This window comes from Pristis pectinata, chromosome 3 (assembly GCF_009764475.1).
Source record: "Pristis pectinata isolate sPriPec2 chromosome 3, sPriPec2.1.pri, whole genome shotgun sequence".
NCBI lineage: Eukaryota > Metazoa > Chordata > Chondrichthyes > Rhinopristiformes > Pristidae > Pristis > Pristis pectinata.
This window is the reverse complement of record NC_067407.1, coordinates 26075491-27228923: the sequence shown is the minus strand read 5'-3', so window position 1 is coordinate 27228923 and position 1153433 is coordinate 26075491. Positions and strand designations below refer to the sequence as shown.

The window sequence follows — 1153433 nt, the reverse complement described above, 5'->3', positions numbered from 1 at the left end:
AAAATTGTTATTACCAAAAATTGACCAATGACAACTTTGTTCATGTTTTACTTTACTTGTATGTCAATCTGTCCTGAAAATAACATTTCTGTTGACATTTATTATGAAGCCTAAATCAAACCACTGAATTCAAGAAAACATTGATAAAACAAACAAACACAGATCAAGCCCATTTGAAAATAAATATTTCCACAAAAATGTAAATGGACTACTTATCCTAAACTTCTCCGAAGAAGAAAGCAGGTACTTTGCCTTTTTCAAGAGAATGAGAAAAGCAGGGAGACTATCTTGTTGTAACATGGTCATGCAATAATGCTTAGGTCATTATACAATAACGGAGCACATAGGCAGTTTCATTGTCTACAACTTCATAGGTCTATGTACAAATGCTTCAAGTCAAACAAGATGTGCTCAACAAATAGATATTCAATATTAGACAAATATGCATTTGCCTATCAAGTGCTTCTGCTCCATTAGTTAATAAATAATTTTAAAATAAACTTAATACAATTACTTGTTTAAGCAACTCACAACTGAAATAGGGTCCAAACAAATAAACGTGAATTAATTTTATTCCTCTCAATATATTATACCTTAGAAGTCAGATCCCGATGAAAGACACCCTTTGAGTGCAGGTAGCTGAGTCCAGAGGCAAGGTCATGCGCTATCTTGATCCGAACAGGCCAGGAAAGATGATCACTGCTGTCCAACAACTGTTCAAGGTTCCCTCTATTAATATACTGAGAAGAAAGCACACAGGCCAGGGAGTCAGTATCATGTAGTCTCATACAGTGATTCCTTCCCATCTCAAAATATCCTAATTCCAGTGTGAAACATTTAACCAATCTGGGGAGGTTTGACCACTATACTAGCATAATTTGTAATTATAATTTGAGGGAAGCCTACTTCCATGTCCTTCACTTTGATCAGCTGTATTAAGTTGTCCCTGGGACAACTCAACTAATGTCAGGAAACCTTTCAGACAGATTACCATTACACACACCTCGAAAATATCATAGCTGAACATTTACTTATAACAACGCAAGAGGCAGCTATTCGGCCCACTGGGACCATGCAAGTTCCCAGTGGAACAATCCTACAAATCCCACTCTCTTCTCCAAGTTCTGCTGTACCCCTGCAACTTCGTCTTTTGCATACATGGACATCAACTTCCCTTTGATTCTTTTAGCCACTAACCTACACCAAGGGGTAATTTACAGTTGGCAATTAATCTACCAGTTTAGAAACACTTAGTCCAGTTGCAAAACCATATCTCAGACTCCTCCAACTAGTTCCTATATTAACATTTCTTTGTAAAGGTTCCAAGGTATTTCAAGGTGGGTTAATAAGAAATACAAAGTCCAAAATTTTCCTTTTAATTATTAAAATCCATGCCCTTTTCCCAATCCCACAATTTCAGATCTACCTTATCTTTTCACTTAAATATCAGCCTACTGAATACAGCTTTACTTGTTTAGCATACGCACAAAAAAAATAAAAATACAAATTCTTGGATGTGTACTTGAGCCATGACCTCCAAGAGGTAGGATTGGATTGGGAAACAGTTTTTCCACTGCCATACGGACAATGGGCGACAAAGTTCACTTTTATATCATAAACTAATCTGAAGATATAAATTTTTCTGGTCCATGGGGGGGGGGGGGGGGGGGGGGGGTGCGGAAGAAGAGAAAGGGGGGGGGGGGAGTAGTGAGGGCAGACATGCAGGAAATGGAGGAGATGCGGGTGACTGCTGCATTGACAGTGGTGGAAGGGAAACCCCTTTTATTGGGGGAACAAAAAAAAGGACATCCTCGGATATCCTGGAATGGAAAGCCTCATAGGAACAGATGAGGCAGAGGAACTGGAAGGAGAACACCCTTGCAAGTGACAGGGTGGGAAGAGAGGTAGTCAAGGTAAATGTAGTGTAAAAGGTAATGGCTGTCATGTGACCATGATAACACTGACCCCTCTGGCTGGGATGACACCATTGAGCACATGGCCGAAAGTGACACCACTGTCAATCAAGGTTTGGCTCCACCCCACTAGGTAAACACCTTTGTCCCTGCTGGACCACTCGGATTGGTCTGTGCGAGCACCTTTGTCCTGGGCACACCTACCATTGATACGTTTAAACACCTTTGTCCTGCTGGACCACCCAGCCCCCCAGCAGCATAAAAGTGCTGCATGTATGGTTCTCTCTCTTTCTGTCTCCGAGGATGTTGAGGTAAGCTGTGCACTACTTCAGGGCGGTTAGTTAAGGACTCCCGAGACCAAAAAGCCAATGTTTGTCCAGAATCAGGGTGTTCAAACATTGTATTGTTTATTCCTTGATCATTTGTACCCAGTTATTTTGTGTGTGCGCACGCGCACCTCACCCCGTTGCAAATTTCCCTCCACATTCACAATCTCCTGCTTGAGTGTGCGCATCTGCTCCCATTCATTCTGTCCCCACATTTGTTAATAAACCATTTTTAAATTACAAAGGCTGTGTCCAGACCTTTATCTTTAAGATACCAAAAGAACCTCTCTCACAACAGTAACTGAGAGTCAGTGGGTTTGTAAAAAAAAAGATGTCAGTAATTAATCTGTCTCCAGAGATGGAAACAGACATCCAGAAAAGGCAAGAGAAGCATCGGAGATGGACCAAGTAAATTTGAGGGTAGGGTGGTAGTTGGAGGCAAAATTGATGAGCTCAGCATTGATCCAGAAGCCTTCCCCAATGCAGTTGTCAATATAGCAGAGAGAGTGGGGGAGCATTACCAGTGTAGATTTGGAACATGGACTGTTCCACATAGCTGACGAAAAGGCAGGCATAGCTGGGGCCCATGAGAGTGCCCATGGCTACACCTTTGGTTTGGAGGAAGTGGGAGGAGCCGAAAAAGATGTTGAGGGAGAGCACCAGTTCTGCCAGGAGGGTGGCAGTGGAGGGGAACTGGTTGGGTCTGTTGTCAAGAAAGAAGCAGAGAGCCTTAAGGCCTTCCTGATGGGAGATGGAAGTGTACAGTGGCTCAACGTCCATAGTGAAAATGAGGCGGTCAGGGCTGAGGAACTGAAAATTGCTGAAGGGATGGCAGGCATGTGAAGTGACTAGACCAAGGGGGACAAAATGAAATCAAAATAGGAGGACATGAGTTCAGTGGGGCAGGAGCAGGCAGAAACAATGGGCCTACTGGGGCAGTTGGGTTTGTGGATCTTGGATAGGAGGTAGAAACGGGTGGTGCGGGGTAGGAGAACTGAGGTTGGAGGCTGTAGAGGGGAGATCTCCAGCGGTGATGAGGTCAGTGATAGTGTGGGAGACAACGGCCTGATGCTCCTTGGTGGGGTCCAGGTTGAGGGATAAGAGGTGGTGTCTGAGAGTAGACATCTTAAAAATGATTCATGATAACCAAATTGGCAGTCCGTAGATAACTGGTATATTTGCAAAACAGTCTTTTTTTTTAAATCCTTAGTTTATTGGTTATGAGACTAATATTTGCATACACAAGAACACAGGAAAATAGGAGCGCGAGTAAGCCATCAGGCCCTTCAAGCCTGCCCTGTCATTTAATACGATCATGGCTGATCTATGCTGGCCTCAACACCTCTTCTGTGCCATTTCTTCCCACCCCTCTATTCCTTGATCCATCAAATATTTATCCACCTCCACGTTAAATACTTATGATCCAGTTTCTACCACCTGCTGGAGCCGAGCATTCCAGAGATTCACCACTCCCTGCTAGAAGAAATTTCTATGCATCTCAGTCTTAAATGACCAGCCCTTATCTTGTAGTTATGCCCTCATGTTCACGACTATCCCACTAGTGAAAACATTCCAACATCTACCCTGTCAAACCCCCTTAGAATATTATATGTTTGAATAAGGTTACCCTTATTCTTCTAAACCTCAAGGAATATGGGCCCAAACTACTTAGTCTCTCTTGGTAGGACAACCCTCTCATCCCAGGAATTAGCCTGATGTATCTCCCTTGTACCATCTCCAATGTTACGATATCCTTTTTCAGGCAAGGGGACCAAAACTGCATGCAGTATTGCAGGTGAGGTCTAACCAACATCATGTGCAATTGCAACAAAACCTCCCTACTTCTAAACTCCAACCCCTTTACAATGAAGGCCAAAATGCCATTTGCAGCCTTAATGACTTGTTGGACTGCTTGCTAGCTTTTTGTGATTCATGCACTAGAACACCTCAATTCCCCTGTACTTCACTCACTTGCAGTCTCTCCAGTTAGATAATTTGTCTTCTGATTTCTCTTACTGAAGTGCATGACCTCACACTTGCCCACATTAAACTCAGTTTGTCAGTCTGTGTCTGTCTCAGTATAACAGAGATGAGGGTTTTATAGCCCTGCTAATAACTCTGGGATGTTTTTCTACAGTCATGATACTGTAGAAGCTATCCCATGAATGAACTCTGCTACATTACAAGAGATATCATTATTGTAAAAATCTGAGCACATTTACTAAAACTGCAGTTCGGTTCATTCTTCAAATCAGTAGCTATGAAGGTATCCCATGAATAAACTCCACTACATTACAAGAGATGTACTACGAGTATTATCACAACAGATCACAAACTGTTCCACGATTTTCTCATTTCAACATTAAGCACAAAACAGTTAGTTCCACATGATATCACCATTTAACGGTTTGCTCCAAGAGGACGGAAGACTAAAAGAACCAGGCTTCCTAATTTAACAGCTCAGGGAGGAAGAACTCAACCACTAGATGCAAACCAATTAGATAAAAGTACCTAAAGAGATAGCTTAAATGCTACTCATTTTCAGCTCACCATAAAACAGAAGGTCTAAACTCTGCCAAATTACCTGAATTTTTTCTAGCCTCTACATGGAGGTTGGGAAGGATGTCATGTATAGAGTCACAGATCTAGATCTTCTGCTTCGAACTAACCAGCCTACAGAACAGGGTGAAAATTTTGGATTGATGGCTGAAGTGCCAAATATCAACTCAACTGTACTCTGCAGTTGGACTCATGGATTCATGTGAAAGGAGCACAAATCAATGGAGATTTTAGCTGGATCCTCACTAGTTTAATGAAGAGCTAGGAAATTATAGTAGTTCAAATGAAAGCAAGTTGTAAATAATTTAAAATAAAGTAGTTAAAGTCTTCTGTTTGTCTGTTATGAGTTAATCCAATAAACACAGAAATTGCAGGACATCTCTGAAAAATGAAATGCAGATCGGATTTAATGCGGGGGGCAATGCAACTGGGATAGTGCAAGATTTCCAAGATTCAAATTACTCTGAATATCAGTTATGAACAGAATGGTGATGAACCACTATGGATCATGATTTTCTACTGTATTTTCAAAATACCCCACACTATTGTTATATTTTTGTTACATCCATTATGGTTTAAGTATGCATTTTGACCTTAACTGATTTGAATTTCCTGGAACTATTAAGCCATTCCCCAAAAGTTAATGAAGTCACCCCAATAATGCAGAGCTGTACATTTTTGTTCCAGTGAGAGAAAGTTGATTAATAGAACGAAGGATCAAAGATAGAAGGTAAAACTTATTTATTCAGGAATCCAATATAAATGAAGACTGAAAAAGACCAAATGTGGTCAAAACAGATAACACTTCAGAGGGGGATGTTATTTTCTTTACAAGTGCCAAGAAACCTTGTGAATTGATGAAGTGATGACAATTACTATAGAGCCAACTGTCTTAAGAGGGTGAGGTTGCAAGCCACTTAGGGCTCTCCGCAACAACTGTACAAAAAAGCCTTAAAAGGCTAACTGTGCCCTAACTATGGCACGTAGTTATCTCAATGCATGACGAATATGCATCTATTGTACAACTCCAGAGTTCTGATTCTATATAGGCCATCCCTGTGTAATGAATGGTTCCGTTTTTACAGACATAAGTTGTTTCTGTCCACATTGGAAAACACACACACACAAAAAATCACTATATATGGTAACTATACCACCACAGTATTGTAATGAATGGCATCAGAAGCACACAAGACTGATAACAATTACTAAGGGGGGGAGAGAGACGCGGAAGGTAAGAAACACAGGGAGAGACAGACAAGTTTTGCTGCTCATAGGAATGAAGGTATACACGCATATCAGACATTTGAATTTAATAATATTATGGGAGTTTGTCTGTATGTATAGTGTCCATAAGTTGAATGTTTCTAACCCAGGAGATGGCCTGCAACAAACTGTCAAAAGAAACTCACCCAGATTTAACAGGAAAAAGCCATCAAATCCTTAAGAGCCATAAATGCTGTCCACCCTTCAATTTTTTTTAAACCAACTGCACTACAATGTTGAACTTCAAGAATTGAGTTGCAGAGTGCAAAGACATGGCCATTCCCAAGCAGTTAAGCTAGGAAATTTATAGAGCCCAGATGTAGTTTAGAGACAGCATCTCAATTTATTTGAATAGAGAGAAATGAGCACGAGAGAAAAACTAAGCTTTACATAAAGGAAAAGTTAAATTGAGTTAATTAAAAAAATGCATAATGACACCACTACTAGCTGCAGACTTAATAACTTACCTCAGTTAATGCATGCAGTTGGCCTTCATGAACACAAACACCCATAAACCTGCAAAGCAAAAGGAAAGCATCAAACATCATGTCATATTTCACCTATATCACAATGAGGAGTCATTCAGTACACCTCTAGATGTGGCAAGGCCAGAGTGAATAAATAGTTAAAATAATGGAAAACAGAACTTAATTATTTAGCATGCATTCACCATAGAAAACATTAGAAAAGTCATTACTAGGTGGAGGCACCACTTCCAGTTACTTTGCAATTTCATTGTACAAATTATTTCCAGAATTAATATTTGCTCAGTGTTTTTTTTTTATCTCCATAGTGACAAGAATTTTAAGATGTGACCACAATACATTTTGTAGACATGACATAATCATTGTTCCAGGTCAGTACATCCTCTAACATATTACGATGCAAGTTTTGTTACCAATTGTCTGAATTCTAATTCATTAGAAATCAACAGATCAAATTCGAGCAACTTAAAGATGGGCACACAACCCCACAAAAATACTGAAGTGAAAACTGCATGACGATAAACTTACTACCACAGAATAACCAATTTATATTCTGGATTATCCTACTTTAAACAACCCAAGTTTGAAGAAAAGTCATTGGTTCTGACATTACAATTGTATTTCCCTGAATGCAAACAAAATAGTTACAGCTCTCTATTTAAACATAATGTGGGGTTCCAGTCAACATTGTCTTATTCCTCCAAAGAATTTGTAAAGACTTCATACTGACAGACAGTACTTTGGATTAACACTGAGTTCTGAAACCCTGGGTTCCATAAGGGCCACTTGTTCACAGATCTTGGTCCAAACATTGACATAGGTCTCCAAAATCAAGCATTATTTGGCAGCATACAGCGAAAAGAAAATCTATGATAAAACAAATAAAAATTGAAAGCAAAGTAAACAAAAAAAAATCACTGGAGTCACATCCAGCACAAAGATGGCTGAGTTCAGTAGTACAAAGAAATATTACAGGTTCTGCATATTTTTAAATTGACACCACTCATGGCACTTGCAGTGTTCCAACATGGCATGTTGCAAGGTAACATTACAAAACAAACAGGAACAGGAGTAAGCCATTTTAAAAGCTGATCTCAACTTCACTTTCCCATCCTTTGACTCACTTAGCATTTCCATTGAATTTAATGATTGAGCATCCATACCATTCCTAGGGTAGAGAATTTCAGTCACAACCCTTGAGAAGCTTCTCATTTCTATCCTTATTCTTGTGGTGCTCAACTTTTCTTTTGAGGGAAGGGTCCAATCAACAATCTAACTTACTTCTAAAGATGACTCACACAAACCAGAAAATCCAAAATGCTGAAAGGCAATTATTCTTGTTATTTCTGATTTTGCATTGCCATTGGATTCATCATGGAGTTTAGAACCAAGTGCAAACATTACACTGCATTAACTGGTATGTGATACTGTGCCAGGTTCATTGTCTCCATTGATAACCATCGCCAACAAGGAGTCTAAAAACATACCTTTGATGTTCGATGGCATTACCATCCTCAAGTTCTTAACTGTCAATCAGAAACTGAAGTGAAGCAGTCACGCAAACACAGTGACTTATCACAGGTCAGAGGCTGGGCCTCTATTTGAGTGACTCATCTCCAAAACATCCCAAAACCTTTCCACCACCTACAAGGTACAAATTAAGAGCACAATGGAATGTTCACAACATGTCTGGATAAGTACAGCTCCAACACCATGCAAAGCTCCAGAACAAAGCAGTCCATTTCATTAGCACCTTATCCCACACTCGAAATATACATTCCCTCCACAATAGCATGCAGTAGATGGAGGTATATCAAAGAGCAGCACTTCCAAATGCTGTGATTTTTACCACCCAAGAGAATAAGGGCATCAAGCACACCATCTACACCAAGGTGCAACCAATGCTTATTTGGAAATTTTTCACCATTCCTTCATCTGGAGTCAGAGACAAAAAAGAGGCGGCAATGCAGCAGATTTCCTTCCCTGATAAACATTAGTAAACTAGATAAGTTTTTAAATGACAAATTTGATAGCTTGCATTCATTACTAATTTTATTAATCTAAATTTAAATTCCACAGCTGCCGCGTGGTGGAATTTGAATCTCCAAGTTGTTAGCAATCCAGAAATTAAACTGCTGCATTGTCAGTGCAATTATACTGAACCATACACCATATCAGAATCTACAGCAAAGTACATTGTATAGTCACTGTTGTAATGTAGGGAAACATGGTAACTACTTCGCACCTATGAAGCTCCCACAAACTAAATGATAGTCAGCAAATAGTATTTTGACGCATTAGTTTAGAGATACTGGCCAGGATATCACAATATCTCCCAGCTCTACTTTTGTAATGCCATGGGATCTTTTACACCCAGCTGAAAGAGCAAAGAGGGGTTTGATTTGAGATCTGAGAGATGGAACCTCCCATAGCATGGCACTCCCACAGCTTTGCAAAAGAATGCTAATCTATATTGCTGTGCAAGTTCCTTGGATGGGGAACGAACACACAACCTCCCAGTTGCTCTGCAGTTGAGAGCTGGAGTAAAAATAGAAAAAGAAAATGTAAACCAGTAAGCAACATTTCAGGGAAATGGATCAATTTCTCATTACATACATCCATTCAGAACTCCCCATGAAGAAAAACTGTGCAATGCCTACTCCTGTTTCAAATGGACTCAAGCCAATCATGGTGAAAGAGCTCATGATTAAGTTATTTCAGGTTATTTCCACCAAACAGTTTAAAGATTTTTTTTCTTAAAAAGGGAAATTTTAGATCTGTTTCATGAGTTATTTGAACACAACCTTTACAGGAAATGACTATGCATAAGAGAAACAATTTTAGTCCAGAACTGAAATGGGCATTCCAGATTAAAATGCAGAGAAGTTTGTCTGTTCAGTTAATTATTTCTTTTCAGCACAGAGGGGTAATCCCAATGCTCCGCACTTCACAAGCATTTATGGATACCGTCCCTGCAGCAATGAATATAGAGCCACAGAATAATATAGTATAGAGACAGGCTCTTGGCCTAACTTGTCCATGCCAACCAAGATTCTCATCTAAGCTAGTCACATTTGCCCACACTTGACCCATGTCCCTCTAACCTTTTCTATCCATGTAGATATCCAAAGGTCTTTTAAATATTGTTATTGTACCTGCCTCAACCACTTCCTCTGTCAGCTCGTTCTAAATACTCACTACCTTGTGTGAAGTTGACCCTCAGGTCCCTTTTAAATCTTTCCCGTCTCACCTTAAATTTAGTTTTTCATTCCCCTTCCCCGGGAAAAAGATTATGTGCATTCACTCATGATTTTTTTTTAATATATATACACCTCTATTATTGTAACCCCTCATTCTCCTACACTCCAAGGAATAAAGTTCCAGCCTGCCCAACCTCTAACTCAGGCCCAAGCCCTGGCAACATTCTTGTAAATCTTCTTTGCGCTCCTTCCAGTTTAATGATGTCTTTCCTGTAAAAGGGTAACGAAAGCTGTACATAATACTACAGATGTAGCCTCACCCACGTCTTGTAAAATGTAGATAAAATTCAAAATAGTAATGCACAACACCAAATTATAAATTTTAACCTCAAACTTGGTCCCATTTTTCCTCATCAAGTTGTAAACCAGAAATTGGTCAGATGCAAAATAAGATCTACTAAAAACCTATACTTTCAGAGAACTCCAGAACCAAAATTATACAGGTGGAAATAGTGCACTATATCCACAATCGTTCTGACATCATAAAAACGAAAAGAGAAAGTTAGGATGTTTCGTCAGTAACCTAAGCACAGAATTTCAAGGGTGATCAAAAGAGTTACCAAACAAAATTAAGGTTTGAAAGAAATTCAGCCCGGACAAGATAGAACTCAAAAGGTATAGTGAAAACATTGGGGGACATGGGTCACACTGGCAAATCAGCCTACTGCCCTAAAGTGGTGACAGCCCACCTTAAACTTTAATCAAATGAGATGCATCAGTTTAAAATGATCACAAGATCCAGAAGTTATTTCCCTATTATAAAACAAGAAAAATCTACCTGGTGTAGGCACATTATGGATAAACTTTTTTAAAAAAAAATCAAACAGAAATTGAAGCAGAAGCCATACACCAAGTACACCTGCAGCAAAAAAGTTGAATAGCCAAAGGAAATATCAAAACATTAGGCAAGTCACGAAGTAAAACAGTTGCTCAAATAGCAATGAAATTACAAAATTAAATGTGATTTCAAAAGAAATTTAAAATAAAAATCAGGATAGAGGAAGAACTACGAAGTGCTGCCTGCAATGGACTCCTGGGTGATACAGCCAAATACTGTAATATAATTGCTTTGCCTTGGAACTTATTAATAGCCCAAGTAAAGAGGAAATAGTATTTAAAAACAAGTAGAATGAGGGGTAATTTATAAACTACTCAAATCTACAGAATACAAAACCCTTGGATCTGGAGGATCACATTCATGTATATTAATAGTAGGAAACAAAATAGCTCAGTCACTATTAATAGATTAGGATTCATTATCAAAAGGAAGCATGCCACCGTAGTGCCAAGGCCACTCTGATTACTGTATTTTAAAAAGGGTGATAGAAAAAGTCCAGGGAACCACAGTTCAATGTTAGTCACAGGAAATGTATTGGAATCCTTACTCAAAGATGTAGTAGAAAAACATCAAGAAACTAAAAACACAGTGCAATCAGCTTGGATTTCAAATGACATGATCAAACACTTTATTGAATTATTTCAGTAACAACAAGATCAAGGAAAAATAGAAAATCTAGATTTTAGGATTTTGAAAATATCTTCCTTAGGACATTGCTTGGTAGATTCACAGCCAAAGGAAGATACAACAGCAGAGTAAATAACAGGTTAGATACATAATAAAATAGAGGTTTAAGAGAGCAACTCATGAAAGGATCAGTGTTCCACGAGGATCAAAGCTAAAACTACTATCCTTACTATTGCATAAACAATCTGGAGTTGGGAATCAGGAGGGTAATTTCAAAATTAGCTGATATATTGAACAGTGAAGACAGGAGAGACAAAATGCAATAGAAATGCAGAAATTAACTGGCAAATGACCACTAAATCAGAAGTGAAAACTAACATTCTAGTATTAAGAAAAACATCACAAAATTCTTAAAAATTTTGAAATTAGTTCGGGAAGCAGAAGGATACACAAATCACTGAAGTAGCTATGTGGGTAAATATGGCTATGTTAAAAAAAAATTGGATTAGACCACATGTGGAGTTGTGATCAGTTCTGGGCTCCATATTACAAGGAAATAGATCCATTGATCAATTGGAGAAGATTGTTAGAACTCCAGCAGAGGATATACTTATGAGGATGACTGAGAATTCTGAGTCTTCAAGAGACTCATTGCTGGTAACTCCAAGATCTTTAACATTATGACAAGGTTTAATAAAGTAGATGTAGACATTTCTAGTTATTACAGAGAGCAGAACATGGCCCCAAAATGCCCATTAATAAATCCAATAGGGATTTATTCAAAAAGTGGCTTGGACGTGCAACTTCTCCCCACAGAGGCTTGGTTGAATTGGTGCATACAGCATTAAGGGGAGTGGAAGTCTCTGGCTGGGTGTGAATGACTGAGGCTGAATATTTACTGACAGAAAGCACTTTAGAAGATATTAACCATTTGGCACAATTTATAACAAGCACAAGATAATATTGGTTATCTGCTGGAATTCTATTTAATTTGCTGTTAAAAAACACATACTACCTGCAAAGTGCATTTGTTATTTTGACTGATATTAACCTGCCTTTTAATTTTCTGGGGTTTCTCCTGCACATTTGGCATAACCATATATACACACACAGATTTACACTAAAGTAGTAGAATAGAAGAAACCAAAAGGAAATTCACCCAACCCATATACTGTGGCATGCAAAAGTTCAGGCACCCCTGGTCAAAATTTGTTACTGTGAATAGTTGAGTGAGTAAAAGATGAACTGATCTCCAAAAGTCAAAGTTAAAGAGGAAACATTCTTTTCAACATTTTAAGCAAGATTAGTGTATTATTTGTTTTGTATAATTTTAGAGGGGGGAAAAAAAAGGAAAGGAGCACCATGCAAAAGTTTGGGCACCCCAAGAGATTTGAGCTCTCATAACTTTTGCCAAGGTGTCAGACATTCATTAAGCTTGTTAGGGCTATGGCTTGTTCACAGTCATCGTTAGGAAAGGCCAGACAATGTAAATTTCAAAGCTTTATAAATACTGACTCCTCAAACCTTGTCCCAACAATCAGCAGCCATGGGCTCCTCTAAGCAGCTGCCTGGCACTCTGAAGATTAAAATAAGTGATGCCCACAAAGCAGGAGAAGGCTATAAGAAAATAGCAAAGCGTTTTCAGGTAACTGTTTCCTCAGTTTGTAATGTAATTAAGAAATGGCAGTTAATAGGAACAGTGGAGGTCAAGTTGAGGTCTGGAAGACCAAGAAAACTTTGAGAGAACTGCTCGTAGGGTTGCTAGAAAGGCAAATCAAAACCCCCGTTTGACTGCAAAAGACCTTCAGGAAGATTTAGCAGATTGGAGTGGTGATGCACTGTTCTACTGTGCAGCGACACCTACACAAATATGGCCTTCATGGAAGAGTTTTCTTCTGATGACTCTTTCCTGCGTCCTCACCGCAAAATTCAGTCATAAGTTTGCAAAGGAACATCTAAACAAGCCTGATGCATTTTGGAAACAAGTCCTGTGGACTGATGAAGTTCAAATAGAACTTTTTGGCCGCAATGAGCAAAAGGTACGTTTGGAGAAAAAAGGGTGCAGAATTTCATGAAAAGAACACCCCTCCAACTGTTAAACACGGGGGTGGATCAATCATGCTTTGGACTTGTGTTGCAGCCGGTGGCACGGGGAACATTTCACTGGTAGAGGGAAGAATGAATTCAATTAAATATCAGCAAATTCTGGAAGCAAACATCACACTGTCTGTGGAAAAAAAACAGAAGATGAAAAGAGGATGGCTTCTACAACAGGATAACCATCCTAAACACACCTCAAAATCCACAATGGACTACCTCAAGAGGCACAAGCTGAAGGTTTTGCCATGGCCCTCACAGTCCCCTGACCTAAACATCGTCGAAAATCTGTGGATAGACCTCAAGAGAGCAGTGCATGCAAGACGGCCCAAGAATCTCACAGAACTAGAAGCCTTTTGCAAAGGAGAATGGGTGAAAATCCCCCAAACAATTGAAAGACTCAGCTGGCTACAGAAAGTGTTTACAAGCTGTGATACTTGCAAAAAGGGGGTGTTACTAAGTACTGACCATGCAGGATGCCCAAACTTTTGCTTTGGGCTCTTTTCCTTTGTTATTTTGAAACTGTAAAAGATGGAAATAAAAAAGTAATCTTGCTTAAAATATTAAAGAAATGTGTCATCTTTAACTTTATGCCTTTTGGAAATCAGATCATCCTTTACTCGCTTAGCTATTCACAGTAACAGAAACTTTGACCAGGGGTGCCCAAACTTTTGCATGCCACTGTATCACCTGGATTTTATGGATTAATAACAATCAATATTTTGAGCACCAATGATATTTTCAACCAATTCTTCGTAATCCAATCTCATCATTTTTTTTTGCTGCTATACAATTACTGGTTTTGGAGTTTTATCCCAAAATTATTTTCCCACAAAATTAATAATTGCAACCAAATCTGAATGTGACGCTCCAATAAGAAAGTACCATCCATAAGTGTAATTAATTGAAAAGAGAGCAAATCTATCCCTCTTTCAACAGTAACTTCAGAACATGTTTTTGCATTTATCACATTTCTTCTGAGCTTGTGTTGTTTTTCTTAACATTTCATAAAACTAATCACTGAAAATCAAAACTGTGTGGTAGAAAATTATGCAGGATGTTAAAACACCTCTTCAGGCACTTATTCTTATGCATTATGGAGGGATTATCAATGACATGTAATCCACCCTAATTACATCATAGGTTGAGCCACACACACACAGTTTCCCAAATATCCACCTGCTCATCATTCCTACTGAATATCCACATACCCAACAAGAAAAAATTTGAGAGAGTAACTGACAGGAATAATTTGAAGTTTTCAAGGGAGTAAAATAAATGAAAATGGCACCTTTTGCAAGTGTAACTTTTCAACAGAAAGGTCATTTTCTTCTGGATTATAGGCTTCACCACTTACCTGAGAATGTTGGGGTGAGAAAGGCGATTCATTAATTGCACTTCCCGCAGCATATTTGCTCTATTACTGATCATTTTGTTCATCTTCAGTGCCATTACTTGCCCTGATGTTCTGTGGCGCACCTGTAATATTTTAGATAGCATAGGAAGTTGCCATTAAACAAACCATAAACATGGACTGGAGGAGCCTCAGTTCACATGGCTTTGGGAGACTTGAGCACGCCATTCTTTAGAAAAGGATACATCCCACATTTCTATTGTGCCTTGGTACATCACAATACACTTCACAAAGAACAAGTCACTTTTAAGATATGGATGCATAGAAGCCACTACATACAAGTCAACAGCACAAATCAGGTCCCATAAATAGCAAATACGATACTGCCCAATTGTGTTAGAAGCAAGCAAATTAACAGAGCTAGAACACATTCTCCAGGAAACTAGGAAAAGCATCTGTTCTTTATAAAATACCAGATAATCATTGATGTTCTGTTTACTCAATGAACATTCAATTAAAAAGATGGCCTCTCTCAACTATCAAAAAACTTACTTGAATGCTCCAGCTGAAGTATTTACATATTTAGTCCTTAGTTGCAACTGGAACGCACAACCTTGTGGAGCGGAAGAGCATAATCAATTGAGTTGTGTTAGCAGTTCTAAGTGCAAATTATGTGGCTTTGAGAATGGAGTATGAGCACATTAGAAAGTAGGAAATGGGATAATGCTAGCTGTAGAGTAATTGAACAGAAAAATATAAGGCCTTAAAAACTGGCAGTCCACAAAAGTGAAAAACAGTGTCACTCATTCCAGGTGAGCTGAATCCCAGTTTGCCAAGGGAGGTAAAAGGTAAAGACAGTGAAAGGTCCAGCTATAACCTTCCCATTCTTTATGGATATTGAAGAGACAATACCGATTAGAGAGTTCTGACATTAGATCAAGACTCCAAGAAGAGACATTTGAATATCATTATCAAGGTAAGATTTACAGTATTTAATTTTAGTCACAACAGTAATACCCGAATGTTCCTGGACTACTCACTTAGTAATGTGTTTACTTTGAGGGGAGCCCATTAAAACTTTGAAGCTTCCTAGCTACAAAATTGATTGAACAGGGCAATGTTTATATTAGTATTTCAAACATTAGTTTAAAGTCATAATTGGGGGGAAAATAGTAAAGGGGAGAACATTACATTCGAGTTCAGTAATGCTAGCAGCTGAACATTTGGGGCAAATTTAAGACAAGTCACAACTTTACAAAGCACAACTTTTTTTTGGATTGTGCGATTTTTAAAAAGTTGTGTTTTAATTTTTATTTCTTAATAGCCCAAGGCATCCTATTAAGTGATGAAGATCCAAGTGAAAAGATGAACTTTGTTTTATGATTTCATTCAAAACAGCTCATTTTAAAGTGTTTACACAATTACCTAACTTTTATCATTTCACGTATTCATGGGATCACATACGAGTTCCACTTTTGCATCAGTATAAATTTACATCTATGGTGATAGATCTCTATAACCAAAGCTAATTTGTTAAAAAGGTGGTTTAAAGTATGTTTGTGTACAAAACAGATGCAACATTTTAGGCATAAACACAAGTCCGTTGCTTGTCAATTATTTCAGCAAAGCAATTAATGGAATAAGTGGCACAAGTTGTACGTTTTAAAGGACATCAAATTTACAACAGGTCCCATACACATGCAAGAGTGAAAACACAAATGACAGAATTCAGACTTTTGTCACTCAACTGTGGAATATCGGTAAAGTCACATGATAAATTTGTTACCAGTTCAAATCTGCATCCAAGTTTTCCAGAAACACCTGTACCAATGTTGCATTACATACCAGATTGCTCATGCAATTATGAAACTAGGGGTTAACTGAGCAACAAATTTCTATATCATGAAGCTAATATGGTTAGAGTCATTACTAGTCGGATGCTTTTGCTGAACTCTCATTTCAATGTAAGAGAAGTAGGATTGAAGAAAAATAGCGATTATAGATTCATCTACGTGACCCCAATTTTAGTTAGCAAGGAAAACAGGCATAATTGAAGTGGAAACCATTAATAGATCTTTTGTTTAGGTTTTCCAAAATAGTTAACACAAAAAACAGATATTAGCAAGTTGTTTAAGAAAAGCAGTCAATTTCTGTCACTTGATCCTTTAATCAACTCCTACAACTTTTTAAATTTGCAAAGTCAAATTAAATTACTCCCAAACAGACCAGCAGCTAATAAACTCTGTGAACCAAAGACTAAACTACAAGCAAAAGTGACAGAAAACAGTACTCAGCAATTTTATTAATTAACCAAGCAGCATAGTGGACTGGCCAGATCACAACAATACAACAGCAGACAGAAGCAGCAATCCAGAAAAACAAAGGGTGCAAGAGATTCCTCAGTGAATGGTAACAGATAACAGCATTTGTTTCAATCTAGGATAAAAAGTGTTAATTGTGTATTTTAAATACAAATTTCATCAGTTCCAAATCAGATTTCCAAATTATTTTGCCATTAACAAAGCAAGATTTCACTTGAACAAGAAACTGCACAGCAAACAGCCAATGAGAAGCAGAGTTAAGTGCTCTTCCCAGCTCCCATTTTCTTTAATCAGCTCTCTAAAGGATTGCAAGTTAACAACAAAAAAAATCAGTAACAGTTCAATTTCAAAAAAAAAATCACATTTCCGACACATAGCTTGAGAGTAATCATGTACTGACCTTGTAGACTTCAGAAAAAAATCCAGATCCAATTTTTTCACAGATAAAGTCATCAAGCCTAGTAAGTCTGGAAACAGCACTACTTAGGGCTCTGTATGATGAAGGAAACACTGTTGTTGATTGACCAATGCCACCACCTTCTCTGCTGCCTTCAAAATCTTCCAGTCGCTCATGTCTTGATGGTAAACCTGCTATTGAATTTCTTTTATTTCGATCCATTCCAAAGAATTCAGCCAACGTGACTTTCACATTTTAGCAGCCAGAATCTTTACTTATTTGGACTGACACTGAAGGAAAACAAAATATTCAGTAATTCAGTACATTACGTCTACAATCTACTTTCACATAATAGTGATAAGCACAAGATTACCTGAGTTTCAGATAGCAATTTAAAAATAAAACAACATCCTCCTATCTAAAATAGAGGGAACATTTCCCTTTGAGATTAGCAATGTGTACATAAGGCATTGGATATCAGTTTGTAAACAGGAGTCTGTTTTAATTCTAACATTAGCATTAAGCACCTTGGCCAAGTCAAATGCAGTTCTAAACACCACTGCATTTTCTCATCAACTCAAGAAATCCCCCTATATTCCTAGTTCCCAAATATTTTTCACAATTGCAGCTGCAGATTCACTCTTCACTTAATACTTTCTTAAAGATACAAGCCTATAACTACATCATTCCACTTGAGGTGGTGCTGAGCTCTGATATTTCATCAGGAATAGCCAAGATATATCAATGCCAGAATTGTACAATTGGCAACCAATGTGAAAACAGCATTAACAGAGCCACAGGAGAATGTTCCTGGTTTATCAGCAATGGACTGCTTTTCAATACAGATGGAATATTATCTCATGCACTTACTCCCTCCTACATACTTAAAAGCTAGTACACCAGATCTGCTGACAATTGTTGGATTTCGTAAATATGAATTAAAACAAATCAAAGTGTCTTTGAGGGGTTAAAGTGGTTTCAGCAAGATAGAAGATGCTTTCTATTTAATGCTCTTCAGTGTGTAATAATTATTAGTTGTCAATTCCCAACCCAGTATCTTCTCTAGTGAAAAATACTCAAGTTCCCCTTCCCCTACCAAATGAGGAGGATAAATCACCAGAGAATACAGATTTAAGATAAGAGGCAAAGAATTTAGTTGGGAGCTACCAACTGGAAAAGGGTTGTGCTATTCAGCAACACAATGTTGCTCTAAAGTTAACTAATCAGAAAGTTAACTTTAGCTGCCTTTATTGTATATCCACTAATACTAAAGCAGCTCAATATTTTAAATTTCAAATTTCAAATCAGTTCAGCACCCAAAAGACATTTGGGGGAAACACGAGTTCTTTTCCTGTGTGCAGATAACATGGTTTCTCATCACTACTCAACAGACCAGTCTTAAAATTTTGGGATTATGCCTCCTTGTTCCAAAATTCCCTAGCAGAGGAAAATGGAGGGTAAAGACATTATCAGTAATACTAACAATGAAAATTCTTGCAAAAACCCTTTCATGGAATGAAATCTGCAATCTTTACCTATTCTGGCCTACATATCCCTCTAGACCACCAAATGTGAATGGCACCAAACTGCTCTCTGGGGGAAATTAGGGATGAGCAATAAATGTTAGCCACGTCATCAGGAGCTGAGAGACCAAGGAGTAGTGGGTCCCTCACAGGTCTGGGCTAATTTAGAAGGGCCAATAAAAAGGAGGCTGTGTCAAGCAGAGCAGCCATTTTGGAGTGGCCATTGTTGGAGTGGACAGAGTCAGAGTAGCTTTGGCACAACAGGCTTCGGCATCAAGAGGCAGAGGCCATCTGTAACACTAGTGAGTAGCTGGTATGTAAAGGTAAGGTACTGTTATTGTTATAATTTTTAAGTAGACTACAGCTAGGTAAGAAAAAAATAGTTCAGATGGAGGGCAAGGCAACGTGCTGTAGCTGCATGATGTGGGAGCTAGTGGGCCCTGCTGTGGTGCACGGTGACCACATGTGCAGTAAGTGCTCGAGGCTGGAGGAACTTCGGCTCAGAATTGATGAGCTGGAGTCGCAGCTTCAAACACTGCGAAGCATCAGGGAGGGAAAGAGTTATGTAGATGCTGTGCATCAGGAAGCAGTCACTCCCCTTAAGAGCAGGTACTTCTAGGGTCCAGGAGACAGACAGATGGGTGACTGTCAGGGGAGACAAAGAAAGGGAACAGGCAGACAGAGCAGAGGACCCTGGAGGCTGTTCCCCTGAAAAATAGGTATTTCGCTTTGGATGCTGTTGAGGGGGATGACCTACAGGGATCAAGTGGCAGTAGCCAGGTCTCTGGCACTGGTACTGGTCCTGCTGCTCAGAGAAGGGAGAAGAGGAGGGCAATAGTGATAGGGGACTCAATAGTCAGGGGAACACATAGGAGGTTCTGTGGACATGAGCGAGAATCCCAGATGGTATGTTGCCTCCCAGGTGCCAGGGTCCAGGGCATTCTTGTGCGGGAGGGAAAGCAGCCAGAAGCTGTGGTACATGTTGGTACCAACGACATAGGTAGAAAGAGGGATGAGGTCCTGAAAAGTGAGTTTGGGGAGCCAGGCAGAAGGCTGAAGAACAGTACCTAAAGGGTAGCAATCTCAGGATTGCTGCCAGTGCCACGTGATAGTGAAGATAAGAATAGGAGGAAATGGCAGATGAATGCATGGCTGAGTTGGTGGTGCAGGGGGCAAGGTTTTAGATTTTTGGATCATTGGGATCTCTTCTGGGGAAGATGGGACCTGTACAGATTGGATGGTTACACCTGAATTCAAGGGAGACCAATATCCTTGCAGGTAAGTTTGCTAGTGTGGTTCAGGAGGGTTTAAACTAGTTTGCAAGGGGGATGGGAACCAGAGGGATAGGTCAGTGAAAGAAGTACAAGGAGTAAAGCCAGATCTAACAGAGAGGCTTTGAGGAAGGAGAAGCAGAGTACAGGGTATAAAAGTAGTAAGGTGGATGGGCTAAAGTGCATTTACTTAAATGCAAGAAGCATCAGGAATAAGGGTGATGAACTGAGATCTTGGATAAATACATGGAACTATGATATTGTGGCTCTTGCAGAGACTTGGCTGTCACCAAGCTAGGAATGGATACTGAATATTCCCAGATTTCAGTGTTTTAAAAGGGATAGGAAGGGGGGAAGAAGAGGAGGAGGGGTGGCGTTACTGGTCAGGGATACTATTACAGCTGCAGAAAGGGTGGATAATGTAGAAGGATCCTCTCTAGAGTCAGAATGGGTGGAAGTTAGGAACAAGAAAGGAGTAGTTACTCTACTGGGAGTATTCTATAGACCCCCTGGTAGCAGCAAGGATACTGAGTAGCAGACTGGGAGGCAGATTTTGGAAAGGTGCAAAAATAACAGGGTTATCATCATGGGAGACTTCAACTTCCCAACTATTGATTGGCACCTGCTTATTACCAAAGATTTAGACAGGTCAGAGTTTGTTAAGTGTGTCCAGGAGAGATTCCTGTCCTGTTCCCTGGGTGAGCATTTGAGCGACAGTCACCACTGCTCCCCAACCTTTAGCATTGTCATGGACAAGGATAGGAGCAAAGGGGATAGGAAAATATTTAATTGGGGGAGGGCAAATTATGAGGCTATAAGGCTAGAACTTGCGAGTATGAATTGGGATGACATTTTTGAAGGGAAACGTACTATGGAGATGTGGTCGTTGTTCAGGGGTCTCTTGCAGGATGTTAGAGATAAATTTGTCCCGGTGAGGCAGAGAAAGAATGGCAAGGTGTAGGACCCATGGGTGACAAGAGGTGGAACATCTAGTTAGGAGGAAGAAGGCAGCAAGGATCAGATAGGTCTTGAGGAATATAGGGTAGCAAGGAAGGAACTTAAGGGGCTGATGAGAGCAAGAAGGGGACATGAAAAGGCCTTGGTGAGTAGGGTTAAGTGAAAAATGCATTGGGGTTTTCCTTATGTGAAGAGCAGAAGGATGACGAGAGTAAATGCAGAACCGATTAGGGATAAAGGTGGGAAGATGTGCCTGGAAGCTGTGTGAGTGGGTGAGGTCCTCAATGAATACTTCTCTTCAGTATTCACCAAGGAGAATGACCTTGATGATGCCGAGGACAGTGCTGGTAAGGTTAATGCTCTAGAGCATGTTGATATCAAGAGAGAGGATGTGTTGGAGCTGTTAGAAAATATTAGGACAGATAAGTCCCCAGGGCCTGACAGAATATTCTTCAGGCTGCTCTGCGAGGCGAGGGAGGAGATTGCTGAGCCTTTGGCTAGGATCTTTGAGTCCTCGTTGTCCACAGGAATGGTATTGGAGGGTGGCAAATATCCCCTTATTCAAGATAGTAGGGATAGTCCAGGGAATTATAGACCAGTGAGCCTTACGTCTGTGGTGGACAAGCTGTTGGAAAGGATTCTTAGAGATAGGATCTATGGGCATTTGGAGAATCATGGTCTGATCGGGGACAGCCAGCATGGCTTTGTGAAGGGCAGATCATGTCTCACAAGCCTGATAGTGTTCTTTGAGGAGGTGACCAGACAGATTGATGAGGGTAGTGCAGTAGATGTGGTCTACATGGATTTTAGTAAGGCATTTGATAAGGTTCCACATGGTAGGCTTCTTCAGAAGGTCAGAGGGCATGGGATCCAGGGAGGCTTGGCCGTGTGGATTGAGAATTGGCTTGCCTGTAGGAAGCAGAGGGTTGTGGTGGAGGGAGTGCATTCAGATTGGAGGGCTGTGACTAGCGGTGTCCCACAAGGATGTGTTTTGGGACCTCTGCTTTTTTGTGATTTTATTAATGACTTGGATGAGGGGGTAGAAGGGTGGGTTGGCAAGTTTGCAGATGACACAAAGGTTGGTGGTGTTGTGGGTAGTGTAGAGGATTGTCAAAGATTGCAGAGGGACATTGATAGGATGCAGAGCTGGGCTGAGAAGTGGCAGATGGAGTTCAATCCAGAGAAGTGAGGTGGTACATTTTGAAAGGACAAACACCAAGGCAGAGTACAAAGTTAATGGCAGGATTCTGGGTAGTGTGGAGGAGCAGAGGGATCTGGGGGTTCATATCCACAGATTCCTGAAAGTTGCCTCTCAGGTAGATAAGGTAGTTATGAAAGCTAACAACCCATAAGCTTTTAAGTCAAGGGATCGAGTTTAAGGGCCACGAGGTAATGATGCAGCTGTACAAAACTCTGGTTAGACCACACTTAGAGTACTGTGTCCAGTTCTGGTCGCCTCATTATAGGAAGGATGTGGAAGCATTGGAAAGGGTGCAGAGGAGATTTACCAGGATGCTGCCTGGATTGGAGAGTATGCATTATGAGGAGAGACTAAGGAAGCTAGGGCTTTACTCTTTGGAGAGGAGGAGGATGAGGGGAGACATGATAGAGGTGTACAAAATATTAAGAGGAATAGATAGTGGACAAGCAATGCCTCTTTCCCAGGGCACCAATGCTCAATACAAGAGGTCATGGCTTTCAAGTAATGGGTGGGAAGTTCAAAGGAGATATCAGAGGAAGGTTTTTTTTTAAACCCAGAGTGTGGTTGGGGCAGTGATGGAGGCAGGTACATTGGTCAAATTCAAGAGATTACTAGATAAGCATATGGAGGAATTTAGAATAGAGGGATATGTGGGAGGAAGGGGTTAGATAGTCTTAGGCAAGGTTTAAAGGTCGGCATGACATTGTGGGCCAAAGGGCCTGTATTGTGCTGTACTGTTCTATGTTCGATATCACCAACATCCACACCCAACGAAAGAATAAATAGAACACTTCAGCTGAGATCACAAGAGTGACCATGAGCTTTCAATTTAGATTTTAATTCTCTGCCCAATTTCTACTGTGCTCCCTCCAGTCACATGTACTGTTCCAATGGAGTTCAAGAGGAGCTCAAGGACCTTGGGACATACTGAATTTAACATTTTCAGAGAAACAGCTTTTCTATAATGTCTGAAGTGGCCCATGCTGATGGCCAGATCAACCTGCAATGTTAATTCATTTCTTTCTACAATTGCTGCCTGACCTGCTAGACGTTTTCAAAATTTCACTTGAGACTTTCTAGCAACTGCAGTGTGTTGATCTCAGTTTCAGCAGTGTTTTGACCTTACCTTCCCTGTCTACCTTGTTGTCAATTTACCTCCACGTCCCATTGACCAACTGACAGGTCAGCTATAATTAACAAACTTTCAACATCCTCTCTCAACTTGTACATCTGCCACAAATGTAATTTAGTCTGTCAAATCCTTATGTTCCCTTCACTCCTCCTTTGCAACTCAAAACATGATTTCCAACTCTCCCATATTCTGATGAAAGGTCACCAACTCAAAACATTAACTTCATCTCCACAGATGTTACCTGACCTACTCAACATTTCTTTAAGATTTACAGCATCTACCAAATAATCACCACAAATCTCTAAGCAAGACTCTGGAGAAATCCTGATATACACAATTTTTTTCCTTTACAGAAAGCACTCCATGTGCTTCAATGGCTCAAGTTCCAATAGCTTAAGCACAGATTGTCAAAACCTAGAGAGTTAAGGATTCAACTAGCTTAAATCATTTTATCCAACAGAAATTGTAGTCGTCCAACACGGAAACAGCAACACTTTATAATTGTATTCATTGCCAGAAAATATTTGTTTTAACTTTGAAACTTGCTTTATACCACATCAGCATGGAATTTCACAACCTTTCCATTTTGCTAAAATTTGGAATGGGGGGGGGGGGGGGGCAGGGGAAGGAAATCACTTCAACACACCCCATCTCCCTGAAGTTTATGCATCTCTGAAACAAAGAATCTCTCTTACCTACTGAGGGCAATTGCTGAAAATGTTGACTTGCAGAAGGTGTTCAAAAGCCAATCCTGCTCTCATTCAGAACAAGGCTGGATGCCACTTGGTTGTTACCATAACACCTTATCAGTCAAGTTTGTTTTCCTGGAGCAGTTTATGGTCAAGTCAATCTTAATTACAACTCCCTTCTCCATAAACTACTGGCAATTCCATGGTGTCAAGTTAAGCACAAATTTTGCCAATAACCAGTAACTAGCTTCCATGCAAATGAAACTCAAAAAAAATCCTGCATGCTTTTATGTTACTTTACAAACAAAATGCACTTATTAGAAGTACACATATGTATTATGAATGAGTTGAATGAATTGAAATCACATGCATTACAATTCCAAAATATCTAGTTTTGAAAACTGAATTTTAATGAAATTTATTACCTTGGCTAAGTCACAATTTGTCTCCATTTAAATCGCTGTTGAGGTCACCAAGGCAATAAAACTTTTTTGGGGTCAATGCTTTATGTTTGTCTAAATGTGCAAGGATTTGGCATTTAATTTGTGTTGGAGGAGAAACTTCTAAAACATGAAATGGACACGAAATGCATTCTTCCCCTCAAATTGCATTATTTGGGTATCTCAGTCCATTTTCTACCAATGTCGATCTGCAACTAAAGATAAGCATACATAAGGAAGCTAAAAATGATGGCTCACTCATTAAATTTTCCCTATGAGAAAAATATTTCCCATCATTATGTAGTGTCTTACAGCAAAAATCAAGTACATAAGATCCCATTCTACTTCATGACAATAACATATCAAAAGCAGTGCAGAATCCTGCTGTCTCCATACACAAGAATACGAGTAGGTCATTCATTCCACCATCCCAGAGTTAGTTACTTCAATTCAATGAGGACATGAATGTTACACATTCCATTTACTTGCCTTGGCTCTATATCCCTTCATACCTTGGCAATCAATTTGACTTAATGCTCTATTTAAAATGCAGTAAGTGCCTTACAAATGAGGTGATACAGAGTGACACATTTAGAAAGTCTTCAGGAAGCCAAGGTCTCTTTAAAATTAAACAGAACAACTTGAGTATTAGGAATGTTAACTTATTTTAGCCATTGGGAAATAAAATTCAATCCACATACAATAAATCTGCAAACAAGATCGATATTATTGATCTACATGAACTGATAAAGAATCAGACTTGTATATGTAACACTGTGGTAGCTGTTGATATCCCAGTATTTCTGAAACAACCTAGACTACTAGACAGGTCGATGAAGATATAGACAATCCAACTGAATGGCAGAACAGGTTCAAGGAGCCAAATAGTTTATAGCTGCTCCCATGCAAGGCAGAATGAATTCAACAGATTCAGCTCTTAACTGGAGGCTATCCCACACAAAAAAAGAAATGGGTATTTAATATCCTATAAAAGTAGAACCCATTCATCTTTGTGAAGAGCAAAAAGCAAAAATCTAAGAGCACTGATGACATGCTAATCTCAGAAAAAAGAAGTTTTTCTTAATTCCTGTCCTATTGTGCTGCCTACAAGGAATGGTCATTTAAAAAGACATGTTAGAAATAGATGTGGCCTCAAGAAAGATCCACACAAGTAACATTTGCCATGGGTCTCAATAAAAAGTATTAGAAATAACTAGTAAAATTTCTAATATCAAGATAATTAAATATTAGTTTCACTACGAGTTGTTAGATTTCAGATTTTTTAATGCATGCAGTTCTACTCTTATAAATGGTTCTTTTTCAGATAATTCCCCCAACTGTTTGAAAGCTACTAACATTAGAAGGATGGAGTAACAGAAATAACTACCACATTTTCTCACACAAATGAAAAACACCTCTTTGTAGAGAACAGTTAAATTAATAAAGTTGGCAAATTAACAGTTCTTATCCTGTTTGTCAATATGAACAGCCATTCTCAGAGCCTATTATTAATTGGTTTTTCAAAATCCCCTGCCTCAAGAACATTATGTGGAAAACTGCTTAAATTCTTAAACTGCTTGAACTGTAAAATGGAATACAAATCAAAGAACACAAGTCAAAAGGGATTTAATTTAAATTGATTGAGCTGCAGCAATTTCTTGCCTTACTTATTTGCACAGATTGTAATTAAAGCAATATTTTATAAAAATTTTGAAAAATATAAATATACTTAAGTAGTACACTGGGATGACTGAAGAACACAAGAGGTTATCCCAGTTAGACATAATTAACCAAAGAGGCGAATTATTTGAAGAGCTTTCACCTTCAAGTAATTGAAGTCCCTCTTTAAAATACACATCAGAAGAGCGTTAATCGAAATAATTCCATGTGCATTTCTTTCAGAAACTCGCACCAAAAAAAATTCCTCCCCTTTCCCTACTTCTGATTAACACAAAACTCTTGCTGAAAAACTGAACTGCACAAAGTGTGTTTGCTCAAAAATGACAATGTACACTACAAATTACACCCAACCCTTGCATTGCTTAGTTTATAATCCTATCTTATAACTTGAGTCAAAGCTGCACAGCATTGAGACAGGCCCTTTAGCCCACTGCATCCATGCTGACCATCATTCAGAGTCAGAGTAATACAGCACAGATACAGGCCATTTGGCCCAACGAGTCCATGTTGCCCACTCACCTAGTCCTAATTTCCTATCTATACTAATCCTACTTGTCTGGATTAAGTTCATATTCCTCTTTGCCCTATTCACTCAAATACCTGTCAAGATGCCTCAAATGTTGTTTTCATCACCTCCTCTGGCAGCTCATTCCAAATACCAACTCCAGTGTGTGAAAAATATACCCCTTTAAACCTCCTCCCTTCTCACCTTAACATATGCCTTATAGTTTTAGACACTCCTACCATGGGAAACAGACACTGACCATCTACCCTATCTAAGCCTCTCAATTTTAATATACCTTCATCATGTCACCTCAGCCTCCTTCGCTCTAAGGAAAACAGACCCATCTTATCCAACATCATCTCTGCAGCATGGACAAGCTGAGCTGAAGGGCCTGTTTCCATGCCGTATCACTGACTCTTATAACTCAAGTCTTCTAACCCATCCTCATGAATCTTTTCTGCACCCTCTCTGGCTTAATCACATCCTTCCTGTAGTGTGGTGACCAGAACTGCACACAATACTCAGTGCAGCCTGATCAATATTTTGAACTGTAACATGTTGCAACTCTTATACCCAATGCCTCAGCCAATGAAGGTAAGCACCTTCCTCACCACCCTGTCTACCTGTGTTGCCATTTACAGGGAACTATATACTTGTACCCCCAAGTCTGCCTCTGTTCAACAACACTCCAAGACCCTGCCACTTACTGTGCATGCACTGCACCGGTTTAACTTCCCAAAATGCATCACTTCACACTTGTCCAAGTTGACCTCTATCTGCCATTATTTGGCCTACTTTCCCAGTTGAACTACATCCTGTTGCACCCTTAGACAACCTTCACTGTCCACCTTACCATAAATTTTGGTGTCATCTGCAAGCTTACTAATCACACCACTTACATTCTCATCCAAATCATTTACGTACATGACAAACAAAGGACTAAGCACCAATCCCTGTGGCACCCCAGTTGTCACAAGCCTCCGATCTGAAAAGCAATCCTCTACTACCACCCTCTGCCTCCTACCACAAAGCCAATTTTATATCCAATTTGCTAGGTTACCCTGGATCCCAGTGTTCTAACCTTTCAGGCCAGCCTATCATGCAGGAACGTGTCAAAGGCCTTACTAAAGACAACATCTACTGCCCTGGCCTTGTCAATCTTCTTGGTCACTGCTTCAAAAAACTCAATCAAATCTGAGGGACAATTTCCCATGCACAGAGCCATGCTGACTATCCCTAATCAGTCCTTGCCTTTTCCAAACGCAAATAAATTCTGCCCCTCAGAAACCCTTCCAATAACTTTCCCACCACTGATGCAAAGCTCACCAGCTTGTAGTTCCCTGGTTTATCTCTGCTGCCCTTCTGAAATAAAAAGGCATAATATTAGCCTTCCTACTGTATGTCAATTATTCACTATACTCAACCTACATTAATATAGCAACCAAATCATGAAAAAAATCATACTGCTTCACAGAAAATCTGACAAAAACTGAAGCCAAGCATAAGCAGATAGGAAAGGAACTGTTGGTTAAATAGGTGGGTCATCTTTTAAAAACAAAAACAGGGCTATGTCAAAGTGGATGGAGGAATTCCATTTCACATTGCCTTGTCAGGTGAAGATAAAGCCATCAATGGTCCCTAAGAACACAAGCTGAAGCCGGAATAGTCCATTCAATCCCTTGCCATCTTCTCTGCCATTCAATAAGATCATTGAATATCTTTTACCTCAAAAGCACCTTCCTGTACTATACCCATATACATTAATTCTAGTAATATCCAAAAAATCCATTAGGCTGCCTTGGGTATACCACAGGTCTCTTCCAAAAATTCACTACCCTCAAGCTGAATAAATTTCTCATCTCATTCCTAAATGATCAATCTTATTATGAAACAATGACTTCTGAGTCAAGACAACTCTGCCAGGAAAACAGTGTCCCCACATCTACCCTTCAAGACCCACAGGAATGTTATTTCAATGAGGTGACCTCTTGTTCTAAACTCAAGGCAATACAAGCTCAGTCTATTTAATCTCTTTCCATAGTTCAACCACCCATCCCAGGAATTAACCTTGTGAACCTTCATTACAGTCACACTGAAGTCAAACATTAATTCACAGACACCATTTTATACCTCCCCCTCATCACGACCCTACCATTGAACTCAAGGGTAGTGTCTCCCAGACAGTCATTTCCTTGGGAGATCTTCCCTTCACAGCCTCAAGCCTAACAGTTGCCCAACTCCACACAGCATGCTTCTAGTTCCTCACAAGATCCACAAGCAGAATTGCCTGGTCATTCAATTCAATATCAAATTCAAAAAGCAAGCTTTCTGAAATTGTTGTGTTTCATCAAAACTAGCCAGTTCTGCCACATAGCTATTCAACTGTCATAGTATCTCTGTTTCCACTCTCCAAAGACAGTGCCTGATCTAGGCATTTCCACCAATGTCCCTTTGGTTTCAGCAACCAGCTCTGGCTAGCACTTCACAGCTTTTATATGTCCATTTGTTTTCTCTCAAATGTCCTCATTACTCTACCAACCAGATCCTTGGCATCCATGCAATTTGCATGGCCATCCTGGTCTCTCCCTATCAGAGAGATCCCCACGGCCTATGCATATCTACAACTTAAAGCTAACATGTTTTTTTCCAGTTATGCAGTTCTGATGAAGTTTGTTTGACCCAAAATGTTCTCCCACAGATACAGCCCGACCTGAAAAGACTGAGGGCTTAAGTTATAGGAGAGACTGGATTTTCCATGCATTTTCCCCCATGGAGCATAGGAGGCAGAGGGGTGACCTTAAAAGGTGTACAAAATCATTAGGCGTATAGTTAAAGTGAATAGTCACAGTCTTTTTCCCAGGATAGGGGAGTCTAAAACTAGAGGGCATAAGTTTAAGGTGAGAGGGGAAAGATTTAAGGGGGACCCAAGGGGCAAGTTTTGTCCACACAGGTGATAGATAAATGGAATGAGATGCCACGGGAAGTGATGAAGTATAATTACAACATTTAAAAGACACTTCGACAGGTACATGGATGGAACAGAACATAGAAAAACCACAGCGCAATTCAGGCCCTTCAGCCCAAAAAGCTGTGCCAAACGTGTCCCTACCCTAGAAACTACTAGGCTTACCCATAGCCCTTTATTTTTCCTCAGCTCCATGTAACCATCCAACAGTCTCTTAAAAGACCATATCGTATCCACCTCCACCACCGTTGCCGGCAGCCCATTCCACGCACTCGCCACTCTGAGTAAAAAACTTACCCCTGACATCTCCTCTATACCTACTCCCCAGCACCTTAAACCTATGTCCTCTTGTGGCCACCATTTCAGCCCTGGGGAAAAGCCTCTGACTATCTACCCTATCAATACCTCTCATCATCTTATATACTTCTATCAGGTCCCCCCTCATCCTCTGTCACTCCAAGGAGAAAAGGCCGAGTTCCCTCAACCTGCTTTCATAAGGCATGCTCTGCATTCCAGGCAGCATCCTTGTAAATCTCCTCTGTACCCTTTCTATGGCTTCCACATCCTTCCTGTAGTGAGGTGACCAGAACTGAGCACAGAACTCCAAGTGGGGTCTGACCAGGGACCTATATAGCTGCAACAATACCTCTCGGCTCCTAAATTCAATTCCCCGATTGATGAAGGACAATACACCTGCGCAGCCGCTTTGAGCATCCTATGGACTCGGACCCCAAGATCCCTCTGATCCTCCACACTGCCAAGAGTCTTACCATTAATACTATATTCTGCCATCATATTTGACCTACCAAAATGAACAACTTCACACTTATCTGGGTTGAACTGCATCTGCCACTTCTCAGCCCAACTTTGCATCCTATCCATGTCCCTCTGTAACCTCTGACAGCCCTCCAAACTAGCCACAACACCCCCAATCTTCGTGTCATCCGCAAACTTACTAATTTACCCCTCCACTTCCTCATCCAGGTCATTTGTAAAATCACCACAAAGAGCAAGGGTCCCAGCACAGATCCCCGAGGTACACCACTGGTCACCGACCTCCACGCAGAATACGACCCTTCAACAACCACTCTTTGCCTTCTGTGGGCCAGCCAGTTCTGGATCCACATGGCAATGTCCCCTTGGATCCCATGCCTTGTTACTTTCTCAATAAGCCTTGCATGGGCTTGCTGAAATCCATATACACTACATCTACTGCTCTCCCTTCATCGATGTGTTTAGTCACATCCTCAAAAAATTCAATCAGGCTCATAAGACAGGACCTGCCCTTGACAAAGCCATGCTGACTATTCCTAATCATATTATACCTCTCCAAATGTTCATAAATCCTGCCTCTCAGGATCTCCTCCATCAGCTTACCAACCACTGAGGTGAGACTCACTGGTCTATAATTCCCTGGGCTATCCCTACTCCCTCTCTTGAATAAGGGAACAACATCCGCAACCCTCCAATCTTCTGGAACCTCTCCCATCTCCATTGACGATGCAAAGATCATCGTCAGAGGCTCCGTCGCCTCCCACAGCAGCCTGAGGTACATCTCATCTGGTCCCGGTGACTTATCCAACTTGATGCTTTCCAAAAGTTCCAGCACCTCCTCTTTCCTAATATCTACATGCTCAAGCTTTTCAGCCCGCTGCAAGTCCCCACTACAATCCCCCAGATCCTTTTCCGTAGTGAATACGTCAGTATTCACCAAGTACCTCCGCTATTTCTTCCAGATCCATACACACTTTCCCACTGCTGCACTTGATAGGCCCTATTCTTTCACATCTTATCCTCTTGCACTTCACATATTTGTAGAATGCCTTGGGGTTTTCCTTAATCCTGCCCACCAAGGTCTTCTCATGCCCCCTTCTGGCTCTCCTAATTTCCTTCTTAAGCTCCTTCCTGTTAGCCTTATACTCTTCCAGATCTCTAACATAACCTAGCTCTCTGTACCTTTTGCAAGCTTTTCTTTTCCTTTTGACTACATTTATTATAGCCTTTGTACACCACAGTTCCTGTATCCTCTCGTGACTCCCGTCTCATTGGAACATGCCCATGCAGAACTCCACACAAATATCCCAAATATTTGCGACATTTCTTCCGTACTTTTCCCTGAGAACATCTGTTCCCAATTTAAGCTTCCAATTTCCTGCCTGAGAGCCTCAATTCCCTTTACTTCAAGTAAGCACCTTTCTAGTCTGTCTGTTCCTCTCTCTCCAGAGCTAACATAAAGGAGATAGAATTATGATCACTATTACAAAAATGTTCACCCACTGAGAGATCTGACACCTGACCAGGTTCATTTCCCAATACCCTCTCCTCTTGTAGGCCTATCTACATATTGTGTCAAGAATCCTTCCTGAACAAACTCCACCCCATCTAAACCCCTCACTGTCTGGAGATGCCAATCGCTGTTTGGGAAATTAAAATCCCCCCATCACAACTGTTATTATCACACCTTTCTAGGATCTGCTTCCCTATCTGCTCCTCAATATCCCTGTTACTATTGGGCGGCCTATAAAAAAAACTCCCAGTAAAGTTATTGACCCCTTCCTGTTCCTAACCTCCACCCACACAGACTCCATAGACAGTCCCTCCACAACGTCCACCTTTTCCGCAGCCGTAACACTCTGATCAACAGTGCCACTCCCCCACCTCTTTTGCCTCCCTCCCTGTCCTTTCTGAAGGATCTAAAACCCAGCACTTGAAGCAACCATTCCAGTCCCTGAGCCATCCAAGTCTCTGTAATGGCCACCACATCATAGCTCCAAGTATTGATCTGCCTTGTTCACAATACTCCTTGCGTTAAAATAGACATCGCAAACCTGTCTGAGCACATCCCTTCTCTATCACCTGCCTATCGTACCTACTACTAGCTTTCTCTATTTGAGAGCCCAACACCTCTTATAGGAAAAGTTTAGCAGGGTTTGGGCCAAATGCAAGCAAATGGGACTAGCTCAGGTAGCCAACTTGGTTGGAATAGACAAATTGGGCCAAAGAACTGGTTTCTGTGCTGTACAACTCTAATGCAAAGGAAGGAGTTTATGGAGATGGTTGGATACAGTGAAAAGTTTATATTTTAGGATGGTCCTGAAGTAGTGAACTACTTTCAAAGAAGATGGGAGGTGCCAATACTGCTTATGCAATTTAGTCAGATTGGGTTACAGATGGCTAAACTCACCATTTTCCAGACAAGCTCATTTGTTCTCAGAGTTCTACTTCATTAGGAATTTGAGGAGATTCAGTATGTCAAAAGACTCTTGCAAATTTCTATAGATGCACAGTGGAAAGCATTCTGACTGATTGCATCATAGCCTGGTACGGAGGCTCCAATCCACAGGATCGCAAGCAGCTGCAGAGAGTTTCAGCCTCAGCCAGCTCCATCATGGGCACAACCCTCCCCACCATTGAGGACATCTTCAAGAGGCAGTGACTCAAGGTGGCAGCATCCTTCAATTACCCTCACCATCCAGGACATGCCCTCTTCTCGTTACTACCATCGGGGTGGAAGTACAGAAGCCCGAAAACTCTCAGTCAACGATTTAGGAATAGCTTCTTCCCCTCTGCCATCAGATTTCTGAACAGTCCATGAACACTACCTCATTATTCCTTTTGTTTTGCATTATTTGTGTCAATTACAGTAATTTTAAACAAATTTCACATCATACAAGTCAGTGATAATAAGTCAGATTCTGAATGTTGGAAGTCATACAAAGTGGAAGAAGAGAGATTAAAGAACAAAGGTTCTATGGGGAAAAAAAACTTTCAATATAGCAGTGCAGGAAGGAACCAACTTTTTTAAAAAAAACACTTCCTACCTTACACTATTTTTTTTTACTTTCAATCGACCCATACATTGACTAGCCACTTAAATCCAGATTTCCAATGACTGTCACATTGACTTTATATAGTCTCTCAATTGTACCCTGATCTATCTACAAGAAATTGAAAGTAATCTTGAGAAATTAAGTTTATTATTGTGGGTGCTGCTAGCCAAGAAAACTCAAAGCTATGTTTATACAACTGTCCATTGCATTGTCCTTCAGACACAGAACTTACTTTTCCCTTTGTAAAAAAAATACTTCCCTAGCCTGAACCAGAAGCACCATTGGCTGTTAACATTCATTATTTGCTTACAGCTCTTCGCAAGGAATGCATATGCATACGTGCAAGTTAGAAGAAAATCAACCACTCAAACCTACAGGAAGACTAATAAAAGAACATTTAAGTAATCAGATGCTAAACAGAGAAATTCTGGCCAAAAATCAGACATACATCACAGGAAATCCTTTTGACACAAGTATCTTTCAGATCATGTCAGCAGAGAACCTACTAATCTTTCACAGAATTTCAGAAATCTGCATTCAATTAGTTATGCAGTTTAGGCTTAAAAAGAATTTTAGCTTTCAAATTGCATACATTAAAAACTAAATCCAAAAGTTTTAATCACATAAATAAAATTGATGCAAACTTTTTCCCCATTTAGGAAGCATCTTGCATGGACACAGCACTGAAATGTGTTTCCTTTGCAGTTTTAGAACAGTACCTTTCAAAATCTAGAACTTCTTCCAGAACGTTTGCCTCTTATCAACTGTTCTCAATCTTATGCCTGCACAATTAAAAGCATTTCAAGTAATAACCATTTTCAAACGCACTGTCAATTTAGCACCTCATACAGATTATCAAGGAATATTTCTTAAAAGCAAAAATATTACTTTTAAAAATAACATTTTTATAAAACAGTTCAATTGCATGGCAAATATTACAATCAGCAAGATTAGAAAGAAATCAAGTTTGAGTGGAAAGTTAGAGGGAAAATAATGCTTAAAATTGAGTTCAATTTTGGGGGCAGTGTGTACCCATTTCAATGACTGCTCCCAAGCAGAACTGCATCTTGTAGAATCAAGTCATCAACAACAAACTAGAAATAGTTAACCATCAAACATCAATGGACCATTTGGAGTTAGTTTAACAAGAGTTGTTGAGAAGCTATTGGAATCTATTAAGGACTGAATTTCTGAACACCTCGCTGTGTAAAAGCACATTAAAGTCAACATGGATTTGCAAAAATGTCATTCACAAGTTGCATTTTTAAGCTCACTTGCAAGTGGAATGGAAATTGTCAATGAACCTAAATGGACCTTCAGAAGATGCTAGATTCTGTGCAAAAGATTTGAAGAAAAATGGAAGTGTATAGTATTTCAGGCAATCTTGCATTAAACAAAACACTAGGAATAATCTGCTGGACAGGTAACATCTATGGATAGCGAAGTGGTTTTCATTTCATCTAGTGACCTTTCAAAGATGGAAAAAGATATGACAAATTTTAAATGCAGAAGTGGATGTGAAAAAGGGAGAAGAGTGAAAACAGGAGAGATCAAGGAAGTGCAAATGGGAAAGGCAGAATCATTTGAAGTTGCGTTCAAATATACTCTGTGAAAGGCTTCAAACATACCTAGTCAAATGATAAAGTTTTGTTCCTCAAGCTTTCTTAAAGCAGCAATGGAGAGATCAGAAGGGGAACTGGGTACAGAATTAAAATGACAACCAACCAAAAGCTCAGCTTCACATTTGTGGGCTTAACAGAAGTGCTCCCCTAAAAAAAATGACAAATTTGCATTCGGCTTCTCCACCATTTAAGGAGCAAATACAGTGCACTAAATTGAAAGTACACCAAATCATTGTTATCTGCAAGGGATAACGACACAGATTCCCACAGATAACAACCAGGGATAGCACTGGGCCCTCACCTTTGTATCCAATACACCCCCAAACACACACAAAAATGCCCTTCATTCCAACAGCATTTGACACATATTAAAACATTCAAATACCTTAAAGAAATGTCATTAGCTGACAAACTAATTGAATGCATTGATACTTAGGTGCAATTGGTTTTGAAATCACAAGGTGCAGCTATGTAAAAAGACTACTCTCTGCACAGCACAGTGGAGATCCAACTCACCAACTTTTATCGATGCACCATAGAAAGCATCCTATCTGGATGCATCACGGCTTGCTATGGCAACTGCTCTGCCCAGGACAGCAAGAAACTGCAGAGTTGTGGACACAGCCCAGCATGTCACGAAAACCAGCCTTCCCTCCTTGGACTCCGTCTTTACCTCTCACTGCCTTGGTGAAGCAGCCAGTATAATCAAAGACACCGCCCACCCAGGTCATTCTCTCTTCTCTCCTCTTCCATCAGGTAGAAGATACAGGAGCCTGAGGGCACATACACCAGGCTTAAGAACAGTTTCTACCCCACTGTGATAAAGACTATTGAATAGTTCCCTTACAGGATGAGATGGACTGACCTCACGATCTACCTTGTTGAGACCTTGCACCTTATTGCACTGCACTCTCTCTGCAGCTGTGACACTTTACTCTGCACTGTTATTGATTTTACCTGTACTACATCAATGCACTCTGTACTAACCCAATGTAACTGCACTGTGTAATGAATTGACCTGTACGATCAGCATGCAAGACAGGTTTTTCATGTACCTCAGAACAAGTGACAATAATAAACCAATACCAATCACTTGACACAACATGTCTGGAAACTGATCACCCCATTTATGCAGACAATGATTGGTTTCTCAGGAGAGGACAGTGGACCATGGAATAAAGGAAAGGAGGCAAGGAGGGGAACCGCAGATGGGCAGATCGAGAGGGCAGGGGAGGGGAAAGGGGTGATGGGGCCAGTGGACCACCTATCACCTGTCAGCTCTTGCTCCACCCCTCCCCCCCACCTTTTTATACTGGGCATCTCTTCCTTTCTTTTCAGTCCTGATGAAGGGTCTTGACCCAAAACGTCAACTGTCCATTTCCCTGCAATAGATGCTGTATCACCTGCTGAGTTCCTCCAGCACCTTGTGTGTTGTTCCAGATCTGCAGTCTCTCGTGTTTCCACTTTCCTCTGGGTACTCGAGTTTTGTCCCACATTCCATGCAGGTTTGCAAGCTAAATGGCCACTGTAAATTGCCCTCATGTATCGGTGTATGGTAGAACCAGGGGTGGGGGATATGGTAGGAAACATGGAATTAATGTAGATGGGCACAGATTCACACAGACTCAGTGGGCTTCTGCTTTATGACTTCATGATCATTGGGTCATAGAAAACACAAAAAAAGACAGACAAAAAAATTTTGAATAAGGTATAGTTTACTGAGGGTGGGACATGGGAGGACAGCAAGGAGAACATTAAGACTAATAAATATCAGAAATTATAAAAAATACAAAAGGGTTTCTGTAATAGAAACACTGAAGTTAGGGGCAAGGTATAAATATGCAAAAATAATAACTAAGAAGGTTGAAAGTGAATCATCTTTCTGAAGGCTGTTATAATATTGCATGGTTGCATTAAGAATTAAGGACTAAAGAACTAATGATCCTGAATAATTCCACATTGAATTTTTTGTTTACAATATTAATATTTAATAAAATAATTTACAAGGTAAGCTCAAGTGGAGCAGCCATTGTAGGAGCGGCTCAAAGTAAGTGTGGGACCTTGAGGCTTTGGCTTGAAGAGGTGGAGTAAGTGAGCAGAGGCTAAGGTGAGGTTCAAGTAAGGCCTCCTTCTTTCTTATTGCCATTCCCCACTGTGCTAACTGCAGTCAGGGCAGTGGTATGCTCCTCTTGCAGGATATGGGAAGTCAAGGAGAGCTCCAGTATCCCCGATGACTACACCTGCAAAAAGTGCATCTGGCTGCAGCTCTTTATAGACCACATCAGGGAAATGGAACTGGATGAACTCCGGATCACTTGGGAGGCTGAGGAGTCAATAGACAACAGTTACAGGGAGGCAGTCACACCCAGATTGCAGGATGCAGGTAGCTGGGAGACCATCAGAAGAGGGAAAAGGAATAGGCAGTCAGTGCAGGGTACCCCTGTGACCATTCCCCTCAACAACAGATATACTAGTTTGGATACTATTGGGGGAAATGACCTACCAGAGGAAAGCCACAGCAGCCAGGTCTCTGGCACTGAGTCTGGCTCTGTATCACAGAAAGGAAAGGGGGAGAAGAGGGGTGCAATAGTGATGAGGATTCATTGGTTAGGAGAATAGACAGGAGATTCTGTGGATGAGAACAAGGGGGATGGGAACCAAAGTGTTAGGTCAGATGATGGAACAGTTGGTGCCAAGATAGATGCAATGTGCAGAGAGATTGTAGGGAAGGACGGGCAGTGGATAGGGCATAAATGCAGTCAGCTGGATGGGTTAAAAATGTGTTTACTTTAATGCAAGACATATTAAGAATAAGGGTAGTAAACTTAGACCATGGATCAGCATATGGAATTAGAAGATTGTGGCCATTGCAGAGACTTGGCTGTCACAAGAGCAGGAGTGGCTGCTTGATGTTCCAGGGTTTAGATATTTCAAAACAGACAGGGAGGGAGGTAAAAAGGTGGGGCGTGGCATTGCTAAATCAGGGATAGTATCACAGCTGTGGAAAGGGAGGACATCATGGAGGGATCATCTACTGAGTCAGTATGGGTGGAAGTCAGAAATAGGAAGGGAGCAATCACTTTATTGGGAGTATTCTATAGCCCCCCAACCACCACCCCATAGCCACCAGGACAGTGAGTTGCAGATAAGTAGGCAGATTTTGGAAAGGTGCAAAAGTAACAGGGTCGTTGTCATGGGTGACCAACTTCCCCAATATTGATTAACCTTAGCACAAAAGGTTCAGATGGAGCAAAATTTGTTAGGTGTGTCCAGGCCAACCAGAGGAGAGGCTATACTGGGTCTAGTACTAGGCAATTAAGCTGGTCGGGTGACACACCTCTTCAGTGGGCAAGCATTTTGGGAATAGTGATCACAACTCCCTGACCTTCAGCATAGCCATGGAGAAGGATAAGAGCAGATAATATGGGAAAGTATTTAACTGGGGGAGGGCTAATTACAATGGTATTAGGCAGGAACTTGGGAGCATAAATTGGAAACAGATGTTCTCAGGGATATGCACAGAAATGTGGAGGTTGTTTAGGGACCACTTGCATGGGGTTCTGGATAGGTCTGTCCCACTGAGACAGGGAAAGGATGGTAGGGTGAAAGAACCATGGTTGACAAGAGAGGTGGAACATTTAGTCAGGAGGAAGGAAGCAAGCATATTTAACGCTTAGGAAGCAAAAATCAGGCAGGGCTCTTGAAAATTATAAGATAGCCAGGAAGAAGCTTAAGAAGGGACTAAGAGAGCTAGAAGGGGACATGAGAAGGCCTTGGTGAGTAGGATTAAGGAAAACCCCATGGCATTCTACACGTACATGAAGAACAGGAGGATGACTGGAGCGAGGGTAGGAATGCTCAGAGATAAAGGGGGAAAAACATGTGCCTGGAGGGAAAGGAGGTCCTTAATGAATATTTTGCTTCAGTATTCACCAAGGAGAGGGACTTTGACAAATGTGAGGTCAGCATAGAACAGGCTAATGTGCTGGAGCATGCCAAGTTTAAGAAAGAGGTAGTGTTAGAGCTTCTGAAAAATATTTGAATAGATAAGTCCCTGGGGCTAGTCAGGATATACCCGAGGTGACTACAGGAAGTGAGGGAAGAGATTGCTGGGGCATTGACGATGATCTTTGCATCCTCCCTGGCCACAGGAGTGACACTAGAGGATTGGACGATGGTAAACGTTGTTCCCTTGATCAAGAAAGCTAATAGGGATAATGCTGGGAATTATAGAGCAGCCAGCCTTATGTCAGTGGTGGGCAAACTATTGGAAAGGATTCTCAGGGACAGGATTTATGAGCATTTGGAGAAGCATAGTCTTATTAGGGATAATCAGCACAGCTTTGAGAGGGGCAGGTCATGCCTCACAAGCCTAACTGAGTTTTAAGGTGGCCAAACAAATTGATGAAGGTAGAGTGGTGGATGTCATGTAAATGGATTTTTAGTAAGGTGTTTAACAAGGTTCCCCATAGTAGGTTCATCCAGAAAGTCATGAGGCATAGGATCCATGGAAACTTGGCTGTGTGGATTCAGAATTGGCTTACCCACAGAAGGCAGAGGGTGGTTGCAGATGGAGAGTATTCTGCCTGGAGGGTAGTGACTAGTGGTGTTCCACAGGGATCTGTTCTGAGACCCCTGCTCTTTGTGATTTTTATAAATGACTTGGATGAGGAAGTGAAGGGGTGGGTTAGTAAGTTTGCAGATGACATGAAGGTTGGAAGTGTTGTAGATAGTGTAGAAGGTTATTGTAAGTTACAACAGGATGCAGAGTTGAGCAGACAAATGGCAGATGGAGATCAATGCAGAAAAGTGTGAAGTGATGCACTTTGGAAGATCGAACTTGAAGGCAGAGTACAAGATTAATAGCAGGATTCTTAACAGTGTGGAGGAACAAAGGGATCTTGGGGTTCAAGTTCATATCCCTCAAAATTGCCACACAAATTGATAGGGTGGTTAAGGTGGCGTATGGTGTGCTGGCCTTCATTAGTTGAGGGATTGAGTTCACGAGGTAATGTTGTGGCTTTATAGGACTCTGGTCAGACCACACTTGGAGTATTGTGTTCAGTTCCGGTCACCTCATTATAGAAAGGATGTGGAAGCTTTAGAGGGGGTGCAGAGGAGATTTACCAGGATGCTGCCCGGATTGGAGAACATGTCTTATGAGGAAACGTTGAGCATGCTCAGGCTTTTCTCTTTGGATCAATGGAGGATGAGAGGCAACTTGATAGAGGTGTACAAGATTATGAGAGGCATAGATTACAAGTGGACAGCCAGCACCTTTTTCCCCAGGGCAGCAATGGCCAATACCAGAGGACATCAGTTTAAGGTGAGAGGAGGAAAGTCCAGGGGAGATGTCAGAGGACACACAGAGAGTGGTGGGTGCCTGGAACACACTGCCAGGAGTGGTGGTAGAGACTTGTACAATAGGAACATTTAAAAGACTTAAGATAGGCACATGGATGCAAAAAAATGGAGAGTTATGGGCTGTGTAGGAGGGAAGGGTTAGATTGACCGTGGACTAGCTTCATATAGATCAGCACAACATCGTGGGCTGAAGGGCCCATACTGTGCTGTACTGTTCTATGTTCTAATATTTGAAACTTTGCCCCTTACAAAGTTCAAGTGCAAAGGTAAGTGTTGAAACAATGCATTAAGATATGGAATACTCCTAAATAATTTTCAGGTTTTTATGGCTGTAAGCACTAGCAAATCTATCACATCAATTCTGCAGTTTTTGCAGATGCACGAGGTATTATAGAACCAAGAGTGTGTATATTTAATATCACATTAAAAAGAAAAAAATATTTTTTCTTCTTTACAAGTATGATACTAGAAGTGCAAGGTTATACCTATCAAACCCTAGAAAGAGATGGCTGCAAGAGGATCTAATAATAGTCTTAAATTATGTAAGATTTTGCACAGAGTAAGCACAAAAGACCACATAGAAACAATGGCATCAGACAAGGAATCTTATATCAAGAGACAAAGTTGGCACCTAATGAAAGAGAATGCTGTCCCACAGACAATACAAAGCAAAATCAAAAAAATAAATGGAGCAAAAACCAACCACACTTTAGCTGGTAAGACAGTATTAGAATAATGAATACAAATTAGAAATCCTCAACTTGTTAAAAAAAACCAAGAAAGTCAGGGGAAAAAAATTGTCACCTCTCAACCAATAAGATTGAAAGGACAGAAAAAAAGCAGCAAATGTTCCCCTTGTGGAAAAGACCAAAAGTAGAGACTAGTGACATGAGAGAATTGTAAAGAAATCAAATAGGCAACGTAGAAGCAGCTATTTTACCTGAAGAGCACTGAAAAGTGGAACTTGTTGCCATAGGGAGTAGTGGAGACAAATTGTAAAGAAGAATATTAAGGAGAAGCTAGATAAAAATGAGGGGGAAATAATGGAAAATTGTGCTCACAGGATTAGATTGGAAGGACTGGATCAAGTAGCCCGAGCATGCTGACTGTAAAGTATACAAAATGTGTCTCATATAGATTCAATAGTTAAGAAATACTTTTAATACAGTAAGTCCTTCAACTAATGATTCATTCTACCAACTTGATTTAATGGGTGTGGTCCAGTGATGGCTCAAAGGTTAAGTTCACGGCACAGTATGAAGATGTGAATGAAGTCCCAAGTTCAAGTTATTCTCAGATAAGGTGCCTTTAGGAATTTGTCAACAGCCAACAATATTCCTACATCAGGTTAGGAGAGAATTATCCAACACAAGTGACAGCCATTCAGCTAATCATACTGGTGCTAACTGCTTGAAAAAATTTTTCAATTTTCCTTTTAAAATGCAAGTCCAATTTTCTTTTGATAATTACTTGTAAATCTGCTCCAAGAAGCTATTGGACAACACATATTGGATCACATTGGCCCTAAATATACTGGCTTTAGCCAGCTGTTCCCCCTGAAACTGGGAGTATTCAGCTATTCAAACTGAAGTCTATCACTTCCATGCAAAGCAGAATTTCAGGACTCACTGATAGATTCAGAGGACTGAATCTTGTTTACTCCAGTGCTGGACTCCAATCAGTGCTCAGATCTGGTTCAGGATCCAAAACAAAAAAAACTAGTGCTTCTAAATATTTCTAAGAGCTTTTGAGTTTATTTTTAGTTTTGCTTCCACTGTACAAGTTTTTTTTAAATGTTTTAGACTTTTAAAGACATTAAGTAGTCATCTGTCAGAAATGTTTCAAGGACAGAGCCTCTGCAAAATAACACTCTTGGCCCAGATGGCTGCTGTCCAGACCTTTCTGTTCAGAGCACAGAGGTCCAAGTAAGTTCAGCTGCACACAAGACCACAAGCAGCAGTTCCAGGTTAGGACTTAATGCATTATTATTCTGACTATCCCAATAAACTTTAGCCCTTCTTTTCAAAACTTATTCATGGGAATAACTGATGAGGGGGTTGTCAAGGGGAGAAGTGGAGCATTACTGAAGAGGCCTGCACCTAACTCTTATGGATTTTAATGACAGATTTCACCAATGGTACTACAGCTTACATCAGGGGGAGATGGTTGTACTTTCTTGGTTAAAACAAAAAGTTATTTCCTAACATTTGTGTCCTACTAGTTAGACGAAACTTATTGGCCTGTTCCAGGTGTTACTCAAAGTGGGGATGGGCTACTTCATTATCCAAGCAGTAGTTAATAAAAGCCAACAGTAGAATTCATTGAATACTGTGGCTTCATCAGCAAATATCCTCACTTGTGTAAAAGACAAGATCATTAATAAGCAGCTGAAGCTGCTAAGATCTTTGATACTCAAGGAACACTTGGGGCTAGGAATAACTAGCCAACTACACCATTTTCTTTTGTGCTGTAAATGACCAACTCAGTGACATTGGCATAATTCTATCAGTCCCAATTCTGAGTTCTGCAGAAGAACAATCCCTTGCTGGTCAAGCTCCTTGTCCCCTATAAAGGATAGACTATGAAATTATTAAGGAAGTAAACCATACAAAACTTCTCCTCCTGAAACATCACTACTTTTACAAGGATTGCCAGATAGTTACCAGAAATAGTCTATAAATAAATTGATGTGGCTCAAATAGGAATTTTCATTTTGGCAGCTACCCATGGAATATTATTCAACCGTGACAAACTGAATCCAAAAAGTGTCATTATAATGATAAGTTATCAGACAGCACCATTTAAAAGTGCTTCCAAAATGCTATGTCTAATTGTCAGAAACACTTATTCCCCTCCAAAATATATTGAGGCAGCGAAAAAAATTACAGTACACCAAAAACATAATATAAAACAACGTCCAAAGTTTTTCAAAATGTTATAGAAGCACGGCCAAAAGACACAAGTAGGTTAATTGGTTACTTCAAGTTACTCTTTTGTGTAAATCACTGCAAAACAGTATAAAAGGGGAGAGCACGTCACAAGCGTACAGGGAAGTGAGAAGGGGCAAAAAAAAAGCTGATGGGAGTGGTCTACTGTGATCTGACATGGACCACTTAGACCAAATGGCCTCTTCCTGAGTCATAATAAACAAAGACTTTGTAATAACAAATTCACCCATTAACAAGAATGACCATTATGTACGACTTCAGAGTTTAAAGTAGTTATTGCACCATTTCACTATCCTTTTCTTCGTCCTTTCTGGAATAACTTCCTAATCTTTATAACCTATGCTGCAAGTAATAAGAACTGCAGCAAGGATAACTCTTCTATAAATCATTATTCAGCCCTCCAATAACACCATCAGAACACTCAAAACCATCAGTGGAGTTCCAAAGAAACAACTTCAACTTGAATCCAGCGCAGCACATAATACTCAAGACATTATTATACCGCACATTGGAACATATGAATCTTAAATGGGCAGTTTTTCCTTAATTTCTGACTGGAAAATTAGGACAGACAAACAACAATGACCATGTTAAACTTCAAACATCATGAAACAAGATAGATTGCTTAAGACATATTAATATTTTTATGTCATTACCAAGGAGGACAACTATAATGTTATCTGCAAGTACCTAGAGTTCACACCTCAGTAAGTTGTAAGTGATTAATTATAAAACCAGAAAAAAGTTAAATATGGGCAAATTTCATGCTTACTCTCCGCCATTAGATAGGTTGAAATCTCAATTTCCTCTGATAAACCATATCCAAGTGTCAAAGGAGCTTAAGAAAATCTCACTGAAAAATGTAAGCGGAATCTGCCAAACTAGAAAAAAATGTATTTCATTAGAAGTATCACTTCGTCGGGCTGTTTACAGAAAAGGATCAAAATAAAAACGTCAATATAACACGTAGTGTTCAGAAATCACACTAGAAAAACATCAAGTATAGCAAGTATAGCAACTTATGATCACTTAAGTATTTAAGCGAGATAAAATGAAATTCTGCCAACATTTCATTTTTTCGAGTCGCCAAACTTAAGCGATAATAGTTTTTAAAAAAAAACCAAAACCGGTGGAATAAAGCGAATGATTATCCAATAATTCTAATCTTCACCCACCAAACAATATCTCCATCTATACATCAAGCCTCGCGAAAAGTGGAAAATTGCATTTAGAAAACTGGATCCTAGAAAATAACAATTTAACAGAAAGCACTTAAATTGTAATCATTACATCCCGTAATGTGAATTCAAAACTGATTTCGGTTTGGGGAGTTAGTTGGTGTATTTCCTGTTTTAAATACTGCAATTCACAGCAATTGTAAACAAACACTGTAGTCCTTGTTGTGGCGGAGCTGGCTCTCAACTCCCAATTCAAAGATCGGGAAAACTCAATCAACCTTGACATGACCATTCCTTTCCAACTCCAAACCCAATCCCGCCTCCAGCTGCATGGTCCCAATGCAAATAGGAACTAAATCACGCCCCTACTCCTCCAGTGTTTAACTGCGTTGGTCCACTTTAATCGACTGGGAGAGTGCGGCCCGGTCCAGTAACTGGCCCGACTCCCAGCTTCCACACAGTGTAATAAAGAAATGACTCCCCTTCAACCAATGCCCTCCACAAACAGTCCAAACTGACTCACCACCGCCCAGTTCACAGGGCCGCCAAACTCGCACCTACTGAGAGTTTATCCATCCGGGCCGTTCCCGAGTTCCTTTTGTCGCCCAGCTGCACGGCTGCGTCCCTCCAGCTGCGCGACGGAACGCCAGCGGAGACTGACAGCGGCTCTCCGCCACTCAGCAGCCGAGTGGGAGGGATCGCCCAGCACCACGTGACGGGGAGCCACGAGCCCGACTGCGCATGCTTGTCCTCTGCCGGACCCAACGGACGCTGAGTCTCTTCCATCCACACACGGTAAACTTGACGTTATCCGGAGATTTACCTAGAGGTCATTCCGTTCCCCCATCGCACCTGTGCATTGGTAACTTGTTTTCGTTTCACCTCAGTTTTTAACATTTTCATTCACCCTTTCATATTTCAAATTCCGCCATGGTATTGGTGCCAACTCCACCCCCCACCACCACCAGCTCAGTTACCCTCTCATTCTGGGATCTTGCTCATCCCTCAATTTAATCAAACCTTCAAGGTGTGAATGCCCTAATCTCGGGAACTCCCTCCCTGAATTGCTACGCCTCTACCTTGTTTCCTTTGAACCTGCCTCTTGCACCGCGCTTTTGGCCAGCCGCCCTAGAGTGGCTTGCGAGCATTATTAAGATGAACTTACTTACTAATAAACATCATGTAAATACAAGTTATTATTCATGCAATATCCCCCATTGTACTTGTCAAGTACAGGAGCACCTTCAAGAAGGCTTTTCACTGCCTCTTTCTCAAAGTCAATTTCGCATATGCAATATACTGGACTGTTTGTGTACAAAATTAAAGCCCAATCGAAACCAAACCCTTGCTTAAACCCTAAATATTTTGCTACCCAACCCACGACAACAATCATGTCTCAGCCCGCAAACGTCCACTTGACCCGACACGAGGTACATGGGTCTATGCGGCTAATGTTTAAAACTTGTTCCTGGACACAACCATAGGCGTGTTTCTTTGTAAAGAGCCACTAGACCTGATCCAATCCTACCTGTCCAAGGACTACAATTCTTTTTTTACTAACACACGGATTCAACTCCCTTCTGGCTCAGCAGTATACGACAAATCACGGAAGGATGAAAAAATTACCTTAGTTAGGGGGACCCCAATGGTTCAAGTAGACTCACCATCACCATCTTCAGGGCAACGAGAGACAGGCAACAAATGCAGATCTTATAGGATTGCCTCCTTGATACTTGTTATGTACGGTAACATTTTTTGCTTACCAAGTCAAAAGATGAACGTATTGGTATTGGTTTATTATTGTCACTTGTACCGAGGTACAGTGAAAAACTTGTCTTGCATACCGATCGGACAGGTCAATTCATTACACAGTGCAGTTACATTGAGTTAGTACAGAGTGCATTGAGGTAGTACAGGTAAAAGCAATAACAGTACAAAGTGTCACAGCTACAGAGAAAGTGCAGTGTGATAAGGTACAAGGTCACAACGAGGTAGATTGTGAGGCCAGAGTCTATCTCATTGTAGAAGGGAACCGTTCAATAGTCTTATCACAGTGGGGTAGAAACTGTCCCTAAGTCTGGTGGTACGTGCCCTCAGGCTCCTGTATCTTCTACCCAATGGAAGAGGAGAGAAGAGAGAATGACCCGGGTGGGCGGGGTCTTTGATTATGCTGGCTGCTTCACCAAGACAGCGAGAGGTAAAGACAGAGTCCAAAGAGGGGAGGCTGGTGTCCGTGATGCGCTGGGCTGTGTCCACCACTCTCTGCAGTTTCTTGCTGTCCTGGGCAGAGCAGTTGCCGTACCAAGCCTTGATACATCCAGATAGGATGCTTTCTATGGTGCATTGGTAAAAGTTGGTGAAAGTCAAAGGGGACAAACCGAATTTCTTTAGCCTCCTGAAGAAGTAGAGGCGCTGGTGAGCTTTCTTGCCTGTGGCATCTACGTGATTTGACCAGGACAGGCTGTTGCTGATGTTCACTCCCAGGTACTTGAAGCTCTCAACCTTCTCGACCTCAGCACCATTGATGTAGACAGGTGCATGCACACCGCCCCCTTTCCTGAAGTCAATGACCAGCTCTTTTGTTGACATTAAGGGAAAGGTTGTTGTCATGACACCATTCCACTAAGCTCTCTATCTCCTTCCTGTACTCCGACTCATCGCTGTTTGAGATACGGCCTACAGTGGTGGTATCACCTGCAGACTTGTAGATGGAGTTAGAGCAGAATCTGGCCACACAGTCATAAGTGCATAGGGAGTAGAGTAGAGGGCTGAGGACGCAACCTTGTGGGGTACCAGTGTTGAGAATAATCGTGCCGGAGGTATTGCTGCCTATCCTCACTGATTGCGGTCTGTTGGTTAGAAAGTCAAGGATCCAGTTACAGAGGGAGATGTTGAGTCCTAGGTCTCGGAGTTTGGTGACAAGTTTGCTTGGGATTATTATATTGAAAGCAGCGCTGTAGTCAATAAACAATAGTCTAACGTAGGTGCCTTTACTGTCCAGATGCTCCAGAGCTGAGTGTAGGGCCAGGGAGATGGCGTCCGCTGTAGACATTTTTCGGCGATAGGCAAATTGCTGCTTCTTTACCATTTTACTGCTCCCATCTCTCTTTTTCTACTTCTCTCTCCTTAATTTCGTCAACCTCTTCTGCTTCTCTCTTGTATTTATTTATGATACAAGAAGCCTGGTAGAGAAGATTAACATAGAGATTAATATCTTCTTCATTGGGGTTTACATGGAAAATATGGACCCTTTTCTCATTTCCTCTCCCATCGCTTATGAAGCCTTTTGCGTAAAATATCAAGCAAGAATGAGATGGTATTTCTTTGTCTGACTTCCTTTGTTTCAGATATCAGCAATTAGTATGTTCACATTTTCATTTGCCAATTAAACTCAAGATAATTGAAAACTTACGGCTTAAAGTTTAATTTTTTTTTAATGAACCAAGGTGTTTTTTGAAATTTCAGGCTACCATTTAAAATTCATTTTACATAATATGGGTTTCACTGGTGAGGCTAGTTATATTGCCCAACCTTTATTCCCATTGAAAAGTTGTGGTGAGCCACCTTCATCAATCACTGCTGCATTCTGTTAAGGCACTTCCAAAGTGTTGTTATTTGGTTAGTTTCAGGATTTACACCCAAGGATATTGAAAGAACAGCAATAGGTTTCCAAGTCAGGATGCTGTACAACTTGAGATGATGGTAGTGATAGCGCAGGTGGTGATGTTCCATTGTTCCAAGAGCTCTTGTCCTTCTTGTTGGCAGAGATTACAGGTTTGGGAGGCACTGTAGGTTTAGACCAGGCAAGTAGCTGTAATACATTTTGTAGATGGTACATATTGCAGCCACTGTGCACTGGTGGTTGAGGGAATGAATATTTACGGTGGTGGATGTTACTCCATCCACAATCTTGATTGTTGTCAGAACTGCATTCATCCAAACAAGTGAAATTATATCATCATACTCCTGATTTGTGCCTTGTAGATGATGCAAATACCCTAGGTGTCAGAAGGCAAGCCACTTGCACACAGTAGTGATATTCTGATGCTCTAATATGCTCCTGCATCCATAATGGCTGCTCCTGTTGTGTGTCTCTTAAATAGTGACCCCTCCCAGTATGTTGATGGTGGAGCAATTGGTTCTGATTTTCTCACAGTCATAGCTAGTTTGTCCCTGTCTCTTTTGTGTATCAAATTCGCTGAGATAAGTATGTCATTAGCACAATGTCTGTTTTGTACACCCACACACAGCCTCTTGGTTTTTGTTTTAAATAAAACATACAAAGTACATGTGAATGAAATAAAGCTTTTAAAATTATTTTCTAACTGTTTCTCAAGTGATTCTGAAAAATAATTAGGTAGAAGCTGGAGTAAAATATTTAGGTAATCAACTGGTATTAAAACTTGCTGGAAGATTGGGAAGGCAAGCTATTGGAAGAAGGATAAAGAGGAAGTATTCCCATAGTATAAAATGCCATTCACTGCTTGCATATTGTATAGGGCTGCATTTTACGTCCAGGACCAAAGAGGATGTCACTCAAAATCCTGTTGGTATGCATCATGTAGTTCAGTGTCCGATATCTTACAGCAGTCATGAAGCCTTCATTCTGTAGAAGCAACCACAGTAAACCAAAGGGTGGCCACTGAAAGCATTTTGCCACATTTAATGTGCTGGAACAGATCATCATCATGGTGAAACAAAAGTTCCATTGTCTGGCAGCTTTGTTGTAGTAACCTTCTCCTTCCGAATCAATGGCCCTGAGCAGAGGTCTTGGCTTCAACCCTCCATGTCTCCATCTAAATGAATTCAGAGCCTGATATGATGATATTTCTTCTGCTGCCTTTGCCTCCATGCCCACTTTTTCTTTGGCAAGGATTCTTCTTCTCTGACTATGGAGTCTTTCTCCCATCTTCAGAAATTCTAATCTCATTGGGCTCCTCCATCTGGCCTCACTGCTGACATGACATGACATTAACCATCTCAATTTTTCCATGCTTTTTTTCACTTGGCTGAACTCTTTTTGACATTAAACAATTTCTCCTTCAACTCCACTCACTTTCTCTAAGTCAAGGTTGTAACTATGGGAACTTGCATGAGCACCAGCTATGTCTGCCTCTGTTTGTTCTTAGTTCAGTCCTGTTCAGGCTCCTTCCCTCATCTTTTGTTTTTAATTGCATTGACAATTGCATTGCTACTTCCTGCACTTGTACAGAACTCAAAAATTTCATGATCTTTGCTGCCAATTTCCAACCAACTCTCTTTTTCAGGTGATCATTACCTGACCTTCCCCTTCCAGGTTCTAATGTCTTTAAGTCCATTTTAGGCAATAGATTAACTACCAGTATCCATTGTAGGCCACCAATTTACACAGCTATCTTAACTACATCTCCGCCCTCCCTGCTTCCTATAAGGATTTCACTCAGTTTACTCAATTTGAGTGAAATTGGCAGGCACGGTAGTGTAGCGGTTAGCGTAACGCTTTACTGTACCAGCGACCCGGGTTCGATTCCAGCCACTGTCTGTAAGGAGTTTGTACATTCTCCCCATGTCTGCATGGGTTTCCTCCCACATTCCAAAGACGTACGGGTTAGGAAGTTGTGGGCATGCTATGTTGGCGCCAGAAGTGCGGTGACACTTGCAGACTGCCCCCAGGACACTACACAAAAGATGCATTTCACTGTGTGTTTCGATGTACATGTGACTAATAAAGATATCATCTCTTTCATCTCATTTCTCCATCTCCATTATATCTGCTCTGATGGCAAGATTTTCTGCACCAGTGTCTTTAAGATGTCTTCCTTTCTCCTTAACTGTAGCTTTCCCTTTACTATAGTTGATCAGGCTCTTAACTACATCCCTATTTCCTGCAATTCTGCTCTCACCCCCTTTCCTCCTACCCAAAAGAAGGATAGGATTCCCCTTCTCCTCCAACCCACCAAACTCCACATTCAATAGATCATCCTCCATAACTTTCCCCATCTCCAATGGATTCTGCCACCAGAGTGGCATCATTGTGTGAATTTATGATTGTAAGCACCTTGTGCTGGAGTGGCCTGTTGCTAGATAGTGTTGTGGTTAGAGTTTATCAGTAATCCCAGCATAATCCAAGGTCTACCCCAAAACGCATTACACGTTCCCTATGTTCCTGTCCTTTGTGTGTGTTTTCTTGTCATGGTGCTCCTTTAGAGTCCTACCCTAATGGCTGCTGACCCTAGAGGGATTTGTAAATACCCTTCCCTGTTCCTGCTACTTCTGGTTATGTGCTTCTTTGTGCCAGATCTTGTTAGCACAGGCTTGCTGCCTGCAATCACCACCCGTAGTCACACTGTACTGAAACCAACCTGGTCTGGATATTGGAGGACCTATCATCCTGGACTCCAGTAACATAGCCTGTGTGACAGAAGAACCTCAATAGTTCTCTGAACATTTCTCTCAGGAACATTTAAATATGAATCAATCCCCATCAATCCTCCATTTTTTTACATTTCAAAAGTAAACTTTATTCATAATAAAAGAAATATGTACAATTAAAAAAAAATTGCAAGGCCTGTGACATTTGTAGTGCCTTTCCATTTATACATTCACAGTGTTAACAGTTCCATACATTGGTAGTGTTCTTACAGTGTGCACATTGCACCATTGCCACTCATGTGGCTTCCTGGGATAATACATGCTTCAAGTGTTTGAGGAGCTTCTACTCCAGACTTAGCCCCTCAATGTCTAGTGGCAGAAGGACCCCAGACTTCTATACTTCCCCACAATGCCTTTGCTTTGGCTGCACCAAACTTCAGTGCATCCCTCAGCACATAGTCCTGCAGCCTGGAATGTGCCAATTGTTTCATGCAAATTAAAGTGTATCTTTCACCGAGTTGATGATCTTCCAGCAGCACTTGATGTCTATCTCTGTGTATTGTCTGAGAACAGCCTGTAGATCTGTTACGCAGCTGCTCAGGATGAACCATGACAAGGCACCTTGCAGCCTTCTCCAAACACTCTTTGCAAATACACAGTCCACTCTGATGCAACGTCACCCCTCTGATGCCATGTTCTTCCTGATGGATTCAGCAAAGGGTTCTTAGAGTCCAAAGCAACACACAGACAAGACAGGAGAGTGGGCAACCCTGACTTACTCTGGACTTGATGGGGAAGCTATCTGTTTCCCACAATTGATTTGATCAGCGCCAAGATGCCTGTTGGTTTCAATTTCTTATTCCTTTCCCAAAAACCACTTTGGAGGGTACATTCACCAAAACTGCTGCACTGTTTTCAGGCTTAGATATAGGCAGTGGTCTCCCCCTGGGAATGGCTTTCCTTGTGACAAAGCTGGTGGTGTCACTAGGGGGAGGTCAGCCTGTATTCCTATTATTTTTGTCTGTTTGTGGTTCAGATTTGTACCCTCGATCTCCCAGTGCTTGGTGCATTGAGCATTGCATTGCTCCCGGTCTCCCAGAGTGGGGGCAGATGGGCAGATACTTCTCCCAGAGCTGGGGGCAATTATCTTTTTAATTCAAAAATAAACTTTATTCAGAATAAAAATAATATATACAAAAGAAGAGCACAGTGCAAAGTTCTTTACATTCTTAGTGTTGTCCAGTCTATACATTCAGTGTTACTGGTTCTATGCATAGTAGTGTGAGCACATCTTTTCTTTGTACGTAGAACTATTGACACTCATGTAGCCCCCTGGGGTGATACACCCTTCCGTTGTTTGAGGGGCTGAGTCCAGTGGCGAAGCCCCTCAATATCCAGCAGCGGAAGGACCGAGACTGTGGTCCTTCCCCACAGATCCTTTGCATTGGCTGCACCAAGCTTCAATGCATCCCACAGCATGCACTCCTGCAGATTGCACAGCAGTGCACAGGTTGAACTCAGGTCACTGGAGTTATAACACAGCAGCACTCTCTGCTGCACCAACAGAATCCCCACTCAAATCAGACGAAATTCTGCACCAAGTCTAACTGGGTGTAGGATTCAAGAATCGACTCCCCAGCATTTGTACAAGATCAGAAGTTCGGGAGCAAAATATGGTCCTTTGTTTGTTAAAAGGGGGAAAGACTACTGTGTAATCTGTTGGACCATGTGACTGTCATTGTAGAACAGCCGGTAGTGTGTGGCTATGAGACTTACAGCTATGCAAGTATATAAAGGTGCATTGGAAGCTTCTGAGTTTTTGATATGAATCCTGATTGTAGAAATAGTTGGTGGAATAGCAACAGAGGTGTAGTGAACTGAGTTGGATCTCAAGCTACTATTAGTACAATTGGTAGGATCGAACAGTTGAAGATATACTTATTGATTTTGAATTTTTGTGCCAGGAGATTGAACCATTTATCTGTATTCATTACAAGATACATCAATGCAGCTATTTCTGGCCTATTGTGTTTTGAAATTCAAATAATTGATTGCTTCCAAAATATCTGGAGATTTCAAAATTACTTTTATCCGATCACCAGCCAAACATATTAATGTAGTTTATAGAAATTTTATGCTGTAGTAATATATTTCGTGGGATGTCGGTATCACTGGCAGTTCAACATTTAATATTAGTATTTAATTGTCCTTGAGAAGGTAGTGATAGCCCATCCTCTTGAAGTGTTGCAGACTTGTGGTAAAGGTACATCCATAGTGTTATTACAGTAATGTGGAGCTCCAGAATTTTGACCCAATAAAAATAAAGGATTAGCTATATAGGAATGAAACTTGAAGATAGTGATATATTAAGTCCCTAGTACCCTCCCCATAGTGTCCATCAAACCTGTAGGATGTCTGTCTCCAATCACCATTCAAAACACCCTACCTTGTCTTCCCGCCTGCCTATACTCACAACACTAGCTATACCAGCTGGTCTGCAAGGTTGCTTCTGTTTCGTGAGGTTGCATGAAACCCTAAAGTTTGTGTTATTAACTTTCCAATCTTAGTTGGTGCACAATTTGAATGGTACATATAACATAGAATAGCGTAGCACAGGACGAGCCCTTTGGTCCACAGTGTTGTGCTGAACTAATTAAACCAATGACTCCTAGTTAATCTAATCCCTCTTCCCCACACATTGACCCTTCTCTGCATATTCATGTACCTACCTGAGAATATTTTAAATGCTCCTGTGCTATCTGCCTCTACCACCACCCCTGGCAGTGCATTCCAGGCCCAACCACACTCTGTGTAAAAAAAAAACTTGCCCAGCACATCTCCTTTGTACTTTCCTCCTCTCACCTTAAATACATCCCCTCTAGTACTGGGCATTTCAATCCTGGGAAATAAAGATAGTGGCTGTCTATCTATGCCTCATATAATTTTATGAACTTCTATCAAATCTCCCCTCAGCCTCTGCCGCTCTAGAGAAAATAGCCCCAGCTTGTCCAATCTCTCCTTATAGCACGTGTCCTCCAAACCAGGCAGCATCCTGGTAAACATCCTCTGCACCCTCTTCAAAGCCTCCACATCTTTTCTATAATGATGTGACCAGAATTGAACACAATACTCTAAATGTGGTCTAATCAGAGTTATGTAAAGCTGTAACATAACTTCCTGGCTCTTGAACTCAATGCCTCCACTAATGAAGGCAAGCATGCCATACACCTTCTTTACCACCCTATCAACCTATGCAGCCACTTTTAGGGAGCCATGTACCTTGACCCCAAAATCCCTCTGTTCATCAACGCTATTAAGAATTCTGCCATTAACTCTGTACTCTCCCTTTATGTTGGATCTCCCAAAGTGCAGCACCTCACATTTGTCTGAATTAAACTCCATTTGTCACTTCTCGACCCATATCTACAACTGATCTATATCCTGCTGTACCCTTTGGCAATCTTCTACGCAATCCACAATGCCACCAATCTTTGCGTTGCCTGCAAACTTACCCACCCTACCACATTTTCATCCAAATCATTTATATATATGACAAACAACAGAGGTCCCAGTACAGATCCCTGCGGAATACCACTAGTCACAGACCTCCATCCAGAATAAGACCCATCCACAACTATACTCTGTCTTCTATGGGCGAGCCAACTTTGGATCCAATCAGCCAAGTCACCATCGATCCCAGGCACCCTAATTTTCTGGATGAGCCTACCATGTGAGATCTTGTCAAATGCTTTACTAAAATCCCAGTATACAACATCCACTGCTCTGCCTTCATCAATCACCTTCATCACCTCCTCGAAAAACTCAATCAGATTCGTCAGACATAATCTGCAGAGGCTTCAAGACCATGAAACTGTGGTGCACAGTATGCAACTTGTTTCAGGGGCTCCACAGGGTCCTAGAGGTTATGATTTTTGAATGGACCATTCAGATTAAAATACTTTCTCCTGACAACTCAGAAGGAGATTAAGTACTTTCGAAAATAGCATGCAAAATGTTGAGGTTGTTGGCAAGGTGGAAGGGAGCATCAGGTTCATGGCGTGATTTGTGGTGGTGAAGGGTCTGGTGAACTGAATGGTGAAGAGTCCAGTGGACAGAGTGGTAAGAACGGTGGTATCTATGCCTTTCAAGCTGACTAAAATTATCAGTATCGGGTTATGCATGATTAAAATAAAATGTGTTTCTCATGAATGGCCCTCAAAACTGGTTTGGATTGTAATTCCGGCTGTCCTTGCAAGAAGTTGGACACTGCTCTTCAGGGTGGTGGATGTTGTTGGTTGGGGATGTACTTTTAGAGGAACCTTGGCAAGTTGATGTAGTGCATTTGTGGATGGCACACAGTCTGCTTGTGATGGTAGAAATGAATTGACAAGGTGATGAATAGGGTCCCTGTCAAGCAGGCTTCTTTGTCCTGGATGACATCAAGTCTCCTAAATATTGGTGGAGCTGCATTTATAAAAATATTTGTTCATATTCATGACTGGACATGGTGGAAAGACTTTGGAGGGAATTGAATCACTCTCCACACAACATCTTGCCTTTGACTTGCCCTCATTGACACATGGTTTATATGGTTGATTCAGTTAAGCTTTGAGTCAGTGTTGACCCCAAAATGATGGTGTGGAATTTGGTGATAATATCTCTAATTATCAAAAGAAAGTGTTTAGACTCCTTCTTACACATGTGGCATGAATGATGCTATGCATTACCGACGCGCTGCATGATAAGATGTCAGGTGGGACCGTTTTTTTCACTTAGTGCCTGCAGGTCTGTACTTCCTCACAGATGGAGGGTGGATGGAAAACTCAGAAAATATGTGACTGTAAATCTCTCACACAACTCCGAGAACTAAGTTATAGCAGTGGCATTAGTAAAGAGCTATGAGAAAGATGCCCAATGTTTTCCCATATAAATAATACACAGTCAAGGAAAATGTATCAATTTTACTCAAGCAGTTTGTGACAATATTATCTGAATTTCCTATTTGTTGCTATTTACTACTGTCTATCACATATCTTGTATGTTTCAACACCATTGCAAATGCATTCCATTGCTTTTCCGGTGCTGGAGACAATATTACAATTGCTGTTAGTCTCCAGCTAAACAAAGGTCCAAAATGATTCACTTTGTCTTGGGTGAACTGATTGTTTATAAATCATTTTCTTTGCTTTGGTAGAAGCTATCTACAATAAACTGAAAAATATGTAGAAAATAAATCTTTTCCTTGAAATGTGACAGTAAGTTCAGATTTAAAGGATAACAGGAACATCTAGTGCTGGCATTAAATTGTAATTTTGCTTAACATTAAGTAGGTTACAAGATCATAGATGTAGATCTCCTATTCTATGGGCTGATCTCCAGGAGCAGCTCTTGGTTAATTTTCAAGTCTTTCCTTATTACTTCTAGTGAAGTAAATTTAGGATGCTCAGGGAATATCCTATAATTGGCATTACTCTGTGACATATCTGGAAGTGAAACTTTATTTTACATTTGGAAGAAAATACCTCTTTTAAAAAAATGAATGAACTTTTTCATTTTTCTACTTATCTTTCAATTTAATAATTATTTTGCCATTTTTCTGTGAGTGTAATGTATCATTCCTAACCTGTACAGTCTGTCAATCCGGCTTCATGAATAGGAGCAAATGTGTAGCTTCATTGTAGGGTGACATACTTCCTGTTTTTTTATGGGATAGTTCATATTTAATCGCTGATGTGACAAATACTTTTGCCAAATTATTATATTCTTGAAACAGAACTTGAGGTGTACATGGGTAAGCAGAAGTTTTACAATGCCACGTGAAAATAAAATCTTGTTGAACTAACAAAACGGCAGACAACTTTACAACATGCAGCAGATGGCCATTGCACTGAGGAATTGTGTACGTACAGTGCTTAAACCAAGATGGCTGCTGCTAGCCAGTCATGCTGACCTTAGGCAGCCAAAATCAGCAAGTGGGGGAACACCCCTACACCTCCTATAGTGGGAGAATGACAAGAGCATGCTGTGAGTGGAACCAAGTATGCAGTCTTGTGTGGGGCCAGGATTGCGGGCTGGAGTGTAGCAGGAAGCTGGAAGCAGGTCAGGTGTACAGCTGAAGTACAATGGGAATGGAGCCAGGAGCAGGGACAAAACAGGGCTGGGAATGGGATCAGCTGTGTGGATGGAAGGTGGCTGAGAATGGGGGCAGAATGCAGTTGGAAAAGTAGCCAGGTGTGCGGATGGAAAGTGGTAGAATGGGGCCAGGGGTACAGATGGAACGAAGCTGGGAATGGGGTCAGGGTGCAGACAGAACAGGGCTGGGAGTGGGACCTGATGTCCAGATGGATGATGGATGGTAATGGGGCCAGGCTTGTGAATGGAATGTAGTCAGGAAAGGGGCCAGGTGTACAGATAGACGGGGCTGGGAGCAGGAGCAGATGTGCAGTTAGAATGTGTCCCAGAATGTGTCCAGATGTGCGGATGGAGTGCGGTGGGAAAGGAGCCCAATAGGCAGAATTCTGTCTGGTGCTGCTCCAAGACGTGGGAAACATGGGTGAGAGTATGGCCAGGAGTTGGGAGCCGGACCGGGTGTAGGCCTAGGAGTGTGGCTGAAGTGCAGCAAGAAGTAGGGCAGGGATGAGAAGCTGGGCAGTGGAGGATGGCCAGCAATGTGGGCGGGTGTGCCTGGAGAGGACTGAAAGGAAGGGGTCTGTGTGAGAGTTAGGAGGTCAGAGAGTTGGAGGGGAAATTGAAGGGGGATACCCAGGAACAGGAAGGACTGAGGATCTGAGGGAATAATGAGAGAGTGAGAGAAGGCAGCAAGAAATGAGGCAATGAACAAGAGCACCTGTGACATAGGTTCATAGAGAGGTACAACATGGAAACAGGCCCTTCAGCCACTCAGTCCATGCTGACCACCAACTATCCAATTAGGTGAATCCTTCATTAATCCCTTTTTTTTAATTCTGCCCACATTTTCTTTAACACCCCACTCACCTACACACTAGGGACAATTTACAATGGCCAATTAACCTACAAACCCAGATATCTTTGGGATGTGGGAGGAAACCAGAGGCCCCAAGGAAACCCATGCAGTCACAGGGAGAACATGAAAACTCCACACAGGCAGCACCAGAGATCAAAGTGAACTGGGTCTCTGGCGCTGTGAGGCAGCAGCTGTACTTGCGGCACCACTACCGCGTGCGCGTGTGTGTGTGTGTTTATCAGAGAAAAAGATGGAGACAGTGCATGCATGCCAAGTAGTATCTCTGTGCCTGTTCTTGCGTAGTTTTAGTCCCCTTACTTAAGGAAAAATGTGCTAGCATTTGAGGCCGTCCAGAAGAGACTCACCAGGCTAGATAGTGAAATGAGGGGTTTCTCTTATCATGAATGAATAAAAAGTTAGACTGTATTCATTGGCACTTAGATATAATTTAAGTATAATGTTTTCTGACAAACCTAGCTGCATATTCAGTCTGGTTTATCAGGGTAATACTGTGTCCAGTATCAAGCTCAAAGGGCATTTTTCTGTCATTTACGTACTTTCATTCCAACAGTCATTGTTAACAGTCATTAAACCAGCCCCCCTAGATTGAACATTGTAAACACTTCCACAGAATTACAGTTTTTACTTGCTTCTTCTATGCCGTGAGAACGTCAGCAGCTTTGGAAATATTGAGCATTCTTTGGTTTCTTGTTTTCACTCTGTTTGCTTAACTTCATGTTGTGGCCTTTTAAACCATACATATAATATTTTTCTTGCTTGACTCCGTCTTCGGTCAGCATATGCATCCCCCATTGTAATAGCCTTTATTTACCTTTCGGAAGTGAGGTTTGGTGTGCTTCAGAACGGTATGTGTTGCAGCTCTTCCTCCAAACATGTTTTTACTTTCTGATTCCACTGCTTGAGTGATGTTCAATGCATTTTCAAAGAACAGATTCATCTCTGACGACAACCACCTCTGTATCAAATCATCACAAATTTCACACATAATCTGTTCTCCAGCGTCTGTGAGGGTGTGTTATAATTTGAACCCTGTGTTAACTTCCTCATTCTGGCCACATACTCAGCCAATGTTTTGTTAGGTATAACTATGAATCAAATTTAAAACGTTGCTCAATATCACTTGGCCTTGGAATAAAGTGATACTTCAACAATTTCTCTAACTTTTAAATGTTTGATCACTAGGTTTCTACAGGCTCAGAAGAGGGTTCTTATTGAAGTGTATGTGGGAGCTCCCACAACAGTGCCTACAATAGACTTGTGTGTAATTTCCAACATGAAGATCATTTGCAGCAAAGAAAAGCAACTGTATTTCACAATGTTCCTCACTTGTCTGGGATTGAGAGTCAAATGCTGCAATCGAGACATTTTTCTTTTCTTATTTTTTTCTTCCTTATGTTAGACTTTCCTCCTATCTCCTTTCACTGCCCCCTCCCCAAAATGTCCCAGTTTTTATGGGGAAAAAAGATTGCTCCAGTCCTACCTCACTTATACATTCATCTCAGTTCATGAACAATTTTCGTCATGGCCAATAAGTGCTATTTTAACAAAAGATAGAGACTAAGTTTTATCCTTCTGGCATTTTTATTTATTGCTTGCAACCCTGCTGAGCCAACCCTTGTCTGCCAACCACAGTCCTAGAAAACAAAATGGCATTCACCAAAGATCAGGCAGTAACAACAAAATAATCTCCATTGCTTAATGATCTCTACTGGCTCAGAGGAGAATTAAAAATGCAGGAGTGGAATGACATACAAAGGAACCTTGCCACTTACCAATCCTAAGAATAGCAATCCTAAATTTAAAAGGTGAGATTTGTTTTTCTGATGAATAGACAAAAACAAAAATAATCACCTGAAAGATGTCTGATTGGAATGTATAGCAAGTACACATTTCTGAAAGGTGGTCCAATATTTTTCAGAAGGTAGCCAGAAATATGGTGGAAAACTCAGACCTGGCAAATGTGATTGAGCTTATGCTGTGCCCTTGAATGTCCTTTCAATAATGAACATATTTTGGTTACCCAAAAAGTCATATCTCAGTGTTTCTGCAATGAAGGCTACTTTGTTTGTGCAGGTAAATTTTGATCTTGAATGCGCAGCCTTCTATGGTGAACTGTTGAATAACAAACATATCTTACAAAAGATTGCTTCAAAAGTAAAATACAACCCACAGGAAACATTACACTGCAGAAAGCACAATGACGAGAGGGTGGGTCCTTCTAATGGGCAACAACTGCTTAATTGTAAATATTGCTATATTTTCTTCTATTATTAATGTAATATATTGGAATAATTTGTAGAGTTTTGTTCCTTTTTTGTGTTTTGATATTGGATATAAGATTTGTGTGGTTTCGTTTAATGTTATTCAACAATGCAGCCAAGGAGTGGAGGCTGGGTTTGGGTACTTATTTGGGATACTTCTTCCAAGTTACAGTGTCCTGTATTAAGAAAATGGAAAAAATTATTACTGTACATCATACCAGGGGTTGAATGCAATTCAAGAAACTGTGGACACATGTTCTCCATTCTACTCCTCCAAAGGTCATACGATGAAATATATTATGAAATACTTTGCCTGTATCAGAATTAATCTCTCAGCTGAAAAAGGTGCGCCATTGAATCAGAGTGTTTCTGGTTAGGATATCTCATCTAATAGGTGTCTTTCAGGCTTGAAGAACATTGTCTACCCATCCTTCAACTGAAGATGGGATATTGAGCAAATAAATTGGAGAGGTATGGAAGAAAAATGATGAGGTTAAAAATAAATCACTGAAATATAACAGCACTGGAAGTTTTCTGCTTTCATTTCCCAGTATAATTGGTTACCACTTCACTTTTGTGAAAATGAATACTTGGAAATAACTTTATTATTGTAAAGATGTGTAGTTCTAACCTCTTTTGCTAATTTCTTATTTTAAAAGAAAAAAATCTTATGTGGAACTGAAGAAGGGTGGGTTTTATAATTTTGCGGTCATTGGCGTGGCAAAGCCACAATTCTGTGTTGTCCCTTGGACTGAATGTTCAGACATAGAATTTCGTCCATCACCTGCATTTTCGGAGGATTCATGAAGCGTCAGTTTAAGTAATGGAGCCCCTCTCATCCAATATAAAACTCAGAGTGAGAAAGATGGGAATCCTGGTTCCCTTAATGTAAATGGCCATGGAAAGACTCAATACCAACCATTATAGCAATTTTCTGTTGATCAGAATATCTGCCATTCATTTAACTTTCTCAATGGGGAAAACTCACAAATGACATGAAATGGGGATTGTAGCTGCCATTTCACAATGGATCTTATTTACTTCCACATTTAAATTGGGCTCAGTCAGCTTCCCCATAACTCTGAGAACATAATATGCAACTTAACAGTAAGGAAATGCCACCATAGCTCATTAGTACAAAAATCAATAAAGGTTCTCAAAATAAGTCACAATATTGTATGTCTGAGAAACAGAAGAAGGTCATGAAAGACTTATCAAATGATATTAAAGGAGGATAATGGGTCATACACTCCTATCCTTTTGGTAGAAATATGAGACCATTAACATTTCTTAGTGTGAAATCAACAAAGTATTGGGAGGAATTGCAGCAATGCATTTGTCCTGGTAATTGCAAACCAAAAATCTGCAGATGTTGGAAATCTGAAATAAAAATAGAAAATGTTCAAAATGCTTGGCAGAATAGGCAGCATCCGTGGAGAGTGAAACAAGTTTACCATTTCAGATCGATGATCCAATTCAGATGGAAGTTCACTGCTGATAAGTATTAGAGAATAAAAGGACTGCAGATGCTAGAATCCAGATGAAAAACACTATGATACTGGAGGAACTCACCAGGCCAGGCAGCATCCGTGGAGAAAATTATTATCGGGTTAACTCTGTTTCTCTCTGTTAAAATGCTGGAAATTTTGACCTGCTGAGTATTTCCAGCATTTTCTGTCTCCATTTATTGCAGTAAACTGACACAGATTTAAAGCCAAAGTTCTTTAATACTGTGGAATAATACAAGATCTGCAGGATACAGTGAGCTGATGCAAAGGCCTCAGCACAAGGAAGATATAGAGAATCTGACCGATATCACCCTTAAACTGCTCTCCTACACCTCATAGTGGATAACATTAGACTTACGTTGGGACAATTAACTTAAAATGGCAATAAGACATCCCATTGAGTCCAAATGAATGATCTAATCTGCTTTAAGTAACAAGACATTGAATTTCCTTTTGCTGACTGCTATACACACAAGAAAATAGGAGCAGGAATAGGTCATTTGTCCTTTGAAATGCCTCTGACTTCAATAAGATCTTGGCTGATCTTTTATTTACCAGCATTTTCCTGCTCTATCCCCATATCCTTTGACTCCTGTAATAACCAAAAATCTACCAATCTGAGTGAACCTCCACACCCTCTGGAGTAGAGAATTCTTATGATTTACCACAAACTGAGTGAAAAGAACTTTCCTCAGCTCAGTCCTAAATAGCCAGCCCCTTACTTTGAGACTGTGCCCTCATTCTGGACTCCTCATATAGGGAGAAAAGTTCTACCTACATCTGCCAGTTGATGTCTCATAAGTCCCCATACTGTGGACCCTTTCACCTGTCTTCGGTATTCCCGATCCATCTGAACACCTCCTTCTGGCCAATTACTCTTTCTAGGTCTATTCATTGCCAATTGCCAATGTGACATTGACTGTCTTGACTTTTTCACTCCCCTCTCAGGCTCTCACCTACCCCCTTCTGAACTTGCTGCACTCCATTCACTGAGAACCAACCCCACTATCGTCATCAAATCCACTGATGAGGGTGGTGCAGTTGTGGTCTGGTGAAGTGACGTCTATCTCACAGAGGCCAGATGTCAGCTCTCAGACACCTCCTCATCCTTTGGTCTGAACATCAGGTTCACCCAGATGGTCAAGGACCTGATTTCCTTGAGAGATCTTCCCTCCACAGCTTCCCTCCCAGCCGCGCACAGCCCGCTTCTACCTCCTGCCCAAAAATCCACAAGCAGGACTACCCTGGCAGACACATTGTTTCAGCCTGCTCTTGCCCTACTGAACTTATTTCTTCCCACCTTGACTCTATCCTTTCTCTCTTGTCCAGTCCCTTCCCACTTGTATCTGTGATGCCTCCAATGTCCTCTGCCATTTTACCATTCCCAATTCTCTGGTCCCAATAGACTCATCTTTACCATGGACGTACAATCTCTTTACACCTCCATCCCACATCAGGATGGTCAGAGGGCCCTCTGCTTCTTCTCTGAGCAGCTTCCTGAACTCAGTATTGAATTCTACAACTTCAGGTAGCTTGATTACTCAGTCTGTATCCGTCATCCATCAGTACTGTTAGCTCAGCTTGGTTTTTTACCTCTGGGAGCAGAGGACATGGCCAGCCTGACCTTCTGTGCTTGTCCTCCTGCTCTGCATTTCGCAATTCCCATATTCTTTTGTTTAGGTTCTTTTGTCTATATTCTAATCCTATTTACTCACTGACCAAATAACCTTGTTTACAGGTTATCCCCATGGTCACCCCGATTTCACCCTATCAGAGATGTTCCCTTCCCCCATCCCTGCAGCTTTACAAGTTTCTTTTATCTCCTTTTCAGTTCTGACAAAGGGCCTTTGACATGAAATGTTGACTGTGTTTCTCTTCCCACAGAAGCCGCCTGACCTGCTGAGTATTTCCAGCATTAACTGTTTTTGTTTTAGATTTCCAGCATCTGCTTTTTTTTTTATTTTCTCAAAATAATTTTGTATATTTCAATAATGTCATTTCTCATTCTTCTGAACTCTAGAGAATGCAGGTTTTATCTAGTCAATCTCTTCTCGTATTACCAGACCCATCATCTTGGGAACCAGTCTGGTGAATCTATAATGCTCCTCTATAACAAGCATATCCTTCCTCAGGAAAGGAGATCAAAATTGCACAAAATACTTCAACATCCTTTCTTCAAGCCCTGTATACTTGTAATAAGATGTCCTTTCTCTTGTACTCAAATCCCTTTTCAAATAAAGCTAACATACTATTTGTCTATTTAATTGGCTTCTGTACCTGCATGTTAACTTTAAGTGACTGGTGTACAAGGACACCCAAATCTCTTTGATCATCAACATGTCCTAATCTTTCACCATGTAAAAAATACTCGATTTTTTGTTTTTTTTCTACTGAAGTGGATAACCTCATATTTTCCACTTTGCACTCTGTACTTCCATGCTGTTGTACACTCACTCAGCTTGCCTATATCCCTGTGAAGCCTCCTTGTCCCCTTGTCACTATTCACATTTCCACCTGGTTTAGTGTCACCAGCAAACTTTGATCCGCTTAGCCAACTTGTTGATATAGGTTATGATTAGATTCCTGCATTATCTCACTAGTCACAGCCTGCCAATTAGAGAAACACTGTTACTTTCTACTCTTTGTTTTTTCTCTTTTAAGAGTTCACCAACCTCCTGTGTAGGACCTTATCCAAAGTCTTTTGATAATCCAAATTCATCATATCCTCTGGACATCCCTCATCTGCTCTACGAGATACACCTTCAAAGAACTCATATAGATTGCACAAGCACAATTTTCCTCTCATAAATCCACATTGACTCTGCTCAATCATATTATTATTTTCTGTGTATCTTAATATTACATGCCTTTTAATAGACTACCGCATTTTTCCAGCCACCAATATCAGGCTAATGGATCATTGGTTCCCTGTTTTCTTTCTCTGCCCTTTCCTAAATAGTAGTCACATTTACCACCCTCCAATCTGCAGGAACCCTTCCAGGATCTTTAAAATTTTGGAGGATGGTAACCTGAGCACTCACCATCTCCATTTCCAAGTCTGGATATAGGTCCTTGGGATTTATCAGTTTTCAGGCATTAACCTCTCTAGTGTTATTCCTTTCTAATATAGATTTCTTTTAAATCCTCCTTCGCACTAGGCCTTTAATTCTTCAGTAATTCTGGGAGTTTTTTGTATCTTCTTCCAAGAAGACAAACACAGTATTTGTTTAATTCCTCTGCCATTTCTTTTCTCCCGCATAATAAACAGCAGGGCAGTCAGGGAATTCCAGTGCCAGATTTCTCATTCCATAGGCTTTGCTGGGATCCAGCATGTCAATGGAGAAATTTACTTCTGTAAGGCAGATGTGACCCTAAAGAAGTTTATGTAACTTCTGAAGCACAAGCCTTTCATCCATTGCTGGGTTTGGAGGAGGCCCTGCTAAATTCTTTGGGAGAGGCAAATCGGTAATCTCTGGGAATCATGCATGGGGGAGAAGGCAGTACACCACAAATGGCGCTATGTAAATGAGGTGTCATCTTATTGAACCTCTCAAACTCCAGCGAGCCAGCTATGGAAGGGACTAGAGTGTGTAATAAATAGTATTTGGCCAATAATAATTTGACCAAACCTTATCCATCTTTTCTATCCTTTGCATTGAAATATTTATGCTAAATGCAGTATATTTAATTAAGACACATTTATTCTTAGTATTAAGGAAATTATAAACTCCCACAGTTTTCTTGTTCCATTGTACAATCATAAAGATACCTATTTTGGACATATTGAGAAGCATAGACATCTGCAGAACTGTGGCACTGGTGACACTTGCTCTTGGAACCAAACAGGTAAATTCAGAGGAATGGATTTGTGAGGCCGTGCAGCAGACCAAATTGGTAGTTGCCAAGAACATTGCATGTTGTAAGCCTAAGAACAGATCTTTCAATGTGACATATTCCCACTAGAGGAGGCTAGGGGCCAGGAGGTGGGGAGTGACGGTTTGCCCATGGTCAATTTACTGAGTCAGCTGATTGGGAGACCAAGAGAATCCATGTGCAGGAAATAAGAGAAGGGATGAATTCCCAAAGCTAGTGCCTGAGCCAGAACAGATCTGACTTGAATACTTATCTTTCTCTTGCAATTAGGTTGCAGTGAAAGTGGATGAAATGAATTTAATTATTGACATGAGAGTTCACCAGAACCTAAATTAGCATATAAAAGTTATATTTGTTGAAAAAGTACAGAAAAAAGTAATTACCATTGACAACCACAGGAGGAGGTGAGTTCCTCTATGTAGTTCAGTTTTCTTGTCCAGCTCTGTTGGTTATGTGTCTCCATGTTACAAACTACTGCTCATGCAATTCTGAGTTAATTATACCAAATTAATTGTAGACATAGAACCATAGAACAATACAGCACAATACAGGCCCTTCGGCCCACCATGTTGAGCCGACCTTCAAACCACTCCTAAGACTATCTAACCCCTTCCTCCCATATATCCCTCTATCTTAAATTCCTCCATATTCTTATCTAACAATCTCTTGAACTTGCCCAACGTATCAGCCTCCACCACCACCCCAGGCAGTGCATTCCACGCACCAACCACTCTCTGGGTGAAAAACCTCCCTCTGACATCTCCCTTGAACTTCCCACCCATTACCTTAAAGCCATGCCCTCTTGTATTGAGCATTGGTGCCCTGGGAAAGAGGTGCTGGCTGCCCACTCTATCTGTTCCTCTTAATATTTTGTATACCTCTATCATGTCTCCCCTCATCCTCCTTCTCTCCAATGAGTAAAGCCCTAGATCCTTTAGTCCCTCCTCACAATCCATACTCTCTAATCCAGGTAGCATCCTGGTAAATCTCCTCTGCACCTTTTCCAATGCCTCCACATCCTTCCTATAATGAGGCGACCAGAACTGGACACAGTACTCTAAGTGTGGGCTAACCAGAGTTTTGTAAAGCTGCATCATTAAACTCTTAAACTCGATCCCCCGACTTATGAAAGCTAACATCCCATAAGCTTTCTTAACTACCCTATCCACCCGTGTGGCAACTTCCAGTGATCTGTGGATATGAACCCCCAGATCCCTCTGCTCCTCTACACTGCCCAGAATCCTGCCATTTACCTTGTACTCCACCTTGGAGTTTGTCCTTCCAAAGTGTACCACCTCACACTTCTCCAGATTGAACTCCATCTGCCACTTGTCAGCCCAGCTCTGCATCCTATCAATATCCCTCTGTAAGCTTCAACAGCCCTCCACACTATCCATAGTACCACCGATCTTTGTGTCATCTGCAAACTTGCTAACCCACCCTTCCACCCTCTCATCTAAGTCATTAATAAATATCACAAAAAGTAGAGGTCCCAGAACCGATCCCTGTGGGACACCACTAGTCACAGCCCTCCAATCCGAATGCACTCCCTCCACCACAACCCTCTGATCTCTGCAGGCAAGCCAATTCTGAATCCACACTGCCAAGCCTCCCTGGATCCCTTGGCCTCTGACCTTCTGAAGAAGCCTACCATGTGGAACCTTGTCAAATGCTTTACTAAAATCTATGTAGACCACATCTACTACACTACCCTCATCAACCTTCTTGGTCACCTCCTCAAAGAACCCTATCAGGCTAGTGAGGCAAGATCTTCCCTTCACAAATCCATGCTGGCTGTCCCTAATCAGTCCATGATTCTCTAAATGCTTATAGATCCTATCTCCAAGAATCCTTTCCAGCAGCTTGCCCACCACAGACATAAGGCTCACTGGTCTGTAATTCCCTGGACTATCCCTACTACCTTTTTTGAATAAGGGGACAACATTCGCCACCCTCCAATCCTCCGGTACCATCCCCGTGGACAACGAGGACTCAAAGATCCTAGCCAATGGTTCAGCAATCTCCTCCCTCGCCTCATGAAGCAGCCTGGGGAATATTCTGTCAGGCCCCGGGGACTTATCTGTCCTAATATTTTCTAACAACTCCAACACATCCTCTCTCTTGATATCTACATATTCTGGAACATTACCCTTACCAACCCTGTCCTCAGCGTCATCAAGCCCCCTCTCCTTGGTGAACACTGAAGAGAAGTATTCATTGAGAACCTCACCCACTTCCACAGCTTCCAGGCACATCTTCCCACCATTGTCTTTAATCGGACCCACCTTTACTCTAGCCATCCTTCTGCTCTTCACGTATGAGTAAAAAGCCTTGGGATTCTCCTTAACCCTACTCACCAAAGCCTTTTCATGTCCCCTTCTTGCTCTCTTCAGCCCCTTCTTAAGTTCCCTCCTTGCTACTCTATATTCCTGACGAGCCCTGTCTGATCCTTGCTGCTTACACCTCATGTATGCTGCCTTCTTCTTCCTAACTAGTTGTTCCACCTCCCTTGTCACCCATGGTTCCTTCACCCTGCCATTCCTTCTCTGCCTCACTGGGACAAATTTATCCCTAACATCCTGCAAGAGATCCCTGAACATCGACCACACCTCCATAGTACATTTCCCCTCAAAAATATCACCCCAATTTACACACTCAAGTTCTCACCTTATAGCCCCATAATTCGCCTTTCCCTAATTAAATATCTTCCTGTCCTCTTTGCTCCTATCCCTGTCCATGACAATTCTAAAGGTTATGGAGCAGTGGTCGCTGTCCCCCAAATGCTCACCCACCAAGAGATCTGTCACCTGACCCAGTTCATTACCTAAAACTAGATCTAATATGGCATTCCCTCTAGTCGGCCTGTCAACATACTGTGACAGGAATCCGTCCTGTACACACTTAACCATCTCCGCCCCGTCTAAACCTTTGGCACTAAGCAGGTGCCAATCAATATTTGGGAAGTTGAAGTCTCCCACTATAATAACCCTGTTATTTTCGCATCTTTCCAAAATCTGCCTCCCAATCTGCTCCTCAGTATCCCTACTGCTACCAGGGGGCCTATAGAATACTCCCAGAAGAGTAACTGCTCCTTTCTTGTTCCTAACTTCCACCCATATTGGCTGTAGAGAGGATCCTTCTACATTATCCACCCTTTCTGCCGCTGTAATAGTGTCCCTGATCAGTATCGCCACCCCTCCTCCTCTTCTCCCCTGCCCCTTTTAAAACACTGAAAACCAGGAATATTCAATATCCATTCCTGCCCTGATGTCAGCCATGTCTCTGTGATAGCCACAATATCGTAGTCCCATGTACTTATCCAAGCTCTCGGTTCATCTCCCCTATTCCTGATGCTTCTTGCATTTAAGTAAATGCACTTTAGTCCATCCGCCTTACTACTTCTATAGCCTGTACTCTGCTTCTCCTTCCTCAAAGCCTCTCTACCTGTTAGATCTGACTTTTCCCCATCCCCTTCTTCCTCTGACCTACTCCTCCGGTTCTCAACATACTGGTGTCATTGTGAGGTAAGGGGCAAATCTTGCAATAGTCATGTTGGAAATATGACTCAAAGAATTTCACAATATTTAATTTGGTGAAGCTGGAAGAAAATTGAATTTAGTTCTTTAAGACATTGTGGTTAATGTTCAGGAACATATATCATAATGGTTGTTATGAGAAGCCTGCTATCTCTCAGCAAAGAAACATAGAACATAGGAGCAGAAACGGCTACTCAGTCCTTCAGGACCTTATCTCTTTGACATTAAGAAATATATATACATTCTTCTTGAGTACATACTTCTTGAGGCCAGGCATGGCGGTGTAGCGGCTAGCGTAACGCTATTACAGCGCCAGCGACCCGGGTTCAATTCCAGCCACTGCCTGTAAGGAGTTTGTACGTTCTCCCCGTGTCTGTGTGGGTTTCCTCCGGGTGCTCCGGTTTCCTCCCACGTTCCAAAGATGTACGGGTTAGGAAGTTGTGGGCATGCTATGTTGGCGCCAGAAGTGTGGCAACACTTGCGGGCTGCCCCCAGAACACTCTATGCAAAAAAACATATTTCACAGTGTGTTTTGAAATACATGTGACTAATAAAGTTATCTTATCTCATCTTATCTTATATAATGACTTGACCTCCACTGCCTTCTGCGCTAGAGAATTCCACAGGTTCACTACCCTCAGGGTAAAGTTTTTTCTGATCTCAATTCTAAATGACATTCCCCATAGCCTGAGGCCATGATCTCTGATTCCGGACTCTCCAGCCATTAGAACATCCTCCTTGCACCTAGACTATCTTGTCCTGTTGGAATTTATAGGTTTCTATAGGATACCCTCTCGCTCTTCTGTACTACGGAAAATATAGGCCTAACTGAACCAATCTCTTCTCATATGTCAATCCTACCACCACAGCAATCAGTCAAGTAAAGTTTTGCTGCACTCCCTTCATGGCAAGAACAGCCTTCACAAGGTGACCAAAAACTGCACACAAAATTGCACACAGATCTCTAGATGGGATCTCGCCAAGCCCTTGTACAGCTGTAGCAAGGCATCCTTGCTCCTATACTCAAATCCTTTTACAATGAAGGCCAACATAAGATATCTTTATTAGTCACATGTACATCGAAACACACAGTGAAATGCACCTTTTGCGTTGCATGTTCTGGGGGCAGCCCGCAAGTGTCGCAATGCTTCCGGCACCAACATAGCATGCCCACAATTTCCTAACCTATACGTCTTTGGAATGTGGGAGGAAACCCACACAGACACGGGGAGAACAAACTCCTTACAGACAGCGGCGGGAATTGAACCCGGGTCGCTGGTGCGTTAAAGCGTTACGCTAACCGCTACACTACCATGCCTGCCCATACCATGTGCTGTCCTAACTGTTTGTTGCACCTGAATGCTTGCTTTCAGCAAATGGTGTACAAGGACACATAGGTTCTATCACACTTTGTCTTTTCCCAATCTATCAGCATTCAGATAACAATCTGTCCTTCTGATCTCAGAATCGGTGTAGGTAATCTCAAATTTATCCAAGTCAAACTGTATTTATCATACATTTGCCCACTCACCCGACTTGTTTAAGTCACGTTGGAGCCTCTTTGCATCCTCCTCACAGCTCAAGGAAGCTGCACGTGCCAGGACTTGGTGGTCCAAGGCATATGGTCGTGGAATATGGGAAACTGGCCAGTCTGCCCAGGACCACCACCCAGAGATAGAGAGAAAGTTCAGGTTTGGTGGAATGCACTGTCAGAGATAGTGACTGAACTCAGAATCAGAATCAGGTTTATTACCACTGACATATGTCGTGAAATTTGTTGTTTTGCAGCAGCAGTACTGTGCAAGACACAAAAATTACTATGTTACCAAAAAATAAATAAATAGTGCAAAAGAGGAACAACGATGTAGTGTTCATGGACCGTTCAGAAGTCTTATGTCAGAGGGGAAGAAGCCGTTCCTAAAATGTCGAGTGTGGATCTTCAGGGTCCTGTACCTCCTCCGCAATGGTAGTAATGAGAAGAGGGCATGTCCCAGATGGTGAGTGTTATGTTTGTTCTTCATCACGAGACAAACTTGGCGTGGGTTTAACATCTGAACATTTATTAAAACAACAACAACAGACTTACAACAGACAGGCTGTCTGGCTTTTCCTGCCCTTTCTAGCCACTTCCTGTTCTACCATGTGACCCCTTGCATTGCCTGCTGGAAACTGTAGTTCTTTATTATAACTACATAACACATAATAAAACAGTGAGGGTCCTTAATGACGAGTGCTGCCTTCTTGAGGCACAAGAAGTAGAAATTACATTTCCTACATTTTTTTTCAAAAATATTCAGGTCAATTTTAGCACAGAGAATCATGCATGTAATTTGCTTTACTATGTGAAACATATTAAAAACTAAGCTCAAAGTTTCAGTATGTTCATAATTATCAAAGACAGATGGAATAGTTACAGTAATGCCAAATTCAAAGCTTTTTAAATAGATGAGAATGGTGATAATATTTACTAATTCTATGCATGGATGGGGAAAAAAACTGGGTTAATATAAATGCAGTTTTTTTCTCCTTCTGTGAAAAACAAAATCAATATACAGTTGATCTTTTGGGACGTTTTAAAACTCGCTGACTTTTTGGCAGGTACTGGTAACCAACGTGACAATGTTTCTCTCCATATAATCCATTCAATGACACAGGTATTTCTATCATTTTCAACTGCTGAATCAACTTGTATGAAGCCATCTGGTGGAAATTTTAATAAAAAATTTAACCATCTAAAATAATAAATCAACATCAAACAGGAAACTCCTATAAACAAGAAGACATTGTGGTCATAACAGCTTCTGTTGGGATAAAAACAGAAAATATTGGAACTACTCAGCAGGTCAGGCAGCATATATAGGAGAGAAACCAAGTTAACATTCTAGATTGACAACATTTCAGATTGGCAGCATCTGTAGTCCTTTTTTGTTTCTTCACTGATAGTGTTCACCTACCACATGAGCAGAATCAGACTTCAGCTCACTTCTTACTTATTTTTTCATGAGACTCTCGTCAACTGGCAAAAACAATAGAGTCCTTTTGTCCACATGAAACCTATTTAATGCTAGTAATTGTATCATCAGGAGAGGTTGAGGTGAATTGTCTGAAATGATGTGTTTCTATTTCAGCATGTCATGAAGTCTAATACTCAGCAAGTTTGATGACAAGAGTTGCATAAACAATTTTTTGGGCAAGAAAAAGTGGCCATTGCATGAAGCTTAGTGGTTATTGCATTAGGCTTAGGCTCTGCTGCAGTTTTGTTGTACCAGTGATTCTTGGTTCAGATTTTAAGCAAATTAATCATTTTATCTTTGGAGCCACCTATGAAGCACCTACTTTTGGACCACAGGAGTGACCCTGAACTTCCTGTTGCCTGACACTTTGATTCCTCATCCCACTCCCACTCCGGCCTGTCTGTCTCTGGCCTTTTGCACTGTAACAATGTGGTCCAATGCCTGAGGAACAAAACTTCATTTTACATTAGGGCACATTGCAGCCTTCTGGAGTTGATATAGAATCCACCAACTTTAGGTAACACACTCTTTCATCCTGTTTGTATCAGAACTGGGCATTTCTGCCTTTCATCAGTTTGTTTCAGTTTTCTCTTTCTATTAGTGTAGTGTGGCCTGCTTGGCTTGTCCTACAGCCCAGCTATTAGCAACACTTAATACAGACAAATAAGTATATTGCGCTCCTGCCACATTAAATCATTTAGGACATAGAACATAGAACTGTGCAGCACAGATCGGGCCCCTCGGCCCACGCTGTTGTGCCGAACTATATGAACACCTCCTCCATGATCAATCTAACCCTTCCCTCCTGCACAGCCCTTATCCTTCAATTTTTCTTACTTCCATGTGCCTATCTAAGAGCCTTTTAAAGGTGCCTATTGTATCACCCTCTACAACCACCCCCGGCAGTGCATTCCAGGCACCCACCACTCTCTGTGGAAAGAAGCTACCTCCTACATCTCCCCTGGATATTCCTTCTCTGGCCCTTGGTCTCACCCTATAAGGTATATTCCTTTTGTTCGACACATTCCTCCTCCACTTTCTTTGCTACTGAAAATTAACTTGTTTTCTCTCTTTCCCAGTTCTGATGAAGGGTCTGGGGCCTGAAACATTAACAGTTTCTCTATCCACAGATACTGCCTGATCTGCTGAGTTTCCAGCATTTTCTGGTTTTTATTTCAGATTTCCAACATATGCAGACATTTTGCTGATCATTCTATTTGGAAATAAGACAATGAAAAGCTGGGTTGCAAAAGAATATGAATCCCATTTGTCCTCATTTTCATAGAAGCAGGAATTAATTCATTTATTTCTGAATAAGTTAAATTCAACTAAGTAGAAAAGATCTGCACTAGGTGGCAGTCTATTCCATATCAACAACTTACCTGAAGTTTAGATCATCTTGGTTTGAATCTCTTTTACCAAGTAATTGCACCATTTAGAGCTTTAATTCTCATGCTTCCCTTTGGTTTTATAAATTTGTTCATTATCTTAAAAACTTTAATTCTTTTACTCACTAATAAAAATAGGTTTAGATTCCATGGGTTTTCATTGTTTAATAATTTATAGCTCTTAACCATGGAATTAATTGCTAGAAAGTGCAATGCCAAAATAATCTATTGACCACAGCCAGGTCTGTTTTGGCTCATTTTAGGAGATGAGTGCACAGAATATAACAGGCAGGGACAGGACTAGGAATGGATTCACATTCTAATGCCACCAGAGTAAAAGCTGTTTCTTTTTCTATTATTTTTTTCAGTTCTGCTAGTCATTTTCCTTTGCCAGTTTTGATATGGAATGACTTGTAGAAGGAAATGAATTTCAGGACCCCTTCCACTTTTTACATGTTAGAAATGTGGAAGTACTCCAATGACTTACCCATTGGAATTCCCAGTTCTTGATTATCAGGAATAACTTGAAATAGAGAGAACAGTCAGGCTGCAGAAAGATCATGGCTAGACGTGGATATGATTTCATTACCACAACCATAGAGAGAGAACAGGTGTCAGTTTTTCACTTGTTCTTTGATGTGGGTGTAACTGGCAAGGGCAGCATTTGTTGCTTATTGCATCTGAAGTACTTTCAAAACAGCTGCATCTTTGAAGTCTGTGCTCCACCAAGGAATCAAATGTCCACCTCTGGGAGTAGCACAAACCTAAAACCACAATCTCCCTGCCATAGGCCCTTGTCAGTGGTTATGAAGGAGACAAATGCACTCAATTTCTGCAGCTCTGATCCTCTCCAGTTAGGCACTGGACACATCTGGCAGGTAGCTGTAAAAACCTGCCATGACCTAATGACAGATGTTGTCTTCCACCGAAAATATAACTTCATCAAAGCAGTAAAATGTCAGATACATCAATTTCCATGGGTGACTATTTATTTATTTGATGTTTACAAATATTTTAAGCTGAGCAATGACATTCATGATGACCAAGTGTAGCTCACAGAGCCCATGATTCAATATGTGCCAGAGTTTGGTTTGTACCACAACTCTAGCCTGGGCTGTTTTGGAGATCCCAAAGATACTGCTCAGGGATATTACACAGTCCAGAAATGTATGTTGAGTTCAGTTGGCTAATATTAAGGTCGGTGACTGAACCGGCTGTTGGCTGATACAGACTCCAGTCTTCCTGTCACAGCACCTGCTACCTCCTGTATTACATTATGCTGTTTCAGTCTCAACCACAAAGGAAGTCATGATCCAAGATAGGGTAAACTGACAAGAACAGAAGTAGATTTAGGTCAACTAATGCCTTTGTAGGTTGCATTCCTGTTGCAGTCACCTTCCTAATGTAGGGAGAAATGTTTTAGCTCAAAGCTGGGAGGCACAGATACCATGGGGTCTACCAATGGGACCTTTATTACGTGAAGGGTCCAGTAGAGGAACTCGTCACTTCAAACAACATGTAATTGTCATGATGTCAGAGGATCCTCTCTGGTAACTCAGGACACTGATGAAGTACTCACAGCACCTTTGTCCTTCACCTCTCCTCCTCCCAAGACTGAGAGGACCAAGCACACCATTATTAATTTGAACTTCTCTACAGAATGCTGGATTTTCAGTCTTAACTCATGTGTACTAGTTCATTCTAACTTGTTTTAAAGTCTCCTCGTTGCACAACCAGTACCATGTGACTTCAGCTGAATTTAAAGGAACAGCCCATTAAGAGAGGTGTTCAGGGACAGAGCTGCGCCTGTACTCAGATTTGATAATGTACTGGAAATACTGCTGGGAGCAATCAGGAGGAGGAGGGAGTGGGTCTCCCCAGTAATGGGAGGAAAAAACAAGCTATTCTCTCCAAAAAGGCAGGGTTAGAGGGCTATATCTATTGGATCCCTTACACTTACTCAAAATTTGTTTTCTTGCTCTTTGTAGAAAGGAGTGCAAAGCCCAAGGGGGAATGGAAGGAGCTGAGGTGGGCTGCCATAAACAGCTCATAGATGCAGAGGGCGACAACCTGAAATTAAGTGCACATCTGTATCCTTCCCGGTCATGGGTAGTGACAGGAAGCTCAAAGATAGCCAACTAAATTTCATAACTGAGTAAACCATAAGATAATTGAGTACGCTTATCTTTAAGATTAAGTGCCACGACTACCTTATTACATACAGAGTTGCATCAGCTGCATCAGGAAGATTCCTCAAAGATCTCAATCCTTCCATGGATATCCATCAGGGCCCACTTCAAACAAATCTATCAAATCTCTTTTAAACCTCTCTGCTCTGATGAAACAGCCATGTCCTAATGAAACCATTCCCTGAATAATTTCTACTACGGCCAAGATTTCAAAACAAATGTTTGTGTGCTTAACTCGGTTGCTTAAATTTCTCCATGCACTTATCATGATTTAGTTATTTATAATGTAATACAAAAAGGCATTAATAAACCTACAGAATGGGCACGTAAATGGCAAATTATCATTTAAATCTGGAATGGAAAGCTAGAATCAGTAATGATGACAGAATTGTGATTAAAAAAACATCTGGTTTGCTGATGTCTTTCAGGGAATGAAGTCCTTATCCAGGCACCTTTTTAATCCTTATCCAGCCCAACCTACATGTGATTGCAGACTGACCAATAGTCGTTTCATACCTGCAGTGTGAAATAGCCTCAGAAGTAACTCATTTCAGGAGATAGTTAGGGATGAACAATAAATGCCAGCGATGCCATTGCAATTCACAACTTATGAATGAATATTTTTTTAAAAAATGAATGTGAGATGATGTAATTTGACAGCAAAAACAGAAACTCTACACCTTAGAAAATAAAAACTTGAATCTGATGGAAATATGGTGGAATCTGAAGACGCAAAAGATCACAATATTAAAAGTAGCATCATAAGTCAACAGGTCAATTACATATGTTAAGTAAACATTGAGATTTGTTTTTATAGGTATAGAAAATAGTGATATTAAACTTGTATAGGACACTGGTCAAGCTGCACTTGAATGCAGAATTAATTTCTAATTTCTGTAAGAAGGACTCAAAAGCACTAAAGAAAGTGCAAAAGAGGTTCACAAGGATTATACAAGAACTGAGAGATTAACGTTGTTGGGTAAAATTGCACTGCTCAAGGATTTTTTACTTGACAAAAATGACAATTTAAAAATTGTCTGATGGAATCTTAAAATTTTGAACAATTTAGACTGGGGGTGTATCCAAAGGTGAGGGCCATAAGTACATTGATTACCAATCAAGAAAAGGAGGATATTTACTCAGAATGGTTAGAATGTGCAACTCACTACGATAGGATGTGTTGAAACAGATGGTTTAGGTGAACACAGAACAAAACTAGATCAATACATGACATAAAGGGTACTGGAAGGATATACTGCAAGGCTGAGATAAGACAGGTGGATTCAGAAGAGACAAGAGTGGAGTATAATCATCAGCATAGACAAGTTGGGTCAAATGGCTTGTTCCTCTGCTGTATGTTTTTTGCAATTGTGTGCAATTTGTTGTTTAAAATCTTTCTCTTCCGCTAAGTGGGACAATCAATGAAAAGTGAGCAGAATTAATCCTCTGGATCAATGTGAATTAGAATTAGGAGCCAGAGATGCACTTAGGCAAGTATAGAAATCTCTCAGAGTCAATGTAGAATTGGATGTTATGGACTGAGAAAATTCTGGATGCAAACACATTCACGTGTCTAATTGAAGCCCTGTGTGATCAGGGACTACGTAGGATAATATAGCATGAAGCGGATGGCACCCTGCTTTTTGGGTGTTTTATAACCACCCTAATCCTCCAACATTGTAGTCAATAATTGCATACTTATGGTGAGCAGCACTGTGTTGTCCACCATCATAGCGTAGGATGTAAAAAGATTAATCCAGGACTCATTCCTGAAAGAGAAATTTGGATAGTAGTGTGCTCAAATTCTACCATCAATTTATGATCCCTGCAGCAAAACTGGATTGAACTGAATGTAACCAGCATTGTGTTTACTATGCTGAGAGAAACCAAATCTACATGCAGCCTAATAGGCAACCCTTACAGTGACCTCCAGATGTCACAACTAATAAGCTAAAATGTAAATAGATTGTAAAGTATCTGGTAATGCTGGAAAAGAAAGTTAAATCACCCCATGGAATAGAAAATTACATTTGAATATTTGTTTGTAATCAAACCTGAGTTGTTAATGTAAGTACATTTTTCCTTCTTTTTTTGGTGCATGGGCTTTGCTGGCAAACGTTGCCCATCACTAATTGCCATTGAGAAGTTGGTGGTGAGCCATCTTGCTGAACCACAGCACTCCATCTGATGAAAGTAGTCCAGGATATAGACTCAAGAATAATATATTTTCAGATCAGGAAAGTATGTGAACAAATAGGTTGTGGAACTATCATACGCCTACTATCTTCATTGTTTTAGGCGATAGATGTCATGGGTTTGGTTAAGTGCTGTTGAAGAAGCCTTTGCAAGTTGCCACAGTGCAATTTGTAGATGATATAATCTGCAGCTATAGGGCAGTGGTCTTGGAGCATGTGAATGATTGGGTGGTATATCAGGTGTCAATCAAGCTGGGTATTTTGTCCATGATGGATTGTTTCTTGAGCGCTCTTGGAGCTGCACCTATCCAGGCAAGTGCAGAGCATTCCATCACACTCCTGATTTTGCTTTATAGACGGATGAAAGGTTTTGGATAGCTGGAAGACGAGTAAGAAGCCACAGGATACACAGCCCCTGGCCTGCAACAGTGGGCATGGTATTTATGTGACTAAACAACACAAACTGTACCCCAGATTTAGGAAACAAAGCATGACATGCACTGCAACTATACCCAGCCTCACAATCAGTGTCCAACCATGTCACAGTGTAACACTTCAGAAAATTTTTGTCAAGGGTTGAGTTAATGATAGTCAGGGATGCTATCAATGGAGGAAGAAGATGGCTATTTTTCTATATATTTTTTATGGAAAGGTGATTCAACAAAATGCAGAACTGTCACTGTTCACACAGGATTGGAAAAACAGAATTCAAATTTGTTTGCCAACTTCAAAGAACAAGTTGATTTAAAATAAGTTTACATGTGACAACTTACATCAATTACAATATTAGACAACTATGCTACATCCACTATGATGAGGGCAAAATTTATTACCAATTTCCAACCTTGATGATTAGATCTATTGCAGATTCAGCCCTTGTAACGGCAAATTTCACAAGCAGATGTACTCAGGCAGCTAACTCAAAATTTGAATGCCAGTGGGAACAATTCAGGCTGAATTGACGATTAATTTAAAATGTGTCAGTGGCTTTATGCTAAGTTGCAGCTGAAGTTATCAGTATGGGGTCATGATTTGTCCTTATGACTGTATAGATTTCCTAAGCAGGGTTGTCTGCAGGAATTTAAATTTACCAATTCTGTAAGGGCATATACAAGTGTCCTTAATGCTTTTGGGTAAACTTGTGCATGTGGGTCTGTAATCTCACATTATGCAAATACTTTTTACAATGATGATTAAGTATGTATGTGTTGGGAGGAAGGGGGTATGAGGCACAGAAGGGATAGTTACAGTGTGCCTCTGCTTGCACCCTTTCCACCCTTTGCACATAACCCTGTCTGCTAGTGAAAGGAAGGTTCCTTAGAGACCAATTTGTTGCTTTTGTTGATTTCAGTCAATTAATATTTATATCCACAGATCCTCAGAGATTAATACTGCAAATTCTTTTGGCTCTGAAACTGATTTGTGAGATAAAAAATAAAGTAGCCAGTCAATTATTTGGGAAGATGACCTTATTTAAGAGATCAAACAGGCCGCTGGCAAAATGTCAGAGAATAATGATTTGTTTATGTGCTTATGTGAGTCCTTCCCTTGGTATCAGGTAAAACATAATCAATTCCTAGTGTATAATGTATAACATATTATACTGTCAGAGAAGAATCTGTCTCCATTGCTTTAATGGCTATTATTATAAATGACTGGCAAAAAGATCATTGGAAAAATTGATTAATTGTGACTTCCAGATGCAGCCGATAGTCAGACTGAATGTGCTCACAAACCTGCAAAAACATAAACAAATCAAACGTTCTTTACCAATAATAGAGAATATGCTATCAAAATGCTCTTTGAAATGTACATATGTTAGGGGTTTATCAGGACCTGTGTGGGGCAATTTTTAGCAAAAAAATTGAGTTGTTAGTGAATAAATGAGTCCAGACACTGGTGCCTTATTGGTTTAAAGGTTTTAAGTACTTTGGGCCTTTGAGAAGTGACTGATACCTTTCCTAGCATGCTGATTTGGGAATAGAATTAAGGAAATTCTTTTGAAGACTTAAGAACATATAGGATGGCATGGTACTTCACACTAAAACTCTGTCTTTAGCTCTTTCTTCCTAAGCTGTTAGTTTAATTCTACTCCTTTTAGTAGTTCTTAGTGCAGAGCTTTTCTAATGGAATCTGCAAGGCATTTTGTCCAGTTTACATTGATAGATGCTTCTGTTAAAATTACAAATGCATTTCCAACAGAGAAAGAATAAGGTTACAGAAGTTGATATTTTATGGTTATACCAACCAGAGACATATTTTGTCATTTAATTGTACAAGTTTCACTGCCCAGTTTGACAGTGTCAGTTTGTCCAGCTCAATATTCCAGTTCAGAGTGTGAATTGATTCAGAAGCAAATCATCCAGGGGGTAATGATAACAATTATCGAGAAGGGTGTCTTATTCTGATACTCTGCCAAAGAAGGTTAACACCATTCACACAGAAAAAGGCAAAGTAAAGAGTTCATAATCAACTCTTAAGTACTTGGTTGTACAAATTCTGAAGACCTTTTTAGTTACAAACACATAGTCTTCACTGCACAGGCTCTCAAACTGTTAATTTGTTGTCATTCTAATGAATTTAATCCTGAAGTAATCAAACTAATTTCCATCAGCCACATGTGGATAGGGTAAAAATGATTTTACTGTTGTTGTAAAAATTTAAGACTTGTCAAAAGAATTGAGGTGATATTTTTGAAAAGTAAGCATAAGTAAGGTGGCAAGTATTCACAAAAAAAATCTATCACTGACTTTTTTTACGTGTGTGTGTGTATGCAAAAGTGTAAGGGATTTGTCATCTCTTATTTTGTGGAGACACTTAGAGACTACAGATGCTGTAATCTAGAGCAGAAAACAAACTACTGGAGAAACTCAGTGGGTCAGGCAGCATCTGTGGAGGCAAAAGGATAGTTGATGTTTCAGGTCAACACCCTCCATCATTACTAAATTCAACCAACAGATTGACAACCTTCATACATAACCACGAAAACATCATTCAAAGACTACACCAAGTGATTAATTGGGAACAATATAAAGCATGAAGAAGGTTAATAATTTTAATCAGAAGTTTATGTGGATCCTAATGAGAGATTAGTGGCGTCAATATTAATGTAATCTGAACTGGATAATATAAGTCATTTCAGCAAATCAATGACAACTATCACTAACTTCTGAGCATAAAATGACTAGTTAAATTCAAACAGTACTTTTAAAAGGTTAAAATGTTATTGATTCATTTGATCTCTTAACAAATATTCATGTCATGATTTTGATTTTGCTGTTTGTATACAGGTAAACATATTATTAAACAACCCAAGTAACAACTTGACAGCAATGACAACACTTCAGAAATAATTCATGTCAGCAAACTGAAATGTTATCTCTGACCTGTTCAGTGTTTTCCACATTTTCTTACTTTGTTTCTAATTAATTGACTGTAAGACACCTTGTGATGCCCAGAGGTCATGAAATATGCTATTGCAGTGTAAATTCTTCCTTCCTTTTCATTCCAGACAATGGTCTAAGAATGTATTCTACTCCAGTCCAGGCTCGTTTTGATTCAAGGGAATACAATTCTAACATTACAGCACTCCTGTTATGTCCCAGCTTGTTATCAATTATTTTCTGACTGGTCTGACTGATAATTGTTATGCAGTGTACCTGGAGAATGTTGCTGGATATTGGATGCCTAAAGGATATACAGGAAGTGTTGGTGCAGGAAACATGACTATCTTTATAATTGAATTCAGATTTTTAAACAGATTTTTAAGCATTTATAAGACACAGTAAGGTCAATAGTGACATTCTGCTGCAGTGGCACAGACATTGAGATGTATTTCACAAGAAAGATCTATCACTGGTCATATTAATGAAATGGGTGGTTATACAAAAGATTTTTTAAAGTGAGTTTGTGTATATAGTTCAGCATTCAAGAAGTTTATAACATGGAATCCACTTGCTTAAATATTTGTCAGACAAGGCCACTGTGTGGTCTGGGAGTCATGGGGACCATTGGCCAGAAAGTTATCCATGAAATGCCAGAATTTTTCAAATGGGATGGGAATGAAACCACAGTACATCTTGGTATTGGTATTGGTTTATTATTGTCACTTGTATCGAGGTACAGTGAAAAACTTGTCTTGCATACCGATCGTACAGGTCAATTCATTACACAGTGCAGTTACATTGAGTCAATACAGAGTGCATTGATGTAGTACAGGTAAAAACAATAACGGTACAGAGTAAAGTGTCACAGCTACAGAGAAAGTGCAGTGCAATAAGGTGCAAGGTCACAACAAGGTAGATCGTCATAGTCCATCTCATTGTATAAGGGAACCGTTCAATAGTCTTACCACAGTGGGGTAGAAGCTGACCTTAAGTCTGGTGGTATGTGCCCTCAGGCTCCTGTATCTTCTACCCAATGGAAGAGGAGAGAAGAGAGAATGTCCTGGGTGGGTAGGGTCTTTGATTATGCTGGCTGTCCTGGGTGGGTGGGGTCTTTCTTGAATTTTGAATCTTGAATTTGCCAAGGCTTTTGTTAGCTTTGTATTGAAGGTGATTGATAAAACCTTGAAATTGAAGGACAGCGAGGATGATGCGAATATTTTATTGTCATGTCTATGATCCAAATGACAAGATGATCCTTTACTCCTGTAGTTCAGTTTATGCATCTGCTGAGACCTCATTTACCATTTAAGGTTATTTATAAATGATAAGAGAACAAATTTTGAGTTGCAACCTCTCAAGCTTGATTTATCTTTTAGGTACTTTTAAACTGTTCACAGGGCCTGGCTAAATTATGTATTAAGAGGCTTGCATGCAAGTCAGAAACCTGATGCCAGTAGAACAGTTCCAAAGCATGTGTGCATACAAATAAACTAGCTACATTTGTTTGTACTGGATATTCAGTACCCTAACCAGCTCACCTTAAAGAGATTGTTGGAAGCCACTCAAGGAATGGCCACAAACTATTTTACAAGTCATATTTGGGGTGGGGGTCAAGTCACAGTGGGGTGGGGGAGGGGGATAGGGTATGGTGTGGAGGGAAGAGTTGGTGCTGAAATCCCTTTCCTGAACTCCATGTGCGAATTACTTTTTGGCAATGTCTATTTAATAAATAACCTACTGTTTTGACCAGCCATAAAGAGGTACGGTTTCAAGTGTTAAGGTATGAGTTTACAAATTAATCTTCAAATCTTAAACCATCAACAGATCTGAACCATAAACAGATCTTTGTTATAAAGAAGTTGAGTGTATATGTTGTTTAAAGGGATTGACAAGTATGTGAAAACCAAATATGATGTGATTTCAATCATCAGTCAACCTACACAGAAAATGAGGTAAGCTGCCTTTATATTTTAAAAACAACACACTCAATAGATTTACTGTTAGTTCTTTGATTTTGCAGTTTGCTACATTAAGTTTCCTTTGTCACTTAAAATGGGGCCCTGTGTATAAGATGAAGGGGTCTATACAAGTGATATAAATCATATCAGAGATTCAGTCAGAAGCCACTTAACAGGATAAGTAATTGAAACATTTCTTACCTAAGGGGATTTGCTTTTTGTTCAAAGGCCCCTTGGTCTGCTTGTGAAAATTACTGAAACATCAGCCTCTGAGTAGGAACTTCAAAATTAAGAACACCTGTTTTGCCACAAAATATGATGGGCGAGGCATTTCAGGTCAGGTCATGGACTCAGAATGTTACAGGAGACCTGGAAATTCTAGTTCACCCAAATGGGTACCCGAAAAGACTACAGCAGCAGGGAACCAATGACTGTTACTCTACACAGAAAACTTCAGGAGTGCCCAGCAACCAGAATCTCAGACACAGTGAAAGGATGTTGTTCATTTTTAACAGTGAAAATGTGCTGCCCAGTGTTCCTTTCAGAGGCTGGGTTCAGAATGCCTAGTCCAATTGGTTTTGACCAAGAGAGGGTGGGAGTAGGATGTGGGAATTGTATCAGCAGTTTGAATGGTGGGCGTAAAAGGCAATTTAATACCCAGAGCAAACAAAATCATTAAGGGGATGGAACTCAGGACCAGTCTGAGTTCTGTATTTTCTGTTCTTATTTCAGATTTCCAGGATGTGCATTTTTTTTCCATTTTCAGGGAAAATCCCCTCCAGTTCCTTCGGGTGATCAAATCCAGTCCATGAGCTCATTATCTATCAATCTACATACCGACTATATGATGAAATCTTTGTCCCAGGCAAGAACCATCTAATATCTTGAAGGCTACATAGAGTCAATGCACACCAGACCAGCTGGCATGGCAGTCTACAGAATCACTGCTCATTTAAAAAAATTAAATGAGTAACATACAGCAATTTCCTACTTTAACACTGAATCTGCTTGCACTGCATTCAAGATCATAACAGCTTGCTGCATAACATTTTTCTCATTATCTCACCTTGATTCGTTTACTAATTACCACGATGTGTCCTTGGCTTATTGGATTCTTGCCAATGGAACACATTTATTTCTGTGTACAATGAGTCAAGACCCCTCATAATCTGAATTTTAGATTACAGAGTCCAGAGAGAATTCCTGATCGACCTGAGCTGCAAAGTCAGATGCAATTTGTGACCTTATTTGAATGGGATCATCAACTTGCATAGAAAAGGTAAACTTTTCTCCCCTTCTTTATTTTTATTAATATTAATGTTTTAAATTAATTTACATCCACTAAATATGTTTAATTAAATGTATTAACTTTTAATATTTTATTTTATAAATAAGTTATAATTTTTTCAATTATTTAAATATACTTCAATTATTTTTTAATTTTTTTGGTTAACAGATGCATTTAGAAACAGTTAAAATGACCCTTGACCCTACAAGCTGTCAAAATGCCATCATGGGATTCTGGGGGTGGGCTTCAGGATTCAGCACCTGAGGAATAGTTGCTGCTTGCAGTTTGCAGTGGTTCATGGTGTGACTGCAGTGAGGCCAAAAAAGATGAAGTTCAGCCATGGGAATGCAGAGAACATCCTCAAGGCTGGATCCAGTTGATACATCCAGTATTTTTTAAAAGATTTTCTTTATATTTTTAATGTTACTGTAGTGATAGTACATCTCCCAAGTATCTGTGAATGTGTGACAACTTCTGGCTGAACCAAACGGGTCTGTTAAATTCTTTTGTGTTGCTGTCACTGAAATCCATTGGCTTAGAAATTTACATGCCCAAGAGCAAAATCAGAGACAAAATGAAAAAAAGCCACAAGAAAGATCTCTTAAGTGCTTTGTTTTTTTGTACTTCAGATATGTTGCCCAAGGGGTTATTACACATAATACTCCTGCTCTGCACACACAGGTGCAGTTTCAAATGAAATCCCACAACTTACATAAATCTTCAAGAAAAACTTAATTGATTTGTAAGGAAATCAAAGCACAAGAAAAATGTTGGGTGAATCAATGGCTTAATTATTATTTTATATAGAACTCTGAATAAACTCACAGAAATTTAAACCACTTATTCTAAATTGATACTTACTCCACACATGTCAACCTTAGTTTTAATACTATTACAGACGCTCTTTTATCTCATTATTATGTATATTGTAGTATAAAACATATATTCTGTTCACGTATAAATTGAATTGCACTGAAATAGAAATTACTGAGCTGAATCGAGAGACCGGCAATTACTGAAGTTCCATTCAGAAGATGGTCAGATTGGCAGACTCAATGAGCCAACCACCATCGGACTGCCGCTTGCTGATAACTCCAATAACCCACTGTGCCACTCCTTTACATTGGTGGATAGCACCTACCTTTCAACAACCCAGCTCCACTGACTTCTTACGGTACAGTTGGATGGATGAATGGTAAGATCCCAGCCTTTTGCAAGGATGGATGAATGGTAAGATCCCAGCCTTTTGCAGTGTCCTAGGTTCTTTGGCTCAGTCTGGGATTCCAAGGGTGATTGAAGTAAATTTGGTGAACATTGCTCATGTAATTATTTGTCCAAAATTCCAGTCAATAAGATCTTTTGGGCAAACAATTAAATGAAGGCAGAAGCTGGCAGTTTTTTTCATGATTAAGATGGAAACCCTGGTGAAGTTTCTCAACTTTTTGGGGTTGTGAGAGTGGTTGTGAGCTCACATCCACCCGAAATAAATACATAGCCTAGGGACATCAGGTAGGATTTACATGTCAATTATCTGTATAACAAAGTAAGTGATATCTTCCTGTGGACTGGTCATGTGAGGGCATTGCATTGGTCAGCCTGGTAAACAGAGTAAGGAGTTCGGCCGGCTCATTATTGGAAAGCGAGTAGTGCATGTTGTGATTACAAACTCTTGGAAATTTCTGGGTAGACCTCAATTCTATGAGTTTTGAGATTCTTTTCTCTTTGAAATAGCCAACATTGGTTTTCAGAATCAGAATTAAGAATCAAAATTTATTATCACTTACATATGTCGTGAAATTTGTTTTGCAGCAGCAGTACAGTGCAAGACATAAGAAGTTGCTGTAAGTTACAAAAATAAATAAATAGTGCAAGAGAGGAATAACGAGGTAGTGTTCATGGGTTCATGGACTGTACAGAAATCTGATGGCGGAGGCGTTACATGTAACTTGAATTGTTTGTATGGGCTACTTACCTCTACTGATGACAAAGTATATGTTGGCATGATTTTTGCATGACAAGGTGCTTTTCCATTGTCATTGATGGATAGGTTTCATCTGTACAAAATGAACCTCTGCAACTGTATGCCATAATTTTTTTCTTGCTTTTCATGAAAAAAAATCTAACAAGGAATTACTCCAATTAATGTGTCAGCAACCAAAACAAGGGCTTGTGGCTTTATCACAGATGAGGCAGAAGTGCAACAGTATGTGCATGCTGTCAAATCTCCTTCATTCAGAATATAGAATATGATCAATAATTTAAGGAGACAAAGTTAGAGAAGCATCTGGAAGAAAAAAAGGAATTTGTTAGAAATAGTAAAAGCTCCATACTGGTTCACAAGCCAGATTCGAAGGACTCGAGTAAAAGAAAAATAGGGAAGGGTTTCTAGTCTGGAACTACTAAAAGTGACTATTCTTTCATAATTAGGATACTATAACAGTTTAAAAAAAAACATACAATGTGTAGCAGCATGGTTAGACCCAATCTGTTTTAACTAAGTCTAAGAGATGTACTGCATTAGTATATTCCATGTTATATATTAAAAGTCACAAACATTTTTTTCTCTTTACAACCCTATTAACTTTAATGAAAGGCAGTCATTGTAGGGGGAATGGGGAAAACTGATCGTAGCTGCTTTGGGAGTGAAGTCCATCCGGGATAGGAGCAGATGCACCCAGGAGTGGCATCGGAGCATGGTCAGAAGCAGGACCAGAAGCTGGAGAGGGGCTACAATGCGGACCACTGCAGTGTGCTTGCCAAAGCAAAACCATTCTCATCAGTCATCCCTGTTGCTAGGGAAGGGAGGGCAGGCATGGTCTCAGGGCTGCACAACATGGTGGGCCGAAGGGCCTGTATTGTGCTGTATTATTCTATGGCTGGAGAGAGAAGGAGGTGCAGGAAGGATTTGGGGGAGAGCAAAAAGAGGAAGGAGGGGGGTTGGGAAGAGAAGATGTGGATGGCCAGCTGAAAGAAAAGGGTGGGATGCCTGGTACAGGGAAAAGGGGAGAACGAAAGTGGAGGACAGGCAGTAAGGTTGGGAGGGAGGAGGTCAGGGGACAATAGAATGCAGGGACTGGGAGGACAGAGGATGAAAAGAGTCAAGGTAAAGTTGGTGGTGGAGTTGGAAGTAGCGAGGATGAGACAGTAAGCAAGGGCATCTGTATCTAAGCCTGTGTGTGTCTGTGCTTGTGTGTGTGTGTGCGTGTGTTAATATTCACACAGCAGAGCTGATCTCCAGCCATCTTAGACCCCTTGCCCATGGATCAAGACCTCACACCGTCAAGGCCACGTGGGAGCTGGCATGCAGCATTCACTACATGTTACAAGAAGCAACAGACAGCCAATATCCACTCTACTATATGAAGTTCAGGACTTGGAATATCAGGACACTCATGGATAACCCAAACAGTGACAGATCTGAACATCACTCACATATCATAACTCTGGAACTCAGACATTTTGACATTGATGTCACTGCTCTGACGACGTACAACAGACAGAAGATGGCAAGCTCAAAGAGAAAGAGCAAACCAGATGAAGGACATCATCTTTGCAGAGTGAGCTTTGCCGCCAAGAAATATCTGGTTTCAGAATCAGAATCAAGTTTATTATCACTGCTATATGTTGTGAACTTTGTTGTTTTGTAGCAGCGGTGCAGTGCAAGACATAAAAATTACTATAAGTTACCAATAAATAAATAAATAGTGCAAAAGAGGAATAACGAGGTAGAGTTCATGGACCATTCAGAAATCTGATGGTGGAGGGGAAGTAGCTGTTCCTAAAACGTTGAGTGTGGGCCTTCAGGCTCCTGTATCTCTTCCCTGATGGTAAAAATGAGAAGAGGGCATGTCCCTGATGATGAGGGTCCTTAATGATGGATGCCGCCTTCTTGAGGCACTGCCTCTTGAAGATGTCCTTGATGATGGGGAGGGTTATGCCCATGATGGAGCTGGCTGTGTCTACAACACTCTGCAGCCTCTTTTGATCCTACAGATTGGAGCCTCCATACCAGGCGGTGATGCAACCAGTCAGAATGCTCTCTACCGTACATCTGTAGAAATTTGCAAGACTCTTTGGTGACATACCAAATCTCCTCAAACTCCAAATGAAGTAGAGTCGCTGGCGTGCCTTCTTTCTGATTGTGTCGGGCCCATGACAGATTCTCTGAAATGTTGACACCCAGGAACTTGAAGCTGCTCACCCTTTCCACTGCTGAACCCTCGGTGAGAACTGGTATGTGTTCTTCCAACTTCCCCTTCCTGAAGTCCAGAATAAGTTCCTTGGTCTTGCTGACATTAAGTGCGAGGTTGCTATTGCAACACCACTCAACCAGCCAATCTATCTCACTCCTGTACACCTCCTCATCACCGTTTGGTGTCTCAGTCACTTGCTTTATGGGATAATTGAACATTGTGACCCTCCAACTCACTCTAACATGGAATCAGCACACTACCATCATCAGTGTATTTATCCTAACCCTGGGAACTAAAGCCGTGGTAAAGGAGAACTTTTACATCGACCTTGAAAAATTCTTGGTCCCAGAGAAGACAAACTGATCCTCCTGGACATAATCAATATAAAGGTTGGAAAAGTCATAGTCATGTGGTGTGATTGGCAAGGAGGGAGTAAGGAAAGCTAACTCAATGGAGTTCTTCTTCTGGCATAACTCTTGGAGCCTGGTTGTTTCATGATCAAAATCCTATCCTGGAAGAGAAAGACAAGCACAACACCTCACCGTCACACCCCTGATCCAGACACTGGCACCTACTAGATTATATCATCATTCAAGCAAGACAGCACAAGGATGTTCATGTAACCTATGCCATGACAGCTACTGAGATTGATACCCAGACCTAATACCAGAATTTTGTAATTATTTTTAATTGGTCAATTTGAAATTTTGACTAATATTCTAAAAAGAAAATCTTCGAAGAATGATTGATGACAAAAGACATAAAACCTGCCCAACTAAAATAGAAAGAGATTCGGCAACTAATTTTGCTACTTTATAACTGACCATAAGAAGGTGCTTGAGAGTATCTTGAATTGATTTATCGATATTCCTGCGATCAATGCATGGCTCTGTGCTTGAATGGTGGCAAGGTTTTACTGAATGTGTCATCGTAATTTTCAATTTTTTTGAGAAATTGCAAATGTAATTGAAGATTGTGCACTCTTCAACAAATGTTCTCATTTCTTATCTTGTTTGGGAAGAAAGGTGATACCCTGGATGTCGGTGATCGAGGACTCCATGATGGTAAAGTCTTCAGATATGTAAGATAAATGGTAGGCTCTCTCTTGGTGGAAACAGTAATTTCCTGGCACGTTTCGGCCGCTTATCAGCCCATGTCTAAATGTTGCATGGGTCTTGCTGCATGTGAGCATGGAATACTTCACTTGCTGAGGAAATGCAATTGGAATTGAACATTGTGGGATCACGTCCCCACTTCTGACTTTCTGATGGAAAGCAGCTGAAGATAGTTGGGTCCAGGGCATTGCCCTGTAGAACTCCTACAGTGATGTTCTGCCACTGTGACAATTGACCTTCAACAAACACAACCATCTTCGTTTGACTGTATGACTCCATCCATTGTGGAGTTTTTCCTTGGATTCTCACTGACTTCAATTTTACAAGGACTCCTTGATCAAATACTCCCTTGACGTCAAGCATGGTCATTAACGCAAGAAGAACGTGAACATCCGGTGCATGGGAACATGACTGCAAACGTACCTTGGGACTAAATCCTGGAGCTCCCAATTCAACACTATTGTAGGAGTATCTTTGTCAGCGGTTCCAGCAAATGGTTCACCAACACTTTTCAAGGACATTTATTTGAAGGACAATCCTCTAGAAAAATAAGTTTAAAGTGTCCAGCACAACAATTCTCCTGGGACACTGTACTGTACAAATACACAAAATACAACAGCTCTCCAACACTAGCTGAGATCCAGCACCGGGCACAATTCGTGAGTTTTCAACTAGTTCAGATCCAGATTCAGTATTTGACCAATCAACTGTTTTGGGGGCGGGCTGTTTTGAGGGCGGGTTTTGGGTCTCTCTCTCTCTCTCTCTCTCTCTCTTTCTGTTTCGGAGCGTGTTGATTTCAGTCCCACTGTGGAAACACGTGGCGCTGTTGAGACTGAGGCAGACCAGCACGTTCTCTTTCTCGTTCTGTGTGACTCATTCACGGGTTATTTATAGCTATCGTCGCCGTTTCAGTTCGAGCTTTGAGCAACAGTAGTGAGAATGGAGATGGTGGAGCGCTGGAAGATGTGTTTGTGTCTTTTTGTTGCAGTACTCTTCACTTCTCTCGGTAGGAACAGTCACTATTGTTTATTGGTAGATCTGTTTTAACAAGCTTGTCATTCGAATACTGACGTTGTAAATCAGTATTTTTTTTCTAAACCTTTTAATTCTAATCAGATGTCGACTTCAGTTCATTTTTTTTTGCATGTAGCCGTTCAGAATGCTTGGGTTCAGGAGATTAATGCGAATGATCCTTTAGCTTTTCCTTTGTAAGTAACAGTTCCTGCTGCAACTTTCCAAGAAACGGATTTCCCAATCTCTGGCAGGGCTCCTGAGTTATAGCTGGGGCAGTTTATTTCTCAGCTATATGGTGAATACAATAGGATTGTTTGCTGCATCTTTAACGGTAACGCTTAATAGAATTTATTTTGAAATCCGTGTCTGTTGCAAGGATTCAGATTGAGCCGTGCAGACATTTATGACGATCTCCAGAAATCTTTCTCATCGAATTTTAACATGAGATGCTTAGAAATACGACTTCGCGAACGGTCGTTCCGTTTGTTTTATTGATTAGGAAGTTGAAGTGATTGCGACCTTCCACTAGCTGAAGTTGAACTCCATAAATAACCAGTTATTCCATTATGACTGTAGGACGTCAACTCGCATTGCGTATATAAACTTTTCCCTTTTTATTTTGAAGGGGTGATGTCCTGATCACTGGGCCTATTAACTCCGCAGTTCCAGTCGGCAATTCCTGACACTTTTAAGGTTCTCACTAGTATAAAACCCCCAAGCTTGACTTCTTGTATGTTACACGGGCCTTTGCTCTGAAGAGCTGGAAAAGTTCGTTTACTAAATTCAAACCTACTTCCTCTCACTGGAGACTGAGAAGACAAGGATAAAATGTCTTAAAACCAACATAGAAAGGAAAAAAAATGTAACTCGCATTGCATTCCCGGGAAATTTAGGAGGAGCTTCGCAGCCGATCAGTTACTTTAGGCGCATTCGCTGTTGTTGTTAGAGCAAATATATTATTGCAGTCACGTTAGATAACCGTAACAAAGATCCATGGCCACGTAATCGGCATTAATAGTGAAAGTTTGAAAACCAAAGACACCGGAAAAAAAACAGAAACAGTTGAAAAGACTCGGTGGGACAGTCAGCATCTGTGGGAAGAGAAACAGAGTTCTGACAAAGAGTCTTCGGTCAGAAACATTTAACTTTTGTTTCTCTTTCCACAATGCTGCCTGATCTGCTCAGTGTTTCCAGCATTTTCTATTGAAGCAAGCTAGTTGGATAGGATGTTAAGATTTGAGCACATAATCCAGACTGACATTTAAGAGTTGGAGCCCACAACCATCTGATCTGAAAGTGAGAATGTACCAATACTGCACATAGTGAATCTGGGGGATAAAAGAACAAAACATTTTTGGGAATTACACCATATGAGTGGACATTAGAAACAAAACGGAAGCAATCATTTTGTCCAGGGTGGACTTCAGGCTTTGAATAGGCAGCAGGAGGTAGAGGAACAGGCATATAGGCAAAACACAGAAGTGTAAAAATAATTGGGTAATCATAGTCAGGGGTCTCAACTATACCAATAATAGCTGAGATTGCCTTAATGTGAAAGGCCTAGAGGGAGTGGAATTTTTAAATGTGTCTGACATAGACCTACTGGAGAAGGTCGATAGTAGACCTAATTTGGGCAAGTGGGTCGTCAGTGGAAGAGCATTTGGGAAATAGTGACCAGAGCTCCTTTAAGTTTTAATGTCATTATGGAGGAGAGCAAGGAAAACCAAATGTTAAGTGCTGAACTGGAGGGAGGCTGATTTCAATATGAAAGGACAGGAGCAACACACAGAGCGCTGGAGGAACAGCAGGTGAGGGAGCACCTATGGAGGGAAATGGACAGTGGGCACTTCACGATGAGACTCTTTATCTGGACTGCAGTAAGTTTACTTGCAACTGATGGAAATCGTTTTAAAATGAAATGGTGAGGGTTCTGAGCTAATGGGTTTCCATAATAGTGAAAGGTAAGACCAACCAGTCCAGAGAACCCTGGATATCAAGGGATGCTGAAGGTTGGATAAAGGGGTGGGGGGGGGGGGGGAGAAAAGGAAGCTCTGAAAACTAGAGAAGCCTACAGGGATAGAGCAAGTACAGGGAAATGCATAAGAAGGCAAGGTGGGGGTACAAGCTGAACAAGAAGTGCAAAGAAAATCTCAAAGCATTTTTGTTTTTCGGCATGTTAAGGTCAGGAGGGTAACTAGGAAAAGAGTAGGTTCAAAGTGTCAATCTGTGTGTGGAGGAGAGGATGCAGGTGAGGTCTTGCTTCTCAGAGAAACAAAGGACTGCAGATGCTGGAATCTAGATGAAAAAAACAACAAGATGCTGGCCTGACCTGCTGAGTTCCTCCAGCATCTTGTTGTGAATACATTTCTTCTGTATTTGATGTAGAAAAGGACATTTGTAGTTGGAGAGTTCAGGGAGGGGCGGAGTGGTCTTCTAGAATAAATTGCATCAAAAAGGAGGAGCTGTTAAATGTCTAAAGGCAGATAAATCCCTAGGGTTCAATGAGATGTATTCCAGGCTACAATGGAAGGCAAGGGAGGAAATTGCTGGGGCCCTGACAGAGATTTTCAAATCTTTTCTGGCCACAGATGAGGTACCAAAGACCAACAGACTGCAAATGTGGTTCCCTGATGCCCAAGAAAACAGGGAAAAGGCAGGTAATTATGGTCTGGTGAGTCAATGTTGTAGGAAATTATTGGCAATAAATCTGTGGGACAGGATTAATTTTCACTTGGAATTGGGGATTAATCAAGGACAGTCAGTGTAACTTTAATGGGAGATCCTGTTTGACCAATTTGATTGAAATTTTGACTAAGTGTGTCGGTAAGGATAGAGTGGTTAATGTTATCTATGTGGACTTCAGTATGACTATCGACAAGGTACTGCAAGAGAAACTGTTCTAAAAGGCGAGAGCCCAAGGGATCCAGGTCAGTTTAGCAGATTGGTTCAAAAGTGGCTTGATGGTAGAGTGTCGCTTTTGCTATTGGAATCCTATGACCATTGGTATACCACTGGGACCCTTGCTGATTGCTTTGTATGTTAATGATCTGGATGTGAATGTGGGAGGTATGAGGAGTAAGTTTACAGACAGCACAAAGATTGGTATTGATAGTAGAAGGATGGCTATCACCAATCGAATAATATTAAATATAGTCCTGAAAAATGTGAAGTGATGCATTTTGGGAGGATTAATAAAGTTCTGCTATACTCTGTGAGTGATAGGACTTTAAGGAGTACTGGGGCTAGAGGGATGTTGGTGTATATATCTAAGGATCCCTGAAGGCAGCAGCAAAAATAGATAAGATGGTTAAGAAGGCATACAGGATACTTGCCATATTCCAAATTTCATATGACACAGAAGGAGGCAGTTTTTGTCCATTGAGTCTAGTCTGGTTTACAGAACAGTCCCATTGCCCCACTTTTTTTTTTCCCCGGTAACCTAAGTTTCCCATACTCCCATCAACTCAACCACAGATTCTATCTTCACCTATACTTGGGCCAACCTACCAACCCACATGTCTTCAGTGCACCTGGGAAACCCACAAAGTCACAGAGAGAAAGTGCAACCTCCACATAGACAGTGCTGAGGTTCAGGATTGAACCTGGGTAGCTGGAGATGTGAGGGAGAAACTTGATGAGTTGTGCTACAATGCTGCCCTTCATTAACCAGTACATAGAATATAAGACCAAGGAGGTTATGGTACAACTGTATGAAATATGAGTTAAGCCACAGCTGGTATACTGTGTTCAGTTCTGCTGACCACTCTGAGAAGGACACAAATGCGCTGGAGAGGGTGCAGAGAAAATTTACCAGGATGTTGCAAGAGATGGAATGCTTCAGCCATGGGGAAAGACTGAGTGAGCTGGATTTGTTTTCCTTGTGGGGGAAGACCTGACTGAGTTGCTGTAAACAAAATAATTAGGGGCATAGATAGAATAGGTATTGCAAAACTCCCTGTAGCAGAGGTATGGCTATCACTTTGTGGTAAATACCAGTTCAGGAGTCAACTTTGGAGGGGGAAAAAGAGGTATTTTGGAACAAAGTCTTTACATCAGAACTGTGCTAAAATAACTTTAAGTGGTACATCCTGAAGATGGTGAGAGATTGAAAGATGTTGCTGTTTAAATGGACTTTGGTCACAAATCATTGGAAGTTAACATGCAGGTACAGCTAGCAATTGGGAAGGCACGCAGTTTATTGGCCTTCATTGCAAGGGAATTGGACTACAAAAATAAAAATGTCTTCCTGCAATTATACAGACCCCTGGTGAGGCCACAACTGGAATATTGTGTGCAGGTCTGGTCTCCCTTTCTCAGGAGGTATGTAATTGCAAATGAGAGAAAGCAACACATTCTTGCGATGGTGGATTTCAGAATCAGATTATTACTGACTTGTATGACATGAAATTTGTTGTTTTGCAGCAGCAGTACAATGCAAAGACATAAAAATTACTATAAATTACAAAAATAAATAGTGCAAAAAAAAAGGAATAATGAGGTAGTGTTCATGGACTGTTAAGAAATCTGGTGGGTTTCTGGATTTGTTGTATGAGGAGAGATGGGCCCTGCCTGTGTAATATACTCAGAAGAACAAATGCTGATCTTATTGAAGCATACAAAATTCTTAAGGCTTGGAAGGGTAGGTGCAAGGGTGCTGTTTATCCTGGCTGAGGTGTCTAGAACTAGGAGTTTCTCTCAGAATAAATGGTCAGTCAATCTGGATGGAGATGAGGAGAAATTTCTTACCCCAGTAAATAATGAATAACTCCAATTTTCTGAAGGGGGGCTTTGGAGATGCAGTCACGGAGAATATTCTAGATTGATGACTTTGGCTATTAAAGGAAGCAAAGGGTTGAATTGTAAGTCCAGATATAATCGTGAATCTTCATAAAGTTGAACGTCTACAATTGGACTAATTTTGCAATTCATACTACCAGACGGATATTGAAGCAATACTAAGGGTACAATGCAACAAGGATACTACCCTATAAGAGGAAATATTAAAAAAAATGATGAAATACTCCAAATGTGGGGCTGTTTTTGTTACAGCAGAGAAGTTTAAGAGGTGGTTTGATGGATGTATTTAAAAATTTATGTAAGAGCAGCATAGTGGAAAAGACAGACTATTTCCTGTGATTAGGCTGAAGCAAGGGGAAGCAAAATAAACCAAAATCCAAACAATTTGGGGCTGAGGGCAAGAAAAGTTGACTCTGTGGATTGTACCACTCTAGTTAGTGATTAAACCATAGACCATGTCAGTGATTAATAATAGGGTTATGTAGGTTATTGAAACTAAACAGATAAACAGGGTGGAAACAGAGAATTGAGATTACTTCTCATGCTAAAAGTAAACACCAGCATAAACTAGCAGTCTTATTTTGCTTTTTCTCCTCTATTATTGCCTGCAAATTATCAGAGTTACAGAGGAATTTCTGGTGGTGGTGTTGTACATCTGCCTATTTCAATTTTAGATAGATGAATAGATAGATATCTTTACTAGTCACAAGTATATCGAAACACGCAGTGAAATGCATCTTTTGTCTTTTGAACAGTTGTCTAATAAATACAACTTGACTAGATCACACTTTTTTGATATTTACAGATTAGAAATTTTTTAATTCGTTTACCTACTTTTCCAATACCACATAAAATTGAAATTACAGAAAAAAATATAGGTTTTAATCCTTATCAGAAGGGCTTGATAGCAATAATTTGTGATCTGATTATGAAAATACATCTAGAGACACTTGATAAAATTAAGAATGAATGGGAAAGAGAACTTCAGATACTTGTACCTATAGAGACATGGAAGAAAACTCTCCAATTAGTTAATACATCTTCAATGTGTGCTAGACATTCTTTGATACAGTTTAAGGTGGTTCACAGGACCCATATGCCTAAGGATAAGTTAGCCCGTTTTTTATCACCATATAAATCCTGTATGTTACAGATGTAACTTGGAGGTGGCTTCCCTGACGCACATGTTTTGGTCCTGCCCTCTTTTGGAAAAATATTGGGAGGACATTTTTAATATTATCTCAATTGTATTGAATATTGATTTACAACCTCATCCAATTACTGCAATTTTTGGGTTACCAATGATGGATTCCGGCCATCTATCTGCTTCAGCTTGTCGTATGACTGCATTTGTTACATTAATGGCCGAGAGAGCTATCCTATTTAAATGGAAGGATCCTATACCTTCTACCACATTTCAATGATTTTCTCACACTATAACATGTTTAAACTTAGAAAAAATTAGGAGTGGTACCGTTGATCCTTCGCTTAAATTTGAGGAAATTTGGAGCCCATTTATTCAGTATTTCCATATGATGTAAGCAGACCTTTTTTGAATCCCTTTCAATAACCTTCTATTTGAATATAGAGGAGCGAAGCTAATGACATAATGTTTTTTTTAACCAAAGAAATAACAGGCCAACTTCTTAATTGAAGTTTTTGGTTTGCTTTTGTTTATTATTATTTTTTTAATTTTGGGGTCCTCTTTTCATATTATCAAATTTCTTTTCAAATTCTTTTGTATCATGTTCACTTAGTAAGAGATTGGGAGGTTCAGATTATATATTTTATTCTCTGTGTTTGTATATGTCAATTGTTACTATTGTAATCCCGATCTCTTCGCGCCATGTGTATAATCACTCTTGTTATATGTATTAATTAAAAATTTAATAAAAAGATTGAAAAAGAAAGAAATGCACCTTTTGCATCGAGTGTTCTGGGGGCAGCCCTAAATTGTCACCACGCTTCCAGTGCCAACATAGCATGCCCACAACTCCTAACCTGTACACCTTTGAAATGTGGGAGGAAACCTGAGCACCTGGAGGAAACCCACGCAGACACTGGGAGCACCCCTCGTCCTCACTTTGGGAAATCAGAGCACCAGGCTGTGCTCCTTCTCCCTGCATACAAACAGAAACTGAAACAGGAGGATCCGGTACAGAGAGTCGTGCAGTGCTGGTCTGAGAAAGCAGATGACCTCCTATGTGAGACAGTGGACTGGTCCATGTTCAAAGACTCATGCCAGCCTTGATGAGTATGCCACCACCATTACAGACTTTATCAGCAAGTGTGTGGAGGACTGTGTACCAAAGAGGACAATATGGGTGTTCCCAAACAGGAAACCATGGATGAACTGAGAGATCCACTCCCTACTGAAGTTGAGGACTGCTGCACCCAAATCTGGTAATCCTGATCTGTACAAGAAATCTAGATATGATCTTTGGAAAGCTATCAGGGATGACAAGAGGCAATACTGACTCAAAATAGAGTCCCAGACCAGCCGTCAGCTATGGCGGGGCTTACATGCCATACCAGGCTGTAAGACGAAGATGGGCTGCATAGTTAACAACAGCACATCCCTTCCTGATGAACTTAACGCATTCTGTGCATGTTTTGAACAGAAGGGAAGTGGATGGTCCTCACCCACCCTGACAGCCTCCAATGCAACTGAACCTGTGATCACCATTGAGGACGTAAGATCAGTCTTCCGGAGAGTGAACACAAGGAAAGCATCTGGCCCAGATGGTGTCCCTGGCCATGTGCTCAAATCTTGTGCTGATCAGCTGACAGAAGTATTTGAGGACATATTTAACCTCTCCCTGCTTCAATCTCAGGTTCCCACCTGTTTTAAGAAGACCACTATCATCCCAGTACCGAAGAAAAGCAAGGTAACATGCCTCAATGACTACCGACCAGTCGCTCCGACATCCACCATCATGAAGTGCTTTGAGAGGTTGGTCTTGGCACACATCAACTCCAGCCTCCCAGACAATCTTGACCCACTGCAATTAGCCTATCGCCGAAACAGGTCCACAGCGGATGCCATCTCCCTGGTCCTACACTCGGCTCTGGAGCATCTGGACAGTTAAGACACTTACGTTAGACTATTGTTTATTGATTACAGCTCTGCCTTCAATACAATAGTCCCAAGCAAACTTGTCAGCAAACTCTGAGACCTAGGACTCAACACCTCCCTCTGTAACTGGATCCTTGACTTTCTAACCAACGGACCGCAATCAGTGAGGATAGGCAACAATACCTCTGGCATGATTATTCTCAACACTGGTGCCCCACAAGGCTGTGTCCTCAGCTCTCTTCTCCCTATAACACTCATGACTGTGTGGCCAGATTCTGCTCTAACTCCATCTACAAGTCTGCAGATGGTACCACTGTTGTAGGCCATATCTCAAACAGCGATGAATCAGAATACAGGAAGGAGATAGAGAGCTTAGTGGAATGGTGTCATGACAACAACCTTTCCCTCAATGTCAACAAAACAAAAGAGCTGGTCATTGACTTCAGGAAAGGGGGCGGTGTACATGCACCTGTCTAAATCAACAGTGTTGAGGTCGAGAGGGTTGAGAGCTTCAAGTTCCTGGGAGTGAACATCACCAACAGCCTGTCCTGGTCAAATCATATGCCACGGCCAAGAAAGCTCACCAGCGCCTCTACTTCCTCAGGAGGCTAAAGAAATTCAGTTTGTCTCCTTTGACTCTCATCAACTTTTACAGATGCACCATAGAAAGCATCCTATCTGGATGTATCACGGCTTGGTACGGCAACTGCTCTGCCTAGGACCGCAAGAAACTGCAGAGAGTTGTGGACACAGCCCAGTGCATTACGGACACCGGCCTCCCCTTCTTGGACTCTGTCTTTACCCCTCGCTGTCTTGATGAAGCAGCCAGCATAATCAAGACCCCACCCACCCAGGTCATTTTCTCTTCTCTTCCGTTGGGTAGAAGGTACAGGAGTTTGAGGGCACGTGCCACCAGACTTAAGGACAGCTTCTACCCCACTGTGATAAGACTATTGAACTGTTCCCTTATACAATGAGATGGACTCTGACCTCACGATCTACCTTGTTGTGACCTTGTACCTTATTGCACTGAACTTTCTTTGTAGCTGTGACACTTTACTCTGTACTGTTATTGTTTTTACCTGTACTACCTCAATGCACTCTGTACTAACTCAATGTAACTGCACTGTGTAATGAATTGATCTGTACGATTGATATGCAAGACAAGTTTTTTACTGTACCTCAGTACAAGTGACAATAATATACCAATACGTACAAACTCCTTACAGCACTCCACCATCATGAAGTGCTTTGAGAGGTTGGTCATGGCACGCATCAACTCCAGCCTACCAGACAATCTGGACCCATTGCAATTCACCTATCGCCAAAACAGGTCTTCAACGGATGCCATCTCCCTGGCCCTTCACTCAGCTCTGGAGCATCTGGACAGTAAAGACACTTACGTTAGACTATTGTTTATTGATTACAGCTCTGCCTTCAATACAATAATACCAAGCAAGCTTGTCACCAAACTCCGAGACCTAGGACTTAACATCTCCCTCTGTAACTGGATCCTTGACTTTCTACCAAACAGACCGCAATCAGTGAGGATAGGCAACAATACCTCTGGCATGATTATTCTCAACACTGGTGCACCTCAAGGCTGTCTCCTCAGCCCTCTACTCCCTATACTCTCATGACTGTGTGGCCAGATCCTGCTGTCCAACACTGAGCTTGGTCTTGCCAATGTAGAGGAGGCCACATCCAGAGCACCGAATGCAGTAGACAAAAGTTGGAGGAGACACATGTGAACCTTTGCCTCACCTGGAAGGACTGTTGACGGTGGTGAAGGAGGAGATGCAAGGACAGGATCCTGAGGGCACATACCACCAGACTTAAGGACAGCTTCTACCCCACTGTGATAAGACCATTGAACGGTTCCCTTATAGGATGAGATGACCTCATGACCTCACGATCTACCTTGTTGTGACCTTGCACCTTTTGCACTGCACTTTCTCTGTAGCTGTGACACTTTACTCTGTACCGTTATTGTTTTTTTTACCTGTACTACATCAATGCACTCTCTACTAACTTAATGTAACTGCACTGTGTAATGAACCATAGAACCATACAGCACAAAACAGGCCCTTCGGCCCACCGTGTCATGCCGTCCATCAGACCACCCTCACACCACCTAACCCCTTCCTCCCGCATATCCCTCTATCTCACGTTCCTCCATATGCCTATCCAACAAGCTCTTGAACCTGTTCAATGTATCTGCCTCCACCACCACCCCAGGCAGTGCATTCCATGCACCAACCACTCTCTGGGTGAAAAACCTCCCCCTGACATCTCCCCTGAACCTCCCACCCATAACCTTAAAGCCATGCCCTCTCGTCTTGAGCATTGGTGCCCTGGGAAGGAGGCGCTGACTGTCTACTCTATCTATTCCTCTCAATATTTTATATACCTCTATCATGTCTCCTCTCATCCTCCTCCTTTCCAGTGAATAAAGCCCTAGCACCTTAAGCCTCTCCTCATATTCAATACCCTCCAATCCAGGCAGCATCCTGGTAAATCTCCTCTGCACCCTCTCCAATGCCTCCACATCCTTCCTATAATGAGGCGACCAGAACTGAACACAGTACTCTAAATGTGGCCTAACTAGAGTTTTGTAAAGCTGCATCATAACCTCGCGTCTCTTAAACTCAATCCCACGACTTATGAAAGCCAACATCCCATTGGCCTTCTTAACTGCTCTTTCCACCTGTGAGGCAACTTTCAACGAACTGTGAATATGAACCCTCAGATCCCTCTGCTCCTCCACACTGCCAAGTACCTTGCCGTTTACCCTGTACTCTGCCCTGGAGTTTGTCCTTCCAAAGTGTACCACCTCACACTTCTCCGGATTGAACTCCATCTGCCACTTGTCAGCCCAGCTCTGCATCCTATCAATATCCCTCTGTAAGCTCCGACAGCCCTCCACACTATCCACAACACCGCCTATCTTAGTGTCATCCGCAAACTTACTACCCAGCCCTCCACCCCCTCATCTAAGTCATCTATAAATATCACAAAAAGTAGAGGTCCCAGAACCGATCCCTGCGGGACACCACTAGTCACTGCCTTCCAATCCGAGGGCACTCCTTCCACCACAACCCTCTGCTTTCTACATGCAAGCCAATTCCTAATCCACACAGCCAAGCTTCCTTGGATCCCTCGGCCTCTGACCTTCTGAAGAAGCCTACCATGAGGAACCTTATCAAATGCCTTACTAAAATCCATGTAAGATCGGTTTGTAAGACAAGTTTTTCACTTTACCTCTGTACAAGTGAATAATATACCAATACAGTGGCTAGAATTGAACTCGGGTAGGTGGCGCTGTAATAGCGTTATGCTAACCGCTACATGACTGTGCTGCTCCCTGTGTACATGTTGTGCTACCTTACCTGTTGCAATCAATACCCATCCAGCCCCATAATTTGATGATAAAATTTAAATGAAACCAAAACTGGGAAGTAGTTGTGCTGCTGAAACCTGCGAAGCTGTTTAGTACTTGTATCTATCTATTAACCCTAAATCAGACCAGCTCACTTGCTGGAAAAGATCAAGGGCACTTGCAATCAAAAGCAAAATCTGTGAGAGTGGTGGAAAAACGTGACACCATTCCATATAAACTGTGCTCTGTCACATTCGTTCATCGGCAATGGAGGACTTCAAAGCAAAAACATGGCTACTTACTGAATACCAAAGTTGAGCAGTTATTCAAGAAGCCACATTGTACCACAGGTTCTTTGCACAATCTCTGCTATTGAGATTTAAATGCAGTGATTGGGGTGTTTATAAAGGTGAAGCGAATGGACTACAAAAAGATTTGAAGATTTTATCTTTTTCAGGGTCAGTCAAACGATTAAAATGTTGATAGTTTTAAACTGTTGCTGTTGACGGAATAATGTTAGAAATTGGCCATTTACTTGGATGTGGCCAAGTTCGTTGCCCACAAGCCTTGGAGGGAGAAAAACATAAGGTGTAGAGAAATCAAAAAAAACCATGTAATTTGTCAGGTATGAACAGCAAACAACAAAGGCCATAGTTGCGGTGATCAAATGGGCTCCTTTTGTGATGGAATTTATTATGATTTTCTTTGTAACTAAAGCATTGAGGGTTGTCAAAGGGAGAAACGTGAGCAACCAGTTTAACAGGTATCATTCAAAATAATCAACCAATGTGCATGAGAAGTTTGCTGCTTTGCTTAATGACACTGGTACCACACATATTATTCACATCTGAGTCCTGGTTTTTCTACTTACTTGTTCATAGGCTGGCAAAGCAAGCATTTATTGTTCATCCATAATTGCTCTCTGAACCCCTGGTCTGCTCATCCCTGCCTTACTGCTGGCACTTTCCCCTGCCTTTGCAGAAGATGTAACTCTTGTCCTTGCACCTCTTCCTTCACCACCATCAACAGTCCTTCCAGGTGAGGCAAAGGTTCACATGCATCTCCTCCAACTTTTATCTACTGCATTTGGTGCTCCGGTTGTGGCCTCCTCTATATTGGCGAGACCAAGCTCAGTGTTGGCAACCATTTCACAGAGCACCTACGCCTAGTCTGCAATGGTCATCCCGAGCTCCCACTTGCAGACCATTTCAACTCCCATTCCCTTTCCCAAATTACATCACAAAAGGAGCCCATTTGGAGTTTTCAAATTTTAGGTACCACCCTCCTCCCCTACCCATTTTGATCCTCTGGTCCTCTCCTTTTGTTGTCCCCCTTCCCTCAGCCCCCTCTTCACCTATCTTTGTCCCCTTCCCTTTCTGGCTCCATCCATCCACTTCACCCACAAGTTTTGTCCCCACCCCCCATCTAGTTCCAACTGGCGTTTGCCTCTCCCTTCTCTAATGGTTCCCATTCTTACCTACTTATCCGAATCCAGCTCTGGTAGTGCTTTGTGTTCCTGCTTATCTCCCTCCAGCAGCTGTCTCCCATCTTCACACTCCCCTCCCCTCCAAGTTGTATTTTTTCTTTTCCCTGTCTTTTTGTCTGCCTCCATCTGTCATTCACCTGCCATTGTCTTCCAACTCCAGCTCACCTCCCCTACTTGGCACTACCTGCCTTTCATCTTGCACCCCCCCTCAGTCCACCAATCGCCTCAGAATCTTTTCTCCTCTCTATGCTGGGCATCTCACCTCACCACTCTCTGCCCTGATGCAGGGTTTTGACCGGAAACATCGACAATTTCTTTTCTCTCACAGATATTGCTCAACCCACTGAGTTCCTCCAGCAGATTGTTTGTTGTTCTCTGAACCGATTGACATAAGCTATTTCAGTCACATTGATCCTATGTACAGTTTCACTATTAACTTTTTTAGTAAATGAGCAAACAAAACAACATTTCTTATGAAAAATTTAGTTTTAAAATAGATCGAAGAACAACTTGACCATTAGGTACACATGGCTTGTTTTATAATTGTATGGAAAGCTAAGACAAGAATTTTGTTGAGACAGTTCAATATGGTTTATAATATTTTGATCTTCTATAAGTTGGCTATAGAACATGTGTACTTAGCTATAAAATATCGTGGAAAAATGACTGATACTGTATAATGGCTCATCTGAGGTATTATGCAAAAAATTACTGAAATAAATTTTATCTGGTCTACTTTGGACTTGTTAAGCAGGAGGAATTAAACTCGAATGCTAACTAGTTAAAATGAGTTAATGGCCATACACTGGAATTTAATGCTGTCGTGCACTAATAATGACCTCCTCGTAAATAGGAGACTTTTTAAACAAATATAATGAACATTAACTTGTTTCTTATATTTTAAATGATTATTTATGGATGGAAGAATGTTTACCAGGATGATGCCTGGATTGAGAGCATGTCTTATGAGGATAGGTTGAGTGAGCTAGGGCTTTTCTCTTTGGAGAGGAGGAGGATGAGAGGTGACTTGATAGAGGTGTACAAGATGATAAGAGGCATGGATCGAATGGACAGCCAGGGACTTTTTTTCCAGGGCGACAATGGCTAACAAGAGGGGGCATAATTATAAGGTGATTGGAGGAAGGTATAAGGGGGATGTCAGGAGTAATTTTTTTTTACACAGAGTGGTGGGTGCATGGAACGCACTGCCAGCAGAGGTGGCGGAGGCAGATACATTAGGGACATTTAAGAGACTCTTACATGAATGATAGAAAAATGGAGGGCTATGTGGGAGGGAAGGGTTAGATAGATCTTTGAGCAGGATAAAATGTCAGCACAACATTGTAGGCTGAAGGGCCTGTACTGTGCTGTAATGTTCTATATTCTTGTATCTAGAAATACTCGGAACTGAAATCTATCTTCTACCTTTTCTGTTAAGGTCCCCGTGAACCAAGAGGGAAGGTAGGTAATCTTCTCAAGGTCGAGGTCAATGGTACCTGTGAGTAAAGAAATTGGAGAATAATCCACAAGGAAACATTTTTTTTAATCATTCCATTTGGCAAGAATTTGATCTCCCCATTGTTTTTGGTTTGAAATCAGGAACACTTTGGGGATTTACAGGCACATTCCCATTACTTATCAATATGTTATGGCCGTGCATTATAATGTGTTAAAGCTGTGACATAGTTCCTCACTTCTGTTGCACTGAAGGTTCAAGTCTCAATCCAAGGACTTGAGCACAAAAGATCTAGGCTGGAACTTCACTGAAGGAATGCTGAAAATGCAATCTTTCAGGTGAGATGTTAATTTGAGGCTTTCATCTGGCACCTCAAGTGAATGTAAAAACATCTCGCCCTTATTTTTGAGAAAGGCCAGTGGATTTATCCATAGTATCATAATGAATATTTATCCCTTTAATCGAAAGCAGATTATTTGATTATTACGATACAATGGATAAATCCACTGGCCTTTCTCAAAATAAGGCCGAGATGTTTTTACATTCACTTGAGGTGCCAGATGAAAACAAACAAATAATCTGCCTTTTGATTAAAGGGATATATATTTGTTTTTAGTGAGAGCTTGTGTGCAGGTTGTCTGTTGTTCTTTCTACATTACAACCAGTGAAATACGCAATCGGCATCTCCCTGTTGCAACTCCCCCTCCCACACTATCACAGATATGTCAGTCCTCTGCCTCCTCCACTGCCAGGAGAAGTCCAAGTGCAGACTGGAGGAACACACCTCATTTTCTGGCTTGAAACCTTGCAGTCTAATGGCATGAACTTTGAATCCTCCCACTTTAAGTAATCCCCCCCCGCCAACTGTGCCTCTTCTTTTCTTCCCTTTCTTAGCCTATATCTCTTTTTTAACCTTCTTTCCTCCTTGCCTTTGACTCATTCCCCTGGTGGATCTGCTCTTTTCTCCTCCCCCGCACCTGCCTATCACTATCTCTTACCTTCACCTACCTATCACCACCTTGTGCCCACCCTGCCTCCCCTCTTTTGTCCACCTATCACTGCTCTGCTTTTTCCTCCTATATATTGGGCTTTCCCCCTTTTCCTATCTTCAGTTCTGAAGAAGAGTCCTGACCTGAAGCGTTGACTACCTGCTTTTCTCCACAGATGCTGCCTGGCCTGCTGAGTTCCTCCAGCAATCAGTATTTCATCTAGATATTCCAGCATCTGCAGTCCTTTTGTTTCTCTAATACTTTTGAAGTGTTGTAAAGCATTTGGATAACCTGAATCTGTGACAGGTATATGAATGTTAGTCTTTACTTGAGGGCAGACAAAAGTGAGTTAAAGTATTGAATACATGCACACTTTTTAAAAATTATAATCCAAGTAACTAAGTCTTTGCGTCTCAGAATAAAATTGCAGAACCAAATTCGCCAGATATTCATTTTCAACAAACAGAACTGAGTTTATTGTATGTTTTTGGGGGAGGAGAAGAATGATTCTGCTAACCTAAATGTCACACCTGTTTTCTGAGACTATCTGTAAACCTCCTTGGTGAAACACCTCTCTTAACATCTCTTTTGAGGCAGTGTCAACTTTTGTCTAAGTGTACTCTTGTAAAGTGTCTTGGAATGTTTTATTTTGTCAAAGGAGCTATATAAATACAAATTATTGTAGTTCACAAAATCAATGGCTGTCTTTTTGCAACATGATTCATGAATCAGTGGCATATTTATAAATATTGCTGAGATTAATATTGACAACTTGTATTGATTTGCTTTTGATTTTTCTGATGCTACCCCCTAAGTAGTGAAGTGGAAATTGGAATTTTTTTTCTGAATGCAGTATATAATTGACCAAGATTTGAAATTTGTTTGATCCAAAGTTAATCGCCAAACCTCAAAGCTATTACATTTTAATCAGCCTTTTAAGTGACATCTAGCAAGCAAGCACATGATTTGAGTAAGAACCATCTTGGGCAGCTTCAAAAGCAGCAGACTTAAATGCCTCCCTGCGTTCATAACTCAGTAACTCTGATGCCATAATATTGCCATTGCCACCACGAGAGAGAGACAATGGACAGGACATGCCATCTCAAAGAACAAGGCTTTAGGTATAGCTTCATGTGGACAGGCATGGGGTGGGTTTTGCTGTGAAGGATTACATAGTCTGACATTTTGATAACTCCCCATCTGGGGTAAATGAATGTCTTGTGACTCTCCAGCTCGCTCTAATGCACAACTAGCACACCACAATCATCCGTGCACATGACCCAACCATGGAAGCTACAGATGAGGCCAAGAAGAACTTCATGGATTGAAAATGGTTATGACATAGAAGATAATAGAGCTGGAAGAAATTTTGTTTTTCAGGTTGTAAGGAGACAAATAGAGGTGTAACCCAGGGATCAGTTTTTGGCCCTTAATTACTATTTATACTAATGACCTTGAGGAGGGGGCAGAATGTAAGGTTTCCATGTTTACCAATGACATGAAAATAAGTGGAAGGACAAATTGTGATGAGGATATTGTGACTCTGCAATGGGAAATAGACAGATGGAGTGGGTGAAAACTTAGTAAGAAATTTAATGTGGAGAAGCGTGAGGTCTTGCACTTGGATAAGATGAATCATAAGGCAGATTTTTATCTGAATGGAAAGAGACTGCAAATGAGTTAAGTACAGAGGGATCCACGTGTTCTTGTGTATGAATCACAAAAGGTTTCCAGGCAGGTATAGCTAGTAGTTAAGAAGGCCAATGGCACAATGGCCTTTATTACAAAGGGGTTGGAGATTAGAAATATAGAACATAGAACACTACAGCACAGTACAGGCCCTTGAGCCCACAATGATGTGCCGACATGTTACCCTGCTCTAAGATCTATCTAGCCCTTCCCTCCCACTTAGCTCCCCATCTGTCTATCATTCATGCATCTATCTAAGAGCCTTTTAAATGTCCCTAAAGTATCTGCCCCCACAACCTCTGCAGGCAGTGCGTTTCACACACCCACCACTTTCTGTGTAGAAAAACTTAGCCCTGACATCCCCCTTATACCTTCCTCCAATCACCTTAAAATTATGTCCCCTCGTGTTAGCCATTGTCACCCTGGGAAAAAGTCTCTGACTGTCCACTCGATCTTTGCCCCTTATCATCTTGTACACCTCTATCAAGTCGCCTCTCATCCTCCTCCTCTCCAAAGAGAAAAGCCCTAGCTCGCTCAACTTGTCCTCATAAGACATGCTCTCCATTCCAGGCAACATCCTGGTAAATCTCCTCTGCACTCTCTGAAGCTTCCACATCCTTCCTATAATGAGGTGACCAGAACTGAACACAATATTCCAAGTGTGGTCTAACCAGAGTTTTATAGAGCTGCAACATCACAACATCACCTCACGGCTCTTGAACTTAATACCCCAACTAATGAAGGCCAACACACCATACGCCGCCTTAACAACCCTATCGACCTGTGCGGCAACCTTGAGGGATCTATGGACCTGGACCCCAAGATCCCTCTGTTCCTCCACACTGCTAAGAATCCTGCCATTAACCTTGTATTCTGCCTTCAAATTCAATCTTCTGAAGTGTATCACTTCACACTTATCCAGGTTGAACTCCATCTGCCACTTCTCAGCCCAGCTCTACATTCTGTCAATATCCTGTTGTAATCTACAGCAACCTTCTACACTATCCACTACACCACCAACCTTTGTATAATCAGCAAACTTACTAACCCATCCTTCCACATCCTCATCCAAGTCATTTATAAAAAATAGGGAAGTATTGTTACAATTCTAGAGTGTACAAGTGAGGCCACAGCTGGCGTACTACGCATAGGTTTAGTACCCTTAGAAGATTCACCAGGCTAATTCCTGGGATGAGAGGATTCTCCCATCAAAAGAGGCTAAACAGGCTGGGTCTGTATTCTTTGGAGTTTAGAGGAATGAGGAGTGACCTTATTGAAATGTGTAGGATGCTGAGGGAACAAGTCAGCGTGGATGTTGAGATGCTTTCACTGGTAAGACGTTTTCAAGATAAAGGGCCGGTCAGTTAAAACGGGTACATAGAAATTTTCCTTCATAGAGAGTGGTGAATCTCTGAAATTCTCTGCCCCAGAGGGTTGTGGTGGCTAGATTATTTAAATTGGAGGTAGGTAATTCTTGAAAGATCAGGGAATTGAAGGCTATGGGGATCTGACAAACTGGAGGAGTTGAGGCCTGGGGCAGATTGAACATGAATATGTTGAATGGTGGGGCAGGCTTGAGAGGATGGGTGGCACACCACTCCTTATGTTTTGGGGAAAAAAAATCCCACAACCCAGATGGAGATAAACCAATCCTGGGTAAATTCTGTGCCAAGGTCAGAAAAAATTGCAAACATCTGGCAAGAAGGGAGTACAAAGGGGAGTTGTGCTTTGCATGACCTTGTCACAACAGATACAAGTGTAACCCCACATGATAACACCCCCTGGTCCAGGCACTGGCACTTGTTAGATTATATACATGCCTGCGAAAGCAACAGCAAGGTTGTCTTCATCACCTGCGCCATGGCGGTACTAATGACCATTGGACCCTCCACCGCCTAACCTAATCTTTTATTTCCAACAGCCTGGCCCCAAAACAACGAGCTTCCTTCTGGAGTGGAGCCAATCTTCACAACAAATAGAAAGCTGTTTAACCAACAGCATCTCTATTCCAGAAGTAAGGTCAACAGAGGCACGGTAGCACAGTGGTTAGCGTAACACTTTACAGCGCCAGCGACCTGGGTTCAATTCCAGCCGCTGTCTGTAAGGAGTTTGTACGTTCTCCCCATGTCTGTGTGGATTTCCGCCAGGTGCTTCGGTTTCCTCCCACACTCCAAAGACATATGGGTTAGGAAGTTGTGGACGTGCTATGTTGGTGCTGGAAGCGTGGCGACACTTGTGGGTTGCCCCCAGAACACACTACGCAAAAGGTGCATTTCACTGTGTGTTTCGATGTACATGTGACTAATAAAGACATCTTATCATATGTTCTGTTATTGAGCTATGGTGCACAGACAAAACGTGCAAATTTGAAGTCTTGAGTTGCAAGTCATCAACTTGTTCAAGCGAATGGGCAAAAACAAATGTCCTCTACAAATCTGCCCCCTGTACAACACTGCCCTCTGACCCTGGAAAATATAGACTACATCCGGTTTCTCAGGACCGCTTCTGGATTCTGCAGATGAGGAGTTCTGATGGTTATCTGACATTGTTGAATACCATATGGTGCTCTAAGGGCTACAATATGGCTTTATGGAAGATGAAGTGCTGTTTCTCCTGCTTGCGTTGGGCTTCTTTGAAAGTGTAGGAGGCCAAAGACTGAGGTCCAGAGTGGATATGGGACAGAGCATTAAAGTGGCAGGCAACTGGAAGCTTGGGCTTACTCCTACAGACTGAATGGAGGCATTCTGCGAAGCAGTCACCCAGTCTGCATTTGCTTTCTCCATTGTAGAGGACACCACATTGTGAGTACTGAATGCAGTACTTTAGATTGGCAGAAGTGCAAGTAAATTGTTGCTTCACTTGGAAGGATTGTTTGGATACCTGGGTGACGGGGAAAAATGAAGTAAGAGGGCAGACGTATCTTCTACAATTACGTGAGAAAGTGCTGTGAGAAGGGAAAAGGTTGGGTGAGATGGAAGAGTAAACCAGTAAGTTGTGAAGGAAATGGAACTTTTGCAATACCAAAAGGGGAGAGGAAGAAACGATGTTTGGTGGTGGAACCTCATGGAAGATGGTGGAAATTACAGAAAATGATCATTGAATGTAGGGGCCTGGTGAGGTGGAAGATGAGGACCAAGGAGAACCATATCCTTGTTCTGACTTGGAAGTGGGGATGAGAGCAGAAGTGCAGGAAATGGAAGAGATGAAGTTGAGCGCTCTGTCATGGTAGAAAGGAAGCCATTGTTAAGCATCTGCAGTATTTTGATTTTTCAATTATATTTCATGGATTTTGTTGGTTGATGTTTGTTTGAAACAGTTTGTTGCATGCTATTACATTGATATGGGTTGAATGCAGAGAAGCATTAGCTATTTTTTCCAAAAATTGTTTGTATTCCAATACGTCAGAGAGCATTGGTGAAGAATAGGTTAATCTTTCTGCACGCCTGCTCCTGAGGTAACCAGTGTCCTGTAGGTCATCACGATGCTTATTCTTTATGATCGTCCTTGATGGCCAACAGTGAATGACAGCCTTGCTCCTACAAGCTGAAGAGTTGCATTATACACATGCTTATCTGGTAATACAGTGTTGCAGAGAACAGACTCATTAAGGTCATCAGATTAAAATGTAACTTTACCAGTTGGTGAAATGAGATGTAGAAGTTTCTTCTGCATCTACTTGAGGTGATGAAAGTAGTCCAGGGGATTGTAGGGACAAAGGCTAGTCCAGGCTCTGGCCTTTCTTCCTACACACAAAAAAAGGCCCAACTCCTTGAAGGAACTCAGTGAATCAGAACCATGTAGCCTAGATCTGCTCAAGTCTAAGTCGCCGCATGACCTCTGGTCTCAAATAACACATTTAGTTAAATTAAACAGCTCAACTGAGCACTGTCTAGTCTTTAATTTAATTTATAAGTCATGGTCAAATAACCCCGGAGTTTGGTCTCTAACATATAAAGACCAAGCTCTTTTCAGTCAAATGTGGTTCTAAACTAGTGTTTAATCTTCTAGCCCTCCAAATCTTTTCCAGAGCTTCAAAATCCACTTCCTAGATTTTCATAGGCTTTGGAAAATGGAAGAATAAACACTTTGGTCAGACTGTAAGCTAGTCTGCAAACTACATTTTGGGCTTACTCCAAGTTTTTCAGGAGCATAAAGCCAAATCAGCAGGTTTTACTTGTTTATGGAATTCCTAAAATGCAAAATTAAAAAAAAACTGCAGATCCTGGAAATCTGAAACAAAAACATGAAAATGTTGGGGGGAAAATACTCAGTAGGTCAGGCATCCTTTGTGGAAAGAGAAATGGTCAACATTTCAGGTTTGTGACTCTCACACTTTAGTAGAACAAGCAAAGCAACACGCACAAAATTTGCTGGAGGAACTCAGCAGGCCAGGCAGCACCTAAGGAGATTTTTTTTCAGTGGAAGAGGCAAAGGGCTGAAGAAGATGGAATCTAATAGGAGAGGAGAGTGGACCATGGAATAAAGGGAAGGAGGTGAGGAACGAGAGGGAGCAAGGTGTGGATGATGAGCAGATCATGAGGGAAGAGAAGAGATAATGGAGCCAGAGGGTCCATTTATCTAAACAGTTTGCAAATGAATGGACTACAGAAAGATCTAGGTGTTCTTCAGCATGAAACAAAAATGTTAGTGTGCAGGTGCAGCAAGTAATTAAGAAAGCAAATGGTATATTGGCCTTTATTGCTGCAGGTTAGAGTTTTTAAAAAATAAACAAGTAGTGTTACAATTGTATAGGGTGTTGGTGAGGCTGAATCTGAAGTTAGTGTATAGTTTTTGGCTCTGTTACTTAAAGAATGTAGTAGCATTGGAGGCAGTCCAGAAGAGATTCACTAGACTGGAGATTCCTGGGATGAGAGGTTTGTCCTATCACACAAAACTAAAAATTTCGAACTGTATTCTTTGGAGTTTAGAAGAATGACAGGTGATCTGAAACATGTAAGATCCTAAGAGGTCATGGGGGGATGGATGTTGAAAGTAGAAGCCTTAAACTAGGCATCTGAGTTGCAACATAAGGGGACAGTCATTTAAAACAGAAGTGCGCGTTATTTTTATTCTCTGAGGGTATGGAACCTCTGGAATTTTCTACCCTAGGGGTTTGTGGAGGCTAGATCACTGGGGGTATCTAAAGAGGAAGTAGATTAAATTTAAAAATATTGGAGAATAGAGGGACATGTGGGAATGTCACAAAGAAGGGCTGAAGCCTAGGGCAGATCTGCCATAATTTATTAAATGGTTGGGCAAGTTTCAGGGGCCAGGTGGACCACTCGCTCCTATTTATTGTGTGAAGTATTAAAACCTGTGACATTGTGCTGTAGTTCTGGATTAATGAATAAACAGAGTACTGGAAGAGACTACATATACAGAGGAAGAAGCTGACTGTTGCTCTATTGCATTTCTAGCTTAATTGATTAAAAATAAAGGTTTTACTTTTAATATCCATTTTTAAGTTTCATCCAAGACTTCTTCCACAACCTTTTTAAGGTCAGTACAGGCTAAGTAGCCTCCTGTATTGGGAAGTCCATTTCTAACCAGATGACGGTGAGCCAACTTCTTGAACTGCCACAATTTGGGAGTTGAGTGTACTCCCTCAAATATATAGGCAGTTCCAGAATTATGATCTAGCAATAATGGGCAGGTACGGTAGTGTAGTGGATAGCATAATGCTATTACAGCGCCAGTGACCCGGGTTCAATTTCAACTGCTGTCTATAAGAAGTTTGTATGTTCTCCCCGTGTCTGCGTGGGATTCCTCTGGGTGCTCCGGCTTCCTTCCACATTCCAAAGACTTACGGGTTAGGAAGTTGTGGGCATGCTATGTTGGCGCTGGAAGCACAGCAGCACTTACAGGTTGCCCCCAGAGCACGCTATGCAAAAAGATGCATTTCACTGTGTGTTTTGATGTACATGTGACTAATAAAGATATCTTATTGTATCTAATACAGGCAGGAATGGTGAATTTGTTCAAATCTAGATCATGTGCAGCTCCCTAGTGGTGGTGGTCTGAGGGTGAGATCGTGCATTTGGGAGGTAATGTCGAAGGAAGTCTTGGAAAGTTGGTGCACATTATCATGAACGTGGTAGACACTGCAACTCGTATGAATGTTTAATGTGGTGACTGAGGTGTCAATCAAGCAGGATTCTGCTTAGCTTGTTGGATCTGGAGCTGTTTCCATCCAAGCAACTGGATTCCTGACCTATACCCTAAATTAGTGAAAAGGCTTTGGGAGATTGTGACTGACTCACCTTAGCATACCCAGTCTCTGACCTGGACTTGCAGCTACAGTATTTATGGCTGGTCCATTTCAGTTTCCCATCTGTCCTCTTGCTGTAGTACCCATGTTCCTACTCAGGTGCTTCACCTCTATTGGTTTTCTTTGACCAAAAAGTACTGATTGGCACTGATGTGCTTTGCTTACATTCTTAGTCAATTAGGTCTCCTCTATTTCCCCTCTACTCTATTGACAGAGCACATCATTAAATAATCAGTGGTAAAATACACTAGACCTGCAGAGTGAGGAAAGTTGCCCAGTTCTAATTCCTTTATTGGTGCTGTGGTGCAAGTCAAACCATCTATTATGCATAAGTATATTTTTCTTATAACTGAAAGGTATTTTTATCTTTAAAACCCAAGTGTGTACAAGACAAACTGTATATTTTTCCCTTGTCAAAAATGCCTTTTGGAGGCCAACATGGAAAACCTTTTGGGAAAAGAAGCTTTTAAATTTGTGCTGTGTTTGCAGCAGGTTGATTGTGTGAGGACACTGCAGACATGCTATGAATCATTGCCTGTGCTCATCATGTGAGAGGATTACAGTAATTTGTTTCAATTAAAGATTTTGTTTTGTGAACGTGAGTGGTGTGTAATTAAACCTCATCAGGAGATACTTTGTTTTGCCTCAAACACAAATTGAGCTTTCTCCTGCCTCCTTTGGATGTAATGCTGTTTAGTCTGTTCAGGAAGAATAGGAAAGATACCATGCAGCAATAAAGGTCTGAATTATTTAACGGTCTCCAATATTGAAGGTTGTGGAAGTGAAGCTAATCCCTTAAAATGGGACTTGTTACTAACATTTTGTTGAGGGCTACAGACCCAATGAGTGTTGCTTGAGGGCTATTGCTTGGTACACTCTGTACCACAAAACTGTAGAACATAGCCTACTGTAGTTGCAATTATTTTGGCACATAATGACCTTCCTTCTGTCATTTAAGTCAGCTATGGAGCAATTTGTCGATTATTAAAGTGTTTGTTGTCTCTTTCTTCCCCCTGCCCCCACCCTGCCAATCCCTTCTTGATAATAAATCAGTCCATGCATGTCTATAGTAACGTGGGCAGTATTCAGACAGAGCCCCAATCATCAGTATTTTGGCCAGTATATGAAAGAAGGTGGTGGCAAGGGTGTGAGAGTAACTTCTATTGGCATTTCATTCCAACATAGTGATTAAAAGGACAGAGTTCGAGTGGCTCACTGCTCGATCCCTTGAATCTTTCCACCGTCCACAGGCCCAAGTCAGGAGTGTAATGAAATGCCCTTTAACAACTAGTTGGTGGTGGTTGAAAGCAAAAGACAGCAGTGGCTAGAATTCTAAAGCTGCTGAGCTTAATAGTAAACTCCAACATGGAAGTATCCTTATAATTTTAAGGCCATAGATTTAAATGCCTTCCACCCCATCTTCTTATCAAACAAATCTAAAGTTATCTGTGTCGCACTTCACCTCCTGTGCCCTTCAAAGACTCCTTTTTGAGAAAGTAGCAGTTCTGATGAAGATACTGTGCATGCAATTGGTGCCTATGATGGGAATGTAGCTTTCTCGATATTGCCACTAACTTTAGAGATGTAGAGCCAATAGTTGCTGATATTTGTGTAAAGTCTGCAAGTATGATGTTTTATTGAATGTCCTTTTTAGATGTATAGCCACGAGGTCTGAGTTCCATGAGGTTGAATACCATTGGAAGACAAGTCATTGGAGTGAGAGGGATATATTCCACTCATTTCAAACTTCTGTCTTAGTTTCATAACTGCTACCATCACTAATTCACCAAGGAAGGCAAGTGTTTCAGGAATGAGTTGAGGGCTAATAGAACAGAAGAATTTGGTTCAAAAAGTCTGTGTAGTAACTTGGAAATGGGTTTGAGTCTGAAATGACTTTGTCACCATCTTCACCTTGTCCCCATTATAGTTCACAAATTGGTACAAACTGCCTCTTCATTCTCATCTGGACAGTTACAGCTAAAAATGGATGGCACAAAGTGGTAGATAAGTTGCTGGAAGGTAGCATCTGCATCTTCAAGAGATGCTGAGAGGGGAGTCTTGATGTACAACCACAAATCTGGTGCAAGTGATATGTCACTGACATTTTCGTCTATCATAGCAAAAGTAGAGTGCATCCCCACAAACTGATTTTCTTGCAGGGTTGAAGATAGTTAAAAGTGGAAGTGCTCCTTCTAGTTGGTTTTATCTAGTAAGCATTGTTTACCATTTTCTCTTGCAAAGCAACCTGAATCAGGTTACCATTTAAACAGAATGTGGCAAATGACTTTCGAGGAGCAGAAGAGAGGGATCTGGTGCTATCAGCCTGTTATTGTGCAAGAGGGAATGTATATGCAAGTACTTTATGCTATAGCATCACTGTAGCCATAATGTAAATTCCCAAGTCAGTGCCCCAATTAAAGGAGTCCATTATAAGTAGCCACTTTGTATAATTATGATGAAAGAATACAAATGTGTGTGAGTGCCAAAGGAAAGGAAGGGAGAGTGGTTTTGTTATCTGGTATGCCATGGTCAGAATACTGAACGCTTTGCAGCACTGGCTTGGCGTATTAGTAGTGAGAGCTGGTATACCACATGGTGTGAGCCATAGTCACACAGGAATTACTGTCTCCTGGACACCTAACAGTTGCAGGTCAAATTGTGCTTTTGTGTGTCATGTTCTCTTACCTGGTATGGGAGGTGGCAACAGCTCCTGTAATGAATATTTTTGATAACTGGCAGTAATGGCAATGTACAGTGATTACAGTGAATGAATTGGGGATAGTTCTTTCCTCTATGCCCCCCCCCCCCCACCTCCCTGTCCCCTAACTATCAATAAGTACAAATCCCCTTCTGTCACTGTAAAACTCATCATGAGGGCGTCCTTTTTTAGACAGGCATTGCTTGGTATCTATTATTTATATTTCCAGTGGAGGATACCATTTATAGTTTATGCTGTATATTTCCTGCATTTCACTATTTAATGGTCATGTAAGAGATTTTTATAGGAGTGGTCAATGGTGCAGAACCACAGAAAACCCCTCACTCCTAATGTTGACACTTTTGTCATAATGTTTTGAATAGAATTAAACAAAAATGTTATGAACACAATTTGTCTTTATTGAATTACCGGTATCTTTTGTAACATGCTGATGTATACACTATATTTTTTTGTATTGACTGTCATCGTTTGCTAATTAAAAATCGATATGGACAATAACAAACCCATCTGTAATGCTCCTTTCAAGTTCATTGCATTTATTGCTGTATGATCAATGACTCCAATTCTGGCTTGTGATTTAAGGAATTGACAGTCAGACAGTAAAACCAAAATCATTGATTTCCCCTCCACTTCTTCACAGTAATAAGCCTAAAATATGTTGGTGACACAGAATGGTAAAGCACAGCACAGGTCCCCTTTCAGTGGATTCAATGCATTGTAGGAGAGTGTCGGGTCATTACTGTCTCTGCTTCGTGATTTGTTCAATTAAAGCACATTCTCAGAATAAAATTTAACCTTGAACTTTGTCATATGGCATAAACTCTCAGGTGATACTGCCAATGGTATTTCCATTGCTCTCGTTTGTGAGTGCTGCCTTTTGTAGCAGAGTGTCACAAAACTTAAATAACAGATTTTATTTAATTGCTGTTTATGTTCAGCATTGAAATCTTCTTGTTATTCACTTTGGGGAATTTTATTTTAGCTTTTGTTTTAAGAAAGGAGCACTAATGGTTATCTCCCAGACTCAAATTCTGCCATCGTGCCCTCATACTTATTTCAAATATTCCTCACCAGATTATTCACACACACTTGGATGTGTTCCAAGATTTCTAAGGTATTTGATTTTGAAACACCCACTTTTTAAGAGTCTTTGCATGTCCACTTGAATGAATCACAGGCTAGCTTCAACATGTTTTATCTTTGAAAACTCTCACCAGAGTCAAAAGCTTTTCCATTTTTGTAAGTTGCAGCAAGGCAGTCTTGGGATGTGGCCAGAATTATTTCCTGGCTCCAATTGCCCCTGAACTTAGTGGTTCAACAAGCAGTTTCACAGGGCTATTAAGAGGCGATTGTCACAGTTGTACAAGATGGAAATGGGCCCTCCAGCCCAGCTTGGCCATGAGATCCCATTTTCCAACATTTGACCCATATCCTTCCATTCCTTTTCTATCCATGTACCTGTTGGAATGCTTTTTAAATGCTGTGATTTTTAACCTGCCCCTACCACCATCTCTAGTAGCTCGTGCCATATACCTACCACCTCTGTGTGGAAAACTTGCCCTTCCAATCTCCTTTAACTGTTTCCCCTCCTCACCTAAAACCTGTGTCTTGTAGTTTTAGACTACCTTGGGGGGGAAAAAAGGCTGTGACTATCTCCCCTAACTTTGCCCCCATAATTTTATAAACCTCTGAGGTCACCCCTCCGCCTCCTGCGCTCCAGTGAGAACAATCCCAGCCTATTCAATCTCTCCTAGTAACTAAAGCCCTGTGTGGCATAGATCTGAGTCTAGAGTCACAAAGGCACGAGATGGCAAGTACTGCAAGTTTCCTTCACTCCAGGGCATTAGTGAACCAGATGAGTTCTGGCAGCTTCAGGATCACCAGTACTGACGCAGCTTGATTTAATGTGCTTGAACTTAAAATTCACTAGCTGCCATAATGAGATTTGAATTTGTCTCTGGACCAGTAGCCAGGCCCCTGAATATTAGTCCATTACATTGGCCAATGTGCTACTGTATCACATGTATGTGGTTATGGAACAAGAAGGTGTTCACGGGGAAGAAGGAGATACATCGGTGCACTACCTCTTGTGTATGATAATGTCAGAGGTATCTTGCAAAATACTGCAGATTTTGAAAGTCTAAAATAAAAACAGAAAATACTGGAAATGCTCAAGAGAAACTGAACTGGGACAAAGAAAACAAATTAGTTCCAAACTACATTGTGGGTAGGGGAGTAATGGATAGGACTGAGAAATGTTCCTTTTTCTACAACTTGTTCCTCTCACACTGGAGTTTAACTCTGACTTGGTTACCCAGTTGTTTTATTAAATAACTGTTGGTATTTTTTTATGCTGTGTCCACTTGTCAATATTTATTCTCTAAAAACAGTAGAAATTTTAAACTGCCTGGCATTCCCCTGAGGCTGGAACAGAATGCTTCAGAAAGCCATTCTGTCCTGAAGGAAAGTGAGCTGTCCCTTGTAAATATTTCAAATTTTCAAGGGGTTTGGGGGGGGGGGGGGGGGAAGGAATATAGGAAATACCATGGGACAACATTTCTTGGAGAAAGATTGAAGAAAGATGAGCTACAGGCATTCTTCCGATCTCATCAAAGGGAGTGCTGCCAGGAGCCTTTGTTCCTGTAATCCACTCCTTTTCAAGCTGGTGAATCATTCTGTCTGAGGCTGCTTTCCATCCACAGATGGAAGCATCCAAGTTGAGCAAAAACTACTGATGCCAACTGCACCTATAATAGAGTAATTAGCTAGCAGGAGGCTGGATTGTTTATGTATGCAATGTGGAAGGGAAGAATAGCATTCTCATGCCCACTTTTTCTGTCTTTCTTCCTTCCCATTCAAGCCAACAGTCTTAATGTTTCCTTCAGTTCTGATGCTTTCTTTTACCCTCTTCTAAAACACCACTTCCTTTATCCTTTTTTCCCTTCCATTTCCTCCTATACTTTTTTTTATCCATTCCCTTCACTCACAGCAGCATTGGAGTACTGGAGCTAATAGAAAGGATTCTTGTGCTTTAGATTCCTCTTTGCAACAATACTTGCTTTTACTTCTCCTTTGGTGAACTATTGGAAGTGGTTGGCTATTTCAAGTGATGCCTTGAGTCATTTGGAACTCGGATGTTGATTAGGGATACCAGGATCATTTGTCCAAAATGTTGGAGTCGCAATGGATGCCAAATTCAGTCTGGGCTTTAAGTGCAGAATGCACTTTGGATTGTACTTCAGTAATGTCAAGAGTCAAGTGCAGTGTACAAAAAAAAGAGGTTCATTTAATTTCCTTATCTAACTGGCAGAATAAGTGTTTTACAGTAAGTAAGGAAGGAAGTTACTGCAACACAAGTAGACACTGTGGTAAAGTAGGAATATGGCATACTTGCCATCCTCTGTTGGGATATTGAGCATAACAAGCTGGCAAATCATGTTGAGATGCATAAAACTTTGGTTAGGCCATATTTGGAGTATTGTGGCCATCACAAGCTCATCACTTCCATTCAGCCCACCCTCATGGTGCGTTGCATCAGGAAGGCTAAGAGTATCGTTGAGGATGCCTGCCACCCTGGCTATTTTTTTCTTTCTTCTACCTTCTAGGAAAAGATACAGGAGCTTGAAAGGCCAAACAACCAGACTTGAGAACAACTTCTTCCCCACTGCTATCAGAATTAGCTCAATTACCTCTTTCACATCCCCTTCCTGGTGGTGCTGCCACATTCTCAAAACCTTAATTCTATCTCTTCCATTATTGTTACATTAGCATTTCTGTTTGCACTGCTATACTTCGAGCCCCTGTTTTGTGCTCATTGCTGTATTTATGTATACTGTCTACTGTGAGCTTCACATGAGGAAGGAATTTCATTGCACCCTCATGAATATGACAATAAATTAATCTGAATCTTTGGCCAATTGGCCTAATATCTCCTTTATTGCTCAATGCCAGATTTTAAGAATACAAGCTGGTAAGTAAAAGCAGCAGAAGGCCTTGTAGCCCCCTGAGCCTGCTCTGCTCTGCTCTTCAATGATATGCCTGATCCAAAACCATTTTTCCACTTGATCCCAAATTCCTTGATTCCATTTGCATCTAAGAAATGGTTATTAGTCTTTTAGCTTTGAATATGCTCCGTTAACAGACCTCTTGTACAGAGAAACTGTACAATCTGCCTTAACAAAGTTTCTCCTTCATCTCGGTCCTAAATGACCGAGCACTAATAGCCCAGATTTAGCTTCTCCAGCCTGAGAGAACCCTTTGTCACAATAAGATCTCTCATTCTTCTGATTGAACAACCCCCCTCTTCCCAGAACTTAATTTGTGTTGATTTAAGTGAATCTATGCTGGACTGATACCAGGACATGGAGTCAATTCGTAGAGTTACACAGCACAGAGACAGGCCCTTCAGCCCAACCTGTCCACTGCTGACCAAGGTGTCTACCAGAGCTAGACCTATTTGCCTGCATTTAGCTCAACTACATCTAAACCTTTTCTATCCATGAACCAGTCCAAATATCTTTTAAATGTTGTAATTGTACCACTTCCTCTGGCAGCTTGTTCCATATACCCACCACCCTCATTGTGATAAACTTGCACCTCAGGTCCCCTTTAAATCTTTTCCCTCTTCTTAACACCATGCCCTCTAGCTTTAGACTCCCCTACCTTGGGAAAACTCTGGACAATCCATCTTATCTATGCCCCTCATGATTTTATAAACCTCTGTAAGGTTACCTCTCAGCCTTCTTCACTCCAGGGAAAACAGTCCCAGCCTATCCAGTCTCTCTTCATAACTTAAGCCCTCCTGTCCTGGCAACATACTTGTGAATCTTTTCTGCACCCTCTCTAGCTTAATCACATCTTTCCTATAGTATGGCGACCAGAACTGTACACAATACTCCCAGTGTGTTCTCACAAAAGCCACATACAATTGCAGCTAAACAGTCATACTTTTACACCTCTACCCTTTGCAACTCTCTTTCAAGTTGTTATTTGTGGTATTTGAATGCTTGCTTTCTTTGTTTTGAGGGGAGGACTCACAAATCCCTCTGTACTTCCATGTTTAAATAATTCATCAGTTTTATTTACATGGTTTGACTTTAACAAATAATCGCCATAGTGGCTAAATTACTGGACGTCACCATTTTCAGGATTTGTTGGTTAAAACAGATACCCCAAACTGGGACGGTCCAGTCCAAAGCACTGCTGAATGCTGGATCCCTCAAGTAGTATTCCTAAGCACAGTTGACATTTGGGCAGAGTGTATATTGGAGAGCAGGGGGTGGGGATTTATAGGGGAGAAGTGAGAAGAGTGGAAGTTTGAGTGACTTAACAGAAAAATCACTCTGCTCCTCAACCATTGGCAGCTGGAGAATAGTAATAGGGCATTAAACACAGCCAATGTTTAAAAATTCAAGGCAATTTGACAGCTGCTGGTTTCTTGTAGGGAGCAGCACAGTCAGATTAGACCAGTGAAAGGGGAGGCGATGCAACAAATAATTTTAATTTCTACAGGAAAAGAGGGGAAATAATCCAAGTTAAGCAAGGCAGAAACCAGCAACAACTTGGGTAACAAAATAAACCTGGAATAAAAAGTTGGTACGAGTAATCATGATCATGAGATGCTTGATTGTCATTACCAATGTCTCTAGGCAGAAATCTGCCATCCTTTCCCCATATGACTCTTAAGTGGACACACAATCGACTCTTAACTACTCTCTCTAATGGCCCAGCAAGCCACTTAGTTCGGGGGTCAATTCAGGATGGATATTAAATGGTGACCTTGCCAGTAAGGTTGTCATGCGGTAAATATTTTCTCACATTTTGCTCCCATCTGCTACCTTCCTGTTTCTGTTTGGACCCCCTTACTGACTCCCATTTATATAATGCTCCCTTGATACTCCTTGAGATGTACTTTGAAGTGCTTTCAATATAGAAAAACAAGTTGGTATGTTTTAACCTTGGTGAAAGATACAAATCTCTGACTTTGGTGTCTTTTGTGTTAATGCTAAACTCCCCCTGAAATGGCTCAGATTAAATTTGCTTGATTAAATAGCTGTGGACATAACTGAAAACATACAGCTGAATTCTGGTATGTCAAGAATGTCACAGACCAGGGTTTGGAACAGACCAGAGACGGAAAAATATCCCCACATCCACTGGGTAGGATCAATAATGTTGTCCCATTTCTAAAATAAACTTCAATTTAAAACCAGATTAAAAGCTCAAACACTGTATAACCATATGGAAACTTTTAACTCCTTTTGTAATTGTATTTGCTTTTACTGATTTACTGGTTGACACTAATCATAGCAGGCAGGAACATAGTTTTGTGCATGTTTGTTTCTGTTGTTGCTGGTTTCTCCCTTGCTTAATTTAGACTATTTCCCCTCTTCATGTACAGATTAAAGCTATTTGTTGCTTTGTCACCCTGTCCCCCTTTTTTTTAACTGCTTTAATCTGATTGTTGCTCCCTGCGTGAAACCAGCAGCTGTCAAAGTGCTTTAAGTTTTGTTTTAAATCACTGAAAGTTACACCCTTCTTACCTCTACACTCCGCACTACTCCCTCTTCCCTCTTTTTTTCCTGGCTATCTCCCCTTTCAGCTCTTAATCCTGATGCAGGGTTTCAACCCAGAACATCGACAATTCCTTCCCCAACTCCACCCCCCCCCCCCCCCCCCCCACCAGACGCTGCTCAACCCACTGAATTCTTCCAGCAGATTGCTTCTTACTTACCCCTACCTAGTCCTCCACATACACCCTGCCCACATTTTGACTATGGTTAGGAATTCCACCTGGGAATCCACCGTTCTATAGCCCATTGGATTAGTGAACAGATTGAAGTATCTGTTTTAACCAACAAATCCTGAAAATGGTGACCTTCTGTATTGCTTGTATTTACCATTCCATATTTTTTGCAAATAGTTTACATGCGGATATTTGGCCTAGAGTGTTGGGATGTAGTGGAAAATCCACTGTATAACTTGCATTAAGTTGAGGAGTGATATGAGCTTTAATCAAATTGAATGCAAACTGGATAACCATAAATAGAAGGGCTCCATGCCTAGTTAATTGCCATTTAGTGTTTTAAAACCTGCTTGAACTCATTAGTTGAAAGCACATATTAATTTGTTCAAACTATGGCTTAATCTTGTATAAGTACTTGATAACTGGTAGAGTACTGAACATGCTAGTAAGTTGAAGTCCAGAGGACAATGAATTGCAAGAAAGAAATTGTTTAAAAATGGAAAATCAAAAATCATGCTGGAAATCTGAAATAAAAGCCAATGCTGGAAGTGCTCAGCAAGTCAGGTAACATCTGTGGAAAGAAATGGAGTTAACGTTTCAGGTTGGGTATCCTTCCCAGAATCGTTAAATGTGTGTATGAGGAGTTAATGAGTTTTCTAGTCTTTAGTGGCATTCTTTGTGCTGAAAGTATTGGTGGCTCAATGGAAACTTGGCATAAATGGGAAACTATCCTACTGATTTTTGAAAAGTTACATTCATTTTGTTGTCTTGATTTGTGCAGTCTCCTTTTTAAAGTCAGTTTTGACATATGGATTTTAAATGCTGTACTGTTGCATGTCATTGTGCATCTCTTGGCACGCAGCAGATTATCATGGGGTTTGCGTGTTCTTCATCTCTCACAAGCACTCATACTTGCCAATGAGCAATGGCAGCAAGTATTAGCAGGCAGCGCACTTCTAACATTGAAGCCAAACATACTAATCCTTGTTTAAAATCAATGCTTGCTCTTTTAAGTGGAAATCGTGTTTACAAACCCAACAGTCCAACTACTGAATTAGTATATGGCCCACTCTTTGGCAGCTATCCTATACTTCAGAGATGCATAGTGAAGTGAAAAAGGTGCTATCGTTTGACAATTTGCATACATCTGTTGGGGAATGAAAGTATGTTTTAAATTTACTGTCTAATGATTTAAATGGAAGTAAGGTAGGTAAGGGGGTGCAGTTTAAGATCTCCGGTTCTTGCAAATAAAATAATAAAATTACCTTTTTATAATTTTTAATTCAGTAAATTTCAGGGAATACCTAGATGGTCGTCTTGCTAAATTAACATTCCTGCGCTTAAGGTGCTTCTGTAATTGGTTGCAATGCCCATGATTAGAACAATGAAACTTCTATATAAGAACCAGAATAAGCAGGCAATTGGTCATATAGTTTGGCAGAAAAATAAGGAAAGAGTAAATGATACAGTTCTAAAGGATGTGCAGGGCAGTGGAACCTGAGTGCATTAATGTTTGGTAAAGCATTTCGGATACTGGGATCCATAAAAGCCATTATATTGAACTTGTACAATGGCTAGACCACAAATAGAATACAAGTCTAGCTGTCTACCTTTTGGAATGCATTTAAGGCCCTAGAGAAATTGTAGAAAAATTTATTAAAATGCTTCCAGTGTTGAAGGATTTAATCTGTAAGATCATTTAAGGAAGCTGGAGTTATTTTCATTGGAATAAAGGTCTGGGATCATTTGAAAAAGGTGTACAAGGTAGTCAGAGTCTTTTCCCCAGGGTGCAGATGTCAAATACTAGAGGGCATAGGTTTAAGGTGAGAGGAGGAAGGTTTAGAGCAGATTTATGAGGCCGGCTTTATACACAGAGTGGTAGCAGCATTAAAATTCACTGCCAGGGGAGGTGGTAGAAGCTGATACAACCACAATTAGGAGATATTTAGTCAGACACATGAACATTCAGGGACAGGTATAGAGACATGCCGGCAGATGGGGTTGGCATTGTGGTTGAAGCAAAAAGTCCTATTCTCTATGGTGTACTGTTCTATGTTCTGTAAGATCATTGGGTTCAGATGGGGTAAGTCGAAGAAAGCTGTTTCCATCAACACGTATTTCAAGTATTAATGGCCATAGATTTAAAATTGTATGCAAATGGAAACTTGAGAATTTAAAACTCAGGATCTCAAACTCATTAACTGTTTCTACCAATCTTACAAGCACTTGAGAATAATATTCAGGGCTAGGAGAAAGAGCAGGTGAATGGGTCTGAGAGACTGCTCTGCTTGGAGTTTGCACAACCTAATGGGCCAAATGACTGACTTTTGTGCTGCAGCAAGTTCTGTGATTTTATGAATTGGTGGGTAGGTCAAGCCCTCTCATGGGTGAATAGACTGCTAAAACTTGTTATCAGGGCAGAGAGAAGAATGTGGCTACCTGAACAAGGCACTGAAAAGAACCTTCCTTCTGTGCACAAGAATAATCTGGCTCTTCGAACAAAGGTACCTCCTTTAAGAGAAGAACTTTTGAAATGAGGGAGGGAGAATAAATCTTTTTTTTTGTGTCCAGCATTTAATTTGTATTCTGACTGAAGGATCACCAATACCTCTCTTGCCCCTCTAAGTAAGTCAAAGTGGAGTGTGTGTGTGTGTTATTAACCTATTAATGGTTGGTTCCTTATTGCTATGGGTCTGCCGTTAATAACAATTCCACCACTGTTGCACCTGCACATGAGTACATTTGTGCTTATGAACTACTTGCTCATAAATATTCCATACAGTAAGTAACAGTTTCAATTTGGCTAATTGACCAAATAATTTTAATGTGTTCAATTAAATTTCCTTGTGTTGTGCTAAACTCAGCATTGGTTTTATTAAATATAGGACATGGCTGGCAGTGAGTTATGAGCCAGTAATTCAGCTGAGCAGTTCAGGTAATGATTTAAACCAGGTGGGCAGTGCTTGGAGAAATTATAAACCACAATATTGAATTGCTGTCTTGTAATGCATTATCAGCTATTGGTTATTCATAATTGCATATTAGCCTATACTTGCTTGCTAGGTGAAAAGGACAATAAGATTGTGAAAGAAAATCTGAAACCATATTGCTTCATGAAATGTTACCAGCTTGTTTTGACTTGGAGGTTAAAAGCTAAATAAACTGCAGCCTAAATAATGAACAGTTTTTGATTTCCTGATCTTTAAGGCCCGGATGATTTCAGAATTCCCAGCAAAGATCCAGAACTGGTTGCTGCAAACAATTTTACAGCCTTGAAACTGCTACTTGGTATCTAGTTAATGCTTGAACAATTTCAGTTTTGCTTGTGGTGAGGGAAGAGGATGGTTATTGTTGGTTTCATTTGTATCTTTGTTAGCAGTCTGTCAGCTGAGATGCCGTCTGCCCCTGATCAATGTGAAAATTGAAAAATCAATCTATATTGTCAACAATTTTGTAAAATACCAGCAATTGATACTGTGAAATTTTGTACCTCCATTGATTACCTGTGTCTCCATTGATTATTTTATGCTGAGAATCTATTGGCAGCAGTGTCAGCCTGTGGGTTAGAGAATGGCAGGGAGGTGCTTAAACAGCAAACAGTCTAATGTATAGACAACAGAGTCAGATAAAATAGAAAACAAAAGCTGTTTGAGGATCAGAGGACACTGAACCTATGACAAACTGCTGTAACTTCTTCCAATGAAAGCAGATGGTTCTCCAGGAAATGCAGCAGGTAGGGGATAGTTGTATGCAAGTTGTGTGCAGAAAACCATCATGGTCACTTGCAGGTTGTTGTCACCAGACTTGATTGACAGGGTATTTGTCATTCATCTCCAGTCTGCTTAGGAGTAGTTTTGGCAAGATGTACAGCTTTTTTTTTGTTTTTTTTTATATATTTAAATATTGCCTAGCATAAAGGCTGTAGCTCTTCAGGAATGAGAAAAAAAACATAAAACATTATAGCACAGTACAGGCCCTTCAGTCCACGATGTTGTGGCGACATTTTATCCTGCTCTATCTATCTGACCCCTCCCTCCCACATAGCTCCTCGTTTCTCTATCATTCATGTGTCTATCTAAGAGTCTCTTAAATGTCCCTAATGTATCTGCCTCCACTACCTCTGCTGGCAGTGTATTCCATGCACCCACCACTCTCTGTGTAATTAAAAAAAACTTGCCTCTTGTATCCTCCCTATAACCTTCTTCCAGTAACCTTAAAATTATGCTCCCTCGCATGAGCCATTTTCGCCCTGGGGAAAATATCTCTGACTGTCCACTCGATCTATGCCTCTTATCATCATGTACACCTCTATCAAGTCACCTCTCATCCTCCTCCTCTCCAAAGAGAAAAGCCCTAGCTCGCTCAACCTATGAGATGGGAAAGATCAAGATAACTTTTATTTTGCAGTGACTACACCCCCATTTAATTGTTAGGATTGTACATTTTCAGATGCTAAAGAATCAAAACATTTGTTTCCTTTCTGTCAGTTGGCTACAGCAAATTTCATGGAACCGCTTCAAAAACCACAAGCAGTCAAGCTTTTGGGGACCCTGTGCCGTCAAGTTTATTTCTTATAACTTTTTTTAAGTAGCATCAGACAGTAAAGCAAGTAGTTTGAGGAATATTTGTCGATCCATCATACATAGTAATGTAAGAAATGTCCATGAAATTCAACAAAACTGGAGATGCTGGAAATCTGAGATAAAAACAGAAAATACTGGAAATACTCAGCAGGTCAGTCTGCATCTGAGGGAAGAGAAGCAGCTAAGATTTTAGGTCAAGGGTTCTCATGGATGCAGCCTGACCTGAGTATTTCCAGCATTTTTCTGTTTTTATTTCAGAAACCTAGCTATTGTTCTTGCCTGAAATGAATGCATTAGCATGTGTTTGTTCAGTTGCAACATTTTAATGTGATATGAAGCACACAATCCTTGTTGCATTCATGCTGTATTGGAAGTACATTTGAAGGAAGAGTACTTTAGCTGTAGAAATATCTAAGAGTCTCTTAAATGTCCCTAATGTATCTGCCTTCACCACCTCTGCAGGCAGTGCGTCCATGCACCCACCACTCTCTGTATAGGAAAAAAAACTTGCCTCTTAACTAGCTCAATAGCTTCTGCTCCTATTTCTTGTGTTCCAATAACTAACATAACAAAAATAACACCTATCATCTTCTGTTCATTTATACAGTGATAGTGACTGCATTTCAGATGCAATTAGGGAATAATTAAGGTTTAAGTTTCCCTAACAGTTGCAGCCCATATCTGGAATCCACGTACCAGAGATCCAGGCTGGAGCTGAACTGGGAGGCCTGGAAATGGATCTGGAATCCAATATCTTCAAAGCCCATATCTTCTGTGCCTCCCTACCTCCTATCCATCTCTGCACTCTGCCCTGCCACACACAACCTGCTTCCGTTCCTCTTGTCCCTTCATTCCCATAAGGACTCTCACTTCTATTCTTCTTGTGAACAACTCACTCAACCTTTGTATTCCTCTCATCTTCTTTGACCTGCTGTATCTTGCCTTGCCCCAAATGCTCTAATGTTTTTGCATTAATATTCCTTTTCTGCATACTTCCCTCAAAGATTTTTGTTTTCAAAACATTTACTTGGTTGGATATTTCTAACTTGAATGAGCCAGATGAAAGACAACATGGACTTACCCTCTGAGGTTGCTGAAGGTGTATTTCCAAATCGGAGTATGGCACACGGCCACTGCTGTAAGGTGGATGTAGCGCAGTTGGCTGAGGATGAGTTTCTAGCTGTGCTGTGCTTCTGTCTTTTTGCTATTCTGTTCTTACTCCTGATATATGACAGTTATAGAACACAGACATAAGCTTTAACAGCTGATTACTTTATTCCCCCGTCCCCCACTTTTGATACATGCATCCTATTAAAGGAAAAAAAATTACCTCAATAAATCTTATGAAATTTGTCATGTTTCAAAGCTATTTGAAGAAAGTTTACTAAACAGTGCTGGAAATTAAACAACATTCCACATGTCCAGTGAAGTGCTTGTGTATATACTTCTAAATTAATATATATATATATATATATATATATATATATATATATATCCCAACCAGACCAAATCCAGTTTCTTGCCAGACTGTGAGCAAAATTCTTAGTACAGTTTCTTTACAGGTCAAGATGGAGACCTGTAAACATGCCTTTTTTAAAGTGAAGGCATCAATAGTTTGTTTCATAAATGTAATCATTATTATAAAATGTATTTTAACTTTGATATCATCCAAGATCAGAAGCCCATTGGATGGAACATAGTGCCGTAATGACGTAGGGAGGTAGTCACAGGATCCACTGCAGAGATTTGCAAAAGCTTCTTCAACTGTACCATCAAACCAATCACATCTACTATATTAGAAGTGCAAAGGCAGTAGCCATGTGGGAACTGAAATCTATCAGTTCGGCTCCAAGGCATGCACCATCCTTCCTGTTATTAATTCATGGGCCTAAATTCTGCAATTCCTTCTGCCCATCTTGCAGGCAGTTAGGGATGGTGAATAAATCCTCTCTTACCAGGGTCTCCCATGTGCTCAGCCGAATAAAAAAGATGTCTTTGATTATTGTTTAAATTATTACTTTAAAAATGGTGACCTTTTTAATTTAGTACAGTGTTTTATAGGAACCTGCTGGCCAGATTATGCAATGCTAAGAAAACCTTAATGAGGACATGGAGGCATGTGTTGACTCAAACACAGTCAAACTAGTGACAACAAAGCCAAAGTGAGAGTTCTGTATCTAGATATTTATGTATTTCCATTATCTCTACTTTGAAATGTTATGCTGGGCTCTGGGTTATTTTACCAAGTAATTTATGTCCACTTTGAGCCATGTCAAAACTAGAACCTATATAAAATTTACTGCTTGTCAATTTTGACTCGTTTAATGCTTATTGAAAATATGAGAGTGTTTTGCCTCACTATACCATCCATATCCAAATGTGTAATGATGCGATTCTTGCTTTGAATAACTGATGAAAATGTAAATATTTCCACGTGGATATTAACCTTTTCGGGATGGAAGTGTTGGCGCTTCTAGTGGGATGGGAGGCAGAAGAATTCTTCAAGACTCTTTTGGTGCTAAATGGAAAAAGTTAATTTCATTTAATAAAATATAACATACTTGGACCTTTTTATTGGCAGAGGCAGCACACTGTATCTTGGACTGGTGAGATTTGCTTTTTAGTACCAACGCTGACATAACAATTCCTTTAAAGGAGACAATATTTGAAAGAAAATTTAATCCAGCCTGATTTTGCGTATACCTCGCTTGTGAGATCAACTTATTATTGCAAAGGCTAGAAAGTTATTAGGTGTGTGTTCTCCTGAAGAGTAATTAGTTCATCATTCTATTTCATAGAATTTGGAGTAAAACATATTTGCATCCTACATCAACAACATTTTCTGAGTTTCTGGTGGCCAACTACTGATCAATGGAGGTATACTGGACTAAATTAAATCAAGTATCCCTTTAGGAATGATAAATCACATTGCCTTCCCTCATCACTGGGTTCAAGTGCTGGAAAATCTACAACATAGGCTGGTGAATGAGCAGACATGACAGATGAATTTTAAACTTCAGAAGTTTGAAGTGATGTATTTTGGCAGAAAGCAGGAGAGATGATCTGACAAAATGGTACAGTTGTAAAGGGCATGCAGGAACAGAAGGACCTGGGTGTATGTGTGCATTAATCTTTGAAAGTGGAAAGGCATGATGAGAGACTAGTCAGTCAAGCAGATGGGATACTATGGTTTGTAAATGAAGGCACAGAGTATAAAAGCAATGAAGTTATGTTCAACCTGTATAAAACATCACAATTGCATTCAATTTTGGTCATTGCACTTTAGGATCTAGAGCAGGTGCAGAAATGATTTGAGTTGATAGAGGGAAGTTGTTCCCATTAGTGGATAGCTCAAGACCAAGGGCACAGATTTAATTTGTTAGGCATAAGATACAAAGAGGATATGAAAAAAGTCTTTTACTCAGAACAGTCAGGATTTAGATTCCACTGTCTCTGTGGGTGATGGAAATCAATTCAATTAGTTAGACAATGGAGAAAATAATATGCTGGTCTTTGGGGAAAGAGCAGAGGAATGGGATGATGGGATTGCCCTACCAAAAGCTGGTATTAACTTCAATAACTAAACAGCTATCTTCTGTGCTGCAACAATTCTGATTTTGTGTAGGCTGACTGCTGTTTTGGGAGATGATGTACAAGTGGATATGGAGAGTCCTTAACTAAGTGTACACATATACTTTGACTGAGGTAGAACCACTTCCCTTCGCCCCAACCCCACTACCACCCTGTAACACCATTTTTGTTTCTGGCAGCATCAATGTTTGCCTGCCAGGCCATCCACCCTATCTCTGATCCTTCAAGGTTGTTCTGTAATTTCTGTCAGTACTGTGGAATAAAAAGATCTTATTTTAAAATGTCAAAATTATATCTTGCTTTGACTGAAGTTGGATAGATGTACCAAGAGAAACATCTTGATGGGTTGATGAGCTTGTCTTTATAATGTATGAGAAACTGGTCGGACTAAATGAGCATATGTAGACTTTTGATGCTAATGACCAGAACAATAGATTGTCCTATAATCCATCAATACTTCCCATTGACCATTTTCTCCTGTGTTCTTTTTAAAGAAAATTCTACTGAAGACCCATCTGATTTAATGGAAACAACATCCGGTAATGCCACAGCTTTGTTTAATCTGTCATCAAATACAATGGGATTAGTTAAATCTACAGCAAGAACAACCAGTGGTAATACAGACCATGATACTGACCTGGACGGTTTTGTAGGTCTTTCTTCTATTCCAAAAAATGGAACTGTTTTTAATAATTCAGTGGAAAATTCAACTGTTAATGTTTTAACTCACAATGCAGAGATAAGTGAACTAACCAAAAAAAACGAAATGTCTACCAGTGTTACGGATGGAGCCCCTCAGGCAGGAAATGAAACACAACTTGGAGTTAGCAAACCGACTGTAAGATCTACGAACACCAGTAGTCTCGATACAAAATCAGTGTACAGTGCTGTTGACCCTAATGTGACTGAGAGAAATGGCCATCTCATGAAAACTGAACCTACTGTTGAAATGACAAGGATCCCACAGCAAATAGGGACAACTGGGAAAATATATGCAACTGCTCAAGAATCCGGGTCTGAAACCACAGTTGAGCCAAAGAACGTGTCTCTTGCAACATTTGCAGGGCATGAGGAATCGAAAGGTAAGAGCTTGTTCATTTGTAAATGTACATTGTTCATGTTAATGTCATCGTCAAGGCCACTTGTGTGCTGTGGATTCTTGGAGAAATAAGTTAAAACTTTATATTAAAATTGTAAAGGTGAAAATGTTGTGATTTGCACCATGAAAGCTTTCCTAAAATTAAGTCCAACAATTAATTAGCAGTTCTGAAGAGGTGGAGCACTGAAAGTGTTGGTACGTTGAATAGTGCGACTCCTCTTAAAACTATCAAGTTTGAGTAATGAAGCTCTCAAGTTATTTTCCCCTCCTGTGGTTGTGGAACAGGAGTATGCTGGCAGGCCCTTCCGGTTGGTCTACCATTCCATAAGATCATGGCTGTTCAGAATTTGGCCTTCCTTCCATTTTTTTTAATAAAACCTATTCTCCCCATAACCCTTGAAGCATCTTTAATCATAAAAAATCCATCTCAACCTTTGAGCATAATCAATAATAGCATCCACAATTGTCTGGGGAGGAATCTCCAAGGATTCACGGCTTTTAAAGAAGAAATTCCTCCTCCACTCAACCTTCAGTAGTCTACCATTTTCCTTGGATGATCCCTTCTCATTCTAGACCACCTCACCAAGTGAAACATCCTCAGAGCACTTATGCTGATAAGTACCTTAGTTTCATTTAAGGTTACATCTCATCCTTCTGAACTTCCAAAGGGTAGACTCATTTTGTTTATATAAGATAGTCGCTTCATTTCATGAAAATAAAAAAAAACCTGCAGATTCTGGAAAGCTAAAACAGTAAATGCTGGATATTCTCAGCAGGTCAGGTGATCTCTGTGGGAAGAGAAACAGTCAACGTTTCAGGCTGAAGACCTTTCATCTGAACTTAAAAGGAGACAGAAGCTTGTAAAACTGCAATAGACAATAGGAGCAGAAGTAGACCATTCGGCCCTTCGAGTCTGCACCACCATTTTGAGATCATGGCTGATCCTCAACAATCAATATCCTGTTGCTGCCTTGTCCCCATATCCCTTGATTCCCCTATCTATAAGAAACCTATCTAGCTCCTTCTTGAAAACGCCCAGAGAATTGGCCTCCACTGCCCTCTGAGGCAGTGCATTCCACAAATTCACAACCCTCTGGGAGAAGAAGTTTTCCTCACTTCTCTCATAAATGGCCTAGCCCTTATTCTTAAATCATGCCCCCTGGTCCTGGACTTCCCCAACATCTGGAACATATTTCCTGTCTCTATCTTGTCCAATCCCTTAATAATCCTGTATGTTTCAATCAGATCCCCTCTCAATCTTCTCAATTCCAGCGTGTACAATCCCAGTCTCTCAACCGCTCAGCATAAGACAGTCCCGACATCCCCGGAATTAACCTCGTAAACCTACGCTGCAAGCCCTCTATAGCCAGGATATGCTTCCTTAACCCTGGAGACCAAAACTGTACACAATACTCCAGGAGTGGTCTCACCAGGGCCCTGTACAAATGCGAAAGAATCTCTTTGCTTTTGTACTCAATTCCCCTTGTAATACAGGCCAACATTCCATTAGCCTTCATCACTGCCTGCTGCACTTGCTCATTCACTTTCAGTGATTGATGAGCAAGGACTCCTAGATTCCTTTGTATTTCCCCCTTACCTAACTCCACACCATTCAGATAATAATCCGCCTTCCTGTTCCTGCTCCCAAAGTGGATAACCTCAGACTTATCCACATTAAACTTCATCTGCCAAGTATCTGCCCACTTACCCAACCTATCCAAATCACCTTGAATTCTCCTAACTTCCTCTACACATGTCGCACTGCCACCCAACTTTGTATCATCAGCAAACTTGCTAATGTTATTCACAATGCCTTCATCTAAATCATCAACATAGATCGTAAACAGCTGTGGTCCCAGCACCGAGCCTTGTAGCACCCCACTAGTCACGGCCTGCCATTCTGAGAAACATCCATTCACCCCTACCCTTTGTTTCCTATCCGCCAACCAGTTTTCTATCCATGTTAATACCCACCCCCCAATTCCAAGAGCCCTAATTTTACCCACCAATCTCCTGTGCGGCACTTTATCAAATGCCTTCTGAAAGTCGAGGTATACAACATCCACTGAATCTCCCTCGTCTATTTTCCTGGTTACATCCTCAAAAAAACTCCAGTAGATTAGTCAAGCATGATTTGCCCTTGGTAAATCCATGTTGACTCGACCCAATCCTATCATTGCTATCCAAATATGCCGCTATTTCATCCTTAATAATGGACTCTAGCATCTTCCCCACCACAGATGTTAGGCTAACTGGACGATAGTTCCCCGTTTTCTCCCTCCCTCCTTTCTTAAAAAGTGGGATAACATTAGCCATTCTCCAATCCTCAGGAACTGTCCCCGAATCTAAGGAACATCGGAAAATGATCACCAATGCATCCACAATTTCTAGAGCCACCTCCTTTAGTACCCTGGGATGCAGACCATCTGGACCTGGGGATTTGTCAGTCTTCAGCCCCATTAGTCTACCCATCACCATTTCTTTCCTAATGTCAATCCACTTCAGTTCCTCTGTCACCCTCTGCCTTTCGTCCATCCTTACTTCTGGGAGATTTCTTACGTCTTCCCCGGTGAAGACAGATCCAAAGTACTTATTAAATTTGACTGCAAGGAGGATGGGGAAGGGCGATGTCTCTGATAGGGCAAAAGCAGGGTGATGATGGGGATACACTGTAAACAAGGTTATCTGGTCAGTGAGTGAATGGAGCAGTTAGGTATTGGGAACATGGACACAAGAACCCAGACAAAATAAATTGGGTGTTGCAAAACGCAGAGCATGAGGTCAAGCCCAGCAGGTCAGGCAGGGCATGCCCTCCGTTCCCAGAGAACAAAATACCAACTTGAGCTAATATTACAGATGGATGACTGATACTCACCAAGCACCCAATCTGTGTTTGGTTTATTCAGTGTAGAGAAGACTATATTGTGAACACTGAATGCAGGACACTAGAATGGAAGAAGTGCAACTGAATTGCTGCTTCACCTGGAAAGATTGTTTTGGGTCCCCGGATGGTGGGAAGGGGAGAGTCGATCGCTTTGAGGAACTCCTGGGTTCAGTCCGCAGGGGCGACCCTGAGCTTCCACTTTAATTCCTTATCTCACTCCCACTCTGATCTATTGGTCTGTGGCCTCCTGTACTGTCAACAGAAACTTAAAGAACAGCACCTCATTTTCTGTCTGGGTATATTGCAGCCTTCTGAACTCAATATTGAATTCTGCAACTTCAGATAACTTGATTTCTTTGTCTGTATTGGTCATCCATCTGTAATCGTAGCTAAGCTTGGGTTTTTTCCTTTTTCTGTATGGGAGTGGAGGACAAGCCTAGCCTGACCTCCTGCTCTGCATTTCACAACTCCCACATTCTTTTGTCTTGGTTCTTTTGTCTTCGCTGTCATCCTCCAACTGCTCCCATTCACTCAATGACGAGATAAACTTGTTTACAGTTTATTCCCATGGTCATCCCAGTTTTGCCCTATCAGAGCATTTCCCCTCCCCCACCCTCCCTGCAGCTTTTGTCTCTCTTTCAGTTCTGATGAAGAGTCTTCAACTTGAAATATTGACTGTGTATCAGCCTGCCCAGACCACTGATGCAGCCTGACCTGAGTGTTTCCAGCATTCTCTATTCTTTGGCTTCAGATTTCGGCATCTGCAGTTTTTTTAAAATTTTCATTTGTGGCTAAATCTTGTCCTTTTTTTTATTTTCTTTCTGTTAATCCTGTGTCCAAAGTCATATGTTGCCTTTGATCCCAGAGTCTGTATATTGCTCTCCACAGTCTCCCCTTCATTTATTCTGCTGGTCGCAGTCAAACACTTTTAATATTTGTTATACTCAATTTCTCTTTCATAAAATTGTGTACAGTCTGCCAATCATGTTGTGGTTTTATATATTTAAAAAAACCCTGCAGGAAATCTGATAGTCTAGTGTTCTATTGTAAGTACCGTAATGGTGGATTCCAACATTTTTCCAACAACTGACTTTAGGCTAATTGGTCGTCAGTACCCTGTTGTTTTTCTCTTGAACAGCAGTGTTAATATTTGTTGCTTTCCAATCAGCTGGCACCTTTCCAGAATCCAGGAAACATTGTAAAGTCACAAGCAATGCACCCACTACTCTTCAGCCTCCTCTTTTTAGAATCCTAGGTTGCAGGACATCGGACTTGGTCAGTTCTATGTCCCAATAGTTTGCCTAGTACTTCCTCTAATGATCTTTTTGCCCCTTGGTTATTTACTAATTTTTGGTATGCTTTTATTGTTGTTGTTTCTCACTCCATTAAATCCATCAATTTCAAACAATATTTTTAATTTTCGAAATGGCATGGGAGGTTGAAAACTTGGTTCATGGACCTGGTTATTTTGTGAAACTAGAAGTTTCTAACCTTCTACAGAGGTGTGGTTCTTCTAGTCAATTAGTGTTACTAGTTTGTACAAGATCCCTCTCATGGGCATGCCATCACTCTGTGTCTTACTGGTTTTGGACCAATAGTTTGGTTGTCCTCTGCTCTTGCATCGGTGTGACAGTGTACCATACCATAGAACCATGCAGCACAAAACAGGCCCTTCGGCCCACTATGTTGTGCTGTCCATCAAACCACCCTCACACTATCTAAATTAAAGAAATTTATGGTTGAAAACTAGGAGTGAAAGATGCCAGTGGGAGTGGTGTTAGGATTCCAAGAGAGACCAAAAATATGTGAGTTGTTCTGCAAGATGCTGTCATTGCTTGTCAAAATTTAACCTTGGTGATCAGTCTTGAAGTTTTGTTATCATATTAATGCAAAATATTTTCAATTAATAACTGAGACTCTGAGTTAATGTGACACTCAGCCACGCATATTGCTCGGTACCTGCCAGTGATCTGTTGTGCATCTGACTTGTGTTTTTGGGATTTACCCTATTTCTGAACACATTGAATTACTGCTGTCTTTTTCCATCAAGCTGGCACTTGGGTGGGAGAGAAGCTGCTCCCTCTGAATTAAGTAGATGTTCATGGATCCTAAAAAAGTATAAATTTTGTGTTTTCATTTCAGAATTGGCCAATGACACACTGACAGCAGAACCTGTAACTCTGCCAGTGCTGTCAACTTTGCAGGAATCCAAGACCACACCAAATACCGTGACACCCAGTGTCCCTGTAGGGATATCCACCACCATGGAAACCACACCCACCATCCGCCCCAGCCCCATCCACGCCACAGAAACAGTTGCCACAAGTCGGACATTCATCAACGAAGCAACCACATCATTTTCTGCACAGCAGAACAAGGACAATATTGTCAATGCCAAAAAGATGGTGAATGGTAGGTAATTTAGAAGCCAATCTGTTTCTTGAAGACGGTTATAATAAGTATAAACAGAGCATGGACTAAATGCCTTACTACTTCAATATGCTTTGTATTGTTAAACTTGCTAATTATTAGTATGGTTTTAGGAAATTCTGAAATTATATTTGAGGGGCTCTTGTGTGCTTCCTTGTGATGTTTTCGGTTTCCAGTTTGATGAGATAAATATGCTGTATCATGACTAAGTCCATTATCCACAGAAACATTTAGGAGAAGCAATCTGCTGGATTATTTAAAATGTCTTCTCATCTGCCCCCTATCCATAAAATAGATTAAGTACAACATTTTAGAAAAGGAACTTTGGTCACTTGAACCTGTTCTTTATTTTCCTTCTGTAGTATACAGTACATGTGTGTATTCTAAATTTACTTGGTCTCCTAGGCACACTTTATGAAGCTTAGGAGGTTGGGTTAACTTTGCAAGCTGTACTATCTTCAAGAAGTGCCATAGCGCAGCTGGCTGTCTTGGGTTCCCAGCTGCTGCTTGGGAATATCTGATAAGAATGGCCAATCAGTCATTTCAGTTTTTCATTAGTTAATGGCTGATTATAACCCTGATTCTATTCAGCTAACTCCTCATCTGTTGATAATGGGATAGAAATACTGGTTTTCCCTTCCAAGTCAAATCGTTAACTCTGCCTCACACGGATCTCTCCTCGCATCCTCCATGCTGTTTTACAGAAACATCATCCAGAAACACATTGGCCCACATTTTACTGTTTTTTTTTGCTGGTGGTCCACACTGAACAATTCTTGGCTGAACTGCCAGGAAGTTCCAGGGTTTCTGAACTTGGGGGCCAACCTTTTGCCATCCTCTTCCTGGCTGTGCTCAGTTGCTGGAGTCTAGTGGCAGATCAGGACCTCACACCAGCTTTTATGCTGGAGAATCTACTCTCACCAGGTTAGACCTGGCAGAGGACTTAAGCCTATTCAACTGAATGGGATTTTAAAAGCTTATGGAACTGCAAGATATCGAGAATGGCTTTCTGACTCTTGATGAAGGGGGATTGGGCTGTTTGTAATGGCAAGCCAATAAATTAATAATGTTAATTAGTGCTGTGGAGGAAATCAGAATCTTATTTGTTCTCAAGCTATTCCAATAAAATTATTATTTTCTTCTTTGCAGGAAGCCAATTTCTAATCTAAGCCAAACAAAATGGACCCACTGGTTATAGGAATGATTACAGTTTTCTTCATAATAATCGGAATCGTTTCACTTCTTGGGTATCTGAAGTATCGGCAGCGAATCAACCAACCGGAATTTAGGCGCCTTCATGAGCTTCCAATGGTAAGAAAGCTAAGGAAACTTAACAGTTCTGGCATTGCAATTCTTGTTTTCAATGTTTTTTTGTAACATAATTACCCATTTGCCAAAGTAAAGTGTCCTTTCACTTCTGTACATTTGTTCATTTTCACACTATAATTATTTTATAATTGTAACCTAGTACCATTGAAATGCTATGCTTTGGTGATGAACTAATCATTTGATCAGAGTTGATCTGCTGTATTTTCTCCAATCAGGAGGTAGGTGAACATCGTTTGAGGCAGAATTGTTGGAAAGATGTATTGATTATATACCAAGTGTAATCCAATTTAAATATGCTGGTTTGAGAAGGGAACATCCTACAGTAATTAGACTGTAGCACATTTTGTAACTTGTGATGTTAAGCATTATTTTCTATGTCTCTTAATGATCTGTACTGCAAATATTTGCCGTGCCTGTAATTGTTTGTGTTTGTGCCAATTGGTGCCCTGATGTAGTTTTGCTGAATGAGTTGGAGGGCATCGTATTTACACCAAGTCTGGACTACAGAAATGCCACTTAACATTGGCTGCTGCACTGCCAGTCTGCCCATGGACTCAAGTGGAGGATGTTACTAAAGATCCTATCCTCCATCTTGGACTCTGTTTCCTTTTGCCCTACAAACAAGCAAATGACAGATTTTCTTGTAATGCCCTTCTCCAGAGTCCCAGGCCCCTGTTTGGCCTTCATCCTCCCAGTAGGACCCATGAGCTCCCTCCTTTATGTGCACCAGCAATATGGGAAAGCTGGATCCCGACTCAGCAGCCAGAACTCTGTACAAATGCCTGGTGTTGCTTTCCTTGTAAGGGATGGATGGAGATTCACCTTTGTATAAGGCAATGTGGCAGTTGGCAGAAACTGGGAGATGTGTCATCAACAGTTCTGTCCTGTTGTTTGCTTTTGTTGTGGATTTTTATTTGCCAATTTCCTGCTGCAGCAGAACCTCAGTGGAATTTCCAGTCCCCCTCAGCATCATGCAGAGTTCCTAGAAGTGTCATATTAACTTCCTGTAATACTTCCTTGGAGCATAGGAGGCTGAGGAGTGACCTTACTGAGTTTATAAAATAATGAGGGGCATAGATAAAGTGAATAGTCACGGTCTTTCTCCCCAGGGTAGGGGAGTCTAAAACTAGAGGGTATGGATTTATGGTGAGAGGGGAAAGGTTTAAAAGGGACCTGAGGGGCAACTTTTTCACACACTGGGTGGTGGATATTTGGAACAAGTTGCCAGACAAAGCGGTAGAACGAGGTACAATTACAACATTGAAAGACTTTTGGACAGGTACGTGGATAGGAAAGGTTTAAAAGGATATGGAGCAAATGCAGGCAAATGGGACTAGTTCAAGTCGCGACTTGGTCAGCATGGATGAGTTGGGTTGAAGGACCTTTTTCTGTGTTGTATAACTCTATGACTTTGACATTTTCACTATAATGGTCCTGATTGTGTGACGAGACATGCCACTCCCATTATAATCTGGCATGTCTTTAAACTCAATTAAAGCAACAGCTTCCAAGAAGACAATGATTTTGAAAATCTGAATCACTTTCTACATTAGTTTGTTAGAATGCCAGCAGGGCTAGATTTAATGGTATAAAAACCTACTAGTACCAGAGAGAAGACTATGCTGGTTATTATGTTAAGATTGGTGAATGAAATACATGTATTGTCTGTTTTGTCTAAAGCACATTTCTTAATTGTGGCTGTGTTGTCTGAAGCCCATCTTTGATGGTGTTAGAATCTGAGCATAACTCTGGTAGGGAATTATTTGCTAGATCTTTGTGCCAATAAGCTCTTCATTTAGAATGTCCCTGCTGTGCAATAGCAGTGATGCTGAAGGCAATTGTGCAGCTGGTGGAGCTGCTGCCTCACTGCCTCCAGCATCCTGGGTTCAGTCCTCTCCTCTGGTGCTGTGTGTGTGTGTGAAGTTTGCAAGTTCTCTCTGTGAGATTACATGGGTTTCCTCCTGATATTCTCTCCTATCCCAAAAATGTGCAGATTGGTAAATTAATTTGTCATTTGTTAATTGCTCCAGGTGTGCAGTTGAGTGGTAGAATGTGGGGGGAGTTGATGTCAATGTGAGGGGAATAAAATGGGATTAGTATGTACAGGTCCTTGATGGTCAGCACAGACTCGGTGGCTGAAGGGCCAGTTTTGGTGCTGTGTGATCCTATGACTAATTGCTAAAAGGCTTATGCTATCTCATATCCAAGTAGCCATATGGTGAATAGCACCAGGAATGGTGCATGAAGTGAAGGGGCTCCTGCAAGTGGAGTCTTTCTTAAATGGAAGGAAGGGTCTTTTACTTGGTTTCTAAACTAGTATTTTCTTCCATTTCTAGGATGACATGATGGAAGAAGACACACCATTGTCTCTCTACAGCTACTAACGATCTCCTGCTGTCAAAAAAAAGAAGTCCCATCAACATTACAACTATTGTGTTTTGAAGTATTGTTGGCTGGGATGTTGAGGACTTTTCCAGATTCTTAGTGTGAGCCAAACTTGCATTTAAATGTATCTTTTTGTTTTTTTTTAAATTTGTGACTCAGCTGGGGTTGAACATTGGTCAAAATTGGTATAATCCTCTCCCCAAAAAATTCCTTCTATGTCCAGAGAGCTTTTAACAGTATCCTATTTATTCAAACAAACTTGAAGCAACTGGCAACTTTTTAGCTATTAGTAGACCAAAAATATTGACAATCTTTCTCTCTGCACCAAATACATCTTGTAGAAGAAGTTATAAATATTCAAACATAAGCCAAAGGAGATAGTATATAGGGTTCCTGTTGACAGGTATTACTGTTAGTTTCAGATATCCTGAATGTATACTATGATTTCTTGGATCAATATCAATCAGTTTCAGGATCCAGTTATGGAATTAGTACCTTAAATGGATTGTTTTGAGTTCCCATTGTACCAAATTCTTTTTGCATCCCCTACTTGGGGATGAGAAATTTCTGAATTTAGCATAATTTCAGCCTTTCAGTTATTAAATTTTGAGCTTGCATATGGGTATCTGACTTCCTGGTCTGTCGTTCTCGCCGTGAATCACAGCAGGCAGTACGTGGACTACAACTGGACCATGAGATGGCTCCATGCGGCCCACAGGTTGGTTCGGTTTGCTTCTATTCCATGATTGGTGTCCCTGTTGTAGGCTTACTAGTAGTTTGTGGGAATTTCTAGGACAGTCCCAATTTTAAAAAAAAATTAAAGTGGACCACAGTGTGAGCCTGTAGTGTGTGTGAGGAACGTTATTGGAGGCTTTCCTTGCTGACCAAACATGGAACACAACTCCCCTCTCTGTCCGCTCCATAATCCAGTGACCCAAGTGTGTACTATTGAACGCAGATCTCACTGTTATAACAGGGTACAGTACTGGTGGGGACAGGTCTGTTACTGTGCAACATTATGGTAGAATGGTGGGGATGGGTTTATTGTATAACAGGGTACAGTATTGGTGGGGATGGTGTAGTTACAGTATAACCTGGTATAGTATTGGGGTACAATACTGGGAATGGGCCAAACTATAACATCAGGGTTCAGTACAGATGGGCAAGTGTGTTACTGTATAACAGTACAGTGGTGGGGACAGCTTTTACTGTATAACATGGTACAGTACTGATGGGTGCAGGTTTAATTGTATAACAGAATACAATACTGGTGAGCACGGGTCCGTTACTGCATAACATCAGGCTACAGTACTGGTAGGGATGGGTCTGTTGCTGTTTAACATTAGGGTAGAGTACTGATGTGGACAGTTTCCTCCCTGGCACTAACTGCAGTTTCAAAGAGCTCTCTGAAATAGCTGGTCCTAACACAATGGGATGCAAATTTTCTTGAATTTTCATCACTGTGTTGGCCTCGCTCCTGGATTTTCTTCTCGTTGGAGATGGCAAGCACAGTAACTTGAAGTTCAGTGGTCATTGAGGGTGGAAAGGAAGAAAATGTGTCTGCTTTCTGACTCGTGGAGTAGAAATGCCTGCCTTCTGATGAAGGCGTGAACAGCTTACTTTTATGTTAAGAAAATATTTTTGAGTGACTTGGACAAAGTAAATTTGTTTCTCCTGAGTGGCCGTGAGAAGTGGTTTGGATAGTAAACCTTGCCCCTCCTGCAAAAGTCGAACACCACTGCATTTCAGTCTCCTTCCTAGGGTGGGCCAGTGGTCGCGTTCCCAGCTGGAGCCTTGGGTCCAGTGGTCACTTGATCGGCTCAAGCCCCAGAACAGGACAGAGGGTGGAGATGTTCTCTCTCTCCCATCTGTTATTTTGCATGATTTTTGTATTCCTCAAAATTCTCAGACATTCTCATCCACTCTCATCAGTCTCAACATTGGTTCATCATTGAAGATGTTAATTTTATGAGCAGATTATCATCATTGTATTGTGAAAAATTCTGGAAGGATTTTGGAGAGATCTGATTTTTGTTTTTGACCCCTGGAATTTTAATAATATTATCACATGCAGGCTTTGCACCAGAATTCATTAAGTCACACTATTGTTAATAGCAACTGTAGTGTAGAAATGGGACCAAAGGTATAAATTGTATCGAACAGCCAATGTTCCCCTCACTGCTGTGGCTTAAACCTTTTAGATTGTGCTTACGTCATTGTCCAGATTCAGCAAAGTAAACAATTTAACTATACTTAATTGTATCCAGCTCCAAACATTCTTCTTCTTTTGTGTTACTGCTAAAGATATATTGTAAGGAACATTCTCTTAGAAACTCTACGCACACTTTTGGTTTAGTGATGACATTTAATGCTGCAATTCTGAATGAACAGTTTCTGTGGTACAATTTCCACGCAAAATCTTTGTAAGAAAAGTGATTCGAAAGCTCATTCTAAATTGTGTCAATTTTGTTTGGCTCGGATGCCTCGAATCGTAATTGATTTTCTAAACTCAGTATTTTTCTCGTGGGGTCTTTTTGGGTGGGGAGAGGGGGAACCAAGAGATCATTCTGTTTTAATTTAAAACTGGCCAGTGTACATTGAATTTTTCAGGTTCTTTTGAATTAGCCTTATTTGTGATACTTTTCCTTCTCAAATCTGGGTATGAGTATTCCTGTTTACACCCTTATAAATACTCAATTTCAGTTTAGATTTTTGTTACCCTTACACAGATCAATTGAAATTGAACTTTAAGTTTTTGTGTACTGACTACAAAATTAATTTCAGACTTTCTTTTACTAATATATGGAGGATTAACTTTAAGGCTGTGATGGTAATAGCTTTTGTAGGTGTAACATTTACACAGATTTTAAATACTAACGGATGCCACTTTTCCTTTGGTAAATTCGGTTGTGAATTTTGCATTAAAACAGTCACACAAAGGATTTCACACTGTTCGTACATGTAGAAGTGCTAAGAGTTGTCATGGTGATGGATCAAGTGTCGAGGACTTCTTGTCCCTGCATTTTTAGAATGTTTTAAAGTTTGAATTCTTCACTGCCATGCTTCCTGTCTTTTTTGATTGCTCTCTACCCTTCATTCAGCATCTTTCTGCACTACTATCATTTCAGTCTACAACTAATGGTGCTTAACACAACTGAACATACTCCTGTGATCCAACAGGATGAAGAGAACAATATTGATTTCCACAAACCTGTTCTGCCATTCAGTAGGATAGTGGTTGACTTGTATCCCTAACTCACTTTACCTGCTTTTGTTTTAAGCCCTTTGATAGAATTTTTTTTGGGTAAGGGCACCAATCTTCATGAGTGTACCTGATGCAACATCTATAGCCTGTTTTGGGTTGTGAATTCCAGGCTTCCACGGGAAGAGGATGATGTGGTGTTGGATGGGTGTGGGGTTGGAGATGGAAATGGCTTTTTTTTTCATGCTGGTATTTGTTTAGTTTAAGGACTCTTCATTCTAGATTCCCACACCAGTGGAAACTTTCCCTGCTATTGGATTTGAGTATTCTGCTGTTGAAACATAACCTTTTTTTATATATTCTAAATCCTTGAGATAAAGTTTTCCTCTGTATACCTCTGCATTCTTGTGCGTACATAAACACCCGAATGCATTGTTCCACCATTTTGTCAAGAAGAGGTGCTCTTTTGACTATTTTTCTGGATGGTTGCAGTAGTCAGATGAAGGGCTGAGTTAGTTTTCTTGCTTTTGTGCACATACAGGCAGTACTGAAGATGAATATGACATATGATTTATATACACCATCCATTCCAGGAAATCACATCTGCAGGGTTCGAAATGGTAGAAAATTAGGCAAGTGAGAGAAGTGTGTGAGAAACCAATTAAAAGCAAGGTAATATGAAGAGGAAGTCAAGACTAAGATTTATCTATCCAAGCAAGGGTTTATGAATCAGGGCAAACTTATCGATGTATTCTGTCTCAGCAGATATTATTGATATTTAATAACATAGTGTTCTGAGTTGTGTGAAAAATATGGATCAACAAATTAGTACTCACCTCCTCTAGACGCCACTGGCTTGCTATTCTCACATAATTACTTGGATGACCATTAATCCTAACAGAGAGAAAAAACTACTTATTGCAGGTGAGACTCACCAACTTAAGTAAGATGAATGCACATTGTTTATACAGTATAGTGCATCTCACTATACACTCACTGTATAATGCAATCGCACAACACTTTCACCAACCATGCATTTGTCATTGTACATTTTATACAGTTACAGAGCACATACAAACTTACCCGAACAGAGTTTACTGGTGCAAAAATAAGTAATACAGCAATGTCCTAGCAGGATTTGTTGGCATTTAATGGAAATATTTTAACACTATTGAAAGCTATGAACTTTGCATTTCATGCACATTTAAGTGCAGAGTTCCATATAATTCATATACAGTAGCACCATTGTACTCACAAGACACATCATGTTCGCTTTGTCTACCTACTACAAAGAAATCACAGGTCAGTAGATCTCCATATTAGATCTACTTGTGATTGACTACAAAATCACATGATCCAAAATTGCACAGCTCTGCTAACAAAACCTATTATATAATTTTATACAGATTAGCTTAATGTGTAAGTGGTTGAGGCAGGTCTAATAATATCACTTAAGAGGCACTTGGATAGGTACATGGAGGGGTGGGCATTAGGGGGATATGAGCTGAATGCAGGAAACTGGGACTAGCTGGGTGGTCACCATGGACTCATTGGGCCGAGGGGCCTGTATCCATGCTGTATTGCTCTATGACATGTCAGTGTTAGGGGTGTTAGACATGCACTGGGCTAAAATCTTAAATTACAGGTAATGAGGATGAAGGAAAAAGAACTGCAGTTTATTCCATCAGACATTTCAGTTTCAGAAAATCAATTATATAAAAGCCTGAGCATTGATTATTATGTATTTTTTAATTTGTTTAAACTTTAGTGGAATATCATCAGTTTTATGAAGTCTAAGGAGTGGGTGGGACATTAAACAAATACATAAAAGTATGTTTAATGCCCCACATAAAAGTATAAATGAAGTAAATGTTTAATGGACAGAACTTCCTTTTAACCATTTATTCTTCTAAATCATGTAGTATGAATCTGCTTGAACAACAAAAAGATCCTATTAACTGGTAGTCCAGATAAAGGGTCTCGACCCAAGATAGCAACAGTCGATTTCTCTCCACAGATGTCAAGTGACCCACTGACTTCCTCCATCACTTTGTTCTTTTGTCCCAGATTCCAGCTTCTGTGTCTCCTGTTAACTGATAATGTTTGTTCAATCAAATTCCTGAACACATTGCACAAGTGCCCCCTGGTGGATTTCTGGATTTTCACGTTATTCTTTTGTTCATTAAGCTTTAAATACAATCAAATTCACACAAAACTAATTCTGATAAACATTCTAATATTTTTGCCTCTAAGTATTGATACCTTAAACTGAATTATATTTTAGAATAGGATTGTTCTGCAGACTTCAAGAAAATTAAGTCAGGTATATATGAGATGGGGTAAAACTTCTGTTGCTTTTTCAATGTCTCTCCAATTTTAAATCATTAACTAGTCTAACTGTCAACTGAAACATAGCAAAGGTATGAATAATGCTGCTAAAAGGATATTATTTTATCAAATGATCACCAAGTAACATTTACAGAGAGCTAGAACAGTTATCTGTTGGATTCTTCCCTGAAGTCTCTGGAATTTACAAGGCATGTTTGCAATCTGGGTATTCACCAGAAAATCGACTAAATCTGAGGTTTTGTAATTAGGAGATGCAACAAAATGGAGGAGTGAGTGGGAAATTTGATGGGAAGATTTGAGAGAAATAAATGCTTAAGTGACAATAACTTGAAGTGGCATTACAAAGTCTCTTGGGTTCAGAAATAATAGCAGCCATGTTGAAGGCATTAAATGCTGTTATCAGGTCACATCTAGAATTAGACCAGCAAAAAGAGGCCATTCAAGTCCAAGAACCTATGCAGAGCAAGCCTGATGCTGCTTATAAGAAAAAGTAAATGAATGATTAATGTCCTGAAACTCTTAAGTTAATGTTATTGGAGAGAGGAATGGGGCTCAAATATTCCACTGTTATAGAAAATGCTCACTAGGATATAGAAAGTCAACATCTAGCAATACTTGCAGATATATTAACACAATAAAACAGAGCATGGGTTTAGGGCAGTAAAAGGAAATTTCAGAATAGATATCTGGAGTTATTCTTTTATACTGTGGAACTAATTGCCATGAAAGGTTTTGAGGGCATTGTTTTTGTTCATGTGATGGTTACATTCCACATTGACTGTGTTTGCATTATGGAAGAAACTGATCAAATAGCTGCTTTATTCCATAGTAGTGGCTTATGTAGGAATTTAAATTTGTTGGATTTTGGAGGGATGTGTGTGTAGATCCTTAACATCATGGGCAAATACGTGCATGTCCATTCATAAACTAATGTAGTTTATTTTGGATAACTTGGTCCATACCTCAGCTTGCAACCCACCCCCATCCCCTTATCCTGCACATGCCCTGATCCAGTTATCTTATGATTTCATAATTCTCAAGAATGACAAAAACTATACATTTTTTAAATTTTGAAAGCAATGATGGTTTAAAAATGTCCATTCTTATTTAGTTGAGGACTAGAAATTTATCCTTTTGTGTGCATAAAATGTGCACTGAACTTGAGATTCTGTTCCATTGTCTTCAGTGGTTCCATTGAATCTTCCCATTATTTTACTTCTGCACAACTATTAGAAAACACCCCTTTTTCCAAGCTACATGGTACATTGGCTGGTATACTGTGTCTGAAAGGATGATAGCAATTTGTTTTCCAAAAATTTTAATGTTCCATAAAATACTAGTTTTTAAAACTGCAGCCTTTTCCCTACTGAAATGCCTTCAATAAAGAAAAAGCTGCCAATTTTAAAAACTAATATTTTATGGAATATTAACATTTTTGAAAAACAAATTGTTAGCCTCTGCTCTTAATGCTAAAATATTTAAATTGATTAAAAGGTAAGTGACCTTACAATTATTTTAATGATTCTGCTGATATAATTTAGTTCAAATTATAACTTGTTGACTCATGGATCAGCTCCCCAGATACCCTTTGTTACCAATGTACAGTGTTTTGCCATTGACCTTAAATTTTCAACAGATATAACAAGGGCTGAGTCAAAATGTAGTAACATAATATTCACAATGACAGAGCAGTCTGAAAATGGAAATCCATTGTACCTTTTTTTGTAAGAGCAATATCTATTTCTATTTAGCTGCTCTGTCATTGTTCATTGGTGTCATTTCTTGCTGCTTTTGTCAATACATCCCAGCAGTTTTGGTTGAGCCAGCTTGTCCATTTTCCTTTCTACCTTTCATCTGCAAAATCACTAAGTGTGAGATTTCCAGCGTCAAAGTTCAAATCAAAAATACGTGGTTCAGTTGATATGTTTGAGGGAGGGTATATTTTAGACAGTGCCATGACATTTCTTCAACATGGTGAAGAAATGCACCAGTTTTTGTTTATTTCTCCCTTGTGTTCTAGTGCTTTTCAGATTGAGCTTTTTTCAAAAATGTGCATAGTCTAGTCTGGTTAAAATGTGCAGTCATATGTTACCATTTAAGTTATTGTGGTGAGTTTAAGAAAGCTGCTCACTGCTTGTAGCAGGCTTTTTCTTCCAGACATCAATGATTTTTGGTCACCAGAAATAAACTTGCAATCATTACCTTCAAAGAGCTATGTGCAAACCTCCAAGATATACAAGATATTGCTATTATTTCTTTGTCGGGTTTGTAACCTGAATGGAGACTTTGAAATAATGTTAGATGGCATTTCTTTAACAATGGTATGAATATACCAATGTTGATGGAAATCTTGCAAAATGTACAAATTTCAATTTGAAATTTGCTTTTTTTTAACTGGATAACTTGTGGGTGAAAAATGCCAATATTTTTATAAGGATGAAGAACATTTTTGTTTTTGCCTTGAGCACAAATCCTGTACAATTATATTTAAACATAAACTTCAGTATGCTACATGTTAGTTTAAATTTAGTTTTAGGATGCTTTTTTTTTGCATGGAGTAACACGACAGTACTTTTAAGATGTGAGTATGGCCTAGATAATTGCATTTTAACTTATTTTTTGGCTATTAGTTAAACTACAGATTTAGGGCTATAAGGGAAAATGCCAAAGTAGCACTAGGAATTTGAACATGCAGAATTGAAACAGCATGTATCTCACTGGTAGACCTTACTGCACCCCTATCCTTTCCTTCCTATTCCTACAGACAATGTTATCAGCCTGTTGATATTGCTAATTTGTCATTTTTGTGAAAGTTTGCTTGTTATCAAGTGAGACTTTGAGAAAGTTGGTTATTTACAATCCTCTTTGTGATTTGCATTTACTTGAGTGAAAAGTGTATACTAAATTTGAGGGGAAATGGTTTGCACTATTTGAATTGCCTTTCTTCAAATGATCAGAGTTGTGCAGAAGAACTTGCTGCAAACATTAGTGTAATTTTAATTTCCTATGGAATGTATGTTTATAGCAAGAAGTAGGAAATGAATGTTAATTTTATACAATTGCCTTTTTTTTCCTTTTATTAAATTGATTTTTCCCTTCAACTCGTGTGAATTCATTCATAAGTTACTAGCTCTGAAGAGGCTGAAAGACTATTCCCGTCGCAGTCTGTAAGGAGTTTATACATTCTCCCGTGTCTGCGTGGGTTTTCTCCGGGAGCTCCGGTTTCCTCCCACATTGCAAAGACGTACAGGTAGGTTAATCTGGGTTTTAAAAAAATGGGCAGCGCGGACTCATTGGACCGGAAGGGCCTGTTACCATGCTGTAAATAAAATTTAAAATTTAAAAAAATTTAATTTAATATAGTGGGTTAGCAAACTACCCTTCATTTGTGGGATCTGGACAGCAGTAAAGGAGATGAAATGATCATTCCACAACTCCTTTTTCTCTCTCCTTTTCTCCCCCCCCCCCCCACTCCCCCATTTGAAGAATAGCTCAACAGAACAAGCGTGTTGCAAGGGGCAATAAATCATATTCGCTCACTAATTTCAATTTATATTGGTTTCATTTGAACAGTTGAAATTCTGCAGGTCCTAGTCTTTCTCCTATTATGTCAGTTTTCTGAGATCCAATAACAATCTTTTAGAATCAGGATCTAAATACCTGCAACTTGTTTGTGTGAGTGGTATAACTGAAATAATGGCAGTTTGCTGATGGATGATTATCATAAGAGTACAGTACAAACACAGCTGCAGGTGCAGAGCTCTTTTTTTCCTGTAATGTGAGTCTAGAGTGCTTTTATGAGCATGGTGCAGGGCGTTGCTTCATGTTTAATCTTTGAATAGATGCCAAAAGTAAAAAAAAATAGAAGTAGTCTGGTTTCTCAGCATAGATGTGGCTGACTGCAGTTGTTTAAAATTTTTTCAATGTCTAGTGAAACTAAAACAATTCAATTCAGTTGTGCATTCTAATGCACATACCAATGTGCTGTGAAGGTTAAATTGTTCCTACCAATGCTGTTGCAGGCAGCCAACTGCACCAGTTTTCTGATCAACTTAGTAAACTGCTGCATTTAGTTTTCAATGATCACTTAAACCCTCCCAAAATAATCCCTATTCATCATATAAATGCCTTCTGATACAAAAGTCGTGATTTCAAATTTAAAATTAAACCAGAATTTCTTGTCTTAATTCATCTTGCTCCCTTTTGATTGTTATCAAATTACATGATGCTTGTCACCTTATCCCACAGCTTAAAAGCTTGGACAATCACAGCACAAAGATGCCATTTAATCTACCTCAAAGAGAATGCTTTTTCCCTGGAGCAGTCCAAATATATTTAGCTTACCTTGCTTTTGTTCCAAGGAAGTTTTTTTTTGCATTTTTAATCCAGTTTTTCTTTGCAAGTTGGTGATCTCTGGTTAAACTATTGTTATAGTGAAGTGTTCTATGCATGAACATTTTTTTTATATTAACCTGCTCCTTATTTGCTCATCATAGTTTGAAGATCTTCCTGCCTAACCTAAGAAAACAGCCCTTCATGATTCATCCCATCTCAACCCTCCATTCTTATTAAATCTGGTGTTCAGAGGGATCTTGGGTTCCGAGTCCATAGGACGCTCAAAGTGGCGGCACAGGTTGACTCTGTGGTTAAGAAGGCATATGGTGTATTGTCCTTCATCAATAGGGGAATTGAATTTAGGAGCTGTGAGGTATTGTTGCAGATATATAAGTCCCTGGTCAGACCCCACTTAGAGTACTGTGCTCAGTTCTGGTCGCCTCACTACAGGAAAGATGTGGAAGCCATAGAGGGGGTGCAGAGGAGATTTACAAGGATGCTGCCTGGGATGCGGAGCATGCCTTATGAAAGCAGGTTGAGGGAACTCGGCCTTTTCTCCTTGGAGAGACGGAGGATGGGGGGGACCTGATAGAGATGTATAAGATGATGAGAGGTATTGATAGGGTAGATAGTCAGAAGCTTTTCCCCAGGGCTGAATTTGATGGCCACAAGAGGACATAGGTTTAAGATGCTGGGGAGTAGGTATAGAGGAGATATCAGGGGTAAGTTTTTTTACTCAGAGTGGTGAGTGCGTGGAATGGGCTGCCGGAAATTCTGGTAGAGGCTGATACGTTAGGGTCTTTCAAGAGACTTTTGGATAGGTACATGGAGATGAGAAAAATAGAGGGCTATGGGTAAGCCTAGTAATTTCTAGGGTAGGGACATGTTCGGCACAGCTTTGTGGGCCGAAGGGCCTGAATTGTGCTGTAATTGTTCTATGTTCTCCAATTTTATAGAATTAATACCAGCATATTAAATCTTTCTTTCCTGAGTTCTTCAGGCCTGGGGTTCTTCATGGCTTTGGGCTTCTATCCATGAAGACCAAGGACATATCCACCCATCTTTCAGTGAGTTGAAGATGGGGCCATGTCCCCTTATCCTCCGTAGACACTGATTATTGAACACCAACTACCCGAGAAAAGAAAGTTCTCAGAAATTCATTCTATTGGAGGAAGATTAAAAGGTGTGAAAAAGTGAAAATATTTTTATTTAAGTTAAATGAATTTTTTTTTACTAAATTTAATTTGTACATTAATATTTAAAATGTATACTGTATAAAGCATGCTGATTTATTCAAACATAGAAGATGGCTTTTAAAAAAAACATACTTTTAAAACATGATAACACTTATAGTACCATTTCCAAAACGCCTGATGGACATATTATGGTACAATGCCCATTTAAACAATGTTTTATATACTTAAAACATAAAGCAATAAACTATTGTTTATCATTAGTTTTTCTTTCAATCTGTGCAGCTACCTTTTGAAGTACTTTTTATGGAAGACCATTTCTTGATTGTTAAATTAACAATTTCCGTACCCAATCAATAATGCCTGATATGTCAAGGTACGAAATTAACCTGTTCCGGTAAAAAGCCTTTTGTCAGCTGTAAAACAACTAAGCACTTGTTGCTTCACTGAAAGATACAGAAAAGGAGCAGGATGCATCATTGTACGGTTGGGAACTTAATTTTTGTAGCCACGGGATAGAAGTGTTTTGAGCAATAATGCTTTAACAAAGGTTGTACCTTATATTTTCTAACAACATTGTTCTACATTATTCATGAAGCTTGTCAAGGAATATTTAAATGTTTACTTTGCATTTTTCCTGCAGTATGTCATGTTGTTTTTCTGCCATGACTTCACTTCAGAGGGAACAAGAGGTAGAGTTGGATTTGGTCAGACAAGTTTGGAGTGAATAAGTTAACATTCCATGTTGCCTCTTTCATTAAGATGGTTTTGCTGCAAATGAGTGATGGTCTGGTAAATGTGGTTGCCTTCTAACCTGCAATTGACTGTATTGATCTCTCAAACTACCAAATTGGTTGTCATGCTGGTGACACTGGCAGAACTCCAGGGTATAGCCATTAGGGCAAGGTTGTTCGATGTTGTTGGTACAAAAATAATAACTCCTCAAACTGTGTGAGAGTGGACATCTGCTGGAAGTGGATCCTGTCAGGGTACAAGTCTGGATCCTATGACAACAGTATAAAAAGATTCTTAGGTCTCTCAATCTTATGCTTTGTGTGAGAGGAAACCCATAAACCCATCTGTGCTATTTCCTAGGGAAGGGGTTTCTGTTACCTCCATGGACTAGCTGCTTTTTGTAGATGTCTGTAATTTGCCCTGAGCAGCAGAAATGCCTTTTTGAATTATTTTAACATATCTTCTGATTATTCCTGTAGTTTGATAAATTGGCAGCAGACATCTAGGGTGGATGGATTATGGCTTTTATACTAAGTTGGATACATGCCAGTATTTGCAAATGCAGATTTGCTTAATCAAAGTGATGGTATGACGTTTAAGTATGGAAAAAAAAAATTGACCTATGCACAAGGTTTATCCACTATGGCTTGTGTGTTTTTTCTGGAAACACTCCTGTGAAGCTCTTTTAACTATGAAATGTATTTACTTTTGTTTGTAAAAGTCTTTTCCCTCTTTTCCCATTGTTAAAGTCAATGACTGTTTCTACTGTAAGGTAAGCAAGACTTGCATTCTTAAATGTCATTTTAAAAACTCTTTCCAAATAATTACATTTGTAATTAACATTTAAAACTAACATTTGGCTTTTATAGTGCTATTTCAACCCCTTTTTAAACTTTCTCTTGCTGTTTCTGGTTTTAGTAGCTGCTGTTCCCCATCAACCTTGTACAGAACCATTTGTTCAGACCCATATCTCTGGTTTACCAGTAGCCCATATCCAAGATGGTTTCAATAATGTTGATTAATTTCCCCATTTCTTTCCAGTGTAGTATGTAATTGTCGGGAGAAAAGTGGAGTTAACACTAAAGCACTGTTTGGATAAATCAGTTCTTTCATATTTAGGTAAACAGATGTCAGGTATGCACCCTATTTTTTAGTTAACTGAAAAATTTTATAATGAATCCAATTTAATTTTGGATATTTATATCTTTGTATCATAGGAGGTAAACATGACCTCACGGAATTGCCCATCTATTTTGTAGCCTCTTACACAAAGCATAAATAAGATTGAGAGCTTATTGAATGGTTTATCATTGTTATACCACGGTCTTCATCAGCCAATTTCTTAAATCTCCTAAGCGCTGATTTTAATAGTAATCATGAGCAGTACCATCGACCATCTGTAACTTCTTTTTTTAAAGTGATCAGAAATGGACCAGGACTTGAGATACTAACGTTAATTAACCTTTCAACAGCATGCATATATAAACTCACAACATTGCTCCGTCTACCTAAAGTGTGGATATCATTGTCACAGCATTAAGAATAATAACTCCAGCCTTTGAACTGGATTCTTTTGATTCAAACTCCTTTAATAAGGAGTAGAATCTTTGGAAGTGTAAAAAAATCCTATTGAGAGATATTGCTGTAATATCTGCTTGCAGGTTTCCAGTTCCCAGAGACTCCAATCATCAGGATAGATCACTGAGATTTAATTCAGGTGGGCTGTCAGATAATCCTTCCAAGTCCACACTAACATCTTCATCTGAATCATTTGTTTTTGCTTCTCTCTCATTTTCCCTTGTGCCCAAAGTGGAACTGTATCTGCCATCTACATGGGAAGAAAATGGGGAGTTTATAAACAGCAATCGTTAGTTCAACATGCACACTTCCTGAAGTAATTGGTAGGAAAAGTACTGCAAAATTCCACTGACATCTTGACAATTACTTTCTGATTTCAGTCATTTTTAAAAACTATAAAGGTGTTTGATCAGTCTCGTTCTTTCTCTTATTCTTGTATCCTCTGGCAGAGAAAGCAAAGACAGGCTAGAAATCAACTCTGATCCACTTTAGAAACTTTAACTGAGTGAATAAGTGAACAGCTTGGGTATCATGGTACCTTTTCAATGGTATCAAGTTCTACTAAATTAATAGAGATGAGGGAAATTAGGGAAGCACCGAATGTTTGATTGCGATATGTAACCATAATTTCAAAATCTTGTTAGTACATGCAAACAAACGTAACAATACTTACAAACAGCATTGTCAATCTCAAAAGAACAATTGCAGTACATCTCACCATGTGGTCCTTAGGACAGGATGTACTGTAAAATCAACGTGTGGTGTTGATGCATTCTCCATGAGCTTTTTTTCCTTGCCACTTTCATCAACTGCTGCTGTAATCAATCAACCCCTCCCTCACCTCCCCCCCCCCTCCCCCCAACCCTTCACAAAAAGTACCCAATTCAAGCTGTTCCAGCAAAGGGTCTCTGACCTGATACATTACTTCCATTTCTCTTTCTACAGATGCTGCCTGACCACCTGAGTATTTTCAGCATTTTCTGTTCTTGTTTCAAATTTTTGGTCCTCAGTTGCAGGTACTTTCATGGCCTTGTTCTTTATTTCTACAAGTTCTTTCATCCATGTATCTATGCAGATTCCATGTACCCTTCCATTTCAACCTCCTCTGTAATATTTCTTCAGTCTCACAGCCACCCATTCTGGAATGAGTTCTGCAAAATGCCTGCAACTTTGGTCGTCTGTTTTCTCTCCCTCAGAAGGAAACTTGAAACTTACCATCACTTTGTGTGCTTCTTCCACAATTGTTTAGTTATTTGTTTTAAAAATATTTTGGGGCAGATATGTCTTCTGTTGTGCATTAACTTTTACAGCCCAGTTCAGCTGTCCCCATCACCAGTACTGTCATTCTCTCTGACCCTGCATCCTATCACAGATGCTGTAAAACTCCAATAATCTGGCATACTCAGGATGTGCTGAATGAGCAGATTTCCTGGATTATTAGATGTTGTTGTTCTCCTCCCTCCCAACGCATTTAAATTCATTTTTGATATTACACAGTATTATAATTTCCCAGTGAACTGGATAAGTTTAAAGGAAGTATGGAAACCGGGGCCTCAGTAAGTCAGAAGGGATCATTGCAAACATTACCTCGTGAGCCAGATGTCAAACCATCAGGGTTTCCAATAGGTCAGATAGCAGATTATCAGAGCTTTATTGCATCCTTTTGATCCCTCCACCCTTCCTCGACTCTTAAACTTTTCTCATTCTGATGACTCTCTTTTCTCCCTCAAGCATTTTCTGTTTTATTTCAAAGTTCCAGTATCTGCAGCTTTTTGCTTTTGGAATATGAACTTTGTTGTCCAATACTATGGAAATGCTTAAAAAAAATTATTCATATGGATGAAAATTTAATTCTTTCACAGGTCACAGCTTTTAAAAATAAAAGCAAGCCATAGTTCATCACCTTAGATTTTCTTATTCTGCTTCTAGCTTGTTCTTAATCATGAAATTCTTCAAAGCAACTGCTGACATTGGTCTGCTTCTTCCTAGCTCCTAAACTGAAAGTAATGACCCTTAAGATGTTCTACAAAGTAGCAGAACAACTTTATCAACTTCACAACAGTAAAGTAGGCCATTTGGTCCACACTTTTATGTCCACACCAACCTTCTGACTCCTTCACATAACCAATAATTTGCTATTCCTTTCTACCCACATGCCTTTATTCAGCTTTTATTTAAATGACCTCCCTGTTACTAATATCTAGATAAGTTGCCTGAGATAGATAGTTATTAGTGTCTACTTCTGATTAGAATTGTAAGTGAAACTCTGCTATCAAATCCTTTCATAAGCTTAAAAGTCCTCTATCAAGTCATGACTTGGCTTTTTTATTAAGAAAAGGAGCCCCAACCTATTCTTTCCTCCCTACTATGTATAACAGATCCACGCTAGACAAATTCTAGATTTGAGCCCAAATTCTCAATGGACTGCCATGACACAACCAGATTTTTCTACTCAGCATTTACACTCAACTGATTTCCAGACTTTACCTTTTCTGACTGGTGTATCTAAATCAAGATTTTGCAGTGCGGAAAAGTCATCATCTGAGCTAACGTCTGCCAGGCTGAGAGTGCAACTCAAGTTAGAGTCAGAATCTTCATTAAGTGGCCCAGCCTTTGGTTTCTTTTTCATTCGGTGCTGTTTTCTCGCATCTGAAATGACATGGCTTAACAAAATGAAAATCAGCTTCTGAATATCTAAGATTCCTCTACATGTAAAGGAGCCAAGATGATGCTGCAGTAGGTTTGGTGAAGGTGGGTGCTGGGACTTTCCCATTTTATACGAATTTTCTAAGCCCACTATCCCATTTGGCATCCAGGCTTGCAAAGTAACCTACTGTGAATTCTTGTAACTGACTGCCAAATGTTACTCCACTTCTACTTATTCTTGAATGACAGTTTCCTAGGAGTACAATATAGTTCAATTATTTTACTTTGCCATTATGAACACCTAACTAGATAATTTATGTATTATCATGTAAAATTATTGTAATTTTGTATTATATTAAAGGCTTTACAATAAGCCATCTGAACGAACCTTCTAGCTGATATGTTTGCTGGAATGTTTATTTACCACTGAATTAAAGGAGCTAATGGGAAGGATGAATGAAATGTTGCTCAAAGAAATGGGTTTTAAATGTTCTAGTGGAGGCTAAAGTGGACTGTCGGTAAGATAAAGAGTATACTAAACAAGGGTGAGGTAAGAGAGGAATGTTCCCACAAGACTCAGAGGAATGCAGGGTTCTTGAAAAGCTATAGGACACAAGTTAGACATGGAGAGGGCATGAAGCAATTTTGTATGTGGTAAGAATTAAATATAAAATCAAAGCAAAAATTGAACTGCAAATGCCTCAATCTGATTTTAAAAATAAACAAAAATGTAAATACTCAGTAGGTTGGGCCTGGAAGATCAAAAACCCAACATGTTAACTTTTTCTTGCTCTACAGTTGCTTGCTTACTCCAACATTTCCTAGTTTTGTTTTATATTTTTAAACATTAATTGCAGCAATGATATATTCCACTACAATTTTAAAAAAAAACGAAGCTTTATGAATGAACAAAGAGATAAGGAAATAAATTAAGGGTAAGTGAAGAGAGTCATTAAGTGCATAGACAGCACAGGAGTGTGTGACCAGAGAGAAATTAAAGGATTAGGAGAGAAAAGTGAGGAAAAACAAGGCAAAGAGGGACTAAAATTATTAAGAAACATAGATACTTTAGAGACAGCAGGGAAACGAAAATGTTAAGATTAAATTAGAGCCATTAAGGGACGGAGGACAATGGGAAGTTGGTAGAAAAGCATATTATTGCACTTCGCAATTTGCCAGTGGACACGACATTGGATGATGATATAAATGATGATAAGTGCATTAAAAATGGAAGGGGATTTGTTACTCAAAACCTCTGGCTGGATGGATTGCATTCGTGCATATTTTTTTTAATTGAGGGGAGAGACAGCAGAGCATGACTATAGATGTATAAATTGTTTGCAAATGGAGGTATAGCTGAGGACTGGCAGATAGCTAACACAAGACCTATACTTGAGAAAGGGGAATGGAACGTGTCAGAGGAATTATAGACCTGTCAGCTTAACACTGGTGGTAAGAAAAAAATAATAAAAGTGCTGGGGGACGACTGCTGTTCAATTCCAAATGCCAATTGACAATTTCTAAATTTATCACTGATACCAAATTTGGGGGCGAGAGAGATGGTCAATACATAGGACTGCAACATATTACAAATTTATACACACCTGGTCTTAATGGTGTACTGGTCTGGTTGTCAGCTAGCTGGACATTTCTCAGTTGTTCCTTCAAACCACCAACTGTGGATCTAAAGAGAATTTCAGCTCAAACCATTAGCAGTTAAATTGTATATATAAAAAAAAATTATTATAGGTGCAATGGAACACTATTATTGTGCAATAAATATAGTGGAATTAGATTGATAGTTTATTGTAGATAAGTTTAGAATCATTTCCTTCAAATTTCCCTTTATAGCTATTATAGGAAATAAGGAAAGGGTAGGAGTGACTGCAATTAAAATTTTGTAATTTCATAAAACTTGTGACACCCTTCTAGGCTCTGCTTAATCTCAGTGAAGATCAAAATGACTTATCTTTCAGGTGGCTGGATCACATCCGGCCAAAGCAAGAAGATTGTGGTTGCTTTAATTACCTTGGGACATTGCTAAAAAAGTTTGAGGGTAGCACCACAACCCCAATAGTCTTCAAATGCTACATCAATGTCTACATTACAAGGTCAGAAAATGCATCTGCTTAAATGATAAGGACATAAAGATTGTGAAGAAGTCCATACTGACATGCAGTGGATGTGGACATCATCCTAACATGAATTGATAAGTGACAAGCCACAAGTACCACCAGATAATTACTATCCCTGATGAGAGGGTCAAACCACCAAAACAACATATTAAATAGGATTAACATTACCAAGTTCTCCACCTTAAATGTCAGGAATGCTTCCCATTTACTAATACAGATACAACCACAAGCGTGCACAAGAAGCTCAACATCAGCCAAGAAAAAAAGTCCATGTGTTAGACACCTCATCCACTAACTTAAATGTTCAGCCCTTCCAAAAATGACAAATATAGCCACTAACTTAAATGTTCAGCCCTTCCAAAAATGACAAATATAGCCACAGTACGATGCAGCAGCTTATTGAGGCTTCATCAGTACTTCCACCTGGAGGGACGTGGGCAGGAACTACACGTATACTGTTGATTTCTACTTCGCAACATCTTGATGTGGACGTGCGTGCAAATCTTCCTTGCATTTTCATTGTTAATCAACAGCAACAAAGAATGGACAATAATTACTGATCAAGCAAAGGAAATCTACCTCCCATGAATTCATTTTTAAAATGTCATAAATTCACAATAAAATTTTACTTTGTGCTGGTTGAACCACACCTTGAGTACTGTGTCCAGTTCTGATCACAGTGGAAATTATTGAAGACCCATGAAGTTGATTGGAATTGGCTTATTACTGTTACTTGTACCGAGGTACAGTGAAAAGCTTGTTGCATATCATTCATACAGATTAATTCATTACACAGTGCAATTGAGGAAGTGCAAGGTAAAACAACACCGAATGCAGAATAAAGTGTCACAGCTACAGAGAAAGTGCAGGGCAGGTAGACAATAGGGTGCAAGGTCATAACGAGGTAGATTGTGAGGTCAAGAATCCATCTTATCATACTAGGGAACCGTTCAATGGTCTTATAACAGCAAGATAGAAGCTGTCCTTAACCCTGGTGATACGTGCTTTCAGGCTTTTGTATCTTCTGCCTGATGGGAGAGGGGAGAAGAGAGAATGTCTGGGGTAGGTGGACTATATTGTGATTATTTCCAAGCTAGAATGACAATTTTCAAATAATGGATTCAAATTAGAGGCTTTGAATAGGAGAAAATAAGGACAAAATAATGTTTAAAAGAAAAGCAAAAAAAGGCCATTGCCCTTTATATCAATCCTACTGCACAGATATCTGTTGGTATTAATTTTATAAATAGTGTAATGCTTAGCAAACCTTCAGCAGCTATGGTTCTTTATATAAACAAGGACAAGATGAAATATTTTTAAGACCACCCACCTGATATGTGTGAGCTCCTGTCCTGAACATTCCCGTTCATGAGCTAACCATTGATACTTATTCATCAATTCCCTCACAATCTATCAAAAGGAAAAAAAAAGTTAGCAAATAAATATATAAATAACTTCTGTACAATATTAGGTTGACACAAAGTGCCCTACAACACAAGACTTCAGAGAGTATAGAATGTAATGTAGGAAAGTTCCATGATGGGAAATGATAATGGCCTATTAATCTTTCATTGAAGTTAGTGGGGGAATATATTGCACAGTACTCCAAGAAACTTCCTGCTCTTCTCTGAATTATTCCATAGTAACTTTTTATTCAGAGTTTTGCAAAGATATCCGAGGAACAAGGCATGTTTTTATTTTTAAAAGAAGAGAATGGGTTCAAAAGACCCAGAGAGAAGATTTTAAAGAAAGCCTCCTAATTTGGAAAGACTTTCCCATAATTTAAGACATTAGATTCTTTCCAAAACACTTAAATGTAAGTAAAATCTAAATTATAGGGGGCTCCAAAAACATAGTTCTTCATTTATAAAATCTTATGTACACATGGATTTTGTTCTACTCACCTTTAATCTTGGCTATACTTCATCCAAATACTGACAGTGTTTTCAAAGAGGGGAAAAATATATCATTCCTTACAAGATAGGAGGCCATTCAGTCCATCATGTTCTGAGCATTCCCATCAATCTCCTTCCTCCACTTATTTCCCTTTAACCTATCCTCTCACATATGCCCAATGCCATCCTTCTACCCTCCCCCTTCCCAACCAACTCTCCCACCGACCACTTACAATAGGAATAATTTACAGTGGTCAAATAACCTAACATTTCCGGCCGCTGTCTGTAAGGAGTTTATACGTTCTCCCTGTGTCTGCGTGGGTTTCCTCCTGGTGCTCCGGTTTCCTCCCACATTCCAAAGACATATAGGTTAGGAAGTTGTGGGCATGCTATGTTGGTGCCGGAAGCGTGGCGACACTTGCAGGCTGCCCCCAGAACACTCTACGCAAAAGATACATTTCACTGTGTGTTTTGATGTACATGTGACTAATAAAGATATCATCATCATCAATCAGCATGTCCTTGGGATATGGGGGGAAACATGAACAGCTGGGGGAATGCACACTATCACAGAAAATGTGCAAGCTCCACACTAACAGCTCCAGGAATTAAGAACCAAACCTTGGTTGCCGGAGCTGTGAGACAACTGCACCTCCTGGAGACAAATCTTACATAAGAGAGCTAATATAACTGTCTTTGAATTTTGTGTGTCCAGCTAGAATATGCTAGTTGTTGAAGGACTGTACTTTGAACCTCTTTGTGCAACCACAGATTTGGGATTGTAGCCGAGAAGTTTCTAATTACCTCTTAAACGGAAATCAAAACATTAAATGAAATTTGAATAGCAGGAAGATATCTGCAAAGCAAAGATCATCCCAGAAGAAATTACTAATTACCACATGAACACAAGAAATAGAAGCAGGAGGCAGCTATTTGGTTTCTCACTCTTGCTCTGCCATTCCATTGTTTCGTGGCTTTTACATCAGAGCCATACATTCCTGCGCTAATCACATATTGCTAAATTCCTTTAATATCCAAAAAATCTATCAAGCTGTCTTGAGTATACTAGACAAATCAGCTTCCACAGAACCATGGGAGGGAGAATGCGAAAGATTCATTACCTTTTTTGTAAGAAATGTGTTCTCATTCTCAGTCCTAAATGGCTGATCCTTTATTTTGAGATTATACTCCTGGTTCTGGACATCCCAACCAAGCATCCCTGCATTTATGTCAGGCCTAGTAAGAATTTTGTGTTTCTCACCTTTGGACCCCCTCACTCACCCCCACATTCCAGAAATCAGTCTAGTGACCCTTTGTAGCATTACCTCTTTCACAAGTATATCCTTCCTCACCAGAACTTCACACAATATTCAAGGTGAAATCTCAATGGGCACTATGTAACTTTACTCTTGTACTCAATCCTTTTCGACAATTTACCTTTGACTACTTGTTGCATCTATACTGTATGTGAATTTTCAGAGATTTGTGCACAAGGACACCCAGCTACCTCTAAATATCAAGACTTTTCAATCATCCTCCTCCATTCAAAAAAATCTTCCACCCCATCCCCCTAACCATCAAAATGAATGACTTCATATTTTTCCACATGATGCCATGTCCTCACCCATTCCCTTAGCCTGGCTAAACCCCTTGGAGCTTCTCTGCATTCTCCTCAGAACTCGCACTACCATCCAGCCTTGTATCATTTTAATCTTCAAAGAAAATTGATTTGGTTAATTTTGACTGTTCAGCCAACTTATCAACCATTATGTCCAAAGGGTTTACTGTGCTGACTTACGATCCAAGATCCAAATTGTCAGATTCCGATCTGAAAGTAGATGGCGCAAGAATGCTCAAAAAAAGAAATCTTGGCAAAAGAGGTAGTTTACTTTTTTCTCCCTCATACTCATAAGCCTTTTGAGTGGAGAAATGTAACAAATAGAGAATAATTATGAGCAATATTGTAAAGTAAAGGCTGTTTTTTTTTAGGTTATATATAAATATCAGAGTTTTAATAAAGAACAACATGAAAGAATTGGTTAAGATGGCAAACATCTTTTAAAACAAAGCCTTGTTCTTCAGTGACAATTTTTACTTAAGCCCATCTAAGATTGGTATTACCAAAAGTAGAGTGCCCAAATAACATAGGCAACTTCTTATAACCCTGAAAAACTTAGGAGGATTTTAGATATATGAGGTTGGTTTTAAGAAATTCCTTAAAGGATAGAGAGACCAAGAGGTTTATTCTAGTGCTTAATGCTTTGACAATTGAAAGGAAAGACAAGAAGCTGAAGTGCAGAACTGATATCTTGGAACTTGTGTCACTTAATGAAGTTAAATGAAGAGAATGGCAAACTCATGAAGAATTTGAAAACGCGGATGAGCATTTTAAAAGCAATGTAAGATCAGTAAACACGGGTAATGGGTGAAGCGCAGATTAGGATATGGACGGCATAGTTTAACATGACCTCAAGAGAGGCTGCTAGGAGTATGTTGGCTCAAGGTAACAAAGGCACATATGAGCGTTTTCAACAGCAGATGAAATGAAGCTGGGTAAATTAGATAAATGTTATGGAGGTGGAAAAGGCAGTCTCAGTGATAGTGAAGATGTGGTCAGAACCTCTTTTGAGTCAAACAAAATCAAACATGACAGCAAGATACTGGATAGTGAAAGCTTTGACCTTCCAAATGTTTAGATGAAACTTCTGCCCAGAGGTCAGACAAGAAATTACTCTTATTTCAGTTATCCTTGGTGTTTAATGCAGTAATTTACCTTACTATTTTTATCCTGTGAGTGCTTAAGTTCCTTTGTATCAGAAATCTGCTTCAACAGCTCATCCTCTTGTCTCCCTGAAACAATAGTGCAAGTTTATTAAATGCTGAAAGTAACTTTTAGCATTGAAATAAAATGGAAAATGTTAGCAATTTCAGATCACATGATATCTGTAGCAAATGAAACTGTGTGTATTTGAGGCCAGAAATCTTTTTATCATAACTGAGAAACATAAGAGATAAAACAAAACTTTGAAATGCAGTTTAAGGTTGAAAGGGAGAAGAGAGAATGAAAGGGAGGATTTCCAATGAGGCATAAGGAAGGAGAGCCAAATGGGAAAAGGGATAATAGCATAACAGTGTGATAATGCCCTAAAATGGGAAGGTCAGAATCATTATCTGAAATTATAAAAGGAAAATACTGCAGATGTTGGAAATCTGAAATAAAAACAGAAAATGCTGGGAACAGAGCCTGAAATGTTCATCAATGTTAATTCTGGACATAATAGGAGCAGTAGTAGGTCATTTGCTATCACAAGCCTGCTCCACTAATCAACATGAGCATGACTGATCTTGTACTTCATCGCCAATTGCCTGCCCATTTAATATATCCCCGATTTCTGTTAATATTGAGAAATCAATTGATCTCTGGTTTCAAAGAACTCAATGACTGAACCTTCTAAGCCCCCCTAGGGGTAGAGAATTCTAAAAAGTCACCTTCCTCTATGTCTCAGTCTCAATAGACTACCCCTTATTTTGAGATTGTGACCCCCCCCCCCCCCCCCCCCCCCCCCCCCCCCCCCGTTCTAAACTTGTCAGGTAAGGGGAAAATCCTTCCCTACTACTTTTGCACGTTAAATGAGATTTCCTCTCATTCTTATAAACTCTAGAGAATTTACACCTAGTTGACTCAATTGCTCCTCACACTCGAAACCCATTATCCTGGGAACCAGTCTGGTGATTCTTTACTGCACTTGCTTCATAGCAAGTATACCCTTCCTTAAGAAAGGAGACCAAAATTGTAACAGGAGTCCAGATATGAGCTCAATAAGGCTCTATATAGTTGTACTAAGACATCATTACTCTTCTACTTAAACCTTGTTGTAATTAAGAACATAAGAAATAGGAGCAGGAGTATGCCCCTGGCCATTCAAGCCTACTCTGTCGTTCATCAAGATCATGGCTAATCTTCCAGCTCAATACCATTTTCCTGCACTAATCCCATATCCCCCGATTCCCTAAACATCCAGAAATCTATCAATCTCCATTCTGAATTAATTCAACAACCAATCCTCCACAGCTCTTTGGGGTGGAGAAGTCCAAATATTCACCATCATTTGAGTGTATAAATTTCTCCTTTTCTCAATCTTGAACAGCCTAACCTTTATTCCGAGATGATAACTTATGATTCTGAACTCCTCAGCCAGAGCAAACATCCAATCTGCAACCAACCTGTCAAAATCTGCAAGAACTTTGTAAGTTTCAATGAGATCTCCTCTCATTCTTCTAAACTCTAGAGGATAGAGGCCTAGTCTGCTCACTCTTTTCATACTATGAACCTGCTCTGCCTGGAACCAGTCTGGTGAATCTTTACGTCACTCCCTCTATGGCAAATCGAGGTAGAATAGATAAGGTAAAGAGACCAGAACCGTACACAATACTCCAGGTATAGTCTCACCAGGATCTCATGTAACTGTGCTGAAGCCTCCTTGCTCCTGTATTCAAATTGTGTCTTAATATAAGGTTAACATTTTTTCTTCCTAATCATTTGTTGCACTTGCATGTTAGCCTTCAGTGATTTGCCTCGGGCCCTTTGAACATCAAAACTATCCAATCTCTCACAACTTAAAAAGTGAATTGCCTCACAATTTCCACATTATATTCTATTTGCCATGTTCTCACCCGTTCTCTTGACTTGTTCATATTTTCTTGTAAATTTTATATCCTCCTCTGTACTTGTAATCCCACGGGGTTTAGTATCATCAGCAAATTTGGGGATATGACATTTGGTTCCCTCAGCCAAATCATTAACATACATCGTGAACAGCTAGGGCCCAAACAACAATCCATATGTTACAGTCATAGCTTGCTAACCCGAGGAGAATTTACTCATAGAGTCAGAGTCATACAGCATGGAAACAGGACCTTCGGCCCAATTCGTCCATGCTGACTACGTTGCCCAGCGAGTTGTCCCATCTGCCTGCCTTTGGCCCACAGCCCTTAAACCTCTCCTATCCATGTACTTATCAGTACTGAAGAAGGGTCCTGACCTGAAACGTTGACCGCCTGCTTTTCTCCACGGTTGCTGCCTGGCCTGCTGAGTTCCTCCAACATCGTCGTGTTTTTCATACTTATCTAGATGGCTTTTAAATGTTGCTAATGTGCCTGCCTCAACCATTATTTCTGGCAGCTTATTCCAAATAAGCACCACCCTATGCGTGAAGAAGCTGCCCCTGATGACCCTTTTAAGTCTCTCACCTCTGATCTCAAACCTATGCCATCTCGTTTTTAGAACCCCTCCCTGCTTTCACCCTGTCTATGCCCCTCATGATCTTATATACCGCTATCAGGTCACCCCTCAGTCTCCCACGTTCCAAGGAATAAACTCCTATTCTATGCAACCTCTCCTTATATCTCAGGCCCTCAAGTCCAGGCAATATCTTCGTAAATCTTTTTTTTTACACTCTTCTTAGCTTAATAGCATCTTTCCAATAGCAGAATAAAACTGCACAATACTCCAAGTGCAGCCTCACCAACACCTTATCTAACTGAAACACATCTTCCCAACTTTTATACTCAATGACCTGACTGATAAAGTTCCAAATGCCTCCTTCACCACCCTATCTACCTGTGAGGCCACTTTCAGCAAACTATGCACTTCCACTCCTAGGTCCCTCTGTTCCATAACACTCTCCAGGGCCCTACTGTTCACTGTATAAATCCCACCACAGTTTGATCTCCCAAAATGCAATACCTCACATTTATCTGGATTGAAAGCCATTTGCCAATCCTCAGCCCACATACCCAGCTGATCAAGATCCCCCTGTAATTTTTCATAACCTCTACACTGTCTACAACACCACCTATTTTATTATCATCCACAAACTTAACTGTTCCTTGTATATTTGCATCCAAATCATTTATATAAATTACAAACAACAAAGGACCCAGCACCAACCCATGTGGCACACCATTAGACCCAGGCCTCCAGTCCGAGAAACAACCATTGACCATCATCCTCTGCTTCCTACCACTGAGCCGAATATGAATTCAATCTGTTATCTCCCCGGGATCCCATGCGATCTAACATTCCAGACCAGCCTACCATGAAGGACCTTGTCAAAAGCCTTGTTAAAGTCCATATAGACAACATCCACTGCCCTACCCTTATCTACCCTCTTGGTTACCTCCTCGAAGAACTTCAAGGGATTTGTCAGACACAACTTCCCACGCACAAAGCAGTGCTAACAGTCCTAACAGTCCTAAATCAGAACCTGTCTCTCCAAATGTTGGTAGGTCCTGTCCCCCGGAAACCTCTCCAGCAATTTACCCACCACCGATGTCAGACTCACTGGCCTGTAGCTTCCTGGGTTGTTTTTGCCACCCTTTTTAAACAATGGGGCCACTTTAGCCACTCTCCAGTCTGCCAGAACCTCACCCGTGGTCAGTGAAGCAGCAAAAATCTCTGCAAGGACATCTGCAATTTCTTCTCTAGCTTCCCACAAGGTCTAAGAATGAACCAGGTTGGGCCCTGGGAATTTATCCACCTTAATACATTTTAAGGCCTCCAATACCTCCTCCCTGCTAATTTGTATGTGGTCCAAGAGTTTACCACTCATTTTCCCCGTTTCCTTAGCTTCCATAATTTTCTTCACAGTAAAAACTGAAGAGAAATAATCATTAAAAATCTCTCCCATTTTCTTTGGTTCCACACAGACGGCCATGCTGATCTTTAAGGGGACCCATTCTCTCCCTCGCCACCCTTTTAATATACCTATGGAATCTCTTGGGATTTTGCCTCACATTGCCTGCCAGATCCCTCTCATATGCTCTTTTTGCCCTGCTAACTTGCCTCAAGTGCACTACTAAGTGCAATCAAGAGATTCATTAGTTCCCAATTGCTTATGCACAGTGTATGTCTCCCTCTTTTTCCATAATCAGAGCCTCAATATTTCTTGTAAACCAGGGTTCCTGAAACCTGCCAGCCTTGCCCTTCACCCTAGTGGTCACTGGACCCAAAGTGCTCCTGATAGACACTTCCATCATTTGCCGTACCTCACTCCGCAGGAGGAGGTCCAGTGTTGCACCCTCTCTAGTAGGTCCCTCTATATATTGATAAAGGAAGCTTTCTTGGACACATTTCACAAATTCCACTCTATCCAAGACTTTTACACTATGGTTGGCCCAGTCAATATTAGGAAAGTTAAAATTCCCCTACTAATAGGGTATATTAGAATCAGCTGCAATCTCTCTATAATCTGCTCCTCCAATTCCTGCTGACTACTGGGGGACCTGTAATACAATCCTATCAGAGTGACCATCCCCTTCTTGTTTCTAAGTTCTAACCATATGGCCTCACTGGATATCCTCTCTAAGAATCATTGTTATGCCCTCTTTCATCAAAAGAGCAACTCCCCCTCCTCTCTTACCTGCACCTGTCACACCTGTAGCATCTGTGTCCTGTAACATTGAGCTGCCAGTCCTGCCCTTCCCTCAGCCATGTTTCTGTTATGGCTATGATATCCCAGTCCCCAGAGCCAATCCACACCCTGAGTTCATCCAATTTACCTGTTAAGCCTCCTGCATTGAAAGAAATGCAATTTAAACCAATGGTCTTTCCTTTTACTGTGTTCCTATCTTTCCTGATGACTAAACTTGCTCTCAATGGCTACAGTATTATCCCTTGCTTTCCCATCAGCCACTCTAGGATCTCAGGATCCCACCCCACTGCCACTCTAGTTTAAACCCTCCCGAGTAGCACTGGCAAATCTCCCAGCCAGGATATTGGTTCCCCTCTAGTTCAGGTGCAAGCTCTCTCTCTTGTACAGGTCACCCCTACCCTAGAAGAGACCCCTACCCTAGAAGAACTTGAATCCCTGCCCCCTGCACCAGCTCCTTAGCCACACATTCATCTGAGTGGCTATCTTTCTATTTTGACCCCTACTGGCATGTGGCACTGGGAGTAATTCATACTACCGTTGAGGTAGCTTTTTAGGTACTCTCCTAACTCCCTATATTTACAGTACAGCACCCCATCCCTCTTTCTACTTGTGTCACTGATACCAACATGCACCACGAACTCTGGCTGCTCACCCTCCCCCTTGAGAATGTTCTGCAGCCACTCCGAGATGTCCTTCAACCTGGCACCCAGGAGGCAACACACTATCCTGGCTTCTCTTTTGTGGCCACAGAATCTCCTGTCTGTTCTCCCAACTATCAAATCTCCTATTACTACAGCTCTGCCTGACTTCTCCCTTACCTGCTGAGCCTCAGAGACGGTCTCAGTGCCACTAACCTGGCTACTGGCGCTGTGTCCAGGAAGGTCTCCCCTCCACCCCCACCCCCAGCAGTATCCAAAGGGGTATACTTGTTGCTGAAGGGAATGGCCACAGGGGGACCCTGCACTGTCTGTTTTATTCCCACTCTTTGCTTTCTTTATGATAACCAATTCTCCATCCATGTCAGTATAACGCCCACAGTTACATATGTTAACCAACTTCTCATGTCAGACGTTATCAAAAGTCATCTAAAACGCCAAAAAAAATCCATAGTTGTGTATTCTACAAGTCACATCCTCAAAGAACTCTAGCAAATTAGTAAAACGTGAATTTCCTTTCATATATGCATGCTGACTCTGCTTATGATCTCCCCCTCCCCCCGCCTCCCAGGGTATTCTGTTAATATATCCCTCATGGGTGGAGAAAATCCACTATTTCTATAACCATTGCTTTCAATATGTTGATATGTAGATCCTTGTGATTTATCAGGTTCCTCAACATCTTGATATAGAAAGCTATTTCATACAGCTTCCACAAATTCCTCCTCCACTTCATTATTGCTGTTTTGATTTGTCTGGTCTATATGTAGATGAAAGATTAAAGTCCCCATAATAATTATATTACCCCTGTTCAAGCATCTCTAATCTTCCAATTTATGCAGTGCTCAATATTACAACTACTATTTGGTGGCCTATAAATAACTCCTACCAATGCTTATTGCCCTTTGCTATTTCACAGCTCAATTAAATTGATAACAATTCTATACCACAATCTGCTGAGCCAAGATCATTTCCTACCAATGCACAGATCTCCCTTCCCCTTCCTCCATCCCCTTTTATTAATAGCACTATATCACCCATTTTTCTCCTTTTTACCTGTCCTTCCTAAATGTCAAATATCTTTGAACATGCAACTCACAGCTTTAATTATTTGGCAATTAAATCATACCTATTTGGATGGGCAATAAACACTGGTCTTGCCACATTCAACAGATCCAAAAACTCTGTGCCATTATTCAACTTGCTATTTTAATTTGTTTTCCTTTTTTTGAACCCATTTGCTGCTTGCTTTTGTTTCTGTGGTCTATTTATTTGACTTATTACTTCTCTAACTTCCATTTTCGACTGTCTCTCTCCTTCCTGAATTACTCTCAAGGTTCCCATCATCCTGCCAAGCTATTGTAAGCTCTTCCCAAAGGAACAAGCAAACTCCAAGAATATTGGCTCCATAAGACCATAAGATATAGGAGCAGAGTTAAGCAATTCGGCCCATCGAGTCTGCTCCGCCATTCAATCATGGCTGATTTTTTTCTTCAACCCCATTCTCCCACCTTCACCCCATAAGCCTTAACCCCCTTACCAATCAGGAACCTATCAATCTCTGCCTTAAATACACCCAATCAATGACTTGGACTCCACAGCACTCTGTGGCAACAAATTCCACAGATTCACCACCCCCTGGCTGAAGAAATCCCTCCTCATCTCAGTTTCAAAAGGGACATCCCTTTATTCTGAGGCTGTGCCCTTGGATCCTAGACTCTCCTACTAATGGAAACATCCTCTCAGTATCCACTCTATCTAGGCCTGGTCCCTGGTCCTGCTGAGGTGCAATGATTTGTGAAGATCCTTCTTGCCCAAGAAATGGTCTGAATACCTTAGAAATGTAAAGCCCTCCCTGCTGCGCTGTCTTTCCATCTACAGATTCATTTGCTCTACTCAATTTCAGTAACTGTAGGCACATGGAACCGGAAATAATTTTGAGATTACTGGCTTAGAGTTCCCTCTTTTTAACCTGTTTCCCAGCTCCCAAATGCTGCTTGTAGAACCTTTTGCCTTTTTTTCTCCCCCGCCCACGTTGGTGATACCAAAACAGACCACAACCTCTGGCTGTTTAGCCTCCTCATTCAGCATGCTCTCCAGTTATCCAGTGACACTCTTAAATCTTGGCACCAGAGAGGCAATGTCCCATCACAGAGTCACATCTATGGCCACAGAAACACCTTCCTTCCTCCCTGATTGTCACTATTGTTTCTTACTCTTTTTCTTCCCCTTTTGTAGAGTTGAGCCACTCATGGTGCCAGAGTCATGGCTCCGCCTGGATTCCCTTGAGGAACCATCATCCCCAATGGTTTCCAGAAAGGGAACTCTGTTAATGAGTATGATTTTCTCAGGAAACCACTGCATCACCTACCTGCTTTTCCTAGTCTACCTGAGGGTCATCCATTCCCTCTCTGCCTGCACATGCTTCAGTTGTAATGTGACCACCTTCCTAACTGCTGTTACAAATATACCAGTGATTACAACCGATTACAACCAATGCTCCATCTTTAAAATGCAAGCTCAAACTGCTGCAACCGGAACCACTTGCAGTACATGTGCCTACTTAGAGCACTGGAAGCATCCTAATTTCCAAATGCACCTGCAGGTTAGCTTTCAGTGATCTGTGCACAAGGACACCCAGATCCTGTCCCACCAGGGGTCCCAAACACCCTTGACCATTGCTACACAATCAAAGATGCTACCGAGCCACCCCCCACACACACTTTGTAAATCAGTCCACCAGGCTGTGCTCCTTCTCAATGCATACAAACAGAAGCTGAAACGGGAGGATCCAGTTCAGAAAGTCATACAGCGCTGGTCCGAGCAAATAGATGAGCTTCTATATGACTGCTTTGAGTTGGCAGACTGGTCCATGATCAAAGATTCAGCAGCCAGCCTAGATGAGTATGTCACCACCATCAGAGACTTCACCAGCAAATGTGTTGAGGACTGTGTACCAAAGAGGACAATCCAGGTGTTCCCAAGCCAGAAACCATGGATGAACCGGGAGATCCACTCCCTACTGAAGTCCAGGACTGCAGCGTTCAAATCAGGTGAGCCTGACCTTCACAAGAAATTGAGATATGACCTCCATAAAGCTATCAGAGATGCCAAGAGATAATACCAGTCCAAAATCGAGTCCCAGATCAGCCATCAGTTGTGGCAGGGCTTACATGCTGTAACGGGCTACAGAACGAAGTCGGGCAAAACAAAAGCGGAGCAGCCATTGTGAGAGAGGGCCAGTGTAGGAGTGGGAATCTGAGCCTTTGGCTCAAGAGGCTTCGGCGAGGAGGCACAGGTGAGTAGCAGGTAAGAACAGGTAAGGTTTTTAGAACAGGTAGTTAAATAAAAAGACATCAAATTATAACTAATTAAATAAAGTAGGGATGCAGGATCTGGTGATGTATTGCAGCTGCATGATGGAGGAGCTGGTGGACCCCTTTGTGGTTCCTGGTGACCACATCTGCAGCAAGTGTTGGTTGCTCGAAATTGCTCAGGCTCAAAATTGATGACCTGGAATCTGAGCTTCAAACACTGCAACGCATCAGGGAGGGGGAAGAGTTGCCTGGGTTCTGTGTTTCAGGATGCAGTCACACCCATTAGAATAACTACTTCAAATTTGGTCTGTGGTCAGGGACAAGAGGGTGTGACTGTGAGTGAGGCAGGCAGGGGGATCCAGGAGGTAGTGCTGGAGGAGCCTCAGCCCTTGAGCTTGTCCAACAGGTCTGAGATTCTTGCTCCCTGTGCGGATGAGAGTGGGGGCTGTAGGAAGGATGAGCAACTGAACTGTGGCACCGAGGTTCAGGAAGCCATTCAAAAGGGGGCAGAGAAGAGAAATGTAGTTGTGATTGGGGATAGTATAGTCAAGGGAATAGGCACAATTTCCTGTCGCAAGGATCGAGAGACTGAAGGCTGTGTTGCCTGCCTGTTGCCTGGGTTTGGGACATCTCATCTAACCTGCAGAGGAATTTGGAATGGAAGGGGAAAGATCCAACTGTCGTGGTCCATGTGGGTACCAACGACATAGGTAGAACAAGGAAAAAGGTTCTGCTGAGGGAATTTGAGCAGTTAGGGACTAAATTAAAAAGCAGAACCAAAAAGTTAATAATCTCTGGATTGCTACGTGAGCCACATGCAAATTGGCACAGGGTAAATAAGATCAGAGAGTTAAATGCCTGGCTCAAAGATTGGTGTGGGAGAAGTGGGTTTGAATTCGTGGGACATTGGCACCAGTATTGGGGAAGGAGGGAGCTGTTCTGATGAGACAGGCTCCACCTGAACCACGCTGGGACCAGGGTCCTGGCGAATCGCATAACTAGGGCTTCAAACTAAATAGTAGGGGGGTGGGTTCAACAGATTGGAAAAGTATGGGTAAAGTAAAAGGGAAGGAGAGTGCAGGAGAGGTTACTGAATCCACCAAAATAAAGAATAAGACAGAAAGTTTAGAAAGGGATAAGAATTTAACTTCAGGCAATGTAGAAACAAATTTGAGAAGAAGGGTGGTGAATACAGGACAGAAGGCATTATATTTGAGTGCATGCAGTATACAAAATAAGATAGATGAGCTCATAGCGCAGTTAGAAATTGGCAGATATGACGCTGTGGGAATCACAGTCATGGTTGAAAGAAGATCACAGCTGGGAGCTAAACATCCAAGGATACACATCCTATCGAAAAGACAGGCAGGTGGGCAGAGGGGGTGGGGTGGCTCTGTTGGTAAAAAATGGAATCAAATCCTTAGCAAGAAGTGACATAGGATCAGAAGATGTAGAATCCTTGTGGGTAGAGTTAAGAAACTGCAAGGGTAAAAAGACCTTGATGGGAATTATATACAGACCTCCAAATAGTAGCCAGGATATGGGGTACAAATTACAACAGGTGATAGAAAAGGCATGTAAAAAAGGGCAATGTTATGGTGGTCATGGGGGATTTCAATATGCAGGTAGATTGGGAAAAATCAGGTTGGTAATGGATTCCAAGAGAAGGAATGCCTACGAGATAGCTTTTTAGAGCAGTTTGTGGTTGAGGCCACTATGGAAAAGGCAATTCTGGATTTGGTGTTGTGCAATGAACCAGATTTGATTAGGGAGTTTAAGGTAAAGAAACCCTTAGATTAGCAGTGACTAGTGGTGTTCCACATGGGTCAGTGTTGGATCTGCTACTTTTCACTTTATATGATCTGGATGACGGAATTGATAGCTTTGTGGTCAAGTTTGCGGATGATACAAAGATAGGTGAAGGGGCAGGTAGTGTTGAGGAAGCAGGGAGTCTGCAGGAGGACTTGGACAAGTTAGGGGAATGGGCAAAGAAGTGGCAGATGGAATACAGCATAGGGAAGTGTATGGTCATGCACTTTGGGAGAAGGAATAAAGGCAGTGACTATTTTCTAAATGGGGAGCGAATTCAGAAATTGGAGGTGCTTAGGGACTTGGGAGTCCTAGCGCAGGATTCCCTAAAGGTTAACTTGCAGGTTGAGTTGGTAATAAGGAAGGCAAATGCAATGTCAGCATTCATTTTGAGAGGACTAGAATATAAAGGCAAGGATGTAATGCTGACGCTTTATAAGGCATTGGTCAGACCACATTTCAAGTATTGTGAGCAGTTTTGGGCCCCATATCTAAGGAAGGATGTGCTGGCATTGGAGATGGTCCAGAGGAGGTTTACAAGAATGATCCCAGGAAAGAAAGGGTTAACACACGAGGAGCATTTTATGGTTCTGGGCCTGCACTCGCTGGAGCTTAGAAGGATGAAAGGGGTTTTTATTGGAACCTACCAGATATTGAAAGGTCTGGATAGAATGGATGTGGAGAGGATGTTTCCAGTAGTGGGAGAGTCAAGGAACAGAGGGCACAGCCTCAGAATAGAAGGACATCCCTTTAGAACAGAGATGAGGAGGAATTTCTTTAGCCAGAGGGTAGTGAATCTGTGGAATTCATTGACATAGACAGCTGTGGAGGCCAGGTCATTGGATATATTTAAAGCGGAGGTTCACAGGTTCTTAATTAGTAACGGCTTCAGAGGTTACGGGGAGAAGGCAGGAGAATAGGGTTGAGAGGGAAAAAATAAAACAGCCATGATCGAATGGCGGAGTAGACTCAAAAGACCGAATGACCTAATTCTGCTCCTATGTCTAATGGTCTAACATCACCGACAACAGCACATCCATTCCCACTGAGCTTAACACATTCTATGTATGTTTTGAAAAGAAGGGGATTGGAATGTCACCATCCACCCTGACAGCCTCCAGTGCATCTGAACCCACAGTCACCGTGGCGGACGTAAGATCAGTCGTCTGGAGAGTGAACCCGCGGGAAGCATCTGGCCTGGATGGTGTCCCTGGCCATGTCCCTAGATCCTGCACAGATCAGCTGGCGGGAATATTTGCAGACATTTTTAACCTCTCCCTGCTTCAATCTGAGGTTCCCACCTGCTTTAAGAAGACCACTATCATCCAGGTACCCAAGAAAAACAGGTCATGTGCCTACTGCCCGGTGGCTCTGACATCCACCATCATGAAGTGCTTTGAAAGGCTGGTCATGGCACGCATCAACTACAGCCTCCCAGACACCCTTGACCCGCTGCAATTCGCCTACTGCTGAAACAGGGCTACGGTGGATGCCACCTCCCTGGCCCGACACTCATCTCTGCAGCATTTGGACAGTAAAGACACCTACGTTACACTATTTTTTATTGACTACAGCTCCACCTTCAATACTATAATTCCAAACAAACTCATCGCCAAACTCCTAGACCTGGGACTCAACACCTCCCTTTGCAACTGGATCCTTGACTTCCTGACCGACAGACCGCAATCAGTAAAGATAGGCAGCAACACCTCCACCACAATTATCCTCAACACTGGTGCCCCACAAGGCTGCGACCTCAGCCCCCTACTCTACTCCCTATACACTTACGATTGCATGGTCAGATTCTGCTCTAACTCCATCTATGTTTGCAGATGATACCACTATTGTGAGCCGTATCTCAAATAATGATGAGTTGGAGTACAGGAAGGAGATAGAGGGCTTAGTGACGTGGTATCATGACAACAACCTTTCCCTCAATGTCAACAAAACAAAAGAGCTGGTCATTGACTTCAGGAAGTGGGGGCGGTGCACTTGCTCCTGTTACTATCAACGGTGCTGAGGTCAAGAGGGTTGAGAGCTTCGTTCCTAGGAGTGAACATCACCAATAGCCCATCCAGATCCAATCACACCAACAACATGCCAAGAAGGCTAAAGAAATTTGGCCTGTCCCCTTTGACCCTCACCAATTTTTAATCGATGCACCACACAAAGCATCCTATCTGGATGCATCATGGCTTGGCATGGCAACTGCTCCGCCCAGGACTGCAAGAAACTGCAGAGAGTTGTGTTGAGCTGTGCCCACATCAGGAAAACCAGCTTCCCCTAAATGGACTCTGTCTACACTTCTCGCTGTCTCAGGAAAGCAGCCAGCATAATCAAAGACCCCACCCACTCTGACCGTTCTCTCTTTTTCCCCCTCCCATCAGGCAGAAGATACAAAAGCCTGAAAGCACGTACCACCAGGCTTAAGGACAGCTTCCATCCTGCCGTTATAAGACAATTAAACAGTTCCCTAGTACGTTAAGATGGACTCCTGACCTCACAATCTACCTCATTATGACCTTGCACCTTACCGTCTACCTGCACTACATTTTCTCTGCAACTGTGACACTTTATTCTGCACTCTGTTATTGTTTTACCTTGTAATATCTCAATGCACTGTTGTAACGGTGTACAAGACAAGTTTTTCACTGTACCTTGGTACATGTGACAATAATAAATAAATTTACCAATTTACCCCTTGAGCTTCCACATTCCTCAGGCTGTAACAGGCCTGGTTGAAAAATAAAGTGCTATTCCAGAGCTTACTTTATTAATTGACACATCGAAAAGAGACTCAGGACCAACAGGCAAGAGTGGGAGTAACTCAGAGAATTAAAATGATAGGGTCATGTTTGCACACTGAATGGAAGTGTCCATTAAAGCAGTCACCCAATATGCCATTGGTCATCGCCAATATAGGTAAGTTTGCAATATAAGCAGGCAATGCAGCATACCAAACTGAAAGAAGTACAAGTAAATTGCTATTTCATCTGAAGGAGTGTTTAAAGCCCTGGACAGTGGGAAAAGTGGAGGTATGAGGGAAGATGCTGCATCACCTGCAGTGCACAGCTATATGCTATGGGCAGAGAAGTGGGCATAAGTGGCGAAGAAGTGAGATAAGGTGTCTTTATCAATCACATGTACATCAAAACACACAGTGAAACGCGCACCTTTTGCGTAAAGTGTTCTGGGGGCAGCCCACAAGTGTTGCCACGCTTCCAGTGCCAACATAGCATGCCCACAACTTCCTAACCTGTATGTCTTTCGAATGTGGGAGGAAACTGGAACACCCAAAGGAGACCCACACAGACATGGGGGAGAACGTACAAACTCCTTACAAACAGCAGCCGGAATTGAACCCAGTTGCTGGCGCTGTAATAGCGTTACTCTAACCGCTACACTACTGTGCCTGCCCCTGAGGCACGTATAGTTCACAAGCAACCATAATTCAGTAAGCTCACTGGCTCCCGCTTCCTGCTTTCAGTAAAGACTCCACTTTTTCTTCAGTTTCTCAATCTCCGGTACACCTGATGATGCCACATTCTATACCAGTGCTTCTCATATTTCTTCCTTTTTCCCTTCATCAAGAATGCCTCTCTACCATAAATAACAGGGCCCTTGAACCTCGAACAATTTCTGCATATATCAGAAATTAGACTAAATTATCTGCCCTCTATTGGGAAAGTACACATGTTCTCTTCCCCTCTCCAAAAACTATAATAAAATTTTATTTATGGTAGGCTAATGCACTCATGTTCTGGTAAAAATGTAAAAATCTTAAAATTCACTGATTGCACTAAACTATTAATCCATGTACTTACATAACTTGTGCTTCATGTTATCAATCTCTTTTCTAAGTGATTCATGTTCTTCACATAGATCTCTTTTTCTGTTAATAAAATATTTGAATAAAACATTTCCAGTGGATTATTCATCACTCATTATCAATATTTCAGGAAACAGTCAAGTATTATCAGTAATTTAATATTGATAGATATGTTTCCAGCTCATAAGCTTTTTTTCCCAAAACAGTTTAAAGATGGGTGCACCAAGTTTCACATCCGCAATTTGCAAATCAGAACAGAAGTGGAAGCAGCAGTTAATTTCTTTAGTGACAGAACAAAGACAGCCGCTTTCAGTTCAATCAATACTTGCTAAGTAAATTTGAGGATTATTGGTTGAAAGAAGTTTATATATAAAAAATTAAACATGCTCATAAGCTCCATCGTGATCAATAAAATCATGTAATTTAGTCAAAACTTTATTACAGGAGCTTAAACTACACAAGCTGTGAAAGCGATGAAGATTATTTTAACCATTTCTACCTTTCATGGACCTCTTGCATCAGGCTGGAAAATGTGAGTTTTCCATAACCAAGTCTCCTGTCCATATGACGTATTTGCTCCCGCAAACTGTATATTTCATTTGACATCTCTTTGCGCCAATCCTCCATCTTTCTCTCCAACTGGAAATCCAAACTTCTTTCCTCAGATTGATTTTGTAATCGCCGAATTTCCTCTATACAATAAACGGTAAATTGAATTCAGAATGCATTTTTATCAATAAATGAATTAAATTTTTAAATATTACCTTCTAATGATTGAATTTTCTGCCTTTGTTGCTCCTTTTCTGTTTCAACTCTCAGTAAAGCTTGTTGTAAAGATTCAATGGTCTAAAGACAGAGAAAAGTATTGATCACTGCAACAGAAAAAAAATTGTGCACATAAGATAACTTTGAAGTCAATTATCTTTAATCTATTCCTTTGTATAGCACATGTATAGCACAGACTAACACTTAAAAAGGAAATAAGCTATCCCTATTGTGGTGGACAGTTTAAAGAGTGTAAAAAAAAGTCCACCCAGATTTTACAAATAGGGCAGCAGGAAAGTTGGTAGCAGAACGCTGCAAATACAAAGAAACAAATATACCAGATGACACCCATATTCTGAAGGTGGTATTTGGCCACTATATATTTTCAACAAAACCACAGATGCAGGACGAAGTTAGGGATTCCATTGTTCCAAACTTTTCAGCAGATCATACATAGCTGGTTTTTGATATAACATGAGGTGAGAGTGTGGACCAGGAGTTTATTGTGGAAAACTGTGTAAGTTCTACTAAGTTCCATCTTTATATAACAAAAAAGTCATAATAAGAAACAAGATTTGCCTGCAGATTTGTAACTTTGCACTGGGTTTGAACTGGATATATCAAGAGTATGCCAAATTCTACACTATCAATACTCTCACAAAAAAAAACAGATGGGCTCCAATTTTGGAATAACTGTGCAAACAGGTGTGTACAGAGATAGAAATTTATGAAATGTACAGTTTTCAATACTTTTGGCACACTTACCTTTCCTTGGAATTGTAGCTGCCTGGAGATGCTCATTAATTCTTCTTTAGGCAATTTCCGACTAAACACATCTGAACAAGAAGTGTGCTCCATGGAAACAGAGAGAGGTTCATTGAATCGAATGTTTTTTGTGTCAACCATGTCAAGTAAGCCAACTAAGAGAGAACAAAAAGGCTTAAAGTAAAAATAAACTTCTGTAGCCAACACATTTGTGATAAAATACTAGTTTCTCAGGTATGATGTATTCTCTCAGATGTCATGATATTTTCCTGTGCAGAAAGTTTCTCACTAGAGTTAGAAAATAATTCATATTTGCAGCACAAATTTGCGTTTTCCTTGCAGCTAACATCAACCATTTCACATGGAAAATTCTAAGCATTGATCATCAATGGCATGACCCTTAACAGAGAAAATAAAAGGATGATTATTACAAGTCACTCTCACGTAGGTTCCAATGACCAGATTAAGAAGACATTGTCAGGTTACTTCTGCCCTCCCAACTGAGAAATCCATCAAAACAATAATAATATGTGTAGCTGGTAATGCATTTTAGAAATAATAAACGCAAATATCTAATTTAATTTTAACTTAAATAAACAATAACACCTACCTTTTGCATAATACCCTGTGGAGCTTAATCTTTGCTGCAAAGAAAAGGAATACATCACTCCGTTAATTACCAGTACTATACCAAAATATTCAACAGTACTAGTATTGAGAACAGCAGCTGACAAGTTTCATGTGGTCTTTTGAATGGCAATTATAGCTCAAGTCTGATAAACCAGGGTCAGCAAGAAATCTGCAAAGAGGACAAGCAACTGCATAGACTCTTCAACCAATCAGATTAAAGAATCTTTACCGAGATACTCACTTTCTGGCTTAGACTATACAAGCTTAAATATTTAATTCACATAAAATCATAAAAATAAAATCAAGAGATTGATTAATCCACTCCCACTTGTCTTCCAGGAATGCCCAACTTGAAGTTCTTCTTTTCTCTCCAAAGGGATTTCCATCTGCCTCACTTAACTTGTTCATCTTCAAGGATCTTTCTGATCTCATCTTTTATTCAGTCCTAATTAAAGGAAAGGTTACCTCTGTTTCTCTCTCCAAAGATGCTGTCTGCCCCATGTATTTAGAGCATTTTCTGTTATTGCTCTATTCTGTGATTTTAAGGTACAAAACAGATAACCTAACACTTTTCTACTACGAAATTCATCAGCCAGTTTTGCTAATGTGTGTAGTCCATTTGCTTAGCCAATTTCACGGCTGCCTACCTTTGGGTCATTGTCATGAGTATGCAGCTTCCTATCCCATCAGCCAAATTGTTAATCTCTTGGCCCTCAGGAATATAAACTTGTTCTGTACTGCCATATTTTCTTTCCCAATACTATGCAGTAATCTTCTGTCATGTTACCCTGATGTACATACATATATTTCCTGTTTACAATACAATCTGCTTGACTACATGGAAGTTAAAAGTACATAAATCTAGGCCTAGAAGCACTTTCATATAGCACAACATTGTGCTTTCAGAAAATTGATCATTATTTATTTTATGTTTCATGAAGTCATCAAAATACTACTGGATTCTTTGTGCATATGTACATCATTTGCAAGGAGATGCCTGGATGTGGTGTTGCACACTGTTGCAGAAGGCATGTTTGGATGCTAGATATTCAAAATTAGTCTGCGCAAGTGTAGCCCGTAAACATGAAGGGCACTTGTGTAGTCCTTGAATTGGCAATGAATGCAAGGCCTACGTTAGCAAAGCTTAATAGAGCCTACCTAACTCAGTCCAAGACCAAGGGTCCAGAGCTTTGGAAAGTCCCCTTACATTCTAACATTGACCCTTCATTGCAGGTCCCCTTCATGCCATTATAGTCTGGCCAAAACTCAACCCCAGCCACACTCCATAGCATGACCTGATAGTTACCAGCCCCACTACCATCCAATCATAATACTTAACCATTGTCCTCAATCCTGCTTCCCACAACAGCAGCTGAATGTGACAACCTATCCTCCATAATGGTCTGATCCACCCTTTGAAGTTCTAATCCTTCATTCCTGTCCACCCCATCCCTACCTCTCTCCATCCCAATCCTCTACACAATCTACCTATTCCCCCACTCTTTCCACAATGGAAAAGAAATCAAGGAAAGGCCTTTGAGTGCATAAAGTGTACAATATCTATTCTACTCCATATGACACCTTGGACAATAGAACCTTGCAGCTGGAGGCCCATTCACAAACCATGCATTGGCTTGCTTCCATCCCCAGTTTAATTTGCCTTTCCTAACACAAAACAAGTTCTAAGCTAGAGAACCCTTTCAAATACTGAACTTGAAGATATTACAATTACTACTCAGTAAATGTATATGCACCTTTGATCTGTTAACTAAATCTGGCTCACCACCAATTCAAATATGTTCTAACCCCTTGGAATAGAAAATTGTGTGGAAAAAATATTCAAAAACTTTACTGCCCTCAAAACAGGAAGCTGTTTATCTCAAACTATGTGAAAGCTCAAATGCTCTATTTAAAACACACTGAATTTGCAAATGCTCATATAATCTTGCTGTTCTACCACATTAAAGCTGCAGTAAGGGAAACCAAACAACTGCTACAGCTTTGAATCCCCTTCTATTTCATCCATCTCTCCAGGTAAATTGGAGAATAGAGTTCAATGTCCAATTGAAAGTATATCCTGTGCACTGAAGCATCAAAAATGCAAAACACTTTAATTTACACTCACTTCATAAAGTATAAACAGAAAATTACAAGTACCCTTCATTACACACTTACCTTTATCTTTGCCACATTGCAGTCAGTGTCATTCAGTATGGAATTCAACTGTGTGTCCCAGTTCATGTTTCTGCAGTGGGAGTGTAAACACAGCCAATGTCAATAGCAACCTCAAATAAGTGACAAGGCTGCATACTTTAGTTCTCCTTTTGGCAGATTGCCATTGCCAAAATGGTGGTATGACCAATGTTTTGTAAGTTTTGAACAATAATAGCAATTGCTTCTGCAACTACTTTTTTTTAAATAGGTTTCCCACAATATTATTTAAACCTTAATTTCTCAAAATAAAAAAAGTGCATTTATAGTGGCTATGATTCAGCCTATTCCTGTTCCCATGTTTCCTACTAGACCCTCGTGAGCATCTTTCACTATTGAATATGATGATGACTAACCTGTGATCTAGCTTCACTTACACAGATTTTCCCCATATCCCTTGGAATTGATGGAAATATCGAATAAAGTTTCATCAACAGTGGTAGGGAGAGAAAAGTAAAATTTAGGAAGCGGAAGTTATCTTGGCTGTTGAAAACTCCATCATTCGGATTTATTTTTTTCTTCTACTTATTCATTCATGGGTTACTGGCACTGCTGGCAAGGTCAACATTAATACCCAAGGAACTAGGTGACAGAAGGAAATGCCACTCCTATTTGGGTGAGAGGAGTTTTGAAGGTCACAAGAGACATGAGCTGGAGAAGGTCAGAGAGATAAGGACGAGAAATTTACATGGACTTCCGGGCAACTGGAACCAATATGTCAGAAAATATAGATAATGTGTAATTTAGATGTGAATACAGGCAGCAGAGTTTTGAAAAAACTGCAGGACGGAAAATAAGATCATCTGGAATACTTAAGTGTGAAACAGCAGCATGGTAGTAATTAAAAGCACTGGTTTGGACAGGTAATTATGGAGATACAAGTAAGTAATTTCTGTGGTGAAGAAGATACGGGCTAAATTTGTAAAATCTGGTTCAACCCAAATAGTGGCCATGGGGTGGGCTGTGGGGGGAATGCATGGGGGGAGGTGAAATTGGTGGCAAGAGTGAAAAGGGCTGATGCAATAAATTCTGTTTTTCCCACTGTAGAAGCAGGACTAGATCATCAGGCCCCTAACACCTGCTCTACCATTTACTTGGATCATGAGTAAATTTTCTATTCATTTTTTGTACTAACTTTTTATCCGTTTATTCCCTTAATATCTAAAAAAAAAGCTATCAATCTGTCTTGAATATGCTTAACAAGACTCAACATCCCTCTTGGGAAGAGAATTTCAAAGATTCACCACCCTCCAGATGAGGAAATTATTTTTTTTCCATCCCAGTCACAAATGGCCTATCTCTTAAAATGTTTAAATTTTTAAAAAATTTTATTTACAGCGTGGTAACAGGCCCTTCCGGCCCAATGAGTCTGCACCGCCCATTTTAAACCCAAATTAACCTACCTGTACGTCTTTTGGAATGTGGGAGGAAACCGGAGCACCCGGAGGAAACCCACGCAGACACAGGAGAACGTACAAGCTCCTTACAGACAGCAACGGGAATCAAACCCCGATTGCTGGCACTGTAATAGCATCGCGCTAACCGCTACGCTACCGTGCCACTAAAGACAGCCAGCTAAACACCCCAATCTTTATATTTGCCCTGTTACATCCCATAAGAACTTTATATGTCTGAATGAGATCACCTCTCATCCTTCTTAGCTTTAGTGAGTATTAGAGATTAAGTCATAAGACAATACCCCCATCCCAGAAATCAATCTGGTAAACCTTTATTGCAGTCCCCCATGGCAAATACATCCTTCAGATAACCACAGCATCTCCTCATATCTATCGTCTACTTGTTGTATCTTGCCTAGTTGTAACAATCTGGTAATTAACTAGATGCATCTACCTTTCAAAACTATCTCATTTTGCCAATACGTCTTTACAATGTTAGAGGTTAGTCAGACTAAAACATTGAAGATTTTGGCATTAGTTCCTGTCATTAAACTCCTGCAGATCACCAACCTCTCCTTGGCCAATTACTTTTGATGGACAAACCACAAAACTAACTAAAATGATCTGCCAGCAGCATATGCCTTCCACAATCAAGACATTTCTACCTCCTAAACTTTACTTTTCTCTCCCTACCTCTGTCAATAAAACTGTTCTGTGTTTCCATCGTTTCCAATTACATTCTTCTAAACTCAAGACAATGTAGTCCTAAATTGGTGAAGGCAGCACAGTCAACATGGTTTACATGGACTTCAGTAAATTAATGAAGGCAGCACGGTAGACGTGGTTTACATGAACTTTAGTAAGGATGTTGGCTGGTCCAGAAGGTTCAGGCACGAGGGATCTGGAGTGTGCTGGCAAAATGGATCCAAAACTGGCTGGGTGATAGGAGGCAGAGGGTAGTGGTGGATGGGTGTTTTTCTGAGTGAAAGTCTGTAACAAATGGTGTACCACAGGAATTAGTGCTGAGACCTTTGGTGTTTGTTATGTATATAAATGACTTGGATGAGAATGTAGGTTATATGATTAGCAAGTTTGCAGACAACACAAAAATTGGTGGAGTCATAGATAGTGAAGATGGTTGTCTAAGGATACAGCAGGACAAAGATTGGCTGGAAAGTTGAGTGGAGCAGTGCAGATGGAATTTAATCCAGGCAAGTGTGATATTATGCAATTTTGGAACTCAAATTCTGATAGGACATATAGAGTAAATGGCAGGGATCTTAGGGGTATTGATGTATGGAGAAACCTTAGGGTGCAAGAGCATAGCTCCCTGAAAGTAGTGACACAAATGAATATGGCAGTTAAAAAGGTATTCAGTATGCTTGCCTTCATAGGCTGAAGCATTGAGCACAAGAGTTAGGCCGTCATGTTGCAGTTGTACAAAACTTTGGTTATACTTTTGGGGTATCGTGTGCAGTTCTTGTCACCACACTACAGGAAAGACGTGGTAGCAATAGAAAGTGCAGAAGAGATTCACCATGATGTTGCCTGGAATGGAAGGCTGTACTTACTAGGAGAGATTGGATAGACTGGGCTTATTCTCAGTAGAACGTAGGAGGCTGAGGGATGACCTTACAGAGATTTGCAGACCTTACAGAGGAGCAGAGATAGGATAGATAGTCTTTTTCCCAGGGCAGGGAAGTCCAGAACCAGAGGGGACGAGTTTAGGTGAGAGGAGAAAATTAAAGGAGATCTGGGGAGTAAGTTTTTCCACACAGAGGATGATGGTTATCTGGATGACCTATCATAGGAAGTGGTAGAGGTAGATACAATTACATTTAAAAGACACTTGGACAAGTACTTGGATTGGAATGGCATAGAGGGATACAGACCTAATGCTGGCAAATGGGATTAACAAAGATTGGCATCATGGTCTGCATGGATGAGGTGGGCCAAAAGGACCTGTTTCTGTACTGCATGATTCTATGATTCAATATCTTTAGTGCTGTTTTTGATGGCTGATTATCTCCCATCCATAAGCAACAATTTATTCAGAGTTCAGCTTTCCATTGTCATGTCTCACAGCAAGTCTGACTGCACTGACACCTTGCACTCCAAAGCTCTTAATTTAAAGAGCAACATTGCAAAGGTACACGTTTAAAGTTCAGATCAGCATCATGCAGTTGCTTAAGATTGCAAATATTCAACATGAAGTAGGAGTAAAGAGTAAAAAACAATGGCTTTAACTATTCCCAACATAGAACTGGAGGAAATTATGTTCCATGGAAGATTTAATAATAACACAACTTTTCTGAGATGGTTTGTCGGCATGGAGACGATAGACTCAATAGTTGCTCCTGTACTACGAATTTCTATGATTCTACGAACGGAGAGTTGTTGGTATCAAAGCATAACCGTGAAACTTATTCCAAGTCTGCAGATGATGTTGCAACAGACTTGGGGGTGGTAGTGAGGAAGAAAGGCAGGAAACCACCATTGGAAATGTAATGGCTAGACGTTAACATTTAGGAAAGGGACAACACAACAGCAGAATAGGCACCAGTGAAGAGTCTTTGCAGAAGGATGAAACACGAAGAGAGAGAGAGAGAGGGACGAAAAAGAAACAAGAGCTGGGTCGAGAAGCAGGGGACAGAAAGGAAGCAGAGAGACGTTAATGAAGAACCCGAGCCTCCACCAGCCCCAACGACCGCCGTCTGACTGACAGCACCGCGCTGATTTTACACTTGAGGAGAGGCAGAGGGGGAATTTTGGCAGCTCTGACCCCCGGCGCCAGCAGGGTCAACGCAAACTTGAGGAGCTGTTCCGAATTCCTCCAACGTTACCTGCCTCCTCAGGCAGAAACTGCCGAGGGTAATGCTACTTATACCGTTAGAAACGGCCGTTTAAAGAGCAGGACAATTACTCACCGCCACGGCTCCACCGAGTTCAAAAGTGCGTCGCCTGAACTGACGTCATCGTACGCAACGCAGAGCATTCTGGGAACTGTAGTCTTCTCCCTCCCGTTCCCCCACGTATACCGGATGTAGCGTTGTAGGGGTGTGTGTGGTAATGTCGGCTTTACTGCAGCGGCGCTTGGATGAGCTGCTGAGTCCATTTGGTTTTCAGTGCGACCCCTTCAAGGTAAGTTTGTCTTTGTAACATGATCTGCTTCTTCTTAAGGTGCCCCCTTAAGTTCGACGATGGCTTGCTTCCTCTCTAATTCAGGGGCGTACACGTGAGGTGAGCAAGCTTTGCTGCAGGTGGTGGGGTTGCTGGCACGTTTTGTGCCTGGCTGCAGCGCGCACCTCCTCGTTGTACAGGTTTGCAATGCTCTGTACTTTCCTGGGCTTTTCTTCTCTATTTGGGCTTTCCTTCTCAATTCTAAGTCATCACTGTCCGGGGATTCTCATGAGTTGGTGAAGGTGCTGCGTTTTCCCAGAACGTCCTTGAAGCGCTTTCTTTGAACTTATCAACGTCTCTTGTGTGAGAACTTGAAATAGAAGTTTCTTTAAAGACTTGGCATCAAGTAGATATGGCACACCCAGCAGAGATGATTCAAACTCAAAATCGTGGAGGGGTGTTACTCTGACAGGAGGTGTGTTCCACAAGGATCAGTGCTGGGACTGCTGTTGTTGTGATATATATGACGAAGATGTATGTGGCTTAGTGAGGAGGGCTGGTGTGGATAGTGAGGAAAGTTATCAAAGGATTCAGCAGGATAGAACAGTTGGAAATGTGGGCAGCAAAATGACAGATGGACTTTACTCTGGGGATGTGAAGTGTTGCACTTTGGGAGGCCAAATTTAAGAGGAACGAATAGAGTAAATGGCAGGACTTTTAGGAATGTTGATATACAGAGGAATCTTGGGGTGCAAATCCATAGCTTACTGAAAGTGGTAATACAAGTAGATAGGGTGGTAAAGAAGGTGTATGGCATACTTGCCTTCATCAGTTGGGGCATTGAGCATAAATGTCATGAAGTCATATTGTAGCTGTATAAAACTTTGGTTAGGCCACATTTGAAGTATTGTATGCAGTTCTGGTTGCCTCATTACAGGAAGAATATGGAGGTTTTGGAGATCGCGCAGAAGAGGTTCACCAGAATGTTGCTGGGATTGTTTTCTCTGCAGCAATGGAGATGGCTGAGGAGTAGCCTGATCAAAGTATATAAAATAATGAGAGGCATAGATAGGGTAGGTAGTTAGTCTTTTTCGTAGAATGGAGCGTCAAATACTAGAAGGCATAGCTTTCAGGTGAGGGGGGAATTAGTTTAAAGGAGACTAACGAGGATTTTTTTTGTTATGCAGAGTGGTAGGTGCGGTGCCAGAAGAGGAGGTGGAAGCAGAAATGATAGCAATGTTTAACAGGCATTTAGACAGGCACATGAACAGGGTATTGCAAGGTACATGGATAAGAAAGGTTTAGAGGGATATGGGTCAAATGTAGGCAAATGAGACGAGCTTAAATGGGCATCTTGGTTGGCTTAGACGAGATGAGGTAAAAGGGCCTGTTTCCATGGTATATAACTCTATGACTCTATAACTGGCAGTGAACTGAGGGATATAGGGCTGATGCGCTGTTTAAATTAGCATCATGGTCAGCATAGACGTTGTGGGTCCAAGAGTCTGTTCCTGTGCAGTACTGTTCTGTTCTATAAGAGTCTCAATGCTGGAGACACTGGCCTGGTGTGAACATTGATGCTGCATTGCCAATCCTGTTAATCCACTTGGAGAAATCTGCAGGCTGCTAATATTTCTCCTGGGCTTTGATGAGCTGACTGTGTCTCTAGGTTTCTGAAGCCCACAGGAGATTGGAGATCACTTCTGATCATCAGACCATGAGCTTAGAGCAGGTTTTGGGGTCTTTGTTTTTGAGTAAGTTTTACTTAAATCATCTGAAGGCTGTTGTAGTATGCTGGGGATGGTGAATTTCATCAGTGAACTCTGCCTTTTGCTGATAGGTAGCTTCCAAGATATAGAAAGAGATCCACATTTTCCAGTGTCTCATCATGGATCTCAATTACCTTGTATGGCAGAAGCAGATTTGTGGAGGACTTTTGGAAGGGTAATGCAAAGCCCATTCCTTTGTACAGTTAAATAAAGCAATCATTAATGACTTGAACCTTGGCCACTGTGCACTTATGCAAATATCATCTGCGTACTGTAAATCAATGACTGAGGTTTGGTGATCTTGTTTCCAGAGCAGAGATGTCAAAACTTGAACAGTTTCTTGTTTGACTTGTAGATTAACCCTCTTTCATTGGGGAGATACTTGCATACCTCTGATTTTAGATTCTTATGCATTCCCGAATGTAATTGTTCCTTCATTGGATGCTAAGGTTCTTAGTGCGGGAATTCCCTCCCAATACTTCTCTGCCTCTTTCCTTCTCTCCTTTTTAAGATATTCTTTAAAACCTTGCCTTCTCAACCTTTTCTGTTGGATTTTTCCTCTATTGTTATGTGATTTGGCGATAGTTTTTTTTTGTTAATGTCAGTGTGCGATGCCTTGAGTTATTATTGGCTAAGTTAGTATGTGAATAAATCTATTGGGAGAAATGCTAAGCAGCTGCATGTGTGACAGGCAGAAAGATTGTATGTCATTTGCTGATTACATTGGTATGGATAGCCCAAACTTCCTGATGGTTGTTCACCTGGGATTTTGCTGGTGGTAATCTGCAGTAATACCCCTTGTAAAGCCCCAGGCTTCTGCAGTACTCCAGCACTGCATGTTGAACCTCTGCCCCATTAGATCTGGTGCAGGAGTGGTGACTCCATTCAGTTCAATTTATAGAAACAGCAATGAGGGAGAAAGGTAAGTTTGGGTAATTTACTTTTTATTTGTATTGTTTGCTTAATTGAAATATCATTAATTTAGAAAGTTGAGGCTTTTGACAGCTGACCCTGAGTGACTGAGTTAGTTTTCAGTGTTTTTTTTCCCCCAATGTTTGTATTGGCAGGGTTTATTCTATTCTTGTTACATGATGGCATTTGTGTTTAGGCCATTGCTGATGAAACTGGAGCCAACTGTATCAAGGGCATCACTGTAAAAGGACATTGCCGTAAAAGTGAACTCTGGGATTATGAGGGAGTGACCATGTGATATGTATGTAATGTTCTAGTGGTGGGGAGGGGTTGGGGTGGCCATGTGTACCGTTAGCAACTATGAGGAAATTCTGAGACATTGTTTCTAATAGTTTGTTCCTGTTTGGATTGGTTTCCTTTTGCCTTGCTTCTATTGGTTGATTTTTGATTGCTTTGTTTTCTCTTAACAGATTAGTTGGTATAATGCTGTGGTACAGCCTTGTTTTCGTCTACAATATCCAGAGGACACTTTGGCCTTTGTTGTTCTCAGCACACCCCAGATGTTTGAGAGAGCTTTCAAACCTTTCATTGCAGTCATGCAATTATCTGATGTCCGGGATCCTATTGATGAATGTGTTGCTCATTATTTCTCTCTAGTGAGGAAAGTAAAGAAATTCTGCTTTTTTTTACATTAAACTTAGGATTCTGAACAAATTGATTTATAAGCCATGTATAAGGGATGCTAACACAAGCTGTTGATTAAGTGACTTGCACCAGGAAATCTAAATAATCTTATTTTAATTATGCCTTTAATTTACTGATGCATTTATTTTGTTTAAGTGTAACGTTAACAATTGATATTTTAACTGAAATGCCTTTTTTTCCTGAATGTTATGCTAGATGCAAGTTCTGCCTATAATATTGCCAATATGCTGGGGAAATGAGAACAATGGGTGCTTTACTGAAGGAGTATTGGAAGAAGTATAAAAATTAATTTGGTTAAATAGATTTTATTGAGGTTTGGGAGAGAATGAAACTGGAGCAATTTAATGGAATTTTAAAGAAGGCTACATAACTTGAAGGTCAAATGGCAGGAAATGAATAAACAGTTGACTTCTGAATAGAAACCTACAAAGCAGGATCATGATTATAGTGCCTTATTGGTTAGAAATCACAAGGGCTGATGAGCTTTTGATGTGTTTAAGTTCAGGAATTGTAATTTTAAATCTGAGAAATGGGTTTTTGAGGGATGAGGTGGGAGAGTGAAGCAGGAGATGATTATAGATAAACTAGTACATGCTCACTCTGCAGAGAGCACCTAGTGCAGAATTAGATATGAACAAGAATTATAGTTGAGGTAAAGTTCATGGAAAGAAACCAGGAAATGTTTGAATATTTCAGTCTGAATAAGACATGTATGAATTGAGAATTCATGGTAAGGGTGGGGTTGGATGATATAGAAGTGAAAGTACATTGATGGAGAGCTGGTTTGGTAGAACAAATGATACCAAGGTTGAAACTTAGTTCCTTTCCAGGTTACGACAGGGTTCCATTCCTGCAGAAGATGCTTGGACCCAGCTAATCCATCCCACCAGTCTCCCAAATGCTCGTTCGAATATATGGGCTGTACTTAAGTCTGGCATTCGTAATCTGGGGAGGACCTGTATTCTAATATATGAAAGATATTGGAGATTATGGGAATTTGGTTTGTGGCGACTGACTGCTGTGTTTTGATATTAGCAACGACTGTACTTTAAAAATGAGATTGAAGATAGGATGGCAGTTTTTAAAGCAGAGGGGTTAGTCATAATAGAAAAATGAACCTGACATTGATGACCAGGAAGGAAATGTGTTTTATTAGGAATTAAGAAAGGAGATGAGTTGGGGACAATTTGGGCTTAGAAAGGCTGTGTAGAGGTGGTTGAGATGAGTGATAGTTTGATTTCATGGACAATGGCGAAAAGCAGCAGAGTCAACTATGATTAGAACAAGCTTGGTTGGTAGGGTACAACATAAATCTCCATTGTTTAAACTATTGAGTACTTCTGTAGCTAGTTAAGGTAACAGAACTGTGAATTATTAAGTGCACCTTTTTATTTATTATTATAAATGCCAGTTATCTGGCACTAAGAAAGTAATAACTTTTTTTATTGCCTTAGAATTTCCCTGATCACAGGATTGTAGCTATCCATGACTTTGAGCTACTTCCTAATCGAAGGCCAAAGGTTTTGGTACAGTCAGCTGCACATGTGGCTGGAGCAGCCTATTATTACCAAATGAAGAATATGCAGCAAAACCCTTGGGGAGAAAAAGTAAGAATGAAATAATTTACTGCCTTGTGCAAACTGAATTTTGAATTGCTACTTTAAATGTTTTGATAAAGATTATAATAAACGCATTTTCATAACCTTGGCCTCGTGCATTAGTTTATCAGTGAATCAAATTCAGATTCCTTACAATTCTGCATCTCTCCAAGACATCCATTCTCACTTCTCTAATGTTCTTCTTTATAAACCCACTCATGAAGGTTAAAAAGCCTGCACATTCTGTATCAGGTGTGGCAGTTGTAATGTTTGTGCATTTGTAATCATGAATGCAAGCTCTTGGGTCTTTGAATTGACAGACATTTTCCCTTTGTATTCTTTGACTGCAATTTAGTCTTAATTAATGTCTTATGGAATTGATGGAAAAAGGTACAAATTTCCCTGAAGATCCTGTCAAACAGCAATTATTTTAAACAAAATAGTGAAAGTACGAATACAGGCAAGCAATTAACTGCGATTATTTAGCGGCACGGTAGCATAGCGGTTAGTGTACCGCTATTACAGCGCCAGCAATCAAGGTTCAGTTCCCGCCGCTGTCTATAAGGAGTTTGTACATTCTCCCCGTGACTGCGTGGGTTTCCTCTGGGTGCTCCGGTTTCGTCCCACATTCCAAAAACGTACAGGTTAGTAGGTTAACATGGGTGTAATTGGGCGGCACGGGCTCATTGGGCTGGAAGGGCCTGTTACTGTGCTGTATAAATTTTTTTAAAGTTTTTATTTAAAGTAGGACTACTTGCAATTTGGCCAACCTTTATCCTTTAAATAACATTAAAACAAATTGATTATTCGTTGCATTATTTTTAAAGATTTTTTTCTGCATATATTGATTGCCTTGTTATCATTATAATGGTGACAACAGGACTGAATTAGCTGTGAACTGCAGTGGGACAATGTGAGATCGTAAAAGCAAATTCTTTCTTCATCAAGACAAAGTAACTGTTACACAAATCTCACCAGAGGTGACTTATAGTCATTGTGGTTAATTAATGATGCAAGTGTTCTATCCTAACAATTTCTTATGAAGTGATAAAAGATCATTTCAAATGATGTGTTCAGATTACCCAGTTTGTAGCCAACACCTAAAATATTTCTCTAACAAAAACCCCATCTAACCATAATTTGTTCTTTAGAGTCATAGAGTAATACAGCATGGAACAGGCCCTTCAGCCCAACTGGTCCACACCGACCACAGCATCCTTCCTGCTAGTCCAAGTTGCCAGCATTCGGCCCATAACCCTCTAAGCCCCCCCCCATGTACCTATCCAAATGCCTCTTAAATGTTGCAATTGTACACACCTCAACCACCTCCTTTGGCAGCTCATTCCAGGTACTCACCACCCTCTGTGTAAAGAAGTCACATCTTAGGTCTCTTTTAAATCTCTCCCCTCTTGTATCTATGCCCTTCAGTTATGGACTTGTCAACCCTGGGGAAAAAACTATGACCGTCCACCTTATCCATACCCCTCATGATTTTATAAATTTCTATGAGGACACCCCTCATTCTCCTGCGCTCCAAGGAATCTATACTCCAAGTTTCTTTCTAAAACTGGAAAATAATGTTTAAGAGGTACAGGGTTTAAGCTTGTGAATCCTTGTACATGCTAAGTTGCCACTCTCAATCCTAGCAATGAGGGAAAATTTTGTTGCCTCTCTACATGAGTGAAAATTAATGAATTATTCTATGATGCTCTTCTACATCCTTTGTGACTTCCAGCAGGTATTTACAATATGGCAGTGTTTCAGGCCTAGGAGCTCTGATCTAGCACCTCTCCCGAGGATGGTACTTGATACTGGGGAGAATTTCTGTAATTAGCAGGGAGATATATGAAGGGGCCAACCCATAAAGTGAAAGAGCACTATGGTGGCACAACATACTGTGTGCTCAACATGTAGTGCAAAGTGGAAGGAAAGATATTTGCGCCTGCATCTCAGTTATTCCATTTTGTGAGGAAATGGCAGTTATAGGCAAGCTATGTCCTCTCATGAAGAGAATTAACTGAGTATAATGTTGTTGAACTATTGAACTGCTTCAATAGGTATTTCTTGGTTATCTTTCAATAGTACTCTGAGACTAGGGTGTCTATTAGCTTAGAGGTGCAAAAGAGGTCAGGGCAGATTAATGCATGCCATCCATTTAACAAAAATAAATTTCTTCTTGATAGAAAATATGTGGAGTCTGCATTCATCCACGCTACGGAGGCTGGTTTGCAATACGAGGAGTCCGTGATATTTCCAGATGTCCAGGACCCATCCCTTGAGCAAAAGCTGCCCATGGACTGTGTTTCAACAGATGAAAAAAAGATTGAACTGCTCAAAAGGTTTAATTTTCACTGGCAGGACTGGACCTACAGAGATATTATTGATGTAGAGGAAAGGTACTCTGAAGAACAAAAGCAGTACTTTGCTACACCTCCTGCTGAAAGATTTAAACTGCTTGGACTGAAAAGTGATTGTTAATGACATCTGGAGGAAAGCCACAAAGCACAAGGCATGAATCTCTTACATAGAGTACAAAAAGTGAACATCTGTGAACACCTGAAGCAACACTACATACCAAGAATTTGCTTTCATAATTTTAGTTGTATAAATGTGACATCCAGTCGGGATGCCTAGAGGGGTTTAGGCAGATGAAGCAGTCTATCAAGATTTAGTGAGTGAAAGTGTAGCAGGCTGAAGGTGGAGAGGTGGCTCAAGTCAGAAATTTGACATAAGCATAAGAATGAGTAGGTTTAGAAAAGGTTGGATGAGTCTCGTTTTGGAAGAAATTGCATGTATTTTGAATTTAATTCAAGGTCAAACTAAGTTATTAGTTTATTTATTTAGTAGCATTAGAGAGTAGTGTTAGCAGTATGCCTATAGGATTAGTTTTGTGCTTGGAGTGCCAGATGTGGGGACCCTGGGAGACTTCCAGCCTCCCCGAGGACTACATCTGCGCCAGGTGCTTTGAGATGCAGCTCCTTAGTGACCATGTTAGGGATCTGGAGGTGCAGTTTGATGACCTTCAGTTAATCAGGGAAAGTGAGGATGTGATTGACAGGAGCTATAGAGAGATAGTAGAGAGCACCTCTGTGGCAGTCCCCTTCAGAAATCAGTATATCGTTTTAGATACTGTTGGAAAGGATGACCTGATAGAGGAAGACCACAGTGATTGGGACTCTAGCACTGTGCCTGGTGCTGTGGTCCAGAGAGCAAGGAGGAATGCAGTAGTTAGAGGCAATTCCATAGTGAGGAGAACAGACAAGAGATTCTGCGAGCCTGATAAGGTTACCCAGATGGTGTGTTGCCTCCCTGGTGCCAGGGTACGGGATGTCACTGATCAGGTCCAGAGTATTCTGAAGGGAGAGGGTGAACAGCCAGAAGTCTCGGTACATGTTGGTACCAATGACATAGTTAGAAAAAGGGAGGAGGTCCTGAAGGAAGATACAGGGAGTTAGGAAGAATGTTTGAGAAGCATGACCTCCAGGGTAGTAATCTCAGGATTACTGCCTGTGCCATGTGCTAATGAAGGCAAGAATAGCCGAATCAGGCAGATGAATGCGTGGCTGAGTAACTGGTGCAGGGGGCAGGGCTTCAAATTCTTGGATCATTGGATCTATTTTGGGGAGGTATGACCTATACAAAGAGGATGGGTTACACCTGAACTTAAAGGGTACCAATATCCTTGCGGGAATGTTTAATATAGCTGTTAGGGAGGGTTTAAACTAATTTTCCAGGGGGAAGGAAACCAGGGTGTTAGGGTCGAGGAAGAGGAAAATAGAAACAAGTCAATTATAGTGTGCAGCAAAGATGGCAAGAGGCCAGGCAGGTGAAAAGACAGGATAATTTGCTGTGCAATAGAAATATAACAAAATCAGTAGCAGATACTAGTCTGAATGTACTGTACTTAAATGCACATAGCATTAGAAATAAGGTGGATGACCTTGTAGTACAGCTACAGATTAAAAGATATGACATTGTGGCCATCACAGAGACATGGCTTAATGATGGATGTGATTGGGAGCTGAATGTCCAAGGGTACACAGTGTATAGGAAAAATAGGCGGGTAGGTAGAGGGGGTGGTGTGGCCCTGATGGTAAGCAATGATATTAAATCACTAGAAAGAAAGGACATAGGATCAGAAGAAGGTAGAATCCTTATTGGTTGAGTCAAGAAATGGTAAGAGTAAAAGGACCCTAGCAGTAGTTATATACAGGCCCCCAAACAGCAGCTGGGATGTGGACTACAAGTTACAGCTGGAAATAGAAAAAGCGTGTCAGAGAGACAATGTCAAGATAATTATGGGGGATTTTAATGTGGTGGCTAGCTACACACTACGAAATGAAGACGCAGAGTCGGTGGTTTTGAAATCAGAGGTCGAATGCTGACGGGCGCGGTGCGCCTTTAATATCCAAAAACTTCCCGCGCTACAGTTCCCGTGCTGACGTCACGCGCAGGTCCCTTGACCATCCCACGCACAGGCTTTCCCAGCCCAACGCTGGGGAAGAAGGAGGGCCCCGCGCCATCTTGGACTGGGGCCTCCGACGACGTCGCAATGTCGGGAGCCGGTTCGATGCCGGTGCGGTGAGTCACTACATAACATGGCCCCCCCACCCCCCAAGAACCGGCAATACCGTTGCAAAAACCAGAATTAAATAAACTACAACTTGGGTGGCCTGCCCCACGCTGCGCTCGCTGTACCACCACGGGTTGGTCCAAGTCTAAATGAGCTGGCTTCAGCCGGTCAACCGTAAACAACACCTCACGCCCCCCCAGTGTCCAGCATGAACGTAGACCCATTGTTCCTGACGACCCAGAATGGCCCTTCGTACGGCTGTTGCAGCGGTGATCGGTGCGCGCCCCTCCTGACGAAGACAAACTTACAGTCTTGGAGGGAAGTCGGCATACAGGTCAGGACCTGTCCGTGTCGCGAGGTAGGAATCGGGGCCAGGCTTCCAAGCCGCTCGCGCAGCCGGTCGAGCGCCGCGGCAGGTCCTTCCTCTGGCCCCCGAGGGGCTGGTAGGAACTCGCCCGGGACAACTAAGGGCGTTCCATAGACCATCTCCACGGACGAGGCATGCAGGTCCTCTTTTGGCCCGGTGCGTATCCCCAGCAGGACCCAGGGGACTTCGTCTACGCAGTTGGGCCCCTTAAGGCGGGCCATGAGTGCCGACTTCAGGTGGCGATGGAACCTGTCCACCAGCCCATTGGATTGCGGGTGATAGGCGGTGGTGAGGTGGATCCGGGAACCCCACAAGTCAGCGACGGCAGACCATAGGCCGGAGGTGAATTGAGCTCCCCTGTCTGAAGTGATATGTGCCGGGACACCGAAATGGGCCACCCAAGTTGACAAAAGGGCCCGTGCGCAGGACTGGGCGGAGGTATCTGCGAGGGGAATGGCTTCAGGCCAGGGGGTAAAATGGTCGACAATCGTGAGGAGGTACCGCGCTCCTCGGGAGACTGGAAGGGGGCCGACCAGGTCGACATGGATGTGGTCGAACCTCCGTTGGGTAGGCTGAAAATCCTGCAAGGGGGCCTTGACGTGCTGCTGTACTTTCGAGGTCTGGCAGTGTGTGCAGGACCGGGCCCATTTGGAGACCTGTTTACGCAGGCCATGCCAGATGAATTTGCCTGACACCATCCGGACAGTAGTCCGGGTGGATGTGTGTGCAAGGCCATGGATGGCATCAAACACCCGTCTGCGCCAGGCAGCTGGGATGATGGGGAGGGGTCTACCTGTGGAGATATCGCAGAGCAGGGTGCTCTCACCGGGGCCTACCAGAAGGTCTTGCAGTTGCAGGCCCGAGACTGCAGTGCGATAGCTGGGCATCTCCATGTCCGTTCGCTGTGCCTCCGCTAAGACGCCGAAATCCACCCCATGGGACAAAACCTGGATGGTGGGCCGTGACAGTGCATCTGCGACCACGTTCTCTTTTCCCGACAGATGGCAGACATCAGTGGTGAACTCTGAGATGTACAACAAGTGCCGCTGTTGCCGTGCTGACCAGGGATCTGAGACCTTGTTGAAGGCGAAGGTCAACGGCTTGTGGTCGCTGAAAGCTGTAAACGGCCTGCCCTCCAAGAAGTAATGGAAGTGTCTGATGGCCAGGTACAACGCCAACAGCTCGCGGTCGAAGGCACTATATTTGAGCTCTGGTGGTCGAAGGTGCCTGCTGAAGAACGCCAGTGGTTGCCAACGCCCTTCGATAAGCTGTTCTAGAACACCTCCAACTGCTGTGCTGGAGGCGTCGACCGTGAGGGCAGTCGGGATGTCCGTGCGAGGATGCACCAACATGACCGCGTCTGCCAAGGCCTGCTTGGTTTCGACAAACGCGGTGTGAGCATCTTCCGACCAAGCAATGTCCTTGCTTCCGCCTGACAGGAGAGCAAACAATGGGCGCATGATGCAAGCCACGGATGGTATGAACCGGTGATAAAAGTTTATCATACTGAGGAATTCCTGCAGGCCCTTGATGGAGGTGGGTCTGGCGAAATGGCGGATGGCGTTGACCTTCGCAGGCAGGGGCGTGGTGCCATGTTTGTCGATCCGATGGCCCAGGAAATCGATTGTCTCCAGCCCGAATTGGCATTTGGCTGAGTTGATGGTCAGGCTGAAATCCCTCAGGTGAGAAAAGAGTTGGCGGAGGTGCGTGAAATGTTCATGGCGGCTGTTGCTGGCGATCAAGATGTCGTCGAGGTATATGAAGGCGAAGTCAAGGTCGCACCCGACTGCATTTGTGAGTCGTTGGAAGGACTGAGCAGCGTTCTTGAGATCAAAGGGCATCCAGACGAATTCAAAGAGGTTGAAAGGTGTGATCAGCGCCGTCTTCGGAATGTCGTCCGGATGCACCGGGATCTGGTGATACCCATGGACGAGGTCGACCTTGGAAAAAATGACTGCCCATGTAGGTTGGCAGCAAAGTCCTGAATGTGCGGCACGGGGTACCGGTCCAGGGTAGTAATGTCATTGAGGCGTCGGTAATCGCCACAGGGTCGCCAGCCTCTGGCTGCCTTGGGGACCATGTGTAGCGGAGGGGACCATGTGTAGCGGAGAGGCCCATGGGCTGTCCGACCTGCGGATGACCCCCAGCTCCTCCATTTTTTTGAATTCCTCCTTCGCGAGGCGGAACTTCTCTGGGGGTAGCCGCTGGGCGTGGAGGGGAGGGCCCTGGGTGGGGATGTGATGCTGGACCCCGTGCTTGGGCAAGGTGGTGGAGAACTGGAGCGTTAGTACAGACGGGAACTCTGCCAGGACCCTGGCAAACTCGACGTGGTGACGGAGTCGAGGTGTGGGGCTGGTAGCTTGGCCTCACCCAACGAGAACGTTTGGAAGGTCCTGGCATGTACCAAATGCTTACTCCGTAGGTCAACCAGCAGACTGTTGGCGCGAAGGAAGTCTGCCCCAAGGAGTGGTTGCGCGGTGGCGGCCAGGATGAACCTCCAAATAAAGTTGCAGGTGCCGAACTGGAGGTGTACCAACTGGGTGCCAAAGGTCCAAATGGCACTGCTGTTGGTGGCTCTGAGGGTGGGTCCTGGTGTGCAGTTGTGAGTCTCGCAGCTGTTGGGAGGCATGATGCTGACTTCGGCTCCAGTGTCCACTAGGAACCGACGTCCGGAACGCCTGTCCCACACATGCAAGAGGCTATCCGGGTGGCCAGCTGCCATAGCCATCAGCGGTGGCTGGCCCTGGCATTTCCCAGAAACCTGCATGGTGGCAGGCATCTGTGGGCGTCAGCGCCCCACCGCTGGTGGTAGAAACACCATTGGTTGGTCGGTGTCTCAGACGTGGCGGATGGGAAGCGTTCAATCGCCGGGTCTGGCCTGCTGGGCCACTGGGTATGTGGCGTGGCAACGCGCTCGACGGACACCCCGCTCTCCTTTTTTGCCTGCCAAAGGACATCCGCCTGGGCAGCCACCTTCCGGGGTTCGCTGAAATCGGCATCCACCAGGAGTAGGTGAATGTCGTTGGGTAACTGCTCCAGGAAGATCTGCTCAAACAGCAGGTAGGGTTTATGCCCGTCTCCCAGGGCCAACATCTCATTCATGACCGAGGAGGGGGGTCTGTCGCCCAACCCATCGAGGTGGAGAAGGTGGGAGGCCCGTTCGCGTCGGGAAAGGCCGAAAGTCTCGAGAAGGAGGGTCTTGAACTTATCGTACTTCTCCGGGGGCGCCTGGATTAAATCCTCGACCTGGGCTGCGGTGTCTTGGTCAAGGGCGCTCACCGCGTAATAGTACTTGGTGTCGTCCCTTGTGATCTGGCGAACCTGGAACTGGGCCTTGGCCTGGTCGAACCAGACACTGGGCCGGAGGGTCCAGAAGGTGGGCAGTTTAAGGGCTACTGCCTGTACCTCTTGCTTTGCAGACATCGTGGGTCCAAAAATGTTTGGGCCCGTCGGGGTCACCAATGTGGCGGCTAGCTACACACTACAAAATGAAGACGCAGTGTCGCTGGTTTCGAAATCGGAGGTCGAATGCCGACAGGGGCGCGGTGCGCCTTTAATATCCGAAAACTTCCCGCGCTGATGTCACGCGCGGGTCACCTGACCTTCCCACGCGCGGGCTTTCCCAGCCCAACGCTGGGGAAGAAGGAGGGCCCCGCGCCATCTTGGATCGGGGCCTCCGACGATGTCGGGAGCCGGTTCGATGCCGGTGTGGTGAGTCGCTACATTAACATGAAAGTGAATTGGGAAAGTCAGGAAGGTACTGGACCTTGAGAGAGAGAGTTTGTGGAATGCCTACGGGATGGCTTTTTGGAGCAGCTTGTTGATGAGCCCACAAGGGGGTCAGCTGTTTTGGAATGCATACTGTGTAATGAATCTGAGGAACCCTTAGGAAGTAGTGATCACAATATGATTGAGTTCAGTTTCACATTTGAAAAGGAGAAGCTGATATCAGGTGTGTCAATATTTCAGTGGAACAAAGGAAATTACAGCGGCATGAGAGGAACTGGCCCAAATTGATTGGAAAAGTAAGCTAGATGGAGGGACGGCAGAGCAGAAATGGATGAAATTTCTACAAGAAATGAGGAAAGTGCAGGATAGGTATATTCCAAGAAAGAAGAAAATTATGAATGGAAAAATGGCACAAATGTGGCTAATGAGAGAGGTTAAGGCTAAAATAAAAGCAAAAGGGAGGGCATACAAGGAAGCAAAAATTAGTGGGAAAACACAAGACTAGGAAGCTTTTAAAAACTTACAGAAAGAAACTAAGGTCATTAGGAAGGAAAAGATGAATTATGAAAGGAAGTTGGCAAGTAACATACAAAAGGATACTAAGTTTTTTAAAATATATGAAGAGTAAGAGAGACACGGGTAGATATAGGACCGATTGAAAACAATGTTGGAGAAATTATAATGGGTAACAAAGAGATGGCAGAGGAACTAAGTAAGTATTTTGCATCAGTCTTCACTGTGGAAGACATCAGCAGTATACCTGATAGTCAGGGATCTCAGAACAGACTTGGGTACAGTCAAGATTACTACAGAGAAGGTGCTTGGGAAGCTGAATGGACTAAGGACATAGGTCTGCCAGACCAGATGAAGTGCACCCTCGGGTTCTGAAGGAGGTGGCTTTAGAGATTATGGAGGCATTGGAGATGATTTTCCAGTTATCTATAGACTCTGGCATGGTTCCGGAGGACTGGAAGGTCGCAAACGTAGTTCCGCTGTTTAAGAAAGGAGGGAGGCAGCAAAAGGGAAATTACAGAGCCATTAGTCTGACATCGGTGGTTGGAAAGTTATTAGAGTCGATCCTCAAGAACGAGGTTATGGACAAGATGAGTCAGCATGGTTTCCTTAAGGGAAGATCCTGCCTGACCAACCTATTGGAATTTTTTGAGGTAATCTCAAGTAGGATGGTCAAGGGAGAAGCAGTGGATGTTGTGTATTTGGATTTTCAAAAGGCCTTCGACAAGGTGCCACACAAGAGGCTGCTTAATAAGATGAGTGCCCATGGAATTACAGGAAAGATATTAGAATGGGTAGAGCATTGGCTGATAGGCAGAAAGCAAAGGTTGGAAATAAAGGGATCGTGTTATGGTTGCCTGCCGGTTACTAGTGGTGTTCCGCCGAAGTCGGCGTTGGGGCCGCTTCTTTTTACACTGTATATCTATAATTTAGATTATGGAATAAATGGTTTTGTGGTTAAGTTTGCAGATGACACCAAGATAGGTGGAGGAGCAGGAACTGTTGAAGAAACAAAGGTTGCAGAGTGACTTGGACAGTTTAGGAGAATGGGCAAAAAAATGGCAGATGAAATACAATGTTGAAAAATGTGCGGTTGTACACTTTGGAAGAAGAAATAAACAGGCAGATTATTATCTAGATGGGGAGAAAATTCAAAATTCGGAAGTGCAAAGGGACTTGGGGGGTCCTCGTGTCGGATACCCTAAAGGTTAACCTCCAGGTTGGGTCAGCAGTAAAGAAAGCAAATGCTATGTGGGCATTCATTTCAAGAGGAATAGCGTATAAAAGTAAGGATGTGTTGATGAGGCTCTATGGGGCACTGGTGAGACCTCATTTGGAGTACTGTGTGCAGTTTTGGGCCCTTTATCTTAGAAAGGATGTACTGATGTTGGAGAGGGTTCAGAGAAGATTTAAGAAGATGATTCCTGGAATGAAAGGGCTGACATACGAGGAGTGTTTGTTGGTTCTTGGACTGTATTCATTGGAGTACAGAAGAATGAGAGGGGACCTCATAGAAACATTTCGAATGTTGAAAGGACTGGACAGAGTAGATGTGGCTAAGTTGTTTCCCATGGTGGGTGAGTCCAGGACAAGAGGGCACAGTCTTAGAATTAGAGGGTACCCACTTAGAACAGAGATGTGGAGAAATTTCTTTTGCCAGAGGGTCGTGGATTTATGGAATTTGTTGTCACGTACAGCTGTGGAGGTCTGATCATTGGGGGTGTTTAAGGCAGAGATTGATAGTTATCTAATTAGTCAGGGTGTCAAGGGATATGGGGAAAAGGCCAGAAATTGTGTCTAGATTGGAGAATAGTTTAGCTCGTGGTGAAGTGGCGGAGCAGACTCGATGGGCCGAACGGCCTACATCTGCTTCCTTTGTCTTGTGATCTTGTGAACTAATGGTTGAAGACAATGCTACAAGATGAAGGGAGTCAAGATGTGGTTGTCAGATATTTTAAGAGATAAAAGACATAAAATAGAAATCAGGAGGTCAGTGAGTGTTGAAATAGCCAAGACTAACATGAAACCTATGCTGTTTCATTGGTAGGTGAAAGCAAAATAGAGGCTGAAAATGAGAAAAATGGCAGATGCTAGAAATCTAACATTAAAGCAGAAAATGCTAGCAACACTCAGCAGATCTGGTTACGTCTGTGAGAAGAGGAACAGAACTACCGTTTCAGATCGAAGAGAAATAGTTCTAACAAAATAGAGACCTTTTGCATTTTGGGTTCTAAGGGAATAAAGTAGTTCTATTTGTACAGAGGATACATTAAGTATTCAACCTGTGTTTTAATGTATTAATGTATGGTATAAAATGTAATATTTTATCAAAGAACTCATGCTGTCTTTGCTTTTGTTTTCTTTATGATTTTTTTAGACATCTATTTCTCAGTTGAGAAAACACGTAGAACTTGGAGAGAAAATGATATGAAAGCTAATATTTTGAGTGATTTTTCAGTGAGATTATTAACAAAGAATGCAATTTGTTTATATTCTGGATTGCTTTTGAAGGTTGTTCATTCAGAACAGTAATTGGAAGTAATAACACAAAATAAGCCATGTCATAGTAACAGGACACTCAACCCAACCAGTCCATGTCAGCTTTTACCATTCCTGATCTTGTATGTGAGCATCACTAGTGAGACATTTTTTTATTGTCCATCTCTTTTACTCTTGGGAAGGCAGTGGTGAGCTGCTGCCTTAAATCACAACAGTCAGTGTTAGTAAGCAGTATCACTGGGTCTAAATGTTGATAATGAAGAAATGGTGATGCATTTTGAAGCCAGGATAATGTGTGATTTAAAGGAAATCTGTATGTCTGACAGATCTGGCAAGAGTTATCAAGGTAGCCTAGATGAGTAGATGCAGTATATTTTGTAGGTATGCTTGCTGCAGTCACAGTGCTGATAGTTGTGGAGGTACTTACACCTGCTTTACCCTGGATGGTGTCAAGCATGTTGAGTGTAATTGGAATGACTCTCTTCCAAAGCAGATGGAGAGTGTTCCTTAAGCGTTAAGGTAGGCAACAAAGAACTGAAGATTCTATCCATCTACCACCTCCCAGCTTCTGGTGATATTTCCACTCTCCCCTCCCCCATCTTCCTATCACCTCTCCTCACCTGGATCCACCTATCGCTTGCTAGTTCTTGCTCCACCCCTTTCTTCCACCTTTTTTATCTCCCCTCTATCAGTCCAGATGAAGGGTCTCGACCTGAAATGTCAACTGTTCATTTCCCTCCATAGATGCTGCCTGACCCCTGAGTTGCTCCAGCTTTTTGTGTGTTGCTCTAGACTCCAGCATCTAGTCTCTTGTGTCTTCACTCAGCCTTTTGAGCCCACTGGGGCATTCAATAATTTGATTGCTACCTCAACTTGGAATTCCTGCTGTGTTGCTGTAAATGACCAACACCCCCCCCCCCCCCCTCCCCAGCCCCTCACACCTGGCTTAACAAGAATCTGCCTCTAAGAAGATTTTGCTGCCACCAGCCTTTGTGAATGAGAGTTTAAAAGAGTTCCAATCTGCTGACAGTGAGGGGAAAATCACACTTCATCTCTGTCTTAAATGGGTGAATTCTTGCCTTGACTACTTAACTCCCTTATGAAGGACTGTGTCTGCCTTGTCAAGACCCCTCGAGTTCTTTCACTTGGTGAGTATCCTGCATTATACATATTATCAATGTTTTATTATTGTAATTTTAGACTTGAGCGTTAATAAAATATTATTTCAGGTACTTGTGTTGATGTATTTTTAAGAATTTCAGTTTATTGACTGAGATTCTTGAGCTCTGGAATGCAATCAGACTATCAACACAGGTACACCTCAGGGCTGTGTGCTTAGCCTCCTGCTGTACTCTCTCTATTACCTACAATTGCGTGGCTAAGCATAGTTCCAATGCCATCTACACGGATGGTGATGAGACGTACGGGAGGGAGATAGGTCAGCTGGTTGAGAGGTGTCATAATAACAACCTTGCACTCAACGTCAGCAAAACCAAGGAACTGATTGTGGACTTTAGAAAGGGGAAGTCAGGGGAACACAAAATAGTCCTCATTGAAGGCTCTGCGTTGGAAAGGGTGAGCCACTTCAAGTTCCTGGGTATCAACATCTTGGAGGATCTATCCTGGGCCCGGCACATAGACATAACGGTGAACAAGACATGCCAGTATATCTACTTTCTTAGAAGTTTAAGGAGATTCGGCATGTCATTGAAGACTCTGACAAACTTCTACAGACGTACAGTGGAAAGCATTTTGAATGGTTGCATCATGGCCTGGTATGGGAACTCCAATGCACAGGAACGCAAGGGTCTACATTAGAGTGATGGACTCAACCAGTTCCCCACCATTGAGGACATCTACAAGAGGCAATGTCTCAGGAAGGTGACATCCATCATTAAAGACCCCCACCATCTGGGCCATGTCCTCTTCTCATTGCTGCCATTAGGCAGGAGGTACAGGAGTCTGAAGACCCACAGCTCAAGGTTCAACAACAGCTTCTTCCCTACTGCCATGTTCTTGAACTGACCTGAAAAATCCTAATTCTACCCCGGACTGTATTTCTCTTGACTTGCACTGATGTTGTTATATTTATTTTGTCATGTAAATTGTGTATAATTTTATGTTAATTTATGTTTATGTAATTTGTTTGTAATGTACTGTGCTGCTGCAAAAATAATTTTCATGGCATTTATACCTGGGTATGTATGCCCATGACAATAAGCTTGAACTTGTAAATTGAAAAGGCTTTTACAAGTTTTTAAATTTTCACTTAAAACATTTTCCTAGGACATAACCCTTTCATAAATCAGTGAATACCTCAAAAACATTTTAATTTATGCTATTATTATAAGTTGTAGAAATAGGCTTTGTAGGAAAAATTGTGAACTTCTGGAGGTCCAACACCTGTTACAATTTGGACTCTCACTGAGCTCCTGTTAATTGTATTAAAAAAATAGTTTCATACCTCTTAATGCTCTAAGATACTTAAACATTACAGTAATTACTTATCCAACTTAAAATTTATTGCACTCCATTTGGTGCTAATGGTGTGGTCTCCTCTATGTTGGGAAACCAAACACACATTAGGTGGCCACTTTTCAGAATACCTCTATTTAGTCAGTAAGGGTGACCTTGAGATTTCATTTGCCTGCCATTCTAATTCTCCATTATGAATCTTCTACCTTTGGCTTCACTGTTTCAATGAGGCCCAATGTAAGTTCAAGAAACAGCTTTGAACTGGGCACAAGACTCCACAATGAATTGTATGATCTCAGATAAATGACTTGCATTAGAACTGTCAAATTCTGATGAAAAGTCATCAATTTACAATGTTAGCTATGTTTTTCTCTCTCCACAGATACTGCCTGATCTGTTAAGTATTTACAGGATTCCCTGTTTTCATTTTAGATTGCTAGCATCTACAATATTTTCCTTCTCCAGTTTGTACTTCACAATTCTGTTTTTTCCTCTCTACTGTTTTTATTCATCAGTTCTTATTTACAATACCTCCAGATACATGATCTGTGATTAATAAGCATTTATCTCCCCCTCTCAGCTGGGCACTGCTACTATGTGTCACTGGGCCTCTCTTGGTCACCATTTAGTTGAGTTTTCTTTGCTCTTTTTGATCTTCCCCCTTCTCTGTAAACTAATTTTTGTCCATTCCAAAATGTTAACTCAATTTCTGTCTGTATAGATGCAGAGTATTTCCTGTTTTCATTTCATTTAGTGTTTGTTACTCAGGGCCTTGTGCCAGAAAGGAAAACAACTAACAGAGGTGTGGAGAATGTGGTCAAGCAGTCAGGATGTCCTGGCCAAGATTTTAGACTTGCGAATGGCTATTTAAAAACTGGTATTAAATTAAAAACTATTCCACTTTCACACAATAAAGGTATGGAAATCAGGATTAACAGCTTTGTCAAACACTGGCTTGTCTGCTAAATATGAATATGAAAAGGGAAGTATTAATAATTAAGAATTGGGTATTTAAGACTTACTATATTTGAAATAAGATAGTCTTTGAGTCAGTTTGGCTTAGTTGGTAGAACTCTTGGATAATTTTACTGAACCAGAAGTTGAATGTATTGAAGAAGTTGAATGTATGAAGAAGTATCATTCTAGCTGTGCATCTGCAAACGCCTGCATATTCCGTGGAGTCCATTCTTAATCCTACATTTGGGCATCACTCAAGTTCTATGTCATTGACTCAGTGAAGATAACCACCTTTTTACATTGGTTATTGCTCCATAGATCTTTGAGTAGAAAAGCAGGCTTGGTAGAAATCTAAATATCATTTTGTGCAGGATCAGGCAGCATCTGTGGAGACAAATAATGTCTCAGGTCCTTGGCCTTTCATTGGATCTGATGAGAGTTAGTGATGGAGTAGTGTAAAGCAGGTACAATGACAGGGCTTTAAAGAAAGGAACTAAAAGAATTAGATTCAAAAGGCAAAAATGATTAAGTGATGAAAGGGAGAATTGTTCCAGGCAAGATCGGTGATAATTGGAAAAATGAAATGTGGATCTAGAGGGGTAGTAAAGTCATTACTAGTCACCTGATATCTGTAAATAAATAATAGTAGCAGTTATGACCTGAAATGATTGAACTCAGTTTTCAATTTAGAAGGTAGAAAAGTGCTTAAACTAAAGATGAGGTTCTATTTCTCGAGCTGAAATTGAACCTTTTTATTTGGCCTTGTATCAAGTTATTTATCTATCTGTACATTAATTTGAAGACTTTATTTTTAGTGTTTTTTCTCCACAGTCTACACCAAGAAGGAAAAGATGCGGTGGATGGAGGACAGTATGGTAGTTAGTCATCAACCCTCCATATGTACTGTAAACTGCTGCTGGTAAACATTTGCTCAGAGCATGTACAAACAATGGCCTTTCTGCAATTTAATCAGGAGTCCATTTCTAAAGGCTACATATTAAACATGTTAGAACCTTCAAAACCGAATTTTAGTTTGCTCTCTCAAAGTTTGCACTCATGATTGTTGAGAAGGTTTGACTTACAAATATCACTTTGCCAATTTAATTGAGGAACTGAAGAAATAAGTGAGTAGTCTCTGGCCCACGCCCATACAACTACTGTTACCAATATCAGCCTGTTGTAAGGAAACAGAAAACAGTAGGCTGTGGCCATGTGCCATTCAAATACTTCTCACTTCTTCAGGGACATTGCAGTTTCATCTGTTTTTTCCTGAAACAAAATGTTTCTGCACTAATGTCCTTTCAGTTCACCAAGAATAAATATGTAAAGTGTCACTCCTAAACACTTCCTAATGTTTCATCTTATTCTGGGAAACTGTATGCCACAACTTCCCTCCCCACTTGCCAACTACACAAAAATGGAAAAGGAATGCAAATTTTAAATAAGTACACGCAATAAAAACATACTGGTCAAAGTAGGAGAGAAGGCTAACCAACACATAAAAATGGTGAAGAAGAATGTCTTATTTTTAACATTTTTAGTTCCACCTGAATTTCTAGTCAGACTAATTACACATTGCAGCAAACCTTTCCAAACAATCTTTAGGTTACTATCTCGTTTTTCATCTATATTAACTACTAACACTGAATTTGTGAAAAGAGTTGAACCAAAAATTGCAATTTGCTAGAAATTGACTTGTGAAACCAATCACAATTACATTATTTTCAAATTGCTTGCCCAAGTTAACATCAAGGAAAAAAGGAATTGAACAGTAACAATAAATTAATAGAATAATGATTGTCGTATTGGATATCTCTCTGCCAGTTAATTTCATTATATCTGTCAAACAATCAAAATCTTTGCAGGCATGCCTGATAACTTTTGGCATTTTGCATATTTTCTTTTCTAGATTACTGTAGGAATTTGGATGGAATTCCAATGCCAATAGCTGTTCTTAGAATTTTCAAGATGTTAGAGCAGTTCCATCAAACTTTTTCAATACCCTGCATATCTATTAAACACAATGTGTCAAGTAAATGTGACACCATATACAGGAATAAAATCTGAAACTGAACAAAAATAATGTCATTGCAACTGTGTGCATTGCTGAAAATTGGTCTCTATTAGCACAGTCCAATTCTATCAAATCCCATGGACTACATGTAACATTTGAAATAAATTTGATTTCATTCTCTTCAGTTTTATCCATTGCAATCTGTCATTATTGATCTGGAAGAATTTAAATTGTAATAAGCAATGTAGGCTATGACTTGATAAAATGCATTTTATAGATTTTGCATTACAAGAAGCTGTATCCATTTTAATATCCTAACACATCTCATGTATCACAATAAAATACATAAAACATTGTGATAGTTCCTTTCTTATTAACAATAGTAGTAAATTGCCATTGGCATTAATCATGGCGAGTTCAAGATTGTGCTCCAAGAGGCTGATGAAAACAGGAGTGGGAGGGCACTACATATCTCCTGGGCATTTGGAAGGAGTGAGAAATATGCCTAGAACCAGTGAAGTAAGCAATTTTAATTATTTCCTAGAAAATTAATGATTTTACCTTACCTAGAGAGCAAAATAAAGTAAGAAATTTACACACACCACTGTCACACAAATTATATATATTTTTAAAACATTTACTGTTACAAAACACACACAGTGAGAAAGTGTGTATGGATCCAGAAGAAATAGAAGAGGCACTTAATGAATACTTTACATCAGTATTCACTATGGAACAAGATCTGGGGGATTGTAGTGAGGACTTGAGGTGCTAAAACTTTTGGAGATAGGTAGGCAATATAACCAAAGTGATAAAATAATTAAGAGATCAGAAGCATTTGATGAATTTCATTGGATTCATGTGTGGTATTCTGGTTAAATTCAAGTGACTTTGTTTCACACTGCATGATAAGTGGTGATCAAGTTCTATGATGCAATTCTGTAGCAGCACAGAAAATGGCAATTGTGAGTGCAGTGTCTCAATAAACCTGATTCTGTGTTGTTAAACGATGTGTGTTTATAGTCTGATGTTTAAGGTAACGAGGCAAGCAGTATAACAGGTTACATTACCATGGTTGCTAGCATCTTGCCATACTTCTTTCAATTGTACATTCTTCACGTACAAGCCTGAATTAATCGGTACGTGTCAGGTTTAAGGGCATTGTATCTTTAAGCTTCAAAAAAGATAAGAGATGTATATTCAGTCAGGAAAAACCCAGATGACAGTTTTCCCCCTTAGCCTGCCTTTGCTGAGATCCATTAACCAGGACAGATTGGCTCTGGGACCTTTTCATCAGAATCACTGGGCCAGATGTTGGTACTCCAGTGCCCTTGCCCTTAATTTCCACCCATGGTGCCCCCAAGCCTATAGTTACCAGATCCAGATGTGGAAGTTTCATCTTGTTGAGTGAAGCATCCTAGACTCCAAAACCATGAGCCTTTTGGCAGTGCACTGTTGTATCTTTGCCTGTACAGGCTGACATAGTCCGAGACATTTAAAATTGTCAAAGTTGTAGAAAATAAAAAAAAGATCTCATAGAGTCATACAGCATGGAAACAGGCCCTTCAGCCCAACTCATCCATGCCAACTGTGTTGCCCAGTGAGCTAGTCCCATCTGCCCGTGTTTGGCTCATAGCCCTTTAAACCTCTCCTATCCAATCTTAAATTAAGAAAAGCTCATACAATATAATTAAAAACATTAAAAAAGCCAAAATAGCTTGAAAAACTTACCATCCATCTTGCTGCCCATTGAGCTTGTACCATAGAGAAATCATTGACTCAGAGTTGTACATTCCAGACAAAGGTGGAAAAACAGTAACTTCCATCACTTCCAACAGAAGATGATGAGGGAGGCTAGGATCCAGGCAATCTATCAGCACATGAAGCAGATGTTGCCAGCTTTGAGCAATGGCCTGCATTTGCCATACTGGGAAGTCTGCGGGCCACATCTCTGGTTCAACCAACATAAGTACTCAGAGGCAGCCTGAGCCATGGGTATTTCATTGCTGCGAGAGTTCCAACAGAGGGCAAGGGTTCCTGGCACTGAGGTTTCTGATGCAACAATCCTGTCAGTAATGCATCACCAGGCTATAATGACTCAGTGCTAATTCCATTGGCGCTGTCTTTCCTGGGAACACATCTTAAGCATTAAATAGGCACCAGTGTGGATAACTGTTAACTTATTGTTGGTAAATGAGTAAGGAATGTAAATATGTTCACCTCAGGTTTGTAAGATAGAGCTGTCCCACCATAAATTCCTAAAAATATGATTTCTGTTGAAGATGACATACAGAAATCTTCTCATAAATTTAATACATAATGCTTTTCACATCTACTCCTGAGCCACAAGCAGTACAACAGGCTGTCAGGCTTCCTGAGATTTTAGATTCACACTAACTCTCGTTTCAGTAGAACAAACAGGAAATTAATATTTATACTTCCAGGATTGCAGTTGTAAAATCTTGTGTTTTTCTTGATAACCTTCACAAGATTGTTTTGACATTCGCTTTTTGCATTTCTTTCTATCTTTATTGTTTTCCTTTTCTGTCCTTGTATTTCTCTGGAATGAAGACCATTAGTATGCTGTTTCCTGTAATTTTATGTTGACCTCATCAATTGAAGGAGCTCAGACCTGAAATATTAATACTGTTCCTCTTCCCACAGATAATGCCTGACTTGAATGCTTCCAGAATTTTCTCCTTTTTAGTATTTTGAAGACTTTTTTGCCATTGTTTGTAATTTCCATCAAGGTCTTGGTCCCAACCCAGTTCAGGTGTAGCCTTCTTCAATGATGCATTTTCCCTCCTATCCCAGTATTGGTGCCAGTGTCTATTGTTACAGACTAGGTTACTATTGGTGAATGTCCCTTTAAGATAGGGCATAGTGTGTGTGTGTGGCTTGCTTACGTCAACAGAAGATAAAGGACGTTGTTGACGGAGTCGGAGTCAGAGAGGAGAGAGAGAGAGAGAGGGAGAAGAGAGTGAGAGACACCAGCCTGCTAGTTTCTCTATCGATGGATGAGAAACAATAACTGTGTCTGTCACTACAATCAATGTATGGATTTTTAGAGTAATCCGGTGGAGTCCACTTTGTCGTTAACCTGTGGAGGGAAACAGGTGTTTATGTGGACGGCCACGTCTCGGATGCTTTTCGGGGTGGCAGAGACTTCGGAACGACGCAGTGGAGTTCACTTTGTTGTTGACCTGTAGAAGGAAACAGGTATTTGTGTGGACAGCCATGATTCGGATGCTTTTCGGGGTGAGAAAGTCACTACCGAGTAAACACTGAGGTGTCGTTTGGGTTCCATCGTGGAACATTTGGATTTCATAATTACTCTCTATTTTCCCTCTACATCTACGTCTTATCTTCAGACAACGGTGGTTGTTGAAGAAGCCTTTGCTCATGTTCCACCTTATGGCTTGCTGACTGGAACTTTAAGAACCATTCCTGGACTTGGAGTTTGGGAATTTGCCACACACACTACAAGTTTGGTTTCTGGGGTTAATGTTTAAGGTTTAACATTTTTAGTTCTAATATTCTAACATTTTTACTTTTATTTTTCTTATTATCATAAGTAGCTATTAATAAAGTAGTTTTTAACACTGAATCATGACTCAGTGTGTTTCTTTTGTTGCTGGTTCGTAATACTATAGAGATAGAATCCCTTCTGTTTCTTCCCCACCCCCAACACACACACACACACACATACACACACACACTTAAAAAGACATGATGACAAAAGGAAAACAATTGCTATTGAGCTGTTAGAACAATGGACTATCACACTTAAGGAAGTAGCCAAACAGTATTAATAGGATGCAAGCGCAGGAAATACTCCTATGTTTTGCATTATCTACCTTTATGAGCATAGCAAATATGTGAAAGTAAGAGTTAATGGGTTTAATATTTTGATAATTTCTCTAATACATCTGGAGCAATTTTAAGCACCCCACCCCACTAAACCCATCTCCTTGGCAAGAGAGGGCTGAGGTGTGGTAAAAATTAATAAAAAAACAACCTGCTGTATATGCATTTGGTACTATTTTTATGCTAGCAATTGGAGAGAATAACTTTTGCCTTGGTCTCAAGAAATGGGACAACTTATTACAGCACTTAGATTGAAATTCCACTATGCAGTTATGAAATCAATTTATATTTAACACTACTAGCTGTACTTTCTGGGTTTCAAGACCTGGTAGTAAAATTATACTGGAGTGCCTGGTTAAAAGAGGTTAGTGCTGGATAATACAGATAATGCAGCAACGGAGTACTGGCTCCAGTTTTTCAAGCATTTCGTCTACTCTGGTTGGCTGATCACCCCCATCCAAATGAGTGATCATGAATTATTACTGCCTTCCTCCTGATTGTTAATTCAAGCCCTACTTTTTTGTCTCATCACCCCCCCACCCCCCCTGCATCTATATAACACACACACACACTCACACACACACACACACACACACACACACACACACACACACACACACACACACACACACACACACACACACACACTTTGCTGGCATAATCCCTTCCTGTTACCTCCATTGAAAGCCAATCTGACTCCACTCGGCACGTCCAGATCTCCCCTACTTCTCAATTGTTGATCTAACTCTCTTAAGCCTTCCCTGAATTTCACCCTAATTAATTGCCAGTTTTTTACCTTCTACTTTGCTCTACTCTCTTGCTTTCGAAATACAAATGCAACTCTCAGCAGTCGATGGCTGCTACACAGCTCCTGTGACCTGTGTTCCAGCCAGACCTTGGGTGCTGTCTGTGTAAAGTTTGCACATTCTCCCTGCAATCAAATAGCTTTTCCTGGTTGCTCCGCTTTCCTCCCACATCCCAGACTTGCTGGTAGGTTGCTTGGCTACTATGAATGGCCTATAGTGGAGGCGGGTGGCAGAATTAGTGGGGAATTTATGAGCATGTGAGAGAGAACTGGTTGAGTGTGGGGGGGGAGAGACTATTGCAAACGCTCTGAGAGCCTGAATAGTCTCAATGGGCAGAGTAGGATCCTTATGTGTTGTAAGAAACTGTGAGAAAAATATAAGTGCTTCATGATTTCCCAATTACAGGCTCAAATCCTTGCCCTCATCACACAATCTCTCCCTGTTTCCCAGTTGCTAGTTTATCCTCATCCTTCAGCTTGAGATTTTCCTCTCTTGCCTGATTGCTCGCCAAAGGCATAGTAAAATACATGGTTCATTTTGTGGCCAGATGAAGATGAAACTTTAAAAATTTACTGCTGTATTTACTGAAGTAATGATTTATCCTTCTTTAAAGATATGGATTGGTCAGTGATGTCCTCACAGCCTGACGTATTAAGGAACTACAAATCCTTCTGGGCGTATGATTTGTGTGCCACAGCCAACACAGTCTCCAAAACATCCTGTCCTCTGTTGAGGAAATATTATAATACAGCAATCAGGAAAGCCTGCATCAACAATTACTTTTGGACAAGCTGAGGAGGTCTATCCATTCCTTCAAGGCAAGTAAGAGTGCTGGAGTTAATTGCTTGTCAGTGAGTTATATTTGAGTCCAGAGGGTTGAATTGGCCTGGACCTTTTGGAATTGTGCAACATTAGCCACCCTCCAGTCTTCATGTACTTCACCAAGGAAGATACAAAAATCTCTGGCAGGGCCCCTGCAATTTCTTCCCTTGCTTCCCACAATGTCCTTGGATACACTTGGGGATTTATCCACCTTTATGTGCCTCAACACTGCCAGCACCTCCTCTTTTGTAACGTTGATATGTTTCGGGACATCACTGTTCTCTTCCCTAAACTCCCTAGTATCCATGACCTTCTGCACAGTAAATACAGATGAGAAGTATTAACTTAAGACCTCAGTCATCTCATAGTGTAGCGGTTAGTGTAACGCTTTACAGTGCCAGCGACCCAGGTTCAATTCCAGCTGCTGTCTGTAAGGAGTTTGTACGTTCTCCCCGTGTCTGCGTGGGTTTCCTCCGGGTGCTCTGCTTTCCTCCATTTTCCAAAGACATACAGGTTAGGAAGTTGTGGACATTCTATGTTGGCGCCGGAAACGTGGTGACACTTGCGGGCTGCCCCCAGAACACTACGCAAAGGTGCATTTCACTGTGTGTTTTGATGTACATGTGACTAATAAAGATATCTTACCTTATGTGGCTCCATACATAGATGGCCAAACTGATCCTTAAGGAGACCTATACTCTCCCTAGTTACCCTTCTAATATACTTATAAAATTTTAGGATTCTCCTTTACGTTATCTGCCAAGGATATTTCATGTCTTCCCCCACCCCCCACCTTTGCCCTCCTGATTTCCTCCTTAAGTGTACTGCAACATCCCTTATATTCCCCAAGGGATTTGCTTGATCCCAGCTACCTATAGCTGAAATAGGTCTCCTTTTTCCTGACTTGAACCTCAATATCCTCGTCAGCTAGGGTTCCATAATCCTGCCAGCCTTGCCCTTCTGACTGAAACTTGGTGCAGCCACTGCAAAGGTTCTATCAAGAAAGGTCATGGTTTCATACCATGCTGTCGTTGCATATTGAGGGACTGCAGCCCATATAAAAACTCTTGAAGTGTTTGCTTAAGGAGCATATGCAAAGGAAAATTGATGATATGTTGATGCATTATACAGTTGCAAATTTTATTCATAAAATTATATGTTTGAAAAAGACAAAGTTTATCCTTCCACATCTTGCTGGATTGAAATAAAGTATGAAATAATCTAGCTAATTGAGTCTGTACTAAAACCTTGCTTCATAAGCTAGATAAATTTTCATACAATGTGTTTATCACAGAAAAATATCCTTTAGAAAGTTGGTTTCAGGTGATAAAGCACATATGACCATGGTGTTCTATTTCACTGCAGGTATACCATATGTTATACAAATGTTATACATTTTCTCACCTATGTAATAACAACATTAGCTAATATTATCTGAAATAATGGTAATAATATATTGTGTGAGTAAGCAATTGAATATATTGAAAATTAACCTAAATTAACAATTAGCTGATTAGTCATAACAGATTATTTGTCAAATATTATCAGAATAATCTTCAATTTTTTCTCCTTCTCTTTGTAATCTTCTCTTGAAGCACTGCAGAATTACATGCTGTCTGTTGAGAAATACAGAACAGTCACAGAGTCAGACAGCATGGAAACAGGCCCTTCGGCCCAACTGGTCCACACTGACCAAGATGCGCATCCAAGCTAGTCCCATTTGCCCGCGTTTGTCCATATCCTTCTAAACTTTTCCTATCCATGTACCTGTCCAACTGTCTTTTAAAAGTTGTTATTGTACCTGCCTCAACTACTTCCTCTGGCAGCTCATTCTATATAGATACCATCCTTATTGTAAAAATAGTTACCCCTCAAGTTCCTATTAAATCTTTCCCTTATCACCTTAAATTTATGCCCTTTAGATCCTGATTCCCCAACCCTGGGAAAATGACTAAGTGTATAAACCCTATGCTCCTTATGATTTTATACACCTCTATAAGATCACTTCTCGGTCTCCTACACTCCAATGAAAAATATCCTAGCCTGTCCAACTTCTTCCTGTAACTCAGTCCCTCCAGTTCTGGCAACATCCTTGTAAATCTTTTCTGCACTATTTCCAGTTTAATAACATCCTTCCTATAGCGGGGTGACCAAAACTGAATATAATACTCCATGTGTGGTCTCACTAGCATCTTGTACAACTGCAATATAACCTCCCTACTTCTATACTCAGCAGGCTTCATCACAGCACAACCCTCCCCACCCTCGAAGACGTCTCCTAGAGGCAGTGCCTCAAGAAGGTGGCACCCATCATTAAGGATCCTCATCATGTGAGACATGCCCTCTTCTCATTACTACCATCAGGGAGGAGGTACAAGAACCTGAAGACCCACACTCAACGTTTTAGCAGCTTCTTCCCCTCTGCCATCAGATTTCTGAATGGTTCATGAACGTTATTCCTCTTTTGCACTATTTATATTTTTCTGGTAACTTATAGTAATTTTTATGTCTTGCACTGTACAGATGCCACAAAATAACAAATTTCATGACATACATCAGTGATAATAAACCTGATTCTGATTCTGATATTCAGTGCCCTGACTGATGAAGGCCAGTGTGCAAAATCCTTGTCTACCCGTGACTCCACTTTCAGGGAACCATGTACCTGAACTCCAAGATCCCTCTGTTCTACAACACTCCCTAGGGCCCGACCATTTACTGTGGAAGTCCTACCTTGATTTGACTTTCCTAAATGCAATACCTCATACTTACCATAATTAAACTCCATTTGCCATTCTTGGCCCACTTACCCAGCTGATCAAGATCCCCCTGTAGTTTTTGATAACCTTCTTCACTCTCAATGATACCACCTATTTTAGTGTCATCTGCAAACTTATTAACCATACCTTGTACATTCTCATCCAAATCATTAATATAGATGACAAACAACAATGGATCCAGTACTGACTCCTGAGGCACACCACTAATCACAGGCCTCCAGTCTGAGAAACAATCTTTCACCATCACTCCCTGCTTCCTACCATACACACATAATTGTTGCAAACTTTAGTTTTTTTGGCAAAATCCTTTTTTTCCTGTCAAATAGGTATAAATCACACTCTGTTACAATATTAAAAATAGCTGCACAAAAGGTATTGGTGCCAAATTTGTCTTCAGCATAACAAAGCAAGTTTGAAGTGATAGGCAATTAATTTGTGCCCATTCAATGGAAAGAACGTAGTAAGCCAACTTGGTGTTGCATTCATTCAGCACAAATTATCATGGTGATTGACTGCATACTGCATATCTGGAATGGGCAAGAAACTGCATCCCCCACACTATTATGGGCCAGAACTTGCTGCTATTGTCATGTGAAATGGCAAAAGAACAACCTCCACCTATAAAACAGCAGTAAGAAAAGTTAACTGTTGGTGTCACCAGGCCCCAGCAGAGTCAATTGGCCAAAGACCATGATTGTTTGTAATGTTCCTGATATTCAGAAGCATTCAAAAACTATCAAAAATACATTTGAAAAAATGTTAGCAGTATTCCCACTGCAGAACTTAGACCACATTACTTGTGATGGAGTAAATGTCTGTATTTCCCAGCAAATTCTGCCCTATTGCATTCAACCACAGAAATAAAATAGAACAAGGTATTCAATAAAAATAATTCACTTACTTGGTCAAGTTCAGAGATTGTCTTTTTGGCTCGAACAGCTTTTATGGACTGTGTAGTACTCAACTTCTGTGGTTCCTCATGCATTTCTCCACTTTGCTGCAAACCAGCCCTTTGTACCTAATAGCGAAAGCCTAATAATTTAACTACACAAATAAAAATTCCTCTTATATACAGAAATTAAAATATTGTAAGGTTAAATTTTCTGGAGAATCTCCTCTTTCAAATACAGTTAAATCTAAAAGTGGGAATATCAGAACCAGGTTGTACTGATGTTCTAAAGATCTGTAAGTTTTACTTCCATTTCTGGAAGTTAAATTGACCTTTATATCACTATGTAACAAAGAGTTGAAATCAAGTATGTACTTCTCTGAATTTGATTAACTTTTGTTGCATTTCTCTGAAAGAATATGAACAGATATAACTGCTCCCTAAAAAACTGCTTTAAAACTTAACAGATGGGAAAATTATTTCACACCTTTATTGTGAAAGAAAAGCTCTGTCAACTGTTAAAGTCCTAGCTTGTCAGGCACATAAGTTTGTTCAATTCCTATCTAGGGGAATGGGAGAGATGCCATCCAAAGATACAGGATTTTAGATTCAAGTGTGCCAGAGAAGACAAACAGTAAATTCACCGTGTAAAAATAAAAAAATTTCCATCAGTTAATCCAAGAAGAACTTCAGAAAATCTACCAGTGGATGAACTGGTGATGCTATACTTCTAGTTCTTTAGACTGGACCACAATACCTCGAAGCAAAAAATGCTAAATGTGGAAGAGGGGAAATAGATCAAATAAGATAACACACACTGACCAGCTCTTTTCCAAGTTTTGTCCTTTTGCCTGATACGTCCAGCTCTGCTGCCTTTGCTACCAACTGTTTTATCTAAAAGATAAAAGATATTTAAGGTGAATACAAAATTGATATTATTGTACACATTGGTTCAGACTTTGTTGTAAGCCATGAAGGAATGGATTTCACTGAACATCTTTTGTACAGTTACCCTGACTTCTCATGAGTGATCTGTAGTAGAGGAAACAACAGCATAGATCTTCAACCAGTCAGACTGAAGTATCCCCAGAGGCACACAAATTATAAATCAGGAAATTTTTAAAAAGGAAATATTAATTATATTTAAGCCATTCTACAGGAAACAATAAAGGTTAGGATAAATGTGGGAATAAGGAAGAATTAAAGAACTAAGAGCAGCATAGTGGTGCGGCTGGTAGAGCTACTGTTTCATAGCTCCAGTGACCCAGGTTCAATTCTGATCGCCGGTGCTGTCTGTGTGGAGTTTGCATGTTCTACCTGTGACTGCATGGGTTTCCTCTCAGTGCTCCAGTTTCCTCCCACATCCCAAAAAAGTGTGGGTTGATAAATTAATTGACCGCTGTTAATTGCTCCTAGTGTGTAGATGAGTGATAGAATCTATGAAGTAATTGATGGGAATATAGAGAGAATAAACTGGTTAGAGTAGAATTAGTGTAAAAATGTGCCTTTGATGGTTGGCACAGATTCGCTGGGCTGAAGGGCCTGTTTCTGTGCTGTATCTCACTAAGAATATAAAAAATATTTTGACAATCTACAGCATTAACTTTCTTCAGAGGAAGTGAGAGTTCACACGCATGAAATTGTTTTTTTCAGGATCAGTGAGGTTGTTCAGTGGTAATTATCATTTATTACTCTGTTAAAGCTCATCTGCTTCTGAGTGAATTACCCCTAACTTTTTCAGCTGTTTTTATGTGGGAGTAGTGCATAACTACTACAAGTTTGTGTTACAATGATTTCAATACATGGCATATTGGTTGTCATATTTACTCTGTAATTAGTATTATCACTGCAAAATATGGGACACTGACAAAGACTTAACTATTGAGTAATCAAATGAGATGTAACTATGTGCCAAGAATAAAACTGCACTCGATATAAAGTTGCACTTTCTGTCCTCATACAATTTTTTTTGGACCATCACCAGGTCACAGATAAAATGTATTAATGACTATGTAGATAACTGCCAACTATAGGACAAAATTATTTAGAGGTCTCACAAAGCAGACTGCAGTAAATTATATTAAAATGTGTCTGTTGCTGTGCAAACTAATGCAGTAAGCAATTGTGTATTTCCTATGATTTTATCGCTTGATGAAGGAACATTTACCATGAACCTGGAAAGTCTCCTCATTACCTTGATGTGACTAGTCCAGACATAGAGTTAAAACATTGGGAAGACACTCTAATATCGAGTACAGATACCTCTTTTAATGAGCCCAAAATGTGGTCACTGTACATATTATATATTTTACAAATAAACATATATATGAAATATTCTCTCTTTTTGTTGAAAGAATTAATACCTCTTTCTCTGATTCACCAAATGATTGCTCATTAGGCATGCATTTCTGAAGTCTAGGCTGAGCTGTCAAAAATGAGAAACAAAGAGTTGCTTATTTTCCAGCTAATTAGTATATACTGTACATGTATATGTTAATGTATAAAATATTGCATGTTATCTTTTAATGTTCATGACCCTCAACTCAAAATTAAAAACAAAAGCTTTTTGAGCAACATTCTAATCCCAAGTTTTACTCACAGAAGTTAGATTGTCCTGTTGCTTTAGCAAATTAAATTTTATAATCATTCCTTCTTGCTGACAATGACATAGATTTACTAATTTGATTTTGCCACACATCTCTCCATACACATGCAACATTTCAACATATAGAACACAAAAATTAAAATTTCTGCCATACGTAAAATTAGAATTATTTCTTAAAAGGTACATCTCTAGCATAGGATAGAATCTAACTACGTCCCCTTTGTATTCTTTATCAAGGTCCTACAGGTCACCATTGACCAAAAACATAACTGGACAAGCCACATAAATTCAGTGGGTACAAATGTAGGTCGAGGACTGGGCCTTATCTGGCAAGTGATTTACCTCCCGTCTCTGCAAAGCCTTCTGACCATCTATACAGCACAAGTTAGGAATATGTTGGAAAAAAATATTCCACTTGCCTTCATGAGCAAAGCTCCAAAATATCCAACAATGACAGCACTATCCTGGACAAAGCAGTACACTTAAATGGCATCCCATCCACCACCCAATGCATTTATTTACTCAGGTGTGTGTGGCTATAGTGTAGAATGCATGCAATAAATGCATTACAGTATTTTGGGTTATGGAAATTCACCCTTATTGGATTCAAAAACCACTACCAAAAAAATGAGAGATTTCGAATAAATATTCTCCCTTAATCTGTAACTGCATTCATTCTTGTTATAGTCATTCAACTTGTCAGAAATATTCATACCTGTAGTATTTTGGTGGCATGGAATTCCGGCCTTTACAGAATTTCTGCCCTGTACCAAATGAAATTGCACAATGATTATAAAAGGTGTGTTTGTGAAATCTGAACATCATCCCTGTAAATCACTAGAAAGCTGGTTCCAGTGTCTCATCATAAATATTCCTGTCTTTTCTGCTCTGAAGCAACAGAATTTTATGAAATTTCTGTTCTTTTTACATTTGTTTGTAGTAGAGCTTAATGTTTTACAGATACCGAACATTCCAAAATAAGCTATAAGCAGTTAATAAGCATAGGAACTTACACTTATGGTGGATTTGAGTTCCTCCATTTTCTGTTGTGAAGTTTCATTTTCCTCATTTAGCATGTTCTCTTTCTCCAGCTGTTCCATTGTCTCTTTCTCTGTGGTGACCCGCACTTTCATCATATGGAACGGAGTGGGCACATCACCAACTTTAAAATGGACTGGGGTTCCCTCAAACCACAGAGCATCACACTCACCTTTTTTAAACCCTGGTGGTTGATAGTCAGGAGGAGTCACTGTCATTTAAAAATACATGAATCAGGAAAACTAATCTGAAATGGGATTTTTTAAAAAAAACTGCTTGGACAATATTTGGTGAGAACACAAAGAGAATTAGGGCTAATGCGTGTTTCCCGCTAATCTTCAGGAAACAGGCTGGAAGTTGGGGGAAAACAGAGGTATTGTTAATAAAGAAATTTGAAATAAAAACATAAACTGCTGAAAATGCATAAGGTAAGCAATAAAATTAGAAAACATCATCGATTATGATGTCTTAAGTGTGTACACTAAGGAGAACTGAACCACCAATTTGTAGCAACTAAATAAGTAAAAAAGAATTATTGCTGTATTATGCTCTGGGGTATTTTTAGGGATTGAAGTTCCCAATGAGGTAACCAAAATAACCTAATACTTGGCATCAATATACTTTAACTGCTGCTCATTTACCATCATTCACATACTTATCTCTCTCCGTGCCCAAGCTCTGAAAACAACAACTGAAAATACATGCACACATTCTTTATTCAAAACCACTATTTTCTTGCCAATCTGCTAGTTTTCAAGTACACTCCTTTAAAAAGAACAAAGCATCTTCACCTCTTATCATCATGATGTCATTTTTTAAAGGTTTCGATGACAGGTTGAAGTCCAATTCCATTTGTAACTCCTCAAAAATGAAGTAGCCCTTGCTTGTGTGCAGCAACGTTCAGACATGGGCTAATAAGTGACAAGTATGTTCTACAAGTTGGCAATGGTCATCTCCAACAAGAAACAGTGTAACAATCTACCTTTAACATTCAAACACCGAGCTCCTCACCACTGTTATCTTGGTAGGGAAGCAAGGTCCTCAATGACCAGAAACATAACTGGACCAGCAAGTCAGAGGCTGGACATCTTATGGTGAGTGACTCATGTTCGCACTCCCAAGCATTTCCACCATCTACAAGGAATATTAAGAATATGATGGACTACTTTTTAATGGACTTGGATGCATAAATTCCAACAGCACTCTGAAAGCACAACACAATTCAGAACAAAGTAGCCCACTCAGTTGGCATCCCATTTGTCACCCTATCCATTCGCTCCATTATCTACACCTAGCAACTGGAATGGATAAAATTCAATAGCACTTCCTAAACCTTCAACCTTTGCCACCAAAGAGGACCTGGGTAGCAGGTGCATGGAAAAGCCCCATCTGTAAGTTTCCCTCTGTCACCTTGTGTAAGAAATATATTATTATCATGGTCTAAATCCTGGAACTCACTACCCAACAGCCCTGTGGGAGTATTTGAACCAGGACTGCAGTGTTTCATGAAGGCACCTCTCCACCATTTTATCAAGTGCAATGAGAGATCAACAATAAATGCTGCCATCAATGTACATGACCGATCCCTGAAATAAGAGATGGCTTCTTGAACCACTGCAGTCTTGACAAGGCAGATACCTAATCTAAAAACACTTTAACCAAATGATTCATTTGCACTTCTTCCAGTGTAGTGTACTGCATTTGATATTCACGATGTGATCTCCCCTACACTGGAGAAACAAAATGCAGATTGGGTAACTACTTTGATGAGCATCTGCAGTCAGTTCACAGGGGCAATACTGAACTTCTAGTTTCTATCATTTTAATTGTCCATCTCACTCCCACACTGACTGATCTGTTTGTGTTTTCTGCACTGTTCTAATGAGCTTAAGGAACAGCACTTCATCTTCCTTCTGGGTATGTTACAGCCTTCCAGAATCAACATTAAATTCAACAATTTCATGTTTCTCTGTGTCTATCAGAACCAGCCAGTTCTGTAGTAGGTTGTCCATTTGTAATATTAACTACTTTTTTTCTGTCCACTAAAATTGTCTTATCTGCTAGGCATATCCTACTGTTCTGATTTGCATTTCACAGCTTTTACATGTTCCTTTGTTTGCAAGTGGCATAAGTTGCATCTGATGTGCGCAAAAAAGAAACAAAAATACCACGAACAAAGCATCGTTGTAAACTTCCTTACTGGAACTCAGTTACATATGTATTTGAAGCAGCCAATATACAGGAAATATGTAGGAATAAAACAACTCTGAAACCAGAAAACTGAACTTACCTTCATCGTAATAGAAGAGTTTCATTGTCAGAGACACATCATTTGGAAGAATTTCCAGGCTCTGCATCAAGACAAACAGCTTACGGATGAGCAGTATGGATGCTTTCTTCGTATCTTGAAAGCTTACTTCTGTTCCAATGTGCTTGTTCTTGCTGTACAAATTTAATACAATATGATGAATTTTCTTGCTACCTTTGGCATATTTCTTGTGCCTCATCAGGGCAAATTACATTTTATGGCGGAAAAATATGTCCAGAAGCATTTACTGCTTATTTCTTGCCATTAATTCAAAGATCACTTCCCACCAAGTTACATTACACTTTTGGGTTTTCCTGCAAAGTCATGAATCCCTTCACTTAGCCATACAGATTTGGCGTTTACATCATATTTTTACTTAAATACACCTATAATCTTGTCTCAAAGCAATTAACAAGTTTAAAAGCTCATATTTTGGGTGTGAGTAACTGTAGTCATAAAAAACTTAAGTTTGCAATGTCCATCTATCAAACATATTTGATCAAATCTATGCCTACAAAACTGGCTCTGTCTCAGATCCTCAAATGTGTATGCTGGATTGGGTGGTTGCAGTGCTGGTGGCAGAAAAACAAAGGAGTAAATGCCACCATTCAATTGGTTAGAAAGTTGTGCTTAACTTGGGCAAAGCATTTCAGAGAATATATATTGGCTATGATATGGGTGTAGTGCAGATTCACCAGAATGATACCAGAGCTAATGTTGAGAGGCCAATTTACGCAGACTAGACTTGTGTTCCACCGAGTATCGATGAAGGAATGACCTAATAGAAAGATCAAGACAATTAAACAGTGAGAAAGTTACAGAGACCCTGTTTCTGCTGATAGAGCCTAGTTTATTACCTTAAAATATCCAGCTTTGGTCCATCTGCAGTGTACTTGAATTTAAACTGGTAAGACTCAATTATACTCTGTAGGTAGACAAAGGATTAAGTCTAGGTATAGGTAACTTTCATTTATATTTATAAAATTGTATTACATAAACATTTCACTAAGTATAAATGCTTACATTTGGATCCTCGGGATCTCTATGAACCTATAAAAATAACAAATTTACAAAATGTATAATCTACTTATTTCCATTCAGTATGCAAGCATTTCTCTCCTTCATCACCCGTATGATTTGAACTACAATGGATTCTCCCTTTTTAAAATTATCTTCCCTCTCTCCAGAACACAGTAATATAACATAGGTGAAGACTGACAACACTGTTAATCTTTCTACACCTACCCAAATGATCATTCTTCATGAAGGAGCTGAAAGGCTGGGTCAAATATTACTGGTAAATGCTGGCAATTGCACTATCTGCCGTGAAAGCAAGCAAAGATGGAACTAAGGATGTAAGTTCCAAGTTTGTTGACTGATTCCAGCTCCATCATTTGCGATGTTGATGATAGTGTTGTCTCAGACTGCAATGATATTGATCAGCCACTAAATCGGGCAGGGCAATGGCAAATGGAAGTTAATGCCAATAAGAGTGAGGTGATGCATTTTGTGGGATTAAATAAGGGTAGAATACATACAATGAATGGCAGGGCACTAGGGAGTACTGAGGAACAAAGCAGCCTTGCTGTACAAGTCCAAAGATCCCTGAAAGTGGCAGCAGAGGAAGAGATGGTGGTGGATAGGACACTTGCCTTCATTAGTTGGGGCATGGAGAATAAGAGAAGGGAGGTCTTGGTATAACTTTATAACACATTGGTTAGGACACAGCTGGAATATTGTGTGCATTTCAGATTGCCACTCTCTAGGAAGGATGTGATGCAATGGAAAGTGCGCTGAGAAGATTCACCAGGATGATGCTTGGGATGGAATGGTTTCATTGTGAGGAAAGAGTGAAGAGGCTGGGTTTGTTTCCTTTGGAGCAGAGAAGGCTTACAGGGGAACATGACAGAGGTATACAAAATGATGAGAGGCATGGATAGGGTAGATAGTAAGGAACTTTTCCCCATTGTTTTCTGAGGTAATGGGGTTTGTCATATGAGGAGAGGTTAAGTGGACTAGGCTTGTATTGTCATGAGTTTAGAAGAATGTACAATATACTTGCAGGACCTGAAGGGTAGATGCAGAGTTGATGTTTCATTTGGCTGGAGTGTCAAACACCAGGAGTCATTGTTTCAAGACTGAGATGAGTAGAAATTTCTTCACCTGGAGTGTAGTGAACCTTTGGAGGCCCAATCAGTGAGTATTTTCAATACTGAGATCAATAGATTTTTAGATACAAAGGGAATCAAGGGATATATTGATGCAGGAAAGTGGCATTGAAGTAAAAGTCATGATTTTATTGAACGGTAGAGCAAGCACAAGGACTCAAATGTCCTACCCCTGCCTCTATTTCTTTAGTTCTTAAGGTTACACCTGGCGCAAGATCACTAAGACCATTCACTTCATAGGACTTTTTACAAATGTTAATAAGAAAGATTAAAAAGTCACATGTTTGAAATTAAATGTGTTTGCAATAACATTTTTACTTATTTAAAAGTGCTTTTAGGTAATTTTATATTTTTTGTTCTTCAAAGAAATTAAATACTTGATTTCATTTTCAAAAGTTTTTGTATGTTTCTGAAGTTCAGGGAAATTCAGAAACATTTCAAAATTTGACCACATTTACCGATGGAAAAGCTGGAAGCATGGCTTTGTCTTTTGCCAAAGGTTTTCTCTGTGGATTCACAGGTGGGGCCTTTATTGGACTGCCCAAATGGCCCAATTATATTGTCCATGGTCCTGGTTCCATGCAGAATCTTGCCAATTGGGTCCGGAATACTCTCAGCCAGCCAACACGGTTTTCTAGTTCCAAACCAGGTAAATTCCAGATTGTGGAGATACTGAACAGAGAGTGTGGATGATGGGGCCCACTCAACAAAATCAAGGCTGATGGCTCTGACAATGCAGTCAAAAGAAAAGGAGGTGTTATGGATTTTTCCTGTAGGTGATTTTAATTTATGTTCTACATGCTTTCAATCCCACCAACCAACCTGATTTGCAGGTTTTACCCCACCAATTAAGCAGGAAAGGATGCTATATAAGCATTCAAGTAGTTAGGGGTGTGGGTAGTGGGAATGGGACGAGATGTGGATGGGATAAGATAATTGTTATGAGGTACAGTATGGTTTGGGATCAGCTAGAAGAGTGAGAATTTTGGTGATCCCAAGGTATGTGGGTGATGGGAAAGTGTGGGGAGGCGGATGTAGTAGGGCAATTGGTGATGACAAGAGTTTGGGGCAGTGAGATGATCTGAGGGGATTTACAGGATGGCTTCCTGGGCTGGGAAGAAGCACATTTGCTTTCGTGGTCTATAAGTAGAATTGAAAAGGATTTTAGTTTAAACTTCCATGGAAGCCCAACTCTACAGGTTAAGAAACAAGGAGAGCCTGTTTAAAGGGAGGCATGCATCTACTTGAAAAGTTTTCAATGAGTTTACCATCTCCTGACAGCAGTTTGAATGGCTGTGAATTTGAGGTATGTTATGTTCAGTTTTGAAATGTTATCATCCTACATAACCTTTTTTCTGGTGGTGGTGGGGGGGTCGCGGTGGGGGGTGAAGGTTAAAATTATAGCCAATACCTCATGACTAACTTCTGGTTCAGCTATTTTTAATAAACAGCTTTCTTATACAGACCACTAAGGTCACGTTTTGCATGCTGCTCCATATGGAGTTTAAAGATTTATGTTTATGTTTTTCTTGTGAATGCTGCTTGTATGATGCTGTGTGCCTGTGATGCTGCTGCAAGTAAGTTTTTCATTGCACATGTGCATATGTGTACTTGTGCATATGACAATAAACTTGACTTTGCCTTTGAATTTGACTTTGGACAGGCACTGAAAAAGGCCTAGATGGTCTTGGTTTAAATGAGGGGATATGAATCATGTTTGCCAATTAGGATTTGTCTCTGTTGGAGGTGTTTTGAATAGAATTTAGTTGAATGTTAATGTCACTCAATTGAGAAGCCTACTGACATGCTCTGTTTCATTTCACACATTAAGAATGACTACTTGCAGGTAACAAAACAAGAAATCAATATCATCAGGGCAAAAGAAAGATAGAAAATTGGGAAGTGCAAACAGAAAAAAGGAAAGGGGGACTTAGTACAAAACCTGAAAAACTGATCTATATTGTAATGGATCACCCTTTCTCAAAAGATGGGAACATGAAGTTGAGGTTATGATCGGATCAGCCACGATCTTATTAAAAGGCTAGAGGGGCCGAGTGACCTACTCCTAATTCATATGTTAGTAGGTTTATGCAGAGCAATTTTTAGAGTAAAGCATTGGTTGTACACAATGCTACAATGGAATAAATATTCTGAAACTAGACAACTTGTTCTCACAACATGTCTGAAGCAAACATTAATGCTGAACACCATTTAAAAAAAAATCACTCCATTTATAAACATGCACTATTTACAAACAAAAACATAACATTCTGGTCAAAAAAGATATTGGTTCATTGGCATCCAAAAAGAAAATTAAAGCTTGCACATATATAACATTTTTCATTAAATTAGTTTCAAAGCACTTTATAGCAAATGATATTTTTACATTAGTATTTTTTCTTTTGTAGGGAAATGCAGCAGCCAATCTGTGCCTGGCATGATCATAAATGAGGGAACCACAATGTAATTAACACCTGATGGTTTATCTGAGCAGTAGTTGTTGGCTAATACAACAGAACTCTGCACGTTTTGAACAATATCATGGGATTTTTAAGCTCATCTGAGAGGGGAGATGAAGGCTTTGGTTGCCAACTCAGATGAAAGATTTATTAATGTTTTGAACAGTTTACATCTATATTTTAAGTTATCTTTAGTCTTTACAATAATTATCAATCCTCCTGTACATTTCCAATCATTTCTATTCATACTTCATTTCCAAATTATATGTTTATTTTCATGTTCATGCTTATTTAGAAATGCTTTTATGAATAATTACAAGAGTAATTATCATTATCATAAACTCTATAATATGTCATGGAAATCTTACATCCATGAAATCATGAATTTCTGTTTAAAAATCTTACATCCAATAATAAATATGTAAACTTTTGGAATGTACTTACTCCAAGGATAATTGTTCGTAGCTAATGATACAAAAAAGACACAGTTTATAAACAATATAAGAATGTGTACTTATTGTGCAAGGAAATATGAGAAAGTAAAATTAACTTTTACAATCTGGTAAAGTACATATAAAAGTGTATATTTTTTATTTACTTTAGGTTTACTCTCCAAAACTAAAATATTAATAATTTTACACAAGAGAATTGGAAATACACAAGCTTGTAATGTATAATTTAGAACTTTGGAGATAATCTTCTATTTGACACAAAATGAACTTACAAATCTTTTCTCCAAAGCATCAAAGCACCCCATCATCCTGGAAAATAGGACATTTAAATAAATGTATTCAGCAAAGTGGGTGAGGAAGTTAAATAAAATATGAATATATCAGGTCAACGTTCCACTAATATAGAAAGTTTACTTCCTGGTTGTTTCAATAAATAGATTTAAATATTTTTTAAATTAAAAATTAATTAATCTACTTAAATATCTTAAAGTACTCAAAATTAATTAAAACAAAGTAAATAAAGAAAAATAATCAAACTTACTTATGAGGTTGTGCTTTTTATGCTAGCCACATCTAGCACAAAGCTAAAAGGCCAGATCCAAAGTACCTTGTCACCTTCAGCTCAGAATGTTTGTGCTATGTTTCTGAACAACGCTGAGACCAGTGGCAAAATGGGTAGTCAGGTACCCAAGCTCATTTCCAACTTCCACGTTACAGTATGTAGATATGAAAGTAAGAGATGAGATGAACCATAAGGGGGATGTCACCAGTGTAGTTAGTTTGTATTGGAATTACCAACACAAAATAACTACATTTGCACCCATAAACATGATGTATATAAGATGGATATAACTATGCTCTAATAAAACCAGCACAATATCTCTGTGGTAAAGTTCTGTTCTCTCAACTCTTTACACAGACCCTGTTTTATGAATTAAGTCACTCTGCTGTACAACAACCATTTGCCATTAGTCCAGTTGAATGCCCCATCCGCTTCCATCCACCTACTTAAACCCTTTGTCTCATACTGTGTTGTAACTGGAAACTCTATTACTGTTCTTATTCAAAATTTCCAGCATCTGCAAGAATTTACTTTTTGTATTGCAACCATTCTTTTGCCTTTAGAAACTTCATTTTATTATATCTTTTCTTGCTATGTTGCAAGAAAGGAAGATAGATGGCATACTTACCATTTTACTACTTTGCTTGCTCCAGGAAACCGACTATCTTCACGCAATATTTTTACACACATGCCTGGGAAATGATGGTTACATTTATCATAATATCATCACTTTAGAATTTAAGGAAGTGCTAATAATATACTATGAAACAAAAAATTATCCCTGTCTTTTTTACATGCTGCCATTGAAATAATCTCAGAAACCATCTGCATAACTCTCTGTAATTCACATTCACAATAGTCAATTGCTCACAATGTCAAAATAAATTAATTGTTAACACTAGAAATTGTTTTACTACTTGCTAGTAACATTAAAACTGCATTGTTGGTCACATAAGGACCAAAGACTTCAGCTGCGAGGTTCACAGAACAGCTTTGTCAGTTTCAATATGGTATCTTCTATTGCATGCTCTCAGTTGCCTGTGTTTAACCCAGCAAGTGTAATCGTAACTCGAAGCTTTTAAAGGGCATACAATAACATAAGCAGACCTCTTTCAGTCCATAAATGTTGCTACTTAGTGAATGGATGCTGCAATGATGGGTGAAAAGAGTCAGGTGGGCCTGAACAAATTGGTGAAGAACAGTGTCGAAGGAGGCTTGCTCCTTGTGTACGGAGGCCAAAGAGATCCTTTGGGGCTGCAACCTAACATTCTTAGAAAGCAGCTTGTCATGACAGTATCTGTGAAGAATAACATTGCATTTGTTCAGTCAATATTTGCCTGCATTTTGGGGATTCTGCAATGTAGGCAAATCCTGTGCCTACTTTGGCTGGTTCTGGGAATTGTGGGAAGTCTAGATGAAGTCTCCTTTTCTTGAGTATGGAGTTTGGGTGACCTCCCCAATGTAGCAGTGAGCAGAAAACAGAGATGTGATACAGGTCAGCAGCAGCATCCTGAAATTGAGAGTGACCCAAATCTTGACTTATGTGGCAAAGCCATTCTAGGTTGTGCTGGAGCTCATGGATCCAACTGAGGGCAAACTCTAGTGCTGTGCTTTCAGATAAGAAGTTGGTAAAACTGAGTTGTTCCAAAAAATAAAAAAAGTTATCTTTCACACCAGTGATGTTAAAAATCATGCCTAGACAAATTTTGAGTGTTGCACTTCTATTGACAACATTTGGGGATGATTTAATCAGATAGAAAAATGATAGGGCAAACAAAAATATCTCCAAAAAGTCAGGGGTAAATGTCCCAATAGTTGCTAAGGCACCCAGAAGTGGGTACAATATTGCTGTACTCTCGATTAAGCAGCTCTTTAACTGTATAGCACTGTTTTCTTTTGGTGTGATGCAAAGGAATTTTTAGGCTAGATGCTTACATACAAAAATAACTCGCATCTTCAAAATACTTTAATGCTAATTGTCTTAAGACATTTCAGAGATGTAATCTGACAAAAATGAATGCGAAGACAAAGAAAAAGAGTTTGCTCTCACTTGGATCTATGAGCTCAAGCACAACCTAGAATAGCTTTACCACATATGTCTGGCGCAGCTGCAAGAAAATAAAACAAAGAGGCAGAGTGGATCCTGTCCCTTTCATTGATAAAACACACAGTTTACATTGCAATGCACCTATCTGAGTATCATTGGGGAACAGGATAGAGAAAAATTGGAGGCAAATTTATTGAAATGGTCTATGGAAAAATGTTATATAACTATTGCAAATTAAGCAGGAAAACTGTCAACTCAAGTAATTTAATGGTAACTTACACTGATCCTGATCCAATAGCAAGAAAAAGATCCATGGGCAACTTTGTAGAACTTGACCAATTAAGCAAAAAATATTTTTCTAAATAAGGTTTATTAAGTTAATTTACTTTACAGTGCTACATAATTAGTTAGGAAATAAACCTCTGGCTTGACAGCAGGAAACTATCTAATTTCCTTTTAACATGAAGTACATGCCTACTTTAACTTTATATTTTTTGGTCACCACGTTCAATATATATAAACATAAATTTAGTCATTTGGAGTAAAACAAAGCAGTCATTGTAAAATCTTGTCCAGGTTTTGGTGCAACTTCCCTGAGAAGGCTGAACTACCTGTAAAACCAGATTTATTTACCTTCCAAGTATCGAGTTCTATAGGCATCTTCTGGAAATATCCCACGCAGATACGTGATGCATGAAACTCCCACAGCCATCATTCTTTTTATAAATACAAGGGATTGGTGTTGTGTTGTTACATCATTGGGAAATATTGCACTCCACTAGCAGTACAAGAAAAATATTGGGAAAATAAAGTGAACCATTTGAGATCATACCACATGAGAAAGTCCTCACAAACATCAGCTTCACAAATGAACTAAATCAGGCATCCTATTTTCAGCTTTATATTTACAATAATCCAGAATGCAGACTCCTTATGGACACAAGAATGGAACACCCAAAAATTGGAAGAAAACAGATCTCTATCATCTTTTTTTCCTTCAAAGCAATGCTTGCAAATTCCAAAGGATTGGTTGGGGGAAATGGAATACTTCTTCATCATTGCAATTCCAGATTGTTTGACAGTATTTTTACCACAAAAGTCCTGCTCAATACGTTGCCATAAGGCACTGTAACAATCCACTTGCAGAAAACAAGCGTTTATGCCTTTCTGAGCCCAAACATGTGAGTCCAAATCTAACAGCATTTGGTTGTTGTTTGATATTGACCAATTGTGAAATTTTTTTTTACAGATTGATCCATATTTTGATCTACTGGTCTGCAGCTTTCCTAGCTTGCCATTTAGATGTTCCAGCTATTGTTCTAGTAGATAGTTCTATTGTACTGTTATTTGCAACGCATTTGCACAACTGATAAGGAATCATTCTAAAATATGTGCCCCACAGTACTTCTGGTGGTTGTCAAAATCTGTGTTCCTCTGCTGCCCACATACATGATAACTATAAAAGGAAAATGAATGGCAGTCTTCAAACCTGATTGAATTGAAGTATTCATAGAAAATTACTGAACAGTTTTATTTTTGCTTTTACCCCTCTACTGTTGGTTCTGTGAGAATGTTACAAGAGAGAAGGTTATAACATGGAAATAAACAAGGGACTATGACTATGCATGAGAAATTGAACAAGGTTTAAGCTGCAGATACAGGAAGGTGGGTATGAATGTCATATGAGTCTGATCTTAATGGTGATTTGTTGGTAAAAGAATGGAGGAACAGCAGTAGGGTATCAGCCCCTCAAACCCATTTACTCATTCAATGAGATCCTGTCTGAGATCATTATTTGTCTTTGCTCCATATCTTTTCATTTTCTGCCTTGCCAAAATTTACTGTTCTCCTCATTAAAATTATTCATCAACATTCACTTATTTTTGGATTACATCCTCCACATGTCCACCATACTTTGTTTGAAGAAGTATTTCATAATTTATCCAATTAAAGGCCACACAAACAGGTCTGAGGTTTTCTTACACCCAAAGCACCTACAAGGCAGAGGTCAGAAGTGGGATGGAATACCTTCTGTGCTATGATGTTAATCTTTTGCTACATCATTGCAATTTCTTTTCAATAAACTGTGCATATCCTCATCGAGAACACTATGTATAGTCTGAGGATGTCCAGTATCTTTGGTATAGCAATAAAGAAAATGGCAACCATGTTTACATTAAACTCAGTAGCAACAATATGCTGTTAATCACAAATATGAGGACTAAAACACAATTTACACAGATAACAAGGATAACCAAATTGAAATGCAGTTGCAGTCAGTTTGACTACTTATTGCATGTAAATACCATCCAAATTAACTTTGCTGTTGATATTTTGGTCATTATATGGAATTTTTTGCAGCACCATTTAAGCTTTCAAAGTCGCGTTTATTATCATACATACAAGTACATAGATGCGCAGATCCAATGGAAAATTTACATGCAGCGGCGTCACAGGCACATAGTATCAGATACACAACACTCACAAGAAAAAACATAAATTAAACATAAATTATACACAATTTTACAAGAAAGAACACAATTAGAACAAAAGGTCCATTGTAGTGCAGTGTGGTCAGAGTGTTGCTATACTAACATAGTGCTTAGTGTTGTGCAGGTTGGTGCAAGAATTAAATGGTTGAAGTAGCTGTTCTTAAACCTGGAGGTGTGGGACTTCACATTTCTGTACTTCCTGTCCGATGGTAGCTGCGAGAAGATGGCATGGCCCGGATGGTGGGGACATCTGATGATAGATGTTACCTTCTTGAGGCAGTGCCTCATGTAGATACTGCAATGATGGGGAGGGATGTGCTCGTGATGTATTGGGCTGAGTCCACTACTCTCTGCAGCTCCTTGCATTCCTGCGCATTCAAATTGCCATTCCAGACCATGATGCAGCCAATTAAGAAACTTTCAACAGTACACCTGGAGAAGTTTGTGAGAGTGCTCAGTGACGTGCTGAAGCCCCTTAACCTTCTAAGAAAGTAAAGACGCTGGCACGCCTTTCTTGTGATTGCACAATCAATCATATTTCATAACTGTGTAGCTTCCAAATAGACAATATAATATAGTTCACAAATAATCTAATTAAACCAATTTGTGCAAGTTAACTAATATCAAAAATATATACATGATTCAACAGTAATGCTCAGTCCATCTGTGACCATATGATGATGGCTACATCTAATGTCAAATCACCTGATGTATGTAATCTGAGCTATTCTTCGTTCTGTTCCAATGGGAAAAGAGGCTTTGCAGGTTTGATGGAGAAATGCCAGAACTCAAAATCACAGATGGCACAAAGATGAGAAGCACTTTTGTTACACCATGTTGGTGAAGAATTACTTTCTCTTAGGCAGTCTCTCAGCATCAGGATGACTTGCTTCCACTCCAGTTCTTGGGTTCTTAAGTGACTAAAGAAGTTATTCTTCCACGGTAAGGGCAGGAGGTGCTTGATGTGAGAGGTGGGAAGTATTACGAACCAGCAACAAAAGAAACACTCCGAGTCATGTGATAAGTGTTTAAAACTACTTTATTAATAACTACTTATGATAATAAGAAAAATAAAAGTAAAAATGTTAGAATGCTAGAAGTAAAAATGTTAAATCTTAAATATTAACCCCAAAAACTAAACTCGTAGTGTGTGTGTGGCAAATTCCCAAACTCCACGTCCAGGAATGGTTCTTAAAGTTCAGTTCATCAAGCTGTAAGGTGAAACGTGATCAAAGGCTTCTTCAACAACCACCGTTGACTGAAGACAAAACGTAGATGTAGAGAGAAAATAGAGAGTAATTACGAAATCCAGATGTTCCACTGGGGAACCCACACGACACCTCAGTGTCTACTCAGCAGTGACTACTCCACCGCATCTTCCTCACCCTGAAAGGCACTCGAATCGTGGCCGTCCACACAAATCCCTGTTTCCTTCTACAGTTCAACAACAAAGTGAACTCCACTGCGTTGTTCCAAAGTATCTGCCACCCCGAAAAGCATCCAAGACGTGGCCGCCCACACAAATACCTGTTTCCCTCTACAGTTTAACGACAAAGTGGACTCCACCGGATTACTCCAAAAATCCATATGTGGATTGTAGTGACAGGCACAGTTATTGTTTTTCATCCATTGATAGAGACTATCAGGCTGGTGTGTGTGTGTCTCTCTCTCCTTCAGACTGACTCCGACTGACTGCTTCAAAAATGTCATTACGTCCTTTATCTTCTATTGTTGTAACCACGCCAACACACACACGCACACACGCGCGCGCACACACATACACACACACACACACACACACACACCACTATGCTCTATCTTAAAGGGACATTCACCAATAGTAACCTAGTCCATAACAGTAGTTAGATTTTGAATTGGTGTCTTCCTTCCACCACTTACACTGGGTTTCTGTGTACTTCTGGTGCATGGAATACAAGTTTTTAATACCACCCCAAATGCTCCTTCTCCACTTTAAGCAGTCATGGTCTCGGGGTTTTCAGGATTATGAGAAGATGCTGCATTTTTTCAGTGATGTTTTGAACACATCCTTGAATCATTTCCCATGTTCACTTAGTAATCCCTTCCTGTGACAGAGCTGGGAAAAGTGTGTCTGTTTCAGGAATCTAGTGTTGAGCATGCAACTGAGAATGGAGCCAATTAAATGTTACATGCTGCAAATGGATCTTCTCTTGGCAGAGAACATTGACACTGGTTTGCTTATGCTTCGAGTGGTTTTATGGAGATGGCAATGGTGCCTTAAGGTGCCTGCTGTATGTTTTTCAGATGTCAGAAGCACGTTGGAGATCAGGGATCACTGCTGCCTGCCATGACATTCTTGAATGGCATAGCAGGTTTGAAGAGCCAAATGGCCAATTCTTGCTCCTGTTTCTTGCGTTCTTAGGTAATTCAGTCACAAAAGTGAAAATACATAATGGAAATACATCTGGCTGAGTTCTTCCAATATTTGTGCTTTTATTTGTGAACACTGGATGTACCATTATAAGAACTGCAACAGTTCAAGAAGGTGACTCGCTGCCACCTTCTCCAAAGCAATGAAGATCGGGATTAAATGCAGGCCTAATCAGCAATGCTTATATCCTGTAAATGAATAAAGGATTGACAGGGGAAGGTGGAGAGGAGAACCGGGATATGGCAGCAATATTTACAAGGTTGGACATGTATCATTGGGAGTGTGGGCCAGATGTGTGGCCGGAGCTAGGGTTGGAATTTGGAACATCCCTTACAAGCTTATTCAAACATATAAGATCCTAAGGAGACTTGACAGGGTAGATGCTGAGATGTTTCCTCTAGTGGGAGAGTCACAGAGAAGGGGACATGGTTACAAAATAAGGGACTGTTTATTTAAACTGAGGTGCATTTAGATTTATTTTCTCAGAGGGTAGTGAATTTCTGGAATTCTCTGCCCCTGCATTGAGGATGAAGGGTTTATGGGGAACTGGAACAGAAGAGGAGTTGAGACCAGGATAGATCAGCCATAATTGTATTGAATGGTGGGGCAAGCTTGAGGGGATGAGTGGCTTAGCTCTGCTCTTATTTTCTTGTGTTCTTGAAACTCATTGGGTTCTGATTCTGTTGTGAGAAATCCACATGGATGTCATGTGACATCAACGACACTGGCCCCCGCTGACCAGAGGACAGCATTGCTCCTCGGATCGGAAGTTATACCACTGTCAATCAAGGTGCGGCTCCACCCATCCCTCAGGTGTGAGAGTACCTTTTGTCTCTGAACTTGCCTGACCATTGGCTGTGGCAGGTGCCTTTGTCTTTGACCCCCCCCCCACACCATTAGTTCGTTTAAATCACAACAGTGAGGCTCCACCCAGCCTCCTAGCACCATTAAAGGGCTGCAATTCCCTAGCTCTCTCTTTTGATGATCCCAGGAGTAGTGAGACAACGCTGCAGAGATCACTGATAAGAGTGCATCACCACATGGTCTGGGAGCGTTTCACTCAGACTCCGGGTAGTATTAGAGCCAATGCTAGTGTGGGTCAGGCATTGAAGTGTTATATCCTGAAGTTTTACATTGTTATTGTGTGCTTGTGTGTATTAGTGTGTGTGTGTATTAGTGTGTGTGTGTGTGTGTGTGTGAGTGTACCTTACCCCAGTTACGATTCACCTCTCATGTTCGTGGTATCCTGTGTGTGAGTGAGCGTGTGTCTGTTCCCAGCCATTCTGTTGTGTGTTTGCCTTTGTGATTAAACTAGTTTTGATATCCAAAGCTCATGTCCAGAGTCCTTGATCCTTAAGGCTGAAAAGAACCATTTCACCCAACAGATTCCCACACTCCTTTTAAATTCACTGCTGCTCAGTTTCCTGTTCCCTTTAAACTTACTGGATTCAGTGCAAACATTATTGTACTACTGTGTGACATGTGAAAAAAAGTGAAATAAATATGTGTTGGTGTAATAGGAGTAACATTCATTAGTCTGAAAAATTTGCCAGTCTGGCACCATCAAATTCTCAATGGTGCCTGTGTGCAGTTTCTCAGTTTTTACAGGAAACATTACCTCTAATTTTCACAAAGGGTTTGGCAGCATTATTAAATTAACTTGTAATGATATTGAAGAAAGCATAGAGCCATTCAGGAGAAGTGAATCATCTTCTTGTTGGATTTAACTTGGGAAAAATATGAAAAATTTTTCATTTCCTCTTTATGGTCTGAGCTACAAATGCATGCAGATGTAAGGTCTTTACTACTTTAAGGCATTACAGGAATATATCTGTAATTATATAATAATTCACAAACCATTTACCCAAACAGGATTCTATGTCTTTCGAATACAGGAAAACAATTTTTGTTTTTCCCAGTTGTAATCCATGAGGTCATACATGATCAGACGTTGATGGGAGTTGCACATCAGAGAAATAAGCACCATATCAGAAAGACAAGCAAATAGGTGTGCCTGACAGAGATACCAGAAGATGTACCACTAACCCTGCAAAATGAAAACATTAAAGCTCAGTGGCTGGCCCCAGAAAAATCAAAATCAGTTAGGACCAGATCTGGAAGACATCTTGCCAAATCAAAGCACAAAGGGATTGGACAATTGAACATTCTTTTCACCAATTTTAGAGGAATGTGATATGTGGGTTATTAAATGTATATTCCTTTAAGAATTGTAGCATATGACCAATTATTCTATATGCTGCTATAAATGTTTAAGTGTAAAATTAGGCAGAAAGGTTTGCCTGTGTGAAAGTAAACACAGCAGAAATGGGGTTTGTTTCTCTTAAGTTCTTCTGTTTAACGAATTACTTTGTTAGTTTAATTACAACTTATCCTTCATTATCTTGGAGAGACATGCAGAGACCAAAACAAAATGGCATCCACAATAAATAAAACAGTGTTGTTAATATACTTTACTTAATGTGATTTACTTCCAATGTCTATCATCCTGCAGTAGATGTAGAGAAACTTCATTGCAAAATCTATTCTTGCACTGAAAGAAAATATTACCCCAGATATTTGTTTTTCAGAGACTCGCATTTGTTGTGCTGTTGCCATGGAAACAGGAAGGCTTTTCTGGTGTTTCTAATGAATTGTAACCCTATAGCAGAAAGATATATAACAGACTCAAAGTCAGAATTCAAAATAAATAAGGAACATTATCCTTATGCCTCAAAAGCAAATCCAGCATGAACACAGCAAGTGTGTTTGTATTATTTATACTGCTTATACTTCAACATTTTACTATTTACATTGCAAAGAAATGGCATAACATAGAAATTACTACATAGAAACAAGAATTTAGGCCAACTAATGCATATTGATTAGGTTAGTCAGCATCTGCAGAGAGAGAAAAAGAAATGTTTTCCAATATTTCATTCCACATAGATGTTTATTTTCAGCTCTAATCCCATATGCATACCATTTGTTACATCCCTTTTCCTTCATTTAATAGCTCATTCTTAAATGCTGGCATAGTCTCGGCTTCAGCAACTCATTTTGTAAGTGCAAGGCATAACTTCATAACATTATAATAAAGGATTTATTGCTGTCTTAAGGATTCTGGATTAAATTTTATCCTATGTTGGATGAAAAATTACTTACTTTTGAAATTGTATATTTGTACTTTATATGTTTGTTTAAAATAGCTGAAATTAAATCGCGAGAAATGTTTGATAGTGCAGTGACTTTAACTTCTAGAGATTAACCTCATTGGCATTTCTCTTTCTCCCTTTTATCTCAGCGACCTTTTCCTTTCCTCTCATTCTCTTATGTTATCTCATTTTACATCTGTTTTAGCATGTCAGGTTCTCCCCACTTTACTATTTGTACTTATTCATACGTGCTCACTTATGTTTATATCATTCTTTCAATCTAATAGCCTAGCTTTCACTTATGTGCTTTCTTTACTTTGCAGACTTCACTTGTCTCCCAATATTCTTTCTTTATTCTCTTGTTTGCTCACTCTATTTGCTATTTTCTCCCTGGAACTGCAAAGCAGCAGCATAATTGTTGTACCGCCATGCTACCAGTTCAAATGCCTTTTCAGGTGTTCTTATCCTCTTCTGTGTTTTTCCACTCTGTTACTTGTTCCCATGCCTTTGCTATGGGTAACTGCTATTGTGCTTTCACTTTATTAACTATTATCTCAATGTTTTGTTTTAGAACCAGCTGTGGCACTCCCACACACCTGTTCAGTCATTCTCTCTACCACTATTAACTGCTCTCTTGCATCCTCACAGTCTATTACTTTTCTTTTGGACCATTACTTGTTCTTTAACACTATATCTTGTTTCTTTCACACTCTCAGTATTACTTATTCTCACTTTCATACATTACCATGTTCTCTCAGACATACTTTTTTTTTCTCCTTACTTCCAATTCACTTGCACTCTCACATCTTTCATGTTTTCTCTCATATTCTTCAATCTTTTCTCTCACATTCTCAAACTATTGCCTGTCCCTTCCAAGTATAATCTGTATTCTTGCTCTATGGATCCAATCAAAGCTCTGCAATTTCTAGTTATGCACAGTGGTGGACAATTAAATAACTGGATAAGGAAATTCCACAAAGGTCACATCCTCAATGAGAGTGAAGCTCAACAGAATAATGTAAAAAACAAAGTTGCTGCATTCACAATCAGCTTTGGCAAGAAATAACAAGTGGATGATACACGTTAGCCTTCACAGAAGTCAGACTTCGGTCAATTTGATTAAGCTACTTAATGAGAGGAAGTGGTGAAATGCACTTCATATAGCAAAAGCTTAACAACAACTGGGCTTTACTAAAGATGTACTCCAGAACATTACTCTGCAAAGCTAACAGCAACTTCGGGTTTCAGTGTAGACGCTTATGAATGTGAAAATTTTGATGATGCTTTCAGCAATTTGCGGCTGTCCTCTAACACTGGGTTTCATTGTGGAGCTCAACAGGAGATTGAAACTAGGGCTAATATCTACCAGTTACAGTACAAACTGTGTCAGGTTATGGAAGTGCAAGGAGTATCAATGGAAGGAAATGGCTGTAAGAGGCTCAGCTGAGAGTTTATTTATTTAAAAATATTTAAAAATATTTTAGATGGGTATTAGTTTAAAAATACCCCTACTAAAATTATTTTTCAAATTTCTAATGGTTTATTAATTTAGCTTTTTAAAAGCTTTATGAATGTAAGAGTGTTTGGGAATTCTTATCTTAAATCGTTTTGTTTTTAATTTTTTAAGAAGCTTTTGAAACTTCTTGAATGCTTTAACAATCAGATATTTTTAAAAGTTTTAAGACTTTGACAGTTCTTGGTAGATCTAGGGATGTGACTCAGGTGAAATCGCTCTCTTTTTGTAGGATTTGTCTTGTCTGCCCCACCTGACAATCCTTCCATTCCCTCAGGCTCTTATGATTAGTAAGAGCTTGCAACGATGAATCCTTTCAGTTCTTTCCAAAAACTCCATCTGGGTGGATGATAAAGTATTTTATTTTTACCAAAGTCACTGTTTCAAATGTGGACTGCATAAGTGTATGCTGGGAGCAGCACCTGTTGTAGTTAGAAATGAAGTGCTAAGCCTGTGAAACTGCAATTAAGGATTATATGTGTATAAACAGCAAAAATAGCATGCAAAAGATCACAAGACAAGACAAGGGAGCAGAAGTAGGCTATTCAGCCCATTGAGTCTGCTCCAAGGAAAAGGGAAAAAAGAAAAAGAAATGAGAAATGGGAGGGGGGTAGAGGAGAAAAAAAAGCTAGTCTAATCCCAATTTCTGGCCTTACCCTTATATCCCTTGATAGCCCGACTATTTAGATATCTATCTATCCCTTCCTTAAACGCCTCCAATGATCTGGCCTCCACTGCTGTACCTGGCAAGGAATTCCACAAATTAACCACCCTCTGGCTAAAGAAATTTCTCCTCATCTCTGTTTTGAAACTGTACCCTCTAATTCTAAGATTGTGCCCTCTGGTCCTGGACTCACCCACCAAGGGAAACAGCCTAGCCACATCTACTCTGTCCAGTCCTTTCAACATTTTAAATGTCTCTATGAGGTCCCCTCTCATTCTTCTGTACTCCAGTGAGTACAGTCCAAGAGCCGACAAACGCTCATCATACGTAAGCCCTTTCATTCCGGGAATCATCCTCGTAAATCTCCACTGAACCCTCTCCGAAAGACTAAACTAGGCAATACCATAATCAACTGATCAGATTCAAGCTCTGCAATCCTGCAAAGAGTAGAAAGTGATGCAAAGAACTAAATAGCTAAACAGAGGACAAGGTTCCAAGAACACCCCAATCCTCAAGGATAGCAAGTGAGTACTAAAGAAAAGCTCAAGGCATTCAGCCAGAAGTGTTGAGTGAATTATTCATCTGTTTCCTCCTGAGATTCCCATCAGAATACAAGAAATAGAAGCAGGAGTAAGCTCTTTGGCCCCTCAAGCCTGCTCCACCATTCAATAAGATCATCGCTGATCCTATACCTCAGCACCACTTTCCTGCATGAACCTCATATCCCATGATTCCCTTAATATTCAAACATCTATTGATCTCTACCCAGCACCACAGCCATCATGGGCGGAAAATTCCAAAGATGTACAAACCTTTGAGTAATTTCTTCTGGTTTGTCCAGAATGGCCTTCTCGTTTTGAGACGATAATCACTGGTTCCAGATAGCCAGCTGGGGTAAGAAACAACTCAGCATCTACCCTGTCAAGCCACTTAAGTATTTTGCATGTTTCAATGACAGCACCTCTCAAACACAGAGATGGCATGCGAAGATGACTTTGTAGGTTCTGAGGTGACCAAGACGGCCAATATGGGAGCCAGAAACTCTTCCACAGATGTGGTAGGAGGTGCCTGACAGGACAGATGCTTGGGTAACTTGTGATACAGTGTGCTCTTTCTGAAGGATTTAGGCAGGGTTCCAATATGCATTTGGTGCATGGATTTGTGGTTCTTAAAACCATCCTGAATTCTCCTTTTCTACTGGGAGCAGATATATCCCAGGGAACCTCAAATCACTGAAGAAGCCACATTTTTTCAAGGAGGCTTTAAGCAGATTTTTGAATCCTTTCTTTTGCCCACCTGGTAATCTTCTCTCATGACAGAGTTCATAATAGTGTCAATCTTGGAAGTCTGACGTTGGGCATGTGGAAGACATGGCCTGCACATGGGTGCCAACTGAGGCTAATCAGGGTCTGTGTGCTGCAGATGTTGGCCTGGGAGAGGACACTGACAGTGGTTCAAATATCCTTCCAACAATTTTGGAGGACTATGTGAAGGCAGAATTGGTAGTGTCTTTGCAGTTGCTTGAGATGCCTGTGATCAGTAATGCAGGTCTCAGAAATATATAGGCAGAGAGGGATCACAGCTACCTGGTAGGTCATGAATTTTGTGGTCTAACATGCTGATTTTCAAACACACTTTTCCTGAATAGGCTGGTGATAGTTTTCAGCATTGATGTTTGCTTTTACTAAAAGGTGGCTCCCACGTGGTCCACGTTTTCTGGAGTCTTGCAGGGTCTTATTGTCAGAAGCTGGTGTAGAGGAACACAATGTTTGCTTACATGAGTGCATCTCCAACAAGATTCACATCATCCAGGACAAAGCAACCCTCTTGATTAGCACATCACCCTCAACTTTCATTTAAAGACTGTTACTACTTTCAGAATTTTGTCATGTGGCCAACTACTCTCTGGATTGCAATAATGTTCCAAAGATCCAATCAGTGAGAAGCACCTGAATATAGGATTAACTTGTTTTGAGCTCTGTGTTTCTCATGCACCTGTCTGCACAATGAGCAAATGGACTTCATTGCATGTTAGGAATCCATGGAGAACATATATCCCACAAAACCTCTAGCCTTTTTACAGCAGGATTATGTGTAGATTAGCAAGAGATGAACAATTAGACTTGGAATGTATTAACAAAAATGGAAGAACTTGGTATTGGTTTATTATTGTCACTTGTACTGAGGTACAGTGAAAAACTTGTCTTGCATACCGATCGTACAGGTCAATTCAATACACAGTGCAGTTACACTGGGTTAGTACAGAGTGCATTGAAGTAGTACAGGTAAAAACAATAACAGTACAGAGTAGTGTCACAGCTACAGAGAAAGTGCAGTGCAATAAGGTGCAAGATCACAACAAGGTAGATCGTGAGGTCATAGTCCATCTCATTGTATAAAGGAACTGTTCAATAATCTTATCACAGTAGGGTAGAAGCTGTCCTTAAGTCTTGTGGTACATGACCTCAGGGTCTTGTATCTTCTACCTGATGGAAGAGGAGAGAAGAGAGAATGACCCAGGTGGGTGGGGTCTTTGATTATGCTGGCTGCTTCACCAAGACAGCGAGAGGTAAAGACAGAGTCCAAGGAGGGGAGGCTGGTGTCTGTGACGCTCTGGGCTGTGTCCACCACTCTCCAGTTTTTTTGCGGTCCTGGGCAGAGCAGTTGCTGTACTAAGCCGTGATGCATCCAGATAGGATGCTTTCTATGGTGCATCGATAAAAGTTGGTGAGAGTCAAAGGGGACAAACCAAATTTCTTTAGCCTCCTGAGGAAGTAGAGTCGCTGGTGAGCTTTCTTGGCCGTGGCATCTACGTGATTTGACCAGGACAGCAGGACAGGCTGTTGGTGACGTTCACTCCCAGGAACTTGAGACTCTCAACCTGCTCGGCCTCAGCACCGTTGATGTAGACAGGTGCATGCATGTACACTGCCCCCTTTCCTGAAGTCAATGACCAGCTCTTTTGTTTTGTTGACATTGAGGGAAAGGTTGTTGTCATAACACCACTCCACTAAGCTATCTCCTTCCTGTACTCCAACTCATCGCTGTTTGAGATACAGCCTACAACAGTGGTATCATGTGCAAACTTGTAGATGGAGTTAGAGCAGAATCTGGCCACACAGTCATGACTGTATAGGGAGTAGAGGGCTGAGGACACAGCCTTGTGGGGCACCAGTGTTAAGAATAATCGTGCCGGAGGTATTGCTGCCTATCCTCACTGATTGCGGTCTGTTTGTTAGAAAGTCAAGTATCCAGTTACAGAGGGAGATGTTGAGTCCTAGGCCTCGGAGTTTGGCAACAAATTTGCTTGGGATTATTGTATTGAAGGCAGAGCTGTAATCAATAAACAATAGTCTAACGTAACTGTCTTTACTGTCCAGATGCTCCAGAACTGAGTGTAGAGCCAGGGAGATGGCGTCCACTGAGAAAGGGCATACCTTATAGTATGATATTAATAACAAGGCTACCCAGGAATGCATTGCAATATTCAAGACTTGGAGGTAAACAGACATGTAGGTGAGAATTTCAGCAGCAGACAAACTCAGAAGGGGTCAGAGACAGGAAATATGACAGAGATGGAAGGCAGCAGTTTTGGTGATGAGAAAGAAAACTCAGGTGAAACTTCTGACAGCTTCAAAGTCTTTGAATGGGAGTGGCGAGTTTGAGGTGGGGACCAAGAATGAGGGTTTGGTCTTCACTATAGCTGAATAAAATTTCTGCTTTAAAATGTTGGATTACCTATTCCTTTTACAAGCATTTACTGCATGTTTTCTCACACACTACTACTCTTTCTCACTTCATTATTGTCATTTTATTCACGTTTTCACCTTCTGCTGTGTTTTCTCATCCTATTAATTATTCATACACTCAACACACTTTCCTCAGTTCCAAGCACCTTTTCCTCCAATGTTAGATATTTATATTATCTGTGCTTTCACTTGTTCCTTTACATATAACCCAGTTTGCTTACACTACTGCCTTTTCTCTTAATGATTACCTGTCTTTTTCTAGTTTATTGCTTTTGTCCATTACCCGTCCTGGGACCCTCATCACTTAACCTCATTCCAACCCGCCCCCACCCTATTACTTTTCTCCCCCCACACTGCTACCCATTCCCCTGATCCACCTGTTCCTTCATCCACACCACTGCCACTTCTCACATCACCTGCTCCCATTAGTCTGTTATAACCACCAGACCCAGAACAGTGGTTCAGTCCATTCTCCTCCATTCCAACCTGTCCCTTGCAACACACAAAATGCTGGAGGAACTCAGTGGGTCAGGCAGCATCTATGGAGGGAAACGAACAGTCGACGCTTCGGGCCGAGACCCTTCGTCAGGACTGAAGAGCTAGAATAAAAGGGTGGGTGCTCACTCCTGGCGCATGTCCACCTATTCACTCATTTCAATATCCGTGGGGCTCAGTCCGTTCTCCTGCACTACTACCCTCAGCCTATTACCCACTCTCTTATGCTACTTTGGCGTCGGAAGCGTGGCGACACTTGTGGGCTGCCCCCAGAACACTCCACGCAAAAGATGCATTTCACTGTGTTTCAATGTACATGTGACTAATAAAGATATCTCGTATCATATCTCATATATATATATATCTATCTCTTTCGCAGTCACTCCACAGAGACTCCCTCTCACGCGGTCAGCTCCTCTTTCCCCATTACCCAATCTCTTGCGCTATTAGTCACGCCAGCCTGCACAGACTTCCCTGTCGCGTCGTTGGCTCCTCTCTCTCCCCATCACCTCTTCTCCTCTCACGCCCTGAGTTTCCCGCGCGAACGCCCGCGCCCCGCCGCGAGCTCCCCCCCCCCCCCCCGCTCTCCCGCCTTCTAAACGGAACGTCCCTCCCGCGCGCGCCTCCCGCGGTTTCCTCGCAGAAAAGGCGGAGGCATCGGAGACTGCAGGCGCTGGGGGTCTGGAGCAACGCACTAAACGCTGGACCAGATGAAGGGTCTCGGCCCGAAACGTCGACTGCCTATTTATTTCCCTCCATAGACCCTGCCCTGAGTCCCTCCGGCGTCTTTGGCGTGTTGCTCCCCACAGAAACATCTCGGTGGAAGTTCAGTCGCTGCTTCCAAAGGTAGCCCACTCATGACCTGTGTCACATTTGCAGGATTTATTAACAAATAACCACTCCATCAGCACCTTTCTGCCTAAAAGCTGAAAATTATTATTTAAAAAAACAATTGCAGCTACTGGAAATCTTTAAATGACAAAACAAAATGCTGGTAACACTCAGCAGCCCAGGCGGCATTTGGGGGGAAGAGAAACAGAGTTAAGGTTTCAGGTTCGAAACCTGTTGCATTAAAATTCGGTCGATGAAGGGACTCAGACTAGAAACATTAACTTCGTCTATCCTTCCCACCGTTGCCGCCCGACCCGCAGCTTTCCCGCAAATTAATCCCCGGACCCAACGTGGAGCCCTGCAGAGCTGCGCAGTTCGCGCACGCGCAAAGCGAGCGAGTCGGTCTCCCACAATGCAACTCGGCCGACGCCGCTGTTATGCCGAGAGCGCAGTCGGAAGATTAAAAGAGAAAAGCTGAGCTTGTTTCTGGGGGTGAGTAGTGGGATCAGGTGCTTCTGTGCTTATAATCGGAGAACGCTGTCTTCGTAATTATGTATTGATTATTTTGTATTACCATTGCAGATGTTAGAATGAAGTGATTGGGCCTAGTGAAGGGAAGGGAAGCCCTGTGTAATGTAGGGTTCCTGCTGGCTGCCCTGCCTCTGGTGTTGAAATGAAGTGTCCAGCAGGTGGAAGCAGATTTCAGTTCCAAACTAAGTCCTGAGTTAAAGGAAATTTTAAGTAAAAAAAACATTAAGGCGTTTGTCTTTTTACGTTTTGCGCGTAATTAAAAAAAATGCCAGCATAATCAGTGAAATGTATATGGTGATACAGACAATTGAAGGAATTAGTATTGGTTTATTATTGTCACTTGTACCGAGGTATAGTGAAAAACTTGTCTTGCATACTGTTCATGCAGATCAATTCATGACACAGTGCATTAAGTTAGTACAAGGTGAAGTAATACAGAATGCAGAATAAACTGTAACAAACTACAGGGAAAGTGCAGTGCAGGTAAACAATAAGGTGTAAGGTCATAACGAGGTAGATTGTGTAGTCGAGAGTCCATCATATACTTGGGAACTGTTGAATAGTCTTAGAAGCTCTCCTTGAGGTTGGTGGTTTGTACTTTCAGGTTTTTGTATCTTCTGGGAGGGGAGGAGAGAGAATGTCCAGGGTGGGTGGGGTCTTTGATTATGCTGGCTGCTTTACCAAGACAGCGAGAAGTATAGACAGAGTCCATGGAGGGGAGACTGAGCTGTGTCCAACAACTCTCTGCAGTTTTTTGCAGTCATGAGCAGAGCAGTTGCATAAGTTAGGCAATCTGTAAGTTAGGCAAAATAAAGGCATGACATTTGGAAAGTTGAGTGTAATTAATACTTTATATTTCCATGTGGTTGCTGTTTTGGCTCTCCATCACTTTATGAAACTTCCCATTATTACAGTCAAATTAGAACATGTGAATTAGGAATAGGCTACTCTGTTCCTTAAACCTATTTCATCATTTAATATCATGTTTGATTTGTGTGTAATCTCAATTCAGCATTCCCATCTACCCTAAATAACCTTTCACTCCCTTACTTATCAAGATTCTGTCCAACTGTGCTTTAAAAATATTTCAAGATTTTGCTTCCACTGCCATTTGAGGAAAACAGTTCCAAAAACTCATAACCCTAAAAGAAAAAAAAAACACCCCGTCTCTGTCTCAGTTGGGTTTCATCTTATTTTTGAACAATATCTGTTGTTTCTAGATTCTCCCACAAGAGGATACCTCATCCCCCCACCCCCCACCCCCAACTGTGCTGTCAAGACCCCTCAGCATCTTTCATGTTTCATTCAAATCACCACTCATTCTTCAAAATTCCAGAGAATACAAAGCTGGTTTGTCCAGCCTTTCCTCATACGACAACCTGTCCATTTGAGGTATTAATCTAGTAAATCTTTTCTGCACTGCTTTCAGCACATTAATGTCCCTTCTTAAAGAAGGAGACCGATACTGTACTGAGCAACACAGTGGTAGAGCAATTAGTCCTGCTGCCAGTGCTCCAGGCATCTGGTTTTAATCTCCATCTTGGGTGCTGTGTATGTGGAACTAGCATGTTCTCCCTGTGACCACGTTTTCTCTGGGTGCTCTGGCTTTCCTCCCATATGCTGGTTGTACCTGTGCTGGTTGTAGGCTAATTGGGTAACGTAAGTTGGTCTATTATAGGTGGCTGGCAGGAGAATCATGGTAGAGGGCTGGGGTTAATGGGTTCATTAGAGGAAACTAAGGAATTAGTGTAGATGGGTCCTTGATGGTTGGTGAAGACTCGGAGGCTGCAAGGCATGTTTTTGTGCTGTTTAACTCTGTGGTCTCACCACTGCCCTTTATAATTGAAGCAAGACCTTACTATTTTAGTGTTCAGTTCCCCTTGCAATAGACAATAAATTCATGGTTTGCCCAAACACAATAAAAACAACAGTCTGGCACTCTCAGGACTTTGATGTTGGCAAATTTTCCAGGCTATTGGATATTATTGCAATTCATACACCCAATACATTTTTAATGCACGTTTTTTAAGATGTTGCACAGCAGTATTATAAAATCTTCCACTGAATCTTGGTAGGTTTAAATGGAGTACAGGAACCAGGGCCCTAGTGAGTTTAAAGGGAGCACTGGAAGCAGAGCCCTGGTGAGTTTAAATGGAATGCCGGAAACGGCCTTGGTGAGTTTAAAGGGAGGGGCTTGGTGAGCCAGATTCCGAGCCAGATTCCAAGCCATCAGGATTTCTGAAAACCAGCCTTTTGAGAATAGTGCATTGGGACCCCCAGATCCTTCTGCATCTCAAAACTCATCTATCATTTAGATAGCTTGTTTTTGTATTTTTCTTGTCAAATGGACAATTTCACATTTTCTCACATGTTACTCCACTTGCCAGATCTTTGCTTATTTGTTTAACCTAGCTATTGCCTCCTTATGTCCTCTTCACAATTTACTTTCTAAGCTATTTTTGTGTCATCAACCATATCTTATACACCTTGTAATATGTTAAGGCCCCAGCACTGATCACTGTGGCACTCCATTCATTGCAAACAGCCAACAAGAAAATTATTGATTTATGCCCACTTTCTGTTTCTTTCTAGCCAGCCAGTGTTCTACCGATGGCAATATGTTACCTCCCTACACCTCGAACTTTCATCTTTTGCAATGAACTGTTGATGAGATACCTTGTGAAATATCTCCTGGAAATCTTAAGTCTCAACGTAGAACTCTACAGCACAGAAACAGGCCCTTCAGTGCACGATGTCTGTGCCAATGATGCCAATCCAAACTAATCCCATCTGCCTGCACGTGGTCTATATCCCTCTATTCCCTGCCTGTTCATGTGCCTTTATAAAAATGCTGCTTAAATGTTGCATCTACATGAAGTGTCTCTTTTTCTCCTCCTTGTCACAGACATTTGCTTTATTCTTTCCATCCTTTCCCCTTCTCTGCAAGTTAAAACATGCTTATTTTCTAATCTTTTCTGGTTCTGCTGAAAGATCTTCTACATGAATAATTAACACCATTTCACTGTCCACAAATGCTGCCCGACCTATTGAGTATTTTAACAACTCCATGCTGACATTTCTTTACTGTTGCCAAGACTGGAGAATTTTAGCTCTGAGGGAAGATTGAAGCAGTCGGCATTCTGTTCTTTTAAATAGATGAGATATTCAATTATGTGAAATAATTAAAATTGAGAGGTGGAAAGTAAAAAGGCCTATTATCTTAAATAGAGAGGCCAACAAGTGATGGCATAGATGTAATTATTAGAGAAAATGAAAGGGGATCGAGGCCGATGTTTTTTCACTAGAGTTTAGTGAGTGTCTGGAACTCACGACCAGAAATAGATATCCTTATTGAATCTGCTTCCAGTTACACGCTCATCTAACACTGTGTAATAAAACTTGCCTCCTAAATCTCCTTCAAACTTTCCCTCTCTCACCTTAAACCTATGCCCTCTCATATTTGACATTTCCACCCTGTGATATCAACCCTATCTATGCCTCTTATAATTTTATATACTTCTATCAGATTGCCCCTCAGCCTTTGACACTCCAGAGAAAACAACCCAAGTTTGTCCAACCTCTCCTTAAGCTCATACCCTCTAATCCAGTTAACATCCTGGTGAACCTATTCTGTGCCCTCTCCAAAGTCTCCACATCCTTCCTGTAATGCAGTGACCAGAACTGCACACAGTATTCTAAATGCAACCTAACCAAAGTTTTCTACAGCTGCAACATGACTTCCCGACATTTATACTCAACACCCCGACTGATGAAGGCAAATATGCCTTGCATCTTCTTTACCACCCCATCTACTTCTGTGCCACTTTTGGGGAGTTATGGATTTGTACCCCAAGATCCCTCTGTACTTAAATGCTCCTACAAACACAAAACTATGTTGATTTTGCTTTCTTTTAAGTGAATTACTATAATCTTTTTAATAATAGCTCCTAACATTTTCTATATAACAGATGTTAAGCTGTAGTATCCTGCTTTCTTTCTCTCTTCATTTTGACTAAAGAAGTTGAATTTGTTATTTTTCGATCTAATGGAAGCTTCCTTGAATTGAGTGAATTTTGGAAAATTAAAACCAGTGCATCAGCTATCTCACTGACCACTTCTTCCAAGGATGAAATCTGTCAGGACCTGGGGACTTGTCAGACCACAGCTCAAATAATTTGCTCAGTACCACTTCCCTGGTGATTATAATCTTCCACCCCTACCTTTGTCCCTAATTCCCAATTTAGAGCTACTTCAGGGATGTTATTTATCCTCTACTGGAAGACTGGTGCAAAATATCTGTTTAATTCATCTTTCATTTCCTTGTTCTCCATTATTAATTAACCAAACTAACTTTCTATAGGACTAACACACATTTTGTTAATTTTTTTAAAGGATCTTTTGAAACTCTTTACAATCCATTTTTATATTTCTAGATAACTTTATCTCACATTCTAACTATCCTTCCTTTTAGCATTCAAGTATTCTTTGTTGGTTTTTATATTTTGCCAATCTTCTGACCTGCCATCAATCCTTGTGCAATTATATACTTTTTCCTTCATGGTTGATGCTATCTTTAACTTCTTCAGCTGTCCAAGTCGTGGATTCTGTACTTGGAATTTTTACTTTTGTTGTAATGTACATATTCTGTGTTTTCTGAAATATCTCCTTAAATGTTTGTCGATGCATCTTAATTGACCAATTCCTTAACCTAACTTGCCAGTTTGCTTTATCTTACTCTGCTTTCAGGTCATCAAAGTTTAAATAACTAGTTTTAGCTCCAATCTTCTCTCCCTCAAACTGAATGTTAAATTCATTCATATTATCAATACTGCTTCCTTGGGATTCCCTTACGATGAGTTTGTTGTATAATACCAACCTTGTTGTATCATACCTACGTTGTTGTATAATACCAAGTTAAGTAAGGCCCGTAGTCTGGTTGGCTCCAGAATTTGTTATTCTAAGAAACTATCCTGAAAACACTGGGAACTCCTCCTGTGCCAATATGATTTTTCCAGTCTATAAGTAGATTAAAATCGCTCATGATAATCACAGTGCCTTTCTGACAAGCCCCCATTGTTCATTTATACTCAATGCAACCATGAGGTTACCGGTTGGAGGCCTGTACACTATTCCCACAAGTGACTTCCTGCCTTTATTTTCTTATCTCCACTCCAATCGCTTCTACATCCTGATTTCCAAACTGGGACCATTCCACACTATTTATCATTAATTTACAGAGACACTAGCTTCCTTTCTAGGTGTCATTTAACCTTCAGTATTCAGTATCCAATCTATATCATTCTGCAACCGTGTGTCTGTAATGTTTTCAAATCGTACTTAGTTATTTTCATTAATCGTCTCAATTTATCCATTTTATTTCAAATTCTATGTGCATTCAGTGCGGTCCAGTGCCTTTAATTTTATCCTTTTTTTGTACCCTTTAGCTTTATCTTCTGACTTACCCTTAGACTTGTACTCTTTATCCCTTTAGCAGTCTGTCATTATTAACATCATTCTCTGTAGCTTTCTCTCAACTCTTTGATTTGCCAAATCTGCTTCCTCAGTTAAAGTGGCTTGAGTGCACTTGTGTACATTGCCACCACTGTGGAATGTTGAGACAATCCAGCACTGTCTGAGCTCCTCTCTTTTAGATGAGATATTACACTGAGATTGCCTGCTCTCGGATGAATGTAAAATGTCTCATGGCATGAGGAAATGCCAGTAGCTATCCCTGACATCCAAAGTATATTCAAATAAATTTATCCTTCAATCAACAGGGGGGCGAAAGCCTGGACTAAATTTTGTGGGGAAATGTCAGCATTTGTTAGTGGTTCAATTAATTTTTAATAGCTTTGGAATATTTGAATTTTTCTAAATATTTCTGAAATGTTGCATATTTGAAAATTTTGATAGTTGCTAAGTGAAGATATCTGCCTTTTGTCTCTTCAGCAGTTTGGTGGTTGAGGCTTTTTCTGGCCTTCCCTATATGACAGAATTTATATGCATTTGTTAGCACAGGGTCTGTCTGGAGTTTGGGTCTGGGTTTATGCCAGTGCTTTACAATGGGGGAATACCAAAAAGTAAGGGCCTGCAAAATCAGCCCAGGTCATAGTCTTGAGTGGAAACTTACTTGTGTACAGATTGGCATTTTTCACATTGTTATGAGTGCTTTCTGGGGGTGGGGGAGGGAGAGTACACTGTAAAAAGATGTAAAGTGCTTTCACACATTCTGAGGTAGTGAATGCAGCTGTATAATTGCAAGTCTATCTTTCAGATTGTATAGTCAATTAAAATAAAGTGATACAATTTTTGCTCCTGATATGAAACTAATTGGAATATATCTGTATATTTGATGTGTTCTTAGTGAAGAGTTTGTGCTTTAATGAAAAGTGATTTGAACTCCAATTACTATATATCAAAATTCATTGCAATTGGAAAATAAGTACTTAACTTGTTTTTGGATATAAGTGAATGATTTTTAAAGTGGTTTATTGTGTAAGTAGAAACTAAGGATAGAAGTAAGATTCTTTTTAAATGGGAAAATTATATAAACTGCTAACGTTTCATAAGTAATGGAGATCAAATTGGTGGTTTTGTATAATATTCCACCAAAACTGAATTACTCTGAACATCTGTATAACATTAATTTAATAAGAACTATATACAATGCATTTGGAAGAAAGAGATCCTTCCTGACAGAAAAAAACACCTTGACTTCTTTTGAAGACGATATAGATTAAGAGCTGGCACTTGAAAGCTTAGTTCCACATGAAAGACTTCTAATTAAACTAAGCTTTACACAAATCTATTTTTAAAAATAGGAAATGGAATACCTTTGTGGCTTACTAATAATAACCACCTCTAATGGTTCTGCAATCCCAAAATCCACGAACTGTGAAAACTAAGACAAAGTACTTAGAAATATGTCAATTCTTCAATATACTCTATAAGCTTGTCTCCTTAATCTCTTGGCTGTCCCACCCCTATTTTTCCTATCCTCTTAGTACAAATGTATTTATAATATCCTGAATGTTTGTACCTAACAATATTGAAGGAAAATTAAATATTAGAAGGATTGCAATAGTTCAAGGAGATGGTTTAACACCACATCCTCAGGGAAAATAGGGCTGAGAATAAAAAGATAAAACATACATTTTAAAAATTTCTTCACTTTTGCTAATTATATCACTTTCTACTTAGCTTTTTTAATCTTTGAACCCCCTTTTAATTTAAAGTGGTCCCTTTGATGGCAAAGGAACGTAGAAAATTTGAGCATTCACAAGGCAGAGAAAATCTACTGCATCGGAATGTGACGTGAAACAATCAGAAAAAAGAATGAGAAAAGGTAGATAAACTTAAACTTAATAGAGAAAAAAAATAAAGGGGTGTAGGAACGAGATCCCCAATCTGTATGTACACAAGTAATTGAAAATGGGAGTTCAGTTAGTAAAGCTATTAAAAGATCAATCAAAATCATGAGCTTCACAAATAAGCATATGAAAGCAAAAAAGTAGTACTGAACCTTTATTTAACAATAGGTGTTTAGATCTTGACTGATGTATTATATCCAATTGTGGGCACTAGGCTTTAACATTACTGAAAGTGCAGAAGAGATTTTCTGGAATTAAGTCAGAAGTGAATCACTTCAGCTAGGTAAGAGGTGGTTAGATCTGGGAGATCCCTTGACCACACACATCTATATCCTCACTTGACCACATAAGTCTATGCTGACACTTCAGTGTACTGTTAAGGGAGTACTATAATGTTGGAGGTGCCATTTTTTGATAAAGTATGAAGGCAAGACCCAGAGAGACCCTCTGAGTAGGAGGGAAAAAAAATCCTATGGTACTGTTTTGCAGGGGAATAATTTGGCCTTTTTTTCCCCTTTACTCCCATTACTAAAGCTGATACTCTAGTCATTATCTTGCTGAATGTGAGCTGGCTGCTCTTTCCTACATTAGAACAATAATTAAATTTCAAAAGTATTTTATTGGCTCTAAAGCACATTGAAACGGCCTGATATGAAATTCGAGTCTCACTTTTAAAACAGAGAGGAATATGGGGAGATTTAAAAAGTTTCTAAATTATAGAAGTTTTTGATAAAGTAAGTTGGATGGTGCATCAATAACCAGAAATGATAAATTTTAGATGATTAGCCAAACCTGGAGGGGGCTTGCATTGCATTGTCATTACACAATGAATTATTGTGACCTAAATGGGCCACCTTTCAGAATGATGGAAGCAAATCCATTAGTACCTTGCAAAGGGGAATTGGATAGCCATGTGGAAGGAATGTATTTGCAGGATAGTGGAGAAAAGAACAGGAGAATGAGATTAATTAAATTGTACTTTTCTAGAAACCTGCAGAGTTGTCATAGGTCAGAGGGCTCTTCCTGCACAGTTTGACTATGATTCTGTTACCTAGGTCTCAAGCACTAATCTTTTTCCCAGGGTAGAAATTTGACATATGTCAAGTACTAGAGGACGTGCATTTGAGGTGGGGTGGGGGGGGGGGTGGGGGGAGTTTAAAGGTGACATGTGGGGCAAGTTTTCTTACGCAGAGAGTGATAGGTGCCTGGAACGGGCTGCCTAGGGTTGTTGTGGAAATGGATATGATAGTGGTATTTAAGAGACTTTTAGATAGACACATGAATATGCAGGGAATGGAGGGATATGGATCAAGTACAGGCAGAAGAGATTTAGTTTAATTTGGCATTGTGATCGGCGCAGATGTCATGGGTCAAAGGGCCTGTTCCTGAGCTATATTGGTCCAGGTTGAAGTGAAGTTAGCATTTTAGCTGTGAGCTTAATGTAATCTTCTTATTCTCCCAAGTGCACCCCCAGTTTTTAGTACAGACCATTTGACTATACTTGATTTTACATATTTTTATTTCTTAAAACTTTTCTCCTTTTTAAATATTGCTCATTGGTGACTTCCAGTCAATTTTTCCTTTCATTTTAATTTGGCCTGCATTTTTTCATCATACTTTAAACTATTTCATTTCCAGTTAAGTACTCTTGTCCTCATTTTCTTTTTCAGTTTCTTCCTTGCATTCAATATATTGGGGTGAAAGGTGAAGAATACTTTGAAAGCCTAGGAAGTCAAGCACCATCTGTGGAGAAAGAAACAGTTTGCATTACAGGTCAGTGCAGTTTCATCAGTCGGAGAGAGTTTGGGATGCATCGGCAGTGTTGTTATGTTGTGGGGAAGGGTGGGGAGAGTGAACAGAGGTCAGAAAGTTTTCTTTTGGGGTGGAGTACAAGGTTGGGAAGGCATAAATTGATGGGTAGTGAGGCCACATGGAGTTTAGGGGATGTTAGTTAGGATTAACGCTAACATTGGGTTACATTAATTCTGTTTCTCTTCCAACAGATGTGACATAACCAGCTGAGCATTTCCAGCATTTTCTCTTTTTAAGTTACTTGGGGGTAGTTTTAATGTGGGATTGGAGAGGTGCCAGTGCTAAGAACTTGGAGGAGTAATTTAGTTACTGAGGAGAACTTTCAGATCAAAGGTAATCAGACTATTTTGTCCTAGAACTGCCCAGCAATTAGTATTCCCAGAACAGCATGGCTGCAGTGCTCTAAAAGTAGCATTGTATGAGGAACGATATGCCCTGTGTAGCCCTGGCTTTCACTAAAATTTATCTGAAGTTGACAGGAATAGAGGGCAGTGCTGATAGATGAGGAAAGACAGAAGGAGGCTTCGGTGGATCATGCACGCATTGGAGGTGGAAAGGCGGAGGATTCGGAAAGGAAATTCCAGTAGTGGTGGGTGGGTGATGCATAGCAGACCAGAGTCATGGAACAGATAGTTGTGAGAAGGTTTAGTTGAAAGAGGTTATAGTGATAGGATGGAGTGACACCAGAAGGAATTTAAATACCAGGGTGAGAATTTTAAACTTGAAACATTGCATGTTTGGGTGTCAGTGCAGATGAACAAAGAAAGACGTATGAGCTAATGAGACTAATTTTGTGATGGGCTGTAGAGTTCTGAAAGAGCTGATAATTCAAAATGTGGAGGATGAGAGAGGTTTGTGAGAATTTAATCTTCATTGCAAATTGATTAACGTCAAAGTGGGCAGAATTTGATGTTGGAAGTGCCATCTGGATTTATTTTGAATGCTAAGGACATATCTCAAAACAGATAGTTCATCCTGATATAAGAATGGAATCTGTGACAACAATTATAGTGTTTCTGCCATGGTGCAGTGACATTGGGTTTGGTTTAGAATAGTAAAATTCAAATGTTTGTTAGTACTGGAATTTAGATCTAGAGTCCTGATGACAAAGTTGTAATTTGTAGTTGTTGTACTTCAAGGGGAAAGTATACAGTTAATGGCAGGACCATTATCAGCACTGCTGTACAGAGGGATCTTGGAGTCCAAGTCCATAGCTCCCTGAAAGTGGCCGGGCAAATAGATAGGGTGGTAAGAAAGGCGTATGGCATGCTTGCCTTCATTGGTCGAGGCATTGGGTATAAGAGAAACAAAGTCATGTTACAGCTATGTAAAACTTTGGTTAGGCTGCACTTGGAGTATTATGTATAATTCTGGTTGCCCCATTACAGGAAGGATGTGGAGGCTTTGGAAAGGGTGCAGGAGAGGCTGCCTGGATTGGAGGGTATGAGCTATAAGGAGAGAGAGGACAAACTTGGGTTGTTTTCTCTGGACCGTCGGAGGCTGAGGGGTGATCTGATGGAAGCTTATAAAATGATGAGAGGGAGATAGGGTAGACGTTCAGAATCTTTTTTCCCAGGGTAGAAATGTCAAGTACTAGAGGACATGTATTTAAGGTAAGAAGGGGAAAGGTTAAAAGAGATGTACAGGGCAGGTTTTTTTTTACACAGAGAGTGGTGGGTGCCTGTGTCAAAGTCGACCCGTGCTTCTGTAAAAAAAAATCAGACAACAGCAGAACCAAAGAACTTATGATAAATGCTTTATTAGCTTTCGCTAGCGGGAGTGGGGGAATACAGAGAGAGAGTAAACCATGTAACCCTAACTCTATACTGAAACCCACTCAAGGAAGACTTGGCTACAGCATACCTTTATACAAATTTTCGGGGGAAAATTAGATGAGAAGTTACACTTACACAGGCAATTGTTTACATAAAGTTTCTAGCATAACAAGATATGTCTTTTAAAAAAAACTACTTCTTTCCCACTTGCATCTGACATTGAAACTAGACAAAACTAAATCACACCATACGTGAGATCATTCTTTACCTTGGGAGCCCCTTTACAATGAGAAGCATACTAAGAAGCATACTATTAACTCTTACACTGCCGGTCGTTAATCCTTGCATTCCCAGCTATCTTTTACACCTGGAACAGGCTGCCGGGGTAGTGGTGGAAGCAGATACAATTTATGAGGCTGTTAGGTAGGCACATGAATATGGAGGGATGTGGATCATGTACAGGCAGAAGAGGTTAAGTTTAATTTGACATTGTGTTCGGTGCAGGCATCGTGGGCTGAAGGGCCTGTTCCTGTGCTGTACTATTCTGTTTTGTTCTCTGTTCTCAAATTTCTTCTTGGCATTTCTACAGGTACACAAAAATGGCTACAGGAGCAGATGTTCGTGATATTCTGGAACTGGGTGGTGGTGATTCTGAAAACACGCCAATCAGTAAAAAAGATATTATCAACTCCGATAAGGTACATTTGGCTCTGTTTAAACTTTTAATATTAATACTTCTATTGATGTTTATTATCTATATTATTAATTGTGGATTGACCATTGACTGAAATTCACTTTGGTTACATCATCATTAAGTGTAGATAGCTGGGAGCCAAGCTACATAACATGAAAAAAGGAGGAAACTGGCAAGAAAAAGAACATTTCAAAGATAGAAATATTCTGTCAGCTTGAACCTAATAATTGGTTTTGTGAATAAATCTGCACATTTGCACTTTTATCTCCCCTACAATTGAAACTGCCCTTGTAAGCTTCTGGAATGCAGTCACTGTAGGCTGAAGAGTTTCTCATTAGTTCTGAAGATCACTGCACTCTCACGGGAAGTTTCTTGGAGGTGAGGCACAGTATTGCAGTGAGAAAGATTAAGAAAAGTGTAGGGGCAATGATGCAGCCTTATTTGACACTGGTCTTCACTGAGACTGGCTGTGTGAAAAGACCCTTTGATTACGATTGTGGCTTCAAGAGCAAATGGAAAAGAATTTCTGCTGACGGTTACCTTTGATGAGATTACATTACAGTCCCTTCTGATAGATGGAGTCAAAGGCTCCAGTGAGGTTTGAGGAAGTGAACTCATACTTGTTGGTACTGCTCTTTTAATTTTTACTTGAAGTTGTGGTGAGGTGAAGCTCATGTACACTGCTCAAGAAGGACAGAATCCACACAGTGCTTTTCAGTTATTAGGATGAGACAGTTGGGAAGCTGATAAAGATTTTCCATGTGTCCAACAGTTCTGTTGTCACCACAGTTGATCTTGTCTCCATTCTTAAGGTTGATCACAATTATGGCATCTCTCAGATGTGGATAATGAGATTTGAATTTGTGACTGAAGCTCTTTACGTCCAAGCCTTACAACATCAGTGGTGTAACAGACTGCCTCTTGGAGTTCATCATTGTTTTTGACTCTCAGTGGGGTAAACTTCATCATCAACATCTGCCTTTGATATGAAAAGTGTTTCATATCCTGAGATATGAATTGTGGTCAATATTTCCCAGGTTTTTGACTGTGGGTGTTTGGTTGCAGATGGTTTTGATAGCACTGAAGAACCAGTGCATGTTGTGCATCACTGTCAGTCAGTTGCTGAGCATCCTATGCTTTCTCCATCCTTAGTTCCTGTGTTTTCTGCTGGAGCACAGTGCTTAGGTGCCTGTAGAGTTGTTTCTTTTCCCTTGAGGACAGGTGAAGCTCCCTGTCAAGGAATGCCTTATGTTCATGGTTCATTAGCTCCTTGATTTACTATTCCCATCAAACCAGTCCTGATTCTTAGTAGGAATGCCAAGTATATAGGGACTGGTTATGGTAGACTTCAAGGTAGCACATAATCAGTGAACACTCTGGCTTCTGAGCTGGGAGTTTAGTGAAAAGAGCTGCCTTTGTGGGTTCTTGTGAACTTTGACGTAGATCTTCTGGAATAATATTTATTTTGAAGCTAATATTTTGGGGCCCTATTGATGGAGATAATAAGGTGGATTAGGCAGCAGTCATCTATCTTGGGCAAAACACATTGATGCAATCACAGAGAAGGCATGCCAGCAGCTCTAATTCATTAGGAGTTTGAGGAGATTTGGTATGTCATCAAAGAATCTTGCAAATTTCTACAGATGTACGGTGGAGAGCATTCTGACTGGTTGTATCACTGCCTGGTATGGAGGCTCCAATGTGCAGGGTAAAAAGAAGCTGCAAGGCTGCAGAGGGTTATAGACTCAGCCAGCTCCATCACAGGCACAACCCTTCCCGCCATCAAGGACATCTTCAAGAGGCGGTGCCTCAAAAAGGTGGCATCCATCATCAAGGACCCTCAGCATCTGGGACATGCCCTCTTCACATTACTACCATCGGGGAGGAGGTACAGGAGCCTGAAGACCACTCAGCGTTTCAGGAACAGCTTCTTCCCCCCCCCCCCCCCGCCATCAGATTTCTGAATGGTCCGCGAACATTATCTAGTTATTCCTCTTTTGCACTACATATTTATTTTTGTAACTTATAGTAATTTCTATGTCTTGCACTGTACTGTTGCTGCAAAACAACAAATTTCATGACATATGTCAGTGATAATAAACCTGATTCTGATTCAGCAGTCAAGACAAGGATAATGCAGACATCTTTGTGGTCCTCCACTTGGACAATGATTAAATCTAACAGGTGCCAGTGTTTGGACTGAGGTTGTTGCCTTGAGATCCATTTGATGAATCAGGGTTTTTATTATGACAAAGCCACGGCCAAACCATTTGTCAGAAGGATCCCACTGGAGTTAGCCTTCCCTACTCCTTTCTTGCCAGAGGGTTGCGTCTCTTCCCATCATGGCATTGAGGTCGCTCAGGAGGATTAGTTTGTCTCCCTTTAGGATGAGGATTGGAATTTTATTTTTCCCAAGTTCGAAGTCCTCCTTAGGCTTATCCAAGGCTTCCTGACTTGGCACATATGCACTGATGACCGTAGTTGTTCCTTCTGCTTTAGACCAAGCTGAAGGCATCTGGTATTTCTGTAGGAGAAGCTTCTGAGGTGCTGGACTTGTTCATTATTGATGGCAAAGCTCACTCTGTGAAGACAGCATTCCTCTTCAGACTTTCATCTCCAGAAGAAGGTGTACCCACCTCCTTTGACTATCTTCTGCCTCTCAGTGTGGTGATGTCAATGTCAAAGCACCTTAAGATATGATTGCTGGGCAGTATTCAGATCTGTCCCTGTTTGGATTGTTTATAATGTCCCTGACATTCTGGTTCCCAAACATATTGTGAGTAGAAGATATGCTTGGATCGTTTTTAGTGTGGGATGGTGATGCACAGCAGCTACCACTCGGACTTGACAGAGGAAGGTATTGATCCTGTGACAAAGGAGACCAAGACTACAAGACATCAGATTGGGTATTGACAGTCAGAAAGTGTGCTTATTTGCTCACTGTAATGGGATATCACAGTCATGTCAAATCCTGTCTTTGCTAAATTCATGTGCATGTTCAGGAAATATCATTGAATAATAATTATTCACTCCCAATTCTGGGATTGTTAGGGTGAATTGTCATTCTCTTGTAATTAGTCTGACTCAGGTCAGCTAATTTGGCTTGGATTGAATATTAAAGATATGGTGTAGCTAATGAATGTGTAAATCCGCAGAGCCATCACAGAAGTAATGGAATATCTCTTTAATTGAAACTAAGTAACATTCTACTTAATTAGAAGAGTATTTTAAAATATCTTAGGTTGAAGGTTTTAAAAAAAATCACAAGTACCTATTTTATTTGAGATGGTGGAGGAAGAGATGAACTTTTGTGAGTTAGAATGTGTTGAAAATGAAAACCAACAAGCTGAAAATCCTGGAAATGCAAAGACACAAGTGTCTGCAGATGCTGGAATTTGGAGAAAAAAACAAAACGCTGGAGGAGTTCAGGGGGTGAAACGGGCTGGTAGGAAATGCAGAGATACTCAGCAGGTCAGGCAGCATCTGTGGAAAGAGAAACAGAGTTAGCATTTCAGGTCGTCTTGCTGAGTATTGCCAGCATTTTCTGTTTTTGTGAGTGTTGAAAAGTTGGGAGGAGAGTAAATGGGTTAGAATGGACCACAGCTTTTGGTGTTATGCATAAAACTGCCACAAATGGTCATTTTTGAATCCCCTAAAGATGCTGACATACTAGAATGAAATGGGCAGCTGGAATTTTACTGCACTGACTTGCAGTAAAATGTGGTTGATTCATATTTATAATGAACTAATTTTTCTTTTCTACTTTGTGATTAACTTATTTTCTGTACAATTTTACTTCCTTCAATTTGCCCCCCTCACTGTATTCTGTAACACTAAAGGTAATTGAGAACAATATTTTTATTTGTTTAGAAAAAGTCAAAGAAATCAACAGAAACACTCACTTTTAAGAGACCAGAGGGAATGCACAGAGAAGTTTATGCTCTCCTATATTCTGACAAAAAGTAAGTAAAAGCAAATGAATTGTAATGCTTTTATCATTGCTCACTTTTTATGGTTATTTAAAAAATGCTGAAGTTCAGTATTACAGCAGCCTCCTGTGGCTGAAAAGCAATATTACAATGCAATTTTACTCCTTATTCCACTGTACTAGATTCTACTGACATTTAATGGATCTTTTTGGGTTGGAGCATTTGGAAAAAATACATTGAAAATTAGGCAAGTTTTCATCAACCTCTCATCTTAATGATGTGGAGTGATTTTTAGAGTAGTAATAATGCATATCTGCAATTTAACGGTGAGAGAAAGTGAAAGGTAAAACATTCTAATTATGGAATTGAGTACATGTTGTAGAGTCTTCTTAAAAATGTTTGTAAAGATCAATCCATTTAGTTCCAATCCTCTGTTTTCCACAAAACTTTACGCTTGTTATTTTCAAAGATCATAGAATTATTGGGTTCTTTAAAAGCACAGTGTGTTTTAGCAGAGGATGCAGTGTCTAGAGTCTGGGCTTTGGTGAATAAGGGAGTTGATGTGGTTTCAATTATTTATTTGTTTAATTTAGTTTTACATTTAAATTTTCTTAGCCGTGCAGTTTGCATTTGCAACAGTAAGCAAGTCATAAGAAGTGGTACACATATCCTGCCAGTCTCCTATGTAATTAAACAGTGGGAGCTGATTAACTGCAGTTACTGCCAGCTGACTTAGAATTTGTAACTGAACACAAATTAATGGGCTCTGCTAAAGCACAGTGTCTACTTAGAGCAATGTCTAAGGAGTTTGGACCTTGGTGAATAAGGGACTATAGTCATCACTGCAGTTTTATAATTAAAGGATTAAGTAAATTATTCTGATTTCTGCTTAGTGAGCTACTATAAACTAGAAGAGGAATGGTTGGTTACCTCAGACTTGTGGAATGCACAACCTGTGGAAAGCAAGAACTCCAGGAAGCTTCCCATGTCTTGGATAATCACATTTGTAGGAAGTGTTGGATGAACTTGAGGTTTAGGTTTTATTACTTGAGCAATTGCTGGGCCATTCGTGTGGCAGAGTGCTTTGTGGATAGCAGATTTCAGGAGGTGGTGACCTCGTAGTTTAAGAAAGTTGGTCAATTCTTCTCTAAAGAAATTAAAGAAAAATTAGTGAATTAGGTATTCCAAGATACTTTCTCATTTATCTCCTGGTATTAGATAATAGACTGACATTGAAGGAGAGTTGGGGCAGGGTGTAACCCCATGCTATGCATTGGGAAAGGGTAATAAATATTTGCTTCTTAGTATCAACAACATTCTGTGGAGGAAATCTGCCATCCTTAACCAGTCTGGCCTATCTGTGAGTCTGTACTCACTGATGTGGTTGACTCTTTGATACACTTTGAAATGGCTTAGTAAGGTGCTTAGTTATACTATTGCTGTTATGTTCAGAGAAAAAAAGAAAACCAGATGGACCATCAATCAAGGCATTGAATTCAGATATGGCAAAGTGTCTTGTAGGCCAGCTGACCTTGTGATGTCCTTGTCAGAAACATTTGGAGATTGGTATCTAAACTGGGAGAGCTGTCCCACAGACTAATCAAGCAACAGTCTGGCATTGTCTGTAAGGTACGATTATGCAAGTCCAACTATGTGTCAGACTCCTCCATCACAATCCCCTCAAAGCTCCATTACAGGACTAGAATAAGAACATAAGAAACAGGAGCAGGAGTAGCCAGTCAGCTCCTGGAGCCTGCACAGCCATTCAGTATGATCATGGCTGAGCCATACTGATCTTCAATACCACAATCCCACACTCTTCCCCGATAACACTTGACTCCTTTGTTATTCAAGTGTCTGTCACTCACCATCTTGAGTATACACAATGATTCTACTACCATCCCTCTCTGGAGTAGAGAACTCAAAAAGAATCAAAAACCTCTGAGAGAAGGAATTCCTCCTCATCTTGCCTGAAATAGGTGACTCCTTATTGTGAAACTTATGCCTTCTAGTTCTAGGTATCTCCACAAGTGAAAACTTCCTCCCAACTTCCAATGTGTCAATTCCCCTCACGATCTTGTATCAATAAGATTACCTCTCATTTTTCTAAACCTTAATTAATATTGGCTCAACCTGCTTAACCTCTGTTTATACTACAAACACCTCAGGAATCCACCTCGGAATCTCCTCTGCACTGCTTCTAATAGAATGCTGTCCTTCCTTAAATATGGAAATAAAAACTGTATTCAGTACTCCAGGTGTGGTCTCACTAGTACTTGGCATTATAAAGTTGCAAAAAAACTTCCCTATTTTTATATTCCATACTCTTTGTAAAAAAAAGGCAAACATTCCATTGGTTTTCTTGCTGTACATGCATATCAACCCATGCACTGTGACCCCCAGATCCCTTGTACTGCAGCAATTGTCATCTTACTTCATTTAAATAATGTTTAATCTTCCTTCCAAAATGGATAATGTCATGTTTCCCACAGTATAAACCCCACAAGTTATCCACTAACTTAACCTATCTATATACCTGTACAACTCTTTGTTTTCCTGACAATTTGGTAACCTGTCTAAATTTGCATCATTAGCAAATTTGGCTACAGTGCACTCAGTTCCTTCATTCAAGTCATTAATACAGATGGTAAATTGTTGAGATCCCTGCACCCCACTATTTATCTGAAAATGATCCATTCATCCTGACTTTCTGTTAAACATCTTCATATCTAACCTTGTGATGGAAAGGACATCATTGTTAGAACAGCTGAGATGATTGGGCCTAGGATACTGCCCTGAGGAACCTTTGCAGTGATACCATAGGACATGGCTAAATAGACATTCAACAACCACAACCATCTTCAATTGTGCAAAAAAGGAGTCCATTCATTGGGAATGTTTTTCCCAGACGACCATTGGCTTTACTTTTACTACGGCTCCTTGATACCACATTCAGTCAAGTGCTGCAAGCAGCAAAAATTGCATTTAACAGACAGAGCTTGTGATCTTGCAATGGATCAGGTTAAAGTTCTGCAGTCATATCATGTAGTTATAAATGGTGGTGGACAATTAAACAGCTAACAGAAGGAGCCTCCAAAAGCAGTCCTATCCTTAATGATGGTGGGACTTGGCCTTTGAGTGTTAAGTACAAGATTGAAGCATTTGCAACCATGTTCAGCCAGAATTGTCAAGTAGCTGATCCATCTTGACTTCCTTCTGAGGCTATCACCTTCACAGAAGCCAGTCTTCAACCAATTTGATTAATTCTATGTGATATCAAGAAAAGGGCTCATTGGCTAAAGCAAAGACTATTGGTCCAGATGACATCCTAGCTGTGGTAGTGAGAACCTGTGCTCCAGAGCAACCTGTGCCTTCTGATGTTCCTGTACATTTACACCACTAGCATCTGCTTGACGGTTTGGAAAATTAACCAACTATTCCCTGTTTATAGAAATCCAGTCTGGCTAAATACCCCTCAATCAATCAGCTCACAATTATTAGCAAAATGATGGAAGGTGTTATCAACAATGCTATTAAGCTACAATTACTCAGTGGTAACTTGCTCACCTATGCTCAATTTGGGTTTTGCTGGGAGCACTCTGCATCAGACCTCCTTACTGCCTTGGTCTGAACGTGGAATAAAAACCTGAATTCCAGGGGTGACATCAAGGCAGTAGTTGACTGACTGTGGCATCAAAGAGCAAACACTCCAGTGATTGGAGTACTTCCACTCACAAATGGAGTTGATTGTGGTTGTTAGACATCAATCATCCCAATCCCAGGGCAATACTGCAGGAGTTCCTGAAGACCCACCATCTTCAGCACTTTTATCAATGATCTTCCTTTCATCATAAGGTCAGAAATGGGGTTGCTTCCTTGGGGATGTTCGCTGATGAAGTCACATTATTCATTTCCACTTGCACTTTTGCAAATGAACCAGTTCATTTCTGAATGCAGCAAGACCTAGTCATCATTTAGGTATGGGCTGAAAGATGACAAGTAACATCTGCACCACACAAGTGTGAGGCAGTGACAATCTCCAACAATAGAGAATCTAATTGTTTACACTTGATATTTAATGGCAATGGCAAGTCCCCCACCATCACTTAACAGGTGACTGGAGACTCAACTGGACCGATCACATAAATAGTATAGTAATAAATAAGAGCAGGTCAGAATCTGGATATCCTGCAGTGAGTCATTTGCTTCCTGATACCCCAAAGCCTTTCTGCCATCTGTAAAGCACAGATCAAAAATGTGATTGACTTGCCTGGATGAGTGCAGTTCCCACAACTCTCAAGAGCTTGACATCATCCAAGACAAAGCAATCCCCTTTGTTCATACCCCATTCATCACCCTAAGCATTCATTCCCTCAGTTGCCATCAGAAGGTGTCTGCAGTATATCTCACCCACCTTGACAACCCCTCCCAAACTGAAGACCTCTACCACCAAGAGGATCAGGGCAGAAGTTGCTGAGTTCCTCTCTGAGTTGCACGACATCCTGACTTGGAAATGTATCTTAGTTTCTTCCTCATTGCCTTGTCTAAATCTCGAACTCTCACCTCAACAGTACCATGGGGTTACCTTCACCAGAAAGACTGCAGCAGTTCAAAAAGGGTGGCTCGGGCAGTTAGGAATGGGCAAAAAAATGATAGTGATGCCCTGGTCATGAAAAATGAATTAATAAAAAAAAAGTTGCAAATGTAGTTTATTTAGTGGCCACAAGATGGTGATACATATTCAGCTGTTTTCCCACATGAAACATTTGAAAGAATTTCATCCATTTAGTTTGGTTGTTAGGCATTTATGATTTTCAATCTGGTAACCACAATAATTATAGCAACATATTCAATGAAGTGGAAGTTTTTGCTAGAAATATATTAAAAGCTCTGTACTGTGAGATTAGGAGATGGTTGGTCTCGAAATTGGGATGAGCTATTTGTGATCACTGCTGACCGCCAAGCAGAATTCAAACTTTTATATGTAGTTTCTTCAGTAGGAATTTGAGTTGAGAGTTGGCTCAATCTCTTGTGGGAATCAATGGGGCCTTCTGCAATGTAAGTGAAATTACGAGGTCACAACAAACTCTGCCCACTAAAAGGTTGGCAGCATTCCAAGCCACATCCCCTGGTTTGGTCATCTGTCAGAATAGTTGTCAATCACTGATAACTAGAGTTTCATTTGTGATTAGCAGTACTAACATGGTATATTGTAGTTGTGGTACATTGCACTCCCATTGTGTTTCCAAAAATCGGTTCCATTGATATCCATTCCCCTTCTAGGAGTATTCCCTGCAGCAGAATGCTATTGAGAATTTCTGGAACTCACATCTAGACAAAATTGAAGCTTAGTTGGAAAACAACAAATTGCTAGCAGCAACTGCAAATCTTTGGGTTTCCTGTGGAAACGTTGATGTTACTCTGAATTCCCTACAAAATTCAAGGCACTTTTTCAGTTGCTTATACTTTAATAGTCATGCTATTAGTTCGGTAAAATACACAAGACATTAAAACACACATCTAATAGAAATCTCTCTCTATTCCTAAAAGCAAACATAATTTTGGTGAAGGGTACCGTCTAGAGAAATGCAGCAATTTTTCCCTTTAATTCTTTTTCCCTCAATAAATGCATGCAGTCTGAATCTACCTTGAAATGTGGGACCAACTATGATGTGCTCACAATAGTTATCTTTTTGCCCCATTCCATTGTTTTTTTCATTTTCATGTTTTGGTAGATTTACTTATTATTCCTCTATATTTCCAGAGTCCTGAATGATTTGACTTTTTAAGCTCAATCTGTTTGATGAAGTTGCTATTTTTTGTTTTTTTTCCTCCAGTAATATTAAATCTGCTTCCATTGCTATTGTTCAATTTGCCTCCTTGCTTTTTGCAAGTATTTTTTTCTTGTTTATAGAGGAAAATAAGCCACCACGCCAAAGAGCAAGTACAAGTAGCACATCAAAGTCTAATCAAGCTCCATGAAGGAAAGCTTAAGGCAGGCTTGGGTTATGATCAAGACATGAGTTCATGAATGTTTTTTTGAGTGGCACGTAATGATTCAGGACTGTTATATACAGAATCATGGCAACTGAGAATTTAATGGTTTTGCAATTGGATAAGCTGCAACTAGTTTACCATTTGTATTCTTGCTGAGTGCTATATTGTTATCCCTTATATATAAATATTTTGCACTTTTAGTGAAGCTTGGGTCTTTATAAACAGAACATGTTTATTGATATTGGTAGGAAGCAATGATAATACAATCTTATTTATTTTCATATTGTATTTGTGAAAACAATTAAACACATTTCTCTAACTCTGCCTGATTGTCTGTAATGAAGGCCTGTCACAGCACCACCAGTCCTAATGAAAGTCACAAATGATGAACATAGTACATTATTCATCCTGCAAACTTTGACATGGGTCAACTACTCCATTATTCTTTAGTGCCACTCCATTGTTGTCCAGTCCAGTGGAGATTGTCCATGGTTGGTGCTATTTGTATCTATGGTCAAAGCTACTAATATCGGAATCCCCCAGAGGATTAATTATTTGCTTCCTCACTGTTATTTACATTCTACTACTTAGAGACACATGATAAATATTGATGCAAGTTCCACATGGAGAATTATAGAATCAGAGATTGATAGATTGGTTACAGCACAGAAGGAGGTCATTCAGCTCATCATGTCCATGCTGGCTCTCTACCAGAACAACTCTTTAGTTCCACCCACCAGCCATTTCTCTGTTTTCCTGCAAGTTTTCTCCGCTGTATATTTATTTAATTCCCTCTTGAAGATCACAATAGAAACCTACCTCCACCACATCTACAGGCAAAGCACTCCAGATTCCAACCACATCTGCAGGTGAGGCACTCTAGATTTCAAAACTTCATTTTGCACTTAATTCTTTCCCCCTTAATTTTATATCAGTGACCTCTTGTCTTTTATGAAGGTTCAGCATATCTTCCCTGCCTTTATACTCTACGCCTCCATTAATAAAGCCCAGAATTTGTATTTCTGATTAACTGCCATGCCCATCAATTTTCAATGAGTTGTGTACTTTATTAGAAAACTGTCAAATTAGTTAAAAACAATTTGCCCTTCAGTGTTTTGAAAAGCTTTCCCACCACTGAGGTTAATCTGCAGCACTAGGCTTATTCTTGCTTCCTTTTTGGAATGAGGGAATAACATTTGCTACTTTCCAGACCTCCAACACCCTGGCCTCTACCCCCTGCATTCAAAGAGCATCAAATGATTATGCTCTGTACCCCTCTAATTCCTACCATACGTACCTCAAAATCCTAGGCCCCATCCCATCCAGATCCTGGTGACTTACCTACTTAAAATTCAACCGACTTTTCTAATACTTCTATGTTATAAATTTTTATTGTATCCAGTCTGTCAGTTATCACTTCTCACTTCCTTTATTATTATTTTGGAAATACCCTCTGCCCTGTTAAAGATTGTTGCGAAGTTCCCATTTTGTACCTTAGCATTGCTCTCAGCATGAATGTACAGATTCCCATTTTTTTGTCCTTAATAGGCATCACTCCTCCATGTACCCACCCATTACTTTGTACACGCTAATTGAACACTTCCTGATTCCCATTTACATTGGCAGCTAATCTCTTCTCATTTGCTCTCTTTGCCTCCCTTATTTTAATTTTGGCTTTTGTCTTCTTTTGTAATCAGTGTTGTTTTTGCAGGTATTTACAACCGTGCGTTTGTCATATGTGGCCTTTTTTTGCTTTATCAAGCTCTGTATCTCTATAATCATTCAGGGAGCTCTGAATTTGTTTGTTTTTTTTGCTTGCAACAGTGCTTTAACCCCTCTCTCTCTCCATACTGTAAAGTTTTCTGAACAATGGTTCTATCCCTCTTCTTTCCTTCCATATTTTCCTGAACACTTTAGATCCAAGGATATTTAATGTTCAGTCCCTGTCCCTTTTTGAGCCAAATTTCTGTTTTTGCCACTATCTGTACTCGGAGTTCACCAGTCTTATTTACCACGCTGCTCATGTTCACATACATGCAGCGTAAACCTAGTTTGGTTGTTATCTCCGTTCCATTTTCACTGACCCTCGTAAAAATCCTTGTGTAGACCTAATGTAGTGTGAACTGTCTTCCACATTTCTTCTTCTTGTTTGCTTTTAGTTTTATCTTATCATTTTTGCTTTACTCTGACTTTACTTGCTGATGGACTCATGGCTTGTATGCATTGTCTCTTCCCAATACACCCTGGTTATCATTACTCTTATCACTATTAACTTTTCATTTTCCCTCTCTTCCTAAATACCCCTCATGTAAACCCCTACATTCTATTTCCATGCATGTTACAATGCTTAGCCAGCTCTTGATGCCTCAACATTCTTTGTGTTGCCATGTTTGGTTCAAGTTGGTTTGTTCATCAATGAACTAATGATGAAAACAGGTATGTGAAAATTAAAAGAAAAATATTAATACTTTATTTTGTAGTTAGAATGTTGATTAAAAAGGACTGGAAGTTGTAAAAACTAGAAGTAACTTTTATTAACATGAAGTTGGCATCTTGCATATTTCTTTCTTTCTTTTGAAAAGGGATGCTCCTCCATTGCTTCCAAGTGACACAACCCAAGGTTACAGGACTGTTAAAGCAAAGCTTGGCTGTAAGAAGGTACGGCCATGGAAGTGGATGCCTTTCACCAACCCTGCCAGGAAGGATGGTGCAATATTTTATCATTGGAGACGTCTGGCAGATGAAGGCAAAGATTACCCTTTTGCTCGGTTTAATAAGGTAAAATAAGCTAACGTGATAAAAAGATTGAAAGAACGCAGTCTATCATTTGTGGGAGTGCATTATTGTTTTCTGGAAAATTTACTAGATTGACTAGATTTGATGAACATTAGGAATGGTAGGATTTTCTGTCTGTTGTATCGTAGTTTAGTGTGTGCTTGGTCATATTATAGTTTTAAACCAAATGAAAACATTTGTAAATTAATGCATGTAAGCTATTCATTTTGTTGTCACGTTTTTGATACTTGCTCTTGTGGCTGTAAGTGATCACAGTGAAGATCCTCTGATATTTCTACTGACAATTGAGAAATAGTACATAAGTGAGGCTTCCTTTTATCAAGCCATTGATCAGATTGGAATAACAATTTAATAGAAATTCTACTAATTTATGCCCAGCTTATTGTTTTGTTGAAGAGCGTTCAAAGTAGATTTCTTTGCAATCTATAGACTGTTCAGGTGCCTGTATACTCAGAGCAAGAATATCAGATGTATCTACATGATGATGGATGGACCAAAGCAGAAACAGACCATCTCTTTGACCTCTGCAAGCGCTTTGATCTCCGTTTCATTGTCATCCATGACCGCTATGACCACCAGCAGTTCAGGGTGAGTAGAGACAAAATGAATAAGTTGATAGAACCATTGTGAACACTGGAAAATCTAAACAGCTATGAGCAATAGAATACGTGTATTCTTTTCTAGTAAGGAAACATTTCCCTCATTTTGTGGATTTTTTATTGTACATTATAATGTCCAAAATGGAAATGTTCTCCATTGGCCTAAACTGGCCAATGGATACATAGGCAAAGTTACAGTAGCCAGTTAACCTACCAGCAGATCCTGGGATGTGGGGGGATACCAAACCACCCAGCAAAAAACTTACACAATCATGGGATAAACATGCTGTCTCCACATAGACCGTACTCAAGGTCTAGATTGAATCAAGGTCCCTGGAACTGTGCTAACTGCTGCACTACCCTGCTGCCTTCACTTGACCATTTATCTAATTCCAATAATGGCAAATTACTGCTACATTTCTCTCCAGCACAACAATTTTTAAGAAGTATTTTGTTCTTGGAGGTATTTTAAGGTCACGAAAGGCACTGTAGGAATTCAAGTTCTCATTCTAACCTTGAGCAGTTATTTTTAGATGATTCTTCATTTGTTACGGTTTACTAATGTTTCTGTAGTCACCATCTTTAATTGACATTGAGAAGCCAGCAGAATATCCAGCATTTTAAATCCAGCTACAACTTTTTAAACTAAGAATTCAATTATTTTTTGAAAATTCCTCCACTGAAATGAGTGACATGATAATATTCAAAGCCAACGGTACATTTCTCTCAAAACACATTGTTACAGGTGGTACTAGGAATGAACTTGTTATGTCGATGTTATTGTAGGCACACAAAATTAAAGGGCATATGAAATCTGGAAATCTAAACCAGAGTTCAATATAAATCTGTGGCTCATAATTGAACACTAATGGACTTTTAAATCAAAGAGTTAGCATTGTTGCAAGCAATTTATATGGATTCAACTGTTTCTTATTTCTGGGACTGGGGTGAGACTGATTGGTAGAGCAAATGGGGACTGTAACATGGATCATCTGGGTAGCAGGATTCATTGCAGAAGCAGTTGCTTACATTTATCCCAATGTTGGTCCAGGTTATCTGAGCTTGCTTGCTGTAAAATGGGAACTTAAGATTGAATGTTGGATATATCTGAAGTATCCAATGAATCAAATATAATACAGCTACATTTGATAACATCAGTACCTGAAAGCTCATCCTGGGCCCCAAGTTCTAGGTGTTCTGAAAATTAATCTTGTTGGATAGGTGATATTAATGGACGAAGCGTTATCATCAAATTAGTCTATTATAGGTAGTTTCTGCTGGGTTGCCATATTGGATATTCTTGTATTTTATTTGATTCTGTATTTATTAACTATTCAATATGGCTCACTGTAACAATCTTGTTCAGGATCATCACATAATATCCACTATAGTAAGGCAGACAGATTACCACAGCTAGTAACTAGAGCAAGTAAACAACCCGGTGGTGTTCATTGACGTACAGAGATTTGAGAAGCTTGCATAAGAGATAGATTTTCTTCCTACCTACATGATAAATGATGTTGCTCATGCATTTATTAGCAGGAGAGAGACTCAAGTAATTATGGGGGAAATCAGGTCCTACAAATGATTCCAAATGGCCTTTTTCAGAATGTAATAAAGATTGTTACAAATCTCAGGTCAGTAATAGTTATTCTGAATGAATAGGTCATTCTAACTGTCACCATCGTTTGTTGAACAACCTCCTACAGACTTATTTTTCTTATAATCAAAAAACTACTTTTTCCACCCAGTAGGTGAGTATGCAAAAAACCCAGAACCCAGAAGATACAGCAATAAGGTTGTACCCTCTCTACTCTCAGACACACACCTTGTTATCTAAACTGGTTATTGTGATCTTTGTATATTCCCTTACAAGCACTACTTCATTGAATTGGTTAACACCAAAGTGAAATGAATGGATATGTTTGTTAATAAACATACGAATTAACAGTCAAATCAAATCTCATTTATTTCAACTTAACATCACTTTCACTGCAAATATTTTCTGTTTCAACTTACATAAGGTTCTCTTAAGGAGAAGAAAATCACACTATAGTACTTTGGGAGGTAGGCCTGGGCCAATAAGATTTGGGCTTTGGCCTTTGCTTCCTGGTGGGTTGAGAGGGGAGAAAGAACATTCCACTCCTCCCTTATTCAATGAATGGATAGTAGAGCTGTCAATTACACAGGCTATCGCTTTCCAAGAATAAAATTGTTCTAGACTTTTTAATTGACACAAATGAGCTAATAGTCCATGATGGGTAACACTATCAAAAAACATTTTCCTTCCTTTTGCACTTCTAAGTAAAATGATTATTCTTGCAAGTTAACCACAGCCTAATAATTTATTTTAAAATTTAAGTTAATTTCCTGTAATGTAACTTCTGGATGATTTGTCATAAACCTTGTTTATAGTTTGCTCATTCTGAAAAGATAAACACTTCCTGGTCCACTCTTCTATCTCCACAAACCACTCCCTTTTTCATGACACTTTCCTATTCAACTGCAGAGGTGTAACACCTGCATTTTTACGTTCTTTCTTCAATCCATAAATCCAACTGGTCCTTTTGGGTAAAGTAGTAATTCACTTGCACTTCTTCCAATCTAGTGTATTACATTCAGTTCTCACAATGTGGTCACTTCTTCATTGGAGAAGTCAAATGCAGGTTCAGTGACCATAGAACGTACCTAGAACAGTATGGGACCTTCGGCCCACAATGTTGTGCGACCAAAATAAACACCTGCTCCATGATCAATCTAAACCTTCCCTCCTACACAGCCAAAAACCCTCCATTTTTCTTACATTCATGTGCCTATTTAGGAGTCTTTTAAATTTCTCAATTGTATCAGCCTCTACCACCACCCCTGGCAGTGAATTCCAGGCAGCCACCACTTTCTGTGTTTAAAAAAAAAACCTACCTCTGACATCTCCCCTAAACTTTCCTCCTCTGACTTTAAACTGATGTCCTCTGGTATTGGCCATTGCCGCTCTGGGGAAAAGGTGCTGGCTGTCCACTCCTTATCTATCCTCTCATAATCTTATACGCCTCTATCAAGTTGCCTCTCATTCTGCATCGCTACAAAGAGAAAAACCCTAGCTTGCTCAACCTTTCCTCATAAGACATGTTCTGATAAATCTCCTCTGCACCCTCTCTGAAGCTTCCACATCCTTCCTATAATGAGGTGACCAGAACATGGTCTAACCAGAGTTTTATAGAGCTGCAACATTACCTCGCAGCTTTTGAACTCAGTACCCCGACTAATGAAGGTCAGCACACCATACACCTTTTTAACCGCCCTATCAGCTCCTGCGGCAACTTTGAGGAATCTATGGATTTTGACCCCAATCCCTCTGTTCCTCCAAATTGTTAAGAATCCTGCCATTAACCTTGTACTCCGCCTTCAAGTTCATTCTTCCAAAGTGTATCACTTCATACTTCTCCAGATTGGACTCCATCTGCCACTTCTCTGTCGAACTCTGCATCCTGTTTATATTCCGTTGTAACCTACAACAACCTTCTACACTATGCACAATACCTCCAACCTTTGTGTCATCTGCAAACTTAGTAACCCATCCCTCCACTTCCTCATCCAAGTCATTTATAAAAATCACAAAGAGCAGGGGTTTTGGAACAGATCTTTGCTGAACACCACTAGTCACCGACCTCCAGGCAGAATATGCTCCATATACTACCACCCTCTGCCTTCTGTGGGCAAGCCAATTCTGAATCCACACAGCCAAGTCTCCATGGATCCCATGCCTCATGACTTTCTGAATGAGCTGACCATGGGGAACCTTGTCAACTGCCTCACCAAAGACCATACACACCACATCCACCGCTCTACCTTCATCAATTTGTTTTGTCACCTCTTGAAAAACTCAGGCTCCTGAGGCACGACCTGCCCCTCACAAAGCCATGCTGACTATCCCTAATAAGACTATGCGTCTCCAAATGCTTGTCAGTCCTGTCCCCAGAATCCTCTCCAATAGTTTGCCCTCCACTGACATATGACTCTGGTCTATAATTCCCAGGATTATCCCTATTACCTTTCTTGAACAACAGAACGACATTTGCCATCCTCCAATCCTCCAGTACCACACCTGTGGCCAGGGGAGATGCAAATATCATCATCAACGCCCCAGCAATCTCTTCCCTCGCTTCCCGTAGTAGCCTGGGGTATATCCTGTCCAGCCCTGGGGACTCATCTATCCTAAAGTTCTTCTGAAGCTCCAACACTACCTCTTAACCTCAACATGCTCCAGCACATTAGCCTGTTCTATGCCGACCTCACATTCATCAAAATCCCTCTCTCTAGTGTACACTAAGGCAAAGTATTCATTAAGGAACCCCCCTACCTCTTCCGCCTCCAGGCACATGTTTCCCCCTTTATCTCTGAGTGGTTTACCCTCTCTCTAGTCATCCTCCTCCTCTTCACATAGGTGTAGAATGCCTTGGGGTTTTCCTTAATCCTACTCACCAAGGCCTTCTCATGTCCCCTTCTAGCTCTCTAAGTCCCTTCTTAAGCTTCTTCCTGGCTATCTTATAATTCTCAAGAGCCCTGCATGACAAGTCATGTTTCACCTCTCTTGTCAACCATGGTTCCTTTACCCTCCCATCCTTTCCCTGTCTCAGTGGGACAAATCTATCCAGAATCCCATGCAGGTGTTCCCTAAACAGCCTCCACATTACTGCTGTGCATATCCCTGAGAGCATCTGTTCCCAATTTACACTCCCAAGTTCCTGCCTAATACCATTGTAATTAGCCCTCCCCCAACTAAAAGCTTTCCCATATCGTCTGCTCCTATCCTTGTCCATGGATATGTTAAAGGTCCGGAGTCTCTATCTCCGAAATGCTCGCCCACTGAGAGGTCTGTCACCTGACCAGGTTCATTGCCTGGTAGTAGATCTAGCATGGCCTCGCTTCTAATCGGCCTGTCCACATACTATGTTAAGAATCCTTCTTGGACACACCTGATAAATTCTGCCCCATCTAAACCTTTTGCACTGAGGAGGTGCCAATCAATATTAGGGAAGTTGAAGTCTCCTTTGACAACAACCCCGTTATTTTTGCACCTTTCCAAAATCTGCCTACTTCTCAGTGTGCCAGTGGGTATTAGGGGGCCTATAGAATACTCCCAATAGAGTGATTGCTCCCTTCGCGTTTGTGACTTCCACCCACACTGACTCAGTAGACGATCCCTCCACGATCTCCTCCCTTTCTGCAGCTGTGATACGAGTAGACGATCCCTCCACGACGATCTCCCTTTCTATTTCGCAGAACACCTGTGTTCAGTCTGTAAGTGTGACCTTGAGCTTCCAGTCACATGCCACTTTAATTTTGGATCAACTCCCACTGTGACCTCTCTATCTTTGGTCTCCTGCACTGTTTGAGGAACTACACTTCATCTTCCATTTGGGCATATTGCAGTCCTTGGGACTCAATATTAAATTTTACATTGAGGAAGCAGTTTTTTTTCCCTCTTGTCACCACAGATAAGTGTGAGGTGATGCATTTTGGAAAGCCAAACCAGCGTAGGACTTATACCATGCATGGTGGGACACGAGTGAGCGAATTAGAACAGAGGGAGCTAGGAGTACAAGTACATAGTTCATTGAAAGTGGCGTCACAGGTAGAGAGGCTGGTGCAAAATGTGTTTAGTTCGCTGGCCTTCATCAGTCAGGGTATTGAGTATAGGAGTTGGGACATTATATTGCAGTTATACAAGTCATTGGTGAGGCCACATTTGGAGTACTGTGTACAGTTTTAGTCACCCTGTTATAGGAAAGATGTGGTTAAACTGGAAAGAGTGCAGAAAAGATTTACAAGGATGTTGCCAGGACTGGAGGGCCTGAGTTATAGGAAAAGGTTGGTCAGGCTAGGTCTTTATTCCTTAGAACATAGGAGAATGAGGGGCAATTCTATCGAGGTGTTTCAAATTATGAGGCACATAGATAAGGTGGATGGTAACAGTTGTTTCCCCAGGGTAGGGGAGTTCAAAACAAGGGGGCATAGATTTAGGGTGAGAGGGGAAAGACTTAAAAGGGACCTGAGGGGCAACTTTCTCATGCAGAGGGTGGTGAGTATATGGAATGAGCTGCTAGAGGAAATGGTTGAGGCAGGTACAATAGTATAATTTAAGAAGCACTTGGATAGGTACATGGAATGGAGGGTCTGGAGCGATATGAGCGGAACACAGGAAATTGGGACTAGCTAGCTTGTCAATGTGTTTGGCATGGATTCATTGGGCCGAAGGACCTGTGTCTGTGCTGTATTGCTCTATGACTCTACGACTGTGTTGCTGTATAGTTAAGTTTCAATTCGTTCCTTTGTTTCTTTTATATCTCTAACTTCCAGTATTAAAGCAATTGTTATGTTGACAACTTTGATCTGTATGCTATCACAAATATTCCTTTTATTTTCGACAGCCCACTCCCTTTTTGCAACATAACCATGCTTGTTTTCCCACTTTTTCATTTCTGATAAAGGTTCCTTGATCTGAAATATCAACTCTGTTTCTCTCTCTATAGTTGCTGCCTGACCTGTTGAGTGCTTCTGGCATTTTCTAGTATTGTTCCACTTATTTTATTGTCAAAATATCTGATTCATGAGAAGGAAACCCACAGGAAATCTGTAAATGTATATCTTTTGCTCGTGCATTGCTCACTTGCCAATACAATGCAAATATTTCCTGGGAGAATTTCTCTTTCCTCAGGTGGAAATAGGAGAGCTGCTTCTTAATGACTTTTTGTAGATAAGGACCTTCTCACTCTCCAACCCTTCTCTCTTCTCACGTAGCCCTGCACAGAAGGTCGCTTTCCACATTCTTCCTTGTATGTTTTATACTTAAAGTAATGGCTACCAGTCTCACCAAATTTGATAGCTACAGATTTTGGCTAAAACTTGCTTGTAATTTTACCCTTGGTGTAACCTCAAGACTTACGAAATTTCAGTATTATCCAAACTACAAACAGCACTACTTTTCTATATTTAATTCACCTTCTGGGCCATCACTCAGTAATTGGTCTTCTCATTAAATTGTGCACTTGGAGGGGTTCTTCCAGCTGCTAAATGCTGGGTCCAGAGTCCAGCCAATTTGGCAGCACTGGTTTCAAATGAATGTTTGAACACACTAAATTGGATAAAAAACAGAATGCTGGAAGAACTCAGTGAGTCAAGCAGCATCTGTAAAGGCAAACTCTGTAGGTCAGTTTTTCGGATTAAGACTCTGTATCAGTCCCAAAACATCAGCCTGCACCTTTTGCCTCACAGGTGCTGCTTGACCCACTGAGTTCTTCCAGCATTCTGTTTCTTTGTTTCAGATTCCAGTATCTGTAGTCTCTTTTGTCTTCAGCCTAACTTGGATGTCTGGCATGGATGTGTATTGTGTGATCTTCTGTTCCTAACTATAGTGGATAATGTGATCATGCCCAAATATGTGTGTGCATATTGTATATAAAATTCTCAACCAAATTATCACCTCTAATGCTGAAACAACAGTTCCTCTGGAGCCCGTGTTTATGGTCATCGAGTCCTATGGCATGGAAGGAGGACTATTTGGCTGTGTTTCTGTGCCTAGTTTTTCGAAGTGTTATTCAATTAACCCCACTCTCCAGCTCTTCCCACCTTGCAAATTTGCCCTTTTCAAGTATATATTCAATTTCTTTTGGGAAGTGTTTAAAAATCTGCTGCAACCAGTTTTGGGCAATGCATACTGATGGGTTCTTTTGCAGATACCTGTGTTTGTGTTCCCCCAGAAACATTCCATAATAGCCATTCATAAGTTTTGAATCGTTCCATAATATCTGTTTTAATGAGACTAATCTCGGCTTTTTCGACCTTCAACACAATTAATGTTACTCACCTTGATATCATTTCAATACATTTGCTCTGCGCCCATTTGAAGGCCATCATATCTTTCTTCCAAGGTTCAGCCTAGTATTAGGCACAGTAGAGAGACCTAACCAATGACTTATAAAGATGTAGCATAATCTCTTTGCTTTTGTACTCAAAGCCCAGATAAAGCTGACACAAATTTCTTAGAGGCCCTTTTATGATTATGTGATTAGTAAACACTGATGAGTATTGGTGAGATGTACAGATGATACATTGGCTCTTAGAGCCACATTATCCCCACAGAGCACTGACAAACAAACAACAATATTTGACATATGAACTATCCCATGGCCAGTTTTGGTGACTGAATATTGTATAAAATTATTCTTTTGCTTATTAGTTCTTATTAGTGTCCCAGATCCCTATTAGTTAAGCATGGAATGGCCAGATCAGAAAACCCATTCAGTTTGCTGAGAATTGTTTCAGAATGGCCTGATGTTCATTGATACTGCATGAAAGATCTGAAAGGATATGTTTATACATATATTCAGTCTTAAAGAAAACTGTCAATCACATATGTTATTAGCTGCAAGGGTATAGATAGATCAGCAAAGGGTACCAGGTCCTTGTGTGGCATGCATGTATGATCCATGAGATAATCTCTTCTTGTTTGCTGCTCTATCCAACTGCTGGTAACATTAATTCCTGGACCACTGAGGCATATCCAAGAAAGATATTTAATCTATTTTGGCACATGCTTAACTGTCAGATTACTTATTAAATTTTTAACCTTTTTTTCACAGAAACGTTCAGTTGAAGATCTGAAAGAGCGATATTATAGCATTTGTGCAAAGTTAACAAAGATCCGAGCCCCACCTGGTTCTGATCCCAAGCTTTCTGTCTTTGATGCTGGACATGAGAGACGGAGAAAAGAGCAACTTGAGAGACTGTACAACAGAACGCCAGAGCAGGTAAAAATTTCTGCTCAGTATATAAAATAAAAGTGTGGCGACTCACCGTCTAGTCGGGCGAACCGGCTCGGCAGTCGGGTCGCGCGGCGTCGGAGCGACGAGGCCCAAGATGGCGGCGGGCCTCGTCTTTCCGAGCGACGGGGAGAACCCGCACGCGGGAAAGTCCTGATGACGTAGGACTTATGTCATTGCCGGTTTTTTTGGGCGGGAGTTTCTCTCCCTTAAAGGGCCCGCACAAGGCGGGAAAATAAACCAGTTCTGTTTGGCAATCCTCCGAGTAGAGTCTTGTTTTATTCCGCGGTAGCAACCGCTACAAAAGCAAGTTTTTGTTTTGCAGTTGAAATGAAAAAGAAACAAAATACTTAAAATACACGGAGACACCAAGAATGCACGTGCTGGAATTTGGAGCAAAGAACAAACTGTTGGAGAAACTGTAGAGGGAAATGGACAGTTGATGTCTCGGGTTGAGACCCTTCATCTGGTCTGTGAATCTGGATCCTCTAGCAGTTCGTTTTTTTTACTTAAAATATATATCCTGTATCCTACCATGTGAAACAAAAGATAACTTAATGAAAGCACAAAAAAAGCTTTTTCCTTTATGAGAAGCATGAAGTCTATTGCCATGTTGAATTCATGTGTGTACCTAAATTAAAATATTTCCATAAAAAACATATTTCTGTGTCATAGAAATGGCATAGCTGTTTCTTACAGGGGTTATAGTCCAGAGGTTAGAGTGATTTGAGAAAATTTCATAGAACAAAGGATGTAGATCCAACCAGGGAAAATACTATTTTAGATCTGATCATGTGTAAGGAAATGAGATTAATTAGTAACCTCAAAGTATAGGATATTGTAGAGGAAAGTGATAATGATGAAAGATTTTTGCATTCAGTTTTGAGAATAAGAAATTTGAGTCTGAAACTAGCCTAACTTAAAGTCAGCTACCTACAAATGAGGGGTAAGTTAGCTAATGTAGTTTAGGAAATTAGATTAAAAGGCATGAACATAGAAAAGCAGTGACAGGCATTTGTGAAATGGGAATTCCTTTTCATAAATCCATGTTGATTCTGCCCTATTATTAATTTTCAAGTCTGCTGTTACCACTTCTTTAATACTGAATTCCAACATTTTCTTTATCAACTGATCTAGAGTATTTTGTTTTCTAGCCCCTATTCTTAAATAGTGGGGTCGTATTTGTGATCTTTCAAATTGCAACCCTTCCAGAATCTGGAATTTTGGGACATGACAACCAGTGTCTTTATCCACTATCTTTATCCCCACCTCTTTCAAAAACATTGGGGATGCAGGTCATCTGCTCTTGAGGGATTTATCAGTCCTATTAGTTTCTTCAGTACTGTTTATTAACTAATGCTCATTTCTTTGATCTCCATAGTTCACTTTTTCTAGGAGGTTTTCTGTCTTCTGTGTAAACAGGCACAAAATATTTGTTCCGTTAGATTTGCCCAGTCTAGATATAGATTAAAGTCCACCTTGATTATTTAATAGTCTTGATACCTGCACCTCTAATTTTTCTATTCACTCATAAGAGTGGCATGGCCTCTGCTGTTTGGTAGGCAACTCCACCAAATGTTTTCTGGCCCTTGTTGATTCTTAGCTCCACCCTAATTGATTCTATTACTTAATTTCTTGAGATAAGATGCTTCCCCTCTACTGCTTTGAACCCATCCTTTAATATCAGGGGAACCCTGTCTTTTTTTTCCATTTTACTTATCTCTTGTAAAGAGAAGTATCTTGGAATATTTAATTCCCAGCTTTGGGGTCACTTTGCAAGCATGTGTGTCTAAGTTACAGACAATAAGGAGATAAGTGGGAAGGTAAATTGTGAGGTGAATACAAAGTGAGATAGCTGGATTAAATGTGTGGACAAAATGTTGATGGATGGAGTATAATGAGAGGAAATGTGAGGTAATCTGTTTTGGATCAGTTGTAAAGAAGTAAGGGGGAAACAGCGGTAAATGTGGTGTAGAGGCCAAAACTGGATCAGTCATAATCTTATTGAATGATGTTGCAGGCCTGGGGGTACAGATGTCCTGGTCTATACCTCTTTCTTGTATCTTTATATTATTATAGTAGAAACTGTTGTCTAAATGGTGTGAGATTATTTGTAATGGTATTCAGAGAGATCTAGGAGTTCTGAGACATCATAAAGTTGGCATGTAGGTACATCAAGTAATTAGGAAGGCAAATGGTATGTTGGCCTTTATTGTATTTATTGCATTGGAGTAGAAGAGCAAGGAAGTCTTGCTACCACTGCTTCGGCCATTGGCGAGAGGACATTTGGAATAGTGCATGCAGTTGTGGTCGTCATATTTAAATAAGGATATATTTGTGTTCGATGCAGTGCGACAAAAGTTTGTTAGATTGTTTACTAGTCTGAGGTGGTTGCTGTATTAGGCAAGATTGAGCTGAAAGGGCCTCTATCTCTACAGCATAGTTGAGAGGTGATCTTGTTGAACATACAAGATCCTGAGCAACCTGATAGATAGATGCTATGGTGGTATTTCCCTTAGTGCAAGAATCCAGAACCATAGAACCATACAGCACAAAACAGGCCCTTCGGCCCACCATGTTGTGCCGTCCATCAAACCACCCTCACACTACCTAACCCCTTCCTCCCGCATGTCCCCCCATCCCACACTCCTCCATATGCCTATCCAACAAGCTCTTGAACCTGTTCATGTATCTGCCTCACCACCACCCCAGGCAGTGCATTCCATGCACCAACCATTCTCTGGGTGAAAACCTCCCCCTGACATCTCCCCTGAACCTCTCACCCATAACCTTAAAGCCATGCCCTCTCGTCTTGAGCATTGGTGCCCTGGGAAGGAGGCGCTGACTGTCTATTCTATCTATTCCTCTCAGTATTTTATATACCTCTATCATGTCTCCTCTCATCCTCCTCCTTTCCAGTGAATAAAGCCCTAGCACCTTAAGCCTCTCCTCATATTCAATACTCTCTAATCCAGGCAGCATCCTGGTAAATCTCCTCTGCAACCCTCTCCAACGCCTCCACATCCTTCCTATAATGAGGCGACCAGAACTGAACACAGTACTCTAAGTGTGGCCTAACTAGAGTTTTGTAAAGCTGCATCATCACCTCGCGGCTCTTAAACTCAATCCCGCGACTTATGAAAGCCAACATCCCATTGGCCTTCTTCACTGTTCTTTCCACCTGTGAAGCAACTTTCAATGAACTGTGAATATGAACCCCCAGATCCCTCTGCTCCTCCACACTGCCAAGTACCTTGCCATTCACCCAGTACTCTGCCCTGGAGTTTGTCCTTCCAAAGTGTACCACCTCACACTTCTCCAGATTGAACTCCATCTGCCACTTGTCAGCCCAGCTCTGCATCCTATCAATATCCCTCTGTAAGCTCCGACAGCCCTCCACACTATCCACACACCACCTATCTTAGTGTCGTCCGCAAATTTACTAACCCAGCCCTCCACCCCCTCATCTAAGTCATCTATAAATATCACAAAAAATAGAGGTCCCAGAACCGATCCCTGCGGGACACCACTAGTCACTGCCTTCCAATCCGAGGGCACTCCTTCCACCACAACCCTCTGCTTTCTACATGCAAGCCAATTCCTAATCCACACAGCCAAGCTTCCTTGGATCCCTTGGCCTCTGACCTTCTGAAGAAGCCTACCATGAGGAACCTTATCAAACGCCTTACTAAAATCCATGTAAACCACATCCACCGCACTGCCCTCATCAATCTTCCTGGTCACCTCCTCAAAGAACTCTATCAGGCTTGTGAGGCAAGATCTTCCCTTCACAAAGCCATGCTGGCTGTCCCTAATCAGTCCACGATTCTCTAGGTGTTCATAAATCCTATCCCTTAGAATCCTTTCTAACAGCTTTGGGCAGAATCTCAGGATAACAGGTTGAACACATATGACTGGGATGAGGAGGAATTTCTTCTCTCAGGCTGTTGTAAATATTTGTAATTATTTATCCCGAGAACACTAGTTACAAGGTTATTAAGTTTATTCAGGGCTGAGATAAATTTTTGGACTGCAGAGAAATTAAAGGTTTTGGGGATCGGGTAAAATAAAACAGAGTTCAGGCCAAAGATTAGATTGGCCATGATACTGAAAGGCAGGCTTGAGGAGCTGTATGGTCTACTATTTTTCTTATATTCTTATGTTGTATGGGGGCATAGGTTAAACATCCATCAAGGCAACTGAAGAATTCAAATTCATTTATTAAATAAATCGGGAATGAAATGCTGATGTCAATAATGGTGATTGTGAAAATATCAGATTGTCAATAAACATATGTGGTTCATCAGATTTTAGAGATGAAATTCTGAATTTTGCCTAACTGTAACACCTGATCCACAACAATGTAGTGAGTCACAATTAAGGGTGAAATTAAAGCAGTAAACAAATTCCCTCTTTGCCCACCTTCCAAAAGATTGGCTGTGTATTAACTGAGAAATTGACTTTACTAAAGTTGTACAGTATTATGCATCTATTCCACCAGGCATCGGAATTGTTTTCAATAATATTTGTGTTTCCTTTGTTTGTAGGTGGCTGAAGAGGAGTACTTAATACAAGAATTAAGGAAAATTGAAATGAGAAAAAAAGAGCGAGAAAAGAAAACGCAGGATTTGCAGAAACTCATCACAGCTGCAGACAATACCACAGAAATGCGCAGGGCAGAGCGAAAGGCAGCAAAAAAGAAACTTCCGCAGAAAAAAGAAACAGAAAAACCGGTGAGATTCTATAAATGCACGGGGTATTTTTTTAAAGAAAAAGAATAGAATTTTTGAAATGGTCTTGATTATTTTCCCCCCCAAACAGAGTTGCCCAAAACAGATGTTGATCTGTTTCTCCCAGCACCTACTTCTTGTAAAAGTACTCCACTGGCATGGTTGCAGGTAACTTATTTAATGACCAGATGGAATAGATACACGTGCATTTGTGGCTCATGGCTTTAAACTGACAGTTTAACTTTTAACATAGTTGCTTCATTTGGTGGGAAAAGATTACAAATCCACATCCCTTCAATTTTTAGGAATGAGAAACAAATTAGGTTCCTCAGCCGAGAATTTTGCTGAATGACCAACCCTACAGAGGAACAAGGATAAGCCATTTAACCTCTTGATTTGGCCTTGTCATTCAATATAGTCAGGCTAATCTATGATACCAGAATTACCCCTTTTATTGAATTATATTCAATAAAAAAAATTATCATACTCGGCTTTAAAATTAACAATTTACCTAGTATCAATTAAAGTTTGCAGAAGAGTTCCAAGTTTCTACCATCCTTGCAGATAAATGTATTTTCTAAGTTTACTCTTGAGAGGGCTGGATCTCAGTTAAAACAGTGGTTCATTATCCTGGACAACAAAAATAATTTCCATCTAGTCTTTTGCTTCTCTTAACCTTGAAACTACATTGAAATTTCCCACAACATTCTCTATTCCAGGGAATATAATCCAGTGTATACATTAGAGTCCAGATATCATTTAAATAAGTCTATGCCACATTGCTGTTTAGGCCAGTGTAATTTTCATAAGCAGTGGTGCCCAGAACTGCTCAGATTACTCCAGGCTTTGTACAGTAATGACATAACAATTTTACTCTTTTGGATTCTAGTCCTCTTGATTGGCCAGTATTCCACTTTGGCATGGATGATATATGGCCAGTAACATACACGTCACAGAAGGGCTAGGCAATGAACATCTCCAACAATGCTATGTTTAACCACCTGTCTTTGATTCCTAATACTCTCACCATTGTTGAGCCTCCCACCATAAATGTCCTGGAAATCAATATTGACCAGCCACATAAACACAGTAGCTACAAGAGTGGGTCAGAAGCTTGATTTCCTAGCTAAGTGACTTGCCTCCTGACTTCCATCTACAAGGCACAAATGAAGGAATACTCCTTATCTGCCTGGATAAGTGCAGATCCAACAATACTCAAGAAGCTCAACACCATCTAGGACAAAACAATCTACTTGACTGGTATTCTATAAACAGCCTAAACATTCATTTTATTCTCCACCGTGGCTGCAACGTGCACTACAGTTCCCACCTAGGTTACTCTGACAGCATCTTCTAAACCTGAATGCTCCAGCGAGGAAGACAAGGGCAGAAGATGCATGGAATCACCAACACCTGGAAGTTCCCCTCTGTCACACCATCCTGATGTGGACTTAAAAGAGAAAAACAGAAAATACTGGAAGGCAGCATCTGTGGAAGGAAAACAGAATTAACCAGTTCTGAAGAAATCTTTGACTTGAAATGATAACTCTGTTTCTCTTACCACAGATGCTGCCTGGGTGTTTTCATCGCTTTTTAAAAAATTTTTATTTCGGATTTCCAACGCTGACAGTTTCTTGACCTTCAGTGACTTGAAGTTAGATTGCTATTCATTAACTGTGGGTGGCTGTAAATCCTGGAACTCCCTACCCAACAACATTATGGAGTACTGAAGCACTCAAGAACGTGGCTCATCAGCACCACCTCAGTAAATGCTGGCCTTGCCAGTGACACCAAGATCCCAAGAAAATTAATACAGTAAAAAATATTAACATTTAGCCAACCCTTCTAGTGCTGCTATCTGCTTCCATCACTGATAATGCATTCTGGAAGCCACCAGCTTAAATTGATGTTTTTTAGCATTTAGCCAATACTACAAGTATCAAAATTTTGCACATAAACATTCTTACTTATCATCTAGGGCAATGGTGCCGAATGCATTCTGTTTTGTGCACCTAATCTGATATCCTGGTGCTGTGCCACATTTGGCAAAAGTTATAAAATAGATAAACTATATCTGCATTTGCATTTGATTAATTTTTGCTGCTGTTTCCTAGCTCCTGGCAGCTCTTAAATTGGAGCAAGTTACTGTACTGAGCAACAAAGCATAAAAGTCAGGTTTGTGTCACAAACATGAGCATGGTTCGATATTTTTGTTCATGAAGTTTGACTCTAGGAAGTTTAAGTGATTTTTAAATTAGTTTTTATGAAATTTCAGAGAGGTGTGCAAAAAATTGTGTGGAAGTGGATCCCTTTCTGTTAATATCATTTGCAATAAAAGTGTTGCAAGTTACTACCCATTGATTTGCGAGCACAGTTGAGATTTTGGTTGTTGTTTTTTTAAGTTTTTTTTGTTCTATTTACCTTAAAGATTTCTACGAGATAGGGTTAATTGCATTAGAAAAACCACATGCTATTGAAGCAAACAGTATTATAAAATGCAAGACCGAGACTTAACACAAGCTGTTATATTTTTGTAGGTCTGAATAGAATTGCTGCTGGAGATTTTTTATGCCACTCTAATCAAATACTAATTAGTAGTTTTCATATTGACTAGAAGTTTTTGTTGACTATGTATTTGTATATGATTTTGTGTACTATTTATAACCAAAAAATAATTAACTGGGAGTGTAATAAACCTTTAAATGAGGCATTTGTTATAAAGAAGTCTTCTATTCATAATTACTTCTACAGAACCTCCCTAGCGTTCCCTAGCCAAGATCATCAAAACTTACAAATAGTGTGTCATCCAGAAACTGTTTACCTTATTTCCAACAATTTTTGTGATTCTGTTCCAACATATTCTGCTTACTCTTGTTTTATAGACTGTACCAGAAACTGCAGGTATCAAATTTCCAGATTTCAAGTCTGCAGGAGTCACATTACGAAGTCAAAGGGTAAGGATTTTAACAATTTCAATAATTTTTGAATTGATGGGACAACTGTATAAATGTAATAGTAGTAGAGTACAATTTATCAATATTTATATTAATCATTTAATTTGTACAGTGGTACAAAACTTTTTTTGCAGGAGGGTCAAATTCACAATATGAAATGTACCTGAGAGTCAGTCACACAAATGTGCACCTGTACATCCTTGCCTAAAGCATTCTGACTCCAATCTCATGTTGGTGTCTTGAAGTCCAGCAGCAGGGCACCAACCTCTTGCAGTTTGCCAGCTGTTATGCTAGAAAATCTGCCCACTGAAAAGATATTTGTATCATTGTTAGCTATGGGTGGGTGGCTTTATGTTGTGCCTTTATTTAAGAAGGGCTGCAAGGTCAAGCCAGGGAACTACAGGCCAGTGAGGTCAGTGGTGACAGGAGATTCTGAGAGACAGGATCTACGTGTACTTGGGTGGGTAAGGACTGATTAGGGATAGTCAGCATGGCTTTGTGGAATGGAAATTGTGTCTCATGAATTTGATTGAGTTTTTTGAAGAAGTGACCTAGAGGATTGATGAGGGCAAAGCGGTGGATGTTAGCAAGGTCTTTAGCAAGACCTTGACTTTAGCAAGGTCTTTGATAAGGTCCTGCATGGTAAGCTGGTCCTTAAGACTAGATCACATGGGATCCAGGGTGAGTTAGCCAATTGGATACAAAATTGGCATGGTGGTAGGAGTCAGAGGGTGGTAGTGCAAGATTTTTTTTCAGATTGGAATCCTGTGGCCAGAGGTGTGCCGCAGGGATCGGGGCTGGGTCCACTATTGTTCGCCATCTATAATAACAATTTGGATGAGAATGTAGGTGACATAGTTAGTAAATTTGCAAATGACATCAAAATTGGTGGTATAGTGGATAATGAATAAGGTTACTTAAGATTACAGAAGGATCTAGAACTGGCGAAGTGGGCCAAGGATTGGCAGATGAAATTTAATTTGGACCAGTGCAAAGTGTGGCATTTTAATATTTTTCTTTAAAGATATTTCTTTATTAGTCACATATACATTGAAACACACAGTGAAATGTGTCTTTTTGCGTTACTGAGAATATGCTGGGGGCAGCCCGCAAGTGTCACCACTCTTCCGGCACCAACATTGCATGCCCACAACTCCTAACCTGTACATCTTTGGAATGTTGGAGGAAACCAGAGCACCTGGAGGAAACCCACGCAGACACACGGGCAGGATGTACAAACTCCTTATAGACGGTGGCAGGAATTGAACCCGGGTCGCTGGTGCTGTAATAGCATTCTGGTCACCAAGCTATGGGAAGGATGTCATTAAGCTGGACAGAGTGCAGAAGAGATTCACAAGGATGTTGCTGGGACTGGAGGTGTTGAGTTATAGGAAGAGACTGGATAAACTGGGGCTTTTTTCCCTGGAGTGTAGGAGACTGAGGGATGACTCTATGAGGGGCATGGATAAAATGAATTGTCACGGTCTTTTTCCCAGGGTAGGGGAGTCTGAAACTAGAGAACGTAGGTTTAATATGAGAGAGGAAAAATTTAAAGGGGACCTGAGGGGCAACTTCTTCACACACAGGTGGTATGTATTTGGAATGAGCTGCCAGAGGAAGTGGTTGGGGTGGGCACATTAGCAACATTTAGATAAGTACATGGATAGGAGAAGTTTAGAGGGATATGGGCCAAACTGGCTGGACAACACAGTCAGCATAGATGAGTTGGGCCAAAGGGCTTGTTTCCATGCTATATGATTCTATGATTCTATTTTTTCTATGATTTTACCAAATCAAAAAATTATAATCATGCAAAGAAGTTGCAAAATAGCACTACTTGTGGCAGTTCAATACTAGCACTTGGACAAGCTTTATGATATTTTGGGCTTTTGGCGATGATTTTCTGGCAGAAAAAATATGGAAGAGCTACATTTTAAATGGTGGGTTTTATGGGAATTATATTCATGTTTTTTAAGTTTTGTCCTGAAGACAAACTCAACTCTCCCATGATTAACAAAGGAGTTAAGTTCCCAAAGAAACCAACGTTACATGAAATTTGGTAGCAGGAGGTGCAGTAAATCCTTAACTTTTGCAGGGGTATATTACAGAAATGGCCATGAATCCCGAAAATCGAGAACACTAAGATTGTGCGCTGTGCTGGTAAATCTGTTGTTTGTTGCTGTGTTGCTGGCCACTAGCTACAAGCTGCCATAGATGATGAAGAAATTCAGAAGCTAGTCACTCTCCTCCCAATAAGGATCCAGTAAATCAGAAGTGAATCATGCTTATGTTGACAAGCTGAAACGTAAAAGTTGAAACAAACAAGTCATTCATTGAATTGCCATTATTGCCAGATTGAAGAGCGCACATGCTCTAAAGAGTCTTTTACCCCATTTTAAATCACTTGTTTATTTAATAACCTTCCCATTGAACCAATCAAAAAAAGCTGTTAAATGTTACTGATTTTTATGGACCTGCATCTGAAAAACGGTCTCCAAATGTGTTCCCTACCCTTCAATTAGCAAACGAAACATTTGTTAAGCGGCAAATTAAATGTAACCCTTCATTATGGTGAAGATTCATTAAGTAAATGTTGCTAACTGGGGGAGAGCTGTAAACAGTTCATTACTCTGTCCTAGTAATCAATTTATACCTTATTTCCACAGTGTAGAGAAGACACTAGTCTCAATAATTTAGCAGGATTTGTGTGGTCATCCTTCCCATTAATACAGTACAATAAAGTAAGAACAGATACAGCCATTCCATGAATTATGAAAGGGATATGTTCTTGGAAAACATTTTGTTCAGTAAAATTTCATAAAATGAAAAAGGTGGATAAAATGGATTAGGGGATCCAACTAAATATTAAACTGCTCTCTATGTGCGCTCCCATTGCCATCTTTTCCAGCTGCCTAGATTCATCTCCTGAAAACTTAGCGTTGTATCATTCACTCCCATTTTGAACTTACTACGTACTGATTAAGGAAAGTCTCTTTCAAATCTTTTCTGTGGGAAAATGATCAACAGAAGCCTGAAATGAGGTTGTTGTGCCAAATGGTATTGCTGTGCCAAATTCATACTTATATTGGAGTCATACTACTGACAACTGGTGGAAGGTATATTGAGCATTACTCAAACATTTTGCAAAGAGAAAGTACAAATACTCGCACTATCTGTCAAGATGTGAGGTGATCAGTCTCAGTCACACTTGTGCCTTTTGTTGTCTAAGTTTCATACTGAGGTTCTTTCCTTGCGAGTGTGCGAGCGGGGTTTTTTCCAGCACATGCCCACTCGACTGAGGCACATGAGTCCTGGTAATCCCAGTTAAGTGTAATTTGTCTGGCATCTGACTGTTTGTAAATCCTGATGGTTTGACATCTGGCTCACTCATAAGCCCAGAATGTGAGCTGTGGTCCACAGTGCAAGCTAGGTGTGCAGCCAGAGCTGGGGTTGGGGCCGGAACACCAGGGCTCAGGAATGTTTGTAGATTTGTGGTCAGTGCTGGGGTCCAGAGTGTTTGTATGCTACTTGCTCCTGCATTCACTGGAAACTTTATATCCTATTGTGTAACATGTAAAACAAAATGAAATAAAAATGTGTTAGGAATAACATCCAATGGTCTGGAAGATCCACTAGTCAGCACCACCAAAATCCCAGGGGTGCCAGATTGTTGGAGTTTTACTGTAAATTCTGTTGTTTTAACGGACTCTAACTTAATAAAGATTTTGCACTCAACCGTGACAAATTCTGAGAGGAAATTTGAAAATAGATAATTTTGTTTAGGTTGTGACCTGAGCTCTTTGAGGGAACGGTGTTTAGTGAATTTTTCACTAGGGACTGGTCTGAATTCTTATGAGTTAACCAAAGAGCATGAGAAATGCAAGTATGATTGTCCTGTTCTTCCCTTCCTCCTTAAAAAAAAAGAATGTCAATATTAGCATATTTAAAAGTGCATCACCTAACTTCTTGAAACATAATAGAGATGGGAAGCTGTTAGCAAGATAAACTGGGATTATCAAAGGCTCAGTCTGATAGTCAACATTAGAAAGTCTAGACCTGCATCTGATTTACTGTTGATATATTATGAAAAGGTGAAGCTGCAGGTAATTCATGCAGGTAAAATTATTGAATTATTGTTCCAGAAGGCATGATGTCAGAATTTTTGTCAATTTCTACAGTGCAGAATGCATGTAAATTCAATGATTTTGAAAGATTGCTTTCATAATCCTAGGAAAAAAAGATTCTTAAGCCATATAAGATAAACTTGCTCCATGCTTCAGTAATATGGAGGGCTAATTTATTAAAAGGGTACACAGTGTCAACAGCCAAAATGTATTTTAATTTACTATCATTACCAACATTTCATGATTTATATCACCAATGTAAAACTCATATCTGAAAACTTAACAACGTCAGTTTATTTGTCTTCAAGACTGATGAGCACAGACGAGTCTGTATGCAAAATTTATTTCATCAAAGTGAGGAGTTTATTACTCAAATACATTTAATAATGCATTAGCTCCTGTGGATTAACATGTTGCACTTTGTTTATTGGGATGACTTTAAAGAAGTGATCATCCAGTTCAAATAGCAAATGTTCGAAGGAACCATTTGCAAAAGGACTCTTATTTTTTTTCCTGTAATTTGCAATTTTTCCTACATTTTCTTTAAATTTTTAATATTTCCAATTGTGACCTTTATTTTGAATTTCTAAGCAATATTTGATAACCTCATTTTTCTTGATTATCAATGATCAAGCCAGTTAATTGCAAGCAATGGGAATGTTGGTTTATGTGGGCCACAAAGGTAAAGATTTGTTTGTTAATAAGTGGCACAACAAAATTACTTTTGTTAATGACTAATGAGTAATTACATTCAAAGAATAATTGTAGATGAGTTTCATAATCTTGCCCCTGGTGCTGGCATAATATTTACTGATCTTGAATATGTTCTAGCAACCAAAAGTGCTAAGAAATTTTTGATGAATTGCGCAACCTTTCAATTTTAATTGTCAGATCACTGCATTATCTTGTCAGAATTGTTACCTTCTCCTGGCTTTCCCTCCACCCCCACTCCCCCCGCCAATCCAATACTACTACCATCACTACCCTTTCCACTTAACCTTCATTCTGCAACCCTGAATGTAGCTTAGAGAAAGAAAGAATGATTATGCTTGGTAATGTGAATGCTAGCTGTGCCATCTTAAAAAAATCATGAAGACTATCACATGTTGAATGTTGCTCTGAATCAGGATTTCATTGTGAATGAAGGAAGACAACAACAGTTTTTATTTAGATATAAAGGCGCACAGTGGTGCAGCTGGTGAAGGGCAGCACAGTGGTGCAGCTGGTGAAGGGCAGCACAGTGGTGCAGCTAATAGAGTTGCTGCCTCACAGCTCCAGCAGTCTGGATTTAGTATGGGGAGGAGTTTAAGCATTCTCTCTGTGACTACATGGGTTTCCCATGGGGGTGTTCTGATTTTTTCCTACATCATAAAAGACATGCATTTTGGTAGGTTAATTGGACACCCTAAATTGCCCCCATTGAATAGATGAGTGGCAGAATCTGGGGGCAATTGAGGGAAATCTGGGGGAGAATAAATTGGGATTATTGAAGGCATAGTTTTAAGGTGATAGGTAAGAGCTTTAAAGGGGATCTGAGGGGCAAATTTTTACACAGAGAGTGATATCTGGAACACACTGCCAGAGGAGGTGGTGGAATCACATACAATTACTATGTTTAACAGAAATTTAGAGACACTTAAATAGGTAAGGCATAGAAGGATATGGTCCTAATGCAAGCAAATGGAACTATTTAGGTGGGCAAAAGGGTTGTGATGACAAGGGATGTGATGACAACCTGTGCTGTACAACTCTTATGATTCTAACGTAGAATTAGTGTACATGGGTGCTGGGTGGTCAACACCAGCTCAGTGGGCCGAAGGGCTTGGTTCTGTGTGGTATGGCTCTATGATGTGAATCTGTAGTAAAATGCCATATAGTGTTGGAAATGAGATTAGGTCAATTACACTTGACCTAATTTGATGTTTATCTAATTTTTGTTTCAAACCTTCATTTTTGATACATTTCAAACCTGCAGTAATGACAAATTCTTTTATCTGTTGCCTGCACGATCAAATATGTAGTTACACGAAGGAGGCAAACTCATATAATGAAGCTTATTTTAAAGTGCTCTGTCGTTCTTTGGCTGAATTCAATTGTATTTTGACTGTGGCTTGTAAATGCTATGGCACAGAGCAAGATTAATATTTCTGACCTGTAATACTGGTGGAAGGCAGTTGCCTTCATTATATTTATTGTGTACAAAACATAGCCATACATCAATTCATAGAACTGTTGTACAGCACGGTAGTGTAATGGTTAGCATAACGCTATTACAGCGCCAGTGACCCAGGTTCAATTCTGTCCACTGTCTGTAAGGAGTTTGTACGTTCTCCCCGTGTTTGCGTGGGTTTCCTCCAGGTGCTCTGATTTCCTCCCACATTCCAAAAAGACGTACGAGATAGGAAGTTGTGTGCATGCTACGTTGGTGCCGGAAGCGTGGCAACACTTGCAAGCTGCCCCAGAACACTACGCAAAAGATGCATTTCACTGTGTGTTTCGATGTACATGTGACTAATAAAGATATCTTATCTCTAATAACTGTTGTAATATTTTACATATTTCGTATAGTTAATATTATTATGCATCTGTACTTTGTGCTCCAATGATATGTTGTGTTGTATAATTCCTATTGCATAGATCCTATTGTGATTGTTATAGTCTGCAAAGCCCTGGGTATTAAAATTACTAAGTGCTGTCAATAAACCAAGTTTAGATTAAAATGGGCAAAACATAAACACCACCATTGGTGGTAACCAGTAATCCATTTGCTGATGTGTAATCTCATGATATTCCTGTATCATTAATGTGGGGCAGGATTTTTTTTAATATATAGCAGAAAGTAGCTTTGGCTGTAATGGTGGGTTGTCACAGTATCCTTACTGGACCTGGATTCCAATCTAAACTAGATTGATAAAAAGATAATTGTCGTAAACCTGAAATTAGTTGAAGAAAGTGCTGTTCTTAGGAGGCATAAGCCATAGAAAAGTAAAACTTCCCATTATCATTCATACATTTGCATTATTAGTAATTTTATTTGGAGAAATCATAAAATAGTTGAATACAGGAATATTTATCATTACTGCTTGCCCAGCCTTTTTTGAGGTTGACCACTGTGATTAATCTGAGAATCTTGACACTTGAGTCCAAATTAAACAGTTCTCTGGTTGTACCTGGGACCAAGAAACCCAAGTCAAGATATGCGAAAGAAAGGTCTTGTATGCTCTTCTGGTCCTACCAGTGCAGGACTACAGAGGGCCTAAGCTCCCACGTGATTTAGTGCCTCTCCTGAGGGCATCCCAGAGTCCAGCAGTGTGCTCATATGGCAACGTGGTCTTGGACAGATCAGTGAGAAGGCCTTGCTCCTAAAATGCCCTAATAGCCCTTGACAGCGGCAGAGCTGGGGAGGACCTTTGCCAGCTGTAAACAGTTGCATTTGATTTTAATTGTGTATAGATGTGAAAAATTTTGAAATCTCTTACAATTGAAGTTCACAATTAAAACAGAAACAAAATAAAATAATTTTAAAAATAAAACATTAAAGCAGAATTATTAAGAACATAAAAATTTGCCTTCCCCTTTGTTTCATGTTTCTATGTGATAGAATAATGATACAACAAACAACTTGTTGCATCAATAATTTAAAAGTGAAATTCAGATCTGTATTGTCCCTTTTATCGTCAGAAATCTTTGTCTACATCCTGTTTCTGTATCCATATAGATTTACCTTTTTGGCAAAGTTAGTACTCTATTGAGTGGAAGTTAGATAAGAACTCTGCACTTACAAGAACTGTGGGCCTTCCATGTTACTCTCGATAGTTGGGTGTATGCAGAGCAATACAGGATACAAAGCAGGATACCAAAAGAAATTATAAAGGGAGAATTTGACAGCACATGTCTGGAAATCCAGGATGTACTGCAGATTCAGTAGCATTCAGAACTGCTGGCAATAGCCAGCACAATATGGCCCTCTTTGTTCCATCTTCCAACTGATTTTATTCCACCTATTAATTTTAATTAACTAAAAATCACCATTGGTCTGTGATTTCCAACATGTACTTTCATGCTAAAATGAAGGGGACAATCATGTATGCATATTTTCTGAAAACTGTGAAAGTTTCACCTGCATTGAGAATGTGGTAAACAACAAAACAGTAATCCATATTGGTAAAAAAATTCAGTTTGTATTAGTGTGTAATTATTTGCATATAATTTTGTTTGAACTCTCTAGGATTTTTCCAAAACATATCTAATAGATACAATACCTTTCTTTCTTTGTATGCTGAGTGTTGTGACCGAAAAACAATAATTGCAAAGGAAACAACGAATATTTGTTTCGACATTTTTGTAACATAGTCATAATGAACTTGTTATCTGATTGGTAATTTCACCTGCCTTCTGGATTTAGATGAAACTGCCTAGCTCAGTTGGACAGAAAAAAATCAAAGCCATTGAACAGATGCTGACAGAATTGGGAGTTGGTAAGCAAAGAATGGATATCCTGATTATATTATTGATTACTTTCAAATGTAAAAAAAAGTGTACATTGATTATCCTTATGCTATGAATTTTGAACAATACATTATCAGTGAAATTGCCAGACTAGTTAGTAGATGGGGAAAAGGACAGTCTGAAATAAAGTAATATGCAGTGAAATACCTATCATAGTTTTTTTTTAAATGTGTCTGTTTTGGCTGCAACCTATTTAACACCAAAAAATAGGTTGAGTTAAAATGATTAATATTTCCCTTTTGCTTCCGGAATCTGTGTTTAATCCAGTCCGTAGACGGAATGAAACTACTCTTCTTTTTGTTTGATGTATAACCACTTGCAGAACAACATGAAGTCAGATTCTAGCAATACGAGTAAAGCAACAGCACGATAGTCCAGATGAAGGGTCTCGACGTGAAATGTCGACTGTCCATTTCCCTCCATGGTTGCTGCCTGACCCATTGAGTTCCTCCAGAATTTTGTTTGTTGAGCACAATACTGTCAATGGTTTGACAATAAATCATTAGTTGGAAATGTAGGTAATTTAAAAAATTCAAACTGGTTAAAAATAGCATATTTTTTATATAGGATTAGATCATGATGCTTGAGGACCAGAAAGCAGTAATCAGCATTTAATGGCATTTTTCACATCATCAGGACCCAAGCTAAAATGTTTTTGAAGTGCAGATGTTTATATATTGGTAAACACAGTAGCCACTTCACACACATTATGTACGCACATCCAGTGAAGAATGACTAGACAATCTCTTCTTGGTGATGTTGCTTGAAGAATGGAAAGAGCTTCATGTTCGGTTGTATAGAATAAAAAGGTGTTTCAAGACTTCAAACAATACCATCGTAAGAAATTCAGCACTTCTTTAACATTATATTTTGCTGTCAGCCTGGATTATGCATTCAAATTTGCTCTATATTATGTCAAACAAAAGTTAATAGAAATTGACAAAATAGTTTGAATTTCTAATTCCCTGAATAAAAGAATAAATTCTCATCTGACAGTATCTAATTGTCAGCACTATGTATTAGGTCATCTTGGAATATCTAATATGAAGTTATTAGTCAAGTATGCATTGTTTCGTGCAGAATTACAGTGGACAGTATCATGGCTCATATGTCTTTAAGATCAAATATTAGCAATAATTTAAAAACTTACTGCATTTATATGTTCTACAGATAAATTTTCAATTCCTAAAATAAATTAAGAATGCAACACTATCCTTTTATGTGGAGAACCTTCACCAATAAATGTGTTGTTTGCTTTGATTAAAATGCTTCAACCTATGACCCCCTCATTTATTCAGCAAAGCAATATTCTTTTCTTCCAAGCCACATAATTATCTCCTTTTTAATTTTAGAATATGACATGAGAAGAATATGTGATGGAGGCAAAAAATCATTTAAAAAACATTTGAAAAGTGGATTTACTAGCTATTAAAACACATCTCTCTGTTAGTTGTGTTGTAGAAAACACAAACATGTAAGCAATCTATATATAGATGTGCTTTGCCATCATGAGTTACTAGTTCAGAGTAATAGAAAGTTGGTGGTAACAGGTCTTTTGAATAGTCAACTTAATTGGAGGTCAAGTGTTCCTGACGTTTTGACTTGTCTAATGGCATATCCTCAGACTTTATTAATAATCAAGGTTATTTTGTGCAGTGCTTTGGTATAATGTAACTGTTTCAGTATTGCTCTTCAGGATGGTTGAACCATCTTTGATTTTGAGAGGGGCTTGACCATGAGTGGATGGCCCAAAAATAGCTTTAGTTGCATTAAAAAAGCCTCAAGTGTCGTTGGCGTCAAACGTTGTCGTTGGACGATCTACCCCCAGGAATCGAAATTGTCTACAGAACAGATGGCAGACTTTTCAATCTTGCCCATCTCAAGTCCAAAAACAAGACATCCACGAGTTTGCTCATCGAATTCCAATACGCAGACGACAACTGTGTTGCAGCTCTCTCAGAAAACCACCTACAACAGATTCTGACTGCCTTCAACCATGCGTACACGAAACTTGGACTTACCATCAATTCCAAGAAGACTCAGATCATCTACCAACCGTCACCAACTGAGACAAATCGGATAGAACCATCAATTCAACTTGGCGAAACAACCCTGGAAAATGTGGACCACTTTCCATATCTTGGAAGTCACCTCTCCTCCAATGTCGACCTTAATGACGAGATCCAACATTGTCTTAAATGTGCTGGAACAGCTTTTGGACATCTCCGAACAAGAATCTTGCATGATCGTGACATCCGAACAGACACTAAAATGTTAGTGTATAAAGCAGTAGTGATCCCAACGCTCCTGTATGCATCAGAAACTTGGACAACATACCGACGACATCTGAAGGCACTTGAAAAGTTCCATCAACACTGTTTTCGAAATATCTTAGATCTCAGTTGGGAAGATAGAATAACCAACATCAGCGTGCTAAATGAAGCAAAAACAACAAGCATTGAAGCCTACATTAACAAGAACCAACTAAGATGGAGCAGTCATGTTGTTCGGATGAAAGATGAACGTCTGCGGAAACAAATCTTCTACTCCCGGCTTAAAGTAGGCAAACGTAAAAGAGGCGGACAACAGAAGAGATTCAAAGACGTCTTAAAAGCCAACATGAAGAAATGTAACATCGACATCAACAATTGGGAAGCCAATGCCAAGGACAGGAAACTCTGGCAAACCATCATCCGAGAAGGAACAGCAACTCTTGAAGCCAACAGATGTGCAGAATTAGAGAAAAAGAGAAGATGGAAAGAGAGGCAGCCACAACCAAAGCCCGATCTGCCATCTGGAACTACCTGTCCTGAATGCGGAAGAACTTTCAGAGCCAAGATTGGACTCATAAGCCACTTGAGAGCCCATAAATAGATCAACGAAACGAAGACCATCATCCTCAACCTCGAGGGATAGCCACGACGACGACGACTGTTTCAGTGTGAGGAATGCCATATTTTCAGAGGAAGTGATCATAAAATAATAGCTTTTTCTCCTTCTCGAATAAACCCAGAAAGACCAGTGAACCACTGCAGTATTATAAAAAGAGACCTAAGATACTTTGATGATGCCACTTTAGTGATGGGTCCAGGCCTTGCTAAATGCCCATAATCCTAGTGTTCCAGGGATTTATGGGGATTCTCTGTTGGTGTTATCTATGTTGGAGGGAAACTGATGTATCAAGTGCACACAATTACACTCGTAATAAGCCAACTTAGGAGGAATGGTTTAGATGTTCCCACAGTTCAATATATGTTGGCTGCAGTTCTGAAGCTTGATTCTACCAACACTGAAGTTATATTACACATTTAGACACATTTTGACTGTTGGAGTCTGTACATCTAATAGACAGTATCAAGGTTCCATGCTACAACCTTTCTAATATTTGACTGCTTTTATAGATGGGGAAAGTTGCTATTTACAAATATATTTACTTTGTTTTGATTGATCTTGCTTTGCAGATCTAAACCCAATGCCCACAGAAGAGATTGTGCACATGTTCAATGAACTTCGCAGCGATCTGGTGTTATTGTATGAACTCAAGCAGGCATATGCCAATTGCGAATATGAACTTCAGATGCTACGACATCGATATGAGGCCCTGGCAAAGGCAGGGACAACTAACCTGTCATCAGAAGGCTTTGGCATTGATGGGCAGTTAGGAACTGTGGGAACCAGTTCTGAAGAAATTAAGGGAGAAGGAAAAGATCAGTTCATTGATGTTGTTGGAGCTGCACCTCTCACACCAAATTCGGTAAGCACTGATAAAGTGGAAATATCCAGCAACTCTTGATTCTTAGCTCATATAATTTGTTAATTTGTGATGGCTAATCACATAATGTTGTCTGTAAAAGAAATTAAAGTTTATAATTCATGAATGATGTCTTTTTGTATTGAAATGTCTAGATTTCTATTCTGTCATTATTTAATACATCCTTTAGTAAAATATATATAAAATTGTTGCTATCATTCCATTTATATAATGACTTTCCTTAATATTATAAATATTTGAACAAAGCTCTTATTATGTTAATAGATATCACTAATGGAAATCTGCCTTTTGAACCAAATTGGCATTCTTTACATTGTACATAGTATGTAAAATTTTAACACTGTATTCAATCCCAGCAAAGTCTGATCAATATTTATTAACCAGGTGGTATATCCAGGTGTTAGACAGTGGAAGGGTGATTTTTGTCATTCAACTATAGCTATCTCTAACTGCCAAAGCCTGGAACTTGCTGAACGATTATTTTCTGGCAGATCTGTTTATCATGCTTTGCTTTTAGATTCTGCTTCAGGGGCATTCAGAAACTTTGAAAATGTTTCACATCTTAGCCTAAGGATGTGAAGCATTTTAGGGGGATGCCAAAGGTTTTCTCAGCTTTCGTGTCAGGTACCTATGCGATAGCAGTAATATGCGCAAGCCCCTGTTTAGGATCAGAACCTTCCTTTCAAGGAGTTCAGCCTCTCAGAAGTGAACCAGATAACATAAGTACTGTTGTGGTATATAGATGATTGTTATGCGACTTAGTGTTGAAGGGTGGCAAGCAAGATCTGTTAACTTGCTTCAGCAGACTAGTTAAACATAAAAAGCTACATGTAGAGCTGTGATATCAACAAGGCCACTGTACTCCAGCGATACTGATTTGAATAGATATTCTCTCCATGTGAATTCTATGTGATCTTAAACAGTGAAGGGCAGGTTGCATATGTGACACCAGACTTGCCAGTGTTGTTGATTCCTAACTGCCTGTTCATCTGATCTGATCTCACCTGATCTGGGGCAATTAGGGATGGGCAATAAATGCCTGCATTGCCAGCAACATCCACATCTGTTATTCCTAAGTTTAGAAAGTTTGAGAGCTAATTTAACTGAGGTGTTTAAAAATGATAAATGGATTTAATAGATGTAGGTGGAGGAATGCAGAACAAATGCTCATAAAAACATCTGCAGTTGTGGAGTGAAATTAGCATTCATGTTTTTCCAAGTAAAGGATGGTGGGAAAGTAGCATTCCATTCAAAATGCTGGATGGTAGATAATTTGAAATATGCAGGACTTGTGTGGTACAGTGGCATGCAAAAGTTTAGGCACCCCTGGTCAAAATTTCTGTTACTATGGATAGTTAAGTGAGTAGAAGATGAACTGATCTCTAAAAGTCATAAAGTTAAAGATGAACATTCTTTTCAACATTTTATGCAAGATTAGTGTATTATTTTTGTTTTGTACAATTTTAGAGTGAAAAAAGAAAAGGAGCACCATGCAAAAGTTTGGGCACCCCAAGAGATTTGAGCTCTCAGATAATTTTTACCAAGGTCTCAGATCTTCATTAGCTTGTTAGGGGCTATGGCTTGTTCACAGTCATCCTTAGGAATAGGCCAGGTGATGCAAATTTCAAAGCTTTATAAATATCCTGACTCCTCAAAACCTTGTCCCAACAATCAGCAGCCATGGGCTCCTCTAAGCAGCTGCCTAGCACTCTGAAAATTAAAATAAATGATGCCCACAAAGCAGGAGAAGGCTATAAGAAGATAGCAAAGGGTTTTCAGGTAGCTGTTTCCTCAGTTCGTAATGTAATTAAGAAATGGCAGTGAACAGGAACGGTTGAGGTCTGGAAGACCAAGAAAACTTTTCCGAGAGAATTGCTCGTAGGATTGCTAGAAAAGGCAAATTCAAAACCCCCGTTTGACTGCAAAAAGACCTTCAGGAAGATTTAGCAGACTGGAGTGGTGGTGCACTGTTCTACTATGCAGTGCACACCCTACACAAATATGACCTTCATGGAAGAGTCATCAGAAGAAAACCTTTCCTGCATCCTCACTACAAAATTCACTGTCAGAAGTTTGCCAAAGGAACATCTAAACAAGCCCTGATGCATTTTGGAAACAAGTCCTGTGGACCTGATGAAGTTCAAATAGAACTTTTTGGCTGCAATGAGCAAAGGTATGTTTGGAGAAAAAAGGGTGCAGAATTTCATGAAAAGAACAACCTCTCCAACTGTTAAGTACGGAGGTGGATCGATCATGCTTTGGGCATAAGTTGCAGCCAGTGGCGCGGGGGAACATTTCACTGGTAGAGGGAAGAATGAATTCAATTAATACCAGCAAATTCTGGAAGCAAACATCACACCATCTGTAAAAACAAAGCTGAAGATGAAAAGAGGATGGCTTCTACAACAGGATAACCATTCTAAACACACCTCAAAATCCACAATGGACTACCTCAAGAGGCATAAGCTGGAGGTTTTGCCATGGTCCTCACAGTCCCCCGACCTAAACATCGTCGAAAATCTGTGGATAGACCTCAAAAGAGCAGTGCATGCAAGATGGCCCAGGAATCTCACAGAACTAGTAGTCTTTTGCAAGGAAGAATGGGCGAAAATCCCCCAAACAAGAATTGAAAGACTCTTAGCTGGCTACAGAAAGTGTTTCCAAGCTGTGATACTTGCTAAAGGGGGTGTTACTAAGTACTGACCATGCAGGGTGCCCAAACTTTGCTTCATGCCCTTTTCCTTTTTTGTTATTTTTGAAACTGTAAAAGATGGAAATAAAAAAGTAATCTTGTTTAAAATATTAAAGAAATGTGTCATCTTTAACTTTATGCCTTTGGAAATCAGGTCATCTTTTACTCGCTTAGCTATTCACAGTAACAGAAATTTTGACCGGGGTGCCCAAACTTTTGCATGCCACTGTATTTGGAATCAAGAAAGGGAAATGAGGCACAGATTTATGATGATGGTTATTGTATAGGGGATCTGGCTCGATTCTGAATGGCCAACTCAAATTCTTGTGTTTCTCTGCCATAAGTATAGTTTTAATAGACAGGTTATAAAGTCTGAAGTTTGTAAGATTTAATGATTATGGTTACTTAGTGCAAGAACAGAAGTTCAGAATTAATTGCAAATTTGTCGCAATTTTTTTTTAAGAATGTGTCTGCAATAGAATTTTTTTCCACAGGAGAAGACTGAAAAAATACCTGATTTTAGTGAGAGTGTTGTATTCAAATGCATTGCACTATATTTGAATACTACTGAGAGTTAGTGGATGATTTTACACCATAAAAAGCCTTAAAAAATGTTTCTTAAGATCTGAATGGCTTTGGAATGTTAGAATGTGGTTACGAAGTGCGTGTAAGATAACCTGAAATCAATTGTTAATTGCTAAGCAGTCACCACAGAGACTTTAGCATAGAAATTCAATCTTGTTGCACATTTTTTAAGCAGTACAAGTCTGAAATGCTGCATGAAATCAATCGCAAATTGCACTTGGTTGATTGCAGCAAGCCATACGCATATTGAAAGATTCCATCAAGTTTTCCTGTGCATGCCACCCACTTTAACATGAAGCAGTGTGGAGTGACATCAGTTATCGTGCAAAGCACATTCAATCCCTGTCCCAAAAAGTTGAACTGAGTACATCAACTAAATTCACAATATGCGTTGGGCTAAGAAATCAAGTTTGAATGGCAGGAAGGGAATCATTAATTATTTGTGGTTTCATTGGGGAGTCCGTTGGAGTAATGTGGGATCAACTGGGACTATATCATGGGAGCTACAATATTTCTAGCTACATATATCCTCTAAATATTGAGGTGGAGCCTATTTTTTTTTAAGTGCTGGGTGCCTCCAGCATGAATGTGAGCAGGATGTGATTAACTGAAAATGAAAACACTGGAACGTTTGCGCTTCCCTAAGAGCAACTTCCTCCCCCCACTCACATAAGAAACGATATTTTCAGAAGCTAACATGTTCTAAGGCAGTTGTGACTGAGATTTGCCACCATCTGCAGTGAAGCTCCAGCTGGACCTTTGTGCCTGTAGAAGTGAATTAAATGTTGTCCAGGACTAATTGGTCTTCAGATCATTCCAGTCAATGGTGGCTGATGTCTGCCATGTATCTCAGTTGCAGCACATTGCTGCATTCACTTATCATGGAGGTTTTCTTCTCAAGAGAGCAAGTCATCTTCTCCCTGAGTGGAGAGCAATAGGTACAGTGGGTGCATCTGAAGTTCTGAGGGAATAAAAGAATGTGCACACATAATGCTAAGGGCTATATATGTAAACAGAAGAAAAGCAATTACTCCTTGGACATGCCTATTGTTTGTGATCGCCACCAATACTCACCCATGATCAGTGCTATGCACCTGGGAAACTTGAATGATTCTTCCATCCTGAAACAGCTTTCTCTGCATAGCACATTTCAGCCCTGTGCTGGACATCTGGCTCTTGGAAAACACAGATTTCCTCCTCTATTATTGACATCTCACTCCAGTCTGGATTTCCTACATAGTGCACAGCTAGTGGAAACTACTACCTCACAGCTTCAGTAACCTTTGTTTGCTCCTGACCTCCAGTGCTGTCCTTGTGGAGTTGCACATTCTCCTTGTGCCCATGTGGGTTTCCCCTGGGAGCTCTGGTTTCTACCCACACTCCAAAGGTTAACTGGACACCATAAATCGCCCTTAATGTGTAGGTGAGGGTAGAATTGGGGAGGGGAGGGAAATTAATGGAAGGTGGGGAGAATAAACGTGATTAGTGTAGATGGCTGCTTGATTGGCGCTGTAGATTCTGTGTACATGATTCTGTGCTATATGATTTTGAGATCTACAGCATCTGAGAAAGATTATATGTTTTAATATATGCAGGCCCACAAATGCCTGTCTGCAGCATAAAGAAAACTCTGCATCAAAGGAACTGACCCGTAACATTCAATCATTGCTGTATCTCTAAGAAGATTCCTCTGCATGGAGTTCTGCATTTTAGAGCTTGTTTTATGTATGTCCAGCTTGCCTGAATGAACAAACTCAGTCACACATTAGATAACAACACACAGAATGCAACGTGGTCACACAGGTTGACTCTGGTTGCCAAATTACAACTTTTCATTCGAAGGTGGCGCAAAAAGAACTGAAAGATAACAATTTGTATTGAAGCATGTCAGACCTTAAAATTTTGGAATGTTTACATCCAAAGATTCCACTGCAAAATAAATGTATTACTCCATTGATTTAACCACAATCAATCCTTTTTTTATTCCAAACTACATAAAAATTGTTTGCATTTTAACCATTGAAGAATTGAATATGACTGCAGTTAAAGCCTGTCCTTGACTTAAGGTTCAAGTTCAAGTTTGTTTTGGAGTGTTTAAAAAAATGAAAGCATTTCCTTTTTTAGCACCAAATTTTAGATTGACCATGCTGCCATGGAAAAGGCTGCATATTTAATAATTCATTATCTAAAATTACCAACCAGGCAGTATCTTTTGGAGAGAGAAACATTTAAAGTTACAGGTTGATAACCTTTCACCAGAACTGGGAAAAAATTACAAATGAAACAAATTTTGGGTTACAGTAGTGGTGGTGTCGTCTGAGAGAGGTTGGCAAATGTTTATTAGTCGCAGTTTATCTGTCTGGAGGAGGTGAAACTGGAAGGAGATGAATGGAAGTAGAGAAAGAAAGAAAAAAAGAACAAATCCAGACATGTGTGATATAAAACACTGCAGATGCTAGAAATCTGAACTCTGTTGACTGTTTCTCTCTCCACAGGTGCTGCCTGGTGTGCAGAGTGTTTCCAGCATTTTCTGCTTTCATGTGATGTTTCAGGTTGATAATCTTTCTTCAGAACTGACCAGTTTTAATACAAATTAGAAAGGCTGGTTATCTGAATTGTTGAATTCAGTATTGAGTCCTGAGGGATGTTGGGAGATGAGAGGCTGTTTCTTGAGCTTCAGTTTAATTTTGTTGGAACAGTGTAAGAGGTCCAAAGAGAGAGAGAATTTAGAGTAGGAGTGACTAGCAACTGGAGCTGAGGTCCCACCTTATGGACTGAACCAAGTTGTTCTGCAAAGTGCTCGTCATATGTGTTTGGATTCTCCTGTGGAGTATGCCACATGATGAGTATGAAATGCAGTACACTAACTTGGAAGAGGTGCTGCTTAATTAAGAGGTTAATTCAGAATCAGATTTATTATTTCTGACATATGATATGAAATTTGTTGTTTTGCTGCAGCAGTACAGTGCAAAGACCCAAAAATTATAAATTACAAAATAAATAAATAGTGCAAAATAAAAAGGAATAATGAGGTAGTGTTCATGGGCTCATGGATCATTCAGAAATCTGATGGCAGAGTAGCTATTTTTAAATCCTTGAGTTTGGGTCTTCAGGCTCCTATACCTCCTCGCTGATGATCGTAACGAGAAGAAGGCATGTACCAGATGGTGAGGGTCCTTAATGATAGATGCTGCCTTCTTGAGGCACTGCCTTGAAGATGTCCTCAAGATATGCTATTTGAGTGAGGAGTTCTATCAAGTGTTAGATTCACTCATTTGTGTTCATGATTTGTTCTGCAGTAAAGTTTAAGATTTTGGGAAGGATCTAAATGAAAGCCAAAAGTGAAATCTGGGTGGCACATTTAACAGTAGTATGGAGAGTATGCAGGGAGATTGGACTACATTTTCTGCAGTAATTTGCACATACGAAAGGGGAAAATATAAATTTTAAAATCTGAAAAGACTAGATCTTTGCAAATAGCTTAAATGCTTGAAACCACCTGAAAGAATTCAGCCATTGCTAGCTGTTTCTTCCTTCCAAATTGGGCTAATCTCTATCCCACATGGTTGTTTTGCAAGTTATTTTCAAAATGCCTGATTCAACTTAATTCCAATTTTGCTCTTAATTTTTGTGATTCATCCAAGATAATCAGAACGAGCATAGAGACACTCTGTATAGCACAAAGTTTAATGTGTCTTTTTTTTTGTTTGGTGGACTTTGCCAAATACACTAGATCAAATTTCCATCAATTAGTTTGCAATCAGTGGAAAGCCATCTTTTATGTCTTCTGAAAATTGCCCTTTACCTTTAATGATTTGGTCACATCTTCCTTCAGTGAAGCCATATATACCATGAGAACAGATAGAGAAATCTTGTACTTGAATCAGATACATAGTTATGGCTTTGGTATATTTAAAGAATATTAATGGATCCCTGTGATGTTCTTTATATAAGTCAGCATAAAGTTGAACAGAATGTCAGTTTTGAAAAGTTGGTAATGAAGATTTGCTACAGGGCATTTTCAGTGGTGTACAAAATAGTTAAAATGTTAAATACAGCTTTGACCTTTACTGGCTGATTAAACAATGAAGATGGCATTAGATTAGAATAAGACTGAAGGTCAAACCAATTCACTGTACAACCATTTTAGAGTGCTTCAGAAATTGTTTTCAACATTACCTCCTACTTTCCCCATGACAGCTGCCCCGCCCCAATAAAAAAGAAATTTTGCCTGTACTTGGAAAATACAAAAATTAACCTTGTCTTGGTAGTCTGGTAATTCTTAAACTGTTTGAGAATTGAAAGGGCTTTTGCAGATTTTAAAATGCTGTATGCAGTTGTAAAACCTCTTTGTTGTGAATCTCTAAGTTATGATAGGCACTGGGTAACTGAGTTGCAAGGATCTGTCAGGGGACCCAAGTTTGGATCAATGTCTCGATCACAATTATGCTACCTTGGTGGAAGAGATAAAGGTGACAGTAGCTGAAGCAGAAACTACCTATTATATGTTTGGCAAGTGCTGCAAATCAGGAATTATCAAGTTATTCAAACCTAACTGTAGCACTGAGAGATTGCAGAAATTTATAACCCTGTATGCAAAGTTAATCTTGCTATTATCTTCACAAGACAAGGGAGCAGAAGTAGGCCATTCGGCCCATTGTGTCTGCTCCAAAGAATAGGGAAAAAAGAAAGAGAAATGGGGGGGGGGGGGTGAAATTTAAAAAACACTATTCTAACCCCAACTTCTGGCCTTATCCCCATATCCCTTGATACCCCGACTATTTAGATATCTATCTATCTCTTCCTTAAACGCCTCCAGTGATCTGGCCTCCACTGCTGTACGTGGCAAGGAATTCCACAAATTCACCACCCTCTGGCTAAAGAAATTTCTCCTCATCTCAGTTTAAACCTGTACCCTCTAATTCTAAGATTGTGCCCTCTGGTCCTGGACTCACCACCAAGGGAAACAGCTTGACCACATCTACTCTGTCCAGTCCTTTCAACATTTTAAATGTCTCTATGAGGTCCCCTCTCATTCTTCTGTACTCCACTGAGTACAGTCCAAGAGCCGACAAATGCTCATCATACATAAGCCCTTTCATTCCGGGAATCATCCTCGTAAATCTCCTCTGAACCCTCTCCAACATCAGCACATCTTTCCTAAGATATGGGGCCCAAAACTGTGCACAGTATTCCAAATGAAGCCTCACTAGTGCCCCGTAGAGCCTCATCAACACTTCCTTACTTTTATACACTATACCTCTCGAAATGAATGCCAACATAGCATTCGCTTTCTTTATCAACGATCCGACCTGGTGGTTAACCTTTAAGGTATCCTGCACGAGTACCCCCAAGTCCCTTTGTACTTCTGTACTTTGAATTTTCTCTCCTTCTAGATCATAATCTGCCAGTTAATTTCTGTTTCCAAAGCGTACAGTGGCAAATTTCTCAACGTGGAATCTCATCTGCTATTTCCTTGCCCATTCTCCTAAACTATCTTGGTCTCTCTGCAACCTCCCTGTCTCCTCAATACTTTCTACTCCTCCACCGATCTTGATGTCGTCTGCAAACTTGGCCACAAATCCATTTACTCCATCATCCAAATCGTTAATGTACAAGGTAAAGAGAAGCGGCCCCAACACCGACCCCTGCGGAACACCACTAGTAACCGGTAGCCAACCACAACAAGATCCTTTTATTCCCACCCTTTGCTTGCTGCCAACCAACCAATGCTCCACCCATTCTGTTATCCTACCTGTAATTCCATGACCTCTCATCTTTTTAATCTGTCTCTTATGCGGCACCTTGTCCAAGGTCTTTTGAAAGTCTAAATACACAACATCCACCGCCTCTCCCTTATCCACCTTACCTATAATTTCTTCAAAAAACTCCAATAGGTTGGTCAGGCAGGATCTTCCCTTCACAAAACCATGTCGGCTAGGACCTATCTTGCCTTGCACCTCTAGGTATTCCATAAACCCATCCTGAGGATCGATTCCAATAACTTTCCCACCACTGATGTCAGACTAATAGGTCTGTAATTTCCTTTATGCTGCCTCCCACCTTTCTTATACAGCGGAACTACATTTGCGACCCTCCAGTCCTCTGGAACCATGCTGGAGTCTATCGATTCCTGGAAAATTATCACCAATGCCTCCGCTATCTCTAAAGCCACCTCCTTCAGAACCCAGGGATGCATCTCATCCGGTCCGGGAGACTTATCAGTCTTTAGCCCATTTAGTTTTCCTAGCACCTTCTCTCTAGTAATCTTAACTGAACTCCGTTCCATTCCGTGAGACCCCTGACTAACCGGTATATTGCTGATGTCCTCCACAGTGAAGATCAATGCAAATTACTCACTTAGTTCTTCTGCCATCTCTTTATCATCCCATTATAATTTCTCCCGCACCATTATCGATTGGTCCTATATCAACCCGTGTCTCTCTTTTACTCCTTATATATTTAAAAAAACTCTTAGTATCCTTTCGAATGTTATCTGCCAACTTCCTTTCATAATTCATCTTTTCTTTCCTAACGACCTTCTTAGTTTCTTTCTGCAGGTTTTTAAAAGTTTCCCAGTCTTCTGTTTTCCCACTAATTTTGCTTCCTTGTATGCCCTCCCTTTTGCTTTTATTTTAGCCTTCACCTCTCTCGTTATCCACATTTGTGCCTTTTTTCTATTCAAAACCTTATTTTTTTCTTGGAATATATCTATCCTGCATTTTCCTTATTACCTGTAGAAATTCCTTCCATTTCTGCTCTGCCTTCCCTCTAGCTAGCTTACTCTTCCAATCACTTTGGGCCAACTCCTCTCTCATACCACTGTAATTTCCTTTGTTCCATTGAAATATCGATACACCAGTTATCAGCTTCTCCTTCTCAAATTTGAAACTGAACTCAATCATATTGTGATCACTAGTTCCCAATGGTTCCTTTACCTTTAGTTCCCTAATCACCTCTGGTTCGTTACACAGCACCCAATCCAAAACAGCCAATCCCCTGGTGGGCTCATCAACAAGTTGCTCCAAAAAACATTCCACAAACTCACTCTCCTGAGATCTACTGCCTTGCTGGATTTCCCAGTCCACCTTCATGTTAAAATCCCCCATGATTATCTTCACATTGTCACTCTGGCAGTATCTGCTAGCACGTTAAAACTGAAATATTAGGGAATATCTGTTAGAATAGTTAGAAGGTTCCAGAGAGAACCATAAAAAGATTTAAAAGCATCCTTCATTCTCCAATTTTCATTTCTCTTCCTAATAACCTTCTTTAATCCATATCCATCTTTCCCCAATTCTGTGTCAAATTCTCTTATCATTTGTGTACCTGCCACAGCTTTGATACAACCTTTAACAAAGTCATACATGGTATTCTGTGTGACTGTGACCATAGTTCACTATCACTCAACATTCTTCGCATTAGTCTGAAGCATTTAACATGGTTGATTACATTACACACCAGTATATGGTTGTACTTGACTGGCTCAAATTATTTTTTTGATCCAGTCATAGTAAAAGAACCCCCTGCCATGGCGGCACCCAGCTGTCTCACCACAGTTGGTCCCTCCACTTCATTTGACCTGATTCACTGCTCGTGTGACATCCACATCTTGATGAGCAGTAAACAATTCCAATTAAGTATTGGGAAGACCATAACTATTTTCTTCATTTCTGCTATAATTTCCATTTTCTAGTCATTAATTCGTTTACTTTCTGGGTCCATTCTGATACTGAACTATTTTGTTTGCAGCAACAATACCTTGTTTGACCCAGGGTGAGCTCTTGACCATGTATCCTGTCCATTAAGGACATACCATCTCCTTAACATTGCCTGTCACTGTCACTGCCTCAGCCCATCTGCCATTGACAGTTTCCAAGGCTCTTCACTCTGGCCTCCCACCTTTCACAATCTGTAAATTTAAGCTCATCCAAAACTCTGCTTAATGTAAACTGCAGTGGCACAGAAAATTCTTATTAGGTTTGACAGAATGAGGTTAGCGAACACAGATTATGTTGGCTATAGACAGAAGTCATGAGATGGGATAGGGATATTTTCTTCTGCAATATTGGTTATATCTATGGAATGCTTTTAGGACTGCCCTTGCTCTCTTGACCAGTGATAATGTCCTTCCAGAAGTAAGAAAGGGGTAAATAACCAAAATTAACATAATCAAAAATCTTGACAATGAAAATCTTTAAAAGAGGTTGATACAAATACAGTTTGGAATTCAGTATGACCACCTGAGGAAACTAGTTAAGGATTCTTTATAACTGTGACATAGCTACTTGTAAGACAATGATTAAATCTATGCAATTGTTGATATTAAAATATTTTTTTCCTATTATTAAATGTTGTTCCTGGCTGAAAAGTACAAATTTTTCCTTGGAATGTAATCTTAAGGAAATCTGCTAATCTCAATCCTGTTAACAGATTGGGTAGTTTGGTAAGGCATTAGAATCTGAAGAAGGGTCGTGACCTGAAACGTTGACCGCCTGCTTTCTCCACGAATGCTGCCTGGCCTGCTGAGTTCCTCCAGCATCACCGTGTTTTTCATCTGAATTAGTATGATATTGGTTTAAATGGAATTCTTAAACTAATGTTTTAGTACCTTTCCTAATTCCTTATGTGGTAGATTTATAGAAGCTTTGCTGATTCAAACTAATTAAATGAACCCATATTTGCAAGTACAAAACATATATTTTCAATAGTAGCTATCTGGTAATTGCTGTCCAACATTTTTATTAAGCAAAATATTTCTGGTTGGATAATTGCAAGGTGTTGCATTTTGGGAAGATAAATGAGGGCAGGACTTTCACAGTGAATGGTAGGGCCCTGGGGAGTGTTGTAGAACAGAGGGACCTAGGAGTACAAGTACATGGTTTCCTGAAAGTGTCATTGCAGGTAGACAGGGTGATGAAGAAGGCTTTTGGCATGCTGGCCCTTCTCAGTCAGAGCACTGAGTATAGAAGTTGGGATGCTATGTTGCAGTTCTACAAGATGTTGGTGAGGCCACATTTGGAATATTATGTTCAGTTTTGGTCACTCTGCTATATGAAAGATGCCATTAAGCTGGAAAGAGTACAGAGGAGATTTACAAGGATGTTGCCGGGGCTTGAGGGATGGAGTTATGGAGAGAGGTTAAGCAGGTTGGGACTTTTATCACTGGAGTGTAGGAGAATGTGGGGTGATTTTATAGAGGTGTATAAAATTATGAGGGGCATAGATACGATGAATGTGCATAGTCTTTTTCCCAGGGTTGGAGGATCAAGAACTAGAGGGTATTGGTCTAAGATGAGAAGGGAGAGATTTAATAGGAATCTGAGGGGCAACTTTTTCACCCAGAGTGGTCAGTATATGGATTGAGCTGCCAGAGGAAGTGATTGAGGCAGGTACATTAACAACATTTAAAAGGTTGGACAACTACATGGATAGGAAATGTTTAGAGGAATATGGGCCAAATGCAGGCATATGGGACGAGCTTAGATGCGAATCTTGTTCTGCACACGTCAGTTGGGCCGAAGGGCCTGTTTCCATGCTGTATGACTCCATTGTCATTCTAAAATAAGAATTTTCTAATTTGGTAATTTCCATTAGCAGGTAACCACAAAATGGTAACAACTCCATCCCTTCGTAAATTTATATTTCATCTTGTGTATAGCCTAAATACAAAGTAAAATATTGCCATGTTGGAAATCTGAAATAAAACCGAAATGGCTGGAAATACTGAGCAAGTTAGGCAGCATCTGTGGAGAGAAAATAAACATTTCTCTAGTTAGAGCTTGCTGCCAGAGTCAAGTCACAGTCCTGTGATAAGTAGGGCTTACCTTTTCTGGATCTGTTGGTGTAAGCTTGTTGTCTTGAACCTGTGTGGTAGCAGGGCCTTGTAGAACATAAAGTGTTATGTGGGTGGGTCAGAACAGCCACACTCATAAAACAAATGAAAAAAAAATGACAGCCAGTTATCTATACCCAGGCTTCTTGAATTTCTCTGGCACTTAGAAACATTCAAAAACTTTTAAAAATCAATGAAATAACTAAAATGTTTTTAAAAAATTAAAACAATTAAAACATTTTAGCAAATTCAATTAATTGAAAAATTGTAAAATTACTCTGCAATTTACATGGAATTAAGAAAAACAGCCCAGAAATAGGCCATTTGGCTCAACGAGTCCTTGCTGGCTTATTCACCAATTTATGCTCCATTTGAGTCTCCTCCCATCTTTCCTTATCTGTGTCTATCAGAATAATTCTCTATTTCCTTTTTGCTTGTGTCCTCATCCTATCTATTCTTAAATGTATTTATACAACTTGCTTCAACCACTCCCCGTGATAGTAACATTTACATTCGAATCATTCTACTGAATTCCCTGCTGTGTTTCTTAGTGACCATCTCAGGTTGATGATCTTTAGTTATACTCTTCTCTATAGTGCAAACTTTCTCTCCACGGCCACTCTATCAAATCCAGCCATTTAAAGTTCTTTTCTCAATAGAAAACAGACCCATTCTCTTCATCCTTAACTGAAATTTATGGCTGTACATTTCTAGTAGCATCCTTGTAAAGCTTCTCTGCACCCTCTGGATTTTTTTTATAATATGGTGACCAGAACTAAATGCAGTGTGATGTAATCAAAGTTCAGTGCAAGTTTAGCATACTGTATCTCCCTTCTTTTACTTCTATAGAAATAAATCCTTATGCTTAGTTTGCTTTCAATATGACCTTGCTAGCCTGTGATGCAACTTTTGATAATTGGTGCATTTGTACCAGAAAATCCCTTTGTTCCTCTATCCAAGCTAGATATGGATTTTCTAGATAATAAATGCTCTCCCTAACCTCCCAACAAAAGTGTACTATTTATTTGTGTTAAAACCCAGCTACAATAATTTACACATTCTGTAAGTTTACTAATGTTATCTTATAATTTCATTGTATTTATCATCCACCCCCCAATTTGGTATCATCTGCATATTTAGAAAATGTGTTCATGAACGGAATGATCCCAGCACTGACCCTTGTGGAACATTGCTACTTACCTTTTTACTTTACTAGCCTTTACTCCCACACTCCACTTTCTGTCTTGAAACTAGTTATTAGTCCATTCTGCTATTGTCCCCTGATACTACATTCTCTGACTTGATTCATTAGCCAATTGTGGGGTACCTTACCGTTTGAAAATCTATATAAATTACATCTTTTGCATTACCATTGTCCACTTTTTCTGATAGCTCTTCAAAAAAAATTCAAGGTTGGTCAAGCAAGACCTTCCTTATTGAAATCCGTGGTGACTATTCATTATTATACTTTTCCTTTCTAGATATTCTACTATTCTACTCTTTAATACAGAGTCTATAATTTTCCTAGCATCAATGTTAAGCTGATCAGTCTGTAATTCCCTGGACATTATTTGGGCTCAGAATAGCTGGCATTTCCCATCAGCCTCCTATCAGGTATTTCAGGTCCATGTCCTTTTCATCAAAACTAGATAAAGTCCAACATGTTGAAGGTATATCAGTGGAGTCCTATTTCTGGATCTTGCCAAGGAGATGTGAATTATACAGAGTTTAAGGACTAAGGTTGGAGGCCCTGTGCAGCCCATTTCTACAACCTTCCTAAGATTAACAAACTGAACTGTCATGATACCTTGTTTCAAGCTTCTTCTCACTCCATTGGCACTGATCTCTTCCTCATTTGACTCTTCTTTTCCTTTGTCCGTGTCTTCCAACTTGCATACACAACTACTCTAGTGCCCTCTGCCTCTAAAACAGTTCCTAGTCTCTTAGCCCTAATCACTTACTTTAAGCCATGCAAGACCAAACTTCCTATACTTCCACACCAAACAGGAAGGCCTACGGATCCTTTGCTTTTATCTTGAAGGAAGGTACAACCACTCTGCATCCACTATCATCTTTTTCTTCCTGTCTGGAGTTGATCTTATTTAAAATAATTTCTCCTTTGGCTCCATTCACTTCTTTCAAATGAAAGATGGTCTCATGCACTGGAAACCTGCAGGGTTCTTTCCATGTTTGCCTCTTTCTGTGATATTTGGAACATTTGTGGTTCTGTTCTTTCTTGGATTCCCCACAATCTTACCCTAGGCTCCAGGGTAGTATTGAGGGAATGCTATACTGTTGGAGTTGTCTTCATTGGAATGACACTTTAATGAGAGTTGCAATCTGCCCTCTCAGATGGATGCAGAAGATCCCATTTTTGAAGAAGAATGTAGGAGTTATGCCTGTTGTCTTGGCCAATATCTATCACTTAAGCAACATTGCCAATAACTGATTTAGTTGATCATTGCTACATTTGTTTTTATATGAATAAACTAGTGCTGCATTTCCTACATTTCAAGAATGTTCACTCTTCAAAAGTATTTTAATGGCTATAAGCATGCCTTGGGAATGCTCTGGAAAGGATAGAAAATATTCTACATAAATCTATTTTTTTCTATTCCTTTTTCTTATGGCTTTTACTGGTACAATTTGCTCCTTCCTTCCTACACCCTTAAATTTTGTCAACTTTGCTTCCCATTTCCCATTGTCATCTTTTCCCTCCCCTTTCTTGACTTCCCTATCTTTGAATCTGGTTGTAACCTTTCAACCAATATCCTCCACAAGTGCACATTGGCCACCAAATGCAGGCAACTTTGTAAAACATTTCTGTTCTGTGCACAGGCCTGACCCTGTCATTCAAGTTGCCTGTTGCTTTAATTCTCTACCCTGATCCCACTTTGACCTCTCTGTCTTCGTCCTTCGTCTAAATTATTCTAATGAAACTCTGTATAACCATGTGAACTGCATCTTTTAGTGATGCAGAATTGACATTGTGTTCAATAGTTTCCATCTATGGACCCATCTTTAGCTGCTTTACTGTTGTGCCTTGCATCATTGTCCTTTTCATCATTTAATCTTCTCCATCTTCCACTCTATCAGGAAAGTTCCTTTCTTTCTTCCCCCTTCCCCGGCCTCATTTTTCTTGGAACTTACAGGTTGAACCTTTTTACAGTATGGTGATAGGGTATTGACCTGAAATGTTGACTCTGTTTTCCTTTCTACAAATGCTGCCTGACCTGCTGAGTATTTCCAGTATATACTGATTTTATATATAGATTACTCTTAATGTGAGACAGCTCTGTGGAAGATGATTTTGTTTTTGTATCATTTGATTGTTGCTGTATATTGACTTCATATTTATGGAACCAATCTATACTTGAATGATATTATTTTGGAAACTAGATATATAAATGAGGCCTTTTATTCCCAACACATTGCCATCTTCTGTTACATTTGTTTTACTAGAAGTAACACCCCATTGCGCCAGTTTGAATAGGTGATCTGCCTCCTATCCTCACTGTGCACTTGTTAACACCCAGAAGTTTCTATTATTTTTCTTCCACTCTCTGTGAAAGTCACTTTAAAACCTTCAGAGGTGAGACACTATGCTATATGGCCATTGGTAGCCAGCCACTTCCAAAATAATCATGCAGTATATGCTCTAGTTAGTTACTAGCATTTCCAAGTAGGTAAAGGTCATGAAATCAAAACTTTCTGGAGAAAAAGACATTAATTGAAACAGGCTAGTGTGATCTTTTTGACTGTTTAAGATGTCAGTGAATGTAATGCTTTGGATGAAATTCAAACAAGCTCATGTTAACTATCAAGTATCCCAGATGAATTGACAGGTGCATTGAGATTTCCTTCAATTATCATTTAAGTCCACAGTCATTTTTTCACCTTCATTGTTTGATTCACACTTGCAGTCCAGTTAGTGCATAATCTTTCTCAGCTTTGGACAGGGACCTTTTTCTTTTTTAGGAAACAGTGATTTATTTATTGTTTTACTCACTGCTCAAGCTTCCAGTTATTTTCAGAATGTTGAGAGTTAATCTGGAGATATCCCTGACCATGCAAAAAGGTTTCATGTATCCTGATTCTTGTTTTTACAGAGGAAGCGAAGAGAATCTGCTTCAAGCTGTTCTTCTGTAAGAAACTGAAGAAACCGTGAAGTAATTTGAAAATCTACAGAGTGGACGAAATGTGGTTAAGTGGATCTTTTACTACGTAGCTGTTATGCAGAAAAGACCATCAAAACTCCAGGAAAATTGGGAGTAGCGAATTCCAGTGATAAATTATCCAGCAATGTTAGAAAGTAATGAATATTGAAATCACAATCCAAGTCACGACAACAGAAAAAAACTTCCAACCTATGTCCGGTAGAAGTTCCATCAAATACCCCAGCTGATCCAGAACTTCACTGCCAAGACATTTTTCTTTTTTCTGAACTGGATTGATGTCCTTTGGATATTTGTTTAAATGTTTACTCTCTAGAGGTTTTGTTCTTTTCGTACTGGGCAATGAAAGTATCTTTGAGTGAAGACCACTCACACAACCATAGTTTTGTTACAAATTCTCCTCAAGAAAGAAACTGCTACAAGTGTAACAGAATCCAGTTACTAGGAATTGTTCAAATTACTTTGTATGCATCTGTTGTAGTGCAGAAATATCAATGAAGAATAAATAAATCTTTTTTAATTGTTTGTGGATCATACTGTGATTTGAAGTTGGTGATAGAACTTCATGTTGGACTTGTGAATGAATGTTTGTTTAGGGGTAATAACATTACAGATGAATATATACATTTTGTGCACTTCTGTGCAATTTCTGTGACCTTTTAGATAAGTGACTTGGATCACAATGTTACACTCACAATGTCAATGTTTTTCTATTGATTTAATCTCTCAGACAGCAATCCAGTGACCTGGTTCAGACCACTAAGCCTATTTTAAGTAAGTTAAAACTTTTCATTTTTTTCCTATTAATGGGGTTTACATGGTTTTCTATCATTTCTCAGACTTTATCCCACACTTTTAGTGCCTGTAACTATCTAATCTTTGCCAACCATTCCTAATCACAGTCCCCTTCTTTTCAAAAGTTTCATTTGTTACTGAGCCTTCCTCTCTCAGGTCTTGGCTGCTGTGCCTATATTTTCCTTTCTCCTTGCCAAGTGCCTCCTCTGGTGGATTCTTGGGAAACTAACACTTCATATTTAAGAGCACATGTCATGCAGTATATTTTTGCCTCCTTGGAGCAAAGGAAAGTGGGATGGGGTGAATATGAAGCAATAGTAGGGATTAGAAAAATGTATTGATGAAGAAAATGTAAATAGAATGAAAGAGATAAGATATTAAGTGGAAGCTGGAAAGGTGAAAATATAGACCATGTGCAGGTGGGCATGGACACGGTTGTATTATCCTAATCTTCTGTATCCCCATACATTGAAACGTTCTGCTTTGCTCACTTTGTTCTTGGTGTGTTGCAGTCTTGGCCTGGCATCTACATCAGTCATAAACGGAATCTGGATATTTAATAATAAGTTGCCTTTTCCCAAAATCTTTCGACCCATATCATCCCACCTCCCATCATGTATATCCTACCATCCCCTATGGAGCCACATCCCAACCCCATCCACATATATTCATATTCCACAGATGTTAAACATATATGACTGATCATTTACTCTGTTTTACATGTCTTTCTCTTGACCAGTCCCATCCTTGTATGAATATCTAGAATAGGCCACCAAAATAATATATTTTCTATTACAGTATTTGTTCCCCTTTGCTTTCCCAAGTAATACCTTATGTGTAATAGGAATACTATCATGGAATTGAGGTCTATCTATATTATTCCCATGATTTATTCTTTGAAATAACAATGCCATTTAAGATGTTCAATCAAAATAAATTTGTAGACATGAATATTTTGTATGTAATGCAAGATAAAACAGGATGTCCTTTGATTTAGTGGGAACAATCCACAGGCATCTAGTTTTATTGTAAATAATAGCAATAATCACAAACCATTGTATCAGGAGCAGTTTTCTTATGAAATTGACGTGGATAGTTTTGAGGAACATAAAAGAAATACTGAGTTATGACCAAAAATTCCAATTCAACTAGTTTTGGTTAACTGCGTGTTCTTTAAAATTTATACATATTGTGAACATGGTTCCAGGCAATAACAGCAGAGCCTGGGCAGGAGTTGCACAGGTAGGAAAAATGATGTGTTAACCTTTGCTTCTGGCAATCTTTGTAGACAGTGTTAAGATCCAGATGCTGCAGCTGCTCATGTTCATATGCAAACCTGGAGGCCTTGATTAAAAGTTAGCAACTGTGGAGCTGCTCCAATCATTACCTGCGAGTAGCATTTCTATTTTTATGAAATTTGCCCGTGTGTTGTTTCACTTGCCAAGAAATGTTCTGTTATATTGGCTAAGAATCTAATTAGGAATTAAACACATTTTAAGTGCATAACATAGAAGAAATGGAACGGTTAAGTAATGGATCTTATGCAGCAAAGGGGCAGAAAAAGAAATAGTGAAAGGTTGTTGATAGAGGAACAATAACAGTTATGTTAAATGTGTGGTTTGCATCTTAATGAAACTGAAAACTAGCCTTCTGGTTTATTCTATCTCTGTCTCTAAATGACGATACATGTTATTCTTGATAAATGAATAATCCGGCAGTATTCACTTCAAGAAATCTTGACCCTATCTACTCCATTTCTGTTTGTGCATCAATAATGTGTTTGCAATCCTTTTGGTGATTTTAATCTAAATGCATTTACCGCTACCTATCTTAGTTCAAACCTTTATACTGTCATCATCACATTAATAATAACCTTCTGGCACCATTTTATCTATCAAATTAGTTGGATCAAACTGCAGATGCTGGAGGAGCGAGGATGTATTGGAAACATTTGTGGAGGTTGGGAGGGTAGGGACGCATTCATTGGGACAGAGAATCTCGGAGCAGTGTTGGAATGATGCTGACGTGGATTTCTCTAAGCTGAATAAATGGAATACTGTGGTACTCTGAGTTTTTTAAATTTAAGTGTGTTGTAATGGTTTGTTTGACAGATTTGCTTTTGCCTTAAATCTTAAAGTTGACGTTTTATTTTCCTGATTTGTAACTGAATACTTAGATTCAGAATTCCATATCTAATAAATAATTTATGTGTTGACAGAGAGAGACTTCAAGTCTTGCCACTAGAAGGCATTATAGTACAAGGGTTTTTATATGCTGCTTATTATAGTCAGATCTGCAATTGGGAACCAGTCATTTGATTGATTATGGTGTTTTAATTTTATAATGATGCCTAAAGCTTTTAAAGTCTTTGGATGCATAGTTTAAATGTTATTGCCGAGAATATTTACTTCCACAGCTACCAATGAACTGGTGGTTCTGGTCTGTTTTCTTTTTATATTATATTCCACGTTTCTGGTCAGCTGATGAATTCAGTACATACAAAAGGAGGAAGCACCACTTGAGCCAAAAACAGCTGGGAATTATTTCAAGGTATTGAATGTTTCAATAGTGGCTTTTAATAAAATGTTGATTAGCTTTTAGGCATATGTTTCCTTTAGTAGAAAATTGACTTGAATTACCCCAGATATCAAGACAAGCCTCTTGTATACATTGCCTTCTACAAGTTATGTTAAACTTTGAACATTTGCCTGGTTCCGATGAAAAGTCATCAAATTGAATCTATAACACTGTTTCTCTCACCACAGGTGCTGCCTGACGTGTTAAGAATTTCCAGCAATTTGTTTCCTGGTTTCCAGCAACTGCAGTTTTTGTTCCTTTTCAGTTACTTTGTTTCTGCTTTTAAGAAGGTGATCTTAAATGTTTTATGATCTCAATCTGTTCTGAAAAAGCTTCAATTCATGTCATAATCCAGTTCACTTGCTGTAACTGGCATAAAACTCCTTCCTGTCACGGACTAGATTTTTAAATAGACATTTGCAATATTTCTCTTACATTAATGTCTTAGGTGAAATCACTCATATTTTTGTATGTTTTATGTTAAGTAGCTTTCTCAGGAGGAATTTGAATATTCCAACCCTTTTTTGCCATAACGATGGTTCTCTGTAGCAAATTACTTATCATGTCCTCTTTGCAAGTCAATTTATTTCTAACTTCTGCTGGTGCATCTGACCTGTTCTGCCTCTGGACTCAGATTTGAAGTGCACCTGAGGCTAAGAGGTGAAATGGAAAAGATTTTACAGCAGAAAATTTTGGCAAAACTGATGCAGGAAGTGGTACTTTTTGTATCGGCACCTGCATGATGTCAAGACAATATTTCTCATTACAAGGAATATTCATGAGAATCACTTGGAAAGAGGGCTAAGTAAGCTTAGGAAAGACATGCACACACTGTCCTATTATTGAAAAGAAATCAATTACAGAATTTACATCAGATTTTTAAAGGACTAATTTCATTACATATTATTTCAACTCTGTCCATTGTATTCCTCCTGCTTTCTGGAAACAGACAACAGCAGATCAATGAATGGGCATTCATGGTAGCTACATACATTCCAAGAATGCCCACTATGTTGCAAAGCCTGCCTTCCATGATTGTTCATTCCGAAGCTGCTTCCCACTATTTTTTCCTTTTTTTGAGAAGATATAGTATCTCTGTCTATTGGATGAGAAGATGAACAAATGGCACAATATACAGAATTGATTGAGCAGAATGCACCGATTTCCAACTGGACTGTAAGTTAAGAACTTTTACATTTAGGATGGTTATTTTCTGGCTTGCTCACCAAGATCCCAAATTCCACACAAACATTTTGATTTTTGCAGAATTTGGCAGTATGTATTGCACTTATTTGGATTGAGAGCAAAGGACGAAGCATGGGTTAAATTATCACTGACTTGCTATGATTTTATTTTCATTTTATTTAACATTGTTTTATTAGAGATTTTATCATATTTATAAATTTTATCTGAAACCAACATTTTTTTTATCACCTTGAGCTGGCTTTTAAAACTGGTTTAATATGAGATTTTATGATGGAAGTGGTATGATGAAAGATGTGAAACTGGGGACATAATGGGGACACGACCTTATCAGGAGACCTTCCCCATTTGAGGAGCATTGCATCAACTTGTTGCTGAGCAGAGGTTTACACCCTGCACCTGCAGCAATTTGAAATGTTGGGAAAACACTGTCATTAGTTGGCAGGGTCACCAATTATTGCAGCAGTTATGCTTGAGGCTTATTCCCTGGCTAGCATGGAAATATCAGCAAATGTATTCCCTGGATATGGATCAACGGGAAGCAGATGCATCAATCAACATGGCCATCAGTTTAACCTCTTTTCCCGCTGAATTGTTTGCTTTATTTGTTTATAAGGCAGGTTGGCATCATTGCCCAGATGCCAACACTCTAGGGATCACTTATGACTGGTGTACGAGGAGCCTAAAGCCCATCTGAACATCAGAAACAGTACAGGTCTGTGTTTTGATGTGTGAAGCCCCTGAAGACTATGGTTTTCAATTGACTTTGTGCCCTAGAGAGGTACAGGTATGCATTGAGGCTTTCTTCTTATGCCCTGTGTTAGGCTGAAGCCATATACAGTCTGTGTGATAACGATATTCATAAACTAGCTTCACAGCATCTGGTGAGGCCAGGTCGTCATTCCTGTTGGCAAACGATCTGTGCTTTGTGCTTTCTAAGCCAAGATTGCTTAGAAAATGTTGAGGATTTTAACAGTGTGCCAGTTATAATGCAAATTCATTCATAAATCTTTCAATTGTATAGCTGAGTAATAAGTGATTGTTTTAGCTTTGTCTCCCTATATGTGGCTTTCAAAGAAAGTGGCATTCTACAATTAGCCAACCATTTGCATTTTCCTTTGTAGGAAAAGTTAAACCTTTATATTTGTTAGAATTTATAACCATTTTCTCTGTTTACAGAAAAGATGTTGGGCTCCTGGGAACCTACTGTACCACACTACACTCATCCCAAAGGCATAAACCTTGTACCAAATTGCAAGGACTGGGTTGTTTGCCTGAACAGGGCAGTTACATGGCACCTGCTGCCAAATGTCTGCCTGTAGTGCCCAACTGGGCTGAAGACAGCTCAAAAAGAAACCACATATCTGCAACGAACAGAGCGATTGTCTCTGTCTAATAATTAAAGTAAGGTTAACTTAGTAATAATGTGGTCCTTCTAAAGATTGAGGAATTTGTTACCAGTAAAGTTCTCAAAAGAATAATTCCTTAGAATAGACCCACATTTCAATGGGTTATTCCATAGAATGGCTGAGGCACAACTGCTATTGTTTTGCTTATTCCACAATGGGCTTACTGGTATTTATAGAGTGAGATGCTGCCATGTCATTAAAGAAGGGAGAAATGAAAAATTCAGTGTCTGCAGTGTGTGCTAAGCATGGGCTAAATAATGAATTCCAGTGGTGAGATTGGCTGGTCTTGACACCAAAGCAGCATTTTGTCAAGGGTGCCATTGAAGACTTCTGGGGTCAAGTCAAGGGCAAAACCTCCGATGGTTGGAGTCATACTTTACACAATGGAAGGCAGTTGTGGTTATTGGAGGTAAGTAATTCCAGCCTCAGCACACTGCTGCTTCATCGATGACCTTTCTTCCATTATAAGGTCAGAAGTGGGGATATTCACTGATGATTGTACAGTCCTTAATTCCATTTGAGATTCTTCAGAAAAACAAGCAGACCATGTCGAGACCTAGACAACATTCAGGTATGACTGATGCATGGCAAGTAATATTTGAACTACAGAAATGCCAGGACTGACAATCTCCAAAGAAGAACACCATCCAAGACTGTTTGATTGGCATCGCATCAACCAACCTAAGTTTTCGTGTCCTCACATTTGCACTGAGACTACAGTGTGTGTGATTCAGTCTGTGTTTTTGGAAATCTTACCATGACCTTTTATTGTCAGAATTCCACAGATGAGAGTGACTACTCTTATGATAGAATAGTACAGCAGGAGCAGGTTCGTAAAGGAATTTTTTTCTTATGGATGGCAAGAGCAAGGCCTATCCACTCATATGCTTCCTTCTGAAGTTTGGACAGTGGCCATCTCGAGACACTGAAAAAATACCAACAACTAATTTATCTTTGCAAAATCATCCAAGGAAAATGCCAGTGTCATTTTCTAGGCCAACATTTGTAGTCTACATGGACTTTTGTACTCTACATGGACTTCAATAAGGCCTTTGACAAGGTCCCACATGGAAAGCTAGTGCAAAATGTGAGAGACCATGAGATTCAATGCAAGTTGGCAAATTGGATCCAAATTTGGTTTGGTAATGGCAGTTAGAGAGTGATGGTGGATGGTTGCTTTTGTGCTTGGAAGCCCATGACCAGTGATGCACCACAGGGATCATTGCTGAGACCCTTACAATTTGCAATATACATTAACAATTTGATCATGAATACAGGAGGTATGATTCAACCTGCAGATGACACAAAAATTGGTAGTGTTGATACTGAGGAGGATGGGCTTTGGTCACACAATATTGTTCAGCTAGTAAATTGGGAGGAGAAATGGCAGATGGAATTTATCCCAAAAAGTGTGAGGTAATGCAATTTGGGAGTCTAAAAAGGGTAGGTCATACATAATGAAGGCTGCACAGGTAAATAAGATGGTGAAGAAGGCATATGGGATGCTGGCCTTCAGTAGCTGGGCCATAGAATGTAAGAGCATGGAAGTCATGCTACAACTTTATAAAACTTTGGTTAGGCCACTGTTAGAGTATTGTGTGCTGTTCTAGTGCACTCTATGGAGAGAATGTGATTGCACTGGAGACGGTGCAGAGGAGATTTACCAGGATATCCCCTTGGATGGAATGTTTCTACTATGAGGAGAGGGTGGATAGGCTGGGTTTGTTTTCCTTAGAGTGGGGGGTGCTGAGGGGGTAGATAGGCTGGATAGTGACAAACTTTTCCTCTTAATGGAAATGTCTAAAACCAGAGGACATAGGTTTAAGGTGAGGAGTTAGAAGGTTAGAGGGGATCTGAGGGAAAATGTTTTCACTCAAATTGTGGCTGGAATCTGGAATACATTGGCTAAGAAAGAAGATGTTGGAGGAATTTAGTTTAAACATTTGAAAAAATCTGGACTTGGATTGCCAAGGAGTTGAAGGCTCCTGATGAAGTGCTGGTAAATAGGATTTTCTGGATGGCTACTTGATGGTTGCCATATACATGGTGGGCCAAAGGGCCTGCTTCTGTGTTGTTTGACTCTGTGACTCAATCTCCAGTACTGAGGTCCCAGTTACACTATGTGGGCTACATTAGGTAAGACCAAGTCATTCGCATGCTGGACACTAGGCTCCCAAAACAGACACTGTACTCCAAGATCTATCATGGGAAGTGATTACCAGATGGACAGAGCAAAAAATTTCAAGGATGTGTTCAAAGCCTCCTTGAAGAAATGCAACATCCCTATTGACTCCTGGGAGTCTCTGGTCCATGATTGCTCAAAGTTGGAAAGGAGCATCTCGATGCCATGAATTGGGAATGCACAAAAGCACTGTGGCAGAAGGAACAAGTCACTTCATAAACTACCCATTTGCCTGCCCAGTAATTTCTACCTGCACCATGTGTAGAAGAGTCTGCAGTGTTCAAATTGGCCTCATCAGTTAACTCAGAATCCACAAAACTGGAGTGGAAGTCATCCTTGATCCCTGGGGTCTTCCTGAGAAGAAGGATAAGAACACTGCAATTACTTATCTAGGCTACTCTTATAGCTCTCCCCAGACCTGCCACCTTTATCTTCAAGCACAATAGGAGTCGCTGATGCATGGGAGCACCACCACTTGCAGGTTGCTCTCAAGTCATTCACCATCCTGACCTGAAACTATCTTACCTGCACTTTGTCACTGGGTCCAGATCTCAGAATTCCCCACTGAGTGGCATTGTGGGCATTCCTTCACTTGAAGGAATACAGTGGTTCGACAAGGTGGCTCACCACCACCTTTTTAATGGTCGCTTGGGATGGATACTAAACGCTGGTCTTGCTACAGTCACCTTCATTATAAAAAATTAATCAATAAAAAATTATCCAGGTGCTTTAATCGGTCAGGTTTCTAATGCTAGACTAAAACACATGTGTTTCATAACATCATCCAACTAAAACCTGATGTGAAGTACCATTTTAGTTGGTATACGATAATATAGTGGTTTTATTATTGGACTAGTAATTGAGGCACCTGGACTTATGATCTGGAAACATGAGTTTAAATCCACCCTCTTGACTGCTGGGGTTTTTAAAACCCAGATAATTAAATAAATCAGGAATACAGTATCGGTATTGGTAACTGAAAAACTATTGGACTGCCATTAAAATTCATGAGGTTCACTAATGTTTTTGGAGACACAAGACTACAGATGTTGGAATCTGATGCGACAAACAGTCCGCTGGAGGACCTCAGCAGATCAAGCAGCACCTGTTGGGGGAAAGGAACTGTTGAAGTTTCAGGTCGAAACTTTGCAACTGAAGTCCTGATGCAGGGTTTCAAGCTGAAACATCAACAGTTCCTCTCCTCCCACAGGTGCTGCTTGACCCACCGAGTTCCTCCAGCAGACTTGTTGCTCACTGATGTTCTACCTGATCTGGCCTGTATTTAACTCCAAAACCTACAGCAGTGTGTTTGGCTTTTTAATTGGTCTCTGTAATGGTCTAGTAAATCATACTGTTCACAGGTAGTTGGGGACGGACAATAAGAGCTGGCCTTGGCTGTAACACCCAGACTTGTGAGTGAATTGAAAAGGATTTACCTGTCAGTAAAATAAAACATGGAGAATAATACTTTTTAACCAAAACCAAATTACTCTGGATTTAAGTCTTCCCCTGAAATGTAATTTTTCTAAATAATTAAGTTTAATGTTATAAAATTCCCCAGGTAGTTGATCTCACCGCTGCTGTCAACTGTCTGGTATACAATCGGTGTTGGCCAAATTGGTAAAAGAATTAACATTGTTTATTACAATCAGTTTGCTATCAAAAAGCCCACTGGAGAAAAAGAATAGTATATTACAATAACGTGCCAGAGGACACAATTTCAACAGTGGAAGCTGGCTTGTTCTTTCAATATCTCACTCTGTCTTTTCTGAAAAAGGTGAAAATAAAAGGTACAAAACTGGATTGTAGTGGATGACATTGTTGGTTCTACTGAAAAGGACCAAGACCCAAGCTTTGTTTTTTTTTCCCTGCAGTATTCTGTTAAGCCCGTAGAGGGGAAAATAACACTATCTGAACAGAATAATTGGGATCAGTCAGCTACAAGTGAACACTATGACAAACTGCCCTCCTTTACCATGCAAGTTGTGAAGATGCGTTTCTGCTGGAGCTGTAAACTTAAATTCATGATAATGCAACTTTAAGAAGAAACGAATAAGGTTTTAACTAAAAGCAATGGTAACTAATTAACAACTGCTTCAGCAGGCTGAATATCAGAGAAGCTATATATTGTGCCTACCATCCCATGGGTATCCCTATTATTAACCATTACAGATGATGCAGTGCTATTTTTACACTGAAAAAAATAATGTTTATGCATTTTATTACCATCCTACCTGTCATGTTACCTTACCCAAGTGTGCCATAAATGATACTAAGTAAACTTTGCAGTATATTCACAAAGCTCATTAGCTGCTTAATGTTTGTAAATTTGTTCAGAGTTGAACTTTCTTGGAGTCAACATCTTGTATTTGAACTAAACTGCTTTTGGCCAGGTCAGCAGTCACTACTGTGATCAGAAATGTGTTGTTACAATCAGCTTTTAATTCAGTCAGGTAAACCATTTGAAACTCTTAACACTTTCAATAGTACAATTTTGGACATATTGGAAAAGATTGATGGCAGCCAAATGTTGCAGATAAGCATTTTGTAAATTGCTTACTAGTTCAATTACTTTCAATACTGCAAGTAGATTAGGAATACTGTTCACCCTCTAAGTCACTGGTGTTAAGTTTTTTTCTGTTTCAAGAAGTATTTCTTTTAATAAATACTTGGCCCAGTTTGCCCAAACAGACTGAGTAAGTGTGGCTCTGAATAAACAATTTACAAACAATTAGGAAGCTAATGAGCTTTGTGAATATGCTACAAAGTTTACTTAGTATCATTTATTGTACAGTTGGGTAAGGTGTGATGACAGTAATAAAATGCATAAACATTCATGCCAATTAGGGATGAGCAATGATGGAAGCTCGAAAACATTGAATCCTAACGACAGATAAGATAAAATATATCTTGAATGGAATAATCAGTACAGTTTTTTTGATTGCCACACGCATAGCAATAAATAAATTGCCGTCTGGCCACTTGCACTGTTAAGAAGGCAACTGAATAAATACAAATGCTCTGGCCTCAACTGGGGTTTCACAACAGGAGAGTGGAAAGTTTTCCATCACACTTGTAGAAGCTTTGGGGTAACCGGAAGTGAGAAACTCATTGCAGAATATTCAACCTCTAACAGCTCTTGCAGGCACAGTATTTATGTAGCAGGTCCAGTTGAGCTTTTGATCAGTGGTGGGGGATTTTATGATGCCATTGCCATGAATGCCAAGAGTTGGTGGTTTTCTCTCTTGTTGGAGATGATCATTTGTCTGGCACTTTTGTAATACTAATGGTACAGTATGCCACTTCATAGCTCATGTTTAAAAGGAGCTTTGAGTACTAGAGTTGGGACATAATGTTCTAGCTGCACAAGATGTTGGTGAGACTGTGCCTGGAATATTGTATGCAGCTCTGGTCATAATGCGATTAAGCTAAAGAGGGTGCAGAAAAGATTCACAGGAATGTTGCTGAGACTTGAGGACTTGAATTGTAAGGAGAGACTGGATAGATTGAAACTGGGACTGCAACAAAGGAGGCTGAGGGGTGATAAAATCATGAGAGGTATAGATAAGATGGATTGACACAGTCTTCTTTCCAGAGTAGGGGGCTCTAAAACTAGAGGGCATAGGTTTAAAGTGGGAAGGGAAAGATTTAAAGGGGACCTGACAGGCAAGTTTTTCCACACAGACTGGTTTTCACACGAGCTGCCAGAGAAAGTGGTAGAGGTGGGTAAAATTAGTAATTTTAAAAGACATTTGGATAGGTACATGGATAGGAAAGGTTTAGAGGGACAATAGGCCAAATACAGGCAAATGGGACCAGCTCAGGAAGGCAGCTTTGTTGGATTGGACGACTTGGGCTGAAGGGCCTGTTTCCATGCTGTGTAACTCTATGACTCTAACTCTATGACCAAAACGGTTTAGTTGGTTTGAAACTAAATTCATTTATTTGAGGTTCTTAATTCTTTAAGTCATGGCAGTGTGGAAGAAGCTCATGTAGTGCAGATGTCCATTTAGGCCCATTTTTACATCATTCTCCTGTCTTCCTTCTTATTTGTCCATCTTGTCACTTTTAGTTGCTGCCTTGGATATTTTCCCATTTCCCAATCCATTACTACCCTCCTTCTCTCCTGTCACTTACAGCTTTGAATTCCTCTTGAGTAAGTTATTGATGCCTCTGTTGACATTTTTCAAAGATCCCATTCAGGCATCTGTGTCTTTAGTGCAACTACTTCAAGAGTGACCTGAGCTCCCTGTTGCCTGCCACTTTAATTCTCTATCCTACTCCCACTCTGACCTTTCTGTCTGTGGTATTCTACATTGTTACAACACAACACATTATCACCTTTTGGTCTTGGTAGCAAATTCTTCAACTTTAGGTACTCTCTTTCTGTCTGTATCAGAAATGGGCATTTCTGCCAGTTGCCGATCTATAATTTTGTCACAATTTTTCTCTATTAGCCTTGCTTCCTGGGCAGGTCCCACAGCCCAACTATTAGCAACACACACAAGCAAAGAAGCATAATGTGCTTCTAACTGCTACATTAAGCTACTTGGTCTCACCCTGTCAGAGCTATTCCCTTTCGTCCACTTTGCTACTGAAAACTAACTTGTTTTCTTTGTTTCCAGGTTCTGATGAAAGGTCTCAGTCTTGAAACATGAACTCTGTTTTTCTTTCACAGATGCTGCCTGACCTGCTGCGTATTTATGGTGAAGGGAATGAACAGTTGCTTCAGAGATTCTAAACGTGAGTCTGAGTATTTTCTGTGGGTACTGACCAAAAAAATGATTTGTGTACTTTGAAAAGTTATTCCTAGACATTTTAGAAGTTATGATTTTTTTTCCTTAAAAGCTGAGAAACTTGTGGAGTGATCCAATTGTGAAGGAATACAAAATGCTAAAGAATCACCACTAAATACAGCATAAACCAAGAGACTTTCAAATGTTTTTATGTAGAAAGGCTTGCATCTGGAATTCTGTCAAAATGTTTTTTGATGCAGAATCCGTAAGTCCTCTTAAAAGAAAATAAGTAAATACTGAAGGTGTGAGATTGAAGAGGTATGTGGTGTTAGATTGGTTGACTTGTGAAAATGCTGTCTGCCTTATTGAGTGTTTTGAACAACTTCAATTTTTAATTCTGGTACAGCACCTATGGGCAGATGGGATATCTCCTGACACTAACATTGATATTGACAGTGCAACAACCCAAGAATTTGAGGAAGATTACTGAGGGGTATGTTGTTGTGCACAAAAATGTCTCCTGCGCTCAGGAACTTGGCTGTAGGCCTGAAGTTGAGTGGAGGTGGTGTGGGGAAGGTTGGTGCACAGCATGTGGCTGGGTTCTGCCAAAGGATCTCTGACCTAAAGTGTTAACTCTGTTTTTCTTTCCACAGGTGCCACCTAACCTGCTGAATGTTTCCAGTATGCTCTGTTTTTATTTGAGATTTCCAGCATCTGCAGTTTCTTGTGATTTTCATGTGACTGGGCGGGTTGGACATCTGGCTGGTCTTGGACATTGGCTGACTGGAATCCTAGCCAGTTTGTGAAGAGGGTGGATTGGGGAAGCCGTTTGTCATTGCTTAAGTGGAGGTGGGGGGTGGCAGTAATATTATATATTGGCTGCACTGTCATCAGGATGAGAGAGGTCGGAAGCCTGGAGGATGGGCAGAACAGAAACGTTGCGGTTGCATGGAGCACAGTCTGGGGGTGTGGTGGGTGCTGATTAGTTCCTGTGAGCACAGCTATTTATGTACTTTTGTCACTTTTTGGTTTTCTTGAGTTTGGTTTAAATGATATCATCCCACACTTCCTTTCTGTGGAAATGGAGCGGGAAGAGTGATTCAGGACCCAAAGTGCTGATTGAAGTTAACGACTGGCCTGATATGACCCCAAAATGGATTCAATTGCTTTTGGTATTGGTTTATTATTGTCACTTGTACTGAAGTACACTGGAAAAACTTGTCTTGCATATTGGTCCTACAGATCAATTCATTACACAGTGCATTGAGGTAGTACAGGGTAAAAACAATAACAGAATACAGAGTAAAGTGTTACAGCTGCAGGGAAGTGCAGTGCAGGTAGACAATAAGTTGCAAGGTCAAAAAAGGTAGATTGTGAGGTCAAGAATCCATCTCATTGTATAATGGAACCGTTCAACAGTCTTATCTCTGTGGGATAGAAGCTGTCCTTGAGCCTGTTGGTATGTGCCCTCAGGCTTCTGTATCTTCTGCCTGATGGGAGAGGAGAGGAGAGAAGAGAGAATGATCCGGGTGGGTGGGGTCTTATGCTGGCTGCCCCATTGAGACCTAACTCAATTTTCCATTGACAGTCAGCATGGACTCAGTAGGCTGAAGGGCTTGTTTCTGTGCTGTATCTTCTATGAATCTATGACTTTTACCACTGACCAAAATCAAAATGCAATTGCAATTTTTAGGGAAAGGTCTTTCCGGAGCATTCCAGAACTCTTCTTTGTACTGAAGATAGTGTGGATTTCCAGTGCAAAAGTTAACAGCTATTCAAATGCTAATTTAAATTTGAATAGCTGTTAATTTTCATCAACCTTTAAAAACATAATGAATTTCAGGGTCTTACAATACTGTATGTAAAACAGCCACCTCATTCTCTCTGGTAATGTCTTCTCTCTATATTGTGTGACTGTCTTGCTATCCAACATTGATTGACAGCTGCATCAATAAACAGGAGGCTTCACCTTAACTTTCTACAGTTCATTTGTATCCCAGAATTTAATGCCACTTTGATAAATCACTAAAATGCTAAATTTTAGACAACAGTCTTGATGAATTTCTGTTATATTCTATTTTTATAACCAAGTTTGGTCGAGATTTGGGACTAATGGAAATCAACGGTGGTGATCCTTCAGCTTTAAATGGAAGCCGTCATTTTAAAAGTGGTGGAAGCATTAACATCAATAATGTAAAATGTATTGATAGAGGAAATTGTGTGTTCCATCATAAGTTGATTAAAGGATGAAGTAAACACAATTTTTAGTGAATTGGTTACAACTTTGACAATGAGATTGTTAAATGTTTTATGAAGTTTCCTGATGATCTATGAATGTTTTGATTATTTATTTTAGTAGGTCCAACATAGGCCTGAAAGACAAATATCTATATGTACTGTTTGTTGATTTCATTGCCTGGACTTAACAATGATTTTATGATGTCATTTGTATATGACTTTCTGAGATATATAAAATGGACAATTTACTCACTTGGGTATGAAGATTAACCTTGAAAGAACAGCGTAGCAACCTGTCAAGTATGTGGGCTAAATTCTTGCATAATACTACTAGGGTACGTTGTGCAATCCAGCCATAAGATGCAACCAAGATACACTAAGCAAAGTCTTTTATGACACATTTTCAGGGAAACTCAGATTTTTCAGTTGTTTCACTGGGGTTTCTCTTATCCTTTAGCTGTCAGACTCTTGTAGACAAGGATCTTTCTCAATCAAGATTCCTGACAAAAACATGGAAGTAATGGTGTGGTCAGTAATTCCATTAGACCAAGGATGCAATTACTTTTGTTGTCAAAATTCTATTAACTATGTTCAAGTTGGACAACAATCCCACAATTACAGTTCCAAAGAAATGTCATTAGGTCCTGATGTATGGAAATGTTGAACGTTCTTTGTGTTTGCAATGTGAGAAGTACAATCCATTTTCTTTACAGTCGCTTTAACTAAAAGGTCAATAATACTTAAGGTTAATAATGTGTGAATGTACATCTTTCAGATACTAATGATTTATTTGGAATGAGTGGCTAATGTAATACTTTTTTTTCCAGATTGCTGAATATTCTCACGCAGGAGATAAAATATCTTATTCAGATCATTTGGCAGGTAAGAGTTGGATTTCTCTGATCAGATGTTGTGGCACATGGTGCCAATTGTACTATAAATTTCATTGCCTCTGTTTCCATTCTATCAGTGGAAACTTGATGTACTGATCATGAAAATAAGAAAGATATACCCTGACAAACTATTAAACAACATTGTAGAAAATGTATTAAGAAATACCTGTATTTCAGAACAGTTTTTATTACAAAAGAGTTTTACATGATAAGATTCGGTCAACATGTAGTTTCCATCATGCATGTGTAGTGAAGGAATAATTAAATGAGTTAATTAAATTCAGTAAGAGTTAAGCATGAACTAATTAAATTTGACTGAAGATTAAGTTTGAACCAAGATTATTATTCCTTTATTGATAACCAACAATCAAGAGAGAACATGTTACTGCTTCAGCTGTTTGCTGATGTATTATTCAATCTTTCTCTTCCCCATAATTCCAAAAATTTCACTTGAAATAAATTTTCCTCATCAATTTTCAAACATTCCTCAGTTACCTTAATTTAGGAAATGCACCATCATTGTAGGTGTCTCAGCTTTCACCAGCACTGAAGAATAAAAAGTTTTTCCTCTCTCATCATTTGAAAACAATATAAGTAACAAAACAAAATAGAACTTTCTGGAAGATATGAGAACAGACAAAGTTACTTTGAAGCATTTTATTTTCAAAGTGAACTCCTCTTACAATCCTTAATTATAAAGGAAAATGCAAGTATGTAGTGGAAATGTGCAATTCCAAATGGGGGAACATGAAGAATTTTCCATTTGCACAGTGAATGCAATTATGAATTTTACCACAAAGGACAATGGAAGTTGGACCTCTGTCCAGCATCATTCTCTCTATAGGTGGGTTTCCAACAGAACTGCACATTGCCAGGGGATGGTAAGAGGTGGGATAAAACCCTTCAGGAGTTCAATGCTTGAGCACTTTGAGGCAACCCGTAAACCACAATTCTAAAGGAAAAACAGTTGAGATGTGGTTAAAAATAATAGTTTTCCTTTTGATATTTTAGGATTATTGATAATTTAGAAAAATAAGCTTGTTTGTTTGGTGAAGGTTAAGATTAAGTTTTCAAATAAAATGGTATATTACACTATTTCAGTGGCAGAACTGTACACCTTATGAGGCAATGAGTATCTTTGTGTAATATTAATGTAATTAAACTTGATCATTCTGGTATAATGAAACTAGGCTTTGCTTTTGACAACAGATTACATGCTATATGTGATTGAATAACTTTTCCCGATATCTTCATGGGCTTTTCCAAAGCAACGAGCCAAGTTTTTTTTTAGAGGTTAGATCCAGTTTGCTTGAAAGTGAACCCCCTTCGTGCTAGTTCCTTCATTATGTTGGCAATGTTCTTGCAGTCATCTGTTTGAGAAAAAAAAAGTATTGATGGTTTCAGTCTTTATAGTGCAAAGCTAAAACAAACACAAACTTACAACATTACAGAAGAACAAATGAGCAATGTGATGAAATCCTGAGTGGATCGTCTGATCAGAAGTAACTAAATTGCTGACATTTCTCTCCATCTTGTCAGTTGGCTGGACTAGCAGAGGCACCTGATGCCAGTAACCATCTGATCACCCACCTGCTGGGAGCGAAGAATTTGCTGGTAAACGACCTCTAGTGGCAGTGAGGCAGGTCCTGCTGAGTGACAGAAGGCTTTGGACTGAGTGAGACTGTGGGAAGGAGTAGAGTCTTTGACTCTGACATTTCTGGATGTCGGTGGAGGATGTGGCGTAAATGAATTTAGTTTAATTTTTTATATTTTACTTTATGGTTTCTGCAGTGAAGACCAGCAGAATCCATTTACCCAAGGGACTGTGCACACCAGGGTTGGAGAAGAAGGAAATTGTTCATTCAACGTTCAGCAAGTAAAATGAACCTTGCCTTCCTCTACCCTCCAATTTGATTCTGCTACTGGTTTCTCATGGGATGGAGACTGCCCAAAGCCAGAACCACATCTGGAGGTGAGAAGACTGAAATGTTAACAAAGATTATGTTCCCTTTTTTCCAACTAAACCCTTCCTAATTCACAGGTGCCACTTTCTTGAATCCTTGTTCAACAGACAGTTTACTCCTCACCTCAAGTCCCCTGCCTGACGATAATTCCTGCTGTTTTGTATTGATCTCCTGTAAACTCTTATTTCTGTTAATGGGCTGGAACATTTGATCTGCCAATTGGTGACATTTACCTTTTTTCAGTCTGGAAAGCAACCAGATGCTTATTGCTACCTGCTGGTCGCACGTTCTGCAACGGGGAGTGAGAAGTCTTACCACGGTGACCTCCACTGCAGCAATCCAAGCAGGGTAATGGGAGCCTTCCAAATGATTGAAACCCTGGTAAGGAATGGGGTCTCCAGCTCAGTACAGTAATTGGAGGGGTGGTGGAGGAGTAGAAAATGCACAGAAGCAGCTACAGCTTGAGAAACCTTTTATTTATAAGGTAGCAATGGGTGCAGGAGTGTTTTTTTTTAAATCATGAAATCTGCTTACTCATTCGAGAAAGAAGGGACTACAATTACTGGCTGGGGATATGAATAGTTGACCAGACAATAATTCTGAATGAAGTGATGGTGGGGTGAGTACCGATCATTTCCACCAGCAGCAACAGTTGACTCTCACACAGAGATGTAGTACTTTAAGGTCTACCTCTGCCTAATACCTACACTGAAGATATCAAATGTTTTTATTGGCTGAAAGGATGTGTTTGTTCTCTGCCCTGTGCCACCATCAAGTTGGCCTTGTTTTTGTTTGCAGGATTAATTGTGCAGTAATACCTTTTAGGGACTTTGCCTCTAGATCCATAGATTTAACGTACACACAAATATATATTTTGCATATTCTGGACAAAACAAAACAGCACTGTCAACTTCCATGAAAGAGTGGACAGATTAATGATATTAACAAAATAGGAGCTGCCGTTGAAAATTTGCTGAAACAAAACTGTATTCAAACCTCATTAAAAAGGATTTGATTACACAAAGCTTCAGGATACGATCAAAATAAGTTATTGGGTTTAATACTGTAGAGTCGCATTACATGTATTAAGATTCATAATGCAGGTTATAAAACATTTTGCTGTGTTCATAAAATGTGCAATGCTAGAATGCAGTGAGGAAATTTTTATTGCCATGTTCCTCAACAATAAAGGAAATTCAAGTGTAGGTTGTTGCCTGTCAAATTGAAAAGCAAGTTTTTGGGGGACTACCTTTAATGCTGGCATCGTCAGTGTGGGTGAATATCTGACCTCCTGCATGTGCCCTTGAGACTGGTGCAGCAGGGGATTCATTGGGGGGAGAGATTGTCAGTCTCTATTAGTTGATGAGACTTTGTCACTGCACATATTGTGGTCAGCCATTACTGCTAGGTGTGAAGGATGCTTATCTCTTGGTAAACTTCCTTATTTGCTAATATGCTTGGACCACTTCACCTGTCATGTGCTATGGTGTGGGGAAAAGCCATCTGAATTAAGATTAATTAGTACCTTGCTTTTTACTTTATGGATAGCTGAAACACAATGTACGGTTAGCAGGCATGGAGGAAAAGTGCATTCATCTTTCACAGCTTAAATGAAACCGCTGTACAATTGTCCAATGAAAAGATTTCTATTAACTGCTGTCCAAGCATGTTAGCTTACAGACTAATTTTAATGTTAATGGGGCATTTAAAAAAATAGATACTTCTGGTGATTTACAATTTGCAGTCCTGTTTTCCAGTGTAAAGCCTCATCCAGCAGTTGAAAATTACCTAACAAAACTTGTCCTCATCAACTATGATGGTGCAGCAGTTAACGCGCAGCCTCACAGCTCCAGTGACCTGAGCTTAATCCTGATCTCAGATGCTGTCTGTACAGAATTTGCAATACTCTCTTTGTGACCACATGGGTGATGGTCCACTTTCCAAAGATGTGTTGGTAGGTTAACTGGCGACTGTAAATTACCCCTTAATGTAAGTGAATGGCAAAAAGAATCAAAAGGGAGTTGACGACCATGTGAGAGAGAATAGGGGTACTGGAAAATAAGACTAATGGAATTGCTCCCTTGGAGCCAGCACAGACTTGATGGGCTGAATGGTCTCCTTCAGCATTATTACAAGCAAAAGACAGAAATAATTTCCAACTGATCTCTGAACTTGATAGTCAGACATTTCTCCCTAAAACCAGATGCCCTCTCACCAACCCTGAACGTGTTCCCCCATTTAACTGGATAAGAATAAACCTTTGTCTCTGATTTGCTTAATTCGCTTCTCCTTTAAAATCACTGATGCAACCTGCCTCAAGTATTCCTTCTGGTAGCAATTCCACACTCTAATGACTCTCTGGGTGAAGAAGCCCCATTTGTTTTCATCATTTTTATATTATTCATTTTCAAATGTGATTGACCACCAATCCTAATTGTAATGGAGCAAATGGTGATGACCTGTCACTTGAACAGCTTCAGTCACAAACAAGTACTTCTAGAGAGTGAGTTCCCAGGATTCTGACTCAAATTTAGAAAAAGTGCTTTTGATTCCGAAGTTTAAATAGTTAATGGAGATTGTGAACAACTGTTCCTCCAACACTGAACCTTGTGAGAGAACAGCTGTCCTCTTCTGCCACTCTGAACAGCTACCCATGATTCCATCTTTGTCTTCCAGCCAACTAGCTATGCACTCTGTTAATTGTCCACTGACTCCGACTTAATTTATTAATCAATTATGTGGTACCTTCCAGTAATCTAGAAAAATTACATCTGCCAGAATATCTTCATTTATTTTCTTTTTTACTACTTCAAATAAACTTTGGTTAAGCAAGACTTCCTTCTGAAATCTATGTCGACCATAGGTAAAATCTTATTGCAGAGAGTGGTGAATCTCTGGAATTCTCTACCTAGAGCGTTGTGGAGACTAGATCATTTACAGTGTTAAAAGAGGAAGTAGATAAATATTTGAATGCTCAGAGAATTGAGGACTATAGGAAACTGGCACTGAAGAGAAGATAGACAGAGAAGAGCAGATGAGACTTGGGACAGGTCAGCCATGATCAGTGGGGCCGAGTGGCCTACCTCTGCCCTTATTTTCTAATGTTCTTTTGTTCTCGATGTACTTTCCATTTACTGCCCAGTTATGAAAGACATGGAGCACCCCAACCAGCATTGCATAAAGGAGCACTGCAAGTCACAAGTTGAACTTCTGGTGTAAAAGTGGTCGATGAGAAGGCAGCTGCAGTAATGCTGCTCTTACTCCATTAAAAATTGATCCCCTCCCACCTCTTTTCACTCATCTGCACCCAACTGGTGCTGTGGAAATTTGATCACCTTAAATTGGCAAGATGCCTAAATATATTATTGATATTAAAATGCAGCTTTGAATTAAATCAATGGAGTAAATTTTGCCCAATTCTGCTGGGTGAAAGATGTCTCCATTTGTACCCAAAACTTTTAAGTATGGTCAGTAATGATAAATCAATTACATTTAATTTACACTCCTGTTTCTGGACGTGCCATGAGATGTTAGCACCCATCTCATTTGTTCCATGAGTTAGACTTGCATAGAGTTTCCAAATCAATTCAAATTCGAATTCTGTCAGCACCTACTTCCCAATACTCTTCAATCATATTCTGCTTTGCACTCTAATCCTATCTTCTGTTATTTTTGTTTGTTTTCATCAAAATCCCCTTTGCCATCCTCAAAACTCAGAGTATTAGGAGAAAAAACAATTAGAGTTTTAAAGGAATCTTTGATGTCTTAAAAACCACTGTTGAATGTTGTTTTCCTAAACATTTTATCTGATCTTGTCTTTGGTAAAAAAAGTGATGGGATTTAATTATGAAAATGCCAAGAGTTATTTTACAGATAGTAATTTACAACCTAAGATAGTAGAAGTAATATATCACAATATATGCATGAATAGCAATTTAATATTCATTTTAGCTCCTCCTAAAGTATTTGATTTCCCTGTAGTGTTGAATGGTAATGCTTCCTGTTTTTAGATCATTATTGAGTAGTCGTGTGGTGCTATACTGAATTCTGTGCTGCATCCTGTGTTTGAGATTAGAAATGAATGACTTACTGGACATACATACATAATGTCCCAAATCTTAAAACAATGAAATACTCACAAAACAAACATTCTAGTTCATTCATCTGCAAACTTCTGTAGTGTTAAAAAAAATCAGGTACAGTAGCTATCAAGGAGAAGAGGCCCCATGTAGTTTTCTCCTCTAAAGGACAATATATGGCTAGCAAAGTGTAAATAACAAGCCATTTGCCATTGAACCCGTGGCTGGTTACTTGCAAGTTTTGGCAGAACTGAAAAAAGCAACTCACCAGCTTACATTTATTTTAATTTTACTGTGCTTACCCATCCACCTCTAGTCCATTATTGCCTTTGCTTCGCTTCATCTGATCCTCTATTGAATCAGTGGATCTTTTTGGAGCTATTCTCTATCCTTCCTGACTGGTTCATTGCCTATACCAAAGTTGTACTTTATTCCATTTTAAAGAATAGATTTCTCCTGGTGAAAGATAATTAATATTTTGGAGAGAACTGGAAAGCTAATTTAGTGAACATCAAAAAACTGTCTTGCTCACAAATCAGCAACCATTACAGGCATAACTATTTAAATGCTTTCTACATTATGTGGAGGCAAATCTTTATTTTTTTTAATGTCTTAACATTTGTGGAGATTTTCTGTGTCTGCTGCTATAAGCCTTCTGCGTTTGCTTAATTCAGGGATTTTTAACTTCTAAGTGTAAAACAAAATGACCCTTAAGAATGGATTCACTTTGGTGATATGTGAACATAAGAATTCCTTTATCTGTGGATACATGTGTTATATTATTTTCAACTACCCCACCCCAGCCCTCACAATCAGTTTTTCCTTCCTCTCAATAGATGAAGAAATGACAAACAAATAAACTACTGAAATTTTATCCTCAAAAATTGTTTTTGCTATTGGTCCCTTCACACAGATGAAATATTAGTTTATACATCGATTAACTCTCCACAGATTGTGAAGGACATTGGTTTATTGGCCCTTGATTCCCAATGTGCCAAAAACAAATTCCAGGTTAGTATCACATTATACAACTGAATGACTAATTTTGGAAAATGCTGAGAGTAACTTGGAGGTGATATTGAAACAAATATGTGTTTCAATAAAGATGTGCAAGAAAAGTAGATTCATTGTTTAAACAGTTCAGAGAGGCAATAAGGACTGCCATGAAGTTCAAAGGCCAATTGTATGTTTGGCTTACAGATTAGTTGGAAAGGAAAGATATTTGCAGTTTGCCAAATAACAACAGTTTTGAATGTCAGTCTTGGCTGACATTTGCCTTCACGTTTCTTAAAGTTGGCAAGTTATCAAAAGCAGCTGGGGCATCAGGTGTGGTATCAAAGGAAAAGGCATGGGGCTAAAAATTAGATCATGTAGTGCTGCTTCTTTCAGGACCATACAATTACCAGCATGACTTGCAATAACAACTATTTACAGGCCATTTCACATCAATCCAAAAATTCAACTAGGTACTTTTTGGTGTAAATCATGTGTGTCCATGCATTAAATGTTGTCACTGCCCATTCAACACTGCTTTTGGAGTGCTGCCAGAGAAATTAATCAACGTTCCAGAAGTAACCATAATAATTTCACAGCAAAGTGCCAGACTAACATCCTCACGATATCCAGTGATCTTCCAGTTTACCCAGCTATCTCCCCCTCTAATCCCAAGACACCCATCCCACCCATAGCTGCAGGGTCCCTTATAGAGCTTCAGCTCTGCCACACTTGACAATACCAGAACACCATCCCTCGACCCCAAACAGTCCTCAAACCTCTGGCCTTCTCTCCGCTCACTTGCCCCTTATCCTCAACTTGCTGAGCTGACCAGCACACTTTAATTTGCAAAATCGTGCCACACCAGTTCAGTAGTCGTTGAGTCCTTGAGAGTTACTGAAGGGGTGGGTTTGTAACCTAAATGGCTGCACAAATGCTGCATATTGACAAAGTAACGCACTAATACTGGAAGACTATCATTTCAAGGCCATCCAGGGAAGACAACCAGCAGGATTTCCATCTCTAGTTTTAATCACGAATTACTAGTCAAAGTACTTGATAGTCGGCATGGACATGGTGAGTTAAAGGACCTGTTTCTGTGCTCTATGACTCTGGGTACAGCAGCAGATGTTAAATCATCTGCTTGTGTGTTGAATAGATTCCAGGAAGTGCCACCTGCGAAGCTACAAAACACTGCTAATATATTTCATCACATTTGATGTCATTATTTTAAAATTCGCAAAAATAAGAATAGCAAAAATGTATTGCAAGAAAACGTTCATTAATAAACACTCTAATGGATCAAAGGATGTCAAGTGCTAAGTTAAAGCAAGGCTGCCCAATTTAGAAGGAAGAGAACAATATTTAAAAACACTTAAGGATGCTTCTGTCAACTCAATGTGAATTGGAGAATGAAAATAATTTCCTTTACATGAAAGAGAGTTTGCAAAACTGTAAAATCTATAAGCAGTTCAATCACAGAAAACCACAGAAATGTGAAAAGTATAGAAAGAGCATCAAAGGATAGCTTGATTACTACTTTCATTGGTTTCAGTCAATTGTAAGATAAACAATTCATCAGAGATTAAGATGAAGTTTGGGTGCCAAAGACACGTCTGCCACCATTGGTTTTGGTACTTGCTTTAGAATATGTTTCATGCAGCTGACTGAACTATGAATTTACTTGTTTTACTTATTGGTGACTAAGGTTGATTTCTTTGTTACCTCCCATATTCTGTGTTAAATAATATGTGTGCTGGGAGATAATAATAAATTGCAAAGTATCTGAAATATCTTCAAAATTCTTACACTGAGAAGCATGTTTACACTTGGGCATTATAATCAATGTTAATATAAAACTGTTACAATGGAGACAGCTCTGAAACAATTTTAGTGAAATCGATGCTATGCATGCTTTTCAATATAAGAATGTTACAGTTTTAACATTTCAACAAACAAAAAAATAAATAACATGATAAAAAGGAGAATGGAGAAAGATCAAAGGAAAATTAAAACCTCACATCAAAACTGAAAAGCTTTGAACATTGACTAAAAACGTGATCAGTATTTACAGGCGGAAGCAACTCAGCTAGATGCTAAAAACAATTCTAATAATTTTGAAATTTAAGAAAGATCAGGCTTTAAAAAGGCTTTTTAATATCTAGTGCAACAATAATCAGAATGGTACAATGCAGCTTTAAGGAGCTGCAACTGCAGTGTGTAATTCTTTTCTTGATGAAGCTGAGAGAGAAGCGATTCTTCTCTTCCATTCAGGACAGTACAATCCTGTTGGATTATGTTTTAGCGTGGAGGCTTGATGTCTCCATTTCATTATGGTGCAGTAATCTATCATGCTGTTACCGTAAGGGTGACTTTGCCCAGCTGTGTGTGGCAGACTATAGCGGTGCCACGCTGAAAAAATCAAAATGAATGGTATGGGGGAAGAGCTTTGCATCACCACTGATCTGAAGATGATAAAGACGCCCCGACATCCATCTCTTCACTGTAAATTCAGAGAGTATTTTATAATCAAGCCCCGGCAATAATAATGTGAAATTAGGTCTCTCTATCAAAGGGGAGGCCTTTTAATCATAGCTTAAAGGGTGCTGCACTGTTTATCATAATTGAACTGTATCTGAGCTAATTGTAGCCATATTTCAATGTCCTGATGCACAAGTGATGCTGTATGTTAGGCTTGTGTTTGATTGAACCAAGCCAAAGTTGAGACAATGAATGCCTTAGGTATAAAGTGGAAGTAGACATGTACTAAGTGATATAGGGGCTTTCGATCTTTCCATTAGTGGCAAGGATTTCTTTCAGAATAATCTTGCTTCTTTTTAACCCTTGAGCAGAGAGTTCTTTTCTTTAAATCTGTCTTACAGATCGGCTCCCATTCAATGAAAAAAGTCTTGTAACCAATGCAGTACAGGTACATGGAACATATTACCATGATAGTATTGAGCATTATTAATTCTTGAATTATGTCACTTTATGGAGAAAGTGAATACAATTACTAAATTTTTCTATCTAGAGTGTGAAATGCAAAAAAAAACAAATGTCAAACCCATCTGATTCTAAAGCCTAAATTTTAACTCAAAGCAAGAATCGAATGGATGGGGTAGTGGGGTGTAGGGGCAATTGCAGACAGTAATCCAACTGTTCCCCTGAACGTACAAATAAGAAGTTAAACTGATGAACATTATCAAAATGTCCCAATATTGACTCCCACATGAAAACAGCTGGATGATAACATTGACAATTTTCAAGAGTGGAAATTCTGAGTCGGTGCTATGGTCAGGCTCCAATAGAAGCCCATGGACGTGGTCCCTGGCAAGATAACTGACTAATGGGGGAACATGGGAAACAGCAGCAGGTCATTCAATATCTGATCTGATTCCTTCTATCAACTTTGGTTCTGTAATTTTAGTACCCTTAGCAATGAAAAGCTATTAATCTAAGTTTTGGAATTTTCAATTCTTCTTGGGATCTCATGGGATGAGATGGCTTAAGGTATATCCAGAGATTGTCTTGAAGCTGTAATCATTAGAAAAGAATGTTTCTAAAAAAGACCTGACCTGACCTTCTGGACTTTGCTTTCAGTGATATGCCAGAGATCATTCAGTGCATGCACCTCAATGTTATCAAGAGGTGACTTCACCATTCAACTTGGGCATCCCATATTTCTAGGGAGAATGCCCTTGCAATGCCATTTCAGGTAAATTAATTTGCTGGGAGCTCTAAGAGAGCACAAATTGCATCTCCTGTTTTAATACCATCCCATACTCCCCACCTATTGACATGGGACATTCCTACTGATGTCAGCAAGTCAATTAAACTACTCCCTGAAATTATGGAGCTCTACATCAGTTTTGTATTCTTATTTCTGTGGAAACTATTAAAGTGCATATAAAATACTAAAATATTTATTTAGAAGAACTAATATTTCTGTATTTTATTTTTGAGTTTTATAGTATAACCTAATGTTCTTGTACTATGGAAGGGGTTATATAATTAATGTCTTGCACTAACGCTTGTGAGTTAAAATCCAGCGTAGTGCCAGTGTCGATGCTTTTTTCTGTGTGAAACCAGTGCTGAAACTTGTCCCTGCTTTTGGCTATCTATATAACAAAAAAGCTAGCAATACGCTCAATTACATAAGAGTGTCTATAAAATGTGCCTCCTGTACTCACTAGGGACTTGCCTCCTTCTATTGTTGTCCTATTAAATATTCTTAACAGTTTGCAACCTAAGCAACATATTGGAATTAAATTATCATACAAATTCACCAATGACAAAGTATTAGCAGCAATGCCAAATTTGGAAGACGAGCTATCACATAGGTAAGTGACCTATTCCAGCCACGTCATAAATAGGAACAACCATCAATGGACTAAGAGAATCCTCTGCAACGAATTTGAAAAAGCCAATAGGAAGTTTGGCCATTAAAATCTCTGCTAAAGGATTGCATCAAGCAACATATATAATCTGCTAGGCTGGATTGAAGAAGCTAGGGAAAAATAAGACCTACAACAGGTAAGTTTGACATTCCATGACAGAACAAGTAGAACAAGTGCAAGAAAAGGAGCAGGAGTAGGCCCCAGGCTCCTGAAGCCTGCCCTGCCATTCAATATGATCATGGTTGATCTGTGCTTGTGTCAATTTCTCTTCTGTGCCAGTTCCCCATAGCACTTAATTCCTTGACCTTTCACATATTTTCAAGCTAAATATTCCTAATAATCTGGCCTCCAATTCCCTCTGGGGGCAGAGAATTCCAGAGATTCACTACTCTCTGAGAGAAGAAATTCCTATGCACAGTTTTAACTGACCAGCCCCTTATCTTGTTACTATGTCCCCTTGTTCACGACTGTTCCACTAGTGAAAACGTCGCAACATCTACCCTGTCAAGCCACCTTAGGTTCTTATAAGTTTGAATAAGATCACACTTTATTCTTCTGAACTCCATGGAATACAGACCCAAACTGTCTAACCTCTCTTGATAGGGCAACCCTCTCAATCCAGGAATCAGTCTGGTGAATCTCCTTTGGACTGCCTCCAATGCTGCTAATATCCTTTTTTTAGATTGGCAGACTAAAACTGAGCATGGTACTCTAGGTCTGGCCTCATTAACCCCTTGTACAACTTTAACAAAACCTCCCTATTTTTAACTCCAATCCCTTTGCAACAAAGACCAAAATGCCATTTGCCTTCTTAACTACTTGTTGGACCTGCCTGCTAACTTCGGTAAATTATAAGAGAAGAAATGAAAAGATCTGCAGATAGCAGCTTGCAACAAGTTGCTACAGTCTGGCACCATCTTTTTGTGATTATGCACTGAAACATTCTTTGCTCCTTTGTAGTCTCTCTTTAGAAATCCACCTTTTGATTCCTCTTACTGAAGTGCATGACTTCACATTTTTCCCACGTTAAGCTCCACTTGCCAGATTTTTGCCCAATCATTCGAACTAGAAAGTCCCTCAAGGAAGTCAATGTACCACAATGACCAACAGGTGATAATGCACCAACTTGTCTTGGCAGCTTTTCTGAACACTACATGTGGAAAATCATTTCCAGTATCAGCAGTAGTCAGAATCAAATACATGCAATACACATTCATTCAGTCAAGCAGTGATCCATCTGAGCAAAACAAACAAATTGGCAAGAGTAAGGCCTGTAAAATGCAGCTGTGCAAAGTGCTTGTAGTCTTAAATGTAAGGGAAAACATTCTGTACATATGGAATAAGATGCAGTTGAAAGAGATTTACAATCTGACAATAATAGAGTAACAATTGCCTTCCAGTTGATCTCAGAATCTATTAGCTCTTAATTCATAAGGATGTACCCATTTACAACATTCAGACCTGGTGCTTGCCTATGATTCAAAAAAGTTCATTGTTAACCAGAAGGGTACTGTCAGTCCAATCATAAATGAAGTGTAAACTTATAACCCTCCATGTCTGCTGCAGAATAATACTTATTAGATAGGAAGGTAGAATATCTCTATTCTTAGAAAACATTGCATCCTTGGCCAATGGCATGGAAAATTAGTGAACAGTGTAAAAAATGAACCTGTTCCACTTAAAAATACTTCCAGATTTTTAATCAGAGAACTATTGTCTGGTGAATGACATGGAGTCAGTAGAGGTACACTCCAGCACTTTCTTATCTTGCTCAACCACAGTGGAGTACTGGGACTCATTACTGGAGAAAGATGTAATTTTTCCTTTACCAGTATGCTTCTTGCTACTTTTAAATCGGAATGCATCCAATACCCGTGGGTGAATACTTTACCAAAGCAATTTTAAGTCAATCCTAAGTCAATGGCCATAGATTTAACAGAATAAAAAAAAGTATTGTTTATCTGTAGAAGGACTTGCAGTGACCAAGAGCTTGTTGGCTAGAAATTGGATTTCACCTTTTTTGGTGCATTAAAACACTGTTGTATATAAAACCAGCACCAAATCAGGTCCTACCAAAAAAGAGCATGAAATTGGCTGCAAATAAATATAGAATATAGAACATAGAAAACCTACAGCACAATTCAGGCCCTTCGGCCCACAAAGCTGTGCCGAACATGTCCCTACCCTAGAAATTACTAGGCTTACCCATAGCCCTCTATTTTATTCAGCTCCATGTACCTATCCAACAGTCTCTTAAAAGACCCTATCGTATCCACCTCCACCACTGTTTCCGGCAGCCCATTCCACACACTCACCACTCTCTGAGTAAAAAACTTACCCCTGACATCTCCTCTATACCTACTTCCCAGCACCTTAAACCTATGTCCTCTTGTGGCCACCATTTCAGCCCTGGGGAAAAGCCTCTGACTATCCACCCAATTTTAATACCTCTCATCATCTATCACCTCTATCAGATGCCCCCTCATCCTCCATCTCTCCAAGGAGAAAAGGTCAAGTTCCCTCAGCCTGCTTTCATAAGGCATGCTCCGCATTCCAGGCAGCATCCTTGTAAATCTCCTCTGTACTCTCCCTGTGACTTCCACATCTTTCCTGTAGTGAGGTGACCAGAATTGAGCACAATACTCCAAGTGGGATCTGACCAGGGACCTATATAGCTGCAAAAGTACCTCTCGACTCCTAAATTCAATTCCCCGATTGATGAAGGACAATACACCATATGCCTTCTTAACCACAGAGTCAACCTGCGCAGCCGCTTTGAGCGTCCTATGGACTCGGACCCCAAGATCCCTCTGATCCTCCACACTGCCAAGAGTGTATATAAATATACATTTATATTGGCATGGATTTAGGTTCTTGGACCACTGGGATTTCTTCCGGGGTAGAGGCAACCTGTACAAGAGGGATGGGTTGCACTTAAACCAGAGAGGGACCAATATCCTAGCAGGGAAATTTTGGGACAATTAGGCAGGATCTAGCAGAGGTCGATCGGGTGAGCCTGTTTGAAGGGAAAGGAACAAATGGCAAGTGGGAGGCTTTTAAGAGTGTGATATCAAGAGTCTAGGAGCAGTATGTTCGATTAGGGTGAAGGGTAAACCTAGCAAGTTTAGGGAACCTTGGCTGATGAGAGATATTGAGGGTCTGGTCAAGAAAAAGAAGGACGCATACATTGTGTTTAGGGGGTCGGGAATGAGTGAATCCCTTGATGACCACAAGAAGATTAAGAATACTCTTCAGAGGGAAATCAGAAGGGCAAAGAGATCAATCTGGCAGGTAAGGTTAAGGAAAATTCCAAGAGGTTTTATAGCTATATAGAGAGTATAAGGGTGGCTAGAGAGAGAGAGTAAGTCCCCTTAGAGATCAGCAGAGCTGCCTATGTCTTGAGCCACAGGAGATAGGTGGGATTTTTAACAAATATTTCTCCTCTATGTTTACTGAGGAGAAAATCATGGTTGCTCAAGAGATAAGGGAAAAATAGTGGAGATGTTTTGGAGAATATACATATTACCAGGGAGGAGATATTTGCAGTCTTACAGCGCTGCCAAATACCTCCTCCCTGGGGGAGTATATGGAACGAGCTGCCAGAGGAAGTAGTTGAGGCAGGTACAATAGTATCATTTAAGAAGCACTTGGATAGGTACATGGAGGGGTGGGGCTTGGAGGGATATGGGCTGAACACAGGAAGTTGGGACTAGATGGGTGGGAACCATGGTCGGCATGGACTCATTGGGCCGAAGGGCCTGTATCTGTGCTGTATTGCTGTATGACTATCTATAGATGGGAGCACTCCCAATTTACTGCAGCTGCCACCACTATGCTGCCTAGCAATCTGAATGTGCCCTTAAAGGCACAGTCCCCATGACAGCTAGTTAGCAGCACATATTAAGGCTTTCCTGGAGGAAAGAAAAGGCATGGAAAGAGCACCAAGGTTCTCTAAGTGAGAAAGTGAATGCTGGTGAAGTAGACAGACTCCATGTACAATAGAACAGTACCAGAAAAAAGTCATGACAATGCTGCTTGCCTCAAGGTGACTTCTACAGTATTATGAATACTGTTCTTTATGTCTATCTCTCAGAGAGAGATATACATCTACCTCCCACTCCCTGTGCACACCGCCAACTCCTCCAACTCCCCTGCGCATTCCTACCTCATATATCCCTTTCCTTATAGGGAGTCGTCAGTCACAACTCTTTCTCCTCAACATCACACGTAGATTCAAAAGGTTATTCGTATTGTACATTGAGGCAGAAACTGACAGGCATTGAAGGGAGCCAGTCTGAATAGAAGTGTGGGCCTTCAGCCATAGCATCTCCTAAGAAGTGTTCATCCTGTTCATGAGCAGGGGGACTATTGGGATATCCATTAAATGAGTTCCTTAATAGTTAACTTCTCCAAAAAATGCTCTTTGCTAATTTGAATGCAGTCTGGACATCTTAGGAGGTGTGTGAGCAGTCTTCAGTGTGTTTTGGAGTTTTAGGTTTGTTTGATGTCCTGGCACCCTGCCCTGATTAACGGCATCTGGAAGTAGTACTGAATGGGCCATGTTCCTTGTTTTTCTGTGACAGCCAAACAACAATCATTATTTGGATCTGGGAGCTTCAATTTGTGTATGAAGGCTTCAAACAAGTGTCAAATGATGATTGACATCATAACGTGCATGTCTGGGAAAATATCAAATTTGGTAGAGTGGATCCCGACCAGGAGTGTCTGATCCAAATGCATGATTGGCACATTCCACCTACAAATGATCAGTGATGTGACATACTTCAGGGTACAATGATTTTGGATCACGTGGCACTGAAAAAGTCAGCACGATGCAATCTAATTTATATACAATAATCTGCCAACCTATGAAACATACTATTTCCAATAAGCTTAGGTTTAAGCCACTTATTATCTATACAATTAGCAGAATAAGGATCATGTGTTATTGCAACAAATCATTCATAATAATACCAAGATATGAGCCTCAGACTGTAAAAAAAAATTAAAGACAATACATTTTCAAAAGTTAGCATTTCTACTCAGTTGCATTGGTTTCTTTGATGCAATTTGCCTCAAAACAGCAGAATCTGGACTGAAGAGTAACACATTTCAAATAGAAGTTGTGTCTACCACCACCTGAGTTTCTGCAATCTTTCATGGTGGTTCACTAGAGATTTGCCTTACCCAAAAACCGGTCAAGTCCCCAGGGTGACTTAATCACCTCCGAGAACTTCCAGTGCTAGGCTATTGTAGAGGGTCTAAAAATTATGGTTCTTTTTCGGGTAAGTAAAAGCAAAAACGTTTTGCTTTAAATGACCATTGTTTCCCTAATAGTTCCATGTAATATTTCAACATCTTAAAACATTTTATTTATCATGATGGATGAACACTGATGCTTATTTTTTTGCAGTTTTTCAAACCAAACTTTGTACAGCTCTTAAATGTGTAAACTACTGCTCTTAGATGCAGAAATTCCTCACAAAAATACTTTGTTTTTAAAGTTAATCTTGAAGTACTACCTGATTGTTTTGATTCCAGGAAGATTTTGCATCCTGCTATAAGGCAATGAATTTAATGCAAACACACTTGCCATAGCCTGAATCCCCAGTTGTGCCTGAAGCAGAAACTTTAGCCAGGAACAGTTATTGCATTATGTGATCACAGCATCCTATAATTTTATAACCTTGCAATGATTATGCACAGATTAACTATTGGTAGCAGTTGCCAACTATTTGTTTTAATTTTTCTTCCGTGTTTGGCGAGATGTTTTTTAAGGGATGATATAACTCCCCCTGCTTATTGCATTGTATAATACCACATAAAAATGTGTAATAGTTCTCATGGCCCCTAACAATTAAATGAAGATACTCTGCACCTCAAAAAAATGGCTTGGGCTAGAAAAATCAATACCATACAGTATAAAGCTCAGGGAAGTGGGATTTTGATGGCATTAGTTCCTTTCTTTCCAGTATGTAATACTGCTACCTGGTCACTTTATCATATTCCCTTAATTATCCAGCAGAAATAATGTAATAGAAATAAAAAAAACAAGTGCAGGAAATACTAAACAACCCAGGCAGCATCTGATGGGAGATATATGTTGTTATATATTCAGCTAGTTCACCTTTCATCAGAAATATAACAGAAATATGGGTTACTCTTGGAGCAAACCTACTGTGAGCTCTCCCCAGTGAAACTCCGGAACTAGTCACAGGGAGGCAATGTCAGACCACACCCGAGTTGACTGCCCTTATGAAATTTCTCTTTCTAATGTCTCTATAAAATCTGCAACCAAGGCAGCTTTTAAGACAAATACAGTGGCAGTAGAATTATAGAACAGCATTACCAAATAAATCATTCCTACATTGCTGCGCTGCCTTTCCAAATAGCATTATTGTGGGGAGAGAAATATAAAGGACCACATCTCATGTGGCTCCAGGTGGTTCTCAAAGCAGCATTGGCATAACACCTAGGAGCAGGCTACAGCAGCAGCAACGTGAAGGTCAAATGATCTGAAAATGGAAAAAAACTGATGGAAAAGAATGTGGCAACATGCCTTGGGAAGAAAAAGAATTTTCTCATATCAGTCAGGTGTACAATTATTCACAGCTCCCTGTCAGTAATCAAAACCTCCATAAAACTGCAGCAGCAGTCATTGTTTAAAAAGGACTGATTTAATGACATTATTATAAAATGGATTGCTCTGAATGATTCTCTAATGGAAACACCATATCATATTGGAAGGAAAACCTGTTATTGTAACTTGCTGTTTATTATCACCTTGGGAAGCATCATCAAGAGTAAAGGAGTACAATACTGCTGTGTTCTGTTGAAAAATTCCTTGAAGACTGCATGAGAAGTATTCTGTACTCATTATACTTGCACATTAAATCTGTATAAGCAACATTAATTTTTCAAAGACTGCTATTAGTGTAACTGAAGATATTTTATTATGAATTAACACATAGAAGCATCTCTTTATGACAGTTTTAGAGTCAGCTCTTCAAGTGTAAAAGTCTACCACAGCTCTCCATCAAAAGGTCAGTTTCCTAACCATATCAATGGTCTCTATGCACTACGGGAAAATCTAGTCCTGGCTACTCAAAAGCCATGTTCTTCACATTATACTGAAGAACAAGGGAGGGAATAGATTATCAGGCACTTATCAATTGAGTGTTTCTAGTGTCACTAAGGAATAATGATTGTGCATTTCTATAGCACCTTTCTGAACCCTAAGATATGCCAAAGCTCTTAGAGTCAATGAAGTTTAATCACTGCTCTAATTCAGGAAATGTGACAGCCAATTAGTGCACAACAAGCACCTGGTAAGAGTAATGTGATTGTGTCCAGATAATCTGCTGATGCTGGTTGAAAGGTAAATGTTCACAAGGGCACAGGGAGAAACTCCCTACTCTTCTTCAAAATGGGTGTTTTAATTCATCCTTCAGCACATGGGCATTGTTGGCAAGGCCAGCATTTATTGCCCTTGAGAAGAGGGTGGTCGGCTGCCTTCCTGACCTGCTGTAGTCCTTCTGTGAAGGTACAGTGCTGTTGGGTGGAGTTCCAGCATTTAGACTGAATTACAATGAAGTGTCTTGAGATATATCAAATTCCAGTGGGTTTCAGTTTAATAAATCATCCAAAAGCAATACCTCCAGAGTGAAAGAGGGGCTGAAAGAAATTAGCATTCATTTAAAAAAAAGTTTTGAATACATTAATGGGATTGAAAGCCAATAAGTCCCCAGGGCCCGAACACAGTCATCCCAAGGCTTTGACAGCAGTGACAATGGAAAAAAAGTGGATGCACTAGTTAAGATCTTCCAAAATTTGAAACTCTAGAAAATTTTCCACAAATTCAAAGTTAGGAAATGTAGTCCCAATATTTAAGAAAGGAGGGAGACTGAAAGAGGCAAGAAGTCCAGACTGGTTAGCTTGACATCAACAGTCGGGAAAATGTTTGAATCTATGAAGGAAGTGGGTGGAGCACACTTAGAAAATAATAATTGAATTGGATAGAGTCAACAGGCTTTATGAAAGGGAAATTATGTTTGTCAAATCTGTTAGTTTTTTTTAAGGGTGAAACCAGAAATATAGATAAAGGGGAACCAGTGAATAAAGAGACCCAAGAGAGACTGCTGATGCTGGAAATCTAGAGCAATGCACACAAAAGGCTGGAGGAACTCACCAGGTCAGGCAGCATCTATGGAGGGAAATGGACAGTCAGCATTTTAGGTCAAGACCCTTCATCAGGACTGGAAAGAAAGAGGGGAGATAGCCAGTATAAAAAGGTGGGGGGAAAGGGTAGAGCAAGAGCTGGCAGGTGATAGGTGGATCCAGGTGAGAGGGGGTTGAAAGGCAGGTGAAGGAGAGTGGGAATGATATAAGAAGCTGGGAGATGATAGGTGGAAGTGAAAAAGGGCTGAAGAATTGGTATTGGTTTATTATTGTCACTTGTACCGAGGTACAGTGAAAAACTTGTCTTGCATACCGATCGTACAGGTCAATTCATTACACAGTGCAGTTACACTGAGTTAGTACAGAGTGCATTGATGTGGTACAAGGAAGATATAATCTGATAGGAGAGGACAGTGGACCATGGAATAAAGGGAAGGAGGTGCGGAGGGGGGAAAGGTGTGGGTGATGGACAGATCAACAGGGCGAGGGAGGGGAAAGAGATGGGGTGATGGGGTCATTGGGAAAAGGGAAAAATAGGAACAGAGGGGAGTGGTTACCAGAAGTTAGAGAAATCGATGTTCATGCTGTCAGGCTGGACACTACCAATGAGATTTACCAGTGAATAAGGCGTGTTTGGACTGTCAGATGTCTTTGATAAGATGACAAACACAATTAGAGACCTGAGACTATGCACAATACACTGGTGTAGGTTACTGGTGTACTGGTCTGGTTAATGGACCAAAACCCTATTAACAGCAATAAACAGGATATTTTTGGGTTGGGAAGCTGTAACCAGTGGGATGCCACAGGGATTGTTACTGAGCCCACCCTGTTCACAACTTACTTGAATGGTTTGGAATGAGGAGACGAAGTGCAATATATTCATGTTTGGTGATCATACTAAATTGGAGGGCAATTTTGTGAGGAGGATGCAGGGAAGCTTCAAGGGATATGCTTAGGCTAAGTCAAATGGACATGCCTGCTAAGTGGAATGTAATACAAATAAATGAGAGATCATCCACTTTGGTAGTAAAATTAAAAAGGCAAAGTATTCTTTAAATGGTTTGAATGTTCAGAGGGATCTGGAAGTTAATGTGCAAGTAAAGCAAACAATTAGGAATAAAGACAGTAGGCTTTTATTGCAGAAGGATTTGAGAACAAGATTAAGTTGTATAATCGCCCTGGAGAGACTGCATCTGGAATATAATACATGGGTCTGATCTCTCTATCAAAGGAAGAACATACTTGCCATTGAGAAAGTGTGATGAAGATTCACCAGGTTGATTTTTGTGATGGCGGTGGGACTGTGGTTTGTCCTATGAGGAGATACTACACAGACCGGGCTTGTATTTTCAGGAGTTGAGAAGAATGAGAAGTGATCTCTTTGAAGCATACAACATTCTTCACAGGGCTTGACAAGGTAGATGCAGAGATGATGTTTCCCTGATTGATAAATTCTTGGATGCTAAGGGATATAGGATAGTGTAATGAAAGTGGGATTGAGGTAAAAGATCAGTTCTGGCCTGACTGGGTGGCAGAGCAGGTGTGAAGGATGAAATAGCCTATTGCTGCTTCCATTTTTGGTGCTTTTATGTTATACTGTTAAATAGTGTAACATTCCCTCAGAAAGGTACTGTTATGAGCCTAAATCTTGTGCTCAAATCACTGGATGGAGGCTTGAACCCAAAAATTTCTGACTCAGAAGTACAAATAAAAAAAAACTTGTATTTACAACTTTCAGGACATCTCAAAAGCACCTTACAATCAATGAAATACTTCTGATGTGCAGTAGTGTAAGAATGTACTGCTATTAGCCAAGCCATGAATGATATTGTGGAGTGAAACCTAAACGCATTTTTGTGTGTGACATAGGAATTAAGAAGACAGAAGGGTCCATTTAGTCTGTTGTGACTGTGCAGTTCTGTTTCTTCAATTGGAGAAATCTACCCTGAATCCTTATCCTGCACTACAGATGTAATTATGTAAGGACATAGGCAGAATTAGTGGAGGACCAGTCTTCACTCTCTTGCAACAGGTAGGAACACCTTTTTGCAGATGAGGTGCACCAAGGAAGGTAACAGATATATTATTTTGAAGGTCTCTGAGAGACTGAAATACTATGGTTATGGGGGCAATAGCAGACCTCGCTAAAAATAGTTTTAATGTATTTTCTGTATAATGGTATTAGCTGAGTTTTGGGGATAGATTGCTGCTTTGCATCTAGGTTTTAACAGTTGTACGTAAGACGAATAACAGGGAGGGGGAAAATATGCAGAAAATTCTAATATGGTTTTAGGTAATTATAGACTAATTCTGCTGTTAAGCTCTCCAGTCATGCATATCTTTGCACTCTCACCTGTTCAGAATTACGATGTAGTAAAACATGCCTTTGCAGCTCATCTTAAAACATATTAAACCCTGCACAACAGTGACAGCTTAGTAACGATAATATTGTAAAGGTTTATCATAGGTGCTGTGTCTGGTACTAAGCATCACTGGCTCATGGATGGGTCTGGTTTAATGTAGTGTGTCACAAGGTGTCCTTCAAGTGCAGTCTAACTCGTATTACCAAATGAGTGTCTCCTGCGGCACCAGGTGATAAAAAATTTCATTCTCACATGTTTAATTTGGGCTTCATGGGACTGCTATTACACTCAAATTACAGTTGCAAACTCATGTCAACAAATTAATTTCCCTTGTGACCATTAATAGCTTTTAGTATGAGCTAACCTTTAAAAACTGTCTCTGGCTGGACACTAATAGTATATTTATATTGGATCAAGGAGTTTTATGCCTGTATGATTTTGAGGGTGGTGCAAGCTGGGAGCTCTGGGTTCTACTTCTAGGTCTGTAAAGCTCTCAAATGGAGATAAAGCAGAGCCCTGCAAATGCCTTCCTGAATGTGTGTGTATTGCTGTTCTTGCCAGTGCTTGAATGTCAGAGTACATGTTAATATTAGATAGATTAGTTGGTTCTGGCATCTGTAAATGATTTTTTGAAAAACTTGTTTTCTATATGAGTACAAGCAAATCACAATTTCACAGGGAAAGTGTTTAGGGCCCTGGATGGTGAGCAGGGAGAAAGGGACCGTTCCCCTCTGGAATGCCCTGGTTCACTCTTCCATCTCCACTCCTGTCCTTCTACCTCCTCCCTACCAGTCATCCAGGGAACCAAACACAGGTCTCCAAGTGAAGCAGCGATTTACATGTATTTCGTTCGATGCATTGTATTTGCTGTTAATGATGTGGTCTTCTCAACACTGGGGAAATAAAAGCTAGTTACTACTATGCAGAATATATCAGTTCAATCCAAAAGCATGACCCTGAATTTAAGGATTGCCTGGTAGCTTAATTCTGCCTCTCAGCTTGGAATCTGCATGACAAGAATAATAGAGGGAAAGGAAAGACATGCTGTAAAGAATGTTGCAATTACTGGTAACTTTAGAATAACATTGCCGTTGATCATTCAAGTCACACATATCTAAGCATCAACCAACCGGAGCAAATTTGGCATTTTGCCTTGTGGTAAAATGTACTCTGTAGTTTATCTTGAAACAGATTTACAACATCTATAGTATGTTACAACATCTATGGCACAAATAGTCTACATTTATTATCTCCCCAACCCAACAGGTGTCCCCTTTACCTTGATCCCAGTCCTGGAATCAATTACAATTGAGAGACAGATTTCGTCACACCCCCCCACAAAATGTCTTCCTATGTTAGTCTTGGGGAGGTGGAGGGTGTGGAGCAGTGGAGAAGGGAGATCAACATGTTTGGTTGCACAGGAAGTACGAATGGAGGTTACTGCAGTGAAAGGAAGATGTAACCAGCAAGCTCCAAGATGAAAGCTGACAGGAGGACCCTACACAAAGGCTTTGATTATTAAGACTAAGACTTCCCAATTAATCTCTCGTTCTCTTCCAATCCTTCTTTGCATATTAAAACTTTCATTTCTTAATGTTTCCAGTTGGTAATTTTTCATCAGAACTGGAAAAGTTAATCCACTTTCACTCTCCACAGATACTGCCTGGCCTGTTGAGTAATCCCAGCATTTTCTGCCTTTATTTCTGAGGTCTAGCATTTCCAGTATTTTCCTTCGAATTAACTGTAATATCTTGTGCAACAAGTGCAGTTTAAGATGGCATATTTGACTTCGAAGAATTCTCGTTAGTGTAATACTTCATTAAGAACCCTTCATTTGTTAGGCTTATGTGACATTTGTTTGAAGATTCTATTAATTCCAAAATTGTAAATCATTAAGATGAAACAGCACTGTTACAATATTAAACTTATTTTATGGACAATAAATGTTACAACATTTTGTGATGGAGAACATTACAACCAATCTCAATCCTATTCTTACCCCAAATTTGCATGTAATCACTTTCAAGGAATGTTCATTCCCACCAATAGTGACTGAGTGGGAACTCTAGAGATGATTTCCCTCCACTTCCCCCACCCCACCAGCATAGTATATGATTAAGACCTTAGTAAAGCCCTGTTTGACATTAGTAATGATCAGGAATAGAGCTTCCAGGATATAGCATCAGTACTACATCTTGTGGCACATTCCTTTGTTACTATCTCCATTGATTGGTGGCATGATTGTCAGCGGTCTTTGGGCTGAAATGTGCTGAGCAGCATCCAGCAGTTCTACAGACAAGCTGCAGGTCAAAGTCCAGCACTTCTGACCATCTACACCAAGTCCCTGGAGTTCTCAGTGAAGAAAGGGGCCAAATGTACTTCGCATCCAGACCTTCAGTATTATGCCAGGACAGGCAGTGACCCTATTCAAGTCATCTTACCATAGTTTACTTTATTATTTATTTGTTAGTATTTTGATGTATTTAGAACATAGAACATTACAGCACAGTACAGGCCCTTCGGCCCACAATGTTGTGCCGACATTTTATCCTGCTCTAAAATCTATCTAACCCTTCCCTCCCAAATAGCTCCCCACATTTCTCTATCATTCATGTGTCTATCTAAGAGTGTCTTAGATGTCCCCATTGTATATGCCCCCACAACCTCTGCTGGCAGTGCGTTCCACGCACCCACCACTCTCTGTGTAAAAAAAACTTACTCCTGACATCCCCCTTATATCTTCCTCCAATCACCTTAAGATTATGTCCCCTCATGTTAGCCATTGTCGCCCTGGGAAAAAGTCTTTGACTGTCCACTCGATCTATGCCTCTTATCATCTTGTACACCTCTATCAAGTCACCTCTCATTCTCCTCTCCAAAGAGAAAAGCCCAAGCTCAGTCCACCTATCCTCATAAGACATGCTCTCCAATCCAGGCAACATCCTGGTAAATCTCCTCTGCATCCTCTCTAAAGCTTCTACATCCTTCCTATAATGAGGCGAGCAGAACTGAACACAATACTCCAAGTGTAGTCTAACCAGAGTTCTATAGAGCCGCAACATCACCTCGCGGCTCTTGAACTCAATACCCGGACTAACAAAGGCCAACATTCCAGACGCCTTTTTAACAACCCTAACGACCTGCATGGCATCCTTGAGGGATCTATGGACGTGGACCCCAAGATCCCTCTGTTCCTCCACACTGCTAAGAGCCCTGCCATTAACCTTGTATACTGCCTTCAAATTCGATCTCTCAAAGTGTATCACTTCACACTTATCCGGGTTGAACTCCATCTGCCACTTCTCAGCTCAGCTCTGCATTCCATCAATTTCCTGTTGTAATCTACAGCAACCTTCTACACTATCCACTACACCACCAACCTTTGTATCATCAGCAAACTTAACAACCCACCCTTCCACATCCTCATCCAAGCAATTTATAAAAATCACAAAGAGCAGGAGTCCCAGAAGAGATCCCTTTGGAACACCAACCTCCAGGCAGAATGCACTCCATCTACCACCACCCTCTGTCTTCTAAGGGTGAGCCAATTCTGAATCCACACAGCCTAGTTTCCCCGGATCCATGCCTCCTAACTTTCTGAATAAGCCTTCCATGAGGAACCTTATCAAAATGCCTTACTAAAATCCATATTACACTACATCCACTGCTCTACCTTCATCAACCTTCAGTTACATGTATTCTTTTTAATTTTTAAGAAAAATCTTTTTCATTTCAATGTAGTTTTTGGATGCATCTAACTATCAGAGACATTTAAAAATAGTTCAAAGGCTGGTGCTTTCAGGAGATGGTACACCAACTCCAGCCTACTTGCCACTCGGCCTTGCCGAATGTTTCCAGGATTGAGAGACCGAGGTTGATTAGGCCCATCCATCTGCAGTCATGCCATCAGGAGCTTTTTGTTAATTTAGTTGTCCACTTTAGAAATAACTGAAATATTGTGCGACCAGTTTTGAAGCTAATAATATTTCTGGGTATCCAATGAAACAACCCATTAAAGGATTCCAGCAGTTAGTTGTTTCATTCTTTGAAATGTTTGGTCATCAGATGACAGACTAATCACAGGCAGGTTATCTGCACTCAAAGGCTGATATGAACAAATAACTTCACTATTTGTGTGGCTGGAGCCTCTTGGGGTCAAACTGTTCTGACTATTGCCCTCAGAATGTAGTTAAATATCCTAACATTATGGAAAGAATTAATCTCCTTTTACATAGACAAAGTTAAAATTAAATGGTTAAATTATTGGAAAACAACATAAAGGAAAATAAACCATAGAATAGAACCATAGAACAATACAGCACAATACAGGCCCTTCGGCCCACCATGTCGTGCTGACCTTTAAACCCACGCCTAAGACTATCTAACCCCTTTCTCCCACATATCCCCCTATTTTAAATTCCTCCATATGCTTATCTAACAATCTCCTGAACTTGACCAACATATCTGCCTCCACCACTACCCCAGGCAGCGCATTCCATGCACCAACCACTCTCTGGGTGAAAAACCTCCCTCTGATATCTCCCTTGAACTTCCCACCCATTACTTTAAAGCCATGCCTTCTTGTATTGAGCATTGGTGCCCTGGGAAAGAGGGGCTGGCTGTCCACTCTATCTATTCCTCTTAATATTTTGTATACCTCTATCATGTCTCCCCTCATCCTCCTTCTCTCCAAAGAGTAAAGCCCTAGCTCCCTTAGTCTCTCCTCATAATCCATACTCTCCAATCCAGGCAGCATCCTGGTAAATCTCCTCTGCACCCTTTCCAACACTTCCACATCCTTCCTACAATGAGGCAACCAGAACTGGACACAGTACTCTAAGTGTGGCCTAACCAGAGTTTTGTGGAGCTGCATCATTACCTCGCGGCTCTTAAACTCGATCCCACGACTTATGAAAGCTAACATCCCATAAACTTTCTTAAGAAACATAGAAAAACCTACAGCACATTTCAGGCCCTTCGGCCCACAAAGCTGTGCTGAACATGTCCCTACCCTAGAAATTACTAGGCTTACCCATAGCCCTCTATTTTTCTCATCTCCATGTACCTATCCAACAGTCTCTTAAAAGACCCTATCGTATCCGCCTCCACCACCGTTGCCGGCAGCCCATTCCACACACTCACCACTCTGAGTAAAAAACTTACCCCTGACATCTCCTCTATACCTACTCCCCAGCACCTTAAACCTATGTCCTCTTCTGCCCATCATTTCCGCCCTGGGGAAAAGCCTCTGACTATCCACCCGATCCTTGCCTCTCATCATCTTATGTACCCCTATCAGGTCTCCCCCATCCTCCTTCGCTCCAAGGAGAAAAGGCCGAGTTCCCTCAGCCTGCTTTCATAAGGCATGCTCCGCATTCCAGGCAGCATCCTTGTAAATCTCCTCTGCACCCTTTCTATGGCTTCCACATCCTTCCTGTAGTGAGGTGACCAGAACTGAGCACAGTACTCCAAGTGGGGTCTGACCAGGGTCCTATATAGCTGCAACAATACCTCTCGACCCCAGGATCCCTCTGATCCTCCACACTGCCAAGAGTCCTACCATTAATACTATATTCTTCCATCATATTTGACCTACCAAAATGAACCACTTCACACTTATCTAGGTTGAACTGCATCTGCCACTTCTCAGCCCAACTTTGCATCCTATCTATGTCCCGCTGTAACCTCTGACAGCCCTCTATACTATCCACAACACATCCAACCTTTGTGTCATCCACAAACTTACTAACCCATCCCTCCACTTCCTCATCCATGTCGTTTATAAAAATCACAAAGTGTAAGGGTCCCAGAACAGATCCCTGAGGTACACCACTGGTCACCGGCCTCCATGCAGAATATGACCCTTCAACAACCACTCTTTGCCTTCTGTGAGCCAGCCAGTTCTGGATCCACATTGCAATGTCCCCATGGATCCTATGCCTCCTTACTTTCTCAATAAGCCTTGCATGGGGTACCTTATTAAATGCCTTGCTGAAATCCATATACACTACATCTACTGCTCTCCCTTCATCGGTGTGTTTAGTCACATCCTCAAAAAATTCAATCAGGCTCATAAGGCAGGACCTGCCCTTGACAAAGCCATGCTGACTATTCCTAATCATATACCTCTCCAAATGTTCATAAATCCTGCCTCTCAGGATCTTCTCCATCAGCTTACCAACCAGTGAGATAAGACTCACCGGTCTATAATTTCCTGGGCTATCTCTACTCCCCTTCTTGAATAAGGGAACAACATCCGCAACCCTCCAATCTTCTGGAACCTCTCCCGTCTCCACTGATGATGCAAAGATCATCGTCAGAGGCTCCGCAATCTCCTCCCTTGCCTCCCACAGAAGCCTGGGGTACATCCCATCCGGCCCCGGCAACTTATCCAACTTGATGCTTTCCAAAAGTTCCAGCACCTCCTCTTTCCTAATATCTACATGCTCAAGCTTTTCAGCCTGCTGCAAGTCCACACTACAATCCCCCAGATCTTTTCCTGTAGTGAATACTGATGTAAAGTATTCATTAAGTACCTCCGCTATTTCTCCCGGATCCATACACACTTTCCCACAGCTGCACTTGATAGGCTCTATTCTTTCGCATTTTATCCTCTTGCTCTTCACGTACTTGTAGAATGCCTTGGGGGTTTCCTTAATCCTGCCTGCCAATGCCTTCTCATGTCCCCTCCTGGCTCTCCTAATTTCCTTCTTAAGCTCCTTCCTGTTAGCCTTATACTCTTCCAGATCTCTAATATTACCCAGCTCTCTGTACCATTTGTAAGCTTTTCTTTTCCTTTTGACTAGATTTACTATAGCCTTTGTACACCACGGTTCCTGTATCCTCTCGTGACTCCCGTCTCATTGGAACATGCCTATGCAGAACTCCACACAAATATCCCCTGAATATTTGCCACATTTCTTCTGTACTTTTCCCTGACAACATCTGTTCCCAATTTAAGCTTCCAATTTCCTGCCTGAGAGCTTCATAATTCCCTTTACTCCAATTAAACGCCTTTCTAGTCTGTCTGTTCTTATCTCTCTCCAGTGCTATCGAAAAGGAGATAGAATTATGATCACTATCACCAAAATGCTCACCCACTGAGAGGTCTGACACCTGACCAGGTTCATTTCCCATTACCAAATCAAGCACAGCCTCTCCTCTTGTAGGCCTATCTACATATTGTGTAAAGAATCCTTCCTGAACACACTTAACAAACTCCACCCCATCTAAACCCCTCACTGTCTGGAGACGCCAATCGATGTTTGGGAAATTAAAATCTCCCATCACAACAACTCTGTTATTCTCACACCTTTCTAGGATCTGCTTCCCTATCTGCTCCTCAATAACCCTGTCACTATTGGGAGGCCTATAAAAAAACACCCAGTAAAGTTATTGACCCTTTCCTGTTCCTAACCTCCACCCACACAGACTCCGTAGACAGTCCCTCCATGACGTCCACCTTTTCTGCAGCTGTGACACTATCTCTGATCAGCAGCGCCACTCCCCCACCTCTTTTGCCTCCCTCCCTGTCCTTTCTGAAACATCTAAAACGAGGCACTTGAAGTAACCATTCCAGTCCCTGAGCCATCCAAGTCTCTGTAATGGCCACCACATCGTAGCTCAAAGTATTTATCCAAGCTCTAAGCTCATCCACCTTGTTCACTATACTCCTTGTGTTAAAATAGACATGTCTCAAACCGGTCTTAGCACGTCCCTTCTCTATCACCTGCCTATCCTCCCTCTCGTACCTACTATTAGCTTTCTCTATTTGAGAGCCAAACACCTTTTCCCCATTCTCCCCAGTTTGGATCCCACCCCCCAACAAGTCTAGTTTAAACTCCCCCCAGTAGCCTTAGCAAACCTCCCCACCAGGATATTGGTCCCCCTGGGATTCAAGTGCAACCCGTCCTCTTTGTACAGGTCATACCTGCTCCAAAAGAGGCCCCAATGATCCAGAAATCCGAATCCCTGCTCCTCACTCCAATCCCTCAGCCACGCATTCAACCTCCTCCTCATTCTATTCCTATACTCACTGTCACTTGGCACAGGCAGTAATCCTGAAATTACTACCTTTGAGGTCCTGCTTCTCAACTTCCTTCCTAACTCCCTATAGTCATTTTTCAGGACCTCATCCCTTTTCCTACCCTATCCACCTGTGAGGCAACTTTCAGTGATCTGTGGAATATGAACCCCCAGATCCCTCTGCTCCTCCACACTACCCAGAATCCTGCCATTAACCTTGTATTCCGCCTTGGAGTTTGTCCTTCCAAAGTGTACCACCTCACACTTCTCCGGATTGAACTCCATCTGCCACTTCTCAGCTCAGCTCTGCATCCTATCAATGTCCCTCTGCAAGCTTAGACAGTCCTCCACACTATCTTACAACATCACTAACCTTTGTGTCGTCTGCAAACTTGCTAACCCACCCTTCTAGCCCCTCATCCAAGTCATTAATATCACAAAAATTAGAGGTCCCAGAACCGATCCTTGTGGGACACCACTAGTCACAGCCCTCCAATCTGAATGCAATCCCTCCACCACAACCCTCTGCTTTCTACAGGCAAGCCAATTCTGAATCCACACGGCCAAGCCTCCCTGGATCCCATGCCCTCTGACCTTCTGAAGAAGCCTACCATGTGGAACCTTGTCAAACGCCTTACTAAAATCCATGTAGACCACATCTACTGCACTACCCTCATCAATCTTCCTGGTCACCTCCTCAAAGAACCCTATCAGGCTTGTGAGACATGATCTTCCCTTCACAAAGCCATGTTGGCTGTCCCTAATCAGTCCATGATTCTCTAAATGCTCATAGATCCGATCTCTTAGAATCCTTTCCAACAGCTTGCCCACCACAGACGTAAGGCTCACTGGTTTGTAATTCCCTGGACTATCCTTACTACCTTTTTTGAATAAGGGGACAAGATTTGCGACCCTCCAATCCTCCGGTACCATTCCCGTGGACAACGAGGACTCAAAGATCCTAGCCAATGGTTCAGCAATCTCCCCCCTCGCCTTGCGGAGCAGCCCGGGGAATATTCCGTCGGGCCCCGGGGACTTATCTGTTCTAATATTTTCTAACAGCTCCAACACATCCTCTCTCTTGATATCCACATGCTCTAGAACATTAACCTTACCAACACTGTCCTCAGCGTCATCAAGGCCCCTCTCCTTGGTAAATACTGAAGAGAAGTATTCATTGAGGACCTCACCCACTTCCACAGCTTCCAGGCACATCTTCCCACCTTTGTCTCTAACCGTTCCTACCTTTACTCTCGTCATCCTTCTGCTCTTCATGTATGTGAAAAAAGCCTTGGGATTCTCCTTAACCCTACTCGCCAAAGCCTTTTCATGTCCACTTCTTGCTCTCCTCAGCCCCTTCTTAAGTTCCTTCCTTGCTACTCTATATTCCTCATGAGCCCTATCTGATCTTTGCTGCTTACACCTTATGTATGCTGTCTTCTTCCTAACTAGATGTTCCACCTCTCTTGTCACCCATGGTTCCTTCACACTTCCATTCTTTCTCTGCCTCACCGGGACAAATTTATCCCTAACATCCTGCAAGAGACCCCTGAACAACGACCACATCTCCATAGTACATTTCCCTTCAAAAGTGTCATCCCAATTTACACTCTCAAGTTCTTGCCTTATAGCCTCATAATTTGCCCTTCCCCAATTAAATATCTTCCCGTCCTCTTTGCTCCTATCCCTGTCCATGGCAATTCTAAAGGTTATGGAGCAGTGGTCGCTGTCCCCCAAATGCTCACCCACCGATAGATCTGTCACCCGACCTGGTTCATTACCTAATACTAGATCTAATGTGGCATTCCCTCTAGTCGGCCTGTCAACATACTGACAGGAATCTGTCCTGGACACACTTAACAAACTCTGCCCCGTCTAAACCTTTGGCACTAAGCAGGTGCCAATCAATAGTTGGGAAGTTGAAGTCTCCCATGATAACACCCCTGTTATTCTTGCACCTTTCCAAAATCTGCCTCCCAATCTGCTCCTCAGTATCCCTGCTGCTACCGGGGGGCCTATAGAATACTCCCAGTAGAGTAGCTGCTCCTTTCTTGTTCCTAACTTCCACCCATACTGACTCTAGAGAGGATCCTTCTACATTATCCACTCTTTCTGCAGCTGTAATAGTATCCCTGACCAGTAATGCCACCCATCCTCCTCTTCTCCCCCCCTCCCCATCACTTTTAAAACACTGAAATCCAGGAATATTCAATATCCATTCCTGCCCTGGTGACAGCCAAGTCTCTGCAAGAGCCACGATATCATAGTCCCATGTACTTATCCAAGCTCTCAGTTCATCACCCTTATTCCTGATACTTCTTGTATTTAAGTAAATCACTTTAGCCCATCCACCTTTTTACTTTTATACCCTGTACTCTGCTTCTCCTTCCTCAAAGCCTCTCTATATGTTAGATCTGACATTTCCACATCTACTTCTTCCTCTGACCTACTCCTCCGGTTCCCATCCCCCTCGCAACTAGTTTAAACCCTCCCAAACCACCCTAGCGAACCTCCCTGCACGGATATTGGCCCCCCTCGGGTTCAGGTGTTTCCTGTCCTCTCTGTACAGGTCCCACCTTCCCCAGAAGAGATCCCAATGATCCAAAAATCTAAAACAATAGGTTTAAAAGAAATGAAACCACTCAACTAAATGTTGCATTTGTATTGCAATGATATTTCACAAGTATATCACCTTAACATTGAGCTAAGCAAATAATTCTGATCAAAGTTTACATTTCTGTTCTGATCCAAGAATTTCTTCAAATTACTTATCATCAGAGTGCAATTTAGATTTCAATTGTTCTTTGGATCTCAGGTTTTATTGATTTACCATTTTGTTATATGTGAAATTATATATTTATTCATCAATATCAGTAGATTTGCTTTGTGATGCTGCAAATATTTATCCTGACAAAAATGCATTGTGTTGCTTAACTACAAAACATTAATGGTTACTGCAATATTGAAGTTTTGAAGAATATTTTTAAATCTTAAAGCTGCCTTGAAGCATGAAAGTGTTGTAACTGCCTGAATCTTCCTGGAGACTCAACAAAGAAGAATTGAATTGAAGCTTCTGAATTTTAAGCAATGTGCTCTGTTATTTACATTACTTTATTCAAGTTATTCAATAATTTAACCTTTTAGTGCAAACATTCATGTTGAAATATCAGGAATCAGCTGTATTTCTGTAAATACTTCTCATTCTACCATTAACAGTCATCGTCATACGAAATATACATAAACTAAATGGTTCATTTGAAATTTTACATTGATAAGTGTGTTTAGTTCTGTGCAATATGCAAAATTCAGAATGAAAATATGTTTGCAAGTGATGTTCAGAGTATGTCGGATCAACTGAAGAGGTAAGCAATGAGATGCCACAAGAAAAAAAAGTATTATCTGTATTGCCCTTCCATTGAGATTCTCACAGTTAATTTATGTTGTGCTCTCTTATAAAATAAATAAGATTTGAGTTTGAGTTATTGTTGTATATTGAAGACCAATATGTCTGCAGTCACTACAAATATGTGAGCTCCATACAGGCAAAGCAGCCAATTTTTGACAGATTTACTGTAATATAAAATAATTTAAAATGAAAATCCAATTAAAATGTAAGGGATTGTAATGGCATTTGCTACTTCAACAAATGAATCCCCTATTTTCTGTGTTTTTTGAATTATGATCTAGATAGCCTGAGAAATAAAAATACAATTTTGAGATTTTACTTCATTTAAAAGCCACATAAATTTCTGATAACTGTAAAAAAAACACTTTTAAAAAAGTGAAATGCCTTAAAAGAAGACCCAACGTGAAATGAAGTTAGTTAAATTTCAAATGTGATAGTATTATGCTAGAGTGACTAAGGCCAACTGGGAGAATAAGTAATTTCAGTAAGTTATAGCTCCTGGACAAGGTGACGTCCTCAGCAGCTCAGGATGATTTTGAGCAGTCATCCCAAATGCTTGGTCCAGTCGAATGATGGGCTCATATCTACCATTACCTCCCTGAATACTCCATCAGCAGAATGCCCTGCAGCCATCAAGGGTCAGGGGAGAGATCATCCGTTACTAAAACTGGCAAGTCCAATCCCCTAGACCCGACAGGACACACATCTACTGACAGAAGATTTGATTTGTATTACTTCATTCCTGTAACGTGCTTCTATCTTCATTCTAGCTAATTCTGTTATAGACTATATAGATAAATACAAGTCTATATAACAACGTCTAGATAAATTATTGGCAGTCAGGGGAGCCAGATAACAGGCTGTGTAACATAATGGAGCTAAGACTGCGTGATGGGCTAATAAATTCTGTTAAAGATTGGTCTACAATAGTAGTTTATCTAGCGCCACAGACAGGTTAACCCTCAGAGGCCTATTGAAGATACAATGCCCAATCAACATGCCAAAATCCTGCAATTAGAAGCAGCATTTCCTGTAACTATACAAATAAGTAGGAATTTTTGAGATTATTACATAAAAGAAAGCTAGATTTTGCAATACTTACAACATCTAATAAGAATTCAATCAATGTATCTTTAAAGAAGTAACGTTAGGTGCCTTCTTTTTTCAACAACTGCAATTCAACCTGTGAGAATATTAGTACGTGGATACTGACGTTAAGCAAATTACATGAGAAAGCTCAAAACTATTGGAATTTGAATTTCTTGTGTAGTTTTGGCATAACTGCAAGGTAAAGAAAGGTATTTTATCATTTTTTCCACTCAAGGAAACTTGCACAGTTTACATGAAATACATCAAATTTCCTGCATCCAATCCATAAAAGCTTGTGCTTCTCATTTACATATTTTGGCCTAATTGTAGTTACTCACATTTGTTATTCATTTCTCATCTTTCGGGTTATGCCTGCCATGGAACTCTGCTGCTAACCCTGGCAAATTACATGGGTAAGGCGGTAAGCTCCACGCAAGCTAGCTATCTTGCAGTAAGGGTACATCCGTGGCTCTACCCTTCATAATCTACATACAAACATCCCATGCAGTGAAGGTATCTGGCTTGCTTGGATGAAAAGGTAGAGGAACTAGAGGTGTGCAACTCATTCATAAACATGGAGTCATACAGCACAGAAACAGGCCCTTCAGCCCATCATGTCTTGGCTAACCATCATATATCTATCTGTGTAATCCCATTAACCAGCACAACTGTGTCTTTATGATTCAAGTGCTCATCCAGATGCTTTTTAAATGTTGCAAGATTACCTATCTCCACCACCTTCTCAGGCAGCACGTTCCAGATTGTAATCATCCCTCTGGGTGAAAATATTCTTCCTCAGATTCCCTCTAAACCTCTTACTCCTCACCATAAACCTGGGTCTTCTGGCCTTGCACACCTCTGCCACAGAGAAAAGTTTCTTACTACCTACCCTCTCCAGTGCAGAGGAGATTCAAAGGTGCACGTCATAGAGTAATACAGCACGGAAACACGCCCTTAAACCCAATTCATCTATGCCAACCAAGATGCCCATCTAGGCTAGTTCCATTTAGATGGCATGTTGAAAACAAATCTCTGCACTGATATTTTGGCACCCAGGTAATGACCAAAACGGAGGGAAGGGAGTTGCCATGGGGACAGGAATTTTGAGGAGCCTGAATACGCAGGATGCCAGTGCAGTGGGTTAAAAATAATCACCAAGGAACAACCGTCCAAAACATTAATAAGTAAATATTTTTCAGATTGATTTTTTTTTCCAAAAGTGGTATCCCTTACTGTTCAAATATACAACTTTGGTTTTATTTAGAACGTTCATAACTTTTAGTTGTAATTTCATAAATAAGCATATTCACATAATATACTTTATAATTTAAAACTATCCAAAGTATATGTAATTATTCCAGCTATTTTATAAAATGCAAGGTAACACCATCAGCTGGCTTCCCCCCTCCTCTTCATCACCATAGTCATCATAAAACAATTTGATTTGGGTTGTATCAACTTCATGAGCCAGTGCTAAATTAAATTTCCTGATTAAAACATGCCCCTTGCCCTTCATTGTGTAAAGTATTAAACCAAATAGGGAAAGTGGTTTGGATGGGGGTGGGGTGGGTTAGGAAGATAAAAGGATGACTAATCTACATTTCAATGTGTAACAAATGACGTTAAAATCCCAACATAATATTTCATTGAAAATTCCAGTTACAAGATTATTCCTGCTAATGACTCTGTTGCAAAAATCTTTACAATTTCATTAGTACCTCCAGTCTTAATGCCTACACACTCATTTCAACAGCAAGAAGCTAACTACAAAATAGTTCAGTTAATTTCTTGATGTTGAAATTATTTCTTGTCTGTAACTAAATCACACCTGTATGGAGCAGAGGCAAATCTTCTGTTCAGTATATAAGCGATGTTATTGGTGTGAAACTGAAGAAATTCCAATTTCAGGCACCCAGCATCATCATGAAGCATGCCCAGATTAGGTCTGCATTGGCTAAATCTAGAATACAGCTGCTGTTCTGCCCAACAAAGAGCTTAACAGCAACCTCAGAAGAGCACTTCTACTGAAATAATGTGACATATTCTATTACCAATCTATCTATCTGGTAGTTTCTAAGAGGAATTTTCAATTCAGTGACATTTAATATTAAATTGGGAGTAATTTGTGATTTGCAACAACTAGTAGGAAGCTTTAGTACTATCACACATGGCTGGATTTGAACCAGAGGTAAAAGATCCCATCCCCAACCCACAGTACCACCCAAATCGTCACTGCTTGGAATGTATGCAGGCAGCATGATTATATTGCAAGTCTCAAGAACACCCAGATGTGTTATTTCAATTGTAGCATTGACTCCACTGGAAATCAGACATTTAAATTGCCTACATGATTTTAGAAGTATGAGCTTGTTAAAGTTGTATACTCAGGTTTGATATCCAGACCAGCTGTCTAAGTCTAATGAATCGCCCTTCCCTATGACGTGCAAGTTCGGGGCAAGAGTTGGCAACATGGCTCATGAACTCTATTTCACTGCGTGCTCAGTTCAGTAAATCCACGATGCTACAAATGTTCAATAAACTGGCATATCTTCTCTGTCTTTTATGAATGTAGTTCAACACTGTCCAATGTTCAGTCAGATGGAAAAGACAAATTTGATGATGCCTACGTCAAAGAATAAAGGACAATTCCCAAGAGTTATACGAAATACTGGGGCAGCTCTATTTGTGGATTATGCAGTTCTTGCATCACATTACAAAGATTGGAATGGGGGATGTGGCCATAGGTACACCAGACAAAGAAAGATCATCAACGTGGAGAATAATTAATAAATGGAATTTTTAAAATGTAGGACTAAACTCTATGAGAAATACTTGTATCTGAAAAATGGCCATTTTGACACAATATTTTTAAGATATTTAAGATTCTGTCAAAAATAAATTAACTAGGTCTGGAGATATTCATTATTGCAAGCCTTAAGGCAAGAAAATTGACTGAAACAAAATATTGAACATCTGAGTTCTTCACACGAGAATGTCAAGTACAGGAAGAAACTCACCTTTGAAGGAAATGGGATATATTTTGGCTGACATAGTTAATGGTTAACATCAGAGATTAACTGGTGTAGGTTAGTGAGTTTTCAGACTGGATCAATAAGGAGATAATATTTTCTGTTCCTGTACAACCCTTTTCTTTAAGGGTATAAGCAAAAGTGGATGGGTTGGCCCAGGATGGGTGAGGGATGGGGTGCTACTTTGGGAAATAGACAGCCCATGAAGCAGAAGAAAGACCGTTAGATCCATGGTGAAAATAAAAAAGAAACTGCAAATACCATAAGTCTAATACAAAAACAGAAAGTGCTGGAAATACTCAGATCAGGTTGCATCTGTGGAAGGGAAGACAAAGAGTTTTCATTTCAGGTGGAAGACCTAAACGTCTGATGAGAATTGACTAAGAGTCTTCAATGTGAAATGTTAATTCTGTTTCTCTTCCCACAGATGCGGCCTGATTCGCTGGGAATTTCCAGCATTTTCTGGTTTTGTATTAGATTCATGGTATTTAGTTAGCTCTTTGCTATTTGCAATAATGACTATGTACAAGTGTTACAAATTTTGGTCTACATGAACTACATTCTCCCAATTTATAACTATTAGCTATTTCCAAGAGGAAACAAAATTCTGCAGATGCTGGATATCTGAAACAAAACCAGAAAATGCTGGAAGTACTCAGTAGATAAGTTGAGAATCTCTGGAAAGCTCACTGACCTTTCAACACCATTAATGGATTCTGACTTCTGTTCTTGGCTTCCTGCACTATTCCCATGCCGTTCATCAAAAGAAAGGTTGACAAGAAACAGCTATCCCCCAACAAGGTACATGATACCCTTCCAGGCTCAACAATGAATTCAACATTTGCGGATTATGAGGATCTCCAGCTTTTTTAGCATTTTCTTGTGGTAATTCCAGATCAATCCTTGGGCATTTAGTCCTCCTTGCCCTTCACTCTATCAGAAACTACTTTTTTTTTCCTTTACCCCCTCCTAGAACATACATAGAACAGTGCAGCACAGTAAGGGCCCTTCGGCCCACGATGTTGTGCTGACCAATATAAACCTTATCCAGATTCAATCTATCCCCGTCTCTCTTTCACCTTCCATAACCCTCTATTTTTCTTTCATCCATGTGCCTATCCAAAAGTCTCTTAAATGACTTTATCATATCGGCCCCCTACCACCATCCCTGGCAGTGCATTCCACTCTCTGTGTAAAAAAACCTACCTCTGACATCTCCAATTGAATGACCTCTAGTATTGGCCATTACTGCCCTGGGGAAAAGGTGCTGGCTGTTCACTCTGTCTATGCCTCTCATAATCTTATATACCTCTATCAAGTTGCCTCTCATCCTCTATCACTCCAAAGAGAAAAGCCCTAACTTGCTCAACCTCTCCTCATAAAACATGTTCTCTAGTCCAGGCAGAATCCTTGTAAATCTCCTCTGCACCCTCTCTAAAGCTTCCACATCCTTCCTATAATGTGGCAATCAGAACTGAACACAATATTCCAAGTGTAGTCTAACCAGAATCTTATAGAGCTGCAACATTACCTCTCGGCTCTTGAACTTAATCCCCTAGCTAATGAAGCCCAGGACACCATACACCTTCTTAACCACCCTATCAACTTGTGTGGCAACTCTGAGGGATCTATGGACCTGGATCCCAAGATCTCTCTGTTCCTCCACACTGCTAAGAATCCTGTCATTAACCTCGTACCCTGCCTTCAAGTTTGATCTTCCAAAGTGTATTGCTTCACACTTCTCCGGATTAAACTCCATCTGCCACTTCTCTATGCAGCTCTGCATCCTGTCAATATCCTGTTGCAACCTACAACAACCTTCTTCACTATCTACTGCACCAACCTTCATGTCATCTGCAAACTTACCAGCCTATCCTTCCACTTCTTCATCCAAGTCACTTATAAAAATCACAAAGAGCAGGGGCCCCAGAACAGATCCCTGTGGAACACCACTAGTTACCAACCTCCAGGTTGAATACTCTCCTTCTGCAACCACCCTCTGCCTTCAGTGGGCAAGCCAATTCTGAATCACATACCCAAGTCTCCATAGATCCCATACCTCATGACTTTCTGGATGAGTCTACCATGGGGAACTTTGTCAAGCGCCTTACTAAAATCCATATACATCACATCTACTACACTTTTCTAGAAAGTGACAGTGGATCTCAAAGAGATTTTATCTCCATCATCCCCTTTTGGTAAGATAAAAAATTGCTCTTTCACCTAAGCTTTAAGCCCTTGAAAATGAATAACTTCTCCAATTCTGCAAAGCACATCCAAAAATATTCAATCCCAACACAAGTCAATGCATCATATATTTGCCTTATGTTAAGATAAACTACCTTTAGAAGAACATCGAGTGGGCTATCAAATGATCCAACTGGCAATTCTACCAGATAGTTAACGGTTATCCAACAGTACAATCATCGTGGAAATGGAAACGTAGTTTATTGCCGTTTAGTTTTACAGTGCTTGTTCAAGATTACTGCAAGATTAAAGCAGGATGCAAGAACCTAGAGTGTCCATTATTAAACTATCTGGTGAGAGTCCACAACTCCATTATAATATCCTGAATGCTACTTATGGAAACTGGGAGTTCCTCCAAGTGATATGCAGAAAGCAATAAAAAAATTCATACTGCATTATTAGAGGGTTCACTAATTTTCCCAAAGTTTCCATGATTCTCTGTAACTGAAGACTTCTTAATTTCTGGAATTTAAATGATTAACTATTCAGATTTAAATTGAACTCAGTCCAAAAGGTCCACAAAAATTAATTATCTGAAAAGTAATGGCAGATTATTATATAAGTCAATGAAATTTAATGGGCAAAGATTTGAATCATACAATTCCTCTATGATTACTGGTATGTCAGCACTGCGCATCAGGTTATACAAGAGAAAAGAAAGATCCAAATGTTCACAGCAGCAGACCACATTAGGGTCATTAAATGCAGGATCCTAGGGAACACAGTACAAGTTTCCTTAGAATGAGAGAAATACTGACAAAATTGTGTCTGTAGATATCTACATACCACTTGGCATGGAGGCTCCAATATGCAGGATCGAAAGAGGCTGCAGAGGGTTGTAGGCTCAGCCAGCTCCATGATGGGCACAACCCTCCCCGCCATCGAGGGCATCCTCTTTTGCACTTTTTATTTATTTTTGTAACCTATAGTAATTCTTATGTCTTGCACTGTACTGCTGCCACAAAACAACAAATGTCACGACATTTCATGTCAGTGATAATAAACCTGATTCTGATTCTGTCCTCAGAGTGGTGGTCAGCTTCTTCTTTGAGCCACTGCAATCTAAATGCTTCCCATTTGGTGTTGGGAGGAAATCATTCAATGACAAAGATGAAATAGAAATACATGCCCATGTTAGTATGCTAAAGGACAGCTTTCCCATGATCTCATTGTTTTTATCCTTTCAGGTACTACAACTGTAGGGTTCGGAGATGCTACCAAAATAAGTTGAATGAGTTGCTGCAATGAATTCTATAGAATTTAGAATACTATTGGTAGTGAATAGGAAGGATATTGAGTTAAGTACTTGGCCACAAATGAAGTAGATTGCTTTGTCCTGGATAGTTTCAGGCATGGTAAACATCTTGAAGCAACGCCTATCTGGGTGAATGGTGAACCCTGCCTAATTTCAGCCTTCTGATTGGAAGCAAGGTTTGGAGGAGGCAGGAGGTGAATCACATCACTGTAAGGTTATCTTAGGTTCTAAAAATATAAAGACAAATTATTATGTGAATGGTGATAGATTGGAAAAAGAGAAGGTCACATGAAATCTTGGTGTCTTTATACACCAGTCACTGAAAGCAAACATTTAGGTGCAGCACAGAGTTGGGAAAGTAAATGTTATGTTGGCCTTTAATGCAAAAGGATTTGAGTACAAGAACAAGGATACTTTGCTGCATCTGTACAAGGCCTTGATGAGATTCCTTACAAAAGGAGTATTTTACAATTAATGTGTGCAGTTTTGGTCTCCTTATCAAAGGATGTCTGTTTTTGTCAAGGAGGGAGTGCAATGAAGATTTACTGGACCGATTCCTGGGAGGGCAGGACTGATGAGAGATTAGGTTTATAAGGCCCATATATTGAGCAGAGTTCAGAAGAATGGGAGGAAGTCTCATAGAAACCTATAAAATTCCAATAGGACATGGCAGACTAGATGCAAAGAGGATATTCCAGATGGCTGGAGAGTCCAGAACCAGAGGTCACAGCGTCAGGATATGGGCTATGCCATTTAGAAATAAAATCAGGAGAAACTTCTTCACCAGGAGGGTGGTGAATCTGTGGAATTCTCTACCACTCAAGACAATGGAGGCCAAATCATTACATATAGTTAAGAAAGAGGCAGATATATTTTTCAATGCTAAAGTGATCAAGGAGAAGATGGGAACTGGGCACCAAAGTGAATGATCAGCCTTAACCATATTGTACGGTGGAGCAACCCCAAAGGACAAATGGCCTACTCCTGCCCCTATTTTCTATGTTTACATATCACATAAACTAATCTCTATCCTCTTGTAGCTACTCTGCTAATATTGCTGAACCTGATAAACTGTTTTAGAGAAGGCAGTGGTTGTGCCACTGAAGATCAGAGAGAGGTGGTTTGTTGTAAGTGATCATTACTTGGCCCTTATATGGTATAAATGAAGTTATGAATAGAGCTAATTACTGCAACATTCCTGACCTTTAACGGAGTGATAGTTATTGTTGAAGTTACAGCAGACATTGTTTTGCAGACAATAGTTGTGGAAACCGAATTTGGAGGCTGTTGAGTAAAATTGTAATGAAATACTCCCAATGATCAGTATAGTGAAGCCTATCTAATTTAATAAAAGAAATGGGAGAAATTAAATTTGGAGTGGCACGGTAGCGTAACGCTATTACAGCGCCAGCGTTCGGGGTTCAATTCCTGCCACTGCCTGTATGAGTTTGTACGTTCTCCCCATGACTGCACGGGTTTCCTCCGGGTGCTCCGGTTTCCTCCTACATTTCAAAGATGTACGGGTTAGTAAGCTAAAATGGATGCAATTGGACGGCACGGGCTCGTTGGGCCGGAAGGGCCTGTTACCATGCTGTATAAATAAAGTTTTAAAGTTTCATAAAATACAAATTTGCTAATTATAATCATCCTTGTGTAAAATAATATTAACAAGGCATTGATAACCTTGTATTGATTTTTTAATGTAATCTGTTCTCATTGATCAGATGCTCCAATTATAACTTGGCTAGATTTAGCCTGAGGATTTCTTAAAGTTATAATGAAAAAAATGTCCTCAACAAAAAAGTGAAGCTTATTTTATAATTTTTTCCATTCCATTTCAAACTGTAAAATGTGTTTAATATGATGTGAAGGCAATGGCCTAGTTAGTATAAAGAAGTTGAGAACTGCACTCTAAAGTAGGTAATTGCACTAACCCTCCAGGAATGACCCATAGAATTCTGTGTAATAGGCAGCCTGACAGGTGTCTTGCAGGCATATCCTAGAAAAACATGCTGAAAGGTTGCCAATGAGCACTTAAGTGATAACCTGTGTTTGTCAGGAAAGTTAGGCAATGAATGTACTGATTAAATGGCAAGGTTGAGGAGCTTAATCAAAACTCAGGTGCTATTTATTGTCCCAGATATTCCAGACAAAATGGGATGTCACATAGCTATTTGAGAAATCAAAATTTGATTTTATGATATTTAAAAGGATGTTTGAAAGTTTTGTTGTTAATTATCAAGTCCTAATAATTATAATATCATTCATAATTTCAGCTCTGTGATCAGGTAATGGCCAACTTATCATTACTTCAAAAGATAAATCATAGTTCTTCTCAAGATAAGTATAATATTTCATGGTGCAGTACACTGGAGCTGCAAATTCCTCTGCTTGGGAACATTAAACTTTGGGTTGCACCTATACTCTCTCACCAAAAGAATTCCTATCTTAACTATGCTTTTGGGGGGAGATGCACATCAAAATAGGCATATCCCCAATCAAATGTGAAGAGAAAGTCAGGGAGTTGTCCATGGTTACTCTTTGTGCTGACACGTGGCTCGTTGCAGTATGGCACTCAGTTCTGGAAAATACTCATTGGCACAGTGGCACTGCAGGTAGTGCAGCTGTCTCACTGCTCCAACAACGCAATTTCCATTCTGACCTCTAGTGCCAGTCTGTGTGGAGAACGTGCCTGTGACCCATGAGGTCACAAGCACATTCTCCCTGTGACCTCTTGGGTTTCCCCCAACTATTCTGATTTCCTCCCACAACCCAAAGATGTGCTGATTTTTAGTTGAATTGGCTACTGTAAAATACCCATACTGTAAGTGGCTAGTGGGTGAATCAGGGGATGTTTTTAGGCACTTGGGGGGGAACAGGTTACAGGGAAGTAAGTGGGGCATTTGGATCGGTGGGATTGTTCTGAGAGCCAGCAAAAAACGGATGAGCTGACCTGCCTTCTATGCCAGATGGAAGTACATAAATGTAATAAAAAATACTCACTCCCTCAGCTTGGCAATGATTCAGGAAGTTTTAGTGAGATACAGAGGAAGCAAAAAAAGTTATAAAATAGATTACTATAAACAGAGATTTGCAGAAAAATCTAAACTTGAAATGATCTCCCTCTTTCTTGCAGGATCATTTATAATTCCTCTAGGTATTCTCTGACACCTATACATTCAAATTCAACATGCTTGTGCTTATCAGAGTTTTCTTTTTACAATGAAATGGGATTTAGTTTTCTGCTTGTATCAGCAGCTGTACTTACCTGCATGTTTAAACTGCTTATGTTACACCAGTATATTTTTCTATGTCATCCACATTCCTTCATAATGTTGACAGAAATTGCTATAATTATCTTTACGGATTTACTGTAAAGTTTACTGTGCTATAAATGAGTTGCCTGTTTGCGATAGCAAACACAATTATTACTGTATCCTTGTTAGCAGGAAGCATGTTTTCCTCCCAATGGAATCAAAATGTAATATTGGGGGCAAAGATATAAGAATACTGTGGATTTAATTGTAAAGCTGCAAACTGAGTAAAGGGAATGAAAAAGAAGAGATACAAATTCACATACTTCTGTTCATCACTGAATAATTTTCAACATGACACTACAACATCATAATGAAGCTGCAGATCATCACATGTGATATGATTGGTTTAAGGGGTCAGTGACATCTTTTGGATTAGCAAACAGAATGTGAAAAATAGCTTGGTTTCATAACCTAGTAAGTGCAGCATTTGTAACAGCAGAAAAAAACTACTTCTGCATTTCTTCTCAAATATGTAACACTTAATATATGGAGGCTAATGGATTTCCTTTAAGCGAATTACAAGGCACTAATCTAATCAGGTTTTAGATGACATAATAAATCACAACTGCAAACTCATGAGGTTTATGCATTTTTAAATGAACCCTGTGTTAGATTCCTCATACTGCCCTAAATTTCACTTATGTGTTTTTATCACTTAGACAAATATATGACAGAGATGTTTTTTAACAAAAGATAAGGAGGCTGATATACTCTGTGATCTAGGTTTGAATCCAACATACAATCAAGGGATACTACATCTAAGTTTTAAGAGTCCAAATTAAACATACCTAAGAGTTTTAGTCTAGTTCCAGGTGAGCAGGAACACAGACCCTAAACCTAGACTGAGTGCAAGAATAGTTAGTGGGACTCAAAAGCGTTGATGGAGACACAAGAAACAGCAGATGCTGTAATCTGAAGCAAAAAACAAACTGCTGGAGGAACTCAGCAGGTCGAGTAACATCTGTGAAGGGAAAGGAATTATTGACGTTTCAGTTCGAGACCCTGTATCAGGACCCAAAATGTTCACAATTCCTTTCCCTCTACAGATGCTGCTCGACCTGCTGAGATCCTCCAGCAATTTGTTTACGAGCAGTAATGGCTGGTGCAGTATATACCAACTGCCATTTAATCAAACAAACATGACTGGTTAGGCTGGCTATCATGCACAGTTGGTTTTCAAAGGACAGAATAAGAGAAATCAAAAAGCAGTAAATTCTAATTGTTTTGAGTTTGAAATAAAAACAGAAATTTTGGATATACTCAGCAGGTCAGGCATCAAGTATGGAAAGGGAAACAGAGTTTGCATTTTCAGGTCAATGACCTTCCATCAGAACTGCCTGACACAAGAACACAAGAAAATTGGAGCAGGAGTAGCCATTCAGCCCCTTGAACCTGTCCCATATTTTAAGCTACTTAGCACTTACTGAGAGTTTCTGGTAGTATTCAGAGTGCTGTTTTTTTTAGGAACCCTGAAATATATTGGTGTATGTACTGTACTACTTCTGCAGTGGTGGATCTGGTGGCAATTAAGTTTTAATGATAAAACATTAAGAGGAAGAATTTTTGGCAAATTCAGTGAAATCTGCATAAGAGAGTTGCATATCAGGCAGTAAAGCTGACATGATCAGGTCAATAGGCTTTGACAATGAGGGTATGCATCAAGTAGAACGTGGCGTGGATGCTTTATTTCTCCATCATGAAGAAAGTATCTCAAGGCTGTGATCTGCACAAGATGGCAAGAGGTATTGAACACTATCAACCAGAGCTATACTGTATACAACAGGTGAGGATCCAGTGCAGTTAAAAGAAAAATTCAATAAACCCATCATAAATGTATCAAATCTGACCCATTCAAATAATTATACTTTGTAATACTCTTTGATAAAAATTGCTGCTATCAACTCTCATTCACTTACGATCCATCAGAACTGATTAGCACTTAAGACTAACTTTTGTATGATGGTGACACTTCATCAGTTTTTGCAGGACAGCAACATCCTGCAGTTTCAACATTGCAGGCATTTTATCCACAAGGAAAAAAACCTCGTTTATGTGGTTGAAGTCCAAGTACTAAATATCAAGTATTAAATACCAAGTACCAGTTAATGAACCATGTTGACTGTCCATTTCCCTCTACAGATGCTGCCTGACCCACTGAGTTTCTCTAACAGTTTGTTTTTTTGCCCAAGTTAATGGAAGTTTCTTTAGATAACTTGAGTAGAAGTCTGTGCATTACAGGTGATATATAAAAGCTTACAGGAAGGGAACGTCACTTTGTGCATATAGTGTTCCCATTCCCTTCCAATTTCAGGGCAGACATTTGGAAGAGAAGGTACGGAAAAGTGAACCGGAAGGTTTGTTTCTCTATAGGGATCATAGTGAAATTATGGTTATAAAGAAATCATTAAGCGTGGGAAGGTAGGAAGAAACAATGAATGTTCTCTCGCAGCTGTACGGGCACAAGTCCTCACCATGGCTATTTCTCAAAGCAGTATTTCAGTCATTAGGCAAAGTACCTCACAGCTTCTCAAGCATGTCAATGTTGCCGTTCCTAAGATCTGTCATAAATGCTGAAACTGCTTTCATAAATGTTCACAGTGACCATCTCAGTGGTGTTGGACTATGCTCTTTCAAGTTGTTTTGTTTATTAAATGTTATTAGATATAATGTAGGTAAAAAGGGATTTATTTCAGGTTGAAAATACAGTATCATTAATCTTCAATAGAATGATTGAGTAGGATGGCAATATCTTACTTGGGAAATAATTCAGTAAAAAAAATTGTAGGACTGTGAATTTAGTCGAGAAAACAGAATTAAAATGGAGGACAAAGAATTATGGGTAAGAACTGATTGTTTGCTTTGACACTTCAGCCTGAGAAAGAAACAAGTCTATTATTCAGAAGTAGTACTAAGTCCTAGAAGATGTAAATTTCTTGCCTGTCATGAAATAATCATGAATGTATCGACAAAGAATAAAACTAGATCAACGAGAAACTAAATGGAAAAGAATTGATAAGAGGAAGAAAGTGGGCCAAATATGGAACACATCATCTGAACAGAGAAGTTAAGGGATTATTAAACAAAGTTGTAAGACACGAGGAAGATGTATTTAGATGTTTTCAACACATTCTGTTCACAAGAGTCTTGTGAAGTTTAAAAATCCAAGCTGGAATGTAAAGATAGTGGGTGCTAAAAACAAGCTCCACTATTAATATTGAGGAAACAGTTCAAAGAGAGCTGTGTACTGCAAAACCAAAGCTTTGAAGGTATAAATATTTAAGCAGACACCAATGTCTCTGCAGATGCAGACCTGAAATTGAAGAATCAGAGCAGTCAAGAAGGAGAAGTCATGGAAGCTGTTTAAATATGCACACATGTTGCCTCCATTGGGAACATTATCTATTGATTTACCTTTGCAATCAATGCAGCCATAACCTGCTAAATCCACCACTGGACTGCACAATGGGCGATGCACAGAAATTCACCAGTAAAATCTGGCAGTTGTTCACTTCATTAACACGAAGTGTGGCTGTAGATCAAGAATATAGTGGCAGGTCCTCTTCCAGTAGGTGACAAAGCTCTTGCACCTGCCTAAAGAACCTCCACAAGCATTCCACTTCACTAAGGTGTAAAAACAGTCCTGCTGAGTCGTTAAGTTGGCACTTATCTCTTCTAGTCATGTGTGACCTTGGATCTATCTAATAGAGATCTGTGCTCATATTCCTGTTCCAACCAAAGATAACAAATTTAAAGGGATCTCTATCATTCAAATTTGTCTGACCTCTCCACACTGCAGGAGACAACATTTCCAAATATACTTTACTGAAAGATTTACGAAAAAAGACAATGCAAATTGAACTAGTACATTTTTGAAGACACAAGAGAGATGCAGATGGTGGAATTTAGAACAAATAACAAACTGCTCGAGGAACTCAACAGGTCAGGCAATATCTGTGGAGGCAATGGGATGCTTGATGATTCAGGTCATGACCTTGCATCAGACTGAGAGTTTAGAGGGAAGACAGCCAGTGTAAAAAGCTGAGAGGGAGGAGTGAGGCAGGGGCTAGTAGGTGATAGGTGGAACCAGATCGAGGAGGGGATAGGAAGGGTAGGCCAGGGGGGAAAAATAAACAGGTGGATAGGTGTGTGGGTGATGGGCAGATGTCAGTGAAAGGTGAACAGGGGAGAAAGAACCATGGGTGACTGGTAGGAGTGGGAAAGGAACACACAGACTGTGGGTTACCTAAAATTGGAAACTTCAATGTTCAAACCATTAGGTTGTAGGCTACGTGAGTATATGTGGTGTTGTTATTCTAGTTTGCTTTTGGCCTTACCATGACAGTGGAGAAGACTGAAGACGGACAGATTGGTGTGGGAATGGGAAGGGGAGTTGAAGTGACATGCAACCAGACAGTCAAGATGGCCGTTGTGGACAAAACACAAGTGCTCCATAAAGCTATCACCCATCTACTCTTGATCTTGCTGATGGAGAGGAGGTCACATTCGAGAGCACTGAATGCAATAGATAAGGTTGGAGGAGGTACACGTGGATCTCTGCTTCACCTGAAAGGCCTGTTAAGGGCCCTGAATGGTGGTGAGGGAGGAGGTGTAGGGACAAACATTGCACCTCCTATGGTTGCAGGGGAAAATGCTGGGGGCGGGGGGTGATGGGAGGGGATGGATGAGTGAACTAGGGAGTCACGGAGAGGGTGGTCCCTGCACAAAGCAGAAAGGGTGGGGGAAAGGGGAAGATATGACTGGTGGTGGGATCCCTTTGCAGCTGGCTTATTTGGCGAATGATGATGTGCTGGATGAGGAGCCCAGTGAGGTGAAAGGTGAGAACTAAAGGAACTCTATCTCTGTTCTGTCTGGAGGGCGAAGGGGGGTGAGAGCAGACATTCAGGAAAAGGGAGTGAGTGCTCCATCAAGTCTGGTAGAGGGGAAGCCACTTTTTCTGAAAAAGAAGAACATTTCAGAAGTCCTGGAACAGAAAGCCTCAACTTGAGAACAGATGCCATATCGATGAAGAAACTGAGAGAAAGAGATGACATCCTTACAAGACACCGGATAGGAGGAGGTATAGGCAAGGTAGCTGTGGGAGTCAGTGGGTTTATAGTAGAAGTAGGTGGATATAGTTTGTCTCCTGAGGTGGGAACAGAGAGATTCAGTAAAGGAAGAGAGGGGTCAGAAGTGGTCCAAGTGAATTTGAGGGCAGGGTGGAAATTAGCAGCAAAGATGATAAACTTGATGAGTTCTGCATGAATACAGGAAGCAGCACCAATGCATTTGTCAATATAGCAGAGAAAGAGTTGAGAAGTGGTGCCAGAGTAGGTTCAGAACATGTAGCGAATGAAAAGGCAGGTGTGGCTCATGACTACACCTTTGATTTGTAGAAAATGGGAGGAATTCAAAGAGATGTTGTTGAGGACAAGGACAAGTTTTGTCAGGTGGATGAGAGTGTTAATGGGGGGAGCTGGTTCTGTCTTTGTTCTAGAAAGAAGATAGAGCCCGATGACCTTCCTGATGCGAGATGTGTATACAGACTGGTTGTCCATGGTGAAGATAAGGCAGTTGGGGCCAGGGAATTCAAAGTTGTCAAAATGGTGGAAGGCATGAGAGGTGTCCCAGATGTAGGTGGGAAGGGACTGGACAAGGATTGGGGCAGTATCAGGTTGGAGGCTGTGGAGGGGCGATCTCCTGATGTGATGAAATAGGCACGGAGGTGGAGGCAACGGAAGAAGAGGTTGACATCACGCCGGGCCCAGAACTCACTGAGGTGCGAAAGCAGGGGTATGGAGGTGAAGCCTCTACTGAGGACAGGCTGCTCAGTGTCAGAAAGGGGGGGGGGGGTCAGGGGGTGGGAGATGGTGAAGACATGGCAGGGGCTGGAGCCTGGGCAAGGCCCGGGGTCAGAACGGGGCAATGGAAGATAGGGCCCAAGGGGGGGCAGTAAGTTATTGCAACTCATAGTTCATTATCATAGTTCATCACCATAACATGGATTTAGCAGAGTCCAGTATAGACATGTGCAGCTGTATATGACTTACAATTGCCACAAAACCAGGAAACTGAGGTAGATTGCTATAATGCTACAGAAAGTTAGTTTCTGTTTACTTATCAGCACCTACATCAGGTAGTCCAATATAGACCGCCTTCTGAAGCAAACACTGCAGGAAGTTAGAGGACAGCATCATGAGATTTAGAAATATGAAGTTGCATGTCTCCTTTAAATTTTCCTATTGCTGTGCTTGTTACTGGCGTTCAATGCAGGAAAATTAGCCCTAATTCATGTTAAACTCTAGGCAAGAATTAAACCTAGACCATTCTATCCAAATCTCAGCCAATTTTATTGAATCTGTACAAATTAGTCAAAATTATAGTGTCAATAATTTTAACAGTCTCTGAATATATTTGCTTTAAGCTTCCTCTGGCACATTTGTGCACATTTTCAATAAAAATGTGAAGCAGCTCATCGACAGCGGGAGTCCCAGAATTTGTCACTGGAATGATAATCAATCTCATCACGTAGATTCAAAGTTGCAATTTATAAGATTATATCATAAAATTAATAATACCGTATTATTCTAGGGTAGGGACATGTTTGGCACAGCTTTGTGGGCCAAAGGGCCTGAATTGTGCTGTAATTGTTCTATGTTCTATGTTCTAAATGGTGGTTATTTTTTTTTTACAAAACTACAAATCATGTACATAAACAAAGAAATACTTAGTCCCCATAAGACATTATCAATTGAATTCTCCCGCATCCTGGTGAGATTACACAGCTAAAATAGGTGAGGTGTCAGGGAAATTCTGAGGCCAACTCTTACCTTGGCACAATGCCCATTCTAAAATATAAAATGAAATCACTGCCAGGCTAGTTCAGATCTATCAACTTATCATTTTCCAATCAACCAATATACATTTCATGCAAACTGTGAAATTATTATATTTATTTTGCAATTTTCTACATCAATTTTCCTTTTATAACTATTGACAGTCTGTTATCCATTAAACTTTTCAACACAGTTAGGCTATCAAGCCACAGAGCTGTCCTTCACAAGTGTGTTGCTTTACATTCAATACCACATAATGATTACAAACTGCCTTACTAAGGAATATGGATTTTTTTAGAAAAGAATGCAGATGTCCCATTAAAATTTGGCTCGTACATTTTTGTCTGATCAATCTATTGCTGAAATTGCAACAATAATATAGTAACATCAATCCTGAGGTCATTCTGGGGTCAGTTTACAGGGTCATGTTATCTTAAACTTTTTCTGGTGGTTGATATGCACATTATGACACATAATTCCATATCAGTAAAATGCATTTATTTTTAAGGGTGAACGAAGAAACCAGCATTTACATCCTAAGGACATATTACAGTGTTTCATGCCAATAAAATAATAAAGGATAATCACTGTTATAATATGAGGAAATACAGGAGTAAATCTGACCATAACTGTTCCATGTACACCAACAAACAAATGAGCAATTAGTATTATTCCATGAGAGACAGATGCTGATCAGTAAAGCACCTTCTCTGAATCCTGCCTCGAATCTCTGAACATAGCTGAATTTATAAGCTTCTCCCTGAATTATGAAACTAGAATGCTTCAACCAATCATATTTCTTTGTTCCCCAAATTGTCCCCATTTTGCTATTAAACCATAAATATTATATTACAAATGGGCAGAATATGCAGCTTTAAAGTGGGCAGTGATTCTCGATCATCTCCTGTCCTTCTAAATCTCTTCACTCAAAGATTAAGCAGGTTAAGCAGAGTCAACATGGTTTTACTTGAAATGGAAACTATGTTTAACATGAAGATGGAACTAACAAGAGAGCTGAAGGAGAGTCAGTGGATGTGATGTATTTGGAATTTCAATAAACATCCAATAAGCTGCCACATAAAAGGTTACTGCATAAGATAATGGCTTATGGGTTAAGAATAACATATTATTTTGGATAATTGGTTAAATGGAGAAGATAGGTATAAACATATCATTTTCAAGTTGGCAAACTGTAATTATTGGGGTGCTTTACCAATTAGTTCTGGTCCCTCAGTTAGTTACAATTTATATTATAACATAGATAATGGAACAAATTAATTAATCTATGTGTGCTGTCAGAATAGAACACAAAGGGATGTAGACGGTAAGCAAGTTGGAAAAAGAATGTAAGACACACAATATTGAGGGAAATGTGCGAATGTTCATTCTGAAGAATAGAATAGTGGTTTATCTAAATGGTACAAGACTATTAAATATTGCTGTTTAGAGAGATCTAAGTGCCCTAATACACCACATGCAGAAAATTAGTATGCGGATACAGCAAACAGTTAAAAAGGCAAATTACAATTTCCTATTTATTGTAATGTGTAGGCAGTAATAGATTAAGAAGGTCCAGTTACATCTGTACAGGGCTTTGGCGAGACTACACCTGGAGAACTGCACAGAGTTTTGATCTTTTTGTTGTCTTAGAAGCAGTACAGCAAAGGTTCATGATTGACTCCTGGTAGGAAAGGGTTGTTTTATAAAGAAAGACTGAGCAGGACAGACCTATCATCTCTGGAGTTTATAAGAATGAGAGGTGATCTCATTGAAACATTCAAGGTTCCTGAAGGGTTTGACAGAGTAAATTTTGTGAGGATATTTCCCCATGAGGAATAGTCAAAAATTAGGGGTCACAATCTCAGGATAGGGTCAACCATTTAAGATGAGGAAGAATTTATTCTTTCAGATGATTGTTACTCTTTGGAATTTCCCACCCCAGAGAACAGCAGATGCTGAGCCATTATGTATTCAAGGCTGAGGCAGATCTTTGGACTACAAGGGATCGAGCAGGAAAATGCTGAGGCCAAAGATTAGGTCGGCATCATGTAATTGAATGGTAGAGCGGCTCAAGGGCCTTTGTGGCCTACTCCTTTTATGCGTTCCCATGCATCCACTGAATTAGCCATGCCTCTAGATCATGTTAATCAACATGGTGAGTGTGTTATTACATGTTGTTATGTAGTTATAATAAAGAACAACAGTTCCCAGCAGGCAATGCAAGGGGTCACATGGAAGAACACAAAGTGGCTAGAAAGAGCGGGAAAAGCCAGCCAGCCTGGTGTTGTAAGTCTGTGCAGTCTGTTGTTTTGTTGTTTTTTTTTAATAAATGTTCAGATGTTAAACCCACACCAAGCTTGTCTCGTGATGAAGAACAAACATAACATGGTGTCAGAAGTTGGTGTGAGGTCTGAACAAGGAAAGTAAATGAATACTGTGTGCAATTGAGAAAGAGACTCAGTGAGTACGAAAGAAAAGCTGTAAAAAGATGGAGAAAAAGCCGGCCGGCGTGGCGAAGGAGCACATTGTTCCTGAAGTTCAGCAGTCACCGGATTTGCCAAGAGAGATTCAGGTGAGTGGCTGAGAGTTCCCGTTATGGATAAGCTAAGTCCTCCCCAGTCTATGCAGTCTAGCCGATAATTGGAAACGCTTCAAACAGCGATTCAACATATATTTAGATGCTAGCGGAGTGGGAAGGAACGATGAAAAATTGAAAGCGTCTGTTTTTCTGCACGTGATTGGTGAAGATGCTTTGGACACCTATAACAGCTTTCAAATTGAAAAGACAGCTTTTGAGTTGGGCACTTTGATGGAAAAATCTGAGGAGTATTTTATCTCAAGTAAAAACATCACATTTGAGAGATATACATTCTTTTCCTGTGACCAGAAACAAGGTGTTAGCTTCGACCAATACTTAGCTGAGCTTCATATACTGAGTAAGTCTTGTGAATTTGGAGATTTGAGAAACTCACTAGTTAAAGACAGAATAGTTTGTGGAATTCCAGATAATGGACTCAGAGAAAGACTGTTGTGTGAAAAAGATTTGACCTGGAAAAGGCGGTGAATATGTGTAGGTCAGCAGAAACCACACGAGCACAAGCTAAGGAGCTGTACAGAGCAGACACAACAGTACATTCTGTGAAAACAGAGAAACAGCTCCCAAGGCGTTTCCGAAAGCAACAGCAAATCAAAGAGGAAGGCTCAAACAGCAAATGCAGCAGATGTGGAGGTAAACACATTCCAAAGATGTGTCCTGCTTATGGGAAGTCCTGCAATAGCTATGGGAAGAAGAATCACTTTGCAAGGTGCTGCAAAGCTGGGGCTAACAAGAGAAAGGTGCACACAGTCAATGAGAAAATGGAGGAATTCTTTGTGGATTCCGTACAGACTGTGGCTGCTGGTAAAACAGAATGGATTGTTCCAGTAACTGTGAATGAGACAGTAATTCCATTCAAGCTTGACACCGGAGCTCAGATGAATCTGTTATCCATGGATAATTATAAGACTCTCACAGTAAAGAGAAAGATTTACCCTGTGAAGTTAAAAGTGACAGGCTACACTGGAGAGAAAGTTCCAGTAAAAGGGGGCTGTCTGGTGACCTTTAAGCACAAAGAGCAGCACTTAAAATCACAGCTACTGATTGTAGAAAAGAGAGTACAGCCAATATTAGGTCTGAATGCATGTGAAAAGCTCAACCTAGTGAAAAGAGTTTTCATAGTAGCTTCACATACCAAAGATGACCACACAACACTCATGGAAGAGTATGCAGATGTCTTTGAGGGGCTCAGATGCTTACCTGGTGTAGACAAAATTCACATAGATGAGACAGTGGCTCCTGTTGTCCATGCATGCAGGAAAGTTCCGTTTCAACTTAGAGATAAACTTAAACAAGAACTAGCATGCATGGAACGAATGAATGTCATACAGAAAATTGAAGAACCAACAGATTGGGTGAGTTCACTGGTCATTGTGCAAAAGAAAAATGGAGCATTATGGATATGTCTAGACCCAAGAGATCTCAATAAAGCCATCAAGAGAGAGCATTTTAAATTGCCAACATGGAAGGAGATCATGTCCCAGTTTTCAGGTGCCAAATGGTTTAGCAAGCTCGACGCATCGTCTGGGTTTTGGCAGATGAAGCTTGATGAGGCAAGTTCGAGACAGTGTACTTCTAACACACCACAGGGAAGATATCGCTATGGGATCCTGACCGCACCAGAAGTCTACCATAAAACCATCCACATGATTTTCGAGGGCATACCTGGTGTTGAGACCATGATGGATGACATCATTGTCTGGGGGTCCACCAAGGAGGAACACGATACTCAACTGAGGCAAGTGCTTGACGTGACCAGGAATGACAATTTGAAATTAAATAAAGAGAAATGTGAGTCTGGTGTGAAGACACTGACCTTCATAGGAGATGTCATATCTGAAGAGGGAGTGAAGCCTGACCCAAGAAAGACATCAGCCATTAAAAACATGGAGAGGCCTCAAAACAAAGAGGAGGTGAGATGTTTCTTAGGGATGGTGACTTACCTGGCTAAGTTCATCCCTCGACTGTCAACACTGTCAGCACCACTTAGCTCACTCCTTGAGCAACAAAATGAATGGATTTGGTCTCATGAGCAAGAAGAGTGTTTCCAGACGTTGAAAAGGGTCCTAACTGAAGAGCCCGTGCTGAAGTTTTATGATCCGGAAAGGTGTATCAGGATATCAGCTGATGTGTCCCAGCATGGCCTTGGATCAGTACTACTGCAGCAGCATGATGGCAAATGGCAACCTGTGGCCTATGCATCAAGGGCTTTAACAAGTGTGGAAGCCAACTATGCACAAATAGAGAAAGAGCTTCTTGCCACTACATATGCAAGTGAAAGGTTCCATCAGTACCTCTATGGGCAAGCTATTGAAGTGGAGACAGACCATAAACCATTGGTCTCAATTATGTCCAAACCACTGAATGACTGTCCCATGAGGATACAGCGCATGTTGATAAGGCTGCAGAAATATGATGTGAAGATGATCTACACACAGGCAAAATATATGTTTGCTGCTGATGCTCTGTCTCGAGCAGTCGACAAGACAGAAAAAAGTGACCAACAGGTTAATGCAGATATACAGGCCTACGTTGACATGATTGTCACCTCTCTTCCAGTATCTCCGGATAGAACAGAGCAGATTAGGAAAGCAGCAGAGGCAGATGAAACAATGAAAGTACTCAAGGATACAATATGGAAAGGACGGCCAGCAGCAAAGGATGACTCCAATGTGTATTCAGGATTATTGAGCATGCTGAGCTGAACTGTCAGTAGTGAAAGATATGGTTTTCAAAGGGAACAGGTTTGTGATTCCAGTGTCACTACGCAAGGAGATGCTCCAGAAGATACACGAAGGGCATTTTAGCGAGGAAAAATGTAAACCTAGAGCACGTGAAGTGACGTACTGGCCAAGAATGAACCAAGACATCAGCCGGACCACTGCTTCATGTGAAATATGCCTTACCTACAGACCAAAGTAGCAAGCAGAACCACTTACACCACACCCTGTACCAGACAGGCCGTATTTCAAAGTTGGAGTGGATTTGTTTGACGGTAATGGAAAGAGCCATATTGTTGTAACAGACTACTTTTCCAATTACCCAGAGGTTGCGATACTGCAATCAACATCCAACAAAGCAGTTATCACGTTCCTGAAAGCTGTGTTTGCGAGGCATGGAGTTCCATGTGAAGTAGTATCAGACAATGGTCCACAATTTTCGAGCAGTGAATTTGAATCCTTTGTCAACGTTTGGGGGTTTCGACATATAACCTCAAGCCCACATCACCCAAAATCTAATGGCCTAGCAGAGAGTTCAGTTAAGATGGTTGAGGGCCGCATGAAGAAAGCGCAAGATGGACAAGAGGATTTCCATAGAAGTCTAATGATTTACAGAAGTGCGCCACTGCAGAACGGCCTTTCACCAGCCCAAATGCTGATGGGTCGACACATACGCACGAACCTTCCAATACCTGAAAACCTGTTGACACCTGAAGGAGCACACAAGGTCAAACAGGCTAAAGAGGAAAGGAAAGAAAAACAGTAACGGAATCATGACAAGACAGCGAAAAACTGACCAGTCTTGAAGCCTGGGGATCAAGTGCGAATCCGAGATCATGATGCTGGCACATGGTCCATGCAATGAGTTGTGCAAGAGGAAGTAATTCCACATTCATACCAGATCCAGACAGAGCGAGGGACACCTCTGAGGAGGAACTGCGTGGATCTACGACCACAAGCTCCAACCCATGGCTGTGACCTGTCTCCTGTTAGTACACCAAAGGGGCCAGCATAAGGAGAAAATGAACATGTGGACCAGAGTTCCCAGTAAAACACCAGTGCAGCAGATGAAAGCAACACACCTGCGGAAACAAGTACCAGACCAAAAAGGACCATAAAACCACCTCAGACACTGATTGAAAGCTGCTAAGTGGACAAAGGTTCTTGGCAGGTATTTTTTTCTTTAAAGGGGGAGGATGTGTTATTATGTGTTGTTACGTAGTTATAATAAAGAACTACAGTTCCCAGCAGGCAATGCAAGGGGGTCACATGGAGGAACAGGAAGTGGCTGGAAAGAGCAGGAAAAGCCAGCCAGCCTGGTGTTGTAAGTCTGTGCAGTCTGTTGTTTTGTTGTTTTTTTAAATAAATGTTCCGATGTTAAACCCACGCCAAGTTTGTCTCGTGATGAAGACCAAACATAATAGTGAGTTTCTAACATTTGTGCCCATGTATAAATCTTGAGGACTCATAAAAGACTATTTTAGGTTTAAAAGTTCTAATAGGCACATTTTACATGCTTTCAAATATAACATTATTTTAATATATTAAGAATCTGACCAGAATATACCAATAAAACGAGCAACTGGCTCTGCAGTTTAAAGTCAATTTGAGATACATAAGTCAGATCGCATCAAGTCATAGAGCAGAGAAACAGGCCCCATGGCCCACCGTATACATGCTGACCTTCTTGCCCATCTACAATAAGTCCATTTGCCTGCATTAGGACTACATCCTTCTTAGTGCCTATTTCAGTGTCTGCCTCTTAAACATAGTAAACATATCAGTGTAATATGGGTAATAGTCTTTATTTTTGTATTAAAATTTCTTTGGGTAGAAACTTATTATTGATCCCATGCACTGAACATGCATATATAATTATGGCCACATGCTGAAATTTGCTTCAGTGGAAGCAAATTTTGGAAGCAAAGTGGCAGCACGGTAGCATAACGGTTAGCATTACGCTATACGCTGTGGCCCTTACACCAATAATAATGAAATGCTTTGAGCGATTGGTCATGCAGCATATTAAGACCTTTTTTTGCAAACTTAGATCCCCTACAGTTTGCAATATAGAGTCAATTGATCCACAGAGGATGCAATCTCCACTTTGCTCCACCTCACACTGTCACATCTGGAGGGGAAGAATACATACACCAGGATCCCCTTCAGCGACTTCAGCTCAGCATTTAACACGATCATTCCACAACAACTGGTGGAAAAGCTGAGGCTGTTAGAGGTGGATACTGGCATTTGCAATTGGGTCCTCAATTTCCTGACGCAGCGGCAGCAGATAGTTAGAGTTGGCAGTCATACATCAGGAACCATCTCAGTGAGCACAGGCTCACCTCAAGGCTGCGTCCTGAGCCCTTTATTGTTTAGCCTGCTCACACACGACTGCATTGCTAGATTCAGCACCAACTACATCATTAAGTTCGCTGATGACACAATAGTGGTGGGTTCTCGTCAGTGACAATGATGAGTCTGCATATAGGATGGAGGTGGAGCAGCTAACAGCGTGGTGTAGATTCCACAATCTCGCCCTCAATGTGGACAAAACAAAGGAGATGGTGATTGATTTTAGGAGGGCTGGCAAGAATGATCATACACCGCTGACTATTGATGGTGCTGCTGTGGAGAGGGTCAGCAACATTAAGTTCCTGGGGGTTCACTTAGCGGATGATCTGACCTCCACTATTAACACTGCAGCCATTGTTAAAAAAGCCCAGCAGCGGCTTTACCCCCTCCGGAGACTCAGAAAGGCAGGCCTCCCTATTCCATACCTCATCACTTTTTACACGGGCACCATTGAAAGCATCCTGACCTACTGCCTCACCTCCTGGTTTGGTAGCTGCAAGGCTTACGAACAACAGCAGCTCAATAGGATGGTGAAGACAGCTAGCAGGATCATTGGTGCCCCTCTCCCCCTTTTGATGGAGATCTATCAGCAACGCTGCATTCGCAGAGCTACGGCCATCATTAAGGACTTTCATCACCCTTCTCAAGACCTGTTTTCCCTCCTGCCGTTGGGGAAGAGATATAGGAGCATCTGCTCTAGATCTAGTAGGATGCTGAACAGCTTTTTCCCACAAGCAGTCAGGATCGTAAATGGACTGTGTGCCCTTCCACTTCCACTGACAAGCTCTCCCTCCACACACACGTACACACTCACATCAATACAGGAACAGTTTGATAGTTAGTTACCTGATACATTGAACTTCATCTCGAGCTGAATAAGCACTTATCAATACATGAATGCACTTTAACAGATATGAATATGTGGTGTTGGTATGTTTTTTAGTTTTGTTTTAGAGATGTTTTTATGGACTATTTTAGATATTTATCACTGTTCTTTTTGTTGCACTGATATGAGCTGGTGAGAAACAGTATTTCGTTTTTTTGTGTATGTAAATACTCAGAGAAATGACAATAAAGCAAATCTTGAATCTTGATCTTGAATCTATTACAGCGCCAGCAACCTGGCTTCAATTCCGGCTGCTGTCTGTCAGGAGTTTGTACGTTCTCCCCATGCCTGTGTGGGTTTCCAACGGGTTCTCTGGTTTCCTCCCACATTCCAAAGATGTATGGGTTAGGAGCTGTGGGCATGCTATGTTGGCGCTGGAAGCGCGGTGACACTTGCGGGCTGCCCCCAGAACATTCTACACAGAAGATGCATTTCACTGTGTGTTTCGATGTACATGTGACTAATATAGATATCTTATCTATACAAAGCTGCTACTATATAAATGCATTTAGCATATACATGAACTTCCACCTCTTATTTTTGTGATAAAACTATTTTCAGATGAGTCAATGAAACTTCTTAAATGTATCAAAGAATATCTTTTAAATGCACAAAGAAAATAAAAAGTACTACTGTGCTGGTTTGTGGAAGACTGTGCATTTGTGCTTACGAGCAGAAACTTGTTTGATAACTTCAGTTCAGAAAACTACCACATTTTTAAGCACAATTGCTGACTGCAGCTATAACACAAACACTACCTGGTAGATTATATGCACTTCTTTAGGAACAGCTTCTTCCCCTCTGCCATCAGATTTTTGAACGGTCCATGAACACTACCTTGTTATTCCTCCTTTGCACTATTTATTTATTTTTGGTAACTTATAGTAATTAATATGTCTTGCACTGTACTGCTGCCGCAAAACAGCAAATTTCACGACATACGTCAGTGATAACAAACCTGATTCTGATTCTTGTTGTCACACTTACTCCATGTCATATTATTGTCACATTAATGGCATACCAGGGTAAAGCCTAGAAATAATGTTCAAAGTAATTCATTTGGTTCTTTGCTGATTTGACAAAAGTTCATTTTATGAATGTGTTGCCATGATACTCAAAGACTGCTAAAACAACAAATGTAAGGTACTAAATGGTAAGCCTGACAGCAGTTGGGAATAGTTATTTTTACATTAATTAATTTGCTTTTACCATTTGGTTCTATTAAAGAAAAGCCAATTTTTATGAAAAGCCCTCTCTATTTTTTAATTAATTTCTTCATATTGGTTGCAATGCCCAATATTTATTCAGTTCTACATAATTCCCAAAAGGAAATATATTATTTCTCATTTTGGGCTGTAGATAAATTTATCGTAATTGAATAATCATCAAAAAATTCTAGAGTTTAATTTGTTCTTAGAGAAAGTTAGTATGAGTTTTTATTTCACACTTAATTAGTTGAAGATTGTTTTTTTTAAACTTGGTAAGATAAGTTCATAAGCTAAAGGGCTTACAGAATGAACAGCCTTTAATTGCATTAGTGCTGCTTTTACTAATGATGGAATGGGTGGGGAGAGGGTCGATAACTTGGAGGAATTAAGAGTCTATTATGTTGCAGAAATATGATGGACTAGGCTGTAGAAATTTGAAATTATTTTAAACTCAGTGCCTTGGAATATCAATGAATCAGTGCTGGTCAGCAAAATCAAGGTGGTGGGTGCATGAGGGTCAGTGTAGGATTAAGATGTCCCTGCTGAATTTTGAAGCTCTGGTTACAACCTTTGCAAGGCTAGGGTCTAGTAGAATGCAGGAGGCAGGGGGATGTTAAATTATTCTGTCGTGCTCCAATTTTTTTAATGTTAATTTGGTCAAAAATCATCTTAATTTTTTTTTACAATGACTGCAATAATGGCATGGGACAGAGTCAGAACAGTGAGTGCTGTTGCCTCAGAGCTCCAGTAACCTCCGTTTGATCCTGAGCTTGGTTCTATCTAGGTGGAGTTTGCATATTCTGCATTTGACTGTGTGGATTTCTCCAGGTGCTCTGGCTTCCTCCAACATCCCAAAGATGTGCAGGTTGGTAAGTTAATATGTTCTTGCAAATTATCCCTCATGTAGGTGGGTGGTAGGAGAAACAGAGATAGTGTGCATGTGAGGGAGAAGTTGTTACAGGGAACACGATTCATGAGATTACCCTGAAAGGTGGCAAAGAGTCATGGGCTGAATGACCTCCTATTTTGTAAGGAAATATGAGAAGTGTTGCCAGCTTCATCCCTTTCCTTAATACTGCTAGACCCTAGAGTTCCTGTGCCAATTGTTGCAAACTGCTGCGCTCTTGTACCAATATGTTATCAGTGTCCTCTCACACAATTCTTAAAAAGTCTGCAGACTTTACTATCGTTGCAATCATTTCATTCCCCCACATTCCTCTGAGATTTATGCAGATTTATCTCAAAAATCTGATCCTGTTATGTTCCTTCAACCACTATCTTAATCAAGATTCAACAATCCACTTCCAAAACAGCCCAAGGCACTAATTCACCTTGTAGTTCTTCAATATCCCATAGACATCATTTGATATGTTTTTTCAATGTTGAAATTTTAATGCCCAATATAATTATATTTGTTGACTACAATGGAATACTTGAGGACTATTTACAAGTTGGAGAATCGCAGATAAATTTTCAGGGCAGGTAGTTTTAGATCAGTTTCTATTGCAAGACAAGCTTCATGTATCTCCTCCTCCAAAGCGCAAGTCACAGAGAAACTGTAGAGGAAACTAAATGAGTACTTTGCATCAGTATTTACTAAGGAGAAGGGCATGGAGGATAGTGAGATCAGTGTTGAGAAAGCTAATATGTCAGGGCATTTTGAGATAAAGAAAGAAGTGGTGTTGGATCCCTTAAAGAATGTTAAGGTGGATAAGTCCCCAGGACCTAATGGGATATACCCTAGGTTATTGAGAAAAGCAGGAGATGAGATTTCTGGGGCCTTGACCAAGATCCCTGTGTCCTCTCTAGCCAGAGGCAAGGTCCTGGAGAACTGGCAAGTAACTAATGCTGTTCCTTTGTTCAAGAAGGGAAATAGGGATGCTTCTGGGAATTATAGACTGGTGAGTCTCACATTAGCAGTAGGGAAGTTATTGGAGAGGATTCTTAGAGATAGGATTTATGAGCATTTGGAAAAGCATGGCAAAATTCGGAACAGACAGCATGACTGTGCAGAGCAGGTCATGTCTTACCAGCTTGATTGAGTTTTCCCAAGGAGGTGATGAAGGGGACATTGGAAATAGAGCTATGGATGTTGTCTATAAGAATTTTAGTAAGGCATTCGACAAAGTCCCTCATGGTAGGCTCATCCAGAAGATTAAGATGCATGAGATCCTCGGTGACTTGACCATTTCGATTCAGAATTACCTTGCCCATAGAAGACAGAGGGCAGTGGTCGATGGATCTCCTTATATCACATGCCCTCTAATCCAGGCAGCATCCTGGCAAACCTCTTTGGCATCCTCTCCAAAGCCTCCACATCCTTTCTATAATGGGGGCAATCAGAATTGAATGCAATATAAGGAGAGATTGGACAAACTAGGCTTGTTTTCTCTGAAGTAGTGGAGGCTGAGGGGAGACCTGACAGAAATTTATAAAGTTATGAGAGGCATAGATAGGCAGCCAGTATCTTTTTCCCAGGATTGAAATGTCTAATACTAGAGGGCATGCATTTAAGGTGAGTGGGGGAAAGTTCAAAGGAGATGTATGGGGCATGTTTCTTTTTAATACAGAAAGTGGTGGGTGCTTGAAATATGGTGGCCGAGGTGGTTGTAGAGGCAGATAAAATAGAGGTGTTTAAGAGGCTCTTATTCAGGCACTTGAATATGCAGAGAATGGAGGGATAAAGACCATATACAGGCAGAAGGGACCCGTTTAAGTTGGCATCTATCTCAATTAGTTCAGCATAACATCATGGGCCAAAGGGCCTGTTCCTGTGCTGTGTTCTATGAAATATTTTTTATCAATTTTCAGAGTGAGTTGGAGGAGGAGATGTGGAGTGACACAGTGGCACAGCAGTTATTACTGCTGCCTCACAATTCTACTTTGACTTTGGGTGCTTTCTGAATGGAGTTTACATGTTCTCCTGTGACTATATAGCTTTCCCCCAGGTGCTCTGGTTTCTTCCCACGTCCCAAAGGCATGCAGGTTGGTAGGTTAATTGGCCACTGTAAATTGCCCCGAGTGCAGTTAAGGGAACTATGCAAAAGGATTAGAGTAGATGGAGGCTTGATGGTTGGAGCAGATGCAGTGGGCTGCAGGACTTGTTTCCATGCTATGACCACTTCCTATCCCACTCCATCCATGTTGTATTATTTTCTCAACTTAGGTATTCTATACAGTAGGGTTTGACAAGATCGAGTGGTTCACTGGGTGATCTGGAGCACAATCAAATTCTATGGATTGAGAAAAATTCTCTATGTGAGAGCTCTGCAGAAACACCAATTCATTACACAGGGTAGATCTGCAGAGGAGACTATATTAGAAAGATGTATTTGATAAAGAGCTCCAGTGCACTCAGAAACATTTTAGCAATTCAGTACATAAGACAAACCTGATTGAACACTGTGGCGATAAAATATTGCTTAGGAACAGAAAATACATCAGATTCATTTGGTCTGACCTATGGTTTGCTGAGGGTAGGCAGCAAGCAAATATTTTTAGCCCTTAAAGTAACAAAGTGAAAGATTGATCCAGCTCATATCAGACTGCCATGAAACACCACTAATACTGTAAATGTGTTCATTTTGAGAGAAATACACTGCCCCTGTGATGCACTGTTCAGAGGTTTGAGAAGACAGATTGCTCAAACTGCTGAGGAGAACAGGTATATATTTAAAATGTCCCTATGCTTTATGGCCTGCACATGAACCAGCATATGGCTGACTGGGGACTATATATCAGCATTAAAATGGCAGATTACTACTAATGAATAATATTTGGCTCCTGTTTCTTACAGTGTGCAATAACTCGAAAACCAATGCCAACAATAATACTATTGCTAGTAAGAATAATAGCGATATTGCTGCAGTCCTTTATTTTCTCACCCATCCTATAACTTGGATCAATTTTTAAAACTTCTCATTGCCTCAACTTTTCTGCATGTTCGCTGAGTTGTAGAAATTTAAGTCTTGCTGCAAAGCCTTGGATTTTCAGCACCTTTTTTTGGGGTATTCACAGAACCCCCTTGCAATCTGCTAATAGTGTGCATTTGTGTAGTTATGTAGTTTCTAAAAATTCATGGATGCCAGGAAAGAGGTGTGGCGACAGCCTGCTGACATAACAATTGTACATAGATCATTACTGAATAAGCCGTTTAGAAAATATCATTGCCTTATCAAACATCAGGAAGCTCAACTATTAAAAAGGACTATGTCGTATATAGCAGGTATGAAGTTCAAATAAAACCTATATCTAATTTATATGCACAGGGCAAAATACAAAGTTCATTTCTGTCACATAAAAAATTCAGAATAAGAAAGCAAAGGACACTTAAAAATGTATTTTACAAATTACAATCTGAAATGCAAAATTGTATGTCACGAGAATTACTCTGCTGAAGAAAACATGTACATCTTAGAAGCTCTGACAATGCTCAAAAAAGACATTCTATACTCAAGCATTAGGAAGGAATATGAGATGCATAACATGCCCATCTGAAAATCTACAGTTAAATTTTAGAAAATGATGAGATATCCCTTTCCAAAATGTTGATCTTCTTCATTTTTGTTTCAGTTTCCTTAGACTCATACAGTCAGACAGCACAGAAATAGGCTCTTCAGCCCATCCTATATCTATACTAATACAATTTTCGTGCTCTCAGCTTGCAGCTATGTCTTGATGTTTCAGGTGCTCACCTTAAAAAAAAGTAGGTACTTGCACTTAAATCTGTGAGAGTACCTACCTCCACCACTCCCTTAGGCGGTGTGCTCCAAATTTCAAACACCCTGTGGGTGAAAGTATTCTTCCTCAAATTCCCCATACATCTCCTACCTCTTTCCTTAAACATTTGTCCTCAGGTTTTAGACACCTCTGCTAAAAGAAATTATTTTGTTACTATCTACCCTAGTATGGCTCATTCAGGTCCCTCTCCCAGCCTTCTCTTCTACAACAAAAACAAACTTAGCCTATCCAGTTTCTCCTTGAGCTGAAACATTCCATTCCAGAGAAAATCCTGGTGAATCTCTTCTGCACTCTCTCCAATGCATTCATATCCTTTCTGCAGCGAAGAGAACTGCCACAATACACCAGAGGTGGCCTAACCAATGTTTTATATAGTTGTACCATTACCCTACTGCTCTTACATTCTATGCCTTGGGTAATGAAGTCAAGTATCCTTCAGATCTCCTTATCACCTTATCTAATGCTGCTGGCTTCAGGGATCCTTGGACATGTAAACCAAGGTCCCTTGGTTCCTTAGTACTTCTTAGGGTCCTATTATTCACACTGTAACCCTAACCTTATTAGTCCTCCTATGCATTATTAGTTCTTTTTTGTGTTTTATATTTAGATATATAGTGCTTAAGCCCTGAAGTCTACATTACTAGAGTACTGGGAAGAAGACTGGTCCATTTAAAATCCACCAAATCAATTTGGAATAAAATAAATGCACAGATCAATTATGTATCCATTATAGTTCTTGAATTTGTTCCATTCAGAATACTTTTGTTGAAATGTTCTAGTTGGTTCAGGCTTTTCAAATCAGCTGCTACTGTTCAGTAATTGGACTCACTCAATTTGTTGAGGATATTGGAGTTTGCAAAATGTGAGTTTTGTTTCCCCATAAAATTGAATTCTGATAAGTATCTGAATGATTGCTATTTGCCAGTAATCTTATTACCAGTGGATATGGTCATGGGACCAATTGTAACCAAGTTCTTTTTATTTTGATATTTGTTTTAAGTCCCACTAAATCTAAATCAAACAAGTTGTAAAATGGGTGGCTATCCTATTGCCCATCTGTCAGGAAAAATTAAAACTGACCCTCTTATTGGAAATGGTAAAATGGAAGACAAAACATGTTCCCTTTAGTCAATCACTACCCAAAAAATTTTATTCACGTCCACAGCTTACCAAATGTGCCATATTTTAAATTCATGTTTGGTTTTCAAATTTACTTTTTATTCAGTGTTCTTCCCAATGCAATAATCTAGAAATGAGTGTGTGAATATGTTTTCATGTGCCAAAGCTTTATGGCTTAAGCCTTGCATTATATTTTTCTGCTTTTAACTGCATAAAAACAGTCTTACTAAGCCATCTCAGGCAATACATTTTCATTATGTCATTATTCGATTTCTTATACAGATAAAGCAGGGGACATCTTGTTGGAACAACATTTACTGAATTGACAACACAGGATCAGAATATTAAGAGTAAGTCATATCATTATCAGGAATTACATTAGCTGCTGCTAGCGTTAATTTCTTTGTGGAAAAGAAAATTGATTTGTATTGACCTCGACTCAGTGGCTTACCCAACTTTAAAAAGAAATATCTCGTCAGTAAATGTTGCTGATTGTCAGTGACTTTCTGTCCTCTGAATACAAAATATATCTTGGTGTTAAAAATCAGACATCTACTCATGATCAAAACTCCTTGGCATGGAAACCATACCAAATTATGGTGCCTTATTTCTGAGGTCTGGCACCATGCTCATAGTGGCAGAGTTCTCATTCATTTGGAAACTGACTAAAATCTGATCTTTTTCAAAATAAAATCGACCGAATTGCACTTTCTGAATAGGCACCTCAAACTAATAGAGTCTGGAGACAATTTGTGGTGTACAACCTCAGCATTTTAAGATCCTGAAGTGAGCTACTAACCCAATGACTAGTGCATTGTCTGGTTTTCCTTCTTCCATCTAGAATATTTCCTATCCTCAAATACATCTACTAAGCTGACTCAGGCAATATCATTTCATTAGATCTTTACTCAAATTTGTTGGCAGTTGAAGCCAATATCATCCTGTTGAAAACACAATATTAGACCATTGGAAGAGAAAGCTGTGTCATTATCAAGAATTGCATCATAGAACTATATAGCCAGAGGAAGTTATTCTGCCCATGTAACTGCGCTGGCTCTTTGAAAGAGCTTTCTGATCAGTCATAATGATTCTTCTTTATTCCTTTTTCAAGTCCCAGCTCAATTTTCTTTTGAAAGGCATACATGAATCTGTTTTCAACACCCATTCAAGTATTGTATTCTGGCACTAGATCTGGACTGAGATCTCAATATCCTTTAGGTTTATCTGCTGCACTCAAGAATCACAAAAGGAAGCTGGGTATTGTAACAATTGGTATAGCAGATCATAGTTTCTTCTGGACTACCTTGGGAGAGGAATGATTGGCCTCATCATTTCTAACAACTGAGGATGCACCAATTAGAAGAGAATGGTTAACTGCTGACAGATGCAGGGGTGTAACAATACTGAAAGGCTTTCTTTAAACTCCAGCATAAAACAAGTATTTTGTGATGCTTTGTTACTGGGAGGCAATATTATTCTGGCTTACTCCTCATATAATTATTAGTTTTTTTATTTTTAAGAAGGCAGTGATTAACTGTTGAATGAGTATAGAGTAAAGAGCATCATAGGCCTAATGCAACAAATAGAATACATTTAGGAGACCACCAAACAACTGTATCATGCTCTTCACACTCTACAGCTGTTGTGCCAGATGGAGCTTTAGTGTGTAGATAGACATTTTAAGGTCTCTGTGCTGTTCTGTGCATTGGTACGGATGGGACCTAAAAATGCACTACATTTAAAATACTGAAACTTATTTGTCTGAATTATTACTGCATACCCGGGAGACAGAATCCAGTAACTACAGAATCCAGTTATCCTTTGTTCTCAACCTCACAAATTCAAGGCACAGAAAAAGTACACCTATTTTAATGAGGCAATTTACATAAACAAGTGGAATAAAAAAAGTCAATTTTTTTTAACAAATATTGTGATACTACATGAATATCTCGGAATTAGGATACAGCTGCAGTACACTATAAGGCTACCCATAACTTGGTTACTCCAAATCATATCACAATTGCATCAACACCACATACCAATTCATTGTATAGTTTTTCATCCACAGATGGAAGAATGTTTTGTGACGTTTAAAGGACTGAACTTTATCCTATTAATTAAAGAATCGGGGAAGAGGACTCCGACCAAAGTTATGTCCCAACATTATGTTATAATTGAATGCGTGATAGCAATTTGAAAATATCATCTTATAAAGGAGCAACTGAACTTTATTTTGAAAACTGGCATAGCAACATGGTATCCCAAAAACATACAGCATTCCACACCACCACTTCTTTTATGTAATAGCCATCGTTGATCTGATTTTAAAGTTGTTACTTATTTTTATTTATATACTTTTGGGATTGGATGGGAACTGGCAAGGCCAGCATTTATTGCTTATTCCTAAAGGCCCTTGAGATGGTGATGACTCATATTCTTGCAATCTTTCTGATATGCCTGCGACGCTGTTGAGTCGAATTTAGACAAGTGATACATCTCCAATTCACCTTGGAGGAAAACATATACGTGGAGGTATTTCTATCCACATCTACCCTTGTCCTTCTTGGTGGTAAAGGCTACAGATTCAAAAGGTGCTGTTAGAATGAATTGACCGGTACGATCAGAATACAAGACAAGTTTTTCACTGTACCTCGGTACAAGTGACAATAATAAACCAATACCAATAGAGTTGCCCAGGCAAATAACCACAGTGCAAGTTACAGATGGCACACTGCAGCCAGGGTGCTATGGTAGTAGAGGGAATGAATGAACGTTAAGAATGGTGGATGAACAACTGCAATTTATTTACTTGCATTCCTAATCTTAAATCTGTACTGAATTCCTGCTTATCAAAGATATCATTGAGTGAGAGAAAGAGACAAGTGTTCCGTATAAACCACAACATGCTGAAAATTATTTCTAGATCTGTTAAATTTTGATAATTTGGAATTCGATATTTGGGTATAAAATATGATCTGCTTTGATGTTCAAACTAATTCTTTTCGCTCTTTAAAAGTAAATAAACCTTCATAGGTGTTTATCATTTTTTAAATCAAATATTCTTGCAGCAACACTCACATTAACTTCCTCACCTTTGTGATAAGCCATTGTGGTTTCTATTAACTATAATCTAATCAAAGTTTGAGCAGAATGGGAAACAAAAGTAAGCATCCTTGTGCATCAGAGCTGCAAGCTTTTGGGTTGGAAGTTCAAGTTTAAAATCAACACTTTACCAAGCTACACACAAGAAATAGTTTGGCATTCTTATTTCAAGGGACTGTAATAAATGGAAATTACATGATTAGAAAGAAAATTAGCCAAACACCATACTTTAGGATATTACTTCCATCAACTTCAATAATTAAAATTAAAACTTCTGCTTTTATTTCTTTTAACTTATGTTTCATACCTAATTCTTTCAAATTAATTATTTGAAATGGAATAAAATGAAGGAAAACAAGTAAAAGGTACAGAGGAAGCAACTTAAGAGTCCATTCTATTTATGATTGCAGATTTTACATTGTTTGTGACTGAAAATATAAACACAAGAACTTGAATAAAAACAGAAATTACTGTTAAAATTCAGCAGGTCAGGCATCATCTGTGGTAAGATTAAGAGTTAACATTTCAGGTGGGGGTACCAGAGGGGAAAAAAACTGGGTAACAGAGTTTGGAGGATGGGGGTTGAAAGAAGGGTGGAGGTGAAATAACCTGGGTAAATCAAGAGAGAGAAAGGAAGACAAGGGTGCAGGTTACTTGAAAGTGGAAAGTTCAAGTGCCACTGGGTTGTAGACTACTCACGCAGAATATGAGGTACAGTTCTAGTTTGCGTTTGGCCTCACCCTGCCAGTGGAGTGTTCAGCAAAGTGATCGCCTAGTCTGTACATGGTCTTGCTGATGTAAAGCAGCCCACATCGTGAGCATGGAGTGCAAAAGACAAGGTTGTTGGAGGTGCATGTGAACCTATGAATTATGTGAATTTTTGCAACTATATTTTTCAGCAAAATAGTTATCTGTTGATGACTTGATTAATTGATTAGCATATATTCCAGCAGCACATATTTTGGTGGTATGTACTAAAATTATCTCTGGTAGGAAAAAGGATGGACCCGGAGGAAGACTGTAATGTTCAGGAATGGTGGGAGGTAGATGCAGAAAAGCAGCCAGTATTGTATTTGTAAGCATCCTTTTGGAGATTCTTAAGCAGGATGTCAAAGGGAGTTAATGCAAAAAGTTCCAAAAGAACAGGTATGTAATGACTGAAAGAGTTATTGCTCGAAACACACTAAAGAATGAAGGATAGGTATGTGACCCGAGAGTGAAATATGAAGTGGAAGAACAAATTACTTCTGAGTTAGAGTGGTGACAAGAATCACACTCAACTTTTGAAATCTGCTGTGACAATCTAGCATTGTTAAAAACATATGAGTTAATGTAAACTTTGGTAGGGCAGATAATGTATCTCTTCACTTGCAAATGGAACATCATCCAAAAAAACAAACTTGATAAGGATAAAAAGATGATTTAAATTAGTTCAAACCATGTGTTTGTATCAACAATGAAGCTAAATTCTCAAGATGAAAAATCAAAAGTCTACATCAATAGAATAGGATCATTCAAACTGAAAAATGTCTAGGGTGAATAGTTTTCCTAAATTTCATGTTTCAAAAGATACAGAATTCAAAATGCTATATATTCTGAGGGTATAGATATTTAACAAGAGAGATTATTTCAAAAGCTCAGAGAGTGTTTTCTGGGGTTTTGTGATTAATTTAACATCTATTTTGAAGATTTTAATTTATAGAGAATAAAGGAAGGTCAGTTTCACAGATTTCGTGTTTTAACAGGTAACATTGGTCAATTATTGGGAAAATAATTTGGTTCTGATTTTTTAATTCTATTGCAGCAAGTGATATTTTGCACGGCTTTAGTCATATAATGCAGAGAGGAAAGTCTTAAAAATGTTTAAAAGAAGTAAAAACGAACCATTGTTGGTCTTGTCGTGAAGCATTCCATTTCACTGCCTTCATCTTAAAGAAAGCAAGGATGTTTTAAAAAAAATAAATAATCCATTATAAGATGAACAGAGCCTTTATTAAGCAGTACTGAGAAGGGTAATGATGTGTTTGGAAATTAAAGTGATCAAACATTTAATGCAACTCACTCCTGTAGGCAAACAGCAATTTAAATGACTCAATTATGCATCCATTATCGCTCCCTATTAAACAAGTAGCTTTTTCTGCTCGATGTTTCTCCAAGTGTTCTTTAAAAAGAGAAAGAGAGCAAGCTAATAAACCACTAAACTAGTTAACTAAGACTACAAACGAGAGAGAGGAAAAAAAGATCCAGCAATATCTGCATATGCTTGATCCATAAATCACACTAATTAGTTTAACATGAAAATCAACTCTTCAATATTCTGTTAAATTATGCATTTACATATTAAAACTCAAATGAAGTAAAGATTGGTAGTCTGGGTCACTGCAGCAATAATGGCATGGACAAAAAAACTGATAAAACCATTTATTATGGTATGAATAACTAATTTCAAAATTTATGACATTGGATTTTAGTTCCTCTTGCCTTCATATATGCTAAGAAATTAGCACAGCCATAAATGGAAAGGAAATCAGTCTGTGTTATTTGCTGTCTGCCATTTGCAAATCATTATTAATTGCGCCACATCGCTCTTACATGGACAGTCTCCCTCAGCAGACAGGCATATCTCTTCATCAGGGCTGAGGCGTGAGCCCCGAAGAACCAATTACCCCTCTCTGGGCTGTATCAGATATGGAAGGAATTTTTACAAATTACAGAATAAATAGAATTTTCACACGTCGAATGGGAGAACCACAAACTCGTAATGAAAAACAATACATCACAATCAAGAGGACAATTCCATTCATAGACCAATAGATTATGCTTACTACTCATAATCCTGCACCAGGCAATGACAAAATATGTTTACCTTTCTGAAGTATACTTAGCTACCATGTATTTTTCTGAATACAAAAAAATACTTTGCCATGTAATATTTATTAATTTATTATACATTTTGGTCACACAACAGAAAATATTTTTGTTACATGAGATGCACTTGACATGTTAAACACATCAAAACTTTGCTTGTGGAGCTCTTTTCCTTTATAGAATAAAATAGTTTAACCCTTCAACCATCTAAATGAAAATAAGACAGAGCTCAGAAAATAACATTAAATTCTAATGACATTTTGTTTTTCACAATTCTTGTTTCCTGCTAATATTTAGTTAAATGTTCAGTAAATGTGAAAATAGAAAATATAATTCTGAAGAAAATTATACCTATAGTATTGGAAGTATATAATGAGGCATTGCCTTAAGTCCTTCAGTACCTGGTACATACTTAGAATAATACTGTGATGACAATGGATTAACTTACAAAAAGTAGCAATTAATGCAAATCTAATACATATGAATATGCAGGGTAGGTAGACTTTAGATAGTGTTGAAACAAATAAAATTATTTATAATGAACCATGAAACAATATCAAGCTAAACTGTTCAGTCCCTAAATAAAGGCTGCACAGTTTTACTATTAAAATTGACAAATGATGAAACTGTCCCGAGTTCTTTCTTTGGTTGCTTGTTCTCCTTTGCTTTGTTATTTCTGAACTATTTGATACTGTTGTAACTCTTTAATATCCAGAAACCCATCATCTTTTCATACAAAAACTTCAGTTCCAAACAGCTAATTTCATTCAGATAAATGTATGTTCCAAAATGGCTTGAGTGGTCAAGTAGAAAGGCAAATAATAAATTATGTGGTAAATATCATTTGATCCATCAGGTTCTTTTGGACCTCTTCAGTAGTTGTAGTTACAACAGACCGACCAGAATGTTTTTATGGATCAAACAGCTAATGGTGATAAGGTATCAAATGTAAACCTATTAAAATTCATTTGCAGTTTTATGTAATTGGTCTTCTTTGAACATTCACAGGTGCAAGTAGACATAAATTCTGTATGCAACATCGTATGTTGAATATTTGAAGCTTTGTTTCTTAGAATTTAATTTTCGAGGTGACCAAAACAGTGATGTTTCAGACACTGGATTGTCTTCAGGATGGTGGAAAGGTATAAACCGATATTCTGATCAGTCAATTGAAAGATACTTTTTGTTCTGAATGAACAGTGAGAATTTTATTCAATTCTATAAAGGTTTTTGTATGCTGCAGTTGTATCATTCACTCACAAGAAGAGTTGTGAAAGCAGTAAATAGTTCTTCATGCCCACTGAGAAAACAAAACTATTACTATCATTCCCTTGATGTTAAAAAAAAGAACAGTTGAGAGTGATGCCAAAGGGTTTTTAAAAAATGAATCAATATGACTCCCAAACTGAACATTTCTCCAACATAAGTATATCGAAACAGTCCTCACTGCTGTGCTTTTGAAAACAGGTCGAGAGTTTAATTGGCAATTTGAGTACCTCCAGTTTGAATCTAAAGCCTGTTTTTTTATATTTCAGTTTAGACCTAAAATATACAACTTTTGTTGAAAGGAAAAGAATAATTCATCCAAGATCTTGATTGTAGAAATCTAGTATAAATGTGACAAAGAAAACAGGCTGTTGCAATGTACAGTCATGTAATTTAGGCTAATCCTTGTAATTTTCTGTCAACACTCAAGGCCAATATAACTTACAAATCTATCCTTATTGGTACAACTTGCCTGAACCTCTTATCAATCACTTGCTAATGCTTCTATATCATTCACTTTTAATCTTATGTAAATTATAATCTTTCACAGGAATTTACTACATTGGGAATTCTTCCTAATTCTTCTTCTTCATTACGAATTCTTCATTACAGTGTGTGGAGGAAAGCGAGGAGGAACAGTAAAAAGGAATCCCAGGACAATCATAGGTGTGTGGCACCTAAATGCAGATACCCCATGAGTTAAAATTAATGCACTTTTACCACCTGTGCTTTGGAAGGAGTTGATGGAGTACCCAAATGTAATGCCATTCTGACACTGAGTTATGGTTTGTGTACCCATTCCTGGCACTTCAATAAAACTGTTCCTACATCATCGCTGATCTCCAGGAAAACAGACCTTATAGTATTGTTACATTTTTGGAATTTTGATTTTAATTTTATATCAAAGGTAGGTATTGGAATGGGTTTAATTGCTGTACAAAATTTGCAGTATAAATACATGTCTGCAACAGTGGTAGCTTCCATTCACACAAGCCCAGTGTGAGGTGTCTGCTATGAATATAGAGAGCATAGTTGTTTTGGTTGACAGGCCGACTGATGAATCCTCTTTAAAATATTTCAGGCATGTAGCTATCCAAGTTATTCATCATCTGAATGTCTTTTTGAGGCACGGAAAAAATGTGCATCTCTGACAGCACTTAAAAGGCAGCCAGCAGCTCATGGAGGAGATGCACTCTGGTCAGAGACAACAAGGAAACTTCTCAGATTGAAGAAAATATTCAAAAGAGGCCCCAAGATTTCTGCTGCAGAAGAGCAAGTGGTGGACAAGATGAGGAGGATCCCATTCTCCCAGTATGCAAAGCTCATGCAACACATGCTGCAAATAGGAAGAGATTACAGAAAAGGTCACTGCTAGGGGCTTATCCTTCAGAAATGTTGACGAATGGTCTTTGATCTGAAACACTAGCTCTGTTCCTCTTTCCAGAGATGCTGTCTCACATGCTGAATGTTTCCCACATTTTCTGTTTAAATTTGCTGGTCTCAGAGGATACTGAAGCAATCCCCCTGAAGTTCAATGACTTCACCAGAGCTGTCACACTGTTTTCTTATCCTTTACTCTCCTCCTTCCCTTCAAATGTTAAAATCAACTCACATTTTTCAGATTCCAAACCAACTGTTCAACCACAACAGGTAAATTCTTTATACATCTCAGAAGACACAAGGCATGCCTGGAGGAAATCTCACCAAAGGTTTCTTCAAGTCCTTTTCCACTTACTATTATTTGTGTCTCATCCTTCTTACAATTAGCTGCTTCTGCCAACCAAGTCTCCCTTTATTCCTCATTTACACTAATAAGTATCCTTCCTTTTCACTTTGGTCAATCCACCACAGCCACTCCAGGAGAGGAGCCAGCCTTTCAGAAGACGTACATCCCCAAAATGGTCCAGGCAGCTGAAGCCTTGCTTGAGCGTGATTGTTTTTGTGATGGTATTTCCCACATGGTTTCATTGTAGGCAGGTTCCTGACCAAATGACCCTGAAGGGGACAATCTTTGTTAATCAGTAGCAGCACAATAAGAATAATGATGGTGCACAGTGAGAAACAGTAGTACACAGGACTGGTACCAGATGCACATGACTTCTGCCAGGAAGCAAGATACCTGGGTAATGTTCCATCTGTGATCACTGACAAGCTGGGCACTGAGAGAATGGAATCCCTTTCTAATGAGAAAGATGATAAGCTGGGAGTGGACACCATTCAGGTCAACTTGAATGCTATCTCTTTTCATCCTGGGGTAGCCTGGTGCTCTTATGTCCTTTTTAACACCTTCCACTGGCAATGAAATGTAGGCATTTTCTGTCTATCTTGGTAAAACCCTTTTACAACAGCAAATTAAGACTGGGAGGTGTCCCAGATATTATCCCCTTTCCCCTGAAAGGAGCACATTGGCTAAAATGTGTAGAAAATGCTTTACACCCCAATGGTGTTTCACAGTTCAAACTATGACTGTGGCATAATTGACAGCCTCCTTTCTGAAGCAAGGATACCCAAGGCCTGGTTCTTCAGTGCAGTTCATCGAGGAAAGGAGCTCTCTGAAAATTTTCTGTGGACAAAGGCTAAACAAAGTACTCTTCCTCTTTTTCTCCTAACCAAAAGCAGTCCATCATCAGCAAAATCTCCTCAGACGCCAGAGAACAGTTGTAAGAAGTGGAAAAGACCAAACATAGCAAATACGAGCAGGAGTAGACCATTTGGTCATTTGAGCCTGCTCCATCAATCAACATGATCATGACTGATCATTCACTTCAGTATCCAATTCCTACCTTCCTCCCATATCCCTTGATCACTTAAGCATTAAGAAATATATTTACCTTCTTTTTGAGTGTATGTAATAACTTGATTTCCATTGCCATCTGTGCATGAGAATTCCACAGTTTCACCCTTGTCTGGATTTATCCTGATGTCAGTTCCATTTGACATCCCAGGACTGGGACTCTGGATTTGGACTGTCCTGCCATTGGGAGCGTCCTCCAGGTATTTAGTTGGCCTGTTAGAATTTTATAGGTTTCAATGAGATCCCCTCTCATGTACTCAATTTTCCCTCATACCCACAGCCTTGCCATCCATGATCAGAGCAGTAAACCACTATTGCACGACAGCAAGAATGTCTTTTCTCAGATAACGAGATCAAATCGCACTTAAAACTCCATATGAAGCCCTAACCAGCAGTAACAAGACTAGTTCTCATACTCGACTCCTCTTGCAATGAAGGCCTTCCTAAATGCTCGATGCATCCGCTACAAGAAGGTTAGTTGCCCTTTATACTTTTTAAACAGCTGGTTAAAATGAATTGGGTGAATGGGCAAGTGCATGGCAGATGGAGTGTAACGTGGATAAATGTGAGGTTCCACTTTGTTTCTAAATACAGATCAGATTATTATCTGAATGGTGACAGATTGGGAAAAGGGAAGGTGTGACAAAAAGCATTAACACACTGTAGCACTGACCAAATAGGTCTCAGCCATTTTTAATTCACTGCTGATTATCAAGATTTACACTGATCAGCAAATGCTATATTTTACATTATGGATCCATAGATCAAAAAAGTAGAATAGCAATATTGAGACAAAGCACGGGATTAAAACTACTATAATTGCAAGTGTATTTTAACACATTAACACACGTTAAAAGTGTATTCTATAATTGGAAGACACCAGAGCTTTAAACTCTAATGCCTATAGTAGGATTTTATTTCAGATCATTAAATATGTATATCCTATTACATGGCTTGTTAGATTATTGAACCCTATTGACTGAGGATAAATTTTCAGTGGTGGTGTGCAATAAATTCATTCAAAGATAATAAGTCTCAATAATCAAGCCAGCCATGTAATACCATGCTATTATAAGAAATAACTACTTGTATTTTATACTTATTAAGCTTTTGCACAATCCAATTTTGAAAACAACATATTTAAAGGAGACATTGTTCAAATAAAATATTCTGATCATTGCTTTCATGTTTTCTTTTGATGTTTAATGAACAATTTTCAGCTTTGTTTATAATAAACCAGCAAAATAGTGAGAACTCCCCAATTTCAAACAGACATTTTCTTTTGTGAAAATGGAAGAAAATGAGCTAATTGGAACATTCTGTAATGATAACACTCTAATATTTCACAAGTAACTAATGAATCAGTTAAATGATGTAAACCTGTAAGTACTTCGTAATTTAACTGTGAACTGCACTAATAGTATGTTCAAAAAATTGTGCCTCCAGCACCTTTTAACTTTTAATGAATACTCAGAAAGATCCTGCCTTTTCTCCTTACCACAACTGCAAGGATTTGTAGAGCTTTAAGGGAAATGACACCCTGCAATCATTGCACAGTCAGTGCAGATCAGCAATAACATCTCCTCCTCACTGACTATCAACACAGGCGCACCTCAAGGATGCGTGCTTAGCCCACTGCTCTACTCTCTCTACACTTATGACTGTGTGGCTAAGCACAGCTCAAAGCATCATCCATAAATCCACCGATGACACCACTGCTGTTGGTAGAACCTCAGATGGCGATGACGAGGCTTACAGGGGTGAGATAGGTTGGCTGGTTGAGTGGTGACGCAACAATAAATTCACACCCAACGTCAGCAAGACCATGGAACTGATTGTAGACTTCATGAAGGGGAAGTCCACACACACCAGTCCTCATTGAGGGGTCATCAGTGGAAAGGGTGAGCAGCTTCAAGTTCCTGGGCGTCAGTATCTCAGAGGATCTAATCCGGGCCCAACACATTGATGTAATCATGAAGGCAGCATGCCAGTGGCTCTACTTCATTAGGAGCTTGAGGAGATTTGGTACGTCACCAAAGACTCTTAAAAATTTCTATAGATGTACGGTGGAGAGCATTCTGACTGGTTGCATCATAGCCTTGTATGGAGCCTCCAAGGCAACAGGATCAAAAGAGGCTGCAGAGGGTTATGGACTCAGCCAGCTCTATCATGGGCAAAACTCTTCCCACCACTGAGGACATCTTCAAGAGGCAGTGCTATCTCTAAGAACCCTCACCATTCGGAACATGCCCTCTTCTTGCTACTACCATTAAGGAGGAGGTACAGGAGCCTGAAGATCCACACTCAATAATTTAGGAACAGCTTCTTCCCCTCCGCCATCAGATTTCTGAATGGTCCATGAACTCAATGAACATTACCTTGTTATTCTTTTTTTTGCACTATTTATTTAATTTTGTAATTTATACATTTCTATGTCTTTGCACTGTACTGGTGCCACAAAACAATAAATTTCATATCATATGTCAGTGATAATAAATCTGATTCTGACCAGCATATAAATGTGGACTGCTTTTAAATACGAGTACCTGTAGAAAACTGGTTGTATGACTTAAAGAATATACTCATAGCATGAGAGTTGACAGGACAAAGCATAGGGATAAATGGAAATTATTACAGGTAAAGATGCCTCTTGTCCTGAGGTGACCTGTGCAGGTGCAAGAAAAAAATCCTGTGGAATTAATGTCGTGGGCAGACAGTGATCATTGTGATCACTGCTAACTCAATGCAAATTTCACACTATCCTGGCCACTTTCTTCAATCAAACATACACTTCAGTCTCTGTGCTTAGCCTCAGCCACTTGTGTATAGATGCTTATGATCAAGTTGCAATGAACACGTTGCTCAGAGCAGTACCTGCTGTCAATTGTGTCCAATTCTCCTGCTACTGTGTTGTAGGATATCCAGAATAGGCCATTATACACTTGCTGAGGGTTAGAAAACTCTGCACTTGTATCAATCCTGTGGTTACACTCTGAAATTTTAATCCTTATTGGCAATTAGTCCCTGTTCTGAAGTTGAACTAAATAGTCCTGCTGGAGGATAAAAGAATTACATACTTGTCTCAAAGCTGTTGAAATCTTAGTCCTGTCAATTAGTTCCTGATCTAACGGAACCAAATAGTAAATATTTGGACTTCCTACTCTGTTGTGCAATTCTACTTTTTCTTTCCCCTAAGAGTGGCCTTTTATCAAAGCTTCAAGTAAAAATGGGTCTTCTTTCTTAAATGCTGTCAGCCTATTTTGAGTTATGGCAATTTTCAGAAGGGTTAATACAAGTAAATGCTGCATTGGAAATTTCTGCAGGAAATTTTCCAGTGTTTTCGTGCCTCCATTCCAGCTAATGTATTTCTACATTGGAAACAATTACTGTTGTTCCTATGGGCAGGAACTACTATTCATTACATCATTTAGGATTTACAAATATATCACTGTTTCTCAAGAAAACAGGATAATTTTGATACTTTAACATCAGTTATTCTGCTTTATTGATCTTAGAACATAGAACATAGAAAAGTACAGCACAGTACAGGCCCTTCAGCTCACAATGTTGTGCTGACCTATATAAACTTAACCCCATTCAATCTATCCCTCTCTCTACTTCACCTCCCATAACCCTCTATTTTTCTTTCGTCCATGTGCGTATCGAATAGTCTCTTAAATGACCGTATCGTATCTATCCCTACCACCACCCCTGGCAGTGTATTCCAGGCACCTGCCACTCTCTGTGTAAAAAACCTACCTCTGACATCTCCCCTGAACTTTCCTCCATGCACCTTAAAAGGGTGACCTCTAGTATTGGCCATTGCCACTCTGGGGAAAAAATGCTGGCTGTCCACTCTGTCCATGCCTCTCATAATCTTATACACCTCTATCAAGTCTCCTCTCATCCTCCGTTGCTCTAAAAAGAAAAGCCCCAACTCTCTCAACCTCTCCTCACAAGACATGCTCTCCAACCCAGGTAGCATCCTTCTAAATCTCCTCTGCACCCTCTCTAAAGCTTCCACATCCTTCCTATAATGTTATGACCAGAACTGAACACAATATTCGAAGAGTGGTCTAACCAGAGCCTTACCTCTCAGCTCTTGAACTCAATCCCCCCAGCTAATGAAGGCCAGCACACCATACACCTCCTTAACCACCCTACCCAGGTGCTGCAACTTTGAGGGATCAAATGGGTATTTGGACCCCAAGATCTCTCTGTCCTTCACATTTCTAAGAATCCTGCCATGAACCATGTACTCTGCCTTCAAGTTTGTTCTTCCAAAGTGTATCACTTCATACTTCTCTGGACTGGACTCCATCTGCTACTTCTCTGCCCAGCTCTGCATCCTGTCTAAATCCTGTTGCAACCTCCGACAACCCTCTTCACTATCTATTGCACCACCAACCTTGGTATCATCTGCAAACTTACCAACCCATCCTTCCACTTCCTCATCCAAGTCATTTATAAAAATCACAGAGAGCAGGGGTCCTAGAACAGATCCCTGTGGAACACCACTAGTCACTGCCCTCCAGGTCGAACACTCCCCTTCTACAACCACCCTCTGCCTTCTTTGGGCAAGCCAATTTTGAATCCACACAGCCAATTTTCCATGGATCCCATACCTCATGACTTTCTGAATGAGCCTACCATGGGAAACCTTGTCAAACGCCTTGCTAAAATCCATATGTAACCACACCCACCCCTCTACCTTCATCAATTTGTCTTGTCACTTCCTCAAAGAACTCTATTAGGCTCGTGAGGCACGACTACCCTTCACAAAACCATGCTGACTATCCCTAAGACTATGCTTCTCCAAATGCTCATAAATCAGGTCCCTAAGGATCCTCTCCAATACTTTGTCCACCACTAATGTAAAACTCACTGGTCTATAATTCCCGGGATTATCCCTTTTACCCTTCTTGAACAATGGAACAACGTTTGCCATCCTCCAATTCTCCGGTACCACTCCTGTAGCCAGGAAGAACTCAAAGATCACTGTTAACGCTCCAGTAATCTCTTCCCTTGCTTCCCATAGTAACCGAGAGTATATCCTGTCCAACCCCAGGGATTATCTATCCTAATACTTTTTAGTTGCTCCAACACTGCTTCTTTCTTAACTTCGACATGCTCCGACACATTTGCCTGTTCTATGGTAACCTCACATTTGTCTAAGTACCTCTCCCTGGTGAAAACAAGCAAGATATTCATTTAGGACCTCCCCTACCTCCTTCGTCTCCAGACACATTTTTCCCCCTTATCCCTGAGTCGTCCTACCCTCACCCTAGTCATCCTCTTGTTCCTCACGTACATGTAGAACGCCTTAGGGTTTTCCTTAACCCTACTTGCCAAGGCCTTCTCATGTCCCCTTCTAGCTCTCCAAAGTCCCTCCTTAAGCTCTTTCCTGGCTACCTTACAACTCTCAAGAGCCCTGTCTGATTTTTGCTTCCTAAACCTTAAATATGCTTCCTTCTTCCTCTTGACGAAATCTTGCGCCTCTCTTGTTAACCATGGTTCCTTCACCCTACCATCCTTTCCTTGTGTAGGACAAACCTATCCAGAACCCCATGTAAGTGGTCCCTAAACAACCTCCATATTTCTGCAGTGCAGTTGTCAGAGAACATTTGTTCCCAGTTTATGCTCCCAAGTTCTGGCCTAATACCATCGTAATTTGCCCTCCCCCAATCAAATAATTTCCCATAATGTCTGCTCCTATCTTTGTCAATGGCTATGCTAAAGGTCAGGGAGTTGCGGTCACTATCCCCGAAATGCTCACCCACCAAGAGGTCTTTCACCTGCCCAGGTTCATTGCCTAATACCAGATCCAGCATGGCCTCTCCTCTAGTTGGCCTGTCTACATACTGTGTCAGGAATCCTTCCTGTATAAACCTAACAAATTCTGCCCCATCTAAACTTTTTGCGCTAAGGAGCTGCCAATTAATATCAGGGAAGTTGAAGTCACCCATAACAACCATCCTGTCCAAAATCTGCCTACTTATCTGCTCCTCCGTATCCCAATGGCTTTTTGGGGGCCTATAGAATACTCCCAATAGAGTGATCGCTCCCTTCCTGTTTCTGACTTCCACCCACACTGACTCACTAGACGATCCTTCTATGATAAATATCCCTGATTAGTAATGCCACCCCCTCCCCCCACCCCTTCTACCCTCTTCCTTATCCTTTTTGAAACATCTAAACCCTGGAATCTCTAGCAGCTACTCCTGCCCTTGCGACAGCCAAGTCTCTGTAATGGCCACAACATCATAATTGCATGTACTGATCCATGCTCTAACGCATCTAACTGATTGTGTTTATGCCCTATCCCCTGCCTATCCTTCCTCACCTTCTCTGTACACATTGCATCTACTTCTACACCAGTTGATCCATCTTCTAATCCAACACTTCAGTTCTCATCCCCCTGCCAACCTAGATTAAACCCTCCCCAACAGTTCTAGCAAACCTGCCCGCAAGGACATTGGTTCCTCTCCAGTTTAGGTGTAACCCGTCCCTTTTGTACACGTCATACCTACCCCAGAAGAGCTCCCAATGATCCACAAATCTGAACCCCTGCCCCCTGCACCAACTCTTCAGCCACTCATTAGTCTGCCATATCTTCCTATTCTTTCCCTCCTTGGCACGTGGCACAGGCAGCAATCCAGAGGTTACTACCCTTGAGGTCTTGCTTTTTAGCTTCCTTCCTAACTGCCAATACTCGCTCTTCAGGACCTCATCCCTTATCTTACCTATGTTGTTGGTGCCAATGTGCACCATGACTTCTGGCTCCTCCCCGTCCCCCATAAGAACACTGTGCACTCGATTCGAGACATCCCTGATCCTGGCACCTGGGAGGCAACATACCATCTGGGAGTCTCGTTCTTGTCCAGAGAATCTCCTGTCTGTCCCCCTAACCAACGAATCCCCTATCACTATCTCACTCCTCTTCCCCCCCGCTTCCTTTCTGAGCCACAGAGCCAGACTACACACCAGAGACCCGGCTAACATTCAGCATAAAATTGGAGATCAAAAGTAAGGCCAGTGAATATGCCCAAGGAAGACACAAACTGTAAAATATAAAAAATGTCCAAAAATTAAACAGATATGTAGAAAAAAATATTGTTCAGATGTCAATTTCATAAGGGAGAAAAATTCCCCTGTTCCTGATTGAAGTGAAATCAAAACAGGCACAAGGAGAACATGTTTATATTAATAATAATGAAAAGATTTGGAAATCTGCCTATGTGCATGCAGTACAGATTTTGTTCTTTCCTTTCATCTCACTTTTCCTAGCCTCTTTACTTGCTTAACAACAGTTACATCTTTTCTTTGTTCCAGTTATATTTATAATCATTAATCAGAGACATTAACTTTATTTCCACCTCTACGCATGCTGACTGACTGACTGCCTCCACAGATGCTGCTTGACCGCTGCGATCTCCCAGCATTTTTTTTGCTCCAGATTCTAGCATCTGCAATTTCTTGTGTCTCCATTTTGCAATGGACATGTTGCTCAGAGCAGTACCTGCTATGAACTGTGCCCAACTCTCCTGCTACTAAGTTGGAGGATATCCAGAGGAGGCTATTATGAGGGATGGATAAGTGGATTGTGAGAAACCTTTCCTAATAGCAGAGAAATCTAAAACCATAAAACATAGTTTTAGGGTAAGGGTTAAGTGGTTTAGAGGGGATCTAAGGAAGAACTTTTTCACCCAGAGGGTGGTTGGAATCTGGAATGCACTGCCCAAGGAGGTGATGAAGACAGGTATTCTCACAATATTTAATAAGTATCTAGACAAGCATATGAACACCAACCATTGTATGGGATGGAACAAGTGCTGGTAAATAGGATTAGCATAGCTGAGTATTTGGTCAGCATGGACACAATAGATCGAAGGACCTGCTTCTGTGTCGTATGACCCAAGAATTTCACTCCATGTTCGGATTCCAATTATTTCATGATTACTATTCACAATATAGTCAATGGTTCAACATGGAACTGCAGGCCACAGGTAAGCATGTTGGAGTTGGCCATTGCCTGGAACATGTATATTGCAAATGTTACTTGCCACTTATCAGCACATGGCTGAACATTGTCAAGACCAGTTGCACACTGGCATGGACTACATCATTTGCTGATGAACTGTGAATGAAATTGAACATTGTGCAGTCATCAATGAACATCCCCCTTTTTGACCTTAGGATGGAAGAAACATTATGATAAACCTGCTAAAGAGGGTTGGGTCAAGAAAATGTCCCAAGTTGTCCTGGACTTGAGATGATTAACCTATCACAACCCTAATTATGACCTGACACCCTAACAGTCCTGATGAAGGGTCTTGGCCCGAAACGCTGACTGTTCATTTCCCTCCATGGATGCTGCCTGACCCAGAGTTCTTCCAGCATTTTGTGTGTGTTGCTCCAGATTTCCAGCATCTGTAGACTTTCTTGTGTGACTTTTATGCAAAGTATGGCTCCAACCATTGCAGCATTTCCCCTTGGTGTATGATCCCGCAGCTTTTATTGTATCCAGTATTCTCAGTCGTTTCTTGATATCATGTGGAGTGAGCTAAACTGGCTGAAGACTGCCTTCTGTGGTGGTCAGGATCTCAAGAGAAGCTGAGATGGGTATCCTTGACAATTTCATATCACTGCTTTCACCAGAATTACACAGAAGCTTCAAGGGTTATTTATAAGGATAGATTGCAGAAGTTTGGCTTAATTTCCCATGAATTCAGAAGATCAAAGAGTGATTTAATGGAAGCGTTTTGATACAGAAAATCTACCTAAAATGGTCGGGGAAGTCTAGAATAAGAGAGAACAATCTTAAAATTTGAATAGACAATTTAAGTGCAAGATCAGAAAGTACTTATTCCATGCAAAAATTAATTGATATTTAGATAACTCTCCTCTAAAAAAAACTGTAGGTGTTGGGCTTTAAAAATTTCAAGCTCAACAGATTTTTTATTAAGTAAGGCTATCAAGGATTCAAGGAAACAGGATATAGATCAATTGGAAATGAGGATGGAGAAATGGCAGATGGAGTTTAATCTGGACAGTGTGAGGTGATGTATTTTGAGAGGTCAAATGCAAGAGGAAAGTATACAGTAAATGCAGGACCCACCCTTTGGAGCATTGATGTACAGAGCTCTCTAAAATAGGCAACACAAGTTGATATCATGGTAATGAAGGCATGTAATATGCTTGCGTTTACTTGAAGGGGCATTCAGTATAAAAATTTGGAAATCATGTTGCAGCTGCATAAAATGTTAGTTAGACCACATTTGGAGTATTGTGTGCAGTTCTGATTGCTGTATCATCGGAAGGATGTTGAGGCTTTGGAAAAGGTGCAGAAGAGGTTCCCCACGATGTTGCTTGGATTGGAATGCATTAGCTATAAGGAGAGGTTGGACAAACTTAGATGGTTTTCTCTGGGGTGTTGGAGGGTTAGGGGTGACCTGATAGAAGTATGTAAAATCGTGAGAGGCACAAATATGGTAGATAATCAGAATCGTTTTTCTCAAGTGGAAATGTCAAATACTATATGGCACTGGTTTAAGATGAAAGGGGGAAAAGTTTAAGGGAGATTTGTGTGGCAATTTATTTTTACAGAGAGTTGTAGGTGCCTGGAATGTGCTGCAGGGGAGGTGGTAGGAGCAGATATGATAGAAATGTTTAAGAGGCATTTGGACAGACATATGAGCATGCAGGGAATAAAGGGATACAGATCACGTGCAGGCAGATGGGATTAGTTTAGTTTGGCATAATGGTCGCTGTGTTGTCAAGACACAAAGTGCTGGATCATGAAATTGGTTGGCTTGATATGTTTTGGACGATGATTCAATTAAAATATATTTTAGGTCATATCATCACAGGAAACTAGAATGTCAGAGAATGACAAATTTTATCTAATTTAATACTGAATTTGCATCGGTCCCTAATACTGGGACACTGGTAGAGGATTCTCCATTCTTATAACTGTGTATAAATAAGATTTTATGGACCACTGTTCAAAATATTTTACATCTAAGCTTCCTTGTTCTTTTTTCTTCATGATCATACAAGGTACATACCAAGAAGGAGAAAGGTTTGGTTCTGCCACGCTATTAGAGTTTTCCGCAGAAATACAGCATTCTTTCATTGGACAACAAAATCAATGTAATATCCAATGATAGATGCTCAACATACAAGCAGCAATGCCATGTGTGGATTATCACTCAGCAATCCAGCCATGAAAACAATGATATTTCATAAAAAGTTGACCATGGAAATATTTCACTTAGCACATGAAAACACTGAAAGAGGTGAGCTACGTATTCTGGCTTACCTTGTTAAATATTGATATTTATAAGTATATTTTAACATGCCGCTGGCCTCCTGAGAGGTGCAGTGTCATTGGATAGCATCCAAGGATGTGGCTATAACATTGCTGATATTCACATTTATGATATAAATAACACTGAACAGACAGAATTATTCTAGGCATTAACTGTTGGGATGAATTAGAGTGAATTAGCATTTCATCCAACATTAATCCTGTAATAAGCACCAGATATAGTAGGTTTTATTTCCAAAAAAGCAATACAACATGATTTCAGTACAGTTTCAAGCACCATAATATTTTACTGTTCCCTAATCACATTTTAGCTAATATCGGCATCTAAAGATTTTTTTTCTGCATTATGGACTCTTATACAGGGGATTTTTTTTTAAAGATTTTGCAATGACAAGTGGATTCTCCTCACTTCTCCATAAATTAGATGCTAAATCCATGTAGTTCAGTAGGGAAGAAAAATCCAGCATCCAGACATTTCTGTGTAACTTGTTGACAGAACTAGCTAAGAAACATGCTGAAGAAACCTGGGAAGTAATATCCCAAAGAAAGCTAAGTTGAGACTGGAAAACTTCCCCTTAGGATACTAGAGTGAGATTATGTTTCGAACTCTGGTCTCCAATTTAAGAGGATAATGTTTCCAATACTGTACCAGGCTGACAAAGGTTCATTATCTCAATATTGAAAACAATTTAATTTGTAACACTTCACCTTTTGTAGATTTCATCACATCAAATGCCATCTGTCAACTGAGCATGTGACTTGCTTCCGGCCCTGATGTTGGTTCACAATTAGATACCAGGAGATAAGTGAAAGCGGCCTAAAGATTTACATTTCAAATCTCTCCTCCCTGTGGCAAGGTGTCTTGTCTCTGTTCACCGATTCTCCTGTGCAGCCTGACAGTTTGGGGGTAGGTCTGGCTGTGAAATGATAGCTTCTTATTTTAGGGTGCCATTAACCTCAATGTGCTGTCTACAGACTAACATTGTCATCCCCTTTTGCACATGAAACTAGCTTTTGATTAAGAAGCTGACTGAATTATTTTAGCGCAACTTTTATTGCTTATCTTTGTAAGTAAAACTCTACTGCTGCTTGTGGTTCCCTGCATTGGCAACTCATTTTATAGTTACAGTTTAGCAACATATAAAAGACAAATTTTAATCCATATTCCCGATTTCTGGACAGTTTCCTGAATATCTGATTCCTTCTACAAGATAGCTTCTTCTCCTTAAAATAGAACACATACCCTGATTTTTAAGCACACTCAAGATCCTGATTTGATAAATCCACTCATGATAATATCCACTAAATCCACCATGAAAAATGAAAGTTGTATTATTGCTCCTCCTTAACCAAAACAGTAAAGTCAATTAAGATAAAGGAAAACTAATCTGATAAAACACAGTTAATGCACAATTTGAGCATAAAGCAAAGTATTGAAGAAATCCATTCATCATGAAATCTTGGGCAAAAATAGTTACATGAGACTGGCCAAGTTTGTCCTTAGTGATTTCAGTATCCACAGTTCATGCAAGTACTTACTACTTAAAAGGCACCAATTATGCTTAATTTCAATCCCATGCACCATCTGAAACTAACTTGAGCTAATTCATGCCATGTTTGCACCTGTTAGTTGATAACTGAGTCCAACCTGGAAATCATTGTGAAGCTTGGGGTGAATTAACAGGACTTGTGGCATGAACAATAAGTGGGACCTCAAATTCATAGATTTACTAAATCTTGTTCCTATCTTGTACCTGCTTCATCTGAAGCCTGTGGCCCTTTCTTTGCAGCATTGAAGAAGTAGCCGGATCCAAGTCAACACTCACAGCTCATTTTGCAATGCTCTGAAGAATCTTTACTTCATTCAATGCAAAGCAGACGCTGACATTATCGCCACATTAACCAGCCTGAACATTAATGCAATGCCTATAATGTGTGTCTTGTACTAAGTAGATGGTAGCAACTCTGAAAAACTTCCTCTTCATTAAAAGGCAAAACTTTAACCTGCACCAGGAAGAAAGACAACGGCAGTTGTCATAATGCAATACAGCATGGACACAGGCCCTTCAGCCCAACCAATCCATGCCGACCATGGTGCCCACCCAGCTAGTCCCAATTTCCTGCGTTTGGCCCATATCCCTCCAAACCCACGCCACCCCCCCCCCCCCCCCCCCACATATACCTATCCAGGTGTTTCTTAAATGATACTATTGTACCTGCCTCAACTACTTCCTCTGGTAGCTCATTCCATATACTCACCACCCTCTGGGTGAAAAGGTTGCCCCTCGGGTCCCTTTTAAATCTTTCCCCCCTCACCCTAAGCCTATGACCCCCTAGTTTTGGGCTCCCCTACCCTGAAGAAAAGACTGTTACCATCCACCTTATCTGTGCTTCTCATAATTTTAAACACTTCTATAAGGTCGCACCTCATTCTCCTATGTTCCAAGAAATAATGTTCCTCTGATCCTAGGTTCCAGGTTGCCCTAGCCTGACCAACCTATCCCTGTAAGTCAGGCGTTCTAGTCCTGGCAACATCCTCATAAATCTTCTCTGCACTCTTTCCAGTTTAACCACGTCTTTTCTACAACAGGTCGACCAAAACTGTACACAGTAATTCAAGTGCGGCCTCACCAAAGATTTATATAATTGCAATATAATGTCCCAACTCCTATACTCAGTGCCCTAACTGATGAAGACCAGCGTGCTAAATGCCTTTTTCACCACCCTGTCTACCTGTGACACTGCTTTCAATGAGCTATGCACTTGTAGTCCTCCGTCCCTCTGTTCCATTACACTCCCTAGTGCCCTACCATTAATAGTACAAGTCCTATGCTGGTTTGACTTTCCAAAATGCATCAACTCACACTTATCTGTATTGGAATCCATTTGCCACTCATCGGCACCACTTCCCCAAATGATCAAGATCCCCCTACAATCTATGATAACCTTCTTCACTATCAACAACAGTAGTAATCTAACACTTATAAAATCAACTCCAAATCACACACCGTGTTGTATTTAGAAATATATTTTCCCTTTCCTGTGTGCTCGCTCCTTTCCTCTTATGGAACTGAATCCATAACAGCAATGTCAGAGTTTTCTCATCACAAGCACTAGTGGCTCTTCACCACCATCACTGGAAATTAGGAAAGTACTTTGCAGAGCCTACCGTACAAAGGTAATAACAATTAAGGACAAAGCTGAATCTCCACAGTGACATAGTTTCCATCATATTGTTACCCACTGTTAGTGATCATTGTAGTATCCTGTTCTGCAAAAATCATGAAAGCCAAAACCATAATTATACAACCATAAGATAGAGGAGCAGAATTAGGCCATTTGGCCCATCAAGTCAGCTCTGCCATTCAATAATGGCTAATATTTTTTCTTTTCTCAATCCCATTTTTCTGCTGTAACCCTTAACCCCCTTAACAATCAAGAACCTTCGATCTCTGACTTAAATACATCCAATGAATTGCCTCCACAGCCCTCTGTGGCAATAAATTCCACAGATTCACCACCCTCTGGCTGAAAAAATTCCTCCTCATCTCAGTTTTAAAGAGACGTCCCTTTATTCTGAGGCTGTGCCCTCAGACCCTCCTACTAATGGAAACATCCTCTCCACTTCCACTCGATCTAGGCCTTTCCATATTTGGTAGGTTTCAATGAGATTCCACCCTCATCCTTCTGAACTCCATCAAGTACAGGCCCAGAGCCATCAAACTCTCCTCATGTGTTAAGCTTTTCCTTCCTGGGATCACACCTTTCCTTAGAATTGGGGTCCAAAATTGCCCACAATATTCCAAATGTGGTCTGACCAAGACCTTATAAAGCCTCAGCAGTACATCCTTGCTTTTATGTTCTACTCCTCTCGAAATGAATCCTAATATTGCATTGGCCTTCCTTGCTACTAACTCAACCTGCAAATTAACCTTTAAGGGAATCCTGAACTAGGTCCCGTTGCACCTCTGATTTCTGAATTCTCTCCCCATTTAGGAAATAGTCTACACCTTTATTTTTCATCCCACAATGCATAACCCTACACTTCCCTCAGCTGTATTCTATGTGCCACTCCTTTGACCACTCTCTTAACTTGTCCAAGTCCTTCTGCAGTCTCCCTGCCTCCGCAACACTACCTGTCCCTCCACCTATCTTGGTATCATCTGCAAACTTGGCCACAATGCCATCAGTTCCTTCATCCAATCAAAACAGGACCATAAAATCACTGATTGATCCCATCCTAATGCTTCCCATTAGTGCTTGCCTGCTATTTGTCTACATCGACTTACATATCGTGTCCCCTCAGTAATATAGCCAAGCTGGTGGATAGTTGCTCGGCCACAGAAGAGGAGGTTGCAAGTGGCCACTAAGAACCAACAATAATAGCTATGACCTTATTTGGCTCTGCTTTGGACTGCACTGTCTTACTTTAAGCTGTTGTATTATGGGCCAGCTAAATGATACTAAAAAAAGTGGGCCTTGTTGGTGCGATAGCGGTGACATGAATGACATCATCCTGGGAAAGGACACAGGATGGAGCCTGCGGCCACTCCCTGGGTCAGGGGATCAGCAATCTCCAGTCTATTGGCTGACTGATTGCTGTAAAACACTTAAAGTTCTTTTGAGCATTGGAATCTTGAGCTATAAATACACCAATGTGAGTCTGCAAGGCAGAAGCCTGAACTTCTACTGCAGCACTCGTAAGTTGGGTTGTTTCTGCCTGTGCTAAGGTAAAGACAGCAAACTCCTTGGAAGTGCATTCAAAGGATGGTGGAGATGTAAAGAACCTCCCTCATAAGAAAGCCCTGAAAGTGATGGAATAGCTTAGCAAAGGAAGGAAGTGAGAATTTTGCTGCAGCGTGCTTATCTTCTGATATTCCCTTGGATCCACAGTAATTAATTGGTTCATTTGCTGATAATAGGGATCTGCACAATGTTGTTGAGAAGGGAACTGGCCAATTAATATGCATGGGAAATAGTGAGACATTCATTTTATGAAGGCAGACACTATCAGGAGTTAGTGTGGCATGATATTCTCATCAACAGCATTTGAGATCATCTTCAGTTAGAGGGCCAAATAGTTATCCATTTAACTGCTTGTTTGGTTGAGTGTGGCTCCAACAACTTGACACCATCCCAAAAGATGCACCCTCTTTGACAAGCACCAAAATCACCCCTCCAAACATTGCACGCTGTGGCTACAGTTTTATAACATCTACAAAATGCATGGCAATTATTTGCCAAGATTATTTTCACAACACGTTCCAACCCTACAGCCTCTAACACCAAGGACAAGGGTAGCAGGGAGTGACATCATCTGCAGGTTCCCCACCAACTCACAGACCACTCTGACTTACAAACAAATTGCCATTCATTCATCAGCACCAGATCCAAATCCTGGAACCGGGTTGCACAATGGGAATACCTTCACTCTTAGAAGACTTTCAAGGTGGTGGCTCACTACCACATTTTCAATTAGGTATTTCGGAATTTAGGTAATTAGGTATTCAAAGGGCAATTAGGTATGCCCAAAAAAGCTCTGACTTAGTCAGCAATGTCCATATCCTATGAAACAAACAAAAATCTCATTTCTGAGACACACAAGGGATGACAAAGAAACAGCAGTGACTAATTGGAAATAACTAGACTGATATATAAGGTTGTAACTAAGAATTTCACAAAATACTACAAGCATTACAAATCAGAGTAATTGCAAGCAATGCTAATGTTCATTTCATTGAGAATGTTTGCTTTTATCATTTAATGTGTTATGTAGAATACATATTTTCTGGATGTTTGACTTTTATCTTTAATTCAATAGCTTTAAACTGCAAATATGGATGAGTCTCTATTATAATTCTTGATTCTAGGTAGTTGACTTACAAACTGAACACAAGTAGGGTACAATGGAAGAAATGTGCATATGTACATAAGATCAAGTGAAATCAGGAAAAAAAATTAAGATCTCAATCCTAGAACAGAGTCTGCATCATTTTAAGTTATGCAGAAGAACATTATGCCTCATGGGTTTGCAGTATACTGAACTGTAGTGCTCAATGGTCATTTGGGGAAGTTAATTATTCTGGACAGGGAAATTTAGTGAGTTTTTAATGAGTTTTTATATTATTTCTAGAAAAATATTCTCCAGTTTCCACATTACTCATTTTCAAACTATGCTGATTCCAGAGTGTTAACCCCTCCTCTCTGGAAGCATTGATCAACTCTTTTAGATGGGTGCTGGGGTGTCCAGTGGAAGGTGCCAAGGAAAATGGTAGTTGAAAAACAACTGACAGCAAGCCAACATTTTTGATTTTAACTCCATTACCACTCATTTTCTACTAGCTGGAGGAAATTCAGCTTTGCCTCCCTGCACTTAACTCCACCTTCCTTAAATGTCTTACCTCAAAAACTGCAATGGTCTTCCATCCTCCAAATCCTACCTCCTCTTGGGCTCTCCACCTTGAACAAATTTTTAATCACCTCACCAAACATTTCTGATTCAGTATCCTTACTTTTTCTTTGCTTCTGTGAAGCCATTTGGTATTCTTTGCATTAAAGGCATTATATGATGAAAGCTAATACAGTAAAACTCTGTTAATCCGACAAGTTGGGACTTTGGTGATGCCAGATGAGCAGATTTTCTGGATTATTGGATGTTATTCTACTAATATTCCAACAGGCCTTTAATTCACTTTTGTTTAGATGTTACACAGTAGAGTGATAAATGTACCATTGAATCCTTTATGGTTAAATGTAGTATGGGAAACCAGGCCCTGGTAAGCTTCAAGGCAGTGTGAAAACAGAACTAGGTGAATTTTAAGGGAGCACGGGAAAGTGAACCAGGTATGTTTCAAGGGAGTGCGGAAAGCAGAACCAGGTGAGGTTCAAGGGAACACGGAACCTGGGACCTGTTGAGTTTAAAAGGAGCACAGGACCTTGAGCTCCAATGAGTTTAAAGGGAGCGTGGGAACCAGGGCCCCCTGGGTTGGAAGGGAGCACAGGAACTGGGACCCCAGTGGTTCGAAAGGGAGCATGGCAAGCATCACCTGGTGAACCAAATACCAAGCTGTCGGAATTTTCAAATAGTTGGATAGCAGATTGTCAGAGTTTTACTGTTTGACTGTATTTTTATATCAGAATCAAAATCTATATATCAGAATGCACTGTTGCATTTGAATCATTTAAAATATGTCAATCACTTGAACTTTGTCTTGATCATATTAAATTTTCATTGAACTTTCATGAATTTATATATTTGCAAAATAGGTTGTTCTTTGGCTGAGAGAACAGGCAGATGACTTTTCTTCCAGAGTTGACAATGTAACTCACAAGCTGATCTCCTGCAAATGCACAAGAACAGCTTGAGAAAATTTGCCTTTCAGTTTTCCATTTGCCCTTGTGGAGAACCATACGGCCTCTGCTCTCTAACCAGCAAAAACAGCGAAGGATTTTTCTCATTAACAAAGCTGATAAAAGCATCGATTGCCAATGATAAAAGGGCATGCAAGCATCAAAAACAAACATCAGTGGGTGGAAATTATTGCAAGTGTGAGTGTCAAATAGATAATGAAATGTGTTTGTATCAAATTCCTATTTATTATTTTATTGGAGGCATTAACCCATTTAAAATAAACAGGCTAATGTCTCCATTAAACTAGAAGAGAGGAATTTGACATGAGTACATTAGGTATTTGTGCACCAGTATTTCCTAGCAAAATTTATACCCTCAGATTACTTTAAAGGATTACTTTGTGAAAAGTGTCTGACAAGACACTATTTGTTTGGAAATGGAAAAAAAGGTTGAAGCAATGGAAGCTATTTCCAATGTAGCAATGCAACAGACAAATGAATAAATGATAGATTTTGTTGGAATTAATAACACTGTTTGCATGTTTGAAAAGAAGAAATAACAGTTTTTCATGAATACAATACTTCAAGGGCAAAGATTAATGATGCCATTTAGGCACAAAGAGTTTTTTTGCTAAAGAAGAGTCGTCTTTGTTTTCTAGAGATTAAATGTAAAATACAATTAAGCTTTATATTGTGATTGCTAAAAACAATGAAAACACTATTGATAATGACTGCAGCATCTTTACAAGATTCCAGATATATATAATTCAGCTTTAGAATGAGATGAATGAAGAAATATGTTAGGGGATATTCACTTTTACTATTGATCAGGAATATTAAAATATCTCTGGAAAAACTAGTTCTTCAGCATTTAAAACACAATGTATGCACTTCCCAAAATCTGAAAAGGATATATAGTAGCACACAGTGGGTTAAAACAATTTTTTGTGTCATCAAAAAATCTACATGATAACATCTTTACTAAAATATATTTTTTCTGAGCTTATTATGGTGCGATATCAAATAACAAAAAGGTACATTAGTACACGAGCACCATTAATACTGGGAGGAAAGAAGTGATATGTAGCTTATTTTATTGAAGAAAAAAAAACTCCCTGAAATTTACATATAGAGTATTCCATACTCATTACTTCTCAAAGAAAAAAAATGTGGAAAATTAATTTTCACAGATTACTGCTGATGTTGCTGAAAATATTTCAATAATAAATTAACATACATTGGACAGTTTCTTCAAATTAAATTCTTTATGTATGCAAACCTTGCTTCTTTCATTATAAATCACATATTTTCTGGCAATCTTGTGTTTCTTTGCTAGGTGCAATTCTATATAAAAACTGCATTCATTAGAAAGGTACAAAAATTACTCTTATTGTTAATATCTCTTGTTTTCTGTCAGATTGAATATTTTATAATACATAGCTACAAAGTGTGTGGAATTCCTTAATAATTTGCACAAGGATGTTAGAAAAAGAAACAGGGAAGTTTTTATGATGCTTTGGAAATTTTGGAAGGCAATACACAACAACTCTGAGTGCAGAAGCAAAGAGGTGCACTGATCATTTAAAATATTTTCCTTCTGAACTCCCTCCATTGTGAAACAAATACATTTTTAATAGACACTGCATAAAATAATAAATTAGGAAACTATACTTAATCTATTTCAACATCACAAAACACTTTAAAGTAAATCTACCTCATGCAAAGAAACAGGAAAGACAACAAATTCAAGATCTTCAAGTGAAAGATGGATCAAAATTTGATTTTCTGCACACCATCCCCCACCCCCTCAATGCCTTGTCTGTAATATGTCTATCTCTTTCTGTTTACACCAGAAGATCAATGCTATGTATCAAGTTTAAAGTAACTCCAAGGCTGAACACAACAAGGTGACAAACACTGAGGCCATGGATCAATACAGGAACAGAGATCACCTCCAGAAACCAATCGCCTATCAGATTGCAACTGACTGTTCCTCATTTTTCCCCTCCTCATATCTAACAGCACTTGCCATAATAGATCAGCCAAGAAATCCAATGGAAAAGGGATGCTGGTAGTGCTAATACTTCTACAGCAGCAGTTTAATCTGTGACAGCAGGAGGATTTGGAGAAGCCCATTAACGTGTTCTATCTGATAAGGTTGTGTTTAATCTGTTTGCCTGAGGTATTGAACAAATGCATTAAGGATAGTTTATTCTTTATTCTCCCTTAGGGGAGGAGAGGTACTGTATGGGGGTAAAAATACAACAGCAAAATATACATAATTGGCATCTGACTGCTGTAAAAGCCAGTTTATTGCATACATCCATTCATGCCATAAAATAGGCTTCAAACTCCACATGCAGTAGGATTATGAAAAAGGAAATGGATCACATTTGAAGTATACTTTGATGATACTGCAAATTAATTCAAACACCATGTAAATAATGGCTTTACATCATAAGATACTATAGCAAACGGGGAAAACATTTTTTTTCTATTTCAAAACAGTCCCTTTTTGTTGTGTAGTTTACTTCATAGAAATTTCAAGATAGCCTACTGAAGGAACAATCAGATGACAAGCAATAGTATAGAAAAGCTAACAATCTTAAGAATGACATCATTCAGCCCTTTAGATAAACTTTATGGAACAGAATTGTGAATTTATATGGCCGCAATTAACAAGGCAAACTAGTGTAGGGCAATTCCTGTTCCAAATGTTGATCATACAAGGAAAGATCAGTGGTGTTAAGAACATAGAACATTACAGGCCCTTCGGCCCACGAAGTTGTGCCGACATTTTATCCTGCTCTAAGATCTATCTAACCCTTCTGTCCGACATAGCCCTCCATTTTTCTGTCATTCATGTGGCTATCTAAGAGTCTCTTAGATGTCCCTAATGTATCTGCCTCCACCACCTCTGCTGGCAGTGTGTTCCACACACCCACCACTCTCTGTGTAAAAAAAAACTTGCCACTGACATCCCCCCTATACCTTCCTCCAATCACCTTAAAATTATGCCTCCTCGTGTGAGCCATTTTCACCCTGGGAAAAAATCTCTGACTGTCCACTCGATCTATATCTCTTATCATCTCTATCAAGTCACCTCTCATCCTCCTTCGCTCCAAAGAGAAAAGCCCTAGCACACTCAACCTATCCTCAGAAGACAAAAGCTGATAGTAATATAGTATTTGGTGCAGGAAAGAATTTAAATGCTTAAAGTCTGGAGAAGTTGGAAGATATATAGAATAAATGACAGAAGCAGTGAAGAAAATCAAATTTACTATTGAAAAATATGGGGGTGAAGTTTAGAAGTGATAAGGATGAGGTGGAATGGATGGTTATGGTATTTTTAGGCAAAACAGCCAAACTTAATGGACTAAACTTCAGATTTAACACTCAGCTCAGTATCTAGAAGGAGACTGAGGTTATGTATTGCTAGGTTCAGTTTGACACAGTAGCCAGAAAGCATGAATTGAATCTTGGGTTTGGAAATTTGGCTGATTACAGAAAAGGATGATTTTCATTTTACTAATATTTAACTGGTGCAAGTCCAGCTCTTCTTTGAATTGATGTTGAGCAGATAGATAAACAGAAAGTAAATCTGTGCATTTGAGGGCAGTGAAAGAAAAGTAAAGCAGAACCCGTGTTTACAAATAATGTTCAAAAAAACCCAGAGCATATTGGAAATATTCAGATCAGGCGATATTTGTGAAGAGAGAAAATGTTCAAGTTGATGACTTTTCATCGGACTTGGGAGCGGTTAGATATCAAATGTAAAGGAAATAGTGGTGGTGCTGGCTGAGACAGGATGCTGAACATTTCTTAATCACAAATAGTCTGTCTGGAGGACGTGCAGATAGAAGGACATGAATGAAAGTAGAGGAGGGAGAAAGAAAACAGAGCTGAAACTGTGAGGTACAAACACTGTGATTTCTGGACATCTGAAATAAAGGGGAATGCTGGGAATATTCAACTGGTCAGGTGGCATCTGTTGATAGAGAAAAGTGGAGTTACCATTACAGGTTGATGATCTTTCATCAGAACTGGCACATTCCAACACATATCGGAAAGGCTTGTTATCTGAAGTTGTTGAATTCAATGGTGAGTCATGAAGGGTGTGATGTGCTCCCTCATTCTCACACTGAACAAAACTACTTTAATTCCACTCACTTCCTTCAAATCAAGGAGTAGCCATGGAAACTCAAACAGGTCCAAGTTATGCTTATCTCAGTTTAACATAGAACATTCCTTGTTTCAGTCCTATTCAGACGCCCTATCTCACCTCTTTTTCCAGTACATGGACGACCCTATTGATATTGATCCTTGCTGTTGTAGCAAACTCAAAGCACTTCACCATCTTTCCTGCCAATTTGCACCCTGCTCTCACTTTCACATGATCAATCTCTGACTCTTCCCTTTTCTTTCTTGACTTCTCTCTCTACATTTCAGGGAATAGCTTAGCAACCAATAACCTATTCCCTGCAAGCCCACAGACTCCCACAGCTACTTTGACTACACTTCCTCCCACCTTGCTCCCTGTAAGTGCTCCAATCCATTCTCCCAGTTTTGCCGGCTCCGTCCCACAGCTACCTTGACTACACTTCCTCCCACCTTGCTCCCTGTAAGTGCTCCAATCCATTCTCCCAGTTTTGCCGGCTCCAATTTATCCATTCTGTTAAGATGCTTTTTATACCAGAACTTCTGAGAGGACCTTCTTTTCCCTTAACTGTGGTTTACCCTCCCCCAAAATAGACAAGATTCTCAACTGCTTGTGTTGCATACTCCACATTTCTGTCTCCCTTGCTCTCCTCCTACTCAGAGCTACAATGGTTCCCCTTACATTCACCATCCCCTTTACTAGCCTCCACTTTCAATGGATCATTCTCTGTAATTTCCACCACTTCCAGACGGATCTTTCTATCCCCATTCTTTTTAACATCCTGAAGGGTCATTTCCTTCCTCAACTCTCTGGATCACTCTTCCATCTTCACCAACACCCACTCCCCTCTTTGGTAATTGCAATAACTGCCCTTTTACCACTTCTTTTCCTACCATATGGAAACCCAAAAATCCTTCCAGGTGAAGAAGTTATTGATGTGTGCTTCTCCTGATTTAGTGTATTGCATTTGGTACTCGTGATTTGGTTTCCTACTCAAAGCAGCTTGGAAGTCTACTTTGCAGGTCACTGAAATTAAGTCTGGAAGGGTGATCCCGAGATTCCAATTGCCTGTCTATAATTCTCTATCCCACTTCCAATCTCTGTCTTTGGGGTCTTATATTGTTTCAATATGGCCCAACATTATCTCAAGAAATTGTGGCTCAACCTACTTGGCACATTGCAGTATCAGGACTTGATTTCATATGGTCAGCTTTTCCAGTTTTGTTTCCTTCTTTTTCCATAGATGCTGCATGAAATACTTGGTATTTCCAGCATTTTCTTTTATTTCAGATTTCCACCAGTTGCAGTGCTTTGTACCTCTCAGTTCCAGCACTGTTTTCTTAGATAAGTGGCAAAAGAATCAAAGGGGAGTTGATGGGCATGTGAGAAAGACAGAGTTTCAGGGTTGCGGGAAAGTAAAAGTAGAGTGGGAAGGGTGGGATTGCCCTGCTGTAAGCCAGCAGGGACCTAATGGGTTGAATGTTGAATGTTGAATTTTGAATGCATCATAACCAACCTGATACCATATCATCCTGACATATTTTCAATATATCTGCAGTATTTTGCCTTTGTTTCTTTAAACAAGCTTCTGGAAAATTATAAAGATACATTTAAGGATTTATTTATGGAAGTTTAAGGGCATCAAACTCACATACATATTACACTAAATGCCAAACTGATCCACTGTTAAAGTAGACCAGTACCAAATACGCTGAAATCTTAGGTAGATCAAAGAAAACTGGAGTAATATGGTTAAAGTGACATCAAAAGATTGGGGGATACCAGTTGAGGTGGTACACAAGATAGTTAGGACTATATAGCCCAACAAATCCTTAATAGAGTAGTGGGTGAACAGTACCACCTGCTCATGTCTCTTGAATTATACGTCAAATTGATTTTGGAGTGACAGGGCTTCAGCAGTTCTTGCTGGGAAGTCCACTCACACTGACCACAAACCATTTGGGACTGAAGTCTGTGATTCCCCATATGGCAGCATTAAGAATGCAGAGGTGGGCCATTCTCCTGTCTCAGTGTGACATTCATTGGAGAATATCCAAAGAAAACAACAGGGACAGAGACAAAAAAGAAACAATTTTGAGGCAAGTGCTTGAACACATTTTAATTGGATGGACAGGTCTGAATGAAGACATGAAACCATTTCATTTCAGATGCTATGAATTGTCTACCAATCAAAGCTGTATAAAATAAATACTGAAGGAACCACAGAGCAAGATTATGCAACACCTTTATGCAGAACAATGCATAGAATAGGAAAGCAGCCTTAAAGGATTTGTCTACTGGTCTGGTATAGACAAAGACACTGAAAACATAGTTGTATGTCAGGGATGCAGAACACAACCTCCTAAAGCATCATTCCAGGTGGCCAATGTAAAACAATACTATTCCATCAGATTCACATAGATTATAATGGAAAAGGTATGGATAAGGAATTAATTGACACCCATTTGAAGTGGTTTCTAGCAATGCATGTGGGGTAACACAGGATACACAATAGAGGAATCAAGATCAATCTTTGGTCATCCAGAAGAAGTTGTATCAGACAATAGCCCAAAGTTTAAATTGTTTCGGTTTGAACAATTTATAAAAAGTAACGGAATAAAGCACAGGTTTACTTCTCCTCTCTGTTCGGCTTCAAATGGGGAAGCAGGAAAGCTATCTCTTCATAGCAAAAGAGGTAGTGATGAAACAGTTCATGGAGGATCAATAGGACATTGCCAAGAAATAGTGACTTGTAGCATTTCTTCTATAGAATAATGCCAAATTCCACAGCAGGATACACTCCTTGTAAAAATACTGAGAAGATTCAGAACTGATAGAGGCTCATTCAGCACATGTAATAAAGAAAGGTGGAGGAAAGGCAGATGAAGCTAGTATAAGGCACATGGAAATTCAGTCTGTGTGATAGAATTCTCAGGAGGTCAGAGATTAAAAGATTGGGTGTTGGAAAATAGTAAAGGTATATGATTCTAAGAATGATCTAGTAAAGGCTGGTGATAAACTCTGAAATGGTCACATAGACCATTTAATCTTAGTGTACAATACCCAGGAGAACAACAAAGAATATTGTGAGATTGAAGATGTTCCTGGAGTGAATCTCATAATTGTTCAAGAAGAAACAATGAATAATATTTTTAATGGGAGTCGAAGTGAAAAATGAAACACCATTGAGTCCTCATATTGACAGTACTCCAACATTTGGTGAATCCACAGATTCAACATAAATGCCACCAATGTCACTGCAAAGATATCAGAATACAAAAATCTGTTGCCTGCTTGAATTTGCAAAATTTGTAAATATGTTAAATCAGTTTATACTTATCTGTTGAACAAAAGGCAAAGATATGGAGCATATGTAAATATGTGTAACATTATTTATTATGTCATGTGTATTAGTCTGCATTTGGACAGTCTGTGAAGAACTCTCTAATAAAAATACACACATTTCCTCAGTTCCAAGGTGAATCATTCTGTACACTTCGTGAATGGGCTTCATTAAAGGTTAAGAACTTACTAAGCACATACACCTAGATAGAACTATGAAAGAGATTGCGGCTGTGGATGGGTGGGTGCCAAGGAAGAAGCCAAGGAGGACAAGATTACATGGATGTCGAAGTCAACTTCTGCAGATTTTTATTTTCAAGGGCATTATTGGTGCCTTTGATAAAGAAAGGATTTTGCATGTACTTTTATTCTTCATCATATCAGTTTGCACAATATTGGCCAGTAAATCAGCAGAAAAGAATACTTTTCATTGTGCCATTCTATTTGTTACACAATGAACCATTGTATATTTTACCAGTTGGAGGTTCTTTCTCATAAATACATCAGCTATCTGGTCATTTGAACATTATCTAGTTAAGTCAATCTATTGGACCGATTTTATATTGAAAAGGAGGGCATATATTTCACAGAGTGTGAAGCAACAATTTGACTGAGTTGGTAACTGTTTATAATCAAAATTAAGAAAATCAAATAACTCAAAAAATCAACTGCAACAGATAATATGCAACTTCATTACACAAATTTTTGTTTATAATTTTGTACTTAGTTTCAGCTTTGCTTCATGCAGAACAGTAGAACATAAAACCTGACTTTTATTATGTCTTTGTACTTTGTAATTTGAATAACAACCAACATACGAATGTTAGAAAATTACATTCATTAATTAGCTAGCTTTGGCTGAACTTTGAGGTGAGTTGGTGAAGGGAGGAAAATAATTGGCTAACATACAAAAAACATCATACATTTATCCATCCATCTGTGAATTTCCATGTTTTGTTTCTGCTTTTTGCTGTTACAGATCCTATGTGACCTTTTGCAGCTGTTCCTCAGCTAAATTCATAATAAACTCATCACCACCAAAGGAGTATTTACCTATTTTCAACTGAGTTTCCTCTTTTAAACTAAAGGGAACTGTTGATCATGTACACATTTCCAGTTGTGAATCACAATTTTACTGGAACTGAATGTAGCAGGATGTTTTAAACATTGGCAGTCAATCAATCCTTTATTAAAACTTACTTAAAATGTCAGAATCCTGAACCTACACTTCTAATCTTATTACTAAAATTATGTTGTCTGCCCATTTCCAAATGAACTGTTCTACTGGGTAATATCATATGTTGAACAGACAATGTGAGCAGCTTGGCTGAGATATGCTTGTGACCTCATCAGTGGAAAAGTCCACTGAGACCAGGATGATCCAAAAATGTCTGTGTTAAGGTTCTTAAGGTACATCTGTCTGCAGTAATAATAGTATAACACCATCATCTTAATAAAGAAATAACTCATGGTCAGTTTTACCATTTAACAAAAGAAACATTTTAATGCTTGACTTTTAATTAACACTGCAAAATACTTCTCCATTCCTCAATGTCTGAAATCTGAAACTGACTAATAGATGACCATGTATGTCAGAGTTTAGTTTTAATAATGTTATTGCCTAAAGATTAACCTTATACTGTTAAGCATGCTGAGCTTTGCAAGTTTAAAAGAGGATGTTAGCTGGAGTGTGAACTCCAGAATGACAGCATTGGCTTTAAATCAGTATTACATGCTGAACAAAGTCATGATCCATCTGCTCAGTATATTTCCAGTGGACATTTGCTACATGCCAATGCCCTCACTTGTATGGTAGCTGGGATGATTTGCCCCTCCTATATGCCACTGAGATGATTTTTGGAGCCCTGAGGGCTTTTGCAGTGGCCAAAAATAGCACTACTGATACCAATTTCTTACTGGAGCAGCCTTATCGAAATTTAAAATATTATTATATGTGTATGTTATATTTGCAATACTGTTCCCATTTAATCTTGTTTGGAGGAAATTCAATGAGAGTGTACTCATTTAATCCAGATGTGAAATTGGTCATCCATTGCTTGCCGCAAATATTAGTAGTGATGTGGGCTCGGTGTCTGTGCTGGTTGGTAATAATCGTTCTAATTAACAATCATATATATGAGCAAGTACTTAATATCTGAATTAAGAGACATTCTGAATTTGTTTTTCTGACTGTTTAGGTGAAAATGTGGAAAACTGCAAATATTTGTGAAATACAACATGGAAATTAAAAGTGACAAAGAATAAAGGTTTGCACTTTCACATGTGAGAGAGAGAGAGAGAGAGAGGGAGGGAGCAAGTCGGCCCAATCTAAGGAACTGTAAAATCCCAACTTTATTCTGATGGAGAGAAAGGTACATGAAATACAATGACTGACGTGTATTTTAGATATGGATGGATGCAGTCATTGGTTCTGAGACCTGAGCAGCAAACAGGGAACTAAAACCCATTTTGCAGCAAAGAAGGTGAGGCACCGGGTTACAAACAGTAATAGGATGCAATAGATAGAATGATTACATTGGTACCATGATAGATAGTGAGGCAGTAAGATCTGTGATAGATTCAGATGTCTTCATTGTAACCAGAGGACTCCTGTCGTGATTTAGAGGTACAGATAACATTCAGGCCACCCAGAGTACAAGTTTGAATTACAGTGTAAGTCAGAAACACATGGATGCATTGTGGGATGGTGGTGGGTACAGCTACTCACACACGATGTATAATATTATTTTCATTTTTAAAGGAAAGATAAGTCAGGTATATAAGGCAGCTGGTCAGTATAGTTATCCAGCTGTATGTGCAATAATCCCTCTCCTATGGATCTGACCAATTCTCCAACAAAATATATTTTTTAAAAAGAAAATCAACCCTTGATTTGCTAACATTGTTTTTTTTCTTATTGGCTTCCAATGAACTTTTATTGTGGTAATCTGTTTACCGATTTTTCTAATTGCATTTATTTAGATAAGGTTAACTGAAATTAATGAGCCAATGGCTGCTGGTTCGGAAGGGAACCACCGACATCAGCCGCTCCTAGGTACGTAAGTCCGGGAGTTACAGCAGATTCACCCAGGTGCTGGGTTTGCGTGGGGTAGTGCTGAGTGACAGGTGCCAGGCCCCGGGGCTAGTGGACGCCGCATGGGATCCGATGCCGGAGTCCGGACACGCAGGGGAATCCTACTCTGTGACCCTACGCTGGCTGGACCTGGCGTCGGCTCAGAATCTCCATTTCCACGGAATAAACCTTCCCGAACTGCAGATCAGGAGCAAAGTGTAAAGGTTTTTTAAAAAAAATATTTTGCATTAATGCACTTTAATCAATCCTTTGTGTTTTAATGTGTTATTAATTGTTTTGTTTTATTTTTAAAAAATTATTCCCAGCAATGTTAAATGTTTTGAATATTTCTGAATATCAGAGGTGTTTAAAAAAAGGCTCCCAACTTGAGCAGGGTGTGAGACTTTGTCCCCCAGCCTCGCCACCTGGGATGGGGCTTCGGCCGGGGAGCAAGTCCGCGAGGGGCGTGGGGTGGAGATGAGAGTTAGCTCGCCTGACCCCTCTACCTTCGTCCTACCAAGTAGTGCGGCCGGCAGGCCAAATCCATTCAATTCGGTTCATCGGGAAAAAAAGGGTGCACTGCAATTTTAAAATTGATTCTGTGCATCGTCTAATTGTGTTTTTTCTCTGTAACCGGGGCTAGAAGTTTTGAATAGATAATCTTAAACGTTACTTTTATTATTTATCCAAATATATAGAAGGCTCATTACTCAGTTTCTACCCCTGAAACAAACCTGGAATAGTTGGGAACTTCCCGAAGAATATGAGGAAAAATACTTAGCATTATGAATTATAGTTTGAGCACCTTCAAGGTTTTAAATAGGACTTTGTTAGAGGTCAAAGACCAAACTATTTCCATTACTTGCAAATTATACTGAACATTGTATTCTATGGATATTAACATCAATGTGTTTAACAAAACCTGCGTGTTTAAAATTTCAGTATTTTCAACTCTGGATCAAAAGTCCTTCTGTTGGTAATAACAAAAACTCAAAGCACAAACCATCTAACACCAACCTGGGATGAAACTTCTAATTGGTCAAAACCTCTTCCACCACCATAAACATTAATTTTCTACAATATTATGTGCCTTAAATTAAAATTCCTGCACACACCCTGGCTTCCAATTAGTAGAAACTACAGGTATGAGAAACATTCATTCCCTGCTTTACTGGTGTACTGTGTCTGCCTGTGCCTCATCTACAGGATGCAGTACAGGGCAGGCACGATAGTGTAGTGGTTAGCGTAACACTATTACAGTGCCAGCGACCCGGGTTCAATTCCGGCCACTGTCTGTAAGGAGTTTGTACGTTTTCCCCGTGTCTGCATAGGTTTCCTCTGGGTGCTCCGGTTTCCTCCCACATTCCAAAGATGTACGGGTTAGGAAGTTGTGGGCATGCTATATTGGCACTGGAAGCATAGCGACACTTGTGGGCTGCCTCCAGAATACGCAAAAGATGTATTTCACTGTGTGTTTCGATGTACATGTGACTAATAAAGATCTTATCTCACCAAGGCTACTTCAGACATTGCCTCCGAAACCAACAATCCACCAACTGGAAGCCAGGAAGTGTGTAAGAATTTAAACTTGATTACTTTTGGTGGAGCATTTTAAACACAACCTTATACACCTTGATGCATACATGCTCAACCTTAATATTCTTAAAGATTATGGGATGGGGGAGACACACACCCCGACACTTGTGTCTAGAAGGATGGTAGCTGGTGGATGGGAAGACCGCCACCTCTACAAGTTTCTTCCAAAGCATCTACCATCCTCAATGGAAAGTATATGGCCACTACTTCCTCACAGGTGGGACAAAGCATTGAAACTTTCTACCCATCCAACAATGAGTGAAGCTTCACCAGAGTATCAAGAAGGTGATGCACCACTACATTCTCAAGAACAATTGGGGATGAGTAATGAGTACTGGCTTACCAGTACCATCCATGTCCCATAAATAAGTTTAAAAAATCTGAATGTTCACAAAATTTAGTGTATTTGGAAATTTTCATCTCAATATTTGAGATCTAAAATATATTATGCAGCAGCATTCTGCATTATACATCAGATCTGCCCACATGTACCAGAATTAGACATGATGCTCAGGTTTGTATGGAATGTTAAAAACAATCCAAATTTGTGTGAAGGGAACTACTTCCAACGAATACCAATGTATGAAATGTCAGAAGTGATGCATCTTATCATGAAGCCAAATGCTTAATCAGCAATGCTGTCAGCTTTTGGGGACCAGTTTGGAAAATAATTTTCCAATTTAGCACAATTATAATGAAGTGTTGATATAAATCCATTGCTCTTTACATCGCAGTATCACAAAACCAAATCATTATTCTTTATTCCTCACACAGAGAATTGATTTCATTTAAAAGTATGGTATTTTTCTTGATTCTAGATAGTTCAAGGCCGTCATTATTTTAAAATGAATGAATATATTTACTCCAAAACACCCATTATAGAATTGAACTAAATTTTCTAATGTTTGATTTGCTAGTGTGCAAATTGTTTGGAATTTTCTGTGTTCCTTTCCATCTCTAAATCTCTTTAAATCTCTTTTGTGATATGCAACAAGCATTGCAACTCTTTTGCAATATGCAAAGGCATGGAAAGGAACAGATAACATAGTGACAAAGTCTGGTAAAATTAATCTAATTAAATGAAAATCACTCTACTTTTTTCTAAACCAAAGTAGGTAAAAGGGAATTTCCAGTTCCAATAAGTCTATAGCTCCATGTTGCAGTAAGCAAACAGAATATTGCTCATTAATGTTGTGCCACAGGACACATAATTTTTGAAAATAATTTGGAGGTTTCATGTAATCTGTACTAAAGGATTAGTTGCAATCCCAGCTAACCTAGAATGAAATAAATCCTTTAGTTGCATTTAGCACTTCATTTTCTTTTAACACAGCCAAATCTTGGCATTCTTAAATCGAATCAAAGAATTGGAATTGTGGCAAAAGAATATACAAGAATATTGTTTATTCACAAAAATAAGGAAAATGGCAGGTAGGAATACAGGAAATAAAGTAAAGGTGAAAGAAAGAAAGAAAGGATTGAGCCAAAAAAAGAGGCAATAAGAAAAATTGTGTAGATGCACATTAAATTATAGAGGTCATAACATACTGTCCTCTACACAGGAACATTTGCATTGAAAGATTTAAAATATTACGGTAAATTAGAATATGTGTGATTCTGTTATACAGGCATGAGATTAATTTCAATTCCTTGAAAGCACTGCTAGTTATATAAAACCTTTTTTCAGTTTAACCTCTTTCTTACCTAATGATTTTTTTCAGCATTATTGTGATTTTGCAATTCAGATTAGCAACCATTTGCAGGACCATCATCTAATATCCTGACAACTGAGTGAATCTCTTCATTTCGTACTCATTAGTATGATGACCATTATACTCAGAATACACATAATCAACTTCTACATCTGACAACAGCAGTTCCAGGACTTAAGACTGATTCAGAAAGAATTATTAAAAAATTAAATTACGAGGACCAAGAAATTCTCTCATGTAGCGCAGCGATGTTATGCACTACATGAAGGAATTTAATCAAAATGTTTTCTGTGCGCATGCATTATGTAGGTCACTAAAGTGGTACTGGGTTCTTCAGTATACGACATGTTAATGCACCAATGCCTCTAGGTAAGTGGAGCGACATCAAAAGGCTTGCAATGCATGTTTTGGAGTTGAACAGCATAGGCAACATATGTTATCTGTTCCTTTCCAAGCAGCAAACCTTCACAAGGCAAGCAAGGCCTGCTTCAACACTAATTAAAAGGGACCAGCTTTGTTGAGTCCACCACTTGGACTTTTCCACAGGTTGGTCTACTTAAGATTTGTACCTGCACCTCCACTAACTTAACGCACTTCTCACCCTTTCACTGCAAATGTGCTTCGGGCTCTCACCACGGGGTCCTATGCTAAATGGATCCACACACATGCTCACCAACAATGCTCCTCACCCAATCATAGCCTTCACCCTTGATGTTTCAACATAGTCCCAAAGTCATAAGTACAATGGCGGCGCAAGGAGAAGAAAGTTTCACAATAGAATACCACAGCAACAAACCATGCATCGCACATGCATGATCTATGCCATGCCTTGCCTCTTGAGGTGTGGAAGAATCTATAGCCCAGGCTGTTTAGCTGAAATTGCTTCTCTGTCAGTATTACAGAATAATGTTCCATGCATAGCTTTGTTAGTATTCCTAATTCCACACAAATGCATAAACTATGTTCTTTTTAATATATACAAAACTATATTTGGATTTAAAAGTTTGGTCTGGATTGATGGTTACTGTCAAAACAAAAAGATTCCCTATGATTTCAGATTTGCTCATAAAGATCTCCGTAGCTTGGACATCCACTTTTCGAATGTCAGGCATCAATTCAATGGAATCTCTGATGACCAGCAAATGCAACGTCATCAATCACATCACAAAACTTCTCAGAGATACAAAAACAGGAAAAAGCATAAATGTTAGCAAATATTTTAAACATTTTACGGAGCTGTAAATGAAGATTGGAATATACACAAAGAAAAACAGAAGCTGTAAATATCATAACTTGATTTTTTCCAGAAATTTCACTGGCAAGTTTGGGACTCCATTTAGAGTCTAATGATGGAGTAAGAGCTTGCTGGACTCCCACAACGTTTACATTGGGGCATCTGCTCGAGCAGGATCACAAACCCATTTATTGGATGCAAGATTTTACCACTGTAAGTAACTTGCATTTTTTCAAAATATTTGCAGTATAATATTTATTAATTATTTAATGTGTTTTAAAAGCATTTGAGCTAATTTTAATATATTTTTCCTTAATAAATTTTAAACAATAGTTTATAATAGTTTCTAAGTATTTTTGAATGACAGCATCAACAGAAGACAAAGCTGGGGACACAGCTCTGCCATCTAAGTTTTCCTGAGGAGTTTCATGGATAAGAGTTATTCAGTTACATCACACAAAGCCCTCATACTATGTAGAGTCTCACCACTTCACTCCGGGATGGCCTTGGCCAGCTAAGGTACCTTTACTGATATACCAAAGACACTGCTATAGTGATGTGGTTCTACAAAGAATGTGGCAATGTGGCCCACTCAGAAAGAAATTAGGCCCATCAGTTTTAGTATTTTAAATCCATTTATCTAGAAATTCTAATATGCATAGAAATGCGATAAAATGGCATCACACAGAGAACCCACACCAATCTTTTGTGGGACTACTGGAGAGTGTAAAAATCTTCTTAGGCTACACGACTAGCAAGAAATGAATAGTTAGAACAGTTAAGCTTGGTGTATTCCAGGACTTCAATGTGGTTATACACAGGAAATGCAATAAGTTCAAAATTTGCCTTAGAAGTGCAGATTTACAAGTGTAATCTTGTGCAACAGTGACTGATCTTAATGTTCAAATTCTCAATGGGTACCACTGATTCAAGTAGTAGGCCTCAGACCAGTGGTAGTTTTATTCTACCTACAGCATTATATTGACATTTAGTCTCTGGACTAAATTTCCCTTTAAACTTAAAAGAATTTTTTGACCGAAGGGTTTTTTTTTTCATTAAATGGCAAGGTGGCCAATTGATACATATTCTTGGCATGTTCATATTACATTGATGGTCTTTAAGACTTCCATGAGAATATTGATCCTGTCCACAACTGGGTAGGCACAGCTCTGACTATGTTTTCTACAAGTCCCCCATTCAAAAGTTTTAATAAGCACTGTGATATGACCAAAACTTATTATGAGAAAGATTCCTTAATACCCAAAGCCAGCAGCTGATAGGATAGCCATATCATCACATTGTAATGAAAATGTTTTTCTTTAACATCAAGTTCCCCTATCAGTCTTGGAAAGTAACACAACCATCTATATTGAATTGGATCCTGTGTTTGTCCACAGAAATGGAACTTTGGTATTTTTGTAGGCTGAACAAATTCAGGCCTTGGGTTCAGTCCCAAATGGTGTTGTTAAAAGATCATGTCAATAACTGAAACCTGGGAAGATTCATCAAGATTCAATATAGATGTTAAAACAAGAAACAGGCTGTGTCGGGGCAACTGGAATTAGACCACTCGAGGTGAGCTACTTTGGGGTGGCATGAAAAATGTAGGAGTTTCACACCTCTAAAATGAAGAGGAAACAAAATATTCTGATATGTCAATCTATTATTCAAAGAGATCTTGAAACAATGTTACGATGAAACTAAACTCATTTATGAAGACTACAATCTTTTTTTTCAAGGATAGGAAAGAACATTTTTCCTTGAATGAGGTGAACAAAATAACTAAAAATCACTGTGCGAAATCAAAAAAGGTTTGTAACTGAACAAGAAAATGACTTGTATGATACCAGTTTTTTTTAAACCATAGTATTTCAGGTATTGACCCCTGTAGGATAACACCAATTATCAGCCAATCTGTATACTGGATTTGAAGAACTCTGGAAGAATCTGAATTCTTGAGAATAAAAGCAAACAGCAATATCAGCCAGAGCCTTTATAATGTAATTTCATCTGACTGCAGTGTGATTCACTAGGTGATATAGAGCTACATAAGGACTGTGAATACTTTATTAATTTTATAAAGACTAATGTCTTGTTTTTTGATTTAGGAAATTGCCGCCATGCAGCCATTTCATATCAATGTGCTTTCTCCTTACCTTCCATGAGGTTGTAATTGCTCCAGGGTAACAGTTAACCCATTTTGTAGGGTCCTGATGTGAAACGTTAAAAATGTAGCAGCAAATCACGCATCAGAAGGTCTGTGCTAAGCAGTATGTCAAACAGAAGGACATTTTCCTCTTTGGAACCCTTAGGGCACAATCCACCTATGTTCAATTTATATTTCACTACACATATTTCTGTTCGGGCTTGTATTTTTTTATTGTCAAATTATGGGACTGATAACATGGAACTGATGTGATGGTAAACGGCGCCATAACCTCCAGGAAGCCTTCCTCTCCTTTCACACAAAACCTACAACATTTTACTCAAATGTCAACAGGGTGTATAGAAAGCCTTAGGTACAATATTCTGTACCCAAGATGTAATACTGAATGACAGCTAGGGTCAGGCAAAATCAGCAAAGTGGTCAGTCATGGCTTTAATTTTAAGTCTCCTGTTTTCACTGCATGTCCATGATATATTATAGTGACATGCAGCAAAACAGAGTCACCCATCAGTACAGAGATCTAATTAAATATTCTTTCACAAAATTGCAAGAAGTGTGAGTACAAGACAATGCAAAGTACGACTTTAGAGATTACTTAACTGCTCTATGTTAGACAACTGGGAGGAAAGCAGGAATAATAATTGAGGGTCAAAAAATAAATACTTGCATTTATATAGTGCCTTCTACACCCTCACAGTGTTCCCAATGCACTTTGCTACTAATGAAGTTTTAGTAGGCAATCAGCAGAGTAGAAAATTTTAACACAGCAAGCTCCTGCAAGTAGTATAAGCAAATAATCGCTTTAGTTTAAAGTGATGTTGATTGAGGGATACAAATATTGGCAAGACACCAGGGATAAATCTTCTTTGAAAACAGTGCTGTATAATCTTTCAAGTCAACTTGGGAGGCCAGAATTTAATATCAGGCTAGTCTTTTGAGATATCTTAAGCAGTGTCATTTCTTCAGGCTGTTGTGCAGACTGCAAGCTTGTCCTCTTAAGGGCATACTCTTGATTCAAGGTATGGTTAATGACTTTGGTTTATCATGTGCCCACTGAAAGTCTTCACCATCCTACCTGTTGCAAATGCATCTGTACCTGATAGCAGGAGTGACCACCAAACAGCGCTTGTGGAAACAAAGTCTCATTTTCACATCAAGGACAATGTTCATTGTGTTGTATGGCACTAAATAGGCTCAGATCTTATCTAAGTCTAAAAGCAACAAAGCTACAGATGTAGGAAATCTGAAATGAAAACAGAAAATGTTTAAGATACTCAGCAGGTCAGGCAGCATTGATGGTGAGAGATACAGAGTTAACATTTTACATCCATAATCTTTTTGCAGAATTGTCAAGTCGTTGACTTGAAACGTTAACTCTGGTTTTCTTGCCATGGATGCTGCCTGATCCAGTAAGTATCTTCAGTAATTTTCATTTTCTTTTTCAAATTTTCAGCATCTGCAGTTTTTTTTTATTTGTTTTACACTCAGATTCAAACTGGCAACTCAAAACTAGGCATACATGAAGTGTTGTGAACCATTAGTATCAGCAGAAATGTATACTTCCACAGTCTGACAGAATGTAATCTTATGGCCCAGCATATTACTCACTTTACCGTTACTATCAAGAAGGGGGATCATCCCTGGTTCAATGTGCAGAGCAGAAAGGCATGCTGATAGCAACACCAGGCATATTTAAAATGAAGAGCCAGCCTAGTGAAGCTGCAACACAGAATTATCTATGTGCCAAACATTAAAAAGATCATGCCACAGACAGAGTCAAATAATCCCAGAATCAATGGATCACATCTAAACTCTACAGTTCTGCCACACCTAACCATGAATCGTGCTGGACAGTTATACAACTAGTACAGCTCACAGACAGAAGAAGCTCCAAGCACATTCCCAATTTTTTACGATGGTGGGATGTACTCAAGACAAGGATGAAGCATTGAAACCATGTTCAGCCAGAAGCTGAGTTGAATGGAGGATTCATCTCAGCATCCTCCTGAGATCCCCGCCTTCACAGAAGACAGCGATTAGCCAATTTGATTCACTTCACATGTTATCAAGAAATGGCTGAAAGCAATTTCTAAGCAAAGGTTAAGGTACAAGACATCTGACTACTGAAATTTGCATTCAAGAACCACATTTACTCAAACTGTTCCAACACTGTAGAATAATGCATTTTCCCAATGATGTGGAAAATTGTCCTGGTATGATCAGTTCACAGAACATAATACATCCAATCCAGATACTTACTGACATTAAATAACATTACCAACACAAGTCCTCTACCATTAATATTCCTTGAAGTCACCATTGACCATAAATTCAACTGTAGGAGTTGCATAAATGTTGTAGCTGCAACAGCAAGCCAGAGGTGGGATGTCCTCTGATGAGCTCCTGATTCATCTCAGCTTCCTGCTGAGATCCCCATCATCACAGCTTCTGATACCCTAAATTCCTCCCACAATCTTGAGACACCTGCCAGGAGTCTGATGGAATATTGTCCATCTGCCTGGATGAGTGAAGCTCCAACAATACTCAATCAGGTCAACAATATCCAGTATTGAGAGGATGAATGAAAGAGGGAGTTGGGGTGGAGGGTGATGAAGGGAGAAGTAGGAGTGTCAATCAAGTGGGCTGCTTTGCACTGGATATTGTTGAACATTGCGTGTTGTTGAAGCTGAGAGAGAGTAGGATTGAGGAAAGGAGGCTGAGGGAGGCAATTAGAGCATGGACTGACAAAGGGGAGTAAATTAGGTTAGGAGGGTGAGGGAGGAGGCTGAAGAAGAGTTTGTGTATGTGAGTATGAGGTGTGGGATGGAGGGGCTGAATGAGGGAGGAAGGTGATCAGAATATGTCTGTGTGTGGCTGGGGTATGCGTTGGTCCACTAAGGTGCATGTGCCAAGTCTGTGCAGAAGAGCCCACTTGATTGGCACGTACTCCACTGCCCTAAGCATTCATTCCCACCGCTACTGGCGCATCATGGCTACAGTGTGTGCCATCTAGAAACACTAAAGATGAACTTAAAACATTAACCACCTGGGAACATCTTACATTTATTGAATCATTGAAGCTTCCTCCTCTTCTCAGTCTGTCCCTTGAGGTGGAAGAAGTGGTAGATTCCTATGCAAGAATTCTTTTAACACAAGGTGGTTGTTGTACACCAGCCACTAAGTTTGAGCAGAACAAGATCTTGATTCAACGGCAAGGAGAATTCAAGACCAGGCTCTTCTGCACAGACTTGGCACATGCACCTTAGTGGACCAACGCATACCCCAGCCACACACACGTATTCTGATCACCTTCCTCCCTCATTCAGCCCCTCCATCCCACACCTCACACTCACATACACAAACTCTTCTTCAGCCTCCTCCCTCACCCTCCTAACCTAATTTACTCCCCTTTGTCAGTCCATGCTCTAATTGCCTCCCTCAGCCTTTCCTCAGTCCTACTCTCTCTCAGCTTCAACAATACACGCAATGTTCAACAATATCCAGTGCAAAGCAGCCCACTTGATTGAGACTCCTACTTCTCCCTTCATCACCCTCCACCCCAACTCCCTCTTTCATTCATCCTCTCAATACCATCCCAACACCCTCCCCTTTCACACCTCTCTCTCAATTTCCTCTCCATTCACTCATCCTAACAGCTCAGCATGTTCATCCTTCATTCACTCCCTCCTCAGTTCCCTCCCATTTGTTCACCCCCTTCTCTTAGTTCATTTCACTTTCCACTTCCCTTGCCCCCTGCCCCAGGTGGTTAACTCACCACTCCATTCCCCTGCAAAAGTCCAGCTGTCCAGCCACTTGCTTTCCCCTAATATGTGCTTAACTCCCAGTTGCCACTGCTTACCCTCCCCAAGGCTGTTTCCAGCTTGCTGATTGCTCTACCTGCTCCCAATGCTCAGTCCCAGCAGCTGTAGCCCAGCCCAGACTCCCCACACCCACCCCCCCCCCAACCTCTCTTGTAAACCTTAAAAGAATCTTCATTTGCCCATCTGATGCTGCAGTTCCCTTACAGACAGTACCTCAGACACTGCTATCACATAATCACAGCCCTTGGCTATACCCTGTTACTCCAAAGAGACAGACCCATAAGGGGTGATATACTTTTGAGAGTGAAGCTCTGGGAGAATCTGTGCACAGATAAAGGGCATCAAGCCTGTGCTGTGGTTGAAAGTGATCCAGTCGTTTCTACTCCCTTGCTCTTTGACCTGCAAATGTTATTGTTACAAAGAGATATCCAATCTCTTTTGGAAGTTATTATTGAATATAATTTCACCATCATCATTCCTTAGGCTATGCGTTCGAACTTAACAACTTACATTTGAATAAGAACTTTCTTCTTAACATAATGAATAAAAGAGGAACAATTTGGCTGGCCACTTAAGCCTACTCTGTCATTCATTATCAAAGCTCATCTGATACCCTAGGACCACATCCAACCCACTAGCATCACCTACTGTGTCATCACCACCCAGTAACCAATCCCCTTATCCCGTCATTGCAATGGTGTCCAAAACATTCAACCAAACTCAAATATACAGAATCAAAGACTGAGCATTCACAGCCCTCTAGAAAAGAGAATTCCGAAGATTTACAAATATCTGACTGAAGAAATTAATGAACTTTTGACCTTGAATCATGCTTCTGGTTCCAGACTCTCCAGCCTGAGGAAGAAGTCTCAGCATCTTTCCTGTCAATTCCTCTCAGAATTTTATACGTTTCAATGAGATCACCACTCATTCTTCTACACACCAGTGGGTATAGTCAAATTTTACTCAATCCTTCCTCAGGGGTCAACTCCCACAACCACCTTGTCCATCATGATCAATAAGAATTAAATGAACTGATCTTGAATTGGAAATAATTATATAATTATAAGATTTTGTTAACTTACTTCACTTGGATATCTGCTAGCTGCCTGACCAGCATCTAACAGGTGTATTGCCAGTCACTGTCATGTATTAAGAAAAGCAATGTGAGGAAGTTGGCTGTGATATTCAATCAAGAGGCAGATTCTACTTACCCCAGTTGAGACCTATGACAATACCAGCTCGACATCCTGGAGATGGAAAATTTACACTGTATTTCAAGCATCTCATAAAATCAAAGTTGCAGAATACACAAAAACAGATTCTTCAGCCCACTATTTCCATGCCAACCATCAAGTACTCATCCACACCAATTGCATTTACCAGCACTTGGTCCATAGCCTTCTATATCATGGCAATTCAGGTGCTTGAATAGATACTTATTAAAGGTTGTGAGAGTACTCACGTCCACCTCCTACTCAAGCAGCGTGTTCCAGTTTCCAACTACCTCCGGGTGAAAAAGACTCCTCCTCAGCTCTCCTCTAAACCTTTTAGTTCTTACCCTAAACCTATACCCTCTAGTTTTAGATACCTCTGTGACGGCAAGAAGTTTCCCATTATCTACACTATCAATGGCCCTATTTGTATAGCTCTTTCAAAACCCCCTCTTTGACCACTCCAAGGAAAACAAACCTAGTCTCTCCTCATATTTGAAATGCTCCACCCTGGGGAAGATTTTGTGAATTTCATCTGTGAATCTACAGAGTGGTGACCAGACTGCACACACTATCTGGCTGTGGCCAAACCAATATTTTAACTAAAAGATGAAAAACACTATGATGCTGGAGGAACTCAGCAGGCCAGGCAGCATCCGTGGAGAAAAGCAGGCGGTCAACATTTTGGGACAGGACCCTTCTTCAGGACTGAAGATAGGAAAAGGGGAAGCCCAATATATCAGCAGAAAAAGCAGAGCAGTGATAGGTGGACAAAAGAGGGGAGGCAGGTGGGCACAAGGTGGTGATAGGTAGATGCAGGGGGGGGTGGTAAGAGATAGTGATAGGCAGGTGCGGGGGATGAGGGGAGAGCAGCTTCACTGGGGGATGGGTGAAAGGTAAGGAGAGAAAGGAAAAAAGGTAGATAAAAGAGGTAGGTTAGGAAAGGGAAGAAGAGAAGAAGCGTGGTGTGGAGGGGGGGGGGGGGGGTAGGGATTACCTAAAGTGGGAGAATTCAATGTTCATGCCGTTAGGCTGCAAGGTTCCAAGACGGAAAATGAACTGCTGTTCCTCCAATTTGCGCTTGGAATTCTCCTGGCAGTGGAGGAGGCTGAGAACTGACATATCAGTGATAGTGTGGGAGGGGGAGCTGAAGTGACTGGCAACAGGGAGATGCAGATCATGGTTATGGACAGAGCGCAGGTGTTCTGCAAAATGGTCATCTAGTCTGCATTTGGTCTCATCAATGTAGAGGAGGCCACACATGGAGCACCGAATGCAGTAGATGATATTAAGGGAGGTGCAGGTGAATCTCTGTCTCACCTGAAAGGACTGTTTGGGTCCCTAGATGGAGGTGATGGAGGTGGTGTAGGGGCAGGTGTTGCACCTATGGTGGGGGCAGTGTAAAGTTCCTGGGGTGGGAGGAGTCTACTAGGGAGTGATGGAGAGAGCGGTCCCTGCAAAAGGCAGAAAGGAGTGGGGAGGGGAAGAAGTGCTTGGTGGTGGGGTCCCGTTGGAGATGGCGTAAGTGGCGGAGAATGAAGTGTTGGATACATAGGCTGGTGGGATGAAATGTGAGGACAAGGGGGACCCTAATCCCTGTCGGTTCTGGGAGGGGTGGGGGTGAGAGCAGAGGTGCGGGAAATGGCAGAGATACAGGTGCAAGCTCTCTCAACCATAGTCAGGGGGAAGCCCCAGTTAGAAAAGAAGTTGGATATCTCGGATGTCCTGAAGCGGAAAGCCTCATCATGGGAGCAGATGCGGTGGAGGCAGAGAAATTGAGAAAAAGGGATAGCATCCTTGCAAGAGACAGGGGTGGGAGAAGCTGTAATCGAGGTAGCTATAGGTGTCAGTGGATTTGTAGAAGATGTCAGTGGATAAGGAATCTCCTGAGATGGAGATGGAAAGATTGAGGAAGGAGAGGTGTCAGAGATAGTCCAAGTGAATTGGATAGCAAGGTGAAAATTAGTGGCAAAACTTATGAAACTGTCAAGTTTTGCACCGGTACAAGAGGTGGCACCTATGCAGTCGTTGATATAGCGGAGAAAGAATTGAGGAATGGGGCCGGACTGGTCTTGGAACAGAGACTGTTCAACGTAGCCAATGAAGAGGCAGGCATAGCTGGGGCCCATGCGACTGCCCATAGCTACGCTCTTGGTCTGTAGAAAGTGAGAGGAAAGTGGAGTTGTTAAGGGTGAGGACAATTTCAGCCAAGCGGAGGAGAGTGTTAGTGGAAGGAGACTGGTTCTGTCTCTGGTCAAGAAAGAAGCAGAGGGCGGTGAGGCTGACATGATGGGGAATGGAGGTGTATAGGGACAGGACGTCCATGGTGAAGATGAGGTTGTGTGTGCCGGAGAACTTAAAGCTATGGAAGAGTTCGAGAGCGTGTGATATGTCACAGACGTGGGTGGGAAGGGATTGGACCGGGGTGCAGGATAGTGTCCAGGTACGAGGATACGAGCTCCGTGGGTCAAGAGCAGCTGTCCGGCCTGCTGAGTTCCTCTAGCATCATAGTGTTTTTCATCTAGATTCCAGCATCTATAGTCCTTTGTTTCTCCAATATTTTATATAGTTGTATTATAACCTCCCAGCTCTTACATTTTATGCACCTGCTATTGAAGGGAAGTATCCAGTATGCCTTCTTCCTCACCTTATCTATCTCTCCACGTTTACTGAAGCCTCCATTTTGAATCCTCCTTGGAACCCTCCAGTAGTACAAGTAACATTCTATCAATTATAGGAAAATATTTCTGTAGTTAATGCTCACTTTAAAGCAAAAAAACTACTTAAGCCAAACTTTCCTAAGAAAGTATCGGAATTTTCTGACTTTCAGAAAAATTATTTATGTCCACAGGGCAAAGACTGCCTACAATTAAAGTTTTCACTCACTCATGGGAGTAGTGTGAATTCACAAAAGAGAACTATAGATGGATCACGCTGGGGGGCAAGAGAAGCTATATAAAAGGTGCTGCAAATGGTGGATGAAAATTTCTTATGGTCAGGCATCCCTTGTGACTTACTGCAATTGCCTGAATTACCTATGATATATATCTGTAAAAGACAGCAAGTACTCACTAATGGAGAGATTAAAAAAATCTCGAAAAGCCAAATGCAAAAAGTTGAAAGATTTGAAACTAAATTGAACTATGCCAAACTTTCAGCAATTTTCTTCTATGCAATAAAAATAAAAGGTGCACTAGATAAAAAGCAAAACTGCAAAAGATTTATCACATTAGGAGTGATAAATGACTACTTAATTTGCTTGCTTACGAATTTTCTGCAAATCATGAAACATAATTTTTTCCTGAACATAGGGATCTGTTCTCAAAATGTGTCATCACAATATACTTTTGCATTATCAGACTAATCACTATTAAATTAAGTAGTGCATAGGAGTGAGATCATGCCATTTATTATTTAATACAGTTCTTTATTCATAGCTTACAGGTAGTAAGCAGTATGCTTTCATTGCTAGGCCGAGGCTGTAAATCAAAGAGGCAGGGTTTATGGGATGTGTCAATTACTCTTCTTTGTTCAATTAGTAATGAGGCTTAATATCTGCTGCTCAGGCAGCTGGATGGAAGGAAAGCCCTTAGGTAAAATTAAAAGTACTAAAAGCTCCAGGGAAAGCCATACTTTAAGAGAATAAGAAGACAATCTCCATATTACATTGAGTTCTGTTTTTCATGAGGTATTGAGTGTCATGTCCCTTTATTTATAACTACAGATACCATGCTCCATGCACAATATATCTATTCAAAGAACCACTGTTGTAGAGACAGAGAGATAACTGCGTCTAACTGGCCTAAGAGAAAAGGCATTTGTGATTCTCAGGGCATACGATCCATGTAAGGAAATAATCTAACTTTTTTTTATGTCAATAATTTTCACCTATGCAAGTCTGTATGGCAAATGCTAAAATTGACGGGCATGAGAAGAGCAGCTTAGTTCATCAAACATATCCCATACCATGATGGTTAAATAGTTCATCCCAGGACTTCCACTGCTACCCATCCCTGCAGCCTTGCCACACAGATCTGTCAGCAGTCATCAGAAGCCTCACTAATGCACCTCCATGACCAACCAATGGGAGCTAAGCTTCTGTGCATAAAATCTGGGATAAATTCTTTTAGTTTATAATAACCCCAAGAAAACAAAATGCCCTGAAGTCTTGTTGATTTATTTCAAAAATATGCATTTTCCATCTCCTATCCTGCTGGGTTGACGTGGTGTTGTTACTTTATGAATCATTCCAGAAATGCTCCATTGTGAATAGCTGGGCATAACTTCAAGCTGAGCTCAATGTTAGAATTACCAGTTTGGATTCTTTTCTTTAAAAGAAAAGAGATCTTAAAGGAATGAGATCTCTGTAAATTTGAATGAGCTAGACAAGATAGATGTATTGAGAATATTTGCTCATGGGAGAGTCCAAAATTTGAACCATAAATCTAACAGTTACTAATAAATCCAATAGGGAAATAAGCAGAAATTCCTTCTCTCAGAAAGCTTACTACTACAGGTTGTGCTTAAGACCTATAGGTTAGATACTTTCACAAGTAAATTAGATTAGTGCAAGAGAGGAAAGAGAATTGAGAGGCGAGTTGATGAGCTGAGATGAGGTAGGTGCAATGAGAGAAAACATGCACAGTGTATCTATGCTGTATCTTCTATATAATGTAAAGTCACCTACATCTTGAAAATGCCTACTTCAGATTTCAGAATAGTTATTGGATGGTCAGCGATCCAGAGCACTCCTCAGGGTGATCTGATGCTGAGCAGCTCAAAACAGGGACGGGGTGTGGAATAGAAGTCTCTAGAGTTTCCCAACAGAGAGATAAATTAAGCCTGAGAGGGATACATAAAAGTATCATCTAAGTATTTAAATATGATGAGTAGCCATTACTTGGCTCCAGAAATGTGGAGCCCACAAGAATGGTAAATGATTTCCAAACTTACGTATCAAACAGGCTTCAACACCTTTCTATTTGCAAACAAGGGGTAAAGACCCTTTCCAAAATTCATAGGAACTGACTGCAACAGAGTTGGGCATACTCCAGAGTGGTAATGCAGCAGTGCTGCACTGAGGCAGCGAATGTCTTTTAGGTAAAACATTAAATGGAAGCTTGGTTTACAGTCTCTGGTGGTCATAATAGGAGTGTAGTGGTGTTATCCCTTGTGTCCTGGCCAATATCCACTACTCAATCAATGTCACTATGTGGTTATGATCATCTTGTTATTCTTGGGAACTTGCTGATCTCAAGTTGGCTGATTTCCTATATTACAACAGTGACTACACTTTGAAAGTATTCATTAGCTATAAATTGCTTCAGTATGCTCAAAGGTCATGAAGAGTGCAAGTCTTTGAGTATTCTTAAGCAATTAGCAGCTAAAGTAGTAATCCCTTTATTCTGCCTCTGGAAAGTTTTGTTTTAATTAGTTTACTTATCTTTGTGGAGCTGGGTGAAGAAGTATTCTCTCATTAAATTCATGGAGGACTGCCAGCTGCCCAACTTTTTGGACTTTATAATCTTTGTGTTGGCATCGGAAGTGGGTAATCCTGGTTCCCTGCCAAACAGCTTCCGGGCCTTTACTTCTCTGATGGCTAAAATTGAGGCTGATGGACCATTCTCACGTGGGCTCAATCAATATATGCAACTTCCCACATATAACTTCTCACATATCCCACAGCTCACAAAAAACACTGACATTGCACCCCAATTTCTAGGCCTTAGTTTTTGAAAAGAAAATGTAGCCTAATAGAACCATAGAACCATACAGCACAAAACAGGCCCTTCGGCCCACCGTGTCGTGCCGTCCATCAGACCACCCTCACACTACCTAACCCCTTCCTCCCGCATATCCCTCTATCTCACGTTCCTCCATATGCCTATCCAACAAGCTCTTGAACCTGTTCAATGTATCCGCCTCCACCACCACCCCAGGCAGTGCATTCCATGCACCAACCACTCTTTGGGTGAAAAACCTCCCTCTGACATCTCCCCTGAACCTCCCACCCATAACCTTAAAGCCATGACCTCTCGTCTTGAGCACTGGTGCCCTGGGAAGGAGGCGCTGACTGTCTACTCTATCTATTCCTCTCAATATTTTATATACCTCTACCATGTCTCCTCTCATCCTCCTCCTTTCCAGTGAATAAAGCCCTAGCACCTTAAGCCTCTCCTCTCTTGATTTATTTTAAAAGAAAGGACAATAAAAGTATACCCAAACAAATACTATTTTACCAAGTTTATATATATTGATTTGCATTAGCACTTTATTTTTTTATATAGTACAGGAATACCCCACTCCTACTTCTAAGAAAATGCTACATTTTTAGACTTCAGTTTCATCAGTTTCATTCTGGGTTTAATTTCAAATGAATGTAAAGTTACATGAACTCCTTAAGCATACAGCATTCCTATTACCTCCAGGAAAACCATAACTAATTGACCCACCCATAACCTTAAAGCCATGATCTCTCGTCTTGAGCATTGGTGCCCTGGGAAGGAGGCGCTGACTGTCTACTCTATCTATTCCTCTCAATATTTTATATACCTCTACCATGTCTCCTCTCATCCTCCTCCTTTCCAGTGAATAAAGCCCTAGCACCTTAAGCCTCTCCTCTCTTGATTTATTTTAAAAGAAAAGACAATAAAAGTATACCCAAACAAATACTATTTTACCAAGTTTATATATATTGATTTGCATTAGCACTTTATTTTTTTATATAGTACAGGAATACCCCACTCCTACTTCTAAGAAAATGCTACATTTTTAGACTTCAGTTTCATTCTGGGTTTAATTTCAAATGAATGTAAAGTTACATGAACTCCTTAAGCATACAGCATTCCTATTACCTCCAGGAAAACCATAACTAATTGACAAGGTGCACAAGTTGAAACATCTTGATATTAGATTTTTCCATAATAGTGACCTGGGGACAACTCATATGGGAGAAAGGAAGGAACTTAAAAAATGAAATAATTTGAATAAAATTCAAAATCATGATAAAAAATGTCACAAGGATAGTTGGTGTGGGAAACACAAGAGAGTGCGTGTGAGTGTACTCAGATGCAAGTTGAGGTTTGAATTTGAAAATAACACATATTGTTAGAGAATAGTCCAGATACCATCTGGCATGCTGTAATTTCACTTGGAAACACAAATTAACTGGCGACTCAAAAGCAGAAAAAAATTGATTCCAATATTGATGTCTATTACATTGATAATTATTTTTAAAAGTAACATAACATTTAATACAAAAAATGTAAGGTATCAATTAGACACAAGACCCAAGTTGTTTAATTATAGCTAGTCTCTCTAAACTGCATATGAAGTAAAGCCTGCAAATTCCTTTTGGCCCAGCGTAGAAGGAAACTATAGATGTCCCTCCTGGGTCGCAACGCTTCTCAAAGTTTATATGTTGATGTGCAACTGAAATAAAATTCATTGCAAACAATCTTAAGTTGCTATGCTTTCACAAGGAAGCAGTTTTAAAAATGAATGAATTTTTGTATGAATCAGGCATGCAATCTCAATTGGGCAATTTGGGAGAAAGTGACAGGTGAAAAATACTTCACCTCTGTTCAAATGGGAATAAATTGGAATGAGTTTCTTGACTTGTTCTTCTGTCATTTCCAGTGATTACCTGATGAGTAGAAGGGGCATGTGATACAGTAGCACTTAAAATGGAATAAAAACTGAATTCAAATGTGGCTGGAAAAAAATTAAAGCTTTCTAAATAAAATTGGCTCTCAATAAATCTAAGGTAAATGCATCTGTTGGATAATCCTGAAGTGATGGACTCTCCAATCAAAATTTTAGGGTGCAGATGGACAAGCAAAGAGATATGATAATGAATGATGCCAAGAATAAATTTTCAGGACATCATTCTTTGACATTATCAATACTTCAATGGAGGCTTTATCTCCTGTATTACATAAAAGAATTTCCAGCAAAAATTATGATCAATTCTCAATAGTTTTGCCATTATAACTATTTATTCAGAGAGAGCAACTCATTCATTGTCAGAATTAAACAGTTAACTTGCTGTATAAACTAAGAGTGGTCTTGCATCACCACCCACAGAATCAAGATCTGTCATTTTGTCAGTTTCTTGCTTATTGAGTGGGCTAAGGTCAGATTAAACATTAGATTCGACTCCTGGTGGTGCCTTACAGTTATTTCCCTTAATTTTCAGTTTTGTAACTACATTCATCCCTGTAACCCAAAGACTTTGGTTTCCTGGTTACTGCCCTGAAAATCATGGGAATAATAACACCAGATCACTGGTCAAGATTGTTTCTGATAGGAATTATGACCACACTTTACATTTCTCTCTAACAGGTTGTCTGTCCTTGTAAAGATCAAATGAATTGATAAATTAAATAGATTTGTAAATAATGTCACAGAATATCAAGGAAATCTGGTCAAACTAAAAGTTATCTTTAGCAGCATTACCAATATGTATTATTCTTTAAGATATTCCTGAAACTATGATTTGAACGGTTATATATATCCAAATCATGCAAATCCATTTTTAAAATCAATTGTTTACAGAGATTCCTTGTGGATTATACTTTTCACTCAAAACATTCATCCTTAGATATTAAACAGTAGGTAACAGTATTATTATAAAAATTCAGTATGCAAAAAGCCTTTAAATAGTTCTTACCTACAGTACATTAATCTTGAAGTACTGTTTTAAGACTTATAATAACCAGGCAGGGAGATTTTAGACCAATAAAAGTGGCTGTCAAATGACCTTTTTTCTGCTCTGCAGACCATGGATAAATTGAATGCTTAAATAAATGAATGGACACATTAAAAGATAAATGAATCAGCTGAGAAACAATAAAAAGGGTCCCTGGTATCTTTTAGACAACTAAAACTAACTGCTCTTTAAGAAAAGCACCATCTCATTGAGCCAGTCTAAGTAGGCTATATATCAACATCTACACAGTACCTCCCTTTAAAAAAGACATAGCTTGCTTTCTTGTGGCCTACATTTAAGCAACTATTGTAACAATTCATATCTATTAAAACTCATTTTTAAATCAGAATCCAATTCTGGATAATTGCGACCTTGGTGATCATGTCCAGAAAATTACTTTCCTTAGTTTCAACAGCATTGACAGCGTTACAAATGCTGCCAATTGTATAAGCTCCAATGCCACGATTCATTAATTTATAATACATATTTATATAAGTTTAAAGTTTGGTGCATTCAGTTAGTAACCCTAAACCTTAACAGGCAGATTTTTAACAGCTTTCAGTGCCTCAGTATACTTAAAACAAATTCACATCATTGGACTGTAATTTTTATTGGCTCAAATCTCTCTGCCTGGTTATTATAAATCTTAAAAGAGCACTTCAGCATTATTGTACTGTAGTTTAGGAATGTGTAAAGGCTTTTGTATTTTAAACTATCTTTAAAATATTGTAACTACTGTAAAATATCTATGGGTGAATGCTGTGAGTGAAAAGTAAAATTTAAATGGAATCTTTTATTTTAAAGGATGGAATTACATCATTTAGATGACCTTAAGTAATTTTCATCTTAGGTTTTGGTGCATCCTAAAGAATAATACACATTTATTATGCTGATGAAATTGCTAAAGATCGCTTCAGTTTAACCACATTTCCTTGGTATTTTAACAAACATATTTCATCTATACAAAGACAGAAAACTTGTTGAAGAAATATAAAATATGATTATAGTTCCAACCAAAAATGACACTGATTATTAATCTGGTGGTATGAGTCTGTGATTCACTAAGTACATTCTGGGAAACCATGTCTTTGGCTTCTGTGGGATAGGGTGAGGAGGGTGGTGGTGAGTGTGGTTGCACAGCTGAAATTTAAAAGGTATAGTCCTTCTTCAGGTTATGTACTGGACATTTAAGTATAATTATTTTGCATGGATTTTCCTGCACACCAGTTTGAATTTAGGCTTATATACCAATCTAGTCATTAAGCAATAATGGTTTCTTAAAATATGACATTTATTACAGTGATTTTGATTCCATAAGGAGGAGTTATTGACTCATTATATAAAACTGTATGATACAAACTATTAAAAATTCTGTTAATAGAATGGAAAATAGGTTAAATCTGTATCATTAAATTTACTTTGGAAAGTCACGTTTGCTAAAATTGAGATTCGTAACTCCAATATTAGTTTTTAAGATAAATATATAAGAAGCCAAATTTCTAATCTTGTGCTCTTCAAGGTAGTTATGAGTATTTTTAAGTAAGGCATATAAAAAAAAACTTGGTGTCTTATACTTTCCATTGAAAATATCTGCAGCTTGTTGCATATATTATTAAAAAACAAACAAATTTTGTAGCTCTAGTCATTTAGTCAAATGTAGGCAGATCAATAAGGACTGTTGAATTTCAGATTGAAATGCACAGGCATGAATGCCTGCAAGATGACAAAGGGGATTTGCATTGGTTAGTTCCAGAAGATAGCACATGGAAAAATAGGAAGTAACAACATTTGCCAATCAGAACACAGACAATCCTTCCTCATAAATAAAGCCGGAATTCTTTGAATAATGCTAATGAAAGTATGCTATTTATTATATAAAAAAAAGCTAAATGATTTAACAGTGTGCACAGATAACAAACAAATTGAAAGATTTCATGAGATTGAGGGCAATAGTTATTTAGGTGAAAACACTGTTTTCATAGCTCAGTAATGACGTGGCTCAGTAATGACGTGGCTTAAATTTTGTAACAATATCAGTTCCGTGATTTGAATTCCTGTCCTGAAAAGATCCCCATCTAAGCCACAACAGTGATCCCTCATAGCTTGATTACTCATTGGAAATACCAGGAGGGTAACTTTCTGGCTCTGAGACTAAATATGATATTCTCCAGTAAGTTGTTGTCAAGCAAGAAGAATCAGGTTTTTTCTGCATGTAAAGACATCACTAACAATTACAACTTTCTAGTTCTGAGATGGTATGTTACAATCAAAGTAACCAGAAGATTTGTCCAAAATCATACCCATGTGTCCTTTGGTTTGGCAGAAAATGGGCAGTATGTGAGTCTATGTGGTCCACATACTACCACCCTGTGCCCATTTCATACATATCCAGCTTCTCCATTAGCTATAACCTGTTTATCCTTGGCAATAAACCAGAGTAGGTCTTTCTCTAGTCTAGTGTTATTTCCATGTGTTCTCTGAATGACTGTTATTGTTCCTAGTGAACGTCAACAGGTTGGATGTAGAGTTGTGCCTCCATTTGTAGTGTCACCAAATGATCCTGCTAAATCTTGAATGTGCTGATTCACCTACTGGCACCAAGGGGAGGGAGGTGAAGCATTCATATTTCCTAGATTACCTATTCATGTTGAACGTAGCATCTTCGAGCCCTCAATTACAGCATTAGTGACAGAAGCTGTATACTCTTCTGACCCTTGGGACTCTCCTGAAGTTGGTAGTGATATTACTACATCCTCCAGAATGCACTGAGGGAATGAAAAACATTTATATGTTGCAGATAAAAAGCTAATGACGTGCTACTGCACTGTCATCAATAACTTTTGTATTATGTACGATGGGCTGAATGGTCTTCTGCATCATAAATTTTCCATGATTCTATGAACACTAAAACTATTTTAAGTATAATTTCCAGATTACAGACTCAAAACTGGGTTATTAAACATTTGGATTATTAGGTAAGGGCATTTTAATAAATATATGCAATGTATTAATTTTAAATAAAAATATTAAGTGGCAGTTTGTGGTAATTGAAATCTAGTTTATGTTTCTCTTGCATTTGTCACCCTCCTGTGGTAGTTTCCTAACCAATTAAATTCTGAAAGGGTTAAAGGTTTTGTAAATCAATATGCCTGCTAAAGTGGGTTTATAGTTCTGTGGGAAATTTGTACATTTGTATTATATAGCCTAGCTTATAAAACATACCCTCCCTTCAGAGAAATCACAATTAATCTATCATAGGCTAGCAGGCTTGCTTCATTAGTCAGCAGAGATAAGAATCATCAGCTAGTCTGTATGATTTGTCTAATTAGCTGCAGTTCATTTGTCATTTTCATTTTCTTCGCGCGACGCACAGCTGAATAATCGTTGCCTTCATCAGTTGCTGAACAATGCGCCCCTTTCAAGCCATCACCGTCAGTGTTGTCACTTTATCCATTATAAAATTTGGGTTTCATTTAACCAGTAATTAAACATTACAGCCTGCACACTCTTACAACAGAGGATAAGGAAGTTACTAATTACATAAGAAATGAGCCAACATTTATCTCTTTTTTTTACATGATTTTTTATTTTTTTTCTCTGGTGTGTAAGCACACAGCCAATTTACCATCTTGAAGTAATGATGATTTTCCTCCCTTGCATCTAGTACTTGTCATTTGAAATGTGTTGCCACTAAAGCAATGCATCTGAGCTGGCTATTTCACTTATCCTCGAGCAAAAAGCCAATTAGTTGATTCATTAACAAATGCAGTTATGTAATAAAAAAAGCTTTTCTGAGTATTAATAAACCACAAACTATATTTTTATATATTAAAGACTTACAATTGTTCGGTTTCTCACCAAAAATAACGAGCCTCATAATATTTTTCCAAATAAATGTAATTAATATGGACATGTGAAAATATCTATTGCTGGACATTAGTGCCTTGAAGTCAGCTGCCACAAAAACACCAAGTTCAGTCTTGGTTTCCTCTTCTCCAGCTGCCATGAATGACTGATGTTCATGTGACACAATGTGGTTGGGGGTTGGTGAGGGGAGTGCCCCTGGTGGAACATTGGATATCTGTGTGCAATCTTCCTTGCCTACAGAGCATAATTTTGAAGCTTTGCATATCAAAATACAAGTTAAATAAAACTCAATAAAGTATTGTGTTAAATCACCTGACTGAGAAATTAGAGATTTGAACCTACCAAGCTCCCTAATAGGTTTTAAAAAGTGAATGACTTTGAAGTGCAAGGATGCTGCATTTGGCATGCAATAAGATCTTACAACAGCAATGAAATATATTGCAAGGTAATCTGTTTTTTTGTGTCATAGCTGAGGAAGAATTGTTGGCCAAGGCACCAACAGAGCTTCTTACTTTTCTCTGAACATCTCCTTTAACAGCAGACAACTTAGTTTGACATCTCATTGAAAGAACAGAATCTAGATCTCCCTCAATACAGTAAGGAAGTGACAATCATGATATTACTGGAAGAATAGAAAATTAACCAGCAGTACTAATAACTAATGGAAAAAAAATTGGAGTTGCTGCAAAAAAACCATTTATTCTGTCCTGCAATTAGCATCACGTGTTAAAACTGAAATCAGCCTGACAACAAATAAGGATTTTTATTTTTTTCTCTCCTTATGTCACCATCAATTGTCAACAAAAAGAGAAAGCCTCGACCACTCCATACTGTGGTCCTATAGCTGCCTGACAGAGCACTTGATATAAGTGAACATCTTGCACTCAGTGCTCCTTTAGCCAGCCTGACAAATGTATGTGAAAATCACTTTGTCCTACTGATGAAAAATACAATTTTATAACATTAGAATGTCAGAGATTTGTTATTATATGAGTATTATTAAGGCAATGAATATTATTAAACCACACTGATTGAAGAGTTGTAAAAAGATAAATTACTAAAATGGTAATTTTATAAATGGTTCCTCATATTTGAATCAAAACAAGGATAACTATAAATTCCCACGAATCCATACCATGCATTCCCATATGAAGCATTGGTTGAGAATTTTGTTATGATTTGACAGAGCAGTTTTCACTGCTTTATTCTCTCCCGAAAGCCCAATGCAACACATATTTATCTAATTTCCCTTTAAAAAGGTACAACGGACTCAACCTCTTTATGGAAAAACAATCCAGTCTCCAACAGCATAAGTGGTAATGAACTAGAATGCACTGCCTAAACGGACGGCAGAAGTATACTAAACAGTAGCTTTCAAAAAAGAATTGTATCTGTCCTTGTAAGAATACTGTTTGGAGGTCAATGAAGAAGAGCAAGGAAGTCGGACCGATTGGAACACTCTTTCAAAGATCCAGCACAGGCCTGATGAACTGAATGTTCTTCTGTCCTTTTAATGTGCTTACTCCCCCAACAAATGTTCTGTATTTGTTCTGGTAGGTCCATCCTGCCAGTGACAGGACATAATGGCTGTAATGAAGGAATCTGGGATATTGGCTGTCAAGAGACAGACTGCTGCTGACACTAGGAAGGATCAAGCAGATGGCTGAAAATTCTTAGATTTTCTGGGGGGTTTAGGGGTGGGTCCTCGCTAGGCCATGGACCTCAAATGGCACTGCTGTTGGAATACAATATTTCTGTTTGTGTGTGCGCACGCGTGTACTCATGTGCATGTGCTAAGTCTGTACTCCAGAGGGTTTGGTGTCCAGTTGCTTTATATCACATTGCCATTGGACCAAGACCTTGATCTGTCAAAATATTGGAGTGGCTGGTGTGCGACAGGACCCAATCTTAAAATTTATGCAAAGGCATCTTTAACTCCTTAAAACTGGAGTGAATGCAAGTCCTCCTCGCCCCTGAGACACCACTTAAGAGAACAAGCAGGCATCAGTGAAACACATTGAGCTGGATCAGGATGAACTGGATGTCAGTTTTATTTTTCCAAAAATATACACTATTCATAAAATATACATAATTCATTCAGTGAGTCAGGCAGTATCTGTTGAGGCAAAGGGATGGTTGACGTTTTGGGTCAAGACCCTGCATCAGGACGGAGAGTGTAAAGGGAAGACAGCCATTATAAAGAGGTGAGGAGGAAGGGTGAGGCAGGAGCTGTCAAGGGGTGAGGAGGCGTTGATGAGCACATGGAGCCAGATAGTGGAGGAAGAGTGAAGATAGCGACAGAAGCTGGGAGGTACAAACAAAGGGCTTGGAGGAACTCAGCAGGTCAAGCAGCATCTTAGGAGGGACAGGAATTGTCAACGTTTCAGGTCAAAACCCTGAATCTGTAGCATCCACAGTCTCTTGTGTCTCCAGAAGCTGGGAGGTGATGGGTGGAAACAAAGTGCTGCAGATTATGGAATCTGATAAGAAAGGAAGCTGAGGACGGGATCCAGATAAGATAGGGATGCTGTGTAGATGGGAACAGCAGGGAAAGGGGAAGGGATAGAGGGCTGAGTGTGTGGGTGATAGGCAGATGGTGTCTCCATTCAGGACAAGTTATTACCTTCATTCACTGTACAAAATAATTCAATACATTCACTTAAAAAGTATGAACATCACAAACGTTTCCTCCCCAAACAATGCATCAGTGAAATGTTTGAGAGGCTGTTACACAGGGCCCAGCCCCTCAGTGTCCAGTAGAGGCAGCACTTTTTCCTCACAGAGCCGTAGTGGTGGTGGCACTGAGTTTCAGTATACCCTCAGCACATACTTCTGTGCCTTGGAATGAGCCTGTCTGCAGCACTCAGTTGCAGGCATCTCCTTGCACAGGTTGGTAAGAGTAAATCTTTAAAGAGCAATACCAGATGTGACCATTTTAATTCTAATCATTGCTAAGAGTACTAACTTGTGCTCTGTAACTGAAGGGCTATGCAGATTCAGCCACTGAGTTAATTCAAAAAAGAAATTGATAGATTTCAGGATATTAAGACAATCAAGGGACATGGGGACAGAGCAGGAAAATACTCCTGAGGTAGAGGATCGATCATGAGACTGACAAGGGCCAAATGATCTACTCCTGCTCCTAATGCTTAAGTTCTTTGGTTCTGTTCTAAACCCTAAAACAATGTTTGTATTAGAAAAGCAAACCCACAAAACCATCCACCTTCAACTGTTCACCCCCAACTCTCACCACCCCAACCTACATCTGCCCCTACCCCACCCTCTCCTGCTAAAATCATTATAATGGTCTTCAGCCCAAGAAACAAACAATATAGGAAATGAAAACTGCAAGATACTGAACACTTTACCAAAGATTTAGCAAAAAGAAAACAAGTCTTAAGCATGTAAAGAACATTAAAGTATGCTCATTATAGTCATTTGAAATATGAGGACACTGACATGGCTTTCACATGGATTTGTATTTGTAAAAATATTTCAGCTTGGCCCAATTTGTCTTTCAATAAATCTAGTTAACTAGTTTGGTTTTGCTTTATTGTGCAGCTAAATAAAAACCCTTACAAACACCCTGGCTTGTCTTAGACTCCCCACTGAATGAATAAATTCAAACCCTCTGCTGGCCTTCACAATCCTCCCAAGTTCGAATCCAAAACTTCCCAAAACAGAAATGCTTTCCCCTTCCTCCTTACTCACCCACTCACAGCTGCCTCTGCAATTAATAACACTGTCAGACCATACTTGGCTTAGACTGACAGGGAGGCAATGTGAAAGGGGATGGAACTGAGAGATTTGATGAGTGAAAGGTGGAGGGGGAGCTGAAAGCAGGGGTTAGTGAAGAGGAGAATTATTGGTAGGAGGTAAAGGAAAAGAGAGAAGAGGAAGCAATCATGCTTTGCGAATATTTTGAACTAGACTCGAGGATTAAGAAGGTTTACAAAAAATCTAGATGTATTCAATCAAGTAGGAATCTCGAACAAGTCAAGATCTTTTCTGGTCCTATGTAGTTCTGTTTCCATTTTGGATATGAACAAGGTTTTTTTAATTCTAGGTCACTCTCAGAGGATAAACAATTCTGCCTACAGATTACAAAGAGGTTTCTTGTTCCAGCTTTATTATCCAAGTCACGTTTTCAAGTTATTCACTGTCTAATTCCAAATGGGCAAACTGTTAGGTACAACTATACTAGTTTCAATCTTTCTGAGTGAAATTCAACTTTGGGGATTGTAGACAGTCTGTAGCAAATTGGCTATCTAATACATGTACAACACACAAAGTGCTGGAGGAACTCAGCAGGTCAGGCAGCATCTAAGGAGGGAAGTGGACAGTCAATGTTTCGGGTCGAGACCCTTCATTTGGATTGGACATGTACATGTACATGTACAACCTGACTTTCCAATGATGGCTGATTTGCCTCCACCATTCTGTATCACCACTGAAGCTGAATTTCATTCCATTTATTTAAAGATATATATATATATATATATATATATATATATATATATGTGTGTGTGTGTGTGTGTGTGTGTGTATATATATATATGTATATATATATATATATATGTGTGTGTGTGTGTGTGTGTGTGTGTATATTTATGTTGGATCAATTTTGACATCTGTTGCTGATCAAATGATATCTTAGCAAAATGAACTCTACCTCGTCATTCCTCTTTTGTGTGATTTTATTTATTTTTTGGTAACTTATAGTAATTTTTATGTCTGGCACTGTACTGCTGCCGCAAAACAACAAATTTCACGACATACATCAGTGATAATAAATGTGATTCTGAAATAAATAAAAATTGTATGCCATTTCACTTAGGTACTAGGTACCTAAGTGAAATGGCATAATAAGATACCTAATTGCTCATCCCTCAGCTGAAGGTTGATTTTTTTTAAATAATGGGGTAAATATGGAGAAGATCTTCCCACATGTGGGGAAGTTCAAAACTATGGATCATAAGTATACCATTGTCACTAATATATTAAATAAAGAATTCAGGAAGAACCTTTCGTCACCTTTCGTCAGTTTGAAAGTACTCAAACTGTGCATCTACATGGAATAGTTCAGGTGAATAACATAAGTGTACCTGTAAGTTAGATAAGTACATGGAGTACATGGGGGTGAAAGAAACAGAAAGAAATGTAGATAGATTAGAAATGGTAGGAGTAGGTGGCTCCTGTGGAGCATTATGCTGTAATTTCTATGTAGTTCTACATCAGTGAGGAACAGCATACAAAAGCAAAATAAAACTCCAGAGGTTGCAAGTTTGAAATGAAAATAGAAAATGCCAGACCTGCTAAGTATTGCCAACATTTTCTGCTTTATTTAGGTGAAGGACACGTCTCTTTGTGGAAACATATTTCCACTTTCACTAAATGCAATTTCCTCCTTAAGTAACATACTGCTAATTAAGTCATTTGATGCCTTTCGTATCTATATTTTTTCTATCTTCTTCTGAATATATTCAGCAACTTGACCATTGCAGCCCTTTGTGGTAGAGAATACCATCTTCTAAGAGAAGTGATTTCTCCTGATCTTAGTCCTAATTCTGTAATTTGAGATTGAGATTCCTCATTCTAGATACCCCAGCCAGGGGCAGCATCCTCTCTGCAATCAGTCTGTCTTTCTCTGTATGAATTTTTAAAGTTTTAATTAGATCTCTTCTCATTCTTCTGAACTCTAGTGAATATGAACCCAGTTGATCTTCTCTCTCCCATCTGCAATCTCATCATTCTAGGAATCAATCTGATGAAGCTTCCTTGCATTACCTCCATAGCAAGTTTATGCTCTTGTAAGTAAGGAGATCAAAAATATACACATTACCCCAAGTGTGGTCTAATCAAGGCTGTGTACAACTGGAGCAAGATATCCTTGCTCTTGTACTCATATCCCTTTCTAGGAAGGGCATCATATTATTTGCCTTTTTAACTGCTTTCTGCATCAATATGTTTACTTCCAGTCACTAGTTTAGATGAATACCCAGGTCTCTTTGCACATCAACACCTCCCAAACTAACATTATTTAATTAGCTCTTTGCTTTCCTGTTCAATTTTTTATCATTCACTCAAGAATTGAAAACCTGATCAATTAGCAGTGCACTGTGAACCACTTAAAGAAAATGACAATTTCCAGGCTGGAAGTCAAGATGTTACAAAAAAGGATAAAGACTTCCCATGAATACTGCGATAAGATAGGTTCGTGGCTTTGAAGGAAAATAATATGTCATTCATGTGCAGAAAACCACTGCACTGATATATAAGTATTTTAACCAACACTAACATTATGGTATCTCAAACCCACCTCCAATGTTTAAAGAATAATAAGACTAGGACATATTAGAATGATATGGTGTGGAGCAAGTGGTTAACACATGATTTAATAGCTCACTATACAAGGAAGATGCTGGGGGGATGGAGCAAGAGAGAGAAAAATAGTAAAATAGATGGAGAAATAGTGAGAAAAAAAGGAAAAACACAAAAAAAGAGATAAATTGTATTTAAATCTTTCATGAACACAGGATGCCTCAGAGCACTTTAGAGACAACAAAGTGCTTTTAGAAGTGTTGTCATTACTAGAGCATGTGAAATTCAACAGCCAATTTATGCACAAGCTCCCACAAAAACAATGATCGGATAATGTCTTTTAATGATTAAGAGATAAATATTTACCTGGAGACCTCCTCAAAGTCACCAAGGCAAATTGGAGAGAAGCATAATTATTAATGTTACAATTACTAACTCATAGAATGTATTAACATTTTACGAATCTCACAATACTCACATCCATGCATTCTTCATTGCCCACAAATGTACGTGAAGAGAAAATAAATACGAAAATGAATATTGTGTGCATACATAAACAGAACATGGCTGATTTAATGAATGCATAATATCCAGGTACACATAGTCTGAGGTAACTGCATTCCAATATACATCTTGTCTTTGCTCTTTACTCTTCTGGAAAGTAGATGTTGTTGGTGAAGAAGCCCTTGAGAGTTACTACAGTATATCCTGTAGGTGACACATTATGCACCTATAATATCTTGGAGGTGTAGCGTGTGGATGCTTTGACCAATGAAAAAGGTGCCAATCATGTTTGCTTTGTTCTGACTGATGTTGAACTTCTTGAGGTTCCCCAGGAAGTTGATAGTGAAGGATTCAAAAATGGCAATGACACTGAATGTTGAAGTGGGTAATTAACATGCTCCTTCAGGATAACTTACCACTTATTTGCCCAAGCCTGGACATTGACCAAATCTTGATGGATGATGGGACATAGGGCTTTGTTATTTGAGCTTCTATGAAAAGAGGTGAATATTGTGCAATTAAAAAACATCATTCCTTCTCACTCTTCAATTGAAAAGTGTTAAGTCTCTATACCCTAAGGAACTGTCTTCTTCCATGATGAGTGATGTCATGGAGGAATGGCTACCTATCCTAAGATTGCGATAATTGTGTCATTTGCAATACAATTTGCACTCAAACGGGCAAAGTACTTTTGAAGCATTCAAGTATAACCTCAATGTTGCTGAGGAGCTTTCAAAAGCAAATCCTAGACAGCGATGGCAAGCTTTTCAAATACCTTATAGTCTCTATTATGGTGATCTTTAGATGGAGAGAGGCTGGAAACAGTAACACTGGAGAAATCCAGCCTCAGCTTCATAGATACGATGGGAATAGCCAGTGAGCTAGATACTGAAAGCTGTAATGGATAGTGTCTAGATGTCAAAGGAAAAAATATTGACAATAAATGAGAAACTGAATTTGATGTTAAGCAATAAAAATATGGAAAACCTGCATTTATACAGTGCCTTTCACAACCTCGAGACAATGAAAAGTACTCTACGACAAGTTTAGAATTTATGAAGTGTGGTCACAGTTGTAATGAAGGAAATGCTGAGCCTAAATAAATATCTCACAAGCAGTAATGAAAGAACTGATCAGGTAACCTGTTTTGCGTTTTTGTTTAAGGGAAAACATTTGCTGGACTATTAGGTAGAACACCCATCCACTTTAAAATACAACATGCACTCTTTTATGCCCATCTTAGAGGGCAGTAATAGTGTTAATTTAACATCTCATCAGAAAGACAGTACCTGAAACAGTGCAGTACTCTCCAAGAGTGCATTGAAATAGAGGGACTTCTGTATCTTTAGCTGCTTTTCAGTTGTCTGCATAGCCATCCACCATGTTACTCTTTCAATTAGGAAGCATTTAGTAGCTGAGCACATTCATGACCAGGGAAATGACTTCACAACACCCAAAGGGAAAACACAGCTGTTCAACACATTAAACAATACAAGTACCAGCACTGCACAACTACATATAATTAATTCACCTTTACAACCTGTCATTCCTTTACTGTGCAAAACAAACCCATCAAATGTCCAAAAGGCAAAGAAAGTAACTGCTTCCTAACATGTCCTCTTTGAATCCTTTGTCTATTTGAGATAAAATCTAAGGGTTGTGAAAACTGTTGTTGCCACTGTTAATGCATTGTGGATGGTTAACTGTCCCTGCAGATCTCTGTGGATCAGGTGGTTCCCTGCTACAAAATTCTGGGTTAGCATCACCATGTACTGCTGAGGTAACTGAAGACTTTACAACCTGTCATTGTGTGAGATAGAATGCAATGGGTCACATACTTCCTAGAGACGCTACACTCCCTGGGTTGCCTCTCTTCCTCCTGCTTCATTGCAACATGCTTGACAATGACTGTTCTTGGACAGAAAAATCCATATGCTTCACGTCTCATTAATGAGGGGAGAGCTTCGAAACTCCAGCACTGACTTTCAATAAAGTAACCACATTTCTATTTGAATCCACAGCCAGTGAATGTTGTGTGAATTTGTCATGAATGACCTTTACCAAGATCTTAACAAGTAACATTCAAATTTTTAGATCATCAGATTAGCTATAAGCATTTAAAACTATTTTCTGATATTACTGTACTTTTTACAGCCACTATTCCTTAATAATGATTATCAAAGAGGGGAATATCAAACCCATTACTGTATTGAAAGCTAACATTTGTATTTTGTGTCAATTATTATATTTGATCAATAATGTAAAGAGTAGGCAGCCTTAATTGAAATTAACATTCAAAACTGAAAGAGTAATAGAATATCTAAACATTCATCACTTAGCTTGGAACTTTAATTCTAAAAAGTCAACATATTCCAATTTGGAGGTACACTTGTCCAGAACTGCCTGTTATCAGAAGAATTATGTATTTCATGAGAACAGAATGCTTTCCCTAAAATTAGAACTGAAATACACCATGGTACTCATGTATTCACTGAGTAAAATAGACATTCACTTTGTCATTTCCCTTAGCAAAGACATTAACAAAGATATTACTAAGATATTGATAATAATAAACTAATACAGGTTTGAAACTCTCCATTCCAGACCCTTGGGACCTGACTGGTGCCAGACTAGAGAAAATGTGAACCATAGATATTGCCCCATGACCATCTTCCTCTGATAGGAGAACTGTTCTTTCTAAGTACAGATATTCCCCAGGTTACGCAAGTGTTCCGAAACTGTTGGTAACCCAAAATTTGCATAAAATGGGAATGCTATTGACTGAGATTACAAAAGTTGCTCTGGTAGGTTAATTAGCTACAGGTAAGTACAGATCTTAGCATAGCAGCATGGTAGCATAGTGGTTAGCGTAATGCTACTACAGCGCCAGTGACCTTGGTTCAATTCCCGCTGCTGCCTGTAAGGGTTTGTACGTTCTCCCCGTGTCAGTGTGGGTTTCCTCTGGGTGCTCTGGTTTTCTTCCACATTCCAAAGGCGTACAGGTTAAGAGTTGTGGGCATGCTATTTTGGCGCCGGAAGAGTGGCGACGCTTGCGGACTGCCCCCCAGCACATCCTCAGTAATGCAAAAAGACGTATTTCACTGTGTGTTTTGATGTACATGTGACTAATAAATAAATATCTTATCTTATATATCTTAGTTAATTTTAGATATCAATTGGATCTTACCTCTTAGTTAATTTTAGATATCAATTGGATCTTACTTAGAATTAGTTAATTAGTACATATTTGTACTACAGATTCAAAACATGCCAAGCTACTAGTGTTACCAGACCACAGAATGCCAGACCAGAGAATTTCAACCTGTACTAAAATACACAGACTTGTAGAGAGGCGTACAGTTCAACAATGGTAAAATGTACTGAGCAGAGAAAAAAATGTCATACTTTTAAGGACTGATTCAAACAGAATATCTTGGGGGAAGAATATAATGAATTTCAGGTACACTGTTTGATCTGATCAAATGTGGAGTCAAATAAGACTAACAGTTATTGTTCAATTAGCAATGAATTCCACAATTTAAAAGATGGGGACAAATCAACAACAATCTAAAGGCTGAAGTGGGAATCATGATGTGCAAATAATCTGGACCTGTTGATAGCAAAGCAACCAGTGTGTCAACTTTGTGCAATCATTATAATAATATCAGCTTTCAGCCAGCAGTAACTGCACCATTCATTGGTCAGACACATCAACAAGAGGCCAATATCATGAGAGGAAGTGCACTTGTAAAGTTAACGGGCAGTGCAGCTGAAGTCTTGGGTGAAGGAGGTGCAAAGCAAGACCGATCAATTACAGTTTTACAGACTGAAAAGTTCCAGGCTTCCCTATTTTTGTACTCCAACTGTAGCAATACCAGCTGGAAGAGTGGCTAACTGTACCTAATTTAACAGGATAGAAGGCTGAGTCGGCATTATGTAGTACGCAACATATTCCAGGAATTAGCTGAAAAATTGTGGTTTCCCCTCCAATCTTGCTCAAGGGGACGAAGAAGATGCTGAATGCAGGCTGTGGGCTATGAGAAACAGAACAGCTATATCACAATGGGTTGTTGGCAACTCTGGCTATGTGGAGTATTTCTACCTCCAAAGAGCTTGTCTTCACATCATTTTTATAAAATACAGGCTCAATGTGTCTGAATTTTGTCCTAAGTAGCTTTTAGAAATACGGTCATTCAAGAGTTGCTTGTTTACAGGTGGAGTGGGTTTGTTTTAATAGCAAAAAGTGGGTACAAGCAATAGAAAAGCTTTTATTTCCTTACTTAAAATATTTTCCCATTGTAATTATTAAAGTTATATCAATCAGCCGGCACAGGTGCCAGACAGGAAAGGAGAACCAAGATGAAGTACTGTTTTCTCAGGCCAGCAGGGATCAGAGGAAATTCTTCAGTTTTTATTGGTTGTGACAATGTGTTACTGTTTTAGCCAGAGTCACCATAGTCAGGATAGGCTGCAGTTTGGAGAAGGGGTCTAGTCACTCACCAAAATACCACTGGAACACAGGCTGCTGTCAATAGAAAGAACTAACTATTCCGAAAGAACAGGGGAACCAGCAGGACAGGAGGTAACTAGTTGCAGTCAGGGAAGTGAACTGGTCATTCATAGGAAGTAATTTCACATGGTCAGCAGAATGATCTTGAGTTTTGCTCACAGCACGGTGGGGTAGGGAGTCAAAAAGGAAATCCTAGCATCGGTTGTTACATTAAGATTGTTACATTCACTCAACCTCACATATCAGAATCAGGTTTATTATTACTGACACGTCATGAAATTTGTTGCTTTGCATTTCACTACAGAATAAGGAATTCTGATTTGTTTTCATTTACTAAAAGATCCCCAGCTAGACCTGGGTATAGCTGCTAGTAATTACCAGCTTGTTGTAAACTTAGAAGTCCTACACAACCTTCTTGCAACAAATGCCAATGCACTATATACCTTCCTAATTGCTTAAATGCTTGCTACACATACCACCCCACCACCCGCGCCCCCCCCAACCCCCGCCACCCCTGCTATTTACATACTGCATCTCAGGATGCTTCAGTAAACTAACATTAGCTTGTTTCTCAACTATTTAAAACACATCTTCCAAGAAACAGCTTGACATCTCTAAAAGTGTGAAGGTCAGATAGTTTATTGTGGACCAGACCATGTTTGTTCAAGGGTCTGCCACTGAGGCCTGAGAAGACAAGGGCTTCTGAAAAAACCTTGCAAACTCAAGGTCTTTCCTTTGTAAGACCTTAAGTTTGTTGATGAAGTAAGAGCCAGGGTCAGCTTTGAGGAGAGCCGTTGCAGGTGAAGTGTTGCGAGGAGAAATTCATGAAAAAGAAAATGGTTGAAGGGAGGACGAGGGATGGGATAGTCAGTCAAAAGGGGTCAGTTGTTGGGGAGTTCAATTGTTGGTTGGGTGAGAGGGGTGGTACGATCCGTAATCTGGGTTGAGCAGGTGGGGGTGGGATATGACTAGATGACTAAAGGAGATAAAGGAAAGTTTCTAATCTTAAAGAGGGCACTTGTTGGGTTTCCAGCATTATTCTGAGAACTGCGCAGCAAGGCCACCTCTAAGTTATTCAGAAACAGGTCTCACAGGGCTGTAGAAAACTGCAGCTGCATGGAAATCTGCAGAACAAACTATGCATGTGCCATTGTAAGTTTTGGACTTTTGTCTGTCTAGGCATATGCTTCAAGCTTTTAAATTCTATTATGTGTGTTTCAGAGACCTAGATAGTAACAGATAATTGCACATTTATTATGAAGGAATTTACTTGTTCATTAAGTAAGTAAAATGTAATGAGGGCATGCAGCAGCTGAACAAAGATACATTTTTCACTCCTTTCTGATTTCACTGATGCTGCCCTCTTTATCGCACGTCAGCTATTATATCTTTCGTCACAGTGCACAATGTCACATTTTCCTCTAAATCAAATATAATAAAGATCTCTGTAGCAAATATCAATGGGTCCCTAATGTCTGCAGCAAAACATATTTGAGAGCTGTAAACAGTCACATTGTGAGGTAAATTCAGTGTGTATGTAGTCCCAAAGTGAAGTTATATCCAAAAGGAATGCAACTTGCAGAATTGAGGCTCTAGCATTGTACCCTTATTTCTTTGAACACTGGTCTCTTGGCAGCAAGGAACTTATTCCATTATCTAAATATTGGGAATGTCTAAATCAATTTTAATTACAAAACAGTTCTTTGTTTCTTAAATCATGCAGGCTTGCGTCAACAATGCTTGCATATAAATAGTACCTTTAGTATCGTAAAAAATCCAGAGGCAATTAAGATTTACAATTAGTTAGCTTGTTGTTGTATGAATAAGCAGAATGAGTCTTCTTGAGTATGTAAGCCACCTAATTGGGTGGTTGGATGCACATTCACATTGCCAACAAACTCATTAAGACTTGTATTTTTGCTTTGCTAAGAAGGAATAGTAAAATGTTTTCTACCGTGTAGGGCCAAGTCACATCAGACAAAAGCCAAACTCTTAAAAGGATTGAAAATGCTTTCAAAAGTTATTTTGTTTTTATTTCAGATGTAGTCATTTTGGTTTAATACCAACTCTGGAGGAAATTAAATGTATTTGACTAATGCAATAAGGTTTAATTAATGTAACCAGAAATATGCTCATTACCCTCAAGTGAATTGATAGTTTTATTTCTGTTACGTGCATATTTTATAGCTTCCTAGCTTGGCTAAACTTACTTCATTTCTCCAAAACAATTCTATGCACGATGCCACCAATATTCATGATTTATACAAAAATAATCACATATCAAGAATATAAATTGCAGTGTATAGGATATTGCTATCACTATCATTATTTTCAGAGTTTCTGTATTTTAAAAGGTGTTGAGAAACAGAACAAGTTACAATCCTCTAGTCTTTGTGCTGTGGATTTAAATCCACTTTGTAATGATGTTCTACACATTGTTTATCAACTGTAAAAGGCTTAAGTGAAATGCATTTGGGGAGTTCCTAATGGGTGCAGGTCAACAGTGCAAACTTCCCCATAATTCAAATCCAGCTAGCAAATTCATTCAGAGAGGATTTAGAAAAATAGAAATTGCCAATAAATAAAATAACTGGTACTTAAACTTCACAATTTATAATAATACAAAGAAAAACGAAGAGAATTTTCATGGACACAATAATTAATTCTTCAAACAAAAACAGATGGGTGAAAAATTTCATGTCACTTTTAGCCATTCCTGCAAATTTCAATATGATTTTCTTGCAACTGATATTGGAAGCAGGCACCTTTTAGATATGGAAGATACCTCTAGAAAATGTGCAATAGGTGCATTGCTTATGTTCCTTATACCAGATGTATATTTTGGGTACAAATGAATGAAGCCTGCATCACACAAGCACAACCTAATAAAACCAGGTCTTTTACTACCAATACTTCAGTGAGCCAGTTAAAATTGTTCACTAAATGAACATAAAGATTTTTCATTTTACATTTCCATGACGCAAGGTGGCGCATGGGTGCTTCTAGATTCACAAAATACTGAGGGATTTTACTTTCTAGAAGTCTTCTCTCCCTTCTCACTCTTCCATTCCTCCTCCTCCTCCTTCTTCACTCCTCTCCCTGTACTCCTCATCCATCACCTTAACTTTTGCTTCCTTTCCCAAAAGGACCTAACTATTTGTTGCAACTCAATAGACGAGTTGCATCAAAATGCCAGCTTGGAGTCAGTAGCTTGCCACTTTCACTCAAATTAGGCAAAAGCCTGTCAATGTTCAGGCCCCTTGTTAACCTACAATCAGACTCTGTTTCCATTTTGCACTCAGTGGCTGACGCAGCTTGAATTTCTGACCTGTAATTAATGACAACTTCAGCTATAACAATTTTTTTAATCAACTCATTCAGGTTTCTCTCAATGCCCTGAATAAACCTAAAAATACACTTCAGAATTTTAATACTTTCACTTACATCTCCCTGTTTATCCCTCATAATTATTAACCGAAGACTAAGAACTGAGATCTGAAATAACAGATCTAACTCTGAATGTATTCACAGTGCCTAATTGTACTAACCTCTCACCTTCACTTTGATTTAGCTCTAAACATACATAATAGCATTCTCTTTTAAAGGATGAAGACCTCCTTTCCACTAACTAGCAGCCATATTCTACTCATTAAAAACAATGCACTCTATTTTCAAACCCTTCATAAGGTGAGGATTCCAATTTGTACCCAGCATCGCTGCCTTATTATAGAAGCCTTTTTTTAACCAATGACATTGCTGCTAACCTTGAACTGGAGTTTAGTAATGACTTGAGAATATTGATATTTGAGGACAAAAGGGAGGGTTAAATTTAAATGAATAAACCTAAATGAAGTTCAATTATCTCCCATCTCTGGTTTTGTTCATAATCCGTCGCTTGTCTACTCACAGGCCGCAAATGAATCCTACACATCACCTTATCTCTTCTGTCAATCAGGCCTTAGACCATTATGCCTCGAATCGCACCATCAGATGGAAGCAATTTGCATAATATTGCCTGTGAAGGCTGAGGGATCAACAGGGGTCAGAGTCTAACATCACCAGTGCAGTCTATCTCCTCAGCTAATTTGGCCCTTACTGATCTTTCTCTGATTTTTTTTGTCATTATGTCTGTAATATTTGATGGCCAAAAAGGAGTGAGATTGCAGGGACTGATGTCTTTAACTAAAGACTAATCCCAGTACTCTGTTAAGGGCCCAGGAACTGAGACATCCTAATTATCCCTTTCTGATGAGCTCTGACACACAGTAGCAGTATCTTGTAGGAATTTAGCAAGGAATAAAAAAAAAGACAACAAAGCGACTTCTAAAGTTTGTCCTTCTGTTCCTTCTCCCCTTGCTGACACTGCCAGTTGTTAATTAGATCTGTGACACTAACTAAATGTGGCCTGACTGCATTGTTACTAATATCGTCAGAAGTTTTCTCTCAAGCACCAAAGTGGAAGCTGAACCGCATCAGATAACTGCAATGTCACTGATGACCCATGCAGATAGAAGGTTGGTGCACACTAACTTTTATTTTTAATCAGAGGTTTCGGATACTGTATTTAAGAGTAAACAGACAGAAACTTTTCACTGGCAATAGGATCAGAAACGATAAGACACAAATTTAAGATCATTGGCAAAAGAAGTAGAAGCAACACAAGGAAAAAATAAATCTGTGGCAAGTTGTTATTATCTGGAATGCACTGCCTGAAATGGCAGAAACAGATTCAGTAGTGAGTGTTAAAAGATAATTGAATTTATCGTTGAAGGGGAAATATTTCAGGAAAGTGGGACTAAACGGACAGCATATTCAAAGAGATGGCACGGGTACAATGTGGCTAAACAACATGTTCTCTTATGGATAATTTAGTGATTCCATTAATTTCCAATTTTGTACAAGAGAGTTCATACATACACATGCTGTGGATTTAATGTAGGATTTACTCCCAACATTGGACTCGATAAGTTACTTAATCTTAATATTAAGCCAGCATTCCCTTCCATCCAGAGAGATGTGCCTGTTTCATTAATTCAGAGTTCCTTAGATCTCTTTGGGTTATACTAAAAATACATCACAATTCTTTGTATATTTCTGGATAGTTTTATACTCTGAAGAAATATTGGATAATTGTATGGTTCAATTTGCTTTGAAGAATGTTCTTGTGAAGCCCTGCCCATGAAACTCCTCTGAAACCCGACTGAGCTCCACCCCAGCATTCAAATTTGCCAGGGTTTTTTTTAATGTCCCTGGGGTCTTGCTACACTTTATAGGGAGCCTGCCAAATGCAGAGAATCAGGTTGAAGTGTTGGCAGTTGGAGACAACATCAAGCCACATCAAACTCAATAAGGTCCAATTTTGCTGGGTTTTGCCAGCATGATCAGGACTTCCATTCACACTTGTGATGAAGCTCAATCTTGCTGAGATTCCCCTACATATGCTGTGAGACAATGAATTCTTGACCTTGCGGCAGTTCAAACTTAGCACAAGATTTGTACCCTCACTGACTTCATTGGGGACCATTGTATTGAGGGGAAGGAAGATAATTAAAAACACAAAAGGAACCAAACTTTTGAACAGAATTTTGTCAGACAATTTTATGAAAAAAAGTATTTTATGTGGCTCTGAATGTCAGAGATATTCAGAAACATTTAAAAACCTGATAGCTTTGGCAGCCAGGAAAACTGGGAGTTCAGTTATATTACTTTTTCAGGAAAGTTTCATCAATGGGGCTTCAGAGCTCTACCACTTCTCAGGCTTCATCACTGAAGTCAGGGTTGTTTTAAGCAATCTTAATAGACCCTCTAGATCCAGACCAAGAATTTGTGCATGGGGTGATTGTACATTGTGGGCCTGTGCCAGCTAGGTATAGCCTAATGTTTCAAGTACACACTTCTCTTCAGGACTGGCCCTGACCATTCATCAGCATCTGAAATGTTAACTAATCTGATCTCTCATAGATGCTGATTACTCTGCTGAAAGGATACTATCAGTTTTGTTGATGTTTCAGATCCTTAGTACTTGCATTGTTTTACTCTTTGCTTAATCAAATTGCTCAATTTAATCAGAATGCACTCAGGTATACTTTTCATGATGTTAACTAAAATAGCACACATTGATAGATGATCCCCTACCAATAATAGCCTGATTCACACACAAGGCAATCACAGAACTAATCGGCCAGAATATGCTGGGAAACACCAACAAATATGCAAGTTCCAAACATTGTTGCTCTTTTCTGTAGTTTTGTTATTGTGTCCGTGATGTTGGACTTCTTACGACAGCCATGACTTTATTGCATGACGGAGCAGACCTGATCTTCTCCTGCTCCTGTTTCTTATGTTCTCAATCCTTCTCTGTCCTACTCTGCCATCACTCAAATTTATTCTTCTCGAGGGCAGGTGGCAAATGGCAGAATCATCAATACCTTCTGTTTGATTCCCAAAGATCAGTTTTGTTTGCTTTCAAATTCAATTTCTTTAAAACAAAATTAAATTAAAATGAGGACAGAAACATCTTTACTACCTTTATGTCCATTTTACAATACTAACTAGACCTCAAAAGGTATTTCATCGGCAGGAAAGAACCTCAGAATGTCCTCTGGCTACGAAAGTTGCTGTATAGAACATAGAACAGTACAGCACAGTATGGGCCCCTCAGCCCACGATGTTGTGACGAACTATATGAACACTTATTCCATGATCAATCGAACCTTTCCCTCCTTGACAGCCCATAACCCTCCATTTTTCTTACTACCATGTGCCTACCTAAGAGCCTTTTAAATGTCCCGATTGTATCAGCCTCTACAACCACCCCCGGCAGTGCATTCCAGGCACCCATCACTCTCTGACCTCTCCCGAATATTCCTCCTCTGACTTAAATGGATGCCTCTGGTATTGCCTATTGCCACCCTGGGGAAAAGCTACTGGCTGTCCGCTCTATCTTTGCCCCTCATAATCTTATCCACCTCTATCAAGTCGCCGCTCATCCTCCGTCGCTCCAAAGAGAAAAGCCCAAGCTCGCTCAACCTTTCCTCATAAGACATGTTCTCTAATCCAGGCAGCATCCTGGTAAATCTCCTCTGCACCCTCTCTAAAGCTTCCACATCCTTCCTCTAATGAGGTGAGCAGAACTGAACACAATACTCCAAGTGTGGTCTAACCAGAGTTTTATAGAGCTGCAATATTACCTCGCGGCTCTTGAACTCAATCCCCTGACTAATGAAGGCCAGCACACCATACACCTCTTAACTACCCTATCAACTTGCGTGGCAAATTTGAGGGATCTATGGACTTGGACCCCAAGATCCCTCTGTTCCTCCACACTGCTCGGGATCCTGCCATTAACCTTGTACTCCGCCTTCATGTTCGTTCTTCCAAAGTGTATCACTTCATACTTTGCCGGATCGAACTCCATCTGCCACTTCTCCGCCCAACTCTGCATCCTGTCTATATCCCGTTGTAACCTACGACAACCTTCTACACTATCCACAACACCTTCAACTTTCGTGTCATTCGCAAACTTACTAACCCATCCCCCCACTTCCTTATCTAAGTAATTAATAAAAATCACAAAGAGCAGAGGTCCCAGAACAGATCCCTGTGGAATTCCACTTGTCACCGACCTCCAGGCAGAATATTCTCCATCTACCACCACCAATTCCGAAACCACGCAGCCCAGTCTCCATGGATCCCATGCCTCATGACTTTCGGGATGAGCCTTCCATGGGGAACCTTGTCAAACTCCTTACTAAAGTCCACTGCTCTACCTTCATCAATTTATTTTGTCACCTCCTTGAAAAACTCAATTAGGCTCGTGAGGTACAAGTTGCCCCTTACATAGCCACGCTGACTATCCCTAATAAGATTATGCTTCTCCAAATGCTCGTAAATCCTGTCGCTAAGAATCCTCTCCAATAGCTTGCCACCACTGACATAAGACTCACTGGTCTATAATTCCCAGGATTATCCCTATTAACTTTCTTGAACAAGGGAACAACATCTGCCATCTTCCAATCTTCTGGTACCACTCCTGTGGCCAGGGAGGATGCAAATATCATTGGCAACGCCCCATCAATCTATTCCTTCACCTCCCGTGATAACCTGGGGTATATCCCATCCTGTCCCGGGGACTTATCTATCCTAATGATTTCCAGAAGCTCCAACACTACCTCTTCCTTAACATCAACATGTTCCAGCACATAACCCAGTTCTATGCTGACCTCATATTCATCAAAGTCCCTCTGAAGCAGAATATTCATTAAGGACCTCCCCTACCTCCAGGCAAGTTTCTCCCTTTCTTCCTGAGTGGTCCTACCCTCACTCTAATCATATAATGCAAGTCTTCCTTACGTTACATTCTCAATTTTCTCTCATTGTTAAAATCTGGATCACAGGTATAAACCAGCTGTATTGCCAACAAAGACATGGGTGAGATATTAGATGGCTTCAAAATTCAGCTGGTGTTTTATTTGAAAGCTGATCTAACGTTATGTGAAGAAAGATATATAATCTCTTTCTTGGTTCTCTCAGTTTGTCCTTCCTGGCTTATGAGCTGCAGCATCTCTATCTTTCACAGTCTAAAGCTGATAATGGCACAAAACAGAAGGTACAACTGGCGTGTAATAAGACAGTGGTCAACTGGTTACAGGAATAAGAAGGGGAAAGAAAATAACTGTGAAGAAAAGCAGCATCTAGATTTGTAGCAATGAAACTTAATGAGATAGAATACTCACAAAAGGATTAATGTTTGTGGCATAATCATTGTAAATTGATGAAGCAGTAGGTTGCATTCATTATGTAAATCCATAATCCATTGCTGCCAGTGTAGAGATTCCATACTGATATCTACAATAATTATGCTGACATTGATCTAATATTTTCACACATCTCTAGTAATCACAATTTTGCTTTAAAAATAACTACGGGTTCACACTTTCAATGTGGTAGTGCTAGTAAAATTAAATCTTCATCCAGGTGACACATTAGTACCCAAAAATACTCAGAATGTACCCAAAAATAGTTGATCATTATTCACAATTCAACTATTTCCATTGCAGGCAGGACATTAATTTGGTGCCACGTGCTCTGTTTACATGAAAGTCTGAGCAGTCAGCAGTAACTGCACCACTCACTGCCCTATTACTCCAAAGGGGAATCAACAAAGCAAGTGTTAAGCAACTGTTAAAGTGAGCCTGCACAACTTAATGACAGCATCCACCTCTTAAAGGGAAGGTGTATTGGCTGCAAATAAAGCTGACCTTGGAAACATTCAAGAATTGTATGATTTGAGATAAAACAGCGCCATGGTTTTCCACTGCTGCACTAGAGATCTTGAGAATGGAGTGTCCCTGCCAGAGGATAGCAGGCTCCCTAGATCCACAAACAAAATGGCAGCTGGAGAATGCAATTAAGGTGAGGACTGGATACAATAAGTCAACAAATTCAAAAACCTCATAAACATGGTCAAGATCAGAGAATGCATTTTGAAATGCCATATCCCACTAACTTTACGACTTGCCTCTCACCCTCATCATTCAATTACCAACAATCTCTGTCAATCAAAATTCATGTCCAATATTTATGTGTTTCAACACATCTTCACAGCATAAAATTATAATAAGCCTCACAATGAATCTCACAACTTGCACATCACCCAGTCACATTGCATGAACCTGACGGAAACACTTCCCTCTCCACAGAACAAAGAGACAGCAGCAACTATCTGGTAGGACAAAGGGAAGCTACATAGCCTCATCGCAATGGACAAGAGTGCTCATCATCATTGGAGTGATCTTTGGAATCTATGACCAGTTGTGGGTCCAGAATGATAGGAGACTTTCTTCTCATATCTGGTCATCCTTTCCACATTCCACTTAAACTTGTTCCACAATCTTTACTGATTTATAACCTGAAAATATTGTTCTTTATTATTTTTTCCATTATGTGGACATTGATTCAAAGCCAGCATTTATTGCCCATTCCTACTCGCCCAAGAGAAGGTGATGGTGAGCTGCTGCCTTGATCCACTGCAGTCCTTCTGGTGAAGGTACTTACTTAATGCTGCTGGCCAGGGTGTTACAGAGTTCACACCCAGTGAAAATGACAGAGGAGTATAATTCCAAGTAAGGATGTAATGTGATTTGGAGTTGATGTTTGGATCAAAGCTGTGATGAAGTAGAGAGCTAGATTATGCTGGCAAAACCAAAAGTAGGAGTTAGTTATTGGTGAGTAAGTATCACATGATAGCACTGTTCATGACACCTTCTAAAACTTTGCTGATGATGGAGAACAGACTCATCGGGCAACAATTAGCTAGGTTGCATTTGCCCTTTTTATTAACAGGATATATCAGGGCAAACTTCCAACTTGTCAGCAAGATGCCAGTGTTTTAACTGTACCGCAACAGCTTGATTAAAAGTGCAGCTAATTATGGGTTACAAACCTTCAGTATGACAGTCAAGATGTAGTCTAGTCTCGTAGCTTTTTGGTGCCCTTATCCATTTCTTTTTATGATGTGTTAATGAATTGACTAGTTTATGTGTTAAAGGGGACCTGAGGAGGAAACAACATCTCTCACTTTACCTCCCACTATCCCCTCTCTGTAACACTACCCTGGTACATTTTTCTTTTCAGGTACCCAACAACAACCAGAAATTGTGGTGGAGGCTGATATGTTAGGGTCTTTCAAGAGACTGTTAGATCGGTGTACGGAGCTGAGTAAAATAGAGGGCTATGGGTAAGCCTAGTAATTTTTAGGGTAGGGACATGTTTGGCACAGCTTTGTGGGCTGAAGGGCCTGAATTGTGCTGTAATTGTTCTATGTTCTATGTAATAACTTAGATAAGCAGTAATTGCTGAATTGAGGATGTGTTTATAAAGTAGAGGTTGGCCACAAACAGCCTAGTTAGAGTGAGACCATCTAGCCTGCGTTTTGGAATAATCTTCCTCTTTATCCCCTTTTTTCTTCTCCACCTTCTTTGCAGATCCTCGCTACGTATTTGGCAGGATGAATTGCTCCTCTAGAGTGAGCCATGTAGCAAAATTGTTTGAGCACACCAATCACATTGATCACATTTTGAGTGACAGCATGACATTAATTATTATACATGTGTGTATGGGTTGCATACTAGAGGTAAGAGCAAAGAGCCATGTCACCAGCAAAAAGCTCAACAACCAGTAGCACTCTTTCATTTACTGTGGGGGCTCAAATTCTCAAATTCAAATGAGGCAGTGGATTGCTGCAGAATGATGGTAATATGTTGTCAAGCCTTTCCTGCTGTAGAACTTTTCAGCCGTGCAAGGGTAAGAAAGCTCCAATTTAGTAGTTCCAGCATTAAGTTAGCATTACATGATCTGCCTACAAAGCATTCTTCTGGTGGGTGTTAGAAATATACATGCTAGCGCCCTTACCAAAATGGCGGCCTTTGAGACTGATATGACAAATGTGTATTGGTTGGTGAATTGTATCATATATGGGACACCCAAACAGTTGCAATGAAGCAGAATTTCATGGTCATTAAATGTTTAAATGCTGGTTGCAACAAAAAGTTAATCAGGCTATTGCTATGTTCTTATAAGCGGTTGGTATAAGGACGACCTCGGGTTACCATTAGAACTTTGACAGAATGTATTCCAATAGCTGTTCTCAGTCAGAGGCCTTTAATTGGGAGGACATTGGATCAAGTGTTCATTTAGGTTTAACTGCAGCAGTTCAAGCTGTCTGGATGTACTTAATGCAGTATTACTCTGAATTAATTCTGCACAAAAAACAAGTTTATCACACAAAAAGCAGTAATTCACAAATGTCTTTGCAATTGAAATTGGAATACTGTACCAGAACATGAATGGTTTCAGGCTTGCCAGGCTTAGTGATGGACAGTTTCCTTCTCAGAGCAAGTAGAATTTACATTTCACAATCCTGCTGTTAATTGAAATTGCCCCTAATAATGTTTTGACTTTATATTATAACTGAAGTTAACAGGTTTTGGTGACTATATGCTGGATCGGAAGTAGAAATACTGTGAATTATTTCACATTCTCCCTTGTGCTATGTTGTGAATTCCCTATATGCCAATGCAGGAAAGAGTTAACCTGTACTTGACAGTGAACAATCAACCTGTCTTCCAGAAGTTTATGAGAACCATTGTGACCACTTGGAAATTTGTCTCTGGAAGAAAATACATATATACAAACTAGGAGCAGTGGTAGGCCATTCAAACCTGCAAGCATTTTTTTAAATGTGATTATAACCTCAACTCCACATTCCTATCTTCTTGTGGTAACCTTTCACCCCTTGGTCATCAAGAATCTTATTATCTGAATGAAGAGAGATCCCAGAGCTCAGCAATATAGAGCGATCTGGTGCATGATTTACAAAAGGCTAGTGTGCAGGTATGCAAGTAATTAGGAATACTACCTTTGCCTTAAAAATATTCAGAGACTCTACTCCCACAACCTATGAGGAAGAGTGTTCCAAACACTCAGGACCCTCCAAGAGGAAATAAAATCACCTTATCTGCATCTTAAATGGGTGATCCCTTATTTTTTAATTTGTGACCCTTACTCCCAGATTTTCTACAAGAGAAAGCATACTCTTCACACTAACCTGCCAATAACCCCCAGGATCTTATGTATTGCAATAAAGTCCCCTCCCACTCTTCCAAAGTCCAGCCTATTCAATCTTTCCTCAAAAAATAAGCTGCCTATTCCAAGTATCAGTCTAGTAAGCTTTCTCTGAACTACTTCCTATGTATTAATATCCTTCCTTAAATAAGAAAACCAATAATATACACAGTACTCCATGCCCTATATAACTGAAAGACAACGTCCCTACATTCCTGTAGCAATTTTTTTTTGCTTTTCTAATTTTTTTAAACTTTATTTATACATGGTAATCAGGCCTGTGCCACCCAATTACACCCATGTTAACCTACTAACCCGTACGTCTTTAGAATGTGGGAGGAAACGGAGCCCCACGCAGTCATGGGGAGAACGTACAAACTCTTACAGATAACGATGGGAATTGGACCCCAATCGCTGGCACTGTAATAATGTTATGCTAACCGCTAAGCTACCATGCACCTGCAGAACGCCCCTTTGTAAATCATGCAGCAGGACGCTCGGATCCCTCCATATCTCTCACTATTTAGACGATATGCTTTTATTAAAATTTTCTTGCCAACACAACCGATTTCACATTTTCCCACACTGCATAAGAAATTTGTGAGAAGGACTGCAGTTACAAAGATAAATTAGAGAGCATGAGTCTGTTTTCTTTAAAGAAAGCTGAAGGGAGATTTGATTGAAGTATACAAAATGTTGAGGGGTCTGGACAGAGTGGAGGCTATTCCCTTTGGCGGAGAGGTTGTGGACTAGAGGTCACAGGAATAAAAGGGGAAGAGAATTCACAATGACAAAGCAAAGCTTTTTTATGTAGCATGTGGCTGGAATCTGGAATGGAATGCATTGCCTACAGATGTGCTGGAGGCAGATTCCACTGTGGTCTTCAAGGGAGAATTGGACAAATATATGTTAAGGAAAATCTTGCAAGGCTACAGAGAAGGAGCTAGGGTGTACACCTAGTGAGTTGCTCTGATGCAGAGTTGGCACAGACACTTTGTACCAAATGGCCTTCCTCTATAAACATACTATGCTTTTATGATTCTATACTCCATTTTGCAGATCTTTGCCCATTCATTTAACCTTCCCTTTGTAGCCTCTTTCCTGCCTGCCTCTGTGTCCTTCATACCATTTGTGCCTTTATCCAAATTATTTAAATATATATTGTAAAATACTGATGCCTCAGCAACAATCCCTGTGGCTCACCGTTCAGAACATCTTGCCAATCAGAAAAAGGACCCATTTACACCTGCTTACTGTAACCAACTAATCTTCTATCCATGATAATATGTACTTCCTACATCATGAGCTTTTATTTTGCACAGTAACTTCTGATGTGGCACTTTATCAAATGGCTTCTTAAAATTTAAGCCAAAATCAGAGTTTATTGTCATATGCACAAGTACATGTATGCACAAGTGCAATGAAAAACTCACCTGCAGCAGCATCACAGGCACATAGCATCATATAAGCAGCATTCAAAAGCAAAACATAAATTACACACAATTTTTACAAGAAGAAAGCATAATTAGAACAAAAAAAAAACAAAGTCCATTTTAGTACAAAGTGATCAGAGTGGTCATATCCCCTTTATCCACAGCACATGTTACTTTTATTACATAATTTTAGGAATGAAAAAATATCTGGTTGTAATTTCTTTCTCTTTGATTCTTTCTCCCCATTTGAATAGTTAAGGGATAAAAATTTGTCCTTGACCTATAACACAAACCTGAGAATATTGTTTTCTGTTACCAAAACTCAAACTATATTTCAGAAGCAAAGCACAATTCCATGTTTAACTGGAGATACAGTATACAGAATGTGAGATTTCTCTCTCTATATACATGTCCAGTTATCGCCTCCATTTGAAATCAGAAATGATGAGCAAATAAAAGAAAGGGTATTGCATTTACATAAGAAATCATGTCTTTTGGGATGTTCCCAATCATTTCATGACAATTACTTATTTCTTAATTACAGCTATCACTGCTTATAGGCACATTATCCACTTATCCAGCTAGACTTTTTCCCCTAGCAATATAAGAAAGACTGCTCCCATATTATGAATAGCTTAGTTTATTTACGTGGCTAAAAAAAAGTTATTGCAAAACTCAATGCAAACGTATTCTTGGCTTGACAAAATTTTATTAAACCTTGACCCAAGTCAATTCAACTACTGCAGGTAATCAGCTTATCTGATTTGCAAATATAGAGAACTCATCGTTGAGGTCATCTTGAGCAATTGAGTAGCAGACTGAAATGAACTGACCTTTTTATTAAGGAAGAATACTGTACATATGGCAACAGGTCCGCAGAATGACAAAGACTACTAAAATGAAAGTCTACAAGAAGGCTTAGATTTAAACATATGTGGAAGGGGTCTAGAAATTAAAAAAGTTACTTCAGAGGAATTAGGAGATATTGGAAAAACAGACATTCCTTTGTCCTTTGAGGCACACATCTAGAAATATCATTGCCAGAAATATATGAGTCAATTGTTTCACCTGCTCAGCAGGGCAAGAGATTTAAAGCACAGGCAGTCCAGCGCTGAATTTTTAATTATTTAAATTCAGGATTATTGGAAAGTTGTGCAAGTCCTGCTGTCCACACACTTAATTTCCAATAAGGCAATTCCAACCTTGATGAAATTTAGAAAGCCAAATGGAAATTACTTAAGAAAACATGTAAGCACCTTGTGAAAGACCAGATGGACAGGTTGTCATCTCTAAATTGCATTTGCACAAATTATGCCAGATGAGGACAAATCATGTACAAGTACAAATGGAAAACTTTTCTAATAAATGACCACGGCAAACAAGGACAGACTATAGAAACAATAGCAACCCAATGTGCAATCCCTAAACATGGAGTGAATATTTTGACAATGCCGCCCCAGATGCAATTACCCAGTTTCTACATCTTAGTTACACCAGATAACCACACAAAAGAGAGAAACTACATGAAACAAAAGCCTGCGTTCTGAGGATTTCATTAGCCCAAGTTAGGAAAAAAATAATTATTTATTTGCATTTTATTATGTAAAGATTGGGGGAAGTTAAAAAAGAAAGGTTTCACTGGTTGCTAAACTGGTATCAAGGAAACTCAGATTAAATATGTTCATCATAATAATAATTATTATTTTCATACAAAATTAATAGAGTGTAGCATGTTTTACCACAGTTGCAATACAATTAGAAAATATTATGCTTTAAAAAATTGGAAAGAAAAAAAATACAAGACAGTGATACAAGATAAGAATAGACATTTCCAATCTGAAAAAAACACTAGCAAAGTCAAAGACAAAATGGATGGATAGCTTTCTTATCATGCTATCTTCCATATCATGTTTATATTTTTTGTCTCTTAAGTGTAAAGAGATCTATTTTGTGACAATAGGGATTTACAGAAGAAAACCAAAAGGATGAAATAATAATTTAGTGCTATGCAGCTAAAATAGTTTGTATTTGTATGGATGTAAAAAAGAAAGTTCTCGGGTTGGAAGGTTATCAATCTGAAACTTTAACTTTGTTTCTCTCTCCACAGACTAATCTGTTGAATATTTCCAGCATTTCTGTTTTTACTTCAGATTTCTGATATCTACAGTTTTTGATTTTATATTGGAATAGATAGATAAAATTAATTAACACCAAAAGGCTTTCAACTTATTAATGCTTGAAGTAAAAGCACATAAATGGCAGACACTAAATTTGTCTCTTGCTAAATTGAACAAAATAAGCAGAAGCAAATGCTAACATTTCATCTCATGAGCAAAGTTTAATGTTGCAGTTTTAAGTCTGGCAATTCCAATTAAATAAACTAGCCTCCCTGCTCTCTTGTCAAATGTCCGTTTTCTTCTTCTCTGGTCCACCCACCAAAGTAACAGGTCTTCCCACTGATGTGCACAATGCAAAAGCTGGCAGGTTGACTTCAGCAAACTCCTAACGAGGCAGGAACTGTGCTTGAGTAGACGAAGAGGCATATTGCAGGTCTCAGGTATTGCAGCAGAGCCTCATTTCACAATGTCAGTTCTCATCTGGCTGCCAAGTGCTCCATTTCTCCTCTGCTTCTGCAGGAACTTACTCAATTGCCCTCGTGCCCATGCTGGCTTCACTGTCAACGTTACAAGCTGTGCCTGCTAATACTCCTCAGAGGGAAAGCCATTTAGCCCATCATATCTGTGCTAGTCTCTGCGTATTTAATCAAGGCTTGAAAGACTAGGTTATGAAGGAAGGCTACATAAACTTGGCTTTAAATTTTCCTGTGTTCAGAAAATTGAGTTGATCTAATTTAAGTGTTTAACTTTGAAAGAAATTCAGTAGGTACTGAAAAAGTAGGGCCACAACCTTAAAATTAGACAGACCACCAGGAATGAAAATGTTCACAAAGGGTGATGGAAATGTAGAATTAATTCCCCAAATAGATGTGTTTGCTGGATCAATTGATAAATTTCTTTTCGAGATGGTATCAACAGATATTGATCTGAGGCAGGTAAATGGAGTTACAACATGATAAGCTGATAACTGAATGGTGGAATAGATTTGAGGAGTTGAATGGACTGCTCCAATTCCTAATGTTAGAGCTATGACGGATTCTGCTTCTATCACGATTTCAGGTGGACAATTATCCATTTCCACAATTCTATCAGCCTAAATATTCTTTTGCTTCATTGTTCTGGTCTTAGACAACGTTTTACAACCAATTGGATTTACACAGTACCTTTAATAAGCCACTTTGAAGTGGTAGAAAGAAAAAGCAATTCAAATAGACACAAAAAGATGTTTATTCAGAAGAAAGAAAAGTTTCAGGCCAAAGAAATGAAGAAGAGATTTAAATATGGTGTATAGGATGGAGAAGCAGGGGAGTGTGGCCTTCTGAAAATCCATATATCCAAAATACAATACAATTACTTCATCAATGAACTTCATTATTTCTTTAAAGAAGTCTTGAGATTTAATGGCACTAGTTTTTTTCCACAAATCCTCATTGTCTGCCCTTAATTAACTCATGCCTTTCTAAGTATATTTTAATTTTATTGAATATTATTGCCTCTACAGATATACCAACTGTGGATGTTAGATGACTGGCCTATGGTTTGTTGATTTATCCCTTTCTCCTTTCGTGAGATAAATTGGTTTACATTAGCAACTTTGTCTTCTGGCAAAACTTGCATATCACAAGATGTTTAAAATATCGTGGCCAGAGCTGCTCTCTAAATTCCTTCATCATTTCAGGAGGTCATCACAGAAGATGCATTCTTCATTTTAAATTCTCCTAATATTTCAGGACTACTTTCTTCGCTGTAAGCAATCTTGCCCTGTATAATTAATCTTTTGTACCCTTCATTCTCATTGCCATAATATTCTGTGAAAAATACTAATTTCCACCACTCTTTTCACCTCAATAAAGTGAATTTCTTTTTTTGAAACCTATTCGGTCTCAACCTTTCTATAAACAAAATCTTTCACATTTTGTTTATTTTCCTGTATTTCTGTTATTTTAAATTTTAACTCATATAAAATTCAAGGACATTATTGGCAAGATTAGCTTTCATTGTCCATCCTATTTGAGTTTGAGAAAGTGGTGGTTGTCTGCTTTCTTGAACATCTGCAGTCTTCATGGGGAGATCAAATGGACAGTTCAAATTGGTGATGACTTCCAGGATTCATCCCTCTGGTGATGAAGAAATAGCAGTATATGTCCAAGTCAGGATATTATATGCTTTTAAGGGGAACTTGCAAATGGTGCTATTCTTATGTAGCTGTTGCCTTTTGCCATTTCAGTGGTAGAGCTTATGGTTTGGGAATTGATGTCAAAGAAGAGTTGGTAAGTTGCTGCAGTACATTTTGTGTGCCAGTGGGAGAGAATGTGAATATTTAAAGTGATGGAATGGATGCCCCTTAAGCAGGTAGCTTTGTCATCGATGGTGTCAAGTTTCTCAAACTATACTCATCCAGGTAACTTGTGGATAGTAGGAAATCTTTGGGGAGTCAGGAGATAAATTACTTGCTGAAGAATATCCAGCCTCTGACCATTTCATGAATTCATAGTATTAATGTGGTTGTTCCACTTAAGCATCCTGACAGCAGTGATCACTGAGAATATTGATGATGTAGGATTAGCCAATGATCATACGGTTAGCGGAGGCAGATAGATGGCCAGACTCTATCCTTAATAATCCAAGAATTGCAGTGATAGGATGAGGTTGTAAATCAATCTTCCATACATTTGAAATAATGTTAAAAATATCTTTCCAATATTTTTCCAAAAGAAGACAGTACCAAAACATATGTGTCAAAGAAGCCACATTCGATTTACATCTATCACTTATAGGATTTATATGTTGATAAAAATGAGCTAGCTTATCTTTTGACATATGGGTCCTGTGAACTACCTTAAACTGTATCAAAGAATGTCTGGCACACATTGAAGATGTATTAACTAAATGAAGAATTTTCTTCCAAGTCTCTGTAGGTAAAGATGTCTGGAGTTCACTTTCCCATTCATTCTTAATTTTGTCCAGTGGTTCAGAATGGATTTTCATAATTAGATCATAGATTATTGCTATCAAGCCCTTCTGACAAGGATTAAAACCGAAAGTTTTTTCCGTTATTTCAGTTTTGTAAGGTGTCGGAAAAGAGGGTATAGTAGCTTTTAAAAAATTTCTAATCTGCAAATATCGAAAAAAGTGTGATCTAGGCAAATTGTATTTGTTAGACAATTGTTCAAAGGATGAAAAACAGTTATCAATGAATAAATCACAAAAACCATACTATTCCCTTCCTTTTCCATATGGAAAACACTGAATCAACACTGGATGGATGAAAGAAATAATTAGATTGAATGGGACTTGATAGATTAAATTTATTCAATCCAAAAAATTTACGAAATTGAAACCATATTCGTATTGTACGTTTAACAATTGGGTTAATCATATGTTTACTTAATTTGGTAAGTGCAAAAGGGAGTGGAGCTCCTAAAATAGAAACTAATGAAAATTCAAGTACTGATTGGGACTCAAGGTGTACCCAATTGGGGCGTTGAATTGCGTCTGAATCTTGTATCCAAAAAATTAAATATCTAATATTGATTGCCCAATAATATAATCTAAAGTTAGGTAAGGCCATACCACCATCCCTTTTTAGTTTTTGTAAATATTTCTTACTTAACCTTGGGTTTTTATTCTGCCAAATATATGAAAGAATTTTAGAATCAATAGTGCCAAAAAAAGATTTCAGAACAAAAGTTGGAATCGCTTGAAATAAATATAAAAATTTTGGTAAAATATTAATCTTAACCGCATTAATTCGGCCTACCAATGATAGAGACAGTGGGGACCATTTAGTAAATAATTGTTTAACATGGTCAATTAAAGGTAGTAGATTAGCTTTAAATAAGTCCTTATGTCTCTTGGTAATTTTAACACCTAAATACATAAAATAGTCAGTTATCAATCTAAAAGGTAATTGGCTATAAAGTGGGGTTTGCATATTTAATGGAAAAAGTTCGCTCTTATTAATATTTAATCTATAGCCAGAAAAAACACTAAACTGATCTAATAGTGATAGTACTGCGGGGATAGATTCCTCTGGATTAGAAATATAAAGTAACAGGTCATCTGCATAAAGAGATATCTTATGAATCTTCTGTCCACAAGTAATACCACATATATTTGAAGAATCCCGAAGTACAATAGCCAAAGGTTCTAAAGCAATATCAAATAATAAAGGGCTTAACGGGCAACCTTGTCTAGTACCTCGAAAAAGCCTAAACAAAGGAGATCTTTGATTATTAGTAAGTATTGAAGCCATAGGTGCATAATAAATCATTTTAATCGCAGATATAAATTTAGGACTAAAATTTTTGAAGTGTACTGAATAGATATTCCCATTCGACTCTGTCAAACACCTTTTCAGCATCTAGTGAAACAACACATTCTGGAATTTGGAATGAAGGGGTATAATATAATATTCATTAATCTCCTAATATTAAAATGTAGATAACGATTCTGAATAAATCCTGTCTGGTCTTCAGAGATAATTTGTGGAAGAACCTTCTCGAATCTAAAGGCCAATATTTTGGAAAATACTTTGGAATCTACATTTAATAAAGAAATAGGTCTATAAGATGCACAATCAATGGGATCTTTATCCTTTTTAAGAATTAAAGAAACAGTTGCTTCATAAAAAGATTGTGGTAGTTTACCCACTCTTAGGGCATCTTTAAAAATTTTGCCTAACCAGGGAACAAGAATATCAGAAAAGGATTTAAAAAGTTCAGCTGTATATCCGTCAGGGCTGGGTACTTTACCCGAATTCATTGAAAATATTACTTTCTTTATTTCTTCCTCCGAAATGGAAGCATCTAATGTAGAGCATACATTTAAAGATAATTGGGGAGTCTTCAAATCTCTTAAAAATTCATGTATTAAAGTAGGATCCTCAGGGGACTCTGATTGGTATAAAGAAGAATAAAATTCTTGAAAGGATTTGTTAATTTGAACTTGATCTATCGTGTAGGTACCATCTGGTTTACAAATTTTATTAATCTGGCATTTAGATATAGTAGCTTTCAATTGGTTGGCCAATAATTTACCAGATTTGTCACCATGTATATAAAATTGACTTTTGTTTTTAAGTAGTAGATTTTCAATTGAAGATGTTAATAATAAACTATCTTGTAGTTGGAGTTCTGTTCTCTTTTTAAAAAGCTCCAGATTAGGAGTAACAGAATATGTTTTATCGATTTCTTTAATCTTGTCAGCCAATATACATATTTCGTTATTAGTTCATTTTTTCAATCCAGCGGAATATGAAATAATTTGACCACCGTATGATTGCCTTTGTTACCTTAATGGCCAAATGATCCATTTTGCTTAAATGGAAGGATCCAATACCACCTACTACTTTTCAATGGTTCTCTCAAACTATATCATGTTTAAACTTGGAAAAAATTAGGAGTGGTACTGTTGATCCTTCGCTTAAATTTGAGGAAGTTTGGAGTCCATTTATTCAATACTTTCACATGATATAGATCTCCTTGTAATAACCTTTCAACTTCGAGGAATGGAGTTGATGACATAATATTGCTCTGTTTCTACTGAGAAATTTTAGTCCAGTTTCTTTTTCTGTTTGTTTTTTTTTGAATTTTTTTTTTCCTTAGCTTAGTTTGGTTTGATATACTGTTTATAAATTTTCTTATTGTTTTGGGGAATTTTTTTCTTTCTTTTATATTTTATAATAAATCTTTTTCTTACCTTTCTTTTATATTATATTCATTCACTAAGAGATCGTTGGATTTACAGATTTTTTATATACTTTATTGTTTTTTATGATTGTCCATGCCATGATTGTTCTCCTGATCTCTTTGTGTTACATGTACAAACATTTGATGTTATATATTAATCTGTATTAATTTGAAAACTAATAAAAAGATTGAAAAAGAAAGGATTAGCCAATGATAATGTTTTTGCAAATAGTCTATGGTCACTGGTGGTCAAGTGGTGCAAATATTATTTGCCACTCATCAAAAGAAACCTCAATGCTTTCCAAGTTTTGTTGCAAGTAAACCTAGCAGTTCTTGATCTATCCACTTAATTTCTAAAATTATTTGCTTCACGATTATATTAAACAGTAAACTTCAGAATAGATAATAAATTGTTCATTTATTATCCAGTTCTCATGGGATATCACGAAGAACTAGGCTGCCTAAATAACATGGGGGGCTCGCATGTTTGTCTGATGTCATTACATGCATCTGAATTTCCCACATAATCATCATATATCCATCCCCAAGAAGACATTAATAAACCTGTTGTGTTACGACCATAATCTAGTAGTCATTATGATCTTTTTCTTTGGTGCAGGCTTATGAATTATTAGCCTTATTGAATTCAGTATTCCAATAGGTCATGCTGAGATATGAACTCTCAAGCTCTGGCTTACTGGGTTACCATACCTTCTAATAAGTTGTATCTTCGATGTATTCTTGGCATTAGCTCAGTACAACTACTCGTCTGCTCAAAGTATATGATGATGTAAGACAAATGAAAAATAGCAGGAGTTTAAACAGAATTTTATGCAGCTTCACTGGAATAATAAAAGTACTTTTTAGAACATGGATTTAACTTGAATCAAGAATTGAATCCCACTGTTCATGTTAAAGATTTTTTCAATCTTTGAAAAACACTTCTTCCAGACAACGCACCAAAAAGTGAGGTTGGGCTCTACAGAACTTTCTTCTATTCCCGAACAGCTGGTTGAAGATCTTTGTCTGAAAGCAGTAAGAAGAATATCTGCCCAACTTCTTGGATGGGAATAGTGTAGAGACAAGGGGCAAACAGGGAAACCTCAACAAAGATTAAAATAGCCTCATAAGTGAGCTTTTTCTTCCCCCTAAATGCAACATCAGTGAACTCTTAATTGAATAGTTCATATATAAAAAGGTAGGCAGAGTACTTTTCATTCATTTAACTCTCTATTCGGTTGAATTTCTGCATGAAATAGCCATCAAAATTGTTTTGATGAAAAAAGTGTGATGATTAAGAGATAATTGTTTAATGTGACAGGTTAATGGTCGGCTAAAACGATGCAGGAAAATGTACAGTATTTAATAGACGCTAAGTACAACCAACATTGCCCAACGCAAAGAGAAAGATCGGTTTTAAGTAATCACTTCTCAAACGCGTACAAGTAGAGTCATTCCACTTGACTTCATTTTGCTTTCTTCCTTCAGAGTTACATTTATAGAAAAATGCAGTCTGATTTCAAGGGGCTTCAGACAACAATTTTTGTAACATCAATGGCATGTTTTGAATTTAAAAAAAAATTTAATCCAGGACACCATAACTTGAAAAAAAGATGCACTTCATTGTTGGGAGTAAATTGTACCTGTTATGATTTATCTTTGCTTTTGTCAGTAAACTAACCTCTTGAAAAGGAGATCTTTTACAAGCTGGAGAGCTAATTTTAAAGAAATATACTAAAGAACACAATTAGTTCAACTATGACTAACATAGTACAGGGTATTAGAAAGTAAACATGATATTTGAACCGAAACATATTTACTGTAACTGGTCTGATTGTTTACAAATTCTTCAAGATCTAACTAGTTCTGAAAGTGAATGTGTCATGTGCTAGTATTAGTTGTTGTCAGTTAAGAATGATGCAGGCAGTTTTTCCCAGAAAATTGTGTTATCAAAAGGATAATAATTTGCAAAATATGTTTCCTGTGGCAAGGACTTGTCAGAACTATATATTCCTGTAAGCCAGGTTCCTTGCAAAGTCATGACAGACAAGTGTTATTAATTTGGATAGGGAATTGAATTAACCCTTTCTAGCTTAGGGGGCAGATTTTTGACACTGCACATAGAAATTGACAGCAATCAAATAAACTGCTTTTAAAGATTATTGTTGCTGTGCTTTATTACAGTGCAAAACATGCACAGTGATATACTCTATATATTTATAAGGAATTACTATTTAACACATTATGCTATAGAATTTCCACTATGGGCTGGCTCAGCAATCTGAACACAAATTATGCTTTCAATTGTGCTGTTTTTCCCAAGTTTGCATCATAACTCATAGGTACATATGCACAATCTTAAATGTAAAATCTTCCATGAACCAGTGCAGTCAAGCAGATTAACGGAACAAAATTATTCGTCTTTTCCCCCCATGCATTAACGATCACTTAAAGTTTCTATGTACACAGCTGCAATTCTATCAATACTGCTGAAGATAACAAAAACAAGCATTTATAATAAAATTATCCAGCCAACACTTATGAGTAAAGTGAAATTAGATCACTAAATCTGACGAATTTATTTACTACTTTCATTAGCATACATTGCACTAAGTCAATTTCTCGATCAACTAAATATATACTTTGACATTTAACAACATTTAATTGTTTAACAATTATCTCTTAACATTTATCATTGTAGATTTACCTAAAAAGAACATTTAAGTGTTTCCTCAGACAGTAGTAAACAAATGCAATTGCTGAAAAGTTGCCACATTCATAATTTCAGTTTGGAGCATGTGTATTTTTTTTGGAATAAGGCCATCGGCCAATACAATGTATTTCAAAGCTAGGATAAAAGGTACTGGATTCAAGTCAAACGTGCACTAAAAATTCTGCAAACTTTAAACTTGGTTTGGTCAACTTCAGATATCAATGCAACCAGCACAAACTATTTGATGCATTGGGTGAAAGTGAAAACAGGCAGGATTTCAAGCACTGGAGGGTATTTCAATAATAAATAATCTTTGTATAATAAACATGAATTTGAAATGTTGAGGCAAGGTTCCACCTAAACTTTGACATACAGTGGTATATTAATCTTAAACTATTTAACATCTCTCTTAAATTTTGTTTTGCATAATGAAAAGGGGAGCAAGAAAGGCTAGAAACAAAAGAATGACTGCAGGAGGATTGGCAGTAGATAGGCCGGAAGGGATGGCTAATAATTCAAGTTTACAGCACAACAGTATATTTACTCTGCATTCAGACAATTAGCAACATATGAGCCTAATAAAATCCTGGGATTATCTATTCTGATTTTGATTGGCAAAGCAAATCAAGGGAAGTACTAAATTTTTCAGTAGAGTACATCACCAATCAGACCATAAAGCTTAAACTAACTAAACTATGGCACAAATCTTTCCATTATTTAGTATTAAATTGGCAACCTCACGGTGAGAGACTGTAAGAACAGGTAGTATTCTACTCAGAGCTAATCACTAATCTGTGCAATTGGCAAAATACTAAAATAATCTCAACAGAATAATAACCAGGAGTTTCTTCAACAGGGAGGTAATTCACATCACATTGATGAAGATCACATTGGGGTAGGGTCAAGGTTACTGAAAATCAAAAACTGCAGATGTTGGAAATCTGAAATAAAAACAGAAAATGCTAGAAACACTCAGCAGGTCAGGCAACATTTGTGGTCTGGGACCCTTCATCAGAATTTCCAACATTTCTGTTCAAAAGATTAAATTGCACTGTTAACTATCACTAAGTGAAAAGCATCAGAGCCAAGCATACCCATTTCTCATCCAACTTCTCACAAACATAAGAATGCTTACATGCCCACCTGAGATCAATCATGCCAATCTTCAGAATTTTGTAAAATTAAAGGACATTTACAGTAATAAGCTAGCACAGGTATAGTATGTAATAATCCTGATTTTAACTCAGCTACTCACTTGGGCAACATTTGGGTTCTATGGAAAAATATATGGAAGAAGCACTGAAAGTAGAAAAGGCACAAAATATTCACTTAGTAGGCAACTTCAGTGCTCATGACCAACAGTTTCTCAGTGGCACCACCACTGACCAAGATGACTAAGCCCAGGAGGTTAGAACCGTCAGACTGGGTTTGCAGGAAGTGATGAGTAAACCAATATAACTTGACCTCACTCTCATCAATTTTCCTGCTATTGATGCATCAGTCCTGTCAGTATTGGTAGGAGTGACCACTGCATTGTCTTTGTAGAGAGAAAGTCCTATCTTCACAACAGTAAAGGGACACTCTGCACTATGTTGTATGGTACTTCTATTGTGATAGAGGGGAGATACTCAAAACACCCAGAGGAAACCTAAGCAGTCAAAGGGAGAATGTGTAAACTCCATACAGACAGCACTGGAGGTCAGGATTGAACCTGAATGCTAAAGCTGTCAGGCAGTAGCACTATTAACTGAGGGGAAAAAAATTCTCACCATCTACCCTATCAATGTCCCTCTTCCAAAGACAACAACTTCAACAACTGTGTAGTCGGGCAGAATTGCAAAGAAAGTGCGAAAGAAATTTTTTAGTCATCTTCAGTACTGAGTAGATGATCCATCATAGTTTCCTACTTATGCTTCCTTCATCACAGAAACTAATCTTCAGCCAATTTGATTCACTCCAAGTGATATCCAGAAATGTTTGACAGCAACTGATGCAGCAACAGCCGTTGGACAAAACATCCTAAAGTCACGGAGTCATACACTATTCAGCCCACTGCAGTCATGTAGACCAGTGGGGGCATCCATCCGTATTAATCTTGAAGTCTAGAGTTTGCCAGGTGTTTAGCTAAACTGTTCCAGTACAGTTAAAATATTAACACCTACACTAAGAAGGTGGAAAATTGCCCAGGTGTGTCCTGTGCAGAAAGGGCAGAACAAATCCTGTCCAGATCATTACCAGCTCCACCCCCCAACCCCACCTCAAGACTATGCTCTATTCTCAAGTTATGGAAGATGCCTTCAAAGGCATTATCAAGCAGCACTTACTTACTAATAACTGCTCACTGTGCTCAGTTTGGGCTTCCCAAGAATCACTCAGCTCCAGACTTTTTCTTGCATGTTTCAGTGAAAAGATCGACAATGACTTGGAGTTTGTTCTCTGAACAAGTGCATATAGAAGTGTTGTCTGCATACTGCAGCCCAATGATTAAATTTGGGGTGACATTGGAATTGCAGTGAAAGCGACATAGGTTGAACAGTTTCCCATCTGTTACACAGAGTAGCTCCATCCCAGCTGGAGGCAAGGTGCAGCAAGAAAGATGGAAAAAATATTGAGGCAATGATGCAGCCTTACTTAATGCTGTTCTTCACTGAGACTGGGTCTGTTATAGACCCAGTAGTTAAGATCAGGGCATTATGAAACAGATGCAAGATGAAGACAAACTTCATCTCACAAGCCAGGGACTTTGAGACATCACCATCAAGAACAGAGACAAATACAATTACAGTAACAACACAGTGATACCCTGCTATCTGCCACAGGGAAGTTCATCACTGGGGTGCTCTATTGCCTTCTTTCAGAGGGACAAAACTACTTGGCAATCATGTTGTGGATTATGCCCATCTGGAGACACAATGGACATGGTCTTCACCAATTGGCCATGCCAAAAGAAATGGCAGGGAGCAGCATCAACCACTAAACATGGCCTTTTTGGATCTTGCAAAAAACCCTTGACTCTGCCAAAGGTTTTTGTGAGGTCCAAGTACAATCTAGACCAATGACTGAATGGGAGTATCTTTCTAAAACAACAGCTTGCATATTTACCAGTAAAGTGAAAAAAAATACAAGGCACTTCACAAAGAGATGAGGAGAAATGAAATTTGATTTCAAATTTTGTACTTCAACTCTTTTCAAAGTTATAAAAATGCCACAACAGAAGAAATTTTGGAAGTCTCATCATTAAGAAATCACAATTACATTTTCACAGTGCTTTTGTCAGGTTTATACATTCACTGATTTATCCTCAGGTTACCTCTGGGTGTTAGATACTAAAGTATTGAGACTTAATAATATTAACAAACCAAAAGCAGCCCTCAATTGAGAAAAGAACAGATCAACTTGTCATGTATATATGGCTATTTAAAAAAAAACAAAAACACAGCAAATCCACAGGATTCCTAGAGGTAGCAGCTAAGGTAACTAGAAAATTTGTTTCTTCCAACTTTTCTGAATTGTTAGCATCTCAAAAAACAAAGGCATTTAATGTCATTATCATAATGCAGAATTGGAGTCTCAATTCTGATAAAGGCAAATCAAAATTTTGGTTCAATAAATTTTAGCAGTAACAAAACAATGACTAAATACACATTTTGTTTTCAAGTTTAAATTTAAGCCCTGGCTCAAATTTGAAGTTTCAAGTTACCATGTATTCATTAAACAAATCCTGAACACCGGATGTCTATTGTGTCCCTTTAGGAGGAAAGTACAGAAGGTTTCTTCGACTGCATACAATATCCACAATGAAACTGTTCTGTTGAAACATCTTAAGATGCAGAAAAACTTTCTAGAATAGGAGTTTTAACAATGAGGTAACCATATTGCCATGCATCAATATTGTAACCAAATCCATTCTTCAGAAATAGCTAACTAATTAAAAGCTGGTGGGTTCTAAATAATTAATCTCCTTAACTTGTATTGATTTGACACTTTTGTGGTGGGGGATTACTGCTACTAAATTAAACAGCTTCCTATAGTCACTGTACTTGAGGCAAATCTGAGACATATCAGTGAAACAAAATATACTTCAAAACTAAAAATATTGGCACTTTGAACATTTGATTAATTTTATGGTTTTGAAATTCAGAGCTTAAGGTGCCCTTGGAGAGAAGAAAAGGAAACAGCACAAGAGTAGCAATAAGTCTGGAAAAACATAGAATGAGTCATGGAAACTAGGACATATGGATATTAGAGATTGATATGGTTTTCTCCCAACATGTTTATTCTCTTCAATATCCATCATCTTTTTCTATCCCTTTCAAACCCTTGTAAAAAGGTATCCAATGTCCATATAGTATGTTGTCAAACAAGATAGCAAGATACAAGAAAGTGAACCAATTATTTCTTTAGTACTTTAAGTGTAACAATACTCTGCCTTCATCAAACTGCAACATATGTGTGTAATTTTCTGACTAGGTGCTCTTTATCTGTAGCGTATGCATGGCAGGAATTTAGATGTCAACTGAAATGGTTTGAAAATCATGGTTAGCAAATGCTTGAATTTGAGTTAGTGCCGTTGTTAAATGAGTCCAGCCAACAAAAAATTAAAACATCTATGTCACTTTTCCCACTAAAAAAGTTGGCACACTTGAAATTTAATTATTTGAATTGTTTTTTTGAAGCAGTTAAAATCAAGAATTATCCAATAACTATTTTATCTTTTAATACAAAGAAGGAAAGACAGAGACACATACAGTACCTAAACAATTAAAGCTCAGCTGAAACTATAATTTCAAAAAGTGTAGTATTCAAGTGGATATCCTATATGATTCAATAACATTTGTAGTCTAAATCAAATAGACAGGGGAATTGTTAAAACATTTCAGCAATTCAAGAACACCTTCAGAAATATGCTTCCAAATTTGAAGGATCAATATATTTCTAAAACCAACATTCTTAGATTAAATAAACATGTCCTCAAAGGTGGAAACAAAGCAACTAATGGTCAGTTGAGGAGAAAAAACAATATGCACAAATCCTGCAAGAGAAAGGGCTTACATAGTGAACACAAAGCAATAACAAAAGAACATAAATGTACACAGTATACTGTACTCCATGTGTAGTCTCACTATAGCCGTTTGTACTTGAAGAAATACATCCTTGTCCTTATACTCCAAATCCTTGGAATTAAAACTAATACATAATCTCTGATTCTTTGTTGTCCCCTGATGTTAATGTTCCGTGAATTGTGTAAGAGGACACAAGGATCTTTTTAATACCAACATTTATAGTTTTTGGATCTTTAAAAACATTTTTGCTTTTTCTTCAATCCCACCAAAGTGCACAATTTCATACTTTCCTTATTGTACCACATCCGCCATCTTCATCCCCAATCACTTAATTACTCTGTATCCCCATGCACCTTCCTTACACCTTACTCTCCCATCCTTTATTCCATCATCAGCAAACATGGATATACTACATTCCATCACTATATCTAAGTTATTGACATAAATTGTAAGGAGTTCGGGTCCAAAGTCTAACTTCTGCAGCATTTAATCAGTTACATCCCCAAAAAATGATCAGTTTATTCCTACTTTGTTTTCTGTCCATTAAGCAATCCGCAATCCATGCTAATAAATTATCCCCAATCCCAGGAGCCCTAATCTTTGTAAGAAATGCATGAGAGTAAATCTCATGAGTCCTAATCTTGGATAAGAAACTAGCTGAAGGGAAGAAAACAATGGGTATTTGTTAAAAGGATTTATGTCGGACAGGGGATGGGTAGGGAGAGTATTGAGTGGACTGCCTAAGGGCTCCATGCTGGTATTAAACAGAAACTGAATAAAGTGGTCAAGTCTGCAATTGATAACAAAGTGGGAATAAAATAAAACTGAAAAGTGAAATTATGGTGTGAGGTGGAGAAAATATGTAAATAGCACATAAATAACATCTGTAATTTAATGCAGACAAGTGTAAAATACCGGATTATCATAGAACAATACAGCACAATACAGGCCCTTCAGCCCACCATGTTGTGCTGTCCTTCAAACCACACCTAAGACTATCTAAACCCTTCCTCCCACATATCCCTCTATCTTAAATTCCTCCATATGCTTATCTAATAATCTCTTGAACTTGACCAACGTATCAGCCTCCACCACCACCCCAGGCAGCGCATTCCATGCACCAACCACTCTCTGGGTGAAAAACCTCCCTCTGACATCTCCCTTGAACTTCCCACCCATTACCTTAAAGCCATGTCCTCTTGTTTTGAGCATTGGTGCCCTGGGAAAGAGGCGCTGGCTGTCCACTCTATCTATTCCTCTTAATATCTTGTATACCTCTATCATGTCTCCTCTCATCCTCCTTCTCTCCAATGAGTAAAGCCCTAGCTTCTTTAGTCTCTCCTCATAATCCATACTCTCTAATCCAGGCAGCACCCTGGTAAATCTCCTCTGCACCCTTTCCAACACCTCCACATCCTTCCTATAATGAGGTGACCAGAACTGGACACAGTACTCTAAGTGTGGCCTAACCAGAGTTTTGTAAAGCTGCATCATCACTTCTTGGCTCTTAAACTTGATCCCACGACTTATGAAAGCTAACATCCCATAAGCTTTCTTAACTACCCTATCTACCTGTGAGGCGACTTTCAGTGATCTGTGGATATGAACCCCCAGATCCCTCTGCTCCTATACACTGCCCAGAATCCTGCCATGTACCTTGTACTCCACCTTGGAGTTTGTCCTTCCAAAGTGTACCACCTCACACTTCTCTGGATTGAACTTCATCTGCCACTTGTCAGCCCAGCTCTGCATCCTATCAATATCCCTCCGCAAGCTTCGACAGCCCTCCACACTATCCACAACACCACCGATCTTTGTGTCATCTGCAAACTTGCTAACCCCACCCTTCCACCCCCTCATCTAAGTCATTAATAAATATCACAAAAAGTAGAGGCCCCAGAACCGATCCCTGTGGGACACCACTAGTCACAGCCCTCCAATCTGAATGCACTCCCTCCACCACAACCCTCTGCTTTCTACAGGCAAGCCAATTCTGAATCCACATGGCCAAGCCTCCCTGGATCCCTTGGCCTCTGACCTTCTGAAGAAGCCTACCATGTTGAACCTTATCAAACGCCTTACTAAAATCCATGTAGACCACATCCACTGCGCTACCCTCATCGATCTTCCTGGTCACCTCCTCAAAGAACCCTATCAGGCTTGTGAGGCAAGATCTTCCCTTCACAAAGCCATGTTGGCTGTCCCTACTCATTCCATGATTCTCTAAATGCTCATAGATCCCATCTCTTAGAATCCTTCCTAACAGCTTACCCACCACAGACGTAAGGCTCACTGGTCTGTAATTCCCTGGACTATCCCTACTACCTTTTTTGAATAAGGGGACAACATTCGCCACCCTCCAATCCTCCAGAACCATCCCTGTGGACAAAAAGGACTCAAAGATCCTAACCAACGGTTCAGCAATCTCCTCCCTCGCCTCATGAAACAGCCTGGGGAATATTCCGTCAGGCCCCGGGGACTTGTCTGTCCTAATATTTTCTAACAACTCCAACACATCCTCTCTCTTGATATCTACATACTCTAGAACATTACCCTTACCAACCCTGTCCTCAGCATCATCAAGACCCCTCTCCTTGGTGAATACTGAAGAGAAGTATTCATTGAGAACCTCACCCACTTCCACAGCTTCCAGGCACATCCTCCCACCTTTGTCTTTAATCGGACCTATCTTTACCCTAGCCATCCTTCTGCTCTTCATGAACAAGAAAAAAGCCTTGGGATTCTCCTTAACCCTACTCGCCAAAGCCTTTTCATGTCTCCTTCTCACTTTCCTCAACCCTTTCTTAAGTTCCTTCCTTGCTACTCTATATTCCTCATGAGCCCTGTCTGATCCTTGCTGCTTACACCTTATGTATGCTGCCTTCCTCTTCCTAACTAGTTGTTCCACCTCTCTCGTCACCCACGGTTCCTTCACCCTGCCATTCTTTCTCTGCCTCACCGGGACAAATTTATCCCTAACATCCTGCAAAAGATCCCTGAACCTCGACCACATCTCCATAGTACATTTCCCTTCAAAAATGTCATCCCAATTTACACTCCCAAGTTCTTGTCTTATAGCCTCATAATTCACCTTTCCCCAATTAAATATCTTCCCGTCCTCTTTGCTCCTATCTCTGTTCATGACAATTCTAAAGGTTATGGAGCAATGGTCACTGTCCCCCAAATGCTCACCCACCGATAGATCTGTCACCTGTCCCGGTTCATTACCTAAAACTAGATCTAATATGGCATTCCCTCTAGTCAGCCTGTCAACATACTGTGACAGGAATCCGTCCTGGACACACTTAACAAACTCCGCCCCGTCAAAACCTTTGGCACTAAGTAGGTGCCAATCAATATTTCAAGGAAGTCATGTAGAATTCAAGGAAGGCAGGTAGAAAACATGGATACTGCATGAATGGTCTTCAAATAATTAACGTTGAAACTGAAAAGACCCAAAAGTGACTTGATATTAAATACTCCAGTCAATGTAGGACATTAAATATAAAGCCAAAAGGATGTGAAACCACATAGCCAGTGCAGTTGAATAAAAGAATAAATCTGTTGAAAGGTCATTGACTTGAAAGATTAACTCTGTTTTTCTCTCTCCACAGAAGCTACCTAACCTGCTGAGTATTTACAGCATTTTCTGTTTTAATTTGAACATTATGTAGTGCTCCGGTCAGGCCACAATTTCAATATGTCTGCAGTTCACTTATCCAGAGGGAAAACCTGACGTGCAATGCAGAAAATAGTCATGAAGCTAATTTTAGTTTGACTGTCGATAAAATACAAGAAAAAAAATGGTATTTTTGAGGATAAGAAATTGTTTCTAACATAATCTTGTAAAGTCATAAAAGGTCAACAGGAGTATCAATACTACTTTAAATTAAAATGTATGAGTTGAACAACAGAAAGTAGGTTCAAATAATTGAAAAACAATTTAAGGACTAATGCAGAGAGATTCTCCTCTATACAACCTGTGAAATAGACTACAATATAAAGCGATATGGTGATGTAGATTATATTACAGTAGTATAAATTATGTTATGAGACAAGTAATCCAAAGGAAACCAGACAGAGAAGCAAGCTTAAATCCCACTAGGGTCATTTGAGAATTTTGATTCTGTTAAAAAAAAACTGTAATTAAAACTGTCGCAAGTGATAACAAAGCTGTCAGACTCTGATAAAAATTCAACTGTTTATTAAGCTTCCTTAGCAGAAAACACAGTTGTCCACTCTGATCTATATTTCACTCTTGTCCATCATCATAGCAGTTGACTCTTAACTCCCCATTAAAGAGCCTGAGCAAGGCACCCAGATGTTCAGTACGGATAATAAACAATGGCCCCCTTTGAGAATAAATAAAAGTTGCCAAAGCATAAACAGTGAAATGGTTTGACAAAACAGCTGGATGTTACAGTGGATTGTTTCCTATCATCATTCTGGATGAATGAATTGCAAACGAGCCTTCCTTTACATGATAAATTTATGATCTTATGATTCTCATTAACTCTGAGCAAAATAACATTGGTAATTCAAACAGCAGTGATAATGTCAATGAATAGTCAGGCTCTCCCTTGTTGGACTTGGTCATTCCCTGGCACTTTTTTTAACGTGGGTTTTGCTTCCCACTTTATCAGCCCATGCCTGAATGTTATCTGGGTCTGACTGCATGCAGGCATGGACTGCTTCATTTGTTATTGAGTTACAAAAGGAATTGAACACTGTGCAATTATCTGCAAACATCCTTACTTCTAATCTTATAATGAAGCAGTTGAAGATGGTTGTGTGATGGATATTCACTTTCCAGGCCCCAAAAAGGCTTATTGCTAACTTTAGCATTTTAGCACAACAGCAGAAACCCCAAAAGGGTTTATTGCTAACATCAGCTTTTTAGCACAGCAACATCACCTGTCCAAAGGTCAAGAAGTGGTTGCTCATTAAGCTAAAATTCCATTTGCAAAAACAGCAGAAATTGTCCAAGGCTGGAGATGTTTGTTATTTGCTTAGTTAAACTTCTAACCAATATATCCTGCTCAGTCTCTTAACATAAACAAGAGAACAATGGGATCCACGTTTACTTAATTAAACACTCCAGTCACCCGGCCTAAAAATGTGGTTGAAAAAACATCACATGCCAATGATGTCAACTAAGTGAAAAAACAGTATAATTGTTAGAAAGCAGTCAGGGTTGGGGGAAATGACAGAGAGAAGGGGTAACAGAAAGAAAACCTAGAATTCATTCCCCAGCCTTTGGCTTGTGTGACAGACAACTTGTTCGTCTGCAACTTGTTGGTATGACTTTTTAGCTTTTAGAGTTGGATTTTCAAACAAAAATACTTTGTTAAGTTACAAGTCATTGTTAAGAATTACTTATTAGAATTAAATGTGTCTCACTTAAAACAAAATACTGTGCTTAAACCACTTTGTTAGCTGGAAGTATCTGCTCCTTGGTTGGGAGGAGGGACCCACCGCTCGAAATAGTGATTATTGACAGCTAGACCTTTCCGTAGAGACTAAGGTAGTGAAGTAAACTAGTCCTTGATGTGTCGGCTGATACAGTATAATCTCCCTGTAGTGAGGGTACTCACAGATACTTCTGCTAGATAGAACTTAGTCTTGACTTAAGTTTAGAGCTCTCGGAGGGTACACTCAATATCATCGCAGTTGGACCTGGGACACTGCTCTGAGGATTTCCCACAGTGATGTTCTGGATGATGGAGCTCCAACAACCACAATCATCTTTCTTTGTGCAGATATGACTCTAATCATTGTAATGTTTACCCCTTGATGACCATCGACCATTGTGATCAGAGTTCTCTGATGCCACACTCAGTTAAATGCTGCCATGAGTAATTCTCATCTCACTTCTGGAATTCAGCTCTTCGGTCTGTGTTTGGATCAAGACTGTGATGAGGTCTGAAGCTGAGTGGTCTTGGCAAAAAACCAAACTGGGATGTTGGTGAGCAGGTTATTGGTCGGTAAGAGTTGCTTGATTGCACTGCTGATGACACCTTCCATCACTTTGCTGATGAATGAAATTAGACTGATTGGGTAGTGATTTGCTTCATTGGATTTGAACTGCTTTTTGAGGACAGGACATAGTTGGACAATTTCTACATTGTCTGGTAGATGCCAATGTTGTAACTGTACTGGAACAGCTTGACTACAGATGCAGCTAGTTTTGGAGCACAGATTTTCTGTACTATAGTTAAGATGTTTTCCAGTCCGACATTTGGTCCGTTGGCCAAATATGGACTCATGGAGCGAATCAAATTGACTGAGAATCTCAGAAGGAAGCTGAGATGGATCATCAACTCAGCACTTCTGGATGAGTACTTTGGCTTTTTAATCAAACATTTCCTTGCTAGATCCTCTGACTGTTGAGGAAGTGACATTTATATGAACATATGAATTAGGAGCAGGAACAGATCACCTGGCCCCTTGAGTCTGCTCCACAGTTGAATAAGATCATGGTTGATCTAATTATAACCTCAACTCCACTTTCTCTTTTACTCATGGTAACCTTTCCCCTCCATTCTTATAAACATCTATCGAACGCTGCCTTAAAAATATTCACAGATTCCGTTTTCAACACCCTTTCAGGAAGACAGTTCCAAAGATTCACAACCCTCTGAGAGAAAAAAAGTCACTCATCTATCATTATTTCAAATAGTAACCCCTTTCTTCTATATTTTCTCAAAAGAGAAAACATTCTTTCTAAATTCAACCCTTCAATATCCCTAATTATCTTATTTGTTTCAATCAAGTTGCTTCTCACTCTTTTAAACTCCAATAAAAACAAGCCTTCTCTGTTCAAGCATTTTTCATAAGGTAACCCACCCATTCCAGATATCAGTCTAATAAACCTTCTCTAAACTGCTTCCAACGTATTAACATCTTTCCTTAAATAATGAGACAGTACTCCTGATGTGGTTTCAATAACACTCCGTATAACTAAAGGCCAAACATTTCTTTTTAAGCATTCAGTTCCCCACCAATAAACTACATTAGTTTTCCCAATAACTTGCTGTGCCAGCATACTAGCCTGTTGTAAATCATCCACTAGGACACACAGATCAGATCCCTATGCATCTCAGAGGTCTGCAATCTCCTGGCTTTTAGATAACGTTTCTTTCTTTACATGCTTCTTTTCTATTTTCCTTGACAAAATTTCACATTTTCTTATATTCTATTCCATCTGCCTGACTTTTGCCCACTCATTTAACCCATCTGCATCCCCTTCTAGCCTCCTTATGTCCGCTTTGCATCTTACAATGAACAATGATGCACTTCAACAAGAGAATCAAATGATGTACCCTTGACATTCAGCTGCACTACTGTTGCTCAGATCCCACCTGCTGGGTGTCACCATTGGCCAGAGGCTCAAGTGGACCAGCCACATAAATATTATGGCTTCAAGCAGTCAGATGCTCATCAACCTGTGGCAAGTGACTCATGCCCTGACATCCCAAAGCCTTTCTACGACCTACAAGTTGCAAGTCAGGAATGTGATGGAATATTCTCTACTTGCCTTGGGGAGTACAACACTGACAACACTCGAAGTTCAATACCATTCAAGACAAAGCACCTGCTTAATTGGTGTGCCATCCACCACCCTAAACCTTCATCCTCTTCACCATTTGAGTACTGCAGTCACAATGCACATCACAGAATCTAACGCCTGAGGCCAAGTTGCAGCAATCCAGCCACAATAAGTAAATGCATGGACTGAACTGGATTAAGTGCAAGAACATCAAGATAGTACCTGGGCAGAGGGAAGTTAACTGAGCATGGAGTGAACAGTAGGGGAACCAAAAACTGCGTTTGAAGAAACAGACCAGATACTATAATAGAGGCGATTCATAATAGAATACCACCTCAGTTGAATTGGTGGCAAAACGGGAGTCCTAACAGAGGCAATATGTTTTTAGTTTTAAACAAAAAGGGCCACTGTAGTTCGACAAAAGTGAGTCAGAAAATAAAAAAAAGCTGAGAAAGTCAGTTTTCTAACTTTCAATTTTGGGACAAGAAGATCAATCTGATGGGAACTCAATGGATTAAAAGAAGCTATTGAAAGATGTCAGAATTGCAGGGATTAAAAAGTAGCAGATAACAATACAATTGTAAAAATTTGATTTAATTATAACTTTTAGATCAATACTCCAACAACAAAGCTTCTTTAAATTGATTTCTCAGTGGTTTCGACATTGACACATTCAGTATCATTTTTTTTTACATGGAGATTGTGATTGATATGATCACTTTCTGCATAAATGAGTTCTTAATAGAAATTTGTTTGTTCAAACTATAATAAACCACCTCAGAAGCCTGTATATAATGGATGCATTTGAATTAGAAACTGCCGGAGGGCATCAGGAATAAGCTCCTAACACTTGGAACTGAGTCATGTTTAGCCTGAGATATGATGAAAAAAATTTTTTTCAATCACTGTGAAGACTTTTAAAGCCCTAAGAGTTAAAACCATGCAAGGAATTAAAGAAAGAGAACACTAAACCCTTTCAGAGCATATTATATGCTATGTTAACAAGAGTCACGGATATAATACAAACTGTAAATCTTTCTTGATCTTAAAAGTAAAACATCTGTACTTGTGAGCATTAGTGTATATTTTATAAATGCAGCAAAGAGTGAACTACACTAATTTAAACTGAACTTCACCTCTAAAATCAATTAAATGAAAGTTGCAAGAATGTAAGAATTTTATTTGAGAACCTTTTAATTTGCACTAGATGTTGGTGATCTGCAATCACCTTGGGTCAGGCACACGTTCAATTACAATAATGAGCCCATAACATAAGACATGGAATGTGCAGCATCAGTGAAAAATAATCAGACTGAATTTGCATGAGGAACAGAAGCCAGAATTCCATATTTGATTGGGATTCCAATATGAAACTGGCAAAAGATAAAGACTGCATGTTCATTGCCATTTGTCAGAATGTGGAAATTATATAGAGTTTGCTCATCCTTAAAAATAATTTTACTAAAATGAAGAGAATGTTAGTTGAAAACTCAAATGGTTAGTAAGTAAGTCTGCTGTAGAGTAAGAGTGTCAAAACATAAGTCCTGCAGAAAAGATGCCTCTAGTTGAGATGTGCCCTCCTCAAATGTGAATGTGAATCTCTTAGGAACTGCTCTAACAATCTGGAACAACCACACCTTTTAAATGCTGTGCTCCACTCGACGAACACACCCCTGGATAAGGCATTAAAAGATATATATACCAGGGAAGGATGTATCAGAAACAAAGTGGTTATGGTAGAAAATATTAATGTTCAATTAATTCCTGGAATGATACATTTTCCAACTGACAAGCGATAAAGTTATACCAGGTATAGTGATGAACAGCAAGGTTCAGTTAACAGTATGAGTGTAAGGGAACAGCTTATGAATAAGGATCACACTGTCATTGAATTTAGTATTAAGTTAAAGAGGTAGAAGCAAGAGTTACAAACAATGGTTCTAAATCTTGATGTTTCTTTTAAATTCATGTAGAATAGTCATGGAAAAGAACAAAAATAAAATTGAAGTTAAATGTACTAAATAGGAATAGGCCAGTTTTATTAGACTGTGAAAAGTCTTGGCAAAAATGGAACAGAAACAGCTATTTGAAGGTCTCGGAGCAATGAGTGGCATTTAAGGAGTTTCAATAAACTCAGCATGAACATGTGTTTTCATGAAGAAAAAGCACAGGACTGCCAAATCTAGAGCCCCTGGATGGCAGAGTGCATTAAGGTACGATAAGGAAAGAAAGGGACATTTATATCAGACACTATAAGCTTAAGACAGCAAGAAACCTAAAAGTATAGGAAGTGTAGAAGTGAAATTACAAGGGAAGTTAGGAAAGCAAAGAGAAGGTATATAAAAAAATATTGGTAAATGAAATCAGAGAAAATCCAAAGATGTTTTATAATTGCATGAAGAGCAAAACAATAACGAAGAGTAGGGCCTATTAGGAATCAATAAAGTAACCAGACTGCAGAGGAGGGGGAAGTGGGTAAGGTTCTGAATTAATATTTTATGACTGTCTTCACGAAAGGGAAGGATGTTGTTGATGTTGTTACAGTGGATATGTGTGAAACGTTAGATGGGATAAACATTGTAACACAGAAGTGCTAATGAGTTTAACATCTTTGAAAATGTATAAATCACCAGGCCCAAATGGAATATTTCCTGGGGTGTTAAAAGTTAGCAAGGGAGGAAAATGCAGAAGCTCTGACTACATTTTTTGAATTCTCCCCAGCCACAGGAATGGTGCCTAAGATTGGAGGACAGCTAGAGTTGTACCATAGTTTAAAAAGCGAGGAAGGACTAAAGCAACTAATTACAGGCCAGTTAATTTAACTTAAATGGTGAACAAATTATTGGAATTCATTCTAAACCTTCATTCAGAAAAATCAGGGACAGTGGATTTATTAAGGGAAGATCATGTCTAACTAACAATCTACCTTTTTGAGAAGGATAGTATGCTTGTTGTAGCCTTTGTAGGTTTTAGCAAGACCTTTGATAAAGTCCCGTATGGCAGGCTGTTCAAAAAGTAAAATAGCATGGAATCCTAGGAAGAGTGGCAAGTAGATCCATAATTAACCAGGTGGTTAAAAAGGCATACAGGATATTTCCAGTTATTAGCTGAGGCATACAAATTTAGTAATAGCTTGATACTACATACAGCTTACCATATTACAGAAAAGATATCATAGCACTAGAGAGGCTGAGCAGTTGATTTACGAGAATGTTGCAATGATTAGAAAATTTTGGTTCTGAGGAATGATTGGAACAGTGGAGGCTGAGGGGAAGACTTAATTGAGATGTATATGATTATAAAAAATGTGCTAAGGACTTGCTTCCCTTTGCAGAAGGATCTAAAACCAGGGACTAGTTATTGGCAGAAAGATTAGATGGGAGAATGAGGAATAGAAATTTCATCCAGAGGGTCATAGGGGTCTGGATCTCCGTGCCTCAAAGGATGACTGAGGCAGAAAATCTCATTATATTTGAAAAGTATTTAGTTATATACTTGAGCCGTGACCTGCTGGGCTGAAGGTTGGGATTAGGCTGGGTAGCTCCTTTTTTGACCAGCTCAGACACGATGGGCTGAATGGTTTCCTTCTCTGTCATAAATTTTCTATCTGCTAGGTAAACATCACAAAAAATAAAAGTAAATATTCATACCTTGCCACTGATACTTTATGAGAAAAGTTGTGCACAGATTTTTCAAGTTTTTGTAGTAAGAACAACAGAAAGGGAAATTAGGCAGGGTAAATAACAGTCAGCTGATTTGCTCTTATTGCATCCCTGCTGTAGTTGAATTTTACACCCACTGTATCTTATCACATGGCAGGAAAAGCAAAAATACCAATATCATGCAGGAGATGCTCCTTAGATTCTAAAGTACTCAAAGCATATCACATTTTTCTTGTGTAAGGCATTATCACAATGCAAAGTTTTAAATAGAATCTTAATTTCACTAAACTATTACAGCAATGCATGAACAACAACAAATTACTGAATTGTAGTTTGACTGTTATTTTGATTAAGACCAACTTCCTATATATTTATACTGTGTTTGAAGCGCAAATAATAACACGCACAAATGGGGTTTCCATCCACATTAGCCCATGATTACACTGATAGTTTTAGATGAATAGTAACATTAATTTACTCACCAATTCCACTATGTAGTTTCCCAATGTGTTGCAAATTCAACCCTTTGATCATGAATGGCAGTCCATTCTTTGGATAATTTCCCATGGCGAAGCTATATGCCTACAAAGGACAAAGAGAATGTAAAGAATTAGGGAAAAATAAAATACACTAGATGCTGGAAAACACCCAGAAGTTCAGGCAGTATCGAGATAGAAGAAAAGAACATACATCTTAGATTAATAAGCTTCCATCAGAATTGGAAGATAATAGAAATGAATACTATTTAAACAAATACAAAGCCAGGGTAAAAGTGGAAAGGAAATAACAAAGAAAATGGTCTGTGACATGAGTGGATGGCAGGAATGAATTAAAGGCAAAAGAAAACAATAACTAATACTTTTTCAAACATTCCTATGAAGTTATTTGGGTTGCACAAAATTGAGTACTTCATGCACTACACCCTTTTCCCTACTATCCATGATGTATATATAATGATTTTTTGTGAAAGTCATTATGTCTGCCTCTCATTAAAAACAATACCCACAAAATATAGTCTTTTGAATATAAAAGAAAGGGGATTAAGGGGACTTTGTTAAAGAAATTGATTGAAGCACGAGGAAATTTACAAATGAAGACACCAAACATGGAACTATGGGCAAGTGGCTTTAGTCAGGGACAAGATATCCATGGCAGAATATTAGATAGTGGAATTTATCGTCTGGAGGATAGGAGACAAACGGGGAAATGGTTTGATCCTGAAGGTGACAAAGGCACCCAAGAGATTTCAATTGTAGATATAAGGGAGAAGGAAGATTGGCAATTTCAAAGAACTGGAAATACAGTAGGTTAACTCTTTGTTGGCAATATGGTAAGATTTAAAAATCCACACTGGATCATACAGGATGGTAAAACTGCAAATGATTTCAATCAGGCTGAAACTCTGGCCAGAGAGAAAATTGGAATTATACCAGGGCACCACAGTTCATGGATGAAGCCATAGGTTATAGTTGCACTCCCACAAACACAAGTATATCATTCCCCAGGCTGGAAGACTAGTCCTGTACACAATATTTCAGGTGCAGTCTCACAAGGGCCCTATATAATTACATTACCATGAATGGAGAAAACAGTGCATTAAAGCATTGAAATGTTAACATTTTGTAATGTTGTCAGTAGTATGTGGCATCAGTTAATCATGTTTTGCTGCACTTTGCATCATGGCCTGAGCAGTAGTTATTTTTAATGGGGTGGTCCGCCATATTTTGCATTTTTGCTGCCTTCCTGAATCCCAAAAATTGCAATGATGATGAGCTCCCTTTATTATGTTTGGTAAGTAATTCCGGACTTGGACCTCACAACATGAAGGAACAGCAAATTACATCCAAACCATGATAACTTGCAACTTGGTGTGGAACTTTGAAGAGATAGTGATCTGAAATTTTGACAGCCTTTTCCTTCTGCATGATAGTAGTCACAGAAAGAATGTTAAAATGGAGACCTTAGCAGGCTGTCCAGTGCATCTGGCAGATTGTAGATATGGTAGCTACAGCATTAGAAGAGATACATATCGAGTCCAGTAGCAGAAATACTAATCAAGTGAATTCCTTTGAATTATTGCAATTATACTGAAGGGTTAATTGGTGGAAAGAGTTAATTGCTGTTATCAATTATGGAGAGCATTCCTGTATGGCTCACTCACAAGCAGTGGCAGGTAGATGATACCTGGCTAAAGGAAGACTCTGGATATGGTAACCACTGAAACCAGGTATTTCTTTGTATTATTTCTTTGAGTATGCCCTTTCCTGTCTCCTTCACCATTTAGCTGGGCATGTCTATCAGAGGATAACCCATACTAATCAGTAATAGGAGGAAAATAAATGCTGTTAGAATGAATTGCAAACTAATAACATCCATAGTTTCATACTATGTCATAATTCACAGTATTACAAACATCATCTGAACCAGCAAAGGTGTCATATTGTGATCAGACAAGACCAACTTAGAATTTTTTTTTAATGATGGTAATTTTATTCCATTTTCAGTGAGACTATTATTTGTAGGCATCATGAACTGAAATCCTGTTCTAGCACTTGATATGAGTTGCAGTGACATCAAGTTTTATTTCATTGAATGTAACAAAGGTATCAAATACTTTGTGAATAATATAAACCTTTATTTTCCCCCCTTAACAGTATATATTTCATATGATTCTTCAATTTGATAAGGTTCGAGTTTGAAAGCAGTTGCACAGATACATCAAGGGTGTAATTTTCATGCTTTTAGCTGAGATGAGTGCATTTAATTTTTTTAAGAAGCAAAACTGTTGCAGTCATCTGATCACTTCAGGGCTAAAGTTCTGGCAAAGAATCATGGTCATAAGCAGTCAGATATGCATCTTGTCATTTTGCTCAATGGTCAGAGAACATGCTAGCTCCAGGCAACTCCATGAATAAGACTACTAGTACTCCAGTATAAATGTCAGCAACATGTCTTACTGCATTCTGAGCAGCCACAGGGGATCTAGAATATAACACAAAGGCGGGGCGGGGGGGGGGGGAGGGTGGGTGGGCAGAATGCTTCAACATCTAGCTATACATTGTACTAAGATTTAATGGAAATTATGGTTTTTAAAACATTCTAAATTGGATACCTCAGCTTTTGTTTGATCTTACGTGTAGCATTCAGTAATTGATGCCTGTTAATAGAGCAGGGGACTGTAACTGATGGAGATATTTCTTTATGGGAAAGATTTTCTTAGACACCAATTGATTCCTGAAGTATTTAAATCAGTGCAGATTAGCTTTGTTTAATGGAGATAGCCTGATAAATGAGATGATTCTGTTTCCACCAGTGTATTCTGATTAACCAGCTTCAAATGAATCAATCACATCATGGTCATATAAAGCATATAAAGCACATGTTTGAGAATTACCATGCTTGCTTTATTGTGACATTGGGAGAGATAATCTTTGGAAATATACAAGGAAAACCTGGAGAACTTGCATTGTTAGGTTTTTTTTAGTTGCTGCCACAACTAATGCACTACAGTAAGATAAATAGGTACTTTTGTTATTTATTTATACGTGTCATTAACCAAAATAATGGTTTGGATTTGGCAGTAGTAATGACAGCTGTCATTACATCAGGAAACCGCCTGCAACTTCTGAATTCCCATGCATGCATTGTTTAACACAAAAATCCTGAGGATGCTGTTCGTGATTCAATTCTTCTCCAGAGGCTAGGTGGTTGCAGCTTTCTCCCAAGCAGACAAGAAATTAATTTGAAATGAATTTAAGCCAGTTAAAGGTTTGTGAAAAAAACCTTGAAAATCTTGTGTTTGGATCCATGAGATCCATGAAAAGTATTGCTTGTTAAACTATCAGGCTCTAACAGCATCATTTTGTATATGCACATTCTAATCCCCTCATACAAAAACTTCAAAATAATTTTATTTTAAAAAAGGATTCCTTATTTTCTTGCATTTTAATCATATTTCAACTCCCCAACCTTATGTATTTGTTCTTTTTTAGTATTCTATAGAATGTAAAAAGTTAACTAAAATAATTTAAAACAATTAAAAAAATGTTCCTTTTTGCTTTCTGCATTGCTATTTATTCTTTAATTTGATTATCTGCTGAGCCAGCTCAAAGGCATTAATGCTGCTGGATGCCTTGGACCTTACTGAATTGACACCTGACAGTAACAAGCATCAGAAAAGGATTGTTCTCACCACAGCGATCATAATAAACATATGGATCTATTCCCTGAAAGTAATCTAAACTCTAAAAGTAGAGTTTTTACAAGGATCTTATTTCAATTTTCATTTATGTCCATGATTACTCTTCAGCTCAGGTGAAGGAAGCCTCAAAGTGTAGTAAAGTAACAATGTGCATCAAGTGACAGACTGGGTTGGAATTTCTCAAGTTTAACAAATAAAGACCTGAAAAACACACCCAAAGACCTATTGGAAAATATTTTTCTTATTTCTTTTTAACATCAATAGAACTATAGATTGGCAATATATTTTACCATGACAACAATTCATTTAGCTTTAAGAATGCAGATTTCAAAGGGCAGATATTGTACACTGGTAAATTGGTTTATTATTGTCACATGTATTGAGGTACAATGAAAAATCTTTGTAATACATGCCATCCATACAGATCATTTCATTACAACAGTGCATTGAAGTAGTGCAAGGGAAAACAATAATAGAATGCAGAATACAGTGTTCCAGTTACAGACAAAATGCAGTACAGCCAGACAATGAGGTGCAAGGCCATCTTAGAGTCATAGAATTTAGATTTAAAAGAATAGAATGATTATAATAGAAGTAATGAATAAATATACAGAGAGCAGCTTGTAATGAGTCACCACACTCCAGCACCATTGATCTTCTATTAATGTTAATTAAAGTTATAGAAAACAAACCGCTTGCCACCATTTTGAATGAGGGTTGCTGCTTTAGATGCAGCAGCCGTGCTTGGCGTAATACTGATTACAGAGCAACCACAATTATTTGTTGATATGTAATAGATCTAACTGGAGTAACTTGAGTGAAAGAAAACACAGTATATTAAAAAAACTGGTAGCAATGGATGACTTTAAATGTGTAGGTATTATCCTCAGCACCAACTTACATGCAGGAAGTGAAAGCTAATGCATTTGTCTAATTTTTTTAAACACTTTAAAAATACTTTTAAAATTTCAAATACTTCCAATTTTGCCAAACAATAACTGAAAAAACACCCCTGAACTAAACAATTAGAACACAGAAAACCTACAGCACTATTCGGGCCCTTCAGTCCACAAAGCTGTGCTGAACATCTCCCTACCCTAGAAATTACTAGGTTTACCCATAGCCCTCTATTTTTCTTAGCTTCATGTACCTGTCCAAAAGTCTCTTAAAAGACCCTGTTGTATCCGCCTCCACCACCGTTGCTGGCAGCCCATTCCACGCACACCACTCTCTGAGTAAAAAACTTACCCCTGACAGCTCCTCTATACCTACTCCCCAACACCTTAAACCTAGGTCCTCTTGTGGCAACCATTCCAGCCCTGGGAAAAAGCCTCTGACTATCAACATGATCAATGCCTCTCATTATCTTATACACCTCTGTCAGGTCCCCCCTCATCCTCTGTCGCTCCAAGGAGAAAAGGCCGAGTTCCCTCAGCCTGCTTTCATAAGGCATGCTCCGCAATCCAGGCAGTATCCTTGTAGATCTCCTCTGCACCCTTTCTATGGCTTCCACATCCTTCCTGTAGTGAGGCAACCAGAAATGAGCACAGTACTCCAAGTGGGGTCTGACCAGGGTCCTATATAGCTGCAACATTACCTCTCGGCTCCTAAATTCAATTCCACGATTGATGAAGGACAATACACCGTAGCCTTCTTAACCGCAGAGTCAACCTGTGCAGCTGCTTTGAGCGTCCTATGTACTCGGACCCTGAGATCCCTCTGATCCTCCATACTGCCAAGAGTCTTACCATTAATACTATATTCTGCCATTACATTTGACCTACCAAAATGAACCACTTCACACTTATCTGGGTTGAACTGCATCTGCCACTTCTCAGCCCAGTCTTGCATCCTATCTATGTCCAGCTGTAACCTCTGACAGCCCTCCACACTATCCACAACACCTCCAATCTTTGTGTCATCAGCAAACTTACTCCCTCCACTTCCTCATCCAGGTTGTTTATAAAAATTACAAAGAGTAAGGGTCCCAGAACAGATCCCTGAGGTACACCACTGGTCACTGACCTCCATGCAGAATATGACCTGTCAACAACCACTCTTTGCCTTCTGCAGGCCAGCCATTTCTGGATCCACAAAGCAATGTCCCCTTGGATCCCATGGCTCCTTACTTTCTCAATAAGCCTTGCATGGGGTACCTTATCAAATTAGTTGTTTTCTCTTAAAAAAAACTAATTAATAAAGCAACACCAAGATCTGCCACTGTCAAACTCTAGTTAAAAGTTCTGGTGATTTCCTGCCAAAATTTACAAAGTTAATGAAACTTATGAGAAAAAAGATTGTGTGTTTCATTAACTGGTTGAGCACTAGGTATTGTGATTGTTTCATCCACCCAACACTATCAAAGAAAAGCTTAAACCATTATGGTGGCTGGACTTCATTGCCAATATGGCCAGAGTATGGATGTTACAAGTGCAGAAAGTGCACTCCAAAATTCAGGTAGGAAATCACCCAGTCCTAAAGGTAAACATTCTGATTCTGAGATGATCCTTTACAATTGAGTTGAATGGAGGTGGAGAGGGTATGGTGGGGGAGGTGACAATATGGCAGGGCAGTATGAATGTGTTGCTCAATAACCTGGAGGAAGCAGCAGGCCTACTAATGATGCATCCACACAAATAAAAGATTTCCCTTATGTTTGAAATGCACATTGCACCAGAGACCAGTGCTTGAGGTCTAAACTGTCGACACCCCTTATACTTGTTGCACAAATTGAAATTAAGAGAGCAATGCTGACCATCCACCTAATTCCTCAAAAGCTGAAATGGTTTGATGTCAGGTCAGTAATGAGTAAGACATGGTTTGGGGAAAAATAAATTCAATTCTCCTATTACCCCACTTTCCAGAATCAATGGAGCAGAAGCCATATTAAAATTACTCCCACATATTCAACTGATTCGGTCGCACAGAGAATATTTCACACATTTATTGATTTTCTTTAATTTTAAATCCATAAAATCACCTGAAAAAAATCTAATAGATAGAGATTTTGCAAAAGCTTTAAATGGGCAAAAATATCTATACCGTGACCATTTATATTTACATGTGTTAATTAGATCTAATTAAAAATCATTAAACCTTAACAATGTAACAATTAAACCCTTTATGGCTTCATAATGTTAAAGCCTACAGTTTATTGGGTAAAGTCCATTTTCAAATTAAACTAATTTGCATGCAAATTAATTGCAATATGTTATTATCATGAGAAAACAGAATGCTTTGACTGACAAAGATACGAAACAGGTTTTGAGAGTTACTAGCGGGGGATAAATACATTCCTGAAAAGTTTTCTGAAATTACAATGTCAAAATGTGGAACAGAGTTCAAAGCTGATATTGGGCAAAAGGGTGTCCAGCTTACGTAATGGAAGGATGGGCAGCATTCCTGTCTCAAGTAGGCAGTTGCCTCAGCAAGGACACACCAAATGTCCTTTGAATAAGATGCTTCACTATCCATCTGTATAGTACAAGGGTTGCACTAGTCATCACAAATTGCAATCTGTCGTTTAAGCATTCAAAATAAAACAGTATTTTTTTTAAGTAAACAGCTGAGCATAATTCAAACTTTGATGATAGCAGATTTTCACCAGTCATCCCAACAACATCCACTTAAGATTAAAAACTAAAATTATGCTGCAAGTAATCTGTAATAATCCATTTGCTTTGCACAGAACAAAATCATCTGATTATATTGTTCATTTGAAAAGAAAATGCTTCCACAAGTCATAGAGCTAGTAATTATTTTTATACATCTGGCTAAAGTCATAGGGAGCTGAACCATGTCAAAAGACAAATAGACATACATTATAAGAATATAGTACTCAAAATCTGTGGAGTAAATTAGACTACAAAAAATTACCTTAGATCAGCTATAATGTAATTTGCATATGCCATTAAGAGCCTAGCACTTTCAAAGTGCTCAACAATTTGTGATAATTCTTAAATAATGACTACAATTAAAGATGTAGAAAGTCTCCCCACAAATGCTCATGGTTCTTGATGTGCCTCAAGTGGTCAGAAGAGAACAATGTACAGGATTGTTCAAAATTTATTAAAAAGATCTGACAATAAATGGGTTGGACATGGCGGATAAACGACAGGGCTACAGTTTAATGAAAATAAACTGAGTGATGTCAGATGCTTAATAGGAAAAATGAGCTATGCTGGGACTGCCTCACAGGCTGTTTTTATTTCCAGTTATTTTCTCTTTTGTTTCATTTCACTTAATTTGTTTTGGTGGTGTTGGTTGGGCCTATTCTTCACTAGCTCAGGATGTCCAAAGTTTTACTGTAAAATTTGATACTTCTGAAGCACAGTCATTGCTCTTGTTTCTGAAGCACACAAGCTAATTTGTACACAGAAAGGTACCACAAAATGTGCTCATAAAATAACCAATTAATCTGCTTTAATGATGTTGGTTAAGCAAAAAATATTGGCTAGGACATTTAAAGAAGTTCTTGGTGACTTTTTATACCATCCTATGGGATCTTTGGTGTCCTCTTGAGGTTTAATAAAAAAAGCACCAATTTTAGCTGGATCATATCAAACTCTGGAGTTCACACACAATTCAATACTGGGGATCGGCAATAATCCGATCATGCAGCATCTACTGATTCAGATTATAGCTGTTGTAGAGTCAGACAGTGGTTCTGCAAAATCTTGTTGTTCCTATGCAGTCTAACCCTTATCTAGATGGAGCTCTGATCTCTCCACATGGAGCTTAAAGGAACAGCAATATGCCACTAGGGTGCATCTGAATGCCCCCAAACGACAGAGGGATGCCATTCATGAGCAGATAACTCTCCTTTAGAGTAGAGATTTGGGATGAAAGAATTACCTATCTTCTGCGAGAGCTGTGACATGCCATACACCACCTAACTACAAACGCATTCAATCCTCTTTTTAGTCTACATTGTAAGGAATGACTCCAAGAAGACTGAAGACTGCAGTGAATAGACATCTTTGAGTCAGAGTGAGAGCTGGCTCCACTCCAGGTCTGGAGGTTGAAATAGTGGATTACCAGTCTGGTTGCCAGCAGATCATTACACTGTTGTCTTCCTGGTCCCCTGAGGTGTCATCTGGTGTGCAGGATCAGGAAACTGATGTCATCCCTTATGAGGAAACCAAGCCATTTCTTACCCTATCCTCTTCAGTGGTGACATGCCATACATGTCTCACAGCTACCCCTTCCAGACTGCTCCCTTATTTGACCCTGGGCAGCAGTCTAAATGAAACTGGCCTAAGTCGGACAAGAGCTTTTCCTAGGTCAAAGGGCAAGGGTGCACCCTTCCAGCTGCTACAAAAGGAAACACTGTGATGTAATGATAGGACTGCAAGTCCCACATAACAGGTAATGAAGTAGGAAAGGCTGTTAAGTTTAATCTCCCAATGTAATGATGATCAATTTTGGTATTATTTGATTTTTTTGTTGTTATAAACAATTCTGAACACATCATCACTTTTGAAATGCATCCTTATTTAAGTCAAATCATATGCTTTATTGTGCTGAGGTAGGTGACACAGGTATAGCTACTGTTTGCCACACACCCAGCCATGACTCAACTAGAAAGGTTTCTAATGGCATGCTGGCAATGGTATCACCCTTGAGGCACCCACTGAATGAGTAAGTCAGCATCAAAATACTGGAGAAAGCAATCCCTGTAAGTTTTAGCACAAGCTATAGTCTTAAAAGGTGACCGAGCATCTCTCAGTAAGTTTTTAAACTGCTCATTTGGGTCTCCTAATGTCAGCAGCATCCATTTAAATAGTGATAAAGGCAACAAAGTAGCATGATGTACTCCTAATTGTGCTGAGAAAGTTTCAAGGTTACAGGTTGCAAGTTCAAACTCCAATTTCCGTCAGTAAGGAAGAAAATGAGCACAGAGTGAATAATAATGTCATTAACCGTGCAAACGTGACTCATGCGTGGAAGTGCTCTGTCCAATTCTGTCATGCGAACAATTTCACCAGGAAACTATCACTAATGTGATGTACACTGGTTTAAACCATCTTTTATGAGCATAAAAAAAAGATGAAGATTGAGCCAATTTTTAGGCAAATGTTGTCCACCACAAAGTAACAAGATTACGAGTGCAATTCTTGATATGACTACTTGGGTCAGAAACAGTTCACTAAATTCAACAGTCTCACAGAACACTTTCTTCAGGTTGATCAACTATCTCCTCATGTGTCCAGATCTGTTGAGTGGTACATTCAACACAGCAATCTGCTACAAAAACACCTAAGTTACTTGTGAGCCACAATTACACAGGAAATATTTCAGGAGATCTTTGGCCCCTTTACAAAAGCTGTGGTTTAAATGTTTGATCTTAAGAATTCTGTGTGAAAATCATCCCAACATTCTGGCACTGAGTATGCATGAGATTGTACACTTTGTGTTGAGAGTGAAAGCAGCATTATTAGAAGACACCCAACAATAGAAATCTCCCCTAAATCTTTGGCAATCCACAGTTAACCTCTGATTACTGTACTAACTGCAATCTCTAAACCCTGGTGACCAATAATCACAATATGCTGTGACGAAAAGATCATGAAACAGTTCAGAATTAGCTCATTGTTGATGAGGGTAATTGTAAAATTATGTGGAGATAAGCATAACATTATAAGAAGAATGACTCATACTTTTATCCCATCTCAACAAATCAGGTTGCTCTCCTATGAAGAGATTGTTGCCTTTTCCCTTTTACAGCAGTGGTTTATAAAGCTAATCTTCAAGGAGCAGAGTGCATCGGAAGCGGTGGGGCTAACAAAGCAGTCGATCAGCCATGATAATGGCTTGTAATGATAAACGACGGTCTAATAATGGGGATTCGAAATGTAAACAGGCAGAGCTTATTCCACAGCATATTTGGGAAATGATTTCCTGTCCTCTTAAAACCCATCTGGTGAATAAAAAAAGTGTGTAGCAAGGGCACAGAGCAGAATAAAATAACTTACCTGGTCTCAGTAGAAGTACTTCTGAACTGGCTGAATTCTAAAGTAAATTGAAATCAGGAAAAATGATCTAATGGGATAAATATGGCACACTGGTTTCTGTTTAAGAACTGATTATAGATTTAACTACTGATATTTTTTCTCAAAATGACAGATTGGATGTACATTTACAAAACCATTACTGCATATGGCAGTTTCAGGAATATATGTGAAATACTATTCCAATATTCAATTTAACACACAACTCAAAGATTTTCTCATAATGAGGGATTTAGGTGTATGTATAGTTCTGAATAGACCAATTGTGCAAATGTGAAAAGGGTGAGAATAAATCCTGTCGAGCAGCAATTTAGAATACATAGTTTACATTCCACTACCAAAACTCATAAAGGTAGGTACGTCTGTGAAAGGATATTTAACAGATTTCAAAAATAATAGGAAGGGCATGGGAAAAATTTGAATATGTAAGACATTTATGAAATGAAAATACTGAATTTTAGCAATTAATTGCAATGGATGAACAGTCCTACATATGTCACTAATGTTAACCAAATACATAGATCTGTAGCACGTGGCCAAGTACTGTGACCCACATCCTTTGACCCATGCAAGAAGCTTGAATTCACATGCTGTGAATTCACTGCTTATTCAGCATTTGTAACCCACATTGATATGAAATAAGGTATTACTAACGGCACAGAAAAAGAAAATAATATTGCACTGAAAATTTTGATGCACGTCAGTTCTGACATGGAGACAGGTGAACAAGGATTTAAAATCACAGCCTAATATTGCTCTGTATTTACAAAAGCAGTCTTAGAGTTAAGAAGTGGCTGAAACATATGTTAAAACATGCACTAACTACACGGTGACTTGTTCCAAAGCAGAACTAATTTATACTGGGTATCTCTAGCATTTTTTTTACCAATACTATGAATATAAAATGAAAAAAGTCATACGCAATTGGCCTACAGGGATGCTTCAATCCTTCCTTTTCACTAAGCAAAGAGAGAACCCTCCCCCACGCACACATGAATAGAGCAACCGTGCCTAAGAAATGTATGAAAATAAGATAAATGGCATCACATTCTTCACCTCGCACAATATACAGCTGTACCGTGTCAAATATGCACTGTCACCCACCATGACATAAAGGCTGTCAGCTTGGCTTAAACACCTAAATTACTGCCTCTTGACTGCAGCTGGCTCTGTCTGTGCAGTGGGCAGTAAGTGGTGGCAAGCAAAGCTGATGAAAAGTCACAGACTGAGATTGTCGCTGACATTCTATGATCGTTAGCAACCAACATTCAGCTGTAGGACATGATAATAAAATCAGAATTGATTCTGGGTTCTCATATGCAAAGTTACCTTCAATGAGATATATATTTTAGCTGCTTGAGTAGAAGTAATCTTTTTTGAATATTACTGAACTGTCATCAACAAGGGAGATAAATGCTGCACAAATACAAGTTAAATCAATAATTGATGATTTAGTATCATTTATGATTTACTAAAATAGATATGTGCACATAAACACAGAACACTAAAGAAAATTAAACTAAAAGACTAAAAATGTTAATGCTCTGATATAGCCATATATAGAATACGTGAGGATCTGCAGGTTATAGTTTATAGATAAGAGTTCACATGCATCAGTGGTGAAGTCACAAACTAGTTATGACCAGCACCACAAAAAGGAGAGATTTAAATGAAATTTGCAATATTTTAAACAGGAACTAAACACAGATATGAATGGAATACGGATTTCAATGATGTCACTGTAAAATGTTTGTTTCCTTTCAATTCTCAACTGCAACATGATCTCCTTGGTGCAAAAAATATTATACTGAATGGGTAGTACTGTCACTTGGCAGTTATTCAGATATTACAATGGATTACTATTGTACATGCATGTATTAAACAAATTTGCTATCTTAAGGTAACCACAATGATTTTTGACATTTTTAATATTGATTACTGGCTTGTAGTAAAAATCAAGAGACCGGGGAGGAAAAAGATCAGCTGGTTGGCAAGGACATGCAGGACAAAATGAGGAATAAGATAGCATTTAAATGGAGAATGAATAGAGAGCAAGATTGCTGAACCTAATTAATTATTTTTCTTCCTGATAGATCAATAGACTTTTTTTTCATTGACGTACAGTACCGTGACTCTCAATGCTGCCCCTCTCCATGTACCCCACTAAACCCCGAGGAGGATGGATTAAGTTGCATGTAAAATCCTCATTACATAAAGAATATGAAAGCTAACAGCACCCATTAAAGACTGGGTTGTTGCCTGGCATGAGGACACAAAAATACATGGTAAGATTTGAAAAAAATGAGACCTCAGTAGAGTACAGATCAAAGGGCAGTATGATGGTTTTTAAAGTTATTAATGGGTGGGATATGGTAAATAGCAACAAATCAGCAGTTGGAGGGTGAAGAATGAGGAGCCATTGATGCAGAATGAAATTTAATGTATTTAAAACTTAAGGCAGAATAAACTTCTTTGCATGAAGTTCTGAGGCTATGCAATTCACCAACAGGATTAAAGTTACAGTCTAAGCTTTATTTTTTACAGACAGTGGTAGCTGGAGGCACAAAAGGCCCAGAAAGCAATGTGAGGAAATCAGTGTGGCATAGTTAGTAACTGCAATATTAAATAGTTTCTGGATTTCCCTCTCTTCTTTCTCTACTTGCAGGAAGAGAGCAAAGAACAGAAAGAGACAAAAGACTGAAGGTGACTTTCCATAATCTTGTAACTAACAGTTGCAGAGGACATGTTGCTGACAATCAGTGGTCTTGGTAGCAGAAAAGTAGGCAAGAAAGCAATAGATGACTTTTTTCTTATTTGCAGAATGTGAGAGTTGCTGACAGGTCAGCTTTTATTGCCCATCTCTTAATGCCCTTGAGAAGGCAGTGGTGAAATGTCTTCTTGAACGTTTGCTATCTTTCTGATGTAGGCACTCCTACAACATTGCTGAGGAAGGATTTACAGGCTTCAAGTACAATGAAATGTGTGGAGATATATTTCCAAGTCAGGATGATTCTTAATTTGGAGTGGAACCTGAATATGATGGTGTTCCTCTGTGCAAGCTACCCTTGTTCTTCTTCAAGGTGGATTTCGTGCATCTTGGAGGTCCTATTAGAATAGAATTGGCAAGTACCTGCAGTACATTTTGAAGATGGTACAAAATGCAACCATGATGCAGCAGTGGTGGAGGGTATAAATGTTTAGGATTGTGAATGGTTGCTTTGACCTAAACGGCATTGGCCTTCGAGTGCTTTTGAAGTTGCACTCATCTGGAGAAATCAAAGGTATTCCATCAAATTCTGACATTTACATGTTGATTGGGGGGTAAGGTTTCGGAGAGACAGGAGTTCAGTCATGGGTCAAAGGGTAGCCAGGTTCTGAATGTGTCAATGATAATTCCCAAGACATTAATGGTGGGTGATTTGGCAATGTAATGCCATTGAATGTCAAGGATTGGTGGTTAGACTCCCTCTTGGTGGAGATGGTCATTACTCAGGACTTGTATTCTGCAAATGATACTTGACACTTGTTAGCCTGGGCCTGAATGTTGTCCAGGGCTTCAAGCATGCAAGCAGGGGCTGCTTCATTTTCTGAAGAGTTGCAAATGGAATTGGCCAATGAGGAAGCTCATTGAGAAAGCAGCTGAAGATAATGTTTGGACTTAAGAAAGTGACACAAGGAACTCTTCTTGTCTCAGGATAGAAATGATTGCCCCTCCAATACCATATCTTTTTCCTTTGTGTGAGGAGTGACCCTAGCTGGTGAAGAAGTTTTCCCATGACTCCAATGGATTGCTGGTTTATCAATACTCCTTGATGGCACTGATGGTGGCTGATTTGATGAATATTTCTAGCATTTTCTGTTTTTATTTAAAATTTCTGGCTTTAATCTTTTTAATGACAGACTTTATCAAAAGATGCCTTGATTTAAAGTGCAGTCATTTTCACCTTGCCTCTGGAGTTCAGCTCTTAGGGCAGCACAGTGGCATAGCTTGAACAGCCATTGCCGTACAGCACCAGAGATCTGGTTCATCCCTGCCCATTCTCTCTGTGACCCCTGGATGCTCCAATTTCCTCCTGCATGTCAAAGGCATATAGGTTAGGAGGTTAAATGGCCACTGTAAATTGCCCCTAGTTTGTAGGTGAGTGGTAGAATCTGTGGAAAACTGATGGGAATATGGGGAGAATAAAAAACATGGGATTAACACCGGATTAATGTAAAATGGGTGGTTGATTGTTGGTATGTACCTGTTGGGCCAAAGGAACCGTTTTCCTGCTGTATCTGTCTATGACTCTATTGAGTATGTTTGGACCAGGATGCATTGAGGTGTGGATGAAGTGGTCACTCAAGCATCAATGAACAATTGGCAAGTAAGTGTTGCGTGACACTGCTGATAACACTATTTTGGTATCAGTATGTATGGGCATATTTTACAGTCTTCAAGGTTCCTAACTGCATTGGTTTCCTTACTTAATTCCAAGAAATTTCAAAAATGCATGGACCACAATTAATTTGCAAAAACCATGTTAGTATGCTCAATTAATATATTCAAATGGACTACATTAGTTTGCAAATGGGTTTGCTCGTATGCTGCTTAATATGCTGGAATTAACTATGGAAGTCAGCTTCCCCAGTCTAAACTCCAACCTGCTTTCGAAACAATGCAATCCTGTACATTCAAAACTATCCAATGTCAATAATCAATCAAAAAAAGTTTGCATGAATACAGGAGTGGAAAAAAAAGTTATTCATGTGGAAAAAAAGCTATTCATGTGAGAAATAGATGCCACTGTACACAGTTTGGGTCAAATATCTTACATCCTATTGAATTCTCTTTGTACTTTGCAAATAAGTGCTGAAAACGTTTCAGTGGACTTTGTATGGCATTTTGCTATTAATGTGCATTGGACCTGATCCACACATTGCACCCTAAATAACATTAAGGTAGATTTATCCACAAAACAAATTGCATTTGTTGGTCTCCATGGAATTGATCAAAACAAACTAAACCATAAAGCATGTGTGGTCAGAATTAGTTAACTATCAGACATCAATATTTTGGGGTTGTTGAATTTAACTCTCGACTTCTCAAAACTGGGAAAAAACTGCCAAATCTAAATAGAATTTTAACTGGCAGTGAGTTTTGGATGTTAGGATGCCTTCCCTCCATCCATCATCAATTCAAACCATCTTGGACTAGAATCTAATTGAACACTTAAGGCGTGAGGAGCCATAGAAGGATCTCGATTTGACTTTAGATAATGAATACAAGAAGAGGGAATACAAACTCTCTGACCAATCCCTGAGTACTTATGCAGCCTTTGGAAAAAAACTATGGAAGAAGGCACTGATTAGCATCAAAATACCACAAGAAGGATAATCAAAAGTAGACAGCAGGATGACCAGATTCTTTATTTTTTACAACAGGACGAAAGCTGTATTTAAGTACAATAAAATATTAAAATTCTTACTCTTTTAAGTATCAGAGTAATCAATGTGGCTGCAGATATGCAACTTGCACAAATTATTGTTGTAAAAATAGTCCACAACTTGCATCTCTGAGGCATTCTTTATCTGCAGAGACTGCTTGTTCATTCTTCAAAGCTCTGAACAAAAATCACTCAATTCTCAAGGTCAAATACATACTCATGCATATTCAAACATTTTAAGGAATTGATTTTTAAAATAAAATATTTCCCTTAGTTTTGGAGGAAGTGCCAGGAATATTGATCTGTTTGAGGTGAGGCCACTTATATTTAACTGGGAAACTGTGGTGCACTAACGCTGAAGGTTTGCAAATGAATGTGGACATATTGCAGACACACACAAATGCCTTTGACAATCAAATACCTTCAGCACAATTGTCAGGACCCATTATAAAAGCCATGCAATCACAAGGCTTGAAAGAGACTGGCTGCATTTTACACAGTGTTAACCCTTTCCCACTCCCACTCCAAATGGCTGAAAGCAGTAATCACAAATCTCCACAAAATGACAGGATGTATTTTATAGGAGCTGCATAGTTTCGATATTATATTGCTTTCTCTGGCTACTATGTCTAGAATTATATGGGATAGCAGGCTTTATAATAATTTCTATTACATTTTAAGAAAGGGTTTTAATCAAATTGTAATCAAGGGTCAATAACGTAAAATGTTGTGGATACTAGAAACTCAGACATAGCAGAAAATGATGGACTGACCAGTTCAGTCAAAATCTGTGAAGATGGAAAGAGAGTTTCATCAGGGATTTTACTATATTTTTACAAGATTCTCAAGTAACCTGTTTGAGAAATAGGGTAAAAGCTTACTTAAGTGAAAAAGATATGTCACAGTATTAGGCAACTGACAAACATCAATGTATTGGCAAGTACTGGATAAACAGTTAACGCTCATACATTTAAACTTTTCATCCTTCCTATTAGGCTTGTACTTCCTTGTAAAATATGGCTTCACAACAAAATACTAGAAGGCCAAATGTCTCTTCATAGAAAAAAGTGGCTCTCTGCATCCTCTGCAGCTGGAATGGCAACTTATTGCATTAATGCAGACTACTTAATTTTCAAAAAGTAATTACACTCCCAAATGCACATCACCTGGTGGGCAGGGAATAAAACATTGTAACTCCTTTTCAAGGGCTATTGTACTTGGAAAGGAAGCATTAGTTTCACTAAAACGTGACTGCTGTTTGGAGAAACTAGGTCTTTTTGGAAGGCATCAAAATGGTACCACAGCTTTAAGAATAAAACAACTGGAAAATAGAAGATTCAAAAGATGGGGGAGGTAGAGAAAGATATCTACATGAGCAGTGAGATCCTTCTCGATTACAGAAAAGAGCTTGGTAGTGATGTTCGAGATGGTGGAGCAAAGGCTTTTTGGCACTTAGGGGCACCCTTCAAATAAAGCTAATAACAAGGAAGCATGGTGGCAAAGACCATCAGCCACCAGAGTTTGCCATGACCACAGTCTATAGCAGCAAATAAGAGAGTTGTCTGGACTGAGGTACAACGTCAGGATAAGTTGAACATTCTAAATATAACTGTTCTGTGCTTGCATCAAGCTCTAAGCTCATATTATGATGCATTATCAGCAGTACCAACCACAAATCCCTGACTCGGGATTACATCCCTAACTACCATATTCATAAAACTGCAAATTCAAACTTCATTTTGGTGCAGCAACCATGTAGCTCCAATGCAAAGTGACCAAAAGTCAAATGCAAAATAGCTGTATCAGTTAAGTCTCTTCTGAAATACAAGCTAAACTCCAAAGTAGTGTACGTATGCTAATGATAGGATAACAAGGGCAAGGACTGTTGTGGTAAAAAGTGTGGAAAGTGTACTATTTATAGTAGATCTATAGCTGACCCAAGTTAAGCTTGTAGAAAATGAGGTTAAGCCACTTGCATAAATTGTCAGACTAGGAATTGGTTGAATTCTCAGGCTTTGAATATCCACAAACTTTGTCTGAAACACAATTGAAATTAAATGCCATGATGTTGAGAAAGAAGTGTGCAAGCAGATTTCCTGCAGCTTCAATCTTTTTCTTCCCAGCTTTCTTTCATGGGGTTTCAGAGGGCATTCCTATTTATGTCCTTATAATGATGCAGAACAGGACCATTAAGAAATGGTAATGACTAAGGAGAGCAAAGCTACACCAAAGAAAAATACTACTAATTTTCAGGAATCTTCCACCAATCTACAAACCAAGTCCGTCTCTGAAAATGTCTCAGAAAGAATTGTTTGAGAAAACACACAGTGAATAAGTGCTCCACATTCCACACAAAAAGGGAAGAATCATATGGAAGAAATATTTTACCCCAGCTACACTGGTGAGTTAATTAACCTTCTTCCTGCACTGGAACTGGTTTTTGGTATTTGAGGAGCCATATCCACTTCTTACCATGGGCTTACAATTCTAGAAGGCATTTCAGGTTCCTGATCCCAAACTGTTAATTCATCAATTACAAGCTTCTGCTTTTAATATTGCTCCAGCCCTTTGAGGAAGTTCTGTATCAAGTCTCTGGCCTGCCTTCAGATATTTGAGCTCTCTCCTCATATATTCACTTCTGAGCCTTCAGGAACTTTCCCCTTCCCTCAATTCTAGCTACTCCACCAGGCATTTTCTGCCCACCTAAAAGAATGGTGGCTATTTATACCGTTGTTTGTCATATTCCTCCCTAAGCAATCAAATGCCAGAGCCTAATTTCTACTCTTTAAATGATTTTTGTCTGAGCCCAGTTAATTGGCGGTTATGCAGAATTTTTTTTCAGGTTGCACATCTCTTGATATTCAAATTTGTATACTCTGCATGACATGAATTTTCACAATATTTGAAATTCAAGCAGATCTGTGAGATCAGTTGCATTGTACTTGGCTGCTGACCATTCACTCAAAACCATTTCAAAATATCATCACAAAACATTTATTAAACCATCATAAAATCCTGATACAATGGGATTCTGCCTGACCTGCTGAGTTTTCTGTTCTAATTTCAGAAGTCTCTGTGTACATCCACTTTAATGACCAATTTCTTCCCCTAAACTGCACAAGAGCAATTTCAAATCTCAGAGTAAAAGGTTCAATATTTTTGGAATAGACAACATCAGTTTCTTGCACCATATTCAAGTACTCTTCATTGGAGCAAAGTTACAGCAAAAAAAAATCAAACAAAGGCACACTTGGAGGTAAGAATAATGTCAGGACCTCATTCAAATATCTTAATTGTTTTTATGATTTGAGCATGGGCCAGTTTCTCAATCCAAGGGGATGGCTACAGTTTGGGACTGGTGTGGACGGACACTCGTATAGCAGAAAGGAATTATCAATAACTGTAGCTCTGGCAGTCAGTTATAGCAACTGGTATCCAGTCTGCAAAGGAATGTATAGTATTCAAGGACTGTCTACCATACAAACTTAGTTTTCTTTTAAGCGGGTAGTCTTACTACTTCTTAGGCAGTCCCTTGGGATTGAAGAAGGCTTGCTTCTACTTTGGTTTTGTGGGCTCTTAAGTGACTGATGGGATCATTATAGGAAACACAGATTGTACCTCAGCATTGTTGGAGATCCAGATGATGTCCTAGGTCCTTCTATTACTTGATATAGAGAATAAACAAGAAATGGATAAATATAATAAATTCTCCTTCCAAAACATTATGAATGAATTAGTTCCTGGGTTCTTTGATTCAAGAATATAATCACTTAACTGTGATGCAAATATCCTGTTTAAAAATAAAACTTTTAAAGAGTCCATAAACAATCTGAGGTTGCATTTCTGGTTGCTTATGTTCCTCCTCTGTCTTGTATGCGACACATACTAACTTCCATTTTTGCAGATAAAAGAATGCATGTTACCAGGTACTACATTTAATGGAGAAATGTGCAAAGCTGCATTCTAAAACAAAACTTATATAATAATATAAAAGCTCCTTCATCTGCCACAACTTCTGTGCTCAGAAATGACTCCAAGAGTCACTATGGGGCACATAAAAATATAGGCAGATGGGCAGAAATATCTGCATTTTTCTTTCATTTAATTTGGAATTGCTATCTTTGTACATTAAAATACTTATTGAAGGTTGTAAATAAGTCTCCTTTGAAGCCATCTAAGTTTAATTGATCTGGAAATTAGATAGGGTTAAAAAAAAGTTTGCCATATGCCAACTGATGTGTCAGTTACCTGACCCCCAAAACATCTTAGCACCTCCTTATCTGCAGTAACTGTAATAATTAATTAACTACATTTACTGTAATAATTGCTGCCACTATTTTCAGTCATGGGTGTTTTGAAGCTCTAAATTCAGATTACCTTAAATCAGATGTATACTGCGATATTCTCCCAGATTTTGGTTTTGCAGGGAAACTTCAAATTTGTCGCTGATGTTAAAATCAGCTGTGAAAGTTATGCCAAAAACCATGCCTGATTGTTTAATTCAAAAACTTCATTACTTATCAACCTGCCCAAGCTTGCTGCTGATCTCTGACCAGCATTTTCATTTTTCACATTCTGAACATCACTTTCATTTTTCACATTCCCTGGTGAGAAATTCAGAGACAAAGCTGGCTCCAACACCAGTGGTAAGGCCTTCTGCACGAATCTAATCATGAGGGGCTCAGACCAATATCTACGCAGAAAATTGCTGGGAGAAAAAACTTTGACAGCTAGCCAAGCCTCGTTCTCTCTGTTTTACCCAGAGACTAACCAGTGGTTTTGATACATCACTGTGTTGTTCCTTGGTGAATGTCTCTGATCATTAAAATAAATCTAAAAATTATTAAAAACTCAAGAAAAAATGTGACTAAAGCAATTAAAACCATTCAAATAAACTCAAACAATTAAAATATCCAAAACATTTAACCTAATCCTGTGCAGCCTTTCTTCCAGCATTCAAATCAGTGGAGGGCTCCTGATGTGAGCAGAGGTTCTAAATATGCTGGAACTGCAAGGCTAAAGGTACCAAGATCTAAACTGTCATCTTCAGCACTTCAACCAGGTCATTAATATGGTCTGTGGCCCTTGCGGCATCCGGGGCTTTCAGGAATTTCTTCACACAACATGATGTGAACTGAATTTGTCGAAAACTGGCTTCTGTGATAGTGGGGAACTCATGAGGAAGGTGAAATTGATAATCTTGCACAGTACCTCTGGCAGAATATGGTTGTTAATGCTTCAGTGTTGTCTTTGGCACTTGTGTTAAGCACCTGGAGCCTGTCTCTGTCACCATTCACAGCAGGATGTATACTGGACTACAGTTAGTTTCACTTAGCTTTCCCTATTGCATACTATTTTCACCGCTTAGGATGGCTAGAGGCCCACACTGCAGCATTTTTAGGTTAGCAGCACATTTTTAGGTACACCTGGTGCTGCTCCCAGCATGCCCTTCTACACTTTTTATTGAACCAGGATTGGTGCAAAGGCTTGAGAGTGATGGTACAGTAAGGGGTATATGCAAGTTATGAAGTTACAGATCATGATGGAACTTAATTCTGCTGCTGCTGAAAGCCCACAGTGCCCACAAATAACCTATTCTGAGCTGCCAGATCTGCTGTCTGTCCCATTTAGCATGGCAGTAGCACCAAACAAAAGAGAAGTATATCCTCTGCATGAAGCCTAGATTTTCTCTTGACAGCAGGAAGTGTGGTAGTCATCCCTACTAATATTGTCATGAATAGATACATCTGCAATAGGGAGATTAGCGACTCACCAAATGCTACAAACCAAGACTGGTAGCTACATCCTTAAGGATGCCAACTTAGTCAAAGCTGCCAAGCCACTGATGGGGCAATTAAATCCCTCAGCCAGCATACACTGTGCTCTTACTCATGTCAGTGCTCTTCCAAGTGTTGTTCAACGTGGAGGTGTACTGATTTATTACCCAAGGGTAGATGTTAGGTGATAACTAGTACAAGGTTACCTTGTCCTTTTTTGACCTGATAGCATGAGACTTCACATGGTCTGAGGTTAATATTAAGAACTCCCAAATCTACTTCTTCCTGCTTGTTTACCACTGTACTGCTTCCTCTTATGGGTGTATTTTCCTGACAAGAAAGAACATATCTATGGGTTGTGATGGAGGAGGCTTGGATGGTGGTTATAAGATATGGGAGTATGACAATGCCAGGCTGGTACCTGGCAAGTCTGGATGAACACTCTTTGAATTTTGACACTAATTCCCATATGCTTATGAGATAGACTTTGCAAGGATATGGAGCATTTTTCTGTATCTGAATATTGTAGTTGATGTCAAATAGTCCACCCAGTTTAATTCTCACTGCATTTTGACAGAAGATTTTATTTTAAATATAAATGCTTGGCCATTTTAGAGGATAGTAAAGAGTCAACCACATTGATTTAGCTCTTGTGTAAATCCAGGACCAAAATAATTAAGAACTAAATGGGACAGAAAACTGACAGTAAGGCTGTTTGGTAGTTTCATGGTCACTATTATTAAGATTCAGTTTATATTTTTAAATTCTGGACTATTCAATTAACTGAATTTAAATTCCATAGCCATGATAGGATTTGAACTTGCGTCTCTAGATTGTCAGTTTATGGCTCTGGAATGCAAGTGCAGTAAAAGTCCACTGCATCACCATTCCTCCCAATGAACCAGTAACATTTTTAATGGCACCTGGGCAACATAAACTTCATATTAGTAAATCTGGAATAAAAAGAAAACTGATATCAGTAATGGTGATAATGAAATTATTAGATTGTCATTAAGAGCCACCTGCTTTACCAGTGTTCTTCAGGGAAGAAAACTGGCATCTTTACAAATCAGGCCTATGTGTCTTCTATACAACATGGTTGACTCTTAACTTCTTCTAACCTGACCTAGCCATCAATGCACGTCTCCAGAAAGTGGCTCAGCACTACTTGCTCCAAGGCACTTAGGCATGAGCCATAAATGCTAGCTTTGACAATAATGGCTACATCCTATTCTGATTATTCATTTCATGTAAGAACAATGCTAATCAGAAATTTTTCACAAATTTCTAAACTTTTACCAACATCTGAACTAGGAACAGGCATAGAAAACTTAGTCCCTCAGTCTGCCCCTCCATTCAATAGGATCTTGATTGGTTTGACTGGAACCTCAGCTCACATTTAACTTTTCACCCAGTTGCTTATCAAGTATCGATCTCTGCTGTAAAAATACTTAAAGACTCTGCTTTTACCACCTTTGAAGATGAAAGTTCCAAAGACTCATGAAACTCTGAGCAAACTCTGGGCAGGCACGGTAGTGTAGCGGTTAGCGTAACACTTTACAGTGCCAGCAACCCGGGTTCAATTCCGGCCACTGTCTGTAAGGAATTAATAACTTCATTCTCCCCATATCTGCGTGGGTTTCCTCCAGGTGCTCTGGTTTCCTCCCACATTCTAAAGACGTACAGGTTAGGAAGTTGTGGGCATGCTATGTTGGCACCGGAAGCATGGTGACACTTGTGGGCTGCCCCCAGAACACTACGCAAAAAAAAGATGCATTTCACTGTGTGTTTCGATGTACATGTGACTAATAAGGATATCTTTAAAAGAAAAATCACCTCAATTCTGTCTGAAATGGGTGAGCCTGTAGTTTTAAAAAGTGACCCCTAGTTCTAGATTCCTCCATCCACCTTGGGAAGACACCCTCAAGATCATATATATTTCAATCAAAACACCACTGATTTTTCTAAACTCCAGCAGACACAAGGCTACCCTGTCTACCCTTTCCTCATAAGACAACCTGTTCATTCCAGGTATCAGTCTTGTAACCTTCTCTGAACTGCTTCCAAAGCATTTATATCCTTCTTTGAATAAGGAATCCAATACCATACACAGCATTCCAGATGTGGTCTCAGTAATGCCAGACATAACTAAAGCACAATCTCATTACAACAAAAACAGAAAATGCTGGAGATACTTAGCTGGTCAAGTAGCATCTGTGAAAAGCAAATAAGAGTTAACATTTCAAGTTGAAGTTCCAGCATTTTCTGTTTTTGTTTCGATTTCCAGTACCTGCAGTTTTTTTCTTGCTGCATAACCTCACTACTTTCGACTAACCTTGCAACAGACAATATTATTATTAACTTTCCCAATTATTTGTTGTGCATGCTTACGAGTCTTCTTGCAAATCAATTCATTGGCACACCCAGATCCCTCTGCATCTCAGAGCTCTGCAATCACTCACCATTTTGATGAAGTTCTCCTTTATTTCTCCTGCCAAAGTGGACAATTTTCCCACATTATACTCCACATAATTCCTTTATGTCTTCTTCACAACCTACTTTCATCAGCAAATTTAGTACCTTCATCCTAGTCATTTATTTAAATTGTAAAGAATTGGGATCCCCCCACCCCCATCAGAAGAACACCCTATTACATCTATTTATTAACATATAGAATTTGAGGACATACTGGGATGTTAAGGGAGAATTGGGGAAAATGTGGACTGCAATACATACAACTTTCTGTTCTACAAATTCCAACCTGACATCACTGTGAGAATAGAGTAATTCAAGAAACAGGCCCCACATCATTATTCCAGGACAAACAAATGCTGAAAATAATGTGCGCTTGCTTACTCGCTGCTCATATCCTGAGAATAATAATCAGAAATAATCCGGAATTTATTGAACAGCAACAATTATTATCCCCTACCAGGAACAAAAGCAAAGGATGCCAAGTCTGAAGTGCTCACCTGATTGAACTTTCTTAAAGTTTATAATATACAAGCTCACTTGATTATATTGCCAGCAAGCCAAAAAGGATAGGTAAAAAGGCATGAAAGTTATTGGGAAAATAGAGTATTCTCAAACTCAGTCCTGTGACCCACTTAAAAAAAATGAAAAAAAAGTGGTTAAAATAAAATGAAAATGGTATGACAACTGTACAAAAAACAACTGGCACATTGCATTATGCTCTTCCATTCACTAACCTGACCAATTTAAAATAATGAATATACCTAAAACTATTGTTTAAAATAAAACAATTCATCCACGATGGTAAATATGCTTAACAGTCGAACAGTTTAAAAAAAATAAAAATTATTTTCATTCATTTTAGGAGAAACAATGCAAGAAAAAGAATCGCTGGGCACCTCTCTGAATTTCAACACTTGCTGTAGCAGACAGTCTTGAATGCAGCAGTGGATAAGCTGTGTTTACTCAAGCACAGAAAAAAATATCTAACTCAACTGAAAGCCGATTGCAGTAACTAGTCAAGAATAACATCGCCCACTTTGCTGTCAAATCACAGAATTCATCCTGTAATAGATTCTTACTTAGGAACTCAATTTGATTCAAAAGAGATCCTATTTATCCCAATACATCAAATATTAAACACTTGTATTAGGGAGGATGTCATCAGGGTTCGAAGCTTATATCTCACACAGGCTTCCACCAACAATAACTATCTTAATGTTATCTAAACAAGCCTTCATATACCTTTCCCTCTTATCATTTAAAAAAAACGTGAACTGGTATTACTTTTATTCTAGATCTTTTTCAATTTTATAAGAAAGGCTTAGTAAAGAAAACGGGAGAAAAGGAAATGCGCAAGGAAGCTCACATTTACCAATGCCATTCAACAAGAGCAGCCTAGCTTGTCAAAGCAGACGTTCAAAATGAATTGGCATATCTATTCAGCTACTGTTGGATTTCATGTGATACAGTTTCATATTCTGTGATAAAGCCTGATAAGCAATTGCTATTCTGACACAACTGCCTTGTACTATTGTTAATATTCCATATCTGCAGAAAGATCCCAATAAAAGTATTTAATTTTAAATGTGACTTCCAATGGGCACTGTTCATCTCCCTTTTCATTTTCATCCAGCCTCTTTTGCCATGGTTTTGGATTCTGCCCCATTAGTTTAGTGACTAGCCATCCGAAACATCTGTGGAAATGGTGTCCCCTTGTGAATCTGGGAGCTTTTCCATTAGTGTCTTTAATATTCTGACACATAACATCATGCGAGTCAGCTACTATTACATTCATACACTGAGCACACTCTGAAATTACATTGCAGCATGCAAGATGGAAACATATAATCAGCTATCTCCATGCACTGTGAGCTCAATCAAGAGTACAAGTAAAATGGTCTTATGGATCAGATTTTTTTTAAACTTCCAAAAAACTGTTTTTTTTTGCATCAGAGCAAATTCTACGTTATTGTAAGTGTCAATTGAGTTAAACAACCAAACACCTGCAGCATTCAAGTATTTTTTTCCACTACATTTATATTTGTCCTGCAATATTGAACATTATAAATAAGACAAAATATATTGTGAATAGATGCTAAATAAAAGCAATTATTCAGTGCTTAATACCCATGTGAAGAGATAAACAAGGCCATTAAGGATGCCAATTATATGCCATTTTTATAAAATTGCCAGTACGTTAAAAGAATAAACCAGTATTATATGCAGCTGGTGACAGAAGGAGCAGTGTCATTGATGTAGCTTTGCTGGGGAAAAAAAAATCAGGTAGCACAGCTCCAAAGTCAGAAATTTAAGAAAAGTACCAAGACAAACTGAATAGTGTCATAGCACCAAACAGTACACATGAAATAGCTTGGTTGGAAAATTTAGGCTGCTCTGTTGTAGGCCTTGCTTTGACTAACACTCCCCTCCAGCATAATCTAATTTCAAAAGTGCAGAGCTGCTAAATTTACCCGATGCTGGTTGCTAAATTTCCCCATGAGGAACCTCACTTAAAGTTTATGCAAGGTTTTACTGACTGCCTGGCAGTAGAAGCACTACAGAATACTTTAAGATTGTTACAAATGATTCTCTTGGTTGAACAACTAGAGCAAGGGGAGGAAGATGATTTTGGAAGGATTTATGAGCAACTGATAAATAAAATGAAGGTATCAATCGGTGAACCCCTACACAATAGCAGGTCTTTGCACATGCAAATGCTATCATGTTGTCAAAGTGTTTGGTGGGTGAAGGGGGGAGGGGTGGTGGTAGTAGTAAGGTCAGAAGAGCAAGCCCTGGCCACAAATCAAAATAAAAACTGTGGCTAAACATTGCTCCCAACTTAGTTGGCTGATAAACCAGCCAACAGCTTTGAATGACATACAAAAATATTCAAATACTATGAATCAAATGTTTAAAAATAACACTGATAAAAGCACATCCTAACAATTCAGAAGATGTAAATTATCCAAAATTTACCTTTGTCCCTTGCAGCTGTCCCTCTCTATTCAGACATATGCAGACATTTTTCTTGCACCATGCCTAACCTTTCTCAAATCTGATGGAGGGTCCCAGATCTGAACCAAACTGTTAACTGTTTCTCTTTCCACATATCCTGACCCATGGAGCGTTTCCAGCATTTTCTCTTTTTATTTCAGATTTCTAGCACCTGCAGTTTTTTGAATTTAAATTACTGTTGAATTCACTGCCACTTCGCTTTCAGGAATGCCAAACTTGAAGAAGTGCTCCTCTGCTCTCTGGCAGGATTTCTATCTGTCCACTTTGACCTGCTCACCCTCAATGGTTTCTCTTTTCCTTCCTTTTCCCAGTTCTGATGCAGGTTCCCAAAGCTAAAACATTAAATGTTTCTCTTTCCATATATGCTGCCTGATCCACTAAGTGCTATCAGCATTTTCAGTTTTATTTTTAACCAGGTGTAGTATCTGCATGAGGATTCCCCAGTGTAAGTGCCAAGTGACTGCTCCAACCTTGCATTTCACTCCTTATCTCCATAATAACTTCAGAGTCATAGGTCAGTTGGGAAAAGCATGGTAAAGGACAGCCCACATATTTGTAACTACCATGCTCAATTGTGCATATGCAGGAATAAGAATACAAGAACATAAGAAATAAAGCAAGATTAAGCTTAAGGACACACAGATCTCCTCCTCCATTCAATAGGATCACAACAGATTGGATCTTTGGCTTCAACTCCACTTTCTTGCTCTAACTTGATGATACTTAAATTGGGAATATAAATAGTCCTGCATGGACCTGCTACTGCTAACCTTACCCACAAAATCTGAGCAAGTCCCTTGGAAGTAGAATTCAATATGCAGTCAGAGTATAGTCCAGGTACTACTTAAAATAGAAGAGAGGACAGGATAGCAAATAGTTATCTTGAGACTTGGACTAATAATTCAGAAATGAGAGTTTTAATCCCTGTATGACAGATGGTGAATTTAAAATAAGTTAATTAATTAAAATGATAGCATCAGTAAAGAGTGATCATGAAATAACTGGATTGTTACAAAAATCCACCTGCATTGCTAATACCCTTTAAAGATGAAAATCGGGCAGTCTTACGGGGTCTGGCATATACATGATCCCAGACCCAGTATGACACTGAGTCTCAATTATGATCTGAAATGGATCAGCAAGCCACCCTATCATACTAAACCATTAAAACAAAACACAGTAAGAATAGAGAACAACACCTCATATTCTGCTTTGGTAGTCTCCAATCTGACGACATGAACATCGATTTTTCTAACTTCTGATAACCACTCCCCTCTGTTCCACCCCCCCTTGTTTTCTCTTATCCCTCTGGCCTCTTTCCCCTCTCCCCCCTCACGACCTTCCCATCACCTATACCTTCCTCCCTCTGGTTCCCCACCTCCTTCCCTTTATTCCATGGTCTACTGTGCCCTCTTCTTCAGCCCTTTGTCTCTTCCACCAATCACCTCCCAGCTTCTCACATCATTTCCACTTCCACCCCTCCCCCACCTACCTACCTTCTCCCCTCACCTGGATTACCTATCACCCACCAGCTCGTTCTCCTCCCCCTCCCCCACCCTTTCTTTCTTTCCAGTCCTGAAGAAAGGTTTCGGCCCAAAACTTCAACTGTTCATTTCCCTCCATAGATGCTTCCTGACCTGCTGAGTTCCTCCAGCATTTTGTGTGTGTTGCTCCAGATTTCCACCATCTGTAGTCTCCCTTATGTCTACAGTAAGAATAAAACTAAATGCACCACCTGGCATCAATGTAGATACTAGATTCAACCATGTCAAGGACATTTCCAGCATGGTCAACCCTGCAAATTCCCCTCACAAATATGCGGACATGCCAAATTTGGGAGGGCTGTCCTTCAGACTAGTTAAGCAACAGTGTGACAGCCACAATCACAAAATTACATCTTTGAGCCATTATCATAGAATCGTCCATCACACTAGGTATGTCCACCATTGTGTTGTGTACTACTGTCAAATTGCTAACTGGAATAGGTTCAGAACAAATCCTGCAGCTCAAAACTGGACATGCATGAGGTGCTCTGGGCTATTAGGTACAGATTTGAATGGACAACATTTGGGATTGGGCTCAAAAGTGCCAAATAAAATTAATGCCATCAAGTAATAAGCATTGACCATTTCCAAAAAAGTGGAACTAACCAACTACTTGAACGTGCAACCAAATTAGTATCTTCAAATTCCTCAAAGGTTGGGTACTCTATAGTGACAGATCTCTTGACTCACGATCATTAAGGCACATCATACTTCACCATCTGGATCGCTTTCCCCTGAAAGCCCTACATCCTGACTTGGAAATATATTGCTGGTCCTTCATTGTTTTTTTGGCTGAAATGACCCGATTTGATAAGAACAAGGCTCAGTTGTTTTCTTCTTTGGTCTGTTTCTCAACACCTACCCTACCAAAGGTCCAGTTCAGGAATTGGCCAGTTCAATCACTGTGAGTGCTACCAAGCTGCCTTTGGTAAAGGACACTACAATCTCCTATTCAGAATACGTTCTCTGCCCTTGCTGTCAGTGCTGATTTTAAGCAGATAATCACTGGGAAGCTTGCTTGCTTGCTTGCCTTATTTTGACCTAATTCCATGAGAGAGAGAACCTGGGTGGACTGGTGGGACTGGGAAAAGAACGCAGAGAGAATGGGTTACCTGAAACAGGCCAAACACAAACTTGGAAAACAGCACCTCATACTCCACTGGGTAGCCTACAGTCCAATGGCAAAAACACTGAATTTTCCAATTTCAGATTACCCACTCTCTGTGTGTTCCTTTCCCACTCTCAGCAGTCCACCCAATGCTTTCTCTTCCTTTGTACATCTTCTCCATCCCTCCCTCCACCCACCCTCTTGATAGCCCATACTCATCACACTCCCCCACCTGGCTCCGTTTACCCATTATCCCTCCCTCACCTGGTTCCACCTATCACCTTCTGCCTGGCCTGAATAGGCTTTGTAAAGTGAGTAGACCTCAGGCAGTGAATTTCAAGGCCACACCCAAGATCTCCAATGACAGCCTTTGATTGATCATAAGCTGTCAAATTCTGTAAAAGGCTCCTTAGCAGCTCTTAAATGTCTCTGATAGAAACAAAACTGTTAAATTGAATTTAAGTAATAAATAAAGAAATAAATTTAAAAACACAATGATTTCTTAGCTTTTTAAAAAGATTACAATAAAGTATGATAAAGTAAGTAAGGCACTTACCATTTTCCACTGGGTTGCCGATCCCTTTCAAATAAATGGGGTCAGTTTTCCTAAGTCAGATCTCCCTAGGGTAAAGCTGAGGACCAGATGCACATTGCATCCAAATCTCTCTTCAAAAGTTACTGTTCTGCCACTGGACTCAATGCAAGGGTAGTTAGTTAGGTACCCCGGTGTCTGAACCTCAAGAAGCCTTGGACTTCTGCATTTGACTGCATGTACACAGTCATCTGACACTTCCTGGGGTGCAAATGCCTGACGATGAGCCAATTCCTCTGGAACTAGAAGCTACCAGCCAATATGATTAGGGACATTATCTCAGTGGCCACATCTTTGGGAACTCTAAGTTACAGGCTATTAGAACGAGGGGATTTATCTCATTATTCGCTGTAGGATTATTTGTTTTTACAAACAATTATTTCTTTAAGTAATAACGGAGTTTTAATCATCCCATCCTAGAGTTGTTCAGTAATAGTGGGTCCTAAAATTAGATTTCTTTTTGATAAGATGTACAACTGGGGTGCTACCTTTGTGTATATAATGTGTAAACTGCTTTTATGCACCTGACAGTGATGGCTACACTTCACAAAGAAAGTCATTGGCTACTGTACATTAGGATGACCAAAGAACAAAGTATTATTTACTATTTTAAATCTTAAAAATGTGTGCAGTTCCTCCAGAAACCTTGTACAGTGAGGTATATACTGCTGTGAATTTTCCTGCAGCCAAACACAACTTTAACATACTCTTGTAATATATTCTTAAAATAATCACTTGGTTCTTTTTGGTAATTGGAGCTAACTGCTGTGAACACGATTCTAACTGATGAATTCAATTTGTCTGGTGTTTTGTGTATCACTGGGTGCAAACACATTAACAGACACACCCTAAAGAATAGGACTAGCATTATGAGAAAATAAGGCAGCATCAGTGGACAGCAATTCAAATCTCCTGCCTCAGGTAACACTCACACTTGAAAAATACAGGAACTAGCTCAGTGGACCAATTCTCTTAACTCTGTTCTCATTGGAGCATATTTCAAACTTTTGCCCCAATGATGAGTATTAGAGAAAGCCGTGCCAGCAAACAATAGCAACAAATCAAATGCACTCAGGCTCATTTTGCTCCTCTAATAGTAGCTGCTAATGGAAGAACACTAGATTGCAACAAATGCATTAATATCAAATTCTGAATATTTTGTTTTTTGCATTGTCACAAAAAGAAAGGATAAAAAGCAACACAGAACTAGTACTGACAGTTCAGTATCATTCACCACCACAATTAACATTGCAGACAGAGTTTAGGTAAGGAAACCAGATACACTGTAAACTCATGGAGATAGATCTGATTTTGTGCAATAAGGCCATACAAAATCATCAGCCCAAATTATATTGATTCATTATCATTCATTTTACACAGTTACTAAGTTCAAAGCAACCCCAACCTTGCCTACAGAAAAAGAGCAAAGGAAAAGGGGAAGAGCTCAAAATATGCTCCCATAAAGAAAAATATTAAAATCATTAGCTACCCCAGAGAATAAAAACAATAAATCTATTCACCATCACCGCTTTTCTGTTTTGCCAGAAATAATGAGGTGGGAGGATGTGCTACAGGCCAGACAGAAATGCTGATGAAACACTGGTGACTCTACAAAACAGATTCCAAAACTGCACACAATATTCTAATTGGGCCCTTTATCTATTTTTCTGTAAAATGATAAGATTACTTCCCTTGATCTAGTCTTCATTCCTCTTCATTAAACTTCACAAATTCTTTTTTAAATAGCTGCCAGGCACAGGATGATGTCTTGCAGGATCTATTCATCCTGACCCCAAGATCCTTGGTCAATATTTTTCTATTAATTTTGTAATCCTCTGCCCATTTCCTATCCCTCAGTACATTACTTTGCATTTATTTACATTATACTACGTGAGCCATTCGCAGCCATGGCTTCAAGTACTAGAATAAAACCTCTAAATTATCTCCCTAAAATATTTTTTTTTCTTTCTCCTTCTGTAGCCTCTCAGCCCCCACCAGCTCTATCGTTCTCCAAAAACCTTTTTCAACAAAATGTTTGGTCATCGGTGTTATTATCCTTATAAGTGTCACTATATCAAATTTGATCTGATAATGCTCCTGTGAAGCAACATATGATGATTTACCACAGTAAAAGTGCTATGTAAATATAAATGCAAATTGATGATCTTGGTACTAACTATCTAGCCCTGCCTGCAAGAAAATAATCCAGAACCTTGCATAGTTTTTCTCTATCCATCACTATGTTAACTACATCTTCCTATACCACCCAGTTCTTATTATGGATGTAGATCTGGTATTCTCTTCTCATACGAATATGAAAAAAAAATTCATACTAAAAAAAAATCAAGGGCCCTGCAATGCCTTGAAGAACAAAATTCTGCATTGAGTGTACTTTCCATTCACATTCTTCATCTCCAACAATCCTTTTCATTCTCAATGCATCTTTGAAGTAGATCATCGTTGTTGGATGCACTTTAAGTCGAGCATAATTGGGCAGCCTACTTCTGATCCATGGAATAATAAGATATAAGTTTATGTCTACAATTCTGAGCTCACCGATCATTGTGCAGAGCAGACAGAATGGTGCATTGTCACTTTCCCACAAGGAGAAAGAAAAAATCATCATGAAAATTTCTTCCAATCCAGTGTCATGAATTTTCCTGCATGTGATCTACTATGGCACTGACCTTAAAGCAGGGAAGTAGCCTGCTCTATCATAAAGCAGTACAGCGTATGAACAGATTACAGGAAGGAGAACGGACAAATGGTGATAAGGAATTGGCAAACTGTGGCAATTGTAATTGGCATTACTGTGCTATTGCCATCTTACAGAACTATGTCCTAAACTACCCCAGTTTTTTTTTAAAATTGGATTTTTAGTAAATAAATTTTGAATTAATAGAATATGAAAAAGTATGATGATAGTGAGCTTTTTTATAATAAAACTGTATCTTTTTAGCAAATATCAGAGTGTTGTGCAAAACAGAAGAGATTTTATTTTCCGTGCAATTTCTTCTAAAGATACTGCTTTTTAGTTAGCTACACTCCCTGGAGGTGCTTTTGTTTGAATGAAATCTGGCCTCAGGCTACAATAAGTGTTTTTCAATTAGGACTGTCAAAATATAATGATATGATGATATATCATACGATATTAAGCCCATGATAATCATATCACTCACTTTTTCCATATTGCAGTAATCATGCAATAGCATTATCATAATAGATAAACACAAGGTTTAGAATGCTGCTAAGAATTTTTTTCTCCAATAAACCAAGTTAACATCATACTCCATCTTTTCAATATTAAACAATAATTGCATGATTATTGAATGACAGATATTTGAACTGATACAAATACATGACCAAAAAAGGACAAAAGGCTTTCTTCACAAACACAATAGAAGTACAAGTTGGCTTATACAAAACTCCATACAATCTTTATTACAACAATGTCAAACTCAAAGTCAGGGTGGCAGATAGCCCAATAGGATAATGATCTACATCACTATAAATAATTAATACATTTTAAAAATTAAAATATATCTCCCTCATTCTACCCTGCATAAACTTGAGATTACCCAAAACTCTAGTGCATATGCCCCTCACTAATCTCTTCCAGCTTCACAACACTCTGCCTTACTTCAATCTTGCTTCCTTGGTTGCCCACAAATCTAATTGCTTTGCCATTGGCTAGCATGTTTTGATCTGTCAAGACCCCAAACTCTGGAATTCCATTCCTTAAACCTCTCCACCTCACTCTCCCATTAACACCAACCATTGAACCAAGCATCTGAATATTTTCACGTTATGTGCCTCAGTGTCATGTTTTGTTTTATACTATTCTTATGATGTGCCTTGGGAAATGTTGCTAATTAAAATGTGCTATATAGAATATTTTACTCTTTTGTTAATGTGTTGATATGCTTTATGTTAACCAAAATGCTACATTTTTTGAGTTCTGAAATGCATTGTCACAATGCATTGTCACATGGTCAAAGCCCCAAATGTTTTTGCTCAACATTTAGTTTTGATTATGACAAGAATTTTAAAGGAATAGTTACATATTGTTATAAAAAAGTTGAATATGGACTTCTATAATAATTTAACATTTCTAATTGAAAAATTGCCTTTGAAATTTAATCAATATGGTTTGTAAAATTCTACTCATCTCATCAAATGTTCAAATCAAGTTGTACAAATGTAAAAAGTCATACCATGTATTTCAAAATTCAAAGGCTTAGCAAACTATTACACCTGTTAATTTATCTCAGAAATTCTTTAATTAATCTGAATTGCAGGCCATTTGACATAAGGGGCTTTATGAGAAGTTAGTGTTTTTCATGTGACTCCTATGAAAAATCCTTAGGCAAGGAATCACATAAATTGCTAATGTTATGAAAGATATTTATTGTATCTACTTTGTAACAGATACTGTGACTTCAGGTTCTATGGCAATTATTGAAACATATATCCATTCTTACAAGCTCACTCATTTAATTTCCTCTGCGGGTGTAATCCAAAAATCAAACTTGAAAATGCATCCAGTGTTTCACCCAATTTGAAGATGTCAAGTTTTGCCCAATTATCCCTATCAGATCTGGAAAAAAAACCTTTAAAAAGCATAAATGAGCATAAATCATCATAATCCTTTGGGGCCTAAGGAAACATCAAAGCCACACTCGTCTATTTCTTCTATCAGTCCAAAAATTTCAGCTCATTCAACAATCATTTGTGTACTTTAGGCAGGGCACGTTTAAGGATCTGCAATTGGGCAAGTTCCTCAATTTCTGATTTAGCATATACTTAGCAATTAAAATCCATTCAAAGGCACTGAAACTACAAAGTAGATTCAGTTATGATATTTTATTTTAAATCAACAAAAACTACAATTAAAAAGATCAGAAAAATGACCATTTCTTGCCGTATCTGAAATTCTGAGTGCAAAGAGCTTAGATTCATAGAATAAAGAGCAATTGGAGGACATTCATATTCGAGGTTCTTTAAAATTATAACCATTTTCATGTAAAGACAATTGTTAGCAATTATAGGCATAGACAGCATACCTTGAACCCTTCCTAAGAAATTGGAAAATTTTAAATTTTAAACAGTTTAAATTTTGTCACATAATACTTTGTTCCGGTTAAAAACTGCCAACTTGAGTTGTTTTACTATACATTCTGCTTTCCTGCAAGGCGATTGGAAAAGAATAGGCAACAAGGACATTTATTTGAAAATGATTTTAAAAATGTTTCCCCATTTTCATCTTAAGGAAATTTAAAATCACAGTTAAGTACTGAATCCTTATCAAGAAATTGACAAGCCTAATCAATCAATCAAGAATAATGCTATGTTGACCCACAGCCAATCAGACTGATGAGATACAGAATTTGTCAGATGTTTTCCAGATGGTCTCTAAGGATTAAAAAGTTAATGCACACTCATGACACAAACACATACAGATCATTTCTAGTTTTGATTTTCATTTACCTTCCACATTTGTAGAGTTACAGGAGCTTGCTTGTCCTACAAAATGTTTATTTCACATTTGATTTATATAAAAAGATTTTGTTTTAAGAAGTTGAAGAGAGACCATGGTGTTAAATGAAACAGGGCAAATTTGTCCCTTATTTACCCTTGGCTTTTGCTCTTGTTCAGGGAAGAATGGTGCTGGTCTCCTGTAAGATCTGAAAGCACCATGCCCCAGCAATCAAAGCACAGCTTTCAGGAGAATATGAGAGTGAGTACCGAATACTACACATTTATCAAACCCACGAACCTTGCTGACGGAGCGAATCCTTCCATCATTACAGCCTTTCAGTATAGGATACATATGACTAAGCCAGCCTTCATTTTTACAGATTAATATTCTCTCTTTCAACCTTCACACTGTGATAAATAGGTAAAAGAGACAAAAGAAGAAAACGAAGTGAAAGAAAGAGCAAGGGAGTGAACACAATTCATAATAATTTAAATAAGGAAGTGTTAAGTTGAATAATTTAAGGCCAAAGTAGGAATAAGTTAACATTTGATTGTTTTGATGTGTAATTATTCTGGGCTTTTCTTTTGTTTATGTCCTTGAATAAAGTTGTTTATGTCCTTGAATAAAGCATGCAAGATATTGGCTTTTAGTAGATTTCAACTTGATAAACCAGGTTAAATCAATAAAGAAAATTACAACAAATCGTTGTAGTATTCGACTAACACACCATTATAATTACCTACTAGTAAAATAGTAGCAAGCCATTAATTGTTTCAAAAATATCTATAGTTAGTCTGGAATATCATCGGTGTTAGTAAGTGATAATCCAAACAGATAACGTGAAACATGTTAAAAAAAAAGATCTTTTGTGTGCTATTGGTGTCAGAAACATTGATGTAATTAGAAAGCAATCATTTGAACTGCTTTTTCCGCAACTGTGTTCTCTGGTTATTACAAGTAAAATCATATCAAGCCATGGATAGGAGCAATGAGGTCCTGCAGGCAGAGTTTAGGATGCTGGAAAAGGAGGTTAAAAAGCAGGACCTCAAAAAAGTAAAAATCACTGGATCATTCCTAGTACCAATATACTACCAGTACAGAATTTGTCGGTGCTGTTGGGGAGGGTTTAAACTAGTTTGGCAGAGGGTGGGAACCCGAGGGTAGAATTGGAAGGAAGAAAAGCTGAGCTGGAAACAGTGAAGAGCAATGATAAATATTTGATAACCAGAATGTATCAGGAAGGGCAGAGCATACAAGCATAAGAATGGACCAGCAAATAGAGTAAGAGTAAGGGAAAGTGATAAAATTAAAGGCAAAAAAACCCAAAACAAATGGGAAGGTAGTTCACACACTAGTTTAGGTCAGTGTATAGATTTTACAGGTGTCAATGAAAATGGAAATAAAATAACAACTAAATTTGGTTTACCATGTGAATGGACGGAGTATTGTTAAAAAAAAAGTTGGTGAATGACAAGCACAGACACCCATGTGGAAATATGATGTGGTGGCTGCAAAAACTTGATTCAATAAGGGGAAGGACTGGGCATTAAAGATTCCAGAATACAAGGAGAGAGGTGAAAGACAGACTCTGGTTGGACCTATAAAACAGTAGAGAGAACATTCTATAGATCATGGACAAGTGGGAAAAATATAGAGGAGCAAATACGCAGAGAAATTACTGAAAGGTGGAAAAAGTATAGAGTAGTTATAATGAAGGACTTAGTTATCCCAATGTAATAATGATAGGAAGAGTTTCTAAAATTGTTGAGGATAATTACCTGAACAGTAACCAAGGAGGAGGCACCGTTGGTTCTGATTGTGGCCAATGACTTAGGTCAAGTGCACCAAGTTTCAGCTGAAGGACATTTTCAGAGATGGTGATCACAACATCATAAAATTTAGCTTAGCTATAGAAATGGGGGAGGAGGAGGAATCCAAAGTAAAAATAACTACCTGGAGGAAGGCCAATTTTAATAAGATGAGAGTGGATCTGGCCCAGGTAAATTACAACCAAATTTTGACAGACAAAACTTAACAAAACAATGGAATTGCATTTAAGGAAGAGATGGTTCACATATGGTTGGGACACATTTCCATGAGGGGCAAAGGAAGAATAAACAAATCCAGAGCTCCCCGGATTACAAAAGGAGGGAGATAAAGCAAAAAAAAGCTGCATGTTACATGTCATGTTTTAAATACCAGTGAGATCCAGGCTGATTATATAAGAATTTGAGAGAAAGTGAAAATTAAAATGAGAGGCAACAGAGTGTATGACGATGCTGCCAGCATAAATAAGAATCCATAAGTGTTTTATAGACATATAAATATAGGTACATAAGGGTAGTACATGGAGGGGTGGTGGCCATTAAGGACAAAAATGGGAACCTGAATTGGAAGTCCATGCCACTCTTAAGGTACTAAATGAATACTTTGCATCTGTCTTCACCAGGGAAGAAAGTGCTTCCAAAGTAATAGTGAAGGACAAGATAGTTGGAATTTTGGATACGTTAAAAATAGATAACTCAGAGCTATTAGAAAAGTTGGTAGAATGTAAACTAGGCATGTCATCAACACAGAATAGAGCTTTGAGGGATGTATGAGAGGAAATTGCAGGAGAATTGACCATAATGCTCATTGGATAAGAATGAAGTAGTGGATGGTGCCAGAGGACTAAAGAATATCAACTGTTACTCTCTTGCTCAAAAAAATAAAGGACAAGTGCAGATTGCAGATGAAAGTAACTGAGGCTCCAGATCTGACAAAAAACCATTTGTCATGTTTTGACATTCAAAGAATGAACCTTTCTTCATTATTCTGTTTCCTACCTCACAGCCAATTACCAAGTTACAGGAGAAGGCTATCACCAATTCCATGTGCTCTCATTTTGCTTAAATCGCGTGTGTGGAAAATTAGCAATTACTTCCTTGAAATTCCTATGAGCTCCATTATTCTGTGCAACTGACCACCTTAAGAATTCAGCTAGATTAGTCAAATATGATATATGCATCAGAAATCCATGGTAACTTTCTTTGATCAACATATTTATTCAACCACTAAAGTTATTCCATCCGTGATGACCGATCCCAGTGAGTTCTGATAAACTGGCAGGCAGATCTACAGTTTCTTGGTTTCTTCCTCCTTCATTTCCTAATGACTGGAGTGATATTTTTGGGGGGATCTGGGTGTTGCTGCACTTATTGCCCTCATTCTTCTTGAACAAAGTGGTTTGCTAGGCCATTTCAGAGAGTCAACTACATTGGTGGATCTGGAGTCACATATAGGCCAAACCAGGCAAAATGGTAGATTTTCTCCCTGCAGGACATTAATGAACCAAAGGAGCTTTTAATCACAATCTAGTAGTTTTGTGGTAACCATTACTAATGAATAGCTCCTGTGCATAGTCAGGACTTTAGGGCCAGAGCCTGCCCTTTGTACTCTGCACTGTGGCCTCTTAACTTTAAAATCAAAATTTGAGAATCTGTAGCTTGGGAAGTTAGAATCAGCACATTGCAGTTTACTCTGTCTAGACCTCTCGCTGTGAAGCAGCCAGCATAATCAAAGACCCCACCCACCCAGGTCATTCTCTCTTTTCTCCTCTCCCATTAGCCAGAAGATACAGGAGCTTGAGGGCACATACCACCAGGCTCAGGACAGCTTCTATCCCACGGCGATAAGACTATTGAACGGTTCCCTTATACGATGAGATGGATTTTTGACCTCACAATCTACCTTGTTTGACCTTGCACAATGACCTACCACAATGCACTGTATAATGAATTGATCTGCATGAACAGTATGCAAGACAAGTTTTTCACTGTACCTTGTACAAGTGACAATATTAAACCAATACTAACCTATTTAGCTTAATACTTTGGATTATATCCATTGGAATTGATGTCCCACTGATTAGCAAACTTCCTGAGCTCATGGGTTACTTGCTCTTGCGACACATTCTTTTTCATGCAGTCTCCTGAAGGGAAACCACCTCCCAGTTGATTGGAGAGGCCACAGTGCAGAGCACAAAGGGCAGGCTCTGGCCCTGAAGTCCTGACTGTGCATGGGAGCCCTCAAATTTTGCCCATTTAGGTGGGTAAAAGTCAGCATATCTGAGCAGATTGCTGGCTTTTGGATAGAGTCATAAAGAAATACTGCATGGAAACAGGCCCTTCAGCCTAACACGTCCATGCCAACCAAGATGCCCATCTAAGCTAGTCGCATTTGCCTGCATTTGGCCCATATCTCTCTAAACCTTTCCTGTCAATGTACTAGTCTAAATGTATTGTACCTGCCTCAACTCGTTCCATATACGCACCACCCTCTGTGTGAAGCAGTTGACCCTCAGGTCCCTTTTAAATCTTTCCCCTCTCACCTTAAACTTACTATTTTATACACCTCTATAAGGGCCCCTCTCAGTATCCTACGCTCTAAGGTCCTAGCCTGCCCAACCCCTCCCTATAACTCAGGCCCTTGAGTCCCAGAAACATTCTCATAAATCTTCTTTGCACCCTTTCCAGCTTAATGACATCTTTCCTATAACAGGGTAACCAAAACTGTACACTATACCCCAGGTGCCGCCTCACCAACATCTTCTACAATTTCAACATAACATCCCAGCTCCTATACTCAATGCCCTGGCTGATGAAGGCCAGCATGCCAAAAGCCTTCTTCACCATCCTGTCTACCTGTGATGCCATTTTCAGGGAACTATGTACTTGTACGGAGACACAAAAAATTCTGCAGATGCTGGAATCTGGAGCAATACACAAAAAGTGCTGGAGGAACTCAGCAGGTCAGGCAGCATCCATGGAGGGAAATAAACAGTCGACGTTTTGGGCCGAGACCCTTCATCAGGACTGGAGAGGAAGAGAGCAGAACCTTCATCAGGACTCCTAGGTCCCTCTGTTCTATTAAACTCTACAGGGCCCTACCATTCACTGTAAAATTCGTACTTTCTAAAATGCAACACCTTGTATTTAAGTGAATTGAATGGTATTTGCCATTCCTTGGCCCATTTAACAAGCTGATCAAAATCCCCTTGTAATTATTTGATAACCTTCATCACTCTCAATAGTACCACTTATTTTAGTGTCATCTGCAAATTGTTAATATAAATGCCTCACCCAAATTGTTAATATAAATGACGAACAATGGGACCAGCACCAATCCCTGTGCCACACCACTAGTCATAGGGTTCCAGTCTAAAAGCAACATTCCACTATCACCCTCTACTTCCTACCATCACGCCAATTATGCATCCACTTAGCTGGCTCTCCATGGAAGATGAAAGAAACTCTTCACTATTTCCTCCACTACAATTGCTTTACTTCCAGTTTTCAGCTAGGACTCAAATTAGTTATGCTTGTGAGTCAATAGGTTTTGGTTTCAAGTCTAAGTCCAGAGGCTCAAACAGAAAAGTCTGGGCTGAACCTTTAGTGCATGACTGAGGAAATGCTGCTCTGTCAGTATTGCTGTCTCAGGTGGGATGTTATGCCAGGGACATATCTGTTCCTTCAAAAGGACATAACAAGTCCCAAAGCACTGCTTGGAAGAAAAACGAAGGGAATATACTCAGTCTCTTGCCTAATTCACCACACAAATATAGGTTACGTGCTCATTATTATGTCACTGGTTGTGGGAGCTCACTATGTGAAAACTGGCTGTCATTACAGAAGTACATTCATTGCAAAGTGTTTAAGAAATGTTATTTAATTTGACAGAGGCAAAACCAGTATTTATTGCCCTTCTTGAATTTCCTTTGAGAAGGTGGTAGACAGCCACTTTCCTGAACCACAGTGCTGTTTGGGAAGGAGTTCAGCATTTAGACGCAGTGACAATAAGGGAATGGTGAAATATTTCCAAGTCAGGACGGTGTGTGGCATGGAGAGAAACCCGCAGATGGTGGTGTTCCCATGAACCTGCTGCCCTTGGTTTCCTGGGTGGGTATGGGAGATGCTGTTGGAGAAACCTTGGTGAGTAACAGCAGTGCATTTTGTAGATGGTACCCAGTGCAGCAATGGTGTCAAGGAAATAAACACATAGGGAAGTGGATAGGGTGCCAATCAAGCAGGGTTATCCTCGAAGAATATCAAGCTTCTTAAGTGTTTTTGAAGTATACTCATCAAAGTAAGTGGAGAGCATTCCACCATCCTACTGATTTGTGCCTTGTAGATGGCACAAAGGCTTTAGGATGTCAGGATGCGAGTAACTTGGCATGTGATACCCAGCCTTCAATGTGTCCTTGTAGCCACAGTACTTATGTGGCTGGTCCAGTTGAATTTCTGGACAATGGAAATGTCAAGGATGCTTTTGGCAGGGGTCTTGGCAAAGGCATGGCCATTGAGTGTCATGGGTTGATGGCAAGACTTTTTCTTGTTGGAAATGGTAATTGCCTTGCACTAGTTGCATGAATGTGATTTCCTACTTCTTAGCCCAAGTCTAAATGTTATCTAAGTCTTGCTGCATGCAGGCACATGCTGCTTCATTTTCTGAAGAGTTATGAATGGTATCAAATATTGTGCAATCATCAGTAAATGTCCCCACTTCTGAGCTTATGAAGGAATAAAGATCTTCGAAAGAGCAGCTAAAAACGGTTTGGGGAAGGGAAACAATCCTGAGGAACTCCTGCAGCAATGGCTCAGATGATTGACCTCCAACAACCAAAAATATTTCCCACGTGCATTGTTTAATTCTAATTAGTAGAGGGTTTTCCCCTTGATGTCTATGATTTCAGTTTTCCCAGGGCATCTTGATGCCAACATGGAGTTAGGTGAGTGTGACTGTCCTTGAGAGGTGAGAGTCAAGGAACAAATTTTTATTTTTATATATTTTAAATTCCATTCCTTACTATTATAGTTTCACTTGTAACATTGATACTTTGATCTTATCTGCCACTGTGAAAATAGATACGATGTACTGAATTGTCTACCCCTAGCTTGCTATTCATGATATTCTCACCTCTATCTCACTTAAATCAACCAAGTTCCCCATTTATCATTCAATGTGTGTACTCCATGTGTCTCCTCCACTGCCAGGGTGAGGCTAAACACAAACTAGAGGAATGGCACCTCATATTCCACCTAGGTAGTCTACAACCCAATGGCATGAAAACTGAATTCTCCAACTTCAGGTAAACTGCTCCCCTCTGACTCCTTTCTCTCTCCTCCTGATTGACCCACTTCTTCACTCAACCCATCACCTTTTTTTCTTTCCCCTCCTCCAGCCATTCTGACTGCCCATCACCCACACACTCCTTCCACTGGTTCCCCTCCCACCACTGTTCCCATCTGCTCTCCCCACCTCCCTTGATTCCATGCTCCACCTTCCTGTCCTATCTGCATCTGCAGCCCTTTGTCGCCTCCACGTATCACCTCCCAACCTCTGTCGCTTTTTTCACTCTCCCCTCTTCCATCTGCCTATCACCCCTCCTCACCTTGATCCACCTATCTCTTGATCCATTCCTTCCCTTCACCTTTTTATACTGGCTATTTCCCCTCTGTCTTTCAGTCTTGGTCAAGAGAGTCAACCTGAAATGTCGACTGTCCATTTCCCTCCACAGATGCTGCCTGACCCACTGAGTTCCTCCAGCATCTTCTTTGCTGCTCCAGATTCCAGCATCTGCAGGCTCGTGTCTCCCATTTATCATTCATTATCTTCATTACTTTTTTCCCTACTGCTATCCCCTGCCATGTTCCCTTTTCTCCCCCCACTTCTTACTACTTGATCTTTGCAACTCGCCTGTTGTTCTTCTGGCATTTCTTTCCAAGGCTTTCTTCTTACAGGTCATCCTCAGGTTACAACAGGGTTTTGTTCTACAGGACTGTTCATAACCCAAACTGTTCACAAGTCAGAAATGAACAAATATTTCACGTCTGTCTTCTCAGAAGGCGGCACATTAGAGAACCACAGTTGAGGTGAGACTGAGGAACTGAAGAAAATTAGTGGATCACAAGAACAGCTGTGAACAGGAGAGCGAGCTGGCATGGGAAGGAGAGCCGCTAGCCGGCCTCACTGACTCAGTGATTGAGCAAGTGGGTCTGCTTAGCGGTCCCAGCTCTGCTTGGTTCAACCCACCTCCCAATTGTTGTGGCTTGGTGGTGGTGGTAGAGGGGAGAGGTGGTGGTGATGCCCCATTCCTAGCAGAAGATGCCTGCAGCCCTGCTGCAGCCAGCCAGTCCATCCTGTTAGTTTCCCAAATGCTTGCTTGTATGCATGGGCTGTCCACAAGTTAGGCGTTCGTAACTTGGGGCGGACCTGTATTTGCTGACCATGGTAAGCTAACTACTCAAGTGCAGCCTTTGCTTTCTAGGGGTATGCAAAGGTTTACAAGTACTTAATTGGTACTTTTCCTATAGGTCTGTGTGTTTATCCATTGGTACTTCTATACAGTTTATTAAACTTAATTAATTTTTGATCCCTTTGAAGTTTACCTTACTAAAAGTACAAACCTTGGCTTTGGCTCTCCTTTATGCCCCTCAAAAACAAACTCAACTTTTTGCAAAATTTTCCCTTGCTGTCAGATCGTTAATTAACTCTGGTTAGTTGCTTATCACTAAATCCAGTAAACATATACCCTTGTTATTCAAGAAACAGTGATATTCATTGCTTTTACAAACTAAAACTGTTGTGCTACTCCCAGCCTGTGTGAAAATTAAAATCTCCCATTATCACCTTATTGTATTTGCAGTCTGCTTCCCTATGCATTCTCCGCTATATTATCATCTTTTATTGAGTGACTGCGTTTTGCAAAATCTTTTCTGGTTGAAGTGCTGCAATAGTCTAAAGCAGTGACCTTTAATGGAGGACTTCCCACCATAATATTGAATTGATATAACTCAACCTAGTTTAAGTCCAAAAGTAATACAGGACCTATTTTTTCTATATACTGTATATATTCATGATTAGAGTATAAATTTCAAGCAAATAATTTAAAAACCTTTTTTGCAGTACATGGGAAACAAATTTATAGAATTAAATGCAACTTCTTTTTAAAAAAGTCAGATGCCCTTCAGCCCATCGAGTCTATGTCAACCATCGAGGACCCATTTATACAAATCCAACGTATCCTTAACAAATTCCCCCAGATTCTATTACCAACCTTACCTAAACACTGGGAACAATGTACAGTGGCCAATTCACCAACCAATCCACAGGTCTTTGGGACTTGGGAGTAAACTGAGCACCCAGAGGAAATCCACACTATCACAGGGAGAATGTGTAAACTCTACACAGCACTGGAGGTCAAGGTTGAACCCAGGTTGCTAGGGCTGAGGCAGTAGTAATATACTTGGTGATTTAAGGATTAAATCAATTAGTATGAAGGAATTAAAACAGAAAGTGCTGGAATACTCAATAGGTCAGGCATCAACTGTGACGACAAACCTAATATTTCAGATTTATGACCTTTCATGAGAAATGGTCCTGATTCTGATGAAGGGCCATTAACCTGAAATGTTAATTCTGTTGCTCTCTCCACTGATACTGCTCGACTTGTTGAATATTTCCAGCATTTGCAGTTTTTTTGATTTTCAATTACTGTTTGAATGAATTGTTGTTGTGAATTCACTAGCAGGAATGCATTAATCTAGACATAACAACATAATATATATTAATACAAAATATCAAATAACTGCACTAATATTTAAGTTAATGCAGAGGTGATTTTCCAGAAAAATTCCTTCAACGTGGAATCAGTTACATAGAGAGATTGCAGATGCCAAGATTCTTCTTCTTACAATGTAGATGGATAAAAGAAAATATAATAAAGATTTTCTAAATTATTAGGGATCTTGATAAAGTCGGCAAGAAGAAAATGTTTCCCCTGGCACATGACTCAGTAACAAAAGGGTGATTTAAGATAGTTGACAAAATGATAGGTTATGATATAAAATGTGATGGAAGCAGAAATAGTCACTTTCTTGAAAGGAATAGAAGAGGAATAAAAACTGAAGGTGCATGGAGAAACAGCAAGAAGGTGGGACCATCTAGAGAGCTACTTCAAGAGCCAGTGCAGACATGTTAGGCTAAATGGCCTCTTTCCATTTTGGAGGATTTAGCAATTTTCTGAAATAAAACGAAACAGATTTACTTTCAAACATTTACACTTTTTTTCTGTTTTCATCCTACATCTAATTACCATTGCAGTAATTCCACTAATTGCCATAGCTAGACAAGATAGCTAAAAGCCATATTTAAGACAAAAGCAATTTTTTAAACTCCACACAATGAAGGGCCTCGTGACTTCTACTAGTCCTCTGGCAAACCATGGAAGATTCAATAGCTGTCAAAATACAGAATGATCTTTATAGTTTGAACAGGTCTTTATCTGAAGAGCTTTAGTTGTTAAATTGTGTACCTTTTATTTTGACTCACCACTTATCCCCATTATGAACCGCTTAACTAACCTTCTTTAAAATAAATCTGTTATGGCTATAGGACAAAAAGATGATTAAAGCAGCAGACAATTGCAGAGTCCTTTAAATCAGCTTGAAGTCAACCCACTCCAGCATGTAACCTTGTGCATCTTCACTGCAGCTATTTATAGAGAATAGTTTTTAAAATAGCTAAGACTTCAATATTAGATTATAGAATTTTATCATGGGTATGTCTATTTGACTCCTTAAATTTTTTTTGTTTTTTTTTAAACATACTTATTATTTGCAGCACTTTTTTGATATATTAGCTATGATATAAAATTGTTCCAAAGCTTAACAATTCATATCAATCACACTATTAGCGAACAAGATAAGTAGATTGTTTTAACATTGAACCATTAATTTTGAGATTAGGAATTAGAAAACAAAGGTTATGCACTAGAATTATAAACTATTTAATCACAATTCAGCTCCCGATTGTACACCTTTCAATTCTTATACATCATTTAAAAAAAAATGTCATTCAAGCTCAAATTCAAGCTACTGGTCAATGGCAAAAACACTCCATTACTGTTGATAACACATCATTGGGAAAATCTGATGAAAGACATTGTTATATTCAATTACTAAGGGTGATGAGAGAATATCCCTAAAATGATCCTCATTATTCTGAAAGGGTTTGAAAATTGGTATTAGTACATTACTGTCACTTGTACTGAGGTACAGTGAAAAACTTATCTTGCATACCGTTCGTACAGATCAATTCATTACACAGTGCATTGAGGTAGTACAGGGTAAAAACAATAACAGAATACAAAGTGTCACAGCTACAGGGAAGTACATTGCAGGTAGACAATAAGGTGAAAGGTCACAACAAGGTAGATTGTGAGGTCAGGAGTCCATCTCATCGAATAAGAGAACCATTCAATAGTCTTATCACAGCGGGATAGAAGCTGTCCCTTGAGCCCAGTGGTATGTGCCTTCAGGTTCCTGTATCTTCTGGCTGATGGGAGAGGGGAGAGAGAATGACCCAGGTGGGTGGGATCTTTGATCATGCTGGCTGCTTCACCAAGGCAACGAGAGGTGTAGACAGTCCATGGGGGGTGGGGGGGGGGGGGGGTGGGTGGAGGCTGGTTTCTGTGATGTACTGGGCTGTGTCCACAACTCTCTGCAGTTTCTTGCGGTCCCAGGCAGAGCAATTGCCATACCAAGCTGTGATGCATCCAGATAGGATGCTTTCTATGGTGCATCGATAAAAGTTGGTGAGTGTCAAAGGGGACATGCCAAATTTCTTTAGCCACCTGAGGAATGAGAGGCACTGGTGAGCTTTCTCGGCCATGGCATCTATATGGTTGAACCAGGACAGGCTATTGGTCATGTTCACTTCAAGGAACTCAGCACCATTGATGTAGACAGGTGCACGTACACCCCTCCATCACCCCACTTTCCTGAAGTCAATGACCAGCTCTTGTTTTGCTGACATTGAGGGAAAGGTTGTTGTCACGATACCATGTCACTTACCTCTCTACCTCCTTCCTGTACTCCAACTCATCATTATTTGAAATATGGCCTACTATGGTGGTATCATCTGCAAACATGTAGATAGAGTTAGAGCAGAATCTGGCCACACAGTCATGAGTATATAGGGAGTAGAGTAGAGGACTGAGGACGCAGCCTTGTGGGGCACCAGTGTTGAGAATAATCGTGCTGGAGGTGTTGCTCCCTATCCTCACTGATTGCAGTCTGTTGGGCAGAAAGTCAAGGGTCCAGTTGCAGAGGGAGGTGTTGAGTCCCAGGTCTTGGAGTTTGGTGATGAGTTTGCGTGGAATTATAGTATTGAAGGTGAAGCTCTAGTCAATAAACAGTAGTCTAACGTAGGTGTCTTTACATCCAGATGCTCTAGTGATGAGTGTAGGGCCAGGGAGATGGCGTCAATATAGACCTGTTTCGGTGGTAGGCAAATTGCAGTGGGTCAAGGTTTTCCAAGAGGCTGGAGTTAATGTGTGCCATGACCAGCCTCTCAAAGCACTTCACGATGGTTGATGTCAGAGCCATCGGTCGGTAGTCATTAAGGCATGTTACCTTGTTTTTCTTAGGTACCGGGATAATAGTGGTCACCTCCATTTGAAGAAGGGAGAGGTTAAATATGTCTGCAAATACCCCCGCCAGCTCATCAACACAATATCTGAGCACATGGCCAGGGACACCATCTGGGCCAGATGCTTTCCTTGGGTTCACTCTCCGGAAGACTGATCTTTCGTCCTTGATGGTGACCATGGGTTCAGTTGCATTGGAGGCTGTCAGGGTGTGTGGTGACAAACCACTCCCCTTCTGCTCAAAACATGCATAGAATGTGTTAAGCTCATCAGGGAGGGATGCGCTGTTGTTGACTGTGCTGCCCGACTTCATTTTGTAGCCCGTTATAGCATGCAAGCTCTGCCACAACTGACGACTGGTCTAGGACTTCATTTTGAACCAGTATTGTCTCTTGCCATTCCTGATAGCTTTACAGAGGCTGTATCTTGATTTCTTGTAAAGGTCAGGGTCGCCTGATTGGAATGCAGCAGTCCTTGACTTCAGTAAGGAGTGGATCTCCCCGTTCATCCATGGTTTTCGGTTTGGGAACACCTGTATTGTTCTCTTTGGACTCTGTCTTTACCTCTCGCTGCCTTGGTGAAGCAGCCAGCATAATCAAAGACCCCACCCACCCGGGTCATTCTCCCTTCTCTCCTCTTCCATCAGGTAGAAGATACAGGAGCCTGAGGGCACATACCACCAGGCTTAAGGACAGCATCTATCCCACTGTGATAAGACTATTGAACGGTTCCCTTATACGATGAGATGGACTCTGACCTCACAATCTACCTTGTTGTGACCTTGCAACTTATTGCACTGCAGTTTCTCTGTAGCTGTGACACTTTACTCTGTACTGTTATTGTTTTTAACCTGTACTACCTCAATGCACTCTGTACTAACTTAATGTAACTGCACTGTGTAATGAATTGACCTGTACGATCGGTACGCAAGTTTTTCACTGTACCTCGGTACAAGTGACCATAATAAACCAATACCAATAGTACACAGTCCTCCACACACTTGCTGATAAAGTCAGTGATGGTGGTGACATATTTTGATGATTGTATAGCAATGGTCAAGGGTGTTAGGATCTCTGGTGGGACAGGAGACATGCTGGTAGTACTTTGGTAATACATTCTTGAGGTTGGCCTGGTTGAAGTCACCTGCAATAATGAAGAGGGCCTCAAGGTATCCTGCTTCAAGGCTGTTGACCACAGAGTATAGTTCAATAAGTGCAGGCTTCATGTTCGTCTTGGGTGGGATATAGACTGCCATCAGCATAGCTGAAGTGAACTCCCGTGGCAGGTAGTATGGTCGACACTTCACCATTAGATATTCCAGGCTGGGTGAGCAGGAGCTCACCAGGACTGTCACATCCGAGCACCACGGGTTATTGATTAAGAAGCAGACCCCTCCACCTCTAACTTTGCCCAAGGATGCTGTATGGTCCATTCAGTGGACTGAAAAGCCCTCAGGTTGTATGGCACAGTCAGATGAAACAGGTGTAAGCTACGTTTCAGTGAGACATAGCATACAGCAGTCTCTCAGTAAATATCGAGCTACTTTGAATGATGTACGTTGAAATAGTGGTAAGCAAATTAAAATTAAAAGATGCAATGTTATATCATGGCATTGTTATGAAAAGTTGTTCTCAGGATATACGTGCTGAAACAATAAAGTCAAATGATCATTTCATCACTGATGAAAGCCATGCATCCTTTATCTGTCTCAGTCTTTAATTGAAATTGGTTTCCAGTCTCAGGAGTCAATAACAAAAAAGACAACTTCCAAAAAGGAAGAATAAGTGATGTGGGAAATACAGATGATATAATGGTGCAGTAGACAGTGATTTATTTTAATGTTGGAATTAACACATAATTGCAACAATACGCCATCGGTGATATAGCCTCCAACAGTCCTCATATTTTCTCCCCATCTCTCTCTCCTGTATCATCTCCAAGCACTTTTGTTCCTACGTGGTAGTTAATACTGCTCAAAAACAGCTTCTCCTCAGTGACTGTCCCTTGATGCTTTACAATGTCAAAAACTGTGCATAAAATACAAAGTGTTGCTGTCCCATGACTAAAAGATACTTGTTGTCAGTGCTGAATGCTAAATGTGAAAAATATTTCATTCTCCCATACTATCAATCGGTGACAGTTAACATAGAAAAAATATTTGCATCAAACAAGGTTAAAAAGATCTGCGTTGAGTGAAGTAATTCATAATCTTTCAATTTGTGCAAATTTTAGGTTTTACATGTGAATTACCTTAACCACCTGCTGGAAATGCAGCAGGTGGCCAGTTAAAGTCAATCAGGTTATTTACTTGCAGGAAGGACACTGGAATCAAACTGCTTGATATTTTAACACACTCTACTGAGCACATGACAAGAGCAAGTGCCCAAAAGTTCTTTGTGCACATGCATACTTTCAAATGAGAATGATATGAGAAGTTGTGCAGCAATTCTGTGCAGAAACTCAGAATTCAGGTTCTCATTTCCAGAGGCAGGCATGAGATTCCAACTTGCCTTTTCTCCCCTCACCTTTTCACCACTTAACCAGAGTTACAAACAGGACCAATATTGTATTTTCTTTTTCTTTAAGAAAAATTCAACCTTAGTACTAGTCATTTATTTTAATATAAGTGATTGGCATTAATAAATAATAAACTTTGTACCCTGAAGCAAATACTAAAAGAAAATACTGCTCTATTCAGTAAAAGGGACAGAAGCAGTTTTCAGCCAGTAGTCATGATATAAGAACACATATAATACTGCTCTGATTTACTAATCTCATTGTTTTTGTTAGTCTTATAATCTTGCAATGATAATGATGGTAGCAGACAAATGCTTGATAAACTTGTCAAATGAGGAGTATAGATAGGGTGAATGCAATGCAGGCTTTTCCCCCTCAGGTTGGGTGAGACTAGAACTAGAGGTCATAGGTTGAGGGTGAAAGGTGAAATCTTTAAAAGGAAATCTGAGGGGGAACTACTTCACCTCAGAGGGTGGTGCGAGTGTGGAATGAGCTGCCAGTGGAAGTGGTGGATGCGGGTTCAATTGTAACATTTAAGGGAAGTCTGGATCAGTGCATAGATGAGAGATACAGAGAGGGCTATAGTCCAGGTGCAGGAAGATGGCACTAGGCAGAAAACCAGGCCGCATGGACTAGATGGGCTGAAGGGCGTGTTTCTGTGCTGTAGTGTTCTATGATTCTATCATCTTTGATCTGTTACTTTAAAAGGACACTATTGAAGCCCTGTCAATTCACAAAATAATATATGAAGATATTAAGTTAGCACAATGGTGTCCTGTTAGGTTTCCAATTCTCTACTGTACCTAAATTTTACTACATTTAATATGTTGCTGTGTTCATGCTATCTCCACCAAGTACCAGTACCCTACCCAATGACTTCAAATTTTCAATGTCTTAAAAATAAAATTCTCATTATTCTCCAAACTGGCAATCTCCTCTGGACCTATGACACCATCCACATCACCGCCTCCACAAATCCCAAACTTTTCATCCTTTGCTTATCACTTATTTGAGGATGTTTGGGTTCTCTTTGATCCAGCACTGGTAATCAAATGATCTTCCCTATTATTTCTTTAAAACACATCTCAAGAAAATATTATTGAGTAAATGTTAAGATTATATACTAGTGGGTAGATGGATGGACAGATGGAGAGAAAGAGAGAGAGAACTGGGATGACAGAAAGCAAGAACGAGAGAGAAAATGAGAGAGGGAGAGTGAGGGAGAGATCTCTATATCTGATATGGTTAGATAATTATATTTATTCACATTGTATGAATAAGAATGTAGTTCTATGTGGTTACCATGTGCTTTTTAATGTGAAGTCATTTTAAAAACAAACACAACCTACAACCTTTTGATCACCATCATACAAGAAAACAAGTTGTAGGTGATTAACTTGGGATTTGTACTGTGTTCTTTCAAGCTGGCTGGCTGTGTATGTAAGGAACATCAAGCTATTGACAAATCCTACCCCTTGCCTAGGCAATTCCTGGATCTCACTGTTACAAATTTGTAGTCAAAACAGATGCTTGCCATCTGCAAAGTGACACATAAGCTCTTCCCTCTTATCTCCCTTGGCTGTATGTTAATCAGGACTCTGCTCAGTGCCTTCCTCATCTCAACGTTATTATGCAGCTGCTGACCCTTTCCGACAGAGTCAACCTCCAGTCAATATTCAGGAAAGGTTGATGAGAAAGGACGAACATTGGAAGGTTAAGGAGGGGGCACTTACTAATACAAAACTCAGATATTTAGTCATAAGCTGAGTTAAATATAAGCAAACACATTACTATATCTTTTTTAAGAAGTATAAGGTGGGAGTTATTCTTTACAAATTGTTAAGCATTCTGGTCAATGAACTCTTCAGCACAGAGACATTTGGAGATAATAAAGTGAACAAAAATATCCTCTCCATGATACAGTAGGAACTAACCTGGCAACTTTCAATTACACCTAAGAAAATATTTTAAGAGATGAAATACTGGAAGGTTTTGCAAAGCTGAAATCCACTTTAAATTTGTACTGGCTCAAGAAATATTTTCTGCTCAAGGTAAGCCCAAAGGCACCTTCTCCCTCCTTCATGAAACCTAGATGCTTGGAATTTCAGATCAGAAAATAATGTTTCTCGACAAGCTTCTGAGTTGCAAACAAATATCTCACAGTGCATTATCAATTTCTTTAGTGCCATTAGCTCTACTATCCTGCAGATCAATTCCCTTGACCAGATATTTTACAGTAATAGTACTGGGGCAGAAAGGAGTACCAATGTTGCTGATCTCTCTCAAAATGACAAACATCTAGATATCCTGCCATCTTCTTCCTAGTTCTGTGCATGAACTAAAAGGATATTGGGTCAGGCAGCCTGTGCAGAAAACAGAGTTATTTACAATTATCTTAGTACTTGAAGGATACTGCATTATTTAAACATTTTAAACATTTTTCATTTTTTGCAGAAAAATTTCAGAAGTAGAACAACTGAATAAAAAAAAGCAAATCACTTTTGAATCAGATTTTTTTTTGCAATTCAATCATGTCATCAGCAGGCTGCTACTTTATGTACCATAGGGCATATGTCCAAAAAACTACCTGAACTAGTGATTGAAGTAAAAATAATTAGTAACTGAAATAGAAAAGCAGGTGATTTGCTTCCTAGACTCTGTTACATTTGTAGAATTCTGAACTTAAGCAACACAAGTCTGTACATTGTTAATAATGTATTAAACCTTTTACAATGATGTCTGAAGGGATTATTTTAAAAACAAATAAAAAATTACATCAGATTATAATATTGATCATTCTATATAAAAACTACTAATTTGTTATTTTTATAAGACCACACTACTTGCCTTTTGAAATACATAAAAGAAAAAATGCTGTACATTGTAAGCAAAAGCTGTACAGTCAAGTAAAAGGTCAAATGGTTGATGTTGCATTATAATGTTGCAGTCTAGTCATGCCCTTAGAAACAAAAGCCAAAATTGTGGATATAATGATAGATGGTGGAAAAGGAAGTATTAGGAGTACTGGAGGAAAAACTTACTGAAAAAGTGCAAAAGTAGATAATTTAAGGGTTAATGGAAGACCTGTGCCTTTGTCCTCTTACTTTCAAGTTTTTTTATTCTTCCCTGATTTAAGAGTTCTCCTTTCTACACTGACAGTAAGGTATTTCTCGCCAGCAGATTATAAGTCACTCTGGGCTATTATTCAAGTACAAAGTCCTGGCCTCTCTGCATTTAGACCAAATATAATATCCTTCATGCATACATTATCTGTCTTCCTATTATCTGGTATGATTTCTGAATTAAATTTCAGCAATGTAATATTGGCTTGAAGAGAGAATTTCTTTATAGGCTAGTCAAAGGTTAAAATACCAATCAAAATAACACTGCATATGCACCAAGACATTTTAATATTCCTAAACCCAGTGATTGTAAGGACATAATATTTTTTCCTGATTACCCCAAAGGCAACACATGCTTACAAGACAGCTATGAGAGAAACTTCTGAGTTCAGATTGTACATAATATCCTATTTAGCTGTGACACAAAAAGAAAATCCCAATATCAGAATAAAACCAGGCTTAGAGCCATCAGCTCCTCATTTCAATGTAAATAGGATTGGCCATTAAGCATCTCTAAGACCTCATCCTTGAAAACGATGTCTGCTACTCAAAGTACCTTTTTGAGATTAATCCACTTCTTGAAGTAATCAGGGACTGGCAGACCCAAGTACTGGCATTGTCCTGGCAGCCTAAGAGAAAAAGGGAAAGAGTTTGATTCTATTACAGTACAAGCCTTTTTATTAAGCTCTTATGATAGTTGTTAGATTATGGAGATAAGTTTAAGCCAAGCCACTATCCAAACAAGCTAAAGATCCACTGAATGGGAAATCTGTAATGCTGCTTCCTGTTTTATAATCTTAACAGAAATAGCCTTCAACGTTTTTCTGCAACAAACTATATTGGTGACTTAAACATTGAATAAGAACACAAATGATTACATTGATATACATCTTCATAGGGAAGCCTCCTCAAAAATTCCTATGTAACCATTTTTCCAACAACTTAGACCCAGTGATAGGACTCTTACACAATGAAGAAATGAACCTAAAGATTTAGCAATTTTTTAAAAAGTATTATAGCCTTCAGCTCAATGATGAGATGTATTAAAAATAGAACAATTGCAGTAATTTTTGGAACATACTACCATATTAAATATTATTTGTTACAATGTTTTATAAAATGCACAATAAATATAATTTTACAATTAAACCAACTGATTTTAGCTTCATTCTGTTTTGGTAGGATTTGAAGTAAATTTAGGTTCTAAACTTGCAGCTGTTTCTGGACTGTAGACCAGCAATTGAATTTTAAATCAGTAATATCTGTGCATTCTGTAGTAGAACTCTCTCTGTACTACATCAAGGAAATCAATACTTCTTAGGGAAGTTCAAGGCAGTAATTAAATAAAGTAGTTCAAATGTTATCCTAAAATGCAGAACCAACTTATGTTCGCCATATAAAACCAGATATCAAATTACTATCTTAAATTCTGTTTTACTATTATAAATATGATAGCAAATGTATTTTTAAGTTGTTTTTCTAACTGCATCTGTGTAGCATTTATGTTACCAAGTGACATAGAACCAAAAGTTATTTTAAACACACAGTATGTAAAGATTATTTGGTTTGAAAGACAAAAATGTAGGAACACACAGCAGCCGGTATATATTTTATTTATACACATACATGGAACAAATTCCCCCATTGTTAAAGTTCTAAGAGAACATTAAAATGAAACTACTGCTTCTACAATGCAAGCTATTAAGCTCATAATCTCCTTACTTTTGACATTTGCCAATAAAAATATATTTAGATCAAGGTTTCTGCAGACCGTTTATTAAATGTGATCGATCTGTAATACTTGCGGTACCTCACCTCATTTGGTTATTCATGCTGCAACTGAATCTAAATTAAAACACTTCATTATATGAAATACGATGTTTTACAAGAAGCTGTAACTGAACGAAAGATGACTGACAAAATTCAGTGTGCTGAAAAATGAAAAACATGAATAATTGGCGAGCATTTTATGCTTGGACATCCAAATATTGTCCAGATAATGTGCTGAATGGGAAGTGATCTGGCCCATTTCAATTCTATGCTTGGATTAGGTATGGATTTATCTTGAAAGTGAACCATGAATAGCGAATTCATTTAGAGGGAAAAGGATTTTTTCCAATATCGGTTACATGGACAAAATTGCTTTGAGCAAAGCAACTGATAACATCCAAATTAAAGGAGGGTGTAAAGAAGCCTGCTTACTAATTGCTAATCAAATAAATTTGTACATCTTTTCTAAAAAAGCATAAATTCTTTCCCTTTCAATTTGGCTGGCAGTGAATTTAATAATATTTTTTAGCTGCAATACTGCAAAAGAATTTTTTTTTATTTACAGACTAGAAGCTGGATGTTCACCAATCATAAAATCTATGAATTATAAACTTAGTTTAAAGGTGGCAAATAAAGGTGGATAATCACTCTATACATTTTTACAGTGAAAACATTTCAGTATTTATCACTGGGTTATTATGGGATAATGCTGCAGCTGGGCACCATGTTTATGAGTACACAAAGCATAACACATTTTATTCCCCCCGAAAAAAAAATCAGATTGAAACTTGCAATTTGTTTCCAATATTAAAGCTTTTAGTAAAATTTGAAGATGAGTGTCATCTCCAAGACGAACCATTGAAAGCATGATGGGACAAAATCCATTTGGCTTTCTTTCCTGAAGTGGTTACATAGGATACAATACTCAGGGGAAGGCAGAGGAATTGATACACAGACTCATTAGCAGTCCTTGAGATGCTAACTGTGAGGTTTGTCACAGGTAAAGAACTACATTATGGACTCAATGCAAACCAAGGTCATGTAAAGCTATGTAAAATACAAACAAATCCGCTGAGGTGCAAAAGTACTTGCACAAGCAAGTTTCCCACAGCATGGAATTTTAATAATACTGAGAGTAAATATCAAGGAATCTGGTGCTCAAAATAAAGCCTCAGCAAAATGTCACAATGATTTCTTCAGTGCCATAAATATCACTTGATTTTGTAACTCTATTTGAGGTCATTATCCTCATTCGGGAAGTCCTATCATTGATAAGATCACAAAATAGGCACTTTCAGCCTGCTACCTTACCGTGGACATCAGACACCCCACTTTCCATCCCCTCCCTGCATAGCTGTTGGACTGTCCCCCTCTACTCCTGTTGTTTCAATAGCCTGGGTTAATTTAGAGACAAAAGGGACAAAAGCTACCTACCTGCCAACAACAAGCGATTCTCAAACTTGCTCTCTTGTGATCAAATGGGCAACAAGAACACCAGGAGTGATTGAGGGAAAGAAAGAGAGAGAGAGAGAGTGCAAAGAGTAAGTAAAGGAAGAGAGGAACAAGGGAAAGGAGAAATAAGGGAAGAAAAATTCAACGATAGAGTGAAAGCCTACCCACCTGCTCTGAAAGGTAACAAGAACTCACAGGGGAAAAAGAGACAGATGGAAGGACAGGGAAATAGTGCCACTGTGCTGCCTCTACCTCAATCCTCTTGGCTGGGAGCCCAGTGTCATTTTCACCACTGAGTGAGAAAGAAAGACACTCTCAGGGACTCCAACACAAACCCCTGAACAATACAGAGGGAGTTTGGCACCGCCGAAGGTGCCACCTAAATAGAGATCCAGTTTTATCTTTCATGCCAATGGAAAAGATTCTAAGGCACCATTTGAAAAATAACCAGGAGTTCTTTTTGGCACCATGGCTAATATTTATCCATCAAATAATAACAACACAGTGGTAAACTATCTGCTTACTGTGATATTGCTCTGCAACAGCTATCATGTTGCTTGATTGCTATTCTGTTTTGAATAACTTTTGGGGTTCTGTACATTTCAAATATTATTTAATATTTCCAGCATCTGTAGATTTTTTGTTTCACAATCATTAAGGTTATTTAGCTATTATTGCATTGCTTTTTATGAGATCTTATTGTGGTTAGCAAATTAACTGCCTCATTTCCTACATCACACATCTCAAAAAAAAACTATTAACTGTGAAACTATTTGGAGCATGTTGAGGCCTTGAAAGGCACTATATAAATAAGTTTTCATTTTTCACAGGTAAAATTCATGTACCACTGTCATTTCAACTACCACCACCATCCCACCCATCCACCCACCCCAGTTTCAAGGATGAGAATTTGAAATCCAATTTACCCTAACATTCAGACATTACAACACTGAAACAAGATTATTCTGTGATTGATATTTATCAGGGATGCAAATGGTAGTCCTCATCCCATGCACCCTACTTTACCCTTTTTACATTACATATGTAACCTATTACTGAAATAATCTCTGGTTCACTGACTGACCACAGTAGTGGATTGCATTGCCTCATAACCCTCAAGTAAAAGGTTTTTCACGTTCTCTGCTCCACATCATTTAACCATATCGCCATCTCTCCTCCAACACCATATCCCTTCTCTCACTCCATTTTAAATAAACACATTAATCCATATAGTATTTCCAAGTGCTAATTAATAAATTAATTAGCACCTGTACTATTCTGTTAAAGGCAAATGGAAAAGAGTTCATGAAGGGAATGATGCTGTGTATCTGTACATTCAAGTAGTACTTTATCAAACACCTTTCAAGAGGTTTGTTAACATAATTTAAATCCATGGAATTAAGAAAAAAGTCATTGTGCCAACAAGAACTATGACAGAACAAAATGCAGCAAGGATGAGTGAGTTGCTATTTACTAAACTGAAGAGACATACATTTGTGTCCCTCTTTGGATGGCATTGGCTAAACTACTGTGTATACGATAAAGTTTACTTGTGGTGTTAAAATCAGCAACATGGTTACTTCTGAAGAGAGGCAGACATCAAGAAAACATGAATGGAAGGACGAAACAAACATAACTGGCAGATGAAATTGGTGAATTGATTTGATCTAATATGTGCCTTTGAAGTTGCAAGTTATTTATATCATCCATTTTACTCCAGAATATCCCAAAGAATGTCATGACAAAGCAAGCTTTGAATTATAGTAATTACTCTCATACAGAAAATCTAGTAATCTATTTTTACAGTAAGACTCCATAAACAGCAAAGCCATAGTGATCAGATCACTTATTTCAGTAAAGGAAGTTGAGAGATAAATTTATTCAGAACAGTGCTTTTCTTTTAAATAGTGTCATAGGGTTTTTTTTGCATCCACCTGAAAATAAAGATGGGTCTTGACTCAGTATTTACAACACAACTGGAATACCATCGCCAATTCTGGGCAGGAGACTTTTAGGAGGAATGTCAAAGCCATTGCAAGATTGTAGATGAGATTTATTACAATGGCACCAGGAATGAAAGACTTCAGTTACTTACAGAGACAAGAGAAGCTAGGTTTGTCCTTGCTAGGGTTGCTTTTCCTTAGAGTTAGAAATGATGAAGGACAGATTTTATAGTGATGCTTAAGATCATGAAGGGATTTGACAGAATAAAAAAAGGACAAAACGTTTCCTGTGGCAACAGGATCAGTAACTACTGATTTAAGCTAATTAACAAAACAGCTGACAGGAAAAAAATACCCAGGAGTTATAATATAGAGTGCACTACCTGAAAGTGAAATGGACATTGAAAATCTTAAAAGAAAATATATACAAGGCAACTGGAAAAGGATAAAAGATAATCAATTCTTTCACTGGCACAAGAACAATGGGCCGATTGGTCTCTTTCAGTGCTGCGTGACGCTATCAAAACACACTATAATTTCCTCTGCTCATCATTGTATTGTAATGTTATTCCTCAGACATTAACAGGCAATTATGACAGAATAAGCTTGCAACAATTACTTCAACATTGTTAATTGTCCAGTATAATCACAATACATGAATCACAAGAGCATCCTTCCAGTACCCTCCACTGGCAAAACAAAAGGACGACACTGCCTCAGAACTTCATGCTATAATCACACAGTGTAGAAAGTAACCTGAATTTACATGTTGAATAAATCATCTGGATGCAATCTGGTAATCATTCCGTATGATTCATTATCTGATGCAAACATCTGTCAGCCCTCTATCTTTATTAAAACTCCTGTGGTCCTTTGTTATAGTACCAAACATATATTCTAATATAAAATTACTTTGTGTAATCATTACTCTTTATAACCATATCTTGGCATCTATTCATTGCAGAAAATGCACTCGTTTTTCCATATCCACTCCAATATGTTCCTAAATTCTAGAAGTACACCCCCTTCTTTCTTGTAATTTCAATGTTTTAAAATCATTGTATTTAACATCACAAAACACAGCCACTTGATCCTTTGATTCTGCAACACAGTGTTTTTGTCCTCTGGACTAATTCCATTCTTCTGTTCAATCCTCATACTCTTCAAAATTCCTCTTTCTCTGTGCACCTGGATATAACGCCAAGAATATAATACCAAAGATTCTGTGATCTTAACCATTAGGATTGTTACCTCAAATGATTTTTGTGTATCCAACTCCGTGAAGAAAAAGAATTCCTGAACCTTCCATTTCCTAACTTCTTGTTGTTGATATGCAGTAACTTTACCAGATAAGCAACAAAAGCTTCTATTGTGGTTACTGCAGAATGTCCTCAGCAGCTATCGTGCAAACTCTGAAGTTACATTGTCTATAAACTATAAGTTACAATATTGTCTTAAACATACAACATATTTACTGGTTTACTGGCAAGCTAGATGAATGCATTTACAATTGTTATTTTAGTTTATGAGAAGAGATGTTTGTTTTTCCTCATGGCTGAGGAACAACATTAACAAATAAGCCTTGATGGAGACCTTTCAATACTAATCAATGCAAAGGTACCCAGATTTAACCTCATACAAAAATACCTTGGGCATATACACCACAAATGGATATATGGGACTAGCTTGGATGGGTATCTTTATCAGCAATGGACCAGTTGGGTAAAAGGCCCATTTTCATATTATACGACTCCATGGCTACATACATAAACATTGAGCTATAGAAGCTGAAGTGAGGGTAGCCTAATTTTCTAGTGAACTATCTACTTTGGCGGTGAACACTTGCACAGCTTTAACTTCCCAAGCTAATACTGTTGATTTCTTATTGATAAAAGTGTGAGTTTCAGGATAGGAGATCACAGTCAATGGAAACTACAATAAGCAATATATCAAATGGATGAAGATGAAGAGAAATTGATAATGAACCATTACATAGTTATAATTAGTGTTTTTCTTTCATCAGATAACTTGCATTGATTGTTCAGCATCTGGCAGGAATAGCCTGTATTGCTTTGAGAAACTAAGATTTTTGTGGCCCCATCTATTCTCAGTCTGAATGACATTCTGGACTCATTTCTGATTCATTACTAAAAATAAAACCATACACAGAATCAGTGCAGATTATCTTCTTCCTCTTAGGCAAAATTTTGAAGAATACGAGGATTGAACAGAAGAATGGAATTAGCCCCGAGGACAAAAATACTGTTGCAAAATCAAAGGATCAAATGGCCGTGTTTTGTGATGTTAAATACAAGGCTGAGGATGAGTTGCTTCCATTCCAGTTCTGCCATTGCCCACCAGGTACTATATAGTCTTGATAGATGAGATACGAGTCCAATGGTAAGGGGATCCAGGACAACTAGAAACCATGCTCTACTGCACAACATGCACACACTCCTAATCTCCTCTCTCTTTTAGTTTCCTGTCCACTTACATTTTCCTTCAGTCTCTGTCCCAGCTTGCACTTCAGAGCCCCTCTCTCACCTCCTTCAACTTCATTCAGGAACTCAAAGACTGCACTTATATACCCACTTACTCATTGAGCTCTCTTGTAACCAAGAGGCTGTCCACTAATCTATTCCACTAAGCTGCAAAAAAACCCCAAAGGGTAGCCCAACATTCTATTTCACTGGTCGCAAATTAAACTCTCTCAGATAGCCAGAGGACAGTTCAATGGAATTACTGAACACCCACAATCACCAGATGAAGTGAGGGGCAAGGGTGGGAAATGGACTTTGGACAGATGTTTCTGAAAGTGGGCCAGTTAGTGATTTAGCAGTTGGTGCTATCCAACTTCTCAGAGCATCAACTTGAAACAGATGTCCAGCTTCAAAATCAAAAAAAACTGCAGATGCTGGGAATCTAAACTGAAAAACAGAAAATGCTAGGCAGCCTGACCTGCTGAGTATTTCAAGCATTTTCTGTTTATGTTCGGCTTCCTGAAAAGCCTAACTGGGGGTTAACAGCTGTTTTACTACCTTGGGTTGAATTTGATAAATGGATTTGAGTTTTTGCCACTTAACCAACTAAAAACAAAGGAAGCCTCAAAAATAAGGAACATGTGGCATGTCAACATGAAGTCAGAAAAGGAGGGACCCATACTGTTTAATAAACACAGCAAATTTCTGAAGGCTCAGGTTCCACCAACTGCAATTAGTGCCAGGCAAATTTCCTAGGGTCCCCAACTAACAAGCTATATCAAGTAGCCATAATAACCAGCTTGCCAAGTCGATGAAGATGAGGTCTAATTTACAGTGAATGTCAGCCACAAACCCACTTCATATTGAATTCTGCCACTCACTGGATCAACATTTAGTTGCACAACACAAGGAACAGGTTTATGTCTATGCCGACCTTTTTGCCCACTAACACCAATCCCATTTGCCCATGAGTTGATATCCATCTATGGCTTGCCAACTCAAGTGCCTGTTTAAATGTTTGTTAAACATAGTGGTTTGTAAAAGACTCCACCACCTCCTCTGGCAGTGAGTTCCAGATATTAACTATTCTTTGTGCAAAAAAAAAACTTCCCCCTCAAGTCCCCTTCTTCTTACCTTACACCTGTGCCCTCTCGTTTTGATATGCCTACCACGGGGGAAGAAAAATTTTCACTATCTAATCAGCCTATGCTTTTTATAATGTTATATACCTCTATCATGTCACCCCTTAGCCTCCTTTGATCAAGGGAAAACAAGCTCAACCTATCCAATCTCTCCCTATAACTAAAGTCCTCCAATCCTGACAACATCCTGATGAATCTCCTCTGATTCTTTCCAGCACAACCACATCCTTCCTATAGTGTGGTGACCAGAACTGCACACAATACTCCAAGTGCAGTCTAATCAGTGTTTTGTAGTTACCACATAACATTCCAACTTTTATACTTTACTCCCCAACCCATGAAGTCAAGCATGCCAAATGTTTTCTTCACCAACCTATCTACCCATATTGCCACTTTCAAGGAGCTATGGACTTGAATCCCAAAGTCCCTCTGTTCATCAACATTCCCTACCATTTACTGTATATGCCCTACCCCATCTGATTTCCCAAAAAACATCACCTTGCACTTGTCAGGATTAAATTCCTTCTGCCAATGCTCCACCCAACTTTTCTATAATCATGCTGTAGTTTTAGATAATCTTCCTTGGTATACATAATGCCAACAATTTTTGTATCATCCACTAACTTACTAACCATACCTCCTACATTCAGGTATGTTGTCACTATACATCACGAACAAGGGCCCCAGCACTGATACCTGCAGTACACCACTAATCACAGACTTCCAATGAGAAAAGCATCCTTCCACAACCACCCCCTGCCTCCTCTTACAAAATTAATTTTGGATCCAATCAACCAGCTCACCTTCCATCCCATGTGCCATAACCTTCTGGATGAGCCTACAATGTGGGACCTTGTCAAATGCCTCAACTAAACTCCATATAGACAACATCCATTGCTTTGATTTCATCAATCTTCTTAGTTACCTTCTCAAAACAAAACTTCATCAAATTAGTGAGGCAGGATTTCCCTTGCACAAAGCCATGATGACTATCCCTAATCAGTCTCTGCCTTGCCAAATATGTGGATCATTGGGATGCCTGCTGGGGAAGGTACAACCTGTACAAAAGGGACGGATTACACCTGGAGGGGGAACCAATATTCTTGCAGGCAGGTTTGCAAGAGCTGTTGGGGAGGGTTTAAACTAGTTTGGCAGGGGGTTGGGAACCTGAGTGACAGGTCAGAAATTGGTGCATTTAGTGTACAAGTAGATGCAGCATGTAGCAAGACTGTGAGGAAGGATAGGCAGTTGAAAGGACAAAATTGCAGTCAGTTGGATGGGCTGAAGTGTGTCTACTTTAATGCGAGAAGTATCAGGAACAAGGGTGATGAACTTGGAGCATGGCTAAGTACATGGAACTATGACGTGGTGGCCATTACAGAGACTTGGCCATCACAAGGGCACGAATGGCTGCTGGATACTCCGGGGCTTAGATGTTTCAAAAGGGACATGGATGGAGTGGCTTTGCTGATCAGGGACAGTATCACAGCTGTAGAAAGGGAGGACATCCTGGGGGGATCATCTACTGAGTCAGTGTGGGTGGAAGTCAGAAACGGGAAGGGAGTGATCACTCTATTAGGAGTATTCTACAGACCCCATAGTAGCAGCAGAGACACTGAGGAGCAGATTGGGAGGCAGATTTTGGAAAGGTGCAAAAATAACAGGGTTGTTGTCATGGGTGATTTCAACTTCCCTATTATTGATTGGCACTTTCCTTAGTGTAAAGGGGTTAGATGGGGCAGAGTTTGTTAGGTACATCCAGGAAGGATTCCTGACACAGTTAGTGGACAGGCCGACTTGAGAAGAGGCCATACTGGACCTGGTACTAGACAATGAGCATGATCAGATTTCAGATCTCGCGGTGGGAGAGCATTTTGGAGACAGTGACCATAACTCCTTGACCTTTACCATAGCCTTGGAGAGGGATAGGAGCAGATGATATGGGAATGTATTTAATTGGGGGAGGGGGAATTATGACGCTATTAGGCAGGAACTTGGGAGAGTAAATTGGGAACAGATGTTCTTGGGGAAGTGCACAACGGAAATGTGGAGGTTGTTTAAGCAGTACTTACATGGGGTTCTGGAAAGGTTTGTCCCATTGAGGCAGGGTAAGGATGGTAGAGTGAAGGAACCATGGTTGACAAGAGATGTAGAATATCTTGTCAAGAGGAAGAAAGAAGCTTACTTAAGGTTTAGAAAGCAAGGGTCGGACAGGGCTCTGGAGAGTTACAAGGTAGCCAGGAGGGAGCTTAAGAATTGGACTTAGGAGAGCTATAAGGGGGCACGAGAAGGCCTTGGCAAGAAGGATTAAGGAAAACCCCAAGGTATTCTACATGTTCATAAAGAATAGGAGGACGACTAGAGTGAGGATAGGACCAATCAGGGATAAAAGAGGAAACATGCCTGGAGTTGGAAGAGGTAGGGGAGGTCCTTAATGAATACTTTGCTTCAGTATTCACCAGTGAGAGAGACCTTGACGTTTGTGAGGATGGTGTACAACAGGCTGATATGCTAGGGCACATCGACGTGAGGAAATAGGATGTGCTGGAACTTTTGAAAAATATTAGGATAGATAAGTCACCAAGGCCAGACAGGATATATCCAAGGTTATTACTGGAAGAGATTGCTGCGCCTTTGGCAATGATCTTTGCGTCCTCACTGGCCACAATAGTGCCAGATGATTGGAAGGCGGCAAATGTTGTTCCTTTGTTCAAGGGAGTAGGGATAGCCCTGGGAATTACAGACCAGTGAGTCTTACTTCAGTGGTGGGAAAATTACTGGAGAAGATTCTTAGAGACAGGATTTATGGGCATTTGGAGAAGTATAGGCTGATTAGGGACAGTCAGCATGGCTTTGTGAGGGGCAGGTTGAGCCTGATTCAATTCTTTGAGGATGTGACAAAGCACATTGATGAAGGTGGAGCAGTGGATGTGGTGTACATGGATTTTAGTAAGGCATTTGATAAGGTTCCTCATGGAAGGCTTATTCAGAAAGTCAGGAGGGATGGGATCCAGGGAAACTTGGCTGTGTGGATTCAGAATTGGCTCGCCCATAGGGTGGTTGTAGATGGAGCATATTCTGCCTGGAGGTCGGTGACCAGTGGTGTTGCACAGGATCTGTTCTGGGACCCCTGCTCTTTGTGATTTTTATAAATGACTTGGATGAGGATGTGGAAGGGTGGATTAGTAAGTTTGCTGATGACACAAAGGTTGGTTGTGTTGTGGATAGTGTAGAAGGTTGCTTCAGGTTACAACAGGACATTGATAGGATGCAGAGCTGGGCTGAGAAGTGGCAGATGGAGTTCACCCAGAAAAGTGTGAAGTGATATACTTTGGAAGATCGAATTTGAAGGCAGAATACAAGGTTAATGGCAGGACTCTTAGCAGTATGGAAGAATAGAGGGATCTTGGGGTCCATGTCCATAGATCCCTCAAGGACGCCACACAGGTCGATAGGGTTGTTAAGAAGGCGTATGTAGTGTTGGCCTTCATTAGTCGGGATATTGAGTTCAAGAGCCACGAGGTGATGTTGCCAGATTTACCAGGATGTTGCCTGGATTGGAGAGCATGTCTTATGAGGATAGGTTGAGCGAGCTAGGGCTTTTCTCTTTGGAGAGGAGGATGAGAGGTGACTTGATAGAGGTGTACAAGATGATAAGAGGCATAGATTGAGTGGACAGTCAGAGACTTTTTCCTCAGGGCGAAAATGGCTAACATGAGGGGACATAATTTTAAGATGACTGGAGGAAGCTATAAAGGGGATGTCAGGGGTAAGTTTTTTTTTCTTACACAGAGAGTGGTGGGTGCGTGCACTGCCAGCAGAGGTTGTGGGGGCAGATACATTAGGGACATTTAAGAGACTCTTAGACAGGCACATGAATGATAGAAAAAATGGAGGGCTATGTGGGAGGGAAGGGTTAGATTGATCTTAGAGCAGGATAAAGTGTCAGCACAACATCGTGGGCTGAAGGGCCTGTACTGTGCTATAATGTGTTATACGCAAATTACACAAATCCTAACCGGTAACACGGTAGCATAGTGGTTAGCACAATGCTTTATAGCGCCAGCGACCCGGGTTCAAATCTGGCCAATGTCTGTAAGGAGTTTGTACGTTCTCCGTGTCTGTGTGGGTTTCCTCCGGGTGCTCCGGTTTCCTCCCACATTCCAAAAACGTGGAAGTTGTGGGTATGCTATGCTGGCGCCAGAAGCGTGGCAACACTTGCGGGCTGCCCCCCAAAATCACTACGCAAAAGATGTATTTCACTGTGTGTTTCGATGTACATGTGACTAATAAAGATCTTATCTTATCGTTAGAATTTTCTGTACTGAGATAAGACTCACCGACCTCTTGTTACCTGACTTATCCCTGCTGCCCTTCCTAAACACAGAAACATCATCAGCTATTCTCCAGTCTTCTGTGGCTAACAAAGGTGCAGAAACCTCCACGGCCCCAGTTATTGCTTCTCTTGCTTCCCTACATGCTCTCATGGAATATGGATAAAGAATGTTTATATCAAATTGATGATTGTGTGCATATAAATGGGAATGAATAACTTTGTTTTGTTCTTGGCTATAAAGTACAATGAGATATATTGATTATGCTTGAAAGTCTACTGGGATTTGTGCTTCTTCAGCTTTGCCTTGACAACACACACACACACACACACACACAGGGTTTGTCTATGAGGGAGTAAATTCAGATTATCATCATAAACTACTGACGTAACCATTTTATAACTGAAACCTAACCACAATTATAGAACAGTGCAACAATACTGCAGATTTAAGGGAAACATTCGATTTATTGAACTCAGTTTCATGATACTGATACATAGGGACATTTAAGAGACTCTTAGATAGACACATGAATGATAGAGAAATGGCAGGGGGGCTATGTGGGAGGGAAGGGTTAGATAGATGTTAGAGCAGGATAAAATGTCGGCACAACATCATGGGCCGAAGGGCCTGTACTATGCTGTAATGTTCTATAACTTCTATGCCAGCTCTCCCAGAAGAACCTTCAAGTAACGTTAAGTCTCTTCACCACTAAGGAAAAATCATCTAAACGTCCCATCATCCATAACTTCAATCAAAATCTGTTTCATGATCATCCGGCAAAAGCTACAAATGCGACAAATTTCTCAAGTAGGACTCCACAACCAATAATTCAGATGAAAGCACGAAAAGCAGTTCTTTTTGTTGGCAAAATTGTTCCAGTAGCTGTTTGTCAATGAACTGAAACTTACTCTTTCTGCACCACTTGCTTACCCCAATTGTTTACATGTCACATCTAACAAGACCCTTTAATTTGCCAGAATATGGCAGGCAAAAAATAGCCCAAATTTATTTCCATAGTCCCTTATTATGGGGTAAAGTAACCCTGAGGTTTCAGTTGCTTGTTACTTTAATTTTCCTTTCCAAGCCCATTCTTACCTTTCTTTGACCTCTTACACCATTACAACTAAGCTCAACACATGCTCAAGGATCAGTGCCTCAGCTTCCAAGTAGGCACATCATTGGGTTTTAAGCTGAACATTAAATTTAACAGCTAATCAGTCATTTCAACAGCTAATTAGTATCTCACTCTTCCAGCATTAACTGCTCGCCACCCCCCCCCCCACCCCCTGTACAGGTATTTTCATTTATTTATACTTCCCCAAGGCATTAACTTTTGTTCTTCAATCATTTTTCCCACCCCCTTTCAATTGAGGCTACCATCACTTTTGTCATTCGGTCTTCTTTGCTCTCCAACCTATCACAGCCCTTCACTTTCTTTCTCTCCACTCATCCCCAACACCCCTTCCCATCATACATTGAACCTTTCTCTTCATCTCTTAACTGTTCCCAGTTCTGATGAAGAATCATTGATCTGAAATGTTAACTGTTTCTGTCTCCACAGATACTGCCTGATCCAGAGTACTTCCGATATTTTATGAGGAAAAAAAAACCATGTTACCATAACTACTTGTTGTTTAGTAAATTGTTTCAGAGTTTAGTGCAGTTTAATTTTGCCATGTTCTGAAAAAGAGGACCAATGTAAATACTAAGAGCTGAGATACATTGAAAAGGATTCCATTTAGTCTCTGGATGCTTTAAATGCATGCAAGTTTCTTGACAACATAAAACACTTTCTTTGAGTTACAAGGTGCCATAAGCTTACATAGGAAACTATTATGAAACAAAATGCCAAAATTATCTACAACGAAAGCAAGAGTGGAAATAATCCAAAAACGTAAACGTGCCTCCATGACAACTTTACTGAAGAAAAAGGAACACATCATACCTACAGATACACACTGCCTTTTCATGTTGCAGTGTGCTTGTCTGCACAGCACTACATCACAGTGTAGCCCCTGAAGCTCTTTATTTAATGTTATGCACATATTGCAATTTTGATAATTTTTGGCGACATTTTATGTGCCAGCCATTGGCAATAATGAGGGTGATTTTATGCTATTCGGTCATTGCTCCTGGGAACTGGACAGAGGCTGCCAAACACATTTTCATTAGAGCTATCAAGCCAAGGGTAAGAGGGAAGGGGGGCATGGGATCATGTGGTGGTAAGTCCCTGTCTGAGACTGTATCACTACATGCCTTAGAGTCTTGTTGGTCCGAAATTAAAGTTATATCCTGTTTTTGTTTTATCTGCATGATTTAAACCTAAGTAAAAAAATTATTGCTGACCTCTAAAGTTGCTTTATTTTGTTTTAATGGTTGTACTTTAGCTACAGTTTGTATTTATTAATAGATGACTAACATTTAGGTGATAAAATATCTGTTACCCTTTTGTGCTGCTCTTCTCTGAAATCAGGACAAGGAAGTTCTACTGCTATTTTCATACCTTCCAAAGCCAGCATACTTTTTTTGTGGTGATCACAATGTAGTAAACAAAATTTCAAGTTTCCAAATTCTCAATTCTTTTCTTTTTTGATTTATTGACTTGCAAGAGAAAAAAGATCAATTTTCATAAGAAAGATTTTCATATGCACAGTTAGTAAGTGCTCACATTTTGTAATGCATTTTCAGCTATCCATTCAACTGCAGGAATATCACATCCAAATTTGATCTGCCTCACTTAATCTAGAGATATTGCATGCAAGGGGACTTGTATCCCACTATTTGTTTACAAGACACATTTGATGGTTTCTAAACAGCCCAACATGTAAAGATATAAAAGAAAATGCTGCAGATGCTGGAAATCTGAAATATAAACAGAAAATACTACAAATGCTCATGAAGTCTGACAGCATCTGCAGAGAAAGAAAAATATTTCAGATTAATGACCCTTCACTCTGTTTGAATAGAGGTATGGATAGTCAGTTTCCAAAGAGTTCCATTCAAGATATTCTTAAGGCATCTGAATGGTTATTGTACAAAATTTAATCCTAATCCCACTGGCTATATGTCTATCTTCAGAGTAAATTAACATTCTCAGTCATGAAGTTCAAAAGGTTGTAAACAGATAAATGGAGATGATCAAGGAGAACCTAATCTGTGCCCATGGATAATATTGCAGAATGACAGCATCATGACAATGAAAACAATAATTTTGGTGCCCACCAAAAGCTACAAGACTTGATGCTTTAGTGCGTACCAAGCTAATTTATCTGAGCAAGTGGCAGTTAGCATACTATGATTGATCTCTGTGCCTCAGACAAAGGAAAGCCAAGCAGGTTTCCCAAAATAAATTATAAATCAATTCTATTTACCTTATCAAAGAAACAACACTCAATGTGAGAAGTGAAACACATGTATCTTATTGACTGGAGGAGCAGGTTCAAGGGGCTAAATGAGCAACTCCTGTTCCTTTGATGTATTATGGTGTGCACACTTACTTTTTTCCCCATCACATTACACATATGCTAAAACTCAGGTTGTTTTGAAATGCAACTTCCCAAAATATGACCTTGCAGCAAGTTAGGTCTCCGAGACAGTTCAAATTCAATTCAAATACCAACAGTGTACGAGGGCTGAATGTACCAATGTCCAGTGTGAAGTCATTTATACCTCAAGCAGCACTCAATATCTTTCAGCCTGCCAAATTTTGGGAAGTTTTAATCAGCCCACCTTGATCCAAATGAGTCTTTGGCTGTAAGTATACCAGGTGTTGCCACGGAGGTCAATAGTGAGTCATCAAACAAGGTTAATATTCATACATAGACACGACCCTCTATTTTCTGTCTTACATGAAAGAATAGTAAGAAGGTAACAACTACATATTGGCAGTGCATTCAAATGCCCACTTATTATTTAATAAAATGGACAAATTGTAGCGCAAGTAATATTCTAGTGGAATGTTTACCATCACCTGAAGAAAGATTATATGGAATAAAGCTAGGATGGTGAAACATTGTATTAATTTTTCTGTTCAACTCAAGTTTGCAGTAGATACCGTGGCTACTAGGAGGGTGCAGGCATACTTCATTTTGATTGGAACAAGCAGACCCTCAAAAAAAAAACTGAAGTAAAGAATAATATCCAGACTAAATCACCAAAATGCAGCATATCCAACCACACTCTTCGACAGTGTAAACATTTCCAATTCATCTGTCTGTCACTTTCATCTAATGTTTGTGTATGCAATTGTTCCTTAAGGTCATTCTCTGGGTGATGACTGAGCACAGATTTTGTTGTGAAGCACTTATACATTTCTAAACAGTGGAGCATTTTTTTTTACCATTTCCATCTGCAGTGTAACAAGTGTGTGAGCAGCACATCATTGCTAAATGTCAGTGCCCATGAAATGGAATTTTGGCATTAAGGACTCTGAAAATAGAAAATTTGACTCCATGGCAGCTGTCATCATGTGCTAATGAAATCTGGCATCAGGCTCTTTATTTTGAAAGGAGACATTGGTTTGAGCATTTAATGTCTTTTCTAAAGGCACTCTCTCAAAAGCATGTTACTTCGGTTACTAAAGGTGAAAACTGGTTGGACTCCAGTGGTTATAAAGTTGAAATCTCCAGCACAGTGGACAAGTGATTCCATTAAAATCCAAGTGTGTGACAGTCAACTGAATGACCCAGAGGTCACATAGACAACTTCCAGGCCTCAATAAATATTGTATGAGGCTGTCAACAGTACTGTCACCTCAGAGCTCCTGGACACAGTTAGACATATGGTAACTTTTATTTACAGAACTGAAGTATAGGAAATTACATCTGTGAAATGTAAAGAATGAAATCTTCTCACATTTACTTACAGAAATATTACAGTTTGACTGAACAGGTTATTAAGATTTTAACATAACAGGAGCAAACGGAATTTGTTTTCACTCAGTTTACTGCAGGAATGCAAGAAAGGTATGTTTAACTACAACAAAATGAAGTGCCACTACCAATAATGTTAGGTCAGAGAAGGAGTTGGCACAGAAGAAAATAAGTTTTGATGCTAAATAGAACACAGCAGACTTCAAGACACACTTGGAGATCCCCTGCCAACAACAGTATTTATCCCATCTGTGTCTGTGAGTGAAACACAAACCTAATTACATTTTTACCTTGGAGGGTTTCAGCCCAATCCACTCATAACAGAAGACCTGATACAGCCCATGGGAATATTAGGAGGGTATTAAGTTAGAAATGATTGTCAGTGGACTGATATTCAAAGTTTTTTTTTAAGAAAAGTAACCCAAGAAAGTGAATTACTAGTTTTAGTTGAAGTCTAATCCATGACAGAAAATCGTTGATCCTCATATATTCATCCTCACATGCTTTAGCTCCCTATTGGTTTGAACTTGTCACATGCTGACAGTTTAGTCACCTTCTTGTGACTGAAGACAAATGTTCCATCATCATTTCTCTTTTCCCCTTCCCCATTATACAAGTAGTGTCAACTTAGTTTTGGCCACAATTAAGTACTGAATTAAATAGTTTTTCTGTCTCATTTCAGTTTCCTTTCAGTACAAATATCACATTATACTTAAATGTTTGGTATTCTCAGATATTGGTATTGTATTGGTATTGGTTTATTATTGCCACTTGTACCAAGGTACAGTGAAAAACTTGTCTTGCATACCGATCGTACAGGTCAATTCATTGCACAGTGCAGTTACATTGAGTTAGTACAGACAAGTAAGATATTATTTCATGAACCCTAATCTTCAAAGCTTCACTAAATGAATTCGATTTACAGCAGCAGAGGAAAAAGTTTTTTGTGATACCAACATCTATTGAATTAATTTTCACCATTGGTCCTAGCAGGATTTGAACTCACATTTACAGGTTGTTAATCTAATACCGCATTAGGTTAGTAAATCTACTGAGACTTGTTAGATTTTGGCTTTGAAGTGACACAGTTGACCAGAAACTTAACTGAACCGTACCTATGAGCAAGACTATAAAAGCAGGACAGATGCTGAGTACTCTATAGTAATAATCTCATCTCTTGACCCTTCAAAGCCACGACAATATTTACAATATCCAAGTTTGGAGTATCATGGAATTTTGGTCACAATACTCATGAAGCTCAACACAATCAAGGACAAAGCAGTTAACAATACCACTCTTGGACTGAACTAAACAGTCATTCTTACAGTGGCTACTTTATGTACCACCTATCATGTAGAATGCACAACAGCAATTCACAAAATCTGCTCCAATAATGCATCCCAGCCCTGTAACCAATACCACCAAGAAGGACCAGAGCCTCAACATCAATTCAAACTATCCTTTTATATCACTTAATTCCTGCCATGAGCAGGCAGTTCTATTTTTCCTGATTTTGAGAATTAACTTATTGGAACACCATTACAAGCAGCATGGTGGTTTAAGATTAAGGTCCATCAACAAGTTCTCATGCATAGTCTTGAGAGCATTGCTTAGGGATTGAAAACAAAGAACAAAACTCCCCAAATAAGTTACCAGAGTAAAAGCTCAAACACCAGTACATTAACAAGGAAATAAAAACTGAACATTGCTTTTCAAATATTCACTAAAATGTTAAAAAAAAATCAATGTAGGTGTTTCTTTTCATTCTATATGAGGGCATGATCAAACTAATGTCACAGATAAAATCACTTCATCTAGTATTGACACTTCTCCATGTGATGAAAAAAATTGCATTGGGGACTGACCTAGTCATTGCATTATCTACTGAGTTTCATAATGCAAGCAGCTGAAAGCTTGACTGTTAGAGCTGGTTTACAATTAGATGTTTTTGATTTCAATAGGATTCATATGGGCATCAGATAATGCATAGGTACTTAAAATAAAAAAACAAAAGGAGAAAAGTGCAAAATGGATATTAAAACATTGTGCTATAGAAAACACATAACTTCATGTGGCACTGAGCAGAATAAATCAGGAATGAGATTCATCTTAATCTTCACTGAAATGACCAGTCTGGATGCTATGGCAGGATATTGCAATTGTCCTCAATATCCAGGACACGTGTGTGTGCGCATGTGTCTACTGTGGTATGGGGAGGTGGAGCATACGGAGGAGAAAAATCATCCCAGGTTCTGTACCCTTATGCTGATCTTTTTTGGAAATTGTGACTGTTGCCCTTTGGACTGTTGTCAAAGTCTTCAAGAGGCTGGAGATGGGAAAGAAAACTATGACTGCAAAATGATACTAAAGGAAAGAGACCCTTAAAAAAAAGAGGCAAAAGGAACAAAACAAAATTTTAAATGCAATTCTTGAAATATATCTCTAATTTCCTGAATTACTGTGTCCTCTAGGTCAGAAATTGATTGACATTTATTAATAATTATCACATGATTAAAAAGGTACAATAGTCATAAGCATCATTTACAATAGACAACCAAACAGTACTTATGCTGTTAATTACAGGGCAAATTTATCTGGTGTGTTTTTTGATGATTATTCTATCAGTGTTGTAAAGTGATAAAAATTACAGAGAGGTTAAGGATGAGATTATCTTTTTATGAAGTCAACAGTGGACTAGTGAAAAGCAGCCAGCTGTCTGAGGTGACTTGTAATTCATGATGCACCTCCTCTTCACCAAAGTTGTTGGTCTACTTGAATGTTAATATTGGCGTATGCAATACATAAGCTGTCATTTTTTTCAGTAAATTTTGGACTATAATGTTATTCTTGGCTATTTATGTCAGTTGAATCTTTGACAATAACAAGCTTCATTAGAGAGCCAGCATGTGATCCCAAATTTACAACATTAACACATGCAATTATCCCATTTATTAGTAATCAGACCCTTTTATAATAAATTGTGTGGCTCTGTGTGATATGAAGTCTTCAGCCAAAAGTAATGAAACAGTAACTGAATTCAGATTTGCATTATTGCAAGCCTAGCAGTGTCATATGTCCACCAAATATTTCACCTTAGAAATCTCTTTGGGTAAATTTGTTGCCTTTTCAACAGTTGCAGTATTGTCTTTTGAAAAGGTAAAATGTAATCCTACATATAACACAGACTGCAGCAATTCAAAATGATGGCCAACTACTAGCTCTGAACGGCAGTTAGGGATGGACAATAAATGTTGTTCTTTGCATCCCATAAATTAATTAAATAAAACATTACTTATTGATAAGACTAACATCACTACATCAAAAGTGAAACTTCCTTAATCCTTCCATAATCATCAACTGAAAACAATTTGTTTCTAGGAGTTAATTTCCTTGCATTGGTATTTATTTCACAAATTTTCCAGCACAAGTCAGTAAATGAAGTAGCAAATGCACACCAGAAAAGGTAATCTTGTGAATCTTCATGTTATGATTGGATTTCCACGAATCCATATAATAGATACGAAGGGGGAAAAAGAAAGCTTTCTTAAAGGTTATAGATTAATCTACTCCTCAGCTTATTTTAACTGCCATGTTAAAATCTGGATCTACTTAAATGTTAAATTTATTGGGAAAGAAAATTGATCCAAGGGTAAAAGGGGCGGTTGATTCACTTGTAGTGCATTGCTTCTAACTCATATAAAATGCTCAATTTTGACCCTGGGTATAATATATGAAAAACAAATGTGCTACATTGCAGCACTGATACAACTAACCTCAACAAATATATCATTTAATATTGTTTTATAAATGTGTAAGTATTTCTGATACTAAAATAGATGTAGCACACAGCCTCATGTCTCACACGCTTTAAAAAAAAGTAAACTGCACGGTAGCTATTTTTATTACAAAACAGACAAGAGGATTCAAAACAAGGTTGAGAATTTACCAAGGGCTGAGGATTCACCAAGGCTCGAGGATTCACCAAGGCTCAATTAGAGCCGATTATTATGCTAACTACATCTGTGTTTTGTTTCTGAAGGGAAACTAAAAATTAATTACACCACCAACAGAATAGCTTGACTTTGTAGAATTTTTAGCCTTTAATATGTCTATATTATATAATAAAGCAAATCTCTGTTAATTCCCCAGTTGAATTATCGTAATTATTTAATTTTGGCAATTTTTCTTCTGGAATTTATTTATATTGCATTGCAGTAATTTATTTACTAACATCTTTACTTCTAAGTAAGAGAAGATATACATGTTCTCTTTTATATTCAAGGTGCTAATTCAGTCCCCCACACCCCCCCCCCCCACTTGCTGCATGCTCTCTAATCTTGTTCCAACCCACCTGACCCCATCTCCACGTTAACTGTAATGGTCAACAGTTCTCTCCTTCAAATGTGCCATTATTGATTCTCTCCTAAAATAACTGAACATCATTGCAAACTATTCTCCAACCTCCATTTCCTGTGCAATGACTTTGAATTTGTTGCAGCCCCCAAATTCATTAACATTTTTCTTCAATCAACTGATGTCCATCCTTGCAATCAAGCTTCCACCCTGCCTTTATACATAAACGTTTTGATCCAAGTCACTATTGTTATCCCATATGATTGTGATAAAGGTAATTTCTTGCCCTGCAATCTTTGACAAGGGTTGAACATCTTCCAAAGCCTTTCCACAGTCACCCACTGTATGGGACTAAACTGGCCTGGTTCTATTCTTATCTCCCTATACTTTCCCAGAGAATCACCAGCAATAGCTTCTCTTCCTGTACCATTATTGCTGGTGTCCTTCCAGAATTTATCCTTGTATTTTCAACACCTGATATCACTCAGAAACTTCATCCACAACCATGTTTCCCCACATGTATACTACGTCACTCACTTTAATCTTTCCACCACCTCTGTTGTTCTCTCCATTGCCTTTAAATTGTCAGACATCTTCTTTGATATCTACTACTGGATAATTTAGTTATATCTTGGAAAACTGTTGCCGCTGGAAGCGTGGCAACACTTCTGGGCTGCCCCAGAACACTATGCAAAAAAGATGTATTTCACTGTGTGTTTCGATGTACACGTGACCAATAATGAAATTCCAATTTTCCCTTCCATTGTTGTACCCTTTGTTTCCCTACCATTGTTTGCAACCTTTGTGTCATATTTGACTGCAAGCTCTGCCTTGACACACATGTCACGCCACCTTAAAGCTGCCTATTTCCGCTTACCTAAAGTTGCTAAACTCTTTCCCTTCCTCAGCTCGTCTTTTACTGGAACCATCCTCAAAGGTTTCAATATCTGCAGATTTTACTATTCTATGACAATCCTGACTGGCCTCCTTCATTCCTCTGTAAACCTGAAGTCATCTAAAACTCTACTGCTAATGGACTCACCACACCCCATTCATTCAACACTTCTTTTCTTACTTAGCTACAAGAGACGCGGTCAGCTAATGCCTTATTTTTTAAATTCTAATCGTTGATTTCAAATCCCTCCATGACCTCACCCTGCCCCCATTTCCACCAGTTCAATAGTCTACAAAGATACATGTTCCAAATGCAATTCCGGTTTCTTGATCGTCCCTCATTTTCGTCATTCTGACATTGGTAACCGAGTTTCAGGTGTCAAGGTTGGCATTCCCTCCTCTCATCTCCCTCTCCTTTTAAGATGTTCCTGAAAACATATTCCTTGACCAAGTTTTTAGACATTCCCCTTGCATCAAGAGCAAATGAGTATCAAAAAACTGCAGATGCCAAAATCAAAACAGAAACAAAATGTAACCACTTAGCACATCAGGCAGCATCTGCAGAAAGAGAAACAGAGTTAATATTTCAGATCAAGGATCTTTCGACACAATTGAGAAAGAGGAAAAAAAACACAAATTGCAGAGGGGGTGGGATGTATAGAGCAAAGGGAATATCTCTGGAGTGATGCCAAGGTTGCCATGAGGAAACCCTCATCCAAGGTTTTGTAATCTGCAGATATGACTATTGCATTGCACTCATGGCTGACTTCCTTCAGTGAATTGCTGCTTCCCATGCAAATGTAGAAGATGCAACACCTGTCCTTTCACCTCTTCTCTTTCCATCATCCAGGGACCCAAACAGTCCATCCAGCTGAAGCAGCAATTCACTTGCACTTCTTCCAGTCTACTGTATTTGGTACTCGTGATGTGGTCTCCACCAGCACCACCTGTCCTGCTGGTCCTTTGTTTGGGCTGCCAACAAATATAGCAATTTTTAAGGATCTGCCCACGTCCTCTCTGTTGCTCGTCCATGAAAAGTAAAGCATAAACATGATCTAATTTTTAAAAGTGCACAAAAAGAAATGTTTAAATTGTACTTTTTTTTCTCTCTATTCAAGTTTGGTACCAGTAGCAAAATGTAGAAAGATATGACACAAAAATTACATAGTCCCTTCCTACATCATTAAATCCTTTCAGAATATCTTGCTATCCTTTCTCCTTCATGTCCTTATCAAGTTAAATGGATCCAATGCCATTTATTTCATGCTTCCAGGTGGAAGTAAATTCTCCATTACTGCCACTTTCAGTAAGGAAATTTCTCATGAATTCCCTATCAATTTAAAAATGACAACATCAGTTATGGCTCTTGTTCAGAACTCCCACAAAATTGGAAGATTTTCTCTAAATCTACTCAATCAAATCACTTCATAGTTTTAAATACTAAGAAAATTTATGGCTTTAACAGTGAATTGTCAGTAGAAGGGAAGAGGAGCATTAATAGGTTGTCTACCTTAAAATTTATAGTGCTTAGCTTCCAATGGAATTGATTTCCAGAAAAATGGAATAGGCAGTAGGCAACTTTTAGGCAGTAGAATACAGTTAAGGGACTCAGGTTTCAATTCTATACTGTCAGCAAGTTGCATGTTTTGTACAGGCATCCTACTTAGCTTGTCTGCATTGGACCCAGCATAATAGCAGGCAACTCTGATTCCACCAGGGTCCTGATGTGGAGGCTGGGGCAAAGGGCTGGGAATTTAGGTTAAGACTCTGTGGAGTCAAGAGGAGCCATACTGGCATCATAAAAATATAACCAAAAGCATTCTACTTAAAGTAACTTTTTTTTTAAGGACGGCTGAACTAACTGCTCAATCCCAAGAAATATGAACATAGATCACCTGTCCATGAAAATTGCAACTAGGTTCTACATACATTTAGGATCAGTAACTTGCTCTACCATTAATCAACAACCCAAAACAAGCAACCATCCTGCTACCTATTGGAAGGTCCTTTAAAAATGACAGCGACTAAAGCATTATCATGAATGTGCTGTGAGGTGGACCAACTGTAGTGATTATCATTGGTTAACAGCAATTTGGTTAAGTTAAATATGGCTGAATTGTTATTTATCCTCTAGAGTTTCACACTAAATTTTGTATCTGTGATTTTTAGGAGAACCATGTAGTTTGAGGATACTATTATAAATAAAACAAAGATTCATCCTATTGCGTAACCAGTTTATAATCCCATATGATGAGCATTTAAATTTTGCAGCAGCTACAGAGAAATCAGTTTACAGCATTCACTTGGAGTTTTTTTTGTATTTATGTATCTTTAATGTAACAAGTTACTTTACTGAAATGTTATCAAACAAAATGTTGTACCAAACCACAAAAGAGTATTAAGACATTAAAAGCTGGGAACACTCACTAGGTCAGGCAGCATCCACAGAAAGAGAAATGGCTTCAACAGAAATTGCATTTAAAAAACACACAGAAGAATCTACATCTATTGCAACAAGTCTGCTTTGTTGGAGGAATCTGGTTTGTGAATTGTATTACATAACTTTTAATAAAGCAGCCAAATCTGGCAAAAAAAAGAAAATCAGAATCCAATGTGTGTGGTGACGTCAAAATGCATCTCGAAATTTTCCTTTTTATTATATATGTCTATATACAAGGCTAGCTGGCATCGTAGCAGTGAGAACCACTCTCTGAAACTCAGGGTCTTTGTACTCATGCATGCAATTCACAAAACATAGCAATGCACTTGTACAAATGTAACATTAATGATATGCTTGCTAATGTGCAACCAATACAACCCAGTTCGTGTAACTGAAATTACAATTACATTACAGCATTCTTTATTTATAACAGCTAGATCTTTCCGGCTTGAATTTGGTCAAGTATATGTTAGGAAATGGACACTTCATTTGAAGTTCCAATTTAGACAGAGTAGACAGCCAGCACCTCTTTCCCAGGGCAACAATGCTTAATACAAGAGGGCATGGCTTTAAAGTAATGGGTGGGAAGTTCAAGGGAGATATCAGAGGGAGGTTTTTCACCCAGAGAATGGTTGGTGCATGGAATGCGCTGCCTGGGGTAGTGGTGGAGGCAGGTACATTGGTCGAGTTCAAGAGGTTATTAGATAAGCATATGGAGGAATTTAAAATAGTGGGATATGTGGGAGGAAGGGGTTAGATAGTATTAGGCGTGGTTTAAAGGTCGGCACAACATGGTGGGCCGAAGGCCCTGTATTGTGCTGTATTGTTCTATGGTTCTATGGTATTTCTAATGCTCTCTGAGCCAGCTTCCCTACCTCAACTTAACAAAAGCAGCAAACATGAAGTCTCCTGAACTTGGTTGCAAACTGTCCACCACTCATCCACAGCTTCCATCAGCTCCTTGTACAAAAGGAGCAAACATGAAGACTCCTTTTCTGTTACGAAAGTTTAAAATTCCTATACCATTTCAAATTACTCCAAAATGTCACCATTCTATTTCAGCAATCTTTTCTTAAAAAGTGTAAATTCAGTTAGGGCAAGAGGACCTATTCTGGTAAATTACAATAGCAATGTTTAAGAGGCATTCAGACAAGCAGGGAAGTGAGGGATATAGACCACGTGCAGGCAGATGTGCAGTTTGTATTTGCATCATGGTCAGCACAGACAGCGTGGCCAAAGGGCCTGTTTCAGTGCTGTATTGTTCCATGAACTATGTAAAGGAGGAAATATATCAACAATTCCCTTAATAATCCAATATTATAAATTCTAATTCCTTACATTGTTTTCAAATCCCAATCTCCACACGTTACAAATATGGAATTGACTTTGGGATCCAGCAATCCTTTTTCCCTCATCCAGTCATCAACCATCTGTTAAAATACACAGAAAGGAAAAAAAAGTGAATAAAGAAAACAAAACCAAGTTCCAGGACATAAAACAGTTAAAGTTTAATCAGTATTTTCTTGAAATCATTTATCTATAATTCTATCAAAATCTTCATCACAAAAATGAGCCAATTGCCAATTCCACAATTACTTCTGACTCTGCATTCATATCTTCTTAAATGTATCAGTCATATCTTCTTCAACCACTCCACGTGACTGAGTTACACATTCATGCCCTCTCCATATAAAGAAATTTATTCAAAGTACTTTACATTTTGTATTTATATTTATGTGGCTTTTAAAACATTCCTATTCTTTAAAAAAAGCACAAATGAGACAAAGGAGATGTAAATAGATTATTATATGAGGAGTAACATCTTGAATATAGGAGAGGAAAACAAAGATATGAAGAAGCAGAAATACTTAAACTGGGAATTCCAACAAATTATGTCTGTATGACTGAAGGCTTACCTATCAATAGCAAAAGTAAGAGCGCAGGGAACAAAAAGATGGAGAAAGACAGTATTTTGAGTTTAAGTCTGGAAAGGAAACCTGTAGAATTTCAACAAATAATCAAAGTGTTGATGGGCTGGAAATCAGTAAACGTTAGTGAGCACAAGAGTAGCTTGATGGTGTAGCCGATCCAGATCTCAAAAGGTTTTGATAAGGGAGTGGGGGGTTCACATTAGCTTCAAGACAGTCTGCTCTAGAGGTAACAAAGGAATGGATGAACTCTCAACAGTAAAAGGGGCCTGAGGCAGGCATGTCACAGAAATGGAAGTAGTTGGTCCTTATGAAGAAAGGAATAGGGGACAAGGAGAAAGCCAAAGTTGCAACCTGGGGCACTAAGCTTGGAGGCAGATAGACCACCTTTGGTCTTCTCAATAATTAACAGAAGTGCCACAAATGTATATAGAATCAAGAAATGATATAGGAATATGCTGCCTGTTAGCAACATGAATACTTCTCACTTTTCATATTTTCTTATGACATAGGAGGCCATTCAGCCCATCAAGACTATGTTGGCTCTCAGAGCATTCCCATTGCTCTCATTTCCCCACATTTCCCACAACATACCCATCAACACCTCTCTGATTCTCCTACCTCCCATCAATATTATTTTTCCAGAAGCCAAATAAATTACCAGCACATCTTTGGGGTGAGAGAGGAAACTGGGGTATCTGAGGGAAACCCATGTGGATACAGAGAGAACAGAGAAACTCCACCCAGACAGCGCTCAATGTCAGGACCAAATCCATGTCACAAGAAGCTGCGTGGCATTACTGGAACTGTGTGAACCTTATTTAAATTGGCACCAAGGGACAGCATGAAGTTCAGTAAATTGTTACGGATCAGTTTACTATTGGTGAATGTCCCTTTAAGACATAGCACAGTAGTGTGTGTGTGTGGCGTGATTATGACAACAACAGGAGACAAGGACATGATGACGTTTTTAGGGCGGTCAGTCAGAGAGAGCGAGAGCGAGACCTGCCTGCTGGTCTCTGTATCGATGGATGAAAAACAATAACTGTGCCTGTCACTACAATTCACATATGGATTTTTGGAATAATCCAGTGGAGTCCACTTTGTCATTAACCTGTAGAAGGTAACAGGTATTTGTGTGGACGGCCACGTCTCAAATGCCTTTCAGGGTGGCAGATACTTCAGAACAAAGGAATGGAGATCATCAGTGATTGAGGTGTCGTATGGGTTCCCTCGTGGAACATTTGGATTTCATAATTACTCTCTATTTTCTCTCTACATTTCCTCTTCAGTCAACGGTGGTTTTGCAGAGGCCTTTGTTCAAATTTCACCTTACGGCTTGCTGAACTGAACTTTGAGAATTATTCCTGGACTTGGAGTTTGGGAATTTGCCACACACACACACTTAGAGTTTAGTTTTTGGGGTTAATGTTTAAGTTCTAACATTTTTACTTCTTCATTCTAACATTTTTACTTTTATTTTTCTTATTATCATAAGTTTTTCTTATTATCATAAGTAGTTATTAATAAAATAGTTTTTAAACACTTATACATGACTCGGTGTGTTTCTTTTGTTGCTGGTACATGACAAAATGGACAAACAAAAGGTGCCTGGGCAGATATAATGGCGCAGAAGGCAAGATGAGATCCCATCACCCGAGATGGTTTAGCTACAGTTGAATAGGCAAAAATGAACAAAAAAAGGCAACTGGAGAGCAAATTCAAAAAGGAAAAAATTGACAAAGAATAGTGTGATCAATCTTATCAAAGGTTACACTGAGGTCAAAGAGGTCAAAAAGAACAAGATAGACGTCTGCCATGGCCATAGTCAAAGTCATAATATTTCTGTCATCAAACTTCAATAGGAAACATGAATGGAGAGATTCAACATTAGTAGGCAACAATCAATGTAATCAAGAGGTCTTTAAAAGTAAATGGAGACTTCACTTGGTTCATCAGCTCACAAGAACAGAGAAGTTCGGAATTTTTTTTATACAGAGGTGTGATAAAATTTTTGAAAGCAAGTGGGAGGGTAAACAAAAGGAGGAACCAGTTAGAACTTCAGCTAAAATGGCTAGGAAAGGAATTTGGATGGTCAGCACTCTATTGGGAAAGGGGTCAAAGGAGTACAAAGTTTACTTCATGTACATTAGGAAAAAACAATATGAAAGTCATGGAAAAATTCAGATTCAGGACAAGGCAGTCACTGGACAATAAGAAGGGAGTGGGAGCTGAACAGATAGTGTCAATCTTAGTGACAATAAAGTCCATGAATTCTTCACTAGTATTAAAGGGGAAGGATGCAATGGAGGAAGGAATAAGGAAATGATTGGTAACGGGAAAAAAAAAGCCTGCAAATGCTGTCGCTTTCTGGAATATTCATGATGTAGTGAGTATCTTTTTATCCCTTACGGGACAGAAAGACATAGTAGTGCTAGATTTGATCAGACCATTAGTGGTGATGGATGGCTAAAGCAGTTGTGTCATAAGCTTGGACTGAGGATACAAGAATTGGTACTTAAGAACAGCCCCATCTATCATACAGGAGAGTCTAAACTCCCTCTCATAATAGATCATGATTGGCAATATTTAAAATTTGCACAAAATTATCATATTGATTTTTGCTTAATTTTGTGGTATCATTTTGCTCATTGCATATAATATAAAAGGTACCAGTTACATTGCATATGTAAAATCCAAGAACAGCCAAACTAGCCTGTTCTGATAACTGAATAGCGGATCCCACAATGCATGTTGCGCTACACCACAATGGATAACAGAAGTTTACAATGTGGCTTTTCATTAGTTTTATTTATATTTCAGTTTACAAAGAAACCATTGAATATTAACAAACCAAAAACTATTGCCCAGATTTGTAATGACTGCAAAACTGTCAGCGTTCACCACCATTACGCCCTGAAACTAACACTGACTTCCGGATCATGCACAACTTCTTGACAGGTTGCAGTGAACTGCAATCTCTAGCTTAATCTTTGGAAATCATTGAACTGACAAAAGAACTTCAGGTGTTTACAAACCACCCCGTTGTAAAATAAATGCCTTGAAAATTGGATGCTTTGTTCCACAAATCCATAATTCTCATGAAACAATCTACCCACAGAGAAAAAGATAACTAGACTTGTGCAGATTGTTTTCCCTCTTGATTATTTAAAATAAAATTAATTCTTTTAACCTTTATGATATTTGAGCTTCTACCTTTACTCCAGCCTGTAAAATGCTTGTTAAAAATCTTCCTTTTTACTTCCTGATTTGGTATACTTAAAAATTCTTCACTGTGACTGGCTCAGGTTAATGACAACATTGTTGTTGGATGCCATTGATCGTCTGGAACTGGCAGATGACAGCAATTGACTTTAGGAAAGGGGAAACTTATGCCAGAGATCAACAGATCTTTATGGGCAGCTTTCTTTGAGGTCAGTAGCAAACCCTGCTACTTGGCCATTGAGTGCAAAATTCAGGCCAAAGAAAAAATTCAATACTTGACATGATTTACAATCTTATCTAGACAAAATGGTTAGTGTGCATATTCCAATCTACATTAATATTAGTGAATTACTGAACCTTGTTTTTTCTAATGAGGTTTCCAAATCAATTGGTAACCATATTGAAATGAACAGGGTCTCCTGAAAAAGCAAATGGTTCAATTGTGCCCAACACATTAATTTTGTTAAGCAGCTTGCTCTAATAAGCCAAAATTACAGTCAAATTGTCATGCCAAAACAAGGTCTGGTGCCACATGTCATCTTATTCACCTGAAGGACCTCTTGCAATGTCGGTTTCCCTTCTACCATGGACTGCTCAATGCCTGTGAGCTGTTGATGGAAAATAAGGAACCCAGTTACAAACAGGTAAAGTTACAAATGTATAGCATATAATGATTATTACCATTATTACAAAGATGACATATTTGACAAAAGACAATACAAAAACTTGATTAAGGAATCTCTTTCTTGAAATATCAAATGATATATTACTCAAAACACATGTTCTTTGTAGTTGACCCATCACAATCTAGGATCGTTTGCTTCAACTCAATTCTGAGGTGACTGATGATACCAATACATGATCCACAGATTTTGTCAGATATGGGACAAGAGAAGCTTGGCCAGACCTGCACTTGGGGAGATGTTCTTTCCACCATGTATGCTCGGTTACTGTGTGCTCTGACACTTAGACTAGAAAGTCTCAGTGCCAATCTGAATGCTACTTCTCTCTGAGTGGTCAAGAGGCAGGGATTCCCAGGAGTAGGTGGGAATATTGCATATTTTCAAGGATATCTTGAGAAAACCTTTGAATCATTTCCTCCATCCATCTGGTAATCACAGTGCTTGGAATAATGTGTCTTTTTCAGAACAAAATGAGTAAAATTAGGGCCTCAATGCTGGGGATATTATCCTGGGAGAAGGCACTGACATTAGTTCACTTATCCTGCCAGTGAATTTGGTGAATTTTGCAGGAACCGTGTTGGCAGCAAGGTGCGCAAGTAGCCCCAGAATCAGGAATGTATGGAAGGGCAACAATCACTGCTGCCTTGGGAGCAGAACATTCAATCCACAGGCCTCAGGCTAAATCCAGTTGGTAAAAGTTAGAGTTTGCCCTGGATAAACCTCACCAGTACATTACGATACAGACAATATTGAAGTCCGCTGTATCTTCCCAGATTATATCTTGGTTCCTTAATATTTAGCTTTTCACCTATCTATTTTTGGTCAATTGATGTCCTTTGCTATTATCACTATAAAGTGTACATCATGGTTGCTATAGCCTAGATCTTCCTTTACTTTTACTTCTCTTATCTGTTCTGGTTCATTCCCAGTTACTAGATCCAAGGGCATAGTCCTTCCTTACAGGGATTTTTACATTTTGGGTTAGAAAAGAATCCTGTATATGGTAGAGAACTACCTCTTTAGTCTAATCTATGATGGAGTTGTTGAAATCCACATGAATTTTGGTCTGCTTCTTGAACCTTGTATTTCTAACTCTTCTCCATATTTCTTCCTCTACTTCTTTCACAATTTGGTGGTTTGTAAGCTATGCCTATTAGTGTGATTGGCTATTTACTACCTTTTATTTTGATCTACATGGATTATGTTTTCCCTTATATCTATGTTCCTCAGGGATATTTACTGTTTGTGATGTGTGTTAACATCTTGGATGTGAATGTAGAAGGTATGATGAGCAAGTTTGTGGATGACACAAAATAGGTGGTATTGTGAATAGTGAGAAAGGTTGTCTAGGGCTACAGCAAGATATGGAACAGCTGGAATGTTGGGTGGAGCATTGGCACATGGAATTTAATTCTGACAAGCATAAGGTGATGCATTTTGGGTAGTAAAATAGGGGTGGGACATTTGCAGTAAATAGTAGGGCACTAATGAACATCGATGAACAGAGACACCTGGGGGTCCAAGTCTATAGTTCCCTGAAAATGGCAACATGGGTCAATACTTGCCTTCATACATCAGGGCACAGACTATAGGAATTGATACTTTATGTTGCAACTCTGTAAAACACTAATTTGAAGACAATACTCTAGGAAGGAAGGACGTGATTGCACTGTAGAGAGTGCAGAGGAGATTCACCAGGATGTTGCCTGGATTGGAGGACTTTTGTTATGGGGAGAGATTGGATAGACTGGGCTTGATTTCTTTGGAATGGCAGAGGCTGAGGAGTGACCTGATGGAAGTATACAAGATTTTGAGAGGCATAGATAGGGTAAATAGTCAAAATCTTTTTCCCATGGTAGATAGTGTCAAAAACAAGGCGGCAAAGGTTTAAGGTGAGGAGGGGGATCTGGGGGATTCAGACTGTGGTGCTGTCAATACACTGCGGTGCTATGCAATTGAGTTTCCGGGCATTTAGAAATATCAACAGAAATCCATGGACTTTGGAATTATAGACATGTTCTATATATTATTCACTTTAATTCGTATTGGTACTTATGAATTATCTTGCTAAATCCATGAGTGAATTTGAATAGAATCCTTCCAACATTTGTGATTCCTTGTATTCGAGATAAAACTGCCTCCCAAGTTCTGTGTTGGAGCTCCAACTCATACTGCATCTCAGTTATTCTGAAACAGAAGGGTTCAACCTATATTTGCTGCAGATGTGTTTGTTCGAAATTGAAACAAAGTCTGCAAACTCCCACATAATGCAGTCTATATTCACAACTTGCTCTGCCATATTTTAGATCTTATTCCACCCATTTAATTAAGTCTTTATTCAATAGCTTAAATAAGATCTAAATTATGATAGAGCAAGTTGTGGCAAATGTCTGCACTAACATGAAATGACATGGAGATGGTCGTTATCACATCTGACTCTGGGAAAAGTGCTAACTTTTTCCCAATTGCGTCGACGGAAATAAACAGTGCTATGCAATTGAATTTCCAGGCAATTAGAAACAATATTAACAGAAATCCATGGACTTTGAAATTATAGACATGCTCTGTATATTATTCACTTTAATTCATATTTTTACTTATGAACCATCTTGCTTAATCCGTGAGTGAATTTGAATAGAATCCTTCCAACAATTGGATGCTAGAGTGACTCTAGGCTTTCGAATCCTAGTATTCAGGATCCCAATTTCCTTTCTCTGCTAGCTGTTAATCTTAAATTCATGTTGTGAAATATTAATCTAACACTTAGTGTCCATGAGTCTAATCTTTTTATTTGATCACTAATTTGTAAAATCACCTAACCAGATGGCCATTCAAATGGAAGTTTGCTGCAAAAGGAATGCTTTCGATATAAAGATAAGAAATCACTCCTTTCTCAATGAACAAAAACAGGAAAAAAATAAAGACAAGTGAACAGGTTAGTTATCTTGCTGTATGTAATTAGTTGCCAGATTGCCAAAGTGGCAACAACTCTCCAAAAATAATCATTTGTAAAATTTCTTTGAGACTTCCCTGAGATATTAATTCAAGATTTTTGTTTCTTGTTTGATGGAATTAAACTCAGGAAAACATAAAACGTTTTTCATTAAAGAAAAACAGGTTATTCCCAGGTTCTGGCAGGGTTCCATTCCTGTGGATTGTTCATAACCTGGACAGTTCACAAGCTGGCAATGTGGCTGCGAACCGGGTTCCCACATGGTAGAAGATGCCTGCAGCCAGTCAACAGCTGGCAAATCCAACTCGCCAGTCTCCCACACACTCGTTCATGTGTATGGGCAGTACGTAAGTCAGGTGTTTGTATGCTGGGGAGGTCCATTAACCTGATGATAATCATAAAAAAAAATAAAAATTTGCCAGGGTGGATAAATGGTACTGAAGTTTGCCCATTTACAACCTTTGTTCATTTAATACTGTCGTGAGCAGGCTCGGTTTCCCCAGCCAATTCGCAAATAGTTGGTTTGCAGAGTGCCCACACGCTAGCAACTGACTTTATTTTTCAGTGCATGCTCAAATAATTAATGGTTTGGTAACATCACATGACAGGAGAAATAATAGATATCCTGTGTTTATGAAGTAAGGATTGAAAGATTACATCAGTTAAAATGACATTACAATTGTTTTTAGTGGAGTTATAAAATTAGATTGTTCACAAACAAGATGTTGAGTACAAATACATATGATTTTTATTTGTTCAGAAACATTTCTACACTGGCTTTAATTTGTTAGAAAAACAAAAGTTTCCCTTCTGGAAAAAGAAATAAAAAGCAATGTCAAGATGACAGAAATGCTTAATTTCAGAATGGTATATCTGTTCATGTTCTGGGTAGATCTTTTTTTAAATTATTAAACAAGGGATACAAGGTATTTAAAGTATTAGACAAGACAGCATAATTGAAAAGAAGAACAGAACTAGAAAAATGAGACTCTGAGACTACCTTGTCTCAACCTATGAGCCTAACAATGATATTGTGATTTGATTGATGGGTGCTGAGATACATTCAGTGTTGTGAATGATCAGAATGGGGTGGAAGGTCAGTCAGGCAGTAAAGTGGACTTCTATCAAAGCGTGGAGGTTCCTCAATGTGAAGTATAAATGCTGTTAAATTCTGCCAGATTTTCCTCCCCCCAGAACAGAGCAGAAATTCATCACTTTGAAGCCAATTAGAAATGTCATGACAAGATTTCGTGATGGTCTGATAATCCTAGAATAAAAAACAGTAAAAGAATTTATTGAGAATTATAATTTTGTAGAATCCAATTAATTCTAACTTTTTATAGAAATGTAATCTCTTTCCTAATAAAGATTTAGTCATGGTATTTTTAACATACCAAGCATTCACGATTATCAAAATAGGAAAAACATATTTACATATCAGGACTGATTGCTGCATGTGTTGAGATATTTTAAGTAACTCATCCACAAAACTATTATTTAGTCATCAATCTCAAAAAAAAACATTTTCCAATTCCCAACACGACAATCTTTGCCACAAACAGGCAAACTTAGTAGCTAGAACCTAGGAGACCCGTGCAACAAAAGCTGGAGTGCTCACCATTGGACCGGCAAATTCCATTCTTGTCTTTAATAGCAATTTTAGTGCTGAAAAACATTCCATGGAACTTTATAGAAGTGCAGTTGAACAAAAGGGACATTAAATCAACAATATATAAAAACGAGTGAATAAAAGCTTGGTTAAACAGATGGTAAGTAAGGAGGTTGAAAGTGGGAAGTTTCGAGTTGGAATTCTTAAGCACACAGCATGGATGGTTTAAGGCTGGGATCATGTGAGGAACAATGAGGGGTGTGAAAGGATACACAAGAACACAGATTTTTTAGGACACACAAGAGACTGCAGATGCTGGAATCCGGATCAAAAAGCAAGCTGCTGGAGGAACTCAACGAGTCGAGCAGCACCTGTGGAGGCAAAGGGATAGTCGATGATTTTTAAGGATTTAGACAGCTGGGGAGATTAGAGAGCCTGGGAATGGCAAAGCCACAAAAGGGAATTAAACAGGAGGATGAGAAGTTTTGAGAGAGCTAATATCAATCACCGCGGATAAGAAGAATGGGTGAGTGGGATATCCAGCCTGAACCAGCCAGCCAGTCCAGATGAAGGGGTCGCGACCCAAAACGTCAACTGTCCATTTCCTCCATAGATGCTGCCTAACCTGCTGAGTTCCTCCAGCTTTTTGTGCATTGCTCCAGATTCCATCATCTGCAGTCTCTTGTGTCTCTCTCCAGCCTGAAGTTTGTATTGCTTGCTGAAATCAAAAGGTACACTGGAAACATCAGTACAGGAATGTTTTAACCTGTCTGTTTCATTTCCTGCACTATTAAAGGTGCCATTGAAGTTAAACTGTGTTAACATAAGAACAGAATTTGCAAGTCCAATGGCAAACGCTCCAGGTTTTGCTGTTCTCCTAGATTCTAGCTACTAAGCTTGCCTATTTGTGGCAAGGCTTGTTATGTTGGGAATTAGAAAATGTTTTTTTTGTGTATTTTAATACAACCACTCTGAACTTAAAAGTGAGATTGGCGACTAGACATGAGTAGGGCGCCACATAGATTGGTGCTAGGGCCTTAACTTTTTATAATTTATATAAATGACTTGGATGAAGGCATTGAATTTACAGTTGCTAAATTTGCTGATGATGCAAAAAAAAGGTAGAAAAGTAAGTTTTTAAGAAGAGATATTGATAGGTTAGTAGAGTGGGCAAAGATTTGGCAAGTGGAATATAATGTGGGAAAATGTGAAGTTATTGATTTTCAGAAGAAAAACCACGGAAAAAGGAGAATGGAAGGAAGCTAACGCATTAGACCTTAAATGATTGGTTTTATCTGCTGGAGTTTAGAAGAAATAGAAGGGGCACAATTGAAACATACAAGGTCCTAAGGGGACTTAACAGAGTGGATGTGGAAAAGACATTTCTACTTGTGGGAGAATCTAATTCTAGGGGTCTCTGTTTAAAAATAAGGGGTCATTCTTTTAAGCTAGAGATGAAGCAAAATCCTTTCTCACAGAAGGCCGTGAGTCTTTGAATATTTATAAGACAGAGATACTCGATATTCAGAAGGATAGAAAGTTACAGCAGGTAAATGGGAATGCTGACTTGAGGTTACAATCAGATCAGCCATTATCTTATGAAAAATGCATGCTTTTGAGAGGCCTAATAGCCTACTCCTGCTGCTAACTCATGATCATATTTACACTTTAATAAGACAAACCGTTGTTCGCCTTGCTGTTACCTCTATAGCAGAATTCACCCCATTGCAAACACTTCTACAAGAGAGAAAGTCATCAGTATAGAAGCTTACAAGATGGATGAAAGGTAATGAAAGACAAATTCCATTTCTATTACCACATAGAAATGAAAGGTATACCTGCTGCTTGTAATGTGCCTCACATCAATAAGCTTCCCACTGGAGTGAAGCTAATCTGCAGGACAAATGGGAAACTGTTCAACCTATGTCACCTCTACTCCAGAACCAAGGACAACCCAACTTCAGTCATCAAGCTGCCGAATGCAGATGACACATGGGTATGCACAGACTCGGAGGCAGAGCTCCAAGTCATTACTGATTTATTAACTGAAGCACACGAGAAAATGGGCCTCAGATTTAGCAACAGCAAATGGTCCTCTACCAACTCACACCTGCTATCCAACACCATCCTCTGACAATAAAGGCCCATAATGTGCCTCTGGAAAAACAAGGACTGCTTCCCATATCTCAGGAACCACTTCTCAATGAATAAAGACATTTATGATAAAATTCATCATTGCTTTCTGCGCACCAGCACAGTCTTTGGCAATCTGAGGAAAAGAGTGTTTGAAGATCAAGACCACAAAACTGGCACAAAGCTGTGTGCTTCTGAGATGTAGCCTGCCTACAACAGGCTCCTGAAAACACTAGAGAGGTGCTACCTATACCATCTCTGCAAAATCCTTCAAATCCACAGACAGAATAAGTAAACCAATGTCAGCATCTTCTCTCAGGCCAACATCCTTAGCATGCAGATGCTAATTACACTCAGTCATTTGCATCCGCAACACCAGGCTCCCAAAATGGATACTCTATACTGACTTCCATCATACAAAAAGATTACCAAGTGGAGAGAAGAAACGATTCAAGGATGCACTCAAAGCCTTCATGAGAAAGAATAACATCCTCACAGCTTTATGGAAATTGCTGGCCCAGGATTGTTCAAATGGAGAAAAGCCTTCCAGCATAAGTGGCAGAAGGTGCGCAGCAATAACCAAACTACCCATTTGCCCACCTGTGGCAAAGTCTGTGGATGCCTTATTGGCCACTTCAACCACTCAGAACCCGCAGAATTGGAATGGAAGAAAGACATATTCAATCCTTCTTACGACTGCTTAAGAAGATACCAAAATATCAAGAGAAAAATATTACAAAAAAAAAATTTGCATTGCCTTATTAAATCTTAACTGGAATTAAGATATCATTGTAGAATATTTTCCTGAAGTGTAATCTTCTGGTCAAAGTTAGTAGGTTCCATTTTAGACAGAGTGACACTTATATAAAAAAAATAAGCAGTTACTCAAGTATATTTGGTGGAAGTTTTTGCTTATGCCAGTTTTTTGCATTCACATTTCAGCACAATATCCAAACCAGTGTAAAATATCAGGTAATCTAAAACATCAGGAATTACCCAAGTCCCACTTATGCTTGTATGTTCAGCAATTTTTAATGCTGCTTTGAGGTTGAATTCTTTCAAATGAAATAGCATCTATAGGCCATTTTCATTACCTGACATTGCAAGATTGCACCAACTATTTTGGTAATAGTAAGGCAAGTTCAAAATTTCCTTCATATACAAAAATATGTCAAATGATAAAAACGACACTGAACTGTTTCTTAATTATTTTAGGTCAGGGTAATTAACAGTAAAGGAATTTCTAAAAATATTTATTTTTAGTGCTACTTTACTTTCATCTGTACTAATAAAATTGTACCAAGATGCCACTCTTAGATACATCAAGAAATGTAATAAAGGTACATTCTGTTAGGCTGCCAAATTACACTGGCTCAAATATGTTAAGGGTGCTGATATAAATTTGGGCAGAAATGAACTGAAACCTAACTTGTGCAATTTCGGGTATATTTGGGTATAATTTCACAGATTTTGCCGAGAGTAGAAATTCAACCTTGTTTGTCGTGTCCTTTAAAACTTAACTACCAGAATGATTTACAGTAAGGAAGGATCTTCATTTTGATTTAAAAGTGTCAAATGAAAAAGTTAAAATAAATCCCAGTGTTCCCTGGATGCAGCAATTTACTGTATCTCTAGTAAACCCCTTTGGAGGGCATTGCATCAATTCTCAGACTAACCTTACTAATTATTTATCAACTTAACAACAGTCTCTTGAGGGGCAAAGTTCCATTGATTCACACATATCAACTGATCAAACCGCCAAACCAAAAGTCCTGCAAGGTGAATCAAACATTTCATTCTAAAGGGTTACTACAGCAATTAACATGTTGTGACCAGAGGTCACTAAACCATCATTTAAGATCGCTTGGATTATCTCAGCAAACACCCTAACATATGTGGTACTCACAGGCAGTTTCTCACTATTCAACTTTCATTTGGAATATTTCATTTAAATGTGAAATATGGTTGACCTCCTCAACCCCAAATTAAATTAGAAAAAGTCAACATCCATTAATCAACTGAATGTTAGTCACCAAATGCAATATTTGACAAATGCAAAGCTAAATGAAAAAAAATCAAGTTTTATAACATATTTTTGGAATATATTTTTACATTAATCCAGATAAAATGCATGTAAGGTTAAAAATACATGGTTATTTTATCCATACCTTTGTACAAAAAGGTGTCAGCTTTGGATGTACAACTGGTTGAACGTATGTATGAAAAATAGATTCGATCTCCAGTGTCCTGCCATGTAACTTGAGAATTGGGAATTCTATAATTTCCTGGAGTTGAGGAGGAAAGAAATGATAAGTAAACAGGTGACTTTTTTTTCTCTCAGACAATCGTATCAAGAATAAGATTTTTATTAGTTTCACGTGCCCAGGTCCTGCCACAATGATACTTATGATTATTCTACCATTATGAAATCTTGTTTAATTTCTTTATATTCTTTAGAATATCTGCAAAGCATTCAGTTAAGATATGAGAGACTCTGGCAAAGCTGGGGATTCTCCAGTTTGTAGGGTTCAACAATGCACAGAAACCTAAAAATGTTCAAGAGCAGGAACTTAATGGATTTAATAAAAGATAAACAAGGAAAAGGCAATGAGACAAATCTCGTGGGCATGATGGGTGAGGAAACTGAAGGTGCATTAATTGTGACTTCCCAAACCATGTGAGATTCTGGAACAGTGTTTTAGGAAGAGATCAAAGGAGAAACATGGAAACCACAGATAAGAGTTGAGCATCAGTTATGTGGGAGGTATTAAAATATATTATCAAGGGAAGAGGGTTGAGCACTTGAACAAATATCAGCTCATTAAAAGGAGTCAATATGGATTCATGAAGGCTACATGATGTCTGACTTATCTCACCAATTTTTCTGTGAAGATGATTAATATGCTGCATAAGGGCATGCATATGGATGTTGACAACCCAAAAGGTTAGATGTGAAAAGTCATTGAGCAAATATGAAAAAGCCATGTTTTGGAGGTTGGCAAAAGAGAAATTGGAGACAGAAAATAACCAAATTAATTAACTAGGTGCTGGAAATGCTCCCCAAGACAGAATTGTTGATTTAAAGGTCCACTTGTCTTGGGCTCAACAGGTAACTGGAGGGGAGAAAGTAGCTGTTAGGAAAGGCTAGGATGCAGAAAGTTAATGTCTGTGGGAACAATTAGGAAAGGGAAAAAAAAATGAGCAACAACCTGATAGAAGAGCCAGCAGAAGAAAAGTAAGAAATGGCTAGTGGTGCTCCATCATGTCAAAGGCTAATTCTCACGTCTTTTCTCAATCTTTCCTTTCACATGGCAAGCAGTTGTTTATCTGCTGAAGCAAGCAGGGCAGCAGATATGGTTTAAAGCCCACATGTTCTAGTAGCAGGTTGTGGAATCTGATTATCCCCCACCCTCCAGTGTACCTCTTCACACTCCTGGTTTCCTTCAACCTCTCACTCCTATGGTACATCCTTTCACCTTCCTTTACCTTCTTATTCCTCCTCATCACAAACACATTCTCTGTCATAATGATATTTATGCAGTTTTCCCCAATTGCCTTTGAATTAATCCACAACGTAGATGAATTTTGTTGCACATGTAATTGTAAAAACAGTATTTTTTCCGGTTGTAATGAGGGGAATAGTAGATGGGGAAATGGGAGAGGATTACAATTTAACTGGCTAGTAATTTACTTTAATTTTTCCCATTCTTTTTTCTGTTCTGTCATCTGCTACACAGGAAGAGATATGGAATGTATGATACAGAAAGAAGGTGCATGGCCCAACCGTCTGCATTAGTTGTTATGTTCTTTATTATGTGCAGTTCTGGTCACCTAACTATAGGAAGGATAATTGTAAGATTGAAAGAGTGCAGAGGAGATTTACTAGAATGTTGCCGGGTCTTCAGGAGTTGAGTTACAGGGAAAGATCGAACAGGTTAGGACATTATTCCTTGGAGTGCAGAAGAATGAGGGGATATTTGATAGACATTTACAAAATTATGAGGGGTATAGACAGAGTTAATGTGAGTAGGCTCTTTCCACCTAGATTAGAAGAGATAAGTATGAGAGAACATGGCTTTAGGGTGAAAGGGGAACAGTTTAGGGGGAACATTAGGGGGAACTTCTTCACTCAAAGAGTGGTGGGAGTATGGAACGGGCTGCCATCTGATGTAGTAAATGTGGGTTCACTCTTGAGTTTTAAGAATAAATTGGATAGATACATGGACGGGAGAGGTCTGGAGGGTTATGGACTGGTGCAGGTAAATGGGACTAGCAGAATACCGTTTCAGCACAGACTAGAAGGGCCAAATGGCCTGTTTTCTGTGCTGTAGTGTTCTATGGTTCTAAAAGGTGGAAGTCTTAACCCCATGTTCCTCCTATTTGCAAATATCTATATCACCCTTAAACTACCTATATAAACTACTCCCAAATGTTGACCTGGTCTCTGCTACATTCACTAATTCTAATAGCCTCATGCTTTTATGGAAATGTTTTTCATGGTCTCTAACCAAAGTCCATTACATTTTTCTAGAATTGAACACATTTGCTCCTCAGTGGATTAAAAAGTATCTTAGACTAGTTTGGCAGTGTTTATGGCCATTTCCTGTGAAGTCCCACCCATCTAGAAATTGGACAGAGCTCTTCCTGCTGCAATACACCACAATGCAGACTTCATTTCCCCATCATATTTCCTCAGGCGATGACATCATCAATCTATGCCACTCGTAATTATTCAATAAAAACAGATCCAATGGTGTAATTTATGATCTTTGTAAATGATGCTTAATAAAACCAAGTGTGCTTTATGCTGAAAGTAGTGAACTGTGCATGAATAAGATGCTCCCCCACAACTCCTGCCACTGCTTTTATATGTAAAACTAGCGACCACACAAGTTTTATTAAAAAATTAGTGATGGCAAGCCTCTGTAAAGATCAAGGTATCTGTGAACTGCTAACTGCAGCTCATAGACCCCTCAATCTGAGCCTGCTGGCTGTCACTGATCACAATCAGCTGACTCCTCCTGTCAAGGAGAAGGGGGCCTCCCCTGGGATACCCTTACTGTCATGGAGAGATCTTTTTAAAAGCAATGACCCACTTCCCATGGGTCAGCTTGCAAAAGACGTGTCTTGGTGTCACAGCTGAAACTACTGTTTTTTTTTGGAAGATGCATTTTGAATAAAAATTGTTGGATAGCGCTTATAAATGGAAATACAGGATGACGTTTACCTCCTTTACACAAAGGATACTGAGGTCAATTGCAGTGGGCCGAAGAACAGGAACTGAACTTGGAACCTTTGTGGCTCTCTATTTTGCAGTCTACCTTTGTGACTTAGCTATCTCTTGCCTCAGAAAAACTCAACTAGTCTGACCTTCACATTCCAAGAGTAGTCATCAAAATATATTCTAGCCAAGGAACAAATATGCTACCGATAAGTTAATGGCTAATAGAAAATAAAAGTCCAACTAACAATATTTGGTCATCTGAAGATTGTTATTTACGAGGATCTACACAAAAGGAGAAAAGGAACATGGGAAGTCTAGGCAAATGAAAATGAAATTAATTTTTAAGATAAGTTTAATATGATTTATGAATTGCTATTTTTTTCCCTAAAGACAGTCACCACTTTGTGTCTTTCATTCCAACTCATTCCCAAGGCACACAGGCACTGAACAAATCCATATCAGTTTGATACCTTAGAGGAATGGTTAGGAATACAGTATCAATAAATAGGTTGCATCTGCAAGCAAAAGAACCTAGATAATAATCGAAATAAATTGGATTAGTTTTGAGATTGTAATCAAATTGAATTTCAAAGACCTAAAATGTAAAAATCACAAAGCTGAAAATAAGATGGGCAACAATTACTTGAAAAAAGAACAATTTTCAAAAGTATTATACTGAAGTGCTGCCATTTCAAATTAAGACAAAACTTGTCATCTACTTGCATTGCAGATCATGGAACAACACTTTTAAAAAGCATCTCGATGAACACCTGAAATGCCAAGGCATAGAAGATGATGGTCCAAGTGCCAGTAAATGGGATTGGTGTAGATGGATATTTAATGGTTGCTGCAGACATGATGTGCTGTAGAAATCTATGATCTGGTGAAAATAATATGGGGTGAGAGTAAAGAAGGGAATTACTATCCTTTCAACTCTGGGTTTAGGTTCAAATGCAAGTCAAACTGGTGAAACTAAATTTCTTTCTAAAAGTAAGAACAATATACAATGGATACAAGTTCACATTATAAATCTACCCACAACTATGATGGTCATTCATATCAAAGGGGTGTCTTATAAGTGATCTTCTGTAAATGAGTTATGATATTACTGAGACATATTACACAGAGTTAGAATTTGTCCATTTGGCTAAAGTATCCAGGATCAAAGTATCCATAGCCTAACTCAACATCAGTGATCCCTGCCCACCCGGGCTTTTTCTGGATGGAGACACCTGGCTAAGCTTATCATACCCTAATTCAAAAGCTGACAGATTTCCTGCAAGTATCAGGCTTTGACCAGTGAACAGGCCTCAGGCAGTGTATCATAGAATCATGGTATGGTTACACATGGGAGTCAGCTCATCGTGTCCACACCAGCTCTTTCCTCAGGCCCAACCCTGGAATGCCCTGGTAATCTTTGACAGCCCACTAGCAATCGAAGGCCTTTCCAAGAGTTTTTAATCATCTGATGGCCAAACGGATTTAAAACTATTCAGGCAGATAAAGACAAATAAAAAATTCAAAGTAAATTGAAATAAATTGTTGAAAGTTTGCCTTTTAGTCATCTTTTTTCTACCATAAAAAAAACTTCTGATTTTGAAAGACAAGGTATATAAAGTGCTTTACCAATAAAGGATGGGCAATAAACGTTGGCCTTGGCAACATCTCAAAAAGTAAATAAAAAAGAAATCATAAACCATATCTACAAAATACAGAATAAATGATTAATAATGTTTCAATGGGAAATGTTATCTCCACAAAACACACAGCACTTACTCGGTGTAACATTCAGAAATATCTAATGAATTTATAATTTTTGTGGATTTGTGGCACACATTTTTGTCTCCCATTTATATGTTATTTACAATATCTGGATGAATCATATTGGCACATTATACATAGTTAATTGGAATGATGCAAGCCTGATGAGCCGACTCACAAACTTAAGGAAGAATAAAAAGCATTTTGAAAAACTCTTAAATATGATCTGGCAGAGATTTTAAATGTAATGGTTAATAACACCTAAACTTTAAAGTAAAATCAACTTTAGGAAATGGTGCAAGATACATTTCAATATCTTCTGGATAACCAATTACAAGACAAGTAAAATGGGTGTACAGGAACTTGTCTTTAAATATACACTTCTGTTTTTGATTTACACGATAGCCTTCTCTAAATAATTTATGGCATGATAAATTTATTGCACAGTGGAAGCTAACTGCAAATAAGAATTGCCAAATAATTAGATTTTAGTGCAATGCTTATAAATTATCCACTGATTTGTCCAGACTTGTTTGTCAGCTCTGTTGTGCTTTAGGTCATCTTTGACATTTTGGTGTTTGTGTTTTAATTGCTGATTTACACTTTGACAGACGAGTCTTGATGCCTGGTGTCCAGGCTGTGATGTCTAAAGGGATTCAAGGCAATTAGAAGTGAAATGCTCAACTTAGAAATAATGTTTATTCAGTTTTTCTTTTAAGATTTCAGTTTAGAGAACAGCAATATGGAATTAATTGTCCACATTTTCAAAATAGCTACAGGATTAAATTTATGGGAATTTCATGATATACATTTTGTGCATGTCACAATATACACAAATGTATACCATAAGACTTGGTTATCATTTCTAACTTCTTTTTGAAAAATATCATAGAATCACTGAAATTTAGGTCAAAGAAATGGACATTCAGTCAGTGGTCATGCATACAAAAAGCTATCTGGTTGAATCCCAAATCACCAAATTTGCTTTGAAATGATTTTGCTTCTACAACCAATAATAGTAATTATTAGAAATTCTTTTGTGATCATTCTAATTTTCACCTTTATCCCCATTCCTTTGATGTAATATAAGGATATTTGGTTGCTGTTACATCTCATGTTTGGACAAGCATTGTAGAAACATTGAACAAGTGGGAACTGAATATTTTCATTCCTTGTAGAGTAAAAACTTGAAACAATCATCTCAAGGGCAGGATTCGCAAGGATTTTGGAAACAATGTTGTCTTTTTAACTATTATCTGCTCTATTTATTTGTGTACCAATGTGAAAGTAGTGCTATACAATAAAACCATGTAGTGCTACAATAAGTAGTGCTATACAATAAGTAGTGCTATACAATAAAACCATGAAAGGAGAAATCAACAACTTTAAAAAAATAACCAAACAAATTAATTGAAAAACTCAGGAAAGGCGGAGGGATTTTAGAGTGAATTTATTATTAATGGGAAAAATCCGGATAACATCATGAATTGGTATGAGAGCATTGCATATATAGGCACATGTTGCTGCAAAGTGATGGGATCCAGGTTTAATCCTCCTCTTGCCCCATTCCATAGAATTTGCAATATTATATGCACTTTGGTGACAATATTCTAATTCAAAGCTGTGCAAGATGGGATAAAATTAAGAGCAGTGTTATCTTCCGATTATTCTCAAATAATTAATTTTAACCCATCTTTGGTCTGCACAGATATCTGGGGGTAAATCTGTTACTCAAAGGACACATCTTGGAAAGCCAAAAGGGAACTAAAAATTTGCATGATCCCCAATAAAGCAGTGAGAGTAGATGGTTTTAAAAATCAACAAATAAAAGGCAAAATAATTTCCCCTAAAAAACTGATACTCTAAAATAGATTATGCAGTTTAACTTAAAGATTCATCAGCAACTTTAATAAAATATCCATAATCCCTTGTTTACCCTTTATTGGGAAAAAATAACTTCAAAACTTCAACCACTATTAAATCAGCTTTGTAAGCGATCCTGCACTCACAATGGCTATTCAATATCAGGACCTTGCAAATAATACTACAGCAATGATAAAGCTTGTAAAATACAAACTGCTACCATGCTAGCTGACTGCCATTCAGGTTAAAAGAAAAATATTAGTACATGGAGTAGACACACTATAGACCATGTACCCTTATGCTTTTGTAAAAAAGCAAAGTGAATACAGAAATAATGCCAGATTAATTAACAATGCTTGCAAATCTACTCTGGTAAATTTTCTAGGATTTCCCTTGTGCACAATCCTTTAAGGCATACTAGTTTCAGTTCCCAATCTGTGCTGTGTTACCTGATCTCAGTCAGGGCAGTAATGTGGGCACCATTATTAACTTCAATGTCCACAGACTAAAAATATTGATTATGTAAATTGTGCATGTTCTCACTTGCGATGAGAAATAGAACGGTGAAATGATTGCCATTTTAGGGATGCTGGAAGAACTAGGTGACATGGATTACAATGATTGGTCGACAATACTACTTTGTACCTTGCAACTCTCAAGATGGTAGAAAGCAAACTAGATGGATTGGTCATTTTCCATCTATCCCGCCCTTTTTTTTAAATACAGGTGAAAAATCAGTGAGTTTCTCACCCATTCTCATTAACCAATTAGGACTGCTGTAATGTGTACATTTGATGCAAATCAGGTAGCAGCTGGATCAAGCTTATTCATTATGGATTCCAAAGCTGAACAGACTCTCAAGATTCACTTTCTAGGCTCACACATGATCAAATGCATCTTTGACAAGATACCATCCGAGGAATTTTGCCCCAGTAACAGACAGTGTCTTTAGAGAAGAAAATCTTCTGGTGTGCAATGTGACATTAATAAGTTGAGCTAGGATAAATGTCAAGTCTACTGCATGGTCTGTTGAGATATAGCTTACATTAATTGACAAGAGAGATTGGGTATTTCAATAGGCCTAAATGCTTTTCAGACAGAGGAAAAAAAGGTAAGAATCACAGATGAAAATAAAATAAAATGGAGATGCTGGAAATTTTCAATCAAAACAGAAAATGCCAGAAATATTCAGCAGGTCAGGCTTCATCTGTGGGACGATAAATTGAGTCACCCATATTTCTCATTCATCATAATTATCTAACCAATAACAAATTGTCACCAGAGAAATGTCAGCAACCATGATGTGGTAGACCTGTCCGGAATGGAAGAACATTTCATGGAGTTAAAAAACAAAAATCTGCACTATTAGGGTCTATCTCTGTAAATTCTATAAACAATTCTTGTTTGTCTTATTATGAGCATTCATTTGCTAAAACTCTCAACCAAATCTTGTTTTGTACATCTAAATTATTCAGATTAGAAGACACCCTTTCTCTAGCATATCCTTTCTCATTATTATATCAAATCATGTTTTCATTTCTCCAATGGTCAATGAATATTCCATTTGCCACTACAGAAATGATCCAAGATGGAAAAACTCCGGAAAACAATTGCAGTGTTGATTATCTGCCACTAGATGTCACTATTGCAATTAGTAAATATTAAAATGATATATTTACAAAGCAAGCCAAGAACATCTAGAAACAGATCATGACAGCACCAAACGCTCCTTCTCTCACAGATCACGATGCTGTGCTCCTCCAACTTGGATGTGGGAATCTTAATGAAGATCTGAGATTCTGAACTCAGGTCAAAAACACGTTGTTCTAGAAGATTATTATATGGCTTACACAAACACTATTGTAAATGCTCATTGTCTAATATTGTCAATTAAATCCAAGGAATGGACAAGCAGAAAATTTATTAGATGAAAAGTACCTGTGGGTTTATCAGTTGTTCATCACATGTTGCTTCAAAGTCCAAAACCAAAAAATTGTGGTAAGTTTGAGGATGGAATGAAGATTTGGATGATGGCTGCTGTCCTGAAGCCATGTTGTTAACAACCCACAAAGATGGCGACGGAATATTTGAGAATTGCCTATTTGCAATCAGTTTTGCACCTGCTCCCTCAGATGATCTTGCCAATCCAGAACCTTTGTATAAAATACGAAAGAAATGGCCACTTTTGATGCAATGGACAAACTGCACCATTGGGTTTCTGTAACAAAAAAATGATAGATATTCAAAACATGAAGAAAACATAAAATGTCATAAATATGTGTGAGTAATAGTGATCCAGAGACTCTACACCAAACTAAAATTTGTCTTATTAGAAATAAATATAAATTATGTACTAGTTTCACAGAAATTTGAATGAATGAAATTGATTTCTCCCCCCCCCCCCCCCCAAACTCCAACCAACACCCCCGCAAACCATTTCCATGCTGGTGAAATGAAAACAAAACACTGAATACATATAAATTGTAATTACTTTGTTTCTACCAGTAATTTTCATTTTGTTCAGTAAAATTAACAGCATTTCTCTATAACAGTATTGGTAGTAATCCACGGTACAAAATATAAAACTCATGGCATTTCAGTTGCAACAACAGAAGCCTAGAGCAAGTTCTGAATTTCACACACAAACTACTTGACTAAAGAATGCTTGGCATCACGCACAAGACAAAAAGATGGGGGACAAAAGCGTCACTTTGTGAATGTCACCTTCTATAAACTTAGTCAGTGATAAGCTAACTGCCACAAATAATGATGCCAGGAACAGCAAGTATTTCTATTTTGAAAATGAATTAGACTGTGCAAGTCCAGGTGTAACTATTACATAGTTCACGTCTTGTTTTAAATCAGTGATTTCCTGCTACTGGATAAAGATTTCTCTTGTGGAAACACATTTGGATGCACAATAATCTTAAATTATGCTTTCCTGAACTTTCCTTATGCTCTGCAAATGAAGTTCTAGATCCATCCATGCCATAGCACTGTATTAGTCTAACATAAAAGTAGCATTTAACAAGAGATGGAAGTCCAACCAGTCTTCTATGCACAGTAATTTTAAGAGCACAAGTGTCTTTGGATATATTAATATGTTAAAGACAATATCAATCCAAATTGTTGTTGTCGTTGTTACAAGATATTGAACATTCAGAATGGGTAGAAAGGAACATAGAAAGCTTTAGAAGCAGACAAAGGTAGAATTGAAGGTAAAGTATGAGTGAGAATAAGAGGGGAAAAAAAGGGAAGGAAATCAAATAACAAGGCATATATCCCAAAGGAGAATGACCCAGGGACCAGTTCAATGGCTCAAAATGGAAAAGCTGGTGGTATATCAGAGGGAACAGAGAATAAGAACAAATGTCAGTAGACTTATTGTTGAACTTCATTATGAATGTATAAAAGGGAAAGCTCTGGAGAGATTTGAAGGCACGGCTGAGAATCTTGAATTCAATTATCTGGAGAATAAGGTGTCAGTGGAGTTAGACAAGAATGAGATGGCAGGGATGAAAACTTTCTCCTAGATGATACAGCAGACCACCTCTGTTCTCAATATCTATAGCTTTTGGGGAGGTGGTGGGGGGTTAACTGGTCATTAGTGAGGATTGTATATGTTAGGTTAACAATTTTTATAATAAAGATCTCAATAATAGCATTAGTAGGGAGGGAAGGGATGGAAGAGATGGAAACATACTGGGACATTAAAGCAGTTTTAGATTAGATACAAGACAGAAAACTGAATTCGGAGTGAAGTAGCAATCCACCTCTAGGCTTAGTATGAGGCTGTTGTGAAGTTTAATGGAATTGCGTCTCAAGACATTCAGGCATCTATAGCTTTACCTGTATTTAAGCTGGAGAAAGTGTCAGTTCATTCAGGTCTTACTATCGGTTAGGCAGCTAAACAGAAAGGAATACTAATAGTTCTGGGAATATCCAAGTGGTAGAGAAATGGAGCTGTCTGTTGTCACTGTATAGGTGAAAACTGATCCATCTTTTTTATTTTGCCACTATCTAAATAGTGAATGAAATAGGATCTCTTCCAGAATATTCTAGTGCCCATGAAGTGATCGGGTAGATACGAGGGGGAAAAAAGACATTGACACTGAATTTGTCTACAATGTAGCAGGTAGGCAGGAAACCATGAAAAAATAGTGCCAAGTGTTTGGTCTGATTATGCAACAAAATGAAAATTAGAACAAGCAAGCATCTAAGCTATATAAAAATTAATGCTCAATATCTGTTCTATCTACAAAAATTTAATGCTATATAATACATTTTTAGGCAGCAAATATGAGACAGATTATATTTTGAATTTTATGTGTACACACTAAAATGAAAGTTACTTATTTTCTTCATTGATAACTAGGACACTCTAAATTTAAATACATATATAATCTCTCAGAATATTTAGTAAATTCTTAAAAAGACACATAGATTAGCACTGTAAATTATACCCATTTACATTTGTTAACCACTTATCTCACTCACAAAATATCCTGGTTCATTCAGCATTTGAATGGCAAAAATCTAGGATTTGAAAAACCCTGAAAACTATTCACTGTTGATTACAAAGCTATCTACATGCCAGTGCTGATCACGGAATCACTAAAGAAATGGGCTGTGAGACCCACATTAGTTTTAATAGTTATTTAATGTAAAAGACAGAAATTGATAAATTTTGGAAATTATTTATTGATTTGTAGGCACAAAATATCAGATAAATGTGAATGTGCTACAATAAACTATTTATTTTGTTTTGCTGACAAAATTCAAATTAGTAGAAAAAAATCATTATCGACAGAACATAATAGAACTAATACCCTCTTGTGCCAATGCTATCTCTCCCAAGCAGAAATTTGAAAGGAATTCGTGACTTTAACATAAATATCCTCAACCATCGATGTAATACCTTAAGAAAAAAAATGGACAAATGAATAGGCAAGGATAGAATCGAGGAGGAAAAATGTGAGGTCATCCACTGTTGTACAGCAAGGAAAAACACAGTATTTTTTAAGATGGTAAAAGTTTGAAGATTGTTAGTGTCCAGAGAGACCTGGTGTCCTTGTGCAAAATTTACATGGAGATACAGCAAGCAAATTGTAAGGCAAACCATATATTGTCCTTTATAGTAATAGGATTCTAGTGCAAGAGTAATGGCGTCTTGCTCCAATTCTGTAGATCCCAGGTATCTTCAATTTTGTGTACAGGTCTGGTCTTTCAGGTTGGTTCCTGGGATAGAGGTTAGTTGTATGGGGAGAGATAAGCAGCACGGTCTAGTTCTCATGTGTTTGGAAGAATAAGAGGTGCTCTCTTTGATATATACAAAGTGCTTATGAAACTTCAGAGTGGGTGTGGGGATGATGGTTACTCCAGCTGGGATGTCTACAAAAAGGGGTCACTGTGTCAAAATAAAAAGCAATCAGCCGTTCAGAATTGATACAAGAATTAATTTCTGCATCCAGAGAAGAGTGAACCTGTGGAATTCTCTACCCATGAAGACAGTGGATGCTCATTTGCTGCATACATTCGAGAAAGATCAATAGATTTATGGCTCCAGGAAATCAAGGGATATAGGGTTAACACAGTAAAGTGCTAGTGAGGTAGAAGATCAGTCATGATTTTATTTTCTTACATTTCTGTTGTCGTTTACAGTTTAAATGTGAAACTTCTACAAATTACAGGATAAAGCAGCAAAATGTTTAAAAAATTGTAATACTGAACCAAAAACTTAATACACATGCAAGTGTTAAACTGAAGACTTGTAGTACATTGACAATATGAAAAGGAAAATGGAGGAGAGAACAGGAAAAAGTGAATAAAGAACCTTTATCATCTACATTAAAATATTTTTGTCATACTAATAATTGCAGAACAGCTGAATAGGATATTATTATAGAGCAGAAATGGTCATTCAATTTCTGGCCTAATAAAAATTACTCAAAATATGTTAACAAATTGTTAACACAATTAATGGATTTTGATAAAGTCACTAAGTTTTAAACAAAAACGTTCATATCTTCAACCTCAGAATGAATGCTAAATATCTTATGGGAGAACAGGTAAAAAAAACTATCACACTATCAAACTATTTTTTGCTGGGATTCCACATGATAATCCCATTAAACTCCAATAGGAGGAGTAAGTTCCAGTTTTGTGCAACTATTCTCTGACCAAGGTAGAAAGAGATAAAACCATTACACAGTACAAACAAAACAGGGATTTAAAAAGGCCAAGGTGACACTTGAAGAAAAACCATCAGCTTGAGTTGAAGGAATGGTGGGGGTAAAGTGTATCACCTTGAAATGGTCATTGACTTTAGGAATGGGGGTGGTGCACACACTCCTGTTTACATCAATGGAATTGAGGTCAAAAGGGTTGAGCGCTTCAAGTTCCTAGGAGTGAACATCACCAATGGCCTGTCCTGGTCCAACCATGTAAACACCATGGCCAAGAAAGTTTACCAGTGTCTCTACTTCCTTAGGAGGCAAAAGAAATTTGGCATGTCCCTTTTGACCCTCACCAACTTTTATAGATGCACCATAGGAAGCATCCTATCTGGATGCATCGCGGCTTGCTATGGCAACTGCTCTGCCCGAGACCACAAGAAACTGTAGAGAGTTGTGGACACAGCTCAGCACATCACAGAAACCAGCCTCCCCTCCATGGACTCTGTCTACATTCGTTGTTACCTTGGTAAAGCAGCCAGCATAATCAAAGACCCCACCCACCCCGGACATTCTCTCTTCTCACCCCTCCCATCAGGCAGAAGATACAAGAGCCTGAAAGCATGTACCACCAGGCTCAAGGACAGCTTCTATGCAGCTGTTATAAGACTATTGAACAGTTCCCTAGTACGATAAGATGGGCTCTTGACCTCACAACCAACCTTGTTGTGGCTTTGCACCTTATTGTCTGCCCGCACTTTCTTTGTAATTGTAACACTTTATTCGGCATTCTGTTATTGTTTTCCTTTGTACTACCTCAATGCACCGATGTGATGAAACTGTATGGATGGCATGCAAAATAAAGTTTTTCACTGTACCTTGGTATATGTGACAGTAACAAACCAATTTACACAAGAGACTACAGATGCTCGAATCTGGAGTAAAAACAAACTGCTGGAGGAATTCAGCGGGTCAGGCAGCTTCTGCGAAGAGAAATGGATTGTTGATGATTTGGGTCAAGACTCTCTCCCCTCTCCTCAAGACTGAAAGAGTAGAGGGGAGATGGCCAGAATAAAGAGGCGAGGGGAAGGGGTAGAACAAGAGCTGGCAAGTGATAGGTGGATCCAGGTGAGGAGGGGTGATAGGCAGAATGGGGGGGGGGGGGGAAAAAAGAGGGTAGAGGGTTGGAAAAGAGTGGAAATGGCAAGAGGCTGGGAGGTGATAGCTGGAGGCAACAAAGGGCTGCAGATGATAGAATGTGATAGGAAGGTGGAGCATGGAACCAAATAAGGGAGGTGGGGTGGGACAGATGGGAACAACGAGGGAAAGGAGGAGCGTGTGGTTGACAGGCAAATGGAGAGGTTGGAGGAGGGAAATGAAACAAGGTGATCGAGGGCTGGTGGGGTGGGATGTCAAATGTACCTCACGAACCTGATTGCATTCTTTGAGGTTGTGACAAAGCACATTGATGAAGGTAGAGCAGTGGATGTGGTGTACATGGATTTTAGTAGGGTGTTTGATAAGGTTCCTCATGGAAGGCTTATTCAGAAAGTCAGGAGACATGGGATCCAGGGAAACTTGGCTGGGTGGATTCAGAATTGGCTCGCCCATAGAAGACAGAGGGTGGTGGTAGATGGAGTGCTTTCTGCCTGGAGGTTGGTGACCAATGGTGTTCCGTAGGGATCTGTTCTGGGACCCCTGCTCTTTGTGATTTTTATAAATGACATGGATGAGGATGTGGAAGGGTGGGTTAGTAAGTTTGCAGATGACATGAAGGTTCGTGGTGTAGTGGATAGTGTAGAAGGTTGCTGTAGATTACAACAGGATATTGATAGAATGCAGAGCTGGGCTGAGAACTGGCAGATGGAGTTCAACCCTGATAACTGTGAAGTGATTCACTTCAGGAGATTGAATTTGAAGGCAGAATACAAGGTTAACAGCAGGACTCTTAGCAGTGTGGAGGAACAGAGGGATCTTGGGGTCCACGTCCATAGATCCCTCAAGGTTGCCACACAGGTTGATAGGGTTGTTAAGGCGGCGTATGGAGTGTTGACCTTCATTAGTCGAGGTATTGAGTTCAAGAGTTGCGAGGTGATGTTGCAGCTCTATAGAACTCTCTTCAGACCACACTTGGAGTATTGTATTCAGTTCTGGTCGCCTCATTACAGGAAGGATGTGGAAGCTTTAGAGAGGGTGCAGAGGAGATTTACCAGGATGTTGCCTGGATTGGAGAGCATGTCTTGAGGATAGGTCGAGCGAGCTAGGGCTTTTCTCTTTGGAGAGGAGGATGAGAGGTGACTTGATAGAGGTGTACAAGATGATAAGAGGCTTAGATCAAGTGGACAGTCAGAGACTTTTTCCCAGTGTGACAAGGGCTAACACGAGGGGACATAATTTTAAGGTGATTGGAGGAAGATATAAGGGGGATGTCAGGGGTAAGTTTTATTTTTACACAGAGATTGGTGGGTGCGTGGAACGCACTGCCTGCAGAGGTTGTGGGGGCAGATACATTAGGGACATTTAAGAGACTATTAGATAGCCCCCTATTTTTCTATCATTCATGTGTCTATGTAGGAGGGAAGGGTTAGATAGATCTTAGAGCAGGATAAATTGTCAGCACAACATTGTGGGCTGAAGGGCCTGTACTGTGCTGTAGTGTTCTATAGAAGAGGAAAATATACAGTAAATGGTAGGACCCTTAGAGAGATCTTGGGGTGCAAGTCCATAGCTCTCTGGAAGTGGCAACACAAGTAGATAGGGTGGGAAAGAATGCATACAGCATGCTTGCCTTCATTAGTCAGGGTGCTGAGTATAAATGTTGGAAGTCATGTTGCAACTGTATAAAACTTTGGTTTGGCTACATTTGGAGTATTGGGTGCAGTTCTGGTCACTGCATTACAGGAAGGGTGTGGGGGCTTTGGAGAGGGTGCAGAAGGGACTCATCAGGATGTTGTCAGGATTAGAGAGTATTTGCTACAAAGAGGGGTTCGAGAAACTTGGATTATTTTCTCTGGAGTGTCAAAGGCTGAGAGACAACCTGATAGAAGTATATAAAATTATGAAAGACATGGATCGGGTAATCAGAGTCTTTCACCCATGGTGGAAATGTCAAATCCTAGCAGGAATAGCTTTAAGGTGAGAGGGAGAAAGCTTAAAGGAGATTTACGAGGCAAAGTTTTTATATTTCATATCTATATAAAATATAGACACACACACACACACACACACACACACACACACACACACAGTGACAAGTGCCTGGAACACACTGCCAGGGGAAGTAGTAACAGTTCAGCAGCATTTAGACAGGCACATGAACAGGCAGGGAATGGAGGGATATAGACCACGTGCAAGCAGATGGAATTAGTTTGGACTGGCATCATGGGCAGCACAGACATCGCGGGCTGAAGCGCCTGTTTCTGTGCTGTACAGTTCTAGGTTTTATGTTCAATAGTTCTGTACAAACGAGGCTGAAATTTGAAAATGGCTGTGAGCACTACCCAATGCCAATGGTGTAAGTGATTTGCTCACTTGTTTTGTTTTGCGCACCTTCAACCTCTTGCAAAAAGATATCCGAGAAAGATCAAAGGGCTGAATATTCTGATGCAGATATGAACAGAGATTCAGGTGGAAAATCAGATCAGGAAATAGCGGCAGTAAGTGAGTGTTTCAAAAGGCAGGGCAAACAAAGATTGCAAAATGGACCACGAAAACAAAATCACTTCTGCTCAATGGTATATACCTAAAAGTAAGTAGAAGAGTGTATACAGCAAATGAAGACATTGCTAAATAGAATACTTTAGCTATTACAGAACCGTGACTTAAAGATGAATAGAATTGGGAAGCTTAATGTTACTGGGTTTTCTGATGAGATAGGAAAGCAGCAATGTTGGTTCAAGAAACAATCAGAGCTACGAGAAGGAATAGTCTTCAACCTAAAACATAATTTCTGTTCCCATAGCAGCAGCCTGACCTACTGAGTATATCCATCATTATTTGTTTTTATTTGAGAAAGAATAATATGATGGAATGATCATCAAATGGACCAAATGGGTTAAACTAAAGAATAGAAGGGAGAATCACACTATTGGGAGTGTAGATTTTCAAACAGTTGGGGTGGCACAGTGGTGCAGGAAGGAGTGTTGCTGCCTCACAGCTCCAGTGACTTGGTTCAATCCCAACCTCCAGTGATGTCTGTGCGGAGTTTGTATGTTCTCTCTATGACTGCATGGGTTTCACCTGAGTGCTCCATTTTTCTCCCTCCTCCCAAAAATGTGCAGGTTGGATGGTGCAGGTTGGCCACTGTAAATTGCCCTGAGTGTGTAGATCAGTGGTAGAGTCTGGCAGCTGAGAAGATGGGAATGTGGGAGAGTAAAATAGGTTGGGGTAGGATTGGTGTGAAAATAGTTACATGATGGTTGGCACGGACTTGGTGAATCAAAGGGAATGTTTCCATGCCATTTCTCTCTGTGACTCTATCCAAAAGAAAGTGAAAGGCCATAAATTTCCAAGCCCAAAAAAAACACCAGGGCAGTAATGGAGGGGAATTTTAATGACTTAAATATTGACTGGGTTACAGTCACCATAAAAGGTGTAAAGGGTAGAGAATTCCTAAAATGCAATCAGAGAACTTTTTGCTTAAGCCAGTAGCCTGGGGGGCAGGGGGCTAATTCTGGATTGAAGTTCAGGGAATAGGAAAAGAAAAAATTAGGAGGAAAGAGTATCAGGGAAGACAGTGGTTGTGATAGTATTCAGTGAATTTAGCTTAGTTATGGGAAAGGACAAAGATAAAACCAGAAGCAAAAGTTCTAAATTGCCACAAGGCCAATTTTACTAGACTGAAAAATGACTTGGCAAAAGTGGACTTGAAACAACCACATGACAGTAAATCAGTATCAGAGCAAATGGGAAGCATTCAAGATGGTGATTCAAAAGGTTTAAGGCAAGCGTGGGTCCACAAAGAAAAATGGCAAGGCTTGTCAATGCTAAAGGTCCCTGAATGACGAGGTCCTTAGCAGATGGAGTAAGGCAAAAAGTTCATGTCACGTACCAAGAATTAAACACTCCAGAGAGCCTTGGAGAATACATAAAGTGTAGGGATGAAATTAAAAGGGAAGTGAGAAAAGCAAAGAGAGGGCATGAAAGAACGAAAAGATCAAAGAAAATTCATTTTATGATGTACAAACATAAAAAATGTAAATGGATAACTAAGAGTCTGGGACCAAACAGGTAGGCTATACGTGAAGGTACAGGACGCAGGCAAGTTCCCGAATGAATAGTTTATATTTGTCTTTATAAAGGAGGGATTGATGCCGTTTTTGTCGTTAAGGAGGAAGTGTGTGAAATATAGGGTAGGATAAGTATAATAAAAGAAGAGGGGTTTCAGCATTTTTGATAGTAGGTAAACTGCCAAGCCCAAATGGAATATATATTCAAAAGCAGCAGATGGGGAAATTGTAGAGGATCTTCAATTTTCATTTTTGAATCTAAGTGACTACGTAATGGTGAGTATCATCCTATCCGGATGCACCACAGCTTGGTATGGCAACCTCGACTGTGTCTGTCTCCACTTCTTGTTGCCTTGGGAAAGCAGCCAACATAATCAAAGACCTGTCTCACCCTGGTCATTTTCTCTTTTCCCTTCTTCCATCAGACAGAGGATACTAAAGCTTGAAAACACACACCACCGGGCTGAAGGACAGCTTCTATCCCGCTGCTATAAGACTCTTGAACAGACCTCTTGTACAATAAAGATGAACCCTTAATGTCTCAATCTACCTCTTTGTGGCCCTTGCATCTTATAGTCTACCTGCATTGCACTGTCTCTGTAACTATAACACTATATTCTACATTCTGTTATTGTTTTTCCCTTGTACTGTTTCGAGGTACTTATGTTTTGAAATGATCTGTATGGATAGGATGCAAAGCAACAATTTTCATGGCATCTCAGCACGTGACAATAATAAAGCAATTATTTGGTTGATCTGGAAGAACCTCTGAAGTCAAGCTTTAGAAGTGGAATTATTCTCTAATTCTTTTTTTTTGAGTATTTTGTACTGTTACTGCTATAATAGGAATTATTCTGACTCCCCAAGAAGTGGTTTCATTGTAACTTTTATAAGTGTGAACAATTAATAACTCAAAAAAAAACACAATAGGGATACACAAATAAAATCTACCTGAACATAATCTACCTGGCAATAAAGCTAGAAAGAAGCATTCCAAGTGATTAGTACTATAACCAGGCTGTCAATTAATAGACTTTCACTTCAGAGCAAAATTTTAAGAACCTATTTAAGATGTTGATAAACTATAAAAGAAAAAAGCTAGTAAATCTTCCACTGACTTGAGATTTTTTTGCTGGATTTCTGTGTTCTTGTAAGTGATAGATTTTACTTGAAGAAAATGGAAAATCTTTGTGGCTTTAGCTACTATTGAAATGATTAGACCCTGCAGATATTGGAAGCACCCCAGATTGCCATGTTTCACAGGATTTCTGCATTATTTTTTAAATTGCTTCTAAAATCCGGTACAAGCATCAAGTACACTGTCTTTGTGTACAGATGAAAAATAAACCTTAAGCAAATGTTTTCTAAAAAAAATTCACTGAATTATCACTTTTTCACATTTCCAAGACTCACAGTTTCTTAAGTTTTCAATACTACCTTTTAGAGCCATTTCAGAATTATTATTACACAGAAAGATGCAATTCTGCCAATCGAATCCAAGCTGGCATGTAACACAACAATCCAGTCAGCCTCATTTCCTCTCTCTTTCATTATAGTTATGCAAATTATTTTCCCTCATGTCTACCCAACTCCATTTTGAAAGCCGTTTCCACCACTCTTATAGAAAGTGAGTTGCCGATCATAACCATTTTCCACAAGTTTTTCCTCACATCTCACATGTACCTTTTGCCCTTGCCTTAAATCTGGACACTCTATTCCCTGAATTATTTGCTCATGTGAGCATTTTTCCTCTATTTACCCTAATTAATAGAGATGTACAATGTTGTGATGGTTTAAATCTTGTCAAGGACGATCTTCTCCAGTTTATCCTTGTACATCCTTTATCCCCCAGAACATCTCTACCACAACCTTTCCGGGAATTTCAAGTTCCTCTTAAAATTTGTGACCAAAATTAAACACTGGCCAAGCCATACAGCTTCAAAACAGCATTTCTATTATTGTATTCCATCTCTGTTTGTGATACTTTACTAACCTCTCTCAACATTTCCTGCCACTCTCAAAGATGTTTGCATAGATGTAACCAGGTCTCTTCAACTGCACTCAACTGTGCCACTTGGTCTATATTACTTCTCATTTTTTATTCTAATAATTTGTTTCACTAAACACTTCCCTGCGTTAAATTTTATCTGCCATTTATCCACCCATTCTACCAGCCTGTCATCTTACAATCCAGAGACACAAGATACTGCAGATGACAGAATCTGGAGCAAAAAAAATAAACCGCTGGAGGAACTCAGTGGGTCAGGCAGCATCGGTGGAAGGAAGTGGACAGTCAACATTTCAGGTAGAGACCTTTCATCTGGACTGGTCCAGATTTCCCAGTCCAGATGAAGGGTCCTGATCCGAACCATTGATTGTCTATTTCCCTCCACAAATGCTGCCAAGCCCACTGAGTTCATTCAGCAGTCTGTTTGTTTCTTACAATCTAGTACTGTCCTTGTTTTTTTCCCTTAGCCCTTGAGGCATGTATCGTTAGCCAATTTTGGAATTTTGCCCTGTGCACCATATCTTAGTCATTAACACCCTGAGGCAATATCAATCACAGGAGAATGATTAGCTCCCATATTTACCATGTGAACACTCATCACTCCATCATCCTTGAGACCATTAACCACTTTCAGCTTTTCAGACTGCCCACTAACACCAAATCATAGATGAGATGGAAGTTCTAACAATTTAATAACAGAAAACTAGTGTATCTTTCTGTCACTATTCGAACGAAATCTCCACAAGTTATAATTCCCCAGTGTTAAATCATATTGGCCTGGACTTTACAGTAATTAAATAAGTTACTATTTCTGCTTTAGACTGTCTTCTGGAAGGATTCTTCAGTCAGACAGATTGAGGGGGCACTTCTTCGATTACCCTGTTAAGTGGGTCCAAGGTCCCCTGCAGGAGGAAACAATGATTCAGCTTTCTAATTACTATAAATTGCAGTGTAAGAGCATATGAAAAGCCTACTGGCAAGTTTAGGCATAATAACTACTGTTCATCTTATCTGTATAATCAAGGCCATTGCAGTTACTTGTACCCAAAAAGCATCATAATTTCTGGTATGCTAATTGGATCAATTATCATTCAGATGCAAGAAATTTTTGGCTAGGTGATGAATCTTTGGAACTCTCTCACCCTATAAAGAGTCAGTCATTAGGCTCAGGCGAGACAGATTGATACATTTCTGGGGATTAAGGGAATCGAGGGATATGCTATAGTGCTGGAAAATGAACCGAAGTGCAAGATCAGCACTGATCTTGGCAAACAGCAGTCCAGGTTCAAAGGACCAATTGCTGCTCTTATATTCTTGTGTTCTCATCTTCCATCTTGGCATGCCACATTTGCAATGCAATGCATTCAACAATTTCAGACAACTATGTCAAAACTAACCAGTTCTGATATAATATCAGCATGCCACATTTGCAATGCAATGCATTCAACAATTTCAGACAACTGTGTCAAAACTAACCAGTTCTGATATAATATCAACCTGTAACATTAACTTAGTTTCTCTCTCTCTCCAAAGATGCCATTTGATCTGCTGGATTTTCCCAGCATTCTCTTATTTCAAATTTCCAACAACTGTTCTGTTCTATAATACAGTTCCAGCATTTCCCCTCTCCCCCCTCTGTCGCCATTCATCTCCTACTTCCTGCTCCACTTCAAACAGATTAGATACAATTAAGACGCCTTCGCTATTTCCTCTCAGACATCTCTGATAGCATCCAAGTCACCAGTTTTCTTTTGGTCTCCACCAAGTCACAGACATTGCCTTTCTTCATTCCACCTCATTTCCTTCTCCGCAACTTAAAAGATACATCCATGACTATACTTGTTTTCTAACTTTTTCTGATAAAAAGGTCATTCTACAGAAGTGTTAACTTTCTCTCTCCACAGATGATGCCTGACCTGCTGAATATTTCCACAAATTTCTGTTTTTATTTCTGTGGGTGAACAACTCAAATCCTCAGGGGTCAGAGATAAGGAAGATAAGTAGCAACAGTATGAATACAAGAAAAGGCAGGTCAATCAAATATGGAAAGTCTTACTTCAAACCTGTACTAACTGGAAAGATAGTGTGGAAGCCAAAAATCATACAAAAAGTTAAACAAATAGATGCAATGTGCCTAGTCATCATAAATACAGTCACCAATGGAGTTCTAGATCCAGTTTTAGCTCAGATAAATGAAAAGCACAGAAAATATCTTTGTCTATTCAAGAGTTGCAGTGCTAACAGTCTTCGTTATTCCTTAAAACAAATGCCGTGAAAACCAAAAACTGCAGATATGGGAAATCTGAAATGAAAACAGAAAATGCTAGAAATACTCGGATCAGGCAATTCTGTGGAAGAAGAAACAGATTCAATCCTTCAGGTTGATGAACCTTCATCAGAAGTCACATTGTTCTTATGGAACATATTTTTAGACAATGCAATATAAACAATACATCCCAATCAAAGTTCCAGAGACTGGGAATCTGTTCCAGTAGCTGCAATTACCCAGCACCTATAGTGAAAATATTTATATTGAATCATTACACTTGAGCTGTTATCGATGTTGACCCAGATTCTGACCATTCAACTACCTCATCTTAGCCCAGTATTCGTGCACAGTTCTCTTCACTGCCCCAGCACAGACATTGTTCACTCTCTTCAAAACAAATATCACTTTAAAAAAAAATTCATGACAACTCTATAACCTCTGATTATCATCCCATATTCAATATGCCCTTCTGTTTCAAAGACACTGGAAAAATCATGCTGCTCCAAGTTCAATTCCTTTATCTTTCTCTCAAACCACCTTCTGAGAGACTTCCAAATTACCTACTGCACCAAGACTAATAGTAAATACATCAACAATATTATCATATGTGAGAATCAGTGGCTTATGTTGATTGACAGCATTTCTGTGATGAGGAGAGCAAGGGCAGGGTACAAAAGAGGATGGGAATCCAATACACATATCAGCATTTGTTGACAAAAATAAAAACATCCTGTTGGCTAACAATCAGTGTTATCCCTGGAGTATGTTAACTTTGTTGCTGTTCCCTTAGGTGTTTATCTCTACTACTTGCCCCAGTGATTCCTTGTGGTAGCACATTCCCCATTCTGACAATGCTATAAAATAGGTTTTCGTGAATTGCCTTTTGATTTACTGATGCATCACCACAATATGAAGACCAAAACCTGCACAGAACTCCAAGTATGGTTAGTCAGGGTTCCACACAATTTTAACACTCTGTGGAGAGGGAGAGAAACAGGAGTTAATAATTCACATCAATGACCTCTGATGAAAAGTGTGATGAAGGTCAATGAACTGGGACTTTTACTGTTTCTCTCTCCACAGATACTACCAGCCATGCTAGGTATTTCCAACATTTTGCTTTTATTTCAAATTTTGAATTATTTCAAATTTGCTTTTTAATTAACAATTGTTTTCAATTCTATTTTTCTGGAAATGAATACCAAGGCTTCATTTTATGATCTTTTTAACCTACATTAATAGCTCAGTTCTTTAGTTTCACGTGGTGGCAAACATACCAATAAATACAAAATTTTAAAAACTTACAAAACTGACAATATGATTTCAATAGCACTTACAAAACTACAGGCTCTTGATTCAAAAAGACTAACCTTGGGCTTAAGATGCACAGAAATATTTTTCTTGTAGAATGATTGAGATATACATGGACTTCTGCTAGAGTTAACTTTTATAGAGTCATCAAATCCTCTAAAATTACCTCTTACCTGACATACTAGGATGGAAGGTCATAAAAATACATATAGGTGTGTATTTCAGTCCAAGAATATTTGGACAAAGTTTGTTGAATACCTTTTTAGAAGTCTGCCTAGTTTAAAATCACTTTCCTTTGTACTGTGCGATGGTCAGTGAAACCACTGCAGTGCAATTACTGGAGCAATGAGCTTGAGGTTGGTCAAGAGTTGTTTTCTCATTCCAAAATTTCTTATGTATCCATCTAACTATCGTACAAGGCACATTGGATGGCTGATTTGGGAAATGAGAATGTCACATTGATGCAATTGGACATCAAAGTGCCAAGTTTGGGCAATGCAGACAGAGTTTTTCCAGTGTTTAACATCGCTTGACCTGGGAATGGTTAATGCTGACAGAAGTAATTTAATTCCAATAGAGATAGTTCTCTCCGTGATAAGCACAAGAGGAAAGACTTCAAATATTCTTTAATGGTAAATGAAAGTTAATGAAGTACATGTCACACTCCTCAGGTCACTTGAGGTTACAGAGAACCTGCACTTCCAACCCAAACACTAAAACAAAACTGGCAAATTAAAATTTGGAGCTAGATTTCAGTCCAGATCATCAATAAATCAACTAAACATACTACCTACTTTCTTATCTCATAAAAACATATCTTATGCAAGAGGTATTAAGGTACAAAACTTCAAAAAGGAAGAAAGTGATTTATTTATGTTTGACAAGAGAAATTAAAGATAGGTTTAAATCAAAGGAAGATATAAAGTAACCAGAAATAGTAGTAGGCCTGAAGATTGGCAGTAGTTCCATAATGCTGCCAATCTTCAGGCCTACTACTATTTCTGGCTACTATATAGAACTCAAAGGACCAAGAAATTGATAGAAAAGCAAGATAGGAAATGAGAGTATATGGCAAGAAACAAAAACACACTGCTAGAGCTTTTATAGGTACATAAAAAGGAAAAGATTAGCAAGGGCTTTTCACAGAAAGAGGCAGGAGAATCCACAACTGGAAAAAATGGAAATGGTATAAGAGGTAAACAAATTACTTTGTGTCTGCGTTCACAGAATATAAACAAAACCTGCCACATACATATGGTAGAATCAAATGGGAATGAGAAACCAGAAGAACCAACAATTAGTCAAAAAAGAAGTACTTAGAGAAGTTGAGCTTGAAAGCTGAAAATTCCATGGATCTGATCATCTGCATCCCTAAATTTTGGAGAGATGATGGATGCTCTGGTTCTCAACTTCCAGCATTCTTTTGATTCTGGAATTGTTCCTGTGAATTAAAGGGCAGCAAATGTGACCCCCACTATTTAAGAAGAGAGGGAGGAAACAGGGAATAACTGATCTACTAGCCTAACATCAATAGCAGGTAAAACGCTGGAATCCACAATGAAAGATGTAATCATAACTGGATAATAAGATTGAGCTGAGTCAACATTGATTTATGAAAAGTAAATTGTGTTTGACGAATCACTGGAGTTCTTGGAGGATGTGACTAATAGAATAAGATAAGATTTCTTTATTAGTCACATGTACATCGAAACACATAGTGAAATACATTCTTTGCAATAGTAATTTGGGGGGGCAGCCCGCAAGTGTCCCCTCGTTTCCGGCGCCAACATAGCATGCTCCTAACAGGGGTAACCAGTGGATGCAGTATATTTGGATTTTCAGAAGGCTTTCAATAAAGTCCCACACAGAAGATTGGTTCACAATGTTAGAGTGCATGGAAGACGGTAGCATGCTGACACGGATAGAAAATTGGTTATCAAATAAACACCCCCTTCTCAAATTGGCAGGTTGTAATGGGGTAACACAGGTGATTGGGCCCCAGCTATTCGCAATCTAAATCAGCTATTTGCCAGAGGAGAGCAAATGTCACATGTTCAAGCATGCTACCAATACCAAACCATGTAGGGGGGAGGGGGTGGGTAGGCGTAAAGAGGTCTCAGCAAGACATGGAGAAGTTTATTAAGTGGGCAAGAATATGACAGATGAAATATTATTTGGAAATATGCAAAGTCATTATCTTTGGAGAACAAAATAGAAAAGCAGAATGTTTGTCAAGTAGTGAAAGATTGATAGTGTTGATGTTCAAAGAGTGTGTTTGTACACAAGACATTGAAAGCCAGTATGCAAATTCAATTGGCAAATGGTACATTGGTCATTATGAAGAGAGTGTGTTCAATTACAATAATTAGGAAGTCTTATTGTAATTATAAGAGGCCTTCATGAGATCACCCCTGGAGTATTGTATACAATTTTAGTCTTCTTACCTCAGAAAGGATGTACCTGCCATACAGAGATTGCAGTGAAGATTCACTAGACTGGTTTCTGGTTCAGCATATTTGCCATACAAGGAAAGATTCAGTCGACTGGGATGGTAATCTCTAGAGTTTAGAAGAATGTCAGGAAATCTCACTGAAAATTGTTAAGGAGCTTAACAGGCTGGATGCAGGGAGAATGTTTCCCCTGACTGAGAAGTCTAGGACCAGGGAGCACAAGTCTGAGAATAAAAGGTAGCACAGCTCTTTAGGAATGAGACCAGGAAAAATTTCTTCACTCAAGGGGGGTTGAACAGTTGGAATTCTGGAGGGCCGGGCAACTGAAGTTCAGTTACTGTTTACATTCAAAACAGATGTTGATAGATTTCTGAATATTCAAGGAATAAAGTGCAGAAGAATAGCTCTGAGATGGCAGATCAGTCATGATCTTGAAGGGCCTGATGGCCTATGCCTATTTCTTACGTTCTCATGTTATCCCTCAGAAATTCTTTCAGTTTCAACATTATTTATGATGTATTTCATTGCCATTCTCCTCTATAATTTCAAAGTACATTGTTTGCCTTAAAACATAACACAAACAGAAACTAAGCAGATTCTAAAATATTTGAATATTTTTTTCCATAACTTGGGTACTGAGTGAAAAAGCTCCAGTATAAGCCATTGAACAAATTAGGGTAGCACCATGAAGTTGCAACCAAGTCTTCTCCTTAATGTATGTGAAGAAGCATACCTCCACCTTTCTCAGTGAGAATGGCAAAATAAGGAAATCAAAGGCACGAGATCTTGTGACCCTCTCTACAACTTAAAACCAGGTTTTCCCTTTCCCAATTCTGAAGAAGGAACTTTGACCTGAAACATTAATTTTGTTTCTCTTTCCACAGGTCCTGCCTGATCTGCTGGGTGTTTCTAGCATTTTGTGTTTTTTTTTTCCAGACTTCTAACAACTGCAATTTTTTTGATTTTCAATCACAGTCATGAACCCAATTACAATTCCTTTCTGTGCCAATATTAGCTGGGTTACTAGCAAAATATATTGGCTTACTTCTACATATCCAACAGTGAATTAAAGCAGCTAAATTCATCAACTAGATGTTAATTATGCAATATGACTGCAAGAGTCTAGGATCAAGCCACCCAAAAGGAACAAGGTAGTCAATACAGACAAAATACAAGACAAAAGCAACAAATGTTAGAAATATACAGCACGTCAACTACCAACTGAAACGGGAAGTATTTTGGATATAAAGACCTCCTTAAAAATAAATCTTGTTGAATGGTCTGTGTCCAAAATGTTAATGTATTTTCCCCATGTTGATGTATTTCCAGGGCTGTTATTTCATTCCTGCTAGTGCAACAAAAATGTTCAACCATTTATCCTTTAACTGATCAAAAGGCGGAGGCCACAACAGAAGCAAGATGTTGCCTTCCTGGACCTCATCCTCCTGCTGACACCTGTTGACACCATTCACCAAGTAAAAAGCTAAAAATCAATTGGAATGATACCCAGCACTCTTACTGCCCAAACTTCAGGGTTACCTTGGACCACACATTCTCATACAAGAGCTACTTTGACAAGATGGAGAATAAAGTCAGTTCCTGAAAGCTTGCAAATTTGAAAGGCCAGGGGAGGGGTGGGAAAATACCTCTTCCCAATTACAACATGTCTGCTCACTCTATACTACCCCTGTGCTAAGCATGCTAACCTAGTCTAAGAATGAACTGCTCACCATGCTGAATGGCAGCTGGAGAATCATCACTGGGTACCTTAAGCCAACAAACATCAATAGCTCATACATCCTCAATGGAATAGCAGCACTAAACAGCCAGAGAGCTGTACTCAGCCAAGGAGGAAGGAAATGTCAAGCAGGATGGAATCATGCAGAAGGCATGCCAGTGGCTCTACTTCATTAAGAGTTTGAGATTTGGTATATTAAAGACTCTTACAAATTTCTATAGATATATGGTGGAGAGCATTCTGACTGGTTGCATCACAGTTTGGTATGGAGCCTCCAATGCACAAGATCGCAAGAGGCTTGCAGAGGGTTGTAGACTCAGCCGGCAACATCACGGGCACAACCCTCCCCACCATCAAGGACATCTGCAAGAGGCAGTGCCTCAAGAAGGTGGCAGCCGTCATTAAGGATCCTCACCATCTGGGACATGCCCTCTTCTCATTACTACCATCAGGGAGGTGGTACAGGAGCCTGAAGACCCAAACTCAACAATTCAGGAGCAGCTCTTCTCCCTCCACCATCAGAATGATTCATGAACCTATGAACATTACCTCATTATTCCTTTTTTTTTAAAAACTATTTAATTTTTGTAATTTATAGGTTTATGTCTTGCACTGTACTGCTGCTGTAAAACAACAAATTTCACATCATACGTCAGTGATAATAAATCTGATTCTGAGGATTACAGACACCATCTACAACATTACAATGCTGCAGAAAATACCAAAATCACATGGAGATTTCCTCACAACAACACAGGTAGCCATCAGTACTGGAACAACCATCCCCAAGGCGTTGCAGCAGATGCAATTTGCAAACTATTATGGTGGGGTCTGCATGGGTATTATGGCAACTGAGGAGCCTTCTAAGGACAGAAGACTTATAAACGTGGCAAGCAGCAATCTGTACCCCCTATACACTGCTTGAGGTTAATCCTTGCATAGCTCAGGATCTTTTCAAGAGCTTTGCATTATGAATGGACACAGGAAGAGATCAAAAGGTTTATTCATGTGGTTAAGGCCGCTTGAATTTTAGCATCAAATTATATCACCACAGCTTTCCATATTAACTTCAGTGTTTCTCTATAATTTGCGACAGCAAAATTAAATCCAGTATTCTAAAGTGCGTTGTTTCTCCAATCCAAGAGTTCAAATTTTATAACTCTTTCAGCTACTTCATGTAGCTTCCAACTCTATCGTTTACAGCACACACCATCTTTAAGATGGTGGGTCAGACATCAAACGTGTTGAAGTAAAATGTTTTCTGAAACTCACTGAGAGGTAATGAGTAGTCAGGTACCTGGAGGAATCATTGCTGGGATCACTTTTAATCTACACATTAACACATTTCAAAATTAGAACCACAAGACCATTAGAAATAGCTATAAATCCTACTAGCCTGTTAAGATATCTTTATTAGTCACATGTACATCTAAACACACAATGAAATGCATCTTTTGCATAGAGTGTTCTGGGGGCAGCCTGCAAGTGTCACCACATTTCCAGCACCAACGTAACATGCCTACAGCTTCCTAACCCGTATGTCTTTGGAATGTGAGAGGAAACCAGAGTACCTGGAGGAACCCACACAGAGACGGGGAGAACATACAAACTCCTTACAGACAGTGGCCGGAATTGAACCCGGGTCTCTGGCACTGTAATAGCGTTACGCTAACCACTACACTACCGTGCCTGCCCCAAACTACCGTTCTTCTATTTATTAATATTGTAGCTGACCACGTACCTTGAATCCACTTTGAGACCTGAAAAGCCTACTGATCTCAGCCCAGAATATTCTCAACTATAGTCCATCCTTAACAACTCTTCGCATTTACCCCACTAATCACACTCAGAATCTTGTATGTCTCAGTGAGATAGAGACCAAAGATTGGATATCAAAGCTTCTCCTATTTGGCAATGTGAACTAACAACCATCACACAAAAAGAAAATCAGAAGAGGGCACAGCAGGTTAAACAAAAATTGAACATAACAGTGGAAGATGAGTTTAATAAGATGTGGGGTAGGAAATTTCAGGGATGGGAACGGAAGTTAAATAGGAAATTTGTCAATGGGCTGCAGGGAGAAATGGGGCACCTTTACAGATAAATACAGGTGATTAAATCAGCTTATGAGAAAATGACAGTACAGACATTTACAGCAATAAGTACACATTAACCAAGATTGAATACAAGAGCAAAATGGTCACAATGGTTATTCACAAAACTGTATCTAGGTTGTATCTGTTACATTTGAATGTGGTTTGTTGCCAAAGAAATAAAATGGAAAAAGGGTGATGCAAAACAATCAAGAAAGTCACATGGCACAACTGGACTGACAAGGATCGGACTGGTTAAAGAATTGGGGAGATTTGATTAAAGTATTCAAATAAAGGAAATAGACATGATTGATAGATAATTTCCAGTAGCAGGTAAGTCAAAGACAAGAGGTCATTATAAGGATGGATAAAAGCAGATTAATCTAAATTTTTTCATGCAGAATTATTAAAATGTAGAATGCTTTATCCTAGAGGTGATCAATAACAAGTCAATTACAACATTCAAAGTGGCACTAGATAATTGCTTGAATACATAAAAAGTTACACGAAGAGAAAGACTACTTTGAAAGCAACCTCACAAAGAGGTCTAATTTCTGTGCAAGCCCTTTCTCATACAATAAATATTTTGTACGTCCATTGGCAAATCTCAGCTCTCCACTGCCCACAGTAGTCAGTGGATAGGTTGTTTTATAACATTTGGGAGTTCTGGAAATCAATATTTAAAAGATGTACTTCTTGAGATTTTTAAATCATTATGTATGCTACAGCTCACAATGGATTGGACATCTGAAGGAGAATGGGGTACAAGGGAAAGATTCCCAGGAACTCAGACATCAACATTGAATGCCAACATTGTCAGTGTCCTGGGGATAAAAATCAAACTGTTTTGTGATAATTTAATTGGATTCAAATATCTAGGAACTCAAGTAATAACAATGGGATTAGTGAAAAACAAGGTGTTAGTATTCTGGAGTACAGAGAACAAAGGAGAAACTGCAACGTGGAATCAGAAAATAGAGTATAAACCTCAACAGGGTATCAAGAAGGAGACAGAGACGTGGCTGTCTTAAGCTTAAGAAAATTAGGGAAGGTGTTTTATATATCTTGGAGCTGAAGGTTTTGGGGATTGATAGAGACTGGAAAAGAATTATTCAGCCTTGTCAAAACATTAATTTGCTGGGACATGCTTCCAAAGGCAAACTAGGAAACACTGGAAGCTATATATGCTCATATTGGATGACTAGGATTGTGGACTTTGCCCAAAATAAAAAATAGCCAGTAAAAGTCCAAGCTTTTGAAACAGACTACAGCTTTTAAGTAAAAGCATCGATAGTGACTAAAGACAATTCTCAATTGTGTTTAACACCTTACTCTAGACAGAAAATGTTTTAATTATTCAAAAAAATATAGAATTTGTTTTCAAAAGCCTTGAGTATCCACAGCAGTAAATCGTTAATTTATAGGAACGGCGTTTCCTTGTGGATGGTTGTAAGGTGAGGCAGTAGGGCTAACTGCTGCACCACAATGCAACATTGAAATGCATGACATTTTCAAGACTTTCATTATATTGGTGCTAAGAATTCAAGAAAAAAAATCACAGGAATTACCAGTGTCATCAAATCACAAATGTTAATTTCAAGGACAGATGCTATGAATTCATTTTGCTAAATCATTTACAAATACTAATTTACTATTTAATCTGGTTTTGACCGGGAGGTGTTGGCGGAAGATCACACGGAACAGTTATGAATATACAAAGAAAAAACAGAAATCTGAAATGAAACAGGAAATGCTATAAAGACTCAGAAAGTCAGGCAACATCTGCGGAGAGAGATTATACAAGTGTTTCAGGTTAATTCCGGCATTTCTCTTTTCACCATCGAAGTATATTGAAACAAAATTTAGTTTAAACAAGCAATAAGGCCCAAGTCATATTTAATACCACGTTAATAAAAAATTCTCAACGTACAGGAGAAAACACTATATTGTTTACGTTGACAGATTTGTAAAGCTACCTGAGCAAAAGTAACTATTAAACTTTTGTGTCGGAAAACTGGAATACATCTGCACCCCAAGAGTAAATACAACCGCCATCAGAAATTTACATTTCACAAGCAAACATGTTGGAAAACACAAGTTAAATCATGCTTGCTACACCACCGCTTCACCTTCCAAAAATCAACACGTTTTTTGTTTAAGCGTTGATTTATTAACTTTCGCTTTAAGTTATAACTTCCGTTTTACAGGTTAGTGAGACGTCACAAGCCCAGAAGCGGCATTTTACAAACGCACAATTTGCCTTCCCAGGAGTATTTTGTGTTGCACTGAAGCAAGACAGAGCCTTAAAGAATGAAGGGGGCAATGAAGAACTGAACAAAACCTTTCATCAGGAGGGCCTCTGCCCAACAGCCTCGCACCCACCCACTCAAAAAGTGCAGCTTTCATGCACGTCTAACCAAAAGTTTATTTTTGTTGGCAGAGTTTGCACTCTGTTGAAAGGTGCAACCCCCCTTGTTTCTCCCTTTGCCTGACGATGCACAAACGCCAGAAGTTTCCCGACAACAACAACGGCAATAAAACCAAACCAGCCACTTTCAATCAACGGCCTCGGCCTTACTCACCCTACCTATCCTGCTTGGTAAACCTTTCGTTTGACCCGAATCGTAATTGACACCTCCGCTGGCCACTCAGAGCCCGGGCTTTGTGCGGAAGGGGGCGACGATAACCAATAACCTTGGAGAAAGGCGGTCTGACTGCTCTGGAAACTGTCGTCATCAGGTTTGGTTGAGAGCACAATGTTGCGGCGCTTCTCCCCGGCGACGCGGTGGGATTCTGGGAGTTGTAGTCCGCCGGGGTCGGGCGATCCACCACCCGAGGTCAGACCTGCAACACTTCAGACCACCCACTAAATCAAAAGTTGGTTGGGAGGGCTATGCAACACTATGTATTTGTCGATAGTTTCATTAAACCAGTCAATTAGGTCACTTTATTGACTATTTTGATCCATTAGCAACTTTTTACAAATGTCATGCTGAACCTCAATGACTGACGTTCTGTGACCACGTCAATATTTGGCGGTCTGCTAATAAACGCACCATAAAAATACAATAATAAATGGTAAAATGCTATTTCATCTCTTTCTGCTGTGAGCGTGTTACAAAAAGCATCCCGTTTCCCACTACAAGCGCTGGACTACAGATGCCTCGCACGCTGAAGTCTTCGGTACCTTTGATTTTCTGGTTTAAGGACGCTGGGAATTGTAGTTTAATACCACATTCCATTCAACAGGCTTGCGAACGCAGTGAATTGCACCGCACTGCATTTAGTTTTGCTGTAAAATGCCGCGAATTTTCAATTAATTTTAATTACATTGCTATTTTACAATTCTGAATGAAGTTTTGTTTAGGTTTAAATGCAAGTTTAAATGATGTTTCATCTCCTCCAACAAATAACGATAGTCAAAAGATGTAAAATCATATCACAATATGCAATATTTATGCAGTTATTTATGCTGTTGTAATTCGAATGAGGTAAACTATTACTGCCACATTATTAACATTATTGTGTCTGACGCATATTAGGTTTGGTTTTGATTGAATCCTTTGTAGTGCCTATATCTGATGAACCAAAATATTGTGATATGCAGTAATAAAGCTGAAAAATAATCTAGAAAAAACTGTATCGTAAAAACAAAACACCTTTTTCGCTGGTTGGAATCCCACTTACGTTAGGATTAAGCGTTTCCGATGTTAACATAGTTACATTATTTTGGGTTTTCTTGCAACTACAAGCTTATGCATCGACTTTTTAATGGTTGGGGTAAATCTAGGTGTGTATTTTGTTGTGGGCTGTAATATATTTGTAGTGTCAGCAAGTTCTTTATCCGAGTTCTTTGGTCACGTTAAGCTGTTTACGTTCAATGGGAAACTGAGATAATTAATAACGTTAAGTATTGATTTTTTGGGGTGTTCGTTGAAATGCGGGCTTATGTAGGCCGTCAAAGGGGTTGGTGTAATAATAGGTACACCAACGGCGCGAGTGTATCAATCTAGTATTACAATATTTTACTTATTTTTTTTATGCAATTAGTTGACTGATTTGGGAAATGGTGCTTCTCATTGTCGTTTCAGGCCTAGGATTCTTTCGGTAAGCACCCTGTCCGGGACTTAGAGGAATAACTCTGATCACGGAACTTTTAACAAAAAATGACTGTGTTCTTGTTGAATGCTTCCTCCCCACCCATTATTAATTTGGGCCGGTTATTGTAGCTTGAGGAAGCGATCCGGGTATGATATGGAAAATACTGCGTTCTCGAACAATGTTGACTAGGGTTTGAAACGGAATTTGTTAAATAATAAAACAAACGAAACGATAAACCGACCAAAGGGAGTGAACGAAGGCATTCGAACAAATCACCGAGAGTGAACAGCAAGAAAAAAAGTAACACGAAACCAAGAACGCTCAAAATGTTTTGTGTAAGTGCATTATGAGTGCAGCTATGCGAAGAAAAGGAAAATTTCACGAATCCGGGGAAGTTAAAGAGACAAGGAAAAGAAACACTGCGGCAGATGATGCCGAAACTCTTGCGCCCACGGTAAAGGAACCGGAAAGGTTTTATTGAAGGGGAGCGGTGTGGGTGGGGGAAGGTAGTGGGAGGGGGGGCGGTAGGGAGGGAGGTGGGTACACGAAGCAGAAAAAGATCAAGTAGAGAATCAAAAAGGCAAAAGGTCAACAGTTCCATGTAAAAAGCGGCGATACTTAAGAAAAGTAAAAAAAACTCAACGATCCTAATTGTAAAGCAGGAAAAGAATGTGGGTGAAGAGAAAGCAAATACCAACGTGTAAAATCGCAAAAATAAACTGTGGAATGACAAAATAACACAAAAGACATCCAAAAAGAACAGTTTCTAATACAAAGAAAAGGTAATAACAAAGTAAGGGTAAAGAAATTCAGCTCAGAGCTCCAGAGGATCTATCTACTTTTTATGAGTAAAAACCATTTTAAGAGTTAAAAATTTCACATGCGAACAAAAGAATAAACAGGAATAAACAAGTACAAAGACAGATAAATATGATTGATGTTTCAAATGAAAAAAAAATTGAATCGATGAAGCAAGAAAAGGAAGGGGAAATAAGGGAATACAACCAGCTAAATTAAAATAAGCAAAGAGAGGGACAGAGGAAAAAGTCGCAAGAGAAGGCAAAAAGGAAGAGCGGGAGATGAAATGATGAGTGTGGACTACAATTCCCAGGTGCCAGTGTGTAGCCAATGCGGTTGCGCAGTAGGCTGTTGGGGACTGCGCTGGTATATTGCTGTCCCGGTGAGTGAGTTCTGAAATTGACGCACATACATACACACACACACACACACACACACACACTGACTGAGCCAAGCGGCAGCAGCGGAGCAGCAGCACAACATTCCTTCTCTGATCGGACTCGGGATAGGGATCCCTCTGTGCATGTAATCAACACCATTCTACAACAGCAGACTTCATTCACACACATTCCGTATTCCAGACTTCCACTCCACAGCCCATATATACTGAAGGAGAGTTTTGCCAAAAGAAATAAACCTTTTATTTTCGAGTATTTATGTTCTATTATAATAAGTGAAAGCATCCTTGGGAATTAAAGTAAGTACAGTAATAAGAATGTATCTGTGATGTGTTGTCTCCAACTTTGTCCGGAAGTCATTGTTTACATACTTCATGGTCTGTGTGTGCCGGTGCGTGCACCTTGCAATTAAAAAAAATACTGTAGTAAAGTAGTTAGCCCAGACAATGTGTGTTCATTGCTTGCGTTGCAACGTATCGCCTGAACTATTTAAAGCCTTATTTAGAATAAATTGCACTGTGATGATTACATGTGAGAACTGTATTCATAGTGACTTATACAATGCGTTTCTACACAGTAATATCTGAGTTGTTGTTAATTCTATACGGCACAATTGCTTTGCTTTTCGTGCTATTCTCTATTTTATTCCTTGATGATCGCTACTAAGCATCATTAAATTAGCTGTTTAATTGACCTCAGTTTCAAAGTTGCAATGAATTATCCGGCACTGGATGTTATTAATCTTGATAGTTGTAACAAAAGTAGCAACTGGGTTTTTTTGGTGTCTTGATGTCTGATGACTGGAAAAGTATGAGATGATTTAGTGCTGGTACGTTTCGATTTTTGGCTGGAGTCCTGCTTTCTCTCCTTTTTACCAGCCCTGTCATTCGTTATTAGTTACTATTGATCGTTTTGCAAAGTGATAACTGAACTAAAATTAATGTCAATTCTACGGCGTAAATCAATACGGTTAAGTTATTTTAATCTTTATTTTTTACCGTGTGCCAAATTAAAAATCTGAAAGGTAAACATATTTGTATAAAAAAAACAGTAAAAATTTACCTTTATTTCTTTGGTGAGCAAGATTTTGAGGGGAAAGAATGCTAAATCAGTAACCACCTCTTGTGATTTCGGAGCAATAAATGCATTTTTGATCACAGTGCTATAGAGGCTCTGTTATTTGGGGTCAGTCTTTAAGCCCGTGACTTTTTGACATCAGAGTGTATTAAGTATAGATTTTCATAATTACTGTGGTCAAATAGAACCTAATCTATACAAGCGTCAGAATCCTTGTAATCGGATGCAATGTGTGTGTGTGTGTGTGTGTGTGTGTGTATGTGTGTAACATATATAAGGCAAAAGGAGATGAGAATGTGTGTGTGTGTGTGTGAATATTTATTTTTTGTTCTCTTTATTAATATAGGGTCTATCAAGCTGTGGTGTTAATGATGTCACACTGCTCTTTATAAAGCCAGCCTTGCCTGCATTTGAGAAGGTCATATATAAGTCTGGTACGAGTGTGCAAAGAGTTTCCAATGGACTTGCACAGAACAGCTTTCAAGATGGAGAATTCTTCCTACCTCCCTAATCCCCTTGCATCTCCAGCTTTGATGGTCCTTGCCTCCACAGCAGAGGCTAGCCGAGATGCCTCTATCTCTTGCCAGCAGCCTAGACCTTTTGGAGTACCCGTCTCAGTGGACAAAGATGTCCACATCCCCTTCACTAATGGTTCGTATACCTTTGCCTCAATGTACCATCGTCAGGGTGGGGTGCCAGGGGCCTTCCCAAACCGAGATTTCCCCCCTCAGCTTTTGCATCTGCATCATCAATTTGCACCTCCAAATCTGGACTGTACCCCTATCAGCATGCTGAACCATAGTGGTGTTGGGGCATTTCGGCCTTTTGCCTCCGCTGAAGACAGAGACAGTTATCAGTCTGCCTTTACACCTGCCAAAAGACTAAAGAACTGCCATGAAACCGAATCCCCCCACCTGAGGTTTTCAGACTCTGAGGGCAAGGAATATGAGTTTACAGCCCAGCTCCCATCCAGTTCCCCCAGCTCACTAAAGCTAGATGACTCTGGAAAAAAGGTCTTTGCTGTGTCAGGTCTCATCTCTGACCGAGAAAATTCTGCAAGCCCTGAAGAAAGTCGAAACGAGAGATGTAAGTGTTTGTTCTTTTACTTATTTTAACTTATTTTTGACTTTTTTAAACTTTTGCAAATTCAAATATTCCGTTTAATGTATCATATGCTTTCTGATAACTGTGTTTGACATAATCTTTGAATCTAAAATAAATTATCTTATGAGGTGGTTACTTTAAAATTCAAACTATCTGAGCTCAGAATTGTTCTATTTTTCAATTGAAAACTCAAAAATACGAGGACAACATCTAAAATAAATGCTCTTGTCAGTATATCACTTCTCATCTTACGTATTTTAATTTCAGTTGCGGATGTTTGTTTGCTCGAGAGCAGAGTTTTTAATGGTCTACATTTAAAATAAAACCAAGTAAAACAAATAGAATTGTGTCTTCTAGTGATTAAAATCCTTTAAAAGAATTAAGTGAAGATCATGTTTCTGTGGATAGCTAGTGCTATAGATATTCTTATAAAGAAAAGCTTATTGCTAGCATTACTCAACAGCATCCCACTTCCATCCCCATCCCCACCCCCAACACCAGCACAATCAACCAAATAACTTCTGGAAAAAAGAGAGAAAAGACCCTATAAGTGAGAGGAAGCCAATCCCTGCATCTGTATTGTGATGTTTGTTGAGTTAAATTGTAATTCCAGAAGTTTGTGGGGCACGTCAGTGCTTTGAGAAGAAAGGTGGTGCTTGGAAGATGAGGTGATAATGGGTGATAAGTTAACAATCCTCAACTGTGGGAAGCTACTGACTTTTGTTGCTGTTTGTTTTGGTTGAAGAAAGAGTAAGAGGCGGCAAGGGAAACAGGAGGAAAAAGTGAGAATAATAACAGAGCTGAAAGAGTGAGGCAGAAAGTGAAAGCAAAAGGATGTAAAACAAAGTGAGTGATAAAGAATAGCATTAAAAAGCTGTTGGTGAGGAAGAAATACATGAAAAGATAGCGTATGAGTACAGATCATTTCAAAGTTTGATTGCAGTAGGGAACACAGATGGGCTATATTATGTTAAGAATGAGTAATTAAACTGCAATTGTTGAGTCAGAGTCCAGGCCCCTATCTTCCTTCCTGAGCCATTAACAAAAAAAAATTAAAACAACAAAACGTGGATGTCTTTGCTTCCTTCCTGACAAGACCAACCTGGTTGCTTTTCTTCTTCATAAATATCTTCTGATTTATTGAGCAAACAAATTGGAACAGTGTTGGTGGGATGGTAATGATAGGGGAAGTAGCACAAATTGAAACCTATATTAATATTCTTTCCTTTCCCTGCAAGTAAACTTTGCATGGGTGTTCTTATAATCATATGGCTGTCGATGTGTTTTGCAGTACTTAACCATATGTGAAAACACTGATCTTTTCAGTTCTTCCCATTGGATTTCAACTGGCATCCTTTTCACATTTCTTTAAGTGCTTCCCTCCCCTCTTTTCCTCTGCCCTCTTCTTATGGTAATGATAGGCACTAATATGGAAAAATCGAGAGGAAGGCAGTAGTGGATCGGCTTTGAGCACTTGCTGAGAGCTGGTATTATACAGCCTCAGTCTTTAAGCCTGTGGTATAGCGAAAAGGATTTGAGGGTTGTTGGAATGAATATTGAGGTGCGAAGGAGATAAGACAAAGGACAATTGGTCTTTAACACAATGCCATTTGTTATAAGGCTGAGGTGTGAGTTGCCGTAGTTAAAATATCTGCCTTGTCTTATATTCGTATTACATTGCATGCAGCTGGACTAACTGTATCTTTTAAGCAGATAAATATACAATGGCAGCTTTATAGAATTGTAAATATGAATGCGAAGGAAAAGCTGATCGTATGGAAAAGTATTGAAATAGTTTGCAAATAGTTTGCTTTCGTCCAAGTATATTTTTGTAAAAACTGATTTTATCAATGATGATTTGCCAGCCATTATTTCTTTTTTAATAAAAGCAACATTAAAAACCTTATCTTCAATATTCCAGACCATCTGTCTTTATTTTAGGAATTCTTTACACCCTATGGATAAAATAAAAGATTAACCGTCTCCATTTTGTGAATGATGCCAAAACACAAACACATTAAAATATAAATCTGATTTGTTATAAATAACTTTGCACTAGATTTCAAGCATCGATTGAAATTACAAATTAAATTTCACTAGACATTCCTCTACTTAATATCTAATTTTTGTCTAGCAGAGGTTAATAAAGTATGCATTACAAATTTAGTTTTTAAGAGTGGCAGTATCATACATGAATGCCTAATGTAGATCATTTATAGATGTTGTTTTAAAAACGGTACTTGATTTTTAAAAATTGATAGTAATGTGCCATTTCTTCAGATATATTTATTAGCAAAATTGTTATGATGTCAGTTAAACAATCTATACATTTATAGCTTTATCTATTGGTCTGTCTACGTATTACTATTTATTGCTTTAGCTACTTTTAGTTAACACTGATTGCATTGCACTAGTGTGTAGGATAAATGGTTGATTTACAAAGTGGAGTTTCATTACGAAGGCTGTAACTTGAAATATTGCAGCTAAATGGTAATATGTATGGAATTTTTGGGGCTGCCAGAGGCTTAGTACGCAGATCTGTCACTTTCCCTGAGCAACAACCCTGATGACCTCTATTCAAAGTGCCATCGATTTCCTTTCTTTATTTCTTCCCAAAAAATCTGTTACAAGACTGCTGCCAAGGGAGTACCTGCTCAATTGCGGCATAGCAGTTCTTCACTTTTAAATACTGTTTCTTAGAAATAAAAATGAACCAATTCAAACTTTGAAAATTTTCCTTCAAACTGAAAAAACTGAATATGTGGTGCAGTGCTACAGATTTTTTGGTCCCTATTATTTTAAATGATTTGGACATTGTGCGTCTAAATAAAGAAGCCTGGTTTAAAAGGGCTTATTTATTAACCTGAGCACTGTACTTTATGATTGGCAAAATGTAGCAAGACAAATATTCAGAGTTGTTGCTCAGTTAGAATTTTCATTTGTTAAAAATGTATTGTGTGCGATTCAGGTCTTGAGCAAATGATTCAGAATGAGGCTCGTGGCTACCAGCATACAGCCAATTTCCTGCTTTGTTTCAATATTTTGTTTTGAATTAGTACAGTTTAGCAAAACATTTTCCCTTACTGTTCAAGTACAACTTCTGAAGTACAAAAGGATAAATAAAATAGTGAACAAATTTAATACTAATGAGAGAAATAATACTTAGGAAAGGTTTTGAAAATGAACGTTGCAAGGAGAGAGGAAAATTATGAACTAATTAGAAAAATCTGAAGATGTTTTGTCTTAATGACTTAGCTTAAGATTTTATCTGATCTTTCATGCAATCATGCACATTCAACTTGCCACCATCTCTGAAACATAAAAAAGAAACTTTGTGTACTCTTGCATGTAATTAATGGTTCTTGAACACAGACTCAGCAGCATGTGAACACATCCAACATTTGTTTAACTAAAAGTTGGGGAACAGGGGTTTCAGGAATTGTAACATCTCAGAATAATCACTGATGTTGTTGAAAAATATAGTTTGGAATGAGGGGGGTTGCAATGCTTGACAGATACCTTCTCAAACCCATAATCTGTGTAACGCTTTGCATATAAAGTCTTGGCTTTGGGTTAAAAACAAACAGCTCCTCAGATGCTAACAATCAATGGCAATGCTGCTTGTACTACATTTTGTTAGTCCCTGTGCAATGTTTTTTTTCATGTTAGACCTTCTTTCTTTATTTTTCATTTCAAAGTCTTCTGTTCACAGTTAGTGGCCCAATTTAAATTTTTGTTGTAGAATCCATAGCAAAGTGAGGCGTCTGTCTTGTCTATCCTTGTTTTATTTGTAAATGCCTCATTTCTCCCTCATTTCTCTGTAGGGGTACTATCTCTGTCTGGCAAAACATCTTTATTCTCATCAATTACTGCTCATTTGCCCTCTGTCTACATTTGTGCAATGTGTCTGGTCTACAGAGGCTGAAGGGGAGCTTGATGTTCAGTCAGTAAACCCACCAGGGAGACTCGGTCAGTATCCTCAGCTCTCTCCGACAGCGTGATAGCACATACAACAAAGCAGACTACTGTCAGAAAGCAAGCTAACGTTATACCAGACGTTTGTAACCACTTTTGCCTTTTAAATATAAATAATATTCAATGTCATAATTTGTTTTTTTTTTACAAATTTCGTGTTGATGCTTACTCATCATTAGAAACTCTTGACTCAATAGAGCACAATTTTACATTTTTGAAATGATAGCCATAATTATTAGTCAACAGTTTTTAATAGCAATAAGATCATTTTTAATGGTTTTCTAAATAAAAAATATGAATAAAGTAAATTTATCATATTTGCTACAAATAATGGATAATCCTTATTATTTTGTAGATTCTCAGTTGCACAATGTATCTTTTCATCAGGCAGGAGAAAGTATAAAATAGTAAAAAAAGTGCAAGCTGAAAATCTTTTATCTCAGTATGACTTTCTACTGTTGCTCAATAAATGTGATAAATTGGTATAATTCAATGAAACTAGAAAATATATCTTGTTCCATTCTTCCATTTTGAAAATAATTCATTGTTTTACTTCCAATGTAGATTTTCACATGAATGTTCAATCACTGCAATACTAATAAAAGTTTTCACTACTTTCCAAAAAGATGAACATATAACAGCAGCATTTCTGAGCTAATAACTGATAAACCCTTTAACTATTGTAAATCCTTTCTATACAGAAAGTACGAGTTGTTGTAGAACAAATAAAACATAGATACATATAATGAGGAAGAGAAATATGTCAAATCTGACCAGTTACTGACTAGATGGAAGCAAAAGCATACCCAAAGTAGTAATGAGGATTCATCAATGAACAGAAAAATACTTATCTCGGCCTTTGAAGAGTAACAAAATGAAGAAGGAGAAATATATGCTTTTAAGGATAAATAAATGTAACATTACAAAAGCCACAGATCCTTGCAACAGGTTTGCCTGTTGCTTGCCAGCTCGTTTTTTTTTATTCAGCAAGTATCTTGTCCTTTTTTGTGAAAAATGGGTAGCAGCTGCTCTGGTGGGCTGTGTACCGTAAGTATAATTCAGTGTCTCAATTGTGTCTCCCTGCTTGTGTGCGAGAGGGAGAGAAAGAGCCATCCCTTTGTTTCCTTTGTGAGAGCCAGGTGACAGAGCCAGTGTTGAGAGGGCAGAAAAATAGCAACCGGCAGTTCTCTGGCAGCCGAGATCAAAGAAGAAGGCAGGAGGTCTTTTCAAATTGGGGGCCCTGGTGTTGAAGCTATAATCACAGCTTACAGCCAACCAGTTTCTGAAAGATACTAGCCTGGAAAAGGGGAAAAAAAACTTTCCAGGAGCTAAGATAGTTAATTAAAACCAGCAAACAGGTGCCCTAACAGCAGCAGTGAATCAAATCATAAAGTTTTACAATGGAACGGTTTCTTTAAAGGCATAGGCAAAAAAAAGAGCAAAAGAATTGGCTTCACCTAGCATGTGGCACATGCCATTTACAAGCTCAGAAGCTTTTTGGAAGAATATAAACACTTACAGTTTGTTCACAGAGTCTTGCAGATTTAATATATTAAAATGTCCCTTTCGCTTCTAGTGCAAGTCAAGCAGCTGTTTTAGTTTATTCAAAAAAAAGGCTGTGGTTAATGCAAAATCAGCAGTGGCACAGGGCTTATAAGAAAAAGATCAATCATGGAGTGGGGTGATAAATTAGACACATCAGCGAAAGAGAACACCTTAAATCGAGCTGGCTTGGTGACGGGGGAATGTATGTTGAAGGATGGTGGCTGCTTGTGTTTTTCAATAAATAGAAACATCACAATGAATGGAGCAAAGCAGACATTGAGTTTAGAATGTGGTAAATCTCTTCAAACCCAAGTTTTAATGTTATTTTGTACAACTTCAGCATCACTGTGAATTAATAACGGAAAGTGCCAATAGTATTCCTTTTGCAACTTGATCATAAGTAAAAGTCCTACAGTTTAACGAAAAAATAAATATTTCACTCTATATAATTACTTGAATATTTATGAAATAATTCAAGGAATATATGTTGGATTTTATCCCCTCATATTCATATTTTATTTAGACTTAATGATTTAAGGAGTTAGGTAGTTTTTTAATAAAGAGGTAGTATTCTTGTTGATGATAATTATGTAAAGTGGAAATTTAAAAGTAATTAGACCAAGGACAACAGGTCACCGAGTTGTTAATCACACAAGAAACCCAGTGAATTCACCCTAGCTAAAATGCACTCATCCATTTCCCTCAGGAAGACAGCTCATCATTTACATTTCTGATAGACAAGATTTTCCGTCCTCTTCAGCCCAACTGTGGAACAAGCATAAGAAAAGTTGGCATCCATATTAACCAGGCTGTCTGTTCACCCCTTAACAGATTGCCATTTGGAGTATTGATTGAGATAGTGAGAGCATCAGGTTATAAACGGAAGAGGGAGATCTGTGGTTGGGGGCTGGTGTTGGGGTGGGGGTTGTGGTGGTGCAGGGTAGGATTGAAGAAATAAAAATGAAACATTTTAGCAAAAGTACCTCTTTTTTTATGCCTCATTGCAATCAATGAAAGAAAATAAAAGGTCAATCCATTATAGCGTAGGCTGAATCACTTAACATTTTTTCCAAGAAATTAAGGAAATTATTTATTAATGAATTTTTGTGCTCAAATAGCTAAACAAATCATTCTGTAGTTTTTTCCTACAGCCTTTATAGTTCTAATTATTGAACTGTCCTTATGACCAGGAATTAATTTTTGTGTGGCCTAAAGTATTCTTTAAATTTATTTCCATAGCAATTTTAAAAAGGGAATAAAGCTGTAAAGAGAAGGTGATAAGGGGTTACCAGTCTCAGATATCATAGTATTAATCCCAATAGTTGTGCTCTTGTCAAATTAATGGATTACATTTTCTCCCTATGACAAATTAATTTTAATGATGACTAGTTTTATTATGAGGTCTGTTATTGCTTGTAATCTGTGCAACAGCTTTAGGTGGGTTTTTTTCTGTTTCTTTTTCTTTTGTTTAATTTAAAGTGTCCTGTAATCACAGGGGTGTTAGCATATGTGGAAAGGGTGATATGATTTATCCTGCACAGACAGCCATGACACAGCTGTTTGGAAGATAAAATAGTACAACTGTGTAGCTACAAAATGCTCTCCTTATTATACCTCATTAAAAGCAGGCTGTGATAAGTCAGCCAGGCAATGAATAAAATCTATTGCCTGTGTAGAAAATAGATATATAAGTACCTTCAGTGTGACGGGGGGGGGGGGGGGGGTGGGTGGGTGGGTGGGTGGTGGAAGCGTTAAGTGATGGTTGGGGTGGGCTGTTCTGTGTGTGTGTGTGTGTGTGTGTGTATTTATTTACTTATGACAAAGCTTGGAATAGAAATAATGCCTTCTTTTCCTCTTTTCCGTTTACCTGCAAGTAGAAGCAAAGAGAGTATAATGGCTCTAAGTAATTAATAAACCTTTCAGGTGTCACAGAAAGAAACGAATATTTGATTTCAAATATTGTTCTCAGTCTTGCCATGTGTTAATTTGACCTTTAGTTATCTGACTACCTAAAATCATAGCCTCTTTGATCACATCTTTCCATATCATCAATGGATTGCAGTGAAATCTGGAACACAGGAAAAGTTCTTTGTCATTGATTGAATCTTGTGTCATAGTTTTGTCATCATTATTTTTCCTCCCCGAATATTATGAAATTCGAGTTTAGAGGCAGCCTACTCTGCTCCTTTTGGAAAAAGTGGGAAACTTGTCTGAGTTTCTCATGTACATTCACAGGGATGTTAAGAATTTGAAAATCTTTCATGTATAATTTCACCAATTTATGCGGTAGCTTATGAATTTTCAATTGTAGATGGTGGCTTTGGAATTATTATCTAACTAGTTTGTTATGATATTGTGAAATCAGTTTGCTCTAGATAGGATTCTTGTTAATACATATCAGAGAATCTTTTTCTGCTGTGGTGTGGCATGTGTGGGAATACACTTTTTGGATACAATTCATGATTACTATTATGCTAAGTGTACGTCCTATGTAAATTTTACATAATTTTAATGCAAGGATAAAAGGATCTCTTCCTGCCATATTTCACGAATAGACTATTTTTTCTAAAAGGATTGTCAATGAATAAGGACATTCAGTGAAAGTAAAATATAAAAAGAGTGTAATGAGGAATGCATAAAGTATTTTAAAAAATATATGTATAGAAAAATAATCAGCAAAAATAAGGATGTGGAGAGTGAAAGAGAATATTTTCAGTGGATAAGAATGGGAAAGGAGCCAAAGTGCTCAATAGTTGCTTAGAATGAATAGGTACAGAGTATGAAAATATAAAATAGGGCAGAAGGAATAGCCCACAGATAGAGTTATATGAAGTAAGGGTGCATACGCTGAAAAACTAATACAAGGTATGATTTCACACAGTCAGGAAAGACACACACAGCAGTGTAGATAAGATTAAGCATGTGAATTACGTGCAAGTATATAAACACATAGAAACTGCAACAGAGAAACAGGCCATTCGGCCCAATTAGTCTGTGTCATAATTAACACACCTGGAAGCAAATATTTCTAATAATATTTACCCACCCTGTTCCCTTATCCCTTTATCCTCTTTTTGTTCATCTATCTATCTAACTCAGTCTCAAATGTTGACATAGTTTCTGCCTTAACCACTAACCCTGAAAGTGAATTCCACAGCCTTACAACTCTCTGTGTAAAGAAGTTTCTACTGGTCTTTGTTCCTAATCTTGTATCAATGGTCCTTCACGGTTGACCCCTCAACTGTTGGAAGCAGTGTACTTCTGTCTATCCTTTGAGATACTTTCATAATTTTAGGCAGCACAATCATATCTGTGTGCAATTTGTATTCCAGTCAAATTGATGACATTTTTAAAATCTTTCTTCACGTTTATATTTTTTCTTATCAGGTACCATCTTGTGATTCTGTATTTTAGCTAAAGACGAAAGCTTTAATATCCTGCTTATAGGTTGCAGCCCAGTACTTTACACAGTCATCTAATTTAGATCCTATTAAGTTTTTAAATAGGTTATCATTATCTCTTGTCTTTTATATTCCATACCTCTTGTGATAAAATCTAAAATTGCATTAGCATTTTTTTTACAGCCTCATCAACCTGAGATACTTGCCTATTTCATCTTGTGAACCTGTTTTCCACCCCCCACTCCAACACCACCAAATGCCTCTGCTGTTCCACAGTTCTAAGCCTACTTCCATTCAGATTATAATTACTGGTGTTATTCACTTTTTTCCAAACCACATTTCCTCACACTTAGCGACATTGAATTTCACCTGCTACAGTTTAGCCATTGTTTTATTTTATCATCATTCTTTGGAATTTCATCTAGTCTTCTCTCAGATTAACAATATGTCCTATTTTGATATCTTCTGAAGGTTTTAATATCTTATAGGGCTATAATCCAAATTACTAATGTATGTAATGAACAAGTATGGCCCCAGAACTGAAGCCTGCAAGATAACATGATGATTTGTAACCATTCTGAAGAACTGTGGCTGAGGAAATATGAAACAAAAAGATGAAATAACAAGAATAAACATCATGACTTAGGCTTTATGGAGCATAAAAAAGTGAGGACAGATTGTTTACAGGTTTATGCAATAAGTATAATCAGTAAATCATGTTTGGCATATGTTATAAATATTTGAATAGGAGTATGCATATAGTGCAGGTGCCGGGAATATAGGTATTCAAAGATAATTTTCTTTGTTGTTATCAATTACTATAAAATTACTTTGTGGAAAATAAGATATATCAGACCTTCATTATTTCATTGTTCTGGATTATCCAATGATTCTAGGCAAGTGTGATATGGACCTTATGATATAGACCTTCCTAAAGATGTCAGTGGAGTGCCAAAGTACAGAAGTCATAGAGGGTTCACACCAAATCTCTTCAGATAGCAATATCTAAGGCTGATGACCAGGGCTGTTACCTATAAGCCAATCAGACCTGCAGTTGCAGTTTTAACTCTGCTCTCATTCCCTGGCACAAGGCCTTGGCAAATTGGGATGCAGAGAAGCCTTGACAAGCCAGCACTGTATAGTGAATGTAGAGAGAGGAAAATTCAAAACTGTCTCTCCATCAAGTTACTATGTGCACATTGACTAAGAATGTGTAGATTAAACGTAGACATGGTTGTCCATGATGGTTTGTATTATAAATAATGGGTCTCACTGCTGAAATCCTTATATACTCTTGCTGTGCCAGACACGACTTTTTTATTGACCAATTTGCTGGTTTCAGCCCTCCTTTAAGTTGAAGCTTATCTAAAATACTATTGGTTGTGGGCTTTTTCCTTTGCCACAAATCCCGTATATGCTTAATTTTAACTCTTTCTCAACCCACCCAAAAGAAAATAACAAAAAAAATTATATGGGACCATTGGTTTTATAAATAAAGTCATGGAATACAAAAGCAAGAAAGTCATGATAAATCTTTTTGAAACACTGGTTCAAACCCCAGGTTTGGGCAGCATATTTGAGGAACGATGTGAAAGCCTCAGAGAAATTATAGAAGTGATTTACTGGAATCATCCCAGGAATGAATGATTGCAGAGTTACATAGATAAACTGGAGAAGGTGGGATTGTGCTCCTTGGTACAGAGGGAATTGAGAGGGGGATCTGATAAAGGTATTTAATATCATGAAGAGTCTAGACAGAGGAGGTAGAGAGAAACTGTTCCCATTGACAGAAGAGTCAACAACCAGGGGACATAGAATGAAGGTGATTGACAAAAGAACCAAAAGCAAGATAAGAAAAACATTTTATGCAATAAGTGGTTAGGAACTGGAATGCACTGCTTGGGGTAATACTGGAAGCACATTCCATCAAAGAAGGAAATTGGATGTGTACTTGTAAGGAAAGAAAATGCAGTGCTATGGAGGGAGGGCAAAGGAATGGGACTAGCTGGAATCCTCTTGCATAGACCCAACACAGACTCAGTAGCTTGAGTGGTATCCTTCTATACTGTAAGCATCCTGTGTTCTGTGATTAAATTATGCTCTTCCATCACTTCTGGGCTCACTAACCTTCATTGGCTGTTTGCCTTTCTTTGTCTGGAATTCAGAACCATTCTTATCTACAAATCGCTCATAGAACATTATCTTCAGAATACCACCGGATTTTTCAACAGCATTATGATCCAATCCTTCAATACTTCATCTTTGGTGTTCACTGTGTGCCCTCCTCTTTTTATTATTTTTCAGATGGTGTTATTCTGAGCATAATACCTTGCTGTCCCCAGTGTTATGATTTGACCCTTCAGCATTTCAACTCTGGTGTCCAATTCATGACCTCCTCTCTGTTTTCCAGAGTCTCCAGCACTTAGACCTATTCTCTGGAAATTCTTTGCTTCACCTTCATTAAAAATCTCCTTAAATCATTCATACTTGAATGCGCTTTCAGTAATTTCATTATTTGTCTACAACTGTTCAATGACTTTATTCCAGCATGAAGTACTTTGATGTGCTTTCTACAACAGTGCTATAATTATGTATGATGCCATACCTAAGTTGTGGGATGAACTCCGAAGATTTGTAATGGAGTTATAGACAAGACAAACAAAATTAGGGCAATGTAATATTGACTTTCAATTCATTGTGATAATTTGCAACTTGCAATTCTGAGGGCAAAGCAACACAAAGTGCATAAACTTTTTTTTCTAATTTTTTTAAACATTTTGTACCAGCGAACCATGGTGTTGTTTTATGGCTCTCATTGATAACCAGCTGATGTCCTTCTTCAACTGTCCGTATCATTTTTCAGTAAGCGTTAGTGTAGAAGTGGCACTAATAGCCCAGAGGCTGTGGTGGAAAAGGGTTGTTGTTTTTCTCCCTCTCACACTGAGACTGGGCAAGGCATGGCACGAACACTCAGCCCAGACTTGCCCAGGAAGCAGATCCAACCTGGCCTATCAACTATCCCTGACTGGAGGAATGGACTGACTTCCTGAAATGAAAATCAAAAAGCTACAGATACTGGAAATCTGAAATAAAAGCAGAAAATGCTTGAAACACTCAGCAGGTCAGGCAGCACCTGTGGAAAGAGGAACATAGTAAATATTCATAGGAACATAGTAAATGTTCCAAGACTCTTCATCAGAACATTCTGCTGAGTGTGAATTCCTGAAACCTTTCCAAGCAACCCACCATTTTGCTTCCTCACTGACAGTCAGAGAGACCAGAGGCTGTATTCACTGATCACTCCATATGCTCTTCCTTCATTCCACTGCCACTGTCTGTCTACGAGCTCCCTCCTTCCTTTCCAGACCAGGCAGTCATAATCACTTAAGACCATAAGAGAATCAGTGTGTGAGAGAGGAAGAATCAGTGTATGGGGGACAGAGCAAGGCAGCACTTGGCACTTGTGGCTGGGGCAAATTACTGTCTCAGAACTCTGACATTGCAGAATTTACTTTCTGCAAAATCACAGTTTAGGTAGGGCATTAATTATATGTAGACCAAGCTGTGAGACTGCACACAATGAATGCAAGTTATGGTGCAACAAAAATAATCAAGGAATAAGAATGTATGGAGGGAGGTTATGCCCAGGGAATCTGTAGAAAATGGATATGTTCAATAAGTGAGGAATTTTAAATTAATGCTGCACAGCATAATGGTTTATAGCATCTTCAATATACATATCTTACATTATTATAATCAAGCAGCTCACTTTTTTCATGCAGATCCAATAATGAAATTTAAAATTCATCATACATATTGTCAAACATTTTGGTATCACAAGCAGACGTTCTAGGATCTTGTTAAACTCTATTTTTGTACTTTTTAAACTAGTTTTCATTTAATGGAAGTTTAGAGAGTTGCAAATCGGTGTGCTGTGCCTTATATTTTGCAGGTTATATATTCAATCTCACAATTCGACTTATTTTCAAATTATAAAATGACCTTGTTACTCAACACTACCGAGGAGGGAGAACTGATATTTGTAAAACTAAATGAGCAGTGATGAAGGGCCTTGCAGGGTTAAAGTGATCAAACTTGGGCTTGGTGATTCATAGAAGTAACAAGAACAAATCATGTGTTGACTGTGCAAATTCACCTTTGTTCAGTAGATTAGTATACTGGAAGCCACTAAGAAATGAATGTAACTGGTTCCAAATAAATGTCGCTTTGTTAAGTAGATAGTTAACTGTGTACATTCTCTGAGATTGACAATTTGGTGAAATTAAAACTTAATCAAGCATGGTTGTGTTCTATTTTTGAATAATTTAAAAGTCAATCGTTCTCTTAAAAGTGTAGACTTGCAGTGAAGATAAGGTTGATGTTGATTCAGCCAATCGCTTTAAAACTTCACTCCATCAAGTACAACTGTTTAAGTTTATAATATTTTAAGAAAAAAATTATAAAGTTCTTTCTAAGGTTTGTCATTCAGAAAAGCGTTTAGAGATGAGATTTAAATAGACAAAACACAGCTTTTTCAAGGAGCTGCATCAAGTTACATTGAATACACCCTCTGTAGTTGGAATTAATCTGCAGTGGCGTTCAAACCTTTGTCCCAAGCTGTAAGTCTGTGGTTTTATTAACTCTGTTTGGAGAGTGTCAAAAGAGTTTTAAAGACATTCCACTGAATTTAAATTAGCTTTAACACCACAAGTCATACAGTAGCAACATTACAATGCACTGTGGCTATAATATGGTAGATAGAGTTAACAACTTCAAATCTGAAGAAAACTTTCAACAAAGAGAGAAAGAAACTTGAAGGTAAAGTTTAAAATTAGTCCATAGTCTCCTCTTTGCATTGCTAATAGTAAATATGCTTAGTGTCCTAATTAATATGCTGAACATTCGGTGCTGCTGGTATCTATGATAGAAGGGACCCCAAAAGTTTAGTACTTGAATACTAAGTACTGCATTTTCACAGGCAGTTACATTTTCATTACATTCCATACATTGAAAGGAATCACACTTTTGCATCTCCAGGTATGGTTTTAAAATGTTGCATAGTTACGCAAGGACATAACCTTTGAAATAAGTTATTTACAGCTAGTTTTCATGAAATTATTTTCAAAGCGTTTTTTAGTCCCTTTCATGTCACAATGGGCTGCATGACCTCCTTCAGTATTTTAAACATGTCTAATTCTATGCATTTTAATGAAGAGATGCGATAAAAACCATGTTTTCTACTCCCCTGGCCCTTAGGTAATTAGTTTTCCTTAAATATATCTCCAAAAATTACTTTATTATTAAATATTCACAAGTACTAAATTAATTTTGTTTGTTTCCTAGTTTCTCTCTTTTTTCATAAATACATTGAAGTTGGGGCAAAAAAATGATGTAAATTGTTGAAGAAATGTTCTGTTATTTTTCTGCTTAACTTAGCATAATTATTGTTTCACTTGCCCACTAATGATGATATTTAGGACTGCACTATCTAAAAAGGTTTCCAGTAAAGGGGGAATTGTCCAACTTACTAAAATGTTGAGCTTAAATTTTAATTAACAGATCATCAATCTAAATAAGGGATGAATATATTTCATTATCCTTATCAGCTTGCCTTCTCCATGAATGTAATCACACATAACAGAAGTTTGGTATACCACCTATTTGAAAGAATCATATGAACTGAGATATTACAATTTTCAGTACAAAAATCAAAGAAGTAATTCCTTTTTGTTCCACAAAATGTAATGAAGACCATGCAGGATAAGAAATAATAATCATACTCTATATTAAAACTAGGTTTATTAAGTTAATAGAGTTTTAAAAATGAATACTGGCTTGCTGTTTGACACCACTGAGTTCATGACCAGTTCAATAGTGGCAAGACTAAAACATCTTTGCCTTGAAATTAGATCGTGTTGCACTCTTTATTTTAGAGCTGTGCAATTGAAAATGTACTTATGTTAGAAAGAAACACAATAACAATCATTTCCAGGTCATTTTGCATTACTCTGGATAGTCAACCTGGCTCTTGCTGACGTGTGTCATGCTTGCTTATCTGCTGTGATTTCTGCATCAGGTGTGCATTGTGTCATATCATTCTCCATGCACTGCTCCTGGTTGAGCATTGGAGGAGAAATTAAACTCAGTTATCCTGCAAGTGACCAATACTTCACAGTACCACCCACAGCCCCAACTGATTGATCTTCTCCCTGATCCCCTGATCACCCACAGGACCTTTAGATATTCTCACATCCCCAAACTTTCAGTTTTCATTGTGCCCTAGCGGATGTCCCAAACTCCACTTCTCTCCACTGCTTGGCCAGTTATCTGCCCTTAATGTGCCCACTGATCCCTCCTTTCCTGCCACCAGCCACAAGCCCAATCCCCAATCAGCCTACAGCTGCTGGCATTGGTCTCAGGTGGCAGATTTTAGCTCCAAAGAAAGTTCATTAGGTAGCAATTGAGGCATTGGTGCGTCACTCTTATGACCATCTAGTGCACCCACTATGGCACATTGACATTTCTAGGATCCTGAGCTCTCCAGGAGAAGTGACCAAACCAAACGTAAACTGTCATTAGAAAATTTAGTGGAATAATTACAAAAAAATGCTCACATGTAATATTAAAAACTTACAGTAAAACATTTGACAGACTTCTAGTGTTATGGTTCAACCTCCTATTCAAGGCCACCATCTTTGGCATGCTTCTAAAGGAGGCATTGAAAGTTGAGGTGCTATCAGTTGGCTTTGGGGTTGCAACATTTCCTGCTGTTTATTGTGAGTGTGGATAGGATTAAAGAGGTTGATGCTACCTGGAGCAAGACAAAGATGAAACATAATTCAAGACCTGGATTCAAAATCCAGTGAGGTTGCTTGACAAAGAAGCCAGTCACTGCCTGAAACCTTGTTGCAGTTATGAGTTGCTAGTTTAAGGGACTTTTTGGATAAATTATTATTTTTATCAAATGGAACACTTAGAAGGGTCAGTTCTGTATAAACAGAAATTGACTATTAATTATACTTTGTATAAAATTAATATATGATCATTTTTGCTTGTTAGTTATGGAAAGTTTTAATTGGTTAATCTAAGAGTATAATAATAGTTCTAGTTGGGAGATAAATAAGCTGAAATGTTTATCATGCAACTACACGGTTGGCCTGGAAAAATTATGAAAATAATAAAATTGATCGGATTTGTTCTTGAATTTCAGACACAAAAGCATGTTGAAAGTCATAAGCCTTTTGATAGTAGCTACTTGGTTTGTAAATTACAGGAGGGTTCAAGAGTTGAAAATGGCATGTTGATCTGTGCTGTGAATCTGAGATGTTGGCTTATGAAGCCCAGCTCTCATCTCTTTGAACACAGAGAGAAATCCTGAAGTTCTACTAATTTCTTGCTCATTTGACAGATTGCAGAGCAGTGAAATGCTGGGATGGACTCCCACCGAGACAACACAGCTATAACCAGGAGATAGTTTGTGTAGCAATTGTTTGAGCTGACCCTCAAAAGCTCCTGATCTGTAACCGTGAAATCTCTAATCTCATGGTGGCAGGAGGGAGGAGTAGAATTCACACATGCCCCCGACAAAAAAATTATTAGAATCATGGCTTATCTTATCTAATCATACGCCTTCATCTGGAGCAGATATTTAGAGTATCATGGATTTATTCTTTGTTTATATTTAGGCTATTCTGTGAACAGACTCAAAAATTCAATACGTTAAGTAGATTAGAGTTTTCTAAAAGCTTATGTTTATCTTTAAAGAAAAGTTTCAAATGAGAACATTGTCACTCAAAATATGTTCAATGTGCAAGAATGCAAAAAGAAATTTTAAATTATTGGATTCAAATCATTCAGGAACAAAATAATAAATAATTTATTTAAAGTTCTTTATCTTTGATGCACTCTGATCAGACATAAAATAACAAGTACATAATAATCAGTTTAGTAATGAATCATAGGTTAAAGTAACTTTGCAAGGTTGTAAAAATTATCCAGCAATAATAAGATTTTCATCCTAGAAACTTTAAAAATGACCAAAATTTGTATCTTTCATGATTGTCAGCTGTTTGTATTGTATCTAAATATTAAATTCTTGCTGTCAGTGTATTTTTTTCTGTTGAACCATCTTACATAAAAATCTCTCTCCTCTGTTGCATGAACAAATGTTTGAAATGTTGGGTGAAAAAAAGGAAAAGGAGAAAATAAAGCTGACTGCAGATGGTGCGGTGTTTTCGATGGTCTTCATGTAACCAAGGGGTGTTTTCCCTTCTCCTCCTCTATTGTGCTGAAGTTTCTTGAGTGGGTGTGACCGTTCTCCCCTCTGTCTCACTTTGTCTTTTTCTCCTCAATGCACACTTTCAAGCCTTTCCCCTTGTTAAATCCAGTGTGCAGTGCCGTGAATTAAAAATGAGTAGGGAGAGACGCTATAAAATAAACTCACTGGAATTGTGGGTGGTCATCAATAACTGAGACAAAGCTAAACCTGAAAAAAAACAAGATGCGGGGAAAAACACAATTTATAAGAAGAAAAAGGATCTGCCTGAAATGTATTTTGTTTGTAGGTAGAAATTTCTTTCAAGGATGTTTCAATCTTGGTCAGGCATTAACATGCAATATGCCGTGGATTGAGCATCAAAAGGTTTTTAAGCACAGAATTTCAGTGGGTGTTTTGTGTGTGTCTGCAGCATAAATAATGGTAACTTTATGGTTATTAGGTGCAAGTGAAGACACAGTGGCATACAAGCGAAGAACACCAGCTCGCCTTCAAAAGAAACAGCCTGGCATAAAATGTTCTGATAATTGCATTACTGTGGGGTTTAGTCTTTTTTTTGTGTCTGATTTGTCCCTTAAGCCAGCGTAACGCTTCTGCTGCTGAAGGAGAATGTGAACTGCAAATCGTAGGCAGAGCGTGAATGACACTACATGGTACACTGCTGCTTCCTTTTTTTAAAAAATCTTTCTCTCTGATTCCTCTGCCACAGCCATTCAGCTTCCACTGCATCCCCATTTTACTCCCCAGTTCTTTCTTGCTATTTCCCCACATGGAAGTACACACAAACATAAAATATATGGCAAAATAAGAAGCTTCATAAACTGGGTTTGTGTGATTCAGTGTTAAGTTGAACTTGCGTATTACAGTTGGCAGCTATCTCAACCTCATAACAAGGAGAGATTGCATCTCTCATGTGAAGAGGTTCCTTGCATGTGAAGTGTTGGTTTTGGACAGGTTAAGAGGGGCCACAGCAACATGAGGATTTCAAGCCACATATCCATCTATAATGTGACAAGCTGTTGCTTTTTATTCAATAAGGCTTTTCCCAAACCTTTTTGCTCCAGGAAAGAATTATCTAAATTTTTGTAAAGTTTGTAATGGTGCAAATTATATCTGAAGGTTGCCATTGGTAATAATTGAAAGACTCTTAGTATGGAAATTTTTATCTCTTAATAGGGCAGTGAAATTAATATTTCCATGTAAGTATTGCTATTAATTTTAATTAATTGGCTTCATGCTTTCCAAAATGATGAAAGGAAAAACAGAATGTAGATGAATATTAAATATTAATTATTTTCCTTAAGTAGACAAAATATAAGAAATGTTGTATATTATAACAACAATGTCATTATTAAACTTTATTCTCCTGTTTTTCTTTTTTTTCCCACAATTATTACTGCAGCATTCAGGATAGAACCAATCAATGCAGAACAGCGAAGTCCCAAAATGAATCCAGAAAGTGAAACTAGCTGATTTCAATATGGATAATTAAGAGGGTGGATTGGGTTGAGTGCTCACATTTGGTTAGTTTGGCAGAAATCACTGTACAGCATCACAAACAGTGAATGGCCATTCTGTATGGTACCAGAGTCCATCTAAGGAAACACAGCACAATATGAGCAGATGTTTTTGGACCAGAAGGGAAGAACAGAAGAAAAAGCTGCTTATTTCAATATAAACCTTTTTGCTGTCAGTAAATCATGCCGTAGTTCAACTTACATTCCTTGCTGAATGCATGTTTTAGATTCCCTATAACAATAATTCAGATGTATTTTTTTTAATTCATGCACAGGATGTGACACCACCAGGAGGGCTACCAGTCATTGCCCATCCTTAATTGCTTTTGAGAAGTTGTGCTGAGCTATCTTCTTGAATCATTCCATTTCTTGTGCTGAAGGTACTCCCACAGTGTTAATGAGAGAATTGTTGGTTTGAAAAGCAATGGACACTGTATAATATTCTCAGTTGTTTGGAGCTTCAAAATTGGGAGAGTATTTTTGCATTTCATAAGACTGATTAAAACTCCTCAAGCATTTAGACACATTTCCCATTACACTTCTTGTGACTCCTTGCTGTTGCTTAACATTTACATCAGATTTGCTTTATCTTCAGCCACTGATTTCTGCAGGTTAACATGCTGACGTAAACGGTTACACAGTCAGACATTGCCCGCCACTCAACCAGCACCTCCACAGAGATGCACGGGTAGTAATGTTTCATTCATTCCATTTAAATGTATTTCACGCCTCTATGATTTGCAAAATGTGGTGGATTACTTCCAGATGCTGGCCAGACTCTGAAAGTACTGCTAATATTTTTTTACTGATTTATAAAAAAAATGAGTAACTACAACCCAGATTGGTGCCACTAATGATAACATATAAATCCTTAAAAATTGCCCTTTATTTATTCAAAATGTTATTCTTTTTCAATTGGTCAGATAGTGTGTCTCACTCTATTCCTAACTCACTAATGTTATACCCATTAAAATAATTCAGCAGTTAGAATAATAAATGAGAAACACAAAGAAGATGTGGAATATTTGTCAGTGTGTTGGCTATGTTTTTCTCTAATAACATCTGCTGTCATTAGTCTCATTCATAAAGCAGACCATAATTTTATTTTTTACTAAAATTATGTTTTGGAAAAATAATGGGGCAAGGTACTGGGTTTGTGTGTTAAAGGTCTATAATCAGAGTGGATTTAAGCTTATCAAGGCACAGAGTGCTGAAATGCCACCAAAGTTTTCTGCCAAAGTGGCCATCATGCCTTGACAGTCATAATGTGGCCTGTCTTCTGACCCTTAAATGCACTCAAAAGGATCAGGTTTTCTGTATTATCCAAGAGCTTGAAAAGGACCAAGTAAAATGGGGCTTTTGTTAATTCTCTCGCTTTCTCTCTTTTTTAGAAAATCTAGTGATGACTGCTGTTTTTTATTGGTACAGAGACAGTAGTGACTGACTGTTAGCAAGCCATCTGTGCCAGCATTTAGGTCAGTGCATGTAAAAACTGTACAGTGCTTGGAAAAGAAATCTTTTTAACCACTAAAATTCACTGCATTAATTCTTTTGTCAGCTCATTGTTTTTTGTGGGCAGTGTACTAAATTTGAGCTTGTCAAAAGATGCTTTTAATTAATTTGCATTTGTTTATACTTTCATTTTTTTGTGTTTTGTTTCATTCCCCCTCCCTCTTTTCCCTTATTTTAATAGTCCTTGCAGACAGTTCACTGCAACATATGCTTTTCCAACAGGCAGTGCTGGGTGATTTGGGAATGTTAACTTCTCCATGACTGGGTTAATTAACAATACTTCCCTTTGTTGATCGGCTTATGAGGTGGATGGAGAATCTTATTTTTTGGCTTTGCTTTTTGCTGAAACTGAATGCCTTGCCCTGGTAATGCTAGTGCACCTTAGTAGGTACACCAGATGGTCACAACAGCAGCCACCAGTGTACTTTTCAGTCTTGGGTCTACAAAAACTGATTTCAATGGTGCCTTGCACTGAACGGGTGTTACATTTTCTCGCATTCAAAAATGTGCTGCTTGGGACTGATGTCAGAGTTAGGAGTGGGAGTAAAATGCTGAGGATCAAAGCCTCTGATCCCAGGAATAATTTTGGAGAAAGCATGGTAGCCTCTAAAGCAAAATTACACCCTCCCTTTAGGATAGAGATCAAAACTGGACACAATGCAGTAAATGTGATCGCCCTAAAGTCCAATAATGTTGCAACAAGACTTCCATATGCTAGCACTCCAACTCCTTGGGACTGAAGGCCAATATATAATTTGCCTTCCTAGATGCTTGATGTACCTGTACACATTCTGTGACTGAGAATGTGTACCTTCCAGACTGAGAATGACCACTCTTCTCTCTTACGTTTTCTGTCCCTTAACCAACCCTCTACCAACACTCATGTATATTTTCTTTAGTCCTGCAACTCGTTATATTGCCTTTCATGTGGCACTTTAATGAATGTCTTTTGTAAATCTTGATGTACCACATCCACTAATTTCATGCTGTAACATCCTTAGAAAACATTATTATTTTGTCAAACTGAGTTATCTCTTCAGAGAACCATGTTGACTCTGTCTAATCAAGTTATGATTTTTTTTCAGTCCACTGATTCCACTTCCTTAACAATAGTGAACTGGGCTGTGGTTCACTCACTATTTTCTCTTTCCCTCCTTTGTGGATTAGCAGTGCTGCATTTACTACCTTTAAATGCACTGAGACTGGTTCAGAATCTAAGGAATTCTGGAAGATTATTACTAATGTATCCATTCTCTCTGCAACCACCTGTTTTAAAATCGTAGGATGTGGGGTGCAGTGAATTGCTGACTTTTCTACAATTTTTTTGACTAATATTTATTTCTTTAACTACCTGACTCTTGGCTTCTTGACTTCTCAATATTCCTGTTATGATACTTGTGTTTGTGAAGACAGATACAAATATTTGTTTAAAGTCTCAGCCATTCTCTTATTTCCTGTTATCATTTCTCCTGTCTCAAATGCTAAGAGACCCCAGGTTTGTTTTCACTACTTCTTCAAATTTACATACTTGTTGAGGTTCTTAAAACCTGTTTTCTTTTGGCAGCTTACTTTGTATTTCCTTCTTGAACCATGGTGGTCCTTCTTGTAAAGATACTTCAACATTACTATGCATAGGGAGTTCCAGGATCTAGGCCCAACAATAACGAAGGAATGACAATATATTTCTAAGTTAGAGTGATTTGTGACTAGGGGGAGTGGAACCTGTAGGTGTTGGTATTCCCATGCGCCTGCTGCCTCGTCTGCCCTGATGCTAGAGATCATTGTTTCGGAAGGTGATGCCAGGTAATCCAAGGCAGATAATTGCATTGCATTTTGTGAATGCAAATACTGTAGCCACTGTGCATCAGAGATGGAGAAAATGAATAGGGTGGTGGATGGTGTGCTGATCAAGTGGGCTGCTTTGTCCTGGATGGTGTTGACTTTCTTGAGTATTGTTGGAATTTCATGAATCAGACTATTGTTTTGTGCCTTTTGGATGGTGGAAAAGCTTTGGGATGTCAGGAGATTTAGCATTTACAGCCTCTGACCTGCTCTTGCATGTACTCTACTTATGTCCAGTTGAGGTTTTGGTCAAAGGTCAACCTGCAGGATATCATTGATCATGCCATTGAATATCACGGCAAGGTGGTTAGAGATGGTCATTGCCTGACAGTTTAGTGGCACAAATATTATTTGCTGCTTATCTGCCCATGCCTATATGTTGTCTAGATCTTACTGCTTCGTTTGCCATGCATTTGTGAATGGAATTGAACATTGTGCAATCAACAGCAAACATCCCTGCTTCTTGTGATGAAGGGAAGGTCATTGATGAAGTAGCTGAGATGGTTGGGCCTTGGAGACTATCCTGAAAAACTCCCGCAGTGATGTTCTGGGGCTTGGATGATTGAATTTCAAAAACCACAACCAGTTTATTTTGTGCAAGGTATGACTCCCCAGCAATGGAGTCTTCTTCCCCCTTCATGTCCGTTGACTTCAATTTTACTTGGGTTCTTTGATGCCATGTTCAGTCTAATGCTGCCTTTATGTCAAGGGCAGTTACTCTCACCACACCTCCTAAGATCTGTAGCTGAATGGTCTTGGTGAAAGCCAATTTGGGCGTCAGTAATCACATTATTGAAGAGAAACCACCTCTTGACAACCATTTATGCCAACATTATCCGTCACATGTCCTGGAGGAGTACAGCTTCAATGATACTCAAGAAGTTTGACACCATCCAGGACAAAGCAGCCTTATTGATTGTTATCCCATCTACTCTCTTTAATATTCATTCCCTCCACCACTGGCGCACAGCGGTTGCAGCAAATGTCATCTCCAAAATGTACCTGCCTATTTATTCCGATGGCACCTCCTGAACCCATGATTTCTAAATCCAGGGCTTCAGGCACATGGGATCACCATCACCTGCATCTTCCCCTCCAAGTCACACACCATCCTGACTTAGAAATATATCGCTGTTCCATCATCATTGCTGGATCTAAATCCTGAAGCTCCGTATCCAACCCAATTGAAATAGTCCTGCAGTGCTTCATAAAGGTGGCCTACCACCACCTTCTCAGTGATAGTTAGGGATGGGCAATAAATGCTGGCTTTCATGGCAATGCTTTGGTCCCAAAAAATGAAAATAGATTGATTGGACAATGTGTAGCCAGTTTGAAGTTCTTATTGTGGATATCACATTCCTGGTAATTTTCCACACTCTAGGCTGGATTGGAATAGTTTGGCCAGAGGCATGAGTGGTTTTCAAGTTTAAGTCTTCATTGCTAAAATTAGGATATTGCTTGGTGCTGTAACCTTTGTTGTTCATATGCTCAGCCATCTCTTCAGTTCACATAGAGTGAGTACTGATTTCTGTGATGGTGGGGATTACGGGAATCCAAGATAAACCATTTGCCTAGTATATCTGGCTAAATGTGTCATGTATGCTTCAGTGTTGTCTTTGGGCCTCACATGCTGGGTCATGCCATTATTGGAGATAGTAATGTCCTTGGCATCCCCTTCTCCCATTAGCTGCTTAATTGTTCACCTTCACCTATAACTAGATGTGGTGGGGCTGCTGAGCTTTGATCTGATCAGTTGTTGAGGGATTGCCTAGCTCTATATATTGTGCACTGTTTTTGCTGTTTAGCACGGAAGTGATCTTCTGTTACAGCTCTGACAAGTTTAATCCTTTTTAAGTATGCCTGCTGCTGTTCCCGGCATATCTTTCTGTACTCTTTATTGAGCCTCAGCAGAGTGAGGGATGTGCTGGGCCATGAGGAGACAGATTATGGTGGTATATATTTCTGCGGTGGTGGCTGATGATCCGCAGCACCTCATGGTTGCCAAGATTTGAGCTTCCAGATCATTTCTGGGCCTCGCCCATTAGGCACAGTGATAATGCCACACAACAAGGTGCCTAGTGTCTTTAAAGTGAAGAAGTGACTATGTCTCAAGAATGACTATGGATTGACCACCCCTGCTAATGCTGTCATTGACAGGTGCATCCACAACAGGTACAATGGCAAGAACAAGGTCAAGATCATCCTATTATAAGATTATTTACTTTTCACTTTTCCTTGCGGTAGTGACCAACTTGTGGACATTGTGTCACATTTGCTAACCAATTTGTTGCCCAAATTGCCATTCTTCATGTACATTGACAGGCTATTCAACCATATGATGTGTTACAGCTCAGAATCATTCTATACTCAGTCAGTAACCATACTTGTCACTTTCCAGCTGTCAGGAATACACCAGCCTGGACTACTAACACCTTTTTATAAAACCCCAAACTCTTCTCAGGTACGGATTAGTTAACTTACCTTTGACTGATAATCAAAACTGAAACATTCTGTTTAGTTTAGTATTGTATGGGCCAATGGAGAAGAATCCTATAAAATGTTTCAAAGGTTATTTATCCATGTTTGAAGCAAATACTGAAAAGATTCTTTATTTGACTGTGAGTCAGCACAAGTTGCTAACATACGACATGGTAGATTTACAGATATAAATAGTTTTAATCTGCATCCTATGTCAGTTTATAGAGGACAATATCATAGTGATTGAAACATTAGTCATTCAGTTAAGTGGTTCTTTCATAAGCAAAGTTGGAGTAGTTTATGAACATAAATCAAACTATTGAAATTGAATTACTGACTCCTTTTGTTCACTTATCGTGACATATAACATTAAATGCATATGGTATTTTATGATTTCTTTCTCTTTAAAAGCACCATGTGTGACTGATTCACAGGACAAATGAATTTTTGATGGATGATTAAAATAATATGAAAACTGTTTTATAACTGTCTACTGCTAAATTTCACAATTTCAGGAAAGCTGTGATTAAAGTATGACACAAGTTAATTTCATTGCAGTTTGCTTTTCTATTGAGGTTAATGCAAAAGAAAATTCCATGCAGTGTAAATTAAGCTACCAATCTACTGGCATTCTATTTTGTGTTACTAGCCACAATAATTTTTAATTGTTGTTATGTTTGCCTTCTGACCTACTGACACAGATTTTCAAACTCCTTAGGGGAAAACAATTCCATTTTTTTGCATGTAAAATGTTACATCATAAAATATGTAATGTGCTGTATATTATGAATTATAAGTGTCTAATGTATTGAATTATTCAAATAAGTGATATTTTACATTAAAATGTACTATGTATAGTGTACATCATTTAACTAAAATTTTATATATGTATAACTGTATGATGTCAGAAATTATATTCACAAAATAAATTATTTGTTATTATTTTACATGATTTACCACAAAAAGAACCTGATGACTTGGAGTAAAAATATGCTGCACAACATAACTTAAATACTTTTAGTATAGTTAATGGAATACTTCTCAAGCATGACTTCCTGTTCATAGCTGATTCTGAGTTATTAACATGCTTTATTATTATTCTCTAATTCAAAATTTGTTAAACCAGCAAGTGAAATTCACATTTTAAGCCAAAACTCAAAATCTTTAACTTATTAATATACTTACATGCTTTATCTAACTTTAACCAGTAAAGAATGGCAAATTGCATTTACTAACTCCCAAAACTGTAAATTGACTCGCTACTTGTATTGAATATTGAGTTATATTTCATGGAAATAGATTTCACGGAAGGACTGGAGTGATTTGACCTAAGCTCAGGATTGCTGACTTACTACAAACTGTCTTCAGAGTGCCTTCATTACTCCTTTTGTTTGTTTCTTAAGTCTTGACAAGAGAGCATTCAGAAGAGAGACTAGAGAGCTATCTTGTGAACTGGCACAGAGACAAATGAGGTTGAAGTACGATATTCAGACAACATTAAAATATGGATTGATAGTTCCTTTTTACATTACACCCTGATTAGTAGCCTAGCTTCTCCAATATTTATTTTCTGTCTGACATCAAGATAAAAGTAACTCCCTTTCTCAAAATGTTCTGTAGGATTCTCAATATGAAAATTGAATTTTATGGAAGAAATTGGGAATTTTAGAAAAGTAATTGTGTGGAATTTTGGAAGTAAATTCTATAGCTTCATTAGCCTATTTATGGAATAATGGCAAATGCTGTAAGCAAGCTTTATATAAAAGCATGACTGAATGTGAAATGACACATTGTGATTTAGTAATTGCTTTTCAGTTTGATTTCAGCATTTTATGAATAGAAGCACAATGTTGTATTGTCAAATAATAATGCATTTACTGTGGTTGTGTAGCATTGAGATTTTTTCTTGTTGTTCAGAAAAACATCTTTTATAAGCACTTGATTAAGGACACAAAAATAATTACTGAAATTTCTTATCTGCATACTGATTTTATTAAACATCCTTTTGAAATACAAACAAAAACATCTTAATACCATTCATTTAAAAAAAAACTACCTACCATTAATAAATCAGCAACAATATGTTCTTGAATTCTTTTGATTGGCCTTGCAAAAAGTTGCTTTAAAAAAATAAATTCAGGTATTGCATCCCACTGATCCAAAGAGAATGCCAGTATCTAGAGGGTTAATTCTTTACTAAAAAATGGTTTCTGCCTTTTAGTATTCTGAGTCATTCGTTTGCATTTGATAGCACCGGACTTAAGTTTTACAATTCAGCTGTTTTTTAACATGATGGACTGAAAGTGGGTGTAGATTATAGCTCTCTCACTTCTGCTGGCTATCAGGCAGTCAGTAATGAAAGCCTAGCCACTGGCATGATGTGAAACTAATGGTCATAATTGCCCTCAGTGTTTGACAGGGCCGCTATCACAGCTCTTGAAAACTCTGTGTTTAAAGTAAAATTTACAGTAAATTACACCATAATGGTGCAATGAGCAGTGAATCCACACACATATACAAACAGTCTTCCTGCTTCACTCTAATCGTATCTATCTACTGCAGAACTTGGCTATATATCTAACTGATACGTGGGTATAATGTTTGACAGTTATTAGATTGTTAAATGCTGGAGCGCATTTACACTTCTTGCAGTGCAGAAAGGTAGCCGATCAGGCAATAGGATTGGTCTCTTGGAGTTAAGAAAGTAAAATCATACTACCACCTGAATGTAACCTTATTTGAAAACCACCCAGAGAAAGTCCCAAGTGCCTGGAAGATGATTGACAATAAATAAACTTGTAAAACAAATAGTCAACTATGGACCCATTAGTCTTGCTTCCACTCCATGTAAAATACTGGAGTCAATTATCAGGAGTAAACTTAAGTACTGTCTGTACAACCATAATATAGTTAACAGCAGTCAACATGGATCCAGATGGGGATGATTCTGGCTAACCATCCTTCCTAAGGAATTAACAAATGAGTGATTTGTTGTAAGTATTCAAACATGCTTTACAATGTCTTCCAAAAGGTTTTGGTAAAGTTCCACAAAACTAGCTTTTAATTGAAATCATGATTGTGAAAGTTTAAGGTAATCTCAGAGAATAAATGAGAAACTTGCAGCTGCAGAAGAAACAAACTTTTTAAATGAGTTCAGAGTATGGAGAAATATCATATGAGTTGCCCCAGTGATGGGACCACTGATATTTCTAATTTACAGAATGTGACATGAATTCAGAAACTCAGTTCCAAATTGTTACAGTTATGGATGATGACCATCTTGAAAAGACACTGGAATCAGTTCAAATATCACAGGAATTGGGCAGTACATGTAAGTGGGCAGGAGTAAATGGCAGAGTAAATTTATTACAGTCACAAGTCAAGTCCTGCAGATAGGAAGAAGAAATACAGAAGAACCCAACCCCCATGTATGGTGTTAAAAGAGCTAAAGTTGGCAAAAAAACAAATTAACACTGAAGAGAAGCAATTAACAAAGCTAATAAGGTATATAACCATACATACTCAAAGCAGTAAAATCTATCAGGAGGTGGTGATCAAGCGCTATGTTGTTTTAGTCAAAGTCCACCCTTAATATCCATCTGTTCTGCTCACCAGGAAATAAGTGAAGCATTCAAGCACTGGAGACAGTTCAGGCAAGCCTCATGACAGTGTTCACGGGGTCAGGTGTCTGGCTTATGAAGAGAGACTGGAGGAATACATTCTTTCAGACTAAAATGTAGAAGCCACCTTGAGAAGGTATACAAAATTGCTGATAACATAAAATATTAGAATATTATTTTAAATTAAATCCTTAATCTGCTGCCTTGGGAAAGCAGCCAACATAATCAAATACCCCTCCCACCCCAATCATTCTCTGTTTCCCCCCCCCCCCCCCCCCATCCATCGAGCAGAAGATACAAAACCTTGAAAACACATACCACCAGACTCAAGGATAGTTTGAGCAGACCTTTTGTGTGATAAAGGTGAAGACTCTTGAACAGGCCTTTTGTATGATAAAGGTGAACTTTTGATCTCTCAATCAACCTCGTCATGACCCTTGCACTTTATTTGTCTACCTGCACTGCTGTAACACTATGTTCTGCATTCTATTATTGCTTTTCCCTTTGTATTACCTTGATGTACTTACGTTTGGAATGATCTGTCTGAATAGCATGCAAACCAAAGCTTTTCACTGTATCTTGATGCATGTGATAATAATAAACCAATGACCAATTACCAATTAATTAGGAGTCTGATTTTAGGAATGATTCTGTACCCAAGTTATGATCAAGCTGTAGACTTCTTGATAGAGTAATGGAAACAAATGCCTGGATTCATTTAATGCTATAAAGGGGAAACATTTGGCTTTCTGGATGAATGAGTTATGTTGGGTCAAATGGCCTTCTGATCCAAGTTGAGTGTTATGGCAATAGATCATGCATTAGGGTAAGTTTGTCATATTCCTGAAAATAATGCAGGCATTGACTCCCTGCAGTGGTAGAATTGTCAGTTGGAGACCATCTTGAAAATGTACAATACCAAAGCCTAACTTTGCTCTGGCATCAGGTTCACACAGATAGATGCACAGAATGGTTGCTCTGCCTACTTTGTGCAGGTTTCAAGTATGTATTATTTCTGCTGCAGTGATTCCATTTAAAGGGGTGCATCTGTTAGGTCATTAAGGATGAAAAGAAATGGAGAAATGACTGCTTTTAAACCTAAACATGTTACCTGGCAAAATTTTGTTTAAAAAGCTAATCACAATGGCAAAATAGTTAATAAAGTTAATATTGTCTGGTCTAGGATTAAGCTGAACAGCAAAAAAAATATTGTGCAAAAACTAATACCATTTCAGTAAGCTGGCAAATGCACTGTGTATCTAAGTAACCAGTCTCATATGTGGAGGACCACTTGATAAAATATAGTTCATGAAAAGATCCAAATTCTTGAACCTTCAAGGATATCGGACCAAAAATAGCACACCCTGTCTGGGCAGAGTCTGATTAGTTGGTCATCCTTTCATACAGCAGACCAGCAGCTTTGTTTGGTTAATGCAGGTCCCTGGCCCATGAGAATGTTTAGTCTGGATGACTTCAATGACTCTGACATCCTGTGCATCATGAACATCTGCAAAACTCATTTCTTCATACAAAGGCCCCAGAATTCTTGTAACCAAAAGAAAGTCTTGGCACTACATACAATATGGCTTGGTAATGACCGTTAATCGCTATGACAAAGAATGTTAAATGGGTTAAGAGTCAGAGGTGAAGAGCATGTTTTTCTTAAAGTATTTATGACTTAGGTAAATTTCATATATTTTGTTCAAAAATTTTTGACTTTTGTATTAAAAGTAGCCTATCAGTTTCTGTAGGTTCAATATAACCAATTTCTAACTGAAAAAATGGTTGCATTGAAATAACTCTCAGAATTTAAAGGCTATGATTTTTTGTGTATTTTGGGCAGCAGTAAATTGCTTTCACATCTTTCTCCTGCCCTTTCTTCTGCTCCAACCCACATACAGGCAGCAAACTTTATTCCTTTGCTTGAGAATGCATGTTGACTTTAAAAATAGTCATTAAAATATGCAGTATTGAAGGAGGTCCTTTGGCTCATTTTGTGGAGGCAAACTCTTTGCAGTAGCAATCCAAAGCTACTCCCACTGCCCTACGTTTTACCCCTAGTCTTGGAGAACCACTTAAAGCTCCCATGACATGTGCATTTGGAATGTTTTGAATCCTATTCCTTCTGTGCCTCATCAGTAAAGTTCAAAATGAAAATATTTTGAATGTGGACTGATTTGATGCAGAATTTTAAGTTAAAATTGTATACATTTTTTGCATAAAGATTTTACTTCTATCCCTTCAGAAAGTTGGATCTGCATTGCGGAAATTTCCTCATTGCGTAACGTAATTTCAAAACCAGCTGCAAATATCCTCCCAGTCACTGGGATACCCATTATCCTTTCCTTCCTGCCATTGAACAATTTTTAGAATCAATTTGCTAGTTTTCCTTGAATTCCTTGCTATTTTGCTTTTCTAATCAGTCTGACATGTGGAACTTTGTCAAAAGCCTTGCTTCTATCCATGCCAATTGCATTTTCCTCAGTAAACCTCCTACAACATCCTCAAAAATGTTAAAGAAGTTTTGAAGACTTTCCATGCTGATGGCTTTTGATTAATTTCTGCCATTCTAAATAATGTGTAATACTGTTTCTCAAACAAAGCCATGTCTCCCAGTCTTGGCCTCGCAGTCTTTCAATAAATTTCCTGGTCAAAGAAGTTTAGAAGCTGACAGTGCCTCTGATATTTCCTCTTTCTTGGCTTAAGAACCTGGGATATCTTTACAGACCAAGCTATTCATTCAATTATAAAAATGATAACCTCTGAATATCTCCTGTCTTTCTATTTTCATCATAACTAATACTTAACACTTTTCTTCCTTAACAATAAAGTTTGCTTCTCCCCTTTTGTGGTCGGGCCCAAAGTACTAATTTAGAACCATAAAGGCATAGAACCATATCTTCCACTTTAATTCACTACAAGGCCTAACTCTTCCTTTTGAAAACAAAAGAGACTGCAGACACTGGAATCGATATCAAAAATCAGAACAGTGGAAGAACTCAACAGGTCAAGCAGCATTTGTGGAGACAAAAGGTGTAAGTTGACATATTGGGTCTAGACCCTGCACAGGATTAAGAGGGACATGGAAAGATTGCCAGTATATAGCATTATGGGGGCATGGAGGGGGAGAGGGGATAAAGGCTGATAAATGATTGGTGAAACTATATGGGGAGGGGATGATGGGCAGATGGAACCAGGTGGGGGAGGAGGGTGAGAGAGGTGAGTAAAAGGAGAAGAAAACGAGGTGGATGGATGAGTGTGTGTGGGAGGAGAACAAGTAACCACTTTCCCAGCATTCTCCTCCCACACACACTCACCTGACCACCTAGTTTTCCTCTTTCTTTGTTCACCTCTCCCATCCTCCCTCCCCATATGGCTCCACCTCTATCTCACCCTTCATTGTACTGCTATATACTGGCAATCTTTCCTCTTCCCTATCAGTCCTAATGCAGGGTCTCAACCCGAAACATCATCTTACACCTTTTGCCTCCTCAGATGCTGCTTGACCAGCTCAACACTTCCTTTTGTTTTCTTCTCACCCTTTATACATTTTGAGATCTTCCTTTATCTTAGATACCAGTACTCCTTCATACATTCTCATTTTCCTAATTTAGTTTATAATTACACCCATTGCACTTTTTATATTCCTTTGGCATTTTATTGTGTTGAATTCCAGTTTAAAATGAGAAGTGGAAGTAGTGGGTGAACCAGGCAGAGTGTGAAGTATTAGCTATGATGAAAGGAGAAAGAGAGGAAATATTAAGGAATTATTATCTTTATAACTGAATGAATAGCCCAATCTGTTAAAAAGATATTTTTAAGCTAAGAAAGAGAAGAAATATCAGAATATCTTCCATATTGTCCAGAACGTCAGAAAAAGCCTAAAAGGAAGTACGTATGATTGTGCACCATGTGGTTTTTCAGTGACATCAGGTCCTTTACTCCAATTGTAAACTATTAGTTTGTGTTGTGATCTTGGTATCCCTCAATGCTGAAGAGCAGCTTCCCAAAGTATTTTCAATATAGTTGCCCCCCTAACTATTTGATGGCAGCGCCATGGGACCCTTGGTAGGAGTGGCCTAGTCGACATTGATCTGTGTTGGAGCAGGGAAGCAAGGCAAAGGGAGAAGATTATCATAAAGGTATTCACAGATTGGAAGCATTTTAAAAGCCCTGATAGCTTTCTGCAAAGGTATTGGATCAAGTAGTGTCTCACTGAATTGATAATCCTAAATCTGGGTTACAATCAGCTATTCCTTAAATATCAAGTAGGTCTTGAAGCTCATCAATGCAAATTTGTAAAAAAGGATGCCAAGTTATCTAATTTTATAATGCTTGTCAAATATTTTTATTAGTTTTGAGGATGTATTCTTCATGAGGAGCGTCGTGATAAATGCAAGTTGTCATGTGCTATAGGTGTTGAATAGATAAATTACTCAACCTGCACACCAGATGGTGCCATTTTGGGAACATTACGTATATATTTAAATTAGCAGTCAACTATTTCAGGAGTGTAATTCACCTTACTGCAGGAATTACTTCTATCTTTCTATCCTGTACTTGAGTGTTCAGCTCTTCCTTCACAGCACAATCCACAGATACTATTGACCCGTCTCTTTCTAATGCCAAAGCTCTAAAATTCCATTACTATCCTTACTTTTCTTTTGTGAATGACCCACTCAAACCTTGTATTTGCTATTTCTCATTTTTGAAGTCTTTCCATCTGAGACTATTTTACTCAAGTAACTAACAATGCCCTGTGAGGCCGTGATTTGATTTACTTTATTTTCTTTGCGGTTGTCAATATTGTTACCCGATTTAATGTATTCTGTTGTTTCCATTTTCAGAAACTTCAGGGCTGTTATTATCCCAGCACATGCGAATATTAGACCATGCCCAAATTTCTTTCAGCTTAACTTCAGAAAACGAATGACTTTCCAATTTCTGCTAATGTCTTTATGCATTTGTTTCTCTTTCATTAACTTCCTCCAAACTGCTTGGGTGATCCTTTGTCATTACACCCCTTCCCTTTGAAATTCTTTTCCCAATCAATTAAGTTTACACAGCTTTCTTTTCTTTCAGAGGCCTTAATGACAATTTTGTGTCTCCACAATCGTTTCTCTTTCTTATGTCCTCCTTACCACTTAAACAGACCTGAGGCATTCCTTTGTTGGTTGCGGTATGCAGGTCTACGGTATGCCAACTTGCTTGAATTGGTTGTACTCAATGTGAATCATTTTACTTCTTCCTGCTAGATGGAACATTGCTTGAACTGAGTTAAAATGGACATTCACTTTCTTCTTGGACAATTGGCCAACACAGTCTGTTTCCACTTCCTTCCCCCTGGCCCCCACCCCTCCACCCCATCTGGTTCTATGTGCCCTCCCCATCTGCTTCCACCATTCATCTACCAGCCTCTATCCCATCCACCGACGTACTGCTTTAACATTGCTAACCTTTCCTGTTCCCTCTCAGTCCTGATGTACGGTCTAGATGCAAAACGTCAACTTGCACCTCTTGACTCCACAGATGCTGCTTGACCTGTTGAGTTCTTCCAGGGTTCTGTTTTTGTTCTGGGATTCCAGCATCTGTAGTCTCTTTTTTTCTCCATAAGATTAACCAGGGTTATTGCACCCCAAGCTCACCAACACTGTAAATGCACCACCTACCCACTCCAAACTGGCAAGTGGGTTGGGCTGGTGGCATACCTACAGTGTCGGTGAGGCGATTCTTCAGGCTGTTCTATATTGCATTAATCTTAAGTGACAAGCAACAGTGGGAGTGTTTGACTTGTCCTGACCACTTGCATGTTCTTTGAAATAGGAAAGGCCAGTCAGTGTCTGTCTCAAGCAGCTAACCAGCATACTTCATTAATTGGCTACTTTAGTTTATACTCTTCACTAAGTGTTCTGTCTGACTTAATTGAACCCTCTAGGCCATTCTCAACTGATGTGTGTAGTCTTGAGAGCATCATACATTACATGTTCTTAGGCTGAGACATTAAACCTAGGGTATTGTCTGCTTATTTCTGTGCTCTAGGTGGTATTGCATAATTACAAAAGTAATAACAATCACTCCCAGTGATCTGGCTGACATTGCTCCCACCTCCAACCACCCCCCCACCCCCACCCCCACCCCCACCTTCCCACCCCTTGATCAATGTCTCTACAATCAGATTAACTGGTCATTCAACTCATTACTCCTTATGTAATCATTATTGTGACCTTCTTTTCCTATAACAAAGGTACCTATGACAACTGTAACTGCAATCAACCTTGTAAATCTCATACACCATCTGACCTATTGATTATTTCCAGCATTTCCTGCTTTTATTTCAGATTTTCAGCATCCCCAGAGTATTACTCTAGCAACAGCATTCAGAGTCATCAATTCTTTGTTAAGCAGTTTGAGACAATTAAGAGAGACACAATTAACAAAACAAAACATACCTTTCTTTTATATGAATGCCTGTTCTGATGTTCGATCCTTACCAAGTTCTACATTAACTGATCTTGGCTAAGTGAGGCAGGCGTATCACACTCTTCACCAACAGTCAGTCACCTGCTGGAGTAGAAAGGAACAAAATATGGGATCTTGCTTCCATATCCCACTACAAAACAATAATTTCTGATGGGAAGGTGTTAGGTAAGAGAAACGATTAGACTCAACTCTGATTAGCTCCATAGTTGAATAGCTTCCTAACATTCAGGCCTTGATTTGCCAATTGCTGTTATTTATAAACGCAACACTTTATTCACTATTGAGAAACAAATGACCACATTTACTGTCTCTGAACAAATAAATGGAGCAACGTTTATCAAATGGTAAATGTAGCAGCGGTAAAATGCTACATTGAAAGAAAAATATCGAAAGAGAAAAGTAACTCCTGAGAAATAATAGCCATTGACCTTGAAAAATGCTGTCCAGAAAAGATTTAGCAGGCTGTACATTGTCAATATACTCATTTAATGTGACTTTGAATCTGATTTCATCCATGGCCAATCCTTCATGTCTTACAGCATTGTAGCCTTCAAGTGGCTGATCAGCCAATCACATTAAAGAAGTTTTATAGGCAGCAAACTTGTAAGCTAAAAGGATGCACTATAATTTAGAATATAGAACAGTACAACATAGGAACAGGCCCTTTGGCCCCTGACGTCTGCACCGAACACAATGCCAAATTAAACTAAATTTCTTCTGCCTGTACCTGATCCATATCCCTCCCTTCCCTGCATATTCATGTGTCTATCTAAAAGCATCTTAAACACCACTATCGTCTTTGCTTCCACCATCACCCCTGGCAGCCCATTCCAGACCCCTGCCACTCTCTGCATAAAAAAAAACTTGCCCTGTACATCTCCTTTAAACTTTCCCCCTCTCACCTTAAATGCATGTCCTCTAGTATTTGACATTTCTACCCTGGAATAAAGATTCTGACTGTCTACCCTATCTATGCCCCTCTTAATTTAAAAAACTTCCCCCTCAGCCTCCGATGCTCCAGAAAAATCAACCCAAGTTTGTCCAACTTCTCCTTTCAGCTCAAACCCTCTAATCCAGGTAACATCCTGGTAAACCTTTTTTGCACCCTTCCCAAACATCCTTCCTGTGTTGGGGTGACCAGAATTGCACACAATACTCAAAGTTCGGCCTAACCAAAGTTTTATATAGCTGTAACATGACTTCCTTACTCTTATACTCAATGCCCCAACCAATGAAGGCAAGTATGCCATTTGCCTTCTTTACCACCCTATCTACTTGTGTGGTCACTTCCAGAGAACTATGGACTTGGACCTCAAGATCCCTCTGCACAACAATGCTGTTAAGGGTCCTGCCATGACCTGTGTACTTTCCCCTTACATTTGACCTCCCTAAGTGCAACACCTCACACTTGCTCAGATTAAACTCCACCTGTCATTTCTCCATGCTTATCTGTAACTGATCTATATCTTGCTGTATCCTTTGATAGCCCTCTACACTGTCCACTACAACACTAATCTTTGTGTAATCTACAAACCTACTAACCCACCCATCTACATTTTCATCCAAGTCATCACAAACAGAGGCCCCAGCACCAATCCCTGCAGGAGCACCACTGGTCATGGGCCTCCAACCAAAATAACACCCTTCCACCCCTACCCTCTGTCTTCTATGGGCCTGCCAATTCTGAATCCAAACTACCAAGTCATCTTAGATCCCATGCATATTAATCTTCTGGAAGAGGGATTTACTTTTAATGATTTTACATAAGGCAAAAAAAGATGGGACATACAGAAATGATTAAAGTAAAAGCTGAATATCACATGAATGCTATAAAATCATGGAATCATTACAGCACAGAAGGAACTAATCAAATCTTTGCTGGGTCTTCATAGAGCAATCCAGTCAGCCCTTTTTCCTGCTCTTTCTCCACAACCCTCTATCTTCTTTCCTTTCTAATATTTCTCCAGTTTAATTATGAAGCCTGCACTTTCAGTTGGAACATCTCACACGATAACTACTTTTCCTCAAGTCACCTCTGGATTTTTAAAATTTGTGTCTTCTCTCTTTGGCTCCGGCTGTATTGGGAACAATTTCACTCTATTTCCCATCTTATCTTGTCATGATTTTCTCCACCTCCATCAGATTTTCTTCCCAACTTTGCTTTAAGGGGACAATCCCAGTTTCTCTAATCTGTTCTCAAAAGTGAAATCCCTCACTCCAAGAACCTATATAGTAAATTTTTTTCTGAACCCTTTCTAAGAATTTCACATCCTTCTTGAAGTGATGTGTGTAGAATTGAATGCAACACTGGTCTGGTCAGTGTTCTCAAAATGTTCAACATTACATCCTTACTTTTGTACATGTGCATCAAATTATCACGTTTCAGTTCTCATTTGCTTTATTAACCACTTTCTCAACTTGTTTCATCAACTTCAAAAATTCATGCGTATATGTATTAACTCTTGACTCATTACCAAACTTACAAGCTTTCTGTCATTCACAAGTGTTGGTGTTTTACACTGCACATGCATGTCTACTGTAAGTTACTGAAGTATGTCAAAGAAAGCAACAGCCCCAGCAGCAACTCCTGGGGAACAGTGCCCTGTGCCTCTTTCCAGTTTGAAAGCCAACCATTTACTAAGACTCTATCCTAAGTTAATTTCTTATCCATACCATTTTATTTTGTGGGCATTCATTTTGCTAACCAGCTTTTATTTGGGATTTTATAAAATGTCTACTAAAAATCCATAATGATTTAATAACTATTGCAATGTCCTCATCAACCCAATTGATCCAACCAAATATAATTTACCTGTAGCAGATCTGCGCTGGCTCTTCTTTATTAATCCAGATTTCTCTAAGCAGCCATTATTTTTGTTCACAATTGTCATTTCTAGAAACTTCCTTATCGCGGAGGGTAAACTGACTGGCCTGTACTTGCAAGGTTTATACAAACATTCATTTTAATCAAAGGTATAATGTATGCCATTGTAGACTTCTTTACCAGCACCTGTAATTTGGGGGAATTTAAAAATTATGGTCAGCACTCTGAAATTTCCATCTCCCTTTCTCTCAGCAGTTTTGGATGCAACCTATCAGAACCAGGTTGCCTACCTATTATGAGCAGCCTTTCTGGAATCTCATTCTTATCAGTCTTTACTCCATCCATTACCTCTATTACCTGTTCTTTTATTGAGACATCAGAAGTATCCTCTTAAAAACATGGAATTTTTAAAAATGTGATGCTGAGGAACTGATACTCTATTGTTCGAAAATTAGTTTATCAGAGCAAGAGAAGTTGTTCCACAGTAATTAGGACTGAATGGACCATTCAAAACTCAGTTATACCTCATTTAATAAGGCTTAATTTCTTCAATGGCTTCTGCAATGTGAATAGTGCTAAAAAAAAGTTAAAGCTCGCCTTAAGTTATTAATTCTCTGTTTGTTGGACTTGCACAGACTGGAGCATTGTACCCAATGGAGGAGCAAGACATCACTAATAGCAGCTTTTGGATGTCTGTGTTTAACTGTGTATGTGTGGGTGCTGGATTTGCTGTCAACTTTGCATAGTAAGTGCTAACAGTTTTGGTGTCATTGCAACTGCAAATTCCAGCCTATCTGTTTATATCTGGCTGTGTTCTGCAAATTAATCTTAAACTGCCTAGTTATACAAACCCCAACTTTCTTCTCCACCTGTGCTCAGCCCAGGGACAGCATATTAATTAAATTTGTAAAATCCTCAAGAATGTGCTTTAAAATGATACCTTTCCTAAGTGGGAGCTGCTTGCCTTAAGGCACAGTTTTAAACTTGTGACCATATACTGTATATGCATGTGATGCCTGAACATACATCCACACAATTTACATGAAAGAAAGGATTTATTAAAGAATTTGTTTACTTATTTGAACATGATGTTAAGTAAATATTAAGCAACTTGTTCAGGGTGAACCCCAAAGCACTTTTACAAATAGGGCAAGCAAAGGAATTTGAGCAGTTTAACCTGCTCTTCCTTTTACCTACAGACCAAAGCATTTGAGTTTGAGGACCATCTATTTTATATCTGTGGTGAAGGCAGTCAGCCTTTCAAAACAGTGACTGAAGAAGGTACTCCAGCTCGCTATTGAATGGGAAATCAAACACTGAAGATGCTGGAAATCTGAAATAAAAGCAGAAAATGTTGGAAACACTGAGCAGGTCAGGCAGCATTACTTGACGAGAAACAGTTAATGTTCAAAGACCCTTCACCAAAACTGAAAAATTGACGCTCTTTCTCCTTCCATAAATGCAACCTGATGGATGCTTCCAACATTTTCTGCTGATCTTCCACTGTGGAGTGTGCTTGCTTGAAGACCTTCTTGGATGGCAAATCACTTCACTGTTTTAATAATAAAAGATATTCAATGTATGCCATTACCAACCTATTAGCTGGTTGCACAAACAAAATAAGAAAAATCAGTATAGGGTTCTCTCATTGTATCTAGATGTGTACATTTGAAAATGGATCTTGCAGATGTACTAAGTTCCACTCAGGTATCATAGTTTTTAAGCTACTCTCACTAAATCTTTCCCTTGTTTAGAAATGCAGTTAAAAAAAAGCATGATGGTGTATTAGTTTATAATAATATGGAAATAAAAAGCCAGTGTTAACAAGTATGTCAATTATGTTTTAAGATTGCCATTAAAACTGATTCACAAAAGTTTTTTGAAGAAGGAAACTTGTTCTCCTCCCGCACTCTGGCCTCAAAGTGACTCTGGGCCCAAATAATGTATTACTCACTATCCTCTGAAATTTCCAAACAATTAGTGTACACCATCACCTTCTCAATGCAATAATATCAACCTTATCAATGGCACTCACATCCTAAGGATAAATAGGAAATAAAGGTTGTGATGCCACTGTTGAGAAGTACTTGTTTGATTGCCTACCATCAAAATTTATATTTTTACTTGATGCTTGTTTGAGGCTGAACTATTTTCTGGGAACTTCTGTGCAGCTCTTCCAGTTCCACTGCCATCATTTTGGTGAGAGATCAATGGAAATTTCAAGTCTATATGTAAATAGATTACTGCTAAAGTTATGGCATGAAACAAAAAAAATTCCAGTGATTCATTTGCTCTCCTTTGATTTACTCATCAGCAACTTCACTCTGAGATATGCTCCAAGTTAGGAAATCTCAGAATTTTGATGCCCATGTGTTTTATTTGATTAGCTGTCTAATAACCGATGTAAAGTCTGAGCAAAATCACACTTGAATTATTGTGAAAAGTTTTGAGATCCTTGCTCTATCTAATATGTTGAAGCACGAGAGAAGACAAGGTGGAATGTGCTGCTTGTTGTAAAGAAATATTGGTATTGGTTTATTATTGTCACACGTACCGAGATACAGTGAAGAGCTTCCATTTGCATGCTATCCAGGTAGATCAAACCATACTAATGCATCAAGGTAGTAAGGTGAAAACAGAATGCAAAATATAGTGTTGCAGCTTCAGAGAAAATGCAGTGCAGGTAAACAATATAAAGTGCAAGGGCCACAACAAGGTGGTTTGGGAGATCAAGAGTTCATCTTCAGCGTATAAGAGCTCCGTACAAGAGTCTGATAACAACAGGATAGAAGCTATCCTTGAGTCTGGTGGTACATGCTTTCAAGCTTTTGTATCTTCTGCCCACTGGGAGAGGGGAGAAAAGTGGATGACTGGGGAAGAGTTAAAAGCATTGAAACATTTTTCATTAGAACAAATATAATCGTTGGATGATTTGTGAGAGTTACATTATTAAGGTGATGAGACAGACCAGATAAAAGCAGACTGTTTTCAGAGGTTGAGGTGTATAGAAGGAGAAGATGTAGACGTAGCACAGAGAATAGAACTTTGTTTCACAAGAAATTGAGGAGCTGTACATTACATTACTAGTTTTTGAAGCAGAGACCATGTTATTTTTAAGAGTAAGTTAGATAGGTATTAAAGGAAAGAGAGATAAAGCATATGGGAACAAGGTAGCTGCTGCTAATATGGAGGATAAGTAGCAACATAACTGGTTGACCTGAAAGACTTCAAGTTTGTAATTTCATACTAATTTGTTATATGTTAATGGTTTAGACAGGTAAATTTTTATCAACTACATCACTCTAGTCAATTGTCTTCATGGACAGAATCAAGTGCAAAATTACTTGTTGCCACACAAACTTTCCCAGACAGCAAGGTTAAAACATTTTTTTTACAGTCAGATGTGCCTGAATATTCCAGGGACCACCTCAATAACTTTGTGGCAATGAGTCTAAAAAAAAGTCTAAAAAATTTTGGGATGTGTCACCAGCAATACTTTCCTGAAATGTGGCAGGGAGCAAATATTTTCTAAAAATGCAGAACAACTTCCTTTATCTTATTTGAAGTTTCTTTTTTTCTAGATATTGCTTGGCTGAAAGTGGTAAGGTTTCATACCTTCTCCCAACTTTTTTAGGGCAACGGTATGGATAGTCACCGAGAGAATGCACAGGAGAGTGTCTGGTGGTGACCTTTTTTGGCCTCCCTCTTCTGCAATGCTTAGTCTCTACTGCTTCCATACAAAACCAAAGTGAAGAGAGGGTACTCACTGATTAGAGAATGGTGGGCGTGAACATCCCTTCCACCACCCTGTGATGCAGCTTAGCATTCAGTTGTATTATTGTAGCCGCATTAGCTGGAGTTTCTGATCAGTGTAATTTTAGTTCAATGACAATATCAATTTTTAAATAATAAATACTTTCCAAACGATGCTGTGGTATTTTCAACAACAATAATTCCTCTTGACCATTCAGTTTTATGCCCAGTGACAGCAGACTAAAACATGTGATGTAATATCGAAAGATACGCAGGAAAATTTAAAGAGGTGAAACTACAGATGAGTTTGAAGAAGGGAACATATGAAGATTCTTGATAGTTGTGACAAACATCCAAAACATAAAAGGGTGGTGCAGCTTTAAGAGATTACAGGGAGACTTTGTTGAAAGGTTACTATGTGTTAAAGGGAGGGGGGGGGGTGCAGGAGGAGGCGTTGTGTTGTAAAGAAAAGTGGGTGCTGAAGTGTTAAGCCTCAGATGTTTCCTGAGTGTTGACATTTAAGAACAGTAAGAGGGCTGTCCTGTGGCGTTTCTGGCTTTCTATCTGATTTTTAAGACCAGGGCTGGATGCTTTCACAGAGATATAATTGGATTTGTCTGTTTCCATCAGCTTCTTAGATCAAGTGATAGTAAATTGAAAGTCCTTCAACAAATTACGCCACTTTAAATACATTGAAAACATTTCACCTAAATAAACAATACACTTTTTCAACAAGTAGGCAATGGTATTTTAGTTAAAGCAACAAGTATTTTCCCTTTTGAACATCTTGCACTAATAGGTGATTCTGATCTTTTATATGGGCTAATTATTTACATTGTTTCAAAATTTGTTATCAATAATTTATTTACTTTAGCCCCATTTTCCAGAATTCAATTCAGATATTTGGCTTACTTAATGCTGAAAGCCCTCCATGATCTCACCAGCCATTGGGGCATTTAATGTGATCAGTGCTGATTCATATTATTGCGCCAGTGGCATTTTTTAATGTCTTAAAATATCACAAGTTGAACACCGGCATGCAGCAGTAGATCATATTACAAAAGAACATATAGGAATTAGAGACAGTAATAGGTCATACAATGCTTTGAGACTGCTCTGGCTTTCTCTCAGATCATGGCAGATCGTCCATCTGAATTCTTTGTGCCTATCATGAATGTCTATCTTCAATATACTCAACCACAGCCCTCTGGAACAGACAATTCTGAAGATTCACAGCCCTGTAAGTGGGCAAATTTCACCTCATCCTAATCCTAATTCCAGGACCACGACTTCTGGTCTGAGGCTTGTGTGCAACTTTACTGTCAGACACGTGGCCATTTGTGCCATCCATTATCTCTTCTTGTGCTGATTGACTATTAGAACATTGTATTGAACGTGGCAGAATTTAGCTTGGAACAATAATTAAATGATAGTTATTTTTGCATTATAGTGAAGCTGACCCTGTGATGCTCAGTAATAAAGAGAAGGTGAAGCAAAATATTGGTAGTGAATGGGGAATTGGGGTAGTATTTACTTGTGTTGCATAATGTCTTCCTTGTCAATACAGGCAGAAAGGAGCTATTCAGGTGGCTACTTCCTTCCTTCCTTACCCATTCCTCTCCTCATTTCTTTGCTTTTTCCTTTTGCAGCTCATCAAATCACAGTGATGATGAGGTCCTGTGGCATTCAGGAGACTCCCACAAACTGTGACTTCCGCAATGTCATATCGCAGGGGTCCCCAGGCAGTGGAAGCGTTGTTTGAGCATGTTAGTACCCTGCTCTGTACCATAACTTTCCTTATACCACTCATGTCTGAGCAGGTTGTACACCAGGGTCATAAGCCATGTTGTCAATGGATAGCCATCTGCAGATTTGCTATGGTGGACCAAATGTAGCTGGCAGTGGACTCCTGCAGACAGAAAGCATCACAAGAACAGCCAGGGTAACAAGCATTGACCTGTACAACTGCCCATATTCACATGTCAACTAGGCTTTGAGGAAGCAGAATCCCTTTAAGTATGGTTTAGGGCAGAATCTTCACGAGGTGCTAAAAGCAATGAGTACACCCTGCACTATGAGGATTCCCACAATCTTGGTGAAACCACGTGTTCTCCCTCCCTGTGAGCTTCCGGCATGAGAGACAAAATGTAGTCTGCTGTCTTTCAACAGAGTGCCAGTGATCTCCTTTACACAATGGTGGAAGCAAAACTGTGAGATTTTGCAAATATCTCCAGCTCCAGCCTGAGAAGAGACAAGTCCATAAAATTTAATTGCTCCATCACCTTGACAGCTACTGGCAATGCTGTCTGAAGTGGTCGAGTTGTAGTTGTAGCTGGACCAGGTGGCAGGCATTAGTGAGGAAGTCTGTATTGAAGCACACATGGCTCCCACATAGTGTCTTGATAAGGTTCAGGTTGGAAAATCGCTCTCTGGACATTGTAGGCAGCTTTGGTCTCATGCTGAGACCCTTCTTTCCATCATCCTCCAGTGACTTGTTCTGCTCTGTGTACCCTCTGCTCATTCTCCCAGTCATGCTGTTTTCCAACAGGAACACCAACTCATGAATCCACAACTCAGAACAATTAGCTTGCGCAGGAGGCCTGAAAACATCTTTCCAAGCTTGTCACTCAATTTCCTATAAACCTAGAAAACACTGAACATGTGTATGGTTGTAAAGCAAAAACAGCAGATCCTGGAAATCTGAAATAAAAACACAAAATGCTGGAGACAGGTTGCTTCAGACATCTGAATTAATAACTCTCTGTTTCTCTCTCCAAAGATGCTGCCTGACCTGCTGAGTTCCTCCAGCATTTTCTGTTTCAATTTGTATGATTCTAGAAGTCGACCCGCAACTGACCTGCAACTGATAAGTGAGGGTGGGGGTTTGGGTGTTCTTCATTATTTATGAACTTGCATAACTAAGGGAGGGCAGTAGCTGAAACCTAACCTCCAAAATGACACCACTGACATCATATTGCGTGTTGGTGTCATGATCCACTCGGCATATTTGTGGCATGCATTAACAGTGAGCCCTTCATATCTCTTACTTATGGTGTTCCAAGCAAATCATGCCACGAGTACATATACAATGAGAGGCACTATTTTGAAACCAAAATGGCATCTTTAGCAACCAAACAACATGTACTGAATTGCTGAATTTCTGAATATTATGTAAAGAAAAAGCATTAATTATGCAATAATTATTGTAGAAAATAGTAGTCTAAAAGTTCATACAGAACTTAGGTGGTTTATTCTAACACCTTGACCTGAATTACACAATTGCCAGTCCACTCACTTCCACCTTTTTATTATCATTGCACTTAAGGTCATATTTCCTTAATAAGATCTGTTTTTATTTTTTAGGATGCTCTTGAAATTACTGGCAGATATCAAAAGAAAAGGAAAAATTCTTTTGTTAGGTTTTGTTTTTAACCCTTCAGAAAGTTCAGCTTGAAAAGCATCCATGCAAAAAACCATGTTCGCACGTTGTAAGTTGCAGTTTTAGCTATGATGGGATAGTGTAGATAGGTGCATCCTTGTAGGAAGATGATTATTTAGTCATGATACCCCACGTTCATTTCCATTCTACACCAAGTGGCAGATTAGTGATAACTATGATTTAGTAGGTGCCTTACTGCTCACTACCTCTTTATTTCTGACTGCTTCTTACAAAGATACAGAAGCACAACACTTCACCACTGTCTCTCAGAACTGGTTCTAACTGGATCTGTTCTTAACAAAACATGCAGCTGACCTATTTAGCAGCTGGACAGAATATAACAATCCTGGTACATAATGATCTCTGTTCTCTACATTACGCAAATATTGTTACAGTTACAGAGATCTCGGAAATGGATGCCTACGCTTATTCTTTCTCTTGGCTGGGAAATGGTGCATGGCACAGGAGAGCCAAATGGAGGCACTAAACAAGGGAAGAGAGAGAAACAACAAATGAAAATAGGGAGTGCAAGAAAGAGAGAAAAGTTGAGAAGCAAAAGTACAGGGAAAAGAGATATAAATTATAAACTCTTTAACACAAAACACTTGCACCAGATTAGCTTCTTAGGGTGTTAAAAGAATACTGTGAATTATCTAGTTTTAAATTTTATTTTATAACCTACTTCAAGAATATGTAAAAGAGATACTTGTAAATAGAAGTGCAGTGACACTTTGAGTGTATCCAGCAGGGCAAGAGTTAATAACATTTCGCTTGTGGAATGCTATTTGCAGTTTCATGTACAATACAAAGCATTTAAAGTAAGTGTCATGACCAGGATTCCTTTTTCACCAAGGCCCACCATGAGACCAGAGATTTGTATTTGACTTCCTGCAAATTGTGAGCTTAAGGGGAGTGGAAGTCCATCCCACTGTCTCCTTAGTTACCAACAGCTATTTTGCTGTGTTATTCAAGTCATTTGTAGAGTGTGAATCTATTCACCTCACAAATGTGGGAAATAAAAACAGGCCCAAGTTTTATTGTGAGTTTATGACCGTCCCAGCTGCTTTCAACATTGATTTCCTTTGACAGAAACCTCTGTTTCCTCATTCAGTCTAAGCAGCAATGTTCAATATTTCATTTGAGGGTGTTAATCGCATTACTATCATTGACATTTTACAGATATTATATTATAGGCTCAAATTTGGCAAATTATTGCTGGCATAATATATAGCTTGTCATCGACATTTATAATTCAAGAATTACTGGCTTATCAGGGCAAGCAGTAGCTGGGTTGCTTTTCAGATATCTGGAGGATTGTAAAGAAGCCTCTAACTGGCTTTCCATCAAGATGTTGTTTTATCTATCAGTGAAGTGCAGCACTGATAAAAAGTTATAATATCCTGATTTGCCTTTCGTCTGAGCAAGAGGTCAGGAAACAGGCAAACAGTATTTCAGATTAAAATTAAAAATGGGATTTAAATTGGGTCTATTTTTGTAAGAGCATACATAAGCGATTCAGTGTCGTTTAAACTTCAAAACTTGAAATTTACAAATCTTAAAGCTCCATCTAAAAATATAAAAGGCAGAGTTTTGCTTAAGAGTGTAATTAGTAGTTCTGGATCTAAAATGATTCGCCTCAATGAAACTGTGTCATTGTGGTTATAGTGCTTACATTCTAGTATTTCCACTATATTTCTAAAGCACCTGCTCAAATGAATCCCTCGTCTTCGATACATTTGGTTTGTTAGAACGCTTATGATCTGGTTACATAACAATGTTATGTTTCATATAATGCTTAAGTAGCACTCATTTTGTGCTTTTATTCAGCAATGATGGTAGTTTGATAATGCAACAATTAAGCGCTGCAGCTTCACTGTTCCACAGGACCCAGGTTCGATCCTGACCTTGGCTACTGTCTGCATGGAGTTTTCATGTACTCCCCAGAACCATGTGGGGTTCCTCAAGGTGGTCCCGTTTCCTCCCACATCCCAAAGGCATACTGGTTGGTTAATTAGTTACCGTAAGTAACCCTTTTGTGCAGTTATTTGACAAGAGAAAGTAGCATGTGAGAGCATAAGTAGCAGAGTTGCAGGGAAATAAGTAGAGGATGAATGGAACAGATGTGATTACTCTGCTGGGAGATGGAATGGATCAGTTGGGCTCAATGGCCTCCTTTGTTGCAAGAGATAAATAAATGATAGTATGTTGAAAATGCTAATAATATATTGAAAACGGTATAAGAGTAGTAACACAGAATGCTCACACTCCCGCATGTTGTAAAGTTATTAAAAATTTCTATACCCATCATTTTCATGCGTTCTCATATTTGGAGCATCTCATCTCCACTTAAAAAGGAGAAGGAGCAGAAACCATACAAACATAGAAGAGAAGGTAAAAAATGGAGAGCCACTAACTTTATACAATTGTTGTCAAGCAAATTCTACCCACTATTGACTTTTGGTAGATCCCATCGGGGCACTGTAACTCAGCAAGGGTATTTGGAGTTAAGACACAGATCAGCCACGGTATAGAATGGAGGATCAGGCTCAAGTGGCCAGGTGACCTATTCCATTTCTTAAGGTCATATGGTGTTGGGGAGAGTAAAACAGAGATTCACCAGGATGATATTAAGACCTAGGGGGTGATATTATGAAGACTGATGCACAAACCCGGTTTAAATGAACTTATGAGAGTGAGGTATTTAAAGTGGTGGAGGGATTTGATAGATAAACTACTTCCTCTGGAGGGAGTATCTTTGCACAGGGGTACAATCTTTAAATTAGAAGTGGACCTTTCGGGAATGAAATCAAGAAACACAGTTTCGTACAAGAGATAGTAGAAATGTTGAACTTTTCTTCCCCGAGAGGCCGTGGGTGCTGGTTTGATTGAAATTATCGAGGCTGCAGTTGATGGAATTTTGCTATGTGATGGTATCACGGGATATGGATCAGAGGAAGATGGAGTTGTTATGCAGATTGGCCATGATTAAACAACTGACAGAACAACCTCAAGGGGCTGAATGGTTCCTTCGTGTTTCTACAATGAAAATGAGTAAGGACATGGAATCACCATTAGAGGAATAAAATAAAGAAAGTAAAATACATGAAGGGGGATAATGTGAACTGGTTTACCTTTTCTAATATTTACAGTAGATATTTTGTTGTGACTTGGTGCAGCTGTTTTATAGGGAAGTCCTAGCAGGAACGTGACCCTGAGAAATGATCAAAGTTTAGTGACGAACAGGTTATTCTCCCAGCAGGAAATGATTGAGGATGTTTTTGGTCAGGAAACATCTGACTTTTGAGACACTATCTTAATTCTGATTTCTTTCTAATTTAAAAGGCTGTTGTTGACCCAGTTTGGAAAAAGGAAGAGCTGTCCTAATTACTGACAATAACAGCTGCAATTAACATGCTGTTGGGCCACAAGCACTTTACTATATTTTAAGTGATTCGGTTTTAAGGGAATTTGAACAATCCGATCCTTATTCAATAGGACACACTACTTGAATATGTCAGATGCACTGCAACTGTGAAAGCAATTTACCTACTTTAATTCACTTTCACCAGACTGTTCACTGGTAAAACTTCCATATCGTCAGAATCATGAGCATTTTGTTTTAGTTTATGGGTGCACATGTGAAAATGAAAAACATTTAATTACTAAAGAAATAAGTAATAGGACCCTGATTGAAATTACATTATCCTATGTCTGCAGTTACAAGATTATAGTAATTGAATCAGCATTTAGATAGGTGTACTATACTTCCTTAAAAGCCTCCAAATGTGCCCCTTGTTCTTAACATAATCAACATGTTTTCAGAACTTAGGAGGTCGTGCAGGTACTGGTATTCTGTTGATGACTGTTCACTTCTTTTTATTCACTGTGAAATAGAACCCTAATAATATAATCCAATGGGTCAGGGAGCGAGTTAAACAGAGGTGTTAGGAGTATTAACAAGTCATCCTAGGTAATTCTGGTACACCTCCTAGCAGCAAATTAGAGAGTGGTAATACCAGTGTCATGGGAGCAGGATGCTTCACTGTTCTGTCATTTAAGGAGCAGCATGTAACATATGGGAAAAAATAAGAAGAGAGAAAAAAAGAGTAATGTATAACTAGCAATAAAAAATTGCCAAGTGGTTTTGGACACACTGAAGATAAGTAAAACATTTTGATACAACATTGAGTTGAGACTTAGAAATCCCACTATTGTCTTTTTTAATCGGTTACAAAAGATCTAATATTGTTCCACACCCAAGTCTGAGACTACATATGCACTCTGATCCATTTTAATCCTTCTGTTTGAAAGCTGTATATTAGAATGGTTTTAAGATCAATTGAACCCACAAGGATTTAAAACCTTTTCTCTAAGTAGTGGGCAAGTAGTGTTTGCTTCTTTTCATTTTGATGAAAATGTGCCTGCAGTTTGTAAACGATGAACTATTCAGTGACTGAGTGAGCGAGAGAGAGGATTGTGTAACTTGAATTCACTCCCTGCTGATCGGAGAATTGATATCATACCCTTCATTATATTGTTAGGCAGAGGAGTGCTCCCGCTGTGCATCGTCAATTGCGACAGCTGAGATCAGTGGAATCCATAAAATCTGACTCCAAATTTTCCTTCTGACGAGTTCTACTTGACAGGCTACAAGCTGCAAGTCTCTTCCCCTTTCCTGCACCACTCTCCCCCCACTCTCCTCCCCATAACCCCAAAGCAACACAGGGGGGCATGTAGTCACTTCAGTAATAAATATGCCTTGAGATAATTGGTATGAAAACAACACTTGTGCAGTATATAACGTTTTATGGCTGTTTCATGTACTTTATTATAATACTAATGAGAGGTTGTATATCAAAGTTAACTACATGCAAGATTAGCTTGTTAGAGGGATCAAGCTCTGTATGTCGATAGACAGCTTTCCCTTCATTTGCACTTGGTAATTAGTATGCAAATTACACAGAGGACCACACAAGTTCTAGTATATTACAACAGCTTTATTATGCTTCTGTGACGAGGAGACACAAACAAGCTATGACAGTATTTAAATGCACACTCTTCCCACAGTAAATGCTAGTATGTTGGAGGTGTGCTGAGCAGAAGCTTTTCTTTGAAAAGGCTTTTGAATTACTTTAATAAAAACATAATCCAACTAGGCACCAGAATTCATTCTATCGGCTTTAATAGATACATTTCTACATTCTTCATTCTCTTCCTCCCATTACTAAAATGGATGGGAAATGTACCCATTTGTAAAGCCAATATGAAAAAATCTTTTACCTCTCAGTGTGGCAATTTGAAATCATTGTTAACCAAATATTTATGTTTTGTTAGGAAACAATGTAATACTTTGTGACTGCAAGTTGTTTTTCCATTTATTTTAAATATAAATAATTTTAAAGCAAATTATTATTTGCATTTGCTTATGTTCCAAGTACTGTATTTTGACTCCATGAATAGATTATCTATTGTTCATCTTTTGTTTCTTCTTACTCATATATTGTTTTCTTGTGTGATTTTGTTTAATTTTTGTGCAACTTCAATGTAGCAAAAATGAGGGAAAAATCATAAATGATCTGACAAAACTGGAATAAACTGCATTAAAAATAACTGAGTGTGGGGCAATTTTAGTAAAGTGTTCCTCGCTGCTACAGATCACCGCATCACAAGCCTGATGTCAGCTCCAAAATGTACCACAGGAGACTCATTATGAAAAGCAAATATTATTTCACAGAGAAATGATTTATAGTAAAGAATTTTCTTCTGCTTTTTGTATGAGTGTTATTTACTGTCTGGGCTTTCAGCAAGTTGTGGCGATGAGGTATAGCCACTAGGATCTTGATCTTGTCCCTGTATTTCTCTGCCTTTTTCATGTTAGAAGCATGAATACAGTATGGGCTGAGTCCTTGAAAGTAATGTAAGTTTAACACTGGAAAACTGTAGGAGAAAAACAGTTAAAGTGAACTATCATTTTGTCCCTGTGTCACAATAGCACAGTGTCAGAATGCTGTCAGCCACACTTATCTATCACTATATCTCACTATCCTATCACACCTTTCCTTGCCAGTGCATTGAATTCAAACACCTTGTATTTGTTGTGAAAATCTTCCATCCTTTTATCTGTCTACACCTCAGCATTCTCCTTCAGCCTCTATGTTAGCATGATGACCAGCTCTTCTCATTGTGACCTCTTGATCATTTTCAGATCTATTGATGATGGCAGAGTAGTTAGACATCTAAATCCCACTGTCTAATTTTCTTTCCCTCCACCACACTAGAAAAGACCGAAAAACATTTCTATGTATCAAAAAGTGCACTAAATCAGCATTTAGCTGAGTGGCAGGGAGGAAGACTGATGGTTAGGTCAATGTATTTTTTTCCCATGGGCCTCTTGTTGCAATGTTTTAGTCATACACAATGGAATAAGCTTTGCACAATTAAACATGCATGAATACTATTTGTGGGTTGTGGGGGTGAGGTGGGAGCATGTTTGCTGTGGACAGAGGCCCTAGCTGGGGAAGGAGCGTCAGAGCTTGTGTCAGGGGTTGAATCAGGCACAGGAATTGGGAGGGATTGTGATTATATGAATGGGGTGATTGGGTCATGTTGAGGTTGGGGGGGGGGGGTGGATGTTTGGGGAAAGGATTCAGTTGAATGTAGCAAAGTGGACTGGAAGGACTATGCAGAAAGTTTGGGAGTGGGTTTAGTGTGGTGGTTAGCTTATTATCATAAAAAGGACCTACAAGAAATTCCAAATATTGAACTTTATAGTGGGAGGAAAGGGGTGCATGAGAAAGGAGCCAGTCAAAGCTTTGTATTCATGGTGCAACACACAAAGCACTGGAGGAACTCAATTCAACCAAATGGTTGAATTTCGAGTCAAGAACCTTCATCTGGACAGTCCAGATGAAAGGTCTCGACCCTAAACATTGACTGTCCATTTCCCTCCATAGACGCTGCCTGACCCACTGAGTTCCTCCAGTGCTTTGTGTGTTGCTCCAGATCCCAGCATCTGCTGTCTGTGTGTCTCCTTTGTATTGAAGATGGTTGTCTTTTGAGGAGGCTGATGGGGCTAGTGGGGGTTTCTGCTTGGATCAGTGGGTGGGGGCATGTCAGGCAAGGGCCATGATCTCATGCAGGGCAGTGGGGTAGCCACTCATTGTGGATGAAGTGGGAGGCAAGTGGGGTGGTCCCAAAGGAGAGCCGAGCGAGTACCTCAAAAGGGACCTGCCTAAATCAAGTTCCTGTCACCAGCCCGTTGAAGTCATGGGAATGCAGGCCTAATAAGTGCTGTGAAAGCCTGCGCCTAAACAAATGTCCATGGATGGTTTAGGGTGTCCATATACAATTGAAAGTTTGGAAGTGCTGTCTGGGCATGCATCACATGGCATATGATGCCACTGCATACACCTGGGGTCCCCTTTGTGCCTGCATTTTTGTATGCGAACCTGGCTTGAAAATCACTGTGCAACTTCCAAATGCAGTCCACTTTTCACTGAAGTTGGATCATGTAGCAGAGAGAAACATGATGCTACTCAGTCCAGTTTCACCATCACACAAAGTTCAGTAAAATTAGATTTTCCATATCCTTATTTTTAAAACAAACCTGCATAGCAATGTATTTCTGCTTTCCCACTACCCTCCCCCCCCCCCAATTCACCCCTTTCCCCTCACCACTCTATAATAAAAAGCTTCTGAACCCAGCAATGGAAAATGACTGTTAAAGATTGAGGGAAAGAAAGGATTTAGTTTGAAATAGTTTTATATTGCTTACTTGAGCTAAAACATTTTGGGAGATCTGATGAGATGACATGTCTGACCACCCCTGTCTCAGTTCCTTTCTGAAGCTTAGGGGCTGCTCCCATTGCAATCCTATCCAGGTTTCTATGGAGTTTGTAGTTAAGCATGGGTTAATGTCCTGTGACACCTGCAGTGAGGATCGTTGGTGGTGTTATTGTCAGATTTCCCCAGGACTAGTGCGCTCTTTGTGTAGCTAGCAAATAAATGAAGAAGAGAAAGTGGTTCTTCCCTATCAGTTACGGCAGGAGGGTCAACATCTGTACATGACATGACAAATTGGGTCTCTTTGGTAAATAATGGTAAAGGAGGACAGCTGAGGGGATGGGGGAGTGGTGGGGGAAGGTGGTAGAAAGGAAATTGGGGTGGGGGAAGGTGAATGGAGGCAAAGAGATGCGAGAGGAAACTGAAACACTGATGCATTATTTGCACTGTACCCCGAACTAGAAAGAACATAACCAGGATAATTTCTGCCCAGTTTCCAAGGGGACAATGAACCTTATTGCTTTTACTTACTTGTTTCTCTGTGTGTGTCTGCCTGAGTGTGTCTGCCTGTGTGCGTGTGTGCATGCGCGCATGCATTTCTGAGAGTGTGTAAAGAGGAAAGCTCTGTTTTCATTAGTATCAAAAGAGAAAATACTCAAATCTCTTTGCCTCACCTTGTGTATTTTTCGAAGTAGCACTGTGGTGTTTTTGCTGACCGGCAATGATTGTAATGTTTAGACAAGCTCCATGCTAAGTAATTAGTGAAGGCTTATAGGAGTATTTTCACAACAGCAAGTGAGAGGAGCCATAAAGTATTAGGACAAGAGAGTGTGAGAAAGATAACAACAGAGAAAGAGAGAGAGAGAGATCGTAGCCTAAAGAGTCTTCTCTGTGTCCCTGATAGCACACTTGCTGCAACTCTCTAATTTTGGCCATTATTTACCCAGAAATAATTGGTGATCTAGTGCTTTTTACCCCATTGGCCTGTCAAAACAAAGATTTTATGCACTCCTCATTCCATGAAAAATTGGTGGAGACATATTGATTTTTGTCAGCCCTCCTCTGGAATCCAAGCTGATGACCTGACAGCTGACTTAATGCTTAAACAGACTACCTCAGGAGTGGCAGTCACTGACTGGCAGAGCATGACGCCTTGCTGAGAGGCAGATTCTGGCTCCTTATGCACTGCCATCACTGAAGTGCAGTTTACAGCTACTTTCTGACACTGTAAATTAGCTGCGAGTTCCAATTTGCTGTCTGATCTATAACGTGCTGTCGAGAAAAATCCAAAAGGCAGCTACTCAGGCTCTGGGTTTTTTTTATTGCCAGAGTTTTTTTTCTTGCTTCTGCTGCTGGGAAAGACTAAAGATTCTTCGCCTGCCTCATTCAGTTATCTATTTACTCAGCTTGAGCAGCCTGCATATTGTCATCTTTGTATCACTCAGGGAGCTATAAACTTAGCTGAGAATATTTTCTTCATGCTGAAACCTTTCATCTGTCTGGCCTTGTTTAACTTGCCAACAATAAGCAAAGAGAACATAAAGATGAAAAGGAAAGTTTATTTGTAAATTGGTAATTTTTTAAATAATATTTTTACCTTATTCCTTCTCAGACTTTGGTCCTTAAAAACTATGTTATTTCCTGTGACTGGGAATTTAAGTGAATAATCTATCGGCATTCCAGCAATTTTGAAAGTGTTTCTGTTCTCTGCACCGCAAAAAAAGAGATATTTATTGTTCTAGGAAGAGTGATTCCAACCCAGAGCTGCTGTTTTTTTTCGCAGTTTTCTGAGCCGAGCCACCAAATGTTCTGATGCTTACTGGGCTATACTTCTTCTTGTAGCAGGCACCTAAGTGGCCATTTTCACAAATGAATTCAGCCAGTGAATCCTTAAAGACTATTCCACTGTACGGGACATCACAAACATCACAGACAAGTCTGATCAGTCAGTCAGAAGAGCACGTGAGTTGAGAGGTGCTGGAGAAATATTGTAATTGGCACTTTGTTACTTAGGGAAGGATGGTGGCTGAAGATATACTGGGATTCAGTTGGACGTGCTTGCACAAGTCTGATTTGAATTGATTTGCTGTGGAGACGGTTTTAAATCAACTTCACATTTTCACATTTTAAATTCAGGCAAAATAAAAATGCATTGGATCTTTTGATGGCTCAGCTGCCTAAGACAATCAGTAGTGCAGTTGAAAGACCTAGGTTCTATCCCCAACCTATTAGAATCTGACCAAGCACCACCCATTGTCTATCCCTGAAAGTGCACAGGCTGTTGGGTGTTGGACGAGCCCAAGGTTTGAATCCAATGATATCTCAGCTGTCTGATTGAATATCCTGATAATATATACCATCCAAGTTCAAAATAGTCCATTATGTGAGGTTCCCTACTGCCTGCAAAGACAATCCCCATTAAAGAAGGGAACATTGGTTGTGGGTGAAATGTCATTAATTTGTGGTATCATATTAAAAGCAGGAATTATTTGATGGTGACTTTTCTCGTTGTGCTTGCAGGTCCTTTCTCCCCTTCGTGTAATAGCAGAACATGATTTGAAGTGCCCTCCACAAACATCTTACCCCCAAACCGCTATCCCTGAGACAGAGGGACACTGTTAAAAGATAAATATTGTGGGAACTGCATTTTTATTTCCAGCATGATCATCTGGTTTCATCAGGGTGGTCTCAGAGTTCATTCTGTGGTTATAGCCATCGACTAAGGAAAGGGAAACCATAATGCAGCTGTAATCTGGTCATTTTTTAAAATGGTTTTATTGTAAAACAAAGTATCAATTGACTAACACGACGCATATGCTGCATATAGCACACAGGGTAACCAGCAAGGCCCTCTCGCATGTGTTTTTCTCCTCGGAACTTTGTTTTTACTTTAAAGGAAAATCTTTTGAACATTTTTTGCATGTGGGGGAACTATGAGTAAATAAATTCAAGGAGGAAAAATAAACACTCCAACGCAGCTTGATGTAGGAACTGTTTTTAAATGGAGCGAGGGTATAGATGATTTTTTGGCAGATTTGCCTGTTTTTGCGATGAGCATTATCACCTATTTTGGGACTGTGTTTTTCTAACCTGGTGAGCACATGGGATTTGGGTAGTACTGTTTGTTTTATATTGGAATCTTGCTGTTTACCTTGTCGGAAATCCTTTTCGATCTCTCATTTTTGTTGAAGGCTTTAGATCCTTCATCATCTACTTGGTTTCACTTTGCCCCTTTTCATAACTTTTTCTTCAATACAACATGAACCTCATCTGGTGACTGTATGAGTAACAAAGGTGAGAATTTAGTTCAGGGTGTTAATTTTTAAGCTTGAATTTTGTATGATAAAGAAACTTGTTGATACTTCAGGGTTCCAGCTTGCTATTCTGGCACTATGGATTTATGTAGAGTATCAATGAAAATACAGAGGGAACATTTGATGTATCTTGTGTTTTTTTTGGTGATAATTGTTCAAGGGGAAAGAAATAACTTAGTGGAGTATAGAAACAGAGAGTGAGGTTGAGAAACATCAATGAAGAAGTCACTTCCTGTTTTTAGCATGCACTTTCTGCATCTCTGGAACTGGCAGTTCCATACCTGCCTTTTGGACTAAATAACTGATGCATAGCATGGGGGAAAGGTAATGATCAAAGTTAAAACAGTAGAACATAAATTCCGTCTGTTGTTCATTGTAAGTGGAAATATCTCAGTAGTAAATGGCGTTTCCACAGGCAATACACCGTCAGAAATTTGTGGTAACACTGATTCCATTTATATGGGAGACTAGCAGCTGGATATAGGAAAGGGTGAGTGTGACACTATAATGTGAAAAGTTTTGAAAGACATTTGCTCAGAAAACTGTTGGCAAATGGAGATGGCTGAATCTGGGTGTAATAGGAGATTTGGGGACCAGAGTAATGGAGATCAGGCTTTCATGCATTGGAGCAATGTTAATTGAAATAATAGTTCTAACATTTAACGTCCTCTTTTTGCTATTTACCAGTTGAAATAAATATTCAAATTATGTTGCATAATCTCATTAATGGGCTTTAGTTTTCCATTAAAGTGCATTCTTGATGGTCACTTTATTCTGAATTTAACGGTATTCTGCAAAAAATATGCATTTAGTACATTTTTAAAATTACGCACTCGCTTGAAAATGTATGATAGCATCATCACACAAATAAAGTCTCCTTTCTGAAGGTCAAGAACACAGATTGATTCTGCAATTGAGTCCTGACAGTTAACAGTCACATCTGAATACGTTTTGGGTTGGAGAGGAGGCTACAACATTGTAGCATTAATTCAGTGAGATGCATTGCTTTTGAACATCTCCCACCAGAAGTGAATTAGTGAATTTATGTTTATATCAGCAAATCTCTTCTCACAATCAAAGGTGCTATAATTATGCTGTGAAATAATACCTCACAAACTCACAACATTTTGTTTTGAATTTACTTTCCACTGTTTTAGCATTGGGGGTAAAGCCATTTACATTGGTTAATGACTCAACTAAAACAGCTGGACAGTAATTTTGAACAAATAGGTCATATATATTAGCATCCTGTTATCTATTAAGGGCCACATCAGAGTATTTTAGGAACCTTGTATTGTAACTCTTAAAAACTTTTATATTGTATTAGGCTCTTATTTTAAATCTTGCATTATTAATTGTTTTTATAAGCTTGTTAAATGTAACATGCCAACATTACAGATTTGGCTTTGCAACAAGCAATTTCACAGCATTTATTTTTAAATTTTGTTATAAATATCCCTGCTGTTACACATCTTGCTAAACAATGAACGAGAGGGAAGAAAAGTAAACAATGGTAGCTTATGATACCACTATACAGGGTACTACTTTCATACTTTATTGTAAACTCAGTAAGAATAAATTATAAATAAAATAATAGCATATATATAAAACAATATTTTAATAAAACTTGGATAAGTTTGTTGTTGCTACTGTTATTTATAGGAGGCACCCTGCAGCTAAGTCTGCGGAGGATATCATATGTATTGAAAAAGATGAGATAAAATGCACAATTCTTAGGCTGTACAGAGAACCTGTTCACATTGGTGGATGGTAACTTTAATTTGATATCTTTTTGTGAGACAGGCACATTAGTAAGAGCTTGATGTGCTGCATAGTAAGTTCTTCACACAATTATTACCAATTTTTATTTAAATTTAGTCAAGTCGAGTTTATTGTCATGTGCACAAGTACAGTGAGGTACAGACACAATGAAAAACTTGCAGCAGCATCATGAGCACATAGGTACAGACAACACACAGGATATGAATTATATCTGTAATTTACCCAGAATGGTGAAATTATGTGTGTGATCCCAGGAAAGAGGTAGGCAAAAATGAGGTTACAGAATGCTTTAGGAATCAAGAAAGTTAAAACAAAAAGTCGCTAGGTTGGAGAACAATTAAAAACAAGGTCAAAACACAATGCAGCAGAGGTACAAGAAATGTAATATGTAATGTGAAATATCTTCATCATCCTTTGAGGGGGTACATAGTATAAATGTTTCTGCAGCCGGAGAAATCTTTGGATAAATCTAATATAAACAGAGATAAATATCTGAAATATTTCCAACCCTCTTTGATTTTTTTTTACTTTTCCAAAGTTATGTCTGAAATAAAGGAAACAGGCTAGTCAGGATTAGTTGTCTGCCTTGTACAGGAGATTTCAAAATAAGAGCTCTTATTGTAGTTATAACAGCAATTAATAATAGTCTGTGATGGGGTAATTAGGAAAGACTTGAAGGTGGTTGAGGAAATAATGGGAAATGTGGGTGGCCAGGCTGTTAAATTGCCTGTGTCTGCTACATTCCTGAAGTAAATCATGCAATCATCAAATCCTCTACAATAATAGCAGGAAGAATAAAACTGGATATAAGAAACCAGGCTCACTATTGGATTTGTCACTGATCAAACCATACTCTCCCAGTCAATCCAGGAAAGTTCTCCTCACTTCTACCTGGGGTGCACCAAAATTGGGAGGGCTGTCTGACAAGTTAGTAAATTGTTGGTCTTCTGTAGCCATCTTTACAGATTTACACCTTTAGCCAATGCCCTAGACTTCACCAATGAGATCTAAGGCTAAGGTGTCTCCCACTGGAAGAACAGACCCACCAATTGTGGCAGCATGGTGGAATATGGTCAAGAAGAGTGCAGAAGAAAGGATGAAATGTTAACAATGACAGATCCTTGTTTTTTGTTGTGTGGGGTCAAAATCTAATAACCTCCTATGTAATCCCACAGTGAGAGTACTTTCATCACACCACCACCTTCTCCACAGTAATGACCACTGAGTAATAAGTGCAGGCCTTGCTAACTATACCCAAAGTTAACAGAAACATTTTTAAAAATCACATTTCTACAGTCAAACTTTTAGCACTTTCAGCATCCTTGAATGGTGGGAATAATTATATTTTTGAAAGGAATAATTGTAACCAGAGGAGTCTTAATATTGGGGAATCCTGAATGAACAGAAGTTGCATCGTTTAACATGTGTTTGCAAAAGATATTGTTCAATTTGATATCAACTTATAAAGTCCAGATATACTCATCTGTGAGGGTATGAAATGGCTTGATTATATGACAATTCATAATCAAATGTTATTAGAGTGCATGTAATAACTGCAACTTGAAATCTGCTGTGAGCTTTATAATCGCATTACATATGGTAGAACATCAGCTCTGAATGACATTGGTGCAATTTTACTGATAGAAAGTTTTAAATATTGAAGAGACTGTTAGGAAAGGAATCTAAGGCATATGCAATTGTGGGGCAACCACTATAGAATGTCAAAGTACTTCTGCTGATAATAAATGCACTATTTAATGACAGCATCTACACCCCCCTTGGCTCCCCTAACCAACATCACCACCTCAATCAAAAAAGACTTTCACCGCCCGTGTATATCAACTGCCCTTCATTGCTATACCACACACTTAATAGAAGCGCTGCTGTTATAACAGATTTGAGGTTGTGTGTTCATTTTTTAATGATGTCTGCTTTGTTTTTAAACCAGAGTGCTTTTTTTAAAACAACCAAGCATATCTGAGAAAAATACAACATTATTCCTGGGTAACAACACATTGAATGATCTTCATAAAGTTAATACCCTTTAGAATTAATTATTGGATGCAAGTGCTGACTATCTTTAATTTTTCAAAGTAGTTATATTTTGCTATGTGTGTGACCAATGCATTTACTGTGTTGTATCTACTAGGTTCTGTGGCGGGCATTCAGTATCATTGGAAGTATGCAAGCCTGTTTGAAATAATTTATTTTTACTTGAAGTCTTTCCTTGTTAGGGTCAACAGGGAGGCTGTGTTTTGATTACAGGTCCTATCAGTAGTGTTAGGCTTATCCAGCCGACTGCTCTCGCAGCATCATGTGGCAGGCTCCCACATCTGCTGTTCAATGATACAGATATTGTTTTTCTCTCCATGGTGGTTACTCTTGAGATAATGACTATTGACCCTTGACCTCTCAAGTCGAGCTCTAATCTTGTTGTGACTATGTAGCAGGTGCCTAAAGGGAAGGTTGGGAGGGGGTAGGAAGTGCATGTTAGGGATTAGTGGGGACGAGGGTTTTGGCATGGTGGAGACATGTGTGCACATGTTTACATATATATGCGGGGGAGTACAGGAGGTAGGGATGCTCACCCTACAAGAACAATGGTTGCTACTTTTCTGAAGCTGTCATTTCATGAAGGATTTTCCCAGTCAGGCAGAAAGAAGCTTAGTAACATCAAGGCTTGATATGTCAAATAATCAAAAAAATACCATTTCTTCTTTTTTTTCTGCACTAGAAACAAGCTGTGTTCAGTCAGCAGTAAGGAAAGAGGTTTTTATTTAAGCCAGTGACACGGAATAATAAATAATTTGAATAGCTCTCTGCTTCTGTTCCTGCTTTTAGCTCCCACCACAGTCTCCAAGTTCAGTATATTGCAAATAACCCCATTACCATTAGTTTGCTGTTAAGGAGGCTGTGGTTTGATGTTTTTTTACCTCCAATAAGACTGGAATTCTATCATTGTAAATCAATGAGCAATGAAGAGAGGCTAAAAGTGCTCAATCTGTTCTCATTGTGATAAACGTTGGTGGTGAGAGTAAAAGGGTGGGGTTTTGGAGGTTGGTGCTTGGAGTGATTTCTTATTCCACATTTACCTCATCTCCTGTGATGAAGGCCTCGATACATTTGGGTAACTTTCCACAGAATACCGCTTGCTTGCTCATAACATACCATTTAATTCACAGGCTATTCAACAATGTAGGCACCTGAACCAAGCATGAACCTAACTCACCAGTAGGTCCCTAACATATCCTCTCTTCATTAAACCTCCAGATAGTGGATAATCAGCAGGGAGGGGAAGTTTTGACTTCAGACAGACTAACCTCAATTACAGTGACATTACAGCTGGCGTTGCTGAAATTAGCAAACTCAGGATGTCAGTTCAGGATGGCAAACATGGATCTGTTGACAGATCATTAATCTGAAACATTAACCCTGCTTCTCTTTCTACAGATGCTGATCGAATTGTTGAGTAGTTCCAGCATTTCCTATTTTTATTTTGGGATCTTCCTGGCTTACACGGCTAAGTTCCATTCTTTGCAATAGGTTTTCCAATTCAGCTGTTACAATAGAAACTAAAGATTGAGAGATGATGGGCAACCTCCAGGCTGAACAAGCCAGGCGCTACAAGGAGTAAAAACTGTAATTAGATTGTGTAATTTTTTTTGTAAATTGTCACTTAATGTAAATTTATAAAAGTTACATCACTAAAGAAGCTAATTTGCTCATGTTACCGTTATTGGTGCTACCTCATCAAACAATGTTTTCTATTTTCCCACCTATTAATCATGTCCTTTTGTGCACTTTCTATTCAGTTACATATATAATTCCCTTTAAAATATGGTTATGACCACTTGTGAACTTTTCATGCTCCAATAATTCTCCACAAGAATAATGAGGTTTTGTATGAAACAAATGCAGATTACTTGAAAGGAACATAGAGGAAAGAGCAAGATTTCTAGGCATGAAGAAATAGCAGAATACCTATTTGGTGCCAGGACGAACAGAGAAAATAATGTGAGTTCTTCACAGGAGTTAAACGGAAACTTGAGCTAGTTTGGCCAAAGGGCCTTTTCTGTGTTCTGTTTTAATGTTATTAAAGTGCAAATGTCATAAAATTACAAAAAAACTGTTTTCATTTAACATCAACATTGTTGCTGTTCCACAAAGTTTCAAATTTATTTTTCTATCACTACTGAAATTCTGCCAGATTTAATAAAGAAATAACAAAGATTACAAAACTGCTGATAAATCTAAGTCAAGTATTTTAGCTCTTCCTAACAATCAAACCTTAGGCTAATAATGCTCTAAGTTCTCAAGCGAGTGACATTTTTCACATTACTTCAATGACTACACTTTGAAAATAGTGCATTTGCTTTGATCTGTTTTCGGACATACTGAGGTCATGAAGGGTGCTATATAAATGCAGACTAATTAAAAACATTACAAATGTAACAACAATGTTACACGTCCTGAAGAATTCTGATAAAGCACGCACAGTGAAAGTATTATTGTCTTTTCTGTTTAGTGATGCTTTTTCAGCGCTTTTTCTAACCATGTTGCAGATATATCAGTTGCATTTTTTTATATAATGAATAATTCTGCAAAGGAAATACAACAATAAAGTGGAAGAATTCAGTGATAGTAATACAAAAGAAATTGATAGTGAATTAGCCTTGTGCTTTACATTACACTCAATATGTTTTTCCCAAGTGCAGGGCAATTGAACGTAATGGTTTGCCAATTCATATCAGTCCTTTATGTATTACTGCCATTGGCTATTTTCATCATAGTGTTTTTCTCCAACTCAGTTATGACTGTCCTTAAAGTAACTGAACCTTTGGTAGAACAATCTAAGAAGTACATTTTAAAAAAATAGATATGTACAAAAATGCTGAAAGAACTATATATAATGTTTCCTTTAGTTGGGTACTTCATCAAATGGACTTTCAAACTATCAAGTGCACATCAGTTTTTCAATTATTATTCTCTATTCTGTGTTTTGTTTACCAACAGGCTCAGCATTAGAGTGAAAAGTTTGTGGACTCAGTCCCCTTTCTAGGGAGGTCGATTGCTTAATCTAGGCTGGTGTTTCAGTGCTCTTTTCTTAGAGTTACTGTCCTCATTGGCTGCAAACTGCTTTGGGGTGTTCTTTCGTTGCAAACGGCATGAAACAATTCCAAGTCTTTTTTACTTGGATGTGTATAGTTATCCCAGTGTTGTGGCGCCAATATTTATCCCTTAATCAACACTATGAGAAAGAAATGAACTGGCTAACAGATTTATCTCACTGCTGTTAAATAAGTTGCTGTGTTCAAATTGGCTCTCAGATAGGTCAACAAAACAATATCCAAATTGGCTGTTGTTCATGTTTACAAAGCAGCATTGATTTCCCTTCAAAAACAAATCATTGAGTCGCTTTGAGGTGCCCTGATGATATGAAAGGTGTCACGGAAATGAAAATTATTTCTTTATTTCATTCCCTTTTAAAATAATTTTATTACTCTCTTGAAGAGCTCTTCTATACATTTCCATGAACAATTACTGCTCACATAAAGAGTTAGTGAATTGGTGATCCGTGTCCTGTTATATAGGCAGCCATTACATGATATGGAAAAGGCTGAATAACTTTATTTCCTTCATGTGGAAAGTGTGCCTCCATTTGATAATTAACCCTCCCTGTCATTGATCTGATTGAAACTGGAAATTTACAGTGTGGAAAATGCTGCAAGTAAGTCTGTCCCCTACCACACATCCCTTTAAACAGATATTGGATTTAATAAAAGAAGGCTGGTTTAACACTTGAAATGGTCTGCTTTTACATTGGCTGCATTAAAAAATAATGGGTGATAATGACTGAGTATATGAGTTAGCACCCAACAGTTTATAACAAGAGAATGAATGACATAATCCAGGTTTTATGCATATTGACAAAGGTAATGTTGCATGCTGCCGAACAAGTTACAGGTATTTTGCTTTATAGGAATTTTATATTTTTGGGAAGTTTTATCTCAAGAGTACCAGTATCTCAAAGTGCCCACGTTAAGCTACCAGGTAACTGAAAAAATAACCAAAATATTCTTCATACCAATCTTTCTTTATGTAGATCAGGGCTTTACCTGCCTACCTAATGATCCAACACCCACATGGCAATCTTAGAAGTGTTTCATCTCTTGTTAAGTCTATACCTGCATTTTTTTGTGTGAATCCTTTCTGGCTCTTTGGTGTTTTGTTCACATCGAGATGTCAAGATTACTTTACCAGGTTTATTAGGTGTCTGCTGTCACACCATTTGCTTTCCACTTCATTAAACCTGTAGCAGAGCCTGATAAAGTTGTTGCAGGTGGGATAGGGAGCTGTGCACTCCGCAGGATATCAGCTCAACAGTTGAACACATTGTATGTGTCCCACTTTCAAGTCAGTGTTTGTGTTATCTAAAAGGTTTAACTCTTCAGAGGGCCATGTCAGTGGCAGACATTTTGCATATTCCAAGTATGTTATACATGTATCTGTCAGATAACAATGTTGTAAATCTGCTTAATAGCTGTACACATGAGTATGTTCAGATTTTAATACTTACTATTTAATGTTATTTTAAAAATAATATTTTTGAAAAGAATTCCCTGCTGGATCTGCAAGGTAATTGGGAGATATTTGAGGAAATCTTATTGGTCATTTGGAAGGAAGATTCAGGTTATGTGACTACTGTTAACCCTTACTTGAGATCAACCCTTGTATAGGCTTTATATACATTGACACTGCTTTGAGCATTCAGACAGCATATTGGAGGCAGTAGGTACAATTTGATGTTTCCATCACTTTTCAAATTCTGTCATAAACCACAGAATGAAAACTTCAGCAATTTATACTTGATATCTAGAACACAATCTTAGATACTACCCTTCCTCTCTATTAAAAATACAATTGGATTAGTTCTCTTTGGGGATTATTTTTGTTTGAGGCGGTTGTGGTGCCATGGACAAGCATGTGCTGGCTTGCTTTTCTTTGCACATACCAAACATGATATTAACACACATGGTATCAATGAAAAGACATTAATGAGAATTATTGTGCAGTGGTCTACAGTATTTAGCCTACTTGGTGTATCATATAATGGAAAAACAGCTAGCTTATAGGAACTGTTTAGTCTTGATGTTGCAGCTTTAAAGTCACAATACTTGGTTCATGCTGCAACAGATCTGTAATGGGATAAGCAGATATAAGTGCTTTAAAAGAAACACTGGAGTTTAATTTGCAAGTAGTTACCCAACCCTGTGAACCTCTGAGATGGAGGTTGGTTAGAATTTCTACAAACAAATGAAATATAACTTGTATGAACATATTCATTTTGCATAAATGCTCAGCTATTGATATGCAGTCGACTTAGCTGTAAGAATTGTATTAAGTCAGTTTTCTGACTTCTTGAAGTTGATTGTGTTAGAAACTTAGTTTCTGAATTTGGTTCTCAAGATATGTTACCATCATATTAATCTGTTAAAGAAGAAGATATGTTATCAAAAATGCTCCATCCAAAAATTGCATGATTACAAAGAATACTTATATTAAACTTTTTTACTTCTTTGTCAGTGATTTCGCATATACAATGAGTGTGGATGCATTAATCAAGTGAAAGTAGGATTCGCAGATAGCAAAGGCCATAAACTATTGGATGGCTAACACACTACCGCTCTTTCATTCCTGGTGGGTTAGTATCTATTTCAAAGTCAAAGTTGAGTTTATTGTCATATGCACAAGTACATGTATGCACAGGTGCAATGAAAAACTTACTTGCAGCAGCATTAACCGGCACATAGCATCATATAAGCAGCATTCACAAGAAAAATATAAATTAAGCATAAATTATACATATCCAACAAACCTCAAGGACTGAAGTGGTTCAAACAGTAAACACACCACCATTTTCTCAGGGTAACAAGGGACTGACAATAAATGCAACACTACCAGTGTCAATCACATCCCAGATAAAGCAAGTTAAACTGAAATTTCAAGGTGGTCCCTTCTAAAAGATACTTGAGGACACTGAACTTTTCTCTCTGGGGAAACCTGCCAATACCTCCACTTTATTAAACCTTCACCAGTGACTGCATGGGTTTCTTCTCAGTGGTCTGGTTGCTCCACCCCATGTCCCAAAGATGTGCAGGTCGGTAGGTTAATTGGCTCTGTAAGTATAGTATGTAGGTGAGTGGTAGAATCTGGAAGGAGTTGATGGGAATGTGAGGAGAATAAAATGGGATTAGTGTAGAATTATTGTAAGTGGGTGCTTGATGGTCGGCACAGACTCAGTGGGTTAAAGGGCCTGCTTCCATGCTATATAATCTTCATGATAATCTCCATTTTCTCCATAAACTCAAAAGTCTTCACCTGGACTTTCTGCCTGTTTGGGTGCGTAGGTGCCCTAAATACATCTATCATCATGGACACTCACCATTGGAAGCCAAATAAGGAAAAGCTTCCTTTAACCCAAGAAAGGGAATTGGAATTAGAATAAAAGGTTTCTGCACATGTATTTTAGTACTCACATTTAAATGAGTGCCACATAAACATTTGGGACTGACTTTGACCCTTGGTTTTGAAGAATAATATTATGCTTAATTGGAGTATCCTTAATCACAATATATGTTCTTTTCATTCGTCATGAAAGACTATATTCACTTTTTGAAGGTTTATTTCTTTACTGAAGTTAACTTCATTTTGAGCCTGGGCTTTTAAAGAAAATCATATGTTGTTTGAATGCCCACATTTTTTTAAAGAAATTCTTCTGTCTCCTTTCCCCTCCCCAAGCCCCAACACCCTTTCCCTTTAACACACATTCTTATCTCCCTGGCTGCAAAACACTTTAGAATGCTCATCCTTCTCTGCTGGATAAATCTTCTCGAGACATATATCTCTGCTCAATATCCATTATTTGTAGACTGGAGGGCTGCTTGTTCCTCACTCCCTCTGGTCTATCAAAGGCTGATCTCACAATCAAGTCCACCTGTCCTCTGGAAAACTTTTGCCTTCTTACCTTAAATAAGCCTCTTTCTCAATAGCTTCTTTATGTCTTCCATTGCTAAATGTTCTGTTCTTTAATTGTTTGATGTCCACTTTTCTGCACACTAAGCACTCTGACGTAGTTTATTTTATTCAGTTTCTTTTATGTTGAATTTGGTGTACTAATCACACATACACTGCACAGATGCTCAAGTTTCTTTATTTTTCTCCATTCATCTGCCAAACCATTTGAGGAACTTGGGATAAAGTTTCTGATTGCATGACAAGAGAGAGTCACCTCTGAGCTATTTATCTTCATTTGTGAAGCTAAGTCATGCACCTTAAACAAAATTACAGCCAGGTAATTCCTCAGAGCTAGTCTCTCTCAGCTGCCAACCCTGTCCCAGATGTGAAACAGAGAAGCTTTTTAAATATGCAAACAATGTTTTTGCCACACTTCTGTCAAAGTAATGCTCTGGAGTGGGACCTCCTGTGAGGAATTTTTTTGGCTTATGGTATTTTAATACTTTTATAAGAATTGATATCAAAATATATATAAGACAATTTTAAATATATTTAATGCGGAAGGGCTATTAAAAGTGGTACTGATATAATGCCAGATTAATTACATTGTCTACATGTTTCTTGCTGATATGATATCATTTATGTAGTGTCTTATGGGCAATATATGGACTGTTAATTACATGCATTGATTTTGTCATCTTTCAATTTACTGTACTGCAGTTCTTTTTCTATATTGCCGTGGTATTGTGATATCTTGATAAATGAGTAAATTATATTATGAAAAATCCCTGATAATTCTAGGGCATTCTCTATTGTATTCATTTTAAATCCTGATGCCTAGTGATAGTCATAGTATAGCAGATCAGGCTTGAAATTAACACTAATCTCCTTGACTGAGACCAGCATGTTTATCATTGGACCAGTGCAACTGGCCTGCTGGATCAGTGATTCCATTCCAACAGTAACACAAGCACAGAAAGCACTTTATACCTGTATTTTACACATCACTTTCAGCAGATCTTTGTGTTACAGTCAGTGCATATTTTCTTTCCGGTATGTTGGTGGACCACTTTTGTTATCTGCTGATCCTGATGTCTACTGGTTCTGCAATCTGAATTTTCAATAGCACAAGACCAAAATTAGGGTGGAAATTAATGATTACATACATCTTCAGCTACATTAAAAAGTCACTGTTTTTAAAATTTATTTTACCTTGTTTCAATAATGAATGCTCATTGCTATCTTCAAAGAGTTAATCTGGAAAAAAATTCTTGAAAAGGCTGTCAACGTAGTGTAATGTATATATATTAGCATAATTCAAAATAAAGTTACTAAGGTGCTTTTAGCAAGCTATTTGTAATAGTAAGCACAGCAATTCTTCCCACCATTGATAGGATTGATTGAGCTCAATCTATTGGCAAAAACATTTCTGTAACTAGTAGCACTGGTATTTAGGAAAAAAATATAGGATGTTAAAATTGAATGTTATTTATTGCAACTATTTGATTTTCTTTTCTTAAGTAAATGCTGAGCAAAACTTACTTGTCTTGTTTTGAGCTTTTTCCTTATTTCTTGACTAATATTACTTATTCTAACTGTTCTTGAGTACCTTATTCAAATGATTATTCTTCCCACATGAGTTAGACAGAGAAGTCCAGTTTATTCCTTTATCTAGGGCAACACACCAAAGTCCAATCTGTTGCCAACTAATGTTCTAAACAAAAGAATATTCCATTAGCAGGTACTATATAGTAATCGGCAATGGAATCCTTGGATAATCTTTCACATTTTCTAACCTGAGACTGAACCTTGTTCTATCTCACTAATGCTATCACAGCTAACTCAAAGCAGTCTAAAATTTAAACGTAAGAAGTTTAGGATTTGTGTGGCTCAGTTCTACATTGGGTAATATGGTTACCAATTAAAAGAAGCAAAAGAAAAATTTGCTTTGACTGAAACTGCAAACGAAAAATGAACTTCCACATATGAAATTGCTAATTTTAATAGAAAATATGAAGCCATACGTAGGTTTCTCTGGGAATTTTGCTGAAATTGTTGAGGTTTGTCATGGGAACCTTGAGAAAATAACCTGAAACCCAGGAAAGTCTTCTTACAATTGACTTCCCAAAATGCAGTACATCACATTTGTTTGAATTAAACTCCATCTGCCATTTCTTCACCTGTATTTCCAACTGAGGAAAGTATGCAGTAAATGGCAGGGCCCTTAGGAGCATTGTTGTGGAGAGGGATCTTGGGATGCAAGTCCATAGCTCCCTGAAAGTGGCAACACAAGTGGATGGGGTGGTAAAGAAGGCATACGGCACACTAGCCTTCATTGGTTGGGGCAGTGAATATAAAAGTTGGGAAGTCATGTTGCAGCTGTATAATGCTTCAGTGGGGCCACATTTGGAGTTTTGTATGCAATTCTGATTGCCACATTATAGGAAGGATGTAGAGGCTTTAGAAAGGGTTCAAAACAGTTTCACCAGGATGTTGCCTGGACTGGACTGTATAAATTATCAGACGAGGTTGGGCAAACTTGGATTGTTTTCTCTAGAGCATCGGAAGCTGAATGGCCACCTTATAGAAGTATATAAAATTATGCAAGGCATAGATATGGTAGTCTTTTTCTCAGGGTCTCAGGGTGGAAATATGTTTAAGGTGAGAGGAGAAACGTTTAAAGGAGATGTGCGAAGCAAGTTTTTTACACAGAGGGTGGTAGGTGCCTGGAAAATACTGTCAGGGGAAATGGTAGAAGCAGATACGATAGCGCCATTTAAGAGACATTTAAATAGACACATGAGCAGGCAGGGAGTAGAAGGAAATGGACCATGTGCAGACTGATGAGATTAGTCGAGATTGGCATCATTGTTGATGCAGACATGGTGGGCCAAACGTCCTGTTCCTGCTCTGCTTTGACTGTCCTTAGTGTTGTGATAATAGTTACCATAGGGTTCTAAAGGCTGTAAATTTAAGATGAAGAAAGAAGAACTCTTTCTTTCTTTAATAAATGTACATTCAGAAATTTTAATAACCATGTTTTGCAATACCTATTTGGATAAGTTTTAGTCTAATACAAAATATTCGTAGGAACTATTTTTTGATGCAGTCTATTTTCTATAGTTGAACTTGTATGAACATATTTCTAGTTTTGTTTGGATCCCTAACAGCTTACTTCTAATAAAATGAAATCCCCTAGGTCAATGAAGTATCTTATTAAATGTATATTTTAATTTCTTTGCATCAACAATTTTCTTATCTAAATTTGCTGATATTCAGTGAAGGATTTGGAAGACATGTTGTGACTCATGACAATTCTTCCAATTTGCTCCATTTGGTGAGAAGCTGAGAAGCAATTGATATTTCTTCCTTTAAATTATTGAACCCACGACTTCTCTTACACTCTCGGTGGACCTCCTCTGATGCTGAGTGTAACAGCCATTGACTGCTGATGCTAAAAATGTGAAGTGGTAATTGATCAACCTTCTCACATTTAACATGGTTACTGAATAATATTTTTACATCAGTTTCTTACAAATTTTTTTTTATCCAAGCTCAGCTCATTGATTTGCTTACTGAAAATGGAGGAAGCAGTAACATGTTACTCTCTCTCTGGATCAGATACATTCCATTAAATTGATCAATACACAAAACACAAAACCCTGAGTGTTGACAAAACTAAATAAATATAGATGAGCGACAGAAAGGAAATTAGATTTATGTCAAAGAATCCTGGCAAAATACATTTAACCCTTTCACCTTTATAAAACATGTTTATGTAGTGTGTGGGAAGAGGTGAAGGTTGGGGTGGAGGCAAGAGAGGTGTAGACATGGAGAAAATGTTATACCTTTTTATACCCACAAGCAGTTCTTTGAGTAAACCACTGAATGCATTTCACTGGATGAATGGTGGTTGACTTTAAACAAAAATCAGTGCCAAATCTAAATAGATCAAACAACAGCAGTAAAAAAGCAAAGTGCTCTAGATGCTGGAAATCTGAATTAAAACAGAAAAGTGCAAGAAATGCTCAGCAAGTCATGTAGCATCGTTGTATAGACACACAGTTTTTATTCAACAGTAATGTTGGACTTTCAGACTCCAAACTGCCTTTAGCCTTTCTCACTGCATGGCTCTGCCGCAATCAATCTGTTTAACCATGTTCTCAACTGCGTCTTTTCTACCTTGAACTGAGTTCTGAGTTATATCTTGCTGTCGGCGCCAGCTTATCCAAAAGGGCCAGACTGAGGGTATCTGGTTTGTAATCTCTTCATCCTATGTATGCATGCATGAGGGTCTCCTGGAAGGCATTGTCCCTAAGGCAACCATTGAGCTGCATCTAAAATCCACATCCATGATCCACAGAGCTCCACGTTTCAATCTCTATATTTAAATTATCACCCCTGCCACAGAGTCATCCTCTTTGACTGTGATCTCCTTCTATTCTATTTTTCAGAAGTTAACATATTTGACCACAGTATCTTCACCTAACATCTTGTCTCTGTTGATGAGTGGGTTGGCATCATTGTTTAGTTCCATCTTTGCTTAACCAATTATAGCACAAGCATTCTCTTCCAATCCAGCAATGTTACTTCTGGAATCCTTGTTTCCATCTTTAACTACATTTATTTCATCCTTAAATATGAGACCGGCTTCTTTTTATAAGCCATCATCTTTTCCCACCATTCCACTGCCTCTATGCTAATAAGCTGCATCAGTCATAGGATATCTGTTATTTACCACAGTTAACATCAGAATGACTGATGCTGCCAGCTTTGACACACACTACAAACTCTTTGATCTTGCAAATTATTCCATCCCTCTCCTCAGCCATTGTTTCAGATTTAACCAGTGTTTACAACTCATATCCTTTCCATCGTCAATAAATGAATCAACACTGTAACTTGCATCACTTCTTTCCCCACCTCAGCCCATCTGCTGCTCAATTTCCATGTCTTTGAACCCTTTATACTGAACCACTCTAATTATCTCCTGTCCAGCTTCTTATCCTCAACTACTCAACTTCAGCTCATCCAAAATTCAAGAGTCCTGAACCTCTCCTGTGCCAAGTCTTGCTAGAACTCAATGTTCTTGAGAAAATTGGCTGCAGGTTGAGCTCACCTCCAGATATAGACTTTCTCTGGTCAATGGAACAAAATGTGTGGAAGTGAGCACAACTAGCAGCCAATATTCTTGCATCCATTAAGTATTAGTGACCAGATATAGATTACCACCTGGCCTTGCACTTCCATATCTCCACAAACCTGATTTAATCTCAGTCTCTATTTAAAATTGTCACCTCTCTGCTTAAACCCATCCCTGTCCTCATAATTCTTTCTCACTAACCTGCTCTCTGCCTCCCTGCCAAACTCTTCATTTCTCTCAATTTGTTTTTTTATTTACTCCCCCCAGCCCCACCCTCTTCACTCCATCATTGTCAGTGGTTCCTTCAGCTTCCTGGACAACATTCCCTCCGATATCATCTATCTGTCCTTCTATAAGACTGTCCATAAACCCCATCTCTCTGGCCAAATTTTCCCTTTTATTATTTCCATATTTGTAGAACACCCATTTTTATCTGACCAGGCATCTGTGAAATTCTCTGGTCATTTCTCGTTATTACAGGAACCATATAAATGCAAGTTGTTGTTGTAGTTGAACTGATTTGGTCCAATTTCTTTGGAAATACCTTAACTCAGTGCCTCAAGCTCACCTGTTTCAATTTTCATTTAAGTGAAAAATGTTGCTGTCCTGTTAGCATTTGTGGACTCCAAAGGGTAATTACTCTAAGATGTCCTTGAAAGGTAGTGATGTAGCAGGCACTCTGTTGATGGGCCTTATGTTATGGATATACTTATCATTCCTTATACACTACTCTGCATTCTTCTGATACTCTTTCAATTCTGAACTCACTTTAAAGTGAATAAATTATGCACAGTGGCAGATTTTAAAGAATTAATTAAAATATTGTCTTTTCTAAATGTCATTGTAAATATTTTTATGAAACATATGTAGTCACCTCACACACATGGAAATGTATATTGTCTTTTCCTTATGAGCTATATGGCTCAATTTGTTTTCAACATTATTTCTTACTATGGTTTGAAAAATATATTGGCATTCATCCAGGTGCTGTGCCTGGAAATAAAAACATACAGTATCATTCTGCCCATTTTGGTTGGCTAATTGGGTTAAGCTGTAAATTTATCTTGAAGTAATGTATATATGCTAATAGATGGCTGACATTAAATTGCAAGTCATTTATTCAAATCAATGGTTCTGACAACTTCAAAAAGCACTTGAGCTTGGCTTTTGTGGTTTACAGATGTCAACAGAACCAAGACATTGAATCAATATGTTGAACTCAATGTGCTTATGATATTTCTTATTATTTGCATTATATTGTCTGAGGTTCAAGCTGATATTGCAGTGTAATTTTTTTACTTCTCAATTGGAATCATGTGAACAATGAAATGATTGAAAGGTGATAAAAGCATTGAAGGGACAAGCAGTAAGAGGTATAAGAGAGAAATGCTTCAAAAGTAATACCAAATCTAAAAGCAAGAGTCTTTTTTAAGAGAGGGAGCGTGGTAAAGGGAAATGTGGGCCATTAAACACAGATACAAGTGCGAGTATGATGGATAATAAGGACATGGCAGAATTGTTGAAGCTGTATTCACTGTCCATTTTCACAGTGGAGGAAGAGAACAAAACTCCAGCAACTCAAAGGAAACTAAAAGAAAATCAAGGGAATGAACTCAGTGGATTTATGAAGAAAAATCATATGGCATAATATATATGGAGTGAAAATAGAAGCATCCCAAGGATATGGTTTCTACCTGAGCACTAAAAGGAAATTACAGAAATGATAATCACAATTTTCCAAAATACTTTAGATTAAGTAATGTGCTTTATGGATTGAAAACATGCTTATGAGAAGAAAGGAGAAACCACATCACTAGATATTCATGAGCTCATTATTAGTAACATTGGTTGTTGGGATTTATTGCCGGACACATAGGAAAGGAATGAGGGGACAGTTAATGGACAGTGAGATCTTGTTACTCCTTTATCCACATCAACAGTTTAAAAAATCTCTATGTTGGTAGCTGTTTGTTAGGCTGCCTTCACACCATGCTAGCCTGAGGAGAGTAGATCTGATATTCAGGAAAGTCCAATATCCTGACAGAATCCCAAACAGGTGTTGGGCTCCACATGTATAAGGACCCAAGTGCCTATTTAGGGTGGGTATTAGGGATGCATTAAAAATCCTTCAACTCAGGATGTGGGTTGTATTTCAAGAGAAATTGGTATATTTGCACCTGACAAAAGGGCAGAACATCAAGATTTAATTTTCATGCAAGTGTGATCCAAGAAATTCCAGGCAAGAAAGACCCTTCACAGAAAAGTGAAAAGAGGCTGGAATGCTACACTAAATGAGGAGAATTTTAATGGTATGACCAAAGACCAACAAAGGAATAGACTTAATGTCTCAAATGTGATGGAAAAATAGAAACATGGAAGGATTTGAAATGAAAATTGCAGATTGTGGGACTTTGGTAGCTGAAATCGTGGTAAGGGGAGGTTCGATGAACAAGAGGCTGAAGTCAAGGATCTTTGGTTCAAGGAGAGAGATGTGTGGGCTTTGGGTTGTAGGGCTGCATTTTACAGAGAGTAGAAAGATGAAGCCATACATACAATACATACAATAATGAGAAATTAACATGTAAAATTAATGAGGTGCGGAAAACGGCATGTGTCTCAAGTGAGAGCCTGTTGAAGTAATCAAGTTAGAATAATTCATTTCTGACAGGCAGCATGAAGGTTTGGTTAAATGGACACAGGATTTGGAAAGAAGCAGTGGATTACCTTTATGAACGAGAAATCCATTTTCCCTCATACTTTCAGTTGGTGGTGAGGATGGGGATGACAGAGACTTAAAGAGATGTCAAGGTAGAGACAGGGAGCTTGGCATTAACTTTCTCATGTACTTGTAATGGAAAATATACTGACGGAATATTGCTAAATATACACTGGCTCTTAGAAATTCTAGTGCACCCCAGTGAAAACACTGGAAAGGTAGAAAAGCGAGACAGCATCAAGCATTTTTGCCAGTGACCCACTGTTGAAGGCCTCAGGCACAAGACAATGGTTGTGCACACATTTTTGGAGCCCAGTACTTTCTTCAGAGGCCAAGCTCAAGACGTTGGCAGTCACATGCCCCATCAGGCTTATGCTGTGGGTGGGATGAATGGTGGGCAAGGAGTTTCAGACTGGTCAGGAGAAGATTCAGAAGCCAAAGACTGATACTTAGTACAGGAGAAAGACTGGAATTGGAGAGGTGGAAACTGATCTGGATGGATGAGGCAGAGATCTGTTGTGGCTTCAGGATCAACAGCACATTGGGTAGGGATCATAGGGTCAATGGGATCAAGGCAGACTGATGAAATGATGTTGGTGGGAATGAGATTAGGAGGTGGTCAGGGGTAAGTAATTGAAAGTAAGTAATTTACTTACATATCAAACATCCCAATCTGGTGCTGTGCAGGGAATCCACATTGTCCTGTAGTCCAAGTTCCCCTGCATCATCCAATGCATCCATGACATGGAAAAGATTTGTCAAATTACTAGAGTGACCAAAAATGACCCAAAAATGGTTGTTGTAGTCTTTCACTCCAGAATAAGAATTGATTTTCATTTGCATATGCTGAAAATCCCAGTTTCATGTGATTGAATTTCCAGACATTATTGTTTAATTTGGTCTTATTGAGAATACAGATCCTGATTTATTGACAAACATGACAATCACACTTTATTTCCATTTTAAAAGGACCATTGCACCTTGTGCCTTTCTGGCTTGCTTCTGCATTATTAAGGTTTCACATTATCCAGCAATTTTTGTTTTTAAATTTTTTCCTTGCTATTAGAAAAGAAACCCATAGATTTTGCTATCAAACACATATGTCAATCCCTCTGAAGTATATGTTCTTCATAATTGGATACAGTTTTGTGGTAAACAGCCTATTTAATTAGAAAGAACCAATGCTACCTTTCCTTTTAAAAGCCTATAAAAATGTTGGCCAGCCATTGCAATTTTTTTTATTATTATGTGGAGACTGATATTAAGAACCTTATCAATGGGCCCATGTTCTGATTGGAGTTGTCTGAGTACCAGTCGGATTGGCTGAGAAAATGAACACTTTTTTTTGCTTTTGTAAAATCTTTTACTATTTTTCTTGTTTAAGGATATGGAGGTTAGGATGAAGTTGATGAAACAGAGACTGGAATGTCGATGTTTTGGAGTAGAATTTGGCTGCAGACTCCAACGTCTGTTGCACACATGGCTGTCTCAACACGGCAGGTGGCTCAGTACAAATGCTTCATAGACTGGGCACTACTAACTTGGCTTCTGTCTCCGAGGATCTAAAGAAGATTAACTCTTTCATATCCTCTCTTTCCTCTTGTGCTATTATTTAGTAAAGCAGCAACATTGGACAATATAGGAACATCTCATCAGTCTGCTCACCAGTACCTTAGGCTTAGAATCACATGACTGAAGCACAGAATTAATGAGTAATTTTGTTTGAAGAGCAAAGCTTAAAGACAACCGAGAATATAATACTGTACATCAAAATATACTTCTTAAATTTAGTTTTGGCTGCACTTTTAATTTACCTTCCTTAATACAAAAGCATATTAAAAAGTAATTCTGGTTTTCTCTCTGCAGTTCTGATGAATGGTCATCAACTTGAAATATTAACACAACATTTTCCATCCATATATGTTGCTTGACCTGCGAAGTATTCCCAGCATGCTCTGTTTTTGTTTTCCTTGTTTGTTTTGAACCTTTTATCACAATTAGAGATGAACTTTAGTTTTTGGTATAATTGTAGAAGTGCTATGTTTTTGCTGTTACGTGAATCACATAATTCATTTTCAGCCTCTCTCACCTGGCTAACAATCACACATGCAAAGCTTCTCACAGGGGTCTGTTGAGCTCCACTTAAGTGGTTTTAGGACTGGATTGGAATGAGACAAAAGATTTTGCTGATGTCTCATTAAGTGTTTGGGCTTCAGTTCAATTCATGGTTGCTTTAAGTCCTCAGTCTAGAATTTGCTGTAATTTGGCACATTTAGGTACTAGAGTTAATCATACAGCTTGGAAACAGGCCCTTTGCCCCACCGAGCCCACACTAACCATCAAGCACCCACTTACCCTAACCCTTCCGAAATCCCTTTTTATTTTCCCCACATTTCCTTCAATTCTCTCTAGATTCTACCATTCACTGACACACCCATGACAACTTACAGTGGCCAGTTAACCTACTGACCCACGTATATTTGGGATGTGGGAGGAAACCGGAGCACCCTGAGGAAACCAGCATGACCTTAAGAAGAACGTGCAAACTCCACATAGACAGCACCAGAGGTCAGTATTGAACCTGGGTCACTGGAGCTGTGAGAAAGCAGCTGTACCAGCTGCACCACTGTGCCTCCCAAACATGCAATTGCCATCTGGAAACTGGGTGTTGGAGATACGAATGCTATCTGGTGCAGAAGAGGACCGGAGGTTAAAGAGTCCTGGGGTACTAGAAAAGCTAATTATATTATATATTTGCTATAAATGATATAGAAGTGATTTAAAGTCACATAATTGAAAACCATTGGTTATCAAAAGTGGAAGTGTTCGATTTTCCAGCAATGATGTCTCTTAGTTTGATGAGCAAAGAATTTAAAAATATAATTCTACTCCATCTATAATGAAGGGTGATGGTAAGGTAAAGAGGAAAAAGTTATTTCTTGTATTTCCCTAGTCAGTCAGTTTATAATTGGCAAGACAAGAATGAGGATTGATTTTGTTAGGGATTTCGAGGTTACTTGGTATTGGCACGTTTGACAAGATGGAATGATGGAGAAAAAGATCATTTCATATTTAAAGGAAATGGCAGAAAGAAAATGAAGGTGAGCAGGAGAGTGGAATTGTTTAGAATTGCTACTGAAAGAGCCTAATGATATAAAAAGGGCCAAATGGCCTCCATCTATGCTGTAACCTTCAGTGATTGGAGAGCTGTTTATATAAAGTTCAAAATAGCAAGAGAAAGCATGATGAAATCTGAACTGTGGACTCATCCCTGCAGCAGTATTAGGAAGGTTTGAAGAGGAATGACCTTTGCTGGTTTCTTTGCTCCAATGTCCAACAGCTAAACTAATGGCTTTACATTCCTTAGAGGAACCCAACAAATTGAATTATTTTATAAGAGAAATAGTTTCCCCATGATTTATTTTTTAATCTGAACTTATGGTGGAAGAATACCTTACATTCCATGTACTCAACCTTGCTGGGTCTCAAGAACTTACCGTTTATAGCATTTACATATCAATTAATGGGGTGACTTTCCTCCCAGAGTGATATCCATGCAGGGAAGTTGCCTAGCCAGTAATCCCACTGGGTAGCCTCTTTCATTTTGAGGATGAAGCTTCATTTGCAAGAAGCTAACAGGATGCACTAGAAAGCAAGGAGTACAGCACATGGCTTCAGCTCCAGGCCACGACAATAGTTGTTGCCCTGGATGACCTTCAGTCTGGAGAGAGGTACAGATAATTGAATACTCAATAGAGTGGATCTTGACTTTGTGTGTTAGTGTAAAATGGGTAATAGTGAGTCGGCAGTCTGCTTTACATCTCCCCAAGCAACTGGAAGTCCATCAAATTGCAGATGGCGTTTTCTGTGAGTGAAGCGAGATTTAACTCTTTGTGCACTGTAGAAAAATGAAAGAAGTTGTGCTGATTAAAAGTAAGTTTTTTCACTTACAATTTCCTGAAATAGGAGTATATTCTTTGGTATCATTCATGCAACAAACGATATTCCTCAGAAATGAGAAGGGTATATTTTTCCAGGCTTTTATTTAGAAGGGAAGTGAATGAATTGCGGAAAGTCAATGGACAGTACAGTGACACGGCAGTTAGGGCTGCCGCCTCACAGTTCCTAGGACCTGGGTTCAACCTTTAGGTGCTCTCTGTGTCGAATTTTCACATTTTCCCTTTGACCGCATGGGTTTCCGGTTTCCTCCCACATACCAATGACATGCTGTTAGATTAATTGTAAATTACCCCCTTGGTTTTGGTAAGTGGCAAAAAGAATCAAAGGGGAGTTGATGGGCATGTGAGGGAGAATAAGTTAAAGAGATACAGGCAAATAAGAGGAAGGGGAATGCGACTGATGAAATTGCTCTGCTGGGAGCTGGCATAGACCCAATGGGCTGAATGGCCTCCTTCTGTGTTGTAATAAGTGGGACGATTTTTTTAATTTAAAAAACATTACAGCATTTTTGCAAAAAAAACACAGTAAATAGAACCTTCCAAAATAAAGCAGGGAAAACTGATGACTTGCACAGAGGTATGATAAATGCACATGATTTAATAGTGAATTTATACTGTTCTCAATCGTTTTGATCAATATATCTTTGTATTTGTCACGTCCTGTGAATGAATTGCCCATTCAAATACAATTCAATAAAAATGGTTATCATTGTACCAAATAAGCAGTCTGAAGTGTGAATTTCAGCTGTAGCTTCTGGGGAAGCTGGGATGGTTCTGTTGAAATATCTACCTGTTGCTTATTATTACTGGATTGCCCCATTATTACTGTACTCTATACTTTACAAACAAGTGTTTTTTGATAACCAACATCTTTTCCTTTCAAAAGCAGGATACTGCAGAAGATGGAAATCTGAAAGAAAAACAATGCTGGAAGTATTCAATGGAATGAGTAATATCTGTGGAGTGAAAAACAGAGATTATGTTTCAGATTGGTGATCTTTGAACTGAACTAGAGAAAGTTAGAAGATTGTAAACAAACACAGAAACAGGGAGAGAGTAGAGAAAAGAAGGAAAATGAAAGACTCCATTAGGAAGGAAGACAGTAATGATTAAATTTCAAGAAGGGTGGCAAAACCAGTCAATAGGGCACATATGTAAGAAGATAAGAAATAGAAGCAACAATCGGCCATTTAGCCCTTCATGGAGACACAAGAGACTGCAGATGCTGGAATCCTGATGCAGGGTCTCAACCCAAACCGCTGACTATTCCTTTGCCTCCACAGCCCTGCATGCTCTGCCATTCAATGGGATCATGGTTTATCTTTCACTTTGGTTCCACTTTCTTGAACCAACCCAATATACTTTTGTTCTCTTAATATCTAAAAATCCCTCAATCTCTGTCCTGAATATACTTAGCAACTGAGCCTCCACAACACCCTTGGATATAGAATTCCAAGCATCCACTAATCCGTGGATAAAGAAATTTATTCCCATCTCATTCCTAATAGCTGACCCCTTATTTAGAGACTGTGATTCTTGATTGTACACACCTCAGCCAGGGATACACCATCTCTGTATCTACCCAGTCAAGCCCCATAAGAATATTATGTATTTTAGTGAGATCACCTCTCATTCTTCTAAACTCCTGGGAGAATAGGCCCAGTCTACTTAATCTCTTCTTGTAGGATAAACCACACCCCCCTCCCCCCCCACCGACCCTCACTTCACCATTCCATGAATCAATCTAGTGAACCTTTGTTTCATCTACCTATTGCAAGTATGTCCTTCCTTAGGTAGGGAAGCCAGACCTGTACACAATATTCCAAGTACATATGTATTACTGCAATTAATTAGGTACCAAAGCTCTTTGCTCTTGCGCTCAGATTTTCTTACAATAAAGGCCAACATTTGTTTGCCTTCCTATTGCATGCTGTATCTACATGTTAACTTTTGGTGATTCATATGCAAGGACTCCCAGATCCATCTAAACTCTAATGCCCTTTAATCTCTGACTATTTAAAAAAATAGTCTATTGTTTCTATCAAAATGGATTTCCTAATATTTTCTGTCATCACATTGTCATCTGCAATGTCCTTGATCATTTACTTAACCTGTCTTTATCCCTTCAAAGTCTATCTGCATCCTTTTCATAATGCCTGCTGGCATTCAACTTTATCTCATCAGCATACTTGTATTGCATTTGGCCCCTCACCCAAATCATTGCTCTCGATTGTGAACAGCTTGGGCTCCAGCAGTGCTCCCTGCAGCAGTCCGCTAGTCCCAGCCTCCCAACCCAAAAATTACTCGTTTATTCCTACCCTTTGTTCTCAGTCTACTAACCAATTCTTAATACATGCCAATATATTACCTCCAATACCATACACTCTAATTTTCTTTAATTATCTCTTGTGTGGCACCCTATCGAAGGCTTTCTGAAAGATTCCAAATACACCATTTTCCCCTCATCTATTCCACTAGTTTTAACTCAAATACTCTACCAAATTTGTCAAATCTGATTTCTCTTTCACAAATTCATTTTGACTCTGCCCAATCCTTCTGTTATTTTCTAAGTGCCCTTCTTAGTAATAGATTCTGGTATTTTCCCAGTTCCTGATGTCAAGCCACCTGGTCTGCCTTTCATTGTTTTCTCTCTCCAACCTTTCCGGAAATAGTGGGTTACATTTGTTACCTCCTAACTTATTGGAACCATATTAGAATCTACAGAATTTTGGAAGTTGATGACCAAAGCATCCACTGTCTCCATAGCTACTTCATTTCAAAACCTTGGGATGGAGATCATCAGGTCCTGGGAATCAATCAGCTTTCAGGACCATTAGTTTCTCCATTTTTTTTTAACTAATGCTAATTTCTTTCAACTCCTGCTTTGCTTTGAATCTGTTGTTCTCCACTATTTCTGAGAGGTTTGTCTTCTCCCATGAATATTTGTTTAAGAAACTTGCAAGGCAAATTCTTTTACACAGAGGGTGGTAGGTGCCTGGAACACACTGTCAGGAGAGGTGGTAGAAGCAGATACGATTGCCATGTTTAAGAGGCATTTAGCCATATGAACAGGCAGGGAATAGAAGGATACGGATCATGTGCAAGCAGATAGGATTAATTTAACACGCACAAAATGCTGGAGGAACTTAGCAGGTCAGGCATCATCTATGGAGGGAAATAAATAGTTGATGTTTTGAGTCAAGACCCCTCATCAGGATGAAGGGTCTTGACCCAAAATATCAACTATTTATTTCCCTCCATAGATGCTGCCTGACCTGCTGAGTTCCTCCAGCATTTTGTGTGTGTTGCTCTAAATTCCAGCATCCAGATTCCAGCATCTGCAGAATTTCTTGTGTCTGGAATTAGTTTACTTTGGCACCATTGTTGGCACAAACATGGTGCACCAAAGGGCCTGTTCCTGTGCTGTACTTTTCTATGTTCTATGTTTCATACCATTTTAATTCATTTATTTAAATTTAACACCCTTGTTTCAGATTAAACTGAATCATTTTTAATCTTGATATAACACTCTGATATGTTGTGATTACTCTTCCCTAAAGGCTCCTTAATTACCAGATTCTTATTTAATTATTTCTCATTGCTCAATACAAGATCCAAATTAGCCTCCTCCCTCAATGGTTTCTTTGTATGAGAGGTGAAAACAATCTCTTATACAGGCCATGAATATATCCTCTGCCTTATTACTGCCAATTTGTTTTACCCAGTCTGTACACAGATAAGATTATTGTATCACCCTTGTTACATGTGCCTTTAATTTCCTGAGTTATATCATGCCTGACATTACTCGTCTTGTTTTGGGGCCTATAGACAGTTCCTGCAAATATTTTCTGTCACTTGATGTGTCTTAGCTGTATCCAAACTCATTCCACTTGTTGATTTTCTGAGCTAATGTCCTTTCTTTCCACTGCCTAAATCCCCTATTTTCTTTGCGTAATGGGACAAATGAAAAATAAAAAATGAATCTAGAAGAGGTGTGAATAAGAATAGCAAGATCATTACCAATGGTGTTTAGAATCTAAAATTGCTCAAATCATTATCGAGTCCTTAAGGCTGTACTGCGGCTTAAACAAAAGATGAAGAGTGGGAATCTACGAGCGAGTTAATATAAGTTATTGGAGGCTTAAGTTCTGCAGAGTGACACCCAATTTGTATTTGGTTCCAGAAGGAGTATTTTGGGGCCCTGGAAGTTGGGTGGGTGGTAGAAAAGTGAACTGTACCACAGAGGGAACTCTCACATTGGAATGCTGAAAGGAGGGAAGGAGAAGATGTATTGGGTTGTGGATTTGCATTGGAGGTGATAGAAATGGTGAAAGATGATCCATTGAATACGTAAGGTGTTGGATGCAAGTCAAGGGCAAAAAGAACCCTATTATGTTCTGGGAGGCAGGAGACGAGAGATGTAGTGTGGGTGAAGATTCAGATACTTCTGAAGGTCATGGCTATGACAGTGAAATTTCGGAAGAAGGAAGCCATATTGGAAGCACTGGTACGGAAGGTGGCATTTCAGAATATAAAGGAGCTGGATAAGCTGAAAAAAAATCCATTCTAGCAAGGGTGGAATGTGACATTGTCAGAGTGTCAGAGGAATCCCAGATTTGAACAGATATTGGTCAATTTGCTTCTGCCAAAAACAGAAATAGAGAAGTCATGAAAGGGATGGGTGAGTATGTTGGTGGATCTTATAGAGTTAAGGGAAAGGTACAAATTGAAAATAAGTTGTCTGGTTGGAAGTGAGAGCAGGAAACAGTATATATACAGCCATCTATTTCATGGAAAACAGTGAGGGGTACTGAGGAGAATTTTCCAAGATAAGTCAGACATGTCTAGGACTCATACAGGTTCCCATAGCAACACCTTTTATTTTGATGAAGTGAGTGGAGTCAGTGGAGAGGTTGTTGAAAGCTAGAACAAGGTCAGTCAGGTGGACCAGTGTCATGTTGCATTGGGTCTGGTTTAAGAGAAAAAAAGGTCCTCATGTTTTCCTGGTAGTTGAAGGGGTTGCAGAGGATTGGCTGCCCATTGACTTATTTCAATCTGTTACTTTGAAATTTAACAGCATGATTGTCCAGTGTGCTTTTAGGAAACCTTCAGCATGGACTCACACTGCTTCCCTTTCTCCATTTTAATAATTATCAGCTTTTAGCTAAGCTAATGAGACTTTTCTAGAACCTGGAAAACGCAGAGGAAGTATTTTTAAGGGAAAAATGAAAGCATTCCTTTGCTTTTGACTTAATCTGAGCCCTTGTAAATTGGTGGATTTGAAAGGATATAAAATGCACAGTTGAGTGCTTTTTGGAAATATTTTACAACAGAGAATAAGATACAGTATGTTACAGATGTTATGGGCTACTGGAGGAGTAAGTTTAACAGTGCATCTGAGGGCCTTAACAATTTTACAGAGTCCTTTTTACTTACTACATATAACGTGCCTTTCTAAATTTTTGTATAGGTCCATATAATTGTTTCATCCTTTGTTTTTTAATCGTCTTTTAAAAAATTTCTACTTAGTCAGTGCTACATTGGGTCACTCACTGTTTTGCAGACTCTTTTATCTGAAAAGGGATTCTTCCTGACTGCCACTCGATTGATTAAATAAAACACCACTTACAGTGAGGGGGCTGAGTGCGTCAGTTTTTCTATTTCTCATTCCACTCAGAAATGTCCAACCAGAGAAAGTCGCAAATGCTCCTTCACTGGGCTGATAAAACTTACTCTTAGTTCTAACATGCAACCTTGGATATCAGGGAACACTTGGACTCAAGGTCATGTCTGATTGCTGAAGATTTAAATACTGTATCATCTGGCAAACTTAGGTTACTTGCTTGTCTCTCAGAATTCAGCAGCAGGGAGAATCTGAGAATGTAAGACCATTCTGAGTCTAGCAAATGTGTGCTTAACTTCATAATGAATCATAAAATTATGGCATGGGTGGTCTGTCTACTGTCAGTTGCACTGCAAGTTAATCCATTGTAATCTTCCATGTAGCTTTTGAAGAGAGACTAATTATTTTACTAATGTTCCAGGATGGTGTTGCGCTCAATTGCCAGATCCAGGTCTTTTGCCTCAAGATACATTTCCCCTTATTCACGTGAGAGTGAAAAATTATTATGGATCTGTGTCATATTTTAATCGAGAGAAATTTTTACAAGTTTTTCCCTTAAAGTTGGGAGGGGTTGGTTTCAAGTCCCAGAAGAACAATGTTTTATTGGCATGTTTAAAATTGTGACTTATCCTTCTGACGTTGGCCATTTGTCAAGTGAGACTATCTGGTACATCTTTCTGTTATGGATATTATTTTCAGAGAGAACCTCAGTGTATATATCCAGTGAGTAACTACCTGGAATGTAATCTGCATTATATACAATGTTTAAAAGAAATTTGGACAGGTACATGGATAGGAAAGATTTAGAGGGATATGGGCCAAACACAGTTCAAGTAGAAAATTTGGTTGGCTTGGATGAGTTGGGGCAAAAGACCTGTTTCCATGCTGTATGACTCTATAACATCATCAACTACTGGATGGCCATTCATTCTGTTTTTCTTCTCGAGTTGTCCTTCAACTTTCCAGATATGTCAGCTAGAAGTGTGACAAGTTGCATAAATTTAGCATATTTATGTATACAGTGCATCTTCTGTTGGGGCTGGAATGGTAGTAACCATGCTTGAGGAAAATGAATTTTGTAGGGAAGGCCAAAGGCACAATGGAAGGGATTTTTATCAGAGATTTGAAGGCAGCCAATAAGCAAGGGGAAGTGATTTTGGGAAAGAATCCCAGAAATTTGTACATAATGACACCAATTACAGAGTGGAAGAAGTAGAGAGCTAATAATAAGGATCAGTGGGTGCAGATTACATGGATGGCTAAAGGCTGCAGAGGGATTTGAAGCATAAGCATTTATAAATTGATTTGCTGGACTGCAAGGAGCTTTGCAAGGATGGAATGGTAGATTTGCAGGATTCTGTGCAGAGAGGACCCTAGCCAGAGTTCTAGATTGGAGAGCAGAGGCAGGAAAATTCAGAAATCAATCTGTGAGATAATGAAGGGTTATTTAAGGGTACAGCAGGAGTAGGAAGAAGAAGATCATGATTTGTTCTGGCAATGTTCCAGTGGTAAAAGAATGCAATCTTAGTGACAGACAGTTTACGAGTTAAAAGATCACTTCATGAGCAAACACAATGCTGAGGTTGTGCACCACAGGATTTAGCCCAAGCAAGCAGCCTACGAGGTTCATGGAGTCAGATCACATATGGACAGAAGTGCTGACAGAAGCCATGAAGGTTGGCTTTCCTTTGTCGACATTGAGCTAAAAGGAATTACTTCTCAGTCAAAGAACTGATGTTGGGCAGGTAGTTGGATAGAATAATTATTGATATGCATGTGGAAACTGATCCTCTGCAAGCAATTTGATGAACGATAGCATAAGTGAAGGTCTGCAGGGACCAAGGTTGCAGCTAGGGTGTATTTTGAGGTGTTGGTGAGAATAGAATCATGAAGCAGATTCTGTGGAAGTGAACCATGTTAATGAAATGGTCTACATTATGTGGCAGGTGTGAGGAAAGTAGTGAAGACTCTTGGTTCCATTTGAAAATGTGATTTGTGTGAAGCCAGCATCAAACTATAATCCCATGTTGCCCTTTTGTACAAGAATTTGTTAACTTTTATTGTCAAGGCAACTAATCGTTTGATCACTGTCCAGATTAATACCTTGCATCTTATGCTCTTATCTCTGATATGGAAACCAATTTGAACAAAATTCAAGAACACTGCTAAAGACTTTGTATCTATATGACATTGAAAGATGCAGCAATGGCTAATAAGGAAGAAAAGGGTGATATTACTCACTCAATGAAATGAAAATTAACATTTATATCCATTTTTTCCATATCATTGAAAAATTGTCAATCTTTAATCTGTGTGCTTTTTAGAATTGTGGTACTCCAGGGGAGACTTGAATAGTTGAATGGCCTCATGTGCGAAAATGATTCTCTGCCTCATTGACAAAGCACCCACAAGAGAAGTGAAGCCACTTTAATTTAATAAACAATGCATTGTAGGCAATTGCGATTGTGGTGTGTGAATGTTCTGTTGGAAATGGAGGGAAAACAAGTGGAAGCAGATTTAAGATTCAAGGTAAAAATAAATCTTGATTTGGTTATCAAGATAAGGATAACAAAGAGCACAATGGTGATTCAGCACTGAGACCCACATTAAAGGAGTTGCCCAGGATATCCAAGTGTCAAGGTAAGAAATCAGAATAAGGCTATATTAGGGCAATTTGCCATATATGGACACTGCTACGAATGTCAGTAACAGATAACTTTAATCGAGCTAGGTCACATATATCAGATGTGCTAGCTTGTATTCCTTAATTGAACTGATCCACAGTTTGTTGCAAAAGCAAGTAATCATTATGGTTCTGAATGAATGTGAGTAGGATCAAAACATAAGATTTATACATTAGACTGACATTTATGCAAATATTTCACAGTTATAATAAATTACTTTAACTCTCAGAGGTTCATTGTTAAATTGGTGCTTGCTTGGTTCAGATTCAGGAATAGCAGTTGGCTGCTTATTGGCTGAATCGGCTTCTACATTGGCATGATGGGGGAGCTTTAACATGGCTGAACATATGATGCCAAATTGAGCTGGATTCGGCCTGCCGCCTGGACGTGGCACCTGTGGTCCCTGCCCATCCTCAGTAATGTGGGCTGGGTGCAGAGGGCTGATCAAGCTGACTGTCCACAGCTAGAAAGAATCCGGTGAGGTGTGGTGATGGCTCAGGTGGTATATTGCTGAGGCCCAGCTCCTGGAATGCTCAGATAGCCTTTGAGAGGAAGCAAAGCTAGAAGGGGAACTTTTAAGAACTATTAAGAATGCGATAACAAGCAGAAAAACAGTAAAACATCATGAAATAATTAAGAGAAGTAAAATAAGTGGAAATAAATAATTTAATTTACCTTTTTCCTCCAGATTCCCAGGTTAGGAATCCCCATTCAGTGATTGGACAGTTGACACTATACCAGGTCATGCTGATGTTGGATCAGTAAGACACAGTCACTAGCGTAAAGCTGGGAAGTCCCAGCAGGACAAGGCTTTGCACTGGACGCCACATGACAGCCACAGAGGGGATTAGAATCTGCCAGTCAGCATGTCCTGGACTCAGCAGGGTCTGCACAAGCCCAGGGCCTATCCGCCTGGGGATTGTCTGAGCTCTGCTGGCTTCCATTTTGAATCGTGGGCCATAGCCAGCTTGATTCAGCCCATTGGTTTGGGTAGAGGTGGGGTAGATGCAGCATAAGGAGCAGGAAGGTTTGCACCAGTGACAGTATCATGCTCACAAACTCAGGACAAAAGAAAGAGTCAACGGAGGCAGAGTCTACAGTACAGGGTCTTCAGCAGAGGATAAACTTCTTTGCCATGGATAAACAGTGTTTCAGTAGTCTCGGTGTGATCCATCAGTTGGTGGCAGTTGTTTTAGTCTCCTAAAACAAGATTTGTTGCCAGCTGGTGGCTGTGCTTCGCTACTGGCTGTCAAAGCCACCACCGCTCTCAACTTTTTACCTCAGGGTCTTTCCACTTAATTATTGGGCAACATTTGTAGGATCTCTCAGCTAGTATCACACAAATGTATAAATTAGGTGAGTGATTTCTCATTTGCTAAGTCCAGTAATTATGCCAATTTCATCTGTGAAAATGCCACTCAGAATGAGCAGGCACACATGTCTGTTTCTCTGAGCAGTTTCCCACATGTGCAGAACATTATTGACTGGAATCATTTGGCAATTAAAGCACTCATGGGTCACCTGGAAATGTTTGACAACAGCAAGGTATTTCACAGCATCAATGTGGTATCATTCACCTGCTGTTAACCTTCTGCACTGCCTCCAACCACATTTACTTGGTGTCCCCAGCTGGCTTCTTTCCCCTGTCTCTTCTCAGCTCCAGCAGCACACTCAGCGATGCACCAATGAACACAGCACAGCTTTTGACCTACTTGATTCCATTTCATTCCTGGTTCCCGTATCCAACTGTTTTAATTGGATGTATATTGTGTCCCTTTAAATATAGAATTAAAATCCAGTCATTTGTAATGCTATTTTACTCACTGCATTAGTTGTGAGAAAATGGGAAAATAATATGCTAATATACTGGCTGTTTTGAAAAACCAGTGATAGCAGTCTTCATAGATTTCTGGATTTACAACCAAGTTCTCAGTTCCTGATGCTGCCTATGTGTCTGAATATTAAAATCCAGACTTACGATTCAGCTACCAGAATAAGGAACCCAGATATGTATCACCAGAGAGGCAGGGGAGCTTAAAATGAATGACGTTGGATCTGCCACCTTGTATACATCTCTGGTGAAATTTATTTCCTTAAAGCCTGTTTATGCAGGTTCCCTAAGTTGTCCAAATTTCAAGCTGTGATAATGCCTGGCTTTAAAATGCTTTGAAACATACTCCACAAACACAAGTGGGGAATTCACAACATCACAGCATTGCAATGGTCTGTTTCCAAACAAAGCCATAGTTGATGTGAGGTTTTCAGACTCCAGCGGGCAGATATACCTAAAGGCATAGGGTAAGATGGAGGCTGTCAAGTCACAAGCAGATACAGTATTTGTCTATTGCCACCACCTGACAGCCAAGTAGGGAAGTCCTACATGCAAGCGATATCCTTGACCTGATCAGAATAGGCTATTCTTGCCACACATTGAGCTAGATGGTAAGTTGAATCACAAACACCTTTACTGCAGCCCATTCAAAAGGCTTATCCATTCGTGCTCTGTGCAGTGAAGCTATTGACCAAACACATGCCCTTTTCTCTGCATTTTCAGTTGGAAATATAAAATCATTAATTTATCTTTATTTAAAAGAGTACTTCTCCATAAGATTTGTGGAGTCCTGCTATTCTGATGCACTGAGTGACTGATGTCTGAGAGACAAGGTGCCAGCTGGACATAAATGTAAGAGAGGAAGCCTGATAACTTCTGGATATTGGAACTACAAGTAAATCTACAGTGAAATCATCCATAAGCAAAAAAAACCCCAGAAAATATCAACACTGGATGTTTACTTTGTTTCTTTCTTCATAAAAATGCCGATTGGCCTTCTGTGTACTGTATTTCCACCATCTTCTGTTTTTTATTGCAGAACAACCATGGTGCACTAATTCCTACACCACGAACAGTAGCCCTTTGTGTCAATGTATTCTGTACCTTTATACTTCTCAATAAAGATAGTAGTACATCTTATAAACACAATTTAAATCAATGCTCACTATCTTAAGAGTGATAGAGTTGTTGACTATCAGATAATAAGTATTGACTTAAATTTTACTTACAAGGTGTACGTGAACAACTCAGCAGCCTTTGATTACTGTATATGTAGATATATTACATATTTATGTAAAAACTCTCCAATTTGAAATGTAACAGTTGTTTAAAGAAAGGTCCAGTTGGTATTTGGCGAACCTTTGCTGCTTCCAGTGGTGGCCACTGAGCTACCACTAACTCCATATCTTCATTCTGATCCCCTGCCTTCTTGTCTTTCACTTTCATCATTGCTTCTAGCTAATCACCCCCTAGAAACAAGCTTTTTTTCTTGTTATGTGGCATATTGCAGCACTCTGGATCCCTTAGATGATATTGTTGAGCATCTCTTTTTTCAGTCCAAATATCTGAATGTGAGTTTGAGCTTGAGGAGTCAGTACTTTCAACAATATCTTAACTCCCAAATATGTAGTGTTTATCGTCTTTAGGGGACATAATGTGCTGTCACACTTGTATCAGGTTTCAAAGGAATTTCAAAAGAGATATTTTACAATTTGTCTTTGGTCCAGAATAACTTGGAAAGCCCATAATTCCCATTAGATATGGCAGTCCTTATAAAATTTGCATAATGAATTGACAGCACTTGCAGATCTTTTGGACGTTTATAAAGTAATTTTCTTTTCTGTTGATTAACTCCATAAAATCTTGAATGCTTGCTTGAGTGGAGCCATGGATAATATTCAGCACTGCCCTAAATTCTGAGTAGACCACCATCTCTGGAAGAAATGTGTTAACCTGAGCTGATGCTGCTGTTTGCTAATATGAATTTTAATATATGCCAAAACTGGTATTTGTAATGGTGAGCAGTAAAATGGCTGATTCTTTGTTAAGAAGAGGACCTTGCAAATAAGTTGTGTTTATTACCAGGACAGCAAGCAGTGATGTTGCTCCTCAGTCACATGATTATGGCACATTTTCTATGTGGCATCTTTGCTTAAGTGCAGCAACCTTGAACTAGCTGCTTACTGAAGTCAAGATCATTCTGCTGCCGCTGACAACCTAATGGTGGATTCTGATCATCCTCTTACAGTGACCAGGAGTTTCCATGTTATCCCATACTGCTTATCCTCCTCACACTATATATATATCTATATATATATATATATATATATATATATATGTTTGATTATCCTTTACAAGCCCTTTGGTACCAGGTGAAGCATTTTATAAAATAGTCCACATTGGAAACACCAACATCCTTTATAGTTTCTCGGAATGGAGGCCGGTGACTAGTGGTGTGCCACAGGGGTTGGTGTTGGGACCCTTGTTATTCGTTATTTATATAAATGATTTGGATGCGAATGCACAAGGTTTGATCAGTAAGTTTGCGGATGACACAAGATTAGGAGGTGTTGTTGATAGTGAAGAAGGTTATCATAGGTTACAGGGGGATCTTGATCAGTTAGGGAAATGGGCTGAGGAGTGACAAATGGACTTCAATACAGATAAGTGTGAGGTAATGCATTTTGGAAAGTCAAACCAGCATAGGACATGTACTATTAATGGTAGGGAACTAGAGAGTGTAATGGAACAGAGGCAGAGGGACCGAGGAGTACAAGTGCATAGTTCGTTGAAAGCGGCATCACAGGTAGACAGGGTGGTGAAGAAGGCATTTTCAGCAGTCAGGGCATTGAGTATAGGAGTCTGGACATTATATTGCAATTGTATAAGCCGTTGGTGAGGCCACAATGGCTTATACAATTGCAATATAATGTAAATAAAAATATAAATGCATATATTTAAAACACAGTTAGATAGATTTTTGCATGGTAGGGGGAATTAAGGGTTATGGGGAAAAGGCAGGCAGGTGGATCTGAGTCCGCGGCCAGATTAGCCATGATATTATTGAACGGCGGAGCAGGCTCGACGGGCCAGATGGACTACTCCTGCTCCTATTTCTTATGTTCTTATGTACAATTTTGGTCAATCTGTTGTAGGAAAGACGTGGTTAAACTGGAAAGAGTGCAGAAAATATTTCCAAGGATGTTGCCACACTAGAAAGCCTGAGTTACAGGGACAGGTTCTCCTTGGAACATAGGAGAATGAGGGGCAATGTCCCAGAAGTGTTTAAAATAATGAGAGGCATAGATAAGGTGGAATGGTAACAGTGTTTTCCCCAGGGTAGTGGAGTCCAAAACTAGGGGGCATCGGTTTAGGGTGACAGGGGAATGATTCAAAAGGGCCCTGAGGGACAACTTTTTCAAGTAGAGGGTGGTGAGTATATGGAATGAACTGCCAGAGGAAGTGGTTGAGGCAGGTACAATAGTATCAGTTAAGAAGCACTTGGATCGGTACATGGAGGGATATGGGTCGAACGCAGGAAGTTAGGACTAGCTGGGTGGGAACCTGGTTAGCATGGACTCGATAGGCCAAAGGGCCTGTATCCATGCTGTATTGCTCTATGACTCTATATTGTATCCATTCCAGTGAAGTTTTGAGCCTTTGGGTTTTGTCAAAACCAGAGATGGAGGATATAAAGAATATGGCCTAGAAACTGGATTCCCCAGTACTAAATATTTGGGTTGAGAAATAGACTCTGAAGGCTTTGCTAGCATTCTGCATATAAGCAATAATTCTACACTGGGAGAGCGCTGTATGAACTGGTAATAGTATGTGTTACAGTCAGTTTTTTACAGCCATAAAAAAACAGGAGGCTCTAACAAACATTGGAAGTTACTTTGCTTAAGGTGGAGCCAGGAGAGGCAGGAATGCAAATATAATTTGTGGTAGTCACCTCTTGTACCTCTTATAATGTCCTTCCCATGCTTCCTCTCACCTCTACCTCCCACACATCTCAGGCCCACTGGGTGTTTCTAAGACACTTTCCTCTATTTTGTGGCTGGTATGGTGCCTTCCACCATTCCATTCACATCTGTATGACTCAACAGGAGTAATTTTCCATGGTCCTGTTGTGCATAATGAGGCACCATGACATCGCTATTCCCAAATTTGTGCCTCGCCAATTTCTTGTCTGTAGTACCTGTGGATTCTTTGGGAGTGTACTCTTCCTAATTGTGCAAACACCTTCCTTGTATGGTTAAGAACTTTTGGCTGTAAAGTAAAATAATTCCAATCCCAATACAATTCACATGGTTGTGGGTGCATATCAGGGACAGATAGTTGTACACAGATTGTTAAACAGGAGGATCTACACGTACAGCCATCTAACTTTTGAACCTGAAATGGTTACAGTGGAACCACACACTCAGGCTTGGGGAAAGTCAAAATGGATATCCTCACTTCACTATGCATTAACAGTATTAAAATAATACATGGTTTTATTATCATCTGAGGGCCTTCATGTTGTATTAATGCACATCAGCAGTAATACCTTGTTAGCAAGCCAAGAATTCCTGACAACACAGAAGCTTTAAATGGGTACTCATGTTACTGCATGGTGTAATCCAAATGAATTTTACACTGTCAATAGTCTGGAGGTTAACTTCCAGAAACCCTGACATCTAATCCTGCAAAGTGGCTGACACCAAGGAAATTCTGAAACAAGCACAAATTGCTGTAGGGGAAAAATTTGAATTTCAAGCTGTGTGCAAGCAGGTTCCAACTTTCTCACTGACCAGAATGCTTAAGAAGGTACACTCTTGCAAGCTTTTCCCTTTGGCAAGAGGAATCGTGACAGCTGAAATACTGAAGGAATAAAGTTTAATGTTGTGTGGAAGGGTTTTTCTTTGGTGGTAATACACAAAAGGTAATTGAGAGCGGCTATTCTGGTGTAATGTACAGCTCGGGGCTGTAGGGGTTGTGTCTCCACAAAGGGTCTCCATTGTACTCCGTCTGCAGTTGCTCAGGTTACTGGCTGTATTGTTCCTGCAATTTGTTCAAACAGTGTCTTAAAGGAATCTGATAGACCGAGTCATGACACCACACTTAGGAAAGCTGTCAGCTGCCAGAAAAGAGTGATGATTTACTGGCTGTGAGGAGGACCATTCATAGTACTGCCTCACACTGATTGCACATTGTGACTGGGAAACAAAACCAGGAGAAAGAGAGTTTTAAAAAGGGAGAGAGAAAGTGAGAGGGAATGAATGACTGTATGAATGACAGGCAGAACCAGAGAAATGCAAAAAGGTGAGAGCATTAGGATAATATTCTATGCAACAGAGAAATGTGATGATCAATAGAGAAATGGAAATCTATGCAATGTCTCAGGGGTTTTGGGAAAGCACTGTAGGTTCCTTCAAGCAGCTGGATGGACTAAAGTATAAAGAAATAAAAACATTCAACATTTAATGTAAAGAAATGTACAGAAAGTCAAAATGAAAATGATAAAGATAAATAAAGCAGAAGTAACATGATCAGGTTTTTCATAGTTATCTATGAATTTTGGCCAACCAATGTGTGCATATATTCATTGGAACTCACACAGGATATATTTCAGGATAAAATGCATTCATGTATTTATGATATCACTAGTGTATAGGTATGAAAAATATCCCTTTAGGTCACAGACTAAATATCTATTAAATAGACTGTCTAACAATAGTGGCAAGAGGCTGTTATGTGACTGCTTCAGCATGATTAGTGTGAGATATGATGTGCTGTTGTTTGTTATTCCATGGTTTCCACTTATCCAAGAGAAGGAGAGAAAAAGAGGAAGAATCATTCTCTATCCACAAAGTCATGTAACCTCTTTTACTAGTTAAACCCAGAGGACCGTGACAGAAGCTGAAAAACAGATGAGTGTTCTGATTTCTCGGGTAAAGGTGGCACTCAGAAATAGCCAAAAACAAAAATAAAATGAATCGTAACTAAGAAGAAAACAACAAATTAAAATTGTGAGTACAAAAAAAACAAAAGTTTATAAAGTCAAGTTGATTATCATATGTTTCAGGATGCTGCTGAATGAATATCAAATGCAATCCAATGGAGTAAAAATGGAATGGCTCATGGGCTTTGGTATGTTATAATTTTTATCTCCACAGTGAAGTGGTCATATAACTAACGAGGGAGCAGGCTGAGAGTGAGTTATGTTCAGCCTCATGAGTGGAAATAAAAAATAAGATATCAAGTACTGGGCTTCATGAAGTATTCTGTGCATAACACTGATGTTATGCGTTTCACTAAAAATGAAAAATTGTTTTAATGCATTTTTACAGTTATTTTAATCTAGGAAATAGGGAGTAAACTACAACTTTATAATATCATTGGGAATGATTTCCTCTGTGTGCTATGTGTTTAATGAAATCATAAGCATGTTTATAAAGAGCAGGTTAATAACTTAGCTACATGTTGCTCACAGAGGAAATCAGCCCCTCAATAAGTATTGGAATATGATTTTTGTTTTTACAGTTTCAGAGCTGCAGACATGTTGTAAATAAATGAAATATAACAGTCAGCAGTATGATAAATCGCCACAAATAAGGTGACCAAATAATTCGGGAGCAACAATGTGACAAGTGGATTACAGTTAGTCTCACAAGTGAGGTTATTTATCATATGACACTGACACATTCTATTTATAACACTTTCTGTGCATTTTCAGATGGAAAATAGAAATTCATTTTAATGAGTGTTTTGCCCATGTTGATTAAGCCAAGAAAATTGCCTGTTGATATTACTTTGCCAGTGAAATCCAAGTTCTGTGGATTGATGGAATCTGTAAGTCCCATTATGTGTAAAAAGATAAATAGAAAGGAACCAAAAAGACATAACAAATGACTGATTCATGCAAAAAGTGTGAGGGAGAAGTAATCTGAGAAGTAGGCAAAAGAAAACAGATGTCAAGAAGAACAATTTGGATATGTGGCATATTGCAAAAGAAGGTTGACAAACAGAAACAAATAGACAAACAAGAATCTTTAGAAGGGCAAAAAAGTCAAGCAAAAGCACCAGTGTAGCCTTGTGTGCAACTGAGTGGAAGGTACCTTGGTTGGGATGAATCTTGATCTCAACCTCATTAATATACATTCAGTGAGTTTCTTGTACTCTCACTCCAGATCACTTATTTCAAGAAATTAATATTCCCAGTCATTCTGCTGGGAGCAGCTTGAAGATAAGTTATTGGTCTGTCGGGCTAGAGTAATGTTTGTGGTTGGAGAGGGTTTGGCAGCCATTTGAATATTGTGGAGTTGGAGGGAAGCATTTCAGTTTTTACCAGCTTCTTAGCAATATCTTACATTTAAATTAAAATGTATCTATTGGTGACAGTAGCCTCCCAGTAAGGCAGAGAAGATCCAGCTTCTGTTCCACCCTGTGATAGCAAATGCAGCCAAGAGGGGGTAAAATTGGCATCCGGCTCTGCATTTGGTTGTATAATTTGCCTACTGTCTGCCTGTTGGACAACTGGCAGTGACTTTTGAAAAATTGCATGAACCAATTTTGGGCTTGTTGGACATCCTATATGCATCCTTTGGCTACAGGACATTAATCCATGCAATTTGTTTTCATTGTTCACGTTTTATACCTGTGGATTGAGGCAATTATGCCCATTTTCTAATGTATGCCATTATATTTCCACCTGTGTGAAAAAAATAACTAAAAGCACACTAAATTCTAAGGGAAGCTGTTTATTTTAAAAGCCCTGAACATTAAACAGATGATTAGTTTTTTAAGTAAAGACAAAATACAATGAGTCTTATGTAGCCAGTGATTTTACTGTTAATTGGTAGCAAAGCAGCTGAGAAAAATGCTATTAATGTTCAGTAATCACTGGGCCAAGTAATAGTAATCGCTGTTTAGGGGCAATCTTATTACTATGTAACTGAGGGCCTGATTACTCTATTAGCCTCTTCTACCCATTCTCCTAAAGCTTGCACAAAAATCAAATTATGACATGAATGACAATGTAAATCATTCGCCTCTACCATAATGGACATAAAAAATTTGCCAAAGGGTCATGCAAAGTTCACACCAGTTAATGAAAGTGGCACTGAGGTAATAGCTTCAACAGGGGGGTGCGATTGGAGCCCAGTGTCTCAGCATCTGTGCTTGTTAAGGCCTCAGCTGTCTAGTCAGTTGATTGACTGCATATTCAATATCTACTCATCTTTATGTGTCATACTGCAGATTCACCAAATAATGTATCTCATAAAAGAAGGTGAATGCTTCCCCAAACCTACGGAAGAGACAGGGGAAAGATTTTAATCAGTGTCACTCCTTTGATGACAGTGTCTCTCTCAGTTGGCTCTTGCAAGGCCATCGTGCACAGTGTATTAAGCAGCAAGGAAAAGGGCATTTCTTTTTTCTTTTTATTTTTCCAATTCAGAGTTTCATTTATTTAGTTCCCTTTGCATTTTCATCTTTTGGCTCAGACAGAGGAAGACCTGCTCAAAAGATGTAGATAGCTCTAGGCAGCTCGCTCTGTCCTGTCTTTAGCATGACAAATTACCTCAGGAAAAAATTCAACAATCTTTATTCCTTGCTCTCTACTATCACCATCAACCACCCCCACCCCCAACACCTCCATTCCTTCCATAAATTTGATTTTTGATTTGTTTTCTCTCCTCTTTTGTCAATGCAAATTTCCATTACTGTTTCTTATGCTGCGCCAGAACAGAATTCCCAAGCAGGGTAAGGTTTACATATTATATGTAACGGGGTGAAATATCAATAAAGAGGTTCTTTAAACAAATGTCAACTGCATGTAAACACAATTTCATCATAGCTCAATTAATATTCCACAGTCTGCAATGGACTTCTAGCCCTTTTGTAATGCTAAAGAGAGAAGATGCACTTTGTTCATGCATGAAAAAGAATCAGGCTTCCTGCCTCAGATATCAGCAGTTGGTCACCTTTTACTGAGTCGAAAATTGTTTGGTACTCATTAAAAGCAACACAGAACTGATTACGAAGGGATTACTCAGTACCAGCCTGCTTGACATTGGCACTGGTGGACACCAAGTTCTTTATTTAGAATTCTGGATTTCTGATTGAGTGCTGTTGCATGTAGACAGGGAATCCACTGTTTTGAATATTAAAAATACTAAATTAACCTAATATGACTTATAAAATGCAAAATAAATAAAATGCCACTGATGATTTCTGATTTTTTTCAAAATACTACAATATTTAAAATTTATTACTGGAACATTGAGGTGGCTTGATTCATGCATATGGAAAATTTCAGGAATGTACCAAATCTCATTTGTAATTTATAAACATAAGGTGTGCTATGTGTTTCAGAATAGATGAACTCATATTTAGATTTGGACTAAATCCCGTAACAGCAGTGCAATATTCTAAATGTTGAGTTTAGGGTGTTACTACTCAGCAAAGCACAATAACTTGCTGGAAAACAAGGTGTGAAAGAAGATTGAGGGGCAATTTTAATCTGACCATTCATTGAAATGCTGTTGCAATTGGATGCACCACAGATTTTCTAACCCATCCAATTTCACTTTACAATGAAATCAATGGAGACTATGGTTCCATCAAATGAAAGCTGGTATTCTCCAAACTCTGTAGCTTTCCTGGGTCAGGTGAGTTGAAATTGTGTAAATTTTGTTTACCTTTGCATGTAGAATAAACACTGAAAGACAAAAATGTTTTAAATAGTATGGCACCATGTAACTAGTAGGTTGGCACACTGGCAGAATTCTTTCCTCAGAAAGTCATGCATTCAAGATCCATCCAAGAACTGAGCATATACTTTTGGCTACTACTTTAATGCAATCTACAGTGTTGGATCACAATGTAGAGTTGAGGTTCTGCCTGCCTGATCAGATGAAAAGAATAGATCGGACTTTAATATTTGAAGAATGGTGAGGGTGCACCCAACTATTCTAACTAAGATTCTTCCCTCATCATTGCTACCAAAACAGATTAAGTAGATAAGATAAGATATCTTTATTAGTCGCATGTACATCAAAACACACAGTGAAATGCATCTTTTGCGTAGGGTGTTCTGGGGGCAGCCTGCAAGTGTCACCATGCGTCCGGTGCCAACATAGCATGCCCACAACTTCCTAACCCATATGTCTTTGGAATGTGGGAGGAAATTGGAGCACCCGGAGGAAGCACACGTTGTCACGGGGAGAATATACAAACTCCTTACAGACAGTGGCTGGAATTGAACCCAGGTTGCTGGCGCTGTAATAGCGTTAACCTAGCCGCTACACTGATCATTTATGTTATTTGTATCTTAGTAAATCATGCTTTGTACAGCACCTAAATTCATCATTAATTGCTTATGAGTGTTTTACAATGGAAGTTACTATATGAAAAGTATAATGTATGTGCACTTCAGTATCAGTCTTAAAGTAGATTCCAATAAAATATACATTATAGAAAATTTACAGCTTCCGTATATCGAATGCGTTAAAGACATTGTTGAAAGTATGTACTTTATTATTAAGATTAGTAAAAATCTGTGATTATGAGGCATTTAGTCAGACACATGAACAGACAGGGATTAGAGAGATACAGACCATGTGTAGGCAGATGGGATCAGTTAGATTGGCATCATAATCAATGCAGACATGGTAGGCTGAAGGGCCTGTTCCTGTGCTGTACTGTTCTCTGTTCTATGAAATTATTGGAGAATTGTTTCTCTCAGTAAAAGTCAAAGTAATTGCAGCAGATTAGCTGCAATAGGTTTAAAATCCTCATAAGCGCTCAAGAGTACCGCTTAATCAGCATGGCATGCCTTCCATTAATTTGTTATTTTGTATTGACAACTCATTACTGAGCTCTGTAGGGACTTTTCACCTTTTGTGTACAGTTGGATAGCTAGCTTGTGACCCCAGAACCTTTCAAAATACACCTCTACTTGAGTCTGTGCTGCTCCTTCAGGAGGTCTGCTGGTTTTCTGCTTGCGTGCAGTGTGATACGAATGTTTTTGGCTCTTTGACCCCACTGAGCTTCACTTCAACATTCCAGAGGCGAGGGAAGCCAACCAGCTGAGGCAAACTCTTGACAGCTGGTCACCAGGTAGTGACAAGTTTCATTCAAATCAACTTTCACACAGAAAAACACATGTTCTGTTTTGAAGAAGAACACTGCAGAAACTGATCAGGTGATTAGCAATAAAAAATTTAACAGGGATTCGTATGTGCATATTTCTGTCATTTTTATGAGGTCATTTACTCAAGTAGACACTGAAAGCTTCAGTAAATCCTCTGGGGCATGCAGTCATTTTTTTTGCACCCAATCTTCTGGAGATTTGATGATAAGCCATATTTTAGCCTTACTATAGTAAAAGCCTACCCCTTATTGTTCAACGGTAATGGAAAGTGCACAATGATGAATTTTGAAATTGCTAGATTCAGAGTCATTTAAACTCCTGATAATAGTTTGCAGTAGCCACATTTGGGAATAGGAATTTATCTTTGGTGGTGTTTTAGTATTTATCAGGTACCTGCTGCATGCTTTCTAAGGTTGTTTTAGGTTTTAATGTAATGTTGGGAAATACCATATCCAATTTACACACTGCAAAGTTTCACAAACAAGCAAGTCATTAGTTTAATGTCTCATGCAGCAATGTGGCATTCCTCATGAAATGTCACAACAGATTAAACTGCTGGAAAAGGGCTTTAACCCATATCTCTTTCATTCAGAGCAAGAGTGCTCATTCAGAGCAAAATCTGAAACTTAATCCATGGAATATAAAAATAGCTGGATTGAAAATGGAACAGAGTATCTCATACAACTGAACAAAAGAACAATTTTGTTTCTAATAATGAATTTGCACCAATTTTAAAAAGCTTCAAAACTTCTAGTTCATTTTCTCAGTATTTTTAAGACAGGAGCATTGACTAACTCAGAGAAGATCCTTATCCTTACACTTCATCAGGATTTCAACTTCTTCAATTAAGTTATCTTACCTCTGATCAGGAGTAATTTGGTTGTGTTCTTGACCCAACTATTGCTCTTTAGAGTCTGACCTGCCGCAGTATCATCCAAAAACACAGCACCAGTTAACACACATAGATTGATGACACCCAATTCTACCTTACCACCACCTCTTTCAACCCCAGGACTTTCTCTAAATTGTCACAATGCCTATCTGGCATCCAGCACTAAATAAGCAGAAATTTCCTTCAGCAGAAAATTGGGAAGATCACTGTCTTCAGCCCTGCCAGAAATTCCATTTCCTGGCCATTTCCTAGACACACTTCCAGTCATTGACAATTGTCTGAGACTTTGCAAGACTATTCGCAATCTTGTTATCCTATTGGAGATGAGCATAGTGGCTCATACTTACAGTCAATGTGATTGCTCACCTCTACTTTCACACAGCGTGTGACTCCACTTTAGCCTCTGCTGACCTGCTGCTGAAGCCTCATCCACCCCTTCTTTCTTCCAGGGCATCACTTTTCCGGTGCAACTTCTCTTGTTCTACCCTCAGTAAATCCAAGGCCATGCAAAAAACTCTTCGACCCATGTCCTAACTTGCACCAAATCCTGTCCACACAGCTCCACTGTGCTCACTAACCTACAGTGATTCCTGGTTAAGCATTGCCGGGTTAAGAATTTAAGGTTCTCATCCATATTTCCAGCTGGCTTCCGTGACCTCACCTATCCCTAATCTATAACCTTCTCCATCTGTAAGAGCTGCCAATGTATTTGCTCTCTTGCAATTCTAACCTTTTGAGTATCTTGAACTTTAATTGTTCCATCTATGACAGCAATGATCTGTAATCATAAGCTTTGACATTGCTTCCATAAACTTTTTTCCTTGCTTCCTTCATTTAGAGACATTTAGCCTACACTTTGACCTGGTCTGTACTAACTGCTTCTTATTTGGCTCTGTGTCATATTTGATAATGCTCCTATGAAGTGTTTCAAGATTCTTTTTTAAATTTTCACTTCACTTCTAAAATGTCTTTCTACAAATATGCTGCATGTATTCACAAGTGTTTTCTCCATATTCCAGTGGTTTATAAGAACCAAAACATCTCTTCCAAATGCATATTACTTAAAGAATTTACATCGCATTCAAGATGACATGTATAGGTTCTATTCTAGTAAAATGAGTGACGGGCTGTACTTCTTGTATCAGAGTTGTTTCAAACCTGATTCTGATGCATCACATTAGTGTGACTTCTTCCAACAGATAGTTTCTAAGTACTGGAAGTTCTGTGATAAGCTTTTATCATTACTTCATTTATAATGTGGTCTTGATTATGAAGCATGTGATATTACACATTATATCTTTAAGAATGGTCAGACTTAAGTTCAGTCAACAAATGTAGTAGAAACTTTAAGAGATGGTAAAGAAGTGCTTGAGTCGATAACTTCATTTGATTTAGACATCTACGAAGTAGTTTCAGATCTTTTAAATTTCTTTGTTTCTGTGTTTGGTTTGTTTTGGCCAGTTGATTATTGAAAAAATGACTAATGAGTTCCACTTTCAATCAGAAAGCAAGTTTCCACATATTTACTTTCAAGCTTCTTTCCCAGGCTTCCTCAAACAAACTACAGAAATTCCTTTTGTCTTGGTGGTCTTATTATTCAGTGCCGCCTCCAAAAATAGAACTATCACCTGCAATAGCATCAGATTCTCAGAAGACCTTCAACAATTTGAAACATATTTTAGAAGCCTTCCAATTAGTAACCACACATCAACTTTAGGGAAATTCCATAATTTCCCTAAAGCGGATGTGTGGTTCCTTATATAATCCAAGTGAAAAATTGGAGGGCTTCAATAGGCTTGATTCTTAGTCCAGTTTAAGTTTCTGAAATCTGTTGTCATGAGGAATATCTTGTTTTTGTTGACATTTGTGGTGATATCCCATTCATAATATGAAGTATTATGAAATATAAAGTAGCACTATATGGACACAGTTGTTTATTTCCTATCTCTATCTCATACTTGGCAGCAAAATTAATTTACCACTCATGACATTTCTCTAGAAATGCTGGAGATTTATTCTTTTCCTTGCATTGTTTCACTCTGTAATCAGTTCATCAGTAATAATCGTTGGCCGTTTAGTTGCTGTGATTCCCATCAGGTAGTTTTTTCAACATTCTCTGTTTGATAAACTGCAAAGATAGCCCCGTCGTTATTGAGGACGTTCACCTGTGTTGGAGTTTATCTGCTGTCATTGTCGTGCTTAGTTTTGAGGCATGTTTTACTTAAAAATCTTTATTTTTCTTCTCACCATTGTGTAGGTTATTCTATAATGAATCTCAGATTCCTTCAGTTCACCAAAATTGCATCTGTCTACAAGGCTCTTGACATATTATTTCTTGAGCACATACCAGCTTGGCCATTGTATCTCTCAAACTTTTCTGTAGCATTCTATATTTTCTTGACATGACTTTCATATACTGTAAATGTATATTCTTACTTATAAGCTTCATTAGTGCTCATGATAAGAAGCATTGCACTCCTTAAGTGTCCTTCCTTTCAAACTTCTGTATCTATCTCCTAATTCATTTCATTTTCCTTAGTCATTCCCACTTAGCAGCTGCTGTTATTCAGGCAGAGATAATCCTCTGATAGCCACCTTGACACACTTGCATCTTCTAAGTAGCTTTAGTCAGCAGGACGTATAAGCATTTCTGGCAGCATGTAATGATGTATTGTATGTGCATCGTACTCAGTACTCTTCTTTTGTATTTTTTTTGAGAAAAAGAACAACCTCTGTATCAGGTCCTGATAACTGGTTTAATTCAGTTGTATGTTTAATTATAAATGGTGACCTCCTTGAGTTTTAATAGGTAGAAAGAACATAATGTTAACAGCTGTCAGTCTACAATAGTTTGTGCATTATGCAAACATAATTACATCTGCTGGCAATGTTACTAAACTATTAGAGGTGCAAGAATTAGGTATTATATTGCTGTCATATTGTACATTTTATATACCATACAATACCAATACAATCTCCATACATTACTACTTTTTCCGCACCAATAATAGAATTTGTACTGAGTCTGATAGCAGTGGATCATGAATAACACTCTAAAATTAAACATTGCCAGAAAACTCAGATACGGTGATAAAGCAATACATCTATGCTGGATGAAATGTGGAAGTAATGTGCTGTGTGGTGGTTTCAGGTGTACTGGAAGAAAGTGCACTGCAAGTAAAATACTGACATCTGATTTTTGCCTCAGAAGATAGTCATGAATTATTACAAATTACATGTCTGACCTTTATTTTATTAACAAATGTGTCTCAAGCTTAGTATTATGCATAAAGTTCAATATCTGTTGCCATGTTTAATGACATCTGTTTTATTGTACAGTAACTCTGCTAATAATTATCGTAAGTATGTGAAATCAATGGTAAGCCTTAAAGGATTATAACATTGAACGGGGAAATCTGATAGTGATGATTCAGAAAATGACTTGAGGATTATGTCATATATATAAAATGCTACTATTAAATTGGCAAGAACCAATGTATTCAGTAATTTAATACCATTTATTTTCCTTTTTATTGCTAACTATTTGAACAACAAGTTATGAAGTATCGTGGACACACTACTTGCTTACATTTTGGAAATGCTATATATTTTTCTCCAATGCACTGTGCAGTATACGTTATAGAGGTCAAAAAGGCAAAGTTTCACCAAAGGGTGAATTAGCACTGGGACCAATATCTTAGGGTCAAACCTCTAACAACTAAAGTAACAGAGTTAGTGTCTTGCCTCAGAGGTCTGTGCAAACAGCACTAACTAAACCAATTAATGCCACCTAATCATCTCTGATAGACGGTGGCAAGTCCTTAATATTTTGTCAGGCCATGTGGCCTTGCCAGTAGGTTATTCTTCAAATGGCTAATGCTATAGTCCTAACTAAATTAACCTCTGCTTGAATGGGGTGAAAGGGAGGTTGTTTGCTGGGTGACTGCACCTTAGGCCGAAGGAGAAAAAATAACATTGGGCTCAAATTTGATCAGGGACCATTGTGTGCGTCCAAATGTGTGTACATGCGCAGCCACATTTACGCCACATATTGTGTATATTGTGTATATCACTTCACTGCAAGTTGATACCTTGGCTCTTCAGAAAAAAATAAACCTGTGCTTTCTTGTTTCATAATCTCAATAGAAAAATGAATTTAAATGATCCTTTAACGCAGAGGAAAATTATTAATTTATTTTGGTGCCTTGTGGGAATCAAGGAAACATCTGACACAGCGGTGGTCTGTTTGGATTTCCAGGGAGAAGTCCTGCAGAACGTGGTGATGGGATCCCATTTCACTGGTGACAAAGACCAACTTTTTAAGGATCCAGCCTCAATTAATTTGACGAGTAATCTGTGAGCCACTAAATAGTTATCCCAGTATAGCTTTCTGGATTAGAATGTGAAAATCAGGCCGGAGTTACCTGTAGTTTGAAGATAGGAATGGCGAGGTTCTCAAGCATGCAGCAGTCTTGATTATTTTTGTGGATGCCGGTGGTCTTGCTCTGAGGCATACAAAAATAATTCAGGTCTTTCCCTTGCTGGGCTTCCTTCTCCCTTCACCAGTGGTACTAGTTGGAACCTGGCATTTCCAGCAACCATTGCCCTTCCCCAATTGCCTTTTTGGTGCACATGTTTAAGCCCCTTCTGCTGGCAAGTTATCCATAGCTCACTGCCTCAATGCTAATGAGGCTTGAGACCCAATATTATGTGTGCCTTGGCAACCATTCATGAGCATAGTACTCTACTCCTTGTGACACAGCTTGCCTATTTTTAGGCATGCATGAATTTCTGAACCAGTCATTGTTCAAAGTTAAGATTTTTTGTATAAAATTCTGTTCTGAGTTGGATTAAAGGATGCAGTCATCTTTTTGACTCCTGGCTATTTAACAACTTGTAGGACTTGTATTTTTGGGGAGAACCACTCAAAAGAACAAGAAAGCTGATATATGGATGCATAAGGCTAACTTAACTTACTGGGCTGAAGAACAGAATGCTATATTAATTGAGCAGGTTGGACAATGTAAATAGGAGTTTCCCAATTGTAAATCTCTGAGAATGAAATAATGTGCAGAAAATTTTGCCTTTGAAGGTCACATCCATCAAATGAATTTACTTTGCCTTTAAATAGAAAACTGCTACGTGGCTTTATGGATAAATTAGCTCATGCCTTTTCAATTGTAGGCTTTATACATTGCTCAATGTTTTGTGGGAAGCTCTCTCTCTATTTGCACTATATTTTTTTAATTCAACCCCCCCCCCCCTTTCGAATCAGATTGATTCACATGACTGCACTTGTGCCTTAATTTAATTTTAATTTTTTTTTGTTGCTGAGGCCTATGGGGAGGTCAAGTTACCACATATTAGTTTGAAATTAAGCAGTTTTCAACAGAAAATGGAGTCTAAATGGGAAGAGGCAATTCAACAGAACAATTTAAATTGATTCAAGACGAAGGACCACAACAGACCATATGTTTTATGTTTGTTTTGTCAGGGAGTTGCCAGAGTCCACCAAGAAGCATTATTCTCTGTGTTGTAATCAAGTGAACATCAAAAGTGTATTTTAGAGGTATTGAGTGGAACTGACTTTCAGAACTTTATTTGTATATAGTGGTGGAAGAATATTGGTTATTAATTTACTTTGTTTATGTAAATTTTATTTTATACAAAAAGAGCTCAGGAGTTCTTGTCTCAAAGTTTGTTTATGTGGCCAGGTGAGGTAATTCTGCTCTGTTTCACAACATGGTGAACTAAACCAGTGCAACCAATCATTATAATTTTGGAGATGTAGAGGATTCAGAATTTGGATAATGCCAGATTATGGGGCGGCTTTTCTGCAATCTCACATTCCTTTATTAGATATTTACCTTGTGTAACATTTTTCGAAGTGCGTTCAACCAAAAGATCCAGTGTGTGTAATATAGCTTACATCTTGTGGTATCATAAGGCTTTGCTGTCAGCATTAGAAAATATAAAATGATTTAACTTTAAGAACAACTTTTATTGAAGTGTATTGATGAATTTCGATTGGTTCTGCTTTGTTGATATACAAATTATTCATTTGGCATGAAAAGGAAAGCCAAAAACGAAGCTCACTGAAGCACAAGTTATCTCATCTAATAACATGTGGTCTAAGTAATCATCCATGCACTTAATAATGTCAACATATGTTATTAAGACACACCTTTCACTGCCTGCAGTCTTTGGCCAATGTTGTGAATTTGCAGGTTTGAGAGTCTAAAACTGCTATCGCATATCTTCTAAATTAAGATATCTTTATTAATATTAAGGAATTAAGATATCTTTATTAATCACATGTACGTCGAAACACACAGTGAAATGCATCTCTTTGCGTAGAGTGTTCTGGGGCAGCCCGCAAGTGTCGCCACGCTTTCTAATGGGGCATAATAGTGGAACAAAAGCAAAAGGTGACATTTTGTAGCAGAGTCATTATATTATGACATCTCATGAGAACACCCAAATTATTGAACACATATATCATAAAGTACTTAGATATTCCTGAAAATTAGAATATTTGATATTTGGGTTGGATATTCACTGCAGTGTATCAGTATAATCATTGTACTTTATTGTTGTATTCACCAATCAAATTATACTAATTCGTTAAGACAGTTTAGTAAGTTTATGTTATGACCTTTGTGCTTCATTCATGGTAAATAATATACCAGGGACTAAATTCAAAAAAGGGTGCAGGGGTTGTGGTTCAGTGGAATGCAGGCATAGCATCAATTTCATTCTGTATGCTAGTCATAACGATCTAGCAACCAACCACAGTTCTCTAGTTGTAGGCTTTACCAGAGGACGAGTTAAGACTAACCGTCATCTCTTAAAGAGGAGATAGTGTCTGGTGGAGTGGTTATTGGTAGTAATTCTCAATTAAAGCTGACCTGAGAAACAGAGAAGAATGGTGCATTGGAAAAAATTAGAGATAATACGGAAGAGAGCAGGTTGTGCAGCATTTACATGCTGCACTGAAGGCTTGGATGGAGGGGGTAGAAAGGACAAGAGATACGCTGTACTTGCAGAGAACTAGGATTCTCCCCTACACAGGCACCAAAGGAGTAGATATCCCTGGAGGTCAACGTCAAGAGTAAAGCATCAAGGATGGCAAGAAGTTCTTTGATCACACATTGTCAAGGTCAGTGAATGCAGCTTCAAATGAGACATCACACCAAATGCACCATTTGCCTCAGACATTCCTCAATTCAACAAATTTCATATTTCAACTCTCAATAAGTCTCCATCAATCAGAACTCATATCTTTTATATGCTTCACTTCACCCTCAAAAACTTAGTACTGCTGTAAGCCTTGCACCTACACCTCACTGTTTGTGCACACTGCCTGCTGTATGATTGGGCTATCACCATCGTTCAAACACATTGCATAGCATTGACTGATATACTTTTAACTCTTGGATGACAAGATGATGTACAACGAGCTGCAGCAGGAGGTAACTGAAAAGGGTCATGGGCACTTGCCATGGCCTAACTCCCATGGATAAGTCAGTTGTAGCCATGATTGGAACAACCTTTGCTGAGACAGTGATCAGCAGTAGGATGTCAAAGATGATGGCATTTTCATTGTGCTTTTCTCTAACTCCACAATCTCTTCCAGTTATAAGTTACAGATGGTGTTAGTCTTCATCTCATACTTTCTCCCTCCCTGCACCACTTCAGCGTCTTTGAGCTTTATATTCACTTTGGAAATCTGTACTGCAACACACTAGTACCAGAAGAAACCATCAACTAACCTGAAATTATTGGACTATCTCTTTAAATAGCCTTAGGGTGAATTGGGCAGCATTCTTGCTGCTAAGCTCATGCTTAGTTCTAAAACATTAACAGAACATGTTAGCTGTAGCATTAAGCTCCACAATAGTAACGCTTTTGTCAAATCAGCTTTGCGCGATCAAGAATACCACAATCTTCCTGCTTGCATATTTCCAGTCAGAATTCACTGCATGCATGTTAACTCTCTTAGAAATGTGGTATATAGAGCAACTTGTACCACATGCAGATATCATTTTGACACCCTAACAATGGACGCCACTTACCAAATTTCATGCTGTGTTTTAAAGAATTTTTCTTTGGCTTTAATTGGAACATTCACTAATGTGTGTATTATTTTTTAAATAACTGTGTATCAAAATGACATTAGTACCACAGTTCACAGTTCATCTGTCCCACTGTCACGCAAATTTAAAGAAATGTATTAAAAATTGCAGATTAAGATTTAATTTATCTGATTATGTGTGAAGACCAATCAACTTTTAATTTGATGCAGAAGATACTTCTGATTGGCTCATAGCATTACCCTTGTTAGAAGTATGTAAAAAATAGTAACTTTTTCTCTAACTGACCAGAGGATCTGCTAAAACTTATCAGTCTCTAAATAACCTAAGCAAGTCAAAGTTATTGCAGTTAGTTTTTATTGATATACTTCTTTTGTTCCACGTCTACTGTTCTCACCTTAACAACTCCTCATACCTATATGGCACGGGATATCTGTATAATTGTATGGTACCAAGTTTTACGAGAATATCCAATGGTTTTAATATATGACTTTGTTTTTATTTTGTTCTAATTGTTTTTTTCTTGTAAAAATTGTGTATCATTTATGTTTAATTTATGTCTTGTGAATGCTGCTTATGTGATGCTATGTGCCTGTGATGCTGCTGCAAGTAAGTTTTTCATTGCACTTGTGCATACATGTACTTGTGCATATGACAATAAACTCAACTTTGACTTTGTTGATAACATTCATCATTTTAGAGTAAAGAATCTTGACTCTAATTTCCAACTTTTAAATATCTCTACGCCATTGAAAGCCACAACTGATAGACGTTGCCTGATCTTGAGGATGTATGCAAAATTGCATGAGGTAACGTGTGATTCACATACTGAAGAATACAATTACCATTGGTCATGAAACCTCTCTTACTACAAAGGGAAAGGGGCATACTACAGAACTACTAGAGCATGGTGTTACAATGAAGTGAACACTGCATAAGCTATTCACATCAATAGCAAAATGCAAGTGGCAAACTTTTGTCTCTGACAGAATATATTTGAAAACATGAACATCCAGGGTAAGTTACTGAATGACCAAAGGTGACCTTTATTATATATCTATGTTTGGGCGTGGAGATTTTTTATCTGAATGTAGGAATCAAAAATTTCACAGATCTCACGTCTAGTGCAGGTTGTTTACATGAGAAATATATATTTTGTTTAATTTGGAGGTACAAAAATGCAATTTTTGCAGTTAGCGAATCTAAAAAGATGGAACTAATAGTCCTATTAATTTTTTTTCTTACATTGATGATCCTGGTTATTTGTGTTTTTAAAAAAGATTTCCTTTGTAACATCAATAAAGGCTGATTCTGTTTTATTAAAAAAAGCACAAACTTTACAAACAACCATGCGTCATAGTGTCACGAGCTACACATGACCTGAATTCATAACTGAATAATGTGATATAAGAAACTTTGGATGGAAAGAAAAATCTGTTTAGCTCACAGATCACTTATAAATGTCCTGCTGCCTTATACACCTTCAGTGGCTTCTGTTCCCTTCTTGTCTTTGATAAGGTACTTCAGATTTCCAGCAACTGCAATTCTATAATTTTTCTTTTCTATGTGGACCAAATGTCAGATGTGGCTGTGGAGGGAGGGGTAAGGAATGGACTGTAATTTTTTTACTTGCTACTATTCTATTGCTATGTGAAACCCAGGAAGGAAAAGTTGTCTTCACAGCACCCTGCTGCACTGAAAACAAGCGGTTGTTTTCTTACTTACCAGGGTAATTTTGCCCTTAGGAGAAGCAAGTTGAGTGTCCTAAATAATAATATTTTAGGGAGTTAATCATCTGGAAGCTTCACAGAGCTACATTGTCAGAGCTGACAGAGATATTTTCAACAAATTTGTCATCAGTGTTCCCATGTTAAGCCTTATATCAACTAGATGTACTGTTCTATATAGTTTCTTAGTATCAGCCTCAGAAGAGATGAGCAGGATAGTCGATTGAGATCGCCTGAATTCAATACACAATTATTTATATTACACCTTGTAACATGTTAAAGCAGTTCTGAGTGTGTTCTATGGAATGTATAGTTGGCTTCAAATATTTACTTCATTTACCTAATATAAAGCCATGTGTGGAATAAAACCCTTAGTCATTAACTGAATTTTGTGCTGGCAGAACTAAGCATTGTATTTTGAAATTTTCTGATAGCAGAACTGAAACACATTATGAACTTACTCTAAGACTTAAAGTAATATTATAGCAATTGATCAAAAGTACAATGAAATCACATAGTACTTCAGAAATGTAGCAATATGGACTTTCTCTGACTGACTGAAAAACAGGACTCTTTCTTAAATATAAACTCTGATTTGGGATCCACATTATGATATGTGTAAACTCCTTCATGGTGCTAATCAAGGGGATTAGCTTCTACCCATTCTGTGCAAGTAGACCTGTATAATACTCATGAATGGATGATATTCTTACTGGACAATGATTACCACAGGAGTCTTGAACTGTAAACAGCAGCAACGATAGTTTGCTTTTATATAAGCAACTTTAATATAGACAAATGTCCCAAGTCATTATCAAACAAAGCTTGACAATGAACCACATTAGGAAGGTGATTGAAAATCTGCTTGAAGACTTAATTTTTAAGCAGCATCTTAAAGTGATGAAGTAATATTCCCTTCATTTCCTGTAATGTTTGCTGTATCTCTTTCTTTTTGGTTTGTCATCTCAGATATACAGGCAGTTTACAAATTGATTACAACACAAAAAGAAGCCTTTCGGCCCAACAGGTCCATGCCAGTACGCTGCAGAACAAATACCATCAGTTACATTTCCCCTCCTTATTTTCCTTGTTGTCTGTAATTTATTCTCTCTCAAATGGCATCCCATTTGATTTTTTTTGCCACTTATTTACACTAAAGTGTAATTTATACGAGCCAACTAAGCTATCAGCACATCTTTAAAAGATGGGAGGAAACCACATGCAAACTCCAGACAGACAGCACACAAGGTCAGCATCGAGCCCAGATCCCTGAGGCTGAGAGACAGCAGTGCTAGCTGTTGCTCTAATATGCCACCCCGAACCTGAATCTGAGAAACCTCATGAGAAATCATGAGGTTTCTTTTCTTTGGAGGTTCAAGGACAGATTGCATCACATTTTCTGGAGTCATGTTTTTGATAATAAAGTCTGAAATGAGAATTTGTTTCAGTCCAGCATTCCAAAACTCGTGACTTGACTCCTAAATTGGTGGTTTTCCATAAAGTGTGATGTTGTTGCATATGTCAAAATTTCTAGATTATTTCTGAATCTGTCTCTGCAACGTGGAGATGTAGTGTGGAGGTAACAGCTGCTATGAAATATATTGACTGCAAAAATTAGCAAAATAGAGAATAAAATGACCACCATAATAATTAATTAGTGAACAATTCAACTTCCATCGTCAGCAACTGATATTTGACTTTATGTGACAAATACAGATGCATGAATTGGATTATTACATAGCATCCTAACATCAATTTCCTCTTTTCTGAAATAAATCATTCTCATAGCTCAACAGAGATAAAATTTGGTTAATGTCATTGGTATTGTAGTTGTCTCATTTCCATTCCCAAGAGAATGCCATATTATCTTTTGTAATACCAAAATTTGGGGCACTTGCGATTATTTGCCAATTTCCATTATCCGCCAGGGGGCCCCTTCCATTATGGTGGATAATGGAGGTTCCAGGGTTATAAATAATAACAAATACCAAGGGAGCAGTTTAAAGGCAGTAATCTAATCCCGGATATTTGGATAACAGTTACAAACCTCTTGAGCTTCACTCACATAGCTGATGACATCATCCAAACCTCACGATTAGATTACTGCCTTTTATAATCACTCCTAGTTACCCATTATTCTCTGTATATTGTGATAATTTTAAAATGATAATGGCATCAGAAAACATGCATTGTGTAACCTCCTGAAGATTAATGCAGCCAGCAGATATTAGCTGTGAGTCCTCACATGACACGACTCTACTCTCTGATTATGGTTGTCAGTTTGCTTTCGCTGCCAGCCACAACTTAAGGGAAAAAAAACAAAGTTGTTATTTGTGCTCTTAGCTTGATTCAATTATGGCAAATATTTATATGGTCAGGTTACTACACCACACTCCCATTAATACAGGACAAGGTAAAAATTATGAAGAAAAATGTGAATGTTGGCTCCAGTCGGGTGCTGATAGCAATCACTGATGAGGGGATAAATTGTTTCTGAGGTATTTGATTACAATATGATGCACCCATTTACTTATCTCTTCATCTCTGGTCAGCCACATTACACATCACGCAGGAAGACAGATGCCTTCTTCAGGGTCTATGGGTATTTCATATCATTTCCCAGGAATTTATCTTCTGGCTACTTAATTCTTCTTAGAATCCCAAATGTTTGCAAACAGGATCAGATACTATTGGAAATATTCACAACAAAAAATCAAAATTCTTTGTTATATTGTATTTGAAACCAAGTCAAGGAGACTGAAGCTTATGCAACACCGGGAAAATGATTTTTAAAGATTTTTATTCTTAGAAGACAAAAGAGACAGAAGATACTGGAATCTGGAACAATAAGCAAAACGCTGGAAGAACTCAGCAGGTCAAGCAGCATCTGTGGAGGCAAAAGGTGTAAGTCAACATTTTGGGAATTATAGAAAAGTTGCAGCACAGAAGGAGGCCATTTGACCCATTATGCTGTGGCAGCTGTCTACTCAAGCAATATATCGGTTCAAATTCCTAGCATCCTTGAATTAGTCTTGCACAATTTTACTCGCCAAATATTTATCCAGTTCTCTTTTGTGCATTCCCAATTCCAACTACTAGCTGTGTAAAAAAAGGTTTCTCATCATTGCCACTCTTAATTCTCTTCCCCTTTTATTTTATACCTGAGACAACTTCTTGTCCTTGATCTCTTCACCAGTTGGAACAGACCCTCACTATCCATTCTGCCCAGATCCCTCATCATTTTATATACTTCCCTTGGCTGTCCTTTAGTCTTCTCTTCTAAGACATCTGTCCCAGCTTCTCCATTCTAGCTTTGTAATTGCAGTCCCTTATTCCAGGACCTATTCTTGTAAATCTCTTCTGGATCCTCTCCAATGTCTTATCAGCCTTCTTGCAATGAGGCAACCAGAATTGAACACAGTGCTGTAGCTGAGGCTGAAACAGTATTTTATAAAGGTTCAGCATAACTTACCTGCTTTTATACTCAATGCCTCTATTGATAAAAACCCAGGATTGTGTATGCTTTACTAACCACTTACTCAACCTCGGGAAGTTATGAGAAGACCCAGATGGCAGATAGCACCATCTTGTCATGGGCAACTGCAAGCCACACTTTCTGGCTGACTGGAAAGACACACCGGCAGAGGGGCAGTTGTACAAGGGCCTTGCTAAGAAAGATCAGCAGGTTTATGGAGCACTGCCATTTTTGGCATGGCACCTCAGCAATCCTATTAACTCACTGGAGGAGAGATTGCTGGACTGCTGTGAGACCCTGCAAGCCTCTCGGCGCACTGTAATTTACAACTACAATTGCAATGGCCAGAGCTTACTTGGCAGCAAGCAGAGTTTAAACATCAGAGGTTGAGCTTTCACTGCGGTACCCAGATGTTAGGTGGCTCCTGCTTGGTCTGCACTGGGAGTTGTGGCATCCATCATCATGGTTGGGTTCTCAAGCATGCAAATGTTGTTGGCTGCTACTTCCACCCGGAAAAGCTCTAAGCTTTATGCAAAGCCTTGTACTAAGCTGGATCAGATTCCTCCATTACCCTTGATAACAGATCACTGGTTTTCTGGCAGACCTCCTAATGCACTAGGTGTTTGAGTGTGTACACTCTTCAGCCTTATCTGTGGTCTGACCCATTGAAGCCCTCGTCTGAATCTTCTGCAGCAGAACCTGGCTCCACTGCAATTCTTATTCCTCTTCCAAGATGCAGATTATAAGGACCTGGTTTACACTAATGGCTGCAAATTTTGGCATGTCTTCATCATTGCTGTCTTCTTGCTATGCTTCCAGGATGCAGCTCGTGAGTATCTGAAATGATAAACGTCCCAAAGTTACAGTTGTGGTTCAGGGTATGGGAGATATATACCTGCACCATTTGCAACTTGTTACTCAGTGGGAATTGTGGAATGAGGGGGTGGTGGGATAGGAGAAGGAGAGTTACGTATGGGAATACCATCATCTTCAGTGAATTCTGTCCAAACAGCTGGCCATACTAACGTCTGTGACCAGCATTGGGGTTAGATCATGCAAGCATTCGCACCCTTTCCAGTTATCTTCTGTTGCATCATTTGTGCAACATCTCATCCTAAAAGCGAGGGAAATGTTTCATCAGTTTCATGCAATATGTTTGGGCAAAATGGCTGCCTTGGTTGAATAGCTGCCATATTTGCAAGCTGTAGGATGTGAGTGCAAAGCTTGTGCACTGCTAATTGCTTGAGGATGAAGTAAAACATATAAACGTTTAGTATGAGTCCTGATTGATCCAGATTGTTGGTAGGTGGCTAATGGTTTTGTGGCTAAGCACTGTCTGCAGTTCGTGGATATTACCATTTGAAGAGGGAGGGTTTTAGATTTCTGGATCATTGGGATCGCTTCTCGGGAAGGTGGGACCTGTACAGAGAGGACGGGTTACACCCGAACCAGAAGGGGGCCAATATCCTTGCAGTGAGATTTGCTAGGGTGGTTCGGGAGGGTTTAAACTAGTTTGTGAGGGGGAAGGGAACCGGAGGAGTAGGTCAGAGGAAGAAGGGAATGGGGAAAAGTTAGATCAAACAGGTAGAGAGGCTTTGGGGAAGGAGAAGCAGAATACGGCTATAAAAGTAGTAAGGTAGATGGACTGAAGTGTGTTTACTTAAATGCAAGAAGTGTCAGGAATTAGGGGGATGAACTGAGGGCTTGGATAAGTATGGAGGACTATGATATCATGGCTATTACTGAGACGTGGCTGATGTCAGGAGAGGAGTGGATATTGAATATTCCTGGTTTTCGGTGTTTTAAGAGGGATAGGGAAGGGGGGAGAAGAGGAGGAGGGGTGGCGATACTGGTCAGGGACACTGTTACGGCTGTGGAAAAGATGGATGTTGTAGAAGGATCATCTCTAGAGTTGGTATGTGTGGAATTAAGGAAGAAGAAAGGAGCAGTTACTCTACTAGGAGTATTCTATAGGCCCCCCGGTAGCAGTAGAGATATAGAGGAGCAGATTGGCAGACAGTGTTTGGAGAGAAGCAGAAATAACAGGGTTGTTATAATGGGAGACTTCAACTTCCCAAATATAGACTGGAACCTGCTTAGTGCCAAAGGTTTAGATGGGTGAAGGAATTTGTTAAATGTGTCCAGGAGGGATTCCTGACACAGTATGTTGACAGGCCGACTAGAGGGAATGCCATGTTAGATCTAGTTTTAGGAAATGAACCGGGACAGGTGAAGGATCTATTGGTGGGTGAGCATTTGGGGGACAGTGACCATTGCTCCATAACCTTTAAAATTGTCATGGACAGGTGCAGAGAGGACAAGAGGTTTTTCAATTGGGGAAGGGCGAACTACGAGGCTATAAGGAGAGAACTTGGGAGTGTAAATTGGGATGTCCTTTTTGAAGGAAAATGTACCATGGAGATGTGGTCGATGTTCGGGGATCTTATGCAGGATGTTAGGGATAAATATGTCCCAGTGAGGCAGAGAAGGAACGGCAGGGTGAAGGAACCGTGGGTGACGAGAGAGGTGGAACGACTTGTTAGGGAGAAGAAGGTAGCGTACATGAGGTATAAGCAGCAAGGTTCAGACAGGGCCCGTGAGGAATATAGGGTAGCAAGGAAGGAACTTAAGAAAGGGCTGAGGAGAGCTAGAAGGGGACATGAAAAGGTTTTGGCTAGTAGGGTTAAGGAAAATCCCAAGGCCTTTTTCAAGTACGTGAGGGGTAGGAGGATGGCTAGGGTAAAGGTAGGTCCGATTAAGGACAAAGGTGGGAGAATTTGCCTGGAGGCGGCGGAAGTGGGAGAAGTTCTCAATGAGTACTTCTCTTTGGTATTCACCAGGGAGAGGGGTCTTGATGATGCGGAAGGGAGTGCTGGTAGGGGTAATGTTCTCGAGGTTGTAGATATCAAGAGGGAGGATGTGTTGAAGTTGTTAAATAATATTAAGACAGATAAATCTCCGGGGCCTGACGGGATTTTCCTCAGGCTGCTTCGAGAGGCTAGGGAGGAGATTGTTGAACCGCTAGTAAGGATCTTTGAGTCCTCGTTGTCCACGGGGGTGGTGCCGGAGGATTGGAGGGTTGCGAATGTTGTCCCCTTGTTCAAAAAAGGTAATAGGGATAGGCCAGGGAATTATAGACCGGTGAGTCTCACATCTGTGGTGGGTAAGCTGTTAGAAAGGATTCTAAGGGATAGGATTTATGAACACCTTGAGAATCATGGACTGATTAGGGACAGCCAGCATGGCTTTGTGAAGGGAAGATCTTGCCTCACAAGCCTGATAGAGTTCTTTGAGGAGGTGACCAGGAAGATTGATGAGGGCAGTGTGGTGGATGTGGTTTACATGGATTTTAGTAAGGCATTTGATAAGGTTCCTCATGGTAGGCTTCTTCAGAAGGTCAGAGGCCAAGGGATCCAAGGACGCTTGGCTGTGTGGATTAGGAATTGGCTTGCATGTAGAAAGCAGAGGGTTGTGGTGGAAGGAGTGCCCTCGGATCGGAAGGCAGTGACTAGTGGTGTCCCGCAGGGATCGGTTCTGGGACCTCTACTTTTTGTGATATTTATAGATGACTTAGATGAGGGGGTGGAGGGCTGGGTTAGTAAGTTTGCGGACGACACTAAGATAGGTGGTATTGTGGATAGTGTGGAGGGCTGTCGGAGCTTACAGAGGGATATTGATAGGATGCAGAGCTGGGCTGACAAGTGGCAGATGGAGTTCAATCCGGAGAAGTGTGAGGTGGTACACTTTGGAAGGACAAACTCCAGGGCAGAGTACTGGGTAAATGGCAAGGTACTTGGCAGTGTGGAGGAGCAGAGGGATCTGGGGGTTCATATTCACAGTTCATTGAAAGTTGCCTCACAGGTGGAAAGAGCAGTTAAGAAGGCCAATGGGATGTTAGCTTTCATAAGTCGCGGGATTGAGTTCAAGAGCCGTGAGGTGATGATGCAGCTTTACAAAACTCTAGTTAGGCCACACTTAGAGTACTGTGTTCAGTTCTGGTCGCCTCATTATAGGAAGGATGTGGAGGCGTTGGAGAGGGTGCAGAGGAGATTTACCAGGATGCTGCCTGGATTGGAGGGTATTGAATATGAGGAGAGGCTTAAGGTGCTAGGGCTTTATTCACTGGAAAGGAGGAGGATGAGAGGAGACATGATAGAAGTATATAAAATACTGAGAGGAATAGATAGAGTAGACAGTCAGCGCCTCCTTTCCAGGGCACCAATGCTCAAGACGAGAGGTCATGGCTTTAAGGTTATGGGTAGGAGGTTCAGGGGAAATGTCAGGGGGAGGTTTCTCACCCAGAGAGTGGTTGGTGCATGGAATGCACTGCCTGGGGTGGTGGTGGAGGCAGATACATTGAACAGGTTCAAGAGCTTGTTGGATAGGCATATGGAGGAGTGTGGGATGGGGGGATATGTGGGAGGAAGGGGTTAGGTAGTGTGCGGGTGGTTTGATGGACGGCACAACATGGTGGGCTGAAGGGCCTGTTTTGTGCTGTATGGTTCTATGGTTCTATGCATTCAATGCCCTCTCAGATCATTGAACTTCATGTGACAATGGTTCGAGGTTCTGAGGGACTTACTTCTGGTATTGATCCCCAGAGATAGCTGGTCCCAGTACCTTCTGTGCATGAATCTAATGGTCTCCTGGTCCTGTGATGATACAGGACATATTTTCTACTCATTACCTCTTTCACTAGCATACCTGCTCCTCTTCAGGAGAATCACATCTGCTTGAAGCAAAGCAGATTAGTTTTAACTGGAGCTGGCCATAGTCCATATTGGTCCTCCCTGCTGATGTGTTCAGCCAACAAACAGTATGGTTAGCAGAGGCTGAATGTCGAAATAATTTAAATAAGCACACTGCAGGAAGTTGGTTTGCACCCTGCATTGCATTCAATACACATGGGTTATTCGTGCATCATCCCCATGCTTATTTGTGGGAGCAGTCAAATTTAGCCATCTGATGAGCTCTACTCTCTGATCATGGACATGGAGAGCTATTTAATTAAAATGAAAATCGTTTGATTATTGAGACTGTAAATAATTTTTCTCCCAGATGCTATCCTTTCCAGGCCTTGATACTTGGTGCGCTCCAGAACATTAATACATTTTTGAAAATTAAACTTGCAAAGGGAGTATAGTGAGAATGTAAATTAAATGGTGTGGGCATAGTGAAGGAGTAAGAATATGGAGGATTGTTATGTGACACACTGAAACAAAGAATACAATGTACAGTGACAGAAAGGTAATTAGGCCTTGAGATAAGTATGGCCAGAAGAAAAGTATACCAAAAGCAGCAAGAGGTAATGAAACTGTGCAAATGGTTAGGTGTCAGGTTTGGCTCAATGGTCAACTACTTTTTTTCTGAGGTCATGTCCTCCTTCAGAAAGTTTTGGGCACATAGTCTCAATTAACTTCAGTGTAGTTATGGGGCTATCCAAGTCAATATTTATCCCTCAGTCAGTGGCATTAGAATGAGTACATTTGGTGACTCCTATTTACACAAGTTAGCTGTCATGTTTCCCTACATTACAACCATAATTGAATTTTATGGTTGTAAAGCACTTTAGGATGTCTCAAGGTTGTAAAAGTTGCTTTATAAATTCGGATTCTTCTTGTTTATGGCAAGATATTGGTATACCTGTGGTATAGAATAGAATTCTATACAAAATAATAAACCTTCTGGCAGTGGAAGCATTATGGAAATGAGAAACTAAGGCCTCAGAGCTGTGAGAAGACACGAAGAACCTGTGTCTGATTTTCTTTGGATGAAGGGTTGACTCAGAGGGGGACAGTGATGAAATATTTACTGCTTCTCAGGATATGGGTGAACTGAACCCAGACGATGTATTTATGATTACCAAAGCTACAGAACCGGGAAAACAAGTTCAATTTAGAAGAGGAAAGGTACACCATCAATTTATACCAAGATACTTTGTGCAGAAACTGGGTGAATAAACTAAAAATGAGAAACAAAACCTCAAGATGTCAGAAATCTGAAATTCAAACAGAAAATGGGGAAACACTGAACAGGTCAGGCAGTGTCTGATGGAAAGAGAAATAGGCAATGTTTCAGGTCGAAGATCCTTCATCAGAGGAGTAAAGAATTTTCAGGCGTGAAGTGGGAGGGATGTAAAAGAGGAGGTGGCATTGTAATATTAATCAAGAAGTTCATAGCTCCAGTGAGGAGGGAAGGTAGCCCAGAAGGTACTTCAAATGAAGCCATCTGGGTAGAACTAAGAGACTAAAAGGGCAGTCACTCTGCCAGGAGTGGATTAAAGGCCTCCAAACAATCAGTGGGTTATAGAAAAGCAGATAGGGCCTAGAGCCATATTTGGACTTAACAGGGTGGAACCTGTGTCATGTACACAGCAGACATCGTAGCTGATGCTGGGTTCTGGAAAAACCAAGGGATATATCAGCCTTTATTTCTGTGTTCATCTTCTGCTCAGATTCATATCCTGATGGCTATCTTTTTCCCACCTGGGTAGTGACCTGCAATAGTTTGTGAAGCTGAGTAGCAGACAAAAGAAATAAATTACTCAAGTCAAATGAAGGCAACTCAAGCAGTATGGTATGTCTGAATAATTGTGCAGCCTCTTAGCAAGTGAATAGGAGCAGTGGAGATGGTGTATGTGGAGGTGGGTGCCACGGCCACAGAGGATCATTTGAATGCTGAAGAAACATCTGGGAATAGAAAAGAGAATGCTCTGAAAAGACAGCTACGAAAAAACGTGAAAATTAAAAGGGAAGGAATCATTTTGTGACAATGTGACATATTTTTTCCAACAGGAGCTATTCTTATAACCTCATCAGATACTTATCAACTGTCTGGATTTATTTATTGCAGTGCCACATCCTGCAACAACAAAAATTAACGGCTTATCCCAGTGGCTGATGTAACAGTCTTTAAGTGCAATTCAGTATCTCAGATTGAATCAGCCTCAAAGCAGCAAAAACACTATAATTAAAAACAAAAAAAATAGTTTGTAGAATGTTGATGGTTACACAGAAACATTACTGACTCCACTGTCAACATTCCACAATGAGCGAATACTTGCCCTTTAATGGGACCAATGAGATAAAAGGAACATATTTCCCACTGTGGGCTTACTCCCATTAGAAACTATCTTCCGTGTTTGTTCAATAAATGGAGGCACTTTGAGACATTGCATTAAAACAATAAGTGACTAAGAGGAAGCACTATTGACAAACAATGCATTTCAGAATTTAATTAGAGCCAACCATTTTTCCCAAACTGTTATCTTGTTGTTTTCCAGATTAAGACAGAAAAAAATAAGCATTGATAAAATGTTATTTTTAAATTTTTTTTTCTTTCTTATTTCCGATCAAGATGCTAATATTATTAATGCGGATAAAAAAAGTGCATCTTCACTTTAATTGGCATAAGTAAACAAAGAGCAGGGACCCCTACTTCAATCCCCCCTATACCCGCACCTTAGTTACTAGGTATTGTGCATTGTGTCCCAGCCAATTCAATCCATTACCAAATTACTCTCCAATTATTCTGATATAAAGATAAATCACAACATAGGCTTTTTTTTTTGTAAGCACTCTAAAGAAATTGGCTTCTTCTTCAAGACCTGTTTTCAGATGGTTATAAAGAATCATGATTAATGTTCAGATATTTTTCTGTATTTTTGTTTAAATGGTGAACGGAACTGTATTGGAGAAAGCCACTAAACCCACAAATGAAAGGAAGTTGAATTGCAGTCAGCCATGTGCATGTTAATCAAGTTGCCTTCCACTGTCAAGCAGAGTATCATCTTCCATTCCAGCCTTCCAGCATTAGCTCTTTCTTTAATGTCCTTTTAACTTTGCTACTACAAGGTGCATGAAAGTTGTACCAGATTGACTGGCATGCTGAATTTTTCTATCTAGCTTTATCGCAGATCAGAAACTCATTACTTCACTACATGGCAAATCACCCACTGGGAAGAAGGCCAGGAGAGATCCTGCTTGTGACTACTCTTAGTGTGGTATATTTATGATTCAGTACAGGATATGGTGAATGATATGTCATTAGATTGTCTTGTTTCATCAAATACAACATGAATATTTTGTCAGTGGACTGTGCCCGAACAGCTCCAGGCACTTTCATTCCAAGAGCAAGGACAGTCCCTCAGCAATCTGTCCCCACTTCAGGAGGATAATGTTAATACAATGTCTTTATAGAGGAATCTATTGAGGTGCAACTTGCAGTTTTCTGTCTCTACCAGTTTGGATACAAGCTTTCAAATGAATGCATAATAATGTAATCTTTTTTTACTTATCAGAAAGACTTATTAGTGCAATCTTTCTCACTCATAAAACATAATAATACAGATTATGCTGCCTGATATGTGATGTTCTGTCCACAAAGAATATAATTGGCATATTGTGTATGATACACTGGGCTATCTGAAGGATAAATTGCTTTATTGAATATTGGACAGATAAGACTTCATATCGAGAATACCGGGCAGATAAGCACTTCAAGCCGAGACTAAAGCAAATTACTGATGGTGGGGCAACGGGGGTGGGGTGGTGGTGCAGTGATGTAGTGTTGGGGAGTGGAGGACACTGGTGGAATATTGAATTGATAAATATGGCAGGTCTTATTGGTGGCCATATAAATGCTTCTGTTTATTGAGAGCAGTAAAGATTATTAAAGTTTGAAATACGATGGGACATAGTTCCACGGTCAGAATTGCTTTATATAAAATACTATAACAATAAGCTAGAATCATCTCTGATGTTTCAAAGCCATATCAATGTTCCAGCTGCCATGTGCAGCATTAGCTGCAATATTCGACAATATCACCAAATGGATTCCATTATTACCTTGCACCCTCAGAACTGCATATTGCGAGTATTCCATTGCAAAAGAAGTGAACCAACTTAGCCAGTTACTGGTATGGGTTGTATCATTTTATTAATAAAAACACAACGATTAGTGAAAAGGTGCCCGGTGAAAGCCGCAGACTTTGAAATCTGGCTGGCCTCTAAATGAAAGCAGCTGGATTCAGCAGGGAGCTGTCTCTCACATGTGGTGGAGCAAAAGGATAAAACGTACGGCTGTTAAAAATAACACGCTAATGATTACATTTTTTTCCTTGCTGAGGAAAAAATTATTAGAAAGAATTATTACCATCAAGGATACTTTTCCAATAAAAAGAAGAAAACCATTCATTCATAATTTATATCCTCAATTACTATTAATAAAAAAATTTCAATGGGGAAATTGTCTGGAATTACATATAACATTGCATTAACTTTTGGTTTAACATTTTCTTCCCACATTATAAAATTAATAGAGATATGTAGTGCTGACTTTTTCATGACAATATGATATGAATGTAATATTTTCCTTGTATATTCTGCATATTATTATAATATGCAAGTCAGGATGTAGATATAATAAGATTAGAATTTATTCGAGAGAATAATACTGAGGAAGAAATATATTCCTCTATGCCTGCTTCTATAGTTCCTGGGCACTTAACTCTGCAATCTGCAAAGTAACACAGAATGGGGGGGGTGGGATGTGTCGGGGGGGAGGGGCAGGAGGGGGAACATAAATGCTCCATAGAGACTGGCTTCACTGTAGACCCGCAGGTTAGGCAATTTGAGTCAGGGTTTCATTCAACAGCAAATGAAAATGCTGCATGGCTTTGGATAAGCATGGCTTTGTGACGCTGTTAGAGTAGAAGCAAATTATATGCTACCCTACATTGTGTGCAGCTGGCACCTGTATGGAGCTCAGTGGGTATGTAATGATATAATCACATTGTAACACACCTGTATGCCCAAATTCCCTCTTTCTCCCTTTGACAGCGTTTGTAAATGCTCCTCTCTTACGTGTTTTATGGATCTATTTTGTCCCATTTCCTTCTCTAATGGAGAAAAATATCCTCCACATAAACCTCTAATATTCATTCATCGCTGACAAATAATGTGAACAATACTTCACATGATGTGGATCACCTGATTTAAAAGTCCATGCCATAATCCATATTCTGCACATGGCTCCTCCCATTCCTTTATATCCAACCTACTTTAAACAATAATATTCATACATAAGGAAGAAAAACATTCAGAAATTACCATATTTCTTTCAATAAACCAACACAAAACAAAATGGCTATTTTCAAGTTGGAGCATACATTAAGCAGAAAATTGCATTGGTAGCAATATATCCCTGGACTAAAGCTATGCTGTGAAGAAGACAATATTTGTTTCTGTGAAAAGCAGAGAGTACTTTTCCAAGGAACAAAATTAGATGCTGTTAAATCAGACCAGAAGCAAATATATGGTCAACAGAGTCAACCCCAAATAACTCTGGCCAGCCCACAGAAACATGGGGTGTCCTGCAAGATCTCAAAAAATTATTTAGACTTATTACAGCATCCCATTTGTTGTATTTGCAATTATTGAGGGGATTTGCTGAATTACATACTAGTGACCAAGACACAAAGTCATTATAATAACAGTTTGACTGTTTTTACAAGGTGACCAGACTTACAGCAATTGTTATTCAGGAAAAGTGATGATAAGTGGCAGCATTTTCATTGTAAAATATAAATTTCTTTTGCACCTTTAATATAAATGCTTTCATATACTGAAGCTTATTGATGAATGACAACTTAGTAATGCAATATTGAGCATGAATAATTGAATCAAGATTGTAATATATTAAGCCAAATTGCTTTACCTAAAGTCTCTCCTGATGGTACACATTAAAACTGTGGTTGATGGTAAGTATTTGTTCCTCTGTTTGGAATGATCAAAGTGTTAGTGGGACAGACCAACAGTGAAATTCAGAACCTAAAATGGGCATTGTTGAAGCCTGCCGGTCGTTAGTAGCACCAGAATTGTATACCACCATGATCTCTAACCTCATGCCCTGGCACTTCTAGCTACTGCCAAGCTGGGAAACTAATCATCATTCGAAGTGAAGTGCAAAAGAGTGGTGAGGTTACTTCACAGGGCTAGCTATATAGTAAACATCTATACAACAGCAAGCATCTTGTATTTATATGATACTCATAGCATAAACAATTCTTCACAGAAGTGTAATCAGACAATAAAATGGACACCCAACAAAAAAGAGTTAGTACAATGGTAATACAGGGTAAAGTGAAGGTACAGAATGGTTTAGGGAGGAAATTCTAGAGACTGAGGCCTTGATAATAGAAGCAACTATGAAAAGGATGTTGGGAAAAGTGCACTGCTACAGCTGTATGAACAAAACTTTCTTGGGTAGTTGTAGGACTGGAAGAGGTAGGAATAGGTGAGATTAAGAGACTCTTAGATAGGCACATGGATGATAGAAAAATGGAGGGGTATGTGGGAGGGAATGGTTAGATTGATCTTAGAGTAGGTTAAAAGGTCAGCACAGCATTGTGGGCCAAAGGGCCTGTACTGTGCTGTAATGTTCTATGATATTCTATGACATGGGACAGCTGCAATATAAGGATACGGATGAGTTAAGGATTGGGAGCCAGTGTGGTTGAACAGCATTTGATGCAGTTTTGGGTGCAAGCAGTTGAGTTTTGAATGTATTGGGAAAAATTTCTCCTTGGGTGGATGTAGGGCAGTGGAATCGGAGGGAATATGGGTTGTGATTGCTGAGGGATACAGGGAAGTTGTCAAGATTGATGCTGATAGCAGAAGTTACTTGAGAAGGTTCAAAATGTGTGAGAGTTCATATAGAGGGAGATGATAAGAGAGAACAGGAGGACTATGAAATCAGAGAAGGTGAACTGAGCTGAATATTGAAATCACCCAGAATAAAGAATTGGTCATTACAGAGCTAAGGGAAGAGAGAAGTGACAGTATCTAAGAATGAGCATTTTAGTAAGAAAAACAGAAAAAGGTAATATGCTTGAAGCAGGTAAAGGTGAAAGAGGAGCAAGGAAGAAACTAAGGAAAGAATTATTGTTTGTTTATGGTAGTCAGTGGAAAGTGTAACAGGTCGAGCAACTTAAGTAAGAGGCTAGGGTTCATAAGCAACATTCTTGTCTGAGTATTGTCTGAAGAGCTTTTCTATTTATATAACAGTGGTCAGATGTGAAAATTTCTTTATGAACTCTTGGCTCAGTGTGAAAGAAGGCTTGGTTTGTCTTTTGGTCCAATGGAAACTATCAAAGGAACGCATTTGTGTTGGGCCACAGTAATACCCTACAGCAACTCTGCACTTTTCACAATTGTCTTGGTTGATATGAAATGACTGAAATATGAGAGAACATAATGTGTTCTGGATGTCACCATGTTGTTATGAACAAAAAAGACCCTGAAAGCCTTTGAATTCACCTTTTATTCCAGCTAAAAGCACATAAAACAAAGCAGTGACTAATTTTATTTTGGCACCTTCTGTTTGTCCTTGAAACAATCTACTTCTCAGCATACTGCAGAAGACAGTTCTGACATAAAGAAGGGGCTTACAGATTGTGAACGTACCTTCTCTGGATATCCCCAAAAGGTCAAATATGTGTTCCCAGTTATGATAGAATATGTTGTTGAATGTAGTCATTTTCCTAGATATTAATCTTCCCATCATTTAAGCACATCTTTCTTATTTTTTCCTTTCTTTCTGTTCTATTAGCATTTTTGCCAGAGGGTTAGTTTAGACATCTGGGAAGACTTTGCAGCAATATTCCAGTATAGGAATTGTTTGTGTCTGAACAACGGCCTCGATGTGCAATCCCACAGCCCAAGAACAGAATGTAGAGATCCAGCATCAGATTTAAATAACAGTTACTTAAACTAATTTGGCACCCATAGGATTATGATATTCAGAAGAAACTGATCTTGCATTAAAGCGTTTTTGACTTTTTTTAATGGAAGAAAGAACATGGTGAAAGCACTTGTTAAAGAACACAAGGTTCAATTTTATAGTTTTGTGATTATAACAAACTCCATTTGAAAAAATATTTTTTGGTTGCCCATTCTTGTCTGTCTGTACAAAACAGTTGTTTACAGTAACTAATACTACTCATGATTCTCAGCATCTAAAAATACTGTTTTTTCTCAGCATTAATTCACATCGCAACAGTGACTCTCAGCATTCTTGTAATTCCACCAGTCAGTTCTCAGTACTCAGTATTACTATAATGCTAGAAGTTATCCTCAGCATTATTCTTTAAGCAACCATTAACTGTCTGCAATGAAAGCTTCCCCAGAGTTGCAATAGTAACTCCTTTACATCTTGTAAGGAGTCTTACACTATTCCTGTGGCCCCCTCCCCACCTTCATGACCTGCCCATCTATTCCCCACCTCCTTCCCTGTATTCCATGGTCCACTGCCCTCTCCTACTGGAATCCTTCTTCTTCAGCTCTTTGCCTCTTCTACCTATCACCTCTCAGCTGATTACATCTCACCTCTCCCCCACCCTCCTACCTTCTCCCTCTCACTTGAACTCACTTATCACCTGAACTCACCTATCCCCTGCCTGCATGTACTCCTCCCCCTCCCCTGACCTTCTTATTCTGGCTTCTGCCTTCTTCCTTTCCAGTCCTGATGAAGGGTCTTGACCCGAAACGTCGACTGTTTATTTCTCTCTGTAGATGCTGCCTGAGGTCCTCCAGTATTTTGTGTCCGTTGCTACAGTACTATCTCTTTCTGTTGAGCTGTACAATTACTACTTTAATTGTAGTTTTTAGCTTTGAGATAAGCTTTCATTGAACCTTTTTCTTTGCAACATTACCTAGTTTGCCTTGATTTTAAAGCTCGAGGAAACCCAGAATTTCTGAACAGTTCAGGGGATTTTGCATGTTCTAATTTATCATGTGATTAATGGATGTTTAAATCTGTGTAGCACTCAAGAAGGCATCTGGATTGGAAGTAGAAGTAACTAAGATTCTGTTACATATTTGTGCAAATTGGAAAAAGAAATTAAACATTTAGATAACAAAGCCAAATTAAAGCATGCCTTTGAAAAAACTATCCGTTACTTCTGGAGCTGAAACCATTCAACATGTCAAGCTGATACAGTATATCATCAAATCAATATTGACAATACATTTCACATTTTCTATTTCATTGGTTCCAATACATAACTCAGTATATGATTATACTGGTGCCATTACTCAGTAACGATTAAAGAAGTAAGCAAGGCGTGCTAACTAAAGTATCTTAAATGGCTTTCAAGGTCAGTGATATCCTCACTAAGCATGGCATTAATTGGTTAAGAAGAAACAACATACATTTTGAAGGAAAAATAAGCAACCTTTCACCCACATCATCCCAGGATAGAGGTAAGTTTAGTCATTTATGTTTTAGTTATTAGATTTTGTTTTGATATTTTAAATAATTTCTTGTTGTAGTATATTGTAATTCCTTTTTTTATTGCCAAAACTTTTTTTTAAATGTTTTAAGTTTTTTGAGTTAGCTATCTTAATTTTAATTATCTTTATGTTTCTGAATATCAGAGGGTCAGCTTCATCAGCCCTCTATGTCGGCCCAAGTGATTGTAGAAGGCTGGAACCACAGTTATAAGTCTGGCCAGCAAGCAGAATTTGGCTCAATTCACCCCATTTATAATGTATCCAGTATTTTAAAGGTTCTGATCTTCAGGAATTACGGTAGTGTTACAATTTATTAACTAGCAAGCAAGATACATAAATACTCAGAACACCAGCTTTTGTTTTATTTTTAGGAGAGAACACATTAAACTATATAAACAACATCAATGAGTCTTTATCAATCTCTATAATATATCCATCACCATTAAAACAGTCAATTTATAACTACCTAGTGTTACAGCAGATATATGATCAAATTGCCCCTAAGTGGTATCATGAGTGACTGATGCCAAGCACCCTAGCTGGCTAGAGGACTGCAAAGAAGTGAAACATCATCGGGTGCTTTCTCAGGATTTTTGACTATCATAATTTCTTTTTCAACTTGAGTACTTCTTGATATTTAAACACATTTCTTCCCCAAGTCAATGCTGAAATTGCCCAATTATTTCCCTCCATGTTTAATGTGATACAATTTTAAAGCATGTAAAAAATAAGTTTTTACTTGGTTTCATATCCTTGTTACTGGAGTTTGAAGGAAATTATTTGGCAGGGAATTTCCTCCTGGCTTTTCCCACTCAGCTGTTTTAACTTTGTAAGATGTTTGGCACAAATCTGATTACATATTAGAGTTGGATTTGGACATCTAGTTCTTATTGTACTGGTATGTAATGATTGTAGTTACTAACTCACCATCAAGAAAAACACATACTCACTCAAGAGAATCGTAGAATGTTACTGCTCTGAAAGATATCATTCAATCTATTGTGCCTGTGGTGGGCTTCTCTTTTTAGCCTCATTCCCCTACCCTTTACCCATAGCCCTTTCTCTAAAGCTCCCTGAAAATCACCACTGAAAGAAAAGAGCTGTGTTAAGCTGGAAGAGAATAGTGGAGGAGATCTGTGCAGGGAAGTGTCAGACACTCTGCTATCCAGTTTCCTCTCTGATCAAAATGGTTGCAATGACTAAAATAGAAAGGGGTGTAACTTCCACACAAATTAACATCAAATTTACTCAAATTTAATAAAATCTTAAACTCATCTGAATGTCAGTAAATATTGTTGACACTTTGACAGAAGTACAATCTTTTCCATATCTGATGTGATTGTGTGTTTCATTCTATTTTCTTGTACTATGTCAAATAACTTCTTTATCTATATATTAATGTCTGTTACTCACTCTAGAGTTTAGGACATGCTTGGAAAACTAATTTCAATGGAAAGTATCCCAGAATATATTCTGGACCACCTGCATTACTTCTCTTGGGTCAAATACATAACTACAACAATGATTACCTGGGTGAATATTTTCTTTCCAAGTTTTACAACATTAGCTTGAGCATGCAACATTTACCGGTAGTCGCACTATGTATAAAGGAGTGTTCAGTTGTGCAAAATTCTCGTGGGAAGATGCACCAAAAACATCTTTAAATCTCTAATTATAGTGGCTTTTTTAGCAAGCACAGTTATGAGCATAGTCAGTCATCCAAGGATGAGGTCTGTGGTTAGAATAATATTTTCAGCCACAGATTAAAAAAAGAGAAAGAGTCATGTTTGTTTATTCAGCTTTGGCTGAATTTTCTGTCCTGGAACCCCACAGAGCCCTGGTTCTAAATTTATTCCATGTGTGGCATGTTTACAAGTCGTATCCTGTTGACACTAGAAATCTACACTTGAACATCCGGGCACTACCTCTCATCCTAACTTGTCTCAGATGCACTTGACATTAAACGGAAATTCTGGCATCCATGGGATTTCTGAACCGTGCTCTGAATTCTTTGATTTCAAGTACCAATTAGGTAGATGTCCAAAGCCAGAAGTAACTCTAGCCTACAGGAAAAAAATAGAGTGATGCAGCTGGAACTGGACAAGATATAGAAAAGGAACAAAGAAAGCCAGAGTTTGCTAACCTTCCTAGTCTCTAATGCAGAATAGTTTTTTGTCAACATGCTGTACATCCAGGTTTTATATATGTTTTCAGAAAAATCTGCATAACTAGAGGCTTAATACTTGTACCGTTCCTGAACAAAGAAGGGCTGTGCATTCATTTAATATGACAGACCAAGTAAAATCCAATACCATCTTAGAAGCTGAATGCCACAAATACAGTCCAGAACCAGATTACACATGAGCAGTTAATAGTAAGGAAATGATAATCTTCATACACCAGATATCTATTTCATTGCCTCAAGCATGAGTATGCATGTCAAACAGAACTAAGCTAGTGTCTGAAAGCACATGATCCATCAGTGTCCATGCTGCCACACACTTCGGGGGATAAATGCTGATCATGGTTAATTGCATTTTTAGAATCATTGGAAGTGGATCACATTGCAAATGTATAACAGGCACCCAGGGTCAGATGATGCTCACATGCTCATAGCACGCCAGAAGTGTGTACCCACTGTATTAGTTGGGGCTTTTTGGAAGGCATCCAGGTCATTAGCCCAAATCTGCAAACGCTTGTATTAGGCACCCATGTCAAGTGAAACTTGGAATGATCAGAACAGGCATCATGGAGCTCTGGTTCATTTCTTTCAGATGCTCAGCAACCAATCCATTATGTTTTTAAGGAAACTACTGGATGCAGCCTTGCTTAAAGGTAAACAGGAAGAGGGCACCATTGCGAGTGCTTTGTCAACATGCTGTACATCTAGGCAATACTTGCATTCTGGACCCTTCTGAGAATCCCCGAGTTGACTGCCTCAATGACCCACAAGTTGCCACTGGAAATCCAAATGGCACCTGTAGCCATGAGAAGTAGTTGACCAATTTGCCAGCTGTGCACTGCAGAACACCCAGCTTCTGATCTCATCTTTTAGCCATGGTATTTATGTGCCTGCTCCAAATAAGTTTCTAGTCAATAGTAACCACCATCTCCCCACCCCAATCAGCTTCCCATTCCCAGGATGATGATGATGATGATTTGGCAGTGTTACTGCGAATGACTATCAAGTGTATGTGGTTAGACTCTCTTTTGTTGAAGCTGGTTGTTTTCTGACACTTGTGTGCTGTCAATGCCACTTGTTATTTATTGGCCTAAACCTGATTGTTGTTCAAATCTCATTATATGTAGGCATTAATTACCAAATTAACAAAGGATTTGCAAATAGGACTGAATACTACAGTCATCAGTGATTACCTTTATTTATTTGCTTATGATGGAAGGAAGTTCATTGGAAAAGCTGATGAAGATAACTGGGCCTAGGACACTATCCTGAGGAACTCCTGCAGCAACATTCTAGGGAGGTGATGATTGTTTCCAACAATCACAACCAACTTTGTTTGTGCAAGGTATAACTCCCATCAATGGGGAGTTTTCCCTGTGACTCCCATTCAAATGGTGCTTAGATAGCAACATTATTCACTTTCACCTCATCTCTGGATTCATTCTTTATGGACCAAAGCCGTAATGTTGGGGACCTCAGAATTAGGCTGAGATGGATCATTTATTCGGCACTTCTGCTTGAGAATAATTATAATGTTTTGGCTGTGTTTTGTACACTTACATGTTGGGCTTCATATTCTTGGAGGCTTCTACTACTGTTTGTTGTTTGGTTGTCCACAGCATTCATGACTGAATGTGACAGGACTGTAGAGCTCTGATCCAATCCACTCATTAAGGGGGTTACATGACACTGTATAAAATATGCTGCTGTAGTTTATGCTATTTTCACCTGAAAACTTGTGCACTGTACTTGCATTGAAAATGGAAAAAATGGATGAGGGAGTTCTCCATTAAAATTATCAACTATACCAGCATTACCCCTTTCTAAAATGCAGTGTGGCAGTTTGCATGTTTTGACTCTAATTTATTGTACTGTAGATTTGTAACCCTAAATAACATATACATATTCTTCTTTATGTACTAAGAAGAATATTTCCAGAGAAAATTACGTTAAGCTGCTCTCCTGTGTTCTTATTACTGAGAGCATTTGTAAACCTCTAGACCAAATGTCTATTCCCTTGGCAAAAGCACAATAGCGTAGGTAACATAAACAAGATAAAAATGTTAATAGTTTACATATGTATTGTGGCAGACATCTGAAAAGGAGATTCCCCAAGGTGTGATGCAATTTTTTTTGGTGAAGTGCCTTAAGTTACTGAAAAGAGAAACAAGTAAAAATCTACCATTGATGGTTACATCTGCTGTGAAAGGATACATAATGATCTGTGTCAGTCTGTGGGAAATTTAGATTTACAACAGACATAACTAACAGGGGACAATGGTTTCCGAGGCTTTAACGGCTGAAGTTCAGAGGAAATCGTGGCATGCTTTTGAAGTATTTGGAAGATGTGTTGCATAACCAACTTCCATTTTAGTTTTTGCATTCCAACTGTAAAACTAAACCTTAGCAGGAGATAGGAGCTCTAAACATGTCTATTGAGTGGAGTCACAAATACAATAGTGGAGTCACAAATACAATAATGGAGTTTCCATGTCACCTCACAAAGTTTTTCTTAGCCACTGCACCTTTGGTTTGACTGATAGCAGACCTATTGCTCGAATTTTTCAAAAGACTGTTAAGAAGTACTACCCATATAATTTTCGCTGTGCACTGGTTCTTCACATGACTGCAATAATATGGGACAGTGAATATGTCTCCACCAATTTCGAATTGAAACCAATCCAAATCTGTCTCACACACTGACTTGAACCAGCTACTTATTTATGCTGTGTCAAGTACTTACCTGTAACATGACTTAATCATATTTAAACTGATATAAATACCTCATTCTTTATTTATATGCAGAACTTAGCCCTACAGTTGCATGTAATTTTTTTTCTGTTTCTCGGTCTGCATACCTTTTGCCCCATTCTCCAGTTTTATGATAACTGTTACAATGGATTTATTTAGAACATTGTTTTTTTTAGATGTAAGGGTGATAGAGGTGACCAACCCGTTTTTTTTATGTTGAACACAGATTAACTTTTGAAGTAATAAGACTATATGTTTGTGAAATTACTCACAGAGCCAGAGAGGTCATTTGGCAATAATTATTATTTCGCGTTTTGTAGCAAATTCCCTATTCTCCTGAATGCACCAGGCTCAACTTTTTCAAGCGTCTTTTGTGTAGGGCTTGTGGGCTAATACCAAAATTCATACTGTTGCTCTGGTGTCAGTGCCAAATATATTTTAAAGAGACTTGCAGAAGATCCTGGGGAGGATCCCTAATAAGGGAATTTTCCAAATGCAAGTATATCTTATCCCTAAAAATCTTCTCCAATAATTTCCCTACCACTGATGTAAGGCTCACTGGCCTCTCATTCTGTAGTTTGTATCTATTACCCTTCTTAAACAGAGGAACAACATTGGCTATTCTCCAATCCTCCGGGACCTACCTTCCCTGTGACTAAAAAAAGATACAAGGATCTGTGCCAAGGCCCCAGCAATCTCCTGTCTTGCTTCTCTCAATAACATGGGGCCTTGGGACTTATCCACCTTAATGTTCTTCAAGAGCCCCAACAACTCTTTCTTCTTGATATCAACATGCCCAAGAATATCAGCGTACCCCTCCATGATCTCACTATCTTTCATGTCCTTCTCCTTGGTGAATACCAATGGGAAGTACTCATTTAATACCTTGCCAACTTCCTCTGGCTCCAGGCATAAATTCCCCCCTTTGTCCTTGATTGGTCCTAACCTCTTGATTATAATATATGTGAATAGCATGAACACTCTGAATATTCATATTAAATCCAGGCCATTATTTCATATAACAAACTTGACATAGACCACATACACCATCAGAGCCACAGTGAAGAGTTAGGTTCATAAAATGATTGCAACACAGAAGGAGGCCATTTAACCCATGAGAATCCATGCCAGCTGTCTGTGGAGCACCCCTATATGTCCCATTCCCCTTTCTCTACCTCCATGGCCTTGCAGATTTATTTTCCTCAAGTGCTTATTCAATTTCCTTTCAAAATCATTCATGGTTTCCTTTTCCATCACCTTTATGGCAGCAAGTTCCAGGTGACCAGTCACTGTGTAAAGAAGTCCTTGCTCAGACTTTCATTATATTTCTACTTTGTTTGTTGACCCAATTCAAGACGACAAACTGATATCTACAAAATGTCATTGTTCAACTGGCTGTCTTGCCATATCAGCAGAATATCAGCACCTGTCAGTCCCAATTAAATGACAATGTTCTTGCTATTGGACTAGCTGACTTGTGCATTATGCTTCATTTACATTTGCATACTAAAGGTCATCAGACAAAGCTACAGTATAAATTACAGCACCTAGCTATGTGCAATGCCACCTGAAAAAGGGACCTTTTATGATTTCAGTAAGATTCCTTTTACCACTATTCTTCTGTTAGTCTGTTGAGTGGTGTAAGGTTTTCTGCTGTTTGCACAAGATGATTCATTGACCCGTGATTTTAAATGCTAAATTGTTGTGAATTCACACTGCACTGTAAGCTGCTGTTTGAAATGGTTAACCTCGCCTGCCATTAGGGAGCTGTCAGTGTTAACAACCCTTCTTTTCAAGATGAGCTGTGTTATGCTTATTTCATGATAAGAAACCAATGTGCATTGCAAAGCTGGGAGCACTTGATACAACTGATAACCGCCACAGCCCATTGTAGTGCCTGAGAACTGTTATCAAATACCCCTTGATTCCTGTTTTCATCCACAGTTTGGGAATTAGTAAACCACTCAAATACATTTCATGTCAAAGTCATTTTTATCAGGAAGCTGTGGCTAAGCTAACCTCACACAGTATTTCTTGAGAGTTCGACTTTGTGTGAGTGAATACGTGTGCAGAGATAAGCAGAAGTCAGTGCTTGACATTTTGTAGATACTTAGATTTAAGTGGAGGAATAGGTAAACCATTAATTAAAAAATTCAAAATTTTCACCCACTTTTTAAGGTTGTCTCTTTGTCTTTATATATCCTTCCTTTGAGACACAACTTGAATCTTTGCTCAGCTGAGATAACTAACGGCTTGCTAATAGGTTTATGCTATTGCTATAGAGTACCCAGCCAATATAAAATGCAGAAGGGGCAAAGATGACCTGATTTCTGCTTCCCACAACCATCCCAATCCTTCTACCCCGACTTCCCCCCGACCACTTTACCTGTGTTTAATACTTGCTCAGCAACTCACTTTCCCCAATGTATTGGTTGGGACAGAACTCTCTTTATGTGCAAACATGGCTTAGTATCTTACCATTTGTGGCTTGAATTTCATATTTGTATTTTTTTAATGCCTGTGATTTTTGTAGAAGTTTTTGAATCACACCATGATGGCAGAATAAGAAGTGATGAGAGAAAACTCAGTTTTCCCCAATAAGGCGGGAGGATACACAGTTGTGTGAACCCCTAAAGCCTCAATTACATAGGTTTCTTCATAGAATCATACATGCTTAAAGCACAGAGCGAGGCCATATGTTGATAGCCTTCTCAAAACACCTGCAGCAGAGGTCTGGGCACATGTTGCTTTATACCTCCTGCTAGAGAATACTGTATAGAGAAGAGGAGAAAATAAGTGGAGGAATCTTACTCTTTAATGATAAATTAAGTCTGAGTGGACCTTGCTGTAACATACTCTAACCAGAACCAAAAGGAAGTTGGTGCTTGAGTGTGAATAGAATGTTTAGTTAAATTACTTGAAGCATCAAATTACCAGTCAGTTATATATTTTTAGAGATATCCTTATTTTATTGTGTTCCAGAAAAAGACAACAGCAATTACAATGAATCAACAAATGCTTATTGCTTTGTCAACCCAGATCAGCCTGATATCCTGTTAGTACTTTGTTTTCCTACATGAAAGCAGCCTAAGTACTTGTTGAGTGCCAATAAAGAATGCTGTGGACATGAAAGGATAGGAACTATACCACAGTTTAAGAAAAGGCTATGCAAGAGCAGACCACAATAGCTGTCATTTGTTTAGGACCTTGTTTCTTGTCCTGTGCTGTTTTTATTTATGTTGCTGTGAAGTGCATTAAGTGAAACTGGAAAATCATTTTTGAGAATTGTCCCAGTGCTTGGAGGGTTAATCATAAGCAGAACACTGAATGAACTGGGGTGCCAGGATAGTGGGTGATTTTTACCAGTTAATAACATTATGGTTTAAAAGCAAGACATTCATCATTATGAAGTTTGTTTATCCAGTAGTAATGTTGAATAGTACCAGGCATAAGTTTATTTGATGAATTGTAGTTGTCAAGGTAGCCTGGTAGAGCAACTATCTGAGCCTAAAAGTAGCTTTCCTCTATCCAGGCAATGTAAGTCATGGCTATTTTTTCAAAAGCTGTGACAGGAAAGGTATTAAAACTGTAGGTTTTACTGTTGGCTTTCTCCACCCGAGCGCTTTATGTGACAAGGGTAACTTTTTATCTTATAGGAAATTATTAACCACCTGAATCTAAATGCTGTCTCAACATTCAGTTCCTGAAGAGGATGCAATTAAAGATATGAGTCTGGGAATTCCTGTTCATACTCAAATCAGGAGTAAACGTTGCGCTATGAGCTTTTCCATTGACTGCACTCCCATAGTCATTCACCCTCGAATGTTTGGAATTAGCATATTTTATCTATTCATTGTGAATTCTTGATCATCTAACGAACTGCGTAATTGAGTGCTTACATGTGGGTAATAGCTGAAACTCATTTATAGGGCTTCACCAGCCACTTAAACAGCCGCAAAATCACCTGGAACACAAGGGAAGCTTTTGGAGTTGCAAAATGTTTGGGCAACGGAGGCTTCTGCACACAATTTACTGATGCTGCAGTAGAACTCATGCAGCAGGAAATGAGAGAGAGGAAGGCTATGCTCTTTGTCCCTCAAGGGCAGTCTCCACAGAAACAATCAGTTAAACAATCTTGGCAGAAAATTCACTGATAAAATAAATGGTACCTCAAACATCCAAAGGTGCTGCCTCAAAAGCAGACATGAACCTACAAGATACATTAAGGTGGAGGGTGGCTAATGTTGTGCCTTTATTTAAGAAGGGCTGCAAGAACAAACCAGGGAACTACAGGCTGGTGAGCCTAACATGAGTTGTGGGAAAGTTGCTGAAAATCACTGGAGGGGATTCTGAGAGACAGGATCTATCTGCATTTGGAAAGGCAAGGACTGATTAGGGATAGTCAGTATGGCTTTGTGCATGGGAAATTGTGTCTCATGGATTTGAGTTTTTTGTAGAGGTGACCAAGAGGACTGATGAGGGCAAGACGGTAGATGTTGTCTACATGGATTTTAGCAAGGCTTTTGACAAGATCTTTCATGGTAGACTGGTCCAGAGGGTGAGATCACATGGGATCCAATGTGAGCTAGCGAATTGGATGCAAAATTGGCTTGGTGGAAGGAACCAGAGGGTGGTAGTGGAGGCTGTTTCTCAGACCGGAGGCCTGTAAGCAGTGGTGTGCTGCTGGGTCCCCTATTGTTTGTCGTATATATTAACAATTTGGATGAGATTCTAGGTAGCATGACTAATAAGTATATAGGTGACATTAAAATTGGTGGCACAGTGGACAGTGAAGAAGGTTGTCTCAGGCTATAGTGGGATTTAGATCAACTGGGTAAGTGGACAAGTGAATGCCAGATGGAACTTAACTCAGGTAAGTGTGAAGTGATGCATTTTGGGAAGTTAAGCCAGGGCAAGACATATACAGTGCACATGACAGGGCCCCGGGGAGTGTTATTGAACAGAAGACCTCAGGGTACAAGTACATAGTTCCTGAAAGTGAGACACAGGTAGACAAGGTGGTGAAGAAGGGGTGTGGCATGATTGCTTTCATTAGACGAGGCACTGAATACAAGAGTTGGGATTCATGTTACAGCTGTACAAGATGTTGGTGAGACCACCCCTGGAATGTTGTGTGCAGTTCTGGTCACCGTACTATAGGAAGGATGCGATTAAGTTTGAGAGAGTGCAGAAAAGATTCACAAGGATGTTGCTGGGACTGGAGTGCTTGAAGTATAAGGAAAGACTGGAAAGGCTGGGACTGTTTTCCCTGGAGTGAATGAAGATGAAGGGTGACCTTATAGAGATTTACAAAGTTATGAGGGACATAGATAAGGTGAATGGTCAGTCTTTTCCCTCAGGGTAGGGGAATTTAAAACTAGAGGGCATCGGTTTAGGTGAGAGGGGAAAGATTTCAAGGGGACTTTTTCACAAATGGAGAGGTGGTGGGTATATGGAACGAGCTGCCAGAAAAAGTGGTAGGGGCAGGTACAATTACAACATTTAAAAGACGCTTGTACAGATTCATGGATAAGAAAGGTTAGAGGGTCAGATGCAGGCAACGGGTATGAGCTTAGGATGGCATCTTAGTCAGCATGGACAAATTGGGCCAAAGGGTCTTTGTCCGTGCTGAATCACTCTGTGGTTCTAAGTACAAAATCTGGCTCATAGGCTTTCATTGTTTGGGCCCATAGTGCTAAGTTGTTTTTAATTTGATGTGTGATGTGTAACTCATATTTGTTATTTGAGTTGCACTTTCTGCCATATTGGGGAAAATGCCAATAGGCAGAGTAGACAAATCAATCAGCATACATTGCTGATTTTAACACAGCGCTGCAATGATGCAACTAATGCAAAAGTTCCAGCTGTCGGAGCACAAAGTGTTTGCAACAGGAAGGATAGCCCCTTCTCCATTTTCAAATGCTCAATTTTACGCAGTTACTTGGAAAAAAGAAGTAAATATGTTGGAAACACTCAGCAAGACAAACAGCATCTGTGGAAAGAGAAACAGAGTTAACATTTTAGGTCTAAGCTCCTTCATCAGAACTTGTGGGTAAGTTGTTTCCTGATTTCTGTGGAGCATTGGTTTGAATAAAATAATGCTTGGTGGTTCCAGATGCCAGCAATTAAAGGAATTGTGTTGGACTCTCAGACTCTGCAGTTTCCAGCAATTATTCCTCTTGAAGTGCAACATGAGAGGGAAAATGGAGAGAGGGCATGTAGCACTGCCAGAAGAGGAAGGAGGAGAGGAAAGCAAGGCACCCATGTCTTTTGGAAGCAATTGTCTTTTGGAAGCAATTCTCCTACATCTGCCTCACTGAGGAAAAATGCAGGAGACATTCTTAGCATGGAGCTCCTCACTAAAATATCATAATTTTTTCCCCTAAAGTACAGAAATTTTTTTCCGAAAGAAAAGCATAAAATATATAGTTTATACAATGTGGGACATTGTTTTGTCTCCTTCACTGTACATGCATATTATTACATTTGCAAATAATACTTACATAATGACAACATGATATTAATCTTTCATTCTTTAATTCTTTCATTCCCAAATATTCCATTGAGATAAATTTGAGAAGTTATTACACAGGGCTCAGCCCTTCACTATCCAGTGCCAGGAGGACCCTATTCTGCGACCTTTCCCCACTGAGGCTTTGCAGTGGTTGCACCAAGCTTCAGTGCATCTTTCAGTACATACTCCTCCACCTTGGACTGTGTCAGTCAGCAGTATTTGGTTGCAGATATCTTTTTACAGTGGAAGATCAACAACTTTCAGCCAAACCAAAATGCGTCTTTCACCGAGTTGACGATCTTCCAGCAGCAGTTAATATTTTCCTCAGTCTGTATTGCTGGGAACAGCCCATTCGAGATGGAGTCCTGTGCCACATAATTGTTCAGGGTGAACCTCAACAATGACCACTGCTTCCACTTCCATACCGTCGTGGCAAATGCACACTCCAAAAGAAAGATGATGGTCTGATGTGCACCACAGCCACATTGAGAGCAGCATGCGATGGGATTGAGACTCCAGCTGTACATGACATGAGGACCTTCTTCTGGTGATGAGGCATTCAGCTCGGGGAACCAACTGACAGGATCCGCTGTCTCCTTCCCTGCAAGGCTTTGACCACATTCCACATAGACAACTGCCATTTTACCACACAAAATTTTTCCACACAAATTTTCCTACTAAGTACAGGTAGAGCGCAGTCCAACTGAATGAAATATTCCACAGCAATGAGGCCAGGCCCATCCTCTGCAACACCAGGGACAGGTAGAAATTCAGCACAAGGTAACACTTGTATTTGCATATCCAGAGCTGATGCACAGCCTGATGCAACCATTAGGATGAGGGCTAAGCTGAGCCCATTTTCCCCCCTTTCCCTGGAGATTTGTACATATTGCTCTTGAGAACGTTCCATTTTGGAATTTCCAGATGAAATGCATGGCAGGTCAGGTGACTTTTGCAGCACAGGAGTGGGGTATGGGCCACACCTGTGCCACATACAGCAACACCAGGAGCACCTGATGACCAGTTTCTTTCCCACAATGGCACTGCACTAAAATATTACACATGTTCTTGCCACACTGCAGCTGCAGAGCCTATAAGAAGTTAGGCAGACCATGGAGTCACGTCATAGGTCAAAAAGGTCATGCTGGCTGTGAACTCCTGTGGGCTGGGCTCCTTCCAGGCTGGAGCTGGAGATATCTGCAACATGCACCAACTTACCATGCTCTGCTGCATAAGGCAAGTCACAGACAGTCTCTATTCTTAAAAAGGAGAAACCATGAAGAAAGCAACAGGCAGAGCCAGCACATGGCTTTACATGGTTTGTGGACTTCCTCAAGGTGCTATGTGCCGTTGACTGTGCTCTCATTGCTCTGAGGGTGCAGCATATCATTTTGGAACCAAAGGATGGTTAGTGGTTGACAAATCCCTTCTAACCCTTGGGCTGCTTCCTTGCAATCAAAGCCATGCTGTCACTCAGAATGCCATAGAAGAGATTAATGACTTTTTCAAAGGAAATACTGCTTGGGTCCCTCTTCAAAAGTATCGTACTATACACCAGAGCAGGTCTTGAGCCATAAACACCTCCTCTTAAGGCTTTAAGTATTGCAAACTATCTTCAACTTATGTCAGGTAGTCCTAAAATTGGGCCTCCCTGTTAAGACGCTATTTAATGCAACCCCATGGTTATTGGTGACTGGATACTACAATCAAGTTATTGAGCAGAGTTTGTTGCTTGTCCTGGGTCAAACAGGTGCAAGTTAATCACAACAGATCCTCTTCCCAGTTTACCAGTGCTATTCAACTCATACCCAAATTTCCTGAGGCAGATGGAGTATGTCTCAGTATCTTCACTCTCTAAGATACTGGAGGATATCTGATAGTTTAAACTAATAAGGCACCTCATTCACAAAAGAACTTACATTGTGCAAGGCAGCATTTCTTATCAAGGTTTTTTCAACAGAACAAAATATTTGTGGTAGTTCACAGCGCAGTAGGCCACATGGTACAATTCTTAAAGTGGTGCTAAATAAAAATTAATACCATTTCCCTTCTTTAAAAATAAAAAAAGCAAAGGGAAAAATCACATGCCAAATAACTGTCCAGTCTCAGTATGTTCTACATTAGCACAAAATCTTCCAATTTCCAGATGTGGTCTGACATGTTTTACTCCAAAGTCAGAAGTTGTTTACTGCTGTGACTTTAAGTGATCTAGGGTGTGTTGGGTTACCATCTCCTCCTTCCACACTTGGCATCAGTCTGATGTGACCTAGTAGTAGCACCTCTTGCTGTAGTATGCCTGTCTTCATTAGGACATGTCTATTTGTCACCCCATGTTTTATCTTATTCTGGTTTCCCCACTCCATGCAAAGCTGCATATTCATTTGTAATTGGGCAGCTGAAGTGATTGCTTGCATTGAAACATTCTTTGTGATTCTGCCATGTTGTACCCTCATCAGTTCCATCTGCTGGACTATATTACTTCCAGATATAGGTAAAATAACTTTCTGGTCTGCTACATCATAGCTCTCTTGATTATTTGGGTTCTACACCTTCAGAAAAATATCTGCCAGCCAGCTTCAGCACTTTAATCTTTTTAAAACTTTATTTACAGCATGGTAACAGGCCCTTCTGGCCCAGTGAGGCTGTGCTGCCCATTTAAACCCAGGTTAACCTATCTACACATCTTTGGAATGTGGGAGGAAACCGAAGCACCCAGAGGAAACCCACGGACTCACGGGGAGAACGTACAAACTCCTTACAGACAGTGACGGGAATTGAACCCCGATCGCTGGTGCTGTAATCGCGTCACGCTAACCACTACGCACCTGACCTTGATGTTGATGGCTTCCTTCACATTAGATGTTGCTCCTGGAACAAGTTGAAATGTTACTGGGTTTCCCTTGCACCTGCGCCTTGGGACAGATACATCTGTTGACTTTGTTTGGCTGTGACAATTGGTGCTCTGAATCTGACTCTGCCTCTGTCCACACATGATCCACCTTGTCCACCCTATAACTTACAATGTTCTCTTTATTATGCAGTCTTTAGAAATGATTTTCCAGGTCACATCATGCACATTTTGTCCTGTACACGGGCACTCAGGTTGCTGACCACAACACTCATAACATCCAAGCCACTTTGACTGTAATTTCCCTGTTCTGTCCTTTGTCTCTTGTTTCAACACATGAATGTTCTTCTGTTGACTATCGAACAGTTCTAGCCAGGCTTGAAATAGATCTTTAACTTTGCTTCTCTGTGTGCACTTTTCCAGGGTTAAAACTGTTTCGTGCTGTAGCTGTTCCCTCAGGTGGAACTCCAGGATTCCATGTGTAATTCAATTTTTGATGATCGAGTCCTTCAAAGCCACAGCTATCTGCCAACAATCTTAATTCTGTTAAGGAAATATCAAAGGATTCTTTCTGCTCTTGGTTGTGTACAAGGACCAGAGATGTTCAACTGTTTCATTTCTAGATGCTTGTAATGTATCTAATGCATTCTCCAGGGTCTCATTTGAGGGTTTTATGGAATAGTACAAGATTCTTCCCTTGTGACCAATGAGATACAATAATGCCTTTACCTTTGTCAGGTCTGGTTTATCCACCATTGCCAGCTCAATACTGACTGCAAACTGCTCCCTGCATTGTCTCCATTCTTTAAACAAGTTACTTCCCAGGAAATTGAGAGGCTCGAGCGTCCTTATTTGTTCTATCATGTACTATCTCAGTTGAATCACACAGCTTGTTGATTCCAGGTACACATCTATGCATAATGTCAGGTGGGAGGCATCATGCCTGAAATTCAATAATTAAAGTTAGGGCGCAGAGTTTTAAATTTTATAGCTTCATCAGCAAGGACTTCTGACATCATGTCTCAGTATCTTCTTTCATTCATTCTGTAAGGCACTGGAATTCAGCCAGTGATTTAAACCAATGAGCAAAGGTACTTTATTTATAAAATAATTTACATTATGCAAAGCAGCATTTCTTACAACAGCTTTTACTACAGAAGAAGACAGCCTTTGGTCATTTTTATACTGACGCATTTGTACCAACATTGGAGAGCAGTTGGTCGCATGCCAAAATTCTTAGAGTGGTACCAACCAAAATTACATACATTACAGAGCATTGCTTTTTCTCCAGGCTATTCCATTGTACTATGTGGTTTAGCAATCCGGTAATATTCAGTGATTGTGTCTCGAGTGCAGATAGTGTTCAGTGGAAAAGGAAATGAATATGTTGATGCAATTAAACAATGGATTAGACACCTCACAAAGAACCATAGAATTGCTACGACATGGATGGAGGCCATTTGGCTGATCAAGTCCACATTGGCTGTCTGTACTGCAGTGCAGGTATTCCCATTCCCCTGCATTTTCCCTGAAGCCCTGCAAATTATTTTCCTTCAAGCGTCTGTTTTCAAATAGCAAAATGGCTGCTAATGTCTAATTTGCTTTTCTGGAATGAGGAGAGTGCCTAAACTTTGAGGGTCATGACAATCTTGACTGCTACCAACGATGGAAGACACGTCTCCTTGAAGTAAGGTCCTCTTCCAGGCCCGTGTTAAACTCAGTCAGGCAGGCTATTTTTCTGGTGTGCCCAGCACCAGATTACCAAAGTAGATATTCGAGTGCATTCATTGGGAGTGCACTGCCACCCATTTGCCCTATCAAGCACTTCCTGCTCCACTTGTGGGACATGGGTCACACATTGGTATTGGTATTGGTTTATTACTGTCACTTGTACCAAGGTACAGTGAAAAACTTGTTTTGCATACTGATCATACAGGTCAATTCATTACACAGTGCAGTTACATTGAGTTAATGCAGAGTGTATTGATGTTGTACAGGTAAAAACAATAACAATAACAGTACAGCGGCCACTTCAGAACCCAGAGAACTGGGGTGGAAATAAGTCATCCTTGGTTCTGCGGGACTGCCTAAGAAGAAGGAGAGGAAGTTACAGCCCTTGAGCTGACTCCCTGCTGAACCTGTAAAACTGGTCTATGCCTGGGGCTGGAGATACATAGTCATATCAGGCAGGTGAAGGCAGACACCTTCCAATACCACCTAAGATCTTAGGAATCCCTTTTCACTTCCTCATTTGAAGATCAGACTATTATTTAAATGGTGAAAGATTGTAGCATGCTGTTGTGCAGAGGGACTTGGGAGTGCTTGTGCATGAATTGCAAAAGGTTGGTTTTCAGGTGCAACATGTTATCAAGAAGGCATATGGAATGTTGGCCTTCATTGCTAGAGGGATTGAATTTAAGAGCAGGGAACTTACGCCACAACTGTACCTGGTACTGGTGAGGCTGCACCTGGAGTACTGTGTGCAGTTCTGGTCTCCTTACATATTTGAGGAAAGATATACTGGCTTTAGAGGCGATGCAGAGAAGGTTCACCAGGTTGATTCCGGAGATGAGGGTGTTAGCCTTTGAGGAGAGATTAAGTCGCCTAGGACTATACTTGCTGGAATTCAGAAGAATGAGAGGGGATCTTATAGAAACATATAAAATTATGAAAGAGATAGATGAGATAGATGCAGGTAAGTGAGACTAGAACTAGAGGACATGGCCTCAAGATTTGGGGGAGTTGATTTAGGACTGAGATGAGGAGGAACTGCTTTTCCCAGAGAGTAGTGAATCTATGGAATTCTCTGCCTAGGGAGGCAGTAGAGGCTACCTCATTAAATATATTTAAGACACATATAGATAGATTTTTGCATAGTGGGGGAATTAAGGGTTATGGGCAAAAGGCAGGAAGGTGGATCTGAGTCCATGGCCAGATCAGCCATGATCTTATTGGATGGCGAAGCAAGCTCAACGGGCCAGATGGCCTACTCCTGCTCCTACTTCTTAAGTTCTTATGTTATAAGTTCCATGAGTTTAAGCAAAAGGCAGCATTGAAATTGATCTCCATAGCTTATCATTTTGGCACCAAAAAGGGAATGAACAGTGCAGGAGCTAATGTTATTCCTTACATGTAATTCCTTACATGTGTAGGCTTAGTTGGCCTATAAAGCCCAATATTTGCACTGCTTGTGCTCTGTATGAAAACAGGAAAATCGTGGGCTTCCCCTCAATAAATATTCAGCAGCTGATTTGTATTTCCAATGAAAGTGTCACACATTTGTGTGAGAGTGTATTCTTGCTGCAGAAGCAAAAAATTAAAGAGCAGAGCTCAGTGGGTGGGAAGGAAGCAAATTCAGGAACATTCTGACACTTGCACTATCCCATCAATAGGAATTTCCAGTGAATAGTTTCAGCAGTCCTTGTAATTTGTAAAGCTTTCAGCAATAGCATTGATACAGAACAACACTTTGGTTTTGGACATCATTTGATTTTCTGGTTGCAGGGAAGGGGACAAAAATACCACATTAGAAATCAAAATTTATGTTCACATAAGGTGATTTTATTTCTCTCAAATTACAGGATAAGAATGTATATTCCCCCAGTTGGAAGCAGAATATTGGTGTCAGATTGCAAGAGGCCATTAAGTGAGGTGTGATGGCGGCATTTCCTTTGTGTCATTCTCCCACAATAGTTTGAATAAACTTTGGAATTTAGCACATGGAAATTAGTGAGTGACACTTGTGGAGGAAGATGTGAGTAAATAAGAGGGCAAAATGTCAAGAGTGCTACAGTGGCTTGCGTAATCCACATAGATCACCTACAACTCTAGCATGTTACCCAAATAAATACTCTTCACTGAAAGTGCTTTATGCAGCTTTCATGCTATCTGTTCTGGGAATGACATCCAGCCAAAAGCTCCCCTGTTTATGATAATGCTACTTTAGACAAAAACCTATGGTGGGCTCACCTTACATTGTTCCTTAATGCTGACTGTTTAATTAAGTGCCTACTCGGTTTGGGCCACTGTTGAACCTGGTTAAAGGGTAGAGTCACCTAATAGAAAAACTAGATTGCGCAGTTCTGTTTGTTTCAGAACGAAACAATGGAAAATATGCTTCACCCAGAATCCAAAGCAGTAATTACTCCGGAAATTAAACCAGACATTTCCCAGCATATATTACATTTGCACATCTGACATGATTAATATGTCAGGAACACATCAAGTTGTTTCATTCTGCGTGCATTTTTGAGACATTATGAGTAAAGTTAGACCAAGTTAATCCAAGTTAACTACTGTCAAGTATTTGCAGGAAACTAGGCCTTCTTGTTCTTCATAGATTGGAACCCCTTAACCATAAGTCCCATGATATATTTTAATCCTTAGAGCCCCACTGCTCCCCCACTCTACAGGCACCATTGCATTCCGATCCCCATCCTTGACCCCTCATCTCCTTGATGATCCACTAATCTTCCATTCCCATTCACTCATGGGTCCAGCCCCCAATTCCCTTCGCCTGCCCAATGATTTCCTGAGACTCCCAGTGGAGATCCCAATCTCACCCAGTGCCCCTCCCTGACTCCATCAAATTACCTTATTGTCAATCCTGCCCCAGACCTCCATCAGGCCTCGGATAAGGGCTTTCTCTCATCCCACCCTCAGTCTCAGGCACTATATTTTTATCCAATGCTCATTTATTTGTTGGTGTTATTTAGCAGGTCCATAACAGAAAAGGTCTTTGGCAAACACTGCTGTGACCATTCAGAATCTCAAGGCCAGCATATCAGATGAACTTTCAGGAACAACCATCTCCAAAACAAATTGTCTCGATTTCCATCAATTACTGTGACAGCACAAAGATTTAAGTGCAGGTGGCTCTGCCTTGGCATGTTGTGAGGTAGCTTTTATTGTAGATTGGAATTAAAATGTTCATATAAAATTTTCCAAAAAGGTGGTTGTGCGTTTCATTAACAAATGAATGATTGGTACTAGAGTTGCATCCTGACCAAATGACTTAGGCAAATAATTTGATGAACGGTGCTGATCTTTACAGAATACCTGTGAGCTATATTTCTTTGTAAGTTCCAATTAGTTTCCACTTCATTGAAGAAGTTTTTTATATATAAATTAGATTGGCCTAATAGTGTTGTGCTGTTTCAGCCCACCTGATAATGAAGAGATTTTCCACTGCTTCCTGCACCAGCTGGCTCTAAGTTGACAAGTCTTCAGCTCCTCAGCACTGCCTAAAATTGGAATCTGAATTGGCATGTCAGTAAGCAGAGCACATCTGACTGTAGGAACAGCTATTACATTAATTTAGGTTTTCTAAGATGGGCATTCCAGCATTTTAAAATCTGTATTACCGATTAAAACTAAAGTGCTAGGGAAACTGATTGTGAAGGTTGTGTTGTTCAATGGAAATTGCAAGATTTGTCTTAAATGGAGTCTGATGTATAAAGAAATAAGAGGGTCTGAAAACGATATGGTTTTTAGAAGTGAAAGGAGGCTTATTGAGTAACTTGCATTATAATGGCTCCTTTTTTAAAAAATGAAACCGACACAAAGGATTACCATTAACTTTCATTCTCTTGTCTTTCATGCTGTTTACAAAATTGATTAGACAATGAGTGCTGACAGCATCATAGAGTTATGAAACTTGATGTGTGACAGAGTTGAACTAACATGTACAATTGAAATTGAAGCCTTTCCAATTTATTTCTTGGCAATTCTCTCCCCAGTCATGCCATCCATACACAATGTTCAGTGTTAAATGCAAACAATGATATAAAATAACAGTCATTACTGGTAATTTTTCAGAACCAGTGTTTTCAAAAGGTGGCTCTGGTGTTATAGCTAAGCTGCAACATCCAGTATTGAATGCAGTGAGAAGCCATTTCTGGTAATTCAATTAAAATATCCTGCATGAAACAGTGGCCCTGGACTGGCTGGTGGGAGTACACCTTGCTTAAATGACATGCAGTTGTACAGCTAATCCACCCTCTAATAGATGGTGCAGGGGATTGCTATGCTCTGTAATTGCTGAACGGTATCGGAAAAATAAAACTGTAAACTCAGTCAGGAGTCAGAGGTTTGAAAAGTTTATTGCTCAAGGTCACCTCCATAAATCATGGTTAGGAGGCAGGCACTCGGGTGATACCCTTTTGCTCAGGCTCTGAACGCATTCAGGTGTGGCTCTGCAAGGCAGCTTATGATTAAGGTGAGCCGCTAAAGGAGGTTAACCCTCAGAGGCCTGAAGCAGCATTTTCACAGGTTTTTAAATTCCTGCCTTCCGAAGGGAGTGAGGTTCCTCCCTACAGATTTATTATTTCCTAATGCGGTTTGAAAATGGCTTAATGCAGGTCTCTGAGCTATAGGCAAGTGTGGGAGGGTTGGTCATGCACATCTTTAAGCATTCTCTAAAGGGTGTAAATATTACATCAACATTAGGGAAAGAAGGATGAAAGGAACTGAACTAAAAAATGTTTTTAAAAGCTCCTGTGATTGGGTGAGCGTGAGGGAGAGGGTTTGGGGGAAAGAAGGGGGAGATGAGGAAAAAATAGCATTGGGATGCTTTTTAAAAAGTTAAAAGTAATAAATGAGCTGTACAGTTTATAGCTGGAAGCACTTTACTTCCTCGTCAGCACCCAGTTTAACTTGTTAAACTGGTATTTATTACTGGGGGAGGAGAGAAACATTCGCAGTTGTAAGCAGTCAAGATGTATTGATAACTATTTCTAAACCTATATTTAATGAATTGGCTGCATATTTTTTTCTCTTTCAATATGTTTTATACTTTCTCATTTCTTATGTCTTCTGACAGCACCAGATAGAATTTCCAATTACTGAATTTTGACTGCTTGCAAAGTTTCAAATGCATTCCATTGTTCCATTGGCCATATCCTGTTTAAAAGAAGTCATTGTACCTAAACTTTGCCATTGAGAAGTTCTGCCTTTACCTATGGTAAGCCAGGTAACATGCTTCCACCTTTCCTTCAAGAAAGCAGCAACTGGTATATGAATCTTAAATTTCCTGGACCAAGACACCTTAACTGTAGTTTAGATCCAAACTCCCAATCCTTATCTTGTAACTCCATCTGGAAGAATGCAAATTAACGTAAAAACTAGAGCTGGTTAAAGTGTGATGGAGGAATAACAATGTGCATGCTTCCATTAGGAGTCATTAGATAAGGACTGGTTGTCAGAACCCTAGTTATTTTCACAGTGGGTTGGCCCAAGTTCAGAGAATTTTAAGGATGATTTATTCAACATGGTCAGTGTTTCCTTAAAGAAAGTTAAATTAATTTTCTCATTTGATATCAGTAGTCCAAATTTTAGAAGTGAGTGAAGTCTTGTTAAGATGAACCATTTGCTTTGTTCTAAACTAATCTATTAACTTCAATGAGAAAAACTGAAAATATTTATTTTTTGGCTGAATGATAAAGAGAAAGTGAGCCTTGAATCCAAGCTCTAGAACCTTTGCTAACCCTATCAGGGTGGTGAGAATGTAATGGGAAAATTCCCTAAAAGATCTGAGAAACTACTCAAAACATGAAAGGGGAAGACAGAATTTGTAGAAAATCCACTTAGATAAGATGCGATGTCTTTATTAGTCATATGTACATCGAAACACACAGTGAAATACATCTTTTTGTGTAGTGTTCTGGAGGCAGTCCGCAAGTGTTGCCATGCTTCTGGTGCCAACATAGCATGCCCACAACTTCCTAACCCATAGGTCTTTGGAATGTGGGAGGAAACCGGAGCACTCGGAGGAAACCCACACAGACACAGGGAGAATGTACAAACTCCTTACAGACAGTGGCTGGATTTGAACCCAGGTCACTGGCACTGTAAAGCGTTACGCTAACTGCTACACTACCATGCCTGCCTTAGAATGGGAACCTGCTGAGGTTGAGTTCCATGCTAAATTTCAAATTCCACCTGAATCCAATACTCCCTTCAAGTGGGATCAAGTTGCTTAAAAAGGAGAAAATTCTGAAAGATACCTAAGCCAAAATGAGGCAAATTCTTGGCCTGGCACAGCTTGTTTTTGGTATAAGTTGGGGTATGACATGACGAAAATGATGTAGAAACCTGCCAACTTGGCACTGAAATTCTAATTTTTGAACAGACCTCAATTAAAGCTGCCAGCATGTCGACTTTAACACAATCTTTAGAGTGTTGAATTGGTTCAACTAACTATTTTCATGTCATTCAACCCTACTACCACTGAATCCTCAGCCCACCTGCAAACCATGGCATGTTCAGGTCAGGAGTCAACCATTTACAGTGTAGTTTAAGGGGAATGCTTAGCAGCAGTCAGAGAAAGCTGGAAGCAGGTATGGCACTCATATTTCCATCATTCCTTTGGGAGCTTTGAGCTTTAAATGCTTCCTTAACTCTAACTCCTTGCTGCAGGGCATGCTTGTTAAATTTCCCTGATGCTGAAACCTGCCTCTGAACTTAACCCCCAATGTTTCCAGCCTTCCCCTTTAAATGGTTGCTACAGGGCCACGATGAGCAGATGCTTGGCCAGATTTCCTGAAATCTCAAAACCTCCTTCTAAAAACTGGGCTTTTCTGTAATAGTAGAATTAGTGCTAGCAATTTGTGGCAAGGCTGTTGTGTGGGGAGAGTGGTCACTTCACCCACACAGTGTGAAACTCCTATCAGAATATACAACATTGGTACTTTGAGAATTTCACTTACAGTTAGTTCCAGTGAGAGGTCATCAACCTAAAGCATTAGTGCTATTTCTTTCCCCACTGACACTGCCTGACCTGCTCAGTATTTCTGGCATACTCTATTTTTACTTTGGATTTTCAGCATCCGCAGTTTTCTGCTTTCCAATTAAACTTCCTTTCTGATTTCCGCCCTGAATATCCATTTGGTTTTTGTGAGGTGAAATGTTTCTTAAAATCTACTAACATAAAGATGCTACTTCAAGTAACTATCTTGTCTATTGTGAAAATCACTAGAGTGAGATTACCATTCATGGAGCACCCAGTGGAGAGAAAACTGTTGTATTATAGAATACATGCAGAGAGTTGTCTCAATCGCAAATCAAAGTCAGTGCCAGGACCACGGGTTTTATTTTGGAGATGCAAGAGACTGCAGATGCTGGAATCTGGAGCAACAAACAGTCTGCTGGAGGAACTCAACGGGTCGAGCAGCATCTGTGGGGGAAAGGAATTGTCTATGTTTTGGGATGAAACCCTGCATCAAGACTGATGCAGGGTCCATCCAACAGATTGTTTGTTGCTTCACTGCTTTTTTTTGATCCATATTAATGACTTGGATATGTTTGTGCAGGATAAAATTTCAAGCTATATTTTTGAACCAGTGAAAACTATGCCAGGATAATAAATTATGAGAGGATTCAGGCAAACAGAAAGGGCAGACAAGAGACAGATAAAATTTAATGCAGAGAAGTGTGGTGAAAAGCATTCCTTATAGCTTAAATGGTTCATTTCTGAAGGATGTGGAGGAACCTGTGAGTAGGTGTGCATAAATCTTTGAAAATGGCAAGACATGTTGAGAGAGCAGTTGGTAAAACGTATGGGATCTGGGCTTCATAAATGGGGGCAAAGTGCACAAAATCAGAGAACGTATGTTGTACTTTTATAAAACACTGGTTAGCCACGTCCAATTCTGGTCTCTTCACTTTAGGTAGGATGTGAAGATCTTAGACAGGGTGCAGAAAAGATTAATTGCAATGATTGCAAAGGTGAGGGATCTTGGCTCTCAGGTTAGACCGGAGATGGTGGATTCCTTTTTAAAATAAAGAAGGTTGAGAGAAGGTTTGATAGAGGTGTACAAAGCCATGATAAATTTGGATATGTTATGCAGGGAGAGAACATTCCCATTAGCAAAAGACCAGGGGATGCATACACAAAATGATGGGCAAAAGATGGAAGGGGAATGTGAGGTGAAACACTTTCATGCGAAGAGAGGTTCTGATCTGGAACTCTCTTCTTGTAATAGTGCTACAAACAGTATCAATGTACTTGAGGGAAAGTATTTGTGAGGATAAAATAAAATTAAAATTTCACAATGGACAAGAGATTCAATGGACCAAATGTCCTCTTGTGTGATTCTATGATTCTATTCAGACGTAATACTTGTATTGGGAAACTGGCTAACTATATAGACTGCGTGGAGTCAATCTCAGAAGCAATTGTAATAAGCAGTTTTTATTACTGTCCTGATTATTGCAAATATTTGGCAGCAAGTAATGAACTTTAAAAGAAATTCTCTAGGTTATGAGTCAACAAAGAAAAAGTAAGAGAGACTTTTGCTTTATAATGTAAATATTGGGATTGGGTTGTTATTAGTCATATAGTGAACTGTCTTGCTGTTTGCTTTATTGTAATTCCAAATTTTGAGGCAAAGTTCCTCAGTGACCTCTCTAATAAATCTATAGGGTTAGGCATCTTTTACAAGACACTGAAGTTCCAAAGTGGATTCATCAGATTCCAGTTCTGAGTCCAGTCTTTCCTGCAAAGTTACCCTTGCAGAATTTCTGCTGCACTGCTCTGTAAGTAAGGATTCCCCAAGCAGTTGGTCTCCGAGTCTAATTGATATGCTGTTGGTTATGGTGCTCAGCTCACTATTTTGAGTCATGAGTACAGTTGGTAATTTGCATTCTTTGGCTACATACCTCACACATTAGTGATATTATTTTTAGTTACCTTGGTTGGATGGAAGACTAAATACATGTCAGGAGAATCTGAATATGCATTTTGTCTATAAGCTGATATTGTATTCCCTATCTAGGTTATGAATGCTTAGTGGAGTGGAGAGTTTCAAACAGTTCTAACAGTAGGCTATCAAACTGCAAAAAGAATTTAGGATTCATTCCAGAATGGTTGAGTGACAATAAAAGCTTTTATAGACAGGTATTCTGTGAGTGTATGTATATGTATGTATACATCTATAATCAATGTAAAATACATATATGTATGTTGTCTGTGAGTAGGCATCTCCATGCATGTCTTTTGTGTGAGCAAGTTATAGGTACTTCTGATTGAAAATATGTGGGTATTTGTTCATGTAAGTTTGTTGTGTGCTTATATATGATGCATGCATGTATTAGTTATACACATGTGTGGTTTATGTGTATGTGAGATGTGTATTATGAATATATGTATGTGTATGTGCGTATGTACTTGTGTACATGTGTTTGATCATCCACACCATGGGGTCAGACATTGAGAAGAAAATCTCTTCAATACAAGTCAATACTCCATTTAGGAAATTTATCTTTATTTCCGGAATTTATTCCATTTTCAAAAATGAGAACTGTATGAAGGCAACCAAGACCATTTATTACTCCCCAGGGAATCAATTTGAGGAAGAAAGCTGATTCTCCACAAAAAAGCACAAACATTCTTTAATAAGAAAAAAAAGATACTATTGCAAGGCACTGAATATTTAACGACAGAGGCACTTACAGCATTCTCCAGTGGTGTATAAATGCCTGACTGTATTTTGTTGAGGCAACAGTCATTGTAATTGGAAGCCTGAGCTTTGTGCTTTGTACTGTGTTACATTCTCTCATAGAGTGAAAAGAACACAACTGCAAGCATCTGCTGAATGAAACAGTATCCAGCATGTCTCACAGCATGCAAGCAGAGAAATAACAAATACTATAAGTGGTACCACTTTGTGCCAAGACCTGGGTACAATAAGGACTAGGCTTCTGTTTCACTTTACAGTGGTTACTGGTTCAGCTTGGGTCTTAGCCTTTCTTCTTCTCACTCTCTTTCTTATCTGTCAATAAAGATCAGCTGGGCCACATCCCGTACCAGTAAAAATAAGCCACTTAGCAAAAGGACTAATACAATCCTCATGCTATCATGGTAGCAAATTTAATAGTGTTGCCATTATTTGCTTCAATAACTTAACACTGCAGCAGGCTGTAAGACAGTATTTAACACTTTGATACAAAGACTCATCCTGAATTTCATTTTGCATTGTACCAATATATCCTTAGGGTAACATTTTATTTTGATAACTGCAAGAACAATTAAAGGAATATTATAATCTTTCATTCAATTGAAGGGACTATGCCATAAATTACATTTTTTAAAATTTTTGGATTATTTTATTATACTAGAATGCTCCAAGTTAGGAAATCCTCTCATGCACAGATACATACATAACACTTTCATTCAGAAGTACATATAATGGTCAGGAAAAAGAGCAAGGGGTTAATGTCATACCATGAAAATGTGACGTCTTAGAATTAGTTCTCATATCTCCAATTCCTAGTTTCCAAGTTTTTTCCATGTTTTACACTATTTTACTGAGGGCTCCAGGTCTGTTACTCAAAATCACTCTTTATTACTTTCCTATTGGAGGGATAGAGTGTTGGCCTGTGCACTCTGTCAGCCATGCAATAGTTAAACTTGTCCTCAAGGTTTTATAAAATTGATCTGTGATGTTAAAGAGCTGTTGTGTTCTTCAATCTTGTAACTTTCGAGTGGGAATATAACGTACTTTTTTTTGCTTTCAACACTATCTTGAGCCCCTTACCAAATGATATTGGTAACATTTTAGTCATTTTAAATGTGTGTGAGTGAAATCAAAGGGCAACAATATAATAATATTGAACTTCTATTGCCTTTGTATATAATCTTCTAATAAATAGAAGTAAAATGTTTCACCATTATGCTTTATTTTAGAGTTACTGCATTTCTGTATAATTCAGCAAACAAACCAACACAAGTAGTTTGAAGACAGCATGACCTAAAAACTCTTGCATGCCTCAAAAGATGTATTTAATCAACACTATGCCAGCTTTCTGCATGGTCCCTGGTGGCAGCAATATTCTATCTCACTCAAAGCCAAGTATCATGATAATCACAACCGCACGTCAAGACTCTCCTTTCCCCACCTGCCATTGTAATAATGCTTGTGGAAGAAATCAGGTAGGTTGCAGATCACAGACGATGGGATCAGGGATAATGTTGTGGTTATTATGTCAGAACATGTGGAGTGGAGGAATGGAAGAAAAAAGTGGGAAGTTAGTAATTAGAGGTTGAGCTGGGACAATGAGTTTCGAGGAGGGATTGCAGAAGGGATGTAGCTGGGATTGCAATCAGGGCTGGCTGGGGATCTAGTAGTCAGGGACATGATCTGAAAGTGGGAGGAGTGATGGGTGCGATTTGGTATGTGGGCATTTGGGGATGTTATTGAACAGGACTGGGGCTGAGGGGGGTGGTTGGTGTAAGCAGGCTGAAGTTTGGTGATGGTGAGTGTATCAGAAAAACAAAAAACAGGGTGATTTAGTTACGACCAGCTTATCAATAAGTGGCACCACAGTCAACAACTTTGGCTGCACAGCTGAATTTGGAGGAAATGGCATCAAAATATGCTTTGCATGTCACTGTGCATTCTATAGACATGCCTGGAACACATTTAGCAAACTTTGCAACCCAGCTGCAAAGATTAAATACTTTCACATAGTGTGTAAAAGCAGTGAAAGGAGCATGGGAAACAGAGCCCTGGTGACTGGAAGGAGTGCAGGAAAGAGGCTCCCAGTGACTATAAAATGAGTGTGGGAAACAGGCCCAGTGAGTTTAAACAAGCATTTAGTTTAAACAAAGAACAGGAAAAATAAAAGTTCCTTCAGGTTAGGTAAAGCTGTATGTAATCTAACAGTAATAGTATTTTAAATACATTCTTTCTGTTAATTGAATTGATGTACTAGAGGCATGGCAGATCACCTCATACCATGGAATGCACATGCTGGCTGTTGAAGCAACTCCGGGATGGTCCTGTGTATTGGATAACCATGGGTTCAGAAATACTTGTCAGCGCAAGCTCTGTAGTTGGAAGTTGAGTAATAGCTGACATGGCTACAGATGTGACTTTGTGTCTCATCAATAAAATGTTTCAGCGGGGAGTCGCCCCAAAACTCAAGAGAGTGCAGGCTGACGGGGACTAGACGATAGACAAATAAAGGTGGGCAGGTAGTTCAGGACACCCCAGAGAGCATCTTGTTCTTTAACCAGTGCTCAGTTCTGAGTGCTGATGGGGGAGAGGTTTCCCTGGAGAGAGCAGATTGACCCAAGTCCAGCAATGCTGCCTTCCTTGTCGCACCAGAAAAGCATTAACCAAGAAAGCTCTGGGTGGCTCAACTCTTCAGGGAGGGAGGAAAAAGTCATAGTTAGAGGAGATTCTACAGTTAGGGGAATAAATAGGCATTTTTGTGAATTCCAGAATGGTGTGTTGTCTCCCTATTGCTAGTTGTTGAATAAGTCAGTGAAAAGCTATAGAAGATCCTTGATGAGGACTATGAACAGCACATCATAGTCCATATCTGCAGCAGATTTTAGTGAGTTAAGATAAGGATTAAAAACCAGAATCTCAAAAGTAGTAATTTCCTGATTACTCACCTTTCATGCACCAGTGAGTCTAGAATAGGAGGATGCTACAGGTGAATGTGTGGCTGTAGTGAGAGAGCAAGAGGGAGGGCTTTGGGTTCAGTGGGGCATTGGCACCAGTTCTGGGGGAGATAGGACCTGTATAACCCTGGATGGATTGCACCTTAACAGGGCTGAATCCGTGTCCTCATGAGGAGGTTCCCTGGTTCTGTGAAAGGAGATTTAAAATAATCTGACAGGAAGGTAGGCAGAGGTGGATAGCATTGAAAAGAGGCGCAAAAAGGATTGGGAAAGATAAATTGCACCAGAACAAGAAATAGAATTTTTTGGACAGAACTAGGCTAAGAGAGATTACAAGAAGTCTAAAATATGTTCACAGTGCATGTATTTAAAGGCAAGATACCATTACACAGGCACAGGCAAGATACCATTATTCAGATATGGATATAAAAAGGGCAGGAATGGGCTCTAAATTCCCAGATACAGGGTGTCCAGGGAGGAGCAAGAGAAGAAAGGAAGGGTCTGCCAATATTGATTAAGAAGAATATTGTTGTGCTGGAGGGAGAATGTCCTGAAACAATGGAGGACAGAATCTATCTGTTTAGACTTAAGAAACAATAGAAATGGTATTACACTGCCTGGATTATACTATTAGTCACCAAGGATATTGAGGAGCAAATTTGCGGAGACATGACAGAGATGTGCAAAAGCCATAGAATAGTGATAAAGGGGGACTTCACGACAAAAGTATAGACTGGGATTGCAATAACATAAGGTGCAAAAAGGGGGATGAATTTCTGAAGTGTATTCAGCAGAACTTTCTTGATTAATATGTTTCTGTTGCAACAAGAAAAGCGGCATTGCCTGACTTCGTTCTGGGAAATAAGATGACTCAAGTGAGGCACATAGGAATGGGGAACATCTTGGAAATAGCAATCATAGTATCACAAGGTTTCAGCATAGCTATGAAAAAGCACAAAGTAAAAATGGTTAATTGGAGAAAGGCCGGTTTCAATGGGATGAGAACAGATGTGATTCAGGTGTAAATCAAAGTTTGGCAGGCAAAACTATATTTGAACAATGGGATGCTTTTAAGGTGGGGATGTGTCAACCCCAGTTTATGTTTATTCCCATGAAGGAAAAAGAGTTGGGAAATGAATGGCAGAGCTTCATGGACGATCAAAAATATAGAGTATAAAATAGATCAGAAAGAAGAGCTTATGACAGATCCTGTTTTATTAATAGAAATGAGAACAAAGCTGATCATCAAAAGTTAAGGGAAGAAGTCATAAAGGAAATAAGGAAGGCAAACAGCATGAGTAAAGACAGGCAGCAAATGAAAAAGGGAAAGCAAAAAATATTCTTCAGACTTGCAAACAAGAGATGGGTTATAAGTGGAGAAATTGGTCAATCAGAAGTAAAAAAAAGAAATTTGCTCATGGAGACAGAGAGGATGACTCAAGTACTAAGTGAGAACTTTACATTAGCCTTCACTAAGAAAGTTGGTGGTGATGGGGTCTCAGCAAAGGCAGACGTAATTGAGATTCTGGCTAACAATGATTAATAAAAGGTATCAGAAGGGCTGAATGCAGTTAAAGTAGTTAAGTAACCTGGTACAAGTGGGATTCATCCTAGATTGCAGAGGGAAGGAAGGAAGGAAAATTGTAGCAGATAAGCCATTATTTTTCAAACATCTGTAGATTCAGGCATGTTGCATGAGAATTGGAAAATTGCAGATGTTACAACCTTGTTTAAAACAGGCTGTAGAGGCAATCCCACTAATTACAGATCAGACAGTTTAACCTCAGTGATGAGCAAAGTCCTAGAAACAATAATCAGAGAAAGGCTGCATATTTTCTTAAAGGCAAATGATAGATCTTTTTGATGACATGGCAGAGAGGGTTGATAAGAGAAATGCAGTTGATGCAACAACTTCCAAAAGTCTTTTGGTAAGGTGTCACAAAATACTTGTCATCCAGATTGAGGTATTGGTATAAAATTGATTAAGTAACAGAAAACAGAGGGTAGTACTGAAAGGTTGTATTTCAGACTGGTGGGAAGTACACAGTTTAATTCCACAAGGGTTGGGACCAATGTACTGGGACCTCTGCTTAAAATGACTTGGACTTAATAGTGCAGGGCACAATTTACAAATTTACAAATGACACAAAACTTTGAGGCATAGTGAGCTGTGAATAGGATAGTAATAGACTTCAAGCAGGTGTTTAGACGAGCTGATGGAACAGGCAGATAGGTGGCAGATGAAATTTAATGCTGGTATATATGTATGGTTCATTAAAAATGGCAGAGCAGGTTGAGAAAGTGGTTAACAAACCAGAAGGAATTCTGGGCTTTCTAGACAGAAGCACAGAGTACAAGAGCAAGGAAGTCATGATGAATCTTTATAAAGCATCTTTTTGGCCACTGTTGGAGTATTACGTCTGGTTCTAGTCATTACACTTTATAGGAACGACGTGATGATTTTGGAAAGGTTTTATCAAAGTAATTCCGAGGATGAACAACTTTTGTTATGTAGATAGATTGGAGAAGCTAGGGTTATTCCCATGGAAATAGAGGAGGTTGTGAGAAGATCTGATAGAGGTATTTAAAATCATGAGGGTATGAACAGAATAGGTGGAGCAAAATTGTACCAATTGGGGAAAGGGTCAAGAACTAGAGGACATTGAATGTAATTGGCAAAAGAATGAAAAGTGACATGAGGAAAAATAATTGTCTTGAGTGGTTAGCACCTGCCAAGTGTAGTCATGGAGGCAGAATCTGAATATGCAGGGCTATGGGGAGAGGCCGGGGCAGTGGAACTAGCTGGTACGGATTAAGTAGGCTGCTGTGATGTAACCATTCTGTGATCCTGTGAAAAAGTCAAGGGAAAGAGTTTTTACACTTTTAATTGTTGATAACCAGCTATGGCTAAATCACCCTGAGTCCCCTCCATCACGTAAAGCACATTGATAATGTTTGTCGCAGTAATGTGTTAACAAGAAGAAAAAGACATATGTTTATTTTCTTATTAAATAGCAGTGAGACATGAGGCCACTTGAATAGTGAGTGGATTGAATTTAAATGTGCTTGAATACGTTTTGACTTCTGCACTCTTTGAATCAGTTTTGATTTCAGATGACATGCAGAGGCCGGATCAGATGAGTGCAGCTACAGATATTGTTTGGCACGGGTGCTGCAGCTTTCCCCAACTCAAAAAAAAGGCTGTTTAAAATTAGACTTGATCTCCAAGTTACTAGGTCACAAGTGATCTTAAATCTAGGTGTTCGCTGCAGAATATCATCAATGAAAGAGTGGCAATGCTGGGTACAGTTAAATATGTGGTAGATGTAGATATATGTCTTAGGAATGAATTGGTATTCTTAACATTTGACTTTGCCACATAAAATTGCCATTACAAATTTGTAGGCTGATGACACTATTTTAATGTTTACTGGAAAATGTAAATGAAATGTGCCAGTATGGAGTGAACTGAACTCCAATATGGCATGCCACACACCGTCAAGAGGCATCAATAGTCTTCAACTTCTGAGATCCCACCTCCAAGCATTCTCATGGAATGATAGAAAGATTAGGGCACAGGGATCCACTCAGTCCATCATGTCCACACCAGCTCTCTACCAGAAGAGCTTTCTAGTTCTGTCGTCCTGCAAATTTTTCCTCATCATCTATTTATCCTGCCCGCCCCCCACCCCCACACCGAAGGTCAAAATGCAACCTGTGTCCAACACATCTGCAGGTAGTGTGTTCAAACTTCACACTGTGTAAAAAAGATCTTCCTCCTTTCACTCTTAATTCTCTTCCCTTTCTTAAATATCTATGACCTCTGGTCCTTGATCCCTCCACCAATGGGAACAGCCTCCCACTATACACGCCACCCAGATGCCTCATCATTTTATGTACTTTCATCAAATCTGCCCTCAGCATTCTCTTCTCCAAAGAGAACAGCCCCAGCCTGTCTATTCTATCCATGTAATAGCAGTTCGACATCCCAGGAACCATTCTTGTTAATCCTTTCTGGACCATCTCCAAGGTCTATAATCTGGTGACCAGAATTGAACAGAGGTCAGAGGCTGTGGTCAGAGGGATCTATCTCTCCAAGGTAGGGACAAAAAAGACAGTGAATGTTTCAATTTCTCTGCTATCAATGCAAGATAGAACCCTGCTGTGATGCCTTGATGGTTGAATATCCTGCCTAATATTACTATCAAGGCTCTTGAACAGTGGACACATGGGCTAGACACCAGGGACAGGCTAAAGGCTGTGCCAACATACATCTTGAAAACATCAACACTTAAGAGGGGAGGAGAAAGGAGAAAATTGATTAGGGAATAAAAATTCAACCTGCTCTCATATCAGTTAAACAGATTTCATCTTAGTTATAAATATTTTAGCACGATGTTTCTCCCCTAGCTTTTATAGCCCTCTAATAGTATATGAAGACACAGGAAAATGAAGACTTCTAGGAGAGTAGGGAGTTATAAGGTATTAAAACAGTCCCAGCGTTCAGCTGACATAAACCACGTGTGAATCACATCCTTTTTCCAAATGTCATCAAACCCCTGAAACTGTCGTAGCACCTTTAATTGTGTCTGAACCTATTAGTGTTTTAATACTAAATGTAAAGTTCTGATTTTGAATCGATCTATTAAAGTTTTAATAACTCACTGATATTTTTGCCCGTTTTTAACATCAGTCTCATTATATGTACTTATAAGTAAGTGACTCCTCCAGTAACTGTACAATTTGACAAATATATTTTTTCAGAGACATACTCAAGCATTTATATTAAAACAAATGTCATGCTCTGTCTTTCTGACAGGGAGAAAACCTAATCTCTATTGGATATCTTTTTTCCTGCTCCCTTTTTGTAGTGGAAAAACATCTACCACATGTTTTATGTTCAAAGAGCGAAAAAAATCTGAAAACACCATCACTTTCCCTGACCCTTGTCCTCTATCCCATAAGCCCACACAGTTGAGCGCCAAGTCTTTTAATCAATCTCAGCCGAGAATGATAAGTGTCTCTTATCTCCATTGTCATTGTAATAGCTTCCAACATTTTAAGATTGAAATACGAAGCCAGACAAACCTCAGTTATCAGCAGATGGGACCACTGCACATCAAACGGCACTGGCAATAAAGTCAAGTATAAATTGCTCTGAGACTTGGGTCTCTAGCTGCATAGGCAGCCTGAAAATCCTATCTCTTTCTTGCTTCTGATTTTCTCCACTGCTCATGCTGCTGACCTGGGGCTCAGGGCTTCTGTAACTGCCCCTAATAACTTTGCTGTCCATGTATTCTGGTTGTATTTACAAACCTGAGGACGTCTTGTATAATGCCTGGGGGATATATATATCCTTTCAGTATCTCTGCAAAGAGACACCCTTGCTGAAATCTGTCATCGGGTAGTTTTATTAATTTTTATTTCCTTCTGACTTTGACAGCTGCTCTGTTAACTCCCTGGCAAGTGTGAATTGTGTCACTGCAGCAGAGAGCTTAGGTTTTAAATGGTAAGAGCAGGGAAGGTGACAACACTGTCAACAGTGAAAGCCCTATAGTGGCTGAAAAGCAAACAAGACTAGGGTTAGGTGGAAGAAAGAGAAATCTTATATACAAAGAATATGCAGACCAGGGGACCCAGTCTGAAAAGAAGCATAAGATTCATCTTTTATTCAATTAAAAAAATGTTTGTAAGTATGTGTCTATATCATTATGCTCAGAGAAAGGGAGCAGAAAATACAGTGGCTCAACAGTTTCCAGGATATGTAAGATTGAGTACATTGTGCCTAATTCTTTATTTTGAACAAAATTGGTGACAGCCATTGACATTATTCTTCTTGATATTTTTTTGATGATGGGTTCGTATTTCTGACAGATGGTACTTTGCTCACATTTTGGTTTTTCTGTGTGTCTTTTTTAATTACTATGTCTGTGAGAGAAAAAGATACATTTTAATATGGAGACAAACTTGGCACATTGATTAGACAGTAATTCTGTGGACACGGAGAACAGTGTGGTATTTGGAGATAATTTGGCAGCAGTCCCAGGGATTTGATTTGGTTAGAGGCATCAAACATCTTAGACAGTGACAAAGGCTTTAAACAATGTGCGCATTACCCTGTGTTGAGCAACAGGAAGAGGTTTTGGATTGTGGTTTCCACCTAACTTTCTTGGGGATGGTTTGTATCTGTGTAGGTGAACTATGGAATTTGTGGGCTTCAGGGAATGGGTTCTTGAGACCCTAACATTTCTTGAGCTCCAGGACAAGTCCATATATTATCCTCTCTAACAAGCATGTGTCCCACAGACATATCATTCACACATTTGATATGCAAAGGGTTGTGTTCCTTCCTCCACTGTGGGAGTATGAATCACCCTGTAGCTAACAGTGACAGTTATGTTATATGGACGTTTTAAATTGCCACCATTCTCTAAACAAGAAGTTGTTAGAAAACTGTATTAATTTCTATAGGAACTATTTAAGGAACCAAATAGAAAATATTTGAAGGGATATTGAATAGACATTTGAGGGAGAAGAGGAGACAAGATAATGGGGAAAGTGCAAAACCAGGCAATAAGTTTTGGACTGCTCTGAAATCAGCAAACCCTGGGTATGATGGGCTGACTGTTTCCTTGTAGGCTGCAAATTTCTCTCATTTTTTTCTTCATCTCATATGATATATTCTCTTTGAGTTTAGGCTGAGCAGAATTGTGCTAAGTTATATGAATTGTGCATGAAATTCATAGAAACTACACAAGAGATACAGGCTGTGAAGTTTATTCATTGTTTATTTTTCACCCAAGCAGAGGTGTGCCTGCCCTGTTGCATATTGCTTCCTTCCCCTTTCATTATCCTGCTTAACATTCTTAAATGTTCTCTACTCTTTGCTTCCGACACTTACGTTAACAGAATATTACATGACCTCAAAACCACTATAAAAAAAATTCTATGTACTAAATCTTTTACATTTAATCCTTTGTTTAAAGCCCTCATTCTTGACTTCCAATAATTGGAAGCAGTTGTTTTTTTATCTGTTCTGTTTTGTCCCTTTGTTATTTTAAACTCTTCGATGAAATCATCCTTTAATTTCCTCTTTGAATGAAAACAACCCAACTTTCAAGTCCTTTTACTGTATTTGTTCTTGTGTGAGGCTTGAATATGTGCTGTATCCTTTATATTACCTCAAGAATCTTTCTGCAGCGTTGAGCATGAAACTGCACTCAGGGGTTAACTAAGGTTAAATATAAATTCACTGTTATATCTTGCCTTTTATGTTTTATACCTCTTACAATAAAATCCAATATTCCATTAGCTTTCTTATCCACCTGAGTTACTGCATTTAATGTCATGTGGATCTTATCCCTACATCCTATGCTCACCTACATCATGCAGATTATATTTTTTTATTAAACATACCACCTCACTCTTGTTGGCATTGTATTCCACCTGCCACTTCATTGCCAATTCCACCATTTTACCATGGACCTCTTGCAGCTGCCTTAGTTACTTTCATTCTAATCTTGATTTCAAATTTGGTAGTTCTCTCTCTAGCTCTGTATCCAAACTATTGATGTATGGAATGAACACAATGCAGTCTGACAGACACATGAAGATTTTGAAACATGAAATATTTATTGCCGTGAAGGAGCACAAGTGAATGCATTGACGGGAATCAGACATGATCAGAAATTGACGAACAGGACATCTACATCGCACATTATTACAGCTGTCTTGTGTTATCTGTCGTCCTGATCAGCTAGCTGCTGGTTTGAAATCACAGGCCCGCCCCATACATTTACCTAACACTAATGAGACTTATTGATTGGAAGTATGGGATTTGTAAAGGTTACAGGGTTAAAGTACATAAAACTGCCATTTCTGTTGCAGCAGGTGTTTTGCAATATCACTTTGGATTGGTCAGTGGGGAGATATTAAAGTGTTCCATGCATGAAGACATAGGCAAGACATAGTATGATTTGGACTGTGAATAGGTTGCTGGCCCTACAGGACCACTATTTCCTTGGGACATGGGTTTTTTTCTACAGAGTGACATGCAATTAAATACTGTTGTGCTAATGCAGAGAAACACATAGCAGAATGGTACATGATTGTCACACTGGATTTTAAATGACTTACTTAGGTTTTCATTATGGAAGACCTTAGAAGTTCATGCATGTGGGCATAGATTGACAGGAAGGATGCATTCTACAGTTGAATAGCCACTGACACTTGCTCTCTAGGCAGATTCCTAACTAATAATCAGTTGAGCAAGATGATGGCAAAGATCCAGTTGTTTACACTTTAGTTTTGAAAGCCAGAAATTTCAAGTACCAAAAAACATGTGAAAAACAGCCAATCATGTTTTCCTAACAGATGGCTATGTTTGTCCTGAATATTGATGAATCACAGAAACTAGTCACTGTCAAAAACATTTTTTGATTGTGCAGGCAGTAATTCTATGGTTTTAAACATTTTTACATATCAACAATTCCATATCACTACAATGTTATGAAGACCAGAGTGTTTAAGACCAGTCATTTCTGGTTAGGTTTTTCCACCACCTTCTCACAGGTAAGGACAGGATGCAAGAAAAAGATCTTACTTTATGTTTCATCATTGTTTTTCCATCTAGTTTTTCAGTTCCTTTTGCACTCTATTTGTCCTTCAGTTATATTAATGCTGGCAAGGATTGACCATTCTTCTCCAAATCCCTATATGTTCAATGTTGAAATCAAGACTCATTGCCCAGTCTGCTCCTCAATTTTCTTTGTACTGAAAATTGGAGAACTGCTTGCCTCCCTCAGACCTCTAATTATCTGTGTTTTCTCAAACCTTGACCATTCCATTGCCTAATTTATCTTTTTGATTCCCCCTTCTCTCTTTCACTGATGGTACTGTGGCCTTGCTTGTTCATCTTCATTTATAAATTTAAAACAAATACATTCCAAAGCCCATGATGGAAGCTAACTCACATAATAGTTTTGCCAACAATGAAGCACAAACTCTACATGTGTGGATAACTTAGTTGCTGGTTACCATAACAATTCTTTATTATCATGTTATTTTCTCCTCTCCTGAAAATCGTGAATCTTTGCTGGGTTCAATATCATACGTCTTGAATAGTAATTGGTAATTCACCAAAGTGGCTGGGTTCAACTCTTTCATTTTATCCATGTAAGGGATGAGCATTGCTGGCAAGGTCTATATTCATTGCCCATCCTAAGTGCCTTTGGCAAGGTGGTGGTGAGCCATCTTCTAGAACTGCTGCAATCCTTCTGGTGAAGGTACCCCCATAATGGTATTGAAAGCAGCTACATGACATTAAGATGACTTCTTTGTTCATTTGCAAAACATGTGAATTGCTGACAGGTCAGCTTTACTGCCTATTCAACATTACTCTTGAGAAGGCAGTATCAAAATATATTCTCGAACAGTTGCAATCCATGGTGAAGGTAATCCCACGGTGTTCTTGGGCAGAGAATTCCAGGATTTTGACCCAATGATGATGTAAGCCTGTGATATATTTCTAAGTCAGATGTGCAACTTGGAAGGGAACCTGAAGGTGTGGTGTTCCCACTTGCCTGCTGCCTTTGCCCATCTTGGTGATGGAGGTTGTAGATTTGGTAGATGCTATTGGAATAGCCTGGGTGAGTAATTGCAGGATATTTTGTATATGGTACACGTTGCAGCCACTTTGCACTGGTGATGGAGGGAATGCATATACAGGGTGATGGATGGAGTGCTAATCAAGTGGGCTGCTTTGCTCTGGATGGTATTGATTTTCTTGAGTTCTTGCCGTTGCAATTATCCAGGCAAATAGTGTGTATTCCATCACGCTTCTGTTTTATGCCTTGTAGATAGTGGGCAAAGCCTTGGGATGTCAGGAGGTGAGTCGCCTTCTGCAGGATACCTAGCTTCTGACCAGCTCTCATAGCTGCAGTATTTATGTGGCTGGTCCAGGTGAGATTCTGGTCAATGATGGTGGGGAGGTAAGTGATAGTTATGCCATTGGGAAGTGGTTTGATTCTTTCTTGTTGGAAATGGACTGGCAGTTTCATGGCATGCATGTTACTCGGAACATATCAACCCATGCCTGAGGAACTCCTGCAATGATGTCCTGGGGCTGGGACAGTTGACCTCTGACAGCCACAACCATCTTGCTCTGACTCCACCCACTGGAGTGTTTTCCCTCTGATGCCTGTTGACTTCAATTTTTCCAGGGCAGCTTGGTGCCACACTTTGATGACAAGAGCAGTCACTCTCACCTCACCACAAGTTCTATGCTTGGTGAGTAAGTGCCACGATAGCAGTGTCAGTGGTGGCTTCCATCACTTTGTTGATGATTGAGCATGGACTGATTGGACAGTAATCAGTCAAATTGGATTTTTCTGCTTTTTTTATGAACAGAATGTACCTCAGCAATTATCCACATTGTTAGGGTGATGCCAGTGTTGTAATTGTACTAGAACAGCTTGTCTGGAGGCACACTTTGTTCTGGATTGCAGATCCTCAGCACTACCACTGTGATATTGTTTGGTCCTATAGCCTTTGCTGTGGGATCAGACAACATTGATCAGTCTTGTGATTAATCATGACCTATTTTCCACAATATACGTTAGTAAGTTTGGCTGATTATCATGACTACCTCGGATGGTTTTAGATGCAACAAACAATTATTTGCAAAGTTAAGATTTCATTCTGTTCTTTGTTTCATCCTGGAAAAACCATTAATCAATTTATTGTTATTCCATTCTTTTCCAGGTGACTAACTGTCAGTATCCATATAATATTGATAGAGCCAATTGATGAGGGGTGATGCAGGGGTGCTATTGTGAGATGTCTGTTTGGATTTTTGCATTTTTGCTTCATTTTGCATGTACCATCAGCAGAGCTGGCACTTTTGCATGTTGACCCATGTCTTGCTATAATAATCCTCATATGATGATAATTGATGAGGACTGACATTGATTATCATGAACTAATTAATGGGCTGAACTTTATCCTGGCTGCTTAACATAACAGCTACACCTTATATTTGCATTGCAACTTTAATGTAATAAAATGCCTCAAGACACTTCACCACAGCATTATCGAATTAAATTTGACACCAAGCCTCAGGTTGCAAGACTAGAGGGGATTTTGCACAGAGATGGAGGGGTGAGGCCCTAAAAAGATTTGAAAGCAAGAATGAGAATTTAAAATCAAGGCATTTAATTAACTTTGAGCATCAACAGATTGTGATGTCTGGAAATCTGGAATGAAAACATAAAAAACTGGAAGAACACAACAAGTCAAACAGCATCTCTGCAGAGAACAGACCAGTTAACTTCTCTGCTTTGGGCTCTATTAATTTGTCTATTGGTCCTCCATATAATACGTGGCTTGATAAAAGTTTCACTAAAACTTTTATTATTGGCAAACCAAATGAGTGGCAACATTTCTAAGTGTACTGACTCAAACAATGTTCAATCCCTTTTTATTCCATGCAAGGTTTAGAAATGACAATTATTTGTGCATTTGTCCTTGATTTAATTTATGCTGTTGAGGTCTTTGAATGATTTCTTTTTAATCCTTTCCATTCTATTCATGTGTCTTCTACAATGTTCACCATTCCTCAAATTGTGCCTGAGCTTATGACCTCTGTCCAGGATTTTTGCAAGACACCTCATAAGCTAATTGGTGTACCTAGTCAAAAACAAATAAAACTGCAGATGCTGGAATCTGGAACAAAAACAGAAATACTGAAAGTATTCAGCCAGTCAAGCAGTATCCGTGGAAAAAGAAACTGGTCAATGTTTTGAGTCAGTAACCTTTCCTTGGAACATTGCTGACCTAAACGTTGGCTGATTGCTATTTGCACAGATGCAGCTTGACTGACTGAGTTCTTCTAGCCTTTTTCAGTCATTGAGAGGAAAAGTTTTGGCAAGTTCCCTGATATTGTGACCAATTTGAATTTGTTTTTAGGGAGATTCATGCAATGTTCCACCAGTGATGAAGCAAAGCTGTTTAAACTAAAACTAATTCGGTGCCACCAGATTCAGCAATAATTTGAGTTTAATTCCCTGTTTTAATGGAATCCATATTCAGAACTCTCAGTCTTCTTCAACTCTGAACTGCTGACACGCATATAAAAATCAGTGGGATTCTTATAGCCTCTCCTCTGAGCCAGTGGGTAGATTGTGGTGAACATAGGGAGATGAAGAAGTGGAGAAAAAAGTTGTTTTAAGCAAAAACTTAGCAAAGTAGAATATGTTTCACTACTTCTTATTTCTTCCACAAGTGATCAGTGTGTCTATTCAATCATGAAAAGCTTGAAGTATCAGAGCTGTAATGCAGGGTGAGCAGTATGCAGTGCGTTTGACAGTGTGTTACAGGAGTAAGCCCTCAGTACTTCACAACATATCCAATAATCAAAGGGTGAGGATTAGGCTGATACCAGCGTGAGCTTCCCAATGCTTGGCAGACGTTAGTGAGAAACCTGTCAATTAGGACCTGTTCTACTTTAAGGGACCGAAAGGATTCTATAGGTGGCCTCAATCATTTAAAAAGATCTAAACATGCTATGCTTTTACAATTTTTTGCCTTTTTCTTCTTTAAAGAAAATTATGATTAAAGTAAATAACATTCATAATTTTCTTTGCAATCTGTAAAAGTATCCAATAATGCTGATCTTTTTATCTAATTTCCATAGGCTTTGCATTGTATGATATCAAAGTATACTTTTAATTGACTAAATTGGATTCTTCTAATACTTCTAATGATGTTATTTTACATGATTTTATCTCAAGTATAAAAACAGTCTGTTAGAATTTTAGCAATTAGATAATTGCATCAGTAATTCCTACTGCTGTTAGTGTGCTTTCTTCGTGCTGTGTTTACCACAATGCTGTGAAACAGAATCAACCTGCCAGACACTTATAAAATGTTTTAATTGAGTGGTAATGACATCATCACATCATCAACATTTGACACAGCAAATGCTCAGCTAAGTTGAAATGAGGAGAAAACGCAACTGCTATAGTCCCATAGTTGGTGTACGCAGACCAGTCGAATTAACAATGGTCTTATGATCCAAAGTGAATCTATTAGCTGATTTCAGTCATGCATATCTGTTTCATTGTTTTTTTGGGTGAATGTATATAGTAGGTGAATTTCAGGGGCTTAATAAACACACACATATCCACATGGCTCATATGCAGGCATCCATAACATGCTCAATGATTATTGTAGAGGTCTATGCCTCTGCTGTCCTACATTGCCCTGTTTCTTCTTATTTTTCCCAATAACTCTGCAATCATTTGCACTTTCTGTCATTATGTCTTTTCTCCATTATTCAGGCTCATTGCTACTTCCCTTAACTTGATTCATTTTTATCTATCTGATCATTGCCAGAACATCTCCAGCAATGACTTCTCTTCCATCACTGCAGTATTACTTCTGAAGGCCCCCTCCCCCTTCTCAATCCCCTCTGCAATTTTATCCACAAGCAGATCAGCTTCCACCATGTTAACCAGCCTCCTGTACCTCTCCTCACTTTTCTTGAGCCTGTCACAGCCTCCATGCTTTCAGTCTGCTTTTCTAACAACCACTCCTGGATACTGCAGTTAAACTTCACAAAGATTGAAACAATCATTTTTGGCTGCCATCACAGATATCCTGCCCTCTTTATCAGGCTGATCCAGAGCATGCAGAGTCCCTGCATCCTATTCGACCCCAAACAAAGCTTTCAATCCTGTACCCTCTTCATCATGGGGATGACTTGCTCCCCTGCTATCGTGACTATCCCTTCTGAGTACATCTGTCACTGAAAGCTTTACCTTGTTGCCCAACAACTTTGTCAGCTATTCCAAAAATCTTCAATGGACCTTCCATTCACCATGCTTTTTAAATGCTTTGTAAAGTCTTGTTGTCTGTATTCTATCCAATCTCAATTCCCCCTTACCCATCACTTCTGTTCTTTTGAACTACACTTCATGTTCTCCAGTAACTCAAACTGAAAATGTTCTATCTTCTTTAAAACCAAAGTCTTGAACCAAGTCCTCCATTACCTTTTCTAATATCTCCTTTTTTCTTGGATAGATTTATCGTCTGATTTTTCTTCTTTTATGGAGAATTTTCTACATTAAATTTGCTAGCTATTTGCTTGCAGTTTTTGTCATGTTTTTGTATATAATTCCACTAAATTGTTTTAGTGTAAAGATACAAAATCATTTAGAAATTAGAATAAAACATAATTAGTTTCTAGATTGGGGAAAAAATGAAAAAAGGCTGAGAGTGAAGATGAAAAGTCATCTTTCACATTGCAGTACCCAGGCCTCAGATGCAACAAGAAAATGGCAGCTGAGATAGTACATATTGCAGTCAGCAAGCTTTAGATGACAGAAATATATCTATGGAAATAAATAAACACACCAATTTTGAAGATACAGCTATTATTGAGACAAATATTGGAAAATTCCTTTAGCAGCTATTGAGGTAGTTACACCTTAAATGAATCTCTGCTATAGCTCTGTGAAAGTTAATTAAGCACAACTGAATTATTGTTTTCATTTAATCTCAGCTAATATAATCAATACATGCTATTCTAACTCAATATTTAAATGAGTGAACGATGAATGATTATAATGGATGCTGGGTACAAAACAGTATCTCATTCAGTTTATTACAATTTGTTTTTAAAGTTTTGTTCCTAAGTGCTACTGATCTGCTCAAACATTACTTCAGGCTTTGATGTGCTCGTCTCCAATGAAATAAATTCTCACTCCTATCCTCTATACTCCTTATTTTGCTCTCTTTTGTACAAGCTTGAATGGATATGATGGATGTGGTTCCCATTCACTTCCAGAACTGGTTAGACAAGAAAAAGCATTATTGAAGCAGACATTTCCTCCCGCGAAAAATTGGGAAGACTGGTGCCATTTTCTTTAGTCTCTCTTCATAAGATCCATTCCACAACCTTTGGCAACCCTCTGAGGCTATGCAGGGGGTAGCCAAGCTGTCAGAGGTACCACCTTTTGGAAGAAATGTTCAAGTATGCTTTTGTCTGGTCTCTCACATGGAAAGGAGTAATCCCTGTCACTATTCCGAAGAAGTACGGGGAGAGCTTTCTTCCGTGTCATGTGAAATATTTATCCGTCAATCATCATCAATACAACAGATCACCACGTCATTATTACATTTCTGCTTGCGGGAGCTTGTTGTGCATGGTTTGATTGCTATGTTTTCCATATCACTGTGGTGCCTATGGCTAAAAAAATACTTTTTTGGCTGTAAAGTGCTTTGATGGTGAAAAAAGCAATATAAATGCAACTTCTTGGTCATATAGGTATAGCCTATATTTCTTGGTTTAACGTGAGACAAAACTACTGTGATTATCACTTTTTAATGAACCATTAAAAAAACATTCTGTTTCAGACTACGTACTGAAACCTACTGGTAAACTCCTACTGAACTTAATGAGATTGTTGCAGGAATTAAATTAACAAGATTAGGCACTGTTGTCTGCATTTAGAGGTCATTAGTTAAAACATTGCAGTATAAACATCAAATTGACCCTGGTAATTAATCTTGCCATCCAAGCATGAGAGAGAATTGAGTAAAAGGCAAAAATGACCTCTCTTAAAAAAAGACTCAACCTTATCTTATGTTCCACTCTTATTGATTCTTTGCTTGTTTTTTTTAAAAGACAATACAACTGTTTGTACAATTTTCAAAGGAAACCTATTGAACTATGACTAATTAGTTCTTTTGATGAAATAAAACCAGCCAATGATGCAGGGACACTGCAGGTGTGTGTGCAGTATCATTATGTGAAAACAGTGCACATATGTGTGAGTTACATACTGGTGTCATCTGCCATGCTTTCAGCAGATAGCTTGCATCTTCCTTCAGCAGATAACTTACATTGGCTTGCCGTGGCAGCTCAAATGCAGTGTGTGCTGCAGATAGTCTAAGAATGAGTCACCATGACTGCTGCCAGGATATAAGGAGTGATTAGGACAACAGGCATGTTTTTGTAAAAGGCAATTCATGTTTAACTCATTTGATAGAGTTTTTTGATGAGATAACAGCAAGGGTCAATGAGGGACATGTGGTTGATGTGGTGTATATGGATTTTCAAAAGACATTTGGTGAAGTGCTACATTATAGGATTCTCATCAAAATTGAAGCCCATAGAATAAAAAAGACATTAGCAGAATGGAGAGAAAATAAACTAAATGATAGGAATCAGGAGAATAGAAGTGAATGGTGGTTTTCAGACTGGAGTGTAGTGTGCAGTGGTCATCCACAAGGGTCAGTTCTTGGTTCGCTGCTTTTCTTAATATATATTAATGACTTGGATTTGCATGTAGAGGGCACAATTTCTAAATATGTAGATAACACACGCAGAAGCTTAGTGAACTGTGAGAAGGGTAGTAATATACTTCAAGAGGATGTAGACAGGCTGTTGCAATGGGCTGATTACTCGGCAGATTAAATTTAATGCAGAGAAATGCAGTGTAATATTTTAGTAGGAAAATTTGGTGAGAGACAATATAATCTCAAGGATATAATTCTAAAAGTGGCACAGAAATAGAGAGGGAGAGAGAGAGAGAGCAAAGAATTCACTATAAACCTTTCTGGAACAATCATTTGGACACAGCCTGAGTATTGTATCTGATTCTAGTACCACACTTTAGGAATGATGTGAAGGGCTTAGAGAGGTGGCAGGGTTGACAAGAATTGTTTTCAGGGATCAGGGACTTTACTTGTGTGGATAGGTTGGAGAAGCTATGGTTGTTCTTCCTGGAAAAGAGGAGGTTGAAAGGGAATCTGATAGAGTTATATGAATTCATAAAGAGTGGATAGAGAACAACTGTTGCCATTGGCGATAGGGTAAAGGATCGGAAGATATAGAAGACGCATGAGATTCTGCGGATGCTGGAATCTGGAGCAACACACACAAAATGCTGGAGGAACTCCGCAGGTCAGGCAGCATCTATGGAGGGCAATAAACAGTCGAAGTTTTAGGTCGAGACCCTTAATCAGGACATCAGAATTTGATATAGATTGATCAGAAGATATAGAATGATGGTAGTTCGCAAAAGAATCAAAAGGTCTATGATTTTTTGATACAGTGAGTGGTTAGCATTTGGAATATACTGCATGGGAGAGAAGTGGGGGCAGATTCAATTGTAGTATTCAAAAAGGAATTGGATATGCTTGAAAAGAAAATAATTACAAGCATATAAGGAGAGGAAAGTGGGAAAAATGGAGCTAGCACAAACTAATGGGCCGGATGGCCTCCATTATGCTGTTACCTTCGGTGATTTTGTTGAAGAATGGCAAAAATTTGGAAATCTCTCCCTGAAAGTACTTTTCTGGCCTGGCCAGCTGAACAATTTAAAGGCAACATTCTTTTAAGGCAAGAATACTTAGGGAAATAAAGCCAAAGCAGGTAAATGGAGTTGAAATATAGACCAGATGTGATCTAACTGAATGGCAGAATAAGCCTGAGGAGCCAAATGGCCTACTCCTATTCTCATCTTCCTCCTTATGGAGAGAACAAGTAAATTAACTTACTGAATGAAGGAACGCTCACACTAGAAACAGTTCTCTGTTCCTTTTCTTCCAGAGGTGTCTCCAAGTCCGTTTGTACTATTAGCATTTTATTTTTGCGTTGCACTTCTATAATCTGCCATAGTCAGTTTGTTGCAAAGAGGGGTTTAATGCAATTCTTACTAAAACCTAATGAAGAATAATTTAAATGCTTTTGGCTCAAGTAGCCTTTCATAGTAGCCCATTATGTGAGGTGAAAAATTAAGGATACAATTACAATTTTAAGACAGTAATATAAAAAAAATTCTGTTATGCAACTTCTTTTTAAAGAAGTCCCACTCCAACTGTAATCATGGAGCTCAACATCTGTGTAAATGCCCACCTGTCACATCCAGTGCTGAACCTGTTAAAATTTGTGAGTTCAGAGAGAGGCCAACTATTTAAGTATCCTGAGTGTATGGCCAATCCATTTTTCCAGAATCTTAGTGTCCATTTGTTTGAGGAATGAGCAAATTGTGTCATTCATTGTGCTGATGCATCCTGCTGCATTTCCGGTTTTGTCTCCAGATGGTTTGTATGTCTGCAATTCAACTGCACTTAGGCATTTTCTATTGTACGGGGTACCAGTCCATCAAAGTCCTGCTGAGCTGAGGCCATGGGATCACATTTCCCAAGAATTTCAATCCTGGGCCTCTGACATTGCTGTATTTGCGGCTGGAGAAGAAAATTCAATGGATGTCATCAGGATAAATTGGGACTGGGTATGTGCAAGTCTCAATTTCTTGGACCCCATTGGAGCTATGTCGTTAAACCCTGCATAGACATTAGATTTTCTGCCAGTTTATCAATTGTAAGGATAGGAAGAAAGCATCTTCTGTTACTAAACTGGCTGTGATTATGGAACATGAGTGAAGCTCTTTGCATCAACCAGACCACTCATTATCCTTGTATCCTCAAACTGAAGGGAATTCTATGAGTTAGTTTGCGGGGGTTCAGAAATCACCAAGATAATTATGAATTATATTGGTATATTCATATTCAATATTTTTTAAATATAAATTTTTGGCACCACAAGTAGCAGTTTATTATGAAGTATATTGAGTTGGCTGGAACTTAAACATAAAGGACTTAGTAAATATTGAAAATAATGATGTTAATTGCAATTCTCAGTTTTTAAAAATTTGTTCCTGATGATAGAAGTGTTATTATCTAATAATACAATAGGTTTACCAGCCAGCCTCTGGATAACTCTTGTTGCTGTTTAATATCATTTAGTTAATTATCATTTTAACTATATCCAGCTAAAATATGTGCACATTATGATGATACATTCAAAAGGAATCAACACAGCGTTTCATTATTCACTTTTAACTTGATTTTTATTAGCTCAATAAAAACATTTCTATTGTCAGTGCATTTGAGTAAAATTCCTAGCCATGAGTGAATTACAAGCATTTCTATGTTGTCTGCAGGCACTAAATTGTCTAGTAAAAAGAGAATTCAGTACCATATTTTAAAGCTATATTTAAACCCCATGAGTGTAAGGATGAAGTAACAACTTCTGCACTGCCTTGGATTTGGGGGAAATTTGAAGTCAAAGTCCATGTGTATTACTTAAAAATCTTAAAAATTAGAGTTCTATTCCTTTGAATGAGTCTGCAATATGTCTGACTGTTTTTCCCCTCATAAAATTGTGTTTTTGGCAAGGGTCTGACCTTGGCCAATGCACGTCTGTACAACAGAGTGGATGAAGTTTTAGTGCTGTACAGATGTAATTCTTTCAAAATAGTATCAGAGCACATGTTGTTCAAATAAAATACTTTGTCTCCATTCAGCTGGCTTGTTCTTTCAGTCTGAACCTGTATTGCATAGGACCTGAGTCATATCAGCATCCCAAGACACTGTTTGGGAGTTAGAGAGCTAAAGAGGATAATGGAACAAAAGTTATATGGAGTGCATAATTATTTCCAGAGAGTGACACAATGATGAATGTGTATTGATGCTAGTGATACAGTCTATGACTTAGGAATCAGTGACATAATTTTCCCTTTTGGGATGTTTTTAAACTATAATGGTTTCTCTCTTTAGAAGAAGCAATAAGCTTATCCTCGGCTTGTTTTCTGTCATGATCATCTGAAGACAACACATTTGTCACAACTATAATTAGTTGTCCATAGTGGCCAATAGAATATGGCATTTGACATTGTGAGGTGCCATAATCCTCACATATTGCCACCTTAGAGTTGAATATTGAATCCAGACATAACCATCATTTACTGAACAACATTGATGAAACGTGCATTGAATGATGTGATATCAGTGATTTGCATGTTGGTGTAAAACTTCAATTTCTTCAACTCTTTTTGTGCTTCTGATGGCATCAGGATAAGGTTTTATCATGTGAGACATTAGTCTGTATTGTCCTCACTCCCAGTAGCCCCTTGTTGCTCTGTTAGCTAATAGGAAGAGAATCAACGCCTAGTAGGACATATCTTTGCTTGTTGCATTCTTTCTAACATTGTGTAAAGAAAACAAAAACTTTAGTAATTTATTCACACATTAAATCATCTTTGTGATATATTAGACTCTTGCCAAGAACACCTTTCTAAAATATTAGCATATTTGTACCATATCCGGAAGGGAGGGAGAGGGGATAGGTGAGTTGATAGGTGAGGAACATTTTTGTTCCTGAACTAGAGCTTGAAAATCAACAAAATCATTCTTATTTTATGTTTACAACACAACAGAAGGAGGCCATTTGGCCCATCATTCCATGCCAGCTCCCTGGGAACAATCCCATTAGGCTCATTCCTTGTCTCCCTTTTATCGACTTACTCTCTTTCATACATACCCATCAATGTATCTTTGATTCTCTTTGTCATGAGCCTACCCTAAGAGAATAATTTACAATAGCCAATTAACCCACCTGCACATCTTTGGGAAAAAACAGACTACCCAGAGGAAATCCATGTGATTTCAAAGAAAACAAACAAACTCCACACAAACAGCACCTGAGGTCAGGATTGGAACCTGGGTCGTTGGAGTTGTGTGATAGCAGCATTTACAGCAGCACTATTGTTCCACCATTTCATAATTGTTCAATGTTAAAAAGAAACTTTCTGGAATTACACCAATGAAAAACTCTGCCTTTGTGTCAAATGATAGAAAAAATAGCATTTGACAACATATGGCTGAGGAGACATGGCAGAGGATTGTGTCTCTTAATGAACTTCTGATACTTAACACCCTTTTGAGGTAGCAACAGAATAAGTCTCTTCTAAGGATTTCCTTGTTAATTTTCTGTTCTCGGCCAGTATAAGGTAAGATAAAATCCTCTTTTGTTACCAAGTCTGCTCGGGAGGAGCTTTGGCAGTGACTTTATTACAAAATGCCTGTCTGCCCTCTTGACTGGAAAAAGTGAATTTAATGGTATAAATGTTCCTTTGATTATCACATTTAAAAAAAATCTTTACCTAAGATCTTTATTGAAGTGCATCCATTTCAGTAGCAGAGTATGACACAGTTGCAATTATTGATTCAACACAAGGATAAAAATAGTAGCATGCATAGACATCACATCTAAATTCAGACTGTAGATAGTTCAATCTTCATTGCTGATGAAAGAGTTAATATATCTTTCTGATTTGTACTTCGTTCTGTAGGACAGTCTTTGATTTAAAGATCAGTGTAACAAAACCACATGGTTTACAAAGTTTCAACATACCTGGACTGTGCTACTTCAAACCTGCTTTCAGATTTGGAAGGTTTCTAACATGTAGATTGTTGAGCATGTTCCAGGACTATTCTGTGTTCTATGACAATCATTACCTTCCAACTTGACTGTTTCTGAAATATATTATTTTTAAACTCCATCCAAGCATCACAATATCATTGAGGGTCCCCTGTGTCTGAAATAAAACACCAGATGTATCTCCCATTAAAAGAAAAACAATTACTTCACTGTTTGTAGACTGTTACTACTGACTGACCAGTTATTTCTTAAACACCATACAGTATACAAATGTAAAGTTTTAGAAAAATAAATGTATGTTCTGTCATTTGTCAATTTCTGTTTTAAGTTCCGTTACCCTAAATTTTGTATAATTTTAAAGTTTAGTGTTAAAATTCTTGCCTTCTTACTGCCTCTTAAATATATAATCTCATGTTTAGGAATACCATTAAATGATCACCATTTCACAGAGTTTCATAGAACTTTGTTGACGAGAGATTTTAATATAAGAATTCCATCCCCAAAACAGTGATCTCAACTTAGGTACCCACTTAGAGCCATCCATTTCATTGGCTAAATAATGCAACCAATTTGGGCAGTTAGAGAGAGGAATGACTGTTTTATATTTGTGACGATCTGTGAGCATTTTTAAAATCATATCAGTAGAACATGGAACATAGAACAGTATAGCACAGTAACTTTTATACTCAATGACTCAACTGATGATAACATCAGTGAAGGAACTGACATGAAATGACTCATAACCAAATGAAAGAGTGAATGAACTGGTTTAAAATTAACACAAAACATGCACTGTTACTAAAGCAGTGGTGCAGTGACGAGCATGTCATTTCATCTATGAAAGTTTATTAGCGAGAGCCACTTGAGTGCAAATTGTAAAGCAACCAAATTGGGGTAGTTAAGAAAGCTTATGGGATGTTAGCTTTCATAAGTCACGGGATCGAGTTTAAGAGCCGCGAGGTAATGATGCAGCTCGACAAAACTCTGGTTAGACCACACTTGGAGTATTGTGTCCAATCCTGGTCGCCTCATTATAGGAAGGATATGGAGGCGTTGGAAAGGGTGCAGAGGAGATTTACCAGGATGCTGCCTGGATTAGGGAGTATGGATTATGAGGAGAGACTAAAGGAGCTAGGGCTTTACTCATTGGAGAGAAGGAGGATGAGGGGAGACATGATAGAGGTATACAAATTATTAAGAGGAATAGATAGAGTAGACAGCCAGTGCCTCTTTCCCAGGGCGCCAATGCTCAATACAAGAGGGCATGGCTTTAAAGTGATGGGTGGGAAGTTCAAGGGAGATATCAGAGGAAGGTTTTTTACCCAGAGAGTGGTTGGGGCATTGAATGTACTGCCTGCGGTGGTGGTGGAGGCTGATACGTTGGTCAAGTTCAATAGATTGTTAGATAAGCATATGGAGGAATTTAAAATAGAGGGATATGTGGAAATAGAGGGAATAGAGGGATAGTCTTAGGCGTGGTTTAAAGGTCGGCACAACATGGTGGGCCGAAAGGCCTGTATTGTGCTGTATTGTTCTATGGTTCTATGGTTCAAATTTTGAAGGGCCAGTTGGATTGTCCTCAGTACCAAAAGATCTGTGGGTACGAATTTGTCTTCCATTGCTTGCATTGAATGTGTGCCATAATATTGAAAATCCAGTGTATTCCCTACTTGATTATTTGGAAATATATATTAGGAGGGAATTACAACAGGTAACAGATACCTTAGGTGCCAGCAACAAAATGAATTTCTACTTCCTGATGTTCAGAAAGAGATTACCTGTTTGTGAAAGCCACGTTGTGTAATGCTGTTTCATTTTTACTTTTTAGAACTATTCCAGTTAAGGAACATCTGCTAGAATTTATTGAAATGTATCTATTTGTCACAAGACTGAACTCAGCTTACATACTGAATCAGAGTAAACTAAATATGAAGAAAATCACCACTGGATTAAATGATTCTTTTCAATTGTCCTTGGGTTACTCTGTGCAGTTAATCCAGCTTCAATTGATTCTGTGATGTTAACAAAGTAAAATGTAGCTTTCAAACTCAAAGCTTGAAATGGCTGGAGCAGTGAAGGTCTTCTTTATTAAAGTTCTCAGCCACTTATTACACTGGATAATTGCACAATTAATTCATAGAGCATGAAGCTCTTTAGAGTGTTTCAATATGATACAGCGCTATGTAAATACAAGCATTATCATGGCTTTTGATAAACTGAGCTTGTTTTGTCTTTTCATAAGAACATAATCAAGAGTAGGCCATTTGGCTCCTCATGTCTGCCCCACTATTCTTTAAGATCATGGCTGGTCTTTTACCTCAGCTCCGCTTTTCATCACTAACCTCACTAACCCTATATCCCTTGATTCCCTTAATACCTAAAGAATCTTTCTTATATTAACTACTCATTGCAGATAATATACAGAGATTTTACTAATGATTTCTTAATCTTTAATTCTTCTATTTACCTATCCTTTGAGGGAATTGAGGGAAAAGAACAAAGAGCAGGTTTATGTGTTTGGATTGCAGTTTCCATCCTCATATTTACACTTATTACATCTGATAAGCAAACTGAAAGAATTGCAGTGGTTTTACACCCTCCTGAGACTTGAAGTTTCAAACTTTGATGACAGCAGAGGCAGCATACCAACGGGCCAACCCGTTTACCATAAACTTAACCTGTTTTTACCAAATTCACTAATTTAAATCACAATACCCTGTGGGTTCCTTGGAGTTGCTTTCCAACGTCAGATTTTCATGCTTTCACATAGCGTGCAAAGTCTTCATGCCGATGCAGTTTGCTGAGTGACCATATGTTGCCAAGATATGGCACAACATAACATTACACAGAGATAAGAGAGATATTCTTCAATTCCAACTTACTAGCAATGGAGAAGTATGAGTGAAATTTATGCATGAAAATACACATCATGTGATGTCACAAAACCAGAGAATCTAATTTGTATATGTTACCACACAGCCTGAGGTGCACATCAGTAATGGAATTCTGCTCTATTCCATTGTCCGCAGTTTTTAAACTGAGTTTCGAGGGACTCACAGTGACACATATCTGCAGACTGACTTCATGGTTTTCCTAGTAACATCTAGTACAGGGTATAAGTATATTTGGCTCACAGCCAGATTTTTCACAGTATCTGACCCAAGGAGGCAGCACCATGGAGTTGGGTGGGATTGCCCAGGTTGGCACTGTGACAATAGAATTTCCCCAGTTTGCTCTTTGTTTAATTTAAAGAGAATTAAATACCCCAATATACATTGAAGGTTTGGAATGGGTGGCCACAAAATCATGCCTAGTTCTACATTTGGTGGTACTTTTTCACTGTGATGTGCTGTAGAGAAGGGCAGTATGAATCCCATCTATTACTCCAATAGGAGGAGGGTAAGGGGACAACCAGAGCGACAGTCACACTGAGCTGCCCACTGTTTAGTACAGCAGTTGATTATAGGGTGGTATCAGCAGGAGCTTGGGAGCACAGTGTCTGACTGGCCTCCTTGCCAGAAATGGTGCACATGGGCCAGTGAGACCAGGGAGAGGAAATGGGAAAAACATATTACAAAATTTTTCAACAGAGATAAGAAGAGCCACTGTCTTACTCTTTTTTAAATAGAGAAAATATTAGAATCTGCTGCTCTTGTAAACGAACTGGCTTGTTATAAGCATCCTAAAAATAGGCTCTAATTAAGGCTACTTTATTTTATTTCTTTGGAGGGGGGTGGTGGTGGTGGTAGTGGGGGTTGGGGATGAGGATGTGGTGACTTAATTCTCTTCCCCGCAGCTACTGGTTAAGGTGAATATGTGAATAGCTAACCCGGCTAGGCACCTTCATTTTGTGGGTCACTGCTTGGGTAATGGTCTATTAATTTGCTCTATTTTCCCATGTGAGACAAACTCAATTTCTTGGGTGGATTGTGAGCTAACTGTTGACACTGTGATTGATTGGTTGAACAGATGTTGCAGCCCACCTCCCCCCACCCACCTCGAAAAAAAAACTTACAGGCAGTATTTACTACATGCTATAGTAACTGCTTGCACCATGAAAAATGACAAAAATATTGAACAATAAATAGGGTTTACAAACCCAATTTAAAATTATTATGGTAGGCTGTGTTACAGATGGGGCTGCTTGATACTCATCTCAAACAAAATAGTATTTCCTTATCACTATTATTTTAAATCGCTATCAAATGAGGAAATGCAATGATAAATTCAATTTTTACTGATGGATTCTGCTGTTTGCAGTTGAATGCTGCATGGCAGTGTAAACACTGGATGCCTGTCAAACAAATAATTTCCCAAACTTGGGCCAGGAGTCCGATCTGAATTTGTCAAGGGCAAATGAAGTCATTGTGGTGCAATCCAATCTGGTGGTACATCCACACACAACCGTGAAACTTTTCCTTTTAGTTTGTTCTTGTCATTTTATTATCCTTTAATTTTTCCAGAAGTTTGTTTCATGTTGCTTTGCCCTTTACTGAGGCAACCTGCTCCCAGGCCTCTTCAAATATCCTACTCGTTTAGGTGGCATCACACAAATGATCTGCCTTTAATTTTCTTGCTGCCACTCATTATGAGAGTAGATAATAGGGTCCAGAGAAAAGGGCAGAAAGAGAAAATGTGTGAATAATTATGTGGTTAGAAATTATTTACTCTCCTGATAACAATTCCTCATTTTCTTTCTAAATTCTCTGAACTTTAAAGACTTCAGTTGTTGGGAGCAGTAGCAGATAATGTAACTTATCCCAGGATTCTTATCCTTCTTTAATGTCTTATATCAGTCACTTTCAAAAAGGGCCAATAAAACTCAAAAGGTGGAAGAAATAGTCACTTTGTATATACTTATTATTCTAATAAATTCAGGACATCCTAAAATGCTATATAATCAATCTCATAAGATAAGATTTTATAAGATAAAGTTAGATAGATATTTGATAAACAAGTGGGTGAAAGGTTACTGTGGATGGACTGGAATGTGGAGTTACAATCAGATCAACCATGATCTTTTTCAATGTTGGAACAGGCTTGAGGGGCTCCTAATTCATCAGTTCGTTTATCGAAAAAAGGGGCAGCCAGTTAGCTCACTGTAAAGTCCACAAATAGCAATGAAATAATGACCAGATATTTTGTTTTGGAGATGTTGATTGAGAGATAAATATTGGCCAGGGCACGGGGGAGAACACTCTTGCTCTTGCTCTTGCTCATGTTGTGTCCTGGGAACTTCTATGTCCACCTGTGAGGATATTCAGGGCTTCAGTTTTAAATCTTATCTTAAATATAACATCTTTAAGACTGAGATGATGAAAACCTTCTTCACGCAGGGAGTGGTGAATCTTTGGAATTGTTTACCCAGAGGCCTGTGGAGGCTTAGGCATTGAGTCCTTTCAAAACAGAGATCAATAGATTTCTGGATAACAAGGGTATCAAAAGATATGTGGTTAATGCAGGAATGTGGCACTGAGGAAAAAGATCCGCCATGATTTTGATAAATGGTGGAACAGGCTTAAAGGGCCAAATGGCCTACTCCTGCTCCTATTTCTTACAATCTTATCTGACACAACACCCTCTGGATTATCTGATCAGCCTCTGGAATGAACCTTAAATCCACAAGGTTTTTGACTCAGATTCAAGAGTGCTATCACTGAGCCAAGACTGTCAATAATAGAACTCAATTAAACAATGTGAACTGCTCTTTTGTTACTTAGCAAGATTTAAAAAAAAGGTAGATCCAACAATTTTTGCAAGTTATATTTAAAGAAAACTATTAGCTATATGAGGGATCTGAGTCTTTTTTAATTCACAAGATGTGATTTTTTTTTAGCAGTCTAGGTGAGGCTCCTCTCGAGATATAACAGCCTACGTTTTGTTATCATATTGCTCATTCCCAGGTTACCCAGCCAAGTGCTTTGCACCCAAGCTTTTCAAAATCTAAGCATTAGAATATGCCATTTTACATGTGTCAGTTTAAGGATGTTTTATGGAATCATAATCAGTAGCTAGAGAGTCATGTTAGGGGGCTGAAGATAGAGAAAGGAGAGGCTAGATAATCTCATTTTGAGATGGTTTTTAAGTTATTTTTAAAAGACAATGTCCAAATCTCTCTGCTAAGGAAAAGTTCAAGGGCTCCCATTAATTCAAAATGAAAATGACAAATTCATCTTCTGTTGACAATTAAATGAAGTATATTATAATTGATACTAATTGAGCCACTGAGAGCTATTTCTTGCATTACAGTCTGCATTAAAAACTGCTAACGCAGCATATTTTTTGACGTTTTTTGGTCAGCAGTGAGATTTGTTCAGTCAAGCTGCTAAAGGTTTATGGGACACAGCAGTTCTTAAAAAAATGCGACACGTGTATGATTAGTTAAAAATTTATATCAATGCCAGTCCCCGACATGAGCTTTCCTGCTGAGCTTTTCTGATCTCTACGGGTACTTGTTTCCACATCAAAAGGGGACCCCCCTTTAAATCAGCTCTTTTATAAATTTCATTTGGAATACAGGTAACTGACAATTTACATTTGTAACCAAAAATTTACTGCCTTCATCTGGTTGTGGTTTTCTCCACATCATTTTCCAGTCAAACATCAACCGTTTGGTGCTAAAATACAGCCGTCTTTCTAACTATGACAATGTTAGCACATTTAGTTGATTTAAGTAGATTTTTTTTCTAATGAGGTGCTTTGTTCTTTTGCCATGCATTGCTGTTTGAGGGGCAGACATGCACAGTATACTGCACAATAATGAAGCTAATGGCATTAGACATTTGTGCCACTTTGGGGAAGAATAAAAGAAACAGGCATTAACTTTTTAAAAAATCTTTTGAAATCCTGAAGTTTTTTGACTCACTTTGGCCTGCCTCCAATTACTTTTATCACCTTTTTTTTGTTGTGGTAAGAAAGGTGTCTGGTGCTAGGGACATGAAGTGGGTGTTGAATATACGCACATTATTTCAGTAGAATAAATGGTGATTTTTGAAAAGAATAAAAGGCATAAAAATGTTGACTTATCAATTCATTAGATGGATTTATATGAAGCATGTTAACAAGGTTGTTTCACTGTTTTGATTTCTCATAAAGATCAAACATCTGTGAAAAATTATGATCGATTTTAACAGCATTTTGTTTTTCTTTGAAAACATAAACATTGGTTGCTAGCAACAGTAAGAGAGAAACCAGATTTGAAAGATTATCGAGCCCAGTGTTAATGTAAATTAACATGACTAAAAAGTTGTTAATATAAACTGTGAATTACATCAGTAACTGTACGTTATTAATGCTGTATGTTCATTAATGTGTACATTCTGTGCATACAACAAAATTGCCTAAACATCAACTCCTTGTAACAGGAAGCTTTCTACTTACATGGATGCCATTAAATGATTGTGACATCTTCCAGATCTAAACATGCAGCTAAGGAACAACGTCAAGACTGCATTGACATTGCCCCTCTAATTTTATGCCCAAGCTTCCTGCACTTCCCATGCATTGACTAGAGACCACACAGGGTACAGGTTTGCAGCTTGCCAGTGCATTATTGAGACAGCATATGCTTGTGACTTCATTACATGGTATTGGCAGCACCCATGTTGCTCTCAAGGATCCATGAGCTATTGCATCAGCAAAAGTAGATCTATTTTCAGGAGACTCCAATTTTCGGTGAGACTCCAGTGTTCAGTGAGCACCATTTCTGTTGTTTGGTGCATTAACCTGCTAGCAGCATCTTTCTTTGGGGAGGTGAGACACCTGATGAAGGAAGCTTCAATCTGAGGGAGTTGAAATTCAATTTGCAAGGCTTCTTGATTAGAAATGGATTTCAGGGATTCATTTGGAATGCACAGATGAGCTCCATTGTCAGTTTGTTGTTTCAATGAACTTGTTGGAGAAGGAGGTAATTGAAAGGGGACTGTGGGGAGCAGAATTTTACTGAAACTGGAAGAAGCACTCCAGGGGCAATGATTTAGAATTCCTTTGCTAATATTCTAACTCCTGAGCCAGGCAGGACCTCCTTATTCCAAGATATTGTTAATGAATTATTCCTGGCTGTGCTGAGCTTTAGAACCTGGAGTGCAGGGTTTGTCACAGGAGTTGAAATTCTCTCTACTAAATTCCAGATGGCTGTGCAAGCCAACGCTCTCAATATTAATAAGTTCACGCTCACCAATGCAGGAACCTTACCTGAGCTCTATGCAAATAGGGTTATGTGTTAAGGCATCAGCAAGGCTCCAGAGCAAATGCCATGGTTCTAAAGCTATATTTTGCCATCTTGTACTTTAGCACTCTTGGCTTGGACAAATAGAATACTCATGGTGAAAGGGAGTGTAATACCTATTGCGCAAGGGGAAATCGTATAATGGAGGCACACCTTTCATAAGCTTGAATTTCTGCATGTGCTAGACACCTCATTTCCCCCAAAAAAGGGGATCTTGTTTAGTAGACAACTATCGCTATGTTATCGAGTTGCTTGAAGAATTGGCAATCTTGCCTTGACTAGCTTGCATCGTACTTTGGAAGGAGACACATAGCTGATTCATCTGAGTATTCACAGAATATCCTTCACTTCAGTACTGGGTCCCCATGAGGTCAAAATTAGCAAAGGTTATGTACATTAAGATCTCCACAGAATAGCAGCCAATCCTTCTTCACGTATCATGTCTGCCTCTTCCACCCCTATGATAAGTGTCTCACTCTGTATTCCTTCCTGTAAATTGCTCTATCTGACCTGTTCACATCTGCTTCATGTTATGTGGGTGATAGTATGAATATTGAAACAATGCTGTTTAGACTTTTAGGTAGATCTACCGGAACACTATTTGGCATATGGAGACACAAGAGAAACTGCAGATGCTGGAAATCTGGAGCAACACTCAAAATGCTGGAGGAACTCAGTGGGTCAGGCTGCATCTATGAAGGGAAATGGACAGTCGACGTTTCGGGTCGAGACCCTTCATCAGGACTGGAAAGAAAGAGGGGAAACAGCCAGTATCAAAAGGTGGGGAGAAGGGGTGGAGCAAGAGCTGGCAGGTGATAGGTGGATCCAGGTGAGAAGCAGGTGAGAGGCAGGTGAGGGAGGGGAAGAGTGGGAATGATGTAAGAAGCTGGGAGGTGATAGGTGGAAGTGACAAAGGGCTGAAGAAGATGGAATCTGATAGGAGAGGACAGTGGGCCATGGAATAAAGGGAAGGAGGTGTGGAGGGGAACCAGAGGAAGGAATGCGTGGATGACGGGCAGATTGAACGAGTGGGGGAGGGGAAAGAGATGGGTTGAAGGGGCCAGTGGGATAAGGGGAAAATGGGAACAGAGGGGAGTGGTTACCGGAAGTTAGAGAAATTGATGTTCATGCCGTCAGATTGGAGACTACTAAAGCAGAATATGAGGTGCTATTCGTCTAATCTGTCTCTAGCATCAAGTTGGCTGTAGAGGAGGCCGTGGACAGACATGTCGGTGTGGGAATGGAAAGTAGATTTAAAATGGCTGGCCACCAGGAGATCCTGGCTGGTATAGTGGACGGAGTGAAGGTGCTTGACGAAGCGATCCTCCAATCTGCGTCGGGTCTCACCAATGCAGACGAGGCCGCACTGTGATCACCGGATGCAATAAATGACACCAATGGATTCACATGTGAAGCGCTGCCTCACCTGGAAGGACTGTTTAGGGCCTGCATGTTGGTGAGAGAGGAGATGTAGGGGCAGGTGTAACACTTAGTGGAGTTGCAGGGATAAGACCCTGGAGGGGGAGGGGGATTGGTGGGGGATTTGGCATATGATGCATGTACTATATATTAGTATGCAAACCTTGGGTAGCGTTTTTGCAACACAACACAACCCTTGTTTTTAACTTCTAAAATTCATACTCATTAGCAAAATCAAAGAAGATAAAAAGAAAGAATGACTTGCATTGATGTTCCTGTCAGGACATTCCACAGTGTTTTACAACTAATGACATACTCTTGAACTTAAGTCACTGTTGAAATGTAGTAATGCAGCAGCCAGATTGTGCACAGCAAGCTGACACAACAATAATGCGATATTGAACAGATAAAATAATAATGATCAGGAAATTAGGAATAAATCCCTGCCTCCAGGAGCCACCATTGTAGCTTTTACCTTCATTTGAAGGGGTAGATAAGGCCTTGGTTTATCATTTCATCTTAAAGTTATCACCTCTGATAGTGCAGCACAACATCAGTGTCACCATAGTATCACAGGAGTGTCCATCCTAGATCTTAGTGCTCAGGGCTCCAGAGCATTAACCTTGAGCTGAAATCTTCTGACTGAGAGGTATGAGTGTAACCAAGTGAGTCACAGCTGGCATAATTTTTATGTGTATAAAGGTAAAGTAGAAAAACTGTGATAAATTAAGGAGGAAATTAGACACTGTTTCATTTAAGAAAACATATTTTGTTATTAAATTTAGTTTTGAAAAATCTTTGAACATTTTAAGTTATCTTTATGACACACAATCTTAGAACTGAATTTTTCTGAGTGTGACCCACCTGCTGCATTCACCACTTGCATTTCCTCTGAGTCCGAACTTGCCTGTTTCAGTTCTGTATGCTTGAATTTTATGGCTCAGATCAACATTACAGATGAGCAGCGAGGCCCTGAGCAATGGCTGAGATTGCAGCAATGTAATCAGGTTACATGGGCAGATCAGATCAAAACTACTTTCGGAACCTTTGAGCGATGGCAGACCTCAGCTTTGCCGTCTTTTAAAGCAGTCGAGGATTATCAATGTTTCTGAAAGTCCCTGACATTAAGAAACATATGAAAACTATAAGAAATGAAATAAACAATTGCGATTCTTTATGTTATTAATTAAAAGTAAGATCAACTAAAACACTTAACACACTTTTAAATAATTAAAAAGTTTAAATCAACTATAAATAATGAAAAAATGTAATTTAGCTTATTCTCACATTTCCTCTCTGCAACCTTACAATTGAAATCAAAATTATTTGGTTTGAGGATCTGAGAGCAGATTCAGCAGCATAAACTCTGGGTGATCTCAGCTGGTTCCTGAACTCTGCAGAGTCCAGTGGCAGAGTGCAGCTGGGAAATCACTGGCCAACTTCAGTCAGCAGGGTCAAGATTTCCACATTTATGTGTAAGTCATGACGTTATGGGCACATACATGGTTAAATGCCAGCAGTGTGGAACAGTCTGGTGAAATCCGAGCCACATACTTTTCAACAATGAATATTTTATTAAAAATAAATGCATAGGAAAGTGATGTGACAGTGGCAGGGGCAATTTCTCCCCAAAGAAGGGGTTTAGTTACATTACATGATATTTCTTTGGAGTGATTAGGGTGGGACTGAAAGCAGCCCAGCTTGCAGTTTTGATTCTACGGATATCACAGGATTTGAGATCAACAAAAGCATCAGCAATGATCCCTAGTTTTCCTTTGGTAAAATGGGTATATAGCCACACGTGAAGTCAATATTTATACAGTGTTTAAAATTCATTGGAGCACCTGTGCTGCAGATCCAATAAGTACTTCCATCTGGGTCTGTGTGTGTAGTTAGAACCTTATCAACTCTTTATCCTGACAAATCATGACGCACAGATATGTAGTAAAACTAATTTATCATATACGAACATTTCACTATGGAACCATAATAGAAGAGCTAGACTTTAGCAAGTGTATTACACAGATAATGTATTTGACATTAATAAACTGGTGTATGGCTCAATATCACAGATGTGGGATGCCGATAAAGTGTGACAGATTGCTTATTGATGAAATACATATGTTTGGAGTCATCAGCTTAGGCTTTCCTTACAGAATAAGGTAGATCATTACATAGTTTAGTGTAGTGGGACTAAAATCTTTACATGCTGTGATGAAAGAAACTGCCTGTGTTCTGGGGTATAAGTAGTGGAAACTCAAAAGGACTTCAAGATGTTAATGGGTGAAGATTCTGGTCACAATAAACTGGTCAGGTTAACAGCTTGATCATAATACAGCTGGTAATATGGAGAAGGCATTATATCAAAAGTCATGACTGCCACAATTAATTTATATATTATTTATTTTAATAAAATACATTTTTTTCTAAAGAAAGAAACTGCACAATCTCTCATACTGTGAATAATCATACTGACATAGTAACTGCAGTGAAACAGCATGAAAGGAGCTTGCACTGAATCTGATTGTTACTGATATGACAATGTCTCTTTTTAGTATGGTTGAGGAACATGAGAGCAAGGGAAGACATTGATTAGATTCAGTTATTCTGGAACAAATCCAAGTGAGGCTCCACCCTTTTGTGATCTAAAAGACAGTGGAGTTGGAACCTTTCAATAATAACTTTTTCGGATAAATATAATTGAATTTGAAGAATTGTACTGTAAATGAGTTTTCTGACTGCATGTAGTCGACATATCTTTATGTATTTGCTAAAGGAGCTTTTTTCTTGAAATTAATAAGTTTTGCAATTAGAAAGACTCATTGCAAAGTGTTACACGTGAATTGAGTACAGGTATCTTGTTTGTTTTCTTTCTGCTTGCTTACGTTGCTCAAATTTTTTGATCTCTTTAGACCTCAGTAATTATAAATTTTGATAGAGTTCCGTAACCTTTAGGTGAAAGTTAACGAATTCCGTAATAATAAAGGGGGAATTAAATTTATGCTTCGTATGTGTCATTTGGAAAAATCTCTGGTGTCAAACGTTTAAGTGATTCTTGGGCTTCCTTTTAATAATACATGGGAGCTGAGGGTGACCCATTATTTGGTGCTTCTTTTCCATTATAAATGGCACAGATTATCCCAATCCAGTTGTTGAGCATCGTCTCTTTCTGGTAGATTTCTGAAAGTTGGACGTGCCTGTTAACACCAGCTGCGTTTCCATCCTATTCCTTGTCTGTAAAAAGCATTGGGTAGCTTCTGACATGATAAAGAATATCTAAGTACATGTCCTCTCCATTCAGTCACAGCTTCGAACTTCTCTTTCCTGCTTCTGCAAACAGTGATGATGCCCAAAATTATGTCTGAGGAGTCCAGGTAACATCAATATTGCCTGCTTGCTTGACATCTGCGTCTGGAGACAATGAAGATTGTTTTGGTTGGTCAAATTTGACAGTGTTTATTATCAGCCTCTTTCCTTCTTGCTAAATAAGTACACTGTATATATTTACAGGAGCCATCCACTGCCCATCTCATCCCTCAAGAATTTACTGTATTTTGGTATAAGGAAGATTTTGTAAAACAATAGGGGTAGTAGTGGAATCAGGAAGTTTGGTGGAGTTTAAGAAGCTTGTAGATGGACACATGACTATAAAAGGAATGGAGGGATATGGATGATAAACAGGAGGAGGACATTTCGTATAAATTGGCATCAAGATCGACACATTGCGGGCCAAATGGCCTGTCCAGTGCTGTACTGTTCTATGTTCTATGTTCTAATAGTAGAGTAGGGAAGATTTTGCAGAACAATAGTAGAGTAGGGTGTTTACCATCTTAAGTAACTCATAATCTGTGGGCACATTTGGAATTTTTGGGGCAGGCATGGTAGTGTAGCGGTTAGCGTAACGCTATTACAGTGCCAGCGACCTGGGTTCAATTCCAGCCGCTGTCTGTAAGGGGTTTGTACGTTCTCCCCATGTCTGCATGGGTTTCCTCCGGGTGCTCTGGTTTCCTCCCACATTCCAAAGACGTATGGGTTAGGAAGTTGTGGCCATGCTATGTTGGCGCCGGAAGCGTGGCGACACATGCGGGCTGCCCCCAGAACACTCTACACAAAAAGATGCATTTCACTGTGTGTTTCGATATACATGTGACGAATAAAGATATCTTATATCTTATAAACATTGAAGGAAAATAATATCAAGAAGAGTTGGCATTCTGACTGTGAAGGTATGCTATGACTGCACCATACCTTATGCCGAATCCTAATCAGTAATGAACTGTAAACTGCAGATCACTATCCTTTGAAATTCCCCACAACCTAACTACTCAATGGGACTCTTAGCAGTTTGATCTTTATTTTTCCCAACAGAGGACTCTCAGGAGCTCCCTGGAAGTTAGCTGGAAGTGAGTAATGATTAAAGAGAGCAACCAGGTTTCAGCAGTTGTGTTATATTTCTTTTAGAAAATGTTTTATTTTAAAAAGACACATTAAAAAATTTTGGTTTGTTTATGAATACTAACTGGTTTAATGATTACAGTGCTCTACTGCAACTTCAAAAGCTTTAAACATGAATTTTATTTTGATGGTTTCTTGGACAAATGGCTGCTACGTTATGATAGTGAAGGGACATATTTTTCTAGTGAAGTCTTTTACTAATATCTGCAGAGTAGAACAGATATAGCAACAAGAATTTTGCACAAAATATCTCTGGCAAGTTCACAATACATTTAGATGTTCTGACAAGCAGAAAATGAATTAGTTTTGAATCCACAATTTGTGCCTCAATCTTGATCTCTTGTGTATTTGGTGCCTCTGTATATCAGGCTGAGAAAGTAAATTTTAAGAAATATTCACAGAATCATATCATCATAAAGTACAGAAACAGGCCTTTTTGGCCCACTGTCCATGCCAACTGTGATGCCTGTCTATGCTGATCCCATTTACCCACATTAAGCCCATAATCCCTCCACTCCTTTCCTATCCAAGTAGCTGAACCGCAGTGTTCGCACTGTTTTTCTGAATAATTCAATCAGATGGGCACTAATGATAAGAATGCAATATAATGCGGGAAAGGAGGGAGAAAAAAGAAAATTTTCATTACTTTTTGCTGGCATGGACTCAATGGGCTGAAGGGCCTGTTCCCATGCTGTATTTCCCTATGAAAATGGTGTAGCTATGGGGAGGAACATATATGGCCTCCTCACAGAACTTTGTAAACTTAGTTTTAAATATTGTACCTTTTAATCAAAATGTTCACATCGAATTGATCTGTAATTACTCCCCCACAGGTGTCTCATTTCATTTGCTTGAAATCCATGCACATCAGGCTAACAGTTTGCATACATGCCATCTATTGTATCTGTACAGTTATTACTGTTATTGGGGCAGCATTGCTGGAAACTCAATCGTCACATTGATCAGGTGTTGTGTCTCTATTAAGCAAAGCCCACCACCACTGACACCAATCCTGACAATCAATTGGTGCCTGAAAAACGGAAGAAGGCCTCAATTAACTGGCATTGATGATATTTTGAGCACACAGGTTCCCAGTGCAGGACTGTGAGACTATTACAGTCTTGATCGAAAGTAGCTTCCCGCCACTGGTATTCCCAGCTTTATGACAGTTTACCTGGTTTCTAACTTCTACCAAGCCGTAATATGATAATTGCACTGAAAACAGCAGGCGCGGTAGCTTTTGCTATGAAAAGCTTTCATAATTTTCTCAGGGTCTCTTTCTGAGCTGTAAGAACTTATGGGTATCTACCATCTCCGTCAGTGTGTTGTGAATTTTGGGAGCAGAATGACAACTCTTATACTGTCTGTACTTAATTCGCTGAAATGACATTGCAGTTTGCTGTATCCAGTTCATTCCCACTCCCCGTGGCTAAAAATTGCAGAGTAAAATGTCCATCCTCTTATACTCAGCTGAAAATTGTTCTTTTCCCATGAAAATCAATTTTGACTTGGAGCTGTCAAGTCAATCTATTAGCGAGTCATTTGCTAACTCACAATAGTGCAACTACACCTGATAGGTGTAAGTATGTATACGCTTTTTATGTATGAAAGAAAGCTTGTCGGGTTTCAGGTGTCAGACATTGCCTGCGATCTATAAGGGCTCATATAGGTTGCACTCTTGTTTGGGCTGATCTGAGCTGCCTCTCTCCTCAAGGGGAAACTCATGTCACTTTATGTTAGCCCATACAGCTGCTGGCTGTTAACTCAAACTGCACTTAGCAGAAGCAGACTGAGAGATTGAAACATGGACTGTTCCTAAGTGTGGTGCCCAAGAGGTGGAGGCAGAGAGGGGCTAGCATTTTTGGCAGCCTGTGTCCAAATGAGCAGAAATTACTGAAATGATAATAAATGTAGATGGTCTGGACAAAATGAAATGATCCATCTCGGTGCATAAGCAGCACTTGAGCCGCATTCAATCAGCCTGTCAAACTTATTGCCTGGCATTTTTGTGAAGAATCTGTCCACTAAAATTTTTTGTCATTCCTATTTCCTTGTTATCAGTCCGCTCCTCAATGGCGACCGGAGATTAACAACAATTCATAGAGCACATCCATTCCTGATAAACCTTATCCATTACTTCACGATCCGCGGGTCCATCCCATTTCACCTCAACCATTTATCATCTTTAACGCTGACAGCTAAACAGAGTGCTTTAAAATTTATCTCGGTGTGTCGACAGGGCGGATCTATTCGTCAACCTGTAGAGGTGCAGCTTAGCCTCTTCCTCTTCTTATCAGGATTCCACAGTAAAAGATTTGGCAGAGATGCCCGATTAATCATTGGCCGCATCAATTTGCTTGATTTACTCTCTTGTGGGAAAAGGGTGTAAACACAGCGTACTGAGGCAGCGCGAAACATAATGTGTCTGTCTATAGGAAAAACATTAGCAGATCATCCTGTCTCGTGATTGATGGAGAAGTGAAAGGCACAACTCTGGCGGGTTTGAATCTTACAAAGGACAATAAAAAGGTGAAGCTGTTTTTTTAAAAAAATAATCAGACCAACAATTTAAGGCGTGACACCTCAACATGAACTTTGATGTTTTAATTTATGTTTGCAAATATAAAATTGGTTATAGTTAAGGGGAAAAAGTGTCCAAGTGGAAAAAAAACTCATTATCATTACATTTAATAGAAAGGTCCTTGCTGTTAACTATTTTTCTTGGCATATTCATGCAAAAACACTCCAAGTTTTTGTAGTGTCCAGCAACAATAGGGTTAAGCAGAAAATAACATATACGGTTTCAGCAGTGGGTCAATACTGCCTTGAACAAAGCTTTCATCAAGATTTAATTCTTTTCTCTCTTGCTTTCACAATGTGTCTTTGGGTATTTCTCTCACTCTGCCTCTCCCCCGCACTCAATGTCCTCTTAACTGAAGTTTTTCAGCAAAAACTAAAATGTAAAAAAAAGGAAATGTATTCCAGTATAAATCTATCATCTATCAAGGCAGAGACAGATGGCTTGCTGGATTGTGTTTCATTATAAAACATTGCAGGAGTCACTCAGATTCATACTGACACACTCTGAAAAATCGGAAAGAATTGGCAGCCAACCTGTTAGGGAGGAGACCAGATTAGAAATTACAGTCGAACATGCTCAGCTTTTTAATGCTTGAATAAATGCCATTCATAATCAACTATTTGTACATAATGGGATTACCTTCTTATCTTTAGCCGGTCTGCTTTTCTTTTTTACCAATGTACCTGATGATTCTGATTTTACATGCTAACGTGTTATTATCCATGCTTCAGCTTAGCACTTGCTATTGTGTGATTATGATGTTAATTCGTGATACTATTTGTAAAACATTTATATTTTTGTTTTAGTTTGATCTAGTGCCAGGAATCAGCTAGGTTATTTCCTCAAGAATGACACAGAATTGTTCTCTTCATCTTGATGGAATGATTAAGCACCAGGTTTTAGGAAGACATTGAGATGGAAGGGGCACTCTGACCAGTCCAAGCAATCTGAATGAGTTGAGGGTGAAGAAATGACAAATGCTACAGTATTTGCCCTCAGATCCCTATAAAAGCAGAATCACATCAATGCACCAAGGCTATTTTGATATGGTTGCTAGCTGTTGCCAGTAAAAAAGAAGTTCGTTAACGTATGTGATTATTGCAACATTAGTAATCCAGGATCAACACTTTGGGATCTTTAATGAATACCTGCTTTCACTGCAATATTATGGATGATACGAAGTTAGGAAGTGTTGTTGATGGTGAAGGTTATCGTAGATTACAGGCGGATCTTGATCAGTTAGGGAAGTGGGCCGAGGAGTGGCAAATGGATTCCAACACAGATAAATGTGAGGTGATGCATTTTGGAAGGTCAAACTAGCATAGGACTACACTATGAATGGTAGGGCAATACGGAGTGTAATGGAACAGGGGAACCTGGGAGTACAAGTGCATAGTTTGTTGAAAGCGGCATCACAGGTAGACAGGGTAGTGAAAAAGGCGTTTAGCAGTCAGGGCATTGTGTATAGGAGTTGGGACATTATGTTGCAGTTGTACAAGTCGTTGGTGAGGCCGCACTTGGAGTACTGTGTACAGTTTTGGTTACCTAGAGGGCCTGAGTTATAGGGAGAGGTTGACCAGGCTAGGTCTTTATTCCTTGGAGTGCAGGTGAATAAGGAGTGACCCTATAGAGGTTTATAAGATCATGAAGGGCATAGATAAGGTGGATCATAACAGTCTTTATCCCAGGGTAGGGGAGTCTAAAACTAGGGAGCATAGATTTAGGTGAGAGGGGAAAAAATTGAAGGGACCTGAGGGGCAATTTTTTCATGCAGAGGGTGATGAGTATAGGGGACGAATTGGCTGGCAGTGGAAGTGGTTGAGACAGGTCCAATAGTATCATTTAAGAAGCACTTGGATAGTTACATGCAGGGGCGGGGCTTGTTCCAAACAAAGGAAATTGGGACTAGCTGGATGGGCACTGTGGTCAGCATGGACTCATTGGGCTGAAGGGCCTGTATCCTTGCTGTATTGCTCTATAACTCTATGACTCTATCGCAGAGTTGACCAATTTTCCAGAGGATTGTAGGGGTGGATACAGATGGCCTTAGAAAACCAAGGTGTAATAGGGGGCCTCAAATATCTATTCAGCTGCCGCCATTGTATGTGCAAATAAATGTCGATTGCTTGTTTCTGCATGAGTACTTCATGCTAATATTTTGGCCTTTACCTATGTAGCAGGTACCACATTTTAGGCTAGGTATGACTATATGTTTCATTACCACCGTAGGAGAATTAAGAGATCACTTGAACTTCAAAAAGAGGTGATGCTTGGCCAAATTTCTAGGATATTTAGTTTTGACAGGCCACTCACCTGAGAGGGAGACATCACACTCTTTCCTATATTTTGCAGTACAGATTGCTGTCATACTAAAGGAATGTTGATAGCATTTGTGGTTCACTAATCCTACCAGTACCAGACCAACTCTTATCCCATGTTTGAAGGAGAAATCATGCTGAGCTTCCCAATACTGGCATGAAGATAAAGCTGAAATTCTTTGATGCTGCTACAGCTGATGGTTTCAAAGTAGTTCATAAAAAGCTACTAAGTAAGGCTGAACATCAGGGCCAAGTACAAGAGGGTGCCTGTAAAGCCTTACTTTATCCCATGGGAATGCTGATTTTGTGTCATAGTTGTTATAGTTTGGACTTCCATAGAATGCACCAAAAGAAAGTGTTAACTCCTCTAAAATCTGGCAAAATTATAACATTTCAAGCATAAATTACTTCCATTGAATTTTCACAATCTTTTGAATTAATTTGGAAAGCATTGCATTTAAGCATTTTATAACCAGAAAATGACATGCTACCGGAGTGAATTGTTCATTGTTTTTTGGGGGAAATAGTGTGACCAGCATTTATTATCCACTTCAAAATGGCACAAACAGGATGACTTGCCAGACCACTTTGGAGGCCATCACATTATCGTGGGCTGGAATTACACATGAGCCAGAATAGGAAAGGATAGCAGATTTCTTCTGCCAGAGGGCAGTGGTCAAATGGATTTTTACAACAATCCAGCGATGACCATGACTGAGAGTTTTGTTAAAATTCCGTATTATTAACTGAACATAAAATCTACAACTGCCATGATGAGATTTGAACTTCAGTTTTTGAGTTGTTAGTCCAGGCCTCTGAGTTATTCACCCAGTACTTTAACTCCTGCACCACCATACTCAATCACTGTAATCTCCTTTGCAGGTTTATGTTAATTGTATCAGTTTGTCTGCCTTGTATGAGGCTCATAAATTAAGATGATCATTTTGAGTGCAAGGTTACCAATTAAACAAAAAGAAAGGCTTGCATCTCTATGACCTCTTTTGTAAGTCCACAATGCTTTCTGCACAACATCTTAGAGTCATTAAGTATTTCTGAAAAGTAGGCACTACCGTAATGCAGGAAATGGAAAAGACAATTTTCAGAAGTTTTCAAACCCATTAAATACATTGATTTGTGTTTATCAATATGACCAGTGAATTGATCTATGTAAGTCTTAAGCTCATATATTTAAAATTGTATAAAAGGTGATAAGTTGAACTCTGATTAACACTGCTTCTCTTTTGCAATAAAATTCATTTGGTTGCTATGTTAATTAAACTGCACCTTGTTACTTCTCAAATTATTCAGAAATTTTGTTTAAGCAAAGATTTGTTATTCAAAAACTTTAAAAATAGTTCCATTCTAAAATTCTTGTTAATTATCTTGGTTCTTGGCAGATTTTAATTAGTTAATGTGTAAATAAATTACAGCAGAAAATTGGCAAAGAAAATCCTCTATTTTGATGGAATTTGTGCCCACATCACAGATTGTGTCCAAAGTATAAATTTGATCTCTCCATATTGTGCAAAAGAGAAGATTCTAGGTATAATGGTATCAGTGATCAAAGCTAATTTTTCTTCTGTATTTAAAATGAGTTAAGTCTTTCTGGAAATACATCTAAAACTGACTATCTACCACTGACCTCAGTGTTTCTCTGTGAAGGCATACAGTGTGCAAAGCTGTGGAGTTATGGAGTAACAAATCTTTGGCATTGATGCCACTGTAATTCCTTCAATGGGAAACGAGAAGTATTAAGGATGTAGAAATCATATTGCATATAAGAACATGAGTTATGTTTTGGTAAGTGTTTTTTTGCACACACACAAAGTAACATGAATGGTGCAGTTATTCATAGTAAATATGCATAATTTTAGGAGTGTGAAGTGTGAACTTAACCTGCATACTATCTTGCTCTGGCCGTAGATCTTGAAGAGATGGTTCTTAGTAGAAACAAATTTAGGTAGCATTTGGCTCAAGTAGTGAAAATGATGGGAAGAATGTGGGGCATGTCACTTATTTACACATTTTGGCGAGGGGGGATGGAGATGAGATGAAGATCATTGTTGTCAGCTTCCTCCCCACTCCAAACCAAAGAAAGTAAAACACAAGCGACCTGGTCTGTTGGTGCATCAAAGGAGAATGTATTGTTGTATTCTGTGGCACATTCTCCAACCTCCAACAATGATTCAGGTAGAGAGTGTTCCAGCAGACCTTCTTCCCTCCAATAGGGTTTCCTTTTCTGATTAAGGCCATGGTGTTTCTTCATCATATATTCGTGGTACAGTGTTGCAGCAAGGATGTCAACATTGCAATGCATAATAATTGAGCTCGCTGCTGCATGCTTGGTAGTATTCATGCTTAGGTGCACCATGTGCAAAAAGTACTTCATTCAAATTCCTGTTATGTGCTATGCATGCTAGGAAGAGTTGAGAGCATTCAATCAGAAAGCGCATAAAAAACACGTTCCACGCAGTTTAATTTCTGGACCCATGAGTTTAAAAATGTGTATTTCATATCGTAATATTAATGTAAATTACTATTAGATTTCATAGCACATTATACCTAAAAGTAACATTCACATTTCATGGATTATTCAAAAGGTACTAAAGTGATCCTTCAGGCTATCGGCACATTTTTCAAAACTGAAACAGTCTTTCTCAGTAACTGAGTGCAGCATCCATTGGGAAGTTTGACATCCTGAATCCACACCTGGAAATATTATTACTGAAATTAAAATATTTATGGAAGCTTTATTCAATACAATGTCAAATGTAATAGAATGGTGAAAGGAGCAGCTTTTATCAAGATGGACTTTAGGGATGTGCATGGAGCTAGCAAAATGGAGACACATGAAGGGTCTCAAGCTGAAAAGCTGACTGCCTCTTTCCCTCCACAGATGCTGCCTGGCCCGTTGAGTTCCTCCAGCATTTTGGCTGTTGCTTGAGGTAGCAAAATGCATTATTTGTCATAAACTAAGGAACAATATAAAGGCATGTCTGACATTCAGTTTATGTCATCCTTCGTAGAAAAATCCAAAATGGAGTAGAGGACAACATGTTAATAAATAGAATTTAAATCATTAAGTTTTTTTTAACCCTTTTGATTATAAATTGGCAAGGGACCTTTCATTTATGAGATTTGTTATTTTTGTGATGTTATTCTCAGGCTGAGATCTTAAATTAATAAGAAAACACTTCATGTCATCTTCTGTATTTCCACCTTCTCTCTCTTTATAACATTTTGCATTGTAATTTAATCTAAAACCAATTATGACAGTGTCTGTGTACATGGATGTGTTAGAAAATGACTTCAGTCATATTGAATTGATTGCTGCATAATTTACCTGATTCAGGTGATTAATTTGCAGATTCTGTTTTTGATGGTGCCAGGAATGGTGGAATTATTCGTAAGTTATCTGGTGAAGGTGATAAATTATGGAACGTTGTTCAACCTTAGGTGACTTCATCTCAAATTAATTAAGTAAAAAATTAGACCCTCTCCCCCAAAAAATTGATTGTAAAAAAAAAGTACATATTAAGGAGTGATTAGGTTTTTTTGAGCCATTTCCAACTGCAATAATGGGCATGATGTGAGATTTTCAATATTATTCAGTTTATCAACTAAACATTATTGTATGAAAACAACTTAGCAAATGATGGGAAGTTTTGACAGGGAAAATTTTCCACCAATAAAGGATAGGGCCGTTAAGGGGAAGGAATTGTGATCCTGACATTACATCACCTATTGTGCCTGCCATTGCTAATCTTTTGATTTAAAAAAAATCAAGATTTGAAAGAAACATTAAGATAAACTTTGCACTGCGACAAATGTGGCTTCCCTGGAACATTCAGGAGGAAGCAGCTTCAAAAGGTCTCCGACAAAGGCAATAGCTCCCTTAATAGATTATTTCTTGGGATCGTGAAACAATGTTGGTAACTTTTGACGCATTTATTACTAGAATGCTTCCCCCAAGGAAATGTTGGGCTTCGAAGGTTAAAGAACAGTTGTGTAACAGATTGCCACTAAAGCTTTCATAAACTTAAAGCAGTGTTTATTCGTTTAGAACTTCTAGCCGCCTGTACACCTGTAAGAGGCTCTGTCATTTACATCTTGTTTTGCATCATGTTCAAATTAGACCAGATTTTTCCATTTACATCAGATTTTCTATATTTGAAAGTGGATTTGGAGAAGCATATTCTCAGAGGGGAAATGGTGAAACTGAATCACCAGATACTACATACAAATGGGGACAGCTTTCTTAAAGGGGCAAGCCACCGTATTTGACTAATGGAAATCAATTCAAGTTTAACTTATTTCTAGATCTTGTTTCTACATGATGGTATATAGTCATGTAATACTTAACACAAAAATACACCAGACCCCATATTTTAATAGTCACACAACACTCGCTTTCCCATAGTTCTCATGTGGGCTTTCGAATAGTCACTCTGGAAGATTCCATGTAAGAGGTGAAGATGAGAGGATGATGATAGTAGACCTATTTATGCAAGGATTTAGAATTTGTCTTATTATTAGTCTCCAACAACAAGATAAGTGTAAACAAAACAAATAACAACATTAATATAAGGAGTATCTAAGTGAATTGAAGGAACACACTGTTATCCCATGAGGTGAAGGTATGACGAAATTGAAAACTTTGCAAATTAAAAATCAAATTTCTCATTAACTGAAGTGGAAGCTGGAGGTTTGGACAGTTGGTGTGTGTGTATGTAACTTGTTAAACTCTCAGTTCAGCCCCTTTATTGGTTGCAATCTTGCAACAGATTCTCAGCCATTTCTTTCAGCAAGAGGGAGGGACTTAGAGTACTGTACATTGCTCATTTCATCAGTTAGAGCCAAAGTTAAAACCCTTATTGAAAAATAAAAATGGAAATTTATCAGGAATCTTTTCCCCTTTTAAAATAACTACCTTTTTAAATTAAACTTTACATGGATGTTCAGATATTCTCAAGGGGAGGGATGGAGCAAATCACATTAAAATAAAACAGAAATGTATCAATTTTGTTCAATTCCAGTGCTATTTTCTATATTTCCTTAATTGTCTGATATCCTCAGGAGCTGAGGGGAAGGTCACACGTCACCATGGTACTCCCGAGCAACCTCAAGGTTGTGGTTTTAGAAGGTGTTGTTAAAAACCTTTATCAACAGTGCCTCAAGTGGAATCATCTGGGCCCTGCCTATTCATTAGTGGTCACAGCTGTGCAGCCGTTCAATTACTTGAAAATAATAAGTACATTTAGTAGTGAATTAAATATTAATTAGTCTTCAGCGAGTTCCTTTTTAGCATTGGGAGCCAGAAATGGGATGTCTGGAGCATGGGTTCCTGGTGCCAGAATGAGGAGAGACAGAGAAGTGTGCAAATATCTTTATTTGTTCTTACTCTTTTTCTGCTTCTCTTTTTATATTCTTTCTCTCACACTCATCCCAAGGTGAAATGAAGGCAGGCTTGAGAAGAGAGGACTGGCATGATCTTGTGATTAAACAAAAGGATTCAGCCAACATGTGTAAAATTAAGTGATCAAGAGTTGATTACAGAGTATATTGATTGTGTACTGATGGATTAAATAGAGTCGTGATCTGGGTGAGATTCGAGGGAGAGAGAATTTACTAGTTAGCAAGGAGCTGCCGGACCAGCCGCAGCTCTTCATACATTTTTGGAATAAATCTGTGGAGAATGCACAGAATTATAATCGATTATCCATTTCTCAAAGTCACTTAAGGGGCCAGAGCAACGAGCTAAGTGCGTGGGGCGACAATTCCTAGTCCATATGCATCGTCATGTGTGTGTGCTGGAGGGGTGGAAACAGCACTGACCCTGCGTGCTGCAAGCTGATGAATCCATTTTCTTGTAGGAAATAGTTTTGACAATCCAATATCTGTGTTTCGATATGTGCCCCCCAGGGAAAAGACACTGCCCCAGTCGCCCTTTCAAATTATAGGCATATCAGTATATCACTATCCTAACAGGCTGCCCTCCAAGTCAAGGACATAGGCGCTTAACTGTGGTGTGAATAATTTTTTTTATTATTTTTTTTAAAGAGATTTTCTCTTAGCAAAACATCTTACAAGATTTTGAAATTGCCCTACGGGATCAAATTAGATCTTGTAAGACATTGCAGGGAAACTGCTGCAAGATTTATAGTTTGCCTTATGGAACCCTACAGGATTTACCCTACAGAATGAGAGTTTTGTACAGGATTTTGAAGTGTGTTCAGTATTGCATTATTTGTATGTGTCGTCTGTTTTCCTAACATTTCCTAATGATTCGAATGAAGAAAATTGTCATTAGAAATTACTAGCTTCCAAACAATAGTTCCTGTTAGGAAGAGATTGAATTTTTCAGGAGCCTGATAGGCATTTCTGAAATAATATTTTATTTTGTTATGCTGACAGTTTTCATTGCTTGGATCTAGAATTAGAACAGCCTTTTTCTTCCAATGGCCCTGGGTGAACGGGTGCATTTTAATGCTACACTGGGTTATGAACTGTTTGGAATGCAGGCTACCTTTGTGATCTTCCCCTACTCAATGCCTGTTTAATTTAACTGTTATTTGTACCTGGCCTCAGCTGCTGTGACTTGTGAGGAAAGCTTTTCCCCTAGAGAATGGAAAGAAGGCTGGTGTCATCAGTGGCTGCCCTTGCTAACATTCTAAAGACTGAGAACAGCTATGGCAGAGGTTTGAAAGCAAGTTTTTTGGCTAGTCTCTGCTCGGATATAAAATTAAAACCTGGCTAGAACCTGATTCAACCTTGGCCACTCTGAACTCAACCCAAGCATGAGGCTTGTAATTTTTTTGATGCACAACCTGAACCTAACACACATAGTGAGGTCTTGTCAGGATTGGGTCAGACAGACAGCCTCAATAGTGAAACCATACATTGAGAGATAGAGACCTCTTACCATGCTACCAGCAGTCTCTAGGCTATTTGTGGGCAGTCAGCCCTATCAGTCCCACAGTACGAAGCCTTAGCTTTCGCTTACAAGGAGCTGTCTAGGCCCATCCAACCTGAGCCCAAGGACCTGAGCCCAATTGTTTTGATACCTGACCCAGCCTGAAGCTGACACGTTTATTCAGATCCCGTCAGGCTGAGTTCAGGTTGCCAAGCTCTGCATCCTCTTGGATAACATTGTTTAGCCTGGGTGGATAAGGCCCTTAATAGAAAGAAAAATTCATTTGTAAATCATTTGGAGTCACATAAAAATAACTATGAAGCAGATGGCCTATTTATTCATACAACAACAATAATACCATGATGTGGCTCACCTGCGGCATGGAAAGTGGGGAAGTAGGATACCCCGGACATTGACAGCATGTATTAGAAGTGAGCTAATGGTCAGATGTGCAGAAGGATCCAAATGACGTAACTTTGTATGAGTTCATCCGTAGGTTTTATGAACCTTACATCTAAAAGATAGAATGAGTGAAGAAATAATATTTCCATTCAAAGAAATCTCAAGGATGAATCAGCCAATGGCTAATACTTTGAGCCTTGGATACATTTAATGTGGAATGTGTGCTGTACAGAAGAGTTTTAACTATATATAGATAACGTTTACCTTTGACATTATGCAGTATCAAAATCATAAGTAATGAAATCAAATTATTGCTTTAGGACATCAAGACTATTATTATCTACTTATCTGAACAGTCACTGGATACATTCACAGGAAAGGAAGGTGGGATATTTTACACAGCTATGATGAAAGCACACTTAATAATAGAATCCTGAGACAGGAAGGGGAGATTTTAAAGAGAAAAAATGAATTGTAAGGCAATGAAAATTTTCCCTTTAAAGAAATATAGTTTCAAACTGTGATTATTGCAACTTTGTGTTATTGTGACGTTCCACCTGAACTTCATTTTAATTTGCTATTTTTAGAAAATAATTTAAAAATGATTTTGCTTTATTGTTATTGGTGTACATTTTTTTCTTTATTCTGCATAAGTGCAATCCCCCATTAACTGTAAAGTTTGTGCTGCTTATCCAGATAGAGGCTAATTCAGTTTTTGTCTAGTGTCTTTGCTTCATAACTGAAGTTAAATTGAGATCTCAAATTCATATCAGCCATTACCCACATTTCCATTTTAACTTTATTTGGCATTTCAGAAAGTTCAGACATGGTTACTCATTGAAAACGTACACATTTGAAGACAGAGGGGTGAACAAGAGAAAAGTCAGAATCGGGGTAACACTACGTATCTCTAATCGAGGGCCAAAGTTTCTGTGTATGAAAGATTCATGTCAGTGTCAGACTTTAGCCAGATGCACATGCGATTCCACGTTTCCCTTCATAAATTATAGTGCTGCCATCCTATACTTCAGTAAAGACAAAAAATTGCACTCCATCACCGTCTTGCCTGGCTTTTAGCGGTATTGATCACGCTGGTACCTAGTTTACTGAGGCAGTTAAGTGTGGCATCTTATTTTGCGCTGGGATAAATGAAAAGAATATTAGTACGCTGACTTTTCATCCAGTTTTATTGAATCTTTTGAGCAGCTGCCCTTTCGTGTAATGACATCGCTGACAGGGTCCTCATTAAGGCCCAGACAGTAATTGTGATGCATCTACTGTCCGACATTTTCATTGAGTTTTAGATCTATGGAGCGGTAGGATGTATGGATTCGCTCAGTTTCTCAAATTAATACACAACTCGATCCATCAGAGCCCCTTCCATGCTCTTTCATCTTCCCTGTCCCCAGAGGTCCATACGCGGTAATGTGGAGCATCATTCTCCCAGACAACTACACAATGTCTCTTTTCTCCTGCTCCTTATTTATTCAATGTTTCTGAGCAAACACGCCAGATAAAGTTGTCAGGCTTTATTAAAGAGGCCCCTGATGAAGTATTTATGAAAATCTTAATCAGCTAGTGCCAGTCCAAGGGGAAAAAAGGCAACGGGAGTGAGCTTTGAAAAAAGAACTAAAAGGCAACAAAACATTAATGTAGGATTGCATTGATTTCCAAGATTTTTTTAAAAATCTGTTCATCTGCTGGTTAGAATCTCAGTGCAAATGTTTACTAAAGCTGCTTTAAAAAATGCATTCAACTTGTTTTTTCTTGTAATGTGAGCTGGACCTGGGTTAACATGTTCAGATTCTAGTATTAAAGCTGAGAGAAATCTTGATTTGTAAGCAGTTTAATACTTTTAAATTGGTTAATTGCAAATCACCAAAGCAAAAGCTTCAGTTTTGTCACCCACTATCCTGGACAATGATTTCTGATCACATTAATCCTTAAGGAAGAAATTTAACCATCAAAGTGCCTATGCTAAATCCAATATGTAATAATCATTATTGGTAAAATGATTCTGCTTTTTACATTTGCTTTTCTTTGGTTAACAAAATACTTATAATTTGATTGGCAACAGTGATATTGACAAAGCAAGGGTAATGATTGGGTGGAGTTACTTAGCTTGACATAAGTGTGAAAAAAGTGAACAAGCATATGCACCACTGAAGCTAAATTGCTCCTGGGTTTATGACCAATTCTTCTGATGTAAATTTAACTACTTCATTTCAAAATGCCCAGTAACTCCTGTAAGAAAATTCCATCCTGGGGTGCCACAATATACCAGTACCCACTGTGGCTGATTTTCATGTGTCCGGCACTCTAGGTCGGCTGGAAAAAAATAAGTTGGTCAAGATTTTTGCAAGTATGCTTATGCCTGGTCGCTACCAGTAGTGATTTGACTATTACTTCGGTTATAAACTGGGATATAAATTAAGATCTTGCAGTGCCTGTTGGATGGCAGTGGAATTTTTGGTACTAATGGGATAAGTACCAGGTTTTTGCCAAAAGTGGGGCAGATACCTTGACTTTGCTGCACACTTTTGTGGGACCAGAAGGATCAAATAAATTTGTTCTATGAATCAAATAATCAGAGTCATTGTCCTTACTTCTCCATCCCTAGTCTAACCTTCCAGCACTTAAATTTAACTGTTCAGCTCCTGGCTCAGATCAGTGAGAGGTTCATTGGGTTCTTAGAACCATCAATCAGCAAGTTGTCTGCAAGGTCACGGAACAAATTTAGTTGTGACCTAACTACGAAAATAGTTCAAGCCTGTCACTGGTGTCTTTAGATAGGTAATCGCGCAACTCACCGTACACCCATTGAAATTGAAAATAATTAGAAAATGGTCTGGTTGTTTTTAATAATCAACAGCACCATGATATGTTCTTGATAAAGACAATGATGCTTTCTATGGGACACTATTGTACAAAGGCTAGAAATAAGATTAACCCATTAATTTCAAGAAAGAGAAAGGAATTTCTGATAAGCTCCTAATACAATTTCAAAATCCACGTCTTTGTAAGTATATTTTGAAATGGTTCCAGCTATTATAACTTTACTCTTTAATAAAATGCTGAAAGATAAAAGTGAAAGATTGCTGGACATTTCATCAGGAGATTTTACAGACTTCAATTTTAAAAAAATGCAGAGTGGGAGCTGTAGGAAATTGCTGAGATCTTAGTGACAGAGCCAAACCTTGAAGGATCCAAGAGGATAGTTGTCCTGATTGAAAGGACAGCCCTCTCTAGGTAAGTATGTTTTGTAATTTAACACGGGCCTGTATTTATTAAATTAATAACTGAAGGTTAAAATATGAGGCATATAGAGTTGCTACTTAAGTGGAGCTTATATTGATGTGGTTTGATTCAGTGCTATTTTCACGTGTACACAGACACATCTGTACACACACTGCACCTTACATGAAAGTGTGCATGCAGACACACACATCATGCATGTCTAAATAGATATATACACACATATCTGCACATACATAATTACCGATACAATCACACAAATGTAGTCTATAATCTGTTACTCAAAACCATGCACATACAGAGGCACATCTACAAACACACAAATAAGACTATTATATATTATGAGCATGTAAAATAGCTAAATGCACAATGTTCATAGCCTTTTCAACTCTTGATACCTCCTTCACTAGTTGCACCTGACGGTTCACTGACCAGACTACATTTAAGGCTAATATGTGACTAAAGGAGATATACCAGCAAAGAAGAAAGAAAGAAAAGAACAATGTTATTGATTCCAAATGTAAAAGGAGATAAGCAATGAAGAAAGATTAGAGGACTTAATCTCGACTAACTAGGAAAATGATTGTTAAGGAACTGACCCCATTAAAATATATATTAAAACACTATAGATAAAATGAACTCCAATTATTACTCTAAAATATAAATCACAAAATAACATGAGAAAGAATACATTTAAAATGTATCATAATCAACTTGTTACACGAATAATATGAATTACCAGTGACAGAAGCCAAACGTGAATTCTGGAATATTTCAAAACATTTTTTTTATGTTTCGAATGCTATGGGGAGAAGTTTTGGGAGGCACAAATATTCTTTTTATGATGCAGGCCTTTCTTGCATTTTGGGATATATTTTTGACTTTTCGTCCTGGAATAGCCCAATCTATCATGCATTTGTTTTGTCTGTAAATATTTTATGGAGAGAAGAACAGAGTTCACATTTCAGATTGATGACCCTTCATCAGAACTGCACTTTGAACATTATCTTTGTTACTCTCTCCACAGGTGCTGCATGAGTATCCCCAATATTTTTGGTTTTTATTTCAGTTTCCCAGCACATGCATTTTAATTGTTTTAGTTATAGTCTCCTTTCTACTATATCTTGTCAAAACTGGGATCAAACAACCGAAAAAAATACTTAAAACCAAAACTTGAAATGCTGGATATCTAAAATAAAATTTAAGGTGATTGGAGGAAGATATAGGGGGGATGTCAGGGGTAAGTTTTTTTACACAGAGAGTGGTGGGTGTGTGGAATGCACTGCTGGCAGAGGTTGTGGGGGCAGATATATTACGGACATTTAAGAGACTTTTAGCCACATGAATGATAGAGAAATGGAGGGCTATGTAGGAGGGAAGGGTTAGATAGATCTTAGAGCAGGATAAAATGTTGGCACAACATTGTAGGCTGAAGGGCCTGTACTGTGCTGTAATGTTCTATGTTCTATGTTCTAAAATAATAAAATGTGGGTAATAGATGGCATATGTATGGAGAAAGGATAAGTGAATGCATTGGGCAGGGGTTTCCTTTGGAACTGTTAACTAAGAGAAAAGCAAGCAAATTAATTGAACTGTAATTGTGAAAGAGAGCAAAGGTAATCTCAGTAGGCTAGAGGAAAGACTCAAAAAATGCTAAGTTGCATTATATAATAAAGTTTTGAGGCAAATCTGCCCAAAAGCAGTGCTTATGCCTGAGCTCACCAGCTTTTGAGCAAGAGTCCGGAGGTCTATCGCGGACACGGATGTAAAGTGGTAGCAATTACTGCTAACCTGCTGCCTGTGCTGCAGGCTGCCTCTGCATTGCTCCACTGGTCTCCTCATAGAGTCCAATATAGTCAAGCTAACTTCCAACCGTAGCTCTTCAGATCTAAGGTGTGATGTCTGGCTTCTGAGCCTGCCCAAGTTAAACCCAGAGAAAAACAATAGCCCCATTCAAATGCAGGAGAGAAATTAGCTGCCAGGTGAAAAGTAAGGAGAGATTTTTGATTGATTTAATGTTGGTGCTGGAAGCCTGGCGACACTTGCGAGCTGTCCCCAGCACATTGTAAGCAAAAGGATGCATTTCTCTGTGTGTTTTGATGTACATGTGACTAATAAAGAAATCTTATGTTAAGTTTAAAAATTTTTAATTGATTTTCAGTATGTTTGTGCTTTTTCCTATTTTAATTTAAAAAACTTTTATTTTTCTAACATTTTATCTGTTTTAATAAATCTAAGGTGATTTTAAATGTTTGTCACTGCCAAAGGCATTCACAAACATTCAATGAGTGACAGCTGGTGAGCCAGAGGTGGGGCATTGCTGGTTGCGCAAGGTGTTCTGTGAGTGCAGACAGCAAGTTCTGCAGGGAAGATCCTACTGCATTGTACCACACTGATGCTCACATCCCAGTGAAAGTGAGTGGAGAATAAGTTCATAAAAAGTTTATTTTGAATGATTCTGGGTTTCAGCAACTTGTAATAGATAATGTTGTCCATCATTAGAGATAAAGAGAAAAATTTAGGAGATGTTAGGAAGAGTTCAGCAACTAACCATGTGGAGAAGCATGGGAGGAAATCTGATTCAGAGTGAGTAAAATTCTCATATCAGAATGAAAGCAGAAAGCAGCACTAATATTGGAAGAAGAGTCAAACATCATGTTATAAAAAGTTATTCAATGTGATAACAAATTGAGACAGAGAGAGGGTGATGATGAAGCTGATTGCTTGAGCCATGGTCTTAGAAAGTCACCATTGTGATAGGGCTCAGATGTCTCTCTGTACATGGCAAAAAGAATGTGTTTGGGGCCAAGACACTTGAAGATGTCAAAATGACAGACAACATCAGATAATTTTTCAGAGGACTGCACAATGAGTGAAAAAAAATAAGAGAAAACTAGATCTGTGGACAGGAATGGAATAGTTATAATAAGGACTTTTGAGTTATAAATCAGTGAGATAGTGATGTCATCCACATTTCAATTATATCACTGAACTCACCTTGGCTTCCAAGCAAATTTCTCTTAATTTATTTGTGCTTTGTGGATCAATCTTTCTATGTTATCAATGCTACTATATCAATTTTATATTTGTATAATGTACTGCATTGTCTCTTCATAACTTTATTTTTCTGTTAAAATGATTTTTTTTTAGATTGCAGTGCCATGGAATCATCCCAAATAATATTATCCTCTAAGCAGAAAATGCCTCTATATTAACACTCTGTACTAATTCTTAGCACCCTAATGATCAGATGCTGAATAATCTGTTTCAGCTCTTTCTCAGGATGCATTAAAAATTGAAAACAATCTATGTCTGAACTTTGCAATTGCTGTTGAATGTTAAAGAAACTTGATTTAAGACATTACTTTGAGGTGCCAGCTTGTCTTCTCCTTTATCTGTCTGACTTGCTCAGTAGCAATTGCATTGACCATTTCCATTAACCAAAGCTGTGCAATTCATTGTACAATGCTGTCCTCAATACACCAGAACAATTCTGTAGCACCAGCATAGGGGGAGGAAAGGGGAAGGAGAGAAAAAGTGAGAGAACGGTTAAATATACTGTTGTCAACTGAGGAAATTGTTTGATTCCTGTGGAATGATCATCAATCATTTGACTGAGAATTTGCCAGAGTTTAAAACATCCACAATACTTTGGAACAAAATATTGCCTTTTCAGTTTCATGGTATAAAAATTGGAATTAGAGTTGGTGCTCGGGGGATGGGCATTAAGGATTAAATAGTTTTTGCGCATGATTATTGTGGCTACAGATGCTTTGCAAGGATATTTGCAGGTTTGATTAAATGTCCAGAAATAGACTTAACCCTTTTACAGCCTGTACAGTCTGAAAGAATGAAGAGAATGCCTCCAGGGCGATGTCTAAGAGTTTCCTCTCCTCCATTCAAGCTGCTTTCCTGGTGATAGCAGACAAAAGAGGATATAATTTTCTGAATCTTGGTTCATTCACAGCACAAGCTTGGCAGAGATCATGGTAGACTAATCAATGATTATTTATCATAGCAGACTTGATTGGTTTGTGGTTATCTGTACAAAATTGTGAACTATAAATTCAGCTGCCATGTGTGAACATATAAATTCAGCTGCCATGTGTGGTCTTCCTCTTTCAAGATCATCCAGACAGAAAAGGCCTCTGAAGTAATGCATCAACTTGCCAGTTATGGAAAACTGAAATTGACAGTAAGCAAGGATAATTATGAGACTACCACGGTTCTCATGATAGACATTTTCCCAAGTTCCAGAGGTGATTTGACATCTTCAAATATTTTGAGACACATAATGTATGTTGTTGCCAATGTTCCCCCTGTTGTCCTTGTCTTTTCCCCTAGACACTGACCTCTGGTTCTAAAGGTTTTGTTGTCCTATAGCTCTGTACTTTATGTTACAGCTTCAATTGCAAAGATGAGCTATTTTCATTTGCCACACTCAAACAGTGCCAGTAGATCTATGCAGGAGCCAGAATGTTTTTGTTCTTTTCTCCTCCCTCACCAAAGGATAGTAGCCCCATCCCAGCACACCTGGTGCCAGTATGGTCAAGCAGTTAATCAACAACGTACCAGGAACAAAACCTAGGACTTTATATGACTTTATTAATCATGGATGATGAACAATGTAGCAGCTATCATGCCATCAACCCCTCCTCCACCTCCCCAATTAACCTAGTGCAGTTTCTTCCACACAGGATTCTTTGTAAGGATAATTGCACCCTCTAAATCACATTGAGCTTAGTACAGTTATCTTCCTCTGCAGTCAATAAAGTGGTACCTGGTACTTGATAAATGAGCTACATTTCCACCCAGAAGATAAGTAAATAACAAACATATCTATTCAAATAATGATTCACTCATTCCTGATGACCCATTCTACATTCAGGCCAGATGATAAAACTGGAAACTTGATTTAGAACATTCCCGGAAATGATATGTTATGACAGATATATCCCAGTTTTTATATAGAATGGGGGGTGGAGGGTGAGGGTACAGAGTCGGAGGGAAGCCCCTAAGGATTCCTCAGCATGAAATGGAACCTTTTTAATTTCTGGGACTCATTTATAAAGTTCTGCTCTGTGTCCGAATCAAAACCAGTGGAAGTGAGTTCTTGGCTAGCGATTGACCACATCATTGGAACAGGATTTGGGCAGGTCTGCGTTTCACAAAATAGATTGCTTGGCAAGATAAATCAAGCAGGAGCTGGTAGCAGGGGCAAATGTGGACAGAGAACAGTCGGGAAAGAAACTTTGGCCAGGCCAGGTTCAAAGTTTCCTTGTTGGGCCAGGGAGAATGCTGTTGCTCTTGTGCCAAAAAATAAATGTTTAAGAAATTGAAAAAAATAAACTCTTACATGTGTCTCTTCTATCCCAAACCTTCAGCATCTGGCAGATGGCAAAGGCTACCTCTAACTGAAGGGAATCAGATTGATTTCCTTTTCTTTTGAATAGTGTGCTTGTGGGTATATTAAATACTTTATCATACATAAAAGCTTTGAAAACTTTAATATTGTTGATGTTTTTATCCCAGTGGTTTTATCAGTGGTTATACTACAATCCTATGCTGGAACTGTGAAGGTTGTGCTCCAGTTTCTGCAACGCTTAATTCAAATTCCAACACCTGAAGAGACATCCTATTGTAATGAAACCTAATAAAGCATTTTTAGTCTGATTGAGTTGAATTTGAAACTGAATCTAGGGTTTAAATTAAGTTGAACATTTATCTAAATCACTGAAAAATAATTGTTGAATTTCATCCCCGTTGTTAGGAAATAATTTTGAATTATTTTTAAGACATTTGACTTTCCCCTCCCCATCACACCTCCTCCCCACACCATACCATACTCCGTTGGCTAAAGTGGCAGGCAACCACTTCCCAGACCTGACGTTGCTATTCTTGGCACAAGGCTTTTTGTTGACTCACTTGCTGATTTTTCCTCCTTCCCCCTTATGGGAAGCATCTGGCTTCTGCTCAATGCCTTTACTTGGATGCGATGGCCAGGATCAGGAACTTGCCATGTGGAAAATCTCAGAAATGAATCTGTATCCCTGTTTATCATATTGAACAGTTCTCCAGCTGCTCTCCTCTCATATATTTCTGATCATGTTCCTATTAATCACTCAACTGACCTAAATTGTGGTTCGGAACAATTTGAAAGCTGCCTTAACCCAAAACCTGTCTCTGGAAGGACAAAGACTTTTGTTTAATTTTATTTGCGTATCCTGGTGATTAGAAGAAATCGTTTGTCAATAAACGCCAGTGTTCAGCCAAACTGCAGTGAACATAAGTGCCTGCCATGTGTTCAGTAGGTGTCAGGATGCTTAGCTTGTTAATTGCTGACCTATTAATAAATGAGTCTTTAATACAGTACAGCTAGAGGCAGGGGATGAGGCCAAGGGTGGAGGCAGCTGTTTACATGACATCTGTTTGTGCTGGTGCATGGCTGTAACAGGATTTCCCTGCTGGAAGCGTGTATGCTTTTTTTGGGAGACAGTCACAGCAATTTGTATTGTTTGTGCAAGGTCTGGGGACAAAAATAGAACCCAAAGTAATTTCTGGCTGAGATCTGTTTTCATTTCCCTCCAATCTTTTCTTTAAAGATTAGAGGAAATGGTTTCTGACTGTAAATATTGTCAGTTATTTTTATCACAGAAAACTTATCATTATTGTCTGCAAACTCTTTGGTAGTGTCTTATGTTATCAGGAATGGGAGAAAAAGAGATAGAATCATGATCAGAATTTATTTTCCTGCCCCTCTCCTTTTAAATAAAATCTGAAAGTACCACATTCTGCAACATTCCTCTCCAATCGTCCCTAATTTTAGCAATTGTGTCAATGATTGAGTCATTGATATTTTATGATTTGCTAGATAAAGAAAGTTAGATTTCAAAATTTGGGAACTATTAGAATAAACTTTTGAAAGCTTGTTGGCTAAACATCATAGAATAGATGTATTACAATGTGACAGTCAACTTAGATACGGACTGCTTTGTTGTTTGGCACTTTATTTCTTCTATTGTGATGTTAGCTCATCTATTAGGCATCCTCCTTCAGCTGGTACGACACATAAGAAGCTTTTAGATTCCTTTATGTCATGCAATCCTGTGTGTGCTGGGAGGAGACTTGCCTCTTGATATTGATGCCATTCTTTTCCTTCTCTTTCCGACTTTGACTTCCTTTGCTTCCTGCACCACGTAACAGAAGCCTGTCAGATCTACATGCCTCTCTCAGTCAGAAGAATGGGATAACCAGGTTGCAACACGGAGATTCTAGTTAAAATCAGCAAACATAATTCAATCACTTGTTCTGCTGAGCTGATGTGAATTGCTTTGAAATAGTGTCATTTGGAATTTGGAACAGGGCATTAGAACATGATCTTGCAGCTGGAAGAAAAGACAGTTTGAGAATTTGTTTTGCAAATTGATCAGACCTTCCCTTATTCCAAATGCTGGATGACTTTACGAGTTCCTGATATATCTGGCAATTGTAGTATCTTATCACTTCAATGACCCTGATCAGCCCTATACTTTTGAGATTCCAGTCATAGGATGTAGCGGCAAAATTGAGCTCCATAACATCTTTTCTTTGGGTGCCACGTGTGATGAATATGTTCTATTTGGGAGAGTGATGCACACAAGCATATTTGTGATGTTTGTCACACCAGCTGCTGTGTTGGTAATGACTTAACGTGTGCATAGATAACACCTGCTGAAAGTGCTCAAAGTAAGTAGATCATGATGTCAATTAGCATGCAATGTTGATTTGATGTCAGTGCTGCCAAATTGAAGCTAAATATTCCAGCTTATGCGCTTTCTTATCCCAGCACAGCTGCAAATATATTCAGGACGAGGAAGAATGCCCCAAAAGTACAGTTTAAAGGGATCATAAACTGATTGATTTCTGCTGGGTGTTGCCACAGTTCTACAATTGATAGCTCTTTCTACATTTTATTGAAGTCACTAAAGTCTACAGGGACTGGTGTAGCAGATACTGAAGGATTTAATTTTGAATCCAAGGCTCCAGCACAAACCAGTTGCTCCCAAAGATTGGTTCCTTATTCCTGGTGTGCAGTATGACCGCAAGATTGAACTACGGACACGCAGAGCAGGACAGGTTGCCAGGAGAAGGAGGAGCAGAAGGAAAAGTGGGGGAAGCCATGTCTGCTATAGTATTTGGGCATTAATTATTCTGCCTAAGCCTCAGTGAGAAACAGAGTATGAGGCAGCCATTCTTCAGTGAGATGTGTCAATTGTTCTAGCCACATAGCAAATTCAGACCTGTGAGGAAACTGCATTGCACTGGCTATTGAGGCCTCTGGCCAAGGATTTATGTGTTAGAAGCTTCACTGGTTGGATCTGTAGATATCTGCAATGTCCCACTGTTTCCCTGCAATGTCTCACTATTTCCCATCTGCTGTAAAATAAGGGAGGACAATGATAGCCATTCTGACAGGGCCGCCAATTCACCCTGTATCCTATAAGCCCACTGCAAAAGGCTGCCCCAGAGAGATGTTCTGCAGCAAAGCTAATGTACAATATCATTATCCTAGATGAAGTCCACGTGTTTCTGGAGATTCACCACACGCTGGTCCCACCTCTTGGCAAAACTCATCATTATTTTGCACTTTGTCAGTATCTGAGCTGGTGGCTGGGTGTGGTAAATCAAGAGAGCATGTGTCTTTTGTCATCATACTTTTATAGAACATAGAACATTACAACACAGTACAGGCCCTTCGGCCCACAATATTATGCCGACATTTTATCCTGCTCTAAGATCTATCTAACCCTTCCCTCCCACATAGCTCTCCACTTCTCTATCATTCATGTGTTTATCTAAGAGTCTTTTAGATGCCTCTAATGTATCTGCCCCCACAACATCTGCCGGCAGTGCGTTCCACACACCCACCACTCTGTGTAAAAAACTTACCCCTGACATCCCCCTTATACCTTCCTCCAATCACCTTAAAATTATGCCCCCTCATGTTCGCCATTGTCGCCCTGGGAAAAAGTCTCTGACTGTCCACTTGATCTATGCCTCTTATCATCTTGTACACCTCTATCAAGTCACATCTCATCCTCCTCCTCTCCAAAGAGAAAAGCCCTAGCTCACTCAACCTCTCCTCATAAGACATGTTCTCCAATCCAGGCAACATCATGGTAAATCTCCTCTGCACCCTCTCTAAAGCTTCTACATCCTTCCTATAATGCACTTCTACCTCTCTGGCCAAATTACAGATCTTAGTTAGCAGACAGGAAAAAGCAACACAGGGATTGTGGTGAAGGGAGGTTAGTCGAAAGTATGAGGTGCTTCTGCATCATGTAAATCAGAATATATTGTTGGATGAAGGGAAATGGGATGTGGATTGTTACAGATTATTGGAAGGTGGTAGGGGTACAGTGAGTAGTGTCTAAGGTTACTGAGGTTTTTAGTGGACGAAGCAATGACTAACTTTGACTGGCAGTAGGCTCTTGGGCTTGATTTGTGTCTTTGACTGCCGCAGTTATCTTCTCAAACAGATTTTGTGATGTGTGTCTCAAAGGCTTCCTGGCTTCTGAGGAAACTAAACTACTACTTTGCACTTCCTCCACCTCCAGTGTAACCCATTAACTTTCAAAAGTGACCCCTAGTTGTAGATTTTCCTCTCTCTCTTCTGAACTCCAGCAGATACAAATCTAATTTGTCCAACCTTTCTTCATAAGACAAATTTTCCCTTCCAGAGATTAATCTAGTAAACCTTACCTGAACTGCTTCCAATACATTTACATCCTTCATTAAATAAAGAGACTAATGCTGGATACAATACTCCAGATGTGGTCTCACCAATGCCCGACGTAATTGAAGGTGTAACCTCCCTACTTTTGTATTCGCCTCCCTTAGAAATAACCATAATATTCTGTTAGCTTTCCTAATTGTTATACCTGCTTCCTAGAGGTTAGCGAAACATGCACCTGGACAGCCAGATCCCTCTGTGTTTCAGAGCTCTGCAGTCTCTCACCATTTAGATAATATACTTCTTTTTTCAATGTTCCTGCCAAAACGGACAGTTTCATATTTTCCCACCTTTGCCTCCATTTGTCAGATCTTTGCCCACTGCTTTACCCTCTCTATATTCCTTTGTAGTCTCCTTATGTCCTTTTCACGACTTACTTTCCTCCCTTCTTTGTGTCATTAGCACATTTAGCAAACATACCTTTGATGTTTTCATCCAAGTTATTTATAATTTGTAAAACGTTGCAGTCCCTGCACGGATCCCTTTGTCACACCACTCATTACATTCTGCCAACCAGAAAAAGACCCATTTATGCCTACTCTGTGTTACCAGCCAACCTTCTATCCATGCCTATGTGTTACCTTCTTTCATTTTCCAAAAGAAACCTTTCATGCAGCACCTAATCAAAGGCTACCAAAATGAAATTTAGATTATTGCAGGAAATCTATACCTCTTTCAATATATATAATTCTATAAGGTACACTGAAAATCTCCATGTAGTTGCCATCAGTGCTGTTTAGTCACACTTTGTTGCAATGTGCTTTTGTTTGAAACTGCTGATTACAGAATGTATCTTGTGTGGAGTATTATTGTGAAAGTAGGCAGTACCAGCTCGAATTTATCACCTCCATTCATGATCTTGCTGGAAAATCTCATGTTGTCCCATCACAGGAAGTTAAAAACAAAGACCTGGGCTCTGCTCTTTCCACAAGAGTAATGCCAGCCAGTTGGTAGTTGTCTTGCCTTTGAGTTGGAGAGTCATGTGCTTAAGTCTGGTTCTAGAGATATGAGCATAAAAATCTCGACTAACACTCCAGTGCAATATTGAAGGAATGTCGAGCTGTCTGAGGTGCAATCCCTCGAATGAAATATTAAGCTTTCTGGTCTTCTTTGTCAAGTGAATGCAAATATATTATGACAATATTTCAAAGAAGAGCAATTAAATCATCCCCAATATCCTGAACAACTCACCCAACATTACAAAATCAGATGACCTATATTATCATATTACAATTAAAGAGATCTTTTTATGCACTGATTGCTATTACAATGCCTGCAGTTCATTGGTTGCAGAGTGCTTCAATATTCATTGTGGTGAATCGTGCTATATAAGTGGAAGTATTTCTATTTAGTCTGTCAATCCCATGGAAACCGTCCTCGACTTCTCTGTCTGAGAGGTCATTTTGCAAGGACAGCAGGCTTCAGCAGGATTCCTGCTGGTGTGTGGGAATCTACTGCTGCATCCAAAGTCATAAAATTGTTGCTACCTGGCCAGAATATACAGTGGAAGATTAAAAAATCAACAGGAGCCAAGAGATTTAACTTAATTTTTTTCTGTTGGGATTGGAGATTTTTATCAGCCACAAATGGTTTGAGGTATAGTTACTGCCTCACCAGAGACCTTGCAATCGTATTGGGATGGCTAGTGCCTGCTTTTTGCTAGTTGCCTGCTTTTTGCTAGTAGCCTGCCTGATGTCTCAATATTCATAGATCTTGGGATAATGAAGGAAAATCCCAACCAAGATATCCACTTCCAGTTTGCTTTTAACCGTTAGCCTACAGACTAAAAAAATAACTAGGAACAATAGAAAGATACTGATCCATCCATGTATAGACACCATTCTTTATAACATTTAGAATAATGGACTGTTCAGATGAGGATAGCTTATGTGCATTAATAAGCTTGACAAGTAAACTGGTCCAGCAATTATTATCTTAAGAATGAGAAGCTGAGAAACCTTTCATTTTTTAATGAATGACTATTAATATGGTACCTTCATAATAATTTTTGCATTTTTCTTCAAATCAGGTAAGAAGAAAGCAACTCTGTATGATACCCAAGCTCCAATATGCCCCATCTGTCAGGTACTGCTCCGTCCAAGTGAACTACAAGATCATATGGAACAAGAGCTAGAAAAGCTCACTCAGAGCAACATATGGTATGATACCCTTTTTACTATTTTCAGGGTCACGGCACTGAAGAATTTGCAGGTGTGCATGCACACACGCACACACATACACAAACATACATGTGTGTAGGGGAAAAATTATAGTGAACTATCATAGAAGCAGGCAAGCTGATAAGATTTACACACAGATTATCAGTGTTGTCACTGGTGATGGAGTGCACACGCACCCAGTCACTCAGGCTGGGTTCGGATTGAAATGAACATCTATTACAGATGAGTTAGAGACTCGGCTTCGGTGTGTCTCTCGCAGCGTCACATATTGCCTGCATTTTTTACTTGGTTCACTTGTTATATTTTGTATTCTCTTACTGATTTGTTTGGGTTAAATAAAATTAATAATTTGAGAATTCCACCACTTCTATTTTGCATGAGGTAGGAATGTTATACTGCATCAAACACTAACTAGTAATTTGTGTGAAATGACTGGTGCGAAGTTTGCTAATGGATAGTTTTAGTGTTTTAACTTGCTGATTATTGTAGAGAGCAGAATGACACAAGGTGATATATTTACCATTTAGCTGGAGAATTGGCTGCTGATTCTGAATATAAGCCAATACGTAATTGTTCAGATTTGTTTTCAAAGGCTACTTATGTTTACATTCCATTTTGACAGTTTGAGAATATAGTCTTTAAATTGATCAACAAATTCTGCTTGCTAGAGACATAAATTGTAAAAATCTGGACATCCAACTGGCTACCTTAAATCCACGTATGCAATGAAACTGTCCAACCAAACATGTCTCTATTGCCAGGGCAATCTGGTGCAAGATATAAATTTTATTTATTACGTACCTATTAAAAAAAAAACAGCTGCATTGAATCAGAACAGACCAATATCTTTTACTGTGTTATGTAGGAATTAATGCTGCATTTAACCCACAGCTAACTATCTCAAGCTAGTAATGGTAGAATGCAGTCTAATCAGTACATTGTTTGGTGAAAACTCCTGTTGTTATGTCCTGAAGGGAGATTTATGTTTCGGTGCTGAGGTACATGCACGGTACCCATCACCCAGCAGTTAAAACTTACATGTTTGGAGAACATGTCTTGATTGACCAAGCATTTAAATTAATGTCAAGTAGGTTTAGAGAGTGTTCGACAGGTCCAAGGGACCCCTCTCAGGCATTTTAAAACCCAATCTGACATCTTGCTGGATTTAGATTCCCCTTGGTATCAAACTAAAACTATGTACGATTATCTCCTGCTGAAGGCCTCACAACACCTCTTTCAGGCCCTGACCCCAGATCTATACTGGATCTTTAGTGTTGCTTCAAACTGGCAAGTTTTTATTATTTTAACAACAATTACAAAGGGAATATAAAAGGGAAGGTGAAATAAACAACATAAAAGGGAAGGTGAAGCATTTTTTAAAACAACAGATTTAACAAATGTTACATAATTTTAGGAGTCATGCTTGTCAGAAAATATCTATTCAATTAAGATTAACATGATTTTAAAAGATCATCTGTTTAAATGCATCAATAGAAGGTCTGTCAATTATAGAGGAAGCTGTAAGGGTATTTTTTTGTGGGGGGGGACGGTGTATGGTTTTTAATTACCCTAGATTGTTTCAGCTCTCCCGTCTTTGATTTCTTTCACGAGTTCCACATGCAGGGAAAAAAGAGAACAGGAAATTATTGATGTAGCACATTTGACATTCTCGGGCCATCCCAAAGCTCCTCAAAATGTATCTTGACATGCAGCCACTGTCCCTACATAAGCAAGTATGGCAACCACCAAATGCCCAGCAAGTCTCCCTCATCACATTCATCTACACTGTTTGTAAAAACTGCAAAGAACAATGGTCCTAACTCCAGTCTCTGCATCACTCCTCAGTTAATCTGCTGCGTACCCATTGATATTGATAACAACCCTCTGCCTACGAGAAGACAATCAATTCCTTATACAAATGCCGGCTGCTACTCCTATTATATTCAGTCTTAATATGTATTGTGTAGCATTTTAGAAGTATAGAAATGAGCCCATGTAGTAACTTCCTCAAAATATTCACCTCAGTTGGTATGATGAGACCTTTTTATAGAAACCAGATTGAGAGTCTCTGAGAACCCCTTCTCTATCTTGCATGGAGAGTATCTTATGCTTGTAACTACTATCAAGATAAACAATTTCCTGATTTTGCCTGAATATTAGCAATACATAGGCCTCTTCTACTCCGTGGGAAGAACCACAAGAACTTGTTAAATAGATGAGTAGGTAATGATAATTAATGAGCAGCCCTGTATGTTTCGAGATCACTTATTCTATCCATTATTATTTTGCATCTGTTGAAGTCAAGTGCACATAGATTATTGGTAAATGATCATCGTTTATTGGAGTGGAGACAGAATAGCTTTTTGAAACCATTGCCATATTGTACACTTTCCTGAATCAGCTCCGAAGAATCATTTGACAGTCCTCTGACACTATGAACAGTGGAATTTTTCAGAGATGCTGTATCCAGCCCACATTGATGGGATGAAAGTCTCCTTTCTTTGCCAGCTGTAAGTGAAAAGGGGTTGGCAAGTCTTAACCTGCAGCACAAAATGGTTTATAACTCAGCACTAATTTGCACTTAATCATCATTTTCACTCAGAGAGGCCATGAGGATGGCAACTTAGGGAAGCAGAAATATTCACACAGGTGCAATGGTCAAAGTGATGAGAGAGATACTATTGCTGCAGAATAGGGGAACTTTATTCAACATCTAACCTGACATCAATGTATTTGAAACTGATTGATATTACAATTTCACAGTACATTAGGTTACATTATATTACAGAACATGTACATTACATTATATTTTGGCATGTGCATAGTACATTATGTTACAGTACATGTTCATTACTTTTATTACTGTACCTTATCAACTACGTAACTTGGCATAATACAATGAAGTGAAAAGCTTCATGAATATAAGCGGTCCCAAATGTATGCAGCTGTATTGACAGACACCTGGCATTGGTTTGGCAGGAATATGACAGAAGGCTGCAACCGTGTACTACCAAGACTGTACCCAAGTGGAGTTCTTAGGCCCATGATTATAGCTGGCGTCAATCCAATTTTAGTCAGGTACCAGATTACAGATGTTATATTCTCTTTCTCACGATTATCTATTTAGTTCCTCTTTCTGAAAACATTGAAAGGAATCATCCCATAGTCATGGAAATTTCAGAACAGAAGTCCATTCAGCTCATTGTACTCCTGCTGGTGCGTCTTTCGCTCCCTGTTCCCCCCACCCCCCCCCCCCCCACCGCGCGCGCGCACACACACACACACACACACACACACACACACGTACTTGCATGGTTCAATAAGCATACATGTGAAGAAGAAGGAGGCAGTAAATGATATGAAATTAATCTAAAAGTCTTGCTGGGCCTAGATGCCGAGGAGAAGCCTGTCTCCTTTTGACACTTTTTTACTCTACCATATCTCCTTGGAAAGCAGCAGTGCCGGTGAAGGTAAGCTGGTGGTATAAATAACCAACTGGCATACCATTTATAGGTGGAAGGGGTGCCCATTCTTTGATGAGACACTGACTAGTTTGGGTGTTTTCTTTCAAAGGTGACTGAGGGGAAGTGTAGTTAAGGTGTATGAATTATGTGAGACCTAGCAGGGTAAATAGAAAGACCTGTTTCCCTTTGCAGAGAGCTGTATATTTGAGAAGTAGATATAAATTAATTGATGGAGGAATTAGAGAGGAGTTGAGGAAAGGATTTTTCAACTGAAGGGCATTGGGGATCTACAACTTGCTGCCTGAAAAAGTGGTGAATGCCAGAACTCTCAAAATATACCTTGATAAAGAGCTCTGACCTATAAAGCTCTTGGGTCATTTTGAAATTTCAATACCCAGTTTTGTAATTCCAAACAAAACAACAGCATATAGTCCTCCAGTAAAATCATCAGAGATAAACATTTTATTCTGATCAACACATTCACAGCAACATTTGCATGCATGGTCAATTTTTGCTTAATCCAGTAATGTCAGTAAGGTCCGTCATCTCAGTCCCAGTGCTTTTGCTGCAGGAGTTCCTCAGGTCATTGTCCTAGAACTGGCCATCTTCAGCTGTTCCGTCAATCACCAGGAGCCTGGTGGAATACTGTCACCATCAGGAGAGAGCAATCCACTTGGATGGTACTCATGTACTACCTTACATATTAATTTCTTCTACCACCATTGAACCATGTGCATCTGCAAAATCCTCATCCATTACTTGCACAGGCTACTCCAACAGCATCTACCAAACCTGTGATCTCCACCATTAAGGAAAGACAAGAGCAACAGGTACAAAGAAAACCACCACCTGCCGGTTTCCCTCCAAGTCACACTCTATCCTGACTTGGAAGTATATCCTTCATCATAGCTGGGTCTAATTCCTGGAACCTAAATCCTATTCAATAGGAGTGCAGCGGTTCAAAGAGCTGACTCACCATCACCTTCTCCAGGGCAATAAATGCTAGCCTTGCCTGCAGTGCTCGCATCTCAAAAAAATTAAATAACAAAACATGATCAACTAAATGTTTTTTTCCATTTTCTTGTGGGTCATCAGCAATACTGCTTTCTTAGCATGCTAGTCAAAGTGAGGTGCAATCAATAACACGGGGTCATTCACTCAACCAGTTACATTTATAGTCCCCATGCACATTTTGCTTTGCTTTGATCTTCAGATTGCCAATATGCATAGGCAATCACTCTATAGCTCATATAACCTATCCATTCATGATGTTCCATACCCTGTGGGCACAGTTGCTTCTTTGTCCTTATTTGCTGAATAATCCCTCTGGTGACCTTATCTCCTTGGCATCCTCAGATTCTCCAACCAATGTAGCTTCTCTGCTCTTCTACCTCATGTTGCCTTTCAGCCTCCTAAATCAGTCAATGATCTGGGTTTGTAGCAGCAAGTAGAAAAGGGCAAGTTTAGGAAGTGAAGGCCCTGATTTCAACCCTCCTTTCTTGGGGATCATCTGAGGAACTATAGGTGCTTTCCATGCACCTACAGGCCCTCAGAGGATCCCCAGGTAATAACTGAACACATGACTAAGTGTGTTACACAATAACATAAGAAAAAGAAGCAGGAGTAGACCATTTGGTTCCTTATACCCACCCTGCCATTTAATAAGATAATGGCTGATTTTTTTTAACCTCAGCACGATATTCCTGCACTAACGCCATATCACAATTCCCTTAATATCTAAAAAATTCCATTGATCTCTATCATAGAATCACGGAGTCAAACAGCACAGAAATGGGCCCTCTAGCCCACCATGTGTATTGCCAAGCATCCAGTATCCAAGTATATACTAATCCCATTTACCTGCACTTTGTCCATAGCCTTCTATGCCTCGGTGATTCAAGTATTCATCTCTACTTACTAAATGTTGTGAGAGTCTCTGCCTTCACTACTTGCTCTGTCTTGAATATACTCAGTGGCTGCACCTCCATGGCTATCCTGGGTGGAAAATTCCAAAGATTCACGACTTCCTGAGTGAAATATTTTGCTCTCATCTCTGTCCTGAATGGCCACTGTTTATTTGGACACGATAACCCTTGGCTCTAGAAACCCCTGCCAGGACGAACATAGACTTTGCATCTACACTGTCAAGTCCCATATGTAACCAAGTTTGCTGATAGTGCAAAGATGGACAGAAAAGCAAGTTGTGAGGAGGATGGAAAGAGTCTGCAAAGGGATATAGAAAGATTAAACAAGTACACACACATTTGGCAGATGGAGTAAAATGTGGGGAAATGTGAGCTTACTCGCTTGGTAGAAAGAATAGGAAAGCAGAATGTTCTTTGAACAGAGAAATACCATTGAATGCTATGGTCCAGAGGGATCTGGGTGTCTCATACATGAAACACAGTAAGTTAGCATGCAGCTACAGCAAGTAATTAGGAAGGCAAATTAAGTGTTGGCCTTTATTCCAAAGGAACTAAGTACACAATGAGGGAGATGTTGCTTGTACTTTTCAAGGCATTGATGAGACCACATCTGGAGTACAGGGTATAGTTTTGTTCTCCTTATTAAAGAAGAGAAGTACTTGCATTGAAACAATTAAGACTCTTGAGGATGATTCCTGGAATGAAAGGGTTGATTTATAGGAAAGGTTGAGGAGATTGCACCTATCTGCATCAACATTTTGAAGAATAAGAACTGATCATATTGAAACATAAGATTCTGAGGGAGCTTGTCATGGTAGATGTTGAGAGAATATTTCCTCTCATGGGGCACCTAGAGATGGGGTCATAGCTTCAGAATAAGGAGTTGCCTCATTATGACAGTGATGGAGAGGAACTTCTTCCCTCTGAGGGCAGTGAATCTTTGAATTCCCCAAAGAGCTGTGAGATTAAGTCACTGAATATATTCAAAGCTGAGGTAAATAGAATTTTGTGCTGTAAGGGAGTCAAGGGTTGGAGGGAACAGACAGGAAAGTGGATCCGAGGCCAAGATCAAATCAGCCATGAGCTTATTGAATGACAGAACAGCTAGAGGAGCTACGTAATCTGCTTCTGCTCCTTGTTCTTAGGTGCTTTGAGACCCAGCCACATTGGTCGAGGCATTATCCAGGTGCATGAAAAGGAAAATCCTGACTTATATTTAAAACTAAGAATGTAAAGCAGTAAATATTTTTTGCTACCACAAGCTGAAGCTTATGGATCTAAAGGCTAATTCTCAATCTTGTGCTTCTACAGGGTGGGGCGATGGTGGAGATGATGAATCAGAATCAGGTCATTATCATCACTGACGTATATCGTGAAATTTGTTGTTTTGCGGCAGTAGTACAGTGCAAGACAGTGCAAGATATAAAGACATAAAAAATAGCTATAAGTTACAAAAATAAATAATGCAAAAGAGGAATAATGAGGTAGTGTTCATGGGTTCATGGACCATTCAGAAATCTGATGGCAGAGGGGAAGAAGCTGTTCCTGAAATGTTGAGTGCAGGTCTTCAGGTTGCAGTACCTCCTCCCTGATGGTAGTAACGAGAAGAGGGCATGTCCCGGGTGGAGATTGAATTAGCTCAAAAAGAGAACATAGCTGTACCATGTTGCAATTGTATTTTGGACCCTTTTTCTGCCTGCTCACTGGCACTACAGGATGGGCTACAAAGTAATAAGTTACTATAATAGCTTTCAAATGCCATCAATATTTGTATAATATGGATTAGGTCAATAGAAATCTAGAAGCTCTTTTAATCTACTGAACCATTTGCACTATTCAAATCATATATCTTTTAAAAAGTTTGGGAAGTTCAGTTCAATAGATAAGTGTGCATTAAAACAAATCAATTGGCAGTATCTTAATCAATGTATGGATTCAAATTTACAAGAATTTAGAAGGGTTAAGGATGGGAGGGAACAGGGATCGTGTTCAGGGAGCCATTGTGCTAAAGATTAGCCAGTATTGCCTGAGTAACTGGATGGATTGAATGTTATCTGTCATGACACAAAGAGCACCATTATTTAATAATTAATACTGAGGCCTTATTGTTCTGTTACTTGCGTAAGGATGAGTGTATTAGCAGACGAGACTTGTCTTTTATTCGATAGCAACTATTATTTAGGTAAAGGCATCATTCCTTTTCATTTGTCACAAGTAGATAACACTGTCAGCAGAGTTTATGATATAGCTTTTTTCTCCAGATGATCAGTGTAGCTTTAACTCCTCGCAGCCCATGGCTCTACATGTTATCTGAATGACGTAAAGGAAAGAAGGGAATATTAATACTTCACACAGGGAAATAGATTAGTGAACAGCAGTTGCAAATGACATTCCCAATGGTCTTACCCACCCAAACACTCTCCCTGCTCTCCTTTCTATGTGGTCGAACCTGGCTTCCATTTGTTTCCCTGATGACCTGACTGAGATTGGAAAAGTCACAGTACAGAGAAAAGCAGAGAAAATGAGAGAAAAACAACAAATGAAAAATGTAAAATGTCATTAGCTATTTTTTTCCCATACATTGCATGTTCCATGTTAAAATGTTCCTGTGCTTACAAAGCAGCACGTCCTCTAGTCCACCATCTCAAGGGAGATGCAGTACTGTCACAAAAAAGCACTGAATGATTTGGACCCTTATGGTTACAGATGTAATAAAACCTGAGGTCGTGGGCTGAGCTGATCTTGGCTGAGCTGTCTACATTGTGCTATGCTGGATGCATGCTGAGAAGTTATTTTTTGAGAGTAATGAGATAGGGTTTGAATTGTTTTACTATGTTTTGATTCTACACAGCAATATCATGTGGTCAGTTGCCAGCAAAAGAAAAGGTTTAAATAAGAAATTATATACTGTTTTACTACCATATTGCTATGTGGAAGATAGTGAACAAGAAGAAGTAATGTTATTGTGCTGCATCAAATAATGTTGCATCTCATGAGTTTGTGCCTTTTACCTGATCCCCTTTATGGAATACTGTAGAACTATGATCTTTAAAATAATATGTTCCGTGAAACTCATGAAGGTCTTTTGTTCCATCCTGTTTCTCGATGGAAGAATTCTCAGTAGCTGCTGTTATAGCAGTGCCTTAAATGCTGTGTATGGATGATAGAATTCATATGAAGATAAATGAATGTGATAATCACTGGACAATTATTGTGATCGAGTGATAATCAACCCTTGATTATTGGAAAACAACTCAGGAAATAAATATATATAATAAATTAATACTTTTAGAAATACTTCACAACTCTAACAACTGACAAAGCTTTACTCAATGGGTGTTAATGAGAATTCTACTGCTCATTGACATAAGATTTCAATACATTGAAATCAAACATGATAACTCCTGCCATGATGATAACTGAGCAAATTGATTCCACAATACATTAAAACTTAAAAGCAAACCAACCATGGAATAGACTACTGCACCAGGGAAGATGTGACTTTATTTTCACTCAATAGAAAGAGCTACATAACTCATTGACAACTGAAGGAGTTAGGTAGTTACTGACCAATCAAACTTTCACCATAAAAATTAGGACCATCTTTCACCATTGCTCTGAGCTGCAAACTATTCAAAACATTGTTAAATAGAAATGTAGAAGGTCCTTTTCAACAATCCATCCTTAATCTTTCCTTCTTCCAGGAGAGGGGCCTGCCAAAAGGAGATAAAGCAACAGAGCTCTGATTTTAAAGAACAAAGAAACAAACTGTCATCAAGAAATATTGCTAAGAAGTGTTTATTTCTGTCGCTTTGTTAGTTTTCTTTTGAAAAACAATTTTGGTGCTTAAATATTTATGAGGTAATCAGGAGATCTATCTTCGAGCAACAAGCAGGTCTGATGCTATGACAGAGCTGAAGTAACCCAACAGTGGAGATTAAATGCACTGTATAATTTTACTTCTTTCTGCTGGCTAAAATAACTCGTGTCAATATGTTATTATAAAATCTTGGCAAGAGCACAAAATTTGACTTCTCATTTTGTGCTCATCTCAACTAAAAATATCAAGGGGAGGAATTTCCCACCCCACTGTTTTATCAGAAACTGCTCAATGTCAGCTTTTCTTAGTTGGTAGCTTCTTAACACCAAGACAGAGGATCTGGGTGCAGGGTACACTTCAGGACATGAATATGTTATCTAGGCAAATACTGCAGTACAGTACTCAAGGAGCATTTTACTGTTAGATTCTCAATTTGCTGAACTAATTTGTATGTCAATAATAGTGATTCCGATCAACATCACCTCATCAGGCTTGGCCCCTTCTTGGTCTGCTATCTGACACTTGTAAACCAGTAGACCTTGTTGCATTGGGCTGTCAACAACAATACTGATGTCCCCAGATGGGCCAGCGTAGGTCAGGAGGATGGATAACCTTCATGGGAGTCAAAAGCCACCCATAGATGGAAATTGATGCCACCTATTCACTCTTCCCAAAGAATCACCTGTGACGCAAAGCAACTCAAGTTACCATACCCGAACAATTGCAGAATCTCAGGACTTCCTTGACTTAATCAAAGTGGAACATCCAACAACACTATTTAAAAAAAAAGTGTACTCAACCAATATTAGCAAGGAGTGATTAACCAGTCATTTACATCATTGTTGTTTATGAGATTTTGCTTTGCTTTAAATTGTGAATAGGTGGCATCGATTTCCTCTCCAGGTATGGATGGCTGATGACTCCCAGGAAGCTCATCCATCCTCCTCACTTAAGCTGGCCCAGTTGAAGACATCAGTATTGTTGATGACAACCCAATGCAACAAAATATACTGGTTTACTTGCAGCTACAGTCACTTATTTTTGCAGTGGTCCATAATTTGGAAACTGACATAGTTTTGAAAGTTGTGGTAAGGTTTAACATAAATGAAAATCTTTCTGGCCATTATTATTTGCCTTTGTGCAGTTCATAGTGCTAAATTAACTCTAGCCTCATATATAAACCCTGACTGCTACTGCACAAGGGAGTTTCAAACTAATGTTGATTGGCTAGCCCATATAGAAACTGATTGATAATCATTTCCTTTTAAATGATATAGATAGCTAGCTTTTCAGATGATGACTGGCTGATCCATAACACCAGGGCAACAGGTTAAAAATCCACCAATATGTGACTGCTGCTGTGTAATGAAATGACTCCTCGTTGTGGCTCCAGGTATCCATTTGCATGATTAAAGCCCCTCTCAGTTTTGGCTGGGTGAAGCCAGTGGGAGACAAATAAAATATATATAAAAATGGGGCATTGGATGAGGTAAATAATGGACCTTAAGGTGTAGCACAGATTGAATATGGCATCAGATATTTACATAGCAAGAGAGGTAATAGGGCCTCATTTTATAGGGATTCATTCAGATTTGGTATTTGTACAATCAGTCAAATGGAAATGTGTTTCCAATACACTAGTAATACCACAGAAATATTATCTGGTTCCTAATGGACTGCTTAGATATTTGGGGTGGGAACCAGTTCCAAATGCACCGTTTATTGCTTGGTATCATCCAGTATAATTCCTGCTCTGGCACTTATCAAGTAAATATGACAAAGCTGAGAAGTTTCTTTGCAGGGGTTGCCAGGGTAATGAACGGTGAAGAAATACATGTATTCATTTCTTGTGAGTGACAATACTAATTTTAAAAGCTGAGACAATACTGAAATTGAAATAGTTGTGAGCAATGTTCTAGTGTTGTTTCCTTGAAAAAAAATTGAGAGAGATTGAGGCTAACAACTGGAAGGAGGAGAAGATGGCTACCTTTAATTGAATAAATAACTGCCTTATATGAGATACTGAACTCATCTCCTACCATAATGCAAGTTCTGCACAACCAACCCGATTATTTTGTTGATTTTTGCAGTGGTACCTCTATTTTTAGAGTGCTCTGATCTGGGATGTGGGATCGTGGTTACTTTGAGCCCAGTCCTCCAGTGTCTTAACACTGTTTTAATGTTAGCTTCTTTTGCATTCCCTATTTTACTCACTTCATGCTTGCCAGACATGTCTTCAGCTGGAATTTCTGACCTAGCTCTCTCCACTAGCTTACCTCTCTTTCACAAGATTCTCCTTAAATCTTACCTCGTTGACCAAGCTTTTGGTCATCTATCCAAAAATCTCCTTGTGATATCAAATTTTGTTTAGTAATATTTCTATGAAATGCCTTAGGTTGCTTGTCATGTTGAGTGTGCTATTTAAATGCATTTAGTTGTTGTTACTGCTGATAATGTTCACATTTCTATTAAATAAGGCAGATTGCAATAGATGGAAAAAGTTAACAGCATGTATTGCAGGTGATTGATAGTAACAGCCAGTTTTAAACCTGCTGGAATTTTGTGCTAGGCAGCCCAGTCAAATTGCTCACACTCTATGCCATTTTCACTTTTACTGATTGGGTGTTAAACTGAAAGAATGGGTCACCCATACATTATAGAATTTACTACTTCAAGCATGGATTCTACAACTGATAGCCCAAACTAGTAGAGAGTTTCATCCAAAGAATCTTAGGGGTATGATGTTCACAGCCTAAAAGGATGATAAAGGCAGAAACAAGCATGACATTTAAAAAATGATTTGAATGAGTACTTGAAATACCATAAATGACCAGGCTGCAAACTGAGAGCTGGGATGAAGGAACACCCTAGATAACCCCATCTTTACCAGGCATGGACATGCTGTTCCAAATGGTCTTCTTCTCCACTGTAAGTTTCAAAGATCCCTCCTGCAGTTACCCTTGAAAGCAGTAATTGTGAAGATAACCCTTGCCTCAACCCCTGCACCCAAATTGTTTTGCTCAGTTTAGATTCAGACCTGACCCAATGTAAATTTGAGAGCATGTTTGTTCAGATTTGCAATATCCACAAAGAATGCTGCATTCTTGCTGCTCAGTTTGTTTTATTGTTTGGGGGTTGGTGTGCAAAGGAAGAGGAAGGAGTCATTGAGAGCTGTGAGCCTGCTCCAAAAGGAGCTGGAGTTCATCCTCTGCTGATGTAATATTTGTAAATTTTACAAATATTAGAGTCCTTGGCAATCTCAGCAAGGCAGAGGAGAGAGGGACGACAAGCGACCAATCTCTTTATTTGAATTTCAAATTTTGAGGAAACAGATTCTGGCACTTGTGAATCCAGATTCTCATCCCAGGCCCTCAGTTATACATTAAGCACATTCTTCAACATGGTACTCATACAATACACATCCATAAATCATTCTTTGTAATTCCATATAAAGTCAGTCCAGCAGCATGCAGTGCATGTAAATTTTTAAAGAGTTTCATTGAAGATGACATTTTAAATTTGACCAATTTCTATAAAATCTTGGCTTAATGATAGTGTGTCATTTTGGCAAAATAAGAGCAGAATGAATGTGAAACAGGAAAAAAATTGAAGCAGTCTGTTTGAAATGTAACACTGGGCTGCATATCCTCTGTGATAAAGTTTAATGAAAAAGTAGATGTGAATAAGGAGGTGAGCAAGACTGGCAATGCAATTTAATTTCTAATATCCCGACTAAGATTCTGTCAATGTTAAACTGAGTTTGTGTAAAACAGCCCATGAAAACATAAATGTGTTGTTAAGGAAGTCAAAGTCTTTGTCGCAAGGCAATCTTAAACAATTTTGCTCTGAGTGAGCTAAATATATAGATTGATTAGACTTATTATTCACAGTTATGCATGTTTTGTTAATGAGTAGAAAGATTTAGAAGTTCACTACAGGACGAGCAGATACGATTAATACACAGCATCTATGTTTCCATGTTGAGTATGATGTTTGCCATTTATGCAATAGGGCTGCAGGAGAGAATTGCAAGAGAGGCAGAGAGAAATTGGATTTGACTACCCCCTGTTTTTTGGGCACTATGCAATATGTTATCCACAGTGTGCAGCATATCTTTGAGGGAATCATGTTGGATGCTGTACTGTTGAAGGCTTGAATCCATGTGCCACAACTATCTCCCAGAATTTCACCAAGTAGATAGTCTGATCTGATGCCATCACTGTCACTTTGAGCTCAACTCTTCAGCTATTACCTTAACCTTCCTTGGTGATCAGTAGAAGGAACATCTGTCACCAGTGCAATTTAAAGAGATCATCTATTGCTTGCTGGTTTGTTGCTGGTTGATTACTTCTGGTTATGGTTTCAGTCCCTTTGGTGTTTCATGATATAGCAGGCATGGAAAGACTTTAACCTGACTTCAAGGCTCCTGCACAAACTAGCAGCTGCTAGACGCAAGTACATTAACAGGCATTCCACATGGAGCACTCAATGATGCATGCTTAGCCCACTGCTCTACTCTCTCTACACTCCTGACTGTGTGGCTAGGCTCAGTTCAAACGCCATCTATAAATTCACCGATGACACCACTGTTGTTGGCAGAATCTCAGATGGCGACGAGGAGGCGTACAGGAGTGAGACAGATTGGCTGGTTGTGTGGTGTCGCAACAACAACCTCGCACTCAACATCAGCAAGACCAAGGAATTGATTGTGGACTTCAGGAAGCGGAAGTCTGGAGAACACACATCAGTCTTCACTGAGGCGTCAGCAGTGGAAAAGGTCAGTTTCAAGTTCCTGGGCATCAATATCTCAGAGGATCTATCCTGGGGCCAACACATTGATGCAATCATGAAGACACACCAGTGGCTTTACTTCATTAGGAGTTTTAGGGGATTTGGTGTGTCACCAAAGACTCTTGCAAATTTCTTTAGATGTACGGTGGAGAGCATTCTGACTGGTTGCATCACTGCCTGGTATGGAGGCTCCAATGTGCAGGATCAAAAGAGGCTGCAGAGGGTTGTAGACTCAGCCAGCTCCATCAAAGGCACAACCTTCTCCACCATTGAGGACATCTTTGAGAGGTTGTGCCTCAAGAAGGCGGCATCCATCATTAAGGACCCTCACCATCCAGGACATGCCCTCTTCTCGTTACTACCATCAGGGAGGAGTTACAGGAGCCTGAAGACCCGCACTCAACGTTTCAGGAATGGTTTCTTCCCCTCCACCATCAGATTTCTGAACGGTCCATGAACCCATGAACTCGATCTCGTTATTCCTTTTTTTGCACTATTTTTCTGGTAACTTACAGTAATTTTTATGTCTTGCACTGTACTGCTGCCGCAAAACAACAAATTTCACAACATATGTCAGTGATAATAAACCTGATTCTGATTCTGATTCTGAATGAGTGCAAGTCTTGTGGAGCAGGACAAATTGCTGGAAGAGGGAGGGAGTGGAAGTGAATTACTTCCAGTGGTGTTCAAGAAATAATTCTTCCATCTAAATCTTGAGCAGAACAATGTTGAAAATATGCATGCTTCCACATGGATGTCTGCATTGAAGTATGTCACCTACTGCAGTTACATCTGTAATCTCAAGGCAGGGCAAGGACTACATTGCTGGTGACCATGATTTTTTTATCTGGCACTTACCGGCAGGAGCTAGAAATAAATGCAATATATTGCAAATTGTATTTGGCTGTTATTAAGGGAGATCATTGAAGCTCAGCTCAAGACCAGTAACTACATTCCACTTTCTCAGTTCAGAGATAAGGAAGTGTCAAGGGCATGCTTCTATGTAGATGAAAGTTGAAGGTTTTCTCTTGACACAGGATGCCATGGTCTGCACACAGATTGCTTTGTGGCTTTTGCTTGAGGAATTAAAAAGTGGTTTCATTCTGTCAGTGTCCAGCTGCTGTGTAACCTGATCATGTTCAGTTTGATGCCCAGTATCCCAGTGGAAGTCATGATGCCTTTGCTTGGCTGAGGTCCAGTGTACCAATTGCAAAGGGTGATAACTGAATTACGAGTGCAATCCACAGATGACATGGCTGATGACTCTGGTGTGCAAACTGCACATGTGTAGCATTCATATATAGGTAGCCATATGGGCACCTGCAATATAATACTAAATTGACTATTGGCTGACTGAACACCTGCTCTGGGGAAGCCTTGCAGTTTTCAATGGAGTAGGTGTCAAGATTCCTGGTATTCCCATGCCATCCCCAGGAAGTATTCCAGCTACATGGTGAACACTGAGGAGCAAGAGCATGAGGAGGTGTAGGAGGAGGGAGGGTAAGGCTGAAGATATTCTGGATGTCTTGTTGGCTATCTTCAAGAGATCATCGCTATGTAATAAAGGTAAGTGCAATCCCAATTCTCCATTCACCAACAATCCTGGACTTGAATTTTCCACAATACAAAAGTTAATGCCAACATAAAATAAACTTTCCAACTCAAATTTATGAATGGCATCATGTTATATCATGTATTAAAACCACCTAATGAATGATAGAAAAACAGGGGGCTATGTGGGAGGGAAAGGTTAGATAGATCTTAGAGCAGGATAAAATGTCGGCACAACATTGTGGGCCGAAGGGCCTGTACTGTGCTGTAGTGTTCAATGTTCTATGTTCTAAGCAGCCTTGTGCATTCCCTTCTTCTTTGTGACTTTCAAAGTGCCCTCCTGAGGGAGGTCAGCATGTTTATGCACCATGGAGGCACTTGCCACTCCAATAGGGTGGACCCTTAACAATCCTTCAATTGGAGGAGAGATTATTGCACTACTATGACACAGTGCAGGCTCCTATTCACGCTAGAATCCACAGCTGTCATGGCAGGAATCTATACTTATGTGGCAGTAAGGTGACTTTACGCTTGAGTTTTGCATGAGCTTCTACTGCAGCGCTCAGACATCAGGTGCCTGTTGCTTTATTGCACTGTGTTGTACCCTGGTGAGCTGAAATATGCAAATGGAGTTGGCCTTCTCTTCCATGTTGGGAAAGATAATAACATAAGAAATAGGAGCAGGAGTAGGCCATCTGGCCCATTGAGCCTGTTCTGCCATTCATTAAGATCATGGCTGATCTGGCCATGGACTCAGATCCACCTACCTGCCTTTTCCTCATAACCCTTAATTCCCCTACTATGCAAAAATCTGTCTAACTGTGCCTTAAATATATTTAATGAGGTAGCCTCTACTGCTTCCTTGGCTAGAGAACTCCACAGATTCACTGGTCTTTGGGAAAAGCAGTTTCTCCTCATCTCTGTCCTAACTCTGTTCCCCCGAATCTTGAGGCTATGTTCTCTAGTTCTAATCTCACCTACCAGTGAAAACAACCTTCCTGCCTCTATTTTATCTATCCCTTTCATAACTTTATATGTTTCTTTAAGATCCCCTCTCATTCTTCTGAATTCCAACAAGTATCGTACCAGGTGACTCAATCTCTCCTCATAGGCTAACCCCCTCATCTCCGGAATCAACCTGGTGAACCCCCTCTGTACCGCCTCTGAAGCCAGTATATCTTTCCTCAAGTAAGGAGACCAGAACTGCCAAGCTTTTCACAAAGTTGTGTGCCAAGTTGCTCCCATACACCTCCATGACACTGCCGATTTTCTGACAGGCTCGCTAATCAATTGTCTCTTTCTTTGTATGTATCTCTGAGCCACTTCTGTAGACTGCTCCTTCGGAGCACTCATTGAGTCCTCTGCAGCTGAACTGTTCAATTTCATCCTCCAGCAAGCTGGCATCATTGCTATGCATGTCCTGCCTGAGCTGCTGGCCCTTCACCCATGGCATCCTACCACCTGTAGATCTCAGTCAATTCTCTCCTCTAAATCATGCACAAGTTCAATATCTTAGATGTGGCTGCAAGCCTGCAATCGATTGATGATATGATGCCTTCATCATCACTGCTACTTGTTGTCCCTTCATGACTGGCCAGGTCACATTTCTTGGGGATCTGAAAGGAGAAAGACACCTAGATGAGGCTGCAGTGCAGCAAGAGGTGTGAGGAAAGTTTGTTTGCTTGTATTATCTCCAGGTTTTTAATTGGAAGGGATTGTGAGAAGATAAGAGTTGAAATGTGAGATGTTACCTGTTAGCCTGGTTGTGAAAAAGCTGGAATCAATTATAATTGATATGATTTTGAGATTATTATTATGACTGAGCAGAGGCAACATGGATTTATTAAAGGGAAATCATGTTTGACTAATCTAATGGAGTTCTTTGAGACTGCATCCAGTAGAGAACCAGTGGATAGATATATCTGGATCTTCAGAAGGTTCTCAATAAGGTCCCAAACAGGAGGTTGGAACTGGAGATAATACACGAGCATGCACTGAGAGGTGCTTAACTGATAGGAAACATAGAGTAAAGATAAATGAATCCCCTTCTCAAATTTCCAGGCTGTGACTAGTGAATTACAGCAGAGGTTGGTGCTTGGGCTTCAACTATTCATAATCTACATTGATAATTGGGCTATGGAGACCAAATGTAACATTTCCAAGTTTATTGTTGGCAGGAATGTGAGATGTGATGAGGATGCAAAGAGGCTTCAAAGGGATATAGACAAATTGAGTGAGTGGGCAACAACATGGCAGATGGAGTAAAATGTGGAAAATTGGCAGGTTATCCACTGTGGTAGAAAAAACAAAAATGCTGAATATATTTTAAATGGTGTAAGATTGGGACATGTTGTTGTTCATAGGGATTGGGGCACAAGGTTCTGAAAGCTGACATGCAGGTACAGCAGGCAATTAGGAAGACAACTGGTACAGCTGGCCTACATTGAAAGAGGATTTGAGTACAATTATAAAGATAAATGATTACAATTATACAGAATTTAATGAGACTATATCTGAAATACACATGTGCAGTTTTGGTGTACTTCTTTAACAAATGAGGTACTTGCTTTATGGGGAGAGCAGCAAAGATTTACCAGACTGGTTCCTGAGATGGTAGGTCTGTTATATAAGAAGAGATTAAGTTGACTAGCCTATATTCTCCAGAGTTAGAAGAATGAGGGGTGATATTTGGACATACAAAATACTTAAAAGTGCTCAATAAGGTAGACAATGGAAGATCTGACAAAGGAATCTAAAACCAGGGTAGGCTATTTATGACTTGGATAAGGAGAAGTTTCTTCACTCAGAGGGTGATGGATCTATGGAAATTGCTCCCAAGAGGACCGTGGAAGCTCAGTCATTGATTGCATTTGAAACAGCTTTCGATAGATTTCTAGATATTAAAGGAAACAAGGGAAACGGGGATAGGGCAGGAAATGGTGCTCAAGTAGAAGATTAGCTGTGATTTTGTTGCATGACAGAGAAGGCTTGAGGGGCTGATAGCTTATTCCTGCTTTTATTTCCCATGTTCTTATGTTAAAGAAGATTAGAAATGATAATTCCACTATCTTAAATATTTTCAGCCCTGCAGATACTCCGATACTGTGAAAAATAAAAGCTCATGGTGTAGAAAGTATTGGCATAGTTAGAAGATTGGCTGGCTGACAGGGAACAGAGAATAGGCATAAATTGTTCTTTTTTTGGTTATCAAGATCTGTGATGGGGGGCCTCAAGTTTTCACAAGGCACAGAAATGACTTGGAAGAAGGCACCAAAGCTGAGGTTGCTAAACTTGTTGACAACACAAAGATAGGTAGGCCAGTAAGTTGTGAAGAGGACATAGGGTACAAAGGGATATAGACTGGTCGTGAGTGGGCAAAGATCTGGCAAATGGTGTACAATGTGGGAAAATGTGAAACTTTGGCTGGAAAAATGACGAAAGAAGCAGAGTATCTACATACCGTCAAAATGGTGAGAGATTGCAGAAGTCTGAGATACAGAGGAACTTGGGTGTCCAAGTGCCTGATTAGAAAAGGTTGCCACGCAAATACAGCAAGTAATTAGGAAGGATAAAGGAATGTTGGCCTTTTGCAAAGGTCTTAGAGTTTAAAGCTAGGGAAGTTTTGTTGCAACTTTACAAGATGCTGGTGAGAATGCACCTGGAGTACTCCGTACATTTTTTAAGAAAGCATATACTTGCATTGGATGCAGTGCAGAGAAGGTACACTAGGTTAATTCCTGAGATAAAAGGGCTGAATTATGAAGGAAGGTTGGGTAGTTTCTTAATTGGATTTTAGAAGAATGAGAGGCGAACTAATTGAAACATGAGATTCTAACAGGGCGGATACTGAGACAATATTTCCTTTACGGACATAACTAGATCTAGGGGCGTAGTTTCAGTAGAAAGGGGTCTCTCAAGTAGGAATTTTTTCTCTGGGGGTTGCGACTCTTCAAAATACCCAAGAGAGCTGTGGAAGTGGAGTCACTGAATATATTAAAAGGGGAGACTGACAGATTTTTGAACTACGAAAGAGTCGGGGAGTACACGGAGAGAGTGGGAATGTGGTATTGCGGCCAAGGTTGGATCAGCCATGATCATGTTGAATGTTAGAAAGGGCTTGAGGCGTTGACTGACCTGCTTTTGCTTATGTTTCTTATGCTTCGTCTGTTTCTAATACATGGATGTTTCTTCTTGTGAGTAGAACCTAGAACAAGGATTCACTGACTAAACGGTCACCCATTTAAGGCAGAGAAAAGAAAAAATATGAGTCTTTGGAACCCTCTTCCTGAAAGGCAGTGGAAGCAGAGTATTTTTAAGGCAGAGGAAAATAGATACTTGAGACACAAGGGGATGAAATGTTACTGCAGGTGGATGAGAATGCAGAGTTGATGTTATAATCAAATCAGCCGTGATTTTATTAAAATTTCAGAGCAAGCTTAAGGGGTTCGGTGACTTATTTCTGCTCCTATCCTTCCTGAGAATTGGGACACGCTGTTGCTCCTGTTCTCCTTCAGTTAGCTTCTCTGGTTACGCACCACTTTGCTATTTCAGAGAGGGATTTCTCAGTGAATCTTTTGAGATGTGCATGCATGATGTGACTGTCATGGTTGAATGGTTGGAAATGTATGCAAGCTTTCAGATGTGGGAGTGAGGTTTGCAGAAACACAGTGTCGCCCTCTAATAACATGTAGTACCATTTTCAAATATTGTTAAGCATTTATTTAACATTATCTGAACAAGTAAACTATGCAGAAAAATGTACAGTACTCCATATTATGTGATACACTTTTATATCATGTCTTCAATTAACATAAGATGAGCCTGATTATTTTTTTCTCCTGCTTTATTTACCTTTCCCTTCCACTGAACATTGAAAAAAATGGGAAGATTGCAAACAAGATCACCTTCATGTATTTATTATTTGTTGTCTTGTAATCAGCAATGAGATTTCCTCTTTGTATCATTCCATTAGTTTATTGCACTGGTGATGTGCCCCTCCAGCCTTCCAGTTTAGTTTTCTTAATCACAGGTAAGTGATTAAGAAAAAAAATATTTTGGAGCATCCATTATGCACCGATGAAAATTTTAAAATTTGACAATTTTTTAAGTATTATAAATTATAATTCCTTGTAAACACATGTTATTTGATACATCAGCTGGACAAGTCATAAATTCCAGTCAACAAGTAAGAGACCTTAAAATCTCCATCTGTAACAAAAGCCACCCTGTTACCATCACGGGCCATCTTTTGTTACACTGAGGTGGAACGCCAAGGATTAACACATTTTCCAGTGTGAATGGCTGCAGCAAGACAAGGACAGATTGTCCAGTTTGTTGTATTTCTGTTCCAGTGCTTTGCTTGTCATCTTGGCAGCCAGCTCATTTCAATTTGCCCCATGGCCCTGCTGACACTGTGTGTATGCACAGAAAGTTAAATTCTCCTCTGATCAATAAAGAAGAAGTGTTCCTCCTGCCCAGTCGATATTTTTTTTATCTGTCTTCTGCCCCGTTCTGCTGATGGCAGCTTTTGTGAGGAAAGTCACTCAAGGGCACCAAGCAAGGCTCAGCTACTTTTTTTTCTCCTGCTAAAAGTTAACAGATTTGGCCTTTTGCTAATAACAGCTTTATGATTTATCTCTATTTTAATTGGAAAATTTGTGAATTAATTGATTTTTCTTACTTTCCAATTAACATTGTAATTGGCTGTGTAATAAATTCTTCGGCACCCTACAAATGAGGGTTGACATGAAGACTGAGGGGGACATTGGAAGGCTGCATGGCACACCCCGTGATCTAAAAACACTAATAAACTATGTTATTTTAGCATATCCCTGGGTGAGCTTCCAGGCATAAATTCACAGCTGTGAGGTTACAGGAACTGACACTATTAAGTGCTTTGACAGAAACTTCTGACAGACCTCCTCATGGGCTGACCTGATTGATCTATAGCTCCGTCCACTGACAGCCTCAGGAAAGCCAAGCCATGAGGGAGAAGAGATCAGCTTCCTGGTGCAGGAACTGAGTTGCAAGGACTTAAGCACTGTAAACAAGTGGCAGGGCAGAACAGGGGTACACTTTATGAACGATGTAGGTGGCTATGTGTGTCCTTAACTATCACATTATAATTATTTATTTTGGAATTGTCAAAGCTCAGGTTAAGTGAGTCGTATTCCTATGATTTAAAATAAGCACATCCTCTTTGCCTAGTTTTATATTTAATGTTTATTTTTTCTCTCTAGTGTCATCAATTAAGCATTTCCTATCCATATCATGACATAATCAAAATATTAAAAGAAGCCAATTTATTTAAATTAAATTAAAGCTAAATATGTATGAAATATTAAATCATGCAATACATTGAGCACACCAAGTAATATGCAGTGTATCCTGGATGAGCTTTACTCAGACTCATTTTAAAAATCATAATGGTTCTGAGAATCAGTTTATTCTTCCAGAAGATATTCTTCTCTTTTGCATGATGCTGATAAATAATATTTCTTGTTCTGCTTACACAGAAATAATAAAAAATATATTTTAGGCAGTAAGTTATATTTTCTGCTAAGCATTTTAAGTGTAGACATTATAAAAACTAATTTTTTTCATACTTTTTTTGAAGATTGTGGAAATTTTCAAATGACGTTGGTGTAAAATATTTCTGGCATTTCTACTGACATTATCATTGTGGTGGGCTGCACAATTAGCCAAAAACATCTTAAATTGTGCACTTGGATGATTGCAATTGCACTCCTTTGAATAATTTTAAACAGAAGAAATGTTCCTAATATCTGAATTTGCCTTTGCAGGCAAGCATTTCAACATTTACATAATTTCTTATCTTAATATATTATGATGTCCTTATCAAATTATCATTTTATAATTGAAATATTATATGCTAACAAAATTGAGACATCAAATATATTAGCAGCTACTTTTTGAGTTTGATACTGTATATCTCAACAGCTTTATGTTCTGTGACTTATCTCAGGCTAAACATAAGTTATTTTCACTTGGCTATGTACATAGTGAGTTATGTTTTACACATCTTTTAGCATTTATAAAAGAACCAAGCAAACTATGAAAACCTAATTGCAATATGACACCATTAGCTTTTTAAAAAAATTGCCTCGACTGCAATTATCTTCCAACGTGAAATGTAGTGCCCCTGATGCATGTGTCAGTGAGAAAGGTTAGAGTTTCGAACACGTTCTTCTCTCCCCACAATATTCCATTGACTAACAAGCAGTGACAGAAAATACAACTTGGTGGCTGGATGATATCTTTTTTTATCAGGTTTCAAATGTTCTATAGTTTTTCCAAAAAAATCTGTTGATATTCAATAAGGAGTATGATACCAGTGTCTGATAATTAATTCAGTTTGAACAGTACTGTATACTGGAACTTATCTTGACAAGGAGCAGCCATCATGTTTCAGATTTAATAGAAATAGCCTAAATAAAGAATGATCAGCAAAATAGTAATTGATTATTGATTAAGATGACATATTGAATTTGAGGCCATATGCAGATATTCTTAGGTCCACTTGCTACCTCCCTAGGCTTCTGACAATTGTACCTTGGTTAACACAATACATAGAGTTTCTCTAATTTGAATTTAACCTGTTACTTAGGATCAGAAGAGTTATTTGCATGGCTTAGGACTTTGCTTATGTGGACAGAATTCCATGCTTTTCTGTATATGGAACTTGAATGTGCAAGTTCCAATTTCCACAAAGGCCATTTTTCCTATACTCCTGCTACATTTTTATTAATGGCAACAAGCTTTGTTTATTCTGGTGTTATCATAGAAATGTCAAGTACTAAAACAAAAAAAGTCAATTATTAAGTAGACAAATTGCTTTCTCTAAAGCTAAACTCTCCACTGATGAAAAAACCTGACCACAGACACAGTTCACATTTGTACCTATGATCCCTTCCCTGCCGCACCTATTGGTTGCGTTATTCAGGGAGGACAAGTGCATGAAATTAGAGTGAGTCAACACTCCCACTTAAAACTGCATTGAGTTGATGTGTAGTATGTAGCAGGTAGAGCTAAAATGTTAAAACGATTACCTTAAAAGAGATGAACTAAAGTCAGTCCAAATAATTCAAAGAAAACCATGTTATATTAAAAGAGTGGTAGTAAGATGTGTGAACTTGGTTAAGCATCCAAAAGAATGTACAGAAAGGCAAGGGCTTGATATTTTGTGGCAGGAGAGGTGATTGTAGTCTGAGCCAGTTCTGCCCCTAAAGCAAGAAATATGGATTAATTGTAATTACTTCACTCATTTCCTTTTCTCTGTTAAGGATTAACCAAACTATTATAAAAACTGTGTCAAAACATGATCCTCAAAAATATATTAAAAATCCTTCAGCACATAACTGTGTTATTAGATTAAAGCATTTCTAGACAGTGCAACAGCAAATACTGGCACAGAAGCTTTTACATGATTCTTTTATCTTGAAGAGAGAATGAAAAGTGCAAAGCCAATATCACTCATGTATGTGTTTGTGTGTGTGTGTGTGTGTGTGTGTGTGAGAGAGAGAGAGAGAGAGAGAGAAGAGGTATTGTTGCAATTCTTAACTGGTAAATTTGACATAAGCTAACACTTCTGTTAGGCTTTAGTTGAGTGTTTCATTATTGAACATTCAGTTCTGAGCATTCCCTTCTCTATAGCACTGTAACACTTTTAGATCTATCATGACCTCTTTTATAACACCCATTGATTTGAAGAAACCTTTACAGTGAAAGAACGGCATTATATTTGTTAATAATAAAATGAATTATGGAGGGCGTCAATAGAAAAGTGATTATTAAAGCTTCCCTCTGTCCCTTATATGTTTTAAGTAGGTTCATGCCTTCACTTAAGTAGTGGAAAAATACATCTAATCATTTATATAGTTGTATTTTGAGAACATCATTTCAGTAGCATGCGCATGTAAAAACAACTCTGATGTAATATATTGCTTTTGAACATTTATATATGTTACCAAAATATATTTTCTTTAACATGTAGTATTCTGAAATTTAAAACCCCAAATGGAGTTCTAAGATTAAATTATTGAATCATGAAAACATTACAACAAAAAGAGGCCTTTCTGCCTTCAAGTGCATGCTGGCTTTTTGTAAGAGTAATCCAGGTAGCCCTATACTTCATACTTACCCAGTACTTCTGCATTTCTTCTACTTCAAATACTTATCTAATGCCTTTTTGAAAGTCTCAGTTGTGTGTGCTTCCACCACCATTTCAAGCAGTCATTTCCAAATTGTAGCTACTTGTTGCATTGAAGTTTTCCCTTCTGTCACCTGAGGGTTTATTTGGTTATCAAAAATCTTTGACCTATGATTCCTAGCCCTTTCACTAATGAAAACAGTTTCCTCTCATCCACTTTGTTAAGACATTGCATGATTTTGAATACTTCAGTCAAATCACCTCTGAAACTTCTCTGCATCAAGAGAATAACTCCAGCCTCTCCAGTCTACCTATTCAAGTAAACTCCTTTATCCCTGGAATAACCTGGGCAGTAATTTTTTTCTCTAAGAACATCACATGCTTCCTAAAGTGCAACACCCAGGATTGGATATAGTGCTCAGGCTATAGCCAAACCTGTGTTTTAAAATGACACTTCATAGCTTTTATATTCTATGCCACTTATCTATAAAGCCTGAATTTCTTTTCACTTTTTAATTATTTTCTCCACCTGTCTTGCCATCATCAAATATATGTGCATATGTACATCCAGGTCTTCTTGTTCCTGGACTCATTTTAGCATTGTACCCTTTAGATTATATTGTCTCTCCTCATTGTTACCAGTAAAATGTGAACACTTTTCCACAATAATTTTCATCTTCCGCTTGCCCGTTAATTCCATCATCATATCTAAGCCCCCTTAAAGTTTATCCCTATCCCCACTTGCTGTCCACTGCAATTTCCATATTTAATGTTATGTATATGTTTTGAAAAGTTTTCCTGTACATTGAAGTCCATACCATTGAATTACATCAAAAGAAGCAATTCTTTCACTAAGTCCTGAAGCTAAAGGTATTAAGAATTTAGATGACTTTGTTTAATGTTTTGAAATTACATTATTGTAAAAGCAGTTGTGATCCAAAGTCTTGGTGCCATGGAAATGTGGAGAGAGCAGCCAACTCTTAATCGGAATTAATGAAAAAGATCGAGGTTTATTTGAGATATGACAAATTTTGGGACAAGGGTGGAAGACAAAGATCACTGGTGTCATGGAGGAACTATTCAGGTTGCTTCTTGTGCCACATTTTGGGTAGTTTAAAAAGTGAAAAGTCAGGAAGGCTAATATGTTGTTTCAAGTAGAAAGGTTGCTATTCCTGGGACATTGGAGATATCTCTGGAACAAATGAAGTTTATACTGAAGGGGACATAATCAAAATATTACCTGTATTTTTGCAGAAATGCTAATTTGAATATGTGTAGAGGATTTAAGCTAATTCCCTAGAAAATTGGAGGAAGTGTGAGACTAGAAAGGAAGAGCAGGCTTATTAAAACTATTAGAATAGGAGCAGAATTGAAATAATGAGAAGGTCACATGGGATGCAGGTGAATTGCTAAATTCAGTTCAAAATTGGCTTGGTCATAGAAGACAGAGGGTAGTGGTTGAGGGGTGTTTTTCTGACTGGAGGTCTTTGACCAGTGGTGCTGGGAACTGGTGCTGGGAGCTATGTTGTTAGTAACATATATATTAATGATCTGAATGAAAACATAGGTGGTCTGATTAGTAAATTTGCAGATGACACAAATATTGGTGGAGTTGTGAATAGCGATGAAGGTTGTCAAAGGATACATCGGGGTATAGATCAGTTGGAAATTTGGGCAGAGAAATGGTAAATAAAATTTTATTTGGACAGGTGTAAGTTGTTGCATTTTGGGAGGTCAAATGCAAGAGAAAAGTATACAGCAAATGACAGGACCCTTAGGAGTATTGAGGTACAGAGCAATCTTGAGGTGCAAGTCCATTGCTCCCTGAAAGTGGCAACACAAATAGATAGGGTGGTACAGAAGGCGTAGAGCATGCTTGCCTTTATCAATTGGGGCATTGAGCAAACAAATCAATTAGTCATGTTGTAGCTGCATAAAACTTTAGTTAGGCCGCACTTGAAGTGTGGAATTGCGATTGGCGCATTACAGGAAGAATGTCAGGACTTTGGAGAGGGCGCAAAAGAGGTTCACCATTATGTTTCCTGGACTGGAGTGTATTAGCTACAAGGAGAGGTTGGACAAACTTGAATTGTTTTCCATGGAGTGCCGGCAGCTGAAGGGCGACCTGACCAAAGTATATAAACTTATGAGAGGCATAGATAGGAGAGATAGTCAGAGTCTTTTTCCAAGGGTGGAAGTGTCAAATATTAGAGGGCATAGGTTAAAGGTGAGAAGGAAAAAGTTTAAAGGAGATGTGCAAGGCAAGGTTCTTGCACAGAGATGGTAGGTGCCTAGAATGCACTGTCAGGGGAAGTGCTAGAAGCAGATACAATAGCAATATTCAAGAGGCATTTAGACAGACACATAAACAGGCAGGGAATATTGGGATATGGACCATGTACAGACAGATGAGATTAATTTAATTTGGCATCGTGGTTGGCGCAGACATGGTGCACTGTACTTTTCTATGTTTATATGAGAAAGAATACAGGGTTTTAAGCACTGTTGTAGAATGAGCAAGAGATATAAAAATGGGGTAAAAAGTTAAGGTTACTGTTCCAAAACCATGTGTGATGGGATTGTGACTGCCAAGATAATTTTTAACAATTGGAGTTCGAGCCAGTAATAATGACAAAGAGATGTGTATTGTAGCCATAACAAAGTCAAAATGGGAAATTGTATTCAGGTTGCATTCAGGACTGCTTCCTAGATCATGATGTTTTTGTCCAGCAAAGGAAAAAGTATTTATAAAGCAAAAACTGTGGATACATGAAAAAAGAAAAAAAAATTCTGATTTGATATTAGAAAATAAAAAATAGTGGGGCAAATAATTGATGTGACTATTGAAGAATGATTGCTAAGCAAAGACTGTAACATATTCATCATCTGTTGCTGTTAAAACAGAAGAAAAGAATTATGGATCGAGCCGATAAAGTCTCTTGTCCCTAATTCCATGTTATCAGACTGTTGAGAGAAGTAAGAGAGATCAGGGCACTAACTACATCTTTTCAATTCTCCTTTAATATACAAATGGTGTTTTGACATGGAAAAGTTACTGATATAACGTCCTTGTTAATGGAGGAAGAAAAGAACAAGCATGAATCAGTTTAATATTAGTTCATAATCCATTATTGGAGATCAAAGTTAGTAAGAAATACCAGATTTAATCAAAGATAACCAACAAAAATCTGTTAACACCAAGTGGTATCACAAATTTAATAGAGGTTACAGAAAAATGTTATTGATTGAAATGATAAAGGGACTACAATAAATGTCGCACATAAGGATTTTCAGAAGGTATTGCTAATGTATCGCTAAAGAGTCTTACTGGAAAAATTCAGATAAGCAGAATAAGATAAAATATAGCAATCTGATAGCTAGTTTGTCAATGGACAGGAAACAAAGATTGGGCATTACAGGAGGTTGTTGAAAGTCATATCTCTCTTAGGCATTCCCTTGGGATCGAGGATGACTTGCTTCCACTCTGGTTTTGGGGGTTCTTAGGTGTCTGATGAGGCTAACGTGGGATCCACATACTCTGCAACAGATGGGGTAGGAGGTGCCTGACAGGGTGAGTGAGTGGGTAGTTTGTGAGGTTTTTAAGCTGTGTTTCTAGATGCAACTGACGCATGGACCCCTGGTTCTCCATATTGTTCTGAATGCTCTGTCTCCACTTAGAGCAATCATGAGCCAGAGATTCCAATGGAGATGTTGTATTTTTTCAAGGGGGCTTTGAGAATATCCTTGAATGTTTTGCTCTATTTGCCTGGCAATCTTTTCCGGTGACAGAGTTTGAAGCCCAGTGTCTGTTTCGGGAGACTGGTGATAGGTATGCAATCATTGTAGCCTGCTCAGTGGAGCCAACTGGGTGTAATTAGGGCCTCAATACTGGGAGAAGGCACTGAAGTTAGTTCACTATCCATCCAGTGAATTAGAAAGATTTGAAAGAGAGACCTTTTGTGGTTTCTTTCCAGAGCCCGCTGTAGGTGGTCCAGATCTCAGAAGCACAGAGGAGGTCAGGGATCTCTGCAGCCTTGTAAACCATAACCAGGTTTGAGATCTTGATCTTCAGAAACACATTTTCTCAATGGATCAAAGATTCTGTTTGCCATTAATATTTATTATTGGAGGGCAGTTTTGTACAGCAGGAGCCAGTTGGTAAATTACTTTTGTCTTGTGAATGTTGAGAATAAAACCCATCCTCTCATATGCTTTGGTGAACAAGTCAATGATGACTAGGAACTCAGCCTCCAAGCAGACACAAACACAAGCGTCATCTGCAATCTGCACCATGACTGTTTAGTCTGCGGTGATCATGGTTCTGCAGTAGAGTTGTCATTGGTTGAATAATTTCCCATTAGTTCTAAAAAATTTCATTGAAGGTGAGGTACAGCATTGTGACGTGCAATATTGAGGAAAATGTTGGAGAGATAACATAGTCTTGGGGCGATTGGCAAGAGTCTTCACTGAATTTGTCTCTGTTGCAATAGGAAGTTATAAGGAGTGTAATCTTGATATTTACTGATATTTGGCAAACATTGTGGAACTTTGAGCAAAAACCAGGAAGACACAATTTGGTGGATTGGGCAGACAAATGAAGACAGGGAGGAGCCGCAGAGGAATTGGTTTTGAATTACATTTGCAAAGTGCCAGCCTTGAATCAGAGAGCCAAATGGTATCTTTCTGTGCTATAAACTTATGTGGTTCTACGGTTCTATTGGTTTCTTGGAAGGTAGTAGAGCTGCACTGTTCTCATTGTGTTAATATTATGGTATGTGCGTGCATTCTAGACCTCTGGGATTTCTTAGCTACAGGGATCCCGAGGTGGCTTACTCTGAATGCAAAAAATTGACTGCAAAGTTAATGATATTGATCATCGGAAACGGGACACTGCAGTATTGTTATACAACAAAAGTGGGCCTGAAGCTTGTTGAATACAACAGGGACTTAAACACTTGAAATTGAGCTATGTTTCTGGGGCTGTGGCTTCACTTCACCCTGAGAGAAAAGGACAACAATACAAAAAATAATTTAAGGAAAGTGGCTGAAAGTGCTGCTGTTCATTACCACTCTTGTATTATAAGTAGGTGGAGAATTGCTGAATATGAAACTTTCAGTTCAAAATCCAATTATTCAATTGGTTACGCATTGAACATTTGTGGTTTTCAATTAATCATTTCTTCTTCACTCAGCAGTGCTTCAAGCAAGTCAATAATTTCCCTCATAAAATAAAAAACAGAAAACTAAGTGCAGGATTTTTCCCATTCTTGTAGAATTTATTGACTTGTGAATGTGAGTTTGTGAAGGCTGATCAGCACCCAAAAGGTTGAAGAAACCTATTATCATTTTTAATTGGGTTACCTTTGATCTGTTGTACACAGAGCATCATTGACATTATTAGACAAAATACATAACAGGCTTTTACAGACATTCACAAAAAGCTGAATTCTAACAACCAGTACAATCTGTCCCTCTGTTTCCAGCAGATTAATTATCAGAAGAGTTGACATCACCTCCCAGATAGTGTAGAATGCTCTTTTTATTCTCCTCTTCAGCTATACAGTCTTCTGGGTTTCACAACAACACCATAGAAAAAAAGATAATCTGCCTTTTCTGTTTGCTCCACTTATTATATTTTCTTTTCTCTTTTTTTGTCAAACTGTTACTCTCTTTTTTGCTTCTCATTGCTACTGGGAGGATGTAAACCCTCTGCTCCTTTAGAAGTATGCGAATCGGGGATTTTATTTCCTTAACTCCAGCAAACTGAAAGACAAAAAGATCCACATAGGCTGCATCATATATGTGGTACAAAAAACAAGAAGCATTAGTGGGAAATGGGGATGGGGAAGCAAGGAATTCCAAGTGCACTTTATATCAGGGATCACTCTTCCTTCACTCTTTCTCCCTTCCTCCATCTCAATTATACCCTCCACTTCTATAATGCATTTATTATATTAGGCTTGCTTTGTATTAACGGCTTCTTTCTGTCCTTTTGGTTTGAATGCTGCTTTAAAGCATAATGTCCTAGAGGAGCTTAGCACCGCATGCCTTCAAGAAACACCTTCAGTGCTCATTTCAAGGCATCCGGCCATCTGCCAATGAAGGTGGATTTAATCTTGTAAAATTAAATTTTGCTCCGCTGACATACTCTTAGGCGGCTGCGGCTGAGCGCTGTGGACAAACTGAACATGACAGGAGCATTGTTTTTTGTCACATCTACTGTGTTGATCTTTTCAAAGTCTCATAAAAATTTATTGATGTCCCTGTTTGCAGCCTAGGATATTAGTGTCTGCAGCACAGATATGATTTGATCTGTCTTCCCTTATTGGCGACCAGTGCTTAGCAATGCTTTTTAATACTTGCTGTCTTATAATCAGTCATTCCCAAAGTTGCATGGCGGATGCAGTTAAGATCTGGCCTTTATAGTAAGCTGCTTTGCCCCTGAGGCTGATGGTTTTGGCACTATAAGTATGTAATTTTTGTACAATATATTCATAAGTTGATAGATGTACATACCAGGATCTACATCTTTGAACAGTTAAGTGCTATAATGAGAAAAGAAAGAGAAAACAGTTACAAATTTGATGTGACAAAAAAAATCATTACTTCTCATTGGTCTGTTTTCATTTGTTAAAGAATGATCTACTTCTGCCATTGTATAATTACTTTAATAAAAAATTTATTTTCAACTCATTTTCTAAAGCTGTACAATTGTTTCAAATTGAACTTGTCTAAAAGGAGAAATTTCATAAGAGATTAGATTGAAACTTCAATAATTTAAATGTATAATTGAACAGTTTTACTTCAGGGTAATTAATAAGAAATTCTTCATAGCTACAATGTAGATTAATACATTCTATCTGTTTTATAGAAAACTAACAAAAATGGTTCCCTGAACACTTCCAAATATGCGATGTCACAATCTATCACACACATCTATCTGTTTGCCATTATTATTATATTTTGTACATGTCTTTGGTGTTTGTTAATTGTGCAGTGCTTTGCAGTCTGTAAATTTTTAGCTGTGTGCATGCATGAAAAGGATGGAAATATTATTGGAAAAGGCAGTTTTGGGAGAGTCTGAATACTATTCTCCTCTCTGATAACACCTACAACCCACAAAAATTCATCCATAAATTTTCCAAAGAAGTAAGATAATTCTTGGGGAATACTTGTGAAGTCAATGCATTATTACTGTAGACCCACACACTTACTTTGCTGTCATCTTCTGTGAGTTGCAGTGATGGAGTATTTCAGTGAACATGCAAGTAGTAAGACATAAGATTGGTGCCTGTGAATTCCTAATCCCATTTTTTACACAAGGAGTCACTACAAAGACCAGTTAGAGCTTAAGATGGGAGGTAAAGGTGAAATAATCTTAGGCGTTTCTCTTGCAGGTTTTATGGTAACCTCTCAGAAAATAATTAGCAAATGTCTCCTGCATTGTTTGTCTTGAGGTATGTTTACTGAATGGTGATACTTAGAGATGAAAGCACAGCAATGTTTAAATTTTCTACATGGAAATGCAGTGCCATATCCACATGGTTGGCTCTGTGTCTTGCACTACCATCACAACCAGGGTCCATGTATCCTTCCCCCCACCAGTTTCCCCTACTGCACACTTAGCCATGCTGCGGCGTAGAGGTACTAAATGAAAGCAAGCACTATCCCCACTTGGAAAAACTAAGGTCACTATCACATTCATTGGGAGGCCTGGAAGCAAATAGCATAAGTTCCCTTTTAACAGTATTGATTTACAGTATGTTGAGAAGAAAATAATCACCTTTAAAAGTTGAGCTGATATGAGAATTGAATATTGAAAATGTTGGAATTGAGTGAAAGTAATATATCTGGAGATGGCACTTTTTATCTTCATAATGGAGTATAATAGTCAAAATGGGTAGTAATTTAGAGTATAGTGTATTCTGTAATTATTATTACTGTAATGATATATATGAATACTTGATAAATGAATGCTGCTCTTGTCCTAAATGAATAAAAAATGAATATCCCAAACCACTTTCTGTCTGCAGCCTATTAGCTGAATTACTTCAGCTGTTTATTTCTATTAATTGAATTTATTTTTGGCAGATTGCACATTTTTAACAGGCCAAATTACAATCACAATGAGTAAAAATATCATCACTTCTATTGTTTGTATAATCCCTCTAACAGCAATAAATTATCTGTGATAATAAAGTATGGTGTGATTGTAGAGCCTGGCCATGTTCCAGCTAATGTGCTATACCATGGAATAATAAGAAAAGGTTTTACACTTTTAGTTCCTGAAAGGACTACATTCCAGTCTTAGGCCTGTCATCAGGTGCCTAACAGAGGGAAGGAAGGAAGTTCAGTTAACCTTGGAATCTCCCAGCAGCTGGCTTCAGGACAGAACTGGTGGAGGGATGCTTGTGGGTACCAGATCACCTCCTTTTAGCCTTGGGATAGAAAAGACAATAAGAAAATAAATGAAATCATTTATATATCTTGAAAAATGCTATCAAATAACTGAAATATATAGTATTGAAAAGATGTCACCACATGAATCTCACATAATGAATATATTTGATAAACATTTTGGAAAAAAACAACATGCTTACTATAGTCCTCCAGATGAAGCTAATTTCTAAAAATGATTTTTAATTATAATTGTTGTTAACTTCATGATCTCTCCAGAGGTGTTCCCTGTTCCTCTTGCCAGTTAAACTGGGAGTGATCAATATGACGGTGAACCTGTATTATTTCTGTTGTTGCACCATATGTTTCGCTGGAAAATGGGGATTGAACTATAGATAGATAATAGTGACCAGTTGCTGTTTGCACAACTAATCAATAGAGTGAACTTTGTAGCAGACTTTTTAGGGTGGTGGGCGGAAGGGAGGAAGTGGCAATGGCAGAGGTTAGAGGGTGATGGGAATGGAGATTGTGATGGGAATGGCAACCGGAATAATAACAACTTTTGTTCGACATAGAAATCTTCATTCAACTTTATTTCATTTTTATTTGATTATTCAAGCAATTTTCAAAGGTTACTAAAATTCTTATCAATGATCACAAGGATAAATAAAGGGTACAAGGAGCAGACAATAGCATCAGATTGAAGAGAGGCAGAATGAATGTGCTGTCGTCCTGTTTGTGAAAAATGTTACAATCTGCTATTGAGCAGTATATGCCTTGTAAGAGGTATCAGAGCAAGTGTCCTCTTCATATGGAGAGGCTACTGATGTTTCCATGCATCTCCGTCAGCTCAGTAATTCTTTTTGTGGAGAATCATAGGCCCAAACCATTTATGTTAAGCAGATTATATACTTTTCCTTGAATTGCTTTTAGTTAGATCCCAGAGGTGGCTATAGAAAGGATGCTATCTCTTTTAATGTGCTATCAAATGACTCAAAGTAATATTGCACAGACCTCTAAATCAATGTGATAACTGACCTTTATAATGCAATTCACAACTTTGTCTGCTAAATCTATTTTAAATACCCTGGAAGTTTGATACATTTGTGAAAATGTTGCACAGCTCTAGATGTCGATAATCTTGAGTTCCAATTTTTCTTTCCTTCTGCTAAACAGAAGTAATGTCACTTTGACAAGTATGCAATTGGACAGCTGATGTGCTTTCAGATGAGATGCAATTTATTGTGTGATGTGTTATACAGAATCTGCCAAAACACACATTTGATTACTTTGCACAACATGCAAATAATTACAGTGTACTTTGCAACAGTTTGCACCTAGGGGAGATTTAAAAACGATAATGCCAGGTAATATAATGAATAACAAAATCTGTTAGCATGTTGTAATATTACTCATGCAGAAAATTAACTGGAACTATGTGCAAGACATGAACTGCAATAAAATGAAATAATTATTTCCTGTTTCTTCAACAGTAAGCATTCCATGTTGAAGGACAACACACTCCAAGGGACTGTGAAGGTAAGTGAGCCTGAGCAAATGTTAAAATGTGAGTCGTAGAAAAAGTGGATGGAAGTGAGTGAAATAACAAGAAGGAAAATAGAATGAAGAATAGAGAGAACAGAAACAGAAAAAAAGGAAGGAGAATAAATTTACGTTCAAGAAATAAGCAAAGAGCAAAGGTAAAAGGCAACTGAAAAACTAAGAATTATATAATATTTCAAATGAGGAGATGAAAGAAATAAGTCACAGGATATATAAGTAGCAATAGCTCAAGGAAAGGGAGAAGACAAGAAAGAGATTGAGGAAAAGAACCTTTTAACTGACATGAGAACGGTCCAGTCCCTGGAGTGCTTCATTTCTAGTTAAGTTAGAATTAAGTCCTTGTTAAACAAGCACTCTTCAAGGACTTTCAGCTGCCTTCAGAGTGGGATTAAGGATCAGAAAATAATCGCAGGCCATCATCAATCCTGTGTAAGAATAAAGTGTTAAAATGCAGCACCATGAGACAACTAACTTTTGGCAGCTACTGTAACCTTTATTGCAGAAATCTTTTCCTGAGTTTGCTGGCGCTTTGAGAATATTCATGTCAAGGGTCTTTAAAAGGAGAATTAACAAAAGCACTTACTTTTTTACAAGTATAGCCTCCTATTCTCTGGATCTGAGGCTTTTTCTTGCTTATAACTTATGGACTAATTTAAGCTTAAGTGGGTGAAATTACAAATAAAAAAATTAAAACATCATTTCCTTTTTTGAAAAAAAAATGAATCGTATGTATTTCTTTATAACTAACCAATTGCTTTATAAAAAGAATTAACAGCATAGAGAATATTTAACACGATTTTGTTGCATAGCACCAAAAATTTATGAACTTACCAACTTGATGGATAGGCACTGCTTAAAATTTATTCTGGTAATATATTTAAGTTTTGATTTTCCTCAAAAAAATCCTCTGCCTATTCCTCCTTTCTCTTACTTCTCTGTGAATGCTGATTCCTTCGAAGGTAAGATTCCACAGGCAATACTCTGGACACAAAATGTAGTTGTTCACAGTGTTCACATACAGTAAGCTTTGTTGCTTTGTGTCTGAAGGTAGGTCGACAGCAGGGCACATCACCTGGCTTCTGTATTAAGATGCTTCCAGCCTTGGTGGCTGGGAAAGTGATCATGAACAGGAAATCTGACCATTAATGCAGGTATGCTCAGTATCAAATGAGGACTTCAGCTGCCTCCTCTGTAAGATCAGCCAGCCAGCCAACTCCTATGACTGCAGCCCACAAGCTGGACCCTGGGCTGTTCTTCAAAGGGCATTCTTTCTCCCCAGATAAAATTCAGCAAGATAAAACTATGTTGAACAAAATATGCTTTTCAAATGAAGCAGTAACTGAACCTGACTCACTTCAGTCCACATGATCTCCATGGTCTGCCCTCAGTCCCAAAACCACTTGCTTTAATAAATTGCTTTTTTAACACCATGTATTCCTACTTGGCCACCCTTGCTGAGAGTAGTTCATATTTATGGAGAGTTATGGCTTGCAGGTATCCTTAAAGGACATTTTTATTCTAGACATCTGTCTTGGATTTTTCGGGTTTCAGAGATGAAAAGGTCATATCAAAACCTACCACAGGTTTCATTGCTCTATGGTGAGCCGTTGAATCCAACAACTAGTTTTCTAAGAAATGTTACACTTCAATATGGACTTCTACAAATGATGAATGAGAGTGATGGGCAACTTCTAATCATTCAACCACAGGTCTCTACTAACATATGTGCATGAGGAGATTTTCTCTGTTTCATTTTATCCTTAAAACATTAGGAATTAACTATTGAGAAATTGTCCACCTCAAGCAAATGATTTGCTACCATGAATTTTAATAGTGGAAGATACTGAGAAGTGAACCTTATTTTCCAAACATGAGTTCCCAATGAGTGCAAAGACTACTGAAGGAGAAAATTTCCTTATGTTTTATTTTTAACAAGGGCAGAGACTTGTATTGGTGCTCAATCCAGAAACCATGAAGCTCTACTGAATTTGAGCTTGGCTGAATGCAACATATATTGCATATCAAGAGAAAGAGACCAGAAAGATATGTTACAATGATGCCCTGGTGAACAGCTTGCACGTGGAGCTTTCAGAACAAGGTTGGCATAATAAATGCCTTAAGAATATATTTGCTAGCCGATAGGGAAAGAGAAAGTGAATTGGCTACGTATTTGAAAAGAAGGAATTAGCAGACAGAGGGATATTGCAAACTGTAGACAATAAAGAAGTCTTGCTGCAATAATACAAGGCCCTGGTGAGACTGCACTTGGAACATTATGTGCAGTCCTCTAAGGAAGGATAAATTTGCAATAGAAGGAGTGCAATGAAGGTTCACCAAACTGATCTCTGCAAATGGGAAATGACCTGTGAGGGGAAACTAGGCTGGCTGGGCTTTTACTTTCCAGAGCTTAGAAGAACGAGAGATAATTTCATTGAAGCATACAAAGTTCTTACAGCTATGATAAAAGGATGATGTTTCCCTTGTCTAGGGTGCCTCAGACTAAAGATTACAGTCTCAAAATAAGGGGTTGGCTATTCAGAATGGAGAAGAGATGAAATTTCTAGTATAGTGAATCCTGAATTTCTCGACCCTAGAGTGCTGTTGATGTTCAGCTGCTGTGTGTTTTCAAGAGAAAGACTTATATTTTTGGATATTAAAAGAATCAAGGAATATGGGCTCAGTACAGGAAAGTGGCACTGAGGTAAAAGATCAGCTGTGATCTGATTGATTGGTGGAGCAGGTGCAAGGGGCTGAATAGCCTACTCCTGCCTCTTGTCTAATTGTCATTCTTATCTAATTGGCAGCGTTTCCAAAGAGCTGGTACACTCATGATGGGGTGAATGGCCTCCTTCTGTGCTGTTTTATTGTGTGATTCCAAAAGGAGAGCCGCAGAAGTTAATGACAAATCTTAAACCTTTTACATCTTTGTCCCTACCCTTTATAGTCTTCCAATAATTTGGTGGGCTTCTCACTAGAGATATGGTTCAATGTGGAAGATCCTTCCGTGATTTTAAGAAGGCTATAATGCAATGTCTTCTATAATAAGAAATTTAATCTGTCAAGATGAGATGAAGGAATGTCCAAATGGCTGCATACAATCTATAGATTATATATTTATATGATATTTAGCTGCATGCAATTAAACAAATAATATTGGAAATGCATGGCAGGTCAGGCAGAGAAGAAAACAGTTAATATGTCAGTTTGACAATGTCTCATCAGGACTGGACAAAGTTTCTCTTTCCACAGCTGCCTGACTTGCTGAATACTTTTAGCATTTTCTGTTTCATTTCACATTTCCAGCATTTGTAATATTTTGCTTTGGATTCAGCTACATGTAATTAGAAATTAGGGCCTATTTGCAGACAAATGACTTCAATGTCTACATAGCAGAAGGATAACTGAGCTCGATGAGATTTGGAATTCCTTTCAGTGAACTGAAAGGCTTGTGTTTTGACATATCAAAATGCTACACTTGAATCAAATGGTAGTTAACTGGAATCTTTTGTACTCAAATAGTTGCAATTTTGCGGTTTAAATTTAATATAGACAGCAGACGTCCACTAAGCCTATGTTCCAAATTTGTGTCTGCCATGGATAAATTGCTTTAATGACTTAATCGATCTACATCAACAGTCATCACTGAACTGCCCATCTATTCCCTTACAAGCTTATGTGGCCTCTGGGTTTCTGTAGCTCTACTCCTAAAAGATCAGTGCTGTTTGATTTGTGACTTACCTCACTGCATTTAAAACATCTGAATTAATTTCTTGGATATCTGAGGTCTGCTTGGTTGACCTCTGCTCCAGTCCTGGGAGAGCTGAGCAGTTGAGTTGCTGAATGGCTGGTCCATGGGGCAGTGTTAGGCATTTGGCCTCCCACCTGAGTTTGCAGAACCTTATAACGATTAATGCTCCTGCCTTGATACTCGGCACTTTTCACAGTGGTCAGAAAATCCTATCCTTGAATCATCTAGATTTGTGCCTAGAAATGGTTTCTCGGTGTTAAATAGGGAAGACTCCTATTGGCCTTTGTTTTCCAGTCTAATGTGCCTTGTATCTTCAGTTTGGAAAACCATTACTGTATAACTGCATTTTAGATAATTATAGCTTTTTAAATCTTTGCCTCCATTTTGACTTAGTTCACCACTGGGGGAACATAATGGCAGCAGCCCTAAATTGAATTGATGTTCATATTGGCCGTTTCATAGAACATAAACAGTAGAGCACAGGAACAGACCTCTCAGTCCACGATGTTGTGCCAAACTAATTAAGCTAATGATGCTTAATTACACTAATCCCTTCTGCCTGCACATGGTCCATGTCCTTCCATTCTCTGCACATTCATATGCCTATCTAAGAGCCTCTTATATTGCCTCTATCCTGTCTACCTCCACCACCACCCCTGGCTGCGCATTCCAGGCACCCACCACTTCTCACCCCTCCCATTGGGCAGAAGATACAAAACCTTGAGAACATCTACCGCCAGGCTCAAGGACAGCTTCTACCCTGCTATTATAAGACTCTTGAATGGACCTCTTCTACAACAAAGATGAACTCTTGATCTCTCAATCTACCTTGTCATGGCCTGTGCACTTTATTTGTTTACCTGCGCTGCACTTTCTCTGTAACTGTAACATTATATTCTGCATTCTGTTTTTTTTTCCTTTTGTACTACCTCGATGTACTTACGCATGGAATGATCTGTCTGGGTGGCATGCAAACTAAAGCTTTTCACTGTAACTTGGTGACAATAATAAACCAAATACGAATTACCAATCTCTGATGAGTGGGTGCTTTAAATCTGTTGAATTTTCAATTATCTGCTAACGATGTTCATTTTGCTAAGAAAGTATAAGAAATTATATTGCTAAGAAGTCTGCATCTGGTTGTATGAATCATTTCTTGGTGGATTGTAATGTGCTTATAATGCATTGACTGCATTCTCCAGAGTCTAAATTCTGGGTTTTCCTTTATGATATAATTCCATCCCTATGTGACCACTGGGATGCAGTACCATCTCTACTTTTGTCTCGTTTATGTGCCATAGCCAGCTCAACTGTCAGGCTGTCCCTAGGCAATAAACAGGTTCCATTTTTACAGACATCCATAGGTCAATTTTGTCCATAAATCAGACAATCCACAGTATTGTAATGAATGGCATCAAAAGCACATGACACTGATAAGAAAGAACAATTACTAAAAGTGGAGTGAGAGAGGAAACTAGTTCTGCCATTTGTAGGAATGAATGTGGGTACGAACATTGGACATTTGAATTTAATAATATTATGGGAGCTCCTTCGTATATAGGGAGCATCCACAAGTTGGGCATTTGTAACCCAAGTGTAAACTCTTCCTACCACTTTTTCCATTCTTTATTCAGTTTACTTGCCTGGAACCTGAGAGGTTTGGCAGTTTTATTTGTTTCATTGTTTACTCTTTCAGTTGAATCATACATGCTGCCTCTTGGCAAATGTCCATGTGTTATCTCAGTTGAGAGGGATCATGCCCACTGTTCAGGCATAATGTTTAAATTCATCAACCAGGACTTCTTGCACCATGTCTAAGCATCTCGTTTACACATTCTCTAAGGTACTGGAAATAGTTAGTAATTTAAATGATCAATAATACTTTAACAATGCACCTCAATTCCCGGTTTCTGAAGAGCACAAAAGCAGAACTCTTTATTAATGACTTCATTACTGCACTCATTGCTCTTTATGCCTTTGTTGCTGAATTACTGACAAGAACTGAATTAAAAGGACAGACGTGAAGGCCTAGCAAATGTAATCATACCCTTCCTGACCCCACAGATACATATAATGATATTGGTCAACTAAGCTCATTGCAGTCTGCTTTGGCAGCACCCAGTAAAGTTGTATCTCCTGTCGTATGCCTTCAAATTCTCTCGCATTTTGTTCAGTCCAGATTAGTGTTGCTTTAACTGTATGCCTGCCAATCCTTTATCTACTGAAAATCTACTCCAATTTATTCATCCATCCAACAATATAAAAGCAAAATAAAATTAATGTTGGCAATCAGAAGTAAAACCAGAAAATGCTAAAAACTGATGAAATCAGTTTTATTAGGACTCCTAAAAGGTGATTTTTGTGAAACGTTTACTCTGTTTCTCTCTATACAGATTTTGCCTCATCTGCTAACTTTTTCCAGCATTTTCTGTTTTTATTACTGGTCATTCGAGTATGTTTCACACTGTGACCATTTTTCATTCCACAAAGTTATAAATCTTACATTGATGTAGCACAATGAATATAGAAAAAGCTATGGACTCAACAAAAATCCCGGCTATAGTGCTCCATACCTTGTGTTCCTGAGCTAGTTTTGCCTCCAGCTAATTTACTTCATTTTAGACAACTCTGCCTTCATGCATTTGTTAATTGTCTTTATTTATGTTTAAAATACTATTTTCAGACCTAAGTTTCTCACTCTCAAACTGAATGTGAAATTCTACAATGCTTTTAACATTCTTCCCCAGAGAATCCATTGTTATTAATTAATCCTGTCCCATTTATATATGACTCAAATAGCTTGCCCCCCCCAATGGTTCCATAACATATTGTTCTAAGTAACTGCTTTGAATAGTCACTATGAACTCATCCTCAGTGCTACCTTTGCTGCTTTGATTTGTTCTGTCTATATGAAGATTCAAGTCACCTTTGATTATTATAGTACCTATCTTGCAAGCCCCCATTATTTCTTTATTTACACTCTGTTCTAGAAAGTAACTGTAGTTGGGGGGGGGGGGGGGGGGGGGAGCCTGTAGACCATTTCCCACCAGTGTCTTCTTTAATATCTTTAACATCTCCACCCAAACTAATTCTACATCCTGATCTTCTGACCTAAAACAATTTCTCAGTACTGAATTAATCTCCACTTTTCTTAAGAGAATTACTGAACCTCCTTCTCCTTGCTCCCTATCCTTCTGAAATGTCAAGTACTCTAGAATATTTAGTTTTAACTTAGTCACCTTCTAGTGATGTCTCTGTGGTGGCTATCAGATAATATAATTTACTTCTACTTGTGCTATTTGATAACAACCTAAGTGTCAAAAGGTCAAGAACAGCAGGCACATGGGAATGGTGACAATTAAATATATATTGCAGATTCTTAATTGTTGCTGGGTGATCTCTTGGTATTCCTAACAATACTGTGAAGGTCCCTTCTTGGCAAGAAGTTCATTAAGGTGGTTCACCACCACCTTCTTGAATATAGTGAAGAAGACCCTGCTAGCGATGTCTACATCCTGTAAATGAATTAATTTTTTTTTCTCAAATTAGGTTTGTTATGATGATATAGTGGGATCCTTAACTCTGCAGTCATTTCAATGATAGAAAGGACCAATGGCACATTTAAAACACATCTTATAAGACCAGAGAGGTTGGTCACAAAATAATGATTAATTTGAGGAAAGAAGTACCAAAGTATTTGTCTCAGCAATGATGAAAGAAATAGAACTGGGGAATCAGTTTTTATTGAAGCTGAGTTTTTCTTTCGTTTAATCTACTGACAACCCAGTAGACACAGGAAAAAGAGAGGGAGAGAGAAAGACTTCTTTCAGCCGTCCATAAATGAGGGGATAGCACTTAATAGTCTCAAATGGCTGCCTTAAAGGGAATTCAGTTAACAAAATGTCAGAGGGAAATGCACTTCCATTCACTTTATGACACATGATCCTGCACGCGTAGGGAAACAATATTTACAATATGCTAGCAATTTCAATTCATTTTAGAGATGTACGACAAAGATTAATTTGTAGGATAGAAAATGGCAAGGGAAAGATGTCTAATGCTTCTCTCTAAAAAGGAGCTGTCTTGAAGTCAGAGGTGTTGGAGCCACCAGGCTTGCAAAGATTAATTGCCTCGCTGCCATTAAACCTAAAATTAGCTGGTGGGGGAACATCATGTAAAAGGTTGAAAAGCCATGAATTATTATTTTTAAGCTCCTACCTTTAGAAGATACTTTTCCCTCTTGCAAATGTCACTTGTGCTGAGCTAGCTGGTTGTGTAAAAGTTATGTTTTTTAATCATGCTGCGCAAATTATTTTTTTGATTAATTTTTCCCCGCTTTTATCGTTTCTCAGCCTCTCAGCACAACTGCTGACCTGCACAACACCCTTTCTTCAAGCACTGAAAGAAGAAAAGGAGGGAGAGAACAGGTGATGACACTGAGAGTCCCTGATTTTTTGCCTCTGTAGATGCCAGTGTGGCAGAAATATGTCAAAGATATTGAGTGCTCTGGTGATACTGCAAAAGACTTTGTCCTTCACTGTCTCATGGTGCTGTATCATTACAAGTATCTTCCATCAAAATGCTTTTATCATTCGCTTTCCCTTCAAACGGTGTGAGCACTATAATTGAGAATTCTTCTGCTGATTTTTACAGGGAGAAATTGAGCTCTGAAGTGTCTGTTTTTGAGGTGATCCAACCATCCTTTCTGCCCTAAAATGACATATGTGGTGCCTCAGCACATTTATGGGGTGAATGACATCAGATGCCATTTGGACAAGGGTACCATGTGGATCCAGTGAATGTCCATTGCAAATGTACAGAGCGGGCAGATCATGGCACCGGTGTTACTATCTTGGAATACAGTGCTCCAGCTCATGCCCTCTTAACATCAGGTGGCTGGGCTTGTGTTCAGTAGCAAGAGTAAGCCCACCGTCAGTTGGGATCATAGGTTGGTTGTTTTTTATTCTTTTTGGCTGTTGCTATGACCTCCAAGTGCTTTGTGACTTAAGAATTTTTTCAGAAGTCTACAGGAAACAATGCGGCATGTACCGAAGAACTTTTCACCAAATTGCTATGTCGGAATTTGCCACCTGCTATAGTTACGACTCGTGTAAGCCTTCATTGCCAGTGGCTGTCAAAATGTCTATGAGAATGGACTTTTATGTGCTTGGCTCCTTCCATGTTGAAATATTTGCAACATCTCACTTTGCATTCTGCTGTTCAGATAAGCATCATTATTTAAAGAAAACTAGCCCACATCTTATTCCCTTGTGCCAGAGAGAATTAGGTGAGGAGACTATCAGCTAAGCCAGGAATGCAAGCTTCCCCAGTGATATTCATTGCATGCACATCACTTGCAAGGGTTACATATCCTATACCAAAACCAAAATGGATTCCACCCCCTCGACATCCATGTGGTATGCCAACTTCGGCAGAGAATCATAGTAATCAGTGTCTGGCAGCTATGAAGATGCTTTATCTGTAGCAGTCTATTGTAGTGTGCTTGAACAAGTACAGTGAACCAAGGTATGGCTATTGCATAACAAGGGCTATCCACTGACAAATGCCTGATAATTCTGATATGCAACCATGCAGACATTCACAGTTTTGGTACAATGAAAGCCATCATGCTATATGATATGTCTTATAACAGACCATCTTATAACATCTTATAACAGGCTGAAGTAGTGCCTACTACATTTTGGAGAACCTCTGCAGTTCTCAGTAGAGTAGGTGTTAAGATTCATGGCCAAACAACAGGAAATCAAGGTTCACTAGCTTTGAAGAAGAGGAAGAAAGAGGAGAGGAGACAATCCATTCAACTTCCTTCTGCCTGGGTGGTCTGTGAAGAACTTATCTGAGGTGTCTGTCGGTAACTGCAACTCCAGCACCCAATGCACTAATAGCTCCACACTGTGTCCCCTCCAGTACTGAACATCCATTTGGCCACAATGCTAAAATAAAAGCTGTTAGAAAATAAACAAACAAAATCACGGCATGTTGCATAGCAATGGCAACAAGTCTTTTGTGTATGTTCCCTTGGTCCTTTCTTGTTCGAGTTCTGCTTCAGTGGGCTGGTGGGAGATTGCAGATGACCTACAAGAAGCTCATAGACAAGTGTGGGCTCCTGCTGCTTTTGGTTTTGCACTACCTTATCCTACAAGAGAAAGGGAAGTATAAGTGAGTGCTGTGTTTGTATGATGTGGCCATTATGGTGATAAAGCCTGCATGTACAGGCTGTTGGATGTAGGTCTTAGCAGTGTTAAATAAGCAGTGGAACATATAAACTTAAGTACAGGTCTTGACTGACAGTGGTAGGTGAGTGATTGGACTATAGCGCATTGGACATCTTCTGGGTCCAGTAGAAAAAGTGAAGTAGATAAGAAATGACATTAGAAAATGCATTCGTTAACCACAACTGCTCATATAAGGTCATTGAACTTCTTTCAGCACTGCACGCAGGGACTCAGTGCTTGACTCTTGGCATTAATCAAGATGGCTTTCTGCTCCCACTGTCAATGCACTGTGTTTGAAGGGCCACCTACTGTACATATTCCACTCTGTACTCTCTCCTTTGCCCTCAGCAGTTTCATGCTTCCTCCTCCAAGGCCTTCAGTAGATCATCTGTAAAGATTGGAGTTTGCCCTCTCCTATATTGTTCCATTCATTGCAATTTCCCAGGTCAAGCTCTGCTGTAGAATGACTTCCAGTACCTGCTGCACCCTCAATGCTCCTTCCCTTTAAGAGGCGCAGGCTAGCTTAAAGCAGTGCAGAATAGCTCTAACTGTTCAGTTGTGAAATCTACAGCACAGCTAGCACTGGCTGGATGCTGAAATCATTATAGTCAGTAGGCAGCATTGCTGTCAATGATTGTGAGTGAATGCATATCAGGGTTCTGATGAATGGTCATAGACCTGAGACGTTGACTCTTCCTCTTCTCTCAGATGTGGCCTGACCTGCTGAGTATTTCCAGCATTTTCTGTTTTTTGTTTTCGATTCCAGCATCTGCAGATTTTTTGATTTTGCAGCAGGATCCTTATGTTTTCAGTCATTATCCCAACTATTTTGAAATATATATTTTTAACAAGATCCTTCCTTATCTCTCTTCCAAACTTATGATTGGTACTGGGTCCTGCTAATCTCTAGTAATTCATCCAAGGGTTATTTGTCACACCAGGTACAAGGGAACAATAAGCCTTTTCATGCATGGGGAACAAGGTGGTTAAGCCCAGTCCTGTTCTTCTTGAAACTGCGAATAAATTTTCAGCCAGAACTATTGGATAGAGACCAAGAGTACAAATCTAGCTGATTGTGTAATGAGTACTAGTTTAAGTTGTCACACAGCATGTCTGAAATGTCATTGGTCCCAATACTAAGCCACAACCTTGAAGGGATGCAAGTTTGGAGCAGCCCTTGTGTTATGGGCCTGGGAGATCATCGGACAGATGACTCACAGTGATTTAGAGTAAGCAAGGTAACCACAGCTATAATAAATTCACCATATCAAGGCTCATATCATGATAGGTAGCCACGCCCAGGGTTATTGCTCTGAGAGAGTCATAATTTGCCCATATGTCCAACCCATATTTTCCATGCAACTTTAACAGCTGAAAAATCAGGTGCAAGGTGGGTTGTCTCAGTTCTTTTCCCTTTCACCTCTTTGTTGACAATTGGGTAGCAAGCAAAGGGTGTTACAGCTGCCAGGTAGTAGATCCTTCATTTGAAGTCTCCAAAGTAAGCGGCAAGTTGCTTTTCTCTGATTTCCTTCCAAGATAGTTTCCAGGATCAGCATTTAGAAGGCTATGATTCAGACAGCCATTGGTGGCCAAGAGTAGATCCAGTGCATTTAAGGTGGCTTTGAATGGTCAGCTTCTTTGAAGATTGGAAAAATTTCTGAGCTTTAGCAGGTTAGCATACATGTAGTGCACATCTAATTATAATTTCGACAGAGGTCTTTCTCTTCTACACAGAGAACTGCCACAACTACCCTTATTGCTGCCAACAAGTTTGGAATTCCCTGCAAATGCGGAACTCTGAGACATGCTGGCCATTCTTTAATGCTGATTTGCTGACTGCATTACAACATTGGACTCCTCCTGGAGTCCAATGTTGTAGTGCAATCATCAGTTCCTTTGTGCATATGGCAAACCTGCACCATGTTAGGCAAGGCGTGGGAACAATGATTCCTCTTTAAAAATTTGTGGATGTGTGAGTATTAGGCAACTTACATTCTATAGGGATGTTCTGAAACATTCATAGTTTTTGACAAGTTTGACAGCTGATTAAATGAGGGTATGGCTTGGCTGGCAACCAAAGCTTTGTTCAGCTGTTTCATAACCATGCTGTGGCCATCCCATATGACACATAAGGTCTTGTCATCATGCAGGGTGTCATCAGTAAGCTTCAGGCTGGCATTTTATAACCAGTTAACACCAGGGGACTACAAGAGCTAAGTTTGGACATTTTTCATATGTTAGTAGTTTACCATTGGCAGGAGATACTGGCTCATTACAAAAAGGTTGGCTTCCATCAATGCTCCCATGCATTGAAACAATCACATTTTGTAAAGTTATATTTTTTGTTTCTCCCCTCCAGGAGTACTGAGAGAACAAAACTGAAAGGAATCCTAAATCATGTCATACAAAAGTTGAGCACATTTGCTCCTTAATCTTCACTGCTAGTTTCTTTAAATAAAACCTTGATGATTCAGGATCGGTGAAAAGGGAGAGTGTCATGTTGATTAGTTAATGGCAATCTAAGGTGACATTTTATAGCATTCCTGGATTCATGAATTTTCAGCAGTTCAGAGTTGTACTTCTATTCGCTGCATCTATGTGAACTTCAAAATTATTCAACTGGGAAGGTATTCTGATTCCCATTCTGTGGTTTGCAGCAGGATAACAGTCATGACCACATTTTATAACAGCTTAATTCATAATCATTTACTATAAAAGCCAAATAAGAAGCCTCTTAGAAACCACAGCTCCAAACTGCGGGATCGAAGAACATAAACAAATGTCATAAATTCAGTGCTGGCAGTTAGTTGTTCTTAACAAGGGCTTTAATTAGCTTTAACGGAGCTTAAGCAAAGGCTTGTGAAAATATTCTAACAAAGGTTGGTAATAATATATTTACAGCACATCCCAGGAATTGAAAGGAGTCCAGCATCACATTGGATTTTTCCTTTCAAATGTAGAAGTTAAGGTCTTGTCAGTAAGTTTCAGGCTGGCATTTTATAACCAGTTAACACCAGGGGACTACAAGAGCTAAGTTTGGACATTTTTCATATGTTAGTAGTTTACCATTGGCATTTTTCATATGTTAGTATGTTCATATGAAGTCTTCTTCATTTGTAGCCAATTCAACAATATCTGTTTTTCTTCAATTGGGTGTTATTACTTTTATAAATGCTACTAATGTCATTTGCATCATCAAGGAGAACATGTGATTCACAGGAAAATGTGGTCAGAAGTTGCCAGGTGAAAAGGCTTGGTCTTGTTCTGCACTCTGCACGGCTGAGAAATGAAGGCTCCAATGTCCAATTGACGGGGGCAACACCTGGGACTTAAACGTGTTGGGAGCAATAACACCAAATGTCTATTTATTTGCACCAGTCATTAATGAACAAACCAGACTGAGCCAATCATTAAAATGGCTGATTCTGCAGTGTTAAATTTGAGTATACAGTATGTTTCCAATGACCAGCTGGTATGGAATTTGATAGAAAGGGCCAAACTAGTTTCCAATGATTCTAATAATATTTTGCAGTCCATATCACTATAAGCGAAGAAATCTATAAAATCAATGCAGTATTAATCTCTTACCACTAGATGCCCCCAGCAGTAAATGCCTGTGCAAGAGATATCAGTGACAGTGGTATATAATCATGTTGACCTTTCCTCCATGTTACTCCTTCTGTCCGGTTTTAGCCTGCTGAATATTTTACTTTCAGGTCTGAGTGAATGCTGTTAATTCCTGCAATACTCTGGTGCTACATCATCCAACTGCCACATACTTATTGAGTCAAGTGCCACAACGGGCAACTCCAACCATTGGTCCGCATGAAAAATGGAATGTGCTTTATGGCATTGGATGATTGATAGTGCCCCATTTCTGCACTGCAGTTCAAAATAACAATATTTATTGTTAAAAAAATAAAATGCTAAAATTGTAACAACTGCCCTATGTCCCTTTTTGTCATCACTGAATAATCGATTATTCACCCAGACAACCTGCAACTGTTTGGCATTAAAAGATCTATTATTTGTGACACTCCTATAATACACTACAGCTACAGAAGGACAGTATTATTTGGTATCAGTGGCTCTGCACTTCCACTTCGCATGCAAGGGAGGTGTTTGGAAGTGAGCAGCTCCACAGTATTTAAGAATAGTTTATTAAGCTGAGCTGCAGCCGTATGTAGAAGAGGGCTTGAGATTGACATGTTTGGGATTAGTTCGGCCCTACATTTTTCAGAGGTCGTCTCCATGGATCTCAGAGGCTGTGAAATAAATGGGCCTTGCTTTAGCAGCTGGCCAAAAGTATGAAACCAATACATAACGTTTAATTCCACTGTCTGCATAGGGAGAATACCGATTATTCAGTTATTTGATTAATACAGGAATGAGCTTCTACTTGACTAAAACTATTGTGGACTATTAATCATTTGACCTCTATTTTAAATAAAAGGCTTTGGAAAAGAAAGAGTAATTTACGTTGCAAAAATACTACCATGGCACATCCCGGACATCACTCCAGCTCCATGACTAAAGAAGAGAGAATGCTAAATCGGTGGTTAAAGTAAAAGTCTTACTATCAAGACTTCTTGTTATAAATCGAGTACACTTTCACTTCATTTTGTTTCTGCTGATTAAAAAATATCTGATAATCTGCTGCATAAACTGCTTATCTTACTTGGGGGAGAGGAATTCACAAAGAACAGCTGTTTGGCTATGAACACTCAGCAAGAAATTATGTGACACTCTTTGTGAGCTGATATAGCTGGCAAAACATCCTGGGCTACTAATTTCATTAATTCAGCTCTCATATATCATACCTTCTCTCGGCTTGTTTCCCTTATGATGTCATCAACATTTATTATTTATATCGGAAGTAGTTGATTAATCAGCATCTAAAATAAAAAAAACATAAACCAATTCCTTTTCTTATTATTGATTTTTTAAAACAAATTGTGACTAAAAACTTTTTAATTACTGTAGTGTGTCACAATTCCTGGTGCCCATGTGTAATGTCTAAGTATTTAGTTAGAACATCAATAATAAAAGTAATGATTTATTAAAATGTTGAGAAATATACAACTGTGTGCCCAGAGGACATGTATAAGTTACAGGCTGCCTGACATCAGAATGATTTTATGTGAATGATTGGGAGCAGAGTGACAAGGATGCTTCTAACACTTGCTGCTATGTTATGAAGATAGGCTGACAGAATCTGACGTTCTCATTGAATAAAAAAAGATATGGCGTGATTCAGGTCTTTAAAATGCCGTGAGGCACGGATAACGTGGATGTAAGCAGGTTATTTAACTTAAAATTTGATTGTAGGTCTAGAGCACACAAGTACAAAATTGACACGCCTCAAGCAAGACTAGAGATTAGAAGAAATTGTTTTTCCCCCACACAATTGTAGATATGTAGAACAGATTCCTATCAAAAGCAGTTAATGTTACGTTGATTAAATCCTTGAAAAAGACCAGGATGAAATATCTGAGTACGATAGGGATTGAAGTTTATAGGAATAAGTTGTAGCTCAGGTAATAATTCTCCGAAGTCAAATAGGACAAGTCTTCTTGGAACCAATAGAACAGGTCTGGGCATAAGATATTTTAGTTGGATATCCTGGAGTTTTAGATAAACAGCCTTTGGCCTCAAGAAAAGATTACACAATGAATTTTCTTTTCATGGAAATGATTATTTGCCTCTTTCAGCAGATAGAAAAACTCAAAAAGAGAACTTGAATTTTCAAGTTTTTGGGGGCCTATGAAAAGGATAATGGGGCATGTGGGCTTTCCTCATTTCATTTTGGCTTTACGCTTTATGGCTGTCATCATAAATTATTGATGTATAATAGATAGGAAAATTATCACTTTGTATATGCTCTTATATTATTGCATGTGGTTCAGTGGGAACTCCAAGTTAATGCATATTTGTTTCTGATTTAATTTTGGTTATGGTTTTCAATGTTACAACATTATTTCCCTGAACCCACATCTGAAACTGTTAGCTAAAGTTAAAACTCGTGGATCTGAAGGCAAATCAAAGGCTGGGAAACTGGCTGAGCAGCAGAAAGCTGGCTGAGAAACAGAGGGATAAGGGAAGGTACTCAAATTGGCAGCATCTGACTAGTGGGGTCCTGTGATGATTTGCATTAGGGCAACAACTATTCACGGTATTTATAAATAACTAGGTTCTTCAAATGGAAAGCTGATGACATAAAGATAAGTAGCACTGTAAACCCTTTGGATGGAAGCATGAAATTATATGAAGAGATATGATAGATTAAGTAAATGAGCCAAACTGTAGTTATATGGTTATCAACATGAGGCAAGTTTGAGGCAATTTCATGTCATATGTCAGTGATTCTGATTCTGATTCTGAAGCCCTCCAATTTGGACCTAAAAAAGCTAGAACAGAGCACTAGCTAAATGGTGAAAAACTAGAAGCAGTGAAGGTCCAAAGAAATGTAATGGTCCACATCTATAAGGTCAGGTACAGGAGAGAATGAGAAAAGCTAATGGCTTGCTGACCTTTAGATATAGAGGAATGGAATAGAAGGAGGTAGAAGCTTTGACACAGTTTTGAAAAACTCTGAAGAGACCATACCTGAAGTACTGTGAACCATCTGGTCACCACACCTTGGGAAGAGTATATTGGCCTGAGAGAAAGTGCAGGGTGAACTTACCAAATGGTAACTTACCAAACTCGACACAGGGTTAAATTACAAGGAGAGATTACACAAAAGTAATGTTGCATTGTCAGAAATTTAAAAGGCTAAAGTAGGATTTAGTCAATGTTTTCAAGATATTAAGGAGAAAAAGAGAGAAAAACAATGTCTGTTGGTTGTGGAGTCTAGGGCTTGGGGCCACAATCTAAAAATTAGAGAAAAATCTTGCAGGATGAAGAAAAATGTATGCAAAATATGGTAAGTTTGGAATGTTCTGCTACAAGTCGCAATTGATGTCCAGTCAATTTTAAATTTTAATCCTAAGATTGGTTAACAAAAAGCCAAAGAAGATATTAAAGGTTATGGGCAAAGGTGGTTGTACAAAGTTCGATCACAAATCAATATTGTCTCCTTAAATGGCTTCTTTGCTTAGCTGGATTTTCCAACTCTTTGGTTCTAGAGAGCTATTTTCACATAAGTTGTAGATGTATGTGGTGCTCCTATCCCAGAAGTTAAAAAGTAAACTTTTAGAAAACACAGGAAGCAAATGTCCTTGCTTGAGAAACTCTTCAATTAACTCCAGATAGATTTAAATTGTATCTAGTCTGTTCAATCAACTTCTTCAAACCAGTTTGATACCATACTTAAGTTACGCTTCAATTCTGGCTTCTTGTGAATCCCTGCTTTTAATTGCTCTACCATTTTGGACCAGTCCAGCTGCACAGGCTCTAAAGGCTGGAGTTCGACCCCTCTTCTCCACCTCCAAAATCAGAACCAAGCTTTTGGTCACTTTTTCCACTAATTCCAAATGAAACTTTGTGTCAAATTTTATTTTATAACTCTCCTACGAAATATCTTGCAATGTTATGTGAGCAGAAAATTGCTATATAAATGAAAATTGTTGTTAAACTCCTGGCAGTGTCAAGCTGAAGGAATCTTTGTAAAACCATCTTTGTAAAACTTCACATCAGTTTTCATGGGATTAACTTCATCTTCTGATCCCTAAGATGTGATTCACAATTTTATCATTACAAGCAGAAAATGAGCTGTAGCAATTCTAGACTTGCTGTGTAAATTCACATAAACAAGCGTTTTTTAATACATTCAAAGCTGTAGAAAGACTTTTAAGGCCTGTTATCTGCCATTGTCTCAGAGTATGCAGGTGGTCCTTGTGATTTTTTTGATCTTGCTGGCACATTGGTAAGAGTATGTGAGTAGAAAGTATGAAAAAAAGTGAAAGACACCAGAACATGCATGTGTCATAAGTGATAATTTGTATTTGTAATAGTTGTGCTGTACTGTTTTTGTTTTCTTTGAGAAGTGCTGAAGTTTTATCATGAAGTAACAGGATTAACAACACAGAATTGTGGGCATTTCCTTCTAAGGAAGAGAAGCAAGTGCCAGCACAGTGCTGTGAGTTGATGAGAAGAGCCTGTGCCTTGAGACTTTGCCGGAATTATTTGTACATTGGTGCTGTGCATTCCTACCAACATCCTATTTATCATGTTAATGTTTCCTAAAATCTAAAATGCAGGAAGTATTGTGTTACATTGTGAATGGTGTGTTTTTAACAAATATTCTTTCCTTTTTCTGCAGTCTGTTTTGCTATCAGCACCAATTAAAAGGGAAGGGGAATCGCCAACAGCATCACCTCTCTCTGCAGATGACACTCATCACTCAGACAGATACCAGGTGGGAAAAGGGAAAGAATGGCATCCATTCACGGTTGTAAGAACCCAGGTGCAAAGTGACTCTTATGCATATCTGGACAATGTTCCAACTATTTTAATTCTTTTAAAGGGGAGAGATATCAGAATCAGGAAATCTTTTCAAAAAGGATCTCATCCATGTGATTTATATAGAGAATATTATATATTGTATAGAGAATGTTTGTGTTAATAGGACTCACTTTTTAATCAGGACATCATTTAAATGGGAAATCTCATCAGCAAGGGCCATTTTAAATAGGAATTCTCACCAGCAGAATTCCTTTTAAAAAATTAAAATCTTACTAGGAGTAAATGATAAAAGGAGAAAGTGAATCTGAGGTCAGTCCTCTGAATTCTGGGCAACAACTCAAGTAATCAGCCATCATGACTATCTTAAAAATAAAAATAATACCAATTTGTCCTGAAAAGTTGGATAAGCTTGATCATGTTAGTCAAATATTATCATTGAAGTAAGCTGATTCGATCACTTGCAATGAATGATTTTTTTTACTAAACCATCATTCAGAAAGGATTCCACTTTCCAGCTGCCTTCTACCCAAAAGTAGTAGCCACTGCAAAAATGGATTTAGTGGTAGGATTTTATTATTAAATAAATATACCCCAACAAAAGCATCCTTTAACAGTGTTCATTGTGTAAGCTTGAGAAAGAAAAAAGCAAATTTCAAGGCATGTGAGTTTCAGGTAAAGAACAATGGCCTAGAAATTCAATCACGTAGTGCCTGCTTTTGTGCTATGGGATTGAAATGTGGTGCAAAAATGTTATAGCATGCATAACACAAAATATCATCATTTTCAATCGTAAGGATCCATGCACGTGATATGCACATGCACAAAGCACACGAGGATGCAGGGGTGGTGTCAGGTGTTGTGCCTCATTGAAACCTCCCCTTTGATATTGATTCATGTACATGTAATTAACAAGCAGTTTAGCCACACATAAGAAATAAGGCCTAAACAATGGTCAACTCTTGAATTTATGCTGTTTAAAGGGATTGCCAGTTATTTGCTAGTCTTTTGAGGAGTCAGTCAAAGCAGAGTTCATTGGCTCAGGTGAAGTCTGGAGAGGCCATGCCTCTGGTAATTTGGTAGTGTTTTGGAGGTGAAACCGGATTTTTTCCAGTGTGAAAATGTAGGTACTTTATCTGAGGTCTTGCTGAGTCTCAAGTATGACCAGGAACAGGAGGAGGGAAGAGCCTTTGCTCTGTTTTTTCCAGGAGCCAGCTTTCAACTTCAATCTGTCTGAACTGCAAAGCACCTGGAGGCTAAGGCAGTGGTGATAGAGATCTGTTACCTTCTCCAGGCCAAACTTCAGCCATTCACACATGTGTGGACCGCTCTACCTATAGATGTAAAGAATACTATTGTCCTGGCTTTATAGCCTCAAAATCATCCTGTTCACCATTTATTTCTCTTCTTCTTCTTCAGACTAATGGCTCAGCTGTGGAGGCATATGCAACTGGTATTACTTGGGCATCTGAAAAGAGACAGGCACAAGGATGTGGTCATGGTTAGAGAAGGGGACATGGAATAGGACGTGTTTGAACCACTTGATTCTTCTAAGACAAAAGAGAGTGCAGGGTGAGTGGGAGGGTTGATGTGAGAAGGAGGAATGGAAATGAGTTCACCATCATCCTCAGTGAATGCTAATCCTTCACTGGACACCATCTTTGTGGTCACCAAGCCAAGTACTGACAGCACCCACTCCTCCAAACGGCTCAACCTGTGGGCTTCAGTTTGCTGGTAGAGCTTGTGATTGCGACCGCATTCTTCTCTGAGAAAGAGCTTCAGAGTGTTGGTGAATGTCATCAAGTCATAGAGAGATGCAGCATGGAAACAGGCCCTGTGTTCCCCCCCCCCCCCCCCGATGTTCGCATTGACCATCAAGCACTCATTTTTACATTAATCCTACCCCAACCCATTTTATTCTTCTCGTATTCCTATCAACTCTTCCCCCACGCGCCCCCCCCCAAACCAGATTCTACCACTCATCTATACACTAGGGGCAATTTACAGTGGCCAATTAACCTACTAACCCACACAAATTTGGGAGATGTAGGAGGAAACCAGAGCACAGGGAGGAAGCCCACACAATAACAGGGAAAACATGAAAACTCCACACAGACAGTGTCTGAGGTCAGGATTGATCCCGGGTCACTGAAGCTGTGAGGCAGCAGCTTTACTAGCTGAGCCAATTTTTTGCCCTGTGGGCACTATATGCTTGCTATCATTGAATAGTGAGAAGTGTGTGCAACATAGGAAATGTAAATGACAGCATTGGAGCAGTAAGTATGTGAATGTTGGTAGATGGGATTGGTTGCAGTTTACATTTGAACACACATGAGGCCACAAATCTTTTTCTGGCACCTGCTCCTCAGGACATGACATTTGTTATTCTCCCTTCCCACCTCCTTTGCTTCCTTTTTCCCTTAGTACTTACTGGGGATCCGAGCATGCAGGACCACTCTCCAAGTAAAGGAGGTGCCTGTGTTGCCTTTCCTCTCTAGTTCTGAGCTGCACAACAAATTTCAGCAGTGGTTGGATTCAGTGCTCAAGGGGTGCAGGTATGACATAAGCTAGTGCAGGGTAGCTTTAGCTGGTGCACAGGACTCCCAAAATTATTCACCATTAATGTACACCAATGTGCAAAACCTTGTGATTGGTGCCTCTTAGCACACAAGTCCTTGTGTTAGGTGCACAATTGAAAATTACACATTAATTGAACAAGCCCCAATTCCCCCATACAGCAGCATTCTAGTGCATACTTTAATGGACAATTGAATTTCTAGGCCATCATGTTACTAGTTTTATTTCGAAGAACTGGAGATTGTACTCAAATCAGAGAAGTTTTTGCAAGAGCAAAGGTGCCTGAAGCCTTAAATTGCTGAACTCTGTGACAAAATTAGCTGAATAAAAATCAGATAACATCAAGGCTGCCTCAACAAGAAGTGTTATGGTACACTGGATCTGATTCTACTTGCTGTGTGATTATCAGCCAACCCATGCCCATCATTCAGTCTATTCCACTAATCATCCTGTGTTGGTTTGAGGCGTATTCTAAGAATTAACTTGATCTTAACATTGAGAACTTGGGAATGGGTTTCCTGGCTGTACCCGGGGTAAGTAGGAAAATAGGAAGAGTTTCACAGAATAAAATGCTTTTAATTGAAGGAATTGCTGGAATTCAAACAGCATCTTTCCTATATTTGTTGCAGTCTCATTAATTTACACTCTTAAATAAAGTTACTCTTGTAAAAGCATCAGTTGAGCTAAGATATAAGTTTAAAAGATTAGGAAAAGTAGGTCATTAAGAAGAGCTATTATAATTAAACCACACCATTTCAATTTGTGCAGGCTCTAGATAAAACCACAGTTTTTATGATTTGAAATATGGAAAATAGCTGGCTTAAAAACAAACAAAAATAAATATTTAAACATTTTTTCCCCACTGTCTGTTCTTCAAATCAAAGGCTTGAGCTGAAGCATTGATGCTCAGGCATCAGTAGCTCTCCACATACCCTGGACAACCAACCATTCATTTTGTAACTTGGATGGTGAGTTTTAGCAAAGCTATTCCATCTCAGGAACTGTGATGGTCAAAGCTGATCTGTTCTCGGCTGGAGTTTACACTCTCACTTTCAAGTCACTGGATAATGATCGAGATCAGAAACCCGGGTTGATTTACCTTTCCATAGCTCAAGAGTTCTGAGACCAATTACAGTGCACCTACTGTTGCTGCAGCTCATGTCAGTCAACTCAGCTCAAACCATGTTCTGTATGGCCAACTACCATTCCCAAAGGTGCATTTGTCAGGTCAGTCATCAGAGGAACAGGAGAACTGTAAAAACAAGTAAAAATCAGCACAAATAATGACTGTATGGTGGATTATTTTGGTGGGATGTCAAGCTGTTCTACTTGTCTAACATTAGCATTTTCACGGAATGTGTAAACCTCATGCAGGAGCATCACATTTTTATTTGAAGTTTTAGCTGTCAAATTAGTAAGTGTGAAAATAAAACACCACCCCATATGAAGCTAGAACATAAATGCTAATTTCTTTGTTTGATTTCAAAAAGTATTATTTTAATAAGTCTGACATATTTTGCCCTTCTTTTGCAATTAAGGTTTTAAGTAAATGTTTTGTCTCTGGCCTTGTACACAGATTTCGTCTTCCCCATTATATATCATGAGCATTTAAAAAAGGAACTCATTTTTACTGAGTAGTATTCTTCTCTATTGCAATGCAAACATTTGCCTCCATCTTTAAGAGCCTCCGACACACACTACCAGGAAATGCACACAGATATGGATTCTGTTTTGCATGAGTGGGCTGCACATACTTGATTTACTTAAACTCACGGATTTTAGGCAAATTTGTAAACCGAGAGCCCTGCATGTGTGCATACTGGAAAATTGCTGGGGCTTATCCAAGAAAACTCCAGAGCCAAACACATGTTGGAAAACAGCAGCAAACAGCAAGTAAGCTTCCTGCTGTATCATCATTCAATATTATCTTGAAAAGTTTATTTGGAAAGATCTGAATGAGAAGAATGTCAACTCCAGTGACAGATCTACCTTCCAAGTTGAACTAATGAGCTGGACTGGCTGGTCAATTATCAGCTGCCCTACACCGGCCTGTCTGACCTACTGTCAAGTTTACTGTGTACTCCTGGGGTTTAATTTGGTTCCAAGTTTCTATTGCTGGGCATATCACCTGGGATACACCTCAACACCTGAGGGATCTCATTGTGCAGCCACCGTGACCCCAAGGTAACCTCACCTAGTGACATCAACCCGCTTTCGACCTAAAATGAAGATAGTTTGATCAAGGAGTCTAGTCCTGTATTATTTTACCATGTAAAAACAATTTAGAAATCGTGTTATTTTGCAAAAATGTGTTTTATTTATTTATATGTTACTGAATTTTAATTCTTCTGTCAGTCCCTTCATGTGGAATTCCATGTAAGTTTTTACTGATGAAGGTGATGTTACATATAGCAGGAAACATGTTTTGGAGTGTTATGTAAATGTATAACAGAAGATTCAGGTAATTATACTGACACTATTATTCATTCCTGAAACCACACCTTTGAAGGAGAAATTACTTCTGTCAATTTTTTTGTGCTGTGTCAGCGAGAAGGCAAAGTGAGAGCATGGTGTTCTTCTTTAGTTGCTTAATTTACATAAAGAGAAGAGTCACTGGGAAGGATCTAGGGAGGATAGCAAGGATTATGCGGGGCTGTGTTTTAAAACCATTGGGACAGGATGAGAAACGTAAACGTATTATTGGGTAAAAATGGAGGAGATAAAAGGAAGAGGTCATCGCCAACATATCAAAACCATGAAGGGAACAAGGGGGTTAATTTTGAGCAGTAATTTGTATTAAATCCGAATTGAAATAGAGGATTGAATGCAAGCTAATGTAGCCAAAATCTGCATGTAAATTAAGCAATAGCCACTTAACTTTACTAACGAATGTGACTCTATCATGAAACAAATGGAAAGTTGATTAGGGTGAAATATTTTAAAAATTGACCCATTCTGTTAATCCAAAGATAGGAGGAAGGTTTACTGATCTGCCCAGATGTTAAATTATATAGTAAACTAGGTAAGCTGAAAGACCTTTTCCTACATTCCTGTGCCCTTCTCTCTCACTGTTCACAGCATAGCATCAGAACACCATTGAAACTTGGAACAACTGTTTTATTTTATAAAATATAGCTTATTTTCAATATTTTGTACAGATGAGAAACTTCTCACTTTGTTGTAGTTGAGGTTGCTATTACTTCTTTAAGGATACTGCTAATGCTACTGTACTTTTGTCAAGTGAATGGATTTCATCAGAATTTCTAACTCAATGGCATTTCGTGAGCAGCAACTCTATTCCAGACAAGCATACAGACAAGCATACAGCTCATAGAAAACTGCTAAATTGCAGTAAAATATACAATAGAGAGGGTGCAGAAGAGTCATAACAGAATGATATCTGAAATGAGGGATCTTCAATGTACATGAAGACTAAAATATCCATAGAAAATCCATGATTGTTTCCCATAGAGAGGTTAAGAGGAGATCTAATATTCAAAGTTATGAGTCCTCCAATAAAATAAATAAGTGGTTCTGGTAGGAGGCTCAAAAACCAGAGCACACAGATTTGAGATATTTGGCAAAAGAATAAGAGGAGTTCAGTTTTTAGTTTAACATGATTTCATTCTGTGACTTGGCATGCAGTAGTCACAAGAAGATTGAATAATAAATCTCAAAAGGGAATTAGATATATATGTGAAAAAGAAAATAAATGTAGGGCCATTGGAAAAGATCAGGAGAGTGGAACAAATTGGAGAACTCTTTAATATCACTGATGCATACGTGATGGCCAAATGGGCTTCTGTTCTTTATAGTTCCATAATGCTATGTCCCTAACATGATGAGCGAACAAAAAAACCTTGTGTATATGGCCTAATTAGTGTTTGAGTATCCCAGTAAGTGAATTATTGGATCCTCACCACTCCTAATTATAAATAGTTTGGATAATTGATGCTCTCCTGTTGTTGATGAAAATGTTTTACTGTGTTGTGCTATCATTAACCTCTCACATGCAGAGGGAATACAGTGCCTGAGAATCTTCTTCTTTATGAGGAACCGTTATCTCCATAACAACCTCGTCAGTTATCTGCAATCTTATTTTTGTGGTTTTTTTTTCCTTTTAACAATTTTTTTCAGGCTGTTATCGTGAATTCGCTTAATAGAATTTTGATCTGGAAAAAACTCATTATTTTTACTTTCTTCCATATTTTACTTCAGGGCTCTGTATGTTGAAGTACCAGCTAATTGTTCACCATCAGGGAAAATAATAACTCTCTGTGTATTTAGGAGACCCCAACACCTCAGTGGGTGGTTTGCTAATGTTTGAAGAAGAAATCAAAAGACATTGACTCTTGAGTCTGCTATCATGGGAACATTACTGCTAAGTTTGTGATTTTATGGATGTGCTTGAAAAACAATTAGAACAACATTTGCAAACATTTAAAAGTGGTTCAGAATCAAAACAAGAAAAGAGAAGAAGAATATACTAGATATATTAAAGTAAATGCCATCCCCCCTCTTGGAATACCATACCATCATTGATGATAACGTGGCATTCTTCAGGTCATGCTAAATAGTTGTTCAACATTATGCTAATATTGCCGCACCGCAATATATTTTACAATGTAGTATATGCTGGTTTCTTAGTGGTTTAGATTTTTTTGTAGTGCAAAATTATATAAAGTTTATCAATTGAATCTTGTAATTTACTTGGTGTAATATTAGTCTGGATGTAAAAGATAGAAACGCTGTTTGTGTTTTTCCTCTATTTAAAACTATTGTCGTGTCACATGTAAAGTTATTTTTCATTTAATGATAAAATTTAGCTGTTCTTTCACAATTCCAACAAGCGATATGAATTCAAAGCGGATTTTTCAGTTCCAAACACTAAAAAAAGTTGAGACAATTTTCCCTATTGTTTCCAATATTGATAAAAAAGTTTATTTTCTGCCTTGAATGAATAAAAAATATTTAAAGTTGTAATTAACAATGACCTGCTACAAAGAGCAGCAACAGTGCAGGCTGCAGGACTGACAGGGTCAAATTCAGGCACTGCTCTTGGATGCTAATTTGCTGCCACCTATCGGTCGGTCGGCGCATGTGTGCTTTGCACTTTCACCTTTCGCTGGCGGTCATGTGACCCGGCATTCTCCGAGGCCTGGTGTAAGCTGAGCAAGATGTAGCCTCTTGGTTTGAATCTAATGACATCCTCTCTGTTTCTGTGAACTGCACGGATCGGATTATAAAGGTGTAAAGCTTCCAGGTGCTACATTCATGCCAAGTAATATTGACAGGTTATCCCATTTTAATCCTGCCATGGAACCAGCAGGAATGGAGGATCCAGAGCACACCAATGGCAAGGAGGAAGTAGGTTTTGTTTACATCCTGTGTAGTTGGGCAATGAGAATCCACTGCAATCCATCTGCTTCAGGCATATATTTCACTTATATTCAGATAGCATCTGACAGTTTAAGTGCTTCCTGTTTATTTTTCACCTTTCTTTTCTGTTTTTCTTTAGACATTTTTGCGAGTAAGGTCCAACAGGCAAGCAAGGCTGAATGGTAAGGTTATGTTGTAATGCAACTTTTTAAATACTGATTTGGGGGGAAAACTGCTCTTCTGGAAGGTGGGGGGAGTGGTTTTTTAATTAAAGTCACGTGCTTTGGTGAAAAAATCTAATCGTATGCCATCAAGCTATAACTTTTCAGTGTTTTCCATGATCTTGAATATGCCATTTGAGATGTATAGTAAGCACACTTTATGTTGAGTAACTTTTTGCCTTTTACTTTGAATAGGAGGAATGGAGGGAACAGGGAATTGAAGGGAACAGTGTTTATTTTCAAAATCAATCCTTTTAGGGGTTATTTCATCCTTAAGTTTAGCGATCTCACATTTGGTCTCCATGTCATACTCTGCTGACTTTATCTTTCCCTGGCAACTGATTGAAACAGAAATAAAACTGATGACAAGATTGATGTCTCACGTGATAGCATTGTTTAAGTATAAAATTTAAACCTCACCTGACCTGACCACGGCCAATCCAAATCGAACTCCTGTCCAGGTATTTAGGATTTCTTCCATGCCTGACCTGATCCAACCATCGCAGTAACTATTATCAATCCCAATGAAACATTTGAGCAGGAAATATAGAATAGACGCATCTGAAACTCTCAACTTTCTGAAAGTTGATTTCTCATTAAGCAAATCAACCTAGTCTGGATGGAGTACTGAGTCAGGCTGGTCTGGCATATTCTGATCAAAACTAAATCTTACTATTTTATCAAATTTCTTGTACACACTGATCCAACTCAAATCGAATTTGACATGTTGTTGATTCCCTTGTGGCTGGTTAGCTAGATTTAAATCTGTACTATCACTGCCCATTTCTACCTTTTATGATATGCGGTCACTGTTCCTGCTTCGGCTCATCTCATTCTAGAAACCCTTAACTATGCTTCTGTTACTCTGGGATGACTAACTCGATAGCTGCAGTCACATTTTTTGTTAGTGACATAAGGAAAAATTGTTATACACTGTGTGGTTAGGGTCTGGACAGAAGCATCTTGTACAGTGTGTGGTTAAGGTCTGGAGTGACTGCCAGGCTTAATTGTTGAAGTCGATTCCATTTTGGCATTTGGAAGGGATCTGGGTAAGTATATAAAAAGAGAGAATTTGAAAGCTATGGAAGACAGGAGAACGAGACTATTTGGCTTGCCAGAGAATGGGTACAGACTCAATGGGCTGAATGGCATCCTGCTGTGCTGTAACCATTCTGTGATCCACCAGGAGTTCAGAGGGTTGTGACTTAGAGACGTACTCCAGAAGCTTGAACGTAAAAATCTCATCCGACACTCCAGTGCATTTCTATCTAAGTGCTGTGTTATGGGTTGTACCACCTTAGTACAGAGTTTTACAACGAGACTTTGTCTGCCCTCTTGGGTAAAATATTCCTTCATTGAAGAGTAGTGTTATACCTGATATCTTGGCCAATGTTTATCCCTGACTATTATGACTAAAGCTGACTTTATGGTCATTTTCTCAGGTCATGAAAAAGAACGATCTAAATACAACTTATTAAAAAATACCTGCATCACTTGTGTTCACCACCATCATTCTATCTTCTAAAAATGTGAGGTCATTCAAAATTCTGTTGCCAGTGTTCTCAATCGTACCAAGTCCTGTGGGGGGAAATGTTCAGTCGATGTTTCAGGTTGAGACCCTTGGGTCCTGACCTGAAACATCGACTGTCCCATTTCCTTCCATAGATGCTGCCTGACCTGCTGAGTTCCTCCAGTGCCTTTTGTGTTGCTCTAGATTTTAGCATCTGCAGTCTCTTGTATCTTCATACCAAATCTTGTTCACCCATCACCCCTGTACTAGAGCATTTAAGGTTCTTATTCTTGTTTTCAAATCCCTTCATGGTTTTGCCCCTCCCACTCTCCGTAATCCCATTTACTCTGGCAGTCCACCAAGATTGGCATAATTCTGGTCTTTGCATCATTCTTGGTTTTAAATAACTCTAATTTTGATGTATATGTCTTCAACGACCAAAGTCCAAAGCTCTGGAATAGCTTGCCTAACCACTTTCTCTCTAAGGACCCTCTCAAAACCAGGATCACATTACCAATAATTTCCTTAAGTGGTACACTCCAATGAGGTGCATTGGAATGTTTTGCTATGTCAATATAAATATTCATTTAATCTTAAGAGTTCCCTGTAGCAATTCTGGCCATTGCTATCTACACTGTTAACTAAGTTTTTCTCAAAAAAATGACATCATCAAGTTCATATTTAAAAAAAGGAAAGTACTACTATAACTTTATAGAATAATTTCAGTTAGAATCTCCAATCAGAGTTCAGATAGCATATATATTCCAGAAGGGCTGTGCTCTTCCAGAATTTAACATCATATGATCTATTAATTAGATCATTAGCATTTATATGGCCACGTGGAGTCTTTCTTGCCATAACTGCTTGTATTGGGTTCTTAGGCTATGAATTAATTGTAGTTAACTTCTTCAATTAATGGGCAGTTTTTTACGATTGTCCTTGCTTCACTGAGGCTATCCCACTGCACTTATCACTTCATCAAAATGACCTTCCCTGGGAAATTAAAACCTGAGCCTGTGTCCCCAACACAACACAAATCTGGACCCCGTCCGTATCCTCTAAATGCAGAATGTCCTCATTTTAAAAAAAATCATTTTACATTACCTTTCTGGAAATAGAAAAAAAGAAAAATATACAGCAGTGTGGATCAGTTTTTGGATGATAGCATTAGTAATAAAACAAATTTGAACATGCTGGATTTTGTAATTGCCTTTAATTGGCTATCTAATTGATACAAGATTAACTAATTAAAATTTTAATCATGGGATTAATTGCAGTTTTTTTTAAACAAGCTAGCAGGTACAACTGTGTGTGTGTAGACATATGGTAAATATTTAGAAGAGAATTTGCTATATTTCTTTAATTACTAGAGCTCTCTGCATTGAAATTCCTTTTCTTTATTATTATGAAGAATTGTGGAAAAAAACCTGCCTAGAAATTATTAGTTGGCAGAATTTTATTGAAAAGTTTAAGCAGCTTCATTGCAAACTCGTATTCACGTAGCATTAATGCTCAAAAGTACCTGCAATTCATTCTCAATGTTTAATTGTTGAAGTGGAAGGGGTCTCAGTAGTGCTGCTCACTGGACTTTTCACTTGTTATTGAGAAATGAAGGTGATGAGCCACATGGAAGGATGAGGGTAACATATAACCATCCTGCCAGCTAGAATAACATCAGTGTTTCCACCAGCATGAATAGTAGCAAAAGGGCAAAATAAGCAGTTGAATTGGAGTTGTCCCAGTGGCTGACTATTTTAGATGTAAACAATATGGGTCTGATTTACACAGAATAGTGTAGTACAGTGTGTTGGTATGAGGTTTTCAAGTTTCCTATAGTTGCTGCCCATATTACAATTCAGCTGCATGCCCAGCTTGATATTAATATAGAGTTGGCTTTTTGGAAAATCTTGCTGTCTGTCTCTCGTATTTATTTACATTGTAAACTTGCATTCTCCAAGTCACTGCTATAAAATAGTCATGTTTGATTGCTGCAAAATAACAAATAGTCAAGAAGGTTGAACTCCATATCTAAACCAATTGCAAAAATATTCCAAACTTTGAATTTTCATTTTATTTGTATGTGCCAATAGTTCCACAATCCTTCATCCCTCTCTAGAGTACTGCATTTGGGCAGCTACTTCGTTAGGATCAGCACAACATTCATTGCTCTATTAGTATAATAGGAACATTCTGCTGCATAGACGTGACTGAGATCTTAAAGGAGTGCAGGGAGTTAGCAAAAACCTCTGTAGGGTGCATCCAGCTTGTTGATGCAGAGAACAAGTGTATGTTCAAGTTTATATGGGGTCATTTGCAGATCCTTCAGACTAGTCTGTGTTTCTTATGCACTCATGGTCCTGAAAAACCTTCTTATAAATGGAGGAATGAGGTGGAATAGAGATGTTTGAGTTGGTGTGACACTCAGCTGTTCACTCCTTGTGTATATGAGTCTGTGTATATGAGAGAGGCAGTGGATTGGGCTGTCTCGAAAAAAATGATAATGAAACTACTTAAATGCAGCTAATTGTTAAAAGCAAACTCTGAATTGATGTGTAATTGCTGCACAAGTTAACAGGTTTCACATACGATATTAGAAGATTTTCTAAAGACAACAACAATATATCATCCGAATTATACTTTTGGTGGCTTTTAATAATGCTCTTAAACCATAACTTCTACTTGCATGTTGTGCTTAAAGACAAATTCTCACTTTTGAATATGGAGCTGAAGCTCAGATCTATTCTGATATTATATTTGCCAAGTATTAAATTTGACTATTTCATTTCCAATTTGTAGTTTGAAAAATGGTACATGTTCTGGATTACATGTGCAATATGAAAGTTGGTGAAGACTATTATGGGGCTTTTATGTAATCAAGGCTTAAATAAGGTCAAGAGAATAATGCTTGAATGGTTTGTCATTGTTATTTTTTTAAATAAAAATCAGAATAACTTTAGATGCTGGGAACTTGGATCAAAGCAACAACAGATGCTGCAGACTAGGTAGCACCTGTGGCAAGAAGAAGATAATTACTGGAAAAAGGTCAATGAATAAAATGTTAACCCTACCATCCTCCCTCCACAGATGCTGCTTAATTTTGATAGCACTTTTTGTGTTATCTTCTCCTTGTGGAACAATCACAGCTTTGAGAAGAGATGATGAGTTAGAAGTGTTATCAATTATAAACTAAAGGCACAATTCTAAAAGATGTATGAGAACAGAGATCTGAGGAAGTATGGGCATAGGTTGTTGAAAATAGTTAAACAGGCCTAAGATCCAGGGTTTTATAAATGAAGGCTTAGAATAAAAGAGCAAGGAAGCCTTGAAGAACCTTCATAAAGTGGGAACTGAGCCAATGGCCTTCTGTGCTGCAAGTATTCTGTGAAAGAGGTTATATAAGTTGAATTAAAGAACAAAAATGGGACAGAAACACTTGGGAATGTATTAAAGACCTGTGTGTGTGTGTGTGGGAGAGTGAGTGAGAGAGAGCAAATTTGTAAGCAAATTTCTGACGTGAAGAAGTGCTGCAGCAGTAATGTTGGGGGATTTTAGTTATTTTAATATTAACTGTGATGGAGTCAGTATAAAAATGATAGTAGGCATTGTGTTCCTAAATTGCATTCAGGGGAATTTTTCTACTTGGTATGTAGTAAACCAAACAATTGGTGGGGTTGGGGAGGTGAAAGTTGATTTGGTTTTAGTGAATATAAAATGCTGGAAATACTTAGCAGGTCAAATTGCATCTTTGTAGAGAGAAACAGAGTTAATATCATTGACCATAAACACTAACTTTTTTTCTCTTTCTGCACATGTTGTATGACCCGCCGCATACTCCAGCATTTTCTGTTTCCAGAATCTGCCGGTTTCATTTTGCTTTAGGGAATGAAATTGAGCAGTTGAAAGAAGCATCAGTGGAAGATTCTTTTTTATTGTTGTGATCATAATTTGGTTAGGTTTAACATAGTTATAGAAAAGGACAAAGGTAAAATAGGGTTAAAGGTTCAGTATTGGGATAATGTCAACTTAATTGGGCTAAGAAGTGATTTACTAAAAGTGCATCAGAAATAGCTACTTGAAGATAAATCAGTCTTGGAACAATCGGAAGCATTTAAGAAGCAGATTCAAGGGTTCCAAATATGTGTGTTCCTGCAAAGAAAACCAAGTGACTGTCAAATCTAGAGCCCCTGGATGACCAGGTACATAGAGGATGAGATAAGGCAAAAAAGGGAAGCTTATACGAGACACTGAGAGATTAATACAGCAGCAAGCCTGGAAGCATATAGAAAGGTTTTCAGAAGACAAACTTATGGACTATATGAATTTCTCAATCAGCATGTTGAGGAACAAACAGTCCATTTTAGTTCAAAGTGCTCATCGTGATTTTCATAACTAAACTCTAGTGATTGGGGTTGTACTGGTTGCTTCAAGCACCAAATGGTTGAAGGGAAGTAGCTGTTCTTGAACCTGGTGGTGTGGGACTTCGGGATTCTGTACCTCCTGCCCGATGGTAGCTGCAAGAAGATGGCATGGCCTGGATGGTGGGGATCTTTGATGATAGATTTTGCCGTCTTGAGGCAGTGCCTCCTGTAGATGCACGTGATGGTGAGGAGGGATGTGCCTGTGATGCATTGGGCAGAGTCTGCTACTCTCTGCAGCTTCTTATGTTTCTGCGCATTTGAAATCCTGTACCAGACCATGATGCAACTGGTCAGGACACTTTCAACAGTATGTCTAGAAATTTGTTAAGAGTGTTCAGTGAGAAGAGTGATAGCATTTGATACAATGTGAGAGAATTTTATATATGGATTGAAAGTGATTTAGTTCAATTTAAAAACAGGGCTTTTAACCTAAACAAATCAGACTGCAGAGGTAGGAAACATGAGTTGGCTGTAATTGGAAAACTTAATTTAAATTTATGACACTGAACAAGCAATATCTAATATTAAAAAAATTAGTACACAGATTACTTCAAGTATCTGTCACTTTAAGGAATGGGTGGTTGAGCCATGGCTTATAAGAGAAGTTGAAGGCAAGGACTTGCAATGTTGCTAAAGGGAGTAACAAGTCTCAGGATTAGGAACATTTCAGAATTCAGCAAAGGACCAAGATATTGATAAGGAAAAGGAAAGTATAACGTGAGAGTGATCTTAGAAGAAACATTAAAACAGACATTATACGTTTCTACGGAAGTGTTCATGAGGAAAGAATAGCAAAAGTTGATCTGGATTTCTTATTGAAAGAGGACCAAGTTATATTGGGGGAAAAGGAAATGACAGAGAAATTAAGCAAATGTTTTGTGTCTACCTTCATGGAAGCAGAGACAGAAAACCTGCAAATTGTGGTGAACAACAGGTCTAGAGTGAATGAGAAGCTGAAGAATTTAGCATTAGTTAAAAAGAAACAGAAATTAATGCGACTGAAAGCAGATAAATCCTCAGGACCTGATGATCTGAATTCCTAGCCTTAAAAGAGCTGACTGTGGAGATGATGGATGTACTAGTCATCTTCTAACATTCCATAGATTCTCGAATATTTGTCACAAATTGGAAGGGAACAAATGTAACCCCATTATTTAAGAAAGGATGGAGAGAGAAAATGGTGAACTACAGACTGATATACCAGGTGATGGGAGTGAAAAAAATGCTAGAATCTATTAATAGGAAAGTGGTTACATGGCACTTGGGGGGGGAAAAAACAGTGAAAGGATCGGGCAGAATTAACGTAGCTTTGTGAAAGAGAAATGATGTTTGACAGATTTGTTAAGAGATTTTTGAGGTTGTAAGCAGCAGAATTAGTAAGGGGAAAACAGTGGATATGGTGTACTTGGGCTTTTAGAAAATCTTCGATGAGGTGCCACTTGAGGTTATTAAACAAAATTGAAGCATGTGAGATTATGTATTACATACTGCTGCATACTAAGGATTAGTTAACAGGCAGGGAGTAGGAATAAATGGGTAGCTTTCAGGTTAGGAGGCTGTAACTAGTGGGAAGCTGCAGTGATCAATGCTTGAGTACTAGCTGTTCACTATTTATATCAAAGATTTGGATTAGGGGACCATATGTAATTCATCCAGGTTTGCTGATGATTTTGTGCTGGGTGGTATTGTTGGTTATGATTTGGATTTAGCAAGAGTCCAAGGATATAGACAGACTTTAACTTACAAGCATACAGGAGGGCCATTAGTATCATACCCACTCTCCTTATTTCCCTGCACCTCTGTCACTTATTCCCTCTCAAACAAGTTCATCAATTCCCCTTACATTCTTATTTGTCATTAATCTGCACTAAGGGGTAACTTACAGTATCCAATTAAGCTAACAGCATGTCTTTAGAATATGGGAGCACCCAGAGGAAGCCCGTCTGTTCATGGAGAGAACATGCAAACTTTACACAGACGGCACCTTGGATTGAATCTGGGTTCCTAAAACTTTGAGGCATAAAAACCAGAGGCGTAGAATGTAAGACGGGGAGGTTTTGCTAGAACTGTTTATAATGCTAATAAGGCCATGGCTGAGTTGTTGTGTACAGTTCTATCACCACGCTGTAGGAAAGATGTGATTATATTTAAGAAGGTACAGAGAAGATTTATGAGGATGTTGCCAGGACTGGAACGTTGTAATTATGAGTTAAAATTGGGTAAAATAAGGTTATTTTCTCTGGAACACCGGGTAACTCTTTTTCTACTGGTACAGACGTGATGTGTCATAAATTTTCTATGATACTTTCTGTGATTTTGATTTGTTTACCTGTGCTCAGTTGAGTCTTCTGGCAGCAAACCTGGGATTCTTGATAAACATTATTTAGTACAAGTTGGGATATGGTTGTTACAGCAGGTTTGTTTAATTAGCTCTTTAATTGAAACTAAAGTGCTGTTGCACTGCTTTATTTTTCATATTGAAGTCACCTAATGTATGTTTCCGTCCCCCACCTGTACATTATCCAATTAGGTTACTGATTATATGAGGGGGAAAAATATAAATGCAAAGGAGAACTACTTAAATTTCTATAACAGTAAAATATTGTGGATACTGTTTATCTGAAATGAAAACAGAAAATGCTGAAAATACTTAGCAAGTCAAGCAGTATCGAGAGAGAGAGTTAATGTGTCAGATCAATGGCCTATCAGTTCCGATGAACATGTATGATATCATAACCTAATTCTGACTCTTTCCATAAATGCTGCCTGACATGTATTTAAATTTCCCTTGAATTTGTTAATTTTCATTTTAAAATTCTCCTGTAAAGGTCTGGGGCTATTAATATGAAGTACATTTTCTTTTTGTACTCGCACCCTACTTTATATTCAATGGATTCTGCGATCCTTTAAAGTTTATGCCAAATAGTGAGACCAGTCAAGGAGGTGGTCAGCAAAGGGTTGATGCATGTTGTACAAATAATAGTTTTCATTGTTTGACGGATGTTGATGTTTTGGTGATTGTCGTTTAATATGTAAAATTTCTAGCCACATTATTATGTTGAAGTAATAGGGCATGTATTTCTCAGGCCTTCACTCAGACACCTAGATTTTTCTTTCCCTCAAGCCTTCCCTTCTATTGGCAGAATAAGTTACAGAACATGTCAATTGCAGCATTTCATTTGCATCTCAACAGATAATGGAGCAGCTTGTGCCTGCTGCAGTAAGGTATGAACAGCATTTAGAAACTGGCTGATAAGTGCAAGTTATAGTTGCACTGTAGAAGTGTTGGAATGAGCATCTCCCTTTAAGCACTTGTTAACATTCAACAGCATTACCATTCTAACAATATCCTCCAAGTCACCATAGACCAGAAACAGAGTCTAAGAGAGATAAAGCATTATTTCTCTTATATAGCCCACTGAGTCTACACCAATCATCAACCACCCATTTACACTAATCTTACATTAATTCATTTTTTTATTCTCCCCACATTCTCATCAACTCCCTCCAGATTCAACCACTCACCAATACACTGGGGAAATTTACACTGGTCAATTAACCTACCAGACCACACCTCTTTGGGATGCGGGAGGAAACCAGAGCACCTGGAGGACACCAACGTGGTCACAGACATTGGAACTGGAATTACTTTATTTTTGTCACATGTACCAAGCAACGGTGGAAAATCTTGCCTTGCATACCGTTCATACAGATCAATTCATTACACAGTGCATTGAGGTAGTACAAGGTAAAACAATAACACAATGCAGAATAAAGTGTTTAATGGCTACAGAGAAAGTGCAGGTAGACAATAAGGTGCAAGGTCATAACGAGGTAGATTGTGAGGTCAAGAGTACACTTATCATACTAGGGGATTGTTCAATAGTCTTATAACAGCAGAGAGAAGCTGTACTTGAGCCTGGTAGTATGTGATTTCAGGATTTTTTATCTTCTGCCCGCTGGGAGTGGGGAGAAGAAAGAATGTCCCGGGTGGGTGGAGTCTTTGATTATGCTGGTCACTTTACCAAGGCAGTGAGTATAGACAGAGTCCATGGAGGCGAGGCTGGTTTCTGTGGTGCGCTGAGCTGTGTCCACAATTCTCTGCAGCTTCTTGTGGTCATGGGCAGAGCAGTTGTCATACCACCATAATGGACTGTATCTCAAATAATGACGAGTCGGAGTACAGTAAGGAGATAGAGAGCTTAGTAACATGGCATGCAAACTCTACACATACAACATCCGAGGATGGGATTGAACCCGTGTCACTGGCACTGTGAGGCAGCAGCTCTACCAGCTGCACCACTGTGTTACCCACTTAACAGGACATACCAGCTAAATGACAAGTCTGCAGTAGCCAGTCATAGCAGTTGTGGTGAGTGATTCATCTCTTGGCTCTCAAGTCTTTCCACAATCTACAGGGTACAAGTCAACTTAATGATAGAATGTTCTCCATGTGCTCATTGAGTGCAGCTTTGACATCATTTGAAGTTCAACAACATCCAGGCCTAAGGCTTTGCAGAATATCTGTGTTCAGTCCGCAAAGGTGACCCTGTGCTTCTAGTAATCTACCACTTTAGCTCTCCATCCCACTTTCATTCTGTCTTTGGCTTCTTTATTGCTCCAGTAATGCCCAATATAAGCTTGTGGAACAGCACCCCATCTCCTGTCTGGACTCATGACAGCCCTCAGGGCTTACTTTTGAATTTAAGGTAATCACCCTTTTGTTTCTCTGTCTAACCATTTTTAAACTAATTGTTACCTTGACAACTTTGGTCTGCACCTTATCACAAGCATTCTCTCTATTCCCTCCATTTTTTCCCCTCTCTGTAACTTAAAACGCTTGATTTCTTAGTTTTCCAGTTCTGATGAAGAGTCCTTGTCTTGAAACATTGATTCTGTTAATCTCCCCATGGATGCTGCTGTACGTGATGAGTGCCTCTAGCATTTTTGGTTTTGGTTTGGATTTCCAATATCTGCATCTGCAGGTTTTTGCTACAATCATCTTGGCCAAAGCAGTCTGCTTGATTGGCATTAAATCACATTCTAACCATCAACCAACTACAATGCACACAACTCCAAAAATGTACTGCATCAATTCACCAAGGCTTTCTCAACCAACTTCCCTGATAGATCATCTCTCCCAGGTTAGGGAGTGGGCACATGGGAATGTCATCACCAGTAATTTGCTCTCCCAGGTGCTGAATTAAAAATATAACGCTGTCCATTCCTCACTATGGGATTAAAATTCTGGAGTTCCCGAATTGGAAGTATGAGAGCAGTTGGGAATCAGCATTAAATGTTGGCATTGCCATGGATATATATTTACAGTGCATGAATTAAAATATTGCTGATACCATAAATTAATGGTAGTTTTAGCTGATTGATACCCCTGATATATGTTGCACTGGTAGCAGTTCATGAATTTTAAAGTAATTTTTCTTTCTCTGCTTCTTCTCCGTCACTCGCACACACATTTAGTAGCTCTATTATATAAAGTTGTATCCACTTCCTGCCTTGACAGTCATATTTGGTGAAAAAATTAAAGAGGTGTAAATAAGTTATTCTATTAGCTTACACATTTGTAGGGTACACAATTTTTTTTAGGTCAATTTGGCTAGCTATATAAATTCATCTCCGTCTTCTGTTTCATGATGGCATGCAAACCATGACCTTAACTACTGCATCCTCAGTAGATCCAATCTTAGTGCAGAGTGGTGTCAAGCTTCGTGCTGTTGTGGAACTAATCTACAGGACAAATGGGAAATTGTTCAACCCCTGTTGCATCCACTCCAGCACAAAAGTCACCCCCAACTTCACAAGATGCATTACGCAGATGATGGTTGCCTATTCACACATTCAGAAGCGCTTTAGAAGTATAGAAGATAATGGCCCTTACACTTAACATCTGCAAAACAAAAGTACACCACTGCCCTCTGGCAATAAAAGATCTGTGTTATGACCCTGGAAAATATGACAGCCTCTTTTATCAAGAAGCCATGTCTCAATGGAGGCTGTCAACGAAGATGAGGCTGTCAGTGCCTTTAGTGTATCACCACAGCCTTTGACCATCTGGGCTTGTTTGAAGATGAAGACCTCAGACCCAGCACAAAGCGCATGGTATTCTGGGCATCAAAGAGCCCTGCCCTCCACGACATTTCTGAGACATGAACTACCTACAGCAGGCTCCTTGAAGCATGAGGGAAATACCACCAAAGCTGTCTGTGCCGAATCCTCCAAAGCTGTTGGCAGGATAAGCAAACAATGGCAGCAAGCTCCACTAACCTTCTCAGCACTGAGGCCCTAATTATGCTCCGTTGGCTTCGATGACCAGACCATATTGCTTGCATGTCTGACCTCAGACTCTCAAAAAGTTACTTTAAGCTCTTTCATGGTATGAGATTACCAGGTAGACAGAGGAAAAGGTTTAAGTATGTTCCCAGAGCCTCCCTGTAAAAGTGTAATATCTCCATTGACAGGTGGGAATCCTTGGCCTATGACCACACAAAATGGCAAAGGAAAATTTGGAATGGCATTGAAAATCTTGAATTCATTTCTTGGGAGTAAACTGAAAACCATAATAAACAGTGGAAAGAAGGCACCATCTCCCAAGCTAGCCACCTGTGGCAGTATTTTCTGGTTCCAAATTGGTCTCATCAGCCAGCTGGAAACCCGTGAACCAGCGGAAGCAAGTCATCCTCGATCCCGAGGGACTGCCTAAGAAGGGGAAGAAAAGAAGACAAAAGTGAAACCCACAACGTCTGCAACCCTAATTTACCTTTCCACAAATCCAGTTTGTATATGATTTCTTGTCTTGATAGCAATTATTCTTTCTCGAACTCTGTACATATTTACTTATCAGTTCAGTTTTGTAAATTTAAAACCATGCAATTACACTTTACTGAATTGTGAGCGACATTATGGAATATGTTGAGGTCTTTTGTCCGGCAGCTACAGGACATGAGTGTTTGAAAACTATTGGAGAGCGACTTAACAATCTATTGAAGACTTTTTGTAAGATACTAAACCCATAGATAAGAATCTAATTTTACACACTTTATAGTCATTGTTTCGAGAGTCTTATGGACAAAAACCTGCAGAAATCTAGTCTTTTTCTATTTCTATCCCTTTATTGTTGTGACGTATTGAAAGGAGGGAAGGCCTTGTATTTATATTGAATCTTTTCCTACATCTTATAACCGAGGAAGTACTTCTGAAGTGTTTTCAGTGTTGTAATGCAGCAAAAAGCAGCCAGGTCGCTATAAAGAGCAAATTGTTTTAGTGCTGATGGTGTGGAGTTAATATTGGAAGGGACAATTACACTAATTCCTTGCCCGTTTTGAACAGTGCATTGGGATCTTTTACATCCACCTGAGCAGACTGAGCATGAGTTATAATCCAAAGCTCAACTATTCTGACAGTGCAGCATTTATATATTGAATGTTTTGAATTGGAATTGAATCAGTGATCCTTGGATGTGAAAATCCTATAATAGAACCATAGCTGTCTTTATGTTAGCTTTTTTTTTCACGGTGTTATGACAGAGTGGAATACCAGTTTGGTTTTGTTTTGATGCTGTTGGTTTGTTGCCCTCCATTATACTGCAATGGAGGTGTCCTAGGTACAAGCCTTGCGACTCTCACGAGAAAGAGGAAAAAAAGCTCTTCCTTAGTTCATGTCACAGAAATATTTACAGCTGATTTGCATTGTGAAGGTGGAATTCAAACATCTGAGTATCTAGTCACTATCTTGGCTGCATACAATGTGTCGACAGATAAATCTTCAATGCCTTTCAGCATTTTCTAGCCACTTTTTGCAGTTTGGCTCACCCCAATTACATCTTGTGACTCAAGGGCTACAAGGTTGATGAGGGCAATCTTCTTACCGTCTACGATATGTCAGTTGACAAGGTTCTGTCTGCATCTTGTCATTCCTTTGGGTTCACATCAATAACCGATTTCCTAATTAACCACAAAGGGTACTTCAGTTTGCTTGTGTAGATATCCCTTGAGATCAGTGGATACTCTAAATGTTTTGCAAACGTGACACTGCAGTTTCCCTGGGTAACAACGGGGAGGGTCAGTAGGGTGGTAGGGTTGTTGGCAGGTGGGGAATGACGTGAAACTGGTGGGGCTGGCATACAGCTGAGAGTAAAGGAATTCTGCAATATAAGTTGTGTTTTAGTAGACCATTTGAAAGACCTGATGTACAGCAGGCATTTGCTGCTTTGTTAGTTCAACTATATCTTGCTATCGCCCATACTTTCATTAGCACAAAGTAATGCAGAGGAGTTGGTTATATCAAACTGCACTATCCCTGAGAATGGTGCTTCCTTGCTGTATGGAATGGTGGCTCTTCAGTGGGTACTCCTGTTGCATTGAGGTATGTGTTATAGTTTCACTTGGAATTGACCTGTTTCATTGTGGGAGTGAGAATCTGTTTGGATTTCTTTTCGAATATTAAAAAGAATCCTGATCATTAATGTACCTTTGTATTTACTTCAGCCTATTGATTTTTTAAAGTTGTTTGTTCCAATGGTGATCATACATGTACTTGTGCATGTGACAATAAACTTGACTATGGAGTATAGAAATATCAGTGAACTGCATGTGAAGAGTTTGCGAGACTAACGTGGTCACCAGAAAATGACAAAAACAATGCATTTCAGCTATACATAATAAGTGATATTGTTAGCTCAAAGTCTGATCAATAGCACGGTTGATGATATCTGATTCATGTAAAACAAGCTCTTAATTTGTTCTGTCTTATAGTTGGAGAATATGGTCTGTACTGAATTAGTCACAGTTCCCTTCAGGGATGCTAGGAACTGTTAGCTCATTATTTTAGGACACCTCCCTTTCCCAGGAACAAATTTAATATCCTTTTGGTGCTCTCAGTGGCAAAATAATACCCATCAAAAGGATTTGTAGTTTTTTCAGACTGAAAATAAAGCATGCGGTATTGATTTAAGAACAACAAAATTGTCAGGATGTAATTGTGAGAATAGGTTTTTGATATGAAAAATGTGGCGTAGAAAGTCTTTACAACAGTCCTACCTTTCCACACTACTGAAGGAGCAGTATTGGTTTGATATTGGTTTTTTATTGTCACTTGTACCGAAGTACAATGAAAAACTTGTCTTCCATTACTGATCATACAGGTCAATTCATTACACAGTGCAGTTACATTGAGTTAGTACAGAGTGCATTGAGGTAGTACAGGTAAAAACAATAACAGTACAGAGTAAAGTGTCACAGCTACAGAAAAAGTGCAGTGCAATAAGGTGCAAGGTAGATCGTGAGGTCAGAGTCCATCTCATCGTACAAGGGAACCGTTCAATAGACTTATCACAGTGGATAGAAGCTGTCCTTAAGGAACTAATCCCTGAGAGGGTCTTGATTTGGCATAATGTTTGAAAGGTGGTATCTGCAACCTTCTCGGCACAAAAATGTTGCCCTTGATTATGCACATCTCCATAAACCCTCAAGCTTCAGACTGAAACGTGATTATTGAGCCAAATCCACAAACGTATGGATAGTTCTTCTTTGTCCTAGCTAATATTTATCCACTAACTAATACTTCTAAAAAGATGATCAAATCATGTCTTTCATTACATTTGATGGGGCCTCATTGGTGTGCAAATTGATCTCCACATCTTCCAACATCATAACAATAACTACACTGCAAAAGCACTAGTGACAAACTACCAATGGTGTTTCTGCAAAATTTTCTCTATTCATTGCTAGGAAAAACAAATCAATGTCAGTGTCCTTTCCCAAGCTCCACTCCAATGGAGAGTTTGTTGGGGGTCAGGTGCAGCATTGCAGTGAGAAGAGTATTAGAATGATGATACAGCATTAAATGACACTGCTCTTTGTGTACCCACTGGTTACGATCACATCTTGCATGCCATCATGCCTCCAGGTAGCCATATTCCCAAAATGTTACTTCTGTACACTGCAAATGCACAGTCATCCTCGTAGACCTATAGAAATTAATGGCACAGAAGAACACCATTCAACCCTTTGGGTTTGTTCTGGCTGAAGAGGAACTCCAGACACTATAAGAGCCACCTATCCTCTTTTAAGCTTGTGGACAAAGCCTTGTGCAAAATAGCACTTTAAGTGTGTATCCAAGTATGTTTTAAATGTAAGTCTTTCTGTAGGAATTTTTCTTTAGTTACTGAATCTGAAGTGCATATTTGTATAAATATGTTGTAATATATCTAAAGTAGGAAGGAATCTACTGTGTAGGTGTGGTGCAGTCTGAGAGTTGATATGGTGCTTATGAGTTGATCTTCCCTCGCTAGAATTCTGCCTGTTATGCTTTTATAACTAAACACAGTATGTGATGTGGTTGAGCCTCATGAAGCTTTTTTTTTCTTTGAATGCTCAGTAGCTAATTGCATCCACTGAGAGCAGTTTGCAAACAAACCTCTGGAAAATGTAGCTCTTTGCCTAGATGACTTCTCACTGCACCCTACTAGCTATAGTTGTTTCTCCATACTTGTGGTGTTAACTTTCCTCACTTGTTCCAAGGAGATTAACAGATGAGACTTCTTATCCTCCATCTAAGGCAAAATGACTTTGTCAGTCTGTATATTTTGCATATTAAAAGGCCATTTTCTGTGTTCAGTCAGGTGTGTCAATATGGAATCTCTGTTGTGGCTATTAACTTGACCCTAATCAGAATTTATCCAATTAAATGCAACAGTATCTTTCACATGGGATTGCTGAGCATTGTCTCCAAAAGCTTGAAGTGCATACATACATGTTGTTTAAAAATTGATGAGCTGCTTCATTTTTGGTGGTATATATTAGTTTTTATCCTCTTGAAATCACTCTTTGAACATTCATTGTTCCTAGAGTATGATACTGACCTTCTGGTTTAAGATGATGAAAACCCAGAATAAATACATTACCATTCCAGTGTAATTTTGATGTTTTAAAATTCGTTTATCACAAGTGTGACTTAGCATAAATAAGGTTCAACTCCATGTGAAATTTACTAATAAAGCTTAATATGCTTTGTAATATGTTTAGCACAGGTGTTAAGCTGAAAAGCACTTTGCACATGTAGTGCAAATTTTCCAATAGGGTCTGCACAGTTTCTTAAATAGAATAAAGTTTCCTGTGGCAGTCTCATAACCAAAACATAAGTGTAGCGTAAACCCTGCTCACTACCTTTTTAAACTACTCCCCTCTGGTAGGCGATACAAGACAATATATGCACAAACTACAAGACTGAAACACAGCTTTTTTCCCAAAGCTGTTAAATTGTTGAACATGGACTAACACCTCCTATACATACATACATACACATACTATGTCTTCCCTCCTTTACCGGCTGGACTCATCATGGTGTTATTTAATATATTGATATGCTGCTGATTATCATTATTATTATTATCATGGTTCATTTGCATACTGTCTTTTTATATTTTTATACTTGTGTAAGTATGTTTGTTTTATTTTATAGTTATAATTGCTCTTATCAATTTATTGTTTTAGTTTTTATTAGGGAAGGGAGTGCCATCGTAATCTTGTTGTGTTGTTGCAACAGTACAATGACAAATAAATAAATAAATAAATAAAGGAAATAAATAAAATAAACATAAATGTAGCTTGACTCTGATCGCTTTTCATTTGTGTAAGCATTGCTCACTCAAGGAGATGACTGCACACTTATGAAGAGGCATACCTAGGTCAGATAATTATCCTATTGTAACAAAGTTTCACTGGCATCTTTAGTGCCCTTTTTGGAGGAGCAGGCAACATCCTCGTGAAACATTTAAAGTTGTGTTATTTTTAAGGGAGTTCTTCTACCCACCATTAAGTGTGCATTTTACAAGTTTACTGTTAACACCTTTCATAATTTGAAACTGTGAAGTCTTCAGTTTAAGACTTAAGATCCCAGATGAGCTCAAAAATCCCCTTTATATTATCTATCTCAGTGCAGCTTATGCATAACAGAATGCAGAAGATATTGGAAAAGTACAGATAATGACAATGGTCATGATATTGGAAAAGTAATGTAATCTAATTAAATTTATTATTAGTCCACTTCATGCCATAAATTCTCAGTTGTAATTTATATCTTGATGTTAACTTTTAACTTTCTTAATTTGGGCTTCATTATTGCTGAAGTGTTCTTCCCTCCAAAAAAGTCTCATGCTTGTGAAATTTTAGTAAGGGGGTAAGACAGTACTGTGTGGAGTTTAAGTCCTTTGATGCAGATCTACACCAGTTCCAATCAACAAGAATATACTTACTGTCTGCCGATAGTGTTGACTCCTGAAAGGTTCCATTTGACTCCTGGATGTCTGAGAGTATAGGTCAAGATTTTATTTTTGCTTTGCAAAATTATTAGTTACCAGAACTGAAGTCAAAATGCAATAGTTTTAAATTGTACTTGTCCATACATCATTCCGTTAGGAAGCATAAAATGGGCATCAGAACATCCTGTAAAATCTGTGCCTTGTCTGTTTTGTAGTGACTGGTTAAGTAACACGCTTTTGCTGTGAGATTGTTAGACTGAAATTACAGATATTATGGAAAATCTGATCTGTCCTGTGGAAGATTTGAGCCTATGTTCTGGCATTTTGGTGATTAGAATATTGTTTCTTTTCCAAGCTCCATTGTAATCTCCAATACAATAGATTTGCAATTTCTTAACCTTGTAGAATTATACAAATCCATTCAGTCCACCATGGCTATATCAATTCTTGTAGAACAATATAAACATTCCCATTTCCTTTCTCTTTTTTCTGCATCCCAGCTTTTTTACCTCAAGTACTTAACTAGGCCCCTTTCAAAACCCCTGATTTTGCATTTTTTGTTTCCACCTCCTTGACAGGCATTGAATTACAAATCATAACCACCCTGAGAATAAAAAATCACTTGCATTCCAACCCCTCCCCATGTCTTTTACCTGCAGGCTATTCCTGGGTTACGAACACCCAACTTATGGACACCCGTACATATGAACGAGCTCCTGTGATATTATTAAATTCAAAGTTCTGACGTGCATACATACATTCATTCCTCTGAATGCCAGAATTAGTTCCATCTCTCTTCACTTTTAATAATTGTTCTTTATTATGTGTTTTTGATACCATTCATTACAATACTTTGGAGATTTGGTTACAATATATAGAGATTTTTGTGCATTTTCTGATTTATGGAAAAAATGTCAGTAAAAATGGAACCCGCTCATTACCTGGGATGGCCTGCATTAGTTTAAATTTGTGTCCCGTGGACATTGAATTATCCATAATTGGGACCCCATTTCTTTCTTTGCTCCAATTGCAACTTGTGTATCTCTGTCAAATCTTCTCTCGACCTTCCTTACTCCAAGGTAAGGAGCCTCAGCTTCTCCATTCTAACCTTGAGGTTGAAATTCCACATCTCTGAAAAGTTTCTAAACCATCTTTTCAGAATCCACATTCTGACCTTTTCATCTTTCCCTAACCTATGTTATGTACTTTCCAGACATTCCTTTTTTGCTGTTCTCCATTCCTCTGATACCTGCCCCCAACTTGGAGAGGATTGGAAGAAGGTGGCAAGCACATTTGCATTCTGCACCTTCACTTCCCTTATCAAGCTGCTGTGCTTCCCATCTTGACCAGGTGACTTATTTGCTTTAAGCATAACCAGCCTATCTATTTTCTCCAACTTTTCATCAAATTCATTATCTCTACTGCCTACCTTCCTATTTTGTTTTTTGCTGTTTTGATCTCTCTGGAGCATTCAGTGATACAAAAAGCAGAGGACTTTATTCCTGTATCTGTTAATACTGCCTGATAACCAAGTCCATGGTTTTTGTGTGTGAAAGCTTTCTGAGTTCACTCTCTCCTCTGAACATTGTGGTGGTATAAAATCATCCTTCCGCTGTGTTTGTTTTGTCTCCCTGTCCCTGGAGTCTCAAAGGTGCAGAGGCTCTTATTCGTTGGGGTCAAGGAATTCTCAATTACCCCCCTGTGGGTTCAAAGGTGGCCAATGAGTCCAATGCAGGAACTGCTCAGGAGGAGCAAATAAATAGTGCCTGATAAGGTGGGTGGGTTGTTTGGGATGTAATGTGTTCCTTCTACTACTTGTGCTTGGCTTGTTGTAGAGACCTGGGGTGCACATTCATTTCCCAGATGCCATTTCTCTATTTTGAGTGATCAAAAGCTAGGGATTCCCATGAATGTTACATTTTTTTTCAAGGAATCCTTGAAATTTTTTCTTTCTTTTGGAGGTGTTGTGCTGTTTTGGAGCTTGGGGTAAAGTATATTTTTTGGGAGTCTGGTGTCAGACATATGGACAAAGTAGACTGCCCATCAGAGCTGGTTCGGGGTGATCAGAAATGCTGGCCTGGGAGAGGAGCTGACATAGGTTTCCCTATCTTGCCAATGAATTTGGAAGAACTTGTTGAGACAGTGTTATGCAAATGATGCTGTAATTGACCTGATGGACAGTAATTTGAAAGTCTTTTTTCAGAATTATAATTCACTTTCAGGAATTTCTTTTGATTAAAAATCTTGGTCTTCAGGTAGCCAAGTGTAGTTTGAACAAAGTGGTTAATTTGGAATCAAATTGTACTTCAATTGCAATAAATACGCTAACCAATCTTGGCTCCCTTCCAAAATTATCATCATAAAGCTGACATTAAATGGTAACTTTACAAGTACAATGGAGCCTACCTGATTTATTATTGCTATAGCCTATTGCAGGATCTAGAAGGTTAGTAAACTATATTGGTTCTGAAGGAAGATAACAGTCATAAAATAAAATCTGAAAGAAGAAGTCTGTCTGGCACTGCCTCTTGTTGTTAAAAGAAGTGTTTAAGAAGAATTATGATTAAAGTTGGGATAGCATGGGTATTCTACTGCAGTAGCATTCTGTCCTTTATATTGGCAGGTTGTAGTTCCTTGGACACTGATTTACTAATTTCAATGTAATGCAGGGTAGAAGCAATTAGATAGAAGGTGGAAAATCACATCTATTTTCTTGGATTTAATTTCTTTGTTGGTGATTTATATTTATATAGATTCTAAATATTTTAGTAAAAAGGTTAATTTAAAAATTTAGAACTGTAACAAAGTAGTTCTTAAACTTATCTATGTGATGATTCGGCATGATGGTCTTCACTGAGGAAGTAATCAGACCGTGACAATCAGAATTTAAATTTTCTGCTTTTCTGAATATATTAAAACTAGAATATGAATTGGCTGCTATTTGACATTCTGCTTTGGTTCCCTAAAAATCACACTGTTGCACATATTACTACTATTCACTTGTATCTGGTTTGCTGCCACTTCTGAAGACCTGGATTTTGAAAATTCAAAATTATAGGGATGCTGTGATACTCATCATTATTAAATTAGTAGCAGATTCTGGCAACTGCATTTGAGAGTTAAATATAGAAATTAGGAATTTGTCCTGCTCCACCAGAAACAGTGTCATATGACAACCTGAAAGATTCTCTGTCAAATTACATGAAGTAACGTGAATTTGCTTGGCTTATGTGATAGTACTCATCAGAAAAAAATAGAGCTTAGTGGTTAGGAGTATTATGCAGACTGAGAGTTTTTGAGTTGCATCTGACATCACAGGTTTTTCTGGCACTAAAAGTGGACAAGATGTGCTGTCTCTGTCTAAAAAGGACTTTGTAGCTATTTTAAAACTTGTCCTTGATTTTTAGCAATTTCTCTTTTGCAGTTTAACTCAACTTGTCTTCAGTTGAGGAAAAGTAAGCCTGTTCACATAGAATGCTTAGAATATTGGTTGATTAAAAAAAACGCGACAGTTTAGATGCTGGCCCTGTTTAAAAAAAAGCACTTTTGAAATAGTGGAAACTATAAGAAAGTTTAATTTGCATACTTCTGGTATGTCTTGGAAGTTTTTGACCCATTGTCACCCCCTTAAAAAGTCATTACACTAAGATGGATAAATATTATTCCTTATCTCCTGTAAGAGTCAAATTTCATTCAGAAAGAGAACTGTATGGTTGAAAAAAATAATCAGTATTCTGGATTTTTCCTGTTTAAAGGATGGTGTATGATGCTATGAAGAATAATAGGGGGAAAATTAGAAGAACGATCTGTGTCAATAATATACAATGAGATCGCTGTTAAAAGAAAAAAAAGAATTGGTCTTTGTTCAGAACACACTGCTGGGAAAAGGAAACTGTCCTTTTCTCTCTGTTGTCTTTGGCACTGGTGAAGTACCTCCAGAGACTTATAGAGGGGTTAATAATGTAGTCTTTTGATATAGTTTAGATCCAGGCTGTAGTTTACAATATTATGTGAACCAGAAACATCACGATGAATCAGTTTGAATGAATAGCCTACCTCACCGACAGGCACCGATTGGGGCTAGATTCTGTCAGTGCTACCCAGATCTTAAAGTACACAGGAGTGTGATTACCAGATAATTAATTAATGATGATAGTGTAATCACTTCTAATTAATTCAGTCTTAACTGTTTTGGACACAGCATTCCTGGAACTACTATATGCTAAGGGTGTCAGGTAAGTAAAGTTTAACCTGCTTTTATTAGTTCCCTGTTGGCTTAATCATGGAGCTGGCTATTTCATTCTTATTGCCATTGGGATGAAGATAAGCTTAGAAGTAGCTACTTGGTTATGGTAAAAACATTCTGCTTGTAAAAGAACTATATTTGAATATCGATGAGTTGGTATCTATTGATTCCAATAATATTTAAAATTCCAGGAGTAGAGATGAAGTTACTTGGCAATGTTGCCTGAAACCTAGTTCACATTTGCCATCTTCTTAACGTTAGGATTATGTTTGGATTGTTCGATGATTAAATATTGTTATTCATCAGCATCATTATAGGTTTATGGTATGTGATCCATTTATTTGTCCAAATAAAATGATTTCAAAGATATGTTTGTAGAATAACTTTCTAATGTTCATTGTGATGGAGAGGGTGGGATAACAAACGACTCTGGTCTTCAAAATTCTCTCGCAATGAGCACCAAAGAGATAGTTGAAATGACAGGCTGGAGCTTATCTGCCGTTAGAATCCAAATGTCTGGTGGCACATTTCAAGTACAAAATAGTTTTACCATTATTGACCGCACAGGTTCTATTCATAGTTCTTAAAAAGGTTAAAATCAAGGACTGAGTACTCCCCCTAATGCAAATTCAATATGGCAATGAAAGCTGTCTCAGTAATATTTGGGTTGTTTTGGTATCTATCACATATCAGTGTCTTCTAAGACTGCTCTAGGAAATCATAAGTGCAATGAGGAAATCAGTCCTCTTTCATAGTTGAGCTTTGCTGAACCTGCAATTTGATGAGCAATCTATGATCATTTTTTTAAATGCCTTCTTTTGAAACCATGGCTCCTTTTCAGTTGTTCCGTTTAAATCAGAAAAGTCAGGAGAGACCAAAATATATCCTGAGTGCTGTTTCTAATGAGGTCTTCCTTCTAGTGTTACACTAACGAGAAACTTGGGGAGATCATATTAAGGGGATTTCCTATGTTGAAATTAATTTTCTTTCTCTTTGTAAAAAAAATATATATACTTGCTTCAGAAGTATTCAAAAAGTTTTGTGTTTAGTCGCCCCTTCTCTCACCCATTCTGTCATCATTAGTTAAACTGATCCAGGATCATAATATCTTCCTGTTTTGGAAATGTACTGTTGGGTTTTCACTCCATAGAATACAGTGTAAGAATTATATTTCTCTGGAGCCTGGAATATTAAGAATTCAGTGGTAGTTACACCAGTAGGTCCTGCGTAATTGAGCTGGGTTTTTCTATTCAGCGGAGCCTTTCAAGAGTACTTTGTCGATTAGACCAGAGATATTTCATTTAGTATTTAGTCAGAGACAGCTGAATAATCTGCATATAGCCATAGATGGCTTTCTCACCTCCCCCCCACCCCTCCTTTTACTTTTGATATTACTTGTACCTAAAAAATTAATGTAGCATCACTCAATTTGCAGTTAAGGAAGAACAAAGAATTACAGTGTAATAGGCAGTGTTCTGCAATGTTAAATTTCTAATTATGTGCAGGACAGTTTTTGAAGAAAAGGACAAGGGAAGAGAAAATTCATAAATTTGTACAATGGGCACTGGGGATTAGAAGGACAATTTTGGAATGCGACTGTCGAGTGAAACGGTTTCAAGAAATAATCTGGTTTTCTTACCACGACACATTTAATCTGCTGTCTGATTACTATTTAAATTAAGACCCTAATTGTCATGATAGATTATTTCTTTCATAAATTGAAAGGAAATTTTCAGACAGGCAAGAACAGACACCTTGAGTGTTCGTATTTTTTTTAAATTTGATATCACGTTTATTTTAGTGAACCTTTTGTCAAATCTTAAACTAAGGAAAGTATGAATTTGGTGAGGAATGAGCAGTAATTATATATTCTGGTAGAAGCCTTGAGTTCTGTCAAATGTTTTGATTTATGAAAAGGTTATATTTGTGCAAAATGTTTTTTTAAGCCAAACAAAACAGGGTGAAACACATTTGGTACAGTGCAGTCATAAGGGGAGGTAAGAGTGATTTACTGTTTGCTATAGTGAAAATTAGATTTGTAAATCAAAGGCACATGCCAAAGAATCAAAGGTATTAAAGCAAAAATTCACAAGTAGAATATTCTCAAATCAAGGAATACCTGTAATATCTAAGCTGCATGAGCCACCCTGAAAACTAAATGTGGCATTTCTGCAAATGCAGCTTCATTGTGTAGAAATTCTGGCTTTTCTTTATAACAAACATGATGATGCTATCTATCTGTTTCGTGCTTGTGGAAGGCCATCTTTTCCTTCCGGTGTTGCTAAACTTGTGAGCGTATATCTGGAGTCAGGCAGTGTCAACTAGGTTATGCCTAGCTGGAATCTGAAATGCACTTTTGTTGTTTTTGACTAAACAAAGGCACAAAAGTGATTACCAGGCAGTTCTAACACAACTGACAATTCTCAGTTACACGTTATGTCAAGTAAAGCTTGATCATTTGAAACAACCAAGATTGTATAAAGCTCCAGCTTTTCTGTATCTTTCCCATTAATGCGTGCGAGCTTTCTCTTTGACCTCCCTGCAGTTTTGTGGTAAAGGTTCAAATGCCACAACTTGACCATCATGGATAACCAATTATATTTTAAGTTTATTATTGTGTATTACCCAAGTGATCAAACTCTTGTGTACTTGCTCCAAGTTTTTTTGTTGGATTTTAAAAAAATAAAATATTGGCTTTGCTTTCTTAAGGACAGATGGCACACATGTCACAAAGTGGCTTACATCAGTAAAGTCACTGTTCTAATACAGTAGGGTACTATAAACAGAAATCTGATATTGACCAAATAATCGGTTCAGTAACAATCATTAGGTGATTAACAATCTGATCATCCTTAAGTAATAGTATCATAAGAATTTTGCATCTACCTCAGAATGGAGATGAAGCCTTGATTTTAAAGCTTACCTGAAAGATGGTATCTCTGACAGTGCAGTGCTCACTCAGTATTTAAGCCTTTGAAGGAGAACTTGAAGGCAAACTTCTTGATTTGCAGATGGGGAAGTGGCCAGTGATCTTTGACAATACTTGCACCTGTAAGCTACAGCCCCTTGCTATCTGAGTAAAATGACCATTCGCCAGTTCAATAATCCCCTAAATTAAAAAAATGCTCTTCAGCTTTCCCCAGAGGGAAACACCAGGAAACCCAGGCCCATTAATTATTTCCAGAATAATTAGTTTTATGTCCATATCATGTGACTACTGCTTCATCTTATGGAAATTTATCCAAAATTTATTTGAAGAACAGTAACATCAAGTATTCTTTCACAGAATGATCAGCCTCTGAAGAAATATAAAGCTTGTGAAGGTCTTTGTAAGATCGGTCTTTCAGAGAACATGACCAATTTGTAATTGTACTTCGTCATTTCATGTAGCTTTCTGATTATGTGATGTTTAAGCTTCTCCATACCTATATCACTCTGGCCAATATGAACTTGGGTCATGAAAAGATCAGCTAACTTAGTATCTGTTTTGGGTTTATTTGCGAAGCATAACCTTGTGAAACCATCATTGGAAGATACAGATGTTCAATGTATTGGTAGGAATGCCATGGGAGTAGAAATTTGGGAGAAATTTAAGGATATATCTGGTGTCTCTAATATATAAGGCTCTAGTAAAATAACTTTGATAAATGAATGAGATGTATGTTTTATACAGCTGTGAAATTGTAATCTGAATTAATTAAATACTGCATTATTGTGATCAATATTTTATGTTGTATAATTTTTTTCTGCACTGTTTTGAGCCATTATTCAGCTGCAAATGATGAGAGGAAAGGGAGTTTCTACACAAATTGAACCTTCCCATTGTGCATGCATGCTGTTTAAAAATATTTTGGTGTCTAGACACAAGAGAGTCTAATACCATATTCCTCCTTACAATACGTTAAACTGGGCAGCAATATATTACTAATTGTATAATCTAATTGCTTTTCCTTGTTCAACTGCTCCTGGTTCCTTACTTTAGCATTCAGGAGATTGTGCTATTACTGACATGCTGACAATTTGCTGCCATTAAACTTTTGTTTTTATCTTTTTATTAAATACTAATGAATGTCAAATTTCCATTTTTTTTTCTTTGCTGAACTGTTGATTGGATTGCTTTGGCTCAGAATGTTTGAAGCTTTCAAATCTCCTGTATATCCACGTTGTACTAAATCTTAAAAAAGACTGATTTTGTTTGGCATTTCACCCTGCTTTCCAGATGCTCCAAACTTCTTTGCAAATGCAGATTTCTTTTTTGAAATGCAGTCCTGGTTAATTGACCATTCTAATATATGTGCAGCATGCTCACATGAGTTCAAGATAAATCACCAATATATGTTTTTTAAATGGTATTGTTTGAGAAAGAATTGTATTCCAGAAATCTGGAGTATCTGTGTTCTTTTTTTGTACCACCTCATGGAATCTTTGGCATCCAAGTGAATAGGCTGTCAGGTTTTATGTCTCATCCAAAAACCAGCACCTTTAAAGGTTGATACTTATATAAATAGAGCCAATGTGTGCAATGACTCCAGTGGTCTTTATATCTTAGTGGCTAAAGAATTCTGTATTTTTGGTGAGGAAAGGCAATAGAGCTGGCTTTGATTTTTTTTAAACTTTTCAGAAGGAGCTGAGCTAGGCTTTTATATTTTTTTAGCCATTTGCATGAATAATATGAAATGAAAGTGTTTTGGGATGAACTCACCGAGCAAAACGTGGAACCTGAATAAAACCTTGTATGCGTGAGCTAAATTTAAGTTGCCATGTATGGAGCCTTGCTGCAGAGTAGAGGATCACACAGTACATTCATCCTCAGAGCCAACATCACCATTGCAGAAATCCTTATAGCAGAGCTGTACATGGTACACAGTTGGATATTTTTAGAAGCATTTTGTACATGGTCAGTACAGTTGACTGTGAGAAGGTAATGTACTGAACATTATTGGTGGGATATATGTTAACCAGACTCTTGGGTACTGGTCGATCAACAGACTACAGGCCATCCCTGGGTTAAGAACACCCAACATATAGATACCCCCTACTTATGAACATGTTCCCAAAACATTAAATTCAAAAGTCCGACATACCTTCATGCATTTGTTCCTATAAACAGCAGAACTATTTTCCTTTCTCTCTCCACTTTTAGTAATTGTTCTTTCTTATTCTTGTGTGTTTTTGATGCCATTCATTATATTACTGTGGAGGTGTGGTTACCATATTGAGTGATTTTTGTGTATTTTCTGATTTATGGACAAAATTGACTTTTGGACATCTGTAGAAATGGAACACGTGTTACCTGGGGATGGCCTGTAGTTAGGTTTGCTGAAATATATTCATCTTCTTCCAAACATAATTTTGACAATGAAGCTAAGATCAAAGCTTAACTGGTTAGTTTTATAAGCATTTCATTTAAAAATCAGCTCCTGTAAAGATATATGCATTTTTAAATTATATTTGGGTTATTGGACATATTTTTCCTGAAAGAATATTGATAGTAAACTCTTGTTTCTTTCTTGTCTTTTAGCACGGATAGGGAAAAACAAGAGGAAGAAGGCCTCAGAGGATGGCCAGGTATGTCCGCTATGCAATGAGACGCTTTCTGGATCTGTGGAGGAGATGAGTAGACATGTGGAAGCCTGCCTGGACAAGGTAGTTGATGGGCATGTTGGAACATCAACAAGTCTTTTTTTTCTTGCACTATATCAGAAAACTAGTTTAAAATATTTGTAAATGTTTATTAGGATATGAATATATTTCTATTCTTGCAGATCCTTGGCAGTGCTCCCAGACCATCAGCCCTCTTCCTAGTAGTAATATCCCCAATGTTCTTCCAGTATTCTCGTATCCAGCAAATAGCTCTTCGGTGCCACCAAATCTCTGTGCTCCTTCATTACCCAAGGCTACTTACACAACTGCTGCACCTAGCCTTTCCAGCTCACATCTTGACTCCCTCACATTCGGCATATCTATTCCAAGTCTTCCCATCTTTACTTATCACTTAAAATCCTGCTGTCTTCACACAAGTTCTTTGCTTTGTTCCTTCACCATTTCTCACCAAGTTATGAAAAAATACAATATTGTTAAATTCCAGCCCTAGCCTTCCCCTCAAAAAAATTGCGCAGTAGTTCATTGTCCAAGTATCCAGACTCCAAAGCTTCCAGTCTTCTGAGTGTCTGTGAACCATTTGTAAAATAGAGCCATCTGCTTTTCTGGCCTCCAGGAATGCATTGTTTAAATGCTCTCAGACATCATGACCCCAGACCTTCCTGTTCTCGTCACCTGGCATACACTTCTTGTTATCCTCGAGCATAATACCACATATTATGTTCGCACTGTCATTTCCACATACATATCTTTCTGCTTGCAAATTCTGGAGCAGTCCTCATCTCTCCAGACCCTCTACACTACCTCACTTTTTTACTTCTCTCCCAACCCACTATTAGAACAGAGGATTGGCAGTTTGATGCCACCAAACCACTCGATTTCATCCTACCTGCCACCTGCTCCCCTCTTGCGCTACTACCTAGCTGCTGCAACACAGAATGATTTTTCTAATTTCTTCATGTATATCCTGGGTTGCAATATAAGGTAAGACTTAAAATTAAACACAAACTAAATAGATGTAAGAATCAATTTCATTACTGTAATTTCTACAAAAATATGTACATAATTTGTGGCAGAAAAGACCTCTTGTGATTTCATAATACTGTTTAATACTAACAATTTCATATATCTGATCATTGTAAAATAGTGGCCTGATGTATTGCACACGACATGCCGTAGTTTATCTTTGTACTCATAGTGAGCAAATGATATATCAATACTGCTGGTAATATAAATTTTTTCCATATTGGAGCATTTATGGTGCATCACCCTACAAATACTAGACAGTGTCTACTGTAAATTTCTGTTAGACTTTTCAAAAAAAACTGTACAAAAGTAATAATTTGCATCAAAATGTTACACAATCTTAAGTGATACTCCTATCAAAACAGAGTTGTTTTCCTTAATCTGAGTAGCTATTGACTTTTGATTGAACTTGCTCATTATTTAGTTGACTTTAGTTAGACTTAAACACATACCTGCACTTCAGCTGGTAAATAATATATTGTTTTATGTGGCACAGTATTCCATTATATAAGAACAACAGTGCAGTGGAGAGCTGAGGATGGAACAACTAGAAAGGAAGATAAGTAACTTTTACAACCTTTGTTAATGGAAATTCCCATAAATACCATTGGATCAATGGTGGAACAGAAATCATGGTGCTGACTTAAAGTGGGGTTAGAGCAGAGCATATGAATCTCTAGACTGGTAATTCAGGGATGTGGAGGCTGATCTTACTGCCTGATTCTCTCCTGGAGTCTTGGTTGGATCCACTGTCTGACAGTGCATTGAATTGGGAGTCCACTGACAGCAGACACAGTCGGTGGTTCCTGTCAGTCATTTGAGAAGTGGATCTGGTCGGGGCTTTTCTGATTGCAGTCAGGAGGAGGGAATGGAATGTAAAAGGATAACATATTTTAAAAAAAATGAAGTGTAAGGGCCTCTTATGGCTGCTCTACTGATCTTGACTGATCTCTATGTGCCTCTTTCCTGCACTAACCCCATATCCCTTGAGTCCCTCATTATCCAAAAATCTGTCAGTCTCCATCTTGAATACACCCAGTGACTGAGGCTCCATGGTACTCTTGGATAGAGAATGCCAAAGATTCACTACCATCAGAATAAAGAAATATCTTCTCACTCCAGAATGGCTGATCCCTTTTTTTTGAGGAAGTGATCCCTGGTACTTCTACAGACAACCCCTGTGTTCCTGTGGATGTGGGGGGGTGGTGGGGGTATTGCTTTCCTAGCGACCACCTGTGCCTCCCCCACCCTGTATCGTGATTTTCTGTAATGTGTAGCTGAGTCATCTGTGCATGCATCAAGAAATGTGAGTTGGAAAATAAATTATTTACTATTTTTTCACAAATTCATTGAGAGCAAATTTTATACCATATCTCAAATTTTTGGATAGTGAATTATGAATTCTCTAAGGCTATATTTCCATCACCCGAATCTCTGTAACACAGGGGTCGCCTATACTGCAGCCGGGGAAACATTATTCCTGCATTGATACTGCTAGACCCCATGGGAATTTTGGATGTTTCAGTCAGGTAGTCTCTCAAACTCAAGGTAGTTCTGCGTAATCCCTCCATCTAGGACAAAGCCCCTATCCCAGGAATTAGTCTGGTAAGCTTTTGTTGCAGTTTCTCTATCAGAAGTATATCTTTTACTTAGGTTGGAAGATCAGACTTGAGCCTGATATTCTAGATACAGTCATATCAACACCTTAATAATTACAGTATGAGGTCTTTACTCTTGTATTCAAATCCTCTTGGAATAGTGGGCAATATACCATTTGACGATCTAATTTCTCGCTGTACCTGCACATTAGCTGTCAGTGTTCATCTATGGTGCCTGGACCACTCTGAACACCATCATCTTTCAGCCTTTCACCATTTTAAATATACTTCTCTGTTATATTCCACCATATGAATAGGAATAAGCTGTTTAGCACTTGAGGCATTTCAAGTCTCTTCTGCCAGTTAGTAGACCAGAGGTGATCAGTGACCCATCTCTATCTATTTGCCCCTATCTTAACGTCATGGTTAACAAAAATCTGTTTAACATTTAAAACCTACAGTTGACCCAGTGTCAATAGCTTTGTGGAAGAATGATGAAACACTGTACCATCCTTGGTACACAGAAGAGTTTACTAATCTCACTTTTATGAGGTTCATCCCCTTGTCGTCAGATTCTTGGGTCAGGACAAATTGTTTTTCTCTCTTTGTTAGCGTCCAATCCAAGGTAACACTCCCTGTCTTTTTTTTCAATTAATTTTACAAGATGTGGGTTCTAACTAGCAAGGCCAGCATTCGTAGCCCTTTCCTAATTGTCCTTGAGATGATAGGGTTGAGCTGTGCCACCTTGAACTATGGAAGTCCTTCAGGTGAAGCTATCCTGTGATTTGTGGACAGTTTTAGTATTTAGACCACTCAGGAAGGAATAGCTATTCATTTCCAAGTCAGGATCTTTTTCTCTCTTTGTTAGCGTCCAATCCAAGGTAACACTCCCTGTCTTTTTTTTCAATTAATTTTACAAGATGTGGGTTCTAACTAGCAAGGCCAGCATTCGTAGCCCTTTCCTAATTGTCCTTGAGATGATAGGGTTGAGCTGTGCCACCTTGAACTATGGAAGTCCTTCAGGTGAAGCTATCCTGTGATTTGTGGACAGTTTTAGTATTTAGACCACTCAGGAAGGAATAGCTATTCATTTCCAAGTCAGGACTTGGAAGGACACATGCAGTTGATGGTATTCCCATACAGAGTCAAGTTTATTGTCATATGCACAGGTGCAATGAGAAACTTACTTGCAGCAGCATCACAGGCACACAGCATCATATAAGCAGCATTCACCAGAAAACATAAATTAAAAATGAATTGTGCATAATTTTAGTGCAAAGTGATCAAAGTGGTCATAGTGTTGCTAAACTGTAGTGATTAGGGTTTTGCCAGTTGGTTCAAGACCAAATGGTTGAAGGGAGGTAGCTGTTCTTGAACCTGGTGGTGTGGGACTTCAGGCTTCTGTACTTCCTGCCCAGTGGTAGCTGCGAGAAGATGGCATGGCCTGGATGGTGGGGATCTCTGATAGATGTTGCCTTCGTGAGGCAGCACCTCCTGTAGATACAACCGATCTACAGAAGGTGCTGCCTCAAGAAGGCAACATCCATCATAAAGTTCCCCACCATCTAGGCCATGCTATCTTCTAGCAGGAACCATCGGGCAGGAGGAACAAAAGCCTGAAGTCCCACACCACCAGGGGAGGGATGTGCCCGTGATGTATTAGGCAGAGTCCGCTACTCTCTGCAGCTTCTTGCGTTCCTGTGCATTTGAATTGCTGTACCAGACCATGGTGCAACCAGTCAGGATACTTTCAACATCTGTAGAAGTTTGTTAGAGTGTTCAGTGACAAGCCAAACCTCCTTAACCTCCTAAGAAAGTAAAGACACTGGCGTGCTTTCCTTATGATTGCATCTATCTGCTGGGCCCTGGATGGGATGTGCTGGGGCCTCCCCAGGTTATGAATGCATGGATAATGTACAGCTCATACATACGAATGAGCAATTGGGAGACCGGTGGGATGGATTTGCTGGCTGCTGCGGGGCTGCAGGCATCTTCTGCCATGTGGGAACTCTGTTCGTGGCTGTATCATTGCATCTTGCAGAGAAATCTGAAAGGTTGAGTAAAATACCCTGGTTTAACTACACATTGCCCTTGGTTGGCCTATTTTATTTAAAATAAATAAACACGGCTGCGTTTCTGACTTATGAACTGTTCAGGTTATAAATGGTTCTTGGGAATGGAACCCTGTCATAATGTAGGGAGGATGTGTGTGCCCTTTGGCCTTATCCTTGTTGGCTGTATAGGTTGTGGGATGGGGAGGTAAACTGAATGAATAACTGCAGTGCAATTTACAGATAATACACACTGAAGCCACAGTGCACTGTGGTGGATATTTAGGGTGGTGCATGGGTTGCCAGTCAAACTAGCTATGTTGTCGTGGATGGTGTCTAGCTTTATGGCCTGGCACATACTACCTGAGAGGACTCACTGGTAACTTCAGGAGTGTTGCTGGAGCAGACAAGTGTTCCGTCAGATTTCTGACTTGTGCCTGGTAAAAAATGAAAAGGCTTTGGACTGTCAGGTGGCAAGTTACTCACCATAGAAAACCCAGTCTCTGATCTTTTAGCCTCTGTTTTTCTATAGCTTGTTCATTTTCTCGTCAGTCATGAGTCCAGGACTGTGGGGGCTCAGTAATGATAGTGCCATTAAATGCAAGCACTTTTGGTCAGACTCTCATGTTGGAGATGATCATTGCATGGCATTTATGTGGAATGACCATAAAGGACTGTAACTTGCCACTTATTAGCCCATGCCTGAATGTGAAAGCCAGATCTTGATTTGTGCAAACATGGACTACTTCATTTTCTGAGGAATTGCAAATGGAATTGAATGTCGTGCAACCATCAGCAAACATTCCTACCTTTGACCTTATGATGGAAGCAGGATCATTAATGAAGGCTCTCACAAACTTTTTAATACATGGGCAAAGGACATGCATACTTTGTTGGTTTAAGGACTCCTTAATGAATAGCAGTTGAGCTGATATTTTCCTTATTTCTAAGATGGTACTCTCCTCTGTTTTAATGTTAGCATTCTTGCTGTGAACTTATTGCAGAGAGTTCATCATTATCTTCCAGAATAAAAACTGATGTAAAGTAATAATTTACTATTATTGCTACTCATTGAGAGTTCCTTTTAATCTGTCCTGCAAATCATTTGTCAAGACCTGTAGTTTATATAGAATAAGAGATTGTACTGCTAGTCTTGTAGTCATAGTAAATAAATACATCAGACATTAAATTCTGCTGCAAGTTATCACAGAAGTAATACCTTAAGTGGGATTTTGTTTGAAGCAATGGTCTAGAAGAGGATTCAGGAGTGATTTTCAAAAGTTAAATGGATAAATACTTCAGAAAATCCAGGGTGAAGGGAAAACTGTAGGGGAAGTGGACTTACTTGAATAGCTATTTCAAAGAACCAAATTTGCCTTGTGGGCTGTAAATTTCTTTGATCCTACTTCCAGGCCAAAAATTATTATACTTCTTGAAATTATTGCTATTATCCATAATTTTATTTACTAAAGGTTGTTTTGAAAATTGCCTGAACTATCTTTTTGATTAGTAATTGCAGATGTTTATTGCTTTCCTTATCACACATCTCCCTCGTCTGGATGAATTTTGTTCCACTTGTTATCTCAGTTATCAAATGAAACTAAGTGCTAAATATTTGAAAATAGTCAAAAATTGAAGTAAAATAATTAATGGGAAAGGCAAATAGATAATTGGATGCTTTTTTTTATACACAAAGTTCTTTGTGTCTCTTCTGCAGAACTTAGATTGGGGACACCTTGGGTCTCTGTGTTCCTTCCACTTAGTAATTAGCATAGGTAAATTTAGAAGCTGCTATATAGCTTGTTTATTATTAGGACCCTATTACATACTAATATGTATAGGAAAAAAAAAGTTGACATATTCAAAGGGAAAAGATAATTTTGACATCATCTTAAGTTAACTTCTATAGTATATGATGTATAATTTGAATTGGATTGACTTTTTTGAAGAGGTGACAAATAGGATTGACGAGGGCAGGGTGGTAGACGTGGTTTACATAGACTTTAGCAAGGCTTTTGACAAAGTCCCGCATGGTAGGCTAGTCTGGAAGGTGAAATTACATGGGATCCAGGGTGAGCTAGCTAACTGGATACAAAATTAGCTCAGTGGAAGGAGTCAGAGGGTGGTAGTGGAGGGTTGTTATTTGGATTAGAGGCCTGTGACCAGTGGTGTGCCACAGGGATCATTACTGGGTGGTGCAGTGGACAGTGAAGAAGGTTATCTAAGATTACAACAGGATCTAGATGAACTGGGGAAGTGGGCCAAGGAATATAAGATGAAATTTAACTTGGAAAAGTGCAACGTGTTGCATTTTGGTCAATTAAATTAGGGCAGGACTTGGTAGGGCCCTGGAGGGTGTTGTAGAATAGAGAGAACTAGGGGTACAGGTATTTAGTTCCCTGAAAGTGGCGACACAGGTAGACGGGGTGGTGACGAAAGTGTTTGGCATGCTTTCCTTCATCAGTTGGGGCATTGCATACAGGAGTTGGGATGTCATGTTACAACTGTACAAGTCATTGGTGAAACCACACTCAGAGTATTGTGTGCAGCTCTGGTCACCCATCCAGGAAGGATGTCATTAAGCTGGAAAGGGTGCAGAAAAGATTCATGAGGGTGGTAGCGGGACTGGAGTGCATGAGGTGTAAGAGAAGGCTCGATAGGCTGGAATTAATTCCCTGGAGCATAGGAGGTTGAGGGGTGACCTAATAAACTACAATGTTTAAGAGACATTTGGACGGGTCTATGCATAGAAAAGGCTTTGAGGGATATGAGCCAAATGCAGGCAAATGGGTCTAGTTCAGATAGACATCTTGGTCGAAATGAGTTGGGCTAAAGGGCCTGGTTCTGTACTGTAATACTCTATGATGCTATATATAGTAGTATAATAAAATTTCTTCCAAATTGAAGACTAGTTAAATCAATCTGCTTAAGTCTGTTACGTTTTTTGATTTCCTTTGAATCACTTTACAATTAAATATGTTTCATAAGTTTTAATTTCAATCCTATTTTAGGAATTACTTTGAATTTTCCTAGTGCATGCAGTCCTTTATTAACATTTTCTCTTCTAATGAAACACAAAGAAACGGAAGGAAAATGCAATTGCCTTTCAGGAAGTGCAGATTTAGAACATAGAACATTACAACACAGTACTGACCCTTCAGCCCACGATGTTGTGCCGACATTTTATCCTGCTCTAATATCTATCTACCCTTTCTCCCACATAGCCCTCCATTTCTCTATCATTCATGTGGCTAAGAGTCTCTTAAATGTCCCTAATGTATCTGCCCCCACAACCTCTGCTGGCAGTGCATTCCACGCACCCACCACTCTCTGTGTAAAAAAAAACTTACCTCTGACATCCCCTTTATACCTTGCTCCAATCACCTTAAAATTATGCCCCCTCGTGTTAGCCATTTTCACCCTGGAAAAAAGTCTCTGACTCAATCTATGCCTCTTATCATCTTGTACACCTCTATCAAGTCACCTCTCATTCTCCTTCTCTCCAAAGAGAAAAGCCCTAGCTCACTCAACCTATCCTCATAAGACATGCTCTCCAATCCAGGCATCAGCCTGATAAATCCCCTCTGCACCCTCTCTAAAGCTTCCACATCCTTCCTATAATGAGGCGACCAAAACTGAATACAGTACTCCAAGCGTGGTCTAACCAGAGTTCTATAGAGCTGCAACATTACCTCGCGGCTCTTGAACTCCACCCCGACTAATGAAGGCCAACACACCATTCACCTTCTTAACAACCCTGTCAACCTGCGCAGCAACCTTGAGGGATCTATGGACGTGGATCCTAAGATCCCTCTCTGTTCCTCCACACTGCTAAGAGTCTGGTCATTAACCTTGTATTCTGCCTTCAAATTCAATCTTCCAAAGGTCTTCCTATATAAATTGTTACTATTAAGAGCATAACTTCGTGATTAAACTTGGATTGGGGAGGAAACTACAGCAAAAAGAGTGAAAAATAAGAGTAGCATTTTGTTTTGGTGTGGGGGTAGGAGGAATACATTTTTTTTTATTGTGATTTATATAAAAGTGGAACAAGCTGCTTTATTAGAAATTAGGAAATATTATTTATTGAGCAGTAAATATAAGAAGTGATAAACTGGAATGTTCATTTGGGAAACCCTATTTGAGGAAACTATAGTATTGCACAAGTGGATAAATTACACACTGAACTGACTCCAGTTGTTTCTGTAAAGAGCAGAAAGTGAGTAAATTGAATTCAACTCAGTGGACTGAACTCTGCTGATCCTAGCTCGAGCTTACAGTTGCTATCCTCTTTAGCCCTGTAGCCAAATGAATTTTAGTGGCAGTGTGGTCCCAGCTTACTGCCAGTATCACTTCTGCAGCTCTTCCATACGGCGCAGCAGACCACAAACAGTGCCTGAACTGCAGGCTGTGGGAACAAAGGCCCTGCCTGTAGTCAGCTCACTGATAGATTCAGTGGCCTTCTGACAACTTGTACTATCAGGGGACCTTTTCACTGATTATCAATGACATCTGAAAATATTAAGGAAAAAAAAGATAAATTTATTTGAAACACATTAAAGGGAAGTTAATTAATTAAAACATAAATATACATTGAAATAAGTCCATCTTGAATGAAGTGACACTAAATGCACCTGCTTTATGGCTGGTGTAGAGCTGAGGGGCCAGATATGAAGTGTATCAAATCCCTAATTCCAGCAACTTACAAAATAGTAATTTCATGGACACAGTGAAAGGTCGAATGAGGATGCATCTGATGTCCAGCACGTTCCCAGTTTCTATGCTCTAATGTTCAGCCTGGAAGTCCAGAATGCATTGCCACACACATTGCAGTTAGCCATTGGTTCTTTACGGACCCGCCAACTAGCAGCAGCATAATCCAGCCCAGTTAAACTGGTTAAATCATTAATTATTAAAATGGTTTATTTTATTCCACAGCGAGATGGCTCTTACACAAATGATGATGAGTCTGTGGACATAGAAAATGAGAGTGCAAGTGGGAACAGATTTGAAGAATATGAATGGTGTGGACAGAAGAGAATACGCGCTACAACCTTATTAGAAGGTGGCTTTCGAGGTATGCAATATTTTGAAGGTTTTATTCTGCCACTGTTAGCTAATCAAACTTTTATAATCATTTACTAAAAGACAATTTACAATGAATGCTTTCTGAAAGTGGTTAATCTTTTCTATATTTTGAACTTATTAAAGAATTCAGAATGCTCATTGCTATCTATGCAGTCTGTATCTAGGATTTCTAGTTTTGGCCAGGTTCAAAACCAGATTCATGAATGGCTTGGATGAAGACAAAATGTTCTGAAATTTAGATAAAACTGTTGTCATTTCCAGTAAATGTTGGTCAGAAAATGGTGATTGTCCAGTTAGCTCTGGAGGGAAGTAAAGATAAAGTAAAAGCAAGTCATTTTATACCACAGCTATCACTTTCCCAGAACATCTTTGGGAGGTGGGGTTGCGTTTACAGCCATGGCATTGCTCTTGAGCTGTGGTAACATCTAATCTAGTTTATTGATGATGTTGGTTCAGAGATTGTTGTTTCCACACTATAAAAGGCTCTGTTTTGTTATATTAATGCTCTTAAGTTTTTAAAAATCCATTTCCTAAAACCCTTACTGCTGATTTTGGTACCTGGACATTTTTTTCTCTAGGTCTTTTTTAGGCAATATTTAATCCTCTGGCTTGATCTACTGAATTAATTTGTAAGTTTTTTAAAAATAACTCAGTTCAATTCCATTCACAGGTCCTCAGCAAATGAATCAGTTCTTGCCTGAGTGAAGCAAGAACTAAGTAAGATTAGGATCATTAAATTGCCAGATAATGATTGTCTCTAACCAGAAAGAGTCTAACTACCTCTCCTTGATATTCAGTGGCATAACCAATGAGCCCCTTTCATCAATATTTGGCAGGCTACCATTGATAAGAAGCACACCTGAGTGAGCCATACAGATACTGTGGCTCCAAGAGGAGATCAGAGATTGGGGATTCAGCATCAAGTATTTCACTTCCTGAACCTTTCGACCCTTTGCAAGGCATAAGTCAGGTATATGATGAAATACTCTCCCAATTTCCTGGATGAGTGGAGTTCTACAATACTCATCCAGGAAATTAGGAGAGTATTTCATCATATACACCACCAGGACAAAGCAGCTGCCTTGATTGGCATCTTGTTCACCATCCTCAATATTCACTCCTCTGCTGGCATGTAGTGACAGCTTTGTGTACTACTACAGAATGCCTCAGCTACTCCGATAGCATTTCCCAAACTGCTAACCCTTGCACCAAAAAGGACAAGAGCTTCAGGCAAATGGGGACACCGAATGTTCCTTTTTAAGTCATAACTATACTGATTTTTAAGTATATCAGCGTAACTTCATTGTCGCTTGGTTCCAAATCCTGGAATCCTCTATTCAGCATCATTGAACCATAGAACCATAGAGCAATACAGCACAATACAGGCCCTTCGGCCCACCATGTTGTGCCACCCTTCGAACCACACCTAAGACTATCTAACCCCTTCCTCCCACATATCCCTCTATCTTAAATTCCTCCATATGCTTATCTAACAATCTCTTGAACTTGACCAACGTATCAACCTCCACCATCACCCCAGGCAGTGCATTCCATGCGCCAACCACTCTCTGGGTGAAAAACCTCCCTCTGACATCTCCCTTGAACTTCCCACCCATTACCTTAAAGCCATGTCCTCGAGCATTGGTGCCCTGGGAAAGAGGCGCTGGCTGTCCACTCTATCTTGTATACCTCTATCATGTCTCCCCTCATCCTCCTTCTCTCCAATGAGTAAAGCCCTAGTTCCTTTAGTCTTTCCTCATAATCCATACTCTCTAATCCAGGCAGCATCCTGGTAAATCTCCTCTGCACCCTTTCCAACGCCTCCACATCCTTCCCCTAATGAGGCGACCAGAACTGGGCACAGTACTCTTAGTGTGGCCTAACCAGAGTTTTGTAAAGCTGCATCATTACTTCGCGGCTCTTAAATTGTGGTAGTATCTTCATCAGAAGGACTGTAATAGTTCAAGAAGTGAGCTCATTGCTACCTACTCATGGGCAATTAGGCATGGGCAATGAATGCTGGCCTTGCCTGCAGTGCTAGTTGTTGGAAAAGTTAATAAATAAAGAAAAATTAAGTTATCTTTTAGGTATGTATGTGTTGGGATTTGAAAACATCTTAATTTCTTTGAGCTGAAACAAACTTTAACTAAGGATGGTGGCACGGTGACACTGCAGGTACTGTAGCTGTCTCACAGCTCCATCAACCTGTGTTTGATTCTGATTCTCTGTGCTGTCTGTGTGAAGTTTGCATGTCCTCCTGTAACTGCATGGTTTCCTCCACATACTCTGATTTTCTCCCACAGGCTAATTGTTTACTGTAAATTACTCTAGTGCAGGTGGGTGATGGAAGAATTGGGGCATTAGTGGGCATGTACGAGAGAATAGGTTACAGGAAAATAACCAGGGCAGTGGGCTTGAGGAAATTTCTCTGAGAGCTGGCATAGACTCGATGGGTTGAAAGGCCTCCTCTTTTGTAAGGAAATGTAAATTTACTTACTTTGAGAGAGGTAACAGCTGACTATACTTGGGATGCAAAATTTCATTAACTACAGAATAATCCATGGTAATTTTTTTTTTTGAGAGGGTTACCTGGTATGGAATTTGTTTGGAAACTTGAGAAATGCAATTTCAAAGTTTGCCGTAAGAATTCCTAACCTCAAAGAGATGTATTACGGGTTAGAAGCTCAGAATTCTTCTGACTTCATGAAGTCTTTTTATTGCTGAGGAGACACAAATTGTATGATAAAATGCTCTCCACATGCCTGGTCAACAGCATCAGGATAAAACAGCCTATTTAATTGTCTCCTCCAACTTCCAATTTTAGCATTCTCTCCTCCATCATTGGCACACTATTGTTCGAAAATGTATTTTCTACAGGATGCACTGTAGCAACTTGACAAAAGCTTTGTTAACAGCACCTCCCGGCACTGTCCTCTGCCTAGAAGGACCAGGGTAACAGAATTATGGTAAGCCCAACAATTGAATTGTTCCCTTTGAAATCATATACTATCATGAATTGGAATTATTTTGCTGCTTGTTCAGTTTTACTGGGCAAAAATCCTGGAACATGGTCCTCTTACCTAAATAGCAGTGTGGGAGTACAACACCACATGGACTGCACTAGTTTGAGAAGGCACAATCTTTACAAGGGAAAATGAAAATTAAAAACCTGCAGAAGCTGGAACTGTAATAAAAACAGAAAATGCTGGAGACCCTCAGCAGGTCAGGCTGCATTCTTAGAAAGAGAAACAGTTAACATGTCAGACCTATAAGAGAGATATTTCCTTTGTCGTATCTATTTCTGCTAACCCCCACCTTCTCTGGAACTTAAAGCTGACTTGATTTCTCTGTTTCCAAGTTCTGGTAAAGGATCTTCAAACCTGAAGCATTGACTTTGTTTTGCTTTCTACAGCGCTGCATGATCTGCTGAGCGTTCCAACATCCTTTATTTTTATACCATCTTTTCAAGGGCAGCTATGATAACCACATTCTGTGTTTGAATTTACAAAGAAATGTTAATTATGTATTTTTTATCAGAAGTTAATATGGATTTTGTTAAAACATTAATGAATATCTTCTGTAGTTACTGAGGAATGGCAAGGTCTTATTCTGCAGAAATCTGTGAGAAAGACTAAAATTCTGCTGGTAAATTTCCTTTAAAGAAATCTCTCAAATCAAGCAATTTGTTCATTCCTAATATTTGACCTTAACTTGACCAGTCCTGGGAATGTAATTTTAGTGAGGCTCTGCTTTTGGCTCACTGAGGGCAGAATAGCTGAGAAATGAGAGCTTGTCAAACAAAATTCCCTGTTATCTCCCTTGTTTTACCTAAATGAGGTAGGGCAAGGAGCACAGTGTCTCATTTCAAAAGTTATAAAATATTTAAAAAGCTGTGTCTAGTGGGAGCTGCCAGGGGGATTGCAGGTACAAGGTCTGCGATCAATTTGTACCGTTTTTCTAATGAAAGCTCCAGAGTTTGTGTCAGATGCGCTTCATGGCTAGGCCTGTCATGTTGGCTGAAGAACAAGTCTGTATACTCAACCAGCTTGAAAGGAGAGGAGTATATACTTGGCAAGATCTTCAAGAAACCACAGCATGGTCTCCTTATTGGACCTTATTGTTTTGTTTCAAAGTGCAGGAATTTTTAAATTAAGTTTTTTTAAATTTTATTTACAGCGTGGTAACAGGCCCTTCTGGCCCAACGAGTCCACGCCGCCCATTTTTTAAACCCAAATTAACCTACCCGTACGTCTTTGCAATGTGGGAGGAAACCGGAGCACCCAGAGGAAACCCACGCAGACACGGGAGAACGTACAGATTCCTGACATATGAGCACTATTTGCTGTTCTGTTCTGGATGGGTAAAAAAACACACTTTTCAAAGAAAGTAACGTGCAGCCTCCTAGGGTGGATAATTTGATTGGTGCCCCTGATTGCAGTGTTTGGAATTTGACTGTGTGGTTGTAGGTCACTCAAAGCGAGCTTTCCATTTCGGGTATAATAGGCATTTTGAGTAAGGACATAACATAGAAGATGTTCATAAGGATTTTCGGTTGCTTCAAGTTTATCATCTGCTGTATAGAATCAGTGCCAGAGCTCTGCAATGTGCCTGTGTTGCTGTCCCAAATTTCAATTCGTGTGGAGCTGTAATTATGACTTATTCCCTCTCCACTTTTTGGCTCCTGGAATTGGTTTCATACACATTAGTAGCTATTAAGTAGTTATTCTTCATGTGAGGATGAATAGTTTTATGGCACAAAGAAGTGGGAAAATGATGTGCAGAGAGAATACAGTGTATATTTGTTCACTTAGGAATTGGCTGGATGGACTACCTTGATGTTTCTTGTTTGTGTACCATTCCAATATTCACTTTTGACCATTTTAGAATGTTGAGGAACATAGCAAACACCAACAGGTTAAATAGAAGAAGGAGCAGTGATATTTCAAAGCTTTATTTCCATTTATGTCACGTTAAAAATGTTGTTTTTATTCAGTGTATGATGCACTTTAGCAAAAAGTAATAAATCCATTAACCCAAAAATTGAATTGATTCAACCTAAACCAGGACTATCATCTTTAAATGATTCACTGCAGTTTAAAGAAAGTGACTGAACAGTAACTAACTGAGGCTGCTTACAGATAGCAGACTATTGACACACTGTAGATGAAACTATAGTAACTGTGGAATGAGCAAGGAGATAAGAAAGTAATGATGGCATCAGAAAATGTTTGATGCTGTGCTTTCATACCTGCTTTGTAATGTGACTTCAAAGCTGAGGGGAGGGGGGTTGTTCTGCCTGAGCAAGTCCCCACTCACTGCAAACCACTGACTGAGGAAATCTTTGGTTGTTATTTCGGCCTGAGCAGATGGGACTAAGTAGATTAGGTAGCGATAGGTCAGAGGCGGCCAGTTGTTCCCTTCTGTTCAGTTCCATTTAGGGATTTCGGGTCGATTGGCATCATGTGTCATTCCTCTAGTGATATCGCTCAGGTATTGATCCAGTCTAGACAAGAGCTGGAGGCATCGCAGAGAACGTGTGCTGCACCATGCATAATGTGATTGAAAGGCAGTTAAAATGGCACTGACCTTTTCAGGGAGGATTAGATTGCCTGCCAAGTCTGTTTAAAGCAAGTGATAACGCGTGGTAAGGAAAACTGTCCGGACAACTTCAGAGAGAGAGAGAGAGGTGGGGGGGGGGGAGGTTGAGCAGGAATGTTGTACAGACCTCTGCTGGGCTTTTTGAAATAGCACTACATTTCTGTTGCACAGATTTGAAGAGGATTGAAATTTACAAAGAAAATTGCTTCAAGTTTTGGGCTCAGAAAAATGGGAGAACTTGAGAAATCCTATAAAATACAACAGTGACTTGTAGTTTACAAGCTTATAATGTTCATTTCTGAATTTAAGGTATTAGTTCTTTTAATAGCCGATGTTTGATCAAGTGTGTGCTTTTATTAACATTAGCTCTAAAATTGAGCATAGTTTTGATTCTGCTTGGTTTTCTTCCTTCGAAGTGGTATGCTAATAGTGTAAAATACACATTATAATGAGGTTCAATAGCTGATCATGTAGTATAAAAAATTTGTTAAAATCATTTGGGAAGTTTCGAGTTATGGTTCCCAGAATTTGAAATTTGTTGGATCTTGGTGTTGAAATTTATTCATTATGTGTGAGGGGGTGCTTTAAGATATAAATATAATGAGGGTAAAGTCCCATTTTTGCTGTACTGATGAGACTATAATTTTATGATTTTATCCAGGAAAAGTAAATTAGGGAAAACTTTGATATATTTTTGATACTAACAAACAGCTATCAGATCAAATCTTCCTGAATGAGGTGGATTGATTCTTGTTTGTCCTACCAGGTGAGATAACCTGAGTTGTGTAGATTTAGTAGAGAAGAAAACTGACACATTTGTACATCAGTACACAATCCAGTACAATTTATAGTCAGCACATTATATGGATAACCAATATTGAAATCTTAACAGAGATGCACTATCTTTTGTTGCTGTGCATTCAGTGGTTGGATTTGAAACGTGCAGCTCAGTATGGACTAATTTGGAGTCAGTATTGAATTGTTGAGTGATGCATGCGCAGAGAGGAAGAAAACAAGAATCTTTTCAGAAAAGCATTGGAATTTCCAGCTATCTGTGATAGGGAAATTGAGGATTTTACATTGAGTTACTCTCTCTCCGTATAATTCAATGGTTTGAGGGGGTCTATGCTTAGATCTGTCTACATTGATTTATAAGCATTTTGAATGTGCTGTTCTTTAGTTGCAGTGTGAGTTTATGGTAATGGAGGACTTTCCCAATTATTCATGGATATTAAAGATTGTATGGACATGCATTTTGTATGGTTGTCACATTTTCCTCAACAAGAATATCCAAAAATACATTAACGATTTCCATCTCCTCCCCCCCAACTTTTCCAACGGGTTCCTGTTGGTTGAATCGTGCTTCGTGCAAAGTGGCTGCTTCATTTCATTCATCTGTTCATTTAATAGTCATTGCATTTCGGGGTAATTTCACTTGACATGAGGTGCTTTGTAAGAAAAAAATGAAAAGATGTCCTTGACTTGCAGGTCTGATAATTATATGGTAGCAGGATATTGGATGTTGGCTTTTCTAATTTAGAGCTAAATTCAGACTCAGCACAGTGGAATAATGGCATCATACTAACCTTGCTTTGAGTATGTTCCACATTCGTTTCGAGCATTGTTGATATATGTCTACCCACTTTGATTCTGTAATAGATATATGGATGTTTGACCAATAATTTTGACTTTTCCTCAAAGATGCTCCCAAAGAGGGGTTTGCAGATGATATTTGGTTTGGGGATTGTTTGGGGTGTGTGGTTTTGGTCGGCAGATGATAGGACAGGTGGATGGGTTAGCAAGCCTATTGTGCTGGAGATCAGTAACAATGAGAAGTTAAAGAATGTACCCACCCGGAGTGAGAAGGACTCCTCAGACTCTCCAGCAGTGATCCAGATAGGTTGATGACTTGGGTGATTATCTAGCTGAGGGCTGCTTTTTTACCTATTGCTCCAATATTTATTTTCCCAAATTAGTTAATGGAAACAGATGATTTTGTAATGTAATGAAATGCTGATGACGGGGGTAGATTTGAACTCAGGCTGGTAGCCATTTTTAAAAGTCAGTTTTCTTCTCTTTGATTATATGGCTAAATAAATCGTTTAGCTTTTTTTTATAAAAAGCAATCTCAATTGAAGGGGGTCATTTGACATGCACACTTACTACCTTTTCTTAAATGCCCAGACAACTAAACAGTTTACTAGTCCTCTTCGGAAGACATGTAGAGAGAATGATCTAGTGTGGGACTAAATCACAAAAAAGAGAGGCAAATTCCTTTCAAGAAGTGCATTAGTAAATAAGTTGAGTTTCCAAGTTAAACACAGCTTTCACTTTCTGCCTTTTCCTGCAAAATTAACAGATTTTTAAATTTAGTTTTACATCTCGCCATGATAACCTTTGGGTTTTATGATTTAATAATAAAAAAAAGTCATCCTGACATACTCCTGCAAACCTGCACTTCAAGAAGTATTAATTCAGCCAAAGTGGATAATGGATGCTTGAGAGACTCTTGCCATAATATTAAGAAATGTTGAAATTTCCTCTTTGCACATATATGATTTCCCTCCAGTCCAAATGTGATTGACAATGATTTGATGCCATCTTATTTGGATTTCATATATTTATCCTCAGCAAGCCTGACCAAACAATCTTCTGAAATTGTTTCTTTCAGGCTAGTGTGAAAGTAATTGGCATGTTGTAGATCTTGCTAAACACACAGCTTGCATGCATATAAAAACACACACTTTGTAGGCCTTTTGAGCAGCTTCTGATGGGGGCTAACTGTATTTGACACACGGCAACTTCTTACCTCCACACCAGATAATTGCATTGTCAACTATTCGGCGAAGTGGCAGGTGACATCTGAGGCGATTGACTAGCAGAGTTGTTCTGTGTAGGACTGTCAGCTGTTCAATCAATAGAGTTTACAGAAGACACCCTGATTGCATCTGTAACTAATTTAACTTTGAAACCCCTAGCTCCCCTTTGCACAAAGTTGCAATTCTATTCAGGATGTGCACTGAGTGGCAGGTGAAAAAAATCAATGACGGCTTTCTGCGGTCGTGCAGTCGTGGGTTTTTGCTCTGCATGGTTAACAAGCAGTCATGACTTCAAATCAATGAACTGATCAATTGATTAAATTAACAGTGATTTTCTTTTGGGTTAGCAGCCAGGGTCCTTGGATTATTAGTTGTGTTGTCTTTCGAGGTAACTCGCATTTATAAAATTTAAGGCTTATTAACAACTCAGCACTTGGAAATTCCACTTTCTCCTCTCTTTCAACATGTAATGTTAATTAGTTGGGCAGAAGCCTTGGCCTACTGGGAGTTGGGATATATTTGACAGGATTGGATTGGGTTATTGCAGCACAGGCCCTTTGCTTCCTCTCTCAGCAGTTCAGAAGCTAGTTAAGTAGTTCTGATAGGTAGAGCGTGATTGATGGGGAAGTTTGTCTCCGGTAGTGTCAGGGACTTATAGAGGTGTCATTCAAGATTGGCGCCTGAATTACTTGTCACATTCTGTGAAAGAATGTCGAAGAAACAAGGAACTGCTGCATTACTTTGTTTTTCTCTGCTAAATGACCCATGTCTTATCTGCTTGCTATTTGTATTGGTTGAAGGTTAAAAAGACAGGTTTAAATAGGCTACATTTAAAATTTCAGAAATTAAATCTCTAAGAATTTTATTGCAATTGAACATCTGAACAATATATTAAAGAAAACTTTTTTTTTAAACAGAGTTTGATGAGGTTCTCCTGTTTGGTGAAGTGGTGAGTCTGTTCATGCATTGTGTACTAAGAACTAAGCCTACGGATATACATACATATCCTAGAACATTACAAAAATGTCCAAAGCAAATTAAAATTTAAAATTAGACTCCTGATGGTTTCGTTGAGAATAATGCAGAATTTTGAGGATTAGCTGCACATCAGTGAAATCCAGATCAATTCTGAGTGAAGTATAACTTGCCTGCCCAGTAAAACCAAGCTGATAAACTCTACAGCTGAATTTTTGGTATTACAGTAACATGACTAGTTTCTGCAATGGTTTTCTGATCATTTTGCTGTCCCTCATAGCAGTTCTTTATTCATCATATTTCCTACTGCCTCTGTTCCTGGTAATCTGCTTTAACATGTGAGCAGCAGAAACATGGATCTGTTTTTAATTTCCCTTCATTTTAAGTTTTGAATGAAAATGAGTTCAATGGAGGAAGGTGGGATTTGTGGTGTTTTAATTCATTATTTCCTCTATTCTCTCCTCCTGCCCCCACCAATTCGTAAAACTGTTCCAAGTAAATGACCAGGATTTGAACATAACTGGGATTCTTGCCCCTTCACCACATATGACCCCTGATTCTTGATGTACAATAAGCTTTTCTCATATTCTACAAATGTAAATACTTTGGATTTCTTGACACCAATTACAGTTACTGTTGAATTTCTGTTTCCTTATTTACTCCATGGAATGTTGGGATTACTGGCAAAGCTGCTATTTATTTCGCCACCCTAATTGTCATTGAGCTAATGGTGGTAAGCCACCTTCCTGAACTGTTAGAGTTTGTAGTGTTTTCATTACAAATGTTTGACTTGCAAGATTGTTTCAGGTAGCAGTTAAGAGTATGAAGTTGTATACAGTAAATGACAGGCTGAGTAGAGATGACAGATACAGGAATTTTGTAAATCAGATGGGCTCCAAGACTATCATCATCGATGCCATCATTTTATTCCACATTGATTTAATTAAGGGAAATTCCCAAGTTTCCGTGCTGGGATTTGAATTTTTATCTATGATTCATTAGTTCAGGCCTCAGGAATATTCATCCAGTAACGGCCCTTTTGGATCAGAAGAACATAGAACAGACCCTTCAGACCACCATGTCTGTGCCAACCATGATGCCAATCTAAACAAATCACATCTGCCTGCACGTCATCTGCATCCATCTAGTCATGTGTCTTGTCTAAGTGATTCTTAAAATTATACTATTGTATCTGCTTCAACCACCTCCCCTTACAGCTTGTTTCAGGCACCTGTGTAAAAATAAAACTTGCCCTGCGAATGTCCTTTTAAGCTTTCACCTTAAACCTATACCCTCTAGTATTTGACATTTCTACCCTGGGAAATTCAATGTCCGTGAAATAGTCTTGTCTACTAAATGTTGAAAACTAAATTTTGCATTTTGAATATTATACAGTTATTATAAGTAAAATGGTTCATATTGTGGAACTGATGCCAACCTACTCGAGGCCCACACCTCACCTATGAGTAGTATTTTATTTCAACTGGTTAATTCAGATGGATTTTGCACCAAAACTGGTATGGAAGAGGATCTCAAAAAATTGAACGTTTTTGTTATCAGCATTACCAAGCCCCAAGGCACACACTTCACCCCCAACAACGAATGATGTTTGGCTGCTGGGACCAGGTACCAGGCTCGTGTTAAGATGGGGAATGGATCATTTGGAGGCTCTAGGAGGTCCATAATTTTTTTGATTCCACATTCAATTAAGTAGAATGTTACTCATTTGGTAGCAACTCCTTTACGAACAACAAACAATCTGCTGGAGGAACTCAGCGGGTTGAGCAACATCTGTGGTGGGGAAGGAATTATCAATGTTTCAGGTTGAAACCCTGAATCAGTTCTATTTGCTGAGGTATTATATGGACTTTGCCATCATTCCAGGCAGGTACCAGGGACTGTTAAGTGGTGCCCTGAATGACATTGTGACTGATATGCACCCTGTTTGCTGTGATCATCTGCAAATGACAACAAGAATTGATTTGCTGTGGTTCCTGCTTCATATCGAAGCATTATGCAAAGCATTACTCAATTTTGTTCCTTACCTGTTTTTTACATTTGTATAAAATAGTCTTTTATTCTCCTTGTCCTTCCTCTATCCCCAGTGCAGGTGGACAATGGAAAGAATTTACTGTCTTCATATTCACTTATGCGTATGTTTCAGACCACAGTTATATTGTAATGAATATTGTCCAAATGTGTGTAATACAACTTGGATTATATCAAAAATGATGTAAAGTACACTATTTTTCAATGTGTACAGTTGTTTTAAGGAAATAATTATTTTGTGTTTTTGTTTAGTTTAAGTTGCCATTGAAAAATTCAGAGGCTTACAGAGAAACTAAGAAGATATTGAACATGACTATGTCTATAAAGTGCATGGTTTCTGCTTGGAGGAGCAGATGGCAATGAGTACTTAATGGAATGATTAAAATACATTTTATGTTATAGTGGGGAGCTGTTAGTGGCAAGTTCTCCAAATAATGTAAAATGTTATTTTGACAAATTGAGAGAGAAAATTTTCTACCCTGATTTTAGACTTTGTTGTTATGTGTCCTGTGCAGAAATGGTCTTGTTTTCACCTTATTTTCCATCTTTGTTTTTGTTTTCAACGTAGGATCTGGGTTTGTCACTTGCAGCAGTAAAGAAAATCATGACAGTGATGCAGATCTTGATGTGGATGGAGACGACACCTTGGAGTATGGGAAACCACAGCATCCCTTTTGCTGATAAATGCACAGCTATTAAACTGTGCCTGACATTTGGTTGTTGCAGACTTGGCTTCCATTGATTTAAAATTTTCCTTACTTTTTGAGGAGCATCCTATCTTTTTTATAAATAATTGCATTCATTTTCCCCTCCAGTAGCTTAATAAATTAAAGAAAAATGAATAATAGGACAAATCTTCACTGGATGCCAAGATTGGTGGTTGTCTGCTCAGACCTTGCTGTTTCATCCAGTGTATCTCAGGTGCAGTCTTTTGTTGGTTAGTTGGCTCTTGGCTGATCAGAAAGCTAGTGTAGCTTAATACACTAATTGGCCTGCTGTGCTCCCAGAATGGCTTTGATTGCCAGTGGGTCCCACCCTGAAGTTTAGTTGTCATGGTGGTTACTGACATTCAAAGACCATGGGATTATTAAAAAAATAAATACTATTTTCTAAGTGAGTGGATGCTTTATAACGTCAAACATTTAAATATATTTACACTTTCTGGCTTTCTATTCATAGTCATTTGATTCTACAATTGTAAACTGTAAATTTACAGTTACAAAGCCTCAACTGGGAAATCTGTGGACGTCAGCCCTGCCGAATAGGATTCCGACAAGAGTCGCATATAGTTGGGAGTTGGGGCTACACTTTAGCATATAGTTGGGAGTACAAACTTCCACTCACAGGGCCAGTCCCGAGATATCTGCACCCTTGGACTTCCATGAGGACCCAAAAAGGCAGCATTGACATCCAGAGTTTCCACTCAATTAACTGTCTGTCATGTTTTAAGATGGAGATCAGGACCAATTTTTTTTTAATTGTGTGCTGAACTTAAATGTTACACAATAGATAATATTGATAACATTGCTCAGAGATTAAACTAAAGAAGGTGACCATTCAACCAACCACTTTCTTTGTTTGCTTACTGACCAAATAAAAAACTGTTCTATCCTGCGGTAATGCCATGGAAGAGGAATTTTTAAAATTTCAGTCCCTTTGTGGTGTGACTGAAAGAGACAGAAAAAATTAAGTAAGAAGGATATTAATCTTCTCAAATGTAAATACATTTTTTTTATCAATCCCAGAAGTTGACCATTGGAGTTCCCTTTGTAAAGCCAGGTGAAAAATTAATATTGGTGCCAAGAGATGTAAATAATGATGCAAATGTAAATGGTTGTAGTGACAGTGGATTATGTAGTGATACAGAAGAATCTGATTCAAAACGTGTAAGATAGCCAGCTTGAAGGCTGGAAGTCTAAATGTTGATGGGTGATATGAATGCCAACGTAATCTAATAAACTCTCTGTTGTAGTTGGCATTGAAATGATGGATCTAAAGATTATTTCATGGTGAACTGAATTGGTGCTTGTCCAAGTCACCATCAATCTTATCTTTGCTACTGTAGCTGTTACTGTACTGTTTGTACTATGACCATAACTCAAACAGCATTGACACAAAATATATTTCTCAGAAATAGGACCAAATATATACCAGTTTGTACAAGGGTGGTTTTTGAGATTAGCAGGAAGGTTTCTCAGTATAAAGGTGAAGTCTGCTGAAGTTCTTTTGTAGTTGGCTACTTCTTTAACTGCTAAATAGATACACAGAAGCAGATATTATACCATGCACTGGAGAAGAACCAGGGGAGGCCAAAGAGAGGGAGGCACTACGTGGTGCTGTGCTAAAGTAAGTAGAAACAGCAGTATTATTTCTTTACAGTAGAAATGTGGTCATGTTGCACTGTTGGGGGCTACTTTAGTAATTTTCTTTGGCTACAGATGCTTTCTAATTTTCAAATTAATCATGTAACTTATGAAATGAACACACCTCATTTGTTCAGGTCCAAAGCCAGACGGCTTTGGTGTATATTCACTACACTCACATTCTTAACCGGCCTTCCAGTAATTTGTTATAAGTAGTTGCTAAGTTGTTGTTCCACATGACTAGTTAGTATGTGAAGTGAAAACATCATATTACCTAATATATCTCTTTTGAGATTTGAATTGAAAAAAAAAGGATGTTATTCATAAATGTACACAAAAGGAAAGGTATATTTTACTTTTTTTTGTGTTCCTTTCAAGTGCATTTCCTATGTCATGTTACTTGGAAATAATTTTTATATTAAACTGTTGCCTTTTTCACTAGATTCTCTGGAATTCTGATAAATAGACTAAGGGTCTTACGATTTAGAAATTATTTTGATTGTTAATTTGCATTCCCATTGATTGAGATTACGTATAGGACTCTGTCAGACTATTTTTGTTTTCAGGTAAATTTTGATGCCAGTCCCCATTACGGCAGATATCTGTCCATTTTCTTTCTTTGAGTACTTAAATTGAAACTTAATGTTTAAGTCACCTTTTGTTTTAAATCACCATTTTATTCCTTACTGAATTCTTTTATGAATTAAAACCTTTATTACTGGAATGGAGATTGTTTATATTCAGTGATATTTGGTTCTTTTGTTATCTTGGCTCCTAAAGAACCATAATCATTACTTTCATAATCCTCTAGCAAATAAAATATATGCATACCTTAGATCTCTGTTTCTGGCAACAATTTAATTTTCTATATTTAATAGGTGTGATATTAATCACAGTATATTATTATTTTTGCAGTGGTGGAACCCCAAGCAACAGAATAACACCAGAATTTTCCAAATGGGCCAGTGATGGTAGGATGAAGCTTTGATTTTAATAGGATTTGATTTTAATACTTCCTTCTTTAGCTGTGCTTATAATAATCCGCTAAATTGCTTTGAACTTTTATGGCATCCTGAGTTTAAAATCAGTCTAGAAATTGACTGGGTTTAAATGGGTAACCTGTGAGAAATTGCTCTATTAATGTTGGGTAGGAGTTGAGAAAAAGGAAAACACTCAGCATGTCAGGCAGCATCCATGGATAAAGAAACAGAGTTAATATTTCAGGTCAAAGGCTTGTCAAGGCAGGAAAGTGGGGTCCGGCAAGAGCTGGGGGAATGTGTGGAGTCTGCTGAAAGCTACGGGTGAGGGATCCGGCAAGAGATGGGGGAGGGGAAGAGTGGGGTCTGCAGAGAGTCAGTAGAGAGAGGTGGTTCTGTGAGAGCTGGGGCCGAGGGGAAGAATGGGGTCCAGCGAGAGGCAGGGGAGAGAGGGAGTTTCGGTAAGAGCATGGGGGAGGGGGTTTTGGTGAGAGCCAGGGAGAAGAGAGAGACATCTTTTATGTTTCACAATGAATATTGTGAAGAGTACAATATCATAAGTTTTAATTGCTGATTTAAAAAAAATGTATTTCAGATGCTAGTATTACTGTGTTTAATTATTTTTGACCAATTAATTCTTGAGCACTGGAATGCAATCAGAGTTTTAACACTGAAACAACTGGGAGAAACTTCTTTTGATTTCTGAGTTTTCACTTAATACAATGCTTATTCCAGTGCACAAAATTTTGATCATACTGAGCACCGCATCTCTGGTGTACAAATTTGTATTTTTGAGAAATAGTGATTTACTTCTAGTTCTTGGACTTTCTGCTTCTGATTTCTTCACAGAAATGCCCTCAACAAGTAATGGAGAGAGTGGTAAACTAGAAGTGCAGACACAGAAGACATGTAAAAACAGCGAGATTGAAAAGTAAGTGCTTATTGAGTGGATCAAGACAGTGTCTGTCCTGATTGACTCTCAAAACAGAAAAATTGCATTTTTGTTATCTGTAGAAACAGCTTCTAAATTGGTTAGTATCAGTGCATTTTAAGGGGTGAGTAGAGAAATTGTGTAGGAATTTCCATTAATCTATTGTGTACTTTGTCCTGCCCCAGATTCCTGTCTTACAGGAGAGCAATTTATTTGCCCGGAAATTCATTGGATAATGCTTTTTTTCAGGAAATGACATGAAACAGTTATTTCTGGGTCATTTCCTATCACTTGGAAATTTGACTGGCCACGTTCAGACATGAATCACCTTGGGGCTCCCGATGCAATTTCTGGGACTCCCAGAACATCCTGGGCCTCCCTGTGCCCTGTGCAGGATTGAATTGGGATGTCTGTCATTTATATCACTTTAATCCTAATGCACTCTTTCCTTCCCAATCTCTTACATTGCACAGACCACCAACTCTGCCAGAGTCCTACAACTAACTGATGTGCTGCCACACCACACACATTGCTGCAGGACTTAGGTGTTTTCTGCCCCAAATTCCCCCAGTCATCCATCACTGCTGTGATCCGATTTCATCTACCATTTTCCATCCCCTCCCTACCACCAAAATATTCTCTGCACCTTAACTTGAGTATGGAGGGTCAGTCAGATAGGAGCAGGCAAGTGCACGTGTGCAGAGATGACAGGCTACGTACAATACGATCCAGTGTACTGTTGGTTTGGGGGAGGAGGAACCTGGATAGGCCAAATGATAGCACAGCAGAATTGGGACCAGTGTCTTTTCAGGAAGTTTCTATGGTGTGGTGGGGGAAGTTTAAACTAATTTGGCAGAGGCTTGGGTACAGGACGGTGGCATTGAAAGAGAGCAAAAAGGTGCAGAAAGAAAGAGATAAATAGCACCAGAACAACTTTTTTAGAGAGGACTAGACAGTTTTACGATGCAAGTATGTAAGTACAAGAAGCACATTAAACAAGATTGGTAGGCTGCAGGTGCAATTAACCAAGTAGGGTTGCAATGTTGTTGCACTACCAGATGTGGCTAGAAATAGGGTAGGAAAGGGAAAGGTATGGAAAGGAAGAAAAGGGGTGGAGTGGCAGTATTGATAGAGGGAAATATTGCAGTGTTGGAGAGGATGTTGCCAGGATTAGAGGGCCTGAGTTATAGGGAGAGGTTGGCCAGGCTAGGTTTTTATTCCTTAGAATGTAGGAGAATGAGGGGCAACCTTATAGAAATGTTTAAAATTATGAGAGGCATAGATAAGATGGACGGTAACAGTCTTTTCCCCAGGGTAGGGGAGTCCAAAACTAGGGGGCATAGATTTAGGGTGAGAGGGGAAAGATTTAAAAAGGACCTGAGGGGCAACTTTTTCACGCAGAGGGTGGTGAATATATGGAATGAGCTGTCAAAGGAAGTGGCTGAGGCACTTACAATAGTATCAATTAAGAAGCACTTGGGTAGGTACATGCAGGGGCGGGGCTTAGAGGGATATGGGCTGAATGCAGGAAATTGGGACTAGCTGTGTGGGCACTGTAGTCAGCATGGACTCGTTGGGCTGAAGGGCTTGTATCCGTGTTGTATTGGTCTGTGACTCTCTGACTCTATGAGAGGATTTCATGCAATCATCGAAGACAGAATTTGTTTAGTATCAAGGGAAAATTGAACTGTGATTATACTACTGAAATTTTCATATTGGATATTAGGCAGCAAACTTGCAGGTAGATTGAAGAGACATGCAAAAGCCTTAAAGCGCTGATAATGGGGGAATTCAAGTTTTCGAGTTTTGATTGAGATAGCAATAGCATAAGGGGGGAGGAGTTTCTGAAGTGCGTTCAGGCAAACGTTTTTGATCAATTCTTTTCTGGGCTGACAAGCAAGGCGGAATTGTTGGTCTTGGTCCTCGGAAACAAGCAAAGACAAGTGGAGCAAACATCAGTTAAGAGAAGATCTGGGAAACAGCAACCATGTTATCATTAGATTTAGAATAGACAAAAAAAAGAATACATCTCACCCGAAGATGATAAAAAATAGTCAGTTCGAGAAGGGCCAATTCCAATGGGATGAGAACAGTTCTGGCGAGGGTAAACTGGAATCAATTCTTGATAGGTAAAACTGTAAATGAACAATGGTCGGCCTGCAAGATCAAGGTGTTGCAGCTATGTACCAGGTCCACAAAGGAGACGAGTAATCATCTGATTGAGTTAAGCTTTTCCCTACTAAGAGGTGTTGATGTTTATAGACTGTAATGAACCTCCTAATTTAAATGTTACAGAATTTTATGTATTTTTGCTGAACTAATTTGGAATCCTCGAAATCAATGGAGTGATTTTTTTTCATTTTTTTTCAATGAGGTTTTAGAACATTCTTGAATCTTTTTCTTTGTCCGTCTGGTAATCTGTTTTGGGAGGCTGATGTCAGGCAAGCAAACAACATGACCTGTCCTTTAGAGCAGATTGAGTATAATTAGGGCCTCCATGCTGGGGATGTTGGCATGGCAGAAGACACTGATATTGGTTTGCTTTCTTTTTAGTGGATTTGGAGGATTTTGCAGAGCTTTGTTTATATCTGTCCTGTTCCTCGAGGTATCTTCTCTAGGTAATTCGTATCTCAGAAGCATGGAGGCAGCAGGGATTACTGCTGCCTCGTGGACCATAGCTTGATGTTGGATTTGAGTTTTTGATCTTCAAACCCTGTTTCTTCAGTCAGCCAAATGGTGTGCTGACAAAATGAAGGAGATGGTGAATTTCATCATCAATGTGTCTGCCTTCTCTGAGATGTAACCCCTGAGATACAAGAAGTCTGTCGTATTTTCCAGGGTCTTGTTTCAACCTTATTATTGGAGGGTAGTGTGCTAGAGCTGGGGCAGGTTGGTAATTTTTGCAGGTGTTGAATGTGAAGCCTATCCTCTTGTATGCTTCAGTGAATGAATCAATGGTGACTTGGAGCCCGCCCTCAAATGTGTGCAAATGCATGTGTCAACTGCATACTGCATTTGACTGCGACACTGTCCCTAACGTGAGAGTCTTTGACTCCATCTTACACAACTTCCCCCACCCCCACTCCACCAGTTGATGGAGTCAAAGGCACTTGTAGGGCTGAATAAGGCCGTGGGCAGTTCTGAATACCCATGGCATATTCTGCTCTTTCCAGATTTGGATAATGAGGTTCTGAATTTGTGTCTTCCTCACTGCCAGGCTTTAGAACTTCAACAGGGATGCCGTGTGCTCCCAAGGACACTTGCTGGCTGCCCCCAGAACACTCTACGCAAGAGATGCATTTCACTTTGTCTTTCGATGTACACATCACTAATAAAGATATCTTTTTCATTTGGCACTTGCCTTTATGATGGCAGCAAGACTGGACAGAATAGATTACTATAAGGTAGAGTCATATTACAGAGTTCTTAGATGTGTTCTATCTCCATGCACTAACTGCCTCTCTGCCCTTGATAGATTCACCTCCACTCTTGGCTGGCTGTGGGGTAGGGCCTTAGTGGTTAGGCTTTTGATGGTGCTGACGAACCCAGGAGTGTCTTGGCTGTCAGTGAGTTGCTGAATCTCCTACACTTTTTCCACCCATTCTTTAGACCGTGGGTTTTCTATTGGACCTCATCTTATAGTTCATCCTTCAGTTGCCTATAGAGCATTTTCCTTTCCCTTGATCCATAGTGAAGCTTCCAAATCAGGAATCCTTAGCATTTGTAGTTAATTAGCTCAATGTATACAAAAATGATTAAGAGCGTCTCCATACTGCAAATGTTTTGAGAAGTTCTATGTAAGAGAGCTTTAAAGCAGTCTTTTGCTGATCGTACATCAGCTCACCTGTGGTTGGTCATGTCTGGTGTTGCACAGCATGTGAAAAACAGAGCTAAATGGAATTGGCACAATTTAGGACTGAATGTCCAGTAAGTCTTGGTAACTGAGGGAAAGATGTAAAAATAAATTAAAATTTTTGCAATTATTTCATTTCTTTGCCATTTACAAGAGAGGATTGAAATAACTGGAAACATTGTGTATAAGGAAAAGCTTCTTGCCAAAAGACATTGGTCATGTTCTGATTGGCAGCATTTACTATTGCACTTCCAATACTGATCCTGCAAACTTCCGTAAGCAGTGAATATGTTGATAAATGGTCACAGTCAATAGATCAATTATCAGGGAATGCGGTGTAAATAAAGACATTTTTATTTTATTATTGCAATCAGTCATTTCTAAAATGGAATGCTTTTTTTGTCTTTGAAAGTACCTCATTATTATCTTATACAAGTATTACTGAAGGGCATAGTAATTGTATCATACAGTTTTAAAGGATCTCAAAAACATTCCATCACTTAAATGGGTTTCACATGCAAATATTTATGAGTGTTTAATTTTGCTGTGTTTGTTTTATTAGCATTAGAATTGATATTTTGATGCAGCGCCATATTGATGTTGACTGTTGTAACTGGATTATTTATTGACCAACTTCGATAAATTTTAATTCAAACTTGGTTATCTAGTTTGGTGATAGGGAGAGAGTACATTATTTTATTTGGCTACATAGCAAATGAGTGATTCTAAGTTATATTTGATGACTGAACGTGTTGGTGTAATGACTGCTGCATGTGGGAAGTATCTGTTGGAGTAGGAAGTAAAAATGTGGCTGTAGTCAAGTAACCACGAGCGATTGGATGGTGAGTAGAAATAGTCAGATGTCTGACACAGGATACAGAGGTACTTGCAGCCAAAAGGTCAAGAATAGGTACTTGTTTCACATCCGGTTATTAGAGATGGACAGAAAAATTTATAGGGTTTTGATATATCCAGAATGTTCATGGCTACTACTTCATGTTAATTTGTAAGACTTCATTTTATCTTGTAATAAAATGCTATTGATGACTTTCTTTGGTTTTTTGACCGTTTTCCATCAATATTTTCACCTTCATCATACTTCCAGTTGCCATTTGTTTCCCAAAGGGAAATTAGCTTTTAGGTTTATTTTAAGTTAAGGAAATCAAATTTTAAGAATAATTGGGAAAATTCTTTCTGTTAAAGTATTGTGGACTGAACATCCTAATTGTTCTCATATGTTTTCTTCTTTTTCTCATTCTGATAATAGAACATCATCAACTTGGTCTAACTGCTTGTGGGTAATCAGGAATTTAGTGCTATATTTTATATGGTTTTCTATTTACTGATATGCACAATTTTCTGTTAAAAGTGAATGGGCATCTGTAAATGCGCTAAGGTGGCTAAGATTGATTCATTTTCAGTTTCTTTTCTACTGGCTTCAAGGTGGAAGTGCTTCTGTCCCCCATTATTTTCGAATTGAAATTGAGTTTACTGTTTAGGTAAATTACAGGCATAGCCCATTGATTCACATTCTATAGATTCTGCATCTGTGGCCAGTCCATTCTCATTCCAAGACATTCACTTCTTTGCTCTACCCACCGGCCCCTCCTCTTTGTACTCCCTCCACAATCCATCCATAAATCATTTGTCTGTATAATTATATTCACTTAACAGTAATTTGTACAAAAAGGGGAATTGCATTGTGAGATTCATAATGTATGAATGGCCCGTGGCACATTTTGCTGGTGAAATTTTATTTGTGTTCAAGAAAACATAAATTAAATACAGAATATTTTCAGCTTCTGACTTGCTGTGTTTAAAGTCAAATGTTAATAAATGCAACAGTTCAATCTGTACTATGTAGAAAGTGCAATCTATGAAATACATCACTTGTAACAGGAATCTACAGCTGTAAGTTTTTTTTTAAGTTAACTTGAGTAAACACAATGAATTTTAGCCATTTCTGTTCACAGAACAGAAACATTAATCAGAAACATCAAGTGGAATCAACTGTATCATTAATATGAACACCAATCTGTCAGTGTTTGATATGAGTCACCTAAAACAAGAGTATTCTCCACTTCTGAGTAATGCTATCAAGGGAACTTTAAAAGAATATATTAGGATTTTATCTGCATTGACAGCTTTTCCTCTGTACTTTCTCATCTCCCCTTTCCCTCAAACATGCATGCAGGTACACACACACATTTCTAGATGAGTGGGTCTGTTAAATAGTTTGTCAAAGCCTACAAAAGTTTGGACTGACTGATGACTCGGGGCTGGTTTGAACTGCCTAAATTAATATTAGGGTCATACTTTAGAGGCCGTGGCTCTGGGACCAATGGTACCTGACTTGGGGGGGAAAAAAGTGGGTGATGATGTATGCCTAATGTGGCAGCAAGAGACCTTCAGTCGAGATTGATTCATCCTGGGCCAATATAGGCACTCTGCAAACTGGGAGACTACTGCTGGCATGATGTATGATACTAAGTGTTTTAGCAAGTCGAGGCATGAATCATTCAAGATGCTGCGTGTCAGAGTTAAAGCAAACAGTTCCTGGCGCTTGAATTCCTATTGGAGTCAGTTGCATTATGAGGAGTGTATGAAACAGACATGACGTATGAATGTTTATTTAATAATTCTCTAATATTTCCAGTGTGGCTAAGGCTTGTCCAGCGGGGAGTTATAAATCAGGAATAGGAGGCCATTAATCAGGGGGAATAAAATGGAGCGACACGCTTGCAGCTGCTACGAATGCAGGGGTTTTAATATTCATCTCCCAGCCCTCAATGAGGCTGGCTTATGTACCCCTGGCAAGATAAATGGGACCTACAAGGCCGCCAATCTGATTGTTGCCAAACAATCATGCTTGCTTGAAACAATAGAAGAAATTTCTGTGTAGTTGTGGTAATTGAATCTGTCTCCCAATATATACACACTGATACATGGCCCCTGTAATTTGCAGAATGCCTTTTATAATATGCTCATCTTACTAAATTTAAGGTGAGGGACAATATCTTTTTTATTTTACTTATGTTTCCATATATCAATTGTAACTTTTATAAATGGCAGAAACTCAAGGCAACGAAGTATCAATTGATTGCTGCAGCAATTTTAAAATCTCATGTTTCTAAAATGTTTGCTGCAATACTTCAATTACTTTTTTATTGAACATCAGAACTGAAAATAATACCAAGCATTTTGCATGAGGGGAGAAAAATGAAACCTAAATTATGCAATTCACGTGAAGAAATCAGAGTTGAATAGAGTAGTGAATTTTTAAGTGTTAAAAGTTAAGATTTCTATTAATTGAGCTATAGTTGTAAGTTATTGGTTTTAAATATGCTTGCTTTCAAGATTATTGAAAATCCACTGAATATTTATCTCCCTTGAAATACATCTAGAATTGACTAAACATTTTATTTTGTTCTATGAATTTCATGATTAATTTCATTTTTTAATAGTTAATGAAACCTAGCAACATTCCATATTTTTTGTGTGAGATTTGTCGGTGATTTGTAGAGCTAGACTTCTAAAACAAACTAATAATTTCAATTAACTTTCCACATTTCGCACCCAATCTGCTTGGATGTCATCTTTCTTGGCTTAGTCTCCTCCAGAATTGTTGTTAGCTGGATTTGTGCTGAGTAGCAAAGTGAAGGCACTCGCTGCTGACCTCAGGGAAGCCTGTCTTCAAAACCCAGCATTCATGGTGGCATCCTCAAGATTAACTTTATTCAGGAGTCAACCACAGGTGATCTTTGATGTCCAGCAATAGTTGTGTCTTCAAGTGGGCTAAATTATAAAATGGGCAAATCATGGTGATGTGATCACACTGTCAGTTATCTAAGAAGGAAAGGTTTCAATTTTTAACTAGCTTTTTTTTTTAACATTTTACAAGTAGTAATATAAAACTTTGGGCATGCACGTTTGTACAAGTTGTAAGTTGATATGTCAAACTTTAGAACATGTTCAAAAAAATAGAATCTTGAAATAATAATGAGGGAATAGATACAACATAATTACTTCTGTGTGTGTGAGTTCTTCAGCAATAATTGTGGCTTAGTATGCTATTACAAAATCAGTTATACTTTGTTCATTATCTTGACTATTTTCAAGGTTTTACGATCAGATCAGTTTAGAAAAGTTGAAGTTCTTGTCAAATTAGTGATTTTAAAAAGACTTCCATCCTCCTGGACTTCTCCCACAAAATGTGTATCACTAGCAGTGGGTTATGGATTTTCACATTTAACTACTGTCTAACTCTGCTGAACATTCCGCAGCTGGTCATTGTGTTTTTGCTGGTGCCCATTGTTCCCAGCTTATATTTGGTGCTTGTTCCTTTTCTCCTTTGGTACTTTGAAGTGATGATAGATTTTGAAAGGAAGCAGACGTGTTATTGGTGGATGAGAGTATCTCCTTGCTTAGTCATTTTGGGGAGAATATTTTAATTGTGGAATAGCCTTTTTCAAACAATAACAATTTGGCTTTCTCTGATCTCTCAGCTCTGCAAGTCCAGGAAAATGAAGCCCATGTCCAAAACATATACTGGGAAAAATACAGCATTCAGTAATGTGATTGAGGATGTCCTAAGTGTGTTAAAAGCACAACATAAATGAAAATTCTTTCTGAGCACATGTATTTTTGTTGTTTTTATATAAGGCAATAAAATATTGTGTGCCTTTGAAGTGATTTTTTAGTTGCACAAAGTTGTATCTTGTGTCCACTGAATCAGGAAATAATTGTAGCAAGACATTGGACAACTGTCGAAAGATTTTGAAGATTATAATTATAGGCATTTCAAAATTGTAATGAATGCATGTTTGCCAAAGTATAAAATGGAAATGGAAGTTAATTAACTGAAGTGAATAAATATAAATCTAATCTAGGTAGTGAATAAATATGAATCTGAATATCCTTTTATACTTATTGAACTGGAATAGGGCATTTCATTTCAGTTATTGATTGAAATGTAGGATAGACAATTAGAAAAGGTTGTTCTGATTTGGCTCTCAGTATGTTTGTGTTTTAATTGCTTAAGCTATAAGCTACACCAAGGGTTAAAGTGGCAGGGGGTGGGGGGGGGGGAGAAGAAAACTAGAATGACAGCTCATGATAAATGAGTACTCTGGAAATACTGGATTCAACTAATTTCAATTTATTAAGTGGATTCTTGTTAAGAAAATTGGTTAATCCCTGTAATTGATATGCCCTCCCAGGTGGAATATGGCATTTATTTCAGTTAATTTCTTAAAATGTAGTTTAGTGGGAAGAAATCAACAGTTTGTGGTACTGACCTGGCTGAGATCTGAGCTAGACAGACAAAAGAAAGCCAGTGGATTTGCATTGCATTGCTGAGCTGTGACTAGTGGTGGAAATATTTGTAAATGTTTGCTTCTGTTCAGCTGAATAGGGTCAGGAATGAAAAATAAGTATATGGGTGGGGCTACAGTTGCCAAGACAACTCTACAGCAGCTTGAGTTTTCATCCATGAGAGGAAGGGAAGAAAAAAATGAGTGCAGAAACTTGGCATCTAATCTTAATGCTATTTTAATACATGTTATTTTATTGTCTCTATCCTGTTAGACTACATGGAATTTTTATACTTTGGATAGAAATTTGTCCTTTTATGAAGTGCTTTCTCTGATCTAAAATAGGTCCAAAGGTGAAACATGAGTTTTATTGATCTATTGTGTAGAACTGTTCCCTTATACCCTCTCTGTCCCTGCCATACTAATGTTTTTTTAGCAGGAAGTGTATTTAGATGACTAAGTAATTCTGACCAATGTATATCCTTTTCCTGTGATTATGACCATTACTTTAGAACTACACTTCAAGTTTAACACAATAGAAGCAGCCATTCAAATATTTCAGGTTTCTGAGAGTGTGTAAACTAATATGATTTAATTAATGGATTGCATAGTGAAGCCATCTGAGATGTTAATTTGGGAATTCCACTGTTTAATTTGAGGAGCAAAGAGCACACGTGTGCACTAATGTTTGACAAATGACCTGTTCTATCTGATAGACCCAGTTGGGTCCATTGAGACTTTCCATCGTGATCATTATTTGCTAATGAAGTTAATGGATTCTGTTAGAGGCTGTATTGTTGCCCAGGCAGACACGATATAAGATAATTAATTCAGCATGAGTTACTAGGGCTAGTGGGAGAATACACCATTGAGCAGGTTTAATTCAGATTTTTTTTAGTACAAGCATAATGACGAATAGTTATAGTCCTTCTGGCTTAGATTATTTTTCCAGCCAACTATTTCAGAAGTTGCATGTTATTTACAAAATGAATCTGTACTGGAAAGATTTGATGCACAGTCATTTAAAGTCACAGAAGTTTATGGGTTACCTTTTAAAATTTAGGAATTAAAGTTTTGACTGTCTATAAATGATCAAGGGTTCCTACCTATGGTCTACAAGTGCAAATGCAATTCTTAAAGGCTGACTGTTGTTTAGATCATTCATTTAAATAATATTCTTCCTGCTTCTCCCACTTTTTTCCATAGAACAATGACCAATTCAAAGAAGGGGGAATAAAATATTTTGTTGTTGTTTGCACTTTTCACTGCCTCTTTGCAGCTAATGAAACACTTTCTGAGGCGTAGCCACTCATGTAATATAAGCATTTGCCCATGACAGACTTCCACAAGTTTGATAATGACCAGGTGATCTCAAACATTGATGAGGATCAAATCTTGCCCAGGACACAAGAAAGAACTCACTTACTCTTGAAAATAGTGCCATGGAATCCTATATATCTAACTGATAGTGCAAACGAAACTGACTTTTGTTTAATGTCTCTTCTGAAAGATGACATCTTCAGCAGTGTAGCAGTCCCTTGATACTGCACTATAGTGTCAACTTATATTTTTGTGCTCCAGTCTCTGGAGTGGTACTTGAATCCACAGTCTTGTGATTCAGGCAACATTATTAGCACACAAGCCTTAGCTGACACTACGCAGGGATATTATCACAAAAAACATTGCTATTTGTCCAGCAACTTGTGCTAAAAACTAGTTCTCGTGAATGTGGTGAATACTTCTTGACTTGCCTTTCAGATGCTTAGGGTTCATTGCCAGCTCTGATTCTCTTTATTCAAAATCTGAAAGTGCACAAGTTCCATCAGCAGCTACTATGCACATACAGAAACTTACTCATCTTGCTGTCTGTGCATTTTAGCCCATATCGTAAAATGTATACACCCTTTTATTAATTAATTTTTGAGGACTTTTTAAAAAAAAAAGAGGTTCGGCTCAAAGCTTGGAGTGTTGGGTTTACAATTGGATTCACTTAACAAGTTTGTTTTATGCCCCCACAATTGAACAAGTAATACTTTCAGTTAAAATGAATCATCACTTGCATATTTAAAGTAACTGACCCTCATAAGCCCAAATGAAACCAAAATTAAATGGTTAATGAGCACAGTCCAGTTAATAAATGTGATTTTAACAAGGTCTGGACCATATGAACCTACAATAACTAAATCAATATTCTCTCTATTGATCGTGCAGTATTCACATATTGCACTGATCTTTGGGTAGTGCAGCAATTTTTTACAACTAAATCAGGACTTGATGTGGCCTACTCATTGATTACAGGCTGCACCACACCTGCTACTTGGCTTCTTCTGGACTCATTTCAAAGAATTACTCCTTCAACCCATTTGTTACCTAAATCAAACACAATGTGTTCTTCAACTGAGAAGGTGGCCTTGTGAGCTTTCTTTAGGCCTGTGACATTGCTGCTGTAATCAACCATTAAGGAGAGCAACAAAGTAATGAAGGTTGGGTTTCCCTGCTTTCAAAATATGTCAGTAATTACCAATACTGATACCCCTTCTGCACTATGTAAAATAAAGATACTCTTTTTTTCATTATAAAGATGGGTTTGCAACTTTATTTGTGCAGCCAAAACTGAAGAAATTCCTTCAAAATGAGGAATTAATAGGAGACTTGTCTTACCACACAGCTGGGACACAGATTTTCTTGAGGATGCTAACTCGTGACATTTCTCCATACAACTCAGGATCTTTTGGACTTACAAGTAAGCATGCATGAATGCAAAAGCTCCAAACTTCCTTACAACCTGGAAACAGGCTGTTCGACCCACTGAGTCCACACCAATCATCAAGCCTTCATTTACACTCATCCCACTTTATCGTCTCTACATTCCCATCAACTCCATCCCTCCTGCGCGCGTGCGCATGCACGCACGCGTACACACACACACACACACACACACACACACACACACACACACACACATTCTACCACACACCAACACACGAAGAGCAATACACAGTGGTCAGTTAACGTACCAACCTGTACATCTTTGGGACAAAGGGAGGAAACCGGAGCAACTGGAAAAAAGTCATGTGGTTACAGGGAGAGCATGCAAACTCCACACAACAGCATAGGAGGTCAGGATTGACCCCGATTTGCTGAAGCTATAGGAAGCTCTGCCAGCTGTGCCATTGTGCTGTCCACTTGCAGCTGGCTGAGTGAGCTCTGATTTTGGACTCTTAGAATCCAGTATTATTGCACCAACTTTATACAATTTCCCAGTAGTTTTTTATTTTTAAATTTTTAAAAAATTTTTAAATTTAAATTTTATTTACAGCGTGGTAACAGGCCCTTCCGGCCCAACGAGTCCGCGCCGCCCATTTTAAACCCAAATTAACCTGCCTGTACATCTTTGCAATGTGGGAGGAAACCGGAGCACCCGGAGGAAACCCACGCAGACACGGGAGAACGTACAAACTCCTTACAGAGAGCGACGGGAATCAAACCCCGATCGCTGGCGCTGTAATAGCGTCGCATTTTAAGTATACTTAATTTTTTATGTAGATTTTGAATATCTTTGAATGTTTGTGAATATCCCAGACATTCAAACTATCCTACAGCCTGGGGCATAGCTTAGCTGGCTGCCAGTGCATATCTAAGCGAACAATGATCAGCGAGGCTTGTCTGTCAGGATGAAACTGGATGTGTTCCGGAGTTCTTGCCTGGGGAATCCCTTCAAGGTAAGTGTTTTAAGCAAGTAGGTGAGTGGGAATTGGCTTACCACACCCAAGAAAATCTTACCACCTCAAGAACTGTTCTTTTCCAGTGTAACTTGTAGCTTTTCTACAGTTTGTAAATGGCCATGTAAATATTTTATTGTGCATGCTTTTTATTCACCCTCATTCATACTCTACAACTAAGTGTGTTAAATTTATTTTTAATACTTTGACTTTTAATTTATGTTTTGACAGAAAAATATGCAGCTGTCCTTCAAAGATTTGTTGAGTTTCTATCACAAACTTCTTAAATTGCAAAATCAATTTGTGACTGCCAACGTGCAAAATTGGCCCAGAACCTCCTGAGTGCAGTGAATAAATCTACCCAGGCTAATTTGTGCAGCACTAAATTTTCAGGAAACTAATGCCTTTTCAATGCTTGACACTAAGACTTGCTTACTTGCACGATAGATGTGGTTTATAGGGCCCTTGTGCAAGTGATAAATGGTTGTTGGTTACACTGTTGCATAAAGTGATCATTTTGGTCTTTTGACGGTTCATGTTGTAATTTGAGGATGTTTATCAAATGTGAAGTATTTCTTGGATGTTTTTAAACCATGAATTAGTAAGTACACTGCAAGAAGATTTGCGTCATGCGCTGCTGTTTATTGTTAAAAAGCTGTCAACGGTTTGATCGAAAGCTTTAGCTTTTTGCCTCTCCCTTCATCTTCCCATTCCCCTCTACTGTATAATTTTATTGCCTCTTATGAATCTCTTCTGGTTTTAGAAAGTGAGGAGGGAGTAGTGGTGAAGTGGGTGAGATGGTGGCAGGGGAAAGAAAAGACCATCTGCTGTGTAGTTCTGTCTTCTTGATTGGTCTGTTGGGAGTGCAACTTATCTATGGATGTCAGTATTTCACCTTTATCATTCACTGCACATTATCTGCCAGTGGGGTTAGTATAGTACCATCATAGCATTTTCTTTTTCTTTGCTTACACAACAGATTGAAGGAATGCATTATTGTGTCAGTGTTTTTAGAAATGTTGTTGATCTGTGACATAGATTCTGAAATGCTGGAACTGGGATCCGGCATAATTCAGTCTGTAATGCAAGGGTTAGGGTTTTGGTGCAGTCTGCCTTTGATCAGTAAATCAAACCCTTCCACAATTACCACCACCTGCCTGTGGCTACCATTGGCTTCACAGCCCAAGTCCTTTTGACTCTCTGTAAACAAGCTGCCAGTAGGTATCACATCAATCAAGCTGGGCATTGCTGGTTCAGCATTGTTTTCTGCCTGGAATACCATGAATATGTTAAGAAAGTCATGTTTTCAAAATCATTTCAACAGTATTCTTTAATTCAAATGGAACTTTTTTCACAACATAACTTGGCACCATTGACAAATCATGAATTGTATCAATAGCTTGATGTATGATGCATTGTTTATTTAAGGCTGCACTGGTGTACTGCATTTGGTAGCCCCTCTTTTGTGAAGTCTGCCTTCTTCGCACGTCACTGCAGCTACTTGGGAACACAGAGGAAAAACAATATTTTGTTGACATTTACTTTTATGAGAATAGGATTTGGCCATTCAGTTCTTCAAGCATGTTCTGTCAATCAGTCAGACTGTGGCTTATCTGTACTTCCGTTCTGCCATTTCTTCCTATACCTTGCTTTAAAACAAAAGCAACCACCCCAGCATTCAAACTTTCAATTAACTTGGGACCCAAAATCTTTTGGAAGAAAGAGTTACATATTTGCACAATCCTTTTCATGTGAAGGCTTCTGGTTGGTTTTAGCTCTGTTTTTAAGATTGTGCTACTGTGTCCCAGATTCACCCTTCTGAGGATATGGTTTTTCTTTTTGGAACCCAGCTAATTGATTTATTGTTAAAAACACCTTTTATTAGTTTAGATGTCATCCTTCTAAACTTGAAGGTTAGAAGCTATGTCAATCAATCAGTGCTTGTGCTTGAGATCTAAGCAGTGTTATCAGTCAGGTGCATCTGCATGGTTCCCTTGTATTGTTCTTAAGTTTCACTATCCAAAACTGAATGTAGCCCTGGGGATTGACAAATACTCCATTGATTTGAATTGCCTGCTCCTTATTTTCATAAATGAGACTCATTGCAGTAAAGATCAGGATTTTATTGGCTTCATTGATTACATTTTGAATTCAGATCTTTTCTTTACCTTTCCAAGATTCTGAATACAAAAGACATGTTGAGATTTTTCTCCTCGAATGCTAACTGGATGACCTCTTACTTCCCCATATTAAATAGTGTCTACCAATGATTTGACCACTCAGTCTTTGTTCCTTTGTAATTTCCTACTCCTAGCCATGCAATCATCTGTCAACTTGGATGTGCAATTCTTTATTCCTTCTTTCAAGTTGTTGGACCAGAACTTGCTTTCTGTTGATCGATGTCATAAGTGCCTACTTTTGTAGATCAGCTGGTGTTGATTTGCAGGGAGGTTTTGCCTTGATCTTAATTGACAAGATACAGTGTAGCAGTAGGCCATCATGTAGTGGGGATGGAGGGAGGGGTCTACTAGTGCTCAGAATAATCCCTGAAACAGCTAAAAAAAAAAGGAGTGAAACCTTTTGACAGCTGGCCAAGCCATACCACTTGGTATGGCCAGCTGATAAAAGATCTTTGAACAGTTACAAATATTTCCGACATTTGGAAACATTCCAATCTATTTTAAAAATAAATAAAGACATTTGAAAGCACCTTTCAACAGTTCAAAAACACATTTAAGTAAATTCAAAATATTTAAAACAATGTGAATTACCAAATACTTCTCTGGAGTTGATACTTTCCCTTGCTGGGGTGTCTGGAAGTAGAGGTCACAGTCTTGGCATAAAGGCTTATCCATTCAGGATTAAGATGAGGAGAAATTTCTTCTCTGAGAAGAAATTTGGAATTTTCAACTCACAATGGCTGAGGAGGCTCAAGAAGGGGATTGATTCCTTTAATATCTAAAAATGTATCAAGGGATATGGGGTTAGCATTGGAAAGTGGCATGGATAGGATCAGCCATGATTTTGTTAAATGCGAAATCAAACATGGGAGTTTCATGGCCTGCTCTTGCTCCTATTTACAAAGTCCATTGAAATGAATGGGCATGCTGTTGCTGCACCAGGTCTAACCTGGTATAGGTTCAACGGGCAGATTCAGTTAGTGTAAGTGTCTCTAACTGTTCACACTCAAGCATTTACCACCAAGTTCTAACCCATTCATGAATATTGAGAAAAGATAAGATTCTGATTCAGATACTTGTAAACTGGGCAATACTAAAGAATAAGTGTGCTTGATATTCATCACACTGATTCTCCATCCATTTTGTATGTTTTGCCTTTCTACCAGGGAAATTATTAGGTGGATGAATCTCTTGCCTGAAAAGGATGGAAACTTCGTTTTAATATTCTGAAGTTTCAGTGATCCCACTTTGATATTTTCTTGCATCCACCGTAGAATGTAGAAAATAGTTATTTCAATAGCTTAATATTAAATTTTCCTAAAGAATCATCTAAACAATTTACAGGATATTTTTGTGTCACTTTTCACTGCAGTGACGTTACCTTCAAAAATCTTTCCTCTCCAATATTGTTGAGCCATACAGTCAGAGAAAACCAGAATGGAAACCACTGACATATTTTGCCTTTTGTGAAAAGAAAATGACATGTAAGCATGAAGTCTGGGCTAATAATTGAGAGTATTTGAATATACAGATGCCAGTATTTAAACATTGGTATCATTAAAAATAACCATGTAGTTATCTCGTGTCATTAAAGCTTAACTGGCTCACTAATTTTCTTTAAGAAGAAAACTTTACTTTTTCTGCTTCTATGCTTCTCTTGGCTAATGGCTACATGTTTGACTTCTGAAGTGGTCTAATAGCCACTCAATCGTATCAAATAGCTATCCATTGTCTCAAATGTCTCTTAAAATTTTCTCAGGACAACCATGAATGGGCAACATGTACTGGCCTTGCCAACTACTCCACAAATCCTATGTGGAAAGGTGCCAGACAAGTCAGCCTATATTTGAAGATTTCTGAACTGACCGAAATTTATCATTAAATGCAATTTCAAAGGAGCTGTTCCTGTAGAGGATGTTTGATTTTACAAGGACTTTCATGACTTGCATTTCAGATTATTTTGCAAGTAGTCATTGAAATCCCATCCAGGCTTTTAGAGCCTGTTAAGCAGACATCTCTTTTTTTTAATGCATTGTGGTTATTTTCAGTAGCTACTGAAGTCATGACCAGTACTTCAAGTTCCTGATGCAATCTAGTTCACCAGGAACTATAGTTCTATGGATTGCTGTTTCATGCTGCACAGGCTTATCTTGCAAAGAGGCAATATCATGGACGTCCGAACAGCTGCCAAGTAGATCACAAGAGGAGCGGAAGAACCAGAACCTAATGTTGATTGCCAGTGCCATTTGGCAAATTAACATGCAGAAGATCTTTTCTTAATGGTACTATGAACAACTTCATCTTTGTTTTGTCAGCCTTTTCACAAATGTGAGAACAATTATGTTCATTAAATGTTCACTCAACTCACAAATATCCCATTCGTTATAAACTTTGGCATATACACCCTAAGCACATAGCTTCAATGTAGTCATTATCTAATTTTGTGTATGTGCCTGGCTATGTTATCATCATTTAATAATAAGTAGCAGGAATACATAGCTAGTTTTGATAGATTTAAGCAATCTCTTGGGTTAGTGATGATCCTCCTTGCTGGCAGCTGAGATCCGAAATAGATCTTCTGCATTGTTCAAGTTCATTGTTGTCATAGTCATACATACAAAGGGTATAAATGCCATGAAAATTAGCTTTTTCTGGCAGCAGCACAAAACGTTACAAGATGAAGATAAGCATTACAGAATGTATGAGAATTTTTCAGAGAATGCATTTTGAACTTCAGAGGTAGCACCTTTTGTCCTGCCATTGAACCCTGAATCTGGCTGCTGCCTAGAACTTGCCACGTTATTAAAATGACATATCTCAGAGTCAGCATTCTGCCTGTTTGCTTCCTACATCTCCCTACTTTGATTAATCCTTTGTCCATGGAAATCAATGCACCTCTTTCTCCAATGCATTTTATAAACAAAGATTAAAAGCATAATTTGAGATAGTGATTTTGTTGTCAACTTGGATAATAAGTGTCCAAAGTGTTTAGTTTGCAAGATGGGTGTATTAGGTATGCATTTTTATTTGTAAAGCAGAGGTAACCAATCAAAAGGATGCTACTTTATGTTATGGTAATCTTTTACAGAAATTTATATATTACTCAGAAGGTTGTTCTGCACTTTCTTTGTGCAGTTTTGTATCTAGGGACATAAACTATTTTTGTGGGGTTCCTGAAGTGTGTGTAATGAACTCTTGAAGAGCTGTCTGAATGGAAGAGGTTGCCATTACATATTAGTTGGTTGTGTGTTTAAAAAATTATTGTGTACAAAATTGTTCATGGTTAATAGGCAAGACCTGTTATAATATTACCATGGGCAAACTGACCAGTGTTTCTTCAGCGCCAAAGAAAAAGTATTAAAATGAAAAAGGGTTGGGCTTTTTCCAGGCATGATGGTAATGTCATTGCTGTCTCTATATGAATTGAGACATTTTCTATTCAGCTGTTGGGAGTTAAATGGTTTACTCCATACCTTTGGCAGCCTCTTGTAATCACCATGCATTAAGAAGCCAAAGCAGTAGTCTTTCCAGGGGAAGCATTGTCTTCTCATGTATCCATATAATTACCTGTCCCTTTATATTAGCACTATTACAATTAACAGTAATTGTCTTGCAACTCCTAGTTAAATGTATTTCTGTGTCATGCCACTTTGTGGTTTGTTTGGCAGAAAATGAAGTAGATTTGGTTGAATGCATCTAGGCTCTTATGTGCTTTCTTTTAAAATGGTTTCCTCCGATGCATATATGTCTCTGGCTAGCACGACAGCATAATTATTCTTAATTTGATTCTCCGTTTGACATTTTCTCATTGGTATATTGCTATTTATTGACTTGATAAGTGGCAGTCTAAAGATGTGGTTGTCATTTGGCATAGTAGCATTGAAACTTGGGTGCTTTCCAGAGGTACTTTAAAACTGCAGTCTACTTTTTCAGATATGCACATGATAATCATATATCAATTTATGAAAGGAAAGTCCTTCTGTGTTAATCCTTTCAATTTCTTTTTCCTTTTTCCCCAATTCTTTATGTAGTTATCTTCCTTGCTTTTTTTAAATCATATTTGAGTTATTTCTCATTTTAGTTAATCTTGTCAAATGTATTGAAATTGTTGCTGTGTTTATTTCAAATCAATAAACAAAAGAAATCAGTACTGACATAGCTGGTTCAAATAGGGAAGTGGTGGGAAAGACACAAGCTACACATGCATTCAATGCTTTACGTAGATTTGAAAATATGTGATACTGATCTAAGTTGCTAACTTTGAATTCATATGTTTATTTGTGCATTAAATGAAGGGGCAATAAAATCTGCTATTTTCGAGCACATTTTAACTAACTTCCAATTTGATTTGTTTTTCTTGTAAATACAGGATATCAGAAGATGCAACTGTAACAACAATTGAAGCACTGAAAGCCCGCATCCGTGAATTGGAACGACAGCTGTCCCGTGGGGATAGATATAAATGTCTTATTTGTATGGTAGGCAATTTTTATTTTGTGGCTCCTTTGCAAAAGTCTTGTCTTCCATTTACAAACCTGAGGATCTAATTTTTTTGATAGAAATTTTTGAAAGTAACATTTTAAATTGAGGTCAGTAGCAATGAACATCCTTCTGCCCCTGTACTTTGGTGAATCGTTTTAACAATCCAGTCTCTAATTACTGTACAACTGCTTTGGTCTATTGAGGGCTGTGAAAATTCAGAAACTGCAAAACTGAGAGTGGGAACTTACAATAAATGAACTATTGAATGGAGGAACTCTAATACTATGAAATTTTGTCCTGATTGGTATCCTTAATTTTCTACCAGTTTTTGATTACACTGCAATTTCCCTTTTGTTCCAAATATAGAAGTTCTTTAAATGATTGACTTTTAAGTTCAACAACTTCCTTCTGATAATAGATGACACCTGGGTTTCTGAAAGAAATGGATTTAGATTTATTTCTGTTTTGATGGTCAGCTTCCAGTGCTCACATGCATGAGTGAGGCTGGTAATTTGCTTGCAGGACTTTGCTGAAATTTAGATGCCTAGCAAAATGTGAGTTGTATTTTCAATTTTGCGGGTGAGCTTTAGTAATTGCTAGTTCAAAAAAATAAATTGCATGTGAGCTATGATACTTGCTGTCATGGCACCAGTAATCCATTACCACATCAAGGTGATTTCATCAGTTGAAACCTGCTGTTTCTATAGATGAATGGTGAGAAATACTGTATTTTACATGTGGATTTGGCATGATTTGATTTTTCTGCAAATATGTAACTTCTCAAAGTTCCTGGTCTTTCTGTTTTCTGTCTCTGTTCCAGTGCTAATTGTTTTCTACTGTGCTGTGCAGCTTGTCTTGCTCAGTTGCATAGTACCAAACTGAGTGCAGCATTCCATTTCCATCTTGACATATCTATTGAAGTGAATCACCAACAAATGAGCAGTACTTCCATTATATTGAACTTACACTTCCCTGTAGACCTTATGTTTGCCCATGACTTGCCTTCAGTCCAACAGGTTGGGCCAAGGCCAAACTCTGCACCATCGTTGGCACAAGGGGAAGACCACGTGACCAAGCACTACCTGCTTTGATGATATGTAATGCTTGGTCCTTCCAGGTGATTGCTGGGTACATCCTTTGAGATGTTTCTGTTGTTTCCTGTTTTGGTGACACGGGGAGTGGCTTTGTAACCAGCTCGAGTCCAAATAAGGACATCAGTAGAACAACATTACTAAGGGTTTCCATATCAGTCACCTGAGAGGGAATATATTTTTTAAAAAATTAACCTACATTACCTTCTTTAGAGTCTTAAAATACATTGGTATCTAACATCCCTCACTAAATGCTATTGTATTCCTTCCCAAATATTTGCTATATTTTCTGCTATTAATGCTATATTCCTTCTCAAATAGCTGCCAGCCCCCTCCCCCACGAGGTTCCTTAGAGCTCCATGTCCCCCCCCCCCCCCCCAGAACTATCACCCCATCTCAGACCCCACACTTTGGAATTCCTCCAGCATGGAAGGTGGACCATTCATCAGTCTTCATTGCATTTCAGTGATCTGGCTAACTTCCACTGGGGAACTGGTGTAACTATCGGCAGTTCTGCAGCTTCAAAAGATCCAGCAATCAGTGTGCTTCACACTCTAATATGCAGTAATTAGGATTCTAAACCATCTGGCACGCTTGGATCTGGGATTTGAGGGAACACAAAAACAGTGGCAGTTCTTTTCAATCAGTCAGATAGTTTAACCAATCAAGCCTCACAGATTCTGAACCAAGAAGTTTAACTTAAATTTAACTTAAAGTTTAACTTAACTTAAATTCAGTCTTAAGCAACATACAATAAATAAAATAAAGCTTGGGGCTAAGCAATTGATTTAAGATGGAAAGACAGTAGAAAAAATACTTTTAAAAATTGGCAATATTAACATTAAAGTTTGAAGGAATTAGACTTTACACTCGCAAAACTAAATTTTCAGTACTAGAGCAGCTATTTGGCAGCAATTATGACCCACCATGCCATTGAACTCTTAAAATTATAAGCCCTATCTCTTTTCTTTTATCTATGTCTCATGAGTAAGTAGCCTAATTTCACACAGTTATGTGAATGGTAAGTCTGCCTCTGATCTTTCAGGATATTGATGTTTGTGGAGGAGATGGAGAAATTGTACAGCAACTTCCTGGTTTCCTTGTTAAACCAAGTTGTTGTTAAGGCTACAAAATGCAGACCTTTGCTAACTCTATATTCATTCATTCATTTGACACTGACATTTGTGGTATTCATATGGAAAAACAGCTGCAGGCCATCCCCAGGTAATGAACGAGTTCTGTTTTTACAGACGTCCATAAGTCGATTTTGTCCATAAGTCAGAAAATACACAGAAATCACTCAATATGGTAACCATACCTCTAGAATATTGAAATGAATGGCAGCAAAAACTATCTGACTGATTGAAAAGAACTGCCACTGTTTTTGTGTTCCCTCAAAAAAGACAAGAAAGAACAATTACTAAAATTGGAGAGAGAGAGAGAGAGGAAACTAGTTCTGCTATTTGTAGGAATGAATGTTTGTAACAACGTCAGACTTTTGGATTTAATAATATGGGAGCATGTTTGTATTATTCACGTGTTGTTCGTAAGCTGGGCATTCATAACTCAGGAACAGTCTATAGTGTTATTTAAGAAAATTATGCCTTAACCTTACAGTAGGTGATCAAGTTTGATACCTATGGTTTGCTGAGCTGGAAAAAGTCTTTTTGCTATACTTTGACTGCAGCTACGAGTCTCTGTTCAATAACTAAGATTTATTCTCGCCCATCTTCACTGCCTGGAAGTGGAGTTTTACACCTGTTTGATTCCACTGACAAAATGAGCTGCTTTAAAAAAAAATTAAATGTATTTGCTTGTGGTAAACATTTAAATTATTTGTAGGGAAGTTAAATGACCAGAAGGTCTAGCAAAATGCCCCTCAGTCATTTTTTTTGATACATTAAAATTACATTCGAGATGGGAGGTGTGATAATACTCTCTCTGTCTTCTCATCAGTGTCATGATGAGACTTGACAATGGACTTGCATGATTATTTACCAGAGTGTACAGCATTCTGCCTTGCACCATTGCAAATGCATCACTGTAATACATCCTTAATTTGTTTCTCCTGTTATCAGTAGATATCATCGTTAGTAGTATAATGAATACTCAAAGAATTTTCCATAGAAGGAGATAACAAGTGATTCAAGTCTTTAGGAATATTTTCATTTACCAGAAGGAGATTATCATTTTGTGCTCACCCTAGTACTTGAGTTATCAGAGTTTTAGTGCCTTTAAAGTGGTAAAAACCTCTAGTAATTGCACTACTTTTGGCAAGCTGGGGCAGTGCAAGAGCCTAGACTTGGACAAAGTGATAGTTCTTGAAGGATAGCCAGGGAGTGGTGAGGCCTAAGAATGAATTTTGTGATTGGGAAAACTTTAAGAATAAAGCTAAGAAGTTTAAAATGTCGACAAGTCAGTGTAGGTGATGGGCATAGGTGGATGCAAGTGATCACATGGCTGTAGTTGAAAGAAGTTATGATTCCAACTAGTTTTCTAAAAAGCAGATTCATCTGAACGTTGTCTCTTAATTGTATAATCTTGATTAACACAAATTGTGTCTTGTATTTGCTCTAATTACAAGAGTGTTTATACCATCCTCTTTGAGACCTTTAGGGTAAGGTTTTAAAAAGTGCTATATAAATTCACTGCCTTTCCTTATTCACACTTTAATTACTTAACTTACCTTGGATATTTCATGAAATTATGCTCATAAGATTTAAAAGACTCCCAGAACACATTTTAAATCAGTTTTGATATGGCAGTGAATTTGTACTCCTTGACATATTTAAACACAGGTGTGAAACTCTCCTTTGTAGAGGGTTGCAGTTGGTTGGGAGGGGTGGGGCAATGCAGGGAATTAGATGAAGTTCTCATTGCTGTTATATGGGGTTAGGAACTAAACTCAGACTGGGAACTAGGTTTGTTGCATTGTTATTGCTGCAAGATGAAAATGAGTCACATTGGTGTCAAAATGATGCAAATACATGCTGAGAGCCATTGTAAACTGGGCTTTTTACTCTGGAAAAGAGACTAGGACTTGCTTGAAAACATTTTCAACATAAAGTTGTCACTGATACACTCAATGGGAAATCCTGAAGAAAGTTCTTTACTTGAAGAATGATCAGGATGTGGAACTCACTTCCTCCCTGGATTAGTTGAGATGGGTAGAATAAATGCATTTAATTGTATGTTGGCAAATCTCTGAAGTGAAAAAAAGAATGGAATGAAATAAGTCTGTTACATGAAACCAGCCTAACCACTTGTTAGTTAAGAGTAGAAGGGACTCTGGTTATGTGCATAGATTGATGTTAATTTTCTTGGAACAGGAGAGGTTAGAAGAGGTAGAGCTGTTTAGAACCATGAATGAGATAGATGAAAACAGTTTCCATTGGTGGAGGGATCAAGAGTTGGGTTGTAGCAGGTGGTGACATAAAGTGTAGCTGATTGGCAAAGTGATGTGAGGGAGATCTTGTTTTTATGCAGTGAGTGGTTCGGATCTGAAATGCACTGCCAGAGTATTAGTGGAGTTGATTCAACTGCATTCAAGAAGGAGCTGCATGAATACCTGAAAGAGAGAAAAAATTTGCAGGACTGTGCGTAGAGGGCTTGAGTTGAGAGTAGGACTCGTTGGATTGCTTTTATATGGAGTTGGTACAGACTCGTTGGGCAAATGGCCTTCTTCTGCACCAAGGACTTTGAATATTGTGGTTTCTTTTAATTACCAAGATACAAGGACCAAAATGTAAGGAGAGGCTTCAAAATTTTGACTCTAGATCCTTGAATGGAGGTAAATGGCAGGAGTCCATATAGAAGTGTACAAAGAACAAAGAGAAGTAGGAAAGTAAAATCTCATTATGAATTAAATCTCAATTACTGGGCAAGGCGACACAGGCATAAACTGGTAATAGGAAAATTCAAGACTGATGTCTGGACATGCTTCATCATTAAAAGTAGTATCAATAATGGGAATAGGCTTCTACACAGAGTAATGGAGGCAAAATCTTGTTATCCAGGAGATTGATACTATAATGAAAGAGACCATATATTTCTAAGACTGGAAATCTACCTTAGCACTATATAGCTTTATGATCTTTGTTAGAGATATTGTTTTAATAATGTCTGGTACAATTAATTCACTATTAATTCTGAATGCTTAAATGCAGGTGAGGTAGACTGAAAGGTCACTGAATTCACAGCATTCTCATAATTATGAAGTACAGAATGTTAGTGAATACTTTCCCAAAGTGTCTTGAAACCCACTAGGATCACTTGGCATCAAGGTCAAGTTTACAAATAACAAAACAACATGCACTTTATGGTAACAGTGAAGCCTTTGGGAACTAGTAATCACAACATGATTAGATTTTGGTTTCTTTGGCAGCAGGCAGCAGGAAATGTCAGGACTGTTTCTAAACATATTTCAAAGGGAAGAAAAATGTCTGAGGAGAAGCTAAACTGGGTTATTTTGCTAAAATATAGTTAGAAGCAAAGCAGTTTTAAACCTAGAATGTTTGACCACAAAAGATAACATTAACAAAAGCAAAACAGATATAAACTAAATAGATAGGCAACAAAAATGGGGGAAAAAACCAAAAATGTCCCAAAGTGGTTTACAGAAACAAAATGAAGAATAAGAAAAGAATGACCCTAATCAAAGGCAAGTGACAGTCACCAAGATTTGTTATCCTTTCTTGTCCTTTTCAGTTTTGTTGCAGTATTTAATATGAAATGATCACATCATCCTCCTCTAACAGCTCTTCTCTGTTGTCTAGTTGAAGATGAATGCCTCGCTTGATTCTACTTATGTCTGAATGATTGCATTTCTTCTTACTCCTACAGTGTTCTCTGGGATATCCATTAAGCATCTTGGCAAAATTATTTAACAATATGGCCTCTAAAATCAAAGACAATGTGGGATTTCATCTGGATTTACTTATTAACAGAAAGCATGCAATCCTTGTGAAATGAATGATGACAGAATTTGGGATAGTGTGGCATGATGTCCTACAGATAGTTGCAGCCATATTAATCAGATACTTATGATGCACTTTAATAATCAAAACTAAATGTAGGTTTCACCATTACACAAAAATTTGGAATATGGGAACAGGAGCGTCACATTTCTTCCCTGGAGCCTTTTCTACTGTCCATTGTAAGAATGGCAGACAAGTGCCTAACTCCACATGCTCACCTTGCCCCGGTTGCCAAATGCCTTAGGGTAATGAAGGTCAGTCAGTCTTTGCTTTGGTATTAATAGTTGACCTATCTTAATTTTCCAGTTGACAAATAAGAGGTCCATCTTGTTACCACTCTTTTCATTTAGAAGTATTTTAACGAAGGTCTTGGCTCCAAATTTTAGACCATCACAAGTAATCATTAGTTCTCTCAATCAATGTAAATAGTTTCTCTTGTAATATTTTGAAAACAGTCAATTTGCCCCTTAGTTTCTAAATTCCAGCAAATGCAACCCTCATTAGACAAATTTGGGGTCATGGTATTATTCTGGTAAATCTAGGCTGCATTCCCTCCCTAATTACATATCCATCTAAAAATGTGATGCCAAGAAATGTCAGGTCTGGTCTAACAAGGGCTTTGTAAGACTCATAAGAGATCAATCGTACTGCTTTATATCAAAAATGTTTTTACTGTGATTTAAATAACCTCTGCAATTGTGAAAAAGATTACAGAAAAAAACCTATTTTGTGTTGATTCTAGGAATAAGCATGATTAGTATATAATGAATGGGATTGAATCGACAGAGGAACAACTAACTTGATCTGTTTCGATGTTGACACTGGTGAACCACTTAGAGCACTAAAGTGCAAATCATTGGGAACTTGTGTAAGAGATTAACATTACTATTGGTTAACCATAAATGGGAGTATTATATTCAGTCCTGGTTGCCACAACACATATACATACACAAGTACTTGAAGAGAGATCAAAAAAAGAGCCACAAAATGTGATCAGAGAACCTTGAATATTGTTTAAAAGCAATCCTGGAAGTGCGCATCAAAAGATATACATATTCCAAACACTGTTTAATTATTATAAAGAAATATTGGTGATACACCCAAAAATGACAAAAGTTTTGACAATGTAGTAATCACTGTACTATAGGCAAACACTGGAAGCTCAAAAGGAGGCTGGACCCAAAATAGGCTTTTAATAATAATAAACTGGAGACCTGAACAATTTCACAACACTTGTGAAATTGCAGGTCAATCAGCGAAACCGTTATTCTTTTATTTTAAATCAGTTATTCTTTTATTTTAAATCTAACAATCACAACAAAAGAAATTTTCCAGAATGCAGTCGTGAATAACAGGCACAATACTGTGATCTGCAAGCAGCAACCATTCATCTGGCAAGGTTCTGCCATTGTAATGTGCACATCCAGCGGTCTTCTGGTGGTTGGTCATTTCCTCCTATTCCACTGAATAAAAGAACACTTAAATACTGATTACAATGTCAAATTATAGAAAAGCAAATATTGTTTAAGTTGTGGCCTATTCATTAAATTTTATTTTCCACTGAGTTTCAATGAAAATGGGGACTGGGAAACAATACAATGTTTTGACGCACATCCCAGTATATTAATCCATTAAGAATAACTTGACTTTAGTGCCCAGTATACACACAGGTTTGACTTTTTTTATTAGTGAAAACACAGGTTAATTCTGTGTCTCACCTAAATTCACCAAAGGTTTTAGAAATGTTGCCATTTGCTGTCTACTCAATTAAACCATTGTGCTGTAATGGCATTTAAGAAACTTTAAATCACAATTGTGCAGCTTCATGAGTGATTGAACTGATTAGAAATATTTCCTTCTGATGCTGAATGCCTTTGAATGAGTGTACAGATGCAGATTACAGTTCATATACAAGATTAACTTTCATTTTTAAAAAAAAATTTGGTACAGTGAGACTAAGAGTACACATCGGTAGAGCAAAGGGCTTTTACAAAGTCTCTGAAGTTAATTTGTTCAGCTAACTAAAGTTTTAAAAAATCACCATATTCTCCATTATGAAGTATTTTTTCATTCTGATATTAGAAAAGGATTTTGTGAATTATTTCATTGTTTCTCAACATCTGTTGGGATTCAGTACATTCATTTAGAGGGGCAACTGTTACATTGGGCTTACTCTAACTTTCATAGAGTCATAGAATTGTACAGCATAGGAACAGGCCCTTCGGCCCACCACACCTATGTCATCCATCATGCCTGTCCATGCCTGCATTAATTCCATATCTCTCTATGCTTTGCTCATTCAGGTACCTGCCCAGATGCCTCTTAGATGTTGTTACTATCCCTGCCTCTGCCATCTCCTCTGGTAGCTCATTTCAGTTACCACTACTGTGTGTGTGAAAAATATATCCCTCAAATCCCCTATAAACCTCTTCTCTCTCACCTTAAACCTATGCCCTCTAAGCTTTAGACACCTCTAACATGTGAAAATACAAATTTACAGGAAAATGTTTGATCCGTCTTGTTATAGTTATGTAGATAAAATAATGCTCTGTATTCCATGGACACTTTGATATCAATTGAAGAGTCAGCTTGTATAAAACTATTTTCAATTGGTATTTTAGCTCCACCTTGTGGTAGACAACCAATGCATGTTGTGATTATTGAAGAGAAATCTCATTAAGTTGAAAGACTTTAGCCTTTATCTTCAATATCATGGGGAAAAAAGTCAGTATCATTTTGCTGTTCTTGAATATTTGTGGCATGGACATTGAAACTAAAACTACAATCCCTTTTTAAAATGTCTTGATACTTGTGCATATTTCAAAGCCATTCTGGATAATATGTCAAAGTGATGATGATTGTAGCAATTGTAGAGAGGGCTACACAGATCATAATCCTTTAAAAAATATTCTAGGTGTTTTTTTTCTTTGTTTCCTCCTGAAGATGTTGAATTGTTGCTGCAGTGGTTATATTTCAAAGCCATCCAAACATGCCATTCATGTGTGATCAAAGACCCGTTTGATTTTTGGGATGCTCTCATTCAGTCGTCCACTCGTCAGGAGCCACACATGAATGGCCTCAGTAGGGATTGCTTGGGAACTCTTGTGTTAGAAAGACTTTTGTTGTTGCTCTGCAGCTAACTTTACAGAAATTGCAAATAAAACTTAGATCCAGCTGATCCATATGGCTCATCCACTTTCTCAGCCATCACAATGATTATAGCTTCTGACTTGTGATGCTTTTGCTACTAGTAGAGAATAAATATAACTACTAACCAATAAAATTGCATATATATATATATATATATATATATATATATATTTGTGTGTATATATATATGTGTATATATATATATATATATATGAGAGAAAACATTGAATGACTTTTCTTCAAGAGCTGCTTAAGGAATTGCCTAGCAAATTGATAGAAGGAAAGGCTTTGATTGTGCTGGGTTTTACATGTAGTGCTGCATGGAACTGCTGGCATTTCTCAACAAAAGTGTCAGTATATTTCAGATCTCCTGTACAAATTCTGAACTTAGTAGTAAAGTGCAGTTGGCCATTTCCCAAGAATGGATCAGAAGCTTGCTGATCTGCTTTTGAATCTGGCACAGCATGAGACCTTGTGCAGGATCTGAAAGCCCATTCATTTGAATGCAAATTGCAATAAAGAATAAGAAAGGTTATATTTTTAAAAGTATTTGCATTGTGTTTAAGATTTTTAATTATTTTTAAATGCTTTAATTGTTTAATTTATTAGCTATGTATTTTTAACAGTTTTTTGTTTGAATATCAGAGGATTTCAGCCAGTAAAGGTCGCTCTTTATAGGGAGGTTTGTTCTGGCCTACCCCTTACCGTGTTGTTCAGGTCCTACCACTGCTTGCCTCTGGGACTATGTACACAATGAGGTCCCCTTCCACATCTGGGGAAAGGCAGTTTAAGGGAATGTGGAAGGCAGGAGCACAAGCACCAAAGGATATAGGGATGGTGCTGGAAAATGTTGCTGAGGTAGAAGGTTTGCCATGATCTTGATGCATGGTGGGGCAAACTCAAAAGGCCAGATGACCTACCCCTTTCTCCTATTTCTTGTGTTCTTAAGACCCACTTGGGAATATCTGGGCAGAACGAACTTCTTTCTTTTTAAATACTCAGTGCTGCTTGTTATGTAGATGATCAAGCTTTTTCAACCTTTGGGATTCATAGTTTATGTATTGTGCCACACATTTCGATAGTAACTTATGAATCAGATCTCGATAAGTCTACAAAATGATTTCCTTTGCCAAGTATTCATAAAAATCGTCACTGCTGCATAAATACAAATGGAAATGCTGGAAATACTCAGCTAGTCAGGCAGAAAGTGAAACTGTTAACTTTTCAGGTCAATCTGAAATTGCAGTGTCCCCATAACAAATGCAGTATCACAATGATTGAATGAAAATGCAGTATCCCCATAACAAATGTGGAAGGCCTGACTACCCACCCATTGGCATCGAGAGTCCAGCAGCATGCTCTCAACCACAACAGAGCTTTGGATGGCACAGTAAGAAGGCCCTGCTCCCAAAACATCCACAACAAACCTTTACATCCAGTGAAGTTGGAGGCTGGGATTTGCTGGCTATAAAAGCTGTAATTGATTTTTAGAAATTTCTAAGTGTCTTTGGCATTCAGAGACATTTAAAAACTAATAAAATGGAAGTAAATAATTAAAAATTATTGATTTTTTTTAAATGAATGCACCATAAAATATTTATGTGAAGTGAAATGATTTTGAAAAGCTAACTTGTCTTTCCTTTTGTTTCTTATCTTTTGCTGGACAATTCCAACTGAAGTCAGTTGGTCTCAGACCAGGCAGGATCTGAGATGCAATTTTCTTCTTCCCCAAATCGTGTGTTGTCTAGCAAACTTGTCAGTAAAGCCCTGCATTTGACATCACATGCACGAAAGACTGGAATTTACCACATTTTAAAAGCAATACCAGATTTTCCAATCAGTACATCCAGCAACAGTTAGCAAAGTCAAGTCAATTTTTATTGCATGTTTAACATTTATTGTGGAAACAACTCACTAGTTTAGAGGCTACACTTTCCTTAGACTTCAGTTTTACACTTTAACATCAGATTCTTAGTTCACAGAAAAATGCCATTTCCACAGTGCAGAAGATTGTAGGCTGGAGGAAGTGACGACCAGGACATTATCCTCATTGCTGACATTTTTAAATCATGGTGATGAAACTCCAGCAATTTGTTCAATGTTCTGATACTAACAATATAATTAGATGAAGTGGATGGACCAGAACAAGCCCCACCCACAACATTTTTTAAAATTGTTTAATGAGAATGAGAAACATGGTTAAAGTATACACAAAAGGTTGTTGAAGGTACAGAATATTTTGCCAGAGACAATTGATAGGTCAAAGACCATTGTCACTTTTGAAGATAAATATTTGAAGCAGAGAACAATGCAAGACAATGGTTTGAGAGTAAATTACTGGGATTCAACTTGGATTGCTCAAGTAAGCAACCAGTCAGAAACAGTGGGCCAAATGATGCTCTCCCATTTTGTAAGCTATAATTTTATATTTTTCAGCAGTAAAGATAGAAATGACGGTTATTGAATTGCAGTTAACGTAGCACTTTATGAATGGCTGTTATTGTTTCACAGGCTTTTCTCATCCCTTGTAATAAATATTTATTACAGTAAAATTCCTTGCTGAGCTTGTTTGTTGAGCATAAAATGTAATGGCACCCCAAACTCATAAAGAGTTTGTAACTTTAAGTAAGATGACATCTGAGCTGTATATAGTTTCTCTCATTTTGTCCTTACAGCATTCTTCAAAATTAGTAAGTTTATATTTTATTTTATTCAGGATTCTTACTCGATGCCCCTCACATCAATCCAGTGTTGGCACGTTCATTGTGAGGAATGCTGGCTCAGAACATTGGTAAGAATCTCCTTTCATTTCTTCAAGTTCTTTCTTCCCTTTCTGTCATTCTGCCCTTGTGCCTTCAGGGAAGAGTGTTATAATCTGTTCAAACATTGGACTACAGAAGGAAGCAATTAATAAGAAAATGCTCATCTGTTTCGCAGCCAGCATTTTCCAATACACAATTTATTATATAAACACTTTCACGACGTCCTTTAAAATTTGCTTGCTGTGGCGGCTTGTTACTAATGTTACCATTAAACCATACCCTGAAGACAGCAATAAAGTTGGAATGCTGGGCCCTTGCATCTTTAATCAAAGTGAATGCATGTAATCTTGTTACTGCTGTCTTTTTTTATGAAACTGGGCAGTGCATGGCAACTGTGTTTGTATGTGTGTGACTATGTAATACTCATTGATTATTCTCATTAACCTGGTTCTATTTAAACTAAATCTTCTAATAATAAGGAAAAGAAGGGGGAATTTTAATGATTATGCTGTGTAGATCATATATAAAACAAATGAAACAACCAATACTTTAACCACGATTAGTGCTGTAAAATGTGGAAGGAAGGGGCCTTTTCACAGTTTTAAAGAGTGTTTGAAGTATTTAAAAAAAACCTAATGAACTAAAAGGCATACGTTTATTGCTGAGCCTAACACACTAGGGTTGAGGTAAGTTCATTACAACAATTAAGATGCTCCTTTAGACTTCGATTAAATGTTTCTTAACATATAATTATTTTTAATAGCTTGATGTTTCTTTGTTCATCCTATTCCCTCCAAGATTGGAGAGATGGGGTGGGATGAGCTAGTTGGGCAATAAGTGATGCTGTTACATTAAATTGCCCCAATTGCAATTTGTTAGATTTGATTAGTGTTACATTGATCAATGTTCATATTTAATGTGCCTCCACTTCTCACCATTAGCTTAGAAGCTAAAAGATTTAGTTTACACTATGCCTTGTGTTTAGTGGATAACGCCTCACTGGAATCTTCTGGTCATCGGCAGATAGTGATTGTCAGTATAAGAGTCAGGAAATCATTCTTTGGACTTGGGGTACAATGAATGGACTGCTAGGTTTCATGTTAAAGTAACATGTGTTCAGTATTGGATGTTCTTTATATTAATTCCAACAGTTTTGCCTCCCGTTACAGGCTGTCTGACAGCAGAGATACCAACCGATAGGGACAATGTGACACTACAGCTGTTCCATACAGGGCAATGTTGTGGAAACAAATTGATTTGGTATTGTGTACATATGACAAAAATGAAGCATTTTCATCTTATTATTTTCCACTGTTGTCCACAGTGGACCTTGGGAACTTAAATTATGGTTAATCAAATATTCACATCTTAGAGTGAAATGGGAACATATTTCCACATAGAAGTTATTGTGCATGGGTGTGATTGTTGCCATTGTATGTTAATGGAACCCAGACAAGCTTTCTCCAAAGTGTTGTTGATTGAATTTTGGAGTAATAATTTGTCTTTGTTTTGAAGAATAATGCTGGATCAAAAACAGTTGTACAGCAGGTTTTAGAAAAATATCTTAGCACGTTTCATGAAGATGTAATTATTCAGGAATGGACATTGAACCAAAAAAATGGAGATATCAGGAGGGATGTCCAAAATCTTGGTCAGAATAGGGGGGTTTTAACCATTTGCATAGATGGAGCATAGATGGCTGAAGACTTGGCCACCAATGGTGAGATGAAGAGAGGGAATTTAGGTGGAAGTGCTAAAGATTAGAGGAATTGAGGGTTGCATAGGTTTTGGATTAGATTACAAACAATGCGAGTGACAAAGCCATGAAGGAATTTAAAAATCAGGATGAGATATAGACTGGGAGCCAATGTGCAGACAGATACAATGGGTGGACCAGTATGGTGGATGTTAAGATATGGCATCAGAATATTGAATGAGCAGGAGGTAGAGTGATTTGGAAGGAAATGGTAGCAGAACCTGCCTTGAAAGGTGAAAATTTAGCCAATAGAGAACCTGACTCTTCTAGCAGACCTTCATCACATATGTAGCAAATTCTCATTTTCAAAGTTTAATGTATGTTGATTGCTTAGGGGGAAGCCTCTTTATTATTCTGATATATTGTGGAAAGTAATTATGTTTGTAAATTATGATAAATTCACTCTTTTGCAGTGAATGCAGCATTCATTTATCTGGTCATGTTAAATAAAACATCAGTTGGTTTGTAGCCTCAATCTCGGCCTAGCAGACTAAAAGTTCAATCTTTTTCTGTCCCTTTTTGAGTGTTTATAATCAATCTAACATAGACAAAGAGAATCATGTAGTGACATGTGAAACAAGCTAGTTCACAGTGGCAGTACTCTTTGTTCAACTTTTAGATCTTGCTATCACTTACTAAAGTATTGCACACTTTTGTTCTTCGAGGCCAGGTGCCATGAGTAGCCATTGTTCAGTGTTTCAGTCTTAGCTACTATGGTGTAAGTTTAGAGCAACTGAAACAATGGAGAATTTGGGCAATGTTTGAGTTGTGAGTGAGATGGAGGATAGCAGGATTTACTTCAAAGCTAAAAGAATTAACTCTAGATGTATAACCAAAATAATGATGTGCATTTACTTAGTAGATCTGTGGATTTTAATCCACTTTGAAATCTGAAAATAATCTGTGATTCCACCAGAAATATCCACCATTTTCTTTATTGTGGGCTAAATACGATTACCTTTTAAAAATATTTTGGATGATGATCCCTCCTATAAAATTTTAAATTATGTTTCTAGACAGATTGATGGAGAGACGTTACAAAAATTGTTTTTCTCATTTTCAGCTTCCTTATAAAATGAATTCACTGAAAATGCAAATGAATATCAGTATGTATTGCAAAATTAAGTCTTTGAACAGTATACAAATGCATGTAAGGAGCACTAGTGAACAGATCGACAAAAAAACAATTCCTCAAAGCATTTTCACGTTGTTGGTCCTTAATGCTGTGAAAGGGGTGACCTACTCATCGAAGAACTATATGTAATATTGATATTGACTTTTATTCAATACCTTAATGCATGACTGAAGACTGAACAACAAACAGCGTCTGCCTCGTGATGCCTTAACAGCAAATGTTAATTTAAGACAATTAAATTCCAATAATTCTAACTGGTTTTCAATCAAAAACAGAAAATGCTAGAACTACTCAGCAAGTCAGGCAGTATGTGCAGCAGGAGACACAGTTAAGTTTGCAGGTCCTAGACTCTTCGTCAGACTTCAGCATTTTCAATTTACCCGAAGGCCACAACGTAGAACAGTACAGCACAGGAACTGGCCCTTCGGCCCATGATATCTGAGCCAACTATGATGCCAATTTAAACTGCGCAAACCTCAATAATTTAACAAAAAGGCTGATGTGTAGGCGTGGTTATTAAATGTATTGAGCCAACTTATGCTGGTACTCCCTGGATCACCAGGAGCGGGAAAGATCTGTTAACTCAAGGGATGGAAGAGTTCACTGGAGCACTGAGATCTCTGAAGAATTTAGTGTTCTAGTGAGGGACTGGCAGCATCAACATCCATTGAACAAAGAAGTTGGCGAATCAGTGGAGGCTTGTCCCTCTGAATTTCTAACGTTCTGGTATAAAGCACAGTTAAGTCCCACAGCAAGCCGGATGATGTGTTAGAAGCAGGCCTTGCCAACATATCCCCGATGAATTAAGTATCATTTGGTGTTGCTGCTAACTTTGTTCACTTTCTGATCCTGGAGGATCTGGAAGTTAAACAGAAACTTTTTCACTCAAATACTTTAGTAAGTATGGTTTGAAAACTTTTCAGTGATTATATTTTAATTTGCTAAGCAATTGACTACCCCAATATAACTAGAAAATAAGTGACCATATTTGATTTACAGTAATTTAAAATCAGATTACTGTCTGATACTTGGACAAAATAATTTAAAATGCTGTTGTTTTTTGGTGGATGAAACCATTTTCAGTTGTATTATTAACAGCACATCAGACCATAAAAAAAATGTGCATTTACAGCATCCTGCTGATAAGTCATTTCTAGGTTGTGGAACTTCAGTAGTAACACACTCTCTCTCTTTAACTCTCTCTTGCTCTCTTTCTCTCATTCACTATCTCTCTCTCTCTCTCTCTCTCTCTCTCACTCACTCTCTCTCACTCACTCACTCTCACTCACTCACTCACTCACTCACTCACTCATCCAGATTCAATTATGATAGATAATAAGGCCTGTACATTCCTGTTTTTAAAGTTATGTAAGCAGCAGTTATTTCAAGGTTCAGCTTTGAAGAAAGTCTGTTTTTATTGTGGTGAAAAACATGAAGGAGGCAGCCAGAATTGCAACAGTCATCTTGAAGTTCCATATATCAAAGTCAAGTGCCATGATACAAACTTGCTAATCAGTAACTGCTTTATCCGTACTCTTAGTGTAAGAAGCATTCCTGCCATGAGATTTATTTAACGTCATCATATTTGTTTACTGGCAGTGCTAGCTGTAAGCTTGCTTTCCTCCCTGAAGCTATGTGCCTTACTTTTCCAAAATATTTCACACCTTGATTCTGGATTTTGTGTGTAGCCAAGAGGAACTCCTTTTGTTATAAACCGTGAACTGGAACTATTTGGATTTAGCATGTAAGAATATAAGGAATAGGAGGAAGAGCACGTGGCCCCTATGATCATGGCTGATCCTTGACCACAATTCCATATTCCTATCTGATTTATTGATTCTCTTTGTGTCCCCTGGTCTTGAATATGCTGAAAAATTGAAAATCCAGGGGACTCTGGGGTAGAGAATTCCAGAGGTTCATAACTCTCTCCATGGAAAGAAATTTCACTTCATCCTAAATATACAGTCCCCCATCCTATGGCTGTGTCCTGTTGTTTTCATCTCTCCAAGCAGGAAAAATAGCCTCTCAGTAGCTATTGTATCAATCTCTTTCATAGCCCTGTTTCAACTAGATTGCCTTATGGTAGCCACTCATCAATAGCATCAGCTTCAGTGTCACCAAAAATTCTGCTCTCTTTCACCAGCTTCTACCCTCTTCCTGGTAACTGTCAGAAACTGAAGAAGACCATTTGCAGCCTTGGCATGTTTGACCCTTAGATGAGCCTCAGACCATATTTCCACACCTCAGCACCCAAGTTCCATTGACTCCTCACCCTAGTGATTGCTGACTTATGTTGGCATCTGGTTAAACAATACCTAGACGTTTAAAATTCTCACTCTTGCTTTCAAATTAACTATTTGCTCTCTCCCTTCCTCAGCAATAATCTCTTCCAGCACCATAAACCTTTAAGATATTTACACCCCAGTAAAACTGGAATCCTGATCATCCTTGAGTTATTTCATCCATATTTGGCAGCCAAGGTCCTAAACACTGGAAATCCCTCCCTAATCATCTTCAGCTTTTCAACTCTCTTTCCAGTTTTATGATGCTTCTTAAAACTTGATTCTTTGATCAAGCTTTTGGCCATCTTCCTTAGAACATTGAACAGTACAGCACAGAAACAGGCCCTGTGGCCCATGATGTCTGTGCAGAACATGATGCTAAATTAAACTAATCCCTTCTGCCTGCACATGATCCATATCCCTCCATTGCCTGCAATTTCATATGCCTATGTAAAAGCCTCTTAAACACCGCTATTGTATCTGCATACTGCCAACTCCCCTGGGAATGTGTTCCAGGCACCTACCACTCTCTGTTTTAAAAAAAAGCTTGCCCCTCACATCTCCTTTAAACTTTTCCCCTCTCACCTTAAAACTATGCCCTCTTGGGAAAAAGATTCTGACAGTCTGCCCTATTTATGCCCCTCCTAATTTTATGAACTTCTATCAGGTCTCCCTTCAGCCTCCAACTTCCAGAGAAAACAATCCAAGTTTGTCCAACCTCTCCTTATAGCTAAAACTCTCTAATCCAGGCAGCACCCTGGTAAACCTTTTCTGTGCCCTCTCCTCAGCTTCGGCATCCTTCTTGTAATGGGGTGACGAGACCTAATGACTCTTCACATGGATCAACATCAGTTTTTGGTTGCAAGCTTTTTATGATGTTAAAGGTGCTAGAGATATTATTACTGCCGTAGCATTATGATCTCCAGAAATTAAGAACTGTGGTTGCTACACTAAGCCATGTTCAAGATTTGTCAGGAGTGGGATTTTAGTTGGACATGTTTACATGCATTCCTTGATTCAGTGTTCAGTATATCTATGAAACAGTTTTTTTTCCTCCACTTGGTATGGTTCTAGACTTGCATCTATTAAGTGAACTAAACACACAGTGTGGTTTATGGCAGATTAAATGGTAAATGTGACTTGTTTTCTTATATTGCTAGTTCATTTTGCAGAAGCCAACATAATAAAATAGTGACAATGAAAAAGTTCTAAGCTTATTTAAGTGAAGTTACATGAGCAGTTTGTCGTTTATTGCTGTTCTATTACTTTTTTTCCATTCATTATATTTTTATTTTGCATACACATTTTTACAGTCTTTGCAATTTTTCTTTGACATTTCAGAAGGGCACAGTTTTTAAAAACTATTTGATCCAAGTTGAAAAACAATGCTATAGCATTATATTCTTTGTAATCATCTTTAATGGTGGTTGCCGTCTAGTCAGGAATTTGTAGTTTACAGTGATCAAGACACTCTTTCTCAGCTGGACTGGGTGTGGATGCTGATGTTGAATTTCTATATCAGAAGGCATTCCATTATTCAGTTTACCTGCTGTGATTTGCAAAGTAGCATTCTTTCCTGTAGTTCAAAACGTTAAAGGAAAACTGTCAGCTTCAGATATATCCTATTACTGACCTTTTGATAAAATACTTATGACTAAATAAATTCAGACTATAAATCTATCTAGCCTGTTAGTAAAACTTGATTCATGTCTTGTAGAAAGTGTGTCCAAAAAGAAAGCATGTTTGCTTTACAGGAGAAGTTGTATTTTGTGAACTTGTGATTTATTAGAAAATGAATAGCCAGGTTTTCCCCAGTGAGCCCTTCTGTATTGCTTATAGGAAGTCCAGTGAGTAGCTAATCCGCTTCCCTGCAATAACTCGTTTAACCTTGCTGTGTACAGAGTAACAAGACAGTAATAGTTTAAATTACAGATGGCAGAATTGAAGACATACAGCTTGAAGCTATGGTCTTCTGGCTATATACATTCTGTTTACTCTGAAATGGACACCTAGAGTATAATAGAATTTGAAATGAATTAGTATATTTATCTCTTCAAAATACTTTTGAAGCTGAGCAGGCATTTTTCTCAGGATGCTTTGACCAACAGTGTATTTTTCTTCTCTATTTGTCTTGTCATACTATGCTTTGGGGATTTCTAGATATCTATTTATAGGCTCTTATCAATACAGATCTTAATCTAATTGTTCTGAGATATGAAAGAAACACTTCATTTTGGGGGGAATGGGCATAACTCACTACACAGGGACTCAAGAATTTAAAACTATCTACTTATTGCCAATTTCTGGTTCTTTGCCTGCTACTTGTGCAGTTGAGGTTTGATCGACCAAAATGTACCAATGCCTTCCTGTAAGATGATAAGTTGCCTCAGATGTTCAATTGAGGAGAATAGTTTGGGAATTCTGGGCAGTATATGCCAGGAAGCTACTGCAGAGACCCTGATTCTAGACTTTGATTGTATACTTCGTTGACCTTGTGGTTTTAATATCAAACTTCCATGGCACATGTTTGCACAGTTCATGCAAATTTATGTTGACACATAAAGAAAACTGTTAAATTTGCTCAATTTTTATCAGAACAGTATAACTAAGAGCACTCTTACTATCAAGGCTGTTGAGAGCAAACAGGATTAACAAGCTTGGTTGTCAAGTGAACTCAAACCTTTTAGGTTATTTTACTGATTACTCTGTTAATATTGAGCTTTGGCATTGCAGTTAGTGGCTATTGTTCTTGCATTATCTCCCTTTGGCACTTTAGCTTCTGATAGTAGTTAGAGGTAACCACTCATTCTAATGACTGTTCACACCTTTTTGCTGTCACTTTCTTTGATAGATGAGCTAATGGTAGTAGATCATTTACTTGCTTTTTCAGACTCACTTGTCATTGTTATGAGAAGAAGCAAGGGCTGTGTGGGTCATAGAATTCCTCTTGACTACAATAATTACTTGGTGTATAATATTTTGAGGTCTGTATCTACTGTTAACCCCATAGGGATCTGTCACACGACTGCATGAGTTTGCAACATGGGCACAATAGCTACAAATTGTGGTTTCTTCTCAGTTTACAACCATTTTGCTTTAGAAAATACATTAGAAGCCTTCTCTGGCTCTGAATTGCTGGGGTAAGCTGTCACACAGATAAGGTGAACTGAAGGCACAGGAAGTGGTAAGGAAGGGAAGAGCTTGGAATTCACAAACCAGCTTGATCAATTGTGCAGAGTCTTCTGGAGAAATCACTGAGTACAAAAAATATATCGGATTTGACATGTAGGTTTTCAAAACAAAAATTAAGATGCACAAAAGAAAATGCACAAGAGAACTGCACCAAACAAAATTGGCCTGGACTTGATGGGAAATGCTTGCAGTTCCAGTAGTGTGATCCTGAAAGGGAAAAACGCTCAGAATTTTACAAGGTTTCTGTTGAATTGTGCAAGAGACTAGGGGAAGAAAAAAAACACATCTTCAGGAGGGTAATGGGTTGGGTAGATATGAGCCAAATCCAGTTACATTAGGTAAAATGAAGAAGTACATTTGGTTGGAAGAAGTGGAGGAGGAAATTGTAAGAGATTGGAACAGGGATACTTAAAGATGGTTCAGATCTTTTAGAAAATAGAAGCAGGGGTAGGCCATGAGATTCCTCAAACCTGCTCCACCATTCAATAAGATCATGTCATTTTCTTGACAGTTCCCCATATCCTCTGATCCTCCGGGTGTTCAAATATCTTTATCAATCTCAGCCTTGAAGGTACTGAACAACTGATCCCAAAGTTGAGACAACAGCTTTTCACCAACCACCCTACCAATCCCTTTGTTATCTGTATCCCTATGAGATCATCAGATGGGCAAGATCCTTCATGAATATTTCTCCTCTATTTTAACCATGGAGGAAGACATGAAGACTTCCGAACTAGGAAAAGTAAATGCAGAGGTCTTGAGGATAGTCCGCATTACAGTAGAGGAGGTGCTGGATGTCTTAAAAGGTATGAAGGTAGACAAATCTTCAGGGCCTGACCAGGTTTATCCGAGTGGGAGGCTAGAGAAGAAATTGTGGGAGCCTTGGCTGAGATATTTGCATCATCATTAGCCATGGGTGAGGTGCCAGTAGACTGGAAGATAGCGAATGTTGCACCTTTATTTAAGAAGGGTGGCAAAGGAAAACCTGGGAACTATAGGCTAGTAAGTAACGTTTCTGGTAGGTAAGTTACTGGAAAGGATTCTGAGGGATACGACATACATACATCTGGAAAGACGAGTTGATTAGGGATGGTCAGCGTGGTTTTGTGCATGGGAGATTATGCCTTACGAACTTGATTGAGTTTTTTGATGAGGTGACCAAGAAGGTTGAGGAGGGCACGATGGTAGACGTCTGTATGGACTTCAGTAAGGCCTTTGATAAAGTACCGCATGGTAGGCTGCTCTGTGAGGTTAGATTGCTTGGAATACAGGGAGAGCTGGATAATTGGATATACAATTGACTTGATGGTAGAAAGCAGAGGGTGATGGTAGAATGTTGTTTCTCGGACTGGAGGTGTGCCTCAGGGGTTGGTGCTGGGCACATTGCTGTTTGTCATCTATATCAATAATTTGGATAAGAATGTACAAGGCATGGTTATTAAGTTTGCAGATGATGCTAAAATAGGTGGTATGGTGGACAGTGAAGAAGGTTTATCAAAAATTACAGGGGGATCTTGACCAGCTGAGTAAGTGGACTGAGGAATGGCAAATGGAGTTTCATTTGGATAAATGTGAGGTGTTGCATTTTGGAAAGTCAAATCCAGGTAGGACTTTTACAGTGAATGGCAGAGCTTTGGGGAGTGTTGTAGAATAGAGGGACCTTGGAGTACAAGTACATGGTTCACTGAAAGTGGAGTCACAGGTAGACAGTGGTGAAGAAAGCTTTTGGTACACTGGACTTCATAAATCAGGCCTTTGAGTATAAGAGTTGGGAGGTCTTGGTGTGGTTGTGCAAGACGCTGGTGAGGCTGCACTTAGAGTATTGTGTTCAGTTTTGGTTGCCCTGCTATAGGAAAGATGTTATTAAACTAGAAAGAGTGTAGAAAAGATTTACAAGGATGCTGCCAGGACTTGAGGGACTGAGTTATAGGGAGAGATTGTACAGGCTAGGACTTTATTCCTTGGAGTGTAGGAGACTGAGAGGTGATCCTATAGAAGTGTATAAGATCATGAGGGGCATAAACAGAGTTGGGGTATCAAGAACTAGAGGACATAGGATTAAGGTGAGAGGGGAGAGATTTAAGAGGAACATGAGGGGCAACTTTTTTACACAAAGGTTGGTATCCATGTGGAATGAGCTGCTAGAAGAAGTGGTTGAGACAGGTACACTAACAACTTTTAAAAGACAGTGGGACAGGTACATGGATTGGAAAGGGCCAAATGCTGGCAAAGGGGACTAGCTTGGATGGGGCATCTTGGTTGGCATGGACCAGTTGGGCCGAAGGGCCTGTTTCCATGCTGTATGACTCTAAGATCACCCCTCATTCTCCCACGTGCCAATGAAAAAAGTCTCAACCTGCTCAACCTCTCTCCATAACTCAGTCCCTCAAATCCCAGCAGCATCCTTGTAAATGTCCTCTGCACTCTTTCCGGCTTAATGGCATCTTTTGTATAGCAGGATGACCAAAACTGAACACAATATTCCAAATGTGGCCTCACCAACACCTTGTACAGCTGCAACAAAACATCACAACTTCTATACTCAGTGCCAGGCTCAAGGACAGAATCCATTGTGTTAGTGTTAAAAATCAAGATAGCCACTCTTGCAACTACTGGTGTATTGTATAGGTTACTGAAATGTCAGCCATTCCTTTTCCTCCGCAGATGCTGCCTGAACTGCTGAGTTCCTCCAGCAGTTTGTTTTTTGTTCCAGATTCCAACATCTGCAATTTCTTGTGCCTCCGTTCAGATCTCAGGAAACTTTATTTTCTCTCATCCTTAAATCATTAGACAAAGTGTTGATCAAATAAATGGTATTTGTAGGATTTGCTTAATTAAAAATTGATCCATGGCTACCCAAGCGAATTTATCAAGTTTTTAAAAAAAAGTCAGAAAATTAAATTTTAGGTAGTCCTGAAGCTTAATATATTTAGACACACATTGTTAGTGCAATTTTACTTTAATAGTTTACCACATTTTATATGCCATTATAATGTATTGACTCGGAGCACATGAACACCATCTTCATGAATGTAGCATTAACAATATCACAAGATAAGTATAAATGAAAGCAAAGTGATTTACCTGATCATTTGTTTGGTTTATGGGAAATCTGTGTATTTTGTGTTTTTTCATTCTATCATGTTTTTGAGGCTTATTTTTAGCAATAAATCCTTTTCCAGATCCTTTTAAAATTATCACCAACAATCCAGCTGGCCTTTTGTATAGGATTCCATATTTAAGATGGTAGTAATCAGTTTTGGTTGATCTGTTTTTAGTTTTACTTGTGTAAATAATATAAATAATTAATTGTAATTGCTGTGGCCCATCTTTGCAAGTTTTAAAATAGATATTTGGCATTTTGTACACCTACTGGAGATTTATATTAAATTCATTTCATGACGGCACAAAAGAATTAATATAATATCTTGCTTTAATGACAGTTTGATATTGTGTTGTATCCCCACATACCAGACTCTGATAGATGAATGAGTTATCAGTTGATCCGCATCTGCTGTAATGGAGGATGGTCTGAGCAATTACTTCTTTGGCTAGAAGTTAATGTCACTTCTGGATACAAAGACCTTTTATAGGAATTTTATCCATCTCAATGACTACTGCAAAATTGGAATATTGTTGCAGTCGGTAGAACTACCTGTACATACAAGTAATTTCTAAACTGATTCTCGGAATATGAAAAGTCATGCAACTTTGTCTTAATTTCAGTAGTCGTTAGAAAACACTGTACTTAAATTGGAAGAAAGTAATACTTGTATAAATTACCATCCAACCCCTTCCCTTCCCCCTTTGTGTATTTAAATGTGTTCTGATAGGAAGTTTTAACTTAAGAATCAAAATCAAAGCAGATCTCTTTTTGTCCTGGCAACTCCAGTGATAGGAGTGGCTGGGAGGAAACCAATGCATTTTGAGCTAGTTTCAGTGAAAGCAGTGAGGGACATCAATTTAGGCTGTGAACTGGCATGAAAACCAAAACATATCCTGAATTTTTTTTTCTTTTTCAAGTTACCATGATGTGAAATTATGTACCAGGCAGTTATTTACAGAAAAGAATTATAAAAGTCTGTTGCATGAAGAAGTGATATATACTGAAGAATGACCAGAAGGAGAAATTATTTTCAACATAAGGAGAAATGGGGAAATATTAAAGTTAGAAAATATTTTCAGGAAGCCAGTTTTGTAAACTTCCAAGAGTTGTAACATGGAGAAAGTTTGAAATTATGACATTTTTCACCATTTTGGGAATGAATATATACAAATATTAAAACGGTGTTATAAAAACTCAGTCGTGGTGTTTAAGGATTCAGTGGCCAATAAGTTTTTTTTCCAAATTAATACACCAAGGAGGAGTAATAAGAGATTATGAACAGTTGATATTCAAATGTTTAATGCTGAATACTTCTTTTATTTCAGGGTGCCAAAAAGCTGTGTCCACAGTGCAACACCATCACATCCCCTGGAGATCTCAGGCGCGTGTATTTGTGAAGGAGTGGAATATGGAAGAAAGGCCACAGTTATCCTGAGGTCTTGTTAGACACAATGCCTCGCAGCAGGAAGAGGACCGTGGACATTTGTGGGGTAGCACCAAAAAAGTGTACAAATATTCCGTTTTTGTTTTTCTCTTAAATGTTTGGAAGAAGAGAAGCAACCCATCCAGGAGGAAAACTTGGTAATCCTGTTAGTTGTATTTTAAAAAAAAGGATCCCCAATACCCATCCGAGTTTTATCAGATGATTGATGCTCAGAGCGTACACACAAGCTCCTCCCAATCCTGGTTCCGGAAGCTACGTCTACTAGAAGACATTCTGGGCTGTACATTGTGAATGGACCTGTACCGTGTTCTATTGTGGTGTTATAGTGACAAAAAAAACAAAAGATGAAGCACATGTAATATAAATTATGTATGTTTACACCATTGATTGTGTATAAATGGAAGACTTATGAACAGTGCATACTAATAAGTCCTTAATCATTTTGAGAGAAAAAAAGAGAAGTGATATGCATTAAACCTTCAGTAATTTTTACCCAGGCTGCCTAAGATTTAAGTATCTTGAGCTGTTGGTTAAAAATGAATCTGGTTTAATGAATAATTTGTGGTGTATATTTCTCATTCAGAGTAAAGGAACAGCTTTGGTAATGGCTGTAATAATACCCATAACTTAAATGCTAAATGATGTAGACAAGTTGGCTTGTCTTAGTTGTAACAAATGGGCTGCTTGTACTAGAAGCCTGACCCATTTTAAATATCAGGCAGCCGCAGCAGCAGTCCACTGAGGGAAAACCAGGCTGAGCCCCATGTAGTGGCCACGGTCTACTCCCTGAACTGTAAGCTGTGTTTGTTCTTGTGGACCAGCGTTGTGCTGTGTGTCTCAGTTGTACCAGAATATGTAACCAGTTATAATGTTTGTTATTCATGTGAAAATTCCTGGAATATACTCAAGAATTTGAAGGTAGATTTTGAAAGGGATGCAGAGCTTTTGTGATTCATGGTTGCCTGCAACAATTTGGCAACACTGCCCCTCACAAACATGGTAACTGAATTGGCTTCATCCACTGTTTCTGAAAATCTTTCCGGTGTTACCGATTGTTAAAGTTTGTATAGCCCATCATTATAAGTCTCCCAGTTTTAGTGTTGTGTCTCGTTAATAAGGTGGTTAGACTTTGGTTCCTGATTCTCTTCTGTATCACATTTATGCTACATTCTGGGACGATCACGAAAACGTGCAGCTTGCAATTACGTATAAAATGCTTGGCTCCCAAGGAACAGATTATAAAGCAAGTGGAACAATTAAGATCCACTTAATTCTTCACAAAAACACTTGTGGGCTATTACAGCCTACAGGTCTAAAAAGAAACAAAAATATTACTGATTTATTGTAGAAATTGACTTTTGATGTAAAAGGAATCTCCTGGCCAGAGAAGGCTATATGATGAAATTTAAATGTAACAACCGTTTTGACGTTGGTTGGACATTGTTGCAATTCCTTACAAGTTTAGTTCCTTTTTTTCTCATTAATGACCAGTTGCTGTTTTGATGTTTCCAGACATCCCATAAGCGCTGGATTTTTTTAAAACAACTGTTGCCACAGTTCATGTAATATGGCTTTAATGAACAAAGCTTGAAATATCCATTAACACACTGGCATTTGCTAATAAAATATTCAGAGTCCTTGCAAAATAAATTGTGGTTGTCTGTGCCAGTACAGAAGCAAATTATTTAATAATAAGGTATTTTCCAGTTTGCACTCTGTATGTTGTTTATGCCAGGCAATTCAAAAAAATTCATGTGGCACAATCACAACAGTGCAAATAGGTTTTAGACTATTGTTTGAATAAAATACTAACAGGGTCAAATCTGGACATTCCATGGCATAGAGTCGTAAGTGACCATTTAAATTTGGGTGATATTTAGATCAATCAAACAAGATGAAATTCTCTCTGATGGTTCAATGCTGAGGCTATGCAGTTAAATGAAAGCAGTAGTGTTGAGCCAGAAACTCCATATGAAACTGCTGTTAAAACTGATAGTAATGTACAACCTACCAGGCAACCCACTTGATCCTCACTGACCGCATATCAAGGCTTGTGAACTCAAATACTGAAGAAGAAAGAAATGCAATCTTTGCAATGGGCATGTGATGCCATTTACCTTGCGAAACAGCTAGATCATGTCTGGTTTTACTCATTTTCATTGTTTCTCCTTACTATGGGCCAGAATAGTGGATTTTGTTGGGGGGGGGGGGAGGTGTGGGAGTAGTAAATGGGTTATTCATATAGTATAAAAGTTTAAGGATAGCACTCCAGAGATGGCAGAAATTATTTGCACAGTTGAACAATTTGTAATTACCTGTGAATGAGCTAAATTCAAAGCAATAAATTGGCAGTACCATCAACTAATTTTCATTTGGGTTCTTGACAAGTGTTTGGGCCTTTAGCCTTATAACATTTGCCATTTGTTTTTGCTAAAATGGGAATGGTTCCTCATAAGTTTCTTTCGTTCCATTTCATAAGGTACTGCAAATGAAGACATTCCTGAGGCAAAACACATCACAGTAAGAAATGGCGCTCTTCACATCCTCCATTGAGTTTCTTTGATGCAAAGTCTAGTCCTTTTATTATTTTCAAAATCTGTAATGCACAGATTAAATGAAAGATTCACAAATGAGAATCACAGCCAGATGTTTGAACATTTTTTGCAGTGATATTTGGGAATTGGGAGTCTGCCCACCTATTTTTAATTTCACCTTTCTGCACCACACTATTTCTTTGTAACTATCAATGAGGAGCTATGTGAAAGTAACATTGCAACTAGTCTTAAAGTTTCTCCTCCATCCCTGCAGTGAAGAACCTTGCACGTTTTTTCAGTGCCTGTTCCAGCCAGAGCCAGTATGAAAGCAAGAACTTGTCAAGTAAGGAAATTCATCCTGATCATCCAGTTTTCTTTTAACCCCCTTTATAGACAGATAAAACAGAGGTAGTTCTCATGTAATGATATAGAAGTTTGTGCAATTTTTCAAATTTGTTGAGGATAGAATACAGTTGACGATGTAAATGGCTATAAAATTTTATGGTGTTCTAGTTTCAGAACGTGTGTTGTGTACATCCACAAGTTAGTTTGATCATCTGGTGTTCAGTGCATGCAAGATTGTTCTTGTATTCAATCATTAGAAACTATGCTTATTTTGTTTACCACCCTGATTGAATTCTTCAATATTAGTAAGGGGCTAAAAGTTGGATAAAATTGAGAGGAGCCTGCACACTAAGAAAAGATGCATCATTTGGGGTTTTGTTTCTTCCACATTTTATTTCTTTATTGGATTTTTATTCTTCTCAAGTGTTTCTTTCCATCTTGTATGATGGTGCATCTGTTTACATATGGTGTCACCGCTAACAAAATCCCACTGAGCCCTCTGCTATTTAAGGTAGAGTTTTTTTTTACAATTTAAGACATTTATGCAAAACATCCAGTTTAAGCTACAGATCTAAGTGAACTGCTGAGTTCTGTTGTGTGTCAAAAATCTTTTCTAGCCAGACATGTTATGATGTTTGTAGCATCTGTCAAAATGCTTTCCCCAGTGGTCTGCAATCAGCATTCAGAAGACTTGGTTCAAATGATCATGAAGAAGGATTTGACTGTATTAGTTCCTCATTAGCACCATATTTCTGAAGAACTGCATAACTTCTCAATAATCCATTCATTGTAAACAATCAGCTGAAGCAAGTGATTTTAAGAGGCAGACGTCCCTTGGAGCTGCAGTGGTAAACTTGATATGGAGTTAAATTTTTACTTGTCAAGATACTGATCTACCTTAATCTACACTTACAGCTGCTTCTTCCCTCCTCTTTAACAAAATCCTAAAAAAAAGTGGACAAATGAAATAAGTTCAATCATATCGACTTTTGTGCCAATTGCACAGTGGCATAACTGAATCAAAATGCCAGGCTCTACAGATGCAGAATAAAACCAAATCCACGCTACCTCCCATAGTTCTCTATTACCTGGATGTATATGATGTTTATCAAAGGTAGATTAATGTGGGACTGTGTTTCATACTACCCATCCTTTGCAGTTCCTCTAACAGTGAAATGAATTGGTGACATTTGTGTGTGAGGACAACAATTTTTTTCCACAAAGTTGACTTGAGAATTCTTATGTCCAGAATAAAGTTTATGATAAAAGAAGTTTAATCGGAATATAGTGTGGCATGCTTGGTTTGGATTGAGATGAGAAGTTTCTGCCACAAGAGTAACACTCTATGCCTAGATTTGATCCCTACTCCTCTGTTCCAGTTTTCTCTTTGGATCCACTAGGCAACATCCCATGACAAGAACAAGCCAAATGTCCATTAACTATAATTTGGTTTGCTAACACAGTTATTCCTCCATCTGGAAAAAATATTTTTCCTTTAAAAGATATCTTTCTCTTGTCACATCTCCTTGAAGAAAATGGGTAATGGGGTGGGAATTTGGTTAAGATGGGGGAGTTAAGGTGGGGGGGGGGGTAGCTGAACTGATTGTTAACAAGAGGCTCAAATTGGGGTTTCATATATTTTCCTTATGACAAAGCAGGCTATTCAGCCCTTTGAACCTATGCCAGCTCTCAAAGCAATTCTATCCCTTCTACTCCCCCACTTTCCTGCAACCCAGATTGCCATTCCATGTTAATGGATTGATTTTCTAATGCATCAACAATAATATCTTTACTTTGATTCTTGTTTAATGTTGAAATTCTGCTTGAGTCCTAATTAAATGCTGGAACCTTAGCCAGAGGTGACTTCATGCAGCTCAGGATACAGCAGCCCGTGCGAGGATTCTGAAGATCTGACAATAGAAGTGAACTGTGGAATGAGCAAAATAAGGCCAAAGATGTAACAGGTTAGAACTGCATTTTTATGAGTGCTTCCTTCTTTCCCACCTCCCCAACTGAACATTTAAACAGCAGGACTGCATTGTGGGTAGAAAAGGATACTGTAAGGTTGAGTGATTTAACCACCTGTCTGGTTTGCAAATGTAAAATTGATGCATTCTGTGCTTGACGTTGGCATAGACCAAAAGCCTTTTATTGTAGAATTTGCGCTTTGTGTCTCCGTGTGAAGCCTGTACCTTAAAGTATTGGATTTCTGAGTCTTGCTGTTGAAATACTTGTAAAGAAAATAATAAATTTTTTGTAACTCACCATATATAAAGGAGTAATGAGAGATTCTTTGTATGATGTAAGACCCAGTGCAAAATATTTTTGTTTACTATCAACAGAAACAAGTGAATTATATTTGGAGCTACTTCTCTTCTATAGGTAGTGTAAAACTGAATACTGTAGGACACTCAAATGAGATATTTTTTCTTCTTTTATACTAATTGAAAAGGCAACAAATTCTTGGGCTCTGTTTTCAGATTTCAGTGTTTGCAAATTCAGTGTAAACGATGTCCAAATATTTAACATTGTCAGGGTGTATCCAGCCATCGGGTATGTGAATATTAGAAATAAGATAGCTGTATGAAGATTTACTGTTCAAATTAACTTGTGTTTATATCGTGCCCTTATCATAGTGAAATGTCAGTGCACTTCACATTGGCAGTAATTAGACAAAAATTGACACAAAAGAGAAAGTCACTTTAAGATAGGTAACCAATGGCATAGTTGTAAAGGCAGGTTTCAAGAAGTACTTTAATGGTGGAGAGAAGCACACAAAAGGGTTTAGGGAGGAATCTCCAGAGCATAGTCCCATACAATGGAAAGGGAAGGCCAGAATTAGAGAATGTGGTGATCTTTGGAGGAAATTACAGGAAAGGAGAAGGCAAAATTTGAATGCAAAAGTGGGAATTTTAAAATTTGAGAGTTTGGATTAAGGAGAAAATGACATTTGTCTTCCTTTTAGAATGCTATAACTGAAAAAGGTAAACGCAACAAACCAATCATTTTGAAATTGCTCTGAAATGATCCAAGACCTGTGTATTAGATGGTGCTGTCAGCTGCCAATTCATTCGTGATGTGAGCTTCAGTATGCAGCTCTTAACAGGCCACCTGTTTACTGAATGAATGGACTTGGCCAACTGCCCATTTAATTCTGCAAAAAATGGTAATCTGCCCAAACAGATTTTAGGGGGAAAACAATACACCAGCTTCACTTTGCTCTCCCAGACAGCAGTTATAAACTGGAGAGCTGGGCATTCTATGGAAAATAATGCTTAATTATACTTATTAAATCTGCTAAGAATGTTCAAAGTAGAACTCTTGCAACAAATGTGATTTCAAGATGTATGCTACATTATGAAGCATTCATTTTTCTTCTAGCTGTTAAACAGTAAACACCTCTGGATTAATGGTGGATATCAAGTAATGTTTTTTTTGTCAAACTATGTTGACCTAGCATTATTCTGATCTTGGACATCGATCTACTTGTGATATTTCTGTTGATGCTGATGTTTTGGGTACAAGTTGATGAAAATAATCGTGGATTAGGTAGTGGTCAGTCTCGTAGTTGTCCCTTGCTCAGACAATGATATAATCCAACAGGTCCCAGTGCTTGGACAGGGTATGTGGCTACGATGACTTCTGCTTGTCCCACTGACACAACAGGATGTTACGATGAGGCAATACTCCAAGCATTTTTGACAAAAGAAGAATTCTGTTGAAGTTGGCCTTCCCTACTCCTTTGTTATCAGCCACACCGAGCCAGAGGGCTGTGTCCCTTCACAGCCCAGCTCTGAGGACACCAAGGAAAATCTGTCTCCCTTTGGGACGTGGACTAGAAATTTTTCAAGATGGGAGTAGGATTCCTCCTTGGCCTCATATGAAACTTCCAGAGTTAGGCCATTTGTATTAATGACGTAGCATGGTGCGTCCATGTTAGGGTGAGCTGAAAGGTCATAAGGCATTCACTAATTCCATAGGCAGAGCAGCTGAGGTGCCAGACTAGCTCGCTCTTGGTGGTGAAGCTCACTCCATGAAGATGGCATTCCTCTTCCGGTTTGCTCCTTCAGAAGAAGTTGCAGCCACTGCCTTGTTCTTTGAACTGAAGTGTCTCACTCAGTGCAGCAATGTTGATGTCTGAGTTCCTGAGCTATGAACGCAGAGCAGCATTCTGGTCTGTCACTGCTGGGACTGTCCATGAGGGTCCTCACATTCCTTGTCTTGAATTTCATAATATGGAGTAGAAGTTGTTGATGCACAGTTTCTTTATATGTGGGGTAGTCATTGCATAGCAGCTATCACACAGACTTCACAGATCAAAGTCTTGACCCAATGGCAAGGAGGATCATGATGGCAGGAGACCAGGTTTCACTGCATGGTTATGAATTGGAATTGACTTATTATTGTCACATATACTGAGGTACAGTGAAAAACTTGTCTTGCATACCATTAATACAAATCATTCATTACACAGTGCATTGAAGTACTACAAGATAAAACAATACAGAATGCAGAATAAAGTGTAACAGCCACAAAGAAAGTGCAGTGCAGGTAGACAATAAAATGGAAGGTCATAACGAGGTAGATTGTGAGGTCAAGAGTCCATCTTAGTGTACCAGAGAGCTGTTCAATAGTATAACAGCAGGATAGAAGCTGTCCTTAAGCCTGGTGATAAGTGCTTTCAGGCTTTTGTATCTTCTGCCCGATGGGAGAGGGGAGAAGAGAAAATGTTCAGGGTGGGTGGGGCCTTTGATTATGTTAGCTGCTTTACCGAGGTAGTGAGAAGTGTAGACAGAGTCCAAGGAGGGGAGGCTGGTTTCTGTGATGTGCTGAGCTGTGTCTACAGTTCTCTGCAGTTTCTTATAGTCATACCAAGCTATGATGTATCCCAATAGGATGCTTTCTATAGTGCATCAATAAAAATTGGTGAGGGTCAACGGGGACATGCCAAATTTCTTTAGCTTCCTGAAGAAGTAGAGGTGCTGGTGAGCTTTCTTGGCTGTGGAGTTTATGTGGTTGGACCAGGACAGGCTATTGGTGATGTTCACTCCGAGGAACTTGAAGCTCTCAGCCCTCTCGACCTCAGCACCATTGATGTAGAGAGGAGCATGTTCACTGCCCCCTTCCTGAAGTCAATGACCAGCTCTTTTGTTTTGCTGACATTGAGGGAAAGGTTGTTGTCATGACACCATGCCACTAAGCTCTCTATCTGCTTCCTGTACTCTGGCTCATCATTATTTGAGATACGGCCCACCATGGTGGTATCATCTGCAAACCTGTAGATGGAGTTAGAGCAGAATCTGACCATGCAGCCATGAGTGTATAGGCAGTAGAGCAGGGGGATGAGGATGCAACCTCGTGGGGCACCGGTGTTGAGAATAATCGTGGCAGAGATGTTGCCGCCTATGCCTATTGATTGTGGTCTGTTGGTCAGGAAGTCAAAGATCCAGTTGCAAAGGGAGGTGTTGAATCTCGGGTCTGTGTGATGAGTATTGAAGGTGGAACTGTAGTCGTAGAGTCATAGAGCACTACAGCACAGAAGTAGGCCCTTTGGCCCATCCAGTCCATGCCGGCCTGGCTTTCTGCCTAGTCCCATCTACCTGCACCCAGACCATAGCCCTCCATACCCCTCCCATCCATGTACCTATCCAAACTTCTCTTAAATGTTACAATTAAACCTGCATCCACCACTTCCGCTGGCAGCTCATCCCACACTCGCACCACCCTCTGAGTGAAGTAGTTCCCCCTCAGACTCCCCTTAAATATTTCACCTACCCTAAATCTATGACCTTTAGTTCTAATCTCACCCAACCTGAGGGGAAAAAGCCTACATGCATTCACCCTATCTGTACCCTTCATAATTTTGTATACTTGTATAAGATCTCCCTGCATTCTCCTGTGTTCCAGGGAATAAAGTCCTAACCTATTCAACTTATCCCTGTAACTCAAGTCCCGGCAACATCTGTGTAAATTTTCTCTGCACTCTTTCAAGCTTTTTGGTCTCTTTCCTGTAGGTAGGTGACCAGAACTACACATAATGCTCTAAATTTGGCCTCACCAACGTCTTATACAACTTCAACATAACATCCCAACTCCTGTACTCAGTGCCCTGATTTATGAAGGCCAATGTGCTAAAAGCTCTCTTTACATCCCTATCTACCCTGCGATGCCTGCGATAGTCAATAAACAATAGTCTAACATAGGTGTCTTTACTGTCCAGATGCTCCAGAGATGAGTGTAGGACCAGGGAGGTGGTTTCCGCTGTCGACCTGTTTCAGTGGTAGGCGAGTTGCAGTGGGTCAAGGTTGTCTGGGAGGCTGGAGTTAATGTGTGCCATGACCAGCCTTTCAAAGCACTTCATGATGGTGGATGTCAGAGCCACTGGGGGGCAGTCATTAGGACACATTACCTTGTTTTTCTTCAGTACCAGGATGATAGTGGTCTTCTTAAAGCAGGTGGGAACCTCAGATTGATGTAGGGAGAGGTTAAAAATGTCTGAAAATATCCTCGCCAGCTGATCTGCACAGGATCTAAGGATACAGCCAGGGACACCATCCGGGCCAAATGCTTTCTCTGGGTTTACTCTCAAGACGACTGATCTTATGTCCACAACGGTGACTATGGGTTCAGGTGCACTGGAGGCTGTCAGGGTGGGTGGGGACATTCCAATCCTCTTCTGTTCAAAGCATGCATAGAATGCATTAAGCTCATCAGGAAGGGATGTGCTGTTGTCGGTGATGCTGCCCAACTTAGTTTTGTAGCCTGTTATAGCATGTAAGCTCTGCCACAACTGACAGCTGGTCTGGGGCTCTATTTTGGACTGGGGTATTGTCTCTCGACATCTCTGATAGCTTTATGGAGGTCATATCTCGATTTCTTGTATAGGTCAGGGTCACCTGATTTGAATGCTGCAGTCCTAGACTTCAGTGAGGAGTGGATCTGCCGGTTCATCCATGGTTTTCAGTTTAGAAAGATAAGATAAGAACACCCGAATTGTCCTCTTTGCTCAACACACTTGCTGATAAAGTCCATGATGGTCGTGACATATTCATCTAGTGTTCATACATAAAGGTGGGCCCAAATCCTGGGCACTTTATGACATGTACACACTCACTTCTTCACAGGAATACACACGTGTGGCCTCAGGCACAGGAGCTCCTACCTATTGCCTCCCTCCCTGTTTCTCAGCTGGTCACCAATTCCTGAGCCAGGCTACATACCAGGCCCCCATTCCAGTCTTTGACGCCAGCCACACGCCTGGCTTATGTTCCTGATCCCTAGCTCCAGCCACGCCTAAAACTCATGGTATACTGGACAGCGATAATCCCTGCCTCTGTTTCTGATACATGGACTACTTACAGAAGCATCTCAAGGCATTGGAAAAAATATCACCAATTCTGTCTCTACAATTGCACTAAGGAGGGATTAGCTATCCAATTTTATGTCCCCTCTCAGGTCAACATCCACAGACTTGAGGCCCTAGACACTCATAGTCAGCTATGTTGGGCAGGTCACGTCATTTGAATGCCCAACATCAAACAAACAAAACAGACACTATATTAAAAGGGGAGATTGCCAGGTAGATAGAGGAAAAGGTTCAAGAATGTGTTAAAGCTTCCTTGAGAATATGCAACATTCCCATTGACTCCAAAGAACCTCTGGCCTATGACTACTTAAGTGGAGAAGGAGCATTGAGAACTTGGAGACCATGTATTGGGAGCAAACAGATGCTTTGAATAAGTGGCAGAAGGAATGAACAACCTCACAAACTGCCCATCCGTTTGTCCCATCAGCTTCATCTGCTAAAGATGATTGGAGGGCAGCAAATGTGCAGCCTTTATTCAAGGGCGGCAGGGATAAGCCAGGTAATTACAGGCTGATGACTCTAACATCAATAGCAGGAAAGCTATGGAAAAAATTGTGAAAGACAGAATTACTCTACACTTGGAAAAGCAGGAATATTCAGTTTGTAGAGAAACAAAGGCCTGCAGATGCTGGAATCTAGATGAAAGACATGATGATGCTGGAGGAACACAGCAGGCCAGGTAGCATCTGTGGAGAAAAGCAGGCGGTCAACTTTTCGGGTCATGACCCTTCTTCTGATGCTGCCTGGCCTGCTGAGTTCCTCCAGCATCATTGTGATATTCAGTTTGTCTTTGTTAGAAGGAGATCCTGTCTGATCAATTTCATTGTATTTTTCCAAGAGGGCTCTACTCACAGGGACTTGAATAAGGCATTTGAGTAAGTCTCACAGGGGAGACTAGTCCAAGGAGTTAGACCCAATACTATCCAAGGTTAATTGGCAAATTAGATCTAAGATTGGCTTGCTAATAGGAGGCAGAGAGTGATGTTGGAGGTTTGTTTTACTGATTGAAAACCTGTGGCCAATGGTCACAGGGATCAATGCTGAGATCTTTACTGATTGCTATATACATTAATGATATGGATATGAATGTATGAGTATAATTAGTAAGTTTACAGGTGGCACAAAAATTAGTGGTGTGATTACGAATAGGGTAGACTTAGGCTACAGGACAACATTGTCAATTTGGTAAAATGGGCAGAACAATGGTAGGTGGAACGTAATCCAGAACAGTTGTTGTGTCATGCATTTTGGGAGGACTAATAAGGCTTGGATTAAAATGATGGGGTCCTAGGTAATATTGAAGAATAGAAGGTCCTTGCTGTACAAATCCTAGCATTCCTAAAAACGGCAGAATACGTAGACAAGATGGTGAAGGAGACAAACAGGATACTTACATGAAATTCGGTTAAAGAAATTCAGTTTGTCCCCTTTGATACTCACCAACTTTTGCCGATGCACAATAGAAAGCATCCTATCTAGATGCATCACGGCTTGGTACGGCAACTGCTCTGCCCAGGACTGCAAGAAACTGCAGAGAGTTGTGGACACAGCCCAGCGCATCACGGACACCAGCCTCGCCTCCTTGGACTCTGCCTTTACCTCTTGCTGCCTTGGTGAAGCAGCCAGCATAATCAAAGATCCCACCCACCTGGGTCATTCTTTCTTCTCTCCTTTTCCATCAGGTAGAAGATACAGGAGCCTGAGGGCATGTACCACCAGATTTAAGGACAGCTTCTACCCTACTGTGATAAGAATATTGAACGGTTCCCTTATACGATGAGATGGACTATGATTTCACGATCTACCTTGTTGTGACCTTGCACCTTATTGCACTGCACTTTCTCTGTAGCTGTGACACTTTACTCTGTACTGTTATTGTTTTTACCTGTACTACATCAATGCACTCTGTACTAACCCAATGTAACTGCACTGTGTAATGTACGATCGGTATGCAAGACAAATTTTTCGCAGTACTTCAGTACAAGTGACAATAATAAACCAATACCAATACCTTCATTAGATAGGGCATAGAATGCTGAGCTTGGGTGTTTATAGTACAACTTTATAAAGCATTGGTCCGGCCACAGCTGGAGTACTGTGCACCACACTAAAGAAAGGATGTGACTTAACTGGAGAGGGTGCAGAGAAAATGCACCAGGAAGGATGTGATTAAACTGGAAAGAGTGTAAAAAAGATTTACAAGGATATTCCCAGGACTTCAGGGACTGAGTTATAGGGAGACATTACACAGGCTGGGACTTTACTCCTTGGAGCATAGGAGACTGATGAGTGATCTCAAAGAGCTATATAACATCGTAAGGTGCATAGATAGGGTGAGCAGACTTTTTTCCAGAGATGGGGAATTGAAAACTCGAGGACATAGTTTTAAGGTTAGAGATGAAAGGTTTAATAAGAACCAAGGGCAACTTTTTTTACACAGTGGGTGGTCGATATATAGAACCAGCTTCCAGAGGAAATGGTTGAGGCAGGTACATTAGATGCATTTAAGAAGTATGTGGACAGGTATATGGATGACAAGAGGTTGGAGGAATATGAGCTAATTTCCAGGAAAAGGGATTAATTTGAATATACATCTTGATCAGCATGGACAAGTATGGGCCGAAGGGCTTTTTTCCGTGCTGTACAACTCTATGACTCTACGTGGCTGGGGATGGAGCATTTCAGTTATGAGGAGACAGGATAGGCTGGGTTAGTTTTCCTTGGAGCGGAAGAGGCTGAGTGGGGATTTGATTGAGGTGCACAAAATTATGAGGGGAATAGGTAGGGTATAGAAGCATGAAACTTTTGCCCAAAGCAGAGGTGTCTCAAAACATAGGGCATAGTTTTAAGGTAAGGGATGGGCAGTCTACAGGGAATCTGAGGAAGACTTACTTTGAGAGGTTAAAATCTGGAACACACTGTTTAAAGGGCTGGTGGAGGCAGAGATGCTCACAACATTTAAGAAGTATCTAGGCAAGCACTTGAATTGCCAAGACATAGAAAACTATGGAGCAAGTACTGCTATATGGGATTAGTATAGTTGTGTACTTCATGGTCAGCATGTACATTGTGAGCAGTAGAGACTGTTTCTGTGCTGTATGACTCGAAGAGTCTGTGGTTCCTACAATGGCTGCAATAGCCACACAACCACAGTGGAAGCAAGTCATTCTTGATCTCGAGGGACTGCCTAAGACAAAGATTCTATCCTCCGTTCTGTGTTGCACCAACCTAGTCAAGGTTGTCATTTTAATTCTTGATCAATGTGAAAACTGGTGCTCTATTTGCATGCTGCTAGTTTTACTCTGATCACTTGGAAACTTGATACTTTCTGCTGGGGCTTTCAATACAGGCACCAAAGCAAGTTCCTCAAGTCCAGAATAAAGTCAAAAAGGTGGCTCCTTTTCTGTGGGGATGGAAAAAATTAGGCCATTTGAACATTGTGACGCTAAAGGAAAGAAAGGCAAGCCTTTCTTGCCACCTGTTGGCAATAGGAGACATGACAAAGACATTACAGCAGCACAGAACCATTTGCTCTCAGAACTGAAAATATGATATTGGAAAATATAATTTTGTAAAAGGAATGCTTTGGGTGAGATATATTATTACGGTAATGTACTTTAGAACTGAAAGTTCCAGAGTAGACCACTTGTGAATTCAGTCTAACCTTAGCATGTTTTCAGTATGATAACATACTAATGTTATGGGTACTTGTTTCAATGACTTGGCATTTTTTTAAACAGATATGTACAGCACAAAAGGAGACTATTTAGTCCACTGTGTCCATTCCAGCCAAAGAAGAGCTGTTGATGCTAATCCCACTCCACAGCTCTCAGCAGATATTCCTCTTGGGTTTCTGATTCCCCCAGCCTTGCAGGCAATAAGTTCGAGACCCCCACCACTTCAGTGAAAAATAAGCCTCGCCTCCTCTTCTGTAAACTTAAAATCAATTCTCCTTGTTATTCGCCTCTTTGTTAAGGAAACAAGGTTCTTCTATTCACATTATCTGGAGCTCATAATTTTATACAGAAATCATTGATTGTGTCGCTGTGCTGAACTTGCTTTAAAAACCTGCTAAGTCTGTTAACAATTTCCATTTTCAGTACAGACTACAAGACTATTTATTTTTCCTAGCAGTCTGTCATTTAACATGTGCAGTACAAAAAAAATCATAATATTTGAATTTGTGCTTCTACTTCAACATTTTAAACCACTGTTACTTTCTTTTCTTGTGGCCCATCTAAAAATATTAACCCTCTTAATTTAAACAGACCCACAACAGGTCAGATGTGTTGAGTGCCAGTAATCTCCCTACAATCTGCCACCACCTCAGGTGATAAACATGTTGTGTGAAAGTAGCCCAGCTGATTTACCCTGATGGTTATCACTCCCTTTTAAGAACCATCACATCTGCTTGCTGTCTTCTCTGGCAACACTACTGGGATATGAAAACTGCTTAATGAACATTAGAAGCAGGAGTCCTATATCATACATTCCATGCGCTAAAACGTTACAATATGCTGCAAGGTAGGTTTGCAATCATCGAACAGACTTTATATTTATCTTTCAACCACAAAAGGGAGTGATTTTTCCATGCCTCTTTTAATGTAAAAGAAGTCCCAAAGTACTTTGCTGACCTAAGGTAGTACTGACACTTGACAGAATTTACCATGCTCATGCAAAATTTCAATGACTCAAGACTTAAATTTTTGAATAAAACTATTTTCGGAACTGGACCAGGGATATAACAAGAAGTGAACATTGGCAAGAGATATTCCAGAAACAAGTTCAGAAAGCAACTAAACAGGTTAAGTGCAGTTAATAAGGTTAATAACAATGGGATGGAGGGCTGGAGGAAATGGAATGTGCAAGTGAATTTTGTTAGGAAGGTAGATGAGAGTTTTTAATGGCTGGTGGTGAAGGTAGAACAGAGGAACTCAATAAGCTAAGATTAGTAAAGTCACAGACTAATGAAGGAGATCATTTTACAAATATCTTTTTTGCTGAGACCTTGGTAGTGGAGGAGCAGTGGAGTTAGTAGTATTATGGGGAGATGTTAACTGAAGGTGGATTGAATGAGATAAATCAAGTTCATCCTAATATAGAAGTGTTAGTCAGGCCCCAAATCAACCAACTTCTTACCTCAATAATTTCCCTTAGTTTATAATTCTACTGCTATGATAACTGTGACAAAAAGTCAAGTATAAGGTTTGTCTTCTTACTTCTCCATGTGCTTATCCATATTAAAAGGGGACAATAAGCATTCAGGAAGTGTTTAGATAGACCCATTTTCTGGTGACCTAATTGCACAGAGGTCTGCGTTTTGCAGTTGTTGTGCATGCTGCCATGGTACCCCATTATGAAAAAGAGGCATCAATAATATAGTTCTTGAAGTAAATGATAAAATCATTTATAATGATAATAATCCCTCTTTTATAAGGGCAATAAGTTGCTTGTGGATAGGGTTATGGAAGGATTTCAGCAGAGGTAGGTTGCAATCATTGAACGTACTTTATACATATCTTTCAACCACAAAAGGGAGAGATTTGCTCATTGGATATTTAATTAAGTGGAATTGACTGTTCAATTATGCAGTTAATAAACTGTGAAGATTTTGATTGAAAGTACAAATGACTATTTAGATAAAAATGCCTTCTTTGTAGTGAAGAAAGAAACTGACTTCCATTATTCACTAGTAGCAGCTGTTCAAGCAGTAGCAAAAGGGGTGAGGGAGAAATAAAGGGGTGATGTGACTGTCGGTGATGCATGGGGAGTTGTGATTGAGAAGCAGGCTGAAGAAAAAAAAGAATGCATGTAGGAATGTATGTTGGGAGCTCACAGAAAGAAAGTAAAAATGATCATATAGTGATTTGAACAGAGAACAACGATCCTATGACTGATCTATTAGAATAGAGGAGTCTGGCAAGAATGGTTGTCATGACGCAGTGGGATTTTGTTCAGGAAAGGACATGAGATGTGATGGCCTAGTTTTGTTATGATGAAGTTATGGATTTGTGTCTTGTGGAAGAGCCAGGAAATATTTTTGAGGGAGTTAACAGTCTCGGTTATAGAAACATGAGTGAGAAGGGAGTTCACCTTCGTGAAGGGAGGAGGCTGAATGTTCTAACTGAGGCCATTGAGATTTATCCCATTTGAGCCAGTAGCAACAATGTTGATTTTGCCAACATTAAGCTCAAAAGAAATTATAACTTATTAAAAATTAAATGTACATCACTGCCAGATAGAAATTATTCAACCTACTATGTTAGGGTGAGACCTGTTATTTTAACATATTTAACGTGCAATGAAATTGACAAAATTGTTGGTTTTGTAGCCTATTTGCTTTTATATTGCTTTAAAATCAATGGAGAGATATATTAGGCAAATGTAGAACTGGTTTTTCACTTGAAGCCCTGGGTTTCCATCCTGATGGGTTAGGTTTAGAATTACATTCATACTATAATAAAGCCTTGTACCAGCTACAAATTTGACTAGTTGAACAAATGTAATGTGTCGATGGTTCCTCTCTCTTTATCTTTGTCCATGTCATTTTCCTGAAGTGCCAACCAAACTGCTGAGCAAATGCAGGACTTCCTGTTTTTATTTCAGATTTCCAACATCTGTAGCATTTTGCTTTTGGGAAATGGTGGTAAAAGTCTGGACTTCACCACAATGGTCAATAGTTAATTTTTGCACAAGATTAAAAGATCTTTGTTAATCAAGCACCATATAGCATATGGGCCAATGGCAGATACGTAGGCATAGATCAGTAAATCTGTGAATAGCAGACCAGTTTTGAAGAGTAACTTTTGATTCCTTTATTCTTATGTACTGTAGCTCCATGGTTTGTTTTGAGTCTGGTTTAATGAAATGTATTTAGAAATTTATCCATATCTTTGTGCTATTTTGGAGGTAACACAGCTTTATATTATTCTCTGATAATAGTCCTGTAGACTAGGTCCCAATAGACTTTAGCCTTCTCCAGAGATCTATTGTCAAAGTAATAATGTAAAGCTTTGCCGAAGTCTCCATTCTGAATGTTTATGGCATTGATTATAAACACAGATAGATTGAATTTATTAAAAATTATGTTCTCTTGTTCCTTTTTTATTACAAATTTCCATCTGTCATTTTTTTTCATTCCAATCTTGCTTCTGCCAGAAAAATGCAGCTTGTTATTAATTCACTAAAATCCTTAATTTCATTTTAGTGCAGACCTAGCCTGTCAGTCTCAGTCTGCTAAAAGCATTCATGCTGGGGAATGTCTGTGTGGTAGCTCTAAATCATGGCTAAATGCTGTCTCAATAGAATATTTCCCTTACACTCTGAAATACATTATATGTCAGTGTTCTGTATTTGTGATATGAGTTAAGTTATTCCTGTCACAGGGGAAGGGTGGTGGTGGGGTGGGTTGAGGACAGGAGGATCCTGACAGGGTAGATTTTGAGATATTTTCACGAGTGGGACAGTCACGACATAGTTACAAAATAAGGGGCCAATCATTTAAAATTCTTGGTGTGTAGAAATTTCTTCTCTCAGCGGGTAGTGAATCTCTGGAATTCTCTGCCCCTGAAGGTGGTGGAGGCCAGATCATTTGACATATTTAGGGTGGAGGTAGATAAATATTTGAAATTTCATGAATTAAGCATTATGGGGAACCGGGACAGAAGAGGCATTGAGGCCTTCATGGATCAGCCGTGATCATATTGAATGGCAGGGCCCCTTAAGGGGCCTGGTGGCTTACTCCTGCTCCTATTTTCTTATGTTCTTAGGTTTCATTGGAACTTTACAATGGAGCAACATCACATCTGATCAGTGTGTTATTACCCTTGGTATCCTTACAGTGGAAGGTGTTATACTACAATTGGTTATTAAGCTATCACATATGCAAAGTGATGAATTTATCTGTAATTCACAGTAAAAAATAATCTGTTAGTACCAACAGTCATACATTACCAATTCATTATGCCTTTCCAAGTCCCACTTCAGAGATTTAAATTTCCTTCAGGTCTCACTTCACAGATTCAATATGCTTAAAGGTTCCATGTCACAAATCCAGTACACCTTCAAAGTCTGCATCATAAAATCAATAGACTTTCAAGTATTTTGCCAAAGGGAACATTTATTACAAAGAAAATGAATTGAAACAGAAATTCACTACAATGAACACATACACAAGGATAGATACCTTCCTGGAAGTTAAAACAATAAGCTATTACTTTGTTCTAACAGTTGATTGATGTTTTGTAACTCATCAGATGATATTCTCTTCCACCAAAGGGTCTTGGATTTCCAGTTATTTTTTCAATTTTTTCAATGAATTTACTGGCTATATATCTGTTCATTCTTCTCTCTCACCACCTACTTTAAGGAACACTTTCCCACTTCTCCCAATGGCATTGATCTCTCAGTAACCCTCAGTTACTCCCCTCATCAGATATTGATCCAGCTCCTTTTTAAAAATGACAAATGTCTGTGAATCAGTGACCTTCCCTGTGAGTTTGTTTCATAGGTGTAGTCTCCTCACTTGGAGTTCCTAAATTTTGCTCTCTATTTATATTTACAAATGGGCCAATTTCTGTTCTGGGTGTGGGCCCAGGGCACCTCTTCTGATGCTTGTACTGGTATGGTAGGTCACTCACTGCCACCCAGAATGTGCACCTTCACCCCTTCTGGCAGAATGGTTACTTTGGCACCATATACACCTTGTTGAATTCCCTGGCCAATTTTCTCAGGCCAGACTGCATGAGAAAACAGTCATTCAAGCCATGAGCAAACATCTCCCAGTGACAGCTGTTCTGCGATTTTTGCCAAGGCCTAGTGACAGACCTCCAATCTCCTCTTATTGGCTAAGGATCGTCTGTTGCACAGGGATAACAAGGGGAAGGAGAGAAGATCAAAAAAACATCCTATCAGAACACCCCCATCCTCTCCATTCTTACCTCTCCACTTCCGTCACTTCATTCCCAACCAATGGGATGTTAACACTTTAGTTTGAATCATGTAACATAATTTTGTTTCTTAGTTTTCATGAGCCATTTTGTCGGTGAAACTGCTGCCTCACAATTCCAGCAGCTCAGGTTTGGTCCTGACCTCTGGTTCTGTCTGTGTGGAGTTTGCACTTCTCTCACTGACTGTGTGGGTTTCCTTCATGTGGTCCTGTTTCCTCCACATCTCAAAAACACACAGGGTGGTAGGTTAATTGGCAGCTACAAATTACCCCCAGTGGAGGTGGCTGGTGGGAGACTGAGGGTGGAGGTTAATGCCATATGTGAGGGGATAGGTTATAGGGAAAATAAGCGAGAGGATGGGATTGAGATGAATCTGAGAGCTAGCAGAGATTCAGTGGGTCGAATGCCCTTCTTCTCTGTCATAAGGAAATGTGAAATATGAAGCTGTTAATCATAAGAACATCAGAAAATAGGAGCAGGAGCAGGCCAATTGCTCTTCGTTCCTGCCCCACCATTCATGGCTGATCTGTGCAAGGCCTCATCTCTTCTGTACCAGTTCCCCACAGCTTCAATTCTCTGATCTTTCAAAAATTTATCCCCTTCATCTTTAAAAGCCCCCAATGATCTTGCCACCACAGCCTCCACAATGATATACTCTTCTATTTGTGATTTAAATAAAGCCCATCTCAATGAAGCAACTCCTCCTTCTCCAGTTTCTGTCAGTACCCCATGAATTGAAACCCATTTCTCCCACATTGGTCTTTGAGTCCGACATTCATCTCTCTGAACTCATTGACCCTATAATAATTTTTGTGTGGTTCAGGAAGTAAACCAGAACCTTTGTCGTCTCCTTTTCAACTTGGACTCTGGCTGCAGATGCTCTTCAGCAGAACTATCTTCTTTCTCCTGTCTTGATATTGGTTCCCGTAAGGACCAGTACAACTGGATCTTTTCCCTTCACTCCAAATTCCTCTCCAGCCCTGAAAAGATGTCCTTAACTCTGGCAGCAGAAGGTAACACATCCATTCGGACTCTGCTTGTTTATGGAGAGAACACTAATTCCCGCCCATAAATACACCATTTTCTATCACCACTGTGTTCCTTTTCACTCCACAAACATGAATGGCCCCTTGTACCACAATATTTTGGAAAGTTTGCTCATCCTCCCTGCAGTTTCTGCTTTTGTCCACGCAGGCTGTAAAATTTCTGCATCTGTTGAACAAGTGCAGGGGCTGAGGCTGCTCCAGTGCTGCCTTTTGGATAGCTGGCTGATGTGTGGTCATATGCTGCCATCCATCTTGAATGACCAGTTCTGTGGTTCTTAATTTAAGAGATATGCTTGCCTTTTGGAATGAAATGTCAGGTAACTTTCAGACTCCAGCTTATGAAATCTGAGTCGAAATTCCTCCAGATGCAGACTCTTGCTACAGATGTTGTTGCCATGGATTTCAATGGTCTCTATCAGCCACCGGATAATACTGTCCTGTTAAGCCTGTCTCAATCAATTTATGTATTTATTTAACTTATTTAATTCTTTAATTACAAAGCTGCACAAGATCAATATTCTGATTTTATATTATATATACACATATTTGTAAGTACAAAAGGATTTATTAGCATCAGTGGTTGATAGAGCTACATCGTGGGTGATCATTTATTTAGCTATTGCAGGAATAATTGATCTGAAAAAAAATCAAACATTAGCAGAATCTCTGTAGCATAACATCTATTAGAAAAGACATTTCTAGGTCCACAAGCTTGGTTAAAATAGAGTGAAGATCTCATTGCTTTAATGAGATTCCACTCATGTGCATATTATGGGGTGCTTGCACTTTGACACCATTCATTAAGATGTGAAACTACTCTAACCAGCTCCCATCCAACGTGGTCAAAGTATAAGAGGTATGTGTAAATGTTTTACAGCTTTGGAGATCTTGCAGAATCCCAAGTGTGATATGAAAAACCCATTTAAAATTGACTGGTGTGTGATTTCCACATTTGTATGCCCTTTATCCAGTCTCCGTGGCTTTGAACAGGTCAAAGGGTTAAAGTCACATGAAGAGTGAGGGTGGTGTCTGCTTTGTAAATCAAACACTAATGAAGTAGAAGCTACATTATTCTGCAATCTTCTCTGAGTTTTTTTTGTGTGTGTGGAGCCAAACTGGATCTATAAATTGCACATTAATGGGACATGTTTTAGTTCATTATCAGTGTCAAGTTACACCTAAGCCAAGGATTTGAGTATTTTTGCACCTGAGATAGTGTTAGAAGCAGGTGCAAATCCATACAAATTGCCTTTAGAGGTCAGTGGCATTACCGAACGGGAAGTGGAGAGTGCCGGCGCCATTATTGCTAGTTTACAAACATTTGTAGACCAATCAATAGGAGAACCTTTCTGCTTTGTGTGGTCTAATTCCCCCATTACATTTTCTGTCTGTTAGAATGGTAATTCACACCTATTTTGTTTTTAAAGAGCATGTCTGACTGCACCCCAGCCTCTACAGTCTGGACCCTCCATTTGCAGGCTGCAGATTTGGATTCTTTCCTCACAATGTAACTGTAGTCAAATTGCAAGCATATTAAAGCTTTAGTAACCTATCCATGTCAGTTACTTTGAAATATGGAGTAAAATTACTTAATCACTTATAAAACACATATTGTTAATAGATTTTTTGAAAGTTATTAGATTTAAGGAATGTTTTGCAAGTATGTTTGGTAATCTTATATAATTTTTTCATTGTATTTGTTGGTAATGATTCTTTCTTCAAGTATTTATATTCTTCTATTACAATATATTAATAACTTGCCCACAGTACATAAAGGTAAAAATGTCCCAGTGGCTGAATATTTACTGAGTGAATTGACCCAAGCTTAGGGACTCACTGACATAATAGCCTGTATTGCTTTTTTTTACATCAAGGGGCCTTGTTCAATCCCAGCTCAACCTAATTTGTCAACCTAATGGTTGACCACTTAGTAGATTGATAGATGATAGAAAAATAAAAATGATAGAAAATATATACAGGAACATACAGCATAATCTGTGCCTTGTATATTGTGAAGAAAGTGTTGTGTGTGGAATAACAGAAGCTCAAAATTCCAGAGAGCACTGGTGGGTTAAAAATACAACACATGGCCTTGGTTACTGTGTGCTTCTTCCACTCATGCCTAGTACAAATTTAAAAGTCAATATATAATCCTGTGAATAAACTATGGGAAGAACACATTCGTGTACTATCAAAGAACTGTTCTCCTTGTCTCATTCCTCAACATTGAAACTATATTCAATGTTTAAGATCCAATTTGATAAGACTGAACATCTTTAGAATTCTCAAAGCATACATGGAATCACAAACTCATGACACTTTTTTAGTGTAGGAGGAAGCCCATTGTACCTGCAGTGGGATAGCCAGAGCTATTCCATGAGGGGGATTCAAAGCACAGAATTAAATCCAACACTTTTTGGTAAAATTTCACTTACTTTTGGCAAAGTTGCCACAGTTTGTTAACTGTTCTTTATTTTCTTTCAAGTACTCGTCAGTTTGCATTTAAGCCATCAGTGGTTGATGTTAGTCAGCCTCTGTACATTAGGGAGCTATGGAGCACAAAATAAATGGAACCTCATTCAGTTTTATATGAAGAAATATGTTTTGCAAATGAATTTTTTGGAAGTGCTGGTTTATAATTCCGTGGAAATTAATGTTCTCCATGCCCCTGATTTAAACTAACTCTTCTTTACATGTGGGCCTAAATAGTGAGAATTGTTAGGATATTACATGGTGCTAGCCTTCTCAGTCAAACTCTGTCATATTCATACCTAAAATTAAAGTACACGTTGTTTACATATTCCATTTTTGATCTTTGAAAATTCTCTCTTAAGATATGAGCATCTTTGGCAGAGCCAATATTTATTGCCAATCCCCTTAGTTGCCTTTAGAAGACATGGTGGACCTTCTTCTTGAACCTTGTGCCAGAGGTGAATGCAACTGAATGACTTACAGATTACTTTAGAGCACAGTTAAAGGTCAACTGGTTTAGTGTGGGGACTGGGTTCAAGTGAAGGACAGACCAGGTCACGGTGATTTATTCTCCACAGGAAATTATTAAACCTGTTGGGAATGCTGATAAATAAAGCATCCAAAACATTCTTAACATCATGAAGATTAAGAAAACTGTTTGAACAATTTTTAAATCATGCAGATTTTTAGAAGTAAAAAAGTTTGTTTAATTTTACCTCAACAAAATCATGAGCAAATTAATATTCATTGGCTGCTCCATTCAACTTCAACATTTTTGTGTATTCTTTGGGTAAAGAGAGACCTATCAATTTTATTTACCATCTGTCATTCTGGATATCACAGTTGCATCCTGATGAACAGATAACTAGTTTGCCAAGGAATGATATGTTTCACTAAAGATTAAATTTGGATTTTAGCTGTGATTAAAATAGTTTATTAGAAACCTTTTCATCATGATCTATTTAATAATCAGTAAACAATTCTTTAGTTAAAAAGAAGTGCAGAATGACCTCGTCAAAACTCTGTGCATCATTATTGATCAGATAATCCATGTTTTTGAAGATACAGCTTTGTTCCCTGCACAGTTTGGACCGGTGGATGGTAACCCATAAAAAATGTCAAAAATTACAATGTACAATGCTGTATAATTTTTCAATTAGTAAGGGGCACATCAATGCAAGAGTAAGAAGGTAAGTCCATAAATGTTTTCATCTGTGCACCCAGCCAGAGAAGGAAATGGCACAGGACAACCAGTGCTCAGCTGTCCATGAGATTTGGCAAGAATCTACTGCACCATTTCCCAATAGAAAGGAAATATCCCGTTATCCATCTCCAGACTGCAAAATACCCAGCAGTGTTCATATATGACAATCAATCAAATCTGTTATGCAATTCCATTTTTTCAGCAAAAGGAGCCATATAAACCATTGTCAACAAATTATCTAAGTATATATAACAATGGAACTCAAATAATTCAATTCCCAAATATCTACACATTTACTTAAAGTTTCTTTATTATCTCACCACACAGTGTGTTTATCACCATTCCTATCCTTGTGCCAACACTTTTCTTTGGATGTAGACATATTCTCCAGCATGTAAATCTGTGCCCTGAGAAGATTGCAAAGTCGAGATAATACGTCCAGGAGCTCTGACTATGTGAGGTGGTGCTTGTCTCATTGATGCTGTGGTCAGTTCGGGTCCTGCTCCCATTTTTCATCTCCCTTGCGCAGTACAACTATACCTAGCCCTGACTAAAAGTTCCCATTTGTACTGAAATTTGAAGCTCGGAATGAAACAACCACTGTCATAAGAAACTTGCCCTACTTTCTGCGATCCAGTTGTGCTAATGATCTCCTTCAGCAATGGAAATCCAGAACTTGAGGGCTCTTGAGTGAATCTAAGCATAAAGTTATGACTCCTAACTCCTCATTGTGCAGAAATCTGCAGCATCATGTTTAATACTCCATCCTGTATACCTTCTTGTGCTGTAGTAGGTCATGGATTCCTCTAATTTATCTGCTATCTATACCATATTGGAAAAGACTGTCTGTCTTCTGGCACCTGAAGATTGTAAGATATCTTTATTAGTCACGTGTACATTAAAGCACACAGTGAAATGCATCTTTTTTGCATAGAGTGGTCTGGGGGAAGCCCACATAGTGTTGCCACGCTTCCCAGCGCCAACATAGCATGCTCACAACTTCCTGACCCATACTTCTTTGCAATGTGGGAGGAAACCAGAGCACCCAGAGGAAACCCATGCAGTCACGGGGAGAATGTACAAACTCCTTACAGACAGTGGCCGGAATTGAAGCTGGGTCGCTGGCGCTGTAATAGCGTTAGACTAACCGCTACGCTACCACCTTGCCTACTTGACAGGGTTGGGGTGGTGTGGGAAGTGATTTCACTTGAGGGTATTGCTACACTACACCACCGTGCCTGTATATCATTGTATATCATTGAATCGCGCTTGCTCTGAAAACTGAGTTCCTATCGATTACTGAGGCCGGTTATGTTTTTGGCGCTCACTGTCTCATTCATTTTGTTAGTCTTGTAGACACGGGTAGCATGGAAGTGAGTTATGCTTTCAGTTCTGATAAAGGGCCCAGACCTGAAATGTTAACTATTTCTCTTTCCACAGATGCTGCCTGACCTGCTGAGTTTTTTCAATGTTTTCTGTTTTTATTTATGCTTTCAGTATTTGTGTTGTGAAGTCATTAACTATGTCTCAGCTATTCACTGTATGTGTGTTGATAAGCCACCCCAGCTGCCTGAACAACCTCCCTTTATTTACCTGCAACACCTTTCATGGTATGTCTATTCCAATCGATTGGTCTCTTCAACTTTGCCTCTGCCAACACCTTCACAAAAGTCTTTGAGAATCCTTGGACCTTAGCTTCAGTAGACACATTTTCCTTCATCTTCTCCTCTTCCTTTGTCACTTTGTCACACCAGGCTTATTTGTGACCCTCCAAGCTCCAAAAGTTTTTGAACAATGGCAGCTAAGGCAGATTTCCGTCTCTGCCAATAGAAAGAAACCACTCAGCAGAGAGATTCCCAGGTATGCCCCTCTGTGCATGCGAAATTATGGGTTTCTCCTGAAAAATATTTAGGCAGGCAACATCCTATTCTATTTCTAAAATGTCAAGGAAAACACTCAGCAACTTTTGAATGTTGAAATGATACAATGGAGGAGCATATTGTACCTTGTTCATACTGGGCTACCAGAGGTAATTTCTGGGTCATTGCTGAATAGTCAAAGACCAATAGGCCAATGAACTATTCAGTCTCCTCTATTCTGTCCAAACCTAAAACACAACTATTTAATTTATCCACTCTCTGGTACTGAGTTTGAGACTGAAGCAATTGAGCATACCAATGTTATATTTCATTTAAATTGCCAGTGATTAATGGTTAGAGAACTTGGCCTTGAAATACTTTGGTTATCGTTGCACTAATCATAGTTGGCAGCGACATTTCCCTTCAACTTTGGGCTTAAATCAACTTAGTCTCAAAGTTTCCTCTTGAGTTTTAATCCAGTTTCATGTGGTTAAGTGTTTTGAAAAGCTATAACTGTGATCAACATGGAAAGTGGAAATATTACATTGGCCATGAACATACTGTGCTAAGAGACTTAGATCAAAGTGATGTGGCGCAGTAGCAGAGTTGCTGCCTCACAGGTTCAGTTACCCATACTCAATCCTGGCCTCTGGAGTGGGCTGTGTGGAGTTTATATGTTCTCCCTGTGACTGTGTGGGTTTCCTCCTGGGGCTCTGGTTTCCTCCAACATCCCAAAGATGTGCAGGTTGATAGGTTAGTTGGCCACTGTAAATTTCCCCTAGTGTGTATGTGAGTGGTAGAATCTGTGAGGAGTTGATGTGAATATTGGGATAATAAATTAGCATTAGTGTAAATGGGTGTTTGGTGATTGGTGTGGATTTGGTGGGCTCAAGATCCTGCTTCCATGCTGAACAGTTCTATGACACGTTATTAGTACAGAATAATGGAAACTTTCTGTCACATCCAATCAGTGCATTTGATTCAAGATACCCTGCTTGAAAGAAAATTTACATTCCTTGACCATTTAGGATAAATTAACATAGTCACTTCTACTGAGATTCCAAAATAAACATAATAGTTTTCAATAATCAATTTTAAGTGTTCCAATGTGATGAAAAAAATCTTGAATTTTTGCTGGAAAAAAAGAGAAGGAAATTAACTATTGAATGTATTGAAAAAATGCTAATGTGTAATTGTTAGCCTTATGGGGCTCATTTGTCAAAGCAAATGTAGTTGTTTAGTAATCCATATCCAATTAAGCAATAATGTACGAGTCGGTGTACATTAGGTCAGAGTGGGTCTTAGTTATTGAAATGAGTATGACCACCAGGCAGACACTTAATTAAAAGGAACTTTACTGAAAAAAACGAGTAATGAAAAGTGTTTTAAGAGTTGTGTCACTGACCTCAGTGTATGGCAACACAGAGAATTATGGGAATCTAACCATGTTTGCCACCTCCTGCAGTTACTTCATTGCTTCAATCATTAAAAGGTCTATACTGTTTTCTCACAAATTTTACCAAAGTTTCTCCTGTCCAATTTCTTTTGTTTTATGTTGACTTTTACATCTTCATAAATTACTCTTGATACACGTTTGAAGACTTATGCAAAAGCCATAAGGCTGGCTTAATGATAAAGAATATTTAAATAATCATCCTCCATCTGACAGCTTTCATAAGAACTGAGATGATTTTCTTTCTGGATCTCCGGTCACAGGCTTTTGCATCAGCAGTGACGTTAGAGCAGTGCTAGACATTTCTAATAATCAACTCATCAAGGAGTGAATTGCAGATCAGGAATGGCATGCTGAAAAACGTAACCAGACCACTTCTCCCACTGTCACTGATCCTCCGCCATCTCCTGCCTGTCATATTTGTTTCTTTTCCTGTTTTCTTGTCAATTTTGTATTTCATTCCATGTTACATGTAGCTTCTTTCAGATAGGGCTCAAGTTTCTTTTTGTGACAGTGAAATTTCCTTGCTAATGGTGTTACTTTAAAAGCTAAGTCAATCACAAAATCCAAGAGGGAATTAGATAAATGCTTTAAAAAGAAAAATATTGAAAGGTGCAGGGAAATGGCAGGTACCCAGGATCAGTGTATGTAGTCCTGATCTGGAGATAGTGCTGGCACAGGCATAATTAGCTTTCTTCTGTTTTGAAATTTCAAAATAGGTCTATCTTCATTTGCTGGAAGCAGTGCTTGGCGAACCTTCCTGCTTGACAGCTGCCTGGAAATCTGGCACTGTCTGCATGATCATACAAGCTTCAGATAAATGAGTGAGACCCTTTGCTTTGGAGCAAGCAGACCCACTCATCTGTCATCTTCACACAGGCCCAACTGTTGCTCCTCCTGGCAAGACCTCTGCTGCTCTGCTTTCTCCTTCTCTACTTGTACCCAGGGTTACACAGAAAGAGCGACTGCCATCATGAGCTTTCATAATAATGCTGGATAAATGAAAGAAAGTACAAAGTGGTACTGTTCAAAGACATGAATTAGGAGCAGGAGTAGGTCACACAACCCATCAGTTACTCTGCCATTTCATAAAATCTGACTGTAACCTCATCCTCATTCCTGTCTGCCCAAAGTAACTTTGACTCCCTTGTTTATCAAGTGTCTATCTGTTTCTGCCTTAAAAATATTCAAAGACTCTGCTTGCACCACTCTTTGAGAAAGATTATTTCGAAGACTCACAATCCACTGAGAAAAAAATGTCATTCCCCCTTCTCTGTCGTAAATCAGCAATCCCTTGACTCTTCACCCTGTTTAAACAGTGACCCCTAGTTCTAGATTCTTCTACAAGAGGAAACATCCTCTCTACAACCATCCCTCAGAATATTATTGTTTCAATCAAGTGCCATCTCATTCCTCCAAACTCCTGAAGATACAAGCTTGGTCTGTCCAACATTTTCTAAGACAATCTGTCCATTCCAGGAATTAGTCTCATTAAACAGTTCTGAATTGCTACCAATGAATTTACATAAGACCAATACTGGACTCCATACTCCAGATGTGCTCTCACCAATGCTGTATGTAACCAAAGCATAACCTCCCTACTTTTGTATTCAATTCCCCTCGCAATAAACAATATTCTGTTAGTTTTCCTATTTACTAGAAGTATCTGCATGTTAGCCTTTTGCATTTCATGCTCTAGGACACCCAGATCCCTCTGCATCTCAGAGATTTGCAGTCTCACCATTTAGATAATATGCTTTTCTTATTTTTTTCTGCCAAAATGGACAATATGTCATTTCCCATAATCATAGTTCATTTGTCAGATCTTTGCCCACTGATTTAACCTGTTATCCCTTTGTAGCCTCCTTATGTCCTCTACACAACTTACTTTCCTCCTCACATTTGTATCATCAGTATACAAAATGTAGAAGGTTAAAGCTCCTGCAGCAGTCCCTGTGTCACAGTACTTATTACATCTTGCCAACCAATAAAAGACCCATTGATGCCTATTCTCTGTTTCCCGATAGCCAGTGAATCGATCCACACCTTAGATTTTTCTTGCAATGGAGAGGACTTTGTTTTAAATAGTGAGTGGCCCATATCAGAGAAGGTGCAAAATTTAGAAAAAAACTATCCTAGGGTTGTGCAATATCAGATGGAGAGGACAGCGTTGCCATGATTTAGAAATGCAACAGAACACAATAACATTTGTAACTTCCTTCAGGCACTGAATTCATGCATATTAGGTTTCTGGAAGGGAAATTTATGAAAACAAATGTTAAAAATAGTAACAGCTCCACCTGCTGAGATCTTGGAAAAAAATAATTTATAAATGTGTAAATATTCTTATAACCTGTTACATAATCCTACATGCAATTGCAAGCAAGACCATAATTCTAGATATTCCTTTGTAAGCAGCATTGGGGTGGAGAAATTATGAAGTGTTTGAAATGAACATAACCAGCTTTCTGAATTGAGTTGGAAATTATGGGAGCTCTGTGACTCAAAGAGTCTTGACAATTTAAAGCTATTGGCTTTTTTTCTTCTTCCTTCTGCCATAAATCAGCTTGTCTTGCTCCTAGCCATTTGATACTGTGTATTTCCTTTAATTTACAACACTCAGAATCTATTGACAATGAATCTATATGGGTCAGAGGTTAATTTCTTATCAATATGGCATCAGCAAGCCATTAGTCATACAGCAAAGGCAGTGAGAACAGAAATCCAAGGATATTCTCCTTCCTACAGACACTGTGGGGATACAGAGCTCATTTTATTAGACTATCGCAGGCTCTAAAGTAGATTTCACCTAAGTGTGTTCATACTAGATAAGGGCATAATTTGGTTAAGTGGATAAAATTTTCAAAGCAGAGCTCATTTCCTGTCTAAATTAATTAAATTCCTATTATGTGATACATTTTGGCTGTAGTATATATGTACTTCAGTAAACCTTTCCTCTTTTTATTGCTTTAAAAATGTAGCCTCTTCTTTGCCAGCATTGTCAAAAACAAAGCAGCACCAGAGTTATAGGAAATAACCACTGCAGTTAAACTTAAACTTTTATTGCTGGAGTTATGCTGACATCTGCTGAACCCTGGTACCAAAGTGAAGGAACCCATTTGAGTGCAAGTGCCAAAGATGAGACCACATCTAAGTGCTGACTCTATCAGTCTTCTAATGTGTCAGCTGCAGTAAACTATTTGCAAACACATTTTATGAAAACAAATTAACCAGTATTGTAAGAAAAGAGGGTTTTTTTAAAAAATCGCACTTATTCCGATATAGCACAGGAATAATAACTGTTCAGCAAGCATCATTTTCTCTAGGAAACCTGAAAATGTAGGTTTAGGCTCAGAGTATAACTGGCCTCTTGTTCCAGACCCATGGTTACTTTAACAAGACAGGTATGAAAGGGCTAAAATTTCTGTTGTCAATTCAAAATAATTGGAGCTGTTCTGTTGGGATGGCTTTGCTCGAGTTGAGCTGGGACCAGTGTCCTAGCAAGTTGATTAATTCTGGCTGCAAGATAAAGCTTTAAACTGAATAAGATATTTGTAAGATAAGATATTTATTTATTAGTCACATGTACTTCGGGGGTAGCCCATAAGTGTTGCCACTCTTCCAGTGCCAACATAGCATGCCCACACCTCCTAACCTGTATGTCTTTGGAATGTGGGAGGAAACCGGAGCACCCGGAGGAAACCCACGCAGACACATGGGGAGAACGTACAAACTCCTTATAGACAGTGGCGGGAATTGAACCCGGGTCGCTGGCGCTGTAATAGTGTTACGCTAACCGCTACACTACCGTGCTGCCTACTTGACAGGGTTGGGGTGGTGAGGGAAATGATTTCACTTGAGGGTATTGGTGTGCAACAATGAACATCCCTGGGAATTTGTATTGAAGGCAAATCGTGATATCCTCCAGAATACAATATTTATTTGGCACCCGTGCTGCTGTCTTAACAGTCCAGCCTTATACTGTATAGCTGGATGTAGCCAGTGAGACATTTCACCAGCATTAGTCAAAGGGTTCATCCACTACTTAGAGACAGTGGGTGAACCATTCTTTTATGTTGTTGCAAATTTATAAATAATTGATACTTTTTATGATCATTTTGAATAGTCTGTTGTAAACAATAGCATAATAGCATGTTATAGGTCCAGTAATCCAGACACCTGGCCTTCTGATGCAGAAGATATAGCCACAAATCCCATTTTGGCAGCTGGGGAGTTTAAATTCAGTTAATTAAATAATCTGGAATTAATCAGGCTTGTTTCAGTAATGGTGACCATCAAATTATCAGACTGTCATAAAAATACATCTGTTTCACTAATGTTCTTCAGGGAAGGAAACGTATCATCCTTACGGAGTCTGGCATATGTGGACTCCTGATCCAAGACAATATGGTTGATTGTTAACTACTGTATGAAATGGCTACTTTGAAACATAATAAGAATAATAAGGGACAGGCCAACTTACACTCTACGATGTACTGGCATCTGAAACAGCAAAGTCAGCCCAGTCAACCCTGTAAAACCCTCCTCAGAAGTATTTGGAGAGCATACCTAAAATGGAAGAGCAGTCCAACACACTAGTCAAACAAAATCCTGTGATAGTCATATTTAAAAAAAAATCATACTTTCTAGCTAATGTCTTGGACATCATCATCTTTCCTGGGTATGTCCAGAACAACCACTAGGCCAGACTCAGCCAAGGTGGTGACACACTGACATAGACTCAGGAGGTTACTTGAACCCTTGGACTCCTCAAAATTGACTTTAGACCCCATGAAGTAAGACTTGGGAAAGCGTAACTTCTTGCTGATTATCATTAACTGGCCTCCTTTAACTAGTGAATAAGCACTCCTCTCTGTTGAAAACTTCTTGAAAGAAGGGCATAAGTGTTCCCTGGGTGGGTTCCTTCGATGTTCATTACCGAGACTGGCTCAGCAGCACAACCACACATTAGTTCTGTCAACTTCACTGGGTGCAGTTATAGCTAGCAGAAAGAAAGATACTTGAGGTTGTTAGAGACCAATTAGTTTAGGACGTTGCTTCAGGACTTTCTCAGCATTGTGACCTAGGCTCAATCATCTTCAGTTGTTTCCTTGATGACCTATGATCTATTATAAGGTCAGAATTGGGTATAATTGCATAGTAATCAGTTGCCTTTACAACTCCTCGAGTAATTAAGCAGTATATTCTGCATGCAGTAAGACCTTGGCAACTTTCAGGCATGCGATGAAAAATGTTTATATACGTGACACCTAAGTGCCAGGCAGTGATAATTTTCAATGAGAGTCTAACCTGAACATTCAGTGACATTGCCGTCAATAAAACTCAGTGAACCTTCCTGCAAAGTCACCAGTCACATGAATTCTATTAGTCACATGTGACTACCAGAGCAGGTCAGAGACAATGTGCGATGATATTAATCAGAGTTTAATTGTCTATCTTACATGTGCCATACAGGGTGGGGTCAATCAAAGTTTCATTGTTTAGCCTCAGGGCTGTGCAGAGTAGAATTAATCAGAGTTTAATTTCTATCCTGACTCAACTTGGTACTCATATTAAAACACCTACATTTCCATTTTCTTTAAGTGTGAATAATTGTATTCAGTGCAGCTCCTGAGATCATTTCTTTTGGAGAAGGGAGGTGTTCTGTCCATTTTTAATGTAAGGCTTTCTTTCCCTTCTTAATTATTCCTGAGACAATTGTCTGCCAGTTATCCTTCTGTAATAAATGAACCTGGATTTAAATATAGCAAAGAAGTTTGAAATAAAATGTGCAATATGACAAACTGGAACTTTAAATGCCTTTGGTGTTTATGATATTAATGAGTCCTTGTCGAATGCCCTCTTCGACGATGAAAAATGTCACTTCTTGAAGTAGAATTCATTTGCTTTTTAACACTAATGTATTGTCCAGTGCTTCCAGCTCAGGTAGAATTTAGGCCAACTGAAAAAAAGCCAAACTCATCATGTGATTTTTTTCCCTTTGCAAGTTAAAAATGATACTTACCAGCAAGATTGCATTTAAGAATAAAGAGTGTATTTTTTCCTTATTGTGCTCACTAAACAAGATTACTTTTCTGCAGTCCTTCAGTCCTTTTCTACTAAGGTATTACTCCACATAATATTATACACAACTTGGCACAAAGGATGGAGCAATGAAATACAGGAGAAAAGTACACAGCTGTTAGTTAAGTTTATATAAGTTCACATGCTGTTGTTATTGAAGCATTTCCTGATATATTCATAGTATTGCTTGATCTTGATTCCACAATGGCTATTGGAAAGCAAACTCCTGTGTGCAAAGTTATGGGCAAAACTTTGAAACGTAAAACTTGGAACGGTTTCTTCACATAGCTGGCCACTGCAGCAGGCTGTGGATTTTTGAGGTGCAATTGCAACTAATCAGTAAAGGCAGAGAGTTTTTGCACACTTAAATTGCAAAGACAAAAGAAGAAAAAGAATCACGTGATGAATCTGGCATATAAGAAGATATCTGTTAAAGCTGTTAGTGTGATGTTAGTTGACTTTGCTATATAATCAAAACTCCTTAAGGTCTTGTGAAGGTCTTTCATTGTGATCATGTTATGTGCCCTCTACCTACCAAGCTGTAGCCATTGTACAAGCATCTTGCAGGAAGTTTGGAATAGACACATGAGTACATCAGATAACACAAGATTTTGCAGTAGGCTTATTTGTAAATCAACCTTCATCGTAAAATTATTAGATAAATCATAAATAGAATCTAATAGGGCAATGACTTAGATATTTTCACATTACTATTGGTCTTGAGAATGTTTGATGATGTAACTGGAAAATGCAAGAAGTTGTGCAGTTTGGGAGTATTGATATGTTGGATCTAAAAGCAGAATACTGCACATGCCAGAGATATATTGAAAAGTCAGTGGAAAGAAGCACAACAGATGCTGCCTGACCTGCTGTATATTTCTTGTTTTCATTGTTGGGACTGGGAGAGGTAGAAGGAGAGAGTTTCTTTGCTCTGGGTAGGAGAGAAATGATATAAGAAAATCCTTCATTCATGATTTGCCTGTGTTGCAGCTCTGGCAATGCACAGTAATGGGCCATGCTCTTACACTGCAACAAAATCCTTGTATTGTCACTCATTTTCCTTTTTCACTTCAGGGCTGTCAAAGGAACTTCCTATTGTATTGTCTGATTGTGGAGCGTTTGCTGTGACTTGCACTGAAAATCTTTTCTTGGACTTCCAGACACTACAATTGCTGGTTTAGAATAAGGATGGTCTGCTCAAATGGAATCCTTTTTATTGCATTCCTCTGCTTATATCATAGGAGGGATCGGCCAGTTAGTGAGGGGATTTAAATTCATACATTGAATAAGTTCATTGTTGGCAAGGCCAATCTTCATTTCCACTTCTAATTGTCCCTGAGAAATGGTGGCGAGCATTAGGTGGGGAAATACAGGATTTTGACACATGGACAAAAAAGGGACTGCAATATATTTTCAGATCTTGCTTTGGGACTTGCAAGTCCCAAAGCTTAGGATATCTAACAGTGAAGTGTTGCCCATACTATCTGTCACGGGAGTTCACTTCAGCTATCCTGACAGCAGTCTACATCCCACCCCAGACAGACATGAAGCTCTGTGGTCAACAGCCTTGAAACAGGGTACCCTGAGGCCCTCCATCATTGCAGGTGTCTTTAACCAGGCCAACTTCAAGAGTGCATTACCAAAATAATATCACCACATCTCCTGTCCCACCAGGGGCCCAAATTCCCTTGACCATTGCTATACAACCATTAAAGATGTCTACCGAGCCGCCCCCTGCCCTCACTTTGGTAAATCAGAGCACCAGGCTGTGCTCCTTCTCCCTGCATACAAACAGAAGCTGAAACCGGAGGATTGTACAGAAAGTTGTACAGTGCTGGTCTGAGGAAATAGATGAGCTTCTATGTGACTCTTTTGAGTCAGTAGACTGGTCCATGTTCAAAGACTCAGCTGCCAGCCTAGTATGTCACCACAGCAAGTGTGTTGAGGACTGTGTACCATAGAGGATAATCCGGGTGTTTCCAAACTGGAAGCCAGGGATGAACTGGGAGATTCACTCCCTATTGAAGTCTAGGACTGCAGTTTTCAAATCAGGTGACCCTAACCTTTACAAGCAATCAAGATATGACCTCCATAAAGCTATCAGAGATGCTAAGAGACAATACCAGTCCAAAATGGAGTCCCAGACCAGCCATCAGTTGTGGCAGGGCTTACATGCAATAACGGGTTACAAAGCATCGCTGACAACAGCACATCCCTTCCCAATGAGCTTAACTTATTCTATGCATGTTTTGAACAGAAGGGGATTGGTATATCACCACCCACCCCGACAGCCTCCAATGCACCTGAACACATGGTTGCCATTGAGGATGTAAGATCAGTCTTCTGGAGAGTGAACCCATGGAAAGCATTTGGCCTGGATGGTGTCCTTGGCTGATCCTGTGCAGATCAGCTGGCGGGGGTAAATTCAGACATTTTTAACCTGAGGTTCGCACCTGCTTTAAGAAGACCACTATCCTCTGATACCTAAGAAAAACAAGGTAATATATCTTAATGACTGCCTCCCGGTGACTCTGACATCCACCATCATGAAGTGCTTCGAGAGGCTGGTCATGGCACACATTAACTCCAGCCTCCCAGACAACCGCAACCCACTGCAATTCGCCTACCGGCGAAACAGGTCTATGGTGGACACCATCTCCCTGGCCCTACACTCATCTCTGGAGCATCTGGTCAATAAAGACACATACATTCGACTATTGTTTATTGACTGCAGCTCCACCTTCAATACTATAATTCCAAGCAAACTTATCACCAAACTCTGAGACCTGGGACTCAACACCTCCCTCTGCAACTGGATCCGTGATTTCCTGCCCAACAGACCGCAATCAATAAGGATAGCCAGCAACACCTCCAGCACAATTGTTCTCAACACTGGTGCCCCACAAGGCTGTGTCCTCAGCCCCCTACTCTACTCCCTATACACTCATGACTGTGTGGCCAGATTCTGCTCTAACTCCATCTACAAGTTTGCAGATGATACCACCGTAATGGGGCATATCTCAAATAACGATGAGTTGGAGTAAAGGAAGGAGGTAGAGAGCTTAGTGACATGGTGTCATGACAACAAGCTTTCCCTCAATGTCAGCAAAAGAGCTGGTCATTGACTTCAGGAAGGGGAGGGAGGGGCCGTGCACATGTTTCTGTTTACATCAACAGTGCTGAAGCTGAGAGGGTTGAGACCTTCAAGTTCCTGGGAGTGAACATCACCAATAGCCTCTGGTCCAACTACATAGATGCCACAGCCAAGAAATCTTACCAGTGCCTCTACTTCCTCAGGAGGCTAAAGAAATTTAGCATGACCCCTTTGACATTCACCAATTTTTATCGATGCACCATAGAAAGCATCCTACCTGGATCCATCATGGCTTGCTATAGTAAATGCTCTACCCATGTCTGCAAGAAACTGCAGAGAGTTGTAGACATATAACAGAAACCAGCCTCCCCTCCATGGACTCTGTCTATACTTCTTGCTGCCTTGGTGAAACAGCCATAAACTTCAAAGACCCCACCCACCTGGACATTTTCTCTTCTCCCCTCTCTCATTGGACAGAAGATACAAAAGCCTGAAAGCATGCATCACCAGGCTCATGGACAGCTTCTATCCTGCTGTTATAAGTTCCCTAGTACGATAAGATGGACACTTGACCTCACAATCTACCTCGTTATGACCTTGCACCTTATTGTCTACCTGCTCTGCACTTTCTCTATAACTGTGACACTTTATTCTGCAATCTGTCTTGTTTTTACCTTGTATTGTCTCAATGCACTGTGTAATGAGTTGATCTGTATGTACGGTACATAAAAGAAGTTTTTCACTGTACCTCGGTACAAGTGACAAGAACAAACCAATTCCAATTCCAAGTGATGGATTTCCTTTACGTCTGCTGCCAATGGCAGAAGGTGCAAGTTTGGGTGGCACTGTTGCAGAAGGCTTAGCAAGGAAACATAGCACATTTTATGAATGATCCACACTGTGGCCACAATGCACCAGTGGCAAAGCAATTGGATGTTTATGTGGTGGTGCAGCACCAGTCAAGCAGATTGTTTTCCCGTGGATCCTGTCAAACTCCTTAAACATTTTTGGAACTGCAGTTATCCAGGAAAACATAGAATATGCGTGTGACACTGTGTAGATGGTGATGAAGTCACGAAAGATGAGTCATAGTAAGGAAGTGGATGAAATTCACCCTAATGGACCAAAGTGGAGAAAAAGTTATTGATGATATTAATTTGGATATTCTTCATCTGACTGGATATGAAGTGCTCTGTTATATAGAACATTATAGAACATAGAACAGTAAGCACAGAACAGGCCCTTCGGCCCACAATGTTGTACTGACATAGCTATTCCCTCCTACCTTTTCTCAAAGCCCAGGTCTTATCAGATGGGCAGCAGATTGAAAATGGGAATCCTAAGGTAGCTTGGTGACCTTTACCCACAAGAATGCCTGCTGGCTACGATGGTGTTCTGCAACTTCTGGGTGGGAAGGATTGGGATCTGCAAGGATAGGCTGGCATGGACCCAGAACCTTTTTTTTCTAGTGGAGAAATCCCACTCCTACAGAATTATTTCCTAACTTACCTTTTCTGCATTTCTATCGTCTGTAAAAGTGATAGGGAGATGCATTGCTCAGACTGTGATCAGCTCTGCCATTATGTATATATATATCACTGCACCTCAATTGTCATCTTAAAAGAAGCCTGCCAGCTGAATGAGGTAAATATTTTGAGTGCTCAGCAATAAGCCCCCTTCAAATTGGCAATGGGTCAAATGTGGAAGTTAATAAGGAAGTAGGGGACTCCAGGGCCCATCTTTATGTCTAATCTCAGCCAATTTTACAAATGAAAATTGAACCAGTTGAAGAAAAACTGCACATCCTGGTCCAAGTGAAGAGATCACAATAAACATTATTTGGTATTTTATATTTTAGAGATTGAAAAGAAAATGGGAGCAGAGTCGCAGTCACAGTGTCATATAGCATAGAAACAGGCCATTTGGCCCAGCATGTCTATGGCACCCTTGTACCCATCCACACGAATTCCATTTACCCGCATGGTTTTCTGCTTCACCCTGCCCCTCTCTCCCTGCCTCAACCTGCGGCGCACTCCTTGGTTAGTTGCCCCTTCACTCTGTCCATCCCTGTCCCTGATTCACCCTACACGGTCCGCCAGGCCCCCGCCCTTTGAGGTCCGCATCCATCCTCACGTTTTCCTTCCAGGTCCGCTTGAGTTCCACCCTGCGGCTGATCACTGTTGCTCATTCCTTGGTTTGTGGCCCTTCCGCTCGGTCTATCTGTTCACCCTACACGGTCCGCTAGGCCATCACCCTTTCAGGTTCGCGGACACGTTGACGTTTTCCGTTCAGGTCCGCTTGAGCTCCACCCTGCCTTCTCCCTTTCACGTCCGCCCGAACCATACCCTGACTTCTCCCTTTCAGGTCCTCTTGAGCCCCACCCTGCCTGCCCGCACCCAGTTTGCCAGATCCCCCCAGGATCATGCTGCTCCCTCTTGCGCCTCTCCCTGCCGCCCTCTACCTCTGTGCCCCCGCAGTACGTTGTCGTTTCCCACTGCCTACCCTGGTGCGCTGGCTCGCCGCCCTGCACCTCCTCGCGTTTCACCTCCGTCCACTTCCAACCTCCCTGCGGCCGATTACCGTTGCGCTTTCATAGCTTCGTTACCCCTTCGCTCTGTCCACCCGTTCGCCCTACATGATCCGCTAGGCCGTCGCACTTTCAGGACCGCGTGAGGTCCTTATATATTGAGATTTTCAAGTAAAAGGTCAAAATATATATGGTTATGTTCTCAGTAAAGTTTACATTAAACAAACAGCTAATGTGCTTATAGGAGTAAGTGTATGATGGCTCCCTGTCAACATTCACGATTCTGGAAGTCATCTCTATGAATTGAAATACCTTTGCTTTTGATTCCCAAAGTTTATGCTTAAACAAGCTTCTACCAGTACATCAGAGTCCTGAACTGCTGGATTGTCCAATTTGTAATGATGTTTCTAAAGATACTGTTCCTTCTAATTCCTGCTACCATTGTATTTTGGCTAATATTTCACAATGAGATTAAAGGCTAGAATTTAGTACTCCCAGTGCAGAGCTTCATGTATTGGAAATTTGAGGACAGAGGTAATGAGCATGATTCACCATCTGCAGAATTTTAAATCCACTTAAATTAATGACCCCAGTGCCTGAATTCTAAACATGCCAACAAGCTCCTGGCCTGCAGTACTAAACTGTAAAACTAATGATGAAAGGGTACATTCTCAGAAGCTCTGCACATTGCATTAAAACCCTGTTGGCCATGGCCCCATGACAAGGAATTTGACTTCATATCTCATGTCTTGCACTTACCTAATCTTCCAAAGGCCATTTAGGTCTCTGATACTAGGTGCGGTGCAGGCTTATGAAACCTTACTTTGTATAGCTACAATATTCTCAGGACTGTTCTGTTGAGACCAGGTGAAGCTTGGATCAAATCATAACCATTGCTAAAATAACACAGGTGCTTTTCTGGGAAACTTGGTGATTTGAAATTTATCTCAAAGCTAGTTGATTGTTGGCTTCCTTCCTGTAGTCTATTTTAGTAGGATTTCTGCTGGAGGAACTCAGCAGGCCAGGCAGCATCCGTGGAGAAAAGCAGGTGGTCAACGTTGACTGCTTGCTTTTCTCCACGGATGCTGCCTGGCCTGCTGAGTTTCTCCAGCATCATCGTGTTTTTCATCTAGATTCCAGCATCTGCAGTCCTCTGTTTCTTTAGTAGGACTTCTGATGCCCAACATCTGTGTATTTCTAAACTATACACCTTACATAGTTCAGGTCATCTCAACTTCAATTCATGCTTTTATTGAAATATGCATTTGTTTCTAATCAACATTGACTTGTAGCCATTGGGCAACCTTGTTGCAACCTTGCAAGTTGTAGGGATGGTAATCCTACTAGTGCTCCTACTAGTTGTGTTCCACACGAAGAAATAAGAGCAATTCACAAGTATGCCCTATTTTCAGATGCAAATTCATCTCATGGATACATCTGCTCTTGGGAAATACCACAGAACCTCAAAAGCACAGATCATACCGATCCTTCTGGGAGAAGTAGAAGACAGAAAATTCTAATTCCATCAGCTCTTGGAGATCTCTTTTGGAAGATGCTCCCTAATGTGATGAAGTGGGACAAATTGATGTGGACATCACCAGCATGGGCAATCTAGGATTAAGATTACCTTACAAATTTTGCTCAAGAGTTCTGCTGCTTGCTTAAATTGAAGATGGACAAGGCTATATAGGCTAATACCAGCCAGACAGCTACACGAGACAACTGCTGTAACGTCCTCTATTCCTCATGAAGCAGCAGCAATTGATTGGAAAACTATCTCGTTGTATGAAGGTCCAAGGTCTCAGCAGCAGTAAACTAGAAGCAACAGAATAGTTGGCTGTTAGGAAATATGGACCAATGGTTCCAGGACATCTCCAACTGCACACAGATACTCAATAGAAGGCATAGGAGTTGGTTGCTACTGTTGTAGCAGTAAATGCAAGAGCTCAGGTTAATACCAGAAATACTTTGGAGATAGGGTACCTAGTGAGGGAAGACGTGACCAATCACATGCTCCTCTGCATCTGGATTGGCTTGTGGACAATAAATAAAACGTTACACATTGGTGATACTGGGTTTCTTCTTCTCACAGGAATACATAAAAAAGGATATTTTGTGTACCACTGTTTAGAGCAGGCAGCAAGAGCACAGCAGGGACTGGCTGGAGGAATGATCTCCTGTATGCACGAGAAATAACCTTCTTGTTTATACCATATCAGATTGTATTGAGATTGATCATTAAAATCTGCCATTACATGATCTTTGCCCTGCTATGGCTATATTAATGGGGTTCTCAGTTGGATGCTTTGTGATCTGCATTAGAGTAATCTGCAGGATATGGCTGATTTGGTTTAAGCCAATTGTTTCCAAATGATTTCTAAGTCAATCAGTTTAAACAGTGCACAATGGAAATTTATGAACTTGGTGTGGGTGCAGTCACACTGTTTATGACAGAATCCTGTTTTGTGATTGGTCTCTCAATTGAGATTTCCACTGAAGAGGAGCACGAAAATATCACCCACTTCTTCCAGTGTAATATTTGAATGGCTTTGAGAAGCATTGCTATGTGTTCTTCCCCCTCCCCCCCCCACCCCCACAGTGTTCAAGGTGACACATTTGATATGCCTTCTCGTCCTTCACTAACCTTCAGCAGGCCCAGTGTGGTGATAACTTCTTTAGAAACATAGAAAAACTACAGCACAATTCAGGCCCTTCGGCCCACAAAGCTGTGCCAAAGCTTTCTCATTCAGTTGTTAAGCTGTGTATGTGAAGTTACTATGAAGAGTGTGACGAAGTAGCTCTACTTCTTCTGAGCTCATTTACTTGGGAAATGTAGAGATTCTGAGATTTATTTAGGAATCCTCCAGGAAATGCTTCCAAAACAGGTGAAATAAACGTACATTGAACTATTAAGCTGTGTGAAAATATCAGGGCTGCTGTGAGGACTTAAGCAAGGAGCTATAATGTGAATGGCCATGACAACCAGAGGTTACCTGTTGTGTAATGGTCACAGAACTCGGATGTCATCTTTTCAGGGTTCTTATACAAATAGGGTTGGCTCACTTCCTAAACTAATTCCTTTCTGGTGACTCATAACAATGGTCTTGTTCTGAGAGAACTGTTCCAAAGATATCCGCGAGTGGCTGTGTTCTGGTCACATCCCTTCCTTCCATTGACAATTTCCATGCGGTCATACAGTACCTTTCTTGTGGAGGACTCTTGGAGAACTCAGTGCAGAAGAATATTGTTCACCACTAATAATGCACCATTTCTAGCTGGCTAGGTTGGTCATATTCTTGACTCTGAGCCATATGGTTGTGAGCTCAAGAAATGCTTCAAAGATTTGATAGCAAAATCTAGACTGACACTTCAGAGTAGGACCGAAGGAGATCACTAATGGAAGAGTTTATGGGCAAGATATTAAAGGGAAGCACTTTTTTTTCCATGTATAGCTAGTTAGAAATTGCAAATGAGAATACCTCTATATTAGCAGAAAAAAAGGTGTCATACCTTTAGAATTGCTCAATAAGCTAGTCCCTTTATGCTTTCTGCACAAGCTAGCCCATCCATGCTGTGATGGCATTCCATTAGTTTCATTTAAAATGTTTACTGTAGGATGGGGAATTAAACTGGCTTCATAAAACATTTTATTCCACTTCTTCTGCAGTTAGAAACAAAGAAAAACACAATGAATTAGACTTTGTTGTAATTGCTCTGGGCCTCTGCTATTAGCAACTTCTACTATCATCATTTAAAATTAACACTGAAGGATTTTAACAGCGATAAAGCAATTGTTCAATAGCAGTTAATTATTCATTTTTTAATAAAGGAAGACAAGAATTTACTGGTTTACATCTCTGGAACCTAACAATGAGAGTTTAACACTATTTTGGAGCAAATTTAGAGCCAACTACTTGCGATTACACTTCTTGTTATTATTTATTCAAATGTTTTTTTCCAAGCATGGGATGGTGGTATCACTGCCATTTAATGTCAATCCCTAAATAACATTGAGAAGCTGGTTATGAGCCATCTTCTTGAAGCATCCAGTCCTTGAAATGTTTGTACTCTCAAGGTGCATCTGAGTAAGGAGTTCTAGGATTTAACCCAGTGAAGGTGAAAGAAAGGTGATATGTTTCCAATCATGATTGCATGTATGGTGGATTGCTAATCAAGTGAGCTGCTTTGTCCTTGAAGGTGTCAAACTGTTTCTGAGCAATCAGAGCTATTCTGATCCAGACAAATGGAGACTGTTCCTGACTCATGTCTTGCAGGTTGTCCTGATGAATCAGTAGGTGAGTTGCTTGCCACGTAGTAGCCAATTTCTAATCTGTTCTAGATGCTACCATATATATATATATATATATATATATATATATATATATATATATATTGCAATTCCTATAACATATTCAGTTAATGATTACTCAAGGGTACTGGTGGGATGGGCGGGAGGCAGAATTCAGTAATGATAATATTTTTGAACTTGTTTGTAATGGTCATTTCATGGTTGAATTTACCTGCCACTTATCACTCTAATGTTCACATTTTGCTGTGTGCAACCGTGGATGACTTTAGTAGCTGAGGAGTTGTGAATAGAAGTGATCGAGGTGCAATCGATGGTGAATGTCCTTCCATCTCACCTTGTATTAGAAGGAAGGTTTGGGAAGAAGGAGATGAAGGTTGTTGGTTCTACAACACTGGTCTGAAGAGTAGATGCACTGATGTCCAGGGACAGAGACCTGGCTCTCCAATCAATGTGAGTAAATTCAGAACTTCTCTTCCAATACCTGGGTTCCATTTCTATTTTCTGGCGTGTTTCAGGTATCTTAGCATCATATAGTCATACAGCATGGAAACAGGACCTTTTCCCATCGAATCCATCAAACACCCAGTTACACTAATCCTATTTATTCTCTCGACATTCCCAACATTCCACCCCCCCCCCCCGATTCTACCACCCACCTGAAGGCAATTTACAGTGGGTAATTAACCTTCTAACCTTCACATCTTTGAGGCGTGGCAGGAACCAGAGCCTTTGGAGGAAACTTGCAAACTGCACAGCACCAGAAGTCAAGATTGAACCTGGGTGACTGGAACTGCGGGTGGATGTATAATGGGGTTAGCCTGAAACTCATGGGTAGTTTTCACTTCATTGTCTCAACCAGGAGGAAGGCTGCTCCTTCAGAGTACAATATCCAGGGCCCATCCAGGAACCAACTTAGTGACACACTTCATCATCTAAAACAAAGCCTCCTGGCTCCATGAGAAATAATACTGCATGAGAAGAGGAACATCAGAGACACTGGGGAGACAAGTCCCTGAAACCTTACAGGAGCTTCTGGCCAGGGCATGGATGGAAGCTGTCCATGTCACCCAGGACTGGAGGGGAACTGCAGGGATTGTCAGCTTCAGTCCCAGGACCAGGATCCATCAGAGGAAGAGGGGCAATGACTTCTCAAGAGTAGCAAGGGTGAATTCAGTTCCTCATTCCTCCCTTCCTCTCAATAGCTCATGGCAACAGTCCTTTCCCCTTGCCCACCACTCTCAACAACTCCCCTCATTCTCTCTGCCACATCTTCGGTCAATGAACATATTCAAGGTTGGGGCTTCTCCTGGTCCATAATGACAGGAGATTTTAAGTTCACGCACTTCACAAGAAAGATAGTATTTTGAAAATTTAAATCATTTAAAGGGCCATCAGTTAAACGCAGCAACAATTAACTTCTTTTAGGACCTTGCTGAGGTCAATTTACTGCAGTTACTGAACACCTCCAAAATGGAGACACATGCATTGGGTGCCTGCATAGTTCCTAATTATTATAATATACCCGAGTATTGCAACTTATTCTCTTTTTCTCCCTCTGCTGTACTTTAATATATTTAAATATTTCACATTGCAATATATTTGCATCTGTCTCTCTCTTTCTAGTGTATTCTATTTTGTTCCCCTCTCTCCTTCATGCAATAGTTACATAGCCTGGAAACTGACTATGCATCCGTGAAGATTTCAGTAACATGTCTACACACTGTGCTTGTGTGCCTGTACACCTCATTGACCTAACATACTATATATGATGCCACTCTGTGATGTAGACATGATTGAGACATTAATAACAGGGTTGTAGCTGGTCAAGAGAGGACAGATAGTGCTACAAAGATTAATAGCCGATGTATGCGCTCGCTGCAGTGCTTTGCGGGTCAGAGCCTTAGAGTGAGAGTCATCAATGACAAAACCTGCACAGGCCAGGGGGCCAGATACAAGATTCATTAGTCCTCACTGGCTGGACAATCATCATGTGCCACCAACAATCTCACCAACATTTATCAATTGAATTGAAGGCACCTATCGACAGTGATCTGCATGAACCCACAGATGAAGAACCTTGGACACGATCAAAGGCTATGTTCAACCTGTCACCCAGAAACAGTGGCAGTCTCACTGTCCATCTGGAGTGTTAACTCTTTCTCTGATTGCAATCTCTTACTTCGGTTCTCTGTTTCCACAGTCATTCAATGTGGCAGTAGTATTCAAAGAAATCAAATAAAGGAACTGTTATATCATGCATAAGCACATATAAATGCATAACACTGGATTTAATTAAATTGAGAATGAATATGGAAACGTTAATGCCTTCTGCAGTTCCTTAGTTTTAAACAAGGGCCTAGAAATTTGTTGGCACCTGGGCATGCAATAGGACTCTTCTGCAGGAGCACTGGATGGATGCTGGTAGAATATTAAATGGTAATTACAATATTTCAATAAGGCTCCTGTGACTGGTTGTCACGTTGTTTTGTACAACTTGCTATTCCAACACTTGATTATAAGTGTTATTTAAAATGCTTAATTGCTGGCTTGTCCAGTTAGGCTGCTAAATTAACTTCTGTTTACTTCTATATTCTAACTTCTTTTTTTCTGACTATCGTGGAGAAGATTCTGCTCATGGTGAGCTACTTCTGGCTGTCTTCAAAATAGTTTTGCTGCAGTTTTAAATAGTTTAGTAGAGAAGCCAGGAATTAGCAAGAGTTGTGGGAAAGGAGGGGAGGTGGGCTTTGTATAGGAGCCCATAATCACAGCTAATCAAATGGAAGCACGGCTGTCAGTCCATCATCTGCTAGTGGCGTACTAGTGCCTGCAGGAAGAGTGGGTAACTTTACCTACATTAACAGGGCTGGGTGACTGCACATCTAGGTGGCTGTGCAGTAAGAGAGAATTTGGGTTCCACAGTTCCAAAAACTGACCAAGTCTGGTTGCAACCCAATGTGCAAGGCTCTGTGAATGTACAAACTGTGGAATAATAACATGGAGAGAGAGGGGGGGGGGGGGGGGGGAGAGAGAGAGAAAGAGAGAGAGAGAGAGAGAGAAATGGAGAGAGCAGAATGAAAGAAAGAAAGAGAGAGAGAGATGGAGATGAAGAGGGAGAGAGCAGAGAGAGAGAGAGAGAGAGTGAGAGAGAGAAAGGGAGTGAGAGAGAGAGAGAGAGAGAGATTGTCTACAGAGTTGTAGTATTCACAGCACTGTCATAAAATAGAGACTCGGTGTCTGGGTTTGATCCTAAGAAGCTTTTAGAAATACTGACAGGTAGGATTTGTCTGCTTACATGTTTAGCTTAATTCAACAAAAGAGAACAGATGCTGGGAAGTTTTTAAAGTTTTTATTTCCCTGCTGAAATGGATCCTATTGAGAATGTATAATTTTCTTGAATTGACTTCACATTAGAAATCCTACTGAAGTAATCTATTGGATATACTGAAACTACATTTAATCACTGGAATGCAATTCAGGACAATGACTTTGTGGCATTAACAATTATATCAAACAGCTGACACAGATACCAGACAAAAGAGTGGAAGAGAATTAAAGTACAGTTTTCTCAGGCCTGGTAGGAAGGCAGGGGGAGTGGTGGAGAATGCACCAGATCAGGAGTTTCTATTGTATACAGCAGTAGGGTTTTATCTTGAATGTAAGACCTTTCAGTCACAAAGGTACTGCAGTCAGGGAAAGTGACTTGGTCAGTTACTGGAATTCATGTCTCATCAGAGTTTGGTGGATTGTCCCCCGAACTGGTCAAGAGCATATGTAGGAGTCAGCTCAGAGCAAGGAGGGTAGAGAGAAATGGAAGGGCATTCTAGTGGCAACATTAACATGACTGTAATATTTCAACCCCAGAGAATAAATTTTTTTTTGCTTATTTACTGCAATTCTCTCATCAGCACTTCTGTAGAGCTGGTGATAATTTAATTGTAGACATGAGTAGGCAGGAGGAGACACTAGTCCTCCAGTAGCCTGATCTATGTCTGATGAAGAAAAAATATTGACAATTTATTGTCATATCCTGGTTTGTTTCTTAGTAAATTATATGTTTTATAATGTGATAAAACTTCTGAAATATGTCTAATAGTGTCTGTGTGTTTAAGAAAATGAGTAATTTGAAGAGACCTTCTGATTCAGCATAATCGATGGAATCTTTCATTTCTGATCTAGATGTATCACCTGCTGATGGCTTTGAGTTCAATGGAGGCCACAGTTGCTACAATAAGTCAGTATTTGGGGTTTATTGTAGCCCTCTAATGTGGTTCTCTCATTTCCAAGTGGTTCACCCATTCCTTTATATGGTCCATCTTAATGAATACACTCAAAAATATATTGCTGTGTTGCTACTCCAATTTAGTCATAAAACATGAATTGCTAATTCTTCATTACCTTTTCAACTGTGCAACCTGTAGCTAAATCTTCTTTTGCATATCCAACTTAGAGCAGTAGCTGAAAATGAAAATTCTGAATACTGCACACAGTTCACCAGGTTAACATTATGTGTGGCCTGCGACCATCCTCACGTGTCAGGTGTAGCTCAGTCACATCTCTTGCAACCTTATGTTTTGGAAAAGTGTAGTTAGAGTAGGTCCAATTGTGGTACAAAATAACTTAGGGACCTTTGTGATGGAATCCCTCATGATTCATGACTTTAGAATAGCTATAAGAAAGAGCCACAAGAATGACATATACGTACATAAAGAACTGGAATTGCTTTTATTGTCTGCATGCAGATGCATCTCATTTAAGTGGAAGTAGTCAACTCCCATGATCTCGTGAGATGAATTAAAGCATTTTCCAGACTGCCCCACTTACAATTTACAGAAATCTCCTTGTTACATTTTAAGTTCTTGCCAGATGACTTTGTAATCTCTAATAGAAAAGTAAGCTCCCATGAGCAAAAACTCTTACTCCCAAAAAATCCACAAGCATAATCTGGGGTCCGAAATAATATTGAATCTGATATCCAGTCAGGGAAAATAATAAACCCATTTGTTGTCTTTGGGTTTAGATGGAGAATTTTTATTAATGTATCTGTGTCACTTCTGGGGATGATTAATATTAAAGAACATCTCATAGAATCACAGAACCATAGAGATGTACAGCACAGAAATGGGCACTTTGGCTCAACTCATCCATACCGACTGTGATACCTATTAATGCTAATCCCATTTCCACATTAGGCCCATATCTCTCTACTCTTTTCCTATCCAAGTACCTATCAAAATGCTTTTTAAATGCTGTAATTGTATCTGCCTCTACCACTTCATCTGGCAGCTCGTTCCATATAACCACTACCTCCTGTGTGAAAAACCTGCCCCTCAGATCTCCTTTAAATTTTCCTGTCTCATCTTAAACCTATGCCCTCTAGATATATGCTCCCCTACCTTGGGAAAAAAGCTGTGACCATCTACCGTATCTATGCCCCTCATGATTTTATTAACTTCTATAAGGTCACCCTTCAGCCTCTTATGTTCCAGTGCGAATAAACCCAGCGTATTTGTATCACACTGAATTGCTATACAAATACATTCATGGGTAGAAGAGATAGTACTTGATAGTGTCTTATGTAACCTCAAGACATGATATCTCTTTTCTCATTTAATATATACTTGAAATGTGGTCACTATTGTAATATGGGAAAATGCCACAGAAGCAACATTCATATGAATAAACAATTGAATTGCATTCATGATACCAAAGGCAACATCTCTGGGCATAACCACATCATTAGTGCAAGGGCAAAATTCAGCAGATGCTGAAAATCCAAAATAGAAGCAGAAAGTGCTGGAAACATTGAGCAGGCTGGCAGCATCCACAGAGGGAAAAAAGTTTTCCTGATTTCATAACCCTTAGTTCTAGGCTTGTCACTGTATATATTGATGTATTTATTTACAATTAACGTGTATACTGTTTACTCCGTGAGCTTCATGCGAGCAAGGAATTTCACTGCACCTTGGCGTCTATGACAATAACTAACCTAAATCCATTCGTGGAAAAAAATTCTGCTCCCTAAGTGTTGGAAGTACAGGAATTACATTGCTTGTGTGGAAGATGCTATGGGAGAGGGAAAAGCAATTGGTGGTGAATGAAGGGTGGGTCAAGGTTTTTAAGAAGTCATAGTTTCTATAGAGTACTGAAAGGGGAGGGAAAGATGTATTTGGTGGCAGGATTGTGCTGGAGGAAGTGGAGAGGTGATCTGTTGAAAGTGGAGGCAGGGAGGTGAATGAGGTAATCACGCCAGTCTCTATTGTAGGTCTGGCTGGGAGGGGAACAGTGAAAGTAGAAGTTGTATTGACTGAGAGGTAAATGTTTGCTAAGTGACTGGGAGAATTCTGGCTTTTTAAGTACCGCCATGTGATCTTCTGGGTTCACCTGACAGAACAGACAGAACCTGGCTTTAATCTCATTGAAGGACAGCAGCTTCAACAATGCTTCATAGAATCACAGCATGGAAATAGGCCATTCGGCCCAACTCATCCACTCCGACCAGTGGGCACCCTTCCATATTAATCCCATCGCCCAGCTCTCTATGCCTAAGCGATTCAATTGCTGATCTAGACATTTCCTAAACACTGTCAGTGACTCATCTTCAACCACTCTTTCAGACAGTTCATTCCAGTACTTACCACTCTCTGAGGTGAAGAAGGTTTCCCTCATATTCCCTCTAAATCTCTTCCCCCTTACCCAAAACCTATGCTTTACCTACCTCTGATAGGTTAGACTACAGGAAACTCTTCCCCTATCTATACCCTCATAATTTTATACTCTTAACCTCCTCTGCTCCAGGGAGAGCAGACCTAACTTCTTGCCTCATAACAGAAATGCACTATTCCAGGCAACATTTTGGTGAATCTCCTCTGCACCCTCTCTTGTACTATCACTTCCTCCCTATATCTTGGTGTCCAGAACTGCATGCAGTACTCCAGCTGAGGTCTGACCAAGGATTTATAAAGTTGAAGCATAATGTCCCTACTACTGTATTCAGTGCCCTGACTAATCCCATATGTCAGTATCCCGTATACCTTTGTACTCACATTATCAACCTGTGTTGCCACCTTCAAGGATTTATGTACTTGGACATGGGCCCTCTGTTCCTCAATACTCCCTAAGTATATGTCCTACCCTCATCAGTACTCCCAAAATGCATCACCTCCCGAAACGTCAACTGTTTATTTCCCTCCATAGATGCTGCCTGACCTACTGAGTTACTCCAGCACTTTTTGTGTATTGCTCCAGATTCCAGCATTTGCAAAATTTCTTGTGTCGCCTCATATTTATCAGGATCAAACTCCATCTGCCATTTTTCAGCCCATTTCACCAACATATCGATATTACCCTGTAGCCTGAGACTACCTTCCACACTATCAACAACTCTGCCAATCTTTGTGTTGTCTGTGAACTTGCTGATTTTGGCTCCCACATCCACATGCAAGTCATTCACATATATTATAAACAGCAAGGGTCCCAGCACTGGTCTTTATGGGACTCCACTTGTCACTAGTCACACCTATCACAAAAGCAACCCTCTACCATACCCTCTGTCTCCTATTGCCAAATCAATTTTGGATCCAATTTGCCAACTTGCCCCAGAACCCATGGGCCCTAATCTTTTGAACCAATCTTCCATGTGGGACCTCGTCAAAGGTTTTACTAAAGTCTATATAAGTCACATCTACTGCACTGCCCTCATTGATACACTGACAGTCAGACAGGATCTGTCCTTGACAAAGCCATGTTGGCTCTCTTTGACTAGTCCCTCCCTTTCCAAGTGATTGTTAATCATCGTCGTCAGAAAGTTTTTTCTAGTATCTTCCCTGCTATTGATGTTATCTCAGTGCTTCATGGGTTATGTGTTTAATGGTCATAAGAAAGTATACTCAGTTGTTCAATTCTTCAAAACACAACATTTCTTTGAATTGCAAAGCTTTTAGGTAATGTGTGCAAACTTCATGCAGCATGCTAGTCCCCATTGTTTGTTCTCCCCTCCAGCGTCAGATTGATTCAGACAACTCACAATGTTAGTCTCCTGGTTCAATCGAAAATTAAGGTTGGGATCTCACATTCTCTCTGCCACAAAGATTTTAACCTTTATAACATCACTTGCTTCAATTCTACCTCTGATTCTCTGCTGCAATAACTCTAACATATGTTATGTACCAGTAAAAATAGAAACACAACGAGCCATGTTTAAATGTTAGCAGCTATTTATTAATAATACTTGTAATAATAAGAAAAGAAAAGCATTAGATATCAGACATTAACCAAAATAAACCAAAGCGTGTGTGGGGCTAATTCCCAAACGCCAAGTCTAGGAACAGTTCTCAAAGTTCAGTTCTGTCAGTCACGAAGCAAGACGATGAGCAAAAGCTTCTGAAACCCACGTTAGAATGTAGAGTAGAATTTAGAGAGAATGTAGAGAGAATGTGTTTACGAATTCCACAAGTTCCACGATGGAACCAATACGACACCCCAATTGCCGAAGATCTCCGTTACTTTGTTCCGAGTATCTGCCACACCGAGGGCACTCGATACATGGCCGTCCACAGATATAACTGATTCCTGGTACAGGTTAATGACAAAGTGGACTCCACAGGTTGCTCCAAAAATCCATGGATGGATTGTAAAGTGACAGTCACAATGATTGTGCTTCACTTGTAAATACAGAGGCTGGCAGTCAGTGCTACCGAATCTCACGTCTCTCTCTCTGTCTCTCCTGTCCGTGTCTGCAATTACCAGTACTTCAGTGAATCCATTTTCAGACACTTGTATCAGTCCAGTTATAGAAGCTTTTCGCTCCCACTTCCAGCAATCAGGCAAAACCATGCACACTACCATTCAGGTGTGTTACGGACTCAGTGAAAGTCCCTTTAAGATAGAGAGTGTGTGTGTATGTGTGTGTGGGGCGTGCTTACGTCAATAGAAGATGAAGGACGTAATGACATTGTTGAAGAAGTAAGAAGAAGGAGAGAGAGAGAGAGAGAGAGAGAGAGAAGGGAGAGAGACACCAGCCTGCTAGTTTTCTCTATCGATGGATGAGAAACAATAACTGTGTCTGCCACTGAAATCCATGTATGGAAATTGGAAGTAATCCGGTGGAGTTCACTTTGTTGCTGACCTGGAGAAGGAAACAGGTATTTGTGTGTGGACGACCACGATTCGGATGCTTTTCGGGGTGAGGAAGTCACTACCGAGTAAACGCTGGAGTGTCGTTTGGGTTCCATCATGGAACATTTGGATTTCGTATTTACTCTCCCTATGTTTCTCTACGTCTACGTCTTACCTTCAGACAACGGTGGTTGTTGAAGAAGCCCTTGCTCATGTTTCACCTTATGGCTTGCGGAACTGAACTTTAAGAACCATTCCGGAACTGGGAGTTTTGGACTTTGCCACACACACACACGACGAGTTTAGTTTTGGGGTTAACGTTCAAGGTTTGACATTTTTGAATTCTAACATACTAACATTTTTACTTTTATTTTACGTATGGTCATAAGTAGTGATTAATAAAATAGTTTTTAACACTGAATCATGCTCAGTGTGTTTCTTTTGTTGCTGGTTCGTGACAGGTGCCTTAAAGGGACACTCACCAAGTAGTAACCTGGCTCGTAACACATAATCCTTCGTCATTTCTAGACTTGACTTTTGGAATGTTCCCCTGGCTGACCTTCAATTTTGTATGTTCTGTTAAGTATTCCTGCTCATTTCCTATCCAAGGCTTGGTCACCCACTGCTCTTGTCCTGACTGTTCTGCTTTCATAATCAAAGACCCCACCCACCCAGGTCATTCTCTCTTCTCTCCTCTTCCATCAGGTAGAAGATACAGGAGCCTGAGGGCATGTACACCAGGCTTAAGGACAGCTTCTACCTCACTGTGATAAGACTATTGAACGGTTCCCTTATACGATGAGATGGACTCTGACCACACGATCTACCTTATTGGGACCTTGCACCTTATTGCACTGCACTTTCTCTGTAGCCGTGACACTTTACTCTGTACTGTTATTGTTTTTACCTGTACTACATCAATGAACTCTGTACTAACTCAATGTAACTGCACTGTGTAATGAATTTACCTGTATGATCAGTATGCAAGACAAGTTTTTCACTGTACCTCGGTACAAGTGACAATAATAAACCAATACCAATACCAGTCCTGATCCTATATTGTCCCAAGTTTAAATTCTTCTCAACATATTTAATTTTTTTCTCGATTTGTGAAAAGGCAAGACAGTTAAATTATTCACAGCAAGCTGATACCCCAGGAAAAGTTATTGCTTTTATTTGTTTAGAACTTCTTCCATGTGGGTTATTTAAACCTCATCTAAAAGACAGTACTTCCATATGTGCTGCAATCTCTCAGTATGATACTGAAATGTCAGCCAAGGTTTTAAATCAAGCACGGTGGTGTAGCGGTTAGCGTAATGCTATTACAGTGCCAGCCAATCCGGTTCAATTCCAGCTGCTGTCTGTAAGGACTTTGTACATTCTCCCCATGTCTGTGTGGGTTTCCTCCGGGTGCTCCGGTTTCCTCCCACATTCCAAAGATGTACGGGTTAGGAAGTTGTGGCATGCTATGTTGGCGCTGGAAGCATGGCGACACTTGGAGGCTGACCCCAGAACACTATGCAAAAGATGCATTTCACCGTGTGTTTCGATATGCATGTAACTATCTAAATCTAAATGTATATTTATTTCTCAAAGGAGATAAAAGAAACTTAGTTTTCTAATTTCCTCTGGTTTTGTAACTTTTTTGAGGTTGGCATGCCATATTTGAATTAAGCCCCAGAGAGCTGGTATTAAGCAGCACTGTGTTTAAGGTTGAGAGAATGATAAGATTTCATTGGATTTCATTGGGAACTGGATTTCAGTAACATGGTGATGAAACAGAGATTGCTAGACTGATCATACTACTTTCTGCCTTCTAACAGGAGAGAAATAACCAGAAATATTTCACAGGGTCACATATGTGAACCCATGCCACACAAGGTGTCCTATTTTAGGTCACTTTATAAAAATCTGGTTCATTTTCACTCCTGGATGCTAACAGTTGGGTGATTGATCAGTGGAGCATGCTGGCTGGCTACCCGTCCTGATGGTGAATATATTCTTGCAATTTATTAGGCAGCATTTTGCACATTGTGGATGCTACAATCAAAATGCAAACCTCTGCTACGATGAGCTTGTCTGCTCTCATCCTTGACTTAGAGCTGACGTATCTGATAAGGGTATTGCAAATAATCTCGATGAGTACAAAAAAGCCTTGTTACTATTGTAGTAAAAAGAATTGAAAACATTTGCATCTATATAGTTTTGCGTAATGTTCTCACGACATTTTAAAGTGCTTTACTGTCAACTATGTTCTTTTGTGGGAATTGTAGCTGTCACAAGCATAATGCAAAATTCTACAGAAAGCAGATGAGATGAAAGGCCAGTTAATTTTTTTTGGTGAAGTCAGTAGAGGAAGGAATATTGCATAAAATTGCTTGGAATCAGAAAACAGAAACAGGACATTTAGCCCAACTATCCCATGGAATTTTTTATGTACCATTCAACACTCCCCTAGTCCTTCTTTATTTAACTCTATTAGCAACACTTCTATTCGCTGCTCCATCATCTGATTCTTCACCTTATATACTGTTCACTGCACCATTCTCTGTAGCAGTAAGTTGCACAATCCTCATTCCATTCTGGGTGAGGAAGTTTATCCTGAATTCCCTTTTTGATTTCTTTGTGTGTCTCTTATATTACTGGCCTCTGCTCTCCTCTACATCTGGAAAACTGTCTCTGAACTGGAAAACTGTATCTGAACTGGAAAACTGTCTCTGCATCAACTCTGCTAAAATCTTTCCTGATTTTAACAATTTCTTGTTATCTCTCAGACTTGTTTTTTAAAGTTTGATTGCCTTCTCCAAATAATAACATCCTTATTTATCAGATATAATCATTGTGTCAATTTTTTCAACCCCGTAAATGCCTCAATATTCTTTATTGACAGAATTGTGCATAATCCTGAAAATGTGGTCAAATTTCTCTGCTTCTGTTTTACATACCTCCAGAAAAATCCCCCAGCATTTGGTTAGCTTTCTATGGCCTTATTAACTTGATTTGCCACTTTGAGTCATTTGCGTATTTAAGTTTCCAAATCCCTTTGCTCCTTGACCACAATTAGATTTTTATTTTCCGGATGGAGTCCTAGAGAGACTTGATGTATGAAGAGAGATGTGGTTGATTAGACATATATTCACTAGAGTTTAGAAGTGAATCTCAAAGAAATGTATAAAACTCTAACAGGACTGGACAGACTTGATGCAGGAAGAATTTTCCTGATGGCTAGGGAGTCTATGAACAGAGGTCTCACTTTAAGTGTAAGGGTAAGTCATGTAGGACTGAGATGAGAAGATATTTCTTCACCCAGAGAATGGTGAACCTGTAGAATTCGCTACCATAGAAAGTAGTTGAAGTTAAATCATTAAATATATTTAAGAAAGAGTTAAATATCACTTTCAGAGCTGAAGCGATCAAGGAGTAAGTGGAGAAAGCGGGGACAGGGTACTGAATTTGAATGATTCACCATGATCATGTTGAATGATGGAGCAAGGTTGAAGGGCCAAATAGGATACCATGCATAGATACCTTAGATACTGTGTATTCAACATCAGGTCCTGATGCTAGTTGGTGGCGGCATCCATCATTAAGGACCCTCACCATCTGGGACATGCCCTCTTCACGTTACTACCATTGGGGAGGAGCCTGAAGACCCACACTCAATGCTCCTATTTTTTCATGTTTCTATGTAATATAGGATCTGCTTATTTTTCTCAATTTTCCATATGTTTTATATATTCAGCATACCTCATTTTGTTTGGTTTTTTTTAAGGAATTTATTTTTCCTGACTCTTTTGAACCTGACATTAAGAGTTTTCCATTGCTGTTCAAAATCATGGTTTTCCCATGTTTACCCAAGTGCATTTACCCAAGTTCTATTTTGATCCATTCAAAATAGTTTTTTTTCTCCAATCTATTTGAGTCTTTGAATTAATATTATCACAATGACTACTCTATTATGGTCACTAATACCCAGATCTTTCATTGCCTTTACTTTTTTTAATGTGGTCTAGCACATTCACCAGTCCTAAAAGCAAATTCTGTTGCATACTTGGTTAGAAAGAGTCTTCCCACTGATTAATTTCATGTTAATTGAAGTCTTCTGTGATTATTATACTGTGGAATTCCTTAATTTGTTTGAATTCTTCCCTTCCACTATCAAGTGGTCTGCTGATTACAAGTGTGATTGACATTTTCACTGACTTCCCTTCCACTATTAGGTGGTCTGTGATTATACCTATTGTGTTATTGAGGTTTGATCATCATTCATCACTGTCCAGATGGGTTCTATTTCTGTCTCACTGTTAGTTGTGTCACCTTTTCTTTACAATTAACATTGTTAATTAGTAAAGTTAATCCTATCTATGTCCATCCAACCAGACATACATCCATCTATCACAGAGATGACAATGTCTCCATAATATATGTTGTATCAAGATGCAGGGGATTTGGCTGAACTGGGAACCCTGCGGATTCATTAATATTAATTGCACAAGCTACTGGTTCCCGTATACTTCCAAAGCTGTTCCAATTGAAGAAATCTCTGGCTATTTAGTTCACTGACAGAGACTTGAGAGAGATTCTGTGGACACTGATAGGATGGGGAAGGGGGGAGGGGGTTTATTGGGGTGGGAGAAGGGAGATTGGTGGGTGACAATTTAGAAGAAACTGCGGGAATTGATGAAGTCACTGTGGAGTTGGAGTTCACTCCTGCTTCTCCTGGCCCTACAGCTTTGAGATAAAAATGAACATCATGTAAAAATCCCTCGAAAAGCTCCTGCTCTGCTTGCATTATTCCATTTGGCAGAAGTGAATAAACCAGGATTAGGGCCACCACCTCCGCATTTCACAAACCTAATTCAGACAGCTGCCAAAGACACTTGAAATGGTCCCCACACCTGAATCAGACTGCGTGGCCGGGAGAATGCTGGTCACTGGAATTTTCCTTCATTTCACACCTACAAAATAAGCAAACGGCTCAATTTCTAATCCTGAATCACTTTCAGATATTAAGGTCACTGGATAGCCGTATAATCTTGTAGTACAACAAGCTGATGAGAAGAAAATGACTAATGAAAACCAGTTGCTTAGGTTCCCCTCATCTCCCCAGTAACATATTGACATTGCTTTGCATAGAGGTAAGTATATTAGCCACCAGATTAATGCAAAATGGGAATTTATTTTAAAAATCTATGGAGGATTTCAATGCTTCTGATTTGGTATAAACTCATTGTTTGGGGCAGGTGAACAGCAGAGTCTGCAGGGAGGTGCAGGGAGTGAGGCAATGTTTTTTGTGTTTGGTGCAACAGCGGCCAAATTTTTTAGTAGATGGTGACTTCCAGGCAGGCAGACCATCCACCTGGTACTGGCTTAGATACCATGTATAGATACCTCAGATACTGTGTATTCAACATCAGGTCCTGATGCTAGTTGATGGCAGCATCCATCATTAAGGACCCTCACCATCTGGGACATGCCCTCTTCACGTTACTGCCATTGGGGAGGAGCCTGAAGACCCACACTCAACGCTTCAGGAACAACTTCTTCCTCTCCGCCATCAGATTTCTGAACGGTCCACGAACACTACCTCGTTATTCCTCTTTTGCCCTATTTTTTTTGTAACTGATAGTAATTTCTATGTCTTGCACTGTACTGCTGCTGCAAAGCAACAATTTTCATGACATTTGTCAGTGATTATAAACCTGATTCTGATTCTGATAGTTGTGGAACCCCAATCAAAATTTGATGTAAATGTGCAGAGCTGGCATTGGGGTGGGGTGGGGTGGTGGAGGATGGAGGGTGTGTGTAGAATCCATCCAATTGCTCCATGTCTTTAACATTCTTTAAGGCGGTTCTTAAAATGGCAGCTATAAAGAATAACAACATTTCCTAATAGTTTTATTTGACTGGGCTTAGAATGACAGGACAGGAAATGACTCACTGGAAGTCAAGCTGTGATGACGGAATTGGACTTTGAGCACCCAGCCAAATGAAAACTCCCTTTGGCAAATGAACGATTTCATGATATACTGAAATGTCTGCAGAGAGCTCCTGTGGCATGGCTGAAAGTTTAGAGAGTGCATTCTCAGTTTATGTGATATAGTGGTGTAGGACTACAGCCACCAAGGGTGCATTCACCACTGTGGCGATTGCAGTGAGAGGTTAACAGCTGTAATATGTTGCCCCGGCTTTTGCAGAGTTGATCTGTCATCCAGTTTCTGGATCTCGTGCATGCTCCCGCTTGGTGACACTCAGAGGGGTGCACAAGGATTCAAGACATCATTTACTGGCTAGAATCTCTTCTAGTTAGTATGAGTGACAGGGGGTCATGGCTGGGACAAACATGAGTGACACATGCTACCCTTTGCAAAACATCAGGCACCTCCTCCCCTCATCACACCCTCAACAATACCTGCCATGAATAAGAACATAATAGGAACAGGGTTAGACCACTTGGATCCTCAAGCCTGCCTGCTCATTCAATGTGGTCATGACAGATCTGCTCCAGACCTCACCTCCCTCTTCTATGCTGGTTCCCTACAACCCTCAATTTACTGATCTTTCAAAAGATATCTACTTTCTCTTTAAATACCCCCAGTGACCAAGCCTCCACAAACCTCTGTGGTAGAGAAATCCCTCTGCAAGAATAAATTCCTTCCCACCTCAGTTTTCAATGACACCCCCTCTCCCATCTTGTAAATCTGTCCACTCATTCAAGATAAGATAAGATAAGATAAGATAAGATATCTTTATTAGTCACATGTACATCGAAACACACAGTGAATGCATCTTTTCCGTAGAGTGTTCTGGGGGCAGCCTGCAAGTGTCTCCTAAACTCCAAAGAAAATATATCTTGTTTCTAGTAATAGGACAGCTCCTATCCCAGGAATTAGCCCCAGCAGCATCTAGCGCACCACATCAGCTTCAGACCAATGACTGTACAAATGAATATGAAAAAGAGCAAATCAATGTAACTGCAGATGCTGGAAATTTAACATAAAAACAGGAAAAAACTGGAAGTACTCAGCAGCTCAGCTTGTGTCTGTGGGAAGAGAAACAGAGTTAGTGTTTCAGCTTGAAGATCCTTTGTCAGAACTGGAAAAGAGAGAAAAGAAGCTTGTTAAACTGCTGGGAAGGTGGTGGAAGGGGATGCCTCTGATTGGGTAAAACCAGAGTGACCATGAAGGTAAGCTGTAAACAAGGTTATTGGTCAATAAGTGAATTGGAGCAGTTAGAAAGTGAGAACATAGACAAAGCGATATAGACAAAAGAATGTAGGAGTTGTGAAATGCAGAGCATGAAGACCCACCTGACAGGTCAGGCTGGGCACATCCTCCAGTCCCAGAGGGAAATAAAAAGAAAAAAAGGGGCAAAAGTAAACAAATTGAGCCAATATCATAAATGGACAACTGATGCAGACATAGAATTCAATATTAAGTCCAGAAGGCTGCAATGTGCCCAGATGATAGGGGAGGTACTGCCCTCAAGCGAGCATTGGGCCTGATTGTAACAGTGCAAGAGACCATGTATTGTGGAGGGCCGTGGCTGTCACGTGACAACACTGCCCCTACCTGGCCGGATGACAGCACTGCCCCTACCTGGTCGGAAGACACACCACTGCCAATCAAGGTTTGGCCCCGCCCCACTCATCAGCGCACACCTGGCCATTGGCCTTTATAAATTACCTGGGTTGGACCCCCCAGCCCTCCAGCACTATAAAGAGTGCCACATGTGCTTGGCTCAGCCTCTTTTGTCTCCGAGGGATGACCCTGCTTCGCTCCAGGCTAAGCACTGTGAAACGGCGCTGGAGAAATCATTGGTTAGGTGTGCACTATTAAAAGGGGTGGGAGCATCTTAGTTAGTAACCCTGGTAGCATAGAGCCATGCCTGCACTGAGTCAAGGGGTGGCGGGTATTGTTTTGTTTTTCCTTGATTGTCTGTACCCAGTTTGGTGTGTGTGTGTGTGTGTGTGTGTGTATTTTACCCCCGTTGTGATTTTCCCACGCTTGCTATCAACTGTCTGTGTGTGTGTGTGTTATTCCCGTTACCCTTTCCCCGCGTTCGTCTTTTGTAAATAAATTATTTATCTCTAAGACTGTGTTCAGAGTCCTTGTCCTCTGAGACCTCAAACCTGTTTCACAACAGACCACGGGTAAGGAGTGGGATGGAGAATTAGTGTGACAGGCAACGGGAAGCTCAGGATCGTACATTCTCTCTTCTCCTCCCCCCCCCCCCCCCCCCACTCGGGCAGAAGATACAAAAGCCTGAAAGCACATACCATCAGGCTCAGGGACAGCTTCTATCCCACTATTATAAAACGATTGAACAGTTTGATAAAATGGAACCTTGACCTCACAATCTACCTCGTTATGACCTTGCACCTTATTGTCTACATGCACTGCACTTTCTCTGTAGCTGTTATACTTTACTCTGCATTCTGTATTCTTTTACCTTGTACTACCTCAATGCGCTGTGTAATGAATTGAATAGTAGACAGTCAGCGCCTCCTTCCCAGGGCACCAATGCTCAAGACGAGAGGGCATGGCTTTAAGGTTACGGGTGGGAGGTTCAGGGGAGCTGTCAGGGGGAGATTTTTCACCCAGAGAGTGGTTGGTGCATGGAATGCACTGCTTGGGGTGGTGGTGGAGGCAGATATATTGGACAGGTTCAAGAGCTTGTTGGATAGGCATATGGAGGAGTGTGGGATGGGGGGATATGCGGGAGGAAGGGGTTAGGTAGTGTGAGGGTGGTTTGATGGACGGCACAACATGGTGGGCCGAAGGGCCTGTTTTGTGCTGTATGGTTCTATGGTTCTGTACAAATGATATGCAAGACAAGTTTTTCACTGTACCCCCCGGTACAAGTGACAATAATAAACCAATTCCACTTCCGATTCCAATACCAAACCTATGGACTGAATGCAGGTGTCCCGCAAAGCATTCACCCAATCCGTGTTTTGTTTCTCCAGTGTAGAGGAGACCACACTATTCATGAGCAAACCTGTGAAAGTTTAACTTCCTCTGCGAGCAACCAGTGCCTGCAAATTCCCTTTGAAATAGTTGAACTTATTTTGAACAAATTCCAGCTTCATGTAATTTTAGGTTTTGGCCACAAGATGGAACTGTTGGTTTAGGAGTGAAAGAGAAAATGCTGGTGATGCTCAACAGTTCAGACAGCACCTGTGGTGGGAGAAACAGAGTTAATGTTTCAGGTTGATTATCCTGCACATTTCCAGGCCAGGTCCACTTACCCTGGCACCGTGCCCTGTTTCCAGACACCTCCACTATCTGTGAACTGCCAGCATCAAACTCCCAGAGCAATTCAAAGATGGTAAAATAAGGCAAGATTGTTTTCCCAAGCCAGTTCCTTCTGGTGCATTAGCAACTCCAGTTACTCGATCAGTTCAATAACTCTTTCCTAGATTTTAGCAATTTCTGTTTATTAATTTTGCAAAATTGTTTGGCAATGACCTGGTCAGTTAGAGTAAGGTTTACATTAAATGTTTTTATTGTATTTCATTTACTGCTCCTTTTTAAACAGAATGGTTGAGTGTAAGAGAACTGAAAGGGAATATTGATCATGCATAGTGTGGATAAACTCAGAAGCCATACTAAGCTGAAAGACAGAGAAATAAAATTGTGGGTACGTGATTCCTGCTTGATGAATATCTCGAAATATGCAGAGGGAATACAGCCCTGGGGGATGGCTTTTTGGAATGTCGTTAACTCTTAACTGCCTTTGTTCAGAGACAATTAAGAATAGACAATATGTGCCAGCATTTTACTATGTCCTAGCTCAACGCAAATAAATATATAAAGTATATTAGAGCAGGGAAAATGTCTGTGATCATGGGGGAAGGGGGAAGTTGGCAAATGATCTACACATTTACACTTGAGGTAATTTACTGTCACCAACCAGCATGTCCTTAGGATGTGGGAGAAAACTGGAGCACTGTTCACATTCCACTCAGATCGAGCCGAGATTGTTGGAGCTGTGAGACAGGGACACAACCTGCTGTGTTGCCCTTTATATTTTTTAACCACTGTTCCCTGAATCTCTCCTGCCTGCGGTGGGAATTGGGCCTTGGGGTGTCATTGTGGTTTTGCTCAGTCTAAAGAAGCAGGTCAATTATGAAAGCAAAACATGTCTCCATAACAAACCGTCTTTGAATGTTTATGAAGCAGATGGAGATAGATTCTTGATGAGCAAGGAAGGTGAAAGGTTACTGGGGTCAACAGGAATGTGTCAACTCTGACTGAGGTTACAGTCAGGTCAGCCATCATTTAATAAATGACTGAGTGGCCCACTCTTGCCCCTAATTTGTATGTTCATATGTACATAGATGGAGGGAATGAGGAGTGGGGAGGGTATAGCAAGATGGTGCTGGAGTGTGGCGACTCGTTGCAAGCTGCTCTCTGCAGATCTACTCATTACTTCTACACTTTTAAATTTATATTCTGTGTCACTTACTATTACACTTTACTCTGTATTCTGTTATCGTTTTTACCCTGTACTACATCAATGTACTCTGTACTAACTTAATGTATCTGCACTGTGCAATGAATTGATCTGTACGATCGGTATGCAAGATAAGTTTTTCACTCTACCTTGGTACAAGTGACAATAATAAACCAATACCAATAAATGAGTGAGATGGAGTGTGGTTGGAAGTCCTCCCTAAACCTCTATGCCTCTTCATTTCCTTCTCCTAATTTTCAAAAGGAAATTGAATAAATACTTGAACAAGAAAACCTTTCTGGTACATGGTCTACAAACCAGAGAATAGGGCTAATTAGATTGCTTTCATAAGATGCCATAAGATGATGTTCTGCATCATTCTATGGTCCTGTGATTCCTTGAAATGTCCTCCTTTGACCAAGCTGTTAGTCATTTGCCTTCTTTGACTCGGTGTCACTTTTTGGTATTGGTATTGGTTTATTGTTGTAACTTGTACCGAGGTACAGTGAAAAGCTTGCCTTACAAACCGATTGTACAGGTCAATTCATTACACAGTACAGTTACATCGCGTTAGTACAAAGTGCATTGATGTAGTACAGGTAAAAACAGTAACAGTACAGAGCAAAGTGTCACAGCTACAGAGAAAGTGCAGTGCAATAAGGTGCAAGGTCACAACAAGGAAGATCGTGAAGTCATAGTCCATCTAATTGTATAAGGAAACCATTCAATAGTCTTATCACAGTGGGGTAGAAGCTGTCCTTAAGTCTGGTGGTACGTACCCTCAGGCACCTGTATCTTCTACCTGATGGAAGAGGAGAGAAGAGAGAATGTCCCGGGTGGGTGGGGTCTTTGATTATGCTGGCTGCTACACCAAGACAACGAGAGGTAAAGACAGAGTCCAAGGAGGGGAGGCTGGTGTCCGTGATGCGCTGGGTTGTGTCCACAACTTTCTGCAGCTTCTTGTGGTCTTGGGCAGAGCAGTTGCTGTACCAAGCAGTGATACATCCAGATAGGATGCTTTCTATGGTGTATCGGTAAAAGTTGGTGAGAGTCAAAGGGGAAAAACCAAATTTCTCTAGCCTCCTGAGTAAGTAGAGGCGCTGGTGAGCTTTCTTGGCTGTGGCATCTACGTGATTTGACTAGGACAGGCTGTTGGTGATGTTCACTCCCAGGAACTTGAAGCTGTCAACCCTCTCGACCTCGGCACCATTGATGTAGACAGGTGCATGTACACCACCCCCTTTCCTGAAGTCAATGACCAGCTCTTTTGTTTTGTTGACATTGAGGACAAGGTTGTTGTCATGATACCATTCCACTAAGCTCTCTATCTCCTTCCTGTACTCCGACTCATCGGTGTTTGAGATACAGCCTACAACAGTGGTATCATCTGCAAACTTGTAGATGGAGTTAGAGCAGAATCTGGTCACACAGTCATGAGTGTATAGGGAGTAGAGTAGAGGGCTGAGGACGCAGCCTTGTGGGGCACCAGTGTTGAGAATAATTGTGCCGGAGGAATTGCTGCTTATCCTCACTGATTGCAGTCTGTTTGTTAGAAAGTCAAGGATCCAGTTACAGAGGGAGGTGTTGAGTCCTAGGTCTCGGAGTTTGGTGACAAGCTTGCTTGGAATTATTGTATTGAAGACAGAGCTGTAGTCAATAAACAATAGTCTAACGTAAGTGTCTTTACTGTCCAGATGCTCCAGAGCTGAGTGTAGGGCCAGGGAGATGGCATCCGCTGTAGACCTGTTTCAGCACTAGGCAAATTGCAATGGGTCCAGGTTGTCTGGTAGGCTGGAGTTGATGCGTGCCATGACCAACCTCTCAAAGCACTTCATGATGGTGGATGTCAGAGCCACTGGTCGGTAGTCATTGAAGCATGTTACCTTGCTTGTCTTCGGTACCAGGATGATGGTGGCCTTCTTAAAACAGGTGGGAACCTGAGCTTGAAGCAGGGAGAGGTTAAATATGTCCGCAAATACTTCTGCCAGCTGATCACAAGATCCGAGCACGCGGCCCGGGACACCATCTGAGCCAGGTGCTTTCCTCGTGTTCACTCTTCGGAAGACTGATCTTACGTCCTCCACTGTGATCACAGGTTCAGCTGCGTTGGTGGCTGTCAGGGTGGATGGTGACAATCCACTTCCCTTCTGTTCAAAATGCACATAGAATGCATTAAGTTCATCCGGAAGGGATGTGCTGTTGTTCGCTATGCAGCCTGACCTCGTCTTGTAGCCTGTTATGGCATGTAAGCCCTGCCATAACTTGCGGCTGGTCAGGGACTCTATTTTGAGTTGGTATTGCCTCTTGGCATCCCTGATAGCTTTCTGAAGGTCATACCTCGATTTCTTGTACAGATCAGGATCACCAGATTTGTGTGCAGCAGTCCTCCCCTTCAGTAGGGAGTGGATCTCCCGGTTCATCCATGGTTTCCTGTTTGGGAACACCCATATTGTCCTCTTCGGTACACAGTCCTCCACACACTTGCTGATAAAGTCTGTGATGGTGATGGCATACTCATCAAGGCTGGCAGCTGTCTTGCTATGTTCTCATAAAGTGCCTTGGGGAATTTTACTGGGTTAGAGATGCTGTATCAATTCATGTTATTGTTGATCAAAGAAATTGCTGCAATGAGATGGAGGTATAAAGGGGAATGGGCGCAGGTATGAGAGCAAGGGAAAGAGTGGGCACCATCGCCCCACCACAATCTACAGACAGCAGCTGTTAGCAGCTTTATCCTTCAACCTGAAAGGAAACAAGGACAGAAGCAGAACCAAAAGTAAAAGAGGCCATCCATAGAGAAGTGCATGGAGAGAAGCAAGAAGAAAAATGCAACGCAATGACATCAATGGGTAAACATATTGCTGCAAGAAGTAACACAGAAGATGCATTCATCATGGATGAAGATGCTAAGCAATGTTGGACAACATGGGCTGAATTTGGAAAGTGGGCACTGTGCAAATGTGATGTGTGACTGCAATACACAGCTTTCATAGATTGGCTTCCTTCAGAATACAACAGCATTAGTCAGTCAGGAATGGATCTTATTGGTTCATGTAACCTCAGACTACGGACTTGCAGATGACACAAAGGTCGATGGTGTTGTGGATAGTGTGGAGGACTGTCAAAGCTTGCAGAGGGATATTGATAGGATGCAGAGCTGGGCTGAGAAGTGGTAGATGGAGTTCAATCCAGAGAAGTGTGAGGTGGTACAATTTGGAAGGACGAACTCCAAGGCGGAGTACAAGGTTAATGGCAGGATTCTGGGGAGTGCGGAGGAGCAGAGGGATCTGGGGGTTCATATCCACAGATCACTGAAAGTTGCCTCACAGGTGGATAGGGTAGTTAAGAAAGCTTATGGGATGTTAGCTTTCATAAATCGTGGGATAGAGTTTAAGAGCTGCGAGGTAATGATGCAGCTCTACAAAACTCTGGTTAGACCACACTTAGAGTACTGTGTCCAGTTCTGGTCGCCTCATTATATAAGGATGTAGAAGCGTTGGAAAGGGTGCAGAGGAGATTTGCTAGGATGCTGCCTGGATTGGAGAGTATGGATTATGAGGAGAGACTAAGGGAGCTAGGGCTTTACTCCGTGGAGAGAAGAAGGATGAGGGGAGACATGACAGAGGTGTACAAAATATTAAGAGGAATAGATAGAGTGGACAGCCAGCGCCTCTTTCCCAGGGCACCAATGCTCAATACAAAAGGGCATTGCTTTAATGGGTGGGAAGTTCAAGGGAGATATCAGAGGGAGGTTTTTCACCCAGAGGGTGGTTGGTACATGAAATGCGCTGCCTGGGGTGATGGTGGAGGCTGATACATTGGTCAAGTTCAAGAGATTGTTAGATAAGCATATGGATGAATTTAAAATAGGGGGATATGTGGGAGGAAGGAGTTAGATAGTCTTAGGCATGGTTGAAAGGTCGGCACAACATGGTGGGCTGAAGGGCCTGTATTGTGCTGTATTGTTCTATGGTTCTATGGTACGGAGGCAAATCCAGTCCTTCACTTTCCAATGAATATCATCATGGGATCAACATAACTCAATCTGCTATCCTTTGTTGACGGCATAACGCAGAAAGAGACCAGAGACCTAAAATAATGGATCATGTTTAAAACCATTCATTATTATTAATGTTTTTTATTAAATAAAAGTTATTTTTCTCTTATACGAATGTAATATTCATTTACTTTACTTTCTGAATTGGGAAATAAGTACATCCCCATTTCTCACTTGGTCACAGATAATACTTGGGTGAGGCCACACCTGGAGTACTGTGCACTATTTTGGTCCCCTTACTTAGAAAGGATATACTGGCATTGGAGACAGTCCAAAAGAGACTAGCTAGGCTAATTCTGGGATGAGAGGGTTGTCCTATTATGAGCAGCTAAAGAAATTAGACCTATCTTTTTTTGAGGGGTGATCTTATTGAAACGTACATTCCTGAGAGACACATGACACTGAGGATACTGGAATCTGGAGCAACAAACAATTTCCCTTCCCCCTCTCACCTTAAACCAATGTTCCCTTGTACTTGATGTTTTTACCCTGTTTGTAAGATCCTGAGAAGGCTTGATAGGGGAGATGTCAAGATCTTTCCACGAGTTGGAGAATCTCGAATGAGGGGCCATAGTTACAAGGTTGGGGGCAGTCATTTAAAACTGAGGTGTGCAGAAACTTCCTCTAGCAGGGAACATAGAACATACAGCACAGGAACAGATGCTTTGATCCACAATGTCTGTGCCGACCAAGGTGCCAAATTAAATTAAACCTATTTGCCTGCACATGATCAATATTCCTCTATCCTCTGCTTATTCATATCCCCCTCTAAATGCCTCTTAAACACTAGCATTATGTCTGCTTCCACTACCACCCCTGGCAGTACATTCCAGGCACCAACCACATTCTATGGAAAAAAAACTTACTCCTTTAAACTTTCCCGCTCTCACCTTAAATCTACGTTTTCTCATATTTGACATTTCTACTCTGGGGAATAAAACTCTGACTATCTACTCTATATATAGCTCTCATAATTTTATAAACCATGGCTAACATTAAAAGAGTTAATACATATTTACCAATATATATCCCTCTGAGGCATAAAAAAACTCTTCAGTAAAAGTGGTCCAGCCACAACTAATAGAGGAGGATAAAGATAGTGTTGGATCAAATGTTGCTATAAAGAGTAGTCAGCCTGAACATTTCAGAACTCACCAAAGGAGAACCATGACATTGCTAAGGAAAGGGAATGTGGAACATAAGAGGAATCTGACAAAGAAACATCAAAGTAGAATGCAAAAGCTCCCAAAAGTAAGTAAAAAGGACAAGATTAGCAAAAGTTAATGTGAGTCTCTTACATACTGATACTGGAGAAATTAGATGAGAAAATAAAGAAATGGCAGAGAATGTCAACAAATACCTCGTGTCTTTCTTTATGAAAGAAGACACAAAAAATCTGGGTGAATCAGGAGCTGAAAGAAAGTATTAGAGAAAAAAAATTATTACACAAATTAATGTGATTGAGTGCCTATAAATCTCCAGGATCTGATGACCTGTATTCCAAGGTTTGGAAAGTGAAGGTAGGGTGAAAGTCGATTCAGCATTTTATAGATTCTAGAACAATTCACACAGATTGGATGGAAACAAATATAACCCAATTATTTAAGAAAGAATGGGGAGAAAAAATGGGGAACTACAGATCTGTTAGCCAGACATCAATCATAGAGAAAATACTGAAATCTGTTCTTGTGGAATTGGTAGCAAGGTCACTTTAAAAAAAACAGGACTGTGAAAACTCAACATAGATTTATGAATGGAAACTCAAATTTGATAAATCTGTTGGAGTTGTTCTAATTTATAAATAGTAGTATAGATAACAGAGAACCAGTTGATAATATGGTGTGTTTGGACTTCCAGAAGGACAGCAATAAGATGCAACACAAGTTATTAAACACAATTATAGCACACAGGATTGAGAAGTTACAGACAGGTGTAAATTGAGAATAGAAATAAATGGGCCATTTTGGGTAGGGTGCTGCAGGGATTGGTGTTGGGGCCCAGCTGTTCACAATCCATATTAATGACTTAGAGGACAGGACCAAGTACCATAACTGATGAAACAAAGCTGGGTGCGATGTGAGTTTTGAGGGTGACATTTAAGAAACATCTAGACAAGTACTTGAATTGTCAAGGCATAAAAGGCTAAGGACCTAATGGGAGTAAATGTAGAGAGGTACAATGGGTGGTATAGACATAGTGGGCTGAAGAGCCTGTTTCAGTGACACTATGACTCCTGGTAATGCAGAGAGGCTTCAGAGATATATAGACATCTCTGATAAGCTGCTGAGCTTTCAGGCAGAGATTAATAATGTTTTAGATATTAAAGAAATTAAGAGATCTATGCAGGAAGATGGTACTAGGTAAAAGGTACTAGGTACAAGCCATCGTCTTATTGAACGTTTCAGTAGGTTTGATGGACTGAGTGGACTACCCCTGCTCCTAATTCACAAACTCTTAGAAGCATATAATTTCTGTCCTGCTTCCACAATCTTATTGCTATTTATACTGATATTATTATTGTTGACTACTTGTTTTCAAAGGTATGTTATCAGTGATTTTCATATTTGGCAGTTAGCTTTAGTAATCACCTAGCCACTTCATTAAGAAATAATGCTGCTTGAGGCTTTTGTCAGATGGGTCTGTGGTGACCAAACACAAATCCAAGGGAGCCGCCAAGAAGGTTCAACTGTGACTCCAAAATTAAATGTTCAGCTGCTTTTGAAATGTGCTGTCTTTGGCTCTGATGTGATATTTTTCTCGATGAGGTTGCCTTGCCTGCCCTATCACTTCAGGGATCAGTGCATGTTGGATTGATGTTTCAAAGCCTGTAAACAACTGGCTATTTCAACTTGCAATCAGAATTTAGCATTTCTGCTTCTTGGGCTCCTGAGGAAGTGAAGTGAGTTCAGAGAGACTGGAATGACTTAATTCCCAAATTAAAGGGGAGGCTTGGCTCCAGGTTTCATATCTTTAATTGACTTAGGGCCAGGACAGTAATCATGTAATTTGGTTTTGCGACAGGGTGCCAGCAAGAATTTCACTTGGAGCCAAAATGAGCCCCATGGCTCCATTCTGCTCCCACCTGTGTTTTTAGCTATGCCCTGAATGAATGAGTGGTCTTTTAAAAGGAATTTAACATTTTGGCAAAGGGAGAGGAAAAAAATCATTGAACAGCAGTTACAAAACTGATTATATTCTGCAATGAAATGGAAAATAAATATATAAAGGGTTTGGTTTAGATGAATCAGTCTACGATGAACAAAAATATTTATAGTATGCAGTTATAAGGACTGAAGAGGCTTTTACGGATTGCTGTCAATGTCCAGAGTGTTACTCAGGGTACCCCAACACTCCTTATGGCAAAATTCGGTAAGGTTCTGCAAGAGTCACTACAAGAATGAAACATGGGAAGAGCAGTTGGGCACTGAGCCCTTTGATCTTACTTTGCCATCAGGTGACATCCTGGCTGACCTATGACCAACCCACTTCCTGCCTTTGTTTCATCTCTGTTAATACCTCAAAAAAGCCTCATCAATCTTTGATTTAAAATGAACAATTAATTGATCTAGCATAAAAAACCATTTGTAAATTCCAATCTTCCATGTTCAAAGACTCAGCTGCCGGTCTTGATGAGTATGCCACCACCATCACAGACTTTATCAGCAAGTGTGTGGAGGTCTGTGTACCGAAGAAGACAATATGGGTGTTCCCAAACAGGAAACCATGGATGAACCGGGAGATCCAATCCCTACTGAAGGAGAGGACTGCTGCACACAAATCTGGTGATCCTGATCTGTACAAGAAATCGAGGTATGACCTTCGGAAAGCTATCAGGGATGCTAAGAGGCAATACTGCCTCAAAATAGAGTCTCTGACCAGCCGTCAGTTATGGCAGGGCTTACATGCCATAACAGGCTACAAGACGAAGTCGGGCTGCATAGCTAACAACAGCACATCCCTTCCGGATGAACTTAATGCATTCTATGTGCATTTTGAACAGAAGGGAAGTGGATTGTCACCATCCACCCTGACAGCCACCACTGCGGCTGAACCTGTGATCACAGTGGAGGATGTAAGATCAGTCTTTTGGAGAGTGAACACGAGGAAAGCATCTGGCCCAGATGGTGTCCCTGGCTGTGTGCTCAGATCTTGTGCTGATCAGCTGGCAGAAGTATTTGCGGACATATTTAACCTCTCCCTGCTTCAAGCTCAGGTTCCCACCTGTTTTAAGAAGGCCACCATCATCCCGGTACCGAAGACAAGCAAGGTAACATGCTTCAATGACTACCGATCAGTGGCTCCGACATCCACCATCATGAAGTGCTTTGAGAGGTTGGTCATGGCACGCATCAACTCTAGCCTACCAGACAACCTGGACCCATTGCAATTCGCCTATCATCAAAACAGGTCTACAGTGGATGCCATCTCCCTGACCCTACACTCAGCTCTGGAGCATCTGGACAGTAAAGACACCTACGTTAGACTATTGTTTATTGAATACAGCTCTGCCTTCAATACAATAATCCCAAGTAAGCTTGTCACCAAACTCCAAGACCTAGGACTCAACACCTCCCTCTGTTACTGGATCCTTGACTTTCTAACAATCAGACTGCAATCAGTGAGGATAGGCAGCAATACCTCCTGCACGATTATTCTCAGCACTGGTGCCCCACAAGGCTGTGTCCTCAGCCCTCTAGTCTATTCCCTATACACTCATGACTGTGGGGCCAGATTCTGCTCTAACTCCAAGTTTGCAGACGATACCACCGTTGTAGGCCGTACCTCAAACAGCGATGAGTCGGAGTACAGGAAGGAGATAGAGAGCCTAGTGGAATGGTGTCATGATGACAACCTTTCCCTCAATGTCAACAAAACAAAAGAGCTGGTCATTGACTTCAGGAAAGAGGGCGGTGTACATGCACCTGTTTACATCAATGGCTTAGGCTTCTTTCTAATAAATCTATGCTGCATACTCTCCAGGGTCATCAAGGTGTGGTGCACAAAACCGATCACAGAATTCCAGGTGTGGTCTAACCAGGGCTTTGTAAGCTGCAGAATAAAACCTATCTGACCTTCTAGAGAAAAGCAGAACTGGTTTAAGTTTGCTTAGATGATCAACTCTTTGTTTCATATCTTTTGGAGACCTTTAAATAAAAATCTTTGTTGTTTGCAGTAATGCTGATCATACATAAAGATGAGCACCCTGCATCAGTAACCACACACTTACTACATGCAACATGTTTAAAAGCAAGCTACGTTCTGTCCACTGATCCACGAGAACCTACTATAGCTACATCTTGTGTGTCAGGAGCGTAGCGGTTAGTGCGACACTATTACAGCACCAGTGATCGGGGTTCGATTCCCGTCGCTGTCTGTAAGGAGTTTGTACGTTCTCCTGTGTCTGCGTGGGTTTCCTCCGGGTGCTCCGGTTTCCTCCCACATTGCAAGGATGTACGGGTAGGTTAATTTGGGTTTAAAATGGGCGGCGCGGACTCATTGGGCTGGAAGGGCCTGTTACCACGCTGTAAATAAAATTTAAAAATTAAGAAATATTCCACAGGTGGAGAGACAGAGTTAACATTTCAGGTCAATGACCTTTCCTAAGAAGTCATCTGATCTGATTCCTTTCACAAGGAACTTTAGATGTTGAGTTAACTGCCAGCAAGTGAGCAGAGGAAGAAGGGGGTGTGGGGAGGAGGGTTCAGTCTAGGCTTGAGATTACCACAGTAAAATATTCAATAGCTCATTGTACCATTGCCAGTTGCCAAAATATATCTTCCCTCTTTTATAATTAAGTATGATTATAAACTAATATTATATAGTGATGAACAAGAAAATGGACAAAACGTTTTTCCAACTTGAACGTGTTGTCAAAAGCCTGAGCCTCAGACTTGGCATAATGTCCCACACTGAGCAAAATTCAAATGGCCACCCGATGCAAAAGTTATCATGCATAAGCAGTGTGTGTGGGTTAATGAAGGTAAGTCATAATAAGTGAATATTTTCAGCAGCAAAAAGGAGAATGGAAAGAAATCTGATGAGGAGCAAAAACAACATGAGAAAGATAAGATTTCTGAACAGTTTGCAAGATCCTTTCTTGAAATCACTGAGGATCTGAAGATAATGCAAGTTGCAAATGGAGCAGAGAGCAAACACTGTGTCACAACAAAAAAAATATAAGCTTGGATACAAGTTGTCCATTTTGCCCAAAGTTATCAACTCAATAAATGTGATTGTAAGGGAATCATTATAGGTGTCTTTACACAATGATATAAATTCACACTGGCCTATCTTCAAGGATAGAAGGAGAAACACGAATCGTCACAGCCACATGGTGGCAGTGTAATGCAGGGTATGTACTGGGTAGATAATATCATAAATAAAAGTAGGGAAAAAGTTGCTGGTGAAGATTATAGTTGATAAAACAATTTGGACAAATTTTTCAGGTAAATGAAGTTAAAAGAATTGACCATTGAAATAGAGAGATGCGAATGAAATTATTTTTAAGTAAAATTCTGCTTCAGTTCACACTGGGGCATTCATTAGGAATTGAAATAGATCAGTGCCCAAATATTTGGACCCGATTCAAATTGGAGCAGAAGAATACAGCCAAGATTGTTGCCAGCATGTCCATGTATGTGATGTGTTGGTCCAGAGAGACAAATGGGCATGTGTGATGCACTATGCTTGTTTGATGTCATTTGCACAAATTGTACAACATTTGAGGTCTGCAAGTACACTGAAGCAGGTCTGAACTGGAAGGTTGAGATCTGTTTCACGATTGGTTTAAGGGCTCCACAATATCTGGGCTATTGGAGGGGTCAAGGTATCCACCTTTCTCCAGGTGAGTATCTTCTTTAACCTTCTTCCGATACTGAGTGGTCCCACCAACTATCCTGCTGCAGCCCAATGATCACTTGTGTGTACCTTGCTCATATCAGAATACAAGAGAAAGGACAAAATACTTCTTTCTATTTGGCAGTTGTTGTCAGCAAGGGATCAATTCTACATCAATGCAGCCTTTCTTTTATGGAAGTTCTATCTAAAATGATGTTGTGGTGATTCAGGCTCGTACTGTGGTCGATTCTGTGTTTGGATATCAGGCTGAGCCGTAAATGCCTCTCACTGTGCAAAAGTCAATTTGTCACTCAATGCATGAATTTCTCTGGGGATTTTTGGGGCCAAACTATACACAACAGTGAGTGAATATATTCAGGGACAAAGAAGGAGAATAGGAAGAAATCTGGCAAAGTAAAATACAAGTCGGTGACAAAGACAACATTTCCAATCACCCTGCAACATCTTTTCCAAGAACCCATTGAAAATCTGAAGGTAATGGCACGTCATCTGCCCAGCCCCTTCTGTTATCTGCCTGAACCTCCCTCATCATCTGCCCAATATCCCCTGTCTGCTTGACCTATCCCCGCAACCTTCCACTCTGTGAACCCCTCTACAGATCTCTAACCTGACACAAAAATCTCCCCAACTCATGAAATCTCTTCCTCGCCCCCCAATGATCTCCACATTCTGTAGCAGTTGAAAATCATACGCAAATGTTTTTATCTATTGTGTATACTGCCCTGGGCCTCTGTTGGTACAATGTCCAAGTCTTCTTCAGGTGTCCTTCATGGGCCAAGCTAAGAATTGCTACTGGCCAAGATACCCAAGGACATGCTTTGGAGGTCCCTGAGATTGATGTCTGCATTGTGCTTTAGGCACCAATAGAGCTCTGCATATTGCTTGCAGTTCGATGCTGGTTGTAAAAGGCCGGGTTATTTTTGAAAATGAAATACCGGTTGGAGGAATAAAATTTTCAAAATGATTTCAAAATGAACTATTACAATTTTCCAAATGGAAAATAAGACTGGGGTTAAATTGTATGGTACCTGAAAGTGGGCAAAAGGTGTGTAGTGCATGATTAACCCCTTGTCTACTGTTTCATTTGCAGATAGTGCATAATTTTAAATAGCTAATGAATTTAAAACTAGTCTGCTTTGCCTAAAGGCAGCCTGCACGAGAGAAGCCATATTTCAGGCCATAAGTATTGGCAGGCTTTCTGGAACTCATCCCGACTCACTCTGACCTGGCAGACATTGAAGAATGGCATTTCATAGGAGAAAATAGAGTCTATGATTTACATGCTGCTCTTGAGGCCTTGGTGGAAGAGATGTCACATTTCTGCAGTGATCCAGGAGGCATTCCCACTGATGCTCTCACAGGCAGTAGGAGCAGACTGATGTGAAGATCAGTGCAAGAATCAAGTCTCTAGGTACTGGATGCCTTACTGTAGAAGGTTCAATGACCTTACATAAATGGTCACAGTCTCAAATGTCCATCAGTACATCAGTAACTTCAGACATCACTCAATCCCACCACATCCCCTTCAGTCACCTACCAACAATCTCTACTGCAGAATCAGGGATAAAAATAACTTCGTATCAGCTGCTGGGTGCATGAAATCAATCTGGGCAAAAATTGAGGAAACACCAAAATTCAGTCAGGCAATTGCAACCATCAGCTCCGTGACTGGCCTTGTACTTAATCTAGAAGATGGCTTAGGGGCAGGGTCTGCACATGGTGTGAGAATGTGCACAAGTGTCTCACAGACAGGGCAGTGGACAAAGGAAGTGCAAGTGCCAACTCACTGGCAGGCAGGATCACACACAAGGACTGAGATGAGGATTTAGAAGGAGCAGGATGCAGAAGAAAGCTGCTACGTTTGCACAATTAAAAGCTTGGTGCATTGCCAGGCCTGCCAGAAAGTTTGCTTTTAGCACACTTGTAGCTGCAACAATGCTGGCCGATGTCTCAGCTTCGACTGCAACGTGAACAGACTATGCAACAGGGCTTTCCAAATGTCTCTGCAATCCACTGACCTGTTTTGTAACAGATTTCCAGAATTGATCAGGCATTGCTCCAGGCAGTGACTGTGGATCACAAACCACTTGTATTCCAAGGATTATAGCATTTGCATTCCCACCACTGCCACTCCACCTATGCCTTTGCTGTTGCCTGTCAGCCTTCTGGGCCCAGGGGTGCTCATGGTCAGCCTCCAAGACCGTTTGTAGTCTTCTGGACTGAAAATCAGCAGGTTTCTGTTGGCTGTGCTGCAGCCAGAAGTAGTACTGTGTAGGACCAGGAGTAGAGGGAAAGGCACACAGAAGACAGGGAGGTGAGGAAAGCAAAATACTCTGACATTTCCATGAAATCTGTCATGCTTTAGAACATAGAACATAGGACATAGAAAACCTACAGCACAATTCAGGACCTTCGGCCCACAAAGCTGTGCTGAACATGTCCCTACCTTAGAGACCCATAGCCCTCTTTTTCTCAGCTCCATGTACCTATCCAAAAGTATCTTAAAAGACCCTATCTTATCCGCCTCCACCACTGTTGCCGGTAGCCCATTCCACACACTCACCACTCTCTGAGTAAATAACTTACCCCTGACATCTCCTGTATACCTACTCCCCAGCACCTTAAACCTATGTCCTCTTGAGGCAACCATTTCAGCCCTAGGAAAAAGCCTCTAACTATCTACCTGATCAATGCCTGTCATCATCTTATATACCTCTATCAGGTCCCCCCTCATCCTCTGTCGCTCCAAGGAGAAAAGGCCGAGTTCCCTCAACCTGCTTTCATAAGGCATGCTCCGCATTCCAGGCAGCATCCTTGTAAGTCTCCTCTGCACACTTTCTATGGCTTCCACATCCTTCCTGCAGTGAGGTGACCAGAACTGAGCACAGTATTCCAAGTGGGGTCTGACCAGGGTCCTATATAGCTGCAGCATTACCTCTCAGCTCCTAAATTCAATTCCACAGTTGATGAAGGACAATACACCATATGCCTTCTTAACCACAGAGTCAACCTATGCAGCTGCTTTGAGCATCCTATGGACTCGGACCCCAAGATCCCTCTGATCCTCCACACTGCCTAGAGTCCTACCATTAATACTATATTCTGCCATCATATTTGACCTATCAAAATGAACCACTTCACACTTATCTGAGTTGAACTCCATCTGCCACTTCTCAGCCCAGTTTTGCATCCTATCTATGTCCTGCTGTAACCTCTGACAGCCCTCCACACTATCCACAACACCTCCAACCTTTGTGTCATTCGTAAACTTACTAACCTGTCCCTCCACTTCCTCATCCAGGTCATTTATAAAAATCACAAAGAGTAAGGGTCCCAGAACAGATCCCTGAGGTACACCACTGGACACTGGCCTCCATGCAGAATACGACCCTTCAACAACCACTCTTTGCCTTTTGTGGGCCAGCCAGTTCTGGATCCACAATGCAATGTGCCCTTGGATCCCATGCCTCCTTACTTTCTCAATAAGTCGTGCATGGGGTACCTTATCAAAGGCCTTGCTGAAATCCATATACACTACATCTACTGCTCTCCCTTCATCGAAGTGTTTAGTCACATCCTCAAAAAATTCAATCAGCCTCGTAAGGCAGGACCTGCCCTTGACAAAGCCACGCTGACTATTCCCAATCATATTATACCTCTCCAAATGTGCATAAATCCTGTCTCTCAGGATCTTCTCCATCAGCTTACCAACCACTGAAGTAAGACTCAATTACTATATCTACACCCTTTCTTGAATAAGGGAACATCCGTAACCCTCCAATCCTCTGGAACCTCTCCCATCTCCATTGATGATGCAAAGATCATCGTCAGAGTCTCCGCAATCTCCTCCCTTGCCTCCCACAGCAGCCTGGGGTACATCTCATCTGGTCCTGGCGGCTTATCCAACTTGATACTTTCCAAAAGTTCCAGCACCTCCTCTTTCCTAATATCTACATGCTCAAGCTTTTCATCCTGCTGCAAGTCCTCACTACAATCCCCCAGATCTTTTTCCGTAGTGAATACTGATGTAAAATATCATTAATACCTCTGCTATTTCTTCCGGATCCATACACACTTTCCCACTGTTGCACTCGATAGTCCTATTCTTTCGCATCTTAGCCTCTTGCCCTTCATGTACTTGTAGAATGCCTTGGGGTTTTCTTTAATCCTGCCCACCAAGGCCTTCTCATGTCACCTCCTGGCTCTCCTAATTTTCTTCTTAAGCTCCCTCCTGTTAGCCTTATACTCTTCCAGATCTCTAACATTACCTAGCTCTCTGAACCTTTTGTAAGCTTTTCTTTTCTTTTTGACTAGATTTATTATAGACTTTATACACCACAGTTCTTGTATCCTATCGTAACTTCCCTGTCTCACTGGAATATGCCTGTGCAGAACTCCACACAAATATCCCCTGAATATTTGCCACATTTCTTCCGTATTTTTCCCTGAGAGCATTTGTTCCCAATTTAAACTCCCAATTTCCTGCCTGAGAGCCTCATAATTCCCTTTACTCCAACTAAATGCCTTTCTAGTCTGTCTGTTCCTATCTCTCTGCAATGCAAAGGAGATAGAATTATGATCACTGTCTCCAAAATACTCTCCCACTGAGAGGTCTGACACCTGACCAGGTTCATTTCCCAATACCAAATCAAGCACAGCCTCTCCTCTTGTAGGTCTATCTACATACTGTGTCAAGAATCCTTCCCGAACACACTTAACAAACTCCACCCCATCTAAACCCCTCACTGTATGGAGATGCCAATCGATATTTGGGGAAATTAAAATCTCCCATCACAACAACTCTGTTATTATCACACCTTTCTAGGATCTGCTTCCCTATCTGCTCCTTGATATCCCTGTTACCACTGGGTGGCCTATAAAAAACACCCAGTAAAGTTATTGACCCCTTCCTGTTCCTAACCTCCACCCACAGAGATTCCATAGACAGTCCCTCCATGATGTCCACCTTTTCTGTAGCCGTGTCACTATCTCTGATCAACAGTGCCACTCCCCCACCTCTTTTACCTCCCTCCCTGTCCTTTCTGAAACATCTAAAACCCGGCACTTGAAGTAACTATTCCTGTCCTTGAGCCATCTAAGTCTCTGTAATGGCCACCACATTGTATCTCCAAGTATTTATCCAAGCTCTAAGCTCATCCACTTTGTTCATTATACTCCTTGCGTTAAAATAGACACATCTCAAACCGTCTGTCTGAGCGCGTCCCTTCTCTATCACCTGCCTATCCTTCCTCTCGTACCAACTCCAAGCTTTCTCTGTTTGACAGCCAAACTCCTCTTACCCAGTCTCTCCAGTTTGGATCCCACCCCCCAACAATTCTAGTTTAAACTCTCCCCAGTAGCCCTAGCAAACCTCCCCACCAGGATATTGGTCCCCCGGGATTCATGTGCAACCTGTCCTTTTTGTACAGGTTATACCTGCCCCAAAAGAGGCCCTAATGATCCAGAAATCTGAATCCCTGCCCCTCACTCCAATCCCTCAGCCATGCATTTAACCTCCTCCTCATTCTATTCCTATACTCACTGTCGCGTGGCACAGGAAGTAATCCCGAAACTACTTTGATTCATAATATTGCTTGGAGTGTTTATTTTGCATTGGAATTTCTTTTTGCACTTTGGCCAAGAGAAGGCTGAAATTGCTCAGTTTCAGAGGAAAGAGAAATGTGAAACTGGGGTCACAGTTGGACAGCCTGGCCAGAAAAGTGCTGCTTTGGTTTTCCTCTTCTTCCTGCTCCCAACCCTCAGCATATATAATATCAAGTGAGTAGCAATGCTTAGGGACTTCCCTTACTCAACAGGATGTGGCAAAATGTAAAACCTGTTAATATTTCCAGCTCTGGCCTAAAATAAAACTGTTCAGATAAATGTTAGCTGTTGTTAGCATGATCCTTGCCCTGCTCTGAGATTGTGCAGCCAACTGTGACAGGTGGAAGATACCAATGAGGAGGTCCTTAATCAAGTGCGAGTATCTCATTCGCTGTTCCTTGCTGAAGATCAGATAAGAGTATTGTTATCTGAATACCCTTGTAGAGGCCTTATTCAGTAGGCCTTTCTTCCATTCTTCCTCCTCTTCAAGCAGTTTAACTTGCTCTGGGTGCCTTCTATTCATTTTTCCGACATGCTGCATTGCAAGGGAATGTCTCCTTGTGAACCCAAATCTGGCATCAACTTATTTGTCCTTCAGCATCACCATATCACTCTGTAGACCTTAGCAATTTTCAACATCTCCAGAGTTCAATAAACACTTGTAGTAGGAGTGAGTCGGTAACAATCTGCAAAGGGCTGAATACAGATGGTAATCCTTTTAAATAACCCTGGTGGATGGTCCTTTCTGCTGCTAGGTATGTGTTCAGCTGACAATAGTTAAGAGAGTGTGTTAGAGCTCCAAGGTGGCAGCACTGTTGTGAACACACTGTTGGAAACGGATTGACATTTCATCCTCCCTACTCTGCACATTTATTGTGGATATTTAGTGGGCGCATGCTAATTGCCTCATCAAAATGGCAAGTAGAGCAAATCACATCAGAAATGGGTGCCTTTTCAGAAAAAAATCAGCAGCCATACCACTCAAAAAAAAGAACTGGAAGTTCTGTAAATATGCATTAAAAATTGAAACCCAAACACTAGAAGAAAATTGATGTTACATTTTGGTAAGGCCTAAAAATAAAGTCATACTAAGATTAAAATCAAGAAATGAGACCAGTACTAAAGCATACTATTTTATCACTAAATTAACAATGGTTGAATTTGCTAGAACCAAAGTGTATTTCGAACTTTTACTGGTGTATTATGTAACATGCCCGCAGGCTTTCATTAGAACTGTTTGCCATAGACCTTTGTTCTCACACTGTTACATGACATAATAGTTTATTTCATCTTCAGAAGATGGAAAATGCTGTTATGTAAAATGAGCCCTGAGAGGGGCCTAACTCTAACACAGGCAAGATGGGCCAAATAGCCAAATCTTTGTTAGAATCCAACTTCTTAAAAGGGCTTGAGATTTACAGAAAATTGCACGTTCCACTGCTGAGGGAGCACTTTGCAGCACTGTAACTGCTGAACAACACAAACATAACAAACCCCTACTGATATGAAGTAGAAGTGGGCATTTTAAAATAGGTGAGATCCAGCACTTAAGAATAGGTCTGAATCTGTTCACTTATGATTTAAAGGTTCAGCACGATTCATTATTCTTCATATAATGAAGCAATCTATATCTGCAAGGAGCAAGACTGTGATGACACCTGGGCCCTGGATGATAAGTAGCAAAAGATATTTGTGCCAAATAAGTGCCAAACAATGCATATCCCCAACAACAGAGACTCTAACCATCTTCCTTTGACTTTTTTTAAATTCAATACAGGCAACACCAGAACTTATTGTCCATCCCTGAACTAAGGACACATTAGTTTCAACCAGAGTGGTGGGTCTGGAGTCACATATGAGTGAGACATGGGATGGATAGCAGATTTTGATTTCTTTCCCTGAAAGACATTAGTGAACAAAATGTGTTTTCAAAACAACCTGGTGATTTCACAGATATCATTTTTGAGACCAGTTTTAATTCCAGGCTTACTTTAAGCACTTGGATTTAAATTCCCAAGCTTTTCATTTATTGATTCATTTTTCAGAACATGGACATTGCTAGCAAGGCCAGCATTTATTGTCCATCCCATACTATCTTTGAGAAGAAGTGACTGCTAGTCCAGTAGTGCTGGCCTTGCCAATAATGTCCACATTCTGACAAATTAATAAATTAAAACAGCTCATGAATTTAAGTCCAAGTGATTAAATAAATCTGGAATGAAAGGTAGTCTTAATAAAAGTGACAATGAAATCACCAGATTGCTATAAGAGCCCAAATGGTTCCGAAATCCATTTCTCATGATTGATAGTTGCTTAGATCCAATGCTTCACATACATAGATTGGTGTGGGGTTTTTGAAGGCCTTAAGAGTCTGGTTCAGGAACAAAAGAAAAGCAGGAAAGAGAATTGAAATGAACTGAACAGAACATTCAGACAATTGTATTTTTGAGTGGATATTAGTAGAGAACAATGAATTGGGGAAATTACCCCAGCATTAATACAACACATTACTTTGGTGCTTATTTGTTTCCTTTTTTCTATTCTTTAAGATTTCTATGCACTATGTGTCATTCCCAGCAAATCAGAATATGCACTGCCTACTAAGACTATGAAGGTTAAGCTCTTCCTCAAACTTGTTCCATATAAAACACTCATCAGAATCATCTGGTGAAGAAGTGCAACTGGCAATAATTCAATTATTGACCTACTGTAAATGAAGTAGGCAGAGAAAGAGAGACACACACACCAGTCTCTGATAGGGAAAGAGCAGGAGAGGTTACTTAGGTAGCTCCACCAAATGCACAATGGACCAAACGATCTTCAATTTCAGTCTATGATTCCATGGAGCTACTTTGAATATAAATGTACATTATCTTCCATCATTCAGATGAATATTATTTGTTGTTGCAGTATTAGCTACCAAATCACACCAGATAGATAAAAGTACTTCAGTATAATTTTTTCTAAAATCACAATGCACAAACTACATTTACAAAGTTCGTGCAGAAGTACTAGATGATGAAGACTAAAAAGATTCCTAATTTAGAGCAAGGCTATTCTTGGAAGTACAGTGCCTGACATAGAAACACCAAAATCTTAACTTAAGAATCCTTCAGGAAAATGCAAGAGCCAGTTGCTGCCATATCATCCCAAGTTCTATGTTTATTATTGTAGAGGTCTGGTTAGACCTTTCTCATAGCTATGTTTGATTAGCAATCTTTCACACCAATCTGTTTTAAAATGGCATCATCCAGCCTGCGTTGACTCTGGGTGTATTTATTAATCTTTTGTTTTCTGCCTATGGAAAAGCAGTTGAAATTCTTCTGGATAATGCACATTTGTTAGTTAATACTAGGTTTTAAGGTAACAGCTCTTTAGCCTTCACATTCAGAACATTAATCTTCTTTAATCCTTTCCCAACATAAGTTTCTTTTAGTCAGCTGTACCTAGGTCGAGTTTCAAAATTAGCAAAAAAAAACAGTGAATGAAACTTTAAGTAGGCCAGGCACAGTTAAAAAATATTTCCATATACTTTGTTTTAATAGATGCCCATTCCTTCATGTGTTCTTGTCGGTGGGGCATCATATAAACCCCAAATTACTTAATCTATCGAGACTTCTATATGCAATTTTCCCTCTGGCTAATGGGGAGATGTTACAACAGCTGGAATTGATCCAACTCACAGTGAAACCTGTGCGTTCAAGCCCACTGCCTTATTTTGTGCCCCTTCATGAGTATTTAATTATTATCCATTCTTGGTTCTCTTGCTCTGATAAGATATTTCCTTTGATTACTCTATTTTTAAGTTGTTCTGTTCGTGTTTTTCTTTTGTTCTTCTCTATGGTCTCTGGGCTCCGACATTTGGAATCACATGTCCCTGTTTACGAGAGCACAAAAACAATGAAAGTAGGAGCAGTTGTAGGCCATCTGACCCCTCAAGCCTGTGCTGTGTTCAACATGACCTGCTCCACCCCTCAACCCCTTTTCTATGCCAGTTCCCCATAGCCCTCAACCCCCTGACCTTTCAAAAAACTATCTCCTCTTTAAGTTCCCCCAATTATTTAGCCTCCACAACCCTGCAGATGCTATTGCCAAATTGTGTTGGTCTTTTACCCCCATTTGGGAGATATTTGTTCTTTACTAATTTTCTTCTCTCAGTTGTGTATTTTAAGGAGAACCTCTGTGGATCATTGAAGTGGATGCAATTCTAGGCAACACTCCAACAAGCAAGTGGCTAAAGCTTCTGCTATTGCTGATGCCAATGAATTAAGTTTGATTTGCAATCAGTATTTAAGAGTCAGTTATCAAAGAAAGGACTGAAATTCAGAAATTACTCTCACCAAGTGAACCGATCTTTGAACCAGCATCACAGTTAGAACAACTGTATCATCAGATTGACATGCAGGTCTCCAGAATGTGGGATTCCAATAGAACTACAGAGACCAGACTTTTCTTATGAGTACGTAGAAAATAACATGACCTGCGTGAACCTCTCTGTTCCCTGTGAGTGCATTATTACACTGCTAAACCAAACATTTCCTTTTCTTACAGTTATCCTGATTTGTAGCCCTCCTTCCTAATGGATAGAAAAATAACGTGCACTTACTTGGTGCCCTGTCACTTCTCTCCAATATATCAAAGCACTTTAAATGCAATAAATTACTTTGGAACTGCAATTATTGTTAGATTGATGAATCTATTTCTACAGGGACACTGTTTAATCTCTTATCTTCCCCTTTCCTATTTAGATTCTGGATAACACAATAATAAATTGGCGTCTGGATGCAACACATATATAGAAGGTGTCCACACAAGGATAGCACGAAGTGTTCAGTCAAGTGGCACTATGGAGTAGTGGGTTGCTTAGTCCACAGGCAGCAAAAGAAAAAAGTGAATATGTCTTGCCTTTCACATCCCTAGCAGAGCATTTCAAAGTCAATGAGGCATTTTTGAAGTGTAATTACTCTTTTAATTTAGGAATTACAGCCTCCAGTTTACATACAGCAAACTCATGCTAACAGCAATGTAATAAAAAACAGATCATTGGTATCTGTTATGATCATCAAGGGATAAATATTGGCCAAGGTTTCAAGGATAGGTATTGGTTAGGGCTTTCAGGATACTATCATTGTCCTTGGAAATAATATTGTACATCCTCCTGAGAGAGCAGACTAGGCATCTCATCTGAAAGATAGTGGTTTAGAAATTCCATCACATGGTGTGAGGTCCTTTGTACTATTTGACTGAAATTTATTAGTCAAATTGCTAAACTTGACTGGGCACTTTGTGAGCATTTTGCCTTTCAGGGTATTTGTTCCAGGTTTTCCTTGCAAACCGGGCATCCACAGTGATATCAAAAGCATTCAATACATGTTTTGCTGTCATTTGCATGAAGCTCTTCTGTGTAGCTATGGATGGCACAAGCCTCACACATTGAAGCAGGCTTTCATTGGAGGTTTGTGGCCTGCTTCAGGGTTTGTGGATCTTACCTGGTCTGCTGCAAGTGAGACTGAGGCATCCATCATCTTCGAGTAAAATCGTCCTTCATATTGCTTGCTCAGCATTTGCTCCCACCACTACCCCACTTTACTACCAACGATGGCCTTCTTGCATTATCAACACTCCATCCAACCACAAATTATAGAACCCAGCCTGATCATCTCCCTAGATGATCTTTATTCTGGCTTTGTCCTTTCCAGTTCCTTCTTTCAGAAAGTGTGTTTTCAGTTCAGCAACTCCGGTTGTGTGGAAAAATTTCATCTTTGTTCTCGGATCAGTGGGTTGAGACTTGAACACACAATGTCAGATTTGGAGGTGAGAGAGCTATTAATTAGGTATAAGCAGACATGTCCTGGTTTCTCAAATGAAAGTAGAGCCATGGAAAGTAAGTTAATTGTTTTCTCGGGGCAAATGATAGGCGATTCTTCCATGATTCATTCTCGGCTTTCTCCTCTGAATAATTTTAGGGCAGCATTGGACTGAGACAAAGCTGATTCTGGGAAACACAGAGATTGTTTAGTACAAATCATGTGTGATTTAGCACAGGTAAAATCCAAGTCTGTGTCTGAGCAGGATTATGCAACTGGAAATGGAGGAGACACTTAGTTTGTTCATCCCTCGGGGCACTCTATCAGCTGGCGTCAGATTAGCACAAATGAAAATACCATTAAATACGACTTGGAAAATGATCTTGCTCGGAGGATGTGAAATGGCCTAATTCCCACAAAAATGCCTGTGTCATTAATAAACAAAAGGCAGAAAGAATTCAAAGAAGCAGATTCGGAGCCTAACTGAAAGTGTCCAAACAAAATAAATGTAACAGGTAATGATGCTTTTCTAGAGTCCACTCAATATTTGAATCAAACACAAGACGTTTTCCTCTACATATATAGGATAACATGAAAGTATTGCGTGAAGGATAATGAATTCCAGAAAGTAATTACAGAGCAGTGATCTAATTGAGGTTCCTAAGCGACTTATGGATGGGGTGGATGATTTCTTCATATGCTGTTCATGTACTTTAGACAAATTTTTGTCAATGACTTCATTTGCTGTCTGGGCAATTACAATAAAAAATCTGATAAGCAGCATCTGAACAATTTATATTTGCTCCAACCTGAATATAGTAAGAAAATGCCTACTTCCCTGACAATGTTTCTATTTTGAACAGCAAAACTATGAACTTTACACTCCATGAACATCATTGTGTGTGATTGACAGAGTAAAAGTGACTTCCAACAACCTCAGTTGTTTTCCTTTGTCCAAGGCACAACACCAACCAGTGGAGATTTTTCACTTGACTTTAGTTGATTTAATTTTTATCAGGACTCCTTGATGTCATACTTTGTCAAATGTCACTTTGATGTCAAGAACAATCCCTCTCACCCCACTTCCCTTCTGGAATTCAACTCTTCAGTCCATATTTGGACCAAGAGTGTGATGAGATCAGGAGCCAGGCGGTTTTGACAAAAACCAAACTGAACATGAAATTTTACTTTTTAAACTTTATTTATACAGCACGGTAACAGGCCCTTCTGGCCCAACGAGCCTGCGCTGACCAATTACACCTATGTTAACCTCCTAACCCATACGTCTTTGGAATGTGGGAGGAAACTGGAGCACCCGGAGGAAACCCATGCTGTTACGGGAAGAACATACAAACTCCTTACAGACAGCGGTGGGAATTGAACCCCAATCGCTGGTGCTGTAATAGCATTACGCTAACTGCTACACTACCATGCTGCCCTTATTGGACAGCTTATTGCAGTATTTATGGCTCTTGAGAGCGGGGATGGTACTTTCCATAATTTTGCTTTTAATAGAAAAAGGAGCAGTGATTAGCTGAATTGAAGTTGTCCTCTTTATGTATGGAACATACTTGAACAATTTTCCACCTTTTCAGGTAGATCCCTGTAATGTAATTGTACTGTATCAGCTTGGCTAAGGGGGCATCTGAGTCTTCATCACTTCAACCAAGATGCTTTCTTTGCTAAACTGTGTGTTCTCACCTTGTCATTGGAATTTACATGTTGGGGTCTGCCAATGTTGAGGGTGGGGATGTTCTTGGAACCTCCTCCATCCATTAGCAGTTTAGTTGCCCACCACCATTTACAACTAGTAAAGCAGGACCAAAGAGCTTTTATCAGATCCACTATGTGGGATTACTTAGCTCCATCTATTTCATGCTCTCTCTGATGTACAACATGCACTAGTTCTGTGTTGGAGCTTTGCTGGTTTGACTCCTGGTTTTTAAGTACTCCTATTTTGGCTCCCTGCATGTCTTTCTGTACTCCTCATTGAATGGGGATTAGTCTTCTGACTTTATTATATTGGTAGAGTGAGGGAAATGCTGGGCCATGAGATTCTGGGGAAGTATAATTCTACTGCTGCTGATGGCCCACAGGACCTCATGGTTGACATGATTTGAGCTCCAGATCTGTTCTGAGTCTATCCCATTTAGCATGATGGCGGTGCCACACAACATAATCAAGGGTTGTCCTCCTTGTGAAGGCAGAGTTAGTCTCCACACTGACTGAATGGTTATCATTTTCCTTAATGCTGTCATAGACCAAAGCATTTAAAAGAGATAGAATGGTGAAAGTGAGGTCAAATAGGTTTATCTCTTGTGTTTATGTGCTCACTGCCTGCCATAGACCTGGCAGATGGATTAATGATAGCTAACAAGCCTCTCTTGGCCTCGACCTCCTCCACTGCCAGGAGAATTCCAAGCGCAAACTGGAGGAACAGCACCTCATTTTCCGTCTTGGAACCTTGCAGCCTAATGGCATGAGTATAGAATTCTCCCACTTTAGGTAATCCCCCCACTTCCCCACAAACCCCTCCCCGCCCCAACCACCACCATGCTTCTTCTCTTCTTCCCTTTCCTAGCCTCCTTTCTTCCCCTCTCTCTTCTTACCTTTGACCCATCCCCCGGTGAATCTGCTCTCCCCTCCTCCCCCGCACCCGCCTATCACTATCACTTACTTGCATCTACCTACCACCACTCTGTGCCCACCCCACCTCCCTTCTTCTGTCTGCTTTTCCCTCCTATATATTAGGCTTCCCTTTTTCCTATCTTCAATCCTGAAGAAGGGTCCTGACCCAAAACATTGACCGCCTGCTTTTCTCTGCAGGTGCTGCCTGGCCTGCTGAGTTCCTCCAGCATCATAGTGTTCTTCGTCTAGATTCCAGCATCTGCAGCCCCTCTTGGTGATGGACATTGAAGTCCCCAATCCAGAGTCCATTTTGTGTCCTTATTACTTTCAGTATTTTTCCAAGTTCTCTCCAAAATGGAAGAGCACTCATTCATTAGAGAGGGAGAATGTCAAATAGTAATTCAGAGAGGTTTTCTATTCCTGTTTTTGACCTACTGCCACCTCTACCACCACCCCTGTTGGTTCAGAACTGCTGGTGAGGTGGGATGTACTCAGTATCATGATGTAGGATTCCAGCATGTTGGATGTAAGCGTAACTAGACAGTGGGACAGCTCTCACGATTATATCACCAATACACTTAAGTTCATAAGGAATCTTCGCAAGGCCAACTGGGCTGGGAGTGACTATGCTGTGTCCCAATTCACTGCCTTGGTTGTTGCTGAATGGTCTGTCTGGTTTTATCTGATTCTGTTTTACACAGTGGTTCCAATATTGCCAAATGGCCAATATCAGAAGACAGTTGAGAGAAAAGCATGCTGACACTTTTTTTTGTGGTAGTTTCTTGTGAGTAAGTTGGTTGCTGCTCTCCCCACATTATAACTATGAACAAATTTTGTAAGTGCTTCAGTGCTTGTAAAGTACTTTGGGATGCCATGAAGTGAAAAAAGGATGTCAGATAAATGCAAGCTTTTCTTTTCCTTTTCAAAGAGTGTGTTGGGGAAGAGCAGCTTAATAAGAGAAAAAGAAAGTCTGAAGATATGCATAAAGAAAAGACTTTCCACTTTGAGAAGATTTTGTGTTTTGCCTCAGTTGGATGTGAATGTGGTTGTGTGAGCTTCAGGCATACTAACCAGCCTTGGGAATAAGTAATGAAGCTTGCATTTAACTTTTTTATTTACAGGGTGACTCCTTTGATGTGAAGTTGCTTTGATCTCTTTTGGGTTTAAGCACAGGAGATAGATTCTTTATTCATTCCAGCATATATTACAGCATTTAGAGAACACTATAAGGCCAGCTCATTCTGCTTTAAAGCTCACATATATAGTAGTGTTTACCATGTAATCCATTGTGGATTGCCTCCTGGGAGAAAAGTACACTGACAATCACTGTCCATTGTCATAGCTGGAGTCTAAAGCCATCCATAGATCGGCAAACTACAAATTAAACACCTCATGAGAGAAGAGGGATTAAAGTGACTCTCAAAGCTGTGTACGTATCTATGTGCACACATGTGCCATCTTCATTCCTAATCCAGTTAATGTGTGCAGGTGTCTTTAGCAAGTTCATGGATGTCACAATGATCTATGCTAGAGCTAGGGTACTTAACATGTGAAAAACACAGCAGTTTGATGTAGAGGTGATGACAATAGGAGATAACTGATATATTATTGCAAGAATGATTAGGGATTTATATTGTTATGGATCCAGTTATCTTATCTGTAGCTTTGGTGCTGCATCATTCACTGCTCCTCTACATTCTGTGTAGAAAAACAACTTTATTTCTCTCAGCAGCTCATGGCCTGAAGTCTGAAAAATAACATATAGCTTTGAGCCACAGTTTTGAACATAATTAACAAAGAGAACTCTCAGACATGATGTGGTAGTAGCAGCTGGCTGAGTTAATTCCATGGCACATGGACAATGTGAAAGCTGAATTTGACTCATTAAAAAAAGAAAAATATAAACTAGCAGTTTTCTGATGTTCTCTCCATAATGAGATTGAAAACTGTTGAGCATTAGCTTACACTTTTGCTCTATGATTTCACTGGCATCTCAGTTCATCTTGGGCTGGAACTGTGCAGTCATCAGAGCCATCTTTCGCACATCCAGGCCACAATTACAGGTTAGAGTTGAGTGCTTCTTTCTATTAAGAATGAAAAATTCAGCACACACCTGTAGATGAAATTGATTTCCAAAGTCTGAACGTGGGTACCAGGTGAGCCAGTTGATGTTTTCATACAAGATTAGAAACAGTGAATACAACCTCAAGCAAATGGATGAAGTGTTAGGGATCAAAGTTTCTGGCTCTGCATACCTAAACATTCTGGAAGTTTTTACAGGAAAGGAAGAGTTCTCTATTAGCTGGATCATAGGAAGCTACAAGTAGACAGATGAAGAGAAAGGTTATTCAAACATCCAACCTCCGGATCTGTCCTGGGAAAGGAAGCTGAGTTGTCACGGTTCAACATGAGTTTGAATGAAAATCAGTCAGTTGATCAAGAAGGTTGAATGTCTTGATCTAAAGGACTTGAGTTAGTTGATCTTGTGATCAAGGTGTCAAAATGCATTATCCAGGAAAAGTAATACGAACAAAACTTTGTAAGGCCAGAGAAGAGACTGACAAAGACAAGATATCTTTTCAGCTAATAATTCCGAGCTGGTTATTGCAATGAAGCAACCTCAAGAACTTTTGAACAATTAAGATGACATCTCATTAGGAAGAAGTGTGCTGTTGGCTGGATTCAGAACCATCATACCTGAAAAAGCATCAAGGAGATACATGAAAATACATGAAGACCTCATGACTATTGACAAATTCAAGCTGACAGTTGTATCAGCTGTGTACTAACTGATATCTACAAAGGTACAGAGAAAATGATATGCTGTGTATGCCAGGAATACAAGTTTTAGCTTGAGGATGATGATTATGCATTTGTTTCCATTTCTTCTCTGCTTCTGGATGGTAGTTGGATTTCATTTTTTTGGCCTCTTACATTGCTCCAATGATGCCCAGTGTAAGTTGAGGAACAGCATCTCTTCTGTCTGAGTTTGTTGGAGGACTTAGGACAATAACGAGTTTAACAGTTTTTCTCTCTCTCTCTGCGTATGTGGCTATTCTGTATTCTGTTTCATTTGTTTCTCTTTTCCCTCCTGTCTCTAATTGCTAGGATGGCATGGTAGTGTAGCAGTTAGCATAACGCTATTACAGAGCCAGCGACCCAGGTTCAATTCCCACTGCTGTCTGTAAGGAGTTTGTACGTTCTCCCTGTGTGTCTCTGTGGGTTTCCTCCGGGTGCTCTGGTTTCCTCCCACATTCCAAAGACGTACAAGTTAGGAGCTATGGGCATGCTATGTTGGTACTGGAAGAGTGGCGACACTTGCGGGCTGCCCCCAGTACACTCTCAGTAACGCAAAAAGGCGCATTTCACTGTGTGTTTCAATGTACATGTGACTAATAAATAAATATCTATCTATCTAGTTTCTAAAGTAATTGTTACCTTGACAATTTTGGAGCATATCACAGACATTTCTTTGTCCTCTCCACCCCTTCCCCTTTCCGTAACTTAAACATCCTTGCTTTCTCACTTTTCCAATTCTGATCAATAGTCCTTGACCTGAAACATCCCCCTATTTCTCTCCCATGGATGCTGCTTGACTTGCTGAGTGCTCTCAGCATTTTCTATATTTGCTTTGGAATTCCTGCATTTGAAGCTTTTTGCCCCAGTAGCCACAGCAGTTCAAATCCTCTTTGCAGAACAAGGGATTCCTGAGAAATTAGTGGCTAACAACAGAACCCAATTTAGCAATGGAGAATTCAGAGTGGTTGCTAAGCAATATATGTTCTCTATTGTGATTTCATCCCCACACTGTCTGAGAGGCCACTCTTTCACAGAGAACCATGTCTAAACAGTCACTAAGATCTTTATCAAATGAAGAGAGACAAAGGAGAGACACCTTGGCTTATTGTCACTTTTGGCTACAGCTCTTATAACAGACATCAGATCACGAATCAAAAATACTGAATGGCAGGGAGTACATGATAACATGGCCATAGAAATATTTTCTCTGCAATACTGAAAAGAAGTAAGACAATGAGTGTCTGATGCAAAAATCAAAGGAAGCCAATACTACAACTATATTAATTGCTAAATACGTAACAATTGAAACTTGAATTTAACTGATCTTGAGATCCTTCAAGCTACAGAGTCCAACAGCCACAGGAGAACGTGCAGAATTTAAATTTGCTCTCTTTAGGAAGGGTCCTTTAAACCTCTCCAAAGGGTTAATGCATGCACCCTTAATAAATCAGAATCAGGTTTACTATCACTGACTTGTATAAGGTGTAATTTGTGGTTTTGCAGCAGCAGAACAGTGCAAAGACATAAGATTACTATAAATTACAAAATAAATAAATAGTGCAAAATAAGGAATGATGAGGTAGTGTTCATGGGTTCATGGACCATTCAGAAATCTGATGACAGAGGGGAAGAAGCTTTTTCTGAATCATTGATTGTGGGTCTTCAGGCTCCTGTACCTCCTCCCGATGGTAGTAATGTGAAGAGGGTTTGTTCCAGGTGGTCAGGGTCCTTAATGATGGATGCCGCCTCCTTGAGGCACCACCTCTTGAAGATGTCCTGGATGGTGGGGAGGGTTGTGCTCATGATGGAGCTGGCTGAGTCTACAACCCTCTGCATTGGTGTTCCTGTGCTTAATTATTATTGGCGATGGACCCAATGCCAGTCAAATTCTGCTCATGCCCTATGGATAACAATGGGCAATAAAGTGCACACTGGTAGAGCTGCTGCCTCAAAACTCCAGTGACCTGGATTCAGCCTTGACCTCTGGTGCTGACTGTGTGGAGTTTGAATGTTCTCCCTGTGACAATGTGGACTTTCTCAGTGTACTTGGGTTTTCTCAGGGTGCTCAGGTTTCCCCCCACATCCCAAAGATGTGCAGATCGATAGGTTAATTGGCAACTCTAAAATTGATGTGTAGGTGAATGGTAGAATCTGGGGGGAGTTGATTGGTATGTGGGGAGAATAAAATGGGATCAGTGTAGGATTGGTATAAATGAATGTTTGATGGTTGTTGTGGATTCGGTGGGCCGAAGGACCTGTTTCCGTGCTGTATGATTCTATGATGTTAAAAACAACAGCTTTTACAATGGCTCTTTAATGACTCGGAGCCAATCCCAGACTTCCAACCATTACCTCTAATGAGCAACATTTTCCAAGAAGGATGTGCCAGGGCTCACAAAAAATTGCTCATCCCTGAATTCCCAAATGATAATTCTTCTTTGCATGGGACACTTTATAACTAAGAGAAAAAAGGAGCCAACAATGAATTCATGTGACTGTATTAGTTCCCTGATGCATTTCATTTCCACACATTCCAATGGCAATACATTTCCCTTTTAAATATTCTCAAATAATCTTAAAATATGACAAGTCTTATATTAAGTACAAGACAATATAATTATATTTTGAGTATAGTTATAGTTTACCATAACTTTTTAAGTTTATGTGAAACATGAGGAACATATATTAAACAGAAACTTCTAAGTAATGTTTATTTACCAGGCAGCACACCAGCCGCCATTCACTGTCACAGGGTGTGGGGCTGTGAAAGAAGAGAAGGGGGGGGGGGTCCCTGGGCAGGAGGGTGCACTTGCGAGTCACCAAAACCCCAGCAATTACTGGAGATTGTGGGTCAAATGTTAAGAGTTTTCATGTTTGCTGACTGATGTCATTTAATGCTGATAAATGCACTGTTACACATATCGATTGGCTAATGTCTTTTAGGTATTTTTCTTGCTTTGCAGAGAATTGAGGTACATTGAGTTTGCACATTGTGGACAAACCCCTGCAAAAGGTTATAGAACATAGAACATAGAACAGTACAGCACAGAACAGGTCCTTCGGCCCACAATGTTGTGCTGACATATCTATTCCCTCCTACCTACAGAATGCCCATATCCCTCTATTTTCCTCTCATTCATGTGCACATCCAAGCCCCTCTTAAAAGCCCCCAATGAATTTGCCTCCAACACCCTATCAGGCAACGCATTCCAGGCATCCACCACTCTCTCAGTAAAAAACGTACCCCTCACGTCTGTTCTGAACCTACCCCCTCTCACCTTAAACGCATGAAGTTGTCAGGAGAATTTTTTATCATTAGCTGAAGAAACAGATGGGGCCTTGACTTCACATTTCACCGAAAAGACTGTACCATTGAAGGTGCTGCATTCTTTCAGTACTACAATGGAATGTCAGTCTGGATTGCTATGCTCAAATCTGTGAAATGGGCATATTGTTGATCTGGGCTTTGGAAGAAGTATAAGATGCAAATTAAATAGATCATTGTAAGAGGATACAACAATCAAGTCCAGTCATGTACAGTTTACCTTGAAAACTAGAACCTTATTAAATTTGATTTCCAAAGCAACAGCGTTACTCAATAAAAATAAAATGTAATATATTCAGATACCAAGTATTAGTGGTCCTGATAATCTGTTTTGTTTTATGGCATAATTTCTGAGCAATTGCAAAACAACATATCCTATGTCTCCTGTGTAACCACACAGAGCAGATTGGTCTGCAATAAGATTGCATACACCTATCCATGTGGGAGTCAAAGATTATAAGGGTGATTTAATGCACCAATTTCTGTCTCCTTCACTGATCTTGCAGAGGAAGCCTTTTTGAGCAAATTGGAATGTCTGTTGGTATCTGGTGGTGTTGTTCTTTATTACATACTGTGAGTTCCAAATGCAGTTATCAGGATCCAGTTATTATTTCAACCGTGGGTCTGAATGAGGGAACTACTGAGACATTCCTACCAGGTCAACATAACAGGAGGAGGAGCCAGCCCTAGAAGAGGCCAAAATGGGGAACACTTTATTTGTTTCTCTCCCTTGTTGGAACAGGTGTGGCTTCTGGGTCCTTCAAGCTTTCTCCTTGTCTCCACTCTGATTGACTTCTCTGGGCCGGGCACCACTGGTTCAGTCCCTGGCAGGGTCTCCTGCTGGCTGGGTCTGTGCTCTCAGTTTCCTGCTTCATGCCTTTATCAGGTGGGAAAATGACCAAAAATTAAAATCTTCAGCGGCCCCTGCTGTCTAGGTCAAGTTGGATTATCAACGGATTTGGCAATATTCTATGATTATTGGCTATCATACTAAACTGAGGATTAACCTCTCAAGTACAAGTTGCAAGCAGCATAGGAGAGAAAGTTGTAAGTCTGTAGCCTTGTTGCTACTACAGCTGTGAATAAAGCAGCACGAACTGAGGTTTCTCAGCTCAGGTCTGACTGGCTAAAGTCGTTCCCACAGTCAGCCTGTCCATGAAGAGGCATGTCTTTTTAAGACCTCTAAGGGAACATTGAAATTGCATCAATATTTTGGAGAGGTAACCATTTTGGCCATCGTCTCAGCAAATTAAATTTCATGCGATTGAGGCCCAGGGGTTGCTGTCAGGGGACTGGGATTGGGAGGTTGATTTGGAGACAGTATGTCCCTGGTATGTCAGGACGAGTCATAGAGAAAATCATCGAGAGCACAGAAACAAGCCCTCTGGCTCACCATCCATGCCAACCATCAAGCACCCATTCTGACACCAATCCTACCTTAACCCATTTTGTTCTCCCCACATTCCTATTGACTCCCTCCAAATTTTACTACCCATCTACATACTGGAGGCAATTTACAGTGGCCAATTCACAGGCAGAATATGCAAACGCTACACAAACAGCACTGGGAAGTCAGGAACTTGAGTTGCTGAGCTGTGAGGCAGCAGCTCTAGTAGATGCACTACTGTGCTACCCCCATGAGACTGACCATGGAGATTGGCCATCTTCAGTGGAGGGGGAACCATGATCAGCATTAGTGGTGTGTGGGGGAAACTACAGTCAGCATTGAGAGAAGAAGGGAATTGTTGCCAACATTGGGGGACAGGTGATTGGAGAGGTTGGCATTGTTGTGGAAATTGTGATATCTGGGATCAGCAGTATCGGCATCTGGATGAAGTGTGGGGATTAGGTAGCAGTGCAGGGGAGAGGATTGTGGGAAGCACTGATGGAGGGTGGTCTGAAGACTGGCAAACTACTGTGGTGATAGGGAGACCATTCAATGTGAGGGTGGTGGGTATGCTTTAGGTAGTACCTCAGTGCTGCAGGACTAAGGTTACGTTGTCTTGGTACTGCTCTACACTCATGACAATCTGTTCCAGATACCACTGCAGCACTCCAAATAGACCATTGAATGTCCAGTGTCATTGAGTTTACTTCTGTTGCATACTGTAAGGTGGAGGGATATTTTATTTTGAAGCATTATGTCATGTGCAGGAGACATCAACCCATGTTTCCTCAAGACAGAAATTTCATTGGGGTCACAAGGATGATTTATGACTGCAAGTTCCCAGCCAAATTTAGTGATTGTTGCAATTGCAATTTGCAATGCAATTTAAATATATTTTCAGTCTCAGAGCTCTGAAGAAACAGTGCTAAGTGATTGAATATCTGGTCAATGACTTTATTCACCAGTTTCATGCCTTGTTCTTTTTTCGTGCCTTGTTCTTTCGCCCACTGTCCTTGATGTGATGACTCTTTACTGAAGCACAGTTCTGAATGTCTACTGGTACCTGGCTCAAATAACTGTTAATCATGTGTGAACTATTTATGAGTGATTATCCTCAAGCTATTCAAATGTAGGTAACTTCACAGTCAAGACACATTCAGCAGGTCTACTCTCCCATATTTGGAGCAAGAACCTTGAGAAACTGTTGTACCTCTGCTGCCATCCTGTCTGAGAGCAGCAAAGATTTGAGTACATTACCGGCCTCTAGGTCCTAACTAGTCATTGAATAATAAATTTTCTGAGCCATCAGAAGCCATAAATATGTATAATTTTAATTCATTGATGCTGTGATAAGATTCACTGAATTAGAAAATTGCACTTTTTATTTCATTTGGCAACAACCAAGTCTTATGTGCCAACATGCCTGATTCTCATTGATATGAAGAGAGCTCTCAGCCTTAGTGCTGTTTACAATTTCAAGTACAATGTGCCAGATAAAAATTAGCAAACTAATAATTGTCAATGGGATGGGATTTAAGTAGAGCTTTTATGCTGTATGTTTTTAAATGTTGCTTATTATGGTGGAGCTGAGGAATGGGGGGAGGATAGGAGAATGTGGGTTGAAGCGGTCAATTGCTCATTGGGTTTGGACTATAACCAGCAACAGTGATGAAGTCTTTTATAATGCATCCTTTGTTAAGAGCAAAGCTTTTGTGTCTCCTGTGGTTTTATCTTAATCGGAGCCATTGGAATTTACACTCGTTCTCAGTCTTTTATTGGCAAGGTCTCCTGCACATGACATAATGTTTCAAAATAAAATTCCCCTCCCCCTTACAGTATGCAACAGAACTAAACTCAATGACAAAACCTTTCATAATATTTATCTGATGACATTTAAGGCTTTATTTGCCAGCACACTTCTTTGGATTTTGATTAAAAATTTGGATTGTGTTATTTGATCTCTTGGATACACATTGACTAGCTCTAGAATGTAATATTTTTACTCTTGTGAAAATTAGAAGTTCTGCATGTCAGCAATCATTGCAAGATCGAATTCCACTTAAGAAATACTTGCTCCGGGTATAGATATTTCCATATCATACATGCCAGCATAAAACACTGGGCAAAGTTAACCGACAACTACTAAAAAGCTGTTACATTCCTTCTCCAGACTCTGAGTTGATAATTCAACAACAGCCCTGAATGCAAACATATTATGTCAAAACAAATTATGACCCTGAATATAGCGGTATAAGGGTTCCAATTTAGATTGTACATATATTGATATTTGTTCATCTTAGGAGGCATAAGTAGACAATCTAGATTAAATCTGTTGCAGTACAAAGGAAAGCTCCACAACTGAAAGTACTGTTTCTCTGCTAAATATGAGATCCAGGCTTCCTCTGCACTCTTGGGTGAGTATGAAAGATTCAACTGTAGTTTTTGGAGAAGAACAGGTAAATTTGGAATTGAAATTGGAATTGGTTTATTATTGTCACTTGTACTGAGCTGCAGTGAAAAATTTGTCTTGCATACCATTCATACAAATCAATTCATTACAACAGTACATTGAGGTAGCACAAGGTAAAACAATAACAGAATGCAGAATAAAGTGTCACAGCTACAGAAAAATTGCAGTGCAGGTAGACAATAAGGTGCAAGGTCATAACGAGGTAGACTGTGAAGTCAAGAGTCCATCTTATCATACTAGGGAACCGTTCAATAGTCTTATAACAGTGGGGTAGAAGCTGTCCTTGAGCCTGGTGGTATGTTCCCTCAGGCTCCTGCATCTTCTGCCTGATGGGAGAGGAGAGAAGAGACAATGTCCTGGGTGGGTGGGGTCTTTGATTATGCTGGCTGCTTCACCAAGACAACGAGAGGTAAAGGCAGAGTCCATGGAGGGGAGTCTGGTTACCGTGATGCGCTGAGCTGCGTCCATAACTCTCTGCAGTTCCTTGTGGTCACATGCAGAGCAGTTGCCGTAGCAAGCCATGATGCATCCAGATAGGTTGCTTTCTATGGTGCCTTGATAAAAATTGGTCAGTGTCAATGGGGACGTGCCAAATTTCTTTAGCATCCTGAGGAAGTAGAGGCACTGGTGAGCTTTCTTGGCTGTGGTGTCTACGTAGTTGGACCAGGACAGTCTATTGGTGGTGTTCACTCCTAGGAACTTGAAGCTCTCAACCTTCTCGACCTCAGCACCATTGATGTAGACAGGAGCATGTGCACTGCCCTCCTTCCTGAAGTCAATGACCAGCTCTTTTGTTTTGCTGACATTGAGGGAAAGGTTGTTGTCATGACACCATATCACTAAACTCTCTATCTCCTTCCTGTACTCCGACTCATCATTATTTGAGATATAGCCCACACAATTAGTAATGAGTTGGAGTACAGGAAGGAGATAGAGAACTTCCCCTCAAGCACTGGCCAATAATGATATTTTGGTGAAGATTACCTATTTGTATTTTACTTTTCTGCTTGTGGGATCTGATACTGCACTTTTGACATAACAAAGCTGATTATACTTCAAAAAATGTTTCCTTGGCTGCCATATGCTTTTGGACATTTCAAAATCAATCATGGCAATTGGTAAATGCAAGTTCTTTCTTTTAATATACTGTTGGGCCATCAACTCCAGTTAGTTGCATCTGTGAAGTTTTATCATGTGACTTTCTCTTTTGAGCTGTCTTTCCCCCACACTCCCGCCATGGGTTGTCTAATATGTCCATCCTCTGCATGCGAACTTCCCATGTCAATCTGAAGAGAAAGAAAGATTTTATTGCCCAAATGGATAATTTCTGTCAACAGTCTAGGAACCTTTCCAGGAGAGAAACAGACTCAATATTTCGGACCCTTCATCACAACTGGAAGAAAAGTGAGGAGGCCATGTTTTAAGTTGCTGAGAGAGGGAGGTAGAGAGAACAGAGGGAACGTCTGTGATGGGGCACAGACTAAAGATGTTATGGTAACAATTACTTCAAAAGGTGGTAATTGAAACAATTATACAGAGATAAATAAAAACATAACAGATCGAAACAAAAGTACAGTTATATCTGTGGCAAAAAAACAGGATTTACCTGATATTTTTTAACTCATTGTTAAGTGTTGTAGTTGTAAGGCCTATTTGAAAGTCCTGTTCCTGGAATATACACATTGGAGTGATGTAGAAGGTTGAAAATGAAGGTCAGAGAAGGAGTGGATCAAAGAATTAAACTGACAGGCAATTAGTTCAGAATAGCCTTTTTGAACTGAGCAGATCTGTTCTGCAAAGCAATCATCCAATCTGCTTTTGGTTTCTCCGATGCAGAGGAGAGCACATTGTGAGTACCAAATGCAGATTGCGTGAAGTAAGAGGTGCAAATGACTCACTGCTTCAGAGCTGTTTGAGTCCCTGTTTAGTGGGAAGAGAAAAGTGTCGCATGCCCCTCTGTTCTTTACCCCTTCCCCTCTCTGCAACTTATCTTCTCACTTTTCCATTTTTGATGAAGGCTTGAGTCTGACTCGCTGAGCACTTCCAGCATTTTCTGTTCTTTTTTCCTTCAGATTTCCAGCAGCTGCAGTATTTTAGTTCCACTACTATTCAAAAATAACATTAAGAAAATTGGGTAATTCTTGCTATTCCATTGGCAATAGAATTGTTTGAGTTAGGGGTCCAGGGAGCACATTTTAGAGTTGTGTACAATTTTTAAAAGTATTAGCCCACATGCTCTGATTATTGCATTTCTAGAAGAGTCTAGTCTCCCCAGAATATTTAGAATATTTTAAGATTAAAAATGGTGCATGAAATTATTCATAATTGGTAGATCCTTGTTCTAAAAAAAAAGGATATTTAAAGTGAAATGTGGGATTTCCAACCTCCTTAAGTCCACAGATAGGACTTAGATCCAGGTTAAGAGTTTTTACCTCCACCCAGTGACCATCATCCCTCAGCATACAGCCACATCAGAGAAGTTCTGTTCCCTGTCCCCTGACTTCATATTGACCCTCTTTCTTCACCCCTTTCCTCCCCACCCCCCTTTTCTCTATTCCCTTTAATCATGCCCATTATTCCCTTTCTTTCTCCTTCTGTTGTCAGTTTGTATAGGACTTAGCCTTCTCGGCTGTGGTAGCATGGAGGTTAAATTATTGGATACAGCCAAAGTTCTGGACCATTGATCCAAAGCCATTGATCCACTGTGACAACTGGGGAACATACATTCAACTAATTAAATAAACCAGAAATTTAAAAAGAGTTAATGTCAGTAATGGTAAACTGGTTAACCAATCAACTTCAGGGAGGGAAATCTTCCATCCTTAGTCAAGTTCAAATTTATTGCTGTCATAGGCATACACACACAAGGTATAAATGCCATGAAAATTAGCTTTTTGCAGCAGCAGCTGAGATACACTACAAGATGCAGACAAACATAAGTTAACATAAACTTAAATAATATAAATTATACCAAGCTTACACATTTACAAAATAAGCAACAAAATATACATAATGACACTAGTGCCAGATTGAGAGAAAGAGAAAAAATATATAAACTGAGGTAGTGTTAAGCATTTTCCAGTCTTGTCCAGCAATACATTTGTGGTTGATTCTTATCTGTCTTCTCAATCAGGGGCAATATTAGTAATGGATATTTTCCTATTATGGTTTATTTTATTCTTGGACGTCATGAACATGGCCACCAAATGAACTGATTATGCTGTGGATAGAAAGATTGTTCTGCTATCATACATGTTGGTCTTATCCAATGCAGTACCAAAAATTGGACTATGTTGGTTGAGATGCCAATCTTTTGATGACACAATGGGTCATAATTTGAAAATAGTGGTGTGCTGCATGAGCTGACTGCTGATTTCCAAAATCAGAGCAAACTTCCCTGGAGATCTGGATGGCAACAACCCGCAGGGAGGACCAGCCCAATCCTGCATGGTGAGGCCCTGTAATGGGATCATCTGATGTGGGGAATCAGAATGAGCCCACGTCACAAAATTCTTTGTAAAAATTGTGTATAAATTATGTTTAATTTATGGTTTTATTGCGAATGCTGCTTGTATGATGTTATGTACCTGTGATGCTGCTGCAAGTAAGTTTTTCATTGCACCTGTGCATACATGCAGTTGTGCATCTGACAATAATCTTGACTTTGACTTTGAGGTGAAAAGGGTTGGTTAAGCTGCAACCTTGAATTAATTGGAACTACTGAAGACTGAATGTTTTGAATATTTCACACATTTAGATTGTTTGAAATGCATGTTTCTAAGTACATTGTATTTTTAATTTATTTTAGGCCTTTCAGCTTTGTTTTTATCAGTTGTAATAGTTTTTATGGGTTTTGATAATTATAACTATTAAAAAATTAAACATAAAAGACTTAAAAACACAAAATATTTAAAAACATGTAATTCAAATGTATAAGTTAACTAATACCTTCTAAAGTCCCTTGCAGCAGTACTCTCCATTGAGGAGAATGGGGTCACACTCCCTGTACCATCAACCTGGCACAGGATGGTTAGGAAGAGTCCTCACCAAGTCCACGTTGGAAAGTAAACAGAGAACCAGAGATAAACATATGAGTTCAATTTTGAGACTTTCGTATCCTGGAATCCTGAAGTTGTTAACAATTACTTCGGGAACTATGCACCATTTTTCCACAAATTCTGGTGCATTAAATTGTATTAGATACCATTTTGTTAGTTTTTAGGGACTAGATGGCATTTGTTCATGGTGACATTATTCATGTCCAAAGAGGCAACTAAAAATATAAAAACTAACTATTGGTGACTTTTGTCAGGCACTCAACAACTGCATTACTTCAAATTAATTCAGTTTACCTTAAGGCCTCTGAAGTCTTACTGAGATTTATGTCTAGTTTCTCCCTAACTAATAATGTGCCTCACACAATCTGTTTCTCATTCCATTTATATTTTTCCTTTTCTTTTTCTATAAACTATTTTTCTCTTCTCTGTCTCTTTCTCTGTCTGTCTGTCTATCTGTCTCTCTCTGTCTCTGTCTCTGTCTCTGTCTCTCTCTCTGTGAGCTTGAAGCTTTTCATCATAGTGGGTCAGATTTGGGGTTGATTATTGTCAATGGACAGAAGAGTTTCTAGGACACACATTGATAGATGTTGACTTGCCTCATTTCTACGTTTCCTGCCTTTCCGACGACAAATCTTTATCATATGTTCCACTCTTACTGTTCTGTTGTTATCAATTCTACCTTCATTCCCTGTGATCTGAAGGGGAAAACATGGATGCATGCGATTAACATGATTATCATAATCGTAAGCTTCTGGAGCAATGAATTCTCTTGACAGCCTACATTATTATGGCCAATATCTCCTTAAGAAGCAACCTTTGGTCCCTTTCTCCTCCATCCACATGCCCACCTAGCTTCAATCTCCACCTTCGTGCTGATGGCTTCCAACTCCACCTCTTTACCAACTTAACTGACCCTGTGTTCCAGACTGCTTGACCCAGCACAGGTCTTGAATAGGTGACTGCTTTCTCTTCCTCAACACTGGGTAGAACAAAACCATAGCCTTTAACCAAAGCTAAACTCCATCTCCATACCAGCCATTCAACCATAGCTTTTGTTACAGGCACATAAACAGGCTGCTTAGGTCAACCACACTCTGTTGTTCTGGAAGTTTTCACCATTCACCATTTTCCCTTGGTTTCTGTGTGGTCCCAACAAGGAGACTGAAGTTCATTCCCAAATGTTCTGTCTCCATTTTGATATCCGGCTTTGACCCATGAGCCAGTGAGGATGTTACAGTCTTTTGAAGCAGGCTTTAAATGCCGTTTAAGCATATCTTTTGACTTTCACCAAAGTTCTTGCTGTTTTTGAGCTTGGAGTAGAGTACTTGTTTCAGGAACTTCGAGTCAGACATGCAGACAATGTGGCTTGCCACATGTGGAGCTGATAGAATATGATCAGAACCCCAGTGCTGGGAGTGTTGACTTGGGAAAGGACACTGACATTGGTTCATTTATCCTGCCAATGGATTTGGAGGATTTGGTGCTTATCCCTCAAATATACATCAGTTGCAAACCAATATGCTCAACTTCTCCATTTCCTTCCAGCCCCATTTTCTTCAACTACTCATTCCTAAATACTGCATTATTTGCCAACTCTAGTAGTGCATTCTGGAACCTGGTTTCTTCCACCATTCTTCACAAACACCATTGGGAAGGTCTGTGCATCATCTCTGTGCCATTTACAATATTGTTATGTTTGATTGGTGTGTCTTTATATGCCCTAAAGTATAGAATTGAGGGGCCGAGTGCTTATTTGAGGAACCTTCTGATAACTTTATTTCCATATTGAATAGTGTAATAGGCAGGCCTGCCCTACTCTGAGCAAGTAAGAATTATTGCCACACCAGACCTGTTCCCTGGCTTTATGGTGTAAAAGAGTCGTTGATTGCAATGGACCATGTGCTATAGTTTGGATGCTGTTCAACTTATTTCCATTAAAGTAACTTATGAAACCTTCATGTTAAGCAGTGTGTCTTCAATGGAACAGAGAAGGCGAAAGCCCATCTCAAAGGACCTCTCTGTCAATTCTTCATCTTAGAATAAACTGTTAAAAGGTAGTCCTGGGTAGTTTGGCATGGGATCTTACCCTAGGTGATTTACCTCTGCTTCCCAGAGGTTTTCACAATAGAATCTTCCCTGAGAGATGATAGAACAATATCCTTTCATGTTGTGATGTTGAAAGTATTCAATAAAGTTATTCGATTTCAATACTTGCTTTCAGGTTTTTAAAGTCATTGAGGTCTTGTCTAAGGGCAGCTGATGATTTGATCGGTTGTGGAAGAAAAATGCATTTCCTCTGTCATTGCAAATGCATCTCTTAGAATATTTTTATTCAAGTTCATGTTTAGGGATCATTGAAATCTTTGACCTTCATAAACTGAGGTGTTGTAAAGAGGTCCGACTAGTGTTTAATGTCAACTTTGAAGTGGCATTTTATTTTAATGCTTTTTTTTTAGTAATACACAATGTGAAACAAATGTGTTGACACAAGATTAACTAGTTTGATGGGATTGTTCAGTTACTCCCTGAGGCCAAAGTATCCTTTGATATTTGCCAAACACAACAAAGAAAAAGAGCTGACAATATTTGACGTTAAAAAAAAGAAAGTCAAATAATTCCTTTCACAAATGGCTTTTTGTCTTTTTGCAAGCCATCACATATAAATATATAAACATGCCATGAGAACCTCATTGTTTCCAAATGTACCTGAGCCAGTTTTAGTACCCAGCAGTCTTTCCTTCTCTCCAAACAGCAGAGGCTGTTGAAATATTTCTCATGGTTTCTATTTCATATGCAATCCTGACCATAGAATTCGTCAGTATAAGAGTGTCACAGGAATGAGAAGAAGCCATTAAAAACAATTGCCTCTTCTATTATTTATATTCTTATCTAGGAGTTACTGACTCTTAAGAATTAGCGGCACGGTGGCGTAGCAGTTAGTGTAACGCTATTACAGTGCTAGAGACCTGGGTTCTATTCCCGCCGCTGTCTGTAAGGAGTTTGTACATTCTCCCCGTGTGTCTGCGTGGGTTTCCTCTGGGTGCTCCAGTTTCCTCCCACATTCCAAAAGACATATGGGTTAGAAGTTGTGGGCATGCTATGTTGGCGCCGGAAGAGTGGCGACACTTGCGGGCTGCCCCCAGCACATTCTCAGTAACGCAAAAAGATGCATTTCACTGTGTGTTTCGATGTACATGTGACTAATAAATATCTTATCTTATCTGAGAGTGATTTTCACTTCTTTGCTACCCTGGTGCCAACCCCCAAATCTGGCCTTTGTTGACTGTATATTGCAGTTCAAATGCTTCAAAGAAATACTCACAGATTGCATCAGCTAGCTATCTAACTTCACATTACTCTTAGTCTTTGGCTTCATAAACTTAGCAGGATGTTTCTTACTTTTCCTCCAGAAAGTTTCCTTCACTTCATCTCATCTGATTCTTTTCATGATTTAATGATACACTGGGTTGGTTTTGGTCACAACCTGATTTGTATCCATAACTAGGGATTGGTAAATTGGTTTATTATTGTCACATGTACCGAAGTACAGTGAAAAATTTGTTTTGCCTTCCGTCCATACAGATCACGTCATTACAGCAGTGCATTGAGGTAGTACAAGGTAAAGCAATAACCATGTAGTTACAGTTACAGAGGAAGTGCAGTGCAGGTAGTCAATAAGGTGCAAGGCCAGAATGAGGTAGATTGTGAGGTCAAGAGTCCATTTTATCATACTAGAGTACCGTTCAATAGGCTTATACCAGCGGGATAGAAGCTGTCCTTGAGCCTGGTGGTACGTGCTTTCAGGCCTTTGTATCTTTTGCCAGATGGGAGGGGCTTGGTTGCTGGGAAGCAGAATGGGATTTGTTCTCTTCACTTTGTTCTGGTTTTGGGAGTAAATGAAGAAGTTGTGAGGGGGAGGTATTGGCAGGGATGCAGGAAGGGTTAGCGTAGATGTTGGGAATGAAAAAATCTTGTAATTTGTATTTAACAGAGGGCATTTAAGAACCAGTGACTACTGAGCCTTCTGCATGCAAGCTTGGCTGTAAAGAGACCATGACAATGTATTCCTAGAGTATGAAGCTCGAGATTTCCTTTGCTAGTCTCTACTTCTTCTACACTGCTTCTAGCATCAACATATCCTTTGACACATCTTTAGTTTTACTAATTTCTCTTTCATTTCCTTCTCCCTTGAGCCATAATCACATCTGTTAGAATCATTGAGTCATAAATAGATAAAGCATGGAAATGGGATTTTTGGCCCACCGAGTCCATGCCGATCATCAACCATCCATTTACACTATTCCTACTTTACTCCTACTTTAATTTTCCCCATATTCCCATCAATTGCCCTTAGATTCTACCATTCACCTATACACCAGGGGCAATTTACAGTGGCCGAATAAACTACCACCTGAACATGCCCTTGGAATGTGGGAGAAAACTGGAGCACCTGGAGGAAACCCATGCAGTCACAGGGAGAATGTGCAAACAATGCAGACAACACCCAAGGTCAGGATTGAAGCCAGGTCTCTGGTGCTGCAAGGTAGCGGGTCCACTGCCTGTGCCACTGTGCTTCCCAATAATGTTCTTCAATCATCTCCAAGTTTTCAGTCAATTAATTCCTCTCCTTTATTCCTTTTTAGCCTCCACTTCCTGTTTCAATAGCCATCTTAGATCTGCTGACCTTAAGTGTTTCCCAGCTCTGATGACAGGACCTGGGCCAAAAATATCAACTGTCCTGTCCATGTCTGAGAGACTGTAGAAATTTACCTTTGATCTTCAGCACTAATAACATGAGAAAATTGATCTCCAGTTGTACTCCTCTTTGGTTCCATCTTCAAAAGAGCCAAACCCATCTAGATCAACCTGGAGTAATTCCTAAGGCTATTGTTTGGTATCACTCCATTAATGAAGTGTGGCCAGATCATTAATTATACACATGAATTAGTTATATATCTTATTTCCTCTTCTATGTGATAGTTTATTACGATTTAGTTTGTTGACTGGAAGTGGCTGCACAATAGGTTCTTTGTAATAATTAAGGGAATAAAGATTAATACAATCAAGATGTCATCTACCCTTGGGAAAGGGTGTCAGTCCTTGACATTAATAAATCTCAGATTTTGATCTCTACATAAAACCTTCATTAATCAGTTTTCCATGAGAATGCAGAGTATCAAGGGAGCTTGCCCTATTGTATGTTGATGTACTTAAGCAGATGTTTGACCTTATTTTCAAGTCCTTTGGTTAAGGCTTAATCTTTAATTGAAGATTCATTGGATAAAGTGTCAGCTGTGGCAGTCTTGCATCTGTTAAAAGATTGTGGGCACATGTCCTAACCTAGAGGTTTGAGCACGAGCACTTAGGTTCACCCACTTCACCCCACCTCTCTCCGCACCCTCAGGGTGATAAGTGTGATGGAGTCATAAAGTCATACAGCAGGAAAACAGGCCATTTGGCCCATCATGTCCATGTGGACCAGTGGGCACCCTTCCGTATTAATCCCATCTTCCAGCACTTGGATGTATCTTTCTATGCCTGGGTGATTCGAGTGCTCGTCTGGACACTTCTTAAATGCTATTGGTGACTCTGTTTCCACCACTCTGTCAGACAGTGTTTTCAGGTACTCACCATTCTCAGGGTAAAAAAAGGACCTCTCAGATGCCTGCTAAATCTCTTAAACCCCTACACTAAATCTATGTTCTCTAGTTTTATTCACCTCTGATAAAGGGAAACATTTCCTGCTGTCTACCCTATCCATACCCCTCGTAATTTTATTATACCTCAATAATGTAACATCTTAACCTCCTCCACTCCAGGTAAAACAGACCTCTCCAGTCTCTCCTCATAACTGAAACTTTCCATCCCAGGCAACATCCTGGTGTATCCTCTGCATCCTCTTCAGCGCTATCACATCTAGAACTGCACGCGGTACTCTGTCTGAGTTCTGACCAATGTTTTGTAAAGTTTGAGCATTACCTCCCCTGCTCTTGTAATCATAGCCTTGACTAATGAAGGCCACTATCCCATCTCCCTTCTTATCCATGTTATCTACTAGCACTGCCACCTTCAAGGATCTTTGGTCCCTCTCTTCCTCAATACTCCCCAGGATCTTTCATGTTGTATGTCCTAGCCTCATTAATACCCCAAAATTCATCATCTCGTATTTTTCAGGATTAAATTCCATCTGCCATTTCTCAGCACTTTTCACCAACACATCGATATCACCCTGTGGCCTGAAACACGAGTCACTAGTCACACCAATGACAAAAGCAACCTTCTACCATTACCCTCTGTCTCCTATTGCCAAACCAATTTTGGATCCATGGGCCCTAATCTTTTGTACCACTTTCCCAAGTGGGACCTTGTTGAAAGTCATACTGAAATCCAGGTAAAACATACCTACTGCACTACCCTCATTGGTACACCTTATTACCTCCTCAAAAAATTCAGTCGGATGGGTCAGACAAAATATGCCCTTCATAAAGCCATGCTGGCTATCTCTGATGAGTCCCTGCCTTTCCAAGTGATCATTAATTCAGTCCTTCAGAATTTTTTTCCAATAACTTCCCTACTGGTGTTAGGCTCACATGTCTGAAGTTGCCAGGCTTTTCCTTGCTGCCCTTCTTGAAAAGGGGGATCAAATCTGCTGTCCTCTAGTCACTTGTGGCCAGCAAAGATTTAAGAGTCTCAGCCAGAGCTGCAGCAATCTTTTCCTTTGCCTCTTATAGTAGTCTGGGATAAATCTCATCTTTTTCTGGGGATTCATCCACATTTAAGCCTCTGAAGGAATCGAGTACCTCCTCTTTATTTACACAGACTTGCACTAGAATTTCACCTTCCCCTTCACTGAGTTCTTCAACTACAAAGTCCATTTCCTTTGTGAAGAAGTATTCATTTAGGACCTCAGCTATACCTTCTGGCTCCATGCACAGATTGCCCCTGTCATCCCCAATTGATCCTACTCTTTCGCTGACTATTCTTTTGTCCTTAATGTACATAAAGTGCCTTTGGATTTACCTTAATCCTCTCTGTCAATGATATTTCATGACCCCTCTTTGCCTTCCTTTTTTCGTAAGTTTCTTTTTAAGCACCTTCCTACATTTTTTATACTCTTGACTAGCCTGCCCTGTCTCGAGTTCTCCATACCTTGCTTCCTTTTTTCTTTTTAACCAACCTTCGATATCTCTTGACATCCGGGGCTCCCTGTATTTGTTACCTTTGACTTTCACTCTCATGGGAACATGGCACTGAACAGTTATTTCTCCTTTGAACGTTTCCCAGTGCGCAGATGTAGAATTACCTGCAAGCAGATGCTTCCAGTCTACCTTTGCCAAGTCCTGTCATATTTTGTCCCAATTTAAGACCTTTATTCCAGTTCAGAACTGATATTGCTAGAAGCTGCTGGGAAGGCATGATAATAATAAGCATTTCTTTCACCTAAATTCTGTATATCCAGATCCAGCATGAACACTCTTTCTGGTGCCATTAGTAATTTTCTTCTAGCTGCCAGTCACTTCCTGGGATTTCCCCATTACATAGGCAGCTGCCAACTCCACTCCCTTTAAGGTCTCTCCGTCAGTTTGGTTCCATGAAAGAGGCACTGGCTCCCCTTCCCCTGGACTCCTAAGTATCAGTTGGGCTTCCCACTGATGTAATCAGGCAATCAGTGTGCTCAAGGTCTGCTGTTGCCCAACCCCATGTGTACTTGAATTGAAACTTGATGGCATTATTTCATTTACATTATCCTAAAGTTATTAGACTAAAGTGGTGTAGACTATATCATAGAAGTGTGCCAAATGTAATTTGCAGGGCGACAGTGTGAAACCACTAATTATACACGTCACCTCACTTCAGACACATATTTCTTTTCCACCTACACAGCACAAATACTGTTACAACTTGAATTTGCCTGACAGCTTGTACTAAAACACGTCAAAGCATGCTCTAGCATTTCACATTCGAACCAGACTTGCTTTAACAGTTGTTGCTATTCTTTTTTTTATGTTTTAATTAAGAAGATAGGCTCTACAGTTCAGATTCAATATATTTCACTCCCTTGCATTAACATTGTAGCCCAGATTTCACATACAAGAACATCAACATTTTTGCTGTAGGATTTCTGTGGTTTAGTGTTTACACACTGTATAATATTCAAAATAATGACATTTGTAGTGTTTCTGTTTACTGAATTAGATGATAGTATTGATTGTGGTATGGTATGGGAGAATCTAAAATAATCCTGAGATAGCCTCTTAACCATTCCATCATAGCCATTTGCTATATGCTTTTTTTTTGTTGACTGAGAGAGATACCATTTATTATTTGAGATAGCTGAGATGGAATAGCTTCAAACAGCTCTAGATTCTTTCAAAAAATGCTACAATAAACTTTTTTTTATCTGAGCCACCTTCTGTACCAAGCCATAATATGCTTAATAACATTCCTTGCATCCGTTGTCCACTGTAAAACACTACAGAACCAATGAATCTGTGTCAATGATTTCTTTCTTAATATATTAAGTTTCTATATTTTTCTCTTCACCAACTTATTATCAATCTTCTTACATTCAATAACTCTCTCTCCACATCATGATAAAAATTGTTTACAGACTTGCTGAAACAAAAAAAAGTTCTATTATTATAAACATTATAAAGTATCTCCCCCCACACTCAAACTGTCTGGAAAAATGTTAATAAATGTTGTGTATTCAGAAATGATAGCATTTGTATGTATGTTCCCAAAAAATAATATGCCAGAGAAACTACCTGCACAAACTGACAATTTTATTTACACCTGACTAAGGAAGAGACCAAATTGTAGGTTGCCAGGCTCTGGGTTGAAATGTTACAGGTTCCACCCCAATACCAGACAGTCTCAGAGACCAGAGACACAAGTCCAAGATGGGGAGGTGGGGAGGTGGTGCTTGAGATATTCAACCATGCTAGAAAACATTGCTGAAACCATGATCCAGAACTATCCTGAACCAGTGCGATCCCACGCAGGCTGCACCTGAAATTCATTCTTGTAGTTCTTTATCAAAATTGCAGAATGCAGCCAATGCCAACTGCATTTCTTACCACATTAGTGTATTCCCTCAGGGTCTGGTTTCAAGAATTCTAGCATCAATGAAACAAAGCAGGTACTGAAAGTAGCTAAGACTACACCTCCTGAAGGACAGGTAGTCATTGGCTCTATCTATTCCTGAAATCATTCCAAATATTTGGGAAGTTTCCTGGGATTTACCAAAGAAGCAGAGAGAGCAACGCTGATTAATTATGCTGTTATGGATCTACATTTCTCAGGGGATGAGATAGAGAGGAATAGAGACTTCCTCTATGCCCACGGACTCAGGAAACCATCCAAGTTTGTTACATCATGTCATTGGCAGGGGGACGTAATGGAAGGCAATGCCAGGAGTGGAGCACCCAGAATGTGACTGTAGTGTCAGAAAAAAACCTTAATAATCATACATATTGGTCAAGACCTATAATTGCACCACTAATCTCTTACACTGCTCCATGCTGTTTACTCCAATACTCACCTAACAATAATTTCTGTCAACCAGAACTCCTGCCCAACACAAGAACACAACACAATCTACTTTGATTGTGTTTGAATGCCCCACCTACTTTGCCACTTGATCTCCAAATTTCCTGATTCCCTAAGCGTCCAAAAATCTAATGATCTCAACCTTACATATTCACACAAACTGTTAGAGTTTTAAATATTTACAATGCTCTTTATAAAGACATTTCTTCTTGTTTAAGACCTGAGTTGTCAGCCTCTTACCCAATGACAGTGCCCCCCAGTTCTAGGTATACTACTAGAGGAAGAGCCTCTCAGCATCTACTCTGTCAATCACAGTCAGAATGTTGTACATCTCAATGAGATCACATCTTATTCTTGTAGAGCAGAGTGAGTACAGTCTCAATCTCTCTTCAAAGGACAATTCCTCTCATCCTGGAGGCAATCTTGTGAATTTATGTGGCACTGCTTCCATCACAACTGAAAGACACATTCAATGTAATTCTGGTGCATGATCTAAAGTTGATTAATGGATAGCATTCTGATTGTCAATGCATTTCAGGATGCCATTGCATTGTCTGCATATACCTGTGACATGGTCCACTTTACCAATGTTTACTTGCACACATTTTCTTCTCACTGTATTATTATGTTTGGGCTTTTTATTATTGGAAAAGAATAAAAACAAAAAAGTTGTGAGTGCCCATTTTACATGGGTTGTATTAAAATCTATTCATTTGCCTATCAGAATATTGGAAATGACATGCAGAATGGAAATGCCTCCACATTTATTTTAGAAGAGCCTGTCTGATTGAAGTCCAGTCTTGTTCTCTGATAATAATTCTAGTCCAGCATCTCCCACTTATTGTAGGCCTGAAAGCTGATGCATATATTTTTCAGGAGGAAAGTGGAGCAAGAAAGAGCCAACAGTGTGTGTGAAGTAAGAATGGAGAAGTGCATAAGTCATTGATTTGTGTTCTTCAGCTACCAAGAGTATTACCCATGAGTAATATGAAGCTATTAATTGTTTCTTTGAGTAGAGGTATTTGAAATATTTGGTGAAACAATTTGTCCTATGTTACAGAAGGTATATTTGACTGTGTCTGGGAATGCTTCATTATGGTCAGGTAGTAGCAGGATCAGACTTACCACATTTATTAGTCTTAAACATCATTTCCAGTATGCTTCTCTACTTCAAGATTCACTTTCCTTTTCCTAAATGTATCAGAAATTCTGAATATGTCTGACATTGCAATGTAAATTTATGCTCCAGCTATTCATTGTTTGTTCCTTGTGTTTTGCCTCTTTTTGAATGTAAGTTTCATTATTCTTCATTTTTTTTTACTTCTAAAGTGTTTCTTTATCTTCAATGTTGTCAACATATGATTAAACAGCCACTTAGTTAATTTTCTTGAACGATTATCAATTACTGTTCAAAATGCTCAGTTAAATAAGAAGACTTATTCCTTGGAGTCCTAAATGAATCTTTGAAAGTTGGAGAAAACTGAGTTGTCTCTTCTGGTGTCAATTTTGGGGTTCATCTAAACTTCTCCGGAATAAGACAGAAAATACAAATTTGAATACAATTGCGTTAAAGCAGAATGAAGGTTTACATCCATAGCTGCCACAGCTTTCTTGCTATGGGTTTGATAGCTTTCAAAGGTGCTTATTTGCTCTCCCATCTAATTTAAAGCATGAAAATGTTTTTGTAACTGCAATGGCATATTGTACAATGACCAAAATATACGTTGGAAGGATACATCAAATATTTTATTTTTATGCTTTTAAGGAGAGTCAAAGTTTCACTCTGCATCCATTATTTATCAGAATACACATTAAGAACAGTCAACAATTTTTAGTTGAGGCATGGTATATGATTTAACACAGTCTATTGTACATCAAATTGGATTTACTTAGAAAAAGAGGGATTATTTAAAAGAGTGGAACATTAACTACAGTAATTTCTCTCAACAAAATCAGGGTTATTTCCCCAGAAAATTGCTGTAAGTGGAGAGAAGGTGCATATCCTTATTAACTTTCTGTGCATAAAATTAATCTCAGTCACTTACAACAACTTGATCACTGAACTTGATTAATGGGGGAATTATTCAATCATCTCCACTCAGCCATGATTTAACACTGTCTCCAGATTGTCTAATAGGTAGATCCAAACTTTAGATTATGCACTTTCTTTATAAAAGACTGAAAAGACAAGGATTGACAAATTTAAAATCTGGTGCTAGAGAACTTTGCTCAATATTCCACTCTCAGCGAGTAGTTAGTATTGGGCCTTTTTGATCCATGATCAGAAAAGTGACAAATTTTGGTCATGTGATGTGGCCAAACAGTTGAATAGGGAAAAGTTGGTAAAGTGGTTGGAAATAGGAGTTCAACTGTAGATAAAGTCAATAAATAGGATCAAATAAATCACCCGTGTGCCTCTACAGCAGCAATTGGATGGATTGAGACAGCTGATCTATTGAGATACTAAGTGTTGATGCCCATGAGATGACTCTTGGCTGAATGGTCTTCTATTCATGGCAGTTGGATTCTTTCCCCTATTTTGTTTGCTTGCTATTCTTTTCTCAAGTAATTCACATTCTTTTTTTAAATAAGAAGCTCGGCTGAGGTAAGCTCCCTTTAGTTTATCTCCAGTATTATTTTTGGCTGCTTGCCAGAAAGCAAGAAAAGGTGAGTCAGTCTAGATTTCATATATAATTATCCTTCTGCATTATTTAATCACTATCTCTGCTCAAACCCAAATGATGCAGTAATCTAGCAGAGTTTGTTTTCACACTTCCCCCTCAGAGAATAATGTAAATTAGTGTTAGATTAACTGTCTGACAGGAGGTGATGTGATTGCAGCTCTGGTCTTATCCGTTTTTACACCAGTGATAGGGTGGCTGGTCCTCTGTGCAGAAGGACTTTATGGTAAATGCCTGAATGTCAACTCAGGGGTCAGAGGTGGAACTCTAGTTACCAATTTGGCAAGAGTGGGGTTTGATCATTGTACATCTGGCTTAGAGGTGTGACTGATGCTACCAAGCCACACAATGATAATGCCTGTCCACTTATTGTCACATTTTATCATTCTAAAACCCAGAATGATGCAGCTTATGATTTGATTTCACTCCTTGCAAAAGATGACCAAATAGTGTAGCAGTTAGCGTAACGCTATTACAGCGCCAGAGACCCAGGTTCAATTCCGGCCGCTGTCTGTAAGGAGTTTGTACGTTCTCCCTGTGTCTGGGTGGGTTTCCTCCAGGTGCTCCGGTTTCATCTCACATTCCAAAGACGTACGGGTTAGGAGGTTGTGGGCAAGCTATGTTGGCACCAAAAGCGTGGCGACACTTGCGGGCTGCCCCCCAGGACACTCTATGCAAAAGATGCATTTCACTTCATGTTTTGATGTATATGTGACTAATAAAGATATCTTATCTTATCGTTTCTTAATTTTCTGATCAATTTGCTGGGCGACCCAATGGAATAACATGTTTCAAACAATGAAAACTTTATGGCCAAGAAATCAGATCATGTAGCACCATTTATTTCAACTCTATGTATTTGCAAATGGAATTATCACAGAGTTAAATGTGAAATCAATCATTTCTGGGTTGGTTCACATCATGACAGTGACTTGATCAGGCACTTCCTTGCACATATTGCACTTGTGCCTCAGACTTGATTTCTGCATTGAACTGTGCATTTCCTTTGCACTGCTTCTTTTGGAACATTGTAAGTTAAATTAGACCAAGCTGCCCAGAAATTTCACAGCACTAAGGTCAATCCTATACTTATGTTGTATCATTTGGGCCTCACCCCATCCTGATCAGCCCTGACCCTAATCCCTCTCACCATTCAAAGTTCTGACATTTACAACTGACATAAGGCCCTGAATGCCACCAACCCTTCAATCTCCCCACCTCCAAATTTCCGAATGGCTCAGCAGCACCCAAAAGCCTGCAAGTCCCATATTTGGGCTGTAATCTCTAACCCAACTGCTTACCTGATTGTCACGCATGATCCCTGAGTCCAGAACACGGGCCCTTATCAGGTGTTTTAGTCCCAATCTTGCCTCAGTTCCATGCAGCACATCTTTATCCCTAAAAAAATGCCTGCTTAGGTGCTACAGAATTTTGCACAGGTGGGATAATAACCAAGGTGGTTGTTGGTGATGTGCTGCTGCAACTATCCTGTGCACCCTTTAGGGAATCTTGAGGCTCTCATTGCTTAGTTCTTCATCAGTGGAACCCTTTTGTTCTATATTGTACCTTCTCCAACCCATTGTACACTGTCTATATCTTTCCATTAAATTTAGTTGCGCATTCAGCAGAACATTCAATCAATGTTAGTTAAAGCAGGATAATTTCATCTGTTTTACAGTGATCCTTTACCCCTGGGCACACACTGTTTTGACAATTTGAACAATGGGGATATATTAGTTTGGCAGCACTAAATGTATTATAATACGGCACACCCCTAGGTAATCATTTTACAATGGACTACATAAAGTACAAAAATAACTTTCGAACTATTTCTAACTTGAAAATAAGTTGAGGTGGGGAGGGAGAAGTAATAAATAATGTCGCCTTATCTGAGTGTATCCAAGACAATCTAATGCATTTAGGAAAACTTGAAGCATGTGGTTTGTGTCTGAGGCAGTATTGAACCGATACCTGAACTATATATAATCCTTGCTTATGCTGGAGTAGGAATTGGAAAATGTAATTACAAGATATGAGAAGTGAACAATATCCTATTTTTTTCAGAATTGTCATCTTTCATTTAACTAAACATAAAATGTTGAATAATAATTTGTAGAATTTACATGAAAAGGAAACCAGGCTGATATTCTGTGCTATACAGCGCAGGCATTGTTCTGCTTAATTTTATACACTTAGGAAGGTGCTAGCTTTGCCACTGTTAGTGAAGTTGGATTTGTTTGCGTTCTTGCACTTCTTCTACTTGACAATCTAATAGTATTTTCAGCAAGTATTTTTGCCAAGGCAGCTATCTAAGTCAGAATCAGAATCAAGTTTATTATCACTGACATATGACATGAAATTTGTTGTTTTGCAGCGGCAGTACAGTGCAAAGTCATAAAAATTACTATAAATTACAAAATAAATAAATAGTGCAAAGAAAAGGAATAACGAGGTAGTGTTCATGGGTTCGTGGACCATTTAGAAATCTGATGGCAGAGGGGAAGAAGCTGTCCCTAGATCGTTGAGTGTGGGTCTCCAAACTCCTGTACCTCCTCCCAATTGGTAGTAATGAGAAGGGGGTGTGTCCTGATGGAGAGCATCCTTAGTGACGTTCAGGAACACGGTATCCAAAGATTCTTTTGCATATTTGTATACAGAAAAGAAAGCAAAATTACGCATTTCATAATAAAATGCAGATTTTTCTTAACTAGGTTGAAATTAAACCAGTAAACCTGTTCATAAAGAACATAAAATAAGAACATAAAAAGTAGGAGCAGGTGGAGGCCATTTGGCCCTTCATTTGCTCTGCCATTCAACAAAATCATGACTGATCTTTTACCTCAACAACATTTTTCTATCCTGTCCTCATATCCTTTGTTTCCCTTAATGTCTCCAAAGGTTCACCATACTCTTCAAGAAGAAATTCCTCCTAATCTCAGTCCTAATGAGATAGTGACCCTTGGGTTTGGACTGCTCAGCTAGGGAAACATTGTTCCTGTATGCAGCCTGTCCAGTCATTGTACAAATTGTGTAGCCTTCATTGAGGTCTCCTCTCATTCTGCAAAACTCCAGAAGATATAGGCCTCATCTACTCAATCTCTCCTCATATGGCAAACCCACCATTGCCGAAACCACTTTGGTGAATCTTTGCTGTCCTCCTCTGTGGAAAGTAAATCCCTTTTTAGATAAGGAAACGAAAACTGTACACAGTACTCAAAGTGTGCTATCTTCAAGTTCCTAATTGTAATAAGACGACCCTACTGTACTTAAATCTGCTCATAATATAGACATATTATTTGTCTCCTGATCACTTGTTGTACCCGCACATTGGCTTTCAATGACTAAAGGAACTGCCAGGTCCCTTGGAACATCAGCACTCTGTGAAGAATAGCATCTGCTGCAACTTAATTTGCTTCAGAGTCAATTAGATTTTTGCAACTGCGGCCATGTAAAAATAATCCCTACAAGGAAAGCCCATAATGTTGAATATTTAACTGGATGCCTTTTTCCTTGGTTGCAGTGGTAAGCTTACTTGGTGAATAATGACATCGCTATTGTTGGCAGAATCTCAGATGGCGATGAGGAGGTGTACAGGAGTGAGATCGATTGGCTGGTTGAGTGGTGTTGCAACAACAACCTCGCACTCAATGTCAGCAAGACCAAGGAATTGATTTTGGACTAGAGGAAGGGAAGTTGGGAGAACACACACCAGTCCTCACTGAGGGGTCAGTGGTGGAAAGGGTGAGCATCTTCAAGTTCCTGGGTGTCAACATCTCAGGGGATCTATCTTGGGCCCAACACATTGATGCAATCATGAAGAAGGCACACCAGCAGCTCTGCTTCATTAGGAATTTGAGGAGATATGGTATGTCACTAAAGTCTCTTGCAAATTTCTACAGATGTATAGCGGAGAGTATTCTGACTGGTTGCATCACCGCCTGGTATGGAGGCTCCAATGTGCAGGATCGAAAGAGGCTGCAGAGGGTTGTAGATTCAGCCAGCTGTATCACAGGCACAACCCTCCCCACCATCGAGGACGTCTTCAAGAGGTGGTGCCTCAAGAAGGTTGCATCCATCATTAAGGACCCTCACCACCCGGGACATGCCCTGTTCACGTTACTACCATCGGGGAGGAGGTACTGGAGCCTGAAGACCCACACTCAATGTTTCAGGAACAGCTTCTTTCCCTCCACCATCGGATTTCTGAATGGTCCATGAACCCATGAACACTACCTCGCTATTCATCTTTTGCACTATTTATTTATTTTTGTAATTTATAGTAATGTTTATGTCTTTATGTCTTGCACTGTACTGCTGTTACAAAACAACAAATTTCACGACATATGTCAGTGATAGAAAACCTGATTCTGATTCTGAATGATGGGTGATCAGGAGTGGGATAATGTGTTAGTCATATTACTTGAACTGTGAGTTATTAGTACTTTGGAACTTATGAGTCAAATGAAGCCATGAGTCAAAACTGGGCTATGGGAGGATGTTCTAGGGTTGCAAAATTAATTTTTCCATTTGCATACTGCCTCACGTAGAAATTTCAAAACATAATTCAATGTGATTACATAAGTATATTGCTACCTGGCAACATCTACACGGGCAATATAAATTACACCATAATGACGTTACCACATCATTATGACAATGCAATTCTGCTTTTCACCTTGAATATGGAGTATTTGCACAGTTACATGAAGTAATGGATAGATTTGTTTACAATACTCAAGAGGCTAAAAGAAACTTTTTATATGCATTGAGAAAATTATCCAACAAAAGAATAGTTAGGTATGTAATATTGGTTTCAATCACATAGGAGTAAAGGAGCTATGGTAACCACAATGGGCCAGTGTTCCAGCAAATCAAATTTTTTAACTTTTTAAGGTGGAATATGATCCCTGTAACAAACCTTCAGAGTTAGGTAAGGCTGTTTTCTTTCCAATATAAACATAGTTATCAATCATCAGATATCTGTTTGTAAAATCTTCCCACCTCTTTTTAATCCCCTTAGGATTCAAATATTTTTGACAATTTTAAATGTTTATTTCAACTTTTATAACAACCTTTACATTTTTTGACGTTTTAAGACTAGCTATCTTTACTATAGATAGATGGCTGTACTGTTTACTGCTGTGGGATCTTTGGGAACATAGAACAGTACAGCGCAGGAAGAGGCCCTTTGGCCCATGATGTTTACACTGACATGATGTCAATCTAAACTAATCCCATTTGCCTACACAAGGTCTATATGCATCTATTCACTGCCTGTTCTGTCTAAATGCTTCTTAAACTATTGTATCTGCTTCCACCACTTCCCCTGGCAGCATGTTCCAGGCACCTGCCACTCTCTGTGTAAAAAAACATACCATGTAAATCTTCTTCAAACTTTCCCCCTCCTACCTTAAAGCTATGGCCTCTAGAATTTGATTTTAGTTTTGGTTTTGGTTTATTGTTGTCACATGTACTGAGATACAGTGAGAAGCTTTTGTTTGCGTGCCATCCAGTTAGATCATGCTATGCGTAAATACATCAAGGTAGAAAAAAAAGAATGCAGAATATGGTGTAGCTGCAGAGAAAGTGCAGGTAAACAAATAAAGTGCAAGGGTCATGATGAGATAGATTGGGAGATCAAGAGTTCATCTTTAGCATACCAGAGGTCCATTCAAGAGTTTGGTAACAGTGGGAAAGAATCTGTCCTTGAGTTTAATGCTATGTGGTTTCAAGCTTTTGTATCTTGTGCCCAAAAGGAGAGGGGGTGAGAGAGAATGGCCAGGGTGGGAAGGATCCTTTATTATATTGGCTGCTTTCCCGAGGCAGTGTGAAATTGGAAATGGAGGAGGGGGCTGGTTTGTGTGATGGACCAGGTAATGTTCACAACCCTCTGCAATTTTTTGCCATCTTGGGCAGTTGCCATACCAAGCTGTGATGCATCCGGATAGGATGCTTTCTGTGGTGCATCTGTAAAAACTGATAAGAGTCATCAGGGACATGACATTTCCATCATGGGAAAGACTCTAACCCAATCTATGCCTCTCATAATTTTGTATTCTTCTGTCAGGTCGCCCCTCTGCCTCCTACAGTCCAGCAAAAACAATCCAAGTTTGTTCAACCTCTCCTTAATAGTCTCCAATGTTCCAGTGACAGGAAAAATTGTTTTGGTTTTCTAAGTGCATTGTGGTCAGAGGACTGGAAGACAGATTCTGTAGTGAGGTGTTTGAAGACTTTACGCTTTTTGAAGACATTGCGCTTTCTTACAATCAGATTTGAATAAACCTTATGATGAATTTTAAGCACTGAATTAAACAGTAAATTCTTTTCTCAGAAGTGTTGCTTTCTGACAACAAGTTTTGAAAATCACTCCCAGATTCTTCAGCAATTTCCAGTGACAACAATGTAACATGATACATGCTTTAGGCACATTTGAAATTAAAAAACAATCAAATGATATCTTAAACGTATAAAGTATTAGCCTGATTCCCAATGCAGATTCCACCAAAATTACTAATATTAATTTTCTGTGTAGTAGTAGGTCAGATATCACATAAAAATCAGTTAATACACCTCCACCTCAGGCAATGTGGTAAGGACAAGATGTTTGTCAAAGGCAAGGATTGTTTGCTTAAATTCCAGAGCTTTAAGCATCGGGTTAGATTTATGTGAGATGCGTCTATTCCGTCAGGTATGAGGAAGACTTTATCACTTGACCCTTAAAGGCTACATATGTCAAATTTTTGAAAATGTTTCTATTGTAAATTTTAAACAATAAAATTTCAAGAAGTATTTCTTGGATGTTTAAAACGCCTATTGTATAAGGAAAAGAAGCAGAAATGCTGCTCCTCAAAGCAATGGCACTGTGCATTTGAATTGCAATCATTTTTTAACCCTTTTTTCTCTGTCTCCATCCCACACCCTTTTCTCAGGATATCTGCAGGACCAAACCTAATTGACCTGGTTACCTTCATCTGGAACTACTGTCCATGATCACCCCAGAGACATACTTACATTATCTGGATGCAGAAGTCCAATCTCACTGGTCTCAAGTGTCCAAATCTCCAGGAACATTGCTTGATCTGCTGCAGGGATTCAAGTGACTTGGTGACACTGCTAATAGAGTGACTACCTTGCAGTACTAGGGATTTGGCTTCAATCCTGACCTCGGTTGTTGTCTGGGTGGAGTCTTCTCCCTATGACCGCGTGGGTATTAACCAGGTGAAGTTGTTTCCTCCCATGTTCCCAAGATGTATGGGCTGGTAGGTTAATTGGCCACTATAAATTGCCCCTAGTGTGTAAGTGAGTGATAGAGTCTGGGGGCAGCTAATGAGAAGGTGGGGAGAATAAAATAATATAGAGATCAATGTAGGATTAGTATAAATAGGTGGTTGATGGTTGGCATGGACTCAGTGGGCCAAAGGGCATGTTTCCATGCTGCATCTGTCTATGACTCTTTGCCTTTATGACTCTATGATTCTATGGCTCATTGAAAGTTTTGACAGCTGGCACAGACCCACCCTCAGTTTTGCCAGCTGTGAGTGATTTTCAACAGTTTTTAAATGTCCAACATTCAAAGACATTTAAAAACTTATAAAATTTAAATAAATTATTTTAAAAGTTAGAAGTTAAATTTTTAAGAAATAAAGTTAATGACAAAAAAAATGATAAACATTAAACTAAAATAGAAAATGAAAATAAAGGAACTTTACCTTCCCCTTGGCCTTATAACTCATAATCCTACAAACCTGCAGCATATAACTGAAGAATTTCACCAAGACAGTGCTCCACTATTGGACTCCATGTGGAGTTCAGTAACGGAATATACAGACAGATTTGGTCTCCTGAATGCATGAAAAAATCTGGGAGTTTGTATTTGTCAGTCCATGTATGGAAGGCCTGGATTTTCTGCTATTTGAATGGCTAAATATCAGTTGTTATTTTTGGGCTGGAAGATGAAGTGGTCACATGAACTAAATGTTCACATGTTCATCCATTCATTGAAGATGTACTATCTCAAAGTAATATTTGTAAGAGCTGTTATTACACAGTGAGGAAACCATGTCCTGTCTTCACACATAGGACACATTCCATCATGTCATGTTGCATTACTACTGCGTACAGTAAAATTGAAATAGAGTAGATCTGGTAGCTCAAATCTGAGTACGCATGAGGCACCGTGTGACACCGCTCCAGAACCAAGGACTCTCCAACTTCTGTTACTGAATTGCAGTACACAGAAGATGCTTGCATCAGTGTACTTTCATAGTTCGAGCAAAAGATCAACACCAATTCCTTCACAGAAACTTATGAGAGAATAGGCTTTGCATTAAGATCCACTTCCTGGACCTTTACCAACCTGCTCCCACTGAACAACACTGCCCTCTGACAATAAAGGACGGCGATAAGATGATAGAAAATGTGGACTACATATTGAGGGAGCAAAGACATGACATTTACCTTTACCTTTGGTGCACCAGCATGGATTTTGGCCACCTGAGGAAAAAAGATCAAGAACTCAAACCCAGCACAAAACTTATGGTCCACTGCTTAGCAGTGATCTCTGCCTTCATATGTGCTTCTGAAATGTGTATTAACTACAGGAGCCACCTCAAAACACTGGAGAGAACCCACCAATGCTGTCACTAATAGAATCCTCCCATCCACTGGCAGAGTGTCAGTATCCTCCCCAACAGCAACATCCCCATTAATACAGCGCTAATTACAGTTGGTTGGCTTCATCGGAAAGGGAACATTGTTTCTTTACCAGACTCCAGAAACAAACACACTATATCATGCTCTGTCATGAAAAAGGTTGCCAGGTGGAGGGAGGTAACCTTCCTGCTTTTATACTTGTGCTTCAGCAGGTGTAAGGTAGGATACTGCAAGCATTTTTAACCACCTTACTACCTTCAGGCATCTGTGAATATGCATTTTGAGGACCCTCTATTCCTTTCCACATTAGTATCCTACCATTTATGGTGCCTTGAATGCTCTCTCAAAATGCAATACTACACGCCTCTAGAGATTGAAGTCCATTTGCCACATGTGCTCACCTGACTAGTCCATTGATATGTCCCTGGGGTGGCACAGTGGTACAGCTAGTAGAGTTGCAGTCTGTAGCTCCAGCAACCCAGGTTCAATCCTGACTCCTCATTCTGTTTGTGAGGAGTTTGTACATTCTTCCTGTGACTGCGTGGGTTTCCCCTGGGTCCTCTAGTTTCCACCCACATCCCAAAGATTTTTGGGGTTTGAGCTTAATTGGTCACTGTAAATTGCCCCTAGTGTGTAGATGAGTGACAAAAGGACAAAATGGATCAGTGTATATGGGTACATGATGGTTAGTGTGGACTCCTTGGGCTGGCAGGCCTCTTTCTGTGCTGTATGCCTCTATAACTCCATGAACTTTCTTCCTCACTGTCAACCACACTGCCAGTTTTTTCATTGCTGGCAAAAATTTTAATCATATCCTTTTCATTTAACTACGTTATTAATATAGTCAGGAAAAGCAAGTGCCCTAGAACTGAACAAATTCTGATTTGCTTTCTCCCTCTGAGACAATTTTTAAATTCAACTTACCACTTTTCCTTGGTCCCCACTGCATTTTACCTTCTTGATCAATTTGCCATGTGAGGATTACGCCTAAAATCTTACTAATATTCATGTAGATCACATCATACATGCTATCCTCATCCCCCCCCCCTTTGTTATGACCTTATAAAAATTAATTCAAGTCAGTCAGATTTAACATTCACTAAATTGGTAAATGGGTAAATTTGTTTATTATTGTCACATGTACCAAGGTACAGTGAAAAACTTTGTTTGAAATGAACCATACAGATCACTTCAACACATCAGTACATTGAGGTAGTACAAGGGAGAAGCAATAACAGAATGCAGAATACGGTGTTGCAGTTACAGAGAAAGTGCAGTGCAGGCAGAAATAAGGCACAAGGCCATGACAAGATAGATTTTGAGGTCAAGAGTCCATCTTATCATTACAGCAGGAAAGAAGCTGTCCTTGAGCCTGGTGGTATGTGCTTTCAGACTTTTGTATCTTCTGCCTGATGGGAGAGGGGAGAAGAGAGAATGTCCGGGGTGGGAAGGGATTTTGATTATGTTGTCTGCTTTACCGAAGCAACGAGAAGTGTAGAAAGAGTCCATGGAGAGGAGGGCAGTTTTTGTGATGCGCTGAGCGGTGTCCACTTAACAAATCCCTACTGACTGTCCTTAATTAATTGGTGCCCCTCTAAATAATATGTTATGCTATCCCTCAGAATTGTTTCCAATAATTAGCCCATCCCAAGTGAAAGGCTGATTTATCTCCAGTTCCTCGATCTATTCATTCCCCCTTTTCTAAGCAATGGTACCACATTAACTGTTGGAATGGCAACAGTTGACAAAGCCCACATTATCTTCCACCCTTTCCTTGCTTCTTTTAAGAGTCCCAGACCTGGTAACTTATCCACTTGATATGTCCTCGTTCTTTAAATTTATCGTTTCCAGTACTTCATTCTTCCTCCTCAATGTCAATA

At 39.2% G+C, this 1153433-nt stretch overlaps 8 protein-coding genes across 16 annotated transcripts in view; 4 read left to right on the top strand and 4 right to left on the bottom strand.

The window, feature by feature from the left end:
* The window catches only part of LOC127567692 (dual specificity testis-specific protein kinase 2-like), a 54909-nt gene extending 9541 nt beyond the window's left edge, over nt 1-45368 (bottom strand). Inside the window, exons 1-5 of the mRNA XM_052010632.1 lie at nt 45272-45368; nt 17447-17733; nt 14729-14850; nt 6532-6580; nt 594-740 (exon numbers count right to left, since the gene is read on the bottom strand). Coding sequence (XP_051866592.1) covers nt 594-740; nt 6532-6580; nt 14729-14850; nt 17447-17665 — 537 coding nt within the window. The 5' untranslated portion in view covers nt 17666-17733; nt 45272-45368. The remainder of the gene's footprint in view (nt 1-593; nt 741-6531; nt 6581-14728; nt 14851-17446; nt 17734-45271) is intronic.
* Nucleotides 45369-90796: 45428 nt separating this feature from the next.
* Nucleotides 90797-144985, top strand: LOC127568554 (uncharacterized). The gene is made up of 5 exons (XM_052012440.1): nt 90797-91015; nt 132296-132883; nt 137927-138197; nt 139364-139525; nt 141880-144985. The coding sequence occupies exons 1-4, from the start codon at nt 90949-90951 to the stop codon at nt 139410-139412; spliced, it is 975 nt and encodes a 324-aa protein (XP_051868400.1). The 5' UTR covers nt 90797-90948; the 3' UTR covers nt 139413-139525; nt 141880-144985.
* An 8007-nt stretch (nt 144986-152992) lies between these two features.
* On the bottom strand, nt 152993-187770 carry LOC127568318 (cyclin-dependent kinase 11A). The gene is made up of 12 exons (XM_052011935.1): nt 187736-187770; nt 183376-183445; nt 181181-181214; nt 180571-180725; nt 179805-179886; nt 179540-179732; nt 179036-179103; nt 164770-164846; nt 161432-161511; nt 159571-159650; nt 157808-157969; nt 152993-155570 (listed from the first exon to the last, which is right to left on the bottom strand). The coding sequence occupies exons 2-12, from the start codon at nt 183439-183441 to the stop codon at nt 155431-155433; spliced, it is 1137 nt and encodes a 378-aa protein (XP_051867895.1). The 5' UTR covers nt 183442-183445; nt 187736-187770; the 3' UTR covers nt 152993-155430.
* Nucleotides 187771-187857: 87 nt separating this feature from the next.
* Nucleotides 187858-195407, top strand: mmachc (metabolism of cobalamin associated C). The gene is given in 5 exon segments (XM_052012009.1): nt 187858-187949; nt 191080-191274; nt 192769-192921; nt 195096-195155; nt 195157-195407. Coding segments are annotated over 5 exon segments (714 nt in total). The 5' UTR covers nt 187858-187877; the 3' UTR covers nt 195391-195407.
* A 23468-nt stretch (nt 195408-218875) lies between these two features.
* On the bottom strand, nt 218876-241326 carry zte38 (zebrafish testis-expressed 38). The gene is made up of 14 exons (XM_052010631.1): nt 241321-241326; nt 233476-233620; nt 231424-231487; nt 230506-230542; nt 230226-230246; nt 226178-226204; nt 226012-226079; nt 225137-225288; nt 222822-223057; nt 222524-222572; nt 221567-221628; nt 220026-220097; nt 219216-219332; nt 218876-218932 (listed from the first exon to the last, which is right to left on the bottom strand). The coding sequence occupies exons 1-14, from the start codon at nt 241324-241326 to the stop codon at nt 218876-218878; spliced, it is 1113 nt and encodes a 370-aa protein (XP_051866591.1).
* Nucleotides 241327-248546: 7220 nt separating this feature from the next.
* Nucleotides 248547-320366, top strand: dmap1 (DNA methyltransferase 1 associated protein 1). 4 transcript variants are annotated; one of them, XM_052012041.1, is made up of 13 exons: nt 248573-248640; nt 255915-256024; nt 257720-257822; nt 260226-260334; nt 264201-264292; nt 272839-273034; nt 273482-273640; nt 282291-282458; nt 287018-287203; nt 290083-290154; nt 298684-298756; nt 302249-302541; nt 319781-320366. In XM_052012041.1, exons 4-13 carry the CDS (start codon nt 260236-260238, stop codon nt 319826-319828), a joined length of 1386 nt encoding a protein of 461 aa, XP_051868001.1. In that variant the 5' UTR covers nt 248573-248640; nt 255915-256024; nt 257720-257822; nt 260226-260235; the 3' UTR covers nt 319829-320366. The 4 variants fall into 4 exon arrangements, with proteins under 4 accessions (XP_051868003.1, XP_051868000.1, XP_051868001.1 ...); XM_052012042.1 differs by having other exon boundaries at nt 248637-248701; XM_052012040.1 differs by lacking the exon at nt 255915-256024 and having other exon boundaries at nt 248550-248640.
* A 16155-nt stretch (nt 320367-336521) lies between these two features.
* Nucleotides 336522-645213, bottom strand: LOC127568299 (ERI1 exoribonuclease 3-like). 2 transcript variants are annotated; one of them, XM_052011886.1, is made up of 8 exons: nt 645118-645213; nt 621204-621483; nt 612586-612702; nt 603588-603647; nt 599225-599316; nt 572761-572833; nt 517955-518054; nt 336522-337249 (listed from the first exon to the last, which is right to left on the bottom strand). In XM_052011886.1, exons 2-8 carry the CDS (start codon nt 621474-621476, stop codon nt 337167-337169), a joined length of 798 nt encoding a protein of 265 aa, XP_051867846.1. In that variant the 5' UTR covers nt 621477-621483; nt 645118-645213; the 3' UTR covers nt 336522-337166. The 2 variants fall into 2 exon arrangements, with proteins under 2 accessions (XP_051867846.1, XP_051867847.1); XM_052011887.1 differs by having other exon boundaries at nt 645123-645132.
* A 2652-nt stretch (nt 645214-647865) lies between these two features.
* Nucleotides 647866-1034000, top strand: rnf220a (ring finger protein 220a). 5 transcript variants are annotated; one of them, XM_052011819.1, is made up of 16 exons: nt 647866-648131; nt 649256-649995; nt 869501-869630; nt 904262-904307; nt 912432-912506; nt 922579-922674; nt 930814-930856; nt 958865-958911; nt 968558-968696; nt 980717-980813; nt 982408-982494; nt 983427-983482; nt 984338-984419; nt 1003856-1003964; nt 1015902-1015976; nt 1028744-1034000. In XM_052011819.1, the coding sequence occupies exons 2-16, from the start codon at nt 649368-649370 to the stop codon at nt 1028813-1028815; spliced, it is 1782 nt and encodes a 593-aa protein (XP_051867779.1). In that variant the 5' UTR covers nt 647866-648131; nt 649256-649367; the 3' UTR covers nt 1028816-1034000. The 5 variants fall into 5 exon arrangements, with proteins under 5 accessions (XP_051867779.1, XP_051867780.1, XP_051867777.1 ...); XM_052011817.1 differs by having other exon boundaries at nt 647870-648131; nt 958865-958989; XM_052011820.1 differs by lacking the exon at nt 912432-912506 and having other exon boundaries at nt 647867-648131.
* Nucleotides 1034001-1153433: the final 119433 nt, after the last annotated feature.

Bases quoted from the DNA above. Each gene is read 5' to 3' on its own strand.
- LOC127568554 (XM_052012440.1), top strand. From the start codon at position 90,949: ATGGAGATGGTGGAGCGCTGGAAGATGTGTTTGTGTCTTTTTGTTGCA. The intron at 91,016-132,295 runs GTAGGAACAGTC...TTCTTTTTAAAG, and splicing joins AGTACTCTTCACTTCTCTCG to AAAATTCTACTGAAGACCCA. The intron at 138,198-139,363 runs TAGGTAATTTAG...TCTTCTTTGCAG, and splicing joins GCCAAAAAGATGGTGAATGG to GAAGCCAATTTCTAATCTAA.
- LOC127568318 (XM_052011935.1), bottom strand. From the start codon at position 183,441: ATGAACTGGGACACACAGTTGAATTCCATACTGAATGACACTGACTGC. The intron at 180,726-181,180 runs GTAGGTGTTATT...GTTCTCTCTTAG, and splicing joins CACAGGGTATTATGCAAAAG to TTGGCTTACTTGACATGGTT. The intron at 179,104-179,539 runs GTAGAAATGGTT...TTTTATTAACAG, and splicing joins ATGCAAGAGGTCCATGAAAG to AAAAAGAGATCTATGTGAAG.
- zte38 (XM_052010631.1), bottom strand. The intron at 223,058-225,136 runs GTAAGTTCAGTT...TTTAAATGACAG, and splicing joins ACTCTTCTATTACGATGAAG to TGACTCCTCCTGACTATCAA. The intron at 220,098-221,566 runs GTATTAATTCTT...TTTATCTTTTAG, and splicing joins TTGGTGAATCAGAGAAAGAG to ATAAAACAGTTGGTAGCAAA.
- dmap1 (XM_052012043.1), top strand. From the start codon at position 260,236: ATGGCTACAGGAGCAGATGTTCGTGATATTCTGGAACTGGGTGGTGGT. The intron at 260,335-264,200 runs GTACATTTGGCT...TTATTTGTTTAG, and splicing joins ATATTATCAACTCCGATAAG to AAAAAGTCAAAGAAATCAAC. The intron at 264,293-272,838 runs GTAAGTAAAAGC...TCTTTTGAAAAG, and splicing joins CTCCTATATTCTGACAAAAA to GGATGCTCCTCCATTGCTTC.
- LOC127568299 (XM_052011886.1), bottom strand. From the start codon at position 621,476: ATGGTGCAGTTTGTCCATTGCATCAAAAGTGGCCATTTCTTTCGTATT. The intron at 612,703-621,203 runs GTACTTTTCATC...CCTCAACTCCAG, and splicing joins AACAACTGATAAACCCACAG to GAAATTATAGAATTCCCAAT. The intron at 337,250-517,954 runs GTGAGTAAATTA...TTTCTCAAACAG, and splicing joins GAAACTACATAGTGGAATTG to ATGACTGCAAGAACATTGCC.
- rnf220a (XM_052011817.1), top strand. From the start codon at position 649,368: ATGGACTTGCACAGAACAGCTTTCAAGATGGAGAATTCTTCCTACCTC. The intron at 649,996-869,500 runs GTAAGTGTTTGT...TCTTCAAATCAG, and splicing joins AGAAAGTCGAAACGAGAGAT to GTAAGAAGAAAGCAACTCTG. The intron at 930,857-958,864 runs GTAAGGTTATGT...CTTGTCTTTTAG, and splicing joins CAGGCAAGCAAGGCTGAATG to CACGGATAGGGAAAAACAAG.